Source organism: Geotrypetes seraphini, chromosome 4 (assembly GCF_902459505.1).
Source record: "Geotrypetes seraphini chromosome 4, aGeoSer1.1, whole genome shotgun sequence".
NCBI classification, from domain to species: domain Eukaryota; kingdom Metazoa; phylum Chordata; class Amphibia; order Gymnophiona; family Dermophiidae; genus Geotrypetes; species Geotrypetes seraphini.
In genome coordinates this window covers 2,299,328-3,274,502 of record NC_047087.1, presented here as the reverse complement: position 1 = coordinate 3,274,502, position 975,175 = coordinate 2,299,328, and the positions used below count along the sequence as shown (strand labels likewise).

General features: G+C 44.5%; 2 protein-coding genes across 6 annotated transcripts; one reads left to right on the top strand and one right to left on the bottom strand.

The window, feature by feature from the left end:
- Nucleotides 1-3,790: 3,790 nt before the first annotated feature.
- Nucleotides 3,791-565,770, top strand: PMFBP1 (polyamine modulated factor 1 binding protein 1). 2 transcript variants are annotated; one of them, XM_033943673.1, is made up of 30 exons: nucleotides 3,791-4,039; nucleotides 68,182-68,249; nucleotides 88,267-88,399; nucleotides 116,096-116,179; nucleotides 135,551-135,697; nucleotides 155,745-155,903; nucleotides 167,718-167,801; nucleotides 179,050-179,217; nucleotides 230,828-230,989; nucleotides 244,022-244,147; nucleotides 274,029-274,271; nucleotides 293,625-293,855; nucleotides 294,618-294,848; nucleotides 305,648-305,770; nucleotides 329,362-329,488; nucleotides 351,485-351,642; nucleotides 387,572-387,818; nucleotides 414,595-414,784; nucleotides 428,826-428,970; nucleotides 446,976-447,143; nucleotides 466,169-466,336; nucleotides 475,577-475,744; nucleotides 482,539-482,706; nucleotides 483,168-483,335; nucleotides 522,072-522,134; nucleotides 536,134-536,243; nucleotides 554,965-555,039; nucleotides 564,431-564,524; nucleotides 564,996-565,057; nucleotides 565,434-565,770. In XM_033943673.1, the coding sequence occupies exons 1-30, from the start codon at nucleotides 3,941-3,943 to the stop codon at nucleotides 565,534-565,536; spliced, it is 4,272 nt and encodes a 1,423-aa protein (XP_033799564.1). In that variant the 5' UTR covers nucleotides 3,791-3,940; the 3' UTR covers nucleotides 565,537-565,770. The 2 variants fall into 2 exon arrangements, with proteins under 2 accessions (XP_033799564.1, XP_033799565.1); XM_033943674.1 differs by lacking the exon at nucleotides 167,718-167,801.
- A 33,153-nt stretch (nucleotides 565,771-598,923) lies between these two features.
- DHX38 (DEAH-box helicase 38) lies at nucleotides 598,924-969,392 on the bottom strand. 4 transcript variants are annotated; one of them, XM_033942499.1, is made up of 26 exons: nucleotides 968,979-969,388; nucleotides 939,037-939,224; nucleotides 903,967-904,056; nucleotides 894,083-894,248; nucleotides 893,327-893,448; nucleotides 892,095-892,171; nucleotides 830,720-830,875; nucleotides 808,127-808,288; nucleotides 807,389-807,496; nucleotides 806,732-806,844; nucleotides 801,748-801,885; nucleotides 800,873-801,059; nucleotides 768,600-768,785; nucleotides 765,855-765,995; nucleotides 748,566-748,676; nucleotides 731,132-731,248; nucleotides 713,028-713,135; nucleotides 692,474-692,586; nucleotides 692,074-692,282; nucleotides 673,252-673,406; nucleotides 658,166-658,321; nucleotides 643,656-643,790; nucleotides 628,788-628,913; nucleotides 619,494-619,589; nucleotides 599,841-599,962; nucleotides 598,924-599,587 (listed from the first exon to the last, which is right to left on the bottom strand). In XM_033942499.1, the coding sequence occupies exons 1-26, from the start codon at nucleotides 969,281-969,283 to the stop codon at nucleotides 599,503-599,505; spliced, it is 3,672 nt and encodes a 1,223-aa protein (XP_033798390.1). In that variant the 5' UTR covers nucleotides 969,284-969,388; the 3' UTR covers nucleotides 598,924-599,502. The 4 variants fall into 4 exon arrangements, with proteins under 4 accessions (XP_033798390.1, XP_033798391.1, XP_033798393.1 ...); XM_033942500.1 differs by having other exon boundaries at nucleotides 893,327-893,445; nucleotides 968,979-969,283; XM_033942501.1 differs by lacking the exons at nucleotides 598,924-599,587; nucleotides 599,841-599,962 and adding an exon at nucleotides 609,286-609,529 and having other exon boundaries at nucleotides 968,979-969,392.
- Nucleotides 969,393-975,175: the final 5,783 nt, after the last annotated feature.

Below are 975,175 nucleotides of genomic sequence, written 5' to 3'. Positions count from 1 at the left end.
ACGCTATCAAATGCTTTGCTAAAGTCCAGATACACGATGTCCAGGGACTCCCCAATATCTAGCTTCCCCGTCACCCAGTCAAAGAAGCTGATCAAGTTGGATTGGCACGATCTCCCTTTTGTAAATCCATGTTGACGGGGATCCCGTAGATTCTCCTCATCCAGGATCTTATCCAATTGGTGTTTTATTAGAGTTTCCATTAGTTTGCTTACTATCGATGTTAGACTCACTGGTCTGTAGTTTGCTGTCTCCATCTTGGAGCCTTTCTTGTGGAGTGGAATGACGTTAGCTGTCCTCCAGTCCAACGGAACGCTGCCTTTGCTAAGGGAGAGGTTGAAGAGCTTGGACAGTGGCTCCGCCAGGACATCACACAGCTCCCTTAGCACCCTGGGGTGTAGGTTGTCAGGCCCCATTGCCTTGTTAACCTTGAGCCTTGATAGCTCACTGTAGACACTGCTGGGCGTAAACTCGAAGTTACTGAACGGATCAACTGAGTCAACCCTTGTCTCTAGATGAGGGCCAAGCCCCGGCGCTTCTCGGGTGAAGACTGAGCTGAAGTATTCATTTAATAGTTGGGCTTTTTCCGAATCCTTTTCCACATAGTCTCCGTCTGGTTTCCTAAGACGTACAATCCCGCCTGAGTTTTTACTTCTGTCACTGATATACCTAAAGAAGGATTTATCTCCCTTCTTGATGTTTTTTGCCAGAGACTCCTCCATGTGAAACTTAGCCTCCCTGACTGCCGTTTTGACGGCTTTTGATTTGGTCAAGTAGTCTGCTCTAGAGACCTGTTTCCCTGATTGTTTGTAAGAGATGAATGCTTTTTTCTTCTCCTTGATAAGGGCCGAGATCTCTGTAGTGAACCACTTCGGCTTATTGTTCCTTCTTTGTTTACTTACTAATTTAACATAGCGGTTTGTCGCTTCCTGTATGGTGGTTTTCAAAGTCGACCACATTTCTTCCACGCTATCGGTTTCTGCTTGTTTTTGTAGTGCCTGGTGAACGAAGTCTCCCATTTCTTTGAAGTTTGTGTCCTTGAATTTGAGGATCTTGGTCAGTGTGGTAGATTTAGTGAAACCTTTCCTAAGATTGAACCATACCATGTTGTGGTCACTGGAGGCCAATGTGTCGCCCACCGAGACCTCTGTGACACTTTCTCCATTGGTAAGTAATAGGTCCAGTATTGCCTGATCCCTTGTTGGGTCCAACACCAGTTGCTTGAGACCAGCTCCCTTCATAGCATTTAATAGCCTCCTGCTGCTGCCGGAAGCAGAGGTAAGTTTATCCCAATCCACATCAGGCATGTTGAAGTCACCTATCACTACTGTGTCCCCACGCAAGGTGATATTTTCTATATCACTGATTATTTCCATATCCAGGTCATCATGTTGTCTTGGGGGTCTGTAAATTACGCCAAGATACAAGCATTTGTCCTTCCCTCTGGCCAAATTAACCCAAAGGGATTCCCCAGTGTACTGGACATCTGAGATTCTTGTGACCATAATGTCATCTTTAGTATATAATGCTACACCTCCCCCTATTCTGCCTTCCCTGTCCCGGCGAAGCAAGTTGTAACCTGGTAAGACCATGTCCCACCCGTGGGAGTCTGTGAGCCAGGTCTCAGATATTGCCACCACATCCAGGTCGGCATTCCTTATTTCCGTTTCTAATTCCAGGATCTTGTTTCCCAAACTGTGTGCGTTGACGTACATAGCCCTCCATGTTGTATTTTTGGTACGTCTCAGTGGGGGTGTTCCTGCTTGAGCTACTTGAACATCTTTAGTATTGTTTGTATTCTCCCTAGACTCATAACTACAATGTGTACTCCCCTTGGACCCAGAATTCCAATGTGTGCTCCCTCTAGACCCAAAATTACAATGTGACCCATAATTGTCATATGAACATACCCCCGATTCGAAAGTTTTCGTACTCGCCCCTGACCCAGAATTATGGTGACTACTTTCCTCAGCCCCAAAAAAGTATTGGCAGTTTAGTTCGCCAGGTATGTTGTATGTGCCTGTACCCTCCCCCGACTTACCTAGTTTAAAGCCCTGTGAAGTAGGCGGGCTAGATGGTGTCCAAGGACATTCTTTCCTCTTCCGGTCAGGTGTAGCCCGTCGTGTCCCTGTAGTCCTACATACCTCTAAATCAGGGGTGTCAAACTCAATCACATAAGGTGCCAAAATCTAAGCACAGACTAAGTCACGGGCCAAATTTTTTATTAAGATACTTAATTTTAGTAGAAGTATAGATCCTTCCTCACCCTGAGACACCATTCCAGCGATCCACCTGGTTATTTTCACCTCATAGAGATTACCATACTTAATCCCAACTTTATTCAAATAGTCATTCTAGGTATAGACAGTGGAACGCCTTTTTGTTTGGGGGGGGGGGGGAAGGTGGCCTGAAAGCTCTCCCATGGCCTGGCTTATCGCTTCCCCCTCCTTCCATTCCATGGACTGGCATCTCTCCCTCCTTCCATCACCCTTCTCTGGAATCTACCGCAAGGTAAAGGCGGAATAGAAATCACTAATGTAATGTAATGTAATCTGACATCTCTTTGAGTCATCTCTCTTTCCTCCCACTGTAACATTTTTTCTTCCTCTCCACCACTATCATGCCCAACAATTCTCCTTCTTCCCCTCCCACTCCAGTCCACACACCTATGTTCAAGAATTTTCTTTTTCTCTTCCCTCACCCACCGGCAGTATGTCTCTTTCCCCAGCCCATGTAGCCTTTGTCCTTCCCAACCCGTGCGGCATCTGTTCTTCTTGTTTTCCCAATTCCCCTTCCCCGCAGCCTATGCAGCATGGCCTTCCCTCATTCCCAATCCCAGCCCTCCCCTCTCAGCTGGATCGTACAGTATGACCTGTCCCCAGTTCCTGACCCCCCACCTACCACCTCCCTGCCGCATGAAAATTTAAAATCTTCGGGCAACCAATGGCGCAACAAAGCCAGCCTCCTGCCATCGGCCTGCTCCAGAAATATTCTTTCTGTAGCACTTCCTCTTTCCACATAGGCAGGCTGACAATGGGAGAGTGCCTTTGATGTGCTTTTGGCTGGCCGAAGATTTTAAATTTCAGGGACGGGGAGGTGGTAGGTAGGGGAGTTGGAACTCAAGGAGTTTCCTGGAGATGGCTTCATGATAGTGTAGCACAGTCACTATGGGCCGCATAAAATGGCCAGGCAGGCCGGATTTGGCCCGTGGGCCTTGTGTTTGATACAAGTGCTCTAAACTGAAGATTGGTGCTATACCCACTTTTTCCTGCCTGCAGGCACACCTTCTCCTTCCCAGTGCATCCTGGGATACCTTAGGAGGGGGGGGGGGCCTAAGAATCTGATTGGTCCAGATGCCTGCATAGGTGGGGCCTTAGGTATCTGAACCAATCCAAGTGTTAGGTTCCTCCTATTGCATCCCAGAATGCACCAGGAAGTGGCTTAAAGTCTTGACTGGCCTTTCCTATGTAGCTGTCAGCTACCTAGACCCACTATAATCTCCCAATGAAGATTGTAAGCTCTTCTGAGCAGGGACTGTCGAATGTACGTTAAAAGGTAATAATAAATAGCAGTACTGTAGCATTTTGCTGATGCAGACGCCTAGCCCTAGTGTTCAGGACTACTGGCCACATTGCACTAGCGTGGGGGATTTGTGATTCAAACGGCCATGGCGATTGCAGCGTCACCTTTGGCGCCCAGGGCGGGCGCTGCCTGAGTCCGGAGCGGCTTCTGGCGACGGTTGCACGGCCGTCGCCATGACTACGAGCACGCCGCACGCGCCCCTTGCTGCCTTCTCATTGGCTGCGTTGCGGAGCGCGAGCCTTTGCGGGAGACTCGGTGCCCCGTGCGCTGCTGGCAGGCGCGAGAGCGCGTTCGGGGGGCAAATGGCTGCCAGGGGCGCAGGTGAGTCCCTCTTGCTTTGCCCCTCAACAGCTCCCTCGCCATGTCTGCTTCTTTAGACAGGGACTCCAGAGGTCCACATCAACCCTTGGAGATGGAGAAGCAGCAACATCTGGATAATAAACCTCGAGAGATGCTCAAGGTGACTTTTTTGTTTCTTTTCCTTTTAACAAACTTGATGGATCAGTTCCGGTCCTCGAGCCAGCTCAGGTTTTCAGGATCTCCACCATGAATATGGATGAGATGGATTTGCATGCACTGCCTCCTTGAGATGCAAATCTCTCTCATGCATATTTATGGTGGAGATCCTGAAAACCTGAGCTGGCTCTCGAGGACCGGAATTGCCAACCCCTGCCCTGCTGTCAATTCCCGCTCATCCATCCCGTGACAACCTCCTTGCGCACGCAGCAATTCAGTGGCTGATCCAGAAGCCAAAGTTGATTTCAGAGAGAAGGTTTCTGGGTCAGCCACGTGCAGCGTGTGGGTTGCTGCTGGGAGCTGAGGGCAGTTCACACAAGGGGGACATGATGTTTTGGAACCATTTGGAGTTTGATAAATGACTTTGTATTGCAGCTGAAGTGGTTTATATTACATATAAATACTTCCTCTGTGGTTAGTGGACTTTCAATCCAAGTTTTATATCAGGGGTTAAGTGTCTAGCCCAAAGTCACAAGGAGTCACAGTGGAAATCAAACCTGGTTCTGCTATGGTTTTAGCAGTGGCGTACCAAAGGGGGGGGGGGGGGGCAGTCCACCCTGGGTGCACGCTCCACGATGGTGCACAGCCAGCCGGGTCCGGAACCTCCCACGCTGCTCTAAATGGCACCTCAGCACAGCTGCTGTACTTATTCCAGAGCAGAGTTGGCAGCCGCACTGAAGTGCAGGAAGGTCCCGCAATGACTACGTCTTCCGCCTCTGCTCCAGAAGAGGTAAGTGACATCAGAGGGGGGTGGACTGGCAGCCACAGTCATCGCGGGACCTTGCCGCAACTCCCTGCATCTGCCGGCCCCCCCCCTCTGCCGTCACTTACCTCTTCTGGAGCAGAGAAAGCAGAAGTAGCCATTGCGGGACCTTGCTGATTTGGATGGCGAGAGAAAGGAGCATAGCAGATTGGTGGAAGGAGAAAAAGGGTGTCAGGGTGGTATCGAAGGGTGGTGAAGGGAGAGAAAGGGGGTCAGGGTGGTATGGAAGCGTAGTGGAGGGAGAGAAGGGACAGATGCTGATGGAATTGATGTGCAGGGAAAGGGGAAAGAGACATAAGGGGGAAGGATACTGCATGGAATTGGGTTGCTGGGAGAGAAAGGGGGCAGATGCTGATGGAAGTGGGAAGGGAGAGGAGAGAGTGAAATGCCAGACCATGGGGGTGTGGGAGAGGGAAGGAGAGGAGAGAGATGCCAGACCATTGGAGGAGGGAAGGGAAGAAGATGGATGCCAGACCAATGGAGGTGAAGGGATAAATGGAAGGGGAAGGCATTAAGTTTCTGGAAGGGGAATAGAAGGAGAGAAGATGCCATATAGAAGAGGCAGAGAGAGGGTAGACAGTGGATGAAAGGAAGAGAGTGACAAGAAGATGAGGAAACTGGAAACCAGATAAGACAAGGTAGAAAAAAATTATATTTATTTATTTTTTTTTCTGTTTTAGGGGAGATGCGTCGCTGTTTCTGTGGTGTTGCATTGTATGCAGGGTCCAGCTTCTTGGTGCTTCAGTTTAACCTTTGTATACATATTTTTAGTCTATCTCCCTATTTACAAAACTGTAGAGCGTTTTTTAGCGTTGGCATCTGAGCTGTTACCACCGTGGCTAAAAACCACAGTTTTGTAAAAGGGGGAGGGGTTAGTTTGTGATTACATACTAGGCAAAGGTGTTTTCTGTGTTCTGTGTGTTCGAAAAGACATGGTTTTCTGTTAGGATTGACTGTGTAGGATTGATCTGTACTAGTCTGGCTTGTTTAGTTTTACAATGGGTGTATTGATGATGTACTGCTCACTGCAGTATGTAAGATGCTGCCTTTTCTAGGTACACTCTTGTGTGATGTGTGGATTGCTCCTAAAAATCATGTTTTTCATACAGATGGGGGGGGTGTGTAAAAAAATGATGGGCCCCGGGTGTCACATATGCTAGGTACGCCACTGGGTTTTAGTGCCTTTTGATGGCCATGCTGTTGAAGCAGCAGAGATGCCAGATGAAGCAAAAGAAAAACTGTTTGAATTTTCTTCTGACAATACACTAAAACAATGCAAAATAAGGGCCTGAGAAATATTGCAGCATTTTTGCAGATGCAGAAAAGGGAATACCCACAGCTAAGAAAAATGGCTCTTACAGAACTTCTCCCTTTTGCTTCTACATACTTATGTGAAACCAGTTTCTCTCATTTAACAGCTCTCAAATCTAAAATAAGAAACCACTTGTGTCCAGAAAGTGGCCTGATTGTGGGAATCAGTACATTGAAACCAAGATTCAAAATGCTTATTTCATCCAAACAAGCCCAGGTCTCTCATTAAAACTGTAAGAACAGAAATCTGAGAATGATTAATTTTCCTAAGATATATCTTCTTTCCCCTGAGATCCTCTGGAGGAAATACATCAGAGAGATTCTAGGGTTAGATATGGAAACTACTTTAAATTTTCCTAAGTGTTATTATGTTCCCTTAAAGAAAAAACTCCCAGGAGAACAAGAGGTTGATCAGTTGATATCCACAGAAATAGAATTAACAGCATTTTTGGAAGACACACAAGATGTTATATCAACCAGATCAACCCTTTTGGTTTTTTGTCTTTCTGAACAAGATAAATCTTTAATAATGAAAATGTACTTAAAAAAAAAGATGAGAAGTTCTGTGGAGCTAAGGTGATGATGTTTCCAGACATGCCAGAGCGACTCAACTTGGGCGAAAGGCCTTCTTGGCCTTGAAGCCTGGAGTGATTGCCCTGAAAGCCATGTTCTTTTTAAAATTTCCGTTCAAATGTGTATTGAATTTTCAGAATAATGATTTTATATTCTGGGATGCACTACACTTGGAAAGATTTCTGAAAGACCATGAGAATGTACAGTCCTGAAGTGGAATAGAACTAGTTAGTAACGCTCATAAAATTTAGGATCGTTTGGTCCAGTTGTTTGATTATGTTTCCAATTTCAAGTCTAAGAAAGACTCCTCCCTTGAAGAGGACTAAATGGATTTTCCTTTTTAGCTTTCCTTTGACTGATATATAATGATTTCTGTTTTCTTTGTTTTTTTATGGATTGTATAATGATCTGAAAAGTTAATTTAAAAAAACCCAACTGTAAGAACAAACGTGGGTCTACAGTCATAGAGAATTTGGCCATAGTGACTGACCAAGTTATCTTTTTATTTCTCTGGGAAAATAAAAAAAGGAATCTGACTAGTCACTGTGATCAGTAAGAACACACCAGCTGACAAGAGGCCAGACAGTTTACTTTATAACTGTTTTTGATATGTAGTTTAATTTTGTGGTTACCATTCTGTATTGTTAAAAAGATTATACAATATTGTTTGTATATTAAAAATAAATGGAAGAAGTAAGTTTATAAGAAACTAGGACCTTGGCTGAGATTGGTTGTTTATAAAAATAAATAGAAGAAATGGCATTACAATTAGTAAACTAAACTAAACCTTAAGTTTGTATACCGCATCATCTCCACAATCGTAGAGCTCGGCACGGTTTACAGGAAATGGTGGTATAAAGAAGGAACTCCAAAGTAAGGGTAACAAGAACTTAGTATAAAGAAGGTTTAGAGGGACTTAGTATACAGATGAAATACCATAGAGGGAGGAAGTATTATATTTTTGAGAAAAGCCAAGTTTTCAGATGTTTTCGGAATAGTTGGAAGGAGCCCAGATTCCGAAGTGGGGTAGTAAGGTTATTCCAAAGCTCTGTGATTCTGAAAGAGAGGAATGTCCCTAGTTTTCCAGCATGGGATACTCCTTTTAACGAGGGGAAGGATAGTTTGAATTTTTGGGTGGATCTGGTGGTATCAGGATTCCAAGATAGTGGAATTAGGGGAGGAAGGATGCCGTGTAGGATCTTAAAAGTTAGGTAAGCACATTTAAAGTGAACCCTGGAGATTACTGGAAGCCAGTGAAGTTTGGACAGGAGCGGGGAGACATGGTCAAATTTACTTTTTTTTTTTTTTGGTGTTAAACTGTTTATTGGAAAAATTCAAAGAAGCATACAAAATAGAAAACACATCAAAATCACTGGTACAGAGCAAACAGTTGAAACAGCACTCTTCGTAACAAGGCCAATCAAAAGCAAAAAAACACAGCAGTACCAGAAGCTAAACCCCCTACCCTAAACCTCCCGAGTAACCCCCCCCCAACTCCCAAACAGCATACTAAATCAACAGTGGAAAGAAGCCCAAAGAAAGTTGATCATAACATTCGGTACAGAGGAACAAAAAAGGTAGTTATGAGAGCAGATTAGCCATCCCGTCTAGTCTTCCAATCAAAATAGGGTTTCCACCGATGCATGAACATACCCAATGTGTGCTGGCGCATTGCAGTCAACTGAGACATACGAAATACATAATCCATTTTGGTAACCACATGTAATTTAGATGGTATAACATCTTGACGCCAAACTGCAGCCAAAACCAACCGTGCAGCAGTAACCAATGGGGCAATGAGAGAGGAAAATCGGGAAGGGACTCCATGTGGCAACAAATTTAACAGTGCACACCCCCGATCTTTAACCATGAGCACCCCATAAATGTCCGATAGAACCGAAAATACCATATCCCAAAAGGGACCCACCTTTGGACATGCCCACCAAATATGTTCAAACGTTCCTGAGGCCCCACAGCTATGCCAACATTCATCCGGGAGAGCGGGATTAATCCTATGCAGTCTTTCAGGCGTGTAGTACCATTGATATAGCATTTTATAGCCATTTTCCACCATATTGCTAGCAATAGATGGTTTAAGGAGAGAGCGGAGAATACGTCAAATTTACTTTTTGCGAACATTAGCTAAGCCACAGTGTTCTTAATTCGCTGAAGTCTTTGAAGGTTTTTCTTGGTTAGATTTAAGTAGATGGAGTTACAATAGTCCAATTTGGAAAGGATGATGGATTGTACAAGGACAGCAAAATGTTGTTGGTGGAAGCAGGATCTCACTTTCCTCAGCATGTGAAGGCTAAAAAAGCATTTTTTTTACCAAGGAGTTGAGGTGGTCGTTGAAGGAAAGTGTAGAGTCAATGATGATGCCCAGAACTTTGCTTGAGAACTCAAACTGCAGTTTGGTGCCAGAGGACAGTGAGATAAGGGTGGGTAGCTGATCTAATTTTGGGCTGAGCCAAAGTAGTTTTGTTTTGGACTCATTCAGTTTCATTTGTACAATGAGGGCCCAGGATTGGAGGTTCGTTATGCATGCTGTTATGTTCTCAGAGAGGTTAGTAATGTTCGAGTCGGTCTCGAGGAGGACAAGGATGTTATCAGCATAAGTGTAAAGTGTTTCCAGGGGGGATAGGTGGAAGAATTTCAGGGAAGACATATAGATGTTGAAAAGAATAGGGGATAGAGGTGAACCCTGCGGGACTCCACATATCGGTTTCCAAGGTGAGGACGTTTTGCCATTCATGTTAACAGTGTAAGAGCGGGAACGTAAGAATTTCGAGAATCAGTCTAAGACTGTGGAGTTAATGCCTATCTCAGAAAGTTGGAAAATTAGAATATTGTGATGGACAACATCAAAAGCTGCAGAAAGGGCGAATTGTAGTAGAACAGCAAACTTATTACAAGAATGTAGTTGTTGAACCTTTGAGATTAATGAGGCCAATAGGGATTCATAGAAACATAGAAATAGACGGCAGATAAGGGCCACGGCCCATCTAGTCTGCCCACCCCAATGACCCAACACTACCTTTCTCTGTGAATAGATCCTACGTGTCTATTCCATTTGGCCTTAAAATCAGGCACGCTGCTGACCTCAATAACCTGAAGTGGAAGACTATTCCAGCGATCAACCACCCTTTCAGTGAAAAAGAAGTAACGCCATATCTTTCTTAAAGTACGGCGACCAAAATCTGGAGTACTGCGTCCAATATTGGTCGCCGTACCTTAAGAAAGATATGGCGTTACTCGAGAGGGTTCAGAGAAGAGCGACACGTCTAATAAAAGGGATAGAAAACCTTTCATACGCTGAGAGATTAGAAAAACTGGGACTCTTTTCCCTGGAGAAGAGGAGACTTAGAGGGGATATGATAGAGACTTACAAGATCATGAAGGGCATAGAGAGAGTGGAGAGGGACAGATTCTTCAAACTTTCGAATAATAACAGAACAAGAGGGCACTCGGAAAAGTTGAAAGGGGACAGATTCAGAACGAATGCTAGGAAGTTCTTCTTTACCCAACGTGTGGTGGACACCTGGAATGCGCTTCCAGAGGACGTAATAGGGCAGAGTACGGTACTGGGGTTCAAGAAAGGATTGGACAATTTCCTGTTGGAAAAGGGGATAGAGGGGTATAGATAGAGGATTACAGTCCAGGTCCTGGACCTGTTGGGCCACCGCGTGTGCGGACTGCTGGGCACGATGGACCTCTGGTCTGACCCAGCGGAGGCACTGCTTATGTTCTTATGTTAAGAATTTCCTGGTGTCCCCATGCAGTTTCCCGCCCCTGATTTTCCACGGATGCCCCCTTGTTGCCACGGGACCCTTGAAAAAGAAGATATCTTCTTCCACCTCGATGCGGCCCGTGAGATACTTGAATGTCTCGATCATGTCACCCCTCTCTCTGCATTCCTCGAGTGAGTACAGCTGCAACTTATTCAGCCGTTCCTCGTACGGGAGATCCTTGAGTCCCGAGACCATCCGGGTGGCCATTCTCTGGACCGACTCCAGTTTCAGCACATCCTTACTGTAATGCGGCCTCCAGAATTGCACACAGTATTCCAGATGGGAGCCTCACCATGGATCTATACAATGGCATAATGACTTCAGGCTTATGGCTGACGAAACTCCTGCGTATGCAACCTATGATTTGCCTTGCCTTGGATGAAGCTTGCTCCACTTGATTGACGGTCTTCATGTTCTCACTGACGATTACCCCTAAGTCTCGTTCTGCTTCAGTTCTTGTTAGGATCTCGCCATTAAGGGTGTAAGTCTTGCATGGATTTTGGCTGCCCAGGTGCATGACTTTGCATTTTTTGGCATTGAAGCTGAATTGCCAGGACCTAGACCAGCGCTCCAGTAGGTGTAGGTCGTGCATCATGTTGTTGGACATTGAATTTATGTCTGTTGTGCTTTTGCCCACTACATTGCTTAGTTTGGTGTCATCGGCGAATAATGTTATTTTACCTCGCAGCCCTTCTGCCAAGTCTCTTATAAAGATGTTGAATAGGATCGGGCCCAGGACCGAGCCTTGCGGCACTCCACTGATTACCTCTGTCATTTCGGAGGGGGTGCCGTTCACCACTACCCTCTGAAACTTACCTCCAAGCCAGTTCCCAATCCATTTCGTCAATGTGTCGCCCAATCCTATAGAAATCATCTTGCTCATCAACCTGCAGTGTGGTACACTATCGAATGCTTTACTGAAGTCTAGGTATACAATGTCCAGGGACTCCCCAACATCCAGCTTCCTCGTCACCCAGTCAAAGAAGCTGATCAGGTTGGATTGGCAGGATATCCCCTTAGTAAATCCATGTTGACGGGGATCCCGTAGATTCTCCTCGTTCAGGATCGTATCCAATTGGCGTTTGATTAGAGTTCCATTAGTTTGCACACTATTGATGTGAGACTCACCGGTCTGTAGTTTGCTGTCTCCATCTTGGAGCCTTTCTTGTGGAGTGGAATGACGTTAGCTGTCTTCCAGTCCAACGGGACGTTACCCGTACTAAGGGAGAGATTGAAGAGCGCAGATAGCAGTTCCGCCAAGACATCACAGAACTCCCTGAGCACCCTGGGGTGTAGGTTGTCGGACCCCATTGCCTTGTTAACCTTAAGCTTTGACAGCTCGCAGTAGACACCGCTGGGTGTAAACTCGAAATTACTAAACGGGTCATCTGCGTCAACCCTTGTCTGTAGCTGAGGGCCGAGTCCTGGCGCCTCGCGGGTGAAGACTGAGCAGAAGTATTCATTTAACAGTTGGGCTTTTTCCGAGTCCGCTTCTACATAGTCTCCATCTGGTTTCCTAAGATGTACTATCCCGCCTGAGTTATTATTTCTGTCACTGATATACCTGAAGAAGGATTTATCTCCTTTCTGGCTGCATCGAGACTGAGGAAGATATCTTCTTTTTCAGGGGTCCCGCGACAACAAGAGGGCATCCGTGGAAAATCAGAGGCGGAAAACTACGAGGTGACACCAGAAAATTCTTTTTCACTGAAAGGGTGGTTGATCGCTGGAATAGTCTTCCACTGCAGGTGATTGAGGCTAGTAGCGTGCCTGATTTTAAAGCCAAATGGGATCGACACATGGGATCTATTCACAGGGCAAAGGGAGGGGAGGGACAGTAGGGTGGGCAGACTTGATGGGCCGTATCCCTTATCTGCCGTCTATTTCTATGTTTCTTCACTAGAGACTCCTCCATGCGGAATTTGGCCTCCCTAACTGCTGTTTTGACGGCTTTTGACTTGGCCAGATAGACTTCCCTAGAGTCCTGTTTCCCTGATTGTAAGAGATGAATACTTTTTTCTTCTCCTTGATGAGGTCCGAAATCTCCGCAGAGAACCACTGTGGCTTATTGTTCCTTTGCCGTTTACTTACTGATTTAACATAGCGGTTTGTTGCTTCTTGTATGGTGGCTTTCAAAGTTGACCACATTTCTTCCACGTTATCGGTTTCTGCTTGGCTTTGTATTGCCTGGTGAACGAAGTCTCCCATTTCTTTGAAATTTGTGTCCTTGAATTTGAGGACCTTGGTCAGTGTGGTAGATTTAGTGAAACCTTTCCTGAGATTGAACCATACCATGTTGTGGTCACTGGAGGCCAATGTGTCGCCCACTGAGACCTCTGTGACACTTTCTCCATTAGTAAGTATCAGGTCCAGTATTGCCTGATCCCTTGTTGGTTCCAAGACCAGTTGCCTGAGTCTTGCTCCCTTCATAGAGTTTAATAGCCTCCTGCTGCTGCCGGAAGCAGAGGAAAGTGTGTCCCAATCCACATCAGGCATGTTGAAGTCACCTAACAATACTGTGTCCCCACGAAAGGTGATATTCTCTATATCTCCGTTTAATTCCATATCTAGGTCATCCTGTTGTCTTGGGGGTCTGTATATTACGCCAAGTTACAGGCATTTGTCCTTCCCTCTGGCCAAATTTACCCAAAGGGATTCCCCAGTGTAGTGGACATCTGTGATTCTGGTGACCTTAATGTCATCATTAGTATATAATGCTACACTTCCTCCCATTTTGCCCTCCCTGTCCTGACGAAGCAAGTTGTAACCCGGTATGACCATGTCCCACCCGTGGGAGTCCGTTAGCGAGGTCTCAGATATCGCCACCATATCCAGATCGGCATTCCTCATTTCTGTTTCTAATTCCAGGTTCTTGTTTCCCAGACTGTGGGCGTTTACGTACATAGCCCTCCATGTTGTATGTTTGTTACGTCTCAGTGGGGATGTTCCCGCTTGAGCTACTTGGACACCTTTAGCATTATTCGCATGTTTTGTACTTTCCCTAGACCCAGAGTTACAACGTGCACCTATCCCAGACTCCCCAGACCCAGAACTACAGTGTGTTCCTATCCCAGACTCGGAAATGTGTGTACCCTGTGGGGGTATTCCCGCTTGGGCTACTTGAACTCCTTTAGTACAATTTGCAATGTGTGTTCTCTCGCTGGACCCAGAATTACAATGTGTACTCCCTCTAGACCCAGAATTACAATGTGTACTCCCTCTAGACCCAGAATTACAATGTGTACTCCCCCTAGACCCAGAATTACAATGTGTACTCCCCCTAGACCCAGAATTACAATGTGTACTCCCCCTAGACCCAGAATTACAATGTGTACTCCCCCTAGACCCAGAATTATAATGTGTACTCCCCTTAGACCCAGAATTACAGTGTGACCCAGAATTATAATGTGAGCCAACCCCAGACTCGAAAGTGTGTATACTCTCCCCTGACCCAGATCGGAGTTTACTTACCTTAGTCTCAAAAAAGTATTGGCAGCTTAGCTCGCCAGGTAGGTTGTTTGTGCCCGTACCCTCCCCCAACTTACCTAGTTTAAAGCCCTGTGTAGTAGGCGTCCAAGGACGTTCTTCCCTCTTCTGGTCAGGTGTAACCCGTCTGGTCCCTGTAGTCCTTGCAATGCCTCTCCATGGTGCAAGAACCCAAATTCATCTCCTTGTACCATCCCTGCAGCCAGTCATTTGCCCTCTGGATGCGATCCTCCCTGGCACTGCCCTTGCCCTTACTGGGAGAATCGAGGAGAAGACCACCTGCGCATCCATCCTCCTCAGCTTCTCACCCAGGGCTCTGAAGTCTTCAGGTATGCTCTCCGGGGTGCTCCTGGCGGTGTTGTTGGTTCCGACGTGGATGAGAATCATGGGGAAGTGGTCACGGGGCTTGATGAGTCTGTCCAGGCAAGCGGTTACATCCCGGATCCTGGCCCCTGGCAAACAGCAGACCTCTCTTGATTGCAGGTCTGATCTACAAATTGGATCCTCGGTGCCCCTCAGCAGCGAATCCCCGATGACCACCACTCTGCGCTTCTTAGGGGTGGGCCGATCTGTTGACTCCGGAAATGGAACCGTCTACTGAACAACTTCCTGTTCCTTGTTGTTAGGACTTTCCTGTAGCAGCTGGTATCTGTTTCTCAGGGTGATTTGTGGTGTCGATGTAGAGCCGCCCTGTATGCGAGAGAAAGAGACAGAATAAGGTCTTCTGTGTTTTCCTGTGGAGGAAGTCACCAGCTGCCAGCAATCAGCGTCCCCAGCCACTTCCTGTATTCCGACGGTTGGTCTCAAGTTTGCAGGTTTGGATGCTTTGGGTTTCTCTAGGATGGTCTTGTCAGGTTCCTGTTCGGCGATCTGAGACAGCTCCTGGATGACTCCGTCGATGAAGGTCTCGTCGTCTCGGATACATCTTAAGCGCTGAACCTCCTCTCTCAGGCTCCTCAACTCTAGCAAAAGGCTTTCATCTTGCTGATCCATTCCTTCCGTCTGTGTGGAGACTGTAGACATCTTTGAGGGGATGGCCTCGGTCTGTTCAGAGACCTCTGCCCTCCGTCCTGGCTTCCCTTCCATCTGTACGAAGACCATAGCCATCCCCTGGGTATTTTCGGTGACTGGACTGCCTGTCTTGATAGAAGTCTTGCTGCTTCTAGTTCTACCTGCCATTTACAAAAGTTGGTGTTTTTTTTTTTTAATATTTGTTAGGATGGGGGCTGTTAGGTGTTGTCAGAAAGTGTTGAGGTTGGAGAGATAGAGGTAGCTAGTTAGTTCTTGGTCTGGGAGATAGAGTAGTTAGTTAATTGTCAGTTAAGGTTGCCTGCTTGTTAGTGTGCTAGTGAGGTCAGTCTGATTAAATGTTAGAAGATAGTGTGGTCTGCCTGTTAAAATGGTTTGGGGATAGAGTGATTGGTGTGGTCCACCTGTTAAGTGTGAAAGGTTTAGTTGCTTGTTGGTTAGGTTGAAAGTTGAAAGACTTGGAAGAAAGTTGAAGAAAGACTGAAGTCAATTGGTTAATTAGCTAGTTGTAGAAGTTAAGAGACCTGCTAAAGTTGATAGCCCTTCCTTGATGCCCTTCGCAAAGTTGGAAAGGTAGGAGAATGGAGAGGATGAGAGTTGGGTAGATATGATGGACTCTAGAATCTTGGTCAGGAGAGGAATATTTGCTATTGAATGATAGCTGAATGTGGTGGAAGGGTCTAGATCGGCTTTTTTTCAATAGTGGGGTACTATTAGTACTATTATTAATACTATTATTATGAGGATGGAGTCGGGGGTGGAGTTTGGGGGGGTCTGGAGCAAGAGCTTGGGCAGGGGTACTCAGTTTGTATTTGTTAGACATAGGGGGTACTTGTCTTGAAAAGGTTGAGAAACACTGGTGTAGAGGATCGGGGCTTTGTTCCATGATCAAATCTGCAGCTCACCAGCTTGGTTGCAGATGGTGTTTCTTTGTAGGTAGTGCTTATACAGTAATCCTTCAAGGGATGGAGTCCTAGGCCTTTTAGAGCAGTGCTCATATTTGGGGCATATAGTGCAGGGTTGTCTAATGGTTTGCAGATGAAGATTCAGCAATTCCAGTATTGGGGAGCTAAGGCGAATGTCAGACTTCTATCTTCTGCATATAACAAATGGCAAAAGACAGGTGAAGATTTGGCAGCTCAAGTATTGTATATCATTGTATATCCTGCAAATGAGGATGCTGTAAAACTAAAGGGGGTGGGGAGAACACATCTTAAATAACCAAAGTATTGCTAATGGTATTTATTTTTGCTATTACATGCCTTTTTTCAACTCGTATATGGTTAGCATGATGGCAAATTGAAAGATAAACACTGATTGGCAAAATATATCTTATTGATCTATATCATGCCACTTTTAGTTGAAAATTTATTTAAACTATACATGGGGAGTCTCATATTATCACTCTTCACCGGCTCACCCAAATGTGTTCTTATTAAATTTTTTTAATTTTTAAATCTCCTTTGTTCTTATATTTCTCACTGGTAGTCTAAGCTTCAATCAATAATTTAATTAAATAGAGTAAAATATCTTCCTGAACATTATTTCATTTTCATTCATTAATTTTTTGTATTATTCATTATTTTTCATTGTTATTCTCTACTTCATTAACAGTCCATAACCTTATCCAGATTAAGCAACATAGCTTAGCTTAGTTCATGTCACTATTATACTAATAATAACTTTAATAATAGTAATAACTTTATTTTTGTATACCGCTATACTACAAGCAGTTCAAAGCAGTTTACAGAGGAAGAGATTGTACACAGACAGCAAAGTTACAGAGAAAGAATTTCGGATTACATTAGTAAGTCGAGAGTGGTTGGGTGCTACCGTAAGAGCTACAGAGGTACAATGAGGTGGGAGGGGTCAGAGAAATTTATCGAAGAGGTATGTTTTTATTGGTTTTTTGAAGGATTGGTAGGAGGGGGAATTGGAGATGAGGGTGGTTAGACCTTTGTTCCATTTGCCTGCTTGGAATGACAATGTTCTATCAAGGAATCTCTTGTAGGTACACCACTTCAGGGAGGAGAAGGCAAACAGATGAACGTTACGTGTATCCCTACCTGCCCACATATCCCAAGTAATCTCCACCTCCTTCTACTACCTCCGCCAACTGAAAAGGATCAAACCCTACATCTCCACACCTGACCTCGCCCAACTCCTCTACGCATATGTCCTCTCCAGAATAGATTACTGTAACTCCCTATTTAATGGACTAACCAAAAATAATCTCAAACGCCTCCAACGTGTCCAAAATGCAGCTATCCGCCTCCTACACAACCTCAACTATCATGATCCCGTCTCCCCAGCACTCCGCGCTGAACACTGGCTCCCAATTAGCCAGCACTGTGCTTTCAAGGCCCTAGCAATAGCCCACAAGAGAATTTATGCCACCACCCCCTCCTACATAAAATCCAAGCTTCCTATCTACACCCCCACTTGCACCCTCCGCTCAAATTGGAAATACGCCTATGCATTCCCCCTGGAAGGTTCCTCCTCTCAGAAACTGCTCGCAAACGATCCTACAGCCACTTCATTCCACATCTCTGGAACCAACTCCCCCCTCAACTCAGGCAACAGAACTCATTATTGACATTCCGTAAAATGGTAAAGACCCTCCTCTTCAACTAAAGGTCTCCCTCAGTCTACTCCCCCCCTTAAATCCCACCTCTCTCTTCTCTCCCCTGTCTAACTTCTCCCTAAATTTCAGTATAGTCCTTCTTAGTCTGTACTCTGATAAATTGTATCTAAACTCAAATAACTGGTACTAAACTAATCTACTTATACTAAACTAAACGACTTATCTAAACTAAACTGCTTATACTTAAACTCTACTCTTAATTTGCTGTATACCCCCTGTATTTAACTACTGCACAGTCTTGTATGTCCAAACATTTAAACCTATTGTACATCTTATTTGTCTAATTACTTCCATTGTGTATGTTTACTTGTAGACCGTTCTGAGCTACTGGGAGGACGGGATAAAAATCTAAATAAATAAATAAAATGCAAAATGGTGCGACAGGTAGATTGGGGAAGAACCTAAGGTTTTAAAGCAGAGGCAAGCAAACTTGAAGATGACCCTTGCCTCCGTCGGCATCCAGTGTAGTTTTCTGTAATACGGGTTTATATGATTGGGTTTTTTAAGACCATAGATGAAGCAGACCGCAGTACTCTGAATGATTCTCAGACGTTTGATGGTTTTCTTAAAGGATCCCAAGTATATGATATTGCAGAGGTCCAAGGTGCTCAAGATTAGAGATTGAACCAGCAATCGAAAAGAGAGGAAGTCAAAGTAGTGTTTGATGGTACGAAGCTTCCAAAGGGTGCTAAAGCATTTTTTAACCTGTGCATTAATATGGTCTTCAAAAGTCAGGCATTGGTCCAGGGTGACTCCAAGGATTTTGATGGTAGAATTGATTGGGTAGGTTAGCCTGTTTAATTTAAAAGAAGTATTCGTTAGATTGTGGTTAGGGCTTGCCAGGAAGAACTTGTTTTTTTCTGGGTTCAATTTTAGTTTGAATTGTGAAGTCCATTGTTCTACCTTGGTGAGAACTGATGAGGTGAGTTGTTCTGTCTCTTGTGACAGTGAGGTTATGGGAATGATAATTGTAATGTCGTCGGCATATATGTACGATTTCAGTTTTGAATCAGATAAAATGTGTCCCAGTGATGCCATGTAGATGTTGAACAGAGAAGGAGAGTGGGGGGGAGCCCTGTGGAACTCCGCAGAGGTTACACCAAGATTGGGAAGAGGTTCCGTTGCTGTGGACCTGGTATGAACGGTTTACTAGGAAGCCAGTGAACCAGGTTAGTACTTGTCCGGAGATGCCAATGGAGTCGAGGCATCTGAGCAGGATGTCATGGTCAGCATGGTCAAAGGCACTGCTCAAGTCGAAGTGAAGTACCAGTGTGCTTTTTCCAAGGAAGAACAGATGGAAGAGGTGATTAGTCAGCGAAGCTAAGACTGTTTCTGTACTGTAAGTGCGGAATCCTGACTGAGAGTCGTGTAGAATGTTAAACTTCTCTAAATATTTCATGAGATCAAGGTTGACTAGGCCTTCAATTAGTTTAAGGGGATGAGTCTGTAGTTAGCAGACCTTGGAGTTTTTGATTATAGGAGTTACAAGAATGTGACCGAGTTCCGATGGGAAGTGGCTAGTGGACAAAGAGAGACCCAGTTGAAAAGTTCAGCTTTGAATGGTAAGGGGGCTGTTTTCATGATAGTTGGGGGACAGTTGTTTAGTAGGCAGTTGGATCTTGTATATTTAGAGTAAAGCTTGAGGAATTGGTTCCAATCTGGGTTTTCGAAGTGGTTCCAGATCATGTCAGCAGTTGAGCTTTCGTTACCTGGAGCAGATAGATTGATCGGTAGGTCTGTGCTTGTAGCTACAAGAGATGTTTTCAGTTTACGAATTTTTGTGGCGAAATAGTAGCTAGGTTTTCAGCAGAGGGTGGGAGATCTGTGTGAGAGCGTTTGTGTAGATCGATGTCGAATAAAGAGTTGACTATTCTGAAGAGGTCTTTGCTATTCAGCGAAGGAGAGTTGATTGTTTGGGAATAATGTTTACATCGCTTTTCTTTAATCATTTGTTTGTACTCTTTAACTTTTAGTCGCCAAGTGAATCTGTCTTCATCTTTTCCTGATTTGCACCAAATTCTTTCCAATTTTTGTACTTCTCTTTTTAATGCTAATAGATTAGCATCATACCAGTTGGCTGATACACGGTGTCTTTTCTTACAAACTTTCAATGGTGCAATATTGTTTAGAACCTGATTGCTAAAATTTTTCCATCCAAGGATGAAGTTTGGATCTAAGTTAGAGATGGAAGTTAGGCTGTAGTGCGACCAAAATTCAACTGGGTTGAGTTGTCCTCTTGTCCAGATCGTTTTTTCTTTGTAGTTGATTCTTAGCTTCCTTTTTGGTTGTTTTTTGATCCAGTATAATTCAAAATTACATAGGAGGTGGTCTGACTAAGGGGTGTTAGCCCAGGTTTCACCTTTAAAACTTACACTGGGGGTAGTAGGGGTATTGGTAAGAAATGTGATCAAATCTAGGTGGTGACCTTTCCTGTGTGTTTTAGTTGGAGGTGGTTTGGAAAAGCCTAGGGATGAGAGGAAGGAGAAAAGATCTGCTACGCTGGAATTCCCTTCCTGCTCGAGGTGTAAGTTGACATCACCGGTTAGGAGATTGTAGGCACTGGCTGCCGAGTTCGTAAGAAGGAATTCGTAGAGGTCTTTTGCTAGGTTCCGTTTGTTGGGGGTTATGTAGAATACCATAACGATCAAATTATCTTTACAGTCATCTTTGGATATTTTGCACGTGAGAATTTCCAGATTGTTGATTAATTTAGAGTCAAGGGGTTCAAAGAAGCTTTGGATAGGTTCTTGGAAGACAAAGGGATTGAGGGGTACAGATAAGAGTAAAGGTAGATTATAGGGATGGGATTAGAGGTAAGTTACAAAATTAATCAGGGACCACTGTTCAGGCACTAGGCCTGATGGGCCGCTGCGGGAGGTCCGCTGAGCAAGATGGACCTCTGGTCTGACTCAGCGGGGGCAACTTCTTATGTTCTTAAGTATCTGAAACTCAAAATGATCTTGGAGGATAATTGCTAGGCCACCTCCTCTTTTTGAGTTTCTTGATAGGGGAATAATTTTGTACTCTAAAGGTAGTATATCACCTATGATGACGCCCTGATCGGAAATTAGCCATGTTTCAGTTAAAAGTAGGATGTCTAGGTGGGTTTCCTCCAGCCAGCCTTTGATCAGTTGCGCTTTGTTCCTAACCGAACGAATGTTCAGGTATGCTCCAGAAATAATGCACTGTTGCCAGAGAATGTGGTGAAATCAGTTAGCTTAGCGAGGTTTTAAAAAGTTTGGATAATTTCATAAAAGAGAAGTCTATAGGCCATTATTGAGATGGCTTGGGGAAATCCAGTGCTTATTCCCAGGATAAGCAGCATAAAATTTGTTTTACTACTTGGGACCTAGCTAGGTACTTGGGACCTGGGTTGGCCACTGTTGGGAAACAGGATACTATACTTCTGGATTCTGGGGCATCACTGCAAATTGAGTTCTCCTCCAAGATTATGGGAATACTTTTCTACTCTTCCTTTACCTTTAAGGATCAAATAAACTCTGGTTAAGAAATGTTTTTCCGGTTTATGAATGCTGAGGAAGGTTAGATCTCTTTTCCATCAATGTCATTTTTCTGTCTTGGTCCAATCAATTATACTATCTTGGCTAGATTACTGTAATTCTATTTATTTTACCATCAAAAGATCTGCCTCCAAAGGCTACAATTGATTCAGAATACCACTGGGAAATTGATTTATGGAAAGATCAAATTCGACCATGTGACTCCTTTGCTTTTGAGTCTCCATTGGCTTCCGGTTCATCTCAGAATCCAGTTTAAATGTATATGCATAATTTTCAAAATTTTATATGGTATTTTTATTTCTCTTGTTTCTCTTCTATGGAACGTTTACAGATTTTCTTATGCAGAAGGCACTCAACAATTTGAACTTTCCCTCCCTTCTAGGAAAGGAATTAAAGGAGTCAAGAATTTGACCCAGTCCTTTCCAGTCGTTCCGTAAATCTTTAAAATCTTTTCTATTTGCTAAACGTTTTGAAAATTAATCTCTTTGCAATTTTAACATATCTTTCCTTAGCAACAGTAGCAGATGAATCCAGAGACCAATGGGATAGCACACATCTACCAGCAGGCGGAGATAGAGAAACTGATTAACAGGTGGTCCTATTGGCTGGCACTCCTCCTGTATCTCCAGTATGCTCTATCTCCCAGCAGGTGATGGTCGCTATTTGAATAGCGCCTGGATTCTGGCTGTGACTGGAACTTTATTTTCTCCTGTGAGGATTCTCTTCAGTGAGACTGCCATTCTGTTTCTCCTGTTGAGATTTCTCTTCAGTGAGCTGGCAATGCTATTTCTCCTGTTGAGATTTTCTCTTTAGTGAGACAGGGGTGTCCGGCTGAACGGTGCTGGCTTTAGGGGTTACACCTGGGCCCCCCCTAGGTCCCTGCCTCACCCTCCCTCCATTGCTAGAGGGGCTGACTGGGTCTCGATTTTTTTCTTCTTTCCCTTCTCTGTTAAAAAAAAAAAAAAGGAGACCACAGTTGCTACATTCTGCTCTGTTAGTGCTGCACATCCAGCTCTAACTGGCCTCAATCGGCCCTAACAACAAGCTTGTGAGTATGTATGTGTTTTTTACTGTTTGAACTTCAGGTTCTGTTTGGGAGTCTTAGTACTGTGGGTTCGGTTAACATACGTTTAAGGAATGGATGTTTTATTGAGGCTAAGTTTTATGACTAGAAATCCATTGAGGGAGCCGGGACTTTCCCGCCCTTTGCATGCATGCACTTGGTTTCCTTGTTGGTTACAGCGCGGCAGTAGCGGTGCGACTTCATGCTCGCACTTGTCTCCTCGTTGGGTTTCAGTGCAGCAGTAGTAGTCCTGTTTATTCTGAGGCTCTCTTTCGTAGGTGTTTGTCACGGCCATGTGCAGCTGATTGTGCAGGTGCCGGTTTATAGCAGCGCGCATGACATGCGCGCTGCTATAAACATGGGACATGTTTTTTCCGGCGCTATGGGAAGCACTGCACCGTTCTTCTGGTTATTCCCTGAGTCTGATTTTCTTTCTATGCAGGCTGCGGCAGGGTAAATTTTGTGGGGCTTGAATCCGACTATGTTTCTAGGAGCGTTGATGCAGTGGCCAAGTGTCAGCGTACCTGGACTTCAGTAAAGCTTTTGACAGTGTCCTACACCGCAGGCTGCTAAGCAAGATGGAATCAATGGGGTTAGGAGAGACACTAACTGCATGGGTCAATGATTGGCTGAGTGGCAGATTTCAGAGGGTGGTGGTTAATGGTACCCTCTCTAAAACATCGGAGGTGACCAGTGGATTGCCGCAGGGCTCGGTCCTGGGTCCACTCCTTTTCAACATATTCATAGGGGATCTGACTCAAGGGCTTCAAGGTAAAATAACACTATTCGCCGATGACGCCAAACTATGTAATATAGTAAGTGAATGCAGTTTACAGAATTATATGGCGCAGGACCTGCTTACATTGGAAAGTTGGTCCTCAACCTGGCAGCTAGGCTTCAGTGCTAAGAAATGTAAGGTCATGCACCTCGGAAGCGGAAATCCATGCAGGACGTACTTCTTGAACGGAGAAACTTTAACTAGGACTTCAGCAGAACGAGATTTAGGAGTAATCATCAGTGCAGACATGAAAACTGCCAATCAAGTGGAGAAGGCTTCATCTAAGGCAAGGCAGATATTGGGTTGTATCATTAGAAGTTTCGTCAGCCGAAAGCCTGAAGTCATAATGCTGTTGTACAGGGCCAAGGTGAGACCTCATCTGGAGTACTGTGTGCAATTCTGGAGGCAACATTACAGTAAAGATGTGCGCAGAATTGAATCGGTTCAGCGGACGGCCACCAGGATGATCTCGGGGCTCAAGGGTCTCTCGTACGAAGAGAGACTGAACAAATTGCAGCTCTACACTCGAGGAACGTAGGGAGAGGGGAGACATGATCGAAACATTTAAGTACCTCACGGGACGTGTCGAAGTGGAAGATGATATTTTCTTTCTCAAGGGACCCTCGGCCACAAGAGGGCACCCGCTCAAACTCAGGGGCGGAAAATTTCATGGCGACACCAGAAAGTATTTCTTCACAGAGAGAGTGGTTGATCATTGGAACAAGCTTCCAGTGCAGGTGATCGAGGCAGACAGCGTGCCAGACTTTAAGAATAAATGGGATACCCATGTGGGATCCCTACGAGGGTCAAGATAAGGAAATTGGGTCATTAGGGCATAGACAGGGAGTGGGTAAGCAGAGTGGGCAGACTTGATGGGCTGTAGCCCTTTTCTGCTGTCATCTTCTATGTTTCTATGTTTCTATGAATCAGGCGTGCGCTTGGGTCTCTGGCAATGGCGGGAGTGCTGCAGCGTTCCGGTAGTTTATTTACAACTGACTTTTGTCAGGGTATGCTACGGATTCTCTCCTTTCCGGTTCAGACAAGTTGTACGTGTTTCACCAGCTTTGGAACAAGCTTGGGCAGATTTATATGTCTATGTCTGTGTTCCTGCTGTATTCCCTTGAAAGAAGCTGCCAGTTTAATCAGACTCTGGGGTTAGCATTTAAGGGGATTACCAACAGACTCTGACCAGTGCTAGGTCACCCAGTCTCGGTTTGTCTCCGGACTGGGTCGACCTACGGCAACTCACTGCACAGTGAGATCAGCAGTAAGGTAGTGCCCTGTATTTCCATTGCAAATGTAAGCAGTGTCTCACTTCTGGCTCACCACACAATTGTTTCCCACATATTCACCTTTATAGGTCCCCCAGGGACCCCTGAAGAAGACTTTTTGTCGAAACATGGACCGTGTTATGTACTGTATCCCTAGTGGACTAGGTCCTTTAAGGCTCTTATGTGGATGATTTACTTTTATGTGGATGGAATTATTTTATGTGATGATTTTAGTGTACCTTTGGAACTTTGATACTTTCAAATAAAGTCCATTTAGGAACATCGTCACTCCACAGAGTCTTTTTTGGTTTTCTCTGGATTTTCTTCTTTGTGGATATTTTGGGGTCAATTCCTTTTGTTTTTTGCTTGTTTTTTTTGTTTTTTGTTTTTCACACGGGTATCTCATTGTCTCTCTTGGGGTCCCTGCAGATTGAGCCTTTGTTTGTTGGTAACTGTCCTTCTTATTTGGGCCTCTGTGCTGCGCTGCATGTGTCTAGTAATGGCATAGGATATATATACCTAAAGGTAGTACTAACAGTTTCCAAGTTCGGGCTGTCTCTATGGGCATAATGACACTTCGCATCTTCCTGCGGCCAGGACTCTCTTTCTCTATTTCTGAGAAGGCCTGGACTTCAGATTTCCATGCTTATCATGCTGGTTTCTCCTGTCGCCATCTTCTCATGGCACATGCTAGACGGACCCCCCGACCAGACAGGAAGGGCTGTGCAGCTCCTTCTAACCAGGAGCCAGTTACCTATTCTATCAAATCTGCAGAGGAGCACACGCTATGTGGCTGTTAGCCTCATCCCTGAAGCTCTCATTAGCGATGTGAGCTTTGTCTGATACCTGTTAGGATGCTGTTGTTTTCCACGGGGCGGTAGATGCAGCATCTTGATTGCGTCTAGTACGCATTCACTTTAAAGGACATACGTATTTTGCTCATGTTGCATGGAGTTAGTACTGTTTTCATGGTTCCAGTTTACTCCTATTTACATTGCGAAACTTGATTTTTCCTAGGAGAATTTCTTTCTTCTTACAGATCCTACAGTTCTCATCCTGCCGTTCCCTGACCTTCTGCACTTCATTCTGAGGGGATCTTGACTTCTTCCAATGACTCTTCAGGCTTTCTCATGAGGGAGGAGAAGACGCTATAATGTCAGGTCAAGGGACTGTGAACATTTTTCAGGATGCTTGCAACTTTGCATCCTCCTCAGGTTTCTGGTTCTTTCTTGGAGTCTCTATGTTTTATGTTTCCCTTTTAAGTGTTATTGGTCCTCAGGGCAGTTCTTGTAGTTCTTCAGGAACTAAGGGACGTTGTTCCACTTACTGCATGGTGCCCAAGACGGGGGCATTGGGCAGGCTGGATCCCATTCTGTTGAATTAGTTTCTCAGGGTTACACATTTTTGCAGAAAAACTGGGAGAATATTTACATTTTCACTATGGACTCCGAATCTGCACTAGGTTTACTTGCCTCTCTTGGAGCAGCGCTTTCGGTTTTGGCACATGCCATTTCGCCTACCCAAGGCTTCACGAACATTTTAGAAAATGTGGGCAGTGGTACCGTTTTGGTGCTACCAGGCGATTTACCTAATTTCTTCTTGACTGACTGCTTGATTCGGACGTCTTCCAGTCGGGCCATTTGACTGACACGAAAAGGGTGGTTTCTTTTCCTCAGTTCTTTGGATGTTAATCTTCGAATTTGCACAGCGCTCTTTTCTCCTGTACTATTTATAGGCATATCGGGGAGATGTTTTTATTCATATAGGAGAGAAATGTGTTTCTTCCCAGAGACTAGGGCGATGGGTCAGAGTCTCAGGTTTGCATTCTTCTTCGGTCACCATGACCAAGAGTATGGGATTCTGTACAGGTTCTAGGATCCATATTGCTGACTCCACTGGGAACTTCGGCTTGCTTTACCATTATAACGCTACAGCAGTCGCTTTTGCTCCGGTGGTTCCCGGTATCTCAGGGCTCCAATTATTTGGTAGGCTCCTCAAGCATCGCTGTGTATGATTTGATGGCTCGATGAGATTTCTCTTTTCAAAGGCATGCCTCGGTCTTTGCTGGACTAGTTCATGGCCACCAATAATCCCGGGCTGTCGGGTTGGGGGGCTCAGTGCCTTCCATTCTCAGCTCCAGGAGTCTGGTCTTAAGAGGCGACTCAGTACTTGATCATTCTTCTACTCTGGAGCATGGTCAGGCTACCGTTTCTGGAGCTTCAGACCATTCTTCCGGAATGACGCTGAAGGTCTTTTCAGTCAGTATTATGATGGGGGTATTTCTCTACAGCCTGGGCAGTAGGTGATATACTCAGTTGGCGGGTAAAGTTGTGGTTCTATTTCAATGGGTGGACTCTTATCTTCCTCTTCTGTTTGGATAGACTTTCTCTGCGAAATCTGGGCATGGCCCATTTATTGTATGTTACAGTGTACAGCGCTGTGTACGCTCTAGAAAGTGTAAAGGTTAGTACTAGTGAAATCTTCTTCATCCTGGATATTGAGAATTTTGACTCAGGCGCTCCAGCTCTTTTTATGGAAGTGAGATCTGGAACTAGACCTCATGGCCTCGTCTCAAAATTCTAAGCTTCCTAGCTTCTTCAGAGGGCACAGGGAGTGGGAGTCAGAGGGGGTAGCAGCGTGGCTTCTTTCTCGCCTCTGGTTTCTCTTTTTTCAATGTTTTCCCCTGGCTGATGATGGCTTGGATTTGCCATCTCAAGCTCGCTTTCAAGGCACAGTATTTGTAGAATCTCTGGATTGGCTTCGCCATCCTTGCTATGTGGATCTGATGAGTCTTTCGACAGCCGGACTGTTGAGTTTCCTGGTATCACTGGATTTGCTCACCTAGGGTCTGATCAACATGGGTATTCATACTACTTTGGAATTGCGACCTAGCTTTTGAAAAGTCATGGCTGATGTGTAAAGGTTATGCGAAGCAGGTTGTTTCTTCTCTTATCCAAGCGATACAGACGTCTTCACCTGTGGCTTCTGCTTCCTTTTGGAGGTTTTTCCTTTCTTGGATACTTCTCAACATTTGCACCCTTCCAGAGTTCTTTTTTGGCGCAAGTGTATTGCCAAGGGCTTAGCTTTCAATTCCCTTCAACTTCAAGTGCCATTCTTAGCTTGTTACAAGGGCTCAGTATATTGCTCTTCGATTACTTCTCAGCTTCATATAGTTCAGTTCCTAAATGTACACCTCTTAGAAAGCCCTGTCCGGATTACAGTCTTAAGGTACTTCTTTGCAGTTTACCGAAGGCCTCATTTCATCCTTGTCTTTTGAGACTCTAAAGGGCTGTGCCGTTGAACACGGGTTTCTTGTGGCCATGGCTTCAGCTTGGCGGTTTTCTGAGTTGCAGGCTTTGTTTGGCGGGGATTCCTATTTCTGATTTACAAAATCTGGGGTGTCAGTTCGGACGATACCACAATTTCTTTTTAAGGAGGTGTCATCCTTTCTTTTATGACACTCTCACTTTTCCTTCCTTCTAACTGGGAGGAGAAATGGAGAGATGTGCTTTTATTCACTGCATTTTTTGAAAGTGTGTAGTGCTCTCCGCGAGCTAGGTTTCTAACGACTTTTAGTTGTTTAGTTCACCTTTTTGTATTCTTCATGGGACGCCTCAAACGTATGGTGGCGTTCAAAGCCTCCATCATTTGATGGGTCCAGAAGGACATTCTTTACGCTTGCTTAATGGCAGGGAAGCGGTTGGCGAAAGCACTTCATGACCATTCCGCCAGAACGATGGCTACTTCTTGGACTCGGTCCAGAGGTTTTTTCCTTGGAGGAGTTTTGTCTCGTGGCTACTTGGTCTTCCGAGAGTGCTTTCTCTTAGCATTACTGGTTGGATGTGGGGGCGCATGCGGTAGATGTGTTTAGTGCTTCGGTTGTTGCAGAGGCAGTGTTTGCTTTCCACCCAGATTGAGGATTGCTTTGCTACATCCCATTGGTCTCTGGATTCATCTGCTGCTGTTGCTAAGGAAGGAAAAATTATGTTCTTACCTGTTAATTTTCTTTCCTTTAGATGCAGCAGATGAATCCAGAGCCCCACCTTTTCTGGATATTGTCTCGGTTTTTTCTTTTCCAACTTTGGAAGTTTGTTATTATTGATGGTTGTATTTTGTATTATTGCCTTTTGAGATTTGTTATGGGAAAGAAGTTTTTTACATGCTATGCCTATTGATGGTTACGGATGCTTGGGCAATGAGCAATACTGAAGATGCAGGAGGTGTGCCAGCCAATAGGACCACCTGTTAATCACTTTCTCTATCTCCGCCTGCTGGTAGATGTGTGCTTTCCCATTGGTCTCTGGATTCATCTGCTGCGTCTAAAGGAAAGAAAATTAACAGGTAAGAACATAATTTTTCCTTATTAATTATTGTTAACCGTGTCGAGCTTCCTCTGGTTAATGACCCGGTATATAAAGCTAAGGGCTCCTTTTACGAAGCCGCGCTAGTGGGTTTAACGCGCGTGACTTTTCATCACGCGCTAACCCCCACGATGGCCTAAAAGCTACCGCCTGCTCAAGAGGAGGTGGTAGCAGCTAGTGTGGCCGGCGGTTTAGCACGCGGTATTATGTGCGTTAAACTGCTACCACGTCTTTGTAAAAGGAACCCTAAGTTTTAGGGCTCCTTTTACTAAGGTGTGCTAGCGTTTTTAGCTCACGCAGGATTTTAGCGCACGCTAAACCTGTGCTACGCTTCTAGAACTAACGCCGGTTCAATGCTGGCATTAAGCTCTAGCGCTCACGGCAATTTTATTAAATTTTAACTTGATATACAGCAATGTCTTGCAATACAAGTACATCCAATATACACACAGCACAACTGAGCCAATGGTTCTCTCTCTGACGCTGCGAGAGTGTAGTGACTGCTCTAAATGAACAAGGTCTTGCAATACAAATACATACAGTATTTTGTATTAAAGTTTTGGGGTTGTGGAGCTAATCGTCTGAGTTTCCATTATTTCCTATGGGGAAATTCGCTTTGATATACAAGTGCTTTGGATTAAAAGCATGCTTCTGGAACAAATTATGCTCGCAAACCAAAGTTTTACTGTATGTGTTTGTGTTAATTATCTTTGTGTATCTATGTTTATAGACTCCTGATGCAGGCTCATGTGGCTGAAACATGTACATTTTGAGTCATTCATTGAAATAAAGGAAATTGCAAAACATAAAAGCTCACCTGTTTTTATTGGACATCTCCACTGTTTGGTTGCGTTTTATTTGTGGAGTTGATTCTCCTGTTCATCATCCTAATTTTCATCCCTTCAGATGTTCTCATCCGCACTTGTGCTCGTCCACGGAACAACGGTCCTCTTCATTTGACGGACCGCACTTCGGTGGATCTCGACGTCAGCAGTCCATGGGAAGTCGGCAGGCGGTGTCAGCAAAGAAACAGTTCTGACGCTAGGCTGGTGTCTCCTCCTCTACAGATCGGGGGGGGGGAGGGGGGTTGTTGGCCTTTCTGGCAGAATAGCAGGCAATTAACTCTGTCCGCTGGGTCCTGGAGGTTCTCAGGGGTGGCTACAAACTGGCGTTTCTCTGTCATCTGACAGAGTATTTTCTGGATTCACCTGTGGGCCGCCCCAAGAAGATGCTTCGTGTGCAGGCCACAGTCCATATACTTCTGGATATTGCGGCCATAGAATCTATTCCAGAGTGAGACTTGGGCTCTGGGAGATACTCGATATACTTCATCATTCCAAAAAAAGGATACGATGATTGGAGACCGATTCTGAACCTCAAGGCGGACAATGTGGCCTGAAAGTGCCTCGCTTCTGCATGGAGACAGCATGCTCAGTGATAGTATCATTGGCACCAGGGATGATTGGATGATCAAAGCCCCCTCATTGTCCGAGGAGCATCAAGCTGTTCAGCAGGTGGTGCAATTGCTGCAGCGCTTGGGTTGAGTGATAAACTTCAGGAAGAGTCACCTTGAGCCGACGCAGGATCTGGAATACCTAGGAGTTCGGTTTCACACAGGACAGAACCAAATGTTCCTACTTGTCTCCTGTCAGAAGAAGCTTTGACAGGTTGTCAGGGAACTTCTGGCCACTCCAATTTCAATGGCATGGCAGTAACTTGAGTTTCCGGGGACCATGGTGGCAACAATCGATGTTTTTTGGGCCAGAGCTCACCTGCGTCCATTGCAGGATGCTCTCCTTTCACACTGGAATCCCCAGTTACATGCCCCACTGCCCTGGATGACTGGCATGGAACAGCTTTGCTTGGTGGTTGCAGCCAAAACGCTCTCAACAACACAATCGACGTAGCCACGCATTCATCTCCAGAATGCGAGCTTCTCTGCCCTGGCCTTTACCCCTGACAGGGAGGATAGACGAGAATACCACCTGCGCACCTGACTACTTCACTTTCTCTACCAGAACCACAAAGTCAATTTTGATATGTTTGCAGGAATATCTGGCAGTATTGTTGGTGCCAATGTGGATGAGCAGCAATGGATAATAGTCATCAGGCTTGATGAGTCTTGGTAAGCTGTCCGTAATAGCTTGGATTTTGGCACCAGGCAGACAGCATACCTCCTGTGACATCATGTCTGGTCTGCAGATGGATGCTTCTGTAACCCCTCTGAAGGGAATCGCCAACTACCACACCTTATGCCTCCTAGTGGTCATGGATCCAGTAATTTTGTGGATTTCAAACTTTGATCCTTTCACTCCTTGGGATGCTCTCATCTTCTCCACTTCCAGGACAGCATATCAGTTCTTCTGTTCAAAGGCTGGGGGAGTCACAGTACCAATCTTGCAGTGTTCCATGAGCTCAGTCCAGCTGTCTTCCCTTAGCACAGCCTCTTCCTCACTGCTGGAAATCTTTGACACCTCATGAACTATTTCATCGATGTACCTCTCATTCTCACAGATGCTTTTCAGTCTTGCCACCTCCTCTCTCCATTCCTTTACTTCCTTCATGAGGGATTCTCTCTGCCTGGGTAACATTTTTTTGTCTGCACAGAGACAGAAGTTGTAACCTGAGCGGCAGCTTTGGTGATACGATGTTTCCCATTCTGTGGTGCAGAAGTACTTACTACAGAATACTGAAACCAGGGAAAACAACCCCACATTAAGCAAGAAAAGAAAACCAAGTGGGGAATGGGACTGTACAGATTGAGATCTTTAAGTCAGTCCCTGTACGCCTTATGATGAAGACCACTGACCATTTTAGTAGCCTTCCTGTGGACTGACTCCATGTTTTTTATATCTTTTTGAAGGTGCGGTCTCCAGAATTATCCACAATATTCTAAGTGAGGTCTCACCAGTCTTATACAGAGGCATCAATACCTCCTTATTCCTACTGGCCATACCTCTTCCTATGCACCCTAGCATCCTTCTAGGTTTCTCCATCACTTTTTCAACCTGTTTGGCCACCTTAAGATCATCACATACAATCACACCCAAGTCCTGCTCTTCTGTCGTGCACATAAGTTCTTTACTCCTTAATCTGTACTGTTCCTTCGGGTTTTTGCAGCCCAAATGCATAACCTTGCATTTTTTAGCATTAAATTTTAGCTGCCAAATTTCAGACCATTCTTCAAGCTTCACTAGGTCTTTTTTCCTGTTATTCACTCCATCAGGGTGTCTACTCTCTTGCAGATTTGGTATCATCCGCAAAGAGGCAAATCTTACCTGACAGCTCTTCAGTAATACCGCTTATAAAAATGTTGAAAAGAACGGGCCCAAGAACAGAACCTTGAGGCACACCACTGGGAACATCCCTTTCCTCAAGAGCGATCTTCAGAAGGTTTGGAGAATTTGATTGGTGCACTCATAGAAAGTCAGGGGAAGAGGTGAGATTTTATTGCGTTCCTGAAGTTCAATAGGCCTTTTAACAATCTTATGCGGATAGGTAGTTTGTTCCAGAGGCGCAGTAGGTGGTACTAGTAAGATCTTTTTAGGGCATTCTTAAAGTGGAGAGCTTGTCCTGGGGGCACACCGCTTGTCCTGAATCAACTGCTTATGAGTGAAGTAGTTGATTCAGGGTGTAGCATTGAAGTTTGGAGCCATATAGGCTGGTACCATGTCATGGAAGAGTTTGTAAGCCATTACTAGGCCTTTGAATATGAATCATTTGTCAATTGGCAGCCAGTGGGCAGTGCACAACTCCAGGGCAATCGGGTGTCATATGTGGAGATTCTTCCAGAGTCAGATGGTGGCGTTTTGCAGTTATTGAAGTTGATGGATGGTTTTTGTCATGAGTCCATTTAAGAGCGCATTGCGGGAGAGGACAAAGGCATAGAGTAGCTATGAGAAGTCCGGTTAAAGAAGTACCTTCCGATTTTGCATAGCTGCTGGAGGTAGTAGAACGAGGTGGAGATGTGATCAGAGAGCAAAAGGTTGCCATCAAGGATCACCCCTAGGCTGCGTACTTTGTCATTGGCTGTCATGGTGGCCGATTCCCAAGAGATCGATGGGAGTGCGAGTTCAGGGTCATCTCTTTGTATCCAGAGGAGTTTCATGTTTGGTTGCAAAAAATCCCTCAACAAATCAGATAATAGTACTTTTTTCCAAATACAACTGGCGTTTATTAGCCCAATCTTGAACAACTGTATATCCAGTTATACTCTGCAAGACACTTCCACCTGTTTTAAATAACTTATTCTATCTCTGCTTTCACAGGCTACTTCGCACCTCTCCTATTGGGCCATACCCCTGTCCAACAATTATTGGAATAAATCCCATCATCAAGTTACATATTGCTCCAACAACTACCTGTTCCATTTTCCCATTCCCTTCAAATACCTCCCAAAGTGCTCAAAGGAGTACCCTATGGAGCTCCTTTGTCGTTGTAACTTTGACAATGCTGTCTCAGCCTTATTTACCCTGCAACCTGAAGTGACATCACTTGGGGGGGAGGGGAATGGGCCAAGGGTAGTCCAGACAGGTCATTGTATAGCTTACAGATGAGTCCCTTGCAGTTATTCCAGGGACACGAGGCACAGCAGCAGATCACAGGTCAGCAACCAAGATGATAAAGGGGTTGAAACTCTTCATATGAGGAAAGTTTAAGAGGTTAAGGTCCTTCAGCTTGGAAAAGAGATGACTGAGGGGAGAGATGATTTGAAGTCTACAATGTCCTGAGTGGCTTAGAACAGGTACAAGTGGATCAATTTTATTATTTTTACTTAATCAAAAATTAGAAAGACTAAGAGACAAAACTGAGGGCTCCTTACTAAGCTGCGTTAGGGCCTTAACACGCGGGATAGTGCGTGCTGGACCTTAACGCCAGCATTGAGCTGGCGTTATTCTAGAAGTGTACCATGCGGTAATTTCGTGCATGCGCTAAAAACGCTAGTGCACCTTAGTAAAAGGAGCCCTAAGTGAAACCAGAAGAGTTTCTGTCCTGAAATTCGGGCGGAACCTATGCTGAAAAGGCAAAAGAATAGAAAATTTCTCCAGATAACTTGAGAGTTGAGTGGCAACAGTTGATTCCATAAGTTTAGTTAAGAGAGGTATATTAGCAATCGGTCTATAGTGGGAGGAGGTAACAGTTGGATCGAGATCTGATTTTTTCAGAAGGGGAGTAAGACTTCTTATACCCATATCATGCAAAAAAAATCCTGTTTCCAAAGTGTAATTTAATAATATAGTCACCCAATTGATCGCCTGAGTTGGAATATTGGCAAAAAGATAAGAGGGAAAAGGATCAAGAATACATTTACATCTCATCAATTTTGCACAAAGTTTTGAGACTTGAGACTCAGATACTGAGTCAAATAAATACCAGAAGCGACCAGCAGGCGTCAACATAGAATTATCCTTAGAATCTTCGAAAAAAGAAGCAAGAGAGTCTGCTGTGGGTAGTAAAGCCTGAGAAGATGTATGATCATAATTGGTCAGTTTGCACCAGAGTCTAAGTAAGATACTACTTTGATGATTAGAATTAGCAATTTTACCTTCATAATAGTTTTTTATTGCTTTCCTCGGCTCAGAATTATATTTTCTTACAGTAAGCCTCCAATTATGTTTATCTAAATCTGAAGTAGATTTCTTACATTTTCGTTCAAGTTTCCCACATGTTTGCTTAAGTTGAGATGGATTTAATAACAAGTGGAGCAAGAGTTAAATATGAAATTAAAAAGTACTTTTAAAAACCAATTGGAAAAACTATTTTTTCACTCAAGCTCTGGAACTCATTGCAAGAGGATGTGGGAACAGTGGTTAATGTAGATGGGTTTCAAAAAGATTTAAGACGGATATGGGGAAGATGCTGTTTGTCCTGGGATCTGTAGCATGAATGTTACTGCTACTGGGTTTCTGCCAGGTACTTATGGCCTGGATTGACCACTATGGAAACAGGATATTGGGCTAGATGGACCATTGATCTGACCCCGTATGGCTATTCTTTGGGAGTGCATCGAGGTTTCTCCATCAAGCCTCTGGAGCTTCACTCTACAGCCTCCAGTCCTATCCATTCTTTGGTGGCATTGGCTGCTTCTGTCTCCGAGGCAAAGTCTCCTCGATCTTCGAGATCTGCTTCCAAGTACCGTTCTCACAGACGATCGAGGCCTTCATCGAGGCATGCTTTCAGGCATAGTTCTTCTTCTAAAGACACATCCCTCTTCAACTAAGCCTCGTTCTACTCCTACTTCGACTAGACCGCTGACTCCTCGCTTGAGGTCTCTGTAAGGATTGTTAGTGGCCCCCACAATATATGGTTGGTGGGGTCACTTGAGAGGTGCCCTTACAAACGCCAGGTCCCAGGTTCAGTTCCCTCACAGAAATTTCACCAGGAGTAGAATCCAATAAGAAACACAGCCAGAGGTGATTGCATAAAGAATATATTATAGAAATAGGCTCACAGAAAAACAATATTTATAAGCATTACAATTAAGTAGAGAGCAAAGCAGTTTCCCTGCCTTACAGAGTTCAGAGGCAAAGAGACAGAGAGTCATAAGTTCTAAGGAGAGCCAGAGAGAGAGAGAGAGAAAAAGGGGGATGGGGTCATGGTCTAAGTTTCAGGCTCCATAGATAAAGAGAAGGATAGACAGAGAGATAGACAGAGAAAGAGAGAGCTCAAGAGAAACAAGAGAGGACCAGAGTGCCAAGAGCCAAGAGAGGGGGGTGATGCTGCGAGGGGGGCTTTTATAGTTTGGAAACTTATTCTAAAAACCAGAATCTATTGAGCTTCAATAGAAGTTAAATCTCCCCCCTCCTTCGTAGACAGGAGAAAAATAGGCTGTAGTCATATGTAATTTCCAGTCTGTCTCTGACAATAGTTTCTGATTAACTTTAGTTATCTGTGCACCTGGACCCATTTTCCTAAGCACCCTCTTAATCAGACATTAACACCTTTTAGCTAATCATGATTTAATCAGGGCTACTTAAAACAATCTCCCTACCCTCAGGGTCTATCTGCATTCACATGCCAGAGTCAGATTGATATAATTTCCCATAGGCCTTCGCTGACATTAGTTATGCCAACTGAAAATGCTGAATGCTAGCAATAGCTATGCTGACATCTCCCATACTTTTTTTTTTAAATTCTTTGAAATGAAGGCAAGCTTGTGGTACCCTTCTATAAACAGGCAGTCTGCATTTCGCCTCGCTTACCTCCAACAGCACATCCCCTGTCCTGCAGAATCTCCAAACTATGAAGATAAACAGTTCCCATTATGAGTTCAAACCTCTGTCTTAGGTTGTATAGTCCGTCATCTGGGCGGGGACCCCAGTATGCTTATATCTTACCCATCGTTGAGCGAATGAACGGTGCATAAGGGATGCAGGAAGCTTTTTCAGGAGGTTCAGGTATAAAGGTACCAAGATGTCATGAGAGAGTATGCAAGTATGGGATAATATTATGTCTGACCCTGGTAATGCAATAGGCCATGCCAAATTAAAACCAAATTAGAACTAAATTAGCAAGTGTCAGAGAAGGTACTGGAAATACATGTATAACTACTTTAAAAGTTAGAAGGAACTTTGTATGATATGCGTTGTAAAGAAATGTACATGTGTTTCACTTTACAGCAAAGGAAAATCATAATAATACATAGCAAAATTTGTACAATAATTAAGATAATGATATGGTGAATTAAAACATTAAATACTTGGTTTGCAGTGGGCGAATACCCAAAGAAAAGTTCCCAAACTGAGACATGAGCGTCTCGTATCAAATTTTTTACAGTTTGTGCAATCTGTCCATTTTCAAAAGTGATAGTATGATTCACTTCTTTTGAGGTTTTCTTAAGTTGTTCAATGTAAGCATGGATTTCAATAAAGTTCAGCAGCTTTTGAAATATCTCGTTCCCCATAACAAGAGGTAGTGGATGCACAGCTTATGAAATAAAGTCTGGAATTTCCATAGCAGTAAACAAGTTGAACTGTACAGCAAAGCGTTCTTAGGAAGGTGGCTATCATGAATCCGTAGATCCAACAAACAGGAAACAACGAACAGGAAACATTGTGTACAGCATGTGTGAGAAGGTAGAGAAGTCTTTGCAGTCAGGGTGCAGGAAGCTGAATTAGTCCAGCAGGAACCGGCAGTCTCTTTAAACTGGTGAGATGCACACTTGGGATGAAATGATGTTTGCACAGGATCTGTCAGTCACTGGAAACTAGTGGTGTTCACCCTTGAGATGAAATGATATCTATGCATACAGGGAAGGGATAAATCGGCTTGAAAAGAGTCCAGATATCATTCAGCAGCTGTACTCCAGTGTGATCCAAATAAGAGATAGAAAACGAGAGAGAAACCATGTTGCCTGTACTGAATGTATAGAGAGAGAGAGACCAGGTTGCCTGTACTGAATGTGGCAACATGTAACAATATTAATGCATTTACTTGGTATAGTTATGGCAAAAGAGAGACAATATTCAGGTATTTAAGGTTCTTAATCAGACATTCCAAAAAGATATGTTTTTGTGTGCTGCATATAACTATTATGGCAATTCAGAGAGACCATAATTCTGTACTGAATATATTAAAAAAAAATTTATGTCAAAAATGTGTACTGAATCTAGTGAGCACCATAGAATAAACACGGTATAGCGTAAAACCTTTTCTTAAAAATATAACCCGTAACTACCTTTAGGATATGAAACAATAGGTAAAAAGAACCTTGCCCAATTGGGCTAGTAAAAAAAAAAAAATGGGGAAAAGAGCTCTAGAAATGGCCAATGTTATGTATCCTGGGGTACCCCCTAAACTAAAAGAAATAGACAAAAGACAGACCACATGGCACAGACAAAACATATAACACAAATTTTTAGACGTGAAACTATTCTTCCATCTGTCAAGTGTTCAGGGCTGAATTTAACTCTGCAAATAAACACGTTGTTATAGAAAAACACAGCAAAGATGAACACCTGAGTAGTACAAATAATGCATATCATAACCATCTCATATTCAGAAATGGCATAAAGCTAATATCTTCTTTGGAACGTCTTTATCTCTGCAGTGATAAAGAGGAATCTTGGAAAACACTAGAAATATATTTGTGCCAAAACTGGTCTGGGATGGCTATGTATATATCTGAACTGCTAAGAAAAAGAAAAAAAAAAATTTTAAATTGGCAGCATCCTCAAGGTCACTTAAAACAGACTTTGTCCATGTTCCATTCAGGCCGACCTGGACCACATGTCTGCCACCTGGGTCCCACTGCACTCGGAGGAGTGGGCACTGCGCTGCAGAAGTCAGGTGCAGGCTAGATGTGTCTTCTTTTGTCTGCACTGTTGTGTCCTGGCATTCAGAGGCAAGGGGCAAATTCTGAAAATCATTAGTCATGTCTAGGACAGAGAAAAATGCACATTTAGGGTTAAATTTCACAGTAATGTCAGAGTAAGAGGCTGCCCCTTGTGCTACAGGCTTTGAAATCTTAGTTAGGGCCTGAGAGTGTATAGTGAGCCTAACAGAGCCCTCTGGTTTAGCATCTGACCAAGCTGGAGAGTGACATGCTAAAGAGATAGGTTCACTCCAACCCCTCTTCTCCATCTTAGGCACCAGTTCTTTTGCTGGAGGAAGTACTGGATGCTGTGTTTGTGGTTGAGGATCTTCGGCCTCAAACAAAATTTCAGTGTACCTTTTCCCACAATCTTGTGCCCAAACAGAAACATCTGCAGCCTCTGAGTGAGTTACACTATGATCATGCTGCTGCACTAGCATGCTACACTGTGTGGCTAACTGCACAGGAATAACCTTGTGAACCAAAGGTATAGAAGCATTTAGAATTCCTGTACCCAATGCAAGACCAGCCACCTCAACTATTTCTTTGCCTGTATTCTCACTCGTGCTGGCAGTCTTTCATTTGTTCCTTTTGTGGGATAGACACACATTTTGAAGCTGTGTCATTTAGACCCTGAATCTCACACATTTCCATATGTTTCTGATCTCCAGTAGGAGGCGCTCTATCTGTAAAACTGATTCCAGCCCCTGTATCAATCAAAGTTAATTTATCCTGACCCTCTATGGTAGTATTAATATTGGGGCGGCCGCAAGTGTCCAAAATCAAAGTGCCACATACCTCAAGCTGAATTCTGAGTCTGACTTCTTTCCCTTATCCTGCATCTCCAAAAATGAGTCCACAGGAAAGTGATAGGAGTCTGGCAGGGCTGTGAAGGTTTGAGTCACCTTGGTATTTGGACACAGAGAGTCAGGACATTCCTATGCACTAGCACTATTGTTCCTGGCATTCAGATCACTTTTGACTCTGTCCAATTCTATCTGCATTGTATTTCGATCCTGTTTGATTTTCTCTTTTTCTAATGCTTCTGTCTGTGCTCTGAGCTCATGGAAAGGAATGTAAGTGGAGGTATTTCTGTAACTACCTCTGCCATGCCCTCTATTTCCTGTGTGTGGTGTTTTATTGTATTGGGGTGCTCCCTCAACATGCCACCTTCTAGCTTCTGATACTGAAATAATTTGAGCTGGCTGGGTCTTCCACACAGACCCAATCCTGAAAAGTAAAGTGTCAAAAGGGGTAGTTTTAGGGTCCTCCGAAAACAACAGAAGGTGTTTAGTAATCTCGGGAGATAATAATTCTAATAGAAATTCTTTATGTTCTCTCTGACCATAATCAGAAAAAATGGGCCAGTGTTCATTCTCTTTAAGTACAGCGTGTATTACCCACACTCTATATGCAAACTGCTCTGGTGTATCACTTGGCAGGGGTGAAAGAGTTCTAAGTACTTGCAAAGAGGTGCAGCGAAATAGTTGTTCGATGCCCATCTTTACAAATTGGTATGGATGAACAAGAGATCCAAATTTATAATAATGTGGACCCAGGGCTAGGTGCATAAGCTTATCAAAATCTGCATTTTTCCTTTTGTATTTCCCTAGACTCCAGTGAATCAGTATGTCAGTAGCCCATTTGCACCATTCATTTATGTTAAAAGGCATAGGGCCTACTTTCTCCACTATTCTTTCAATGTCACTATCTTTCATATGTCCTTGCAGTACTACAGTTACTGGAGCTGTGTCACTTATAGGGGTACTATTGGTATTGCTCTGGCCTGGTAATGAATTTTCCTCACTTTCGTTTGTCGGGTCTTCTTCCTGTTCTACATCTGTAGCTAGTTTACCCTTTCTCTGACCTGCTACAAAAATGGTTTTCTGTTTCTCTATAAACTGACTACATGGATTATATGGTGATGGTGGCACAGGTGCAGACGGCAGAATCTGTGAGGAGACAGCATGAACCTGTCCCTGTGAGGCACATTTTGACTTTAAATACTTTAATTCTGCCTTGGCCTCTTCTAATTGTTCATTTACAGCTAAAAAGGTATTTGTAGCTTGAACAATTTGGTTCTTAGCATAGATATATTAATTTGTGCCTCATCTAAGTCTTTGGACAGCTGATGGCACTGAGTGTTCAAGTCAGTATTTTTTTGCCTTAGGCTAATAAGTCCTCTACATAGCCCCTGAATGAAAAGGCATTTTCGTTTATTTGTTTTCTTTCTAAACTCCTGAGAATGAGAAACCATTTGTTTCTGAATATCATGCCATGTGTTTTCTGGAAAATTACCGTATTTTCACACATATAATGCGCACGTTATACACGATTTTACAAACCGTGTGCATTATATGTGTGAGCGCGTTATCCCCTTTTTTTTTACATAGTTCCCCCCCCTGACGTCCGATTCACCCCGCAGGACCGCTCGCACCCTCACCCCGAAGGACAGCTTGCGCTCGAACACGCACCCGCACCCCCACCCCGAAGGACCGCTCGCACGACCACAGCCTCCCCACCCCACCCCCATCATGTAGAAGCTGCCTGTCGTCCTGCTGCTTCCTCTGCCATCAGAGAAAGGGCGGGACCGCCGGAAGAGGAAGCAGTGTAGACACAGGGCTAAGAGAAGGGGCAGGAGCGCCGGCAGAGGAAGCAGCAGGACGATGGTAGGCAGCTTCTACATGATGGGGGGGTGGGGAGGCTGTGGGGGTGCGAGCGGTCCTTCGGGGTGGGGGTGCGTGTGCGAGCGCGAGCGGTCCTTCAGGGTGGGGGTGCGAGCGGTCCTGCGGGGGGGTGAATCGGATGTCGGGGGGGGGACATCAGGCTTTCAGGGTGGGGACAGGACTTCAAGGGGGGACAGGACTTCAAGGGGGAGAGGAGAGTCGGGGCCGGGCTAAAGGAGAGTCGGGCTGGCCAGAGGAGAGTCGGGGCGGGCTAAAGGAGAGTCGGGCTGGCCAGAGGAGAGTTGGAGCGGGCAAAAGGAGAGTCGGGCAGCGACGGGAGAGTCGGGGCTGCATGCGCGGTATACGGGTGTGCGCGCTATATGAATTTTTTTTTTGCATAAATTTGTGTTCCCCGTGCGCTATACCTCTGTGCGCGTTTTACATGGGTGCGCGGTATATGAGTGAAAATACGGTACCCTCATATGGACCCCCTTGTCAAAATATTTGTGTACAATATCTGTGAGTTCTTGAAAATCAAAAGGGTTCATATTTGAGGCTGCAGAAGTCTGCCTTGGTTCGTGGGCAGAGAGAATGGGCTTCTAAATGTCCCTGTTTGTGTGTAGCCTTTGAGATTGAAATGCTCCCACTTATGAAGGAGGGAGACTTTAGTTAATAGGTAGAAAATCGAGGTAAAGCGTGTTAGGCAAGAGTCATTGGCATAAATAATACACTTATGCCCACACTTGCCCACACTGGTTACTACCTGAAATTTACAGGCAGAAGTTTAGCAGGAAAAATTATAAGAAGTTGGTTAGAAGAGGAGAGATGCCAGTTGCCAGTTCCAGTCCAGTATGCACTGGGCCTTTCACCAGGGCAGATACTGACAAGAAATAGAATTAAAAGCACAAGGTAAAAAAGTAAAAGTTATTAGTACAGATGTGGCGTGTCTTAATTGAGTGACTGTTTTCACTTTGAACCCTGCTTTTCTTCAGAGCAGCTCAAATATTCTTACATGCAACACCCTAGCAAGCTTATAATAGCAAATCATACAATGCAAACTGGCACAGGTAACACTACAAAGCCTTTTGATAGTAAAATCTCACCAAATATAAAACCCAAAATATTACTGGAACTTTTCACAAATGTGTCGTCCAGTCTAAAACAATTTAAGGGTTCCAGAAGGTCTTTTGATTTCTATCTCACTCTGTCTATCAATCAAAAATACAAAGTCTATTGATAAATAAAATCTCACTAAGTATAAAACCCCACAATATTACTGGAACTTTTCACCAGTGTTTCATCGTCGAAAGTACAATCAATCTAAGAGTGTTCCAAGGTCTTTTGATTTCTATCTCACTCTGTCTATACATAATCCTATTGCACAGTGCAAACAAGGAAAAAAAAATTGAATTCTACTTACCCAAATGAAATCATCAGGAAGGACCGAGAGAAGCCCCCAAAATGTAAGGATTGTTAGTGGCCCCCACAATATATGGTTGGTGGGGTCACTTGAGAGGCGCCCTTACAAACGCCAGGTCCCAGGTTCAGTTCCCTCACAGAAGATTCACCAGGAATAGAATCCAATAAGAAACACAGCCAGAGGTGATTGCATAAAGAATATATTATAGAAATAGGCTCACAGAAAAGCAATATTTATAAGCATTACAATTAAGTAGAGAGCAAAGCAATTTCCCTGCCTTACAGAGTTCAGAGGCAAAGAGACAGAGAGTCTTAAGTTCTAAGGAGAGCCAGAGAGAGAGAGAGAGAGAAAAAGGGGGATGGGGTCATGGTCTAAGTTTCAGGTTCCATAGATAAAGAGAAGGATAGAGAGAGAGATAGACAGAGAAAGAGAGAGCTCAAGAGAAACAAGAGAGTACCAGAGTGCCAAGAGCCAAGAGAGGGGGGTGATGCTGCGAGGGGGGCTTTTATAGTTTGGAAACTTATTCTAAAAAACAGAATCTATTGAGCTTCAATAGAAGTTAAATCTCCCCCCTCCTTCGTAGACAGGAGAAAAATAGGCTGTAGTCATATGTAATTTCCAGTCTGTCTCTGTGCACCTGGACCCATTGTCCTAAGCACCCTCTTAATCAGACAGAGTAACATAACCTAGTAGATGACGGCAGATAAAGACCCGAATGGTCCATCCAGTCTGCCCAATCTGATTCAATTTAAATTTTTTTTTTCTTCTTAGCTATTTCTGGGCAAGAATCCAAAGCTTTACCCGGTACTGTGCTTGGGTTCCAACTGCCAAAGACTTACTCCAGCCCATCTACACCCTCCCAGCCATTGAAGCCCTCCCCTGCCCATCCTCCACCAAACGGCCATACACAGACACAGACCGTGCAAGTCTGCCCAGTAACTGGCCTAGTTCAATCTTTAATATTATTTTCTGATTCTAAATCTTCTGTGTTCATCCCACGCTTCTTTGAACTCAGTCACAGTTTTACTCTCCACCACCTCTCTCGGGAGTGCATTCCAGGCATCCACTACCCTCTCCGTAATGTAGAATTTCCTAACATTGCCCCTGAATCTACCACCCCTCAACCTCAAATTATGTCCTCTGGTTTTACCATTTTCCTTTCTCTGGAAAAGATTTTGTTCTACGTTAATACCCTTCAAGTATTTGAACGTCTGAATCATATCTCCCCTGTCTCTCCTTTCCTCTAGGGTATACATATTCAGGGCTTCCAGTCTCTCCTCATACGTCTTCTGGCGCAAGCCTCCTATCATTTTCGTCGCCCTCCTCTGGACCGCCTCAAGTCTTCTTACGTCTTTCGCCATATACGGTCTCCAAAACTGAACACAATACTCCAAGTGGGGCCTCACCAATGACCTGTACAGGGGCATCAACACCTTCTTCCTTCTACTGACTATGCCTCTCTTTATACAGCCCAGCATCCTTCTGGCAGCTGCCACTGGTCACTTGAGAGGCGCCCTTACAAACGCCAGGTCCAAGGTTCAGTTCCCTCACAGAAGATTCACCAGGAGTAGAATCCAATAAGAAACACAGCCAGAGGTGATTGCATAAAGAATATATTATAGAAATAGGCTCACAGAAAAGCAATAATTATAAGCATTACACTTAAGTAGAGAGCAAAGCAGTTTCCCTGCCTTACAGAGCTCAGAGGCAAAGAGACAGAGTTTTAAGTTCTAAGGAGAGCCAGAGAGAGAGAGAGAAAGGGGGATGGGGTCATGGTCTAAGTTTCAGGTTCCATAGATAAAGAGAAGGATAGACAGAGAGATAGACAGAGAAAGAGAGAGCTCAAGAGAAACAAGAGAGGACCAGAGTGCCAAGAGCCAAGAGAGAGGGGTGATGCTGCGAGGGGGGCTTTTATAGTTTGGAAACTTATTCTAAAAACCAGAATCTATTGAGCTTCAATAGAAGTTAAATCTCCCCCGTCCTTCGTAGACAGGAGAAAAATAGGCTGTAGTCATATGTAATTTCCAGTCTGTCTCTGTGCACCTGGACCCATTGTCCTAAGCACCCTCTTAATCAGACATTAACACCTTTTAGCTAATCATGATTTAATCAGGGCTAGTTAAAACAGTCTCCCTGCCCTCAGGGTCTATCTGCATTCACATGGCAGAGTCAGATTGATATAATTTCCCGTAGGCCTTCGCTGACATTAGTTATGCCAACTGAAAATGCTGAATGCTAGCAATAGCTATGCTGACAGTCTCCACTTCCGAACCTCGAGGATGCAGCGGTTTCGATTGCTTCGTCCAAGTCTCCATATTCTTTTGATGCTTCTTTTCCTGCCGAAGCTTCATCTTCGACCCAGGCTGCCTCGACGTCCTCAAGTCCTTCTCAAGGCAAAGCATTGGCGGATCAGCTATCTTTCTCATCTTTTCTTTGTCAGATGGCTGTTGACTTGGATCTTCAATTAGATGCTGGTTCCAAATACTCTAAGGAGTACCTCGAAGTCATGCATTTCCCTCAACCTCCGGCAGAGTCATTTAAGCTTCCTCTTCACAAGCTTTTTTCTCATACTTTTGGTCAAGTTTCAAGTTTCAAGTTTAATAAAATTTGATGGTTCGCCTATTAAATCTAAGCGAATTACATAATAAAAGAATAATAGTATAAAACAGTAAAACAAGTTATTTTACATTAACAATTTTCAAAGTGCTATGACAGATTGACAATACAGACGAACTAAGAAACATTAGGAAAGGACATTAGGGAATAAAAGTTACAAATTGTTGTTTCCTCAAGGGAAGAAAGGGGTATGATATGGGTAGGACCAAACGATTAGGTTGGGGAAACTGTGTGAGGACGTATTAATTGTTTAGCTGTACGCGGAAAAGTTGTTCTAAAGGTTAAATGAAGATTTGAAGAGATATGTTTTTAGATTAGTTTTAAATAAGTTAAGATCTTTGATGTTTCTGATATATAGGGGGAGGGTATTCCAGATAAGAGGAGCCATAACTGAAAAGATGTCATGGCGTCTAGTTCCTATTATTTTCAATGAGGGGACCATTAATAGACCTTGAGTATTGGACCGGAGTGAACGTTTTGAAGTATGAGGAATTAGGAGCCGATCTATAAACTGTGGCTCATTAGTATCTAGTGTTTTAAATACCAGTAGTGCTGTTTTATATGTTGTACGCTGGTTGATGGGCAGCCAATGAGATTCTATGAGATAGGGAGTTACGTGATCGTATTTTTTCCCATGGTGGATTATTTTGATGGCGATATTTTGTATTATTTGTAATCGTCTTTGATCCTTCTGGGTGATGTTCATGAAAAGTGAATTACAATAATCGAGTCTGGATATTATAAGGGAGTGTATTAAGATATTTAGGGATTTTGGTTCCAGATATTTCGACATTGAGCGGAATAAACGTAAACGGTAAAAACAACTTTTGACTGTATTGTTGATGTGCTCTTGATAAGAGAATTTGTCGTCGATTATTACTCCTAATATCTTGAGGGATGTGACGAGTTCAATTGCTGTGTTATCAATTGAAAAAGGCATAGAGAGATTTAAGCCCTGTTTAAACGGAAAGAACAACGCCTTTGTTTTTGATATGTTTAACGCAAGCTTATTCTGGGTAAGCCAATTTTTGATTTTTTCTAATTTTTGATTGATTTGTATTATTTCGTTGGAGTTTTCCGGATTGACTGGATGAATCAATTGAATATCATCAGCATAGGCATACGTCTTTGACAAGGTGCCCCATGAACGTCTACTCCGGAAACTGAAGAACCATGGGGTGGAAGGAGACGTACATAGATGGATCAGAAACTGGTTGGAGGGTAGAAAACAAAGGGTAGGAGTGAAGGGTCACTACTCCGACTGGAGGAGGGTCACGAGTGGTGTCCCGCAGGGCTCGGTGCTCGGGCCGCTGCTATTTAATATCTTCATAAATGATCTAGAAACAGGAACGAAGTGCGAGATAATAAAATTTGCGGACGACACCAAACTATTTAATGGAGCTCGGACTACAGAGGACTGCGAAAAGTTGCAAAGGGACTTGAACAAATTAGAAGAATGGGCGGCGAAATGGCAGATGAAGTTCAACATTGAAAAATGTAAAGTATTACATGTGGGGAGCAGAAACTCGAGGTACAACTATACAATGGGAGGGATGTTATTGAATAAGAGTACCCAGGAAAGGGACTTGGGGGTAATGGTGGACATGACAATGAAGCCGTCGGTACAGTGTGCAGCGGCTGCTAAGAGAGCGAATAGAATGCTTGGTATAATCAAAAAGGGTATTACAGCCAGAACGAAAGAAGTTATCCTGCCGTTGTATCGGGCGATGGTGCGCCCGCATTTGGAGTACTGCGTCCAATATTGGTCGCCGTATCTTAAGAAGGATATGGCATTAGTCGAGAGGGTTCAAAGGAGAGCAACACGTCTGATAATAGGTATGGAAAACCTGTCATATTCTGAGAGATTGGAGAAGCTGGGTCTCTTTTCCCTGGAGAAGAGGAGACTTAGAGGGGATATGATAGAGACTTATAAGATCATGAAGGGCATAGAGAGAGTAGAGAGGGACAGATTCTTCGAACTTCCGAAAAATAAGAGAACAAGAGGGCATTCGGAAAAGTTGAAAGGGGACAGATTCAAAACAAATGCTAGGAAGTTCTTCTTTACCCAACGTGTGGTGGACACCTGGAATGCGCTTCCAGAGGACGTTATAAGGCAGAGTACGGTACTGGGGTTCAAGAAAGGATTGGACAAATTTCTACTGGAAATGGGGATAGAGGGGTATAGATAGAAGATTACTGCACAGGTCCTGGACCTGTTGGGCCGCCGCGTGAGCGGACTGCTGGGCACGATGGACCTCGGGTCTGACCCAGCAGAGGCATTTCTTATGTTCTTATGTTCTTATGTCGTGAAGCCTATAGATTGACTAAGGCTGAGTAATGGAGATAAGAAAATATTAAACAGCAATGGAGACAAGATTGAACCCTGAGGGATTCCATAATTATGTGAAAATGGTGTGGAGGATGAATTATTGAAGCGTACCATCGAGGTCCGGTCAGATAGGAAAGAAGAGACCCAGTGTAGAGCTGAGTCACTGACACCTATTGATTGCAGCCTATCTAAGAGGAGGGAGTGATCTATGGTGTCGAATGCCGCTGAGAGGTCAAGGGAGAAAAGGATAACTGAGTTATGGTGGTCTAGATTGTAGATGATATTTGTTGTTAGTCCGATTAAGGAGTATTAGGTACTATGGTGTTTCCTAAAACCCGTTTGGTTGGGGTGAAGTATGTTAGTGGATTGGACAAAATCTGCTAACTGGTTGAATATCACCTTCTCAGTGATTTTTGCTAAGAACGGTATGTTGGCGATAGGACGGTAATTGGTTGGGTCATCAGGGCTGATTTTATGATCCTTTAATATGGGAGAAATTATAGATGTTTTCCAGACCTTAGGTATAGTTCCGGTAGAGAGACTTGTTTTGATAAGAATTTGTATGAGTGGTCCAAAGCAGGAAAAATATTTCTTTAAGATAGCTGGAGGAATAATCTCTGAAGGGGAGCTCTTTAGATTTGTTTTTAGAATGATTGATTTGATTTCTGTTAAAGTTGGAATTTTAAAATTGGAACATTTGGAACAGGGAAGGATATAGTTATTGTTTGTTTCAGTAGGGGCGATAGTTGAAGTGGTTGCAAATTTGGTACGTATTTTAGTAATTTTATTGCAGAAAGTATCAGCAAGAAGTTGAGCTGAAAGGATTGAATTTTTATTTTCTTGTTTTGAGGTTGGGTTAAAGGATTTTATAATAGAAAATAAAATGGATGAGTTTTTAGCTGTCTTAATTTTATTGGAATAATAGTTGCATTTAGCTTCATTTATTTTGATTTTGTAATATTGAGAAAATTCTTTGGTCGATGCCTGGAGACCCCTTATACCTTACCAGCTGTTCCAGGCAAATTGGACTCTAGGTATAAAACTGTACATCCCAAAGGATTTGACAACTCACAGTTATCTCATCAGTCCCTGCTAGTCGAGTCCTCCTTGAAGAGGTCCCATCCTTCCAAGGTTTATGCCACCGTTCCTCCTGGAAGGGAAGGGAAAACTATGGACAAATTTGGACGTTGCATCTATCAAAATGCCATGATGTCCTCTAAAGTCCTCAATTATAATTTTCATTTTATTACTTATTTTGAGTTCCTCATTTCTCTATTACCAAAATTCTTGACTTATTTGGATACTCAAAAGTACTTTGAATTTCAAGAAGTCCTTGCTTCTTTATCACAACTCCGATTACATCTGTTCCAGTCTTCTTATGGTGCCTTCGAGTTGTCTGCCCGGGCAGCTGCTTGCTCTGTAGCCATGTGTCGCTTTGCCTGGCTTCGTACCATTGACATGGATCCTAATCTTCCGGATTGCTTAGCTAATATTCCTTGTGCAGGCAATGACCTCTTTGATGAATCTATTGAGGTGGCCACCAAGAAATTGTCTGAACATGAAAAATCCTTTGCTTCTATTGTCAGACCTAAGCCAAAGCCAGCTCCTGCCAAACCTACATGCCCTGCTCCTATCTTTCAACGGCGTTTTGCTCCGAGGACGGCTCCTTACAATTGCCCTCCTCTTAAAAAACAGCAGCCTCAGAAGCAACAAAAACCTCAACCTTCTGCACCTAAGGCTACTCAGTCTTTTTGACTGTGCCTGACTCTGCCTTCTTTTACCCCTATAGGAGGTCGTCTCCATCTTTTTTACCATCGATGGAGGTCAATTACATCCGACCTCTGGGTATTGACCATCATCAGGGAAGGATACTCTCTTCATTTCAGTCAGATTCCACCAGAGCATCCTCCAAGAGAGTATCCTTCCAATCCTTCCCAGACCGCCCTTCTTCTTCAGGAAGCTCAAGCTCTGCTTCATCTCCATGCCATTGAACCATTTCCTCTGGACCAGCAGAACAGGGGGTTTTACTCCCGTTACTTCCTTGTTTCGAAGAAGATGGGCGATCTGCGGCCCATTCTAGATCTCAGGGCTCTCAACAAATTTTTGATCAAAGAAAAATTTTGAATGTTGTCCCTGGCGTCTCTTTATCCCCTTCTAGAGCAGAACGACTGGTTATGCTCTCTGGCTCTCAAGGAGGCCTATACTCGCATTCCCATTCATCCGGCCTTCCGTCAATACCTCAGATTTGGGGTGGGGAATCTGCATTATCAATACAGAGTGCTGCCCTTCGGCCTGGCTTCCTCTCCCAGAGTATTCACCAAGTGCCTGGTTGTGGTAGCAGCAGCTCTAAGGAACCATGGTCTTCAGGTATTTCCGTACCTCGACGACTGGTTCATCAAAGATTCAACATCCCAGAGAGTTATTGTAGCTACCCAACGGACTACCTGATTCCTACAAATTTTGGGATTCAAAATCAACTTTCCCAAATCCTATCTTCAGCCCTCACAGAATCTACAATTCATCGGAGCTGTTCTGGATACTATCCAACTCAGAACATTCCTTCCACAACAACGTCTGGAAACTCTTCTTCAACTCTGTCATACAGTGTCTTCCCGCTCTTCCATCTCAGCGAGACACATGATGGTACTTCTGGGTCACAAGGCCTCCACAGTACACATGATTCCTTTTGCCAGACTTCACCTCAGAATTCCTCAGTGGACCCTGGCATCTCAATGAACGCAGGTTTGCGACCCTCTTTCTTGACACATAACAGTCACTCCTTCATTGAAGCAGTCTCTCCGTTGGTGGATGCTCTCTTCCAATCTCTCCAGAGGCTTGCTTTTTCAAATGCCTCCCCATCAGAAAGTCCTCACAACAGATTCTTTAACCTACGCTTGGGGCGCTCATCTCGATGGTCTCCGTACCCAAGGCCACTGGACCAGTATGGATCGTCGGTGTCATATCAATCCATTGGAACTCAGAGCGATCCTCAAGGCTCTCAATGCTTTCCAACATCTTCTTCACGACCAGGTAGTCCTCATTCGGACAGACAACCAAGTCGCCATGTATTATATCAACAAACAGGGAGGGACGGGATCTGCCTCCCTTTGTCAAGAAGCTCTGAAAGTTTGGGACTGGGCAATCCGCCACAACACCTTCCTCAAAGCTGTCTATATATCCAAGGGGCGAACAATTGCTTGGCGGACAATTTGAGTCATCTTCTGCAACCTCACGAATGGACACTCCATTCCTTGCCTCTTCATCACATTTTTTCCACAGTGGAGAACACCTCAGATAGACCTCTTTGCAGCTCCCCACAACTACAAACAGCCTCAATTTTGCTCCAGGATATACTCTCCTCATCGCCTCAAGGCAGATGCTTTTCTTCTGAAATGGACGAATCTCTACCTCTATGCATTCCCTCTCATTCTCAAGACTCTAGTCAAGTTAAAGAACGATCATGATTCTGATTGCTCTTCGGTGGCCGAGACAACCTTGGTACTCCCTTCTACTTCAACTCAGTAGCAGGGAGCCCTACCTTCTACCAGTTTTTCCATCTCTGCTTACACAGAGTCAGGGATCTGTGCTTCATCCCAACCTGAAGTCTCTACACCTGACAGCTTGGTACCTCTCAACATGACTCCTCTGCAGTTTTCTCAACCTGTCTGAGACATTTTAGAGGCTTCTAGGAAACCTACCATTAGACAATGCTATCACCAAAAATGGACTAGATTTTCTACGTGGTGTTTTTCTCATGATAAGGAGCCCCAACTTTCCTCCTTATATTCTGTTTTGGATTACCTTTTGCACTTATCGACTTCTGGCCTCAAGTCTACTTCGATCCGAGTCCATCTCAGTGCAATTGCTGCATTCCATCAGCCTATCGAAGGGAAACCTCTCTCTACTCATCCGGTGGTTTCCAGATTCATGAAAGGACCTTTCAATGTCAAACCTCCTCTCAAACAGCCTCCTGTGGTTTGGGACCTCAATGTTGTCCTTGCTCAATTGATGAAACCTCCATTTGAACCAATTGACAAGGCTCATCTGAAGTATCTCACTTGGAAAGTAGTGTTTCTCATTGCCCTCAGTTCTGCTCGATGAGTCAGTGAGCTGCAAGCTTTAGTTGCTGATCCACCTTTCACGGTGTTTCATCATGACAAGGTGGTCCTCCGTACTCATCCAAAATTCCTTCCTAAAGTGGAGAAGTAGCTCTTCATACTCTGGACTGTAAACATGCTTTGGCCTTCTATTTGGAACGCACCAAACCACACAGAACTGCTCCTCAACTTTTCGTCTCCTTTAATCCAAACAAGTTGGGGCGTCCTATCTCTAAGCGTACCATCTCCAATTGGATAGCTGCTTGTATCTCATTCTGCTATGCCCAGGCTGGATTGCCCCTCCACAGTAGAGTCACAACCCATAAAGTCAGAGCAATGGTAGCTTCTGTAGCTTTACTCAGATCTACTCCCATTGAGGAAATTTGCAAAGCTGCTACTTGGTCCTCGGTTCATACCTTCACTTCTCATTATTGTCTGAATACTTTTTCCAGACGGGATGGACAGTTTGGCCAAACATTATTACAAAATTTATTCTCCTAAATTGCCAACACTCCCACCATCCCATTCTGGTTAGCTTGGAGGTCACCCATATGTGAGAATAGCCTGCCTGTTTATCCTGGGATAAAGCACAGTTATTTACCGTAACAGGTGTTATCCAGGGACAGCAGGCAGCTATTCTCACAACCCACCCACCTCCCCTGGTTGGCTTCTGTGCTTGCTATCTGAACTGAGGAGACGCGCCCTACGCTGGGCGGGAAGGCACTCGCCCATGCTCGGTGCGGTCGATTCGAAACTTCTAGTTTCTACAAGCAAGTGTGCTTGCGAGGCTTCCGTATCTGGGCTCCGTCAATGACATCACCCATATGCGAGAACAGCTGCCTGCTGTCCCTGTATAACACCTGTTACGGTAAGTAACTGTGCTTTCCTGTACCTTGTAAATTCTACTCTGCAGTTCTTTCTTTGGTTTTTGATGTTCACCTTTTACTGTAGATCCGTTGGATTTTTCTTTGCTTTGCCTAGGACAAGCAGGCAGCATATTCTCACATTTGGGTGATGTCATCCACAGAGCCTGGTACGGACAGTGCAAAAGTGTAGTCACTTTAGAAAAACTGAAAAGTCTTGAGACTTCCCCTACCAAGCATGCACTGGTGTCTTCGTGCCTGACGGCTCACAGGACTATCAGTTCTCAGTTTTCCACGGAGCTGAGAAGCTGTGTCATTTTGATTAAGTACATCAAACTACATTTTGTAGTGCCTTCCCGGTCCTTTTTGCTTATTTTCTTCATTATTTTCATGCTATTGCTTTTTCTGTGTTCGATTATGTTTTTTAATTTTTACTGATTTTTTATTTTTGGGCTTTCGGGCTCTCTTCAGCCTGTTCCCAGGCCAGGAACATTGATTGTTTTTTGGTTTAACTTTTACTCGATCTCCTAGGGCAATTGAGTTCTTTTGATTTTGCATTGGTTATTTTTCCCTCAATGTCCAAGCCACCTAATGGCTTCAAGCGGAACACTTGATGCAACATGACTTTATTGGTAACAGACCCATACAACTAGTGTATCCAGTGCTTTGGTCCTCAATACTGAACAGATGCATATGGGAAGGGGCCTAAGGCTCCGATTGACCCAGACGCATAAGGTCCCACCCATAGGAGGAGCCTTAAATATCCTGGGCCAATCAGAGCCTCAGGCCCCTCCCCGGTGCATCCCAGGATGCACTGGGGAGAGGAAGACCCGCCATTTTGAAGAGGTGGGACAGCAGGCTGGAGGGAATAGGCATCCCTCTGACTAGCCATCTGAAAATAAGGTAAGGTGGATCGTTGGAGGCATGGGGAGAGGTGGGAGAGCGTGGGCAACTCTCCCGCTGCCAAGAGGAGTTGGGGGTTGTCAGTTGGGCGGGAGAGATTGGGCATCTCTTCTGCTGCAGGCGAGCAGGTGGGGTGTCGGGGAGGAGAGATTTGGCATCTCTTCTGCTGCCTAGAGGAGTTTGGTAGTGGGAGACATTGAGCATCTCTCTTGCTGTCTTCTTCAGGAGCCGAACCCCCTCCGATTGAAATCGTTCATGACATTGCACGCTCTCAACAATGAAGAAATCTTTGGTGATTTGGGCTGCAGAGGGAGTAAAATCTCTTTGAGAACTCACCTCTCATATCCTATTTTGTATAGATTTTTCATTGTTGAGAGCGTGCAATGTCATGAACGATTTAAATCGGAGGGGGTTCGGCTTCTGAAAGACAGTGAAACAGAGCTCTGTCGGGCAAACCATGGATTTTCTTTTCAACACAGATAAGTTTGAATTCTTCATGTGTTGAATTTTCATGCATGTAGACTTTTTACCTATTTTCACATTGTGCTGCGATATTTTCATTGGATGTTGTTACTGAATTTTGAGGACTTACCGGTAATTGTGAGAGAGGGAGATAAATGCATCTAATTCACGTATTTTTTTCACTGTTTTCATTTGGATTTGGATGTTTTATTTCACACTATCACTTAAAGAGAGACATTGTGATATATTGGGCAAACTCGCTTGGCCTTTAAATAGTCCTTACCTGAGTTGTCGGCCCGGGAGATACTGTTTAGGGTCCTATAAATATATTACAGTTCCGATACTGAAGTCTCTTTCACATTTATGGTAATTGAGTGGAATAGAGCCAGTATAAGTATTAGATTTTTCATTCATTCTCTCTCTCCCAAGTTTATGGTAAGAGGTGTCCTCCTCTTTCCATTTTATTTGCTGATTCGTTCAGTTTTTATTCAAGTCTTCAGCAATTTTAGGTTTTTTTGCTCTTGCCTTTGTGGTAAAATACATGAGACAGGTTGTGCATGTCTGACATTCAAACTTGGATGACGATTATTTGAGTTAGATGCCGTTTCTAAAAACTGTGCTCCACATAAGAAGTTCAGCCAGACGTATACCCCTTGTGGTTCAGCAGTTATTCATGGACTTATCCTGTGTTTACTACCAACCAAGCTCTTTGTGCAGCTTTAATACAAGCTTTGTTAAGTTCCTGACTCTTGCCTAATTCATGCTCCACTTTTGTTTCTGATCCTGCCCTGCACATAGCCTCTCCATCCACACTCTTGCTCAGGATAAGCCATTACAAAATCCAAATTTGGGTTGTTCCAGTTTTTGCTATGAGGTTCAGATGTGGCCCCATTGGCTGTTTTTCACTATGTAACCAAATTTTATTCCTGGATAATAAGTGTTCTTTCTTGATTGCCTTAACCAAAAAAGTATAGAAAATGGCTATCATTCCCCTCAAACTTTGCTTATCTGACCAGAAAGTTGATATTTTGAAATTTACTTTTTTTTTTGCAGAACATTCAGATTGATTCCAAGCCAAGTAAACTTAGGGGCCTTTTTGACACCTAGGCTTAAGCAGTGGAATTTGTTGGATGAAAGTGTGTGCAAGTCACCTATCAGAGAAAGCATCGCCAAGCTTTTTTTACCTTCTTTACCCATCAAGATAGGCTCTGCTTCTGCCATAGTGTGACCAGTCTCTTCATTGACAGCTCATCCAGGAGCATCAAAACTGTGCTGCTGCATAACAGGAACAAGTATCTGTCTCTTCCACTGGCTCACTCAGTGCACCTCAAAGAGGATTACAACAGCATCAAGACCTTACTAGGTGCCTTGAAGTATGACAAATACAGCTGAGAAGTCATCAGAGACTTCAAAATGGTGGCATTCCTAATTGCTTGAAACATATGACGGCAGATAAAGACCTGAACAGTCCATCCAGTCTGCCCATTAGTTATTCTCACTAAAAATACATAATTAAATTAACGGGACAGATAAGGAAAAATGCTTGAATACCTGAATGTAAACCACTTAGGTTATAAGTGGTATATAAATACTAAAAATAAATAAATAAACGTGTCTCTTCTTTGATATTTCTGGGCCATAGATTAAAGTCCACCTGGTATTGTCCTAGGTTCCAACTGCTGAAGTTGCGATCTAAGCTCACTCCATCCTATCCAACCATCCCATTGTTTGCAGGATATCTACTGTAAAGTCTGGCCAGTAACATCCACTGTTGGAAACTGGATTCTGGGCTTCATGGACATTTGGTCTGTCCCAGTATGGCAATTCTTATATTCTTAAGGTGATTTTACCAAGTTTCCTGTCTTTAGGACAGTAGGGACATAAAGGCACACTACCAAAGGCAGGATTGGCCACAGTAGGCCAAATTCTCTGTTTGGAGAAACAATGTCAAATGAGTACCACTGGTGGACCCTCAGAAGGTGCTGATGCCACCACTGCACATCAAATTGGGCCTAATGAAACAGAGCTCTAGATAAGGAGTCGGCAGCATTCAAAGTACCTTCAAGACATCTTCCCTAACCTGTCTGAGACAAAGGTCAAAGCTGGTGTCTGTCAGAGCACAGTTAAAGAAGATTCTGGAATGTCGTTAAGTGAGGATGAAATGGGAGTTGAATGATGCCAGCTCTCTGGTTGGTTAGGGAAAGTCTGAGTTCTGTTTCTGGGGTGCTGTGGGTGCAATGCGACGAAACTCATTTTGTTAAGGTTAGGGCTCTTCAGCTTGGAAAAGAGATGGCTGAGGGGAGATATGATTGAAGTCTACAAAATCCTGAGTGGAGTAGAACGGGTACAAGTAGATCGATTTTTCACCCCGTCAAAAATTAGAAAGACTAGGGGACACTCGATGAAGTTACAGGGAAATACTTTTAAAACCAATAGAAGGAATTTTTTTTCCACTCGGAGAATAGTTAAGTGCTGGAACGCGTTGCCAGAGGTTGTGGTAAGAGCGGATAGCATAGCTGATTTTAAGAAAGGTTTGGACAAGTTCCTGGAGGAAAAGTTCATATTCTGTTATTGAGAAAGACTTGGGGGAAGCCACTGCTTGCCCTAGATCGGTAGCATGAAATGTTTCTACTCTTTGGGTTTTGGCTAGGTACTAGTGACCTGGATTGACAACCGTGAGAATAGATGATGGATCATTGGGGGCATGATGGATCATTGGTCTGACCCAGTAAAGCTATTCTTATGTTAAATAAGTTAACGTCAGGTTTTTGGTGTGTTAACAGCTATTAGTAAATGTGGAGATGAGCAACAGGGAATAGATCTCTCGTTTACAATCTGCTGGAGAAGTACCAAGTAAATTTGGACTTGGCTGGCCACTTACATTACATTACATTACATTAATGACTTCTATTCCGCCTGTACCTTGCAGTTCTAAGCGGATTACAACAAAAAGATAACTGGACATTTCCAGGAAGAGGAATACAATTAAAGACGTTGGGCCTAATACATCAAAACGATAGCTGGACGTTTTCAGGAAGAGGAATACAGTTAAAGGCGTTAGGTCTAAATCACATTTTGAAGGGAGGATCCTAAGAGGGGAGAAGAGTGGGGTTAGGAAATTGGGATGAATTTTTTGAATAGTATGGTTTTGATTTCTTTTCGAAAAGCTTTGAGGTCAGTTGAAGCTGTCAGTAGGTTGGTGATGGAGGGGTCCAATTTAGCTGCATGTGGGTTAACATTTTTTGTACTCTGTCGAGGGGATTCTCAAAAGTTTATTCAATAGTGGTGCCTATTATCAAACATTTCTGTTCCTCCTCTTCCAGAATTGCCCCTAAACAAAACAAAAATGTTCCCATATAGGGAACTTATGCTTTTTCGTGTTATAATTTCTACATCATAATCATTGGTCCTTTAAATATTCTGGATTAATGAGACAAAACCAACATGGATTTAGTCAAGGGAGATCTTGCCTCACCAATCTACTACATTTCTTTGAAGGAGTGAATAAACATATGGATGAAGGTGAGCTGGTCAATATTGTATATTTGGATTTTCAAAAGGCATTTGACAAAGTACCTCATAAAAGACTTGTGATGAAATTAGAAAGTCATAGGATAGGAGGTAATGTCCTATTATACATTAAGAACTGGTTAAAAAATAGAAGAGAGTAGGATTAAATGGTCAGTATTCTCACTGGAGAAGGGTAAATAGTACATTTTCCCAGGAGTCTATGCTGGGACTGCTTCTTTTTAACATATTCATCAATGATCTAGAGATGGGAATAACTAGTGAGAAGATTAAATTTGCTGATGACACAAAGTTGTTAAATCTCAGGAGGAGTGTGAAAAATTGCAAGAGGACCTTGGGAGACTGGGCGTCAAAATGACAGATGACGTTTAATGTGAGCAAGTGCAAAGTGATTCATGGGGATAGAAGAATCTATATAGTTATGTGTTGCAGTGTTCCACATTAGGAGTCACCACCCTGGAAAAGGATCTAAGTGTCATTGTTGAGGATACGTTGAAACCCTAAGCTCAATGTTTGGCGGCTGCTAAGAAAGCAAATAGAATGTTAAGAATTAAAAGGAAAGGAGCAGAAAACAAAGATGAAAATGTGTTAATGCTTTTGTATCGCTCTATGGTGCAGCCACATCTCGAATACTGTTCTGATCGCTGCATCTCAAGAAAGATATAGCGGAATTAGAAAAGGTATAGAGGATGGTAAAGAAAATGGTAAAAGGGAAGGAATGACTTTCCTATGAGGAAAGGGTAAAGCTCTTCAACTTGGAGAAGATGTGGCTCAGGGGAGATATGATAGAGGTCTATAAAATACTAAGTAGAGTGGAGCAGGTAGATGCGAGTCATAAGAACATAAGCAGTGCCTCTGTCGGGTCAGACCACAGGTCCATCCTGCCCAGCAGTCCGCTCCCGTGGTGGCCCAAAAACAGGTCAAGACCTGTATGAATTCCCATTTAAGTCCTGCCTTCCTATCGAAGTCCTAGCCCTCCGGTCTACACATGCACGACCAGGTTGGTTTACTCATTTCCTGGTTAACTTCCTACACCCGTGTTACATCCCAGCTCCTCCCTCAGTATCCCACGATCCCTCTATCCCTCAGGAATCCATCCAATCCCTGCTTGAATCCCTGTACCGTACTCTGTCTGATCACTTCCTCCGGTAGCGCATTCCAAGTGTCCACGACCCTTTGGGTGAAAAAAAACTTCCTTGCATTTGTTTTGAACCTGTCTCCCTTCAGTTTCTCAGAATGCCCCCTCGTATTTGCTGTCCCCTTCAGTCTGAAGAATCTGTCCCTATCCACCCTCTCTATGCCCCTCATGATTTTGAAGGTCTCTATCATATCACCCCTGAGTCTCCTTTTCTCCAGAGAGAAGAGCCCCAGCCTATCCAGCCTCTCGGCATATGAGCAGTGTTCCAACCCTTTTACCATTTTCGTTGCTCTCCTTTGGACTCTCTCAAGTACCGCCATGTCCTTCTTGAGGTGCGGCGACCAATACTGAACGCAGTATTCCAGATGTGGACGTACCATCGCTCGATATAATGGCATGATGACTTCCCGTGTTCTGGTTGCTATGCCCTTCTTTATGATGCCCAGCATCCTGTTGGCTTTTTTCGAGGCTGCTGCGCACTGTGCAGATGGCTTCAGTGATGCATCCACCAGCACACCCAAGTCTCTCTCGAGTCTGCTGTCTCCCAACAATACCCCCCCTAATTTGTAGCTGAACAACGGGTTCTTTTTCCCTATATGCATGACCTTGCATTTGTCCACGTTGAAGCGCATTTGCCATTTGTTCGCCCAGTCTTCCAGCTTGTCCAGGTCCCTTTGTAGGTCCTCACACTCCTCCCTGGTCCTAACTCTGCCGCACAGTTTGGTATCGTCTGCGAATTTTATAACCTCACACTTTGCCCCCTTTTCCAGGTCATTGATGAATATGTTAAAGAGTAAAGGCCCCAGCACCGATCCCTGTGGCACACCGCTCGTGACTCCCCGCCAGTCAGAATATTGACCCTTTACTCCAACCCTCTGCAGTCTACCCGACAGTCAGTGCTTGATCCATCTGTGCACATCTCCTCCCACCCCGTGGTTCCACAGTTTCTTGAGTAGCCTTTCATGTGGCACCTTGTCGAAAGCCTTTTGAAAGTCGAGGTAAATGATGTCTATGGGCTCCCCATTGTCCATCCGACTGCTTATTCCTTCAAAGAAGTACAGAAGGTTTGTTAGGCACAACCTTCCCTTACAGAATCCATGCTGGCTTGTTCTCAGTAGGCCATTCCTCTCGATGTGCTCGCTAATGCCTTCCTTGATCATAGTTTCCACCATCTTCCCTATTATTGAAGTCAGGCTCACCGGCCTGTAGTTCCCAGGGTCACCTCTCGATCCCTTCTTGAAGATCGGTGTGACATTTGCCAATTTCCAGTCCTCTGGCACCTCACCAGTTTTCAAGGATAGGTTGCAAACATGTTGGATTGTGCCCGCTATTTCCTGTCTTAGTTCTTTCAGAACCCTTGGGTGGATCCCGTCCGGGCCCGGTGATTTGCCGCATTTTAACCTGTCTATCTGTTTGAGGACATCCTCCCTACTTACCTCTATGTGCTCTAATTTTTCAGTCTGTTCCCCACTCATGAGCTCCTCTGAGTCTGGTATATTAGATGTGTCTTCGTTCGTGAAAACCGACGAGAAGAACGTGTTCAACCTCTCAGCTACCTCTTTATCCTCCTTAATCACTCCCTTCTTGTCCCCATCATCCAACGTTTACTCTTTTTCCAAAAATAGGATTAAAGGGCATGTATTGAAGCTACTAGGTAGTAGATTGAAAACAAACTGGAGAAAATATTTGTTCACTCAACATGTAATTAAACTCTGGAATTCATTGCCGGAGAATGTGGTGAATGTAGTTATCAGGGTTTAAAACCGATTTGGATAACTTCCTAAAAGAGAAATCCATAAGATGGATGTGGGGAGATCCATTACTTATTCCTAGGATAAGCAATATAAACTATGGGGTCTTTTTATCAAGCCGGGCTAGCGGGGTTAGCGCGTCGGACATTTCATCATGCGCTAACCCCTGCGGCCGGGTAAAAAACGCCTGCTCAATGCTGGCATTAGTGGCTAGTGCGGCAGGCGGTATTACACGCGTTAAACCCCTACCACAGCTTGATAAAAGGACCCCCCTATGTTTTACTCTTTGGGATCTTGCCAAGTCCTTGTGACCTGGGTTGGCCATTGTTGGAAATGGGATACTGGGCTTGATGGATCTGTGGTTTGTCCTAGTATGGAAGTTCTTATGTTCCCAAGAATCTAACTAGGAGGGAGAATCAGCTTGGAAAAGGTTTGTCACAGTGGTTTGGAGCTTCCTGAGCAATTACAAGGCTGAAAATTACATGGAGTTGGTTGTGAATCTGGTGAAGAATCACAGTAAAATGGCTGTAGGATCTAATCTAAACTAATTTAATTTTTGTGTGTCACACAAACCTAAACAGGCTCTAGGTGACTTGTAAGAGAAGAAGGGTAGCTAGGTCAAGGGGGGAAGAGAAGGGGGTGGAGAGGAAGAAGAGCCTAGTCATACTAAGTAAGAGAATATGTGCGAGGGATGTCTCTCAAAGTTCATGTCCTTGATGCTCATCTTGAGACATTCAAGGAGAACATGGGAGCATACTCACAGGAGCAAGGAGAGTACTTCCACTAGGATATACTGGACTTCGAACGCTACTACCAAGGACAATATAATGAGAATATGATGGGAGACTATATCTGGGGGCTGATTCATGAAAGTGACTTACAATATAATTGCAAATCTCAAAAAACTACTTGCTTCTAAATCTTCTGGGGTCATCTTTGTATAACTTTGTATAATTGTAATTCATATGTTGCTTTTTATAAAGACTTGAAGCGGTCCAAAGAAAGGGAACAAAAATGGTAGGAGGTTTACACCAAAAGACGACGTATGAGGAGAGATTGGAAGCCCTGAATATGTATACCCTAAAGCAGGGGTATCAAAAGCCCTCCTTGAGGGCCACAATCCAGGCGGGTTTTCAGGATTTCCCTAATGAATATGCATGAGATCTATTAGCATACAATGAAAGCAGTGCATGCAAATAAATCTCATGCATATTCATTGTGGAAATCTTGAAAACCCGACTGGATTGCGGCCCTCGAGGAGGGACTTTGACACCCCTGCCCTAGAGGAAAGGAGGGATAGAGGAGATATGATTCAGACATTCAAATATTTGAAAGGTATTAACATAATCTTTTCCAGAGAAAGGAAAATGGTAAAACCAGAGGACATAATTTGAGGTTGAAGGGTGGTAGACTCAAGAGTAATGTTAGGAAATTCTTCTTAATGGAGAGGGTGGTTGATGCCTGGAATGTGCTCCTGATGTAGGTGGAGAGTAAAACAGTGACAGAACAAAAACGTATGGGATGAACACAATCTCTAATCTATATAATAAAACCGTAGGCGGCGCATGCGCAGTCTTATTGGCGTGCTTCCATGATCCGTATGTCCGTGGCTGCCAAGACTGCAGCATGCCCCGCGCTTACTACGGCCCCACGCGCAGCTCAGTTCGGCACGGCGGTTTCCCCAGATAGGGGAAGCCGAAAAACTCAATCCCGCCTCATGGTCCTGCCGCCGCTCACGAATTCCCCCCCCCCAATCCTCCTGCAACAGCCGCTACCGCTCCTGTTCAAAGCGGCCTGCTGAGGTTCGCGGCCGCTGTAACGAACCTCGCAGGCCGCTCTCCACATGGTAGCACGTTCCCTCTGACGCAATCGCGTCAGAGGGAACATGCTACCGAGTTGGAGAGCGGCCTGCGAGGTTCGTTACAGCGGCCGCGAACCTCAGCAGGCCGCTTTGAACAGGAGCGGTTGCGGGAGGGGGGGGGAGTTTTAACAGGAGGAGTCGCCGAAAAAAACCTTCAGCCGCAGCAGGCCAGCACACGGGAAGGGAAGGGGGAGGGGCCGAACGGAGCAGGGCAGCTCAAGGTAAGAAGGGAATGGGGGGTGGGGGAAAATGTTTCTACTACTCAGCAGGGACCTGGAGGGGAAGGGAAAACCGCTGCTGCTTCTGCAAAGGAAAGTGGGGGGGGGGGGGGGAGACACAGAAAGAAATACAGACAGACAAAGGAGGCTAGGGAGAGAGACAGACAGAAATAAAGACAGACAGGGGACCAGAGAGACACAGAAATAAAGACAGACAGGCAAAGGGTGCCAGGGAGAGAGAGAAAAAAATTGCAGGAGGGAGAAAGACAGAAAGAAAGGAAGAAAGAAACAGGAGCAGGGAGAGAGACATAAAGAAAGAAAGACAGACAGCCATATATTCTAGCACCCGTTAATGTAACGGGCTTAAACACTAGTCAGAAAATAATGGTATATATTGAAGAACTAAGGCCAGTACTGGGCAGACTTGCACGGTCTGTGTCCTGTATATGGCCATACAGTTGAGGATGGGCTGGGGAAGGCTTCGACTGCTGGAGCTTTGACTGAGACTTAAGTAGATGGAACCTAAGCACAGTATTGTATTGTATAAAGAGTGTACGGTTGGACAGATTGGATGGACCATTTGGGTCTTTATCTGCCGTCATTTACTACATTACTGTTTTTTTAAATGAGAATGAAAATTCTTTTTTTTCACGTTCTAAATAGGTAAATTACAAAATTTGACTATCCTGATCACAAAAGCAAAGTTTTATGGAAATAACAGACATTTTCTTTTAAGGCATGAGTAATTAGGAAATTAACTCACTGCCCAGGAACAAATATCATGTTTTAATGTGATCAGTCATCTCCATTACATCCTAAATTAAAGTGCTGGTGCTTAACTTAGTCCATGTATTCAGCACTGATATTAGAAGACCTAAATTAAATGTGTAACTTAGCAGCAATATTGAGTCAATATCCTGGTGTCTGGATAGTTTTTTATCGCCCATTTTTGTTCTGTTCTTAAACAGGAGCTGCCCCATTTTTAATTAGAGTTGGGCTACTTAACGATTTAAATGACTTGACATACAGTTAGGGAAATTGTTTGCTGGCTGCTGATAAATGCCTTTGAATGTATTACAATATGCTTTTTCTCTCTCTATAAGTAACCCTACAAATCTTGAGTAACTTAAACTGTTAGATCACTATTTTATTCTAATATATGCTTTGGCATTCTGCATTCTAGTCTGTGATTTTCTACCTTGGTTACTGATCCTCTTCATTCTTCAGGTTGTGCTTTGACTATGAACCTCTCTCTGCATTGTCCTCGCTAATACAGACTTCTTTCTTCCTGGTTTTGATACATTTGCTCTTATGTTTTATTCCTCTTGGAATTCTGCACAGTGCAGAATTTGGGCAGTATTTCCCGTGCATGCACAATTACCTCTGTTTTGTGCAGAATTTTGGCATCAGCACTCCCTCTCTCCATCTGCGGCCTGAAATGCTGCCGGCAACATCTTTGAGCAGTCGATGCAGGTTCCTCGGACTTCCCTCTACTCTAGTGTAATAGATGATAGAATGTTTGCAGGACGATTTCGGGACCAAGAAATGGATCCTGTTCGTTTCAGTCCCCAACCTTTTTGACACCAAGGACCGCTTTTATAGAAGCAGGGACCAGTAAAGGGGGGGGAGGGAGGATTCGGGGCAGATTTCTATTATAATAGAAACTATACAACTTACCATAATGCAGAATCAGTGGGAGCCCTGAGCTTGTTTTCCTGCAACCAGACGATCTCATCTAGGGACGATGGAAGACAGTGACATTTGGGGCCATGACATCCCCTTGCGCAACATCTTTCCATCCCGCACAGCAGAACACCGCCAACTCTCCCACCACGAGGCCAACATGCCTCTGTTCTGAACAGCAGCGGCAGCAGTACTGAACAGGCCGCTTCACTGCCTTCCCCGTCGGGGCCTTTCCTCTGCTGCTGTGTCATTGATGACATCATCAGGTATCTTTCCATCTCTTCCTCCCATACCCCCCGTACAGCAGGACTCCACCAACTCATCCCTCTGCGCATCACCTTTCTATCTCTCCCTCCCATCTCCCACGTGCAGCAGAACCCCCGATGACCCCGCCAACCCATCTCCCTGCGCAGCACCTTTCCATCTCTCTCTCCCATCCCCCACGTACAGTAGAACCCCCAACGACCCCGCCAACCCATCTCTCTGCGCAGCACCTTTCCATCTCTCCCTCCCGTACCCCATATGCAGCAGAACCCCCGATGACCTCGCCAACCCATCTCCCTGCGCAGCACCTTTCCATCTCTCCCTCCCATCCCCCACTTGCAGCAGAACCCCCTACGACCACGCCAACCCATCTTCCTGCGGAGCACCTTTCCATCTCTCCCATCCCCCATGTGCAGCAGAACCCTGATGACCCTCCGACCGCAAGGCCCCGACATACCTCCATTCTGAAAAGCAGGAGCGGTGGCAACACTGAACAGTCTGCTTCGCTGCCTTCCCCGCCAGGGCCTTCCCTCTGCCACCGCATCACTAATGATGTCATCAGTGATGTGGCGGCAGAGGGAAGGCCCTGGAGAAGGCAGCAAAACAGCCTGTTAAGTGCTGCTGCCGCTGCTGCTTTTCAGAATGGAGGTACATCAGGGCATCGCAGTTGGTGGGGTCTTCTGTAAGGGATGGGAATGAGGGATGGATAGATGTTGCACAAGGTGATCTCTCCTGGCCCGGCCGTGACCCGCTAGTGGGGACCCCTGCTCTACTGTGTTCCCACCTACAATGATGTCACTTCCTCTTTCTTCACAGGTGGGACTGCAGCAGAAGGAAGCCTGTAGAGCTGGTGGCAGGTTGCCTATTGGAATTGGCATTGTTGAGGTACACAGGGTGAGTCTTAGGAAGAGGGGCACATGCAAGGCCAGGGCTTCCATTTGTACTGTAGTAGATGCTATTTGGGGCAGAGGGGAGACAAGAATGTATGAGATCCTGGCTGGTTGGGGGTGATAGATAGTAAGAAAAATAAATATTGGCTGGAGAAGGGAAAGAAGAGAGAAAGATACTGGATTGGGGAGAATGGGGAGAGAGAGTTAAATGCTCAGGAAGGATAAGGTGAAGAGAGGGTAGGAGATGCTGGCTCAAGGGGACAGGGGTGAAAAAGATGCTGGGGAGGGATGGAGTGAAAAATTTTATTTATTCAGTTTTCTATACCATTCTCCCAAAGGAGCTCAGAATGGTTTACAGTAATTTATTCAAGTATGCAAGCATTTTTCCATCTGGCTTGGGAAGGATAGGGGGGAGAGAGAGTGAGAGCTGCTGGCTGGGGAGACGTGTGCGAGAGGGAGAAATGTTGGCATGAGGATGAGAGAGTTGTTGAGCTGGGAGCGAGAGATGCAGACTTGAGAGGGTAGGGGTGAGAGACTGGCTCAGGGGTAGAAGATCTTTCACACCAAGAGGCACAGAAATAGAGAAGAGATCTTAGACAGGGACACTGAAGCAATGCTGGGTACAGAGAGGGACAGACATGGAGAAGAATGCTTGATGGGGAAAGAGCACTGAGACAAGGGCAAAGAAGGATTCCTAGACACGGGTGATTCTGACCGAGGGATGATGGATGCAGGGGGGGAAGCCCAGGATAGAGACAGATGCTGGACAGGACAGATAGGGACAAAATGTAAAATGGACAAGCGAAAAACCCCCAAAGAAAAGTAGAAAAAAAATGATTCTGAATTTATTGAAATATGTCTTCTTTCAGAAATGTTTTTCAAGCAACAGAAAGGCAAAGTGAAGCACTATGAAAACAAATCAACCAAACTTCACTAGGTGGGCTTTTACAAAGGTGTGCTGCTAGAGAAAGTCACTAAGTGAGAAAAACTGGAAGGCTCTTTGTTTTCTGGAGTATAATTGAATGAAAATGCTGAATTGTACTGAAATTCTGGATAATAAGTAGCAAAAATGTTGTTTAAATGCTATGAAACTTGCAGAATTTGCAAACTGTGTTACTGTTCACTTCCATTCATAGGATTTGTTTTCTACGTTATAATTCTACCACTGTTCCCTCTTTACAAATTGTGTCTCTGGTAGGAATAGTCTGTCATCTTCCAATGTACCCCAGACCTCGCCCTTATCCAGGGCGAGTTACACTCTTACATACAAAATATAAGAACATAAGAATAGCCTTACTGGGTCAGACCAATGGGTCAGACCAATGGTCCATCAAGCCCAGTAGCCCGTTCTCACGGTGGCCAATCCAGATCACTAGTAGTACCTGGCCAAAACCCAAGGTGTAGTAATATTCCATGCTACCGATCCAGGGCACGCAGTGGCTTCCCCCATGTCTTTCTCAATAACAGACTATGGACTTTTCCTCCAGGAACTTGTCCAAACCTTTCTTAAAACCAGCTATGCTATCCGCTCTTACCAAATCCTCTGGCAACACGATCCAGAGCTTAACTATTCTCTGAGTGAAAAAAAATTTCCTCCTATTGGTTTTAAAAGTATTTCCCTGTAACTTTATCGTGTGTCCCCTATAATAGACAGGTCACATCAACGACAAACAGCTATAACCATAAAACAGTTCAGACCATAGAATACATCAGTGACCAGCACCCCATTCCTCCTCATCTGACAGAAGAGGTGCTTTTTGAGTAATTTCTTAAAATTCTGTATATTCTGCTGTTGACGAATATACTTGAAATGCATGTATTTACCCCTTTTTCCCTTGTCATTTGCAGGTTTCCTTTAACTGTTAACATCTCTGTTCCAAATGTTGACGTTTTTGTTTTGGATTTTCCGTTTGGAATTAATAAGCTAATCATCACATTTTAGCAATTATTTGAGGAGGAATGTGCAGCATGATTGCCTTTCTCTACTACATCAAAAACCCTTTCTGCAGGTCAATATTAAGCATATATTCCCCATGCTGCCATTTTTGTGGATATTCCTTCATACAGGCTCCCGCCCCTCCCCTCCCCATCAGTTTTTAATCCTTTGTATCTTGTGGAGTCCTTATGAGCAAATGAGGCCATTATGTTTGTGCATATTATTATAAATTTATCAAGAACAACAGCGACATCTGCATGTGACACAGAATAAGGAAAAGGAGAGAACACAGGAATGTGCTGCAAGTCTGTCTGATCCAATGGAGCCAGTTCCTGTCTCAGAACTGAAAAATCCATTTGACGGAAACATTTGAGGGATGTTGGAATAATGAACTGGCAGGTGGATTTGGTCAAATTTTGATTTCTCTTGGACCTTAAAAGTTTGGAATTGTAGATAAAGGGGGATTTTTCACTTTTCTTTCTTTCCATTTTTTTCTGGGGGAAATGGCCTTCAGCTCCCCTTTCCATGCAAACCAAGCAGAAAACGAAAACAAAACTGAGGGAGGATCTGACAAACTTGAGAGGATTTTGACTAAATCTCCTGTTTGAACCCCCTCTCTCAACCTCCTGGACCCATTGCTTTCTTTTGCAGCCCGTCATCAGACCTCAGCTGCTAAAGAAGAAAAATAAATGACTGTGTTAATTGATGCTTACATTTTTTTTCCATCTGCACAACTGAAAGAAAAGATCTAGGTAGATGCAAGCCATACTTTCCCCTTTCTGTATTCACGGGATTGACCAGAGAAGGTTAAGTCCAATATCTGTAAATGCTGCGTTCCCCAGTGAACCTCTAATTCCATAGAAGTGCATGTAGTGCTCTTTGCTGACATATGTGGACATTCTGGGGGGGGGGGGGTATATCCAACTTTAAATATTACGAAATGTTTATGCAATTTAGAACAAGTTCAAAACAAGTGATTAAGCCTCAGTTTTGAAGACAGGAATCTTTTTCCTCCTTTTGTTTCTCAACCTCCGTCTCCCAGGCAAATTCTGGCTACCAGTTTCTAAAGCACTTTAATGATATGCAAATGAAACGTAGAGAAGCCCTTTCTGCTGTAGATGATTAACCACTGGAGACATTAGTAGTTCATGTTCTGCTCTTCTAATAGATTTTTGCTGTGTCTGCATTCTGCTGCAGATAAGGAGACAGCAGTTGGCACAGAGGAGAGCGATGGTAGGAATAGGTTCTCATGCCCATTTCCCCACTTTTGCTGTAATCTTCTCGTTTGTAATCCATATCTGTACTTGTGCCAGGATGATAACCAAAAGCCTTCATTTTGTTGCAGTTTTCTAAATGGTATTTCCTCAGCCATAAAAATACCTTCAATGTTATTTGTGGCTGTAAATCCCACATGATGTGACCGTTTGGGATGAAGCAGGCACGCACCAGTTTTTTCTGCAAACCTAAATAGAGAAACTCTGTGTGTGTATTGAAAAGCCCTTAAGAACGGCAATTAGCATTCCATGATATGATTTTAATATGTCCCCTTTCTGTTTCCAGCGCCAGTCCCTGGCTCAGTGCCTGATGCCCACAGAATACCATTCAGAATATGCAGTGAAACAGGCAACGTAAGTAACCATCCATCTTCCAGATCCTCACACAGTATGTCATTAGGGATTCAAATCTCCAGGTCCCTTTGCTCACCTCCCCAGCAAGATTTTGTAGGTAGTACCTTCCGAATCTCTCTGTGTGGCATTCCTTCCTCCTCCTCTCCCTTAGTGGATCTCCCATTCATCTCCCTGGTGCTAGCAGTGAATGCAGAGAAATCTCTTACTGCCTCCTGTTGCGGTTCTGCTGCTCAGTTCCTGGACCAGAATTGGGCTGTCTAAATAAATATTTAAAAAATATGTGGAGTTGCACAATTCAGTACAAATTCATGTATATACATAGACAAATATTAGTGTGCCTACCCATCTGTATATAGCATGTGTGTAACTGCATATAGAAAAATTAAAACACAGACATATATGCATTTCTGCCCCCCCTGTCTGTATATAAATACATATAGATTGATTACTACATTCAAGTGGACATTATCTTTACTTAGTACATACTATAAATAAAGATTCTCTCATCCCCGTCCTGGCCGATTACAGCTTGAATTGTGGTTGTTCCAAGCTGCTGCAGAATTGGCATCCTGCCATCATGGCTAGTGGCAGCTGAGATGGCATCCGTTCATAAGCTGGGTGACTAGAGCCATTTCTTTCTCCACGTCTCTTGGGTGGTTCTTATTTTTTGTGTGTGTGAGAATTGAACACAGTTCTGAATGACAAACAAGCCAACGGCTTGAGAACAAAATTCTTGACTCACCATCTCATTCAAGACATGGCGTGTTGTCTCTGGCACAATCAGTTTTTGTTATTTCCTCCATCTTTGGCTCTCAGTTGTTTCATGGCTCCAGCACGGTGGACATGTTTTGGGAAGACACAGCAGCGAGTTAGCATGCACAACAATTCATCCTTCACTGCAGCAAGCAGAACGTTGAACAAGGAACACAGCTCTCCTTTCAAAATTTGATTAAAATCCAATTGATTACTCCTTGATAGTCATATTCTCCATTAAAGCCTCTGCGAGTGCAGACTTCGGTCCTGGCATCACTGCTGTCTGGTGTCGCTTGCTATTCGCTCCCTGGCTCTAACTGATCTCTGTCAGGGCCCTGATAACATACCCACTGCAGTGATTGTACAGAACTCCTGCGTTGTTACTGGATGAGTGGCAGTGTGCCAACTCTTCTGCCATCCGCTCTTGCAGCTTTGTTTCCTCCCCCCTCTTCTCATTGACTTGACGTTAATTAACACATGGGTTAATTGATTTCATAAATGAAGAGTTGCCGTTAACTTTTCCCAGCGGCTTGGCATGGGTCCAAATTTTATACTGGTGCATGGGGCCAGGGCAAACAAATCTAGTCACTGCTGGCTGCTCAATAGATAAAGGCAAAGGAAACTAGTTTCATGCTATCAGAATCTTAAAATATTGCTCTAATATTTTGTGACAGAGAATTTAAGCAGCATGGTCCCTTCCTCTCCCCCTGTGTGCTGAACCTCATTTTTGTATACAGCACCCCAAATAGCACCCATATTTCATTACAATAAAACATGCTGCATTTGATTACATAATTATCTGTGTGCTGTCAAATGAGCTCTGAAATCCTTTCAAGGCAGAGCTCTCTCGGCTTTTCATTCTATATTGCTCTTGGAGCCCTTTTCCAATTAAACCATCCTTTTCTTTCCAACTTGTTTCCATGTATTGTTGATACTGAAGGATCTTTGTCAGATAATAGCTACTTTATCCATAAGTAAAAGCCAGATTTAATGTGTGAATATGCAAATTGTGTGGAAGACCTTGCTGTGCTAACAACTTGCTTTCATATATTACAGCTTTTATTTTATTTCATGAAACAAGTGGAGCAATGAGAGGAATCCATTATGCAAATTTGCTTGTATCTACATAATGCCTCTTATCTAAAATATGCAAATGAGTTGTATAATTTATGAGTTGCTAGTGTAAGGCTAGAATTCTGTCCCATAATTTACAGCATATCTTTCTTCTCTCCTTGTCATCTACTTTCACTTTGTTTCTATTTTTCTTTTGAATTCACAGAATTTTATTGATATCTTACTGATTCCCAGAATTCATAATTTAATGTATAAAAGACAAATCTAAAAGCCAACAATAGTAGTTTGAGATTCTGCGGTGCTATTCCTCTCTTCTACTGCTCCCACCTTCCATCCTCACTCCCTTTCCACTTCTACGGTCCCACCGCTGCTTAAGAGGATGGCAACAGCAGCATGTGCTTTCATTTTTATTCACTTAACAGACATCTGATATATTGCCCATAGCACGGTGGTGCCTCCAGATGGTTTACAATTATATAAAAAAGGAAAGGATGGCTGGAACAAAAAGGAGTGAAGAAAATAAGATACCAGAGAAATAAAAGGCTGAGGAAGCAGTTGCATAGAAACATGATGGCCAATAAAGGCCAAATGGCCCATCTGCAGCATTCACCAGCTCCTTGAGTTTCTATAAGCTACAGAAAACTTTTGTATGGTGGAATGAACACTATAGCATGGATAGTAGGGAGAGTCGGAATGCTGGGGGTAAGAGCTATTTGTTGAGCTCTTTCATATAGCTGACGAGTGGATTTGATAATGAGGGTTGCAATTAGTTGATTATTATATTTGGGATGGGTCCTATGGATGGTATGGTTTAATTAGGATACTAATAGTTTTTGTACAATGAAATGTTATTAAGTTTGTAACTTATTATAATGAGCTGTTAGAATTGTAAACCGCTATAGCACTTCAGTTTTTAGTGGTGTATTAAAATCAAATCAAATTCTCCTCTTCTTTTTTAATATTTAAATTTTTATTGAGTTTAAAACAGATAAACAGCTCAAAACACAGCACAGAATAAAGAAAATATGGATACAACACTACCCATGCACAAAACTCTTAATGAGACGAAATGACAAAGATATCAATGAACCTCTTAACTAGCCAATAGAGTGACCCATCCATCCACGCCCCCGAATACCAGGGACCTTACTCAGATGACTCCTGCTATCCGCCATCAACAGCAATAACTCCCATCACCCCATAAACTATCATATCACCCCTCTCCCGCATTTCCTCCAAAGTGTGTATATATACATTAACGGGTGCTAGAGTAGATGTCTGGGTTTTTTTTTCTTTGTCTCTCTCTCTCTTCTTGTACGCTATCTGTCTGTCATTCTGTCTGTGTCTCTCTCTGGCCCCCTGTCTGTCTTTCTTTCTGTCTCTGTCTCACTGGCCCCCTACCTGCCTGTATTTCTCTGTTGCGCCATGCCTGCCTGTCTCTCTGTGGCCCCCTTCCTATGTCCATAGTGTCCCATCCTATGTCCTTAGTGCCCTCAGTGCCTCCTTCCTATGTCCTTAGTGCTCCCAGTTCCGCCTTCCTATGTCCTTAGTGTCCCATCCTATGTCCTTAGTACCTTCAGTGCCTCCTAAGTCCTTAGTGCCCTCAGTACCTCCTATGTCCTTAGTGCCCCTTCCTATGTCCTTAGTGCCCATTCCTATGTCCTTAATGCCTCCTTCCCATATCCTTAGTACCCCTTCCTATGTCCTTAGTGGCCCCAGTGCCTCCTTCCCATGTCCTTAGTGCCCCCAGTGCCTCCTATGTCCTTAGTGCCCCTTCCTATATCCTTAATGCCCCCAGTGCCTCCTTCCTATGTCTCCCTCACTGCCTTCCAGACTTTGTCTCACCCCCACCCTCTGAAGCCTGCCTGCCTGCCTCCCTCCCATCTCCCTTTGCAGTATAACCCTTGAGAAGCATGTTTCCATCTTCCCCCGCCACTACCGCCGCCATGCAGCTGATCCCACTGACCCTCCCATTATGAGTCGACCGACGGGCCTCCCTGCTTCGGCAGCGCTCTGGGCGTGCTGCTTCACGGCCTTCTGCTGCCCTGATTTCCTCTGCTGCGTCTCTGATGATGTAATCAGGGACGCGGCAGAGGAAATCGGGGCGGTGGAGGGCCACGAGGCAGCATGTTTGGAGTGCTGTGGACGCTGCTGGAGACGGGAGGTTTGTGGTCATCTCGCAGTGGGATGGTCAGGTTAGAGGGTCAACGGGGGTTCAGGTGCGGCGGGGGGATGGTGTGCGATGATGACGAACTGCGTTACAGGAAAACAGATCCCTAGGCGCACATGCGCACTCCTACCTGCCATGGACATATGGATCACGGAACATGCAGATAGGAGTGCGCATGCGCACTTAGCGTTTTATTATAGTAGATGTATATATACTTTGGAGGAAATGAGAGAGAGAGAGATTTAAGTCTGTCCCCATACACCTTATAATGTAGACACGAACCATTTTAGTTGCTTTCCTCTGGATCAACAAAAAGAAAGTGGGGTTCCCTGAATGGAACAATCTTAGTAATCAGTATAGTCTGCCGCTCTTATGTTTTCAGGTGGACTTTCTGGGACACCAGGCCGCTCAGTGGTATAAATTAATATCTGGATTTTTAAATAAGAAACCAAAGACTAGTTTTCGTGACATTTGGAGCATTGCGATTAAGCATCAAATTACTGCGTCTTAATGGCCACGAATTTGGGCTTGGAGGTTGAGATGTATTGTACAGTGTCTGCATCTATGAGACAAACTTGTTTTTTTTTTGTTACATAGAGCATTTTGGACCCCAGTTCGATAGCTCTAAGTCTAATAGATGGTGGCACTGTCATCTGGAAGCTGGGACATTAGATCATTTGCTATTTTATTGTCCATTGATTCATGCTTTTTGGAAATCAATTTGGGGTCAAATAAATAATTTGTTAGAAAATCCAGTGGCATTATCGTATGATACTGTGTTATTTGGTACATCAATGAGAGCTAAGAGCCAAATATCCTTTAACAATAACATAGTAACATAGTAGATGACGGCAGATAAAGACCCAAATGGTCCATCCAGTCTGTCCAACCTGATTCAATTTAAATTTTTTTAATTTTTTTCTTCTTAGCTATTTCTGGGCAAAAGTCCAAAACTCTACCCGGTACTGTGCTTGGGTTCCAACTGCCGAAATCTCTGTCAAAACCTACTCCAGCCCATCTACACTCTCCCAGCCATTGAATCCCTCTCCAGCCCATCCTCCCCCAAACAGCCATATAGAGATACAGACCGTGCAAGTCTGCCCAGTACTGGCCTTAGTTCAATATTTAATATTATTTTCTGATTCTAGACCCTCTGTGTTCATCCCGCGCTTCTTTGAACTCAGTCACCGTTTTCCTCTCCACCACCTCTCTTGGGAGCGCATTCCAGGCATCCACCACCCTCTCCGTAAAGTAGAATTTCCTAACATTGCCCCTGAATCTACCACCCCTCAACCTCAAATTATGTCCTCTGGTTTTACCATTTTCCTTTCTCTGGAAAAGATTTTGTTCTACGTTAATACTCTTTAAGTATTTGAACTTCTGAATCATATCTCCCCTGTCTCTCCTTTCCTCTAGGGTATACATATTCAAGGCTTCCAGTCTCTCCTCATATGTCTTCTGGCGCAAGCCTCCTATCATTTTCGTCGCCCTCCTCTGGACCGCCTCAAGTCTTCTTACATCTTTCGCCAGATACGGTCTCCAAAACTGAACACAATACTCCAAGTGGGGCCTCACCAATGACCTGTACAGGGGCATCAACACCTTCTTCCTTCTACTGACTACGCCTCTCTTTATACAGCCCAGAATCCTTCTGGCAGCAGCCACTGCCTTGTCACACTGTTTTTTCGCCTTTAGATCTTCGGACACTATAACCCCAAGGTCCCTCTCCCCGTCCGTGCATATCAGCTTCTCTCCTCCCAGCATATACGGTTCCTTCCTATTATTAATCCCCAAATGCATTTCTCTGCATTTCTTTGCATTGAATTTTAGTTGCCAGGCATTAGACCTTCCTCTAACTTTTGCAGATCCTTTTTCATATTTTCCACTCCCTCTTCGGTGTCTACTCTGTTACAAATCTTGGTATCATCTGCAAAAAGACACACTTTTCCTTCTAACCCTTCAGCAATGTCACTCACAAACATATGGAACAAGATTGGCCCCAGCACCGAACCCTGAGGGACTCCACTAGTCACCTTTCCTTCCTCCGAGCGACTTCCATTAACCACCACCCTCTGGCGTCTGTCCGACAGCCAGTTTACCACTTTGGGTCCTAACTTCAGCCCTTCAAGTTTGTTCAAGAGCCTCCTATGAGAAACCATATCAAGCTATTACTCATTATGACAGGGGTTGCCATACAGCATATCATGAGAAATTGGGATCGTCTGAATTATAGCTTTTGGTGGAACTCACTATGTCACATATTTAAAATGGAAAGGGTAATTGCCATGCCCCAAGGGAATTTTAAGAAATTTCAGGATATTTGGGAGCCATTAATAAAATACTGTAATGAATAAATGTAATTTTTTCCCCTTAAATATGCACGTCCAAGAGGGGGGGTATTTTGGTTTTCTTATGAGTGCAAATTGAATATGGGGAAGGGAGAGATATGGAATCTGAATTAGATCTTGATAGGATATTAAGTGATGTATTTAAGTATAAAATGATGTTATATGATGTTACACTTATTGTAAGTTTTAAAAATGAATAAAGAATTTAAAAAAAGAAAGAAAGTGCGGTCTCCAGAATTGTACACAATGTTCTAAATGAGGTCTCACTAGCCATTCCTCTCCCTACGCACCCAGGCATCCTTCTAGCTTTTGCTTTCACCTTTTCAACTTGGCCACCTTAAGATCATCGTGTACTATCGCACCCATTTCTCTTTCATGCACAAAAGATCTTCACCCCTAAACTGTACTGTTTCCTCGTGTTTCTATAGCCCAAATGCATAACCTTGCATTTCTTAGCATAAATCTTAAGCTGCCAAATGTTAGACCATTCCACAGACTTTACTATATCTTTCCTCATGTTTTCCATACCATTAGGCTTGTGTACTCTATTACAGATTTTAGTATCATCTGCAAAGAGACAAATCTTACTTGAAAGCCCTTCAGCAATATTGCTTACAAAAATGTGAAAAAGAACAGGCCCAAGAACTGAACCTTGAGGCACACCACTGTTACCATCCTTCTTTCAGAGTGATCTCCATTGACCACTACCCTCTGTTGCCTTCCACTTAACACTTCCTGTCCCAGTCCATCATTTTGGGGTCCATACCGAGAGCACGGTTTATTTATTATTATATTATTCCCATGCAAAGAAGGATTGCAACTACAATCATCCTTCAGTCTTAACTCCACACCTTGCGCATAGTGTCCTCTATAAAGCTCCTGGGAGTTATCCTGGACAGTAAACTAACATTTCACCAGCAAATCAGTACTGTTGTCCCAAAATGCTTTTATAGGCTTTGATTAATACGTTCTCTTTCCAAAGTCTTTGAGTCCTCTACATTGAACATATTAGTACATTCCCTGGTGATCTCATGTTTGGATTACTGCAGCTCACTATATAAAGGCATCACGCAGAAAGAAATCAGACGCTTGCAAGTTACACAAAACACGGCCGTAAAACTTATTGGGAATGCGAAAAAATCTGACCATGTCACACCACTGGCTCCCTATTCCACACAGAATAACCTATAAAATCATACTTTTAACATTCAAACACTCTGTAACAACCAGACACAATTCTTAAACAATTTTCTAATTCCCTACACCCCAGCTAGAACACTGAGATCACAATCTCAAAATTGTTTAATGGTTCCATCTCTTCATATTATTAGCACTACACGAACAACAAATTTCTCCTTCACAGCCCCATCTCTTTGGAACTCATTACCCCCGGAACTACGGGATGAACCCATTTCAAAGGTAAACTAAAATGTTTCTTTTTAAAGATGCGTTTGACCTCTAATGAAAAATTATCTTCATTTCTGCTCTGGTTTTCAGATGGGATCCCCCCTTCCTTTTGTATTTCCCCTTTATGGCTCTCTTTCTATTTTATAATGTACTACTTTACCTTAATCCTATCGTTCTAGTAGGTCCTGTATGTTTTAATGTATGTTACCCTGTTTTACTATTTTTATTATGTACAAAGCACTTAGAAGACTGTCAAAGGCTTTGCTAAAATCCAAATGTACCACATTTAGCCCTTTCCCTCTATCCAATTCTCTGGTCACCCAGTCAAAGAAATTGATCAGATTTATCTTTCGGGATTTATCTATGTTATCTTGGGCCCTGTAATCCACTGCATTCCAAAAATGCACTATTCTCTTTTTAAAAAAGTTTCCATTAATTTACTTACCACAGAAGTCAGACTTACAGGCCGTAGTTCCCTACTTCTTTATGTCCACTTTTGTGGAGAGGGACCACATCCGCCTTTCTCCAATCCTCTGGTGTACCACTCCTGACTCTAGAGAAGTATTGAAAAGGTCATCAGTGGAGCCTACAAAACTTTCTCGGTACCCTAGGGTGTAAACTATCCGGCTCCATTGCTTTATCCACCTTTAGTTTAACAAACTCTTCATGAACACAAGCCTCTGAAAATCGATCAGGGCCTGCCACCCCTTCAGGCCTCTTTGATCTTGTTTTCTGCGTTTGTGCTCCTTGCACTTCAGCTGTGAGCATAGAACAGAAATATTTGTTAAGCAATTCAGCCTTATCTTTCAGTTTCTACATATTCCTCTCCTTCACAATACCACTTTTGCATTTCCTCCTATCACTAATATATTTTTTAAAAAAAGTCTTGTCCTTCCTGTTTTACCATGTCTACTATTTTTCCATTTGCATCTTTCCTTTCCTGACTACTCATCTAGCCTCTCTTAATTTTTCTAGATATTTTTTCCTGTCGTCTTCTTTGTGCAGTCTTTTGTAGTTTATAAAAGCTAATTTCTTTTTACTTACCATCTCAGATACTACTTATCAGACACTTTCCTTAACTGCAACCTAAAATACTAACCTAGACTAAAACACTTTTTATATAAAACCCTAAAAGAGCCTCTAAAGGCTCCACTATTGTCTAAACTGAAAAAGCTGAGTACTGAAAGGGTGGTTGATCGCTGGAATAATCTTCCACAACAGGTAATTGAGGCAAGCAGTGTGTCAGATTTTAAGAAAAGATGGGATTGGCATGTGGGATGTCTTCATGGAGGTAGTTAGGGAGTGGGCCATTAGTGTGGGCAGACTAGATGGGCCATGGCCCTTTTCTGCCGTCATGTTCTATGTTTCTATGTAACTAAAAAAGTTAAAAAGAATGACAATGAAATAACCTACTGAAGACCAAGTTTACCTTTTCCCAAGTCTGAATGCCAGAAGGTAGAATATTCCAATGGAGTTTTTCTTCCTCTTAGCAGATCCTAATTCAGTAACTCTTCAGGCAGAACAATGAGCTTGACTGTTTGCAGATTGTTCTGCCTTTTTGCACAGCTGATATTTCCCTATACATAAGTCAGCTACAATATTTTTTTTTTTAAGTCAAGGTTTGTTTATTAAAAGTTTTCAGTTTTACAAAATATGGAAGATAACAGGTAAATGCACTCCAAAACAAGAGATATACATAAGTATCAGACAAAATAGCAAGCAAAAAATACAACAAAGATATGCGTTAACAATCACGGACCTGTAACCATAACAAAGTATTGAGAGGTGCCAGATGATGATGATGGTGGGGATAGTTGAATCATACCAAAATATGTATAAAGGTGGAATGCTTGCTTCCAAGTATCAGGGCAAAAAGAGGAAAATAATGAGAGAAAAGATTCATGCTCATAGCAAACTGGAACAACAAAACAAACAAGGATCCAATTATGGGATCTCATCTGACAAGAGGAACTCAGCAAGCTTTTTCCTTAGCCCACATTGTTAATAACAGTGAGGGTGAACACAGCCCCCAAGAGTGATGAAAAAAAAAAAAAAGAATACAGTATTAGCAGTTTGTGATTCAGGTCATAGCGCCCACTGACTCATCTAAAAATCTCTGAAGGTCTGCAGGGTTATCAAAGTTCTTGGTCGTATTGTGATATGTTACTCTCATTCTAGCAGGGTAATATAACCCATATTATGCTCCGATGTTCTTAAGTTGGGAACGCATGGACAGGGAAGGCCTTACGTCTCTGTGCCGTTGTTTTAGATACATCAGAAACAAATGGAATTTGTTTGCCATCCACTTAAACCTGAAGCAGATTTTGCGGCTTGTAGAATTTGAATGGTTTGTGGGTAACACAGCAGCTTCAAACTATAGGCCTTGGAGGTTTGGAAGGTGATGGAGGGCCCGAGGGGACCCTCTGCGCACGCTCTATCTCCAGTGGAGGTATAAATTGGAGTTTCAAGATGGTAGGAATAAAAGTGTGCAAAAACGCCAGCATATCCTTCCCTTCTGTAGATTCGGGAATCCCGATGATGCGAACATTGCTCTGGCGCATCCTATTGGAAATATCTTCCAGGTTTTGTTGTAAGGCAGAGACCTTGTGGAGATCGCACTGGATCTCGAGGTACTGTGAATCATGCGCTGCTAGCCGTTCTTCAGCTAAGTCAATGCAGGCATTATGTTGCTTCATTTGTGTCATAATGTTACTGATCTCGCTTTTAATTTCTGAGGTGGCAGCGAGGTTCTCCTGCATGAGCTCTCTTAATATTTGGAGGTCATGCGAGATAGAAGTGCCGCTTTCAGTGGTGCAAGATGTGGAGGCCTTAGCGGGCGACGGCGGTTCATGCTACGAACGCTTAGATGCTGGATGCGATGCAGCTGGGCCCGCGGGCGAAGCTTTGTCCAGTTTGTTAGCTTTGGTGGACATTCTGATGGTCGAGGGCGCTAATTACTGACCTGTGCCGGTTCTCTTCGGGGCTGAAAAAATGTTTAACGAGCGGGGCTGTGGCGGAGAAAAAGCGCTAAGCAGCCAACTTGAAGACAAGCATGTGATGCCCCCAATCAGCTACAGTATTGGCTAGATCTTGTGAATTCTAAGGCAGGCGTTTATCACCAAGACATAGTTCTGTGAGTCTGGCAACATTTTCAAGTGTTCTGCAAATGTTTTTTCTGTGTGTAATTTGAATCAGGCAATCTATTTTTATATTTTATTAAGTTTTTTTATTGGAAAATCATTTTTAATAGATTAAAGAAATACAATTCCAAACACAACAGTATAATTTTCTGCAACCCTCTTGTTCTTGGCAGGGGCAACAAGAACAAGAGGGCACTCAAAAAAATTGAAGGGAGACAGATTCAGAACAAACGCTAGGAAGTTCTTCTTCACTCAGAGGGTAGTGGATACCTGGAATGCGCTTCCAGAGGAGATGGTAGAGCCGAGTATGATTTTGGGTTTCAAAAAGGGATTGGATGAGTTCCTGAAGGAAAAGGGGATTGAAGGGTATAATTAGAGGGGTACTTGTCTTAGTAAAGGATCACTTACAGGTCATTGACCTTGGGGGGCCACTGTGGGAGCGGACTGCTGGGCACGATGTACCTATGGTCTGACTCGGCAGAGACAATGCTTATGCTCTTATGTTCTTATTACAGACATGAGTATCCGAATGGAACCGTCAATCATCAATACATATATTTCCCCCCATCCCACCCCCCCTGTCATACTCAAATTGAGCCCATACTGATAATGAGATGCTTTACTGAAAATTGAGAATCTTGCTGCGTTTTGCTACAGTTAACGTAAGCCAAAAGGGTTCCCAGATAACAAACAGTTCCTGCCCAGTCAATGAGTCAAGATCTTTAATAGCATATCTTTCCATTGTAAGAAGGTGTATCATTTGTATTCTCCGCAAAGACAGTGCTGGGGGCTTACTCGCAGTCCATTTAAGAAGTATCATTTTCATGCCCAGCAACACTGTTCTATGCAAAAAGCATTTAATACCCTTAGGAAGGGAATCAGCAATATTATACTGTCTGAATAATAATAATCATAAGGGATCCATAGCTACTTTCCACTTCCAAGTAGTAGATACAAATGTAAGGCGTTCCCTTCACTTTAGGACAAGGACAATGCCAGGTACTCTCATTTCAATTCCATTAAAGTCTCACAATGAACTTAAATCTTCATTGAGATGGTTAAATGGTTCAGTGAGATTGAAGTTAGCAAGTCTTAACATTTGTTCCCTTTGATCTAAAACTCACTTGGTTCATTCAGTCCTGGAAAAGGAATGCCAAGACATTCTTGCTCTTGTAGAAACTTGGTTATCCCCAGGTGATGAGGCTTTTTTACAACAATCATGCCCCTCTGATTACCGTATCTTTCACTCTATAAGATGCACCTGACCATAAGACGTACCTACATGTAGAGGAGAAAAAAACAAGAAAAAAAAAATTCTGAACCAAATGGTCCCACCGTCCTGCCCTGTCCCCTGTCCCCCCCTCTGGTGGTCTAGTTGTAGGCTGGGACAGGGTACAGGGCACAGGACAGAACTAGTGGCAGGCAGGCAGGCCTCCCCTCTCCCCCCTCCCCCCCCTCCCCCCCCCTGGAACCTTTTATAAAATTCTGGTGGATGCAAAGAAACTCGATGAAGTTATAGGGAAATACATTTTAAAACCAATAGGAGGAAATATTTTTTCACTCGGTTAAGCTCTGGAATGCATTGCCAGAGGTTATGGTAAGAGCGGATAGCGTAACTGGTTTTAAGAAAGGTTTGGACAAATTCCTAGAGGAAAAGTCCATAGTCTATTATTAAGAAACCTCTGTTTGCCCTGGATTAGTAGCATGGAATGTTGCTACTCTTTTTGGTTTTTTTGCCAGGTATTAGTGACCTGAATTGGCCACTGTGAGAATGGGCTACTGGGCTTGATGGACCATTGGTCTGACCCAGTAAGGCTATCCTTATGTTCATCTTTGTTTTCCATTCCTTTCCTGATAATTCCTAACATTCTATTTGCTTTCTTAGCCACCGCTGCTCACTAAGCTGAGGGTTTCAATGTATCCTCAACGATGACACCTAGATCCTTTTCCTGGGCAGTTAACTCATTAAGGTTACATAATAGATCTCTAGCCATTTCATTCTATAGCTTTCCTGGTGGTCTGCTCTCAGAGCCAATAAAACAACTTGTAATAGTAAGTACTGTCTGTGCTCCCTCCCCCCCCACACTAGAACTGGACAGTGACTAGTGGGGGATGGCTGTAAATGGTACAGTAGTAAAGGTTTTTCACTGTGTGGTACTAACTTATTGCGATCTCCTCTTTCTATTTTCTCTACTACTTACTTACAGAAATACCATGCCAATCCCTAGAGGCAAGTTTTGGCAATTGCAGATGTACTTACTTCTCTTTTTGGAGGGAGTAGGGTATAGTCCTGAGCTCGGACCTCCTAGGACCACATGAAGGGCTGAACAATGCGTCCTGCCAGAAGGAGAGGCCCACCTGGTTGTCGGCTCTTCAATGTGGAGGGAGCTGGGCCCAGATGTTGGTGGGCGGGTCTTTTGGCGATGTGCCCTTGGAGACGATTCCGGTGGGGTAAGGAGGGACTGGAGCACTTCCTACTTACCCTGCTGGAACTTGGGGAGCAAATGGCGGTGTTTGCTTTAGATTCTGATCCACTGTGGGTCTTTATCTACTCCCCTCCTCACTGCTCAGAATTCTTTCAAAAGAGCCTAGAAGAATATATAGATTGGGGGGGGGGTCTTCCCGAATCTTGCCTCAAGGGAGAGGTTTATCGTACAAGTGTTCTTTCTGATTCAACGTCTTTTATTACATTACATTAGTGATTTCTATTCTGCCATCACCTTGCAGTTCAAGGTGGATTACAAAAGGAGTTATCTGGCCATTTCCAGAGTAATTGAAGAGTAGAGCGAATTGCTTCAGAGAATTGGGATGAGTCTTGCAGTATTAGTTTGTCTTCAAGGATTTCTTGAATAGCATGGTTTTTATTTCTTTTCTGAACGATTTGTAGTCTGGGGTCGTTATCAGTAAATTGGAGAGTTGGTAGTCTAGTTTTGTTTTTTGTGTGGGTTGGAGGCCATCGTACAGTTTTTTTCGTTTGATGTCTCTGATTGAGGGATGCGTGAATGGTTTGTGGGTTCTCCTGTTTCTGGTTGAGGTAGTTTGGATTAGGCGGTTGTTTAAGAACATAAGAACATAAGAAATGCCTCTACTGGGTCAGACCTGAGGTCCATCGTGCCCAGCAGTCTGCTCATGCGGTGGCCCAACAGGTCTAGGACCTGTGCAGTAATCCTCTATCTATATCCCTCTATCCCATTTTCCAGCAGGAAATTATCCAATTCCCTCTTGAACCCCAGTACCGTACTCTGCCCTATTACGCCCTCAAGAAGCGCATTCCAGGTGTCCACCACACGCTGGGTAAAGAAGAACTTCCTAGCATTCATTTTGAATCTGTCCCCTTTCAACTTTTCCGAATGTCCTCTTGTTCTTTTATTATTTGAAACTTTGAAGAATCTGTCCATCTCTACTCTCTCTATGCCCTTCATGATCTTGTAAGTCTCTATCATATCCCCTCTAAGTCTTCTCTTCTCCAGGGAAAAGAGTCCCAGTTTTTCCAATCTCTCAGCGTATGAATGGTTTTCCATCCCTTTTATAAGACGCGTCGCTCTCCTCTGAACCCTCTCGAGTATCGCCATATCCTTCTTAAGGTACGGCGACCAATATTGGACGCAGTACTCCAGATGCGGACGCACCATCGCGTGATACAATGGCAAGATAACTTCTTTCATTTGGTTGTAATACCCTTTTTGATGATGCCTAGCATTCTATTTGCCTTCCCTAGCAGCCGCTGCACACTGTGCCGTCGGCTTCATTGTCAAGTCCACCATCACCCCAGGTCCCTTTCTTGGGTACTCTCATTTAAAAACATCCCTCCCATCGTATAGTTGTACCTTGGGTTTCTGTTTCCCACATGTGATACTTTACATTTCTCAACATTGAACTTCATCTGCCATCTCGTTGCCCATTCCCCTAGTTTGTTCAAGTCCCTTTGCAGTTCTTCACAGTCTTCTTTAGTCCGAGCTCTACTAAATAGTTTGGTGTCATCCGCAAATTTTATTATCTCACACTTCGTCCCTGTTTCCAGATCATTTATGAATACATTAAATAGCAGCGGCCCTAGTACTGAGCCCTGCGGGACCCCACTCGTGACCCTCCTCCAGTCTGAGTAGTGGCCCTTCATTCCTACCCTCTGTTTCCTACCCGCCAACCAGCTTCTGATCCATCTATGTACATCTCCTTCCACCCCATGGTTCTTCAGTTTCCGGAGTAGGCGTTCATGGGGCACCTTGTCAAAGGCTTTTTGGAAATCTAGATATATGATGTCTATGGGGGTCTCCTTTGTCCATCCGTTTGTTAATTCCTTCGAAGAAGTGCAATAAGTTCGTTAGGCAAGATCTTCCCTTGCAAAAACCGTGTTGGCTGGTTATCAGAAGTTCGTTTCTTTCAAAATGTTCATCGATTTTTTCTTTTATCAGTGTTTCTGCCATTTTCCCCGGTACCGAGGTCAGACTCACCGGTCTGTAATTTCCTATGTCACCTCTTGATCCCTTTTTAAAGATGGGCGTAACATTGACTATCTTCCAGTCCTCCGGGATCACGCCTGTTTTCAGGGATAGATTGCAAATTTGCTGCAGTAGTTCCGCTATCTCCTTTAGGTAGACTGGGCTGTCTCTGTTTATGGTTTTAAATAGTAGGCAGTAGAATTTGAATTGTACTCTTGCTTGTATTGGGAGCCAGTGTGAGGTATGCTGCCGTGATGTGATCTTGTTTCCTCAGTGAATAGATAAGTCTTAGCGCTGTGTTTTTAACTGTTTGTAGTTGTTTTATCATGGTTGCGGGACAGAGATGATAGAGTATGTTGCAGTAGTCTAGAAGACCTAGGACTAGGGACTGGACCAAGAGCTGGAATTGTGTTCTGTCGAATAATTTTCAAATTTGCCTTAAGTTTCTCATGACCGCAAATGATTTTTGTATTGTTTTGTTGATTTGTGGTTGCATGGTACAGCATCTGTCTATCGTCATTCCTAGAAGTTTTAGAGTGGGTTGTATGGGGTATTTGATTGAGTTTATTACTAGATTTGTCATGGTTGGGGTTTTATTATTTTTGAGGAGAAAGAATTTTGTCTTGTCTGGGTTCAGTTTCAGTTTGTGATTTTTCATCCATGTTGCTACTGTTTCAAGTGTCCTGTGTAGTGTGTCTGTCATGGAGGATGTTGGTTGGTCAAAAGGAAGGAGAATGGTGATGTTGTCTGCATAGCTATAGGAGATTAAGCCTAATTTGTCTAGGCAGGTGCCGAGGGATGCAATGTAGAGATTGAAGAGAGTTGGGGATAGCGGAGATCCTTGGGGTACGCCGCAGGGATTGGACTATGGTTCTGATTTTTCTTTGTTCAACTTTACTCTGTAAGTTCTGGATTGTAGGAATCCTTGAAACCATGTGTGTACCTTGTCTGTGATTCCTATTGTATCTTATCTAGTATCTGTAGTAGGATGTTGTGGTCTACCAGGTCAAATGCTGCGATGAGATCCAGTTGTCTAATCAGCATTTTTCTACCTGTGCTGAGGTGTTGTCTAGCTGTGTCCAGGAGGGAACCTAGTAGTGTCTCTTGTCACCAGTGAGCTCAAGGCAATGGGTCCCGAGCTGCTGGGACAAGAAAAATACTCTTGTGTGCCGCTGCGGGCGACACAAGGAAAAGAAAGGCAGGTTCAGTGGAAGAAAACACAAGTGAATTAGGTAGGTAAAAATCAAAACCCGGACTGGATTTATTCTTCAGAACAAAAATCAAACTGTTGTTTTACTCTTATGTTCTTAAACCAGCCCTCAAAACAAAACCCAAACATAAACTCTGTCAGGATTTGGCCACAATAGTTCAGTCCCCGAACATCAGGTTTGGGGGAAACTTAATAGTCCTATTGCGGTACAAACACTTCCAAACAAGAGTTTTAAACCCAAAACCAGAAACCTTATGCTTCAAGCAAAAATGGATTCTTTATGTAGGCAAGAGTTCCAATCAATAAGGTTTCACTACCAATCAAAAATAGTCCCAACATAAGTCCTCACTTTCCTCTGGAAGACTTGTGCATGAATCAGTGTTTTAAACACTTGCCTTGGACTAGCAGACTTCCATGGGCTGAACACCGGTATGTACCTCAGTGAGTGGCTCCGGCTCCAGTTCCATGGCTTGGGATTCTTCCAAAGGGTCTGAAGGTAACTCTGCTCCAGCCTCAACAAGTTCCATGCATTCAGGCACAGAACAGCCCTGAGCTTGGCAACTGCCTCTGTTCCCTCCAACTCTCCTTCTGTCTCTTCAGCAGGTCAGACCTCTGGTTTAGGAGCTGGCAACCACGCCCCAAACCCTCGGGTGTAGAGGATATCCGGTTCCTTCCTCTCTGATTACGTGGGGGAAGGGCAACCTGCAGTCTAGCCCCAGGACTCCCTCTACTGGATACAGGAGGAACACCAGGTGAACTACTAAACTGAGGTTTAACTTGGGCCAGTTGGGAACTGTCTGCATTAGAGATAGGTCTAACCCTAGAGCCAGACCTAGCAGGCACAGTCTGCATATCACACTCTGTGCTGTAGTTGGTTCTGAAACCAGATTGTGTAGGGTGGAGTATGTTGTGGTCTTCTAGGCAGTTAGTGAGGAGTTTGGCTACCAGGCCTTCTATTAGTTTGACATAAAGTGGTATTGAGGCTATGGGACTGTAGCTGGATGGTTGATCCGTTGCTCCTTTTGGGTCTTGCGGGAAAAGGCCATCTGCGAGCATGGTTTGTATCCATTGTAAGAGGAGAGTGCAGAATTTGGTCCTGGAGGATTTTAATAGGTGTGAAGGACAGTGGCTATATTTTTTGTAGAGTTTGTTAAGGTCAGACCATTGTATAGTGGGGAAGTGGGACCACAGCTGATTCTGGGGGGCATTGTGATCTCTTCTAGGTGGGTTGTGATTTTGGTTTTAATGTATTCTGCTTAAAGGGTGGCTGAAGGGGGACGGGTGGTGTTATTGGCCAGACAGGGTTTCATCTGAGATTTGTTTAGTGTCTGTGAAGAGAAGTTGCTTTTCAGCTACAACAGGAAGCAGAACTGTATTTGAAGTTCTTAGAGACCCTCAAAGCTGTTGTAGCTATTCCCCTCTGACTTTTTCTGCAAGAGCAATAGCTTCATATATACAGTAACCACATGATTTATATTTGTTTTTGCATTTAAAGTTTTATCCTGATCGTCACACATTGTCCTGCAGATGGCAGCACTTTACTTTCTCTAATTTTGACTCTGACATCAGTCCATTATACGTCTCATGCTCTTATCAATTAGAACACCTGCTTCTGCAGCCTAATGAGTTCCCTGTGGCTGGCCTTGTATTTTCTTTAAAAACAACCTGAGTTCTGCGAATTCTGTTTTCCTCGAAGCTAACAAAGACTTGACCCATACTGCATAACCGATAATTATTAGCTCAGCTCTGTTTAATTTTTACTTCTGTAACTTCCCAATGCTATTACAAGATCTTTATACTTCATTTAGCTTTATTATCTGATGTAACCCAATCTACCTCAATGCCCCAGCACAAGCGTAAGTGTGATTTGAAGATAGACCCCCAATTCCACTACCCCATGCACCTTCCCATTCTCATCTACACCAATTGAGAATATTTACTCATGTGTGTATCTTTCCGAGCTCTCACTCATAGTTACCATCTTCAGCTCAGTGGCTCAGCTTTGCTTTTGCATGTATTCGTGTTAGACCTAGAAATCCCAGAATTCCTCATCAATCTGCAGTCATCTACTATGTTAACTATGACATGAAAATAAACCAGTAATATATTCTATTACTACTATTTATCATTTCTATAGTGCTGAAAGACATATGCAGTATTGTACATTTAACATTCAATAGATGGTCCCTGCGTAGAAAAGTTTATAGTCTAATTTGGACAGACCAAAAGGAAATCTCGGGGTTGGGGTGCAATGGGCAAGTGAATTAAGAGTTGAAAGCAGCTTCAAAAAAGTGGACTTTTAGCTTGGATTTGAATAGCGCTAGAGACGGAACTTGACATAGTGACTCTGGCAGCATGTTCCAGGCATATGGTGTGGCAAGAAAGAAGGGACAGAGTCTGGAGTTGGCGGTGAAGGAGAAGGGTACAAATAAGGATGATTTACCCAATGAATGGAGTTCATGGGGGGAGATAAGTAAGGAGAGATATTGAGGGGCTATAGAGTGAAGCACATTGGCTCCCAGTCACTCATCGAATAACATATAAACTCTGTCTGCTCACTTTTAAGTCTTTACTCAATAAAACTCCAGCTTTTATATATAAATTATTAATCCCATACAATCCAAGTAGAACATTAAGGTCTAATGAGCAAAATCTACTAACCATTCCCTCACTTAAGATCATTAATACAAGATGGCAATTCATCTTTTCAGTAACTGCTCCACAGATCTGGAACGCCCTCCCAATCTTTCTACGAAATGAGCATGATCTGGGAAAATTTAAAAGTAATCTAAAAACATTTCTTTTTAAAGATGCCTTTGGCATTTGATCTATTAATTTTTAGACTGTTGTTTTAAATATTATATTCTACTGTTACATGCCTTCCCAATGTTTTTTTTCCTTTTTTGTTCTACTTTTCTATCATGAATTGTATTTCACATCCCCTTTTTTACCTTATGTTACGAATATGTTGAACCATTTTTAATATTATATCATTATTTAAAGTTTGATTTGTATTGTATGTTGAACCATTTTTAAAATTATGTCATTATTTAAAGTTTGTATTGTATTGTTTCCCACTGAATGTATTTTAAATTGTACATCGCTTTGAATTATGATTAAGCGATTAATCAAAAAATCATTAAACTTGAATACACTTGTAAGTCAGTAAGAGGAGTTTGAACTGTATTTGGAAGCCAATAAAGTGACTTGAAGTAACTTGATTCTTCAAACATTTTATTCATTGTCTACTCTGGTTTTCTGTGGTATTGTGGACAATTGCCTCTCCTTCTGGACCATATATTTTCTTTGTTTTGGTTAGGGTTCCTATAGCCCAGTGTAGCACCAGAAATGTGAACAAAATGAAGCATGAAAGTATGGGGCTTAATCTATATTTTGTCTTCTAGTCTTATGATTTACTCTCTTGTCTTCCTTCTTGGGATTTTTGTGAATGACTGACTGTTTTCCTCTTGTTACAGAGTGACAGTTCAAGAACAGTTGGAGGAAGTGGAAGAATTGCGTGCACAGGTCCTATCTAAAGAGCAATTGCTACAGCAGTTACATTACCAACTAAGAAATGCTATCCAGAGCCATGAAACAACCCAGCTGGAGGTATGGACAATTTGAAAGCATAGAGTTCTAAAACTGGGCATGCAAGTTTGGGGTTTATTTGCCAGTTTGCCATGCTGATTCATTTGCAGAAGACAAGTTGAAGCAGTGTACAATTTCAATCCTAAAAATTAGGGAAAGGGAAAAGAACTCTAAATAATTATAGGAAAAACTAAACAGAAAGATTCAATTACAGTCAACCAAAAGAAAAAAAGTAATATACTCTTAAAACCAAGAGCTATAGTTAAAAACAAAGCATAAAAATAACAACATGCTTTCCATATCCCACAGTTTAGAGCAGCTATCCAGACCCCAATATGTCAGCCAAAAAGCAGCACTAAAGTAATGAGTTTTGTTTTTTTTTAATTGAAATTTTATTAATAAAGAAAATGCACAAGAGAGCAAGGCAATACACATCACAAGCGAAAACAAAGGCAATCAATAATCAGGCTCTCAAGAACAAAATAAGAGAAACAATGTTGTACAATATAATACGCAAAAATACAGAATCAACAACGTCCCAAGCCCTCCCCCCCCCACCCCCGGTGACAAGCCCAGACTCCCACTCCAACAGTGGACAGGAAAGGTTCAAAGAGCAATAAGTAAAGAAAAAGGTACCCCGAAAGGAAAGCATAGACCAAACAGACCCACCCCCCACAGAAAATGTCCCACAGAAGTCAAGTAAGGGAGCGAAAATTCCTCCATATATGAGCAAAGCTATGGCGGAGCCCATGCTGAGCCGCTGTAAGGCGGTACAAGAGTTGCCACTGGTGCAACTTCAATTCCACCTCCTGCCATGATGGAGGTACCGGTTGCTTCCACCTAGAGGCCAAAAGCAAGCGGGCAGCAGTAAGAGCTAAAATGCAAAAGGTGGATTCTCCCCGTTCCAAGTCCAGCTCATGCCAAAACAGCAAGGCATGACGCCAGTCTGCTGGAATCCTCTGCTGCAGAATGACAGAAATATGATCAAAAATTTCGATCCAATAATCCCGCACAATCCTACAGGACCACTACATATGAAGATATGTGCCCACTTCTCCACAGCCCCTCCAACAGAGACCCCCACCCCCCCTCCCCATCTTGGCCAATAGCAGGGGGGTATAATACCACCGGAGCAGAACCTTAAACCCATTTTCCACAATCAAAGTAGCAATACCAGAAGAAGAGATCGCCCGCCAAATTTCCACCCACATCTCCCTTGGGATAGGGGCACCCCAATCACCCTCCCAGGACGTCACATAAGGCAATACACTCACCCCCCCAGAATTCAAACACTTGTAGATCGCCGACAGAGCTCCCTTCCGAACCACAGGGCCCAATAGAAGCTCAAATCCTGTTTTACCCTCCAGCATCTCAGTCAGGAAACCAGAGGATTGAACATAGTGAACCACCTGCAAATAAGGGAAAATATCCCGGGGCAACAACTGGTAGCGAGGCTGGAGCTCCCCAAAAGACCTCACCCTCTTCATTTCCAAATCGCAAAATTGTCCCAAGCAAACCAAACCCTGAGCCTCCCACCTCTTAAACACCCCAGCTCCCCTTCCCGGAATAAACTCAGGATTAAAGCGCAAAGGGGCATACCAAGAATATCGCCGCCCCTGTAAAAGCACACAGCGCACCGCTCTCCACACCTGCATCGCTGTCCGGATGGAGGACATCCGACATCTACCCCCCCCACTCCCCGGGACCCACGGCAGATGTATTAAGGGCACATCCCCCTCCAAGCCCTGTTCAAGGTCCACCCAAAGTTTCGGGGCTTGAGTCTGCCACTCCAAGAGTGTTCGCAGCTGCGCCGCCTGGTAATACTTCAGCACATTAGGTACCGCCAACCCACCCTCGCCCTTGCCCAAATACAAGACTCGGCGACTCACCCGCGGTCTTTTTCCCGCCCAAATAAAGTGGAGAAGGCTCCGCTGTACCCCTTCCAACAGCCTCCGCGGGATCCACAAGGGTAGAGCCTGAAAGAAAAAGAGGAGGCGAGGCAGAATCATCATTTTGACTACCTCTATTCTCCCCAGCCAAGAAAAATAATAACTATCCCAGCTGACCAAGTCCAAACGAATACGACGAAACAAAGGAAGATAATTAAGATCAAACAAATTCGAACCAGGAGGCCCAAAATACACCCCCAAATACCTCAAAGAGTGTTTAACCCACAGAAAAGGAAACCGTCGCTTTAGCGCCCCCACCCGATCCGCCGACAAATTCACATTCAACACTTCCGATTTCCCAACATTGACCCGAAAACCCGACACCGCCCCGAACTCCTTCAATTCCTCCAACACTGCAGGCAAAGAGTTGTCTGGGTCCTCCATCGTAAAAAGCATATCGTCCGCAAACAAATTCACTTTGTAGTCCCCAGAAGGGGTATGGACTCCCTGAATGCGGGCGCTGGCACGGATCCGCTGTGCAAGGGGCTCCACCACCAACGCGAACAAGATGGGAGATAGGGGGCAACCCTGCCGGGTACCCCAAAATAAGGGGAAAGTATCAGAGTACCCCCCATTCACTTTAACACAGGCCAGCGGATTAGTATATAAAATACGGATCCATTCCCTCAAGCGTGGCCCCAACCCTACAGCCTCCAAGACCTGAAACAAAAATGGCCAAGAAACCCTATCGAAAGCATTCTCGGCATCTATAGAAAGAAACACAGTATCGTCCCCCCAGGTCCGAGCCAACTCCAACAAATCATAAACTCTCTGAACACTATCCCCAACCTGCCGTCCCACCACAAAGCCCGTCTGGTCAGGATGAATCAAACGGGGAATCCAACTCATCAGGCGATCCGCTAAGACCCGTGTAAAAAATTTTTGTATCTACCCCCAACAGAGAGATTGGGCGATAAGACTCACAGCGCGCAGGGTCCTTCCCCTCCTTAGCCAACACAGTAACCCCCGCTAAGCGCATGAAAAAGGGTAATTGACCGCCCCCTTGCAAAGAATTAAGAAAAGTCACCAACGGGGGCAACAACAAATGTTGGAAGCGTTTATAATATCGCACCGTAAAACCGTTCAACCCAGGAGATTTACCCACATGCATAGAGCGCAAAGCCCCAGTCGCTTCCAGAACTGAAAGGGGTCTATCTAGGCGTTCCACATCAACCTCCGCTATCTGAGGCAAAGAGGCCGACTCGAGATAGCGCTCCCGATCAAGGGGGGTACCCTCCACCTCAGGGGTATACAACTTACCATAATACTCTACAAAACGCGCCCGAATTGCATCTTCCCTATGAAGAAGCTCCCCGGAAGCCGTCCGGAGAGCCAAGATATGGTTCTGAGAACGAAGCACCTTCAACCGGTGAGCGACCAAACGACTAGCCTTATTGGAGAACTCAAAGTACTTTTGCTGTAATAACTGAAGATTGAAACGCAAGCGGTCGAGTTCAAGAGCATGCAAGTCACTACGCGCCTTCTGTAACTGGCTGCTCACAGTTACATTCCAGGGCTGACGCTTATGGATCCCCTCAAGTCTCCCAATTGTGGCCAACAGGGCATCCACTTCCTCCCGCTGGCGTTTGCGCCGGAAGGATGCCAAAGAAATCAGTCGACCCCTGAGGGTAACTTTCAATCCTTCCCAGACAGATTCTGGGGAGGCCCCACACTCCAAATTATCCGTTAAATAATCCTGAATCCACCCTGCAATTTGATCCGCTACTGAAGGATCATCCAGCAAGCTGTCATTGAAACGCCAGTATTTCTGCCCAACCCCACCACCCGTACCAGCAAGCTGTAACCAAACAGGCGCATGATCGGACCAAGTGGTCCGCTCAATGCCCGCCCTCTCCACTCTGCGAAGGAGACCCCGTTCAACAAAAATATAGTCAATCCTAGAATAGGAAGCATGTACCTGCGAAAAATAGGAATAATCTCGCACCCGAGGGTGCAACCAGCGCCACCCATCCTCCACATTAAGTTCCCGGAGCGCAGCCCGCAATAGGTTCCGATCTCGTCTACCATAGCCCCCAGCAGACCCAGAGTTATCCAAGTGCGGTGTGACAGTAAGATTGAAATCCCCACCCAAAATTAAGGCCCCACCCTTAAACTGCAAAATCATGGTCGCCAGGTCCCGAACAAAAGAGCCCTGACCCTCATTGGGAGCGTAAACATTAACCAAGGAATACAGACAGCCCTCCAACAGCACCTCCACCATAATATAGCGACCCTGAGGGTCCCGCACCACCCGTTTAACCTCACACCTCAGGTGCTTACTAAACAGAATCCCCACCCCACCCGTCTTGGAGCGACCCGCCCGAGATGCCCAGAGTGCGGTAGGGAATCGGGGGTCACGGACCAGTTTCTCGTGAGACCGTAACAAATGTGTTTCCTGGACAAAGCATACGGAAGCCCTCAGACGGACCAGCTCCCGAAATAAAGCCTTCCGTTTATGGGGAGAGTTAAGCCCCCTAACATTATAAGAGATAAACTTAATACCAGCCATAGAGAGAAAAAGAAACCCAACAGGTACCCAAGGCCCAAAAATAAAGTATAGAAAGAAGAACCCCCAAGTCAAGAACTGTCACCCCCCACAGCCCAACCCCACCCCATCCCACCCCGTACCCACCCACCACACCCCTCCATCCCCCAACCCCCACAATGGGAGCAGCCAAACCTCCCATGTACAAACCCGGAAGTTAACAGTCCCCAACGCCCTTTACACAGCCCAAGACAACAGCAAACTGATCCCCATAGACAAACAGCCCACCCACCAACAACCATCCCCACCCCACAACTGCCCCCAACTCACTAAGCAAAGTCACTTTTCAAAGGAGCAACAAGCCAGGTACAACAACCAGCTATCCCCCTCCAGCCACCCGAGCCCGGATACCTCCTAGCCCTAAGGCACATCTTTTATCCCCCCCCCCCAAGGGGCATAGGCACAGGCCACTCACACAGGGAATTAGTACCCACATCTAGCACAGTTCAAGTGAGTCCTGAAGAGGTAGAAGCCACTGCAGGTGGGGAGGTTCCACCACCCGGACCTCCACGGCTCCCTCGAGCACCACGCTCCACACGCTGCCATCCAGAAGGGGCAGAGGGCCTACCAGGGCTGACCCTGTCCCGTTGCTCCGGGCCCGACACCTCCGGCACCTCAATGCCCGCTTTCAACAGCAGTTCTCGTGCTTCTCGTACAGTCACAACCCTGGTATGGACTCCATTGATGGTAATAACCACACCGAAGGGATAGGTCCAACGATAGCGGAGATTGCCCCGCTGGAGAGCTTTGGTGATCTCCCGGAAGGAGCGCCGCTTCTGCAGGGTGCTAGCAGCCAGATCCTGATAAAATTCCAGGCGATGACCCTCCCAGGTCACCGTACCCAACTCCCGGGCCCTCCGCAAGGCCCGTTCCTTGATCACGAAGCTCTGCAGGCAAACCACCACATCCTTAGGCTGGTCCGAGAGCCGCGGGCCCAAAGCTCGGTGTGCCCGTTCTATCCCCGGGTCAAGGGAGTCATCCTGGAGCAGCCAGCGCAGCAGACGCAGAACCACCTCACGAACATCCCTATATTCCGGAAGCTCTGGGAGTCCCCGCACTCGCAAATTATTCCGACGAGTGCGGTTTTCCAAATCCTCGACTTTATCTAGCATGAGTAGGTAATCAGCGCCAGAATCCTCTATCTTGCGCTGCACACCAGTGACAGAAGACTCACACGTGTCCAGCCGGGTCTCAACCACATCCACACGAGAGCCCACCTCAAGGAGATCCGAACGCAGTTCCTGCACAGTCTCCCGAACCTGCACTGCTACAGCCGCAATATCAGATTTCACCTCCTGTATCCAGCGCTGCATGTCAGCCTTAGTTAACGGGTCAGCCGAGCTCACAGCCGATTCCAGGGCTGCCGGATCCGACGCATCCCCCACCGCAAGCAGGGCCCCACTGCCACCTTCATCTGGGCCCGAGCCACCACGTGCGCCCTTGCCAAGGGTCTGCTCCAGTGTGCGTTGCCCGAGTTTGTCTCCAGGCAGCCGTTTCCGCGTCGCCATTGCCGGATCGCACTCCCTCACAACCGGGACCCGACGTACAAAAAAACAAAGCGCGATTGCACAGCCGAAACAGGGATTTTTGCGCGGGCTGGAACGGAGCTCACCTAGCAAGCGTCCATTCGTGCCGGTGACGTCACTTCCTCTCAAGTAATGAGTTTTTAAAGGAGTTTTGAAAAATGTGGCAGAGTCCAATCCAGGTTTTCTTGGATCTTGTGCCCACTCTCACAAACTGCCTGGACACTTACAGGTATAATAGATGTTTTTATTAAGTAGAGACCTCTCAGGCACTAGTAAGGCAAATCCTTTCTCAGATCAAGGATAAACAGTTTTTCTTAAGCAAGGTTCAAAGGCTGGTTCCATCCAGACCCACACATAGTCCACAATCCTCAGTATAACAAGGTTGGTTTTCCTTAGCCAGCCATGTACCAAATATCTTGCACTGTCAGCTCTTCTAACAGTCCTTACAAGATTGGTTGGCTTCTCAGGGCTTTTCCTCAGCCCATGGCGCTCTCTCTCTCTCAAAAGAATCCTTCATCCCAGGGTTGTTTTCAACCCCCAGATAGGGAAGTGTTCTCTAGTAGAAACCTCTTCCTCGGGATCTTCTCTCTCAGGGATCTCCCTGAATGATTCCAGTATGGGGCAGAAGTGTTCCTCCTTGCCTGAGTTCCGCTCCTCTGACTCAACAGGGCTGTATCCCTTTCCTAATGGATCTGAGCACTGAGCTGCAAAGCTCAGGGCATTCTGGAACAGGTAGTTTTCCCTGATTTGTCTGATGCTTCCTGCTGCCCAATGGCATAACTGCAGTCTTAGTGAGGGAAAACCCTTTAATCCCTCACAAAAATCTTATACTAATATTCTGAATGCAGAGGTAAGGGTAAGTTATTCCATAATCTGGAAGCTAGAAAATAAAATGTGTTGTTTCTGGTTGATTCCCCCTTTGGTTGCAAAAGACCAGGGAGAACCAGTCTATGATCATTCAAAGCCCAAACTCCAAAGCGGTGGATATGGGAATACATGAGAACAGATAATCCAAAGTCCCCGAGTTAAGTCTCTCTTAAAAAGTAAAAAAAATGCCCCAAGTTCATTAATAACTGTCAGGAATCTAAGTAATCAAATACCATTATTGAAATGAGACAAAAGGATAATATTTGGAAAGGTTTGTATAGCAATGCCCACAGTATGGGAAACAAATGTCCAGATCTGGAGGTTTTAATAGTAGAAGCTGATTTGGATTTAGTAGCGATCACAGAGATGTGGTTCATGGAGAACCATAACGGGGATATAGTTATACCTGGCTATAATCTATTCAGGAGGGACAGAGAGCTTGATGCGCAAAACACGGTCGCTAAGACCATGCGGTTCACTGTGGGATGATTTTTTGGGACTGATTTTAAACAGCAATCAATGTTCAAACAGCTGTCCATACAAATGAGTTTTGTGGAGGGCAGTCGTAATCCCAACCATTTGCACACCTAGAAACCGGCTCTCACACATGCACAGAGCCAGTTTGGGGAAGCCTGAACAGCTGAGCAGCAGGGGAAGCCCCAAAGCAACCTCCTGCCACTCAGCTCTGATGTCGGAGAGGTTTCCAGGTTAGCTAAGTGCAGCATGTAAACCTCCGCCTGCAACAAGTGCCGCTGAAGGCAGAAGGAGTGAGTGCGGCTCAAATGAGGTAACCCCCCCTCACTGACCTGGAAGGCTTTCCTCTGATGTCAGCTCTGACATTGGAGGGATGGGCAGAAAGAAGGAACCCCGGCTGCAGCTTTAGCTGGCGGGTGGAGGGCAGGAAGGAGGGATCCCTGGTGGTGGCTTTGGCGAGCTGGTGGAGGGCAGGAAGGAGGGATCCCTGGTGGTGGCTTCAGCAGGTGGGTGGAGGGCAGAAAGGAGCGATCCCGGCAACGGCTTTGGCGGGTGGGCAGGCAATATTCTCAATGGCAGCCAGTGCCGCATACCCCTAAGGGTATGCATATCGCATATTGAGAAACACTGTTTTAAGGTGAAGCTTGGTAGGCAAACTTAAACAGAATATTTAATTTAATTTCCACCAAGACTAAAATACTTAAAGAAATATATATATTTTTTTAAATCTTTATTCATTTTCAAATCAAACAAGTGCACAAAAATATATCATACAAGTAATTCCAATATAGCACTATAATATCTAACACATAAAATCTAATAGTGTAAAAAAAAAAAAACCCACCCACCCTTCATCACATTTTCAACTAAAATAGAGTATTCTATATTATATAACATATGATAACATATCTTATTAAATTACACCCCATATCTACCCTCCCCCTTGAGTGTGCTAAATAGAGCTAAGAAAGAAAAGAAAAGGAAAAGAAAATAATTGATGTCTAATCATCACAATATTTTGCCAATGGCCCCCATATCTTTACAAAGTTATTATATGTCCCTTTTTGTACCGCTATTGCTCTTTCCATCTTAAAAATATGACATAACGAATTCCACCAGAATGTGTAATTAAGATTCTTGTAATTTTTCCAATTGTTGGTAATATGTTGAATGGCAACCCCTGTCATGACTAATAAAAGTTTATTATTATATGACAATATTTGACTCTTCTTCCTCATAGCCATTCCAAATAAAACAGTATCATAGGAAAGCGCAACATGGTTTTCCAATAAAGAGTTTACTTGAGACCAGACTGAATTCCAAAATAACTTAATATAGGGACAATAATAAAGTAGATGATCTGATGTCCCTGGCTCCAGATTACAGTGCCAGCATTTATTGGACTTAGAGCTATCTAATTTTTGTAAATGAACAGGGGTTCAAAATGCTCTATGCAACAAAAAAAACCCAAGTTTGCCTCATAGATGCTGACACTGTAGATCTCATCCTCCAAGACCAAATTCGTGGCCATTGAGATGCAGAAATCTGATGCTTAATCTCAATGCTCCAAATGTCTCTAAGACCACATTTTGGTTTTTTATTCAAGTATCCAGATAGTAATTTATACCACAATGCGGCTTGATGTCCTAGGAAGTCTGCTTGGAAGCATAGGAACTCCAGACTATATTGATTGTTAAGAGTCTTCCATTCAGGGAACCCCACCTGAATAGCCTGCTTCAACTGCAACCACTTAAAACTTTGTGATTTATTAAGACCAAATCTATGTTGCAATTGTGAAAATTCAAGCAGTTTACCATCTGAAATAACATCATTCAGAGTTCGAATGCCTGCTATAATCCAGTTCTTCCAGAGGACTTGGTATCTGCCGATTTTAATCTTGGAGTTTATCCATAAGGATTGATTAGTTGATTTATTAATTGGAATAGGTGTTAAACTAGTATATCTCAACGTTTTCCAAGTATCCATTAAAATTTTGTTCTCCTTATATCTCCTAGGCATGTTAATACTTGGTACATGAACTAAATTCAAAGGAAACAAGAGGCGCCATTCCAAATATAACCAATCTGGTGCATTATCTATGAGTTCTGGGAGTATCCAGTACATACCCTGACGTAAAATATAGGCTTGATGGTACCTATAAAAATTTGGAAAATTTAACCTGCCCTCCTCAATTGGCGTTTGCAAGGACACTAAAGCAATTCTAGGCATTTTACCAAGCCAAATAAATTTTGTAAGAATACCATTAAGCTTTTTATAAAAGGACCCTTGAAAAAAAATTGGTATCATACTCATTTGATAACAAACCACAGGCAAAATCATCATTTTAATAGTTTGAACTCTTCCCCCACCAAGAAAGATGTAAAGGATTCCATTGCTCACATAACTCTGTAACTCTCTTCAATACAAATTTTTCATTTTCTTTCACTGTGTCGTCAGTTGTATTTTTTTTTTTTTTTTTTATAATTCTTTATTCATTTTTAAACTTTCAACAAGTGTACAATATAAGTAATACATAGATTTACTAACATCACTTGATAAATCTATCAAGATCATAACAAAGGTATATATATCTAAACCCTTCTTCCCCCCTCCCTTTCCATACAATTATTTAATTGAATCAATCTTTGTCATATTTCTTTTTTTTTTTACATTTTTATTTATTTATTTTTTTTCATTTATATAAACCCTCCCCTTTCCCTTCCAATCATAAATAATGTTAATAAAATGGTGTTTATTCATTACAAAACAATGTCAATGGCCCCCATATTTCATTAAACCTTTTATAATTTCCATTTTGTATTGCTATTGAACGTTCCATTCTATATATGTGACATAGTGAATTCCACCAGAAATTAAAATTAAGTCTTGTGTGATCTTTCCAATTTGTAGTAATATGTTGCATGGCAACTCCTGTCATAATCAATAAAAGTTTGTTATTACTTGCCGATATCTGACTCTTTTTCCTCATAGATATGCCAAATATCACAGTATCATAAGTTAATGCTACAGGATTATCTAATAAAGAATTTATTTGATCCCAGATCGAATTCCAAAAGGCTAATATATAGGGACAGAAAAATAAAAGATGATCCAAAGTCCCTACTTCAAGCTTACAATGCCAGCATCTATTAGACATTGAACTATTTAATTTTTGTAATCTAACAGGGGTCCAAAATGCTCTATGCAAAAGAAAAAACCAAGTTTGTCTCATAGATGCTGACAGTGTACATCTTATTCTCCAAGACCAAATTTGTGGCCATTGAGATGCCAAAATTTGATGATTAATCTCAATGCTCCAAATATCCCTAAGACCATTTTTAGGTTTTTTATTAACCAATTCACTAATAACTTTATACCACTGTGCGGCCTGGTGACCCAGAAAATCTGCCTGGAAGCATAAAAATTCCATGCTGTATTGAAAATTTAAAGTTTTCCATTCAGGGAACCCTGCCTGAATGGCCTGCTTCAATTGCAACCATTTATAAAATTGTGATTTATTCAGTCCAAATTTATTTTGCAATTGTGTAAACTCAAGCATTTTTCCATTTGAAATAACATCATTTAAAGTTCGTATTCCTGCATTTAACCAATGCCTCCAGACAATCTTAGTTCCGCCAATCTGAATCTTGGAGTTTAGCCATATAGATTGATTTGTCGATTTACTAATAGGAATTTCAGTTAAATTACTTACATATCAGTTGTATTTTTAATTTGAATACCTAAATATTTAAATCCATCCTCTTTCCATATGAATGGAAAAGAATCAAACATTCCTTTCAAACAATAGACATTTAAAGGTAAAATCTCTAATTTACTCCAATTAATTTTATAACCTGAAAATTTACCAAATGTATCAATCAATTCCAACAAAAATGGAATGGTAGTCTCTGGATTTCTCAAATATAGCAGAATATCATCTGCATATATGCTGAGATCTTATATTCCATATTGTCACACCCCGGGTTCTTGCCGATGTTGCAAGCCCCAGGAAAATGACCAAAACTCCAGTCCCACGTGTCCCTTGCTACTAAGGGATCCTCCAGGTCTTACTTTTAGGCATGCATGCAAGGAATATAGGTTTCAGTCAGAATGTGAAAAATCAAAAATAGCTTTATTTCAGTAATGGTAACATAATTCAAAACATTCAGGCATCAGCCTTGCAGTGCAGTATGCTTTCACAGCACATGACATCAAACTCATAAAGGTTTCAAAAACAAACTCAAATAACACTTTATTTACCAACAGTCCTTGCTTCTGGGCTTGCAAGCTTATGGGTCTCAGTTCTCTTCACCAGAGCAACAGTGTTTTTAAATCAATATTCTTTTATCCAAACAGTTCACTTATATGTTCCCAAAAATCATTGATATATCACAAGTTTTCAATAGCACATGTATGTTTCCCTTCTCTGCACTAGTGCACTTGGGATTAGCCACAGCTGAGAGAAAACAACGTGCTGGCTCAGCTTGGCAATCAGCCAGGAAATACAAACACTCATACCACGTTATATAATTCAGGGCTTTAAAGAAAACTTCTGCATTTAAGCTTTCAGGCAGAGTTTTAAAACTGAAGCTTCTAGACTTTCAGATTCCCTAGCAGCACAGAGGAATGAACAGCATGAGAAAACTTCCAGGTTTAAATTCACTATATTTCCATAGGCAATGGCTGGGTTTCAGTGCATGCCTGGCTTGCCTGGGTGTCCATTGCTTCCTCCTCTGGCTGCTCCCAAGGCTCCCTGATATGAACTGCATCGTCTGCTTCTAGCATAGGCCAGTCTGAAAGAGTCTGGCTCTCTCCAGCTTCATACCCTCCTGGGTATTCCTCTCCCGGGTGCCTCGTGAGTCTGGCTTCCCTTGGCTGCCTCTCCCTCTCTGTTCTCAACAGGCTCATTATATCTGGTGGAAAACCACTCCCCTTCTGAGACTGTGGGGGAAGGGTTTTCCACCCACTCACTTGCTTCCTGCTTTCACAAATGGGATACTTTCTAGCCCTGGTTTTAACTGGCTGTTCAAATTTCCTGAGGGATTTAACAGTGTCAGGATGAGGTTTGCCTAGAGTGAAACTTTCACACTTATCCTGCCCTGTTTCTGTTATTTCCATTTCCCAGTCAGCTAGAGTCAGCTTGATTAATTAATTGGTCAGACACCTGATCCGCTCTCCTGCACCTAGGTGGCTTGTGCACATTCCTGCTCACTAGGACAAAACCAGGAACGGATCCGAGTTTATTGTGGGTAAGACCCGAAATAGACCTGGGTTTGTCACAATATCAGAATAAGGAATACCCTGTATCACCTTTGCTTGTTGAATAGCTAACAATAAGGGTTTTAATACAATATCAAATAGCAACGGAGATAAAGGACAACCTTGTTTAACTCCCCTCTGCAACTGAAAACACTTAGATAACGTATTATTAATATTTAATCTTGCAACAGGGAAGCTATACAATGTTGTAATCATTTGTATAAATCCAGGACCTATACCAAACCAGTTTAGAGCTTGATACATAAAACTCCATTCAACTCTATCAAAATCTGTCTCTGAATCTAAAGAAACAGCAAAAGCCGGATCGTCCAAATTCTTTGATAAATTTAACATATGCAACGCTAATCTAGAGTTATTAGAGGAATGTCTTTTAGCTACAAAATAAGTTTGGTGCATACCGATAATATAAGGGAGAGTCTTTGATAATCGCAAAGCCAAAATTTTAGCCAAAAGTTTACCATCCACATTTATTAAAGAAATAGGCCTGTAGTTTGAAACCAAAGTGGGATCTCTATTTGGCCTAGGCAAAACAATTACTAATGATTCAGCCATAGTACCCTTAATATAACCATTAAAAAGTTGTGACTGATATAAATTTAATAAATGGGGTGAAAGGATATTTTGAAATGATTTATAAAATTCTACCGTAAAACCATCACCACCTGGAGCGGATCCAACTCTAAGAGATTTCAACGCTGTTTCTAACTCTTTTAGAGATATAGGCTCATCTAAACTCTGTTTTATATGCTCAGGAACTTTTGGTCCAACAATTAAATCTAAAAAGTCTAAACCATCCTTTTCCCTCTCTATATAAGGCTCAGAAGAATACAGGCCTTTATAAAAATTCAGGAACTGCTTTAATATTTGTCCAATTTGATTATTTATCATTCCTTTATCATCTTTTATTGCATTAATATTATTTCTTCTTTTCTTTGCTTTGAGATAATTTGCCAATAATCTTCCCGCCTTATTAGAATTTCCATAATACATTGTCTGTTTGGAAAACAAATCCTTTCTTATCATTTTTGAAGCTAATTCATTATATTTACCTTTTGCCTTTAAAAGAGCGTGCAGTGTATCTTGTTCCCATTTATTTATCAATTTAGATTCTAATAATTTAATTTCTTTTTCTAAGTCTAAAAATTGTATTTTAAGTTGTTTCCTAATATAAGCAGAACATGAGATAATAAAACCTCTCAAAGTAGCCTTAAAAGCATCCCATAAATTTTCCATGAATATATCCTCTGATAAATTAAATTGAAAAAATTCACTAATTTGTATTTTAAAATCCGTCAAGAATTTGTCATCCACAAGCAATGCATTATTAAATCTCCATAGAGGTCTACTATTCTCTGGTTGATCTAATTGTAATTCAATCCATATTCCTGCATGATCCGATATGATAATTGGATCAATAGAAGCTTTGATCACATGTTGAACTTTATGAGTTGGAACAAAAATATAATCAATTCTTGAAAAAGACATGAACCTGTGAACAAAATGAAAATTCCTGTTCATTAAAATGAAGAATACGCTAGATATCTTTTAAATCACATAACTGAACCAAATTATCTAATCCTAAAGATTTTATATTTTTACTTGGTTTTTTATCCATTAAAGGATCCATCACAGCATTGAAATCTCCAGCCACAACTAAATTAGAAGTAGCCAGTGGTAGTAACAACCTCTTGTTGATTCGAATTAGGGGCATATATATTAAACAACGTCAGGATATTATTTCCCAAGCTCGTATCTACGTGTAACCATCTACCATGTGGATCTGAGTTTACTAACTTAAAAGTGGCCGTACATTTTTTTATTTATGAGAATTGCTACCCCTGCTTTTTTATCTGTAGCCGGAGCGAAAAAACATTTCTTCACCCACCCACCTTCTAATTTCTGTGATTCAATCATATTTAGATGAGTCTCCTGTAAATAATAAATATCCGCATTCTGTTTATTAAAAAATGACAATACTTTTTTCCTTTTAATCATATGATTAAGGCCATTGACATTTATAGAAAAAAACCTTAAAAAACATCATGATGAATAAACATATAATGAGTAATTAAAATCAAGCAAATAATAAAAAATTTTGAATCATAAACATAGCCATCATCTTCTCTATTTCCAATTCTAAAATCTGAAAGAATTCCCATTTTAGCACACTCAGTAATCCCTATATTCCCCTTTCCCTTCTGTAAACCAAAAGATTTTATAACCATCCCTAAATAACATAGAAATTCCACTCTCTTCCCTCCCAAACCCCCTCCCCAATATAATGACTGCCTAAGAACACACATTGGAATAGTAACCTCAAAGCCCCCCCCCCCCCCGGGCAACCTATATTTACTTACATCTATCTTTTCATTAAAGATTAACCAAAATCAATGTTTCAAATACCTAAAACTTAATTTTACATTCCTATTAAAATTCTAATTAATTGGTATTTCTGTAAATAAATTAAATAGTTAATATCATATCAATATATACTTCAACCATTTCAAAAATAATATATATAAACCCAAAATTTATCATTCTTATCCACATCATAAAATTCATTCCCAATATTCCCAATAATTAACTCTACTCTATTACAAATATTCTCTATTATATAACATAGAAATGATATCTTCGCCTGACCTTAAATTAATATGAATATATATAATTAGATAAATATATAAATATTTACCTCAATAATATATTAAATCTACCACACCATTAAATTATCAGAAATAAAACTATTTTCACCCTTAAAATACAACATCCACACCTTAAATATAATATAATCAACCTCCATACACCATACATTCCAAACATTTCATCCAAAAATGCACCATTGGATGATAGTATATTAATCATTATATAAAATGTACGAATAATCTCTAAATGATAATAAATTTACCATATACTATTATAATTCATAATCAAAAATAAAATATTATAAGTTATAATAATTAAGATTTTTCATTTCTATATTATATTTATCAAATCTCTATCTGTAACCACAAAGTGAAAACTAGCACCCTTCCTAAAAAGGTTAAAAGTATCCCAACCTCTTAATCATACCCTATGCATTCATACTAACATAGACATAGTACTATACTTAAACAGTGTTCTGTGCTATACTTTCACAGACATATGAAATCTGGACGGTCCTGCTCTATTTCTCCAGCAATATATTTCAGATGTTTCTAACACAGTATTCTTTAAAAGTTCCTCTAGATCTTGAAACACCAGCAGAAACCCAATCCTCTTGAAGATTTTGTTAGTAAGCATCCAAAAAGTACAGTTCCTCTTTTACAATGTAGTTCTCTATGATTTGAGCTTCAAGTTTCTGTCAGACTGTCATACATTACTAATAACTTTCTATAACCTTCAGGTACATTCTCCATCTTTCTTTTCAATTTCTTCTGAATCTGTAAGTCATACTGTTGAAGCAGGAGCACTTCCTTTTCCTGAAATACATTTTTTTTGTCTTTTCTTACACAGGAAGGCTAGATAGGTAATCACACCAAAACATAGTTCCTACTGTATTTCTTATTTCATTCCTCTTTAGCTGAATACAGTCAAAAGTATCCGTACTACTCTGTAAATTACCAGCCTTCACTGTTCTTGCGCCAATGCAGTATTGCAATCAGAATTGTCCTGTTCACTTCTTCTTGCTATTCCACTACTTTCAATTTCCAGTTTATCAGTCAAATTCATCTGTTTCTGGAGAAACTTCTCTCCCTGTATCATCCAATAAAGGATATTTATTTTTATATCCTTAGGCCATAGACCTCTTTAACATTTCGCCATATCTGTATTATTTTCTTTGGCAAGTCTTTTGTACAACCAAGGGTCCTGTACATCTCTGCCAAATAATAATTGGAATCTCATTTTGCAATACATTCCCATCTATTCCATAGCTGCACTTATAATCCGTCACATTGGTACTTATATCCGTCGTCTCATGTCTATATCCTCATCTCCCAGATCATATAAATCCTTTTTATTGTTTCTGCCCATCCATAACATAAAGATATTCAATGTCAAATCTGGAAGAATCAAACCACCACTCCACCAATCCAATCTTTCTATTTTCAACACCATTAAAAACTTCTTATTTGTTTTAAGTTTTTAAAGTTAATTTAGTTTTGAGATCAAAATACATGTGAAAACAATTTCCACAGAAAATAAATTCTGGTAACATATATAATGAACTTATATTTCAACCTAAAACATAAATGATGCCCTTTTCTTCTTATTTTCCAATTCTTCTTCCAAGTATTGAACTATCAACATATAAGTTTTAAGAGTCATAACATATTCCTTCACTGTCAATAAATCCAAACCTTGAAAGATCATAAGGTTTATTGTAAATTATTCAATAATTAAATTTTGGAAATCTTAACAGTAAAATTAGTTGTGGTATATCCCAAATCAGTCACATCCCATCTTCATATTCAGTCTCATTAAGATGATAAAATCCAAGCCCAATATGGATCAAATCTTCATGATTTGTTTATATATAGTATCCTCTATCCAAGATCATAAAGTTTATCTATCAGTCAGATCTCTAAAAAAACATGGGCTCTGATTTTGAGAGAAAATTCTTTAACTTCTCTGGGTCATCAAAATATAAAGACTTATCCCCACTAGAGACTCTCATTTTTGCCAGATAGTATAAACCATATTTATACCCTTTTTCTTTTAATTGAGGTCTCATTGCAAGGAATTGTTTCCTTGTATTTGCTGTATTCTTAGCAAAATCAGGCAAAAACCATATTTTGGACCCTTTGTAGTTTAAGTTCTTGTCACTTTTTGCTGCATTTAAAATATCTATTGCCTGCTGATAACGTAATAACTTAAAAATTAAAGGTCTTGGTCTTCCTTGATTAGCCATACGTTTTACCGGAATCCGGTGTGCACATTCTATTTCAATAGGATGTTTGAAATTTAACTGCAACAGTTTAGGCAACAGATTTTCTAAGAACTGAATTGTATTCCCTCCTTCCAAATTTTCTGCTAACCCAAAAAGTTTAACATTTTTCTTTCTGCCGCGATTCTCATAGTCCTCCAGCTGATTTTTTAACTCTGTAATCGCTAAACTGTCATTCTTACATCTCCTCTCAGCACATTCTAAAACTTCCATTTTTGTTTCTAATTCAGTGGTTCTTTTATTTGCCAATTCCAATTGGCAATAAATGTTTGTTATTTCTTCCTTCATTTCAGCCATGTTACTAGCATTATCTTTTAACATCTGTTTGATCTGTTTTAATTCCCCCATAACTTCGGTTTTACTCAATTCTTCCGTTGCGTCTCCTGAAAGCGGAACTTTAGTCGGTGTAATCTGATCCTGCTTTTGGCGCTTAGCTGTCCCTCCAGTTTTGTTTTTAGTTTGCCGCGTACACGCCATGATCCGACACCTCTATCTAACACTTTCAAGCTGAAAAAACGATACGACTGATCTTTAACTTAGTAAACCATTGCCCAGGTAAGAGGAGTGTCACGATCACACTTCCATCTTGTGTGCATGCTAAGCCACGCCCTCCTTAAAGAAATATTTAATTTGCAGAAAGACTAATAGCGAACAGAGATTAAACCTAGCACAAGTGCTACCCAGGATTCATAATAAGACAGAATTTGCTTAGCTCAAAATAGAAGACTAGTAGTGAACAGAGATTTAAATTGTACAGGCAATGCATACAATTCAGAATGGCAAAATTATGACAGCTCAGAAGAGAAGCAGGTCCTATACCGAGGTGTATCAAAGAAGGAAAGGACGGTGTATCATCCATTCAAGGTGACTGGTCTCTCATTAACTTGCCAATTTGCTTTATTAAATCTTCCAGGTTTACCATGATTTCCTCCAACTCCTTTGAATCATCACTATCAAAGAATGTACTATATCTGGCATGGGTATATTTTCAACATGTATTTTCCTCAGTATTATACTTAATTTAAACCTTTTTTTTCTCAGAGGACAAGCAAGTCCTCACAATATGTCACTGATGGAACCTGGTTTGGGAAATGCTATTCCACGTTAGAGTTTCTGGAAGGTTTGAGTAGTCTCAAACTTGTCACTTTCATGCAGGTCAACATCAGGTTTTATCTTTCTGCAGAGCCAGTTGAATATGTCATTGGAGCTTACCTGATGATGAAGTTCCCTATTAAAATGTATTCATTTTGTAATTTTTCTCATATCCTGTCACATTCATACAGCACTTTTTCCTATTATAAGAACATAAAAACATAAGAAGTTGCCTCCGCTGAGGCAGACCAGAGGTTCATCTCACCCAGCAGTCCGCTCCCGCGGCGGCCCATCAGGCCTATTGCCTGAGCAGTGGTTCCTGACTATTTCTATAACTACCTCTTGCTCCTATCCCTATAACCTACCTCTACGCCTATCTGTACCCCTCAATCCCTTTGTCCTCTAGGAACCTATCCAAACCTTGTTTGAAGCCCTGTAACGTGCTCCTGCCTATCACAGCCTCCGGAAGTGTGTTCCATGTATCCACCACCCTCTGGGTAAAAAAGAACTTCCTAGCGTTTGTTCTAAACCTGTCCCCTTTCAGTTACTCCGAGTGCCCCCTTGTACTTGTGGTTCCCCATAATTTGAAAAATCTGTCCCTGTCTACTTTTTCTATGCCCTTCAGGATCTTGAAGGTTTCTATCATGTCTCCTCTAAGTCTCCGCTTCTCGAGGGAGAACAGCCCCAACCTTTTCAGTCTGTCAGTATATGAGAGGTTTTCCATACCCTTTACTAGCTTAGTTGCTCTTCTCTGTACTCCCTCAAGTACTGCCATGTCCTTCTTGAGGTGCGGCAACCAGTACTGGACACAGTACTCCAGATGCGGGCGCACCATTGCACGATACAGTGGCAGGATGACTTCCTTCGTCCTGGTTGTGATACCCTTCTTAATGATACCCAACATTTTGTTTGCTTTCCTTGAGGCCACGGCGGACTGCGCCGACGCCTTCAATGTTGTGTCCACCATCACTCCCAGGTCTCTTTCCAGTTTACTTACCCCTAGCGGTGATCCCCCCCATTTTGTAAGTTAACATCGGGTTCTTTTCCCTACATGCATGACCTTGCATTTCCCTATGTTGAAGCTCATTTGCCACTTTTTGGCCCACTCTTTCAGTGTCGTCAAATCCTTTTGGAGATCTTCGCAGTCTTCCGTGGTTTTAACCCTGCTGTATAGTTTGGTGTCATCCGCAAATTTAATGACCTCACATTTTGTTCCTGCCTCCAGGTCGTTAATAAATATATTGAACAGGAGTGGTCCCAGTACTGACCCCTGCGGAACTCCGCTCGTGACCCATTGCCAGTCTGAGTAATGGCCCTTTACTCCAACCCTCTGTTTCCTGTCTGCCAGCCAGTTTTTGATCCATCGGTGGACCTCCCCTTGCACCCCGTGGTTCCATAGCTTCTTAAGCAGTCTTTCGTGTGGTACCTTGTCGAAGGCTTTTTGAAAGTCAAGGTAAATGATGTCTATGGATTCCCCTTTATCTACCTGGCTGTTTACTCCCTCAAAGAAGTACAATAAGTTTGTGAGGCATGACCTACCCTTGCAGAAGCCATGCTGACTTGACTTAAGCTGCCCATTGTTTTCGATGTGCTCACAGATGCTGTCCTTAATCAGTGCTTCCATCATCTTTCCCGGGACCGAGGTCAAGCTCACCGGCCTGTAGTTTCCTGGGTCACCCCTTGAACCCTTCTTGAAGATGGGTGTGACATTTGCTATTTTCCAGTCTTCCGGAATCTCTCCTGTCCCCTGGAACCTATCCAGTTTTTAAGGATAGGTTGCATATTTGTCGAAGTGGCTGTGCTATTTCGTTCCTTAGTTCCTTGAGTACCCTTGGGTGAATGCCGTCCGGACCTGGCGATTTGTCGCTCTTTAGCCTGTCTATCTGCCTGAGGACATCCACTCGGCTCACTTCTAGTTGAACCAGTTTATCATCCTGATCTCCATTTACGATTTCTTCAGGTTCCGGAATGTTGGTTGTGTCCTCCCTCGTGAAGACTGACGTGAAGAACTCATTTAACTTGTCAGCTATCTCTTTTTCCTCTTTTACCCTTTTTCCCTCTTTTTCCCTTTCTGTCTCCATCATCCAAGGGTCCCACTTCCTCTCTTGCTGGTTGCTTCCCCTTAACGTACCTGAAGAATGATTTGAAGCTTGTTGCCTCCCCCGCCAGTCTCTCTTCATATTCTCTTTTTGCTTTCCTTACCACTCGGTGACACTCCCTCTGATGTTCTTTATGCTCCTTTTGGTTGTCCTTTGTTTGGTCCTTTTTCCATTTATTGAACGATGCTTTCTTGTCACTTATCGCCATTTTCACTGCATTTGTTATCCACACTGGGTTTTTTGCTTTATTTTTTTGCACCCTTTCCTGAACTTGGGGACACACAGGTTCTGTGCTTCATGCACCGTGCCCTTAAGTAGGGTCCAGGCTTTTTCTATGGACTCTATCTTCCTTGCGTTGCCGTTGAGTTTTTTTCCCACCATTTTCCTCATGGCATCATAATTCCCTTTTTTGAAGTTGAGTGCTGTCTTTGTGGTTCTTTTCACTTTTGGTGATCCAATTTCTAGCCTTCACTGGATCGTGTTGTGATCGCTGTTTCCTAGTGGGGCTAGTACCACCACCTCTTTTGCGGGTCCCCCTAGCCCATTGAAGATTAGATCAAGAGTGGCATCTCCCCGTGTTGGTTCCGTGACCAGCTGTTCCATGAAACAGTCCCTCGTGGACTTGTTGCCATATGTGGTAACAGTGGTTAGTGTAACTGAGTTTAAAAAAGTTTGGACAAGTCCCTTGAGGAAAAGTCCATAGTCTGCTACTGAGACAGACATGGGAAAACCGGTGCTTGCCCTGAGATTGGTAGATGGAATATTGCTACTACTTAGGTTTCTGCCAGGTATTTGTGATCTGAATTGACTGTTGTTGGAAACAGGAGACTGGGCTAGACGGACCATTGGTCTGACCTAATATTGCTATACTTACATTTTTAACTTAGATTCCTAGTTGGGGGATATTTACTATCAAACTGAGTCATTGGATGTTGCAGTGGCTATTTTGACAGAAAGAATGCCCCCATCAGCTTTAAGAATTGCATCTGGTGCAACAGGACTATCCATAATGGGTACCCATAAATGATATCTGTGGTGCCTGGGCCTGACCTTGATCCTCTTTATGTAAATCGTATGAACTTAAGAGAGCAGCATAAACATATTTTTGGTTTTGAATAGTTGACTTTGGCATCAGACACATTGACATTGAGCTTGCTTTGATAGAGACCATTGGGACAGCTCACCATGTGAGCCCTGCCTGAAGAATGATTTATTCTTGACTTTGAGGGCTCTTACCTCATTGTAGAAACATAGAAAATGACGGCAGAAAAGGGCCACGGACCATCTAGTCTGCCCACTCTAATGACCCACCCCCTAACTTCTTCCATGAAGAGATCCCACATGCCTATCCCATTTTTTCTTAAAATATGGCACGCTGCTGGCCTCAATTACCTGTAGTGGAAGATTATTCCAGCGATCAACCACCCTTTCGGTGAAGAAATATTCTCTGGTGTCACCATTAAATTTCCCACCTCTAATTTTCAACAGATGCCCTCTTGTTGCTGTGGGTCCTATAAGAACAAAGATGTCTTCTTCCACCTCGATACGGCCCATGACATATTTGAACGTCTCAATCATGTCTCCCCTCTCTCTGCGTTCCTCGAGTGAGTATAGCTGCAACTTACCCAGCCGTTCCTCATATGGAAGATCCTTGAGTCCCGAGACCATCCTGGTGGCGATTCGCTGAACCGACTCAACTCTCAGCACATCTTTTTGGTAATGCAATGTCATGAGCACAGAGTTCCCAAGTGGGACAGATCAACATATGAGTCCCACTTGAAGAAGAAGGATTTGTCTTTGACTATGACACTGAGGTCACAGATGTCCTTTGTGTCTTTGCTATGAGGCCCACGTATCCTTCTTTGTATTAGAAGGGGTACAACATAAACCAAAATCTAGCTTCTAATATTACTGAGATGACTCAAGAGTATGGTGTGTAGCTAATCTACTGCTTTCCCTATACCTAAGAGCATGAACAGATGGAGTGCTTCTTCGCTTGGTGCAATGCTGCAGCTTTGACCTAATTGATGTCAGAGGGATAACCAGAAGGCACACACTTCTTGCAGGGGAGTCATTGATGCCGAGTCCTTAAAGGACCTCGTAATCTATTTCTGCCACATTGCAGTCAGTCAGGAAACAAAACTTTATCAAGGTACTAGAAATCTTTGGTCTCTTGATGTCCACATCCATGCCTAAGGTCTGACTCTGATGTTTGTAGGTCAAGGCAGGCAAAGACAGACTTTTCCTCTGGAATATTTTTTTGTGCTCTGACTCTCTGAGCTTCTGAGACTCCAATTAGGAGCCAGATGTTTACTCTGAAGAGGGTCAACTGACCTATTGTCAGACCAGTTTTCATCACATGAGAGAAGAACGTATGGTAGTCCCCAAAAGAAGAACTCTTTTATTTATTTTTGTAACAAAAATGGCTGATGCTGTTCCAGTTAAGTTAGTGATAGAGTTAAAATTCAGGGCATAAATATTGGGCATCTTTTAATTCAATTCCCTGCCTGCTGCCAAGAAGCTGTGACAGTGCCCATTTGCAAAATCCTAAAAGACAAATTACATGAGTATGTGAGAGACCCCCCCCCTGTAATACTTGTTAATAAGATTAACTTTATGTATAGAGTCCAAAAGGCTCCTGGATTCCAGAAGCAGCAGAAGTGATCAAATAGTCTTAAGAGCCAAATTCCAAGACTTATTCCTTGGTCCCCCTTTAGAGAGAAGCTCAGACACTGAAGTCTTTCTGGAAGAGTTTTCAAAAAATACTATGCTACATCTCGCTTGTTTCTTACCAGCTCTTCATAGAATTGGAGGGAAGAGGATCTCCTTAAAGCTGTTTTCTCTATAGATTGTAAAACTCTCCAGTGTCTTCTCAAAATCTTTACCAAATGAAAACTCTTACATATATCTCATAACATAAGTCACACGGTCCCTATCCACTGCTATATTGTTCTTAGATTACAACAGAAAGTCCCTGTTGTTATATAGAGCTCTTTTATAGGCTCAGATTATTAAATTCCTCGGGTATCCCCAGCTACAAAATCTCTCTTAAATCATTTGCTTGCTATTTTTATACCACATATGAAGAACATATCCAACGGAAATGTAAAGATTGTGAACATGGAAGACTTCTTTTTAAAAGTTCAGGATGGAAACTACCGAAGTTGAAAAACCCTTCTCAGATAATCTAATTTAAACATTCAAGAAAGATATAACAGATCCATCTCATAAGGCATAGTAAATTGTATTTTATTATGACACATATTTACCAATGAGCAAACTCCAAAAGTCTTTGTTCCATTAGATATGTTCTTTGTAAAAGGGGCCCAAAATATTCTTTTCACATCTCTCTTTATTGTGCCTCTCCTACAAAGGAATTTTCTTGACGTTTCTTCTTTTCACTTTGTGAAATTGGAAGAATATAGATCCTCCAGTTTTTATGGTACAATCTCCACAATCTTTGACAGTTTATGAGATATATCAAGATCCTTGAGTTCTTTAAAAAACATTTATTTCAGCTAGCTTTTGATGATGTACTCCATTGATGATATTGATCAGATGATATATGTATAAAGTTTTGAAGAAAACAGTTTAATTTTTTGATGCTGTGCATTATTTAATTATTGTATTATGACTTGTATTTTTTTTTTCTTACACAATGTATGTAGTTTTGTATCGTGCCTGGAATTATAGATAGTATGGATTATATGTTTTTAAAATAAAGAGCATTAAGAGAGTTGGCATGTTGTACAGAGACTCTAAAGACATGAGAGGAAGCTGATGATTTTTTTAGGAAAAGTAAAGCTGCAAGTAAGTGGACTTAGGGCTAGATTCACAAAACTCATCTATCCGATCTGATCCGTGGACGATCATGGCTGAGTCTTCCCGGGCAACCGATTCATAAAGTGTCATCATGCAAATTGCAGCGATCGGAGGCACACCCCACAGCGACCCCAGAGCGATCCTGCAGAGCGCATGCACAGACCATCTTCTTTGTCTGTAGATGGTCTGTGCATGCGCTGGCTCTCTGCACAAGCGAGATCAAAACAAGGGGGTGGAGAGCTTTAATGGAACAGAACATACTTCTGAAAAAAGAGAAGAGATAGAAACCGGGACTCCTGGCATTCTATGCACAGCCCTGTAAAGACAAAAAGCATATGGAACAGAACACGCTTTTAACCCGCGGGTTTTTGCACAAGGGAGATATTTTATTTCAGTCGGAAACGACGTGAGCGACTGATCCTCAGCAGTCGCGTCTTTTTTAATTGTCTAACCCAGTCGGTGTTTCTGAATTTGTTTAGTGAATTGCTGCCTTCCTATTTTTTGCATACCATTTCCCCTCATTTGCATGATCGGATCGGATCGGATGTGGATCAGATCGGGAGGAAGGTTAGTGAATCAGATCAGGGTTGCAAAGTGGTCGGGAGACGATTGGTAAGCTTAGTGTGAATCTAGGCCATAGTCAAGGGGAAGGAGTAGGCATGGGGGTAATTCAAGATGGGTATATTTATGAAATGCAAAGGCAGTGTGGTCTCCAGAAATGTTTTCTCACCCAGGTGGCAAGAAGAAGTAACCTGGGGGAAGGGGAAGGGGAATACTGTGCAGTGCTATCAGTAAAATCAGCCAGTAGCATGTGGTCCAGGGGAGATCACTAAAAGGTTTAAATGACAGTCTTTTATATTGGGTCTTACACATATTTGTGAAAAACAGGAATAGTTTTGAGAGAACAGCAGAATACTACAATTGTCCATAGGCTGGAAGGGATGTAGGAGTGTTTAAAGAATTATTAAAATGAAGTGCTTGGAAGAAACGATGGGATGGTTAGAAGGTGAGTTATGTGGGGATGATGGTGGTATGGACTGGGGGCATATTGGGGTGACTGGACAATTTGTACAACTTTGTTCTTTGCTTAGAAGAGGAGTACATTCATTTTTCTAGTGTAATACTGTGGTTCTAAATGCTAGAGTTTTGCATCTGAACCTGCAAGTTGCTTGCAGAATACTTTCAATCATCTTTGAACTGCACCTCCTTCCCAGGGAGCTGCTCCCGCCCTGTCAGGTTTTTTTCTGCAAGCAAGTTGCTAGGAAGTGTTTCTGCTCTGTGGTTTTATTATTTTGGGGTATTTTTCGATGCCCAGAGGTTCCCACTTCTTGGGACCTTTGTCTGGGAGACTTGCTCTATGGAAGTCTGCTGCTAAAAGGATCAGCCCTCAGGTACACCTAGCTTGCCAGCTTGCTTTTAATATTTTTTGGAGCTCAGGGGTTGTCCCTGATTTATCAGGAACTTGAGCACAGGCTGTTTGGCTTCATCCTGGCTTAGCCAGGCTTAATAGTGAGCTGGCTGCATGGTTGTCTCTCCCTTCACAATGTGAGGTTTTACAGAGGTTGAGGCTCAGTCTGATATCAGTTTGACTGGCAGCCTGAGGACCAAGTTTGTCCCGCAACCTGTGAGGCAGAGTTCTTCTCCATTTGTCCTAGCTGCATTTCTAAGCTGAAGCAGGCAGGCACAGCGAGTAAGGCTATTATAACCTATGGGGTAAATTGGGGGTGGGGGAAAGGGTGCTTGTCTCCAAAAGTAAATGTTAAAAGTTTCTGATCTGCAGCCAGAGCCAAGGTCCCCCCCCTCTAAAACCTTGTTTTTGTACTTTGGGGGAGTCCCCATGGGCTGTTTTTGGCAGCATTTGTGGTCTTGGGTTACTGTCCCAGTGTCTTTTTTAATATAATCCGCTTTGAACTAATTGGTATTAGCGGAATATAAGAGATAAATGTAATGTTTGGTGGAAGTCTGACTGTTTTTGTTGTGTATGACCAGCATTTAGTGGCTGTTAGGACGTTCATTGATGTTGGCAAAATGCCTTTTTCTTAGTAGCAGTGTTGCTTTGTTTGTCATGGGATTTAGTGCTACATGAACCAGGGTTTCTTTTTTAAGGTTTTGTAATTTACAGTGCTCCTGATGGTGAAGAGAGTTTGTTACTGAGATGACAGAAGAATCAGAAAACTATTTGCTATGATAAGTTCTCGGCAGAGATATCCTAGCGAGGATGGGGGTTCTGCAGAAGCAGCTTGTGTTTAACACTATGACAGTCCTGAGTGCATATCATCAGGTATGTCCCCAAAAGTTGATGGGCTCTGTCCAGGAGCATGCAGATCAGCTCAGCTACTGTGATTAGACACACCAGGTAAGTCTTGAAAATGAAGTTAGTTTAGGTTTGAAAGTACATTTATTTTTCTAGTGTAATACTGTGGTTCTAAATGCTAGAAAAATCACAGTAACCTTAGTTATACTTTTTGGTGGAATACATTATGCCATATATTTAAAATGGAACGAGCAATAGCAATTCAAAGAGGGACATATACTAACTTTATAAAAATTTTGGGGCCATTGACAAAATATTGTACTGAATAGTCATCACTTCTTCTCTTCTCTTTTTCTTTTTCTCTTATGGCACACTAAAAAGGGGGGGGATTTGGAAATAATTTAACATAATATGTTATAATATGATATATAATTTGTGTGTATTTTATTGAAAATATGATGAAGGATGGGTGGTAGGGGGATATTGATGTACTAGATATTTATGTATAGATATCAAAGTGATATTGTGGAATATTTTAGTGTAATATACTCTCTTGTGCACTTGTTGTTCAATTTGAAAACAAATAAAGAATTGTTAAAAAAAGGTTTGAAAGTTATGCAATCCAAACTGCCCAGTTTTTCTGTAATAGTTCTTTCATATTGGAGGTATTTATAAATAGACTATTACTTTAGTGTATTTTGAATTGGATATTTTAGCTGAATGTGATAAATATACAACTATATGAAAACACAGTACAATGCATTGTACCAATGCAGTCAGTACCTGGGCCTTATACAGTTGTGTGTAAACCCACGAAACTGTGTTCAGCATTTCATTGGAAACCGGAGTCCTTTTCTAATTACAGAATGTCATTCTGTCCTGTAGGTAGAAGAATCAAACACTCAACTCCATGCTGCTAAGGCAGAGGCAGTCTCCCTCAAGAACAAGTACAGCAATGTCCTGAAAGAGGTATGGATAAAATCCACTGGAACTGGAATTGTTGCAGAAGGAAATGTTGCAGATTGTAAGTCTATTAGAGACAGAGAGAGTACTACTAATCATTTCTATAGTGCTACTAGACATATGCAGGGCTGGAAATTGGTACGATGAGTGAGGTGATTAAATTTGTGGATGAAATGAAGTTATTCAGAGTAGTAAAGATGCAGGAGGATTGCGAACATCTGCAACGTGACATAAACACGCTCGAGAAATGGGCCGCGACATGGCAGATGTGGATAAGTATAGGGTGATGCATATCGGTAACAAAAATCTTATACACGAATACAGGATGTCCGGGGCGGTACTTGGAGAGACCCCCCAGGAAAGAGACTTGGGAGTACTGGTCGATAAGTCAATGAAGCCATCTGTGCAATGTGCGGCGGCGGCAAAAAGGGCGAAAAGAATACTAGGAATGATTAAGAAGGGGATCACGAACAGATTGGAGAAGGTTATCATGCTGCTGTACTGGGCCATGGTATGCCCTCATCTGGAATATTGCGTTCAGCACTGGTCACCGTACATGAAGAAGGACCTCATCCTTTAGGTCCAAACCAAAATGCTTGGTGCAAGATTGGAAAAAACAAAATGATAAAAAAAACCTGAGATAAATTGCTAACAGCTCTACTTGTGTAAAAAAAAAAAAAGTCCACCGTTCGACTTCCCACTTACAGTGGCCATCCCTAGCAAAAGACAGGAGGTGACGGTAATAAAGATATCAATGCTAATAACAATATTAGCAATACACTTCCTAGCATGGCAACCAGAAGTGAGACTAAACAAAAAATAACATTGCCACAAATGCTCGCAGTGTAGGCAACAAAATCATGATCTTCAAGCCCTGATTTTATAGGCAGATTTGATATTGTAGTGATCAGAGACATAGTTCAGTGATTCCCATGGATGGGACTCAAACATATAATCTTTTTAGGAAGGACAAAGATAGTCAAAAAGGTGGAGGAGTCGTTGCCTCTTGCCTGCCTAATTCGCCATCACAAAGCAGCAGCCCGATTGGACCCAACCAATCAGCTATTCCTGCCTTTTGCCTGCCTAATTTGCCCGATTGGACCTGTCCAATCAGCTGTTCCTACCTCTTGCCTGCCTGGTTCCAAGGTTTCCTTATGTCCCGCACCTATCAAGTATGTTACAATTACAATCTATCCAATATCTGGAATAATCCATCTGGCATTCCTCAGGGCTCATCATTATCCCCATTACTTTTCAATGTTTACATGTCATCATTAGGTGCGCAATTGACCCAGCTAGGGATAAAATTATTTAGTTACGCAGATGACTTTACGATCATTATCCCATTCGCTATCTCTCTCTCTGAAGTTACTCCTAACATAAGAACAAAAGAATTGCTTCTGCCGGGTCAGACCACGGGTCCATCGTGCCCAGCAGTCCGCTCCTGCGGCAGCCCCCCAGGTCCATGACCTGTAAGTTCTCCAACATCTAAATTGTTTATACCCTAATCATTAAATAACCTATATAGTAACCCTCTATCTATCCCTTTCTCCTTCAGGAAGTCATCCAATCCCTTTTTGAAACCCAGTATTGTACTCTGTCCTATCACCTCTCCTGGAAGCGCATTACAGGTGTCCACCACCCTCTGAGTGAAGAAGAACTTCCTAGCATTCGTTTTGAATCTGTCTCCTTTCAGTTTTTCTGAATGCCCCCTTGTTTTTGATGTCCCCTCTAAGTCTCTGCTTTTCCAGGGTAAAGAGCCCCAGCTTCTCTAGCCTTTCAGCATATGAAAGGGTTTCCATGCCCTTTATCATCTTTGTTGCTCTTCTCTGGACCCTCTTGAGTATCGCCATATCCTTCTTAAGGTACGGCGACCAGTATTGGATGCAGTACTCCAGATGCGAGCGCACCATCGCTCGATACAGTACTAAACTTGATGGAACAATAGATGACAGAATTTAAGCTGAAGATTAACTCAGAGAAAACAAAATTCTTTATAGCCTTGCCACACCCACTTGACACTAAAGCATCACTATACATCAGCAAACTTAGTTACCCTATTCAATCTACTATGAAGTTCTTGAGGGTAATACTGTACCAGGGCCTAACCATGAAAGACCAGGTGGACTCTTTGGTTAGAAAGGGTTTTTTTTAACTTTCTGGAAACTTCGGTCCATTAGAGTATATTTTGATGCTTCAGAATTCTGGTACAATCCCTTATACTGAGCCAACTTGATTACTGTAATATCACCCATCTGGCAATTTTCCAGAAGAATATGCAGCGATTACAACTAGTGCAAAATGCGGCGGTCAGGCTGATTTTCGGGTTGAAGAAGTCTGATCATGTATCTCCTTCCTACCGACTCCTGCACTGGTTGTCGATGGAAGCACGTGCGAAGTTTAAGTTCGGATGTTTCTGCTTCAAGGTATTATCCGGTTTATCCCCTAAATATATAACTGACCTCTTCTCTTTCTCAACCAATAGACACAAGAGAAGCTCACACTTGGAGTTTGTTTCTCAACCGGTTAGAGGATATAAATTTAAAAGACATCATCAACAACTTTTCTCTTATCAAGCAGCATTATGGGGCAAAGATCTAGAACAATTGCTTATGCATGCTGATAACTATGGGGAATTTAGGAGACACCTCAAAACATATCTGTTCCTGATCTGCGCAACCTTTCCCACAACAACTGATCTCTAGAACTGTTAGTCACTAACTTCTAACTTTGTTCGTTCTACTCAATTTGTAGCATCTTTAATCATTGTTACTTTGTTAGTTCTACTCAATTTAGAAACATAGAAATATAGAAAGATGACGGCAGGAAAGGGCTATAGCCCATCAAGTCTGCCCACTCAACTGACCCACCCCAATAAGTCTGAATGCTAATGACCCAGTTCCTTAACTCGACCTTCGTAGGGATCCCACGTAGATGTCCCATTTATTCTTGAAGTCAAGCACCTGGTGGCCTCGACCACCTGCACCGGAAGCTTGTTCCAGTGATCCATCACTCTTTCCATGAAGAAATACTTCCTGGTGTCACTACTAAATTTCCCCCCTCTAAGTTTAAGCGGATGCCCTCTTGTGGCCGAGGGTCCTTTGAGAAAAAGGATGTCATCTTCCACCTCGATACGTCCTGTGATGTATTTAAATGTCTCAATCATGTCCCCCCTCTCCCTGCGTTCTTCTAGAGTGTAGAGCTGCAGTCTGTTCAGTCTCTCTTCGTACGAGAGACCCTTGAGCCCCGAGATCATCCTAGTGGCCATCCGCTGAACCGACTCGACTCTAAGCATGTCTTTACGGTAATGTGGCCTCCAGAATTGCACACAGTACTCCAGATGAGGTCTCACCATGGTCCTGTACAGTGGCATTATTACTTCTGGTTTCCGGCTAACGAAACTTCTATTGATACATCCCATCATTTGTCTTGCCTTGGATGAGGCCTTTTCTACTTGTTTGGCAGCCTTCATGTCTGCACTGATGATTACTCCCAAATCTCGTTCTGCTGAGGTCTTAGCCAATGTTTCTCCATTTAAGGTGTAAGTTCTGCATGAATTTCCGCTACCGAGGTGCATGACCTTATATTTCTTAGCATTGAAACCCAGCTGCCATGTTGAGGACCAGTTTTCCAACGCAAGAAGGTCCTATGTCATATTATCCTGCAAACAGCCTTCACTTACTATGTTGCATAGTTTGGCGTCATCGGTGAATAATGTTACCTTACCCTGCAGCCCTCGTGTCAAGTCCCTTATGAATATGTTAAAAAGGAGTGGACCCAGGACTGAGCCCTGCAACACTCCGCTGGTCACTTCCGATGTTTCAGAGAGGGTGCCGTTGACCACCACCCTCTGACGTCTATCACTAAGCCAATCATTGACCCATGCAGTTATTGTTTTGCCCAACCCCATCGATTTCATCTTGTTTAGAAGCCTGCGGTGTGGGTCGCTGTCAAAAGCCTTACTGAAATCCAAGTACACTATGTCCAGAGACTCTCCCGAGTCTAGCTTTCCTGTTACCCAATCAAAGAAGCTGATGAGATTGGATTGGCATGACCTACCCTTAGTGAATCCATGCTGATTAGGATCCCTTAGATTCCCTTCATCCAAGATCGTGTCTAATTTACGTTTAATTAGTGTTTCCATGATTTTACACACTATCGATGTGAGACTCACTGGTCTGTAGTTCGCAGCCTCTGCTCTGCAACCCTTTTTGTGCAGAGAAACGACGTTAGCTTTTTTCCAGTCCAGGGGGACTCTCCCCGTATTTAGGGAAAGATTAAAGAGCATGGCTAATGGTTCCGCCAGGACATTGCACAGCTGTCTGAGCACTCTCGGGTGCAATTCGTCTGGACCCATGGCTTTGCACACCTTGAGTTTTGACAGTTCGCTGTAGACATCAGCTGGGGTGAACTCAAAATTCTGAAATGGGTCTTCCGTGCTTGACATTGCTTCCAGATGTGGTCCGTGCCCTGGTGCCTCGTAGGTAAAGACTGAGCAGAAGTATTCGTTCAGTAGTTTGGCTTTATCGGAATCAGTTTCCACGTAGTTCCCGTCCAGTGTTCTAAGGCGTACTATCCCGTTTGTGTTTTTTTTCCTGTCACTAATATACCTGAAGAAGGATTTGTCCCCTTTCTTAATGTTCTTTGTTAGAGTTTCTTCCACTGCAAGTTTGACCTCTCTGACTGCTGTTTTGACTGCTGCAGACCTAGTCCTGTATTCAATGTTAGCTTCTCCTTTCCCCGTACGTTTGTATGAAAGAAATGCTCTTTTTTTTTCCTTGACGAGGTGCGAAACAATGGTGTGAACCATTGGGGTTTTTTGTTCCTTTGTTGTTTATTTACCGATTTTATGTAGCGGTTAGTTGCCTCGTGTAGGGTCAATTTCATGGTTGACCACATTGCTTCCACATTATCAGTTGCTTCTTGATCCTGCAGCGTCTGATGGACGAAATCTCCCATGCGTGCGAAGTCAGTGCCCTGGAAATTGAGTACCCTCGTTTTTGTTTGTGATTTAGGGAAGCCTTTCCTAAGGTTGAACCATACCATGTTATGGCCACTTGTGGCTAGCGTTTCTCCCACCGAGACCTCCGAGACGCTCTCCCCGTTTGTGAGTACGGGGTCTAGGATGGCCTTGGCCCTAGTGGGCTCTAGTACCATTTGTTTGAGCCGTACTCCCTTCATGGCCATTAATATCCTCCCGCTACCACAAGATGTTACTGAGAGTGTGTTCCAGTCTACATCAGGCATGTTGAAGTCCCCTAGCAGAACAGCGTCCCCCCGTAGAGTGATATTCTCAATGTCTTCAATTAATTCTGTGTCCTTGTCCTCTGTTTGTCTTGGAGGTCTGTATACCACACCAAGGTATAGGCATTTTTCTCTGCCTCTGGCCAGGTTTACCCAGATGGATTCCCCGGTGTACTTGACATCTGTGATCCTGGCTGTTTTGATGTTCTCTTTGATGTAAAGTGCTACCCCTCCTCCTAACTTACCCTTCCTGTCTTGACGAAGTAGGTTGTACCCTGGTATAGTTATATCCCACCCATGAGAGTCTGTGAACCATGTTTCAGATATTGCCACCACGTCTAGGTCGGCATTCACTATTTCTGTTTCCAGTTCTAGAATTTTGTTCCCTAAACTATGTGCGTTAACATACATAGCTCTCCACTCTTTGTGCTTATTAAACCCCTGTAGAGAGTCCCCCATCTGAGACAAAGTGTTTCCTAACGAACCTTCTGCAGTGAGGGTACTTACCTCGGACTTAGAAGCGGAGTTTTGGATCACCACATCAGGATTGTTACTTACTGCACTGGTATTGGGTACTCTCCCCCAACTTACCTAGTTTAAAGCCCTTCAAAGCAGGCGGGCTAATCGGTGTCCGAAGACGTTCTTACCTCTGCTGGTCAGGTGAAGTCTGTCTGGTCCCTGGAGTCCCTGTAGTGCCTCTCCATGATTCAGGAATCCGAAGTTCAATTCCAGGCACCATCGTTGCAGCCATTCGTTTGTCTTCAGGATACGTTCGTCTCTATCCCTTCCCTTGCCCCTAACAGGAAGAATAGAAGAGAATACTACCTGTGCTCCTGTCCGCATCAGCTTTTCCCCCAGAGCTCCGAAGTCTCTAGCTATGTCCTCCGGGGCGTTCTTGGCAGTGTCATTTGTTCCGACGTGGATGAGCAGCATGGGAAAGTGGTCCTGGGGCCTGAGAAGTCTATCAAGACAGGCGGTCACATCTCGTATTCTGGCTCCCGGCAGACAGCAGATCTCTCTCGACTCCATATCCAGTCTGCATATTGGTCCCTCGGTGCCTCTCAGCATGGAGTCCCCAATGACTATGACTCTGCGCTTCTTTTGGGGGGGTCGATCCGTTGTGCCCGGAGATGGAGACGTGTGTTGAACCTGGTTCTGCTTCACGTCGGTAGCCCCTTCTTGCTTCACTTCGGTAGTCTCTTCCTGCAAGACCTGGAATCTGTTCCTCAGGTTAAGTTGTGGAGTCGATGTGGAGCTGCCCTGGTAAGAGAAAGAAAAAGAAGGTGAAGAGGTTGTAAATGGGGGGGGGGGGCTCCTACGTTTACCTGTGGAGGAGGTCACTAACTGCCAGGAGTCAGTGTCTCCAGCCATCTCCTGGACTCCAACAGTTGGGTTCAGCGTCGACGGCCCTGGTGTCTCAATGAGGGACCTGTCTCGGGCCTGTTCGGTGATTTGGGACAGCTCCTGTACTAGTCCATCGATATAGGCCTCATCCTCTCTAATGCCTCTCAGGCGTTTCACCTCCTCCCTGAGGCTCCTTAGTTCCTGCATGATGTCGTCGTCCTACTGGATGACCTCCTCCGTCTGTGTAGAGGCCGTATTGTACTGCTGCGGCATGGCCTCGGTCTGCAAGGAGACCTCCTTCCCTGGTGTTGTGTTCTCCTCCGTCTGTGCATAGGCTGAGGTCATCTACCGGATCACCTCCGTTTAGGGAATGCCAATCTTGTTTGTAGACTTCACACTTCTTGTTCGCCCTGCCATACTCAGGTACTGTATGAGGTCTGCCTGTTACGAGTAAATGAGAGAGATTAAATGAGAGAGAGTAAATTAGAGAGAGTAAAAGAGTAAAAGAGAGGGAGATAGTGTGAGAGAATGTAAAGGTAGGGCGTCTGAAGGGTAGAGTTGAAAGTTAGGATGTCAGAGAGATCTAAGCAGTAGGGTGCTTAGAGTGAATGCTAGTTGCCCCACTGTGTCCTGTTGTTCTAGATTTAGCTCTTCTTTAAGGCTCTCGCTAAGGCGAGCGCCTTTGCTGCTCGCCTTCGCCGAACGGCTGCGCGCCGTTGGCTCGCCTCCTTTAATGGAGGATCCCGGTCGCTGACTGCTGACACGGAAGGGTGGGCAGAGCTTACTCTCGCCACGACCCCACAAGCCTCCTTCGATTTCTGGCGCTGCTAGCGCCTTGCTCTGCCACCCGCCGCTTTCACCACCTCCTCTCCTCGCCCTCGCTGATCCTCACAAGGTCCTGCTCGCCGCGATTCTTTTATGAGTCAGGATTTTCTCAACCATCTAAATGATCTTGACTCTTTCCCACTGATCTCCAATGCAACACATTCAAAGAGTCATACACTTGATATGATCTTTATTCCAATACATCATATAGCATCTTTAATCATTGTAACTCTGTTTAATCATTTAATCATTGTAAACTCAATTTGTAGCATTTTTAATCATTGTAAACCATATAGAATTTCATGGTCCTGCGGTATATAAACTGTTATTATTATTATTATTATTATTAATTTGCTCGATTGGACCCGCCCAATCAGCTGGTACATGACAATTCCCAGCACTTGCTCCTTAATGATCTCCTTTGTGCTCAACTTAGGGCACTATTTTTTATTCTTATTTCTCAATTAACTCTGACCTACTCTTTGCAACTTCCCTACAAAGCTCTTCAACTATGCTTGGACAATTTAATTCAACTTAATTGTAAAGCCCTCCAGTATTTTTTCTCTTGGCATCTCTCTGTTCATTCCCCAATTCTTTGTTGCTCTATCTTAATCACACCATTCTTCCTTAATTTAACAATGGACTCACTACCTTCACAAAGCCCAGTCCACTGGGGCCACAGGCCTTCCCGTCCTAATCTTGTTCCATCTCATTCCTTTCAATTGACTGAGGTACAGGTTAAAGACTTTCCTCCTCTCATTCACTCAAATATCACTCACACGCCTCAGAAAAAATTAAATATAGGCCTAATTAACTCAAGATCCATCCGTAATAAACATCATATCCTTAGAGACCTAATCATTCATAATTCCCTTAACATCCTTTGCATAGTAGAAACTTGGCTAAGTAATGGTGATGAAGCATACTTCTCCTTTGCAAGCCCTCCAGGTTACTCTTATTTTTTCAATCACCGTGTTGGAAAAAAGGGTGGTGGATTAGCCATCATCTTCAAATCCTCCCTCTCAGTGAGTATGGATACCGCATATACAACAACTATCATCGAATATATTCATTGCAAAATTAATGTAAATCCAACAATAGATTTACTATTACTTTACATCCCACCTCCTACTGATCAAAATAGCATCGTTCAAGCTCAATCTTTAATATTTGATTGCGCAACCCAAACCCAATCTATATATATAAAATCGGAAGTATGTATGTGTGTATGTATGTATGTGTGTGTGTATGTGCCGCGATCACGCAAAAACGGCTTGACCGATTTGAACGAAACTTGGTATGTAGATCCCTCACTACCTGGGATGATATGTTCTGGGGGGTCTCGCGGCCCACCTGCACACGTGGGCGGAGCTACAAACATAAAATCAGATTTCACCCATTCATGTCAATGGAAAAAATGTAAAAAGCTGCCATTCTCACATTAATTCAAAAACGGCTTGACCGATTTGAACAAAACTTGGTATGCAGATCCCTCACTACCTGGGGTGATATGTTCTGGGGGTCTCGCGGCCCACCTGCACATGTGGGCGGAGCTACAAACAGAAAATCAGATTTCACCCATTCATGTCAATGGAAAAAATGTTTTTACTAGCTCACTTTGTTATTCAAAAACAATATTATATCAATCAATCAAGTAACTGAAGTTATTTAGTGAACACTCAGACCCACAGCTGAGGTCTCAATGAAAAAATCACGGAGCAGCTGTTTTGAGAGACCATCATCGTTGTTCACAGTCTCACCCACCAAACAACAGCTAAATAACTACACAAAGATGGTAAAACAAAACCAACTTAGCTTTGAATGGAGTGGGTAATCGGTATAGCTGCTCTGGGTTCCTTTTTATTCAAATGACTGCATTCATTACAATTGCCGACCCCCCTACCTAGGTTTCGCCAATTGGCTTCTTCAGGAGGGGCACTACAAATGTAAAACAACCACATTAACACTAAAACACTTCAGTTACCACTGCTGTAATTTTTACACAATAATCACAATTAACTACCACACCATTCACACTCAGACCTACCGGCGTAACGCACTCCACACTACTCACAGACACCTTAGCTTCTGGCGACGAATTTCCATCAGCAGGCCCCACTATATATGCACCTCCCCTTCAACTACGTCATACTGACGTCAGACTCGTCCCTGCAATCTGACCATAAATCTATTCCTTCTATAAATGAAACCATTCGATTTCATTATTTAACCCTGTAGGGGTCAAAGTATGCCACTGAAAAATGAATTTTTGTTCTAAATATAATAAACTTTGAGTCACATCCCCTGTTGTTTTGTGTGTCCTAGCTATGACTGTATATTTGACATCTTCAATTAAATGCTGCTGTTCAAGCCAATGGCTTACAAGAGGAGCCGACATGCGATTGCATCTGATGTTACTCAAATGTTCGGCAATTCGAGTTTTAATAGCCCGCCAAGTGTGCCCGATGTAATAAAGCCCACAAGGGCATATTATACAATACACAACTGCCGTAGAAAGGCAATTAGTGTTAGTTCTTAAATAAAATCTCTTACCTCCTGAGTGAGGAATAAGTACTTGGTCAATATTGAGGACATGAGAGCAATATACACAATGGGCACAGCTTACATGAGGACCCCCATAATTCTGTTGACCGGGGGCCTGCTGTTTAAGAATTTGGCCCAAATTACGGCCTCGAGTGTAAGCAAACAATGAAATTTGGTTCATGCTTTCATGTACCTGCAACACTGACCAGTGCTTCAAAATAATTTGTCTAAGTTGTTGACTCCTACTAGAATAGGGTAATACACATACTAGGGCCCCACTTTTCTCTTTCTCCTTTGTATGAAATAACCACTCCCGCTGACAATTGCGGGCTCTTTTCCATGCTGTTTTGACCACCCTAGATGGGTAGCCACGTTCTATAAATTTTGCATATAATAGTGTGGCCTGCTGATGGAAATCCCCTTCGTCAGAGCAAATCCTTCTCAATCTCAAAAATTGCCCCACCGGTATACTATCCCGGAGGGGTTTAGGATGATAGCTGTGGTAATGGAGGAGTGTGTTACGGTCGGAGGGCTTCCGATACAATGTAGTGTCAAAATGTACCTGAGAATCAAACTGGGATTTAACTACCTGAATGTCCAAAAAGGATACCTTATTGGAACTCACTTCATGAGTGAGGGAGATATTAGGATCCACCTGATTTAATTCCTTAAGGAATTCCTCCAACTCGTAACGTTCCCCATTCCACGTAAAAAAGATGTCATCTATGTATCTTCTCCAGAAACCTACTCTGTTAAACCACCTAGATGTATATACATACTTTTCTTCATATTCAGACATATAGAGGCAGGCGACTGAAGGGGCCACTGTGGCCCCCATCGCCACCCCTTTAGTCTGAATGAAGAACCTGTCTATAAACTGAAAGTAATTTTGACAAATCACAAATTCTGCCAATGTAACCACTAGTTCCTTCTTCTGTACTGACACATTTACAATGTCTATAGATTTCTTTATAATTGCCAGGGCCGCCGATTGTGGCACATTGGTATACAGTGCTGCGACGTCTGGAAAAATGGAAAAAATGTAAAAAGCTGCCATTCTCACAGTAATTCAAAAACGGCTTGACCGATTTGAACGAAACTTGGTATGCAGATCCCTCACTACCTGGGGTGATATGTTCTGGGGGTCTCGCGGCCCACCTGCACACGTGGGCGGAGCTACAAACAGAAAATCAGATTTCACCCATTCATGTCAATGGAAAAAATGTAAAAAGCTGCCATTCTCACAGTAATTCAAAAATGGCTTGACCTATTTGAACGAAACTTGGTATGTAGATCCCTCACTACCTGGGGTGATATGTTCTGGGGGTCTCGCGGCCCACCTGCACATGTGGGCGGAGCTACAAACAGAAAATCAGATTTCACCCATTCATGTCAATGGAAAAAATGTAAAAAGCTGCCATTCTCACTGTAATTCAAAAACGGCTTGACCGATTTGAACGAAACTTGGTATGCAGATCCCTCACTACCTGGGGTGATATGTTCTGGGGGTCTCGCAGCCCACCTGCACACGTGGGCGGAGCTACAAACATAAAATCAGATTTCACCCATTCATGTCAATGGAAAAAATGTAAAAAGCTGCCATTCTCACAGTAATTCAAAAATGGCTTGACCTATTTGAACGAAACTTGGTATGCAGATCCCTCACTACCTGGGGTGATATGTTCTGGGGGTCTCGCGGCCCACCTGCACACGTGGGCGGAGCTACAAACAAAATCAGATTTCACCCATTCATGTCAATGGAAAAAATGTCAAAAGCTGCCATTCTCACTGTAATTCAAAAACGGCTTGACCGATTTGAATGAAACTTGTATGCAGATCCCTCACTACCTGGGGTGATATGTTCTAGGGGTCTCGCGGCCCACAACTCTATGTTGCTTGCTCAAGGGTGGGTTCACCCAATAATTTATATGTTCTTGCTCCAGGAGGTGAAACTAAAATTGTTGTTTATAATCACGTTTTGCGTTAGTTGTATTGTATTCATTTTGTCAAATATTTCACATTATAATTTGAATATTGTACTTTTTATTAAGCTGTAAAAAAATAATTTCATTCACCACTATAAAGTATCTTTATTTGAATCCATTTACAGTGTTATTGCTATAATTAAATACCCGTGCAACGCCGGGGCATCAGCTAGTTTCCTATAATATTGGGTGACTTCAATATTCATTTTGATGATCACAATTCTTTTACGAGTCAGGATTTTCTCAACCATCTAAATGATCTTGACTCTTTCCCACTGATCTCCGATGCAACACATTCAAAGGGTCATACACTTGATATGATCTTTATTCCAATACATCATAAACCTTGCCTATCAAACCCCCACCTACTTCAAGTACCTTGGTCTGACCATTATTTTATTTCTACTTCATGTCTTCTCTCAATTTCCTCCAGTTCGGTTCCTCTATTAATTGTCTCTTCCAGAGACTATGATAACTTAAAAGATAAGTTAACTCCACTCTTGCTCCAACTTGATAGTAATACCTTTGACTCCGAAGATTCAGATAAACAATTAAAGATTTGGGACAATGCCTGTCGCACCTTACTAGACAAATTAGCTCCTATTACAATCTGTACTATTTCTTTGAAAAAACAAAAAAATCCCTGGTTTAACTCCTCGCTACTTCTCCATAAACGCCAGTTACGCTTTCTGAAATGAAAATGGCGAACCAATCCTACGTTATCTAATCTAAACAAATATAGGGAACATTCAAAATACTATAAACAATCCATAAACATGGAAAAAAGAAAATATTATAAACATTGTATTTTAAAGCAAAAAATTCTGCAGTCTTATTTTCCATTCTTAAAAAGCTAACACAATTTAAACATAAACAAACTCTTACTAACGCTTCGACTCCCTCTGTTCAAAACTTAGCAAATTTTTTCAGGAAAAAATTCACACTACTAGGAAGGATATTAGAAACAAATCTCGAAACTCCTATTGTTTGGAGGACAGTACTCCAAACTATTTATGCTCAACATGTTCTCGTTTTTCCCTTCCTTCTCTGAATGACATTCTGCATATTATGCAATCACTAAACCCTAAAGAATCAAGCTGCGACACAATTCCCCCATTCATTTTGAAACATTACCGTATTTTCACTCATATACCGCGCACCCGTGTAAAACGCGCACACGGGTATAGTGCGCGGGAAACTGTAATTTATGTAAAGAAATTTTTATATACCACCCACACCCGTATACCGCGCATGCCGCCCCGACTCTCCCGTCGCCGCCCGACTCTCCTTTCGCCCGCCCCGACTCTCCTCTGGCCCGCCCCGACTCTCCTCTCCCCCTTGAAGTCCTGTCCCCACCCTGAAAGCCTGATGCCCCCCCTGACGTCCGATTCACCCCCCCCGCAGGACCGCTCGCACCCCCACAGCCTCCCCACCCCCCTCCCATCATGGAGAAGCTCCTACTGTTCTCCTGCTGCTTCCTCTGCCGGCGGTCCCGGCCCTTCTGTGAGCCCTGCGTCTGAAATGCTTCCTCTTCCGGCGGTCCCGGCCCTTCTGTGAGCCCTGCGTCTGCGCTGCTTCCTCTTCCGGCGGTCCCGCCCTTTCTCTGATGTCTGATGGGGTGGGGGTCCGAGCGGTCCTGCGGGGTGAATCGGACGTCGGAGGGGGGGAACTATGTAAAAAAAACGTTGTATAACGCGCAAGGTTATGCACGGTTTGTAAAAATCGTGTATAACGCGTGCGTTATATGCATGAAAATATGGTACTTTTCGATCTTTGGTCCTTTTTTCCTTAAATTAATACACAAAAGTCTTTTCACAGCTACCATGCCTATTGCTTGGAAACATTCTATAATATACCCAACGATAAAAAATAACAAAGAAAGTAATCAAGACTGCTCCAATTATAGACCAATCACAACCCTTCCGTTTCTTGCAAAAGTAATGGGAAAAAATCATATTTAACCAAATTTTAGACTATTTTGACAAAACTCAAGCTCAAGGATCTCTCGAACGAGGAAAGGCTGAACAAATTGCAGCTATACTCTCTCGAAGAACGCAGGGAGAGAGGAGACATGATTGAGACATTTAAGTATATCACTGGTCGTCTCGAGGTGGAAGATGATGTTTTCTTTCTTAAAGGGCCCTCGGCCACAAGAGGGCATCCGCTGAAAATCTGAGGCGGAAAATTTCATGGCGACACCAGGAAGTATTTCTTTACCGAAAGAGTGGTTAATCATTGGAATGATCTTCCATTGCAGGTGGTCGAGGCCAACAGCGTGCCAGATTTTAAAAATAAATGGGATGCCCATGTCGGATCTCTGGTAGAGTTAAGGGGATGGGTCATCAGAGTGCGATCTCTCAGAGGGTTAAGGGGGGAGGGTCAATAGAGTGGGCAGACTTGATGGGCTATGGCCCTTTTCTGCCGTCATTTTTCTATGTTTCTATGTTTCATCTCAATGAAACTGGCTTCCAGAAAAACCATTCTGCAGAACATGAACTCATAGGTTTAACTAAACTAAACTAAAACTTAGTTTTATAGACTGAGTCATCAACCAAGAGGAGCTCGACTCGGTTTACAACAGGGATCTCAAAGTCTGTCCTTGAGGGCCGCAATCCAGTCGGATTTTCAGGATTTCCCCAATGAATATGCATGAGATCTATGTGCATGCACTGCTTTCAATGCATATTTATTGGGGAAATCCTGAAAACCCGACTGGATTGCGGCCCTCAAAGAGGGACTTTCAGATCCCTGGTTTACAATAATGTAAAACAGTGTTCTTCAACCTTTTTACACCTGTGAACTGGCAGAAAAAAAAGAATTATTTTGTGGACCGGCAAACTACTAGGACTAAAATTAAAAAACCCCATTTCTGCCCCATCTCCGCGAGCTCGGTCCCCACAAATCATCTGATCCCATCCACACAAGCCTCAGTTATGATTTTATATTGAATGTATTTTATTAAAGTATAAAAAGAAACAATATTCTGTACAATTGTCATTTTATAAATACAAATAATTCAGAGCAGGATCAACAAAACCCCTGTCTCCCCTCCTCTTCACATATATCCCCTCTACTATCAAGAAAACTGAACAAGCCAAATTATTACAGAATGCTACACAGAAATATCATGCTAACAGAATACTGCAGTCACACATGACAGGAATAGTTTTAGGGGAGTGCAACTAGGGCAACTGCCCCCTGGTCAGAGAGCGCCCTAAGCCAGCTGGAAGCTAAAGAAGCACTGCCTGGGTTTTGCAGTCCCCAGTTATGTCTAACACCAGCTCTAGCAGGATATATATTTCAAATCTGATATATTCTAATCACAAAATAGAAATAAAATTATTTTTTTCTACCTTTTGTCATCTCTGGTTTCTGCTTTCAATCTTCTTTTCACTCTCTTCCTTCCAGCGTCTGCCCTCTCTGTCTCTTCAATCCAGCATCTGCCCCTTCCATCCACTGTCTGTCCTCTCCCCCTTCCATATGGTATCTGTCTTCTTTCTATGCCCCTCTCCCCTTTCCATCCAGCTTGTGCCCCCTCTCTCCTTTTTACATGATTCATTCCAGCTTCACTGCTCTTCATTTTTATCTCTCCTACACCAGATCTATCATCGTTGTCCCTCTCTGCTTATTTTTCTGCTGACCCCTTCCTATCATCAATCTCTCTACTTTCTCATGCCTGTGTCTCCCCTTCCCCTCCTCTAATCTCTCTGCCAGCTGTTTCCTTCCTTTTTTCATTCTCCCTTCCCTCCTCCTCCTGTCCAGCAGTAACTCTCTTCCCTTCCTCCCCTCCCAGCAGCATCTCTCCTCCCTCTCCAGTAGCAACTGTCCCTTTTTTTCCCTTACCCAGGAGCTTCCCAGATTCCTATCCCTCCTCCCCTCCCAGAAGCATCTCTCCTTCTCCTTCTCCCTCTCCAGTAGCAGCTGTCCCTTTTTTTCCTTGCCCAGCAGCTTCCCAGATTCCTTTCCCTCCTCCCCTCCCAGAAGCATCTCTCCTTCTCCCTCTCCAGTAGCAGCTGTCCCTTTTTTTTCCCTGTCCAGCAGCTTCCCAGATTCCTTTCCCTCCTCCCCTCCCAGAAGCATCTCTCCTTCTCCCTCTCCAGTAGCAGCTGTCCCTTTTTCCCCTCTGCCCAGCAGCTTCCCAGACTCTGATAGTGGTTTTCTCCCCTCCCAGCAGCTCTTCTTACTTCCCAGTGCAGCGATTCACGAAGGCAGCCTCGGGTCCTTTGTTGGGTCGCGCCGCCTCTGAGGAAAGAGGAAGTTGCATCATCAGAGGCAGCCGCGACTCAGCAAAAGCCCCGAGGCTGCCTTCGTGAATCGCTGCGCTGGGAAGTAAAGGAGAGCTGCAGAGAGGGGAGAAAGCCACTGTCTGAGGCTCCCCAAGATCTCTCCGTCCCAGCGCAGACTTCGGATGTTGATCTTGCCGGCCCTGCGCGTCCCAGCAGGAAGTTGAAGTCAGTCAGTCTTGCCGGCCCTGTGCGGACCGGCAAAAATTTCCTGCGGACCAACACCGGTCCGCGGACCGGCGGTTAAAGAACTGTGATGTAAAACATAATGCATAGAATTTGACAAGAAAAAGTAGACTGAAATAGTTAATTTTCAAAATGTTTAGCAAACAAAAAAGTTTTCAGAACTTTCCAGAATAAAGCAAAAGAACCTGAACTTCTTAATGTAGGCAGTAAAGCATTCCAGAATTTGGTTAATTTAAAAACAAAAGAATAACTAAATCTCTTAAAGGTTCTGTTTTTACCACTGGGAGAGGGAAATGTAAGTTTTAATTTTTGAGAACTTCTGACAAGATGAAATCTATGAACATTCCAGTCTATAGGAATCAAAGTGGCAAAAATGCCAAATAGGATCTTAAATGCAATACAAATGCATTTAAATTGAATTGTGAGATACACTGGAAGCCAATGTAATTCCTTGAAGAGAGGGGTTACGTGATCAAATTTATTCTTACTGAAGATAAGTTTAGCTGCAGTGTTCTGTATTAATTGAAGTCTCTGCAGACTGACCTTTGAAAGACCCAAATACACTGAATTGCAGTAATCCAGCCTTGACAAAATGATTGATTGAACCAATACAGAGAAGTGTTGTTGGTGAAAAAGTGCTCTCACTCGTCTCAGAGCATGGAGATAGAAAAAACACTTTTTAATAATCGAGTTTAGTTGGTCCTTAAATGTAAGTGAAGAATCGATAACAAACGAAGAAGAACCAACAAAGTCTGCAGTGGAAAATACGAAAGCAAAACAAGGAAAGCTGCAGACACACGTACAATGATGCAGGCTAGAATTATTATATCAAATAGTTAAATGCGGTTAACAGTACCACCTTAAAACAAACCAAGGGACCTGACACGGTCAGTGTTTTGGTTAACACGCCTTCATCAGGGGTCCCAGGTTGTTAAGGGATCAATTAGAACCGCAAATAAGAGCACGATAGCTTGTGAACCAACAGAAGCCGTGAAGTAGTCTATGTATTGACTCTTACATAGCATGTAAGTGAAGAATTGATAACAATACCTAGTATTAACGAGGAAAACTCAATTTTCAAAGATTCTCCTGAGTCTAAGATCACAGCAGAAGGGAGAAAATCTAACTTTGGGCCAAACCATAAAAGCTTAGTCTTTCCAGCATTTAATTTCATTTGGATCATTGTCGCCCAGGACTGAAGTTTGGTAATACAATGGTTAATATTGGGTATCAAATTATAGAGATGTAGATCAACCTCAAGTAATATGAAAATATCATCAGCATATGTTAGTAAAGTTTCTCGGGTATTCAAATTGTAATGTTTCAATGAACTCATGTAGATGTTAAATAAGATTGGAGACAATGGAGAGCCCAGGGGGACATGCGTACAATATTTCCTGGATTAGCATAAATCGGTTATCCTCATCTCTATAGAGCTTTCAGCTGTGTTCGATACAGTAGATCACCAACTCCTGCTTCGAAGGCTAGCTGTGGCAGGTATCTCTGAACAAGTTCTTCATTGGTTTACTTCTTATTTCACAAATTGCACTGCTGTTGTTTCCTTCAATAACTCCACTTTTTCTTCCATCCAAAACAGCTTCAGTATCCCTCAAGGATTTATATGGTCCCCTTTACTCTTTAATATCTACCTGTCTCCTTTATTAACACTTTGCCAATCTATTGGTCTTACCACTTATGCTTACACAGACGACATCCAGATCATCTATCCTATCGATGCTTCCAGTTCCAACAACATTAGTCTTTTCAATTCTAAATTAGATAAAATTAGTCAATGGCTCCACGAAAGTATGCTGTCACTCAGTATATCAAAAAACAAATGTCTTATTTCCATGGAAAGACAACATACAGCTTAGATCTCCCATCACAATAAATGACATCCCTATTATTTCTGTCTGCCACTAAAATCCTGGGTGTAATAATAGATAGCAAACTGACCTACCGCCCACAAATCAGGGCTTTAGTAAAGAATTGTTTCATTAGACTAAGACTGATTAGATCGCTTGCGAACATTCTGGACCCTCAATCTCTCAACATTTTAATACATTCTCTCACCATATCTAAGCTCGATTACCGTAATGCACCGTATAAGGGTATTTGCCAAAAAGATATCCATTGCCTACAATTGATACAAAATACTGCCATAAAAATTATCACAAACAGGAAAAAATTTGACCATGTCACTCCCCTGTTAAAAAATGCACACTGGCTACTAATTCCACACCGAATCATATATAAAATAGCTATCCTCTCCTTCAAGTCTCAAAACACTAAAGAACTGGCCTTTATTCACAAACTTCTTATTCCACATGAACCTACAAGAGTTCTAAGATCTTCCTCTCAGCATCTTCTTTATACATCATCCTTGAAAATGATTAGCACACGTTGGACTACCTCATTTGCAACTACAACCCCCACAGTATGGAATTCCTTACCACTTCATATCAGGGCGGAAAAAAATGTAGACAAATTCAAGGGAAATCCTAAAGTGTTACCTCTTCCAAGATGCATATGACTGCTAAATAGACTTGGATTCAGCCTGAGTTGTTTTATTCCCTAGCTTCCCTATTGTGGTTTACCTTTACTTTTAAATTGTAGTTCTCCCTACTTTTTTATTGTAGGTAGACGGCGGTGTTCTGAATCAGTTTTAGTCTCCTGGTGGTTTTCTTCATGGAGCCCAAATAAATGATGTTGCAGTAATCCAGGATGCTGAGAATGGAGGATTGTACTAACAGGCGAAATGAGTTGTCGTCGAAGTATTTTTTTTTATGGTGCGGAGTTTAGGTAACTAGGGGCACATAGGCTTGACTACCTCTTCAGGACAATAAATATAGAGGAATAAATGTTATTGTTCTATATAATTGGTGCATTAGATAAAGGACATTTATGTGATATTGACCCTTTTTGGCTAAATCCCCACCACCCTCATATGCTATGTTCTATTTCAGGCTGCTGAAAGAAGTGCACTGTACCAGAAACTTCAGGATGCTTATCGAGATCTATGTGCACAGTCATTATTGCAGGAAGCAGCCATAAGTGAGCTGGATAGCCAAAACCGGAAGCATGTGGAAAATATAAAGCATGCTGAAGAACAGGTACATGATTATAAATGGACTTCCATTTTTGTAAAATTTAGCATCAATATGATAAGAATTGCCCTATTTATTTAATTATTTAAGACCTTTATATCCTGCATATCCAAAAATCTATGCGGGTTACAAAAAACATATATAGGCAAAAAAAGAAACCCTGACATTCAAAACTAACATAATGCACATAAACATCCTAAAAACAGTCAGCTTACAAAACCCTAAAACCTTAATTAAAAGGAAGAAACACCTAATCTGTAATATTTACAAATTTGTACTTCACATATTAAATTTTTAAATGCATTTTGAAAAAGGTAAGCCTTCAAACACTTTCGAAAAAGTAAAAAAGAAAAGATCTGACGAACAGTGTCAGGGAGGGCATTCCATAATTGAGGACCCATCATACCAAAAACACGAGAATGAATAGTAGCCTTAGCTATAAGATGCACAGAAGGAACAACCATTAATTGCTTTGTTTGAGACCTCAAAGAATGTGAAGGTAAATATGTCATCAGTAAATTTGCCACTACGCTCGACAAAGTCTGATGCAAGGCCTTATAAACTAAAACTGATGGTGATAATTGTATTAAGCAGGATATAAAGGGGGGGGGGCATAACCCAATATGTATAGGACACCCCTTTCCTGGGAAACCTTTTTATATATAGAAATGCTCCAGAGTTACAGTGAAATAATATTGCCTAGTTAGCAAATGTTAAAGTTTTAAAACAGATGAGTTATCCTAGGATAAGCAAGCAGCATATTCTCATACTAGTGTTTAAGCCCGTTACATTAACGGGTGCTAGAGTAGATGTCTGTCTGTCTGGTTTTTTTTTCTTTGTCTCTCTCTCTCCTTGGACGCTGTCTGTCTGTCTCATTCTTTCTGTCTCCCTGGCCTCCTGCCTATATTTCTCTGTTGCATCATGCAATCCTGTCTCTCCATGGCCCCTTCCTATGTCCATAGTGTCCCATCCTATGTCCTTAGTGCCCTCAGTGCCTCCTTCCTATGTCCTTAGTGCCCCCAGTGTCGCCTTCCTATGTCCTTAGTCTCCCATCCTATGTCCTTAGTGCCCTCAGTGCCTCCTTCCTATGTCCTTAGTGCCCTTTCCTATGTTCTTAGTGCCCTCAGTGCCTTTTATGTCCTTAGTGTCCTTTCCTCTATTATCGACCCCCGGGACAAAATGAAGAAACAGACGTAGAAATGCTAGAAGAAATCACCAATGGATGTAGAGCAGGAAATGTAACGATCATGGGAGACTTCAACTTTCCCGGGATAAACTGGAACCTAGGCACCTCAAACTGCGGCAGGGAATCCAAGTTCCTGGAAATGATAGGGGACTGCTTCCTAGAACAAATGGTGGGAGAACCGACAAGAGGAACTGCCACCTTGGACTTGGTCCTAAATGGCATAACTGGAAGGACAACAGATGTAGAGGTCACTGTTCCGTTGGGGACAAGCGATCACAGCATGATCAATTTTAAAATTGGCATCGGGAAGGGGAAACGTACCAAGACTCAAACCACAACCTTTAACTTCAGAAAAGGGAAATACGACAGCATGAGAGTCATGGTTAAAAAACGGCTCAAAAAAAAGGCAGCCAAAATCAGAACGGTCGATCAAGCATGGTCCCTACTAAAAAATACCATCACCGAAGCGCAGAATCTCTACATTCCGCAGATATCCAAAGGAAGGAGAAATAAAAACAAAGGAGAACCAGCTTGGCTAACTAAAGAGGTGAAGGATGCAGTAAGGGATAAGAGGAACTCTTTTAAAAAATGGAAACGTGAACACACAACGGAGGCCTGGAACAGTCACAAGGTCGACCAGAAGAAGTGTCACAAGGCAGTAAGAGACGCCAAAAAAGCCTATGAGGAAAAGATAGCGCAAGAAGCCAAAAACTTCAAGCCCTTTTTTAGATACATAAAAGGGAAAAAACCAGCTAAGGAGACAGTGGGCCCTCTCGACGACCAAGGAAGAAAAGGGTGCATCAAGGAAGACAAACAGATTGCGGATAGGCTAAACTCATTCTTTGCGTCTGTCTTTACCAAGGAGGACACTGCATCAATGCCAGAAACAGGGAGAGTATTCAAGGGAGAAAATGAGAATAGCCTCACCACAGTAAATGTGGATTTGAACATGATATATTATCAGATCGACAGATTGAGAAGTGATAAATCCCCTGGACCAGATGGAATTCACCCGAGAGTGCTAAAGGAGCTTAAGATAGAAATCGGAGAACTATTACAATCCCTAGCTAACTTGTCAATTAAAACCGGGCAAATACCAGACGACTGGAGGATAGCGAATGTCATCCCAATCTTCAAAAAGGGATCGAGAGGAGAACCGGGCAACTATAGACCTGTGAGTCTTACATCGGTTCCTGGGAAGATGATTGAAGCACTAATAAAGGATAGCATAGAGCAACACCTGGAAAATCACGACCTGATGAGAGCTAGCCAACACGGCTTTAGGAAAGGGAAGTCTTTTTGACTAATTTACTTCAATTTTTTAATGAGGTAAACAAACAAATTGATAGCGGTGAACCGGTGGATATAATATACTTGGACTTCCAGAAAGCGTTTGATAAGGTTCCCCACGCAAGGCTTCTGAAGAAACTACAAAGCCATGGAATAGAAGGAGATATACTAAGATGGATAGGCAAATGGTTAGAAAACAGATTGCAGAGGGTGGGCATAAATGGGAAGTTCTCGGACTGGGAAGAGGTAACGAGCGGTGTACCTCAGGGATCGGTTCTTGGGCCAATTTTGTTCAATATCTTCATAAACGACCTAGAAGATGAAACAACAAGTAATTTAATCAAGTTTGCGGACGACACAAAACTATGTCGGGTAGTTGGGACACAAAAGGACAGAGAAGAACTTCAGAGAGATTTGAACCAGCTAGAGAAATGGGCAGAAAAGTGGCAGATGAAGTTTAACATAGAAAAATGCAAAGTGATGCACCTGGGTAAGAAAAACAAGGAACATGAATATAAAATGTTAGGTATGACACTGGGCAAGACCGAACAAGAAAGGGACCTGGGGGTACTGATAGACAGGACCCTGAAGCCGTCAGCTCAATGCGCAGCGGCGGCAAAGAAAGCAAATAGGATGTTGGGCATGATAAAGAAGGGAATCACAAGTAGATCGGCGGACATCATAATGCCGCTTTACAGAGCAATGGTCAGACCACACTTGGAGTACTGTGTTCAACAATGGTCTCCCTACCTAAAGAAGGATATAACCCTACTGGAGAGGGTGCAAAGGCGAGCTACGAAGCTAGTAAAAGGTATCGAGAATTTGAGCTACAAAGAACGCCTCAGAAAACTGGGATTGTTCACCCTCGAGAAGAGAAGACTGCGAGGAGACATGATAGAGACTTTTAAAATACTAAAAGGATTTGACAAAATAGAGCAAGAAGCATCGTTATTCACATTGTCAAATGTGACTCGTACAAGAGGTCATGGACTGAAACTGAGGGGCACCAGGCCCAGGACAAATATTAGGAAGTTCTGTTTCGCACAACGAGTGGTGGACGCTTGGAACGCTCTCCCTGAGGAGGTCGTGATGGAGACCAGCATTCTGGGTTTCAAGAGCAAGTTGGATGCACACCTTCTTGCAAATCACATTGGGGGATACGAGTAAACAAGGTTTCTCAGCAGGGAACACCTGGCTTGGCCTCCGCGGGTGCGGGTTGCCGGACTGGATGGACCTAGAGTCTGATCCGGCGAAGCCATTTCTTATGTTCTATGTCCTTAGTGCCCCCAGTGCCTCCTTCACATGTCCTTAGTGCCCCTTCCTATGTCCTTAGTGCCCCCAGTGCATCCGTCCCGTGTCCTTAGTGCCCCCAGTACCTCCTTCCCGTGTCCTTAGTGCCCTCAGTGCCTCCTATGTCCTTAGTGCCCCTTCCTATTAATAATAATAGCAGTTTATATACCGCAGTACCGTGAAGTTCTATGATTCATCACATTTCATCACATCCATTCATCACATCCATTGTTCCATCACATTTATAGCTTTTGATGCCTTGGGAATAGTTTTGGAGATAGAGTTAGCAAATGGGGTGATGATCGTAAAGTCATCTGCGTAACTGAATAATTTTATACCTAGCTGGGTTAATTGCAAGCCCAGTGAGGACATGTAGACATTGAAAAGCAATGGGGATAGCGGTGACCCTTGCGACACACCAGATGGATTGCTCCAGGTATCGGAGAGATCACGATTGAAGCGTACCTGATAGGTACGGGATATAAGGAAGCCACGAAACCAATTCAACACCTTATCCCTGATATCGATAGCATCTAGGCATTGTAGCATTTTCCCATGGTCTACCAGATCAAAGGCAGAGCTCATATCGAATTGCATGATCAGGGCATTGAGGCCCTTGCTAAACAACAGGATCAGATTGTCTAAGATAGCCGCAATTACTGTCTCCGTACTGAATAAAGGTCTAAAGCCGGATTGAGTTTCATGTAGGAGAGAGAACCGATTAAGATATTCCATCAATTGGAATACCTCCATGATTTTTACAATGAATGGAATGGATGGTCTGTAGTTGGTTACTAGAGCTGATGATTCTTTATTGTTTTTTAGGATTCGGGTTATTATTATGTGACCGTTATTAGTGAGGAACTTCCCATTTTTTAGGTTATGGGCTAGGTATTGCAGTAGCGATAGTTTAAATTCTAATGGCGCTTCTTTCATAACTTCTGGGGGCACGAGTCCAGAACGCAATAAGATTTAGAGTATTTGTTATATAGTTTGGTATATTTATTCCATTCTAAGTCTTGAAAGGAACTCTAGGTCATGTCTGCTGGTATTTCATTTCTTCGTTTGTTAACTATTTGATGATCACTAGGGTCGTTTGTTGAACAGTTGTTTCTTAGGTTTTTAATTTTCGAATCGAAATACAGTGCTAAATCATTCGCAAAGGTTAACTTAGTGTTGTGTATGGGTATAGTGTAGCGAGTGGTGTCGAATAAATTTGTGATCAGGTTGAACAGCTTTTTTGTATTGATTTCTTTTGAACTATTGCATGATGAGTTGATTTTAGTAGAGTAGAATGCTTTACGTTTGTCTTTTATCAATTGTTTGTAGATTTTTATGTTAGCTCTCCATTTGATACGGTCTGCCAGTTCTCCTGTTTTTTTCCAAATTCTTTCCAGTCTGGCTAGTTGTTTCGATTTTAGAAGTTCGGTGTCAAACCATTTGTTATATTTATTTGCATTGCTTTTGCTATTACGTTTAGGGGCAATTTTATCTAAAATGGTTGTGCTGGTTGTCATCCAGTGATCCCAGAAATCGACTCCTTCTATCTCCGCTTGCAGTATATATTGTGACCAGTATTCTTCCGGATTAATATAACCTCTGTGTGATGTTCTCTTTTTGATATCGGACGTGTTTTAGATTTTCGATGGGACCAGATTAATTTGAAATAATAAGTAAAATGGTCAGACCAGATATCATGACACCAGGTGCCTTCAGGTAGAGAGATGACAGGGTCTAGGATTTCCTTTGTGGACATGGCTACCACATCTAAGTGATGGCCTTTTTCTTGTGTTTGTGTGGGTACAGGGAGGTTGTAGTTAAGTAGGGATAGAAAGTTTTAAAATTCTTTCGTATCTGTATTGTCCTCTTCATCTAGGTGCAAGTTTATGTCTCCTGCGATGATATTGTAGGAAGGACCAATTGAATTGTGTAGGACAAATTCACAGAAGTCATCTTTGGCTTTTGGCCAGCTTTTTGGTGGGACATAGAATAATATGCAAGATAGGGATTCTTCTAGTTGACTGTTACTGATTTTACAGGCTAAAATTTCTAGTTGGTTGGTCACTTTGGAATCTAGTAGTTTGAACTCAAATCCTTCTTTAAGAATAATTGCTAATCCTCCTCCTTTTTTCCCCGCGTGGTTTAACGTGAGGATTTTAAAATTATCTGGTAGGAGATCTATTATTATTGGATCATCTTCAGACAATAACCAAGTTTCGGTTAGAAAGAGGCAGGCTATTTGCTTGCTGATGATCCAATCATTAATTTGGAAGGCCTTATTCCTGACAGATCTAGTATTGAGATAAGCACAGGGACTAGATGCGGAAGTGATAGGTTTGGTACAGGTGGTGGTTCTGATAGGTTTTACTTCCCTTGTTCTTTTTTTAAGGGTTCGTTGCTGTCTTCTTTTGTTTGAGATAACATTAATTTGATTTATTATGTCTTCTTGTGGGTTAATGATGTGCATGATTGATAGATCAGGGTTGTGTATTGATTGTAAATGTGGGTAGAGTGAGTTAACGTCTTTGATTTTACCGCTAATCAGATAGATCAATAAGATCAGTAAGAGATTCATGTTTGTAGGGTGATGTTTCTTCCTAGCGTAAGAATTGTATTAGTATCCCCAAAATTTCGATTTGTAGTTTGTATGGTTGTTAGGCGGATTGTAATAGTTCTTAAGATGTCCTAATACAAGCAACTAATAATTGCACATACATCTAACAATTAGACATGCAACTAACAGTTACACATACCTCTGACGGTTGCACATGCCTCTAACAGTTACACATGCCTCTAACACAGGGATCTCAAAGTCCCTCCTTGAGGGCCGCAATCCAGTCGGGTTTTCAGGATTTCCCCAATGAATATGCATTGAAAACAGTGCATGCACATAGATCTCATACATATTCATTGGGGAAATCCTGAAAACCCGACTGGATTGCGGCCCTCAAGGAGGGACTTTGAGACCCCTGCTCTAACAGTTACACATGCCTCTAACAGTTACACGTGCCTCTAACAGTTACATAAATTAGTATCTTGCGTTTCAAAATATTCAATTAGTAGGGGGTATATATCAGACCAATACTAGGAGATGGTCTCCCTTTGGCCACCTCTTGACCTCCTATTGGTTGTTAATCTTCAGGCAGTTGTTATGAAAGGTTGTTGAACATCTGGTGGCATTTCTGAGGGCCTGAAGATTAACAGCCAATAGGAGGTAATCAAGAGGTGGCCAAAGGGAGACCATCTCCTAGTATTGGTCTAACAGTTACATATGCATCTAGCAATTGCACATGCATCTAAAGATCTGGCAATTATAGCGTGGACATCTGAGTTAGGTAAAGATCTTAATGGGTAGACCTTAGTAAGGAAAAAACTTAGCTGAGTGTCGGTCTTGGTGGCAGTAGGCAGGAGGGCTGTGGCAGGTGGTCAGCTCTAGTTGATGCGGGGCTAGGGTTTCCAGGTTGCTTCTGGGGGCTGGAGCATACTCACACGCCCGGCCTAATAAGGAGGGAGGCAGCTTGGGAGCCCTGAAGTCGTTGGACATGGCGTGGAACACTGGAAATGGTGGGGGGAAGGTGAGAGGGTCGACTACCCTGCCAAGGAACTGGGAAAAAAGTGAAATCCGTGAGGTTCTTCATCCGCTTCGTCTTGTTGTGCGCCGGGTCCAATCCGTGAGGTTGCTTCACAGAGGACGCTTCACAAAGGCGCGCAGCAAGATTTAAGGACTCCCCGCAGGATCGGGGGGAGGGGCGGAGCTGGACTCAAACGCCTCGCAGGTTCTGGACTCATGCGATCTGGTGGCCCAGGCAATATCAGTGTGGGAAAGAGGCTTCCCGTTGCCGCAGCAAGATTTAAGGGCTCCCCACAGGATCGGGGGGCAGGGCAGAGCTGGACTCAAACGCCTCGCAGGTGCTGGACTCGTGCGATCTGATGGCCCAGGCAGTATCTCTGATGATGTCATCAGAGCAAGATATGTGGCAGAGGAAATCTGCAGTAGAAGGCTGCGAAGCAGCGTGTTTAAAGTGCTGGGGATGCTGCTGGTGCCAGGAGGTTTGTAGATCATCTCGCGGTGGGAGGAACGGATGGGAGGGTCAGTGGGGTTGGCTGCCCTGAGGGGGATGATGGAAACATGCGGAGGTTTGTGGTTGTTTCACGGTAGGAGGGGTGGATGGGAGTCTCAATGGGGGTTTGGGTGCGGTGGGAGGGAGTCGATGATGACGAACTGCCTTCCTTCCTTACAGTGAGTGAAAGGGGGGAGTCGAAGCACGCATGCACACTCTTGCCAGCCACGGACATATGGATCACGGAACACGCAGGTAAGAGTGTGCATGCGAGCTTAGGGTTTTAATATAGTAGATGTGGGTGATGTCATCCACGGAGCCTAGTATGGACAGTATGAAAAGTGTACTGTCACTTTAAGTTTTAATAAACTTTGCGACTGCCCGCACCGTGCTTGTGCGAGTCCCTTCCTACCTAACTTAGGTACGCAGCACCTCAGTTCTTGGTTTTCCACAGAGTGAAGAAGTACATTTTTGACTGAACTTCATTCAGTCTTCATTGCCTTCCTGCATTTGCATTATTTCTTCATTTTAATAATTTCTTTTTCCTTATAATATTTTTCATTTTGTTGTAAAAAAAAAAAAAAAAAAGTAAAAAGTATATTTTACTCTTTTCGTTCAATCCTGGTATGGCCTTGGGACTTTTTTTCCTTGGCAGGTCTCTCGTTCACTTCCAAAATTGAATTTAATCTCGCCGATGAAATTTTTCCTTCTTTGTCAAAACCTTTAACAGGTTTTAAGAAGTGCTGTAGGTGTCGGCTACCTATTTCCATCATCGACCCTCTTAGTTGGTGTCTGCAGTGTTTAGGCCTTGAACATCGAATCAAAACTTGTGCTTGATGTTTCACCTTACAAAAGCACTTATCAAAGCCCGTTGCATTCAACAGGAGAAGCTATTTGGTTCGGCCATGGACACTGGCAAATCTTCGGAGCCATCAACATAGAAAACTCCTGCATCGACATTGGAAGATCTTACAGCATTGGGGAAGCCAGCTAAGAAGCCATTTACTCCCCAGCAAGTGTCACAGAATAGAGTCCCTTGATGCAGACCAAACAGTGACACCATCGTTCTCCAGTTTTGCAGCTTGTCTCTCCTTCATGGTGTGCATCTTCTTCGAGGTCACCCACTCCAAGACAACCTGCTGCACCGATGGTACCAGCTGATCAGCCATCAGTACCAGTCCTAAAGGAGGTTCAAGGGGCTTGCGAACAAGAACTTAGTTTTTTCAGGATTTAGTTTCAGTTTGTGAGTCATCATCCAGTCTTCCATTGTTTGGATGTTCTTTTCAAATTGCTTGAATTCCTTTGAGGACAGAATGGGTATAGGGAGGAGGACCTTGATGTCATCAGTGTAACTGTAGCTCTTAACTCACGATAAAGCTAGGTGGTTCCCCAGCAAGCGTAAGTATATGTTGAACAGGATAGGGGAAAGTGGGAATGTCCAGACAGGTGACAGGTCCAGACTGGAGACAGACTTGATATGAGCGACTTGTTAGGAAGCCCTTGAACCAGTTTACTTATTTCCTTCTATCCCCCGCTCCTTAGCACTAACAGCGTGATTTCTTTCACCAAACAGGTAAGCCCCTGAACCAGTTTACTTATTTCCTTCTATCCCCCGCTCCTTAGCACTAACAGCATGATTTCTTTCACCAAACAGGTAAGCCCCTGAACCAGTTTACTTATTTCCTTCTATCCCCCGCTCCTTAGCACTAACAGCATGATTTCTTTCACCAAACAGGTAAGCCCCTGAACCAGTTTACTTATTTCCTTCTATCCCCCGCTCCTTAGCACTAACAGCATGATTTCTTTCACCAAACAGGTAAGCCTCTGAACCAGTTTACTTATTTCCTTCTATCCCCCGCTCCTTAGCACTAACAGCGTGATTTCTTTCACCAAACAGGTAAGTGCATTATGCCTCTTGCCTGCAGAATCATCTATTAAAATCCTTGCTGTTACCTTGGACTCCACCTTGTCGTTCACTCGCACATCTCCAAAGTAGTTTCATCTTCTTTTCTAAGGCTTTGTCAGCTTTGCTCGGTTAGGTCACTGTTAGATCGCAACTCCTTACGAATCCTTCTGTATTCACTAGTTATTTCTAGACTGGACTATTGCAGTTCATTGCTAATTGAACTTCCGCAGTACCAACTTTGCCGACTCCAGCTAGTACAAAATACTGCGCTCAGACTTCTTTATTGTCTTGATCATATTACTCTACTTTTCAAACTGAGCGCATGCTTCCGATCTCTATCAGGATACCTTTTAAATATAATCTTCTTACTTTTCAGATTCTGGATTCTTGTTTTCCTCTATTTTGCTTTTCTCATTTGATTCCATATTCACCCAGGAGGCAGTTGCATTCCTCCAATCAATCCTTACTGTCTATTCCATCCTTTAGGCAGCTGTTTCTGGATATTTACAGAGACTCTAATTGTTCTGTAATGGCTCCAACTCTCTGGAACTCTCTCCCGTTATATCTGCGTACAGAAAAATCTCTTAAGTCATTTAAGTCTCACTTAAAAGCTTATTATTTTAAAATAGCATTTGAACCTAGTTTCTAATAGTCTGATACTTTCCAACTTTTTCTCATTACTTGTTTCTAGGAAGTCATTCCCTTGGCAACTTTATCCCATTACTTGTAACTGGGAAGTCATTATCTACAAAATTTTTTTCTTTTTTTTTGACAATACTATATCCAAATATTGGTGAGAGTGGGTAATAAATAATAACTATTCAATATAAATGCTCCACTCTTTTAGTAAGAGAGCCCACTCTCAACGGAAGAAAAAGCCTCAGGTAATTTTTAGGTAGGGCGTAACCGCTCAAACCTCCTCCTCCAACATCATTGGCAAAAAAACCTCTGGAGAAAATGTGCACAATACCACATTCTACTCTACAAGCAGGACTGAATTAGCTGTTGCTTCTAACTGTAAGAGAAAAAGTGATTTTTAAAGATTAGCCAATGTTTCATGGTCAGAGACCGTTTCTTCAGGGCTTTTTTAACTTTCACTTTCCTGCACCGTTTTTTTGAGCTGCTTGCTTCATCTCCAGCGTTTCTTTTTTTGCCCATTGCTTGTGACTGGAAAGTCATTATCTTAAGCTTATTACTTCTTTCTTTATTTCCCTTTTTTCTGCATTCTTAACCTATCCTCTTGTTTTTATCCTGCTTGATTTTTTTCCCTCAAGACATTGTAAATCTTTCCTGCCCTTGAATATCCTCTTGTGTCTAGTTTAGTTTAGTTAATTGGTCTGTGTACATTTCCCCTATTTTGTTTTATTGGTTTTATATATTGCCCATTGTTTTTATTTATTGTAAACTGCTTTGATTTGACTTTTTGTTAAAAATGGCGGTATAACAAGTTTCAAGTTCAATTAAAATTTCTTATACTGCCTAATTAGCCTTCTAGGTGGTGTACAAAATCATAAAAGCATACAATAGCTAAAATTCAAATTTAAGAAAACAGGGGACGACGAAGACTTTTGGAGACATAAAACCATAACGAATGGGAACAAGAGGAAAATGAGCAAGAACTACAATTTTGAAGGTAAAAGATAATTTAGGGGAAAAACAGTAGGAGGGGAAGTTCAGATGGCAGATGAAGTTCAACGTTGAGAAGTGTAAAGTATTGCATGTAGGAAGTAGAAACCCGAGGTTCAATTACACGATGGGAGGGATGTTATTGAATGAGAGTACCCAAGAAAGGGACTTGGGGGTAATGGTGGACATGACAATGAAGGCGACGGCACAGTGCGCAGCGGCTGCTAAGAGGGTGAATAGAATGCTAGGTATAATCAAGAATGGTATTACAACCAGGACGAAAGAAGTCATCCTGCCGTTATATCGGGCGATGATGCGTCCGCATTTGGAGTACTGCGTCCAATATTGGTCGCCGTACCTTAAGAAGGACATGGCGTTACTCGAGAGAGTTCAGAGGAGAGCGACACTTCTGATTAAAGGGATGGAAAACCTTTCATACCCTGAGAGATTGGAGAAACTGGGTCTCTTTTCCCTGGAGAAGAGGAGACTTAGAGGGGATATGATAGAGACTTACAAGATCATCAAGGGCATAGAGAGAGTAGAGAGGGACAGATTCTTCAAACTTTCAAATAATAAAAGTATAAGAGGGCATTCAGAAAAATTGAAAGGTGACAGATTCAAAACAAATGCTAGGAAGTTCTTCTTTACCCAACGTGTAATGCGCTTCCAGAAGATGTAATAGGACAGAGTACGGTACCGGGGTTTAAGAAAGGATTAGACAATTTCCTGCTGAAAAAGGGGATAGAAGGGTATAGATAGAGGATTACTACACTGGTCCTGGACCTGTTGGGCCGCTGCGTGAGCAGGCTGCTGGGCACGATGGACCTCAGGTCTGACCCAGCGGAGGCATTGCTTATGTTCTTATGTTCTTATTTTAGGTCGCCCCTAAAAGGGCAGTTAAATCTCAAAGGCATCAATGAAAATAAATGTCTTTAGCTTTGTCTTGAATTGATTAAGAATTGATTCTTTGCTGGGATACTATTCCAAAGAGAAGGAGCAGTTACGGAAAAAATGGTAGATCGCATTGTGTTTATGTACTTTAGTGACGGAACAGAGAGAAGATTTTGGGCTGACGATCGAAGGGTCTTAGAAGGGATATATGAGATAAGAAGATTATTAATGAATTCTGGTTGGTTATTTTGTTGGATTTTGAAAGTTAGCAAAAGTGATTCTGTGTTCTACTGGTAACCAGTGAGCTTTATGTAAAAGGGGAGTAACATGGTCATATTTGTTTTGCATTATATATGATTTTTACTGCAGTATTCTGTGCTTTCTGGAGTCTTCTAATTTCTTATTTTGTTATAAGAACATAAGAATTGCTGCTGCTAGGTCAGACCAGTGGTCCATCATGCCCAGCAGTTCGCTTACGCGGCGGCCCTCTGGTCAAAGACCATTGCCCTAACTTACACTAGCCCTACCAGCGTACGTCCTTGTTCAGTAAGAACTTGTCTAACTTTGTCTTGAATCCCTGGAGGGTGTGTTCCCCTATAACAGACTCCGGAAGAGCGTTTCAGTTTTCTACCACTCTCTGGGTGAAGAAGAACTTCTTTATATTTGTATGGAATCTATCCCCTTTCAACTTTAGAGAGTGCCCTCTCGTTCTCCCTACCTTGGAGAGGGTGAACAACCTGTCATTATCTACTAAGTCTATCCCATTCAGTATCTTGAATATTTCGATCATGTTCCCTCTCAGTCTCCTCTGTTCGAGGGAGAAGAGGCCCAGTTTCTCTAATTTTTTGCTGTACGGCAACTTCTTCAGCCCCTTAACCATCTTAGTCGCTCTTCTCTGGACCCTTTTGAGTAGTACCGTGTCCTTCTTCATGTACGGCGACCAGTGCTGGACGCAGTACTCCAGGTGAAGGTGCACCATGGCCCGGTACAGCGGCATGATAACCTTCTCCGATCTGTTTGTGATCCCCTTCTTTATCATTCCTAGTATTCTGTTCACCCTTATCGCCGCCGTTGCACATTGCGCGGATGGCTTCATCGACTTGTCGATCAGAACTCCCAAGTCTCTTTCCTGGGAGGTCTCTCCAAGTACCGCCCCGGACATCCTGTATTTGTGGATGAGATTTTTGTTACCGACATGCATCACATTATACTTTTTCCAGTTTTTGGTTTATGAGTATTACTTCATTTGGGTTATTTATTGGATAAACTAGTTGGACATAATCCTTTAGGCGAACATCGTAAAGCCAATGGATTGCCCTAATGTTAGGCGAGGGACCAGGAAGATATTGAATAGTAGAGGAGATAATATTGATCCCTGTGGGATCCCGTATTCAGTTGTGAATGAATCTGAGGATATTCCATTAAAGATACCTTAGCGGACCATTCAGAGAAAAAAGACGAAAACCAGTCCAGGACTAAACTAAACTAAATCTTAGGTTTGTATACCGCGCCATCTCCACAAGCGCAGAGCTCGGCACGGTTTACAGAAGTTAAGAGGAAAGGAGCTACAATGAAGGGATAAAGGAGAGGGACTAAGAAGATAGAGAGGGACCGGATGCTAGAGAACGGGAGGTAATTAGATTTTTGAAAAGAGCCAAGTTTTCAAGTGTTTGCGGAAGGATTGGAAGGAGCTTGAATTTCTGAGCGGGGGTGAGAGGTTGTTCCAGAGTTCTGTGGTTCTAAAGGGAAGGGATGTTCCAAGTTTTCCTGCGCGGGATATACCTTTTATAGAGGGGAAAGACAGTTTCAGTTTTTGTGAGGGTCTAGTGGGGTGTGGGTTTGAGGAATTCCAAAAGAGTGGGATAACGGGAGGAAGGACGCCATGTAGGATCTTGAAGGCTAAGCAGGCACATTTATAGAGGACTCTGGAGTATACTGGGAGCCAGTGAAGCTTGGAGAGGAGTGGGGAGACGTGATCGAACTTGCCTTTTGCGAAAATAAGCTTGGCCGCGGCGTTCTGAATTAGCTGAAGTCTATGGAGGTTTTTCTTAGTTAGGCTTATGTAGATGGAGTTACAGTAGTCCAGTCTAGAAAGGATGATAGATTGAACGAGGACGGCGAAGTGAGAATGATGAAAGCAGGATCTCACTCTCCTCAGCATATGAAGGCTAAAGAAGCATTTATTTTACCAAGGAGTTGAGGTGATCATTGAAGGAGAGAGAGGAGTCTATGACGATGCCTAGGACTTTGCTTGAAAACTCAAGCTGAAGAGTGGGGCCGGATGGTAGTGGGATGGAGGTGGGTAAATGATCTAAAATTGGGCCGAGCCAAAGTAGTTTTGTTTTGGACTCATTCAGTTTCATTTGTACAGATTGGGCCCAGGATTGGAGATTCGTTATACATGTGGATATGTTATCAGCAAGGTTTGAGAGGTTCGAGTCGGTCTCGAGGAGGATGAGGATGTCATCAGCATAGGAGTAGAGAGTTTCTAGGGGGGATAGATGGAGGAGTTTCAGAGAGGACATGTAGATGTTGAAAAGGATAGGGGAGAGGGGTGAGCCTTGCGGGACTCCACATTTCGGCTTCCAGGGGGGGAAGAGGTACCGTTTGTGTTAACGGTGTAGGAGCGGAAGCGTAGGAATTTCGAGAACCAATCTAGGACTGTGGAGCTTATGCCTATTTCGGAGAGTTGGAAGATTAGGATGTCGTGGTGGGCGACATCGAAGGCTGCGGAGAGGTCGAATTGTAGGAGAACAGCAAATTTGTTGCGAGAATGGAGATGTTGCACCTTAGAGATTAGTGAGGCCAAGAGGGATTCGGTGCTAAAGTTGGGTCTGAAGCCGAATTGGTGGGGTAGGAGAGTAGAGAATCTTTCTAGGTAGGATGAGAGTTGGGTGGATATGATGGATTCTAATAACTTGGTTAGGAGAGGGATATTTGCTATAGGGCGGTAGTTTGATGGCATGGAGGGGTCAAGTTCGGCCTTTTTCAGTAGAGGAGTCAATGAAATATGTCCCATGTTGGGGGAGAAAAGGCCCGATGCTAGGGCAGAGTTTATGAGTTCGGTGAGGGAAGCGATGGCCTGTGTAGGGATATTCTCGAATAGATAGGAGGGGAAAGGATCCAGAGTGCACTTGCAGGTTTTTAGTTTGAGGCAGAGTTTGGAGACTTGCGATTCGGAAACAGGCTCGAAGACGGTCCAAGATCTGTCGGCGGGAATGGGGGTGGATATAGGTAAGGTAGGGTTGAGGTCAGGGAATTGTAGGAGACTGTGGGTGGGAAGGAGGATCTTAGGGTGGTAACCTTTTCATTAAAGAAATTTACGAGGGCATCGGCTGATAGAGACGGTGGGAGCAAGGATGGGTCTTTTTTTGTAGTTAGGGAGCGCCAGATGTTGAACAGTGCACTGATCTGATTGTTGGATCTAGAGATCTTGTCTCCGAAGAAGTTCTTCCTGGCTTTTTTTAGTGTAGAATTGTAAAGTTTAATATTGACCCTCCAGGTATGTCTATCAGAGGGGGATTTAGATTTTTTCCATTTGCGCTCTAGAGCGCGACATTTCTGTTTCAGTTCTCTGTGAAGAGGTAAGTACCAGGGGGCCTTTCGGGGGTAGGAGATGGTTTTAGTGGATATTGGAGCAAGGGAGTGGTAGGTGGACTCGGAGAGGGCGGTCCAGTTGCGCCAATGGGATTCGGGGTCTGTAGGTCTAGGGTTGGAGGAGAGTTGGTTGAGGAATTTGGACCAGAATAGATTGCTTGAGGTTTTTTTGCGAAAGGTTATGGAATGTGAGGGGTGGGGTGGGGAGTCAAGATGGGACATGAAGATGGGGAGGCAGGTAGTCCCTAAGAAGTGATTGGACCAAGGGACTTGTTCCCAGCGAGTGTCGTCGGTTGAAGTTTTGAAGGCGGTAAGATCAAGGAAAGTGGTGAGGTCTAGAGTGTGCCCTTTTTCATGGGTTGGAGATGGGGTGGGTGGGGGGAAGCCTAGAGAGGTAAGGAAGTTGTTGAATTCAGTCGTGTCCTTGCTGTTGGTGTCGTCAAGGTGGAGATTAATATCACCAACGATCAGAAGTCTTTGAAATTTAAGGAAGGCATTTGTTATGGTCTCAAAGACGAGATTGGAGGATTTGGTCCAAGAGGTGTGTGGGCGGTATAGTAACAGGATGCCCAATGGGTGGGTGCGGAGTTCGTCATTGACTGAGGCAAGCAAATATTCTAGGGAAGCGTGAGTGCCCGTCTCAAGGAGCTGGACGTCAAAAAAAGATTTGTAGAGGAGTGCTAGACCACCTCCTTTTCGATTGGGTCTGGGGGAGAAGAGGCCTTGGTAACCGTGGGGGAGGAGTTCGTTTTGTGTGAATAGATCGTCTTTGGCGATCCATGATTCAGTGATGCATAGGAATCCAGGGTCGAGCTCGTCTAGAAGGTCTTTCAAGATTTGGGTCTTATTGCACACAGATCTGGCATTGCAATAAAGTGTCGGGACTGGGGTGAGAGAGTCTGAGGCAGTGTTGGGAAGATTGGCAGGGGGCAGGGGTTTTAGATTATCTTGGTTGACTTTTCGAGGGTTTTTCTTGAGAGGGGGAATTCTGGTGCGAATCAGTGTGGAGATTTTGAGTTCAGGGCAGATGTTATTGGTGTGAGCGGGGTCGAGTAGGTTGGGAGAGGGAGGTTTCAGACAGAGGGAGGTATAGAGAGGTGAGCAGAGTAGGAGGAGAAGGATCCAGAAGGATGAGTTCATGGTGGGGAATTAGGACAGGGAGGTTGATGTGTGAGAGTCTGCAGCAGGGGGGGAAAAGAGGTAGAGGAGGGAGTAGCAGGGGAACTTAGATTAAACTTGCTAAGTGCAGGGCCAAGAGTAGGAATGAGAGATAATTTTTTTTTTTTAGGGGTAGATCAAAGGGGGAGCTATATCGGTGAGAGCAGTTAGCGGCTAAGCGCTTTCCGTATAGCAGAAATACAGTTTGGTGCTGAACTAGGCAAAGACAAGGTGGAATTTGGCATCTAAATAAAAAGCATAGACAATAATAAAATATGGTACAGAGACAGGAATATGAACAAAGGTAAACTTTGGCAACGGGCAGAGTCCGGGTTGGGCAAGGGGAGCTTGTGATCTATCATGTCGAATGCCGCGGAGAGGTCTAGGGAGATAAGAAGAACTGACTGATGGTGGTCGAGGTGATACGGTATTTTTATGGTTAACCCAATGAGAGAAAGTTCTGTGGAGTGATGTTGATGAAATCCAGTTTGATTGGGGTGAAGGATTTTGGTTTGTTCAGCGAAATTAGATATTTGGCGAAAAACAATTTTCTCCATAAGCTTTGCCAAGAATGGGATGTTCGCTATGGGTCGGTAATTTGATACCTTATGTAAACTGGTTTTGTAGTCCTTGATTATTGTGTAGATGATTGACTTTTTCCATGTGTTGGGTAATATTCCTGAGGTTAAACTAGTACAGACTAAGTTTAAGATGTCGGGACCAAAGAGTGAGAAAAAGCGTTTCAGAAAGAATGGAGGAATATTTTCTGATATGGAGCCTTTCGTGTTTAGTGAATTCAGACATAGAAACATAGAAATAGACGGCAGATAAGGGCCACGGCCCATCTAGTCTGCCCACCCTAATGACCCTCCCCTACCTTTGCCTAGTGACAATGCTGGATGTCCTGGAGATTGGGAAGAATAAACCTCGAACATTTGGAGAGAGGAAGTTTTAAGGGTGCAGACGTGTTAGCTGAATCCCCTAACTTGGGGGTAACAAGATTTTTGCTGACGATGTTTGCTTGTGAGATTGAGCCTCTAATAGTTTGAATTTTGTTAATAAGATGGGAGGCAATAGCTTGAGCTGAAGGTAATTGTGCAGTTGAATTTGGTTCTATCTTCTGTGTGGTTAGTGATTTTGCTATTGCATATAATGCAGAGGTATTTTTAGCTTTTTTATTTGTTTAGAATAGTACTCTTTTTTTATCTATTGATTCCAGACTTGTAGTAGATGGCTTGTTCCTTAAATTTATTTAGGTTGTGTAAATTTTTGTTGTGCTGCCATTTTCTCTCAAGAGAGCGCAATTGTGTTTTAATAAGGGCTAGACTAGATGTATACCAGGAATTTTTTATTTTATGGGGGGAGATGGTGATAGTATAAGTAGGTGCTAAAGAGTCTAAAAGTTTGGTTATACAGGCTGTCCAAGAAGCGACTTTCTCAATGGAGGATGCTGACATTCCACTAATTGAGATCCAAAGTTAGAAGAGATAGATGCCTAATCTAGCTTTGAGTAGTCTCAAGAAGTAACTGTTTTGGGGCTAGGATTAATTGCATAGGTCTTAGTATTCTGGGAAAAAGAAATGAGAAAGTAGTCAGACTAGGGAAGTTGTTTACAAGCCTTAACCTGAATACAGTCATTCTGGGATGCTGGCACGAGCACCATGTCAAGAGTGTGCCTGGCTTTGTGAGTTGGACTGGTTATCAAAGGAAGGAGATTCAAATCTTTTAGGAGGGTCAGTAGTTCTGAGGTAGCGGCATTGCTATCATTGAAGTGTCTAGGAAGCTTTCTACTGTAGCTGTAATCGCTTGACGTGAACACGATTCTCTTCCTGATGTGCAATGCATTCTCTGGAACCAGTCTCATGTCCACTTCTGTCCATCCTTGACTATCTTCTTTACCTCTCTAATTCTGATTTAAAACCCAATTGGGTTAGAATGCTATCAGTACATTTCATTTCCCCCTGGACAACAAACCTCTTTTTGTAAATCCCTTAATAGACCAATTCATGAAAGGCCTAGTTCACACAAAACCCCACCTGTCAATCCTCCTCCTGTTACTTGGGATCTTAACATGGTCTTTCTGATTTTATGAAATCTTCTTTTGAGCTGCTTACATCTCGCTCTCTCAAACTAGTCATTTTCCTCATAGCTCTTTTGTCTGCATGCTTTGTGAGTGAACTTCAAGCCCTTGTATTAGATCCTCCCTATAGAAGGTTCTATCACGACAGAGTAGTCCTTTGAACACATCCAAAATTCCTCCCTAAAATTATCTCAGAATTCCACCTCAACCAATCCTTCATTTTACCTGTTTTCTTTCCAAATCTACATGCCCATCCTGGAGAACCAACCCTTCACACCTTTTACTTTAAAAGTACTCTGACATACTAACTCAACTGGACTAAGTCACACAGAAGGTCTTCCTAGCTCTTTGTCACCTTTGATCCTAATAGGCTAGGAGTTGATGTTTCCAAAGGAACCATTTCTACTTGGCTAGCATACTGTATCTCCTTTGAATATACTCAGGCTGTGTTGACACTACAAGGCTGTGTGACAGCCCATGATGTATGGGCTATGGCTACCTCAGTAGCTCATTTTCACTCTACATCTATAGAAGAAATCTGCAATGAGGTTGGTCTCCAAGCCACCTCCCCTACTTGGTTTAGCTTTGTTACTGAACTGATGGTCCCATGAGCTGACATCGGGCAGGATGGCACTGGCACTTGTGTGGTATGGGCACTGATTAAAAATTTAAAGTGACAGTGCACTTATAAGTGTCTATACTAGGTTCCGTGGATGACGTCACCCACGTGTGAGAACTTATGCCTGCCGTCATCAGAGTATACCTGCTACAGATAAGTATTTTTGCTATGGTGGAGGGTGACGGTTACACAAACTTGTTTTCCTAGGGTCCAACAAATAGTTAATCCTTCCCTGATAGCAATGATGCTATTCGTATCAATGGTGAACTGTTCTCTGTAGAGAATATCTCTAACAGTTAAGTAACTTAGCTTTGTAGCCATATCCTTATGGGATATTCTGTAACTCCAGGTGAGTCATCAAGCACGAACATTGCGTGAGATGGAGGAGGAGCGAGCTCGTGTTCAAGAACATTGTCATTGCCTGGAGGAAGAGACTGTCTACTTACATGCCCAGTTGGAAGCTCAGAACTTAGCAGTTGAGAATGAACAGACCAACCTACTCAACAAAGTAAGCAACATTTTAATTAAAGGACTGTATTACCAAAAAATGGTATGAGAACTTGGATGGATTATATCTGAGGAACAGAGCATTAGATGTATTGATGATATCTGAATAAAAAGTAAAGAAAATGTAAAAGTACTACACAAATAGAATGAGAGGTCAAACTAGAGGAGTTCATCTAAAACCAGAAGTCCATATGCCCACTCAGGAGTTAGCTTAAATTGGTTCTGTTTGCTGTTATTAGATGGTTGTAAGGGTTCTTGCTTAGAGGAGATCTCCTGGTTAAAATGGGGAGAAAGATTAACAGTTAATATCTAATAAGAAATACAATAGTTTGCTAACTAGAAGCTTCCCTTTCTCATACTACCCAGAAGACCCTAGCTGAGCACAGAATAACTCTTAGTTGTCAGGAGCTGTGCATTAGAATGTTGTACTAAGCTTCAGCATAGTTTCTTAACACACACACTATACTGTATTTGCAATAAACTAATGGCATGCAAGCTGCTATCGTATAAAAAAAAATACTGTTTGGGGTATTCTTATTGCAGGAGATCCTGGATTTTCTACAGGGAGAGAGCTGTTCCAGCAGGTGGTATGGGGACATACTGGACTTACTAGGGAATTCTATAAATGGTCCCTACGTTAGGTGCAGATAGGCGCCCTAATTGCAGCTGTCTGGCCTAAGTTTGGGATCAGTGCCTAACTTTTATTTTTTAATTGGCTTAATTGTTGTGGTAATTTACCATGTCAGTATTCAGCCAATCAAAAAATAATTAATTAAGCAATTTAAGAGTTTGACACTGAACTCTTTGGACCTGTAGCAATGCCTAAGTGGAGGTGCCCTCTCATGTCTAACTATGCCTATGTTAAAAAGGCATGGTTATGGGTAGAGAATAGGTGTGGTTGAGTTAGGTTTCTCACATAGGCTCCGCCAAATTAGGCAAGTGAAAAGCTGTTCTAATGGAGCAGTGCCTATGTCTAGGATGCCTAGCAACACCTAAGTCCGCTCAGGTGCTGCTAGGTGTGATTCTATAAATGGCGTCAGTTTGAGTGACAACGGCACCGAGCTGCTTGGTGCTGTTTATAGAATCTGACCCTAAGTGCTTACATATAGGGAAAATGTTTCTGATGTCACTTGGTATGGCTTAATATTTTTTATGTTTAAATGTGTTTATTCAGTTTCAAAAATAACCAATCAACAACAAAAAAAATTTCAGCTTGAACTTCATAGCCAATGCACAGTTCTATATTTCCCTCCCACCCTCCCCAAACCAAAAATATATCTTTCACGCTACAATCCAAGAATCAAAGATGTCTACAGTTAACCATTCAACAATCTGCTGCGAGCATGAGGTGCCAGGGTTTGCCAAAAAGGTTCCCAAACAAACCGATAGTGCTTTTCCTGAGGAGAGTCTATATCCACAAAGTCACGGCGCTCCAAGGCAGCTTGTCCAATCATGAGGGATTGCCAAAGAGAATAAGAAGGTGTGTCTGCTGTAATCCATGCAGTTTTCATGCCCAAAAGAACTGCTCAAGCCAAAAAAGCTGTCATCCCCCTACATTTCGGAAGGGAAAGTGTATAAATTCCAAAAAGAGCTTGTGGAGTAGGTGTCCAATGCCAAATAGTCGAAATACAAGGTCCTAAGAGTTGCCAAAATGCTGAGACTAGGACAAGACCAAAATTGATGACCTAACAAAGCATAGGACTGTCCACATTTCATGCAGCAAGGAGAACGAATTGCCATACAATATGCTCTGGTAAGGGATATATATAATCGAAGCCAAAATTTATGTTGGAGTTCCCACAGGATAATACTAGGGGTCCACCGTAAAGCTCTCTTCAAAAAGCGTTGTAGATGAAGTTCAGAAATTGGGCTCTGTAAGTTATCAGTCCAAGTTCTGGATAGAATCTCCAAGTTAATGCCCGATTGACAGTCCAAAATGCCCATCATATGAAAGCAAAGCGGTATAAGAGTCTGTGCAGATAAACTAAACATTTCAGATACCTGCTCTCTACATGACTCCAACAATTGACAGATAGGTAAAGATTGTACATAATGCTTCAATTGAAAATAGGGAAAACATAAGAAGAACATAAGAAGTTGCCTCCGCTGAGTCAGACCAGAGGTCCATCCTGCCCAGCGATCCGCTCTCGCAGCGGCCCATCAGGCCTAATTGCCTGAATAGTGTCCCTGACTAATTTTGTAACTGCCTCTAATCCTCTAATCCTATCCCTATTACCTACCTCTACTCCTATCTGTACCCCTCAATCCCTTTGTCCTCCAGGTACCTGTCCAGACCCTCTTTGAAGCCCTGTAGCGTGCTCCTGCTTATCACATCCTCCGGTAGCGCGTTCCATGTATCCACCAATCTCTGAGTGAAAAAGAACTTCCTGGCGTTTGTTCTAAACCTTTCCCCTTTCAATTTCTCTGAGTGCCCCCTTGTACTTGTGGTTCCCCGTAATTTAAAAATCTGTCCCTGTCTACTCTTTCTATGCCCTTCATGATCTTGAAGGTTTCTATCATGTCTCCTCTAAGTCTCCGCTTTTCCTGGGAGAAAAGCCCCAGCTTCTTCAGTCTGTCAGTATATGAGAGGTCTTCCATACCCTTTATTAGCTTAGTTGCTCTTTTCTGGACTCTCTCAAGTACCGCCATGTCCTTCTTGAGGTACGGCGACCAGTACTGGACACAGTACTCCAGGTGCGGGCGCACCATTGCAAGATACAGTGGCAGGAAGACTTCCTTCGTCCTGGTCGTGATACCTTTCTTAATGATGCCCAACATTCTGTTTGCCTTCCTTGAGGCTGTGGCGCACTGCGCCGACGCCTTCAATGATGTGTCTACCATCACTCCCAGGTCTCTTTCAAGGTTACTCACCCCTAGCGGTGATCCCCCCATTTTGTAAGTGAACATCGGGTTCTTTTACCCTACATGCATGACCTTGCATTTCCCTATGTTGAAGCTCATTTGCCACTTTTTGGCCCACTCTTCCAGCGCTGTCAGATCTTTTTGGAGATTTTTGCAGTCCTCCTTGCTTTCAACCCTGCTGTATAATTTGGTGTCATCCGCAAATTTAATAACCTCACATTTTGTTCCTGCTTCCAGGTCGTTAATAAATATATTGAACAGGAGCGGTCCTAGCACCGACCCCTGCGGAACTCCACTCGTGACCCATTGCCAGTCTGAGTAATGGCCCTTTATTCCAACCCTCTGTTTCCTGTCTGCCAGCCAGTTTTTGATCCATCGGTGGATCTCCCCTTGCACCCCGTGGTTCCATAGCTTCCTTAGCAGTCTTTCATGTGGTACCTTGTCGAAGGCTTTTTGGAAGTCAAGGTAAATGATGTCTATAGATTCCCCTTTAGCCACCTGGCTGTTCACCCCCTCAAAGAAGTATAATAAGTTAGTGAGGCATGACCTGCCCTTGCAGAAGCCATGCTGGCTCGGCTTTAGCTGCCCAGTGTTTTCGATGTGTTCCCAGATGCTGTCTTTAATCAGCGCTACCATCATCTTTCCCGGGACTGAGGTCAAGCTCATCGGCCTGTAGTTTCCTGGGTCTCCCCTTGAGCCTTTCTTGAAGATGGGCATGACATTTGCTATTTTCCAGTCTTCCGGAATCTCTCCAGTTTATAAGGATAGGTTGCATATTTGTCTAAGTGGCTCAGCTATTTCGTTCCTTAGTTCCTTGAGTACCCTTGGGTGAATGCCGTCCGGACCTGGCGATTTGTCGCTCTTTAGCCTGTCTATCTGCCTAAGGACATCCACTTTGCTCACCTCTAGTTGGACCAGATTTTCATCCTGATCTCCTTTTACGATCTCCTCGGGTTCCGGAATGTTGGTTGTGTCCTCCAAACATCAGTTTGCAACAAGGAATATTTGTGTTGCAACTGTTCAAATGAATACATAGAACTCTCTTCATTGACCACTTGAAACAAGTATTGCAATCCCTTCTCCTTCCAGAGTCAAAAGGAGTTGGTATGGCTTAATATTAAACATACAGAAAACCGGATCTTTCTAATCAAAATCCAACCCACATATCGGTTCAATATAGCAATAAAGGGTTAAAGGATATTTGACAACTGTTCTACCTAACAGTGTTCGGCTTAATAAATGCCATCAAAATTTTTAATTCTAGCTCCCTTTACTCAATTATCTTTCTTTTTTTCTAAAAAAAAATATATTCATTGGCACCTGAGCAAGGGACATTGACGTCTTCTTGAAAGCTCAAGGTTTGAAAAATAATAAAACATGCAAAATGACACAAGCGCAAGGTTTTAAAAATTATAATTAAGATTTATTGAGTTATTGTTTCTATTTTTCCATTATGAGATCAAAAGAATAAAGCATAATTGCTTGCATTAACAGTTGCGCTAATGGGAGAACACATAAGATCAATGATAGCTCATCGTGTGGCTATTAGCCTGAAATATACATCTGGCTTGTAGCCGTGAGCGCTTGAGATCGTTCGTAGTTCTCTATTATATTTATTTGGATACATGAACTTGTGCTTTAGCCAAAACTTTATGCAAGTTTAGTGTGATTCACAAAAATTTATAGGATTATTAATATTACAAGATCGTTATAGTTGCCAAATGCTGGCCTTCTGATAACGAGCTCACGTCAGGATCTCATGACCCTCTTATTATATACTTTTGGCTCATTGTGACATCATCAATCTCTTAACCAATAACAATTAACAAAGGAGGTGTTTCAAATTAGACAAAGACAAAAGTTTCAGAAAAGTACATTTGTTTGCTTATAGTCGTTTCTGAATATAAATCATAATTTTCACAAAAATATATTAAGATAAATTATTTCTTAAAAAGATGCTGAAATGTTCTCAGCCTGCTTGTCAGCTAAGTTTCATCCACACACAGTGCTGAAAAGTTGTTAGCCTGAAGGAGGGGGGCTGGTTCCCCCTCTCTATGCTAGAGATTGTTAATTATGTCCAGATGTTGTGCCCTTTGAATTTGTTTAGGTTGCAAATATATATTATGTTCTTCTACCAATTCTTTTGTTCAGTACACAGCCATACACACACTCCAGTCATATTTGCTTGGCCAAGCTTCCATACATAATTTTCATTCATAATTATATTTAATTCCTGTTATATCTTAGTTTGAGACACGTTATCTTCCTAACCAGTCTAAGCACATGTGGTATTTATTAACACCAAGGAAACTAAACAAAGAAAAACAGAGAGGACAAAGAAGACAGAAACTAGTCACTGGCACAAAATGGTGTCCAAAGACAGAGAAGATATAGAAAAGACAGAGAACCCAAAATGGATTCCTCTGGTTTCTCTTATGATCTGGCCCAACAGCAAAGTACATAAAAAGAACACCATTCTTTCCCTTATATTAATGTGTAGTGTGTTTTTCTGGTTTTAGCTACATTTATTTTTATTCACCTTTTTTCGTCCGCTTCCATGGGTGTGGCCTTAACTAACACATATGCTTGTATCTAACTAGAAGTACCCAGAATCATACGAAAAACAGGCATTTTTGTAGAAAAACTCCACAAAAATACTGCACCATCATGTTCTGACATCCATTCCATTACCGTCCCATAAACATCACCCCCTACTGGCCACGAGCCACTACTCCTCACACCCAAGTATTTAATAAACTAGGAGAATGATATATCATATAATATGAACAGTTGTCGGTGCATAGGACCTCTCATAACATATGTTATCCCAAATCCATATTCTGTCCAATTTGCAGCAAATAATCATTTATACCAGTATTCGTCAACCTTTTTACATCTATGGACTGGCGGAAATAAAATAATTATTTTGTGTACTGGCACCAGTCTGCGGACCGGCGGTTGAAGAGCACTAGACTAAGTCGTGGGCCAGACCCCACCCATATTCACCCCAGACCCCACCCCCATGATAGTACTAATTGTAATGCTATTTTTTCCATTCATTTTTCAAATATACACACAATATAATCATAACAACACATAATGGTTAACCACAAAATTAAACTATACAAAGCACAATGTATGCTTCTCAACATTCATTCCTACCAGAACAGATTACCACTATGCAAATACGGGACCACAAACTAAAATACTAATACAGTGGTACCTTGGTTTACGAACATAATTTGTTCCAGAAGCATGCTCATAATCCAAAGTACTCGTATATCAAAGCACATGTCCCCATAGGCCACAATGTAAACTGAAACAATTTGTTCCACAACCAAGGTTTACTATGGTGGCCCAGGGGTGGGTGGATACCTGTCTGTGGGTGCTGCAGCCCTTGCAGCGTGGTGGTTTCCTTTCCCCAGGGTCCCCATGCAGCTCTCCTCCCTCTTCGGCGATGCCTTTGCCATTAACCAGCGCCTCCCGGCTTCCGATTCAAGCCGGCCATCCTCCAGACGCATGCACTGGACCTCTGCACTCCCCCGTCAAGCTGGCGCCGCTCCAACAACACGCGCACCATGTGCTGGTCCGTGGCCGGAATGTGCCTCGGGCCTGAGGAGATCAGTGGACAAAGCCACGTATGGCGGCTCCTTGCACATCATCCAGAAGCTTTTCCTCTGACATTCAAAAGTCAGAGAGAAGGCTTCATGTTCAGGCGCAGGACGTGTTTAGGAGCTGCCACCGCCCGCAGCTTGTGCATTGATCTCCTTAGGCCTGAGGCACGTTTTGGTAGCGGACCGGCAGGAAAATTTTCAAACTGGCACTGGTCCACGGACCGGTGGTTGATGAACACTGATTTATACCATTACCTCCATCCCATCCCTTATATATTACATCCGAAAAGAATTTGTGTTTGTGTATTGTTTAAATTAATATTTAATTAAATTAATCTAAATTCATGTTTCAAGGATAGTGTGATGAGATAAATTCTCTCACTCTTTTTTCATATTTCTTAATTTTCTAGAAACAGCAACAATTATTTCATATGGCAAACCGCCAATCCAACGTTGGTTCTGTTGTCATAAACTGCCCGACGCTCTGCTCTTTCTCGAGCGTTTCAGGCGCAAGACCTTCATCAGGGGATATTATTGTTGCTGAATTACTAAAACCAAACATGTGCTGAAACAGTGCCAGCCCCATTAGACCCACCCAGCCTTGTATCTACATAGGGAATCCAAACAAACTACAATCCGCTATTAACCCTGAATATATTAGTGCTTCTCTATATTTGTGCAGTCTAAAACAAACGAAAGATACAAAACGAGAAAAAGGAAAACTTCCCAAACCCTCAGCTTACTTACTTATAATCATTGCATAATGTGCGGTGCACTGTTGCTACAAAAGTTTAATACTTTTAAAACGATTCTCCATTTTATCTCTGCTCCTTAAAACGTCACTGCGTGACATTACAACGTAAATCCGTCAGAGACTTGCAATAACGCATTGACGTGTGTGATCCCGGAGGATTGGAAGATAGCCAACGTTACGCCCATCTTTAAAAAGGGATCAAGAGGTGACCCGGGAAACTATAGACCGGTGAGTCTGACCTCGGTTCCGGGGAAAATGGCGGAAACACTGATAAAAGAAAACATCGATGAACATTTTGAAAAAAATGAACTTCTGATATCCAGCCAACATGGTTTCTGCAGGGGAAGATCGTGCCTGACTAACTTATTGCACTTCTTCGAGGGAATTAACAAACAGATGGACAGAGGAGACCCCATAGACATCATATACCTAGATTTCCAGAAAGCCTTTGACAAGGTGCCTCATGAACGTCTACTCCGGAAACTGAAGAACCATGGGGTGGACGGAGATGTGCATAGATGGATCAGAAACTGGTTAGAGGGTAGGAAACAGAGAGTAGGAGTGAAGGGCCTCTACTCGGACTGGAGGAGGTTCACGAGTGGTGTTCCGCAGGGCTCGGTGCTCGGGCCGCTGCTTTTTAATATATTCATAAATGATCTAGAAACAGGAACGAAGTGTGAGATAATAAAATTTGCAGACGACACCAAACTATTTTATGGAGCTTGGACGAAGGAGGAATGGTAAGAACTGCAAAGGGACTTGGACAAACTAGGGGAATGGGCAGAGAGATGGCAGATGAAGTTCAATGTTGAGAAGTGTAAAGTATTGCATGTGGGAAGCAGAAACCCGAGGTACAATTATACGATGGGAGGGATGTTATTGACTGAGAGTACCCAAGAAAGGGACTTGGGGGTAATGGTGGACATGACAATGAAGCCGACGGCACAGTGCGCAGCGGCCGCTAAGAGAGCGAATAGAATGCTAGGTATAATCAAGAAGAGTATTACAACCAGAACGAAAGAAGTTATCCTGCCACTGTACTGGGCAATGGTGCGTCCGCATCTTGAATACTGCGTCCTGTATTGGTCACCGTACCTTAAGAAGGATATGACGTTACTCGAGAGAGTTCAGAGGAGAGTGGCAAGACTGATTAAGGGGTTGGAAAGCCTTTCATACGCTGAGAGATTGGAGAAACTGGGTCTCTTTTCCCTGGAGAAGAGGAGACTTAGAGGGGATATGATAGAGACTTACAAGATCATGAAGGGCATAGAGAGAGTAGAGAGGGAGAGATTCTTCAAACTTTCAGAAAATAAAAAAACAAGAGGGCATTCGGAAAAGTTGAAAGGGGACAGATTCAAAACTAATGCTAGGAAGTTCTTCTTTACCCAACGTGTGGTGGACACCTGGAATGCGCTTCCAGAGGACGTTATAGGGCAGAGTACGGTACTGGGGTTCAAGAAAGGATTGGACAATTTCCTGCTGGAAAAGGGGATAGAGGGGTATAGATAGAGGATTACTATATATACTATATATGTCCTGGACCTGTTGGGCCGCCACGTGAGCGGACTGCTTGGCACGATGGACCTCCTCAGGTCTGACCCAGCAGAGGTATCACTTATGTTCTTATATAGTGTTTGAGGTTTGTGCAGATGAAGATTGAGCTTGCAGGAATGAGACAGTGATAGGAAAATAACTTGTGGGGACAGGATGAGAAAATGAGTTCTGTGGGGATGGGGAAAAATTTGTCCCTGTGTCATTCTCTACTGTAAACCTAAGAGCTGTACACATTCAGATGAAAGCTTTCATTAAGTGATGGGTAATATAATTACCGTATTTTCACGTAGATAACGCGCACACGTGTAAAACGCGCACACGGGTATAGCGCGCGAAAAACACAAATCTATGTACAGAAATTTTTATATACCGCGCACACCCGTATACCGCACATGCTGCCTGACTCTCCCGTCGCCGCCCGACTCTCCTCTGGCCACCCCGACTCTCTTTCGCCCACCCCGACTCTCCTCTCCCCCTTGAAGTCCTGTCCCCACCCTGAAAGCCTGATGCCCCCCCGACGTCCGATTCCCCCCCCCGCAGGACTGCTCGCACCCCCACTGCGAAGGATCGCTCGCACGCACCCTCACCCCGAAGGACCGCTCGCACACACTCCCACCCGCACCCGCACCCTGAAGGACCGCTCGCACCCCCACAGGCTTCCGACCCCCCCCATCATGTAGAAGCTCCTACCGGTGTCCTGCTGCTTCCTCTTGGAGGTCCCGACTCCCCGACACGATCGGGGCAAGAGGGAGCTCAAGCCCTCTTGCCCCAGCCAACCGCGGCACCCCCGACACGATCGGGGCAAGAGGGAGCTCAAGCCCTCTTGCCCCCCCCCGACTCCCCGACACGATCGGGGTAAGAGGGAGCTCAAGCCGTCTTGCCCCCACCGACTCCCCGACACGATCGGGGCAAAAGGGAGCCCAAGCCCTCTTGCCACGCCGACTCCCCAACTCCCCGACAATATCGGGCCAGGAGGGAGCCCAAGTCCTCCTGTCCCTGGCGACCCCCCCCCGCTAGTTGTTCGGGCCGGGAGGGAGCCCAAACCCTCCTGCCCTCGACGCAAACCCCACTCCCAATGACCGCCCCCCCCAAGAACCTCCGACCGCCCCCCCAGCCGACCCGCGACCCCCCTGGCCGACCCCCACGACACCCCCACCCCCCTTCCCCGTACCTTTGTGTAGTTGGCCGGACAGACGGGAGCCAAACCCGCCTGTCCGGCAGGCAGCCAACGACGGAATGAGACCAGATTGGCCCATCCTTTCCAAAGCTCCGCCTACTGGTGGGGCCTAAGGCGCCTGGGCCAATCAGAATAGGCCCGGGAGCCTTAGGTCCTTCCTGGGGGCGGGTCCTTGGGCATATGGTCGGGTTGGGCCCATGTGCCTCAGGCCCCGCCCCCAGGTGGGACCTAAGGCTCCCGGGCCTATTCTGATTGGCCCAGGCGCCTTAGGCCCCACCAGTAGGCGGAGCTTTGGGACGGATGGGCCAATCCGGCCTCATTCCGTCGTTGGCTGCCTGCCGGACAGGCGAGTTTGACTCCCGTCTGTCCGGCCAACTACACAAAGGTACGGGGAAGGGGGGTGGGGGTGTCGTGGGGGTCCGCCAGGGGGGTCGTGGGTCGGCTGAGGGGGGTGGTCGGAGGTTCTTGGGGGGGCGGTCGTTGGGGGAGGGGGGTTTGCGTCGAGGGCAGGAGGGCCTGGGATCCCTCCTGCCCGTAATGTAGTGCGGGGTTGGGGTAGGGGGTCGCCGTGGCCAGGAGGGTTTGGGCTCCCTCCTGGCCCAAATAACTAGCGGGGTGGGGGGGTCGCCAGGTCCAGGAGGACTTGGGCTCCCTCCTGGCCCGATATTGTCAGTGAGTTGGCGAGTCGGCGGGGCAAGAGGGCTTGAGCTCCCTCTTGCCCCGATCGTGTCGGGTGTGCCGCGGTTGGCTGGGGCAAGAGGGCTTGAGCTCCCTCTTGCCCCGATCGTGTCTGGTGTCGGGACCGCCAAGAGGAAGCAGCAGGACACCGGTAGGAGCTTCTACATGATGGGGGGTGGGGGGGGTCGGGAGGCTGTGGGGGTGCGGGTGGGAGTGCGTGCTAGCGGTCCTTCGGGGTGGGGGTGCGTGCGAGCGGTCCTTCGGGGTGGGGGTGCGAGCGGTCCTGCGGGGGGTGAATCGGACATCGGGGGGGGGAACTATGTAAAAAAAATTTTGTACAACGCGCTCACGCGTATAACGTGCGAGGGTATGCGCGGTACGTAAAAACCACGTATAACGCGCGCGTTATATGCGAGAAAATACGGTAGTGTCTTTCTGTCAGAATATAGATCTGAGGCTGTATAAGCTGTATCCTCTGAGGAAAGAACCAGATGCATTAGTCATATTTAGCTGCAAGTGTTGTCCTTGTTGCTTTACAACTTTGTATTTTATGGTAATTATTTCCTGCATTACTTTGGCTGGGATTTGGAGCAGGCAGTTTATACAAATTTGATAAATGAATAGTTATGGTGAAAGTTGAGGAATTTAGGGATCAATGTTCATGGTTAAATTGCTTGTTCAGTTTAATTGGTTGCACTCGGTGCCATTGCAAATGTCCACTTAGCATCCAATATGAAATAGCTATTTTTTTTTGGGGGGGGGGGGCGGGGTGTTCTGGGGGCAGAGTCAGCACTGCTATTTGGCACTAAATAGGACCACATAAGTCATTCCTATCTTTATGCCAGGGTAAGTTTTCACGGGCTTTGTGTACCTAGAAATTTAATTCCGGAGCCTAAATATGGCCTTGCATTGAATGTAGGGATAACACTAGTGGCAGCCAGCAAAATGCCGGCTGAATATTGGTCCCTTAGTTTACTCAATTAAAAATGACATCTTTCAATGGATAGTTGGGGATAAAGGAATTGTAGGTGTCTGGGAAAGTAGATGGGGGTCTACGGTTGAACAAATTCTCCTCTGAAATATGTATCTGGATATGATCTTTGTTTACTAATACTGAAACTGATATGAAAAGATATTTATAAAATGTCATTAAGGTTTGCACTTCCTTCTTTGCAGCTCAGCCATAAGACAGGGGAGCTGGAGAGGCTCAAAAAGGAACTGCTGAAGGTGAAGGCTGAGGCACATGCTGTAGAACAAAAGGTACTTTTCTATCAAGAGAGAAAAAGCTTTGTTCGTCTGTCTCTGGCGCGAACATTTAAAAAGGAAATAGAACAGCTTTTGAACTAAGATGGGGGGGGGGGGGGATCTGACAGTTGCCCAGGAGCAGATGCTTTGGTGTGGAGAATCTTTGAAAGATACTATTGAAACAGGCAGGGCCGGCATTAGGGGAGGGTAAACAGGGCAGCTTCCCTGGGCCCCATAGCTCCAGCGGGTTCCGTGGTCTGGGCATGTCTTCCAAAATCAAATTTTTTCTCTCATAGGGGCCTTGATGCAGCAGCCATACTCACAAGTTGCATGTGGCTGCCCCAAAGATTCTTCTCTGATGCAACTTCCTGTTTCCGCCTAAGTGGATCACAGTAAGAGGAGAAGCTTTGGGGCAGGATATATGCAATATATCAGAAGCTGACAGGCTATACGCAGGAAATGAAGACAGGAAACTGACAGAGTTGACAGTCAGTCTAGAAGAGGTATGTAGACAGATTGATAGGCTTAAAACGATAAATTCCCAGGACTGGACGGTATTCATCCGAGTGTAATCAAGGAATTGAAAGGGGTTATAGCTGAACTGCTCCAACTAATAGCCAATCTGTCAATCAAATCAGGAAGGATTCCAAAAGACTGGAAAGTGACGAATGTTACGCCAATCTTCAAGAAAGTTTCGAGGGGAGTTCCGAGAAACTACAGACCGGTGAGTCTGACCTCGGTACCGGGAAAGATGGTAGAGGCACTGATAAAGGACCGTATCATTGATCACCTTGACGGACACAATCAGATGAGGACCAACCAGCACGGTTTCAGCAAAGGAAGATCTTGCTTGATGAACTTACTGCACTTTTTCGAGGGAGTAAACAGGCAGATAGACAAGGGTGACCCAGTCGACATTGTATATCTGGATTTTCAGAAGGTGTTTGACAAGGTCCCGCATGAACGACTACTTTGAAAAATTGCGAACCATGAAATCGAGCGTGAAATACTCACGTGGATTAAAAACTGGTTGACGGATAGGAAACAGAGAGTGGGGGTAAATGGACAATACTCGGACTGGAAAAGCGCTACGAGTGAAGTGGCGCAGTGTTCGGTGCTTAGGCCCATGCTTTTTAACAAATTTATAAATGACCTAGAAATTGGTATGACGAGCAAGGTGATTAAATTTGCAGACAATACAAAGTTATTCAGAGTAGTGAAGACACAGAAGGATTGCGAAGACCTCCAACGTGACATAAACACGCTCGAGAAATGGGCTGCGACATGGCAAATGAGGTTTAACGTGGATAAGTGTAAGGTGATGCATGTCAGTAACAAAAATCTTATACACAAATACAGAATGTACGGTGCAGTACTCGGAGAAACCCCCCAGGAAAAAGACTTGGGAGTACTGGTAGACAAGTCAATGAAGTCTTCCGCGCAATGAGTGGCGGTGGCGAAAAAGGCAAACAGAATGCTAGGAATGATTAAGAAGGGGATCAAAAACAGATTAGAGAAGGTTATCATGCCGCTGTACCGGGCCATGGTACGCCCCCACCTAGAATACTGCATCCAGCACTGGTCGTCTTACATGAAAAAGGACATAGTACTACTCAAAAGGGTCCAGAGAAGAGCGATTAAAATGGTTAAGGGGCTGGAGGAATTGCCGTACAGTGAGAGGCTAGAGAAACTGGGCCTCTTCCTTGAAAAGAGGAGACTGAGAGTGGACATGATCAAAACATTCAAGATAATGAAGGGAATAGACTTAGTAGATAAAGACAGCTTATTTATCCTCTCCAAGGTAGAGAGAATGAGGGCACTCTCTAAAGTAGAAAGGGGACAGATTCCGTACAAACGTAAATAAGTTTTCTTTACCCTGAGAGTGGTAGAAATCTGGAACGCTCTTCTGGAGGCTGTTGTAGGGGAAACACCCTCCAGGGATTCAAGACAAAGAACATAAGAAGTTGCCTCCGCTGAGGCAGACCAGAGGTCCATCTTGCCCAGCGGTCCGCACCCGCGGCGGCCCATCAGGCCTAATTGCCTGAACAGTGTTCCTGACTAATTTTGTAACTGCCTCTAATCCTCTAATCCTATCCCTATGACCTACCTGTACCCCTCAATCCCTTTGACCTCCAGGTACCTATCCAAACCTTCTTTGAAGCCCTGCAGCGTGCTCCTGCTTATCACATCCTCCGGTAGCGCGTTCCATGTATCCACCACCCTCTGGGTGAAAAAGAACTTCCTGGCGTTTGTTCTAAACCTTTCCCCTTTCAATTTCTCTGAGTGCTCCCTTGTACTTGTGGTTCCCCATAACTTAAAAAATCTGTCCCTGTCTACTCTTTCTATGCCCTTCATGATCTTGAAGGTTTCTATCATGTCCCCTCTAAGTCTCCGCTTTTCCAGGGAGAAAAGCCCCAGCTTCTTCAGTCTGTCAGTATATGAGAGGTCCTCCATACCCTTTATTAGCTTAGTTGCTCTTCTCTGGACTCTCTCAAGTACCGCCATGTTCTTCTTGAGGTACGGCGACCAGTACTGGACACAGTACTCCAGGTGCGGGCGCACCATTGCACGGTACAGTGGCAGGATGACTTCCTTCGTCCTGGACGTGATACCCTTCTTAATGATGCCCAACATTTTGTTTGCCTTCCTTGAGGCTGTGGCGCACTGCGCCGACGCCTTCAATGATGTGTCTACCATCACTCCCAGGTCTCTTTCAAGGTTACTCACCCCTAGCGGTGATCCCCCATTTTGTAAGTGAACATCGAGTTTTTATTCCCTACATGCATGACTTTGCATTTCCCTATGTTGAAGCTCATTTGCCACTTTTTGGCCCACTCTTCCAGCGCTGTCAGATCTTTTTGGAGATCTTTGCAGTCCTCCGTGTTTTCAACCCTGCTGTATAGTTTGGTGTCGTCCGCAAATTTGATAACCTCACATTTTGTTCCCGCCTCCAGGTCATTAATAAATATATTGAACAGGAGCGGTCCCAGCACCGACCACTGCGGAACTCCGCTCATGACCCATTGCCAGTCTGAGTAATGGCCCTTTACTCCAACCCTCTGTTTCCTGTCCGCCAGCCAGTTTTTGATCCATCGGTGGACCTCCCCTTGCACCCCGTGGTTCCATAGCTTCCTTAGCAGTCTTTCGTGTGGTACCTTGTTGAAGGCTTTTTGGAAGTCAAGGTAAATGATGTCTATAGATTCCCCTTTATCCACCTGGCTGTTTACCCCCTCAAGGAAGTATAATAAGTTTGTGAGGCATGACTTGCCCTTGCAGAAGCCATGCTGGCTCGGCTTTAGCTGCCCAGTGTTTTCGATGTGTTCCCAGATGCTGTCTTTAATCAGCGCTTCCATCATCTTTTCCGGGACCGAGGTCAAGCTCACCGGCCTGTAGTTTCCTGGGTCTCCCCTTGAGCCTTTCTTGAAGATGGGCGTGACATTTGCTATTTTCCAGTCTTCCGGAATCTCTCCAGTTTTTAAGGATAGGTTGCATATTTGTCAAAGTGGCTCAGCTATTTCGTTCCTTAGTTCCTTGAGTACCCTTGGATGAATGCCGTCCGGACCCGGTGATTTGTCACTCTTTAGCCTGTCTATCTGCCTGAGGACATCCTCCTTGCTCACCTCTAGTTGGACCAGATTTTCATCCTGATCTCCTTTTACGATCTCTTCCGGTTCCGGAATGTTGGTTGTGTCCTCCTTCGTGAAAACTGAAGTGAACCTGTCAGCTATCTCCTTTTCCTCTTTTACTACTCCCTTTCTGTCTCCATCATCCAAGGGTCCCACTTCCTCCCTTGCTGTTTGCTTCCCCTTGACGTAGCTGAAGAATGATTTGAAGTTTGTTGCTTCCCCCGCCAATCTCTTTTCATATTCTCTTTTTGCTTTCCTAACCACTCGGTGACACTCCTTTTGGTGTTTTTTGTGCTCCTTTTGCTTGTCCTCTGATTTGTCCTTTTTCCATTTTTTGAATGATGCCTTTTTGTCACTTATCGCTTTCTTCACTGCATTCGTTATCCACACTGGGTTTTTTGCTCTATTTTTTTTGCAACCTTTCCTGAACTTGGGGACGCATAGGTTTTGTGCTTCATGCACCGTGCCCTTTAGTAAGGTCCAGGCTTTTTCTACGGACTCCATATTCCTTGCGGTGTCATTGAGTTTCTTTCCCACCATTTTCCTCATAGTGTCATAATTCCCTTTTTTGAAGTTCAGTGCTGTCGTTGTAGTTCTTTTCACCTTTGATGGTCCAATTTCTAGCCTGTACTGGATCGCGTTGTGATCGCTGTTTCCTAGTGGGGCTAGTACCGCCACCTCTTTAGCGGATCCCCCTAGTCCGGTGAAGATTAGGTCAAGAGTGGCATCTCCCCAAAGTTAGACAAGTTCCTACTGAACCAGAACGTACGCAGGTAAGGCCAGACTCAATTAAGGCACTGGTCTTTGACCTAAGAGCCGCTGCGGGAGCGGACTGCTAGGCGCAATGGACCACTGATCTGACCTAGCAGCAGCAATTCTTATGTTCTTATGAGAGAGTCGGACAGTGGATGGATGGAAGAGAATGAAAGAAGATGAGGAAAGGAGAAACCAGACAACAAAAGTAGAAATTTTTTTTCTATTTCTTTTATTGCTTTAGGATAAAGTGGTATTGTAGCTGTGTTGATAAACGTTTATAAATAGAAAATGGAAATAAGGTAAACATTTAATTGGACTAATTTTAATACATTTTGATTAACTTTCAGAGACCAAATCCTTCTTCTTCAAGTCAGAACAGGATACTGTAACAGAAGTATACTGGTGGCAATTCTTATGTTCTCATGAAGAAAGAGGTTTTGACCTCTGAAAGCTAATTGAGAAATATGTTATTCCAATAAAATGGTGTCACTAAATTTTCTTCTGCCAAGCCTCCTACCCAATTGCAAAATATAAATACCTAATTTGGTGGGCTTTCCAAAGTCCTGCTGCCTAAAGATCTCTTCCTCTAGTTCGGCGGCCAGAACCCTTCAAGCTCTGCAGCTGGTGGCAGCTCAGAGATACTGCTGCTAGCTGCAGAGCTTGGAGATTACTGGTTGCCAGACTCTTGTTTAATATTTTCCTTGCGCCTTTAATGACCCTTTGCCAATCTATTGGATTTAATGCGTTTGCCTATGCAGACAACATTCAACTTTTATATCCAATAGACACCGAGAATCCCTCAGAAGTTTTTTCAATTACCAAGAAACTTGAGCAAATACATCAATGGCTTGCTACTAATAGACTTGCTCTTAATATTACCAAATCAAATGTTATGTTTTTTCCGTGGAAAGGAGGACTAAAATTTGACTATCCCTTTACTCTTTCAGGTGTTACTCTTCAGGCAGTTACTACTATTAAAATTTTAGGGGTCATATTCGATCAGAGACTGTCTTATCATGATCATATTAGCAGCATAGTTAAATCAACATTTTTTAGATTACAGCAAATTCGTTTAATTTCAAAATGGTTAGAACCCAAATCTTTAAACATACTAATCCATTCATTGATCATCTCTAAAATTTTTTACTGTAATTCCCTATTTAAGGGTATTGCTCAAAAAGAGATTAGGCGTTTACAGTGAATTCAAAATGCTTCTATTAAAATCATTATGAAAGCAAAAAATTTGATCATGTTTTACCACTTCTTAAAAAATCTCATTGGCTTCCAGGATCACATAGAACAATTTACAAAATATGTTTATTGTCGCTTAAGGCTGAGCTCTATAAGTCAAAAGCTTTCATCGATAGGATTCTAATTCCCTACGCCTCCACTAGAATACTCCGATCTAATGACCAACATCTGCTAACCATTCGTTTACTTAAAACTATTAATACACGAAGACAATATGGGGCTAATAATAAAAAAAAAGTCTAAAAAGTGGCCTAAATGGGTACTTGGACGATCAAAAAGCCTGATCGTCCAAGTACCCATAATCAAAGCTGGTTTTAGACGTACCTAAAACCAGCTTAGGCCTTTTCCCTGCCTCTAAACGCATAGAGCAGAAAGAGGCGTTTTTAAGAGGAGGGGAAGCGGTGGGCGGGAGGTGGGCCGACCTACACCTAGGTGTACAGCAGGTATAACCAAAACTTTAGGCAGGTTGCCTAGTTGGCACTTAAACCTGTTTTGACTTGGTCTAAGTCAAAACATATAAGTGCTGAAAAGGGGCCGTTGAGCTGATCGCTGCAGCTCAGCGGCCCCAGCAACCTGCCTATTGCTGCAGGAGAGATGACTCATCTCTCCTGCTGCGATGGTGATCGCCCACCCCTCTCCGAACCGCGGCACTTCGGGGTGAGCATCGCGGCAGGGTATCTCCCCTGCCGGCGATCCTCACCCCAAAGTACCGCGATTTGGAGGGGGATGGGCGATCACCATCGCTGGCAGGAGAGATGAGCCATCTCTCCTGCAGCGATCAGCCCTCCCCCGGCTATTAACATCGGGCAGGAGGGGGCCCAAGCCCTCCTGCCCGGCAACACCCTGACAGCATCGGGGCAAGAGGGAGCCCAAGCCCAAGGGTGAGACAAGAAAGAACTATCCAATCAGATGACAGTAGGTTGAAGTTATAGAATTCGCTCAGCTGTTAACCAATAAACTGTCAATTTTTAACCCATTCTTTTCCATGAGACCTTGTCTGGATAATCTTCATCTTTTATCGGCAATAAATTGTTTGATATTTAGAATAAAGATATCTAAATCCTGCAGAGCATGACTTCTGGCATTCTTTAATCAGTCAAATGGTAATCCATTTCCCTTATTCCTCCGTGTCTGGCTTCCTTTCTAACAATCAACACATTAAATCCATTTGAAGAATGTCAAGTTTAAAAGTCACTATTTCCATCTTTACTGTAGCATTAACTCCTTTCCACGAATCACTCATAAATTCATACCAGATATGAAATTTCCATCTATCATAATTCTGAATTCATATTAAAATTTACTTATTCCATTGGTGCTACTTGATGCGAAATATAGTCTTTTAATATTCAATTCCTGCCCTGAATCAAGAGTCTGGACTATTTCTGTCCTCAAAATGTTCACATTTTAATCTTCCTAATCTTAGAGAGCTTGAATCCCTTATGAAAACTATCAACACCAAAGGAATGCAAGTTGAAGTAATTCCTCCCTTTATTCTTAAGAGATATTTTGCAATATTTGGTCCTTTAATACTTACCTTGATTAAAGAAAGTCTGCAGCAAAGCATTATGCCTTTAGCATGGAAAAAAGCAATTATCCGTCCTATTGTGAAAGATCCAAAAATTAGCTCTGAAGAAAAATCTAATTATAGGCCCATTGCAAATATTCCCTACTTAGCAAAGTTAACAGAAAAGATTGTATTTAATCAAATTTCAGAATATGTAGAAAAAACAAACGTCCTACATCCAAACCAAAAGGGTTTTAGACAATATCACTCCACGGAACATTCTCTAATAGGCATGACAACTTCCATACTCTATCATCTAGACCATCATATGTCTGTTCTTCTGATTTCAATCGACCTTTCATCAACTTTTGACACTATCGACCACATTCTTTTATTAGATAGACTTCAATCTATCGGTATTTCAGATCAGGTTTTGCTTTGGTTTAAATCCTATTTTGATGATCGCTCTTCCACTGTCTTCTTTAATAATTCTAATTCTGAAAGTTTTTCAGCACCTTATGGAATTTCGCAGGGATCGATTCTCTCTCCTCTTCATAGAAACATAGAAAATGACGGCAGAAAAGGGCCACGGCCCATCTAGTCTGCCCATACTAATGGCCAACCCCCTAACTACCTCCATGAAGAGATTCCACATGCCAATCCCATCTTTTCTTAAAATCTGACATGCTGCTGGCCTCAATTACCTGTTGTGGAATAGAAACACCTCATGCACCCCTCATGACCCTGTGTCAATCTATTGGTTTTTTCGTATTTGCATATGCGGACGACATTCAGCTCTTACATCCTCTTGACCCCAACAGTTCCCAACAGTTCCCTTGAAATATCAGCTATAAATGGAAAACTTGAACAGATTCATCAATGGCTCGATTCAAATAGATTGGCACTTAATATTAATAAAACAAATATCATGCTTTTTCCTTGGAAAGACAGTCATACACTCTCCTCTCCAATTACTATTAAAGGCATTGCTTTGAAGTTGATTCACAAGATCAGGATTCTCAGAATTATCTTCGATGATAAATTAACCTATCACGATCATGTTAGTTATGTTGTAAAATCCACTTTCTATAGACTCCGCCAAATTCATTCAGTGTCTAAATTTTTATGCCCAAAATCTCTAAATATACTGGTTCACTCTTTGATCATTTCTAAAATCGACTGTTTGTAATGCCCTGTTTAAAAGACTAGCTCAAAAAGAAATTAGACGCTTACAAATTACTTCAATCAAACTTATTGAGAAAGCTAAAAAATTTGATCACGTGACTCCCCTACTTAAGAAGGCACATTGGCTTCCAGTTGCTCATCGCATAATGTATAAATTATGTCTGCTTACTTTTAAGTCCTTGACATTTAAAACCCCAGCGTTTATTTATAAAGTTTTAATTCCATATATTTCATCTAGAGTACTAAGGTCAAATGACCAACATTTATTGGTCGTTCCTTCTTTAAAAGTTATTAATACACGGCGGCAATCTATCTTCTCAGTTTCGGCCCCTCAAGCTTGGAATACCCTTCCGATTTATTTAAGAGAAGAAAGGGTTTTGGAAAAATTTAAGAGCAAACTTAAGGGTTTTCTTTTTAAAGATGCATTCAAGGATTAAATGAATTGCCTATGCCTTTAATTCATCCATAATATTTTAATGACTTGTCTCTTCCCTTTCCCAATGTGTTTTTTACCTTAATTGTCTCTTTTATAACTAAATTGTATTTCTTCTCTAACTCTCCTTATGTTTGATCTTGTATGTATTTATTGAATTTTAATATGTTTAGTAGTATGAGTTTTTGTTAGTTATGTCTGTTTTCCTCAACTCTGTAACTTTTAATTGTACATCGCTTAGAATTTTGAATAGGCAATAAATCAAATTTTATAATAAACTTGGAAACTTGGAAATTTGGATATGTAACCCGCATAACAGCAGGATAGAAAAGTCCATACTGAGCCCCCAGCTGCTTTAATTGGGGCCGTAATTGTAAAAATTGTTTTCTTATGTTAGCGGTTTTATTAGCGAAGTCAGGCACCAGTAAAATTTTTGCATCTTTATAATTTAAATTTTTATTTTACTTAGCAAATTGAAGAATTTCTAATGCTTGCTGGAACCTCAAAACGCAAAATATTAATGGCCTGGGGCCAGTAAAACCGTTGGTCCGTTTTACTGGAATTCTATGGGCTCTTTCCATTTCAAACGGAAATTAGAAGATATTGTTTAATTAATTGTTTAATTAGTTTCTTGATAAAGATAAAGGTATCAACTTAGGAATTAGCATTTCTATAAAAGCCACCACTACATCTTTTCCTTCTGAATTTTCAGTGAACCCCAAGAGTCTCACATTTCTTCTTCGTGCCCTGTTCTCCAAATTTTCCAGTTGCACTGAGAAGTCTTGCGTTATCTTATGATTTTTCTGACAGTGAGCTGCAGCTGATTCTGCCCTCTCCACTTGGTTTTCCAATTTATCTAATCTGGCATTAATTCCTTCAATCTTATTAGATAAATTTGCCACTTCTTCTATTACTGTTGCTAGTTTCTCTGCATTACCCTGCAATAATTGTCAAATACATCACAGTTCCTCCCTCATATCCAGCTTATCAGGAGAATCATCAGACAGAGGAATCCTGGATGGTGTCGGCGGGTCTTGTTTGCTCCTCTTTGATTTACCTCCAGAAAATGCTGTTTCCAAGTTAATTTGTTTAGATGTCACCATTGTAGTGAAGTATGTTCAAATTGAACAAAAAGTTTTAACTTTAGCCTTTAAAAAACAATGAAATATTGCTTGGAGGGATGGAGCTGTTCAATTACCCGTCCATCCACCAGCGCTTTCAAGCCACGCCCCCCTCTTCAGTACTTTTCCAATGGAAACTCGCTGGACTAAGTGCCCTCGATGGAGAATGCCCCAACTTTGTTGGATGAGTCGAGAACTTTTCAGCACAACCCAAATATTTTCAGAGATGTACTGTATATTTCCCAAAACAAACAGAACACATCCAAGACCCCCCCAAAAAAAATGTACATAAGAACATAAGAATAGCCTTACTGGGTCAGACCAATGATCCATCTTGCCCAGTATCCTATCTTCACAATGGCCAATCCAGGTCACAAGTACCTAGCAAAAACTCAATTAGTAGTAACATTCCATGCCACTAATCCAGGGCAAGCAGTGGCTTCTCCCATGTCTGTCTCATTAGCAGACTACAGACTTTTCTTCCAGAAACTTGTCCAAACCTTTTTTAAATCCAGCTACTTTTACCACTCTTACCACATCCTCTAGCAATACATTACAAAGCTTAACTATTCTCTGAATGAAAAAATATGTAAAAGTATTTCCCTGTAACTTCATCAAGTGTCCCCTAGTTTTTGATGTAGTAAAAAATCAACCCACTTGTACCTGTTCTACACCACTCAGGATTTTGTAGACTTCAATCATATCTCCCCTCAGCTGTCTCTTTTCCAAGCTGAAGAGCCCTGACCTTTTTAGTCTTTTCTCATACGAGAGGAGCTCCATTCCCTTTATATCTTGATTGCTCTTCTTTAAAGGGGAGGGAAGTGTGTGGTGCAGTGGTTAAAGCTACAGCCAAAACATCCTGAGGTTGTGGGTTCAAACGTGTGCTGCTCCTTGTGACCCTGGGCACTTAATCCCCCCATTTTCCCAGCTACATTAGATATATTGTGAGTTCATTGGGAAAGACAGGGAAAATGCTTGAGTACATGAATAAATTCATGTAAACCGTTCTGAGCTTCGATGGGAGAACAGTACAGAAAATTGAATGAATAAATAAATTAATTTTCTAGTTCAGCTATATCTTTTTTGAGATAAGGCTACCAGAATTGAACATAATATTCAAAGTGAGGTCGCATCATGGAGAGATACAGAGGCATTATAACATTCTTAGTTTTGTTTACCATCCCTTTTCTTTCATACCTCTTAGTAGAAAAAAATAATCTTGTTAAGGTATTTTGAAATACTTGCAATCTGATTAATAATTTGTTGGCTGCTCTGCTATAAAGAGAATTACAATCCCATTGTGACAGAAGGAGAGAAGTTGGGGATACGAAGTAAAGACAGGTTTGCAATTGCAATGTCTTTAATCAATTTATTCTTGATGCAGATGAAGCAATACCAAGAGTTTATAAAACAATTAAAGTCAGAGATGGCTGCCTGCCAGCTGAGCCGGGATTATGCTGAGTCCAACCTAAAGGTCAAAGAAGAATCAATCAAGATGCTGCAGATAGAAGGAGACTTGCTTCGGCACAAAGTTGAGGAGCTTCAAAGAGAGGTATCGATTTTGGCTAGCCTCGGACATAGGAAATATGGGACAACATGAATGTTTTCTAGCACAGCTAACAAACATTTGGTTCTCACAAGACTAGACTATTGCAATGTTGTTTTTGCAGGTTTATGTACCTCAGTATCAGATTAGACATTTACAGCTTCTTCAAAACACTGCAGATAGATTTCTTTTAAATGTAAAAAGATATGATTCTATTTCACCTCTTTTGATAAAACTTCATTAGCTTCCTGTTCCCTATGGCTCTCAACATAAGATACAGTGGTACCTCGGTTTACGAGTGCACCGGTTTGTGAGTGTTTTGCAAGACGAGCAAAACATTCGCAAAATCGGCACCTCGGAAACCGAGCGCGCTTTGATTTGCAAGCGCCCACCCCTGCGAACTGGCACCCTCCCCCCCGCAATCCGGCAACCCCCCCCCCCCGCTGCCATCGGGCTCCCCACCGCTGCGACCTGAGGTCCCCCCAACCCACCCGAACCCTCTTCTTACTTTGCTATAGCCTCCGCAGTGGCACCGGCACCAGCATGTCCTGTGCGTGGTGCCGGTGCCTGAAGATCTGCTTCCTGTGCTGGGCCTTGAGCATGTGCGCATGCTCAAGGCCTGAGAGTTCACGTCGAACATGAACTCTCACGTCGAACGTGAATTCTCAAGGCCCAGCACAGGAAGCAGATCTTCAGGCACCGGCACCATGCACAGGACATGTTGGTGCCGCTGCCGCTGCGGAGGCTACAGCAAAGTAAGAAGAGGGTTCGGGTGGGTTGGGGGGACCTCAGGTCGCGGCGGGGGGGTGCCCGATAGCGGCGGGGGGGGGTGCCCGATGGCGGCGGGGGGTGCGGATCGCAGGGGGGGGGGCCTTCGGGGGAGCAATGCCGGTTGTGGGGGGGGGAACCTATCAAAGCGAGTTTCCATTATTTCCTATGGGGAAACTTGCTTTGATAAACGAGCATTTTGGATTACGAGCATGCTCCTGGAACGGATTATGCTCGTAATCCAAGGTATCACTGTACTTACTTTAATACATCATGGCCTTTATGAAAGGTCACCTAGTTACCTTGCTAACATAAATTATTCTGCTACTTTGAGCTATCCATTACCATCAAAGTATGAAGACTTATTTATTCTTTCTCCTTCACAGGCCTATTTAGCATCTACATGGCATTCTGCATGCTTTTTTATTTCTCCATGAACAAGAGACACATTGAGGAGGAAGTCAGGGAACTCGAGAAATTCATTGAGGAAGCCTACAGGAGGAGGGTGGAAGAGAACGAACTTCAGATGGAAGATGAAGTTACACCAACATGGAAGGGAGAAGAAGAAGCAGATGACCTCAAAGAAGACGCCCACAGAGGAGCATCACACGAGGGGGAGAAAATGGCTGGTCGATGCCTAGAAGAAGAAACAGCGAAGCACATCGAAGACATAGAAGAAGAAGCAGCGAAGTACTCCAAGGACATTGACCTGAGACCGAAGCGAAAATTAAAGAAGGGAAAGTCAGCGATCCTAGTGGGAGACTCGATCCTGAGGCATGTGGACAGCCACGTTGCAGGAGGGAGAGAGGATCGACTGGTGACCTGCCTCCCAGGAGCAAGAACCAAGGACATCGTAGACAACATTGGAAAGATCCTGGACGGAGCGGAGACAGAAGAGACCACAGTATTGATCCACATCGGGACGAATGATGTCAGCAGGAGAGACTACAGAAGAAGCACGCTGATTGAACAGTTCAAGATTCTGGGAAGGAAGCTGAAGATGAGGATTCAGAAGATAGCGTTCTCAGAGATCCTACCGGTACCAAGGGCAGATGTGAAAAGACAGGAGGAACTACAATCAATGAATGCGTGGATGAGGAAATGATGTGAGGAAGAAGGATTCCACTTCGTGAGGAACTGGACAACGTTCTGGGGCAAGAGCAAGCTCTACAGGAGAGATGGACTGCACCTGAGCGCGGTGGGAACTAGACTTCTAGCAAACAACGTCAGGAAAGGAATAGAACAGGCTTTAAACTAAGAAGAAGGGGAAAGCCGACAGTCGACCAAGCATCGACGATTCGGAAGAAGGTATCCCATGAAGATACTAAAGGGAAAAAAGGCTGGGAAGAAACAATGGTCAAATTACAGGAGTTAACTAACACAGAAGAGGAGGTTAGAAGTATTGTAGCACAAGAGAATAAACTAAAGACCGAAGCACAGGGAAAGGAAATGAAGACAAGAAAATAGCAGGATCTAAATTGCATATATTCAAGGTTTCAAGGTTTATTAAATATTTGATGAATCGCTATATCTTTATTTCAACCTGCCGGATGCGGACTGGAATGTTCCGACTGCGGAATCGGAAAGAAGTAGGGAGATTGTGGATGCCTTTCAAGAGGCTCTGCTCAGACAAATGGTGACGGAACCCACAAGGGAAAAAGCGATATTGGATCTGGTCCTCACAAATGGAGAGAGTATCTCTAATGTTCGAGTGGGTGCTCACCTGGGTAGTAGCGATCATCAAACGGTTTGGTTTGATATAACGGCTAAAGTGGAGAGCGGCCGCACGATACTTAAAGTCCTAGATTTCAAACGTACGGACTTTAATGCAATGGGAAAGTACCTGAAGAAAGAGCTGTTAGGATGGGAGGACATAAGAGAAGTGGAAAGACAGTGGTCTAAGCTGAAAGGAGCGATAAAAATGGCTACGGACCTTTATGTGAAGAAAATCAATAAAAACAAGAGAAAAAGGAAGCCGATATGGTTCTCCAACCTAGTGGCTGAGAAAATAAAGGCGAAAGAGTTGGCGTTCATGAAATATAAAAAAACCCAAGAAGAGGAGAGCAGAAAGGACTACAGGGTGAAACTGAAAGAAGCCAAGAGAGAGATACGTTTAGCGAAGGCACAGGCGGAAGAACAAATGGCTAAAAATGTAAAAAAGGGAGATAAAAATTTTTTCAGATATATTAGTGAAAGGAGGAAGATAAAAAATGGAATTGCTAGGCTAAAAGATGCTGGGAACAAATATGTGGAGAGTGATGAGGAGAAAGCAAATGTGCTAAACAAATACTTCTGTTCTGTGTTCACAGAAGAAAATCCTGGAGAAGGACCGAGATTGTCCGGCAAAGTTACACGAGAAAATGGAGTAGATTCTGCGCCGTTCACGGAGGAGGGTGTTTATGAGCAACTTGAAAAACTGAAGGTGGACAAAGCGATGGGACCAGACGGGATCCATCCCAGGATACTAAGGGAGCTCAGAGAGGTTCTGGCGTGTTCTAATAAAGACTTGTTCAACAAATCTCTGGAGACGGGAGTGATTCCTGGGGATTGGAGGAGAGCGGATGTGGTCCCTATTCATAAAAGTGGTCACAGGGATGAAGCAGGAAACTACAGGCCGGTGAGCCTCACTTCAGTTGTTGGAAAAATAATGGAAGTGTTGCTGAAAGAAAGGATAGTGTATTTCCTTGAATCTAATGGGTTACAGGATCCGAGGCAACATGGCTTTACAAAAGGTAAATCGTGCCAAACGAACCTGATTGAATTTTTTGATTGGGTGACCAGAGAGCTGGATCAAGGACATATGCTAGATGTAATTTACTTGGATTTCAGCAAAGCCTTTGATACAGTTCCTCATAGGAGGCTGTTGAACAAACTTGAAGGGCTGAAGTTAGGACCCAAAGTGGTGAACTGGGTCAGAAACTGGCTATCGGACAGACGCCAGAGGGTGGTGGTTAATGGAAGTCGCTCGAAGGAAGGAAAGGTGACTAGTGGAGTCCCTCAGGGTTCGGTGCTGGGGCCAATCCTGTTCAATATGTATGTAAGTGACATTGCTGAAGGGCTAGAAGGAAAAGTGTGCCTTTTTGCAGATGATACCAAGATTTGTAACAGAGTAGACACCGAAGAGGGAGTGGAAAATATGAAAAAGGATCTGCAAAAGTTAGAGGAATGGTCTAATGCCTGGCAACTAAAATTCAATGCAAAGAAATGCAGAGTAATGCATTTGGGGATTAATAATAGGAAGGAACCGTATATGCTGGGAGGAGAGAAGCTGATATGCACGGACGGAGAGAGGGACCTTGGGGTGATAGTGTCCGAAGATCTAAAGGCGAAAAAACAGTGTGATAAGGCAGTGGCTGCTGCCAGAAGGATTCTGGGCTGTATAAAGAGAGGCGTAGTCAGTAGAAGGAAGAAGGTGTTGATGCCCCTGTACAGGTCATTGGTGAGGCCCCACTTGGAGTATTGTGTTCAGTTTTGGAGACCGTATCTGGCGAAAGACATAAGAAGACTTGAGGCGGTCCAGAGGAGGGCGACGAAAATGATAGGAGGCTTGCGCCAGAAGACGTATGAGGAGAGACTGGAAGACCTGAATATGTATACCCTAGAGGAAAGGAGAGACAGGGGAGATATGATTCAGACGTTCAAATACTTAAAGGGTATTAACGTAGAACAAAATCTTTTCCAGAGAAAGGAAAATGGTAAAACCAGAGGACATAATTTGAGGTTGAGGGGTGGTAGATTCAGGGGCAATGTTAGGAAATTCTACTTTACGGAGAGGGTGGTGGATGCCTGGAATGCGCTCCCGAGAGAGGTGGTGGAGAGTAAAACTGTGACTGAGTTCAAAGAAGCGTGGGATGAACACAGAAGATTTAGAATCAGAAAATAATATTAAAGATTGAACTAGGCCAGTTACTGGGCAGACTTGCACGGTCTGTGTCTGTATATGGCCGTTTGGTGGAGGATGGGCTGGGGAGGGCTTCAATGGCTGGGAGGGTGTAGATGGGCTGGAGTAAGTCTTAACAGAGATTTTGGCAGTTGGAACTCAAGCACAGTACCGGGTAAAGCTTTGGATTCTCGCCCAGAAATAGCTAAGAAGAAAAAAAAAAAAAAAAAAAAAATTTAAATTGAATCAGGTTGGGCAGATTGGATGGACCATTCGGGTCTTTATCTGCCGTCATCTACTATGTTACTATGTTACTATACAAAGCGATGTACATAATAATAAAATAAGTTAAGTTAAAATACATACAGTATATATATAAACATTAGAAGTAAGACAAGACCAACAACAATACTAAAGCAAGAAGCCTAAGAAACAAAATGGGGGAGTTGGAATCCATGGCCAATGCAGAAGACATAGACATTATTGGAGTCTCTGAAACGTGGTGGAATGAAGAAAACAAATGGGATACAGCACTGCCAGGGTACAAGCTCTATCGCCAGGACAGGTCAGGACAAAAAGGAGGTGGAATAGCCCTATACATAAAAGAAAGCATACAATCGACAAAAATGGACAAAGCAGAGATGACCAACAAGCTGGAATCGCTATGGGTTAAAATACTGGGAATGAAAGGGCCTGAAATAAAGATGGGTCTATACTATCGACCACCCGGGCAAACCAGAGATATCGATGAAGAAATGGAAGACGAGATGAAGCGTGAATGCAAAAGCGGTAACACGGTTATTATGGGAGACTTCAACTATCCTGGGATAGACTGGAGTCTTGGAATCTCAAAATGCGCTAGGGAGACAGAATTCCTGGAGGCTATACAAGATTGCTTCATGGAGCAGCTTGTAAGAGAACCGACGAGAGGAAATGCCACTCTGGATCTAATCCTAAATGGGTTAAAGGGACCAGCAAAGGAAGTGGAAATAGTAGGACCGTTGGGAAACAGCGATCATAATATGATCAAGTTCAAGGTCGAAGTAGGAATACCGAAAGGAAATAGAACCATAGTGACAACGTTCAACTTCAGGAAAGGAAACTACGAAGCAATGAGGAAAATGGTAAGGAAGAAACTTAGGAACACTTCCAGAAAATGGCAAATGGTAGAACATGCCTGGTCTTTTTTCAAGGACACTGTGAGCGAGGCGCAAAATCTGTATATCCCCAAATTCAGAAAGGGGTGCAAAAAGAGTCAAACAAAAGACCCGGCGTGGATAACTAAAATAGTGAAGGAAGCGATAGGAAATAAGAAATATTCATTCAGGAAATGGAAAAAGGACAAAACTGAGGACAACTGGAAAGAGCACAGGAAGTATCAAAAAGAATGTCACCGTGTGGTTCGAAAAGCCAAAAGAGAGTATGAAGAGAGGCTAGCCAGCGAAGCTCGAAATTTCAAACCGTTCTTTAGATATGTTAGAGGGAAGCAGCCAGCCAGGGAGGAGGTGGGATCGCTGGATGATGGAGACAGGAAGGGAGTGGTGAAGGAAGAGAAAGAAGTAGTAGAAAGACTTAACATGTTCTTTTCGTCTGTATTTACAAATGAAGACACATCCAACATACCGGAACCTGAGCAAATCTTCAAGGGAGATCAAGCAGAAAAATTAACATCCATGGAAGTGAGCCTGGAAGACGTACGCAGGCAGCTAGAAAAACTAAAAACTGACAAATCCCCGGGTCCGGACGGAATCCATCCAAGGGTTCTGAAGGAACTAAAGGAGGAGATAACGGAACTACAGCAGCAAATCTGCAATCTATCCCTGAAAACAGGCATGATCCCAGAGGACTGGAAGATAGCCAATGTTACGCCCATCTTTAAAAAGGGATCAAGAGGTGACCCAGGAAACTACAGACCGGTGAGTCTGACCTCGGTTCTAGGGAAAATGGTGGAAGCACTTATAAAAGACAACATCGACGAACATTGTGAAAGAAACAAACTTCTGACAGCCAGCCAACATGGTTTCAGCAAGGGGAGATCGTGCCTAACAAACTTATTGCACTTCTTTGAAGGAATTAACAAACGAATGGACAGAGGTGACCCCATAGACATCATATATCTAGACTTCCAAAAAGCCTTTGACAAAGTACCCCACGAACGCCTACTTCGGAAACTGAAGAACCATGGGGTGGACGGAGATGTGCATAGATGGATCAGAAACTGGTTAGAGGGTAGGAAACAGAGAGTAGGAGTGAAGGGCCTCTACTCGGACTGGAGGAGGGTCACGAGTGGTGTCCCATAGGGCTTGGTGCTTGGGCCGTTGCTATTTAATATATTCATAAATGATCTAGAAACAGGGACGAAGTGTGAGATAATAAAATTTGCGGACGACACCAAACTATTTAGAGGAGCTCGGACTAAAGAGGACTGCGAAGAATTGCAAAGAGACTTGAACAAACTAGAGGAATGGGCGACGAGATGGCAAATGAAGTTCAACGTTGAGAAATGTAAAGTACTACATGTGGGAAGCAGAAACCCGAGGTGCAGCTATACGATGGGAGGGATATTATTGAAGGAGAGCACCCAAGAAAGGGACTTGGGGGTAATGGTGGACATGACAATGAAGCCGACAGCACAGTGCGCAGCGGCTGCTAAGAAGGCAAATAGAATGCTAGGCATAATCAAGAAGGATATTACAACCAGAACGAAAGAAGTTATCCTGCCGTTGTATCGGGCGATGGTGCGTCCGCATCTGGAGTACTGCGTCCAATATTGGTCGCCGTACCTTAAGAAAGATATGGCGTTACTAGAGAGGGTTCAGAGAAGAGCGACACGTCTGATAAAAGGGATAGAAAACCTTTCATACGCTGAGAGATTAGAAAAACTGGGACTCTTTTCCCTGGAGAAGAGGAGATTTAGAGGGGATATGATAGAGACTTACAAGATCATGAAAGGCATAGAGAGAGTAGAGAGGGACAGATTCTTCAAACTTTCGAATTATAAAAGAACAAGAGGGCACTCGGAAAAGTTGAAAGGGGACAGATTCAAAACAAATGCTAGGAAGTTCTTCTTTACCCAACGTGTGGTGGACACCTGGAATGCGCTTCCAGAGGACGTAATAGGGCAGAGTACAGTACTGGGGTTCAAGAAAGGATTGGACAATTTCCTGTTGGAAAAGGGGATAGAGGGATATAGATAGAGGATTACTGCACAGGTCCTGGACCTGTTGGGCCACCGCGTGTGCGGACTGCTGGGCACGATGGACCTCTGGTCTGACCCAGCGGAGGCACTGCTTATGTTCTTATGTTCCTTTATTATGCAATGCCTTACCAGTATCCCTTTGTAAGGAACTCTCTTTCAAGAATTTCAGATCTCTTGTTAAAATCTTTTTTTTTTCTCTGGCTTTTGCCACTTTCCCTAGACAGGAGGTTTCTCTGGAGCCATGAGGCCATTTTTGATTTTTAGAGTGTGTGGTCCTGCTGAATGTTGAGTATCCTGTTTTGAACTGGGGTTCATTTCCAAAACTGTTATGGCTGCTTTTGCTTTTTATGTACACCACTTTGGCCTGTTTTTTAGAAAAGGTGGTTTAAAACAATTATTGAGAATAGCCTGAAGTTTTTCTCTAATCCTTCATCTTTCCTTGTCTTTTCCCCTCTCTTTCCACCCTGCATGCTCATTTGTCTTTCCTTCCTAATTATCTTGCTCAGAATCTAGTTTTTATTTAAACCTTCACCAGTTAATATTAAGCCTGCAGCAGTAAGTAGTTTTTAAGCTGTTGACAGTTGTGGACAGAATTAAGCCTGGATGTTCAATGTTTGTTTATTTATTTTTGTTTAAAAAATGTCTTACATGCTACATCTACAATTCTGAGCGAGTTACAAGTAAACACTCATAATTTAAATAAACATTAGACAAAAAACATAAAACAAAAAGTCACATACATTAAACTATAAAAAAAAATCTAAAACCAGGCTGCCCTGTGAACTTCAATAAGATAAGTTGCTCAACATAGTATCCCAGGATACTAAGGGAGCTCAGAGAGGTTCTGGCGAGTCCTATTAAAGACTTGTTCAACAAATCTCTGGAGACGGGAGTGATTCCTGGGGATTGGAGGAGAGCGGATGTGGTCCCTATTCATAAAAGTGGTCACAGGGATGAAGCAGGAAACTACAGGCCGGTGAGCCTCACTTCAGTTGTTGGAAAAATAATGGAAATTTTGCTGAAAGAAAGGATAGTGTACTTCCTTGAATCTAATGGGTTACAGGATCCGAGGCAACATGGCTTTACAAAAGGTAAATCGTGCCAAACGAACCTGATTGAATTTTTTGATTGGGTGACCAGAGAGCTGGATCGAGGACATATGCTAGATCAGTGTTTTTCAACCTTTTTTGGGCAAAGGCACACTTGTTTCATGAAAAAAATCACGAGGCACACCACCATTAGAAAATGTTAAAAAATTTAACTCTGTGCCTATATTGACTATATATAAAGTAATTCTCTTGAATAGGAATCAAATAAACACAAAGAAAGTATTTTATAATTACTTTATTATGAAATATTAAGTAAACAGAATAGTGAAAAATTATAAAATACTTTATTCAGTGCGAAACCTGGGCCTGTTTGGCTGAACACAAAGCTGATATTCTGGCTGGAATCGAAGAAAGACACACACGTAGCTCTTCGTCAACAGCTCTCAGTCTCTCTCTGTATTTGGTTTTTATAGCATACAAAAATAGACAAATATACCCTCCATCCTTTTTATTAAACCACAATAGCAGTTTTTAGCGCAGGGAGCTGCGCTGAATGCCCAGCGCTGCTCTTGATGCTCATAGGCTCCCTGCGCTAAAAACCACTATTGCGGTTTAGTAAAAGGTCATCATATTGTAAAATATAGACAGCAGATATAAATTCAGAACTATGCATAGTAAGTGAAGGGAAGTTTTCATCTCTGGGAATTTACCCAGTTAACTATTAAGTTATTTGGGCAAATTCCTTTGAAAACTGTGGTAATACTGCCTCTACTTTGCTAAATTTAAAATAAAATCATTTTTCCTACCTTGTCTGGTGATTTCTGGTTGCACTTTCTTCTTCTGACTGTGCATCCAATCTTTCTTCCCTTCTATCAGCCTGTATGCTTTCTCTCCTCCACACCTCATTCCCTCCCCCAACTTTTTCTTCCTCTCTCCCTGACCTTTCTTTCTTTTTTTCTGTTTCTCTTCTTTCCTTCTGTTTCCCTGCCTGCCCCCTTTCTTTCTTTCTCCCTGCCGTTCCCCAAGCCACTGCCACTGCCGCTGCCATCGGGGAACAGGACCCACCAATGGATAACAGGCCCCTAAGCCGACGCCGACGCATTCTCTCCCTGACGTCAATTCTGCAATCGGAGAGAAAGTTCCGCCCAGCCAGGCAGCGATTGGCTGGCCCGAACTTCCTCTCCGACTGCAGAATTGACGTCGGGGAGAAGAAGACTTATCAGCTCGATAGATTAGATCGCCAAGACAAAGTGAGTCCTGGGTGATCGACTCACTTTGCCATGGCGAGCTACTGGCGCCCCTGCCTCGGGCCCCCTGTCAGCTCCGGGCCCCTGAATGCAGGACTGGTAGTACTGCCCTGATGGCGGCCCTGCGGCACACCAGGCAACATCTCGCGGCACAAAAAACACTGTGCTAGATGTAATTTACTTGGATTTCAGCAAAGCCTTTGATACAGTTCCTCATTGGAGGCTGTTGAACAAACTTGAAGGGCTGAAGTTAGGACCCAAAGTGGTGAACTGGGTCAGAAACTAGCTGTCGGACAGACGCCAGAGGGTGGTGGTTAATGGAAGTCGCTCGAAGGAAGGAAAGTTGAGTAGTGGAGTCCCTCAGGGATCAGTGCTGGGGCTAATCCTGTTCAATATGTTTGTGAGTGACATTGCTGAAGAGTTAGAAGGAAAAGTGTGCCTTTTTGCAGATGATACCAAGATTTGTAACAGAGTAGACACCGAAGAGGGAGTGGAAAATATGAAAAAGGATCTGCAAAAGTTAGAGGAATGGTCTAATGCCTGGCAACTAAAATTCAATGCAAAGAAATGCAGAGTAATGCATTTGGGGATTAATAATAGGAAGGAACCGTATATGCTGGGAGGAGAGAAGCTGATTTGCACGGACAGGGAGAGGGACCTTGGGGTGATAGTGTCCAAAGATCTAAAGGTGAAAAAACAGTGTGACAAGGCAGTGGCTGCTGCCAGAAGGATGCTGGGCTGTATAAAGAGAAGCGTAGTCAGTAGAAGGAAGAAGGTGTTGATGCCCCTGTACAGGTCATTGGTAAGGCCCCACTTGGAGTATTGTGTTCAGTTTTGGAGACCGTATCTGGCGAAGGACATAAGAAGACTTGAGGCGGTCCAGAGGAGGGCGACGAAAATGATAGGAGGCTTGCGCCAGAAGACGTATGAGGAGAGATTGGAAGCCCTGAATATGTATACCCTAGAGGAAAGAAGAGACAGGGGAGATATGATTCAGACGTTCAAATACTTGAAGGGTATTAACATAGAACAAAATCTTTTCTAGAGAAAGGAAAATGGTAAAACCAGAGGACATAATTTGAGGTTGAGGGGTGGTAGATTCAAAGGCAATGTTAGGAAATTCTACTTTACGGAGAGGGTGGTGGATGCCTGGAATGCGCTCCCGAGAGAGGTGGTGGAGAGTAAAACTGTGATTGAGTTCAAAGAAGCGTGGGATGAACACAAAGGATCTAGAATCATAAAATAAGATTAAATATTGAACTAAGGCCAGTACTGGGCAGACTTGCACGGTCTGTGTCTGTATATGGCCGTTTGGTGGAGGATGGCCTGGGGAGGGCTTCAATGACTGGGAGGGTGTAGATGGGCTGGAGTAAGTCTTAACAGAGATTTCGGCAGTTGGAACCCAAGCACAGTACTGGGTAAAGCTAAGAAGAAAAAATAAAAAAATTTAAATTGAATCAGGTTGGGCAGACTGGATGGACCATTCGGGTCTTTATCTGCCGTCATCTACTATGTTACTGTGATACAACAAGCCTAGTAGCTTCCTCTCAACCATCTCACTTGCATAAGAAATGTCTCTGAAACAGCACTGTTTTAACTTGCTTCCTAAAATTTAGTAAAGATGATGCACTCCTTGCCTCCTGATGCAATGAGTTCCACTCCTTGTACTGTCAACATAGAACGATGAAATCGAGACAGTTTTCATTGAGAGAACTGCCAAACAGAACTTTTCCTCAGAGTGTAATGATACAATTTCAGAAGATCACTTAGCATTACCGGCTTCTTTGTATGCCACAACTTGTAAATCAGACCGAGTACTTTAAACTCAATATGTGCAGCAATGGGTAACTAATGGAGACTTACTAGAAAAGGTGTAATATGGACAGATTTTGAAGTCAATCAGTCACGCTGCGATGTTTTAAACCAATTGAAGAGCTTGACCGGCATACTTTAGTAAACCAAGATAGAGGACATTACAGTAATCAAGTATAGGAATCAATATAAGAACAAAAGCAATGCCTCCGCTGGGTCAGACCTGAGGTCCATCGTGCCCAGCAGTCCGCTCACGTGGTGGCCCAACAGGTTCAGGACCTGTGCAGTAATCCTCTATCTATACCCCTCTATCCCCTTTTCCAGCAAGAAATTGTCCAATCCTTTCTTGAACCCCAGTACCGTACTCTGCCCTATTACGCCCTCTGGAAGCACATTCCAGGTGTCCACCACACGTTGGGTAAAGAAGAACTTCCTAGTATTTGTTTTGAATCTGTCTCCTATCAACTTTTCTGAGTGCCCTCTTGTTCTCTTATTTTTCAAAGGTTTGAAGAATCTGTCCCTCTCTACTCTTTCTATGCCCTTCATGATCTTGTAAGTCTCTATCATATCCCCTCTAAGTCTCCTCTTATCCAGGGAAAAAAGACCCAGTTTCTCCAATCTCTCAGCATATGAAAGGTTTTCCATACCTTTTATCAGACGTGTCGCTCTCCTCTGAACCCTCTCGAGTAACGCCATATCCTTGCACTGTTAACTGTTTGAAAATTCTCTGTTGGCAGAAAATCTCGTTGGGCTATATTCAGCCACCAGTGTTGAGTATCTATGGTTAGGCAGTAACCTGGAAGTTATGTAGATGCCAATCAGTAATTAATACTGGCCCTACATAGGACTGCCTTCTGTGAGGTCCCGGCTGCCTGCTTAGCCATATGGGTGCCAGCACTCTGGTCTGAGGGTGTATGGGATGAAAAAGGACCTAAAGACGCATTGCAGGGATCGAGGGCACAAATGGACCAGGTAAGCGGCACCAACACAGAACAACAGGAAACAGAGGGGCAAAGTCATTGTGAAAAAGAGCCCAGGACGGAGTGGGAACTAGGAGAGCAGGAAGCGCAGGGGAAACAGGCAGAGGACGTCACACACACACAACAGGAGGAGGACGAAGCTCAGGAGCTGGCAAACCATGAGGGAAACTACAGGAATACCAAAGCACAAGGAAAACAAAAAGAGAGGACTAAAAACTGGGTCTTAAACTGCCTATACACAAATGCTAGGAGCCTGAGGGCCAAAATGGGAGAACTGGAAATCACAGCCAGCAATAAGGACCTAGACATAATTGGAGTCACAGAAACGTGGTGGACCGAGGACAATCAATGGGATGTGGCCATACCAGGGTACAAACTATACAGGAAAGACAGGACACATAAAAAGGGTGGAGGAATAGCGCTGTACATAAAAGACTCCATACCATCAGCCAGGACGGAAACAACAGTACGGGCGGATGGCCTGGAATCACTATGGGTTAAGCTACAGGGAGGAGCAGGAGCAGACATTAAACTGGGTCTGTACTACCGCCCACCTGGACAACCGGAAGAAATCGACCAGGAGATGGAGGCTGAACTGAAGCAGGTATGCAGAAGCGGAAATGTGGTGGTGATGGGGGACTTCAACCATCCTGGGATAGACTGGAGTATTGGGCACTCAAACTGCGCAAAAGAGACAAAATTCATAGAAGTCACGAGGGACTGTTTCATGGAGCAGCTGGTCACGGAACCAACAAGGGGCGATGCCACTCTTGACCTAATCTTCAACGGACTAGGGGGGACAGCAAAGGAGGTGGCGGTATTACCCCCACTAGGTAACAGCGATCACAACATGATCCAGTGCAGGCTTGAAATTGGATCATCAAAGGGGAAAAGAACCACAACGACGGCACTCAACTTCAAAAAAGGAAATTATGATGCCATGAGAAAAATGGTGGGAAAGAAGCTCAAAGGCAAAATAGGGAAGAAGGAATCCGTAGAAAAAGCCTGGACCTTATTCAAGGAGACTGTGCACGAAGCACAAAGCATATGCATCCCCAAGTTTAGAAAAGGGTGCAAAAAAAATAGAACAAAAAACCCAATGTGGATAACAAGTGCAGTGAAGAAGGCGATAAGCGACAAGAAAGCATCGTTCAGAAAATGGAAAAAAAGACCAAACAGAGGAGAACCAAAAAGGGCACAAAGAACACCAGAAAGAGTGTCACCGAGTGATTAGAAAAGCAAAAAGAGAATACGAAGAGAGACTGGCAAAGGAAGCAACAAACTTCAAGTCGTTCTTCAGATACGTCAAGGGGAAGCAACCGGCGAGAGAAGAAGTGGGACCATTGAACGATGGAGACAGAAAGGGAGTTGTAAAAGAAGAGAAAGAGATAGCTGACAGGTTAAATGCGTTCTTCACGTCAGTCTTCACGATGGAGAATATAACCACCATTCCGGAACCCGAGGAGATCGTAATAGGAGACCAAGACGATAAGCTGGTCTGTTTAGAGGTAAGCCAAGAGGATGTACTCAAGCAGATTGACAGACTAAAGAGCGACAAATTGCCGGGTCCGGATGGCATTCACCCAAGGGTACTCAAGGAACTAAAAGACGTAATAGCGGAGCCACTTCGACAGATATGCAACCTATCCTTAAAAACCGGAGATATCCCGGAGGATTGGAAAATAGCAAATGTCACGCCCATCTTCAAGAAGGGCGCAAGGGGGGACCCGGGAAACTACAGGCCGGTGAGCCTGACCTCAGTCCCGGGAAAGATGATGGAGGCACTGATTAAAGACAGCATCTGTGAACACATTGAAAAAAATGGGCAGCTAAAACCGAGTCAACATGGCTTCTGTAAGGGTAGGTCATGCCTCACAAACTTATTGTACTTCTTTGAGGGAGTGAACAGCCAGGTGGATAAAGGGGAATCTATAGACATCATTTACCTTGACTTCCAAAAAGCCTTCGACAAGGTGCCACACGAGAGACTGCTTAAAAAGATATGGAACCACGGGGTACAAGGGGAGGTCCACCGATGGATCAAAAACTGGCTGGCAAACAGGAAGCAGAGGGTTGGCGTAAAGGGACACTACTCAGACTGGAAAGGGGTCACGAGCGGAGTTCCGCAAGGGTCGGTGCTGGGACCGCTCTTGTTCAATATCTACATAAATGATCTAGAGGCGGGAACTAAGTGTGAAGTCATTAAATTTGCAGATGACACCAAACTATACAGCAGGGCTCAAACCAAGGAAGACTGCGAGGATCTCCAAAAGGATCTAACGCAGCTGGAAAAGTGGGCCGAAAAGTGGCAGATGAGCTTCAACGTGGGGAAATGCAAGGTCATGCACGTGGGGAAAAAGAACCCGATGTTCACATACAAAATGGGGGGAATACCACTAGGGGTTAGTAACCTGGAGAGAGACCTGGGAGTGATGGTAGACGCAACACTGAAGGCATCGGCGCAATGCGCCACAGCCTCTAGGAAAGCAAACAGAATGCTCGGTATTATTAAGAAGGGTATTACGACCAGGACGAAGGAAGTCATCATGCCGCTGTATCGTGCAATGGTACGGCCGCATCTGGAGTACTGTGTCCAGTACTGGTCGCCGTACCTCAAGAAAGACATGGCGGTACTTGAGGGAGTACAAAGAAGAGCAACCAAACTGATAAAGGGAATGGAAAATCTCCCATATACCGACAGATTGAAGCAGTTGGGACTTTTCTCCCTGGAGAAGCGAAGACTTAGAGGAGACATGATAGAAACCTTCAAGATCCTGAAGGGCATAGAAAAAATAGACAGGGGCAGATTTTTCAAATTAAGGGGCGCCACAAGTACAAGGGGGCACTCGGAGAAATTGAAAGGGGACAGGTTTAGAACAAACGCTAGGAAGTTCTTTTTCACTCAGAGGGTGGTGGATACATGGAACGCGCTTCCAGAGGCTGTTGTAGACAAGAAAACATTAAATGGTTTCAAAGAAGGTTTGGATAGATTCCTAGAAGAAAAAGGGATTGGGGGGTATAGATAGGTATAGACCATTGCTCAGGCAATGGGCCTGATGGGCCGCTGCGGGTGCGGACCGCTGAGCAGGATGGACCTATGGTCTGCCTCAGCGGAGGCAACTTCTTATGTTCTTATGTTCACTTAAACCATACTGAATTTTCCCTTTATTCCTCTGATTCTCCAGAGACTGGCAGGGGATATGCAGTCCCACTTGATGGTGAAGTTTCTGATTGAGCCAATCAGGTCAGACTCTCCCCTAGCTATAGTAAGCTTTTGAGCTTACTGAGCATGTGCAAGATTGCCCTACTCTACGAGCCCCCTCCCCTCCTCCTGTCAGCTTTTTCTGACCTGTTCTAGTTCAGAAGTGGCTCTCCCCTTCTCAGAGAAAAACAAAAAAGACTAAACATATCAACGTAGTTTTAGTGAGGAAAGCCTTTGCTTTCTTGCCCTAGGAAGTTCTTCACCCAACAGGTGGTGGACACCTGGAACGCGCTTCCAAAGGGAGTGATAGGACAGGGTACGGTATTGGAGTTCAAGAAGGGATTTGACAATTTTTTGAAGGAAAAGGGGATAGAAGGGTATAGATAGAGGGCTACTATACAGGTCCTGGACCTGATGGGCCGCCGCGTAAGCGGACTGCTGGGCATGATGGACCTCAGGTCTGACCCAGCAGAAGCACGGCTTATGTTCTTATGTTCTAAGGCAGCTGGTTGCCTTACCAGTACATCAGATCCTTCAAGATCTCCAACTTGCAAACTGGCAAAAACCATGGTCAGTATCCACGGCATCCAAGCGTCTGGAGATCAAATACAAGGTGCAGAAAGCATCTGGACATGATGCTTTTCAACTTTCTCACCACTCTATGGTGTCAGAATCAGCCATTAAGAAGGATAATATATCTAAAACATCTAATGTTCCTCCTGGAAAGGACTGTCCACTTTTAGACTCTACTGGACCTATGGTCTAACAGGGCGCTATGCTCACCTCAAGAGTTAAGGCTTATCAACTCCAGATTTTGCATTTCCAGCATTCCATCTTGCAGCAGTTGGAATCAGCTTCGCCTGAGTCCATCCCCAATTTACAGGTGGCTCTTCAGGAATCTACTTACCACTTAAACAAGACGAATTATGACGCCTATGATATGATTACCAGAACAGCAGCAGTGGCCTTAGCTGCCAGACATACGGCATGGCTGAAGGCATTAAGTCTTCGAAAAGATCTTCATGACAGGCTAGCAGATGCTCCTTGCTTGGGTGACAGTCTCTTTGGAGCAAAGGTGAAGGACACCGTTGCACAACTAATTTGGCAGCAGATCACAACGGATCAATGGGTACTCAGCATTGTGCTTCAGGGATATTGACAAAATTTCCAATCCCATTCCCTACCTTCCAAAATCCCCTCCACAGTTCCTCCACAACATGTGCTCCAATTGGTAACGGAAATCTCACTTCTTCTAAAAAACAATGCCATAGAAGTCCCGCCTCTTCAGCTCAATCAGGGGTTCTACTCAAAGTTTTTTCTTATCCCCAAGAAGACACAAGGCCTTCGTCCAATTCTCGATCTCAGACCTCTCAATGTCTGCTTAAAAAGGGAAAAGTTCAGAATGCTTTACCTTCTTGTGATTCTGCCTCTACTACAGCAACATGATTGGTTAGCCACCCTAGATTTCAAGGATGTCTACACTCATGTTCCCATTTATCCTTCCCACTGGCAATTCCTCAGATTCAAATTTCTCAGTCATCATTTCCAATACAAAGTCTTACCATTTGGCCTCTCGTCGGCCCCAAGAGTCTTCACGAAATGCCTGGCAGTGGTGGCAGCACATTTAAGAACACAGCATCATATAGTGTTCCCGTACCTGGACGATTGACTGTTGCTGGCTCACTCAAGGGACTGTTTCCTTCTCACCATTCAGGCCACTGTAAACACCTTACAAAGTCTGGGCTTCATCATCAACTTCGAAAAGTCCAAACTCACTCCAGTGCGTGCCCTAACTTTCATCGGAGCACTCTTGGACACCAACTCTTCAAGGGCCTATCTGCTTCAGGAAAGACATCAAGCTATCATACATTTGGCTCATCAAGCACGGCGGTCAACTCACTTGCCAGTTCAAGAGATATTAAGACTGCTAGACCACATGGCAGCCTCACTTTCATTGATACTGCATGCCAGACTCCACATGCGTCCTCTACAATGGCACCTAAAGCTACACTGGAACCAGCCTCTCCACCCACTGTATCAGCTGATTCCTCTGCCTTCCAACATCAAGGATTCTCTTCTATGGTGGATTCACTCCACCTCCCTTCTGGTAGGATGCCCATTCCAACTCCTACCGCCTTTTCTAACCATCACCACCGATGCTTCCAATCAGGGTTTGGGGGCACACCTCAACAATCTTCACACTCAAGGTCTCTGGACTCCCTCAAAAAAGTCCCTTCACATCAATCATCTGGAGCTCAGCACAGTTTTTTATGCTCTTCAAGCTTTCCGTTCCTGGATAGCTCACAAGAACATTCTTATTCAAACTGACAATCAAGTGACCATGTTCTATATCACAGGTGTCAAAGTCGGTCCTCGAGGGCCAGAATCCAGTTGGGTTTTCAGGATTTCCCCAATGAATCTGCATGAGATCTATTTGCATGCACTGCTTTCAATGCATATTCATTGGGGAAATCCAGAAAACCCGACTGGATTCCGGCCCTCGAGGAGGGACTTTGACACCCCTGTTCTATATAAACAAACAGGGTGGTTCAGAATCCCTCAAAATGTGCAGAGAAGCATATCGCCTCTGGTCCTATGGCTTGTTGCTCAATATAGATCTTCGTGCAGTCTACATTCCAGGGGATCAAAATGTCCTGGCAGACTCTCTCAGAAGGAAGCTCGACCCACACGAATGGGCCCTCAATCCTGCAGTCCTAACATCCATTTTCCATCAATGGGGGTCTCCTCAAATGGATCTCTTTGCCTCCCCAGTCAATGCACAGTGCACCCTCTTTTGCTCTTTGCGTCCAGCTCCTCAAGCTTTAGCAAGGGATGCTTTTTCAATCCATTGGAACCACATTCTACTCTATGCATTTCCACCATTCCCTCTCATCTCCAGGGTGCTTCAAAAAGTTTTAATAGACAAAGCACATCTCATTCTCTTTGCGCCCTGATGCCCAGGCAGATATGGTTTCCATTTCTTCTGGATCTTCTAGATACGCCCCTGATATCCTTGGCAACCATCCATCCCTGCTGTTTCAACACAATGGCCAGTTACTCCATCCCAATCTCCGCAGTCTGAGTCTCATGGCATGGAAATTGAGAGCTCACTCCTAACTGATCTTCCGCTCTCACAATCTGTCAAAAGTATTTTCCTAGCAGCACGGTGTCCTGCTACACAGAAATCCTATCAAGAAAAGTAGAAACGTTTTTCAGTATGGGCTCAAGTTCATGGTTTCCAACCCCTCCAGTGCCCACTGGACCATATCTTCACATATCTCCTGCATTTGTCTGATACAGGGCTTAAGATGAATTCTGTCAGATATCATCTATCAACAATTTCTGCATACCACTTGTTGGTCAACAATAAACTAATTTCACAGCATCCTCTTATGGCACGTTTCCTGAGAGGTCTCAACAATCTTAGACCTCCATTGAAAACCCCTACCCCGGGCGGTCAAGTGATGCATTCAACCTAAGAAGACATGTCTCAGCACCTCTCCTGACCCCTGCGCTCATTAATCAGCTTTTTCTTTCTATATTCTAGTTCTGCGGGTCCCTAGCCTCTTGTTTCTTACGGGGCTTTCTGTAGGCTGCCTGCCTATTCTATTTTCGGATGTGTTCCTATGGTATGCTGATCCGAGCCTCGAAGCCTGCCAGGTTTCCAAGAGGCCCTTCCACCCCCGCTAAGATGGTGGCATCGACACCTCCTGCGTGGGCCCTGCACAGCCCAACGATCTCTCTTCCAGCGGATGCAATTGAGAAGTTAAAATCCTACGTCACCACTTTGTTAACCAATAAGCTGACTCGCCTGCAGACCACCGTGGATGGGATCAAAGACACCTTGGAGTGGCAGGGTGTGCTATTGCAGCAGGTGGAGGATAGGGTGTCCACACAGGAGTATCATACGGGGGTGTTGGAGGTGGGAGCCCAAGCTCTGGAGGAGAAAGTCCGCTGGCTGGAAGACTGGCTGAAGATCTGGAAAACCGAAGCCGCCGTAACAACATTAGGCTTATCGGTCTGCCGGAGTCACTCACGGAGACGGATCTGCGGAGCTTGGTGCCACGTGGCTGCCCAAGGAAATCGGCATGGCGTTGGGAGACACCCCTTTGCTAATTGAGTGGATCCATCGACTGGGAGCGCATCGTGAAGGGGATCGTCGACTGCAAACGGTCATAGCTCATGTTCTTAACTTTGCCGACAAGCATCAGCTTATGACCTGCTATAAGGCGAAGGGGGGCCTTTCCTATGAGGGCTAGCGGATTTTGATATTCCAAGATTACTCTCCCCGGGTCTCTGAACAGCGGAGAGCGATGGCGCCTTACTGCACTCAACTTCACCAACGGCAGCTGTGTTTCGCCTTGCAATACCCAGTGAAACTCTGTGTACACCACCACAAGGCTCTCTACTTTTCTACACCGGAGGAGGTCTGCGTCTTCCTGGAGGGCCTGCCGGGCTGACCTTCTGGCCGCCAAACCCTCTGATTCCTGACTGGTGCGCTGCTTTGTGAGACCGGGACTGGCTATGTGCTGCATGAACACCCAGGGTTTACTCTGCTCCGCAAGATTTTTCTTTTCTCTCCCTTAGTTGATTTTCTGCATCGGTCCCCCTCTTTACTTCTTCTTTCCTCAGATTGGGGGCTTTCTTGGCTTTTGCTTCTGCTTACTATCTTTCTTCTTTTCCTCCCCCCCCCTTTTTTCTTTCTCATAGAAACATAGAAAGATGACGGCAGAAAAGGGCTACAGCCCATCAAGTCTGCCCACTCTACTGTCCCACCCCATTAAGTCAGAGTGCTGCTCGACCCACGTAGAGATCCCACTGAATGTCCCATTTATTCTTAAAGTCGAGCAGAGTGCTTGCTTCTAATGGGCACGGCTAGTGGTTGCACCTGCTTGTGGATGTGGTGGAGGTCTGCATGTCAGGTCGCACACTTTCTCTACTCCCTCTATTCTCTCAGCCCTTTGATCTCTCTTTCTCAGGATGGGTAGGGTTCTTTATTATTCCTTGGGTGGCCTGGGATTGTTGAGTGCTCCATCACTCTACTGGCATTGTGGACTTATGAGACTTTCTGTGACCTGCTGGTAGCCTGGCTGTAATGTTGGAGCTGCATGGCCTATGTTTTCTATCTGTATTTGCCGGTTTGGCTGATCTGGCGCATAAGCCTTCCTTTATGCAGCCGCCGGTTATTTTATTTTCTCTCAGGTTGCCATTGCTCAGAGGGGGGGAGGGGCCCTTGGGTTCTGTGGGTGGGAGGGGATTTCGTCATTGGGTCTCTGATGAGGGGGCTGGATGGGGCAGGGAAGTGTGGAATCTGATCTGGGGGAGCCAAGAGGTTCATATTGGCTGTATGGCAATGGTAGCTGCTGGTATGGGGGGGCGGGCTTGCCATTCCCCTTTCTTGTTGGGGGGCGGGATACTTCCCTTCCACAAGTTATTTTTGGGCTGGTCTGCGGGCCCCCGTGTGGCCTTGGGGGTTTCAGTGGAGGGTCGGGGAGTGCCCTCGTCCTTCTCTGTTTCTCCATCTTTTGGGTTTGGGAGAAGTGCTGGATGAGTGGGTACGGGTGGTTTCTTTTTGGAACAAGGGATATGGATGTCCTGGGGTGGACTTTCGGGATGGTAGGGGAAGGGAGGGGGGGAGGGCATGGATACGTATGTGTAGTGTGTTTGTAGTTCTTGACCGGATAGTGGGTAGGGGGTCTGCAGGGTGGGGGGGATCTAGCAGAAGGGAGCTGCAGGAGAGCTATCTTTTTTTCCATTGCCATCCTCTGGAGCAGGAACTAGCTGGGGGGTCCACTCCTTGGACTGTTTGATTTTCCTCACCCTTTGGGTGCAGTGGTGGCTCTTTTTGCTTAGTAGCTATGGTTAACTTGATTACTGCTACACTTAATGTTGATGGTATGCACTCCCCTGTAAAGTGTAAGAAAATACTCACTTGGCTTCGGCAGCGCCATGTAGATGTGGCGTTCCTCCAAGAAAAGATAAGAAAAAGAAATCCCTAAAGGGTATATACCACAGAAAAATACTATAATATCAGAGCAATGTACTCAAATTACAAAGTTAGAAATATTGTACATATTTATTAATTTAAAATTTGCAAAAATATCACAAAATTTTCATAGAATAGCATACACAGAACACCATACAAACACTACAAACAAACCAGACAAAATATAACAACATATAACATATAACAGGCACTATCAAACCAGGCTGGAAAAAGCTACACAAAAAATCTCAGCGTTGCTCTTTGCATTTGGTTTTGGCTCCCTGCCTGTTGTTTTCTTCCTCTTGACAAAGATTTCATCGAAACACGGCCTGTGTTGTTTGACTTTTTTGATTATTTAACTTATTATACTGTTTACTGCAGCACGTTTGCACTTGCACCTGCACTTTGTGGTATGGAGGTTGGATTTGAACTCTAATCTGTTTGGGATGTCGTTTTTTTTATTTTTTTCTTTCTGGATGGCCCACAATCATCTTGCTTGCTTTATTCCTCGTGGACATTGTTCCAGGAAGACTTCGAACTTTCAAGCCAAGTGATTTATGAACTTTTGAACACAGCTATATTTATCGTCAAATATATTTTATTGAGCACCAAGAAAAATAATACTCAGGAGCAAGAACATAGAACAACAACGGAACTCTAATTTGCACACAAAATCCAGGAAACCCACCCCACCCCACCAACCCAACCCAACCCAACCCATCCCATCCCATCCCCCCCACCCTCCCCCACTCTCACTGATGCCAACTAAAGTGAGGCAAAGAAAAGGATAATACCAAGACCCTAGCAGTTCAGCAGGCGGCTACGAGCCACTGGAGTTAGTGTCGACCAAAAGGGCTCCCAAACTCGTTGGAATGCCCGTCCAGGCAAGGAAGAAATGTCTTGAACTCCTTTCCGTTCCCAAGAAAGCAACGTAATCATGTGACTACGCCAAAGGGAATAGTCAGGAGCCCCCGGTTCCATCCACTTAAGCAAAATGCATTTGATAGCAATCACTGCCGTCCAACGAAGAAACGCAGAGGCCCCAGACCGAATGTGTAACGAGGCTCCAAATAACACCAAGGCTGATCTCCGAACTGTAATGTTCCAGATGTCATCTACAAAAAGAAAAACAGCATCCCAAAAAGTCTGTATGGATGGACATGACCAAAACATATGGCTGAGACCAGCATCCGGAGTGCCACATCGTCGGCAGTCCGCAGTCGGGCAGAGCCCCGCCAGGAAAGCTCTCCGAGGAGAAATGTACAGGCGGAGAGTCAATTTAAAGTGTTGTTCCCAAAAGATAGCATATTTACTATACAAAGGCAGCTTTTTAATAGCAGTCAAAATGACATCATCCGAAAATTCCATATTCAAATCTCCCACCCAAGCATCCCGCAATTTAAGACAAGCAAGCATAGGGGACTCGTCCTTCAGATGTCTATGGTGAAACTTCAGGGGGACAGGCTGTTGGGAACCAAAGGTAAAGGCCTCCATCAACAATTCCCGACAGGAGGCCGAAAGGTGAGTACTCGACAAAGAGGAAATGTAGTGGAGAATCTGAAAGTAGGCATAGACATCTGTACGAGGTAGAGAAAATTCCTCGCAAAGCAGGTCAAAGGGTTTGATCAGACCCTCGTCATCAACCAAATGCAACAAAAAACAAATCCCCTTTGCTTCCCAACGCACAAAGCTAGCATTGTCCACCCCAGAAGGAATACGGGCATTATAACGTAGAGGTAAAAGGGGAGAGACAGTGGGACTGAGGGAATGAAACCTACAGACCCAGTGCCAGGCCCGACGAAGGGGGCAATGCAACAACGCACTGGGTGCAGATTCCCATTTGGAGAGCAAAGGAGAGTGAAGAAACGCACTAAAGTGGGTAGAGATAAAGCAAGAAAGTTCCAAGGAGGTGTTAGTAAAAGTTGAGGTGCCACTAAAAAGGTCATTAATGTGACGCATGCCACAAACAATCGTCAAGAAACGTAGATTCAACAACCCCAAGCCACCTTTGTACCAAGGGGAGGCTGCCCTCCTATAGGGTAGGCGAGCCCGCTTGCCCAACCAGAGGAACCGCTGCACCATGCGCTCTAAACGCTTTTCATTGTGAGGAGAGAGATAGAGGGGAACAACCTGAAAAACATAGAGCCACTGTGGTACAACAAGCATATTATAAAGACTCACTCGGCCCAACAAAGAAAGGGGAAGACCCCGCCACAACTAGAATTGCGGCCCGGAGGCGGAAAACAAAGAGCTAACATTGAGAGAGTAGAGGCGGGTGAGATCCATAGGAATGTAGACCCCTAAGTAGCGCAGCTCAGAGTCCTCCCACCTTAAAGAGAAGAAACCCCGCCAAGAAGTACGAACCCGCGGACAAGACGGCAAGGCCAAAGATTTGTCAAGATTCAGAGAGAGGCCAGAGTGAAAACCAAATTCAGAAATAAGGTCCAACGCAAGGGGCAGAGACGTGTCAGGACTGGTCAGGATTAGAGAGTTGCGCATTGACAGAAATCCCACCCGTCCCCGCCAAAGTCTCACCCGTCCCCACCCGTCCCCGTGAGGAATCCCACCCATCCCCACCCGTCCCCATGAGGAATCCCTCCGTCCCCACCCGTCCCCTTCAGAAATAGTTATTTCATTTAATTATGCTACTGAATTAAAGGCTCTGGTAGAAACCCATTTACAAATAAGCAAAAAGACTTTATTAATTTGGAAATATTAATTGGGAAGAATACATACTTTGTAAACGGGTTTCTACCAGAGCCTCTTTTGTTTATAAATTTTTATCAACACAACTAATATACTACTTTATCCTGAAGCAAAAAAAAAGAAATAGAATTCTTTTCCTACCTTTGTTGCCTGGTTTCTGCTTTCCTCATGTTCTCATTCAGTTCCTTCCATCCACTGTCTCTCTTCCTTCTGCGTCTTCCATTTGCTCTGTTACTGTGTCTCTCCCTTTCTCCCCCCTTCCAAATTGGTCTGGCACCCATCTTCTTCCCTCCGCTCCCCCCATAGTCTGGCATCTCTGTCTTCTTCCCTGCCAGTGTCTTCTCCCCACTCTCTCTTCCCCATTTCCTTTCAGTGTCCTTCTCCCCGTCTGTCTTCTCCATGTCCTTTCAGCGTCCTTCTCCCTCTCTGTCTTCCCCATGGCCTTTCAGCGTTCTTCTCCACACACACCCCCGTCTTCCCCATGGCCTTTCAGCGTCCTTCTCCACCCCCCGTCATCCCCATGTCATTTCAGCGTCCTTCTCCATCCCTTTGTCTTCCCCATGTGCTTTCAGCGTCCTTCTCCCCCCCCCCCCGTCTTCCCGATGTCCTGTCAGCGTCCTTCTCCCCCTTCTGTCTTCCACAAATGCTTTCAGTGTCCTTCCCCTCCCCCCCATCTTCCCCATGGCCTTTCAGCGTCCTTCTCCACCCCTTTGTCTTCCCCAGTGCTTTCAGCGTCCTTCTCCCCCCTCCTTCTCTCCCGCCCCGGGTTCAGCACAGCCGGCCAGGTCCCCTTACTTTTGTGGCGCTTCCCCGACCGACCGACCGACAACAGCCCCGGTCTGACAAACCTCCCTGCCCTTAACTGCGAATCTAAATTTTCTTCTTACAGCTGCTGTAAGAAGGTAATTTAGATTCGTGGTTAAGGACAGGGAGGTTTGTCGGACCAGGGCTGTTGTCGGCCGGTCGGGGAAGCGCCACAAAAGTAAGGGGACCTGGCCGGCTGTGCTACACCCGGGGCGGGGCGGACCGCCCCCCTCCCTTGGTAGCCACTCGAGCCGCGAGGCTACTCCTCCTTACCTACTCTGCCTGCAGCACAGAGCCGAACGGAAGTCTTCGTCGGGAAGACTTCCGTTCGGCTCTGTGCTTCAAGCAGAGCAGGTAGGGAGAAAAGCCGCGCGACTTAGTACATCCAGCCCCGCAGGAACCCCACTACCCTCGGAGGCGTCCCCACGGGATCCTCGCGACCCGAAGGGGGAACCCGCGGGATGCCCGCGGGTCCCGCGGGATTCCCGTCGTCCCCGTTCCCGTGCAGCTCTCTAGTCAGGATTAAAAACATATCATCCGCAAAGGCCAGCGTCTTCAGAGACTCACCCGCAAACCGCAGGCCCCGCACCTCATCAAAACGTCGCAGTGTACAAAGCAAGGGTTCTAAAAATAGCAGAAAAAGTAGAGGAGAAAGGGGGCAGCCCTGTCGAGTACCGCGAAAGATAGGAAAGGAATCCGTGCGAGTACCATTAACCAAAAGAGACAACCGCGGATTAGAATATAAAGAACGGATTGCACTAAGGTAAAACCCCCCCAACCCTACATGTTCCAGGATGGGAAACAAGAAGGACCAGTTGACACTATCGAATGCCTTAGAGGCATCCAGGCTGACAAACAGTGAGTCAATGTTCAATTCCTGGCAATGAGCCAGCGCAGAAAGGACCTTGCACACATTGCAAACGGAGTGCCGACCCCGAACAAATCCAACCTGGTCCTCATGAATAACAGAAGGGAGAAATGGTACAAGACGGTTGGCCAAAACGTGAGAAAACAATTTAAAATCAACATTAAGTAAAGAGATCGGACGATAAGACCCCGGGTCATCCGCCGCCTTACCCGGCTTCAATAACAAAGTAACCAAGGCCTCGTTAGCATAGCGAGGAAAAGAGCCTCTACTAATAGCCGCATTATAATAGTCAAGTAAGGGTCCACAAACGCGGTGAGAGAGAATACGATAAAATTCACAGGAAAACCCGTCTGGACCAGGGACCCGACCCGATCGAAGAGATTTGATGGCAACCTGTAATTCCAATGCTTGAAGAGGTTCAATAAGGCGAGTCGCCACATCCGCAGCCAAACGCGGCATGCCTGAGGAAAGCAAATAGTCAGAAATGAGGTCCCCCGAAATCTCAACTGGTGTAGCATATAGCTGAGAAAAGAAATCACAAAGCGTCTCCGCCACCTGCGACGTTTGGGAAACCCCCCCCCCCCAGGAGTCTTAAGCGTCAAGATCGGCCGACTGCCCAGCCGAACATCAACGAGACGGGCCAACAGCCGCCCTGGTCAGTTACCAAATCTGTGGAATCTATGTTTATGGAAGGCCGCCCATTTCATGGACCTGGAGTGGAGTAACGAATTAAGCGTAGCCTGAGCAGACAGATAGTGTTCTCAACTAGCGGGAGAGGGAGCAGACAATACCTCAAATACCACAAACCCCAAATACGAAACCTAAGCATCAGTGAGAGCAACCCCCCCCCCCCCACAAATCCACCCCACTCCCACCCAAACACCCACCCCCAATCATCCTTCCCAAACCCTCCAAAAAAACCCCAACCACAAGCAAAATCTCCATCCCACTAGTGGAACAGAGAGAGAGTCACGCTAAGACATATACAGGGCCCCAGGTCCCTCCACCAAACCCACTCCATACTCAACACACCATCCCAAAGTCAATCACAACAAACCATCCGCACACCACACGCTACAACCCAACAACCACAACCATATGGATACTAGTAAAAAAAAAAAAAAAAAAAAGCAAACTCGGAGTCCACAAAAAAGGAACAGCACACTCCCCTTCCCCGCACAGTCTAACACTCACACCAAAAGAACCAAATGAAGCCACCCCAAATGAACACCCTTACAGAAACTCAACAAGTGCCCTATACTATGGGAAACATGCCCCAGCACTCCAATAATCCTCCATAAAAAGGGACACAAGAAACATGTTTAAACGCAGTATAAAGGAGTGCCAACACAACAATATAGAGAAGGGCAGAATCACTGAACCGTGGAAGCTGCAATACTGTGCATGGCAGCTCAAGAGCAGGCAAAAAAACAGTACTCCACAGGGAACCAATTCCCGTCAGGGTATAAAGAAGTGCAAAGATCAGCTAGGTCCCAGAAGTGCATGCTCAGCAATAAAAGGAAACGCGCCTCCACCACAGAGCAAGCACAGCAGTGTCAGAGGACTCAAGGGGCCGTTGAGGGCCCAGACTCTCCCGGCAGCGCGTCCAAATAGTTCTGTGCAGCCTCCGCAGTGGCAAAGACCTGCCATCCTGTAGGAGTCCAAACTTTCAGCTGCACCGGGTAGAGAAGTTGAAATCTGTGCTTCCGATCGAACAGAGCAGTGCACACTCGGGAGAACGCTGCCTGTGCTCCTGCAGCGCCGGAGAGTAATCTTGAAACAGGCGAACCGGAACTCCATCGTACAAAAGCGTGTTCCTCTTTTGCCTGTACTGCTTCATCAGCTCAGCCTTCACGGCCGAGTTGTGAATTTTAAAGATGGTGACCCGAGCGCGATCACAGTCGTCAGAACGCCGGCCCAGGCGGTGTGTCCGATCGAGCTGCAGAGGGCCCACACCAGCAGGGAGAGGCAACTCCGTCCGGAGCCAGGTCTCCAAAGTTGAGAGGAGGCGAGAATCTGAAACCGCTTCTGGGAGACCAATCAGGCGCAAGTTGTCCCGTCTTGAGCGGTTCTCGAGATCCTCCAGCTTATCAGCTTGCCTCTGGAGTTGTGCCTTCATCGCCGCCAGGTCTGCAGAGGAAGCAGTGTTGGCATCCTCCACCTGCGATACATGGTGGTCTAGCTCGCCCGTGCGCCTCGTGGTCTCCCCCAAAAGAGACTCCAGCAAAGTAAGTTGGACGGACAGTTGTTCAAATCGGGAATCCAAGGCCCGCACGACCGAGGCCAATAGTGCGGCTATATGGGCTACCGACAAGGGGAGCGCGGAACCCGATTCACCCGCCGCCATCTTGGATTCCGGCCGCGCCGATCTGGTCTCCCTTTCTCTGGTGGAGCGACACGATTTGCCACTCATGACCGGGCTGGGTACGTGATGAAACTTGTCCATGCACTGCCCCGATGGTTAAGGAGAGTGCAGGACCGGTAGAAATGATGGATCAGGCTCAGAGGGCCCCAGGGCCCCGGAGCACGAGCAAGGCACGTCTTACTCGGCTCAGCACATCACGTGACTCCCACAGCTATATTTATATATCATTGTATGATTTTTTGTGTGGTCTTTTCCAACCTGGTTTGATAGTGCCTGTTATATGTTATATGTTGTTATATTTTGTCTGGTTTGTTTGGTTTGTATGTAGTGTTTGTATGGTGTTCTGTGTATGATATTCTATGAAAATTTTGTGATATTTTTGCAAATTTTAAATTAATAAATATGTACAATATTTCTAACTTTGTAATTTGAGTACATTGCTCTGATATTATAGTATTTATCCCAGGACAAGCAGTCAGGTATTCTCACAAGTGGGTGACGTGATCCAACAGAGCCCCAATGCGGACGCCTCACAAGCAGACTTGCTTGAAGAAACTTGAAGTTTCAAGTCGCCCACACTGCGCATACGCGAGTGCCTTCCCGCCCAGCGCAGGGCGTATCTCCTCAGTTCTTACTTTTCCACGGAGCCGAGAAGTCCGTCTTCGACTCTCTGCGTGAAGTGTTTTCATTTGTGCCTTCTTTTGTCCGCGGTTTTGTGTTAATTTTACTCAGAATTGCTGTTTTATTCGTTGTTTTCTTGTTTAAAAAAAAAAAAAAATTTCTTCCGTTTGTTCGACTGGGCAGGCCATGTGGCCGCAGCCCCGCGGCTTCGATCTTGCGGCGGAGCTTTTTTGGCCTATGTCCCGGCCTGCAACCAACTTTAAAAAGTGTTCCAAGTGCCAGCGCGCGATTTCCCTGACGGACCCTCATTGACGCTGTCTTCGGTGTCTCGGGCCTCAACATCTCCCGAAATCGTGCCGGCCTTGCTCAACACTTAAGTCTTGTGCTTTCAAGCGTTGTTGCATCCTGTGGGAGCAGCTTTTCAGCATGGAGTCTTCGATGGAGCTTTCATCCTCGAAGAGTGCTTCGCCCTCGACATCATCCGATGCTCTCCAGGCTTCCACAGCTTCTGCTCCGAGCCTCATCAAACCTGCCTCGTTTGTACCGGCTATGTCTTCGACTCCTGCTGCAGTGCCTTCCTCTGTCTCTTCAGGTCAGATAGCACAGCAGCCCATTCCCCCGGTGGTGCTTAAAGTGCCCAAGGCTTCTAAGTCCAAGCACTCTCACACTGCCTCGAGGGAGCACGAAGCCCGTGCAGGTGGTCCCTTTGGAGACGCGGATCCATCCTTGCTGGCTTCGTTCCAGACCTTATTGGAGAAGCAATTCATTCAGCTCTTTAGTACCATGGGGCCGAAGCTTCTCTCACAAATCCAGCCTGGGCATGCGGAGGTCTCCCACGAGGTCGAGCCGACTCACACTCTCTACAAGGAGCAGAGTCTCTGCGAGTGTCTGGTCTGGAATCTCGGCATGCATCGCAAGGAGCAGAGTCTTTGCCCATGCCTCCGTTGGAACCCGTACATGCGATGCAAGGAGCAGAGTCTTTGTGAGTGCCTCGAGGTTCTTCCACTCAACTACCTCTGCTTCGTTCCACAGCCTCCAGCCCTATCCATTCTCTGGGGGCTTCAGCGGGGACACGCTCTCCTCGATTGTCGAGGCCTACTTCGAGGCACAGCTCGCATCATAGATTGAGGCATTCTTCAAAGCATTCATCCAGGCATGCCTCGCCTCATCGGAAGCAGCCTTTTCTTCAATATTCCCCACCGACTGCTTCCGCTTCCGGATCTCAAAGACCCGGTGGGTTCTTTTTCTCCATCCAGATCTCCTTCTTCATTGGAGCAAGCTGCCTCGACATCCTCGAGTCCCTCTCGAGGCTAGGCTTTGGCAGATCAGCTGTCTTTTTCATCTTTTCTGCGTCAGATGGCAGCTAATTTGGATATTCAACTTGACACTGGATCTAAGTTTTCCAAGGAGTATCTCGAGACCATGTATCTTCCTCAACCTCCTGCTGAATCCCTCAAGCTTCCTCTTCACAAGCTTTTGGATCAAACTGCTTTCTGGAAACTCCTTATTCTATTCCAGCTGTTCCAGGCAAATTGGATTCCAGATACAGGACTGTACATCACAAGGGGTTTGACAATGCTCATTTGTCTCACCAATCCCTTCTGGTTGAATCTTCTTTGAAACGTTCTCATCCTTCTCAGGTGTATGCCACTGTTCCTCCGGGCAGGGAAGGCAAAACGATGGACAGATTTGGTCGTCGCATCTACCAAAACTCCATGATGACCTCCAGAGTCCTCAACTATAATTTTCATTTCATCACCTACTTTGAGTTCTTTCTCTCCGTTCTTCAAAAGTTCATGCCTTATCTGGATTCTCTTGAATATCAAGAAGTCCTTGCATCCTTGTCCCAACTTCGGCTGCAGCTTCTTCAGTCCTCCTATGATGCTTTTGAGCTGTCTGCTCGAGCCACTGCTTGCTCGGTGGCCATGCGGCGTCTGGCATGGCTCCGTACCATCGCCATGGATCCTAACCTGCAGGACCAGCTGGCTAATGTTCCTTATGCTGGCAATGACCTCTTTGACGAGTCTGTTCAGGCAGCTTTCGGACCACGAGAAGTCTTTTGCATCCATTCTCCGCCCGAAGCCGAAGCCAGCTCCTCCTCGCCCTACACGCCCTCCTCTGATTTATCAACGGTGTTTTCCACCTAAACAGGCTCCTTCCATTCGTCAGCCTGTCAAGAAGCAACATCCTCAGAAGCAGCAGAAGCCTCAGCCACCTGCTGTACTCAAGGCTCCTCAGCCTTTTTGACTGTCTGATAGAAAGCATAACCTCAGTCGTTCTGCCATTTCCCATTTTTCCCCCTATCGGAGGTCGTCTCCATCATTTTTACCACCGATGGACGACTGTTACCTCCGACCTCTGGATCCTTTCCATCGTCAGGGAGTTATACTCTCTTCAGTTCCATCAAGTTCCTCCGGAACATCCTCCAAGAGAGTATCTTCCAACTCTGCCCAGACCGCCCTTCTTCTTCAGGAAGCTCAAGCTTTGCTTCAGCTCCGAGCTATCGAACCAGTTCCTTTGGCTCAGTAGAACAAGGGATTTTACTCCCGGTACTTACTTGTTCCGAAGAAGACGGGCGATCTGCGTCCTATTTTGGATCTCAGGGTGCTCAACAAATTTCTGGTCAGAGAAAAATTTCAAATGTTGACCCTAGCATCTCTGTATCCCCTTCTCGAGCAGAACGACTGGTTATGCTCTCTAGATCTCAAGGAGGCCTACACACATATTCCCATCCATCTGGCCTCCCGTCAATACCTCAGATTTCGGATGGGAAATCTTCATTATCAATACAGAGTGCTCCCTTTCGGCCTGGCCTCGTCACCCAGAGTCTTCACTAGTACCTGGTAGTGGTGGCCGCTGCGCTCAGGAACCATGGTCTGCAGGTGTTTCCCTACCTGGACGACTGGCTCATCAAGGATTCCACGTCTCAAGGAGTCGTCCTCGCGACCCAGCGGACTATCTGGTTCCTGCAGAATCTGGGATTCAAAATCAACTTTTCAAAATCCCATCTCCAGCCTTCTCAGACTCTTCCATTCATCGGAGCTGTTCTGGATATTGTCCAACTCAGAGCGTTCCTTGCTCAACAACGTCTGGAAGCTCTTCTCCATCTTTGTCATTCAGTCTCCTCTCACCTGTCCATCTCGGCGAGACACATGATAGTTCTTCTGGGTCACATGGCTTCTACAGTACACGTGACTAAATTTGCCAGACTTCACCTCAGAATTCCTCAGTGGACCCTGGCATGTCAATGGACTCAGGTTTCCGACCCTCTGACTCGACACATCCAGGTCACTCGTGCTCTGACACAGTCTCTTCGCTGGTGGATGCTCTCTTTCAATCTATCCAGAGGCTTACTTTTTCACCCCCCCCCCCCATCAGAAGGTTCTCATGACCGATTCTTCAACTTACGCTTGGGGGGCTCATCTAGATGGTCTCCGCACAGTGACACTAGGAAGTTCTTCTTCACTGAAAGGGTGGTTGATCGCTGGAATAGTCTTCCACTTCGGGTTATTGAAGCCACCAGTGTGGCGGATTTTAAGGCCAGATGGGATAGACATGTGGGATCTATCCGCAAAGATAGATAGTGAGGATCACTGGGGTGGGCAGACTTGATGGGCCTTGGCCCTTATCTGCCGTATGTTTCTATGTTTCTATGTAAGGCTATTGGACCAGTGCGGATCGTCAGTGTCACATCAATCTCCTGGAACTCAGGGCGATTTTCAATGCTCTCAATGCTTTTCAGCATTTTCTTCACGACAGTGTAGTCCTCATTCGCACAGACAATCAAGTCGCAATGTATTATGTCAACAAGCAAGGAGGGACGGGATCTGCCTCCCTCTGTCAGGAAGCTCTGAAAGTTTGGGATTGGGCAATTCGCCACAACACCTTCCTCAAAGCTGTCTACATTCAGGAGGCGGACAATGCCTTAGCAGACAACTTGAGTCGTCTTCTACAGCCTCACGAATGGACTCTCCATTCCACACCCCTTCATCACATCTTCTCTCACGCCTCAAATAGATCTCTTTGCAGGCCCCCTCAACTTCAAGTTGCCTCAATTCTGTTCCAGGATCTGCACTCCTCATCGCCTCGAGGCAGATGCTTTTCTTCTGGACTGGACGAATCTCTTTCTATATGCGTTTCCTCTCATTCAAAATACGCTGGTCAAACTGAAGTCCGACCATGCCACCATGATTCTGGTTGCTCCTCGGTGGCCCAGACAACCCTGGTACTCCCTTCAACTCAGCAGCAGGGAGCCCTACCTTCTACCAGTTTTTCCCTCTCTGCTTACGCAGCATCAGGGATCTCTGCTTCATCCCAACCTGCAGTCTCTACACCTGATAGCTTGGTTCCTCTCAACATAGCTCATCTACAGTTTTCTCAATCTGTGAGGGATGATTTGGAAGCTTCACGGAAGCCTACTACTAGACAGTGCTATCACCAAAAATGGACTAGATTTTCTACTTGGTGTTTTTCTCATCATAAGGAGCCTCAACATTCCTCCTTATCTTCGGTTTTGGACTATCTGTTGCACCTTTCTCATTCTGGTCTCAAGTCTACATCGATCTGAGTCCATCTTAGTGCAATTGCTGCTTTCCATCAGCCTATTGAAAGGAAACCTCTCTCTGCTCATCCTGTGGTTTCCAGATTCATGAAAGGACTTTTCAACGTCAAACCTCCTCTCAAACCGCCTTCGGTGGTTTGGGATCTCAAGATTGTTCTTACTCAGCTGATGAAGCCTCCATTTGAACCAATTGACAAGGCTCATCTGAAGTATCTCACTTGGAAAGTGGTGTTTCTCATTGGACTCACTTCTGCTCAACGAGTCAGTGAGCTCCAAGCGTTGGTTGCAGATCCACCTTTTACAGTGTTCCATCATGACAAGGTGGTTCTTTGCACTCATCCGAAATTCCTTCTTAAAGTAGTTTCGGAATTTCATCTCAACCAATCCAATGTTCTTCCAGTATTTTTTCCAAAGCCTCATTCTCATCCTGGAGAATCAGCTTTTCATACTCTGGACTGTAAACGTGCTTTGGCTTTCTATTTGGAACCACCAAACCACACAGAACTGCTCCTCAACTTTTTGTCTCCTTTGATCCGAACAAGTTGGGACGTCCTATCTCTAAGCGTACCATCTCTAATTGGATGGCGGCATGTATCTCATTCTGCTGTGCCCAGGCTGGATTACCTCTTCACAGTAAAGTCACAGCCCATAAGGTCAGAGCAATGGCAGCTTCTGTGGCTTTCCTCAGATCTACACCTATTGAGGAAATTTGTAGAGCTGCTACTTGGTCCTCGGTTCATACTTTCACTTCTCATTATTGTCTGGATACTTTCTCCAGACGGGATGGACAGTTTGGCCAAACAGTATTGCAAAATTTATTCTCCTAAGTTACCAACTCTTCCACCATCCCACTTGGTTAGCTTGGAGGTCACCCACTTGTAAGAATACCTGCCTGCTTGTCCTGGGATAAAGCACAGTTACTTACCGTAACAGTTGTTATCCAGGGACAGCAGGCAGCTATTCTCACATCCCACCCACCTCCCCGGGTTGGCTTCTCTGCTAGCTATCTGAACTGAGGAGACGCGCCCTGCGCTGGGCGGGAAGGCACTCGCGCATGCGCGGTGCGGGCGACTCGAAACTTCGAGTTTTTTCAAGCAAGTCTGCTTGTGATGCGTCTGCATCGGGGCTCCGTTGTATCACGTCACCCACTTATGAGAATAGCTGCCTGCTGTCCCTGGATAACAACTGTTAACGGTAAGTAACTGTGCTTTTTCTGTGGTATATACCCTTTAGGGATTTCATTTTCTTATCTTTGAGATTTACTTTTGAATCCCGTTGTTCATTGGTTGTAGCTCTCTGTTTTATTTTTTGTTCCTCCAAGAAACCCACTTGTCTGCTGCCGAGCATGAGAAGCTGTGTAGAGACTGGGTGGGAGATGTGCGATACTCTGCCTATAATAGCAGACAGAGGGTGGCGATTCTCGTTCATAAACAATTACCTCTCCACATCCATAAGTCCATTCAGGATAAGTAGGGTCGTTATGTCCTTGCCCTGGGGGAGCTCTGGGGCTTTCAGGTTCTATTTTGTAACCTTTATGCTCCGAATGTCTATAGCCATAAATTTTATTCTGGACTCTTAGGTATTCTAGCTCAATATCCCACATATCAATTAATTGTTGGGGGGGGGGGGGACTTTAATGTTACAGCTGATCCTACTCTGGACTGCTCTCCTGCCAAGCTGCGCACTCGGGATTACCATCAATGGGGGGTGAATTTTCTCTGTGAACATCTTGTGGTGGTGGATATGTGGAGAACTCTTCATCCCTTTGATAGGGAGTACACATTTTATTCTAACCTCATACTGTGTATTCGTGTTTGGACTACGTTCTGGTATCGCATACTCTCTTTTCACGAGTGGATCAGCTCACTATTGATGACACCTCTCTTTCAGACCATTCGGCGGTGGTTCTCACCTTGCGGATCACTGAGCAGACGGGGAGAGGACCTGGAGGTTTCCCACAGCTCTATATTCTGATAAGGATTTTCATATGTTCCTATGGGCCCATTCCCTGGATTATAATTCGCACAACAACACCCCGGATGTGGATCCAGCGGTGTTCTGGGATGCTTCCAAGGCAGTATTGCAGGGTCATATTATTCAATATGTATCCGCTAAACGGAAAAAGCAGGGGGAACGGCTTCTCGCTCTTTTGGCAGAACTGGAAACATTTCGGCGGTGTCATCGGGTGAGTCTAGCTGGGCAGGAGGGTCAGAAAATCAAATCTATTCGCTTCCAGATTAATGAAATTTTGGACCAACGTGCGTGCCAGGACATTTACTATCAGAAATTTTGTCTTTATCAATGGGGTGGCAAGGCGGGCAAACTTCTTGCGACTTTGGTTCGGCCCTATCGGAAAAAAAAGATTATTAGAATGGTAAAGAATCCCAGGGGAGATTGCTTTACTCAGGATGCTCAAATTCGGGAACAATTTGTAGAGTTCTATAGCGCTCTTTATGCGAAGAGGGACTTTACTGAGGAGGAACGGGATAAATTTTTCCAGAATCTCCCTCTTCCGCGGCTTTCCGAGGAACAGACAGAGCGGTTGAATGCTCTCATATCTGGGGAGGAAATCCAATTGAGGATTAAGAAGTTGAACTTGCCAAGTCGCCAGGCCCCGATGGGTTTGGCCCAGAATACTATAAACTTTTGCCTGATCTTCTTGCTCCACCTTTGGGGAACTATTTCAATTTCTTCACTTCCACGGCTTTGAGTCCCCGATGTAATTTAGCTCATATTACATTGCTACCCAAACCGGGGAAGGATCTCGCCCAGGTTGGATCCTATCGCCCGATCTCGCTGTTGAATCTGGCGGCCCAGCTGAATTTATTCTTACCCAGGCTCATAGGGGATGAGCAGGTAGGGATCGTCCCTCATCGCTATGCCTCCATGAATCTCCTTAAAGCGTTGACAGCGCTGCATGAACGTCAGGGAGGGGGTGGCACTTCTGCGATATGGAAAAGTCCTTTGATAGTATCTCTTGGCAATATCTTTTTTGGGTCTTACCGAAGTATGATTTCGCTGGGCCTTTACTGGATTCAGGGTCTTTATTCTGAGCCACAGGCATGTCTTATCATCAATGGCGGCCTATCGTCTCCTTTCCAGCTTTGTCGGGGTACACGCCAGGGATGCCCCCTTTCGCCTCTGCTGTTCGTCTTGGCTATTGATGATATCTTGCTTTTTCTCGACCAGGCCCCCTGTCATCTGCCGGTTGCGTTGTGCTTGGTGACTGAGTTTGGCTACATTTCCGGTCTTAAAGTGAATTGCATGAAATCTGAACTGCTACCCTTGTCGGGGCTGGGGTGGGAGCCCTGGCATGATACCTTGCAGATCCCTCCAGTGCGTAAACCGATGCGTTATCTTGGAATCTATCTGCATATGGATCCTTGGGTTATGTACCGAAGTAACGTGGTGGCGGCTATAGATAAAATTGGAGCTCTATGTGCTGCATGGAGAGATCTCCCGTTGTCCCTGCTGGGGAGGGCAGCATTGGTTAAGATGTGCTGCCCAAATTATTGTATCCTCTACAAGCGGTGCCTTTTTGAGGGTTGCAGCGGGACATTTGCAAGTTACGTTCTCTTTTTACTACTTTTCTTTGGCAACATCGTTCGGCATGCATTACGTACGTGAAGTTGACCCTTTCCAAGATGGAGGGGGGCTTGGGCCTTCCTGATGTTCGCGCCTATAATGTGGTGGCCCTTATGCGTTTTATTCACGAAGGGGTGACAGGGATCGCTAGGTTTTCCCCTTCAGGGTGGCTGTCCGGTTGGTGTGCGCCTTTCACATTTCTGAATCTATTGCACTCTCCTCGTACACAAGTTACACAGAGGGGTGTCTTGCCCTCTAAATTGCGGTTTCTGCGCCCTTTTTGCATGACCTGGCGTTGGTGGTGTGTAGTGCAAGCCCGGTCTCCCATTGCTTCTCCTTTTTTTACAACTGCAGGGCAACCTGTTTCTTACCGGGCCTTGGTCATTCTCTGTTCGTGGGTTGGGCTTCCTGGGAGGCTTCCCTTCTTTTTCACCTGATTGACCGGGAAACGGGTTTTTTTTCCACCTTTACCCAACTCTAAGACCAGTGGACCATCCCTCGCCAACAATTTTTTGCTTACTTGCAAGCTCGTCATTATTTTCAGAGTATCCAGTTACAGTATGGCACGGCAGGGCTGTATGGCCCCCTTGATGAGATTCTCCTTAGTGTGCCGGCTTCCCAAAGTTCCCTTTCTGTGTGGTATCGGGTGATCTGTTCCTCTGTCTCTTCGGAGCCTTTAAATTCTCTTCGGGACTTGTGGAACCGGGAGTTTGCCGCGTCTTATACCCCTGCTACCTTCATGGAGCTCTTCCATATTTTATATGCTTTTGTGGAATCCGCGGCTTGGCAGGAGACCCAATTCAAGATCCAAGTTTCCAAGTTTATTAAGTATTTGATTAATCACTTATTACTAAGGAAAGGGGTGCTCACATGGGTCTATGGGATACCGCTCTGTGCTCTAAATGCAAACAGGCCCCTGGGACGTTCCTGCATTACTTTTGGGAGTGTCCGGAACTCACCCTGTGGAATTCTTCCTTTACGCAGCGTCAATTGGTCTTGCAGCGTGACATGGAGTGGGATTATAAAACATTGCTTCTTGGCGATCAAACCCTACTGGAAGCACAAGGCCTCACTGTACCTCAGCGCCGTTTTATCTATCTGACTCTCCTCACAGTTAAATGGACGATTCTACAATACTGGACTCAGGAAGGGACTTTCCCTTGGACTGCTGGCTTCATCAGATGTCTGAGTTAGCAAGGTTTGAGCTCTGCTATCATAACCGTTCTACCAGTTCAGAGGTTCGTACATACATGGCTTTATGGAGGGTGTTCTTGCAGTTGCCTCTAGTCTCTCACCATGGGGAGGGCAGGTAGGGGGGGTGCTTGTTTGGGGAGGATGTGTAGTGTGCGCATGACTCTATAATTGGTTTGTGGTGGCTGGTGTGGGTGTTGTATCTTGAGTAGAGGATTCTTCGGGATAGGTACTATGCCTTTATAATAACAAAATTTTGGGGGTCAAATGGGAGACCTGGGCTGTTTTTGTGGTTGGTGTTTTTTGAGAGCGTGGATGGGAGATATCTGCCACTCCTTTTCTCCTGAACTGGGGAGCTTGTTATGCTCTGTAGCCCCACATGTTTTGTGACTATTATACTAGTTTTTATATGCTCTGGGGGGGGGGGGGCGCTGGCTCCTCATTCTTTTGGTTTTGGTCTTTTTAGGCATTTTTTATTGTTCTTCAAAAGCACACAATGTAACCTTCCTGCCATTACTGTGCTCTTTGATGATGCGTCTGCTTGTATTGTATTGTTTTGCACTGTTTCCAGCCACTTTGTGTTTGTTGGCAACTGTATTTCTTGTATGCCCTTTGTTGCTCTTGCTGACCTTAATAAACATGATTTAAAAAAAAAAAAGAAAACCCCTACCCCAGCTTGGGACCTCAATGTGGTCCTGGATCAATTGATGAACGAGCCCTTCGAACCACTAGGTTCTGCCTCTTTCACTTTCCTTTCCTGGAAGACTGTTTTTCTTGTAGTGCTCACATCAGCTAGAAGAGTCAGTTAGCTCCAAGCCTTGGTCACGTATTATCCTTATTTACAATTTTTTTCCAAATAGAGTACACCTATGAACTCATCTGAAGTTCCTGCCTAAGGTGGTCTCAGATTTCCAAGATGCTCAAAATGTTCGCTTTGGACAGTCAGTTTTACGTAACCTTTTTGCATTATAGATTGTTTTCCACCTTCCATACGCTTCTTCAGCTTGGGACTCATCATCAAGTGGGATTGCATATTAGAGAGTTGCGTGGGGACAGAAATCCCACCCGTCCCCGCCAAAGTCCCACCCGTCCCCACCCATCCCCGTGAGGAATCCCACCCATCCCCGCGAGAAATCCCCTCCGTCCCCACCCGTCCCCGCGAGGAATCCCCTCCGTCCCCACCTGTCCCTATAAACTACAGAAATAGTTATTTCATTTAATTATGCTACTGAATTAAAGGCTCTGGTAGAAACCCATTTACAAATAAGGAAAAAGACTTTATTAATTTGGAAATATTAATTGGGAAGAATACATACTTTGTAAATGGGTTTCTACCAGAGCCTCTAATGTTTATAAATTTTTATCAACACAACTAATATACTACTTTATCCTAAAGCAAAAAAAAAAAAAGAAATAGAATTTTTTTCCTACCTTTGTTGCCTAGTTTCTGCTTTCCTCATGTTCTCATTCAATTCCTTCCTTCCACTATCTCTCTTCTCTCTGTGTCTTCCATTTGCTCTGTTACTGTGCCTCTCCCTTTCTTCCCCTTCCAAATTGGTCTGGCACCCATCTTCTTCCCTCCGCTCCCCCCATAGTCTGGCATCTCTGTCTTCTTCCCTGCCAGCGTCTTCTCCCCTGCCAGCGTCTTCTCCCCACTCTCTCTTCCCCATTTCCTTTCAGCGTCCTTCTCCCCACCATCTTCCCCATGTCCTGTCAGCGTCCTTCTCCCCGCTCTGTCTTCCCCATGTGCTTTCAGTGTCCTTCTCCCCCCTCTGTCTTCCCCATGTCCTTTCAGCATCCTTCTCCCCCCCATCTTCCCCATGTTCTTTCAGCGTCCTTCTCCACCCCTTTGTCTTCCCCAGTGCTTTCAGCGTTCTTCTCCCCCCTCAGTTTTACCTTAAGTGTCTTTTCCTCTCCACTCCACCTTTCCTCCCTTTTCCCTCCCTGCCCCTTATCTTTGTGTCGCTTCCCCGCCCGACTGACAACAGAACAGGCCTGGTCCAACAAACCTCCCTGCCCTGTAGCCGCGAATTTAAATTACCTTCTTACAGCAGTTGGAGTATTGAAGCTACTGTAAGAAAGTAATTTAGATTTGCGGCTACAGGGCAGGGAGGTTTGTCGGACCGGGCCTGTTGTTGGTCGGTCGGAGGAAGCGCAACAAAGGTATGGGCACCTGGCCGGCTGTGCACCCTCCCTATGGTTGCACCTGGGGCGGACCGCCCTCCCCGCCCCCCCTTGGTACGCCACTGCCGATCGCAGCACACAGCTGATCGGAACGGAAGTTTTCCCGATGTCAGCGCTGACATCGGAGGGAGGGAGGGCTTTGCTTAAGCCCTCCCTCCGACGTCAGCGCTGACATCGTGGAAGACTTCCGTTCCGATCGGCTGTGTGCTGCGGCAGGGTAGGTAGGGGAGAAGACGAGCCTCGCATCCAACCCCGCGACCCTCGGAGGCGTCCCCACGGGATCCACGCGACCCTAGGGGACGTCCCCATGGGATCCCCGCGACCCAAAGGGGGAACCTGCGGGATTCCCGCGGGTCCCGCGGGATTCCCATCATCCCCTTTTCCATGCAGCTCTCTACTGCATATCCCCTGCCTGTCTCCAGAGAAATCAAAGTTGCTTACCTGTAACAGGTGTTCTCTGTAGACATCAAGGGAATGCAGTCACACTTTCCCGCCCACCATCCCCTCGTCTCCTCTTGTATAGCTAGGAACGAAACTGACAGGAGGAGAGGAGGGGGCTCATAGAGTAGGGCAATCTTGCACATGCTCAGTAAGCTCAATAATTTACTATGTGAAAATGAAAAAAGTCACTACTTGAAAAGATCACTTCATGAAACTTTGTACATACTCTTGTATAATGAACTCTGCTCAAAGATATGAAGGCATAATATTCCGCCTCACCCACCAATCATTGCAGTGTTCAAATGTCCCCTAGTCTTTGTAATTTTTGATGGAGTGAAAAATCGATTCACTTGTACCCATTCTACTCCACTCAGGATTTTGTATATTTCAATCATATCTCCCCTTAGCCGTCTGTTTTCCAAGCTGAAGAGCCCTAACCTTTTTAGTCTTTCCTCATCTGAGAGGAGTTCTTTTCCCTTTATCATCTTGGTCGCTCTTCTAGTGCCGCTATATCTTTCTTTATAATTTTTATTCATTTTACAACTTACATCAAGTGTATCAAGAAATAATATTTGAATTGAAAAAACATCACTTGTATTACTATTATTATCATCAACTGATATTCATGAAAATTAATCTCCCCTCCCATCCCTATCACATCAAAAATATTCATTTATATTATACAAAATACATTCTATTAATATATCAAAAAATAATCCCTCCCACCCATCCCTATCCCCTCATTTCAATTATCTTATGAAGGGAAAATGTTTACTACTCATTACAATAGTCTGTTAATGGCCCCCAAATATCTCAAAATTTACCAAAATATCCTCTCTGTGTGGCTAACGTTCTTCCATTTTATAAATATGACATACAGAACTCCAACAAAAAATGTAATTTAATCTACTCTGCTTTTTCCAATTGAATGTAATCTGTTGAATGGCAACTCCAGTCATAATAAGTAGAAGCTTATTGTTTTTTGAAGAAATCTGACTTTTTGCCCTCATTGATATGCCAAATAAAATAGTATCATATGTCAAGGATACCGGATTTTCTAACAACCTATTTATTTGGCCCCAAATTGATTTCCAAAAAGCCAAAATACATGGACAATAGAATGATAAATGATCTAAAGTCCCAGCCTCGAGATGGTAATGCCAACATCTATTAGACTTAGAGCTATCAAATTTTTGTAAACGAACAGGGGTCCAAAAAGCTCTATGTAACAGAAAAAAACAAGTCTGTCTAATAGATGTGGATACTGTACATCTCATTCTCCAAGACCAAATTCGTAACCATTGAGACGCAGTAATTTGATGCTTAATGCTCCAAATGTCCTGAAGACCAGTTTTTGATTTTTTAATCATATATCCAGATATTAATTTATACCTCTGTGCAGCATGGTGCCCCAGAAAGTCCACCTGGTTGCAATTGAAGCAGGCCATTCAGGCAGGGTTCCCTGAATGGAAAAATCTTAATACCCAATATAATTTGGAATTTTTATGTTTTCAGATGAACTTTCTGGGTCACCAGGCCGCACAGTGGTATAAATTTATAAACGGATTTGTAAATAAAAAGCCTAAAAAATCGTCTTAGGGATATTTGGAGCGTTGAAATTAAGCATCAAATTTCAGCATCTCAATGGCCACGAATTTGATTTTGGAGGATGAGATGTACAGTGTCCGCATCTATGAGACAAACTTGGATTTTTCTCTTACATAGAGTTTTTTGGACCCCAGTTAAATTATAAAAGTTGAATAGCTCTAAGTCTAATAGATGCTGGCATTGTAATCTTGAAGTAGGGACTTTAGATCATTTATTATTCTATTGTCCCTTTATTTTTAGCCTTTTGGAAATCAATTTGGGGCCAAATAAATTGGCTTTTTGGAGAATCCTGTGGCTCTATCTTATGATACAATTCTATTTGGTATGTCAATGAGGACACAGAATCAAATTTCATCAAAAAATAACAAGCTTTTATTGATTATGACAGGGGTCGCCATACAACATATTACATCTAGTTGGAAGAATTGGAGTAGACTCAATTACTGTTTTTGGTGGAACGCGTTGTGTCACATTTATAAAATGGAAAGAACAATTGCGATACAAAAAGGAAATTATAATAAATTTAAAGAGATCTGGGGGCCATTGACAAAAGTATTACAATGAATGAATGCATAACATTTTCCCAATATAAGTACAAGTGCAAAAAAAAAAGATTGGGGGGGGGTTAGTTCATTAGATAAGAATACTTATGATATATTTGATTGCATATAGTATGGGAGGGAAGGGATTAATTCTTATGTATTTTTGTTAAAATGATAAGAAATTCAAGTGATGTATACAATTCAATATGTCAATTATTTATACACTTGATGTAAGAGATAAAATGAATAAAGAATTAAAAAAAAAAAAAGAATTCCAAGCTATATTGATTAGTGAGATTTTTCCATTCAGGGAACCCTACCTGAATGGCCTGCTTCAGTTGCATCACAAAATTTGGGAGTTATTGCTTATATTGCTGAATGTTGTAATCAAATTAAAGTCTAAAATCTCAGCTTTATTGATATATTTTCATTAAAATACTTTTTTTCTTTTATAATTTAATAAAGTGCTCAGTGAAATAGTTCATGCATAGATAACTTGCTACAGCGGTTAAACTTAGGCCGTCTTGATCTTCATTGCCTTTTACCAACCTATAATTAAGTAACACACTTATTTATAGTCTCTCTTTCGGTTGGATTTCATCTATAACCGCTGGATAATTTATAAAAGTGAACTTGTGCAAGGTGCTGTAGTGCTGTAAACTTGACTCCTTTAAGTTTCAATTACCCCCCAACTCTAAACCATTGAAAATATACCAGATTGGTTCTGGTTAGAATGGAGACTCATGTTTCCTTTTCGTCTGAGTCATGTTATCAGTATTCAAATGCCAAGGTTATATAAGGAGCACAAAATATTTGTTGATACCTGGAAAACTATAAGGTATATAAGTAACCTAACTCCTATTCCAATAACTAAATCAACGACTCAAACAATATGGCTAAACCCAAAGATCAAGGTTGGCGGTTTTAAAATTATCTGGAAACATTGGATGATTGCTGGAATTCGGATTTTAGAGGATGTAATGAATAAAGGTAAACTGCTTGAGTTTTCACAATTGCAAAATAAATTTGGTTTAAATAAATCACAATATTTCAGATGGATGCAATTGAAGCAGGCCATTCAGGAAAAACCTTAATAACTATCATAGTATGGAATTCTTATGTTTTCAGATAGATTCCACGGGTCACCAGGCCGCAATGTGGTATAAATTGATATCTGGATTTGTGAATAAAAAGAAAAATAAAAAAAATGGTCTTAGAGATATTTGGAGCATTGAGATTAAGCATCAGATTAATGCATCTCAATGGCCACGACTTTGGTCTTGGAGGTTAAGATGTACATTGTCAGCTTCTATGAGACAAACATGGTTTTTTCTTTTACATAGAGCTTTTTGGACCCCTACTCGTTTACATAGAATTGTTAGCTCTAAGTCTAATAGATGCTGGCATTGTCATCTAGAAGCAGGGACATTAGAACACCTTTTATTTTATTGTCCATTCATATTACTATTTTGGAAATCAATTTGGCCTCAAATAAATAGGATGTTAGAAAATCCGGTAGCCTTGACACATGATACGATTTTGTTTGGTACTGCAATGAGAGCTCGGAGTCAAATCTCGTCAAATAATAACAAACTTTTATTTATATTGACTGGAGTAGCAGTTCAACAAATTACACACAACTGGAAGAATTGTGACAGATTAAATTATAACTTTTGGTGGAATTCAGTTTGCCATATATATAAGATGGAGCGTACATTTGCAACACAAAAAGGATGTATCGATAAGTTCAAGAAAATTTGGGGACCATTAACAGATTTTTGTAATGATTGATATAATTTTTTCTCATAATAAGATAATGGTTAAAGGAGGGGGGGGGGGTAGGTTTTATTCTCTTTATCATAAAATATAAATAAATTATCATAATAGTTGTTATATTATGTGCAACTAACAAAATAAGGGGAGGGAAAGGGATTCATAATTAAATAATAGTTGATAAAATCATTAAATTTTATATGATGTTTAAAATTATAATAAGGATAATATAAGATATGTTGTATATAAAGTATGTTATGGAGATATCAAGTGTATTTTTAAGATAATTGTATGAAAGTTTATGACACACTTGTTGTTATATGAAAAAAATCAATAAAAATGTTAAACTAAAAAAAAAAAAAAAAAAATTATAGGTTGGTAAAAGGCAATGAAGATCAAGACGGCCTAAGTTTAACCGCTGTAGCAAGTTATCTATGCATGAACTATTTCACTGAGCACTTTATTAAATTATAAAAGAAAATAAGTATTTTAATGAAAATATATCAATAAAGCTGAGATTTTAGACTTTAATCTGCTTCAGTTGCAACCATCTAAAACTTTGTGATGTACTATATCTTTCTTGAGATAAGGAGACCAGAATTCAACTCAAAACTCCAGGTGAGGTCGCACCACGGAGTGATACAGAGTCATTATAACATTCTTAGTCTTGTTAACCATCCCTTTTTTAATAATTCCTAGCACCCTGTCTTATGGGTCGGCACAGCAAGCCCACTCTAGTCTTTTGGGGGACTTTTCCATTAGATAGGTGAGACTTTCTAAATTCCTGTCCTGTTCCTTCCTGCACCTGCATTCTAGATTCCCGCTCTATTCCTTCTTGCACCTGATTACAGTTTTCAGTCTGTTGATACTTCTCCAAACTGTTTCTTGGATGGCTGTCAGCCCTTGAGGGCTGGAAAGAATTTGTAAGTATGTTTCCATTTATTGGGGAGTGGTTTCTGTACTCCTTTGAAGCCTATGTTGACATTTATCTTTTGGGGGAAGCTGAATTCTTGAGCAGAACAATTGGTTTGAGCCTGTTGCTAAACGTGCCTCTACTTCATGTATATTGGGTGACTCTTCATGCTTGGGTACTAACTGTAGGGGGAGCTAAACAGCCCAGTAAAGTACTATAGAGGCAGAATGGAAAATCTAGAGTGGATTCCTTCTGCACCATGCGGAAAAAGGGAACGAACCCTACTGTCTAGAACAGGGGTGCCCAACGCGTCGATCGCGATCGACCAGTAGCTCAGGAAGGCAATGTGAGTCGATCGCGGAGCCTATCCCGGGCTCTGTGATAGACTCGAGTTGCCGTCCTGATCTACGGGCCGATCAGCCTTCCTCTCCAGTGTTCTTTCTCCCTAGGGCCTTTTAGCTGGGCGATCCGCCCAGCTGTCATCTGCCGCTGCTGAACAAAAAACCGGCTTGGAGATTTCAGCCCGTAGCGAACTTATGCTCCGGGCTCTAACGTGTGCGTGCCGGCTTCTCTTCTCTTCCCTCCGAAACCGGAAGTTATGTCCGGGGGGGGGGGAGGGGAGAAGGGAAGCCGGCGCGCACATGTTGAGAGCCCTGAAGCAAGCGTTTGCTACGGGCTAATGCGGGAGACAGGTTAGTGAAGCATTTGTTCTTGTTCCTGTCGGGTCCTGCCTACTTTCTGTTTCCGCGAAGGCAGGACCCGGCAGCATTTCCCCCAATAGGTTGATCACGATCTTGGGCTGATCAGCCTTCCTCTTCCCGACGGCAGAATTGACGTCGGGGAGAGGAATGCTGGTTGGCCGAAGCAGGGAGAGCTTAGGGCCTGTTATTGGTGGCGTTTGAGTCCTGGTCCCCGATGGCAATGGCAGTGGCAGTGGCTTGGGGGAGGGCAGGGAGAAAGAAAGAAAAAGGGCAGGCAGGGAGACAGAAGGAAAGAAGAGAAACAGAAAAAAATGAAAGGGGAGACAGAGAGAAAGAAAGGGCAGGGAAGAGGAAGGAAAAGTTGGGGGAAGGAATGAGGTCTGGAGAAGAGGAAGCATACAGGCTAAAATAAGGGAAGAAAGATTGTATGCACAGTCAGAAGAAGAAAGTGCAACCAGAGACTCATGAAATCACCAGACAAGGTAGGGAAAATGATTTTATTTTAAATTTAGTGATCAAAATGTGTCTGAATTTATATCTGCTGTCTATATTTTACACTAAGGTCCCCTTTTACTAAACCGCAATAGAGGTTTTTAGCACAGGGAGCCTAGGAGTGTCGAGAGCAGCGCTGGGCATTCAGCGCAGCTCCCTGCACTAAAAACTGCTAACGTGGTTTAGTAAAAAGGGAGGGGGGTATATTTGTCTATTTTTGTATGGTTGTTACTGAGGTGATAGTGCATAGAGTCATCTGCTTTGACCTCTTTGAAAACCCTGGAATAGGAATGATGATTAACATTTTCTATGCGTACAGTGTGCGTTGTGTTTTTTTAAAATTTTATTGTTGGTAGATCATTTTGACTTGGTCATTTAAAAAGTAGCTCGCAAGCCCAAAAAGTGTGGGCACCCCTGGTCTAGAATGTCTCACCTATCTACTGGAAAAGATCTTACCATAATCTCCTTTCAGAAGAGGTAATTGTGGAATCCACCGTTCTAGGATTTAAAGGTAAGCTAGATGTACATCTCCTTATGAGTGGCATAGAGTGATACGGGTAAGGGTAAACTAGATGCACATCTCCTTATGAGAAGCACAGAGTGATATGGGGACTAAAACTATGCCAGAGTACACCTGGCGAGACCTCTGCATGTGCGGATTGCCGGACTTGGTCTGATCCGGAGATGGCAATTCTTATGTTCTTACTGAAGTATGTGTCTTTCTGTTTTTCAAAGAAATGTGTTTGCTTCATAGAATCTAAAGTCTGCATTTGCATTTGCTCTGAGGCACATGTTTAAGTGTGGGCTTCTCTAACATCAACAGCTACCTAAAAATGCAAACCATATCACTTTATAGTCTCATTCCTTAATTGGTTCACTTGCAGTATTTAGCCATCAGAGTTGCAAAATCCCCACTTATACGCTCCAAACCCTGAGTGAAATCAGATTTGGGGACCATTGATAACGTTTTGTAATGATTAGACGCCGTTTTACACTGAAAGTACATTTATAATTAGGGGAAGGGGGTGGTATATAGTTATATTAAGAATTTAATCATTAAGTATGCATGTAATGTTTATATGTTATTATTTAATTACAATATCTGTGGGGTGGGTGGTGGAGGGAGTACCATATTTTCACGCATATAACGCGCGCACTATACATGATTTTATAAGCCGAGCATAACCATTCGCGTTAAATGCGTGAGCGCGTTATACGATTTGTTTTTTACATTGCTGGTTCCCCCCCCCGACACCCGATTCATTCCCCAGCCCCCCCGCACCGTTTGAGGTGGAGAAGCAGCCTACCATGGGTTTGCGATGCCAGTGAGCCCTGCGCTGCTTCCTCTGCCGCGGTCCCGCCCCTTCTCTAACATCAGAGAAGGGGCGGGACCGCGGAAGAGGAAGCAGCGCAGGGCTCACTGGTATCGCGAACCCACGGCAGGCTGCTTCTCCACCGCAAACGGTGCGGGGAGGGGGGCTGAGGGATGAATCGGATGTCGGGGGGGGTGCGAGCGGTCCTTCAGGTTGGGGGGGCCAGTGGTCCTTCGGGGTGGGGCATCAGGCTTTCAGGGTGGGGCGGGCCTTCAAGGGGGGGGAAGGACTTCAGGGGGGGACAGGACTTCGGGGGGACAGGACTTCAGGGGGGGACAGGACTTCAAGGGGGGGACAGGACTTCAGGGGGGGACAGGACTTCAAGGGGGGGATAGGACTTCAAGGGGGGAACAGGACTTCAGGGGGGGACAGGACTTCAGGGGGACAGGACTTCAAGGGGGGGACAGGACTTCAAGGGGGAGACAGGACTTCAGGGGGGGATAGGACTTCAAGGGGGGAACAGGACTTCAGGGAGGACAGGACTTCAGGGGGGGACAGGACTTCAAGGGGGGGACAGGACTTCAGGAGGGGGACAGGACTTCAGGGGGGGACAGGACTTCAAGGGGGGGGATAGGCTTTCAAGGGGAGGCAGGCAGGCAGGCCTTCAAGGGGGGGAACAGGCAGGCAGGCCTTCAAAGGGGGGAACAGGACTTCAAGGGGGGACAAGCAGACCTTTAAGGGGGGACAGGCCTTCAGGGGTGGGGGGGCCACTGTGGTTAGGAGAAGACAAAGGGAGTGAAAAAGGTTTAAAATAAACCCACCAGCATGTCAATGTGTTGAGAGGAAGAGGTGGTCTGGGAAATTCTGCTGAGCAAACTTTGGGCCCATTTCCACCCCCCAGTTAGTCCACTCCACTCAAATAGTTCACACACTGAGTGGGTCTTTGAGTGTTGTGCCTGGGTAGTTGTTTTGGGATCTCTTCTAGTGGTTTGTCAGTATCTCCTTGTGGTCCAAGGAAGGAAACTTTGTTAACCTTAGCATTGACCTTCAGAATATGTTTGTAACATCGCTGCTTGTGTGGCATTAGGCTATGTAGTGATGACAAGTTCAGATATTTATTTGGCGACAAAGTCACGGAAATCGATCAATTTTTGCTGCCAGTCATACGGAAGTCGCTGGCCAACAGTTGTTCTCATTCGAACCGATAGTCCGTTCCTTTTCATAAATTTCGAGATCCATGTGAAGCCAGCTTTGAAGTTGGGTATTCCTCTTCCATTGGCAAGTAGTTTTGCCTTCATCTGAATTGCAACGGTAGAGACTGATTGATTTTGCTCCCTTCTCCCCAGAATCCACTGCTTCAAGTCATCCTCCAGCTGAGGCCATTTTGGTTTGGCCCCACAACGTGCCCGTTTTCGCGGATTCCATTTCTCCAGTTCCTTCTTATCTTTTCTCCATTCACGCACCGATGTTTCTCCAACATCGAACTCTCTCGCTGCAGCCCAGTTGCCTATTTCCTCAGCTTTCGCAACGACTTTAAGCTTAAAGTCCGCTGTATATGACTTTCGTCTCATTCCTGGCATTATGGCGTTTTAGAAAAATCTTTACCGGTAAATTAAAATTTAATCGATAAACTCTACTAGATAAATGCAGAATACCAATATGAAGAGATCGAAATTAAAATGTGGGCTCTACATGCAGCACTAATGATCTTTTATAGGCTTACCCAATGGCTGGGATGCTGTTGTATACGGAAAATACTATTCAATGGGTCACTGGGCCAATTACAAGGCCAGATAGATAACAGAACGAGATGAGGGGGGACACGGCCACGGAGATCAAAAGCGCGCCGTGACAAAGGCCCGCCTCAGTGACAGGTTAAAAGCGCGCCGTGACAAAGGTGCGCTGACAACCCGGCGCAGACAACTGAGCGCAAGCATGCTCAGACCATCTTCTTTGTCTGTAGATGGTCTGCGCATGCTTACAGAGCTGCGAGCTGCTTTTTATTTTTTTACTTTATTACTTCACGAGTCCGTGGTTTTAACTCGCTTTAAACTCATGGGTTAAAACCATGGGCTCACAATTCGGGGCAGAGGGCAGGGCGGTGAGAGGAGAGTTGGGCAGCAAGACAGGAGCAGGGCGGCGATTCAGGGCAGGGCAGTGAGAGGAGAGTCGGGGCAACAAGACAGGAGCAGGGCAGCGATTCAGGGCAGAGGGCAGGGCGGCGAGAGGAGAGTCGGGGCAGCAAGACAGGAGCAGGGCGGCGATTAGGGGCAAAGGACAGGGCGGCGAGAGAAGAGTCGGGGCGGCAAGGCAGGAGGAGGTTTTACTTCAATGAGAAGAATGCGCGGTATACGCGTGTGCGCACTATATGGCAATTTATTTATATACATGCTGTGTTCCCGCGTGCTATACCGCGTATGCGCGTTATACACGTATGTGCTTATATGCGTGAAAATACGGTAAATTTATGTTTTTAAGATGATAATAGGAAAAGTTCAAGTGATGCTGTATAAATTAAATTGTTTACTTGATATTGTTTACTTGATAGTATGATGAAAAAATGAATAAAGAATTTGGAAAAAAGAAATCATGTTCTTTTGTAAAATGGCTGCTAGGCACTAGGCATAATTCAGCCTTAAAAGTATTATACAAAAAGGCTCCGTTTTCAAAGCCTTTGTAAAGTACTGTGAACATCCCTTTTATATCTAGATGACTTGTGCAAAACCAGGCTTCAGGAAGGCGAAACCCTTCATGGTTTTTCTTAGTGTTTAGTTATTAAACCTTATTGCTACAGAGATAATTAAAGAATCTCTTGTCTTTTGCAGGTGTCCCAGCAGCAAGACCGTCTAAGCACCTCTCTGCTACAGTTTAAGGAACAGGCAGAGAACCACCAGAAGGAAAACAAAGAACAGCTACAGAAAACACAATATGCACATCAGTGTCTCACCAAAGCCAAGGAAGAATGCCAAAGGGAGGCTGATACGAAGGTGTGAATGCAAAATGAAATTCGGAAGACTTCAAAAGATTTTAGACTTCTGAAAGCATAGCCTTGAACCCTTAGAAATGATCTGCCATATAGAATCATAACGTAGATAAAGACCATATTGCCTATTCAGTCTGCTCATTCATACCATCCACTATCCCTTCCCCTCCATTACTGATCCTATTTGCTTGCCCATGCTTTCTTGAATTCAGATAAAGTCTTTGGGCTAGATTCACTAAGCCTTCCAATCCTGTACCGACTATCGCAAAACCAGTTTTACTGGTATTGCGATCGTTCCCCGACCCGATTCATTAAACTGCTGCCCAATCAATCTCTTCTCCTCTCCGATCCACCCATGCAAATTAGTAAAACCCCATGCAAAATAGCCAAGCGATTGATTCACTAACAGTTGCTTTGTTATTTTGCATCAGGATTTTTTTTTTTTTTAATTCTTTATTCATTTTTCATCTTACAACAAGTGTATCATAAAATAACATTTAAACTTAAACAATATCACTTGATTCTCTATCAATTTAACTTAAATCATAATATTTAAACCCTCCCTCCCAATCCTACCAATTCATATGTAGTAAACTTTAAATCTAGACAAAGGTCAGATGTGAAATAGAAATCAAAGTGAGGATTCAGCCGTATCATACAAGCGATCCTCATCAGTCTCAGCATTTCACATCATAGTAACATAGTAGATGACGGCAGATAAAGACCCGAATGGTCCATCCAGTCTGCCCAACCTGATTCAATTTAAATTTTTTTTTTTTTTTTAATCTTTTAGCTATTTCTGGGCAAGAATCCAAAGCTTTACCCGGTACTGTGCTTGGGTTCCAACTGCCGAAATCTCTGTTAAGACTTACTCCAGCCCATCTACACCCTCCCAGCCATTGAAGCCCTCCCCTGCCCATCCTCCTCCAAACGGCCATATACAGACACAGACCGTGCAAGTCTGCCCAGTAACTGGCACTACCTTTTCCATATTGTCAAATCATTCACCATCTTCCATATTTGTTCAACTTTTTAAACTTCTGCTGACCCTTTGCCATATAAACATTAACCAAAAATATGTTATTTTTCCATATCTCTGACATTTCATCACAACACTGCAGCAAGCCTGACTTAGTCAGAATGCTGAGTTCTTTTCAAAAGTTAACTGCATCGAATCCTTGCTGGAAAACATATTCTTCTTATCCCTTTCCTCCATTTATAAACTTTTAAAAGTTCTCAGTTTAATAATAAAATGATCAAAAACAAAAACCAAATAAACAAGAAATCAGCATCTAACTAATTTTCAAGAGTCCATAGATAAATCAAACTGATCCAAAAATTATTTCAATTTAGCTGCCTCCTCAAAATTATATGTTTTGTTTTCATAGGTCACTCTCATAATTGCTGGATATACCAATCCATACCTTGCACCCAAAGCTCTTAATCTAGGTCTCAAATCCAGAAGCTGCTTTATAAGTGGTGGCTTTTGCAAAGTCCGGAACTATGAAAACTTTTGAATCCTGGCATTTAAGATTTTTATTATCTTTAGCTAGCTTCATAATTTCTGCCACCTGCTGATATCGTAATAACTTGAAAATAATTGGACGGGGACCCTTTTGACTGCTTGATTTCCTCATTGGGATCCGGTGTGCCCTTTCTATTTCTAATGGGAAAGGACTCTTCAACGGCAAGATTTTTGAAATAAAGGACATCACAAATTTTATAGGATCTTCTTGCTCAACCCCTTCAGGCACCCCGATTTAGACATAAATTATTTCGCCTTTCTCGGTTTGACAGATCCTCCAGATCCCTTTTTAAAGCCTCTATTTCTTTGTGATCCTTTTTGCATTCCCTCAAATCTGCTTCAGATTTTTCAGCACGCTTTTCCAACTGTTCAATTTTAAAATCAGCCGCCTGCATTCTTTTATTCAAACTTTCCACTTCCTCTTTAACCTCTTTTATGTTCTTAGCGCTTTCCAATACAATTTCTTTAATTTTCTGTAATTCATTCATCAGATCTTTGTTTTCTATTTCCTCTGATGGCAACGGGATCGTTGACGGGGAGATTGAATCTAATTTTGATCTTTTTACACTCTCCCCATTTAAATTTGCCGTATTATTTTTACCATGCTTACCCGAAGCCATTTTCACTCTAGATTTCCACTTTCCACCCGACTTACACAAGTTTTGACTGCTTTATTTTAACAAAATTGGCCTTTCACTGCGGAGCCACTCACTCACCCGACCATCCCCATACGCCACGAAGCCACGCCCCCTTTTAATATACCTAAAAAAGGTTTTGCTATGTGTTTTTGCTTGCAATCTTCAAGGTCTCTCTTTACTCTCCTTATCAGCACCTTGCATTTGACTTGCCATTCCTTGTTCTGTTTCCTCCTATATTCAGTTGGATCCTTCTTCCATTCTTTGAAGGATTTTGTTTTAGCTGTAATAGCTCCGATGTCAGAGGGAAGGCTTCTGGGTCAGCCATAAGAGCTGCTGCATGCAGTTTTTGTCAAGAGAAACGACTGCAGCTCTAAGGAGGAGGGAGCTGGCCAGAAGAAGGTAAACAGTGATCTAAGCTGAAAGGAGCTATAAAAATGGCTATGGAACTTTTTGTGAAAAAAATAAATAAAAACAAGAGAAAAAGGAAACCGACATGGTACTCCAAACAAGTGGTGGATTAAAAAAAGGCAAAAGATTTGGCGTTCCTGAAATATAGAAACCCCCCAAGAAGAAGTACAGAAAGGACTACTGGGTGAAACTGAAGGACGCCAAGAAAGAGATATGTCTGGCAAAAGTACAGACAGAAGAGCAAATGGCTAAAAATATAAAAAGGGAGACAAAATTTTTTTCAGATATATCAATGAAAGGAGGAAGATGAAAAATGGAACTGCTAAACTAAAAGATGCTGGGAACCGATATGTGGAAAGTGATGAGGAAAAAGCAAATGTGCTAAACAAATACTTCTGCTCTGTGTTCACAGAATAAAATCCTGGAGAAGGACCGAGATTGTCTGGCAAAGTTACACAGGAAAATGGAGTAGATTCTGCGCTGTTCGTGGAGGAAAATGTTTATGAACAACTCGAAAAACTGAAGGTGGACAAAGCGATGGGACCGGACAGAATCCATGCCAGGATACTACGGGAGCTCAGAGAGGTTCTGGCGGGTCCTATTAAAGACTTGTTCAACAAATCTCTGGAGACAGGAGTGGTTCCTGGGGATTGGAGGAGAGCGGATGTGGTCCCTATTCACAAAAGTTGTCACAGGGATGAAGCGGGAAACTACAGGCCAGTAAGCCTCACTTCAGTTGTTGGAAAAATAATGGAAGTGTTGCTGAAAGAAAGGATAGTGAATTTCCTAGAATCTAATGGGTTACAGGATCCGAGGCAACATGGCTTTATGTAAATCTTGGCAAACGAACCTGATTGAATTTTTTGATTGGGTGATCAGAGAGCTGGATCGAGGACATATGCTAGATGTAATTTACTTAGATTTCAGCAAAGCCTTTGACATGGTTCCGCATAGGAGGCTCTTGAACAAACTTGAAGGGCTAAAGTTAGGACCCAAAGTGGAGAACTGGATTAGAAACTGGTTGACGGACATACACCAGAGGGTGGTAGTTAATGGAAGTCGCTCGGAGGAAGGAAAGGTGAGTAGTAGAATCCCTCAGGGTTCGGTGCTGGGGCCGATCCTGTTCAATAGGTTTGTGAGTGACATTGTTGAAGGGTTAGAAGGAAAGGTTTGCCTTTTTGCTGGTGATACCAAGATTTGTAACAGAGTAGATACCGAGGAGGGAGTGGAAAACATGAAAAAGGATCTATAAAAGTTAGAGGAATGGTCTAATATCTGGCAACTAAAATTCAATGCAAAGAATTGCAGAGTAATGCATTTAAGAACATAAGAACATAAGAAGTTGCCTCCACCGGGATCAGACCAGAGGTCCATCGCACCCAGCGGTCCGCACCCGCGGCGGCCCATCAGGTCCATGACCTGTCAAGTGTTCCCTGCCCTAAAAAACCTATCCTTACTTCTATCTGTATCCCTCAATCCCCTTTTCCTTCAGGAATTTATCCAAACCTTCTTTGAATCCCTGTAGTGTCTTCTGCCCCACCACAACCTCCGGGAGTGCGTTCCATGTGTCCACCACTCTCTGGGTGAAGAAGAACTTCCTGTCATTGGTTCTAAACCTATCCCCTTTCAGTTTCTCCGAGTGCCCCCTTGTACTTGTTGTTCCCCACAGTCTGAAGAATCTGTCCCTGTCTACCTTATCTATGCCTTTCAGGATCTTGAAAGTTTGTATCATGTCTCCTCTAAGTCTCCTCTTTTCCAGGGAGAACAGCCCCAGCTGTTCTAGCCTGTCGGCATACGAAAGGTTTTCCATACCTCTTACCATTTTCGTCGCTCTTCTCTGGACCCCCTCAAGCAATGCTATGTCCTTCTTGAGGTACGGCGACCAATACTGGACACAGTACTCCAGATGCGGGCGCACCATTGCACGGTACAGTGGCATGATGACTTCCTTTGTCCTGGTCGTGATACCCTTCTTGATGATACCCAGCATTCTGTTTGCTTTCTTTGAGGCTGTCGCGCATTGTGCTGATGCTTTCATTGTTGTATCCACCAGCACACCCAGGTCTCTTTCAAGGGTACTTACATCTAGCAATGTTCCCCCCATTGTATAGCTGAACATCGGGTTCTTTTTCCCAACATGCATGACCTTGCATTTCTCTATATTAAAACGCATCTGCCACTTTTTGGCCCACTCTTCCAGCTTCGTTAGGTCCCTTTGCAGGTTTTCACAGTCTTCCATGGTTCTAACCCTGCTGCAGAGTTTGGTGTCATCTGCAAATTTGATAACTTCACATTACGTCCCTGTCTCCAGATCGTCTATAAATATATTGAACAGGAGCGGTCCCAACACCGACCCCTGCGGAACTCCGCTCGTGACCCGTTGCCAGTCTGAGTATTTGCCCTTCACTCCAACCCTCTGTTTTCTGCCCGCCAACCAGTGTTTAATCCATCGGTATACATCCCCCTCCACTCCGTGGTTCCACAGCTTCTTAAGCAGCCGTTCGTGGGGTACCTTGTCGAAAGCTTTTTGGATGTCGAGGTAAATTATGTCTATGGGTTCCCCTTTGTCTATCTGGCTGTTTATTCCCTCAAAGAAATGTAGTAAGTTTGTGAGGCAAGACCTTCCCTTGCAGAAGCCATGTTGGCTCTCCCTCAGCTGCCCATTTTTTTCCATGTGCTCGCAGATGCTGTCCTTAATAAGTGCTTCCATCATCTTACCCAGAACCGAAGTCAAGCTCACCGGCCTGTAGTTTCCCGGGTCTCCTCTTGATCCTTTCTTAAAGATAGGCGTGACATTTGCTATTTTCCAGTCCTCCGGGATCTCCCCAGTTTTCAATGATAGATTACATATTTGTTGGAGTGTTTCCGCTATTTCCTTTCTCAGTTCTTTTAGTACCCTTGGGTGGATTCCATCCGGGCCCGGTGATTTGTCGCTTTTTAATCTATCTATCTGTCGTAGGACGTCCTCATGGCTTACTTCTATTCGCTCCAGCTTTTCATCTAGATCCCCACTTATAATCTCCTCAGGTTCTGGTACATTGGATGTGTCCTCGCTCGTGAAGACCGACGAGAAAAACTTGTTTAACCTGTCTGCTACCTCTTTTTCCTCTCTTACCACTCCCTTTCTGGTTCCATCATCCAACGGTCCCACTTCCTCCCTTGCCGGTTGCCTCCCCTTCACGTACCTAAAGAACGGTTTGAAGTTTCTCGCCTTCCCAGCCAGCTTCTCTTCGTATTCTCTTTTTGCTTCCCTAACCACTCGGTGGCACTCTTTCTGGTGTTTTTTGTGTTCCTTCCGGTTTTCCTCAGTTTGGTCCTTTTTCCATTTTCTGAATGATGATTTCTTGTCGCTTATCGCCTTCTTCACTTCCTTTGTTATCCACACCTTGTTTTTTGTTTGATTCTGTTTGCGCCCTTTCCTAAACCTGGGGATGTACATGTTTTGTGCTTTTTGCACCGTGTCTATCCCAGGGTGGTTGAAGTCTCCCATAACCGTCACCCTTCCGCTTTTGCATTCCTGCCTCAATTCTGCTTCTAGGTCATTGTCACTTGTTTCTGGCTGTCCAGGTGGGCGATAATAAAGTCCCAATTTTGTGTCGGCTCCCTTTCTTCCTGGTAACTTAACCCATAGCGATTCCAAACCTTCTGCCCTTGTTGCCGTATCCATCCTGGTCGAGTGAATGGCGTCCTTTATGTATAGCGCTATTCCTCCTCCCTACTTACATGTCCTGTCTTTCCTATAGAGTTTATAACCTGGTAGTACTACGTCCCATTTGTTGTCCTCAGACCACCATGTTTCTGTGATTCCAATTATGTCTAGGTCCTCTTTGTTGGCCATGACTTCCAGCTCTCCCATTTTGGTCCGTAGACTCCTTGCATTGGCGTACAAGCAATTTAAGTTTTGGTTTTTTACTTTCCCTGTTGTTCTTCCTTGTGGGTTGATTCTCTTGTCGTCCCCTTCTTGGGGTGCCAGCCCCTGAGTCCCATTTTGTTCTTCCCCTTCCCATGGTGTGATTTCTTTCTCCTCAGCTGTCTTCCTCATTTCTGCATGTCCTTTTAGTTCCTGCTGTTTTTCCTTCTTTTCGCTCTCTAATTTCACTTGTTCCTTGAACTCCTGTAGTTCGTCTTTGAGTCCTTTTTCGCAATTTTCCCGCTTGCCTTGGAGGCCTACTTTGCATTTTTCCCTTTCAATATCTTCCTTTGATATTCCTTCCCGAAGCGTCGACACCAGATCGACTGTCAGCTTTCCCCCTCTCCTCAGTTTAAAGCCTTGTCTATTGTGCTCTTGACGTTATTTGCCAGCATTCTTGTTCCTGTCGTGCTCAGGTGCAGTCCGTCCCTCCTGTAGAGCTTGTTCTTACCCCAAAAAGTTGACCAGTTCCTTACAAAGTGGAAGCCTTCCTCTTCGCACCATCTCCTCAGCCATGCGTTTATGGCTTGCAGCTTGGTCTGCCTCCTTACATCTGCCCTCGGTACTGGCAGGATCTCTGAGAAAGCTATCTTCCGTGTCCTCAGCTTCAACTTCCTTCCCAGGGTCTGGAACTGCTCGGTTAGTGTAGTCCTGCTGTAATTTCTTCTGCTGACGTCGTTTGTTCCAACGTGGATTATCACCACTGTCTCCTCTGTCTCCGCTCCTTCCAGGATCCTCTCGATTCTGTCGGTGATGTCCTTCGTTCTTGCCCCTGGGAGACATGTCACTAGCCGGTCCTCTCTCCCTCCTGCTACGTGACTGTCAACTTCTCTCAGGATTGAGTCACCCACTATGACTGCAGATTTCCCCTTCTTCAGTTTCCTTTTTGGTCTTAAGTCTGTATCTTTGGTGTGGTCCTCTACTTCTCCCTCAGAGTTCTGGTGGGTCTTGGCCTCCTCTCTCTGCTCGGGTATTCCACAAAGTCCTTCTCCCCCGGCGTCTGGTGGATTCCGTCCTCCATCTGGTGGATTCTGTCTTTCATCAGTTGGGTCCTGTCCGACTTGCTGGTGATCCTGTACCCCCACCATCCTGCAGGCCTCCTCGATGAATTTCTCGAGCTCCCTAACTTGCTCCTCATTGTGGCTGTCTCTGGTGGGGTCCTCAGTTGGGGATTAATAATTGGAAGGAGCCGTATATGCTAGGAGGTGAGAGGCTGATATGCACGGATGGGGAGAGGGACCTTGGGGTGATAGTGTTCAAAGATCTAAAGGCGAAAAAACAGTGCGACAAGGCGGTGGCTTCTGCCAGAAGGATCCTGGGCTGTATAAAGAGAGGCGTAACCAGTAGAAGAACGAACGTGTTGATGCCCCTGTACAGGTCGTTGGTGAGACCCCACTTGGAGTATTGTGTTCAGTTTTGGAGCCCTTATTTGGTGAAGGACACAAAAAGGCTTGAAGCGGTCCAGAGGGACAAAATCTTTTCAAGAGAAAGGAAAATGATAAAACCAGAGGACATAATTTGAGTTTGAGGGGTGGTAGACTCAATAGGAAATTCTTCTTTACGGAAAGGGTGGTGGATGCCTGGAATGCGCTCCCAAGAGAGGTGATGGAGATGAAAACGGTGACAGAGTTCAAAAAAGCATGGGATAAACACAGAGGATCTAGAATCAGAAAATAATAGTAAATATTGAAGAACTAAGGCCAGTACTGGGCAGACTAAGACCAGTACTGCTCGGTCTCTGTGTGTATATGGCCGTTTGGTGGAAGTTGGGCTGGGGAGGGCTTCAATTGCTGGGAGGGTGTAGATCAGTGGTCTCAAACTCAAACCCTTTGCAGGGCCACATTTTGGATTTGTCGGTACTTGGAGGGCCTCAGAAAAAAATAGTTAATGTCTTATTAAAGAAATGACAATTTTGCATGAGGTAAAACTCTTTATAGTTTATAAATCTTTCCTTTTGGCTAAGTCTTAATAATAATATTGTCATTTATAGCTAAAGAGACATATGATCAAGAAACTGTTTTATTGTACTTTTGTGATTATGATAAACATACTGAGGGCCTCAAAATAGTACCTGGCGGACCGCATGTGGCCCCCGGGCCGCTTGTTTGAGACCACTGGTGTAGATGGACTGGAGTGAGCTTTGACGGAGACTTCAGTAGTTGGAATCTAAGAACAGTACCGGGCAGAGCTTTGGATTCTTGCCCAGAAATAGTTAAGAAAAAGAAAAAAAAAACAACAAATTTTTAGATTGAATCAGGTTGGGCAGACTAGATGGACCATTCGGGTCTTTATCTGCCTTCATCTACAAAATAACAGTGACTTGCAGAGAGACAAAAAAAGAGGAGTAGGACTAGCAATAATATTCAAAGACTCCCTAACCCTAAATATACAAGAAAAAACATCCACCACACAAATGGACTTCCTTGCCTGTCATCTCACAAGCTCCACACTAAAAAAACTCACTAAACTACATGCTCTGTTACATAGCACCGGGTAACTGGACCACAGCGAGACCTGAATTTGAAAACTTCATTTACCAAAACTCCTTAACAGCAGAATATAACCTTATCCTAGGAGATCTAAACCTCCACCTAGAAGACCCAAAATCCACACCAGCAAAAAACTGTCTAGCATTTCTCAATGCCTTATCCTTCCAAATCCTAAACCCACAAACCACTCATGAAAAAGGACATCAACTTGACATTGCAGCCTTCATGACCCACCAACCAACCACCCCAGTAATTCAAACACTCAATGAAACCTGGTCCCCATCCCTCTGGTCAGACCACTACACTTACAATTTCAGCATTAACTGGACCAAGAACAAAACCACACCTAAATCCAAAAAAATAACATACACCTCACGCAAACATATCGAGCCAACCGTATTCTGGACAAAAATAGATGAAACACTTCAGGACTGCGACCCAAAAGACTTCATCTCTCACTGGAATAATCTAGCCACCAACATCCAAGACGAACTAGCCCCACTACAAACCAAAACTAGAACCAGTAGAAGATCAGACCAATGGTTTGACAACGATCTACTCCAACTTAAAAGACAATGCAGAAGATTAGAAAGAAAATGGGGAAAAACAAACCTAGATCAAACGAAAACCGCCTGGAAAAAAATTAACAAACAATATAAATTCCTACTAAAAGACAAGAGGAAAACTCACTACACAAACCTTATAGGCACAGAAACCCAAGATACCAAAAAACTATTCCAAATATTAAAAGACCTAACTGACACCAAACCCTACACGACCACTAACAACACTCCACCCCCCTCAGCTACCTTCTTAGCAGATTATTTCAAGAACAAAATCACTAACGCCAGAGCCACCCTCAACTTTACCCCATCCCACCTAAACGAAATCACAACTCACCCCTCAGAAAAAGAATCTACTGCAACGGACAGAACATGGTCTCAATTCCCCAACATACAATGGTCCGAACTCAATAAACTCTACAAAAAATACAGCCACGCCTCCTGTGACCTCAAGCACTGCCCAGCATATCTCCTTACCACCTCCAGTGTAAAATTCCGTACTCTACTTCTGCAATGGATACAAACTACACTCACAGATGGCTTTTTCCCGACTGACCTCAGCGAAATCATCATTACCCCAATTCAAAAAGACCCAAAAGGACCAATGGACCAACCATCCAACTTCAGACCCATTGCCTCAATACCGCTATATGTCAAAATTACAGAAGGCCTAGTAGCCAAACTCCTCACAAACTATCTAGATGACCATAACTTACTCCACCCCATGCAATCTGGATTCAGAACCAACTTCAGCACAGAGACACTCCTAGGCTCCCTTATGGACACAGCCAGACAACCTCTTAGTACAGGAAAAAAAATGCTTCTCATACAACTGGACCTGACTGCAGCATTTGACCTAGTTGATCATAACATCCTTCTTCAAATCTTGGATGCAATAGGTATCTCAGATAAAGTATATTCTTGGTTTGAAGGCTTCCTAAAATCCAGAACCTACAGAGTAAAATCAAACAAAGAAAAATCAGATCCTTGGTCAAACCCTTGCGACATACCACAGGGATCCCCAATATCCCCTACTCTCTTCAACCTATACACTGCCTCTCTAGGAGCATACCTGAAAATAAAAAATTTTGATGGGGTTGCCCTGAGGACCAATTTGTTGCTGCATTGAATTAAATGCAATGGTTTTTCTGGAGGTGCTTTGCACTATTGCTTAGCCTATTGTATTTCTGTTGACTTGTGTTTTACTTTATTTTCTTTCTGTACTCTTGGTCTCTCTTGTTGATTCTTCAATAAACATATTTTTTTTAAAAAAAAGGAGCATACCTGGATAACCTAGGCATAACCACCTATAGTTATGCGGATGATATCACCATCCTCGTACCATATGATCAGCCAAAGACCACCATGACAAACATAATACATCGAACCCTAGAAACAGTTACGACCTGGATGAAAGAACACAAACTGAAACTTAACCCAGATAAAACTAAATTCATCCTCCTCGAAAATGACAAAGTCCCAACTATAACAAATTTAGAACTTAACTCAATCAACTATCCAATTCAAACCACCATAAAACTACTTGGAGTGACAATAGACAGATGGCTGTACTATGCAACTGCAAATAAATAAAACCATACAGAAATCCTTCGCAATAATGAGAAACCTGAGACAAGTCCGGAAATTCTTTGAAAGAACACAATTCCAGCTTATAGTGCAATCCCTAATCCTAGGATTGCTAGACTACTGCAACATCCTCTATCTCCCCTGCCCTGCCACGATGACCAAGCAACTACAAACAATCCAAAATACTGCTCTGAGACTCATCTACTCACTGAGGAAACATGATCATATCACAGAGGCCTACATCAACTCACACTGGCTACCAATCCAAGAAAGAATACTATTTAAATTCTACTGCATGATATTCAAAACCCTAAATGGAAACAGCCCAGCCTACCTAAACAATTGCCTCATCCAAGCAACCTCAACCAGACATAGAAAAACGCTCTCCCCATTCACACCTCCCCCGATCAAGGAAGTAAAACGGACAAAACAATACGATGGCCTCCTAGCCACTCGAGCCGCAAAACTGGATAACCAAATCTCCAACCTACTGTTAACCACCCCAGACTACAAGATTTTCAGAAAAGAAATAAAAACTATACTCTTCAAGAAATTCCTGAAACAGTCCTAACCACACCTACTCTTAACTCTTACTCTTAACAACACTAGAAATGACAATTGATCGACTCTACAACTCTCTACAAATGATCTACTCTTTACAACGCTAGAAATGACAATTATTCTTCCATTGTAACCCCCATTCTTTATATCTTTTGTAATCCGCCTTGAACCGCAAGGTAATGGTGGAATAGAAATCTCTAATGTAATGTAATATTACTATGTTACCCATGGGAGTAGGGCACGAACCTGGGATGCAGAATGAATGGAGGGAGGGAGAGAGAGAGGTGCGTTAGGACATGAGAGGGGGAGGAGGGGAGCATTGGGACTCAGGAAGGAGGGAGGGTTGTGCATTGGGACACTGAAGGTTTAATGAGGACCCCCATTCGTAAGTGCGAGTCCGACATAAGTCATAGAACGGGGACTGCCTGTATATAAAATCTGATCATGTTATGATCATTGTTATCAAGCGGCCCCAACACCATTACCTTCTGCATCAATTCAATTTCTATAATTATTTTGCCTCTTATCTGTTCCTGAACCAGCTGCTTCATAAAGTGGTCCTTGATTTTATCAAAGAATTTTATCTCTCTAGCATGCCCTGAAGTTACATTTACCCAGTCAATATTTGGGTACTTGAAATCACCCATTATTATTGTTTTACCCAGTTTGTTAGCCTCCCTAATTTCTGATCAAATTTCACCATCATCCTGTCACTATCCTTTTCCCCTTTACACATGGCATTTCTACCCATAAGAATTTTAAGGCGCGTTTTGATTCCTGCAGAATTTTCAGTCTATTCAGTTCAAGAATAGCCTTACTGGGTCAGACTGCTCAGAGTTTCAGACTCAACTGAGACAGTATTTAGGAAATTTGGCATCTAAGGTTAGGTAGGAAGCACAGTAAGGGGTTTAGATTCTTAATTCACTAGGGGAGAGGGGGCAATATAGAAGAAACATGGGTTTTAAACTAACATTGGAATGCATGGTAAGTGGAATGAATGAATACTGAGTTCACCTGAAGAGAGTATATAAAGTACAAAGTCTGTATTCTAAGCTCAAATTGAGGACAGTTTTGATCTAAGCACAGTTGAGACCTGGGTTTTAAGTTGAAGATGACATTATGCAAGCGATCTGAATTCATTAAGCGTAAAGCCTAAGTTCCAAACTTAGTCCTTACTCTTACTGACTATATCTGGATTCTAAACGTAGAAGGGACAGAATTTAAAAGGCTTAAACTTAGATGAGAATGGTACAAGGAGGGGCAAACTTAGGTTCCCTGTAAATATGGTAGGGCAGCTGTAATAGTAATTCAGGGGACTTCATTTTTAAATATTTGTGCTTCTGCCTTATCCCTAGTTGAGAGAGAGAGAAGATGAGATCAGAAACTTACAAGAGCTATGCAGTAAACAAGAAAGGATGGTGACTGAGACGAATCAGGATATTCAGAATCTGCAACATGAGAGAGAGACCTTTCTTGCTGAGGTGAGTGTAAACATTGTAGTGGAGCTACCAGAACGGGAGTCATCCATATTCAGAGCCTAATTTGTAGACAAAAAAAGAAGTGGAACTGTGGAGTCAGGGGAGGAAGATTCTCAAAACTAAAATGTGCCTTTAACATGTTTGCTAAACCGGTTCCAGCTGCTTTAACATACGTGTATTTTAGCAGTGGATTATCAAAACAGCTTACTGTGGTCTTTTCTGAGTTTCCTAGCAGTGTCCAATACTGCCATGCAAATGTAGTACAACGAGGTCATTCATATTAAAATGAGCGATTCTCTGTAATCGTGGAGTGATTCCCTAACCTCGTGCCACATTTGCAGCCAAAATTTGCCGACAGTTCTGAACTGTCATAGCCTTACTTTCTGATACTGTGCGCTGATTGGCTCGGGCACTGACAGGAAAATAAGGTCGGACAACTCAGACCCCCCAATACAAATTAAAAAAAAAAAAAAAATCGAAGCTGGACAGGAGAGATGCCCATTCTCTCCTGCCGCGTCACACAATCCTCCAACACTACTACCCATCCCCCCTCCTGCCACACAATCCCCTGACACTACTAGCCATTCCCCCCACCCTGCAGCGCAAAAGATGCCCACTCCCTCCCACCATACAACCCCTCAACACTAATACCCACCCCACAGTGTGAGAGATGCCCACTTCGTCCCGCCATCACCCAACTCCCCGACAATTACTCGCTGCCCCTATTGATCCCCCCTCCCCTCCCTTCCTTATTCATGAAGTCTGGCTGGTAGGCCCACCTCTTACAAAATGACAAGCCTTCCCCTTCCCAGTGCATCCTGGGAGAGAGTAAGAAGGATCAGATTTCTTTCTTGATTTGATTTATTCAATTTGATATACCGCTTCTACCAAAAGCACCAAAATAGTTTTCAATAAAAACAAATTACACAAACACATACAACAAAGATCAAAGTGGTCCCCCACCCGAACAACTAATATAGAAAGTTACTTTTCAGTTAATCCTCACACTAGAGAATGACACAGGGACAAATCTGTCCCCGTCCCATCCCGGCAAGTTTATGTTTTATTAAAACTTATTATAACGCCTGTTCCTACAACAGGTCCAAGTGGTTTACAATTCAAAATACATAAAAGAAAGGAACGCCATATTAAATAGGACAGATCTAAATAGAAAACACAACATGCACTCCCTGATCCATACCTACAAATTACAACAATTAAGTAAAAAATCTTGTATCAATTCTGTATCACAGTGACCCTATTATAAGACCCTTATCCACTAAGTCTGGCAATGTTGAAATTTCTCCAAATGCTTCACGAAAATAAAAAGTTTTCAACATTGTTTTAAATGCTTTAACATTTGCTTCCAGGGTGGTTTGACCTCTACGGGATGCATGGCGGACGGTGATTTCCTGCCTTGGTGGCAATCCTCGAGTCACTGATCTTTTGCCAATTCATGGGAAAGTGGAGTTTCCCCCAGGACTCGGCAGTAGTGCTTTTTCTTCATGGGAGGCCTTGTAGATTACTTTTCTGGAGCACATCGTTCACCCTGGTGGTGCTTTCCCTTCTTATCAAGAGTTTTCCCAGAGAGGCCTGGCAGGATGGGGGCATTGCTTCGCTTTCCATCAACTTAAGCATTATTATGATTCCCTTGCCACTGATCCAATGACCTTTTTGGTGGGTTGTAAGCTTCGAAAGTTTTTGATGATGTGGACCTGGATCGTCCTTCCATTGCCGGGATCCATAAAGCCTTGCTTTTTCTAGGTCCACCCCTGAATTTTTCGTCTTTGCGAGCTACTTGGAAACAGGATTTTGGGCTCTCTCTCCAAGCTTGGGATATTGGAGCCAGTTTGCGTGGTATTCCTCGTCTTGTTTATAGCGCCTCTCTCTGCGAATGTCATTACCACTTCCTTAATTGGGCTTATGTCACTCCTGTGCAGCCTCATCGTATGTTTTTTTTTGGCTAGCGATGTTTGTGCTAAGTGTTCTTTGGAAAGCGCTAATTTTTTTCATGCGTTGGAGGCGGGTGATACCTTGTGATCCCATTCTTTTTTTGTTGAGCTTTTCTGAGTCCTTTCCTCTCCCAGGGCGGGGAACCCTCGCTTGGATTCAAAGTGTGTCTCTTGGGCTGCAAAGTGATTCTGCAGGTTTGGACCACTTCCTCTGCCCCTTCTATTGGGCTTGGCGAGCTCATATAAGAACATAAGAAACGCCTTCACCGGATCAGACAGAGGTCCATCTAGTCCGGTGCTCCGCACACGCGGCGGCCCATTTAGGTACTCCTTTTTGGAGACCCGACTTTACCGTATCCTTCAATATGATATGCAAGAAGGTGTGCGTCCAACTTGCGTTTGAATCCCAGTACAATAGTCTCTGCCACAACCTCCTCTGGGAGTGCATTCCATCACCCGCTGTGTGAAACAGAATTTCCTGACATTTGTCCTGAACCTGCTGCCACTCAGTTTCAGGCTATGACCTCTTGTCCGTGTCACATCCGAAAATGTTAGCAATGCTGCTTCTTGGTCTATTTTATCAAATCCTTTTAATATTTTAAAAGTCTCTATCAAATCCCCTCTCAGTCTTCTCTTCTTGAGGGTAAACAGCTCAAATGCTCCATTCCTTTGACAAGTTTCGTGGCTCGCCTCTGCACTTTCTCCAACAGAGTTATATCTCTCTTGAGGTATGGAGACCAGTGTTGGACACAATATTCTAAGTGCGGTCTAACCATTGTTCTATAAAGTGGCATTATGACTTTTTCCGATCGACTCGTGATCCCCTTCTTAATTATGCCTAGCATCCTGTTTGCTTTTTTCGCCGCTGCCGCACATTGTGCCGATGGCATTAGGGTACTATCAATCAGTACCCCTAAATCCCTTTCTTGTTCGCATTTTGCTAATGTCACTCCCAACATCTTATACTCATGTTTTGTTTCCTAAATGCATCACCTTGCATTTGTTTATGTTAAAGTTCATCTGCCACTTTGTCGCCCACGTTTCCAGCTGGATCAGATCTTTCTGGAGGTCCTCGCAGTCCCTTTGAGAGGCAACCGCCCGACATAGTTTTGTGTCATCTGCAAACTTTATTATATTGCATGTTGTTTCCTCTTCTAGGTCGTTTATAAAAATATTGAACAAGATAGGCCCAAGAACCGAGCCCTGGGGCACGCCGCTAGTCACTTCCTCCCAGTCCGAGAATTTCCCATTTATGCTAACCCTCTGCCTTCTGTTTTCTAGCCATTTGCCGATCCATCTATGCACTTCTCCTCCTATTCCATGGCTTAGTAGTTTCTTCATAAGCCTTGCATGTGGGATCTTGTCAAACGCTTTCTGGAAGTCCAAGTAAATTATATCCACTGGATCTCCACTGTCCATTTGCTTGTTTACTTTCTCAAAGAATTGTAGTAAATTTGTCAAACATGTCTTCCCTTTTCTGAAGCCGTGTTGGCTAGCCCTTATTAAATTGTGTTCCTCCAAGTGTTGAACAATGTTATCTTTTATCAGTGTTTCAATTATCTTCCCTGGAACCAATGTGAGGCTCACAAGTCGGTAGTTTCCTGGATCGCCTCTTGATCCTTTTTTGAAAATTGGGATGACATTTGCTATCCTCCAGTCTTCTGGTATTTGCCCAGTTCTAATAGACATGTTAGCTACGGATTGTAATAATTTGCCAATTTCCACCTTAAGTTCCTGTAATACTCTTGGGTGAATTCCATCCGGCCCAGGGAATTTATCGCTTTTTAGTTTGTCATCTGAAAGTATATCATGTCCAACGTCACATTTACTGTTGTGAGGCTTTCCTCTATGCCCCCGGTGAATATCTTCCCTGTGGTTGGCACTGATGAAATGTCCTCATTTGTGAAGACTGAGGCAAAGAATGAATTTAACCTATCGGCAACCTGTTTGTCCTCTTTAATTGACCCTTTCCTTCCCTGGTCGTCGAGAGGGCCCACTGCCTCTCTTGCTGGTTTCTTTCCTTTTATATATCTAAAAAAAGGCTTGAAGTTTTTGGCTTCTTGTGCTATTTTTTCCTCATAGACTTTTTTGGCGTCTCTTACCACTTTATGACACTTTTTTTGGTCGATTTTGTGACAGTTCCAGGCTTCCGTCGTTTTTTCTCGTTTCCATTTTTTAAACGAGTTCCTCTTCTCCCTCACTGCATCTTTCACCTCTTTGGATAACCAAGCTGGTTCTCCTTTGTTCTTTTTTCGCCTTCCTTTGGATATCTTTGGTATGTGAAGATTCTGTGCTTCTGTGATGGTGTTTTTCAGTAGAGACCATGCTTGATCAACTGTTTGGATGTCCGCTTTGCCCTTCTTAAGCCGTTTTCTAACCATCGTTCTCATGCTGTCGTAATTTCCTCTTTTGAAGTTAAAGGTCGTGATTCCAGTCTTAATTGGCTTCCCCTTTCCGATGCCAATGGTAAAATTGATCACATTGTGATCACTTGTCCCTAGCGGGGCTGTAACTTCTACATCTGCTGCCCTTCCAGCCATGCCATTTATGACCAAGTCCAGGATTGCATTTCCTCTTGTCGGTTCTCCTACCATTTGTTCAAAGAAGCAATCTCCTATCATTTCAAGGAATTTTAACTCCCTGCCGCAGTTTGACGTTGCCAATTTCCAGTTGATCCCAGGAAAGTTGAAGTCTCCCATGATTGTCGTATTTCCCGATTTACATCTACGATTAATTTCCTCTATCATTTCTTGGTCTGTTTCCTCAGTCTGTCCCGGGGGTCGATAATAAAGTCCAATTTGTATGTCTGCTTCCTTTTGTCCAGGAATCTTTATCCAGAGTGACTCTAGTTTACCATTTGCTTCTGTCTCTCCTTCTCTAACAGACTCTATTTCTTCTTGGACATACAGGGCAATACCTCCCCCTTGTTGCCCAATCCTATCTCTTCTGTAGAGTTTATATCCCTTCAACACCGTGTCCCATTCATTCTCTTCATTCCACCATGTTTCTGTTATTCCTATGATACCCAGTTGTTTTCTTTTTGCTATTTCTTCCAGCTCGCCCATTTTGTTTCCTAAGCTTCTGGCATTCGTGTACATACATTTAATTTCCGTTTGTGCTAATTTTCTGGATTTAGTGGTTCTTCCATCCTTTTTTGTATCCTTTTGATCTTTTTCGTTGGTTCTTGTAGTATCCTCATGTTCTAGCCCTAAATCAGTGTGGTTGTTTGAGGTTGCTTCCTCAGGATATCCTGGTGTCCGGGCCATCGACCGATTGTCGACTGTCGGCTCTCCCCTGATCTTTAGTTTAAAGCCTTCTCTGTGGACTTCTTTATGTTCTCAGCCAGGACTCTCGCTCCCTGTTTGGCGAGGTGTAGTCCGTCCTTTCTGTAGAACCTGCTTCTTCCCCAAAATGTTGTCCAGTTTCGCACAAAGTCGAAACCCTCTTCTTCACACCAACTCCTCATCCAGGCGTTCACAGCTCTCAGTTCGTCCTGTCTCATTGCGTCCGCTCTCGATACCGGAAGAATTTCCGAGAAAGCCACCTTCACCTCCCTGACCTTCAACCCATCCAAGTGAGCGAAGCTGGTCCTTCATTACTTCCCTGTCATACTTCCGTCCGCATACATCGTTGGTTCCCACGTGGATAAGCACTGCAGTATCCTTTCCTCCTGCTCCATCTATAATTCTGGTAATCCTGCTGGCCACATCTTTCACTCTTGCTCCAGGCAGGCAGGTGACCAGTCTATCCTCCCTTCCTCCTTCAATGTGCTGTCCACATTTCTTATTATAGAATCTCTGACTATAATCCCAACCTTCTTTAATTGGTGGTTCCTCAGGGGTCTTAAGTCCGTATCTTTGGCGTAAGTCACATCATCTTTCTTCTTTGTCCCATCCTCAGATGGTCTTTCGTCTGTGCTGATTTGAGATATTGCTAGAATAATTGCTTGGGAAGTGCAAGATGCGTGCAATACCTTTAAAAGGCGGAAGCTTTTCTTATTTATCTGGAATCCATATTTGCAATCCCTGCCCCAGAGAGCACGTAGTCATCTTTTGTAATATCATATTTATTAGGCAGTCAAAACCATGTACAGTATGCAAAGTATGCAAAAAATCAATGAACAAAAAACATTGTTAGTGGGCTGAAATAGTTTGCATATACAACAATTGCATTGAGGGTACAAAGACATGGTTCACACGTGCCCATTTTCTACTTAATAAGGAAATATCGAGAAAAATGGGAATCCCCAAACGATTCACCAACACAATCGTACAAACCAACAGACAAACCCACAGACAGTCCGCCACTCATACACATCCATTCAGGTTCAAAGCAAACATTGCTCACGAGGATCGAGGCTAACCACAGCTGTCAACAAAGAGGCATATTATGATAAGGAAAAACAGAACACAAGAGATCTAATGTTCAATCTACAATCTGCAATCAAGGACCCAAACCCTCCATGTCAGGAAAACAAAATCATGGAGGTGCGGGGGCAGGAGGGGAAACAGCCAATAAACGTTCCCACAGAGCACAGTAAGCAATCCACACAGGTTGAGATCTGGAGGAATAAGAGTCAAGTTCAAATCTGGCTTGCATCTTCATTCTAGCAAGCCATAAACTGAAGGCGGGGGCTTCTGCAGTGGACCACTGCTGCAGTACAAGTGTTTTGCCCAGAAGAACAGCATGCAGAATAAATTTCTGAGCCGGGAAGTCCATACCTTGTTGAGTTAAGTCCTGGACGTCCCCTAGCAGAAGCGCTACACAATTCCAAACAAAAGTGCATTGAAGTACCTGTTCAAGGCAGTGATGTACCCGGCCCCATATCGTAAGAGCTTGACAGTCAAAAAAGGTATGAAGAAATGTACCAGGATTTGTGTTACAACGGATGCAAAGAGCATCAGCCCACAAGTGCATGCGTACCCCACAGGTTCTGGTTATGTATGCTCTATGGAGAATCTTAAACTGTGTCTCCTGAAGAGATACTGCTTTTACCAATATGTAAATGTTCTGAAAAAACATATGCAGGTCCTGTACGGTAACAGTTCTACCCAGCTCAGAGGACCAATCCCTGGCAAGTGGCACCAATACCAACTCGGGCTGATGATCTCGGCAGGCAGAGTACCAGCGAGAAATAGTGTTCATGGAAGATGGAGTCTCCAGAAAAATGTTGTCAAGGGATCCACTCTCCCAACGGCCAGCATAACGAGCAATCTGAGGGGTAATATAGTGCTTAAGCTGTAAATATGTATGTATGTGATGGGATGGGAGACCCCAGTGTGTCTGGACCTGAGAAAATGTAGGAAAGATCCCCCCCCCCAATGTCCAAAACTGCCCCCACAGTGGTATCTCTCTCTCCTCTGTCGGACAGACCCCATAAGCATGTCATACCAGGAGGAAAATCAGGATTACGAAGAAGAGAAAGAAAAGGGGAGAAACCGGGCAGCTGTGTTTGTTTCTTACGCCACCATGCCCAAGCCTTCCGAAACGAAAAGAGAAAAGGGAGGAAAGACGAAGAAAGGGAGGAAGAGGGGGTGCCAGAACTCCCTCCAGAACAACCATGGAGAAATGAGGAAAAAGAGATGGGGGTACAACAGGTTTCCAAGAGACTGGTAGGTGGAGAAAGAGAGCGGGAATCAGGTGCCAAATGTGAGTGTATCCATCGAAATAAGGCTGCCACATTGTACGCACGTAGGTCAGGGATGTTTAGGCCGCCATGCTGCTTGGCTCGGAGAAATTTGGAAAAACTAATTCTGCCAAATAAAAGATCTAATAGTAGCGAGATATGAACGCTCATCAGAGGAGGACACCCAAACAGGAATGGTCTGAAGAGGGTATAATAACTTAGGGAAGAGCACCATCTTGACCAACGCAACCCTACCCATAAGGGACAATGGCAAGGCACGCCATCGGTGGCACAGATTTTTAATCTTACCAAGCGCAGTAGTGATGTTGGCTGTATATAAGCGTTTGGGATCACAATACAACATGATTCCCAGGTATTTAAGTTTCCCAGGGGCCACTCCTACACCCAAGGTCTCCGTCCAACGTGGTGTACCCAATGTCCCAAGCAGAAGAGCCTCCGTCTTTTCAAAATTTATCTTAAGACCCGAAAAATGCCCATATAGTTGTATAATCGTCATAAGACGTGGCATATTGGTGTCAGCATGTTTAATGTAAAGAAGCATGTCGTCCGCAAATAGACTAATGCGGAATTCGTGGGACCCCACACGAAGACCTTCAAGGCTCGAATCTTGACATATACGTTGTGCCAAGGGCTCCAAGGATAGCAAGAAGAGGAGAGGGGATAACGGGCAGCCTTGACGGGTACCGCGACCCAAGGGAAAGGAAGCAGACAACTCCCCATTCACCAAAAGCTGCGAAGATGGTCGGTTATAAAGAGCCGCTACCCACCGTACAAAGTCACCAGCGATGCCAAACCGCCCCATGACCCAAAAAAAGATGCTCCCATGAGACCATATCGAATGCCTTCTCAACGTCAAGGCAGGCGATAAGGGCCCTGTCCCCCGGTACATGGGAGGCCTGCAAAACCGATAAAACTTTCAAAAGATTCAGAGAGGCGTGGCGGCCGGGGACAAAACCGACCTGATCTTCGTGAATCAGCTCCGGCAGAAAAGTATTAAGACGCGCCGCCAGTATACTACCTAGAATCTTAACATCTTGGTTGAGTAGAGATATTGGTCGATATGAGCCCAATTGGTCCTGTGGGCGGCCTGGCTTGGGGAGAAGGATAACATGTGCTCGATTATGTGTATCCCCAGGTGGGAGATCGGTCAGTAGACCGGTGTAGTAGGATTGCAAAGCCGGCAAAACAGTGGGGGGCAACAATTTGTAAAATTCCGGTCCCATGCCATCAGGGCCCGGTGTCTTTGCAAGGGTGAGTTTACCAATAGCTACTTGGAGTTCCAGTCCCGATATAGGGGAGTTCAATGTGCACCTCTGCTCCTCCGATAGTGACGGCAGAGGAAGGTTCTTGAAAAAGTCCTCTCGGGCCTGGGAGTCAGCCGGGGATGCCGTATAGAGTTTTCTATAAAAACGGACAAAGTGAGCCGAAATATCTTTGGGATTAGTGTGAAGTCGGCCCGTTTTGTCTTTAATACCGGTGATGACATGTTTGGCCTTGGGTGGTCTAACCAGGTTTGCTAACATACGTCCTGTTTTGTTACCCCAGGCATGTAGTCTATATTTGTAAAAATATATGCTGCGCTGGGCTCGTGCATCAAGAAGGTGATTGATCTTATCTTTCAATTGTTTCAAAGAGGCCCTGATTGAAGGAGTAAGTTGGGAAATGTGTACCCGACGAAGCTCCTGTAGTTCCCGCGTGAGAGCGAGGAGTTCGCCTTCTCAGCGCCTCTTCAGAGCGGAAGAGTATGCCAAAATGTGACCTCGCATGACAAACTTTGCAGCCTCCCAGTAAACGACTGGTCCCACATCTAAAACAGAGTTTGTGAGGAGAAAATCCTCCCACTTTTTGGAAAAAAATTCGTGAAAATTTTTATCGGTGTATAATTGTGGAGACATACGCCATATACGTTCACCGGAGGACTGCAAAAACTGAGAGTGATATTAATTAATGAGTGGTCAGATAAAGTCGGAGCAAGCATGGCGGCCGAAGCAAATTTAGGAAACCAAAGTTTGGAGATAAGAAAATTATCGAGACGAGAATAGGACAGGTGAGGGTGGGAGTAAAAAGAAAAATCACGCTCTTCGGGGTGGAGAGTCCTCCAAACATCCAGCAAGCCCAATTCCCTCATGAGGTAGTTCACACCCCTATTGAAATGTTCCTTGGGGGCAGCTCTCACTGGTTGACAATCTAGAGCTGGATTAGCAGTCACATTGAAATCACCCCCCAACACAAGTAAGCTAGAAGTATGAGGGGCCAGGATGGTGACCAAGTGAGAAAAAAAAACATGCGAATAAGTGTTAGGGGCATAGACATTACAGAAAACAATGGACTGACCCCATAATTCTCCCACTAGCAAAATGTATCTCCCCTCGGGGTCTGAGACCTGTTGCAGGATAGTGAACGGTATTCGTTTATGTATGAGGATAGCCACCCCACGCTGTCGAGAGCTGTAAGAGGCAAAGCCAAACTGTCCCACCCAATCCCGCTTCAGTTTACGATGTTCCTCGTCTGTGAAGTGTGTTTCCTGAAGAAACGCTACGTCCGTGCGCTCCCTTCGGAGGTAGGCAAGAAGTTTGGCACGTTTAATGGGAGAGTGGATCCCGTCCACATTGAGGGATGTTACAGTCAAAGATGACATAGCATTACATTTGTATTAGCAATTGCAGAGTGTGCAAATACATACAGAGACACGGAGAGAGGACGTCCCAGCCATATCCCCCCTCCACATATGTGTGACAGCAGTACATAAATACACAATAGAATCGAATACGTGAGCCCAGCATCCAAAATCACAAATCGCAAGCAGCCCCCAAACATACATACTCATGCAAACCCCCCATACATTCCCCTCCCCACATACAAGCCAACCCCCCCTCCCCCCATAACCATACAATCTTCCCAGAACCCCAACAGGAAGTAGGAAAGAGATAAAGAAAACCAAAATCAAAGATCAGATAACAGGTAATAAATAACAACAACAGCTCCAGGCCATGCCCCGCATATAATGTAAAAGCAAAGCCAGCAAACCCAAGAGTAAAAAGTAAAAAGAACCAAAAATAGCTTCATGTCAGCAGTTAAATAAGGAGAAACATAGGAGGAGATATTGGCATCATATCCTCAGCCAGAAAAAAAAAAAAAGAAAAGTTGCAGGGATAAAAGAACACAGAAAGAGCAAACTCCTAAAGCCCTGCCAGCAAACGGGGCAGCCACCACATAGGGCAGCTATCTGGACAAACTCTGTCTCAGGCTGAAGAGCTGAAATCAAGACCAACTGTAGCCAGCCATCACGCACTCAACTAAGGCGGCTCAAAGAGAAGCACATGCGGCCATGCCGCCAAGTAGAAATCCAAGCCCCCATCACCGGAGTTCAGGTAGGTACAGATTCAAGGTGTACAGGTGCTGGCAAGTGTAGAACGAACTGCTCCAGCTCTCTTGGTGTCTCCAAATAGTGAACTTTATTGTTATAGAATACCCGAGCCCGGGCTTGATAGAGGAGGGATACTCGGATGTTACGGCGATACAAGGTGTTGCAGTGTGGTGCCATCGCTTTGCGCCGGGAGGAAACTAGGGGGGAAAAATCTTGTTAGATCAAAATTTTGCGGCCATCATAGATAAAATCCACCCCTTTGCGGTAATGAGCTAGGATCCGTTCCTTAACTGCAAAGTTGAGGAACCGGGCGAGCACAGGACGCGGTCGAGTTTCATCATCCTTCCTTTGGCCCATGCGGTGCGCCCGCTCGATTTGGATAGGCAGGCCCGGGTCCGGATGATCCAAAGTCTGTAGCAACCAGCTCTCTAGGCACTTGCGAAGATCTACATCTCGAATAGATGCGGGAAACCCTATAAATCGCAAGTTCTTTCTCCTCCCTCGATTTTCGTGGTCATCCACACGTTCCTGCAGGGTTTTGTTAGAGGACTCCAGGGCACGCAGCCGTTCTTCAAAATTAGCAGCCTGATCTTCCTGGCGTGCTACACGATCCTCTACACGCTGCAAGCGACCCGCATGAGAGTCCAAACTTTCTTTAATATCCTCCATAAATGTGTGTATTTTAGCGAGCTTGTCCTCCATCACCAAAGTCAAGGAGCGGGTGAGTTCTTGCACTGCGGCCTCCTGTAATGTAAACATGGGAACCTCGTGGCTTTCCGCCATATTTGGTTCCTGCTGCTTCACTTTGTCCCGAGTGCCGCGCTGCGGTTTAGCAGTCATCGCACGTACCAGACACTCTGGGGAAGCGTTCCACTCAGTCAGCAAAGCAAAAGGCTTATGAAAATATTGTTGAGAGCGGTGAAGCAGTAAAATTACTGAGGGTATTGTGCAGATTTACATCGGCATGGCCCGGAGCCGTGGAGAGACACGTCCGTTCAAGTGCCCGGCATCACGTGACCCCCTCATGTAGTCATCTTTTGAACACATTAGGGGACGCGTCCCTTTAGAGCTGCCCAGGTCCCTCTTTCTTTCTATCTGGATCTCTTGATTTTGGTGGCACTTGTCTTTACCTTTGGCATCCCCTGCACTAGAGTTTTTGTATCAGGGGAGACCCCCACCAGGACTTTCAGTTATTCTGTTGGTCTTGTATTCCTGGACTTGGGATTGGCTGTGATGGGGGTGGGGAGAGGATTTTTTTTGGCTACTTGGTTTTTACTGTTTTGACTCCTGTCTGTATATAAATTCTTGGGATTGTGATTTTTTTTGTAATATGTTGCAGTATTTGGGCTCGGTGGGGTGGGAGCGGGAGGTGGGATTATACCTCTTTGTTTGGTTTGCCATTTTTTATTTTATCTTTTGTACTTTTAAGGGTTTTCTTGTTGGCTAATAAAAAAGATTTCATTCTAACATTTACTTCCAATCTCAATTCTCACAGAAGATGATTCCACAATTGCATAGCTATAAAATGAAATGCTTTACTTCTGGTTGACTCTCATCTTGCTCTATTTGGCGAAGGAAGAATGAATCTATTATCCTTTATTGATCTTAAAGTTCTTTCAGTGCAAATGGGATTGTCAAGTTATGCAAATAGGTTGCTAGTTAAAAAAAAAAGCCTTATGTGTCAGTGTCAAAACCTTAAATTGTACCCTATAAGAAACTGGCAAGCAGTTTTTTTCCTGTCCCTGCCCCATTCCTATAAGCTCTGTCCTCATCTGCACAAGCCTCAAACACTTTAAAATCATAAGTGTGCGGTTAAGGCAGAGCTTCCAGGAATGGGACAGGGACAGAACTCACGGTGATGGGATGGGGGAAAATTTGTCCCTGTGTCATTTTCTACCTCGCACCCTCCAGTCCAATGAAAAGCCACATCCCTAGCAGATACAATGATGTGACTTACGCTGGCTTTTACTAAACCGCGCTAGATCTTCTTACCATGGGCTCTGACGCTCATAGGAATTGAACGCGTTAGTAAAAGGATACAGAATGCGAGCAGGACTCAGCTGCAACTCTCAAACACCAAGTCCCATTTATTGATATCACTTTCTATACCACAGTAGCCACAGTTCTTTTTTTTTTCCAATTCTTTATTATTTTCAAAACTTACAATAAGTGTAACAATAAATACAACATTTTATACTTCAATATCACACTTAATATTCTATTAATATCTATTTCAGAATTAAGCCCCCCTCCCTCCTAAACAATCACAATGTCCAATATATAAAATTTCTTCTTTTTTTTAAAAATCTTTATTCATTTTCAGAAATTACAAGTGTACAATAATCACTCAGAAATATATTAAGTAATCACTTGACAATCTTATTTGTAATCCTCCAAATATATAAATATAAAAGAATCCCATCCCTCCCACCCATATATTAATAATTAACAATTATCAATTATTGTCATTCATATTCCCACCCCCCCTTTATCTTAACCAATACTGAGGTGTTTAAGGTGTCTGATCATTAGAATAAATAATCAATGGCCCCCAAATCTTTTTAAACTTATTATAATAGCAAGCACCCTTTCCATTTTATAAATATGGCATACTGAATTCCACCGGAAAGTATAATTTAGTTTAGTACTGTATAATCTTTCCAATTTCCTGTAATCTGCTGAATGGCAACCCCTGTTAATATTAATAGAAGTTTATTATTATTCGCTGAAATTTCTATATATCTAAATTTATTATCCCCAACCTCCCCCCTCCCGGATGTGCATGTTTATAGGGGAAAACAATGATTACCAGTAGATGTTACAATATTTTGCTAATGGCTCCCAAGTCTCCCGAAATTTTTTAAAATTCCCTTTCTGAATGGCTAATGTTATTTCCATTTTATACATATGACACAATGAATTCCACCAAAAACTATAGTTAAGCCTCTTCCAATTGTTCCTAATTTGCTGTATGGCGACTCCTGTCATTATTTTTTATTTTTATTTTTTTATAAATTCTTTATTCAGTTTTAAAATACATACAGAATAAATAAATACAGAATACAGAATAAATAAATCATTTTACAATATAGAGATCACTTAAATTTTTCAAGAATCATACATATTAATACCCTTCCCTTCCTTTCCCCTCCCCAACCCAATCTTTTCCAACAATCTTTGTAAACCTTGTTTACCTCCCACCCATCCCCACTCCCTGGATGTGCATATAATCTAATAATAACCCATAACTATAGGGATTCCACAAAGGACGTCAATGGGCCCCAAATTAATTTAAATTTTTACCATTCCCTAATATAACAGCGTTCATTTTCTCATATTTATATATTAGACATAAACTTGCCCACCAGAATGTAAAATTTAAGACGATCCCAGTTTTTCCATTTTCGTGTAATCAGTTGTATAGCTGTACTTGTCATAATTAAAAAGAGACGTCTTTTATGTTTATCCAGGGGATCTTTGATAAGCAAAATGGTACTAAAATTACTATTTCATAAGTTAAAGGAATCTCAGAATTTAAAATATTATTATTATGTCCCCAAATTGATTTCCAAAAAATCAAAATTCTAGGGCAATAAAACAGTAGATGGTCTAATGTTCCTATGTCTAGGTGACAGTGCCAGCATCTATTAGATTTAGAATTTTCTAACTTATTCAACCAGTCTACACCCCCCCTTAAACCCCACCTCTCTCTTCTCTCCCCTATTTAACTTCTCCTAAATTTCAGTATAGTCCTCTCTTAGTCTGTACTCTGATAAATTGTCTGTACTCTGAAAAATTGTCTGTAGCCTGATAAATACTGCACAATCTTGTATGTCCAAGCATCTAAACCTATTGCACATTTATTTGCCTAACTACTTCTACTGTGTATGTTTACTTGTAGACCGTTCTGAGCTACTGGGAGAACGGGATATAAATCTAAATAAATAAATAAATAAATAAATAAATAACTGGGGTCCAAGTAATAAAAAGAACCAAGTTTGTTTCATAGATGCTGACGCTGTACACCTTATCCTCCAAGACCAAATACGTGGCCATCGAGATGCAGAAATATATTTCTTAATCTCAATGCTCCAGATATCCCTAAGAGCGTTTTTGGGTTTCTTATTCATAAGTTCAGATACTATTTTATACCACTTGGCGGCTTGATGCCCTAGCATATCTGCCTGGAAACAGAGGAATTGCAGGCTATAAAAACTTTTAAAATTGCACCATTCAGGGAACCCTTTCTGAATAGCTTGCTTCAGTTGCAACCATTTATAAAATTGAAATTTTGAGATACCAAAAGATTGTTGCAACCGTGAAAAATCAAGCCGTTTTCCATTTGAAATAACATCCTCTAATGCATTGTTCTTCAACCGCCGGTCCGCAGGAAATTTCTGCCGGTCCGCGCAGGGCCAGCAAAATTAAAGTGACTATAGGTCCGTTTTCAGACCAACTGTTCTGTTGTCCCCAAACACAGCTTCGGGACAGCGTCCCAAAGCTATGCTCGGGGACAACGGGACTGGCAATCATTTTCTGTCCCTCCCTCCTTCCTTTCCCCGGGTCCCCTTCTCTTACCACCCTGCCGCTGCTACTAAAGCCGACAGGAAGTCTTCTTTCGGACGTCAATTCTGATGTCGGAGAGGACGTTCTGGGCCAGCCAATTACTGCCTGCCAGGCCCAGAACGTCCTCTCCGACGTTAGAATTGACGTCGGAAAGACTTCCTGTCGGCTTTAGCAGCAGCAGCAGGGCGGTAAGAGCAGGGGAAAGGAAGGAGGGAGGCTTTGGTTTTTTTGTGGGGCAGGGAAGGAAGGTGGTAGGCAGGCAAGCAGGCTGGCTTTGGCCAGGGAGGGAGGGAGAGAGGTAGACAGGTTGGCTTCGGGGGTGGGGGTGGGACACAGTGTGGAAGGCAATGAGAGGGACATAGGAAGGAGGCACTGAGGGCACTAAAGAGATATGAAGGAGGCACTGGGGGCACTAAGGTACATGGGAAGGAGGCACTGGGGGCACTAAGGTACATGGGAAGGAGGCACTGGGGACACTAAAGACAGGAAGGAGCATTAAGGACATGGGAAGGAGGCACTGGGGGCACTAAAGACATGGGAAGGAGGCACTGGGGACACTAAAGACAGGAAGGGACACTAAGGACATGGGAAGGAGGCACTGGGGCACTAAAGACATGGGAAGGAGGCACTGGGGGCACTAAAGAAAGGAAGGGGCACTAAGGACATGGGAAGGAGGCACTGGGGGCACTAAAGACATGGGAAGGAGGCACTGGGGGCACTAAAGACAGGAAGGGGCACTAAGGACATGGGAAGGAGGCACCAGGGGCACTAAAGACATGGGAAAGAGGTACTGGGGGCACTAAGGACATGGGAAGGAGGCACTGGGGGCACTAAAGCCAGGAAGGAGCATTAAGGACATGGGAAGGAGGCACTGGGGGCACTAAAGCCAGGAAGGGGCACTAAGGACATGGGAAGGAGGCACTGGGGGCACTAAAGACATGGGAAGGAGGCACTGGGGACACTAAAGACAGGAAGGGGCACTAAGGACATGGGAAGGAGGCACTGGGAGCACTAAAGACAGGAAGGGGCACAAGGACATGGGAAGGAGGCACTGGGGGCACTAAAGACATGGGAAGGAGGCACTGGGGACACTAAGAACATGGGAAGGAAGCACTGGGGGCACTAAGGACATGGGAAGGAGCCACTGGGGGCACTAAAGACATGGGAAGGAGGCACTGGGGGCACTAAGGACATAGGAAGGAAAGAGGGAGGGAATAGAAAGGGACAATTGTTGGGCCTGAGTGCAGAAAGAAAGAAATGAAAGGATACACAGACAGAAGGAAATGCAACCAGAAATTCATGAAATCACCAGACAGCAAAGGTAGGAAAAATGATTTTATTTTCAATTTAGTGATCAAAACGTGTCAGTTTTGAGAATTTATATCTGCTGTCTATATTTTGCACTATATTTGTCTATTTTTCTATAGTTACTGAGGTGACCGAGCTCGTGGAGATGGGGCGGAAACGGGGTTTTAAAATTTTAGTCCTAGTAGTTTGCCAGACCACAAAATAATTATTTTATTTCTGCCGATCCACGGGTGTAAAAAGGTTGAAAAACACTGCTCTAATGTTCTTATGCCTACTTGCATCCAATCTTTCCATGCAATTTTTGATCCGCCTATTTGTATCTTGGAGTTCAGCCATATTGATTGATATAAAGACTGTTCTATAGGAATTTCAGTTAATTTATTTATACATCTCAGGGTCTTCCAAGTATGTTATTATCTTTAGCATAGCTGGGTAGTTTAATGTCTAATACATGAGACAAGCACATTGGGGACATAATTTTCCATTCCAAAATTAACCACTCTGTAATGTTCCATGAGGTCAGGCAGGATCCAGTACATACCCTGACGTAGAATATAGGCCTGATGATACCTATAGAAATTTGGAAAATTTACCCCTCCCTCCTCAATTGATTTTTGTAAAGATAGTAAAGCTATTCTAGCAGTTTTGCCCATCCAAATAAATTTGATAAGAATACTATTCAACTTTTTGTAAAAAGAACTGTGAAAATAAATTGGTAACATTCCCATTTGATAACACACCACAGGCAAAATCATCATTTTCACTGTTTGAATTCTCCCCCACCAAGATAAATGTAACAGATTCCATTGCTCACACATTTCTGTAACCTTTAATAATAAATATTTTCAGGTTACAAAATAAATTGGAGTAAGTCTGAAATTCTTCCTTTAAATGTGTATTGTTCTAAAGGATTATTTGATTCTTTTCCATTTGTATGGAAAGATGGCTTAAAGTACTTAGGTATTATGATTAAAAATAATTTAGACCAGGGGTGCCCAACGTGTCGATCGCGATCGACCGGTAGCTCAGGAAGGCAACGTGAGTCGATCGCAGAGCCCATCCCGGTCTCTGTGATAGACTCGTGTTGCCGTCCCGATCTACGGGGCCTATCAGCCTTCCTCTCCCCGACGTCAAAGACGCCGACGCTGGGCATTAGGCTGTTTTTGTCATTTCGGGGCGGGGCGTGGTGGCGTGGCAGCGGCAGCAGCAACAGCCTGAAAAATAAATCATCCTGGCCCGGGTCGGTGTCATGCTCCGGAACTTCTACCTCTTCCAGCAGCCCTCTCCCTTCTACCTGCTTCCGGCCACACCCCCTGCTCCGCGGCTCTCTTCGGCAACTCAGCAGCAGCGATCGACACAAGCTTCTGACGTCGGGGCCTACCCACTGCGAGTCCCGCTTGTTTCAACTTCCTTTTTCCACAAAGGCGGGACTCGTAGAGAGAAGGCCTCGATGTCGGCAGCTTGTCTTGATCACCGCTGCTGACGAGTTGCTTAAGAGAGCCGCGGAGCAGGGGGGTTTTGCCAGGTGCAGGTAGAAGGGAGAGGGCCAGATGCAGGACTCGTGGGTTAGGGAGCAGAAGAGAGAGAGAAAGAGAGAGGGGAGGGAAACAAAAGGAAATATTTCATACTGGGCTGGGCCGGAGTGGAGGGAGGGTGGAAAGATTCTGGCTATAGGGTGAATTAACAAAGGAAAAGGGGGGATAGCTGAAAATGGAGATAGTGACACAAAGAAGAGAAAGAGTAAGCAGGACCTACTGAATAAGGATAGAGATACAGAGGGGACATGAAGAGGAGGTGAAATAGAGACATAGAAGTAATGCTGAAAAAGTGTGTTGGGGGGGAGATAAAGACATTGAAAGGGCAAATGGTGAACATGGGGTAAAGACAAGGACAGAGACAAATGAAGATTCTGAAAAAGTGATGAGATAGGGATATAGGTGAGATGGACACAAAGAAGGGTGATGCTGGAAAATAGGTGGAATGGTAATTCTGACAGACACAGAAGGGAAATGCTGGATCAAGGAGAGATGGGGCTCAGGCTGGATGGAATGAGGAGAAATGCCTTGTTGGCTCGGAACTTTCTCTCCTACGTCAGAATTGACGTCAGTGAGCGGAATGCTGGTCATCGCGATGCTTCTGCAGGGAAAGCTTGAGATGGCAGTGGCTTGGGGGCTGTTCCCCAATGGCGGTGGCAGCAAACCGAGTGGCTTGGAGGAGGGCACGGAGACAGAAAGAAGGGGGAACAGGGAGACAGAAAGAAAAAGTTGGGGGAGAGAATGAGGTCTGGAGGAGAGGAAACATACAGGAGGCTGAAAGAAAGGAAGAAAGATTGGATGCACAGTCAGAAGAAGAAAGTGCAACCAGAGACTCATGAAATCACCAAACAGCAAAGGTAGGAAAAATGATTTTATTTTCAATTTAGTGATCAAAATGTGTCGGTTTTGAGAATTTATATCTGCTGTCCATATTTTGCACTATGGCTCCCTTTTACTAAACCGTAATAGCGTTTTTTAGCGCAGGGAGCTATGAGCATTGAGAGCAGCACGAGGCATTCAGCGTAACTCCCTGTGCTAAAACCTACTAGTAAAAAGGGAGGGGGTGTTTTTGTCTATTTTTGTATTTTGTTACTGAGGTGACATTGCATAGAATCATCTGCCGTGACCTCTTTGAAAAAACCCGGAATATGAATAATTAACATTTTCTCTGCCTTTCAGTGTGCTTTGTGTTTTTTTAAAATTTTATTGTTGGTAGATCATTTTGACTTAGTCATTATAAAAGTAGCTCGCAAGCCCATAAAGTGTGGGCACCCCTGATTTAGACGATACAGTTAAAGAGAATGAAAAACTTTTATTAAAAAGAGTTAGAGTTGTATGAGCAATGGAATCCATTATATATTTCTTGGTGGGGGAGAGTTCAAACTATTAAAATGATGATATTACCTGTGGTTTGTCATCAGATGAGTATGATACCAATCTTTTTTCATGGGTCTTTTATAAAAAACTTAACGGTATCCTTATGAAATTTCTTTGGCAAGGTAAAATGTATAGAATTGCTTTAGTATCTCTTCAAAGGCCAATTGAAGAGGGTGGGGTAAATTTTCCTAATTTTTATAGGTATCATCAAGCCTATATTTTACGTCAAGGTATGTATTGGATCCTCCCAGAACTCTTTGAGAATGCACCGGATTGGCTCTATTTAGAATGACGTCTCTTGTTTCCCTTAAATTTGGTTCATGTGCCCAGTATTAGAATACCTAGAAGATATAAGGAGAACAGAATTTTATCAGATACATGGAAAACATTGAGATATATTAGCAATTTAACACCTATTCCAATAAGTAAATCTACAAATCAATCTTTATGGATTAATTCCAAGATTCAAATTGGCTGATCTAAAATCTTATGGAAAACCTGGATCATTGCAGGCATTCGAACTCTAAATGACGTTATTTCAGATGGTAAACTGCTTGAATTTTCACAGCTGCAACATCGATTCGGTCTTAATAAATCACAAAATTTTAAATGGTTGCAGCTGAAGCAGGCTATTCGGGTAGGGTTCCCTGAATGGAAAAATCTGAATAATCAATATAGTCTGGAGTTCCTTTGTTTTCAAGCGGATTTCCTGGGACATCAAGCCGCTTTGTGGTATAAATTATTATCTGGATATATGAATAAAAAACCAAAAAATGGTCTTAGAGACATTTGGAGTATTGAGATAAGGCAGCAAATTTCTGCATCTCAATGGCCACGAATTTAGTCTTGGAGAATGAGATGTACAATGTCAGCATCTATGAGGCATAGAGCTTTTTGGACCCCAGTTCGTTTGCAAAAGTTAGATAGATCTAAGTCTAATAAATGCTGGCATTGTAATCTGGAAGTAGGGACATTGGATCATTTACTTTTTTACTGTCCCTGTATTAAATTATTTTGGAATTCAATTTGGACGCAGGTTAACCGTTTACTTGAAAATCATGTTGCTTTGTCTTATGATACTATTCTGTTTGGCATGGCTATGAGGAAAAAAAGTCAAATTTCATCTTATAATAACAAACTTCTATTAATAATGACAGGGATGGCAATTCAGCACATTACGGCTAATTGGAAAAATTATACAAATCTTAATTATTCTTTTTGGTGGAATTCACTTTGTCACATTTTTAAAATGGAAAGAGCAATTGCTATACAGAAAGATAATTATAACAACTTTATAAAGATCTGGGGGCCATTCGAGAATTATTGTAATGAATGAACATCGTTTTCCTTTCTGATGGATATATGTATTTTATTGGGGGGAGGGGGGAAATTGGATGATTAATATTTTTATTTAATGATTGGATTTATGTTGAAGAATTGTTGGGTGGGGGAAAGGGTTATAATTTCTACTTTAATGGATTATATGTATAAGAATGTCAAGTGCTGTATATTTTATTAGTAATATAATGTTTTAATATTAATCACTTGTTTGTCAGTTTTAAAATGAATAAAGAACTTAAATAAAAAAAAATAATAAATATTTTTCATTTATTTTTATTGTTTCTTCCAATGACTTGTCCATATTTCTAAATATTTTATACCCTCTTCTTTCCAGAGAAAAGGGAACTGATCAAACAATCCTTTTTGAGAATGTATATTAAGTGGAAGGATTTCTGATTTATTCCAATTTATTTTATATCCTGAAAACTTTCCAAATCTTTCAATCAGGTCCAATAAATGTGGAATAGTAGATTCAGGATTTCTCAAATGAAGCAAAATATCATCTGCATATGCAGATACTTTGTATTCACGACCAGCATAAGGAATACCCCGAATCTCCTCTGCTTGTTGAATAGCCAATAATAAAGGTTCCAATACAATATCAAATAACAGAGGAGATAAAGGACTCCCCTGCCTGACTCCCCTTTCCAGACGAAAGCCATCTGAAAAAGAATTATTTATATACAATCTGGCCAAAGGGGAGTTATACAAAGCTTTGATCATTTGTATAAATCCAGAACCCACTCCAAACCAATTCATTACTTGGTACATAAAAGTCCACTCCACTCGATCAAATGCCTTCTCCGCATCCAAAGATACAGAAAATGCAGGATACTTCATGGATTTTGTTAATGTCAACATATGGAGATCCAATCTAGTGTTATGCGAGGAATGTCTATGAGCAACAAATCCGGTTTGGTGCATACCTATAATATAAGGGAGAGCCTTAGCTAAGCGTATGGCCAATAACTTAGCCAACAGTTTTCCATCAACATTTATCAAAGATATTGGCCTGTAGTTTGAAACCAATAAAGGATCTTTATTTGGTTTCGGCAAAACTATAGTCAAAGATTCTGCCATAGTACCTGAAATACAGCCTTTATTCAGTTGAGCTTGATATAATTTTAATAAATAAGGCATTAATGTATTTTGAAATGATTTATAAAACTCCACAGTGTATCCATTTCCTCCTGGAGCAGATCCAACTCTAAGGGACTTCAATGCTGCTTGCATCTCCTTCAACGTGATAGGTGCATCGGAAATTTTGGGACCCTGAATTAAATTTAAAAACTCTAAACCATCAAGTTCTTTATTTGAATAAAGCTCAAAGGAATACAAATATAATATTTCAAAAACTGTTATAATATATCATCAATTTGAGAATGAGTAACCCCATTTTCATCTGTAATAGCCACAATCTTTACTTTACTTTTTTTTGCTTTTAAATAATTAGCTAGTAATCTTCCCGCTTTATTCACGTTTCCATAATACAAAGCCTTTTGAGTAAATAATTCCTTCCTAGCCCATTTAGAAGAGATCTCATTAGATTTATATTTAGCTTTTAATAGGAACTGGAATGTATCATGTTCCCATTTTACCGTTAATTTTGCTTCTAATTCTTTAATCTTTTCCTCTAGATCAAAGAAATCTTTTTTGATTGAGCATTAACGTGAGCCGAATATGAAATTATATTCCCTCTCATGGTAGCTTTAAAAGCATCCCATAAAGTTTCCAATGAGATCTCTTCTGAGGAGTTTAATTGGAAATATTCCTCCATCTTTATATTAAATTCTTCAATAAATTTTGTATCATCTAGCAGTGTATTATTGAATCTCCAAATAGGTCTCTTTCCATCTTATTCTTCCAATTCAAATTCTATCCATACTCCACTATAATCTGATAGAATAATTGGATCTATGGTAGCTGTTCTGTCTTGTTGTACCAAATTATCTGAAACAAAAATATAATCAATTCTAGAAAATGATTTATGAACATGTGAACAAAAAGAAAATTCCCGAGCATTAAAGTGTAACATTCTCCAGATGTCTTTTAGCCCACAGACTTGAATCAAATTATCCAATCCTAACGATTTTATCATTCTACTACTCCTGTCATTATTAATAAAAGTCTGTTGTTCTTAGATGATATTTGACATTTAGCTCTCATTGATATGCCAAATAGCACAGTATCATAGGATAATGCCACAGGATTTTCCAACAAACAATTTATTTGGTTCCATATTGATTTCCAAAAAGCCAAAATAAGTGGACAATAGAACAATAAATGATCTAAAGCAGTGTTCTTCAACCTTTTGACACCTATGGACCGGCGGAAATAAAATAATTATTTTGTGGACCAGCATCGGTTCGCGGACTGGCAGTTGAAGAACACTGGGTAAGTCGTGGGCCAGACCACGCCCATCTCCATCCAATCTCCACCCCAGATCCCGCCCCATAATAGTACTAATTGTAGCACCATTTTTTCCATTCATTTTTCATATATATATATATATATATACATATACATACACACACACACACACACACACAATATAATCGTATTAACAACACATAATGGTTAACCAGAAAATTAAACTACACAAAGCGACGTCAGGGAGAAGGCTTCCGGTTCAGGCACAGGACTTGTGTAGGAGCCTCTGCCCATGGCTTTGTGCACTGCAGCACTGTGGAAGAGGTAGCCGGCCCGAAGACAACGCTGCATTGAAAGCACCATGGACCGGCGGCTGAAAAGCACGGTCTGGGGCCTGACGCACAAGCCGGCCCTGTGGACCGGCAGGAAATTTCTGTGGACTGAGACCGGTCCACGGATTGGTTGTTGAAGAACACTGATCTAAAGTCCCTGCTTCAAGATGACAATGCCAACATTTATTTGACTTAGAGCTATCTAACTTTTGTAACTGAACAGGGGTCCATAATGCTTTATGTAATAGAAAAAACCCAGTTTGTCTCATAGATGCTGGCTTTGTACATCTCAGCCTCCAAGTCCAGATTCGTGGCCATTGAGATGCAGGAATTTAGTGTTTAATCTCAATACTCCAAATGTCCCTAAGACCAGTTTTTGGTTTCTTATTTATAAATCCAGCTAACAGTTTATACCACTGTGCGGCCTGGTGTCCCAGGAAGTCTACCTGAAAGCATAAGAATTCCAAACTATATTGATTATTTAAATTTTTCCATTCAGGGAACCCCACCTGAATGGCCTACTTGATTTATTTAGTCCAAATTTATGTTGCAACTGTGAAAAGTCAAGCAGCTTACCATTAGATATAACATCCTCTAAAGCAGTGGTTCCCAACCCTGTCCTGGAGGAACACCAGGCCAATTGGGTTTTCAGCCTAGCCCTAATGAATATGCATGAAGCAAATTTGCATGCCTATCACTTCCATCATATGCAAATCTCTCTCATGCATATTCATTAGGGCTAGCCTGAAAACCCGATTGGCCTGGTGTTCCTCCAGGACAGGGTTGGGAATCACTGCTCTAAAGTACGTATTCCTGCTATCATCCAATGCTTCCAGATAACCTTAAATCCGCCAATTTGAATCTTGGAGTTTAGCCATATAGTTTGATTTATGAATTGGAATAGGTGTAAAATTATTGACATATCGTAAGGTTTTCCATGTATCTACTAGTATTCTGTTTTCTTTATATAATCTAGGCATTTTGATACTGAGAACATGGCATAATCACAGAGGAAAAATGAGTCGCCATTCCAGCCATAACCAATCTGGGATATTTTCAATGGGCTCTGGGAGGACCCAATATATACCTTGGCGCAAAATATAGGCTTGATGATACCTATAAAAATTGGGAAAATTTACCCCATAGAAACATAGAACATGTCCACACTAATGGCCCACCTCCTAACTACCTCCATGAAGAGATCCCACATGCCAATCCCATCTTTTCTTAAAATCTGACACACTGCTTGCCTCAATTACCTGTTGTGGAAGATTATTCCAGCGATCAACCACCCTTTTGGTGAAGAAATATTTTCTGGTATCGCCATGAAATTTCCCACCCCTGATTTTCAACGGATGCCCTCTTGTTGCCGTGGGTCCTTTAAGGAAAAAGAGATCCTCTTCCACCTCGATACGGCCTGTGACATATTTGAACGTCTCGATCATGTCTTCTCTCTCTCTGCGTTCCTCCCTCTGTAATTGTTTTTTGTAAAGATAGGAGTTTTACCCAGCCAAATAAATGTTGTAACAATACTATTTAACTTTTTATAGAAGGACTCCTGAAAAAAAACTGGTAACATTCCCATTTGATAACAGGCAATATCATCAATTTAATAGTTTGGACTCTCCCCCACCAAGAAAGATGTAAAGGATTCCATTGCTCACACATTTCTGTTACCTTTTGTAATAAAAAATTTTCATTCACTTTCATTGTTTCATCCAATGTGTTTTTTATCCAAATGCCTAAATATTTTATTCCATCCTCTTTCCATAGAAAAGAGAATTTTTCAAATAATCCTTTTGTGCAATGAACTTAGGAAGAACTTCTGATTTACTCCCATTTATTTTGTATCCTGAAAATTTTCCAAATTTCTCTATTACATCAAGTAAGCATGGAATAGTTGTTTCAGGATTCCTCAAATAAAATAGTATATCATCTGCATAAGCAGATACCTTATATTCCCGATCTGAATAAGGAATACCCTGTATCTCCTTCGCCTGCTGAATAGCTAATAACAAGGGTTCTAATACAATATCAAAAAGCAAAGGAGACAAGGGACATCATTCCACCCTATCTGCATCTAAGGATACAGAGAAGGCTGGATCTTCATGGCTTTTGTTAAATTTAACATATGAAAAGCCAGTCTGGTGTTGTTGGAGGAATGTCTCTGAGCAACAAATCCTGTTTGGTGCATACCAATAATAAAAAGGAGTGCCTAAGCCAAGCGCAAGGCCCATGTCTTAGCTAGAAGTTTACCATCTACATTGATTAAAGAATTAGACCTGTAATTTGAAACTAATGTGGGATCTTTATTTGGCTTCGGCAAGACTATAGTAACAATTTACACCCACGAGTGCTCAAAGAGCTATGCGATGTTCTAGCGAAACCGTTAGCCATGCTCTTCAATCTCTCCCTAAGTACGGGGAGAGTCCCCCTGGACTGGAAAACAGCTAACGTTGTTCCTCTGCACAAAAAGGGATGCAGAGCAGAGACTGCGAACTACCGACCAGTGAGTCTCACATCAATTGTGTGTAAACTCATGGAAACTCTACTTAAAGGAAAATTAGACACGATTTTGGATGAGGGAGACCTAAGGGATCCCCGTCAACATGGATTCACTAGGGGTAGGTCTTGCCAATCCAATCTTATCAGCTTCTTCGATTGGGTGACAGGAAAGCTGGACCTGGGAGTGTCTCTGGACATAGTGTACTTGGATTTCAGCAAAGCGTTTGACAGTGTCCCGCACCGCAGACTATTAAACAAGATGAAGTCGATGGGTCTTGGCGAGAAGCTAACTGCATGGGTCAATGATTGGCTGAGTGGAAGACTTCAGAGAGTGGTGGTCAACGGCACCCTCTCTGAGACATCGGAGGTAACTAGCGGAGTGCCGCAGGGCTCGGTCCTGGGACCATCTCTTTTCAACATATTCATAAGAGACTTGACCCAAGGGCTTCGGGGTAAAGTAACACTGTTCGCCGACGACGTCAAACTGTGTAATATAGTAAGTGAAAACAATCTTAAGGATAGTATGACGCAGGATCTGATCACGTTGGAAAACTGGTCCTCGACATGGCAGCTGGGCTTCAACGCTAAGAAATGTAAGGTCATGCATCTCGGCAGCGGAAATCCATGCAAAACTTACACCTTGAATGGAGAAACACTAGCTAAGACTTCAGAAGAACGGGACTTGGGTGTGATCATCAGTTCAGACATGAAGGCTGCCAAACAAGTGGAGCAGGCCTCATCCAAGGCAAGGCAAATGTTGGGATGTATCAATAGAGGCTTTATCAGCCGTCAACCTGAAGTCATAATGCCGCTCTACAGAACCATGGTGAGACCTCACCTGGAATACTGTGTGCAATTTTGGAGACCACACTACCAAAAAGACGTGCTTCGAGCTGAGTCGGTCCAGCGAATGGCCACTAGAATGGTCTCCGGACTCAGGAGTCTCCCATACGAGGAAAGACTGAACAAACTGCAGCTCTACACTCTTGAGGAGCGTAGAGAAAGGGGAGACATGATTGAGACGTTTAAGTACATCACAGGTCGTGTCGAGGCGGAAAGCGATATTTTCTGCCCCAAGGGATCCTCGATCACAAGGGGACACCCGTTCAAACTCAGAGGAGGGAAATTTAATGGTGACATCAGGAAGTATTTCTTTACAGAAAGGGTAGTAGATCACTGGAACAAACTTCCGGTGCAAGTGGTCGAAGCCACCAGTGTACTCGACTTTAAAAATAAATGGGACATCCACGTAGGATCCCTACGGGGGTCGAGCTAAGGAACTGGGTCATTAGTACTCGGACTCGATGGGGTGGGACAGAAGAGTGGGCAGACTTGGTGGGCTGTAGCCCTTTTCTGCCGTCATCTTTCTATGTTTCTATGTTTCTATGAATTGGAAAGATCATAGTAGATAGACTAAGTTATAAGTTTTGGTGGAATTCACTGTGTCACATATATAAAATGGAAAGATCATTAGCTATACAACATGGCAATTATAAGAATTTTATTAAAATTTGGGAACCATTAACGAATTATTGTAATGATTAAATGCCATTTTTTTTTTTTTTTTTTTAAATCTATTGAAAGATACACCATCTAATGCTGGGAGGGGGAGGGTCACATTTTATTGTTTATCTCAGAAAAGAATAATGGGTAGGGGGATGGGATGAGGGTTAATTATAATTATACATGTTATTAGATATTGTAATAAGAATAGCAAGTGCTGTACTTTAATGTTGTTTATTTAATGCCTGTACACTTGATGAAAGTTTGAAAATGAATAAAGACTAAAAAAAAAAAGAAAGTTCTTCTTCACCCAAAGGGTGGTGGACACCTGGAATGTGCTTCCAGAGGGTGTGATAAGACAGAGTACGGTATTGGGGTTCAAGAGGGGTTTGGATGATTTCCTGAAGGAAAAGGGGATAGAAGGGTATAGATAGAGGATTACCATACAGGTCCTGGACCTGATGGGCCACCACGTGAGCGTTCTGCTGGGCAAGATGGACCCCTGGTCTGACCCAGCAGAGGCACTGCTTATGTTCTTATGTTATGTTCTTATTCTGCCATAGAACCTGTAATGCAACCATTAGTTAGTTGAATCTGATATAAATTTAATAAATGAACTAAAAGGGTATTTTGAAATGTTTTATAAAACTCTACCGTGAAACCATCTCCACCTGGAGCGGATCCAGCTCTAAGGGACTTCAACGCTGATTGCAATTCTTTTAATGATATAGGCGCCTCTAAGCTTCTTTTTATATGATCCGGAATTTTTGGACCATTAATTAATTTTAAAAACTCTAAACCATCTTTTTCTTTATCTGAATAAGGCTCGGAAGAATTACAAAGCTTTATAAAAATTTAAGAATTGCTTTAAAATAGGTCCAATTTGAGAATGGGTATCACCTTTTACATCTTTTATTGCAATAATTTTTGTCCTTCTTTTCTTTGCTTTAAGATAATTTGCCAATAATCTTTCCACCTTATTTGAGCTTCCATAATAACATGATCTGTTGAGAAAACAAATCTTTCCTTACAAATTGTGAAGAAATCTCATTATATTTACATTTTACTTTTAAAAGAGCCTGTAGAGTAGTTTTTCCCATTTTCAACCAATTTTGACTCTAAAACCTTAATTTTCTGTTCCAAATTATAAAATTGTTTTTTAAGCTGCTTCCTAACATATGCTGAATATGAAAGAATTTGACTTCTCATAGTGGCCTTAAAAGCATCCCATAAAGTCACCACTGAGATTTCTTTTGATTCATTAATTTGGAAAAATTCATTCATTTTTAACTGGAATTCTTCAAGAAAATTTGAATCCTCTAACAATGCATTATCAAATCTCCATAATGATCTGCCATTTTCCTGTTCCACATTTCTAAGCTTTGATTTAAAGCGGATAAGAAATTTTTAAAATAAATAAATAAGTAGTTTATAAAAATCAGCATAAAATAATTACTGACATAAAATTGTGACAAAATAAAAATTCTCAGTGTCTTTGTTACCCCGGTGATTTCTAGCATTTCAAATTGACCTTTTTGGCATCTTTTGTAGCAGCCCCAACTCTAACTGAAGAATTAGGGAAATAAATGATTTTGAAAGGTAGGTTGTGCCTTCTGCTCTGTGCAGTTTCAATATCTATGCATCCTTCTGGGCTGCTAGATATGCCTAGTTGGGGTGGGTCAGTATTTAGCTGACCATGTACAGACTAATTGGGAATGAATATCTGGTCAAAAGTGAATTAGAGTTGTCCAGTTAACTTTAGGGTCACTATTTGTTTGGACAGAGTTAGTCAGGAACACTCTTAGGCCCTCATTTTTGTCCAGATACATTTTTGTGAACTGTGATTTGCAGAGGCAAAACTTTCCCAAACAGCAGTAGAGAGAGAGTGGAAATTAACATGTCAGTGTTTTTCTTGCTAACTCCCCAAGTGTTTCTGAAAATAAATTGAATCTTTCCTGGTACAAGACTTATGAGAGCTGTCCAGCTGTGGTTCCTGCCACCAGTAGACATGAGAGAGAATATGATACTTGTCCAGTTTGGGGCCTATGCTAACATCAGTTCTTCATTTCCCTCTTTTACAGAATCAGAGACTTGAAGAGTGTCTGCAGCAATTACAGGACAATCTAGACTCATGCCAACAGTCACACCAGGCAGAACTGGACAGTCTGAGGAATGAAACTTTGCACCTGAAGCAGGAACTACACTTCTGTATGGAAAAGCAAGAGGACACCTTGAGTGAGCTGCAACATTGTAGAGGCAATGTGGGAAGACTGAAGTCAGAGCTAGCTCATTCTCAGCAGCGCCAGCAAGATCTGGATGAAGAGGTACTAAGAGCCATGATGGGACTGGGAGAAGACAGGAAGTTAATGAAATTTGCCTCCAGCAAGGAATCCCCTGAATCAGAGTAGAGGAGGAGCAGACTGGGTGGCCTAATGGGACTGAAAGAGAACAAAGTGCTGATAGCTCTGGAAATGCTGAAAAATCATTTACTTCTTTAGCATCCCTTCAGACTGGCACAGACGGAAGGGTTTAAGCTCTGATGCCAGCAGGTTAAGACTGAACACATTGAATTCTACCAGTACAAGTGGGCTCTGCAGTCCCCCTCAGGATCAGTCTGTTCTCACTCTCCAGAAGGAGGAGGTGGTAAGCCTTTGCAGTCCTGTCCAGGGTCCCTGTTGTCCTTGAGCGTGTTACACTCACGCAGCCGAGTCTCTTCCCCCCATTCCCCCACCTCTTCTCAGCCTTGTTATAGGTGCCTCAGCTGTACACCGTGCCTGAGGGCACTGACTATAGCTTTGAGAGCCAGTGGGGTCTGCTCCTTTAAGACTTAGTTAAAAAAAAAAATTAATAGAAATAAAGGCAGAGCCATTGGGAGGTGGTGCCGGTCTGAAGGGAAGCCTTTTCAATTGATTATTCTTTTTCCTTTCTAGCTGACCAGTGTGTGAATTGGGCCTTCTACGTGGTTCACAATGAGAAAAACAAAGGAAAAAAATTAATACGTAGTATCACCGAGAAAAAAACAATTCTTCGCATCATTGAGAAAAAACACTGGGTGGGTTCTGTGCCGGTCTGTAGGGACTAAAAAAAGAAAATTAGCAGGTAAGATCTAATTTCTCCTTATTTAGCATTCCTCCTGACCGACATAGACAGATGAGATGTACCAAAGCAGTACCCATCATGGGTGGGACTCCCGTAGGGCCGCAACAAGAACCTGCTCGTCAAATACAGCATCCTGATACGTCTGGACATCAACCTGGTAGTGATGCACAAAGGAATTCAGAGAAGACCAGACTCTCACCAGGGCCACAAGAGAACTCTTCACCTAGGATGCTGCCTGACTTCTAGTAAAATGAACCTTAAGAAAATCAGAAACTGGCTTCTTTTGAAGAAGATATGTTTTGATTTATAATTTTTATTCATTTTTACAACTTACATCAAGCGTATCCAGATATCTTAACCCAACCCTTCCCCCTCCTCCTAGATAAATTCTCCTCCAAAACCTCCACTTAAATAATCTCTTCCTCCCAAAAACACCAACCAAGTATTCAGATCCCTGAAATGTAATGTAATCTTATTTGTACTTTAACTGTAATCTATTTATTATATCACACAGTAACGTACAGTCAATTTAATATCCAATTTGCAAGTTCTTCCGGAATTAATCCAGCTACCTCTCCTCCCTTGTAACAAAAAAAACCCCAAAACTGTAGTTAGCTCTTTTGTAATCCGCCTTGAACTGCAAGGTATAGGCGGAATAGAAGTCCCTAATGTAATGTATCAAGAAATAACATTTGAATTGAAAAATATCACTTGTTTTGCTATTATTATCATCATCTGAAATTCATTAAAGTTAACCTCCCCTCCCCTCCCTATCACATCAAAAATATTCATTTATATTATTTATATTATATTATATTATATACATTTTAGTAAAATATCAAAATATTAAAAAAAAAACATCCACCCATCCCCTCATTTCAATTATCTTATTAAGGGAAAATGTTTACTACTTATTACAAAAGTCTGTCAATGATCCCCAAACATCTCGAAATTTACCAAAATATCCTCTCTGTGTGGCTAATGTTCTTTCCATTTTATAAAGATGACTTATAGAACTCCACCAAAAACTGTAATTTAATCTACTCTGATTTTTCCAATTGAATGTAATCTGTTGAATGGTAACTCCAGTCATAATAAGTAGAAGCTTATTGTTTTTTGAAGAAATATGACTTTTTGCCCTCATTGATATGCCAAATAAAATAGTATCATATGTCAAGGATACCGGATTTTCTAACAACTTATTTATTTGGCCCCAAATTGATTTCCAAAAAGCCAGAATACATGGACAATAGAATAATAAATGATCTAAAGTCCCAGCCTCAAGATGACAGTGCCAACATCTATTAGACTTAGAGCTATCAAATTTTTGTAAACGAACAGGGGTCCAAAAAGCTCTGTGTAACAGAAAAAAACAAGTTTGTCTTATAGATGCAGACACTGTACATCTCATCCTCCAAAACCAAATTCGTGACCATTGAGAAGATATGTTGAAGTAATAGTTTCCTTGATCCAGCGCACAATGGAAGCCTTAAAAGCACATTTTCCCTTACGACTGCCTGCTAGGACAAAAAGATGATCTGACTTCCAAAACTCTTGAGTTCTTTTCAGACAGGCGCAGAGAACTCTGCAGACATCCAACTTGTGCAATTACCTTTGCACTACAGAACCCTCCTGACTACCCAAGACTGGAAGGGAAACTGTCTGATTCACATGAAAAGGGAAAATGACTTAAGGAAAAAAGAACCGGCTGCAGAACCACACATCTTGCTGAAGTAATGGATATGAGAAACACCATTTTCAAGGTAAGGTCTTTCAATGTATAACGGAAGATGAATCAACACCGATAGGACCAAATTGAGTTCCCAGGCAAGAACCGAAGGACATACCAGTGTGGCCACACCAATTTCTCAGTTCTCAAGAAATGGATCACATCAAGAAGAGAAGACAACCGCCGTCTGTACAAGGGACCCCTAAAGGTCATAAAGGCTGCTACCTGAACCTGTAACGAGTGCCAGGCAAGGCCTCTTTCAAGTTCATCCTGCAAAAAAATTCAAGATGTGAGGCAGACACATAAAGATGAATAACCTTCCAAGCAGAGCACCACTCGAAGAGGCACAAAAGCCTGAGAAGTCGAGAACATCCGAGATCCCAGGAGAGTGGAAACCACCTTATCTGAATATCCTTTCTTGTTTAGGCACTCCCTTTCAAGAGCCGAGCCATAAGACAAAAGGGATCTGGATTGAACATGGGAATGAGACCCTGAGTCAGAAGGTCATCTGAGGGGGGGCAGAGGAAGGAGGATCTGTAACCAGAAGACGAACCAGATCCACGGGCACCTGGGCCAATCCAGAGCCACCAGAATCACATGGCCTTCTTGACACCACAGAGGAAAGACAAACAAGCTGTCCATTGGCCAAACCTGCACCAGAGCATCCAGCCCTTTGGCCCAACAATATCTGTGCTGACTGAAGAACCTCTACACCTTGGAGTTGAAATGTGTGGTCATGAGATTTATCATTGGCTGACCCCACGACTGAACTATCAGATTTAATATAGTAACATAGTAGATGACGGCAGATAAAGACCCGAATGGTCCATCCAGTCTGCCCAACCTGATTCAATTTAAATTTTTTCTTCTTAGCTATTTCTGGGCAAGAATTCAAAGCTCTACCAGGTACTGTGCTTGGGTTCCAACTGCCGAAATCTCCGTCAAAACCTACTCCATCCCATTTAAACCCTTCCAGCCATTGAAGCCCTCTCCAGCCCATCCTCCCCCAAATGGCCATATACAGACACAGACTATGCAAGTCTGCCCAGTACTGGCCTTAGTTCAATATTTAAGATTATTTTCTGATTCTAGATCCTCTGTGTTCATCCCGTGCTTCTTTGAACTCAGTCGTTTTCCTCTCCACCACCTCTCTTGGGAGCGCAATCCAGGCATCCACCACCCTCTCCGTAAAGTAGAATTTCCTAACATTGTTCTTGAATCTACCACCCCTCAACCTCAAATTATGGCCTCTGGTTTTACCATTTTCCTTTCTCTGGAAAAGATTTTGTTCTACGTTAATACCCTTCAAGTATTTGAACGTCTGAATCATATCTCCCCTGTCCCTCCTTTCCTCTAGGGTATACATATTCAGGGCTTCCAGTCTCTCCTCATACTTCTTCTGGCGCAAGCCTCCTATCATTTTCGTCGCCCTCCTCTGGACCGCTTCAAGTCTTCTTACATCCTTCACCAGATACGGTCTCCAAAACTGAACTGGGACCTTACTAATGACCTTTACAAGGGCATCAACACCTTCTTCCTTCTACTGGCTACGCCTCTCTTTATACAGCTCAGCATCCTTCTGATAGCAGCCACCGCCTTGTCACACTGTTTTTTTTTGCCTTTAGATCTTCGGACACTATCACCCCAAGGTCCCTCTCCCGGGCCGTGCATATCAGCTTCTCACCTCCCAGCATATACGGTTCCTTCCGATTATTAATCCCCAAATGCATTACTCTGCATTTCTTTGCATTGAATTTTAGTTGCCAGGCATTAAACCATTCCTCTAACTTGCAGATCCTTTTTCATATTTTCCACTCCCTCTTTGGTGTCTACTCTGTTACAAATCTTGGTATCTGCAAAAAGGAAAACCTTTCCTTCTAACCCTTCAGCCATGTCACTCTCAAACCTATTGAACAGGCCTCCAACTTGAGACACCACTCGCCGGCATCCAGCACATGACTGAGAAAACCCACCTGGACATTGTCCACTTCCACTATATGGGAAGCTGAGATGTCCAGCAGGTGGGTCTCTACCCACTCCATGAGAAATGCTGCCTCTTACGTTACTAGATGACTCTTGGCTCATCCCTTTCAGTTGATGCAGGCCACTGCCATGGCATTGTCTGACGGAACCTGAACTGCTTTGCTTGCCAAGAGAGACAGAAAGGCTGCTAGTGCTAACTGAATGGCTCTGGTCTCCAGAACATTAATTGACCACGAGGCATCTGTAAGGATGGTAGCACCCCCACAATGTAAGGTTGTAGGGGATATGTGAGGCGCCCTTACAAACAACAGGTCCCAAGTTCAATACCTTACAGAAGATTCACCAGGAAGTAGAATCACTCACAAAGACCACTAACAGTGTTTGCATAAAGAATAGATATATTGTGCAGAGAAAGCAAGATTCATAAAAGTTACAATTAAGCATTACAATTAAGGAGAGAGCAAAGCAGTTTCCCTGCCTTGCAGAGTCCAGAGAGAAGCGTTGAAGTTCCAGAGATAAAGCAAGAGAGAGAGAGAGAGAAAGGGGGATGGGGGGTGATGATCTAAGCTTCGGGTTCCAGAGATAGAGCAAGAGAGAGGGTGTTGCAAAAAGGAGGCTTTTATAGCTTGGAATCTTATTCTGAATATAGAAACTATTGTATTTCCCGGTATCTTTTTGAAACAATGGTTAGTTTAATTGATAATAATAATAATAATAACTTTATTTTTCTATACCGCCATAGTCAGGCGACTTCTAGGCGGTTTACATTGTAAGAAGGCTGGACATTCAGCGAATAACAAAAGGTCTTAATACAATACAATAAGTCAACTTACAATACCGTACCATGAGTCTAAATACAATACAATACATTACAATAAGTCTAAATACAATACAATAAAATGAGTCTAAGTACAATACCATACAATGGGTCTAAATACAAACAATAATCTAAGAGGGAAACTTACGTATTAATTGGAGTTCTATGGTTAGTGAGTACCTGAATACTTTAGTACTTACATGTTGATTGGGGTTCTATGGGTAGAGAATACCTGAATACATGAGAGGAGCTTCTTGAGAGGAAGAAAAAGGCGTTTACAGGGGGGAAGTCCTAGTGAGTGAGGGGACAGTTTTAGTCAATGAATTTGGCGAACAGGGCGGTTTTAATCGATTTTCGGAATGCACTATATGTCAGATTGGGTTCGTTTATGTAGTTTTTCAGCCAAACTTGCTGTCTTTTCGCTTGGAACTTAAAGGTTCTGTCCAGGAATGATTTGTACCTGATAAGGAAGGTGTGATACTTGCAGATGGTAGATGGGATTAGTCTCTGGCTTCTTTGTCCTATTCAAGCAGCCTATCTTCTTGATAAACAATCCAGTCTGGCTGAATGCTTAATGTATGTGAATTCTGTGCATGAGCACTTAGGCCCTGATTCTCTAAAAGTGCGTCCCGATTATAGGCAGCTGTAGGCATCCTACAGCTGTCTAATCAGCCAATCGGGATGCACGTTTTTTAAAATATGGGCCGCCTATATTGAAGACGAGGCCCGCAAGACACCTAGGCCCTGATTCTGTATAGGACGCCCGGGAGAGGCGTCCTATTCAGAATCGGCCTAAACTAAACCCCGATTCTGTAACCGGCATCCATGTTACAGATGCGGGTTAGAGAATCGGGTTAGATTAGACACGGCCCGCTACACTTATCGCGGCAAGGGATCTCTCTGCCGCTATAAGTATAGCGGGCCGTGGCCCCCTGACCGATCACTGGCAGGAGGGTGCCCAAACCCTCCTGCCCAAAGACGCACCCCCCCTCCCCGACACTACCGACCGCCCCCCCGACACTACCGATCGCCCCCCCCCCCCCCGACAATATCGGTCGCTGGCAAGAGGGTGCCCAATCCCTCCTGCCCGAAGACGCACCCCCCCCCCGGCGCTAACAACCCCCACTCCACCAAACCTGTTCTTACAGATGGGTCTTGCACGTCGAGCAAGCAGGCACGCCTCGTCGAAATGAGGCGGGCCCGCCCCTTCCCGGCTCATCCCGCAGAAGCCTAAGGCCTGATTGGCCCAGGCTCTAGAAGCCTGGACCAATCAGGCCTTAGGAATAGCGGGTCCGCCCATCCCTACTAAGTCTAAGGTCTGATTGGCCACCCGGATGGTCTCGGGACTCAAGGATCTACCATACGAAAAACGGCTTGACAAATTACAGCTATACTCGCTCGAGGAGCGCAGAGAGAGGGGGGACATGATCGAGACGTTCAAGTATCTTACGGGCCGCATCGAGGTGGAGGAAGATATCTTCTTTTTCAAGGGTCCCACGACAACAAGAGGGCATCCGTTGAAAATCAGGGGCGGGAAACTACGAGGTGACACCAGGAAATTCTTTTTCACTGAAAGAGTGGTTGATTGCTGGAATAGTCTTCCACTACAGGTGATTGAGGCCAGCAGCGTGCCTGATTTTAAGGCCAAATGGGATCGGCACATGGGATCTATTCACAGGGCAAAGGTAGGGGAGGGACATTAAGGTGGGCAGACTAGATGGGCCGTGGGCCCTTATCTGCCGTCTATTTCTATGTTTCTAACTTCCCTGCACTGAATTACCAAGACACTGGGCTCCCCAGCCGAGGAGACTGGCATCTGTGAGTAGAACTGTCCACTCGGGCTGATCCAGATTCATTCCCTGGACCACATTGTGGGACTGAAGCCACCAACAAAGACTTTACCAAACTAGTCCACGTAGAGCAGTGGTCTCAAACTCGTGGCCACATGCGGCCCGCCAGGTACTATTTTGAGGCCTTCGGTATGTTTATCATAATCACAAAAGTAAAATAAAACAGTTTCTTGATCATATGTCTCTTTAGCTATAAATGACAATATTATTATTAAGACTTGGCCAAAAGGAAAGATTTATAAACTATAAAGAGTTCTACTACATGCAAAATTGTCATTTCTTTAATAAGATATTAACTATTTTTTTTTTCTGCGGCCCTCCAAGTACCTACAAATCCAAAATGTGGCCCTGCAAAGGGTTTGAGTTTGAGACCACTGACACAGAGGAACCGGCATGGCCAAATTATGAGACTGCAGAGACTATATCTGAAGGAGCGCATACTGAAGGGAACATATATGAGCATGTGCCCATTGGACTACCTCTAACGAGGCCACCATTGAACCCAAGACCTGAAGAAATTCTTGCGCCTGGGGGCAACGGGAGCTCATAAGAGAGCGAATCTTTGACTGTAACTTCTACACCCGGGTCTCAGGAAGGAACACCTTCCCAGACCGGTGTCAAAGGGAACTCTGAGATACTATTAGCTCACTGGCTGCCCTTAGCCAAACATTGTGTCTTCAAATCCTTGCACGACATGGTGCCAGGTTATGAAAGAGGTTAATCAAAAGAACAAAAAGTCATCAAAATAAATGACCTGCACAACTAAATCAACATGAAGGAAAAAGATCTCAGAGTTGCCATTCCTGCGGATTATAGTGTTATAGCCCACATATGGAATTGTGGTGTGGTTGTCTTTCATTGATCTAAAAAACCTTCATGATGAGTATATGACTTAATTCGTCAAAAAATTTAAATATATCACTTCACTACTCTTTATAATTTAAAGTGTCTATCCTATATTTTAATAGTTTAATTTAAATAATTTTTTTAAATTTTTCTTTTCTTTTTAATATATAGAAACTGTGCAAATTTGCAAAAATATAAAATGACAACTGCCTAACAGTAACTTGGAATGTGCAAACAAGCAATGATTTTACTGTGCAGATGAGCAACAATTAAACTGCAAATATACAAGGCACAGAAAATAGCAGCAAAACTGGTGCAAATAAGCAAATTATAGCAAAGACATCAAAAAAGCCAAAAAGGCACTTATCTTGTGATGTCGTATTACAAGATAGAAAGCTTAGTTCCCATAACTAATATCCAACAGGAACCCGTTTCGCCGCAACATGCGGCTTCATCAGGGTTTTAATTGATATACGGGCTGAGAAAAAAGCACACAACAGAGTTATTATTGTAAAGAATATGTCTACCACCAAAATATTTGAAAAGTAAAGTACTTACTTAAAGCGTTTGTCTTTTAGGTTGTTATCACACAAACCTGCACTGAAAAATGGCGCTTTTAAGCACAGAACGCCAGTGCATGCGCAATAGGCCAAAGACTATTCAGACATTTTGATTGGATGTCAAAAATCAACATGTGAAAACAGCAGAAATACGATGAAAGAAACTTATATAAATATTGACCAATCTGCTACAGTGTTTAACCCAAAGGGATAGATGCTGTTAAGCATATAAATCCATCTAAGTTCTCGTTGTCTTAATCTTTTGACTCTATCCCCTCCTCGTAACGTTCTGGGTTCCTGGTCAATCGCCAGACAGCGTAAGTCACTGAAAGTGTGTTTAAATGCAGCACAATGTTCAACTCTGACCTCTGCACTTCCGTTACGTTTGAGGTTGGATTTATGTTCACAAATTCTGGTCTTTAAATCCCTTGTGGTCATGCCTATATATATCAGATTGCATGGGCAGATGATGGCATAAATGACAAACTGACTCCTACAGTTTGTAAAATGCTTCAACATATATTGTTAATTTTCTTGTGGATTAGTGAAAATTTTAGTTTGCAATGTGATTTCACATATAGTACAAGATTGACATTTAAAGTGACCAATCACATTCCGTGGTGTTATTCCGATCGAACGAATGTTTTCACATGTTGATTTTTGACATCCAATCAAAATGTCTGAATAGTCTTTGGCCTATTGCGCATGCACTGGCGTTCTGTGCTTAAAAGCGCCATTTTTCAGTGCAGGTTTGTGTGATAACAACCTAAAAGACAAACGCTTTAAGTAAGTACTTTACTTTTCAAATATTTTGGTGGTAGACATATTCTTTACAATAATAACTCTGTTGTGTGCTTTTTTCTCAGCCCGTATATCAATTAAAACCCTGATGAAGCCGCATGTTGCGGCGAAACGGGTTCCTGTTGGATATTAGTTATGGGAACTAAGCTTTCTATCTTGTAATACGACATCACAAGATAAGTGCCTTTTTGGCTTTTTTGATGTCTTTGCTATAATTTGCTTATTTGCACCAGTTTTGCTGCTATTTTCTGTGCCTTGTATATTTGCAGTTTAATTGTTGCTCATCTGCACAGTAAAATCATTGCTTGTTTGCACATTCCAAGTTACTGTTAGGCAGTTGTCATTTTATATTTTTGCAAATTTGCACAGTTTCTATATATTAAAAAGAAAAGAAAAATTTAAAAAAATTATTTAAATTAAACTATTAAAATATAGGATAGACACTTTAAATTATAAAGAGTAGTGAAGTGATATATTTAAATTTTTTGACGAATTAAGTCATATACTCATCATGAAGGTTTTTTAGATCAATGAAAGACAACCACGCCACAATTCCATATGTGGGCTATAACACTATAATCCGCAGGAGTGGCAACTCTGAGATCTTTTTCCTTCATGTTGATTTAGTTATGCAGGTCATTTATTTTGATGACTTTTTGCTCTTTTGATTAACCTCTTTTGTGGATCTACTTGTTTTTGGTTAATCTTTTTCTCTACTTCTCATTTGCCAGGTTATGAAAACCAAGCTTCCTTCGTACTTGCCGAACAGGTCCCTCTGCTCCCAGGATGAAATACACCTAAAAATGCCCCCTGGTCGTGTCCTTCAACTGCAAACTGCCAAACGATGTTCCTACTCCCACTAATTACAAAGCCACTGGAATCAACTGCCCCTCAGATTAGATTCCTTGAAGGACTCCTCAACTTTAGGAGAACAATAAAAACATCCCTCTTCACCTAACTCCCCTGCCCGCGACCGATTGATTACAAAGCCATTCAGCTATTGGCTCTGCACAGGGTAGAAGTGAAGGAAGATCGCTTCTGCCCTGGTTCACCACTGGACCACCAGGGAATTGAAAAACATACAGGGGAGGTGGGAGGGAGGGATCCCTCGTGTCCTGGCCCACCAGGTCTTACGGCAGGCCTGCTGGAGGTCTGCAAGGCATTGGGAGGGAGAGGGGATGGGGGCAGGGCAGGGAGGAAGGGGAGAAAGGGTGCAGAGCCGGGCACTTGAATGTTAAATCCCGCCCCCCTATCCCCGGTTTATATTCGAGTCAACCTTTTTTTCTCCTCTCTGTGGGGGAAAAGGTTACTTTGGTTTATAATTGGGTCGACTTATATATAAGTCTATACAGTACCTAATCTTTCTCCTATCACCCCCCAGAAGTGTAGGTCATTCCAGGGAGTCACAGCACTTTTGATATCAGAGCACTTTGGGTATAAATGGGGATTTCTAGCTAGATTAATTTTTACCTACAAGAGCGCTTCACATCAAGTGATAGACATTTGGGAGGCCTGGCATACTCTTCAACATCTGCAAGTACGTAATTTACCAAATGGTATCAATGTGTCTTAAGAGCGCACTTAACCCAGCAAGTGGTAGCATGTAGACCGGCCAGCGGAATTCAGGAAGATATCCAGGAATGTGATGTTGAGTCCCAGCGGATGACCCCGGTTCCAGAAGCAATGGATCAGCACCCCCCAAAGAAGCGCAGAGTGGTTGCCATCGGGGACTCCCTGCTGCGGGGCACCAAGGGACCACTATGTAGACCATATCTACAATCAAGAGAGGTTTGCTGTCTGCCAGGAGCCAGGATCCGGGACATGACCACCTGCTTAGGAAGACTGATCAAGTCCCAAGACCACTACCCAATGCTCTTCATCCACGTTGGGACGAACTACACCACCAGGAAAACCCCTGAGAAGATAACGGAAGATTTTAGTGCCCTAGGTAAGAAGCTGAAACAGATGGAGGCACAGGTGGTCTTCTCCATCCTTCCAGTAAGAGGCAAGGGGAGAGCTAGGGAAGAACGTATCCAGTGGACAAACGAGTGGCTATACGGATGGTGCAGAGAGATGAACTTCGGCTTCCTGGACCACGGAGAGGCACTTCAAGGACTGTGGGAAGAACATCTTTGGACGATGTCTGGCTCGGCTGCTCCGTAGGGCTTTAAACTAGGTGAGCTGGGGAGGGGACCCACTTTCATCCTGGTAGGGTAAATAACCACTCCATTTTTTAGTCTGAGGTAAGTATTTGTGTCAAAGACAGTACTGAAGGGGACAAACTAACTCGAATGGGAAAATCTCCAGGCAGACCGGACAAACATAGCGAATGGACAGCTATGTATGTTAATGCACGTAGTTTAGGCAATAAAATTCTGGAATTGGAAACAGAAATGAGAAATGCCGACCTAGATGTGGTGGCGATAACGGAAACCTGGTTCTTTGAGTCCCATGGATGGGATATGGCTATACCAGGATATAATTTGCTCCGTCTAGATCAGGGATCTCAAAGTCCCTCCTTGAGGGCCGCAATCCAGTCGGGTTTTCAGGATTTCCCCAATGAATATGCATGAGATCTATGTGCATGCACTGCTTTCAATGCATATTCATTGGGGAAATCCTGAAAACCTGACTGGATTCCAGCCCTCAAGGAGGGACTTTGAGATCCCTGGTCTAGATAGAGAAGACAAAACCGGAGGAGGGGTAGCACTATATATCAGAGAGGACATCAAAGTTACCAGGATCATAGATGTCAAGTATACGGGGGAATCCCTCTAGGTGAACCTTGCCAGAGGCAATGACAAATGCCTGTATTTTGGTGTTGTGTACAGACCTCCAAGACAACATAGACAAGGAACTAATCAAAGACATCGAGACCATCATTTTGCGTGGAGACACTGTGCTGTTGGGGGACTTCAATTTGCCTGATGTAGACTGAAACAAACTTTCCGCTACAACCAGTGGCAGCAGGAAACTACTAGCCTCTATACGAGGAGCACGCCTCAAACAGATGGTACTGGAGCCCACCAGGGATCGGGCGATTCTGTACCTGTTGCTCACCAATGGAGACAGTGTCACAAAGGTTTCGGTAGGTGAGGCGTTGGCCTCCAGTAACCACAACATGGTGTGGTTTCATCTTAAGGGAGTCACTAGGTCAAATACATCGACAAAGGTTCTTAACTTTAAGGGAGCTAACTTCCAGAACATGGGAGAATTTGTCTATGAGGCACTGCAAAACCAGGACACAACGGACAGTGTGGAGGTACTGTGGTCAGCTCTGAAATCTACCCTGCAGGAAGCAACCAACATCTACATAAAGACCGTGAGTAAATAACGGAGAAACAACAGACCCCAATGGTTCTCCGCGGAGATCTCAGAACTAGTAAAGCAGAAGAAAAGAGCATTTGTAACCTACAGACAATCACAACAACCAGAAGCTAAAGAAGCCTATCTGGAGAAATCTAGAACTGTTAAAACAGCAGTCAGGAATGCCAAACTCCAGATGGAAGAAAATTTAGCTAGGCATGTAAACAAAGGGGATAAATCCTTCTTCAAGTATGTTAGCGACAGAAAAAAGAACACAGACGGGATTGTGCGCCTAAAGAAATCTGATGGTAACTATGTAGACTCAGACAAAGCCGAACTACTCAATGGATACTTCTGCTCGGTCTTTACCTGTGAGGCACCGGTATCCGGACCGCAGCTACAACCAAGGGAGTGCTCGGAGGACCTGTTCTGGGATTTTGAATTTACCACGAGCAATGTATACAATGAGCTATCGAGACTAAAGGTGAACAAAGCCATGGGACTGGATAATCTACACCCCAGAGTACTTCGGGAACTGAGAGGTGTCCTGGCAGAGCCGTTAACTGCGCTTTTCAATCTTTCCCTAAACAAGGGAAAGGTCCCCTTGGACTGGAAAACTGCTAACGTCATTCCACTCCATAAAAAGGGATGCAGGTCAGAGGCTGGAAATTACAGGCTGATGAGTCTCATATCAACAGTGTGCAAACTTATGGAAACATTGTTTAAAAACAGATTGGATACGATTCTAGATGACGAGAGGCTGAGGGATCCCCACCAGCATGGATTCAATCCAATCTGATAAGCTTCTTTGACTGGGTAACGAAACAACTGGACAGGGGAGAGTCCCTGGATATCGTGTATTTGGACTTCAGTAAGGCTTTAAATAGTGTCCCACACCATAGGTTATTAAACAAGATGAAAACGATGGGACTAGGAGAAACATTGACTGCATGGATTAAAGATTGGCTCAGTGGTAGACTTCAGAAAGTGGTAGTAAATGGTACCCCCTCAGAAATGTCGGAAGTGACCAGTGGAGTGCCGCAGGGCTCGGTCTTGGGTCTGATACTGTTTAATATCTTTGTACGAGACCTGCCTCAGGGACTTTGAGGTAAAATTACACTATTCGCCGATGATGCTAAGCTATGCAACGTGATTGACAGCGCAACCGTGCCCGACACTATGAGGTAGGACCTACTTTTACTGGAGCAATGGTCTAATACTTGGCAACTGAGTTTTAACGCCAAAAAGTGTAAGGTTATGCACCTTGGTAGCGGTAACCCCAGCAGAACATACACCCTGAATGGTGAAACCTTAACAAGAACTGTCGCAGAACGAGACCTGGGTGTAATCATTAGCGAAGATATGAAGGCTGCCACTCAAGTGGAGAAAGTCTCAACCAAGGCTAGACAAATGCTGGGTTGCATCCGAAGAAGTTTTGTCAGCCATAAGCCTGAAGTCATAATGCCATTGTACAGGACCATGGTGAGACCTCATCTGGAGTACTGTGTTCAGTTTTGGAGGCCACATTATCAAAGGGATGTGAAGAGAATGGAATCGGTTCAGTGAATGGCCACTAAGATGGTCTCAGGACTCAAGGATCTCCCATATGAAGAACGTCTAAGCAGGCTACAGTTATATTCTCTCGAAGAACACAGAGAGAGGGGAGACATGATAGAGACGTTCAAATATCTTACAGGCCGTACCGAGGTGGAGGAAGATATCCTCTTTCTTACGGGTCCCACAGCAACAAGAGGGCATTCGCTCAAACTCAAGGGTGGGAGATTTCATGGTGACATCAGGAAATACTTCTTAATCGAAAGGGTGGTTGATCGTTGGAATGGCCTTCCACGTCAGGTAGTTGAAGCCAGCAACGTGCTCGACTTCAAGAAACGATGGGATAAGCATGTGGGTTCACTTTTGGGAATTGCTTAGGGGGGGTGTTCTTTTAAGGGGAGGGTTCTTTTGAGTGGGCAGACGTGTTGGGCCGACGGCCCTTTTCTGCTGTCATACTCTATGTTTCTATGTAGACAAGGGTTCTCACAACTCTCAGCGTGCAGACACACAAAGAAAGAAACCTTGGGGTGGCTAAGACTTGATAAGCACAAGTTTTTGTTATTTTGAATTGTCTTTTTTTTGACTGCTCATTTTGGGGGAGAGAAGCATTTTCTCCAGAAGTTATTATACTGAATACTGTCTGTGCCTGAGGGGGAGATATGAGTACTATATATAAGTAGTGTTGTAAGTATTTTCTGTTTTTAATTGATAGTAATTAGTCTGAGAGAGTTAGAAAGTAACAAGTCTGGTCATGCTGGGTGCTCACCTCTCACATTTTCACACTGCTATGATGGGTGGTGTTTGGGGAAATTATGAGGGGGGATGAAGGAAGAGTGGAGGGGGCAGGAGGGATGGGAAATATGGATTGAAAGAGGTAAGTCGTTTAGGAAATCGTTATATGTTCAGTTGAAAAGTTATTTTCTGTATCCTTATTGGTAGTTTGACAATTAAAGTATGGACATTTAATGTTCAGAGATTAAACTCTTTGCACAAAAGAAGCTTGTTATATATAGAAATTTATAGACCACAGCTAGTCATTCTTCTTGTTCAGGAGACACATTTTGCTTAAAAAAAAAAAAAAAAAAGTGGAAATTTTCTTCATACCAAAAATTACTCTCAAACATTTCACTGGTAAGGAGATGCACAGCACTCTCCATCTGACTCAGAATATTTTGGCAGAAGGTGTATGGTTTATTACAATCTAAATCTCATGGTCAAGTTATACTGAGGAAATATTTTAATTTTGCTATATGTTCTAAGTGTGGTAGATTGCCACATTGGCCACAGTTTCCTATATCAGAAGCCCCAAAGTCATATGTCAAATTTTTGAGAGACTTTGGGCTACTGGATTTATGGCGTGCCAAGTGGCTCAAAAAATATTTTCATACTACTAAACTGTACATGACAATTATGCTAGATTGGATGTTTTGTTGGGTGATAGTAATTGGGCAAATTGTATGGACAAGATGGGTATTGAGATTTCAACTTAGTTTGATCATGTGCCATAAGAACATAAGAATTGCCATACTGGGACAGTCCAAAGGTCCATCAAGCCAGTATCTTGTTTCCAACAGTGGCCAGCCAAGATACCAAGTACCTAATTAGGTCCCAAGTAGTAAAACAGATTTTATGCTACTTATGCTAGGAATAAACAGTGGATTTCCTGAAGCCATCTCAATAATGGCCTATGGACTTCTCTTAAGGAAATTATCCAAACCTTTTTTTAAATCCTGCTAAATGACCTGATTTCTCCACATTCTCCAGCAATGAATTCCAGAGCACTCAGCCCTAAATTGTAAGGGTTACTTGGAGGTTGATGTTATGACTCTCTGTACAGCAAAGAAACCTGTGACGTTTGCAGCTTATGCAAAGATCTGGAAGGCTTTCCAGTTATGGTGTGCAAAGGAGCGGGTGGAGCCTAAAAAGGCTCCTATCCTGGTGATTCTAACATTCCTATAGGTTGGTCTTGAAAAGGTCCTAGCAGTTAGCCGGTCTTTCATGTTTTAGGGCATGGGGAGGCATGCAGTTGTTAGCATCTCATCCAGACATCATTTGGTTTTTGAAGGAGGCACTCAGATTGCAACCCCTGTTGCGCAAGCTGTTCCTGTCTTGGGACCTCAGTGTGGTTCTGAAGGACTTATCTTGGGCTCCACATCCCTCCTAGATCTTACGGTTAAGACCATGGTTTTAGTTGTCATTGTCTCAGCAAGGTGGATCTCAGAGTTACAGGTCCTTTCCTGTAGGGAACCCTTCCTCTGGTTTCTGGAGTTGGGTTTTTCTCTGCAGACAATGCCTGCCTTTCTACCAAAGGTGGTTTTTGCCTTCCATATCAATCAAAAGATGGATATGACAGAACAGGACAGAATTTTGTGAAGGCTGAATGTATGTAGAGCCATATTCTCTTTCTGGAGAAAACTAATGATTCCTGTCACTCGAGGTGAGGCAAGCTAGCTTCTAAGGCTTTGATTGCCAGATGGATTCGCATCACAATTTGATTTTCCTGCATTGAGATAGGGGGCTGTTTACCACAGCAATTTTGACTAGATATGTGTCTGCTTTCTGGGCAGAGTCCCAGGCTGTTTCGCACAATGAAATTTGTAAAGCAGCTCCTTGGTCTTCTCTATACATTTTTATAAGGTTCTACAGAGTGGATGTGGTGGCTTTAGAGGATGCTGTTTTTGGATCCTCATTACTGCAGATAGGCTCGTCTGTCCCTCCCTAGACGTCTGGCACTGCTTTGGTATGTCAGCTACTGTACAGAATCCTATGTCTTTGCTACTGAATGAAAGATTAGGTTCTTACCTTGCTAATCTTTCAGATAGAAGGCATAGGATTCTTTATATTCTATCCTATCAAAGCTTTTGATTTGCCTGATTCCTTCCTCGGACATTGCCAATGTATGTCTCAGGACCTCTTCTCCTATATCTAAGATTTAGTAGGGACATAAGGGCTCCTATTCCCTTTCTAGGGTTTTTATGGCTCCTACTATTTACACTTTGCAGGTTGGTTCCTAGCTACTCATGTGCATAATTTGTTGTTCAATGTTAAATTGTTCAATGTTTATTAATCATGTATTATCATAAGTTACAGAGCAAAACAAAATATGGTTTGTTGCTGGGGAAGTTCCCCATGCCCATCCTTCTCTTTCTTCTGTTTCAATGGAGTTTGATTGCTTTGGTTCCAACTGAAGAGGGAGCTATTCTCCACTGCAGAAGGGGAAAAGTTCAGTTTTAGAATGACACCCTTCTGTAGATTCATGACTAATGGAAAGTAACAGTTACTGTACAGAATCCTATGTCTTCTGTCTAAAAAAAGATTTTTAAGGCAAGAACCTAATCTTTCATTCTATCATTATGATATCATTTGTATCCTGATAGTACTGTGAATATTGATTGTCCTCCTTCAACCAGATCTTTTGAGGTGCCTATTATATCTATCTATTTATTTAATGCTATATATTCTTACTCTTCCCATCTTATTTTTTAGGCTTCTTGCATTAGTATACAGACAGTTCCAATTGTGGTTTTTTTCCCTTGTATCTACAAGCTGCTTAGAAATTGATGGGGATAATTTGCATTCTTTATTCTGCTTACCTTTTAAATATTCCTGAATTTCTTTCACTATTATTGAAACCTCTCTATTGGGATTCCCCCTTCAATGATGCTCCATACCAGTTTTGGAGGCCACATTACCAAAAGGATGTGAAGAGAATTGAGTCAGTTCAGAGAATGGCCACACGGATGGTCTCAGGACTTAAAGATCTTTCATATGAAGATCGTCTGAGCAGTCTGCGCTTATACTCGCTCGAGGAGCGCAGAGAAAGGGGGGACATGATAGAAACTTTCAAGTACATAACGGGCCGCATCGAGGAGGAGGAGGAAATCTTCACTCTTACGGATCCCACGGTGACAAGAGGACACCCGCTAAAACTTAGGGAGGAAGATTCCATAGGTACACCAGGAAATACTTCTTTACTGAGAGAGTGATTGATAGATGGAATGGTCTTCCACGTCAGGTAGTCGAGGCTAGTAGCACGCTCGACTTCAAGAAACGATGGGACAAACATATGGGGTCGCTATTGAGGTATGATAGAGGATAGTTTCTCGAGGGTAGAAGGGATCATGATTGGGCAGACTAGTTGGGCCGTTGGCCCTTTTGTGCCATCATTTTCTATGTTTCATACCAAACCATTTGCTCCTGGGCAACTTCTCTCCAATTTTAGTTTAAAAGCTACTCTATCTCCTTTTTAAAAAGTAGCACCAACAGCCTGGTTCCATCCCAGTTAAGGTGGAACCTTTCCTTTCAGAATAGTCTCCCCCTTTCCCAGAATGCTGTGCAGTCCCTAACAAATTAGAATCCCTCAGCCCTGTACCACTGTCTCAACCACGTATTGAGACTTCAGAGCTCCAGCTGCCTCTTGGGTACTGTGTGTAAAGCAGTTATTTCATTATTGCATTGTGGGGCTGGTTGTTTTGTCATATTGTACCTTAATTAGCGCACACATGAAAATGCAGGCTTAGCACTCCAATATTATTATACTTAAGTCCACACTTGTGAATCAAAGTATGCATACATTGAAGCCAACATGAGCAAGTTTAAGTGAGATGCATATGTAGGCACATCTATAGGTGCTGTTATGAAAACTTTGAGATTATGTAGAAGTCTCAGTTGAGTAATATGTTGATGTTCCCTTGTGCGATTTAAGGCATTTCATGTGTGGTATATAATTTGTTCACTGCATCAATGAGCAAATCTTCAGCATTACTTTTGGGTTAACATAAGAACATAAGATTTGCCGCTGCTGGGGCAGACCAGTGGTCCATTGTGCCCAGCAGTCTGCTCACGCGGCGGCCCTTAGGTCAAAGACCGGTGCCCTATTTGAGTCTAGCCTTACCTGCGTATGTTCTGTTTCAGCAGGAACTTATCCAACCTTTTCTTGAATCCCTGAAGGGTGCTTCCCCTATAACAGCCTCTGGAAGCTATGTGCTAAGGTATCAGCGCATGGCTGTAATACAGACTTAGTGCATTGTCCCCTAGAGCATGAGCCAGCAGTAGAGTTTGTTGCTTAGTTACTGCCAGTATAGCTGCTATGATAGATAACAGACCAGCATATATGTTTATGGTCCCCTTAGGTATGTCGGTATGAAAAGGAAATGCAACAGAAATTGTCAGAATTCTCTCAAGTGCAGACAAACCTAAGAGATGCAGAAGAACATTTGGCCACCGCAGAAAGCAAGAGCAACACCGCAGAAAGCAGCTTGGACCTGTACAAAAAGAAGTACCAAACCTGTGTGAGTCGGATAGGAGAGCTGGAGAGCACCCTGCAAAAGCTGGAGGAAGACCTGAAAGTTGCTCGCAACCATGTAAGGGGACGACCACTAACCTATACATTACATCCATCCTATTCCCTCAGTTTAACTATGAGAAATCAAATGGGGCAGTTTGAAATATTAGCTCTGGGCTTTGCACTCCCACAGGGTCATTGAATCTGTAGAAGTGCAACCTCACTTTCAAAGACAAACCATACATGAGGCATCCTTTTTTTTTTTTTTTTAATAAATCTTTATTGAGTTTCAAAACTAACAAAAATGCAATACAGTATCTATAAAAATAATATTAATCATATATGCATTTATAATTAATCAAAATCCATACAACAATAAAAGAAACCCACCCAACCAACATTTCATAAGGGAATAGAACCATACAAAGAAATACTCCCCTCCCCCTGGGTGCGTGTGGGTGAGGACTCCATTTTCAGCTGCTCTATATCTACTGCCAAGAGCCTTTCAAAGTGAAAAATGTTGCATCCTGTGCCTCCCTTAAAATAAGGTAAAGTTGTTCATCTGTAACAGGCGCTGTGCAAGGACAATAAGATACCAAAGCTCATCTGCCTCCTCTAGGAGTCAGTGTCCACTGAGACTAGATTTGTGCCAAACTGAGGAGCATCTTACAATGATGTGAGAGCTCCCACACATGCATAATTGAGCATTCTTGGAAGCCCTTAAGCTTTCTTCTAATTGAAAGATGATACTTATACGTAAGCCCTGGTATTCTGCTGTCCTCAAAAAATGCCTAGTATAGATAGGCAGCTTCATCTTTTTTTGGAATTGTTCTTTTTACAGGTGGCTGATCATGAAGGCTTCGTCACTGCTTTGCGGGGTGAGCTGTTAGTTTTACAACAGGAACTTGAAAGTAGGTGTGCCCAAATAGACAGGTGTGAAGAAAACATTGACCATTTGACTCAAGAACTGCAGGCCACACAGGAAGACCTGGCTGAAAGCCGTGTGCACACTCACCAGTGCGAGGGAATGATTCAAAGACTGAAAGAGCAGGCAGCTGACAAGCAGGATGAGGTAAGCAGAGAAGGTGATTATTCAAAAGGGCTAGAATAGATTCAGAACAGTACCTTGGACTATATTCTGCTGATGTGATGGGTAGGCATCTGGCTGTGGGCCCTTTAAGGGCACATCTGGCTAGAAGTAATTGGGTGGGACTTCCTCCCTGCAGAAGTAGCCCAGCGGTGCCCCTAGCAACACTCTCGATGGGGTAAAGAGGGACACGTGAAAAAGATCTTCCTCCTTACCCTGCCGATGTGTCATGGGCCTAGATCAGGTCTGGACATCTCCTGCTCTTCCCGGCCCAGCACCGCTGTGTCTGCCCTCGAGTGAGGAAGGGAAGGGGCAGAGTCCCCTTGCATGTCCCAGGCCTAGATTGGATCTGGGCAGCTCAAAGATGGTAAAGAGTTATTCCAAAGGCTTCCCGATCTGCTCTACTCTTCCCAACTCAGCACTGCTGTGTCTGCCGCCTAGCACACTTCTTTGTGCAACCACAATAAGCTCTCCAAACAAGACCCTCAGATATTGCAAAAACTGCTGAAATACCCACTCAACAAGAACCAAACACCCAGCCAAAGGTTTTTTTAAAGCTATATTACACTCCGTATGCTAAGACATATAGCGAGAGTGTGGATAAGATGTGGGTGAGACTATATTTTATGTCAAGGTATGTATTGGGTTCTCCTGGAGCTCATTGAGTACACTCCTGATTGGTTATATTTGGAATGGCGACTCATGTTTCCTTTACATCTTTGTCATGTTCTTAGAAATGCCCAGATTATATAAGGAAAATAGAATTTTGATGGACACTTGGAAAACCTTATGATTTGTTAATAATTTAACTGCTATGCCTATCAGCAAGTCAACAAATCAAACCATTTGGCTAAACCCCAAGATTTAAATTGGCGGTTTTAAGATTATCTGGAGGCACTGGATAATTGCAGGCATTCGGACTTTAAATGATGTTATTTTAAATGGTAAACTGCTTGATTTTACACATTTGCAACATAAATTTGGGCTCAATAAATCACAATGTTTTCGATGGTTGCAATTGAAGCAGGCCATTCAGGCAGGGTTCCCTGAATGGAAAAGTTTTAATACTCAATATAGATTGGAATTCTCATGCTTTCAGGTAGACTTTCTGGGTCACCAGGCTGTGCAGTGGTATAAAACTATTAATGATTTGGTTAAAAAAAACCTAAAAACGGTCTTAGGGATATTTGGAGCATTGAGATTAAGCATCAGATTTCAGCTTCTCAATGGCCACAAATTTGGTCTTGGAGGATGAGATGTACAATGTCTGCATCTATGAGACAAACATGGTTTTTTCTTTTGCATAGAGCATTTTGGACCCCAGTTAGATTACAGAAGTTGAATAGTTCCTTGTCTAATAGATGCTAGCATTGTAATCTTGATTTAGGGACTTTAGATCATCTTTTGTTTTATTGTCCCTATATCTTAGCCTTTTGGAATTCAATCTGGGATCAAGTAAATTGTTTACTGGAGAATCATGTAGCACTACTTATGATACAATATTATTTGGAACCTACATGAGAAAAAAGAGTCAGATATCTTCATCTAATAATAAACTTTTATTAATCATGACTGGAGTCGCCATTCAACAAATCACTAACAATTGGAAGGATTGCAGTAGACTTAATTTCAATTTTTGGTGGAACTCATTGTGTCACATGTTTAAAATGGAAAGATCACTAGCTGTACAAAATGGAAATTATAAGACTTTTATTAAAATCTGGGAACCATTGACATCTTTTTGTGATGATTAAATACCATTTTTCTTACATTTTATTGAAACATACACCTTAAAATACTAGAGAGAGGGGAAGGGTTCTTATTATATTGTTCATTATAATAATTTTGGGGAAGTAGGAAGGGTTATGGGTTTACATATACAATTTATGTTTTTTCTAGATTTACAAGTGATGATTTCAATATTATCTATAGGTATATTTGTACACTTATTAAAAGTTTTACATGGAGTAAAGATTGATAGTATGGGGATGGGGAGGTATGTTATGTGTTTTTAATGGATGTATTCTTGATGATTGGGATGGATGGGGAGGGAATACTCTTATATTCTTTTAGACAATAATTGTTAGTATGTCTAGTGCTTTGTACGAATTGTATGATTGAATTTTGTACACTTGATGCAAGATTTGAAAATGAATAAAGATTAAAAAAAAAAAAAAGATGTGGGTGAGACTAGCTCAACCAACAGAAAGCACACTAGTGAAAAGCCCAAGAGAATCCAGTTAGAGCAGAGCGTCAACCTCTTCTTGCCTTTGACGTGAATCTCGCCTTTGTAGGCACTTTACAGCACCTAACACCATTTCCACTGTTAGCCCAGCCTTTAGTGGCATTTGGTGCCTCCAGAAGCACAGTTCTGATGTCGTTTGTTTAGGCACCAGTAGCTAATCTGAATTTTTGCTCAAGTTCTGTTTTAAACAGCATTTCTTTTTTAACTTAGGCGCCGTTTATAGAATTTGCCCCTATTTCAAAACAACAACTATATGCAATTGTCATCATGTGTCCGGGCCGAGTAGTATACTCGTCACATATCCACACCCCCAGGTACCTGCTAAAACCAAACACAAACATACAGGTTGAAATACAATGGCGGAGTTCTTCTATAATAAGATTCACCTTGAGCTCCACTCAGCTGGTATGTCCCTCCTATCTGTGTCCTTCTCTTCAACAACAACTCCAGACACCGTCCCTTCTGCCTTGCTGCGTTGTATGCTTGGAACAAGCTGCCTGAATCCCTACAGCAGGCTCCGTCTCTGGCAGTGTTCAAGACCCAGTTAAAGCCCACCTCTTTGAGAGTGTTTTCGACTCCTCTCACCTTGGATTCTGCATCCCCAACTCTATATGTCATGTCTGTCTGTTCAGGTTAGATTGTAAGCTTTTCCGAGCAGGAACCGTCTATAAATGTCAACATGTACAGCTCTGCTTATGCCTTTCAGCGCTATATAAGTGATAAGTAGTAGTAGTAGAAAATACACATCATTCCACATTCATTCCCTCAAAACCCAAGTCCTCCCTGGACTTCATCTCTCCAGGTTTCTCCTGAGTCCCTCCTGACCTTCCATTAACATAAAAAGGGTGGAAGAATAGCGCTGTACATAAAAGACTCCATACCATCAGCCAGGATGGAAACAACAGTACGGGCGGATGGCTTGGAATCACTATGGGTTAAGCTACAGGGAGGAGCAGGGGCAGACATTAAATTGGTTCTGTACTACCGCCCACCTGGACAACCGGAAGAAATCGACCAGGAGCTGGAGGCTGAACTGAGGCAGGTATGCAGAAGCGGAAATGTGGTGGTGATGGGGGACTTCAACTATCCTGGGATAGACTGGTGTATTGGGCACTCAAACTGCGCAAGAGAGACCAAATTCCTAGAGGTCACGAGGGACTGTTTCATGGAGCAACTGGTCACGGAACCAACACGGGGCGATGCCACTCTTGACCTAATCTTCAACGGACTAGGGGGGCCAGCAAAGGAGGTGGCGGTATTAGCCCCGCTAGGTAACAGCGATCACAACACGATCCAGTGCAGGCTTGAAATTGGATCATCAAAGGGGAAAAGAACCACAACGACGGCACTCAACTTCAAAAAAGGAAATTATGACGCCATGAGGGAACTGGTGGGAAAGAAACTCAAAGGCAACATAGGGAAGACGGAATCCGTAGAAAAAGCCTGGACCTTACTCAAGGAGACTGTGCACGAAGCGCAAAACCTATGCATCCCCAAGTTCAGAAAAGGGTGCAAAAAAAATAGAACAAAAAACCCAGTGTAGATAACAAATGCAGTGAAGAAGGCGATAAGCGACAAGAAAGCATCGTTCAGAAAATGGAAAAAAGACCAAACAGAGGAGAACCAAAAAGTGCACAAAGAACACCAGAAGGAGTGTCACCGAGTGGTTAGAAAAGCAAAAAGAGAATACGAAGAGAGACTGGCAGAGGAAGCAACAAACTTCAAGTCGTTCTTCAGATATGTCAAGGGGAAGCAACCGGCGAGAGAAGAAGTGGTACCATTGGACGATGGAGACAGAAAGGGAGTAGTAAAAGAAGAGAAAGAGATAGCTGACAGGTTAAATGAGTTCTTCACGTCAGTCTTCACGATGGAGAATATAACCAACATTCCGGAACCCGAGGAGAACGTAATTGGAGACCAAGATGATAAGCTGGTCAATTTAGAGGTAAGCCAAGAGGATGTACTCAAGCAGATCGATAGACTAAAGAGCGACAAATCGCCAGGTCCGGACGGCATTCACCCAAGGGTACTCAAGGAACTAAAAGACGAAATAGCGGAGCCACTTCGACAGATATGCAACCTATTCTTAAAAACCGGAGAGATCCCGGAGGATTGGAAAATAGCAAATGTCACGCCCATCTTCAAGAAGAGCGCAAGGGGAGACCCAGGAAACTACAGGCCGGTGAGCCTGACCTCAGTCCCGGGAAAGATGATGGAGGCACTGATTAAAGACAGCATCTGTGAGCACATCGAAAAAAATGGGCAGCTAAAACTGAGTCAACATGGCTTCTGCAAGGGTAGATCATGCCTCACAAACTTATTGTACTTCTTTGAGGGGGTGAACAGCCAGGTGGATAAAGGGGAATCTATAGACATCATTTACCTTGACTTCCAAAAAGCCTTCGACAAGGTACCACACGAGAGACTGCTTAAAAAGATATGGAACCATGGGGTAGAAGGGGAGGTCCACCGATGGATCAAAAACTGGCTGGCAAACAGGAAGCAGAGGGTTGGCGTAAAGGGCCACTACTCAGACTGGAAAGGGGTCACGAGCGGAGTTCCGCAGGGGTCGGTGCTGGGACCGCTCCTGTTCAATATCTACATAAACGACCTAGATGCGGGAACCAAGTGTGAAGTCATTAAATTTGCAGCTGACACCAAACTATACAGCAGGGCTCAAACCAGGGAAGACTGCGAAGATCTCCAAAAGGATCTAACGCAGCTGGAAAAGTGGGCCAAAAAATGGCAAATGAGCTTCAACATAGGGAAATGCAAGGTCATGCACGTGGGGAAAAAGAACCCGATGTTCACATACAAAATGGGGGGAACACCACTAGGGGTCAGTAACCTGGAGAGAGACCTGGGAGTGATGGTAGACGCAACACTGAAGGCATCGGCGCAATGCACCACGGCCTCAAGGAAAGCAAACAGAATGTTGGGTATCATTAAGAAGAGTATTACGACCAGGACGAAGGAAGTCATCATGCCGCTGTATCGTGAAATGGTGCGGCCGCATCTGGAGTACTGTGTCCAGTACTGGTCACCGTACCTCAAGAAAGATATGGCGGTACTTGAGGGAGTACAAAGAAGAGCAACTAAACTGATAAAGGGAATGGAAAATCTCCCATATACCGACAGATTGAAGCAGTTGGGACTTTTCTCCCTGGAAAAGCGGAGACTTAGAGGAGACATGATAGAAGGGCATAGAAAAAGTAGACAGGGACAGATTTTTCAAATTAAGGGGCACCACAAGTACAAGGGGGCACTCGGAGAAATTGAAAGGGGACAGGTTTAGAACAAACGCTAGGAAGTTCTTTTTCACTCAGAGGGTGGTGGATACATGGAACGCGCTTCCAGAGGCTGTTGTAGACAAGAAAACGTTAAATGGTTTCAAAGAAGGTTTGGATAGATTCCTAGAAGAAAAAGGGATTGAGGGGTATAGATAGGTATAGACCATTACTCAGGCAATGGGCCTGATGGGCCGCCGCGGGAGCGGACTGCTGGGCAGGATGGACCTATGGTCTGCCTCAGCGGAGGCAACTTCTTATGTTCTTATGTTCTTAACCCTCCAGGTCTTCGACAGCGTCCGGTGCCATTACTGGTCCCTCTGCCGGTTGCCAGCATCCCAAACGGTCCCTCAGTCCGTTGGCCAATGCTCCCAGGGTCCTTGGACTCTCCCAGAATCTCTGTCGCTCAGTTGTCTTCTCCGGCACACACGCACTGAGGGCTCTCCCAGCCCCTGAGTCGTCTTCTTGCCAACGCACACACTGAGGACTTGCCTGGACTCTTCTTCACCAGTCCCACCTCTGGTTGTCAACCCCTCTACTCCAGGCTCTACTGGGTCCCCGGCTACTTCAGCTCTTTTCCTGATGGTGTATATGTCCATGTAGACCCTCCTACCACCGTGCTTTCTGTGTTGCACCAGTCCTCCCTGTCAGGACTGGTCAGCCACATAGGGCTAGATCTTTCTCTCCCTGCCGGTGTATAGATTCTCACAGACCCTCCCACTACCAAACTTCCATTCTCTACTGCACCTGTCCCCCCTGTCAGGACTGGTCAGCCTGGCCATTCTACTTTGCTGCACCAGATTCCCTATCAGTGCTGGTCAGCCATGGCCTTCAGGCCTTACTGGGAGTTAAATCAAAGCCAGTATTCTTTCTCCCAAAGGAGCTTCCTTTCTGAGCTCGCTGTGCTGAGAGCTGTTCTTTTCAGCACCACCATCCACTCAGGGTGAGTGAACAGCTCCCAGCAACACTTGCAGCTGTATGTAGATTAGATTAGATTAGTAGAACAGCTCCACTGCTCGGACTCCCTCACTGGCCAGTGACAGGTACTCCACTCTGTCACAGCAATATAACTGTAGTTTGAATTGAGGAGCAAGTTAAAATGCTCAGCAAAGTTGTTGCTCCTAACCCATCTCCCACACCCTCCTCAATCCATCCTAATATGGAAAAGTCTCAACCCTTGATCCTGATCCATGTCCTTCAAGCACATTACAAATATCACCCCTCCTCCCCCTCTTTCTCCTATTGGGGTCTTCCTGGGTTAGTGGGGAAACAGGAATGACTGCAGTCATTCCTGATAAATAGTGGCTGGAATCTCTTAGCGGTCGTATTATAGTTATTTGGCAATCTGACCTCCAGCAACAGGACTGTGATATTTCTGGCTGCTATAACACAAGATTTATAGTGGTACCACATGTTAGTGAATCTCATAGTAAATAGTTACATAGATGTACTAGTTTATCATAAATTAGTAAACAGGTGACTCTTAAATTATCATTGATATTTCCCTTTAAATTATCGTGGATAACATGCGTACTTACCTTAGACCCAGAAGTGTGGGTGTTGCTCGCCTCCTCCGGGTGGTTTCTTACTGCTCTGGGATATAAATATGTGCCCTCCCCCAACTTACCTAGTTTAAAGCCCTGCGGAGTAGGCGGGCCAGGCGATGTCCGAATACGTTCTAACCAGGAGAGGTAAGAACGTATTCGGACATCGCCTGGCCCGCCTACTCCGCAGGGCTTTAAACTAGGTAAGTTGGGGGAGGGCACATATTTATATCCCAGAGCAGTAAGAAACCACCCGGAGGAGGTGAGCAACACCCACACTTCTGGGTCTAAGGTAAGTACGCATGTTATCCACGATAATTTAAAGGGAAATATCAATGATAATTTAAGAGTCACTCTAACCCAAAAGGGGATCTCTTCACAGGTATGGAAGGCTATGTATGTTAATGCACACAGCTTGGGCAATAAAATTTTAGAGTTAGAGACTGAAATAATAAATGCTGACCTAGACGTGGTAGCAATATCAGAAACCTGGTTCACGGACTCGCATGGGTGGGATATGGCTATACCAGGCTACAATCTACTACGTCGTGACAGAGAGGGCAAGTTAGGTGGAGGGGTAGCACTATACACTAAGGATAACATCAAAACTACCAGGATTACAGATGTTAGATACACTGGGGAATCCCTCTGGGTGAATCTGGCCAGAGGAAATGAAAAATGCCTATACCTGGGTGTAATATACAGACCTCCAAAACAACAGGAAGACAAAGACTTAGAACTGATTGAGGACATAGAGAACATCACTCTACGGGGAGACACAGTACTGTTGGGGGACTTCAACATGCCCGATGTAGATTGGAACACACTCTCCGCAACTACGTGTGGCAGTAAAATAATTTTGAACTCCATAAAGGGTGCACGACTCAAGCAAATGGTGTTGGAGCCCACCAGGGACCAGACAATACTGGACCTGGTACTCACCAACGGAGATAGCGTCTCGGATGTCTCAGTTGGAGATACACTGGCCTCCAGCGACCATAATATGGTATGGCTTAACCTCAAGAAAGGTTTCTCAAGGTCAAACACAGCAACTAGGGTTCTCAACTTTAGAGGCGCAGACTTTGACCGTATGGGAGATTTTGTCCGTCAGGAATTACATAAACAAGCACTACCTAACAATGTGGAGGATATGTGGTCGACTCTGAAGTCCACCCTACACGAAGCAACAAACCGCTACACAAGAACAATAAGTAAACACAGGAAGAACAAAAGACCCCAATGGTTCAGTGCAAAAATTTTTGACCTCGTTAAAAAGAAAAAAGAAGCATTTATCGCCTACAAGCATCTAGGAAAACGAGAGGCGAAAGAAGACTATCTAGACAGATCTAGAGCTGTCAAAATAGCAGTCAGAGAGGCCAAACTCCAAATGGAAGAAGATCTAGCACGGAACATTAAAAAAGGAGATAAATCCTTCTTCAGCTATATTAGTCACAGGAAAAGAAATAAAGACGGGATAGAATGCCTGAAGAAATCAGACGGTAGCCTTGTAGAATCAGATTCTGCGAAGGCAGAATTACTAAACGAATACTTCTGCTCAGTCTTCACCTGTGAAGCACCGGGAGCTGGTCCACAGCTTCAGACGGGAGACAGCCAGAAGGACCCGTTTCAAGATTTCGAGTTTACACCCAGTAGCGTCTACCACGAACTATCAAGACTCAAAGTAGATAAAGCCATGGGACCAGACAACCTACATCCCAGAGTGCTAAGAGAATTGAGTGAAGTCCTGGCAGAACCATTATCTGTTCTTTTCAATCTCTCCCTACGCACAGGAAGAGTCCCCTTGGACTGGAAAACCGCCAACGTTATCCCACTCCACAAAAAGGGATGCAGGACAGAGGCAGCAAACTACAGACCAGTGAGTCTCACGTCTATAGTGTGCAAGCTCATGGAAACACTGATCAAACGACATCTCGACATAATCCTAGACGAGGAAAACCTACGTGATCCCCACCAGTACGGATTCACCCAGGGCAGATCCTGCCAATCTAACCTGATTAGTTTTTTTGACTGGGTTACTAGACAGCTAGATGCCGGAGAGTCACTGAATGTGGTATATTTGGACTTTAGTAAAGCTTTTGATAGCGTCCCACACCGAAGGTTATTGAACAAACTGAAATCAATAGGGTTAGGGAACACTCTAACTACATGGGTTGAGGATTGGCTGAGTGGTAGACTTTAGAAGGTGGTGGTAAACGGTACCCCATCCAAAACGTCAGGCGTGATCAGTGGATTGCCGCAAGGCTCAGTCTTGGGCCCGATTCTATTCAACTTATTCATAAGAGATATGACCCAAGGACTTAGAGGAAAGGTATCAATGTTCGCCGACGACGCCAAACTTTGCAACATAGTAGGTAAAAGCATTGCCTGATGATATGACGCAAGATCTACTACTGCTTGAACAGTGGTCGGCAACATGGCAACTAGGCTTCAATGCTAAAAAGTGTAAGGTAATGCACCTGGGTAAGAGAAACCCGCACAGAACTTACATACTAAATGGTGAGACCTTGGCCAGGACCACGACGGAACGTGATCTAGGGGTGATCATTAGTGAGGACATGAAGGTTGCAAATCAAGTGGAGAAAGCTACCTCCAAGGCAAGGCAAATGATGGGTTGTATCCGTAGAGGTTTTGTCAGCAGGAGACCTGAAGTTATGATGCCGCTGTACAGGTCCATGGTGAGGCCTCACTTGGAGTATTGCATTCAATTCTGGAGGCCACACTACCGGAAGGACGTGCTGAGAATCGAGTCGGTTCAGCGAATGGCCACTAAGATGGTCTTGGGGCTCAAGGATCTCACGTATAAAGAAAGACTGAATAAACTGAGGCTGTACTCACTTGAGGAACGAAGAGAGAGGGGTGATATGATTGAAACGTTTAAGTACATCACGGGCCGTATCGAGTCGGAAGAAGATATCTTCTACCTCATGGGACCCTCGACCACCAGGGGGCATCCGCTGAAAATCAGGGGAGGGAAGTTCCATAGCGACTCCAGAAAATACTTCTTCACTGAAAGTGTGGTGGATCATTGGAACAAACTCCCACTGCAGGTGATTGAGGCCAACAGCGTGTCGGACTTTAAGAGAAAATGGGATATTCACATGGGATCCCTAGGGGAGTGAAACCAGAGGGCGGGTATTTGGAATGGGCAGACTTGGTGGGCTATAGCCCTTTTCTGCCATCTTTTTCTATGTTTCTATGTTTGTAACTAAGGCAATGGAGGATGGCATGACATGCTCAAGATCATTTGAACCCTAGCTTCACTGATTCTCAGCCTGCTCCTCTTACCACTAGGTCAGGGGTGTCAAAGTCCCTCCTCAAGGGCTGCAATCCAGTCGGGTTTTCAAGATTTCCCCAATGAATATGCATGAGATCTATTTGCATGTGCTACTTTCATTGTATGCTAATAGATCCCATGCATATTCATTGGGGAAATCCTGAAAACCTGACTGGATTGCAGCCCTCAAGGAGGGACTTTGACACCCTCTGCACTAGGCTATTCTTCAACTTCATCTCTTGGTAATGATGGCAGTGGTTAGATTTACTGGCATATGATAGAAGCATTTTAATTTATCTTTTCCTTGCATGCATTGTTTGTAAATAGGCCTCACTAAGAATAATGCATTTTGCTTCACATTTCTTGGTTGTGGAAGAAACCAGTATAGTATTGTAACTCTGGATTCCTTGCAGCTGATAGAACTGGATGAGACCCTTGTGCAACTGCAGATAGAGTTTGCCACCTACAAGGCTTTGCACAGGCACTCCGACACCAGTTACAGTGAGCAGCTTGCCCAAGTGGAAGATCTCACACAGGTACAAACTATATGTTGCTTCCCTTTATCAGTCATTCTCTGTTCTGTATCATATTTCTCCTTCTGATATCTGTGCAATGTTCATTTCTCTTTTTTAAATCCTAAAACATCAAGAAGTAGATACTGGATTGCATTGCATTAATTATTATTGATTAACATTAAAAAAAATTGACATTTACAAATGCATCTTCATATTACACCAAATAACCAAATTATAGAATAAGTCATCAAGTCAAGAACCCTGTCAATAGTACCATCATATTGCTGGAACTAGACTGTCTTGAATGAGTTCCTAGAAACTGAATAGGACTTGTCATCACCAAAACCTATCAAATATGAAAAAGCTCAACTTCTAGTCAACAAAAACGGTTTCTTTTGAAAGGAGCTTAAAGACAACTTATTTGACAGATAGACTGGAAACTTTATACGTAACTTGAAACCAGTGTAATTTATACAGCACTGGAGTCATGTGATCTCTTCTCTTTGTAGCTCTCATTAACTACAGAGGATGCACACTGGCTTTATTTAGGCTTTACATAGTCCGGGGGTTGTGGGTTCAAATCCTACACTGCTCCTTGTGACCCTTGGCAAGTCACTTAATCCCCCATTGCCCCAGGAACATTAGACAGAGTGTGAGCCTGCCAGGACAGATAGGGAAAAATGCTTGAGTACCTGAATGTATACCACTTAGGTTATAAGTGGTATATAAATACTAAAAAAAAAAAGAAAAATCCAGCCTACATGTTATGAAATCATGTATTAATTTAGTTAAATTTTCAACTTCCAAGATAGGTTTCAATTGATGCAACATGCACAATTGATAAAAACTTGATTTTACAACATGGCTGATTTGAGGATTAAAACAAATCAGAATCACAATGAACACCCAAAACGGTCACATGGGAACATAACTGTAACCTTCTGCCCTGAATTTCTAGAAAGTCTCTAAGCACATTATGATTACAAGAGACCCACATTACTTTCAGTGTTAAGTACTAAATTATGTTCTGACAGACAATTACTTACTGTATTTTTCACTCCATAAGACACACCATAGATTTAGAGGAGGAAAACAAGAAGAAAAACATTCTGAACTAAATTCTCCCTGCCAGGCTCTGCACCCAACTCCACACTCCTGGCCAGCCTCTACACCTTGTCCCCCCTCCCTGCCAGGCTCTGTACCCTGTCCCCCCCTCTGGTGGTCTACTGGTAGGCCGGGACAGGGCGGGCAGGGACAGGGCACAGAGCAGGCAGACCTTATGGCAGGCAGGCAGGCAAACCTCATACCCCCCACATAACCCCCCAGTACCTTAAATCATCCCCTCACATACCCCCAGTACCTTTTTTAAATATCCCCCCTACCTTTAATCATACCCCCCTTGTATCTTTTTTTATTATAGCCCCATTTTTTATCATAGCCCCCTTTTTAATTATATCCCCCTTTGTACCTTTTTTATCATACCCCCCTTGTACCTTTTTAATCATATCCCCCTTTGTACCTTTTTAAAAAAAAAACCCAAAAAAAACGGTACCTTTTAAAAATTATTCCCTCCCTCAACGGCTTCGTACTGCAGCAGGTGTGCGAGTGAGGAGCCCGGAGGTCAGGCGCGAGCTTTCCGCGTTCCCACCTGGCCCCGCGCCATTTTCTGAATAGCTGCCAGCAGTTCTTGTGAATCCCACTAGAACTGCCGCCAGCCATTCAGAAAGCAGCGCGGGCCCAAGCGGTACATGTAAAGCTTGGACCTGACCATCGTGCTCTTGACTCGTGCGCCTGCTGTTGGGAAATAATACAGAGCCATGGAGTGAGACGCTGGACCACCAGGCTTGAAAAAGGTACGGCGGTGAAGACAGCGGCGGCGGCGGGGGGGAGGGGTTGTTTTAAAAAGCTGTGTGGCTGAAAGGTGGTGCAGTTGCAGCGAGGGGGCGTTGCAATTGTACAGGGGGTTGGTGAGGCTGTATTTAAAAAGGTGGTGCGGCTGAAAGGTGATACGGCTGCAGGAAGGTTGCAATTGTACGGGGGGGGGGGGGGAGCGGCGGGTGGTGTTTAAAAAGCTGGTGCGCGGGGGTGGCGTGGGTTTGCAGCCGTGTGGGGGATTCAAATTTTTCACCTTCGCTTCATAAGACGCACCGAGATTTCCACCCTCTTTTAGGTGGAAAAAAAGTGTGTCTTATGGAGCGAAAAATACGGTAATTGACTCAATTTGCTGTTAATGAAAATTCATAATATATATACCCTAGAGCAGGGATGTCCGCAGTCCCGTGAGGTATTTCGTTCGGCCTTGCTCGAGGGTGATGTGACGTTTTCCTCTGCCCCAGGTGTTTACCTTCTTGCCGACTCCCTCCTCCATTTTTCTGCAGTGTTCGCTCAAAGCCACGGGCAGCGGCTCCTACGTGCCTCCTGCGACTGACCCGGAAGCGTTTCGTCTGACGTCACGATGTCAGAGAGAAGGCTTCCAGATCAGCTGCGGGAGGCGTGTAGGAGCCGCTACACGCGGTTTTGAGTGAACACTGCAGCATGACGGAGAAGGTAGCCACCAAGAAGGTAAACACCCGCGGCACAGAAGGGAGGGAGAAGGTCGTGTTGGGACTTGAGAGGGAGGGAGCACAAATTTAGGACAAATGATGGAATGAAAGGACACAGAATGAAGGGAAAAAGGGAGGGGAGCATGAGCCATAAGATGGAAGAATGGAGGGAGTGAGGGAAAGAGATGCTGAGGTGAGGGAGAGAATAGTAAGGGAGAATTGGGTGTCTGACAGAGGGAAAGAGATGGTGCACATGGGGAGATGAAGAAAGAAGAGAACTGTTAGGCAGAGAGAGGAGGGAGAGAGAGAGAATTATTGGACATGGTGGTGGGAGAGAAGTGAGGTAGAGATGCATGGGCACGGAGAGAAGGGGGAGAACATACTAGACCGAGGAAGCCTCCTGGACTGTTTTTGTCTTTTTTTTAAGTACAGAGGAGGAGGGTATTAAAAGAAGTGCCAGACTAAGCATGGAGGGAGAGCTTATGGGGCCAGAAACAGAGGACAGAGAGAGAGATGGTGGGCAATGGTCTGAAGGGAGAGAAATTGGACCTGGGGTGTTGTGGAGGAAGAGGGAAAGAGATACTTGAGAGAACTGTTGGGAAGAGAAAGGGCGAAATGGTGGACCTGAGGAAGGGAGGCAGGCAGACAGGGGGAGAGATGGGATGGGGGCAGTTGGGAAGAGAAAGGGAGAGAAGTTGGATCTGGGGATGGAAGGGATGGACAGAGAAATGTTAGGCCTGTGGATGGAAGGCAGAGAGATGCAGCATTTCTCTTTTTTTTTTCCTCCATTTTATTGTTCAGCATCAAGGGGGGAGGGAAGAAGAAAAACAAAAAAGAGAGGGAGCAAAATGTTGGACCATGGGAATAGAAGAAGAGAGATGGACCCATGGGAGGGCAAGAAGGAAGAGAGCTGGGATAGGAAGATGCTAGGGGATGGAAAGAAAGGGACAGGGAGTTATAGCCTGACCAGTGGAGAGAGAGAAGGGGATTCTGAAAGTGGTGAGCCATGTGGATGAGGTCAAAAGGGAGATGACGAGTGAGAGAGCAGTGAGTACAGTGGTAGAAATGTGGTAATGGGGAGTAGATAGAAGGGAATAGGAGGCTGGGAAAGGAGTGAAATGAGAAATTGGAGAGCTAGAGACAGAGAAGATGGAAAATTGAGAGGTAGCTGACCATTTAAAAAGAAGAAGGGTGAGAAAAGAAGGCAAAATTTGAGTGGACAGAGGCAAAAAAGAAAAGAAAAAGTTAAGAAAGCTGAAAGGGAAAAATAAATACGTTGGAGATGGGCATAAGAAGGAAATGGAATGAGAAAAGAGGAGAAAAAAATAGACAGCAGATACTGGAAAGAGAATTAGTTGAAGTAGACAAAAAGCAGAAAGAGAAACTGGGACCAAAATGATGGAAAAACAAAACATCCAGACAAGATAGAAAAAATTGTTTTATTTTGAATTTATTAACTGGAACATGTTAGCTATGGGATATGTGCATCACAATTATTTTTGTATTCAGTGGCGTAGTCATATACAGCTGATTTGGGGGAGGGACTGGAGACCAAAATTAGTGGATGGGCACCAAAGTTTCTTCCCGCCTGAGTGCAATTTATAAATACTTGAGCTAGTGGGGATTCCCAAGCCCTGCCAACTGAAGACATCTTCCTCCAGTCTGGCAACTCAAAATCTCCAAGCTTTGCTGCCAATGGCAATATCCTCAAGCTGCCCCTGCTTTCATGCATGCATGAAAGTCAGGGGGGGGGGGGCAGGGAGGAGGGAAGGCAGTAGCTCTGCAATATTGCTGCCAGCTGCAGACCTTGGGAAGTTGGAGGGGGATGAGGTGGCCATCAGTTAGTGAGGCTTGGGGATCCCTACTAGCTACAGCAGGGGAGATGTTCATTTTGAGGGAGCCTAAGCTTAAAGTGGGAGGCCCAAAAAAACAGTAATATTTACCATCACTGAACGATCCTTCATGTGCGCTGCTGACAGCTGATTAAGCATCCCCCGCTCTGATGAGGCTTAGCTCTGAAGAGGCTCACCATAGCTGTAATAGAAGTGAATGGGAGAACCAGGAGCGCGCATCCCTGCTCATTAGAGTGGGGATACGGAAGCCTGTGGCTGCTTCCACTATCAGCGGTGCATATGGAGGATCACTCAATCAGGGTATTACTGCTTTTTTGGGTTCCTCTACACCAGTGGTCTCAAACTCAAACCCTTAGTGGGGCCACATGTTGGATTTGTAGGTACTTGGAGGGCCGCAGAAAAAATAGTTAATGTCTTATTAAAGAAATGACAACTTTGCATGACGTAAAACTCTTTATAGTTTATAAATCTTTCCTTTAATAGTTAAAGGAAAGATTTATAAACTATAAAGAGTTTTACCTTATGCAAAATTGTCATTAACTATTTTTTCTGCGGCCCTCACATTTAAAGTTTAATATCTTTCCTTTCTCAAAACTAACACATTTCAATCACTATATTGAAAATAAAATCATTTTCCCTACCTTTGTTGTTTGGTGACTTTATTTTTCTGTGCTTTTAACTATGTTTCCAGGGCCTTCTTGTCCTTTTACTGGTTTTCTCTCCGTCTTCACTTTCTGCCTTGTATCCATCTTTTATAATCAAAACAACTGACCCTAAGAGTATTCTATCTGAAGAGGGTGATCAAAAAAACTTCTATAAAAGCTCAGAGATATGGAACTCTGGAGGGAAGGCTGAAAAACCTCCCTGTGTAAAGAGTTCACCTTCCAGTCATTGCTACTATATACGTTTTTTGATCACGCTCATAGACTAGGATTTTTTCATAAAATTTGAAGAACTTTACACAATTTCAAAATATGATGGTAGTTTCCCTTCCTTCTTATGTCAATCATGCAAAAAGTCACTGCATAAATAGATTAGAAATGCGTTCACTTAGCTTGCAAAAACAAGGTTAATGGGGTCCCAACGTGGCCCCGTTTCATTGCCTGCCTCAGGAGACCTGACTAGTGCATGTTTCAAAAACAGTCCTGAGAGCTTGTTCAAAACGATCCTGGTAAGCTTCGTGTCAAGCAATCACATCGCTGCTGGGTGGTTGAAAAAGTAACTTCTGAAGGTCCAATAAACTGGCGGTTGGAAGTTTATTGGACCTTCAGAAGTCCCTCCCCTGGTCCTTCCCTCCCCCAACTTTTCATTTCTTTCACCCTGCCCCCTTCTTTCTTTCTCTCTCTCTCCATGCCCCCTTTCTTTCTATATGCCTGTCTTTCTCTCTCTCTCCGTGCCCTCTTTCTTTCTTTTTTTCTTTCTCCATGCCCGCCCTTTCTTTCTGTCTTTCTCTCTCCATGCCCCTTTCTGTCTGTGTCCCGTCTCCCTTCTTTCTCTCTGTCTCCCTGTCCCCCCCCCTTTCTTTCTTTATTTCTCCCTGTCCTCCCCCAAGCCACCACCATTGGGGAACAGGCCGCCACCGCCGCAATCGGGGATCAGGCCAGTGCCGAGGTCTTAGCTCTCCCTGCTTATCTTCCCCAGCACGGGGCCAACCAATTCTTACCACCCGACATCAATTCTAACATCGGAGAGGAAGTTCTAGGTCAGCCAGGCAGCGATTGGCTGGCCCGGAACTTCCTCCCCGAAGTTAGAATTGACGTCGGGTGGCGAGAATTGGTCGGCTCCGAGCTGGGGAAGATAAGCAGGGAGAGCTAAGACCTCGGCGCTGGCCTGTTCCCCGATTGCGGTGGCTTGGGGGAGGGCAGTGAGACAGGAAGGGAAGCAGATTGGGGACCCCTGCTTTAGGCGAGCCGTGAGCTATTTGCCGACATTCCCTCCAGAGAGACTTCTTCAAGCCCAGTTACAGCAGTCGCGGTCTGTACTCGATTGTCCTCTCCACAATCGGAAAACTTGTGAAGTGGAGAGGACAGATTGCGGGCCGCAAAATAGTCCCTGGGGGGCCGCATGCTGCCCACAGACCACGTGTTTGAGACCACTGCTCTACACAGTGTCCCTTTAATGAAGGTTTATTATTACATACGTGCATCTTATATATTAGTGATTGCAAATTTGGGACCTGCTCAATCTTATTTTTGCTCATCAGCTAGTGTTAGTGTGGCCCCAGAAAATTTGTTTTCGGCCAGTGTGGCCCAGGGAAGCCAAAAAGTTGGACACCCCTGCCCTGGAGGAAAGAAGGGACAGGGGAGATATGATTCAGACGTTCAAGTACTTCAAAGGTATTAAGAACATAAGAACATAAGAAGTTGCCTCCGCTGAGGCAGACCATAGGTCCATCCTGCTCAGCGGTCCGCTCCCGCGGCGGCCCATCAGGCCCATTGCCTGAGCAATGGTCTATACCTATCTATACCCCCCAATCCCTTTTTCTTCTAGGAATCTATCCAAACCTTCTTTGAAACCATTTAGTGTTTTCTTGTCTACAACAGCCTCTGGAAGCGCATTCCATGTATCTACCACCCTCTGAGTGAAAAAGTACTTCCTAGCGTTTGTTCTAAACCTGTCCCCTTTCAATTTCCCCCAATGCCCCCTTGTGCTTGTGGTGCCCCTTAATTTGAAAAATCTGTCCCTGTCTACTTTTTCTATGCCCTTCAGGATCTTGAAGGTTTCTATCATGTCTCCTCTAAGTCTTCGCTTCTCCAGGGAGAAAAGTCCCAACTGCTTCAATCTGTCGGTATATGGGAGATTTTCCATTCCCTTTATCAGTTTGGTTGCTCTTCTTTGTACTCCCTCAAGTACCGCCATGTCTTTCTTGAGGTACGGCGACCAGTACTGGACACAGTCCTCCAGATGCGGCCGTACCATTGCACGATACAGCGGCATGATAACTTCCTTCGTCCTGGTCGTAATACCCTTCTTAATGATACCCAGCATTCTGTTTGCTTTCCTAGAGGCTGTGGCGCATTGCGCCGATGCCTTCAGTGTTGCGTCTACCATCACTCCCAGGTCTCTCTCCAAGTTACTAACCCCTAGTGGTGTTCCCCCCATTTTGTATGTGAACATCGGGTTCTTTTTCCCCACGTGCATGACCTTGCATTTCCCCACGTTGAAGCTCATCTGCCATTTTTCGGCCCACTTTTCCAGCTGCATTAGATCCTTTTGGAGATCCTCACAGTCTTCCTTGGTTTGAGCCCTGCTGTATAGTTTGGTGTCATCTGCAAATTTAATGACTTCACACTTAGTTCCCGCCTCTAGGTCATTTATGTAGATATTGAACAAGAGCGGTCCCAGCACCGACCCCTGCGGAACTCCGCTCGTGACCCCTTTCCAGTCTGAGTAGTGGCCCTTTACGCCAACCCTCTGCTTCCTGTTTGCCAGCCAGTTTTTGATCCATCGGTGGACCTCCCCTTGTACCCCGTGGTTCCATATCTTCCTAAGCAGTCTCTCGTGTGGCACCTTGTCGAAGGCTTTTTGGAAGTCAAGGTAAATGATGTCTATAGATTCCCCTCTATCCACCTGGCTGTTCACTCCCTCAAAGAAGTACAATAAGTTTGTGAGGCATGACCTACCCTTACAGAAGCCATGTTGACTTGGTTTTAGCTGCCCATTTTTTTCGATGTGCTCACAGATGCCGTCTTTAATCAGTGCCTCCATCATCTTTCCCGGGACTGAGGTCAGGCTCACCGGCCTGTAGTTTCCCGGGTCCCCCCTTGCGCCCTTCTTGAAGATGGGCGTGACATTTGCTATTTTCCAATCCTCCGGGATCTCTCCGGTTTTTAAGGATAGGTTGCATATCTGTCGAAGTGGCTCTGCTATTACGTCTTTTAGTTCCTTGAGTACCCTTGGGTGAATGCCATCCGGACCCGGCGATTTGTCGCTCTTTAGTCTGTCAATCTGCTTGAGTACATCCTCTTGTCTTACCTCTAAATCGACCAGCTTATCGTCTTGGTCTCCTATTACGATCTCCTCGGGTTCCGGAATGTTGGTTATATTCTCCATCGTGAAGACTGACGTGAAGAACTCATTTAACCTGTCAGCTATCTCTTTCTCTTCTTTTACAACTCCCTTTCGGTCTCCATCGTCCAATGGTCCCACTTCTTCTCTCGCCGGTTGCTTCCCCTTGACGTATCTGAAGAACGACTTGAAGTTTGTTGCTTCCTTTGCCAGTCTCTCTTCGTATTCTCTTTTTGCTTTTCTAACCACTCGGTGACACTCTTTCTGGTGTTCTTTGTGCCCTTTTTGGTTCTCCTCTGTTTGGTCTTTTTTCCATTTTCTGAACGATGCTTTCTTGTCGCTTATCGCCTTCTTCACTGCACTTGTTATCCACACTGGGTTTTTTGTTCTATTTTTTTTGCACCCTTTTCTGAACTTGGGGATGCATATGCTTTGTGCTTCGTGCACAGTCTCCTTGAGTAAGGTCCAGGCTTTTTCTATGGATTCCGTCTTCCCTATGTTGCCTTTGAGCTTCTTTCCCACCATTTTTCTCATGGCATCATAATTTCCTTTTTTGAAGTTGAGTGCCGTCGTTGTGGTTCTTTTCCCCTTTGATGATCCAATTTCAAGCTTGCACTGGATCATGTTGTGATCGCTGTTACCTAGTGGGGGTAATACCGCCACCTCCTTTGCTGGCCCCCCTAGTCCGTTGAAGATTAGGTCAAGAGTGGCATCGCCCCGTGTTGGTTCCGTGACCAGCTGCTCCATGAAACAGTCCCTCGTGACTTCTATAAATTTTGTCTCTCTTGCGCAGTTTAAGTGCCCAATACTCCAGTCTATCCCAGGATGGTTGAAGTCCCCCATCACCACCACATTTCCGCTTCTGCATACCTGTTTCAGTTCAGCCTCCATCTCCTGGTCGATTTCTTCCGGTTGTCCAGGTGGGCGGTAGTACAGACCCAGTTTAATGTCTGCTCCTGCTCCTCCCTGTAGCTTAACCCATAGTGATTCCAGGCCATCCGCCCGTACTGTTGTTTCTGTCCTGGCTGATGGTATGGAGTCTTTTATGTACAGCGCTATTCCTCCACCCTTTTTATGTGTCCTGTCTCTCCTGTATAGTTTGTACCCTGGTATGGCCACATCCCATTGATTGTCCTCGGTCCACCACGTTTCTGTGACTCCAATTATGTCTAGGTCCTTATTGCTGGCTGTGATTTCCAGTTCTCCCATTTTGGCCCTCAGGCTCCTAGCATTTGTGTATAGGCAGTTTAAGACCCAGTTTTTTGTCCTCTCTCTTTGTTTCCCTTGTGCTTTGGTATTCCTGCAGTTTCCCTCATGGTTTGCCAGCCCCTGAGCTTCGTCCTCCTCCTGTTGTGTGTGTGTGACGTCCTCTGCCTGTTTCCCCTGCGCCTCCTGCTCTCCTAATTCCCACTCAGTCCTGGGCTCTTTTTCACAATGACTTTGCCCCTCTGTTTCCTGTTGTTCTGTGTTGGTGCCGCTTACCTGGTCCATTTGTGCCCTCGATCCCTGCAATGCGTCTTTAGGTCCTTTTTCAACCCATACACCCTCAGACCCGAGTCCTCTTTAAAGTATAACAAAATCTATTCCAGAGAAAGGAAAATGGTAAAACAGAGGGCATAATTTGAGATTGAGAGGTGATAGACTCGAGGAATATTAGGAAATTCTTCTTTATGGAGAGGGTGGTTGATGTGTGGAATTCGCTCCCGAGGGAGGTGGTGGAGAAGAAAACAGTGACAGAGTTCAAACAAGGATCGGATGAACAGAGGATCTCTAATTAGAAAATAATGGGTATACACTGAAGGAACTAAGGCCAGTCCTGGGCAGGCTTGCACGGTCTGTTCCCTGTATATGGATATTCAGTTGAGGATGGGTTGCGGATGGTTTTGATGGCTGGGATGGTTAAGATGGGCTGGAGTGAGCTTTGATGGAGACTCCAGTAGATGGAATCTAAGCACACTACTGGGCAGGGCTCTGGGTTTCTGGCCCAGAAATATCTAAGAAAAAGGACCATTTAAACTAAATTAATTTATGGAGCATGTATGGTTGGGCAGACTGGATGGACCACTCTGCTCTTTTCTGTCATCATTTACTATGTTACCCTAAAGGCTCTCCTGATTGTCATCCCCCCCAAATAACTGGATTTCATCAGCAAAAAAGTGGAAATTAATGCCCCAAGTGTTAGTAGCTTAGCTAGAAACACAAGGTACAAATTAAAAAGAATTAGGGATAACAAAGATCCCTGAGGAACTCCAGATTTCAGTGTGCCCTTTGGGGATAGTTGATTTGTCCAATACACAGTACAAGATCAAGTAGAGAAATAAGACTTGACCCATCTTAAAACTGTAGATACAAAACCCACTTCGTTAAGTCTAGATAACAGCTTGGAATGGGAAACAGTATCTAAAGCGGCTGTTAAATCAAGTTGGATTCACAGGACATCTAAACACAGCTCCACTTTTACCAAAATTTCATGTCAAGCAACAGAGATTCAATATTATGATTACTTCTACAGTATAACCCAGGGGTCTCAAAGTCCCTCCTTGAGGGCCGCAATCCAGTCAGGTTTTCAGGATTTCCCCAATGACTATGCATGAGATGTATGTACATGCATTGCTTTCAATGCATATTCATTGGGGAAATCCTGAAAACCCGACTGGATTCCGGCCCTCGAGGAGGGACTTTGAGATCCCTGGTATAACTGATTGTTATGAATGTAAAATTCCATTCTCCTCAAGAAAATCATTTAACTGAACCAAAGCAGATTCCTCCAATAAAGCCATATTTGAAATAGGTCTAAAACTGAGATAGTTAACTTGATCTTGCTTACCTTTTTTCAAAATCAGAGCAATAGTGATTGCCTTACACATCTCTGGAACTATACCTGTGCTCAACAATAAATTCAAAATATGATGTGTGAAGGGAGCCATTAAAGTACCACACATAGATAAAATATGTGAGAGAGAACATTCAACTGAGGAATTAATTGATTTAATTATCTTCTCAACCTGTGCAATAGAGAGAGAGATCTGAATTGATCACATTCTGTATCGCTTGATAGACTGGTATAGTCCTTACGAATTTTTATATGCCTCACTGCTACCAGCAAGTGGAGACTGAGCACAAACTTGTATATCAGGCTAGAATCTCCCTAGCAACTCAGTCTTCCTCAGTCTCCATTAATAGGTGGTAAGGCTAATTATCCCAGGACAAGCAGGCAGCATATTCTCTACATGTGGATGACGTCACCGACGGAGCCCCCTAGCAGATGTTTTTGCAAGTAAACTTGCTTGAAGACCTTCAAGCTTGCGATTGGCCCACGCATGCGCGCATGCCCCTCCCGCCCGACCTAGGGCATGCGTCTCCTCAGCGTGGCCTCAGTTCTATGTTTTCCACGGAGCCAGAAGCAATGCTCCCTTTCTACGCGCGATCTCGTCGTCCCTCTTACACCGCGGCTTTCTTTATTATTTTCGTTTAAGTCGCTGTGCTCGTGTCTTTGTTAATTCTTCTTTTCTTTCGTGTCTTTTTGACTGGGTCTCTGGTCTTGCTCTGGCCACCTGGCCTTGCGGGGCTGCGGCCATCTTTTTTCTTATGCCCTGGCCTCGCACCAGGTCAAGAACTGCACTAAGTGCAACCGGGTTATCTCCATCACCGATCCTCATCGTTGGTGTGTGGAGTGCCTGGGTGCGGAGCACCGCGCTGAGTCGTGTCCGCATTGTGCGACTCTGCAACCACGGGCTCTTTGTCGGAGGGTGGCCAAGATTCTTCAACTTTTTGGCCCGATGGATCCTGAGGGACAGGCCTCGAGCTCGGCCTCGGCACTGGTGTTGGGTGCCTCGGCCTCGAAGTCCTCGCCCTTGAAGTCCCCCTTGTTCTCCAAGGCTCCAGCCTCGGCTCCTCCTGCTACTCCGGCCTTGGGTAAGTCTCCTCTTTTCTCCTCAGGTGTGCCGGCAAAAAAGCCTACCTCTGAGTCTCATTCGAGTGCCGCCTCGTCGGCATCTTCGAGACCTCATTCTAAGCGGGCCTCCTCACATAGGGAATACTGTTTCTCGAGGTCGCCCCAGAAGGAGCGCACTGCTGCACCTATGACCCAACATCCTTTGGTCTCGGTGCCTATGTTCGAGGACATGCTTAAGCTATCCTTACATCACAGCTTTCCTCGGTGGTGAGACAACTGGTCCTGACTTTGATGTCTCTGACTTCGGTCTCGACCCAGCCCCGGTCTGACCAGCCTGAGCGTCCTTCTCTCGTGTGTCGGGGCCGTGCCCACAAGACTTGCAGGGTTTCCTCGAGCGATTCTTCATGTCCGGAATCGAGGCCTGTGACTTTCCGGGGACTCATGACAGTGGGCTTTTCGACCACTACTTTGCCGAGGTTTGCCCCTTCTAAGAAGCTGCGGTCTTCTCTGCCCGTTCAGGGCAGGTCTCCAACTGCGAAACCTTCCAGGCATACCCTTGTCCTCGAGTTGGACTCTACTGTGCATTCTTCAAAACCGGTGGAGGAATTTTCCTTTGCCCCGTCTTCTCCGAGGCTCCACAAGATGGTCCCTCGGACTCCGGGGTCCTCCCCAACCCACCCTATGCAGGGTCATTCCTTGACGCCCCTGATGCAATTTAGTCGAGCCTCCTTGATCTCCCATTCGCGGGACTCCAAGGCTCCGGCATACTATTCGAGGGAAATTTCTCCCTCTTTCTCTGCTGCCTCCAGATCTCGCTCGGGGACTCCTCAGGAGTATGAGTGTTCTTCTCGAAACTCTTCCTTCACTCGTTTCATTTCTGACATGGGCAGGGCCTTGAACCTGGACCTCCAGTCTGAGTCCCGTTATACCCAGGAATTCTTCACAGAAATGGGTGTTGCTCATCCGCTCCGTGAGGCACTGTGCTTACCATTGCACCATTGCAGGTTCTCTGGCAAACATTTCTCCGGAACCTGGAGACCCCTTATGCTGTCCCGGCTATTACCGCCAAATTGGAGTCCCGTTACCGGACGATCCCGGTCAAGGGGTTCGAAGGTTCTCAGCTTTCCCACCAATCCTTGGTGGTTGAATCTTCCTTAAAGAAATCCAACCCCTCGAAGGTATACGAAGCCGTCCCTCCGGGCCGGGAGGGCATACGATGGACAAGTTTGGTCACCGCCTATATCAAAACTCAATGATGGCGTCCTCAACTATAACTTTATCTTCATGTCCTATCTCTGGTTCTGTGTGGAAGCTCTCCACTCGTTCCTGGCGGACGTGCCGGTTTCTCATCGTCAGGAGTTTTATCTCCTAGAGGAGATTCTCTCCCAGCTTCGCCTCTGTATGTTTCAGGCGGCCTATGACGCCTTCGAGTTGTCCTCGAGGGTTACGGCCTTTATGATCACCATGCGTCGCCTCGCTTGACTCAGGATTGTGGACATGGATCCGAATCTCCAGGATCATCTTGCCCTTGCGTGGGTAATGAGCTATTTGATGATTCCATAGAGGCAGCCACTAAGCGCCTCTCGGAACACGAACGGTCCTTCACCTCTCTGGTGAGACTTAAGCCGAAGACCCCTCTGGCTTGGCAATACAAAATTCCCCTCCGGAGGTATCTGCATAAATCTACACCTGCGTTCTCTCGGCCTCCTTCGAAGCGGCCGCAACAACAGCAGCAGCGGCAAGCTAAAGCCCAGCCACCAGCTCCGGCGAAGCCTGGACTGTCTTGTTGACAATTCTGATCTGAGCCTTTGGGCTCCCTTCCTTCTGGGCCCTCCCCCCTCCCCATCAGGGGTCATCTCCATCATTTCTATACCCAGTGGGAAAGTCTTACCACCGACAGTTGGGTGTTTTCCATCATCCGGGAAGGGTACTTCCTTCACTTCAGTCACATACCCCCGGACCTTCCTCCAAGAGAGTTTCCTTCTGCCCAGTCTGAGCTGCCTCTTCTTCTGTGGGAAGCTTGGGCCCTTATTTGCCTTCGGGCGATCGAGGAGGTTCCTCTGGACCAGTGGAATATGGGATTTTATTCCCGGTACTTTCTGGTACCCAAGAAGACGGGGGATCTACGTCCAATCCTGGACCTCCGTACTCTGAACAAGTTTCTGGTCAGGGAACGGTTCAGAATGCTCACCCTTCCTACCTTGTACCTCCTCTTGGATGAGGGGACTGGCTATGCTCACTGGACTTCAAGGAGGTGTACACGCACATTCCGATACACCCGGCCCCTCGCCGGTATCAGATTCTGGGTGGGGGATCTCCACCTCCAATATCGTGTTCTTCCCTTCGGCCTGGCGGCCTCTCCGAGGGTTTTCAAGAAATGTCTAGTTGTGGTATCTGCGGCCCTGCAGGTGTTTCCCTATCTCGACGACTGGATGATCAAAGCGTCCTCGCGCCACAAAGTTCTGCGAGAGACGAATCAGACCATCTTGCTCCTTCAGTCTCGGCTTCGAGGTGAACTTCCCCAAGTCCCACCTCTGTCCATCCCAGTCTCTGGAATTCATCGGAGCGGTCCTGGACACGGTTTGTCTCCGCTCCTTCATGCCTCGACCTTGTCAAGAGGCCCTTGTTCGTTTATGCCAGAGGGTGGCCCAGCTGTCCTCGGCTCCGGCTCGGCTCCTTATGGTCCTCCTAGGTCACATGGCCTCTACGGTTCATGTGACTCCTTTTGCCAGACTTCACCTCCGTATTCCACAATGGACTCTTGCATCCCAGTGGAACCAGGATCGAGATCCTGTCTCTCGACTCCGAGTGGTGTTGATCCGCACGGACAACCAGGTCGCCATGTATTATATCAACAAACAAGGGGGCACGGGGGTCTCTGTCCCTGTGCCAAGAGGCGATGTGGCTCTGGGATTGGGCCATCCGCTGCAACATATTCCTTCGAGCGGTCTACATTCAGGGCCAGCACAATTGTCTGGCGGACAGGCTGAGTCGTCTTCTGCAGCCTCACGAGTGGTCCATCCATTCCTTGACCCTGCGTCAAGTGTTTGCTCATTGGGGGACTCCGGATGTCAATCTGTTTGCGTCCCCCCTCCATCACAAGTTGCCCCTCAGTCTTTTAGCCTCTTTAGCCTTTTCTGTCCCTCACATGGCAGTTATTCCATCCCTTTTATAATTTTGGTCACCCTTCTCTGGACCTTATCACTATACTTTTTTTTTAGATTTGGCAGCCAGATTTGCACATAGTACTTACTTGACGTGCATTTGTACTGTGGAGAGAGAGGTATAATTTTTCTGTTTGCATTGGTACCCTAACAAAAAAAAAAAAAAGCCCCAGAAAACTGTGCTGTTTTCTACTAAGGAAGTTCTTCTTCACCCAGAGAGTGGTAGAAAACTGGAACGCTCTTCCGGAGTCTGTCAAAGAAGAAAACACCCTCCAGGGATTCAAGACAAAGTTAGACAAGTTCCTGTTGAATTAGAACGTACCCAGGTAGAAACATAGAAACATAGAATATGATGGCAGAAAAGGGTCATAGCCCATCAAGTCTGCCCACTTTAATGACCCACCCCCCTGACTTTACTCCCTTAGAAATCTCACGTGAATATCCCATTTTCTCTTAAAATCTGACACGCTGCTGGCCTCAATCACCTGCAGAGGTAGACTGTTCCAATGATCAACCACCCTTTCTGTGAAGAAATATTTTCTGGAATCACCACGAAACTTCCCTCCCCTGATTTTCAGCGGATGCCCTCTGGTGGTCGAGGGACCTATAGGACAGAAGATATCATTTTCCACCTCGATACGGCCCGTAACATACTTGAACGTCTCAATCATGTCCCCCCTCTCTCTTCGTTCCTCAAGTGAGTACAGCTGCAATTTATTTAGCCTTTCTTCGTACGTGAGATCCCTGAGCCCCGAGACCATCCTGGTGGCCATTCGCTGAATCGACTCAATTCGCAGCACATCTTTCCGATAGTGTGGTCTCCAGAACTGAACACAATACTCCAAATGAGATCTCACCATGGATCTGTACAGCGGCATTATCACTTCAGGTCTCCTGCTTACAAAACCCCTACGGATACAACCCATTATTTGCCTTGCCTTGGAGGAAGCCTTCTCCAATTGATTGGCAGCGTTCATGTCATCACTAGTGATCACCCCTAAATCACGTTCCGCCGTGGTCCTAGCCAAGGTCTCACCATTTAGTGTGTAAGTTCTGCATGGATTTCTCATACCCAGGTTCATTACTTTACACTTTTTAGCATTGAAGCTGAGCTGCCAAGTCAATGACCACTGTTCCAGTAGTAGTAGGTCCTGCGTCATACTGTCAGGCAAAAAGCTTTTGCCTACTGTGTTGCATAGTTTGGTGTCGTCGGCAAACAAAGATACTTTTCCTCTAAGCCCTTGGGTCATATCACCTATGAATAAGTTGAATAGAATCGGGCCCAAGACCGAGCCCTGTGGCACTCCACTGGCCAAGTCTGACGTTTTGGAGGGGGTACCGTTTACCACTACCTTTTGAAGTCTACCGTTTAGCCAATCCCTAACCCATGCAGTTAGTGTGTCCCCTAATCCCAGCGATTTCAGCTTGTTCAATAACCTGCGGTGTGGGACGCTATCAAAAGCTTTGCTGAAGTCCAAATATATTACGTCCAGAGACTCCCCGGCATCCAGTTGTCTAGTTACCCAATCAAAGAAGCCAATCAGATTAGATTGGTAGGACCTGCCCTTGGTAAATCCGTGTTGGTGGGGATTACGTAGGTTTTCTTCGTCCAGGATTGTGTCAAGTTTTTGCTTGATTAGTGTTTCCATAAGCTTGCTCACTATGGATGTGAGACTCACCGGTCTGTAATTTGCCGTCTCTGTCCTGCAGCCTTTTTTGTGAAGTGGAATAACGTTAGCTGTTTTCCAGTCCAAGGGGACTCTTCCGGTACGTAGGGAAAGATTGAAGAGTACGGCTAATGGCTCCGCCAGGACTTCGCTCAACTCTCTGAGGACCCTGGGGTGTAGGTTGTCTGGTCCCATGGCTTTGTTTACTTGGAGTCTTGAAAGTTCGCAGTAGACGCTGCTGGGCGTAAACTCGAAATCTAGAAACGGGTCTTTCTGGTTGTCTCTTGTCCGTAACTGTGGACCAGCTCCCGGCGCTTCACAGGTGAAGACTGAGCAGAAGTATTTGTTTAGTAGTTCTGCCTTGGTAGAATCCGATTCTGCATAGTTTCCGTTTGATTTCCTAAGGCGTTCTATCCCATCTTTGTTTCTTTTCCTGTCACTAATATACCTGAAGAAGGATTTGTCCCCTTTCTTAATGTTCCGTGCTAGATCTTCTTCTGTTTGGAGTTTGGTTTCTCTGACTGCCTTTTTGACTGCTCTAGATCTGACCAGATAGTCTTCTTTTGCCCGCTTTCCGAAATGTTTGTAGGCAATAAATGCTTCTTTTTTTCTCTTTAATGAGGTTCGAAATTTCGGTGCTGAACCACTGGGGTTTTTTGTTTCTCCGGCGCTTGCTAACTCTTTTTATGTAGCGGTTTGTAGCTTCATGCAGGGTGGATTTCAGAGTTGACCACATAGTCTCCACATTGTCAGTTTCTGCTTGGTTTACAGCTCCCGATGGACAAAATCTCCCATGTGGTCGAAGTCTGTGCCTCTAAAGTTGAACCGATTCGAATCGTGAATTGAGCTGCACTAGTGGGCACCCCTGGTTTAGTCCTTGTAGTCAAAACTGCAGATTTCCATCTGCAGATGTATTCAATTTGATTTTGCTGCATGCCATTTGGAGAGGTTCATGTGTACCGGCAACATTTGAGGTGTTGGAAATGTGTATTCATGATAGACGGTTGGTTTTGCAAAACTGTACTAAGTTATCATCAGCTTCATTTCTTTCTCCTATGCCGTGCGTCTTCAGGTGTATTTCCTACTTTTGCATTGAAGTCCCCCATAATGATCAGTAGATCTTGTTTCGGCATTTGATCTATTTCATTTTGAATTTAATAGAACAATTCTACACCCTCATCTTCCGTGTCTGTCACTGGAGCATATACTTGGATCAAGATGACATTTGGTTGGCTTTCCTTGACTATCACTGATAACATTGTACTTTAGTACTGTCTTTGGAAGCTTATTGTTGAAAATGACCCTGTCCTGTCTATTTGAGTTCACTGATCCCTGTCAAATCGATTTGGGGGGGTCTTTTCCATTTGAAAACTAGTTAATAGTTTGCTTTTTTCTGATAATGCTGTAGGTTCTGACAGTTAAGTTTTTATCTCTAGCAGAAAGTTCAAGTTTAAAACTATGGGGAAAAGGCTTTTATAATATGGAAACTAGCTAATAACAAACTTTGCACTTTTAAAAATTTAAACTTTGTAAAGGAGCCTACAATTTATCTTTTTTCCAAAATTATTCAAGTACAAAACAAAATAATGTTCACTTACCCTAGAGAAATGTTTTGTGGTTCAGAGGTTGTGAGATCAAATCCCAGTGCTACTCCTTGCAACCCTGGGAAAATCATTTAATCCTCCAGCGCTCACCGCTTTGAACATCAGTTTTGAAATGCCAAAGCCACAAAAAAGGTGGTGTACAAGTCTTCATTCCCTTTCCCTTCCAACAAGCCCAGTATCCTACTTCCAACAGTGACCAACCCAGACCCCAAGTACCTGGCAGAAACCCAAAGAGTAGCAACATTCCAGAGATTGTGATGTCATAATGCCTCATTCCACCAATGCCTAAGAGCCAACCTCATCAGTGATGTCATAATGGCTTCATTATCCTATACTCAGCTCCCATAAGAATTGCCATATTGGGACAGACTGAAGGTGTGGCTCACTGGTAGAGCTTCTGCCTCTGCACTCTGAGGTTGTAAGATCCAATCCTATTGCTGCTCCTTGTGACCCTGGGCAAGTCACTTAATCCTCCAGTGTCCACCGCTTTGAATGTCAGATTTGAAATGCCAAAGCCACAAAAAAGCAGTAAATAAGTTCCTACTCCCTTCCTTCCATCTCCTAAATTAGGGCTGTATGCTAATCACAATTAAAAATTTTAATACAAGAATCTAACTATTTTACATTTTGGAAATTACTGGAGACTACATTATTTAGGAAATTTATGTTGAAAACAATTTAATATAACATCTTTGTATTATGGAATTCCTGGAAACTATCCAGTTATCTTTCTTTATTAGCAGCATTAAGCTTTAACTGGCAAATGTGGGTGTTTAATCCTTTTTAATGTAATTAATTAATTAATCACATGCAGCCCACCTTCAGCCTCTCTTCTGCCCCTCCCCCTGCTATGCATAGTCAGGCATCTCTCCCTTCCCTCACGGACTTGACTGAGGCGCACTCTCCCCCCTCCCCCCAAATCTTCAACATCCCACATTCTGCACTCATGCATACCTTTGTAGCCAGTCTTTGGCCCTGGAGCACCTCTGGGCATTTCCCTCTGACCTGGCCTGCCCTTTCTGTTTTCAGAAGGGCGGACCAGTTAGAACTAAAGGCCAAGTGCAGGCCACAGGCAGCCTACCTTTCGGTGCGGCTGTCCCTGGTGCTCTAGGGCCAAAGACTGGCTTCAAAGGTTTGTGAGGTACACGAGGAGGGGAGGAAGGAATTAAGAGAGAACCACGAGTAGGGCCAAAGGGGAGGAAGGAAGGGGGAAAGAAGAAGAGATGCCCCTGGGGAAGAGAAGGATGGAGAGAGGGAAGTGGCGGGAGAAGAGAGAGAGAAAGATATTGGGCTCAAGAGGAGGGAAAGGGAGACACAGATAATGGACCTAGGGTAGAAAGGGTGAAGGGAAGGATGAAAAAGAGAGGTGCTGGAGTTGTGGGGAGAGGGGGAAGAGAGAGAAATAATGGATCTGGGGGTAGAGTGTATGGGGGAGAGAGGGAGAGAGAGATAGAGAGCTGGACCTGGGGGCAGGCAAAAGGAAGACACTGGAGGGGCCCTTAGAGATCCAGGCCCCCTCCAAAGCTGCAAGCCACTTAATGGCTGGAGAAGTAGCTGAAGCCCCATCAGCCTAAAAAATCTCCTGCCTGAGTCACCCCTTCATCCTTATACTGCCTCAAGAGTGAAGAAGTCAGCGGCATGCCTCCAGCCACCGATGCTTGCGTTCCTCAAGTATGCACAGTTTGTGCATGAACTGAGCATGCTTGGATTGGTGGCTGGAGGCACCCACTGACTTCCTTGCTCTTGAGGCAGCACAAGCAAGAATGAAACAGTGGTTTTCTGGCAGGACTTTGGCATCCCCACCAGCTAATGTGGGAAATGTAGATTGTAAATGCATGCCCCCCCCCCCCCAGTCTACCCCTGTCCCCTCCTGTGCCTTCCTCTAATTAACTGCTGGCCTTTAATTGCATGACTACTTGCAATAAAAATCTTGAATCAAAATGCAGCCCTAGTTTAAATATTTCTGTGGCATAAATGCAGAGGAGAAGTCTCTTTCAGCTGAAAAGAAGCTCTGGAATAAGGGGGCATAGGATGAAGGTTTTAGGCGAGAAAAATACATTTTTTTAATAAATAAATTCAGAAGTAACCTCAGAAATGGTGGTGAGTGTGTGGAATAGCCAGAAATGCCATTCAGTCAACATACCTATGCCACCTAATCTCACCAGATGCTACTTAGTGCATATGTTTTATTGTCATGTCTATATTGTAAATTATTTTCATGTCTATACTGTAATTTATGTAAATTATGTAATATCTGTCCTGTCTCGATTATTATGGATGTACTTTGTAACCCGTTCTAGACTCCTTTGGAAGGATGGGCTAAAAAATTGAATGAATAAATAGATAAATAAATAGACAAATTTTTCCCTGTCCCCGCAGGAACTCAATTTCACTGTCCCGTCCCCGTGAATTTTGTCACTGTCCCTGTCCTGCCCCATTCGTGTAAGCTGTACCTTAACTACACATGCCTCAAGCACTTATGATTTTAAAGGATTTGAGGCTTGTGCAGATGAGGACGGAGCTTAGGCATTGGTGGAATGAGGCATTATGACATCACAATCTGAGCTCTAGAATGTTGCTACTTAGGATTTTAAAGGGTTTGAGGCTTGTGCAGATGAGGACGGAGCTTAGGAATTGGTGGAATGAGGCATTATGACATCACAATCTGAGCTCTAGAATGTTGCTACTTAGGATTTTAAAGGGTTTGAGGCTTGTGCAGATGAGGACGGAGCTTGCAGGAATGGGGCTGGAACAGGAAAATGAGTTCCTGCAGGGACGGGGAAAATTTGTCCCCATTTCATTCTCTAATGGAGACAAAAGTGTATCTGAATTCAACTACATAGGAGGATCTGTAGGGGAATGAAAGTGAGTAGATGGCAGGGATGGGTCATGTGATCTTTATCTACCTTCATTTCCTATATTGAATTCTCAAATGACAGCGTCATTACAGATCAAAATCATTCTCTGAATGGTATTTGCTAAATGGCACTTTAGAAAATCTCTCACAAGAATGTTTTTGCCTGGTTGTATTATCATAGCATGATTACTATAATACAGCTTTATTTCCATCAATAGTGTGACTTGGGGCACATAAATTTGTTGACTAACTTGTATGGCTCCCTGTAGAAGGATGGTGTTAACTTTAAAAATTTGTAGTGGTTTTAAGAAAGGTTTGTACAAGTTCCTGAAGGAAAAGTCCATAGTCTGTTATTGAGAAAGACATGGGGGAAGCCACTGCTTGCCCTGGATCGGTAGCATGGAATGTTGCTACTCTTTGGGATTCTAGAATCTTGTTACTCTCTGGGATCCCGGAATCTTGCTATTCTTTGAGATTATGTATGCAATGTGCTACTCTTTGGGATTCTACATAAGAACATAAGAATTGCCGCTGTGGTCCATCGTGCCCAGCAGTCTGCTCCCGCTGTGGCTGTTAGGTCAAAGACCAGTGCCCTAACTGAGACCAGCCCTACCTGCGTACGTTCCAGTACCGCAGGTACTTGTCTAACTTTCTTGAATCCCTGGAGGGTGTTTTCCCCTACGACAGCCTCCGGAAGAGCATTCCAGTTTTCCACTACTCTCTGGGTGAAGAAGAACTTCCTTTCGTTTGTACGGAATCTTTCCCCTTTTAACTTTAGAGAGGGCCCTCTCGTTCTCCCTACCTTGTAGAGGGTGAACAACCTGTCTTTATCTACTAAGTCTATTCCCTTCATTATATTGAATGTTTCAATCATGTCACCTCTCAGTATCCTCTTTTCAAGGCCCAGTTTCTCTAATCTTTCGCTGTACGGCAGCTCCTCCAGGTGCTTAACCATCTTAGTTGCTCTTCTCTGGACCCTTTCGAGTAGTACCGTGTCCTTCTTCATGTACGGTGACCAGTGCTGGATGCAGTATACCAGGTGAGGGCTTACCATGTCCCGGTACAGCGGCATGATAACCTTCTCCGATCTGTTTGTGATCCCCTTCTTAATCATTTCTAGCATCCTATTTGCCCTTTTCGCCACCGCCGTGCATTGCGCGGATGGCTTCATCGACCTGTTGACCTGCACTCACAAGTCTATTTCCTGGGGGGTCTCTCCAAGTAATGCCCTGGACATCCTGTATTTGTGTATAAGACTTTTGTTACTGACATGCATCACCTTACACTTATCCAAGTTGAACCTCATTTGCCATGTCACGGCCCATTTCTCAAGCGTGTTTATGTCACGTTGCAGATCTCCGCAATCCTCCTGCATCTTCACTACTCTGAATAACTTAACAGGTCTGAGGAGTCCCCCAAAGAGGGCTTTTTATGACCAGTGATTACAAGGATAACCCATTCTAGAATCTTGTTACTCTCTGGGATTCCGGAATCATGCTATTCTTTGAGATTCTGTATGGAATGTTGCTACTCTTTGGGTTTTGGACAGGTACTAGGGACCTGGATTGGCCACCGTGAGAAAGGGCTACTGGGCTTGATGGACCATTGGTCTGATCCAATAAGGCTATTCTTATGTTCTATTATATCAAATATATGCTACTTAAAGTTGGAAAATTATTGAAATAATTTTTATTCCATTTGTTTTTAAATTGTATTAGTTGAGCTTTTGTATGGTAAGTTGACAGAAATGGCTAGCATTCTTCTTGTTATCCATGCAGAAACTTTTTGTTTGCATCAGAATACAAGTTTCTATGTATATGAGTACAGGAGCATTCTGGTCTAGTAAGGTTCCTGCAAGTATTCTTTTGTCTGCTTTGCTTCTCAGTTCAACAAACCCCTCTGCTTCTTTTGCATTTTCTTTCTCTATTTCATCCTGACATCACTTTCCCTCAGCTTTGCCATTGTTGAAGACCACCATTATAGTGAAACTAGAATCTTAACTGAGCCATTTGTATATCTAGAAGCTGAGATTGGCAGAAGAGGAAAACTTGACCTGTGTCCAGCAGGCCGAGAAGTACCGTTCTTTAGTGCAAGATCTGACCATGGAACTTGAAAAAAACAATGAGCAGAACACCACCACCAAGAAAGGTAGAATATTACATTTTTATAGAAGGGGGAGGGATAAGTTCTGTCTTAATTGTTATGGATCGTTTGCCTTACATAAGAACATAAGAGTTGCCATACTGGGACAGAATGAAGGGCCATCAAGCCCAGTATCCTGTTTCCAACAGTGACCAGCCTAGGACCCAAGCACCTAGCTAGATCCCAAGTAGCAAAACAGATTCTATGCTGCTTATCCTAGGAATAAGCAGTGGATTTCCCCAAGCCATCTCAAGAATGGCCTATGGACGTCTCTTTTGGGAAATTATCCAAACTTAAACCCCACTAAGCTAAGTGATTTCACCACATTCTCCAGCAATGAATTCCTGAGTTTAATTTTCTCCAGTTTGTTTTAAATCTACTACTGTGTAGTTTCATCGCATGTCCCCTAGTCCTAGTATTTTTGGAAAGAGTGAACAAACGATTCACAACTACCCTTGCCACTCCTCTGAGTATTTTATAGACCTCTATCATATCACCCCTGAGTCATCTCTTCTCCAAGCTGAAGAGCCCTAGCCACTTAAGATTTGTTTTTCTTCTTTTTTTTATTTATTTATCTAATATAATAAAGCTCTAGCCGCGCATGCACACTCCCACCTGCGTGCGCCGGTTTTCCGTGAGCTGTAGGTCTCTTGCAGGTAGGAGTGCGCATGCGCGCTTAGCTGTGCCAGTGGCCTGCCTGCTCTCCACCTCGCGCAGTCCGGAGTTTATTTTAAAAGAACATGCCATGATGGCTCCTCCCACGAGTTGCTCCTGCGTCAGAGAAGGCTTCCGACATAGATGCGATCGTGAGAGAAGACACCCGGCACCCTCAAACCCAAAAATGTGTCAACGGGACCATGGGAAGGGAAGGGGCGGGGCAGCAAGGGACGAAGGGAGCCACGGCACCATTCTTTCGTCTCCCACACACAACCTACTCCACCTGCGGCCTGGACAACGAACTCCACAAATACAGTGTGGCCAAACCAGCTCCCCGCGGCCCAGCAGAGGCCCCGCGCCAGAGTGCTTCGGCAAACGATGCAGAAGCCAACTTCCCCAGAGCCCAAATCCCAATAGCACCAGACGGAAATAGATAAGGTAAAGGGGAAATGGGATCTTGAATATGGTTAGTTAAAAGCAGGACTGGACAGAGGGGGAGGTAAAAGCAAGGGAGAAGGGCTACTGCTAGACAGGGGGAGCATGGAAAGGGTACTACTTGACAGGAGGGGAGGTAGAAGCAAGGGAGAAGGGCTACTGCTGGACAGGGGGAGCAGGGAAAGGGTACTACTGGACAGGGCAAACGATGCAGAAGCCAGCTTCCCCAGAGCCCAAATCCCAATAGCACCAGACAGAAATAGATAAGGTAAAGGGGAAATGGGATCTTGAATATGGTTAGTTAAAAGCAGGACTGGACAGAGGGGGAGGTAAAAGCAAGGGAGAAGGGCTACTGCTAGACAAGGGGCGCATGGAAAGGGTACTACTTGACAGGGGGGGAGGTAGAAGCAAGGAAGAAGGGCTACTGCTGGACAGGGGGAGCAGGAAAAGGGTACTACTGGACGGGGGGGAGGTAAAAGCAAGGGAGAAACATAGAAACATAGAAAGATGACGGCAGGAAAGGGCTACAGCCCATCAAGTCTGCCCACTCTACTGACCCACCCCACTAAGTCTGAGTGCATATGACTTAGTTCCTTAGCTCGACCTTCGTAGGGATCCCACGTGGATGTCCCATTTATTCTTAAAGTCGAGCACGCTGGTGGCCTTGATCACCTGCACCGGAAGTTTGTTCCAATGATCCACCACCCTTTCTGTGAAGAAGTACTTCCTGGTGTCACTGCTAAATTTCCCTCCTCTAAGTTTAAGCGGGTGCCCCCTTGTGACCGAGGGTCCCTTGGAAACGAATATGTTGTCTTCCAGCTCTACACGACCTGTGACGTATTTAAATGTCTCAATCATGTCACCCCTTTTCCTGCGTTCCTCTAGAGTATACAGCTGCAATTTGCCCAGTCTTTCTTCGTATGAGAGACCCTTGATTCCGGAGACCATTCTAGTGGCCATCCGCTGGACCGACTCAGCTCTAAGTACATCTTTACGGTAATGTGGCCTCCAGAATTGCACACAGTATTCCAGAAGGGCCAGAAGTATTCCAGAAGGGCTACTGCTGGACAGGGGGAGCAGGGAAAGGGTACTACTGGACAGGGGAGGAGGTAAAAGCAAGGGAGAAGGGCTACTGCTGGACAGGGGGAGCAGGGAAAGGGTACTACTGGACAGGGGGGAGGTAAAAGCGAGGGAGAAGGGCTACTGCTGGACAGGGGGAGCAGGGAAACGGTACTACTGGACAGGGGGGAGGTAAAAGCAAGGGAGAAGAGCTACTGCTGGACAGGGGGAGCAGGGAAAGGGTACTACTGGATGGGGGGAGGTAAAAGCAAGAGAGAAGGGCTACTGCTGGACAGGGGGAGCAGAGAAAGGGTACTACTGGACAGGGGAGGAGGTAAAAGCAAGGGAGAAGGGCTACTACTGGACAGGGGGAGCAGGGAAAGGGTACTACTGGACGGGGGGGAGGTAAAAGCAAGGGAGAAGGGCTACTGCTGGACAGGGGGAGCAGGGAAAGGGTACTACTGGGTAGGGGGGGAGGTAAAAGCAAAGGAGAAGGGCTACTGCTGGACAGGGGGAGCAGGGAAACGGTACTACTGGACAGGGGGGAGGTAAAAGCAAGGGAGAAGAGCTACTGCTGGACAGGGGGAGCAGGGAAAGGGTACTACTGGATGGGGGGAGGTAAAAGCAAGAGAGAAGGGCTACTGCTGGACAGGGGGAGCAGAGAAAGGGTACTACTGGACGGGGGGGAGGTAAAAGCAAGGGAGAAGGGCTACTGCTGGACAGGGGGAGCAGGGAAAGGGTACTACTGGGTAGGGGGGGGAGGTAAAAGCAAAGGAGAAGGGCTACTGCTGGACAGGGGGAGCAGGGAAGGGGTGCCGCTGGACAGGGGGGAGAGAAAGAAAGAAAAGAAAAGCCTAAGTCTGCACATATATTTTAGCACCTGTTAATCTAACAGGCTTAAACACTAGTTTATTTATAAATTTTTATTGAAAATTTTGTAGAAGAATACAAAACAATGAAAATGAATATCAGCTTGAACAGAAATGCAATATACCACACAACACCCATAAAATATCGGCCAACTAGAAAATACAAAATGCATCTCCCCACAAAAGAACTCAGGCAACTGGTGTTGGAACCAACAAGGGATCAGGCAATACTGGACCTGATACTTACCAATGGAGAAAGTGTCACAGAGGTCTCGGTGGGCGACACATTGGCCTCTAGTGACCACAACATGGTATGGTTCAATCTCAGGAAAGGTTTCACTAAATCTACCACACTGACCAAGGTCCTCAAATTCAAGGACACAAACTTCAAAGAAATGGGAGACTTCGTTCACCAGGCGCTACAAAGCCAAGCAGAAACCGATAATGTGGAAGATCCCAGAGGACTGGAAAATAGCAAATGTCACGCCCATCTTTAAGAAGGGATCAAGGGGTGACCCGGGAAACTACAGGCCTGTGAGCTTGACCTCGGTTCCGGGAAAGATGATGGAAGCACTGGTTAAGGACACAATCTGCGAACACATAGAAAACAATGGACAACTGAAGGCGAGCCAGCATGGCTTCTGCAAGAGAAGGTCGTGCCTCACGAACTTGCTGTATTTCTTTGAGGGAATAAACAGCCAGATGGATAAGGGGGAATCCATAGACATCATCTACCTTGACTTCCAAAAAGCCTTCGACAAGGTACCTCACGAACGGCTACTTAAAAAGCTGTGGAACCACGGGGTGCAAGGGGATATCTACCGATGGATCAAACACTGGTTGGCAGGCAGGAAACAGAGGGTTGGATTCACCAAGGGTAGGTCCTGCCAATCAAACCTCATCAGCTTCTTTGACTGGGTAACAAAAAGACTGGACGAAGGAGAATCACTGGACATAGTGTACCTGGACTTCAGTAAAGCTTTTGACAGCGTCCCACACCGCAGACTGTTAAACAAGATGAAATCGATGGGGTTAGGAGAGACTCTGACGGCATGGGTCAATGATTGGCTGAGTGGCAGACTTCAGAGGGTGATGGTTAACGGTACTTTCTCTGAGACATCGGAAGTGACCAGCGGGGTGCCGCAGGGCTCGGTCTTGGGTCCACTCCTCTTCAACATATTCATAGGAGATCTGACTCAAGGGCTTCATGGTAAAGTAACATTATTCGCCGACGACGCCAAACTATGTAATATGGTAAGCGAGGGCAAGCTACAAGATAGTATGGCGCAGGACCTACGTACATTCGAAAGCTGGTCCTCAACCTGGCAGCTGGGCTTCAATGCTGGAAAGTGTAAGGTCATGCACCTGGGTAGCAGAAACCCGTGCAGAACTTATACCTTGAACGGGGAGACCTTGACCAGGACTTCAGCAGAACGAGATTTAGGAGTAATCATCAGCGCAGACATGAAATCTGCCAATCAGGTGGAGAAGGCTTCATCAAGGGCAAGACAGATGCTGGGTTGCATCCGTAGAAGTTTCGTCAGCAGAAAGCCTGCAGTCATAATGCCATTATACAGGACCATGGTGAGACCTCATCTGGAATACTGCGTGCAATTCTGGAATCCACATTATCGCAAGGACATGCAGAGGATCGAGTCAGTCCAAAGGATGGCCACCAGAATGGTCTCAGGGCTTAAAGGTCTCTCGTACGAAGCAAGACTAAACAGTTTGCAGCTCTACACTCTCGAGGAACGCAGGGAGAGGGGAGACATGATTGAGACGTTTAAATACATCACCGGACGTATAGAAGTGGAAGATAACATTTTCCTTCTCAGAGGCCCCTCAACCACAAGGGGGCACCCGCTCAAACTCAAGGGCGGAAAATTTCACGGCGACACCAGGAAGTATTTCTTCACGGAGCGAGTGATTGATCAATGGAACAAGCTTCCAGTACAGGTAATCGAGGCCAGCAGCGTGCCAGATTTTAAGAATAAATGGGACGCCCATGTGGGATCCCTAAGTGGATCAGGGTAGAACATTGGCTAATATTAAGGGGAGGGTCTATAGAGTGGGCAGACTTGATGGGCCTTGGCCCTTTTCTGCCGTCATGTTTCTATGTTTCTAAAGGGCCAATACTCAGACTGGCAATGGGTCACGAGCGGAGTTCCACAGGGGTCGGTGCTGGGACCTCTCCTGTTCAATATATTTATTGATGACCTGGAGACGGGAACGAAATGTGAGGTTATCAAATTTGCTGATGACACCAAACTCTGCAGCAGGGTTAGAAGCACAGAAGACTGTGAAGACCTGCAAAGGGACCTAACGAGACTGGAAGAATGGGCAAAAAAGTGGCAAATGAGTTTTAACGTAGAGAAATGCAAGGTCATGCATGTAGGGAAAAAAAACCCGATGTTCAGCTACAAAATGGGGAGAATATTGCTAGGGGTGAGCAATCTTGAAAGAGACCTGGGGGTGATGGTGGACACAACATTGAAACCATCGGCGCAGTGTGCGACAGCCTCAAAGAAAGCAAACAGAATGCTGGGCATCATCAAAAAGGGTATCACAACCAGGACGAAGGAAGTCATCATGCCGCTGTATCGCGCAATGGTGCGCCCGCACCTGGAGTACTGTGTCCAGTACTGGTCGCCGTACCTCAAGAAGGACATGGCGGTACTCGAGGGAGTCCAGAGAAGAGCGACTAAACTAATAAGAGGTATGGAAAATTTTGCATACGCTGACAGGTTAAAAATGCTGGGGCTGTTCTCCCTGGAAAAGAGGAGACTTAGAGGGGACATGATAGAAACCTTCAAAATCCTAAAGGGCATAGAGAGAGTAGATAAGGACAGATTCTTCAAACTGTGGGGACCCACAACCACTAGGGGTCACTCGGAGAAATTGAAAGGGGACAGGTTTAGAACAAATGCTAGAAAGTTCTTTTTTACCCAAAGGGTGGTGGACACATGGAACATGCTTCCGGAGGAGGTGATAGGCCAGAGCACTTTACAGGGGTTCAAGGAAGGTTTAGATAGGTTCCTAGAGGATAGGGGGATTGAAGGGTACAGATAGATCTAGAGGTAGGTTATAAAAGTGGGCAAAAACCACTTCACAGGTCACGGACCTGGTGGGCCACCGCGGGAGCGGACCGCTGGGCGAGATGGACCTCTGGTCTGACTCAGTGGAGGCAACTTCTTATGTTCTTATGTTCTTAAATGTGGTTGACTATGAAAGCCATCATATAAGAAGCAACAGTCAAAGGTATGGAGAATTTGAGCTACAGAGAACGCCTCAAGAAACTGGGACTGTTCACCCTTGAGAAGAGAAGACTGCGAGGAGATATGATAGAGACTTTTAAAATATTAAAAGGATTTGACAAAATAGATCAGGAACCCTCATTACTAACATTTTCAGATGTGACACGGACAAGAGGTCATAGCCTGAAACTGAGCGGCAGCAGGTTCAGGACTAACATCGGAAAGTTCTGTTTCGTACAACGAGTGGTGGGCACTTGGAATGCTCTCCCGGAAGAGGTTGTGATGGAGACTACTGTTCTGGGTTTCAAACGCAAGTTGGATGCATACCTTTTTGCTAATCATATTGAGGGTTACGGGAAAACCGGGTCTCCATAAAGGAGTACCTAAATGGGCCTCCGCGTGTGCGGATCGCCGGACTAGATGGACCTAGGTCTGATCCGGAGAAGGCATTTCTTATGTTTAACAAACCGCTATGTTAAATCAGTAAGTAAACGGCGAAGGAACAATAAGCCACAGTGGTTCTCTACGGAGATTTCGGAACTCATCAAGGAGAAGAAAAAAACATTCATCTCTTACAAACAATCAGGGAAACAGGACTCTAGGGAAGTCTATCTGGCCAAATCAAAAGCCATCAAAACAGCAGTTAGGGAGGCCAAATTCCGCATGGAGGAATCTCTAGCGAAGAACATCCAGAAAGGAGATAAATCTTTCTTCAGGTATATCAGTGACAGAAATAAGAACTCAGGCGGGATAGTACGTCTTAGGAAACAGACGGAGACTATGTAGAAGCGGACTTGGAAAAAGCCCAACTGTTAAATGAATACTTCTGCTCAGTCTTCACCCGCGAGGCGCCAGGATTCGGCCCTCAGCTACAGACAAGGGTTGACGCAGATGACCCGTTTAGTAATTTCGAGTTTACACCCAGCGGTGTCTACTGCGAGCTGTCAAAGCTTAAGGTTAACAAGGCAATGGGGCCTGACAACCAACATCCCAGGGTGCTCAGGGAGTTGTGTGATGTCTTGGCGGAACTGCTATCCGCGCTCTTCAATCTCTCCCTTAGTACGGGTAACGTCCCGTTGGACTGGAAGACGGCTAACGTCATTCCACTCCACAAGAATGGCTCTAATGGAAACTCTAATCATAGAAACATAGAAACAGACGGCAGATAAGGGCCACGGCCCATCTAGTCTGCCCACCCTAATGACCCTACCCAACCTTTGCCTTGTGAATAGATCCCATGTGCCGATCCCATTTGGCCTTAAAATCAGGCACGCTGCTGGCCTCAATCACCTGCAGTGGAAGACTATTCCAGCGATCAACCACCCTTTCAGTGAAAAAAAATTTCCTGGTGTCACCTCGTAGTTGAAGGCAGCACAAAGCACAGAAGACCCGTTTCAGAATTTTGAGTTCACACCAGGTGAAGTTTACAGTGAACTGGCAAGACTCAAGGTGAACAAAGCCATGGGACCAGACAATTTGCACCCAAGAGTGCTCAGAGAATTGAGCGAAACCGTTGGCTGAGCTATTCAATCTCTCCCTAAGTAAGGGGAAAGTTCCCCTGGACTGGAAATTAGCTAATGTCGTTCCTCTGCATAAAAAGGGTTGCAGGGCAGAGGCTGTGAATTATAGACCGGTGAGTCTCACATCAATAGTGTGCAAACTCATGGAAACACTAATTAAAAGCAAATTGGACACGATCTTGAATGAAGGGAATCTTCGGGATCCCAGTCAGCATGGATTCACCAAGGGTAGGTCCTGCCAATCCAATCTCATCAGCTTCTTTGACTGGGTAACAAGAAAGTTGGACTTGGGAGAGTCTTTGGACGTCATGTACCTGGACTTCAGAAAAGCTTTTGACAGTGTCCCACACCGCAGGCTGCTAAGCAAGATGGAATCGATGGGGTTAGGAGAGACACTAACTGCATGGGTCAATGATTGGCTGAGTGGCAGACTTCAGAGAGTGGTGGTTAATGGTACCCTCTCTAAAACATCGGAGGTGACCAGTGGAGTGCCGCAGGGCTCGGTCCTGGGTCCACTCCTTTTCAACATATTCATAGGGGATCTGACTCAAGGGCTTCAAGGTAAAATAACACTATTCGCCGATGACGCCAAACTATGTAATATAGTAAGTGAATGCAGTTTACAGAATTATATGGCGCAGGACCTGCTTACATTGGAAAGTTGGTCCTCAACCTGGCAGCTAGGCTTCAATGCTAAGAAATGTAAGGTCATGCACCTCGGAAGCGGAAATCCATGCAGGAAGTACTTTTTGAACGGAGAAACTTTAACTAGGACTTCAGCAGAACGAGATTTAGGAGTAATCATCAGTGCAGACATGAAACTGCCAATCAAGTGGAGAAGGCTTCATCTAAGGCAAGGCAGATATTGGGTTGTATCAATAGAAGTTTCGTCAGCTGAAAGCCTGAAGTCATAATGCCATTGTACAGGGCCATGGTGAGACCTCATCTGGAGTACTGTGTGCAATTCTGGAGGCCACATTACAGTAAAGATGTGCGCAGAATTGAATCAGTTCAGCGGACGGCCACCAGGATGATCTCGGGGCTCAAGGGTCTCTCGTACGAAGAGAGACTGAACAAATTGCAGCTCTACATTCTCGAGGAACGTAGGGAGAGGGGAGACATGTTCGAAACATTTAAGTACCTCACGGGACGTGTCGAAGTGAAAGATGATATTTTCTTTCTCAAGGGACCCTCGGTCACAAGAGGGCACCCGCTCCAACTCAGGGGCGGAAAATTTCATGGCAACACCAGAAAGTATTTCTTCACAGAGAGAGTGGTTGATCATTGGAACAAGCTTCCAGTGCAGGTGATCGAGGCAGACAGCATGCCAGACTTTAAGAATAAATGGGAAACCCATGTGGGATCCCTACGAGGGTCAAGATAAGGAAATTGGGTCATTAGGGCATAGACATGGGGTGGGTAAGCAGAGTGGGCAGACTTGATGGGCTGTAGCCCTTTTCTGCCGTCATCTTCTATGTTTCTAAGATTAGAATGGGGAAAGGATAGAGGTGGGGTTTAAGGGGTTGGGTGTAGACTGAGGGTGACCTTTAGTTGAAGAGGAGGGTCTTTACCATTTTCCGGAATGTCATTAGTGAGTTCTGTAGTCTGAGTTGAGGGGAGAGTTGGTTCCAGAGTTGGGGAATGAAGTGGCTGTAGGAGCGTTTGCGGGCGGTTTCTGAGAGAAGAGACCTTCCGGGGGGAATGCATAGGCGTATCTCCGTTTCTGAGCGGAGGGTGCGGGTGGGGATGTAGATGGATAGCTTGGATTTTATGTAGGAGGGGGTGGTGGCATAAATTCTTTTGTGTGCTATTGCCAGGGCCTTGAATGCACAGCGTTGGCTAATTGGGAGCCAGTGTTCAGCACAGAGTGCTGGGGAGATGGGATCATTGTAGTTGAGGCTGTGTAGGAGGCGGATAGCTGCATTTTGGACCCGTTGGAGGCGCTTGAGATATTTTTTAGTTATTCCATTAAATAGGGAGTTGCAGTAATCCATTCTGGAGAGGACATATGCGTAGAGGAGTTGGGCTAGGTCAGGTGTGGAGATGTAGAGTTTGATCCTTCTTAGTTGGCGGAGGTAGTAGAAGGAGGTAGAGACTGCTTGGGATATGTGGGTGGATAGGGATAGGTGTCCGTCTAAGGTTACTCCTAGGCTGCGTACTTGATCTGTTGCCGTTAGTAGAGTGGAGTCCCATGATAGTGTTGGGCGTGTGTATTTGGTGTTTTTGCTCCTGATCCATAAGAGTTCAGTCTTAGAGGCGTTCAGTTGTAGTGTGTTGTTTGTCATCCAGGTTTTCATGTCAGAGAGGCAGTGTTGGAGGTTAGCAATTTGGGACGATCGGTTTTTGCCTAGTGGGAGGAGCAGCTGGATGTCATCGGCATAGGAGTGGATTTTAATGTTGTACTTTTGCGCTATATCAATGGTCTGATGTAGAGGTTGAATAGGAGGGGGGATAGAAGGGCGCCTTGGGTAACGCCATATTTGATAGGCTTGGGGTTAGATTTGTGCGTCCCTAGTAGGACAGTTTGGGTCCTTTGGTGGAGGAACGAGGTGAACCATTGGAGGGCAGAGTCCTTGATTCCAAGGTCATAGAGTCTGGATATAAGGAGGTGGTGGTTGACCGTGTCAAAGGCAGCACTGAGGTCAAGTAGAACAAGTAGGGCATCGCTGCCTTTGTTGAGTATTGACCAGCTGTCATCGATGATATCTAGGAGTACTGACTCTGTGCTGTGGCCTGTTCGGAAGCCGGATTGAGCAGGGGATAGAGCAGCTTGTTCTTCTATGAAAGGGTGTAGTCGGCAGAGCACAATTCGTTCTAGGAGTTTGGAGACAAATGGGAGGTTGGAGACCGGGCGATAGTTGCTGGGTTCATTAGGGTCAAGGGTGGGTTTTTTGAAAGTGGGTTTGATAATAGCTGATTTCCAGCTGAGGGGAACTGTCCCTGTGGAGAGGGAGGTGTTAATGATGGGGAGGATGGATTCTGCCATGGCGTCTTCTGTGGACAGCAGGAGGCTGGATGGGCAGGGATCGAGGATGGTGTTGGAGGGTTTGAGTTCTCTCAAGGTTTCAAGAACCTCGGCATGGGTGACCATATCAAATTTGGGGAGAGTGGTAGAGGATGGGGTATTTGAATTAGGCTGGGGGTGTGCAGGAGTGGGGTTGGTGTTGGTGTCAAGATTATTGCGGATGGTTTGTACTTTGGACTGGAAGAAGTTCAAGAGAGTCTCAATATCAAGTTCTGTTTGGTTGGTGTGGCTTTTTCCTTGGGCTTTGTTGAAGAGTTGGTTTGTGAGGGAGAATAGTTGTTTGGATCTAGCAGGGGCTAATTGTAGGAGGCGAGAGTAGTAGGCTTTCTTCGCTTCTAGGATGGCAGCTTTGTAGGTGATGGATGCATCACCTACAAAGCACCTGTTTTTCCAGTGGGCTTTGGTTTCTGAATTTGGGTGTTTGATCCAATTCCTTTCTGCTTTCCTCAGAGATCGTTTTATGGATCGGAGGTAACTGGTGTATGTTGGATGGCTTGCTGTTTGTACTTCCTGTGGGGATGTTCATATTAAAGATAAGGGAGGTAGTGGTCTGACCAGGGAATTGGGACCTATTTGGTGTTGGAGGAGAGGCAGGAGGGTGTGGATGCGAGTAGGTTGAGGGTGTGACCTTTTTCATGTGTTTGAACTGGCTACTGGGCTGATGGACCATTGGTCTGACCCAGTAAGGCTATTCTTATGTTCTTATGTCTTCTAGCAGTTTTTTAAGGTTATGGATAGTATTGTTACTGGTATATTCAAGAGGTATGTTGATGTCTCCGTGTATGAGCAGACTGGTGTATTGGCAGGCAAGGCTTGATATAACTTATAGCAGCTTCATAGTAGTGCTTGGTTGGGAGTTCGGGGGGGGGGGGGGTCAGTATACTAGTAGAATGCAATGCTGTTTGTGGGGGAATTGGGTTTGTCTTCAAGCTTGCGTGTTATGTATACAAGATCAGGGTGGGTGGTGGAGTCGGTCAGGGTAATATTGAAGGTGTTCTTGTGGACAATGACTATGCCACCTTCTCACCTGTCGCTCCTGGGAAATTGGATGATGATGTACCCTGGTGGGCAGAGGTGGGGCAGTTCTGGACTGTTTGTTTTTTTTAAGCCAGGTTTCAGTGAAGAAGGCCAGGCCCAGGTCGTTGGTTGAGATCGGTTCATTTAGTAGAAATAATTTGTTTACTATAGATCTATCATTGATGTATATACATGGGACCAGTGTGAAGGCATTATCTTTATTTGACCAACATATATATTTATTTATTTCGTTTTCTAGCCTGTCCGCCCCCAAAGAGCCCAGGACGGGTCACAGGTCAACATACACAATATACAGTTAACAGGTTACAATTTGCCGTAGGATAAAAACTTGTACTGTATCTAACTCAACAGATACTATGGATCTAATACCAGTATCCATAATATTCAGTTTACAAGTCGAATTAGTCATAGTTACAGTGCAAGATATTTCAATACAAGTTTTTATCCTAACATGACACCTATCCGTGGGTCTTGTATCAATATATATTTCTTTGTCATCTTAGGGTAGTGTGATTTCTGAAGGGGGAGTTGTTTGTAGTATTTTTGAGCCTGAGGATGGGGATGAGGCTCTGGTGAGGTGCATAGCTGTCTGCCAGAGTGATGGATGGGTTTTGGGATCTGGGCCTTTGTTGAGTGATGTGCCATGGAGAAATGGTTCTGCTAGTAGGAAATGTGGACTGACCTTCTATGAGTCTAATGAGGCACAAGGTAAGATTTGAGTGAGTGAGGGTTTCATTGTGACAGTTTGGTTTAGGAGGTTATTGAGATTTTGACAGAGGTGGTTGGTTTTTGTGAGGCGATTAGGCTTGTGTTCCTAGGGTTAGGCTAGCACGTGGTAGCACTTTCTTGGGAAGAGAATAGCCCGGTTAGTTTTACAGTGCAAGGAGAGGTAAGAAAAGGTTTTGTGGCCGCAGTGTTTCAATGAGATCTGCTTTACCTGATGTTGTTGCATCCCAGGGTCTGCAAGGATTAATGCAGCAACCCTCCACTAGGTGGCACTATGTAAAACTAGGCACTCTTTTGGGGAAAGCCCTACAGGGAGGTGCTGGCTCTGAATAGTTAACAAGAAACAGGAAACACTTTAGATCGAAACTGAGACAGCGGCCCATACTTTCGACCATAGAATCCAATGTCTAAAGATTTCACCCAGAAGATTTTGAAACCTTATGTTTTATGATTCATCATCCTGAGGCAGGCCCTTCTGGGCTGAAACACAATCATGTCGAGTCATATCAAACAATAAAGGAAATTGAACACTGATTAGTCACCTTCATTGTTTGTTCTCGGCTCTGAATAGTAGCCACACCACTTTTATAGATCATCCCACAACACGGCACAGAGGCAGATGGCTTTCTTTAAAAAAAAAAAATTTTAAAAAAAGGCTTTTATTATATAAGCCATTAGGGATCAAAACAGTTCCACAAAGCAAAGCATGGTCAAAAACAAAAGACAATAAAGTGTAAGAAAACACAGCATTCAAAAATACACTTCAATGTGGCTTAGGTTGAAAGCAGCAGCAGTTTGGGTTGAGGTGGTTTCTGTAGCTTTTTCCCCTGCACAGTTGTCATGCCCTGCTCCTAGGTGCAGTCACCGTCTCAAAAAAAACAAAAGAAAACCACACTGCAATAAGCAAGGTTCAATGAAAATAATATTGCACAGTTCTGTTAGCCAGCAGTTCTCAGCAATGTACAAGCAGAAGGTAAAACACTGGTTCCAAGAAAAAGAAAACAAAACTTAAGTTTAAGCAGTCCTTTTCTCACATTCAGCCTTCCCCACCTGTGCAAGCAGTTGAATACCAGCTCTGTTCCAATTATCCAAAACAAAACTCAAAAATCTCCCCCTCCCAAAAGAATAATTTTTCCTGCATTCAGGTGGGAGCAATCGTGGACATTCCCTTTTGTCCTTATCACAGACTTTTTCATATAAAAATCTCTTTATGTTAAGGCAAACTCTTGGTGAAAGAAAACACAAAAGCAGCACTGCTCCAATTAGGGATTTTTTTTGAGGATTGGGACTTGTAATACCGCCTTTTTGTACTTTTACAACCACACTCAAAGTGTGTTCCTATACAGGTACTTCAAGCATTTTCCCTGTCTGTCCCGGTGGGCTCACTATCTAATGTACCTGGGGCTGTGGAGGATTAAGTGACTTGCCCAGTGTCACAAGGAGCAGTGCAGGGTTTGAACCCACAAACTGAGGGTACTGAGGCTGTAGCTCTAACGAGAAGTACGCAAACTGGAAAGAACCTGGTGCAAATCAGGCACAAACACTGACAGACACTCCTGGCGAATTAAAGTTACAGAATACAAAAAAATGATTAAAGAAAAGCGCCACAAACACTGCTCCCAATCTATCAACACCCCATCCCTGAACACCAATAAACTCTTCAGACTAGTTAACTCCTTATTTGACACCGTCCCACATAAAAGCTCCCCCATAGATCTACCACCCTCCCCGACAAATCTAGCCGACCACTTCGCCAACAAAATTCTTAACTTGAAAACAACGCTCGCAACAACTAGCACCTACCCATATATCCACCAACTTCTCCAGAAAACGATGGCTCACCTGCTGACATGACCTGGTCTCACTTCAAAAACCCAGAATGGAACCTATTTCTCAAGCTATACTCAAAATATTCCAAATCCAACTGCCTACTAGATAACTGCCCTCCATCCATCATGAAAACTGCCCCCCTCCCCTTCAAAGCTGAACTCTTCAACTGGGTCACCCTCTGCTTGTCAATCGGCCACTTCTCACTGGAACTTGGCCTCATCCTCGTATCTCCAATAATCAAAAACCCCAAAGAATCTCCCTCTGTAGCCTCCAACTACATACCCATCACCAATATTCCTCTTTTCCTTAAAATCATGGAAGGACTTGTCAATTACAATCTCATGTCATACCTAGAGAAATTTAACATCCTTCACGACTCCCAGTCTGGATTCCGCACTAACTACAGTACGGAAACCGTTCTAGCCTCACTAACCAATCACCTTCTTCAACTATTCTCACTGGGAAACAGCGCACTGTTACTCCAGTTTGACCTCAGCAGTGCCTTCGACCTAGTAGACCATGACATTCTGATTAGTTGCCTCGACTCCATTGGCATTTCCGGACAAGTACTAACGTGGCTCACAGGCTTCCTAAAAAAACGAACCTACCAAGTCCATAACGACGGAATCTTCTCCCATACCTGGAGCAACCCCTGCGGAGTTCCCCAAGGCTCCCCCCTATCCCCGTCACTATTCAATATCTACATGGCATCACTGGGACACATGTTATCAAACTGTAACCTGAAATCCTATATTTACGCAGATGACATTACAATCATCATACCTATCACCTTACTGTCACATGAGATAGAACAATACATTTCAACTGTCTCACCATGGTAGAAAACTGGACCGCACGCTTCAAACTGAAACTAAACCCAGATAAAACCAAGTTCTTCCTTGCAAGTCCCAACCACAAACCAATGACCACCACCCTGCAACTCAATGGTTTAACGTATCCAATCAATTCCATTATAAAAATTCTCGGAGTCATCTTGGACCGATGCCTCACTTTGGAAGATCACACCAATGCCCAGGTCAAAAAATGCTTTTCCACCCTTTGGAAATTCCGTTCTATCAAACATTACTTTGATTTCCCCACCTTCAGTTTGCTGGTCCAATCCCTAATCCTAAACACCCTGGATTACTGTAACATCATATACCTGGGCTCCTACAAGAAAACCATTAAACGACTAAGATTCATCCAGAACACCGCCGTCCGCCTCATCTATGGGCTCAAAAAGTCAGACCACATCAGCCCTTTCTACAGAAAACTTCATTGGCTACCGTTTGAAGCAAGGGTCATCTTCAAATTCGCCTACCTCTGCTTCAAAACCCTAACCAGCTCAGCCCCGATATACCTGTCACGCCACTTCGTCTTCCCAGGCTCTAACCGTACACGCAATGCCCACCTGTTTGCCTATCCCTCCCCAAAAGGATGCATCTACAAAAGATTCTTCGACAAAACCTCTCTTTCCAAGCTGGCAAATGGAATGACTGCTTGACCACCCTCATCTCTCTTGCCCCAACTTATCTATCCTTCAGGAAATCTCTCAAATCATACCTCTTTGATAAATTCCTCTAACTCCCGCCCTCCCAACCAAACTACTTATCTCAACCTCGCCCCCCTCCCTACCCTTCCCCCCTCCTCCCCGGTTATTTTTACGTTCCCCTTTCTGCACCCCCTTGCAACAATTATTGGATCATTTTGTAATTGCCACTGGTTTATACCATACACTTGATAACTAATTCTCTGTACCTTCATTGCATATGTACAGTTCTCATCTCCTGTAAACTACTCTGAACTGTTTTACTGATATTCTATAACTTCGCTGTATATGTACAGTCTCTTCCCCTGTAAACCGCTTTGAACTGTTTTGTGGTATTGCGGTATACAAAAATAAAGTTATTATTATTATTATTATTATTAGAGATCCCACATGCATATCCCATTTCTTTTTAAAATCTAGCACGCTGCTGGCGTTAATCACCTGCAGTAGAAGTTCATTCCAATGATCAACCACCCTTTCGGTGAAGAAATACTTCCTGATGTTGCCATGAAATTGCCCGCCTTTGATTTTCAGCGGATGACCTCTTGTGGTTGAAGGTCGTTTAAGAAAGAAGATATCGTCTTCAACCTCGATGCGGCCGGTGATATATTTAAACGTCTCAATCATGTCCCCCCTCTCTCTACGTTCCTCGAGCAAGTATAGCTGCAATTTATTCAGTCTTTCCTCATATGGGAGGTTCTTGAGTCCCGAGACCAAGTGGCCATTCGTTGAACCGACTCAATTCTCCGCACATCTTTTTGATAATGTGGTCTCCAGAATTGAACACAATATTCCAGATGAGGTCTCACCATGGATCTGTACAAGGGCATTATGACTTCGGGCCTCCGGCTGACAAAACCTCTACAGATGCATCCCACCATTTGTCTAGCCTTGGATGCAGCTTTCTCCACCTGATTGGCAGTTTTCATGTCTTCACTAATGATCACTCCCAAATCTGCCCTAGTCCTAGCTAAGGTCTCACCATTTAGAGTGTAAGTTCTGCATGGGTTTCTGCTGCCAAGGTGCATGACCTTACATTTTTTAGTGTTGAAGCCTAGCTGCCAAGTCGAGGACCAATGTTCCAATAAGAGCAGGTCCTGCTCCATACTGTCGGCCAAAGTGCTGTTACCTACTATGTTGCATAGTTTGGCGTCGTCTGCGAATAATGTTATTTTACCTTGAAGCCCTTGAGTCAGGTCTCTTATGTATATGTTGAAAAGGATTGGTCCCAAGACTGAGCCCTGTGGCACTCCACTGGTCACCTCTGATGTATTGGAGGAGGTACCGTTAACCACTACCCTCTGGAGTCTACCGCTTAACCAGTCATTGACCCATGTCGTCAACGTTGCTCCCAATCCCATCGACGTCATCTTGCTCAACAATCTGCGGTGTGGGACGATATCAAAAGCTTTGCTGAAGTCCAAGTACACGACGTCCAGAGACTCCCCCATATCTAGTTTCCTTGTAACCCAGTCAAAGAAGCTGATTAGATTGGATTGGCAGGACCTTCCCTTTGTGAATCCATGCTTGTGGGGATCCTGTAGATTCTCCTCGATCAGGATCGTTATCTAATTTGTGTTTAATAAGTCTTTCCATGAGTTTACTCACTATTGAGGTGAGACTCACTGGTCTGTAATTCACAGCCTCCGTCCTGTAACCCTTTTTGTGCAGTGGAATGACGTTAAAATATAACCCAGGTGATAACGTTTTCCACCCTTACTTCCTTGTGCAAAAAAGAGCTTTTCAACAGATTTTTTTCAACAGATTTTTTTCAACAGATTTTTTTGCCCTCAGAGATGCCACCAGAAGATCACCATATCATATCTTCTGGCTTTATGCACCTAATCGTCATAGGGTCAAAATATATAGTGTGTGTCTAATTTATTTATTTATTTATTAATTATTTTAGCCTTAAAACCATAAATATTTTAAAGAAGTTTTTCAATATTGGAATACTTAGCTGGCTGGTGGTTGGTGACTAATAAGGGATTAATGAGCCAACATGTTTCACCCTTAGAGGGGGTTTCCTCAGGGCTACTATCCCTTTTTCTGCCAATTGTTCACGACGTGACCACCCAGTAAAGTTCTTTGGGTGGTCACGTCGTGAACAATTGGCAGAAAAAGGGATAGTAGCCCTGAGGAAACCCCCTCTAAGGGTGAAACATGTTGGCTCATTAATCCCTTATTAGTCACCAACCACCAGCCAGCTAAGTATTCCAATATTGAAAAACTTCTTTAAAATATTTATGGTTTTAAGGCTAAAATAATTAAAAAATAAATAAATAAATTAGACACACACTATATATTTTGACCCTATGACGATTAGGTGCATAAAGCCAGAAGATATGATATGGTGATCTTCTGGTGGCATCTCTGAGGGCAAAAAAATCTGTTGAAAAAAATCTGTTGAAAAGCTCTTTTTTGCACAAGGAAGTAAGGGTGGAAAACGTTATCACCTGGGTTATATTTTAGATACCTGATCCTTGTGAATAAACTTTATTGTACTATATACGGCCAGATATATCAATTTATTAAGTGGAATGATGTTAGCCATTTTCCAGTCCAAGGGGACTTTTCCGGTACTCAGGGAAAGATTGAAGAGCACGGATAGCGGTTCCACCAGGACATCACACAATTCCCTAAGAATCCTGGGGTGTAGATTGTCCGGTCCCATGGCTTTGTTCACCTTGAGTCTTGATAGTTCGCAGTAGACGCTGCTGGGTGTAAACTTGAAATTTTGAAATGGGTCTTCCGAAGTTTGCCTTGCCTGCAGCTGTGGACCGGTCCCCGGCGCCTCACAGGTAAAGACTGAGCAAAAGTATTCATTTAGTAGTTTGGCTTTATCAGAATCCGATTCTGCATAATTCCCATCTGTTTTCCTGAGGTGTACTATCCCATCTGTGTTTCGTTTCCTGTTGCTAATGTATCTGAAGAAGGATTTATCCCCTTTATTAATGTTTTTCGCTAGATGTTCTTCTGTTTGAATCTTGGCCTCTCTGACTGCCGCTTTGACTGCTTTAGACCTGGTCAGGTAGTCTTCTTTTGCCATCCTGTTTCCTGTTTGTTTGTAGAAAATAAAAGCTTTTTTCTTTTCCTTAACAAGATCTGAGATCTCTGCAGTGAACCACTGTGGCTTGTTCTTCCTCCGTCGTTTGCTTACTGTTTTTGTATAGCGGTTTGTTGCCTCATGCAAGGTGCATTTCAGGGTTGACCACATAGCCTCTACATTATCGGTTTCAGCTTGGTTTTGTAGCGCCTAATGGACGAAATCTCCCATGCGTTTAAAGTCAGTGCCCCGAAAGTCGAGGACCTTTGTTGCTGTGTTTGATCTAGTGAAGCCTTTCTTGATGTTGAACCATACCATGTTGTGGTTGCTGGAGGCTAGCGTATCGCCTACTGAAACTTCTGAAACGCTTTCTCCGTTGGTGAGTATCAGGTCCAGTGTCGCCTGATCTCTAGTGGGCTCCAGTACCATTTGTTTGAGTCGCGCTCCCTTTATGGAGGATAAAAGCCTTCTGCTGCCGCTGTAGTAGCATACCCTAGCAGTACCTTGTCCCCTCGTAAAATGATGTTCTCAATGTCTTTGATTAATTCCATATCCCTGTCTACCTGTTGTTTTGGAGGTCTGTATACCACACCAAGATACAGGCATTTTTTGTTTCCTCTGGCCAGGTTCACCCAGAGTGATTCCCCGGTGTAGTTGACATCTGTGATTCTGGTAACTTTGATGTTATCTCTAGTGTATAGTGCTACCCTACCCCCTATCCTGCCCTCTCTATCCCGACGAAGTAAGTTGTAACCTGGTAAAGCCATGTCCTACCCATGTGAGTCCGTGAACCAAGTCTCAGATATCGCTATTACATCGAGGTTGGCGTTCGTTATTTCTGTCTCCAATTCTAGAATTTTATTGCCTAAGCTGTGTGCATTAATATACATAGCCCTCCATACTTTATGTTTGCTAAGACCCTGTGTAGAATTTTCTGCCTGAGTTTCAGTGGCTCTTATAGTATTGTTTTTACTGTGTGAACTTACCTCGGTCTCAGAAATGAAGTGTCGACTCACCTCTCCTGGAAAATTACTGCGCTGATACATGAGTAGGTACCCTCCATCAACTTACCTAATTTAAAACCCTTCGAAGTAGGCAGGCTAGTCGACGTCCAAAGACGTTCTTGCCTCTTCTGGTCAGGTGGAGTCCATCTGGTCCCTGCAATCCCTGTAGTGCCTCTCCATGGTCCAGGAAGCCGAAGTTCATCTCCCTGCACCATTCATGCAGCCACTTGTTCGTCCTCTGGATACGCTCTTCCCTGGCTCTACCCTTGTCTCTTACAGGGAGGATCGAGGAGAAGACCACCTGCGCTCCCATCTGCCTCAGCTTCTCACCCAGGGCTCTAAAGTCCTTAGGTATATTCCTAGAAGAAAAAGGGATTGGGGGGTATAGATAAGTATAGACCATTGCTCAGACAATGGGCCTGATGGGCCGCCGCGGGAGCGGACCGCTGAGCAGGATGGACCTATGGTCTGCCTCAGCGGAGGCAACTTCTTATGTTCTTATGTTCTTATATTCTCTGGGGTGTTCCTGGCAGTGTCGTTCGTTCCAATGTGAATAAGGAGCACGGGGAAGTAGTCCTCGGGCACTAAGCATGTCATGGGGGCATAGAAGTCGAGCTGGAGACCGGGGGTGGGGGTGAGGGTTGATTATAGGATGGTGGGTAAGGGAAAATGAGATGCTGGGACTGGGGTAGAACTATCAAGGTTAACAAAACCTGAGTTTTTCTCCTGGGGCTGGGGTAGAGCATGGGGGATTGGGGTGGAGCTTGCCCCCCACCTCCGAAAGAAGTATATTTCTTCATGGAACTGAGGAATGACATATACAGAGGATGCGCTTTTGATACATAACTGCCCTCATAAGGGCAAATCTTTAATTTTGCTTTTAGTTAACCCTCCTACCTATTGTTTTTTTTCCTTATTTGTTCTTTCTTTTATAAATTGTAGTTCTTCCCTTTTTTTCCTCTTGATTTTACTTTTGTACGTCCGATGTACGTGTTTTTAGTTTTTACTAATTAATCCCCAATAATTTTACATATTTGTTCTTAATCTTTTGTTTTGTATGATTGTATGCTGACTATGTTATTTTATTGTACACTGCTTTGAATTTTGGATTAAGCGGTATAAGAAATTTTTAATACAGAAATTAGTTTTACATGGGAGGAAGGCACATGTGTGTGGAACTGGCCTCTGATAGAATATTGCCTTATCCCCCAAGATTTGAGGATGCAAACTTTGCATGGGCTCAGACTTGGATGTAGCCATGGGCAGCTATAGCAGCTATAGGGTTGATGGATGCACATTCTGGCAATTTGTACAAGTAAGCATCCTGTTGTATCACTTGCTTTATGGGCCTGTTTTATGCAACTTCAGGGAATTTCTTTAAATGGGGCACAAAATTCCAGACTATTCTGAGACGTGTCCTCAACTAAAGTGCTTAACTAGGGTACTAACAATTATTAGCATTAATTGACAACATTTTTTATTTGACTGTGCATCTTGCTGAGCTCTATTCTCTAAACATTTGCAACTCAAATAGGGGTGTGGCCATGAGAAAATCATGGATGGGTTGGGAGCACTGTTGCTGAATATCAGGCACTGATATCAAGTTCCAGTTGGACACAGACTGTTCTATAAAGGGCAGCCATCTCAGAATATCATTCATTGCTGCTTTTGAGTCCCAGGAAAGAGGACGCATGGCCCTGCTCCATGCCAACCTTTCAGCCCCTGCCCCACACAAACCCCATCTCTTCGGGGCCACGTCTGGAGGGCGCATGCATGAATGCGACATAATGATATTAAGCACATGTGCTTGCCATCATCTCATCACATCTGTGCATGTGCGGATGTCTTCCAGACGCAGCCCCGAGCTCAATAGTTTTCAAAACCCGTCCGGATGCCTGGACAGTCCTCTGGGTAAAACTGGATGTCTGGTAATCCTACCCAGGGCTCATGCACATTTACTAAGTTGTTGCTCTCTATCTCCTTTATGCAGATATTCTAAGGCTGGAGCAAGAAGTACAGAACCTGCAGAAGGACCTTGTCACAGAGGTGCAGAGCCGGCAAGAGCAAAAGTGCAAGCAAGAGCAGCAAATCCTTCAGCTGGAGGCCGAGTTGAGTGAAGCCCACAAAATGTGCACACAGAAAGAGGAGGTGAGATTCAGAACACAAAAGAAGGGAATATGATGCAGATCCTACAGTTCTATGCAGATTACAAATTATTCAGGTACTCTGTCCTGGTGGGCTCACACTCTATCTAACGCACCTGGAGTACTGGGGGATTAAGTGACTTGGCCAGGATTTGAACCCACAACCATGAAAGACCAAGAAGAAAAGAGGCAATATGAATTAATGAAAGATGATGGTAGGTGATGGTAGATGTAGAGGTAGGTTATACGGATAGGATTAGAGGATTAGAGGTAAGTTACAAAATTAGTCTGGGACCACTGTTTCAGGCGATAGGCCTGATGGGCCGCCGCGTGAGCGGACCGCTTGGCAAGATGGACCTCTGGTCTGTCCCAGCGGAGGCACCTTCTTATGCTCATATGTTCAGAGACAGAAACTGCTTCTGCTGCCAGGGAATCCAGACTTGTGAGTGTACATTTTGTGTTTGAAAACATGAAGAGAAGAGAGAGTGTGATTAAATTGATTGTGTTCAGATAGCTCAAAGGAAGCTCAGGTTAAAAAAGCTTCAATTAAAAATCTTGGAGGCCAGGTATTCAGTGCAATAGGCAGTATGTAATTTAGTGGTATTATCCAGTTAGCTAGAAACACTGAATATACAGCTATAAATACCATATATACTCAAATATAAACTGAGGTAACCTTTTTGCCCTCCAAAATGGAGAAAAAAAAGGTTGACTTGAATATAAACCGGGGAGGGGGGGGGGGGGGGGGTTAATATTCGAGTGCAGTATCTTGCCCTGCCCTTCCAGGCTCCGCACCCTGTTCACTCTTTCTTGCTGCTCTGCCAGGCTCTGCATTCATCCCCCTCCCTCCCCTGCCCTGCTAGTCTTGACACCCATTCACACTCCCTCCCTGCCATGTTCTGTACTTTGTCCTCCCTCCCTCCCAATAACTTGCAGGCCTCCACCAGGCCTGCCATGAGACCTGGTAGTCCAGTGGTGGCCAGGATAGGAGGGATCCTTCCCGCTTCCTGTCTCAGCCGATTCTAAGAATTTTTACCTCCCTCTCTCCTCCCCCACGCACCTTTAGTATCCCTGGTGATCCAGCGGTGAATCGCGGCGGGAGCAACCTTCATTTGTTCCTGCCCATGCAGAGCCGCTAGCTGATTGGCTGCCTTAGCTGGGACTATTTTGTGGTCTGTACAATGGGATATGAAAGCCATTAGTCAAACTCTCTTATAACAGTTTGGCAATCTGTTGGTGAGGATATGAGGAAAGCAATAGGAGCATGGCAACCAAGGATATCACGGTACTAGTCATGTGATACGTAGCCTCGGTGCTTTAGCTTCCACTACTTTGAGCCTTGAGGCTTTTAAGAGAGTTGGCCCTAGGACCCTCTTCCACCTTGTTTAGGCTGTCCTTGCTTAGCAGGAGGTTTTTTTGGACATTGAATGTGCAGGTGTTGTGTTGCGGAGCCTGTACAGGCGTGTTTGTATCTGCAGACCTGAAAGGTACAGGTATCCCTGTTAAAGCACCAACATGTTTCCTTGGATGTTGTGTGACTTCTCTCCAGTCATGATACATGGGCTTGTCTTGCATCTGAGAAGCTGAAAGCTATATTATTGGCAGTTTCCCTACCAACAGGGCTCCCCAAGGCAGACAGGTTTCAGAGGAGATGTCAGACTAACAGAGTGCCACCAATCTCTTTAACTCCACAGAGAACTTTGACTGTTGTTTCAACAATACTGAAAGGAAGTCAGGAGTGTTTAAGGGGAGAGCAGAGCAAAGGATGCAAATTATCTCCATCAGCTTCTAAATAGCCAGAAGATGTAGGGAAAAAACACAATTTAAAGTGTATGTATACGAATGCTAGAAGCTTAAAAAATAAAATGGGAAAGTTAGAATATATAACACTAAATGAAGGAGAACAAGTAAACTTTTGTGAGCTGAAAGATATGGGACGGCTCTGGGATGATCCTTGATAAAAGCTTCAATAGCAAAATATGTTGGGTCCAGCCTCCCCAGACCAGAACAGAACAGCCTTTCTTTTTTCCAAATTCTTTATTCATTTTTCCATCTTACATCAAGAACACAATATTATATCATTTAAACCTTGTAAACATCGCTTGTATTTCTTTTAACATCATCTTAAAAACATACATTTATACCCTCCCCTCCCACCCTTTCCACAAATATTTTAATCAAAAATATCATATAAATATTATCAATTGATCAAACCTTAATATAACTTTATACCCTCCCCTCTCCCCCCTATATATAAATGTACTTTCAATGGATAATGGTGTCTAATCATTGCAATAACTTGTCAATGGCCCCCAAATCTTTTTAAATTATTATAATTCCCTCTTTGTATGGCAATTACTCTTTCCATTTTGTAAATGTGGCATAACGAATTCCACCAGAAGGTATAGTTTATTCTACTGTAATTTTTCCAATTACTGGTAATATGTTGTATGGCGACTCTTGTCATGATCAATAAAAGTTTATTATTGCTTGATGAAATTTGACTTTTTTTTCTCATTGACATACCGAACATTATTGTATCATATGATAATGCTACATGGTTTTCCAATAAACAATTAATTTGAGACCAGATTGATTTCCAAAATGCCTTGTTACAGGGACAATAGAATATTAAATGATCTAAAGTCCCTGCTTCCAGATTACAATGCCAGCATCTATTAGACTTAGAGCTATCCAACTTTTGTAATCTAACTGGGGTCCAAAATGCTCTATGTAAAAGAAAAAAACAAGTTTGTCTTATAGATGCAGACACTGTAGATCTCATTCTCCAAGACCAAATTCGTAGCCATTGAGACACAGTAATTTGATGCTTTATCTCAATGCTCCAGATGTCCCTAAGTCCATTTTTAGGTTTTTTATTTATAAATTCATTTATCAATTTATACTACTGTTCAGCCTGGTGACCCAAGAAGTCCACCTGAAAGCATAAGAACTCCAGACTATAGTGATTATTGAGATTTTTCAATTCAGGGAACCCCTTCTGAATAGCCTGCTTCAGTTGCAACCACCTAAAGCTTTGATTTATTAAGACCATATTTATGTTGCAACTGTGAAAAGTCAAGCAGCTTACCATTTGAAATAACATTGCCCAAAATTGGTATACATGCAATCATCCAATGCTTCCAGATGACCTTAAATCCGCCAATTTGAATCTTGGAGTTTAACCATATAGTTTGATTAATTGATTTATAGATTGGAATAGGCGTTAAATTACTAACATATCGGAGAGTTTTCCATGTATCCATAAATATTTTGTTTTCTTTATATAACCTAGGCATTTTAATACTAAGAACATGACATAGTCTCAAAGGGAACATGAGTCGCCATTCCAACCACAAACAATCTGGAGTATTATCAATGAGCTCTGGGAGGACCCAATACATACCCTGTTGCAAAATATAGGCTTGATGATACCTATAGAAATTGGGAAAATTTACCCCACCCTCCGCAATTGATTTTTGTAAGAACATAAGAACATAAGCCGTGCCTCTGCTGGGTCAGACCCGAGGTCCATCATGCCCAGCAGTCTGCTCACGCAGCGGCCCATCAGGTCCAGGACCTGTATATTAGCCCTCTATCTATACTCTTCTATCCCCTTTTCCTTCAGAAAATTGTCCAATCCCTTCTTGAAATCCAATACCGTCTGCTCACGCGATGGCCCATCAGGTCCAGAACATAGAAACAGACGGCAGATAAGGGCCACGGCCCATCTAGTCTGCCCACCCTAATGACCCTCCCCTAAGTTGCCTTGTGAATAGATCCCATGTGCCGATCCCATTTGGCCTTAAAATCAGGCACGCTGCTGGCCTCAATCACCTGCAGTGGAAGACTATTCCAGCAATCAACCACCCTTTCAGTGAAAAAGAATTTCCTGGTGTCACCTCGTAGTTTCCTGCCCCTGATTTTCCACAGATGCCCTCTTGTTGCTGTGGGTCCCTTGAAAAAGAAGATATCTTCCTCCGCTTCGATGTGGCCTGTGAGATACTTGAATGTCACAGAAGAAAATCCTGGAGAAGGACCGAGATTGTCTGGCAAAGTTACACGAGAAAATGGAGTAGATTCTGCGCCGTTCACGGAGGAGGGTGTTTATGAGCAACTTGAAAAACTGAAGGTGGACAAAGCGACGGGACCAGACGGGATCCATCCCAGGATACTAAGGGAGCTCAGAGAGGTTCTGGCGAGTCCTATTAAAGACTTGTTCAACAAATCTCTGGAGACGGGAGTGATTCCTGGGGATTGGAGGAGAGCGGATGTGGTCCCTATTCATAAAAGTGGTCACAGGGATGAAGCAGGAAACTACAGGCCGGTGAGCCTCACTTCAGTTGTTGGAAAAATAATGGAAGTGTTGCTGAAAGAAAGGATAGTGTATTTCCTTGAATCTAATGGGTTACAGGATCCGAGGCAACTTGGCTTTACAAAAGGTAAATCGTGCCAAACGAACCTGATTGAATTTTTTGATTGGGTGACCAGAGAGCTGGATCGAGGACATATGCTAGATGTAATTTACTTGGATTTCAGCAAAGCCTTTGATACAGTTCCTCATAGGAGGCTGTTGAACAAACTTGAAGGACCCAAAGTGGTGAACTGGGTCAGAAACTGGCTGTCGGACAGACGCCAGAGGGTGGTGGTTAATGGAAGTTGCTCGAAGGAAGGAAAGGTGACTAGTGGAGTCCCTCAGGGTTCGGTGCTGGGGCCAATCCTGTTCAATATGTATGTAAGTGACATTGCTGAAGGGTTAGAAGGAAAAGTGTGCCTTTTTGCAGATGATACCAAGATTTGTAACAGAGTAGACACCGAAGAGGGAGTGGAAAATATGAAAAAGGATCTGCAAAAGTTAGAGGAATGGTCTAATGCCTGGCAACTAAAATTCAATGCAAAGAAATGCAGAGTAATGCATTTGGGGATTAATAATAGGAAGGAACCGTATATGCTGGGAGGAGAGAAGCTGATATGCACGGACGGGGAGAGGGACCTTGGGGTGATAGTGTCTGAAGATCTAAAGGCGAAAAAACAGTGTGACAAGGCAGTGGCTGCTGCCAGAAGGATTCTGGGCTGTATAAAGAGAGGCGTAGTCAGTAGAAGGAAGAAGGTGGTGATGCCCCTGTACAGGTCATTGGTGAGGCCCCACTTGGAGTATTATGTTCAGTTTTGGAGACCGTATCTGGCGAAAGACGTAAGAAGACTTGAGGCGGTCCAGAGGAGGGCGACGAAAATGATAGGAGGCTTGCGCCAGAAGACGTATGAGGAGAGACTGGAAGCCCTGAATATGTATACCCTAGAGGAAAGGAGAGACAGGGGAGATATGATTCAGACGTTCAAATACTTAAAGGGTATTAACGTAGAACAAAATCTTTTCCAGAGAAAGGAAAATGGTAAAACCAGAGAACATAATTTGAGGTTGAGGGGTGGTAGATTCAGGGGCAATGTTAGGAAATTCTACTTTACGGAGAGGGTGGTGGATGCTTGGAATGCGCTCCTGAGAGAGGTGGTGGAGAGTAAAACTGTGACTGAGTTCAAAGAAGCGTGGGATGAACACAGAAGATTTAGAATCAGAAAATAATATTAAAGATTGAACTAGGCCAGTTACTGGACAGACTTGTACGGTCTGCGTCTATGTATGGCCGTTTGGAGGAGGATGGGCAGGGGAGGGCTTCAATGGCTGGGAGGGTGTAGATGGGCTGGAGTAAGTCTTAACAGAGATTTCAGCAGTTGGAACCCAAGCACAGTACCAGGTAAAGCTTTGGATTCTCGCCCAGAAATAGCTAAGAAGAAAAAAAAAAAAAAAAAATTAAATTGAATCAGGTTGGGCAGACTGGATGGACCATTCGGGTCTTTATCTGCCGTCATCTACTATGTTACTATGTCTCGATCATGTCCCCCCTCTCTCTGCGCTCCTCGAGCGAGTATAGCTGCAGTTTGTCTAATCATTCTTCGTACGTGAGATCCTTAAGTCCCGAGACCATCCGGGTGGCCATTCTCTGAACCATACTAGCCCTCTATCTATACCCTTCTTCCTTCAGAAAATTGTCCAATCCCTTCTTGAATTCCAATACCGTACCCTGTCCTATCACTCCCTCTGGAAGCACGTTCCAGGTGTCCACCACCCGTTGGGTGAAGAAGAACTTCCTAGTATTGGTTCTGAATCTGTCTCCTTTTAATTTTTCAGAATGCCCTCTCATTCTTGTAGTTGTCAAAAGTTTGAAGAATCTGTCCCTCTCCACTTTCTCTATACTCTTTGTGATCTTATAAGTCTCTATCATATCCCCTCTAAGTCTCCGCTTCTCCAGTGAAAAAAGCCCCAGTCTCTCTAATCTTTCAGCATATGAAAGGTTTTCCATACCTTTAATCAAATGCGTCACTCTCTTCTGAACCCTCTCGAGTATCGCCATATCCTTCTTTAGGTACGGCGACCAATATTGGATGCAGTACTCCAGATGCGGGCGCACCATCGCCCGATACAACAGCAGGATAACTTATTTCGTTCTGCTTGTAATACCCTTCTTGATTATTCCTAGCATTCTATTCGCTTTCTTAGCAGCTGCTGCGCATTGTGCCGATGGCTTCATTGTCATGTCCACTATTACCCCCAAGTCCCTTTCTTGGGAACTCTCACTCAATAACAGCCCTCCCATTGTGTAGCTGTACCTCGGGTTTCTGTTTCCTACATGTAAAACTTTGCATTTCTCTACATTAAACTTCATCTTCCATCTCATCGCCCACTCCCCTAGTTTGTTTAGGTCCCTTTGTAAATCTTTGCAGTCCTCTTTAGTCCTAGCCTCATTGAATAGCTTGGTGTCATCTGCAAATTTTATTACTTCGCTCTTCATCCCCGTTTCTAGATCATTTATAAATACATTGAATAGCAGCGGTCCAAGCACTGACCCCTGTGGAACACCACTCGTGACCTTCCTCCAGTCCGAGTAGTGGCCCTTCACTCTTACCCTCTGCTTTCTGCCCGCCAACCAATTCCTGATCTATCTGTATACGTCTCCTTCCACTCCATGATTCTTTAGTTTCCGAAGTAGGCGTTCGTGGGATACCTTGTCAAAGGCTTTTTGGAAGTCTAAGTATACAATGTCTATGGGATACCCTTTGTCCATCCGTTTGTTAATTCCTTTGAAGAAGTGCAACAAGTTCGTCAGGCATGATCTTCCCTTGCAGAAGCCATGTTGGCTTGTTTTAATAAGTTTATGCCTCTCTAGATGCTCCTCAATGCTATCTTTTATCAGCACTTCCGCCATTTTCCCCGGAACTGAGGTCAGACTTACCGGTCTGTAGTTCCCTGGGTCACCTCTCAATCCCTTTTTAAAGATGGGTGTAACATTGACTATCTTCCAATCCTCCTGGATCATGCCTGTTTTCAGGGATAGATTACAAACCTGCTGTAGTAGTTCTGCTATTTCCTCCTTTAGTTCTTTCAATACTCTAGGGTGGATTCCCTGCGGGCCTGGCGATTTGTCAGATTTTAATTTTTTTATCTGTCTGTGTACATCCTCAAGTTTTACCTCCATGGATGTTAATTTCTCTGCTTGGTCTTTGAAGATTTGTTCAGGTTCTGGTATGTTGGCTGTGTCTTCTTTTGTAAATACTGACGAAAAGAACATGTTTAGTCTTTCCGTCACTTCTTTCTCCTCCTTCACCACTCCCTTCCTATATCCGTCATCCAGCGGTTCCACCTCCTCCCTAGCCAGCTGCTTCCCTTTAACATATCTGAAGGTCGGTTTGAAATTTTGTGCTTCCCTGGCTAGCCTCTCTTCATAATCTCTTTTTTCTTTTCTAACCACGAGGTGACATTCTTTTTGATACTTCCTGTGTTCATTCCAGTTCTCCTCGGTTTTGCCCTTTTTCCATTTCTTGAATGAATTCTTCTTATCCCCTATCGCTTTCTTCACTTCTTTAGTTATCCACGCCGGGTCTTTTGTTAGGCTCTTTTTGCACCCTTTTCTGAATCTGGGGACATATTGATTTTGCGCCTTGCTTACCGTGTCCTTGAATAAAGACCAGGCTTGCTCTACAGTCTGCCATTTCTTTGTGTTGGTCCTGAGTTTCTTCCTTACCATTACCCTCATTGCTTCATAGTTTCCTTTCTTGAAGTTAAAAGTTGTCGCTGTGGTTCTCTTTCCCTTTGGTATTCCTACTTCAACTTTGAACTTGATCATGTTATGATCACTGTTTCCCAACGTTCCCACTACTTCCACGTCCTTTGCAGGTCCTCTTAGCCCATTAAGGATTAGATCCAGAGTGGCATTTCCTCTCGTCGGTTCTCTGATGAGCTGATCCATGAAGCAGTCCTGTATAGCTTCCAGGAATCCGATCTCCCTAGCGCATTTTGAGTTTCCAAGACTCCAGTCTATTCCGGGATAGTTGAAGTCTCCCATAATAATTGTGTTACCGTTTATGCATTCCCGTTTCATCTCAGCTTCCATTTCTTCATTGGTAGTTTCATTTTGCCCAGGTGGACAATAGTACAGGCCCATCTTTATCTCGGGCCCTTTGCTTCCCGGTATTTTAACCCATAGCGATTCCAATTTGTTGGTCGTCACTGCTGTGTCCACTCTGGTCGAGTGTATGCTTTCTTTTATGTATAGAGCTATTCCTCCTTTCTGCCCTGACCTGTCCTCGCGATAGAGTTTGTACCCCGGCAGTGCTATGTCCCATTTGTGCCAAAGAGAGAAGAGGAGCAGCGTACCTTAGGGTTCCCTGTTCCGGGAGGAGAAGGGCAACGCCGGTGAAGAAAGGCACTGAAGAAGGAAGGCAGGAGAAAGCAAGGCTTGGGGAAGCAGCGATAGTTCGCTCCGCCCCCCCCAAAGCATCAGAGGCAGTGCCAGACTCCCCCTTAAGAGGGAGGAGCCAGTGCGACACACGCGGTGCCGAAGAGAGAAGAGGAGCAGCGTACCTTAGGGTTCCCTGTTCCGGGAGGAAAAGGGCAGCGCCGGTGAAGGAAGGCACTGAAGAAGGAAGGCAGGAGGAAGCAAGGCTTGGGGAAGCGGCGAGAGTTTGCTCCGCACCCCCCCACCACATCAGAGGCAGCGCCGGACTCCCCCTTAAGAGGGGAGGAGCCAACAGCGCCCAGCCGTTCAGCGCACAGCAAAGGTGCTCGCCTTACCGAAAGCGCCTTTGCTAAGGGCCTCAAGAAGGGACAAGTCACTACACCCAGGAGCACCAGGGACAGACTGTAAGGTAAGGAGGAAGCAGGTGCAGAAGGAACGAACACACACAAGCAATAGTAAGGTAATGTAGAGCGAAGGCAGCGCACACAAGAATAAGGCAACAAGCCAAGAAGCAGGTGCAGAAGGAAGCAGGCACATAAGGAACAAACACACCAGCAAAGGTAAGGTAAGGTAGAGCGAAGGCAGCAAGGCAAGAAACAGGCGCAGAAGGAAGTAAGCACCCAAGGAACACGTAATCTTAACTGTTATCTTGAAGTAGGAATGACAATGGAAGCAGAGGGAAACCAGAAGATGAGCTTTCCAGTGTTCTGTACAGGCTGTCATATGTATGACTACCTCCCTTTGGGGAGACAGTCATATGTATGCGGTCGGTATCAGGAGCTGGAAAGCTTGAAGAAGGAAGTCAAGCGACTAGAGGACAAGATACAGGAACTAGAAGGACTTTACACCACGGAGGACCCAATCAGGACAGCTGAAGACTTCATGAGTGAGAGACACATCGAGGAGGAAGTCAGGGAACTCGAGAAATTCATTGAGGAAGCGTACAGGAGGAGGGTGGAAGAAAACGAACTTCAGATGAAAGATGAAGTTATACCAACACTAGCATGGAAGGGCAAACATGTAACAGATGACCTCAAAGAAGACACCCACAGAGGAATACCACACGAGGGGGAGGAATTGGCTAGTCGATGCCCAGAAGAAGAAGGAGCGAAGAACACGGAGGACATTGACCTGAGACCAAAGTGAAATTTGAAGAAGGGAAAGTCAGTGATCCTAGTGGGAGACTCGATCCTGAGGCATGTGGAGAGCCACATAGCAGGAGGGAGAGAGGATCGACTGGTGACCTGCCTGCCAGGAGCGAGAACCAAGGACATTGTGGACAAAATTGGAAAGATCCTGGAAGGAACGGAGACGGAAGAGACTGCAGTAATGATCCACATCGGGACGAACGATGTCAGCAGGAGAGACTGCATGCTGATAGAACAGTTCAAGATTCTGGGAAGGAAGCTGAAGATGAGTCCCAGAAGATAGCGTTTTCAGAGATCCTACCAGTACCGAGGGCAGATGTGAAAAGGCAGGAGGAACTACAATCAATAAATGCATGGATGAGGAGATGGTGTGAGCAAGAAGGGTTCTACTTCGTGAGGAACTGGACAACGTTCTGGGGCAAGAGTAAGCTCTACAGGAGAGATGGACTGCATCTGAGCACAGCAGGATCAAGACTTCTAGCAAACAACATCAGGAGAGGAATAGAACAGGCTTTAAACTAAGAAGAAGGGGAAAGCTGACAGTCGACTAAGTGTTGACAATTCGGAAGAAGGTATCCCATGAAGATACTGAGGTGAATAAAGGCTGGGAAGAAACAATGGACAAATTACAGGAGTCGACTAACCCAGAAGAGGAGGTTAGAAGGAATATAATTAAAGAAGAAACTAAAGACCGAAGCACAGGGAAAGGAAATGAAGGCAACAAAATACCAGGAGCTAAATTGCACATATACTAATGCAAGGAGCCTAAGAAACAAAATGGGGGAATTAGAAGCCATGGCCAATGCGGAGGACATAGACATCATTGGAATCTCTGAAACATGGTGGAATGAGGAAAGCATATGGGATTCAGCACTGCCAGGGTACAAGCTCTATCGCCAGGACAGGTCAGGACAGAAAAGCGGTGGAATAGCACTATACATAAAAGAAAGCATACAATCGACAAGAATGGACACAACAGAGATGACCAACAAGCTAGAATCGCTATGGGTTAAAATACCGGGAAGGAAAGGGCCTGAAATAAAGATAGGCCTATACTATCGTCCACCTGGACAAACCAGAGATATCGATGAGGAAAAGGAAGCCGAGATGAAGCGAGAATGCAAAAGCGGTAACACGGTTATTATGGGAGACTTCAACTACCCTGGGATAGACTGGAGTCTTGGAAGCTCAAGATGTGCTAGGGAGACAGAATTCCTGGAGGCTATACAAGATTGCTTCATGGAGCAGCTTGTTAGAGAACCGACGAGAGGAAATGCCACTCTGGATCTAATCCTAAATGGACTAAGGGGACCTGCAAAGGAAGTGGAAGTAGTGGGACCATTGGGAAACAGCGATCATAATATGATCAAGTTCAAGGTTGAGGTAGGAATGCCGAAAGGAAAGAGAACCATAGCGACAACTTTTAACTTCAGGTAAGGAAACTACGAAGCAATGAGGGGAATGGTAAAGAAGAAACTTAAGTTAGGAACACTTCCAAAAAATGGCAAACGGTAGAACATGCCTGGTCTTTTTTCAAGGACACGGTGAGCGAGGCACAAAATCTGTATATCCCCAGATTCAGAAAAGGGTGCAAAAAGAGTCGAACAAAAGACCCGGCGTGGATAACTAAAATAGTGAAGGAAGCGATAGGCAATAAGAGAAATTCATTCAGAAAATGGAAAAAGGATAAAACTGAGGGAAACTCGAAAGAGCACAGGAGGTATCATAAAGAATGTCACCGTGTGGTTCGAAAAGCCAAAAGAGAATATGAAGAGAGACTAGCCAGGGAAGCACGAAATTTCAAACCGTTCTTTAGATATGTTAAAGGGAAGCAGCTGGCTAGGGAGGAGGTGGGACCGCTGGACGACAGAGACAGGAAGGGAGTGGTGAAGGAGGAAAAAGAGGTCGCAGAAAGACTTAACATGTTCTTTTCGTCTGTATTTACAAGCGAGGACACAACCAACATACCGGAAGCTGAGCAAATCTTCAATGGAAATCAAGCACAAAAGTTAACATCCATGGAAGTGAGCTTTGAAGATGTGCGCAGGCAGATAGAAAAACTAAAAACTGACAAATCCCCGCGTCCGGACGGAATCCATCCAAGGGTTCTGAAGGAACTAAAGGAGGAAATAGCGGAACTACTGCAGCAAATTTTCAATCTATCCCTGAAAACAGGCGTGATCCCTGAGGATTGAAAGATGGCCAACGTTATGCCCATCTTTAAAAAGGGATCAAGAGGTGACCCGGGAAACTACAGACCGGTAAGTCTGACCTCGGTTCCGGGCAAAATGGTGGAACCACTGATAAAAGAAAACATCGATGAACATTTTGAAAAAAACAAAGTTCTGATAACCAGCCAACATGGTTTCTGCAGGGGGAGATCGTGCCTGACTAACTTATTGCACTTCTTTGCGGGAATTGGGATGGACAGAGGAGACCCCATAGACATCATATACCTAGATTTCCAGAAAGCCTTTGACAAGATGCCTCATGAATATCTACTCCGGAAATTGAAGAATCATGGGGTGGATGGAGACGTGCATAGATGGATCAGAAACTGGTTAGAAGGTAGGAAACAGGGTAGGGCTGAAGGGCCACTACTCGGACTGGAGGAAGGTCATGAGTGGTGTTCCGCAGGGCTCGGTGCTCGGGCCGCTGCTGTTTAATATATTCATAAATTATCTAGAAACAGGGACGAAGTGTGAGTTAATAAAATTTGTGGATGACAACAAACTATTTAGTGGAGCTCGGACAAAGGAGGACTGCGAAGAATTGCAAAGGGACTTGGACAAACTAGGGGAATGGGCGACGAGATGGCAGATGAAGTTCAACGTTGAGAAGTGTAAAGTATTGCATGTGGGAAGCAGAAACCCGAGGTACAATTACACGATGGGAGGGATGTTATTGAATGAGAGTACCCAAGAAAGGGACTTGGGGGTAATGGTGGACATGACAATGAAGCTGACGGCACAGTGCGCAGCGGCCGCTAAGAGAGCGAATAGAATGCTAGGTATTATCAAGAAGAGTATTACAACCAGAACGAAAGAAGTTATCCTGCCGCTGTATCCGGCGATTGTGCGTCCGCATCTTGAGTACTGTGTCCAATACTGGTCGTCATATCTTAAGAAGGATATGGCGTTACTCAAGAGAGTTCAGAGGAGAGTGACACGTCAGATTAAAGGGATGGAAAACCTTTCATACGCTGAGAGATTGGAGAAACTGGGTCTCTTTTCCCTGGAGAAGAGGAGACTTAGAGGGGATATGATAGAGACTTACAAGATCATGAAGGGCATAGAGAGAGTAGAGAGGGACAGATTCTTCAAACTTTCAAATAATAAAAGAACAAGAGGGCACTCAGAAAAATTGAAAGGGGAAAGATTCAAAACGAATGCTAGGAAGTTCTTCTTTACCCAGCGTGTGGTGGACACCTGGAATGCGCTTCCAGAGGATGTAATAGGGCAGAGTACAGTACCAGGGTTTAAGAAAGGATTGGACAATTTCTTGCTGAAAAAGGGGATAGAAGGGTATAGATAGAGGATTACTACACAGGTCCTGGACCTGTTGGGCCGCCGCGTGAGCGGGCTGCTGGGCACAATGGATCCCAGGTCTGACCCAGCGGATGCATTGCTTATGTTCTTCATTCCACCATGTTTCGGAGACCCCAATGATGTCTAGGTTCTCAGTTTTGGCCATGACTTCTAGTTCTCCCATTTTGTTCCTTAGGCTCCTTGCAGTAGTATATATGCAATTTAAGTCCTGGTAATTTTTTGTCTTCCTTTACCTGTGCTTCAATCTTTATTTTCTTCTCCTGTGCTACAATCATCTTATCCTCCTCCTCTGGTTCAATCCGCTCCTGTATTTTGCCCGTTGTTTCTTCCCAGCATTTTTTCCCTCGTAGTATCTTCACAGGATACCTTTTCCCGAATCGTCGACACTTGGTCGACTATCGGCTTTCCCCTTCTTCTTAGTTTAAAGCCTGTTCTATTCCTCTCTTGACCTTGTTTGGCAGAAATCTAGTTCCCGCCGCGCTCAGGTGTAGTCCATCTCTCCTGAAGAGCTTGCTCTTGCCCCAAAACGTCCAGTTCCTCACAAAGTGGAACCCCTCTTCCTCACATCATCTCCTCATCCATGCATTTATTGTTTGTAGTTCTGTCTGCCTCTTCACATTTGCTCTCGGTACTGGTAGGATGTCTGAAAACACTATCCTCCGAGTCCTCATTTTCAACTTCCTTCCCAGAATCTTGAACTGTTCTATCAGTGCACTTCTGCTATAGTCCCTCCTGCTGACATCATTTGTTCTGATGTGGATCATTACTGCAGTTTCTTCTGTCTCTGCTCCTTCTAGGATCTTTCCAATTTTGTCCACAGTGTCCTTTGTTCTCGCTCCTGGAAGGCAGGTCACCAGTCGATCCTCTCTCCCACCTGCTATGTGGCTGTCCACTTGCCTGAGGATTGAGTCTCCCACCAGGATTGCGGACTTCCCCTTCTTCAGTTTTCACTCCGGTCGCAGATCTATGTCCTCAGTGTGCTTCGCTGCTGCTTCTTCTATGTCCTCGGTGTGCTTAGCTGCTTCTTTTTCTGGGCATCGACTAGACCATTTCTTCCCTTCCTGCGGGATTCCTCTGTGGGTATCTTCCTTGGCGTCATCTTCCACTTGTTCTCCCTTCCATGTTGGCGTGTCTTCATCTTTCCTCTGATGTTGGTGTTCTTCCACCCTCCTCCTGTAGGCCTCCTCAATGAATTCCTCTAGTTCTCTGACTTCTTCCTCAATGTGTCCTTCGCTGTCCTGAGTGAGTCTTCTGTGATGTAGAGTCCTTCCAGTTCATGAATTCGGTCCTTCAGTTGCCTGACTTCCCTTTTCAAGCTTTTCAGCTCCTGACACTGACCGCATACATATGACTGCCTCCCCGAGGGGAGGTAGTCATACATATGACAGTCTGTACAGAACACTGGAAAGCTCATCTTCTGGATTCCCTCTGCTTCCATTGCTGTCCGCCTTTCTGGAGTACTCTCTTTTCTTTTACTGTTCCTTTTCGCTTGTGTGAGTGTGTGTTCTCTTCTGTGCCTGCTGCTTGCTACTTCCTTATTTCCTTGTTATATGTTTTCCCTGTATCCACTCCTAATGTGCCGCATTTGTCTAGTGTCAACTAGTGTTGTGGTGTCCTGTGTTGGATGGTGTTCCTAAACTTAGGATAGCAGTTTGAGTATGTCCTTCTGTTGTTACGTATATATGTGCACTTGTTTGGTTATTTGTTGGCTTCCTTACCTTGATTGCCCCACCTTGGTGTCCTTGGATGTGGTGACTCTGCCCTTCTTGAGGCCCTTCGCAAAGGTGCTCTCGCTAAGGTGAGCGCCTTTGCCGCTCTCCAAATGGCTGCACACCGTTGGCTCCTCCCCTTTTAAGAGGGAGCTCGGATGATGACTCCTCTGATGTGGTGGGGGTGGGCGGAGCTTACTCTCGCCGCTGCTCCCTGGATCTCTCTCTGCTTCTCCTCTCGGTCTAAAGCAATTCTAGGAGTTTTGCCCAACCAAACAAATTTTGTAAGAATACTGTTTAACTTTTTATAAAAGGACCCCTTAAAAAAACTGGTAACGTTCCCATCTGATAACATACCACTGGCAATATCATCATTTTAATAGTTTGAACTCTCCCCCACCAAGACAGATGTAATGGATTCCATTGCTCGCACATTTCTGTTACCTTCTGCAATAAAAAATTTTCATTTTCTTTCATTGTGTCTTCCAGCGTGTTTTTTATCCAACTACCCAAATATTTTAATCCACCTTCCTTCCATACAAAAGAAAATGAATCAAACAAACCTTTTGTACAATACACGTTTAGTGGAAGTACTTCAGATTTACTCCAATTTATCTTATACCATGAAAATTTTCCAAATTTCTCAATCAAATCAAGTAAGCATGGAATGGCTGTTTCTGGATTTCTCAAATGAAGCAAAATATCATCTGCATATGCAGAGACTTTGTATTCCCGGTCTGAATAAGGAATACCCTGTATCTCCTTTACTTGCTGAATAGCTAATAACAAGGGTTCCAAAACAATATCAAAAAGCAAAGGAGATAGGGGACAACCTTGTCTAACTCCCCTCCGCAAATTAAAGCATTCTGAAAAATTATTATTAGTATATAATTTTGCAACAGGGGAGCTCTACAATGTTTGAATCATTTGTATAAATCTTGAACCTATTCCAAACCATTCCATAGTGTGACAGGGAAGCCCCTGTCCCAGTGAAAAGGACTGTTAAACCTCCCCAGCATGCAGCACGGAGCTCTGTAAAACCTGGCCTGGAGCAAGGACAGCAGGCTCAGCCAGGAGGGAAAGTGCATAAACAGGTTGTAGCACAGCCCAAAAGCCAGATGGGGAGAGCCCTGAAAACTAATTATCTCCCCTATCAATCCTTTCCTCAAGCCCAGAAGCATAAACCCAACCTAGGAGGGGGTGGAGTCAGCCTCCGTAGGGAGCAGGTTGAAAAGCCTCAGGGAGGAAATCAGCTGGAGGAGGAGAAAGACACAGCTGGCTCTGATTGTGGGAGCCAAACAACCCACAGTGTGCCTAGCTTCTACAGGCAGCCCAATCCTCAGCAGGGACGTCTTGCCAAAGGCCAGTTCACAAGGAGGGGCAGTGTAAACCTCAGAAGGTATGGGGACTGGCCCAGCAATACTCAGGGAGAATGGCTGGGAGTTTATCCTGAGGTAAATGTTCCAGGAGAGCCAGCCAGCCTGCAGAGAGGGGGATGGGAGGAAAAGCTTGGAGTGGATGTGGGAATGGAAAGCCAGGGTTCCCAAGAGTGTGAGTGGGAAATGTGTAGTGACCCTGGGATAGTGTGTGTGATGAAGACATGGACCTGGAAGGGTACAGTGTATGAGGGTCCCACCCAGTCTTATTAAGAAAGTTTTTTTGTTTTCTTTAAACTTGAGCCAGAGCATGGCTGCAAGCAGGGCTGAGAATGCTGCTGTAAATGTCCAGACTCCCTAGGAGCAGAAGATAAAGCAGATAAGGGCATATCGGGTGGGCTTGAAGACCTTTAAACTTATGGGAGGCTTGACCCGCACAGCCCTTTAGAGGGGCTGTGAAGGCTCCGTGGAGGGACCACAGTGCTAAAGCAAGGACTGTGAAGGTGAAAACAGGAGAAAGGTGAGAAAGCCGGCACAGGCTGTGCTGTGCCTTAGGGAAGGAACTGAAGGCAGGAAAATCTGCTAAACCCACAAGGGGATGTGGGGACAGTGAATGCCCTGATCCAGGGTGAGGTTTTTTTTGGTTTTGGATTAGGATTGATTTGCTAATGAGGACTGAACCAGTGCTATACTGAGCCTAATGTAATGCCCCCTGGACTGAGCTATATGGAAGAGCGAGCCGGGGCTGAGAGAAAGTCCAAGACACCCAGTTTGTTTGTTTTCCTCATTTTCTTTCTTTGGGACACTAATAAACCTGATGCTGTTTTCAAAAGTCCGGTATCCGGGTTTTTCCTGCACTTAACCACATAAAAGGTGTTACAAAATTCTTGCTTGCGGTCCGAGCCAGGTTTTCCTATTCACTTGGGGACTGGCCCGGCCACAATAGCTTGATACATGAAGGTCCATTCCACCTGATCAAAGGCTTTCTCTGCATCCAAGGATATAGAAAAAGCCAGATCTCTAATGGCTTTTGTTAAATTTAACATATGAAAAGCCAATCTTGTGTTATTAGATGATTGTCTTCCAGCAACGAATCCAGTTTGGTGCATATCAATAATAAAAGGGAAAGCCTTGGCTAAACATAAAGCCAAAGTCTTAGCCAAAAGTTTTCCATCTACATTAATTAATGATATAGGCCTGTAATTTGAAACCAATGTGGGATCTTTGTTTGGCTTTGGCAAAACTATAGTAAATGATTCCGCCATAGTACCTGTAATGCAGTTGAGCCTGATATAATTTCAATAAATGAGGTAATAGGGTAATTTGAAATGATTTATAAAATTCTACTGTGAAACCATCACCACCTTGAGCGGATCCAACTCTAAGAGACTTCAACGCTGTTTCTAATTCTTTTAATGATATAGGCTCTTCTAAACTTTTTTTTATATGTTCAGGAATTTTCGGCCCCTCAATTAGATTCAAAAAAATCTAAACCATCTTTTTCTCTATTTTTATAAGGCTCAAAAGAAAATAGATTTTTATAAAAATTTAGAAATTGACTTAAAATGCTTCCAATTTTAGTATGTATCTCTCCTTTCTCATCCTTTATTGCAATAATTTTTGTTCTTCTTTTCTTTGCTTTAAGATAATTTGCCAATAATCTTCCCGCCTTATTTGAACTTCCATAATACAAAGTTTGTTGGGAAAACAAATCATTCCTTACAAATTTTGATGATATCTCATTATATTTACCCTTTGCTTTTAATAAAGCCTGCAGGGTACTTTGCTCCCATTTATCAACTAATTTAGCTTCCAAATGTTTAATTTCTTTTTCCAAATCAGAAAATTGTTTTTTAAGTTGTTTTCTAATATACGCCGAATATGAAATAATATTTCCTCTCATGGTAGCGTTAAATGCATCCCATAATATTTATATGGTAATTTCTCTGAAGTATTAATTGGAAAAAATTAAATCATTTTTAATTTAAATTCAAGGAATTTTGAATTATCGAATCTCCATACAGACCTGCTATTTCTTGCTCATCAAACTTAAATTCAATCCATATGCCTCCATGATCAGACAAAATGATAGGATCAATGGAGGCTTTTGTCACTTGTACTAAGTGATTTGAGACAAAAATATAGTCTATTCTTGAAAAGGATTTATGAACTTGTGAGCAAAAAGAAAATTCCTGAACCAAATTATCTAATTCTAATGATTTCATTATTTTACTTGGTTTTTTATCCATTAATGAATCCATGGACAGCATTGAAATCTCCAGCCACCACTAAATTAGAAGCGGCCAGTGGGCGTATCAATTGTTTTAACTTTTTAAAAAATTCATTCTGATTCGTATTTGGAGCATACACATTAAGCAAATCCAGGGTATTATTTCCCATGCTCATTTTCACATGAACTCACCTACCTAAGGGATCAAAATTAATCAATTGAAAATTAGCTGTGCATTTTTTATTTATTAATATGGCAACCCCAGCTTTTTTCCCAATTGCAGGAGCAAAAAAACTCTGTTTTACCCATCCCCCTTCCAATTTTTTTGACTCTGTTAATGATAGGTGTGTCTCTTGTATATAACAAATGTCTGCATTCTGTTGTTTTAAGAAGACCAGCATTTTTTACTTTTTCATTTGATAATTAAGGCCATTAACATTTAATGAAAAGATTTTAATTTCCATTATAAATTTTTTCCCAGATTCATAATTCAACAATATATTTTAAATTTATTTAACTTAATATAGACACCAATGTACCATTGTTAAAACTTTTAAAGTGAAATTTCTCCTTTCCAAATCCTCTCAATCCCTTTTTTGAAAAACCTCCCTCCCTTATCCCTCCCCCACCCCCTACATAAATTGACTGCCTTGGAACACACATAGGATTAGTAATCACAAAACCCCCCTCCCCCAGGCAACTTCCATCATCCCTTTCCCTTGACTATACTTAAAAGTAATAAACAAATACTTTAATATATTACAAATCAAGTGTTCTCTCAATAATTACCCCTATATATAATGAAATCCTACTTATTTATATCAAAAAAGTATTTCATAAAGCCCATTTTATTCCTTTTCCAATTAAATCAATTTTATAAAATTATATCTGACCAATCCCATAAATCCTTTTACTGCTTTTTACAATAAAATAAATAAAACATTATAACTATTGTTATCAAGATAATATTCTTAATCAGCACTTGAATTTCCATTTAAAAACTATTTCATGTTTTACATAACTTTCAATTAATAACATTAATATTTAATCAATTCACTTTTCTTTTTTTTCATGTATTAAAATCCTTCTCAATATAGTTCAAGTTAGACTTATATATAACCTTTGAAATTATAGAGAAGAATCACCTTCTCTATTAAAGAATTCATATCTCCAAAAAATAGAAGATGAACTATTTTTCCCCTCCTCTAATATCCTATAGATAAAAATATTATTAATCTTCTCCATAAAATTAATTCAACTTGACTCGACTTCTTAATTAAGTCATGTTAACTTGTCCATCCTGTATATCCTTTTATGCTTTACCATGACCAGCCCAAAATGCAGAAACCTGTCCAAAATGCAGAAACCTTATCTCCTTATTCCCATTTGATTATTATATTGAGAACTTCAAGATAAGTTCAATATCCTAATGTATCCTTGAATAATGAGCACATTCTGTACATGGGATATAAACTCCAACACTTCTTTCCCATCGTCATCTTGAAATCCAATATAATCTGCATCTCTTCTACACCTCTTCTTTTGTTTCTTTATCATTAAGCCTTACGTCTGATGCATTTAAGATATTCATTCCCTCATAACAGTGATATTTTTAAAAAAATGAATACCGTATTTTCACATAGATAACGCGCACACGGGTATAGCGCGCGAAAAACACAAATTTATGTACAGAAATTTTAATATACCGCGCACACCCGTATACCGCGCATGCTGCCCGACTCTCCCATCGCCGCCTGACTCTCCTTTCGCCCGCCCCGACTCTCCTCTGGCCACCCCGACTCTCCTTTCGCCCACCCCGACTCTCCTCTCCCCCTTGAAGTCCTGTCCCCACCCTGAAAGCCTGATGCCCCCCCGACGTCCGATTCACCCCCCCGCAGGACCGCTCGCACCCCCACCCCGAAGGATTGCTCGCACGCACCCCCACCCCGAAGGACCGCTCGCACGCACTCCCACCCTGAAGGACCGCTCGCACCCCCACAGCCTCCCGACCCCCCCCCCCCGCCATCATGTAGAAGCTCCTACCAGTGTCCTGCTGCTTTCTCTTGGCGGTCCCGACTCCCCAACACGATCGGGGCAAGAGGGAGCTCAAGCCCTCTTGCCCCAGCCAACTGCGGCACCCCCGACACGATCGGGGCAAGAGGGAGCTCAAGCCCTCTTGCCCCCCCGACTCCCCGACACGATCGGGGCAAAAGGGAGCCCAAACCCTCTTGCCCCGCCGACTCCCCAACTCCCTGACAATATCGGGCCAGGAGGGAGCCCAAGTCCTCCTGGCCCTGGCGACCACCCCCCGCTAGTTGTTCGGGCCAGGAGGGAGCCCAAACCCTCCTGGCCACAGTGACCCCCTACCCCCACCCCGCACAACATTACGGGCAGGAGGGATCCCAGGGCCCCTGCCATCGACGTAAACCCCCCTCCCCCCAACGACCGCCCCCCCAAGAACCTCCGACCGCCCCCCCAGCTGACCCACGACCCCCCTGGCTGACCTCCACAACACCCCCACCCCTCTTCTCCGTACCTTTGCGTAGTTGGCCGGACAGACGGGAGCCAAACCCGCCTGTCCGGCAGGCAGCCAACGACGGAATGAGGCCGGATTGGCCCATCCGTCCCAAAGCTCCGCCTACTGGTGGGGCCTAAGGCGCCTGGGCCAATCAGAATAGGCTCAGGAGCCTTAGGTTCCTCCTGGGGGCGGGGCCTTGGGCACATGGTCGGGTTGGGCCCATGTGCCTCAGGCCCTGCCCCCAGGTGGGACCTAAGGCTCCCGGGCCTATTCTCATTGGCCCAGGCGCCTTAGGCCCCACCAGTAGGCGGAGCTTTGGGACGGATGGGCCAATCCGGCTTCATTCCGTCGTTGGCTGCCTGCCGGACAGGCGAGTTTGACTCCCGTCTGTCCGGCCAACTACACAAAGGTACGGGTAAGGGGGATGGGGGTGTCGTGGGGGTTGGCCAGGGGGGTCGCGGGTCGGCTGGGGGGGCAGTCGGAGGTTCTTGGGGGGGCAGTCTTTGGGGGGAGGGGGGTTTGCATCGAGGGCAGGAGGGCCTGGGATCCCTCCTGCCTGTAATGTAGTGCGGGGTGGGGGTGCGGGTGCGTGCGAGCGGTCCTTCGGGGTGGGGGTGCGAACGGTCCTGCGGGGGGTGAATCGGACGTCGGGGGGGGAAACTATGTAAAAAAATATTTTGTACAATGCACTCACACGTATAACGCGCAAGGGTGTGCGCGGTACGTAAAAACCACGTATAACGCGTGCGTTATATGCGAGAAAATACGGTATCTCTTCAATAAAGAACAGTCAAAGGAGTCTGCTATTTAAGTCTCATTGGGTTTGATTTTCCCCTTCTTGTCAATTCATATTATTAAATATAATCTTATTCATATAGTTTCTCTTCCAACCAAACATGGGATATTATTCTTTTTCCTTCTTTTTTTTAAAATCATCTTCTGTAAATTACTTTGTTCAACAAACTTCATATATAACACAACACCATGTTGTTAAAATTAACTCCTTTTAAATAGACATTGGCTCAGAATTTAGCAAAAAGTCATTTAACTTTTCCTGATCTTCAAAATATAAGATAACTTGTTACTCTCGTTTTTGCAGGGTAATATAAGCCATATTTTAACCCCCTTTCCTTCATTTGAGGTCTTAACATGAGGAACTGTTTTCTTGTATTTGCCATGTTTTTAGCATGAAATCAGGCACAAACAACAACTTGGATCCCTTATCATTTAAATTTTTATCAGCTTTAGCCAAGTTTAAAATATCTAATGCCTGCTGGAATCTTAGTAACTTGAAGATCAAAGGACTTGGTCTCACTTGACTTGTTGACCGTTTTAATGGAATCCTGTGTGCTCGTTCTATTTCTAGAAACATAGAAAGATGACGGCAGAAAAGGGCTACAGCCCATCAAGTCTGCCCACTCTACTGACCCACCCCATTAAGTCTGAGTGCTGATGACTCAGTTCCTTAGCTCAACCCTCGTAGGGATCCCACGTGGATGTCCCATTTATTCTTAAAGTCGAGTACGCTGGTGGCCTTGATCACCTGCACCGGAAGTTTATTCCAGTGATCAACCACCCTTTCTGTGAAGAAGTACTTCCTGGTATCACCACTAAATTTCCCTCCTCTGAGTTTGAGCGGGTGCCCCCTTGTGACCGAGGGTCCCTTTAGAACGAATATATCGTTTTCCACATCGACACGACCTGTGACGTATTTAAATGTCTCAATCATGTCACCCCTTTCCCTGCGCTCCTCTAGAGCATAGAGCTGCAATCTGCCCAGTCTTTCTTCGTATGAGAGAACCTTGAGTCCGGAGACCATTCTAGTGGCCATCCGCTGGACTTGCTCGGCTCGAAGCACATCTTTACGGTAATGTGGCCTCCAGAATTGCACACAGTATTCCAGTATTTCTAGTGGATGTTTTGAATTTAACTGCAATAATTTAGGCAGAAGATTTTCTAGAAATTGGATAGCATTTCCCCCCTTCTAAACCTTCAGCTAATCCAATAATTTTTGCATTTTTTCTTCTACCTCTATTTTCATAATCTTCAAGTTGTTTCTTTAATTCCTTAACAGTTAGACTGTCATTTTTACATCTCCTCTCAGAGTTCCATCCGCTCCATCTTGTTTTCTAAGGTCATCATACGCTTGTTAGCTATTTCCATCTGCCGATTCAGATTCAGCACTTCTTCTTTCACTTCGGTGATGTTGATTGCATTGTTCTGAAGCATCTGTTTTATGCACCGCAATTCAGCCATTATTTCATTTTTATCCAGTACTTCCGTTACATCTCCCGGAAGAGGAACCTTCGACGGCATCGTCTGATCCTGTTTTTGATGCTTTGACGTCCTTCCTGTCATAAAAGCCGCTCCACTTTTAGATTGCCGTGTGCTCGCCATGCTACTGCACTTGTATCTGACACTTTGGGGAAGAAAAAAAGCCAAGGTAATCTTTCAAAGTATCGATCCATTGCCCGGTTTAGAGGAGCATCCCGATCACACCTCCATCTTGTGCGCGTGCCAAGCTACACCCCCAGAACAGCTTTTGAGATAAGTATAAAGCTGGTTCTTGAATAAATTTGAAAATTTGAAAGTTAAAAGAAGTGTTAATGTAAAATTTTAATTTAAAAAAGTACACAAGCAATATTAAGATAAAGATTGATGACCATAAGAACATAAGAACTGCCTTCTCCGGATCAGACCCATGGTCCATCGAGTCCGGCGATCCGCACACGCGGAGGCCCAGTCAGGTATACACCTGATGTAGTTTTAGTCACCCATATCCCTCTATGCCTCTCGTAAGGAGATGTGCATCTAATTTGCCTTTGAATCCTAGCACAGTGGATTCCTTAATAACCTCCTTTGGGAGAGCATTCCAGGCGTCTACCACTCGCTGCGTGAAGCAGAACTTCCGGACATTTGTCCTAGACTTGTCCCCCCTTCAAACCATGTCCTCTTGTCCTTGTCACGTTGGACAATGTAAATAATTTATTTTTTTGCTCTATTTTATCGATGCTTTTCAGTATTTTGAACATCTCGATCATGTCCCCTCGCAGCCTCCTCTTCTCAAGGGAGAACAGTCCCAGTTTCTTGAGTCGTTCCTCATATTCCAAGTTCTCCATACCTCTTATTAGCTTCGTTGCTTGTCTCTGCACCCTCTCCAGCAGTTTTATGTCCTTTTTTAGGTTTGGAGACCAATGTTGGACACAGTATTCCAAGTGTGGTCTGACCATTGCTCTATAAAGCAGCATTATGACTTTCCTCGATCTACTCGTGATTCCTTTCTTTATCATGCCTAACATTCTGTTTGCTTTCTTTGCCGCTGCCGCGCATTGTGCTGATGTCTTCAGGGTCCTATCTATCAGTACACCCAGGTCCTTTTCTTGTTCGCTCTTACCCAGAGTTGCGCCTGACATTCTATACTCGTGTTCCTTATTCTTACTACCTAAATGCATTACTTTGCATTTCTCCACGTTGAACTTCATCTGCCATTGCTCTGCCCATTTCTCTAACTGATACAAGTCGCTCTGGAGTTCCTCGCTATCCTCCTGCGATCTGATTGCCAGGCATAGCTTTGTGTCGTCTGCAAACTTAATGATCTCACTGGATATTCCGTCTTCCAGGTCATTGATATAAATATTAAATAGGATCGGCCCAAGTACCGAGCCCTGGGGCACACCACTAGTCACTTTCTTCCAGTCTGAGAACTTCCCATTTATGCCCACCCTCTGCTTTCTGTTTTCCAGCCATTTGCCTATCCACCTTTGTATATCTCCCTCTATTCCATGGCTTTGTAGTTTCCTGAGAAGTCTTTCATGTGGAACCTTGTCGAATGCTTTCTGGAAGTCCAAATATATTATGTCCACCGTCATTCCACTATCAATTTGCTTGTTCACGGTCTCAAAAAATTGAAGTAAATTCGTTAAACAATGAAGATCTGACACGCAAAGCTTACTGCTATGAAAGTTTTTGAGCGGTGAATGGTGCCGCTGAGGTTATTGTGAATGAATGTTGAAATCAGCATAAGAACACTCTGCTGTGACTTGGGTTAAATGAAAAATTGTATATCTTCTGAATGTACGCCTAAATATTCCCACACTGTATCCAGTAAGGTATAATGTGAGCAATAGGCCTGTGTTAAGAATTAGGCTAAGAATTAATTGCATTAGCCTGAAAGTATAACAAGAAATTGTAAAAATGTACTTTTTTGTTAAAACGGTTTGTGATATGTAATTTTAAACATGATTTTCGTGATCAGCAGCCAAAAATCTGTAAGATATACCTGAAAGTGTTGAAAAAGCAAAAACTTTGTCCCGTATTCAATGAGCCCTCACAGTTGCAATACTGTATTTTCACGCATATAACGCGCATATGTTTATAGTACGCGGGAAAACAACATTTATGTAAATAAATTGCCCTATAGCGCGCACGCGTATACCGCGCATGCTGCTCATTGAGGTAAAACCTCCTTCTGCCTTGCCGCCCCGACTCTCCTCTCGCCGCCCTGCCCTCTGCCCCGAATCGCCGCCCTGCTCCCAGCTCTGTAAGCATGCGCAGACCATCTACAGACAAATAAGATGGTCTGAGCATGCTTTACCCATTACCTCTCCACTCCCCAGGGCTTCCAATCTTCTTTCTCATACACTCTGATTTTCTGGAGTCGCTTCAGTCTAAAAATATACACGACATCCCTGATCTCTTGGTTCCTCTTCACAAAAGTGGTCACAGAGATAAAGTGGGAAACTATAGGCCAGTAAGCCTCACTTCATAAGAACATAAGCCGTGCCTCTGCTGGGTCAGACCTGAGGTCCATCATGCCCAGCAGTCCGCTCACGTGGCGGCCCATCAGGTCCAGGACCTGTGTAGTAGCCCTCTATCTATACCCTTCTATCCCCTTTTCCTTCAGTTATTGGAAAAATAATGGAAGTGTTGCTGAAAGAAAGGATAGTGATATTCCTAGAATCTAATGGGTTACAGGTTCCGAGGCAACATGGTTTTACTAAAGGTAAATCATTCCAAATGAATTTTATTGAATTTTTTGATTGGGTAACCAGAGAATTGAATCAAGGATATATGCTAGACGTAATTTACTTAAATTTCAGCAAAGCCTTTGACATGGTTCCTAATAGGAGGCTCTTGAACAAACTTGATGGGCTGAAGTTAGGGCCCAAAACAGTGAACTGGATTAGAAACTGGTTGACGGACAGGCGCCATATGGTGCTGGTTAATGGAATTCCCTCGGAGTAAGGAAAGGTGAGTAGTGGAGTCCCTCAAGGATCGGTGTTGGGGCCAATCCTGTTCAATATATCTGTGTGACATTTCCAAAAGGTTAGAAGGAAAGGTTTACCTTTTTTGGATGATACCAAGATTAGAGGATGTTTCTGATAGGACGTCTAAGTCTGAAGTTGGACGTTTTGGGCAAGACGTCCACAAACCCAGTAGAAAAAAAATGTCCATTTTCAAAGCTGCCAGATGTCTAACTTTTATTTTTGAAAATGACCTATGTAGACATTTTGGTCCTTACGACGTCTACCTTTTTTGGCCATTTACAAAAACAAAAACGTTCACGTGAAAAAAGCATAAAACAAGTTTTGTAGATGTACCCAACTACCTTGTCTGATTGCGGCAGGGGAATCCCCATCAGCTGAGCCGGCTCAGGGATTCTTCCAGGTTCAGCTGATGGAGATTCCCCCTCCAGGATCAGCTAACGCACGCTGCCCTACACCCACCCTGACATCTCCAGACATCCCCCCCTAACATTCCTGAACTCCCCCACATCACTCGACACCACCCAACATGAGGCAACAACCCCCAACATCCCCGTACCTTTCAATTCAAAATCAGCAGGAGGGAAGCACACTCCCTCCTGCCTACAGGGCCGTGTGTTGAGAATGACAGGCCTTCCCCCTCCCAATGCATGTTGAGATGCAGTGGGAGGGGCCATAGGGAATGCCTGTCATTCTCAGCATGTGGCCCTTGTGCATCATGTGATGGAGCCTAAGGCCCTGATTGACGGAGGCGCCTTGGGCTCCTCCTTTGGGAAGGGCCTGAGGCGCCTGAACCAATCAGGGACTGGCTTAGTGAGTAGCCTAAGGAAGTCCCTGATTGGTCATTGCTTTGGCAAAGCAACACAGTTACCGACAGGTCTTCAGCAGTCAGGTTTGACAATAGTTAAACCTGATACAAAATGAGGAAGAAAAGTCAAATTTCTGCAAAGAATAATAAGCTATTACTTATTATGACAGGAATTGCCATTCAGCAGATTACATTTAATTGGAATAGATTAAATTATAGTTTTTGGTGGAATTCATTTTGTCATATATACAAGATGGAAAGAATGTTAGCCTTGCAGAAAGGTAATTTTAATAACTTTCATGAGGTTTGGAGGCCATTAATAGAATATTGTAATGAGTAGTTATTGGACTATCATTTTCCCCTAATAGGTATAATTGCAAAGTATGGAGGGTAGGATTTCTGATTTGATATTAAATGATTAGATTAATAGGACAGAATATATAATATATTATATGATATATGTACTACATATGAATTGGTAGGATTGGGAGGGAGGGTTTAAATATTATGTTTTAAGTTAAATTGATAGAGAATCAAGTGATATTGTTTAAGTTTAAATGTTATTTTATGATACACTTGTTGTAAGATGAAAAATGAATAAAGAATTAAAAAAAAAAAAATCCTGATGCAAAATAACAAAGCAACTGTTAGTGAATCAATCGCTTGGCTATTTTGCATGGGGTTTTACTAATTTGCATGGGTGGATCGGAGAGGAGAAGAGATTGATTGGGCAGCAGTTTAATGAATCGGGTCGGGGAACGATCGCAATACCAGTAAAACTGGTTTTGCGATAGTCGGTACAGGATTGGAAGGTTTAGTGAATCTAGCCCAAAGACTTTATCTGAATTCAAGAAAGCATGGGCAAGCAAATAGGATCAGTAATGGAGGGGAGGGGATAGTGGATGGTATAAATGAGCAGACTGAATAGGCAATATGGTCTTTATCTACGTTATGATTCTATATGGCAGATCATTTCTAAGGGTTCAAGGCTATGCTTTCAGAAGTCTAAAATCTTTTGAAGTCTTCCGAATTTCATTTTGCATTCACACCTTCGTATCAGCCTCCCTTTGGCATTCTTCCTTGGCTTTGGTGAGACACTGATGTGCATATTGTGTTTTCTGTAGCTGTTCTTTGTTTTCCTTCTGGTGGTTCTCTGCCTGTTCCTTAAACTGTAGCAGAGAGGTGCTTAGACGGTCTTGCTGCTGGGACACCTGCAAAAGACAAGAGATTCTTTAATTATCTCTGTAGCAATAAGGTTTAATAACTAAACACTAAGAAAAACCATGAAGGGTTTCGCCTTCCTGAAGCCTGGTTTTGCACAAGTCATCTAGATATAAAAGGGATGCGCACATCTGGATGTTCACAGTACTTTACAAAGGCTTTGAAAACGGAGCCCAGCGGCGTGCAGCCTTTTTCTTCGGCCCCAGCACAGAGACCTGTTGGGCAGCCGAAACTACAGCGTCCCTCAAGCGGAGAGGAGCGTGGGAGCACTGCTCCGCCCCCCTCCCGAACCTGCAGGAGACCAACCACCTTTAAAACAAGCTGCCCCAGCGGCGTGCCTTTGCGGAGCGCCTGCGCGAGGCCGCAGCGTTGGAGTGCTCAGGCCCTGAATCAGGAACCATACGACCATATCCCAGACACCACAAACGCAGTGGCAGAGACCAACCTCAGCGGCCGGACCAGACCTCACAGACCTGACTTGACACAACCTGATCACTTTATACCACAGAACCAGACCACGAAGCCAGACCCAGCGGACCAGTCGGATAAGTCCTCCTGCCGCAGGAAGGAACTTCGGGCCGCGTGGGAGTCCAGCTCCGCCTCCCGAAGTCCCCTGCAGAGCAGCTCACACAGCTCTTCTCTTCAGGGCAGCCCCACTGAAACCGGGAGCTGCCCCAACGAAAAAACTGTCCTCCTGCCAGAGGAGAGGCGCGTGGGAGCCCTGCTCCGCCCCTCTCCCCGACCGGCGGCGGACCCAGCACAGGATCACAGCACCAGCGGCGCTCACTCACTCTCGAGCCCAAATTCAATAAAGTGGTGAGCAAAATAATTCGGAACCCCCTTACCAAGAATCAGAAAGCTCATCTCCCACATCCACTCTTACGATCAACACTAATAGCTTACTAAACCACAGGTCTCACAAAACAAAACAAAACAAAAAAAAACAAATGGCATTGCATACGCCGAAACTCATCCTTGTCATCATACTAACTGCCACATTTATAGCAAAATGGAAAACAGCAGGCTACCAAATCCGCACCATCCCTATCCTAACAACAACGCACAGAGCTGTTCAACATACCAGAATATTCCATACCCCTAGAACACTAACTCCATGTCCACTATCCAGCCAAGCTAGCATTCCCACTATCTGGGGAAAAAGACCTCCACCAAAGCCCAGCACAATCACACAAAAATACCAAACTTCACCAAGAATAATCATCAACACAACCCCCACCCCCACCACAAAATTCACTACGATAGCGTGCGCATATATGAACATTAGATCCATTAGCCCAAAAGCAGAATTAATCAAGGACTGGCTGATCAAAGATAATCTAGGCTGCCTCTTCCTAACTGAAACATGGCTCAACTCGGCTTCAGATCCAAGCATTACAGAATCCTGCCCCAAAGGATATAAACTAGAACTAGTATGTAGAGAAAACAAAAGAGGAGGAGGTTTAGCAATCATAATAAAAAACAATCTCAACATTAATGTCCTAACCAAGTACTCCACCCCTTACCTAGACCTGCTAGCCTGCCAAATATCTGACAAATCACTAACTGGAAATCTGAACTGCCTTCTTTGCTACATTACTCCAGGCAAATGGAACACCGCAAAACAAGAACTTGAAGAATTCATCTTCCAGAACTCTCTCTCCTCCACACACAACTTGATCCTTGGAGACTTAAATCTCCACTTAGAAGATCAAACATCCAAACAAGCAACAGATATACTCTCATACCTCAATTCCCTATCCTACCAAATTCTCAACCCAGAACCTACACACGAAAAAGGTCATCAACTTGATATAGCAGCTTACTCACCTCCAAACCAAAACACACAAAAAATACACATCTCAAATGGGTCCTGGCACCCTACCCTCTGGTCAGACCATTACAAATATTCATTCACTATCAATTGGGCTCAAAATAACAGCAAACCCATCCCAAAGAAATTGCACATCAAGATCAGACCGAAAATCGAACCTACCACATTCTGGAACACAGTTGACCCTGAAATAGACCCCAACAACCCCAAAGACTTCATAAACAGTTGGCGGACCCTCAGTGAAACCACATTAAACGAACTAGCTCCAATAAAAAACAAATACAAAATAGACAGACCATCCAACAAATGGTTCGACGACGAACTCTTACAATTAAAAAGGAAATGCAGACAACTGGAAAGGTCATGGAAAAAACAGAAATATAATCATACCAAAGATGAATGGAAAATCCAAATCAAACTATACAACACCAAACTGAAGGAAAAACGAAAAAACTTCTACTCTAAACTCATTGGCACTGAAAAACCAGACACTAAAAAACTTTTTGAAATCGTAAGAAACCTCACCGACACCAAACCATTCCTCGCCACCCAAGGAAACCAAACTCCCACAGCCACCCAATTAGCGAACTATTTCAAACACAAAATCATCACAACCAGATCCACATTCAACAATTCACAAATCAACTTAGAAGAAATACTAATCAATCCCACAATAGACGAAGCAATCCCAGCAGACAGGAGCTGGACAACCTTCCCAAAGATACAATGGTCAGACGTGGACAGGCTTTACAAAAAATACAGCAAATCCTCATGTGACCTGAACAACTGTCCCCCATACTTACTAACTACAGCCTCCACCAAATTTAAAGCCAACCTCACACTATGGCTTCAAACTACACTAAGGGAAGGTCATTTCCCACCGGAACTAGGAGAAATCATAATTACTCCTATCCTAAAAGATCCCAAAGGTCCTATAGACAATCCTACAAACTACAGACCAATCGCCTCAATCCCACTATATATCAAACTAACAGAAGGCCTAGTTGCACAATATCTCTCCAACTTCCTTGAAGACCATCACATACTGCATCCATCCCAATCTGGTTTCAGATCTAACCATAGCACAGAAACGCTACTGATATCACTATTAGACACAGCCCGACAACACCTTAGCAAAGGAAACAAACTACTTCTCATTCAACTCGATCTCTCTGCTGCATTTGACCTAGTTGACCACCCCACACTACTCCAGACATTAGATGCAATAGGAATCTCTGGCAATGTTCACAACTGGTTCCAAGGCTTCCTTAGAACTCGAACATACAGAGTCAAGTCAAAAGAGCATCTATCCGACCCATGGTCAAATCCATGTGGAGTACCACAAGGATCGCCATTATCTCCTATATTATTCAACCTCTTCATAGCATCCCTCGGCATTACCCTAGACGCCCTAAACACAATATCATTTAGCTATGCGGATGATATAACAATCCTCACCCCCTTCAACATACAAGACCCCTTATCAACAAACCACCTGAAAATAATAATGGAATCGGTAGAAAAATGGATGTCAAGTCATAAACTGAAACTGAACTCGGAAAAAACTAAATTCCTACTACTAGAGAAGGAAAAAAAACCAACATGCACAGAACTGGAATTAAACACAATCAAGTACCCAATGCAAAGCACACTCAAGATCCTAGGAATTCAACTAGACAGAAATTGCACAATGCAGACCCAAATCCACAAAATCATCCAAAGAGCATTCTTCACAATGCGTAACCTAAGAAAAATAAGAAAATTCTTCATCAAGGATCAATACAAGATAGTAGTACAATCCCTAGTTCTAAGCATAGTAGATTACTGCAACAGCCTATACCTATCATGCCCAAACTACATGATAAAACAATTACAGACCGTTCAGAACACGGCCCTCAGACTCATCTATTCCCTCAGCAAATTTGACCACATCACCAATGCTTACCTTGACTCACACTGGCTACCAATAAAAGCAAGATCCCAGTTCAAATTCTACTGTCTACTATACAAAGTAACACACGGAACAGCACCCAGATACCTAAACAAAAGACTACACCGTAATCTCTCACACAGATTAAAGAGAACTCAAAACCTATTCGCCTACCCTCCTCTCAAAGGTACACGACGCATGAAACTATACGACAGTCTTTTAGCTACACAGGCAGCAAAAATTGACACTACCATTTCCAATCTACTGATCAAATCAATAGACATAAAAGAATTCCGAAAAGAAATCAAAACTCATCTCTTCAAAAAATACTTTCCATCATCTTAACCTCAACATAGCACTAGAAAATACACACACGATCACCCATCCATAACTATACCTAAACATTGTACAACTCTCTTCATCAACCTACTATTCATCTACTATGAGCTCTAAATATCTCCTGGAAACTTCCAGACTAACAATTGTAACTTGATACATTCCTGATTCTATGTACTGTAATATTCCTGAAATTGTCCAGTCTCTTAATTTGTAATCCGCTTAGAACCGCAAGGCACAAGCGGAATAGAAATCTGTAATGTAATGTAATGTAATAATACTTTTAAGGCTGAATTATGCCTAGTGCCTAGCAGCCATTTTACAAAAGAACATGATTTCTTTTTTCCAAATTCTTTATTCATTTTTTCATCATACTATCAAGTAAACAATATCAAGTAAACAATTTAATTTATACAGCATCACTTGAACTTTTCCTATTATCATCTTAAAAACATAAATTTACCGTATTTTCACGCATATAAGCGCATACGTGTATAACGCGCATACGCGTATAGCACGCGGGAACACAGCATGTATATAAATAAATTGGCATATAGTGCGCACACGCGTATACCGCGCATTCTTCTCATTGAAGTAAAACCTCCTCCTGCCTTGCCGCCCCGACTCTTCTCTCGCCGCCCTGTCCTTTGCCCCTAATCGCCGCCCTGCTCCTGTCTTGCTGCCCCGACTCTCCTCTCGCCGCCCTGCCCTCTGCCCTGAATCGCTGCCCTGCTCCTGTCTTGTTGCCCCGACTCTCCTCTCACTGCCCTGCCCTGAATCGCCGCCCTGCTCCTGTCTTGCTGCCCGACTCTCCTCTCACCGCCCTGCCCTCTGCCCCGAAGTGTGAGCCCATGGTTTTAACCCATGAGTTTAAAGCGAGTTAAAACCACGGGCTCGTGAAGTAATAAAGTAAAAAAATAAAAAGCAGCTCGCAGCTCTGTAAGCATGCGCAGACCATCTACAGACAAAGAAGATGGTCTGAGCATGCTTGCGCTCAGTTGTCTGCGCCGGGTTGTCAGCGCACCTTTGTCACGGCGCGCTTTTGACCTGTCACAGAGGCGGGCCTTTGTCACGGCGCGCTTTTGATCACCGTGGCCGTGTCCCCCCCTCATCTCGTTCTGTTGTCTATCTGGCCTTGTAATTGGCCCAGTGACCCATTGAATAGTATTTTCCGTATACAACAGCATCCCAGCCATTGGGTAAGCCTATAAAAGATCATTAGTGCTGCATGTAGAGCCCACATTTTAATTTCGATCTCTTCATATTGGTATTCTGCATTTATCTAGTAGAGTTTATCGATTAAATTTTAATTTACCGGTAAAGATTTTTCTAAAACGCCATAATGCCAGGAATGAGACGAAAGTCATATACAGCGGACTTTAAGCTTAAAGTCGTTGCGAAAGCTGAGGAAATAGGCAACTGGGCTGCAGCGAGAGAGTTCGATGTTGGAGAAACATCGGTGCGTGAATGGAGAAAAGATGATAAGGAACTGGAGAAATGCAATCCGCGAAAACGGGCACGTTGTGGGGCCAAACCAAAATGGCCTCAGCTGGAGGATGACTTGAAGCAGTGGATTCTGGGGAGAAGGGAGCAAAATCAATCAGTCTCTACCGTTGCAATTCAGATGAAGGCAAAACTACTTGCCAATGGAAGAGGAATACCCAACTTCAAAGCTGGCTTCACATGGATCTCGAAATTTATGAAAAGGAACGGACTATCGGTTCGAATGAGAACAACTGTTGGCCAGCGACTTCTGTATGACTGGCAGCAAAAATTGATCGATTTCCGTGACTTTGTCGCCAAAGAAATATCTGAACTTGTCATCACTGCAAAGGACGTCATCAACATGGATGAAATTCCAATGGCATTCGACATTCCAGCAACAAGAACCGTAGCCCCCACAGGTACTAAATCTGTTGCCATCACCACAACTGGGCATGAAAGAACATGTTTTACAGTAGTTCTTGGTTGCTCAGCTAGCGGGGTTAAGTTAAAGCCCATGGTCATTTTCAAAAGGGTCACTATGCCCCGTGAAAAACTACCTACCAGTGTGGTTGTGCACTGCAAGAAGAAGGGATGGATGGACTGCGACGTAATGAGATTGTGGGTAGATAAATGCTTTAGGGCAAGACAGGGTAGATTTTTTTTCCAAAAAATCCTTGTTAATTTTTGATGCCATGGCTGCCCACAAAGAAAAATGTTCAGGCCTACATTAATTCTACTGGTGCCCACATCGCTGTGATACCTGGAGGCCTGACATGTAAGCTGCAGCCACTTGACATCGCAGTGAATCATCCATTCAAGACTTTTGTTAGAAGGGAGTGGGAGGAGTGGATGCAGAGCGGCACGCACGAGTACACACCCACGGGGTGGCTGAAGCGGGCAACTTTCACAGAAGTCTGCAAGTGGGTGGCTTCAGCATGGGATAAAATAACACCAGATACTATTCGAAACGGATTTAGAAAAGCGGGCATTGTTTATGAAACCAATGACACTACTACCAGTAGAGAAGGGCGGGACCGTGGCAGAGGAAGCAGCGCAGGGCTCACTGGCATCGCGAACCCACGGTAGGCTGCTTCTCCACCGCAAACGGTGCGGGGGGGCTGGGGATGAATCAGACGCCGGGGGGGGAACCAGCAATGTAAAAAACAAATGGAATAATGCGCTCATGCAAACGCGCGCTCAGTTTGTAAAATCGTGTATAGCGCGCGCGTTATATGCGTGAAAATACGGTAATTCCTTGAGGGGTTTCAATGTCTGTATTTTAGTTGATTAGTGAACCTCCACTTGATCAAGTCTTTTACTGGTAGTGAGTTTGATCATTGCCACTATCTTTATTTCTGATTTGTTCATATTTATCAACTTCCTCTTATTTTTTCCTTAATTAGGGAGTCTAATTAGGGGGTAAATAATTAATTTTCTGGTCTCCGTTGTTTCCCACTATGTATTATTTGATTTACACCCCATTTCTTTTCAAAGAATTACGTCTTTGATGTAAAATATGACAGAGGTGTCGATATTTTTTATGGGCTTGACTACCCTGCCCACTTTCATAAGACACAGACACTAACTTTTCACACTCTCCAAAATTTCAGAGCAAACGTTCAATTTTAACACCCATCTTAGGATCAAGAAACAGCAAACAAATAAACACGTATTTCTCTTTAGTGGGTGCCTGTAGTCAGTTCATAATTTTGAGACCTATATCCTTCATGACTCTAGGCAATCCAGAAGAGAGAGAATCTCCTGAAGAAATCGGAATTGGATTTGCTGCAGGCACGGAGCTCCCTGAAAGGGAAGTATTTTGAAATACAAAAGCAAATCTCAATGGCTAAGGGCCTTGGACAGGATGTACAATGTCTACAGAAGGAAAAGGAGCAAAAAGAGAAAGAGAATGACTCCCTGAGAGAGGAGATCCATCGGCTGAAGATGGATCTGCAAGAGAGTCACAACCAGTATCAGCAAGCAGGTAAGAGCCAGAAACTGCACCAGCACACAAATGTTAACACTTGCACTCAGGGGCCACTGCATTAAAGCATGTAGCTCAAGCATTTGCACACAATATAAAAAGGGGTCTTCCACAGGAGCTCAGGTAGACAGTGCACACAACACATGTATTTTCATTTCTTGCTTATGAAGCTATCTGCTGAGGAGATGTGAAACGGCTCATCCTTTTGCTTGTTTCTTCCCGTTACTGCTACAAACATAAGGAACCACATTTTTTGTCTTCCATGCTAAAAAATAACCCCCCAAAACACACAGAGCTAAGGGAGGTACGCGGAAAACACAGTAAAGTGCTGGACAGTTAATAAATGAGTATCAGCAGCCATTGGATATGAGAGAATTCTATATACTGGACTTGTTCATTTCTTGATATTCGGCTGTTTCTGTGCAACAGATCACAGCAGTTAACACATGCTACTCTGCACACTATACCAGGGCCGCAGAAAAGTTCTTAGTCCAACCAACAAAGTTGGGGCAGTCTCCATTGAGGGTTATACACTTAGTCCAGTGATTTTCCACTTTTTAATTCTGTCAGAAAAATATGGAACTAAAAAAGAGGAGGAAAATCGCTGGACTAAGTGTATAACCCTCGAAGGAAACTGCCCCAACTTTGTTGGTTGGACTGAGAACTTTTCAGCAGCCCCTGGTACTGTGGTAAATCACGTGAATAATTGGAAAGTATTACACACAGTTTGGAAGTAAAACTTTCACCCAAAACTTGTTTGATACAAGTCAGATTTTCAGAAGGTGAGAAAAATGATATAATTTCACACTGAATTTTCACCATATTTCTAAGAAATCCAACTCATAATAACATAGTAAATGTTGGCAGATAAAAACCTGCATCGTCCATCCAGTCTGCTCAGTAAAGTGGCCAGAGTTGAATCTTGGACTCTACATAGGTGCCACATCTTCATGATTAAGCACTGGTCTACTTAATCTCGATCTCTTCCGGGCAATTTTGGAGCACAAAGCACCGAAGTCTATCCGGCTCTGGTCCTTCTCAACAGCTGAGTTGCCATCGAAGTCCAATCCAGCTTTGATCCTGAACTTGCCAGCTATGAAGTCACTTAAGTTTTGCTTTAATTGGATACTATTATTTTTCTAAGTAATGTAAAGAAATAAAATCATCAAATATGCGCCATGAAGACGTGTAAATATTTCTTCATAATTCTTACCACCTCTGGGAGTATGTCTATTAAAGTTCAGTACACAAGACAAAATGCCAATATCTTCTTTCTGTTGTTTTTCTTGTAACAAATACTTTGAAAGATTCCACAATTCTTTTTTCTTATAAGTGAAACACTAACTGAAAAGACGCTTCAGTGTGGGCAAAAGAGGGACTGGTCAGGGAAAGCACAGTAGCTGTGGCCATTGTTCAGTTTGTTCTCTTACGCTGGAAACTTCTGAGTTCTATGATGTGAACACACAAAAGAGTATTCCGTTAAAATCCAATACCTCATGTAACTCGGTAATGTGATTGATGCATTGATCTGTCCATGGTATATATAGGATAGACTTCAAGACAACTAAAGATGAGATTGATCGAGCATCAGCATTGTGTTACATCTAGAAAAATGATGGAGCTCCTAGTAGAGCATTGTGAGGAGAAAGGATGTGTTTTCTCCTCATTCAAATGTGTCGTGAATGAGCGCTGAGGTGACATCAGGAATCAATTAAGAAGACGGGAGCAACGGTAAATTTTTAATTTGCAGACTATTCTACCAAAGAGATTAAACTTATCTACTGAGTGGACAGCCTTTCTGTTAATCAAGTTTGTAATTTGTTTTTGTAATTGGTACCTTTTTTCCCTACTGTCTCTGATTGGCTACAGACCACGGCTGTGAGTGACATCAGGATGCTATGAGATAAATAGGACAAAATTGCCAAAATGGAACAGCCGTGGTGGTATTCTTTGGATTCTCTCTACAATTCCCCTGATGACACATAGAGCGAAACATGGTATGTGGGAGAGTTGATCATTTAAAGCGGCTGATGCGGGACAATGGAGAGTCTGGAGCAGTGGCACACTGCCAGTTTGTGAGAAAGTAACAGCTAAGTACAATTTTGGGGGGTGCTATTTGGTGGAGTATTGCTTCAGCTATTTGGTGGAGTATTGCTTTGGATCCTCTGCATCTAGGAGAATATTTGAAGGATTTCTCTCCTGCACCGTATATAGATAAAGAGAGACTGATACAAATTCCCAAAGTTCTGTGAATTTACTATAACACTATTATATGTTTTTCTTTGACTGATGATTGAAGTGTGCCTGCTGGATTTTGTAGCTTGCACTATATTTTAGTAGTGCACTGAGGTCTTTTTCTCTACTTTTTTGAATGATAGAGCGTTAGATCCACATCTGTGGTAGGAAGTAGAGTGTTATTTTTGTTAATATTTTCCTACTTCTACCACATATACTGAATATTTTTCTGTGATTTCAATTACCCACAGAAAAAAAAATAACAAACTGTCCTCTCCTCTAAAGAGGTGGCAAAAAGACCTCAGTAAGAAAAGTGCTCTGCTAAAGTTAAGCTCATGTTGCATGATCCAGCAGGCAAACCTTAATCATAGGTAAGGAAAAAACTCCGCTCCTCCTAAATCTATGCAAACAGGACCTCTATGAACTTTAGAAAAAACACTTTTTTCACTTTGCTATGGCAAAACAGCTGTTGTTTGAACTGGTTCTCTGAGTGTCCCCTGACGACGCATGGAGCGAAACAGGATATGCCTGTTGGAACGAGTTGTTTGTAGGTTGCGGCAGAACAGCAGAATTGAAGAGAATGGCTAATGTGAGATTGTGGACAGTTTCCTGTTAATGCTAGAACTGAAGCTGTGGTGAATGAGGAAAAGGCACCGGATGGAAGATTATCGGTAGCTAAGTATTAGTATAAGCTAGACTACTCCAACTCTCTGCTCAGTGTATGTCTGCCTTAAGTAATTTCAGGGATATATATTATGAGACACCAAGGTCAGAAAAAGGTTACTATATAAGCAAAAGAACTGACCCTTCAAAATAAACTGTCTATAGAGGGTGATCAGTGAACTCTATAAAACGCTCAGAGATATGAAACTCTGAAGGGAAGGCTGAAAAACTTCCCTGTGTGAAGAGTTCACCTTCCAGTCATTGTAATTTCATAAATATTTCTTGATCACGCTCAAAGACTAGGTAATTCAAAGTAAAATTAGGAAGTTTTTCACTAATTCAAAATATGATGATAAATTTTCTCTTTTTCTTGTATCAAACATACAAAATGTCACTGCATAAGTGGATTGAAAATGTATGCACTTAGCTTTTAGAAAAACAGGGTTTGTGGGGTCCCAACGTGGCTCCTTTTTGATCCCTGCCTCAGGAGACCCGACTAGTACATGTTTCAAAAGCAATCCGGGGTACTTGTTCAAAACGATCCTAGTAAGCTTTGTGACAAGTAATCACATCGCTGCTGGGTGGTTGAAAAAGCAGCTTCTAAAGGTCCAGTAAATCTTCCAACCGCTACTTTTTCAACCACCCAGCAGCGATGTGATTGCTTGTCACGAAGCTTACCAGGATCATTTTGAACAAGTACCCCGGATGTTAGGGTCAACAACTAAATCGACACCGCATCATATGACGTCGATGCAGCAATCTTCGGTGTCGAATGTTCCAGTGGGTAATCCGGCTAAGAAGCCTTTCCTCACCCCTTCGGGTCCTCTGGTCAAACCGGCAGTGAGACAAGTCCTGTCAACCACGAGGAGACCCAAGAAATGCTTGGCTCTGATTTCGGTGAGTGCCTTGACATCGGCCTTCTCAGCACCGGAGCGCAGAGCCACACCGAAGGTACTGTTTGGCCTAGGATTAGAGATTGTACCAAGAGTTGGAACTGTTTTCTGTCGAAGAATTTTCGAACTTGTCTTAGGTTTCTCATAGTTGCGAATGATGTTTTTATTATTTTGTTGATTTGTGGTTGCATGGTACAGCCTCTGTCAATCAGCACTCCAAGGAGTTTTAGCATGGGTTGTATGGGGTATGAGATCGAGTTTATTACTAGTTTTGTTAAGGTTGGAGTTTTGCTGTTTTCTAGGAGGTTGAAGTTTGTTTTGTCAGGGTTAAGTTTTAGTTTGTGTTCTGTCATCCATATTGCTACTGTTTCAAGTGTTCTGTGTATTTTGAGGAGTGTGTGGCGCAGTGGTTGGATCTACAGCCTCAGCACCCTGGGGTTGTGGGTTCAAAACCCGCGCTGCTCCCTGTGACCCTGGGCAAGTCACTCAGTCCTCCACAGCCCCAGGTATGTTAGATAAATTGTGAGCCCACCGGGACAGATAGGGAAAATGCTTGAGTACCTGATTGTAAAAACCGCTTAGATAACCTTGATAGGCGGTATATAAAATCCTAAGAAATTTGAAATTTGAATTTATTGTGCCTGTCATGGAGGGCGCTGGTTGGTCGAAGGGGAGGAGAATGGTGATGTCATCTGCATAGATGTAGGAGGTTAGGCCTTGTTTGTCTAGGCAGGAGCTGAGGGAAGCAATGTATAGGTTGAAGAGTGTAGGAGACAGAGGTGATCCTTGGGGTACTCCGCAGGGGTTGACCATGGTTCTGATTTTTCTTTGTTTTAACTCTGTAAGTTCTGGATTGTAGGAATCCTTTAAACCAGGGGTGTCCAATCTTTTGGCTTCCCTGGGCCGTACTGGCCGAAAAAAATGTTTCTGGGGCCACACAAACGCGCAAATGCTGCAGCAAGACAGAGGAGGGAGCTGACAAGATGGTAAACACCTAGGGGCAGCAGAGGAAAACACTGCATTGCCCTTGACCGGGGCCACACAAAATACTTCAAGGGGCCGCAGGTTGGACACCCCTGCTTTAAACCATGATAGTACCTTGCCTGTGATTCCTATTGAGTCTAGTGTTTGTAAAAGGATGTCATGGTCTACCAGGTCAAAGGCTGCGGAGAGGTCTAGTTGTATGATTAGCATTTTCTTGCCTGTGCTGAGGTGTTGTCTAGCGGTGTCCATGAGTGTTTCTAGTATGGTCTCAGTGCTGTAGTTGGTTCTGAAACCAGACTGCGTGGGGTGGAGTAAGTTGTAGTTTTCTAGGTATAAGGTTAGGGCTTTAGCTACGAGGCTTTCCATTAGCTTGACATAAAGTGTCTCCCACTAGAGGCTAACTCCAAGAAATCTAAGGAGTTTTTAGATGCCTTTGATTATGACCAGCCGCCCAAGGATTTTGTAAAGCTGCCTCTCCACGACATGTTAAGGAAGACTTTTGACAAAAATTTAGAAACTCCTCTTACCATCCCTGTGGCTCCTCGTAAGCTCAATTCGCTTTATAGGGTGGTTCCCATACCAGGGTTTGATAAATCTCAGCTTCCTTATGAATCCCTCCTGGTGGAATCAACTCCGAAGAAATCTGCGGGAGCTAACATGTATGCCTCAGTACCTCCTGGCAGAGAGGGTAAAACAATGGACTGTTTTGGCAAAAGTCTGTTTCAAAATGCTGTGCTGGCCAACCGGTCTGGCAATTATGCTTTTCATTTTTCTTTTTATTTAAAGCATTTAGTCACTTTTCAAAAATATTTACCTGACTGAAAAGTGACTCTCTTTCAACGTTCCATCTCTGACTTATTTGAACTTCGTAAGTACATGGTCCACTCTATGATACCTTTGAGCTCACCTCCCGTGCTGCGGCTATGTCTGTGACTATGCGGCGCCTTACCTGGCTTCAGGTGTCAGAACTTGATGTCAACCATCAAGATCGGTTGGCTAATGCTCCTTTTTTTTGGGGGGATGAAGTTTTTGGGGCTTCTTTAGACATGACCACTCAAAAGTTAGCGGCCCATGAAACCAGGTAGGACACTCTGATAAAGCCTAAGAAGAAGCCTCTACCTTCTCGTCCTTTCAGGCAACCTTCTTATCAGAGACGATTTGCTGCAAAACCTATGATCCCAGCTCCTTCTCAAACTAAACTAAACCTTAAATTTGTATACCGCATCATCTCCACAATCGGCATGGTTTACAGGAACTGGTATAAAGAAGGAACACCAAAGTAAGGGTTACAGGAACTTCTCAACCCAGGAGACAGAGACAACAGCAGCAACAACCACGTCAGCAATAGCAGAAACAGCAGGCTGTACCTCAAAAATCTACACAGCCTTTTTGACCTGTTTCTTTGGAATATAGTCAATGTCACCGTTTTACAGCCTTTGCCTCATCCCATCGGAGGACGTCTTACATTACATTACATTGGTGATTTCTATTCCGCCAATACCTTGCGGTTCAAGGCGGATTACATAAGAGTTTTCAGGAGGTTACAAGAATTGTGACATAGCATAAGAGTTACAAGAAATGTGACATAGCCTAAGAAATGTCATAAGAATTACAAGAATTGTGATATAGCATAAAAGATGTCGTAAGCGTTACATAAGAATTACCAAAGAGTTGTCGAGATCTTAAGGTGATAAATGGGTAATTAGAAGCATATTAGAGTTTGTTGGGTAATTAGAAGCATAATTAGAGTATGTTAAGGGTATAGAGTGTGTTGGTGGGGTTTGGATAGGAACGGTTTTATGTATTTTTTTGAAGAATAGGGTTTTAGTTTCTTTCTTGAACGCTTTATAGTCTGGTCGAGGACAGCAGAATTTGTCTGTCCAGTTTAGCTGCTTTGGTGGCCATTAGGTTGTCATATATAATTTTTTTAATTTGACATTTTTGGATGGTGGGTGTGTGAATAGTAAGTGGGTTCTTCTGTGTCTGGTTGAGGAGGATTGAGTTAGTCGGTTGTTCCAGTAGGTTGGGCTTTCTCCATTAATAGCCTTGAATAGTAGGCAGTAGAATTTGAAGTGTACTCTTGCTTGTATTGGGAGCCAGTGTGAGTCATGGGATGCTGTATTGGGAGCCAATGTGAGGCATGGTATGGTGTGGTCATATTTTTTCAATGAGTAGATGAGTCTTAGGGCTGTATTTTGTATTGTTTGTAATTGTTTATCATAGTCACTGGGCATGGGAGGTATAATATGTTGCAGTAGTCTATTAGTCCAAGTATAAGAGATTGTTCCAAAAGTAGGAATTGTTTCCTGTCGAAGAATTTTCAGATTTGTCTTAGATTTCTCATGGTCATGAATGATGCTTTTATTACTTCAGTTTTTCATAGGTCGTTGGGAGTTCATAACGTCAGACCTCTGGGTCCTCAACATCATTTTTCAGGGTTACTCTCTCAGTTTTCAAACCCTACCACAAGACCATCCGCCAAGAGAGTCTGCTGTGAACCCTGTACAGTCCTCCCTTCTTCTGCTGAATGCCATCGAGGAAGTTCCCCTCAATCAGCAGAATTAGTTCCCAAGAAGATGGGGGAACTGAAACCCATCCTGGATCTCAGAGCTCTCAACAAATTTCTAGTCAAGGAGAAATTCAAGATGCTATCCCTCACCCTGCTTTATCCTTTCCTTAATCAGAATGACTGGCTATGCTCCCTAGATCTCAAGGAAGCCTACACACATATCCCAATTCATCCAGCTTCCAGAACATATCTTCGTTTCCAAATCAGTCACTGTCATTACAAAGTACTTCCATACGGCCTGGCATCTTCTCCCAGGGTCTTCACGAAGTGCCTCATTGTAGTAGCCGCATCTCTCTGTTCACATGGCCTTCAAGTCTTCCCTTACCTGGACGACTGGTTGATCAAAGCTATTTCATCTCAGGAAGTGGTCCAAGCAACATCTCAGACCATTTCTTTTCTTCAGATACTAAGATTTGACGTCAGCTTCCCCAAATCACATCTCATTCTGACTCAACATCTGCAGTTCATTGGGGTAATCCTAGACACCACTCTCATGAGAGCATTTCTCCCTCCAGATCGCCTTCAGACTCTTTTGCGTCTTTGTCAGCAACTGCTTCCTCTTCAATCCGTCTCTGCCAGACACATGATGGTTCTTCTAGGCCACATGGCCTCCACTGTCCATGTCACACCACTGGCAAGGCTGCATCTTCGCACTCCTCAGAGGACCCTTGCTTCCCAGTGGTCTCAAGCGACGGATTGTCTCTCACAACATATATCTGTGACCTCATCTCTGCTGCAGTCGCTTCAATGGTGGATGATCTCTTCCAGTCTCTCCAGAGGTCTCCTTTTTCACTTGCCCCTTCATCACAAGGTCATCATGACGAATGCATCCTCTTATGCCTGAGGGGCTCATGTGGACGATCTTCAGACTCAGGATCTCTGGACCGCCAGGGAACGGAAATTTCACATCAATTTCCTGGAGCTCGGAGCAATGTTTTATGCCCTCAAGCCTTCCATCATCTTCTCTCCCCCCAAGTCCTCCTCCTTCGCATGGACAATCAAGTAGCAATATACTACAAAAACAAGGACTTCCGGCGGAAACATGGCGCTGTAGACAGCTTGCTGCTGCAGCTCCATAGCACCCAATCGCGGTTCGGCACTTTCCCTGCACTTTAAACCCCGGGTTCGGTCCTCCCCCGATATCGGAGTGCTTCCTGGTGGTGTGGCGCGATTTTTGAGCTTCGAATCACACCGCGATGGCCTCAAAGACGGTTCGCAAAGAACAAGAGAAGAGCAAGCCGCCAGAGTCTAAGATGGCGGACCACGTGGCTCCCTGTCGCCGGAGGCTCCTCACTCTCCCTGGGTGGCGGCAGTTACGGCGGAGGTTCAGGCAGCGCTTGAGAGTTCCCTTGGGGACAAATTACAGTGCATCCTGGACAAACTGGACACACTGGATCAGCGTTTTGCCTCCCTTACATCGGAGGTCAAGGAGACTCAGCAGAGAGTGAGTGCTGCTGAGGATCATGTCCAGCGGCTTGCCCAGGAGCAGTCAGCCCAAACTGCATCATTAGCTGCGTTGCGAGCCAAGGTGGATGACCTGGAGAACAGGTCCCGCCATAATAACCTTCGCTTTGTTGGACTGCCCGAATCGGTGCGGTCTTTATCTTTACCGTCCTCCTCGGGCCCTTTGCGAGTGGAGCAGGCGCATCGCTTGGGGCAACGGAGAGAGAATGCTGACCGGCCCCGAGTGGTCATTTGCCGTATCCTGAATTATCATCATAAGATGGAGGTCCTGCGTGCGTTGCGGCAAGGCAAGAAGCTCTTGTATGACAACCGGCCAATTCTTTGCTTTCAGGACTACTCCGCAGAGGTCTCTCAGACGCGGCGCCGGTTTTCACCCTTGTGCACCCGTCTCATCCAGCGCCACATTGCTTTTTCTTTGCAATACCCGGCTCGCTTGCGGTTGACCCATCTGGGTAGAGCTCATCACTTTGACACTTTGGAGACAGCGCAACGCTTTGTGATGGAGATGATGCCTGAGGATCCAGCACAGGGAGCTGTCGTGGACTGAGGAGACCCATTTCATGATGACTGGACTGTAGTTCGATTTTGGACCTTTGGTTTTTACTCAATATATCCGAGTTGGGGCACTGGGTCACCCTGAGGGTGTGCCTGGCTTGTGTGTGTGTGGATGGGGTGGGTGATTTTTATGCTTGTCCTGTGGGTGTATGGAGCGGGGGTCTCTTGGTTTGTATTCTTTTCTTGGGGCTTTTGCTGCGTTTGTTTTGGCCTATTCCTGGCCCATCCTGTTCTCTTTTCCTTGGGGACTTAGCTGGGTGAGTGTGGTTGAGTGTTGGTGGTATGGCTGTGAGGATTGGTGAGGGGATGGGTGGTTTGAGTGCTATGGGGCGGTTTGGCTGCTAGGTTTTGTTCTTTTTAGGGGCGACTGTTCCTGGGCTTTCTACTGTGGTATTTTTGTGAGCTTTGGGGGACTGAGGGCCAGGGGATATTGTTCACTGTTCCCGTGGGGGGTGTACATGGTTTCCTGGAAGTGATGCCCTTTACGGGGTTTCTTGGGTATTGGTTGGGAGAGGGTTGGCTGTGGAGGGGGGGTAGAGGGGTGGGGAGGAGGGTGGTTGGGGGTAGGGGGGGGGTCTTGCAGGGTTACAGGGATCCTGCGGTTGGGTTCCTTATGGAATTTTGTGGGGGTAGGGTTGGGGGGCTGTGTGGCCTGTGTTTGAATTGGTGGCAGGGGTATGGCTCGCTTCTTGGGGCAGGAGGATTCTTGATACTGGAGGGGTGGTGACTGGGACGCTCCTCTTGTACTGTTACGGTTCCTTATTTTTGTTCTACGTTTCTACTGTTTGGACTACTCTGGAATACACTTTAACTTCTTGGAATGTTGGGGGGATCCATTCCCCTATCAAGCGCTCCAAAATTTTGCAGCGTTTGAATCGTTCTAAAACTTCCATAGCCTTTTTAAAGGAGACTCGTTTATCCTCAGCGGAACATGCTAAGCTCTGTACCTGGTGGGTGGGTTCACATTTGGAGGCGCCCACCGTTGGGGGAAAGGGAGGTGTTATTATTTTGATCCGTAAGGGTCTCCGCATACAAACCCGGAGAGTGCTCCTCGACCCTAATGGGCGTTACATAGTTGCATTAGTGTTGCTCGATAATCGGCCCCTTTTGCTCTGCAATTCTATGCTCCTAACAATCCTTCGGCCAGGTTTTTTCGGGGGCTCCGCAATCAACTCTTGCAATTTGATGACTTTCTGATGCTTTTGGGCGGGGACTTCAATGAGGTACCAGATCCTAAGATGGACCGCTCTGCTTCTACTGACAAAGAGGCCGCCAAACTTTATACGGGTGCCCAGCTCCTGGAATCTACTTTGGGGTTGCTTGATGTTTGGCGGGTGATACACCCCTTAGAGAGGGATTATTCCCATTTATCTAGGGCGCATGGGACGCTTTCCCGAATCAATTTTATCCTCATTTTCCGCGAACTACTTCCCCGGGTGTTGGGGGTGGATATGGGCCCCATTGAAATTTCTGACCACACTTGGTTGGGATTTCGGTGGACCTGGGGCGATTCCCCGCTTTCTTGAGGGACCTGGCGGTTTCCGTGTTATCTATATAGGGATACTCGCTTTCAGGAGTTTTTGGTGCAGCGGTGGCATGATTTTCAACACAATAATCAGCAGCATCGCGATGATCCCATTCTCTATTGGGAGACAGCAAAGGCTGTTTTACGGGGGGAAGTCATTGCTTATGTGGCCCGGGAGTCGAAGCTTAAGTATCGGACAGTTCTGGCCATGCTCTTCAATCTTTCCCTAAATACGGGGAGAGTCCCTCTGGACTGGAAAAAAGCTAACGTCGTTCCTCTGCACAAAAAGGGTTGCAGAGCAGAGGCTGCGAACTACAGACCAGTGAGTCTCACATCGATAGTGTGTAAAATCATGGAAACACTAATTAAACGTAAATTAGACACGATCTTGGATGAAGGGAATCTAAGGGATCCTAATCAGCATGGATTCACTGAGGGTAGGTCATGCCAATCCAATCTCATCAGCTTCTTTGATTGGGTAACAGGGAAGCTAGACTCGGGAGAGTCTCTGGACATAGTGTACTTGGATTTCAGCAAGGCTTTTGACAGCGTCCCACACCACAGGCTTCTAAACAAGATGAAATCGATGGGGTTGGGTGAAACAATAACTGCATGGGTCAATGATTGGCTTAGTGATAGACATTAGAGGGTGGTGGTCAACGGCACCCTCTCTGAAACATCGGAAGTGACCAGCGGAGTGCCGCAGGGCTCAGTCCTGGGTCCACTCCTTTTTAACATATTCATAAGGGACTTGACACTAGGGCTGCAGGGTAAGGTAACATTATTCGCCGATGACGCCAAACTATGCAACATAGTAAGTGAAGGCTGTTTGCAGGATAATATGACACAGGACCTTCTTGCGTTGGAAAACTGGTTATCAACATGGCAGCTGGGATTCAATGCTAAGAAATGTAAGGCCATGCACCTCGGTAGCGGAAATCCATGCAGAACTTACACCTTAAATGGAGAAACATTGGCTAAGACCTCAGCAGAACGAGATTTGGGAGTAATCATCAGTGCAGACATGAAGGCTGCCAAACAAGTAGAAAAGGCCTCATCCAAGGCAAGACAAATGATGGGATGTATCAATAGAAGTTTTGTCAGCCGGAAACCAGAAGTCATAATGCCACTGTACAGGACCATGGTGAGACCTCATCTGGAGTACTGTGTGCAATTCTGGAGGCCACATTACCGTAAAGACGTGATTAGAGTCGAGTCGGTTCAGCGGATGGCCACTAGGATGATCTCGGGGCTCAAGGGTCTCTCGTATGAAGAGAGACTGAACAGATTGCAGCTCTACACTCTAGAAGAACGCAGGGAGAGGGGGGACATGATTGAGACATTTAAATACATCACAGAACGTGTCGAGGTGGAAGATGACATCCTTTTTCTCAAAGGACCCTCGGCCACAAGAGGACATCCGCTTAAACTTAGAGGGGGGAAATTTAGTAGTGACACCAGGAAGTATTTCTTCATGGAAAGAGTGGTGGATCACTGGAACAAGCTTCCGGTGCAGGTGGTCGAGGCCACCAGCTTGCTTGACTTCAAGAATAAATGGGACATCTACGTGGGATCCCTACGAAGTCGAGTTAAGGAACTGGGTCATTAGCATTCAGACTTATTGGGGTGGGTCAGTAGAGTGGGCAGACTTGATGGGCTATAGCCCTTTTCTGCCGTCATCTTTCTATGTTTCTATCTATGTTTCTATGACTGTGTTGAGGCGTCAATATAGCAGGGCATCCTCATTCCTGCTTCGCACGCAACTTTTGGAGGTCCAGCAAGAACTGAACGAATTATTACATCTACGGGCTATGCGGACGCGGGCATACTTTAAGTTTCATTTATTTCGGTTTGCGAATAAGAGCAGCCGGTTGCTGGCCCGAATGGTGCATCCGCAGGGCGGACCTGAGAGCGTTTCCGCTCTTCGGGACTCTTCTGGGGTGCTGCATCATCGGCCGGAGGATATCTATGAGCTCTTGCGGGCGTTTTTTGCCGAGGTATATGCGGATCCAGGTGATGAGATTTTGGATGGGCAGCTCTATCTTGACAATGTTGACTTGCCCTGTTTATCTCAGAGGGATGCTGCCACTTTGGATCTTCCCTTTACTGCAGAGGAGGTAGAGTGGGCGATAGGGGTCAGTCCTTTGGGAAAGGCACCGGGCCCAGATGGGTATCGGAGTGAGTTCTGTAAATTGTTGATGACGGAGATAGCGTCAGTGTTGGCTGAAGTTTATAATCTGAGTGTTGCTAAGGGCTTTCTTCCTCGTTATGTGAATTTAGCGACTATTATTGTTCTCCCGAAGCCCGGTAAGGACCCTCTTTTACCCAAATCGTACCGACCTATTCCCTTGTTGAACTATGAGGCGAAGCTTCTGGCAAAAAGTTTGGCTGCCTGCCTGGCGCAAGTTCTGCCCTCGGTGATCTCAGACTCTCAGGTAGGGTTTGTGCGGGATCGACCTGTAGCTAAGAACATCCGGTGTATCTTATTGGCTCTGGAACGGGTGGGAGAGGAAGGTAACCCCTCCATGCTTATTAGTTTTGACGCCGAGAAGGCTTTCGATAGAGTGCGGTGGGGTTACCTCTTTGCGGTGCTTAAGATGTACGGACTGGGCCCTTTCTTTTTTGGTGCAATCCAGGCGTTGTATAATGACCCTGATGCGCGGATTCTGGTTCATGGGACTTTTTCGGGTTTTTTTAATATTCGCCGAGGGACTCGCCAGGGCTGCCCCCTATCGCCGCTCTTATTCGTGCTTTGTTTAGACCCTCTACTTCGTAAGGTTCAAGCTAATGCGGATATTCGTGGCTTGGCACTGGGAGATTCTCACTTTAAACTTGCGGCGTTTGCAGATGATCTCTTGGTATTTTTGACGGACCCTCAGCGTTCCTTGCCCATGTTGCTGGAGAGCCTCCGGGAATATGGGGATTTCTCCGGCTTTGCTTTGAATTTTGCGAAATCTGAGGCTTTGGCTTCTTCGGCACAACTTCAGCAGCATTGGGGGGATCGTTTTCCATTGCGTTGGGCTGACTCCTCTTTTCGGTACCTGGGGATCCGGCTGACTATGGATGTAGCCCAATTGTATCGCCTTAATATTGATAAACTCCTTGCCGACACTAAACTGTTACTAGTCAAATGGCAAGCGCTGCCGCTGTCCCTGTTGGGTAGAATTCATTTATTTCGTATGGTTGTCTTCCCGAGGTGACTTTACGTTCTCCAGACTCTCCCCCTTTCTTTGTTGCAGAGGGACATTCGGTCCCTCACCTCTTTGTTATCACGGTTCTGTTGGGGAGGGCGGAGACCTAAATTGAAATGGTCTCTGTTAGTGGGGCCTACCTCCGGGGGAGGTTTGGGGGTGCGCGAATCAGAGTTTATAATCAGGCTTGTTTACTGCGTCATGTTAGTGATTGGGTGTTGGGCACCTCTTTCTATACTGATCTTTCTATGGAGCGGGATCATTTCTATCCTCTTCATCTTTTGTACCTCCTTCATGCCCCTCTATCTAAATTGCCGAGATCCTGTAAGTGTAGCCTTCTGTTTCGGTCCTTGTGGACAGTGTGGCAGCAGACTCTTCGGTTGTGGAATCAGGACTCCCATACTAGTGCCCTTTTGCCCTTGGTGGGGAACTTAGCTTTCCCTCCGGGGGTTGGACCCTCCGTTTTTGGTCACTGGCGGGCTCGGGGTGTGGAGCAGTTAAGGCATGTTCTGCAGGATGATGGGTCTCTACTTTCTTGTGCCGCTTTGGAGAGGAGGGGTTTCCTGAGCTTGGCCTTCCTTTCGCATATTGTCAACTCAGACATTATGTGGCTTCTCTCCCGGGGAGTTCCCTGAGGGGGGATTTTGGGACCCGGCTCTGTACTTTTTTGACAGCAGATCCAGATACTAGGGTCTCCATTTCTTATTTCCATTGCCAGATTATGGCTCTTCGCCCACCTAGGGTTTTTCCCGGGATTTTGGAGGCTTGGCAGCGTGACATGAGCAGGGACATGGGGGACAATTTTTTGTTGAAGATCCTGAAACATACTGCGGGCCTGGTATATAGTGCTGAATTACGCGAATGTCACTATCGCACTGTCTTGCGGGCCTATGCTTCCCAAAGCCAGGCTTACCATATGGGTTGTATTGGCACTCAGTTATGTGTTTGATGTTCGGTGGAGGTTAATTCTTATTTCCATGGTATCTGGAGTTGTGAGGGGATTCAGGCCTTTTGGAAGGCGCTGGCATCCTTCTTACAGGGCCTGGTGCAGGCACCTGTGCCTGTCTCAGTGCTTTCTATATTGTTTGCCCAGTTTTCCTTCCTGTCCATGTATACTTCTTCTGAAAAACTATTTCTTAGTAAATGTTTTATTTTGGGGAAGAAATGTATCTTATGTTGCTGGCTCTCTCCTAAACCCCCCTCCTTTTGGCATTGGAGGAATCAACTCCATGAACTTATGGGCTGGGAGGCCCGTTTGGCCTGTTCTTCTCGTCGCCGGAGCAGAGACTTTGTTAACACTTGGATTCCATACTTGAACATTTTGTCCCCTGAGAGTCGTAGCCGTATCCTGAACAGACTCCACCTTTGATTCAGTGCATCTGTTGCCATTGATTTTCCATGTTTGAGAGTTGTATGTTTCTCTGGGTGGGTGGGTGGGTGGGGGAGGGCGGGGTGGGGGGTGGGAGTTTCTCTCTGTGGGGTAGGGGTGTTGCTTTGATCGTGGAGGACATCAGAGCCCAGTCCTCCGCGGTTGTTGGTTGAAATTGTATACTATGTTTTCTACTACGGTTGTACTTGCTGTTGTCCTTGCTTAATAAAATAGATTTGAACATACTACAAAAACAAAACAAAAACCCCTCCTCTTCTAATTCTCCTTGATTGTCTCATTTGCCTCCAATTATTGTATTTCTATCCTACTTACCCAATTAGTTCCGTCTGTTTTGAAAGTCATGTATTTGTTATATGAACTTTTTGTTCCCCTGTGTATTGTTATAAACTATTTTTAGAATTGTACACAGCCCTGAATATATGATAGGGCGATCAATCAAATTTTAAATAAACTTGAAACTTGTGTTAGGAGGCCCAGAAAATCTGGACTTGGGCAACAGCTCGCAATCTGTTTTTGAAGGCTGTCTACATTCAAGGGGAGAAGAATTCCCTAGCAGACAACCTCAGCAGAATTCTTCAGCCTCATAAATGGACTCAACTCTGCAACTCTCCAGTCCATCTTTGCTCAATGGGACACTCCTCAAGTGGACTTGTTTGCGGCTTCTCACAATTACCAGTTGCCCCAGTTTTGTTCCAGGCTTTACTCTCCTTTCTGTCTGGAAGCAGATGCCTTTCTCCTGGACTGGATGGGCCTGTTTCTATATGCATTCCCTCCAATCCCTCTCATGTTGAGAACTCTGTTCAAGCTCAAGAGAGAGGTAGCCACCATGATTCTCATTGCTCCACAGTGGCCCAGACAACATTGGTTTCCCTTCTACTTCAACTCAGTTCCAGGGAACCCATACCTCTTCCAGTATTTCCTACTCTGCTCACTCAGAATCAGGAATCACTTCTACATCCCAACCTGCAATCACTACACCTGACAGCTTGGTTTCTCTCGGGCTGAATCCATCTCACTTACATCTTTCTCAGCCTGTTCGTCACATTATCCCAGGACAAGCAGGCAGGTATTCTCACTAATGGGTGATGTGATCCAACGGAGCCCCGATGTGGACGCCTCACAAGCAGTCTTGCTTGAAGAAACTCGAAGTTTCGAGTCGCCAGCATCGCGCAAGCGCGAGTGCCTTCCCGCCCAGACTAGGGCGCGTCTCCTCAGTTCTTACTTTTCTGCGGAGCCGAGAAGTTCGTCTTTGATTCTCTGTGTGAAGTTAGTTCACTTGCGCCTTCTTAAAGTCTGCGATTTTGGGTTAATTCTCTCAAAATCGTTGCTTTTCGTCGTGCTTTCTTATTTTTTAAATTTTTTTTTTCATTTCTTCCATCCGTTCGACCGGACAGGCCATGTGGCCGCAGCCCCGCGGTTTTTGTTCTTGCAGTGGAGCTTTTCCAGCCTATGTCCTGGCCTATCACCGGTTTTAAAAAGTGTGCCAAGTGCCAGCATGCGATTTCGCTAACAGACACTCATCGACGCTGTGTTTGGTGTCTCGGGCCTGAACATCTTCCGAAATCGTGCCGGCCTTGCTCCACACTCACCGCACGTGCTTTCAAGCGTCGTTGCGTCTTGTGGGAATTGCTGTTCATGGAGTCCTCGACGGAGCAATCTTCATCGAAGGGACCGTCACCTTCGACATCATCCGCAGCTCTCCAGCCTCCCACCTCTGCGGCTCTGAGTCTCATCAAGCCCGCCTCGTTTGTACCAGCTCAGACCCCGGCGCCCGCTGCAATGCCTTCCTCTGCCTCCTCAGGTCAGGTAGCACAGCAGCCCATTCCACCGGTAGTGCTGAAAGTGCCCAAGGCTTCTAAGCACAAGCACTCACACACTGCCCCTAAGGAGCGCGAGGCCCGTGCAGGTGGTCCCATTCCTGATGCGGATCCATTCTTGCCGGTCTCGTTCCAGACCTTGCTGGAGAAGCAATTCATTGAGCTCTTCACCACCATGGGGCCTAAGCTTCTCTCACAAATCCAGCCTGGGCACACGGAGGCCTCCCGCGAGGTCGAGCCGCCTCCAATGCCTCAACGGTACGCGCACTCTCTACAGGGAGCAGAGTCTCTGCGAGTGTCTGGTCTGGCATCGATGCATGCATCGCAAGGAGCAGAGTCTTTGCCCATGCCTCCGTTGGAACTGATTCACTCGATGCAAGGAGTAGTCTTTGCGAGTGCCTCCTTTGGAACCCATCCACTCGATGCAACGAGCAGAGTCTTTGCGAGTGCCTCCATTGGAGCCGATCCACCTGATGCAGGGGTTCGAGTCTCTACGAGTTCCCAGGGGTGATTCCAACCAACCACCTCTGCTTCGATCAACCGCTTCCAGCCCCATCCACTACCTGGGGGCCTCAGCGAAGATCCAATCACCTCGTCCCTCGAGGCCGATATCCAAACACATCGAGGCATTCATCGAGGCACTCGTCCAGGCATGCCTCGCCTCATCGGAAGCAGCCTTTTCTTGAGTATTCTCCACCGGCTACTTCACCTCCTCCGATGCAGGAGCTCGAGGACATGCTGGGGTCTTTATCACCACCACGATCCCCGTCCTCCTTGGATCCAGAGGCCTCGACGTCCTCGAGCCCTTCTCGAGGCCCTGCTTCGGCTGACCAGCTGTCTTTCTCCTCATTCCTTTGACAGATGGCAGATGACCTAGACATTCACCTGGACACAGGGTCCAAATTCTCAAAAGAATATCTGGAGACTATGCACCTTCCTTAACCACCTGCTGAATCCCTCAAGCTTCCTTTACATAAGTTGCTGGATCAGACCTTTGTGCGTTACCTTGAAACACCTTATTCCATCCCCGCTGTGCCGGGCAAATTGGATGCCTGGTACTGCACGGTGCACCATAAGGGATTCGATGGTTCCCAACTCTCCCATCAATCCCTTTTGGTGGAGTCCTCACTGAAGCGGTCTCATCCCTCCAAGGTCTACGCTGCCGTTCCGCCTGGTAGAGAGGGCAAGACCATGGACCGATTTGGCAGGAGGATTTATCAGAACTCCATGATGACATCCAGGGTTCTGAACTACAACTTCCATTTCATTACATATTTTGAGTTCTTTCTGTCGGTACTCCAGAAGTTCTTGCCCTATGTGGACCCTAGAGCACAATCTGAGTACCAGGAGGTTCTGGCCTCGCTGTCCCAGCTCCGGTTACAGCTGATGCAGTCATCCTACGATGCCTTTGAGCTCTCGGCTCGGGCTACAGCATGTGCGGTGGCCATGCGCTGGCTGGCGTGGCTCAGGACCATCGATATGGACCCTAATCTCCAGGACAGGCTTGCCAATGTTCCATGCGCTGGTACCGACCTATTTGATGAATCCATCGAGGCGGCGACCAAGAAGCTCTCGGACCACGAGAAATCCTTCCAATCCATCCTGCGTCTGAAGCCTAAGCCTGCTCCTCCTCGTCCATCACGCCCACCGTTGATATACCAGCGGTGTTACCCACCTAAACAGGCTCCCCCCATCCGACAGCCTGTGAAGCGGCAGCATTCCCTAAAGCAGCAACAGAAGCCTCAGCCATCTACTGTCCCTAAGGCTCCTCAGCCCTTTTGACTGGCTCATAGAGGGCATAACTTCTGTCGTTTTGCCATTTTCAGTTGCTCCACCAATTGGAGGTCGTCTCCATCACTTTTACCGTCGATGGACGACCATTACCACCGACCTCTGGGTCCTTTCCATCGTCAGAGAAGGATACTCTCTCCAGTTCGATCGAGTCCCCCCGGAACATCCTCCAAGAGAGTATCATTCCAACTTGACCCAGACTGCCCTTCTTATTCAGTAAGCTCATGCTTTATTACAGCTCGGAGCTGTCGACCCAGTTCCTGTGTCTCAACAGAACAAGGGTTTTTACTCCCGGTAATTCCTTGTTCTGAAGAAGACGGGCGATCTGCGACCCATTTTGGATCTCAGGGTGCTCAACAAGTTTCTGGTCAAAAGAGAAGTTTCGCATGTTGACCCTGACATCCCTGTATCCCCTCCTCGAGCAGAACGACTGGTTATGCTCTCTGGATCTCAAGGACGCCTACACTCACATTCCCATTCATCCAGCCTCACGCCGATACCTCAGATTCAGGGTGGGACATCTTCATCTTCAATACCGAGTTCTTCCTTTCGGCCTGGCCTCGTCACCCAGAGTCTTCACCAAGTGCCTGGTAGTGGTGGCCGCAGCGCTCATGAACCATGGTCTCCAGGTGTTCCCCTACCTGGACGACTGGCTCATCAAGGATTCCATGTCTCAAGGAGTCGTCCTCGCTACCCAGAAGACGATTTGGCTACTGCAGCATCTGGAGTTCGAGATAAACTTCCCAAAATCCCATCTACAGCCTTCCCAGACTCTTCCCTTCATCGGAGCTGTTCTGGATACTACCCAACTCAGAGCGTTCCTTCCTCCTCCATGCCTGGAAGCTCTCCTCCATCTCTGTCGCTCAGTGTCCTCTCGCCTGTCCATCTCGGCGAGACACATGATGGTTCTCCTGGGCCACATGGCCTCTACAGTTCACGTGACTCCTTTTGCCAGACTTCACCTCAGGAATCCTCGGTGGACCCTGGCATCTCAGTGGACGCAGGTATCTGACTCTCTGTCTCGACACATCCAGGTCACTTCGGCTCTGCAACAGTCTCTTCGCTGGTGGATGCTCTCCTCCAATCTATCCAGAGGTTTGCTGTTTCACACGCCCCCCCATCAGAAGGTTCTCACGACCGACTCTTCGACTTATGCTTTGGGGGGCTCATCTGGATGGTCTCTGCACTCAAGGTTATTGGACCAGCATGGACCGCCAGTGCCACATCAATCTCCTGGAACTCAGGGCGATTTTCAATGCTCTCAATGCTTTCCAACATCTGCTTCACGACAAGGTTGTACTCATTCGCAAAGACAACCAAGTTGCCATGTACTATGTCAACAAACGGAGGAACGGGATCGGCCTCCCTCTGCCAGGAAGCTCTGAAAGTTTGGGATTGGGCAATTCGCAACAATATCTTCCTCAAAGCTGTCTACATCCAAGGGGCGGACAATGCCTTAGCGGACAACTTGAGTTGTCTTCTGCAACCTCACGAGTGGACTCTCCACTCCACGCCACTTCATCACATCTTCTCTCTGTGGGGAACGCCTCAGATAGACCTCTTTGCAGCCCCCTACAACTTCAAACTGCCTCAGTTCTGCTCCAGGATCTACATTCCTCACCGCTCCGAGGCAGATGCATTCCTTCTGGACTGGACGAATCTCTTTCTATATGCGTTTCCTCCATTTCCTCTCATTCAAAAGACCCTAGTAAAGCTGAAGTCAGACCACGCCTCCATGATTCTAATTGCTCCATGGTGGCCCAGACAACCTTAGATAGAAACATAGAATAAGACGACAAGAGGGCCGGCGGCCAACAAGTCTGCCCACTCGAGAACCCTCCCTCCCTGGTGTACCCATCCTTTATGCCTAACTCTGTAGCACCCCTACCTGTTTGTCCCATCGACTTTTGAAATCGAGCACGCTACTAGCCTCGACCACATGGCATGGAAGTTTATTCCATCGACCAATCACCCGTTCAGTGAAGAAGTATTTCCTGGTGTCACCATGAAATCTTCTCCCCTTAAGTTTTAGCGGATGCCCTCTTGTTGCCGTGGGGCCCATAAGAAAAAATAATTATTCCTCCACTTCAATGCGACCCGTAATGTATTTGAATGTTTCTATCATGTCCCCTCTTTCTCTGCGCTCCTCGAGAGAATATAGGTGCAGTCTGGTTAGATGTTCTTCATATGTGATGTCTTTAAGTCCTGAGATCATCCAAGTGGCCATTCTCTGGATTGACTCCATTCTCTTCACATCTTTTTGATAATGTGGCCTCCAAAACTGGACACAGTACTCCAGGTGAGGTCTCACCATGGATCTGTATAACGATAGTATGACTTCAGACTTTCGGCTGATAAAGCTCCTTCTGATGCAAACCAGCATTTGTCTAGCCTTTGCTGAAGCTTTCTCCACCTGATTGACAGCTTTCATATCTTCACGGATGAGAACTCCCAAGTCCCTTTCTGCAGTGGTTCTCGCTAAGTTTTCACCGTTCAAGGTGTGTATGTTGTGCACGGGTTTCCGCTCCCAAGGTGCATTACTTTACATTTTTTGGCATTAAAGTTAAGTTGCCAAGTACTGGACCATTGTTCCAACAAAAGCAGGTCCCTCTCCATAGTGCTGGACCCGGTTGCTCTGCCCACAATGTTGCATAGTTTAGCATCATCAGCAAACAATGTAATTTTGCCTCGAAGTCCCTGAGTTAGATCCCTAATAAAGATATTAAATAGCATCGGGCCCAAGACCGAGCCCTGTGGCACTCCGCTGGTCACCCTAGATGTTTTTGAGGGGATACCGTTCACCATTACTCTTTGAAGTCTGCCACTAAGCCAATCTTGCACCCATGCTGTTAGTGTTTTTCCTAGTCCCAACGAGTATAACTTGTTCAATAACCTATGGTGTGGAACACTATCAAAAGCCTTGCTAAAGTCTAAATACACGATATCCAGTGACTCACACCATCTAGTTATTTCGTTACCCAGTCAAAGAAGCCTATCAGGTTGGATCGACAAGACCGTCCCCTTGTAAAGCCATGCTGGTGGGGATCCCTTAATCTTTCATCATCTAGGAATGTGTCCAATCTGTTCTTGATCAATTTCTCCCTTCTACTTCAACTCAGCACCAGGGAGCCGTACCTTCTAACAGCTTTTCTCTCGCTACTTACACAGCATCAGGGATCTCTGCTTCATCCCAACCTGCAGTCTCTACACCTGACAGTCTCTACAACTCTCAACATAACCCCTCTACAGTTTTCTCAACCGGTGAGGGATGTCCTGGAAGCTTCACGGAAGCCTGCTACTAAGCAATGCTATCACCAAAAATGGACTAGATTTTCTGTTTGGTGTTTTTCTCATCATCAGGAGCCTCAACACTCCTCCTTGTCTTCTGTTTTGGACTTTCTTTTGCACCTGTCTCAGTCTGGCCTCAAGTCTTCCATAAGAGTCCATCTCAGTTCAATTGCTGCTTTCCATCAGCCTCTTCAAGGGAAACCTGTACTGCTCATCCTGTGGTTTCCAGATTCATGAAAGGATTTTTTCATGTCAATCCCCCTCTCAAATCGCCTCCGGTGGTTTGGGACCTCAATGTTGTTCTTTCACAGCTCATGAGACCTCCATTTGAACCTCTTCACAAGGCTCATCTGAAGTATCTCACTTGGAAAGTGGTGTTTCTCATTAGCCTCACTTCTGCTCTCCGAGTCAGTGAGCTCCAAGCCTTGGTTGCGGATCCGCCTTTTACAGTATTCCATCATGACAAGGTGGTCCTCCGCACTCATCCGAAATTCCTCCCTAAAGTCGTCTCAGAATTTCATCTCAACCAATCCGTTGTTCTTCCAGTGTTCCTCCCGAAGCCTCATTCTCATCCTGGAGAATCAGCTCTTCATACTCTGGACTGTAAGCGTGCTTTGGTTTTCTACCTTGAACGCACCAAACCTCACAGAACTGCTCCTCAACTTTTCATCTCCTTTGATCCGAACAAATTGGGGTGTCCTATATTACATTACATTACATTACATTAGTGATTTTTATTCCGCTTGTACCTTGCGGTTCAAAGCGGATTACATAAGAAGAGAACTGGACATTTCCAGGATGGTACATGACAATAGAGAATACAGTTTGAGGATAGAGACTATAACAGAATGATAGTAAAGACTTAATAACATCGGAAGATGTTTTGGACGGCAGTGTTTTGGTTTCTTGGGGGATGGGGCGCATCATCTCCAACTGGATGGCGGCTTGTATCTCATTCTGCTATGCCCAGGCTGGATTACCCCTTCACAGTAAAGTCACAGCCTATAAGGTCAGAGCTATGGCAGCTTCTGTAACTTTCCTCAGATCACCGATTGAGGAGATTTGTAAAGCTGCCACTTGGTCCTCGGTTCATACCTTCACTTCTCATTATTGTCTGGATACTTTTTTCAGACGGGATGGACAGTTTGGCCAAACAGTATTGCAAAATTTATTCTCCTAAGTTGCCAACACTTCCACCATCCCATTATGGTTAGCTTGGAGGTCACCCATTAATGAGAATACCTGCCTGCTTGTCCTTGGATAAAGCAATGTTACTTACCGTAACAGTTGTTATCCAGGGACAGCAGGCAGCTATTCTCACGTCCCACCCACCTCCCCTGGGTTGGCTTCTCTGCTAGCTATCTGAACTGAGGAGACTCGCCCTAGTCTGGGCGGGAAGGCACTCACGCATGCGCGGTGTGGGTGGCTCGAAACTTAGAGTTTCTTCAAGCAAGACTGCTTGTGATGCGTCCGCATCGGTGCTCCGTTGGATCACGTCACCCATTAGTGAGAATAGCTGCCTGCTGTCCCTGGATAACAACTGTTACGGTAAGTAACATTGCTTTCTTGATGCATCCAGGAAACCAGCCACTCAGCAATATTATAAACAAAAGTGGACCAGGTTCGAAAGTGATCCAACTTCATTATCAGTGGATTTGGTGTTGGATTATCTGCTTCATCTGTCTGATTCTGGCCTCAAATCTACATGTGTCAGAGTCCATCTTAGTGCTATTACAGCTTTTCACATGCCGGTCGAGGGTAAACCTCTTACTGCTCATCCTTTTGGTCTCCAGATTCATGAAAGGACTTTTCAATGTGAAACCACCTCTCAAGCCTCCACCTGTCGTCTGTGACCTTAATGTAGTTCTTTCCAGTTTGATGAAGCCACCATTTGAATCAATGGCCACAGCTCATCTTAAATTTCTTACCTGGAAAGTGGTCTTCCTTATTGCTCTCACCTCTGCCAGAGGGTCAGTGAGTTACAAGCCTTGGTAGCAGATCCACCCTTCACAGTTTTTCATCATGACAAGGTGGTTCTGCGTACACATCCAAAGTTTCTTTCAAAAGTGGTCACTGAATTTCATCTCAATTGGTCGATTGTTCTACCAGTGTTTTTTCCTAAGCCTGATTCTCATGCTGGAGAAACCGCCTTGCATACTTTGGACTGTAAACGTGCTTTGGCTTATTACATTGACCAGACAAAGCCACATCGAACAATTCCCCAACTGTTCATCTCTTTTGATCCAAACAAATTGGGACGTCCTGTTACCAAGAGGATGCTCTCCAACTGGCTGGCTGCCTGCATCTCGTTCTGCTATGCTCAGACTGGACTGGCACTGGAGAATCATGTCACAGCCCATAAAATTAGAGCTATGGCAGTTTCTGTTGCTTTCCTCAGATCTACTCCCATTGAGGAAATCTGTAAAGCTGCCACCTGGTCCTCAGTTCACTTCTCACTACTGTCTGGAGTCTTTCTCCAGACGGAATGGGCACTTCGGCCAATCTGTATTGCAAAATTTATTCTAAATGCCAACACTCCCACCATCCCATTTCTGTTAGCTTGGAGGTCACCCATACGTGAGAATATGCTGCCTGCTTGTCCTGGGATAAAGCAGTTACTTACCGTAACAGGTGTTATCCAGGGACAACAGGCAGATATTCTCACAATCCACCCACCTCCCCGGGTTGGCTTCTTAGCTGGCTTATCTTAACTGATGGACCGTGCGCCATACATCAGGTGGGAAGGCACTCGCGCATGCGCAGTTCGGGCTATTGCGAACTTTCTAAAGACTTAAAGTGGCGATGCACTTTTAAAGTGGTCCGTACCGGGGCTCCGTCAGTGACATCGCCCAAACGTGAGAATATCTGCCTGCTGTCCCTGGATAACATTTGTTATGGTAAGTAACTGTGTTTTCTGTACGTCTAGTGAGGTGTTCCAACCTCGGTGTGTCCAGAGCATGAGATGGGCGTGGTGGAGTCACATTTTGGGTGGTTAGACATGGACATCTTGCAGCGATAATCAAACATTTTGCAACACATCCTGGAAACAACTTATACGTTTGGAACTAGACCTGTTTTAGAAGGGTCTAAGTGCCAGAAAGGTGCCCAAACTGACCAGATGACTACTGCATGCATCAAGGTAAGACACCCCCTCACTGATTCCCTTCCACCACACAAAAATGGTATGGGGAAGCATAGTAGAGCTGCACACAGGTGTCTTAAGCAGTCTGGTGGGTAGGCTAGTGAACCATAGAGATAAGTGAGTAGGAGGAGGAGGATCCAGGCCCATAAGCCACTCTTAACCACAACATTTATGGTAGAACATGTGAGCCCACCCAAAGCCTACTATACTGCCATATAGGTGCTACCAACAAATCAGAGAAAATATTTCTTCATACAACGTGTAATTAAATTCTGGAATTTGTTGCTGGAGAATGTTTTGAAAGCATTTAATTTTAATTTTCCCTGCCCCTCAAGTATGTTTTAAATGTTTTTATTTTATGTCATGTAATTAATTATTATGTTAAGTTTCTTATCTCGTTTTATTATTATATGTACATCGCTTAGTAATTGTTATAGGCGATCCATCAAAAGATTGAATAAACTTGAAACTTGAAACTTGAAACTTGAATTTAGCTTAGCAGGGTTTAAAAAAGGGTTCATTTCCTAAAAGAGAAGGCCATAAGTCAGTATTAATATGGACTTTGGGAAATCCACTGCTTATTCCTAGGATAAGCAGCATAAAATCTGTTTTTGTCCTTGGGATCTTGCCAGGTACCTGTGACCTGGATTAGCCACTGTTGGAAACTGAATACTGAGCTTTATGGACCTTCAGTCTGTCCCAGTAGGGTATCTCTTATGTTCTTATCACTTCAACAAGTTAAAAACTTATATAAGTGGAATTGGATTTCTTAGATGAATGGACATTTGAAAATGGATCATTGAGGAATTATGATGAAAATATTGTGTGAAATTAGGTTACTTTATTCACCTTATGATGTGACATATCAAACAAGTTTTACATAACATAGAATAACATTCCAGCTTATAAGCAAATATATGCACTTGCAATCCAACAAGTGCTGTTAGAGCTTTTTGTGCACAGCACTTCTTAGACCATGTGTATATTTGTCTGGTGTGCTATCCCACATTAGCATGCATTTTTCTGCTTGGCCTGTCTGCATGCTATTTGCTTAGAGCACTAGGAAGCAAATTGTTTGTGATAAGAAACTACACTGAGCTTTATGCACAGCTGTAAGGCAACATAAGTGCACTGGCTCCTCAGAAAGACAAGGCATTTAAGACTCTCAGAGAAATAGTGAAGCAGATCACTCAGCTGTGATATGCAGAAAATTCATTCTTAGACTGTAACCACATAAAGGCGATGTATGAAATCTCTTTCCCGTTGCAGCTCAGGACTTGGCATACCATGAAGAGAAGGCATTGCTTGCTGACATCAGTCTGCAGACCACACAGGAGCAGCTGAGTGAGCATGTTGCTGAAGTTGTATGCTATGAGCAGGCTGTACGGAAATTAGAGATGGAGTTACGAACCATACGGGATCAAGCCTTTGACAGCGGCCAAGAGGCTGAGCAGTACAGGTAGAATTAAGATGAGGACTGACTGGCTAATTTGTCCGGATTTTGGAAAGCCTTGAGCTCAGGGCCACTCTGAGAATGCACAGATGTGATGCAATGTCATTGCATCCACGCAGGTTCTGCCCTGAGCTTGGATAAAAAGAGACAAGGTTTGTCTGCAGGTGTGGCTGGGGGCAGAACAGGGGGCCATATCTGCTCGTTTTTAAAGGTGGAAATCTGGTAACCCTAACCTAAACCATGTCTGAACAGAACATAAGAACAGCCTTCATGCCCAGTAGCCCCTTCTCACAGTGGCCAATCCAGGTCCCTAGTACCTGGCCAAAACCCAAGGAGTAGCAACATTCCATGCTACTGATCCAGAGCAAGCAGTGGCTTCCCCCTGTCTATCTCAATAACAGACAATGGACTTTTCCTCCAGGAAATTGTCCAAACCTTTCTTAAAACCAGCTACGCTATCTGCTCTTACCATAACCTCTGGCAATGCGTTCCAGAGCTTAACTATTTTTTGAGTGAAAAAATATTTCCTCCTATTGGTTTTAAAAGTATTTCTCTCTAACTTCATTGAGTGTCCCCTAGTCTTTGTAATTTTTGATGGAGCGAAAAATCGATCCACTTGTACCTGTTCTACTCCACTCAGGATTTTGTAGATTTCAATCATATCTCCCCTCAGCCGTCTCTTTTCCAAGATGAAGAGCCCTAACCTTTTTAGTCTTTCCTCATACGAGAGGAGTTCCATCCCTTTTATCAACTTTGTCACTCTTCTTTGAACCTTTTCTAGTGCCGCTATATCTTTCTTGAGATAAGGAGACAAGAATTGAGCGCAATACTCCAGGTGAAGTCGCATCATGGAGCGATACAGAGGCATTATAACATTCTTAGTCTTATTAACCATCCCTTTTTAAATAATTTCCAGCATCTGATTTGCTTGTTTGGCTGCCACCGCACATTAGGCGGAAGATTTCATCCTATTGTCTACGATGATACCCAGATCCTTTTCTTGGGCATTAACCCCCAAGGTGAACCCTAGCATCCGTGTTATTCTTCCCAATGCGCATCACTTTGCATTTGTCCACATTAAATTTAATCTGCCACTTGGATGCTCAGTCTTCCAATTTCCTTCCATCTGCCTGCAATTTTTCACAATCTGCATGCGTTTTAAGAACTTTGAACAGTTTAGTGTCATCTGCAAATTTAATCACCTCACTCGTCGTTCCAATTTCCTAATCATTTATAAATAAGCTAAATAGCACTGGTCCCAGTACAGACCCCTATGGCACTCCACTGTTTACTCTCCTCCATTGAGAAAAATGACCATTTAACCCTACCACACACAGACCTACAAATTTGTGTGTTCATTAGCACTGCATGCATCAGACTCTCTCTGACTGGCTTCAGGGTCCTTTCCTCTGTCACAGTTTCCAATTGCTATGTGGGCAGGAGGTGGGAAAGGGAATGAAGTCTAGAAGTGACCAGAGAGCCTGATGTAAGCAGTGCTGGTGAGGGAGAGGAAACAGGGTGGGGGGATGTCTGCACTTGGGTGGGAGGAAAGGGAGAGGAGGGAGAGCAGAGGTATCTTCAGGCTGTTACCCAGAAGTTCTGTGAATACCAACCAATATTTCATGCCAGCACCTGAATAGCTAAAGGTACATAGCTGAATAGCTATGTACCTTTTAGCTTTCATATTCTTTATTATGTAAGATTGTATTGCTGACTTTGATTGTAACCTCTTCGCTGATTGTCCAGCGCCTCTTGGTGTAAACCGCCTCGAACTTATATGGCTTTGGCGTTATATAAGAATAAAATTATTATTATTATTAAATTACCAAAGTTGTGTGGTTCTACCTAGTCTCTTGGCTAAGCACATACTGAATATCATCGGCACCCACATAACTCCAAGCTTCTCCCTGGCTCTCCCCAACATCACCCTCCACTGTCTAACGCTGACATTTTTGGTGAGAGTCAATATTTCCAGGAAACATAGGCGCCTTTATGAAACAGGCTCCCACAGAAATCCCAAGTAGTGCAAAAATACTGTACACTCAAATTGATACCAGCTCCAGGTTTGCTGTAAATGTATGTGTTTATGCATTTACAGGGAAAGAAAATACATGGATTTATCACAACATTGCCCAAATTATGCCTCCAGGAGTGTCAGATCACATTAAAGTGTGCTATCTTCTGGGCATGTGTTCATATAGGCCAGTGTCCCACAAACTTTTCAGCTGGAAGGCACACTAAACCCAGTGCCCCAGCTGGAAAGCACCCAGAAGTGTGCAGACCAAGTTTTCAAGTTGATTTACAGTTTGATAGACTGGCCATTGACAAGTATCTGGTTGGTTTACAATGCTAAAATAAGAGTTTAAAATAATTAAAATAAAATAGGGCAATAAGTGGACAGGACAAGGACAACAATAAAGACAAGATTTGATACAGAAGGTGCTGGGGAGGGGGAAGATTCAAAAATACTTTGAAGTTAAAATAAAAATTAAAGGGTGGTAAGAAGGGGAAGGGAAGGAACAGATAGGGAGGGGCAGTCATGTCTTAAAACTGGTTCTCATTAATTGTTGAAAATGGTTGGAGAAGGGATCTAAATTGTATTTTGGTAAGCGTCTTGAAATAGGAAGGTTTTAAGTTTGATTTTGAATTTGTCAAGGGAGTTTTCAAGGCGGAGGTGTGATGGCATGGCATTCCAGAGGGAAGGGACTGTGGCAGAGAAGATGGTGTTTCGAGTGTAGAAAAGTTCTTTGCGGGAACAGTCAACAGATTCTGATCAGCAGATCAGGGCCCGAGGAGATGCATATGGGATGAGATGTTTATCTAAGAATGATGGGGAGTGAGTCAGTTTGATTTTGAATAAGAGTAGGAGTATTTTATATGTGATACGATGAGAAACTGGTAGCCAGTGAGCTTCACTGAGTAGCAGAGTGACGTGGTCGTATTTTCTTGCATTATGAATAAGTTTGATGGCGGTATTTTGGATTAGCTGTAACCAGCGGATTTCGTTTTGAATTATGCCATGGTATAAAGAGTTGCAATAAGCGATGTGTGAAATGATCAGGGAATGAATTAGGGTTTGAATGGAGGTGGGTTCAAGAATGGAGGTTATGGAATGAATTAGTCGAGGTTTGTAAAAGCATTTTTGGGTGACTGAACTGATTTGGTCATGCTAGGTGAGGTCTTTATCTAGGATGATTCCTAGTAATTTAACTTTGGTTATAATTTGGATTTGCTGGGATTTGATATAGATTGGTCCTATTAATGTTTTGTTATTTTTAACCGGAAAAAGAATACCTCAAGATTTGTCAGTGTTGAGAGACAATCTATTTGTTTGGAGTCATAAGCTAGTTTTGTCAAGTTTGGTGTTCATTTCTTGTATGTCATTTAGGTTTAAAGGGTTGATGGGGTGCAGAAGTTGAATATCATCGGTGTAGGCAAAAGTGCTAAATCTTATTGATTGAGCTAAGGTCAGTAGTGGAGTTAAGAAAATATTAAAGAGTAAAGGAGAGAGGATAGAGCCTTGGGAAAAGCCATAGGTCTGGATGATTGGGGAAGATGATGTACCTCTAGAGTGGACTTCCAGACTCTGATTTGCGGAAATAGGAGGAGAACCAGAGGAGAACGGGTCCTGAAATTCCACTATTTTTAAGATGATGGAGAAAGAGGTCATGGTCTATCGTGTCGAACGCTGCCAATAGTTCGAGGGATATAAGAAGGATGAATTTGCGTTGATCGTGATTGTAGTAGATGCTGGTGATGAGACCAAGGAGAGAGAGTTCTGTGGAATGATTTATATGGAAGCCCATTTGATTAGGGTGAAGTGCATTTGTTTTCTCGAAGAAGTCAGAAAGTTGATCACGATTTTTTCTGTGAGTCTGGCAATGGGAAGGTAGTTTGAGGTTCTTGAGGTTCAGGCGAAAGCGCGTGCTAGGATTATAGCTTGGTGCCGCGCGCATAATCTGCCACCGTCAGTTTGGATGCAGAGCGCGAGACCCTTACGGCACACGGGCGCGCGTGGACAGAAGCTCGTTCGCTGCCTACTAGTGCCGCCGCACTCCGGTTGTTGTGGGGGATTTTTGTGTTGTATTCAGAGCTTGAACAACCGGGGGGAGGGCGGATACCCCAACATCCGTCACGCCTTAAAAGATGTGGATACCTACAGATGTGGATACCTAACCAAGGTAAAAGTGACACTCATAAAATGACTATAGAATTGAAAACAATTAAAAATTTTCAAGAGATACAAGTTAAAGATAGCAACAACATACGGAGAAAATTAGAAACTCTTAAATTATAATTGCTCTAACAACTTGCGGATATTAAATTTTCCTAAAAACCCTATGATCACACTAGAATGATCACACTAGAATCTGTGGGACACAAATTCCTTATCAACCTTTGCTCCTCTCACATTTGCTACCAGCCCTCCAAACTTCTCTCTTCCCCTCCCTCCCTCCTGGCAAACTCTCTGACCTGCCCCTTCTCACTGATCTACCTGACTCCAACCATGAAGCCTTCACTCTGGCCTCTTATCCTCCTTCTCTGCTCCCTCCCAAACACATCCCATTCCCAAAAACCTCTTCCCCCAAACTCTTCCGATGCTACATCCACCAACAACATCTGTCCTGGCCTCAGAATCCCCACACTAGTACCTACCAGACCCCATCTTTTCAAAAAGCACTGAGGTGCTAACCTCACCTCCCTAAAACCTGTTCCCCCAGCAAACTGGCCCAACCTTACCTCAGACTCTCTCACTCCAGTCCCTACTCTCTATTGTAACGCCAGATCCGTTAGAAATAAGACCCAAATAGTAAAAGACTTATTCCAGGTTTTTGATCCAGGTTTTTTGTGCATCACTGAATCATGGATCGAAAAAGATGACTTACTCACCCAAAATGAACTCTGTCCTCCAGGCTACCATGGTCTTTTCTCTCCTAGAATAAACCAGAAAGGAGGAGGTCTAGCCCTTCTCTACAAATCATTCTTTAAGGTTGAGCGCCTCGAAAAGGGTAGTCATCCTTCCTTGGAATTCATGCTAGCCTCAATAAACGACGAACTTCGCCCCCACCCTTTAGGCATCCTACTACTTTACCGCCCACCCACCCCTTGGAACAAATCCTCTGACTTACTTCTTGAGACCATAACAAAGGCCTATCTAAAATTCCAAAGACTATTGATCATTGGTGACATAAACCTACACCTAGAAGACAACACCAACAAGGACACAACTGAGTTCAAAGACTTCCTCACTTCCTTAGGCTTCACTGCCCCCCCGCCCACCCCTACCCACGAAAAAGGGCACTCCATTGACATCATTAGTTTTCTTGACCTGACTGAGCACAAAACTTCCGCAGACACGACCCGTTGGGAACATGTCCCCTGGTCTGATCACCTCCTTAGCTCTTTTTGCCTCCCTATCTTCATGTCAGCCCTTGATACCCCAACCCGTGCCACAAACTTCATCTCCTACCGCAAAAAAATCTCAAGTGAATTATTCTGGTCCCAGTTTCTCAACAAACTCCCTCTTCCCAATCACACGGACCCAGAATCAATCTGGCACAACTGGGTGACTCTTTCTGAAACCACATACCGTGCCCTTGCCCCTCTAGCCACTAAACCCATCTCCTACTCTCATAAGGCTCCCTGGTATCTCCCATACCACAGAGAATTAAAACAGAAATGTCGGGCCCTAGAACGGAAATGGAAAAAATCAAAATCCCCCCTAGACAAGCAATCCTGGAGAGAAAACATCAAATGCTACAACTCCATGCTAAAAAAAGCTAGGAAGATTTACTATGGAGATAAAATCTCCAGGTCAAAAACCAAAACAGTACACTGTTCCACATCTTGCGTAACCTAACTTCTAAAAACAACTCCGCCCCCTCCCCCCCCCCTCCCATCTCCGAATGACCTAGCCAAATTCTTCAACGAGAAGATCACTACCATAAAGAGTTCGTTCCCTTCAGCTATCTCCTACAACTCTCTTCCCCCAAAAGACTCTGACCCTATCCCTGCCGACAGATCTTGGACTACATTCGAACTTGTATCCGAGACCCAGATCTCTAAGCTCTGCCTCAAACTTAAATCCTGCAAGTGTATCCTAGATCCTTTCCCATCCTACCTTTACGAAAACATCCCTGCGCAGGCCATCTCTTCCCTTACAAACCTTATAAATAAAGTTTTACTATCTGGCCTGTTCTCCTCCGAAATGGGACACATTGCCTTATCCCCTCTTCTGAAAAAAGCCGATCTCGACCCTTCCTCACCATCGAACTACCGCCCCATAGCAAACATCCCTCTTTTAACTAAACTTCTAGAGACCATAGTCGCTACTCAGCTCTCCTCCTACCTAGAGAGATTCTCCATTCTCCAACATTACCAACACGGATTTAGGCCCAACTTCAGCACCGAGTCCCTCCTAGTTTCCTTAATCTCAAAGGTGCAACAACTACACCCCCGAAAAAAATTTGCTGTTCTCCTACAGTTTGATCTCTCTGCGGCTTTCGATGTCGTACACCATGACATACTAATCTACCAACTTTCAGAGATAGGAATAGACTCCTCTGTTCTAAACTGGTTCTCAAACTTCCTCCGCGCTCATTCCTATATTGTCAACACAAACGGCTCCAAATCCGCTTCTTGGACACCATCCTATGGTCTCCCTCAGGGCTCCCCCCTATCCCCTATTCTCTTCAACATGTATATAACCTCCCTGAAGCTCCTCAAACTATCCCCCCTTGAAACAATCTACACATATGCAGACGATATCCTTATCCTCCTCGAAACAGATTCAAACCGTACAAACCTCCAAGAGAACATCACTTCATGCATAACGAGACTTCACGCCTGGTCCCTCTCTGTACAGATGAAATTAAATGAATCAAAAACAAAATTACTCTGGCTCGGCCCAAAACTAGCACACCTGCCCACCCTCTTCACTCTACCCACAGGCCCTGCTCTGCACCTTGAGTTCTCAAGCAAGGTCTTCGGCATCACCATCGACTCCTCCCTTTCCCTCAACGATCACCTGAATTCCTTGGCAAAATCTTGTTACTTCAGCCTCCACATGCTGAGGAAAGTTAGATCCTACTTTCACCAAAAACATTTCACCGTCCTTGTACAATCCATCATCCTATCCAAACTCGATTATTGTAATGCCATCTATTTGTGCCTAACAAAAAAAAGTCTCCGCAGACTCCAGCTTATCCAGAATACTGCGGCCAAGCTGATTTTTGCTAAACGCAATTCTGATCACGTCTCCCCACTACTTACCAGTCTCCACTGGCTCCCAGTGCTTTCCAGAATTCATTTCAAATGTTCCTGCCTAGCCTTCAAGATCATTCACGGCATCCTCCCGCCCCTAATCCCTCTATCCTTCCTCGCCCAGACGCCTGCCACCACCAGATCAGCCCACAGACATAAACTATCCTTCCCCTCTTTACACGGCATCCTCCATGCAGCGTCCCTTTTGACAGCGTCCCACACCGCAGACTGTTAAACAAGATGAAATCAATGGGGTTGGGAGAGACTCTGACGGCATGGGTCAGAGACTGGCTGAGTGGCAGACGTCAGAGGGTGATGGTTAACGGTACTTTCTCTGGGACATCGGAGGTGACCAGCGGGGTGCCTCAGGGCTCGGTCTTGGGTCCGCTCCTCTTTAACATATTCATAGGAGATCTGACTCAAGGGCTTCAAGGTAAAGTAACATTATTCGCCGACGACGCCAAACTATGTAATATGGTAAGCGAGGGCAATTTACAAGATAGTATGGCGCAGGACCTGCGCACATTGGAATGCTGGTCCTCAACCTGGCAGCTGGGCTTCAATGCTGGAAAATGTAAGGTCATGCACCTAGGTAACAGAAACCCGTGCAGAACTTATACCTTGAACGGGGAGACCTTGACCAGGACTTCAGCGGAACGAGATTTGGGAGTAATCATTAGTGCAGACATGAAATCTGCCAATCAGGTGGAGAAGGCTTCCTCAAAGGCAAGGCAGATGCTGGGTTGCATCCGTAGAAGTTTTGTCAGCAGAAAGCCTGCTGTCATTATGCCATTGTACAGGGCCATGGTGAGACCTCATCTGGAATACTGCGTGCAATTCTGGAAGCCACACTACCGCAAAGACGTGCAGAGGGTCGAGTCGGTCCAAAGAATGGCCACCAGAATGGTCTCAGGGCTTAAAGGTCTCCCGTACGAAGCAAGACTAGACAATTTGCAGCTCTACACTCTAGAGGAGCGCAGGGAGAGGGGAGACATGATTGAGACGTTTAAATACGTCACCGGACGTATAGAAGTGGAAGATGACATCTTCCTTCTTAGAGGCCCCTCAACCACGAGAGGGCACCCGCTCAAACTCTGGGGCGGAAAATTTCACGGCGACACCAGGAAGTATTTCTTCACGGAGCGAGTGATTGATCGGTGGAACGGGCTTCCAGTGCAGGTGATCGAGGCCAGCAGCGTGCCAGATTTTAAGAATAAATGGGACGCCCATGTGGGATCCCTAAGAGGGTCAGGGCAAAACACTAGCTAATCTCAAGGGGAGGGTCTATAGTGGGCAGACTTGATGGGCCTTGGCCCTTTTCTGCCGTCATCTTTCTATGTTTCTATGTATACTGGGAAAATCCCTCCTCTCCAAAATCATGGGCCTTTGGAACGATCTCACTGTCCCGCTGCGGAACCTGGGTTCTCTCCAACTATTCCGAAAACAACTGAAAACCTGGCTTTTCCCTAGCATATAACCTTCACTCCGTCTACATCCCCTCTTTTTATATGTTTTTGTAAACCCTTCTTCTTATTTTTAAGCATTGTAAACCGTGTCGAGCTCCACTTCCGTGGAGATGATGCGGTATATAAACTTAAGGCTTAGTTTAGTTTAGTTATCGCATTTGGTTTCATCTAAATCCTGTTTTTTTTTAATTTAGGGAAAATTATGCCTCCAGGATTGTCAGATCACATTGTTCGTATAGGCCAGTATTCGTATAAGCATATGTTCGTATAGACCAGTGTCCCACAAACGTTTCAGCTGGAAGGCACACTAAACCCGGTTCCCCAGCTGGAAGGCACCCAGAACTGTGCAGATATTGACACGTTGATGTCATGCACATGTGTTATGTCACATCAACATCTGCACATGCACATAGGCCCATCTGGCCACGACCCTGAACCAATCACTTCGGTGTGGAGTCCCGCAGGGATCACCCCTATCCTCTATTCTCTTCAACATCTACATGTCTTCCCTGAAAATCTTCCATCAATCTTCCCTTGAAACAATCTACACTTATGCTGACGACATCCTTGTCCTTCTCGAGACAGACTCGAACCTTACCAACCTCTCTGAGAACATAACAGCCTGTGTAACTCCAATCCTGGTCCCTCTCTGCTTAAATGAAACTGAACGAGTCCAAAACGAAACTTCTCTGGCTCGGTCCAAAATCGCACTGCCCTCTGGAGCCACGCTGCAGCTTGAATTCTCAAGCAAAGTTCTAGGCATCATCAATGACTCTTCTCTTTCCTTCAATGACCACCTCAACTCCCTGGTAAAATTATGCTTTTTCAGCCTCCACATGCTGAGGAAAGTGAGATCCTGCTTCCACCAACAACACTTTGCCGTCCTTGTTCAATCCATCATTCTTTCCAAACTAGATTACTGCAATTCCATTTATCTTAGTCTAACAAAAAAGAGTCTTCATAGACTTCAACTAATTCAGAACACCACGGCCAAATTGATCTTCGCAAAACGTAAATTTGACCATGTCTCTCCACTTTTGTCCAAACTCCACTGGCTCCCAATAATCACCAGGGTTCATTTTAAATGCTCCTGCCTAGCTTTTAAAATCCTACACGGCATCCTTCCTCCTCTAATCCCTCTATCTTGGAACTCCCCGAGTCCCGATAATTTAAACTTTCCACCCCAAAATTTAAACTTTCCTTCCCCTCACTAAAAGGTATCTTCTATGCGGGAAAATCTCTCTTTTTCAGAATTACAGGGCTTTGGAATAACCTTACTACCCCACTGCGGACTCAGGTCTCCTTCCAACTATTCCGTAAGCATCTGAAAACCAGTCTTTTCACAGAAACGTAACGCTCTCCTCCCCCCCTATTCTCAATCCACCAAACTCAATATGCTATTCTCTTCCTTTATTAAACTTTTGTAAACATGCCAAGCTCTATATTCATGGAGAGGATGCGGTATATAAACTTAAGGTTTAGTTTAGTTTAGGTGTGGAGGTGCAGGGAGAGGAGGAGGGATGCCAGCGAGGAGAAGAGTCGTCGGCGCTGACTGACTGCCTAGAGAACATGCCTTTCGCCATGAGAGACACGTCCTATAAGTAGTCAGCCCGCACCGGCACCTCTCCTTACTGGTGTCTCGTCAGGGCACACCTGGACTCATTTGGAGCACTGGCCTTGACCTAGGGACTGCCACGTGAGCGGACTGCTGGGCAGGATGGACCACTGGTCTGACCCAGCAGCGGCAATTCTTATGTTCTGAAGCACACTAGTGTGCCGCGATACACTAGTATAGGCAGTTATTTGGCTACACAATAATATGAGCTCTCTGCTGCATGTAATTTACATGCATAAAAAGCTTTATAAAAGTATCCCCCTAGTTTCTCTGTGACTGTCCCATACTTTCATTTCCTAGACCTGTCTTTTGTCTATCTGTGACTATCCCCACTAACCCACACTCCTGTTCAATCTTGTCAACTTAAAATTCAATAAGATCAGCCAATGGCTTTATGATAACATACTCTGGCTAAATATCTCTAAAACTAATTGTCGTCTTTTTCCTTGGAAAGAAAATCTTCACTTAACATCTCCAATAACTATCAATAGCACACCAGTAAACTTCGTTAGCTCTATCAAAATCCTTGGAGTAATAATTGACAATAAACCGTCCTATCATTTTCAGATTAGTGCTGTTGTCAAGAATTGTTTTTGGAAACTCAGAATGATTAAATCCTTAGCTAACATCCTTGATCCTCAGTCTCTTAATATTTTAACTCATTCCCTCATAATTTCCAAACTCGATTACTTCAATTCCTTACTTAAAGGAATCTGCCAAAAAGACATCCGACACTTACAATTAATACAAAACACTGCAATAAAAATTATAATGAAAAATAAAAAATTTAATCATGTCACTCCTCTATTAAAAAATGCACATTGGTTACCAGTTCACCACCAAATAATCTATAAAATTGCCTTAATCTCCTTTAAAACTATGAATACCAAGGAACCTGCTTTTATTCATAAGTATCTTATTCCTCACGAACCTTGAGAACTTTAAGACTGCATCATAGCACCTTCTTCATGTCCCATCCCTAAAAATCATTAGTACCCATAGGGCCTCTTCATTTGCAACTTTAGCCCCTACAATATGGAATTCGTTACCATCATATTTAAGGGCGGAGCAAAATCTAGATAAATTTAAGGGCAACCTTAAAAGCTTCTTATTTAAAGATGCTTATGATTGCTAATCAATCTCTGGCTCCTTCCTTGCCACATTCTGTTTTTACTCATATTCAAAAGACCCGGTGTGGATAAACAATGCGGTGAAGGATGCGATACAGGGCAAGAAACAATCATTCCAGAAGTGGAAAAGGGATAAAACCGAGGAAAACTGGAAAGAGCACAGGGAACATCAGAAAGAATGTCACCAAGTGGTCAGGAAAGCGAAAAGAGAATACGAATAGAGACTGGCCAAAGAAGCAGGAAATTTAAAATCCTTCTTCAGATATATTAAAGGGAAGCAACCGGCGAGGGAGGAAGTGGGACCGTTGGACGATGGAGACATCAAAGGAGCGATAAGGGGGGAAGAGGAGGTGGCTGACAGATTAAACATGTTCTTCTCGTCAGTCTTCACAAGCAAGGACACATCCAATATACCGAAACAGAAGAATTCTTTAAAGGAGACCCAGAGGAAAAGCTATCGACATTAGAGGTAAGCCTCCAAGATGTCCTCTAACAGATAGACAGGTTGAAAATCGACAAATCCCCAGGCCCGGACGGGATCCACCCAAGGGTACTAAAGGTACTGAAAACCGAAATAGCAGAGACACTCCAAAAAGTTTGCAACCTGTCCTTGAAAACAGGGGTGATCCCGGAGGATTGGAAAATAGCAAATGTCACACCTATCTTCAAAAAGGGCTCGAAAGGTGATCTAGGAAACTACAGACCAGTGAGTTTGACTTCAGTGCCGGGCAAGATGGTAGAAGCACTGATAAAAGACAGTATCTGTGAGCTTTAGAAAGAAATAGTCTAATGAAAACGAGCCAGCATGGCTTCTGCAAAAGAAGATCATGCCAAACAAACTTACTATTCTTCTTTGAAGGGATAAACAGCCAGATGGTCAAAGGGGACCCCATAGACATCATATATCTCGACTTTCAAAAAGCCTTTGACAAGGTACCTCATGAGCGGCTACTTAGGAAACTGTTGAACCACGGGGTGGAAGGGGACGTACATAGATGGGTTAAAAACTGGTTGGCAGACAGAAAGCAGAGGGTTGCAGTGAAGAGCCAATACTCGGACTGGAGAAGGGTAACGAGCGGTGTCCCACAGGGGTCTGTGCTCGGGCCGCTGCTGTTCAATGTATTTATAAATGACCTGGAAGCGGGAACAAAGTGTGAAGTTATAAAATTTGCAGATGATACTAAACTCTTTAGCAGGGTTAAAACTATAGGGGAATGTGATGAACTACAAAGAGACCTGACAACATTGGAGGAGTGGGTGAACAAATGGCAGATGAGCTTCAATATAGAGAAATGCAAGGTCATGCAAAAGAACCCGATGTTCAGCTACAAAATGGGGGGGCTGGTACTGGGGGAAAGTAACCTTGAAAAGGACTTAGGAGTGTTGGTGGATACAACAATGAAACCAACGGCCCAATGCGCGGCAGCCTCGAAGAAAGCAAACAGAATGTTGGGTATTATCAAGAAGGGTATTGCAACAAGAACGAAGGAAGTCATCCTACCGCTGTATCGGGCGATGGTGCACCCGCACCTGGAGTACGGTGTCCAATATTGGTCGTCATACCTTAAGAAGGATATGGCGATACTTGAGAGAGTCCAGAGGAGAGCGACATGAATGATTAAGGGTATAAGAACATAAGAAGTTGCCTCCGCTGAGGCAGACCCTAGGTCCATCCTGCTCAGCGGTCCGCTCCCGCGGCGGCCCATCAGGCCCATTTCCTGAGCAATGGTCTATACCTATCTATACCCTGAGAGGTTAGAGAGGCTGGGGCTCTTCACCCTGGAGAAGCGGAGACTCAGAGGTGACATGATAGCGACTTACAAGATTATGAAAGGTATAGAGAGGGTGGAGAGGGACAGGTTCTTCAGCGTACTAGGAACTACAAAAACAAGAGGACACTCAGAGAAATTCAAAGGGGACAGATTTAGAACCAATGCCAGAAAATTCTTCTTCACTCAGAGGGTGGTGGATACCTGGAATGCGCTCCCGGAAGATGTAATAGGACAGACTACATTAAGGGGTTTCAAAGAGGGACTAGATAAATTCCTGAAAGATAAGGGGATTGAGGGCTACAGATAAAGGAGGACACAGGAGCAAAAAGGGCAAAGATAAGAGGGAAGAAGAGGTTTTCAGGATATAAGGAAGTAGGAATCCAAGGGTTAGACAAAAGATCACTTACAGGTCATGGATCTGATGGGCCGCCGCGGGAGCAGACCGCTGGGCTCGATGGACCCTTGGTCTGACCCAGTGGAGGCAAATTCTTATGTTCAACATCAATATGATTTCTCCTACTTCCCTTTTGTTTTTAACCTTAATTGTACTCTCTCCTTTTAAAATTGTATTTCTCCCCATTTTCCTGTTGTTTTCATGTAAGTAAAGTTGCGTCTTAAATCTGTTGATTGTTCCCCATTTTAATTTTTATTGTCAAACGCTTAATATTTATGATTAGCATTTTATCAAATTTTAATAAACTTGAATTCTCTATCAGTGCTTGTCAAACACTTCTACCTATTTGACTATCCCTTTCTTGTCTGTTGCATGCTCTCTCTCTCTAATTGTGAGTTTATTTGCAGGAAGCTTGTGGAGCATCTAAAATCAGAGCTGAAGCAGGCTAAAGAAAACTTTGACAGTGCAGTTCAGGATGGGCTGAAGCAGCAACAAGCTATGGAACAGCAACTGGTGGGCAGCAGGGAGCAACTAAAACTGATACAACAACAGGTATATGGAAGTTGTGGAAGTAAGTGTCCAGCCTTTACTGTGTCCATTCTTTCTGCGTGTGAGTCTCTTGTGAATCTAACTGTAAGGGAAGCAGTTCCCATCCTAAGTCTAAGCATTAAGTCTAGAGGATAAACACATCTAATCACTAGGCCCAAAGGTCAAAAATCCTCTTTAACAAATTGTTTCTTACTAAGAAAAACATGCCTTAAGAAATATACACCAGGGACAGTTCCATTTGTAATCTCTTACATCCACCTGTGTTGAACATTCTAGTCCACTCCCTAGTTATAAGTCACTTAGACTACTGTATATAAGAACATAAGATTTGCCGCTGCTGGGGCAGACCAGTGGTCCTTTGTGCGCAGCAGTTCGCTTATGCGGCGGCCTTTAAGTCAAAGACCAGTGCCTTATTTGAGTCTAGGCTTACTTGCGTATGTTATGTTCCAGTAGAACTTATCCAACCTTGTCTTGAATCCCTGAAGGGTGCTTTCCCCTATAACAGCCTCCGGAAGAGCATTCCAGATTTCTACCACTCTCTGGGTGAAGAAAAACTTTCTTACGTTTGTACGGAATCTTTTCCCTTCTAACTTTAGCGAGTGCCCTCTCGTTCTCTTCACTTTGGAGAGGGTGAACAATCTCTTTCTTTAGCACTCTCCAGACCAGTAGAGGTTAATCTTACAAGTGGGTATATATCTCATCATGACCAGCAGGTGGAGACTGAAACAAAACTGTGGAATACTACATAAGAGGTACCTTCCCCTATTCCTATCAGTCTTCTTTCAGTCTCCAGCAGGTGTGAGTGAACTGTACCCATCTCCCTTGTTAGGGCTGTTGGAATTTGTTTAGGGTTGCTAGTCCCTGTTTTTGGCCGGATTGAGCTTGGGTGGGCCCTGTTTGGAGGTCCATCCGACATCGGGGGTGTCAAACCCGGCAGGTCTCGTGCTGGGTCCCTCCCCCTATTTCCTCCACCTCCCCACATTTTTTAGAGGAACCTCAGCATTAAGTCTTCATCCCTAAATCAAGCTTTTAGAGCCTGTGGAGTCTGTTCTGTTAAAAAAATATATATATTCTGAGGTAGTGCTGGTCTGAAGGGTTGCTTTCCCTTTAACTATGCTGTAAATTACTGTATTTTTGACTAATCGACACTTTTATTCTAGCTAGGTCACTAGCTAGCTAGGTCAAGTATGGAGCAATTGAGCACTTCTCAGGGGGAGAGGTGCACAATTTGGTCCAGACGCGAGGCACTCATGGCCGGCCTGAAAACAACTGTTGGGCCGGTGTGGTTGTGGAGCTCCGTCGGCACCGGATGCAGGCGTCCAGGGCTCCCCGGCCTTAGTGCTTCGCGAGTCGGCAGGGAGCAGTGGGGAAGCTATGCGGCATACCGTGCCTGTTGAGGGCAGTTCTGCCTTAAGGGACTCTGAGGAGCGTAAGTTGGAGACCATTCTTAAGCAGAATTTTGATGTCTCTACCTTGAGAGTCCAGGCGGCTATTTGTAGGGGACTGGTGGCTCCCTCTGTGTATTGGTGGGCCGAGCGTGTCCTGGATCATGAGTCTGATGACTGGTCCTTAGTGGATCAGAAAGTGGCAATGATTGAGATGGCTGCCTCGTTCATCTCGGATGCTCTCTATGTCTTGGTGTGGACGTCAGCTAAGTCAGTGGCTTTTGGAGTGGCCGCACAACATACTTTGTGGCTTTGCGCTTGGTCGGCAGTTGCCGCGTCCAAAACTAAGCTTACCAAATTTCCCTTTCGGGGGTCTTTTTTGTTTGGAGAGGATTTAGATAAGATGGTTCAGACGCTGACGAACTCTAAGGTGCCCTGCCTGGCTGAGGACTGTGCCTGCCCAATGTCTTGGGGTGGCACTGCCCACAGGCATCTGCGGGAGTTCTGCAAGTATCACCCTGGGCATGGGGCTGCTACTTTCCAGGCTTCGGGGTTTTCCCAGGGTTGGTTTTATCAGCGCATGCAGTCCTGTTGGGGGGCTGGGAATCCCTCCGCTGGTTCCCCCGCTGCCCGTCCTGCACAATAACTCATTACCGGCGCCCCCTTTGGTTCCAGTGGGTGCCCGGCTGCGCAATTTTTTTCCCAAGTGGGCCGAGATCACATCCGATCAGTGGGTCCTGGAGGTGGTGCGGGACAGTTATACTCTGGAGTTTGCCCACCCTCGGCCAGATTATTTTTTAGCCTCTCCATGTCAGGCGGCATGGAAGATGCAGGCCTTTCGCCAGACTCTTCAGTGCTTGCTAGATCTCAAAGCAGTTGTTCCAGTGCCTCCTCAGGAGTGTGGCACCGGCAGGTACTCCATTTATGCAATTCAATTTCAATTTTCTATACCGTTCTCCCAGGAGAGCTCAGAACGGTTTTACATAAATTTATTCAGGTACTCAAGCATTTTTCCCTGTCTGTCCTGGTGGGCTCACAATCTATCTAGTGTACCTGAGGCAATGGGGGCATTAAGTGACTTGCCCAGGGTCACAAGGTGCAGTGTGGGTTTGAACCTACAACCCCAGGGTGCTGAGGCTGTAGCTTTAACCACTGTGCCACACTCTCCCCCACTTTGGGGTGCTCAAGAAGGAGGGGACCTTTCGGCCCATCCTAGATTTAAAAGACGTCAACAGGGCTCTCAGAATTCCCTCTTTTCGCATGGAAATACTGTGGTCTGTCATTCTAGTGGTTTAGCCGATGTAGTTCCTGACTTTTCTCGATCTGACGGGGGCCTACTTGCATGTTCCCATTTGGGCCTCCCATCAGCACTCCCTTCGCTTTGCGATCTTGGGTCAGCACTATCAGTTCTGTGCATTTCCCTTTGGTCTGGCCACAACTCCCTGGTCGTTCACCAAGGTTATGGTGGTCGTCGTGGCAGCCTTGCGGTCAGAGGGCATTCTGGTGCATCCCTACCTGAATGACTGGTTGATTTGGGCAAAGTCATTGCAAGAGAGCACCCGGGTTACGGCTCGGGTGATGGAGTTTCTCCATTCACTGCGCTGGGTGGTCAACCTTTCCAAGAGTCGATTGGTCCCATCTCAGCATCTGGAGTATCTTGGGGTTCTGTTCGACACCTCCTTGGGGAAGGTCTTCTAGAGGCGTAGGTAAGCAAATTGCAATCTCAGATTCGCCTCCTTATGGCGTCCTGGTGTTCTCTGGCGCAGGATTTCCTCCAAGTCTTGGAGTTGATGGCAGCTTTCCTAGACGTAGTGAGGTGTGCGCAGGCCCACATGCGTCCTCTTCAGTTTGCTCTACTCCGGAGGTGGTCGCCCCAGAGGCACAGTTTGGATCTCCCTGTTCCTCTGCATGGCTTGGCGCACTGCAGTCTTTGTTGGTGGCTCCACACTTCTCCTCTTGTTCAGGGGATGAGTCTGGATCAACCACAGTGGGCGGTGCTTCTCACGGATGCCCGTCTCCTTGGTTGGGAGGCTCAGTGTCTAGGTCACTTCTTCAGTCGTCATAGGGATTAGCTGGCCCAGGGCCTGAATGCTCTGGATCAATCATGGCCAAGGGAGGGGCTGTTGTATGTGTTCCCTCTGTGGCCATTAGTGGGCAGAGTTCTTCTCCGCATCTTTCGTCATCCGGGTCTCATTGTTCTGGTAGATCTGGATTGGCCTCGGTGTCTGTGGTACACGGATCTGGTGGAAGATCTCTTCCTCTGCCTCTCTTGGATGACCTTTTTTTTTTTTTTTTTGCAATTCATAGAAACATAGAAAGATGACGGCAGAAAAGGGCTATAGCCCATCAAGTCTGCCCACTCTACTGTCCCACCCCATTAAGTCAGAGTGCTGCTCGACCCACGTAGAGATCCCACTGGATGTCCCATTTATTCTTAAAGTCGAGCACTCTAGTGGCCTTGATCACCTGCACCGGTAGTTTGTTCCAGTGATCCACCACCCTTTCTGTAAAGAAATACTTCCTGGTGTCACCACCAAATCTCCCTCCTCTGAGTTTGAGCGGGTGCCCCCTTGTGACTGAAGGTCCCTTAGGAAAGAATATGTCGTTTTCCACCTCGACACGACCCGTGACGTACTTAAATGTCTCAATCATGTCACCCCCTCTCCCTGCGCTCCTCTAGAGAGTAGAGCTGCAACTTGCCCAGTCTTTCCTCGTATGAGAGACCCTTGAGTCCGGAGACCATCCTAGTGGCCATTCGCTGGACTGACTCAACTCGAAGTACATCTTTACGGTAATGTGGCCTCCAGAATTGCACACAGTACTCCAGATGAGGTCTCACCATGGCTCTGTACAGTGGCATTATGACTTCAGGTTTACGGCTGACGAAGCTTCTATTGATACATCCCATCATCCGCCTTGCTTTGGATGAGGCCTTCTCTACCTGTTTGGCAGTCTTCATGTCTGCACTGATGATTACTCCCAAGTCTCGTTCTTCTGAGGTCGTAGCTAGTGTTTCTCCATTCAAGGTGTAAGTTCTGCATGGATTTCTGCTGCCGAGATGCTTCACCTTACACTTCTTTGCGTTGAAGCCCAGCTGCCGTGTTGAGGACCAGTTTTCCAACTTGATCAGATCCTGCGCCATACCATCCGTGAGATCGCTTTCACCTACTATATTACACAGTTTGGTGTCGTTGGCAAACAGCGCTATTTTTCCCTGAAGCCCTCGGGTCAAGTCCCCTACGAATATGTTAAAAAGGGATGGTCATTTATATTAAATCATTTATATTAAAGTCAATCAGAGGAAGAAACAGGATACAGGATAAACAAAAGCATAACAAATGCATAACAGAAGCAGCTCTGAGTAAGATAAAACAAGCACCAGCAGCATAGGAATTATGAACAACATATCATCCATGGGCAATAAAGAAAGAGAAAGAGAAGAGGAGATGTCCAAGATCTCCCACCCAGAATAAACCATAAAATCAGTGACACAGGTTGAAGAAAGGATGAGAAATCACGTAGCAGAGCTCCCTCTTCTGGCTAAGAGGAGGAAATCAGCGATGGATAGAAAGCTCCAAACCGCTGTCTCAGGATAATCCAGCAACGAAGCATCCCGGCTCCCCCAATGACCCCATAAATTTTTCTGTATGTAAGTCACTTCCCTACGAATTCCCAATATGTGGGGCAACATCCACACCATCCAACTCAACTATACAAACAAACAATCAGCCAATCAAGCATTTCACACACACTCTCCTTTCAGACCCCCCACTCTCCTTTCAGACCCCCCACTCCCCCCCCCCATGTCGGGAGACTAGAGGTAGCCGCAGGAACGCTCTCCATAAAGCCAGGTATGCCCGAACCTCCGGATTGGTAGAGCGTTTATGATAACAAAACTCAAACCTGGCCAACTCAGACATCCGAGTGAGCCAACAGTCCAGGGGAATAGCCCCATCCTGGGTCCAATACTGTAAAATGGTTTGTTTAACCATTAACAGGGTTAAATAAATAAAGCGCCGCTGAGGTACAGTGAGGCCCTGTGCTTCTAGCAAGGTTTGATCGCCCAAGAGGAGCGTCTTGTAATCCCACTCCAAATCATGCTACAAGACCAAGTGAAGCTGTGTAAAGGAAAAGTTCCATAAGGAGAGTTCGGGACACTCCAAGAAGGAATGCAGAAATGTCCCAGGTGCTGTCACCACCTGTACTCTGGCCGAGTGGTTTTTGGTAGCCAGGTAGTGACTCACAACTGACACTCTGGCATGAGCCCCTTTGAAGTAGGGCCACCTTTCAAGCAGGATACCCTTAGGTCACTTCCTAGAACAGCTGGTGTGTGTTTTCTCAGTCAAGTTAGTAGTCAGAATGGCTTCAATGAAAGTTATAGACTTTATTAGGTCACTGGCCTCAGCAACACCAAAATAATCCCGGTTTCACCGGTGGCATGAATTTTGCACAAAGGAAAAAGATTCTTCAAAATCAAAACATAATTCACACTGCTCTGGGCTTTCAAAGGTAACACAGTTCTAGTATTTCCCTTTACCAGAGTCTGTTCACCAAGTAGGCTTACTGCCCTTAAAAGTCCAAAGTTCCTTCAGTTGTAAAGTCCTGCTGAAAATAGTTATATGGAAATCTGTTTCCTTAAGTTTGCACTGCAGGTAACAAGCAGGCTAAAATGGAGCAGTCTTTCTAGTAAGCTTCCTCCAGGTTCTAAGGCACACAGGGTTAATTGTGTTTTCACAGTTGGCTATGATAATTAGCTAACAGCTGGGAGCATGCAGGAGGTTTGAAAATACGATACCAGAGTACTGCTGCCTGCTTTCCAGCACAGCTTCTTTGAAACAGCTTAACTACAGTTGGTACAAAAACATCTCAGCTCTTGTGCTTTACACAAACATGCACTCAGAACAAAACGTTAACAAATCTCCATCTACTCATGCTGGGTTTCACACAGAGTATAACTCTCCTCTACTATCATAGGCTCAGGCATACAGGATTCTAAAGGAAGACTTCTAACCTATTCCTCTTGCATGTCCCAATCAGACTTTGCCAATGGCACTGGCTGCTTCGAAGCTAGCTCAGCTTCATGCTGGGATTCTGGCTCCTGCTCTGCTCCTGACCTGGGGAATCTGCTGGTTCCTTTCTGCCACGTTCCTCCTGCCTCCCTAAGCTCATTACAGAGACTCTGTTTAAGCTGGGGGAAGAAACCACTCCCCTTTAGCTGCAGGGGGTAAGTTTCCTTCCCTCTGCTTGAATTGCTCTCGAGGCACCCTGCTGTGCTGCTTTCTGCTTCCCAGCACCTGGCAAACAGCGAGGTAAAACTTTTCTGCCTGGTTTCTGGACAGTCTCAGGGAAGTCACAGCTTTCCTGTTCTACTTCCATTCTGTCTCAGAGTCCACCGGATAGTCAGCTGATCTACACCCCCGAGCTCTGACTTGGTTTGCCCTTCTGCATCGGGCTTGTAACTCTTACCAAATCTCTCTGTGACAAGCCTCGGGGTTGCAGGATTGTCACAGTGCCTGGTTGCACTTAGTACACAAAGATGAGTCCCATAGACCCATGAGAGCACCCCTCTCCCTAGTGATGTTAGCCCTATGAAGAATCTTGAATTGAGTCTGCTGCCAAGCCGTGGATTTCACATAAGCATGTAAGGTGGAAAAAAGCTCTAGAAAGGTATCGGGGGTATAGGAGGCCGCCAGTTCCCGGTTCCACAGATCCTGAAGATGAGTGAGGTGTCCCGGAGGGGTAGAAGAACGGACCACCCTGTACCACACCAAGAGGGAACTTTGAGAGGCCGGTACAGAGAAGAGATACTCATTGAGGGGACCGCCCATCCACCCCGTGCCATATTGTAGGTGGAGACTTTGAAAATAATGCCGGGCTTGCAGAGAGGCAAAAAATTGCTGACGAGGGACGCCCCATCGAGCCTGGATTTGAGCAAAGGAGGAAAAAACGCCAGTATCCCAATCAATCAGGTGGAAGAGGAGAGAGGCTCCCCGAGATGCCCACGCCACGAAAGGAGAGTTGCCAAGGCCCAGGGAGAAACCAGGGTTACCCTGCAGTTGCAGGAAGGGAGAGACAAGGGGAGACCGATCCTGCGCCCTGCGCCACCACCACCAAGCCATGATGAAAGGGCACAGAAATCGCAATTTGGATGACAGGTCACCCCCCTGACCGCGAGGAGAGTGCAGGAGGTTGAGGAAGGTAAAGGGCGCGCACCAGCCTGCCAGCCATCCTGGCGGAGAGAACTGGGCGGTGCCCATCACACCCTCGTGGATGAAATGCATAAGGGCCGCTACATTATATGCACGAATATCGGGAAGACCCAGACCCCCCTCCCTCTTGGGAAGAGTCAACTTTGTGTAAGCAATACGCGCCGAGTGGTGGCACCAAAGAAAGGTAGTGAAAAGAGATTGCACTTTGCTGACGTCCCGTTGCAACACCCAAAAAGGTACCATCTGTAGAGGGTATAAAAGTTTGGGTAGTAGCATCATTTTAATCAAGGCTGCTCTCCCCAGCAAGGATAATGGAAGATCTCGCCAAGCGGTACAGAGGGTTCCAATTTTATCTATAGCAGCCACAACGTTATTTTGATACATAATCCGAGGATTCGTGTGTAGGTGCCCAGGTTACGCATTGGCTTACGCACAGGAGGAATCTGCAGCGTATCGTGCCAAGGCTCCCATCCCATCCCCGTCAGAGGTACCAGTTCAGATTTTACACAGTTCACGTTAAGACCTGAAATGGCACCAAACTTAGCCACCAGATGCAACGCCACTGGCAGGTGGCGGGGGCCTGGTCCAGAAAGAGCAAGATATCATCCGCAAATAAGGTAATACAGCACTCCTTGTTCCCGATGTAGATACCTCATAGCTCAGAGCTAGTACAAATTTTAATAGCTAACGGCTCAATGGCTAGGACAAACAATAAGGGCGAGAGAGGGCAGCCCTGGCGAGTCCCCCTACAAAGCGAGAAAGTAGGTGATAAACCGCCATTATCTGTCTCTGTCGCAGTTTTGCCAATTGTGCCAACAAGCAAGGAGCTGCTCCCCCTGTATTTTCCATTTAGTAGCAACATATTGGATGATATGACCCTGTAATACTGCCGTAGAAGCATCCCAAAATACCGCCGGATCCACATCTGAGGTATTATTATGCAGGTCATAATCCAGCCATCGGGCCCTGAGGAATGCATGAAAATCCGTATCAGAATACAAGGCCGTGGGAAACCTCCAAGTCCTGTCCCCCTCTCTGATCCGTGACCTCCAAGGTGAAGACGACCCCGAATGATCTGAAAGTGGGATGTCAACAATGGTGGCCTTGTCCACCCAGGAGAAGAGAGTATGTGACACCAGAACGTAGTCCAGGCGAGAATACATATTGTGAGAGTTAGAGTAAAACGTATACTCACGATCAAAGGGATGAAGAGTTCTCCACGCATCTACCACTGCAAGATGTTCACAGAGGAAGTTCACCCCCTGTTGATGTGAATCCCTTGGGGCGGCTTGGCAGGAGAACAATCCAAAGTAGGGTTAGCGATAACGTTGAAATCCCCTCCAACAATCAATTGATACGTAGGATACTGTGCTATGACACCCAAGAGCCCAGAATAAAATTTGTGGCTGTAGACATTCGGGGCGTAGAGATTACAAAATAGAAGCTGAAAGCCCTAGAGCTCCCCCAATAACAGGACATAATAGCCCTCCTTATCCTGAATGGTCTTATGAATGTGTAAGGGTAAGTGTTTATGTGCTAGAATCGCCACCCTCCTCTGTCTACTGTTATAGGCAGAGTATCTCGTATCTCCCACTCAGTCTCTATGCAGTTTCTCATGCTCGGCAGCTGACAAATGAGTTTCTTGGAGAAACGCTACATCTACATGGTGCTGGCGAAGCCAAGTAAGAATGTTGTTACGCTTTATAGGGGAGTGTATACCATCAACATTAAAAGTAGCAATAGTCAGGTCATAGCTGCTGAGCAAAAAGAGCCACCACTGCACTCAGAGGGTGACGGAAACCAAACAAACCAAGAAGTGGACCCCCCAGCTAGGTCCACTCTCCAGAAAAAAATAGGAAAAGAAACCGGAGTGCTCCTGCAGCCCCCCAGTCTCCATCCTGCCATCAGACCCACCCAAACCCATCCCAGCCCCCCACGCACCAAGCAACCACAACCATGCCACATACACACGCACATCCCCCCCAAACCCTCCCGGAAGTCCCCCCCCTCGACTTCCACAACCCCATATCCAGACGGACTATAGAAATCCGTTCACACTCACCCACCCAGCACCTCTCCCGCTACCCTATACCACTCCCCACATCTATAATGTGGGGAAAAGATGTACCCCTCCAGAAAACCCTTTCCTCCGCCAATACTATATGACTGCCAGCCCCAATGCTACCATAGCAAGGAAAGACCCCCCCTCCCTCAAAGAGAGGGAAATAGTAAGATCCCCCCTGAAACCTCCAGTCAACACCCCCCAGCAAAACCGCCGAGGAGTGGACACCAAGCCGCCCCCAGGAGCACACCCCAGAACCCCCGAACCCTGCCCAGCTCCCCCAATATCAATCCCCCCAGGGTCAAAGAACCAGAAAAGAACAACAGTAGCCACATCGAGGCAGTGAGGACATACAGGATATCTAACAAGCAGAGGTAAGAAAGAAAACAACGGTGTTAATCATGGTAGGAAAGCAAGCACTGGCAGAAAGCAGAGACCTCACAATGTAAGAACAATAATTGGGCCGCCATCACGAGCATAGGAGCACAGACAGTAATAGGTACAAAAGAATCACAGAGCAGCCTGCAGACCCCGGGGTCTCCGTAGCCCGTCCAACCAGCGAGAAAACAGAAAGAACGAAAAAGAACCAGAAAGCAAAAATAAAGGGAAAGAAGGAGAAAGGAGACCGAGCCTGCTGGCCCGGTAGCCATAGAGGCCCCTGTTTGCCACCACACGCAGAGCCAGCCGCCACCAAAGCCAGGCTCTACAGTGCGAGGTAACCAAGATAGACTAGGAAGGGGAAATAAGAGCACCAAAAGGGCATCAAGCAGCAATGAACCCGACATCAGAAAGGTAAAAAAGGGGAAAGTGGAAAACGAACAGATCCAGATAAGAACAGCAAGAAAGGGAAAAAGGAGGAGAAAAAAAATAAAAGGGGGAGGGAGAGAGATACCAATCGTGCCACGCTAAAAAATGACTGGCCGCAGGTGGCAGAATGCAAGCCGGGTACTGCAGGGCGAATCGCATCTGCCGTTGATTTAGTTGAGTGCAATAGGGAGCCATTGCCTTTCTGAGATCCAATACTCGCTGAGAATAATCTTGGAACAACAGGATCCACTGGACCTCATAGGAGATCCCGCCTTTCGCTCTGTAGCAAGCCAGAAGGTGGTGCTTGTCGGCAAAGTTGAAGATACGGGCGATCACTGGCCGCGGTCTCCGATCTCCGTCCCGGTGCGGTCCCATTCTATGCACCCGCTCGATCAGCAAAGGCGTGTCTCCCATGTCCATGCCCAATTCCTTTGACAACCAGGTGGACACCAGATTCCTCAGATCCAGCTCCGTGAGTGACTCAGGCACGCTGATAAGTCGGATATTATTGAGGCGGCTCCGGTTTTCCAAATCTTCTGCCCGGTCCTCCAGCCGGCGGATCTTATCCTCCAAGGTTTGGGCCCCTGCCTCCAACACCATGGTGTGGTCCTCCTGCGCGGACACCCTCTCCTCTACTTGTCACGCTGCTTGCCATTCTAGAGTGTCTTTAATGCCATCAACAGATGTCTGCAATCGGGTAAGTTTGTCATCCAGAAAGGAGGTTAAATAAAGTTTCAAGTCCTCGATCGCGTCAGCAGGCAATGTTACAGAAGGGCTGTGCAGGGCCCGCGCAGGAGGTGTCGGTGTTGCCGTCTTGGCAGGGGTAGAAGGGCCTCTCGGAAACCTAGCAGGCTTCGAGGCTCGGGTCGGCATACCTCAAAAAGCGTGCTGAAAACAGCGTAGGCTGACAGCCCACGAAATGCCCCAAAAGAATAGGTAAACTGGGGACCTGTAAAGCACAGATTCAGGCCAGAAAAGCCGATTAAGCAGCTCCGGGAGCGGGAGAGACACTGAGGCATGTCTGCTTAGGTTGAGTGCATCACGTGACCCCCTTGGATGACCTTCTGACGCAGGATCCCATTCCAATGTTAGATCCGGGTGCCTTCTGTCTTACGGCTTGGCTCTTGAAAGGGGTCACCTAGGTAAAGTGATCTCAACTCTCTTGGGGTCCCAGAGGCTTTCCACCTCTCGGGCTTATGTGAGGGTTTGGCGTCTATTTGAGGAGTGGTGTGATGTTTGTGGAGTGGTCTCTTTTCACGCTTCCCTGCCTAACATCTTAGAGTTCTTGCAGGATGGCCTGGATAGGGGACTGGCTTGGTCTTCACTCCAGGTTCAACTTGCGGCATTATCAGCCTTTCATGGGTTTGACTGCCATTCCTGATGTGATTTGCTTCTTACGGGCGGCTGAATTGCTCAAGCCTCCCGTATGACCCTCTGTTCCATCTTGGGATCTGAATCTGGTTCTGTCAATGCTAGTGTGCCCTTCTTTTGAACTATTGGACGCCTGCTCTTTGTAGGACCTTACTCTTAAAGCGGACTTCTTGGTGGTAAGACAGGTTTCTGAGCTGCAGGCTTTCTCTTGTAGGGCTCTCTTCTTGGAGTTTTCTAGGGAGCGGGTTATCTTGAGGCCTGTTCCTTCCTTTCTGCCAAATGTAGTTTTCTCTTTTTCATGTCAATCAGGCTGTGGTCCTCCCAGTGTTGGGTAGTCGGGAGGGATCTTCTGAGCAGAAGCAGTTGCGCAAGTTGGATGTCGGTTGGGTTCTTTGCTCTTATGTGCAGAGGACCCAGGAGATCCGGAAATCAGATCATCTTTTTGTCCTTATAGTGGGTCCTCATCAGGGGGATGGCACTTCTAAGGCTACTATTGCGTGCTGGATCAAGGAGACTATTGCTTCCGCTTATCTTCTGAAGAAGATGCCTGTTCCAGAATTTTTCAGAGCTCATTCCACTAGGGGTCAGGCAGCTTCTTGGGCTGAGTCTCCACTTGTGCCTTCAGTGGACATTTATAAGACTGCAGTTTGGTCTTCCTTGCATTCATTTGTCAGACACTACCGGGTAGACGTTCAGGTGCATCGGGACGCGGTGTTCGGTGAGCGTGTTCTAGTGTCAGCCCTTCGGGGGTCCCACCCATGATGGGGACTGCTTTGGTACGTTCCACTTGTAGAATTAACCTCTACCGGTCTGGAGAGTGCTAAAGAAAGAGAAATTAGGTTCTTACCTACTAATTTACTTTCTTTTAGCGTCTCCAGACCGGTAGAGGTCCCCACCCTGTCTATTGTTGTGTTGTTGTGGCTGGTGCACAGGCAGGTTTTTTTTTTTTGCTGCGGGTTCTAGTATTTTTCTAGGGCTGGGGAGAATTAAAAAACAGCAGCTGTGGCTCAGCTGGCAAACTGTGGGGGCATTTTCTTTCTGGTATCTCTCCTCTGCATTTTCCAATAGCATTTAGGTATGTTAGTTATTACTCCTGTTCGGAGTATTGTTTATTTCTGTTTCCAGTTCTTAGTTCTACTTGGCTATTCGGCAGACTGATAGGAATAGGGGAAGGTACCTCTTATGTACTATTCCACAGTTTTGTTTCAGTCTTCACCTGCTGGTCATGATGAGATATATACCCACTTGTAAGATTAACCTCTACCGGTCTGGAGAAGCTAAAAGAAAGTAAATTAGCAGGTAACAACCTAATTTCTCCTTCTCTACTAAGTTAATTCCCTTCAATATCTTGAATGTTTCGATCATGTCCCCTCTCAGTCTTCTCTTTTCAAGGGAGAAGAGGCCCAGTTTCTCCAGCCTCTCGTTGTATGGCAACTCCCCCAGTCCCTTAACCATTTTTGTCACTCTTCTCTGGACCCTTTCGAGTAGTACTATGTCTTTTTCATGTACGGCGACCAGTGTTGGATGCAGTATTCCAGATGGGGGCGTACCATGGTCTGGTATAACGGCATGATAACCTTTTCAGATATGCTTGTTTCCCCCTTCTTAATCATTCCTAGCATTCTGTTTGCCCTTTTTGCTGCCTCCACACATTGCGCGGACGGTTTCATTGACTTTTCTACAAGTACTCCCAAGTCTCTTTCCTGGGGGCTCTCTCCGAGTATAGCACCAGACATCCTGTATATAAAGTTATCTGGGTAAAGGATCATAAACGACTCCAGCTCAAACAGAATACTGCTATTAAGCTTATCACCGGTCATCACAAATTTGTTCATACCACCCTACTACTCAGATTTGTTCCTACTGCTCATTTTCAAGTTCCACTTGACAGAAACACCTTTCTATCTTAACTCCCTACTGACCATTTAGAACCCTCAGATCTTCAGACCAGAGCCATCTGATAGTCCCTACTTTTCACAAAATTGTTTCAGACACCACTCGTAGAATGATATTTTCGGTTCAGGTCCCCAAACTTTGGAACCTACTTCTCATCTCAGATTACAATCATTTTTAAACATATTCAAAGTTGACCTCAAAACATTTATTTTCTATGATGCATATACCGTATTTTCACGCAAATAACACGCACCCGTATAAAACGCGCACACGGATATAGCGCGCAGAAATCACGATGATTTGCACAAAAACTTTGATATACCGCGCTCACGGGTATACCGCGCATGCTGCCCGACGCTCCTTTCGCCCGCCCTGACTTTCCGTGCGCTGTCCCGACTCTCCGTTCACCCCCCCTGACTTCCGTGCACTGTCCCCCCTTGAAGGTCTGTCCCCATCCTGAAAGCCTGATGCCCCCCCCGACGTCCGATACATCCCTCCCCCCCCCCCCGAAGGACCGCCGACTCCCCAACAATATCGGGCCAGGAGGGAGCCCAAATCCTCCTGGCCACGGCGACCCCCTAACCCCACCCCGCACTACATTACGGGCAGGAGGGATCCCAGGCCCTCCTGCCCTCGACGCTAACCCCCCTCCCCCCCAAGAACCTCCGACCGCCCCCCAGCCGACCCGCGATCCCCCTGGCGACCCCCACGACCCCCCCACCCCCCTTCCCCGTACCTTTGGTAGTTGGGCCAGAAGGGAGCCCAAACCCTCCTGGCCACGGCGACCCCCTAACCCCACCCCGCACTACATTACGGGCAGGAGGGATCCCAGGCCCTCCTGCCCTCGACGCAAACCCCCCTCCCCCCCAAGAACCTCCGACCGCCCCCCAGCCGACCCGCGATCCCCCTGGCGACCCCCACGACCCCCCCACCCCCCTTCCCCGTACCTTTAGTAGTTGGCCGGACAGACGGGAGCCAAACCCGCCTGTCCGGCAGGCAGCCAACGAAGGAATGAGGCCGGATTGGCCCATCCATCCTAAAGCTCCGCCTACTGGTGGGGCCTAAGGCGCGTGGGCCAATCAGAATAGGCCCTGGAGCCTTAGGTCCCACCTGGGGGCGCGGCCTGAGGCACATGGTCGGGTTGGGCCCATGTGCCTCAGGCCGCGCCCCCAGGTGGGACCTAAGGCTCCAGGGCCTATTCTGATTGGCCCACGCGCCTTAGGCCCCACCAGTAGGCGGAGCTTTAGGATGGATGGGCCAATCCGGCCTCATTCCTTCGTTGGCTGCCTGCCGGACAGGCGGGTTTGGCTCCCGTCTGTCCGGCCAACTACTAAAGGTACGGGGAAGGGGGGTGGGGGGGTCGTGGGGGTCGCCAGGGGGATCGCGGGTCGGCTGGGGGGCGGTCGGAGGTTCTTGGGGGGGAGGGGGGTTTGCGTCGAGGGCAGGAGGGCCTGGGATCCCTCCTGCCCGTAATGTAGTGCGGGGTGGGGTTAGGGGGTCGCCGTGGCCAGGAGGGTTTGGGCTCCCTTCTGGCCCAACTACCAAAGGTACGGGGAAGGGGGGTGGGGGGGGCGTGGGGGTCGCCAGGGGGATCGCGGGTCGGCTGGGGGGCGGTCGGAGGTTCTTGGGGGGGAGGGGGGTTTGCGTCGAGGGCAGGAGGGCCTGGGATCCCTCCTGCCCGTAATGTAGTGCGGTGTGGGGTTAGGGGGTCGCCGTGGCCAGGAGGGTTTGGGCTCCCTTCTGGCCCGATATTGTCAGGAAGTCGGCGGTCGTTCGGGGTGGGGGTGCGAGTGGTCCTGCCGGGGGGGGGGGATGTATCGGACGTCGGGGAGTCGGCCGGGCAAGAGGGCTTGGGCTCCCTCTTGCTCCGATCGTGGATGCGGGTGCGGATGGGAGCGCGTGCGAGCGGTCGTTCGGGGTGGGGGTGCGAGCGGTCCTGCTGGGGGGGTGAATCGGGCGTCGGGCGGGGTGGGAACTATGTTTTAAAACTTTGGTATACCGCGCTCACGCATATAACGCGCGAGGGGTATGCGCGGTAGGTAAAAACGCGTATAACGCGCGCGTTATATGCGTGAAAATACGGTACTTTACTCTTTTCCCTTCTAGTCACAGATAGGGCAGAGGTGAGACAGGCTGACTAGATGTAGAGATCTTACTTTTCATTTTACCCCACCCAACTACCCTATTAAACATTGTAATTCTTCCCCCTTTTCTCATTGGCCTTTCTTGACTGATACATCCCCCTCCCCACCTAGATTAAATTGTAAGCCACTTAGATGTATTACATGATAGGTAGGATATCAAGTCCTAAATAAACTTGGAAACTTGAATTTAGCAAAGCAATGCAGATGAATAGTAAATAATGGTAAAAACTTCTAGAACAATTTGTAATATAGATATTTAAACCTAATATAAGCAAGCACGTTGCCCTTGATCCAATACACATTGCAGCGTCTGGTAAAAAAAACAACTATCTAACCCAGAACTTAAAATATACAACATGCAGATATCAGTAAAGTCTTCTCTCTTGATAGTGATAGGATGAACAACAGGCCTGATTGGAGGAGGTATTGCCTTGAGGTGATGCTTTGAGGTGATCCTTCAATATACATATTTATATTGTTTGTTATCATGCATGTTCTTCAAGTCATGATAGCACTGTAGATGGAGGTTGGCTGGGACTATGTTGGGCCCAGTCATAGAGTTGGTCACTAAGTTATGTCCAGATAGAGTGCAAGGCTCCAAGTAATCTGGGACTGTCTGAAAAGGGGTCCTCCAAAGTCTCCTTCATTTTTCTAGTTCCATCAGGAGCACTGTGATTACCCTAATCTAATGCAAGGCAGTCTAACAGTCTTTACAGTAAAAATCCATGTAACGACCCAGGCCTGCACTGCAAGCTTGATCAGTTCTGGGATTCACATAATAAATTGACAGGGGCTATATAACCTTGCCTAGGATGGACTGCTCCCTCTTGGTATGCATAAGAAAGTTCTAAGTTCACTTCTTTAGCATTCCTCCAGACCGGTTTACGCTCTTCTGCCAGCAGGTGGAGACAGAGACATTGACTTTTGGCTGGAGTACAAGTGAGCTATGCAGTCCCATAGGTAGAGGTGGGAAGCTTGTGCAGTCTTTCCTTAGATTTTCTTAGTGGCCTTCTTGTCTCTGTGGGTGCCAGATTGAGCTTGGGGGACCCTTTTGAGGGTCTGACTGATCTCTGGAGTGCCACATTCAACTGGTCAAGTCCCTCCCCCTGTTTCCCTGACCTTCCCAAAATTTTTTGGCTTAGAGGTGCCTCAGCTGTATGCCTTGCCACTGTTCAGGCAAGGCATATAGCTTTGAGAGCCAGTGGGGTCTGCTCACTTGTTAGCTAAAGTTGTATTGGAAAAAAAAAACCCCAAAACATCCTGAGGCAGTGCCAGTCTGAAAGGAAGCTTTAAATTAGCTATAACTGATGTTAATTGTTAACTGGCAGTTTTACTTTCCCTTTATAGTGGTTTGCAATGAACACTTTTAAGAAGCAGAAAAAGTGCTCATTGTGTGCCCGACAACCGATTAATGCGGCCGCCGCGAAGGGGAATCCTTGTTGATTTTGGGTGCCGGTGAGCAGGGCTCCCTGTTAGGCATGCACTGCTCGTCAGCTGTAGGCAGTGGGGAAGCCCAGGCTTTCCCTACCACCCACACAGGGATTTCCCCAGCCAACGACAGTCAGGGAAATAAGGTTTCCCTTACTGCCAATAGTGCTGGGGATTCCCTAACCACTACAGCAGCTGCTGCCTGCAGTTCTGCTTTAACGGCTGGGTCTGTTCAGACCTCTTTGCCGCTGCAGGCTTCGAGGGAGATTTTTTTGGCGGGTTTTTCCTCAGTGTGGGCTGGAAGCTTTGCCATTTTGCCTGTGGCCTCAGGTTACCTCTCTTCTGACTTAGAGAGACAGAAACAGGTTTTAAATATTTCTCCTGCTTCTGCAGTGAATTCTTCTTTGCCGGGGATGGGGGGAATTTTGTTTTTGCCATGTACTTACAGGCGGCTGGGGGGGTCCTGCTTCTTCCCCTGGAGTCTCTGGTTTTTTGGGGGGGCCTTTGGCTTCCAAACACTATTCTTTTTATGAGGTTCTCAATATTCAGTTGGCTGGAATGAGGTCATTAGAGTCCATTGTTTATTCTTGTGTGGGGGATTTGGGAAGTTCATTCCATGCAGAGATGTATCAGAAACTCAGTATAGGATGGATGTGGGTTTCAGAGTTGCTCCTATCAGCCCTTTCTCAAATTTCATTTTTCACAGCTCCAGGACCAGGAGATTATTAGGAGAAACCTCCAAGAAGAAGTAAACCAGCAGTATGCACATCAAGAAGAGCACCGCAAAGAATTTCTGAGGTCAAAAGACAAGGAGAATGTGCTGGAGAGAGAAGCACAAGATCTAAGAGGAAAAGTCCAAAACAGCAAGAGACTGGTGAGAGAAAGGCAACAGATCTGGGAAATGAGTATGCAAGACACTAAGGGGGAAATTCAAGGCACCTAACTTAATTAGTGAATTGGCTTCAGTTAGGAGCTGAGTTGAGAGATAGGTGCCCTTCTCCTATCGGTGGAGAAAGACTTAGGTGATTCTCTAAAGGCCTATATTGCAGGTGCCTTTTAAGTTAGGCGCTGCTAAGCGCAATTCTGTAATGTGATTGATTTTTTAGACTCCTGTCCTAAGTTATTAATCAGAGCATGGATTTCACGGAATGGACATTTGGTGATGTTACCCTGTTTTCTTTCACTGAAGGATCATTCCCTCATTCCAATACAAGCAGACTCTCCTTCCCTCCCTGGCATGAACCCAAAAGACAAGACGACGGAGCGATTGGCCCCCTTAACGGTGATCGGTGCAGGGCTCTGAGTTGCCAGCCAGATTAAAGGAATCTCCCCATATTGCCTAGCACATGGAGAAGCGAGTGAATTGTCCACAGCAGAGCATATTCAAGTTTCAAGTTTATTAAAATTTTGATTTGAACCCAATATCAAATAATTCAATGCGTTTAACAATAGTCATTTGGGGGGGACAAATAACAATTTAAACAATAAAAACATACAATCTTATCTATAATTATCTAAAGATACATAAGGATAAATTACATTTGTTTAAAATAAAATAACCAAAAGAAAAAACATTTAGGCAGAAACAACTTCAGGAGGGATATTGAAAGGTTTTACAGAAACTTGATCTAAAAGTAACTGATTTGTTATTCTTTTTTTTTTTTTTAATGAAAGACTTGATCTGAAATGATAATGGAAAATCGACGAGATTATCTAATCTAGGTTTCATATGCATCTTTATAAAGATAGCTTTTTAGTGTGCTTTTAAATTTTTCTAAGGAGGTTTAAGCACGCAGAAAAATTGGAAGTTTATTCCAAAGCTGGGGTCCCAAGATAGACAAAATTGTGGTTCTTCTAGTGCCAATTATTTTCAATGATGGAATGGTCAACAAGTACTGATCTGCTAATCTAAGGGATCTAGCTGGGGAATATGGTATTAAATATTGATATAAGAATATAGGAGTATTAGTTTTCTGAATTTTAAATGTCAATAGCGCAATTTTATATGTGATTCTGTGTGAAATCGGTAACCAGTATGCTTCTTGCAAGAGAGGAGTGACATGATCATATTTTTTAGATTTAGTAATAATTTTTATTGCTGTGTTTTGTATTATTTGTAATCTTCGTATTTCTCTCTGTGTTATACCTTGGTACAGTGTAGTACAGGGTATTGTCTTCTGATCCGCTAGAGTTAATAACCATGCAAAAATAACGAAGCCAACATTGTTTCACTGATGTAACATGCCTCTTTGCACTGAATGATGTCTACCTCATTAGAAGATGAACATGTGAAGGATCCCTTTATGCTGAATGTTTTCCCCATATTTATTTATTTATTTAAAAATTCATTACTCGCTATATCCAGAATTCTATGTGAGTTACAAAGCGCATTCACAATTAAATACATAAAAGCAAAAAAACAACATGCTATAAACTAATACAGAAACATGTATAAACAACATAGCAATTCTTGTCATCATTACATCATTACATGTTTTGATAATTTTCCTAAAACTAATCAAAGTAGTAATCTTTCTAATGTCGAGCAATAGAGTGTTCTAAACCTAAACCCCCTGAACTGCTATCATCGTGCGACGATGACATATTTTGCTACACTGTTTTCAAAGATGGTTCTTCAAGATGGAACTGTTCTTCTGAATGTAGTGGCCTACTCGGCTGGTAAGAGGTAAACAAATTACTCAACTCAACCAGCTGCTTTGTCTGCGTCGGCTTGAAAATCAGACACAGCATTTTAAATTCAATTTGTGCAGACACAAGTAGCCAGGGATCCTTTGAGATGTGCTCACACAGTTTGCAGTTTGTCACACCACAAGGATGTGTGTCATTCGCTTCTTCATGGGTTTGTGTGGGGAGCTTGATTTTTGCCAATTTTTGTTTCAAATTAGGTGGCTGACAGAAGGCCAGCACAGGGGGAGCTGGGAATATTTATTTTAGTAATTCATCTTCCTGGAGTAGTGGGTGTAGATCTCTTATAATTTTCCTTAGTTTTTCCAGCTCTGGATTGTATGTCACTACCAAGGGGGACCGGTCTGTGGTTTTCTTGTCTTGGTACTGCAAAAGGTTTTCTCTGGGTGTTTTAAGGGATGAGGCGATATTCTTGGAGACTATTTTAGGGTTGTATCCTTTTTTGTTTGAAGGATTCAGTCAGGGTCTTTAGATGTTTATCTCTGTCTCCTGGGTCAGAGCAGATGCAGTGTTATCGTGTGGCTTGAACTCAATTGGAATCATGGGAAATGTTCAGAAATGGCTTAAGGGCTTGCTACAAAATAGATCTTACCAGGTTTAGAGTGCAGGTAAATATTCCTCTTTATGGACTAAGCCTGTGGAGTTCCTCAAGGTTCTCCACTATCACCAACATTGTTTAATATTTATCTTGTCCCTTTGGCTAATTTCGAATCTTATTTTCTGTATTTATGCCGACGATATCACCATATTGATATCGATGAAATCCTTTTCAACCGAACTGAAAAATTTAGGGCTCCTTTTACTAAGGTGCGCTATCGTTTTTAGCGCACGCTGAAGATTAGTACGCATTAACCCCCGCGCTACACAAAAAATACTACGCAAGCTCTATGGAGGTGTTAGCGTGTAGCGCGTGCTAAAACCGCTAGCGCACCTTCGTAAAAGGAGCCCTTAATCTGGCAAAAATAGAACAATGGATGATGGAGTTCAACCTTAAACTCAATCTGGAAAAAACAAGGATTTTTTTAGCTAGTCCTAACGACAACTCAATGGTCAAAACTTTGAAATAGCTAATAAAATTAAAATTATATTATTTGATGTTATTGAAATGTTACATTACATTAGTGATTTCTATTCCGCCATTACCTTGCGGTTCAAGGCGGATTACATAAGAATTGTCATGAAGTTGCAAGATATATAGGCAGATTACTTGTCGAGAAATTAAGGTAATACATGTTGGGTAATTTGAACATTTTAGATTTGATAGGAGTAGACAGTGTGGTAGGTGGAGCTTGGGAAAGAACTGGTTGTGTTAAATAGGTTTTATGTATTTTTTGAAGAGTAGAGATTTAGTTTCTTTTTTGAAGGTTTTGTAGTCTGTGGTCGAAGACAGCAGATTGGTGATTTGTAGAGAATGACACAGTGACAAAATTCATCACCGTCCCCGTCCCCGCGGATAACCACGGTAAACCATCTTCATGTCATTCTTTAAGGAGAGAGGGAAGAATCAGAGTGTCTACGATGAGCTGTCAAAGCTCAAGGTTAACAAGGCAATGGGGCCTGACAACTTACACCCCAGGGTGCTTAGGGAGTTGAGCGACGTCTTGGCAGAGCCACTGTCAGCGCTCTTCAACCTCTCCCTTAGTACAGGCAACGTCCCGTTAGACTGGTGGACGGCCAACGTCATTCCACTCCACAAAAAAGGCTCTAAGACGGAGACAGCAAACTACAGACCAGTGAGTCTAACATCGATAGTGAGTAAACTAATGGAAACTCTAATTAAACACCAGCTGGATAAGATCCTGGATGAGGAGAATCTACGGGATCCCCGTCAACATGGATTTACTAAGGGAAGATCATGCCAATCCAACCTTATCAGCTTCTTTGACTGGGTGACGGGGAAGCTGGATATTGGGGAGTCCCTGGACATAGTGTACCTAGACTTTAGCAAAGCATTCGATAGCGTACCTCACCACAGGTTGCTGGGCAAAATGAGTTCTATAGGATTAGGAGACACACTGACGAAATGGGTTGGGAACTGGCTTGGAGGTAGGCTTCAAAGGGTAGTGGTGAATGGCACCCCCTCCGAAATGACGGAGGTAATCAGTGGAGTGCCACAGGGCTCGGTCTTGGGCCCGATCCTATTCAACATCTTTATAAGGGACTTGACAGAAGGGCTTCGAGGGAAAATAACTTTATTCGCCGATGACGCCAAACTAAGTAATGTTGTGGGCAAATGCACTACGAACGAAGATTCGACACCTGACAACATGATACACGACCTACTCCTACTGGAGCGCTGGTCTAGGACCTGGCAACTCAGCTTCAATGCCAAAAAATGCAAAGTTATACACCTGGGCAGCCAAAATCCATGCAGGATCTATACCCTTAAAGGAGAGATCCTAGCAAGAAGGGTAGCAGAACGAGACTAGGGGGTGATCGTCGGTGAGGACATGAAGGCTGCCAATCAAGTGGAGCAGGCTTCATCCAAGGCTAGACAAATCATGGGTTGCATACGCAGGGGTTTCGTCAGCCGTAAACCGGAAGTCATCATGCCATTGTACAGGTCCATGGTGAGACCCCAGCTGGAGTACTGTGTGCAGTTCTGGAGGCCGCATTATCGCAAGGATGTACTGAGGCTGGAGTCGGTTCAGAGAATGGCCACCCGGATGGTCTCAGGACTTAAGGATCTCCCGTACGAGGAATGGCTGGACAAATTGCGTCTGTACTCGCTCGAGGAGCGCAGGGAGAGAGGGGACATGATCGAGACGTTCAAGTATCTCACGGGCCGCATCGAGACTGAGGAAGATATCTTCTTTTTCAGGGGTCCCGCAACAAGAGGGCATCCGTGGAAAATCAGAGGCGGAAAACTACGAGGTGACACCAGAAAATTATTTTTCACTGAAAGGGTGGTTGATCGCTGGAATAGTCTTCCACTGCAGGTGATTGAGGCTAGTAGCGTGCCTGATTTTAAAGCCAAATGGGATCGACACATGGGATCTATTTACAGGGCAAAGGGAGGGGAGGGACAGTAGGGTGGGCAGACTTGATGTGCCGTGGCCCTTATCTGCCGTCTATTTCTATGTTTCTATGAATGGCCACAACCACTGACCCTCAAGCTTTGCTTTGAAGAATGCTGGTGTAGAAGGACTGAGGCTGAAATAGACACTAAAAAATGACATGGGATTATTTCCCGCGGTTATCTGCGGGGACGGGAACGGTGATGAATTTTGTCACCGTGTCATTCTCTAATTTGTCTGTCTAGTTTTGCTGCTCTGGTGGCCATTAGGTTGTCATATAGTTTTCTTCGTTTGACATTTTTGGTTGGCGGGTGTGTGAATAGTGACTGGGTTCTTCTGTGTCTGGTTGAGGTGGCTTGAATTAGTCGGTTGTTCCAGTAGGTTGGGCTGTCTCCATTAATAGCTTTAAATAGTAGGCAGTGGAATTTGAAGTGTACTCTGGCTTGTATTGGGAGCCAGTATGAGTCGTGGTATGCCTCTGTAATGTGGTCATATTTTTTCAATGAATAGATGAGTCTTAGGGCTGTATTTTGTATTGTTTGTAGTTGCTTTATCATGGCTGCTGGGCGGGGGGAGGGGGGTATAATATGTTGCAGTAGTCTATTAGTCCAAGGATAAGAGATTGTACCAAAAGTTGGAATTGTTTCCTGTCGAATAATTTTTTTTTAAAATTATTATTCTTTATTCATTTTTAAAACATATACAATAAGTGAAATACAGAGTAAATTAATCATTTTAAAATATAGACATCACTTAAAATTTTTCAAATATTTATGCTTATTAATACCCTCCCCCCACCAAAACTTTTCCAACAATTTTTCCAACGTTATTTACTTCCCATCCCTCCCCCCTCCTTGGATGTGCATATTATCTAATAACAAACCATAACTATAGAGATTCTACAAAGGACGTCAATGGGCCCCAAATTAATTTAAAATTTTTATTATTCCCTAATATAGCAGCATTCATTTTCTCATATTTATATATTAGACATAAACTTGCCCAACAAAATGTAAAGTTGAGACGATCCCAGTTTTTCCATTTTCGTGTAATCAGTTGTATAGCTGTATTTGTCATAATTAAAAAGAGACCTCTTTTATGTTTATCTAGGGGATCTTTAATATGCAAAATAGTATCACAAATTATTATTTCATAAGTTAAAGGAATCTCAGAATTTAAAATATTATTAATTTTTCCCCAAATTGATTTACAAAAAATCTGAATTCTAGGGCAGTAAAACAATAAATAGTCTAATGTTCCTATGTCTAGGTGACAGTGCCAGCATCTCTTAGATCTAGAATTATCTAATTTATTCAACCTAACTGGGGTCCAAAAAGAACGATGTAACAAAAAGAACCAAGTTTGTTTCACAGATGCTGACACTGTACACCTCATCCTCCAAGACCAAATACATGGCCATCGAGATGCAGAAATATATTTCTTAATCTCACTGCTCCAGATATCCCTAAGAGCGTTTTGGGGTTTCTTATTCATAAGTTCAGATGCCCTAGCATATCTGCCTGGAAACAGAGGAATTGCAGGCTATAAAAACTTTTAAAATTGCGCCATTCAGGGAACCCTTTCTGAATAGCCTGTTTTAGTTGCAACCATTTATAAAATTGAAATTTTGAGATACCAAAAGATTGTTGCAACCGTGAAAAATCAAGCAGTTTTCCATTTGAAATAACATCCTCTAATGTTCTTATGCCTGCTTGCATCCAATCTTTCCATGCAATTTTTGAACCGCCATGTCGAAGAATTTTTGAATTTGTCTTAGGTTTCTCATAGTTGCGAATGATGCTTTTATTATTTTGTTGATTTGTGGTTGCATGGTACAGCCTCTGTCAATCAGTACTCCAAGAAGTTTTAGCATGGGTTGAATGGGGTATGAGATCGAGTTTATTACTAGGTTTGTTAAGGTTGGAGTTTTGCTGTTTTCTAGGAGAATGAAGTTTGTTTTGTCAGAGTTAAGTTTTAGTTTGTGTTCTTTCATCCATGTTGCTACTGTTTCTAGTGTTCTGTGTATTGTGCCTGTTATGGTGGGCTCTGGATGGTTGAAGGGGAGGAGAATGGTGACATCATCTGCATAGCTGTATGAGGGTATGCCGTGTTGTCTGGGCAGGAGCTGAGGGAAGCTACGTATTGGTTGAATAGTGTGGGGAGACAGAGGTGATCCATGGGGAACTCCGCAGGGGTTGGACCATGTTTCTGATTTTTCTTTCTTTGTTTTAACCCTGTAGGTTCTGGATTGTAGGAAGCCTTTAAACCATGAGAGTACATTGCCTGAGATTCCTATGGAGTCTAGTGTTTGTAGGAGGATGTCATGGTCTACCAGGTCGAAGGCTGCGGAGAGGTCTAGTTGTATGATCAGGATTTTCTTGCCTGTACTGAGATGTTGTCTAGCTGTGTCCATGAGTGTTCTAGTAGGGTCTCAGTGCTGTAGTTGGTTCTGAAACCAGACTTTGTGGAGTGGAATAAGTTGTGGTTTTCTAGGTATGAGGTTAGGGTTTTAGCTACGAGGCCTTCCATCAGCTTGACGTACAGTGGGATTGAGGCTATGAGTCTGTATTCTCTGACTGTATTTTCACTGAAATGTAACAGTTCTCTTGATGTGAACCACCAAGAACTATTGGTTGGATGGTATATAAAAAAATGAAATTATTATTATTAGATCATTATCTATCTCTAGAGAATTACACTGATCAAATGATTAAAAAATGTTTCACGGTTTTGTGGAAACTCAGAACTATCAAAAAGTTTTTTGATTTAGCTTCTTTCAGGATATTAGTACAATCCACCATTTCATCCACCCTAGATTATTGTAACGTCATTTACTTGGGGTCATGTAAGAAAACACTCACCAGACTGCGTCTAACACAGAATGCAGCAGTACGGTTGAATTTTGGCTTGAAAAAGTATGACCATATGAGTCCTTTTTACTTACAACTTCACTGGCTACCTTTTGAGGCCAGAGTTATTTTTAAGTTCGGTTGCATTTGCTTTAAAGCATTGTTTGACCTAACTCCAGCATACCTATCCTCCCAACTTAAATTATACATGTTGAGTAAAAATACAAGAAATTCTTGCATGTTTATGTGCCCCACACCAAAAGCTTGCCGTTTCAAGAGTTCATTGGAAGAAACACTTGCTTTTCAAGCAGGAAAAATGAATTCATGGATGAGTTCTTTGATTATTCAAACACAGTCTTATTATCTATTTAGAAAGTTGATGAAAACCTATTTGAAAGATTTGTACGCTGATTTTATTGTTCTATTTTACTGTTTTTGTATTTTTTTTCACTGAATTGTCACAGTCCTCTTGATGTTAACCACCCAAAACTACTGGTTGGGCAGCATACAAAAAAAATTATTATTATAATGGATCTTTTTATATATGAGGGGTAGGAAGCTGGAGTTATGGAGGAAGCTGCATCTGACTGGATGTAATCAATTGTTGATAGAGACTGTGGTGTCTAGAAAATTGACTTTTTCTGGAGAATAGTCAATTTTGAATTTGATTGTAGGATGATATGTATTGAAAGAATTGTTTGAGTTTCTTCTTTCTCAGTCCAAATCATAAAAATGTCATCAACATACCGATGGTATTTCAGGCGTTTTGTCCGAAATGCATTTAGAAATGTCTCTTCTAGTTCTGTCATGAAGAGGTTTGTATATTGTAGTGCCATCCTTGTGCCCATAGCTGTGCCTATGATTTGCAGATAGATATCATTATTAAAGTGGAAATAGTTGTGAGCTAGAATGAATTTGATTAATATACTGTAATAGTTTCTGGTGAGTGTTGGTGGTCCAGGGTTGATGATTTTAGGAATTTTTCACATGCAGTAATGCCATCTGCATGGGGGATGTTGCTATATGGTGATTCTATATCCAATGCACTGGGTGGTAGCTGCTTGATATAAAAGATTTATGTCCCTACACGGGTGCTTTGTTTGAGCCAGGCTAACCTTCTCGTAGTCCCTGAGGTAAAAGATGCCAAAATGGTGAACCGCTCTACCAAATTTTTAAAAGTGTTTAAAAGGCTTATAGGACAGAACTGGGGTGAAATATTTATAATTTATTGAGCATATGGTATTTGAATGCATGACGTTTTTGCTTTTATTCTATGAGGGAGATGTTTACTCTTGATTTAATTTTATTAATAATGCTTCTTTGTCTGAAAAGTTTTTAAGAAAATTTTAAAAACTGGATTATGTTTGGAGGAACTTGGGGTGGCTTTGGGATGGGTTTCTATCAATTTTTTCATAGAGTTCCTTGCTAAGGTTTTTAAATGTTGTTGTATGTTGTAAACTGCTTAAAGTTGGCAGTATATTAAGTGAATAAAATCTGTAACCTGTCTTCTTCACTGGGTAGGGCCCCCAGAGGCTAACTTATGGACATTGGTGATCTCACATACTCCACCTCTTGACTATGGAAGCCATGAGCTTGTCTGACTGGGACGAGTGTTGCTTATTTGGCAGCCCTTTTTGGATATCTTGACTCCACAGGCACGCAGCTGTGTCTTAAATGGTTTGGGGGGGTTTGGGACATAGGAAGTGGGGAGGTTGGGTGCCGAGGTGGGTAGTTCTTAAACTTGTTAGATTTTGGTGACAATGTATTCTCCTCTTATTTTTCTGTATCTGATGACCAGTGTTCCCGCTAAGCTGCGTTGGCCTGCGCTCGCGCACAAAATATTACATCGCAGCGCAAAGTTTCTCTTCACAGCGCACACACGCGTCGGTAAGGTAAGGGGACGCATTGGGGGGATTGCATTTCCCCACAATTGCCATGCTTCGGTTCCTCTTCTTCCTTCCTTCCTTCCTCCCCCCCCCCGCGGGACCCTGCGGCACCATCAACTCTTACTCCCTCTAATGTCGGCCCTGCAGCTCCAGACTTCCTCGCACCTTCTCCCCTCCCCCTTTGGATCGCTATTATTTTAAATGTTATAGCCGCGGAGCTGTATCCATCAGTGGAGATGTCTAACCTCGGCCTGCCCCGGAACTCTTACTGCAACAGTGACTTCCTGTTCCTGCCTAGACGGGCGTCTGCTGCAGTAAGAGTTCCGGGGCAGGCCGAGGTTAGACATCTCCACTGATGGATACAGCTCCGCGGCTATAACATTTAAAATAATAGCGATCCAAAGGGGGAGGGGAGAAGGTGCGAGGAAGTCTGGAGCTGCAGGGCCGACATTAGAGGGAGTAAGAGTTGATGGTGCCGCAGGGTCCCGCGGGGGGGGGGGGGGGGAAGGAAGGAAGAAGAGGAACCGAAGCATGGCAATTGTGGGGAAGTGCAGAGCTGCAGGGAAGAGTGTTGCGGTACCCAGCTGGAGGGAGAAGGAAGATGAGGGAGGGAATTAAAGGAGATGCCAGGGCTTGGAGCGTAGGAGGAAGGTATGCCAGTCTAAGGGAAAAGGAAGGGGGAGATGTGAGAGCATGGAGGGGGAGCGAAAGATGGAAGAAAAGGAAAGGAGAGAGATGCCAGAGAATCAGGGAAGGGGAGATACCAGACTATGAGGAGAGGTGTGGGAGAGGGAAGGCGAGGAGAGAGATGCCAGACCAATGGGGTGAAAGGAGAGATGGAAGGGGGAGGCATACAGTTTCTGGAAGGGGCATAGAAGGAGAGAAGATGCCATATAGGGGAAGAGAGACGGCAGACAGTGGATGGAAGGAAGAGAGTTACAAGAAGATGAGGAAAGGAGAAACCACAGAAGACAAAGGTAGAAAAAAATTTCTATTTATTTATTGCTTTAGGAGACATGTGTCACTGTTTCTGTGAAGCATTGTATGCAGAGTCCAGCTTCTTGCTGGTTCAATTTAACCTTTGTCTATGTATTTTTATTTTATCCCCCCTTTTACAAAACTGTGAAGCGTTTTTAGCACCAGCCTTGGTGGTAGCAGCTCTGATGCTCAGAATTTTATGAGCATCAGAGCTGTTACCTCCGTAGCTAAAATCCACACTACAGTTTTGTAAAAGAGGGAGGGGTTAGTTTGTGATTACATATTCCTTACTAGGCGAAGGTGTTTTCTGTGTTCTGTGTGTTCGAAAGACATGGTTTTCTGTTAGGATTGACGGTGTAGGATTGATCTGTGCTGGTCTGGCTTGTTTAGTTTTACAATGGGTGTATTGATGTACTGCTCACTGCAATATGTAAGATGCTGCCTTTTCCTAGGTACTCATGTGTGACGTGTGGTTTGTTACTAAAAATCATGTTTTTCTTACAGATGGGGGGGGGGGGGGTGCCAAAAAATGATGGGCCCCGGATGTTACATATGCTAGGTACGCCACTGTATGTAAAGATACCAGAAAGCTGGCGTAGCAAAAACTTCTAAGTTTTGAGTATTTAACCCTCCCACAATCTCACGGGCACTCGTTTCAAGTTTATTGAGATTTTGATTTAAACGCAATATCAAATATTTTCAATGCGTATAACAAAAATAAATTTGGGGAAATAAATAAAACCATTTGAACCAGTGTTCCCGCTAAGCTGCGCTGGCGTGCGCTGGCGCACAAAATATTACATCGCAGCGCACACGTTTCTCGTCACAGCGCACGATCGGAAGAGGCGTACGGCAGATGGCAGGGCGGCGAGAGGAGAATCGGGCGAGTTGGCTCATAACTTGCTGGCGCCCGATATTTTTGGCTCACGGTGAAAAAAGTTTGCTCACAACACCCGCCCGCTTAGAGGGAACACTGCTGATGACTTATCTTCTCTGTTGCATTGTTGTATTTGATTAAATTTTCTCAAAAATTGAATAAACATGATTGGAAAAAAAAAATCTGTAACCTGTAAATTGTGGGATTTGTTACCAGTGACTGTAGTAAAAGCAGTTATTTATTTATTTGTTCAATTTACTATATCGTTCTCCCAGGTGAGCTTAGAACGGTTTACATGAATTTATTCAGGTAAACAAGCATTTTTCCCCTTCTGTCCTGGTGGGCTCACAATCTATTTAATATTGTCATGATCCTAGCCCTAAAGCTGAACTCGTGCCCAGCCTTGCTAGGGCTAAGGCCACCCCAAAGATACAAAATGCTAATAAAAGAGATAGGGTGGTGAGCTGTAAGAAAGAATTCACTGACTGCCCCTTTAAGCATGAATCAAATCATTGTCAGGGACTGGAGGTTGATAAGGGGAACAGCCTGGAACAGCCTCTGAGACATGCCTCTCCCTCTGCTAGTCCCCAGCTGAAGGTGATAAGCAAGAATTCAGGCAAACCTAAGCAGGCAGGGCAATTAACTCCTCCCCCTCTGAGAACAGGGTGTGGGAAGTTGTGCAATTTAGAGGCTGCCCTCAGAAGGAGAAAGGGAGTCTTTCCTGGGCCAGCTACAGGAGAGGACTCACCTGATGGAGCGCTTGAGCCCCAGGATATAGAGATGGCTGAAGCAGACACTGACCTTAGAACCAGCCAGCAGACAGTACCAGAACCCATGGACTGGACACAGACGGAAGGACTGCCTGAAGATTCCTGCATGGACTTGAGTTAAGTGGCAGATCTGTGTAGTCTATAATATAGCAGTGATAAGCTAATGGGGTGTTGCTCAAGGCAAGCTGCCTTGGGAATAGAATGAGGCTGGTACTGCTATGTTCATTTGGAACAGAGAAAAAAAAACGTTTGTTTTGTTCCAAGTTTTGAATGATTGAATACCTGAAGTTTATGAGCTATGTTTTGACTGGGTTAAGATACCTGAGGGAAGTAAGTAGCTTTGGGGAGAATCCACTTACCATTTGGGTGGGTTAGTGGAGCCATTCGTGGCATTCTGTTTTGCAGAAAAGTTTAAAAGGTGGATTCACTTACTCCCCTCCCCCACATCAGCTTAGCTAAGCTGATTGGGAACAAGCCAGCAGAACTACAAGGCTTGGATGTAGCACTATCAAGAGTGCTAGCTTTATTGCTGAAGGCCTAGTGGAGTTTTAAGGCAGCAGCATTTTTGGACATTTATTTAGACCAGCTAACAACAATGTTTTTGGACTATGTGATATTTTACTTACCTGAGTTAAGGTGGTAACTGAGCTCTTTTGGTTTGAGCTTTGCTTTACTTTGTTTATTTGCTGGACTATCATTATTACTTGTGGGGTCAGGACTAGCTGTGCATAGACTCCCACATGCCACAATAAAGTGCTTTATTTTGAACCAAGATTTGATTTTTCTTTGGTGACAATTATGGTTCCAGTATTGTCAAAGCTGTTCCAGCAGGACTTCCTACTTGAAGGAAGCACGTGAAGGTTGCGATGAAGTGAGCAGAGTCCGGGGAATACTGAGGATACAGGTACCGGCTCCGCTACAATATACCTGGAGCAATGGCGAGATTAAGTGATTTGCCCAGGGTCACAAGGAGCAGCATGGTGCTGAGGTTGTAACTTTTGACCACTGCACCACACTCTTCCCCTTAGCGCAGGGTAAGTGGAAACAGGTAGCAAAATCTGCAGGGCTGAGTGGCGGAGAAGGCTGACACTGTACAGATGAAAGCAGTAAGACAACTGACAGACACTGTGGGCTTAGGTGAAAAGAGATGGCTAGCAAGCACGGTAAGGATGAGTGCAAGCAGATGACTGACAACTACTGGGGAATGGGTGCTGGATGGCTAAGAAATGCGTTTATAGAGGAAGTGACATCACCGGGAATGATGGTAGCTTGATTTCGTTGCTCCTCCAAATCGTGCTATACTTAAAGCTTTTTTTTTTTTTGCGGTGAGAGAGCAGTACTTTTCTTTGATCTGGTTTTATTGCGTGGAAAACCTACGGGGTATAGATGGCGACTAAGAAGGGGCGAGCCGAATTAAAAAATTATGCCTATCAGCCGCCAGACAATTCTGAGGCCTGTGAGGTAGGCGAGCCGCAGCGTGATCTGGGTGCTACTTTGTTGAGCGCGGAGTCTTCTGCTATAGCGTGTGATGCTCGCCCAGCTACATGTGGGGAAATGCGCTCCTGGATGGCTGATTTGAAATCTACTACGCTCTCGATACAGAGCTCCCTACAATCGGAGGTGACTAAGATCAGGCAGTCGGTGCAGGATATGGGGGCTCGTTTACATGAATTCGAGGAACGTGTGATTGATCATGATTCGGATCTTTTGGCCCTTCAAACGCGTTGTGCCCACCTTGAATGCAGACAGGAGGATTTCCAGCTTCATTTGGAGGATGGAGAGAATCGCAGTCGACGGAATAATGTGCGGGCATGAGGAGTCCCTGAATCATTGGCTACTACGGAGCTCCAGGCTCATTTTTCAGATATTTGTACACGCTTTTTTCAGGCAGCTTGAAAATTGGGGCACATTACCTGGGACAATTCCAAAGTGGAGCTCTTTGCGGACTTGTCGCCGATTACTCTTCGGAAACGCCGGGATTTTCGGGAGGTCACTCGCTGTTTACAATCACATGCCATTAGCTATAGGTGGCTTTTTCCTTTTGGACTCTCCTTCCAAGTAGCTTCTCAACAGCATAAAGTTACATTAGTGGAGGAAGCCGTTGCAATATTGCGAGAAGCTCAACTTTTTTCCAACTCCGGAAAACATCATCTGGAACCGGCTACATCATCTGGAACCGGTGCTCAATCGCAACGCTGGAAGTGGATTCCTACCAATAGCAAGCGGCTACAGCGGCGGTCTGGCTTGGAGAAGGGTTCGGCTCCTGGACTTACCTGAAACTTTGTGATGGTTTGTTAATCCGCTGAAAGACTTGGAGTTCTTTGTCTAGTTTGGCTTGCTCCTCTTGTTTGCTTTTTGAGTGTTTGGCAACTTCTCTTTTCTCCTATTGTAGGGCTAGCGTGATTTGGGGTTTGATGGGTTGTCACTTTCTCTTCTAGCCCAAATTATTGAGGGCCTCTGGTTTGTTAGGGGTTGGGGGGAACGGGGGGTTGGGGGTGGAGTGGGGAAAGGGTCTTTCTTTGCTGTGGATTTGTGCGGGGTTTGCTGTGCTGGGTTGTGATGGGTTGTTTGCTGGGAGTATGGTTGTGTGTGTGCATGAAAATTTTGAATGGCACCTAACAGTATTTGTTTCTTTACTTTAAATGTAAGAGGTTTGAATGTACCTCGAAAGAGGCAATTGCTTTTTAAAGAGGCTGACCGGTTGAAGGCTGGGGTGGGTTTCTTTCAGGAGACCCATCTTAAGTCACAATATGAGTCTCTTTTGAAACACCCTCGTTATCCCCATATTTACTTTGCTTCGAATGTAGAGGGGTCTAAAAAACATGGTGTAGGGATTTTATTTGCCAAGCATCTTGACCCGCAGGTTAAACACGTGGTACGTGATCCGGAGGGTCGATATCTCATTTTGAAAGTGGAGCTTCAGCAGGTGATCTATACTTTTTGTAATCTTTATGCTCCCAATTCTGAGTAAAAAGCTTTTCTGGAGTCTCTGGATCTCGTGCTGCGTGGGGTAGTAGAGGGCCCTTTGATCATAGGGGGGGGATTTTAATTTGACCTATGATACTGGGTTGGATAATTCGACCCAGTTGGTTCATTATGGAAAATCTGATAGAAAGCAATTGCACTCTTTCTTCACGTCCTGGGCTTTGATTGATCCTTGGATCTTCATCTCACCACCAAATACTATACTTATTTTTCTGAAGTGCATAATTCGTATTCTCGTATTGATTTTTGGGGGGTTGATAAGGCTTTACTTTCCCAGATATCTGATGTTTCTATAGCTCCGCGGGTGTGGTCGGATCATGCCTCGGTGCATTTTGTTTTGCACCCTCATATGGCTCCTTTTGGAAGGCGGTTTTGGTGGCTTTGTGATGGTTTATTGGCGGATCCAATAATAGTGTCGCGGATAGAACAGTGCCTTAGGGACTATATTCAGTTTAATACCAGTGATGAGATATCTCCTTTGATTTTTTGGGAAGGCATGAAGGCTGTGTTACGTGGCCATATTATATCTATTGGGGTACATAGACGGCGGGAACGTGGGCGAAAACAGGAATCCTTACAACAACAATTGCATTATCTAGAACAAGTGCATAAGCGGACTCCCTCTTCTGCTACTCTATTGACCTGTTTAGATAAAGTGCGTAAAGACCTCCAGGTGATGCAGTTAGATGAGCTGTCGGAACAATTACAATCAGTTCAGCAGAAACATTTTGAGCAAGGTAATCGGGCGAGCCGTCTGCTGGCTTACAAGTTGAAGGTCAAAAAATCGAGAAATGTGATTACTATGGTGCGTGCCGCGGATGGTTCTGCCTGCTATTCTCCGGAATCTATTGCTGGTGCTTTCCTTTCTTTTTATCAACATCTCTATACCCCAGAGCATATAGTATCTCAAGCTCAAATTGATACCTATTTGGCTCAGGCGCAGCTCCCAGAACTGACGCCTGAAGAAGCTGAGAATTTGTCCGCTCCTATATTAGAAGAAGAAACTCTGTGGGCGATCTCTACTTTAGCTTATGGGAAGGCACCTGGGTTGGATGGCTTTACAAATCGCTTCTATAAATGTTTTTGGCATTTATTAGTGGGTCCTCTTACCCGGGCTTTTAATAGCCTGGATCAGGGTATGGAGCTGCCTTTTTCTTGGAGATTGGCGGGTGTAACGCTTATTCTGAAACATGGTAAGGATTCTGCGCAATGTGGATCATATCATCCGATCTCATTATTAGATACAGACTATAAGATTTTTACAAAAATATTGGCTCGTAGGCTGCAACGTTATATGCCCCAATTAGTACATGATGATCAGGCGGGTTTCATTGAAGGGAGACAAACTTTTGATAATATCCGTAGATTGCTTCATTTGATTTGGTTTGTACAGCGAGAGAACTTGCCAGCTTTGCTGTTGAGTGTCGATGCGGAAAAGGCTTTTGATCGGGTGTCTTGGCCATTTTTGTTGAGCACTTTATCAGCTATGGGTGTTGGAGGGCAATTTTTTACTTGGCTTCAAATTTTATATAGAAAGCCTTTAGCAGCTCTTCATATTAATGGGAGTTATTCGGATACTTTTATGTTAGCACAAGGAACCAAACAGGGCTGTGTGCTTTCGCCGTTACTTTTTGCATTGGCTATGGAGCCTTTGGCTTCTCATGTTCGAGCCAAGCAATCTATTCATGGTGTGGTATGTGGTGGGCTTTCCACTAAGTTACTGATGTTTGCTGATGATGTTATTTTTACATTAACCTACCCACGTATTTCTCTCTCGGGGATTATAGATGAACTGACTCGTTATTGTGCAGTTTCAGGTTTTTGTACTAATATGGATAAGTCGGAGATTCTAAATTTATCGGTGCACCCCAGAGATTGTGCTTTGTTGAAGGCTAACTATCCTTTCAAATGGGCATCTAAATTTCTCCGTTATTTGGGAATTAATGTACCAGCGCAGCTTCGTTCTTTATTTGATGTTAATTTTCCGCCACTTTTGCAATCCCTTTGGGCTGATTTGGATAGATGGGAGAATACTTCCTTATCTTGGTATGGCCTCATTCAGAGTGTGAAAATGTTAGTTTTACTGAAATTACTTTATCTTTTTCAAGCTTTGCCCATTCCTTTGTCTGCTACTTTCGTGGGGTGGCTAGAAGAATTTTTCAATATATTTGAAAAAGTCGACCCCCGCGGGTACCGAAGAGTGTGTTGCATCAGTTTCGAACCCAGGGGGGTATGGCGGTACCTTGTTTGAGGCGCTATTATGTGGCAGCTCAATTAAAGTCTTTTTTAGCTTGGTGTAAAGACAGATCAAAGAGTTGGGTTCGCTTGGAAAGAATTTTGGGTTCTGAGGAGCTCTGTCGGGTGCTCCCTTGGTTATCGGTGGGGGAGGCTCGACAGCTACTTAAAGGGGCTAATCCATTTCTGCATCATACGTTTGTGGTGTGGGTCCGGACGTGCACTCGTTTTTTCCATTCTAGACTTTATTTTCGTAGTACTTCGTTGTGGGTGGCGTCGGGTTTTGTACCTGGAAAAGTTGATCTTCGCTTTCGTGTTTGGGCCCAACAGGGTCTTATGGATTTGGGGGATTTTGTGGAAGACGGTCGATTGATATCGTTTACTGATTTGAGGGAAGCTTATGATTTGCCGATGAATGATCATTTTAGATATCGTCAGGTGGTGGATTTTATTGGTCGCAGGGCTCTCAGTGATCTTTGCTTGGAGGAGACCCCCCCTGGAGTGGGTGATTATGGGAAGTAGTGGTAGGGGGTGCATTTCTAGATTTTATAAGGCCCTTATTCAACAACAGGCTCCCCCAATTAGATATCTATCTATTTGGGAGGGACTCTAGTGCTCAGTTCCACCAACTGTTAATTGGGAGCGGGTGTTTAGTCGCTTGCTTCGTGTTTCTATAGCTAGCTCTTTGGTGGAAAACGGATATAAGATGCTTTACCAGTGGTACCTTACACCCCAGCGTCTCCATATAATGTACCCTCAAGTATCAAATTTATGTTGGAGACATTGTGGTCAGCCAGGTACCTTTCTTCACATTTGGTGGGACTGCCCGAGGGTTGTACCATATTGGGATATGGTTTTTGAATTATTGTCTGATATCTTACACACCACTCTTACTTGATCTATGGGTAGTGCTCTTTTACATCTCCCCTTGGCTCCATTGACTGCTAAAGCACATAAATTAGCTTGTTTTATCTTTACTGCTGCTAGACTTTTATTGGCAGCTCATTGGAAACAGTCTTTTTCCCCAGGTCGGACTCACCTATTGCGAAAAGTAGACTTTATTTTCGTATGTCTAAATTGACTGCTTTGACTCAGACTTGTCTTACTCCCTTTTTTAAGGTGTGGGATCCCTATATTAGATGGTGTGAAAGTTCCTCATGAACAATGGTTAGCCATATATTTGTTATTTGTAAACCTTTTGTACTGCTATTAGATATACTTTTGACCCTGGGGTGGGGTGGGATAGGGGGGTTGGTTTTGATGCATTGTACTGAAGAGTTACGCTACACCTTTTTATTTTATGTTCTTTGGAGTTTGGGAGGATATGTTTCATGTGGATTTTTGGCTTTGTATTTATTATTCCTCTGAGATTTTGTATTGTTTTCTGAAAAATTTTCAATAAACAAATAAAAGAAAAAGAAATGCGTTTGTTTAGGATCCTAGATTAGCTGACCTAGTTTGACATTTCTTATGTCTACTATAGCAAGTAAATAGAAAAGGCAGGGGAGCTGGAATAGGACTGCAGTTACAGTAGTTTGGAGAGAAGGAGTAAATGGGTCTATGTAGCCGGCTGTGACTTCTGAAAATATTTTCTAGTTAAAGGAGGCGGAAAGGAAGTTGACAAGCCTTCAGAGTAATGTGTTGAAACTGGAAGAGAAACACCAGCGTTCACAAGAGGCACTAAGAGAAAACGTAGCACAGCTCCAGCTTGTCAAACACAACCTTCTGATAGCCAAGAAGAAGAACCAGCAGCATGTCCAGGAAGTAAGTGCAATTTCATTGTGTTTAATCTTTCTGCCTATGACATGTGTCCCATACCTACCATTCCTTGATAGTACCAACTGAGCTACCTTTTTTCCTTTTAGTGAGATACCCTTCACTTTTTGCCTCCTTGAAGACCTCCAGACAACAATTCACCCTGAAGCAATGTCAGTATTTGCTCTATCCTCTGACTATTTTGTACTGACTGTGACTCACAGCTCTATCAATAGAATTTGCTTCTATACTGGCCAATATGCAGCTGGGAGCATTCAGTATTTTTTTTTTTAATGTTAACCATTATGGACAAATTTAGGCTTCTGTATTCAGTGCTGGGCCATGTCTTAAGCATCAGCATTGAATATCCAGGCCCATGCCAGCATGTGCTGGCCACTGGATCTTCAAGTTTATATAAAATTTCTTATACCGCCCAATCAAGCCTTCTAGGTGGTGTACAAATGCGCCAATTAAAATACAATTTAAGCAAAAAACATACCAGGGGAAATGACATTTTTTAAAGACATCGACGAACAGGAACAAAAGGGAAGAAGGGTTAGAACTACAATTGATAGAAAGAAAGAAAACATTCAAGGGAAAGAATAACAAAGGGAGGGGGACCTGAAGGTTGAAACCTTTCTTGAATCTAAGTCGTCCTTAGAAGGATATAATTTGTGGAACGATTTTACATGTGAAGCCCACTCTGAATAAATATAAGAGTCGTCTATTTATGATCCTAACAGGAATAGCCATTCAATTGATTACCAGTAATTGAAAAACCCATGATAGAATAAATTATACTTTTTGGTGGGTGAATGTGTGCACAACATACAGATATGAACGAATTAACGCAGAATGTAAGGGTTATAGTGAAGTTTTTAATAAAGTCTGGAGCCCATTGAATAAATTTGTAAAAATATATTAATGTATATTTATCATCTTTCCTTAGGTGCATTTATTTTTATACATCCAAGGTAGGTGGGGGGTTAGAAGGCAGGGAATAAATATTGATAGCGACAGTTGGGTAACTTTATTCTTCATTTGTATTAAATATTAAGATATATTCTGATATTATTATATATAAGAAATTGAAATTATTGAATGATATTTATGTTACCTATAAGGATATTGTTGTAATGTATGTAATACCTTCTGTTCTTTCATTTGTATGACACTGTTTTTGATTAAAAATCAATAAAGAACTAAAAAAGAAAAAAAAAAAAAAAGGATAGTTTAAATTACAAAAGCATCAAGAAAGAGAAATGCCTTTAACTTCACTTTAAAATTGGCAAGAGTTGTTTTTTCGCATAAGTAATTCGGGATACTGTTCCAAAGAGAGGGGGTACTAACAGAAAAAATTGTAGTCCTCATTGTACTGATATGTTTCAATGAGGGAATGGTAAGAAAGTTATGAACTATAGATCTTAAGGTCCTAGTTTGATTATATGGGATAAGTAAGTTATTTATAAATTCTGGCTGGTTATTTGCGCTGGTTTTAAAAGTTAGTAGAAGAATTTTATAGGTGATCCTATGTTCTATTGGAAACCAATGAGCTTTCTGTAAAAGAGGAGTAACATGGCAATTTTTTTTGCGTTAAATATGATTTTTACTGCAGTGTTTTGTACTATTTGAAGTCATAGAAACATAGAAGATGACGGTAGAAAAGGGCTACAGCCCATCAAGTCTGCCCACTGTGCTTACCCACCCCCTGTCCATGCCCTAATGACCCAATTTCCTTATCTTGACTCTCATAGGGATCCCACATGGGTATCCCATTTATTCTTAAAGTCTGGCACGCTGTCTGCCTCGATCACCTGCACTGGAAGCTTGTTCCAATGAACAACCACTCTCTCTGTGAAGAAATACTTTCTGGTGTCGCCATGAAATTTTCCGCCCCCTGAGTTTGAGTGGGTGCCCTCTTGTGGCCGAGGGTCCCTTGAGAAAGAAAATATCATCTTCCACTTTGACATGTCCTGTGAGGTACTTAAATGTTTAGATCATGTCTCCCCTCTCCCTACGTTCCTCGAGAGTGTAGAGCTGCAATTTGTTCAGTCTCTCTTCGTATGAGAGACCCTTGAGCCCCGAGATCATCCTGGTGGCCGTCCACTGAACCGATTCAATTCTGCGCACATCTTTACTGTAATATGGCCTCCAGAATTGCACACAGTATTCCAGATGAGGTCTCACCATGGCCCTGTACAACGGCATTATGACTTCAGGCTTTCGGCTGACGAAACTTCTATTGATACAACCCAATATCTGCCTTGCCTTAGATGAAGCCTTCTCCACTTGATTGGCAGTTTTCATGTCTGCACTGATGATTACTCCTAAATCTCGTTCTGCTGAAGTCCTAGTTAAAGTTTCTCCGTTCAAGAAGTACGTCCTGCATGGATTTCCGCTTCCGAGGTGCATGACCTTACATTTCTTAGCATTGAAGCCTAGCTGCCAGGTTGAGGACCAACTTTCCAATGTAAGCAGGTCCTGTGCCATATAATTCTGTAAACTGCATTCACTTACTATATTACATAGTTTGGCGTCATCGGCGAATAGTGTTATTTTACCTTGAAGCCCTTGAGTCAGATCCCCTATGAATATGTTGAAAAGGAGTGGACCCAGGTCCGAGCCCTGCGGCACTCCACTGGTCACCTCCGATGTTTTAGAGAGGGTACCATTAACCACCACCCTCTGAAGTCTGCCACTCAGCCAGTCATTGACCCATGCAGTTAGTGTCTCTCCTAACCCCATCGATTCCATCTTGCTTAGCAGCCTGCGGTGTGGGACACTGTCAAAAGCTTTACTGAAGTCCAGGTACACGACGTCCAAAGACTCTCCCAAGTCCAACTTTCTTGTTACCCAGTCAAAGAAGCTGATGAGATTGGATTGGCAGGACCTACCCTTGGTGAATCCATGCTGACTGGGATCCCGAAGATTCCCTTCATTCAAGATCGTGTCCAATTTGCTTTTAATTAGTGTTTCCATGAGTTTGCACACTATTGATGTGAGACTCACCGGTCTATAATTTGCAGCCTCTGCCCTGCAACCCTTTTTATGCAGTGGTACGACATTAGCTAATTTCCAGTCCAGGGGAACTTTCCCCTTACTTAGGGAGAGATTGAATAGCTCAGCCAACGGTTTCGCCAGGACATCGCTCAATTCTCTGAGCACTCTTGGGTGCAAATTGTCTGGTCCCATGGCTTTGTTCACCTTGAGTCTTGCCAGTTCACTGTAAACTTCACCTGGTGTGAACTCAAAATTCTGAAACGGGTCTTCTGTGCTTTGTGTTGCCTTCAACTGCGGACCGTGTCCCGGTGCCTCACAGGTGAAGACTGAGCAGAAGTATTCATTCAGTAGTTCGGCTTTATCGGAATCTGCTTCCACGTAACTTCCGTCCGGTCTTCTAAGGCATACTATCCCGCCTGTGTTCCTTTTTCTGTCACTAATATACCTGAAGAAGGATTTGTCCCCCTTTTTAATGTTTTTTGCCAGAATTTCTTCCACTCGAAGTTTTGCCTCCCTAACTGCCATTTTGACCGCTGTAGACCTGGTCCTATATTCTTCCTTTGCCTCTCTTTTCTCCGTGCGCTTGTAGGAGAGAAACGCTTTTTTCTTCTCCTTAATGAGGTGCGAGATCTCCGCAGTGAACCATTGGGGTTTATTGTTTCTTTGTCGTTTATTTACTGATTTTATGAAGCGGCTAGTTGCTTCATGTATGGTTGATTTCAGTGTTAACCACTTAGCTTCTACATCATCGGTCTCCGCTTGGTCCTGCAGCGTCCGATGGACGAAATCTCCCATGCGTGCGAAGTCTGTGCCCCGGAAATTGAGTACCTTTGTTTTTGTGTTTGATCTAGGGAAGCCTTTCCTAAGGTTGAACCATACTATGTTGTGGTCGCTGGAGGCTAGCGTATCTCCTACTGAGACCTCTGAGACGCTTTCCCCATTGGTGAGTACCAGGTCGAGGATCGCCTGGGCCCTAGTGGGCTCCGTTACCATTTGTTTGAGACGTGCTCCCTTTATGGAGGTTAAGAGCCTCCTGCTACCGCTGCCTTTTTTGTTATGCCTTTGAGGAGTAATCTCTGCATGAAATAATGAGGGAGTGGATTAAAATGTTCAGGGACACGGGCTCTAACAATTTTGCTAAGGCTTTAATCATGCGTAATCGATGGAAACAGCGTTGAACCACTGTACTAATTAATATGTAAGTGATAAGTAAATTTACAATCGAATGTGACTCTCAATAATTTTAAAGAAGGTACCACTTTGATAGGTAAATTTTTAAGTTTAAGAGGGGTTTGAAGAGAAAAGCCATCTTTGGATGGAAAAATCATTAATTTCGACTTATTTACAATCAAGGAGAGCATGTGTGCGTCAAGCCAAGAGTTAATCTTTTCTAATTTTTGATTGATGAGAGTAATTTCATTCAAGTTGTTTAATAATAATAATAATAATAATTTTATTCTTATATAACACCAAAGCTGTGGTATTTCGAGGCAGTTGATTGGATGAACTAGTTGGACATCATCCGCGTAAGCGAATGTTATAAAACCAATAGATTGGCCTAGAATTAGGAGAGGGGCTAAGAAAACATAGAATTGAGCCTTGTGGAATACTGTGTTCAGTTGTAATGGAATCTGAAGATGTTGAATTAAAAACAACCTTGGAGATTCGATCAGTAAAGAAAGAAGAAAACCAGTCAAGAACTTGATCTGTGATACCAATGTCATATAATCTTATGCAAATCCTGGGTGATATTCAGCTGGGACCTGCATAAGACACTAAAGTGCCCCAGCAAAATATTAAACATGATCCAAAGAGATACAGTCTACAAATCTTACAAAATACTACCATTAAACTTATCTACCATGCAAAAACATTTGTCCACGTCACTCCACTTCTATGTGATGCCCACTGGCTTCCAATCCCTCACCACATCACATTCAGAATTCTACTTTTCTCCTATAAAATCAAACACTACCATATTCCTGCCTTTATAGACAAATATTTGATCCCCTAGGCTTCAACCTGTATATTGTTCTCAAATTATCAAGATTTGCTTGTTGTCCTCTCCATCCGAAAAATCTTTTATGACACCACCAGAAAATTCATCTTCTCGGTCATTGCTCTCTCACTCTGGAACACTCTTCCTCTGCATATAAAACAAGAGTCTTCCCTCAGGACAAAACTCAAAACTTTTTTATTCAAGGATGCTTACAATACCTAATCCAGGAGCCCTTTTTTCCCTGGAATAATTTTTATTTCAGGTTTTCAACTCCAAACGCCTCTTTAGAGACGAAATAGCTCCTAATGTTCTATCCATCCCCTTCCTTCCTTTATTTATTTTTTTTAACATTTCCTGCACCTTTCTCCCCTGTCATATCAGTCTCAGGTAATATATGTAACCTTCCCCCCTCCTCCACATTTAATTATCATGTGGTGGTGTGGCTTAGGCGTGGATGAGGTCGGACATCTGATCACTGTGCTCCTCTCCTCCCTGCGGTTGTCAGCATAAAATTCAAGGGTATTTCTGAACAATAAATTTTTCAAATGGCATCAACTCGGCAAACAAAGATTGATGCTGCTTTCGGAGGGACCAGTGGGGGTAAACGGTTGAAACCAGATCCCCCCACACCATCAAAGGTCCCCTTACCATCAGAATCCTCATCAGAAGTCTTAGACGCTGTGATGGCCGAGCTAAATAGCATGAAGACATTGATATTGGATACTAATGCTAAGGTAATGAGTGTGAAGGATGAGATTGCTAATATTTCACAGAAACTTGCTGTGTGCATGACTCGGATGGATTATGTGGAGAAAAGGATGACAGGTCTGGAAGAAAAATTAAACAACTGCAGTAAAGATCATAAAAGGGTTCTGCAATTAAACAAAGACTTGGAAGATTTAAGTAACCATTTTAGAAGGAATAATATTTGGGTATTAAGATTACAGGAGGGGACTGAGGGGTCGGACCCGGTTAAATTTGTTGAAAATTTTATTCCCAAGCTGTTGGCTCTGAATTTCTCGGCTCCATTTGAGGTAGAGCGGGCGCATTGGATCCCAGGGAAAATAACTAATAAGTCTTAACAGTCCATGTCCTCTAATTTTCAGAGTATTAAGGTTCAGTCACGCATTTGAAATATTACGTGCTGCTAAGGAAAAGAAAGTTTTACAATGGCAGGAGAGGAAACTTTTACTAGTCCCGGATTTCGCAAAGCACCCAGCAGACCAAAGAAAACAGAGGTTGGCCTTAAGGCCACAGTTAAAACAGCTTGGAGCCAGATACGGGCTTCTTTACCCCTCAGTAATGCGGGTTACTTTAAATAATAAAACATTTTATTTTAAATCTTGTGATGCTTTAAAATAATATATTGAGCAACAGCAGCAAGAAATGGAATAACCGTTATTTGCTCAGGATTCTATAACGTCCTAATTGCAACTGTGAGTCTATGAACATTCAAAATGTACCATCAAATATTATTTCAACAACAATGACTTGATGGTATAAAACAGCTTAAGTTAATGGGAGAATATAAATTTTAATGATTTCTACTAACCATATGGGTTGATGCATGGAGAAGATTCAACGATGCAGTGCAAGGAGAGTTTCTCTGTCTTTTTAGAGTAACAACGAGTAAGTATTCAAGAGGAGGCATTATATATTTTTCTTCACTTCATAAATATTTAGTGCCCTCTGGATTACATATATCTTAATTGAAAGCATGACAAGGACCAAATTCAGAGAGATCACGAGAACAGTAGCGGGAGCAGTGAGAGGAGAGAGAACAGGAGAGAGCCCTAGGGCAGTAGCCTCACCGCTGGCCTCAGTTACCGCCAACATCTTGGGAATAGCAAACTTCCACCGGCGCGAAACAACCACCCCTGAAGGGAAACCAATAAGCAGCACCGTAAAAAGCAGCATGAGCAATAAGACCGAGATGCAGTAGTAGCCACAGCCTTTTGCCATTAACAGCAAGCTCGGTTTGGCTGCCACAGGGAGGGAAAAGAAGATCACTACAATCAAGGTTTTGGGAACAGTGAAATTATTTATTGTACGGAACGGGTATGATTTCCTCAATAAGAATGAAACCGAGGAAGATGTATTTGTTCACCAATCTGCCAAAAAAGTTGAACAACCCAAGGAAGTACCTTAGCAGTGTGGGAGATGGTGAGATTGTGGAGTTGGATGTGGTGAAAGGAGAAAAGGGTGCAGAAGCAGCCAATGTTACAAGACAGCAAGTATGTGGCAGATTGGAACCATTATAGGCGCTATCCATGTCAGAAAGAAAATCAAGACAGATTGGGGTTTCCTTTTCAATGCCTTGATTAATTACACCTTGTACCTTCCAGGAAGTGTTAAGTATTGATGATTGTGGTTTTGTTTATTTTTTCTAGACATGTCCTTGGAAATCTTCATGAGGGCTGATAATAGGGAATTATAATACCTTAAGTTGCAGCAGAATCTTTGGTTATGTTCACAGGGAAACTTTGGGTTAATTTTTACAGTTTGATAAGTTCAGGCTTCTAATACCATATGGTTAATTTATTTGTAGTGTTAAATTGAAAGGTTGTATGACAGTTTTACTTTGATTGGGAGGCAGCGTATCCAAGGATGTGGTCTGGGACTGAGTGACAGATGAAAATTTCTAACTGTGGTGTGAATGGTAGTTTATTGAACAAGGTGAGAAGATATGGGCATGTTATATGGATGATATGGGCATGTTATATGGATGATAAATATTTAGTTTTATTAATTATTGAATATTGAGTATTGTGCTGCTTTATTGATCCTTTTAGCATGTCATGTTTTTTATGATAACGGGGCCTGCTATGTGGGGTTGCGCTGGGAACAGGCCCTAAGTGAGGGGGGTGTTGAATATTTAACTTTCCTAATTAATTGTTTCATTCAATCTTTTTATTAATTTCATTAATTCATTTTATAGGGTGATTAAGCAGATAAATATTTACTATTGCAATTGATATAGTTTTAACTGGGACATGATTACTATTTAACCGATCTGATATATATATATAATATATATATAATAAGGATAATTGTCATTCCTATTAGTTGTTGGATTGCAGGGGGGAGGGGAGAGTGGGTGATCTCCGAGAATGTTGGCGAGAGGGAGAATTAGAAGGCCTTGAGCTTGTGCAGATGCATGCTCAAGGCCCGGCAGAGACAGGAAGTTCTTCAAGCGGCACCGGTGCACCCTGTGGGCTGCATGCCGGTTGCCAGATGGGGGGGGGGTGTAAGTTTCAAGTTGTTCAGGCGGGGGGGTGCCGATTCGAGTGGGGGGGGAGCAATGCTAGCCGAAAATCTACTGCCTGTTCAAAAGGAGGCGGTATTGGCTAGCGCGGGGGGCAATTTAGCACGCACTAAGGCCCTAACGCCTTCGTAAAAGGAGAGATGCCCACATACTCCTACTGCCCTAAAATCCTCATCACGACCTGTCCGCCCCCTCCCCCCCAGCAGGAGAGATGCCCACTCTTCCCTGCTTTCAAGTGACCTCTCCCCCATCTCTGCCGCCTCCTCCCCCTTATCTCAAAATAGATGATCCAGAGGGAAGTGGACTCCCTCCTTCCAGCTGCCTGCATAGTCTAAAATGAGGCTCTGATTGGCCCAGATGCCTAAGGCCCCTCCCATGGAACTTCTAGAGGGGAGGGAGAAGTTTAGGTGCAAGAAGTAGCTACAGTCAATGTGAAACGATAAGCCTCACAATCCACATACACTCAGAATCACGTTCAATCTGTTGGCTGCTTTTGCATTTAGGTATGTAGCTTAGTTTTCCTTTGTTCATTTTCTCTCTTCTCTTATTGTCTTGTTTTCTTTTCACCACGCATACATACATCTTGGGTTTCTTACGTGATCTGCTAACCCTAATCCAATCTTCTGCTGCCTTGGATGAAACCTTTTTCATTGCTTGTGTCCTCTGATTTCCAATCTTGTCTCATGAATTTCTTTGTATCTGCAGATGTTTATAGGCCTGAGCTTTAAAGATCTCCATCTATGTGAATCCATTGCGATATGTTAGATGAGAGAAAGTGAAATAGCTTACATTGTGAGTTTTCTTTAAACTTTTGTGAAAAAGCAAATGGAGTGGGGGTTGAGTAACTCATTGGTTGCAGAGCAGCTGGCTACAAAGTAGAACTCCATATGGTCAGCTTGGAAAGATAATCTGTGCAAATGATTTAAAAATTGTTGTTAGGGAACACCAGTTACATGCAAGTAACTCCACTTTCTTTTTTCTGAAGGAAGAGCACCTTGAAGTGTCCCTGGCCAGGTTAAAGACAGAACTGGAGACTGCCCAAGAAGCTATAAGGTTGAAGAGCTCTGAACTAGCATCAGCTGAAGAATTACTGGAAAAGATGAAAATGAGACAGGCATCCTTGCAAGGAGCTCAGAAGGAGCTGACGGAGCAGGTCTCTCTCCCTCTCTTTCTGGCCTGGAGAATATATTATCTGTAGCTGTCTCCTCAATCTAAATATGAATGCATATTTTGTGAAGAGGAGGGATTACAGACATGAGGCATTTAAAGCAGGATTTACAGTATATGCAAATAACATTCTCTGTCCTCGTTGAGCAAGCAGGAATGCAAAGTGAAAGGTAGTGAGAAACTCTGAAGCTGCATTAGGATTCCACAAGCAACCCCTCCCCCCCTTTTATTTAATTTGGGTCCTTTTCTCTGCACAAGTCTTAAAATCTTACCTTTCTTAAGCATCTCTCCAGACCGGCTTCACTGATGGGTAATAGCTCACCAGGACCAGCAGGTGGAGACTGGGACATAAACTTTTAACTATAGTACAAGTGGGCTATGCATTCCCATATACACTCAGTCTCCAGCAGGTGGGGATGGTAAGCCTGCGCAGTCTTCCCTGGTTTAGTGTAAGCCTGTTGGATTTTGTTTAGGCTTTCTTGTCCTCAACTGTGGTGCCAGATTGAGCTTGGGGGACCCTTTTGGAGGTCCATCCAACCTCGGGGGGGGGGGGGGGGATCACACTCGATGTGTCGAGCCTTCCCCAAATATTTTCACTATAGGTGCCTCAGCTGTAAGCCTAGCCACAGATACCAGCAACGCATATGACATAGAGAGCCAGTGGGGTTTGTTCAATTGCCCTTTATAATGGGGAAAAAAAATCCTGAGGCAGTGCCGGTCTGAAGGGAAGCCTTCAATTGAGGTAAATTGCAGTTAATTGCTAGCCTCACTCTTTATTTTTCAGCTAGTAGCGGTTTTCGCAATGAGTTTCAAGTTTAAGTTTCAAGTTTATTAGGATTTTATATACCGCTTATCAAAGTTATCTAAGCGGTTTTTACAATCAGGTACTCAAGCATTTTCCCTCTCTGTCCCGGTGGGCTCACAATCTATCTAATGTACCTGGAGCTATGGAGGATTAAGTGACTTGCCCAGGGTCACAAGGAGCAGCGCGGGGTTTGAACCCACAACCCCAGGGTGCTGAGGCTGTAGATCCAACCACTGCGCCACACACTCCTCCTCCTTGTGTTACTGCGGTGAAGTCAATGCGGCCGGCTTGTGTCCACGGTCTGCCAGCCACCACAAAGTAGAGAAATCCCACCCATCCCCTCAAGGAATTACCTCCATCCCCGCCAGTCCCCCATAAAAAGCAGCAATTACTTCTGACAGGATCATCAATTCCACAGTTTCTTTTGTGTTTGCTTTGCTGTTTTCCTTGTGGAATCTCTTTGGTGGAACCCTTTTTTGGTTTCTATTCAGGTAATTAACTTATAAACCCCCTCTTTTACTAAGGCTGACGTGTCCATTATATTATATGGACAAACCCTTCTTCCAAAGCCTTCCATCCCCGTGGGAGTTCCGTTGGCTAGAGGGGGAGTCCTGTGGGCCAGAGTGGGGTCCCCATGGGAGTCCCGTGGGTTAGGTGGGATTCCTGCGATCCACATTCCCGTGTAGACCTCTACCACAAAGGGGAATCCTTGTTGGGTTTGGATGCCAGCGAGTAGGGTTATGCTTCGCGAGTCGGCAGCAGGCAAGGGGGAAGCCCAGGCTTCCCCTACTGTCCACGCAGGGATTTCCCCAGCTGCTGAGGGTCAGGAAAAAAAAAAAAAAAAGGGTTTCCCATAGCACAGATAGTGCTGGGGTCTCCCTTACCACTGCTGCCGGCTTACATGCTTTAACGACTGGAGCAGTTCAGGCCTCTTTGCCGCTGTAGGCTTCGGAAAAGTTTATTTAGCGGGTCTTGTGCTGGTTTTGGCGGGAAGCTCCTTCATTTTTTCTACAGCCCAGGTGACCTTCCCCCTGTATTGGAGAGACAGAAGCAGGCTTCTACTGGGTCTCCTGCTTTGGCAATGAGTTCTTATGTGCCGCCAGGGGTTTTTCCCTCAGATTTTGTACTAGCCTTCTGCAAGGTTATTTTTTAGGCGGCCGGGAGTCTTTCACCCCCCGCATCTACCCCATTCGGCCCCCCCTCAGCATCAGCTGCGACCCAGTCCCCCCAACTCCATGCTAGCGGCAGAGGGTCGCGTGGGACAATGAGTTTTGGTTTGATGAGGCGTTTTCACTTGATGAGGACTTGGACCCCTTAAGGGACCTCCAAGATCCTCTCGGGGGATGGATGCTGCTGGCGGGTATTTCACGGAATCGCAAGTTGTTGAGGTAGCATCGGTGGTGCACATTTTTCAGCGGGAAGAGCTCCAGGAGCTTATTGTTTAGGTTGTGTTGGTTCTGCATTTCTAGGAGGATGGAAAGCAGCCCCCGTGTGTGGTAGATCCCTACTTCGGGAGATCTGCTCAGCATCCTGCTCTTTTCCTATGCATCAGGATATTCGGGATATTGTGCTCATGCAATGGAAGGTGCCGGAATTGCCTTTTTGTTTTGCGTGGTCCTGGCTCGTCATTATCTCATCCCAGAGGGGGGAAAGAGAAACCTTGAAGTCACCTGTGGGGGACGTGGTAGTCTTGTCCATTGAACACCTGCTCAGCTTTGCAGGACTCTTGAGGATCGTCGGTTAAATTCTCTTCATAAGCAGAGTTTTGATGTGGCTGCACTGGTGGGCCAGGCAGCCATGTGTGGTGGTCTGGTGGCTCGGGCTTATTTTTGGTAGTCCGAGTGTATTCTTGACCGGGAGTCTGACTGGTCCTTGGTGGATCAGGAGGTAGCTAAGACTGAGCTGGATGCTTCTTATCTCTCGGATGCCATGTATGATCTGCTCTGGGCTTCGGCCAAACCCATGGCTCTTGGTGTGGCCACTCACCATACCCTATGGCTTGGGGGTTGGTCAGCGGACGTGGCTTCTAAGGCTAAGCTTACTAAATTTTCCTTTTGGAGGGTCATTTTTGTTTGGTGAGGATCTGGACAAGTTGGTTCAGACCTTGACTGACTCTACAGTGTCCCATCTTCCTGAAGACTGTGCTCGCCCGCCTGCTTATGGAGGGGGGCGTTGCTAGGGGGCATTTCTGTGATTTTCACCATTACCGCCCTGATAGAGGGCAGCTCCTTTTCCGGCTTCCAGATCTTCTCAGGGCTGTTTATTTCAGCGTATGCAGTCCTTTCGTGGAGCCCACCGGGGGCTGTGACTCCTCTAGTGGTCCCTCCACCACCCACCCAGCCCAATGATTCATTGCAGGCCCTTCATCTGGGACCAGGGGGTGCCCGTTTGTGGCTTAGAAAAAGCGAGCTTTTCAGCAGACCTTGCAGAGGCTGCTCAACCTCAGAGCGGTTGTACCAGTGCCTCCTCGGAAGTTTTGCTCCGGCAGGTATTCCATTTACTTTGTGGTGCCCAAGAAAGAGGGGTCTTTTTAGTTCTTATGGGATCTGAAGGGAGTCAACAGGGTGCTATGGGTTCCATCTTTTTGCATGGAGACCCTGAGATCTTTCATTCTTGCGGTTCCGACGGGGGAATTCCTGACGTCTCTCGATCTGACGGAGGCCTACCTGCATGTTTTAATTTGTGCCTTCCATCAGGTGCTTTGTGATCTTGAGACAGCACTATCAGTTTTGTGCACTTCCTCTTGGTCTGGCCACAGCGCCGTGGACGTTCACCAAGATTATTGTGGTTGTTGCGGCAGCCTTGCACAAGAAGAGAATTCTGGTTCTTCCTTCTGTGAACAACCGATAGATCAGAGCAAAGTCTTTTCAGGAGAGTTTCTGGGTTACGGCTCGGATTGTGGAATTCCTGCAGTCACTGGGATGGGTGATCAACTTTCCAAGAGCCGGTTGATTCCGTCTCAGCGCCTTGAGTACCTTGGGGTTCTTTTAGATACCTGCTTGCAGAAGGTCTTCCTTCTAGAGGTCCGAGTGGATGTTGCAGTTGCAAATTCGCTTCCTCATAATTTCCTGGTGTCATCGAGTGCAAGATTTTCTACAGGTCCTTGGGTCGATGGCAGCCTCCTTAGATGTGGTTCGATGGGCTTGGGCTCATTTGCAGCCACCTCAGTATGTTCTACTTCAGTGGTGGTTACCTCAGTTACATGATCTGAACTCTCCCGTTCCTCTTCGGGGGTTGGTTCGTTGCAGCCTCCAGTGGTGGCTACAGTCTTCCAATTTGTTGTAGGGATTGAGTCTGGATCAGCCCAGTGGACAGTCTCCTCGGATGGGGAGCTCAGTGTCGCGGTCGCTCGGCTCAGGGCAACTGGTCTCTGGAGCAGGCGTCTTGGTCGATCAATGTTCTTGAGACTAGCGCCATCTGGTTGGCGTTGCTAGTGTTCCAGACATCATTGACGAGTAAGTTGATTCGGGTTCTCTCAGACAATACCACAGTGGTAGGTTACGTCAGTCGTCATGGGGTATCCAGGAGTCATCATGGGGTACCAAGGAGGCATTTGGGGGGATCCAGGCATCATCTGGGGGATCCAGGAGTCTTCTGGGGGGATTCAGGAGTCATCTGGTGATGCTGGTGGCGTCTCTGCTCATGGCCTTGGCAGAGGCTCATCTTCTAGACATCTTGGCTTCCTTCATAGTGGGAGTGGAGAATGTCCTTGATCATCACGTGTTTGATCCCGGAGAGTGGTGTCTTGGTCCCGCAGCCTTCAAGTTGGTTGTGCAGGCTTGGAGTCAGCCGGTCATGGACCTGATGGCCATGAGTGGCAATGCCAAAGCGCCCTGGTTCTTAATCAGTGCAGGGATCTTGAGGCCAAGAAGCTGGATATACATTACATTAGTGAATAAAATTACATTACATTAGTGATTTCTATTCTGCTTGTGCCTTGCGGTTCTAAGCGGATTACAAATTAGAAGATATCTGGACATTACCGAGAGAATTATATAACAAAGATTCAAGTACATTACATGATACAGTTAAGAGTTACAAATTAGAGGATATCTGAAGTTATCCGATGGAATTATATAACAAAGATTCAAGTACATTACAGGTACCGAGAGAATTATATAACAAAGATTCAAGTTCTAGTGCAACCTTGGCCGTCGGAGGGCCTTTTGTACATATTTCCCCTGTGGCCAATGGTGGGCAGAGACCTTCTTCGTATTGCTCGGTACACCAGCCGCGTTTTCCTGGTTGCTCTGGACTGGCCCTGGCATCCATAGTATGCGGATCTCATTCGTCTTCTTGTGGCAGATCATCTTACACTTCCCCTCTTGCCCGACCTTCTGACCCAAGGCCCCATTCCAATGTTCGATCTGGGTCCCTTTTGTCTTACTTCTTGGCTCTTGAAAGGAACACCTAGGTAAAAAAGGTTATTCAGATAAAGTGATCTCCACTATTGGGGTCCTGGAGATTTTCCACCTCTCGAGCTTATGTGCAAATTTGCTGTATCTTTGAGGAGTGGTGTGCTGTGCTTGGCGTGGTTCTTGTTCGCACCTCTTTGCCTCACATCTTGGAGTTCTTACAGGATGGCCTGGACAGGGACCTTACCTGGTCTTCCCTCATGGTTCAGCTTGCGGATTTGTCTGCGTTACGCAGTTTGCTGAATGGTCGGCGTTTGACTTCTTCTCCGGATGTGATTTGCTTTTTGAAGGCGGCCAAATTTCTCCAGCCTCTGGTGCGGACTTCGGTTCCAGCCTGGGATTTCAATCTGGTCCTGTCCATGTTAGTGCGCCCTCCTTTTGACCTCCCAGAGGGGGTTCCTGCACGTTGAAGGTCCTTACTTTCTGGTGGCTATTACTTCTGCCAGACGTGTTTCCGAGCTGCAGGCTTTCTCATGTAGCTCTCCCTTTCTGGTGTTTTCTAGGGAGTGTGTAGTGCTGCGACCTGTTCCTTCTTTTCTGCCAAAGGTGGTTTTGCCTTTTCATGTCAACCAGTCTGTGGCCCTCTCGGTCTTGGGTTGTCAGGAGAGCTTTTTGGAGCAGAGACAGTTGCGCAAGTTGGACGTCTGCTGGGTCCTTCACTCTTATGTTCAGTGGACCCAGAAGTTCCGGGTTCTCGTAAGGAGTATGGTGCTTCCAGGGCTACCATTGCGCACTGAATCAAGGAGAGCATTGCTTCAGCGTATATTCTTCAAAAGAAGTCTGTTCCAGAATTTCTCAAGGCTCCTTCTGCTCGGGGTCTGGACGCTTCTTGGGTTGAGACTTCCCTGTAAAGCGATGGTCTGGTCTTTTCTCCATTCCTTTGTGCGGCACTGCCATGTGGATGTTCAGGCGCATCAGGACGTGGTGTTCAGGGAGCGCGTGCTTGAGGCGGCCCTTCGGGGATCCCACCCATGATGGGTATCGCTTTGGGACATCCTATCAGTGAAGCTGTGTCGGTCTGGAGAGATGCTTAAGAAGGAGAAATTAGGCTCTTACCTGCAAATTTTCTTTTAGTCTCTCCAGACCAGTACAACTCCCACCCTCTATCTGTGTATTTCTTTTGGGTTTTGGGTAAAGCATGTGGGTTTTTCTGCAGGATCTTGTGTTTTTTAGTAGGGTAGTGGAGATAAAAGAATAGCAGTTTTTGGCTCGGCTGGCATAGCTGGCGAACTGTGGGGACGTTTGCTGAAGGTATTTTTCCTATTCAATTTCCAACAGTATTGCTCTAAGTTAGTTGTTACTCCTGTTGGGAGTGTTGTTTCTATTATAATGCACACTTATTAGTTTCTTAGTTCTGCTTAGCTATTCGGCAGACTGAGTGTATATGGGAATGCACAGCCCACTTATACTACAGCCAAAGGTTTATGTCTCGGTCTCCACCTGCTGGTCATGGTGAGCTATTACCCATCAATGAAGTGTACCGGTCTGGAGAGACTAAAAGAAAGAAAATTAGCAGGAAAGAACTTAATTTCTCCTTTCTTTCTCCACTTTTAATGGCAGCTAGATAAAAAGAGCCAGGAGCTTTTGACTGTGCGGAACGAACTCATGCATAGTCAACAACAGAGATCACACCTAGAGAAAGAGACACCAGTATATGAACAGCAATTCAAAAAGATGGGTGAGGAGCTAAAGAAGCTACAGGACTCCCAGAGGCAGAGTCAGGAACAGGTGAGCCCCTAGTACTTTCTCTATCATGTTAATCTTTTCACTCTTATATTAGATTTTTAAGAGTAATAATGTGGACCAGATTTACATAAGAGGATGCTAAAGCCTATAAATCAGTATGGAAATGGTACAGCTTTTAACTTCCAGCCATTTTGAAAGGGAAAATTATACATGTGTAAAGCAGCATTGAGATTTTTTTTGCCAGTTTCCTAAATTGAGAGGGAGCAAAAGGTGTCAGATTTCTAAGTGCTTAAAGATATCTGAGAAAACTACCAGTTCATCTCACAGCTCTGTTCCTCTTCCCCATTCAAGCTATTGCTTACTCTGCATTATAGCCAATAACGTAGTGAAGATTTTATGAATGATCCAAAGCCCTCAATACAGCAGACTGTAGGTGGAAAGAGAGCAGGCCATATCTGTAGCTGGGATTGTGAAGGAATCCTAACTCCAATTCTGTGTGACAGGTGGTTACGTATAAGGAGCAGCTAGCTGAACTCGGCATCCAGGGGCAGCAGTGGCAAAGGTGGCATGAGGAGAGTTCAGATCTTCTGCTTGACAAGGACAAAGAACTCACCATACTCCGAGTAGAGCTGCGATCTCTGAAAGAAAAGTTGTGCTGTGAAGGGACAGAGGTAATAAAGTTCATCTATATATCAAGATTCATCTATATATATAAAATCGGAGGTATGTATGTGTGTGTGTATGTGCCGCGATCACGCAAAAACGACTTGACCGATTTGAACGAAACTTGGTATGCAGATCCCTCACTACCTGGGGTGATATGTTCTGGGGGGTCACCCAGCCCCCTTGCACACGTGGGCGGAGCTACAAACAGAAAATCAGATTTCACCCATTCATGTCAATGGAAAAAATGTAAAAAGCTGCCATTCTCACAGTAATTCCAACTACCTGGGGTGATATGTTCTGGGGGTCTCGTGGCCCACCTGCGCATGTGGGCGGAGCTACAAACAGAAAATCGGATTTCACCCATTCATGTCAATGGAAAAAATGTAAAAAGCTGCCATTCTCACAGTAATTCAAAAACGGCTTGACCGATTTGAACGAAACTTGGTATGCAGATCCCTCACTACCTGGGGTGATATGTTCTGGGGGTCTCACGGCCCACCTGCACACATGGGCGGAGCTACAAACAGAAAATCAGATTTCACCCATTCATGTCAATGGAAAAAATGTAAAAAGCTGCCATTCTCACAGTAATTCCAACTACCTGGGGTGATATGTTCTGGGGGTCTCACGGCCCACCTGCACACATGGGCGGAGCTACAAACAGAAAATCAGATTTCACCCATTCATGTCAATGGAAAAAATGTAAAAAGCTGCCATTCTCACAGTAATTCCAACTACCTGGGGTGATATGTTCTGGGGGTCTCGTGGCCCACCTGCGCATGTGGGCGGAGCTACAAACAGAAAATCGGATTTCACCCATTCATGTCAATGGAAAAAATGTAAAAAGCTGCCATTCTCACAGTAATTCAAAAACGGCTTGACCGATTTGAACGAAACTTGGTATGCAGATCCCTCACTACCTGGGGTGATATGTTCTGGGGGTCTCACGGCCCACCTGCACACATGGGCGGAGCTACAAACAGAAAATCAGATTTCACCCATTCATGTCAATGGAAAAAATGTAAAAAGCTGCCATTCTCACAGTAATTCCAACTACCTGGGGTGATATGTTCTGGGGGTCTCGTGGCCCACCTGCGCATGTGGGCGGAGCTACAAACAGAAAATCGGATTTCACCCATTCATGTCAATGGAAAAAATGTAAAAAGCTGCCATTCTCACAGTAATTCAAAAACGGCTTGACCGATTTGAACGAAACTTGGTATGCAGATCCCTCACTACCTGGGGTGATATGTTCTGGGGGTCTCACGGCCCACCTGCACACATGGGCGGAGCTACAAACAGAAAATCAGATTTCACCCATTCATATCAATGGAAAAAATGTAAAAAGCTGCCATTCTCACAGTAATTCAAAAACGGCTTGACCGATTTGAACGAAACTTGGTATGCAGATCCCTCACTACCTGGGGTGATATGTTCTGGGGGTCTCACGGCCCACCTGCACACATGGGCGGAGCTACAAACAGAAAATCAGATTTCACCCATTCATGTCAATGGAAAAAATGTAAAAAGCTGCCATTCTCACAGTAATTCAAAAACGGCTTGACCGATTTGAACGAAACTTGGTATGCAGATCCCTCACTACCTGGGGTGATATGTTCTGGGGGTCTCACGGCCCACCTGCACACGTGGGCGGAGCTACAAACAGAAAATCAGATTTCACCCATTCATATCAATGGAAAAAATGTAAAAAGCTGCCATTCTCACAGTAATTCAAAAACGGCTTGACCGATTTGAACGAAACTTGGTATGCAGATCCCTCACTACCTGGGGTGATATGTTCTGGGGGTCTCACGGCCCACCTGCACACATGGGCGGAGCTACAAACAGAAAATCAGATTTCACCCATTCATGTCAATGGAAAAAATGTAAAAAGCTGCCATTCTCACAGTAATTCCAACTACCTGGGGTGATATGTTCTGGGGGTCTCGTGGCCCACCTGCGCATGTGGGCGGAGCTACAAACAGAAAATCGGATTTCACCCATTCATGTCAATGGAAAAAATGTAAAAAGCTGCCATTCTCACAGTAATTCAAAAACGGCTTGACCGATTTGAACGAAACTTGGTATGCAGATCCCTCACTACCTGGGGTGATATGTTCTGGGGGTCTCACGGCCCACCTGCACACATGGGCGGAGCTACAAACAGAAAATCAGATTTCACCCATTCATGTCGATGGAAAAAATGTAAAAAGCTGCCATTCTCACAGTAATTCCAACTACCTGGGGTGATATGTTCTGGGGGTCTCGTGGCCCACCTGCGCATGTGGGCGGAGCTACAAACAGAAAATCGGATTTCACCCATTCATGTCAATGGAAAAAATGTAAAAAGCTGCCATTCTCACAGTAATTCAAAAACGGCTTGACCGATTTGAACGAAACTTGGTATGCAGATCCCTCACTACCTGGGGTGATATGTTCTGGGGGTCTCACGGCCCACCTGCACACATGGGCGGAGCTACAAACAGAAAATCAGATTTCACCCATTCATATCAATGGAAAAAATGTAAAAAGCTGCCATTCTCACAGTAATTCAAAAACGGCTTGACCGATTTGAACGAAACTTGGTATGCAGATCCCTCACTACCTGGGGTGATATGTTCTGGGGGTCTCACGGCCCACCTGCACACGTGGGCGGAGCTACAAACAGAAAATCAGATTTCACCCATTCATGTCAATGGAAAAAATGTAAAAAGCTGCCATTCTCACAGTAATTCCAACTACCTGGGGTGATATGTTCTGGGGGTCTCGTGGCCCACCTGCGCATGTGGGCGGAGCTACAAACAGAAAATCGGATTTCACCCATTCATGTCAATGGAAAAAATGTAAAAAGCTGCCATTCTCACAGTAATTCAAAAACGGCTTGACCGATTTGAACGAAACTTGGTATGCAGATCCCTCACTACCTGGGGTGATATGTTCTGGGGGTCTCACGGCCCACCTGCACACATGGGCGGAGCTACAAACAGAAAATCAGATTTCACCCATTCATGTCAATGGAAAAAATGTAAAAAGCTGCCATTCTCACAGTAATTCCAACTACCTGGGGTGATATGTTCTGGGGGTGTCGTGGCCCACCTGCGCATGTGGGCGGAGCTACAAACAGAAAATCGGATTTCACCCATTCATGTCAATGGAAAAAATGTAAAAAGCTGCCATTCTCACAGTAATTCAAAAACGGCTTGACCGATTTGAACGAAACTTGGTATGCAGATCCCTCACTACCTGGGGTGATATGTTCTGGGGGTCTCACGGCCCACCTGCACACATGGGCGGAGCTACAAACAGAAAATCAGATTTCACCCATTCATATCAATGGAAAAAATGTAAAAAGCTGCCATTCTCACAGTAATTCAAAAACGGCTTGACCGATTTGAACGAAACTTGGTATGCAGATCCCTCACTACCTGGGGTGATATGTTCTGGGGGTCTCACGGCCCACCTGCACACATGGGCGGAGCTACAAACAGAAAATCAGATTTCACCCATTCATGTCAATGGAAAAAATGTAAAAAGCTGCCATTCTCACAGTAATTCAAAAACGGCTTGACCGATTTGAACGAAACTTGGTATGCAGATCCCTCACTACCTGGGGTGATATGTTCTGGGGGTCTCACGGCCCACCTGCACACATGGGCGGAGCTACAAACAGAAAATCAGATTTCACCCATTCATGTCAATGGAAAAAATGTAAAAAGCTGCCATTCTCACAGTAATTCCAACTACCTGGGGTGATATGTTCTGGGGGTCTCGTGGCCCACCTGCGCATGTGGGCGGAGCTACAAACAGAAAATCGGATTTCACCCATTCATATCAATGGAAAAAATGTAAAAAGCTGCCATTCTCACAGTAATTCAAAAACGGCTTGACCGATTTGAACGAAACTTGGTATGCAGATCCCTCACTACCTGGGGTGATATGTTCTGGGGGTCTCACGGCCCACCTGCACACATGGGCGGAGCTACAAACAGAAAATCAGATTTCACCCATTCATGTCGATGGAAAAAATGTAAAAAGCTGCCATTCTCACAGTAATTCCAACTACCTGGGGTGATATGTTCTGGGGGTCTCGTGGCCCACCTGCGCATGTGGGCGGAGCTACAAACAGAAAATCGGATTTCACCCATTCATGTCAATGGAAAAAATGTAAAAAGCTGCCATTCTCACAGTAATTCAAAAACGGCTTGACCGATTTGAACGAAACTTGGTATGCAGATCCCTCACTACCTGGGGTGATATGTTCTGGGGGTCTCACGGCCCACCTGCACACATGGGCGGAGCTACAAACAGAAAATCAGATTTCACCCATTCATATCAATGGAAAAAATGTAAAAAGCTGCCATTCTCACAGTAATTCAAAAACGGCTTGACCGATTTGAACGAAACTTGGTATGCAGATCCCTCACTACCTGGGGTGATATGTTCTGGGGGTCTCACGGCCCACCTGCACACATGGGCGGAGCTACAAACAGAAAATCAGATTTCACCCATTCATGTCAATGGAAAAAATGTAAAAAGCTGCCATTCTCACAGTAATTCAAAAACGGCTTGACCGATTTGAACGAAACTTGGTATGCAGATCCCTCACTACCTGGGGTGATATGTTCTGGGGGTCTCACGGCCCACCTGCACATGTGGGCGGAGCTACAAACAGAAAATCAGATTTCACCCATTCATATCAATGGAAAAAATGTAAAAAGCTGCCATTCTCACAGTAATTCAAAAACGGCTTGACCGATTTGAACGAAACTTGGTATGCAGATCCCTCACTACCTGGGGTGATATGTTCTGGGGGTCTCACGGCCCACCTGCACACATGGGCGGAGCTACAAACAGAAAATCAGATTTCACCCATTCATGTCAATGGAAAAAATGTAAAAAGCTGCCATTCTCACAGTAATTCAAAAACGGCTTGACCGATTTGAACGAAACTTGGTATGCAGATCCCTCACTACCTGGGGTGATATGTTCTGGGGGTCTCGTGGCCCACCTGCGCATGTGGGCGGAGCTACAAACAGAAAATCGGATTTCACCCATTCATGTCAATGGAAAAAATGTAAAAAGCTGCCATTCTCACAGTAATTCAAAAACGGCTTGACCGATTTGAACGAAACTTGGTATGCAGATCCCTCACTACCTGGGGTGATATGTTCTGGGGGTCTCGCGGCCCTCAACTCTATGTTGCTTGCTCAAGGGTGGGTTCACCCAAGAATTTATATGTTCTTGCTCCAGGAGGTGAAACTAAAATTGTTGTTTATAATCATGTTTTGCGTTAGTTGTATTGTATTCATTTTGTCAAATATTTCACTTTATAATTTGAATATTGTACTTTTTATTAAGCTGTAAAAAAATACTTTCATTCACCACTATAAAGTATCTTTATTTGAATCCATTTACAGTGTTATTGCTATAATTAAATACCCGTGCAACGCCGGGGCATCAGCTAGTATATTCATATAACAGAAATTGTTTTATAAACTTTTCTAGCTTTTAGTGGTTTGTTAATTGTGTAATCTCACATTCTTGGTTATGCTTGTGTATACACAGCTGCATGTGATCCCATATGCTGCAGCTGCGTTGTAAAGGAGGGCTTCCGAGGCAACATCATCCACTAATCTCCTCTCCCTATAGGCCAAGGCTCTTAACACTTGCATTGTGAGGTCATAGGGCTTTATGGCTATAGAAACATGACTGCAGATAAAGGCCAAATGGCCCTTCCGCAGTATCCACTGTCTCCTCCTCTCCCTAAGAGATTCCACAGGTCTGTCCCACACTTTCTTCAATTCAGTCACTATCTTTGTCTCTACCACCTCTACCAGGAGCCCTCACCTCTATGGTTAACTACACTGCACAGTAGGCTACTTCAGAGACATCTGAAGCTGACATGCAGGCTGGTATATACTGTTTCATTCACATCTTGTGGAATGGAAGTTGGTTGTGACCACTGGGAGGAGTGTGGGGGTATCATGTTTACATTTATTATTTATTAATTCAATTTTCTTTAGCATTCTCCAGACTGGTAGAGGTTAATCTTACAAGTGGGGGCGTGGCTTGGACATGTAACCAGATGGTTGGGTAAACCATTAGCTTCGTGTTAACAAGCTCGAATTACTAAAATTAAGCTACCAAATCTTGAATTGGCGAGATATTACACCTAATACCATTGGAAAATGGAATCAGGAAAGCAGAGCAAGAGTGATGTGAGTGCTGGAGGATCGGGCATGGGTAGTAACAAACGGTCAAAGCCAGAACCAGCAACTCCATCTAAAGTTCCGTTGCCGGCAGAGGAAAATCCGGATATAATGGCTGAGCTGCGGCAGATCAAAGAGATTGTTTTGGAAATCTCTAACAAATTACAAAAAGTGATTGATGATGTAGTAATTCTCACTAAGCGAGTAGATCGGGCTGATAACAAAATAAATCTTTTTGGAAGAAAAAACAGAACAAGTTCATATTGAAATGAAGCAGAGTAAATTGGTCTGGAAGGAAATGGAAGTAGTCAAACGAGACCTTGAAGATTGCTTGAACCGTGAGAGGAGAAATAATTTGCGGATCATTGGGATGCCGGAAATGTGGAAAAGAATAACCCTATCTCTTTCCTGGAACAATTCCTGCCTAAAGTCTTGCCAATCAAGTCAAAGCTCCCTCTTGAGATTGAAAGAGCACACAGAATACCGGTACAAAGAGTGCTATCTCAAAAAGGTCCAAGAACTTTAATTTTTAAACTTTTACGTTACCAACATGTGGTGGAAATTTGTCAACTTGCCAAAGAAAATCGGAATCTCAAATGTCAGGATGCGAGAATACACATTGTGCCTGACTTCGCTAAAGAAACAGCTTTTAAAGGAAGCAATTGTTAGCTTTGCGTCCACAGTTGAGAGCACTGGGGGCAAAATATGGGCTGCTATACCCAGAAGTAATGAAGGTTACTTTGGCTAACAAAACCCAAAATTTCACTGATCCTAAAAAGCTGCAGGAATACTTAGAGGAATGTGAACAGCCAATGTCTTCCTAATCGAAATCTCTACACTGTACTATATCTTTGTGCATATGATATATAATTTATATACAGTTACTAATTCAAAATTTACAAATTGGAATATAAGAAACAGGAACTGTTTGTGTCTTTTGGAATCTTTAATTTTTTTTTTTTAACTGTAATGGAATACAAATGGCACGAGAACAGAACTCTGGGCTGAACAAATTCTAGTATTGTAAGAGATGAAAGATATTTCTTGGAAATATGAATTGCACGCTTCTTTATTTATATTTGCGAGTTGTGATTGGTTGGATCTACTGGAAGGGCTAACAGACTTAGATTTAAACTCTTGTGTGTTAGTATAGTCGGAGTTTTCATAGTTACTTGAATGAGTTTGATACTTATTGATTGGGAATATGAGATCTTAAGGCTCAACCAATGAACAAACACGGAAATGAATTCTGATTGGTTAACTCTGACGTACAGTGCATAGAAAGTGAGCATCAGTGAACAGTGACGTGTCTTCTAGAACGAAAAGATTCGGAACTTCCAACTTCAACGTATTGACTTCTGGACTTAAGTTTTTATTTTTCTTTTCTTTCCTTTTTATTAAAGTGTGAAGATTAAAGATATAAAACAATATTTATCCCAGGACAAGCAGGCAGGTATTCTCACTAGTGGGTGACGTCATCCAACGGGGCCTCGATGCGGACATCTCACAAGCATACTTGCTTGTAAAAACTTTTAGAAGTTTCGCGTTGCCCACACCGCGCATGCGCGAGTGCCTTCCCGCCCGATGCACTGGGCGTGTCTCTTCAGTTCTTTCTCTTCCGCGGAGCTGAGAAGTTTGCCTTTGAAACTATGGGTGAAGTTCCTTTATTGTGCCTTCTGTGCCCGCGGTTTTGACCGTGGCCCCGCGGCTTCGACCTTGTGGCGGAGCTTTTCGGCCTCTGTCCCGGCCTGTTACCGGTTTTAAAAAGTGTGTCAAGTGCCAGTGCGCGATTCCGTTGACGGACCCTCATCGACGCTGTCTTCAGTGTCTCGGGCCTCAACACCTTCCGAAATCATGCCGGCCTTGCTCCACACTTATAGCACGTGCTTTTAAGCGTAGCTGTATTTTGTGGGCGTCGCTGTTTAGCATGGAGGCGTCCCTGGTGCTGCCCTCTTCACAGAGCGCCACGCCTTCGACTTCTGATTCTACATCTTCGGCCTCGAGTCTGCTCAAGCCTGCCTCGTCCGTGCCGGCTTTGACTCCGACGCATGCTGCGGTGCCTTCCGATGTCTCCTCAGGTCAGGTAGCGCAGCCTCCTATCCCTCCAGTGGTGCTTAAGGTGCCCAAGGCCTCTAAATCCAAGCCCCCTGGCGGCCGAGTCCGTGCGGGAGGTCCCATTGCTGATGCGGATCCCTCTTTGCTGGCATCGTTCCACGCCTTGATGGAGAAGCGATTTGTCGAGCTCTTTACCAAAATTGGGCCGACGCTTCTCTCCCAGATCCAGCCTGGGCACGCGGAGGCCTCCTTAGCTCCTTAGCTCGACCTTCGTAGGGGATCCCACGTGGATGTCCCATTTATTCTTAAAGTCGAGCACGCTGGTGGCCTTGATCACTTGCACCGGAAGTTTGTTCCAATGATCCACCACCCTTTCTGTGAAGAAATACTTCCTGGTGTCACTACTAAATTTCCCTCCTCTAAGTTTAAGCGGGTGCCCCCTTGTGACCGAGGGTCCCTTGGGAACGAATATGTCGTCTTCCAGCTCTACCCGACCTGTGACGTATTTAAATGTCTCAATCATGTCACCCCTTTCCCTGCGTTCCTCTAGAGTATAGAGCTGCAATTTGCCCAGTCTTTCTTCGTATGAGAGACCCTTGAGTCCGGAGACCATTCTAGTGGCCATCCGCTGGACCGACTCGGCTCGAAGCACATCTTTACGGTAATGTGGCCTCCAGAATTGCACACAGTACTCCAGATGAGGTCTCACCATGGCTCTGTACAGTGGCATTATGACTTCAGGTTTGCGGCTGACGAAGCTTCTCTTGATACATCCCATCATTTGCTTTGCCTTGGACGAGGCCTTCTCTACTTGTTTGGCAGCCTTCATGTCTGCACTGATGATTATTCCCAAGTCCCGTTCTTCTGAAGTCCTAGCTAGTGCTTCTCCATTCAAGGTGTATGTTCTGCATGGATTTCTGCTGCCGAGATGCATGACCTTACACTTCTTAGCGTTGAAGCCCAGCTGCCATGTCGAGGACCAGTTTTCCAACGTGATCAGATCCTGCGTCATATTGTCCTTGAGATTGCTTTCACTTACTATGTTACACAGTTTGGCGTCGTCGGCGAACAGTGCTACTTTTCCCTGAAGCCCCCGGGTCAAGTCCCTTATGAATATGTTGAAAAGGGACGGTCCCAGTACTGATCCCTGCGGCACTCCGCTAGTCACCTCCGATGTCTCAGAGAGGGTGCCGTTGACCACCACCCTCTGAAGTCTTCCACTCAGCCAATCATTGACCCATGCAGTTAGTTTCTCACCCAACCCCATTGATTTCATCTTGTTTAATAGTCTACGGTGCGGGACACTGTCAAAAGCTTTACTGAAATCCAAGTACACTATGTCCAGAGACTCTCCCGAGTCTAGTTTTCCTGTCACCCAGTCAAAGAAGCTGATGAGATTGGATTGGCATGACCTGCCCCTAGTGAATCCATGTTGACAGGGATCCCTCAGATTTCCCTCATCCAATATCGTGTCTAATTTGCCTTTAAGTAGAGTTTCCATGAGTTTACACACTATTGATGTGAGACTTACTGGTCTGTAATTCGCAGCCTCCGCTCTGCAACCCTTTTTGTGCAGAGGAACAACATTGGCAGTTTTCCAGTCCAGGGGGACTCTCCCCGTACTTAGGGAGAGATTGAAGAGCATGGCTAACGGTTCCGCCAAAACATCGCATAGCTCTCTGAGCACTCTTGGATGCAAATTGTCCGGTCCCATGGCTTTGTTCACCTTGAGTCTCGACAGTTCTCTGTAAACATCATCTGGTGTGAAATCAAAATTCTGAAATGGGTCTTCCATGCTTTGCTTTGCTTCCAGCCGTGGCCCGTGTCCTGGTGCCTCGCATGTGAAGACTGAACAGAAGTAATCATTCAGCAGTTTGGCCTTATCGGAATCTGTTTCCACATAGTTCCCTTCTGGCGTTCTAAGGCGTACTACCCCGTTTGCGTTCTTTTTCCTGTCGCTAATGTACCTGAAGAAGGATTTGTTCCCTTTCTTAATGTTTTTCGCTAGAGTTTCTTCCATTCGAAGTTTGGCCTCCCTGACTGCTGTTTTGACCGCTGCAGACTTTGCCCTGTATACAATGTTTGCTTCTTTTTCCCCCGTGCATTTGTATACGAGAAATGCTCTTTTCTTCTCTTTGACGAGGTACGAGACCTCATCAGTGAACCATTGGGGTTTCTTTTTTCTTTGCTGTTTGGTTACCGATTTTATGTAGCGTTTAGTTGCCTCATGAAGGGTCGATTTCAAGGTTGACCACATAGTTTCCACATTATCAGTTACTTCATGAACCTGCAGCGTCTGATGGACGAAATCTCCCATGCGTGCGAAGTCAGTGCCTCGGAAATTGAGTACTCTTGTTTTTGTTTGTGATCTAGGGAAGCCTTTCTTAAGGTTAAACCATACCATGTTATGGTCACTGGTGGCTAGCTTTTCTCCCACCGAGACCTCCGAGACGCTTTCCCCATTTGTAAGTACCAGGTCCAGGATGGCCTGGGCCCTAGTGGGCTCTAGTACCATTTGTTTGAGCCTTACTCCCTTCATGGACGTTAATATCCTCCTGCTATCACAAGTTGTCGCTGAGAGTGTGTTCCAGTCCACATCAGGCATGTTGAAGTCTCCTAGCAGAACGACGTCTCCCCGTAAGGTGATATTCTCAATGTCTTCAATTAATTCTGCGTCCTTGTCCTCCGATTGCCTTGGAGGTCTGTATACCACACCAAGATACAGGCATTTTTCTCTGCCTCTGGCCAGGTTTACCCAGATGGATTCCCCAGTGTACTTGACATCTGTGATCCTGGTTGTCTTGATGTTCTCTTTGATGTAAAGTGCTACCCCTCCTCCCAACTTACCCTCTCTGTCTTGTCGAAGCAGGTTGTATCCTGGTATAGTTACATCCCACCCATGAGGGTCTGTGAACCATGTTTCGGATATTGCTACTACGTCCAGGTCTGCATTAACCATTTCTGTTTCTAGTTCTAGAAATTTATTCCCTAGGCTGTGTGCGTTAACATACATAGCTCTCCACTCTTTCTGTTTACTAAGCTCTTGTAGTGAGCCATCCATTTGAATTAAAGTGTCACCTAGTGATTCTTTTGCAATAAGGGTACTTACCTTAGACTTAGTAGCGGAGTTTTGGTTCGCCCCATCAGGATTGTTACTTACTGCACTGGTGTAAAAGTGGGTACCCACCCCCGACTTACCTAGTTTAAAGCCCTTCGAAGTAGGCGGGCTAGCCTGTGTCCGAAGACATTCTTACCTCTGTTGGTCAGGTGGAGTCCGTCTGGTCCCTGTAGTCCCTGTAGTGCCTCTCCGTGATTCAGGAATCCGAAGTTCATCTCCCGGCACCATCGTTGTAGCCACTCGTTCGTCTTCAGGATACGTTCGTCCCTGTCCCTTCCTTTGCCCCTAACAGGAAGAATAGAAGAGAATACTACCTGTGCTCCTGTCTGCTTTAGTTTCTTTCCCAGAGATCCGAAGTCTCTAGCTATGTCCTCCAGGGTGTTCCTAGCAGTGTCGTTCGTCCCGACGTGGATGAGCAGCATTGGGAAGTGGTCCTGGGGTCTGAGAAGTCTATCAAGACAGGTGGTCACATCTCGTATTCTGGCTCCGGGCAGACAGCAGACCTCCCTCGACTGCATATCCGGTCTGCATATTGGTCCCTCGGTGCCCCTCAACATGGAATCCCCAATGGCTATCACTCTACGCCTCTTTTGGGGGTGTCGATTCATTGTCCCTGGAGATGTGTGTTGATCCTGTTCCATGTCCACAACGGTAGTCTCTTCCTGCAAGACCTCCTGCGAGGTCGAGCCGCCTCCGGTGCCTCCTCGGCGCACATTCTCGCTGCTGGGAGCAGAGTCTCGGCGATTGTCTGGTCTGGCTTCGGGGCATGTCTCACAAGGAGCAGAGTCTTTGCCCATGCCACCTTTGGAACTGATACCCTCGATGCATGGCTTGCCTTGCCCGGAACCTTCCTCCGCGATGCCAGGCCTCGAACCTTGGGGAGCGCCTCGGGGGGCCTCGTCTCAGCCTCTGCTGCTTCGATCCACAGCCTCCAGTCCCATCTACTCTGTGGCTGCCTCGTCTGGGTGTCGCTCGCCTCGTTGCTCGAGGCCTGCTTCTCGACACAGCTCCAGTCGTTGATCGAGGCATTCATCGAGGCACTCATCAAGGCATTCATCGAGAGACGCCTCGCCTCGTCGGAAGCAACCTTTCTGGGAGTTTTCCCCGACGTACTTGCCCCCCTCCTCCTATGCCGGAACTCGAGGACTGCGGGGGTTCGTTCTCTCCGTGCTGGGCCTCGGCATCGGCGGACCAGGCCGCTTCATCTTCTTTGAGCCCGCCTCGAGGCCCAGCCCTGGCGGACCAGTTGTCATTCTCGTCCTTCCCGAGGCAGATGGCGGTGGATCTGGATATCACCCTGGATTCGAGTTCCAAGTTCTCGAAGGAGTATCTGGAGATGATGCATCTTCCTCAACCTCCTGCCGAGTCTCTACGCCTTCCTCTACATAAGCTTCTTGACCAGACTTTCATGAGATGCTTCGAGACCCCATACTCCATCCTGGCGGTCCCGGGGAAGCTCGATACCGTATGGTGCACCATAAGGGCTTCGACGGGGCTCAGCTCTCACACCAGTCCCTCTTGGTTGAATCCTCTCTGAAGCGGTCTCACCCCTCCTAGGTCTATGCTTCCACTCCTCCTGGCCGGGAGGGCAAAACCAAAGTGGGATCCTTATTTGGCTTAGGTAAAACTATAGTTAAAGATTCTGCCATTTAGTTGAGTCTGATATAAATTTAATAAATAAGGCAATAAGGTATTTTGAAAAGATTTATAAAACTCTACCGTGTAACCATCTCCACCTGGAGCGGACCCAACTCTAAGGGACTTCAAAGCTGTTCCTAATTCTTTTAATGATGTTGGCTCTTCCAAACTTCACTTTATATGTTCAGGAATTTTTGGACCCTCTAATAACTTCAGAAATTCTAAAACATCTTTTTCTTTATCTAAATAAAGAAGAATAGAGATTTATAAAATTTTAAAAATTGTTTCAAAATAGGTTCAATTTGAGTAAAAGTTTCACCATTCTCATCTTTAATGGCAACTAATTTTGTTTTACTTTTTTTCGCCTTAAGATAATTTGCCAATCATCTTTCCGCCTTATTCGAATTTCCATAATACAAAGCCTGCTGAGAGAATAAATCTTTCCTTATCAATTTAGAAGAAATCTCATTATATTTACCTTTGACTTTTAAAAGATCCTGTTGTGTAGAATAATCCCACTTTTCTATTAACTTTAATTCCAAAGATTTAATTTCTTTCTCTAAATCAAAAAATTGTTTTTTAACCTGTTTTCCACTGGCTGCTTCTAAATTAGTGGTGGCTGGGGATTTCAATGCTGTCATAGATCCAACATATAAGAATCCTAGGAGAATTATAAAATCATTAGGACTAGATAATTTTGTGCAATCTTGTGACTTGAAAGATATTTGGCATCTACTTCATTTTGATGGTCGGGAATTTTCTTTTTGTTCACATGTTCATAATTCTTTTTGTAGAATAGATTACATTTTTGTTTCAAATCAATTAGTACATCAAGTGATGCAGGCTGCCATAGATCCAATCATTTTATCAGATCATGGTGGGGTATGGATTGAAATTGAAGTGGCAGGTCAAGATATGACTAGACCTGTATGGAGGTTTCAACCGTCTAGAATGTCTCACCTATCTACTGGAAAAGAGCTTACCATAATCTCCTGGTTCTGGTTAGAATGGAAACTCATGTTTCCTTTGCGTCTTGGTCATGTTTTTAGTATCAAATTGCCAAGGTTATATAAAGAACATAAAATATTTGTTGATAACTGAAAAACTTTAAGGTATATAAGTAGTCTGACTTCTATTCCAATAAATAAATCAGCAACTCAAACGATTTGGCTAAACCCCAAGATCAAAATTGGCGGTTTTAAAATCATTTGGAAGCATTGGATGATGGCAAGGATATGTACTTTAGAGGATGTAATAATTAATGGCAAACTGCTTGAGTTTTCACAATTGCAACATAAATTTGGTCTAAATAAATCGCAATATTTTAGATGGTTGCAGTTGAAGCAGGCCATTCAGGCGGGGTTCCCTGAATGGAAAAATCTTAATAATTATCATAGCCTGGAATTCTTATGCTTTCAGATGGATTCTATTGGTCACCAGGCCGCAATTTGGTATAAATTAATATCTGGATTTGTAAATAAAAAAACAAAACATGGTCTTAGAGACATTTGGAGCATTGAGATTAAGCATCAAATTAATGCGTCTCAATGGCCATGACTTTAGTCTTGGAGATTAAGATGTACAGTTTCAGCATCTATGAGACAAACATGATTTTTTCTTTTACATAGAGTTTTTTGGACTCCTGTTCGTTTACAAAAATTAGATAGCTCTAAGTCTAATAGATGTTAGCACTGTCATCTTGAAACTGGGACATTAGATCATCTTTTATTCTATTGTACATTCATATTATTATTTTGGAAATCAATTTGGCCTCAAATAAATAGGATGATGGACAATCCAGTAGCCTTGACTTATGATACTATTTTATTTGGTACAGCAATGAGATCAAAGAGTCAAATTTCGTCACATAATAACAAACTTTAATTCATATTGACTGGAGTAGCAATTCAACAAATAACATACAATTGGAAAAATTATGACAGATTTAAGTTATAACTTTTGGTGGAATTCTGTATGCCATATATATAAAATGGAGCGTACAATAGCAACACAGAAAGGTTATTTTGGTAAATTTCAGAACATCTGGGGACCATTAACAGATTTTTGTAATGACTGATAACATTTTCCCATAATAAGATATTTGTTAAGAGGGAATGTGGGTGGGTATTAATTTATTCATCTCATAATATGTATGAATTAATTAATATTTTTGATGTATTAGGTTTGATTTTCTGAAATGGGTAGGGAGGGATTGGGAGGGTTTTCTATTTTAATTATGATTGTTTTACATATTAGATGTATTACATAATATTCAAGATATTATAAAATATGAATATAAGAATGATATTTTGTACTTAAAGTGTTACATGAAGGAAAATCAAGTGTGTATTTATAAGATCATATGACTTTTTCTGATACACTTGTTGTAATATGCAAAACTGAATAAAGAAATTAAAAAAAAAGAAAATCTTACAAGTGGGTATATATCTCATCATGACCAGCAGGTGGAGACAAACAAAATTGTGTAATAGTACATAAGAGATAACGTCCCCTATTCCTATCACTCTTCTTTCAGTCTCCAGCAGGTTTGAGTAAGCTGTACCAATCTCCCTTGGTAGGACTGTTGGAATTTGTTTAGAGTTTCTAGTCCCCGTTTTTGGCCAAATTGAGCTTGGGTGGGCCCTGTTTGGGGGGTTCGTCCGACCTCAGGGGTGTCAAACTCAGCGGATCTCGTGCTGGGTCCCTCTCCCCATTTCCTCCACCTCCCCACATTTTTTTAGAGGAGCCTCAGCAATAAGCTTTGCCCCCTAATTCAAGCAAGGCATATTGCTTTGAGAGTCTTTGGAGTCTGTTCTGTTTTAAAAAAAAAATCCCGAGGTGCTATAAATTACTGTATTTTTTGACTAACTGGCACTTTTCTTCTAGCTAGGTTGCGTATAGAGCAATTGAGCACTTCTCAGGGGAAGTAGTGAACAATTTGGTCCAGAAGCGAGGCACTCGCGGCCGGCCTGAAAACAGCTGGTGCGGTTGTGGAGCTCCGTTGGCAACAGCTGCAGGCGTCCAGGGCTCATAAGAACATAAGAACTGCCATCTCCGGATCAGACCCATGGTCCATCGAGTCCGGCGATCTGCACACGCGGAGGCCCAGTCAGGTATATACCTGATGTAGTTTTAGTCACCCATATCCCTCTATGCCTCTCTTAAGGAGATGTGCATCTAATTTGCCTTTGAATCCTAGCACAGTGGATTCCTTAATAACCTCCTTTGGGAGAGCATTCCAGGCGTCTACCACTCGCTGTGTAAAGCAGAACTTCCTGGCATTTGTCCTGGACTTGTCCCCCCTTAGCTTCAAACCATGTCCTCTTGTCCGTGTCGCGTTGGACAATGTAAATAATTTATTTTCCTGCTCTATTTTATCGATGCCTTTCAGCATTTTGAACGTCTCGATCATGTCCCCTCGCAGTCTCCTCTTCTCAAGGGAGAATAGTCCCAGTTTCTTGAGTCGTTCCTCATATTCCAAGTTCTCCATACCTCTTATTAGTTTCGTTGCTCGTCTCTGCACCCTCTCCAGCAGTTTTATATCCTTCTTTAGGTTGGGAGACCAATGTTGGACACAGTATTCCAAGTGTGGTCTGACCATTGCTCTATAAAGCGGCATTATGACTTTCTCTGATCTACTCGTGATTCCTTTCTTTATCATGCCTAACATTCTGTTTGCTTTCTTTGCCGCTGCCGTGCATTGTGCCGACGGCTTCAGGGTCCTATCTATCAGTACACCCAGGTCCTTTTCTTGTTCGCTCTTACCCAGAGTTGCGCCTGACATTCTATACTCGTGTTCCTTATTCTTACTACCTAAATGCATTACTTTGCATTTCTCCACGTTGAACTTCATCTGCCATTGCTCTGCCCATTTCTCTAACTGATACAAGTCGCTCTGGAGTTCCTCGCTATCCTCCTGCGATCTGATTGCCCGGCATAGCTTTGTGTCGTCTGCAAACTTAATGATCTCACTGGATACTCCTTCTTCCAGGTCATTGATGTAAATATTAAATAGGATCGGCCCAAGAACCGAGCCCTGGGGCACACCACTAGTCACTTTCTCCCAGTCTGAGAACTTCCCATTTATGCCCACTCTCTGCTTTCTTTTTTCCAGCCATTTGCCTATCCACCTGTGTATATCTCCCTCTATTCCATGGCTTTGTAGTTTCCTGAGAAGTCTTTCATGTGGAACTTTGTCAAATGCTTTCTGGAAGTCCAAATATATTATGTCCACCGGCATTCCACTATCAATTTGCTTGTTCACGGTCTCAAAAAATTGAAGTAAATTCGTTAAACATGATTTCCCTTTCCTGAATCCATGTTGACTGGGTTTCATCAAGTCGTGTGTATCTAGGTGCCGGACTATGCTATCCTTGATCAGTGCTTCAACCATCTTTCCAGGGACAGACGTAAGGCTCACAGGTCTGTAGTTGCCCGGTTCCCCTCTCGATCCTTTTTTGAAAATTTGCTTGACGTTCGCTATCTTCCAGTCTTCTGGTATCTGTCCAGTTCTGATTGTCAGATTGGCAAGTTTTTGCAATAGCTCTCCGATTTCAACCTTCAATTCCTTTAAAACTCTCGGGTGAATTCCATCCGGTCCAGGGGATTTGTCACTTTTAAGTTTGTCGATCTGGTAGTATATCTGGTCCAACTCCACTTCAACTGTGGTGAGGCTGTCTTCTATTACTCCACTAAACACTTTCACTGCTTCTGGTATTTTTGCGGTATCCTCCTCCGTAAAGACGGATGCAAAGAAGGAATTTAGTTTGTCTGCAATTTGTTTATCTTCTTTGATGTACCCTTTTCTTCCCTGGTCGTCCAGGGGTCCCACTGCCTCTTTTGTGGGTTTTTTCCCTTTCACGTATCACGTATGCTCCTTGTGACCCTGGGCAAGTCACTTAATCTTCCATAGCCCCAGGTATGTTAGATAGATTGTGAGCCCACCGGGACAGATAGGGAAAATGCTTGAGTACCTGATTATAAAAACCGCTTAGATAACCTTGATAGGCGGTATATAAAATCCTAATAAACTTGAAACTTGAAACTAAAGAAGGGTTTGAAGTTTTTGGCCTCTTGCGCTATTTTTTCCTCATAGTCCTTTTTGGCATCTCTCACCGCCTTGTGACATTTCTTCTGATCATCTTTATGTTTTTTCCATGCTTCGGTTGTTTTCATGTGTTTCCATTTTTTGAAAGAGTCCTTCTTTTCTTTTATGGCTTCCCTCACCTGTCTGGTAAGCCATGCCGGTTCTCCCTTACCTTTTGTTCTCCCCTCTTTGGAGATCGTCGGAATGTGGAGATTTTGTGCTTCTGTGATCGTATTTTTCAGTAGGGACCATGCCTGGTCTACCGTTTCAAGTTTGTCCACCTTTTTCTTGAGTCGTTTTTTCACCATGGCTCTCATGTGATCGTATTTGCCCTTTTTAAAGTTTAAGGTTTTGGTTAAGGTTTCTATTCCCGATGTCAAGCTTAAAGCTGATCACATTGTGATCGCTCGTCCCCAGAGGTACCGTAACTTCTACTTCTTTTGTCGGACCCGTGAGGCCATTTAGTACCAAGTCAAGGGTGGCGTTGCCTCGTGTTGGCTCTTTTACCATTTGTTCCAGGAAGCAATCCCCTAACGCCTCCAGGAACTTGGCCTCCTTGCCGCAGTTGGAGGTTCCTAGTTTCCAGTCTATCTTCGGGAAATTGAAGTCTCCCAATATTATTACATTGCCCGTCTTGCATTCTTGTTTGATTTCCTCTATCATTTCTGAGTCAGTTTCCTCCGTCTGTCCTGGGGGACGATAGTAAAGGCCAATTTTTGTGTCTGTGCTGTTTTGGCATGAATCTTGATCCAGAGGGACTCTAGCTTCTCTTTCATTTCCGTCGTAGCCACTTCAACAGATTCTACTCCTTCCTGAACATATAGGGCAATACCTCCACCTTTCTGCCCTACTCGATCTCTTCTATATAGTTTGTATCCCTGTAGCACTGTGTCCCATTTGTTTTCTTCATTCCACCATGTTTCTGTTATGCAAATGATTTCCAACTTATCATGTCTTGCTATTGTCTCTAGTTCCCCCATTTTGTTTCCTAGACTTCTAGCATTCGTATACATACATTTGAGTTCTCTTCTTGTTACCTTTTTGGACTTCCTACTCTTTACTGTCTCTACTGTTTCTTTCACGGTTTCCTTAACCGCTCCAGTGTTGTCTCCCTTGTTTGCTGTACGGTCATCCCCTCCTGTGTCTGAGTTGTCCCTTCCTGCCTTGTCTTCCTTATTTGCTGTGAGGTCGTCCCCTCCTGTGTATGAGTAGTAGCCCATGGTTTCTTCATCGGGGCATCCTGTCGTCCGTGCCATCGACTGGTGGTCGACTGTTGGCTTTCCCCTATTTGTTAGTTTAAAGCCTTCTCGATGGCCTTCTTCATGTTGCCTGCCAATACTCTTGCTCCTTCCTTGTTGAGGTGTAGTCCATCCTTTCTGTAGTACTTGCTTTTTCCCCAGAATGCCGTCCAGTTGCGCACGAAGTCAAAGCCTTCTTCTTCGCACCATCGTCTCATCCAGGCGTTAATAGCTTGCAATTCCCCTTGCCTCTTTCCATCCGCTCTTGGTACTGGGAGGATCTCGGAGAAGGCCACCTTCACCTCCCTGATCTTCAGCTGTCTTCCAAGTGAGCGGAGCTGGCCCTTCATCTCTTCCCTGTCATACTTCCGTCCGCTCACATCATTTGTTCCCACGTGGATGAGCACAGCAGTATCCTCTCCCCCTGCGCTGTCTATGATCCTGGAGATCCTGTTGGCCACATCCTTCACTCTTGCTCCAGGCAGACAGGTGACGATTCTGTCCTCTCTTCCTCCTGCGGTGTGGCTGTCCACGTGACGTATAATGGTGTCACCTACGATGATCCCCATCTTCTTTATTCGGGGGTTTCTCGGGGGTCGTAAGTCCACATCTATGGTATAAGGCCAGTCTTCTTCCTCCAGTGCTTCTCTTGAAATAGTTTTCGGCTCTTCAGATGGGAGGATGTCTTCCTGTGTTCTCTCCCTTTCTCCTGGTGTGTGGATGTCTCCTACCTCATCTTCGGTTTTTTCTATGTTTGCATGGATGTCTTCTCTCCTCTCTTCCAGGCCTTCTGTCTGGGTATCCTGGGTACAGCTTTCCAGCTCTGGGATCTCTACGTGTTGTTGGTGGGCTTCCTCGATAAATCTTTCTAGTTCCACGATCCCTTCGCTGGTATCGGGCTCCCTTAGCAACTTCTCCTGCATGCAGTTTTCCTCCTTCCTGGCAAGGAGTTCTTCGAGTTCCATCACAGTTCCCTCCAGCAGCCGAACTTGCAGTTTCAGGCTGTCCAGCTCCTCGCATCGGCTGCAAATGTATGCCCTAGTCCCCGAGGGGAGGTAGTCATACATGTTGCAGCCGGTGCAGAAGACTGGAAAGCTCATCTTCTGGCTTCCATGGGCGCTCATGTCTTGTTCTCCTTCTCAATTGTGTGTGTCCTGCCCTCTTGATAGCAGTCCTCCTGTTGATTGTTGGTCTTGGTTGTGTTGGTACTGTTGAGCTGTTTGAGAGTGTTTGTCTCGGTGTGTGCTGTGTGGCTAGGTAATAATAAACAAAAGAACAATAACCGGAATGTAACTTACGTATCTGGGCTCCCTGTTAGTGGGCTCCCCGGCCTTAGTGCCTCACGAGTCAGCAGGGAGCAGTGGGGAAGGCCAGTCTTCCCCCACCACCCCCGGAGGGATTCCCTCTCAGCTGATTTTTGTTAACAGCTGATACCGGCTTGCCTGCTTTAGCGGTTGGTCAGTTCAGGCTTCCCAGCCACTATATGCCCTGGAGGGGTTATTTTTGGCGGAAACTTTGCCCCTCCATGTTGTCTGCAACCTCGGGTGACCTTCCCCCTGTATTGGAAAAACAGGAGCAAGTTTCAGCTAGGTCCCCTGCTGTCACAGTCAAAAGATAATAAAGGGCCAAATTACTCCACCTAATATAAACAGGTGAGTGACTAAAGAAGGACTGAACATAAGAATTTGCCTCCGCTGGGTCAGACCAAAGGTCCATCGCGCCCAGCAGTCCGCACCCGCGGCGGCCCATCAGGTCCATGACCTGTCAGGTTAACATGATTTAGCCCTATAGCCCCCTTGTTTTTATCTATACTCTTTCCATGCTGATATCTACCCCTATCTGTATCCTTCAATCCTCCTATCCTTCAGGAATCCATCCAATCCTTCTTTGAATCCCCGTAGCGTACTCTGCCCGACCACTTCCTCCGAGAGCGCGTTCCATGTGTCCACAACCCTCTGTGTGAAGAAGAACCTCCTGGCATTGGTTCTAAACTTGTCCCCTTCCAGTTTCTCCGAGTGCCCTCTTGTGTTTGTGGTTCCCCGTAGTTTGAAGAATCTATCCTTGTCTATCTTCTCCATGCCCTTCATGATCTTGAAAGTTTCTATCATGTCACTCCTAAGCCTCCTCTTTTCCAGGGAGAAGAGCCCTAGCTTGTCCAGCCTGTTAGTGTATGAACATTCCTCCATACCAATTATCATTTTCGTAGCTCTTCTCTGGATCTTCTCAAGTATTGCCATGTCTTTCAAACAAAAAAGTCACTCCAGATAGTCTTAATCAAAAAATAATAATAACTTTATTTTTGTATACCACCATACCCAGGGAGTTCTAGGCAGTTCACATTTGTTAGTCAAAGTTGCAAGCAACGAAGTAGTTGAGGATTGGATAGAGAGGGAACAAGTAGGTCAAGGAGGAGGAGTATGGGGAATGTAGGTTGGGGGTAGTACAGAAGAGGGGGAAGGGTGGGTTTCGGTTCATTGAGGGGGCGATTAAGGGTTGTGTCCATTGAATAGATGAGTTTTAAGTAATTTTCTAAATCCTAGGTAGGTGGGGGCCTCGAGGACCATTTGGGCTAGCCATGTGTTCAGTTTGGCGGCCTGGAAGGCGAAGGTTTTGTCAAGGAATCTTTTGGAGTGACAGTTTTAGGGAGGGGAAGGCGAACAGATAAATTCTGCGGGAGTGCTTGTTGTTATGGTTCAGATAGAAGTGAGGGTTGATGTAGTTAGGGGATAAGCCAAATACTGTTTTGTAACAGAAGCAGGTGAATTTGAATAGGACTCTGGATTCTAATGGTAACCAATGAAGTTTGTGGTAAAAAGGGGTGACATGTTCCCATTTATTCAGGCCGAATATGAGGCGGACAGCGGTGTTCTGGATCATTTTAAGTCTCCTTATGGTTTTCTTTGTGGAACTCAGGTAAATGATATTGCAGTAGTCCAGAATACTAAGGATGGAGGATTGTACTAGCAGGCAGAAAGAGGTCTCGTCAAAGTATTTTTTAATGGTGCGGAGTTTCCAGAGCACCGAGATGCTTTTCCTGACTGTGATATCTGTGTGTTTCTCCAGGGATAGATGTTTGTCTAGTGTGACTCCCAGTATTTTTAAGGTTTGTTCGAGGGGGAAAGCAGATCCTTTCACTTGAATTGTGGTGTCTTTGATTTTGTCATTGTGGGTAACTAGAAAAAATTTTGTTTTGTCAGGGTTTAGCTTTAGTCTGTAGGATAACATCCAGCGCTCTATTTGATTAAGTATACTTGAAAGGGAGGTGAGGAACTCAGGTGTGAAACAGGTTAGTGGGATGACTATTGTAATGTCATCTGCGTAGATGAAGATTTTGAGTTTGAGGCTTTGCAGAAGGTTTCCCAGGGAGGCAAGGTAAACATTGAATAGGGTGGGGGACAGGGGGGAGCCCTGTGGAACTCCACAGGAGTTATCCCAGCTGTATGAGAGGGAGTCATTCTTAAATACCCTGTATGATCTGTTTCGTAGGAACCCGTGGAACCAGTTAAGGATTTGGCTGGAGATGCTGATGTATGCAAGGCAGTCAAGGAGAATGGTGTGGTCGACTAGGTCAAATGCACTGCTCAGGTCGAGTTGGATGATCAAGGCGCTAGAGCCTTGGCTGAAAATTGTGTTTAGGTGGTCAAGTAGAGAGGCTATTATGGTTTCAGTGCTGTGATTAGAGCGAAAGCCTGATTGATTATCATTTAAGATATTGAATTTTTCCAGATGTGTGGTAAGTTTGGCATTTACCACCCCTTCTGCTATTTTAGTGAATAGCGGGATACTTGCGATCGGTCTGTAATTAGACGGGTCATTGGGTGGTTCTTTCGTGTTTTTTTATGATTGGAGTGATCGAAATGTGGCCCTGTTCTGCTGGGAAGCTACCTGTGGATAGTAGGAGGTTTACCCATGCCAACATATTGGCTTTGAAGTAGGTTGGTGCAGTTTTCATAATGTTTGGGGGGCAGGTGTCAAGTCTGCAGAAGGAGTTGGTATATTTGTTGTAATATTTGTTGAAGGTTTGCCAGTCTATGGCTGTGAATTGGTGCCAACTTAGGTCTGTTCTGGACCCAGGGGCCGGTTTAGACATGTCGGTGTCAGGAAGAATTGGAAAGTCCCCGTGGGGATTGGTCGGGGCAGGTATAGATGATCTTAGTTTCTGTATCTTGGAGGTAAAGAAGTCTGCAAGGGTGTTAGCAGCTAATGTGGAGTCTTCGAGGTCCAAACTCCATACTTTCGGATATATATCTAACTATTGATATATATCCGAACACCAACCTCTCCCCCCCCCCCCCCACGAACGCACCACCATGACCCGTCCAAACTTTCACCAATGCGCATCACTGCTCATACTCTACCTAATTACCACCAAGATCTGCACAGCCGACCCAATACACTCTGCTCCTATCCTAGTCCACTACTCCCTACACCGCACGGTAAAGTCCAAACTCCATACTTTCACACCCCATGTGAACACTGATGGCTGGTTTTTAGAACGTATGCTCAGAAACATGAAGGCTGTAGTGCCGCCTCACCACCCAATCATTGCATAGTTCAATACAGTGTCACAGTGTTGATATATATCTATAGTTAGATTCCACAATACCATACAGGTTATAACTTTATCAGGTCATATATGAAACTCATGATAAAGTAAAACTTAGCTTGAAAAATCACTGGTTCTGACGTGCACATTTCGGTACTGCGTCAGGGAACTGAAATACCACTGCTGAACCCCTTCAACAGATAGGGTAATGAAGACTCTAAAATATATATTAAAAAATTTTGTTTAAACAAAACGTTTCTTTATTTCTACACAATTAAAAACCACATATTACTAAACTAGAATTCTTCTTGACTTCAAAGGAAATGGAACTCACCATATTGATGAAATAACAGTGCTAACTTTATATCTCCTCTGCTTCCAACGGCTAAAAGAACACCAAAGGAGAAAGCTGTTTTAAACCCCAGCAAACACACATAACAAGATGACGTCAGTACATGTCGAACAACTCCCTGTACTCACAATCAGCTGCTAAGAACACTACCGGTGCCCATAAGAAACAAAAGACTGAAATCCTCAGACACGCAACTCCCCATTCTTACGATGACACTCACACTTACACGACTTGGAGATATGCCAAATACTTTATCATGCGTTTCATATATGACCTGATAAAGTTATAACCTGTATGGTATTGTGGAATCTAACTATAGATATATATCAACACTGTGACACTGTATTGAATTATTCAATGATTGGGTGATGAGGCGGCACTACAGCCTTCATGTTTCTGAGCATACGTTCTAAAAACCAGCCATCAGAGGTCCCCTGCTATGGCAGGGAGTCCTATAGGACCCCTGGGGGGTTTTTCCCCTGATTTAATTTTTTTCTTTGTGCAGAGCCTATTTTCAGGCGGTTGGGGGTCCCACATTCGCCCGGGAAGGGGGGGGTGTTCCCTCCGCACCCCCTGTGGCTTTGCCTCCCTCTTCTCCTTTGGTGTCCCCTCTTCCTCCTCCCTCGTCCAGGCGCCAACGGGTGGCTTGGGTTGCGGATTGGTAGTCAGAGGACCTTGTTGGCCTGAAAGAGGACCTGGACCCTTTTTAGGAATTGTAGGATCCTCCTGAGGGGTCGGCCGCTCGCGGTGGGGCGGTGGGTTTCCTGTCTTCCGGCGACGAGGCATCCGTGGTGTGCCTTTTTCAGAGGGATGAGCTACCAGACCTGATTCAGCAGGTCTCATCGGTGCTGCTTTTTGAAGGAGCGCCACCGGAGACCCCACGTATGGGGGACCCTCTTAGGGGGATCCGTACTGTTTCCTGCTCTTTTCCTATGCATCAGGATATTCGGGATTTTGTACTGGCGCAGTGAAATATGCTGGAGGCGCCGTTTCGGTTGGTGCATGCCAGGCTCGTTTGTATCCCATCCCGGAGGGAGGGATAGGGCTACTTTAAAGTCGTCAGTGGTGGACGCGGTGGTCTCAGCGATTGCTATGCAGCATATCGTGCATGTTGAGAGCAGTTCTGCCTTACGGGACTCTGAGGAGCATAAGTTGGAGACCATTCTTAAGCAGAATTTTGATATCTCTGCCTTGGGCTATTTGTGGGGGGCTGGTGGCTTGTGCTGTGTTTCGGTGGGACAAGCGCATCCTGGATCGTGAGTCTGATGACTGGTCCTTAGTGGATCAGGAGGTGGCAAAGATTGAGATGGCTGCCTCGTTCCTCTCGGCTGCTCTCTATGACTTGGTGTGGACATCAGCTAAGTCTATTGGAGTGGCCGTGCGACGTACGTTGTGGCTTCGCGCTTGGTCGGTGGATGCTGCGTTCAAAACTAAGCTTACCAAATTTCCTTTTCGGAGGTCTTTTTTGTTTGGAGAGGACTTAGATAAGTTGGTTCAGACTATGACAGACTCTAAGATGCCCCACCTGCCTGAGGACTGTGCCCGCCCAGCTTCTAGGGGGGCACTGCCCAAGGGTGTCTGCTGGAGTTCCGCAAGTATCGCCCGGGGTGTGGCTGCTACTTTCCAGGCTTCGGGTTTTCCCGGGGTCGGTTTTATCAGCGCATGCAGTCCTTTCGGGGGGCGCGTCAGGGGACTGGAACTTCCTCCGCCGGTTCCCTAGCTGCCCGTCCTGCACATTGACTCTTTGCCGACACCCCCTTTGGTTCCGGTAGGTACCCAGCTGCACAAATTTTTTCCCAAGTGGGCCAAGATCCAGGAGTCACCAAAGGAGACTGTCGCGTGCCAAGTCTCGCAGAGGAACAGGGAGATCCATAAGATCTGGATTGAAGACAACTTAGTCAATCTCAAAGGTTGTAAAAGATTTCACATGAAATACATTATTACCTTTTACAAGAATCTAATTTATAGATGATTTTTGACACCTGTCATCTTAATGGCATGATTATATTCTGACAGGAATTACTAGATTAGTTATACATGATTGGGTTTTATTAGTTGGGTTTGTTATTGGCAATATTTGAATTTCATTATCAAAATATTTAAGTTGATGTTGGGAAGAGAGATATGGTCTCTTCATTCATTACATGAAAATAAATTTAAATATGTATTTAATTCTTGGTTATTGATATGAATTGTTGTCAGACTGGATATAGACATATAGGTATTAAAAGTAGTTATGGGTATAAATTAATTGCGACTATATGATAATAACAAAAAGGTGGGATATTAATTTCATATAAAGATATATACGATGACCTTTATTAAATATTTAATATAATTGTTTTTGATCTAGGGAGGGAAAAAGAGAGAGATATGAACTTATAGGAAGTAATATATAAAATGTTAAATATTAGTGATTAACTTAGACTTTCTAAGGGGAATTTTAATTGATTTGATTTGTTGTGAAGTTTCTTAATTTTGAATATTAAAAGGATTTAGGATGTTAATTGGGAATGAAGAGATACATTGTAATAATAACAATTAATGGGGGAATGAATGCTCTATGAATTTATTTATTTGATTTTTATTGATATATGATAATGATTTAATAGAAAGAGGGCTTTATGAAATATTTCTTAAAAATGAATGAGTAGGGATTTTATTTTTGTATGGGTAGGTAATGAAAGAGTATTTGAATGTAATAAATTAGAGTATAAACTTATTAATTTTAGTATCGATAAGGGAAGGATGTGATAAATTTGCCTGGGGGAGGGGGTATTGCAATTACTAATCTTATGTGTGTTCCAAGACAGTCAATATATGTGGGAGGCGGGGGAGGGAAAAGAGAGGGGGGTTGTTTAAATGGGGGTTTGGGGGCAGTTTGTAAGGAAATATTTATCTTTAAAAATTTTTAAAGCTGGATAATGGTGTCTATTCATGGTAATTTAAATAAATCTAAATATTCATGTTGGATTATATTTTTAGGAATAAAAATTTATAATGGAGATTAAAATTTTTTCATTAAATATTAATGGTCTTAACCATCAAATAAAAATTTTAAAAAATGCTGGCCATAGGAAATGAAAGTTTTTTCCTCTGCACCAGGAAGGATTTACAAACTGAATCTTTCACTCAGCGTTACAGGTTCTCTGAAGAAGCCTTTTAAGCCTATTTCGGCGAAACGCGTCAGAACCTGTTAAGATCATCGCTGCATGGACATTTAAGATAAGTCAAATCAAGCTCACTAGTTTTGAAGATTTTACATATTGGATGCTTTTTCACTTTATGGATATATAACAATTATTACACCGTTTTTTAGAGACATTTTACTCACCTTTCTACCAAAATCGGTGGTGCAATGATAGATTCTGTGAAAATGCCTTAGGGGTTTTGTCCCCACGTTAAGCTTTTTCCTATCCATCTGTGGATTCTGAGCACCATTCGGGTTTAAAAAGGTGTTGAAAATTTCTTTGTATTGTTCCCTTTACGTTCTTTGTGGGGCCTTTTTGAAACAACAGAATGCTGATATATATTTTATACAGGAGATGCATCTATCAATGATTGAATCAAAAATGTTAGAGGGGGTTTGGGTGAAGCAATGTTTTTATTCCTCTGCAATTGGGAAAAAAGCTGGAGTTGCCATATTAATAAACAAAAAATGTACAGCTAATTTTTAATTGATTGATGCTGATCTAAGGGGTAGATGGATACTTCTGAAAATGAGCATGGGAAATAATACCCTAACATAGTAACATAGTAGATGACGGCAGATAAAGACCCCGAATGGTCCTTCCAGTCTGCCCAACCTGATTCAATTCAACCTGGAATTGTTTAATGTGTATGCCCCAAATTTGAGTCAAGGTGAATTTTTTAAAGAGTTGCAACAAATAATACTCCCACTGGCTGCTTCTAATTTAGTAGTGGCTGGAGATTTTAATGCTGTAATGGATCCATTATTAGATAAAAAACCAAGTAAAATTATGAAATCATTAGGATTAGATAATTTAGTGCAATCTTGTGATTTGGAAGATATATGGCGGATACATCATTTTGATGATCGGGAATTTTCATTTTGCTCACAAGTTCATAAATCTTTTTCAAGAATAGATTATATTTTTGTCTCAAATCAAATAGTACAACAAGTGACAAAAGCTTCCATAGATCCAATCATTTTATCAGATCATGGTGGTGTATGAATTTAATTTAATTTTGATAAGTAGGAATATAACAGGTCTGTATGGAGATTCGATAATACATTGATTGCGGATTCAAATTTCCTTGAAGAATTTAAATTAAAAATGATTGAATTTTTTCAAATTAACATTTCAGAAGAAATTACCATAGAAACATTATGGGATGCATTTAAAGCTGCATTGAGAGGTAATATTATTTCATATTTGGCATTTCTTAGAAAACAACTTAAAAAACAATTTTCTAATTTGGAAAAAGAAATTAAACAGTTGGAATCTAAATTAATTGACAAATGGAAGCAAAAATTATACAGGCTCTTTTAAAAACAAAGGGTAAATATAATGAGATATTTTCAAAGTTGATAAGGAAAGACTTGTTTTCCCAACAAACTGTATTATGGCAGCTCAAATAAGGCGGGAAGATTATTGGCAAATTATCTTAAAGAAAAGAAGAACAAAAATTGTGGCAATAAAGGATGAGAAAGGTGATACACATACTCAAATTGGAAGTATTTTAAGTCAGTTTCTAAATTTTTATAAAGTCCTATATTCTTCTGAGCCTTATGAAAGTAGAGAAAAAGATGGATTATAATTTTTGAATCTTATGGAAGGGCCGAAAATTCCTGAACATATAAAAAAAGTTTAGAAGAGCCTATATTATTAAAAGAATTAGAAACAGCGTTGAAATCTCTTAGAGTTGGATCCGCTCCAGGTGGTGATGGTTTCACAATTGAGTTTTATAAATCATTCCAAATTACCCTATTACCTCATTTATTAAATTTATATCAGCCTCAACTAACTTAAGCATTACAGGTACTATGGCAGAATCATTAACTATAGTTTTGCCAAAGCCAAATAAAGATCCCACTTTGGTTTCAAACTACAGGCCTATCTCTTTAATCAATGTAGATTGAAAACTTTTGGCTAAAACATTGGCTTTCCATTTAGCCAAAGCTCTCCCTTTTATTATTGATATGCACCAAACTGGATTTGTTGTTAAGAGACATTCATCTAATAATACCAGATTGGCTTTTCATATGTTAAATTTAACAAAATCCATGAATGATCCAGCTTTCTCTGTATCTTTGGATGCAGAGAAAGCCTTTGATCATGTGGAATGGACCTTCATGTATCAGGCATTGGATTGGTTTGGTATAGGTTCAGGATTTATACAAATGATTCTAACATTGTATAGCTCCCCTGCTGTAAGATTATATATTAATAATAATTTATCAGAGTGTTTTAACTTGCAGAGAGGGGTTAGACAAGGCTGTCCATTATCTCCTTTGCTTTTTGATATTGTATTAGAACCCTTGTTATTAGCCATTCAACAAGCTAAGGGGATACATGGTATTCCTTATTCAGATCGGGAATATAAAGTCTCTGCATATACACATGATATATTGCTTCATTTGAGAAATCCAGAAATTACCATTCCATGCTTGCTTGAGTTGATTGAGAAATTTGGAAAATTTTCAGGATATAAGATAAATTGGAGTAAATTAGAAATTATTCCACTTAATGTACATTGTACAAAGGGCTTGTTTGAATCATTCTCTTTTATATGGAAGGAAGATGGATTAAAATATTTAGGAATTTGTTTTAAAAATAAATTGGAGGACACAATGAAAGAGAATGAAAAATTTTTGTTAAAGAAAGTTACAGAAATGTGTGAGCAATGGAATCCTTTATATCTTTCTTGGTGGGAGAGAGTTCAAACAATCAAAATGATGATATTGCCTGTGGTCTGTTATCAAATGAGTATGATACCAGTTTTTTTCCAAGGGTCCTTTTATAAAAAATTAAATCGTATTCTTACAAAATTTATTTGGCTAGGTAAAATGCCTAGAATTGCTTTAGTATCTTTACAAAAACCAATTACGGAGGGTGGGTTAAATTTTCAAAATTTTTATAGATATCATCAAGCCTATATTTTACGCCAGGGTATGTATTGGGTCCTCCCAGAGCTCATGGAAGATACTCCAGATTGGCTATGGTTGGAATGGCGACTCAAGTTCCCTTTACGTTTATGTCATGTTCTCAGCATTAAGATGCCTAGAGTATATAAAGAGAATAGAATATTAATAGATACATGGAAAACATTACGCTTTGTTAGTAATTTAATACCTATACCAATTCATAAATCAATAAATCAAACAATCTGGCTAAACTCCAAGATTCGAATTGGCGGATTTAAAGTCGTTTGGAAGCATTGGATTATTGCAGGTATACGGATTTTAGGTGATGTCATTTCAGATGGTAAACTGCTTGATTTTTCACAGTTGCAACATAAATATGGCCTTAATAAATCACAAAGTTTTAGATGGTTGCAGCTGAAGCAGGCTATTCAGGAGGGGTTCCCTGAATGGAAAAATCTTAATAATCAGTATAGTTTGGAATTCTTGTGCTTTCAGGCAGACTTCCTGGGACACCAGGCCGCACAGTGGTATAAATTGATATCTGGATATATGAATAAAAAACCAAAGACAGGTCTTAGAGACATTTGGAGCATTGAGATTAAGCATCAAATCAATGCGTCTCAATAGCCACAAATTTGGTCTTGGAGGATGAGATGTACAGTGTCCGCATCTATGAAACAAACTTGGTTCTTTTTGTTGCATAGAGCATTTTGGATCCCAGTTCGATTACAAAAGTTAGATTCCTCTAAGTCTAATAGATGCTGACACTGTAATCTTGAAGCAGGGACTCTAGATCATTTATTATTTTATTGTCCCTTTATGATGGCCTTTTGGAAATCAGTTTGGCCCCAAATTAATTGTTTTTTGGAAAATCATGTGGCATTATCCTATGATACAATTTTATTCTGTAAAAAAAGCCAAATTTCATCAAAGAATAATAAACTTTTAATGATTATAGAAACATAGAAGATGACGGCAGAAAAGGGCCACAGCCCATCAAGTCTGCCCACTCCAACAACCCTACCCCCTTGAATTTACCCCCCTAGAGATCCCACATGTGTATCCCATTTCCTTTTAAAATCCTTCACGCTGCTGGCCTGAATCACCTGAGGTGGAAGTTCATTCCAACGATCGACCACCCTTTCGGTGAAGAAGAACTTCCTGGTGTCGCCATGAAATTTCCCACCTCTGATTTTCAGCGGATGGCCTCTTGTGGCAGAGGGGCCTTTAAAAAAGAAGATATCATCTTCCACCTCAATACGGCCGGTGATATATTTAAACGTCTCTATCATGTCTCCTCTCTCTCTACGTTCTTCAAGTGAATATAGCTGCAATTTATTCAGCCTTTCTTCATACGGGAGGTCTTTGAGTCCCGAGACCATTTTGGTGGCCATTCTTTGAACTGACTCAACTCTCAGCACATCCTTTTGGTAATGTGGCCTCCAGAATTGTACACAATACTCCAGATGAGGCCTCACCATGGATCTGTACAATGGCATTATAACTTCGGGCTTCCGGCTGATAAAACTTCTTCGGATGCAACCCATCATTTGTCTTGCCTTTGATGAAGCCTTCTCCACTTGATTGGCAGTCTTCATGTCTTCGCTAATGATCACCCCCAAATCACGTTCCGCCTTGGTCCTAACTAAGGTTTCACCATTTAGTGTGTAAGTTTTGCATGGATTCCTGCTGCCGAGGTGCATGACCTTACATTTTCTAGCATTGAAGTTTAGCTGCCAAGTCGAGGACCAATGTTCCAATAGAAGTAGGTCCTGCGTCATACTGTCTGGTAAAGTGTTCTCACTTACTATGTTGCATAGTTTGGCGTCATCGGCGAATAATGTGATTTTACCCTGAAGCCCCTGAGTCAGATCTCCCACAAATATGTTGAAGAGGATCGGGCCCAAGACCGAGCCCTGAGGCACTCCACTGATCACCTCCGACGTTTTTGAAGGGGCACCATTTACCACCACTCTCTGAAGTCTACTGTTTAGCCAGTCACCGACCCATGTAGTTAACGTCTCTCCCAGTCCCATTGAGTTCATCTTGTTCAATAGTCTGCGGTGCGGAACGCTATCAAAAGCTTTACTAAAGTCCAAGTAAACGACATCCAGGGACTCACCCACATCCAGTTTCCTTGTTATCCAGTCAAAGAAACTAATCAGATTGGATTGGCAGGACCTGCCTCTGGTAAATCCATGTTGGCGGGGATCCCGTAGATTCTTCTCGTCTAGGATTGTATCTAATTTATGCTTAATTAGTGTTTCCATGAGTTTACTCACTATGGATGTGAGACTCACCGGTCTGTAATTCTCAGCCTCTGTCCTGCAGCCCTTTTTGTGGAGTGGGATTACATTGGCTGTTTTCCAGTCCAAGGGGACTTTTCCCGCCTTCAAGGAAAGATTGAAGAGCACAGACAATGGCTCTGCTAGGACATCACACAGCTCTCTAAGCACCCTGGGGTGTAGATTGTCCGGTCCCATGGCTTTGTTCACTTTGAGTCTTGATAGCTCGCAGTAGACGCTACTGGGTGTAAACTCGAAATTCCAGAACGGGTCATCTGAGCTATGCCTTGCTTGCAACTGTGGACCAGACCCTGGCGCCTCGCAGGTAAAGACTGAGCAGAAGTATTCGTTTAGTAGTTCGGCTTTATCGGAATCTGATTCTGCATAAGTCCCGTCTGCTTTCCTAAGGCGTACTATCCCATTTGTGTTTCTTTTCCTATCACTGATGTACCTGAAGAAGGATTTATCCCTTTTCTTAATGTCCTTTGCTAGATTCTCTTCTATCTGAAGCTTGGCCTCTCTGACTGCCGTTTTGACAGCTTTGGACTTGGCCAGATAGTCTTCTTTTGCTGCTCCTCTTCCTGAATGTTTGTAGGAAACAAATGCTTTTTTCTTTTTCTTAACGAGGTCCGAGATTTCTGTAGTGAACCACTGGGGTCTGTTATTCCTCCGTCGTTTGCTTGTTGTTTTTATATAGCGATTTATTGCTTCATGTAGGGTAGATTTCAGGTTTGCCCACATAGCCTCTACATTATTGGTTTCGGCATGGTCTTGCAGTGCCCGATGGACGAAGTCTCCCATGCGTTTGAAGTCAGTGCCACGAAAATTTAGGACCTTTGTTGTTGTCGATCTGGAGAACCCCTTCCGAAGGTTGAACCAAACCATGTTATGGTCGCTGGAGGCCAGCGTATCACCTACCGAAACTTCCGATACGCTGTCTCCGTTGGTGAGTACCAGGTCTAGTAACGCCTGGTCCCTAGTGGGCTCCAATACCAATTGTTTGAGCTGTGCACCTTTTATGGAGGTTAACAACCTTCTACTGCCGCTAGTTTGTGCGGTAAGTGCATTCCAATCTGTATCGGGCATATTAAAATCCCCTAACAGTACTGTGTCCCCACGCAAGGTGATGTTTTCAATGTCTTCGATTAATTCCATATCCTTGTCTACCTGTTGTCTCGGAGGTCTGTAAATCACACCAAGATACAGGCATTTTTCATTTCCTCTAGCCAGGTTCACCCAGAGGGATTCCCCGGTATACTTGACATCTGTGATTATGGTAGTTTTGATGTCTTCTCTAGTGTATAGAGCTACCCCTCCTCCTAACTTGCCCTCCCTGTCTTATGACAGGAGTCACCATACAACAGATCACAAGTAATTGGAAAAATTGGAATAGACTCAATTATAACTTCTGGTGGAATTCGATATGTCATATTTACAAAATGGAAAGAACAATAGCTGTGCAAAAAGGGAATTTTAATAAATTTAAAGAGATATGGGAGCCATTAACAAAATATTGCAATGAGTAGATACCATTTTACATTATAGATACAATATAAGGTAGAAGGGATGGGAAGGGGGAATTTGAATTTATTAATGATTAGTTTTCTAGGAAAGATTATTTATGTGATATATTTGATTGAATATAAGATTGGAAGGGTGGGAGGAATGGGATAAAAAAAATTTATCTATTAGTATCATAAATGATAGAATTTCAAATTATGTGTTCATTGACAAATATTTTATATATATGTATTTGTTTTAAGATGAAAAATGAATAAAGATTTACAAAAAAAAAAGGAGACTATTGCTTCCACTTACCTTCTGAAGAAGAGGCCTGTTCCAGAATTTGTCAAGGCTCATTCCACTAGGGGTCAGGCAGTTTCTTGTGCTGAGTCTTTGTTAGTTCCTCCAGTGGACATTTGTAAGGCTGCGGTTTGGTCTTCCTTGCATTCATTTGTCAGACACTACCGGGTAGACGTTCAGGCGCATTGGGATGTGGTGTTCGGTGAGAGTGTTCTAGTGTCGGCCCTTCGGGTGTCACACCCATGATAGGGACTGCTTTGGTACGTCCCACTTGTAAGATTAACCTCTACTGGTTTGGAGAGTGCTAAAGAAGGAGCAATTAGGTTCTTACCTGCTAATTTACTTTCTTTTAGCTTCTCCAGACCGGTAGAGGTCTCCACCCTGTCTATTGTCGTGTTGTTGTGGCTGTTGTGCGGGCAGTTTTTGTTTTTTGCTGCGGGTTCTAGTATTTTTCTAGGGCTGGGGAGAATTGAAGAACAGCGGCTGTAGCTCGGCTGGCTTAGCTGGCGCGCTGTGGGGACATTTTTTTTCTGGTATCTCTCCTTTGCATTTTCCAACAGCATTTGGGTTTGTTAGTTATTACTCCTGTTCGGAGTATTGTTTATTTCTGTTTCCAGTTCTTAGTTCTGCTTGGCTACTCGGCAGACTGCTAGGAATAGGGGAAGGTATCTCTTATGTACTATTCCACAGTTTAGTTTCAGTTTCCACCTGCTGGTCATGATGAGATATATACCCACTTGTAAGATTAACCTTTACCGGTCTGGAGAAGCTAAAATAAAGTAAATTAGCAGGTAAGAACCTAATTTATCCTATACCAGTGATAGGCAAACTCATTAGTCAAAAGAGCCAAAGATCAGCAGTACAATGATTAAGATTTCTTTTGAGAGCCATACCCCGTGCCCACTTGTGCTACAACGGCTTCGTCAACCCGACTGACACCCTACTTGCCCACATGTAGTCGAAATTGATTCATGGCAGAGCCTAGAGAATGACACGGGGAAAAAAATTTGTCTCTGTCCCGTCCCCGCAAACCATCTGATCCTATCCACACAAGCCTCAAATAGTTTTATATTTGAACTTATTATATTAAAATATAAAAAGAAACAATATTCTGTACAATTGTCAATTTATAAATCAGCATCTTCTCCCCACTCTCTCTTCCCCATTTCCCTTCAGTGTTCTCAGCCCACTCTCTCTCCACTTCCCTTCAGCGCACGCACATAAAAACAAGTAAGCCATTTTATATCATTTTCATTCTATTCATTCATAGAAATTAAAGTCTAAATAATGCCAGTCACATAACAAAACATGATTTTACAAAAATAATTCCCTGCACAGTCAAGCCTGCAAGGATTTCTAGAAGTCCAGGTACATTTCTCCATACCTTTTTTGACTGTCAGGCTCTCCCGATTTGGGGCCGGGTTCATCACTGCCTTGAATTGGTGCTTCAATACACTTTTGATTGGAACTGTGTAGCGCTTCTGCTAGGGGATGTTCAGGATTTGATTCAACAGGGTGTGGACCTCCCAGCTCAGAAATTCATCTTGCATGCTGTTCTCCTGGGCAAAAAACTTGTTTTGCAACAGTGGTCTACTGCAGAGGCCCCTGCCTTCAGTCTATGGCTTACCAGAATGAGGATGCAGGCCAGATTTGAACTTGACTCTTATTCCTCCAGAACTCAAGCTGTGTGGATTGCCTACTGCGCATTATGGGACTGTTTTTTGGCTTTGCCCCCACCTGTCCCTGCACCTCCATGACTTTTGAATTCTCCTGAAATAGAATGCTTGGGTCCTCGCTTTCACATTTGTTCTTCTGCGTTTTGTTTTTTCATTTTCTGTTATGCTTATTTATTGACAGCTACGGTGAGCCTCGATTATTGTGTGTATTGCTTGCTTTGAGTTTGAATGGGTGTGTATGAGTGGTGGAATGTCTGTGTGTTTGTCTGTTGGTCTGTGAGATTGCATTGGTGAATCGTTTGGGGATTCACAGGCTTCTCCATATTTCTTTGTTAAGTAGAAAACGGGCACGTGTGAACCATGTTTTTTGTACCATCATTACTGCTATTGTTTCTGCGAACTATATCTGTCCATTTACAATGTTTTGTTTTACGCTGTTAAGCATACTGTACATGGTTTTGACTGCCTAATAAATATGATATTACAAAAAAAAAAAACAACTCTTGTATTCTAAGACTTCAAGACTGGGCCTATTCTGTGCGTATAAAGTTGAATGCTTCTAAAAAAGTTGTTATGGTTCGGTAGGTATGGTTGGTATAAGATTAAGTTTGAGTGATTCTTTAAAGATTGAATACTCATCTAGAATCTTGGGATTTGTTCTGGATTCCACCCTTTCTATGACAAACCAAATCAATAACATATCTAAAAAATGTTATTTTAGCCTACAGATGTTAAGGAGAGTTTGTTGTTTCTTTCATCACCACCACTTTACTGTACTGGTTCAGGCTATAATACTAGCTTATCTGGACTATGCCAACTCTCTTTATGTTGGTTTGAGTAAAGGTAATCTGAAGAGATTACAATTTATTCAGAATATGGCGGCTAAAATAATTTTTGGTAAAAATAAATATGATCACGTCACTCCATTTTTGAGGGCTTTACATTGGCCTCCGATATATTGGCGAGTTCAGTTTAAGTTTGTAAATGTTATTTTTAAGAGTTTATATGGGATTTTTTCACCACTATTTCCTTTTTCTTTTAATTCATCTCATATTCAGTCTATGAAATATATACATAAGTATAAATTACTATTTCCATCTATTAAAGGGATTCAAACATTAGGTAAACTTTCACATTTTTTGGTATTTACTATGTTGAAAATCTGGAATGACCTTCCTTCAGATATTAGAACCCTCTCTTCATTGACTCATTTTAGAAAAACCTTAAAAACTTATCTGTTTATGAAACATCTTACAGATAACTGATAAAATCCTGTAGCTGATAAATGTATATCGATATCTACTGATCTTTCTCAACCCAGCCCATGTGCCTAAGGCCCTGCCCACAGAAGGGGCCTAAGGCTACTGGGTCGATTCTGTTTGGACCAGGTGCCTCAAGCCCCAATCAGGCCCTAAGGCCTGCCATTCAACGGATGGCGGGCCTGCCAGACAGATGGGCTTGGGACCTGTCCGTCCGTCCAACTTTTTTTCAGGTACGGGGGGGAGGGGAGGGGTCGAGGGATCGGCAGGAGGTCTTGGGGTTGGCGGGTGGGGGGCTGATCAGGGGTTCGAGGGGGCGATCGGGGGGGGGTGCGCCGATGGCAGGAGGGCCTGGGTTCCCTCCTGTCCATATCTTAGTGGGGGTAGGGGGGTTACCTGGGCAGGAGAGCTTGGGCTCTCTCCTGCCCCGATCAGATCAGCGGGGTGGGGTGGTTGCCTGGACAGGAGGGCTTGGGCTCCCTCTTGCCCCGATCGGATCGGCGGGGTGGGGTGGTTGCCTGGACAGGAGGGCTTGGGCTCCCTCCTGCCCAGATTGGATTGGTGGGGTGGGGTGGGCTGGTTGCCGGGGCAGGAGGGCTTGGGCTCCCTCCTGCCCGGATCGGTGGGGTGGGGGTGTTGGCCTTCGACGGGCCAGGAGGGCTTGGGCTCCCTCCTGGCCTGATCATTGCTGGGGTGGGGGGATTCTGTAACCGGTGTTCTTTTTGAAAGATACTGGTTACAGAATCCAGCTTTTACCTGAAGGACTGGCCCCTCCTTCGCCTAAAAGCTCTTGTTTTGGGCATTTGGGACTTAGGCTTTTTTTAGGTTGATTATATAGTGTAAGTTTAGACATAGTGGTGGTCTGGGCGTTTAAACAGCTGAATGTAGAGGCAGGCCATTATTTAAAAAAACCTCCTTTTGAACGTTTTTTTTTTTGAGAATGGACATTTTCCCTGCTTCTGCTTTCAACGTTTAGGGCCTTAGGCCAAAAGGGGACTTAGATGTTTTTTTATTATGCCCCTCCATGTGTAAATCTGCCATGAGACTTTTCTCTTTCAACAGGCTTTTGAGTGATCTGTGACGCAATCATTTATAGCATTTTGAAACTTTTCTCAAGGCAGGCTACAGATGTAAACATTCCCTCAACTGCTATTGGGATAACTGAGGTAGTCCATTATTGCGTTGCCAAGTTTGTTAGCTACTCTTCTCATCTCATCCCAAGCCAACTTCTCTCCTGCACTCTGCTCTCCCTGACCCCTCTCACCCTTTCTGGCCTCCCCAACCATTTCTCCTCTTTTCCTTGCCCTTTTTCTTCTCTGCACTTCATTTCTCTGTGTACTTGATGCCTCTTGTGTTTTTCTCAACAGAAGGATGCCTTACAAAAGGAACTTGCCATGCTGAAGCATAGATGCATAGTGCTTAGCCAGGAGGTGAGTGGTCCTGTGGGTATATGTATGCTGATGAAGTCCCAAATCAATTAGTTTTTCATTCAACACATAATTAAGCTCTGGAATTCATAGCTGAGGATTAGAAAGAGTTTGATAAGTTCCTGGAGGAAATGCTCATAAAACCATTTAAAGACAGATTTAGAGAAAGCCACTGCTCTTTCTTGGGGGCTAAGCAACATGGAATATATCTTCTTTTGGGGGATTCTGTTCCTATTTGTGTCCTGGATTGGCTACTGGGTTAGATTACCTTTGGTCTGATACAGTAACCCAAGATGTTTCTTATGTTCTTAATATGTGTAAGTGTGTTTATACATACACAAACCGAAATCTACCTATATTAATAACCAGTTTGGTTGTCTGCATTATATGGATAAGGGGGGGGGGGTTCCAATTTGGAACCCATTCTCTGTAGTGGTTGAAGGTACAGTACACATTCCTGAAAGCTTACAATCTAAGGGGTCCTTTTACTAAGATGACCTAACGATTAGCATGAACGAAATGCCATGTTCCCATTAGCTTAGAACATAAGAACATAAGTAATGCCTCTGCTGGGTCAGACCAGAGGTCCATCATGCCCAGCAGTCTGCTCACGCGGTGGCCCATCAGGTCCAGGACCTGTATAGTAATACTCTATCTATACCCTTCTATCCCCTTTTCCTTCAGGAAATCATCCAATCCCTTCTTGAACCCCAAAACCGTACTCTGTCCTATCATGCCCTCTGGAAGCGCATTCCAGGTGTCCACCACCCTCTGGATGAAGAAGAACTTCCTAGCATTGGTTCTGAATCTGTCCCCTTTTAATTTTTCCAAATGCTCTCTCGTTCTTGTAGTTTTCGAAAGTTTGATGAATCTGTCCCTCTACACTTTCTCTATGCCCTTTATGATCTTGTAAGTCTCTATCAGATCCCCTCTAAGTCTCCACTTCTCCAGGGAAAAGAGCCCCAGTTTCTCCAATCTTTCAGTGTATGAAAGGTTTTCCATACCTTTTATCAAGAATGTTGCTCTCTTCTGAACCCTCTCGAGTATCGCCATATCCTTCTTTAGGTACAGCGACCAATATTGGACGCAGTACTCCAGATGCGGGCGCACCATCGCCCGATACAACAGCAGGATAACTTCTTTCATTCTGGTTGTAATACCCTTCTTGATTATACCTAGCATTCTATTCGATTTCTTAGCGGCCACTGCGCACTGTGCCAACGGTTTCATTGTCTTGTCCACTATTACCCCCAAGTCCCTTTCTTGGGGACTCTCACTCAATGACAGCCCTCCCATTGTGTAGCTGTACCTTAGGTTTCTGTTTCCTACGTGCAAGACTTTACATTTCTCTACATTAAACTTCATCTGCCATCTCGTCGCCCACTCCGCTAGTTTGTTCAGGTCCCTTTGTAAATCTTCGCAGTCTTCTATAGTCCTAGCCCCATTAAATAGTTTGGTGTCAACTGCAAATTTTATTACAACACAACTTCGTCCCTGTTTCTAGATCATTTATAAATACATTGAATAGTAGCGGTCCAAGCACCGACCCCTGCGGAATACCACTCATGATCCTCCTCCAGTCCGAGTAGTGGCCCTTCACTCCTACCCTCTGCTTCCTACCTGCCAACCAATTCTTGATCCATCTGTGTACGTCTCCTTCCACTCCATGGTTCTTCAGTTTCTGAAGTAGGCGTTCATGGGGTACCTTGTCAAAGGCTTTTTGGAAGTCCAAGTATACGATGTCTATGGGGTCCCCTTTGCCCATCCGTTTGTTAATTCCTTCCAAGAAGTGCAATAAGTTCATCAGGCACGATCTTCCCTTGGAGAAGCCATGCTGGCTTGTTATTATAAATTTATTCCTTTCTAGATGCACCTCGATGCTATCTTTTATCGGTGCTTCCGCCATTTTCCCTGGAACCGAGGTCAGACTTACCGGTTTGTAGTTCCCCGGGTCACCTCTCGATCCCTTTTTAAAGATGGGCGTAACATTGGCTATCTTCCAATCCTCCGGGATCACGCCTGGTTTCAGGGATAGATTGCAGACTTGCTGTAGTAGTTCCGCTATTTCCTCCTTTAGTTCTTTCAGTACCCTAGGGTGGATTCTGTCCGGGCCCGGTAATTTGTCAGTTTTTCATTTTTCTATCTGCCTGTGTACGTCTTCGAGGCTTACTTCCAATTTTTCTGCTTGGTCGCTTTTGAAGATTTGTTCAGGTTCCAGTATATTAGATGTGTTCTCTTTTGTAAATTGTTTCTGACGAAAAGAACATGTTTAATCTTTCCGCCACTTCTTTCTCCTCCTTCACCACTCCCTTCCTGTCTCCGTCATTCAGCGGTCCCACCTCCTCCTTAGCCGGCTGCTTCCCTTTAACATATCTGAAGAACGGTTTGAAATTTTGTGCTTCCCTGGTTAGCCTCTCTTCATATTTTCTTTTTGCTTTTCTAACCACGAGGTGACATTCTTTTTGATACTTCCTGTGTTCTTTCCAGTTCTCCTTGGTTTTGCAGTTTTTCCATTTCTTGAAAGAATTCTTCTTATCACCTATCGCTTTCTTCACTTCTTTAGTTATCCACACCGGGTCTTTTGTTCGGCTCTTTTTGCACCCTTTTCTGACTCTGGGGATATACAGATTTTACGCCTCGCTCACCGTGTCCTTGAATAAAGACCAGGCTTGCTCTACAGTCTGCCATTTCTTTGAGCTGTTCCTAAGTTTCTTCCTTACCATTACCCTCATCACTTCGTAGTTTCCTTTCTTGAAGTTAAAAGTTGTTGCTGTGGTTCTCTTTCTCTTCAGTATTCCTACTTCAACTTTATCATATTGTGATCGCTGTTTCCCAACAGTCCCACTACTTCCACTTCCTTTGCAAGTCATCTTAGCCCATTTAGGATTAGATCCAGAGTGGCATTCCCTCTCGTCGGTTCTCTGACAAGCTGATCAATGAAGCAGTCCTGTATAGCCTCCAAGAATCTGGTCTCCCTAGCGCATTTTGAGTTTCCAAGACTCCAGTCTATTCCGGGATAGTTGAAGTCTCCCATAATAATCGTGTTACCGCTTTTGCATTCTCATTTCATCTCGGCTTCCATTTCTTCATCGGTAGCTTTGGTTTGCCCAGGTGGATGATAGTACAGGCCCAATTTAATCTCGGGCCCTTTCCTTCCCGGTATTTTAACCCATAGTGATTCCAATTTGTTGGTCGTTGCTGCTGTGTCCACTCTGGTTGAGTGTATGCTTTCTTTTTTGTATAGGGCTATTCCTCCTCCTTTTTGACCTGACCTGTCCTCGCGATAGAGTTTGTACCCCGGCAGTGCCATGTTTCTGAGACCCCAATGATGCCTAGGTTCTCAGTTTTGGCTATGACTTCTAATTCCCCCTTTTATTCCTTGCATTAGTATATATCAATTTAAGTCCTGGTATATTTTTGTCTTCGTTTCCTTTCCCTGTGCTACAATCCTCTTATCCTCCTCTTCTGGGTCAGTCAACTCCTGTGTTTTGCCCGTTGTGAGCTTCATGGCATTTAGCATGCACTTATCATTAGCTACCTTGGTAAAAAGACCCTTTTGTTTGCAGGGAGATTTGAACCCTGGCCTCCCTGGTTCCCAGCACACTGCTTTAATCACTGAGCTGTTCAAAAGCCCCGCAGCGAAATGTCTTCCTTTTTTACTTTGATCCACAGCACAGCATGTTCAAGGCTCAGCCTTCAGATCACGTATTGTAGTAGCCCAGAGAGAGGAGCAAGTGGGAAACTATCTTAGCCCAACAGAGAGGGTTCAGTGAGACTGTGGTTTTTACTTATACTGTATGAGCTGAAAGTCAGAACTACTACTACTACCGGAAGACTGGAAAATAGCAAATGTCACGCCCATCTTCAAGAAAGGCTCAAGGGGAGACCCAGGAAACTACAGGCCGGTGAGCTTAACCTCGGTCCCGGGAAAGATGATGGAAGCGCTGATTAAAGACAGCATCTGGGAACACATCGAAAACACTGGGCAGCTAAAGCCGAGCCAGCATGGCTTCTGCAAGGGCAGGTCATGCCTCACAAACTTACTATACTTCTTTGATGGGGTAAACAGCCAGGTGGATAAAGGGGAATCTATAGACATCATTTACCTTGACTTCCAAAAAGCCTTCGACAAGGTACCACACGAAAGACTCCTAAGGAAGCTATGGAACCACGGGGTGAAAGGGGAGGTCCATCGATGGATCAAAAACTGGCTGGAGGACAGGAAACAAAGGTTTGGAATAAAGGGCCATTACTCATAATGGCAATGGGTCACGAGCGGAGTTCCGCAGGGGTTGGTGCTGGGACCGCTCCTGTTCAATATATTTATTAACGACCTGGAGGCAGGAACAAAATGTGAGGTTATTAAATTTGCGGATAACACCAAACTATACAGCAGGGTTGATAACACGGAGGACTGCGTAGCAAATGAGCTTCAACATAGGGAAATGCAAGGTCATGCATGTAGGGAAAAAGAACCCGATGTTCACTTACAAAATGGGGGGTTCACCGCTAGGAGTGAGTAACCTTGAAAGAGACCTGGGAGTGATGGTAGACACATCATTGAAGGCGTCAGCGCAGTGCGCCACAGCCTCAAGGAAGGCGAACAGAATGTTGGGAATCATTAAGAAGGGTATCACGACCAGGACGAAGGAAGTCATCCTGCCACTGTATCGTGCAATGGTGCGCCCGCATCTGGAATACTGTGTCCGGTACTAGTCGCCGTACCTCAAGAAGGACATGGCGGTACTTGAGAGAGTCCAGAGAAGAGCAACTAAGCTAATAAAGGGTATGGAGGACCTCTCATATACTGACAGACTGAAAAAGCTGGGGCTTTTCTCCCTGGAGAAGCGGAGACTTAGAGGAGACATGATAGAAACCTTCAAGATCATGAAGGGCATAGAAAGAGTAGACATGGACAGATTTTTCAAATTATGGGGAACCACAAGCACAAGGGGGCACTCAGAGAAATTGAAAGGGGGTAGGTTTAGAACAAATGCAAGGAAGTTCTTTTTCACCCAGAGGGTGGTGGATACATGGAACGCGCTACCGGAGGATATGATAAGCAGGAGCACGCTACAAGGCTTCAAAGAAGGTTTGGATAGGTACCTGGAGGACAAAGGGATTGAGGGGTACAGATAGGAGTAGAGGTAGGTTATAGGGATAGGATTAGAGGTAGGTTATAGGGATAGGTTTAGAGGCATTTACAAAATTAGACAGGGACACTGTTCAGGCAATTAGGCCTGATGGGCCGCCGCGGGAGCGGACCACTGGGCAAGATGGACCTGTGGTCTGCCTCAGCGGAGGCAACTTCTTATGTTCTTATTTCTATAGCGCTACTAGACATACGCAGCACTGTACATCAAAACATAGACACAATCCCTGCTCAAAAGAGCTTACAATCTAGTCAAGACAAATTGGACAAGAAGGTGCTCAGGTGGGGGAATTACAGAGGAAATGATATTGGTGCTTAGAGGTGGGATGGAGTTTGGATTTGAAGACTGCCAGAGACGGAGCTCTCTGAGGACAGAGGACACTACGGAGGAGGGGCCTGAACACTATGCTGATCGGACATTGGTCAGCCTTGAGCCCTCAGGGATTCAGCCTCTGTGGAGAATCCCTTGATGGTCCGACACTGGCAAAGCTCATAACTATGTCAGACTTGGCATAAAGATGAGGAGGAAGAGCCTGCAGTCTACAGTCAGGGCCTTCACTAAATCCCCTGAAGGCCCTGAATCTCAGCCTGCTCCTTGTGACTCTGAGCAGGTCATTTATCTCAAAATTGTCTCAGGTACCACAGTTAGATTGCAAGCCTGCCAGGACAGAGAGGGAAAATACCTGATTTCTATTCAATGTATTGTAAATTGCTTTGGGAGAATTTTGTTATGAAAAAGCACTTACCATATATATTCAAATATAAACCGAGATTTTTGAGTCAAAAAAATGGGGGTCTCAGTTTATATTCAGGCCAGTCCCACTCGCCCACTTCCCGTACCTGTTGCAGGCCTCCACCAGACATGCCATAAGACTTGGTGGTACAGCGATGGGCTGGGACAGGAGGGATCTCTCCTGACAACTCTCACTCGCTCCTGCCTCTCTGATTAGTAAAAAGCAACAATTTAACAAGTTTCAAGTTTATTTAAAATTTCTTATACTGCCCAATCAAGCCTTGTAGGCGGTGTACAAAAACACCAAAACAATGCACCAAATAAAATACAATTTAAACAGAAACAGACCAGGGGCAATGACAATTTTTAAAGACATTGGCGAACGGGAACAAAAGGAAAGAAGGGTTAGAACTACAATTGATAGAGAGAAAGAGAACAAACAAGGGAAAAATGGGAAAGGGAGGGGGAACAGAAGGTAAAACCTTTATCCCAGGCCAAGCAGGCAGCATATTCTCTACATGTGGGTGACGTCATCCACGGAGCCCCGAAGCGGACAGCTTTTCAAGCAAACTTTATTGAAGATTTCAAGTTTGCTGGTGCTGCACCACGCATGTGTGTGCCTTCCTGCTCCACTAGAGGGCGCATCCCCTCCTCATGGTCTTCAGTTCTTAGTTTTCCGCAGAGCCAGAAAGCCCTGTCTCTCTTCTCTGCGTTCTTCTAAGTGCCTTTCTAGCACCGCGGCTTCTTTATTTTGTTCGGGAGTCGCTGTGCGTTTGTTGATTGATCGTGTATTTTCTTTGTTTCAAAAAAAAAAAAAACATGGACTTTTTGTTGTGTTTCTGCTGGTTTTCCACCAGCAGGCCCTTCTTGGGCCTCAGCCATGCTGCTAGGCCTCGTTTGGCTGCAGCTGTGTTTTCTTCTTCCCTGGCCTCTCTCTGGGTTCACCTCGTGTGAGCAGAATGGCCGGGACCCTTTTCCCTTCATTGGAATCGGGCTGACTTAGCATTAGAGAATGACACGGGGAAAAAAATCTGTTCCCGTCACTGCACCGTCCCCGGCCCACCATCCTCTGCACCGCCGATCCCTTCACCGCCCCGTCACCGTTACCGCCATCCTTTTCACCACCCCGTCACCGCCACTGCCATCTCATTCATCGCCCCGTCACTGTCTAGCACCCATCTTCTTCCCTCCGCTCCCCCATAGTCTGGCATCTGTCTTCTTCCCTTCCAGCGTCTTCTCCCCACTCTGCCTTCCACATTTCCTTTCAGGGTCTGTTCCTCTCTACCCTCTTTCAATGTCTGTTCTATTCCTTTCCACCACCACCCTTCCCTCCCTCCTTTACCATCTGTTCCTTTCTACCACCCTTCTTTCATATCTTCTATCAGTCCCCCCACCATCACTAGCAGTCTCTCTTCTCCCTTACCATGAGCGAATAGAACTTCTGAAAATTGTATTACTGAGGCATTATTTCTAGTACGCCTTTTTTTCCAGATGGATAATGACATCAATTTTATAATTCTTACTGTCTGCTCTGATTTCATTCATAATTTGGTTTGTGTTTTGTACCTGAGGATTCCATGAGGCATTTAACCTTTTCCTGTCTCTTCTGTGATTTCAAGTTGATTCCTTCAATAATGGAGTCTCAAGGCAGTAGCAGTTTTCTATTTTGGGCTCTTTTGACATTGTTTAAAGGATTTCTTGTACATTTGGTGCTGGTCTTCTTTGATGAGGTCACTTCAGAATCTATTTCCAAGGAAGAGAAACTTTTTCCCTTTCACCCCCTCCTTCCTTGTGTGAGCCGGAACACGCGGTCCCCGCAAGCAAGTAATTTTATATCATTTTCATTCTATTCATTCATAGAAATTAAAGTCTAGATAATACCAGTCACATAACAAAACATGATTTTACAAAAATAATTCCCTGCACAGTCAAGCCTGCAAGGATTACTAGATGTCTTTCAGCAGCTCCCCTCCCTCCCTTCCCCTTACCTTTGTGGCCAAGTCAAAATGATCTACCAACAATAAAATTTTAAAAACACAAAGCACGCTGTATGCAGAGAAAATGTTAATTATCATTTATATTCCGCGGATTTTCAAAGAGGTCAAGGCAGATGACTTTATGCAATGTCACCTCAATAACAACTATACAAAAATAGACAAATATTCCCCCTCCCTTTTTACTAAACTGCGATAGCGGTTTTTAGCGCAGGGAGCTGCGCTGAATGCCCCACGCTGCTCTCGACGCTCATAGGCTCCCTGCGCTAAAAACCGCTATTGCGTTTTAGTAAAAGGGGGCCATAGTGCAAAATATAGACAGCAGATATAAATTCTCAAAACGGACACATTTTGATCACTAAGTTGAAAATAAAATCATTTTTCCTACCTTTTTGTCTGGTGATTTCATGAGTCTCTGATCCTTCTTCTTTCTTCTCCTGCCCCCCCCCCTCTTTCTTTCTCTCTCCCCCTGGCTCCCCTCTTTATTTCTGCCTTTCTTTCTCTCTCCCCCTGGCCCCCCTCTTTATTTCTGCCTTTCTTTCTCTCTCCCCCTGGCCTCCCTCTTTATTTCTCTCTCCCCCCTGGCCCTCCTCTTTCTTTCTGCCTTTCTTTCTCTCCCCCTTGACCCCCTCTTTATTTCTGCCTTTCTTTCTCTCTTCCCTTGGCCTCCCTCTTTATTTCTCTCTCCCCCCTGGCCCTCCTCTTTCTTTCTGCCTTTCTTTCTCCCCCTGACCCCTCTTTATTTCTGCCTTTCTTTCTCTCTCCCCCTGGCCCCCCCTCTTTATTTTTTTCCTTTCTTTCTCTCTCCCCCTAGCCCCCACAAAGCCATCGTGCCAATTTCTCCACTTCCACGATTCTTTCCCTACCCTCACCCCCAAGCCAGCAGCCGATTTCTCCCTGCTCCTTCCCCGATGTCCTGATGTCCTGAACTTCATCGGGCAGCAGCAGCATTCACAATTCACTGCTGTTGCCCACTTCAGGCCTTCCTCTCTGTCGGGTCCTGTCTTCATGAAAACAGGAAGTAGGCAGGACCCGGCAGAGAACAAGGCCTGAAGCCGGCAACAGCAGCGAATTGTAAACGCTGCTGCTGCCCGAAGAAGGTAATGGAGCACCGAGGCAGACCGCTTCTCCCCCCTCCCAGCCGAACCCCCGCTGACCCTCCTATCTCCCCCCCGTGAACCTTTCCAACCTTCCCAGCGAGAGCAGAAAACCTCCTTCGCGGCTTTCTCCTCCCTCTGCCGCGTCACTGATGACATCATCAGTGATGCGGCAGAGGGAGGAGAAAGCCGACGCAACTGGAGGGAGGTTTGCTGCTTTCGCTGGGAGGGTCGGAAAGGTTCACTTGGGGGGGGAGAGATAGGAGGGTCAGCGGGGGTTCGGCTGGGAGGGGGAAGAAGCGGTCTGCCTCGGTGCTCCAAGGCCTGGCGCCATTACCTTTTTCGCCCCTCCCACCCCCCCTTGGTACGCTACTGCTCTCCAGCTCTCCTTAGTTTGCCGGTTTTCTTTTTCGGCGACCGGCATGCTTTCAAAGAGCCGCGCATGCGCGGCTGCTCAAAGTTCAATCTTCTACTCTGCTGCAACTTCCTGTTTCCGGTTGGGTCAGAGCAGAAGATTGAATACTGAGCAGCCGCGCGTGTGCGGCTCTTTTGAAAGCGTTCCGGTCGCCGAAAAAGAAAGCCGGCAAACTAAGGTGAGGTGGAGAGAAGAAGCTGGTTAAACGATCGAGCCAACATGCGGGTGGGCGGGTGGGGGCTGCGGGGACCGCACCATCCTTTATGCCTCACTGCGGTGACAAGACCATTCACCGCTCTACGGGGAGGTGATGGCCTTGTCCCCGTCCCCGCAGAGGCTGCTAATTTTCATTCCCCGTTTTTGGCGGGTTACCCACGGCTAAACTCAGTAGCCGCGGGTAAACCGTCACCGTGTCATTCTCTACTTAGCATCGATCCACGGTAAGTCTTTCTTTCTTTCTAGGTGCGTTACCTCAGTAACGCCACCGGCTGAGTTTCAGGCATTCCAGGCATCGAGTGCAGTCGTGCCAGCCTCTACGAGACCTTTGTGCCCCTTGGTTGACTGTGGCCTTGTGCCTCGATGTTGACTGAGGCTTGGTACCACAACGTCGCTGGGGCTTTATACCTCAACGTCGGCTGAGGCCTCGGCGTCGACTGTGGTTTTGTGCCCTGGTATCGACGGGGGCTTAGTGCCTCGACGTTGCTTGGGGCTCTGTGGCTCAACGTCTCCGGCTCCTGTTCGAGAGGGTTCCCCGCTTTCTCTTAGGTTCATTCCGGGCAGACGTGCCGGAATCTTGTAGTACGGAATTTGGTCTCCTGGAGGAGACTCTCTCCCTGCTCTGGCTCTATTGCTCCCGCCATGCGTCGTCTCGCTTGGCGCAGAGTGTGGCTGGGGATCCTAACCTTCAGGATCATCTCGCCACTTTTACTTGCGTGAGTACTGCGCTTCTTGAGGCCTCTCTTGCGGCGGCCATTAACCGCCTCTCAGAACGCGACCGGTCCTTCACCTATCTGGACGCCTTCAGCTGAATCCCTTCTGCCTTGGCGGTTTGGACTCCCTCTCTGGAGGGGCCCTCCGGATACCTTTCCTGTGTTCTCTCGGCCTCCTTTGCAGCGGCCGCAATAGCTGCAGCAGCGCCGGGTTACGGTCCAGCCGCCGGCTTTGGCGACTCCTGGCCTTCTTTTTGACTATTCTCGCATAGCCTCCGGGCTGCTCTCCTTCTGGGGATTCCTCCCCTCCCTTCGGGAGGGGTGTCTCCTTCGTGTCTACGCACATGGGATATAGCCTCGCCTCTGTCGGTTGGGCGTTCCCATCATCCTGGTCCTGGTCCTTCGTGACTCTCACTAGTTTCTAGTCCGGGAGCGGTTCAGCGCCTCTGTCCGTCCCAGTCTCGGGAGTCCGTCGGGGAAGACCTGAACCCAGTTTGTCTGCGCTCCTTCTTGTCTCAGCCTCAGGGGGAGGCCCTTGTTCGTTTATGCCGGAAGGTGGCCCCTCTGTCCTCAGTCCGCCTCCGGCCTTTTCTGCCTCTGCCTCGGCAGGCCACCCGTCTGCGCCTGAGTCAGCTGGTGTCTCAGCGGTCTTCGGTCTCAGCCGAGCGGATGATGATCCTTTTGGGACCATGGGTCTCCACGGTTCATGTCCCACCATTCGCCTGGTTTTATCTTCATGTTCCCCACTGGACCCGAGCGTCTCAGTGGTGGCAGGATCGGGATCCCGCTTCCCAGCACATTGCAGTGCCTCCCTCCTTGAAACGCTTGCTTCGTTGGTGGGCCACCTCTTCGTACCCCCGCATCAGAAGGTTCTGACGATGGACTCTTCTGCATAGGCTTAGGGGCGCACCTCGACGGCCTTTGGACTCAGGGTGTTTGGTCGATTGCGGACCGTCACTGCCGCATCAACCTGCTGGAGCTCCGGGCCATTTACAATGCCATGGTGGATTTTCGTTCTTGGTTGCAGGATTGCGGGGTCCTGGTGCATAGAGACATCCAGGTGGCGATATATTCTGTGACCAAGCAAGGGGGTACAGGTTCCCTGTCACTTTGCAGGGAAGCCCTTCGTCATTGGCAGAGGGCGTTACACCACAACCTCTTTCTTCGGGCGGTGTATTTCCAGGGCGAGCAGCATTGTCTGGTGGACACATTGAGTCGCCTTTTTCGGCCGCATGAATGGTCGCTCCATTCTCAGACTCTGTGGCAGCTGGTTGTTCGGTGGGAGACTCCACAGGTAGTTCTGTTCACTTCGCCCCTCACTCACTGGTTGCCTCGATACTGCTCGAGGATGTTCTCCCAGGTTTGCCTCGAGGCGGATGCTTTCCTTCTCGATTGGATGGGCAGGTTCCTCTATGCGTTCCCTCCCTTTCCTCTGATTCTCAGGTCTTTGGTACACCTCCTGTCGGTCTGCGCCACCATGATCTTGATGGCTCCTCTGTGGCCCCAGCAGCCGTGGTTCTCCCTGCTCTTCCAGCTCAGTGTCAGGAAGCCTCTGCTTCTACCTGTGTTTCCTTCTCTGCTGTCTCAGTGTTGAGGTTTTCTGTTGCATCCCAATCTGCAGTCTCTACACTTATCAGCTTGGTTCCTCGCCATGTGCCTCCCTCCTTCTGTTTCTCTCAGTCGGTGGGGATGTTCTCGAGGCCTCACGGATTTACTGCGTGGCATGCTGAGCACCGCATGGATCCGCTCTCTGCCTCCTTGCCTTCAGTGCTGGATTATATGTTCCACTTGTCTCGGTCTGGTCTCAAATCGACATCTATTCGAGTCCACCTCTGTGCGATTGCTGCCTTTCATCGGCCGCTTGATGGGAAGTTGCTCTCCGTCCATCCGACGGTTTCCCGCTTTATGAAGGGTCTCTTCAATGTTCATCCTCCGCTCCAGCCCCCTCCAGTGGTTTGGGATCTTAGTGTGGTCCTGGCTCAATTGGTGAAATCCTCCGTTTGAACCCATTGATAAAGCTCTTTTGATATACTTCACCTGGCAGGTGGTATTCCTGGTTGGTCTCACGTCTGCTTGCAGAGTCAGTGAGCTGCAAGCTCTGGTTGCGGACCCATCTTTTACTGTATTTCATCATGACACGGTGGTCTTGCGTACTCATCCCAAGTTCTTGCCCAAGGTGGTTTCGGACTTTCATCTCAATCATTCCATTGTTCTTCCGGTCTTTTTTCCGAAGCCCCACTCGCCTCCTGGCGAGGGCCGCTTCACACTCTTGATTGTATGAGGGCGTTAGCCTTTTACCTGCGTCCTACTGAGCCTCATTGAACTGCTCCTCAACTGTTCATCTCTTTTGATCCTCGTCGGTTGGGTCACCCTGTTTCCAAGCGCACCTTATCCAACTGGTTGGCTGCTTGTATTTCCTTCTGCTACGCTCAGGCTGGTCTCTCACTGCAAGATCGGGTCATGGGGCATTATGTTCAAGTGATGGCGGCGTCTGTCGTTTTCCTCAGAGCCATGCCTATTGAGGAGCTCTGCAAGGCTGCCACTTGGTCTTCAGTTCATACCTTCACCTCTCACTACTGTTTGGATGTTTTTCCAGGCGCGACGGCCAGTTTGGCCAGTCGGGGTTGCGTAATCTGTTTTCATAATTGCCAACTTTCCCTCCATCCCTTTTTGGTTAGCTTGGAGGTCACTCACATGTAGAGAATATGCTGCCTGCTTGTCCTGGGATAAAGCACAGTTACTTACCGTAACAGGTGTTATCCAGGGATAGCAGGCAGATATTCTTGCAACCCTCCCACCTCCCCGAGGTTGGCTTCTTTGCTATCTATCTGAACTGAAGACCATGAGGAGGGGATGTGCCCTCTAGTGGAGCAGGAAGGCACACACATGCGTGGTGCAGCACCAGCAAACTTGAAATCTTCAATCAAGTTTGCTTGAAAAGCTGTCCGCGTCGAGGCTCCGTGGATGACGTCACCCACATGTAGAGAATATCTGCCTGCTGTCCCTGGATAACTGTGCTTTCTTGAATCTAAGTCGTCCTTAGAGGATAAATAAATATTCAAAAGCAGAGGGGAAAGGGGACCATCTCTTAACTGTTTAGTGTACAGCATAGAGAATGACATGGTAACAGAATTTGTCCCCGTGTATAACTATAGGAAACCATCTCCATGTCATTCTTTAAGGAGAGAGAGAAGAAAGAGTATGAATGGGCAGAACCACTGACCCTCAAACCTTGCATGAAAGAATGTTGGTGTAAAAGAACTGAGGTTGAGATTGTCACTAAAGAAGGTAATAATTGTAGATGTTGAGCAGGGGCTGTCTCAGATGTGTTTAGTGCCACATATATCTCGTAGGAGTGACATAAATGACCCTTGACCAACTAATACGACAACGACTACTTATCATTTCTGCTAGCAATATCTTTCTGCTGAATAAGGCACAAGAGCCAGATTGTGTTGGATAAAATAGTCCTGTAATTCTTATGTTCATTATAGCTACCGCTGATGGATGATAATTACTAGAAGAAGCAGCATCTAGTTATATTCGCAAGCCACAATATCTTAAAGCATCAATGAAATTTAGATTAATAGAATTGTAACATTGGTCAGTATTGACATACAGCTTTGTGGACATCCCTCTCCCTTCAAACTCCCAACAGTGTTGACCATGTTACTTCTTACAGGTGGAGACTTTGCAGAATTCCCTGGTGGCTGCAAGATCAGATAGCCATAGACTTCACCAGGAAAGTGAGCTGGTTGTTTCCAATGTTAATCAGTGGGTGCAAGAGCAAAAGTGAGTAGACAGTAGAACTCTGGTGCCCATCCACACACATTAGCTCCCAACTGTCCAGCTTCTCCTCCCTTAGTCCCCTACGTGCCTGCATTGGCCACCTTCCTGGTAGTCTCTCCCCTCCCCCTCCCCAAGACAACTGCTGATCACCCACCTGAATCAATAGTATAATAATGGGTGATTCAACTACCACTAATAACAAATCTACCCTCTTCCACTGGAGGGAAGGATATAGCCCCAAGAACCTGAAAACAAACAAAAGACTTCAGAATAAGCAAGGACTCTACTGCTGCAGAGCTTATAATTAGCTTGCAGTAGGTCAATTACTGGTCAGAAAAAAGCCTCCATTTTCTAAAAAACAACAAAATCAAAAACTTGAGACGTTCTTCCCTCATAGTAGGTGAAAAAAAAAATCAATGCAATGCAATGTCTGATATAAGAAAAATAAGGACAGCATAAGAGACAACTTTCTAAAACTGTACTGCCCCCCAAAAAGTCTCTTATCTGATGGTTGCTCAGTTGCTGTAGTTCTAATCCAAAGAAGAGTGATGTCTCTTGTACTGTTCTTATTTTAAACTATAATTACAATAACAATATAAAAATCACCAAATTCCCCCTCACACCAAAGCGAGAAGGTTCAGGCTAAAGTCAAAACATATTTGATATAGTTAAAGACAAAACACAAATTATTACAAAGCCCTACAAAAAGAACAAAGAAATAATAACTATCCCCAAGCCCCCCTTCCCTTCATCACAGAGTTTTATGAAATGCTGTAACCTTACCATATTTATATGCATCAAACAGATATGATCCAATTTCACCAGAACCAAGTCTAGAAAGAGATTCATAACCTGTCTCTAATGGCGTGCCAGAACTAAGCTGCCACAAAAAAGGATGTTGCAAATTTATGTGTTCGTTTAGGGACCCCCGGAGGTCTAAGATGTAAGAGACAAATGTCAATTTGCTGAGGGTAAGAAATACCCAGTATTTCTCCCAATGTTTGTAACAGCTGGGTCCAGAATGGGTTTATCAAGGGGCACATCCACCAGGTATGTACAAATGTATCTCAGTGACCACAATTCTCCAGCATGAGTCAGAATAACCAGGGAATATCTTAGATAGGCATACCTCCCCAATGGCTTAGGAGGCACCTACATGTGGTTGACACATCTTTGTCCTAGGAGAAAGTGGATTTACTTACCTGTAAAGGGGGTTCTCCATGGACAGCAGGATAAATCAACCACACAACTCGCCCACCTCCCCTAGTCAGAATCTTTGTCAAAGCTTGAGATTGCCTGGGCTTCCCCAGCAGGGAGACTTATTACACATACTCAGTGGGATCTTAAAAAAACCAAGAGATCTCTATTGGAGAGAAAACCCATCAGATGACGTCACCTACATGTGGCTGACTTATCCTGCTGTCCACAGAGAACCACTATTACAAGTGAGTAACTCTACTTTCTAAGCGCAGCTACTATGCAGTGTCCTGTGCTGAAGCTTCCTTGGGTTTTGTGTGCAGCTGTTGTGTAGTACCTTTCCTGAATCTGCCTTATATGCTAAACACAGCCTTCCTCTGGGCTAAATCCATCCTGTTTATATTGTTTTGAAAGTGTGGTCTCAAGAGTTGTACACAATATTCTTAATGAGGTCTCACCAGAGTCTTATACAGGGGCATCAATATCTCCTTTTTCCTACTGGCCATACCTCTTCCTAGCTTCCTGCATTGCATTTTCAACCTGGCCACCTTAAGATCAAAATATATTATCACACCCAAGTCCCGCTCTTCACTCATGTACATAAGTTCTTAATGCTCTAAACTGAATCTTTCCTTTGGGTTTTTGCAGCCCAAATGCATGGTCTTGCATTTGTAAGCATTAAATTTTAGCTGCCAAATTTCAGACCATTCTTCAAGCTTCGCCAGATTATTTTTCATGTTATTCACCCCATCTAGGTTATCTACTATATTGCAGATTTTGGTATCATCCACAAAGAGGCGAATCTTACCTGACAGTCCTTCGGTAATATCGCTTACAAAAATATTATAAAAAGAGCAGGCCCAAGAACCGAACCTTGAGGCATACCACTGGTAATCTGCAACAAAATATTGTCTCCCATCCTATGATTTTTCAATTTTCTCAGGAGAAATTTGTTGAAAGGTTTCTGAAAATCTAGATTCAGTGTATCAACTGGCTCATCTTTATCCACATCTTCAAAGAAATCAAGCAAATAGTGAGGCAAGACCTCCCTTGACTGAACCCATGCTGACCTGTCCCATTAAACCAGATTTGTCTATGTGATCTCTTTAAAAAAAATCTTTATTGAGTTTTTAACGCTAACAAAAATGCAATACAATATCTATACAAATAATAGTAATCATATATGCACTTATAATCAATCAGAATCCATACAACATTAAAAAAAAAAACCCACCCAACCAACAATTTCATAAGGGAATAGAACCATACAAAAGAAATAACCCCCTCTTGCTCTCCCTCCCCCTGGGTGTGTGTGTATTATACCAACAGAAATAAAGGAAAAGACAACTATAATGAATCCATAAAAGATATCAATGAGCCCCAAATTAACTTGAATCTCTTAGTATGCCCCAGCATATCCGCATTCATCTTCTCATACCTATAACTTAAGCATAAATTGCCCACCAAAAAGTAAAGCTAAGGCGATTCCAGTTCTTCCAATTGCGAGTAATCATTTGCATGGCTATCCCGATCATAATAAGGAAAAGCCGACCTTTATATCTGTGCAATGAGGGCTTCAGATGTAATATCATCCCCATATGACTTCCTCATATGTCAATGGAATTGATGACTCAAGTATAGCATTTTTTTAAAAATAATCTTTATTCATTTTCAATCTTTTAACAAGTGTACAAATATGACCATAAATAATATTGAAAACATCACTTATAAATCTATCAAGAAAAACATAAATTGTATATTTAAACCCATATCCTACCCCACTTCCCCATTATTATTAAAATGAGCAATATAAAAAAGAACCCTTACCCCTCTCTATTATTTATGGTGTATAATTCAATAGAAAAACTGGTGTTTAAACATCACAAAAAGATGTCAATGGCACACATATTTTAATAAAAGTCTTATAATTTCCATTTTGTACAGCTAATGATCTTTCCATTTTAAACATGTGACATAATGAGTTCCACCAAAAGTTGAAATTAAGTCTACTACAATCCTTCCAGTTGTTGGTGATATGTTGAATAGCGACTCCAGTCATGATTAATAAAAGTTTATTATTAGATGAAGATATCTGACTCTTTTTTCTCATGTAGGTTCCAAATAATATCGTATCATAAGTAGTGCTACATGATTCTCCAGTAAACAATTTACTTGATCCCAGATTGAATTCCAAAAGGCTAAGATACAGGGACAATAAAACAAAAGATGATCTAAAGTCCCTACATCAAGATTACAATGCCAGCATCTATTAGACTTTGAATTATTCAACCTCTGTAATCTAACTGGAGTCCAAAATGCTCTGTGTAAAAGAAAAAACCATGTTTGTCTCATAGATGCAGACATTGTACATCTCATCCTCCAAGACCAAATTTGTGGCCATTGAGAAGCTGAAATATGATGCTTAATCTCAATGCTCCAAATATCCCTGAGACCGTTTTTAGGTTTTTTTTAACCAAATCATTAATAGTTTTATACCACTGCACAGCCTGGTGACCCAGAAAGTCTGATACCTGAAAGCATGATAATTCCAATCTATATTGAGTAGTAAGACTTTTCCATTCAGGGAACCCTGCCTGAATGGCCTGCTTCAATTGCAACCATCGAAAATATTGTGATTTATTGAGCCCAAATTTATGTTGCAATTGTGTAAAATCAAGCAGTTTACCATTTAAAATAACATCATTTAAAGTCCGTATTCCTGCAATTATCCAATGCTTCCAGATGATCTTAAAACCGCCAATTTGAATCTTGGGGTTAAGCCAAATGGATTGATTTGTTGACTTGCTGATAGGAATAGCAGTTAAATTATTAACAAATCGTAAGGTTTTCCAAGTGTCCATCAAAATTCTATTTTCCTTATATAATCTGGGCATTTTGATACTAAGAACATGACAAAGATGTAAAGGAAACATGAGTCGCCATTCCAAATATAACCAATCAGGAGTGTACTCTATGAGCTCCGGGAGGACCCAATACATACCTTGCCGTAAAATATAGGCCTGATGATACCTATAGAAATTTGGAAAATTTACCCCACCCTCCTTGTTTTAAATTCTTTATTCATTTTTTGTGTTACAACAAGTGTTACAAATAAACTCAATAGGAACTTAAATACACACTTGACTAACTCATATATTAATATCAAGTTTATCATTAATATAATAATCCCCTATCCCACCCTCCTTCCCAACCAATAATACATAAATCAATTTTATTGTATATTCTTTAAATATTAATTTAGTATATAATAATCAAAATTGAAAAACCCACCCCATTTCCCTCTTTACAATTTTCTTATCATGGGAAAAGTTCATTAGAGAAATCATGTTAACGGTCTTTAGATGTTTCCAGTGTTATTTATGGGAAAAATTATCCTTCATTACAAAAATTGGTTAATGGTCCCCATATTTTTTTAAATTTATTCATGTATCCTTTGTGTGTTGCAATAGCAAGTTCCATTTTATATATGTGGCATACCGAATTCCACCAGAACATATAGTTCAATCTATCATGTTGTTTCCAATTGAATGTAATTTGTTGTATTGCAATTCCAGTTAAAATAAATAAAAGTTTGTTATTACTGGATGAAATTTGGCTTTTTGCTCTCATAGTTGTTCCAAATAATATAGTATCATATGTCAAGGCTACTGGATTTTCTAACATTCTGTTAATTTGGGGCCAAATTGATTTCCAGAATGATAGGATAAATGGACAAAAGAATAAAAGATGATCTAGTGTCCCAATTTCAATATGACAGTGCCAGCATCTATTAGATCTTGAACTATCTATTTTTTGTAAACGAGTAGGGGTCCAAAAAGCTCTATGAAGAAGAAAAAACCAAGTTTGTCTCATAGATGCTGACACCGTACATTTTAGCCTCCAAGACCAAAGTCGTGGCCATTGAGATGCACTAATTTGGTGTTTTATCTCAATGCTCCAAATGTCTCTAAGACCATTTTTTGGTTTTTTATTTATATATCCGGATATTAATTTATACCACTGTGCGGCTTTGTGACCTATTGAGTCCATCTGGAAACATAAGAATTCCAAACTGTGATATTTAGCGAGATCTTTCCATTCAGGGAACCCTTTCTGAATAGATTGCTTCAATTGCAACCATTTAAAATATTGTGTTTTATTGAGACCAAATTTTTGTTGCAATTGTGAAAACTCCAGCAATTTATCATTTTTAATTACATCATCCAAAGTGCGAATGCCTGCTATCATCCAATGTTTCCAGATGACTTTAAAACCGCCAATTTTGATCTTGGGGTTTAGCCATATAGTTTGGTTGGTTGATTTGCTAATTGGAATTTGAGTAAGATTACTTATGTATTTTAGAGTTTTCCAGGTATCCATAAATATTTTATGATCTTTGTATAACCTTGGCATTTTGATACTAATTACATGATTAAGACGTAATGGAAACATAAGCCTCCATTCTAGCCAAAACCAGTCTGGAATATTATCTGTGGGTTCTGGGAGGATCCAATACATACCATGACGTAAGATATAGGCTTGATGATACCTATAAAAGTTGGGAAAATTTACCCCTCCCTCCTTAATTGGTCTTTGTAATGACGCTAAAGCAATTCTTGGTTTTTTATTAAGCCATATAAATTTTGTCAAAGTCCTATTTATTTTTGTATAAAACGAATCTTGAAAGAAAACTGGTATCATCCCCATTTGGTAACATACTACCGGTAAAATCATCATTTTTACAGTTTGTACTCTTCCCCACCAAGATAAGTGCAAAGGATTCCATTGCTCACACATTTCTATTACTTTTTGTAATAAGCATTTTTCATTAATTTTCATTGTTTCATCTACTGTTTTTGTTATCAAAATTCCAAGGTATTTAATATATTCTTCCTTCCAAACAAAAGGGAATGTATCAAATAAACCTTTTGTACAATGTATATTTAGTGGAAGAATTTCTGATTTATTCCAATTAATTTTATATCCTGAAAATTTTCCAAATTTCTCAATCAATTCAAGTAGATGTGGAATGGTGGATTCTGGATTTTTCAGATATAGTAATAAATCATCTGCGTAAGCAGATATCTTATATTCTTTATCTGAATGAGGTATACCCTGTATCTCCTTAGCTTGTTGGATAGCTAATATTAAGGGTTCTAAAACAATATCAAACAGCAAAGGGGATAAGGGACATCCTTGTCTAACTCCTCTCTGTAGATTAAATTTTTCTGAAAACGTATTATTAATATATAGTCTAGCAGAAGGGGAGCTATACATTGTTTGTATCATTTGTATAAATCCAGGACCTATACCAAACCATTCCATTGCTTGATACATAAAAGGCCATTCTACTCTATCAAAGGCCTTTTCTGCATCTAATGAAATTGCAAAAGTAGGTTCATTCATTTTCTTTGTTAAATATAACATATGGAATGTTAATCTGGTATTGTGAGATGAATGTCTTTGAGCAACGAATCCTGTTTGATGCATACCTATTATATGGGGGAGAGCTTTAGCTAATCTTAGCGCAAGTATTTTTGCTAATAATTTTCCATCTACATTTATTAAAGATATTGGTCTATAGTTTGATACCAAAGTGGGATCTTTATTGGACTTTGGCAAAACAATAGTCAAAGATTCTGCTATAGTGCCTTTAATACAACCTTTATTGAGTTGATATTGATAGAGATTTAATAAATAGGGTAATAAAAAGTTTTGAAATGTTTTATAAAATTCCACTGTATATCCATCACCACCTGGAGCGGATCCAACTCTAAGGGACTTCAAAGCTGTTCCTAATTCTTTTAGTGATATTGGTTCTTCCAAACTTCGTTTTATATGTTCAGGAATTTTTGGACCCTCTAACATTTTTAAAAATTCAAAACCATCTTTTTCTTTATTTGGATAATTTTCAGAAGAATAAAGAGATTTATAGAATTTTAAGAATTGTTTTAATATAGGTTCAATTTGTGTATATGTATTTCCATTTTCATCTTTTATTGCTATTAATTTTGTTTTTCTTTTTTTCGCTTTAAGATAGTTTGCCAATATTCTTCCTGATTTGTTTGAATTACCATAGTACAATGTTTGTTGAGAAAATAAATCTTTCCTAATCATCTTAGATGAGATCTCATTATATTTACCTTTTAATTTTAATAATTCTTGTTGAATAGAATATTCCCATTTTTCTATAAGTTTTGATTCTAAATTTTTTATCTCTTTTTCTAAGATTAAAAATTGTTTTTTAATTTGTTTTTTTAGAAAAGCCGAATAAGAAATTATTTGTCCTCTAATGGTTGCCTTAAAGGCATCCCATAAAGTTTCTCTGTTAATATCATCATTATCATTTATTTGAAAAAATTCTTTCATTTTTGTTAGAAGATTTTCACAAAAATTTTTGTCAACCAACATTGTATTATCTATTTTCCAAATTGGTCTGTTATTATTTTGATCTGTAGTTTTAATTTTGATCCACACTCCACCATGATCAGATAGAATAATTGGATCAATGGCTGCTTGTGTCACTTGATGTGCAAGATGTTTTGAAGTAAAGATATAATCTATTCTTGAAAAAGAATTGTGAACATGAGAACAGAAAGAAAATTCCCGACCATCAAAATGAAGTATTCTCCATATATCTATTAAATCGCAAGATTGAATCAAATTATCTAGTCCCATAGATTTCATAACTCTACCTGGGTTTTTATCTAATAAAGGATCTATTACAGCGTTGAAGTCCCCTGCTACTATAAGATTTGAAGTAGCCAGTGGTATGATCAGTTGTTGAAGAGTTTTAAAGAATTCGTTTTGGTTCGAATTAGGGGCGTATATATTGATTAACGTCATGGTAGTATTTCCCATATTCATTTCCACCATTATCCATCTTCCATGAATATCTGAAGCTTTTAGTTTAAATGAAGCAGAGCATTTTTTGTTAATTAAAATAGCAACACCTGCCTTTTTCCCTATAGCTGGTGAGAAAAAACACTGTTTGACCCAGCCTCCTTCTAGCTTTTTAGATTCTATATGTGAGAGGTGGGTCTCTTGTATAAGGCATATATCAGCATCTTGCCTTTTTAAAAATGATAGTGCTTTTTTCCTTTTTATCATATGATTTAGACCGTTAACATTTAAAGACATAATTTTAATATCCATTTATTTTTAAATTTTCAGGTATTAAATTATGTATATTTTCCCAATGTTTTAAGTATTTCATTTCTCTTTTTTCCTTTATTCCCATGATTTCCTTATATATTTCCCTTTTATTCCCTCCCATCCCTCTTATCCCTCCCTTCCCCCCCTTATTAATTACGAAAACTTGGATACGCAGGTTGAGGTTAGATTTAGATAACTCCCACAAGCTATTAATAATTATCTAAAGTACTACCATTTTTTCCCCTATTTTTGTATATTTTCTTTTATTTTATTATTAATTATAAGAATAAGTAAAAAGTTTTTCATTCTTATGTATTGAAAGATTATTTTCTGTATTTGTATATCTTTAAATCCATAAGAATGATTATATTAAATCAATTATATCTAATAACATTTCAATTACTATTCATTTCTTTTCAGGTGGTATATTATTTTTATTTTAAAAAGCTTTCCAATTTAGCCTCTTTCCTCAGAACTGTAACAAGAGTTTACAGCACAGGAATCCACTCATCTCTTATATTCATTATTTTCTTATGATTCACGAGAGAATTGTCAATTAAGAGGAGCTAACATTCCCATCAGTGTTCTTGTAAGTTTTGTCTCATTAGCATACTCTCTAGACATCTATGATTTTAAAGTATCTGAGGCCTGTGCAGACAAGAGTGAAGTCCTGTGCCAAAAACTCTCCTTTTATCTCCCATAGAAGATTCCCAGGTTGAACTATTGTGGATACTAAATTAAACTTAATAAATAAAAGAACATAAAATTTGCGTTTCAGATTTATTCTTTTCATATATTTCGTATTGAAATGCATTTTAATGTATCTGAAACGCAAATTTAAACCTGAAGTACCACCTTCAACCGGAAATACAACAAACCAATCACTTCATCTTTTTTTTTTTTTTTTTTTTTTTTTTTATTTTTTTTTATAATATTCTTTGTGATTGAAGGATGATTTTCTTTCTCACTATTACTCCGCTTTCAAAATTTCGGATTCAATCAGTACATTTTTAAGTTTGTTGAAGAAACTTTCTTCGTCATCATTTGAGTTCGGAGATGTGTTTCAAATCATTTACGTTCCTGCCATTCAGTTTATTCTATTTATTCTGAATAGAATTTTTATATTTTTCAGTTTTCTTGTTTTCTATGTAGAATGTTGCAAGTTGTTTAAGTCTTTAATTTGATCCTTGTGTGTTCTTTTTCCATTGCTTTCCGTTTTGATCTATCTTTAACCGTCAATAGACTTTAGTATGAACCCATTAATTGTTTTTTAGATTGTCATAGGTTGCTCCAGTTGATTTATAAATTCCTGTAGTTTTTCTGGATCTGTGAAGTTTTGCGTTTTGTTAGCAACGGTAACCTTCATAATTGCCGGGTACAGGAGCCCAAATCTAGCTCCTAGAGATCTTAGTTGTGGTCTCATGTCTAAGAATAGTTTTCTTCTTTTTGCTGTTTCTTTTGCAAAGTCCGGAACAATGTATATTTTTGAATCTTGGCATTTAAGATTTTTGATTTCCTTGGCTAATTGGCATATTTCAATTGCTTGTTGGTGTCTTAAAAGTTTGAAAATTAAAGTTCTTGGACCTGTTTGAGTGTTATTTCTTTGTGTTGGAATCCTATGGGCTCTTTCAATTTCCAGTTCCGTTTTAAATTTCAATGGTAGTATTTTAGGTAGAAATTTTTCAAGAAATGCAATCGGATCATTCTTTTCCACTCCTTCAGGTAATCCGATTATTCTTAAATTATTCCGTCTTTCACGATTCCGGCTGTCTTCAAGATTTTTTTTTATCTCTGTTATTTCTTTCCATATGATTTTGCTGTGATTCATGTCTGTATTTAATTGTTCTGTAATATCTTCTAATGTTGAAATTCTATTCTCTGTAATGTCCACTCTTTTAGTTAGGATTGCAGCATCTTCCATTGCTTTTTGTAGTTTTTTGTTACTATCTAAGACAATTTCTTTTATTTGTCTTAGTTCTTCCATAACATCCAGATTTTTTTCTGTTGGTAATGGGATTTTAGAGGGTGTACCTGGCTCAGGTTTCGACCTCTTATTGCTTCCTGATGTTCCAGCTCCTAAGTCAGCTTTATTTTGTTTAGTTGAAGTCATATTTCAATATATATTTTAGTTTTTTTTAAAATATTTAGTAGTAATTCTTTTTAATATATTTTTAATATATTTGCTTATAAGGAGCTATTCGTTTATCCAACCATTCGACAAAGCCACGCCCCCTTTTTTTTTTTTTTCCAGTATTCTTAAAGCAACTGTAAGTTATTTGTCTTAGGCTCTATTGCAGACTCTTGTTGGCATCTAGCCTGAAAAAATTTTGCAGCCTTCTTGTTCTAGCTCTCCTCTTACAAGCCCAATCGCAGCTTTTGCCGAGGAGAGCAATATTCCATCCAATATGTTTACTTTAATCTTTCAATGTGCATGTATATGTATTTCAGTGTCTCTCAACTGTCTCAACTGTCTCAACTGTCTCAATGTCACTTTTCTTCAGGTCAAAGAAATTACCAATCCTTTTATTTGACCTTCCTCAGAGCCCAAAAACCTATAGTCTCTTATATCTGAATCTCTTGAATTATAGTAGGAGAGATTAACAATTATAGTGATCTTTCATAGTTTATTTTTGAAGTTGGCAGCAAGGAAATAGTTAAAAAAAAAAAAAAAAAAAAAAACGTTGCCAAGTAGCTTTTACTGCAGATCTCTCCTCATTTCCAGCAGAGGACAGCTATTTCAAAGCCCATTCCCTGATTTAAACAGGCATCAGGCATTTCAAAAAACTAATCCTTGTCATTAGGCAGACCCAGACTTTGTAAAAATTTCTTTTTTTTTTTCCGATCCAAGATGGCCGCGGTCGTGGTGCACCGAGCAACTGCCTGTTAACCCCCACCTTCGGAAAATCTTTCCTCTTGCTCTCTGCCAGAGATCGTGCTAAAGAGGAGGGGAAGGAAAGCCTCCTTGGCCTCACGGCGTCCCGGACCAGCCCACCCTGGTAACGTTTAATAGTAAAACTTGTTGCCTCTGCCAGGGGGACCCAATCTTGCCGGTTCTGCCTGGGGGACCCGATTTTGCTGTTTTTGCCAGCGGAGACCCGATCTTACCGGCTCTGTCAGCAGGGATCTGATCTTGCCTTTGTCAGCGGGACCCGATCTTGCCGGCTCTGCCTGGGGGACCCGATTTTGTTATTTTTGCCAGCGGAGACCCGATCTTACCGGCTCTGTCAGCAGGGACCCGATTTTGCTATTTTTGCCGTTGAGACGGATTCAGCCCTTCACACCTCTTTTCTCATATATCAAATGAAAACGGCACCTCTTTCTCCCGATTTCCCCTTCAATTTTTCTCTCCCATCTAATCAAAGAGGTAAACTCAATTTGTTATACCATTAATAACGTTTTTTTTTGTAGTTTTCTGAAATTTAAGCTTGTTTATACAGGAGCTCTTTCTTCATCCAACCGTCATCGTTCGCGTCCAAGCCACGCCCCTCTACCCCACCCTCCTTAATTGGCTTTTGTAAAGATACTAGAGCAATTCTGGGAGTTTTACCTAGCCAAACAAATTTAGTAAGTAATGAATTCAATTTTTTATAAAAAGATCCCTGAAAAAACACTGGTATCATTCCCATTTGATAACAAACCACAGGCAACATCATCATTTTAACCGTTTGAACTCTCCCCTACCAAGACAAATGTAACGGATTCCACTGTTCACATAATTCTGCTACTCAAGTATAGCATTAATCTGTCCCCATATTGACTTCCAAAAATTGAGTATCAAAGGACAGTAGAGCAGCAGATGATCCAGTGTCCCTATATCAAGATGACAGTGCCAGCATCTATTAGATTTAGAACTGTCTAACTTTTGTAAGCAAACAAGGGTCCAAAAAGTTCTATGTAACAAGAAACACCATGTTTGTCTTATAGATGCTGACGCTGTACATCTCATCCTCCAAGTCCAAATTCATGGCCATTGAGTAGCAGAAATTTGCTGCTTTATCTCAATACTCCAAATGTCTCTAAAACTATTTTTTGGCTATGTGATCTTTATTATAGAAAATAAAATTAGTTTCCACTATCTTGCCTGGCACTGAAGTCAGGCTTACCGGTCTATAATTTTCTAGGCCACCCCTTCTTCAAGCCAAGTACCCCATAAGCCTAACAAATACCAACTGAGTACCCCCGCCCAAGCTCCGCTCCTGACTCCACCCCCCATAATAGTACTAATTGTAATGCAATGTCTTCCATCCATTTTTCATATGCACACTATATAATCTTATTAATACATAAGGGTAGCCACAAAATTTAAAAAACATAAAGCACACTACATAGAAAAAATGTTACCATATATATTTGAATATAAGTCGAGACCCCCCATTTCCCCCCCAAAGGAGGGGGAAAAAAATAAATTAAAAAAAAAAAAAAATGGTTGACTCGAATATAAGTCGGGGGCTTAATATTCAAGTGCCATGCCCTGCCAGGATCTGCACCCAGTGTCCCCTCCCTCAAGCCTTCCCCTGCCAGGTTCTGCACCCAGCCCCCTTCCCCTCTGCACTCAGTCCCATTTCCTACCAGGATCTGAACCAAGCCCCCTTCCCTGCCAGGCTCTATACCATGTCCCCCCCTCCCAGGCTCTGCACCCTGTCCCAACTTCCTTCCCTGTACCCTCTTCCCACTAAAAAGAGCCAACCACATCAATGATGTCACAATCGTTTGATTGTCTCATTCTTCCCTCTGCCCTCCAACCCAGCCAGCAGATTAACCCTTACCCTTAACTGAAACCATCTGGTGGTAGGCTGGGACAGGAGGGATCCCTCCCGTCTCCTGCCCTGGCTGACACTAATAATTACCACCCTCCTTCCTTCACGTACCTGTTTCCTGGTGGTCCAGCGGTGTATCCCTCCTGCTGATTGCGAAGCTAGTAGCCAGCGGCGCACCTGGGCAGGCACGCAGGAGCTTTTCGTGCTCCCAGGCAGCCCTGCACTGTGATAAGGTCGATCCTGCATGCCGACCTGAGTGCACCGCTGGCTACTAGCTTCACAATCGGCATGAGGGATACACCGCTGGACCACCAGGGAACAGGTACGCGAGGGAGGGTGGTAATTATTAGTGTCGGCCGGGGCAGGAGACAGGAGGGATCCCTCCTGTCCCAGCCTAAGGCAGGCCTGCAGGAAGTCCGGGAGGGTTTCGAGTGGTCAATGGGGGATGACCCAAATACAGGACGAGACCTCCATTTTGGGGCCTTTTTATGGCCCCAAAATCTCATCCTATATTCAAGTATATATGGTAATTATCATTATATTTGGGGGGGTTCCCTTGAGGTCAAATTAGATGACTTAAAAATAAGCAATTTCACCTCAGTAGACAAATATAGTGCCAAAAATAGACATCAGATATAAATTCTCAAAACTGACACATTTCGATCACTAAATTGAAAATAAAATCATATATATATATGTAATCACATGTGTAAGAATAGGGTTGGGAAGGAGGGATTTATTTTTAATTTTGAAATTACTAAGAATAGATACTCAAATGATATTGTATAAGTTAACTGTTATTTTCTGTTGCACTTGTTAGATGAAAAAATGAATAAAGAATATTTAAAAAAAAAAAAAAGAAAGAAAGAAAAGAAAATCATTTTTCCTACCTTTGTTGTGTGGTGATTTCATTAATCTCTGGTTGCACTTATTTCTTCTGACTGTGCATCCAATATTTTTATTTCTTTCTCCTGCACATTTCCTCTCCTCCGGACCTTTCCCTTCCCCAACCAACATCTCTCTCTGTCCCTCCATGAGTCCATCTTTTCTTCCTCTCTCCTCCACCCCCCCATTGGCAACATGTCTCTCTCTCTCCTTCTCTCATTCCCTCCCTTACTGCAAAGGTAGTGGGGAGAGAGATCCAGGATGCATCTCTCCCACATCCTCTACTGCCACATTCAACATTTCTCCCTCCTTTCCACCAGTCCAACATCTTTCTCTCTGCCTCCTGCAGGCTTCCCCCCTCCAGTCCTCATTCCCTCCCCATCTCTCTCTCTCCCTGCATGAGTTCAACTTTTTACTCTCTGCCCTCTCCCACTTCCCCTGACATTTCTCCTTCCCTTCTTTCTGCCCTCCCCATCCATCTCTCACTCTTTCTCTCTCTCTCTGAGTCCAACACTTTCTGCCTTCTGCACGTTTCCTCTCCTCCGGACTTTATTCTCTTCCCCAACCAACATCTCTCTCTGTCCCTCCAATGAGTCCATCTATCTTGAGAGATCCAGGCATTTCTCCCACCCCCTCTACTGCCACATCCAACATTTCTCTCTCTCATCCCCCAGATCATGTGCAGCATTTTTCACCACTGCCCACCAGCTCCATGCCTATTTCTCTTTCTATCACCCCTCTACAGCACCATGCCACATTTTTCCCTCCACCATTATGCCCAACATATCTCCCCATCATCCCCTTCAATCTGTCCCTCTGTTCCCTCTCCACCATCATATCCAACATTTCTCCATCATCCTTCTCTCCCCATCTCTACCTCTCTCCTTTTTCTTTCTATGCCCAATTTTCCTTCCATTCCCTCTCACCCACTCTGATGCCCAACAGTTCTCTTTCTATTCCCTCCCTCCTGTCCCAAGTTAGTGCCCCCTTCCTCCCTTCCTTCTGTGTTCCATGTTCATGCCCCCTCCCCCTCTTCCAGCCGTTGTCCAAGAATCGTACCCCCTCCAATGTCCCAAATTGCTCCTTCTCCCTCCCCCCTCTTTTATCCTTTTGTCCTATTACTTGTTCGAACTGCACTGCTCCTTGTTCGGGGACGCACAGCAGGCAGCGATTTACATGCTTCACGTGGCTGACCCACAAGCCTTACCTCCGACGTCAGTCCTGATGTTGGAGAGGTTTCTGGATCAGCTATGTGCAGCGTATGAACCGCTACCTGCTGCGTGCCCCCCCAAGCTGCTGAAGGCAGAATGAGCAAGGAGGTAACAAGGGACACCCTCCCACCCTCCCCACTGACCTGGAAGGCTTTCCTTTAATGTCAGAGGGAAACCCTGTTGGTCGGCTTCAGGAGGGAGAAGCAGGGAACTCTGGCAACGGGTGGGGCAGGAAACAAGGAGGGATTGGTTTTGATGGATGGGCAGGGAGGGATCTCTGGCAGTAGCTTCAGCAGATGGGACAGCTGCAAGGCGGGATCCCCGGTGGTGGTTGCGGCTTTGACAAGGCTGCATACCCCCAACAAGTGGTCCACATACCCCTGAGGGTACACGTACTGCATGTTGAGAAACACTGGTCTAGAATGCCCTAAGATTCTGTTTATAAATCTTTATTCATTTTCTTATGTTACAACAAGTGTTTCAAATAAATTCATTAGAAACTTGAATATACACACTTGATTAACTCACAGATTAATATCAATTTTAACATTTCTTTAGAAAATCAATATTAAATATAGTTATAATAATATGCAAGAAATTTAAATTTATATAATTATTATTGAATATAATAATCCCCACCCCTCCCTCCCTCCCTTCCAATCAATAATACATAGATTCAGCTTTATTGAGAAAAAATTCATTCAAATATTGATATAGTATGTAATACTTAGAAATAAAATCCCACCCCATTTCCTTCTAATCAAATATCTTATCTTGGGAAAAGTTAATTATTCATTACAAAAATTTGTTAACGGTCCCCAGATTTTTTGAAATTTGCTTATATAGCCTTTTTGTGTTGCAATGGTGAGCTCCATTTTGTAAATATGGCATACAGTATTCCACCAGAAAATGTAGTTTAATCTGTCATGTCTTTTCCAATTGAATGTGATTTGTTGTATTGCTATTCCAGTTAAAATAAATAAAAGTTTGTTATTACTTGATGATATTTGACTTCTTGCTCTCATAGTTGTTCCAAATACAGTGGTGCCTCGCATAACGGACGCCTCGCACAGCGAACGCTGCGCACAACGAACTTCAGGTCTTGCTTCCCACAACGAACTTCGCTTCACACAACGAAGTCGCCCGAGCTGCATCCTTAACTGCCCTCACTCCGCCTGGCTCCCTGTGCAGTGGCGCTACATATTTTAAACCCCCCTGCCGCCGCTGCTGCATATTTTTAAGCCTCTGCCGCCACCGCATATTTTTAAACCTCCCCCCGCCGCCACATATTTTTTTAAAAAAGCCACCACTGCTGCAACTTTAATCTCACCCGCTCACTCATAACTGGTGGTCTAGCAAATTTCCCAGCCAGAAGCGCAGAGATCAAGAGCAAGCCTTCTGTGCTACTGCCTGGGCCTGCGCTGATCTCTGAATGGCTGCAGTCAGCTCTCGCGGGACTCACAAGAACTAACTGCAGCCATTCGGAGATCGGCATGGGCCCACACAGGCGTGCAGAGGAATTGCTCCTGATCTCTGCGCTTCTGGCCTGTACGCCACTGGCTGGGAAAGATGGGAGAAATTAAAAAAGGTACCGAGGGGGGATGATTAAAAAGGTACTGGGGAGTATGTGGGGGGTGATTATAATACACAGCAAGGATCAACAAAACCCCTGTCTCCCCTCCCCTTCACATATATCCCCTCTACTATCAAGAAAATTGAATAAGCCAAATTATTATAGAATGCTACACAGAAATATCATGCTAACAGAATACCACAGTCACACATAGCAGGAATAGGGTTAGGGTAGTGCAACTAGGGCAACTGTTCCCCCTGGTCAAAGAGAGCCGTAAGCCTCTGCCTGGACTTTGCAGTCCCCAGTTGTGTCTAACACCAGCTCTAACAAGATAAATTTATCTTTTTTTATGTCATCTTAGCATATTTTATGCTACAGAACAAATTATTTTTTTTAACATGTATTGTTATGGGAAAACGCGTTTCACATAACGAACTTTTCGCATAACAAACTTGCTCCTGGAACCAATTAAGTTCGTTGTGTGAGGCACCACTGTAATATAGTATCATATGTCAAGGCTACCGGATTTTCTAACATCCTATTAATTTGGGGCCAAATTGATTTCCAGAATGATATGATAAATGGACAGAAGAATAAAAGATGGTCTAATGTCCCAATTTCGACGTGACAATGCCAGCATCTATTAGATCTAGAGCTATCCAATTTTTGTAAACGAACAGGGGTCCAAAAAGCTCTATGTAAAAGAAAAAACCAAGTTTGTCTCATAGATGCTGACATCGTACACTTTAACCTCCAAGACCAAAGTCGTGGCCATTGAGATGCATTAATTTGATGTTTTATCTCAATGCTCCAAATGTCTCTTAGACCATTTTTTGGTTTTTTATTTATATATTTGGATATTAATTTATACCACTGTGCAGCTTCATGACCTGTTGAATTAATCTGGAAACACATGAATTCTAAACTATGATAATTAGAAAGATTTTTCCATTCAGGGAACCCTACCTGAATGGATTGCTTCAATTGCAACCATTTAAAATATTGTGTTTTATTAAGATCAAATTTATGTTGCAATTGTGAAAATTCCAGCATCTTACCATTTTTTATTATATCATCTAAAATTCGAATACCTGCTATAATCCAGTCTTTCCAGATTATTTTGAAACCGCCAATCTTGATCTTGGGGTTTAACCAAATCGTTTGAGTTGTTGATTTATTAATTGGAATAGGAGTTAGATTGCTGATATATCTTAAAGTTTTCCAGGTATCCATAAATATTTTATGTTCTTTGTATAGCCTTGGCATTTTGACACTAACTACATGACTAAGACGTAAAGGAAACATGAGTCTCCATTCTAGCCAGAACCAATCTGGAATATTATCAGTGGGCTCTGGGAGGATCCAATACATACCTTGACGTAAAATATAGACTTGATGATACCTATAAAAGTTGGGAAAATTTACCCCCCCCTCCGTAATTGGTTTTTGCAATGACACTAAAGCAATTCTGGGATTTTTCCCAAGCCAAATAAATTTTGTCAATATCTTATTTAATTTTGTATAAAAAGATTCTTGAAAGAAAACTGGTATCATTCCCATTTGGTAGCAAACTACAGGTAAGATCATCATTTTAACAGTTTGTACTCTTCCCCACCAAGATAAATGTAAAGGATTCCATTGTTCACACATCTCTGTCACTTTTTGTAATAAATATTTTTCATTAATTTTCATTGTATCATCCAAAGTTTTTGTAATCCAAATTCCAAGATATTTAATAGCATCCTCCTTCCAAACAAAAGAGAATGTATCAAATGCCCTAAGATTCTAATAAGGTAGCCCTCAGCTATAGGATTCTCCACATATGTGATTGATTCTTCCTTCTTTTTAACAGAGAAATAATTTTGTTTTATTTTGTGTGTGGTGTTGGTCAGGAGTGAATCCTGAGTACTGAAAATTGTTTGATGGCTTCTTGATTTTACCTACAGACAGGCTAATGAAAAACTTGGAACTAAGATTCGGCAGCAAAGTAGGCAAGTCGCACAACTTGTAGCTGAAAAAGAGTAAGTGTGCGAGTACTTTATTTTATGGTCTGATTTTCTTGAACAGGAGCTTGAATATTACTTTCTGTATAAAATGATATGATGGCTTACTGGATGGCATTTGTATCGTTTAAGGTTGAGCAAATATAACACTGAATCACATGGAGCACACCTTTTCTAAAATTCTGTCAATTTTGTAGTATCTGCCCTTTGTTTGCTATGGGACATTCCAGTGCAAAAAGCACATGAGTCCTGAAGCTGTGGTTAGAGGGAAGCAGAAGGTATCATCATTTTCAACTCCTCCCTGTATCACCAGACACTGCCCTTTCTCCTCAGTTTTTTCCTTCTACAAGCGAGGAGAAAGTGTTTTTTTTCTTCTGCTATGCTTTATATTTATTATTTGAAGCTTTGAGACCTGGGTCAGCTCTGCCTGGGAGAAGCTGTAGACTCGGGACTCTGGGCAGGCCACCCTTGCTGCAGGGCATCTGTTTGGCCACCCTGCCCTAACACTTAGATTGACTCAAGGTTCAGCCCCTGGGAATCGGCTCACCTGGTCTCGTTCGAAGCGCATGAGCACAGCCTGTTTTTCGACTCCATGCTAAGAATCATGTGGAGCCTAGAGGGGTAGAGGGTTTCAGGCTAGTTCAGCCTGATTAAAAGACAACCCAAAGATCCTTTTGCTTGTCTGAGGCAGAAAAAGCTTCCCACTCTCTAGTTACAGTGAAAATTGATGCAGGCACAGCACATGGTAGCACAGTGAGTATAGCCCGTAATTACTGTCTTTGAGAGACATCGGGGTGAAGTTGAATTGTGATTTTGAAAAATGTCTGGGGCTTCCTTGACAGTTCCCCCTTCCCTAAAATCCTGTTCTTTGTCAACTTCTCCAGACCAGTACAGGCTTCACTGATGGGTAATAGCTCATTACCCTGCAGAGGCGAGCCACGAAACTTGTCAGAGGTATGGAGAATTTGAGCTACAAAGAATGCCTCAGAAAACTGGGACTGTTCACCCTCGAAAAGAGAAGACTGTGAGGAGATTTGTTAGAGACTTTTAAAATATTAAAAGGATTTGATAAAATTGACCAGCATTACTGACATTTTCAGATGTGACACGGACAAGAGGTCATAGCCTGAAACTGAGCGGCAGCAGGTTCAGGACAAATGTCGGGAAGTTCTGTTTCACACAACGAGTGGTGGGTGCTTTAATGCTCTCCCAGAGGAGGTTGTGGTAGAGACTACTGTTCTGGGTTTCAAGCGCAAGTTGGATTCACACCTTCTTGCAAATCACATCGGGGGATACGGGAAATCCGGGTCTCCTAACTGGGCCTCCGCATGTGCGGATCGTCGGACTAGATGGACCTAGGTCTGATCCGGCGAAGGCGTTTCTTATGTTCTTATTATGACCAGCAGGTGGAGACTGAGACCATTCTGGTGCTGGACTATGCTTGAAGGGTCCTGGCGGGTCTCGTGCTGGGTCCCTCCCTCCCTAGGTCCCCCCTCCCCAAAATTTTTTGAGGTGCCTCAGCTGTAAGTCTTGCCACCAATACAGGCAAGGTATCTAGCTTTGAGAGTGTCTTGTTCTGTTAAAAAATCCTGAGGCAGTGTCGGTCAGAAGAGGTTCTTCAGTGCTGTATAATTGATTTTTATTTAACCGGCACTTTTTATTTCAGCTAGGTTGCGAAATTGCGCAATGAGCACTTTCACCAGGAGAAAGTGCTCCAGATGCAAGGCCTCTGCAAGCACTGTGCAGGCTGCCGCAAATGGGAAACCTCCGTCTGCATCAGGTGCCAGCGTCCAGGCTTCCCCTTTGTGAGTGCTTCACGAACCGGCAGCTGACAGCGAGGAAGCCCGGGCTTTCCTCGCCACCCACGCAGGGATTTCTCCAGCCGCCGATGGTCAGGGTAAAAAGGATTCACTTACCACCGAAGATGCTGGGGATTCCCTTTTTGCTGCTGCCGGCTTGCCTGCTTTAGCAGCTGTGACAGTTCAGGCTTCCCAGCCGCTATAGGCCTCAGAGGGGTCATTTTCGGCGGTAACCTCTTCGTTTTGGGCAGGACGCACCTCCATTTTGTCTGCAGCCTCAGGTGATCTTCCTCCTGTGTTGGAAAGACAGGGGCAGGTTTCTGGTGGGTCCTCTGCTGTGTGGTTTTTTTCCCCTGATTTGATTTTTGCTTTATGCAAGGCTTATTTTGAGGCGGCCGGGGATCTTACTTCTGCCCCGGGAGTCTCGAGTGGGGGGTTTTTCCCTACGTGTCCACTCCACTTCGGCCCCCTTCAGCGCCAGTCGCGTCCCCCCATCTCCCTCATCCAAGCGGACGCAGGTGACTTGGGACAAGGATTTTGGTTCTGAGGAGCGGTTTTCGGTGGATGAGGACCTGGACCTTCCGGGAGACTTCCAGGATCCTCTCGAGGGGACGAATGCTGGTAGCGGGACCTATGCAGCTCCATCGACTGGCAAGGATGCATCCGTGGTGCGCATTTTTCAGCGGGATGAGCTCCTGTAACTGATTCTGCAGGTCTACTCGGTGTTATGCTTCGAGGAGACCCCGCGTGTGGTGGACCCTTTGCTTCAGGAGATCCGCTCTGCATCCTGCTCTTTATCCATGCATCAGGATATTCGGGATAGTGTCCTGATTCAGTGGAAGACACCGGAGGCATCTTTTTATTTTGTGCACTCCATGGCTCGTCTGTATCCCATCCTGGAGGGGGATAAAGGATACCTTGAAGTCGCCAGTGGTGCACAAGTGATCTCAGCTATTGCCAAGCGGCATATGGTACCTGTAGAGGGCTGCTCAGCCATACAGGACTCAGAGCATAAGTTGGAGGCCCTTTTTAAGCAGAATTTTGATGCCTCTGCCTTAGGAGTTCAGGCAGCCATATGTGGTGGTCTTGTGACTCAGGCCGCGTTTCGGTGGGCCGAGCGTGTCCTTGACTGTGAATCTGATGACTGGTTCTTGGTGAATCAGGAGGTGGTGAAAATTGAGATGGCTGCCTCTTATCTCTCGGATGCCTTGTATGACTTGTTGTGGACATTAGCCAAGTTCATGTCTCATGGGGTGGTTGCGCGTTGTACCTTGTGGCTTTGTGCATGGGCGGCTGATGCAGCTTCTAAGACTAAATTGACAAAATTTCCCTTTAGTGGGTCTTTTTTGTTTGGAGAGGATTTGGACAAGTTAGTTCAGACCTTGACAGACTCTAAAGTGCCCCGCCTACCTGAAGACCATGCCCATCAGACAGTTTGGGGTGGCACTGCTCCGGGGGCATTTGCGTGAGTTCCGCAAATATCGCCCTGGTTGAGGAGCTGCTTCATTCCCAGGCTCTGAGTCATCCCAGGATCGCTTCTTTCAGTGCATGCAGTACTTTCGGGGGGGGGGGACGGACGACATAATTCCTCTGCCAGCCCCTCTGCCGCCCGCCCTGCCCAATGACTCCTTGCCTGCACCTCCCTTGATTCCGGTGGGAGCTTGACTGCAAGACTTTTACCAGGGGTTGACTGAGATCACGTCAGATCAGTAGGTTCTGGAGGTGATTCGGGACAGTTATGTGCTGGAGTTTTCCTGCTCGTTGCCAGATCGCTTTCTTGCTTCTCCTTGTCAAGCAGCATGGAAGAAGCGAGCTTTTCGCCAGATGCTTCACAGATTGCTAGATTTCAAATCAGTAGTGCCTGTGCTTCCATGGACATGGTTCGGTGAGCCCAGGCTCACATGTGCCCGCTTCAGCATATACTCTGTTTCGGCGGTGGTCGCCCCAGGTGTACTGAGAAGGAAGATGATGCTGGATGGAGTTCTATGGTCTGTGTCCAGTAAACGGCAAGATGGATCCCCTGGGGGTGGGGGGCTGTAGTTAGTTGTTATGGCAACTCCAGCCACTGGACAGTGTGGGGTAGTGTAACCGAGGCTGGACAGACTTTTACGGTCTCCATCCCATATGTGGCAAAAAGGATCAATAGCAATTATAAGTTTTTTATACCATGTTCAAATCATCTGAGTATAGGTCTTACCTATCTCTGGAGGACGGGACGGGACATCTTATACTGAAACTTAGCAAGTAAAATGAGTAATCATGGGTCTGTTGCCTTGAGAATGAATGTGATTGTTAAGCAGATTGTATGGACCATGCAGGTCTTTATCTGCTGACATTTACTATGTTACTGAGAAAAGTTAAAGCTGAAAGTCATAACATGGGTTTAGAACTGAGTTTAAATTAAAAAAAGATTATGAACATGGAAATTGATGAAGAGTTTGAGCTTGAAGGCAATAGAATAGAAGCTGTGAAGAGTTTTAATCTTTTGGGTTCTGGTAAAAAAGGAAGAAACTAGCAAGGCAGAAATACTCTACAGAATAGCAATCAGTTGCTCTATAATGAAGGCTCTTGATAAGGTATTTAAGGCAAAGAAATAAGTTAAAGATCAGACTGGTCCATGCACTAATTTTCTCAGTGGTCAATTACAGATGCAGAAGCTGGACATTACAGAAACAACACAGAAAAAAACATAAGAATTGCTGCTGCTGGGTCAGACCAGTGGTCCATCGTGCCCAGCAGTCTGCTCCCACAGCAGCCCTTAGGTCAAAGACCAGTGCCCTAACTGAGACTAGCCTTACCGGCATATGTTCTGGTTCAGCAGGAACTTGTCTAACTTTGTCTTGAATCTCTGGAGTGTGTTTTCCCCTATAATAGAACATAAGAATTGTCGCTGCTGGGTCAGACCAGTGGTCCATCATGCCCAGCAGTCTGCTCACACAGCGGTCCTCTGGTCAAAGACCAGCGCCCTAACTGAGACTAGCTCTACCAGCGAACGTTCTTGTTCAGCAGGAACTTGTCTAACTTTGTCTTGAATCCCTGGATGGTGTTTTCCCCTATGACAGATTCCGGAAGAGCATTCAAGTTTTCCACCACTCTCTGGGTGAAGAAGAATTTCCTTACGTTTGTACGGAATCTATCCCCTTTCAACTTTAGAGAGTGCCCTCTCGTTCTCCCTACCTTGGAGAGGGTGAACAATCTCTCTTTCTCTACTAAGTCAATTCCCTTCAATATCTTGAATGTTTCGATCATGTCCCCTCTCAGTCTCCTCCATTCGAGAGAGAAGAGGCCCAGTTTATCTAACATTTCGCTGTATGGCAGCTCCTCCAACCCCTAACAGCCTCCAGAAGAGCATTCCAGTTTTCTACCACTCTCTAGGTGAAGAAGAACTTCCTTATGTTTGTACGGAATCTTATCCCCTTTTAACTTTAGAGAGTGCCCTCTCGTTCTCTCTATCTTGGAGAGGGTGAACTACCTGTCTTTATCTACTACTCAGTGACATCCTACCTATTCTTACCCTGTAATTCGCTGATTGTACAGCTCTCTTCACTGTAAACCGCCTAGAAGTCGCAAGATTATGGCATTATAGAAAAAATTAAGTTATTATTATTATTAAGTCTATTCCCTTCATTATCTTGAACGTATCTATCATGTCCCCTCTCAGTCTCCTCTTTTCAAGGGAGAAAAGGCCCAGTTTCTCTAATCTCTCGCTGTACAGCAACTCCTCCAGCCCCTTAACCATTTTAGTCGCTCTTCTCTGGACCCTTTCGAGTAGTACTGTGTCCTTCTTCATGTACGGCGATCAGTGCTGGATGCAATATTCCAGGTGGGGGCATGTACAGTAGCATGATAACTTTTTCCTATCTGTTCATGATCCCCTTCTTAATCATTCCTAGCATTCTGTTCGCAGCCACCGCACGTGGACGGCTTCATCAACTTGTCGACCAGTACTCCGAAGTCTCTTTCCTGGTGGGTCTCTCCGAGTACTGCACCAGACATCCTTTATTCGTGTATAAGATTTTTGTTACTGACATGCATCACCTTACACTTATCCACGTTAAACCTCATTTGCCATGTCGCGGTCCATTTCTCGAACGTGTTTATGTCACGTTGCAGGTCTTCGCAATCCTTCTGTGTCTTCACTGCTCTGAATAACTTCGTATCGTCTGCAAATTTAATCACCTCGCTCGTACCAATTTTCAGGTCATTTATAAATATGTTGAAGAGCACAGGTCCAAGCACTGAACCCTGTGGCACTCCACTCGTGACGCTTTTCCAGTCCAAGTATAGTCCATTTACCTCCACTCTCTGTTTCCTATCCACCAACCGGTTTTTAATTTCACTCTCGATTCCATGGCTCGCAATTTTTTGAAGTAGTCGTTCATGCGGGACCTTGTCAAACGCCTTGTGAAAATCCAGATATACAATGTCGACCGGATCACCCTTATCTATCCACCTGTTTAATCCCTTGAAGAAGTACAGCAAGTTCGTCAAGCAAGATCTTCCCTTGCTGAAGCCATGCTGGCTGGTCCTCATCAGATTGTGTCCGTTAAGGTGATCAATGATGCGGTCCTTTATCAGCGCCTCTACCATTTTTCCCGGTACCAAGGTCGGACTCACCGGTCTATAGTTTCCCGGATCTCCCCTCAAATCTTTCTTGAAGATTGGCGTAACATTCGCCACTTTCCAGTCTTCCAGAATCCTTCCTGATTTGATCGACAGATTGGATATTAGTTGAAGCAGTTCAGCTATAGTCCCTTTCAGTTCCTTTCTTACCCTCGGATGGATGCCATCCGGTCCCAGGGATTTATCGTTTTTAAGCCTATCAATCTGCCTGCATACCTCTTCTAGATTGACCGTCAACCCTGTCAGTTTCCCATCTTCGTTTCCTGCATATAGCCTGTTGGCTTCTGGTATGTTGTGTATATCCTCTTGGGTAAATACAGACGCAAAAAATGTGTTCAGTTTGTCGGTGATGGCTTTGAACTCTAGTGCTGGAGAAGGATTCTATGTGTACCATGGACCGCCAGGAGAACTATGAAATGAATGTTGGATGAGATCAGACCAGATATGTCACTCGAAGCCCACATGATGAAGTTAGAACAATCTTATTCTAGTCATACTGTTAGAAGTGAGAGATCACTGGAGAAAGACATCATTTTGGGAAGATAGATGGAACTAGGTGAAGAGGGCAATCTGCAACTTGGTGGCTGGCCTTGTTGACAACTATGGGGCTGATGCTGGAGGACCTCATTGGACTTGCACTTGACTGACTTCTTTTTGGATCTTTAACTCATCGAGTCGCTGGGACTGAAACTTGAGTCGATGGCACCTAGCAACAACAACAAAAAATAAACTGTGGAGTCGAGGTACCTGATGTCACTGTTTATTGTAATGATCCTTCACAAATAATTTAGATGGTGCAAATGAAACAGTATCAATCCATGTAACACACATCAATGAATTGTGGTGCGGACCCAAAATGGTCCATGTTTTGGCTTTGAATGCCTTCTTCAAGGGTCTGAATGCTGATTACCACAAGACTTACTTATGCTCTAGGGCAATGTGTCTCAACTCAGTCCTGGAATATTTCCTTGCCAGTCAGGTTTTCAGGATATCCACAATGAATATGCATAAACGTGATTTGCATACACTGCCTCTATTATATACAAATTTATTTCATGCATATTCATTGTGGATATCATGAAAACCTGACTGGCAAGGGGATACTCCAGTACTGAGTTGAGACACAGTGCTCCAAGGCATACAATGGTGTGTGAATAGTCCAACAAACTCTATCGGTAAACAAGTCAACCCTTCCATTCAGCTTCCTCAGCTTTTGCCTTTCCCTTGGTATTCTGTGGAACTTAGGTTGTTGATTTTTGTTGTGGACCTAACTAACTCACTCCTCGTCTTATCATAGTTGCCCTTTTGAAAATTAAATACTGTAATAGTAGATTTGATGTTTAGTATCTTCACTCTTGTTATTATCTCAAATTTGATCATGTTGTAATAATAATAATAATTTTATTCTTATATACCGCCATAGCGAAAAAGTTCTAGGCGGTTCACAACAAGATGAGCTAATACATGGGATACAGATAAAATACAAATTAGAATAATGGACTTAAAAACAGATAAAGACAGAAAGCATTTACAATATAATGCAGAAAATACTGGCAGGCAGGGAAAGGAGTAACGCAAGCAAAAGAAAAATCCAACAGGAACTGCAGCAAAGCAAAAAACCCCAAAACAACTGCAGACTATGTACAAGATGCAGTTATGGTCACTCCGTTTTTTATCTCTTTTGTAATCCGCCTTGAACTGCAAGGTAATGGCGGAATAGAAATCTCTAATGTAATGTAATGTATTACAAGGTGGCCCCCAAACTGTTAACTTTATGTACCAAGGTATACTATACCATACGGATTCTTGTATCCCGCAAATGTCGACTAGGAATCATTGTGGCTTACATAATATTAGAAATGATACAGAGGTATAGACCACATACGTTATAACAGTGAAGTGAATAGATGTGTTTTCAGTGCCTTCCTGAATTGGAAGTATGTGGAAAGTAGTAAGGACTAGATCTAAAATAGATCCCCCTCTTGTCAGTTTCTGAATCAGCTGCTCCATGAAAGTCATTCCTTTCACCTGGGAACTTTACCTGCCTAGCATTTCCTGATGTGACATTTATCCAGTAAGCACTGAAGTCATTGATTTCACCCATTATTATAGTGTTGCCATATTTATTGGCTTCCGTTATTTCTGCTAAGATTTCATCTTCTGTCTGTGCATTCAAGCTTGGCGGATGGTACTAGAGCCCCACCAGTATTGTTTTCCCTTCACACAATTAGAATTCTGGGCAAAAAAATGGAATGCTTCCATATGATTAGGAATTTGCCCAAGATACGATTTTTACAACTTTAGTTCATGACTGCCAAAGCGCTATCCTCAAATGCAAGAGGGATCTTCAAAATGCTTCTGCACTTTTATTTTTTTTTTTTAACATCTCAAAAGCAAATGACGTCACTTTTCCACATAATCACCCTGTTGTTGCCTGACTGATTAGTCACATGACATTCTACAACACACCCTCCTACTGCTTCTTAAGCTGGGTTGTTTCTGCTAGAAGGTTATGTGTGGTACCGCTCCATTTTACATGACTAATAGATTTTTTTTTAGCATCGTATAAATAGAGTAGAAGATCTCATGCTCTGTTTACTTTTCCGTTAGTACAAAGCTGTAAAAGCAAGAAATTTCTTGACCATACTCTAGCATTCCAAGCAGCTTCCCATGAGAGAGAATATTGCTCGGAGCTTGTTCCTATAAACATTTTAGAACCCAATTGAAAACTCATCTTTTTTCAAAATACTTGGTCAAATAACTTTCCTGCCATCATCAAATTGTTTTTAGTTTATAATCTTTTGTAAACTGCGTAGAACTTATGGTTACGGGGTCAAGAAGTACAATGTTATGTTCTCCCACCCCAACTGTGTCCTTGTAAAACTGATTTTGGGTGTGGTTTTTGATGAAATTTGTCTGCTCATATTTGATGAAAATATCCTTTCCTATACTGCAGCACTTACAAGCTATCTATCTTTCCTCTCAAGTCACATGCAAGAAGTAACAGAGAGGCTTCAGCAGGAGAACCGGCGACTCAAGAATGAGGCAGGCAAGCACTGGATTGAGAGAGAACGGTGCAAGGTGAGACTGCAGACCTTCACTTTCTATTACATGGTTTGTTCTTGCTGTATTCACACCCTGTGCAATCAACCCATAAGTGTTACCATAGGTGGGCAGTTCTCAGTGTCAACAGATGAAAGCATGCTGCCAACTGAGAAGGTAATGAAAAAGAGGTTAGCTTTCTCTGTTTCAAAAACTACAAAAGAGAAAAACAAGCAGAAATATCTGGAAAAATCAAAAGAGACTGGTCGAGTAGTCAGGAAAGCAGATAGAAATAGAAGAAAAAAATAGCTGACAGTAAAATGTGGGGACAAGACATAAGATCTCCTGAGTGTTTACACTCTAGGATTAGTTTTACAGTACATCTGATAAGAAAACAGGCATTGCAGATGTTTAATTTTCAATCTAATTTCCATTTATTTTGGAAGATGTATTTGGTTTTCTGCTGCTGAATAGCAACAACAGATGTAACTTCCTGTTTTCTCACTACAGACTCTCCACTCCATTGAGCAGACAAATCTTACTCCATTGCCAGCTGAACTCCAGGATCAGAAGTGAGTCTTCTTCCTCGCTTCCCTTTCCAGGATGGTTTTTATTTATTTATATATTTTATTAGGTATTTATATACTGCCTATCAAGGTTATCTAAATGGTTTACAATCTGGTACTCAAGCATTTTCCCTCTCTGTCCCAGTGGGCTCACAATCTATCTAACTTACCTGGGGCAATGGAGGCTTGAGTGACATACCCAGGGTTTGAACCCACAACTTCAGGGTGCTGAGGCTGCAGCTCTAATCACTAGACCACAATTTTAACGAGAGTTTACAGATTTCTTTTCTAACCTCCATCCAACCATAGCCACTTCTAACTCCCCTATTATAGCCTAAGTACTGAAGCATTTTTCTTGGTTTCTTTACTTTTTTCATTTCAGTTTGAAGCTGACTCTGTTATCTGAAACACACAGGAGAGCCTTTGGGAGTGCCAATAGCCTGAGGAAAAGCAAGCCTCTTGCTACCAGTTGGAAGACGAGTTAGTACTTCATCCGCCAGCCCATGATCCTCCCTTGGCACGACACCTCACACTCACCATGTGCATTCGTTCTTCCTTGCCAGGAGGCCCAATCTCTCTAGGACAAAGCTGCAGCAGAGGGTGGATAATCTCCCCCCATATTTCCCTGGAGAAATGTCTCTCAAATGGAAGTGGTGAAGAAATTTTCAGAGGAATGCAGAAGGCTCTTTTTGTAAACATGGAATTTACCTTCAGCTTACAGTGCAGAATAATAATAATAATAACTTTATTCTTCTATACCGCCACAATCTTGCGACTTCTAGGCGGTTTATAGTCAAGAAAGCTGGACATTCAGCGAGTTACAATATGCAGATAGTCAGAGGAAATACAGAGTACAGAAACTTTAAGAAAGCGAAAAATAAAATATACAGTTTGTTAAGAAATTTCTGAGAGGACCTGTTTGAGAGAGGTCGTGAATTACAAAAAATACAGCGAATATTACACTATACAGTTTGTTAAGAATTTTTAGAGGGGACTTTTTAGCTGAAAGGTCCAGAAATTACAAAATATAGTTTGATTAGGATTTCAGAGGGGGCATATTGGGAAGACGAGAAAAGAAAAAAGAGTTCGGTGCAGATTCTGTTTAGGTGATAAATCTATCGAATAAGGCAGTTTTTATGAGTTTTCTAAAAGCGTTGTAGGTCAGTCTAGCTTTATTAATGTAGTTGTCTATCCAGAAAGGTTTTGGATTTACAATTGGTAATGCTTGGGTATGCAAAAAGATAGCAGTTTCTGGTTTGTCTTATAGGGCTGTAGAATACGAAGTGAGATTGCAAGTATGTAGGAGTTAGTCCCCAAACTAGTTTGAAACATATGCAGGAGAACTTGAAAATTATTTGTGCCTCGACTGACAGCCAGTGCAGTAGTTTGTAGTAGGGAGTGACATGGTCGCTCTTTTTTAATCCAAATATCAAGCGGACCGCTGTGTTCTGAATAATTCTAAGTTTCCTCACTGTTTTTTGGGGTATACCCATATAGACGATGTTGCAATAGTCCAGAGTAGAAAGCACTAGTGATTGCACTAGTAATCTGAACGATAATGGGTCAAAGTATTTTTTGATGGTCTTTAATTTCCATAATATCAGGAAACATTTTTTTACTACTATATTCGTATGTTCAACCATTGTCAGGTGTGTCCAATGTGACTCCCAGTATTTTTATTGTATTAATAATCGGGTAATCATGGTCTTTTATGTATAGTGCTGTGTTGGTAATTTTATCTGTTGGGCTTGCAAGGAAGATTTTTGTTTTTTCTGTGTTAAGTTTCAGTTTTTAGTTGATTGTCCAATGTTCTATTTTGGTCATAATATGAGAAATGTATTTTGAGGTTTCATTTGTAATGCTGTTCACTGGGATTAAAATGGAAATGTCATCTGCATATATGTAGTAGATCAAGTTTAGTTTTTGCAGTAAGTGCCCTAGGGATGATATGTAAATGTTGAACAGTGTGGATGAGAGTGGTGAACCCTGTGGCACTCCCGAGGGGTTTCTCCAGGAGTATGAATATGTCCCATCACTAACCACTCGATATGATCTCTTTGTTAGGAAGCCCTGTATCCAGTTCCTTGTTTTCCCATGATTCCTATTGCATCTAGGCAGTGTATCATTATTTCGTGGTCAACTAGATCAAAAGCACTGCTGAAGTCTAGTTGTAGAATTAGAGCACTTGTTCCTTTGTTGAAAAGGCCGTATAGGTGATTTAGGATCGAGGCTAGGACTGTCTCGGTGCTAAAGCCTTTCCTGAATCCTGATTGGTGTTCGTTTAGTATGCTGAATTTGTCTAGATAGTTTCCTAGTTCCACGTTGACCAATCCTTCAAGAATCTTGGTAAATACGGGGATGCTTGCTATGGGTCTGTAGTTGGTTTTCAAAGCTAGAGATTTTTTGATCTTTTGGGATGGGTGTGATTAGTATATGTCCCATTTCCTCGTGAAATGTTCCTTCCGTGAGAGTGGTTGTTATCCAATTGAATAGGTCCTTCTTGAAATCTGGTGTGGCTGTTTTCAGGGTACTGGAGGGACATACATCTAGGAGGCAGTTTGATTTAGTATATTTATTGAACAGGGTGAGAAATTGGTGCCAATCAGGAGGTTCGAAATGGCTCCAGATCATGTCTACTCTGGGTTCTTTTTCGAGGGGTCTGATTTGGAATGTGAAGTTAGGTGTGGGTGAGGGTATGGTTGCTCTTACTTCTAAGATTTTGTTGTTGAAAAAAGTGGCCAGGGTTTCTGCTGAGGGTATACATTCATTTTCCTGTAGTAAGATTTGAGAACCTAAGTGTCCTGCCTTCAAGGTGCAGCTATTTTAATTTTCATTATTAGTCACAATGGCTGGATCAAGTAATAAGCCAACTAAAGGAATCATTGAAGCTTCCTGCCACTTACATGATGTTTTATGTTGGCAGGTTGAAGATATTAGTTACATGTATTTATTTGTATTGTTTTATACTGTATTGTGTAAACATTCTGCATGTTTTATTGTAATTTGCTTAGATCATGTAGATAATGTGGACTAGAAGTTTGATAAATGACCAGTAGATATAGGACTCCTTTTACTACTCCGCAGGAACGATTCCCCCCTGGCAAATACATTGAAGCCCATTTAAAGCCCATTTAATTCCTATGCTGGGGGGGAATTGATACTGCAACTTTGTGAAAGGGGACCAGAAACATCAAAAGACTTGTACTATTGATGATCTTAAAACTGTTTGGGACCCAGATTCATAAGCATTAGATTCTTTATTTCTGGAGCAGTTGATTTATGGACGACTTTGCTTAAAGCTCTTGAATTTCACCTGCAAGCCTCGTAGCTTAATGATGAATTAAGACATTTAAAAAGAAAACTTAGACACAGTGAAAGAGAATGCAGGAGAGCTATCGGGCCGGAGAGTCAGTGAGGGGAGGCAGACTTCTGGCTGCGAGAGCCGCGTGCACGAGGCACGCCGAAGGAGAGCGGGGAGGCAGTTGGAGGTAGCTGGGGTCGCGGCGAGAGGGAGCTCCTCCCACCCCCACCGCGTCACAGGCACAGTCAGCGCCGGGCTCCTCCTTAAAAGGAAGTGAGTCGGGCGCAGCTGAGGGAGAGCAGGAGAGCTATCGGGCCGGAGAGTCAGAGAGGGGAGGCAGACTTCTGGCTGCGAGAGCCACGTGCACGAGGCACGCTGGAGGATAGCGGGGAGGCAGTTGGAGGTAGCTGGGGTCGCGACGAGAGGGAGCTCCGCCCACCCCCACCGCGTCACAGGCACAGTCAGCGCCGGGCTCCTCCTTAAAAGGAAGTGAGTCGGGCGCAGCTGAGGGAGAGCAGGAGAGCTATCGGGTCGGAGAGTCAGTGAGGGGAGGCAGACTTCTGGCTGCGAGAGCCGCGTGCACGAGGCACGCCGGAGGAGAGCGGGGAGGCAGTTGGAGGTAGCTGGGGCCGCGGCAAGAGGGAGCTCCGCCCACCCCCACCGCATCACAGGCACAGTCAGCGCCGGGCTCCTCCTTAAAAGGAAGTGAGTCGGGCGCAGCTGAGGGAGAGCAGGAGAGCTATCGGGCCGGAGAGTCAGTGAGGGGAGGCAGACTTCTGGCTGCGAGAGCCGCGTGCACGAGGCACGCCGGAGGAGAGCGGGGAGGCAGTTGTAGGTAGCTGGGGTCGCGGCGAGAGGGAGCTCCGCCCACCCCCACCGCGTCACAGGCACAGTCAGCGCCGGGCTCCTCCTTAAAAGGAAGTAAGCTAACGGCGCGCAGCCGTTCGGCGCGCGGCGAGCGGCAAAGGCTTAGCGAGAGCGCCTTTGCGAAGGAGCCTTGAGAAGGAGCCCAGCCAGCCCAGCAGCAACATCTAACATCTAAGTAGCTAAGGTACTTTCTCTGTACTCATCTCTCTTTTCTTCTCTTTTTCTTCAGCTCGGAGCTGAGTGTGTATGTTTTGAAAAAGGACCTAAGGACGCATTGCAGGGACCAAGGGCACAAATGGAACTGGTAAGAGGCACCAACAAAGAACAACAGGAGCCAGAGGGGCAAAGACATTGTGAAAAAGAGCCCAGGATTGAGTGGGAATTATGGGAGCAGGAGGTGCAGGAGAAACAGGCTGAGGACGTCACAGACACACAACAGGAGGAGGATGACCGAGATGAAGCTAGGGGGCTGGCGAACCACGAGGAGGACTGCAGGAGACCCAAAACACGAGGAAAACCAAAAGAGAGGGCAACAAACTGGGTCTTAAACTGCCTATACACAAATGCTAGGAGCCTAAGGGCCAAAATGGGTGAACTAGAAATCATTGCCAGCAAAAAGGACCTGGACATAATTGGAGTCACAGAAACGTGGTGGACTGAGGACAATCAATGGGATGTGGCCATACCAGGGTACAAACTATACAGGAGAGACAGGACACATAAAAAGGGTGGAGGAATAGCGCTGTACATAAAAGACTCCATACCCTCAGCCAGGATGGAAACAACAGTACGGGCGGATGGCGTGGAATCACTATGGGTTAAGCTACAGGGAGGAACTGGGGCAGACATTAAATTGGGACTGTACTACCGCCCACCTGGACAACCGGAAGAAATCGACCAGGACATGGAGGCTGAACTGAGGCAGGTATGCAGAAGCGGAAATGTGGTGGTAATGGGGGACTTCAACTATCCTGGGATAGACTGGAGTATTGGACACTCAAACTGCGCAAGGGAGACCAAATTCCTAGAGGTCACGAGGGACTGTTTCATGGAGCAACTGGTCACGGAACCAACACGGGGCGATGCCACTCTTGACCTAATCTTCAACGGACTAGGGGGGCCAGCAAAGGAGGTGGCGGTATTAGCCCTGCTAGGTAACAGCGATCACAACACGATCCAGTGCAGGCTAGAAATTGGATCATCAAAGGGGAATAGAACCACAACGACGGCACTCAACTTCAAAAAAGGAAATTATGATGCCATGAGGGAAATGGTGGGAAAGAAACTCAAAGGCAACATAGGGAAGATGGAATCCGTAGAAAAAGCCTGGACCTTACTCAAGGGGACTGTGCACGAAGCGCAAAACCTGTACATCCCCAAGTTAAGGAAACGGTGCAAAAAAAAATAGAACAAAAAACCCAGTGTGGATAACAAATGCAGTGAAGAAGGCGATAAGCGACAAAAAAGCATCATTCAGGAAATGGAAAAAAGACCAAACAGAGGAGAACCAAAAAGTGCACAAAGAACACCAGAAGGAGTGTCACCGAGTGGTTAGAAAAGCAAAAAGGGAATACGAAGAGAGACTGGCAGAGGAAGCAACAAACTTCAAGTCTTTCTTCAGATACGTCAAGGGGAAGCAACCGGCAAGAGAAGAAGTGGGACCATTGGATGATGGAGATAGAAAGGGAGTAGTAAAAGAAGAGAAAGAGATAGCTGACAAGTTAAATGAGTTCTTCACGTCAGTCTTCACGAGGGAGAATACAACCAACATTCCGGAACCCGAGGAAATCGTAATAGGAGACCAAAATGATAAGCTGGTCAATTTAGAGGTAAGCCAAGAGGATGTACTCAAGCAATTAGACAGACTAAAAAGCGACAAATCGCCAGGTCCGGACGGCATTCACCCAAGGGTACTCAAGGAACTAAAAAACGAAATAGCGGAGCCACTTCGACAAATATGCAACCTATCCCTAAAAACCGGAGAGATCCCGGAGGACTGGAAAATAGCAAATGTCACACCCATCTTCAAGAAGGGCTCAAGGGGCGACCCAGGAAACTACAGGCCGGTGAGCCTGACCTCAGTCCCGGGAAAGATGATGGAGGCACTGATTAAGGACAGCATCTGTGAACACATCGAAAACAATGGGCAGCTAAAACCGAGTCAGCATGGCTTCTGCAAGGGTAGGTCATGCCTCACAAACTTATTGCACTTCTTTGAGGGGGTGAACAGCCAGGTGGATAAAGGGGAATCTATAGATATCATTTACCTCGACTTCCAAAAAGCCTTCGACAAGGTACCACACGAGAGACTGCTCAAAAAGATATGGAACCACGGGGTGCAAGGGGAGGTCCACCGATGGATCAAGAACTGGCTGGCAAACAGGAAACAGAGGATTGGCTTAAAGGGCCATTACTCGGACTGGAAAGGGGTCACGAGCGGAGTTCCACAGGGGTCGGTGCTGGGACCGCTCCTGTTCAATATCTACATAAACGACCTAGAAGCGGGAACCAAGTGTGAGGTCATAAAATTTGCAGATGACACCAAACTATACAGTAGGGCTCAAACGAGGGAAGACTGCGAAGATCTCCAAAAAGATCTAACGCAGCTGGAAAAGTGGGCCGAAAAATGGCAAATGAGCTTCAACGTAGGGAAATGCAAGGTCATGCACGTGGGGAAAAAGAACCCGATGTTCACTTACAAAATGGGGGGAACACCACTAGGGGTCAGTAACCTGGAAAGAGACCTGGGAGTGATGGTAGACGCAACACTGAAAGCATCGGCGCAGTGCGCCACGGCCTCAAGGAAAGCAAACAGAATGTTGGGTATCATTAAGAAGGGTATCACGACCAGGACGAGGGAAGTCATCATGCCGCTGTATCGTGCAATGGTGCGGCCGTATCTGGAGTACTGTGTCCAGTACTGGTCGCCGTACCTCAAGAAGGACATGGCGGTACTTGAGGGAGTACAGAGAAGAGCGACTAAACTGATAAAGGGAATGGAAAATCTCCCATATACCGACAGATTAAAGCAGCTAGGACTTTTCTCCCTGGAAAAGTGGAGACTTAGAGGAGAAACTTCAAGATCCTGAAGGGCATAGAAAAAGTAGACAGGGACAGATTTTTCAAATTATGGGGCAACACAAGTACAAGGGGGCACTCGGAGAAATTGAAAGGGGACAGGTTTAGAACAAACGCTAGGAAGTTCTTCTTCACTCAGAGGGTGGTGGATACATGGAACGCGCTTCCAGAGGCTGTGGTAGACAGGAACACATTAAATGGTTTCAAAGAAGGTTTGGATAGATTCCTAGAAGAAAAAGGGATTGAGGGGTATAGATAGATATAGTCCACTGCTCAGGCAATGGGCTTGATGGGCCGCCGCGGGAGCGGACCGCTGGGCAGGATGGACCTATGGTCTGACTCAGCGGAGGCAACTTCTTATGTTCTTAATGGTGAAAATATCCATCAAGGGTTCTTGATATATATAATTTCAGAGCTTAAACATATCAAACTTCTATACAATTAACTGGAAGAAAAGAACACAAGAATAGCCCTTCTAAAGCAGTATCCTGTTTCCACAGTGGCCAATCCAGGTCCCTAGTACCTGGCCAAAACCCAAGGAGTAGCAACATTCCATTCTACCAAGCAGTGGCTTCCCCCATGTCTTTCTCAATAACAGACTATGAACTTTTCCTACAGGAACTTGTCCAAACCTTTCTTAAACCTAGTTACACTAACCACTGTAACTACCTTCTCTGGAAATGAGTTCCAGAACGTAACTCTTCATTGACTGAATAATATTTCCTCCTCTTTGTTTTAAAAGTATTTCCATATAATTCCATTGAGTGTCCCCTGGTTTTTGTACATTTGGAAAGGGTGAAAAATCGATTCACATTTACCCATTGTACACCACTCAGTATTTTGTAGCCCTTAATCATATCCCCCCTTAACTGTCTCTCTTTCAAGCTAAAGCACCCCAGCCTCTTTAGTCTTTCCTCATACAAGAGGAGTTCTGGTACATCCCTTCCAGATTCTGTATGCAAGGTGTCCGATTCATTCCCCCAATCTGGGACTTGCTGAAATTCATACACTTTTTTCACCACGTGCTCATCCTACCTCTGACAGAGAAACAGAGGCCCTTGTAGTTTCAATTTCTGCAAGTGGTCCGTGCAGAAGTCTTTCTGATCTACTCTGCATATTTTTCTTGTTTTACAATTTTTTTAATTAAAATTCATTTATCCCAGGACAAGCAGGCAGTATATTCTCTACATGTGAGTAATGTCACCGACGGAGCCCCCTAGTGGACGTTTTCGCAAGCAGACTTGCTTGAAGACCTTCAAGCTTGCGAATGTACTGCGCATGCGTGAGTGCCCCTCCCTCCTGACTCAGGGCATGCGTCTCCTCAGCATGTCCTCAGTTCTAAGTTTTCCGCGAAGCCAGAAGCCCTGCTCCCTTGCTCTGTGCGAATTTGTTGTGCCTCTTTGCACCGCGGCTTGCTTTTTTGTTTTCAGGTGAGTCGCTGTGCTGCGCATCTTTGTTTTGTACAAGTTCCTTCCTATTTCTTTTTTCTGACCGGGTGGTCGGTTTTTGTCAGGCTGCCTGGCCTTGGCCGTATTTTGTCCTATGTCCCGGCCTCTAACCGGGTTTAAGAACTGCACTAAGTGCAACCGGGTGATCTCCATCACCGACCCCCATCGTTGATGTGTGGAGTGCCTGGGTGCTGAACATCGAGCCAAGTCTTGCCTGTGTTGTGCTACCCTCCAACCACGGGCTCTTCCTTGGCGTGTGGCCAAGATTCTTCTACTTTTTGGCCCCATGGAACCCGAGGGGTCGACCTCAAAGACGTCGACCCCGGCTCCGCCTGCCACCTCGGCTTCGGGTAAGTCTCCTCTTCCCTCCTCAGGTGTGCCGGCGAAGAAGCCAACCTCAGAGTCTCTTGCGAGTGCCGCAACTTCGGCCTCGTCGAGACATCATTCGAAGCATGCTGGAATACTCTTCCTCAAGGTTGCCCCCGAAGGAGCACACTGCTGCACCTCAACTCCAGGATCCTATCAATCACTAAGTCTGTACTTTGTTTATTCATTCTCTGTAACATTTCTAATCATTGTAAACCACATAGAACTTCACGGTCCTGCGGTATATAAAAACTGTTATTATTATTATTATGGTTTCGGGGTCAGTCCCTCAAGTCTCGCAGGTTGCCCTCAAGCGATTCTTCTTTGCCTGATTCAAGGCCTGAGACTTTACGGGTGTCCCGGGCGGGACCCCACACTGGGCCTTCTTCAAAGCCTGTCCCTTCGAAGTGGCAGAGGACTTCTCCACCTTATCGAGGCAGGTCCCAGTGTGCTTGTTCCTCGGGGCCCCTTGAGGTCTCGTCCAGGGGCACCGACCTTTATCTGCATGTTGCTCCGCCGGTCTCTTTGGGGGCAGAGAGTTTCTGCTTCGGCGCACGTCGAGAACTCCTACATGCCTATATCTCCGAAGCTTCGGATGGTGGTTCCTCGGATGTCGGGGTCCTTCCCGATTTGTCTGCAGCGGAGCCGTTCTTCAACGCCCCCGAGGGAGTGTGGCAGAGCCTCCTCGGTGTCCCGAGATCTAGGTCTTCCTCGCCTCCGGAGGATGAGTCTTCTTCTCGTACCTCCTCCTTTACTCGGTTTGTTTTGGACATGGGACGGGCTCTTAAGCTTGAGCTCCAATCCGAGTCCCAGTATACTCAGGAGTATTTGGAGGACTTGGGGCTTCCTCATCCGCCTCCGGAAGCTTTGCGCTTGCCCTTGCATCAGGTGCTCCGGCAAACTTTCCTTCGGAATCTGGAGCCTCCTTAAGTTGTCATTGCCATTCCCTCCAAAATGGAATCCCGTTACCGGACGGTGCCGTTAAAGGGCTTCGAAAGTGCACAGCTTTCCCATCAGTCTCTGGTGGTCGAGTCCTCCTTGAAGAAATCTAACCCGTCCAAGGTCTATGTGGCTGTCCCTCCGGGCAGGGAAGGGCAATGGACAAATTTAGTCGCCGCCTCTATCAGAACTCGATGATGGCGAACCAGGTTCTCAATTATAATTTCACCTTCACATCCTATATCGGGTACTGTGTGGACGCTCTCCTCTCTTTCCAGTCTGACGTGTCTGCTCCTCGTAGGCAGGAGTTCCATCTGCTTCATGAGACTCTTTCTCAGCTCTGTGTCTATATGTTTCAGGCGGCTTACGACACCTTTGAGCTGTCCTCGAGGGTCATGGCTTTTGCGGTCGTCATGTGTCGCCTGGCCAGTCTCTGGATTGTGGACATGGATCCCAACCTCCAGGATCATCTGGCTAACCTCCCTTGTGTGGGAAACGAGCTGTTTGATGACTCCATCGAGGCTGCCACTAAGTGCCTGTCGGAGCATGAGCGGTTTTTTGCCTCCTTGGTGAGGCTCAAGTCGAAAACTCCGCTGGCTCGTCAGTACAAGATTCCTCTTCGGTGATAGCCACAGAAGTCCACTCCTGCGTTCTCTTGCCCGCCCAAGAGACACCTGCAGCAACAGCAGCGTCCTCCTAAGACTCAGCCGCCCACTCTGTCGAAGCCTGTGCCGTCTTTTTAACAATTCCTGTCTGAGCCTGCCAGCTCCCTTCCTCTTGGAGCCCTCCCCCCTTCCCATCGGGGGACGCTTCCATCATTTCTATCCTCAGTGGGAGAAACTAACCACAGACCTGTGGATCCTTTCCATCGTCCGGGAGGGGTACTCCCTTCGCTTCAGTCGGGTACCCCAGGATCTTCCGCCTGGAGAGTTTCCTTCTCCCCGGTTGCACCTTCCCCTTCTGCGGGAAGTGCAGGCCCTCCTTCGCCTCAGGGCAGTTGAGGAGATTCCTCCGGATCAGCTCAATATGGGGTTTTACTCCCGGTTCTTTCTGGTCCCCAAGAAGACGGGAGACCTGCGTCCGATCCTGGACCTCAGGGCTCTGAACAAATTTCTGGTCAAGGAAAAGTTCCAGATGCTCACTCTTCCTATGTTGTATCTCCTGATAGACGACGGGGACTGGCTGTGCTCTTTGGATCTTAAGGAGGCCTATAAGCACATGCCGATTCATCCAGCTTCTCGCCGGTATCTGAGATTCCGGGTGGGGGATCTCCACCTTCAATACCGTGTTCTTCCCTTCGGTCTAGCTGCCTCCCCAAGGATGTTCACGAAGTGCCTGGTAGTGGTGGCCGTGGCCCTTCGCCTGCAGGGGCTTCAGGTGTTTCCCTACCTCGACGATTGGCTCATCAAGGCCTCATCCCGCCAGGCGGTTCTGAGGACGACGAATCAAACTATCTTGCTCCTTCAGAGTCTCAGCTTCGAGGTGAACTTTCCACAGTCCCAGCTGTGTCCGTTTCAGTCCCTCAGTGTTCTTCAACCTTTTGACAGCTATGGACCAGTGGAAATAAAATAATTATTTTGTGGACCGGCAGTTAAAGAACACTGGGCTAAGTCATGCCCATCTCCACCCAATCTCTGCCCCAGACCCCGCCCCCATAATAGTACTTATTGTAACACCATTTTTTCCATTCATTTTTCATATATACACACAATATAATCGTATTAACAACACATAATGGTTAACCACAAAATTAAACTACACAAAGCACACTGTATGCTTTTTAACATTCATTCCTACCAGAAAACAGATAACCCCATGCAAATGCAGGACCAAAAACTAAAAGTACTAATATTTACAAACAAACCCTAAGATGCAAGACTCTGCAAGCAGTACAACCACAGAGGCAAAGAAACAAATGCATTTCTTCCTGAACAGACAAATAAAAAAAATAAAAGCATTTCCCCTAACATTGTAGTCTCTCTCCATCCATGTGCCTTGCCTTCTGGCCTGCCCCCAGGTGTTATCGTTGGGCAGGTCCACTGTGCGATCAATGCAGCGTCTTCGGGCCGGCTGCCTGAGTGCTGCATTGCACAAAGCTGTGGGCAGGGCTCCTCACGTGTGACCTGTGCCTCATCTGGAAGCCTTCCTGACGTTGCAACGTCAGAGGGAAAGCTTCTGGTTCAGGTGCTGGCTGCGCGTAGGAGCCTTTTCCCACGGCTTTGTGCACTGCAGCGCTCAGGGAGCCGGCCTGAAGATGCTGCATTGATTGCACCATGGACCGGCGGCTGAAGAACACTTTCCTGGGTCCGATGGCCGTCCGGCCCTGCAGACCGGCAGTTGAAGAACACTGGCTTAGATAATCTTGATAGGCAGTATATAAAATCCTAATAAACTTGAAACTTCAGCAGCATTTCCAGTTTGCAGCTCTGCCCTTTGGGCTAGTGACCTTTCCTACACCTTCCCAAAAGTCACGGTACTTGTGGCGGTCTTCCTTTGCAGGATGGCTGTTCAGGTCTATTCTTATCTGGATGACTGATTAATCTAGGCTCAGGCTCCATCTCAACAGGAGTGTGAGCAAGTGGTGTCTCTCATTCAGTGCTTGGGCTGCATTGTCAAATTCAAGAAGAGTCCACTGATGCCCTTGAAGTATTTGGATGTTTAGTTTGGTACACTACAGGGATGCATTTTTCTTCCCAAGCCACAGAAGCTTCAATAAGATTGTGGATCTCTTGGCGCTCCAAGTTCTCACAACATGGCATTATTTGCAGCCTCCCTAGAGACATTACCCTGGCCCAGAGTGCACATGTCCTCTGCAGGAGTCGCTTCTCTCTCGATAGTCCCTGCAACGTCATCCTCTTCAGATGCCACCCCCCTCCCTCCCCGGACAGAGCCAGCTCGCAGCAGTCTGCACTAGTGGATTCAGGGAGAGGCTCTCAGGCAAGGCAAGCTTCTTCAGTTATGGAGTGGATCACTCTCATGATGGATACCAGCCTAATGGGCTGTGATTCTCATTGTGGGGATCGCTCTATTAAGGGGCGGTGGATTCCATCTCAGAAGCGTTAGTCAGTCACTCATCTGGCACTTCAGGCCATCAGGCCTCTAAAGAGCAACTGGAAGGGATGGTGGTGCGAGTATTGAAGTTACAGGGAAATACTTTTAAAACCAATAGGAGGAAATTTTTTTCACTCAGACTAGTTAAGTTGCTCTGGATCGGTAGTATATAATATTGCTTCTCCTTGGGTTTTGGCCAGGTATTGGTGACCTGGACTGGCCACCGTGAGAACAGGCTACTGGGCTTGATGGACCATTGGTCTGACCCAGTAAGGCTATTCTTATGTTATGTGTTTTCAGACATCGCCACGGTGGTGGCATATGTGAATCAACAAGGGGGTACAAGCTGCTCTTCCTTAGCCCAGGATGTTCGAATGCTGTTCTGATGGGAGGAAGTGCATCTTCTGGCTCGCTCTACGGCACATATAGCTGGAATTGACAATGTGCAAACGGACTTCCTCAGTCAACAGGTCCTAGATCTAGGAGCATGGTCTCTTTCCCAAAGAGCGTTCTGTCTTATACTGCAGCACTAGGAATAGCTATAGATGGACTTGATGGCTTCAGCCAAGAACTTAAACATCAGGCACTTCTTCAGTCGAAGAACAGCAGCAAGAATCTTGGGCCTAGGCACATTGATTCAGCCCTGGCCAGCTCATGAGCTCTTTTATGTGTTCTCTCCCAGAATTGCATCATATCCAGGATTGATGATCCTAGTAGCTCTGGACTGGCCTTGCCACCTGTGGTATGTGGATCTGGTCTGTCTTCAATGAGACAGGAAGCTCAGGCTTCCTCTTCATCATGACCACACTCAGTCAGAGTCCGGTTTCCATGGAGCACCCACAGCACTTTGGTTTTTTGGCATGGCTCTTGAGTGCTCAGCCTTGATGAAGCAGAGATATTTTCATGTGGTCATCTCAATGTTTTTAAAGTCCAAGGAACCCTCTATACCAGTCGTCTCAAACTCACGGCCCAGGGGCCACATGCCAGGTACTATTTTGAAGCCCTCGGTATGTTTATCATAATCACAAAAGTAAATAAAACAGTTTCTTGATCATATAATAATAATAACTTTGTCGCATTAGCTATAAATGACAATATTATTATTATTATTATTATTAAGACTTAGCTAAAAGGAAAGATTTATAAACTATAAAGAGTTTTACCTCATGCAAAATTGTCATTTCTTTAATAAAAACAAAAACTGTGGATACAGATGTTCTGGAGATAATTTATTAAACACTGACATAAAACCATGAAAATTCAACTAAAAAAGTACAATGATAAAAAATACTGTGATAAAAATCCAACCGGACATTAACTATTTTTTTTCTGAGGCCCTCCAAGTACCTACGAATCCAAAATATGGCCTTGCAAAGGATTTGAGTTTGAGACCAGGGAAGGCTTTCCAGCAGTGGTGTGTTAAAGACCAGGTAGAGCCAGTGAGGGAAGGCCTACAAACCCTTGTCCTCCCAAAATCATGTTCCCAAATGTGTTTCAAAGCCACACATTGATTAACCCCCTTAAACTTAAACTTTCAGTACACTCTTGAGGCTTTTTTTATTCTGCCCACTTAACTTCTCACCGAAATCTCGCAAACCAGTATCTCCCTTCTGAACAAACCCTAACAACCTACAATCTTTCAACCAAACTGCTGCCTCAACCTCCATTCAGAAGCTGCGTAACATACCAGATACCTTTGTCTTGCCAGTCAGCTCAACTAACCACAGCCCCCTGTATTCTTATTACTGAATATGGCTAAAACATAGGTTTTAGTTTTGTCTGATTTTCCATCATCAAGCTATACGTTGGCAGTTTTCTACTGATAGAGTTGAGAGATTACATTGATAGATGAACTTAGATTATTAGCAGTTTTTCTCAACTCATCTTCATCCATGAAACCTCATCTTTGGAAGATGGTGCAGATGACTTTTTAAAATAAGTTATGAATAGTCAGATACTTGCTAGACTTTTTGTCACTTACTAGTTTTAGAACAGTTGTACAGAGTTGGGCTTAATGTATCCTATATAATAAAACCCTAGCCGCGCATGCGCACTCTTACCTGCGTGTTCCGTGATCTGTGATCAGTAGGTCCGTGGTGGCAGAAGTGCATATGCGCGCTTACCATTGCCAGCGGCCGGAAGAGAAATTGCAAAGCGCCGGCCTCCTTGCTCTACAGGTCCTCCAAAGCGGCCCGAACAAAATGGCCTGGTAGGACCGGAGCCAGCGCAGGATTTGGATTTCATTTTGTCAGCCCACGTTGGCGCCTTCCCGCCTCCGACTGCAGTTCCTGTTTCCGGTTTGGAGGAAGCAGGTGCACGGCCGGAAGAATGGCCGGCGGGCACGTGCCCTGAATGAAGAATTGTTGCCCTGGAGACTAGGTAGCTCACAAAAAAAAGAAAAAGCGCTGGTAATTCTGTACTTTTACAGAATCTATCCCCCCCTAATATACTCCAGCAGACCCCGCAAGCATTCAAGGCTGCCTGTCTATACAGCGGGAACTGGAGAGAGAGAGATGGCCTTGGGGAAGGACGGAGGGGACAGGAAAGGGAAAGATGGCAAATGGAGTGCAACAGGATCAGAGAGAGTATGAAAGGGGGAAAGGGAGAGATGGAAATGGTAGCACCGCTGCTACTTTGGGGCACTGAGGGAGGAGGGGTTGGTACGTCAGGACCGCCTCGAGTAACTAATGGGGGTCCAGGAGGCCAGATGGAGGGCCATGGGTGGGGTCAGGGTCAGGATATAGGTGAGGCTATTCTACACCCGATACTGTAACAAATGTAAAGGGCTAAAACACTAGTATTGAAATACTGCAATATTAAAGCTCTTCTATAGCTAGTCTGGGTGGGTATGTGTACTATCAGCTTTTTCATCTAACATAGCTCAGAGCTGCCAAATATAGTGACACAGTGGAAACCATCCTGTGCTATTCTTTAGTGTCTATCTCAACCTTAGTCCTTCTACACCAGCATTCTTCAATACAAGGCTTTAGGGTCAGTGGCTGGGCTCATTTATACTCCAATTCTTCCCTCTCTCCTTAAAGAATGGCATGGGGATGGTTTCCCGTGGCTATCCATGGGGACGGAGACAGTGAAAAATTCTGTCACTGTCATTCTCTGCTGCTAGATAGGGTGGGGGGTATGGGAATATTTTACCATGTATGGTTAGGAATGAACCCCCATACAGAAATTTTGGAAAGACCTTGTAAAAATGTTTTCTACCATGCTGCACGTGAGCATATCTGGAGACCCTAACCCAGGGCTACTCAGTTCTGGTCTTTGAAGTCCACAGGCAGGCATGCATGGAGCTTTGCATTAGAGAATGACACGGGGAAAAAAAATATGTCCCTGTCACTGCCCTGTCACCGGACCACCATCCCCTTCACCGCCCCGTCCCTGAACCCACTGTCCTCTTCACCGCCCCATCCCCGTCACTGCCCCGTCCCCGCAGCATCCACCCTTCCCTCTCGCCACCTCACCGACCTTCAGCGGCCCGAGAATCTCCCTCCCTTCCCCTTAACCTTCGCGGCGTAAAGAAACTTAAAGGAGGGAAGGCGCGGGGTCCCTTCTCTTCCTCCTGCAAATTCTATCTCCCTCCCTCCCCCTTACCTTTGCGGCGCTTTAGAAAAGAAACTGATGCCGACAAAGCCTGCCTGTGCCGCCCTGCAGTCGCATGTGTGTGGGAAGCTTCTCCTCTGACAATTGTCATTTTATAAACATAAATAAAACAAGAGCAAGGTTCAACAAAACCCATCTCCCCTCCCTTTCACAAATATCCCCTTTACTATTGTGAAAACTGAACAAACTAAATTACTACAGAATGCTACAAAGAAAAATCAAGCTAACAGAATACTTTAATCACACATGGCAAGAATAATGTTGGGGGAGTGCAACTAGGGCAACTGCCCCCTGGTCAGAGAGAGAGACATAAGCCAGCTGGAAGCTAAAGAAGCACAGCCTGGACTTTGCGGCTCCCAGTTATGTCTAATACCAGCTCTAGCAGGATACATATTTCAAATCTGAAATATTCTAATCACAAAATATAAAATAAATTTTTTTTTTTTTTCTTTTTGTTGTCTGGTAATTTTATTCTTCAAATCACATTGGTTTCAGGCTTTGGTTTTAGGTTCCTTCTGTCTTCATGGCTGGCTCCTGAAGGTAAAATAGGCGCAAGAGGAGCTGGGGAGAAGATGCCGAGTCTGACACAAGCACAATTTTTTATATCACAAGAGTAAGACTTTTCACCGTGCCCACAGGGCGGTAAAAGGTCTTGTCCCCATTCCCGTGGGGCGGTGATAGGTCTTGTCCCCATTCCTGCTGTAAACCAGTTGCAAATGTCTTCATTCCTGCAGATTTACTGCGGTGACCCGTGGTTTACAGTCCCCGTGTCATTCTCTAATTTGCATGTGCTGCCTCCTTGGTAGGCCCTGCCCTAAACTCTGGTTATTACATTGGCAACCTCCAGGCCTGTCTGACTTGCATGTTACAATCCTGATTCCTCATTTCATTTTTCTAAACTTGCGGACAACTCCTACTGTACCATGGCTGGATGGATAGTACAGAACACAGCTGTCTGTCTGATATTTGGGCTGAAGAAAAGTGATCATGTTAGTCCCTACTATAGACTGTTGCACTGGTTGCCAGTGGAGGCACGAGTAATGTTTAAATTTTTTTGCATTTGCTTTAAGCTGATTTGGGGATTGGCCCCTGCCTATCTTTTATCTCATTTCATGCTATACAGCCCTACGAGGATAACCAGAAATCGTAATTTATTTGCCTATCCAAAAATTACTGGTTGTAGATACAGGTCTTTTCTGGATAGGACTTTTTCATTTCAAGCATGTAAGCAGAAGTCCTGGTTAGGTAATTACATCAGTGGAGCCAGGCTGTCTTACGGTGCATTTCGGAAAGAAATTAAGACTGTACTGTTTGATAAATTTATTTCCTAAATAGAAGTTATATTAATAACAATAATTCTACTCTTGACTATTCTTAAGAAATATGTTTTACTCTTGCTATTTGCATTTTGTACTTCGCGGATTGTCCAGCTCTCTTCGGTGTAAACCGCCTAGAAATCGTCTGCTTGTGGCAGGACAGAAGAATAAAGTTATGTTATATGTTATGTAATATGTCTGTAAATTAAAAACCCTCAAAAGAGGATGCTGAGAAAAATTTGCCAAGGTATGGGAATCTTTAGTGGAATGTTTCCTATTTGAATATTTTCAATGCAATTGAGGGGTGAGTTTGAAGTTCTTTTTTGTACTAAATTGTGACCCTTTACACATACTGTTATGGGCACTGGATTTGCTCTTTAAAATAACAATACAAATGAAATTTAAAAAAATTGCTATATTTGTGCGTTGCAAAGAATTTGTTCAGAAAAAGTTACAAAGTGCAGCTATTATATGCTAGAGCCACTCTTATTTTTAAACTTACACTGGCTCCTACTTATACCCCAGATTCTATATGTAAGGTACACATATTTGGGTGCACAAGTAAATTGAGTAACAAACCAATTAACGCTGAGAATCGGGCACTAATGGTGCGAATCAGCCATGTGCACCCGCAGCTTCATGCTATTCTATGATGATGCATGAGCAAATTCTTGGGCCTGCTTGGGTCACAGTGTGATCCAATGTCTCCTCCTCCTGTCTCAAGTTCCCCAACTGGCCCAGATGAGGCATTGGCCAAGGGTGCTGGTGATAACTGTTTCCACAATCCTAGTCCAATATCTCTCTCCTAGGAAGGAGTATGAAAGTACATTTTGCACCCTGGGCCAGTGCCTCACCCAGTCTATACACGGAACTGGCCCTGATTATCCTAAGCCTAAAAAGACACTTTTTCTCCCGTCACTTTGCAAAATGATGGCATTTGCTATCAATTACTTTAAGACAGATAATTATAAACTATTTTGCAAAATGTTCCAAACATTTATATTATACTAAGCAATCAGATATGGTCTTTCCATAACAATTAAAAGTTTCTATGTACTTTTGTTAACTACAGTGAATTCTAGTCTAATGTAATGTTTTGTAAAGATTTGTAAGTTGCACAAATACTTGTGCTCATGTAATTAAAGGTTGTTATAAATATGTTCAAATTGCTCCAATTTTGTGCATAGGTTACCTATAGAATGGGGGCTAAAATATAAAACTTGGCCTTTAATTTTTAATGTGTAGAATAATAACGCTACTTTAACTGTTGTAGGCAGCTTGCAGGTTTATCAACCCTCTACGATTTTGACATCTGCTTCTAAAACTTTTCTCATGTTGTTAGATTATTTTTAAGATTACAGAACCAAAGCTTTTGGAATGCTCTACCTCCTCAGTTGCCAAATCAACATAAGAGTTACTATACTAGGACAGACTGAAGATCCTATTTCCAACAGTGGCCAACCCAGGTCCTAAGTACCTAGCTAGATCCCAAGTAGCAAAACAGATTCTATGCTGCTTATCCTAGCAATAAGCAGTGGATTTCCCCACGCCATCTCAAGAATGGCCTATAGACTTCGCTTAGGAAATTATCCAAACCACTGAGCACCAAGCCTCCAACTAACACTTAGAAAAAAAAAATACCCCAAAACAATAAAACCACAGAGCAGAAACACTTCTGAGCAACTTACTTGCAGAAAAAAAACTGAGGGAGCAGCTCCCTGGGAAGGAGGCAGAGTTCAAAAGATGATTGACAGCATTCTACAAGCAACTTGCGAGTTCAGATGCAAAACCCTAGCATTCTGGACCACTAGAAAGGAGGTTAATAAGACAAAGAATATTACAATGGCTCTGTATTGCTTCGTGTGCAATCTCTGTCATTTTGTATATTACATTCAGTTCTTGTAGCCATAGCTAAAGATACTGTGGGATTGGAATAGGTTCAAAAAAGAGAGATCAAAATGATAATGAGGATGGTACTCCTCTTATATGAGGAAAGGCTAAAGAGGTTAGGGCTCTTCATTATGAAAAGAGATGGCTGAGGGGGGTATGATTGAGGGCAACAAAATCCTGAGCGTTGTAGAATGAATAAAAGTAAACCTGATTTTGAGCTCTCTCAAAAACTATAGCTAAAGGGGGGCACGCAATAAAGTCACATGGCAATACTTTTAAAACAAATAGGAGGAAATATTTCACTCAATGAATAGTTAAAAACATTCCAGCCTTGGTGGATCTCTGAATGAAAGCTCCAAGAGAAGAAGGAATCACAAGTGCCAGAGGATGTGGTAAGAGCAGATAGCATAACTGGTTTTAAGAAAGGATTGGACAAGTTCCTGGAGGAAAAGTCCATAGTCTGTTATTGAGAGAGACACAGGGGAAGCCACTGCTTGCCCTGGATCGGTAGCATGGAATATTGCTACGCCTAGGGTTTTGGCCAGGTACTAGTGACCTGGATTGGCCACTGTGAGAACGGGCTACTGGGCTTGATGGACCATTGGTCTGACCCAGTATGGCTATTATGTTCTTATGTGTCTTCACCAATATGGCACCATCACAATCATGGTTCCTCAATCCTGCTTGAATTTCAACATGTACCATGAGAGCAATGTGGGCAGTGAATATACTTTTGAGTACTGGTTGTACTGCCTTGATACCCTTGAAACCATGCTGTGAAAAGAAGCATTCCATGTGAGCTTTGAACTTACTCATGAGTTGCTTGGGATGCATCTGTAGCTAAGTCTTAGCACCTCTTCTGATGCTTCTAGAGTACCGTGCCTCTGCTTTCAACACCACACTCTGAAGGGGTTAGATATTGGGTGGAGGCTGGGGATCACAGACATCACTCATTTTTTTATCCCTTGGCGTCAAAGTAGACGATAAGCTGGAATTCTTCCTCTTCCTCGGGAAGGGACTGGAGGATGACTGATCCTGATGACGTCTATCAATGTTAACTGTCAAGGGGTGAGCAATGCACTCTCAACAACACATCTCCAGGAGCCATGGAGAATGCTGCTTCCATGCTTTTATCAATGGACTGGACTTATCTGTGCCAAAAAAATACTTTAGTGTTGCTTCTCTCATCCATGGACTTCCCTCTGACATCTGTGAACTCATGATCAGGTCCCAGGCACCAAGAGTGAATATTCATTATGGATATAGTCCTGTTATACTTGGAACTCTACTTCAAGCCACCAGGAGCTTTTTTTTTTTGGAGACATGTTTGGAAAAATAACCTCAGCAAAATCAAATGACTTGTCAAAAGTTTGCCTAGACACACACCTAACTTGTTTTATTTAATTGGCTTTAATCAGCACGGTAATTGACCATGTCGCTTAAAACCAATTAAAAGCTTATTTTTTAAAAAAAGGTGCTGGGAGGCATCTACAGCGTAAGCACTAAAACTGCTTCTACAGCAGGATCCCTAATGGGGCCTTAGGCCTAAATGGGCGTAATTAGGGGCAGAGCAGGATTTAGGCATCGAACGGCGCCCTTAGCTGCGATTCTTTCAACAGCGCCTAAGCATAACTGACAGCCATTTTTATAGGTAGCTGACGCTTTAAGTGCAGTTTAAAGAATCTGGCCTCCAGGGCCTAACAAGACCAGATAAGGACCAACAGAAGATAAAGGCAACTTTAAATCCCCCAGAACATACTTTATCCAGGGTGAGTAGTCTGAAACAAAAGATGGTCCCTTGCATGATTGTGACATGACTTATACAAGAAAAAGGGAAAAGTTAGTCAAATTTTCACCAAACTTAATTTTAACATGAGCTAAGGGGGCGAGAGGAAGTACTAGATCAGTGCACAGAAAAATTAGGACTGGCTAGGTCCTACATGCCAGCGGAAGGTAGGAAGCTGGAAGTGGTTCCCATGCACAAACTCTGCCAGATAACATCTCCCAAGTGGGAGCATACAGCAGCCAGCTTGTCCTCAAAAAATACATTTTGTTGAGGGATATATGGCATGAATTCCATTCATCCACAATAAACAATCTAGGAATAACAAACCCCTCCCACAACTGTATACTGGTACTCGTACAATGCCTTAATTAAAAGCTCTCATATCCAAGCTATAATTCATTCAACAACAGTTGAAAATCTGGTTTTTCACAAGGGTTTTGGATTAAGGAGAGGGCAAAGTGAAAATATATGTATAATGAAAGATTAGGCTCTTACCTTGCTAATCTTCTTTTCAGAAAGCTTTTGATAAAGCTCCTGAGAAAATGAAAGAGTCATGGGATAGGTGGCAAAGTTCAGTTCTGCATTAGGAATTGGTTATCGTATAGAAAACAGAGGGTTAAATTGTCATTTCTCTCAAAGGAGGAGAGTAAACAGTGAAGTGCTGCAGGGGTCTGTACTGGGACTGGTACTATTTATTATAAATGATCTGGAAATTGGGACGACGAGTGAGGTGATTAAATTTGCAGATGACACTAAACTGTTCAAAGTTGTTAAAACGCATGCGGATTGTGAAAAATTGCAGGCAGACTTTAGGAAATTGGAAGACTGGGCGTCCAAGTGGCAGATGAAATTTAATGTGGACAAATGCAAAGTGATGCACGTTGGGAAGAATAACCTGAATCACAGTTACCAGATGCTAGGGTCTACCTTGGGGGATAAGCGCCCAAGAAAAGGATCTGGGTGTCATCGTAGACAATACAATGAAATCTTCCGCCCAATGTGTGGCGGCGGCCAAAAAAGCAAATAAGATGCTATGAATTATTTAAAAAAGGGATGGTTAATGTCAGTCTACTGTTGCTAGCAATGGTTGCCCTAACCGAGTTAACAAGACTAAAAATGTTATAATGCCCCTGTATCGCTCTATGGTGCGACCTCATCACGAACAGATCGGAGAAGGTTATCATGCCGTTGTACTGGGCCATGGTATGCCCCATCTGGAATACTGAGTCCAGCACTGGTCGCTGTACATGAAGAAGGACACAGTACTACTTGAAAGGGTCCAGAGAAGAGCGACTAAAATGGTGAAGGGGTTGGAGGAGTTGCTGTACAGTGAGAGATTAGAGAAACTGGGCCTCTTCTCCCTTGAAAAGAGGAGACATGATCGAAACATTCAAGATAATGAAGGGAATAGACAATAATAATAACTTTATTGAAGTGGAGAGGCGGTCAGGAACGCCGCCGATCGGAACGAGGCTACAATCTGAAAAATTAAAATCAAATCAAAATTAAGAGCAAGCTAAGTAAAATCTAAAAGAATTATCAGTGCTAGTGCCAAGTAAATCAAAAGTGCACTAGTGCTGTGCAGACAAATCTCATGCAATATAAAGTCTCTGTATATGCAGATGATATTTTGATTCATTTGAGGAATCCTGATTCGACCATTCCACATTTACTGGAATTGATAGATTTTGAAAATTTTCTGGTTACAAAATAAATTGGAGTAAATCAGAGGTTCTTCCATTAAATGTACATTGTGCAAAAGGATTATTTGATGCGTTTCCTTTTATTTGGAAGGAAGATGACATCAAATATTTAGGTTCAGTGGTACCTTGGATTACGAGCATAATCCGTTCCAGGAGCATGCTCGTAATCCAAAATGCTCGTTTATCAAAGCGAGTTTCCCCATAGGAAATAATGGAAACTCGCTTTGATACATTCCCACCACCCCCACCGAGGCCAGCAGCGCTGTTCCCCCCCCCCCACAAGAACCAGCATTGCTCCCCCCCCCCCGAAGGCCCTGCGATCTGACACCCTCCCCCCCCCCCCGCCGCCAACGGGCACCCCCCCCCGCCGTGATCGGGCACCCCCCCACCGTGACCTGAAGTCCCCCAGTCCTCTTCTTACTTTAATGTAGCACCGGCATGTCGGCCTCCTCTTCTGTGCTGGCCTTGAGCATGTGCTGGCCGAGAGAACGTGAACTCGCAGGCCTTGAGCATGCGCACATGCTCAAGGCCAGCACAGAAGAGGAGGCGGACATGCCGGTGCTACATTAAAGTAAGAAGAGGGCTCTGGGGGACTTCAGGACGCGGCGGGGGGGGTGCCCGATCACGGTGGGGGGGGGTGCCCGAAAGCAGCCGGGGGGTGCCCGATGGTGGTGGGGGGGTGCCAGATCGCGGGAGGGTGCCGATTCGCGGGGGGGGGGCGCGCTTGCAAATTGAGGCGCGCTCGATTTTGCGAATGTTTTGCTCGTCTTGCAAAACACTCGCAAACCGGTGCACTCGTAAACCGAGGTACCACTGTATTTGGATAAAAAGTACATTGGAAGAAACGATGATAGTAAATGAAAAATACTTATTGTTAAAGGTTACGGAAATGTTTGAGCAATGGAACCCTCTACATTTGTCTTGGTGGGGGAGAGTTCAAACGGTCAAGATAATGATTTTGCCTGTGGTTTGTTACTAAATGGGTATGTTGCCAGCTTACTGCACTTCTTTGAGGGAGTAAACAGGTGGATAGACAAGGGCGACCCGGTCGAGATTGTATATCTGGATTTTCAGAAGGCGTTCAACAAGGTTCCACATGAACGACTACTTTGGAAAATTGCGAGCCATGGAATCGAGGGTCAAATACTCACTTGGATTAAAAACTGACTGGAGCATAGGAAACAGAGAGTGGGGGTAAATGGACAATACTCAGACTGGAAGAGTGTCACCAGCAGGGTGCCGCAGGGCTCGGTGCTTGGACCCTTGCTCTTCAACATCTTTATAAACGATCTAGACATTAGTACGACAAGTGAGGTGATTAAGTTTGCAGACGATACAAAGTTATTCAGAGTAATGAAGACACGGAGGATTGCGAAGATTTACAAAGTGACATAATTAAGCTCGAGAAATGGACAGCGACATGGCAAATGAGGTTCAACGTAGATAAGTGCAAAGTGATGCATGTCGGTAACAAAAATCTCATGCACGAATACAGGATGTCCGGGGAGGTACTTGGAGAGACCTCCCAGGAAAGAGACTTGGGAGTTCTGATCGACAAGTCGATGAAGCCATCTGCACAATGCGCTATGGTGGTAAAAAGGGTGAATAGAATGCTAGGAATGATAAAGAAGGGGATCACAAACAGATCGGAGAAGGTTATCATGCCGCTGAACCGGGCCATGGTGCACCCTCACCTTGAGTACTGCATCCAGCACTGGTCGCCGTACATGAAAAAGGACACAGTACTACTCGAAAGGGTCCAGAGAAGAGCGACTAAAATGGTTAAGGGGCTGGAGGAGTTGCCGTACAGTGAGAGATTGAAGAAACTGGGCCTCTTCTCCCTTGAAAAGAGGAGACTGAGAAGAGACACGATTGAAACATTCAAAATACTGAAGGGAATAGACTTAGATAAAGACAGACTGTTCACCCTCTCCAAGGTAGGGAGAATGAGAGGTCACTCTCTAAAGTTGAAAGGGGATAGATTCCTTAGAAACGTAAGGAAGTTCTTCTTCACCCAGAGAGTGGTGGAGAGCTGGAACGCTCTTCCGGAGTCTATTGTAGGGGAAAACACCCTCCAGGGTTTCAAGGCTAAGCTGGACAAGTTCTTGCTAAACTGGGACGTACACAGGTAAAGCTGGACTCATTTTAGAGCACTGGTCTTTGGCCTGGGGGCCGCCGCGTGAGTGGACAATGGACCACTGGTCTGACCCAGCAGCGCCAATTCTTATGTTCTTAGTATACAGTATACATTAATTTTGCTCTGAGCTTTGATAGGTTTGGGGAGAAAAGCTCAATTGTAAGTTCCCTTCTATAGACAGTTTAGATCTTAAAAGAGCAAACTTTACTTAGCTAGCCTTTTATAGTTCTACAGTTTTGTAAGCTTGAACCTTCTAGAAATAGTTTCTGGCAGGCAGAACAGGGTCTGGCTTAGTCTCAATTCCCTCCCGCTCTCCACTCTCATGCCCACCCCTAGCTTATTTCTTTATATATAGTCTTAATTTATTGTCAATTATTCTAATTAGGACAACAGGAGAACTCTTTATATTTCATTACCTGCAAAGAATCAAACACTAAATAAGCATCCAATATAACCCTATCTAAGAAACAAACACTAAATAAAGCATATAATATAATCCTAAGGCTCTCTATACTAGTCTAATATATTCCTAGTAGCTTAATAAGGTTTAATTAATTAATCAGCTCAATAATAACATGCAGACAGTAGTCCAGCAGTAAGAGGGTTGCTATCCAGTCTTTTGCACTGACTGTCAACATGCATGATTTTCTCCTGGTTGGCGAGAAGTTATATACGTGTCCTCACTGCAAAGAGCTCCTGGCTCTCAAACAAGTACATTCCCTTGAAGCTAGAGTAGCAGACTTGGAGGAGCTGAGGGAGACAGAAAAGTACATAGAAGAGACTACAGGGATGTTGTAGAGAAGTTCCACCACCAGGAGAGCATCACCCTGGTGAAGTAGGATTACCTGCCACCAGGGGATGCAATATCCTCTGGCACCGAGGATGTCTCTCCAGGGGCTTCTGCCTAGGAGGGCTACTGCCTAGGAGGGAAAAGTTAGAACAGCGGTTTTAGTTGGTGATTTGATCATTAGGTATTTAGGTAGCTGGTGGGTGTGAGGATCGCCTGGTCACTTGCCTGCCTGGTGCAAAGGTGGCAGACCTCATGCATCACATAAATAGGATTTTAGATAGTGCTGGGGAGGAGCCAGCTGTCTTGGTATATGTAGGTACCAATGACATAGAAATATATGGGAGGGAGGTTCTGGAAGACAAATTTAGGCTCTTAGGTAGAAAGCTGAAATCCAGATCCTCCAGGGTAGCATTTTCAGAAATGCCCCCAGTTCCATGCGCAGGACCCAAGAGGCAGGTATAGCTCTGAAGTCTCAATGTGTGGTTGAGATGATGGTGCAGGATGAGGGATTTAGATTTGTTAGGAAATGGGCAACCTTCTGGGAAAGGGGGAGCTTGTTCTGAAAAGATGGACTCCACCTTAACCGGGATGGAACCAGGCTGCAGGTGCTAAAGTTGAAAAAGGAGATAGAGCAGCTTTTAAACTGAGATGGGGAAAGCCAACAGTCGCCCAGGAGTGAATGGTTCGGTGTTAGGTATCATTGGAGGATACTATTGAAACAGGATATTTAGGGAGTCCCAGTAAAGAGGTTCCAATAATGGTGAAAGAAAGCCAGGAGGGTTTAAGAGGAAGGCAGAGTAAAAGACTCAAATTTTCCCTGTCTTCTCAGCAGCCTGTAGTTGCAAAGAAAAAACACAATTTGAAGTGTCTGTATGCAAATGCTAGAAGCCTAAAAAATAAAATAGGAGACTTAGCATTGAATGATATAGTAGGCATCTCTGAGACCTGGTGGAAGGAGGACATTCAATGGGACCTGGGTACAAATTATATTGCAAGGATAGAGTAGATCAAATTGGAGGGGGGGTTGCACTATATGTTAAACAGCAAATTGAATCAAATCAAATAAACATTCTGCATGACATAGATAGCAGTCTGGAATCCTTATAGATAGAAATTCCATGTGTGAAGGGAAGGAATATAAAGGTTGGGTTATACTATCATCCCCCGGGACAAAATGAGCAGACAGATGAAGAAATGTTTTCAGAGATTAGGAAAGCTGGAGAATTGGGCAACTGTATAATAATGAGTGATTTCATCAATCACACAAAGGCAAAAGTAGGAGCAACTCAATATTAAAGAAACACACACTACTTTCTTCAGGAGATGTGGGAATGATCCTGCCTCAATAATGTGGAGAAAAAGACCTCAGTGTTCACAGCACACCTCCTAAAAAAGACAAGCCAATATAGTCAAGAGGGTGCATACTAATCATAGATAACAGTCAATCGCCACAAACTCCTGGACTTGGTAAAAGAATGTAATATTTCTGGTGCAAAATCCAAATCTCTATAGTATCCAAAATGCATGGGAACTATAAAGTCACTGATACATCCCCCACAATTGGTGTTAACGCACAGAACATCAATAGCTAAACAGTTTCATAAAACAGTGTCCTGTCCCAAGCAGCAGCCCCAGCCCAGATTCAACTGGCAGTTCTATGCAATTCAATTTGATCTGTAGGCTTTCATTTAAGAAAAAAATCAAAATACCTCAAACATTAATTTTAAAAAAACAGTCCAAAATACAAAAGCCATAGCACAAGATTGAAAGAACCACTTGTGCTGTGACCACTGAGGTCTTTTTCCTCCACATTATTGAGGTTGTGTTGGCAGGATCATTCCCACGTCTCCTGAAGAAAGTACTGTGTGTTTCTTTGATATTGATTTTAATTACCCCAACATTGACTGATTAAATGTTACATAGGGGAATGCTAGGTAGTTCTTGGAGCAACTGGTCCGGGAACCGACAAGAGGGAGAACTATTTTAGATTTGGTTCTTAGTGGAATGCAAGGTATAGTACAAGAGTTAACTTTGTTGGGTCTGCTGAGAAACAGTGATCATAATGTGATCAAATTTGAGCTGATACCGAAAGTGATGTCGCAAAATAAATCTACTGTAGAGACATTTAATTTTCGAAAGGGCGACTATGATAAAATGAGGAAAATGGTTAAAAAGATGCTAAAAGGATCAGTTGCAAAGGTTAGGACTGTAAACCAGGCATGGATGTTATTTAAAAATACCATTGTGGAAGCCCAGATCAGATGTATTCCACATATCAGCAAAGGTGGAAAGAAGAGGAAACGAGAGCCGGCGTGGTTAAAAGTGGAAGTGAAAGAGGCTATTAGAGGGGGAAAAAAACCCATCCTTTAAAAGATGGAAAAAGGATCCACATGAAGAAAATAAGAAGAGACACAAGCACTGGCAAGTTAGATGCAAAGCATTGATAAAGACAGCTAAGAAAGAATAAGAAGAGAAACTTGCAAAAGGGGCGCTCAGAGAAGATAAGGCCATAGTGGAGGGACTGAATAAATTCTTTGCTTCGGTCTTTACAAAAGAAGATGTAAGAGATCTAACCAAACTGGAAATGGTTTTCAAGGGTGATGATGCGGAGGAACTGAAAGAAATCTCGGTGAATCTGGAACATGTACTAAGCCAAATTGACAAGTTAAAAAGTGATAAATCACCTGGACCGGATGGTATACATCCCAGGGCACTAAAAGAACTCAAACATGAAATTGCTGACCTGCTGTTGGTGATATATAACCTGTCACTAAAACTGTCTGTTGTACCTGATGATTAGAGAGCTGCATGGGAACGGGGGCAACGGGAATCCCGCGGGGATCCCACAGGTTCCCCCTTCGGATCACGGGGATCCCATGGGGACGCCCCCTAGGTATGGGGATCCCGTGGGGATGCCCCCTAGGGTCGCGGGGATCCTGTGGGGACGCCCCTTGTGCTCTCGGGGATCCCGTGGGGTTCAATACGAGGCTCATCTAATTTTCCTACCTGCCCTGCTGCAAGGCTCCTCTTCCATTTCCTGCCTGCCCTGCTGCAGCACACATAGCCAATCGGAAGTCTTTCCCGATGTCAGCGCTGACGTCGGAGGGAGCGCTTAAGCAAAGCCCTCCCTTCCTCCGACATCAGCACTGAAATCGGGAAAACTTCCGGTCGGCTGTGTGCGGCAGGGCAGGTAGGGAAAAGGCAGTGGTGTACCGAAGTGGGGGGAGTGTGCACAGCCGGTCAAGTCCCCTTACCTTTGTGGCGCTTCCCCCAACCGACCGACAACAGGCCCGGCCGACAAACCTCCCTGCCCTGTAGCCACAAATCTAAATTACCTTCTTACAGCAGCTTCAATACTCCAGCTGCTGTAAGAAGGTAATTTAGATTTGCGGCTACAGGGCAGGGAGGTTTGTCGGACCGGGCCTGTTCTGTTGTCGGTCGGATGGGGAAGCGCCACAAAGGTAAGGGGCAGAGAGGGAGAAAGGGAGGAAAGGTGGAGTGGAGAAGAAAAGACGCTTAAGGGTAATGGGTAAAACTGAGGGGGGAGAAGGACGCTGAAAGCACTGGGAAGACAAAGGGGTGGAGAAGGACACTAAAAGCACATGGGGAAGACAGAGGGGGAGAAGGATGCTGAAAGCACATGGGGAAGACGGGAGGGGGAGAAGGATGCTGAAAGCACATGGGGAAGACAAAGGGGTGGAGAAGGACGCTGAAAGGACATGGGGAAGATGGGGGGGATAAGGACGCTGAAAGGACATGGGGAAGACAGGGGGGGAGAAGGACGCTGAAAGGACATGGGGGAGAAGGACGCTGAAAGGACATGGGGAAGACAGAGGGGGGGGAGAAGGATGCTGACAGGACATGGGGAAGATGGAGGGGGGAAGAAGGATGCTGAAAGGAAATGGGGAAGAGAGAGTGGGGAGAAGACGCTGGCAGGGAAGAAGACAGAGATGCCAGACTATGGGGGGAGCGGAGGGAAGAAGATGGGTGCCAGACCAATTTTGAAGGGAGGAGAAAGGGAGAGGCACAGTAACAGAGCAAATGGAAGACGCAGAGGGAAGAGAGACAGTAGACGGAAGGAATTGAATGAGAACATGAGGAAAGCAGAAACCAGGCAACAAAGGTAGGAAAAAAATTATTATTATTTTTTTTTTTGCTTCAGGATAAAGTAGTATATTAGATGTGTTGATAAAATTTATAAACATTAGAGGCTCTGGTAGAAACCCATTTACAAAGTATGTATTCTTCCCAATTAATATTTCCAAATTAATAAAGTCTTTTTCCTTATTTTTAAATGGGTTTCTACCAGAGCCTTTAATTCAGTAGCATAATTAACTGAAATAACTATTTCTGAAGTTTATAGGGGCGGGCGGGGACGTAGGGGATTCCTCACGGGGACGGGCGGGGATTCCTCGCGGGGAAGGGTGGGAGTCCTCACGGGGACGGGTGGGAATGGGTGGGACTCTGGCGGGGACGGGTGGGATTTCTGTCCCCGCGCAACTCTCTACTGATGATTGGAGGGTTCCAGGGGAGATCCAGGAAATTGCAGACCAATAAGCCTGACTTCAGGACCAGCAAAATGGTGGAAACAATTATAAAAAATAAAATTGTGGAACATGTAGACAAATATGATTTAATGAGACAGAGTCAGCATGGGTTCAGCCGAGGGAGATCTTGCCTCACCAATTTTCTTGACTTCTTTAAAGGTGTGAATAAACGTGGATAAAGGTAAGCTGGCTGATGTAGTGTATCTAGATTTTCAGAAAGCTTTTGATAAAGTTCCTTATGAGAGGCTCCTGAGAAAATTAAAGAGTCATGACAAATTTCAGTTGTGCATTAGGAATTGGTTATTGGATAGAAAACAAAGGGTAGGTTTAAATGGTCATTTTTCTCAATGGAGGAGGGTAAACAGTGGAGTGCCGAAAGGATCTTTACAGGGACCGGTGCTATTTAACTTATTTATAAATGAACTACTTTATTTTTGTCCCTGTATTATGGCCTTTTGGAAATCAATTTGGTCCCAAATTAATGGCTTATTAGAAAATCATGTAGCTCTATCATACGATACAATTCTATTTGGAACGTCCATGAGGAAAAAAAGTCAAATTTCATCTAATAATAATAAACTTTTATTAATAATGACAGGAGTTGCCATTCAGCATATTACTAGAAATTGGAAAGATTATACCAGACTTAATTACACCTTCTGGTGGAACTCATTATGCCATATATACAAAATGGAAAGGACAATTGCCATGCAAAAAGGAAATTATAGCCATTTCAAAAAAATTTGGGGACCATTGATAACATATTGTAATGAGTAGGCACCTTTATACACTAAAGTATAATTAGAATAATGGGGATGGGGGATATATTGATTCATTATTGGTTTATTATTATTTTGAACACATTACATGTATGATACGTTTGATTTGCATTATTTGTAGAGAGGGTGGGTGTGGGAGGGATTTAAAATATGTATTGAAATAATAATAAGAAATAATTTTCAAGTGATGTATAGGAATTAACTGATGTAATATTGTTCACTTGATGTAAGATGAAAAAATGAATAAAGAATTGGAAAAAAAAATGATCTGGAAATTGGAATGACGAGTGAGGTGATTAAATTTGCAGATAAACTGTTCTAAGTTGTTAAAACGCATGTGGATTGTGAAAAATTGCAGGCAGACCTTAGGAAATTGGAAGACTGGCGTCCAAGTGGCAGATGAAATGTAATGTGGACAAATGCAAAGTGATGTCCATTGGGAAGAATAACCTGAATCACAGTTACCTGATGCTAGGGTCCACCTTGGGGGTTAGGGCCCAATAAAAGGATCTGGGTGTCATTGTAGACAATACGATGAAAACTTCCACCTCCATGTGCAGTGTCCTTTCCCTGGTGGAGTAAGTCCTAGAAGGGGACCTCTGAGCACCGAAGCTATGCAGAGAAAAATCTGAAGACCGACAACAAAAACACCTGAAAATAACAAGAAGAAGCAGAGCAGTTCAGAAGAGATGGCTGAGGGGAGATATGACTGAAGTCTACAAAACCCTGAGTGGAGTAGAACGGGTACATAGACAGGGAAATACTTTTAAAACCAATAGGAGGAAATATTTTTCACTCTGGAAAAACTGAGGAGGAGCTGTTCTCCACTGGAGAAGGGGAGGAGTTCAGAGATTTAAAGTGATTCGCAATTAGTTGGAATCAACAGCTAACGTATGGAATCCCGTGTCTTTGCTAAAGACACAGTAGGTAGTTTTTGGGGGGTAGGGGTTGTAACTTACCTCAAGCTTTAAGGGTGAAGCATATCTTCAAATAGTGTAATGCAATACTGTAATCTTAATACCCTCATTGATTGCTGCAGTAACCAAAAAGAAGAGACTGCACAAATTCTTACAGAAAGCTTACCATGGTGCAACTTGAAGTGTCTCTCAAACTTTCTCAAGCCAGGGCACACTAAATTATTAAAAACAAACCTGTTTAACCCATTTGTATCCTAAGACCTCTTATGCCCGACCTCGTTTCCCAAGATCTCTTATGCTTTCCTCTGTATTCTGCTCACCTATATATATTGTACCTATATATTGTATCCTGTATCCTGCTTACCTATATAAATTGTATCTATATTCGCTGATTGTCCAGCCCTTCTTTGTTGTAAACCGCCTCGAACTACTACGGCTTTGGCGGTATATAAGAATAAAATTATTATTAAAGGTAGTGGCAACGGCTTGAGGCACCCAGAAGTGCGCGGACATTGCCATGATGACATCATGCATATGCATGACATCATCACATTGACGTCTGCGCCTATGCAGAGGCCCTCCAGATGGGCCCTGAGACATCAGCAGGGAAGAAGGGGGAGAGGCACTGGCGCCAGCTGATTGCCTACAGCAGTGTTCTTCAACTACTTCAAGCTAAGTACCCGCTAAGTCTAACAAATATCAACTGAGTACCCCAACCACAGACCTCCCTAGGTCCACCCAAGCTCTGCCCCAGATCCCATCCCCTTTACTAATTTAATGCAATTTTTCCATTCATTTTTTTGTACACACAATATGCCCAGCAGATATAAATTCTCAAAACACATTTCAATCACTATATTGAAAATAAAATCATTTTACCTACCGGCGATCCTTTGCAGGCTGCTGTAATTAGCTTTAAAGGTAAGACCGGGAGGCCAGGGGGGAAGCCGGAGGACGCTAGAGAGAAGGGGGACACATGCAGGCCTTCGGTGAATTGGGCAGCACTGGCGATGTACCACTTAGGGAAGTCAGTTGGCAGGTGCCTCTCTTCCTCCTCGGTATGCCACGGCACGCTTGGAATCTCAGGAGACACACTAGTGTGCCTCGGCACACAGTTTGAGATACACTGGTGTAAACTAAACTGCTACAGTCATCCAACTTATCTACAAAAATTGCAGAAGGACTTTAACTGTACTTCCTTTGAAAAGAAGTGCAAAATCGTTCCTAATAGAGTCTGAATGCTGCCTACAGAGGACCAATGTGCGACACGAGCATACGAGACTGACTGTCAGCAGCTCCTTAACCCAAAGAAACAGGATAATTAATGAGAAATGACAAGGGACACAGAATTTACCTTTTTAAAAAATATTTAACATTCATGGTACACAACAAGACAAACATTTCTTTCCAATTTACATTTTAAAAATAAAACTGTTCCATTTTCATACGTTATATGGTAAAGAAATGCTTAACATCTCTGGTCATGTACCACTTTTACATTTTTGGGGCGGTTGCCTGCAGTTGGTATGGGAAAGAGTTCAGACAGCAGCATCTCAAACACAGATGGCGGCAACCAGTGCATGAAAGGTCAGAGCTGGCAACACTTCTGTCCCTTTCCCAGATGGGGCTGTGCTCTATCAATCTACAGGCTCACCATCTTTTCTGAGGTCAAGCCTAACTAGCGTACTTGATAACAATCCTCACAGATTCCAGCATTATAAACCACTCACTGCCTTGACATCATCAGATATTCCAAAGCAGCTGGTATCTCCTGGTACCAAGTATACAATCAAGCAGTCTGTAGGGTCTTTCACTGGTCTCATCTGAGGATCCTTTGCATCTCGTGAACCCAGTGAAAAGTTGCATTAGTCAGTTAAAGGACACAACAGAAGCTGAAGACCAGAGGAGACTTCCAGCAATGCTATAAACCAAAGCGGGCAGGAGTGCGACGAGGTGTCATCGGTAGCCCTTGCTCTTTTCGCCCTGGGGTATAAATCTTCACAGACCTAGAGAAGAGTGAATGGAAGAAAACTTTTGTAAATTCTGAAGGGTGAAGTCAGATCAAGCAGAGATGCAACAGGAAGAACTAACAGCATCTCAGTAGAGACGAGTCTCACATTTCAACTATTAGGACCTCAACGTTTTACACAGAAGTTTTACAATAGAAGCTATAATCCAACCAGCAGACTCATTGTCTCTTAATTCTGCTGGAAATCTTTTTAAATCATTGGTTGGCCTTCCCTGCCTCAGACCTCTCACCTTGTGCTACTCAGCGTATTTCTCCTTTCCTGCTCTTCCCGGCGTGCTCTCAATTGTTCTTCAGCTAAGACCATCTCTTCTTCCATAGCGGATGCCTCCTCTTTGGCTCGACGTCGAGTTTCCTGCATTGCATAGCATTAGTAGTTAGTGGTAGACAATGAATGTGGGTAGAGTATTTTTGTACACAAAAGAAGAATGACATCTGGGTGGAGGGGGCGGTAATCATCACTGATATTCTTAAGGTGGCCAAACAGGTAGAAAAGGTAATGGTAAAGGCTAGAACAGTGTCCCGCAAACTTTGTCGAGCCACAGCACATTAAACACCCGGAAGTGCATTGACATCACCGTATTGATGTCATGCACATGCGTGGAGGCCCTCCAGATGAGCCCTAAGCCGCCAGTGGGGGTGCCCGCAGGGAAGAGGGCCGTAGAGCAGGAGGGGCACTGGCTGATTGCCTACAGGACGTGCCTCTCGCCGCAAGAGGCACATCCTGTAGGCAGTCAGCCAGCACCTCTCCTCTTCCCCAGTGTGTCATGGCACACAGTTTGCGATTCACTGGACTAGAAAGATACTTGGGTGCAGGAAAACCAGAAGCAATAATACCTCTGTATAAGTCTCTGGTGAGACCTCATTTAAAGTACTGTGTATGTTCCTTTTTATTCCACCAGACCAGTCCAGGTGCTTGGTTTTAAACAGACCCTTTTTTTGGAGCTGTACTGGCCTGACAGCTGCCACAGTAAAGACTAAGTCAATTTGAGTGAACAGAGGGTAAGCTAGAATAATAACATAAGGGTTTCCATACTGTGACAGATCCAAGGTCCATGAAGCCCAGTATCCTGGCCAATTCAGGTCACAAGTACCTGACAAGATCCCAAAGAATAAAACAGATTTTCCTAAGTCCATATTTTATGAAATTATTCAAAAAAAAATTTTTAAACCCTGCTAAGCTAAATGATTTCACCACATTCTCCAGCAACAAATTTCAGAGTTTAATTACACACTGTGTGAAGAAATATTTTCTCCAGTTTGTTTAAAATCTACTACTTAGTAGCTGCATCGCATGTCCCCTAATCCTAGTATTTTTGGAAAGAGTGAACAAGCGATTCACATCTACCCTTTCCACTCCACTCATTATTTTATAGTCCTCTATCATATCACCCCTGAGCCGTCTCTTCTCCAAGCTGAACAACCCTAGTCACTTTAGCCTTTTTATTCCACTATATACTTACTCTGTGTGGAAACAAAGATAACATTTTATGTAGGTTTAATCAGAAAATAATTAAAATTTCTACTTAATCTGAGTAATTTGAGCTAAATAAAACCTATACATTAATTGCCAAGCAAAGTTGTTTTAACTATGGTCATTTCTCATTCATATTTAACATAAACTTAGGAGGTTGTGCAGGTGAATAGTAACAGTGGCAAACCACGAAACCGCTTTGCAAGGTCTTCAAGTTGCACAAGTAGTGTAGATGTTTGTTTGTTTTTTTAATCTTTATTCATTTTCAAGTCTTACAACAAGTGTATAATATTCAATCAGAAAATTTTTTAAACAAATTACTTGACAATCTTACTTATAATCCTTAAAATATATAAATATAAAAGAATCCATTTATTAATACTAAAACAATTAACAATTATTCTCTTTCTCAATCCCACCCCCCTATACCTTATCTAATACCAAGGTGTTTAAGATGTCTGATCATTAGAATAAGTAATCAATGGCCCCCAAATCTTTTTAAACTTATGATAATTTCCTTGTTGCATGGCAAGCACCCTCTCCATTTTGTAAATATGACATACTGAATTCCACCAAAAGTAGTGTAGATGTAATTGGCTGGGCTGGACAGAAAATCCCCAGCACTTGTAGCCAAGGTTCAGAATATTCAAGCAAATTCTCCGCAGAAACAGGGCATCAGGTCTGGATCTTATGGCATGGCAACATCCCAGAATGCAGAAAGAAAAGCATTTCTTGTGTGTCAAAGGATCCAAACTCAACGCTAAGCAGGGTCATGGATGCTTTGATATGGAGATCTAATGAACCTCTGATATTTTCCAGCCGAGTCCGTTTTATCTTCTTACAGTTTGGCATAGCTGAGGAAAAGAGGTTATTCAGGGAAGGTGATTTCTACTCTTTTACATTTGATTAGAGAGTGGAGAGAGTTTTGAAGGATGATGTGAGGAAAAGGCTGGTGATGTTATAGGCTCTTTGATTTTACATATTCCGGATTTTCTAACTGTATACTAGAGGGCTAAATTCAAATTTGCTTATATTATTTTCAAATAGAAAAAATCACTCTATGGACCTATTCAAAGAGTAAAGTTGATTGAATGATGTAACACAGTTCACCAAAACTTGCTTTTTTTTTTTTTTTGGTGAACTGTGTTACATCATTCAATCAACTTTACTCTTTGAATAGGTCCATAGAGTGATTTTTTCTATCTGATATATGCACCTTTTCACTCTTGTTACATTGTGTGTAACTTGTCCCCAATTTCTATATTTGACTAGAGTCTATATTATTTTCAAGGCACTGGCTGGCCAAAGTTCATCATCATTAAGTAAAAGCTATCATCTACTTCACAACACAGGAGTAATCTGTCAAATATAAAAGACGTCATGAACACACTTTTCAATACCTGGGAGCTAAAATCTAGAATGATCTTCCAACCAAAATTAGAACTATATCCACTTACTGTTTATTTTGCAAATTGATGAAAACCTACTTCTTTGAGAAATGGGCTACTCTTCATCCATGATGCTTAGCATTAATATCAAAGCTTAAAGTCTTTTGTTCTTACTCATCCTTTGTAACTTTTTGTAATCCGCTTTGAATCCAGTAGGAGATATAGCGGTTTATCACGCTTTAGAGGTCTAGTCAAAGGTAGGGAGGCTAATTTATTTATTTGGATTTATTTACCACCTTTTTGAAGTATTTCACTCAAAGTGGTGTACAGTAAGTATAAGTCATGCATAAGCAATAGACAATTACAGCAGTAAAAATAGTCAAATAATGCAAGGTACGGCAACACAATATTTAGTACAGAGGGTTCGTGAAGAGCTAGCTAAAATAAAGATAGAAAAAGCGATGGGGCTGGATGGTGTACATCCGAGGGTGCTGAAGGAACTTAGGGAAGTTCTGGTAGCTCCGCTGACTGACCTTTTCAACAAGTCTCTAGAGTCAGGAGTGGTACCAGATGACTGGCAAAGGGCAGATGTGGTCCCTCTCCACAAAAGTGGAAGTAAAGAAGAAATAGGGAATTACAGGCTGATAAGTCTGACTTCTGTGGTAAGCAAATTAATGAAAACAGAGAATGGTCATGTTTCTGGAATCCTGTGGACCAGAGGCACCGTGGATTCACTAGAGGTAGGTCTTGTCAGACAAATCTGATCAATTTCTTTGACTGGGTGACCAGAGAATTGGATAGAGGATGTGCGCTAGATTTTAGCAAAGCCTTTAACAGTGTTCAACACAGATGTCTAATAAATAAACGGAGTGCCCTTGGGATGGGTTCCAAAGTGACAGGCTGGGTCAGGAACTGGTTGAGTGGAAGGCGACAGAGGGTAGTGATCAATGGAGATTGCTCTGAGGAAAGGGATGTTACAAGTGGTGTGCCTCAAGGTTCTGTTCTTGGGCCTGTTCTTTTTAACATTTTTATAAATGATATTGCTGAAGGATTGTCAGGTAAGATTTGCCTCTTTGCGGATGATACCAAAATCTGCAATAGAGTAGACATGCCAGATGGTGTGAATAACATGAAGAAACTTGAAGAATGATCTGAAATTTGGTAGCTAAAATTTAATGCTAAGAAATGCAAGGTCATGCATTTGGGCTGCAAAAGCCAGAGGAAACAGTACAGTTTAGGGGGTGAAGAACTTATGTGCACGACAGAAGAGTGGGACTTGGGTGTGATTGTATCTGATGATCTTTTGTATGTAATATTCTTTATTCATTTTATATTTACATCAAGTGTACAGAAAGTAATAACTTAATACATCACTTGAAATACCACAAATTTTTCCCAAAATAAAATTTATCCCCTTCCCACCCACCATTCTAATATCATTTAATACATACAATATAATACAATCATTCATTCCCTTCATAACCAATAATAAAAAGTCAAAACCCCACCCCCCTCCCCAATCTTTCATTTATGTAGAATCAGGGAAAAATGATAACTATCTAATATAATAAAACCCTAAGCCGCGCATGCGTATTCCCACTGCATGCGCCTGTTTTCCGTGAGCGCATGCGCGCTTAGGGTTCTGTTTTTCGATCTGGTCTGCTCCCTGCTCGCCTTGCCGTATTGTATTTTTAAGTTGAAAGACGCGGCAGTGGCTCTTCTCACGATCCCCGCCTGTGTCGGACTTCCGACGCAGGTGGGGATCATGAGAGGAGCCGCCGCCGCGTCTTTCAACTAAAAAATACAATACGGCAAGGCGAGCAGAGAGCAGGCCAGACCGAAGCTCCGACTTGAACTGCCAGTTGGCCGGCTCCCTTGCCGGAGTTATTTTTCAGTTTAAAGGTGCCGCCAGGGCTCCTGTCACGAGCCGCACCTGCTTCAGAGAAGACTTCCGATGCAGGCGGGGATTGTTAGAGGAGCCGCCGCAGCACCTTTAAACTGAAAAATAACTCCGGCAAGGGAGTCGGCCAGATCACCATGGCAGCTACTCCTCCCCTCCCGCCCTCGCTCTGTCTGCCGAAAAAAACCCCAACAATCGCTGGCATGTAGGGGGAAAGGGGAGCTTGCAACAACAAAAACTCCTGATGCCCGCGACTGTGACCCCCCCCCAAAGTAAACTTCCCTGGAGCAAGGGGGGAGAGGGAGATCATTCGGTGTCAGGTCAAAAGCGCGCCGGGACAAAGGCGCGCGCAGACAATTGAGCGTAGTGTGGAGGCACGCGCCGAAGAAAATTACTGTTTTGAGGGGCTCCAACGGGGGAGCGTGGGGGGGAAACCCACCCACTTTACTTAATACAGATCGCGCCGCGTTGTGGGGGCATTGGGGGGTTGTAACCCCCCACATTTTACTGAAAACTTCACTTTTTCCCTGTTTTTAGGGAAAAAGTTAAGTTTCCAGTAAAATGTGGGGGGTTACAACCCCCCAAATCCCCCACAACGCCGCTGCGATCTGTATTAAGTAAAGTGGGGGGGCTCCCCAACAAAACCTCCTGTCGGAGCCCCTAAAAACAGTAATTTTCTTTGGCGCACGCCTCCGTCTTGCGCTCAGTTGTCGGCGCGCGCCTTTGTCTTCTGCGATTATGTCTATGAACCAGATCATTCCCATCTGTCCAAAGAAGGAACCGGCAGGTTAGACGGTCAGCTGGGGGCAGGAGCAAGGGAATCAATCATGAGATGAGGGTGGAGGACAAGGAGGAGAATGATAGTTGGGTGGGGGCAGAAAGATGCCTGATTGGGAGTTGGGGCCTGGGTTGGTGAGGAGAAGAGAGACATGGGATAGCCACTAGAGAGAGAGGCTTTGGGCGGGTGAGAGAAACAGGCATTTGGAGTGCAGGTAGGAGAGAGAGAGTGCATGGATGGGGTGGGCCACCACCACCTCAGCGAACGAGAGCTAAAGGAACCCTCCCCTCCCCCGCCAGGAGTGTGCGGGCAACTGACCACAGCTGGATTGAGGAAAGGGCAAGGTATCCCTTAGCTGGCACCACTGGAAGGCGGCTTCAGTGAGGGTCTGGGCAGGGAGAGCGGCAGAAAGAAAAAAAGATAGAAAGAAAGAAATAAAGATAAGACAGAGGGAGGGAGAAAGAAAGACAGAAAGAAATAAAGAAAGATAGAAGGGGCAGGGAGAGAGACAGAAAGAAAGGAAGAAAGAGACAGGGGAGCAGGAGAAAGACAGACAGACATCTATTCTAGCACCCGTTAATGTAACGGGCTTAAACACTAGTTCTTTACAATAATTTATCAATGGCCCACACACATCCTTAAACTTATTAAAATATCCTTTTTTAACAGCTAATGCTCTTTCCATTTTATACATGTGACACACTGAACTCCACCAAAAACTATAATTCAGTCTTTTCCAATCTTTCCAATTATACATTGTTTGTTGAATGGCAACTCCTGTAAGAATCAGTAAAAGTTTATTATTTTTGGAAGATATTTGGCTCTTAGCTCTCACAGACATGCCAAATAAAACTGTATCATACGATAATGCCACATGATTCTCTAACAAGCAATTTATTTGGCCCCAAATCGATTTCCAAGTCCCTGCTTTGAGAAGACAATGCCAACATCTTAGACTTAGAGCAATCTAATTTTTGTAAACGAACAGGGGTCCAGAATGCTCTATGCAACAGGAAGAACCAAGTTTGTCTCATAGATGCAGACATTGTACATCTCATCCTCCAAGACCAAATTCGTGGCCATTGAGACGCAGTAATTTGATGCTTAATCTCAATGCTCCAAATGTCCCTGAGTCCACTTTTTGGTTTTTTATTCATATATCCAGATATTAATTTATACCACTGTGCGGCCTGGTGTTCCAGGAAGTCCGCCTGAAAGCATAAGAACTCTAAACTAAATTGAGCATTAAGATTTTTCCATTCAGAGAACCCCGCCTGATGATCTTAAGGTGGCCAACAGGTTTTAAAGGTGACGGCGATAGCTAGAAGGATGCTAGGTTGCACAGGGATGGCCAGTAGGAAAAAGGAGGTATTGATGCCTAAGACTGATGAGACTTCAATTAGAATATTGTGTACAATTCTGGAGGCCGAACCTTCAAAAAGATATAAAAAGGATGGAATTGGTCCAGAGGAAGGCTACTAAAATGGTGTATGGTCTTCATGATAAGGTGTGTGGAGACAGACTTAAAGATCTCAATATGTATACTTTGAGAGGGAAGATATAATACAGACATTTAAATACCTACGTAATATAAATGTGCATGAGTCTAGTCTCTTTCATTGAAAGGAAACTCTGCAATGAGAAGGCATAGGATGAAGTTAAGAGGTATAGGCTCTGGAGTAATCTGAGGAAATATTTTTTTACGGAAAGGGTGGTAGATGTGGTGGGAGACAAAGACTGTCTGAATTCAAGAGGGCCTGGGATAAGCACGTGGAATCTCTCAAGAGGGAGAAAGAGATAATGGTTAATGTGGATGGGCAGACTTGATGGGCCATTTGGCCTTTATCTGCCATCATGTTTCTATTTTAACAGACAGCATAGGGTATATGCAAAGATGGAACATATAGAAAGGTGACTGAATATTATCTTAGCTAGGGTAGGAGTGGATAAATGTGTGTGTAACTTCTTCCTTTAAAGACCTGGCAAAAGAGCCAAGCTTTCATCTGCCTGCTTCCTGAAGTGGAGCTAGTCTTATGTTAAGTAAAGCCTTTCAGGGAGTGCATGTCAGAGTGTGAGACGTCCTTTGGAGAGGGTGTGGTTATGGATAGTCCTTGGGAAGAGGGAGATCTTGTTCTTCAAGTACTCTGGACACTTTCCTTTATGGGCCGTAAAGATCAGACAAAGTTTTAAACTTAGCCTTGTATTCAGTGGCATAGTAAGGGAGGGGTGACACTCTGGGCGCCATCTTGGCGAGAGCGCAGGCACCCGTGCTAGGAAGAGCCGATGCTGGCATGACAGCAGCTTGGGGGTTGCTGCTTGTGCCAGGAATGTTACAGAGGTATGGGGGAAAGGAAGGAGTGTGTGGAGATGGAGGAGAGGGCGAGGGAGTGGTGCCATTGCTTGTATTGTAATGGTAGCCAGTGAAGATTTTGCAAAAATGGTGTGATGTGGTTAATTCCCTTTGCTGTCTAGTTTTCCCTCCTTGGCATTTGAATTTGGCTCCTTTATATCCCCTTTGGGGGGGGGGAGGAAGGATCTTATTCTTAACACAGTTTTTCTTCTTGCCACTTGTTCTGCTCACAGATCTGAGTTCCAAACTTTATCCCCTTCTTGGGTTTTAGTAAGGAAAAGGTAGTTACTTGACAGCCACCATCTTTTCTTTGGTGGAAAACTAGCATTGAAAGCGACAGTAGCTTGCTGTCTGCTCACATTCTTCAGGGGCATCTAGTGCTTACCGTTTTGAAAGCTCACTCTGTCTGCTTCTTAGGCAGAACACTAATTCTACCACATAAAATATGGGCTTCCATGCATTCCTTTGCCACTCCAGATTGGATCTGCAAGCATGAAGTGATAAGTCCCTGGGTATTACCTTACGTGTCTGGACTGGTCTGGTGGGGCAGACTCAAACTCAAATTCTTCATCTACGCAGATGACATCACAATAGTCATCCCACTCTCCACTTTCTCCTCAGAACTTCTAGCCTACATCACAAGCATACTCAATCAGATAGAACTCTGGATGCTATCCTACAGATTAAAACTAAACCTGGACAAAACAAAATTCTTCCTAGCCTCCCCCAATAACAAAATCAAAGACTCCACAATCCAGGTGAAAGGTCTGGTCTTCCCCCTCGAACAAACATTAAAAATACTGGGAGTCACTCTAGACAAACATCTATCGCTAGAAAATCACACCGATCTCACTGTCAAGAAATGCTTCTCAGTGCTCTGGAAACTGCGCACCATAAAAAAATACTTTGAAGACTCCTCTTTCCGCCTATTGGTACAGTCCTCCGTGCTCAGTGTACTAGACTATTGCAATGTCATTTACTTGTGCTCCACAAAGAAAACCATGAGGAGACTAAAAATGATCCAGAACACTGCCGTCCGCCTCATATTCGGCCTGAACAAATGGGATCACATCACGCCTTTCTACCACCAACTGCATTGGCTCCCTTTCGAATCCAGAGTCCTATTCAAATTCGCCTGCTTCTGCTACAAAACAGTTTTTGGCCTATTACCGAGTTACCTCAATCACCATTTCACTCTGAATCTCACCAACAAGAAATCCCGCAGAACCCAGCTGTTCCCCTTCCCATCCCTAAAATTATGCCACTTCAATAGATTTCTCAACAAAACCTTTGCTTACCAGGCGGCTAAGCTGAACCCTTGGCTTGCCCAAATGATACTCGAGGCCCCCTCTTACCTTAGTTTTAGAAAACTCCTCAAAACGCACCTCTTCCGTGAACAGGGCTCTTAATCCCATTTGCCACCGGCTTCTCCCCTTTCCCACTCTCCCCCCCCTCCACACTTGATCTCACGCTCGCTATCGCGTACCAACCCTACCTTCTGTCTTACCACTACTCCTGCTAAATCTCAGTTATAGTTTTCCCCTCGCCCCCCCCTCTTCATTGCCTGTAATTTTTTTGTTACAATTCTGTAATTTTGTAATTTTGTCAGTTCTGTAATTTTGTTACAATTCTGTAAATTTGTAATTTTGTCAAAATTTTGTAAATCCGTGTATCACCGCGGACCGTAATTAATGAATGTGAACCGCCTAGAACTTTTTGGGTATGGCGGTATACAAGAATAAAATTATTATTATTATTAAATTAGTTCCTACCTGCTTTTTTTCCTTGAGTCCCTCCAGACCAGTCTTTTGATATTTCTAGCTGTACATTTTCTTTTGTATGCATTCAGTTTTCTGTTGAAAAGTTCTTAATTCTTTGGGGAGTTTCTATTACATGTCCTTTGACCAAAGCTCTGTTACAAAAATATTGGCAAAGCTGCTGCACAGGATTCTTAAGCAATGCTACCACAGTTCAGTAGTTCTCAGTCTTCACCAGCTAGTAGGATGACACAAACGCAAGTGTCTGGACTGGTCTGGAAGGACATAAGGAAAGAGAATTAGCAGGTATGAATTGATTTACTCATTCTGGAGACCTTACCTACAAAAAAACTTAAACAGGAGGGAGTTGGTCCCGAAGGCAGCTACTAAAATGGTCAGTGGTCCTCATCATAAAGTACATGAGGAAAACTTAAAGATCACAATATGTACATTTTGGAAGAAAAGGTAGGAGAAGGGAGATATGACAGAGACCTTTAAATACCTGTGTAGCATAAATGCAGAGGAGGTGGGCCTCTAGAACCAAGAAGCATAGATCAAGGTGATAGGGGATAGGAGTAATCGAAGGAAATATTTCTTTACAGAAAGATTTTATTTTAACATACCACAAACTACAAATAATCCTTGCAAAACCTCCCCCACCCCTTCCCATCCAACCCCATGATAACAATAACAATCTTAATCCAGACATACCCTCAAACAGAGACAGCATAGTCAATACCCTACAAAAGAAAACTCAATAATTAAGGATCTAACTTCTTGTTTTGTGTGAAATTGCAGACCAAATAGGTTCCTAAACTTTCCAAAAACACCACCAATGATCCAGTGCCTTTGTCCAACTCTCCTTGAATCCATACTCATGAGTTCATATAACAAGTAGCACCATTATGTAATTGTAGGAGGCTATAGCTGCCTCCACTGTGGGAGGATACACTTGTAGGCTAAAATCATCAGGTAACAAAGCAGCTCCCAATCATTCTTATTGGTTGCTTGATCTAACAAATCAAAATGTGCAAAGAAATAAATAAAACACAGGAGACAATGACACTTGCAGTTGAATCAGAAAAGCTGTATTTTACTGGAAGACCAAAACAAATGATCCAAATGGGCTCTATCTATCTAGAGCAAGGTCCAGCAAGAGAAAAGGAAAGAAGACTGCACTCATAACCCAGTAACTAAACTAAACTAAACTTTAAGTTTATATACCGCATCATCTCCACGGTTGTGGAGCTCGGCACGGTTTACAAGAACTTAAAATATAGGAAGAGAAGGAAAAAAAAAAAAAAGGTTTACATGAACTTATATAGAAGAGAAGAGTAAGGGGGATAGAATTACATTTTAGTGAAAAGCCAGGTTTTCAGTTGCTTGCGGAATAATTGGAGCGAGCCCAGGTTCTGCAGCGGGGTAGTAAGGTCGTTCCAAAGACCTGTGATTCTGAAGAGAAGGGATTTTCCCAGTTTGCCTGCATAGCGAATACAGTGTAGAAAGGGGAAGGATAGTTTATACCTTTGGGCAGGTCTGGTAGAGTCAGGATTCGAGGAGTTATAAGATAGTGGGATTAAGGGAGGAAGGATGCCGTGAACGATCTTAAAAGCCAGGCAGGAGCATTTGAAATGGATTCTGGAAATCACTGAGAGCCAGTGAAGTTTGGCTAGGAGAGGGGAGACATGGTCAGACTTGCGTTTTGCAAAGATCAACTTGGCTGCAGTATTCTGGATTAGCTGGAGTCTTTGAAGACTTTTTTTTTATAGGCTTAAGTAGATGGCATTGCAATAGTCTAGTTTAGAGAGGATGATGGATTGGACAAGGACGACGAAATGTTGTTGGCGAAAATAGGATCTTACTTTCCTCAACATGTGGAGGCTGAAAAAGCATGATTTAGCCAAGGAGTTGAGGTGGTCATTGAGGGAGAGAGAAGAATCGATAATGATGCCAAGTACCTTGCTTGAGAACTCAAGCTGCAGTGCAGCGCCTGAGGGTAGTGCGAAGAGGATGGGCAGGTATTCTAATTTTGGGCCGAGCCAAAGTAATTTTGTTTTTGATTCATTCAATTTCATCTGTACCGAGAAGGACCAGGAATGGAGTCTCATTATGCAAGCTGTAATGTTCTCGTGGAGGTTGGTGAGGTTCTGGTCTGTCTCAAGGAGGACAAGGATGTCATCAGCGCATGTGTAGATTGTTTTAAGGGGGGATAATTGGAGGAGTTTCAGGGAGGACATATAGATGTTAACGAGAATAGGGGATGGGGTGATCCCTGAGGACACCGCAAGATGGTGTCCAAGGAACGGACATGGTTCCATTTGTGTTGACAGTGTAGGAGCGAGAGCGTAGGAAGTTTGAGAACCACTTTAGGACCTTTTTGTTGATGATGAAGAGGCCCATTGGGAACATGTCCCCTGGTCTGATCACCTTCTAGGCTCTTTCTGCCTTCCCATTTTCATGTCTCATCTTGGCACTCCACCCAGATCCACAACAACATAAAAAAAAAAGGGTCAGGTAATTTCTTTCAAAATCAGTGCTATTGGGCTAGATATTGTAAGTCTGTTGAAAGAGATATGTTTTAAGTAAAGACCTCAACTTGAGATAGGATTGCTCCAATCTCATGTGGTGGGGTAATTAATTCCATAAGGTGGGTGCTCTTTTGCTTATTGAATTGTATTGAGCAAGATGAGGAGGCAGTAACCAAAGTTGTTGCTCTTTCAGTGAAAGAAGTGCATGAGGGAAGAGAGATAAGGACAGGTTGAATGAAGGGATTTATGAGTAAGGGTGAGAAACCTAATCTGGATATGTGGTGTCATAGGAAGCCAAGAGGAGTGGGAAAGGATACGGATTGCAAATAATCTGCAAACATTGAAGACCTAGAAAAATGCTGTTACAATAATCCAGGTTGGATATCAGTAGAGCATACAATACAACCTTTTAAAAATTCAAGTCAAGGAGGGTGCAAAGAATTCGACTCCGCTTAAGTGCATGCCCTTTGGACTGGGTCGCCACGTGCACTTAAACGGAGTGTGCGCTTAATAGGAGTACCACTTGTTAGTCATGAAAAATCAACAGTACGCTGTAGTCAAATGCAATAAACCTATTTTTAAACCAACATTCTACTGAAATAATCTGTCATTCTTTCCTGCATGCAGATTGCACGATTCAGGCTGGGTATCTGACTAGTGATGCTGTAAAACTGTCCATAGTCGTGACATCCATTTTTCTCCAGATAACAACGCAGTGTGTGTAGGGACTTCAGCACGTTTGAAAAGGAAACTATCTCTGCAGGTGTTTCATTAGTCGTGATAACCGCAGCAGTATCTCCATCCTCATCAGACTCTTGGTTGTCTGCAGTGTCCTTTATGACTGTACAGATATTGGAATTAGTGCTGTCAGATGATGTGGGCAGATGGTTATCAACGGCGACATACAGCTCAAACTCTTGTGACGAGAGTCCAACTGGGAGTTCAAGGGACGAAGTGTCTGCTTCAGTTGTCTCATTAGATGTGTGAACGAAGCTCACGCGTCGATAGCAATTTGAAATCGTTGATGATGAGACTCGACTCCATGCCTCTCGTACCATATGAAGAGAGTCAAGCACAGTCATTTTTCTCACAAGCTCGGGAGCTGGATTCCGTGCTTGCATCAATTATTGCCATCACATATCATAGGACGAGTGACCTCTAATGACGTTTGAAGTTTGCGATTATCCCTTGGTCCATCAGCTGGATCAAAGAGGTTGTGGTAGAAACATGAGTTTGATGTTGGTTAGCCTTACGCCATTGCTGTGTGCTGCACAGTTATCACACAGCATTACAATGTGCCTCCTACGCCTTCTCATCAGATTATCAAGCTTCTGTAACCATTCAATCTACAATGTCACTGTCATCCATGCGTTTTTGTTGCTTTCATATTCAACAGGCAGGCATTTAATGTTTTTGAAGCATCGAGGGTTTCAATTCTTCTCAATCACCAGTGGCTCGAGCTTTTCACTATCATCCATATTGCAACTGAGCATTACATTACATTACATTACAGATTTCTATTCCGCTTGTGCCTTGCGGTTCTAAGCGGATTACAAATTAAGAGACTGGACAAATTCAGGAATATTACAGTACATGGAATCAGGAATGTATCAAGTTACAATTGTTAGACTGGAAGATTCCAGGAGAAATTTAGAGCTCATGGTAGATGAATAGTAGGTTGATGAAGAGAGTTGTACAATGTTTAGGTATAGTTATGGTGGGGTGTTCGTGTGTGTATTTTCTAGTGCTATGTTGAGGTTAAGATGATGGAAAGTATTTTTTGAAGAGATGAGTTTTGATTTCTTTTCGGAATTCTTTTATGTCTATTGATTTGATCAGTAGATTGGAAATGGTAGTGTCAATTTTTGCTGCCTGTGTAGCTAAAAGGCTGTCGTATAGTTTCATGCGTCGTGTACCTTTGAGAGGAGGGTAAGCGAATAGGTTTTGAGTTCTCCTTAATCTGTGTAAGAGATTACGGTGTAGTCTTTTGTTTAGGTAGCTGGGTGCTGTTCCGTGTGTAACTTTGTATAGTAGACAGTAGAATTTGAACTGGGATCTTGCTTTTATTGGTAGCCAGTGTGAGTCAAGGTAAGCATTGGTGATGTGGTCAAATTTGCTGAGGGAATAGATGAGTTTGAGGGCCGTGTTCTGAATGGTCTGTAATTGTTTTATCATGTAGTTTGGGCATGATAGGTATAGGCTGTTGCAGTAATCTACTATGCTTAGAACTAGGGATTGTACTACTATCTTGTATTGATCCTTGATGAAGAATTTTCTTATTTTTCTTAGGTTACGCATTGTGAAGAATGCTCTTTGGATGATTTTATGGATTTGGGTCTGCATTGTGCAATTTCTGTCTAGTTGAATTCCTAGGATCTTGAGTGTGCTTTGCATTGGGTACTTGATTGTGTTTACTTCCAGTTCTGTGCATGATGGTTTTTTTTCCTTCTCTAATAGTAGGGATTTAGTTTTTTCCGAGTTCAGTTTCAGTTTATGACTTGACATCCATTTTTCTACTGTTTCCATTATTATTTTCAGGTGGTTTGTTGATAAGGGGTCTTGTATGTTGAAGGGGATAAGGATTGTTATATCATCCGCATAGCTGAATGATATTGTGTTTAGGGCGTCTAGGGTAATGCCGAGGGATGCTATGAAGAGGTTGAATAATATAGGAGATAATGGCGATCCTTGTGGTACTCCACATGGGTTTGACCATGGGTCGGATAGATGCTCTTTTGACTTGACTCTGTATGTTCGAGTTTTGAGGAAGCCTTGGAACCAGTTGTGAACATTACCAGAGATTCCTATTGCATCTAATGTCTGGAGTAGTGTGGGGTGGTCAACCAGGTCAAATGCAGCAGAGAGATCGAGTTGAATGAGAAGTAGTTTGTTTCCTTTGCTAAGGTGTTGTCGGGCTGTGTCTAATAGTGATATCAGTTAAGTTTCTGTGCTATGGTTAGATCTGAATCCAGATTGGGATGGATGCAGTATGTGATGGTCTTCAAGGAAGTTGGAGAGATATTGTGCGACTAGGCCTTCTGTTAGTTTGATATATAGTGGGATTGAGGCGATTGGTCTGTAGTTTGTAGGATTGTCTATAGGACCTTTGGGATCTTTTAGGATAGGAGTAATTATGATTTCTCCTAGTTCCGGTGGGAAATGACCTTCCCTTAGTGTAGTTTGAAGCCATAGTGTGAGGTTGGCTTTAAATTTGATGGAGGCAGTAGTTAGTAAGTATGGGGGACAGTTGTTCAGGTCACATGAGGATTTGCTGTATTTTTTGTAAAGCCTGTCCACGTCTGACCATTGAATCTTTGGGAAGGTTGTCTGCTGGGATTGCTTCATCTATTGTGGGATTGATTTGTATTTCTTCTAAGTTGATTCGTGAGTTGTTGAATGTGGATCTGGTTGTGATGATTTTGTGTTTGAAATAGTCCGCTAATTGGGTGGCTGTGGGAGTTTGGTTTCCTTGGGTGGCGAGAAATGGTTTGGTGTCAGTGAGGTTTCTTATGATTTCAAAAAGTTTTTTAGTGTCTGGTTTTTCAGTGCCAATGAGTTTAGAGTAGAAGTTTTTTCGTTTTTCCTTCAGTTTGGTATTGTATAGTTTGATTTGGATTTTCCATTCATCTTTGGTATGATTATGTTTCTGTTTTTTCCATGACCTTTCCAGTTGTCTGCATTTCCTTTTTAATTGTAAGAGTTCGTCGTCGAACCATTTGTTGGATGGTCTGTCTATTTTGTATTTGTTTTTTATTGGAGCTAGTTCATTTAATGTGGTTTCACTGAGGGTCCGCCAACTGTTTATGAAGTCTTTGGGGTTGTTGGGGTCTATTTCGGGGTCAACTGTGTTCCAGAATGTGGTAGGTTCGATTTTCGGTCTGATCTTGATGTGCAATTTCTTTGGGATGGGTTTGCTGTTATTTTGAGCCCAATTGATAGTGAATGAATATTTGTAATGGTCTGACCAGAGGGTAGGGTGCCAGGACCCATTTGAGATGTGTATTTTTTGTGTGTTTTGGTTTGGAGGTGAGTAAGCTGCTATATCAAGTTGATGACCTTTTTCGTGTGTAGGTTCTGGGTTGAGAATTTGGTAGGATAGGGAATTGAGGTATGAGAGTATATCTGTTGCTTGTTTGGATGTTTGATCTTCTAAGTGGAGATTTAAGTCTCCAAAGATCAAGTTGTGTGTGGAGGAGAGAGAGTTCTGGAAGATGAATTCTTCAAGTTCTTGTTTTGCGGTGTTCCATTTGCCTGGAGTAATGTAGCAAAGAAGGCAGTTCAGATTTCCAGTTAGTGATTTGTCAGATATTTGGCAGGCTAGCAGGTCTAGGTAAGGGGTGGAGTACTTGGTTAGGACATCGATGTTGGGATTGTTTTTTATTATGATTGCTAAACCTCCTCCTCTTTTGTTTTCTCTACATACTAATTCTAGTTTATATCCTTTGGGGCAGGATTCTGTAATGCTTGGATCTGAAGCCGAGTTGAGCCATGTTTCAGTTAGGAAGAGGCAGCCTAGATTATCTTTGATCAGCCAGTCCTTGATTAATTCTGCTTTTGGGCTAATGGATCTGATGTTCATATATGTGCACGCTATCGTAGTGAATTTTGTGGTGGGGGTGGGGGTTGTGTTGATGATTATTCTTGGTGAAGTTTGGTATTTTTGTGTGATTGTGCTGGGCTTTGGTGGAGGTCTTTTTCCCCAGATAGTGGGAATGCTTGCTTGGCTGGATAGTGGACATGGAGTTAGTGTTTTAGGGGTATGGAATATTCTGGTATGTTGAACAGGTCTGTGCGTTGTTGTTAGGATAGGGATGGTGCGGATTTGGTAGCCTGCTGTTTTCCATTTTGCTATAAATGTGGCAGTTAGTATGATGACAAGGATGAGTTTCGGCGTATGCAATGCCATTTTTTTTTTTTTTTTTGTTTTGTCAATCATTCCTTTGGCACCTTGAAGCCAACAGCTTTGCTGCGTTTGAAAGCCAATGTTCTCTCTGGGATGGCATGCCAGTGGAGGCCCATCTCATCAGCGTTGAAAACGTCACATGGTTCATATCCACCAATGACTGATGGCAACACTTCCATGACCCATCTTTCTGCACCAAACTCATCCGCGTCTTGTTTTTTGCCATGACGCTTCTTAAATTTTATGCCATTACGAACTTTCCACCTTTCTAACCATCCGTTTGTCGTTTGAAGTCTTCTACTCCCAGTTCTTCAGATAACTGTGCTGTTTTCTCCATCAGCAGAGGCCCACTGATTGGCAGTTGTCGACTTTTAGCTTCAGCAAACATCTCCAGCCTTCCCAATTCTTTTCCATTTTCTGGTAGGATTGCTGTTGTTTTGCCAGTCTTTCAATATCGTTTGCTTTTTTTTTGAGAAATCTGGCTAGGATGAATGCTGTAATGTTTTGCAAAAGAGACCTGACTCTCCCTTTGGTCAAGTCTCTCTAACACATTAACACGTTCAGCCAAAGACAATGATTTTTATCTATGCGAGTTCCGAAAGTTCAAACACCTGGCCAGGCCTAGGCTGCAGTTCTGAAACACATGGCTCATCCACGTCAGACCGTGATTTCATTTAACCAGAATGAACGTAACGTGAGAGAATGGAGGTTGGACCTGTAACATCTGTGCGCATAAGCAGATTGTGTGTTTATCAGAAGTGCAATTATCCAGAGTTTGTGTCCATTGATTTTAATGTTACAAAAAACAGGACCCTGCTGGTGAGGTGAGGATAACCGAAGCGTGCGCTTAATCGACATGCACTTAGGTGGAGTCGACTGTACTCATCCTGGTAAACTCTTTTCCAATAGATAAGGGAGACATTCTAAACAAGTGGGTAGAATTAAGGCAGACAGTCAGGAATGACAGGATTGGATTCAAAAAGAAGAAGGTCCTCAGCATAATTGATACAGGACGCTGGACTTCATGCTTTCTATGTAGCAAGATGACTCAGAAAATATTGAAGAGTACTGCTGCAAAAGGTTTGGACAAATTCCTGGAGGAAAAGTCCATAGTCTGCTGTTGAGACAGACATGGAACAGTAGCATGGAATGCTGCTACTATTTGGGATTTTGCCAGGCACTTGTGACTTGGATTGGCCTCTGCGAAGACGGGATACCAGGCTACATGGACCATTGGTCTGACCAATTAAGGCTATTTTTATGTTCTTATGATAGACTCCTGGAGAACACCACAATGACAAGTAAGAGTTTCAGAAAGCGATGTAGTAAAAGTGCACCTTGCAGTTGCGATTAGAAAAGAATAAGGTAAACCAGTCGAGAACACTGCTGGAACTTCCTATAACCTGAAGTCAAGGAAGTAAAATATTATGGTCCATCAAATCAAACACGCCTGTTAAGTCTAGGAATACCAGCAAAATGATGTTACCCTTGTCTAAAGAACATAAGAATTGCCGCTGTTGGGTTAGACCAGTGGTCCATCGTGCCCATCGTGACCAGCGCCCTAACTGAGACTAGCCCTACCTGCATACATTCTGGCTCAGCAGGAACTTGTCTAACTTTGTCTTGAATCCCTGGAGGGTGTTTCCCCTACGAAGAGAGTTCCAGTTTTCTAACACTCTCTGAGTGAAGAAGAACTTCCTTACATTTGTGCGGAATCTATCCCCTTTCAATTTTAGAGAGTGCCCTCTCGTTCTCCCTACCTTGGAGAGGGTGAACAACCTGTCCTTGTCTACTAAGTCTATTCCCTTCAGTACCTTGAATAGAGACCACTCGAGGGAAGTCAGAATGGTCTCAAAGCTATGACCGGAACAGAATCCCAACTGGCAGGGCTGGAAAATATTGCATTTTTAATGAAATGAGAACATTTTTGAAATGCATGTTCAAGGAATCGTAGATATGAATGGCAAGGTGGAAACTGGATGGTCATTTGTACATAAATACGGGTCCAAGGTGGGTTTTTTAAAGAAGTAGGTGGACTAAAGTGTGTTTCCAAGAAGAGGAAACTATTCCTTGTGAGATACTGGCTGCAATCATATGGAGAACATATGGAAGGAAACAGTGCCAGGGAACTAAACTAAACTAAAATTAAACTAAACCGTAAGCTTATATACCGCATCTTCTCTATAAATATAGAGCTCAACATGGTTTACAAAAAATTAAAAGTGAAGTACAGTGAGAATTGGTGGTAGGGAGAAGCGGGAATTTACATTTTTGAGAATAGCCAGGTTTTCAGGTGCCAACTCCTTCCTGCCGGCACCCCCATCCCATTAACATCCCCGGCAGGAAGGATGCCGGATACCTCCTGTCACCACCCCGCAACACACCTGGCAGAAGGGATGACCAATCCCTCCTGCCGGCAGCCCCCCTCAACATACCTTGGATCCTCCCCATACTGAGAGCCAAGAGGCAGTACAGCATATCTGAGATACCAGTTTGCATAAAACTGTAAAAGGCAGACCAGCGACTGGAAAAGGAAAGCTCAGAGGAGAAAGGCTAGTGGATGTGTGGATGGCCTCCCATTGGAGGTGTTGGAGACAAATACTGTATCTGAATGCAAGAAAACATGTGACGGGCACAGAAGATCTCTCTATGGAAGAGGAAAGGATAGCTAGTAGTTGGTATGGATGGGCAGAGTAGATAGGCCTGCCACAAATGATAATCCAATAAACAAGGGAAGACATTTAGGAGTCATTAAACTATACACCCCTCACATACATAAACCTGCAAAAGTATGTTTGACAGACTTACCTGACGAGACTTCCCTGCATGCTTTATGCTGTAAAACATGGGTCCAAGCTCTGCCAACCACTCACCATCCACTGCAGTGACACATTGCATGTATTCCTAGAGGAAAAAACCCCAGTTACAAATGGCAAGAAACAAACTCTACACTGCTTGCAATAGTTCCAGTTTAGAAGACAAGATGATGTCTACCCATTAAGGGCCGAGATCAGTTCAAAATCATTTTCACAAGAGTCGTTATAACCATTGATGTTCCTCTTCCCTCTTAGGGCTAGATTCACTAACCTGTCCAATTCACTCCGTTCCGTGTCCGATCCAACGCAGGCCGACTGATTCACAACAGGCCTATATTCAAATGGAGGCGATCGGAGGAATGCCCCCCCCCCCCCGCACAACTACATGGATCGCTCTCCAGCGATCCCAAAGCATGCGCAGACCATCTACTTTGCCTGTAGATGGTCTGCACATGCGTTTGATGTCTGTGTTTTTATTTTTATTGATGCAAACAACAGCGGAAGCAAAACAAGGGCACACAAAGGGTGCACAGCACAAACATTGATGCATCATATACAACACTATATCAAGCAGGAACAGGAAAAGAGTAACAGCAACAACCCCCCCCTCCTCAATCTACTCATGGCAAGCGAGGCCAGAGGTGACGGAGTAGCACTCCTCCGTGTTTAAAAAAATTTTATTTACTTTTTTTTACTCGTGAGGTCTTGCTTTTAACCTGCAGGTTTAAACCACGGGGTTAAAACCATGGGCTCGTGCTGCAGGGAAGGGCAGAGAAGATTTGGGGCGGCCAGCAAGAGTTGGGGCAGAGAGCGTGGGGTGGCAAGCAGAATCGCGGTGGAGGGTAGGGAGTAAATTGTTCACTTTCACTTTCCCTGCTGCAGCTTGCGCGAGCCGACAAGCCTCAAACCAATCAGAGCAGGGCTGAAAGTTGGCAGAGATTTCATGGAGTCAGCAGGGACGTGTGCGACTGGTCCTCAGCAGCCGCTTGTTTTGGGATTGGCCAGCCCTGTCGGTGTTCCTCTTTTTTTTTTTTTTTTAGTGAATCACTGCCTGCCTATATTTGCATGCCATTTCCCCTCATTTGCATGCGTGGATTGGAATCAAATTGGGTCTGGGTCAGAAAGGGGTCTCTAAGTGGTCAGGACCTGATCGATGGGCTTAGTCATGAATACTGAAAAATAATGACAATATCACTGCAAAGAAAATAAAAGTAAACTCCTGTATTAACTAAAGCAGTGTTTCTCAACTCGGTCCTGAAGTCCCCCCTTGCCAGTCAGGTTTTCAGGCTATCCACAATGAATATGTATAAACTTGATTTGCATACACTGCCTCCATTATATGCTAATTTCTTTCATGCATATTCATTGTGGATGTCCTGAAAACCTGACTGGCAAAGGGATACTCCAGGACCGAGTTGAGAAACACTGAACTAAAGGAGGGTCTTTCCCAGACTATCAGAGCAATATAATAGGAACTGAGCAAAGTATACCAAATTCCCAGCCAAAGCAAAGGTGAATTTGAAAGCCAATGTTCTGTCCGGGATGGCATGCCGTTGAAAACGTCACATGGTTCATATCCACCAATGACTGATGGCAACACTTCCATGACCCATCTTTCTGCACCAAACTCATCCGTGTCTTGTTTTTTGCCATGCCACTTCTTAAATTTTATGCCATTATGAACTTTCCACTTTTCTAACTATCCGTTTGTCATTTGAAGTCTTCTACTCCCAGTTCTTCAGATAACTGTGCTGTTTTCTCCATCAGCAGAGGCCCACTGATTGGCAGTTGTCGACTTTTAGCTTCAGCAAACCATAGCAGCAACGCCTGTTCAACATCTCCAGCCTTCCCAATTCTTTTCCATTTTCTGGTAGGATTGCTGTTGTTTTGCCAGTCTTTCAATATCGTTTGCTTTTTTTTGTAAATCTGAGAAATCTGGCTAGGATGAATGCTGTAATGTTTTGCAAAAGAGACCTGACTCTCCCTTTGGTCAAGTCTCTCTAACACATTAACACGTTCAGCCAAAGACAATAATTTTTATCTACGCGAGTTCCGAAAGTTCAAACACCTGGCCAGGCCTCGATGAAGGCCTCGAACGATGGTGAGAGCTGTGTCTAGAACCAGATCTTGAGAATCGCGCAGATTTTGCCTCGGAGACATAAGCAGCCGATGCCAACGTGTGAATAGGGCTAGAGGCTGTAGATCGAAGCTCCAGAGGCTTGGAGGAGGAACCTCGATGCACTCGCAAAGACTCTGCTCCTTGCTGAGAGTGTGAGGATTCTCATCGATGCACTTGCAAAGAATCTACTCCTTGCTTTTCGTGCTTGGATGGCAGACCAGACACTCGAAAGACTCTGCTCCCTGCAAAGAGTGTGAAAGCTCCGACTGGGACAAAGGAAGCGACTCGACCTCGCGAGAGTCTGCTGAATGCCCAGGCAGAATAGGAAGCAGTTTAGGACCCATAATAGTAAGGTACTGAAGAAACTGCTTCTCTAATATGGTCTGGAAAGAAGCCGGCAACGGTGGATCCGCATCTGAAACTGGTCCACCTGCCTTGGCTGGAGGTTCCTTTGAGGCAGTGTGAGTGTGTTTCGACTTAGTAGTCTTGGACACTTTAATCACCACCGGTGGAACCGACTGCTGAGCTATCTGACCTGAGGAAACAGGGGAAGATACAGCAGGTGACGTCGAAGCAAGAGCCGCTGCAAACGATGAAGGTTTGATGAGCCTCGAGGTGGAAGCAGGAGGCGCAGAAGGAGCCTCGATGGAAGTTGAGGTCGAAGACGCCTTTGAAGTCGAGGGATTAGTTGGAGAATCCATGTCGAAGAGCTTACGACGCTTGAATGCAACGACGCTTGAAAGCACGAGGCTGAAGTGTTTGGCAAGGCAGGCACGACGTTAGATGATGGCTCGGCCCAAGGCACTTGAGGCAGCGTCTGTGAGGGTCCGTGAGGGAGATCGCACTCCGACACTTGCTACACTTCTTAAAGCCTGTGGTAGGCCGGGACATAGGCTGAAAATTAGCCGCCGCAAAGTCGAAGCTCGCGGGCTGTGGCCGAGCGGCCGTTCCCGGAGAACTGACGGAAGAAGACAAAAACTTTTTTTTTTTAACTAAAAGAAAGAAAACAAAATAAAACAGCGATTCATGAAGGAAATACACCAACTGCGGTCGAGAGAAGGCAAAAAGTGAACGAAGTTGAACGCAGAGAATCAAAGATGGACTTCTTGGCTCCGCGGAAAACTAAGAACTGAGGAGACATGCCCTGTGCTGGGCGGGAAGGCACTCGTGCATGCGCGGTGCGGGCAACTCGAAACTTCTAGTTTCTTCAAGCAAGTCTGCTTGTGAGGCGTCCACATCGGGGCTCCGTTGGATGACATCACCCACATGTATGCCTGGTATGCATCTAATCAGTGTAGGGAAATCCAAAGATGTCTCCAAAATACCCACCTCCCTACTCCATTTACTGCATAGAAAATCCCTTTCCCCTGAAACAACTAAAACCTGAAGGAATTTATGCAATCCCAACACCCAAAAACCATTATCCAAAAAGGGTTCCACCAACTCCCGTAATTTTAGTTCAATTGAAAACAATAACCCCCATACGATCCAATGATCAGACATAAGGCTGTAATTGTTTGTAAGCAAGTAATAGGCCTGGCGCAGAGATTCCAAAGATTACAGAGTCCCATCTTCCCCAAGAACAAATTAGCAGCACCAGAGAAAATTTCCTAAAGGAGGCATTCTCTGATCCAGGTAGAAATTGTAGATTCCCTTGAATAGGTAGTATACTAGTGGACCTGCTATTAACCTGCCATAACCTTAACAATTCTGTCCAGGCCATCCGAAGAGACCGAAGTAGCAGGCTACTTTTTTGCAAAAGAAGGGAGGACCTTAAACGGCTAACAAACTCCAAGGGATAACAAACTCCAAGGTGCCCAAAGTGCTACCTCTGCTGCCTTTGGGGTAAAATCGTGACGATTGGAAAACCATTCATCAAGAGAGCGCAATATACAAGCTAAGTTCCCCAAGAAATATTGAAACGCCGGCTTAGATTTTTTCTTATTCCAACAGAACCTAGACAGGAGCGAGTACAACCTACGAACATCCCTCTTCAACAACCAAAGTGGTAGTAGTTGCAAGGTATAAAGCCATTTAGGAAACAATACCATGGCAAATAGATGAATTCGACCATGTAGTGAGAGACTGCGATGAACCAACACCAGAAGAGAAACAGTAGAGTCCAGAGCGCGCAACTGAGATGACCACCGCTGAAGTACAGCATACTGAAGCAGCCACATGTGAGCCCGAGCTCATCGAACCAAGTCCAGGGAGACCACTAATGACCCCAAGACCTAGAGAAAATCCTGTTCTGAGGACACTGGGAAGCCATCAGAAGGCGAATCTGCAACTGAAACTCGTTCATTTGGGCCTCTGGAATATAGATTCTCCCAAGGCTGGTGTCAAAAAGAACCCCGAGGTACTCAAGGCGCTGAGACGGAGACAACTTGGACAAGTTGGCTCTTGGACAAGTTGACCACCCATCCCAGCGACTGCATGAACTCCACAACCCAAGACGTAACCCAGGAGCTCTCCTGAAAAGGCTTTGCTCAGATCACTCAGTCATCCAGATAGGGATGAACCAGAATGCCCTCCTTGCGCAATGCCGCCGCCACAACCACCATAATCTTGGTGAACGACCATAGAGCCATGGCCAGACCAAAAGGAAGCAAACAAAACCGATAGTGCCGTCCCAAGATCGTAAAGCGAAGGAACCGCTGCTGGGAGGCGTGAATTGGAACATGCAGGTAGGCCTCCGTCAGATTGGGAGAAGTCAGGAATTCCCCGGGCTCACTTGCCAGAATGACAGATTTCAGGGTCTCCATACGAAAAGAAGGAACACAGAGCGCCACTACCTTTGTGGAAAAAACTAATGTTCTACATCCGAACCAAACAGGGTACAGACATCATCATAGTACCGAACATTCATTGATTGGTATGTCTACTTCAATACATTATTTTCTAGATCATCACCAATCGGTCTTATTAATTCCATTGATCTTTCTGCAGCCTTTGACACTATTGATCACCAACTTCTATTAGACAGACTTCATTCCATTGGTATCACTGACCAAGTTTTCTCTTGGTTTGTATCTTATTTTTCAGATCGTACTTCTACTGTTTTTTTTAATGATTCAAACTCCAAAAGTTCATTAATTTCACATGGTATTCCTCAAGGGTCTATTCTTTCCCCGCTACTTTTCAATATCTTTCTTGCCCCTTTGATGTCTGTGTGCCAATCCATAGGTTTTCATGTTTTCGCCTACGCTGATGACATTCAGCTTCTACATCCTTTGGATCCCAGCAATACTTTGGATATCATAGCGATTAACAATAAACTTGAACAAATTCATCAATGGTTAGATACTAATAGGTTAGCTCTTAATATTGAAAAAAACAAAGACGATGCTTTTCCCATGGAAAGAAACTCCTAAACTTATTGCTCCTATTTCTTTAAAAAATATTCCCTTACAATCGGTTAACACTATTAAAATTCTAGGAGTGATTTTTGATAATAAATTAACCTCTCATGACCATATTGGTAGTATTATCAAATCATCTTTTTATAGACTTCGTCAAATTCGTTCCCTTTCGCAATACCTCTGCCCTAAATCACTCAACATTCTTATCCACTCCTTGGTGATTTCTAAAATCGATTATTGTAACGCCCTTTTTAAGGGAATTGCACAAAGTGAAATTAGACGATTACAAATTATACAAAATACTTCCATTAAGCTTATAACAAAAACAAAGAAATTCGATCATGTAACACCACTTCTTAAGAATGCACATTGGCTTCCGGTATCTCATAGAATAACTTATAAATTATGCTTACTTACTTTCAAATCCTTACTCTATAAAGCTCCTGCATTTATTTTCAAATTATTAATTCCTTACTCCTCGAATAGAACATTACGGTCAAACGAACATCTATTGACGATTCCTTCTCTCAAGATCATCAATACAAGACGACAATTTATTTTTTCCGTTACGGCCCCTCAAGTCTGGAACTCTCTTCCTATCCATTTGAGAGAAGAACACAACCTCGATAAATTTAAGACTAATTTAAAGACTTTTCTGTTTAAAGATGCTTTTGATTAATAGTTTTCCTTCTTGAATTTATTTATTGAGATGATTATGATTATGGAATTTTACATCCCCTACCTTGTGTTTTTTTCCCTGACTATTCTATTTTTTATATTTTGTAGTTCAATTCCCTTTTTCCCCTTTTTTCTTGTCTGTAAAGTTTGTTAATAGTCCTGTTTGATTTTAAGTTTATGTTAAGTATTGTATTACTCCTTAATACTGTAATTTTATTGTTTATTTATGTTCATCGCTTTGAATTGTGATTAAGCGATTAATCAAAAACACTCATAAACTTGAAACTTCCGATCCAAGATGAGCCAAAAAGACCCCTCTTTCTAGGGGACCACGAAGCAAATAGAATACCTGCCAGTGCAAAACTCCCAAGGAGGAACTGGAACCACTGCTTTGAGGTCGAGCAACCTTTGCAGTGTCTGACGAGGCACCCACTTCTTCCAAGCCACCTAACAAGGAGAAGAGAGGAAACGATCTGGCAAGGGTCAGGAAAACTCCAGACCCAGTCATCCAGACCCTCACTAAATAAGAAAGACCCCCAAAAGGGAAATTTCAAAAGCTTAGCCTTAGATGCCATATCCACTGGGGCCACACCGAGAGCCACGGACTTGGTCAATTCCCACATCAGATCATACATGGCATTTGAAAGAGAAAAAACGCCCATCTCAATCTTAGCTACCTCCTGATCCACCAAGGACCAATTATTAGGCTGCCGATCAAGAACATGCTTGTACCACCAAAAACAAGCCCGAACCACCAGATCGCCACACATTGCCACCTGGACCGCTAGGGCAGCCGCATCAAAACTCTGTTTAAGAAGAAACTCTATCCTACGTTCCTCAGAGTCCTGCAACGCCGAACCACCCTTGACCAGCACCAAATGCCGACACGTGATGGCCGAGATCACCATATCCACCACAGGCAACTTCAAGGTATCCCCTATACCTCTCCGGGATGGAATAAAGGCAAGCCATAGACCGCACAAAACGAAAAGGCATCTCCAGCACCTTCCATTAAGTGAGCACAAAATCCCAAATATCTTGAATCATAGGAAAAGAGCAGGAGGCCAAGCGGATCCCCTGCGGCAGGGGGTCTACCACACACTGAGGCTCCTTTGCGTCCTTCATGAAACGCAAAACAGACGAAACCTGAATAATAAGCTCCTGGAGCTCTTCCCGCTGAAAAATGTGCATCACCGATGCATCCTCGCATGCTGGCGGCTCCGTAAAACAAGCGCCAGAGGCATCAGTCCCCTGAGAGGATCCTGGGGGTCCCCCAAGGGTCCAAATACTCATCCAGTGAAAATGCTTCACCAAACAAAAAAAACTATCGTCCTACGAGACCCTCGGCTGCTTGGACGAAGCTGGGGGGACTTGGTTGGTACTGGCACTGAGGGGGGCCGAACAGGAGTGGATGCACAAAGCAAACACCCCACCTCCTAAAACCCCGAGACCATCGGGGAGGAAACAGAACCCCCAGCCACCTGAAGATAAGCCTTGCATAAGGCTAAAAGAAAATCAGGGGAAAAAAGCCCTGGTGGACTCACTGCCAAAGCAGGAGACCCAGCAGAAACCTGCCACTATCTCTCCAATACAGGGTGAAGGTCACCTGAGGCTGCAGACAAAATGGAGGAGCACAAAACCAGCTGAAAAAAACTCCCCCGAGGTCTGCAGCGGCAAAGAGGCCTGAACCGTCCCAGTTGCGAAAGCAGGCAAGGCAGCATAGATAAGGGAATCCCAAGCACTACCTTTGGGATGCTACCATCTTACCTCGCCTCTCAATTCATCCTCAACAGCTCTAATAAGAGCTCTCGCAGAATAAATCTCTTTAACTACCCATCCCTGAAATCATGCCATTACAAGAAGTTCCTTGATAGAATGTTATCATTCCAGGCAGCCAAACTGAACACATGGCTCGTAAAACCCATACTCGAGGCCACTTCATACGCCGATTTCAGAAAATCTATGAAGACCCATCTGTTTAACAAATTCTAATCCCAATTCATGCCCAATCCCCAAATCTCTAGACCTTAGACTAACTCATGTTTTTCCCATTTTGTAATGATATTCTAACCCAAATTGTTTTCCCCTTGCATCTTAATCTTTGACTATATACATCCTTTAGATTCAAACCAACTTGGTTCTCTTCCATTTGTAATTGTATCCCAGTTCGACTTGTTTTTTCCTTATATCTCATTCTCTGACTGTATGTATCTTGTTGTAAACCGCTTTGAACTTATGGTATAGCGGTATATAAGAAATAAAATTATTATTATTATTATCTTATTTCCCTGTCAGCGGCTGGGGGGAATCCCTGTGTGGGCGGTAAGGGAAGCCCAAGCTTCCCCACTGTCTGCTGCCGACGCACGAGGCACTCGTGAAGGGGAACCCTGCTCACCGGCACCCATAGCTGATTAGGATTCCCCTTCATGGCGGCCGGTGCACTGCTTACACAGGCTAGCCACATCGACCTCTCATCTGGAGCACAATCACTTTTTCCCTTTAAAAGTGCTCATTGCGCAATATGCAACGAAGCTAAAGAAAAAGTGCTGGTTAGCAATAAAAATCAATTACAGACAATTGAAGGCTTCCCTTCAGACTGGCACTGACTAGGATTTTTTTTTTTTTTAACTATATTGAACAAACCCCACGGCTCTCTAAGCCATATGCCTTGCCGGTATCGGTGGCAAGGTTTACAGCTGAGGCACCTCTACAGAATAAATTTTGGAGAGTGACTCAACCTGTCAAGTGTGACACCCCCGAGGTCGGACGGACTCCCTAAAAGGGTCCCCCCAAGCTCAATCTGGCACCAGAGACGAGGACCAGAAAGCCACTAACTAAATTCCAACAGCCCTAAACCAGGGAATGCACAAGCTTACCACCTCCACCTGCTGGAGACTGAGAGCAGACTGATTGTACGGAAATGCACAGCCTACTTGTACTACAGCCAAAGTTTGTGCCTCAGTCTCCACCTGCTGGTCATAGTGAGCTATTACCCATCAGTGAGCTGTGCCAGTCTGAAGAGACAATTAAGAAAGGGAGGAATTTGCAAATACTAATAGAAAAGGAAGTATTTTGCGGCAGCTAGAAAAAAGCAAGGGAGGATCCCTAGAGCCAGGAGAAAGCTTACCTTTGTAGTCATAACCAGCTCATGGTACAGAATGTAATCAGGTGTATACCCCATTCCAAAAAGGGAACTAGTCGGGTGCAGGTGGCAAGGCATTCCTGTCCGGATGTTCACATATTCACCAATACCCTGGAAAGAAAATGTAGCACTGAAATAAATATGCTCAACTGCAAACTGTGGTCAAAATCCACATATTACAACCCTTTCGGTTACGAATTACAATTACACTTACAACCCAGAGAAGTCAAAGTTATGTTGCCAAACGTCTTTTCTAGTCTTTTTTATTCACTATATAGGAACTGTTTCTAGTCTAGCTCTGCCCTTATTTCAAGAGCTCAGAAATCAATAAAAGCAGCTGATTCTGAGTCATTATCAGAGACCTCCATAAAAAGGGGCTGCAGTGCTTTTCTGACTGATATATTTCGGGGATTTTAAATATATTTGAGGTCTGCGTATTTGCTGTAAGCCCTCTTCCTTCTTGACATTTCATATACATATTTCTAGGGGAGAGGTTCTGTGTTTTTAGATATAATGTCTTTGGATTGCTAAGATATAATGCAACCCATGGTGGTTATAGAAATGATAAGTAGGTGTAGTATTGTAACTATTATGCGCAATGAACACTCAGGGGCTGATTCTGGATAAGATGACACTAAGCGGCTGAGAATCACGTCTGTTTTAAAGAATAAACGTTTTACCCCCCACCTCCGATTCTCTAACCGGCACTCATATCACCAGTGCCAGTTACAGAATCGTACCTGCCTGATCACAAAGAAAGGTGGCTCAGCCATCTCTTGCCTTCCATAGGAGGGGCCTTAGGCCTTCTTCCAGAGGTATACTAGGATACCCTGGGAGTGGCCTAAGACTCCAATTGGCCCAAATACCAAAGGTCACTCCCAGGGCATCCCACAATGCACACAGAAACATGATGGCAGCTAAAGCCAAATGGCCCATCCAGTCTGCCCATCCACAGTAACCATTATCTCTTCCTTTCTCTAAGAGATCCTATGTGCTTATCCCAGGCTTTCTTGAATTCAGACAGTCTCTGTCTCTACCACCTCTTCTGGGAGACTGTTCCATGCATCTACCTCCCTTTCTGTAAAAAAGTATTTCCTTAGATTACTCCAGAGCCTATCACCTCTTAACTTCATCCTATGCCCTCTCATTGCAGAGCTTCCTTTCAATTGAAAGAGACTCAACACATGCATATTTTACAAAAAAAAAAAAATAATTGCTGATCATACAATTAGACCTCTCTGCAGCCTTCGATCTAGTAGACCACTGTTCTTCAACCACCGGTCCGCAGACCGGTGTCGGTCCGCAGGAAATTTCTGCTGGTCCGCGCAGGGCCAGCGAGATTGATGAAGTTCAATTTCCTGCCGGTCTGTGCAGGGCCAGCAAGATCGACGAGATATTTTTAGCTTGTCCGCTGGGCAGGAGAGATCATGGGGAGCCTCCGACAGTGGCTTTCTCCCCTCTGCAGCTCTCCTTTACTTCCCAGCGCAGCGATTCACGAAGGCAGCCTCGGGGCTTTTGCTGAGTCATGGCTGCCTCTGATGATGCAACTTCCTCTTTCCTCAGAGGCGGCGCGACCCAACAAAGGACCCGAGGCTGCCTTCCTGAATCGCTGCGCTGGGAAGTAAGAAGAGCTGCTGGGAGGGGAGAGAGCCACTATCAGAGTCTGGGAAGCTGCTGGGCAAGGGGAAAAAAAGGGACAGCTGCTACTGGAGAGGGAGAAGGAGAGATGCTGCTGGGAGGGGAAGAGGGAAATGAATCTGGAAAGCTGCTGGGCAAGGAAAAAAAGGGACAGCTGCTACTGGAGAGGGAGAAGGAGAGATGCTGCTGGGAGGGGAGGAGGGAAAGGAATCTGGGAAGCTGCTGGACAAGAGAAAAGAGGGACAGCTGCTACTGGAGAGGGAGAAGAAGAGATGCTGCTGGGAGGGGAGGAGGGAAATGAATCTGGAAAGCTGCTGGGCAAGGGAAAAAAGGGACATCTGCTACTGGAGAGGGAGAAGGAGAGATGCTGCTGGGAGGGGAGGAGGGAATCTGGGAAGCTGCTGGGCAAGGAAAAAAAGGGACATCTGCTACTGGAGAGGGAGAAGGAGAGATGCTGCTGGGAGGGGAGGAAGGGAAGAGTTACTGCTAGACAGGAGGAGGAGGGAAGGGAGAAGGGAAAAAGGAAGGAAACAGCAGGCAGGGAGATTAGAGTAGGGGAAGGGGAGAGACAGGCATGAGAAAGTAGAGAGATTGATGATGGGAAGGGGTCAGTAGAGAAATAAGCAGAGAGGGACAACGATGCTAGATCTGGTGTAGGAGAGATAAAAATGAAGAGAGCAGTGAAGCTGGAATGAATTATGTAAAAAGGAGAGAGGGGGCACAGGCTGGATGGAAAGGGGAGAGCGGCATAGAAAGAAGACAGATACCATATGGAAGGGGGAGAGGGCAGACAGTGGATGGAAGGGGCAGATGCTGGATTGAAGAGACAGAGAGGGCAGATGCTGGAGGGAAGAGAGTGAAAAGAAGATGAAAGCAGAAACCAGAGACGACAAAAGGTAGAAAAAAATAATTTTATTTCTATTTTGTGATTAGAATATATTAGATTTGAAATATATCTATCCTGCTGAGCTGGTGTTAGATATAACTGGGGACTGCAAAGTCCAGGCAGTGCTTCTTTAGCTTCCAGCTGGTTTAGGTTGCTCTTTGACCAGGGAGGGGGCAGTTGACCCTAGTTGCATTCCCCTAACACTATTCCTGTCATGTGTGACTGCAGTATTCTGTTAGCATGATATTTCTGTGTAGCATTCTGTAATAATTTAGCTTGTTCAGTTTTCTTGATAGCAGAGGGGATATATGTGAAGGGGAGGGGAGTCAGGGGTTTTGTTGATCCTTGCTCTGTATTATTTGTATTTATAAAATGACAATTGTACAGAATATTGTTTCTTTTTATACTTTAATAAAATACATTCAATATAAAATCATAACTGAGGCTTGTACGGATGGGATCAGATGATTTGTGGGGACCGAGCTCGCGGAAACGGGGTTTTAAAATTTTAGTCCTAATTGTTTGCTGGTCCACAAAAGAATTATTTTATTTCTGCCGGTCCATGGGTGTAAAAAGGTTGAAAAACACTGTAGTAGACCATGACATCCTTTTACAAACTCTTGACTCATTAGGAATTACTGGAAAGGTACTGACATGGTTCAAAGGATGCCTGCAAACCAGAACTTATAGAGTCAAAACAAACAAAGAAAAATCAGAACCATGGTCCAACCCATGTGAAGTCCCCAAGGATCACCCCTATCCCCCAAACTCTTCAACATATACATTGCCTCCCTAAGCTCTTACCTAGACAAACTAGGCATTACCTCCTACAGCTATGCAGAGGACATCACCATACTCTTTCAAGCAACATGAACCCATCATGGTAGGAACAATAAACGAAACCCTTGAAACAGTAGCAACATGGATGAAAGCACACAAAATGAAACTTAACCCTGACAAAACAAACTTCATCCTCCTAGAAAACAGCAGAGCCCCAACCTTGACCAACCTAACGATAAACACAATCTCATACCCCATCCAACCCACACTAAAACTCCTCGGAGTGATAATAGACAGGAACTGTACCATGCAACCTCAAATGAACAAAATAATAAAAACATCATTCGCAACTATGGGAAACCTAAGACAAATATGAAAATACTTCAACAAAAAACAATTCCAACTAGTGGTTCAATCACTGCTGCCGTCTCAGCTGATCACAGCAGGGGTATTTTCCCCATCATCAGCAGTGCCAGCAGGATTCCGCGATGCTGTGGCTTTCCCGTGCCACAATCAGCTCAGCTGGCCGTGTCTACTTTTTAGATGAAACTTAGATCAGCATTTTGCAGGCCTAAATTTCAGGCATCTAAGCTCTAAGGTTACACGTAGGGACACTTTAACTTGCCCAAAGCCACAGCCAACTTTGGGTGAGTTTAAGTGTCCCTACATGTCTCCCTCGACCCACGACAGTGTAGGTGTTCTGCCTCGGGGTTTTATTATTTTTTTAAACATGTGTCTCGATTGGCAGTAGGATGCCTCCCGCCACCTAGAACTGGGATGCCTGTTTGCAGAAACAGGCCCTCAATGATATTCATCTCTATCAAAAAAAAAATAAAATTAAAATATATATATATATACACAAAATGAAAACTTTCTGCCTGCCTATCCCTACTATGTACAGTGATGTGAAAAAGATCCCCTCCGCCTAATTTCACCTATTATTGCATATTAGACAAAGGGAACCTGTGTAAAAACAACACAATTTTTAAATTACTTCATTTATTTAAAGAACAAATTTTTCCCACCCCCTTAACACCTATGTGAAAAGTAACTGCCCCTTCATGAGAGACTCCTGAGAAAATTAAAAAGCCATGGAACAGGATGCAATGTTCTGTTGTGGATTAGGAATCGATTATAGGATAGAAAACAGAGGGTAATATTAAATGGCCATTTTTCTCAATGGAAAGGGGAAAATAGTGAAGTGCCAAAGGGATCTGTACTAGGACTAGTGCTATTTAACATATCTAATATAATAAAACCCTAGCCGCGCATACGCACTCTTACCGGCGTGTTCCCTGATCTGTATGTCCGTGGCCAGCAAGAGTGCGTATGCGAGCTTACAATGGCCCCGCATTCACGGTCTTGCTGGCTCACTTAATAAAGTTTTTCGTGGTGGCGGCTCACTGACAAAAAAGACTCCAGCCGCTTTGTGGCTTCCCACTCACTCCGTAAGTAATTTCTTTGCGGTCTGACCCTTCCATCCCTTCCCGACGTCTGACCGGCTCACTTAGTCCTTTGCTGCCCCCCCTTCCTGTGGTCCTGACTCCAAACCTGCCAACTCCAGCAGCGTCTGCAGCACTCTACACACGCTGCTTTTGGGCCTTCTACTGGCCTGATTTGCTCTGCCGCGTCTCTGATGATGTCATCAGGGACATGCCAGAGTAAATCAGGGCAATAGAAGGCCCCGAAGCAGCATGTGTAGAGTGCTGCAGAAGCTGCTGGTGTCAGCAGGTTTGGAGTCGGTTCCGTGGGAAGGGAGGGGGGGTGGTAAGGGACTAAGTGAGCCGGCCAGACTGTGGGAAGGGAAAGGGGGGGTAGGGGAAACGCTGCTGCTGGACAGGGAAGTGGTGTGGGGGGAGGGAAATGGAGGGGGAGGGAATGCTGCTGTGGCTGCTGCACAGGGAAGTGGGGGAAGAGAAATGCTGCTGCATAGGAGGCAGGGAGAGAGACAGATAGATAGAAAGACAGACAGCGGGAGGAAGGGAGACAGAAAGAAAAGAAGAAAGACACAGGGGCAGGGAGAGACACAGAAAAACAGACAGACAAAGGGGGCCAGGGAGAGAGACAGAAAGAAAGACAGCGGGAGGGAGAGAGAGACAGAAATAAAAGACAGACAGACATATATTCTAGCACCCGTTAATGTAACGGGCTAAAATACTAGTTTATAAATAATCTGCAAAGTGGGACGATGTGTGAGGTGATTAAATTTGCAGATGTATGTATGTTATGTGTTGTAACCTGCCTAGGTTTTAGACGAGAAATAAATAAACAAACTTTTCAAAGTTGTTAAAACGCATGCAGAATGTGAAAAATTGCAGGTAGACTTTAGGAAACTGGGAGACTGGGCATCTAAATGGCAGATGAAATTTAATGGGCACAAATACAAAGTGATGGACAATGGAAGAATAACCCAAATCATAGTTACCAGAAGCTAGGGTCCACCTTAGGGGTCAGTGCCTAAGAAAAAAAATCTAAGTATCATAGTAGACAATATGATGAAACCTTCCACCCAATGAGTGGTGGCGACCAAAAAATCAAACAAGATGCTAGGAATTATTAGAAAAAGGATGGTAAATAAGACTAAGAATGTTATAATGCCTCTAAATCACTCCATGTTGCGACGAATGTGAAGAAGAGTCAGAGGAATGTTGGCAGTGCTCTCAATAAAGGAGTCAAAAGAATGACTGTTGTATGGACTGAGACTAAGGTTATGATTTCTGCGGTCTCTGTTGCCTTGCATGGGTCGTTAGCAGCAGTTCTAGAAAAGGAGAAAGAAGGCTGACAATGTTGTAATTGAAGACATTTAGTGCTGTAATAATATGGATGTCTGGATGAGATAGAATATCTTCTGGATGATGAAGAAGATTGAAAGATCCGTGGATTAGATAAAGTTTTCATAGTATCTATGTGTGGTTGTTTTTGGGTTTTTGTTTTTCTTAATCTTATCTGCAGCTTCCTCAATTTTTTCCTCCAAACAGGTCATCGCCCTTACCATGTCCATTGGAAAGGCGCTCTTGAACTGAAGTTTCCAGATCCGAGACTTGAAGCCAGGCTAACTTGTGCATCGCAATTGTTACTGCAGATGTTTGGGAAGAAACATCAAAGGCATCTAAAGCTGCTCTAGCCATGAACTTTCTAGTAGTGAACAAGATTTAGATAATTGTTGAAACGGTTTTAAATTGGGAAAAGGATTATCTCAAAGTCAGACAATTGTTTTAGCAAAGATTTAAAATAAATGGATATGCAAAACTGTACATAATTCTGTTGAGGTGCACAGATGAATAGAATATGCACTTGCCAAAGAGTAAAATGTTCAGGCTTCTCTGTCTAGAGGAGAAGTGTAAGATTGCGAGTGTGTGAACGCTTGAAGACAGATTCCACAACTAGTCATAAGAACATAAGCGTTGCCTCTGCCGGGTCAGACCAGGGGTCCATCGTGCCCGGCAGTCCGCTCCCGCGGCGGCCCCCCAGGTCCATGACCTGAAAGTGTTCCCTACCTAACCTAAAATATCCATACCCTATTCTCTCAATGTCCTGTAAGGTAAACCTCTATCTGTACCCTGTTATTCCCTTTGCTTCCAGGAAATCATCCAGTCCCTTTTTGAACCCCAGAATTGTACTCTGTCCTATCACCTCTCCGGGAAGAGCGTTCCAGGTGTCCACCACCCTCTGAGTGAAGAAGAACCTCCTTGCATTCGTTATGAATCTGTCTCCTCTCAGTTTTTCTGAATGACCTCTTGTTTTAGTTGTCCCTGCTAGTCTAAAGAATCTGTCCCTCTCCACCTTCTCTATGCCTTTCATGATTTTATAAGTTTCTATCATGTCCCCTCTCAGTCTCCGCTTCTCCAGGGTAAAGAGCCCCAGCCTGTCCAACCGTTCGGCATATGAAAGGTTCTCCATACCCTTTATCATCCTCGTCAATGGTGTTGAAATCCTGGACGTTTGAATTCTGTACATTGTGTCTATTTTTCTACTTGGACTGATAGAGGACTTTCCCAGTTCTTAAACAAAGTATGTATCTTTCATGATTTTGTGTAAAGGGGACCTTAATACACTCATACAAACTTGAAGGGCTGAAGTTAGGACCCAAAGTGGTGAACTGGGTCAGAAACTGGCTGTCAGACAGACGCCAGAGGGTGGTGGTTAATGGAAGTCGCTCGAAGGAAGGTAAGGTGACTAGTGGAGTCCCTCAGGGTTCGGTGCTGGGGCCAATCCTGTTCAATATGTTTGTGAGTGACATTGCTGAAGGGTTAGAAGGAAAAGTGTGCCTTTTTGCAGATGATACCAAGATTTGTAACAGAGTAGACACCGAAGAGGGAGTGGAAAATATGAAAAAGGATCTGCAAAAGTTAGAGGAATGGTCTAATGCCTGGCAACTAAAATTCAATGCAAAGAAATGCAGAGTAATGCATTTGGGGATTAATAATAGGAAGGAACCGTATATGCTGGGAGGAGAGAAGCTGATATGCACGGACGGGGAGAGGGACCTTGGGGTGATAGTGTCCGAAGATCTAAAGGCGAAAAAACAGTGTGACAAGGCAGTGGCTGCTGCCAGAAGGATGCTGGGCTGTATAAAGAGAGGCGTAGTCAGTAGAAGGAAGAAGGTGTTGATGCCCCTGTACAGGTCATTGGTGAGGCCCCACTTGGAGTATTGTGTTCAGTTTTGGAGACCGTATCTGGTGAAAGATGTAAGAAGACTTGAGGCGGTCCAGAGGAAGGCGACGAAAATGATAGGAGGCTTGCGCCAGAAGACTTATGAGGAGAGACTGGAAGCCCTGAATATGTATACCCTAGAGGAAAGGAGAGACAGGGGAGATATGGTTCAGACGTTCAAATACTTGAAGGGTATTAATGTAGAACAAAATCTTTTCCAGAGAAAGGAAAATGGTAAAACCAGAGGAAATAATTTGAGGTTGAGGGGTGGTAGATTCAGGGGCAATGTTAAGAAATTCTACTTTACGGAGAGGGTAGTGGATGCCTGGAATGCGCTCCCGAGAGAGGTGGTGGAGTGTAAAACTGTGACTGAGTTCAAAGAAGCGTGGGATGAACACAGAAGATTTAGAATCAGAAAATAATATTAAATATTGAACTAGGCCAGTTACTGGGCAGACTTGCACGGTCTGTGTCTGTGTATGGCCGTTTGGTGGAGGATGGGCAGGGGAGGGCTTCAATGGCTAGGAGGGTGTAGATGGGCTGGAGTAAGTCTTAACAGAGATTTCGGCAGTTGGAACCCAAGCACAGTACCGGGTAAAGCTTTGGATTCTTGCCCAGAAATAGCTAAGAAGAAAAATTAAAAAAATAAGAATAAAAAAAATAAAAAAATTTAAATTGAATCAGGTTGGGCAGACTGGATGGACCATTCGGGTCTTTATCTGCCGTCATATACTATGTTACTATGTTTTTCATCATTATATAGTTTCCTTACCCCCTTGCCATCTCATGGCGGATCGCCGAGAACTGTTGTCCATGGCCTTCACTATTGGCTCCCAGCTTCCTGTTCCCCTCAAATTTCACCATAGGCACTTGAAGGATAAATCCCCGTTGCTTGATCATCTCCGATTACGGGCAGCGTGGGCTCGTGATCTTTCCATACAGTTGCCTGATGATGTTATTCTTAGTGCTGTCAAAAAGTTATCTGTTTTCCGTAAATATACTACTTATTGGGAACAACATTACAAATTGGTATTGAGACTGTATATCTCCCCTAAAAGGGCTTATCTCTCTGGGTTTAGAGCAAATGCTGCCTGTCTCCGATGTGCTGCTCCTGAAGCAGGCTTGGATCATATGTTTTGGTCCTGTCCTGCCGTTCAGGCTTTTTGGGAAACCATTTTTCTTTTTGTGGAACGGATCCTATTTGGGGTTCCTCTTCACTTTTCTCCTCGACGACCGGGAACTGCAGCTTTCCTCCAGTGGACAGTCACGGTAGCCTTACAGTGCATCCTGCTTAAATGGCTGGAGGTAGAGAGTCCTGATTATTCTCTTTGGCGATATCGCCTGATCACATTGTTGCAGTGGGAACGCAGAGACGTCACTGACTTTTCTTCCCTACTTGGACGTATATTCCAGCGGACCTGGGAGCCTTTTTGGAACACCCTGACCTCAAGGGCTTGTAGTCGCTTATTGAACTGTTAATCTATTGCTTTAATGTCTGGGGCTGCTGTTACTACTTTTTGCTTTCTTTGGGATTTTTTGTATTTTCAACCTGTTTGGTATCTTGGGGTGGACTTGAAGGAGGACCGAGGGAGGAGGGGGTTGCGCCCTGGGGTGGGAGTTGGTTATGACGGTGTTGCCATGAATATACACGATCGTTTAAGTAATCCCTTTCATCTCTCTTCCATTTTCTAATTTTAGTTTGTTTTACTTCCTCCCTAAACTGTTGTATAGAGGACTTCAATTCTCGTAATTTATTATCAAACTCCTCCATGTTCTGACCCTCCTGTAATTCATTTTCCATTGCATTAACCTTGACACAGAGTTCTTTTTCTATATCCTCCGTTGTCTCCACAAGTAGAATCATGAGGTCCCTGGAACATCTATTGAGGATCGCTGTCCACTTTTCACCAAAAGTTTTGTCCGATGAGATCATTTTAGGTTCCTTTAATATCCTGAGGCCTCTCGGGATCATAGCTTTCTTTAAATATTGCACTAGAGTGCTGTTATGCAATTATGGCCTCACTGCCCTCTTCATCAAATTCTCCAATTCGAACCAAGATGTTTCAGTGGGGGTGGTAGTTTCATCATCCAGAAGAGCTGGCCTCAGTAACACTTTACGAAGGTGCTCTTCATTATATCCATCAAACTGTGTTGTGAGTTCTGCCATGATAATATTATTTCACTACTAGCTTATATAACAATGGCCAATGTGTAATGTTAATACCAACCCTCTCAAATCAACTGGATATAATCAACATACTGGGTTGGAGTACCAAAAAGTGTATATTTCTTCAATAGGACACCTCAGCCCCACCACTCCACCGCTATGTCAACTCAAGAAAGCGGGAGATTTATGTGGTGCCTCATCATAGGTCATCCCTTGTTTACCCTTGGTAACTCACTGCTATAGATATAATCATGACGTTGATCAGATCAGATGGCGTGTTATCAAAAGGATAACGGGGAGGGATGGTGGGAAAGATCTACGGAGATTAAATGAGGAAGAGCAGAGGTTGATTTTTTTACTTGATACGGTGGAGCCTCGGGGACTGAATGGGGAGGTTGAATGGGTTACTCTGACTGGTGGTTGAATGGACCAATGAGGTTTTTGGGGGGAGTGGTTATGACATCACAAGATTTTGAATTTAAAAGCAAGCTGAGGCCGCCATCTTTCACAGAGACCTTACTTGTGAGTCGAATGACAACGGTGGCCTCGGTAAGATGGAGTTGAGACGGGGGGAGTTGATGCGAGTATGATGGGGGGAGGTAGTGTATATAGAAGGGTTCACTACAACTTCCCTATACTTTTGTTTTCTACACAGGGAGAGCCTTGAGACAGCACTATATGTGCAAAACATGTCGGGTCAGACTCCCAGGTTCGGCTGTGTTTAAGCTAAATATACAAGCTCTTTAACTTTTTCATTATAAATTATTGAACTATTTAAACTAAAAAAGATTTTATAAAATATAATAAATATTACACAGCATTTAAAATGGATGACCTATGATGAGGCACCACATAAATCTCCCGCTTTCTTGAGTTGACATAGCGGTGGAGTGGTGGGGCTGAGGTGTCCTATTGAAGAAATATACACTTTTTGATACTCCAACCCAGTATGTTGATTATATCCAGTTTAATTTAAATGAAGCAGAGCATTTTTTATTCACTAAAATAGCAACACCCGCCTTATTATTATTATTATTTTTCCCTATAGCTGATGAGAAAAAACAATGTTTGACCCAACCACCTTCCAGTTTTTTAGACTCAATATTTGACAGGTGAGTTTCTTGTATGTAACAAATATCCGCATTTTGCCTTTTTAAAAATAGCAATGCTTTTTTCTTTTTATCGGATGATTCAGACCATTAACATTCAGACACAATATCTTAAGATCCATTAATATCGTCATAGCATATTGTAACAAAAATCAAACATTGAATATATTGTAATAAATCCTTTTCCCAATAAGTGAGATACTCCATAGAACTCCATCCCTTACCCAACCCCTCATTATATATCCCCTTCCCTTCCCATCCCCAAATAAATATGAAAACTTGGAAACGCAGATTGAGGTCAGGTATAAAATAACTCCCGACAAGCTAATACCTTAATTTTACATCAGCTACTTCCACAAATTTATAAACTTGAATCAATTAGACACTCAATTATTAAACATTCAAACCCCCCTCATCTAATTGTTACTAATTATAATATCATTGTATATAATTAATAAGAATGTACCACTGCCTAAATTTTCATAACTTAAATCAATTAGACACCCAATTATTAAACATTCAAACCCCCCCTCATCTATAATTATTACTGATTAAAATATCATTGTATGCAATTAATTAGAATATACCATTGCCTCAATTTACATAACTTATTTAATCTGTAAATTCCATTTATAATCTTATAGTAAGAAATTATAATAAGATTATATCTAAAGTATTCATATTAAAAAAATTTTAAAACCCATTTAAAATCCATTTGTAAATTTTTAAATTAATTCTACCATTCATTAGATTATCATCTAAATCATTACTAAACTTTATCACAGAAAAAACATAAAATATAAATCATTACATTCATATCAAAAAGGAAACCTTTAATCCCTTATATCAAATAATTAATTAAATATAAGGAATTTTATAACAATTAGCCATTAATATATAATTATTAAATATATTATAAACCTAGTATCCAAAATTCAGATATAACTAAACAGACCCAGTTACTATGAGTACACTGACAATTGTTATGAATTCATAAAATATCCTAAAATAAAATATAAGCTAACATTATAATTAAATCAATGTTAGACAATAAACCATTGAAATGATGTTAACATCAAAAATTATACTAATCTCCATTTCAAATATAGATTCTGTGAAATCCTATTCATACATATCTTCCTATGACTCATATGTGCTCATTACAAGTTGGTGGACTAAACATTGTACATTATATAACAGTGTCAGATATTTTAATTAAGAGATGGCACACCACTAAGAGCATTCATGATTTTATCTGGGTATTCCTCACGGATTTTGCTGATTAAGAAAGTATCCATGCCAGAGCCTGTACTTCCACCTAGAGAATCTGTGAACTTTCAACAGTATAATGGAGATGACGGTCACGCAGAGCGGCTCCAGTAAAGCTCCGAGCGTGCATCAGGCCATGACAGAATCCAATCAGCCGCAGCAGGAACAGCGAGGCCCATCCCTAAAAGCCGGAGATGGAGCCCCACACATTCCTGCCATCGTCACACATTCAAAGAGGAAGACCCAACAGAAGTGCTAAGGGTGTGCTGACGGAACAAACCGCAAAAGGGGTCTCTTTAGCCCAATATCCAATTAAATCCGTATATTCAGACCAGTCATGTTAGTATAAGAAAACCAAAATTATTTTCATAAGTCTATATGTTATAATTGAAAATTCCGAGTTCTTCCTCTTCAACAGACACGCCTCCAAACCTTCTGACTAAACGTTAGAGTTAGCCAATCAACTTTCCTTCCTGTATACGGTCATTGGCTGAATCCTGAGATATGTCAAAACATTTCAAAATGAATCAATCTCAATCATTTAGCCAAGACAGTGCCATTCTCACCAATCCACAAGGTTTCAAGTACAAGTACAAGTCAGCCCTCCCGCATCCAAACCACATCCTTTGCAGAGAAAAAAAACCATAAGAAGCATACATTCCATATTCCCTTGAAGAAAAAAAACCCCATCATCTCTGACACTGCCAAGTGCCTTTCATGCCAAAGTTCCATTCTTGTGTCTTTGTAAATCCGTTACACTTCAAAGAATGTAAGGCAGGGGTGTCCAATGTCGGTCCTCGAGGGCCGCAATCCAGTTGGGTTTTCAGGATTTCCCCAATGAATATGCATGAGATCTATTTGCATGCACTGCTTTCAATGCATATTCATTGGGGAAATCCTGAAAACCCAACTGGATTGCGGCCCTCGAGGACCGACATTGGACACCCCTGATGTAAGGATTCTAAACACCAACAGTTTTCTTTCTTACATCCCATTTATACTTCGCAAAATAAAATGAAGATTTCAAAGGTTGTATATAAATAATAAATCATATTTCCAAAATAAAATGTAAAAGCTTCATTAATTTCAATTAGGAAGTCATTGGCTGCTCATATTGCTCTAAATATTGCTGTAACTTTTTAGGATCAGTAAAATTTTGAGTTTTATTTGACAGAGTAACCTTCATTACTGCAGGATAAAGGAGCCTATATCTGGCCCCCAGTGCTCTCAATTGGGGCCTCAGATCTAATAGTTGCTTCCTTTTCAATGCAGTTTCTTTAGCAAAGTCAGGCACGACATATATTCTCGCGTCCTGACACTTAAGGTTTCTATTTTCTTTGGCTAGTTGACATATTTCCACCGCATGTTGATAACGCAGGAGCTTAAAAATCAGAGTCCTTGGACCTTTTTGAGAGTGTATTCTTTGTGTAGGTATTCTGTGCGCTCTTTCAATCTCAAGTGGAACCTTAGATTTTAACGGTAACACTTTAGTCCCCTAACATGCTCGATGTTGTTTTTGATGAGGTACCAAAAAGATTTCCAAATTGAAGCTTTTGGGCTTTCAGTGACCTCTTTTGCATGCAGAGACAGAGGATACAGTTAATGTCCCGATGATCAGAACCCAGACACTGGATGCACCAATTATGCGGATCAGAGCCTGAAATGGTCCAATTACATCAAGAGCATTTCCTAAAGCCTCTCAGTACAGGGAAAACGGCTGATGTGAAATCAAAGGGCTCAATGGCCTAGTGAGCTCAAATAAAAGTTATCCTGAAAATGATTGATGTTTCTTAGAAGAAAAAAACAGCCCAATAATAATATCTTTATTTTTATATACCACAAGCAATTCAAAAATGAGAAAGTTGAAAAAATTAAACCAAAATCGGTATAAATACAAGAACAAGGTAAAAACAAAGAATTATGACAAGTACTAAAAAGAAAGACAGGAAGGCACAACAAAAAATTGAAAAGTTTTGACGCAATGAAGACACAGCTTCTCAGCACCATGAAAAACAAAGAACTGATGGTCCCATGAACCAATGTCAGCACACAAACGCTATTGGGCATTGCCTTAAAACTTTAAAGTAGCAGTGCACTTGGTAGTGTCCATACCAGGTTCCGTGGACGATGTCACCCACTTGTGAGAATTTTATGCCTGCTTAACCTTGGAGAAAACATTTTTTTCTTCCAACAAGGTGAGGACTATAAAGCATTGATGTGTGAAAAAAAAAATCACTTAAATACAAACTGTGAAAAACATTGAAGGGAGCAGAGACTTCCCTTAGCCATAGTCTGCACTCCAGCATGCTTGCACACATACATTCTGTATTGCCCACAGCACTCTCACTCACCTTCAGCTTGGCAGCCTGGTGGAAGTAGGCTGCACAGATGCACTTTCTAACGATGTCCCAATCTGTGCCACAAGAAGAAAGGCTCATTCTCTGCTGAACCATAATATCTTTCAGCTGGGCCCGAACCTCTCTCACCTAGAAGAGGAACCCAGAGATGGGGATTAGAATACAAAAATAAGTGACAATTTCATTTATCTTCCTCAATTCCTGTTTCATTAATTCTCCCAGTCTGTAGTAGAGTAGGTTCTGTATGTTGCAGGCTCAAGTCCACTGAGGACAAGGTCTTACACCATGAAGCACATGACTAAGACTGCCTCTATCGATCTCCCAGGCAGAAAAAAAACACCTTCATAGCTTTAAACTAAAAAACAAAATGCAGATGGTTACTGCGGATGGGCAGACTAGATGGGCCCTTTGGCCTTTATCTGTCGTCATATTTCTATGTTCTGTTTCTAGATGAAATACCAATAGATTGGGGTACTAAGAAGTCTGAATGTTTAAGCCTTTGCTCTGATATTTCTATGATAGTCCAGCAATCTTAAAACTGTATTGTTGCAAATGCCTAAGCGATCAGCCTATACAGGTTTACAGGCTTATTCACTTTATGTACCACCTAGTTACATATAGCAAATAGCATATAGCAGTATACAACATCAAAATATTAAAATAAGAATGAAGAGTTCCATTATTGATACAGTAGTATAGAGTCCTCCTCAAACCTCCCCTCAGAAATAAGACAGATATCCCAACACACATCCACAATCACATCAGAGGATGTGGTAAGAGCAGTTAATGTCGCTAATTTTAAAAAAGGTTTCAACAAGTTCCTGGAGGAAAAGCCCATAAACTGCTGTTGAGACAGACATGAGAGAAGCCACTGCTTGCCCTGGATCAGTGGGGCATGGAATGCTGCTATTATTTCGGTTTTTTGCCAGGTACTCGTGACCTAGATTGGCCTCTGTGAAGATGGGAAACTGTTAGATCAGCGGTCTCAAACTTGCGGCCCTTGGGCCACATGCAGCCCCCAGAGTACTGTTTTGCGTCCCGTAGTCTGGACGCAATGATGGCATTTTAGTTTCTGGCCGGCTCCCTTGTTGCACTCATTTTTCCTTCAAAGCCATGGGCGGCGGCAGCTTCTCATGTGATCCGCGCCTGCGTCAAAAGCCTCTCTGGAGGGAGAGAGGGAGACATGGGAGAGGAGAGGAACAAGAGATATCAAATCTATGAGAGGGAGGGAAAGGAAAGAAGGAAAGGAGATATCAAACCATGGTGGGGGAGGGAGAGATGCCAGGGCATGGGGAGGGAGGGAAGGAGACAGATGCCAGACCAGGGAAAAGGAAGGAGAGAGATGTCAGACCATGGAAATAGGAAGGGAAGGAGAGAGAGACATGGAAAAGTAGATTTTGAGAAGAAAGCAGAAAAATGGAAAAATTGAATATTAAGTTAATGCCAAAGATGAATGCAAGGCAGAAAGTGAAGATGGAGAGAAAAACAGTCAAAGGACAAGAAGGCCCTGGAAACAGGTAAAAGCATAGAAAAATAAAGTCACCAGACAACAAAGGTACGGAAAATGATCTTATTTTCAATATAGTGATTGAAATGTGTCAGTTTTGAGAAAGGAAAGATGTTAAACTTTAACTGTGAGGGCCGCAGAAAAATAGTTAATGTCTTATTAAAGAAATGTCAATTTTGCATGAGGTAAAACTCTTTATAGTTTATAAATTTTTCCTTTAAAAGTTAGGGTTCTTTAGCTTGGAAAAGAGACGGCCGAGGGGAGATATGATTGAAGTCTACAAAATCCTGAGTGGAGTAGAACGGGTACAAGTGGGATCGATTTTTTACTTCGTCAAAAATTACAAAGACTAGGGGGGACACAATGAAGTTATAGGGAAATATTTTTAAAACCAATAGGAGGAAATTTTTTTTCACACAGAGAATAGTTAAGCTCTGGAGCGCATTACCAGAGGTTGTGGTAAGAGCAGATAGCGTAGCTGGTTTTAAGAAAGGTTTGGACAAATTCCTGGAGGAAAAGCCAATAGTCTTGAGGAAGGGCCCTCTGTCATACATGAAATGGAACTCTTATTAACTATCTGATGTGAGGACTCTATATGCAGGCCAGCCCTGCATTTCATTTTGAACCTGCTTAAGTTTCTAAAGAAGCAGGCTGGACAACAAGGCTTTGCTGGAAGAATACAGGCCTGTCATGTATTTGAATGTGAATCATGTGAGCAAGAAGATATATGGTCCCTGCGACAGAGAAGCACAAGCAAAACAATCCTGTATGTAAAGATATAGGTGTCAGGCCTTAGGAATGTACTGAACTTTTTACCTAGGCTGGACCTGACACCAGCTAACACAAAAAAACAACTTGAGTTTTCCAAATAAGGAAAAGACAGAACTACAGAAATAACTGTGAAATTGTATATGGATTGGTCATTTATGGAAAAGCGCAGCTATGGTTACCGGGAAATGATTGCATATGGTAGATAGTAGCATTTTTGCAAAACACCAAGACAAGTTTTGATTGGCATAAGAGTAAAGGGTGTACCCAAGAAGGAAGGTTATAAAAATCTATGCCTATCTTTGTTTAACTAGAGATGTATTTATAGGTAGATTTTTTTGCCTTGGCATCTATCTGTATGATTTTTCTAATGATCTCTCCAATGTATTAAAATTGAGACAATATATTTTGTTATCCTGCTTTTGCTGTTGCATTTTTATACTTTGTTTAAATAAAATATTGTCTGCTTTTGGATAATACATTGCACGTCTGCATGGTTTTTGGAGTCAGCTTGTGAAGGGTTTTGGCAGCGAGCTCTTCAGTCTGTTAAAGAGAGGCGTAGTCAGTAGAAGGAAGAAGGTGTTGATGCCCCTGTACAGGTCATTGGTAAGGCCCCACTTGGAGTATTGTGTTCAGTTTTGGAGACCGTATCTGGCGAAAGACGTAAGAAGACTTGAGGCGGTCCATAGGAGGGCGACGAAAATGATAGGACGCTTGCGCCAGAAGATGTATGAGGAGAGACTGGAAGCCCTGAATATGTATACCCTAGAGGAAAGGAGAGACAAGGGAGATATGATTCAGATGTTCAAATACTTGAAGGGTATTAACGTAGTACAAAATCTTTTCCAAAGAAAGGAAAATGGTAAAACCAGAGGACATAATTTGAGGTTGAGGGGTGGTAGATTCAGGGGCAATGTTAGGAAATTCTACTTTACGGAGAGGGTAGTGGATGCCTGGAATGCGCTCCCGAGAGAGGTGGTGGAGAGTAAAACTGTGACTGAGTTCAAAGAAGCGTGGGATGAACACAGAAGATTTAGAATCAGAAAATAATATTAAATATTGAACTAGGCCAGAACTGGGCAGACTTGCACGGTCTGTGTCTGTGTATGGCCGTTTGGTGGAGGATGGGCTGGGGAGAGCTTCAATGGCTGGGAGGGTGTAGATGGGCTGGAGTAAGTCTTAACAGAGATTTCGGCAGTTGGAACCCAAGCACAGTACAGGGTAAAGCTTTGGATTCTTGCCCAGAAATAGTTAAGAAGAAAAAAAATTAAAAAAAATAAAAATAAAAAAATTTAAATTGAATCAGGTTGGGCAGACTGGATGGACCATTCGGGTCTTTATCTGCCGTCATCTACTATGTTACTATGTTATTGAGAAAGACATGGGGGAAGCAACTGCTTGCCCTGGATCGGTAACATGGAATATTGTTACTCCTTGGGTTCTGGCAAGGTACTAGTGACCGGGATTGGCCACAATGAGAATGGGCTACTGGGCTTGAAGGGCCATTGATCTAACCCAGTAAGGCTATTCTTATGTTCTCAGAACTGTTAGACTTCTATGCTACCTAAGACAAAGTCAGCACCGACGTCTATGATAGACTCACCCCCAAATCCCTGTGGAAAAGAAGGGTCCACAAGTCTGACAAATGGTTTGATGAGGAGCTCTGTGACCTAAAACACAAAGTCCGCTGCCTGGAGAGAACATGGAGCAAAGATCAAACTCGAGTCCAAGGGACACTTGCACAAACATGTACAAAAATATAAACAAACGCTCAAAGAAAAGCACAAAGCCTACTACTCTCAACTAGTGGGCAACAACTCCATCAATACCAAGGAACTCTTCAGGATAGTGTCAAAACTGACCATCACCACAAAACTAGTCTTAGCCCCCCCCTCCCCTGGAAAAACCCCTACACATCAACAAACTCGCTGATTACTTTTGTTCAAAGATCTGGAAGCTTTGTAATAAGCTTAGCCCCTCCAATGCACCAGAGGACTACCCTTGTGAAATCGCTCCTCAAAACCACACAGCAGACCTAATCTGGAAAACGGTAAAAAATGGACGAAAACTGGAAAAAACACAAACAATATCAAAGCAGATGCCACAAGGCGGTAAAAAGGGCCAAAAGAGACTATGAGGAAAAAATAGCCGAGGCAAAAAACTTCAAGCCTTTCTTTCGATATATTAAGGAGAAACGACCCACGAAGGAAGCGGTGGGGCCGTTGGATGATAAAGGGAGTGCTAAAGGAAGACAAAGCCATCGCCAACAAACTGAACACATTTTTTTGCGTCTGTATTTACCGAATAGGATATGCACAACGTACCGGAAGCCAATAGGCTATATGCAGGAAACGAGGACGGGAAACTGACAGGGTTGACGGTCAGTCTAGAAGAGGTATGCAGACAGATTGATAGGCTCAAAACCGATAAATCCCCGAGATCGGATGGCATCCATCCGAGGGTAATCAAGGAACTACTTCAACTAATAGCCAATCTGTCGATCAAATTGGGAAGGATTCCGGAAGACTGGAAAGTGGCGAATGTCACGCCAATCTTCAAGAAAGGTTCGAGGGGAGATCCGGGAAACTACAGACCCGTGAGTCTGACCTCGGTACCGGGAAAGATGGTAGAGGCACTGATAAAGGACCGCATCATTGATCACCTTGATGGACACAATCTGATGAGGACCAGCCAGCACTTCTTCGAGGGAGTAAACAGGCAGATAGACAAGGGCGAGCCTGTCGACATTGTATATCTGGATTTTCAGAAGGTGTTTGACAAGGTCCCGCATGAACGACTACTTCGAAAAATTGCGAGCCATGGAACCGAAGGTGAAATACTCATGTAGACTAAAAACTGGTTGGCAGATAGGAAACAGAGTGGGGGTAAATGGACAATACTCGGACTGGAAAAGCGTCACGAGTGGAGTGTCTCAGGGTTCAATGCTTGGACCCGAGCCCTTCAACATATTTATAAACGACCTGGAAATTGGTACGACGAGTAAGGTGATTAAATTTGCAGACGATACGAAGTTAGTAGATGCTCGAGAAATGGGCTGGGACATGGCAAATAAGGTTTAACGTGCATAAGTGTAAGATGATGCATGTTGGTAATAAAAATCTTATATACAAATTCAGGATGTCCGGTGCGATACTTGGAGAGACCCCCCAGGAGAGACTTGGGAGTACTGGTCGACAAGTCAATAAAGTCATCCGCGGCAGCGGCGAAAAGGGCAAACAGAATGCTGGGAATGATTAAGAAGAGGATCACGAACAAATCGGAGGTTATCATGCCGCTGTACCGGGCCATGGTACTTCCTCACCTGGAATACTGCGTCCAGCACTGGTCGCCGTACATGAAGGAGGACACGGTACTAGTCGAAAGGGTCACGAGAAGAGCGACTAAAATGATTAAGGGGCTGGAGGAGTTACCATACAGTGAGAGATTAGAGAAACTTGGCCTCTTCTCCCTTGAAAAAAGGAGACTGAGAGGGGACATGATCGAAACATTCAAGATAATGAAGGGAATAGACTTAGTAGATAGAGACAGGTTGTTCACTCTCTCCAAGAGAGGGAGAACGAGAGGGCACATTCTAAAGTTAAAAGGGGATCAATTCCGTACAAACGAAAGGAAGTTCTTCTTCACCCAGAGAGTGGTGGAAAACTGGAACGCTCTTCAGGAGGCTGTTATAAGGGAAAGCACCCTCCAGGGATTCACGATAAAGTTAGACAAGTTCCTGCTGAACCAGAACGAACGCAAGTAAAGCTAGTCTCAGCTAGGACACATGTCTTTGTGCAAAGGGCCGCCATCAGGGCAGGGTTGAACCCATGGCTGGCCCAGATGATACTCGAGGCCCCTAATTACCTTGCCTTCAGAAAACTACTAAAAACTTACCTATTCAACAAACACGACCCCTATTTAATCCCTTCACCTCACATAACCCCGGCCCCACCCCCAACCCCTTCCTCCCACACCCGATTCCCCCTTGACCCTCTCTCCACTTCCCTTGTCTAGTCCGATCTAACCCACAATTTTCAGCTAAACTGTTATACATCTTCCTTTCATTGCAGACTACTGTAAATTGTGGTAACTTCATTGCTGACTGTTGTAAATTGTAAATTGTTGTAATTTACTGTAAATCTACAGGTATTTTGTTTGTAAATCTGCTTGTAACATGTTGTAAATAAGCTTGTCAATGCAGATCATTTGTTAATTGTTGTAAACCGCCTAGAACTCGATGGGTATGGCGGTATATAAGAATAAAGAATAATAATAATAATAATAATAATACTACCAGTCCTGCATTCAGAGCTGACAGGGGCCCCCGACTTTTGTGCTCCAACTCCATTTTTGCCTACCCCTCCCTGCAAGGAAGGCCTAAAAAAGCTTATGTCACAAACCTACTATCCTACCATGCAGCTCACCTAAGTCAGGAACTACTCCCCATCATAGGGTCCTCTTCATCATACATGCATTTCAGGCGAGGATTAAAAACACACTTACTAGCAGAGCATTAAACCCTGTGCTCTCTCCACGTCTCACACGCTCTTCCTCCCAGACGGAAAATGCTCTATGCACAGATACATACAATTCTTACTACTTACCTCCCCCTCCCCTTTCTTGTTACCTGCTTTTGAGACTCCCTATCTATATCTGTACCAGTTTTCAAAAACTGCTCAGATAAACGGGACGATCATGTTGAAATCAAAAGTGACAAGGAAAGAGTACAAAAAGATACAAAAAGGGCTGGGAAGACTAAAAAGTCCAAGAAGGCAGCAACAAGGGAGCTCAACTGCATGTACACGAATGCCAGAAGCTTGAGAAACAAAATGGGGGAACTGGAAGCACTAGCAAGACGAGAAGAACTAGATATCATTGGAATAACTGAAACTTGGTGGAATGAAGAAAATGTATGGGACACAGCACTGCAGGGATACAAACTATACAGAAGAGATAGAATAGGGCCAAAAGGGGGAGGTATTGCCCTGTATGTTCAAGAGGGAGTAGAGTCTAGCAGAGAAGGAATGACGGATGGAAAGGATAAACTGGAGTCCCTCTGGATAAGGATCCCAAACCAGAGCGGAGCAGACACAAAAATTGGCCTTTATTATCGACCCCCAACACAGACGGAAGAAACAGACGCAGCAATGAAAGAGGAAATCAACCACGAATGTAGAACAGGTAACGTAACAATCATGGGAGACTTCAACTTTCCAGGGATAAACTGGAACCTAGGAACCTCAAACTGCGGCAGGGAAACAAAGTTCCTGGAACTAATGGGAGACTGCTTCCTGGAGTAAATGGTGGGAGAACCGACAAGAGGAACTGCAACCTTGGACTTGGTCCTAAATGGCATAACTGGAAGGACATCAGATGTGGAAGTCACGGTCCCACTAGGCACGAGTGATCACAACAAGATCAATTTTAAAATCGGCATCGGAAAGGGGAAACGAACCAGGACTCAAACCACAACCTTTAACTTCAGAAAAGGGAATTACGACAGAATGAGAGCCATGGTTAAAAAAAGGCTCAAGAAAAGAACAGCCGAAATCAAAACTGTCGATCAAGCATGATCCTTACTAAAAACTACTATCACCGAAGCGCAGAATCTCTACATTCCGCGGATAGCCAAAGGAAGGAAAAATATGAATAAAGGAGAACCAGCTTGGCTGACTAAAGAGGTGAAGGATGCAGTAAGGGAAAAGAGGAACTCGTATAAAAAATGGAAACGCGAACATACAATGGAGGCCTGGAACTGTCACAAGGCCGACCAGAAGAAGTGTCACAAGGCAGTAAGAGACGCCAAAAAGGTCTATGAGGAAAAGATAGCACAAGAAGCCAAAAACTTCAAGCCCTTTTTCAGATATATAAAAGGGAAAAAACCAGCAAAGGAGGCAGTAGGCCCTCTGGATGATCAGGGAAGAAAAGGGTACATCAAGGAAGACAAAAAGATTGCCGATAGGCTAAATTCATTCTTCGCGTCTGTCTTTACCAGGGAAGACACTGCATCAATGCCCGAACCAGGGAAAGTATTCAAGGGAGAAATCAAGGATAACCTCACCACAGTGAGTGTGAACCTGGACATGATATACTATCAGATCGATAGGCTAAAAAGTGACAAGTCCCCTGGACCAGACGGAATTCACCCGAGAGTGCTAAAGGAACTTAAGGTAGAAATCGGAGAGCTCTTACAATCCTTAGCTAATTTGTCAATCAGAACCGGGCGAATACCAGAGGATTGGAAGATAGCGAATGTCATTCCAATCTACAAAAAAGGATCGAGAGGAGAACCAGGCAACTATAGACCTGTGAGTCTTACATCGGTTCCAGGGAAGATGGTTGAGGCGCTAATCAAAGACAGCATAGTGCAGCACCTGGAAAATCATGACCTGATGAGAGACAGTCAACACGGCTTCAGGAAGGGGAAGTCATGTCTGACGAATTTACTTCAATTTTTTGAGAAGGTGAACAAACATATTGATAACGGACACCCGGTGGATATAATATACTTGGACTTCCAGAAGGCATTCGACAAGGTTCCACATGCTAGGCTTCTGAAGAAACTACAAAGCCATGGAATTGAGGGGGATATACTAAGATGGATAGCGAATTGGCTGGAAAGCAGATTGCAGAGGGTAAGCATAAATGGGAAGTTCTCGGACTGGGAAAAGGTGACAAGCGATGTGCCCCAGGGCTCGGTCCTTGGGCCAATCTTATTCACTATATTCATAAATGACCTGGAAGAGGAAACAACGAGTAACATAATCAAGTTCGCAGATGACACGAAACTATGTCGGTCAGTTGGATCACAAATGGATAGTGAAGAACTCCAGAGAGATTTGAACCAGCTAGAGAAATGGGCGGAAAAGTGGCAGATGAAATTCAATATAGAAAAATGCAAAGTGATGCACCTAGGCACGAAGAACAAGGAACATGAATATAAAATGTTAGGTGTGACATTGAGCAAGAGCGAACAGGAAAGGGACCTGGGGGTACTGATAGACCGGACACTGAAACCATCGGCACAATGCGCGGCGGCTGCAAAGAAAGCGAACAGGATGTTGGGCATGATCAAGAGGGGAATCACAAGTAGATCGGCTAACGTCATAATGCCGCTTTACAGAGCAATGGTCAGGCCACACCTGGAGTATTGTATCCAACACTGGTCTCCCTACCTAAAAAAGGATATAACCCTGCTGGAAAAGGTACAGAGGCGAGCTACAAAGCTAGTAAAAGGTATGGGAAATTTGAGCTACAAAGAACACCTCAGAAAACTGAGCTTGTTCACTCTAGAGAATGCGTGGAGATATGATAGAGACTTTTAAAATACTAAAAGGACTAGATAAAATCAAGCAAGATACATCGTTATTCATGTTGTCAAATGTGACTCGGATGAGAGGTCATGTACTGAAATTGAGAGGCGACAGGCCCAGGACAAATGTCAGGAAGTTCTGTTTCACACAGTGAGTGGTGGATGCTTGGAACGCTCTCCCAGAGGAGGTTGTGACGGAGACCTCCATTATAGGATTCAAGGGCAAGTTGGATGCATACCTCCTTGCAAATCACATTGAGGGATACAGGTAAACAAGGTCTCATTATGAAGCACCTAGTTGGGCCTCCGCGTGTGCAGGTCACTGGACTGGATGGACCAAGGGTCTGATTCGGTGAAGGCATTTCTTATGTTCTTACACTACCTTAGCATGAGTGTATTTGATAGTGCTCCTAAATTATTTTGTACTTGTACCCTCACCACTCATGTACGGTCTTCTACTTAAATTCTGTTAACTACATCGAACTTCATGGTGTATCACGATATACAAATAAAATTTTATATTATGTTATGTTTTTATTTATATTTACATTAGAGGCTCTGGCAGAGACTCATTTACAAAGTATATATTCTTCCCTTTTCTAAATATTCTTTATAGTATGTTTTCTTCCCAATTAATATTATTAAATTAATAAAGTGTCATTGCTTATTTCTAAATGGGTCTATCAAATTCAGTAGCATAATCCAAGTTTCCAAGTATATTAAAATTTTGATAAAACGCTAATCATAAATTCTAAGTATTTTACAATAAAAAAGGAGGGGGGGAGAAACATTTAACAGACTAAACATAGACTTGGCAAACATGACAGACGAAAAAACAAAAGGAAAGTGGGGAGAACTACAATTTGAAACAAAAGAAGACATGGAAGGTAAATAACAGAAGGGAGGCAACCACAGAACCGGATCAGCATTCATATGTATCTTTAAAAAGGAAGGATTTAAGATTTCCTTTGAATTTATCTATGTTTTGTTCAGCCCTAATATGGGGTAGTAAAGAGTTCCAAACTGTGGAAGCCGTAATTGCGAATGAAGAGGCCCGACGTGTACTAATGTGAAGGAGATTCTGAGAGAAGGATTTAAGGGCTCTAGAGCAGGGGTGTCAAAGTCCCTCCTCGAGGGCCACAATTCAGTTGGGTTTTCAGGATTTCCCCAATGAATATGCATGAGATCTATTAGCATACAATGAAAGCAGTGCATGCAAATAGATCTCATGCATATTCATCGGGGAAATCCATAAAAACCTGACTGGATTATGGCCCTCGAGGAGGGACTTTGACACTCCTGCTCTAGGGGGATCATGTGGAATGAGGAGCTTATGCATGAAAGCAGGTTCTTTGGTATTTTGGGTTTTGAATGAAAGAATAGCTATTATATATAAGATTCGATGTGGAATTGGCAGCCAATGTGCACTTTTTTGTAGGCGGGTTTCGTGATCAAATTTCTTCATGTTTATCTATCTAATCTTCATACCTATTCGGGCTCCAGGCGACTTATAGAGAGAGTTGACTGGGCGGAGGGGGGTGGAGGGGGGGCTTGTTTGAGGGGAAGGAAAAGAAGGGAGCAGGAAAGGCTCAGTTGACTGGTTGGGGTTATCAGATGCGTCAGAGTAGGATGAGGTTAAGTTCATTTTAAATAATAATAATAACTTTATTCTTCTATACCGCCATAATCGTGCGACTTCTAGGAGGTTCACATTGAAGAGAGCTGGAAAATCAGCGAGTTACAATATGCAGATAGTCAGTGAAATTACAGTATGCAGAATCTTAAAATGCAGCGAATTACAATATAACATACAGTTTGTTAAGAATTTCAGAGGGGACATATTATAAAAAAGGGACATGATTGGTTTCAGCAGTCGAATAAGAAGGTTTTCAGCTTCTTCTGGAATGATGTGTGATTAGTGTCTTTTCTAATCATTTCTGGTAGGTTATTCCAAGCTTTTACACCCATTAAGGTAAACATGGAGTGGAACATGCACTTGTAGTGGAGATTTTTTGTAGACGGCAGACTTAATTGCAGTCTGTCTATGATTCTCCTAGAAGTAGACCAGGCCATTGAGAATAGTTGGTTGAGGGGGATTGGCTGATTTTACGTGGATTTTGTGATGTAAGATGCAGGATATTTTGAAGAGGATTCACAATGAGATGGGCAGTGCAGTTATTAGAAGAAGGCTGAGGTCGAGTCATATGTCTTTGGGTTGAAGATTAGTCTAAGCGTTGAAGTTTATGGGGACAGGTAAGGATGGATTTGATTCCAGTGGGGACGGGTTTGATTTCTGTTCCGGTGCAACTCTCTAGTCTAAATAAGAATTTTTTTGTCCGATCTATTATCAGGACCTCAAAAGTTAATTTTGAGTCCAGAATTATTCCCAAAACTTTTGACTTGTTTTCCATTTTTAAAGTCTCAGCAGAGGATAAAGTTAACTCGGATATAGATTCATAATTCCTGAGCCATATTTTTGGTTCCTTTTTTATTTAATTTTAAAAAATTGTTTTTTGTCCAAATATCTATCAAGAAAATTTTGTGTTTTAAAAGACTGTACTGTTTCTTCAAAATTGCCTAACAAGGACACAAGAGAAAAATATCATTAATATAAAAACTTCCAACTTAGGGCTCCTTTTACAAAGCTGCAGTAGTGATTGCACCGACACCCACTGGGATTGAATGGGCTTCAGTGGATTTACCATGGCAACATTGCTACCACAGGTTTGTAAAAAGGGCCCACCCAGAGATCTAAGATATTAAATAGGGGTAAGAGTGCTAAGGTTTGAAGGAACCCATGGTTGCCATTGTTAAGGAAATACAACTATTTTTCCATACATTGTATGTTCTCTTCTTTAAAAACTCAGTTCGCTAAGACTTGTACACTAATTAAAAGTAATTGAGTGCACCGAAAGCCAATGAAATATCAAATGGGAGAAGCATGATTTGTTTATCTTTCCTCAAAGCATTTCTAATTTCAGATATTCGCTATTGTTAACAGTTGAACCACGGAGTTCTCAACGACTGTGATACTGATCTACCAGACCATGTTCTCAAGCCAAGTAAACTTTTGTTTTTTTCCCTGTGCACAGTGATGGGTATAGTACCCAATTGATAAATTACATTTTGGCGGTGGTGAAGTTTTTTGCCAATGAACAGAATTTATGCAGTTTTGAATCATTGATTGCTATTTGAGGCTTTTTCTCCACCTTTTTGTAGCCCATCTCTGGTGAGTCATATATATTTTTGAACATAAGTGTATTTAAATGTCTCTATCATATCTCCCCTCCCCTGCATTGCATATTCAGATTTTTAAGTCTGTCCCCACTGACCATCTTTTTGAAGGAGTGGCCTCCAAAATTGCACACCTTGGGAACAATTTTATCTTCCATTCCTTTCCTAATGATTCCTATTTGCTTTCATAGCTGCTGCTACACGCTGAGCAGAGTTTCAACAATAACATTTAAATCCTCCTAATGTGGAACCTTGTGTTAGGTGGCTAATAGTATGTAAACCGCTTTGAGTGTGGGTGTAAAAGTACAAAAAGCAGTATCCAAGTCCTAATCCCTTTCCCTTTGAGCAAAAAATATGAACTGAGCAAGAACCACTTGGTGGCATTCTCCTCTCCAATATGTCTGATAAACTCTAGTTTCTTCTGAGTTTTTGGAAATAAAGAAATTTGGATGAAATTAGATTTATTGGCATGGTAATGAACTGATTCAGTCTTCATTCTTTATGTTCCCATTTCTGTCTGGTAATTGGACATCCTGTTTTAGAATTTTACTTTGTACTATTTTGTTTATTTATTGATTGTTTGAATTTTTTTGTTCATCCTCTCAAAGGAGCTCAGAACGGGTTACAAACCAGGTACTCAAACATTTTGCCTATCTGTCCTGGCAGGCTCACAGTCTATCTAACTTACCTGGGGCACTGGAGGATTAAGTGACTTGCCCAAGGTCACAAGGAGAAGCGCAGGTTTGAACCCATAACTTCAGGGTGCTGAGGCTGTAGCCCTAACTACTAAGCCACACTCTCCTGCCTTGTAGGGACAGAAGAGTTTTGAAAACCTGGACACTAGTTCAGAACTTTTAAGAACAGGAACTATTTTTCTTAACGATTGTCTGTTTTCCCCTTTTATTTCAAATGCCCTCCACATCAACCCCTTCATTCACCCTACTTTAGCAATTATATTACATTAAAAGAAATGTATAAGTCGCATTTACCAATTAAAGTTCAGTGTGACTTAATGGTAAAAGGTAAATAGTTTTCAGGAATTCCATACAAAATAAAAAGGTCTTCAACAATTTCCAAAATGTAAAATAATTACTCTTGTCTTAAAAATAAAGGAAGAGAATTCCTGATAAACTAAGCTAGTGCTATGTATCTTATGGACTCATACAAAATTTTGCCTCCCAATTTCCTCCAAATGCCCTTGTTATAGCTGTCAGAATGGGTCAAAAAATGGTTTATCAATCCAAGCATGTTGCCCCAAACACCAGCCAATCAAGTCATTTGTAAATACTCAAATATCCTTTCCCAGATCCCTGTGCTTGCCTAGCTATAAAGTGTTAGTTCATCTGTCCTCCAGATACCTCTTCAAATTTGTAAAATTCAGCTATTCTTGGAAAATAAATTCCAGTTTGCGTAAAAAAAATAAGTATCTGTATATACAGCAGTATATAAACTGCTTTAATTGCTCCCACAAAAAGGCAGTATATCAAACCCCCATCCCCTTTCCCTCTAAAATGTATTTGTTAGTACTAGGAGCAGGAGGCATGCCATGAAGTGACAAATACCCTCTTTGGGAATCCCATCTTGCATTCTCTCTCTTGTGTCTTCTCTAAGCAGGTCAACCACCCCACCCCATAAGCCCTCATGCATCTCGCTATGCCCTTTTCCCAGGGCCTTCATGCATACCTTCCTCATAGCCTTCGTATGAATGAAATGGTCATTACACCAGATACTTGAGTAGTTGTTGTTCTTCCATTGCAAATAAACATTCAGGTATGTCAGATGATCACTCTCAGGTACAGCAAACTTCTCTCGGATCTGATCACTTTCCTCTTCTCGACCCTGTGATGAGAAAGGAATGGGCAAATCCCAATGTTAAAGCAAGAAAGATAGCAGGTATAAGGAGACCATGTACACACCCAAGGAATCCACCAAGTATCAATACCTTTCACCCTCCACCCTATGCCATAAAACACCTTAGCGCTATCCCTAATGCCCACCCGTGGATACAAGAGGGTGCCATTAAGCATAGTAACATAAAGACCTGAATGGTCCATCCAGTCTGCCCATTAAAAATACATGATTAACTTGTCTCTTCTTTGATATTTCTGGGTCCTAGATTGTAAAGTCCACCTAGTATTGTCCAAGGTTCCAAATGCTGAAGTTGACGTCAAAGCGCACTCCAGCCTATCCAACCATCCTGTTTGCAGGATATCTACTAAAACATCTGGCCAGTAACATCCTCATGTTCTAAGTTAGTGGAGTTCCCATCGATTCCCTCCCCAGTCCAATCTTACACCAAATCATCACATATGGGACACAGACCGTGCAAGTCTGTCAGTCTGTCCAGTACTGGCCTAAGCTCTTTCATTTACATTCTTCATTTTCTAATTAGAGATCCTCTAAGTTTATTTCACGCTTTTTTGAATTCCATCACCATTTTCCTCTCCACCACTTCCCTCGGGAGGGCATTTCAGGCATCTACCACCCTCCCCGGAAAAAGAATTTTCTAACATTGCTCCTGAGTCTTCCTCTAGTTTTACCATTTTCTCTTCTCTGGAAAAGATTTGGTTCTATAAGAATACCTTTCAAGCAACTTCTGAGAAGTTCCAAAAGAGGAGAAGAGAACATTTCTCTGGGTAAGTGAACATTATTTTGCTTTGCACTTTGATAATAGAAAGATTGGGATTTAAAAAATGTGTTCATTAACAAAGACAATTTGAATTTAAAACCAGCAATGTATATCATATATTTATTTATATTGCCAATTTTTTAAAACATTTTATTGTACACCACCTAGACTTTTTTTAGATAAGCAGTGTATCAAAATCTAATAAAGTTGAAACTTAAACTGTCTATTCAATGTTAAATGTACAGCGCTGCGTACCCCTTTCAGCACTATAGAAATGATAAATAGTAGTAGTAGTAAATGGTTCTTGCTCAGTAGAGCTTACAATCTAAATTAACAGAAAACAGAACAAGTAGGGGTACGAGAGTTATTCAGGGTGCTAAGGGTGAGGGGGTCATGAGTTAAATGCATTCTCAAAGAGGTGGGCTTTTACTTTGGATTTCAAAGCCTGGGATAGGCACACGGGATCTCTTAGAGCAGGAGTGCCCAAAAGGTCGATCGCGATCGACCAGTGGATCATGAAGGTAACATGAGTCGCTCGCGGAGCCCATCCCGAGCTTCGTGATAGACTCGCGTTGCCTTTGTATTCTACCTGCTTCCCGACACAGTAAACAGGACACAGAAGTGCCGGCCCTCCCAATGTCAATTCTGATGTTGGAGAGGAAGTTCCGGGCCAGCCAATCGCTGCCTGGCTAGCCCGAAACTTCCTCTCTGACATCAGAATTGATGTCAGGGTGGAAGGCTGTTCGGTCTGGCGCTTCTGCGTTCTGTTTACCGCGTCGGGAAGCAGGGAGAGTTCAGAACTTGGCAGCAGTAGCTTGGGGGAGGGCAGAGAGAAAGAAAGACAAAGAAAGAAAGGGGGCAGGCAGGGAGACAGAAAGAAAGGAGGGGCAGGGAGACAGAAAGAAAAAAAGAAGGGAAACAGAAAGAAAGGGGGAGCAGGGAGACAGAAAAAAAGACAAACAGAAAGAAGGGAAACAGAAAGAAAGAAAGGGGGGGACAAGGAGATAGAAAGAAGGAAAGGAGGCATGGAGAGAGAGAGACAGAAAGAAAGGGGGGCAGGGAGACAGAGAGAAAGAAGGGGGCAGGGAGAGAGGAAGAAAAAGTTGGGGGAGGAAATGAGGTCTGGAGGACAGGAAGCATACAGGAGGCTGAAAGAGTCAGAAGAAGGAAGTGCAACCAGAGACTCATGAAATCACCAGACAACAAAGGTAGGAGAAAATATTTTATTTTCAATTTAGTGATCAAAATGTGTCTGTTTTGAGAATTTATATCTGCTGTCTATATTTTGCACTATGGCCCCCTTTTACTAAACCGCAATAATGGTTTTTAGTTCAGGGAGCCTATGAGAGTTGGGAGCTGCGAAGGGCATTCAGCGCAGCTCTCTGCGCTAAAAACCGCTATCATGGTTTAGTAAAAGGGAGAGGGTATATTTGTCTATTTTTGTATTATTGTTACTGAGGTGACATTGCATATTTTAAAGTCATCTGCCTTGACCTCTTTGAAAAAAACCCAGAATGATAAATAACATTTCCTCTGCGTACAGTGTGCTTTGTGGGATTTTTTTCATTTTATTGTTGGTAGATCATTTTGACTTGGTCATTTTAAAAGTAGCTCGCAAGCCCAAAAAGTGTGGGCACCCCTGTCTTAGAGAATTACTGTGGATGGGCAGACTGGATGGGCCATTCGGCCTTCATCTGCTGTCATGTTTCTATGAATAGTTCCTGAACAGAGGGGGAGTGTAGTAATACCAAATCACTATAAAATGACCATGGTCACTTATCTTTGTCAAACAGTTTCTTCAATACTTTCAAACTACGAAATCCAGCTTACAGAGCCCAATGTTTAATTCCTGAAAAGAAAATCCCCGTTTCACTAGAAGCTGCATCAGTGGATCCTTCCACATCTCATTCAAAGTTTGTTTTGAAGGCTCCAAAATGGCCACAAGCTTAGGGACACCAAAAATGTAAACCTTCCGATATCAAATCCCACCCCCAAACAGTAAAGGGGAGCCAATCAAAAAACACTGTCCATTCAACCATACAATTCAAATCAAAAGGCATAACATAGCATTGTGCTTCTTAAACGCGTAACCATAAGTTCTATGCGGTTTACAAAATTATAAACTAGAGACAATTTAAGAATGACAGAAAGATATTATTTAACCAAATATTTTGAAAAGAGATAAGTTTTCAGTTGAGTTCTGAAATATTTATAACAAGCTCCAAGCAATAACAATCGAAATTCTCTGTAGTGTGAAGCTGCTCGGTCCAGAAATTTCTTACTTTTACAGCCCTGTACTGACGGAAAGGTGAAACGATGCTAGAGAGAATCTACTGACCATATAAAACGGAGCGGTACCATACATAACCTTATAGCAAAAGCAACCCAACTTAAACAAAACACGAGCCTCCATTGGCAGCCAATGCAACTCACAATAAAATGGAGTCACATGATCATATTTTTTAAGACCATAGATCATTCTAACCACTGTATTCTGAATCAGTATGAGTCAAACCATGTCTTTCTTGGGAATTGTTAAATACACAATATTACAATAATCCAAAGATTGTACCAGAAGTTTAAAAGCAGAAAAATCAAAAAAGGGTTTAATATTTCCATAGCATGTAATAACCCTTACGTACCACAGCATCTATTTGTTTTTTCATGGTCAGATGCTGATCCAAAATAACTGCCAGTATTTTAATTGTTGGTTGAATTATATACAAGGTAGAATTTATACTAATCGATGGCTCGTTAATGTGGCGACACAACAAAGAACTTTGTCTTATCATTGTTAAGCTTGAGTTTGAAATCCTGCATCCAAGAGTTGATCAATTTCAGAGTCAATTTTATGAGAAATATGAGATAAAACTGTAGCACAAGGTATGACAATTCTGATATCATCAGCATAGCTGAACAGTTCTAAACCTAGGTTACTCAAACTGTAACCCAGGGAGGAAAGATATATATGAAATAATGTGGGTGAAAGTGGAGAACCCTGGGGTACACCACTTGGATTTTTCCAGTTAGAGGAAAACTGATTATTAAACTTAACCTGATATTGTCTGGATTCCAGAAACCCTTTAAACCACAGGAGAATATTACCTTGTAGGCCAAAAGCATCCAAACAAGCCAATCTACCAAATCAAAGGCACAACTTAGGTCGAATTGAAGCACCAGCGCACTGTTACCCCTGCTCAGTAGTATTTAAATGGTCTAATAATGTAGCCAACACTGTCTCAGTACTAAAATAGGTTCTGAAACCTGATTGAGAATCGTGCAGTAGGGAATGTTGCTCAAGATATTAAAATAAAACAATCCTTAAGAGTACTTAAGTACTTAAATCAAGAACACTTGATTCCTATTCCATGTATTGTAAATCACTTTGGGTGTTCAGTCAGTTAAATTTGTTCCAATAAAATGAAATGATTTTTTTTTCAGAGTTAGAGTTTCTATGGGTTAAAATTCCGGGAACAAATGGAACAGAAACGAAGATCGGCATCTACTACCGACCCCCAGGGCAGTCTGAAGAAATTGATGGAGACATGACGGACGAGATTAAATGCAACTGCAAGGGAGGCAACGCACTTATCATGGATGACTTCAATTAACCGGGGATAGACTGGAACCTAGGCACCTCCGGTTGCGGTAGGGAGACCAAGTTCCTGGATGCTGTAGGCGATTGCTTCCTGGAACAACTTGTCAAGGAAAATACGAGAGGAAACGCAATTCTGGACTTAATTCTAAATGGACTACGAGGACCTGTGCAAGGTGTAGAAGTAGAAGGGACACTGGGAAACAGTGATCACAATATGATCTGCTTCGATATGGACACAGGGGCAAAACATCGATCCAGAACGACGGCCACGGCACTGAACTTCCAAAAAGAGAATTATGAAGGGATGAGACTCATGGTGGGGAAGAAGATTAAGAAGAGGATAAGCACTGTAAAAACGCTAGAGCAAGCATGGTCCCTTTTAAGGACACAGTCATCGAGGTCAAAAATGGATGAAAACTGGAAAAAGCACAAACAACATCAAAGCAGGTGCCATAAGATGGTAAGAGGGGCCAAAAGAGACTATGAGGAAAAAATAGCCAAGGAGGCAAAAACTTCAAGCCGTTCTTTCGATATATTAAGGAGAAAAAACCCACAAAGGAAGCGGTGGGGCTGTTGGATGACCATGGAATAAAGGGAGTGCTAAAGGAGGACAAAGCCATCGCTGACAAACTGAACACATTTTTGCTTTTGTGTTTACCGAAGAGGATATACACAACATACCGGCAGGCTATACGCGTGAAACGAAGACAGGAAACTGACAGGGTTGACGGTCAGTCTAGAAGAGGTATGCAGGCAGATTGATAAGACTTAAAAATTATAAATCCCCGAGACTGGATGGCATCCATCCGAGGGTAATCAAGGAACTGAAAGGGACTGTAGCTGAACTACTTAAACTAATAGCCAATCTGTCAATCAAATCAGAAAGGACTCCGGAAGACTGGAAGGTAGTGAACGTTACGTCGATCTTCAAGAAAGGTTTGAGGGGTGATCCGGGAAACTACAGACCGGTGAGTAGGACCTCGGTACCGGGAAAGATGGTAGAGGCGCTGATAAAGGACCGCATCATTGAGCAACTTAACGGACATGATCTAAGAACATAACATAAGAAGTGCCTGTGCTGGGTCAGACGGGAGGTCCTTCGTGCCCAGCAGTCCGCTTGCGCGGCAGCCCGACAGGTCAAGGACCTCTGTAGTAGTCCTCTATCTATACCCTTCTATCCCTTTTTCCTTCAGAAATTTGTCCAATCCCTTCTTGAACCCTAATACCGTATTCTGTCCTATCACGCCCTCTGGAAGCGCATTCCAGGTGTCCACCACCCGTTGGGTGAAGAAAAACTTCCTAGCACTGGTTTTGAATCTGTCCCCTTTCAACTTTTCTGAATACCCTCTCGTTTTTGTAGTTTTGAAAGTTTGAAGAATCTGTCCCTCTCCACTTTCTCTATGCCCTTCATGATCTTTTAGGTCTCAATCATATCCCCTCTAAGTCTTCTCTTCTCCAGGGAAAAGAGCCCCAGTTTCCCCAGTCTCTCAGTGTATGAAAGGTTTTCCATTCCTTTTAACAAACATGTCGCTCTCCTCTGAACCCTCTCGAGTATCGCCATATCCTTTTTAAGGTACGGCGACCAATATTGGGCGCAGCACTCCAGATGCGGATGCCCCATCGCCCGATACAACGGCAGGATAACTTCTTTCGTTCTGGTTGTAATACCCTTCTTGTTTATACCTAGTATTCTGTTCGCTCTCTTGGTGGCCGCTGCGCACTGTGCCAACGGCTTCATTGTCTTGTCCACTATTATCCCCAAGTCCCTTTCTTGGGTACTCTTACTCAATAACATCCCTCTCATCGTATAGCTGTACCTCAGGTTTTTGGTTCCTACATGCAATACTTTCCATTTCTCTACATTGAACTTCATCTGCCATCTCATCGCTCACTCCCCTAGCTTGATTTTCAGAAGGCATTCGACAAGGTTCCGCATGAACGACAACTTCAAAAAATTGCAGAGACTAACTTATTCTTTGTGTTCTCTCCAGTAGACTCAATTCCCTCTTTGATGTATAGGGCAATACCCCCACCTTTTTGACCCACTCTGTCTCTGCGGAATAGCTTGTATCGCAGTAGCACAGTGTCCCCGATGTTTTCCTCATTCCACCATGTTTCCGTGATGCTGATGATATCAAGGTTATCTTTTTTTGCCATAGCTTCTAATTCACCCATCTTACTCTTTAGGCTTCTTGCATTCATGTACATACACTTGAGTTTGCGGCCTGTTACTTTCTTGCATTTCCTTCCCTCTTGTGTCCCTTTCGATCCGTCAGGATTTCTGTCCTGCCTATGATCTGGTGAGTCTTCCCTGCTATCTTTCTGCACGATATCCCCTGGGTATACCGGTTCCCGAACCATCGACTCTCGGTCGACTGTCGGCTTTCCCCTTCTTCCTAGTTTAAAAACTTCTCAAATTCTCTCTTGATGTTGCTTGCAAGTAGCCTCGTTCCGTCTCCACTGAGATGGAGTCCATCCTTCCTGAATAGCTTGCTCTTCCCCCAGAACGTTGTCCAGTTGTACACGAAGTGGAATCCTTCTTCCTCACACCAGCGTGTTGACTGCTTGTAGCTCCGTCTGCCTCTTCTCGTCGGGTCTGGGTACCAGCAGGATCTCCGAGAACGCTACCCTGTTGTAGTTCCTGTTGCTCACGTTGTTTGTCCCCACATGGATCACCACCGCCGTATCTTCCTTTTCCACGCTGTCGATGATCCTGTCGATGCGGCTCACTATGTCTTCTACCTTGGCTCCCGGTAGGCAGGTCACCAGCTGGTTCTGTCTTCCTCCCGCTATGTGGCTGTCAACTTGTCTGATGATGGAGTCCCCGACGACGATTGCTGTCCTCTCAATCTTCTCTTGCCTCTCCGTGTCCCTGGTGTATGTCCATCTCTCCAGCCGTAGGTCCGTGTCCTCAACCTGGCATTGGCTTGCACCGGACTCGTCTTCCTGTGAATTCATAGAAACATAGAAATAGACGGCAGATAAGGGCCACGGCCCATCTAGTCTGCCCACCCCAATGACCCTCCCCTACCTTTCTCTGTGAATAGATCCCATGTGTCTATCCCATTTGGCCTTAAAATCAGGCACATTGCTGGCCTCAATAACCTGAAGTGGAAGACTATTCCAGCGATCAACTACCCTTTCAGTGAAAAAGAATTTCCTGGTGTCCCTGTGCAGTTTCCCGCCCCTGATTTTCCACGGATGCCCCCTTGTTGCCGTGGGACCCTTGAAAAAGAAGATATCTTCTTCCACCTCGATGCGGCCCGTGAGATACTTGAATGTCTCGATCATGTCACCCTTCTCTCTGCGTTCTTCGAGTGAGTACAGCTTCAACTTATCCAGCCATTCCTCATACAGGAGATCCTTGAGTCCCGAGACCATCTGGGTGGCCATTCTCTGGACCGACTTCAGTCTCAGCACATCCTTACGGTAATGCGGCCTCCAGAATTGCACACAGTATTCCATGTGGGGCCTCACCATGGATCTATACAATGGCATAATGACTTCAGGCTTACGGCTAACGAAACTCCTGCGTATGCAATCTATGATTTGCCTTGGATAAAGCTTGCTCCACTTGATTGGCAGTTTTCATGTTCTCATTGACGATCACCCCTAAGTCTCGTTCTGCTTCAGTTCTTATTAGGATCTCGCCATTAAGGGTGTAAGTCTTGCATGGATTTTGGCTGCCCAGGTGCATGACTTTGCATTTTTTGGCATTGAAGCTGAGTTGCCAGGACCTAGACCAGCGCTCCAGTAGGAGTAGGTCGTGCATCATGTTGTCAGACATTGAATTTATGTCTGTTGTGCTTTTGCCCACTACATTGCTTAGTTTGGCGTCATCGGCGAATAATGTTATTTTACCTCGCAGCCCTTCTGCCCTCCACTGTTTCCAGATCTCGCAACGGTGTCACCCATTTCTTCCTTGTGGTTGTCCTCCAGATGGTCCTCACTCTCTGTAGGTGTATCTCGGCAGTTCCACTATTGCTGGTGATTTTCCACAGCCTCCCTGTATGCCTCCTTGATGAATTTCTCTAACTCCCAGTCTTCTTCCTCAATGGTTTCCTCTGTCTTGACATTCTCTGCATCCCTACTGCTTGAAGTGCTTCCAGTTCCAGTATTCTGCCCTCCAGGAGTCTGACTTGTTTCTTCAGGGTCTCCAGTTCCCCGCATCGAGTGCATACATAAGACCGCCTCCCAGAGGGAAGGTAGTCATACATATGGCAGAAGGGGCAGAAAACTGGGTAGCTCAACTTCCTGCTTCTGTCTGCTGTTTCCATTGCTGGTCTGCTGTGGCTGTCTTTTGCGTCTGCTGTGGCTGTCCTCTGTGGCTACTGTGGCTGTCCTCTGTGGGTGCTGCGGTTGCCCTATGCTCTCCTTGTCTGTTTGTGTGTCCTTTGTGGCTGCTGCGGTGGCCCTCTGCTCTCCTTGCCTGTTTGCGTACCCTCTGTGTCTGCTGCGGTGGCCCCTCTGCTCTCCTTTGCAGTGACGCGTCCCTTCGCAAAGGCGTTCTCACTAAGGCGAGCGCCTTTAACGCTTGCCTTCGATGCGTGCAGAACGGCTGAGTGCCGTTGGCCCCTCCCCTTTTAAGGGGGGAGCTCAGATCAGATCTCTGATGACGTCGCCTCTGCCCCTCAGTCTCCTGCCTTCTCTCTCTTATTCCCCTCTGCTTCTCACTGCCTGCTTCTGTTCAGCTGCCTCCCAACTCTTTCTGCCCCGCTCTTCTAGGCAGTGATTGCCTCGCCGTTGGCCCCTCCCCTTTTAAGGGGGAGTTCGGATCAGATGCCCCTCACTGTCTCCAGCCTTCTCTCTCTTATTCCCCTCTGCTTTTCACTGCCTGCTTCTGTTCAGCTGCCTCCCGACTCTCCTTCAGCTGCCTCCCGACTCTCCTTTCTGTCCTGCTCCTCTAGGCAGTGATCGCCTCGCCGTTGGCCCCTCCCCTTTTAAGGGGGAGCTTGGATCAGATCTCTGGATGTTGATTGATTCGGTAATATTGCACTCTCCTTGTCAGTCCCATAATGGAAGAGGGTGGAAGGTTGGGGGGTATGGGGGGGAGTGGATTGAGTGGTCTTTTTGCATTTCTGGTTTATATATGATGCTTTGTATATTGGACTCTTTTTCTTCTTTTCTATCAATGTTATTTATTGGAAAATTGAATAAATATATTTTTAAAAAGGCAAAAGGGGAGGGCCGAGAAGCAAGAGGTGATGCTGGGTGAAAAATGGAATACTGGTCCATGGAGGAGAGAGAAGAAAATAATGCTGATCTGAGGAGAGGGAAAAAGAGAAATGCTGGACCAGTGGGTGGGGAGGGAGAAGGAGAAGGAGAAATGCTGGACTAGTGGGGTAGAGGAAGAGGAGGAGACAAGCTGGGCAAGGAGGAGAGGGAAAATGGGAGAAAAGTGAAGGGAAGAGACAGTGTAATTCTAAATATGAAGAATCCTATCTAGAAAGAGTACAGAGTTGCTGAATATGGTGGGAAAGAGAAGAATGGGAGGGGGAGATTTTGACTGGTAAGCGAAGTAGAAAGGGATAGAGAGAAGGATGCTGATTATGGGGGGTGAAAGGGGATAAGCTGCACTGCTGGGAAAGAAGGGAAATGTTAGGCTATGAATGTGGGGGAAGAGAGGGAAAGTGTTTGACCAGAAGAGTGTGGCACACAAAAAGAGTGAAGTTGCATATAAGGGTAGGGGGTTGAAAAAGGGAGGCGAGATGCTGGGCAATGGAGGGAAGGAGAAAGAGAAGAGATGCTGACTTACAAAAGTGGAGGAAGGGGAGATGTCAACCGTGAAACCATAAGAAGCTGTCAAAGAAATTAGAATGAGAGAGTTAAGGATAAGTAGGTGAAAAGTAAAAAGGAGGAGGGGGAGAACTTGAGTAGACAAAGTCAAAAAAGAAAAAGAGGAAAGAGTTGGCAGGGAAGATCAATGTTAGAGACTGATGAGAGGGAATAGAAAAATACAGGAAAGCAAAAGAAAGAGAGAAAGTCACTAGGACCAACATGATTAAAAAAAAAAAAAAATCTCAGATAAAAGTAGAAAAAACTGGTTTTAACCAAAATACTGAACTGGAGAATGTTGGTTTTGGGAAATATCTAATCTAATCTAATCCTTAGGTTTGTATACCACATCAACTCCACGTTCGTAGAGCTCGACGCGGTTTACAGTAGGAGAAATAGGAAGGAATTACAACAGAGGGTTAGAGGTAGAAGTGTGAAGAAAATTTAGAGGACTTGGGATGCCAAGATATGAGTTTCCTTGATTCTTAAGTTGGAGGGAGACTTACATTTTTTGAGAAAAGCCAGGTTTTCAGATGTTTGCGGAAAACTTGGAGAGAGCTCAAGTTCTGAAGAGGGGAGGTAAGGTTGTTCCAGAGCTCAGTGATTTTGAAGTGGAGGGAGGTCCCTAGCTTTCCTGTGTGGGAAATGCCTTTTAGCGAGGGGAAGGATAGTTTTAATTTGTGGGAGGATCTGGTGGCATTAGGGTTTGAGGAATTCCAAGAAAGAGGGATAAAGGGAGGGAGGATACCATATAGGATTTTGAAAGTTAAACAGGCGCATTTATAATGGACCCTGGCGATTATCGGAAGCCAGTGGAGCTTGGCCAGGAGCGGGGAGACATGGTCAAATTTACTTTTAGCGAAGATGAGCTTGGCCGCGGCATTCTGAATCCGAAATCTGCACTGTAGATGTTTTTGTATTAGGCTGCCAAAACGTTCTGATTAGCCCTAGATTTTGTTCATAATGCTGCAAATTTAAGAATTGCCAACCTGGGACAGACCGAAGGTCCATCAAGCCCAGAATCCTGTTTCCAACAGTGGCCAACCCAGGTCCCAAGTAGTAAAACAGATTTTATGCTGTTTATCCTAGGAAGAAGCAGTGGATTTCCCTAAGCCATGGACTTCTTTTTTAGGAAATGATCCAAACCCTTTTTAAACCCCGCTAAGCTAACTGATTTCACCACACTCTCTGGCAACGAATTCCACAGTTTAATTACATATTCTGTGAAGAAATATTTTCTCCACTTTTTTTTTAAATCTACTACTTAGTAGCTTCATTGCATGTCCCCTAGTCCTAGTATTTTTGGAAAGAATAAACAAGCAATTTACTTCTACCCTTTCCATTCTTCTGAGTATTTTATAGACCTTTGTTATATCACCCCTGAGCCGTCTCTTCTCCAAGCTGAAGAGCCCTAGCCGCTTTATCCTTTCCTCATATAGAAGTTGTCCCAATCTTTTTATTATTTTTGTCACCCTTCTCTGTACCTTTTCTAATTCCACTATATCTTTGTTGAGATATGGTGACCAAAACTCCACACAGTATTCAAGGTGTGGCCATACCATAGAGCAATATGGTGACCAAAACTTCACACAGTATTCGAGGTGTGGCCATACCATAGAGCAATACGGTGACCAAAACTTCACACAGTATTCGAGGTGTGGCCATACCATAGAGCAATACAAGGGCATTAAAACATTTTCATCTTTGTTTTCCATTCCTTCCCTGATAATTCCTAACATTCTATTTGCTTTCTTAGCAGCCGCTGCACATTGAGCTGCGGGTTTCAACTTATCCGCAACAATGACACCTAGATCTTTTTCCTGGGCAGAGACTCCTAACACAGAATCCAGCATCACGTAGCTATTGTTCGGGTTCCTCTATCCAACATGCATCACTTTGCACTTGCTCACATTAAACATCATCTTACAATGGTGACATTTCCTGTTAAAATAGGGTCCTCTACCAGTCACAACATTTCCACTGCAACAGACAAGGGATCAGGCAATACTGGACCTGATACTTACCAATGGAGAAAGTGTCACAGAGGTCTCGGTGGGCGACACATTGGCCTCCAGTGACCACAACATGGTATGGTTCAATATCAGGAAAGGTTTCACTAAATCTACTACACTAACCAAAGTCCTCAAATTCAAGGACACAAATTTCAAAGAAATGGGAGACTTCGTTCACCAGGCGCTACAAAGCCAAGAAGAAACCGATAACGTGGAAGACATGTGGTCGACTTTGAAAGCAACCATACAAGAAGCAACAAACCGCTATGTAAAATCAGTAAGTAAACGGCGAAGGAACAATAAGCCATAGTGGTTTACTGCGGAGATCTCACACCTGATCAAGGAGAAGAAAAAAGCATTCATCTCTTACAAACAATCAGGGAAGCAGGACTCTAGAGCAGACTACCTGGCCAAATCAAAAGCCGTCAAAACAGCAGTCAGGGAGGCTAAATTCCTCATGGAGGAGTCTCTAGCAAAGAACATCCAGAAGGGAGATAAATCCTTCTTCAGGTATATCAGTGATAGAAGAAAAAACTCAGGCGGGATTGTACATCTTAGGAAACCAGACGGAGACTATGTGGAAAAGGATTCGGAAAAAGCCCAACTATTAAATGAATACTTCTGCTCAGTCTTCACCCGAGAAGCGCCAGGGCTCGACCCTCAGCTACAGACAAGGGTTGGCTCAGTTGACCCGTTTAGTAACTTTGAGTTTACGCCCAGCAGTGTCTACGGTGAGCTGTCAAAGCTCAAGGTTAACAAAGCAATGGGGCCGCACAACCTGCACCCCAGGGTGCTTAGGGAGCTGAGTGATGTCTTGGCGGAGCCACTGTCCGCGCTCTTCAACTTCTCCCTTAGTACAGGCAGCGTCCCGTTGGACTGGAGGATGGCTAACGTCATTCCACTCCACAAGAAAGGCTCAAAGATGGAGACAGCAAACTACAGACCAGTGAGTCTAACATCGATAGTGAGCAAACTAATGGAAACTCTAATCAAACACCAATTAGATAAGATCCTGGATGAGGAGAATCTACGGGATCCCCGACAACATGGATTTACTAAGGGGAGATCCTGCCAATCCAACCTGATCAGCTTCTTTGACTGGGTAACGGGGAAGCTGGATATTGGGGAGTCCCTGGACATCGTGTACCTGGACTTTAGCAAAGCATTCGATAGCGTACCACACCACAGGTTACTGAGCAAGATGAGTTCTATAGGATTAGGTAACACATTGACGAAATGGGTTGGGAGCTGGCTTGGAGGTAGGCTCCAAAGGGTGGTGGTGAACGGCACCCCCTCCGAAATGACGGAGGTGATTAGTGGAGTACCACAGGGCTCAGTCTTGGGCCCAATCCTATTCAACATCTTTATAAGAGACTTGGCAGAAGGGCTTCGAGGTAAAATAACATTATTCGCCGATGACGCCAAACTGAGTAATGTAGTGGGCAAATGCACAACAGACGAAGATTCAGTGCCCGACAACATGATGCACGACCTACTCCTACTGGAGCGATGGTCTAGGACATGGCAACTCAACTTCAATTCCAAAAAATGCAAAGTTATGCACCTGGGCAGCCAGAATCCATGCAAGTCTTATACCCTTAATGGCGAGATCCTAGCAAAAACGGTAGCAGAACGAGACTTGGGGGTAATCGTCAGTGAGGACATGAAGTCTGCCAATCAAGTGGAGCAGGCTTCGTCCAAGGCAAGACAAATCATGGGCTGCATACGAAGGGGTTTCGTCAGTCGTAAGGCGGAAGTCATTATGCCACTGTATAGATCCATGGTGAGGCCCCACCTGGAATACTGTGTGCAATTCTGGAGGCCGCATTATCACAAGGATGTGCTGAGACTGGAGTCGGTGCAAAGAATGGCCACCCGGATGGTCTCGGGACTCAAGGATCTACCATACGAAAAACGGCTTGACAAATTACAGCTATACTCGCTCGAGGAGCGCAGAGAGAGGGGGGACATGATCGAGACGTTCAAGTATCTTACGGGCCACATCGAGGCGGAGGAAGATATCTTCTTTTTCAAGGGTCCCACGACAACAAGAGGGCATCCGTTGAAAATCAGGGGCGGGAAACTACGAGGTGACACCAGGAAATTCTTTTTCACTGAAAGAGTGGTTGATCGCTGGAATAGTCTTCCACTACAGGTGATTGAGGCCAGCAGCGTGCCTGATTTTAAGGCCAAATGGGATCGGCACATGGGATCTATTCACAGGGCAAAGGTAGGGGAGGGACATTAAGGTGGGCAGACTAGATGGGCCGTGGGCCCTTATCTGCCGTCTATTTCTATGTTTCTATGAATGCACCCAGCATTAAATGAATCTACCTTTCTAATGAAAGTCCAATAGGAAAACAGTGTCAGAGCTCTTCTTCAAAACCTTGCAGCAAAGAGCACTCACAGATTTAGTTAAGCTCCTGCACAGAATTCTTAGTGAGGATGTCAGTAGTTAGTTCTCAGTCTCCACCTGCTGGTAGGAGAGAACAAACCAGACATCTGGACTGGTTTGGAGAGACACCAAGGAATTAATATTTTTCACTGGTGTCACTAACCTGAGGTTCCTGCAGTGAAATGCATGATTTTGTTGCAGTTTAGTAAATACCTCTCCAACTGTATAACTTGAAGACACTGTGGGATTATTTCATCATTTTGATTTTATAGGGTTTTATTTGGGGGGTTTAATTGCCTTGTACTGGGCAATTGACAAGTAGAATATAAAGGCCAATGTAAATGTATTTATTCACCTCACCTTTGGCCTGTAAAAGATAGCAGGCACAGAAAGCATCGATACAATGAGCAGGATCTCACAGCTGCAGCCCATGTCACAGGAAACAATCAGCATCTTGGACAGTGCCGGGTCCAGGGGAAATTCCACCATCAGTCGCCCCGTAGAAGTCAAGCTACCTACAAGGCATAGATGTACCCAAAGTGGTTACAGAACGGAGCCAGGGCCTAACGAATTTAGAGCACTTACTGATACAGAACAGGATAGCAATGTACCACTAATAATCTAATCTTATAAAGGGATGAAAAAAAGGTTGCGAACCCCATGCATAATGAAAAGTACAAGTTCTTACCATGATACCCTTGTTTAACTGAAGCCATTAATTTCTAATGCAGTAAAAAAGGAATAAATTTAACAAAGTCATGTTTGAGATACAATAATATACCCAAACAGGAAAAATACAACTAATTTAGAATTGCTGCATGATTCGGATTCTGCCGTTGTTGGTGGCCATCAATCATGTGTCAATCAAGCGACAACACTGGGTACAAAATCCAGTGGCGTACCAAGGGAGGGGCGGCCCACCCCCAGTGCACGGCCCGCCCCTGGTGCACGGCCCAAGGGGGTGCACAGCTGGCCACTCACCAGAGAATAGGCTGCCGCCGGGGAAAGGCTGCCATTGCCATCATCAGAAACAAGCCGGAGCCGAGTTCTCCCTCCCTGCTTCTCTTCCCGCGAGCCGACGAACTCTAGCCATCCAACGTCAATTCTGACGTCGGAGAGGACATTCTGGGTCTGCCAATCGCTGCCTGGCTGGCCCGGAACGTCCTCTCTGACGTTAGAATTGACGTCGGGCAGTGAGAGTTGGTCGGCTCGCAGGAAAAGAAGCAGAGTGAACTCGGCGCCGGCCTGTTTCCGATGGCCAGTGGCATCCTTTCCCCAACGGTGGTGGCAGCAGTATGTTTCCAAATGGCGGTGGCATGGGGGAGGGCAGGGAGAAAGAAAGGGGGGGAGACAGGGAGCCAGAAAAAAAGAAAGGGGGGGGGACAGGAATCCAGAAAGAAAGAAAGAAAGGGGGCAGGAGAAAGACAGACATAGAGAAAGAAAGGGGGCATGGAGAAAGAAAGAAGGGGGCAGGGTTAAAGAAAGAAAGAAATGGGGCACAGAGAGAGAGAGAAAGACAAACATATAGAAAGAAAGGGGGCATGGAGAGAGAAAGAAAGAAGGGGGCAGGGTTAAAGAAAGAAAGAAATGGGGCACAGAGAGAGAGAGAAAGACAGACATACAGAAAGAAAGGGGGCATGGAGAGAGAAAGAAGGGGGCAGGGTGAAAGAAAGAAATGGGGCACGGAGAGAGAGTGAGAGAGAAAGACAGACATACAGAAAGAAAGGGGGCATGGAGAGAGAAAGAAAGAAGGGGACAGGATGAAACAAAGAAAAAGTTGGGAGAGGGAATGAGGTCTGGAAGAGAGGAAGCATACAGGAGGCTGAAAGAAGGGAAGAAATATTGGATGCACAGTCAGAAGAATAAAGTGCAACCAGAGACTGATGAAATTACCAAACAAAGGTAGGAAAAATGATTTTATTTTCAATTTAGTGATCAAAATGTGTCCGTTTTGAGAATTTATATATGCTGTCTATATTTTGCACTATGGGCCCCTTTTACTAAACCGCAATAGCAGTTTTTAGTGTAGGGAGCCTATGAGTGTCGAGAGCAGCGTGGGGCATTCAGCGCAGCTCCCTGCGCTAAAAAACGCTATCGCGGTTTAGTAAAAAGGGAGGGAGTATATTTGTCTATTTTTGTATAGTTATTACTGAGGTGACATTGCATAAAGTCATCTGCCTTGACCTCTTTGAAAACCCGCGGAATATAAATGATAATTAACATTTTCTCTGCGTACAGTGTGCTTTGTGTTTTTAAAATTTTATTGTTGGTAGATCATTTGGACTTGACCACAAAGGTAAGGGTGAGGAAGGGGAGCTGCTGAAAGACATCTAGAAATCCTTGCAGGCTTGACTGTGCAGGGAATTATTTTTGTAAAATCATATTTTGTTATGTGATTGGCATTATGTAGACTTTAATTTCTATGAATGAATAGAATGAAAATTATATAAAATTACTTGCTTGTTTTTATGTGCGTGCGCTGAAGGAAAGTGGAGAGAGTGGGGAGAAGACACTGATTTATAAATTGACAATTGTACAGAAGATTGTTTCTTTTTATATTTTTAAATAATAAGTTCAATATAAAACAATTCAAGGCTTGTGTGGATGGAAACAGGTGGTTTGTGGGGATGAGGACCGAGCTTACAGGGATTAGTCCAATAAAATTGTATTTTCTTATTTCTCATTATTTGTTTTATTTTTATTTGTTAATTTGTAAAGTGGTGATTGTTATGTATCAGTTTTTTCAAATTTACATCTACTGTCTTTATATTTTGCACAGTATTACAGGACATGTATTACTGTTTTTGTGGTGTTGCATTGTATGCAGAGTCTGGTTTCTTGGCAGTTCAGTTTAACTTTTGTCTACATATTTCTATTTTTTGTTTGTGATTATTCCATATTGGGCGAGGGTGTATCTGTCTGTGTGTATGAAAGGGACATGGCTTTCTGATAGCATTGACGGTACAGGATCAATTGACTGTGCGGGATCTGGCTTGTTTAGTTTTACAATGTATGTGTTGGTGTTCTAGTGCTCACTACAATGTTTAAGATGCAGCCTTTTCCTAGGTACACTCTTGTTGTGCGATATGTAGATTGTTACTAAAAATTATATTTTTCATATAGATGGGGGGGGGTCAAAAAATGATGGGCCCTGGGTGTCACATATGCTAGGTATGCCACTGACAGAATCGTGCAACCAGCAAAGGTAAGCGCCAGAAATTTAGGCTTACATTTCCGGCATCTACATTTGATGTGAATTGCGCCTCTGTAGGTGCAATTCTGGCACTGATGTTTAGGCACTTTGAAACTCAGTTAAAAATGTCATTTGAATGGCGTTTTTTTAACTGTGCTTGGGCACCTACCGGCACCATTTAATAATAATAATAACAGTTTATATACCGCAGGACCATGAAGTTCTATGCAGTTTACAATGATTAGAAATGAGTAACATAGAAACATAGAAACTGACGGCAGAAAAGGGCCACGGCCCATCTAGTTTGCCCACACTAATGACCCACCCCTACCTTCCTCTATGAAGAGAACCCACATGCCAATCCCATTTTGTCTTAAAATCTGGCACGCTGCTGGCCTCAATTACCTGTAGCGGAAGATTGTTCAAGCGATCAACCACCCTTTCGGTGAAGAAATATTTTCTGGTATCTCCATGGAATTTCCCACCCCTGAGTTTCAATGGATGCCCTCTTGTTGCCGTGGGACCCTTGAGAAAGAAGATATCTTCCTCCACTTCGATACTGCTCGTGACATATTTGAATGTCTCTATCATGTCTCCCCTCTCTCTGCATTCCTCTAGCGAGTATAGCTGCAGTTTATCCAGCCGTTCCTCATACGGGATATCCCTGAGTCCCGAGACCATCCGGGTGGCCATACGCTGAACTGACTCACCTCTCAGCACATCTTTGTGGTAATGTGGCCTCCAGAATTGTACACAGTATTCCAGATGTGGTCTCACCATGGATCTGTACAATGGCATTATGACCTAGGGCTTAAGGCTGACAAAACTTCTACGGATACAGCCGATGATTTGTCTAGCCTTGGACGAAGCTTTCTCCACTTGGTTGGCCGTTTTCATGTCTTCACTAATGATTACCCCCAAGTCCCGTTCTGCTGCAGTCCTTGCTAGGGTCTCACCATCAAGGGTGTAAGACCTGCATGGATTTCTGCTGCCAAGGTGCATGACCTTGCATTTCTTGGCATTGAAACTTCTTGGCATTGAAACTTAGGTCCTGGACCAATGCTCCAGCAGGAGTAGGTCATGTGTCATATTGTCGAACAATGAGCTTTTATTAGGCACTGTGCTTTTGTCTGTTGTGCTCACGTCTACTCTATTGCATAATTTGGCATCATCGGCGACTAACGTAATTTTATCTCAAAGCCCTTTAGCCAAGTCCCTAATGAAGATGTTGAATAGGATTGGTCCCAGGACCGAGCCCTGCGGCACACCGCTGATCACCTCCGCCGTTTGAAGCCTACCACTAAGCCAATCCTTAACCCATTGAGTCAATGTGTCCCCTAATCCTATCGAACTCATCTTGCTCAACAACCTGCGGTGTGGGATGCTATCAAATGCTTTGCTGAAGTCCAGATACACGACGTCTAGAGACTCCCTGATATCCAGTTTCCTTGTTACCCAGTCGAAGAAGCCAATCAGATTGGATTGGCAGGACCTACCACAGCACAGAAACTGTCCTAGCTGCTCTGACCAACTACCTCCTCCACCTGTTCTTACTGGGCAAAAGCGCCCTAGTACTCCAATTCGACTTAAGCAGCGCCTTCGATCTAGTCGACCACAATATCCTGCTCAACTGCCTTGACTCGATCGGCATTACCTGCCAAGTACTAAACTGGTTCTCAAGCTTCCTAACTAACCGTACTTACCAGGTCCACAGCAATAGAACCTTCTCCCATCACTGGCGCAACCCCTGCGGAGTCCCACAAGGCTCCCCTCTATCCCCCTCCCTTTTTAACATTTACTTGGCCCCCCTGGCACGGACACTTGCTGACTTAAACCTAAAATCATTCATATACGCAGATGACATCACCATTATCATTCCCCTTACTTCATTCACACAACAGACGGAACAACTCACCTCCTCCATCCTCACCAAACTAGAACTATGGACCTCACAATTCAAATTAAAACTGAACACCGAAAAAACCAAAATTTTCCTGGCAAGTCCTAACCATAAACTTACAAACACCTCCCTGAAATTGAACGGCCTAGACTATCCTATCAACCCCACCATAAAAATCCTTGGAGTCCTCCTAGACAGATGCTTGACATTCGAAGATCATACCAGTGCCCAGGTCAAAAAATGTTTCTACTCCCTCTGGAAACTTCGCACCAATAAACGCTACTTCGACCCCTCTCCTTCCATTTTCTGGTCCAGTCACTAATCTTAAGTATACTGGACTATTGTAACATCATATACCTGGGATCCTATAAAAACACCATCAAACGTTTAAGAATAGTTCAAAATGCTGCTGTCCGCCTCATCTTCGGCCTCAAAAAATATGACAACGTTAGCCCCTATTACGCTAAACTCCACTGGCTGCCGGTGGAGGCAAGGATCATCTTCAAATTCGCCTGCCTCTGCTTCAAAACCCTAGCAGGCTCTTCTCCAATCTACCTATCCGAGCACTTTGAAATTGCTGGCCCCTCTTGTACACGAAACACCTACCTGTTCTCCTTTCTTTCCCTGAAAGGCTGCCTCTACAAGAAATTTCTCGACAGATCCCTTGCATTCCAAGCGGGCAAATGGAACAAATGCCTCACAGCACTCATCTCCAATTCCCCCCCCTACCAAATGTTCAAGAAGGCAATCAAAACCTACCTTTTTGATAAATTCCTCTAACTTCTCACCCCCTCTTCCTTGCCTCCCCCTTGGACCTTGACTTACCTCAGACTCTCGACTCCTCCAATCCTGTCAGCCAAAAAATGGCTTAACAAAATGGATCACCCTATCCAACTAATCACCCCTTCTTCGTTACCTCCCTTACTTAATGCCTCTGCTCGGCTTTATCGAACTCCGCAGTATATATCACCGCTGTATTTAACACTACTGTATGAACTCTGCTATATATATGCAACTTACAACAAATGTAACTTCTCTGCAATAGTAACTGACCTGAAAAATAACTTCACCGCAAATGTAGCGTCGCTGAAAATGTAAATGTAGCTATGCCAAAAAAAAAAAAAAAAAAAAGTGTAACTTCGCTGTAATGTACAGTCTCTTCATCTGTTAACCACATAGAACTTCCATGGTAATGCGGTATACAAAAATAAAGTTATTATTATTATTATTAGTAAACCCATGTTGATGGGGATCTCTTAGGTACTCTCCTCATTCAGGATCGTGTCCAATTGGCATTTGATTAGAGTTTCCATAAGCTTGCTCACTATCGATGTGAGACTCTGTAGTTCTGTAGTCTGTAGTTCGCAGCCTCCGTCCTGCATTCTTTCTTGTGGAGTGGAATGACGTTTGCCGTTTTCCAGTCCAACGGGACCCTTCCTGTACTCAGGGAAAGATTGAAGAGCGCGGACAATGGTTCCGCCAAGACGTCCCTTACCTCCCTGAGCACCCTGGGGTGAAGCTTGTCTGGTCCCATAGCTTTGTTCTCCTTGAGTTTTGATAGCTCGCTGTAGACACAGCTGGGCGTAAACTCGAAATCTCGAAACGGGTCTACCGAGCTTTCCCTTGCCTGCAGTTGAGGGCCAGATCCCGGCTCCTCGCAAGTAAAGGCGGAGCAAAAGTATTCATTTAAAAGTCTGGCTTTATCGGAGTCTGATTCTACATAGTTCCCATCGGGTTCCCTAAGGCGTACTATCCCATCTGTGTTTCATTTTCTGTCACTAATATACCTGAAGAAGGATTTATTGCCCTTCTTGATGTTCTTCGCTAGGTTCTCCTTCATTTGGAATTTAGCCTCTCTGAATGCTGTTTTGATGGCTTTCGACTTGGCCAGATAGTCTTCCCTAGATTCCTGCCTCCCTGATTGTTTGTAGGAGTTGAACGCTCTTTTCTTCTTTTTTATGAGGTCTGAGATCTCCGCAGAGAACCACTGTGGTTTGTTGTTTCTTCGCCGTTTACTTACTGATTTAATATAGCGGTTGGTTGCTTCTTGTATGGTAGCTTTCAGAGTTGACCACATTTCCTCTACATTATCTGTTTCCGCTTGGTTTTGCAGCGCCTGTTGGATGAAATCTCCCATGTCTTCGAAGTTTGTGTCCTTGAAGTTGAGGACCTTGGTTAAAGTAGACTTCACATAGTTAAAATCTATTGATTAACAGCTCTAGAGATCAGTTATTGTGGGAGAGATTGTGCAAATCAGTTTCCTATGTACTTTAAGAACAGATATGTTTTTAGGTGTCTCCTAAATTCCCAATAGGTATTGGCAAGCGTAAGTAATTGTTTCAGATCTTTGACCCATAATGCTGCTTGATAAGAGAGAAGATGTTAGTGATGTCTTTTAAATTTACATCCTCTAACCAGGGGAGAAACAAAATTAAAGTTTGAGCTTCTCTTATATCTATTGGTTGAAAAGGAGAAAAGATCGGTTATGTATTTGGGGGCTAGGTCAAATAGTACCTTAAAGCAGCCAAATTTAAACTTCACATGTGCCTCCATCGGCAGCCAATGCAGAAGTCAGTAGGAGGGAGTTATATGATCGAACTTCTTCAACCCAAAGATCAACCTGACTGCTGCATTCTGCCCTAATTGTTATCGCTGCATATTCTTCTGGGAAATTGCCAGACAGGCGATATTGCAGTAATCCAGTTGGCTCAGTATGAGGGATTGTACCAAGATTGTAAATGATGTATTAAAATATGCTCTAATGCACAGTTCTTCAACCGCCGGTCCGCAAAAAAATTTGCCGGTCCGCAAAGGATTCGGGTCCCCACCGCAGCAAAAGGTGCCGGCATCAGCTGACGTGCAACTTCCTGTTGCCGTCGCTGTACCGGCACTCCTACCTTCCACCACCAACTCCTGCCGCGTATGTCTCCGCACCCCTAGACAAGCAGCGGCAGCTCTGTGTGCTTTTAACTTCGGCACACAGCTGCCCCAAAGCAGTATTTTAGCGCGGTTTCATGAGGCAGCCTCGGGGCCTTTGTTAGGCCGGCCCACATCACATCATCGAAGCAGGCAGGCCTACCAAAGGCCCCAAGGCTGCCTCATGAAACCGCGGCTAAAATACTGCTTAGGGGCAGTTGTGTGCCGAAGTAAAAAGCACACAGAGCTGCCGCTAGCCTACATAGAGAAAACATTTGCTGGAGAGGGAAGGAGGGAAGGGAGAAGGGGTACTCCTGGACAAGGGAGGGGAAGGGGCTACTGCTGACAGGGGAGAAGGGAAAGGGAAGGGACGAGAATTACTGTTGGATAAGGGGAGGAGGAAAGGGAGAAGGGAGGGGAAGGGGATACTACTGATAGGGGAGAAGGGGAAGGGACAAGAATTACTGTTGGATAAGAGGAGGAGGAAAGGGAGAAGGGGTACTCCTGGACAAGGGAGGGGAAGGGGCTACTGCTGACAGGGGAGAAGGGAAAGGGAAAGGACGAGAATTACTGTTGGATAAGGGGAGGAGGAAAGGGAGAAGGGGTACTCCTGGACAAGGGAGGGGAAGGGGATACTGCTGACAGGGGATAAGGGGAAGGGACAAGAATTACTGTTGGATAAGAGGAGGAGGAAAGGGAGAAGGGGTACTCCTGGACAAGGGAGGGGAAGGGGCTACTGCTGACAGGGGAGAAAGGAAAGGGAAGGGACGAGAATTACTGTTGGATAAGGGGAGGAGGAAAGGGAGAAGGGGTACTCCTGGACAAGGGAGGGGAAGGGGAAACTGCTGACAGGGGAGAAGGGGAAGGGACAAGAAATACTGTTGGATAAGAGGAGGAGGAAAGGGAGAAGGGGTACTCCTGGATAATGGAGGGGAAGGGGCTACTGCTGACAGGGGAGAAGTGGAAGGGACAAGAATTACTGTTGGATAAGAGGAGGAGGAAAGGGAGAAGGGGTACTCCTTGGCAAGGGAGGGGAAGAGGATACTACTGACAGGGGAGAAGGGGAAGGGAAGGGACGAGAATTACTGTTGGATAAGGGGAGGAGGAAAGGGAGAAGGGGTACTCCTGGACAAGGGAGGGGAAGGGGATATTGCTGACAGGGGAGAAGGGGAAGGGACAAGAATTACTGTTGGATAAGAGGAGGAGGAAAGGGAGAAGGGGTACTCCTGGACAAGGGAGGGGAAGTGGATACTGCTGACAGGGGAGAAGGGGAAGGGACAAGAATTACTGTTGGATAAGAGGAGGAGGAAAGGGAGAAGGGGTTCCCCTGGACAAGGGAGGGGAAGGGGCTACTGCTGACAGGGGAGAAGGGGAAGGGACAAGAATTACTGTTGGATAAGAGGAGGAGGAAAGGGAGAAGGGGTACTCCTGGACAAGGGAGGAGAAGAAGATACTGCTGACAGGGGAGAAGGGGAAGGGACAAGAATTACTGTTGGATAAGAGGAGGAGGAAAGGGAGAAGGGGTACTCCTTGGCAAGGGAGGGGAAGGGGATACTACTGACAGGGGAGAAGGGGAAGGGAAGGGATGAGAATTACTGTTGGATAAGGGGAGGAGGAAAGGGAGAAGGGATACTCCTGGACAAGGGAGGGGAAGGGGATATTGTTGACAGGGGAGAAGGGGAAGGGACAAGAATTACTGTTGGATAAGAGGAGGAGGAAAGGGAGAAGGGGGTACTCCTGGACAAGGGAGGAGAAGAGGATACTGCTGACAGGGGAGAAGGGGAAGGGACAAGAATTACTGTTGGATAAGAGGAGGAGGAAAGGGAGAAGGGGTACTCCTGGACAAGGGAGGGGAAGGGGATACTGCTGAAAGGGGAGAAGGGGAAGGAACAAGAATTACTGTTGGATAAGAGGAGGAGGAAAGGGAGAAGGGGTACTCCTGGACAAGGGAGGGGAAGGGGCTACTGCTGACAGGGGAGAAAGGAAAGGGAAGGGATGAGAATTACTGTTGGATAAGGGGAGGAGGAAAGGGAGAAGGGGTACTCCTGGACAAGGGAGGGGAAGGGGATACTGCTGACAGGGGAGAAGGGGAAGGGACAAGAATTACTGTTGGATAAGAGGAGGAGGAAAGGGAGAAGGGGTACTCCTGGACAAGGGAGGGGAAGGGGCTACTGCTGACAGGGGAGAAAGGAAAGGGAAGGGACGAGAATTACTGTTGGATAAGGGGAGGAGGAAAGGGAGAAGGGGTACTCCTGGACAAGGGAGGGGAAGGGGATACTGCTGATAGGGGGGAAGGGGAAGGGTCAAGAATTACTGTAAGGGGAGGAAAAAAGGGAGAAGGTACTGCTGACAGGGGAGGAGGAACATTGGAAGGAACAGCTGGCAGGAAGATTAGAGGAGGGGAAGGAGTCAGGATGGAATGGAGAGATCAGATGAGGGAAAGGGGAGAGACAGAGGAATGACAAAGAAGAGAGAGATTGATGCTGGGAAGTGGAGTCAGATGAAAAATAAGGAAAGAGGGACAAAGATGCTAGATCTGGTGTAGGAGAGAGGGGCATAGAAAGAACAGCGATACCATATGGGAGGGGGAGGGGTAGAGGGCAGACAGTGGATGGAAGAGGCAGATGCTGAATTGAATTGACAGAGGGCAGACGCTGGATGGAAGAGAGTGAAAAGACGATGAAAGCAGAAACCAGAGACAACAAAAGGTAGAAAAAAATAATTTTATTTCTATCTTGTGATTAGAATATATCAGATTTAAAATATGTATCCTGCTAGAGCTGATGTTAGACATAACTGGGGAGTGCAAAGCCCAGGCAGTGCGTCTTTAGCTTCCAGCTGGCTTAGGGCTCTCTCTAACCATGAGGCAGTTGCCCTAGTTGCACTCTCCCTAACACCATTCTTGCCATGTGTGACTGCGGTATTCTGTTAGCATGATATTTGTGTAGCATTCTGTAATAATTTGGCTTATTCAGTTTTCTTGATAGTAGAGGGGATATATGTGAAGGGGAGGGGATACGGGGGTTTTGTTGATCCTTGCCCTGTATTATTTATATTTATAAAATGACAATTGTACAGAATATTGTTTCTTTTTATATTTTAATAAAATATGTTCAATATAAAATCATAACTATTTGAGGCTTGTGCGGAAGGGATCAGATGGTTAACGGGACCGAGTTCGCGGGGACGGGGCGGCAATGGGGTTTTTAAAAATTTCAGTCTTATTAGTTTGCCGGTCCACGAAATAATTATTTTATTTCCACCGGTCCATAGGTGTAAAAAGGTTGAAGAACACTGCTCTAATGGACCGAAGCTTCCAAAAAGTAAAAAAAAACCTTTTTAACCAAAGAGTCCAACTGGTCTTTCATGGTTAGGCCCTGATCCAGCGTTATGCCTAAGTTTGTTGATGCACAGTGGTGTTTTAGTATCTAGTGGGTGTGACGAAGCTACGAAGAATTTTGTTTTTTCTGAATTAAGCTTCAGTCTAAATTCAGTCATCCATCGTTCCATCGACTTTAGTACTTCTGTTGCATGGAGTAACTTCTGAGAGAGAGGTAGCGAATGGGATGATGATCGCAAAGTCGTCTACGTAACTGAATCATTTTATCCCTAGTTGGGACAGTTGTGTACCTAATGATGACATGTAAACATTGAAAAGCAATGGGGATAGTGGTGACCCCTGTGGGACACCAAATGGGTTACTCCAGGTGTCCGAGAGATTGTAATTAATAATAATAATAACTTTATTTTTGTATACCGCCATACCCAAGGAGTTCTAGGCAGTTTACATTTGATTAACAAAAAAAATTACAAGTGGTTTAAAAACAATTGAACACTATTAGAAGCAAGCAATAAATTACAAGTGGTTCGAAAACAATTGAACAATATTAGGAGCAAGGAAGTAGTTGAAGTTAGAAGAGAGAGGGGGGAGTGTAGGTCAAGGGGGGGGTTGGAGGTGGGTAGGTTGGGAAAAGAGAGGTGGAAGGGGGCAGGAGGAGATTGTTGTTCATTGGAGAGGGGTGTTAGGTGTCTTGTCCATGGATTAGGTGAGTTTTGAGAGATTTTCTAAACCCGAGGTAGGTGGGGGCCTCAAGGACAATTTGGGCTAGCCATGGGTTCAGTTTGGCAGCCTGGAAGGCGAAAGTTTTATCAAGGAGTCACTCCAAAAGATTCCTTGATAAAACTTTCTGTACTAAGGGAGAGGTTGAAGAGCGCGGACAGTGGCTCCGCCAAGACATCACTCAGCTCCCTAAGCACCTAAGGACATGGGAAGGAGGCACTGGGAGCACTAAAGACAGAAAGGGGCACTAAGGACACGGGAAGGAGGCACTGGGGACACTAAAGACAGGAAGGGGCACTAAGGACATGGGAAGGAGGCACTGGGGACACTAAAGACAGGAAGGGGCACTAAGGACATGGGAAGGAGGCACTGGGGACACTAAAGACAGGAAGGGGCACTAAGGACATGGGAAGGAGGCACTGGGGGCACTAAAGACTGGAAGGAGGCACTAAGGACATGGGAAGGAGGCACTGGGGCACTAAAGACATGGGAAGGAGGCACTGGGGGCACTAAAGACAGGAAGGGGCACTAAGGACATGGGAAGGATGCACTGGGGGCACTAAAGACATGGGAAGGAGGCACCGGGGGCACTAAGGACATAGGAAGGAAAAAGGAAGGGAATAGAAAGGGACAATACTTGGGCCTGAGTGCAGAAAGAAAGAAATGAAAGAAAGGATACACAGACAGAAGGAAACGCAACCAGAGACTCATTAAATCAATCACCAGACAGCGAAGGTAGGAAAAATGATTTTATTTTCAATTTAGTGATCAAAATGTGTCAGTTTTGAGAAGTTATATCTGCTGTCTATATTTTACACTATATTTGTCTATTTTTCTATAGTTACTGAGGTGACCGAGCTTGCGGAGATGGGGCGGAAACAGGGTTTTAAAATTTTAGTCCTAGTAGTTTGCCGGTCCACAAAATAATTCTTTTATTTCTGCCGGTTCACGGGTGTAAAAAGGTTGAAAAACACTGATGTAGAGTATGCCGGCTTTCTTTTTCGCCCAGCCGCACGCGTTCAAAAAGCCACGCTTGCGCGGCTGCTCGAGTTGATCAATCTTCTCCTCTCTTACAACTTCCTGTTTCCGGTTGCGTCAGAGGAGAATATTGAACAAATGAGCACCCGCACATGCGGCTGGGCGAAAAAGAAAGCCGGCATACTCTACATCTAAGGTGAGATGGAGGGAGGGAGATGGCGGAACACTGCAATCGGTTGGGTGTCTGCTGTTTTTGTATCACTGCCTGCCTGCGCTCACGTTCCAGATCCTCCTGCATTTTTAGTGTGCACAATTGATCTGATTCGAGCTATAGGTGAACATAGGGGACACGTCATTGCAAGGGAGGACAAGTCAATTGATTTATTTTATGTTCTGTTTTTACTACAGGGCAGAGGCACTGAAACAGATTCTCAGTGCAGTAGTAGTAGTGGCAGGACTCTCTTCTGTCTTCATGGTGTTTCGCAGTACTGAGGCTTCTATGGATGCTGCAGGGACGGTGACGGGGCGGTGAATGGGATGGCGGTGACGGGGCGGTGAAGGGAACGGCGGTGACGGGGCGGTGCAGAGGATGGTGGGCCGGGGACAGTACAGTGACGGGGACAGATTATTTTCCCCGTGTCATTCTCTACATTAAAGCATGCTGCAAAGTAAATCTGCATGACCAAGTTCTGGCATTCAGATTTCACCATTAAAAGTTAGTTTGACTCCATCATGTCAAAATCAAACTACATTTCAGCTGATGCTCATCTATTTGGATGGGGTTCCAAGACTATTTCTAAATATTTGGAGCGCTATCCATTCACTGTCAGAGAGTTTTCAAATAGAAACATCAAAGCCTACAATGACTACTCAGCAGGAGTCATATTGCTAAGATCAAAAGCAAACTGGAATATTATCCATGGAGTCAGAAAACAAACATCTAAAGATCTGCAGGCACTTCTCACTGTAGCTGATGTGAGGTTTCAAGCACCAGCCATCAGGAAAAGAGAAAAGGGGACAGCTAGGAAAAACACACTGTTGTCTAAAGAGCACTGCTGCCATCCTTGCTTTATGGTTTATTTAGAATTTGCTATGGTGCCTGGTCCTGGTATTTTCTTATCTTCATTTTTTTTTCCTGTGCTACGGTCTTCTTATCATCCTGTCAACTCTTGTTTTGTTTTGTTTTTTGGAATTTTTTATTTATATTATTCAACAAAATTTTACAAGAATACATCTTGTTACATTAAATACAGGAAAGAAAGAACAATACAGAAGTATTACAGATTCATACTTATGAAAATAATTTTTCCTTTCTTAGACCACCATAATAGGGGGATGGTCAATCGAAAATTTTTGAGAGAAATTTAACGAGGAACTTAATTAAACAATTAGGCTTTATGTTCTAAACACCAGCTATTAATTTCAATTTCCCCTCAGTCCTTGATGATTTTCTTTACATCCAAGAATTCCTTCAGGTGATTAGGAGAAAAAAATGTATATTTAACTCCCAAATACCTAACTAAGCATTTACAGGGGTATGCTAATAAGAAAGTTGCTCCCAATTTTATAGTATCTTGACGCATAGAAAGAAATTCTTTCCTTCGTTCTTGTGTAGTCTTTGCGACATCAGGATATATCCAAACTTTTTGCTCCCCAAATAATTTCTGTGAGTTTTTAAAGAATAGTTTCATAATCATGTTCACGTCTTGCTCAAAAACGAATGATACTAAGAGCGTAGCTCTAACATTATCAGTAGTAATTGTTTGTTCAAGAAGAGCAGTCACATTAGCAAATTCTATTTCATTATTTTCCCTCCTTATCTCTTTCTCAATCTCGTCTTCTCCTTCTTGTCTTCCGGGTATCTTCTTATTTGGTAAATAGTAGATTTTATTTATAGGGGGTATACAATTTGACGAAATCTTTAAATTTTCAATCAGGTATCTTTTTAATAAGTCCAAAGGCAATATACCCGGAATTTGAGGAAAATTTAAAATACGGAGGTTCAAACACCTGTTAAAATTTTCAAATTGCTCCAATTTCTTATTTATAAGGAAACTATCTTTAATTGAAGCCACCATGAATTGTTGTAAATGCAGTATATCCTCCTGCATCTGCTTAGTTTGAGCACTAGAATCCCTTTTCATTACTTCCACAGTTTCAGTCAGCAAATCCAATTTTTCCACTATTTTTGTTACCTTTTCAGATGATTTTTCCATTTTTGACTCCATCCGCTGAAGCAAAGACCAGATGCCTTGAAGAGAAACCTCTGTCGGAGAGGACAAATCCCCCTCTCTCTTGTTAGCTTCCATCAGCAAACTGTCTCCAGACGCTGTGCCCTCGTCGGGAGACCCCGCGCCTCCACTTCCGGGATCGGGTGTCTCTCGCCACATCGTTCCGGCAGCCGCTGGACACGGAGGAGTATGGGAAACCGGAGGAGACAGCGATGTCTCTATGCCCGAAAGGGCAAGCGACTCCCTCTCTTCGCCGCCCAACGCCGGGCTCTCTACTCCGGATATTGCTGGTGCCGGAGGAGCCGAAAAGAAGCTATCCATCGTTAGCTGCCGGGGGGTAGACGCCAAGGCCGGCGAGGAAGGTCCCCTGACCACCCCTTTTCTCTTCGGAGGCATAAGGAGAACGAGGTAAATAAATCAGGCAAAAACTGAAGCTAAACGAGGAGAGATCTTAACGCGTCTCTCACAGCTCCTCACATCGCCGCCATCTTGACCCATAGATAATCGTCAACTCTTGTTTTTTGCCCGTTTTGTCTTCCCCCTGTGCTACGTTCTTTTTATTATCCTCTTGTTTCTTCAACTCTTGTTGTTTGTCCGTTGTGTCTTCCCAGCATTTTTCCCACTCAGTATCTTCTCAGGATACCTTCTTCCGAATCATCGACACCTATTAGACTGTCGGCTTTCCCCTTCTTAGTTTAAAGCCTGCTCTATTCCTCTCCTGACGTTGTTTGCTAGAAGTCTAGTTCCCGCCGTGCTCAGGTGTAGTCCATCTCTCCTGAAGAGCTTGTTCTTGCCCCAAAACATTGTCCAGTTACTCATGAAGTAGAACCCCTCTTCCTCATACCATCTCCTCATCCACGCATTTATTGATTGTAGTTCCGTCTGCCTCTTTACATCTGCCCTCGGTACTGGTAGGATCTCTGAAAATGCTATCTTCTGAGTCCTCATCTTCAACTTTCTTCTCAGAATCTTGAACTGTTTGATCAGTGCGTTCCTGTTATAGTCTCTCCTGCTGACATCATTTGTCCCAATGTGGATCATCACTGCAGTCTCTTCCATCTCTGCTCCTTCTAGGATCCTTTCAATTTTGTCGATGTCTTTGGTTCTTGCTCCTGGGAGGCATGTCACTAGCTGATCCTCTCTCCCTCCTACTATGTTGCTATCTACTTGCCTTAGGAATGAGTCTCCCACTAGGATTGCAGACTTTCCCTTTTTTAGTTTTTGCTCCAGTCGCAGGTCTGTGTCCTCAGTGTACTTTAACTGCTACCTCATCCAGGCATCGGTAAGACCTTGCCTACTCTTCCTGCTGGATTCCTCTATGGGCTTCTTCTTCCTTGTAGTCAGATTGCTCGTGTCCTCCATTCCATGTGGGTATATCTTCGTCCTTCTTACGATGTTCGTGTTCTTGTTCTTCCACTCTCATGTAGGCTTCCTCGATGAGCTCCCTGACTTGTTCTTCGATGTGCCTCTCTCTCATAGGGTCTTCAGCTGTCTTGAATAGGTCTTCTGTGATGTAAAGTCCCTCCAGTTCCCGAATCCTGTACTTCAGTCGACTTCCTTCTTCAAGCTTTTCAGCTCCTGACACCGACCACATACATATGGCAGTCCGTGCAATACACTGGGAAACTCATCCTCTGGATTCCCTTTGTTTCCATTGCTGTCCATCTTTTTGGTGTACTCTCTATTATTGCACTGTTACCTTTTTGCTTGTGTGTGTGTCTGCCTCTTCTTTACCTTCTGTGCCTGCCGCTTCCTTTCTTTGCTGTGTGTGTTCTCTTGTGTCTGCCTCTTCCTTGCCTTCTGTGCCTGCCTCTTCCTTTCTTGGCTGTCTTTTTTTTGCCTGTGTGTGCTGTCCTTACCTTAGCTTGTATGTGTGTGCTCTCCTCTGTACCTGCCGCGTCCTTACCTTGGTGTCCTTAGGTGTGGTGACTCGGCCCTTCTTGAGACCTTTCACAAAGGCGCTCTCGCTAAGGCGAGCGCCTTTGCCGTGCGCCGAACGGCTGCGCGCCGTTGGCTTCTCCTCTTTTAAGGGGGAGGTCGGATAATGATTCTGGCGACGCAGTGGGGTGGGCGGAGCTTACTCTCGCCCCTAACTTCCTGCTCTTGCTATCGGCTTTTATTTTCTGGTCTTCGCTTCCCTCCTTCCTTCTCCTCTTCCTGCCTGCTCCTACTAGCTCTTCTCCTCTTGCTGCCTGTTCACTCTCTCACCCGAAGCTAGGCACCTCGCGCACCATTAGCTCCTCCCCTTTTAAGGTGGAGGTCGGATGATGATTCTGGCGACGCAGTGGGGGTGGGCGGAGCTTACTCTCACCGCTGCCCCTAACTTCCTGCTCTTGCTATTGGCTTTTGTTTTCTGGTCTTCGCTTCCCTTCTTCCTTCTCCTCTTGCTGCCTGCTCGCTCTCTTACCCGAAGCTAAGCACCTCGTGAGCCGTTGGCTCCTCCCCTTTTAAGGGGAAGGTCGGATGATGATTCTGGCGATGCGGTGGGGGTGGGCGGAGCTTACTCTCGCCACTGCACCTAACTTCCTGCTCTTGCTATCAGCTTTTGTTTTCTGGTCTTCGTTTCCCTCCTTCCTTCTCCTCATGTCCCATCTCTAAAAATCATTAGTACCTTTCATTTGAAACTTTAGCCCCTACAATATGGAATTCGTCACCATCATATTTAAGGGTGGAGCAAAATCTAGATAAATTTAAAGGCAACCTTAAAAGCTTCTTATTTAAAGACGCTTATGATTGCTAATCGATCTCTTGCTCCTTCCTTGCCACATTCTGTTTTTACTCATATTCAACATCAATATGATTTCTCCTACTTCCCTTTTGGTTTTAACCTTAATTGTCCTCTCTCCTTTTAAAATTGTATTTCTCCCCACTTTCCTGTTGTTTTCATGTAAGTAAAGCTGTGTCTTAATAAGTCTGTTGATTGTTCCTCATTTTAATTTTTATTGTCAAATGCTTACTATTTATGATTAGTGTTTTATCAAATTTTAATAAAACTTGAAAAACTTGATGTCTATCTCAATAACAGACTATGGACTTTTCCTCCAGGAACTTGTCCAAACCTTTCTTAAAACCAGCTACGCTATCCGCTCTTACAACATCCTCTGGCAACACGTTTCAGAGCTTAACTATTCTCAGTGAAAACAAATTTCCTCCTATTTGTTTTAAAAGTATTTCCCTGTAACTTCATCGAGTGTCCCCTAGTCTTTGTAATTTTTGACAGAGTGAAAATAAATCCAAACAAAGAAAAATAGACCAAGGAAATTAAGAAATAAAACGGTATGAAAAGATATCCCTGTATCATGCTTTTGCTACTTCAGCTGAATAGTTGACAAAGGTGAGGTAGTAGCATCAGACCTGGGAGAAGGGGGTGGGACACTAGTTTTAGAGGAAGGAGGGAGAAGAGTCCAACTTCTTCCTCCCCTCCAAACAAGAAAACTATGCTTATAGCTGCTAGTGACTGCAGAGGAAAGTATAAGGAACAAATGTCTTTAAAGGAGGAAAAAAAGCTCAAAGCAAACATCAATTTATACATGATACCCTGTTTCACACAGAAACCAATCCACAAAATAATGTCACTCCTCAGGACACATCCTTTCCCTCATCATGTGCGATGCCTATATTACTGCCTCACCTTGAGAGCATCCATATTATTCTGCTTGGTATTACTAGTTTCAGTCTGTAGCTCGTGGTTTTACCCGCTAATCTGCCTCTTGCTACTTATGTCCTGCATCAATTTAAGCATTAGGCATCAATTTATCACTCAGCATGGACATTAGCCATGTTGCACTTGCTCCAGTACCTGGTAGGGGTGATGATTACACTAGGCTTAGCTCCTCCTCTCCAGGGTTTACCCATCTTCATCCTCTCTCACCCCCTTACTCCTTTCCCTACTACCCTCCCTCACCTGTGTTATCCAAAGCTCCCAGGATCCAAAGCTGGTACATTGAGTTCAGCATATTGTCCTCTGGAGGTGGATCCATGAAGTGGAACTGCAGCAGGTCCTGGACACCAAGAGACTTGAGCAGCAGCACCACATTGGCCAGGTTTGTACGCTGGATCTCAGGGACAGTAGTGCAGAGCAATTCATTCTTGTAGGCACTTTGTGTGTATAGCCTGGGGAGAGCAGAGAACGACTCTTAATGTACACACGCTACATTGAGGAAAGCTACCCCACACTCAGCCTGGCCTCCAATATACTGGAATTTGGGGGAAGCCAAATTTGGTTTTCTCACAAACGGTTCTCCTCTATGAGCCTGGCTGCATGGAAAACAGACATCTCATAAGAAAGAAAGGGTAATTCATACCTGAAGCACTGTCCTGGGCCTGTCCTGCCAGCTCGACCAGACCGCTGATTGGCATTGGCTTGGCTGATGGGGTAAATCTGCAATGCATCCATTCCTATTCTAGGATTGAAGACCTAAGAGCAGGTAAGTAGAATTAATGGGAGAAAGGATTCAAAAAAAAGAAAGTGAAAGGAAAAAAAAAAAAGAAGCCAGAGTAATAGCACAGAAATCTCTTTCTAGCAGTTCAAGAGCAAGTAGTCCAAGCCATCCCCTCAAATTATACCTATGTTAAGTAAGAAACTACCTAAACTAAAGGTAGACAATTTTGATGTGGCCAAATGGGAAACATCCAAAGGTACTGAAGAAATTTAGGGAAGTTCACCTAGCTCCACCTTTTTAATGTCTCTATAGAGTTGGGATGGTCCTGAAGACTTTAAAAGGGTAAATGCAGTGCCACGCCTAGGGTTACCAAACGCCTGGATTTCCCCAGACATGTCCTCCTTTAGAGAACATGTACAGGGGTCCGGACAGCTTTTCAAAACCTGGCACTTTGTCCGGGTTTTGAAAAGCTTCCCAACAAAATTGCATCGGGAAGGGGCATCCATGTATGCGTGGACACAGCACAAGTGATGGTATTATGTCACAATCGCCCATGCGCGGAAGCCGCATGGGAGTGGGGCTGGGAGGTGGAACAGGGCATGACAAAGGCAGAACTGGGCTGTCCTGGGGGTGTGGCCATGGGTCTGGATTTTCCTGAAGGAAAATCTGGTAACCCTAACCACGCCTCAAAAACAGAAAGGAGGAGGAGTTTGGATCTACAAGCCAGTTAGTGTGACCTTTGTTGTGAGTAAATTAATGGAAAGGGGGAGGCCACAGAGAGCCAAGTGTTTAAGTTTTATTTATACTTGATATATCACTCAATCAGCAGCAGCATCTAAGCAGTTTAGAATCACAATGTGCTAAAAAGATTATATGCTATCTCCTTTTCTTGTCAGGCCGCTTCTGTGTGGTCTATCTTGCCAATTCAAATACGAACTATAGTAATGCTTATGATCTTTGAAAAAACGCTCAAAACTGTCTTGTTTCAGAAATTCAATCTTAGTCATTTTTCTCAATGGAGGAGAGTAAACAGTGGAGTGCCACAGGGGTCTGTACTGGAACTTGTGCTATTTAACTTATTTATAAATGATCTGGAAATTGTAACGACAAATGAGGTGATTAAATTTGCAGATGACACTAAACTGTTCAAAGTTGTTAAAACGCATGCGGATTGTGAAAAATTGCAGGCGGACCTTAGGAAATTGGAAGACTGGGCGTCCAAGTGGCAGATTAATTTTTTTTCTTTTTTTTAAATTCTTTATTCATATTTAAAAACTTACAATAAGTGTATCAGTGTATAAAAACATTTTAAACTCAGATACAACACTTAATAATCCAGTTCAGAATTTATCCCTTCCTCTAATCAATAACAATCTTTAAACAAAGAAAACATATATTAATCCCCATCCCCACATTCCTTACATTTATACAAAGACCAAAATCTACCCCATCCTCCCCCCTCCTTTGACATGAATAGCTAAGGGGAAAAATAATATTCATTCATTACAATAATTTGTTAAGGGCTCCCAAATATCCTGAAATTTTCTAAAATTCCCCTGCTGTGTGGCTATTACCTTACCAATTTGTATATATGCGACATAAAGAGTTCCACCAAAAACTATAATTCAGTCTACCCCAATTTTTCCAATTACAGTAATCGTAATCTGTTGTATGGCAACCCCTGTCATAATAAGTAAAAGTTTATTATTGTTAGAGGATATTTGACTTAGCCCTCATTGACATGCCAAACAGTACAGTATCATATGATAATGCCACCGGATTTTCCAATAAACAATTTATTTGACCCCATAATGATTTCCAAAAAGCCAAAATCAATGGACAGTAGAATAGCAAATGATCTAAAGTCCCAGCTTTGAGATGAGAGTGCCAGCATCTATTAGACTTAGAGCTATCCAACTTCTATAAAGGAACCGGGATCCAAAATGCTCTATGTAACAGAAAAAAAACAAGTTTGTCTCATAGATGCAGACACTGTACATCTCATCCTCCAAGTCTAAATTCGTGGCCATTGAGATGGAGTAATTTGATACTTAATCTCAATGCTCCAAATGTCCCGAAGACCAGATGAAATTTAATGTGGACAATTGCAAAGTGATGCACATTGGGAAGAATAACCTGAATCACAATTATCGGATGCTAGGATCCACCTTGGGGGTTAGCACTCAAGGAAAGGATCTGGGTATCATCGTAGACAATACGATGAAACCTTCCGCAGCTAAAAAAGCAAACAGGATGCTGTGAATTATTAAAAAAGGGATGTTAACAAGACTAAGAATGTTATAATGCCCCTGTATCACTCCATGATGTGACCTCATTTGGAGTACTGTGTTCAATTCTGGTTTCCTTATCTCAAGAAAGATATAGTGGCACTAGAAGAGGTTCAAAGAAGAGCAACCAAGTTAATAAAGGGGATGGAACTCCTCTCGTATGAGAAAAGACTAAAACGGTTAGGGCTCTTCAGCTTGGAAAAGAAACAGCTGAGAGGAGATATGATTGAAGTCTACAAAATCCTGAGTGGAGTAGAATGGGTGCAAGTGGATCGATTTTTCACTCTGTCAAAAATTATAAAGACTAGGGGACACTCGATGAAGTTACAGGGAAATACTTTTAAAACCAATAGGAGGAAATTTTTTTTCACTGAGAATAGTTAAGCTCTGGAACGCGTTGCCAGAGGATGTGGTAAGAGCAGATAGCGTAGCTGGTTTTAAGAAAGATTTGGACAAGTTCCTGGAGGAAAAGTCCATAGTCTGTTATTGAGAAGGACCTGGGGGAAGCCACTGCTTGCCCTGTATTGGTAGCATAGAATATTGCTACTCCTTGGGTTTTGGCCAGGTACTAGTGATCTGGATTGGCCACCGTGAGAACGGGCTACTGGGCTTGATGGACCATTGGTCTGACCCAGTAAGACTATTCTTATGTTCACACACAGTTTTTTGTTAAATGTTTTCAGGCCTAAATTGCACCTAGAAATAAGAAAGTTTACTAGGAAGATTTTCTGGAAGATTTTTCCATAAAGGAGAATCTACAACCAACAATATGGAAGAACATATACTGGTACATTAATAACATAAGAATAGCCATACTGGAACAGACCAAAAGCTCCAACAAGCTCAGTATCCTGTTTCCAACGGTGGCCAACTCAGCTCCCAAATACCTAACAAGATCCCAAGTGGTAAAACAGATTTTATGCTTCTTATCTTAGAGTAAGCAGAGGATTTCCCCAAGCCATCTCAATAATGACCTATGGACTTATCTTTTAGGAAATTATCCAAACCTTTTTAAAATCCCGCTAAGCTAACTGATTTCACCATATTCTCTGACAATGAATTCCAGAATTTAATTACACAATGTGTGAAGAAATATTTTCTCCAGTTTATTTTAAATCTACTACTTAGTAGCTTCATCACATGTCCCCTAGCCCTAGTATTTTTAGAAAGAGTTCTTCAAGCTGAAGAGCCCTAGCCACTTTAGCCTTTCCTCATAAGGATGTTGTCCCATCGATTTTGCATTGAGATGTGTCAAGGTGGAGGTCATTGGTCTGACTCAGGAGACAACTCTTCTGCCGATGATAATGCCGACCCTAATAATTGAGATCAAGCAGGGGAGCGCAACCTTGTATTCAATTGTTCTCTCGGGGTTTCCGCAGCTGGCATTGTACTTGTTGCAGGTTTCTGGGTCTTGCTGCGTTTTTGTCAGTAGAAACCAATGTTTCGGCCATCATGCTGTATCTTTCTTCAGAGTATGCTCTGAATTCTGCAGTGTGACTTTGGAAATAGTGGGTTCACTGGCCTGATTGGGAACAGGGTAGTCCACCAATTTGAATTTTGGCGGGAAAGTAAGTAGGCCAGAAATTTGAATTTTTTTTTTTTTATTTATACAAATTTAACAATTTTAATATCAAATGATATCAAAGAAAAAGGATTCTTACACAAAGTTTTACAATCATTATACATATAACACAAAATTCCTTTTCAAGCCCACAAGACTGGGGAGCCATACTACAATATCAACCAACTTAAGATACAAAGAAAACTAAGAATTGGTTCTTGATTCATATGAATCTTGACCATTCCCTATTTATTGGGACTCTGACATCCTCCAACTTTCTCAGTAGTGAAACATTAAACCAACAAACTTCATTTCTGTTCTCGAGCCATTAGAAATTGTTGTAATTGAATGGGGTCCCAAAATACATATTCAATGTCCTGTAATTTAACAAGACATTTACATGGCAATTTTAGATAAAATGATGCCTCAAGAGCTAAAACTCTTGTTCTTAATTTCAAGAATTCTTTCATTCTTAACTGCGTAGCTCTTGAAACATCAGGAAAAATCCTAACCAAATCTCCACAGAATTTTGTCAACCTATTTTTAAAGTAAAGTTTCATTATTAACATTTTATCTCTCTCACTCATGCATGTTATTACCATAGTGGACCTATTCTGAATCACATCTTGACTATCTTCCAAAAATTCTGTCAAATTTATTTCATTTGTGACCAGATGGTCATCCTCCTGGTCGGGTTGTATTTTCTTTTGCGGAATATAATAATAGTTATTAATTGGGAAAGTTTCCGCATTGGGTAATCCCAGTATTTCTTTAAAAAATTTCCTTAACAAAATTTCAGGAGATAATAAATGAGTCAATGGGAAATTAACCAAGCGGAGATTACTCACTCTATTCATATTTTCCAACATTTCCATTTTAGAGTGTAGCACCGTAGAATCCTTAACAGCAGATACTGAGACAGCTTGCAATGTATTACTTTGAGTTTCTACCACACTTAATCTTTTATTCAAACAACTTAAATTGGAATCCACATTCACAAACTTTTGAGACACAGACTGTGAATAATGCAATGTTTGTTTCGAGAAACCCTTCAACTCTAGAAATAACTAACCACAAATCTTTAAGGGTAATATCTTGTTTTTCTACTGCTAGTGGTTGATCCTCTACAACACCTGAAAATTCAGGTGGTTTAGGTATATCAGTAAAGACTAATTTACTTATTTGCGTAGAAGGAATCACATATTCAGTAGAAATAGCAGGAGTAATCTTCCTGCTATCACCAGATACTGGGTGAAGGGGGGGTCCTTCCAATGGGATTCATCGATGCGCCCGACATGGGAGAGTTCATATCAAGTAAAGGTTGTGATGGATTATCTGTAGAAAAAGTCAAATGCCTGTCCATTGGACCAGAAACAGCAGGTGTTGAGCTCATAGGCTTAATTTTCCTTTTCCCCATGATATGAAAGATTAAAGTTATACAACCTGAGTTCACGCTCCCTGGCTCCTCGTTGCTCCAAGGGGCTCCCAAGGGGCGAGACCTTCCCCTTCGGCCACGCCCTGCGGCTGCAACCGCGGCAGTGGTCTTAGTTTTAAAGGTGAACAAATCAAGAGAGACGGACCCGATGATGTCAGGGGTCCGTCTCTTGCAGTGCCTGCCCGATTCCACCACCGAGCACCTGCCGCTGCTGCGGGAGACACAGGGCAGCAAAAGATCTCCTCCGGCGTCCAGCAGGTAAAGAACAGCTCCCCTAGAAATTTGAATTTTGTAGTGAAAGTCCATAGAATGGAAAAGTCTCTGGTAGGTTTAAAACTGTTCTCCCCATGGAGCTGGGTTAGATGTTCTCTCAGGGTTTCCGCAGCTGGCATTGTGCTAAAACTGTTCTCCCCATGGAGCTGGGTTAGATGTTCTCTCAGGGTTTCCGCAGCTGGCATTGTGCTTGCTGTCCTCAATTGATGCTTCAATGTATTCTCTGCCTGAGGCAGGCATGGAACCCTTTAGCACCTGTGAAGACTGTGTCTGCAGTAGACCTGAAACTCTTGTCCAAGCATATCCCAGATCTCCTCCTGGAGAGACAATGCCGGTACTGCAAGAGACATTAGTATGGAGCAGTCTGTTGTACTGGATGTCGGGGCATGGAACACCTCAATGTCAAGGCACAGTTATGAGGAGACACCAGCTGGATGGAAGGGGAGTGCTCTTTGGTGCGTCGACACTTGGAAGGATGCAGTACCATGCCTAGAAGGGGAAGAATATTTGTGCTGTTCAAGACACAGAGGAAGATGAGGTAGAGTTCTGCCTCTGTAAGAAGCCTCATGCCTAATGCTCTGGATGTGGTGTCAGTACACTTAGTGCTGATGTCGATGCCCAAGTCATAGAAAGCTGGGTGACGGGTTCTGAGTCCTCTGCCATGCTCAACGTCGATGCCAACGCAATACTGAAAAGTATTTTAAACTGAAGTTTTTGGGCTTTCACTATCCTCTTTTGGATACAGAGACTGAAATCATAGCAAATGTCCTGATGTTCAGGACCCTGATACTGGACTCACCAATTTTGACTGTCAGAGCTTGACATGGTCAGATTACATTGAGAACATTTCTTAAGCCACATGGTACCCCTCTTTGATATGCAAGGGAAAATGGCCAACACAAAGTTAAAAGGCTTGATAACCTAGGAAGCTTGAATAATTAGGATGCTCCCAGGAGGAAAAAAGGTCTCTGAGTGGTCTGAAAGCCAAAAAAAAAAAAAAGTTGATGAAAATGAAATGAAGTCAGGTAAAATACTGGAAAATAATAAAAACAAGAAATTATGAGGAAAACAATGAAAAACAGTACAGGAAGCACAAGAAAGGATAAAAGTTTCACGTGCTGAAAACTGAAGACATAACTTCTCAGCTCTGCACAAAATGAAGAACTGATGGTCCTGCAAGCTGACACCAGGCAGGAATGCACCAACATCCACACCCACAGTATGGGTACTACTTAAAGATTTAAACTGACGGCACACTTGGGTTGATGACATCACCCACATGTGAGAATATTATGCCTGCTTGTCCTCAGAAAATGCCCTATTTACCTCATACAGGATTTGCAGGTAGTGTGTGGCACAGGGGTTAGAGCATGGGTCAGACCAGTGGTCCATCGTGCCCGGCAGTCTGCTTCTGCGGCAGCCCTTAGGTCAAAGACCAGTGCCCTAACTGAGTCTAGCCTTACCTGCGTACATTCTGGCTCAGCAGGAACTTGTCTAATTTTGTCTTGAATCCCTGGAGGGTGTTTTCCCCTATAACAGCCTCCGGAAGAGCGTTCCAGTTTTCTACTACTCTCTGGGTGAAGAACATCCTTATGTTTGTACAAAATCTATCCCTTTTTAACTTTAGAGAGTGTCCTCTCATTCTCTCTATCTTGGAGAGGGTGAGCAACCTTTCTTTATCTACTAAGTCTATTCCTTTCATTATCTTGAATGTGTTAATCATGTCCCCTCTCAGTCTCCTATTTTCAAGGGAGAAGAGGCTTAGTTTCTCTAATCTCTCACTGTATGGCAACTCCTCCAGCCCCTTAATCATTTTAGTCACTCTTCTCTGGACCCTTTTGTGTCCTTCTTCATGTACTGCAACCAGTGCTGGATGCAGTATTCTAAGTGGGGATGTACCATGGCCCAGTACAGCAGCATGATAACCTTCTCCGATCTGTTCGTGATCCCCTTCATAATCATTCCTAGCATTATGTTCGCCCTTTTTGCCGCCACTGCACATTGCATGGATGGCTTCATTGAGTTGTCAACCAGTACTCCCAAATCTCTTTCCTGGGGGGTCTCTCTGAGTACCGCACCGCACATCCTGTACTCATGTATAAGATTTTTATCAACATGTATCACCTTACACTTATCTATGATAAACCTCATTTTCTATGTCGCGGTCCATTTCTCGAGCGTGTTTATGTCACGTTGCAGGTCTTTGCAATCCTTCTGTGTCTTCACTTCTCTGAATAACTTCATATCGTCTGCAAATTTAATCACCTCGCTCGTCGTACCAATTTCCAGGTTGTTTATAATAAATATGTTGAAGAGCACGGGTCCAAGCACCAAACTCTGCAGCTCTCCACTTGTGCCGCTTTTCCAGTCCGAGTATTGTCCATTTACTCCCACTCTCCTATCCGCCAACCAGTTTTTAATCCACGTGAGTATTTCACCCTCGATTTCATGGCTTGCAATTTTTCAAAGTAGTCGTTCATGCGGGACCTTGTCGAACGCCTTCTGATTATCCAGTTATACAATGTCTACTGGGTCACCATTGTCTACCTGGCTATTTACTCCCTCGAAGTGCAGCAAATTCATCATCTTCCTTTGCTAAAGCCGTGCTGGCTGGTCCTCATCAGATTGTGTCCGTCAAGGTGATCAATGATGCGGTCCTTTATCAGCACCTCTACCATCTTTCCCCACAGTCCAAAGACCACGAAGTATATGTTGTACCATTGAAATTTACCATGTATGATCGCAATAACAGAAATTCTTTGAACCGATTGAGGACAGCAATCAGACAACAATAAAAATTAAACTTTGAATTTTAGAGATAAAGGATAACAGTAAAGTTTCTGTACTGTATGTAGTTACAGCAAAAGCCATGTTGAAATGGAGATAGTATGGAAAACTTGTCTATATAACTTGATAATTGTTTAGAGATTTTGGACTCAATTAATTTGGTTAATAAAGGTATATTAGCGATTGTGCGATAGTTTATCAGAACAGATTGATCTAAGAACGGACCTATTAATAAAGGGGTAAGAACTATATGAACTATCGATGTCGAAAAATAGCCAGAATCTAGAAAACAATTTATCAATGAAGTTAACCAAGAAATAGCCTGGCCTGGAATATCTCAAACAATGTAAGATGGACATGGATCGAGGGAGCAATTACTCAGACTTACTCTTTCTTCTATGAAACTGTGCGGGGAGCTGCACTGAATGGCCCACGCTGCTCCAGATGCTTATAGGAACTCAATGAGCATCGGGAGCAGCACGGACCATTCAGCATGGCTCTCTGTGCCAAAAACCGCTAACGTGGTTTCGTAGAAGAGGGGTTAGTCTATTGCATAAGGTTGAAACCTGGTCTTCCGTTGTATATGCAAATTAAGAGGTATGTAAAAAAGTGTACAGTGTATTTAGCTGCAATAGTAAACCAGCCGAAGGGAGACTGTAGGAGCTGTGCCTAGTCCAGAGCACATGGTAGAACAGTCCTGAGCACATGGCAGAACAGTGAGCGAAGCAGGGAGCAGAGAGTGTGCTAGCAGGAAAGAGCGGAGAGAGGAGCAGAGAAGGAGGTGCTAGCAGGGAAAGAGGTGAGAGCTAACTCCGCCCACCCCCAACGTCACCAGCCAAACTCTCCCCATAAAATGGGACGAGCCAACGGCAGAGTCCACAGTGCAAGGCCAGCCGAAGGGAGACTGTAGGAGCTGTGCCAAGTCCTGAGCACATGGTAGAACAGTGAGCGGAGCAGGGAGCAGAGAGTGTGCTAGCAGGAAGGAGCGGCTAGAGGAGTAGAGAAGGCGGTGCTAGCAGGGGAAGATCCGAGAGCTAACTCCGCCCACCCCCGACGTCACCAGCCAAACTCCCCCCATAAAAGGGAACGAGCCAACGGTGCGCAGCCGTTCGGCGCACGGCAAAGGCGCTTGCCTTAGCGACAGCGCCTTTGCGAAGAGCCTTAAGAAGAGCCTAATCTTTACCCTATTCTTTAAACTTTATTCTAAACTTTCACCCTAACCCACAGGCAGACACCCTCACAAATACCCTAATCATTCAAACTCTATTCTTTAAATCTTATCCTAAAATTTCACCCTGACTCACAAGCAGACACTCTCTCAAATACCCTAATCTTTCAAACTCTCACTCTGATCTTTCAATCTCTCACTCTGACTCACAGACAGATATTTCTTCTAAATCTCTAACTTACTCACTATCAGGCAGACCTCAGCTACAACTTGGTTATGGCAGGGAGAACAAGAAGCGCCATGTCTGCAATCAAGACCAACTGTCCGGTAACTGGGGGGACCCAGGGGGCGACCACGGTATGTGTGCAGAAGGAGGAGGACCCAGGACTGTGGACAGAGGTCTCCGTGCAGACCGAGATCATCCCCCTCCCCCCCCCCTGTTTGTCACAGTCTCTACATAGACAGAGGAGGTCAACCAGCTAGACAGACACATCATGCAGGAACTTAGGAGTCTCAGGGAGGAGGTGAAACGCCTGAGAAGCATCCGAGAGGATGAGGCCTACATTGACGGAGTAGTCCAGGAGCTGTCCCAAATCACCGAGCTGGCCCAAGACATGTCCTCCCTTGAGACACCCAAATCACCAGCTTTGAAACCACCAATTGGTGTACAGGAGATGGCTGGAGATGCTGACTCCTGGCAGCTGGTGACCTCCTCAACGGGCAAACACCGGAAATCCCCCCTCCCCCTCTTTCAATCTCTTCACCCTCTTCTTCTTTTTCTCACCAACAGGGCAGCTTTACATCCACCCCACAACTCACCCTGAGGAACAGATTCCAGATCCTACAGGTAGAAGATGTCGACAAGGAGCAGGAGGATGCCGACAAGGACAGGAGGTAGTCCAGCGCACGGCTCCAACTCTGGGGACAACTGATCGGCTCCCCCCAAAGAAGCGCAGAGTAATAGTCATTGGGGACTCCGTGCTGAGGGACACCGAGGGACCAATCTGCAGACCGGATATGCAGTCAAGGGAGGTTTGCTGTCAGCCTGGAGCCAGGGTCCGAGATGTCACCGCCTGTCTTGATAGGCTTCTCAAGCCCCAAGATCACTTCCCCATGCTCCTCATCCACATTGGCACAAACAACACTGCTACGAACACCCCGGAGAACATAACTAGAGACTTTGGAGCACTGGGTGAGAGGCTGAAGCAGACAGGAGCGCAGGTGGTCTTCTCCTCGATCCTCCCAGTTAGAGGCAAAGGAAGTGCCAGGGATGAGCATATACTGAGGACTAACAAGTGGCTTCAAGGATGGTGCCGGGAAATGAACTTCGGATTCCTGAACCATGGAGAGGCGTTGCAAGGACTTCAGGGATCAGACGGACTCCATATGACCAGCAGGGGTAAGCACGTCTTTGGAAACTGACTAGCCCGCCTGCTTCATAGGGCTTTAAACTAGGTAAGTCAGGGGAGGGTACCCACTCAGATACAAGTGCAGTAAGGAACGATCCTGACGAGGTGAGTCGAAACTCCGATTCTAAGTCCAAAGTAAGTGCCCCCATTGCAAACAATTCTCTAGGAGTCACAGGGACTTAGCATCACGGGGTATGGAGGGCTATGTAGGCAATAAGTTTAGGCAATAAGATTCTAGAGTTAGAGACCAAAATAATGAATGCCAACCTTGACGTGGTGGCAATATCCGAAACTTGGTTCACAGACTCTCATGGGTGGGATATGGCTATACTGGGATACAACTTATTTCGTCAGGACAGAGAGGGAAAGTCAGGGGGAGGGGTGGCACTATACATTAAAGAAGACATCAAAACTACCAGAATCACAGATGTCAAGTACACCGGGGAATCTCTCTGGGTAAACCTGGCCAGAGGCAGGGAAAAATGCCTGTATCTTGGTGTAGTATATAGACCTCCAAGACAACTGGAAGACAAAGACTCAGAATTAATTGAAGACATAGAGAATATCACTCTACGGGGAGACGCTGTTCTGCTAGGGGACTTCAACATGCCTGCCGCAGATTGGAACTCATACTCATCAACAACCAGCGGCAGCAGGAGACTGTTAACATCCATAAAGGGAGAACGACTCAAACAAATGGTATTGGAACCCACTAGGACCCAGGCGATCCTGGACCTGGTACTCACCAATGGGGATAGTGTCTCGAAGGTCTCGGTAGGAGATATGCTAGCCTCCAGCGACCACAACATGGTATGGTTCTACCTCAGGAAAGGTTTCCCTAGATCAAACACGAAAACAAAAGTACTCAACTACTGAGGCACTGACTTTGAACGCATGGGAGATTTCGTCCACCGGACACTGCAGAATCAAGCTACGACCGATGATGTGGAAGCTATGTGGTCATCCCTGAAATCTACCATACATGAAGCGACAAGCCTCTACATTAAATCAGTACACAAACGGCAGAGAAACAACAAACCCCAATGGTACTCTGCAGAAATCTAGCACCTCGTCAAGGAGAAGAAAAAAGCATTTATTTCCTACAAAGAACAGAGACTAGGGAAGCTAAACTAGAACATAGGGCGAGGTCTGCAGCGAACAAAACAGCAGTCAGGGAGGCCAAACTTTGAGTGGAAGAGACTCTGGCAAAGAACATGAAGAAAGAGGACAAATCCTTCTTCAGGTATATTAGTGATAGGAAAAAGAACACAGACGGGATAGTACGCCTTAGAAAACCAGATGGGAACTGCGCAGAATCAGATTCCGATAAAGCAGAACTACTGAATGAATACTTCTGCTCGGTCTTCACCTGCGAGGCACCGGGGCACGGTCTGCAGTTGCAGGCAAGGTCCAGCGTGGAAGACCCGTTTCAGGAATTTCGAGTTCACACCTGGCGACGTCTACTACGAACTGGCAAGACTCAAGGTGACCAAAGCCATGGGACCAGACAATCTATACCCCAGGGTGCTCAGTGAGTTGCATGATGTCCTGGCAGAACCGCTATCAGGACTCTTCAATCTCTCCCTAAGTTCGGGGAGAGTCCCCATAGACTGGAAAACAGCTAATGTCGTTCCACTGCACAAAAAGGGTTGCAGGGCAGAGGCTGCAAACTACAGACCGATGAGTCTCACATCAATAGTATGCAAACTCATGGAAACAATAATCAAACGTAAATTGGACGCAATCTTGGATGAGGAGAATCTACGGGATCCCAGTCAACACGGATTCACCAAGGGTAGGTCCTGCCAATCCAATCTCATCAGCTTCTTTGACTGGGTAACAAAACAGCTGGACTTGGGAGAATCCGTGGACGTCGTATACCTAGACTTCAGCAAAGCTTTCGATAGTGTCCCGCATCGCAGGTAGAGAGCTGCACGGGAACGGGGATGACGGGGATCCCGCGGGTTCCCCCTTTGGGTCACGGGGATCCCGTGGGGACGCCCCCTAGGGTCGCAGGGATCCCGTGGGGACGCCCCCTAGGGTCGCGGGGATCCCGTGGGGACGCCTCCGAGGGACGCGGGGTTCCTGCGGGGTTGGATCGCAGTGCACTCGAGCCGCGAGGGTAGTCTCCTTCTCCTTACCTGCCCTGTCGCAGCACACAGCCGAACGGAAATCTTCCCGATGTCAGCGCTGATGTCGGAGGGAGGGCTTAAGCAAAGCCCTCCCTTCCTCCAACGTCAGCGCTGACATCAGGAAGACTTCCGGTCGGATGTTTGCGGCAGAGCAGGTAGGGAGAAGGCAATGGCGTACGAAAGAGGGGGGAGGGGGCGGTCCGCCCCGGAGAATGTGCACAGCCGGTCAGGTCCCCCGATCGACCGACAACAGGCCCGGCCGACAAATCTCCCTGCCCTGTAGCCGCGAATCTAAATTACCTCTTACAGCAGTTTCACTACTCCAGCTGCTGTAAGAAGGTAATTTAGATTCGCGGCTACAGGACAGGGAGATTTGTCCGACCGGGCCTGTTCTGTTGTCGGTCGGGTGCAAAAGCGCCACAAAGGTGGAGGCAGGGAGGGAGGAAAGGTGGAGTGGAGAAGAAAAGACGCTTAAGGGGGGAGAAGGCCGCTGAAAGCACTGGGGAAGACAAAGGGGTGGAAAAGAACGCTGAAAGGACATGGGGTAAACGGGAGGGGGGGAAGGACCCTGAAAGCACTGGGGAAGACAAAGGGGTGGAGAATGCCACTGAAAGGACATGGGGAAAACAGGGGTGGAGAAGGCCGCTGAAAGGACATGGGGAAGACAGAGGGGGGAGAAGGACGCTGAAAGGACATGGGGAAGGCAGAGGGGGGAGAAGAATGCTGCCTGACAGGACATGGGGAAGATGGTGGGGGAGAAGGACACTGAAAGGAAATGGGGAAGAGGGAATGGGAAGAAGACGCTGGCAGGGAAGAAGGCAGAGGTGCCAGACTATGGGGGGAGCGGAGGGAAAAAGATGGGTGCCAGACCAATTTGGGAGGGGGGAGAAAGGGAGAGGCACAGTAACAGAGCAAATGGAAGACACAGAGAGAAGAGAGGCAGTGGATGGAAGGAATTGAATGAGAACATGAAGAAAGCAGAAACCAGGATAAAGTAGTATATTAGTTGTGTTGATAAAAATTTATAAACATTAGAGGCTCTGGTAGAAACCCGTTTACAAAGTATGTATTCTTCCCAATTAATATTTCCAAATTAATAAAGTCTTTTTGCTTATTTTTAAATGGGTTTCTACCAGAGCCTTTAATTCAGTAGCATAATTAAATGAAATAACTATTTCTGTAGTTTATAGGGATGGGCGGGGACGTAGGGGATTCCTCGCGGGGACGTAGGGGATTCCTCGTGGGGACGGGCGGGGACGGAGGGGATTCCTCGCGGGGACGGGTGGGGACGGAGGGATTCCTCACGGGGACGGGTGGGAATCTTCACGGGGACGGGTGGGGCTTTGACGGGGACGGGTGGGATTTCTGTCCCCGCGCAACTCTCTAATCGCAGGCTGTTGTGCAAGATGAAATCAATGGAGCTGGGAGAAACACTAACTACATGGGTCAATGACTGGCTGAGTGGCAGACTTCAGAGGGTGGTGGTTAACGGTACATTACATTACATTACATTAGTGATTTCTATTCTGCCTGTGCCTTGCGGTTCTAGGCGGATTACAAATTATAAGAGATCTGGACATTACCGAGAGAATTGCGTAACAACGATTATCTAGAGAAATTACATAACAGTGATTCATGTACTTTACATGGTGTGGTAGAGGATTCAATTGTAAGAATTACATAGCAGAGAATCAAGTGATAACAGGATACAGTAGAGAATATCAGTATATATGGGTTACAGACTAGAAGTTACCTAATAATGACGTAAGAAGTTTGTTGGATAGTGAGGTAAATGCTTATATAGGAGTCAGAATATGTTTGGAAGGACAGGTTCTAGGAGAAGACTAATGTGTTATTCAATAGAGGGAGAGCTTGTGCGAAAGGGGAGGATATTAGTTGGTACCCTCTCTAAAACATCGGAGGTGACCAGTGGAGTGCCGCAGGGCTCGGTCTTGGGCTCGCTCCTTTTCAACATATTCATAGGGGACCTACTCAGGGGCTTCAAGGTAAGATAACGTTATTCGCTGACGACGCCAAACTATGCAATATAGTGAGACACGGCAATTCACCTGATAGTATGACACAGAACCTACATTTGTTGGAGCTTTGGTCCTCGACCTGGCAGCTGGGCTTCAACGCTAAGAAATGCAAGATCATGCACCTCGACAGCAGAAATCCATGCAGAACTTACACCTTGAATGGTGAGACCTTAGCTAGAACTTCAACAGAACGAGACTTGGGAATGATCATCAGCGCAGACATGAAAACTGCTGATCATGTGAAGAAGGCTTCATCTAAGGCAAGACAGTTGTTAGGTTGCATCCGCAGGAGTTTCGTCAGCCGGAAGCCTGAAGTCATAATGCCCATTATACAGAACCATGGTGAGACCTCATTTGGAATACTGTGTGCAATTCTGGGGGCCACACTACTGAAAAGATGTGCTGAGAGTAGAGTCGGTGCAACGGATGGCCACCAGGATGGTCTCGGGGTTCAAGGATCTATCGTACGAGGAAAGGCTGGAAAATTTGCGGCTGTACTCACTCGAGGATGGTAGGGAGAGAGGAGAAATGATCGAGACGTTTAAGTATATTACCGGCTGTATCGAGATGGAAGAAGAGATTCTCTTTCTCAAAGGACCCTCAGCCACAAGAGGGCATCCGCTCAAACTCAGGGGCGGGAAATTTCATGGCGACACCAGGAAATATTTCTTCACCGAGAGTGGTTGATCCTTGGAACGAGCTCCCGGTGCAGGTGATCGAGGCAAACAGCGTGCAAGAATTTAAGAGCAAATGGGATGCCCATGTGGGATCCCTTAGAGAGTTAAGCCAAGGGAACCTGTCACCAGGAGTGGGATCCCTAGGAGAGTAGACTTGGGGGTGGGTCAGTAGAGTGGGCAGACCTGATGGGCTATGGCCCTTATCTGCCGTCATCTTCTATGTTTCTAGTATTACATGTGTGCATACATAGGACAACTGATCAGATATAAACATGTGCATATAAGTAGGATGATGGATTATGGCACAATCATGCCGGTATTAATAACTCTGCAACACCACCACAGAGCCCATGTATTGTAACACCTCACAACTCCTTATGGTAACATCTCTCTACAGAAGCTAATGTATCATAACATGTTTACAGAAGCTATGTAGTTTAGCACCTTTGCAAAGGCTCATGTAGACCGCTCTGAAATGACTCCCCAGTCATTAGTAGCAGTATAGAAGCTCTCAATAATCATAACACGTAATATTACTTTATCAGACCAAGCCCCATGCACAGTGGGTTTACTGGATCATACAGCAGAGCCAGTAGTCTGGTTTTAGACTCTAAAGGATGTAGTATGGGAGTGTAAGAAATTTTTGAAGGATTATTTAGAGCTTAACATGAGCTCAGACCTCCCTGTTTCAGTTGTCTGGGACCTAGAAACGGCAGTGACTAGGGACTTATTTTTAAAACATGCAGCATTGAAAAAGAAAGCGAGAGAGTCATTACGGACTCATTTTGTTTCTTTGATATCTTACCTGGAAGCACAACATAAAAGTACGGGAGCCCCTAAGACCTTGAAAGGCCTCCAGGGAGTTAGACTCTCCTAGGAGAGTTTACATCAAGAGGACCTTCAATTTGCATTACACAGGGTTCCACAAGATATTATGAACACTCAGATACAGCTAGCGCTACCTTGGCATATAAACTATGTAAAGCTAAGGCCAAGCACTTGATGGAGAAGGTTAAGGATTGTGCTGGCCAGCTTATTTACAAATCATCATTAACAAGAGCCTGCTTCAAAAAGTTCTTAGAGGAGTTATATACTAGGGATGACTCCCTTAAAGGTAGTTCTATTGATACCTACTTAAGGTCCACACAGCTACCTACTCTTACAAATGAACAGAGAGTTTGATTGGATGGCATAATAAGACCATATGAGCTTACTAAAGCGATCTGATCAATGCCTGTAGGGAAATCACCAGGATTGGACGGCCTCCCTTTAGAGTGTTATAAAAACTTTTGCAGAAAATTTATCTCCCTTGCTGACAGATTTTATGCACAATATTAGTGAATGAGGTAAACTCCCTCCATTTATGCTGGAAGCTTGGATTTCAGTCATACCGAAGCAGGGAAAAGATAAGGTGGAATGTCCCTCATATAGACCCACTCAAGAACCCTCCCCCTTAAGCATTTCCTCGAAGTGAACCCACATGTTGGACAAAGTATTGGCTGATTGGCTTGGTAAGGTTCTGCCTGATCTTTGTCCCCAGGAGACAAGCTGCAGATGACATCCATAAAATTGTTAATTTTAATTTTTTAGCCTGTAGAGGTGGTCAGCAGTCTTTTCCCCTAAGGATCAACACTGAAAAAGCTTTCGACAAGGTCCATTGGCCCTTTATGGACAAGGTACTGCAATCAATGGGGTTAGGGACAGTATTCAGGTCCTGGATTTTAGAATTATACTCATCCCCTCGGGCATGTGTGCGGGTGAACAGAGGTAACTCTTAGATGTCTGCTTTTATTTGTGTTGTGGAACCCCCTGGCTTCGGTCATCCGGTACAACTGTGGCATTCAAGGCACAGCCATTGACAATACCAAGTATAAAATTAGCTTATCTGCAGACGATATTCTGTTGTCTCTGACATCTCCTCTCACTGTCTTGCCCAACCTGTTAGCAGAACTCTGGCTTTAAGACAGAGATTCTTAATCTCACTATAACTGAGAGAACATTGCAGACTATTCGGACATCCTTCCCTTTTTGATGGGAAAAGGGGGAAATGAAATATCTTGGAGTTTGGCTATGCCCTAATTATAAGGACCTCTTTGAAGCTAATTATATAAAAACATTTTCCGCAATTCGGGTGGACTTGCACAATTGGAGGACCCGGACTTTGACTTCAGAATGAATGTTATGCCTAGATTGCTTTACTATTTCAGGTCCTCCCGGTGCCAGTCTCTCGTCAGACACTATGCTCCCTTCAAAGTGGCTTGCATAGCTTTATTTGGGGTGGATCCGGAACATGGGGGTTTGAGAGTACCAGGTCTTTGGAACTATTACAGAGCAGCTCAAGCCCACTCAGTCATAGAATGGTTTAAGCAATGGGTTCAAATTGAGCAAACACAAACTGGCCCTGCTCCTTTACAACCTTCAGTTGTTCATACCTTTTGGATCTGGGACTCTCCGAGTCCTATTTCTGACTTTCAATTCTCACGCTCTACTCCTATCTTCTATAATCCTGAGTTCCCTCCAGGACAAGCCCCTTCAATCTACTGGACTTGGGAACCTGAGGCCAACTTTATGATGATGGGAGCGATATGATTTCTTTTAAGCAACTGGTCAGGGATTATGATCTTCCTTCCTCGCATCATTACGCTTACAAGCAACTTACCTATCCTCTGTCCATCTAAGTGGTTTAAACCTTGCTTAACTAGTTTATTAGGATTTTATTAGGATTTTATATACCGCCTATCAAGGTTATCTAAGCGGTTTTACAATCAGGTACTCAAGCATTTTCCCTATCTGTCCCGGTGGGCTCACAATCTATCTAACGTACCTGGGGCTATGGAGGATTAAGTGACTTGCCCAGGGTCACAAGGAGCAGCGCGGGGTTTGAACCCACAACCCCAGGGTGCTGAGGCTGTAGATCCAACCACTGCGCCACACACTCCTAGTTCTTACACTTTCTTGGAAAATGTGTGTGAAGATTTCTGTACAAGATTTTGGGTGAGTGAATGGGAACAAAAATTAGGATGTACCTATTCATCAGAAGACTGGGGAAAATGGAGGGCTCTCTCTAAAAATTGCAATCACATCTAATGTTAAGATTTTGTATCACTGGTACTTATCACCCGATCGTCTTCACCAATGGTTCCCCAAGGTCTCACCTTTGTGTTGGCAACAGGAACAATGGGGCATATCTGGTGGACTTGTCCGAAAGCAGAAGTTTTTTGGAGAACCATGTGCTTCCAGATCAAGTGAATCACAGGACTGACAATACATGGGACCCTGGGATCTTTCTCGAAAATAGGGAGATTCCTGGCTTGTGAAAACATCAAACTTTTTGGGTTTGACATTTGCTACATGTTGCTAAGCTTACACTGGCTTCTGCTTGGAAGACCCCAGATGTCCCAATGCTGACTAAATGAAGAGTGAGACTATTTACATTATATAAGCTGGAAAAACTGACAGTACTTAGACACAATACTATGTCTAAATGGGGGGTCAGTCAAAAACTTGAACTTTGTAAATGAATAGGACAATATTTGCATTTTTCTAAGTGACCTTTGGCATTGGGCTCACCTTCCCCCCTCTTCCCTTCTTTTGTTTTTGTCTTAATTAACCTCTATGAAAACTAAAATAACATTTTTTAGCAAAAGGACCCACTGCTGCTGTTAAAGAACTGTGTAATAGTGCTAGTAGGTGTGTGATTTGAACATTGCACCTACTGTTCTTGTTTCAATTTGGGCCAGTGAACTACAGCCTTGGAATTCAGCCTATCGACTTCCTGGCTGCTCTGGACAGACACGGGGATTTGTCTTTGGCTGATCCACATGCAGTTGCAGGAGGAAAAGGAGAATGAAGATCTGTATGTGCCGAGAGCACGATTGCATGATCACTACAAGCAGGTGAACTTATGTTTCCAGGATGTAAAGGCAGCTCTGACTTTGGAACCAAAGCACAGTGGGGCTCAAGCCTTGAGAGAAAAACTAATGACAAAAGCTGGAGAAGCCAAAGTGCTAGCTATCAGCAGAGCACTAGAAGGAAAGCTTGAGGAGGCCCTTCAGAAGATCAATTTGACCATAGAGAGTCAACCCTCTGAAGCCCAGTACTATATTATCAGGTACTCAGATACTATTCCTTGTTAGTGTACATTATATAAATTAATGACGATTAAAAAAATAATCAACTGTTTTAAAAAAGACTCTTGTTTCATAAATTAAAAAAAAGCTCTGGAACAAGAGGGCACAGGATAAACTCAGGAGCAATTTAAGGAAATATTTCTTTATAGAAAAAGAATGATAGATGTGTGGAACAGACTGCTAATGGAGGTGGTAGAGACTAGGATTGTTATGTGAATTCAAGAAAGCATGGGACAAGCACATGGATGGGAAGACAGGATAGCTCATTTGACCATTATCTGCTTCCTTTTCCGTTTCTACCCCCCAAATGCTTGGAACATCTAGCACACAACAAACTTGCACACACCCTTTCCCCAGCAAGTAGTTGTAAGCCAGGGATCTCAAAGTCTCTCCTTGAGGGCCGCAATCCAGTCAGGTTTTCAGGATTTCCCCAATTAATATGCATTGAAAGCAGTGCATGCACATAGATCTCATGCATATTCATTGGGGAAAAACTGACTGGATTGCAGCCCTCAAGGAAGGACTTTGAGAGCCCTGTTGTAAGCCTTCTCTCCTCAGGGTACACAAGGCACTTTACCTTCAGTTTACAGTAACCAGAGTCAATGACAAACATGATGCCATCCACAGTAAGTGACGTCTCAGCAATATTAGTAGCTACAACACACTTCCTGATGCCATCTGGTGCCTGAAAGACAAGAGGGTTAATTGTTCAACATGGAAAATATTTACACTGAGAAACTTATGCCACCATTTCTTCTCCCTCTTGCAAAAACACTTCCACCCTGGTACGGAGAGAAGCAGCACAGCTCCACCACTCAACCTGACAACCTAAGTCTCCTTATGTCTCTTCAATTCTTTCATATCAAGACTTTAGTATCGGTTTCATAGGCAAGACACATGCTGAATGTAGTTCTTAATTCTGATGATTTAATGTCTTAAAAACAAAGAAAACACTGCAGAGTGGAATGTATAAGGTGCAGGAATCTTTATTAAAGGTCTAATCCGTAAAAATGGCTCTCATATACATGGATTGTGGACCCAACACGGTCCGTGTTACGGAGAAACACTCCTTCCTCAGGGATCCGGGATGTCCGATGTATCACATTTAGAGAGTCATGTGGAGAACACCATTGTATAAAATAACACCAATTTGTTAATCAAAGATGAGAAGTTCTCCTTCCAGGCTAACACACCATGAGAGCAAGGAGAACCCCATAAATATGGGACTTTAAAAGACATGTGAGAGATTCAATGTAATTTTGAAGAGCATCAGCCTCTGAGGAAACTTGCTAGTGAAACGGCTGGGTAGCCATCGGGCCACAAGCTAAGTGCTCTTCTTAATATCAATTATATCACCACATTAGTGTATTTGGGTTTTGCCTGCACTAAAAAATAATTGTTATAAAAGACTGATGAACACTTCACCCCAGTAAGGACACGAAACATGTTCTAGTAGTGTCTTGAGTGCTTTATTTTAAATCCATCTGCCTTCTCTCTCTCAAAGTGCACAAATATTACCATTTCACATTTGATCACCCACTCTTACCTTAAAAAACTCCAATTTGTCTTCACAGAACGAACATAAGAATTGCCTCTGCTGGGTCAGACCAGTGGTCCATCGTGCCCAGCAGTCTGCTCCTGTGGTGGCCCTTAGGTCAAAGACCAGTGCCCTAACTGAGACCAGTCCTACCTGTGTACGTTCCGGTTCAGCAGGAACTTGTCCAACTGTCTTGAATCCCTGGAGAGTGTTTTCCGCTATAACATCCTCTGGAAGAGTGTTCCAGTTTTCCACTACTCTCTGGGTGAAGAAGAACTTCCTTACATTTGTACGGAATCTATCCCCTTTTAACTTTAGAGAGTGCCCTCTCGTTCTACCTACCTTGGAGAGGGTGAACAACCTGTCTTTATCACTAAGTCTAGTCCCATTATTATCTTGAATGTTTCAATCATGTCCCCTCTCAGTCTCCTCTTTTCAAGGGAGAAGAGGCCCAGTAACGTCAGGTGTTATCCAGGGACAGCAGGCAGATATTCTCACATATGGGTGACGTCATCTACGGAGCCCGGGTATGGACAGCTTTAAAAGTGCATCGCCACTTCAGTGTTCTCTCCAGAAATTTTTTCCAGCCGGGTGGCATGAAAAAGTAGCCGGATGGAGCGGGATGGGGAAATTTGGTGGTGGGGAAAATTAACCCCCTCTTTTACTAAGGTGCGCCAGCGTTTTTAGCACGCACAGAATATTAGGACATGCAAACCCCCGCGCTACGCGGGAAAACTAACGCCAGCTCAATGCTGGTGTTAGCGTCTAGCACACGCAATTCTGCGCGCACTAAGCGCACACTAAAACCGCTATTGCAGCTTAGTAAAAGGAGCCCTAAATGTGTACTATTTTTATTAGTTAATTATTATTATTTTCCAATGCTCAATATGACTTCCTTTTTTAAGGTTTGACACTTGTGCCAGAATATTTTTACTAAATTTAAGAAATATCCAATTCTAGAAGGGAATAATTACATATTTGCCCTCTTTCAAATGGTATAGAGGTTTAAAAAAGGGAAATGCGTTAATGAAGTCATTAGGTTCAATCTAGCCATTTATTTCTGCATGAATTTAAACAACTAACAAAAAAAAAAAAAAGATAAATATAGCTCATCCAGTCATACAAGAAATGACTCTACAGCACCTCTAATAATGTTTTGATCACTAGGTTCTTCCTGAGGTCTCACTGAGGATATGAAATAGATGCAATTCCCACGTCCAGACCTCTTCCACATAATTTATGGAGAGGTGTTACTGAGCCTTTGTGTGATTGCACTACAGCAAAATAAAAAAGTAGCAGATAAAGATCAAAGTGAGAGCTAGGGCAAAACAGTTTAGGTAAAGATGCTGGTAATAATTAGCAATGTATTTAAAATATTTTATTTTTATTTGCTTAAAATGTAATTTTGAAAGCTGCTTGATGTTAATACAACTTTATTTTAATTCTTTATAGTGGGTGTGGGGTATGGTGGTGAGTGGGGGGACAACACCTACGTCAACAGTAAAGTTAGAATAGGGTCATTAAATCCAGTGGTGTACCTAGTATATATGACAGCCAGTGCTGATCATTTTTTAACAACCCCCTCCTTTATATAAAAAAGTTATTTTTAGTAATAATCCATGAGTCACACAACAAGGGTGCACCTAGGAAAAGGCAGCATCTTAAACACTGCAGTGAGCACTAGAACACCAACACATGCATTGTAAAACTAAACAAGCCAGATCTTGCACAGTCGATGCTAACAGAAAACCATGTCCTTTTCATACACATAGAACACAGATATACCCTTGCCCAATATGGAATAATCACAAACTAAAAATAGAAATATGTAGACAAAAGTTAACACCACAGAAACAGTGACACGTCCCCTAATACTGCGCAAAATATAAAGACAGTAGATGTAAATTTGAAAAAATTGCTACATAACAATCACCACTTTACAAATTAACAAATAAAAATAAAACAAATAATGAGAAATAAGAAAATACCACTTTATTGGACTAATCCATTTTTCAATTAGTAGTAATTAGCTTTCAGAGGCTAAAGCTTTCTTCAAGACAGTACAGTATACTGCTGTTATGGTATCCTGTCCTGACCTGAGGAAAGGGATTTAGTCCAAAAAAAAAACACCTGCCTAATTTCCATTTCCTATTGATAAACTTTAATCAATACAGTTACAATACTACTTGATTCTACGTAAAGCAACAAAAAAAATTTTTCTACCTTTTGTCGTTTCTGCTTTAATCATCTTTTCGCTCTCTTTTTTCTATTCAGCGTTTGTCCTCTCTCTTTGCCCCTTCCACCCAGCCTCTGCCCTCTCTCTCTCTACCCCTTCCATCTACTGTCCTTATTGCACTTCTTTGAAGGAATTAACAAACGGATGGACAGAGGAGACCCCCATAGACATCATATACAGTGGTACCTTGGATTACGAGCATAATCTGTTCCAGGAGCATGCTCGTAATACAAAATGCTCATTTATCAAAGTGAATTTCCCCATAGGAAATAATGGAAACTCGCTTTGATATGTTCCCCCCCCCCCCCGAGGCCAGCAGCGCTGCTCCCCCCCCACGAGAACCAGCATTGCTCCCCCCAAAGGCCCCGCAATCCGCCACCCTCCCCCCCACGATGCGGCACCCCCCGCCGCCGCCATCGGGCACCCCCCCCCCCACCGCCGCGACCTGAAGTCCCCTAGAGCCCTCTTCTTATTTTAATGTAGCACCGGTATGTCTCGGAGAGAACGTGAACACGCAGGCCTTGAGCATGCGCATATGCTCAAGGCCAGCACAGAAGAGGAGGCCGACATGCCAGTGCTACATTAAAGTAAGAAGAGGGCTCTAGGGGACTTCAGGTCGCGGCGGGGGGGTGCCCGATCACGGCGGAAGGGTGCCTGATGGTGGCAGGGGGGTGCCGGTTTGCGGGGGGGGGCGCTCGGTTTCCGAGGTGCCAATTTTGCGAATGTTTTGCTCGTCTTGCAAAACACTCGCAAACCGGTGCACTCGTAAACCGAGGTACCACTGTATCTAGATTTCCAAAAAGCCTTTGATAAGGTACCCCAAGAACATCTACTTCAGAAACTGAAGAACCATGGGGTGGAAGAAGACGTACATAGATGGATCAGAAATTGGTTGGCAGGTAGGAAACAGAGGGTAGGTGTTAAGGGCCACTACTCGGACTAGAGGAGGGTCACGAGTGGTGTTCCGCAGGGCTCGGTGCTCGGACCGCTGCTATTTAATATATTTATAAATGATCTAGAAGCAGGGACGAAGTGCGATATAATAAAATTTGCGGACGACACCAAACTATTTAGTGGAGCTCAGATTAAAGAGGACTGCGAAGAATTACAAAGGAACCTGAACAAACTAGCGAAATGGGCGACAAGATGGCAGATGAAGTTAAACGTTGAGAAATGTAAAGTACTATTATTATTATTATTATTAGGTTCTTATATCCCGCCATACCCAAAGAGTTCTAGGCGGTTTACATTCGTTACATTAGGATCCGGTCTGAACTCGGATTTACAAAAATTTTTTTTTTTTTTTTTTATCGGAATTGCAGGTAGCGCAGAAGGAGGCACAGGTTTATCATAGTTGGGTTGGACGATAAGATGGAGGGGAGTGGGAAACTAGAGGAGGGGGGGGAGAGGGAGGAGGGGGTGGGGGGGGTTGGAGTGTATGCGGGGAGTAAGGACTAAGGGTCTTGTTCGCGGAAGAGGTGTGTTTTGAGAAGCTTTCTGAAGTCTAGGTAGGTCGGGGCCTCTAGGATCATTTGGGCTAGCCAAGGGTTCAGCTTGGCCGCTTGGAAGGCGAAGGTTTTGTCGATGAATCTTTTGAGCTGGCATGATTTTATGGAGGGGAAGGTAAACAACTGGATTCTGCGGGGTTTCTTGTTGGTGGAATACATATTGAAATGTGGGGAGAGGTATTTTGGTGAGAGACCAAATACTGTCTTGTAACAGATGCAGGCGAACTTGAAGAGGACTCGGGATTCGAAGGGTAGCCAGTGTAGTTGGTGGTAGAAGGGGGTGATGTGTTCCCATTTGTTCAGGCCGAAAATGAGTCGGACAGCTGTGTTTTGGATCAGTTTTAGTCTTCTGGTGATTTTCTTTGTGGAGCTTAGGTAAATGATATTGCAATAATCCAGTATGCTGAGGATAGAGGATTGAACTAATAATCGAAATGCAGTGTCATCGAAGTATTTCTTTATGGTACGGAGTTTCCAGAGTGCTGAAAGGCCTTTCTTGACAATGAGGTCGGTGTGATTTTCTAGGGATAGATGTTTGTCAAGCGTGACTCCTAGTATTTTTAATGTTTGTTCGAGTGGGAAAACCAATCCTTTCACCTGGATTGTGGTGTCTTTGATTTTGTCTTTGGGGGTGGCTAGAAAGAATTTTGTTTTGTCTGGGTTGAGCTTTAGTTTGAAGGAGAGCATCCAGAGTTCTATCTGGCTGAGTATGCTAGTTATGAAGTTGAGAAGATCCTGGGATAGACTGGTTAGAGGGATGACAATTGTGATGTCATCTGCATAGATGAAGAATTTGAGCTTAAGTTTGTGAAGGAGGTTACTGAGGGAGGCGAGGTAGATATTGAACAGGGTGGGGGATAAGGGGGAGCCTTGTGGTACACCGCAGGAGTTCACCCAGCTGTAGGAGAAGTTGTCATTTTTGTGTACCCTGTAGGATCTGTTTCGTAGGAACCCTTGGAACCAGCTGAGTACCCGGTCTGAGATTCCAATGTGGGCCAGGCATTCCAGGAGAATAGTGTGGTCAACTAGGTCAAACGCACTGCTTAGATCAAATTGTAAGATCAGGGCGCTGGAGCCACGACTGAAGAGTATGTGCAGGTGGTCTAGTAAGGAGGCGATGATGGTCTCTGTGCTGTGGTCCGTGCGGAAGCCCGATTGATTGTCGCTTAGAATATTGAATTTTTCCAGGTATGCGGAGAGTTCTGCGTTTACTGCCCCTTCCGCGATTTTGGTGAATAGTGGTATGTTAGCTATTGGTCTGTAGTTGGAAGGTGCGTTGGAAGAGTCCTTTATGCTTTTTATGATTGGGGTTATTAAGATATGTCCTTGTTCTGGAGGGAAGTTTCCTGCGGATAGTAGGGAGTTGACCCATAGTAGCATGTTTGCTTTGAAGTAGATCGGAGCCGTTTTCATCACATTTGGCGGGCAAGGATCTAGTTTGCAGAAGGATTTGGTGTATTTGTTATAATATTTGTTGAAGGTTTTCCAGTCGATTGTGGTAAATTGGTTCCAGTTTAGGTCGGATCTAGACCCTTGGTCTGGTTTAGCTATGTCGATGTCAGGGAGGATGGGGAAGAGCTCCAGTGGATTGGTCTTGGTGGGTAGTGCTGGTCTTAGTTTTAGGATCTTGGAGTTGAAGAAATCCGCTAGGGTGTTGGCGGTTAGTGTTGAGTCTTCCTGGTTGTTAGTGAGTGTTTCAATGTTGTAAAGGTTATTGACGAGTTTGAAGAGGTTGCTGCTGTTGGATGTGATGTTTCCAATTAAGTGTGAGTAGAATTTTTTCCGTTTTTCCTTGGTAAGGTTTTTGTAGGTTTTTAGTTTGAGTCTCCAGGCAGTTCTGAGTTCCTGGGTTCCTGACTTTATCCATAGTCTTTCTGACTTTCTGAGGTCCCTCTTTAGCAGTAACAGCTCTGTGTCGAACCATCCCTCCTGATTTGTGGTTCTGATGTGGCGGGTTTTTGAAGGGGCTATTTCATTTAAAATGTTAGTGCTGTCAATGATCCAGGCGGACATGAGTTGGTCTATTTCTTCGTCTTGTTTTATGTGGGTGTCATAGCGGGACCAGAATTCCTCTGGGTCTATCTTTCCTCTAGTGGTGTGGGTTGTGATGTTTCTTGTTTTGTTGTTTCTTGAATGTTTTTGTTGACAGCCCAAGGAAAAGTCGCATAGTCTGTGGTCAGACCATAGGGAGTCTGTCCAGTTGGCTTGTTTCCAGTATATTTTTGGGTCGGTCGGCTCGTTGGAGGAGAATGTGACCAGATCTAGCTGATGGCCCTTTTGGTGAGTTTTGGTTGGGGGGGGTTTGAAGAAGCCTAGTTGGGAGGTGAGTGACCAGAAGTCGGCAACTTCTGGTTGGTCCGCTTGCTCAAGGTGGATGTTGATGTCTCCGCATAGAAGGTTGTAAGGACTTGTTAGATAATTAGTTAATAAGGAGTCAGCGAGGTCCTCTTTGGCTAGGGACCATTTTTGGGGTGGGATGTAGAATAGAGTGATAGTTAGCGAGGAGGCAAGGGATTTAGAGGTGAGTGAGATGGCTAATATTTCTGCGTTGGGAGAGGATTTGGTGTTGAGTGCCGTACAATTAAGCTGATCTCTGAAGATTATTGCTAGGCCTCCTCCTCTTCCCCGAGTTCTGGCCAGGGAGAGGATCTTGTATCCTGCGGGTAGGCAATCTTTGATTATGATATCCTTGTCTGATAGTAGCCAGGTTTCGGTGAGTAGGATGAAGTCGGGGTTGGTCTCCGTTAGCCAGTCTCTGATTAGAATGGCTTTGTTCCTCATGGATCGGATGTTTAGGTAAAAGCCTAGTAGGTTCTGGTGGTTTGGGTGGTTGGCTGGGGCATAGTGGGAGTAGGCCAGTTTTTTTAGTGTTCTAGGTTTTTTTGCGCCGGGTTTGGTGGGTTTGAGGGGGGGTGGAGGATTTGGGAGTCGTATTAGGTGAGAATGTGGGGTGTGGGGTGTTAGCGAGGGTATTTTGGGTTTTGGAGGGCGATATAGGGAGAAGTGGACAGGGATGGTGGTTGTGTGTGATGGGTCAGCAGAGCAGATCCTGAGGGTGATGAGATATAGTAGGAGTAGTGCTACGCATTGAGGGGTGTTTGGTCTTGCCATGGTGCCACGCTCGTGGGGGGGGGAAGAGCGTGGGGTATGGTAGTAGTCGGAGGGGGGCAGAGGGGAGGGGTGTGATGTAAAGTTTGGCAGGTTTCAGCGGCGCAGTGGACGATATAAAGCTGGGCCGGTTACAGCGGTGCAAAAGGCAGTACAGAGTTGTGCAGGTTACAGCGGTGCGTTAGGCAGTACAAAGTTAAGTAGGTTGCAGCAGTGCAATAGATCGATGTAAAGTTAAACAGGTTGAACAATTTAAGCGTGTGCGCGCGGTGCGGTAGGCAGTACAGTACAATGTAAACAATGTAAACAGTAGGTAATACAGTAAACAATAAGGCAATGCAGTACAGTGTTAACTTTTCTGAGTTCTAACGGATGAGGCGGTGCTATGTAAATAACACTATGTATTGCTGTGTTCCAGTTGGGGGGGTCGGACTGACTGGCGTCGCTCGCAGTCGCTTGCAAAGGCGCGTGCTAAGGCGCACGCGCCTTAGACGTGCGCCTTCGACGGCACGCCGAACGGCTGCACGCCGTTGGTGCGGCGGCTTTAGTCCTCGGGTTCGGGAGAGGGGCGGAGCTGGGCTCGCACGCTCCTCTCCTGCAGGCTCACGCTGCTTCGGCTCCCCGCTGGCAACAGTGCGGGGGCCAAGAGAAGAAGGCCGCTCTCCGGGGGTGCGGCGGCTTTAGTCCTCGGGTTCGGGAGAGGGGCGGAGCTGGGCTCGCACGCTCCTCTCCTGCAGGCTCACGCTGCTTCGGCTCCCCGCTGGCAACAGTGCGGGGGCCAAGAGAAGAAGGCCGCTCTCCGGGGGTGCGGCGGCTTTAGTCCTCGGGTTCGGGAGAGGGGCGGAGCTGGGCTCGCACGCTCCTCTCCTGCAGGCTCACGCTGCTTCGGCTCCCCGCTGGCAACAGTGCGGGGGCCAAGAGAAGAAGGCCGCTCTCCGGGGGTGCGGCGGCTTTAGTCCTCGGGTTCGGGAGAGGGGCGGAGCTGGGCTCGCACGCTCCTCTCCTGCAGGCTCACGCTGCTTCGGCTCCCCGCTGGCAACAGTGCGGGGGCCAAGAGAAGAAGGCCGCTCTCCGGGGGTGCGGCGGCTTTAGTCCTCGGGTTCGGGAGAGGGGCGGAGCTGGGCTCGCACGCTCCTCTCCTGCAGGCTCACGCTGCTTCGGCTCCCCGCTGGCAACAGTGCGGGGGCCAAGAGAAGAAGGCCGCTCTCCGGGGGTGCGGCGGCTTTAGTCCTCGGGTTCGGGAGAGGGGCGGAGCTGGGCTCGCACGCTCCTCTCCTGCAGGCTCACGCTGCTTCGGCTCCCCGCTGGCAACAGTGCGGGGGCCAAGAGAAGAAGGCCGCTCTCCGGGGGTGCGGCGGCTTTAGTCCTCGGGTTCGGGAGAGGGGCGGAGCTGGGCTCGCACGCTCCTCTCCTGCAGGCTCACGCTGCTTCGGCTCCCCGCTGGCAACAGTGCGGGGGCCAAGAGAAGAAGGCCGCTCTCCGGGGGTGCGGCGGCTTTAGTCCTCGGGTTCGGGAGAGGGGCGGAGCTGGGCTCGCACGCTCCTCTCCTGCAGGCTCACGCTGCTTCGGCTCCCCGCTGGCAACAGTGCGGGGGCCAAGAGAAGAAGCACTACATGTGGGAAGCAGAAACCTGAGGTACAGCTATACAATGGGAGGGATGTTATTGAATAAGAGTACCCAAGAAAGGGACTTGGGGGTAATAGTGGATACGACAATGAAGCCGACGGCACAGTGCGCTGTGGCCACTAAGAGAGCGAATAGAATGCTAGGTATAATCAAGAAGGGTATTACAACCAGAACAAAATAAGTTATCCTGCCATTTTATCGGGCGATGGTGCGTCCGCATCTGGAGTACTGTGTCCAATATTGGTCGCCGTACCTAAAGAAGGATATTGCAATACTCGAGAGGGTTCAGAGGAGAGCGACACGTCTGATAAAAGGTTTGGAAAACCTTACATACACTGAGAGATTGGAGAAACTGGGACTCTTTTCCCTGGAGAAGAGGAGACTTAGAGGAGATATGATAGAGACTTACAAGGTCATGAAGGGCATAGAGAGAGTGGAGAGGGACAGATTCTTCAAACTTTTGAAAAATAAAAGAACAAGAGGGCATTCGGAAAAGTTGAAAGATTCAAAACCAATGCTAAGAAGTTTTTCTTTACCCAACGTGTGGTGGACATCTGGAATGCACTTCCAGAGGGCGTAATAGGGCAGAGTACGGTACTGGGGTTCAAGAAAGGATTGTACAATTTCCTGTTGGTAAAGGGGATAGAGGGATACAGATAGAGGATTACTGCACAGGTCCTGGACCTGTTGGGCTGCCGCATGAGCGGACTTCTGGGCATGATGGACCTCAGGTCTGACCCAGCGGAGGCATTGCTTATGTTCTTATGTTCTATCTGCCCCTTGCATCCACTGTCCACCCTCTCTGCCCTTTCCATCCAGTGTCCGCCCTCTCTCTCTCTCTTCCATATGGCATCTTCCCTCTATGTTCCTTCAATAAACTGTATATCCTGTGCCCTTTCTCTCCTTTGTTCATTATTCATTTCAGCTTCACTCCCTCTCCATATTTTTGTCTCCGTCCCCCTCCCCTATGCTCAGGCATCTCTCTCTTCTCCTTTCCTTCCCTCCCACCATGCCCTGGCATCTCTCTCCTTCTTCCTCTTTGCTCTGGCACCTCCTCTCTTTCCTTTCCCTCTGGTATGGCATTTTATGTCTCCTTAGTTTCCCTTCCCTCCCCCATGTCCTGGCATCTCTCTCCTCTCCTTCCATCTCCCCCTCCCACTCCATTATCTGGCATCTCTTCTCCTTCCTTTCACCTGGTCTGGCATCTGTCTCCTTCCCCCCAGGGCAGCATTAATTCTTTGAGGGCCCCTAGGCACACAAGTATACTGGGGCCCCTCTGCCCTGCCCATACCCCGCCCCCATTTATGTTTTCTTATTCACTTCTATTTCTTTTTTTTAATTCAAAACAAACAAAGATTAGCATACCAGTGCACAGTTTTTCTTCTATGCAACCCCCAAACATCTCTGAACAAATCCCCCTTCCTTCCCTTCTCTTCTCACCTACTTATCCAGGACTTTAACTCTGAACTCTTTCCATATGTATATAAGTGTTCAAATATATTGTAAAGCAGTAATACTATCCGAAATATAAGTCTATATTAATAACCAAGTTTACAAAGCCTCTCAACTGCCTCACTCTACGGGGAGACGCTGTTCTGTTAGGGGACTTCAACATGCCTGACGCAGATTGGAACTCATACTCAGCAATAACCAGCGGTAGCAGGAGACTGTTAACATCCATAAAAGGAGCACGACTCAAACAAATGGTATTGGAATCCACTAGGGCCCAGGCGATCTGGTACTCACCAATGGGGATAGCGTCTCGAAGGTCTCGGTAGGAGATACGCTAGCCTCCAGCGACCACAATATGGTGTGGTTCTACCTCAGGAAAGGTTTCCCTAGATCAAACACGAAAACAAATGTACTCAATTTCCGAGGCACTAACTTCGAACGCATGGGAGATTTCGTCCACCGGACACTGCAGAACCAAGCTACGACCAATGATGTAGAAGCTATGTGGTCATCCCTGAAATCTACCATACATGAAGCGACAAGCCTCTACATTAAATCAGTACACAAACGGCAGAGAAACAACAAACCCCAATGGTACTCCGCAGAAATCTCGCACCTCATCAAGGAGAAGAAAAAAGCATTTATTTCCTACAAACGTACGGAGATTAGGGAAGCTAAACTAGAACATAGGGCGAGGTCTGCAGCGGTCAAAACGGCAGTCAGGGAGGCCAAACTTTGAGTGGAAGAGACTCTGGCAAAGAACATGAAGAAAGGGGACAAATCCTTCTTCAGGTATATTAGTGATAGGAAAAAGAACACAGACGGGATAGTACGCCTTAGAAAACCAGATGGGAACTGCGCAGAATCAGATTCCGATAAAGCAGAACTACTGAATGAATACTTCTGCTCGGTCTTCACCTGCGAGGCACCGGGGCACGGTCCGCAGTTGCAGGCAAGGCCCAGCGTGGAAGACCCATTTCAGAATTTCGAGTTCACACCTGGCGACGTCTACTACGAACTGGCAAGACTCAAAGTGAACAAAGCCATGGGACCGGACAATCTACACCCCAGGATGCTCAGTGAGCTGCGTGATGTCCTGGCAGAACCACTATCAGGACTCTTCAATCTCTCCCTAAGTTCGGGGAGAGTCCCCATAGATTGGAAAACAGCTAACGTCTTTCCACTGCACAAAAAGGGTTGCAGGGCAGAGGCTGCAAACTACAGACCGGTGAGTCTCACATCAATAGTATGCAAACTCATGGAAACACTAATCAAACGTAAATTAGACACAATCTTGGATGAGGAGAATCTATGGGATCCCAGTCAACACGGATTCACCAAGGGTAATTCCTGCCAATCCAATCTCATCAGCTTCTTTGATTGGGTAACAAAACAGTTAGACTTGGGAGAATCCGTGGATGTCATATACCTAGACTTCAGCAAAGCTTTCGATAGTGTCCCGCATCGAGGGCTGTTGAGCAAGATGAAATCAATGGGGCTGGGAGAAACACTAACTACATGGGTCAATGACTGACTGAGTGGCAGACTTCAGAGGGTGGTAGTTAACGGTACCCTCTCTAAAACATCGGAGGTGACCAGTGGAGTACCGCAGGGCTCAGTCTTAGGCCCGCTCCTTTTCAACATATTCATAGGTGACCTAACTCAGGGGCTTCAAGGTAAGGTAACGTTATTCGCTGACGACGCCAAACTATGCAATATAGTGAGAGATGGCAATTCACCAGATAGTATGACACAGGACCTACATTTGTTGGAGCTTTGGTCCTCAACCTGGCAGCTGGGCTTCAACGCTAAGAAATGCAAGATCATGCACCTCGGCAGCAGAAATCCGTGCAGAACTTACCCCTTGAATGGTGAGACCTTAGCTAGAACTTCAACAGAACGAGACTTGGGAGTGATCATCAGCACAGACATAAAAACTGCTGATCATGTGGAGAAGGCTTCATCTAAGGCAAGACAGTTGTTAGGTTGCATCCGCAGTAGTTTCGTCAGCCGGAAGCCTGAAGTCATAATGACATTATACAGAACTATGGTGAGGCCTCATTTGGAATACTGTGTGCAATTCTGGAGGCCACACTACCGAAAAGATGTGCGGAGAGTAGAGTCGGTGCAACAGATGGCCACCAGGATGGTCTCGAGGCTCAAGGATCTATCGTACGAGGAAAGGCTGAAAAATTTGCAGCTGTACTCACTCGAGGAACATAGGGAGAGAGGAGAAATGATCGAGACGTTTAAGTATATTACCAGCCGTATCAAGATGGAAGAAGAGATTCTCTTTCTCAAAGGACCCTTAGCCACAAGAGGGCATCCGCTCAAACTCAGGGGCGGGAAATTTCATGGCGACACCAGGAAATATTTCTTCACCGAGAGAGTGGTTGATTCTTGGAACAAGCTCCCGGTGCAGGTGATCGAGGCAAACAGCGTGCAAGAATTTAAGAGCAAATGGGATGTCCATGTGGGATCCCTTAGAGGGTTAAGCCAAGGGAACCTGTCACCAGGAGTGGGATCCCTAGGATAGTAGACTTGGGGGTGGGTCAGTAGAGTGGGCAGACCTGATGGGCTATGGCCCTTATCTGCTGTCATCTTCTATGTTTCTATGTTTCATTCTACGTCAACCAACTGTAACCCCTATGTATGTATAAACAACCAAATCTGTAACTCCTCTAGTACGTTCCACTCCATATATGTTAACTTGTAACAAAACAACAAGGAAAGCAGTCCACCAAAGAATCCAACATGAAACAAAAGAAGATCGGCAGAAAATAAAGAGATTCAAATCAGATTTATTAAAGGTGCTCCCAAGAACCATGCCCAATGCATTTTGCCAAATGAGCCTAGTCAAAGCTAACAGAAAACCATGTCTTTCATACACAAAGTGAGAAAAAAACAACGATTCTTCCCTGACCCTGAAAAGAAGGGGTGAGGGGAAGAGACAGCTCAAACCAGACAACTAAAGAAAATTTGTTGTGATAAATGGGAAGCCTTCAGTCGCACAGCTCGCAATGGGGACCAAACCCCTAATGCACCAGCTGTCACATGCATACACCCATAAGGGTGTTATCTGTGAGACATCTCCGGGCTAACCCGTATGTGATTAAACGTGTACCTAGTGCACAAACCAATGTGCTAATAGTGTGAAATATAATAATCAACCAAGATAACATATAAACAATGGTTAAAGCTGTCTCTGCCTTCATACACACAGAACATTGATACACCTTCACCCAGTATGGAATAAGTACCGTATTTTCACGTAGATAATGCGCACCCGTGTAAAACGTGCACACGGGTATAGCACGCGAAAAACACAAATTTATGTACAGAAATTTTTATATACCGTGCACACCTGTATACCGCACATGCTGCCCGACTCTCCTTTCGCCCGCCCGACTCTCCTCTGGCCACCCCGACTCTCCTCTCCCCCTTGAAGTCCTGTCCCCAGCCTGAAAGCCTGATGCCCCCCCCCCCCGACGTCCGATTCACACCCCCCCCCCCCCCGCAGGACCGCTCGCACGCATCCGCACCCCACCCCGAAGGACCACTCGCACACACTCCCAACCGCACCCGCACCCCCACCCTGAAGGACAGCTCGCACCCCCACAGCCTCCCGACCCCCCCCCCCATCATGTAGAAGCTCCTACCGATGTCCTGCTGCTTCCTCTTGGCCGTCCCGACTCCCCGACACGATCGGGGCAAGAGGGAGCTCAAGCCCTCTTGCCCCAGCCAACCGCGGCACCTCCCACACGATTGGGGCAAGAGGGAGCTCAAGCCCTCTTGCCCCAGCCAACCGCGGCACCCCCGACACGATCGGTGCAAGAGGGAGCTCAAGCCCTCTTGCCCCAGCCAACCGCGGCACCCCCGACACGATCGGGGCAAGAGGGAGCTCAAACCCTCTTGCCCCAGCCAACCGCGGCACCCCCGGCACGATCGGGGCAAAAGGGAGCCCAAGCCCTCTTGCCCCGCCGACTCCCCAACTCCCCGACAATATCGGGCCAGGAGGAAGCCCAAGTCCTCCTGGCCCTGGCAACCCCTCCCCCCCCCCCGCTAGTTGTTCGGGCCAGGAGGGAGCCCAAACCCTCCTGGCCACGGCGACCCCCTACCCCCACCCCGCACTACATTACGAGCAGGAGGGATCCCAGGCCCTCCTGCCCTTGACGCAAACCCCCCTCCCCCCAACGACCGCCCCCCCCAAGAACCTCCGACCGCCCCCCCCAGCCGACTCGCGACCCCCCTGGCCGACCCCCACGACACCCCCACCCCCCTTCCCCATACCTTTGTGTAGTTGGCCGGACAGACGGGAGCCAAACCCGCCTGTCCGGCAGGCAGCCAACGACGGAATGAGGCCGGATTAGCCCATCCGTCCCAAAGCTCCGCCTACTGGTGGGGCCTAAGGCGCCTGGGCCAATCAGAATAGGCCCGGGAGCCTTAGGTCCCTCCTGGGGGCAGGGCCTTAGGCACATGGTCGGGTTGGGCCCATGTGCTTCAGGCCCCGCCCCCAGGTGGGACCTAAGGCTCCCGGGCCTATTCTGATTGGCCCAGGCGCCTTAGGCCCCACCAGTAGGCGGAGCTTTGGGACGGATGGGCCAATCCGGCCTCATTCCGTCGTTGGCTACCTGCCGGACAGGCGAGTTTGACTCCCGTCTGTCCGGCCAACTACACAAAGGTACGGGGAAGGGGGGTGGGGGTCGGCCAGGGGGGTCGCGGGTCGGCTGGATGAATGCTTCGAAGAATGCCTCAATCTATGATGCAAGCTGTGCCTCAAAGCAGGTCTCGATAATCGAGGAGAGCATGTCCCAGTCAAAGCCCCCAGAGAATGGATAGGGCTGGAGGCTGTGGAATGAAGCAATGGAGGCTGAGTGGAAGAACCTCGATGCACTCCCAAAGACTCTGCTCCTTGCTTCGAGTGTGAGGGTTCCAACGGAGGCATTGGCAAAGAATCTGCTCCTTGCTGTCCATGCCTAGATGCCAGACCAGACACTCGCAGAGACTCTGCTCCCTGCAAAGAGTGTGCATACGACTGAGGAACAGGAGGCAGCTCGACCTCGCGGGAGACCTCGTTATGCCCAGGCTGGATTTGTGAGAGAAGCTTCGGCCCCATGGTAGTAATGAGCTGAATGAATTGCTTCTCTAACAAGGTCTGGAACGAAGCCGACAAGGATGGATCCACGTCTCCAACGGGACCACCTGCACAGGCTTTGATCTCCCTCGAGGCAGTGTGAGAGTGCTTGGACTTAGAAGCCTTAGGCACTTTAAGCACCACCAGGGGAATGGGCTGCTGCCCTATCCGTCCTGAAGAGACAGAGGAAGGCATCGCAGCAGGCGTCGAAGACAGAGCCGGGACAAACGAGGCAGGTTTGATGAGGCTCGGAGTAGAAGCTGTGGAAGCCGGAAGAGCTTCAGATGAGGTCGAGGGCAAAGCATCCTTCGAGGTCAAAAGCTCCATCGAAGACTCCATGCTGAAGAGCTGCTCCCACAGGATTCAACAATGCTTGAAAGCACGAGACTTAAGTGTTGAGCAAGGCCGGCACGATTTCGGGAGATGTTGAGGCCCAAGACACCGAAGACAGCATCAATGAGGGTCCGTGAGGGAAATCGCGCGCTGGCACTTGGAACACTTTTTAAAACCGATTGCAGGCCGGGACATAGGCTGATAAAGCGCCGCCACAAGATCGAAGCTGCGGGGCTGCGGCCACGAGGCCTGCCTGGTCGAACGAACGGAAGAAATTTTTAATTTTTTTAAAGAAAAGAATAAAACGGCGATTCTGTAGAAAAAGAACACAAAACCACGGACTGAAGAAGGTACAAGTGAAAACACTTCACACAGAGAGACGAAGACGGACTTCTCAGCTCCGTGGAAAAGTAAGAACTGAGGAGACGCGTCCTGCGCTGGGCGGGAAGGCACTCGCGCATGCGTGGTGCGGGCGACTCGAAACTTTGAGTTTCTTTCAAGCAAGTCTGCTTGTAAGGCGTCCGCATCGAGGCTCCGTCGGATGACATCAGCCACTTGTGAGAATACCTGCCTGCTTGTCCTGGGATAAATAACATAACATAACTTTATTCTTCTATACCGCCATAATCAGACGACTTATAGGCAGTTCACACTGAAGAGAGCTGGACAATCAGAAATTACAATGTACAAATTATAACATTATAAAAATACAACATATTACACAAGAAAGATATAATAAAATTGTTAGATTTAGTGTCGTTTCTGTTTAGGGGATAAATCTATCAAACAATGCAGTTTTAATTTCTTTCCTAAAGGCGCCGTAGTCAGCCTAGCTCCATTTATGTAGTTATGTGCTTGATACATGAGAGTTCTATCCAGAAAGGATTTCTATTTCCTGCCAGTAATGCTTGGATATGATATGCAAAAAGATTACAATTCCTGGTTATCCTTGTGGGACTATGTAGCACAAAATGAGATAAAAGATAGGTGGGAGCTAGTCCCCAAACCAACTTGAAACAAACACAACCAGTGCAGCAGTTTGTAGTAGGGACTAATATGGTCACTTTTTTCAATCCAAATATCAAACGGACAGCCATGTTCTGTACTATTCTTAATTTCCTCACTGTTTTTTTAGATATACTCAAATAAACGATATTGCAGTAGTCCAAGATAGATAAAACCAAAGACTGTACCAATAATCTATATGATAAAGGGTCAAAGTATTTTTTAATGGTCTTTATTTTCTATAGTGCAAAAAAATAGGGGTTTTGGAGGTGGGAGACCTGAACCCTACCCCCAGAAACTGCTGAAAACACCCGCTCCCCCAGATTTTCCATAGGAAATAATGGGTTTCTTTGTCCCTGGGATCATTAACATGGAATCTTGCTACTCACTGGGATTCTGTAGAACCTGGTTTGACCACTGTTGGAAGCAGAATACTGGGCTAAACGGACCTCCAGTCTGCCTTAGAAATATTAACTCCTTTCAATTTAAATATCTAACCTTTGTCCAAACTCTAGGTCCTCAACTACATGCCCAATATCTCGATCTGGATATCTGAAATATGAACTTGTCCAGTACTAAATGTCATTTTTTTTCTGATTCATTTTATCTCATTTCCTCACTATGAAAACCTTGTACTTTGTCCAGTCTTCCTTGCCTCCTTTCATATCACAACCTTTCTGCTTCTACCTACATTATACCAGAACAACTTATTTGTTTTAAGAATGAGATCATATTCTCTCACCTTCTGAAAAATTTTAGCCTGGAGGTCAGAGGGCAATTGAGAGTAGATAGGTAGAACTGCCAAAGCTGGGGCATTCTCCAGTTCTTCCAGTCTTTCCACAATTTGATCGGAGCTCACCTGAAGATACAAATGGTAAAAAATGGGATACAGAGAACGAGAAGAAAACCAGGATTCATTCATTCCGGCAGGACAAATGCAAATTTATAAATTTTATGGACTGATCACCGTGTTCAACAGACCACAAAAACACATCAATGTTAAAAACATCGAAATATAAAACATGAATCATGAAACCAAAAATGCTAAAAACGCTGACCTCTAGCACTGCCATTTTGAGATCCAGAGCCAATGGGGTGGGGGGCCAGGGCAGGGGCAGGAACAGAAAGGGAAAGCACTCACTAGACACAAATGATCTCCTACCTGAACAACCGACTAAACCGAAACTTCACACCCAGACTAAAGAGAACACAGATCCCATTCTCCTACCCACCACTCAAGGGCATTCAACGCAAGAAGATGTACGACGGCCTCCTAGCAACGCAGGCTGCGAAGCTAGACCCCCTCCATCTCTAACCTGTTGACAACTACAAGCGACTTTAAAACTTTTCAAAAAGAAATCAAAACTCTGTTATTTAAAGAAACTATCCTGTCCTCTTATCCCCCATCCCCCGCAACATCCCCCTCCTTGCATACTCTTTCATGTAACCAACCCTAAATTCCATCTTCCCTACAAGTTATCCTCAAATTTCACCCCTTCCTTAAACTTCCCCTCTTAGCCTCCACTATGCATCTAACCCTAAATTGTAACTTAAACTGTAACTACTATGTATCTAACCCTAATTCGAAACCTAGCCTCTCTATGTTTCTAACCCTAAAATTGTAACTTCCTGGAAATGTCCAGCCATCTTCAATTGTAATCCGCTTAGAACTGCAAGGTACAGGTGGAATAGAAGTCTCTAATGTAATGTAATGTAAGGGGGGATCCTGGGGAGGTCTAGAGAGAAAGGGAATGGATTTAGTACATGTGGGCAGGAGTTACATTTTGAGGGAGGAACTTGGGGATATGGATCTGGGGAAGGAAGGGTACAGGGATTGGAGGGGAGGTATGCTACCGGGATTGAGAAAGACTGGACGGGGGTAAGAGATCAGGAAAATGTTAAAGATCATATTAAAGCCACACAATTGCAGGATCTGCAGGGCAAGAAGAGGCACTGTGGATCAATTTGGAAAGAGGGAAGGCTTTAACATAGGACTTCAGCATTCTTGGGAAAGAGGAAGTACTACTGCAAAGTATTATTAGTTGGTCTATCTACAAAAAATTTACTAAGTGTGCAAAATGCAGTTCACCTACAGAATAATCTGCATATTCACACTGGCTGCCTATTTGAAAATGCTAGATCTTCAAAACCCTTACACTCGACTTCAAATTCTTTGATAAAATGGTCCCAGCTTATGTCAGGAAAATTAACCACCTATATCCCAAACCAACCTCTAAGATCACAAGGTGGAAGACTATCTATACCTTCAGTACTAACCCTTAAACTAGCAAGTGCTTGCAGACATGTTTATTCTCACTTCTTGCCTAGATTATGGAATCAAGTCTCAACAACTATCAGATCACTGGTAAAAACACTAAATTTCATGAAAGCTGTGAAAACCATCTTTTTACTTAATAGTGTCTACCATGGGATTCCTTATTCCCTAACCATTACTGACCAGGTTCTTCATATATGCTAACCCGGGAACCATCTCCGCTGGATTATAAGTATTTGTTAAAATTTTCTTTTCACTTACGTCTGTACTTATATGGCAGTGTCATTCTGCTAAGATAAATGTACTACTGCTGTAAGAAGTCTGTACCCATACATTAAATTTGTCCTGCTACTATTAGAAGTCTTTGCTCAAATTATCTTATTATATATTATATAAATACTAGTCTTTAAGCCCGTTACATTAACGGGTGCTAGAATAGATGTGTGTGTGTGTTTTTCTTTCTCTCTCCTTGGCCGCTGTCTTTCTTTCTTTCTGTCTCTCTCTTTCCTCGGCTATCCACCACCACTTCTTGCCTCCTTCACAGACCGAAGTGGACAGAGATTTAATAGTAGACATTCAGAATATAAGCTCTAGTTAAGATCCCTCCCTCTCATCCCTTTGTGCACCAGAACCTCTGAAGTCTCAAAACCGGTGGCAGCGCTCTGAACGTGCTGCTTTGCGAGTTTGGGGCCTTCGCTCTGCCGCTTCATCAGTGACATGGCAGAGGTAAGGCCCCGGCTTAGAAGGCTGTGAACTCGCAAAGCAGCCTGTTCAGAGCACTGCCACCACTGCGGTTTTGGAGGCTTCTGAGGTATGTCAGGAGTGCAATACCGGTAAACTTGAAACCAACCTGAGGAGTGAGGAGGAAGCAGGAAAGGAGACTGGGCCCATAGGAGGGAAGGTGGGTGGGAAAGAAGGGAGACAAACTGCACAGGAAGGGAAGGGAGAGGGAGAGAAAGAGACATATTGAACATAAAAGGAGAGGCTAAGGGAGAAATGCAGCTGCAAAGAAGGAAAGGGAGAGGGTGAGACATGCTACATACAAGTGAAGATGCCTTCTTATTACAGCTTGAATTTTTTTAAACACCTATTTCTAATGAAAATTCTCCTTAATTTTTCCCTTACAAATGTTCAACTATCCTATAACAAATGTAGTTCCTCCCCTTCTTCCCTGCATGTTCCAGTATGTCTAGTTGGCTTGGCATTATGTCTATGTCTTTTAACATTGTAAAACTTTTTGTATTTTGCCTAGAAATATTTTAATAGGCGACTATATTAAATTTTAATAAAACTTGAAACTTGAAAAACTTGAGAGGGAGAGACATAGCACAGGAATGGAGAGGCCTTGGAAGAGACATGCTGCACACAAAAGGAAAGAAAAGGGAGAGATATACTGTGTTTCCCCGAAAATAAGACAATCCCCATGCGTTTTCTGGAGCACAAATTAATATAAGACCCTGTCTTATTTTCAGGGAAACACGGTAGGTGATTTTAATATGCCGGACGTTGATTGGGGTATCCCTATTGTGGGGTCTTCCAGAAGTAGGGAGATCCTGGATTTTCTACAAGGAGAACTGTACCAGCAGTTGGTAATGGAACCCAAGCGGGATGGGATCATACTGGACTTAGTGCTTACAAACAGGAAAATGTTTCCGATGTTATTGTGGGTTATCATCTGGCATCCAGCGATCAATGCATAGTACAATTTAATATTAAGATGGGTAAAGAGAGGGCTCATTCAAAAGTAAAGGATCTAGACTGACTCCACATCCCGAGCAATAATCCAGGAGCTCTCCTGAAAAGACTTTGCTCAGATCAGCCAATCGTCCAGATAGGGAAGAACCAGAATGTCCTCCTTGCACAAAGCTGCCACTACAACCACCATAATCTTGGTGAACGTCTATGGAGCTGTGGCCAGACCAAAAGGAAGTGCACAAAACTGATAGTGTTTTCCCAAGATCACAAAGCGAAGGAACCACTGATGAGAGGCCCAAATTGGAACATGAAGATAGGCTTTCGTCAGATTGAGAGATATCAGAAATTCTCCCGGCTGAATGGCCAGAATGACTGACCTCAGAGTCTCCATATGAAAAGACAGGACCCGGAATGCCCTGTTGACTCCCTTCAGATCTAAAATGGGTCAAAAAGACCCCCCTTTCTTGGGCACCACAAAGTAAATGAAATACCTGCTGGTGCAACACTCCTGTGGAGGCACTGGAACTACCATGTTGAGGTCGAGCAACCGCTGTAGGGTCTGACAAAAAGCCTGCTTCTTTCAAGCCGCCTGACAAGGAGAAGTGAGGAAATGATCTGGCAAAGGACAAGAAAACTCCTGAGCTTAGCCATTCCGAATCACTTCCAGGACCCACTGATCCGTTGTGATCTGGGCCCACCCCTGGTAAAACTCCCACAACTAGGCACCCACCGGCACCAGGGGAAGGGCCCATAAGGAGTCATTGGGCTGGACGGGTGGTGGAGGGGCCGTAGGAGGAATCAGGCCCCCCACCAAGTGGGCCTCACGAAAGACTGCATGCACTGAAAGAAACAGACCCTGGAAGGCCCAGCAGAAGGAAAAGAGGTAGTAATGTCAAAAATTGCATAAATGCCCATGAGGAACGGCATCTCACAAAGGAGGGCGAGCACGGTCTTCAGGAAGACGGGACATCTTAGAGTCCAGATCCTCACTAAATAAGAAAGACTCCCGAAAGGGAAATTTAGTAAGCTTAGCCTTTGATGCTGCATCTGCCGACCAATCCCGAAGCCACAGGGTACAGCAAGCAGCCACCCCAAGAGCACACAAGAGATCACACATGGCATCCGAGAGGCAAGTAACCTACTTCTTGATCCACCAAGGACCAGTCATCAGACTCCCGGTCCAGAACATGCTCGGACTACTAAAACAAGCCCTAGCCACCAGCCCACCACACATTGCCATCTGGACCACCAGGGCAGCTACATTGAAACTCTGCTTAAGAAGAGACTCTATCTGCCTATCCTCAGAGTCCTGTAAAACCGAGCAGTCCTCTACCAGCACCGTATGCCGTTGCGCAATGGTTAAGACCACCGTATCCCTCACAGGCGACTTCAAGGTATCCCTATCCTTTTTAGGAATGGGATACCGGTGAGCCATGGACTTTGCAAAACGAAAAGGCATTTCCAGCGCCTTCCACTGCGCAAGCACAAAATCCCAAATATCCTGATGCATAGAAAAAGAGCAGGATTTTGAGCGGATTCCCCAAAGCAGGTGGTCCACCACATGTGGAAGCTCCTTTACGTCTTGCTTGAAACGCAACACCGAGGCCACCTGAAGGATCAGCTCCTGGAGTCTGTCCTGCTGAAAAATGCGCATCATCGACACGTCCTCACCAGCTGACGGATCTGGGAAACACCTGCCAGCGGTGTCCGTCCTCCCTAGAGAATGTTGGAAGTTCCTTAAGGAGTCCAAGTCCTCATCAGGTGACACCGACTCCCAAAAGAAAAGATCATTGTCCCACGAGACCCTCGGTCATTTGGACAAAACTGGGGGGAATGGATCATAACCAGTGCTGAAAGGGGCCGAATGGGGGTGGACGTGGAGGGCACAAACCTCCCTCCCCACCCCCCCGCCGAAAAACTCGAGACCCCCAGAGAAGAAACCGGACCCTGGGCCGCATGAAGATAAGCCTTACATAAGGCTAGCACAAAATCTGGGGGAAAACCCATTGGCGACACATCAGGACTCCTTACCAAAGTAGGGAATCTGGCAGAAGCCTGCTCCTGTTTCTCCAATACAGGGGGAAGGTCACCTGAGGAAGTAGACAAAATGGAAGAGCTTCCCACCAAAACCATAGTAACATAGTAGACGATGGCAGATAAAGACCCGAATGGTCCATCCAGTCTGCCCAACCTGATTCAATTTAAAATTTTTTCTTCTTAGCTATTTCTTGGCAAGAATCCAAAGCTCTACCCAGTACTGTGCTTGGGCTACAACTGCTGAAGTCTCCGTCAAATCTCACTCCACACCCTCCCACCCTCCCAGCCATTGAAGCCCTCCCCAGCCCATCCTAAACCAAAAGGCCATATACAGACACAGACCGTGCAAGTCTACCCAGTACTGGCCTTAGTTCTTCAATATTTACTATTATTTTCTGCAGCAGTAAAGAGGCCTGAACCGCCCCAGCTGCTAAAGCAACCAGGCCAGCAGCTGCGAAAAGGGAATCCCCAGCACCATTGGCGGTAAGGGAAACCTTAGCTCCCTGCCCATCGGCGGTTGGGGAAATCCCTGTGCGAGCAGTGGGGGAAGCCTGGGCTCCCCCACTGCCTGCTGCCGGCACGCAAGGTACTTGCAAAGGGGAATCCTGCTCGCCGGCACTTAGAGCAGACAAACATTTCCTTTGCGGTGGCCTGCACACCACGAGCACAGGCCGGCTGAAGCTACCTCACATCTGGAGCACAACTGGCACTTTTTCCCTTTAAAAGTGCTCATTGCACAATACCGCTACTAAGCTAAAAAGTAAAGTACCGGTTAGCAAATAAAGTCAATTAAGGGCAATTGAAAGCTTCCCTTCAGACCGGCACTGCCTCAGGATTTTTTTTCTCAGCCGAAGACCCTATGCGAGAGAGGAACATCGAAGAACAAGTCAGGGAGCTTGAGAAGTTCGAGGATGCCTACAGGAGAGTGGAAGAACAAGAACACGAGCAGCGCAGGAATGAAGAAGACGCACAGAACAGAGGACAAGAACCATCTGACACCACGGTAGAAGATACCCATAGAGGAATCTTGCAGAAAGAAGAGGCAAGATTCTACCAGGGCCTAGAGGGAGAAGAAACGAAGCGCACCAAGGACATGGACCTGCGACCGCAACGGAGGCTGAAAAAAGGGGGAATCTGCAATCCTGGTGGGAGACTCAATCCTAAGGCAAGTAGACAGTCACATAGCAGGAGGGAGAGAGGATCGGTTAGTGACCTGTCTCCCAGCAGCAAGAACAAAGGACGTCAACAACAGAATTGAAAGAATCCCGGAGGGAGCAGAGACGGAAAAGACAGCAGCGAAAGTCCACATCGGGACGAATGATGTCACCAGGACAGACTACAGCAAGAATGCACTTACGGAACAGTTCAAGGTCTTAGGGAGGAAGCTGAAAATGAGGACCCAGAGGATAGCATTCTCAGAGATCCTGCCAGTACTGAGGGCAGAAGCAAAGAGGCAGACGGAACTACAATCAATAAATGCATGGATGAGGAGATGGTGTGATCTACTCCCTGAGAAAATATAATCATATTACAACTGCCTTCCTAGACTCTCACTGGCTACCTATGCAAGCACGAATTCAATTCAAATTCTACTGTTTATTATTCAAAGCATTAAACGGCTCCGCCCCCCCCTATCTAAACAACCGCCTAAACCAGATCCTCACTTCAAGACAAAGAAGAACTCCGAACCCTTTTGCCTTCCCTCCACTCAAGGGTACTCAGCGCAAAAAGATGTTTGATAACCTTCTGGCGATGCAAGCAGAAAAACTTAACCACTCCATCTCCAACCTGTTGACGGCAACTTTTCGAAAAGAAATCAAAACCCTACTTTTCAAAAAATTTATCCAGATATCTTAACCCAACCCTTCCCCCTCCTCCTAGATAAATTCTCCCCCAAAACCTCCACTTAAATAATCTCTTCCTCCCCAAAACACCAACCAAGTATTCAGATCCCTGAAATGTAATGTAATCTTATTTGTACTCCAACTGTAATCTATTTGTTATATCACACAGTAACGTACAGTCAATTTAATATCCAATTTGCAAGTTCTTCCGGAATTAATCCAGCTACCTCTCCTCCCTTGTAACCAAAAAAAAAACAACAACCAATACTGTTGTAACTTCACTGGAAATGTCCAGTTAGCTCTTTTGTAATCCGCCTTGAACTGCAAGGTATAGGCGGAATAGAAGTCCCTAATGTAATGTAATGTAATTTCTCTTCGTGAGGAACTGGACAACATTCAGGGGCAAGAACAAGCTCTTCAAGAGAGATGCACAGCAGGAACTAGACAACTAGCAAGTAACAACAGAAAAGCAATAGAGCAAGCTTTAAACTAAGTAGAAGGGGAAAGCCGAAGGTCGACCTGACGTCGACAGTTCGGAAGACAGTATCCCGAGAAGATACTGAGTGGGAAAAATGCTGGGAAGACACAAATGGCATACAACAGGAGCTGAAAAAAAAACCCAAGGGAGCCAGATGAAGCAAGAGGAGGATAGGAGGAGCATACTACAAGGGGAAGTCAAAATGGAACAGGACAAAGGGAAGGAACAAGAGGAGGACAATAGGAACATAGGGGAAGACAAAAGAGACAAAAATCAGGAGTCGGCAGGTCAGGAAGGGGACAGAAAGAAAAATGAAACGTAAGGGAAAATAACAAGGAAGAGAAAATACCAGGACTTGAACTGCATGTACACTAATGCAAGGAGCCTAAAAAACAAAATGGGGGAATTAGAAGTCATGGCCAAAAATGAGAGCCTAGACATCATAGGGATCACGGAAACATGGGGGAATGAGGAAAACAAATGGGACATAGTACTGCCAGGGTACAAGCTCTACCGAAAAGACAGGACATATCAGAAAGGAGGAGGAATAGCACTATACATTAAGGACACCATTCACTCGACCAGTGTGGACACAGCAGCGACCAATGATCAACTGGAATCACTATGGGTTAAAACCAGGAAGAAACGGATCCGAGATAAAGTTGGGACTGTACTACCATCCACCTGGGCAAACTGAAGCAAATGATACAGTAATGGAAGCCGAGCTGAGGCGGGAATGCAAGAACACTAACACCATAGTTATGGGAGATTTCAACTATCCTGGGATAGACTGGAGTCTTGGAAACGGAGTTCCTGGAGGCTGTACGGGACTGCTTCATGTAACAACTTGTTAAGGAACCAATGAGAGGGTCAGCAATTCTGGATCTAATTCTCAACGGGCTGAAAGGACTTGCTAAGGAAGTGGAAGTAGTGGGACAGTTAGGAAACAGTGACCACAACATGATCCAGTTCAAAGTGGAAGTAGGATTACCAAAGGATAAGAGAACAAATGCAACAGCATTTAACTTCAAGAAAGGGAACTATGATGCCATGAGACGAATGGTGAGAAAAAAAATCAAAAACAGCTCCCAGAAAGTGCAGACTGTGGAGCAAGCCAGGTCCTTATTCAAAGACACGGTAAACGAGGCGCAAAACCTGTATATACCCAGATTTATAAAAGGATGCAAAAAGAATCAAACGAAAGACCTGGCATGGATGACCAATGAAGTAAAGAAAGTGATAGCAGACAAGAAAAGATCTTTTCAAAAGTGGAAAAAGGACAAAACCGAAGAAAATTGGAAAGAGCACAGGAAGCAACAAAAAGAATGTCACCGAGTGGTCAGAAAAGCAAAGAAAGAATGCAAAGAGAGACTAGCCAAGGAAGCACGAAATTTTAAACCATTCTTCCGATATGTGAAAGGAAAGCAGCCGGCAAGGGAGGAGGTGGGACCTCTGGATGAGAGAGACAGGAAGGGAGTGGTGAAGGAGGAAAAAGAGGTGGCTTACAGACTAAACATGTTCTTCTCGTTGGTCTTTACAAGAGAAAACACATCCAACGTGCCGGAACCGGAAAATATCTTCAAGGGGGATCAAGAGGGAAAATTATCATGCATGGAGGTAAGCCTTGAAGACGTACTCAAGCAGATAGATAGATTAAAAACTGACAAATCTCCGGGCCCAAACGGAATCCACCCGAGAATATTGAAAGAGCTCAGGGACAAAACAGCAGAGTTACTACGGCAGATTTGTAACCTATCCTTGAGAACAGGGGTAATCCCGGAGGACTGGAGGATAGCAAATGTTACACCTATCTTCAAAAAAGGATCGAGAGGCGACCCAGGGAACTACAGACCGGTGAGCTTAACCTTAATTCCGGGGAAGATGGCTGAATCATTGATCAAGGAAAGAATCAATGAGCATTTAGAAAAAAATAATCTGATGAGAACAAGTCAGCATGGTTTCTGTAAAGGAAGATCATGCCAAACAAACCTACTGCATTTCTTTGAGGGGATAAGCGAACAATTGGACAAGGGTGACCCCATAGACATTTTATATCTGGATTTCCAAAAGGCCTTCGACAAGGTACCTCATGAGCGCTTACTAAGAAAACTATGGAGTCACGGGGTGGTAGGGGACGTGCACAGATGGATCAGGAACTGGCTGGTGGACAGGAAACAGAAGGTTGGAGTTAAGGGACACTACTCTGACTGGAAAGGGGTCACGAGTGGTGTCCCACAGGGGTCAGTGTTGAGACTGCTGTTCAATATATTCATAAATGACCTGGAAACAGGGACGAAGTGTGAAGTTATAAAATTTGTGGACGAAACAAAACTCTCCAGTAGGGTCAGAACTGTTGAGGAATGCAAAGATCTACAAAGAGACCTGAACAAACTGAGCGAGTGGGCAGAAAAATGGCAGATGAGCTTCAATGTAGAGAAATGTAAAGTCTTGCATATAGGGAAAGGGAACCCGATGTACAGCTATACAATGGGAGGGAGGGTACTGGGGGAAGGCAACCTAGAAAAAGACTTGGGGGTATTGGTGGATAAAACAATGAAGCCTGTGGCGCAATGTGCAGCGGCCTCAAAGAAAGCGAACAGAATGTTGGGCATTATCAAAAAGGGTGTCACTACCAGAACGAAGGAAGTTATCCTATCACTGTATCGAGCGATGGTACACCCACATCTGGAGTACTGCGTCCAATACTGGTCGCCATACCTTAAGAAGGATATGGCGATACTCGAGAGAGTCCAAAGAAGAGCGACTAGGATGATAAAGGGCAAGGAAAACCTTTTGTATGCTGAAAAGCTGGAGAAGCTGGGGCTCTTTACCCTGGAAAGGCAGAGACTTAGAGGGGACATGATAGATCATGAAAGGCATAGAGATAGTGGAAAGGGACAGATTCTTCAGACTAGCGGGGACAACAAAAACTAGAGGGCATTCAGAAAAATTGAAAGGAGACAGTTTCAAAACGAATGCTAGGAAGTCCTTCTTCACTCAGAGGGTGGTGGACACCTGGAATGCGCTCCCAGAAGAGGTGATAGGACAGAGTACAATATTGGGTTTCAAAAAGGGATTGGATGACTTCCTGAAGGTGAAGGGGATTGAAGGATACAGACAGAGGGTAACTATACAGGACACTAAATGAACAGGGAATACACGATTTAGGTAAAGGATCACTTACAGGTCATGGACCTGGGGGGCCGCTGCAGGAGCGGACTGCTGGGCACGATGGACCCCAGGTCTGACCTGGCACAGGCAATGCTTATGTTCTTATGACCCCACATGGCTCTCAAAGCTATATGCTTTACCGGTATCAGTGGTAAGGCTTACAGCTGAGGCACCTCTTAACCAAAACAAATTTCTGGGAGGTAGGGGAAATGGGGGGAGGGACTTGACCTGTCGAATGTGACACCCCTGAGGCAGGATGGATCCCCCAAAAGTGCCCAAGGTCAATCCGGTACCAGATGGGACAAGATGGCCTAAACAAAATCATAGAAACATAGACATAGAAGATGACGGCAGAAAAGGGCTACAGCCCATCAAGTCTGCCCACTCTGCTTACCCACCCCCTGTCTATGCCCTAATGACCCAATTTCCTTATCTTGACCCTTGTAGGGATCCCACATGGGTATCCCATTTATTCTTAAAGTCTGGCACGCTGTCTGCCTCGATCACCTGCACTGGAAGCTTGTTCCAATGATCAACCACTCTCTCTGTGAAGAAATACTTTCTGGTGTCGCCATGAAATTTTCCGCCCCTGAGTTTGAGCGGGTGCCCTCTTGTGGCCGAGGGTCCCTTGAGAAAGAAAATATCATCTTCCACTTCGACACGTCCCGTGAGGTACTTAAATGTTTCGATCATGTCTCCCCTCTTCCTACGTTCCTCAAGAGTGTAGAGCTGCAATTTGTTCAGTCTCTCTTCGTACGAGAGACCCTTGAGCCCCGAGATCATCCTGGTGGCCGTCCGTTGAACCGATTCAATTCTGCGCACATCTTTACTGTAATGTGGCCTCCAGAATTGCACACAGTACTCCAGATGAGGTCTCACCATGGCCCTGTACAACGGCATTATGACTTCAGGCTTTCGGCTGACGAAACTTCTATTGATACAACCCAATATCTGCCTTGCCTTAGATCACAGGTGTCGAAGTCGGTCCTCGAGGGCCGCAATCCAGTCGGGTTTTCAGAATTTCCCCAATGAATATGCATTGAAAGCAGTGCATGCACATAGATCTCATGCATATTCATTGGGGAAATCTTGAAAACCCGACTGGATTGCGGCCCTCGAGGACCGACTTCGACACCCCTGCCTTAGATGAAGCCTTCTCCACTTGATTGGCAGTTTTCATGTCTGCACTGATGATTACTCCTAAATCTCATTCTGCTGAAGTCCTAGTTAAAGTTTCTCCGTTCAAGAAGTACGTCCTGCATGGATTTCCGCTTCCGAGGTGCATGACCTTGCATTTCTTAGCATTGAAGCCTAGCTGCCAGGTTGAGGACCAACTTTCCAATGTAAGCAGGTCCTGCGCCATATAATTCTGTAAACTGCATTCACTTACTATATTACATAGTTTGGCGTCATCGGCGAATAGTGTTATTTTACCTTGAAGCCCTTGAGTCAGATCCCCTATGAATATGTTGAAAAGGAGTGGACCCAGGACCGAGCCCTGCGGCACTCCACTGGTCACCTCCGATGTTTTAGAGAGGGTACCATTAACCACCACCCTCTGAAGTCTGCCACTCAGCCAATCATTGACCCATGCAGTTAGTGTCTCTCCTAACCCCATCGATTCCATCTTGCTTAGCAGCCTGCGGTGTGGGACACTGTCAAAAGCTTTACTGAAGTCCAGGTACACGACGTCCAAAGACTCTCCCAAGTCCAACTTTTTTGTTACCCAGTCAAAGAAGCTGATGAGATTGGATTGGCAGGACCTACCCTTGGTGAATCCATGCTTACTGGGATCCCGAAGATTCCCTTCATTCAAGATCGTGTCCAATTTGCTTTTAATTAGTGTTTCCATGAGTTTGCACACTATTGATGTGAGACTCACCAGTCTATAATTCGCAGCCTCTGCCCTGCAACCCTTTTTATGCAGAGGAACGACATTAGCTAATTTCCAGTCCAGGGGAACTTTCCCCTTACTTAGGGAGAGATTGAATAGCTCAGCCAACGGTTTCGCCAGGACATCGCTCAATTCTCTGAGCATTCTTGGGTGCAAATTGTCTGGTCCCATGGCTTTGTTCACCTTGAGTCTTGCCAGTTCACTGTAAACTTCACCTGGTGTGAACTCAAAATTCTGAAACGGGTCTTCTGTGCTTTGTGTTGCCTTCAACTGGGGACCGTGTCCCGGTGCCTCACAGGTGAAGACTGAGCAGAAGTATTCATTCAGTAGTTCGGCTTTATCGGAATCTGCTTCCACGTAACTTCCGTCCGGTCTTCTAAGGTGTACTATCCCGCCTGTGTTCCTTTTTCTGTCACTAATATACCTGAAGAAGGATTTGTCCCCCTTTTTAATGTTTTTTGCCAGAATTTCTTCCACTCGAAGTTTTGCCTCCCTAACTGCCATTTTGACCACTGTAGACCTGGTCATATATTCTACTTTTGCCTCTCTTTTCTCTGTGCGCTTGTAGGAGAGAAACGCTTTTTTCTTCTCCTTAATGAGGTGCGAGATCTCCGCGGTGAACCATTGGGGTTTATTGTTTCTTTGTCGTTTATTTACTGATTTTATGAAGCGGCTAGTTGCTTCATGTATGGTTGATTTCAGTGTTAACCACTTAGCTTCTACATCATTGGTCTCCGCTTGGTCCTGCAGTGTCTGATGGCCGAAATCTCCCATGCGTGCGAAGTCTGTGCCTCGGAAATTGAGTACCTTTGTTTTCGTGTTTGATCTAGGGAAGCCTTTCCTAAGGTTGAACCATACTATATTGTGGTCGCTGGAGGCTAGCGTATCTCCTACTGAGACCTCTGAAACGCTTTCCCCGTTGGTGAGTACCAGGTCGAGGATCGCCTGGGCCCTAGTGGGCTCCGTTACCATTTGTTTGAGACGTGATCCCTTTATGGAGGTTAAGAGCCTCCTGCTACCGCTGGTTGTCGCTGAAAATGAGTTCCAGTCTGCATCAGGCATATTGAAGTCCCCTAGCAGTACAGCTTCTCCTCGTAGAGTGATATTCTCTATGTCTTCAATTAATTCTGCGTCCATGTCTTCCAGTTGTCTTGGGGGTCGGTAAACCACACCTAGATACAGGCATTTTTCTCTGCCTCTTGCCAGGTTTACCCAGAGGGACTCCCCGGTGTACTTGACATCTGTGATCCTGGTGGTTTTGATGTCCTCTTTAATGTATAGAGCTACCCCCCCTCCTAACCTGCCCTCTCTGTCCTGACGAAGTAGATTGTAGCCCGGTATAGCCATATCCCACCCATGTGAGTCCGTGAACCAAGTTTCAGATATTGCCACCACATCTAGGTCGGCATTCGTTATTTCAGCCTCCAATTCTAGAATTTTGTTACCTAAACTGTGTGCATTGACATACATGGCCCTCCATATCTTGTGTTTGCTAAGTCCCTGTGAGGCGTATCCTACCCGAGTCGGTGTGACTCCCAAAGAACTGTTTGCAATGTGGGTACTTACCTTGGACATGGAAGCGGAGTTTCGACTCACCTCATCAGGATAATTCCTTTCTGCACTAATATGTGAATGGGTACCCTCCCCCGACTTACCTAGTTTAAAGCCCTGTGAAGCAGGCGGGCTAGTCGGTGTCCGAAGACGTTCTTACCCCTACTGGTCAGATGGAGTCCGTCTGGTCCCTGAAGTCCTTGTAGCGCTTCCCCATGGTTTAGGAATCCGAAGTTCATATCCCGGCACCATCCCTGTAGCCACTTGTTCGTCCTCAGGATACGTTCATCTCTGGCTCTTCCCTTGCCTCTAACTGGGAGGATCGATGAGAAAACCACCTGCGCTCCTGTCTGCTTCAGCCTCTCACCCAGTGCTCCAAAGTCTCTGGTGATGGTCTCCGGTGTGTTCCTGGCAGTGTCGTTGGTTCCTATGTGGACAAGAAGCATAGGAAAGTGGTCTCGGGGCGTGAGTAGTCTATCCAGACTGGCGGTGACATCTCGTATCCTGGCTCCAGGCAGACAGCAGACCTCCCTAGATTGCATATCCGGTCTGCAAATTGGTCCCTCGGTGCCCCTCAGCATGGAATCCCCGATGACTATTACATTGCGCTTCTTTGGGGGGAGCCGGTCAGTTGTCCCTGGAGATGGAGATGGGTGTTGGGCCTGCTCCTGTTCCTGCTCCTGTTCCTCATCGGCAGTTCCTTCCTGAAGAAATCCAACACGAATTAGATACGATCCTGACCGAGGAGAATCTACAGGATCCCCAGCAGCATGGATTCACAAAGGGAAGGTCCTGTCAATCCAATCTGATCAGCTTCTTTGACTGGGTTACAAGGAAACTGGATATGGGGGAAGTCTCTAGACGTCGTGTACTTGGACTTCAGCAAAGCTTTTGATAGCGTCCCGCACCGCAAATTGTTGAGCAAGATGACTTCGATGGGATTGGGAGCGACATTGATGACATGGGTCAATGACTGGTTAAACGGTAGACTCCAGAGGGTAGTGGTTAACGGTACCCCCTCCAATACATCGGAGGTGACCAGTGGAGTGCCATAGGGCTCGGTCTTGGGACCGATCCTTTTCAACATATACATAAGAGACCTGACTCAAGGGCTTCAAGGTAAAATAACACTATTCGCCGACGACGCCAAACTATGCAACATAGTAGATAACAGCACCTTGCCCGACAGTATGGAACAGGATCTGCTCTTTTTGGAACATTGGTCCTCGACTTGGCAGCTAGGCTTCAATGCTAAAAAATGTAAGGTCATGCACCTTGGCAGCAGAAACCCGTGCAGAACTTACACTCTAAATGGTGAGACCTTAGCTAGGACTAGGGCAGAACGTGATTTGGGAGTAATCATTAGTGAAGACATGAAAACTGCCAAGCAGGTGGAGAAAGCTGCATCCAAGGCTAGACAAATGGTGGGATGCATCCGTAGAGGTTTCGTGAGCCGGAGGCCCGAAGTCATAATGCCCCTGTACAGATCCATGGTGAGACCTCATCTTGAATATTGTGTTCAATTCTGGAGACCACATTATCAAAAAGATGTGCGGAGAATCGAGTCGGTTCAGCGAATGACTACCAGGATGGTCTCGGGACTCAAGAACCCCCCATATGAGGAAAGACTGAATAAACTGCAGCTATGCTCGCTCGAGGAACGTAGAGAGAGGGGGGACATGACTGAGACTTTTAAATATATCACGGGCCGCATCGAGGTGGAAGACGATATCTTCTTTCTTAAAGGATCTTTGACCACAAGAGGTCATCCGCTGAAAAACAAAGGCGGGCAATTTCATGGCGACGCCAGGAAGTATTTCTTCACCGAAAGGGTGGTCGATCATTGGAATGAACTTCCATTGCAGGTGATTAACGCCAGCAGCGTACTCAATTTTAAAAAGAAATGGGATATGTATGTGGGATCTCTAGCGGGGTGAAGTCTGGGGGTGGGTCATTAGCGTGGGCAGACTTGATGGGCTACAGCCCTTTTCTGCCGTCATATTCTATGTTTCTATGTAACAGGCCTACACTAAACCAGGGAAGACTGCACAAGCTTACCAACCCTACCTGCTGGAGACTGAGAACAGAATGAGTGTACTGGGGAATGCACAACCCACTTGTACTACAGCCAAAAGTTTGTCTCAGTCTCCACCTGCTGCTGGTCATGGTGAGCTATTACCCATCAGTGAACTGTGCCGGTCTGGAGAGACGCTGAAAGAGGTGTGTCATTCTTATGTTTTCAGGTGGATTTCCTGGGACACCAGGCCGCCCAGTGGTATAAATTAATATCTGGATTTTTAAATAAGAAACTGAAAACAGGTCTAAGAGACATTTGGAGTATTGAGATTAAGCACCAAATTACTGCGTCTCAATGGCCACGAATTTGGGCTTGGAGGATGAGGTGTACAGTGTCTGCATCTATGAGACAAACTTGGCTTTTTCTTTTACATAGAGCATTTTGGACCCCGGTTCGTTTATAGAAGTTAAATAGCTCTAAGTCAAGTAGATGCTGGCACTGTCATCTCGAAGCTGGGACATTAGATCATTTGTTATTCTATTGTTGATTGATTCTTGCTTTTTGGAAATCAATATGGGGTCAAATAAATTGTTTGTTGGAAAATCCGGTGGCATTATCATATGATACTGTATTGTTTGGCATGTCCATGAGGGCTAAGAGCCAAATATCATCTAATAATAACAGGCTTCTACTTATTATGACAGGGGTTGCAATACAACAGATTATGAATAACTGGAAAAATTGGGAGAGACTGAATTAGTTTCTAGTGGAACTCTTTATGTCACATTTATAAAATGGAAAGGACAATAGCCACGCAGCAGGGGAATTTTAGAAAATTTCAGGATATTTGGGAGCCATTAACAAAATATTGTAATGATTGAATATTATTTTTCCCCTTAAATATGCATGTCCAAGGTGGGGGGGAGGGGGGATGGGTATTTTGGTTTGATTATTAAAGTAAGGTATATAGGAATGGAGATTATTGTATGTTTTCTTGAATTTAAAGACTTATTGATTAGGGGGGAAGGGGATAAATTCTGATATGGATTTTAACAGAATATTAAGTGTTGTATCTGAGTTTAAAATGTTATATATGTTGTTACACTTATTGTAAGTTTTTAAAAATGAATAAAGAATTAAAATAAAAGAAAGAAGAGTTGTTTTCACAGGAGTGAAATATTTAAAAAAGGCAAAATTTTCCTAAATCTTCTCACCTCAATGTCTTCCTGGCCTGGCATGAAGATGAGAATATCACCTGGAACACCTGACAGGTGGATCTGAAGGGCTTGCTTCACAGCTGCTTCCACGTAATCTTCCTGGGGTGTCTGAAACAAAGAGAATGATCACCTCAGCAGAGACTGCAGTTTTGGCCACTTCCAACAGAGGGTGCTATTTGCATATAGAGCTTCGAATGTCTGTCCTATCAACAAGCCACAGACTTTCCACCATTATTCTACATAGCCATGATAATCTGTTTGCAGACTAAAAAACAAGCAATTACACTGCTGTGATTCCTGATAAATACCTTAATCAAATGAAAAAGAGCTTTAGGGTTCTCTTGCTCTTCTATTAGCCTCAAAGATAAAAAGCCAAGCTGGAATTATTCCTGTCCCCACTCCCTGGGGTAAGCTCCTCATTCCCTGCATCCTCCCCTTCTCCTTTCATTCCCAGAGCAATACACAAGGATAGCTGCAGCCTGAAACTTACAAACTTAACCCTTCCATTAGACCAGTCAGTGTGGCAGTCCTTAACCAGAAGCTAGAAACTAGTACATCTAATGCCCAGTACATGTGGAGCCCAAATCTGGAAAAAAAAGGTACTGGCAGGGTTTAGAGAACCGTAGTTTATAGTTTATTATTTATATTCCACCTTTAAACAAGGTGGATTACAACCAAACACACACAATTAAAAATAGCAAAACAAAGAAAGCATGCCAAAAAACATCAGAATGGCCAATTCATATAAAAGACATCAACCATCATACTTCATCTTACAAACATAATGTTTTAACAATTTTTTAAAATTTCCACAAATTTTTTTGTTGCTTGATGTATTCTGGCAGCCTGTTCCACTCAGCAGGTCCCACACATCGGAAAGTACTAGATCTCATAGTCTGTAAACGTAATTTCTTATGAGTTGGAATAACCAAATTATGTGTAGCAGAGTGCAATGGTCGAGAGGGCACATAGGGTATCACACAGTGATAAATGATGTACATTTAATTAAACCAGCAATAAAGCACAGTTACTTACCGTAACAGGTATTATCCAGGGACATCAGACAAATATTCTCATACATGGGTGACATCACTAACAGAGCCCCGGTATGGACACTTGAAAAGTGAATCGCAACTTTAAATTTAGAAAGTTTGTGATCAGCCCGCACCGCACATGTGCGAGTGCCTTCCCACCCGACATAGGCATGCGGTCCCTTCAGTTAAGTTAGCCAACCAGGAGAGGTGGGTGGGTTGTGAGAATATCTGCCTGCTGTCCCTGGATAATACCTGTTACAGTAAGTAACTGTGCTTTATTCCAGGACAAGCAAGCAGCTTATTTTCACACATAAGTGACCTCCAAGCTAACTAGAATGGGAAGGAGGGTGAGTTGGCCTTTAAGAAAACAAATTTTGTAATACTGACTGGCCGAAGTTTCCAGACAATAGTGAGAAGTGAATGTATGAACTGAGGACCAGGTGGAAGCTTTTCAGATTTCCTCAATGAGAGTGGATCTGAGGAAAGCAACAGAAGCTGCCATAGCTCAGACTTTGTGAGCAGTGACACAACTCTCCAGGGCCAATCCGGTCTGAGTGTAGCAGAATGATATACAGGCAGCCAACCAGTTTGAAATTGTACTTTTGGTAACAGGATGATCCAACTTTTTGATCCAACAGGATCAAAAGAAATGAAAACTTGAGATGTTCTATGCGGCTTTGTCCAGTCAATGTAATAGGCCAAAGTCCAGAGTGTGTAGAACTGTTTCTCCAACATGAGAGTGAGGCTTAGGGAAAAAAAACTGGGAGAACAATCGATTGATTGAGATGAAACTCCTTAACCACTTTCGGAAGAAACTTAGGATGTGTGCGTAGAACCACTTTATCATGGGGAAAAACTGTGAAGGGTGGATCTGCAATCAATGCCTGCAACTCAATGCCTGCAACTCCTGGCAGAAGTGAGCGAGATGAGAAAAAAACTTTCCAGGTGAGAAACATGAGATGAGTTGTTGCCATTGGCTCAAATGGTGGCTTTATCAACCTGGAAAGAACCACATTAAGGTCCCAGATGACAGGTGGAGGCTTGAGAGGTGGTTTCACATTGAAAAGCCCATTCATGAATCTGGAGACCAATGGATGAGCAATTAGAGGTTTTCCCTCGACTGGTATGTGAAAAGCTGTAATAGCACTGAGATGGACTTTCTGCCTTCTTTCTGCAGCTCCGCATCATATCATTAACTGGCTCACCAACCTGTTAAATAGCTCCTTGAACCAAGGGCACCTACCCAAAGAAATGGGTAAAATAGCCTTAACCCCTATACCGAAAAAAAGCCCAAGCAGACCTCTCCATAGCATCTAACTATAGACCGATTGCTGGCATTCCGATCCTCACTAAAATCCTCGAGTCCCATGTCAGCAAGCAGATAGCCTCATACATAGAGCAACACTCCTGCCTTCATACATCCCAATATGGCTTCTGAAAACAGCACAGCACCGGGCTCCTCATCATCACTCTAATCACTAAAATCAAACAGTTGCTTAGCTCGGGTCATCAGGCTATATTACTCCAATTTGATATCTCTGCAGCCTTCGACTCAGTGGATCACAAAATTACTCCTAACCAAACTCTCGGAAATCAGAATAACAGGAACTATACTGAAATGGTTCTCCGACTTCCTATAAAATTGCGAATACATGGTCATAATGGAAAGAATCATACTCCAACCCTTGGTAGGCATTCTGTGGCGTCCCACAAGGCTCCCCATTATCCCCCATCCTATTCAATTTATTCATGAGCTCGCTGGGACATATCAAAATGGAATATGAAACTGTACTATCATATACCGACGATATCCTACTTCTCATTCCCATAACCAATAACCATCCTAATACTGCAGAAAAAATCTCAAACAATATAGATAAAATTCAAACCTGGGCAACGAACAACAAGTTGAAACTGAACGCCGCAAAGACCAAAGCCATTTGTTTCTGCACTGCATAACAGAATGCCAAACCTAACCTAACTCTTTCATCAGGCATCACTCTCATAAAGGAAAGATCCACCAAGATATTAGGCTGTATCTTAGACGATACTCTCACAATGGAACCACAAATATCTAACCTTCGGAAAAAGACCATCTATTGTATGCGTCAACTGCGACTCACTAGACAATACGTCCACCTACACCACTTTGCTCTGATCGTTCAGATGATGGTTCTAATTCAACTGGACTATTGTAACTCCGCCTACCTTGCCATCAACACCACTCTTATTCACAAACTACAACTCATCCAGAACACAGCCGTTAGATTAATCTACAATTTAAAAAAATTTGACTCAATCACAACTTTCATCAGGCAACTTCATTGACTCCCAATATCATACTGAATACTTTTCAAATCGTCATGTATCCTACACCAGATTCTATATGGAAGCTGAGCAGGCCCCTTATCCAATTATTCTCTAATGTTTGGTCGACATCAAAAAGAATCCTTAACAGAATTCAACTAAACCTGCCATCCATACAATACCTACACTACAAGCAAATTTTCCACTCTATGCTAATGACCTACCAGAAGTTATCAGGAAAGAGACAAATTACACTACATTCAGAAAAAAATCTGAAGACTCACCTCTTTGACAACTAAATGTCTCAATTTCTGTATAGCACCCCCTTCTTCTAAGTCCCTTCTCTTGTTTCTCCATGCCCCCTTCCTTTTTGATTGCCTTGAGCCTGTATAGGTATGTGCGACTCACAAATGGAAGATTAGATTAGATTTGAAACCAGAATCAGACAGATGGAGGAGATAATCCAACACCAATTCCAATGACAAGGAAGTTGGATCATGATGAAGACGGAGACACCGGGAAGAAAACCAAGTCCACTTTTGTTGATAACACTGTTGAGTGGCCGGCTTTCTGGAAGTCTGGAAGCATCTATAATACTGTGTGCAAGCTGAGAAAAATGTGAGGAGGTCAGCCCAAGAAATACCAAGCTGTCAGGTGTAACGAGCACCTTGATTCTGTGTAAGCAGAAAAGGAAATATTGGAAGAGGTATGGGTTTCCTGGTGCTGAGTTGAAGTAGAAGGGAGAACCAATACTGTCTGGGCCACTGAGGAGCTATGAGCATCATGGTGGCTGCTTCCTGTCTGAGTTTGAAAAGAGTTTTCAAGATGAGAGGAGTGGAAGAAAACCCATAGAGAAACATTTGAATCCAATCTAGGAGAAACGCATCTGCTTCCAGATGGTGAGGTGAGTAAAGTCTGGAACAGAACTGGGGCAACTTGTGATTGTGGGGGAACTGCAAACAAGTCCACTTGAGGAGTGTCCCATTGAGTGAAGATGGACTCAAGAGTTATCGAGCCGAGTGTCCATTCGTGAGGCTGAAGAATTCTGCTGAGGTTGTCTGTCAAGAAATTCTGCTTGCCTTGTATATAGACTGCCCTCAGGAAAAGGTTGCGGGCCATCGCCCAAAGTCAGATCTTTTGAGCCTCCTGATAAAGAGACAGAGAGCCCGTACCTCCTTGCTTGTTTATGTAGTACATTGCTACTTGATTGTTCGTGCAAAGAAGGATTGATCGCTCAGAAGATGTTGGAAAGCTTTCAGTGCATAATACATCGCTCTGAGTTCTAGCAAATTGATGTGAAATTTGTGCTCTGCGGAAGTCCAGTGAACTTGTGTCTGAAGACCGTTCATGTGCATCCCCAGGCGTATGGGGAAGCATCTGTCGTGAGCACCTGTTGATGAGGCGGGATATAGAAAAAGAGACTTCTGGATAGATTGGAGGTCATCCACCAGTGAAGCGACTGCAGAAGAGATGAGGTTACAGAGATATGCTGTGAGAACGGATCTGTCACCTGAGACCACTGAGAAGCAAGGGCCCACTGAGGAGTGCGAAGATGCTGTCTGGCAAGTGGGGTGACATGAACTATGGAGGCCATATGGCCTAGGAGAACCATCATGCGCCTCGCAGAGATTGTTTGGAGCTGAAACATCTGTTGGTAGAGATGAAGTAGAGCAGTTAGGCGATCTGGAGGAAGAAACGCCCTCAAGAGAGTAGAGTCAACTGCAGGTTGAACTTGGGGAAATTGATTTCGAAGCCCAAGATTTGAAGGAAAGAAATGGTGTGAGTCGACGCCGAGCCACCTCCTGAGACAATGAAGCCTTGATCAACCAGTCCTCCAGATACGGAAACACCTGAAGACCTTGGGATTGGAGGGCTGCTGCCACTACAAGTAAGCACTTCGGTGTTGTTAGGGGACTTCAATATGCCTGATGCAGATTGGAACAAATTTTCCGCTACAACCAGCGGCAGCAAAAGGCTACTAACCTCCATAAAGAGAGCACAACTCAGACAGATGGTATTGGAGCCCACTAGGGATCAGGCGATACTGGACCTGGTACTCACAGATGTTTCGGTAGGCGATAAGTTGGCCTCCAGCGACCACAACATGGTGTGGTTTCACCTCAAGAAAGGATTCACTAGATCTAACACATCCACAAAGGTCCTCAACTTTAGGGGCACTAACTTCAAAAACATGGGTGATTTCGTTTATCGGGCACTGCAAAATCAGGCCGCAACTGATAATGTAGAGGCAATGTGGTCAACTCTGAAATCTACCCTACACGAAGCAACCAACCTCTACATAAAAACAGTAAGTAAGCGGCAGAACAATAAACCTCAGTGGTTCTCTGCGGAGATCTCGGACCTCATAAAAAAGAAGAAAAAAGCATTTATCTCCTGCAAACAATCAGGAAAACGAGAGACCAAAGAAGACTATCTGGCCAAGTCTAGAGCCGTCAAAACAGCAGTCAGAGAGGCCAAACTCCGGATGGAAGAGAATCTAGCAGAGAACATTAAAAAAGGGGATAAATCCTTCTTCAGGTATATCAGTGACAGAAAAAGGAATACGGATGGGATTGTGCACCTTAAGAAACCAGACAGGAACTATGTAGAATCGGACTCCGATAAAGCCGAACTACTAAATGAATACTTCTGCTCAGTCTTTACCTGCGAGGCGCCAGGATCCGGTCCACAGCTGCAGACAAGGGAAAGCTCGGAAGACCCGTTTCGAGATTTTGAGTATACGTCCAGCAGCGTCTACTACGAACTTTCAAGGCTCAAAGTGAACAAAGCCATGGGACCTGACAAACTACATCCCAGGGTGCTTAGAGAGTTGAGTGATGTCCTAGCGGAACCGTTATCCGCACTCTTCAATCTTTCCCTGAGTACAGGAAGAGTCCCATTGGACTGGAAAACAGCTAACGTCATTCCACTCCACAAAAAGGGATGCAGGATGGAGGCTGAAAACTACAGACCGGTGAGTCTCACATCAATAGTGTGTAAAATTATGGAAACACTAATCAAACACAAATTAGATACGATCCTGAATGACGAGAATCTACGAGACCCCCATCAACATGGATTTACAAAGGGAAAGTCTTGCCAATCCAATCTGATTAGCTTCTTTGACTGGGTAACGAAAAAGCTGGATATGGGGGAGTCCCTGGACGTCATGTACTTGGACTTCAGTAAGGCTTTTGATAGTGTCCCACACCACAGGTTATTGAGCAAGATGAGTTCGATGGGATTAGGAGAAACGTTAACTACATGGGTAAAAGACTGGCTCAGTGGTAGACTTCAGAGGGTGGTGAATAGTACTCTCTCCGAAACATCAGAAGTGATCAGTGGAGTGCCACAGGGTTCGGTCTTGGGTCCAATCCTATTTAATATCTTCGTAAGGGACCTGGCTCAAGGGCATCCGAGGGAAAATTGCACTATTCGCCGATGACACCAAACTATGCAACATAGTAGGCAAAAGCACAGTGCTCGACTGCATGACACAGGACCTACTCTTACTGGAACATTGGTCCTCAACTTGGCAACTAAGTTTTAATGCCAAAAAGTGTAAGGTCATGCACCTTGGCAACAGAAATCCATGCAGAACTTACACCCTAAAGCACAGTTACTTACCGTAACAGGTGTTATCCAGGGACAGCAGGCAGATATTCTTGACTGATGGGTGACGGCACCGACAATTTTAGAGTGATTGCACTCTAAGAACTTTGAAAGTTCTAGTAGGCCGCACCACGCACGCACGAGTGCCTTCCCGCCCGACAGAGGCGCGCGGTCTCCAGTTAGGATAAGCCAGCTAAGAAGCCAACCCGGGGAGGTGGGAGGGACGCAAGAATATCTGCCTGCTGTCCCTGGATAACACCTGTTACGGTAAGTAACTGTGCTTTATCCCAGGACAAGCAGGCAGCATATTCTTGACTGATGGGTGACCTCCAAGCTAACAAAAAGAGATATTGAAGGAAGGTTGGCCATTAGGAAAATAAATTTTGTAAAACAGATTGGCCGAAGTGTTCATCCCGTCTGGAGAATGCATCCAGACAATAATGTGATGTAAAAGTGTGAACTGAGGACCAAGTAGCAGCCTTGCAGATTTCCTCAATGGAAGTAGATCGGAGGAAACCTACAGACGCTGCCAGAGCTCTAACTTTGTGGCCCGTGACAGAACCTTCCAGTGTCAGGCCCGACTGAGCATAACAGAAAGAAACGCAAGCAGCAAGCCAATTGGAGAGAGTGCGTTTAGATACAGGATGACCCAACTTATTAGGATCAAAGGACAAAAATAGTTGAGGAGATGATCTGTGGGGCTTAGTACGTTCAAGATAGTAAGCCAGAGCACGTTTACAGTCCAAGGTATGCAAAGCCTGTTCACCTGGATGAGAATGAGGCTTTGGAAAAAATACAGGTAGGACTATGGACTGGTTAAGATGAAAGTCAGACACAACCTTAGGAAGAAATTTGGGGTGTGTACGGCGAACCACCTTATCATGGTGAAAAACAGTGAAAGGTGGATCGGCCACTAGTGCATGCAGTTCACTGACCCTCCTGGCAGAAGTGAGAGCTATAAGGAAGACCACTTTCCAGGTAAGAAATTTGAAATGCGCTGTGGCCAAAGGTTCAAAAGGAGGCTTCATTAAAGCGGAAAGAACCACATTGAGATCCCAGACCACAGGAGGAGGCTTGAGAGGTGGTTTCACATTGAAAAGGCCCCTCATGAACCGAGAAACCAAAGGATGAGCCGAGAGGGGTTTTCCATGAATTAGCTCATGAAAGGCAGCAATTGCACTAAGGTGAACTCTGATAGAAGTAGATTTAAGACCAGAGTTAGACAAGGAAAGAAGATAGTCCAACACCAGTCCCACTGCTAGAGACATGGGATCATGGTGATGTAAGAGGCACCAGGAAGAAAACCGAGACCACTTCTGTTGATAACACTGGAGCGTGGCCGGTTTCCTGGAAGCATCAATGATAGAGCAGACAGGCTGAGAAAGGAGTGAGTGAGCCGAAGTCAGCCCGAGAGATACCAAGCTGCCAGGTGCAGAGACTGTAGGTTGGGATGCAGTAGGGTCTGCTGATGCTGAGAAAACAGAGAAGGAAACAGTGGAAGAGTGTGTGTATGGGTTCTCTGGAACTGAGTTGAAGTAGAAGGGAGAACCAATGTTGCCTGGGCCACCGTGGAGCGATGAGAATCATGGTGGCTTGTTCCCTCTTGAGCTTGAACAGTGTTCGCAGCATGAGCGGTAGAGGGGGAAAAGCATATAGGAAGAGACTGGTCCAATCCAGGAGAAATGCATCGGGCGCCAGACGGTGAGGAGAGTAGAGTCTGGAGCAAAACAGGGGCAGCTGATGGTTGTGGGGAGCTGCAAAAAGGTCCACTTGAGGAGTGCCCCATTGAGCGAAAATGGTCTGAAGAGTCGAGGGATCGAGAGTCCATTCGTGAGGTTGGAGAATTCTGCTGAGATTGTCCGCTAAGGAATTCTATTCCCCTTGAATGTAGATAGCCTTCAGGAATAAGTGACAAGCTGTCGCCCAAGACCAAATCCGTTGGGCTTCCTGACACAAAAGGCGAGAGCCCGTTCCTCCCTGTTTGTTGATGTATTACATTGCAACTTGATTGTCTGTGCAAATGAGTAGTACTTGAGGAAAGAGAAGATGTTGAAACGCCTTGATGGCATAGAACATCGCTCGGAGTTCCAGGAAATTGATGTGGTGTTTCTTTTCCTGGGCAGTCCAAAATCCCTGAGTTTGGAATTCGTTCAAGTGAGCTCCCCAGGCGTAGGGGGAGGAATCTGTGGTGATGACTAGTTGATGAGGAGGTAGATGGAACAGCAGACCTCTGGATAGATTTGAAGATGTCAACCACCAAAGAAGCGACTGTCGAAGAGACGAGGTCACAGATATGTGTTGTGAACAAGGATCCGTCGCTTGGGACCATTGGTTCGCTAAGGTCCATTGAGGAGTACGCAGGTGAAGACGTGCGAAGGGTGTGACATGTACTGTCGAAGCCATGTGCCCCAATAGCACCATCATGTGATTCGCAGAAATGGTAATCTGTTGAAACACCTGCTGACAGAGATGGAGGATGGCGTGAAGGCGGTTGGATGGAAGAAACGCCCTCATCAGAACAGTGTCCAGAACGGCTCCAATAAATTGAAGTCACTGGGTCGGAATTAGGTGAGACTTGGGTAGATTGATTTCGAACCCTAATAGTCGAAGGAAGTGAATGGTCTGATTGGTGGCAAGCAGAACCGCCTGAGGGGAATGAGCTTTGATCAACCAGTCGTCCAGATAAGGGAAGACTTGAAAGTTGTGAGAGCGGAGATAGGCCGCTACCACAATCAGACATTTGGTGAATACCCTGGGAGAGGAGGCCAGGCCGAAGGGTAGCACTTTGTACTGATAATGATGTTGATTGATGAGAAAGCGCAGATATTGCCTGGACGTCAGATGGATAGGAATGTGTGTGTAAGCCTCTTTGAGATCGAGGGAGCATAGCCAGTCGCCCTGAGCGAGAAAAGGGTAGAGGGTGGCAAGAGAGAGCATTTTGAACTTCTCCTTGACCAAACATTTGTTGAGATCTCTGAGATCTAAGATGGGTCTGAGGTCTCCGGTCTTTTTGGGAACTAGAAAGTACCGGGAGTAAAAAACCTTGACCTCGCTGATCTTGAGGAACTTCTTCGATGGCATTGAGAAGAAGGAGATTAAACCTCTTGAGCGAGAAGGAGGGACTGAGACTTGTTGGAAGCAGACTCTTTTGGCAGGCCTAATGGCGGAGGAGTCTGAAAATTGAGGGAGTAGCCATGGGCTATGATCGAGAGCACCCACTGGTCGGTGGTGATTACCTCCCATCGAGAGTGAAAAATGGTTAATCGACCTCCTATGGGCTGTGGAAGAGGACAGGAGGGAGGGAGACTGCCAATGCCCAGGAGAAGGGAGTCAAAAGGGCTGAGTCGGCTTAGTCTGAGTGACAGGCTTTATGGTAGGCGGCTGTTGCTGACGTGCTTGTTGGTGCTGTTGCCGCTGCCTCCGAGGTTGTGGAGGTTGAGGCTGAACTGGCCGAGCAGAAAACCGCCTCCGATATGATGGCTGCTGTCTAAATGGACGAGGAGGAGGAGGCTTCTTTTTATTTTTCAGCAAAGTATCCCACCTCGTCTCATGGGCAGAGAGCTTTTGAGTGGTGGTATCCATAGAGTCTCCAAAGAGCTCATCACCCATGCAGGGAGCATTGGCAAGGCGGTCCTGGTGGTTCACATCAAGGTCGGAGACTCGGAGCCATGCCAATCGTCTCATCGCTACAGACATAGCCGTGGCTCGGGATGCGAGTTCAAAAGTATCATAGATGGACCGGACCATGAACTTCCAGAGTTGTAGGAGACTGGAAGTACATTGTTGGAATGCAGGAAGCTTACGGTCAGGAAGATACTTTTGAAAAGAAGAGACTTGCTGAATCAAATGTTTCAGGTAAAAAGAGAAGTGAAACGCATAGTTACCTGAACGGTTGGCCAGCATTGCATTTTGGTAAAGTCTTTTACCAAATTTATCCATGGCCTTGCCCTCTCTGTGGAAAGGGTGTCCGACATCTCCTTAAGAAACTTGGTGAAGGACGAGTGCTCTGGCTTACCAGCAGGATCCTGCACCGATGTAACATCCTCCTCCGAGGAATAATCTGCCTCGGTACCGAGGGGGTCATCAGAATCATCCCACAAATCAGGGTCCCGTACCGTTGACAGACGGCCCTGAGAAAGTGGGGTAGAAGGTTCAGTATGCTTGGTTTTGCGTACCGATTTACCAGACCTCATGGACACCGTACCGGGTGACTGTACAACAATACGGGTGTCAGAGAACGGCACCGGCTCCGAAGTCGAGTAAGCAGTGCGTCGAAGAGACTTCGGTTCCGCCGAGAGAACAGGCATAGAAACAGATTTTTGCGGTGCCGACAACGTCGATGCCGACAAAACAGGCTGTTCGACGATCGGCACCAAATGCTCAGTAGGTACCGACACTGGAAGGCTCGGAGTCAGCAGAGCCGGGAGCAAGTGTTGTAACTGCTCCTTAAGCTGGACCTGAAGGATGGATGCTATTCTCTCATCCAGAGACAGTCCCGATGGCACTGGTACCGCTTTTTTCTTGCTCGGTACCTGCGGTGTAGCTCGACGCTCAGGCGAAGTCGATGCCGATGAAGAGGCAGTGACTTCAATAGGAGCGGAGCGTTTGCGAGGCCGGCGCGCAGTCTGCAGGACTTGGCTCACTCCTTGTTCGACTGGCGGGCTAAGGGCAGTAGGGGATGGCCCGGCTTACCTACAGGGTGCGACACCGAGGATGGATCTTGCGGTGTCGAAGTCACCGGTGCCGATTTGGAGGAAGATGACGGTGTCGATGCCGGGGGAACTTCCATGGCGGCACCGAAAAGAATTTGCTGTTGAATTTGGCGATTCTTTAGAGTTCTCTTTTGGAGAGAACTGCAACGGGTGCACGTTTCTGCCCTATGGTCCGGACCCAGACACTGAAGGCACCACTTGTGCGGGTCGGAAAGAGAAATAGGACGTGCACACCGCTGACACTTCTTAAAACCCGGTGAAGGAGGCATGAAGGGAAAAACGGCCGTAGCAAAATCGAAGCCCGAGGCTTCGATGGTGCCAACAGGCCCCGCCGGGGCTGACCGGAAAAAAGTCGAAAAAAAAAATGGACTTTTTTTTTTTTTAAAAATAAAAGAAAGAAACGATAAGGTGAATAAATCACGACAAGAAAATAATGCGCGAGCGGGAAGGCGAGAAAAATTTGAAAAAATTTTCCAACAGCAGTTGGAACACGCGTCTTCTTAGCTCCGCGGAAACTAAGAAACTGGAGACCGCGCGCGGGCGGGAAGGCAAGGCACTCGCGCATGCGCGGTGCGGCCTACTAGAACTTTCAAAGTTCTTAGAGTGCAATCACTCTAAAATTGTCCGTACCGGGGCTCCGTCGGTGCCGTCACCCATCAGTCAAGAATATGCTGCCTGCTTGTCCTGGGATAAATGGTGAGACCTTAGCAAGAACTACAGCAGAACAGGACTTGGGAGTAGTAATCATTAGCGAAGACATGAAGTCTACCAATCAAGTGGAGAAAGCTTCATCCAAGGCTAGACAAATGATGGGTTGTATCCGAAGAAGCTTCGTCAGCCAGAAGACTGAAGTTATAATGCCGTTGTACAGATCCATGGTGAGACCTCATCTGGAATATTGTGTACAATTCTGGAGACCACATTATCAAAATGATGTGCAGAGAATGGAGTCGGTTCAGCGAATGGCCACCAGGATGGTCTCAGGACTCAAGGATCTCCCGTATGAGGAAAGGCTGGGTAAGTTGCAGCTATACTCACTCGAGGAGCGTAGAGAGAGGAGACATGATTGAGACGTTCAAATATGTCACGGGCCGTATTGAGGTAGAAGAGTATATCTTTTTTCTTAAAGAACCTACGGTGAAAAGAGGACATCCGTTGAAACTCAGGGGTGGGAGATTTTATAGTGACACCAGGAAGTACTTCTTCACCGAAAGGGTGGTTGATCATTGGAATAGTCTTCCACTGCAGGTAATTCAGGCCAGCAGCACACTGGACTTTAAGAGAAAATGGGATAAGCATGTGGGATCACTTCAGGGAAGAATTTAGGGAGTGGGTCATTAGAGTGGGCAGACTTGTTGGGCCATGGCCCTTTTCTGCCATCATCTTCTATGTTTCGTGAAGACTCTGAGGGAAGATGCCAGGCTGAACGGAAGAACTTTATACTGGTAGTGATGATGACTGATTTGAAATCGAAGATACTTCCTGGAAGCCAGATGGATTGGTACTTGCGTATAGGCTTCTTTGAGTACCAAAGAGCATAGCCATTCGTTCTGAGCCAATAGGGGATAGAGAAGGGCAAGAGAAAGCATTCGAAACTTCTCCCTGACAAAATATTTGTTGAGAGCTCGGAAATCCAGAATGGGTCGTAGTCCTCCCGTCTTCTTTGGAACCAAGAAGTATCGGGAGTAAAAGCCTTGATCTTGTTGAAGAGGGAGGAACTTCCTTGATGGCACTGAGAAGAAGGAGGGATTGAACCTCTTGGAGTAGTAAAGAGGTCTATGTCGTGTTTAAAGCAGACTCTCTTGGAGGATGATCTGGAGGAAGGGTGTGAAAATGAAGGACATAACCCTGACAAATGATGTAGAGGACCCAAAGATCTGATGTAATGAACTCCCAGTGATTGATGTAAATCTGAAGACCCCCCCCCCTATTGGCTGAGGCAGAGTGAGTAGCAGAGGGATTGAGGCTATGCTCTGAAGGAACATGTTAAAAAGGCTGGGCAGGCTTTTGAAGAGCAGCCAGTTGTTTAGGTTGTTGACATGGCTGTTGCCTCTGCCTACGAGGTGCAGGAGGAGCAGGAGCAGTAGGCTTTGCAGCATATTTGCGCTGGTAAGAAGAAGCAGGTTTAAAAGGACGAGCAGGTGGAGGCTTCTTTTTGGGCTTCACCAGCACATCCCATCTGGTTTTGTGGGCAGACAGCTTTTGAATGGCAGTTGAAGCTCCAAACAGCTCATCACCAAGACATGGAGCATTGGCCAGACAGTCTTGGTGGTTAACGTCGAGGTCTGAAATACATAACTACGCAAGACATCTCATCGCCACCAACATAGCTGCCGCTCAAGAAATGAGTTCAAAAGTGTTAAATGGATCTCACCATGTACTTACGAAGTTGGAGGGTAGTAGAGACAAGAGACTGGAAATTATTGGCTTTACGTGAAGGAAAGTATTTCTGAAACGATGAAAACTGTTTGACGAGATGTTTCATGTAGTAGGAAAAGAAAAAAGTGTAATATGATGCCCTGTTTGTCAACATTGAGTTTTGGTAGAGGCGTCTGCCAAACTTGTCCATTGTCCTGCCCTCTCTACCAGGAGGAACAGATGCATACCAGGAGGAACAGACACATACACACTCGCCCCAGATTTCTTCAAGGTGGACTTGACCACTAGGGACTCATGGGGCAATTGAGGCTTATCAAAGCCAGGCAATGGGACAACTTTGTAAAGAGATTTCAACCTTTTGGGAGCCACTGGCATGGAATGAGGTTTTTATAGAAAGTCTCTCTAAGGATGTCATGCACCTGTTTCAGGCAAGCCTGGGGACTAGCACCTTCACACCTGCAAACGCACTTCATCCTGCACAACCCCACACAAGCAACCAGAAACAAAAACATCTTTGCATACCCAAAGATTACAGGCTGCAGATACAAGTCATTCCTGGATAGAACCTTTAAGTTCCAAGCAAGCAGACAGCAAGTTTGGCTGAAAAACTACATAAACGAACCCATCTGTCTTACAGTACATTCCGTAAATCGATCAAAACCGCCCTATTCGCAAAATTCGTTGACTAAAACGATCCCCCTCCTCACTAAGACCCTCCCTCACTAGGACTCCCCTCCCCGTAAACGCCTTTCTTCCTCTCAAGAAGCTCCTCATCTATTCAGATATCCTCTACTCATAGAACTCCTACTCATATGTAAGCTCTAAAGTATTCAGGTATTCATTACCCCTAGAACTCCATTTAGCACGTTAGTTTCCCATTAGACTATTATATTGTATTAGACACATTGTATGGTATTGTATCTAGTCTTATTGCATTGTATTGTATTTAGACTCACTGTATTGTTCTGTACTGTATTGTATTGTATGTAGACTTATCGTTTTGTACTAAGACCTCTTGTTATTCGCTGAATGTCCAGCCTTCTTACAATGTAAACCGCCTAGAAGTTGCCTGACTATGGCGGTATAGAAAAATAAAGTTATTATTATTATTATTATTATGGAGTGAAAGCTTCAGCATTTCCTTAGGAGGAATATCATAGTCAAGAGTCTCCAAATATTCTTTGCTGTATTTGGAATCCGCCTCCAAAGAAATGTTCAGGTCTTGAGCCATCTGGCGTTGAAATCTGGAGAAGGAAAGTTTATCCAAAGGAAAAGAGGCTCTGGTAGGCGAATGGCGAAGGGAACCAAAAACCGAAGAATCCTCCTCTGTAGTAGATGGCATCTCTGGCTCAGAATCCCCCAATAAATCAGAATCTCTTAACAGAGAATTGTGGGATTGGTGTTGATGGCTCCATGTTGAGGCCTCGAGATGTTTAGTCTTACGGGAGTCTTTCCCTGACCATGCCAGAGTAGCCTCCCGAGATGTAGCTGAGGAGGACCAGTGCCAAAGTAGTGGAATGTTCGACTCCTGTGTCAAGGATGTCCACACGGGTGGAGTAGCAATCAGAGGAGTGGTCGGTGCCCTGAGCAACCAGACCGGACTGGTTCCTGGAGAGTTGGTGCCGGACTTGACAAAAGCTGGGCCGGCACCAAGAGGTGAAAGTGTTCCCCTAATTCCTCCCGAAGCAGGTTGTCAATTTTCTGCTTAAGGGAGAGTGCCGGTACCATTTGCTTCTTGTTGGTTGGTACGGGTGGCTGCTCAACACGGTCCGGGGATGATGAGGCCGAAGAAGAGGTACTCACTGATATCAGAGCCATGCGCTTACGGGACATACACAAGGTTGGCAGGACATGGCTCACTGCAGCTTTGACCTGCGTCCCAGAGGGGGTAGTGGAAGGCTTCTTATCCGGCTTATCCAGAGACAATAGTGAACTGCGACACCGGAGTTAAAGTTGGTGGATCCAGTGTGATTGAAGATCTTGGTGTCGTCTTAGTCAGTGCGGTCGTGGTCAGCGCGGACGGTGTTGGAGATGAAGTCGGCTCCGCTTCCATTGTGGCGCCGAAAAGTTGTTTTTGCTGAAGCAACCAGTTCTTCAAGGTGCGCTTCTGGAGAGAAGAGCAGCGAGAACAAGTTTCAGGATGATGCTCGGATCCCAGACATTGGAGACACCAGCGGTGAGGGCTGGTGACGGAGATAGCCCGAGCACAGCGACCGCACTTTTTGAATCCCATCGGCAGGTGGGACATGGACGGAAAGACCGCCATTGAAAAATCAAATTTGATGGTGAAAGGAATTCAAAAGGCCCCATCGGGCTGAAGACCCGCGACGGCAAAAGGAAAGAAAAAAATATTTTTCTCAATTTTTTTTTTTTTTTTTTAAAGGGAGAAGAAGAAACAAAAAGTCACAATCCGCGAGAGCAGGAAGGCAGCTAAATAGAAAAAATTTTCAATGAACGTTGAACACGACTTCTTAGCTACACAGAAACTAAGAAACTGAAGGGACTGCGTGCCTACATTGGGCAGGAAGGCACTCGCACATGCGCGGTGTGGGTTGATCGCAAACTCTCTAAATTTAAAGTTGCAATTTACTTTTCAAGTGTCTGTACCGGGGCTCCGTCGATGACGTCACCCACGTGTGAGAATATGCTGCCTGCTTGCCCTGGGATAACAACTTATACTTCACGTCGGAAGATGTCATTCCTAAATGCACAATGTTAAGCAGTCCAAACTGCTAACACAACAGATTGAATCACTGCCTAATAAATAAATATCCGCAATTTAAAACAAGTCTTAAAGGTTAACGAACCTCCGGGCTCTGAACTGTTCTATCCCTAGCTCCTTCCTCACAGCTATTTAGGGGGCTCATTTGGAAGCCCTGTGGGGTGCTTGGACTCCATGGACCTGCAAATCTCTCTGTTGTCATGCCACAGGTACATTCTACTTATTCCACCCTTGGAGATTATATCACCAGCAGGGATTTCAAAATTAAATGCCCACATGTGATCTGCAAGTTCCACCTTCACCAGGACTCCCCTCTCTCTGTTGCAGGTGAGAATACTTATATAATTAAAGAGCACAGCTTTTCATGAAGGTATACAGCTACTTACTATTTGAAGGTTTGAAAACTGCCCTCCATACAAATTAATGATAAGGGTTTGTACATTTTGTCACATGCATCGCTCTCTCCCAAGCAGCCAGTTACATCCACTTGCACCCGGCAGAAAAGCGCCTACATTTTTACCTTGCTAAACAGAATATCCACAGGGAATGTGCGCCCAGGAATATGGAAGATTGGAATATTTCCAAAAAATGCAGCAAATTTTTCAGCATCCATAGTGGCTGACGTGACAATCAACTTCAAATCAGCCCGTCGGGCTACCACCTGCAAACACAAATACATAAGTTATTAGAAAAATAAAAAAATGAACAAGGAATGCCACCAATCGGTTACTTGAGAAACTGTTCCTTTAGGCACAGAAATATATTTTGAATAATTGGAGACAGGAGTACCTAGAGGAAAAGTCCATAGTCTGTTATTGAGAAGGCATTGGGGAAACCACTGCTTACCCTGTATTGATAGCATGGAATATTGCTACACCTTGGGTTTTGGCCAGGTACTAGTGACCTGGATTGGCCACCGTGAGAACAGGCTACTGGGCTTGATGGACCATTGGTATGACCCAGTAAGGCTCCTTCAATGACAGAATGGAAAAATGAGATATATGCTTTGCTGCGTATGGAGAGGCTTGACATGAAATGGGCCTCGCCCAGAGCTTGGAGGCAATTTCTACAGATTTAGATGCTTATTTGGGACACAATGCCTCAGAGAGCCCATAGCTATTTGTTGAGCATGTAAACTGGGGTGGGTTGAGAGGTGGTTGAGCAGGGATGGGGGTGGGGGTGGGGGGTGGGAGGGAAGGGATGGGAATGGGAATGGGAGATGTAAGTTGTTTTCATAGACCACGAGTGGTCCCAACTGTGTTTGTTGTATGGCTTGACTGTGTGCAGTATATGTTTTGTTTTGGAAAAACAATAAAAATTTTCTTGTATAAAAAAAAATGCCTACAACACTTTGTGGGGCATGACTTAATCCCAGCATAAAGAAACAACAAGAGGGTGGTGAAGGCATGGAACAGCTTCCTGGTAGAGATGAAGCTTGGGACATGTACATTGGATCTCTAATGGAGAGGAAGGGATAGTAGATGGTATGGATAGGCAGGCTAGATAGGCCATATGGTCTTCATCTGCCTTCATTTTTCTCTGTTTCCATCTTAAGGGCAAGCAAATTCATAAAGTCCAATGAGCATTTCTTCTATATAGACCAGTGTTTCTCAACACATGGTATGCATACCCTTAGGGGTACACGAGCTGTTTCTTTACAGGGCGTATGAAGCACTGGTTGCCACTGAGGATATTGCCTACCTGCCCACCGAAGCCCTTACTGGGGATCCCTTCTTCCTGCCCTCCACTCTCCTCTCGAAGCCACCAGCGGGGATGTCTCCTTCCTGCCCTCTACCCTCCTGTCAAGCTGCTGCCAGGGATCCCTCCTTCCCAACTGCCCCCTTCCACCGAAGCCAACCTAGAGGGCTTCCCTCCGATGTCAGAGCTGATGTCAGAGCAAAGCCTTCTGAGCCAGCAGGGATGGCTGAGGAATTCCCAGTTACCTCCTTCTGCCTTCAGTGACTCTCGTTGCAGGGACGTGCAGGCAGCAGTTCACATGCTGCACACAGCTGACCCGAAAACCTTCTCTCAGACATCAGGAGTTGTAGGTCAGCCATGTGCAGCATGTGAATCGCTGCCTGCGCATCCCTGCAATGAGTGCCACTGAAGGCAGAAGGAGTGAGTGCAGCTCGAGCAAGTAAAGGAGAGAGGGGACATGATCTGGGACAAAGGGAGAAAGGAGGGTGGGGGAAGGAGCGTGGTGGGACATGGGAGGAGCATGATTTTGGGACAAAGGCTAGAAGGCAGGAGGGGCACGAACTCAGGACACAGAAGGAATGGAGGGGGCATGAATATGGGATACATAAGGGAGGGAGGAAGGGGGCACTAAAGTGACATAGGAGGGAGGGAATAGAAAGGGAGAATTGTTGGGCATGTGTGTGTGAGTGAGAGAGAAAGGAAGAAAGAGGACAATTGGGCATAGAGAGAGCGAGGAGTTAGGCAGAGATGCACAGAGAACAGAAGGATGAAATGTTAGATATGATGGTGAAGAGGGAACAGAGGGACAGATTGAAGGGGATGCAAGGGGGAGGAATGTTGGACATAGTGATGGAGGGAGAGATGTGGCATTGTGGTGGAGAAGGGTGATAGAAAGAGAAATGGGCATGGGGCTGGTGGGCAGTGATGAAAAATGCTGCACATGATCCAGGGGATGAGAGAGGGAGAAATGTTGGATGTGGCAGTAGAGGGGGTGGGAGAGATGCCTCGATCTCTCAAGACAGATGGACAGTATGAGAAAGAGGGAGACATGTTGACAATAGGGAAGGATGAGAGAAGAAGAAAAGTTAGATTCATGGAAGGACAGAGAGAAAGAGATGTTGGTTGGGAAGAGAATGGGTTCTCCTGAAGCTCAGTGCTTGAGTTTGTGTCCCAGTCCGTTTCATCGGTTAGCTTTGTCTCACTCTCGTCCCTAACAGATTATTCAATATTACCCAACTAATGTTGCAGCTAGAATACAACAAGCTACTGCTTTGCAAAAAGAGGGCAAAAAAGAGTAGACAGTGAAAAGACCCTCGTTTCTAAACTCTTGGAAAGTTACCAGGCCATATTCTCTAACACCCCAGTAAGAATGTTAAGATTGGATTGATTAGATGTATTCACTTGATGTACCAACCTACACATGAAAATATTAGCAGCAAATCATAACAGGGAACAAATCATTGAAAAGCATTTTGTTGAAAAAATGACTTTTGCTGAAGACTGTCAGGGCTCTTAGTTTCTTATTTCTGCCTTTAGATTTACACACACAACCATTCATTCCGCTCACCTCTCGCAGAAGTCCAAAGAGCACATCTGTGTTCAGGGATCTCTCATGGGCTTCATCCATGATGATGGCACTGTAATGGTCAAGATCAGCCTCTCGCAGTGACTCCCGGAGTAAAATTCCATCTGTCATATACTTGATCATGGTCTTCTCTGAGGTACAATCTTCAAAGCGAATGGCATAACCAACCTAAAGGGGCAAATAAGAGTTCGGTGACTGAAGAGAAATATGATGGCAGATAAAGGCCAAATGGCCCCTCCACAGCATCCACTCTATCAGGCTTATCATCCAAATAATAACTACTGGGTCTATCTATGCAGTTCTACAGACCCCCTTCGGATCTTTGGCTTTTCTCTGCTTATTCCAGGCTGACTTTGATATATTTAAGTCTCCACCCTCTCCACTAGGGGAAACTTTCATGCATTCACCACCCTTTTCATGATGAAATATTTCTTAATGATTTTCCCAAGTCTTTCTCATAAGCATTTCACACCATGGATTCGTGTTCTAAAACCTTCTTAACTCTGAAAAAGGCTTGCGCTTTGTCCATTTCCAATACCTTTGATATTTTTTTAAATGTCCCACCATATGCAATTCTTGACTCCTCTAAGATACACAAGTTTAGGTCAAGGCTTTTGAGGAGCAACATTATTCACATTAACAAGGGTTCCCTGTTGATAGCAAGAGGCCTTAGGTGCCCGTACCAATCAGAGCTTTAGGCCCCTCCCTGGTGTATGCAAGGATGCACCAGGAAGGGGAAAGCCTGCCATTTTGAAGGTGAGCCTGCCAGCTGGAGGGAGTAGGCATTCTTCCTACAGTCCTTCAATTTAAAAGGTGCAAGGGGGTTGTTGGGGGGGTGGGTTCCCTGGCGGCAGGAAGGAGTGGGCATTCCTCCTGCCATCCTTCGATTTGGGTGTCTTCTTTTTTTAAAAATAAATGTGCAGGGGGAGGCGGGGGTCCTGAACTGTCAAACCTTACTTTCCTGTTAGTGGCTGCCGGAAAATTTTGCCCACAAATGTGGCAGAACGAGGTTAGGGAATCAACCGACAATGACAGAGAATCGCCCTGAGTGCTCCTTTAAATATTAATGAGCCCATTTTACTTCCATTTTAATATTAACGACCCCATTGTACTACATTTGCATGGCAGTGTTGGAGACTGCTAGGAAGCTCAGAAAAGATCACGGTGAGCCGTTCCGATAATCGGCCGGTAAAATACTGGCATGCTAAACCAGCTGGAACCAGTTTAGCGAGCATCATTAAGGGCACGGTAAGTTTTGAGAATCTGGCCCTGAGTCAGATGTGAGGTACCCAAGTGAAAAAAATGAAAAGCAGAAGCTATTATCTATAAGAAGAAAACACTTAAGGAAATCCAGAGAGGGAGGGTTTCTGGTCTAGTCTGGCATGAGTAAAGCAAAGAAAATAATCATCATGACTGGAACAGAACAAATGGGGCATAGCAAAATAATGTCCCAATTAGTGTGGGACAAACACCCCCCCCCCAAACATCAGAGAAGGAGCAAATAGGAATTCCAAAAGGTAAATATCTAAGAGTAAGCCTACCCTATGAAAGCGCTAAAGGTACTGTTGAAGCCAACATCTAGAACAATGAAGATGACTAATGACTAGAGCAGGAATTAATATCATCAAATATGTTATATATCCAGAAGGCACAAACCAATGTAAGAAGAGATGAGACACAGGGGAAAGCAGAAACAGGATGATAGGTCCAGAATAACCAGTAAGGATCTAGCTAATGGACAACTTAGACATGAAAAGGTGAAAGCTCACGACTCAATGAGAAGCCATGCTAAATTGCCAAACATCGGACACCTCCAAAAAGGGAGGTCTGGCCAAAATGGAAGACTGGAAAGACAGCAAACAAGTGACCAAAGGAGGCGCACTCATTAAGAAAGCTACAGCAGGGTAAGAGATGCTGGAAATTCCTCCCGTTACAACATGGTTCATTCCCATGTGTTTTGTTTGGCAGATCCATAACTGTGGAATACTCTTTCAGATTCAGTTCAAAGTGTAACCTCTTTTATCTTTTCGTAAATATTTGAAGGCGCATTTTTTATTTTTATTTTTTTTGAAACCTTTTCAAATATGATCATTTGTTGAATTTTGGACACAGATGAATGTAGAATATATTTTATGTGTTATTTACATAGATTGTAAATGTTTTTGTGTAACTCGCTCAGATTTTGGGATGTGCAAGATATAAATGTTTTAAATTAAAATTAATTTCTTTGGTCTCCAATGAGGAAAGGATGGGGGGGGGGTGATACTAGCAACAGAAAAAATATTTACTAGTGATAAAAACTGAAACAAATTTCTGTAAAGTTGGAAGATGTAATGGGGCAAAAAGAGTAGCAAATCACCCAGACCAGATTGCATATATCCCAGAGCACCAATAGTACTAAAAAAAAAAAAGAACTTGTAAAGCAATTAGTAATTTGAAGTTTCTTTCTATTTTCTATAGTTTATATTGTAAACCATCTGAATGGCTTGACCTATAAAGTGATATATCAAATAAATGTAACCTTGAATCTTGATGGAAAGATTAGGTTCTTACCTCAGTAATCTTCTTTCTAGTAGACAAGACACATTATTCCTGAACCTATGGGTAGTCAATCAATTCCCATGAGAATTCTTGTAGAGAATCTCATTAGCATTCTTTTGATCTGCCTCCCATCTCTCTGGACTGTCCTCCAATTCCTCAGTTCATATCAAAGCAGATGATCAGCCCTAGAGAGGAAACAGAATAAGGAAGGGTGCAGGGGCTCTCCCCGAGAAACATGTCTGTTCTGTTCATATCATTAACATATAACAGAAAAAACAAAACTTAACCATTTGCAATCATAACAAGGTGAAAATAAAAGTCACCAACTGGAGGGCAAGCAAGGGCGACAAAAGACGCTGCTGCTTTTAAACCTGATGCCGCGGCTTCAAATAGCTTCTTAACAACAAAATCTAGCTTGTGATCCTCGGCATCCTTTAATACCACACCACCTTCAATGGGAAAGAATGTACACATGGTAACTTGTACCACCAGGGAATTCACTTTGGTGGAACAAGAGCTGGTTAAATTCAGCATCCATCTTCATGGGGGGCTTTCTCCATTGGTCTCCATTTCTTCTAGTTCCCTACAATTGTTACACTCAAGAATTTCTCAAAAATATAAACTTGTTTTCCCCTCTTTTAAAGGAATTAAAACATTAAGCTTTATCTCTCGCACCTTTGCATTTACCTTTGTAAAAGTATGGAACGATCTTCCTTCTGAAATTAGAATCTTACACTCTCTTCAAAGTTTTCATAAATCCTTAAAAACGTTACTGTTTCAGAATCATTTTTTTTTTTCAAATTCTTTATTCATTTTTCCATCTTACAACAAGAACACAATATTACATCATTTCAGAAATCATTGATAGATTCTCCCAATTTACAAGAGAGATGGACTACACCTGAGCACGGCGGGTACTAGAAAACTAGCAAATAACATCAGAAAAGCAATAGAGCAAGCTTTAAACTAAGTAGAAGGGGAAAGCCGACAGTCGACTTGGTGTCGACGGTTCGGAAGACAGTATCCCGAGAAGATATTGAGTGGGAAAAATGCTGGGAAGACACAAATGGCAAACAACAGGACCTGAAAAAGCAAGGGAGCCAGACGAAACGAAAGGTGGATAGGAGGAGCGTCCTACAGGGGGAAGTCAAGATGGAACAGAACGAAGGGAAGGAACAAGAGGAGAACAATAAGAACATATCACAAGGGGAAGGCAAAAGAGACAAAAACCAGGAGTCGACTGGTCAGGTAGGGGACAGAAAGAAAAATGAAACCCAAGGGAAAATAACAAGGAAGAGAAAACACCAGGACTTGAACTGCATGTACACTAATGCAAGGAGCCTAAAAAACAAAATGGGGGAATTAGAAGTCATAACCTAAAATGAGATCCTAGACATCATAGGGATCACGGAAACATGGTGGAACTAGGAAAACAAATGGGACATAGTACTGCCAGGGTACAAGCTCTACCGAAAAGACAGGACATATCAGAAAGGAGGAGGAATAGCACTATACATTAAGGACACCATTCACTCGACCAGTGTGGACGCAGCAGCGACCAATGATCAACTGGAATCACTATGGGTTAAAACCAGGAAGAAACGGATCCGAGATAAAGTTGGGACTGTACTACCATCCACCTGGGCAAACTGAAGCAAATGATACAGTAATGGAAGCCGAGCTGAGGCGGGAATGCAAGAACACTAACACCATAGTTATGGGAGATTTCAAATATCCTGGGATAGACTGGAGTCTTGGAAACGGAGTTCATGGAGGCTGTACGGGACTGCTTCATGGAACAACTTGTTAAGGAACCAACAAGAGGGTCAGCAATTCTGGATCTAATTCTCAACGGGCTGAAAGGACTTGCTAAGGGAGTGGAAGTAGTGGGACCGTTAGGAAACAGTGACCACAACATGATCCAGTTCAAAGTGGAAGTAGGATTACCAAAGGATAAGAGAACAAATGCAACAGCGTTTAACTTCAAGAAAGGGAACTATGATGCCATGAGACGAATGGTGAGAAAAAAAACTCAAAAACAGCTCCCGGAAAGTGCAGACTGTGGAGCAAGCCTGGTCCTTATTCAAAGACACGGTAAACAAGGCGCAAAACTTGTATATACCCAGATTTAGAAAAGGATGCAAAAAGAATCAAATGAAAGACCCGGCATGGATGACCAATGAAGTAAAGAAAGTGATAGCAGACAAGAAAAGATCTTTTCAAAAGTGGAAAAAGGACAAAACCGAAGAAAATTGGAAAGAGCACAGGAAGCAACAAAAAGAATGTCACCGAGTGGTCAGAAAAGCAAAGAAAGAATACGAAGAGAGACTAGCCAAGGAAGCATGAAATTTTAAGCCATTCTTAAAGGAAAGCAGCCGGCAAGGGAGGAGGTGGGACCTCTGGATGAGAGAGACAGGAAGGGAGTGGTGAAGGAGGAAAAAGAGGTGGCTGACAGACTAAACATGTTCTTCTCGTCTGTCTTTACAAGAGAAAACACATCCAACGTGCCGGAACCGGAAAATATCTTCAAGGGAGATCAAGAGGGAAAATTATCATGCATGGAGGTAAGCCTCAAAGACGTAATCAAAGAGATAGATAGATTAAAAACTGACAAATCTCCGGGCCAGGACGGAGTCCACTGAGTATACTGAAAGAGCTCAGAGACAAAACAGCGGAGTTACTGCGGCAGATTTGTAACCTATCCTTGCAAACAGGGGTAATCCCGGAGGACTGGAGGATAGTGAATGTTACACCTATCTTCAAAAAGGGACCTAGAAGCGACTCAGGGAACTACAGGCCGGTGAGCTTAACTTCAGTGCCGAGGAAGATGGCCGAATCATTGATCAAGGAAAGTATCAATCAGCATTTAGGAAAAAATAATCTGATGAGAATAAGGTAGAATGGTTTCTGTAAAGGAAGATCATGCCAAACAAACCTACTGCATTTCTTTGAGGGGATAAGCGAACAATTGGACAAGGGTGACCCCATAGACATTTTATATCTGGATTTCCAAAAGGCCTTCGACAAGGTACCTCATGAGCGCTTACTAAGAAAACTATGGAGTCACGGGGTGGTAGGGGACGTGCACAGATGGATCAGGAACTGGCTGGTGGACAGGAAACAGAAGGTTGGAGTTAAGGGACACTACTCTGACTGGAAAGGGGTCACGAGTGGTGTCCCACAGGGGTCAGTGTTGAGACTGCTGTTCAATATATTCATAAATGACCTGGAAACAGGGACGAAGTGTGAAGTTATAAAATTTGTGGACGAAACAAAACTCTCCAGTAGGGTCAGAACCGTTGAGGAATGCAAAGAACTACAAAGAGACCTGAACAAACTGAGGGAGTGGGCAGAAAGATGGCAGATGAGCTTCAATGTAGAGAAATGTAAAGTCTTGCATATAGGGAAAGGGAACCCGATGTACAGCTATACGATGGGAGGGAGGGTACTGGGGGAATGCAACCTAGAAAGAGACTTGGGGTATTGGTGGATAAAACAATGAAGCCGGCGGCGCAATGTGCAGCGGCCTCAAAGAAAGCGAACAGAATGTTGGGCATTATCAAAAAGGGTATCACTACCAGAACGAAGGAGGTTATTCTACCACTGTATCGGGCGATGGTGCGCCCGAATCTGGAGTACTGCATCCAATACTGGTCGCCGTACCTTAAGAAGGATATGGCGATACTCGAGAGGGTCCAGAGAAGAGCGACAAGGATGATAAAGTGCATGGAAAACCTTTCGTATGCTGAAAGACTGGAGAAGCTGGGGCTCTTCACCCTGGAAAAGCGGAGACTTAAAGGCGACAGGATAGAGACTTATAAAATCATGAAAGGCATAGAGAAGGTGGAGAAGGACAGATTCTTCAGACTAGCGGGGACAACAAAAACAAGAGGGCATTCAGAAAAATTGAAAGGAGACAGATTCAAAACGAATGCTAGGAAGTTCTTCTTTACTCAGAGGGTGGTGGACATCTGGAATGCACTCCCAGAGGAGGTGATAGGACAGAGTACAATACTGGGTTTCAAGAAGGGATTGGATGACTTCCTGAAGGATAAGGGGATTGAAGGGTACAATTAGAGGGTAACCCTTTACAAAAGGGAGATCGTGCCAATCCAACCTGATCAGCTTCTTTGACTGGGTGACGGGGAAGCTAGATATTGGGGAGTCCCTGGACATCGTGTACCTGGACTTTAGCAAAGCATTCGATAGCGTACCACACCGCAGGTTGCTGAGCAAGATGAGTTCTATAGGATTAGGTGACACATTGACGAAATGGGTTGGGAACTGGCTTGGAGGTAGGCTTCAAAGGGTGGTGGTGAAAGGCACACCCTCTGAAATGACGGAGGTGATCAGTGGAGTGCCACAGGGCTCGGTCTTGGGCCCAATCCTATTCAACATCTTTATAAGGGACTTGGCAGAAGGGCTTCGGGGTAAAATAACATTATTCGCCGATGACGCCAAACTAAGTAATGTAGTGGGCAAATGCACAATAGATGATGTTTCAATGCCCGACAATATGATGCACGACCTACTCCTACTGGAGCGCTGGTATAGGTCCTGGCAACTCAGCTTCAATGCCAAAAAATGCAAAGTTATGCACCTGGGCAGCCAAAATCCATGTAAGACTTACACCCTAAATGGCGAGATCCTAACAAGAACTGAAGCAGAACGTGACCTAGGGGTGATCGTCAGTGAGGACATGAAGGCTGCCAATCAAGTGGAGCATGCTTCATCCAAAGCAAGACAAGTCATAGGTTGCATACGCAGGGGTTTCGTCAGCCGAAAGCCGGAAGTCATTATGCCATTGTATAGATCCATGGTGAGGCCCCATCTGGAATACTGTGTGCAATTCTGGAGGCCGCATTATCGCAAGGATGTGCTGAGACTGGAGTTGGTTCAGAGAATGGCCACCCGGATGGTCTCAGGACTCAAGGATCTCCCATACGAGGAACGGCTAAACAAATTGCAGCTATACTCACTCGAGGAGCGCAGAGAGAGGGGGGACATGATCGAGACGTTCAAGTATCTCTCGGGCCGCATAGAGACGGAGGAAGATATCTTACTTTTCAAGGGTCCCACGACAACAAGAGGGCATCCGTGGAAAATTAGGGGAGGGAAACTACGAGCTGACACCAGGAAATTCTTTTTCACAGAAAGGGTGGTTGATCGCTGGAATAGTCTTCCACTGCATATGATCGAGGCCAGCAGCGTGCCTGATTTTAAGGCCAAATGAGATCGTCACATGGGATCTATTCACAGGGCGAAGGTAGGGGAGGGATCTATTCACAGGGCGAAAGTAGGGGAGGGACATTAGGGTGGGCAGACTGGATGGGCCTTGGCCCTTATCTGCCGTCTATTTCTATGTTTCTATGTATACAGGATAGTAAATGAATAGGGAATTAACGATTTGGGTGAACGATCACTTGCAGGTCATGGACCTGAGGGGTTGCTGCGGGAGCGGACTGCTGGGCACGATGGACTCCTGGTCTGACCCGGCAGAGGCAATACTTATGTTCTTACGTTCTTATTTTAATAATAATGTTCTCATTTCGGTATATTCCAACTTAATGATCTTGTGAAGAATTAATTACTGTAAACCAGGGGTAGGGAACTCCGGTCCTCGAGAGCCGTATTCCAGTCGGGTTTTCAGGATTTCCTCAATGAATATGCATGAGATCTATTTGCATGCACTGTTTTCAATGCATTTTCATTGGGGAAATCCTGAAAACCCGACTGGAATACGGCTTTCGAGGACCGGAGTTCCCTACCCCTGCTGTAAACCAAGTCAAGCCCTATCACAGGGATGACCCAGTATAAAAACCTAAAGGTTGGATTGGACAAAGCTTTGCCATGGCTTTAGCCACCCAAAGGGACCCCCCAAGTTCTCCCAAAGGTCCACTAGCATTTTTGTAATGTCTTGATGAGAGGGGAAACATGTGGCCTGCACTTTTGTGCTGCTCATATGCGTGCACTATGTTTTTGAGGACTGCAGACTCTCTATCATTAATTCCCAGAGGAATTCCATGACTACCTCCAAAAGTGCTGAGAGCTTAAGCAGCCTGCATACAGTCGGGTCCTCTCCAAGATCAAGGGCCTCCACCAGATCTGGATCCTGCCCCCTAGACATTAAGCAGCATCTTCTGCTACTGAGGATCTAGACTGGGTAAGTAAAAGCATTGATACAGAGCCCTCATCATCCCAGTCCTCCTCAGACTTGACCTCCCTGTCTTGCACATAGCACTGTTTTTGGAGAATTGCACTCTTAGGGATGGAACCCCCCACATCAGCATGGCTGCAATCCTTGAGGGTTCTATGCAGTCCTTGTTAATCATGTAAGCTTCAAACATCATATTGATGAATTCAGTCGGGAATCCCTGTCCAGAACATCCAGATGGCCCCTGCAGATGCTCCCGAGCTCCTTTTGGGGATTTTCCAGCAGCAGCACGGCTGCACTTCACTGGAGACACATTTGTGCTGCTCCCCAGCTCAAACCTGGACTTTTTGCCTGGCTCTCGTACTAACTGGGCACTAACACCCTTTGACACGGACGATCCTCAGATGGCCATCCAGCACAAATCTGGCACAAATCCAAAGTATCTTGGCCTGAGGAGTCCATCATACTTGTTTTGATCAAAATTGAGGTGTTTAGAGGCAGATAGAAGCTTTTGTTTTCAAATCAGGAAATCCAAGATGGCCACCACAGCAGCGATTTTAGCTCTAAAAACAGCCTGTGGGAATTACACTGGGGTCCAAAAACTAGCAATTTGAGGATTTTTGAGGTGGGGGGACACTGGCTGTAATCCCAGTACATAAAGATATCCTCTTTAAAGACCCTCCCAATTTTGATTTAAAGGCTGTCAGCCTGTTGCTCATTGTGCTGTGTGCTGGAAGCTGCTTGTGATGAAGTTACAGACAGATTACAGGGAGAACATCTGCCTCTAACAAACCTGGAATCCAGGCTGCTTGTTTCTTCAGACTGCCTCTCAGGCCCAACGACTGGCTGGAGACCTGACCCCCACCGGAACCTTGCGTGTGCAGTCAGGGGAGAAAAGCAGTCAGCCCCAATCCGGAAAAAAAACTGTCATGGAGCCACTAAGCCTGCGCTCAAGCCCATTGCGGACAGAACCTGTGGCGATCCTTGATTTCAAGGGACTGTTAGTACAGGCTGTCCAAGTGGGTGCACTGCAAGGCAGTCTGCCTCTTGGATGCAGACCTCCATCCTCTCCTGCAGCCAGAGATGTTCTGCAGCATTGAAAAGCCTTACAAAGAATAAGCAAAAACTGAATTTAATGGAAAAATAAACACAAGCAGTAAAGACGGGCTCCTACCATCTCACTTGTAGAGAGACAACTAAGGAATTAGAGGACAGCCCAGAAAGATGGGAGGCAGAGCAAAAGAATGTTAATGAGGGTCTCTACAAGAATTCTCACAGGAATTGATTGACTACCCTTAGGTTAAGGAATAAAGTATTTGTTGTACTAGAATTGTATATGTACACTTGGAAAGTGGCCAACGTTATGCCAGTTTTTAAAAATTGTTCCAGAGGTGACCCAGGAAATTATAAACCAGTGAGCCTGGCAAAATGGTAGCGATCAAAAATACAAAACATACACACTGACATGGATTAATGGCACAAAGCCAACATGGATTTAACCAAGGGAAATCTTAACTCACAAATCTAACAACAGTTCTTTGAAGGGATGAACAGACATGTGGATAAAGGTGAGATGGCTGATGTTGTGGGATCAACTCCAGCTTTCCACAATGCAGTCGATGAAGTTACAGGGAAGTGCTCTTAAAACTAATAGGAGGAAATTTTTTTTCACTCAGAGAATAGTTAAGCTCTGGAATGCATTGCCAGAGGATGTAGTAAGAGCAGATAGCGTAGCTGATTTTAAGAAAGGTTTGGACAAGTTCCTGGAGGAAAAGTCCATAGTCTGTTATTGAGAAGAACCTGGGGGAAGCCACTGCTTGCCCTGTACTGGTAGCATAGAATATTGCTACTCCTTGGGTTTTGGCCAGGTACTAGTGACCTAGATTGGCCACCATGAGAACGAGCTACTGGGCTTGATGGACCACTGGTCTGACCCAGTAAAGCTATTCTTATGTTCTTAAGAACCAGATATTTTAAAAGAAGAAGTCATATCAGATTAAAGTTTTATCAAAAAACAAGTCACCTGGTATCAACGGCATTACAATTGAATTAATAAAAGGCTCAGAAGGTGCTATCATGGTTGTCACTCAACTGTGTCAACAGTTTGGGGCAAAAAAAAAAACATGGCCAAACAATTGAAGATCACTGTTCTGTTCATACCTATAACGAAGAAAGGTGACGCCAAGGACTGTAACAAGTACAGAACAATTGCATTAATTCCACCTGTCCGCAAAATATTGCTGAAAATAATACAACGAAGGCTCCAATCATACTTTGAACAAGAACTACCTGAAGTTCAGGCTGGTTTCAGAAAAGGTCTAGGAACGAGAGACATTATTGCCAATGTTATATGGATACTGGAGAAGAGCAAAGAATATAAAAATCCCTTATACCTTTGCTTCATCGACTACAGCAAATATTTTGACTGTGTGGATCACAATAAAGTATGGAGAACTCTAGTGCAAATGGGAATACCCAAACACATAACTCAGTTGATAGAGAGCCTATATGAAAATCAAGAAGCTGCAGTTAGAACTGAATACTGCAACCTTAATTGGTTTCCAATAACACATGGCGTCAGGCAAGAATGCATCTTGTCACCTTACCTGTTCAACCTGTACAGTGAAACCTTCTTCAAGTCAGGTATATCCTATTAATAAATTCAGGGGAAAATCCATCATCCAGGACAGGAGCCGCCTCATGTGGATCCTTCTTAGAACTCTTGGAGGACTTATGAGCTTTCGCTAATGAATTGTGGCTGCGTTTCACTGGAATAGCAATTGTACCGTCCTCAGGGCCTGCTTTTGACTTTTTAGGGTGCCCCTGGTCAGAAACAGAGGCAGGACCCCTTCTGAGGTCTAAGGTACTTGGGATAAAATTTCTCCCCCCCACCCCGTGCCACAGTCCATGTGGAACATGGCCGCTCACCAGATAGCCATCCATGATAGAGGTTTACAAGATCATGAAGGGCATAGAGAAAGTGGAGAGGGACAGATTCTTCAAACTTTCGAAAACTACAAGAACGAGAGGGCATTCTGAAAAATTAAAAGGGGACAGATTCAGAACCAATGCTAGGAAGTTCTTCTTCACCCAGAGGGTGGTGGACACCTGGAATGCGCTTCCAGAGGGTGTGATAGGACAGAGTATGATATTGGGGTTCAAGAAGGGATTGGATGATTTCCTGAAGGAAAAGGGGATAGAATGGTATAGACAGAGGATTACCATACAGGTCCTGGATCTGATGGGCCACCGCGTGAGCAGAGTGCTGGGCATGATGGACCTCTGGCCTGACCCAGCAGAGGCACTGCTTATGTTCTTATCACAAATTGGACATGAATCCACAGAATCCTGCCCTGGAGAGTCCATTTGAGTGATTTTCTTACAAAAGCAAAGCTTGTAGAGGCTAAAAATAACTTTAAATTCAAATCGGAAAAATCCAAGATGGCCACCAAGGGTGCTGTTTTTAGAACAAAAGAGACCAGGAAAAACACAGCAATTTTGGGATTTTAGGAGGGGAGGGGGGACTAAGGCACACTCCCAAACCTCTGAAAAGTCACTTCTAAAGACCCCCCCCCCCCAAATCGATGATTCAGACTGTCAGTCCCATACTCATTGTGCCATGTGGTGCTGTGTACTGCTGCAATGGAAGCTGACTTACATGGAGATCCTCTTCCTCTACAAGCATGCAAACTGGACTGATGGTCTTCTAACTGCTCCCCCTCCCCCCAGTGCAACACCAATGACTGGAGACATCTGCCACCCTCAGACACACTGTGCAGAGAAATGCAGTTCCTGATCCTAGGAACATCTCTAGGGAGCCAAGTAACCTGCTCTCCAACCCACTAGCGCACAAATCTGGGGTAAGCAAGCTCCCAAGGGAACGGTCCCTGAGCATTGAACTGAAGTGCAGGCAATCCAGAGGGTGCATTGACAGGTAGCCAACCCCCTGGAAACAGACTTTACGCAAAGCCTGCAATCTCCCGCAGCCAGAGCTGTTCCATGTGGTGAACCTCTACAGGACAAGGGCGGAATTCGCAAAAAGAGATAGCAAGTTTAAAGAAAAATAAACATAAGCAGAAAAGACAAGCTTCTAGATTGGCTTGTAGGAAAGAAACTGGATTCCTGGGGGGAAGTCCTGAGGTAAGAGGGGAGGGGCTCAAAGCATTGTATAATTGAGGCTTGCAACAAGCTATCTGATAACCATAGGAAAATAACCCACTTGTCCAGGTATAGAGGAGGATTGTACAAGAATGATAAATAAACAGTATCTTAACATTCTCTGTGCAAAAGAAAATTTCCTGCCAGAAAGACTGAATTTTCTCACATTCCCATATCCCAAGAGCAAAGGAGTTTCTAGTAACCATACAATTCAGACATGACCTGATGAGAGCCAGTCAACATGGCTTCAGGAAAGGGAAATCATGTTTGACGAATTTACTTCAATTTTTTGAGACCGAACAAACAAATTGATAGTGGAGAAACGGGGGACATAATATACTTGGACTTCCAGAAAGCGTTCGACAAGGTTCCACATATAAGACTTCTCAGGAAACTACAAAGCCATGGAATAGAGGGAGATATACTAAGATGGGTAGACAAATGGCTGGAGAACAGAAAGCAGAGAGTGGGCATAAATGGGAAGTTCTCAGACTGGGAGAAAGTGACTAGAGGTGTGCTCCAGGGCTCGGTACTTGGGCCCATCTTATATAATATTTTCATCAATGACCTAGAAGAAGGAACATCCAGTGAGATCATCAAGTTTGCAAACGACACAAAGCTATGCCGAGCAATCAGATCGCAGAAGGATAGCAAGGAACTCCAGAGTGACTTGTGTCAGTTAGAGAAATGGGCAGAGAAATGGCAGATGAAGTTTAATGTGGAAAAGTGCAAAGTAATGCATTTATGCAGAAAGAACAAGGAGCACGAGTATAAAATGTCAGGTGCAACTCTGGGTAAGAGCGAACAAGAAAAGGACCTGGGTGTACTGATAGACAGGACCCTGAAACCGTCAGCACAATGCACGGCAGCGGCAAAGAAGCAAATAGAATGTTAGGCATGATAAAGAAGGGAATCATGAGTAGACACTGAAATGCTCTCCCAGAGGAGGTTATTGCGGAATCCACTGTTCTAGGATTTAAAAGCAAACTAGATGCACATCTCCTGCCGAGAGGGATATGGGTGACTAAAATTACGCCAGGTGTACACCTGGCTGGGCCTCCACGTGTGCGGATCGTCGGACTTGATGGACCGAAGGTCTGATCCGGAGATGGCAGTTCTTATGTTCTAGATTGGAGAGGGTTTTAATGCCGCTTTATAGAGCAATGGTCAGACCACACTTGGAATACTGTGTCCAACATTGGTCTCCCAACCTAAAGAAGGATATAAAACTGCTGGAGAGGGTGCAGAGACGAGCAATGAAGCTGGTAAAAGGTATGGAGAACTTGGAATATGAGGAACGACTTAGGAGACTGGGATTGTTCTCCCTTGGGACAAGGAGACTGCAAGGGGATATGATTGAGACTTTAAAAATACTGAAAGGAATCGACAAAATAGAGCAGGAAAATAAGTTATTTACAATGTCCAATGTGACACGGAGAAGAGGACATGGACTGAAGCTGGGGAGGGACAAGTCCAGGACAAATATCAGGAAGTTCTGCTTCACGCAGCGAGTGGTGGACACCTGGAATGCTCTCCCAAAGGAGGTTATTGCGGAATCCACCGTCCTAGGATTTAAAAGCAAACTAGATGCACATCTCCTTATGAGAGGCATAGAGGGATATGGGTGACTAAAATTACGCCAGGTGTACACCTGGCTGGGCCTCCGCGTGTGCGGATCGCCGGACTTGATGGGCCGAAGGTCTGATCCGGAGATGGTGGTTCTTATGTAACTTGTGTAGCTGTGAACTGACACAACCTGTATAACATGTCTGAATGAGAGAAGTATGCTTGAAGTACTATCCTAAAAGGACACTCCTGTAACTCAGTGCTATGTACCCCATTGGGTATAGAGGCTATGATGTTCTGCAAAGAGTCTACCCTTACAGATCTTCCTAAATTTCTTTCCCAGGATTCTAATGTGTTTTGGTAACTTCTTCAGGGTTGTAAACTGTCCAACAGTTTATGAAAATGTGAGACCGATACAAGGGTACATCAAAAAAATAAAGGCAACGCACATTTAACGGCTTTAACTGTGAGCAACGCACATTTAACGGCTTTAACTGTGAGCAATTGAATATAACACTTTTCCACTGAGTCCCCATGCAAGACGATGCATTTGTTGTATCATTCAACTAGCTTCTGCATTCTTGCAGAGAAGTAGTTTTTTGGCTGTTTCCAAAGCCAGGTGAGCACCACTTCCTTTATTTCATCATGCTTTGTCTTTTGCTCTCCGGGTCACAGTGATGCACCCATGTTTCATCACTGGTGACAATTCTCTCCAGAATACTCAGATCTTCTTCATACCGTCTCAGGAACTGGATCGCAACCTCTACACGCTGTTGCTTGTGCAGATCAGTAAGCTGTTTGGGAACCCATCGTGCGCAGACTTTCCTGTATCCCAAGTCATCATGCATTATGGCAAACGCAGATATAGCAGATATCCAAATTTGCAGCCTATTGAGACATTGTCGGTCTTCTCTAATCAAGGTATCCATCCTGTCAAAGGGCTCTTGTATGCACAATGATGATGGGCGACCAGAACAACCTTTGTCGGTTAAGAACGTAAGAATTGGCATAATGGGACATACCGAAGGTCCATCAAGCCCAGTACCCTGTTTCCAACAGTAGCCAAACCAGATGCCAGGTACTCAGCTAGATTCAAGTTTCAAGTTTATTTATTCTTGATGAATCGCCTATTTAAATTACTAGGCGATGTACAATAATAATAACATAAATTAATAAATTAAACAAATAAAATGTTAATGTTGACATAAAAACAAATTTGTTGTTAGTTAAAATTTAACAAACTTAACAAACTGAGTGTAGACATAACTTTAAAATAATTTTGTGGGTAAGACTTACAAGACATGTGTGGTTAAGAGGGGGAGTAGTTACAATTTTTGATAGAAGAGAAGAAAAAACATAAAAGGGAAGAACAAGAAGAGGGATAATAATAGCTGTTTAAAAAAAAAACAAAAAAAAAACTCCAGGTTGCAGTTAAAAAATAATCGATTTTTTAGTGTCCTAAGATCCATACGCATCTTTAAAAAGAAAGGTTTTTAACGTTTTTTTAAACAGTGTTAGATCTTTTAGTTCTCTAATGTACTGTGGTAAAAGATTCCATGAATGTGGGGCCATAACTGAGAACATGTCGTTCCAAGAGCAAAACATATTTTCTGCTGCTTATCCTAGGAATTCAGTTTAGTAGCATTTAAATAGTCTACATATCTGCACTATCTGTTGGAGTCAGAGGAATAGAAGGGTAAATCAAAAAGTAAAGGCAAAATACATTTAACAGAAATGTAAATGTCAACATTACCACTTTTCTACACAGTCCCCATGCAAGAGGATACTTTTGTTGTATCATTTAACTAGCTTCTGCATTCCTGTAGAGAAGTTTTTCGGCTGCTCCCAAAGACAGTTGAGCACCTTTTCCTTTATTTCATCATGCTTTGTCTTTTGCTCTTCAGGTCACAGTGATGTACCCATGTCTCATTGCTGGTGACAATTCACTCCAGAATACTCAGATCTTCTTCATACTGTCTCAAGAACTGGGTCGCAACCTCCACATGCTGTTGCTTGTGCAGATCAATAAGCTGTTTGGGAATTCATCGTGTGCAAACTTTCCTGTATCCCAAGTCATCATGCATTATGGCAAACGCAGATCCATAGCCGATATCCAAATTTGCAGCCAATTGAGACACCATTATTCATCGGTCTTCTCTAATCAAGGCATCCACCCTGTCAATAGCTCTTGTGTGTGCGTTATTGATGGGTGACCAGAACATCCTTCGTTGGTTACACCTGTTCATCCTGATTTAAACTGTTTTATGCACTTATAAACCTTTCAATGATACACGGTGCTATGTCCATACTGAATCGATATCAGACAGTGAATTTTCACTTCCTCTGCCCAAAGAAAGCACACTACTGCAGGTTCTTCGATGGTGCAATCTTGCAATGGAGAGTCCATGTTTCTGACCTTGTGGCTGCCACACGACTAAAGGTCAAGCGCTCACAGTCCATGTACGAACAAACAGGCAATGTACGAGTACATACATTGCATTTTGCTAGCTTTGTTCAGGTGATTGTGTAATTTAACAATTGCCTTTAAGTATTTTCATCTCCAACTCTACTGTAAGAAATTTTTAAATTAGAATTGGAGTCCTTTTTGCAGAACTTGCTGCCCACGGAATAACAGAAAGATTAAGGGCAATGTGGTCGCGGTGACTTAGTTCAACAGAACATAAAGTTTAAGACAGATTTCTCTTATTTGATCTTTGTCAGTTTCAAAAGCTCTGTAGTCTGTGGGCACTGTGTATATTGCAAGCATGTTTTAAATTCTGAGTTTGTGCTGGTGTCTCACCAACCGGACAAAAAATATTTTTTATATGTGTACATGGACTGCAACTCAGGCCAAGTCGTGTATTGTGTTATTTGCCCTTGTGAAAAATTTTATATTGGATAAACTAAAAGACCGATCAAGTTGAGGGTTGCTCAGCATCTCAGCAACATACAGCTTGGCAGGGAGCAGGTACCATTGGTTTCAAACTGGTTGCAGATGGACCACAGCGAAGCAGAGTTCCGTTACACGATTTTGAGGCAGATGGTGGGGGGTGGGGGGACATTTCCCCCTGCCTTTTGCAATTGGAACAGTGGTTTATTTTTATGTGGTGTTCTTTGATCCCTGGGAGTCTGAATGTAGCAATGGAATGGTTCCAATTGTACTGGTAGCTGGTTGGGGATGGGATGTGCTCATTTCCCTCCTACTGTGGGAGTAAATCACCATTCATACTGTGGGGTTTAAATGTGAGGAATTGGTTTCAGTAGATAATGTGCTTTTGTTGTGACCAGTGGAGTCCTGGGTCCACTCCTTTTCAACATATTCATAGGGGATCTGACTCAAGGGCTTCAAGGTAAAATAACACTATTCGCCGATGACGCCAAACTATGTAATATAGTAAGTGAATGCAGTTTACAGAATTATATGGCGCAGGACCTGCTTACATTGGAAAGTTGGTCCTCAACCTGGCAGCTAGGCTTCAATGCTAAGAAATGTAAGGTCATGCACCTCGGAAGCGGAAATCCATGCAGGACGTACTTCTTGAATGGAGAAACTTTAACTAGGACTTCAGCAGAACGAGATTTAGGAGTAATCATCAGAGCAGACATGAAAACTGCCAATCAAGTGGAGAAGGCTTCATCTAAGGCAAGGCAGATATTGGGTTATATCAATAGAAGTTTCGTCAGCCGAAAGCCTGAAGTCATAATGCCGTTGTACAGGGCCATGGTGAGACCTCATCTGGAGTACTGTGTGCAATTCTGGAGGCCACATTACAGTAAAGATGTGCGCAGAATTGAATCGGTTCAGGATGATCTCGGGGCTCAAGGGTCTCTCGTACGAAGAGAGACTGAACAATTTGCAGCTCTACACTCTCGAGGAACGTAGGGAGAGGGGAGACATGATCGAAACATTTAAGTACCTCACGGGACGTGTCGAAGTGGAAGATGATATTTTCTTTCTCAAGGGACCCTCGGCCACAAGAGGGCACCCGCTCAAACTCAGGGGCGGAAAATTTCATGGCGACACCAGAAAGTATTTCTTCACAGAGAGAGTGGTTGATCATTGGAACAAGCTTCCAGTGTAGGTGATCGAGGCAGACAGCGTGCCAGACTTTAAGAATAAATGGGATACCCATGTGGGATCCCTACGAGGGTCAAGATAAGGAAATTGGGTCATTAGGGCATAGACAGGGGGTGGGTAAGCAGAGTGGGCAGACTTGATGGGCTGTAGCCCTTTTCTGCCATCATCTTCTATGTTTCTATTGAGTGTTTATATTTGATATGGATTATGTGTTTTAAGGGGTGGTATATAATAATAATAATTTTATTTCTTATATACCGCCAAAGCCATGGTAGTTCGAGGCGGTTTACAATAAGAAGAGCTGGACAGTCAGCGACATAGTTACAATGTAGAAGCAATGAATTCAGTATACAGAATAAGAGAGAGAATGAACAAGAAATTCTTAGGTGACAAATCGGTTGAACAGTTTCGTTTTTACTAATTTTCTAAAACTAAAATAGGATGACGAGTGCATGATAATATTACCCAGCCAATCATTCAGTTTGCCTGTCTGGAAAGCTAGAGTTCTGTCTAGGAATCTTTTGTAACGGCAGGCCTTTATTGTTGGGTGTGTAAATATGTGGATTCTACGTATGGGCCTAATAGTACAACCCAAATTGAAGTAGGAAACCAAACCAAAGATTGATTTGAAACAGAGACAAGAAAATTTAAATAAAATTCTTGCCTCGAGGGGCAGCCAATGAAATTTTTGATAGTAGGGACTTATGTGTTCCCATTTTTTAAACCGAAGATCAGACGTACTGCCGAATTTTGAATAATTCGGAGTCTTTGAAAGGTTTTCTTGAAAGATCCCAAGTAAATAATGTTGCAATAGTCCAGCATGCTTAGAATAGAATATTGCACCAGTAGACGGAATGATGCTGCATCAAAGTATTTTTTGATGGATCTTAGTTTCCATAATGTCGAGAAGCATTTTCTAGTCAATAAATCCATGTGAGCGTCTAAAGTAAGGTAACGGTCGAGAGTTACTCCCAGAATTTTTATGGAATCGACAATAGGGAAGTCCTGACCATTCAAGGAAATTTTTGAATCTTTGATTTTATCATTTGGGCTCGCCAGAAAAAATTTGGTTGTGTCAGAGTTAAGTTTCAGTTTGAATTCTGTCATCCATAATTCGATTTGTTTTAGGACAAATGCTAAGTGATTCTTTGTCTCGGAGGTTAGGTTTGTGAGGGGAAGAACTATAGTGATGTCATCTGCGTAGATATAGAATTTGACTTTTAAGCTTTGCAATAGATTCCCCAATGAGGCAAGGTAGATGTTAAACAGGGTAGGGGATAGAGGGGAATCCTTCGGGACTCTGCAAGTGTTTGTCCATCTGCAGGATTGCTTATTATCACTGTGGACTTTGTAAGATCGTTTACTCAAGAAACCCTGGAACCAATTTAACACATTGCCAGAATGACCAATTGACTCCAAACAACGACCAATTGACTCCAAACAGTCAATTAGGATGTCGTGATTGAGTAAGTCAAAGGCACTACTTAGATCTAGTTGTAGGACTAGTGCACTAGAACCTTGGCTGAATAAATTATGAAGGAGATCTAGTAGTGAGGCTATAACTGTTTCAGTGTTAAAACCTGAGCGGAAACCTGACTGATTCTCTTGGAGTATGCTGAAGTTGTCCAAATACATTACTAATTTCTGGTTTAATAGGCCTTCCATCAGCTTTATAAATAAGGGGATGCTTGCAATGGGTCTGTAGTCTGATGTCAGCTTGTTGGATTCTTTCGGATTTTTTATGATCGGAGTGATCAGGATCTGTCCTTAATCCCCGGGAAATGTACCGATCAGTAATAGGGAGGAAAGGCAGATATATAACTTGGCTTTGAAGGTGACAGGTAAATGGAGCATTGTTATGAGTTGCGATGTATGAGTGGGGAGTGTTTGGGGTATGTTAACTGTTTTATTTTTTCTATGTTGAAGTAGGCATCCCCCCTGAAGAAGTAGGAACCAGCAAAACTCAAGTAGGGGGGAGCCTTTGTTGAGTTTGATGTTGTTCACAAGGTGTTCATGCACAGACAACAAGGAGCTCTGTAAGTGGCTGGAATCGCAGGAGATATTGTTCAGATAAGTCAATTTGATTTATCATAAACATTGTTTAATGATTCGAATACAATGTGGTGGTCAAGGACCGTGATGCAACAGTGATGGACCCGATGTAAGCCTTGCCAGTGTGCAGCATTTTGTTTTATGGGTCTGAATGCATCATAATATTATAAAAATGTGGGTTTTTTTACATTTTAATATTTTTTTGTTTGGATTCAAGTTTGTGTCTGTTGCAGAAGTGTTTATGGTTTTCACAAGCTTTATACATTTACATTGAGTAAACTCCTGGTGCGGATGGTATGCATATTCACCGAGGACGTCCTGAAAACCTAATTGGCTAGGTTAAAGACTGAGTTGAGAACCTCTGCTGTACAGACTTTGCTATCTTTTCTGTTAACTACATTTCTTGCTGGTAGGTTGCCCGTTATCTTGCAATAGCTAGCTACCATAGGATGGCAAACAACCTGCTAACAGTGCAATTCTAGATTTTTCAAGATATGTTAATAAATTTATTTATTTACAGTTCTTGATATACCTCAACATATCCACAACATAGCATCTATGCAGTTTATAACCAAGCAAAATAAAAAGAACCAAGGGACCGCTAGGAAAACAGAGAAAGAGAGCGACAGAAGAGGAAAGGAAGTGCATTTAAGGAAGGGAGGAAGGGAGGGGGGAGGTGTTGTTTTCATAAAGTGATGAAATAAAATTACTAATAGGGATGAAGGGAGGGTAGGGTAAGGATTCCTTTTATGTTTATACTAGTCTTTAAGCCCGTTACATTAACGGGTGCTAGAATAGATGTGTCTGTCTATCTGTGTCTCTTTATCTCTCTCTCCTTGGCCGCTGTCTGTGTCCTTCTGTCTCTCCCCCCCCCCGAGCAAAGCTATCTGCCTCCAGCACACACCTCCCCCCAAAGCAGCCCCCTTTCCCTCTCCCTAACTGTCTCTCCATGGCCCTCTTCTGTCTTCACCCCCCCAGAGCAAAGCTGTTTGCCCTAAACACAACCCCTCCCCCCAAAGCAGCTCCCTTTCCCTCCCCCTGTCTCTCCATGGCCCAGAGCAAAACTGTCTGTCCCCAGCACACCTCCCCTCCAAAGCAGCCCCTTTTCCCTCTCCCTATCTCCCCATGGCCCCTTCTAACTCCCCCCAGCACACCCCTCCCCCAAAGCAGCCCCCTTTCCCTCTCCCTGTCTCTCCATGGCCCCTTGTCTTCCCCCCAGAGCAAAACTGTCTGTCCCCAGCACACCTCCCCCCCAAAGCAGCCCCCTTTCCCTCTCCCTATCTCTCCATGGCCCCTTCTGTCTCCCCTAAGCACACCCCTCCCCCCAAAGCAGCCCGCTTTCCCTCTCCCTCTGGCCCCATGAATTAATCCCCCTGCTTATCCTCCCTCCATCCCGGCGTCTTCTGGCCTGCTCCTCTTCAAAGCAGGCCGCGATCGTGGTGGCCGGCCCCAGCGAACTTCGCAGGCCGCTCCCCAAACCGGAAGCACGCTCCCCCCCAACGCGATCCCGTGCGTCAGAGGGAACGTGCCACCGAGGCCAGAAAGCGGCCTGCGAGGCCCACCAAAGCCGGCGAAGAGGATCAGCGGCAGCGGTGAGCGAGGGCGGGAGGTATGTTCCAGTTTGCTTCGGGTTGGTGAGGTGAGGGCGGGAGGTGTGTTGAGCTTGCTTCGGTTTGGTGAGGGCGGGAGGAGGAGACTGGCCAAAGTGATCCCTGGCTGGGTTCTAAAATGGAACACGGCCATGGATCACACACCACAGCGGCAGGAATCACGCTTTTTTAAAAGCACATGCGCCGCTAACGTTTTATTATATACCGTATTTTCACGTAGATAACGCGCACCCGTGTAAAACGCGCACACGGGTATAGCGCGCGGAAAACACAAATTTATGTACAGAAATTTTTGTATACCGCGCACACCCGTATACCGCGCATGCTGCCCGACTCTCCAGTCGCCTGCCCCGACTCTTCTTTCGCCCGCCCCGACTCTCCTCTCCCCCTTGAAGTCCTGTCCCCACCCTGAAAGCCTGATGCCCCCCCGACGTCCGATTCATCCCCCCCCCCCGCAGGACCGCTCGCACCCCTACCCCGAAGGACCGCTCACATGCACCCCCACCCTGAAGGACCGCTCGCATGCACCCCCACCCTGAAGGACCGCTCGCACCCCCACAGCCTCCCGACCCCCCCCCATCATGTAGAAGCTCCTACCGGTGTCCTGCAGCTTCCCCTCTTGCCTCGCCGACTCCCCGACACGATCAGGGCAAGAGGGAGCTCAAGCCCTCTTGCCCCAGCCAACCTTGGCACCCCCGACACGATCGGGGCAAGAGGGAGCTCAAGCCCTCTTGCCCCCCCCCAACTCCCCGACACGATCAGGGCAAAAGGGAGCCCAAGCCCTCTTGCCCCGCCAACTCCCCAACTCCCCGACAATATCGGGCCAGGAGGGAGCCCAAGTCCTCCTGGCCACGGCGACCCCCCCCTAGTTGTTCGGGCCAGGAGGGAGCCCAAATCCTCCTGGCCACGGCGACCCCCTAACCCCACCCCGCACTACATTACGGGCAGGAGGGATCCCAGGCCCTCCTGCCCTCGACGCAAACCCCCCTCGCCCCAACGACCGCCCCCCTCCCAAGAACCTCCGACCGCCCCCCCAGCTGACCAGACCCCCCTGGCCGATCCCCACGACACCCCCACCCCCCTTCCCTGTACCTTTCTGTAGTTGGCCGGACAGACGGGAGCCAAACCCGCCTGTCCGGCAGGCAGCCAACGACGGAATGAGGCCGGATTGGCCCATCCGTCCCAAAGCTCCGCCTACTGGTGGGGCCTAAGGCGCCTGGGCCAATTAAAATAGGCCCGAGAGCCTTAGGTCCCTCCTGGGGGCAGGGCCTGAGGCACATGGTCGGGTTGGGCCCATGTGCCTCAGGCCCCGCCCCTAGGAGGGACCTAAGGCTCACGGGCCTATTCTGATTGGCCCAGGCGCCTTAGGCCCCACCAGTAGGCGGAGCTTTGGGACGGATGGGCCAATCCGGCCTCATTCCGTCGTTGGCTGCCTGCCGGACAGGCGGGTTTGGCTCCTGTCTGTCCGGCCAACTACAGAAAGGTACGGGGAAGGGGGTTGGGGGTGTCATGGGGGTCGGCCAGGTGGGTCGCGGGTCGGCTGGGGAGGGCGGTCGGAGGTTCTTGGGGGGGCAGTCGTTGGGGGGAGGGGGGTTTGCGTCGAGGGCAGGAGGGCCTGGGATCCCTCCTGCCCGTAATGTAGTACAGGGTGGGGTTAGGGGGTCGCCGTGGCCAGGAGGGTTTGGGCTCCCTCCTGGCCCGAACAACTAGGGGGGGGGTCACCAGGGCCAGGAGGACTTGGGCTCCCTCCTGGCCCGATATTGTCGGGGAGTTGGGGAATCGGCGGGGCAAGAGGGCTTGGGCTCCTTTTTGCCCCGATCGTGTCGGGGAGTCGGGGGGGCAAGAGGGCTTGAGCTCCCTCTTGCCCTGATCGTGTCGGGGGTGCCAAGGTTGGCTGGGGCAAGAGGGCTTGAGCTCCCTCTTGCCCCGATCGTGTCGGGGAGTCGGCGGTCCTTCGGGGTGGGGGTGCGGGTGTGTGCGAGCGGTCCTGCGGGGGGTGAATCGGACGTTGGGGGGGGAACTATGTAAAAAAAAATTTGTACAACGCGCTCACGCGTATACCGCGCAAGGGTATGCACGGTTTGTAAAAACACGTATAACGCGCGCGTTATATGCGTGAAAATACGGTAGGTTAGTATAATGATAAGATTTTCAAGTGTTTAAATAAGTGTTGTTTTTATGATTCTTGAACACTTGAGGAGAGGTTAAAAATGAATAAAGAAAAATAATGTAGGGAGGGAGGGTTAGGGGTTTATATATATACAATTGTTATTTGACTTGAAGGATTTTTCAAGTATTGTTTATGAGACTATGTATGGTTCTTTTTTCTTGTACACTTGTTGAACGATTAAAAAGGAATAAAGAATAAAAATAAAAAAAAAGAAGAGGAAAGAAAGGAGGAGAGGCGGAGCTTGACCAAGATGGTGGTCTGAAGTCTTCGGTAAGACGCCATCGTGGTGGATCTTGGAAATTTCTCATCACTTATCTGATGGTTAAAAGGAAGTCAAACGTCCGGGTGTACCCGGATGAAACTGTGCCGCAGACCGGCCCGATGGATGTCTTTATCGAGCGTAGCTCGCAAACACCACAACCGGGAACTAACTCGGCTGGAGAACAAGCGCAGGCTGAGGCGCAGGAGATTTCTTTCAATGGTGCTACTCTGTCCCCGGATGAGCATAGTCCAACGACTCGCCCCGTGGCAGCGGAAGAGGCGTCAGCCCAGGACGTGCTCCTGCCGGCTATGCAGAGCGGGGGATCCGGCCCTGGTTTGAGGCAGGAGGAGTTGCTTGGTTTGTCATCGCAGTGATCAATGGGGGGAGCACGGTCAGTTCATGAGATTCCAATGGCAGCTTCTGTGGACCCAGGTACAGTGGAACCTTGGTTTACGAGCATAATTCGTTCCAGAAGTATGCTCATATACCAAATTGCTCATATATCAAAGCGAGTTTCCCCATAGGAAGGGAAACTCACTTTGATTTATTCTACTTCCTCCTGAATCTGAGAATCTCAGAGACAGCGAGACCAGAAGGCTTTGAACATTCGCAAATGCTCAAAGCCTAGTCCAGCCCAGCACAGGGAAGAGGGAGGATCTCCGTCGCACCGCCCAGCCAAGGCCAGGCCAGAAGAGGGAGGATCTTCGGGCACCAGCACCTCCTGTGCATTGATGCTGGTGCCGGTGCCCAATCGGGGTAAGCAATGTCGTTGTGGTGCTCTGGGGGGGGATGCAGGATCGCTGGGTGGTATGCCAGATCACGGGAGGGTGGCGCTCATAAACCGAGTCAAACTCTGTTTCCGAGGCGCCGATTTTGCGAATGTTTTGCTCGTCTTGCAAAACACTCGCAAACCGGTGCACTCGTAAACCAAGGTTTGACTGTACTTTGTCACCAACAGGGGTTCCTAGAATTGAGTTTTTTCCCCTACAGAGAGACCCGAGGTAATAAATTTGGAATGTTACTGCTAATTTCCAGGTCTCACTGGGGAACTAAATACAGCAACTTTCCACTCAGTGTACTAAGGTACTTTCAGAAAATCTGGAACTTAAAAATCAAGTAACAACTTTGGAAAATAAATCTGATGACCTGGAAATCCGGACAAAAACTTTGGAAGCGCAAGCTTTACCTTGGGTTAAAGACACTAAGAATTTACATTTCAAAAAGAAATGTTGGAAAATTCCATAAGGAGATGTAATTTGCGCATTATTAACTTTCCAAAGTTTTTCCAGTAACTGCTTTAGTTATGTTTAAAAGTATATTAATGAGATTCTGAAGGTGTCAGAAACCTCTTATCCACCTCTCTCTAAGATTTATTACCTTCCAAAGAGAGTTAAGTCTCAAAATCCAAACCAGCAGAATTTATCTGCAGATAGTTTGGATTTAACTAATTTCCCTGAGAAGTCGGAAACTGAGGTTCAGGTTTCTACTACATTGATGGTACAGTTTACTATTGATTCTGATAGAGAATGGATGTTAAAGTTGTTTTTCAAACATAAAGATGTTCCATTTTTGACTAATACTATCAGAATGTTACCTGATGTATCTCGTTCTACCCAGAAAAGACGAAAACAGTTTCTTATTTTGAGACCTCAGGTTACTCAGTTGGGGGCAACTTTTGTTCTGCAAATCCCCTGCAAATGAGTATTGGTTTATAAGGAGACAGGTATATCTTCTACAAGCCACAACAGTTATCTAAATGTATTTCCTCTAAGAGTAATTCTTGATTAATTATGAGTAAGGCAGGCTCTCAGATAGCTCAGAAAGAATTGTTTAAGAGCAATTAGACCTCATCTTGATTTTTCCCCTTTTTTATTTGCTTATTTGTTAAAAATTTCAGCCTATCATTACTTCCTCTTCCATTTAAATGGTGGACTAATTATACTCTGTAATATTTTGTTTAAATCCCCAGCCAGATCGGGACCAGCGTGGGAGCCCTGCTCCACCCCCCCCCCCCCCCCCCGATCCAGCCGGAGGACTCACTTTAAAAAGGCCCAGCGCCAGCACCCAGACACAGAAGCCAGCCAGATCGGAACCAGCGTGGGAGCCCTGCTCCGCCCCCCCCCCCGATCCAGCCAGAGGACTCACTTTAAAAAGGCCCAGCGCCAGCACCCAGAAGCCAGCTAGATCGGGACCAGCGTGGGAGCCCTGCTCCACCCCCCCCCCCCCCCCACGATCCAGCCGGAGGACTCACTTTAAAAAGGCCCAGCGCCAGCACTCAGACACAGAAGCCAGCCAGATCGGAACCAGCGAGGGAGCCCTGCTCCGCCCCCCCCCCGATCCAGCCGGAGGACTCACTTTAAAAAGGCCCAGCGCCAGCACCCAGACACAGAAGCCAGCCAGATCGTGACCAGCGTGGGAGCCCTGCTCCGCCCCCCCCCCCCCCCCCCGATCCAGCCGGAGGACTCACTTTAAAAAGGCCCAGCGCCAGCACCCAGACACAGAAGCCAGCCAGATCGGAACCAGCGAGGGAGCCCTGCTCCGCCCCCCCCCCCCCCCCGATCCAGCCGGAGGACTCACTTTAAAAAGGCCCAGCGCCAGCACCCAGACACAGAAGCCAGCCAGATCGGAACCAGCGTGGAAGCCCTGCTCCGCCCCCCCCCCCCGATCCAGCCGGAGGACTCACTTTAAAAAGGCCCAGCGCCAGCACCCAGACACAGAAGCCAGCCAGATCAGGACCAGCGTGGGAGCCCTGCTCCGCCCCCCCTCGATCCAGCCGGAGGACTCACTTTAAAAAGGCCCAGCGCCAACGGCGCGCTGCCGTTCGGTGACGTGGAGCGTCTGCGTGTATCGCCTGCGTCCCAAAGACCAGATCACCTGAACTCCTGATCTCCTGTCGACCTCCAAGTCAGGTAACAGCTTCATATCACAGCTTCTCACACCGTTAATCTGTTACTGCATCTTGTATTTAATTGCCCAGTCTTAACTTATTAAGTCTGTACCTCGCTGTTTACCTGTCTCGACAGCAAATAAATTTCTGACTCAGTACCTTCACTTTCTGTACTACCACTCATACGCTATTTTGTTAAATCAGTGCATTAACATGTTATCCCCTCATCACAGCATGTGGTTACTTCTTATTATCTTATACTTACTTAGTTCAAGAAGCAAAGCAACCTCCCCACCCTTCCTTCTCCCTCCCCCCACCCCCACCCCCTTCTCTATTCGTACATTCAAGCCCAACCCCCCCCTACCCTTACCAAGGCTTCCCTCGATATCCAGGAGATCCCAATCCTAACCACTTTCCACAGACCTTCCAGACCCTACACCAAAAAAACCAGAGTACTAAAAAACATAGCTCCCTCCCATCCCACCCCCTCCACCCCCCTAATCTATGCCAGCCTCAGAGGTTCCTACCTAAACATAAGATCTATGAGGAACAAATCCCAATTAATCCACGACTGGCTCATCGACACCAACCCTGACTTCGTCTTACTAACAGAGACTTGGCTACTCTCAGATGAAGACATTACCATCCAAGAATGCCTCCCCCCCCCAACTTCAAAATTCTCTCCTTAGCAAGAGAAAGAGGCAAGAGAGGGGGTCTGGCCGTTATCCTCAAAGACAACTTAAACGGCTCCATGCTCAGCTCTAAATCCTCCCCCACCTTGGAAATCCTCTCTCTAAAGCTACAATCAGAACGGCTAGTCGACTCCCTTACTATCATCCTGACATATATTCCACCCAAAAAATGGTCAGCAGCCAAAGAAGAATTTCAGGAATTCCTGTTAACCAATTCACTTTCCGGCCCTTACAACCTCTTATGCGGCGACCTCAACCTACATTTAGAGAATCCAGATCTACCTGAACCCACCGAATGCTGGTCCTTTCTAACCTCCCTTAGCTTTCCTCACTCCCCCCCCAATATCAACCCACACAAAAGGCCACCAATTGGACATTGTATCACTGACCAATTCACATTCAACAAATCCTACGATCCGACTGATATCAGAAACCTGGTCAGACTCACTTTGGTCTGACCACAAAATATGCAACTTCGAGTTGGAATGGCAACAGACATCAAACACGAAGAAAGCTAAACACAAACCCACTTTATTTAAAACAAGCAGAGGCAAACTCAACCCTGTAGAATTCTGGTCTCACTATGACATTATCCACAACCACGATGAGGATCCCAACCTCTTCATGAACTCCTGAATTTCCACCAGCACCCAAATCCTGAACGAAATGGCCCCACTGAAGAAAAGAAGGCTCAGACCTAGAAACCTATCGGGCTGGTTTGACTCAGAGCTCCTTGGGATAAAGAGAGAATTAAGAAGATTAGAAAGGAAGTGGACAAAGTTAGGTACACCAGAATCCAGAGACGCCTGGCGCCAAAAACTAGCTACCTACAAAAACACCATCTCTAACAAGAAAAAAACCTTCTACGCCAACATTATAGGCAACACCTCCTTAAACAGTAGCAAACTAGTCAACGACCTATTCGACACCCACCCCTACACAAACCCAGTAGAAGATTCCACAATCACAGCACACGACCTGGCCGATTTCTTCAACTCAAAAATATCTAAATCAAGGCTTGCCCTCCCAAACACACAAGACGCCCACTGGAACTACACCATCCTCCAGGACCCTGACTCCTCTTCTAAAGCCGACATGAGCTGGATCAACTTCAAGGAAACTGACTGGCTAACGTTCAACAAATATTACAATAAATATACAAAATCTTACTGCAAATTAGACCCCTGCCCCCCTAACATGATGAAATCTGCCCCCATTAGCTTCAAAACCAACCTTCTAACCTGGATCAACCTACAATTATCCGTTGGGAAATTCCCAGAAGACCTAGGCCAAATTATTATTACCCCTATAAAAAAGAACAAAAAAGAAGCAACCAACAACATATCAAACTACAGACCCGTCGCAAATATCCCTCTGGCTGCCAAATTAATGAAAGGCCTGGTAAATGCTGACCTAAACAACCACTTAGACAAATTCAACTTACTACATACCAACCAATCTGGTTTCAGACCCGGCTTCAGCACCGAAACTATAATGGGCTCCCTGCTAAACTTCCTACACTCCCTTCTCAGTCAAGGCTCCAACGTTTTGATCCTCCAACTGGATCTAAGCAGCGCCTTTGACCTAGTTGACCACTCCATCATGCTGAACTGTTTGGAGGCAATAGGCATCTAAGGAAACACTCTTACCTGGTTCCGGGGATTTCTCGAACTCAGGTCCTATCAAGTACTCAAAGACGATAATCTCTCCTTCAGCTGGAACAACAACTGCGGACTCCCCCAAGGCTCCCCGCTCTCACCGACCCTCTTCAATATCTACCTCATCTCATTGGGACACCTATTACAGAGCTTAAACCTCACCTTCCACGTTTACGCTGACGATATCACCGTCTTACTTCCATTATCCAATATTTCGCCAAATTTCATCATTCACCTATCCAATATCCTAAACCAAATAGAACTTTGGATGAAGGCCTACAAACTCAAACTGAACACAGAAAAAACCAAATTTTTCCTAGCCTCTCTCAACGAGCAGATAAAAGACAACAAGATTCACGTAAATGGCAAAGACTACGAAATTGATCAATCTATTAAAATACTAGGGGTTACCCTTGACAGACACCTAACACTAGATAAACACACTGAGCTAATGTTCAAAAAATGTATCTCTACCCTTTGGAAACTTCGCACCATCAAAAAATTTTTCGACGAATCATCCTTCCGTCTATTAGTACAAGCCTCCATCCTGAGTACTCTGGACTACTGCAACATCATATTTTTGGGAGCATACAAAAAGTCCCTCCACAAACTAAGATTAATCCAAAACACTGCCATCCGTCTCATCTTCGGACTCAAGAAATGGGAACACATCTCTCCATATCTCCAAACACTCCACTGGTTACCAGTTGAATCCAGAATACTTTTCAAGTTTGCCTGCATCAGCTTCAAAGCGATCTTCGGGATGCTACCAACTTACCTAGCTTCCCAATTTCTCACCTACTGCCCAAAAAAGACCTCCCGCAGAACAAACCTCTTTACTTACCCATCCCTGAAATCATGTCACTACAAGAAGTACCTAAACAGAATGCTTTCTTTCCAGGCAGCCCAACTGAACACATGGCTAGCAAAACCAATACTCGAAGCCACATCATATGCTGACTTCAGAAAATCTCTGAAGACCCGTCTCTTCAACTCCACCCAATCTCTCCCCCCCCCCACCAGTTATAATCCCCCCCCGAAAGTCCTCCCCCTCCCCTTTCCCCTTCCCCCAATGCTTATGCTGTACCTCTCTCACGCACATTGTAGATATCTAACTGTAAACAGCATTGATCTCTTGTAACTGTTCATATTGTATCATATTGTATTGTATCGGGTCCTGCACCTTATTGGAAACATCCGATAACTGTTTCCTTGTTTCTATCTTGTACCTTATTGTAACACCCCTGTACCGGCTCTCTTTGTAGTATCCTGTATCATATCTAATCTAATCTAATCTAATCTAAACCTTAAGTTTATATACCGCATCATCTCCATGAGAATGGAGCTCGACACGGTTTACAAGAACTTAAAATAGTGGGTAGAGAAGAAGAAAAAGGATTACATGAACTTATGTGTAGAAGGGGGGAGAGAAAGGGGGGAAGGATAGAGCTACAATTTGCTGAAAAGCTAGGTTTTCAGTTGTTTGCGGAATAACTGAAGGGAGCTCAGGTTCCGCAGCGGGGTGGTGAGGTCGTTCCAAAGACCTGTGATTTTGAAGAGAAGGGATTTTCCCAGTTTGCCTGAATAGTGGATGCCGCGTGGAGAGGGGAAGGCTAGTTTAAGCCTTTGGGCAGTTCTGGAGGAGTCGGGACTGGAGGAGTTGAAAGACAGTGGGATAAGAGGAGGCAGGATTCCGTGAATGATCTTGAAAGCCAGGCAGGAACATTTGAAATGGATTCTGGAGATTATTGGAAGCCAGTGAAGTTTGGCAAGGAGTGGGGAGGCATGGTCAGACTTACGTTTTGAGAAGATCCTGTAACTGTTCTTTTGCTAACATCTTGTACCATTGTAAACACCCCAGTACCTATTCATTTTGTATTATCCTGTATCCTACTGTTAACACTGTACTCTCTCCAGACACGACTTTCACTGTAAACCGCTTCGAACTTAGGGTATAGCGGTATATAAGAAATAAAATTATTATTATTATTAAATCTTGATTCTATGTTTGATTGTGCTTACATTGTATTTTTTCTTATGATTTGAATTTGAAAATTGTCAATTGTTAAAATCAATAAATAAAGAATTGAAAAAGAAAAGAAAGGAAGGAGAGAGGAGAAGAGGAAAAGGGAGTTGAGCTAAAGGAATTGTCCTTTGACTGAAATTTTGAACTTGGAGTGAGGGTTCAGACCTACTATGAGGGGGAAGGAAATTTCAAAGATAGGGACCAATGATTAGATGAAGTGTAAGCAAGTATTGTTAGCAAATCAAGCGCAATGCAAGTAACAAGAGCAGAGTACCTGCGCAATCTTTGAAATGGATTCTCAATGGATTTAGATGCTTAATAACTAAGTGTACACAAACTTTCTGAATTGCTCACAGCCATCACCACCACACCAGGGTTTTTTGTTTTTTTACATTACTCACCTCCTCTCCAAGGCTAACCTGCATCTCCTCGCTCACTCGCTTGGCTACAGACATGGCAGCAACACGGCGAGGCTGTGTGCAGCCAATCATGCCATAGTCTGTGTAGCCATCTTCATGGAGATACTGGGTCAGCTGAGTTGTTTTTCCGCTCCCTGTCTCACCCACCACAATCACTATGCTGTTGTCTCTGGAAAAGAAAGTATTAAAAAAGTATTTTAGACTCAGAATGGATTGTGCCAGTAATGCTGAATGCCAAGACACGTGATGAGTGTGGAGAAGAGGGCAGGGGCAGACATCATTAGGGGATGACATTTGATATACCACCTTTCTGTGGTCACTATCAAAGCAGTTTACATATTAGATATAGGTATTTATTTTGAATCTGGGGCAATGGAGGATTAAGTGACAGCACAGAGACTCAAACCCAGCTCCTCTGGTTCTTGGGCCACTGTACTAACCATTAGGCTATTCCTCCACTCCCTGTCTGGAAGGTGGGGGGATGGGATCTGGCATAAGTTCCTGCATAAAAACGACTGAATATATGCCAGATGAGACAATAAAATGTGCAGCAGAGAGAAAGAGAACCTTCCCAGAGCACCCTGTACCAAAAGGAAACAGAAACCATGCAGAGTAGGATTTGAAGAAAGGAGGGGGGGAGAGAAGAGCAGTATCTGTTATGTGACTGTCTCCTGTTTTCTGGTATTCCTACTCAAAATGGGAGTAATAGCAAAGATAGAAAAGGAGGGGTGGGGAGAATGCAGAACATGATCAAGGAAGACCCAAAATAACCCAACGACCACAGAGAAGAGGATGCAGCAAGTAGGACTCAGCTTGGAGAGACAGAGAGTAAGTGTGATGAGGGCTGAGGCACTCACCGGATAATTGTAAGTAGAGCTTGCTGAACAGCAAAAATAGGCAGGTACTGTCGTTGTTCGACAAGCGATTTCTTTTTAGAAAACTCACTGCTGGCTTCACTTTTCTCTCGCATATGATCTGCAAACTTCTGCTCGGTCCTAAAAACAGCAGAGAAGCAGCTGCAGACCTCGAAAGAACAATTGAGTATACAGTCACAGAGAGACTGTGCACACATGCAGTACAGCACAGTTACTTACCGGAGACAGCAGGCAGATAGTCTCACATGTGGGTGACGTCATCCACGGAGCCCAGTACGGACAGTGAAAAGCACTTTTTTTTTTTTTTTAATTCTTTATTCATTTTCACTTCAATTAACAAGTATACAATATGATATCTTATACTATACAAAATCACTTGTACATTCTTAACCATAAATCTTAAATACTTTAAATTACCCCCCCATGAAAAGCACTTTAACAATTCATAAGCTTTTAGATTGCCCACACCGCGCATGCGCGAGTGCTGTCTCGGGGAGGTGGGTGGGATGTGAGAATATCTGCCTGCTGTCTCTGGATAACACCTGTTATGGTGCTTTATCCTAGGAGAAGCAGGCAGCATATTCTCACATATGGGACCCTAGCTTATTGGAATGGGATGGAGGGAGAGTTGGTCAATGAAGGAAAGATTGTATGAGGAAATAGATCTCCAGGGATAGGGAGAACTAACCTGTGAGAAACGGTTCTGTAGAGGGTAGTTGTTTGGAAGAGAAAACCCAGGTTCTTTTACAGTCCAAGGTATGAAGAGCCATTTCTCCAGGGTGAGAATGAGGCTTAAGAGAGAAAAACAGAAGCACAATGATGAGATGTATATGACATCTCCTGACCTCTGTTGTCCACACAAAGAGGAGAGTACAGAGAAGCCATTGTATCACGGTGCCAACAAGGCTCAAAAGAAAGGAGCAACAATGTAGAGAGAACACATTGAGGATCCCAAGCCACTAGAGACCGGTGGAGTTCGACAAGACCTGTGCAAAGTTGGAAATCAGAAGATGAACAGTTTATTGATCTGAACATGGAAAATACTCATAAACCGAAGACAAACTCTGACTGAAGTGAAGCCAAGAGCTGAGTAGGAGAGGGGTAGGAAATATTCCCGGAAGGCAGATATGAAGTAAGTTAAAGGCTTGATAATATAAATAGCCTAGAACAGAAAAACCATCTCCCCCACTCCTCATACGGCTGCTGCAAGAAGGTTGTCTTGACACAGCTAAAAAAAGTCTGCAAGGATGAGAAAACCCGCCATGTCTGCTGAGGTCACATTAAAAGGCACTAAAAGGAGAAAACAGACTTCTGACTTCATGGCTGTCTGGCCAGCAGGGCTACAAGAAGCCTGGAGGCCAATTCTTGCCGAAGCTGAAATTGAGCAAGAGAGGAATTGGAGAAAACGCACAGAGGGATTGATCCGTTCCATCCAGGAGAAAGGCCACCATTACTAGACAATGAGGAGATTGTCTAGAACAAAATGGTAATTTGTGAGTGAAATATGTATGTCTAATACTTTCCTAGGGCCAAATATTCTCAGTCCATTGATAGAGAGCCCGAGAACTAAAATCTCCGGCTGAGGTATATAGTACAGTGCAACTTGAGCGACTCAGCAAGAAGAAGAAGTTAAGATGAAGTGCGCCCGAAGAAATGTAAGAGAGCTATATGGAAAACCCAGAAGGAACAGGTTGTAATGTGCATACTGACTGCAGAATGCATAAGTGTGTAATTGTAGAATATATAGAACAGACCGTCAGTCCAGAATCTATGACAGAGATAAACTGAAGCAAAAAGAAAAAAACATCTTTAAAAGGATGTAGTGGCCTCCTCCTCCTCTACAGCCACTCCCAAACCTCTGGGCCTTTTAGGATCAAAAGAAGATGGAGTAAAAAGCTCTGTGGAGAATGTTCCTTAGAGAACAGGTGTAGGGAAAATAGTTGAAGTAAATGGATGCCTGTATAAATATTGATGGTACAGTGGAAGGCCTTCGGAGCCTACAAGCAGTAGCATGCGTGTGTGGGTGGAAGCTTCTCCTCTGATGCAACTTCCGGTTGCATCAGAAGAGAAGCTTCCGCCCACACATGCACACTACCGTTTGCAGGCTCCGACGGCTTTGTGAAAGTTACTCAAAACGCGCCGCGAAGATAAAGGGGAGGGAGGGAGATAAATAGATAGATTCGGGTAGGTAGGAAGGAGGGAGGGGACCGTGCGAGGGATGCCGAAGGGCGGTGAGGTGGCGAGAGGGAAGGGTGGTAGAGTAAAGGAACAGACGCTGAAGGGGGTGGAGAGGAACAGACGCTGAAAGGACATGGGGAAGACAGAGTGGGGAGAAGACGCTGAAAGGAAATGGGGAAGAAAGAGTGTGGAGAAGACGCTGAAAGGACATGGGGAAGACAGAGTGGGGAGATGACACTGAAAGGACATGGGGAAGACAGAGTGGGGAGAAGACACTGAAAGGACATGGGGAGGAAATGGGGAAGACAGAGTGGGGAGAAGACGCTGGAAGGGAAGAAGACAGATATGCCAGACTATGGGGGAGCAGAGGGAAGAAGATGGGTGCCAGACCAATTGGGGGGGGTGAAGGGAGAGGCGCAGTAACAGAGCAAATGGAAGATGCAGAGAGAAGACAGACAGTGGATGGAAGGATTTGAATGAGAAGATGAGGAAAGCAGAAACCAGACAACAAAGGTTGAAAAAAATTTCTATTTCTTTTCTTTAGGATAAAGTAGTATATTAGTTGTGTTGATAAAAATTTATAAACAGAGCCCTGCCAGCTGAAAATCTCTTTCTCTAGTTCAGCAGCTAGATCTTTGATTTATAAGGAAGGAATAAGCTAAATATTGCAGTACTGAGGCTTGTATGGATACTGCGGCAATGGATCGGTGGTATCAGAACCATGATGCCTCGCAGTGGTATGATCAGGTATGGGCCGGTACCAAGAGAGTTGCATGCAATGTGACCTAAAAACAGTGGCAATCTCCCTGTGAAAGAATGCATCGAACTTCTCTCAAAAAGAGTGCACCAGTAGCGCTTGCTCAATAGCCGGTACCATCGGTGCAGCTGGTACCATCGGTGTTTCGGTATGGGTGACCTGGCAGAAGACGCACCCTGTATGGGAGAACAACCTGCAGCTCAGCAGAACGATGATGACGTCTTTAAGCCTGCATCAAGAGACTCGGTGATGTCGAGGCCTTTGACACCTGCTGAGCAGCATGCACCAGTACTGAAGGCTCACCAGCTGGTACTATTGGAGTAGCAGGTTGTCTCAGAGAGGGTGACCTCAACGGGGATGCACACCTAGGAAGAGACAACCTGCAGATCCTTACATCGATGGTGTCGATGTGTGGTTTGAATCAAGAGACTCGATGCTGTAGAGACCTGCAATGCTTGCAGGGAACAGGTGTCTCAGAAACTGGCTTCCCCAATGCTAGGAGATTTCCCGATGTTGATGCTGATGTCAATGTGGGAGTTTACAAAGGCGATAGCTCCGAAGATTTTTCGATGTCTATAAAAGAGCAGAGCCGAACAGCTTCTCCTGTTAAATACGACAGGTGGAACACTTAATACACGATTCAATTTGGTTATCAGGGCCCAGACATTGAAGATACCAATTATGTGGGTTGGTTATGGAAATAGGCCTCTGGCACCTGCAGCACTTTTTAAACCCCATTGTAGGTTTCGACATGGGAAAAATCTTTGTCAGCGAGATTGAACTCAATGGTGAACAAAGTCCTTTTTTTTTTTTTTTTTAAATTTTTTATTCGTTTTTATAGCATACATCAAGTGTAACAGGAAATAACATTTAAATTGTAAAACATCACTTGATTTGCTATAATATCATCTGGAAATCATGAAATTTAACCACCCTTTCCATCCCTAATACATCAAAAATATTCATATATTATTTTATACATTATATGATTTAATAAAATATCAAAAAATACCACCCCACCCACCAATTCCCATCCCTTTATTTCAATTATCTTATTATGGGAAAATGTTTATTGCTCATTACAAAAGTCTGTTAATGGTCCCCAAACCTCCTGAAATTTATCAAAATATCCTCTCTGTATTGCTAATGTTCTTTCCATTTTATATATATGACATACAGAATTCCACCAGAAACTGTAATTTAATCTGCTCTGATTTTTCCAATTGAATGTAATCTGTTGAATGGCAACTCCAGTCAAAATAAATAAAAGCTTGTTGTTTTTTGAAGAAATCTGACTTTTCGCTCTCATTGACATGCCAAATAAAATAGTATCATATGTCAAGGCCACCGGATTTTCTAACAACCTATTTATTTGGGTCCATATTGATTTCCAAAATAACAATATAAATGACAAAGTCCTGCCGGAGAAAGAACCTTAAGGCCAAAGCCTGAGGTTGGACAAAAGAAAATAAATATTTTTATTTTTTTAGAAACTATACAAACTATAACCTAGAAAAAAGAAACGCAAAGTGGGAAGGCAACACTGACTGAACAGAGTTCAGTGAAAAATAGGCTTGAGCGAGAAGGCACTCACGCATGCGTGGTGCAGGCAGGTGCAAAGTTTCTTAAAACTTAAAGTGCCAGTACACTTTGCATACTGTCCATACCGGGCTCCATGGATGGCGTCGCCCATACGGGAGAATATGCTGCCTGCTTGTCCTAGGATAAAACAGAAATACTGCACTCCTGCCCAACCCCCGCTTCCCCCCCCCAAAAAAACATACCCTCCAGGAATTCACAGACCCCTACCTCCAGAGCAGCAGCACCCATCCCTTCTATATACGCCTCAACTTTACTCCTTCCTCTCCTGTACCTGGGCTAAGAAAGGTTTGAATTAAATCCAAAAAGCAAACCACCACCACCTCTCACCCATGCCACCAACCTAAGCCCCTTGTCCCCAGCTCACATGCACACACTATGCTCTAACCCACTTTTACAAGGTCAAGCATGTCCTTCTTGTAAAGAACCTACTTGTAGTCCACCTTCCCATCCTCTGACTGTGGTGTATCCTCATCCTCTTTTTTCTTGATGCCCATTATGTCTCCCAGTTTTGTGCCAGCCAGTTCCCAATGCTTTTGCTGAGCCTGAAAAACATCAACTGAGGGTTCAGCACATACAACAGTACCATCAAAAAGCGAGCACAAGCCCAGCACAGCTGTCTTCTGGAACATGACCTTCAAAAGCCACAATGCTGTCTAGAAATTGATTTGCAGAATCTAATTCAGCTGAGTACAGCATCACCCAGTACTAGTGACAAATAAGTGTGAGAACCAAACATTCATGGACCCATGTCAACAAGGCCCGATGCACAAAGGTGACAACCTTACACAACCAGTCTCCAAAAATTTCCTGTGGCAGTTTGGGGCAGGATTCTAAGGCAAAGTTTCAGAAATCTGAATTATTTTGCGCATTAAAAATAAAGTGGCTTTCCAACCTTGCTTGTGTTTGAATCAGTTCTTTCTTAGTATGGGGTTTAGAGTGAAAAATTTTAGATACTGAAGTGGAAGATGAGATTCTAGGGATGGGATGGAGGAGGCAGCAAGAGAAAAGGACTGGGCCAAAAAAGTTATAGGAAGTTTGAGGGAAGAGGAACACCTACATAGAAGAAAGATGCAACTCTAAACTCACCTTTTTGCGTTCTTTCTGCTCCCTGTGTTTGCGCACCAACTGACTGCCTTTACGAGCAATAATTGCCAGGTCAGAAGTGGAATCCTTCACTGGAATGACAGGTTCAGGCTGGTAGAGGAGTGGGACATTTAAAAATCAATCAGCACAGCTTTTACTGAAAACACCAGGCCAATTTCTATGTTTCTATGTTTCTAACTAACAGAGAAGCTGCTACAGATTGTTCCCCATGTGGGTATAATATATACCTCCTGAGAACAATTAACCTTTTCCTATCGTGTGTCCCAGATGACGGGACATTCCAAAAATGACATAGAAAGTGGATAAACAGTCTGTATGGACTAATAAAGAGCCAGGAACACAAAATATTTGAATTTACAGACTTATGACTTATTTACATTATGTTTACAATAGCCGTAAATGATACAAAACTTTGCTAAACTAATTACGATTGGAACCAGCGTAACGTAAAATTTATTACGATAGGAAAAGGTTAAGTATATATTTATATTTAATAATAATATTAATAACTTTATTTTTCTATACCGCCAACAATCTTGAGACTTTAAGGAAATACATCAAGGTTTCAGACATGAAAAGGGAGGAACTGCACCTTCCTGAGTGTCACTTTATGCAATCAGTATGCCCAATGTCCATACAGCAGATAGTAGGGTTCTAGGTTACAACTTGTCTAAGAACTCTCCCTCCCCCAGTCACATCTCCAACAGCACCTTCTCTTACTTGTTTAGTAAAAACAATGCGCCCATCCAAGAATGGTGGCACCAGATTATGAACCAGCAGGTGAACTCGAGCAGTACTGTCCTCCTCAAAGTCTTCATCTACCTCCAGACGATGAACCACACCACTAGTCAACATACGATTAGTCTCCCAGCGTTCATTGTCCTGTAAAGACAGAGATCACAGGAAAACTAGACATTTGCAAATAAGGCTGGTCTTCATTCTTGGATTATAGCATTGACTTTCAGTAGGATGAAATAAGGTCTTACTTGCTAATTTTCTTTTCTCGAGTCCTTCCAGCTGACTAAAACCAGTTTTATAGCTTTTTACCTTTCCCTATTGTTTTTCCCTTAATTGTGCTCTTTTTTTGTTAAGTTGTAGTTCTCACCCTTCTTCCCTAATTGTTTGAAGTTAGTATATATGTTTGTATGTGTTTACTAACCTAATCTGGTTCTATTTAGTAATTTAATTTTAATTTGATTTTAAGATACTTTTTATTTCTGTACACTGCTTAGAAATTTGATTAAGCCAGACTGGTTATGGGTTGAGAGGTCGCTTATATTTCCACTTAGACTTGATCTTCTGCTCAGTATAAAGATGCCTAGAATACGTAAAGACAATAGAGTATTAATGGATACCTGGAAAACATTAAGATGTGTGGACAAATTAACTCCTGAGTCTATTGGAAAGTCTACTCATCAATCTATTTGGGTAAACTCCAAGATACAAATAGGCGGGTTTAAGATTGTCTGGAAAGATTGGATTAAAGCAGATATAAGATCCTTAAATGAAGTTATTCAAAATGGTAAACTGCTTGATTTTTCACAATTGCAATATAAATATGGTCTAAATAAAAAACAAAGTTATAAATGGTTGCAGTTGAAGCAGGCTATTCAGGTAGGGTTCCCTGAATGGAAATCTTTACATGATCATTATAGCTTAGAATTCCTATGTTTTCAGGCAGATTTTCTGGGACACCTGGCCGCCAAGTGGTATAAAATTTTATCTAATTATTTGAATAAGAAACCTAAAAATGGACTAAGAGATATTTGGAGCATTGAGATTAAGCACCAGATTAATGCATCTCAATGGCCACGTATTTGGTCTTGGAGAATTAAAGGTATGATGTCGGCATCTATTAGACAAACATGGTTCTTTTTGTTGCATAGAGCATTCTGGACCCCTACTAGATTACAAAAATTAGATTGCTCTAAGTCTAATAGGTGCTGGCATTGTAAAATTGAAGTCGGAACTCTGGATCATCTTTTATTTTATTGTCCATATATTCAGGCATTTTGGTTATCAATCTGGGATCAAGTTAACCTAATGATGGAAAATCATGTGGCATTGTCCTATGATACGGTTTTATTTGGAATGTGTATGAGAAATAAAAGCCAAATATCTGCAATAAATAATAAGCTTTTGATGATCCTTACAGGAGTGGGGATACAACAAATAACATTGAATTGGAAAAATTGTTCTAGACTAAATTACAGCTTCTGGTGGAACTCAGTGTGTCATCTGTACAAAATGGAACGTTTACTTGCAATACAAAATTGTCATTTTAATAGATTTAAAGATGTGTGGAGACCAATAATAAATTATCATAATGATTAATGTTAATTTATTATTCTTTTTCCTTATATGATAATTGATAGAATGGGGGGATGGGGGATGGGTGGGTTATGATAATTTAATATATATGTGCATAATTTAATTGATTAATATACATAGGAATTATATTATTCATGTATAGATATGAGATGGGGTGGGATATAAATCTTTTAGTTATATATTGTTATGGAATTATCAAGTGATAATGTAATATGTTGTGTTCATATTTTAATGTACACTTGATGTATATGTTAAAATGAATAAAGATTTGGAAAAAAAATTTTTTTTTAATAAACTTGAAACGTGAAAAACAACTGGTTTAATGACATCACCCCATGAAAGGTTATTAGGCAGCCCTTGGCCATTATTCCTGTATCAGAGCAACAAATCTATCCCCTGCACAACCAGAGGTCTCTGGACAACTGGCTAAGCAAGCCAACAACTGGATGCCCTAGAAGTAGAAAAAAACAAAACACAACACAACATAACTTACCTAATACTCTGCTGGGATAACTTCAGTTCTGAAGGTAATAACCAAAATACTAAGAAGGGGCTGAAGGTTAACATGGATAACTTCAGGACTGATTTGGAAAGACTCAAAGAAAAGAAATTAAAAGATGAGATAATGTTTCCTTCTTTATTGTCTCTCCAGACCAGTCCTAACCCATGGAAAGAACCTAAGCCATATCCTACTGAGAAAATAGGATCCCACCAAATCTGTTATATAAAAACACCGTAAAATGAAGGCAGATAAAGACCATTTGGCCTTTAGAAATCTAATGTACTCGTCCCAAGTTTCTTGGATTCCAATGCAGTTTTTGTCTGCACCACGTCCACAGGAAGGCCAATCCACACACTCAGTCTATCCCCTTTCATTCATTCCAGAATTTCCATTCAAATGAAAGAGATTTGACTCAAGCACATTTATGCCACAAATGTACCTCCCTTTATCAGGCTTTACAATCTGTGGTCGAAAAGAGCAGCGTGGAGCCTGATAAAGGGAGGTACAGCCTTGAGAAAACCATTTGGTGAAACATGTCGGCTAAGCTATCCCTGAACTGATGACCACATAAAAGATAAGTCTCTAGTCACTTTAAGATAACCCTAAACTGAACTATATATTTATTTATTTATTTATTTAGACTATAAAACACTTATGGAGAGGGCTAAGCTTCGATAATATGCCCTGATGAGGAGACAGCACATAAAGCCTAAGACAATGAATATTATGAGTCTCAGGTGGTGTTTCTGAGGGACATTAGAAGCATGCTGATAAAGCATAAAACATTCAAATGAGAACAGCAAGTGGAACAAGTAAATGGTGATCCACTATTAAGAAATAAAGGATAGATTGCTTTCATTATAAACAAGAATAGATATTGATAAACTAATGTATTTAAGAACATAACAATTGCTGCTGCTGGGTCAGACCAGTGGTTCATTGTGCCCAGCAGTCCGTTCCCGCAGCAGCCTCTAGGTCGAAGACCAGTGTCCTAACGAAGACCAGCCCTATCTGCATACGTTCCAGTTCAGCAGGAACTTGTCTAACTTTATCTTGAATCCATGGAGGGTGTTTTCACCTATAACAGCCTCCAGAAGAGCGTTCCAGTTTTCTACTACTCGCTGAGTGAAGAGTTTGTACGGAATCTATCCCCTTTCAACTTTAGAGAGTGCCCTCTAATTCTCTTCACCTTGGAGAGGGTGAACAATCTCTCTTTCTCTACTAAGTCAATTCCCTTCAGTATCTTGAATGTTTCAATCATGTCCCCTCTGAGTCTCCTCTTTTCAAGGGAGAAGAGGCCCAGTTTCTCTAATCTCTCACTGTACGGCAACTCCTACAGCCCCTTAACCATTTTAGTCACTCTTCTCTGGACTTTTTCGAGTAGTACTGTGTCCTTCTTCATGTACGGCGACCAGTGCTAGATGCAGTATTTCAGGTGAGGACGTACCATTGCCCGGTACAGCGGCATGATAACCTTCTCCGATCTGTTCGTGATCCCCTTCTTAATCATTCCTAGAATTCTGTTCGCCTTTTTCGCCGCCACCGCCACACATTGCACGGATGGCTTCATCGACTTGTCGAACAGTACTCCCAAGTACCGCCCCAGACATCCTGTATTCATGCCAAACTATTTAACATTGTAACATTGTAAGTAACAACAATTTGCGAGACAGTATGACGCAGGACCTGCTTTTACTGGAACATTGGTCCTCGACCTGCCAGCTGAGCTTCAACGCTAAAAAATGCAAGGTCATGCACCTTGGCAACAATAATCCGTGCAGAACGTACACATTGAATGGAGAGACCTTGGCAAGGACTACAGCAGAACAGGATCTGGGGGTAATCATTAGTGAAGACATGAAAACTGCCAATCAAGTGGAGAAGGCTTCATCCAAGGCAAGGCAAATGCTGAGTTGTATCCAGAGAAGCTTTGTTAGTCGGAAACCCGACGTCATAATGCCATTGTACAGAACCATGGTGAGGCCTCATCTGGAGTACTGCGTACAATTCTGGAGGCCACATTACCGTAAGGATGTGCTGAGAGTTGAGTTGGTTCAGCGAATGGCCACCAGGATGGTCTCGGGGCTCAAGGACCTCTCGTACGAAGAAAGGCTGAACAAATTGCGGCTATACTCTCTCGAAGAACATAGAGAGAGAGGGGAGACATGATTCACACATTTAAGTATATCACTGGTCGCATCGAGATAGAAGATGATATTTTCTTTCTTAGAGGACCCTCGGCCACAAGGGGGCATCCGCTGAAAATAAAGGGCAGGAAGTTTCATGGCGACACCAGGAAGTACTTCTTCACCGAAAGAGTGGTTGACAATTGGAATGAGCTTCCGGTACAGGTGATCGAGGCCAGCAGCGTGCCAGATTTTAAGAACAGATGGGATGCTCATGTCGGATCTCTAAGAGGGGATGGGTCATCAGAGTGCGATCTCTCAAAGGGTAGCTAGGGGGGTGGGTCAATAGAGTGGGCTAAAAACCAGTCGCTTCTATCCTGGCCGACTCTCCTACCCTTTTTTGCCCTTTAAAACCACAGGCTGGCAATTTTTACAGAATACATAAAAAAGGAATTATTCCTTTTTTATATATTCTATATAATTGCCAGCCCATGGTTTTAACCCGCCCCCGCCCCCCCCCCCCCCCCCAACACACACACCAATGCTCCGCCGAACACAAGGCAGGAGGGATGCCATCTCCCTCCTGCCATTGCAAATGCCACCTGGCTGGGCCCAGCCTAGCCCACCCACCTCCCTGTAGTAAGCCGTCCGGATGGCCGGGCCCGGCCCACCTCCCTCCCTGTAACTTTAGATACGGTGGAAGCAGGAGGGGTGCCCAGACTGTTCATCCTCTACCTTGGAGAGGGTGAACAGTCTGTCTTTATCTACTAAGTCTATTCCCTTCAGTATTTTGAACGTTTCGATCAAGTCCCCTCTGTGTCCTCTTTTCAAGGGAGAAGAGGCCCAGTTTCTCCAATCTCTCACTGTATGGCAACTCCTCCAGCCCCTTAACCATTTTAGTCGCTCTTCTCTGGACCCTTTTGAGTAGCATCGTGTCCTTCTTCATGTACGGCGACCAGTGCTGGACACAGTATTCCAGGTGAGGGCGTACCATGGCCCGGTACAGCACATGATAACCATCTCCGATCTGTTCGCGATTCCCTTCTTAATCATTCCTAGCATTCTGTTTGCCCTTTTTGCCCCCACCGCACATTGTGCAGACAGCTTCATCAACTTGTTGATCAGAACTCCCAAGTCTCTTTCCTGGAAGGTCTCTCCAAGTACCGTCCCGGACATCCTGTATTCGTGCATGAGATTTTAGTTATTGACATGCATCACTTTACACTTATCCAAGTTGAACCTCATTTGCCATGTCGATGCCCATTTCTCAAGCTTGATTATGTCAAGTTGTAGATCTTCGCAATCCCCCTGTGTCTTCACTACTCTGAATAACTTCGTATCGTCCGCAAATTTAATCACCTCACTTGTCGTATCAACGTCCAGTTCATTTATAAAGATGTTGAAGAGCACGGGTCCAAACTAGAGAGTTGCGCGGGGACAGAAATCCCACCCATCCCTGCCCGCCCCCGCCAGGATCCTCTCCGTCCCCACCCGTCCCCGTCAGGATCCTCTCCGTCCCCATCCATCCTCGCAAGCAATTACCTCCATCCCCGCCCGTCCCCATAAAAAGCAGCAATTACTTCTGACAGGATCATCAATTCCACAGTTTCTTTTGTGTTTGCGCTGCTGTTTTCCTTGTGGAATCTCTTTGGTGGAACCCTTTATTTGTTTTCTGTTCAGGTAATTAACTTATAAACCCCCTCTTTTACTAAGGCTGACGTGTCCATTATATTATATGGACGAAACCTGCTTCCAAAGCCTTCCATCCCCGCGGGAATCCCGTTGGCTAGAGGGGGGACCCGTGGGAGTCCCATGGGCCAGAGAGGTATCCCCGTGGGACTCCTGTGGGTTAGGGGGGAATTCCCGCGGGACACCCGCGGGACCCACGGGATTCCAGCGATCCCCGTTCCCGTGCAGACCTCTAGTCCAAACACCGAGCCCTGCGGCACCCCACTGGTGACGCTCTTCTAGTCCGAGTATTGTCCATTTACCCCCACTCTCTGTTTCCTATGATCCAGACAGTTTTTGATTCACATATTTCACCCTCGATTCCATGACTCGCAATTTTCCAAAGTAGTAGTTCATGCGGAACCTTATCGAACGCCCTCTGAAAATTCAGATATACAATGTCCACCGGGTCGCCCTTGTATATCCGCCTGTTTACTCACTCGAAAAAGTGCAGCAAGTTCGTCAGACAAGATCTGCCTTTGCTGAAACCATGCTGGCTGGTCCTCATCAGACCATGTCCGTCAAGGTGATCAATGATGCGGTCCTTTATCAGCGCCTCTACCATCTTTCCAGGTACCGAGGTTAGACTCACCGGTCTGTAGTTTCCCAGATTCCCATCAAACTCTTTTTGAAGATCGGCGTAACATTCGCTACCTTCCAGTCTTCCGGAATCTTTCCTGATTTGATCGACAGGTAGGCTATTAGTTGAAGCAGTTCAGCTATAGTCCCTTTCAGTTCCTTGATGACCCTCGGATGGATGCCATCCAGTCCTGGGGATTTATCGCTCTTTAGCCTATCAATCTGCCTATATACCTCTTCTAGAATGACAGTCAGCCCTGTCAATTTCCCGTCTTCATTTCCAGCATAGAGCCTGATGGGTTCCGGTATGTTTCGTATATCCTCTTCGGTAAATACAGACGCAAAAAAATGTGTTCAGTTTGTCAGCGATTTCTTTATCTTCCTTTAGCACTCCCCCTTTATTCCATGGGCATCCAACGAACCCAACGCTTCCTTTGCGGGTCGTTTCTCCTTAATGTATTGAAAGAACGTCTTGAAGTTTTTCGCCTCTATGGCTATTTTTTCCTCGTAGTCTCTTTTGGCACCTTTTACCGCCTTATGACACCTGCATTGATGTTGTTTGTGCTTATTCCAGTTTTCGTCTGTTTTTGACTTTTTCCATTCCTTAAATGAAGTTTTCTTGTCTCTGATCGCTTCCTTCACCTCTACAGTGAGCCACGCCGGTTCTTTGTTCTTTTTCTTCTTGGATCCTTTGTTGATACGTGGTATATGTAGATTTTGTGCCTCAGTGACTGTATCCTTAAAAAGGGACCAAGCTTGCTCTAGTGTTTTTACAGGGTTTATCCTCTTCTTCCCTACCATGAGTCTCACCCCTTTATAATTTCCCTTTCGGAAGTTCAGCACCGTGGTCGTCGTTCTGGACCGGTGTTTCTCCCCTGCGTCCAGGTTGAAGTGGATAATATTGTGATCACTGCTTCCCATCGTCCCCTCTACTTCTACACCTTGTGCCGGTCCTTGCAGTGCATTCAGAATTAAGTCCAGAATTGCATTTCCTCTTGTATTTTCCTTGACAAGTTGTTCCAGGAAGCAATCGCCTACAGCATCCAGGAACTTGGTCTCCCTAGCGCAGCCGGAGGTGCCTAGGTTCCAGTCTATCCCCGGACAGTTGAAGTCACCCATCATAACTGCATTGCCTCCCTTGCAGTTGCATTTAATCTCGTCCGTCATTTCTCCATCAATTTCTTCAGACTGCCCTGGGGGTCAGTAGTAGATGCCGATCTTCATTTCCACTCCATTGGTTCCCGGAATTTTGACCCATAGAGACTCTAACTTATCCGTCTTTTGTGGTGTGTTCTCTCCAGTAGATTCGATTCTCTGTTTGACGTATATGGCAATGCCTCCACCTTTTTAATAATAATAACTTTATTTTTCTATACCGCCATAATCTTGCGACTTCTAGGCGGTTCACAATGAAAAATAGCTGTACAAACAGCGAATTACAGAGTATAGGTAGATAAGAGAACATTGAACGGTCAGTGAAATTACAAGGTGAGTTACAAGGACAGTGAATTACAAGGTTCACAATAAGTAAAGCTGTACAATCAGCGAATTACAGAGTGAAAAGATAAGAGATCATTGAGTGGTCAGTGAATTATAAGGTGCAAAATGGTTTGAAGAAAAATATACATAGGTTGTTGAGACGAATTAACTTATTTTCGTATTACCGTATTTTCACGCATATAATGCGCGCGTTATACACGATTTTTACAAACCGTGCATAACCGTGTGCGTTATAGGTGTGAGCGCGTTTTACAACTTTTTTTTTTTCATTCCGGTCCGGCATCCCCCCTGCGAACCGGCATCCTCCCCCCCGCTCGCGTCACCCCCCTCCCCCGCGATCCTACAACACCCTCAGCACCGCAAAACATCTCTTACCCGATTGGGCACCGGCACCAGCACCAATGCACAGGACGTGCCAGTGCCCGAAGATCCTTCCTCGTTGGGCTGGGTTGGGCTGGGCTGTGCGGTGCAGGGAGATCCTCCTTCTTCCCTGTGCCGGGCTGGACTGGGCTTTGAGCATTTGCGCATGCTCAAAGCCTTCTGATCTTGCTCTCTCCGAGATTCTCAAGGCTTTGAGCATGCGCAAATGCTCAAAGCCCAGTCCAGCCCGGCACAGGGAAGAAGGAGGATCTCCCTACACTGCACAGCCCAGCCCAGCACAACGAGGGAGGATCTTCGGGCACTGGCACTGGCACATCCTGTGCATTGGTGCTGGTGCCGGTGCCCAATCGGGTAAGAGATGTTTTGCGGTGCTGGGGGGGTTGTAGGATCGTGGGGGAGGGGGGTGACGCGAGCGGGGGGGAGGAGGCCGGTTCGCAGGACAGAAGAGTAAGAAGGAGTGGGAGGAGGTTATAGCAGCATGCGCAGTATACGCGTATGCATGCTATATAAAAAAATTTTTACAGACATGCTTTGGACCCACGCGCTATACGCGCATGCGTGTTATACACGCATGCGCGTTATATGCGTGAAAATACGGTACATTAAATGATCGGACACCAGCGGGAAGCTGGGTACGATTGTGTGGAGGACATAATGGCAGACAGAGAATAAAGGGTTCCTATTATGAGGAATGAAGGAATTCGGGTGAGGTGTAGTAGCTTTGGTTGAGGGGGGAAAAAAGTCTGGCTAGGGTATGAATTTCTTAAACAGGGTGGTTTTTAATTCTTTCCGAAAGACACTGTAGGTCTGTCTAGTGACATTGATGAAGTAGCCTAGCCAAGTTTGCTGTCTGCCAGCTTGGAACTTGAATGTTCTGTCTAGGAAGGTTCGATATCTGCAGCCTGCGATTTTCGGGTATGTGAAGATGTTGCGGTTTCTGGTAGACCTAGTGGAGGAGTAGAATTCGAAGTGAGGTAGCAGGTAGTTGGGGGCCATTCCCCAGATTAGTTTGTAGCAAAAGCAGGAGAATTTGAATAGAATTCGTGCCTCAATTGGTAACCAGTGTAACAGTTTATAGAAGGGACTGACATGATCGCTTTTCTTTAGTCCGAATATTAAGTGGACGGCCGTGTTTTGAACTATTTTCAATTTTCTCACGTTTTTTTTAGGAATCCCCAAGTAAATAATGTTGCAGTTGTCCAGGGTGGATAGAATCAATGACTGTACCAGTATTCTGAAGGATAGAGGGTCGAAGTATTTTTTTATGGTTTTCAGTTTCCAAAGAGTGAAGAAGCATTTTTTTGTCACCGAATTTATGTGATCGGTCAAGGTCAAGTGGGTATCCAAGGTGATATTTTTATAGTTTTTAGTATTGGGTGGTCGTGACCATTTACATGTATTGTAGTTGTAGTGATTTTTTCATTTGGATTTGCCAGGAAAATTTTTGTCTATACTGAGTTTAGTTTCAATTTAAAATTTATAGTCCATTGTTCTATTTCGGTCATGATGGAAGAGATATGTTTTGAGTTGGCAGTGGTCACGTTTGTTGTTGGAATTATTATGGAGATGTCATCTGCGTATATATAGTATGTTAGGTTTAACTTTTGTAGTAGGTGACCTAGGGAGGAGGTGTATATATTGAACAAGGTGGGAGATAGGGGGGAGCTTTGAGGGACACCCGAAGGGCTTTTCCAAGATTTAGAGTAATTCCCGTCATGGACCACTTGATAGTATCGCTTGGTTAGGAATCCTTGGAACCAGGTCCACACTCTTCCTGATAGTCCCATTTCGTCTAGGCACATAAGCATTATTTCATGGTCCACTAGGTCGAAAGTGCTTCTATTCTGTCTCCGCGGTATAGTTTGTATCCCGGTAGCAGTGTCCCAGACGTTTTCCTCAGTCCACCATGTTTCTGTGATTCCGATGATATTAATATTAATATTAACAGGGGTTGCCATTCAGCAGATTACAGGAAATTGGAAAGATTATACTAAACTAAATTATACTTTCCGGTGGAATTCAGTATGCCATATTTATAAAATGGAAAGGGTGCTTGCTATGCAACAAGGTAATTATAATAAGTTTAAAAAGATTTGGGGGCCATTGATTATTTATTCTAATGATCAGACATCTTAAACACCTCAGTATTGGTTAAGATAAAGGGGGGGGGAATATGAATGACAATAATTGATAATTATTAATTATTAATATATGGGTGGGAGGGATGGGATTCTTTTATATTTATATATTTGGAGGATTACAAATAAGATTGTCAATTAATATATTTCTGAGTGATTATTGTACACTTGTTGTAATTTCTGAAAATGAATAAAGATTTAAAAAAAAAAAATTTAGAAATAATAAACATCAAGCACAAAAATTCAATATACTATCTAAAGCTAAAGATTAATTATTAATTATTTATTCCATAATCCATAATTTAGATCCAAGAAAAAGAAAAAAATTACAATTTAGAAAACATATGGAATAATCTTATTAGACGAGATCAGAGACATAGATAACTCCCAGACAGCCGGTTCGTTACACTGTGGGTGTTATAATAGAACCAATTTATTTATTTAGATTTTTATCCCGTCCTCTCAGTAGCTCAGAACTGTTTACAAGTAAACATTCACAATGGAGTGAATTGGACATACAAGATTATACAGTAGATTTAAATACTTGGACATACGAGACTGTGCAGCAGTTTAAATATAGGGACTATACAGCAAATTAAGAACAGTAGTTTAAATATAAGTAGTTTAGTTTAGATACAAGTTATTTGAGTATAGGCTGAGAGTGGACTATACAGAAATTTAGGCAGAAGATTAGAATGGAGAAAGAAGGGTAGAGGTAGTGTTTAAGGGGGTTGGGTCAGGTGTAGACTGAGGGTGACCTTTAGTTGAAGAGGAGGGTCTTTACCATTTTCCGGAATGTCATTAGTGAGTTCTGTAGTCTGAGTTGAGGGGGGAGTTGGTTCCAGAGTTGGGGAATGAAGTGGCTGTAGGAGCATTTGCGGGTGGTTTCTGAGAGGAGGGACCTTTCGGGGGGAATGCATAGGCATATCTCCGTTTCTGAGCGGAGGGTGCGGGTGGGGATGTAGATGGGTAGCTTGGATTTTATGTAGGAGGGGGTGGTGGCATAAATTATTTTGTGTGCTATTGCCAGGGCCTTGAATGCACAGCGTTGGCTAATTGGGAGCCAGTGTTCAGCGTGGAGTGCTGGGGAGATGGGATCATGGTAGTTGAGGCTGTGTAGGAGGCAGATAGCTGCATTTTGGACCCGTTGGAGGCGCTTGAGATCTTTTTTGGCTATTCCATTAAATAGGGAGTTGCAGTAATCCATTCTGGAGAGGACATATGCGTAGAGGAGTTGGGCTAGGTCAGGTGTGGAGATGTAGGGTTTGATCCTACTCAGTTGGCGGAGGTAGTAGAAGGAGGTAGAGACTACTTGGGATATGTGGGTGGATAGGGATAGGTGTCCGTCTAAGGTTACTCCTAGGCTGCGTACTTGATCTGCAGCTGGATGTCAACGGCATAGGAGTGGATTTTAATGTTGTACTTCTGCGCTATATCAATGACAGGTCTGATGTAGAAGTTGAATAAGAGGGGGGATAGAAGGGCGCCTTGGGGAACGCCATATTTGATAGGCTTGGGGTTAGATTTGTGCATCCCTAGTAGGAAAGTTTGGGTCCTTTGGTGGAGGAAGGAGGTGAACCGTTGGAGGGCAGAATCCTTGATTCCAAAGTCAAAGAGTCTGGATATGAGGAGGTGGTGGTCGACCATGTCAAAGGCAGCACTGAGGTCAAGTAGGACTAGTAGGGCATCGCTGCCTTTGTCGAGTATTGACCAGCTGTCATCGATGATATCTAGAAGTACTGACTCTGTGCTGTGGTCTGTTTGGAAGCCAGATTGAGCAGGGGACAGAGCAGCTTGTTCTTCTATGAAAGGGTATAGTCGGCAGAGCACAATTCGTTCTAGGAGTTTGGAGACAAATAGGAGGTTGGAGACCGGGCGATAGTTGCCGGGTTCGTTAGGATCAAGGGTGGGTTTTTTTGAGAGTGGGTTTGATAATAGCTGATTTCCAGCTGAGGGGAACTGTCCCTGTGGAGAGGGAGGTGTTAATGATGGGGAGGATGGATTCTGTCGTGGCGTCTTCTGTGGACAGCAGGAGGCTGGATGGGCAGGGATCGAGGATGGTGTTGGAGGGTTTGAGTTCTCTCAGGGTTTCGAGAACCTCGGCATGGGTGGCCATATCAAATTGGGGGAGAGTGGTAGAGGATGAGGTATTTGGGTTAGGCTGGGGGGGTGCAAGAGTGGGATTGGTGTTGGTGTCAAGATTATTGTGGATGGTTTGTACTTTGGACTGGAAGAAGTTCGTGAGAGTCTCACTATCAAGTTCTGTTTGGTTGGTGTGGTTTTTTCCTTGGGTGCTGGTGAAGAGTTGGTTTGTGAGGGTGAATAGTTGTTTGGATCTAGCAGGGGCTAATTGTAGGAGGAGAGTAGTAGGCTTTCTTCACTTCTAGGATGGCAGCTTTGTAGGTGATGGATGTGCTTTTCCAGTGGGCTTTGGTTTCTGAATTTGGTCCAATTCCTTTCTGCTTTCCTCAGAGATCGTTTTATGGATCGGAGGTCACTGGTGTACCAGGGAGCAGGTGTTTTATTGGTGGTTATTCGAGTTGTTTTTGTCTGGGCAAGGCAGTTATAGAGGGATTGGATGTTGGAGTGCCACGTGGAGGCTGCTAGGTCGAAGGAGTGGGGATGTTGGGTGCAGGTTTCATTCAGAGTGCGAATGCCTGCGGCCATGGCTGGAGGGCTGACTGAGTTAGGGAGTTGGCATAGGGTGGAGGGTTAAGGTCTTTACGCGGGGCTAGGGTAGTTTCGAGTGGGAGTTGGAATTCAATGAGGTGGTGGTCTGACCATGGGACAGGTGTGGTGGTGTAGATTGTTTGTTGGTGCTCTGCAGTTGGGCCTCTGAGGGTGAAGATTAAGTCTAAGATGTTGCCTGCTAAGTGAGTAGGGGTGGTTATAGCTTGAAGAAATCCCAGGTCGGTGAGGGAGGAGAGGAAGTTGTCTCTTTGTCCTGAGGTGTTGGGGTAGTCTGGGAAATTGAAATCTCCCAGGATGGTCACATGTTTGTGGGAGATGGACTGTTCGGTGATTAATTCGAGGAGGGTCTCTAGGGTATCTGTTGGGGAGTTGGGGGCTCTGTAGAGCAGTATGAGGGTGATTTTGTGTTTGTGGCCTATGGTGAAGGCAAGAGCTTCTAGGGAGGGAATGTTGATAGAGTTCATCAGTTTTGGTGTGGTGGAGGTCTTGATGATGGTAGTCACTCCACCTCCTTTCCCAGAGGTACGTGAGCAGGTTAGGGCCTGATAGCCTGGAGGACATAGTTCGCCTAGTGCTATCCCATCATTGTCTTGGAGCCAGGTTTCAGTGATCATGAGGGCGTCCCAAGTCTTGTCACGGATGAGGTCGTGTAGGAGGAAGGTCTTGTTGTTAACTGATCTTGCATTGATGAGTGCCAGTTTGAGAGTATTGCTGGTGGGGGTTGGTGGGAAGGGTAGAATGGGGATGAGGTTGGCAGGGTTCCTGGTGTGATTTTTCTTGTGCTAGGAGGTAAGATCACCGTATCTGCCTTGGCCTGTAATGATGGGGATGGTGAAGTACAGTGTCGTAAGGAGTGTTGGGGATGTGGTAGGAATGGAGGCGGGGAAGAGGATGGTTTGAAAAGTGGTGGGAAGGGGTGTGTGGAAGGGGGTGGCCTGGAGAGTTGGGGGCATGATAGGATTGGGGGATTGAGGAGCTGGGCTGGAATAGTTTCGAGATGGTCTCACTATCAGGTCCTGGCCAGTCCTACCGTTGCAGCTGGACCTAATGGAGGGTCAAGTATGACAGAGCTAAGATGGGAGCTTGGTGCCAAATTGTTACTAGTGAGACAACTGGAGGAGAGAGAAGAAAAAAAAAACAGAAAACAAGCAAGCTGGGTTGGATGAAGACTGAGCACCAATTGCTACTAGTGAGATAAGAGCAAAGAGGGGTTAGACAATTACTTGCAGTTTAACAGCTTAATAGGTGTTAGTTTCATGTGAAACTTGGTTAGAGGTAGACAATAGTTTCTAGTGAGGGATCGTATAGCATCAGAGTTCAGTCTTTTTTTTTTTTTTTTTGTTCCAAGCGCTGCTGGGATGTCGGGAGGCGGAGTTCGTCTCCCACACCGTCCCGTTTGAGATCCTTGCAGTGAGGAGGTGTGCGGAGGCGTCGGGCAGCTCCCGTTGGTAGTGGAGCTGTTCTGAAGCAGGAGATTCAAGTGCTTCACTTGACTCCCCCCTCCCCTCTCTAGCTTTAAGAAATTCAGATAACTGTCTCAGCTCGAAAAATAAGAAATTTTTCCCTCTAAAGAAACACAGCATTTCGCAGGAAATTTTAAGACAAAAGCAGCGCCCATGGCCAAAACCCTAAGCCTATAACTTAGGAAATCTCTTCTTCTTCTCTGTGTTTCTTTAGACAAATCAGGAAAAATACAAATACTTGAGCCAAGAAATTTATCATTCATATGTCTAAAGTATGTCCATAGAATCAAATTCCTATCAAACTCTAGGGCAAAAGACACTATGAGAGTAGTTCTCTCGGTTATGACTTCAAGTGAGTCTTTCAAAAAATTGGTAAGGTTTAAATCATTCTGATGTACTTTTATTCCTCCTGGAGTGGAGGCTTCTTCCCCATATTCATAGATATATATTGTGCTCTTGTTATTAGCGGAAGACTTTCTTCTAGGATTAGCAAAACCTCTTTCAAATACTTTCGTTCTATTGTTAATGGAGCAATTATAGGTGATTTTGGAAAGTTAAGGAATCTTAGATTATTCCTCCTCTGCTTATTCTCTATGAATTCCATTTTTCTCTGTATAGAGGATCTTTCTTCAAGTATCTGTCTCCAGACTTTTAATTTGATTAATCTGTTTTTCATGATTTTTTAAAGACTCACTTTGCTGGGGGCGTGGCTTGGAGCGCGCGATATATGGACGTGTGATCGAGTCGCTCCGTTAGCCAGGCAGCGATTTCTGATTATAAAATACCTTTTTGCCAAACAATATTCAATTTGTGTGGTTCGGGTGCTGAGCGAAGATGGTCAGTACACGCCAGGGGAAAACTGATGCGGCTTTTGCAACGGCAAAACGCCTCAAACAAGATCTGGCTGCAGCGTCTAAAGCCCCACTTCCGGATGAAGAGGAAATCGGAAAGAAAGATATAATGGCAGAGCTTAAAAAAAATCTCTGCACAAATACAGAAGAATGCAGAAAGCATTCATGAAGTAAAAGAGGTGTTAAATACAAATAGGCAGTTGGAGGCTGTTAATCAGAGGATGACCGTTATAGAATCTAGAGTGGAACAGTTGGAAATAACTGCAGTCCAAGCTAAAGAGGATAATAAAACCATCAAGGATTTACAGAAAAGGCTGATTGACTATGAGAACCGTGGTAGGAGGAAAACATTAAAATTATTGGACTGGCAGAAAATTTGGAGGGGGGAAATCCGAATCAGTTCTTGGAGAATTTACTTCCAAAGTTACTACAGCTGAACACCAAGTACCCCCTTGAGATTGAACGTGCACACAGGATTCCTTTCCAACGGTCTGCAAATAACTCCAAGCCTAGACCTCTGATTTTTAAGCTTCTGAGGTTTAATCAATCATTTGAAATATTAAGCTTGGCAAAGGCAGATAAAAACTTAAACTATAAAGGCTCTAAGCTTTTATTCTTGCCGGATTTTGAAAAAAGCACTGTGGCTGTGAGGCAGCAGTTTCTTCAACTCAGATCTCAGTTAAAGGAAAAGGGTTACAAATATGGATTATATTATCCTGCAAGAATGAGGATTTCTTCTGGGAATAAGTCGCTTTATTTTGAAGATCCGGAAAAGCTGAGAAGTTTCCTAGCCACTTCAGAACCAATGTCAATTTAAAGTTTTTTCAAGAATAGAAGAAAGAAAAAAAGAAGAGGATTGACTGAATAAATGAGGCATCTTTATTGTGTATTTGTTGTGTCTACAGAATCTTTTATTGTTTTTCAAAGATGTTCTAGGAATGATCTTGTTTATTTATGATTTTTTCCTGGTTTTTTCTTCTGAGTAAGTGTCATGGTGTGCTGATGTAATGGGATGTCATGAAAGTTATATGTTATTTGGTTTTTGATTAGTTTTTATTAATGATTAGGTATTTTTAACTGGGGATATTGGATATAATGAATTCAGATCAATATGATTATGAAATTAAGTATTTTTAATATGATGTCCTGAATTTAGAAGATTTATTTGTATGAATGTGATTTTGGATGTGTGTATAAGAGATTTGTTTGATTATTTCTTTTATAGAATATGAGTATTTGGAATATTTCATTAATTATGGTTAATTGGCAATATAATTTGTATTGTGATAAAAGTTAATATATGGGGTATTTAATAGATTTATGAGTTTAGACTTGATTAATTATATAGATATGTGAATTTAATTTATATTATGGTTATTTTATTCTTGAAATACATGAATTGAGCTTATGGATATTTATGGTATGAATGAAAGGATTATATTTTTATGGTTATGATTAGATGAAGTTATTTAAACGTTGCCTGGAGGGAGTGTATGGATTGCATATCCTATGTGCGTTACAAGTTTTTCCATTTGGAGGGAGAGTTTGGGAGGGATAGGGTTGGGGGGGTTGTTTATAATTTGCTTAATGATGATTTTTGGGAATAAAGAGATTGGGTATTTAATGCATTTATTATTGGATTTCATGAAGGTGCTGGTGTCTAGTCATTGTAAAATTATTAAAAATGTATATTATTATTGGAATATATATTTATTTGAATGATGATTAAGTTTTTTCATTAAATGTAAATGGCCTCAATCATATGATCAAGAAGAAGAAAATGTTAGATTTCCTTAAAAAGCAAAATTCTGATGACACACCTGTCATTTAATGAATCTAGGAAGCTTGAAGGAGGATGGATTTCAAAATGTTTTTTTGCTCCAGCAAATGGGGAAAAAAGCGGGGGTTGCTATTTTAATAAGTAAGAAATGTTCAGCTGATTTTCAGATGGTTGCTGCAGACCCCCTGGGAAGGTGGGTACATGTCAAAATGAGCATGGGAAATAATACCCTTGATTTGTTTAATTTGTACGCTCCAAATTCGAATCAAACAGAGTTTTTTAAAAGCATACACTGGCTGCTTCTAATCTAGTAGTGGCTGGAGATTTCAATGCTGAGATGGACCCGATTGTTGATAAGAGTCCAAATAAAATTATAAAATCATTAGGTTTAGACAATTTGGTTCAATCTTGTGATTTAATAGATATATGGTGTATTCTTCATTTTAATGATCGGGAATTCTCCTTTTGTTCACAGGTGCATAATTCTTTTTCAAGGATTGATTATATCTTTGTTTCAAATAAAATAGCTCAAAAAGTGACTAAAGCTATCATAGATCCTATCATTTTATGTGATCATGGTGGTGTATGGATTGAATTACAATTGGATGAGCAAGTTGATGCAAAGCCAATTTGGAGATTTGATTATGCTTTGATTGCAGATACAAAATTTCTTGAAGAGTTTAAAGTAAAAATGACTGAGTTTTTTCAAATTAATGAATCTGATGATATTAATATCTGATGATATTAATATTGAGGTGTTATGGGATGCATTTAAAGCAACTATGAGAGGCCAAATTATTTCATATTCAGCATTTGTTAGAAAACAAACTAAAAAACAATTTTTTGATTTGGAAAAAGAAATTAAAATTTTAGAAAATAAGTTAATTAATAGATGGGAACAAAATACATTACAAACTTTATTAAAAACTAAAGCCAAATATAATGAATTATCTTCAAAGCTTGTTAGGAATGATTTGTTTTATCAGCAAGTTCAGTATTATGGAAATTCAAACAAGGCTGGGAAATTATTAGCAAATTATCTTAAGGCAAAAAAAAGGAAAACAAAAATTATTGTAATAAAAGATAATAATGGAGAATCATATACTAAAAATGAGCATATTTTACAACAATTTCTTGCTTTCTATAAGGACCTATATTCCTCAGAGACTTATAGAAACAAAGAACAAGATGGTTTAAATTTTTTTAATTCAATGATTGGTCCAAAAATTCCTGAGCATATAAAAGGAAGTTTAGAAGAACCTATATCTCTAAAAGAATTAGAAACAGCATTGAAGTCTCTTAGAGTTGGATCCGCTCCAGGTGGTGATGGATATACTGTAGAATTCTATAAGTCATTCCAAATTAACCTTTTACCATATTTGTTAAATTTGTATCAGTATCAACTGACTAAAGGTTGTATTTCAGGTACTATGGCAGAATCGTTGGTTATTGTTTTGCCAAAGCCAAACAGAGATCCCACTTTGATTTCAAACTACAGGCCTATTTCTTTAATAAATGTGGATGGGAAAATTATTGCTAAATTAATGGCTTTAAGATTGGCAAAAGCTCTCCCTTTTATTATTGATACTCACCAAACAGGATTTGTTGCAAGGAGACATTCTTCTAATAACACTAGATTGGCTTTTCATACTTTAAATTTAACAAAAAAAGTGAATGATCTGACTTTCTTGGTCTCTCTAGATGCAGAAAAGGCCTTTGATAGGGTTGAATGGAATTTTATGTATCAAGCGTTGGAGTGGTTTGGGGTGGGGTCTGGTTTCATTCAAATGATTCAGACGCTGTATAGCTCTCCTGGTGCAAGATTATACATTAATAATAATTTATCAGATAGATTTGACTTGCGAAGGGGGGTTAGACAGGGTTGTCCCTTATCTTCATTGCTTTTTGATGTTGTTTAGAGCCCCTGTTAATTGCTATTAATTAAGCAAGGGAGATACAGGGTATTCCTTATTCGAATTGGGAATATAAACTCTCTGCTTATGCAGATGATATACTGCTTTATTTGAGGAATCCAGAGACCACCATTCCATGCTTACTTGAATTGATAGAGAGATATGGAAAGTTTTCAGGATATAAGATTAATTGGAGCAAGTCGGAAGTTCTCCCGCTTAATGTTCATTGTGTCAAAAGACTATTTGATTCATTTACCTTTGTCTGGAAAGCTGAAGGTCTAAAATATTTAGGTATCCTCATTAAAAACAATATTGAGGATACAGTAAAAGAGAATGAAAGACTTTTATTAAAAAAAGTAACAGAAATGTGTGAGAAGTGGAATCCGTTGCATTTATCATGGTGGGGGAGAGTTCAAACTATTAAAATGATAATATTGCCTGTGGTTTGCTATCAAATGAGTATGATACCAGTTATTTTTCAAGGATCCTTTTATAAAAAGTTAAATGGTATTCTTACGAAATTTGTTTGGTTGGGTAAAAGACCAAGAATTGCATTAGTATCTTTACAAAAATCAATTATGGAGGGAGGGGTAAATTTTCCAAATTTTTATAGGTATCATCAAGCCTATATTCTACGTCAGGGCATGCATTGGGTCCTCCCAGAGCTCATGGAGAATGTCCCAGATTGGTTATATTTAGAATGGCGACTCCTGTTTCCTTTACATCTGGTTCATTTGCTTAGTATAAAGATACCTAGGAAATATAAAGAGAATAGGATTTTGATTGATACCTGGAAAACTTTACGTTATGTTAGTAATTTGTCACCTATTCCAATTTCTAAATCGTTACATCAATCCATTTGGGTAAATTCCAAGATTAAAATTGGAGAATTTCAAATCGTCTGGAAGCAATGGATAATTGGAGGTATTCGAACTTTGAATGATTTTATATCAAATGGTTCACTGCTTAGTTTTTCACAGTTGCAACATAAATATGGTTTAAATAAGACACAAAATTTTAAATGGTTGCAGCTGAAGCAGGCTATTCAGGAGGGGTTCCCTGAATGGAAGAATCTTAATAATCAGTATAGTTTAGAATTCCTATGCTTTCAGGCAGATTTCTTGAGTCACCAAGCCGCACAGTGTTATAAATTACTATATGAATATTTGAATAAAAAACAGAAAACTGGTTTGAGGGATATTTGGAGCATTGAGATCAAGCATCAACTTTCGGCATCTCAGTGGCCACGAATTTGGTCTTGGAGAATAAAATCTACAATGTCGGCATCAATGAGACAAACATGTTTTTTTTTTGTTACATAGAGCTTTTTGGACCCCAGTTCGTTTACAAAAATTAGATAGTTCCAAATCTAATAGATGTTGGCATTGTAAAAAGGATGCAGGGACTTTAGATCATTTAATTTTTTTTCTGTCCTTGTATTAATGCCTTTTGGAAATCAATTTGGCCCCAAATTAATTTGTTATTAGAAAACTTTGTGGCCTTGTCATACGATACAATTTTGTTTGGTACTTCAATGAGGTTTAAAAGTCAAACTTCAATGTCTAATAATAAATTATTATTAATATTGACAGGAGTTGCCATTCAGCACATCACTAGGAATTGGAAAGATTATACAAAACTCAATTATACCTTTTGGTGGAATTCAGTATGTTATATATACAAGATGGAAAGAGTTCTTGCTTTACAGAAGGGGAATTATGTTAATTTTAAAAAGATATGGGGGCCATTGATTATATATTCAAATGATTAGACATCTTTATGTGCTTGAAATTTATAATAAGAAGGGGTATAATATATAACGTGAGAGAATTTTTGTTGAAGGAGGGAGGTTTGGGTTGGGGGAAGGGAATTTTTGCAATATTTAAGAGTTATGGTTAAGAATGTACAAGTGAATTTTGTATATTATACTTTATAACATTATATACTTGTTGAGTGAATTGAAAATGAATAAAGATTTAAAAAAAAAAAAAAAAGACTCACTTTGCTCTTCTAGCCTAATCCCATGTGCTGTGACCTGAGAGCTGATAGCAACAGTCATAGCTTCCTGAGGTTGGAGTAGATAGTGACTATTGCCCTCCACAGGTCGTCTAAGTTGACTTTAGCAGGTTTAATTAACTTCCCAAACTGGATATTTGAAGAAGGAGTGTTCTCACCAGTTCCAGCAGTGGATGACCTAATCAGGGATGTCAAAAGTCCCTCCTCGAGGGCCACAATCCAGTCAGATTTTCATGATTTCCCCAATGAATATGCACGAGATCTATTTGCATACATATTCATTGGGGAAATCCTGAAAACCTGACTGGATTGCGACCCTCGAGGACCGACTGACACCTGTGACCTAGATGGTAAGGTATCTTCAGTGGAAGTCTGTCTCACAGGAGATTTTACTTCCCCCTCTCCTCCTGAGGTGCCCAACGGTCCATCTTCCAGGGAAAGCTGGGCTACTGCTTCCGTAGCCCGAGTTCCCCCCTCAGGTTGGGGAGGAGGCTGCCTCTGTATCGAGCTTAATGAAGCGTGAACCTGAGGAAAGCGACCGACGACGCCATCGGTCGGACTCTAAGCCCCGTGACTCGACCTTGCAGCGAGAGACCAGCCTGAGCGTAGCAAAAGGAAATACAAGCAGCTAACCAGTTGGATAAGGTGCGACTTAAGAGACTGGGATTGTTCTCCCTTGAGAAGAGGAGACTGCGAGGGGATATGATCGAGACTTTCAAAATACTGAAAGGAATCAACCAAATAGAGCACGATAAAAAATGATTTACAATGTCTAATGTGACACAGACAAGAGGACATGGACTGAAGCTAAGGGGGGACAGGTTCAGGACAGATCTCAGGAAGTTCTGCTTCACGCAACGAGTGGTGGACACCTGGAATGCTCTCCCGGAGAAGATAATTGCGGAATCCACCGTTTCAGGGTTTAAAGGTAAGTTAGATGTACATCTCCTTATGAGTGGCTTAAGGTAACATAGAACATAGGTAAGGTTAAGCTAGATGCGCATCTCTTATGAGAAGCTTAGAATATGGAGACTAATACAATGCCAGGGTTCACCTGGCGGGGCCTCCGCGTGTGCGGATCGCCGGACTTGATGGACCTAGGGTCTGTTCCGGAGATGGCACTTCTTATGTTCTTATATAGAAAATTGTGGGATACAAGATGTTGTACTGTTGTTATTGCTACTATTTCATACTAAACCCTCTGGCACAAGAACAAAACTCCAGATGTGCTGGTAGGAATGTTTTTCAAGTGAATATGAGATTCTACTGGCTCCCCCCACCCTTTGCCATACAGTCTGAAGCACCCTGGCTTACCTCATTGATCTGCCTACGCTGTGCTGAGATACGTTTTTGTGTCTGTTTCTGAAGATGCAGCTCCCGTTTCTTCACATACTCCTCGGAGGAATAAGCAAGTGGGTTGTGGAATTCATCATACCCTTCATCCATCATGTACCAGTCCCGGTCTGCTTGCTGGAATAGAGGTCAAGAAGAGAGAGAAATCATACTAAGCATAAGCAACAACAGATCAATGTAACATAAAAACTGACCAACATCAGGCAAGACAGCATCATCTACCTCACCAACCTCCAATATAAGTAAGAAAATGCAAAAGTACAAGGGAGATTTTCACACAGGTTAAACAAACTGCCCTCTGCAAATGTGGATAAAAAGTATACTGGGTAGCCAAAGTGTTGCAGTAAAAAGAGGCTTTCTAGAGGGTAGGGAAGGAAAACAATAGACGAATAGGCCTATTCTACCTCATTTAAGGAAGGATTAGGTTCTTACCTCTTGTAGAGTAGCATAAGATTCCTTACAGATGGGTTGTGTACCCCAGGATATCAATTATTTTTCTCAGCTCCACTTCCTTGTCTCCCTGGGCAGTGCCTTCTCTCTTCAGTCCATACCAAAGCAAGCGATAAACCCTTAAACAGGAAACTGCAGGGAAATACTTTAAAACCAATAGGAGGAAATATTTTTTCACTCAGAGAATAGTTAAGCTCTGGAACTCATTGCCAGAGGTTGTGGTAAAAGCGGATAGCGTAGCTGGTTTTAAGAAAGGTTTGGTCAAATTCCTGGAGGAAAAGTCCATAGTCTGTTATTAAGAGATGGGGGAAGCTTCTGCTTGCCCTGGATCCGTAGCATGGAATGTTGCTACTCTTTGAGTTTTGGCTAAGTACTAGTGACCTGGATTGGCCACCATGAGAACGGGCTACTGGGCTTGATGGACCATTGGTCTGGCCCAGTAAGGCTGTTCTTATGATAACAAGGAGGGGTTCAGGGGACTCCCCCCAATAACGTTAACTTTGCTCTGCTCTGCAATAAGAGCAAAAAATGATACACAACATTGCAAAACTGAAGGTGGAACCAACTCTCCACCTACCTGTGTGAAACCAGCACTAACATAACTTTATTCTTCTATACCGCCACAATCAAATGAATTCTAGGCGGTTTACACAAAAGAGAAACTGGACAATCAGCAAAATACAAAACATTAATGGAGTAAATACAACATGTTAGCTTAAAAAAAAGACAGTAAAATTTAAAGTTATGAATAAAACTTTGAATTAGGAGATCAATTTATTAAATAGTATAGTCTTGATTTCTTTTCGAAATATGCCGTAAGACAGCATGGCTCCTCCAATGTAATTACCCAACCAGGATTGTTGTTTACTTGCTTGAAATGCAAGAGTCCTATCTAGAAAAGAACTATATTTGCAGCCTACAATCTTCAGATATGCAAATAAGTTACAATTCCTGGTTATCCTCGTAGGGTTATATAGCGTGAAATGAGTTAAAAATAGGTAGGGGCCAATCCCCAAACCAACTTAAAACAAATACATGAAAATTTAAATATTACCGGTACTCGTGCTTCCACTGGTAGTCAATGCAATAGTTGATAATAAGGGCTGACACACTAACACTTGTAGAGCTCTATGAAAGCAGCATGCAGCGAGCAGTGAAACTTTAACCTGCCGCCTTATGATAATTTTCTTTTTTTCTCCCTTGGCTGTCAGAAGCCAAACCACTGGAAATTCAACCCAGACTATTATTCCACGTAGGCTATATACATCTGTGACAGGGAAGGGCATAAGGAATCATATGCTGTTCTACAGGAAAGAGGATTATCAAGGTGAGAACCTAATTCTGCCTTCCTGTGCAAACAGCACACAATTCCTTAAGGATAGGACATAGCAGAGCAGTCCCTTGAGTCTAGGGTAGGACAGATGAGCCTGCAACAAACACTGAGGAACCAAACGCCACATCCACTTGTGCTGACACATCCACTCTGTAAACCTTAATAAAGGTATGAAGAGTGGACTGTGTGGCTGCCCTGCAAATTTCATCAGGCAGCACTGCCTTGGACTCTGCCTAAGAAGCCACACTCCTGGAAGAGTGAGAGCTTTCAAGGTGACTGGCGGTTGTTCACCACAGCCAATGTACACTGAGGAGATCACCATGAGAATCCATCGAGAGATACAAGCCTTAGAAGCTGGTCTTCCTCGGCAATTAGAGTTGGATAAGACAAGCAGATAGTCTGAGAGCCTAAAATCATTAGTTACCTCAAGATAGCAGAAAAACAACTTCTGCACATCTAGCAACCTCAAAACCTTGTCCTGTTTCTTTTTGCCCATGGGCTGAAACGTAGGCAATCTCACTTCCTGATTAATATAGAACCCCAAAACCACCTTCAGCAGAAAAAAAAGCACAGTGCACAAAGACACTATTGCTTTCGTGAATTTGAGAAAAGGCTCTCTGCCAAATAATGCCAACAGCTTAGACACCCTCCTTGCTGAAGTGATTACAACCAAAACACTAGCTTCACAATCAGATCCATAATAGACACTTCCGATAAAGGTTCATATGGAGCCTTAATGAGTGCCTGTAAATATGATATTACGATTCCACGTTCGAAACGGCTGCCTCACCGGATGGCGGAGTCTCAGTGCTCCTGGAAACATCTGGATGAGAGTCTGGCCTGGAAGCATGAAAGACTAGCTATTTGAACTTTAAGAGATCCAACAGCCGGAAGCCCTTCTCCAATCCTTCCTGCAGCCTATCATTGGCCATGGTGGGAACACATACAGCAGTTCTCTTGCTGGCCAAGTTTGTATGAAAGCATCCATACTGATACGTATCTTTGACTAAGAACTGAGGGGCTTTCTTGCTGTCCACCAACACCATGATATTGAACATCGGGCATCCCCCAATGTCTCACAATGCAGTTGAACATTCTTTGGGACAATGCCCATTCCCTTTGATCCAGCATTCACCAGCATTGTCCACTCTAGCTACATGCACTGCTGTTATCACCTGCAGGTGGATTTTCACCGACCAAAAAACCAATTGGGCTTCCAGTTTCAAAGAACTACTCTTAGTTCCTCTTTACCTATTGACATATACTACCACTATAGCATTGTCCAAGAATACTCCAACTGCTTTGCCTTTCAGCCGTGTCTGGAAAAAGTGGAGAGTGGCTCTCAACTCCAGTCTGTTCATGGACCATGTTTTCTGCGATGGTAGCTATCGGCCTTGCACTGGGTGACCCTCGCAATGACCACCCCAGTGGTAGAGGTTAGCATCCGTCATTAGTATTACCCATAATTTTATGTGGAGAGGAAAGCCTCTGGAAAACAACTACAGTGGGAGCCACAATTTTATGCTCTGTCACACCTCTATCATTCAGACTAATTTCTTCTGGAGTGGGTTCGACTGAGGAGAACCATATCCCAGCAGTAAGCTCTGTAGGAGGTGTAGGTGCACTCGTGCCCATGGCATCACCTCTATGGATGCCACCATGGACCCCAGAACCTACAGGTAATGCCAAGCCATAGGAGCCAGCTTCACCAAAATGTTTAGGATCTGACGTCGGAGCTTCAGTTTGCGTGGCTCTGGAAGAAAACATTCGGCACTCTGCCATGTTTAACAAGATTCCCAGATACTCCAGACACCGAGTTAGATCCAGGTGGCTCTTTCTGAAATTGATAATCCACCTGAGATCCTGTAAGAACTGGAATACCTAAGCAACCACCTGGTGGCAGTTCAGCAAGAACGGTGCCGATCAGACAAACCCCCAAGTAAGAATGAACCTGGATTCCTGCCTTGGGAAGGGTTGCTGCCACCACCATTACTTTGGTGAAGGTGTGTGGTGCAGTGGCCAGGCCGAAAGGCAGCGCCAAGAACTGAAAGTGCTTCACTAGCACATGAAAACTGAGAAATTTTCTGTGATCTGGGAAAATGAGAATATGTCAAATCCAGCAAGGCCAAAAATTTGCACAGAGCCACCGAAGCAATGACTGATCTCACAGTTTCCACACGGAATCTTGGAACTTTCAATGCAGCATTGACCACCTTGAGATCTAGGATTGGGTCCAATCGTCTGAGTCTTTCTCACTGAGCCTGAGTCTGCGTCTGCATCTTCGTCTTGAACCGACTCTATCCATTCAATTTATAACAGCCTTTGCATCATCACTTTGACAGCCTTCTCTGATCTTCCCACCGAAAAGTCCAAAAAGAGGTCCCAGAGTAGGCAATACAATTTGAGCTTATAGCCCTCTTGAATTATGTCCAGCATTAACTAGTCTTAAGAAATCTGAGCCCAAGTCTCCCAGAACTCCAAAACTCTCCCTTCCTATGCGGGGAAGCTCGGAGGTTGACCTGGCATCATTGGGACTTCTTAGAATTGGCTGCTGAGTTGAGCCGGATATCTGAGCTCTTCTGAAGGTATCAAAACTTTGTCTAAATCCTTGACAGGATCTTTCTGATGAGTATACCGTAAACCCTTAACGCAGTCTTCTGTAGCTATGAAAGGAACCACGATTGGAACTGCCTGATCCTCATGATTTACTGTCTGGCAAGGATTTAGGATTAGAAACATAGAAACATAGAAACATAGAAAGATGACGGCAGAAAAGGGCCAAGGCCCATCAAGTCTGCCCACTCTATAGACCCTCCCCTTAATACTATACAATGTTTTACCCTGACCCACTTAGGGATCCCACATGGGTGTCCCATTTATTCTTAAAATCTGGCACGCTGCTGGCCTTGATCACCTGTACTGGAAGCTTGTTCCATTGATCAATTACTCGCTCCGTGAAGAAATACTTTCTGGTGTCGCCGTGAAATTTTCCGCCCTTGAGTTTGAGCGGGTGCCCCCTTGTGGTTGAGGGGCCTCTGAGAAGGAAAATGTTATCTTCCACTTCTATACGTCCGGTGACGTATTTAAACGTCTCAATCATGTCTCCCCTCTCCCTGCGTTCCTCGAGAGTGTAGAGCTGCAAATTGTTTAGTCTTGCCTCGTACGAGAGACCTTTAAGCCCTGAGACCATTCTGGTGGCCATCCTCTGGACCGACTCGACCCTCTGCACTCGTCGTCAGGTCATCCAGTCCTTTGCCAAAAAGCATTTGCCCCTTAAAGGGGAGAATGACACGGGGCTGTTTCCCGCAGCTAGCCGTGGCTAACCTGCAGGAACAGGGGAAAAAATTGGCCCTTTGCCTTGGATATGGGAACAAGGCTTTTCATTGCCCCTACAGAGTGGTATTTGGCCTTGTTCCTGGAAGTTACATCGGAAGATGAGATTCAGCCAGAAGAAGGTCCCAGAGCAGCTCTGTGTGTGACATTGCCTCTTCTTCCATGAAGCTTCTAAGAGGCTGGTAGGCCTGCCCTGTGAGGTGCAAAGGGGCCGACCAAAGGAGTCACAGGTTTTTTGAGAGCTTTTTTGCTGGTTTTGACCCATGATTGGGAGCAAAAGAGGTTGTTGGACCCTCAATTGGGAGCAAGGGGGGGCTGTTGGATCCACGAGAGGGAGGGGGGCTACTGGAATTGCAAGGGTGGCTTCTGCTGCACCCGCAAAGGGGGGAAGGAGTTGCTTGGACTGCTGGACCAGCTGGAGCTGAAGGGAAAGGAGTCAGTTGCTGGATCTGGTCTGGGGATTGGGGAGAAGAGAGAGGTGCTGGGCCCATGTGGTGGGTGGAGTGGAGCTGGACGGAAGGGAGAGATGCCAGACCCACACCCGGGCACTGAAGGGTTGGGAAAGAGGTGGACCCATGAGAAGGGAGCTAGAGGGAAGGAAAAGAGGTGGACCTGCAGGGAAGAACATAAGAACATAAGCAGTGCCTCTGCCGGGTCAGACCAGAGGTCCATCCCACCCAGCAGTCCGCCCCCACGGCGGCCCAACAGGTCATGACCTGCCTTAATCATCAGAAGGGGCCCCCTTGCCCCCTAGGTTTCTCATCGAAGTCCTATCTTCCCATCAATGTCCTAACCCTCCAGCCTTGCACCTGCATGACCTGGTGAGCTGTCTATACTTATGCAACACCCCAGCACCTCCCTCAGTACCCCACGATCCCCTTTTCCCTCAGGAATCTGTCCAATCCCTATTTGAATCCCTGTACTGTACTCTGCCGGATCACTTCCTCCGGGAGCGCATTCCATTTGTCCACGACCCTTTGGGTGAAGAAAAACTTCCTTGCATTTGATTTGAACCTATCTCCCTTCAGTTTCTCTGAGTGCCCCCTCGTACCTGTCGTCCCTTTTAGTCTGAAGAACCTGTCTCTGTCCAACCTCTCTATGCCCCTAAGTATTTTGAAGGTCTCTATCATATCCCCCCTGAGCCTCCTCTTTTCCAGAGAGAAGAGCCCCAGTTTATCCAGCCTCTCGGCATATGGGCAGTTTTCCAGCCCTCTTACCAGTTTCGTTGCCCTCCTTTGGACTCTCTCAAGTACTGCCATGTCCTTCTTGAGGTGCGGCGACCAATATTGAACGCAGTATTCCAGATGTGGGCACACCATCGCTCGATACAGCGGCATGATGACTTCCCGCGTCCTGGTTGATATGCCCCTCTTGATGATGCCCAGCATCCTGTTGGCTTTCTTCGAGGCTGCTGCACACTGTGCGGATGGTTTCATGGATGGATCCACTAGCACACCCAAGTCTCTCTCAAGTCCGGTGTCTTCCAGCAATCTCCCCCCCATTTTATACTCGAACAACGGGTTCTTTTTCCCTATGTGCATGACCTTGCATTTATCTACGTTAAAGCGCATTTGCCATTTGTTTGCCCAGTCCTCCAGCTTATCGAGGTCCCTTTGCAGTTCCTCACACTCCTCCCTGGTCCTAACTCTGGCGCAGAGTTTGGTATCGTCTGCAAATTTTATAACCTCACACTTTGCCTCCGTTTCCAGGTCATTGATAAATATGTTGAAGAGTAGCGGCCCCAGCAACGATCCCTACGGCACACCGCTCATGACTCCCCGCCAGTCAGAATATTGGCCCTTTACTCCGACCCTCTGTAGTCTACCTGACAGCCAGTGTTTGATCCATCTGTGTACATCCCCGCCCACCCCGTGGTTCCACAGCTTCCTAAGCAGCCTTTCATGTAGCACCTTGTCAAAGGCCTTTTGAAAATCGAGGTAAATGATGTCTATGGGTTCCCCTTTATCCACCTGACAACTTATTCCCTCAAAGAAGTACAGAAGGTTTGTCAGGCACGACCTTCCCTTACAGAATCCGTGCTGGCTTGTCCGCAGTAGGCCATTTTTCTCGATGTGCTCGCAAATGCTGTCCTTGATCATTGCTTCCACCATCTTCCCTATAACTGAAGTCAGGCTCACCGGCCTGTAGTTCCCGGGGTCACCTCTCGAACCCTTCTTAAAGATAGGTGTGACATTCGCCAGTTTCCAGTCCTCTGGTACCTCTCCAGTTTTCAAGGATAGGTTGTAAACATGCTGGATTGCGCCCGCTATTTCCTGACTTAGTTCCTTTAGAACCCTTGGGTGGATCCCGTCCGGTCCCGGTGATTTGCCGCTTTTCAGTCTGTCAATCTGCTTGAGGACATCCTCCCAACTTACCTCTATATGCCCCAATCTTTTGGCCTGCTCCCCACTCATGAGCTCCTCTGGATGTGTCCTCGCTCGTGAAGACCGACGAGAAGAACGTGTTCAACCTCTCAGCTACCTCTTTATCCTCCTTAATCACTCCCTTCCTATCCCCATCGTCCAATGGCCCCACCTCCTCTCTCACTGGTTGCTTCCCCTTTACGTAACTGAAGAATGCCTTGAAGTTTTTCGCCTCCCTGGCCAGCCCCTCCTCGTATTTCCCTTTTGCTTTTCTAACCTCTCGGTGTCATTCCTTTTGGCATTTCCTGTGCTCCTTGTGATTTTCCTCCATTGGATCCCTCTTCCATTTCCGGAAGGACACTTTCTTGTCACTGATTGCCCTCTTTACTTCAGGTGTCATCCAAACCGGGTCTTTTGACCGCTTGTTCTTGCGGCCTTTCCTGAAACTGGGGATGTACAGTTTTTGCGCTTCCTGCAGTGTGTCCCTGAGAAGGGTCCAGGCGCTCCCTACAGTCTCCATCCTAAAGCCGTTCCTGAGCTTCCTCCCCACCATTTTCCTCATAGAAGAGAGAAGCTGAACCAAGGGGATGAAGAAAGAGTGAGTGAAATATTGAACATAGCAGAGGGAGGGAGGAGAGAGTGTGAGAAACACATTGGTGTAAGAGAGGGGAGAAGCTGGACACAGGGAGATATATAAAAAGAGGGGTTTTGGAAGCAGATAGCAGTGTCTCGCAAGCTTTTTCGAGCCAGGGCACACTAGTGTCCCCAGCTCAAGACACCCAGAAGTGCACGTGCCGTCAGTGCATGTGCAAAGGCCCTTCAAACGGGCCTTGCGCAGAAAGACCCACGCTGGAGAGGCTTGCAGAAAGACCCGTGCTGGAGAGAAGGCCGGCAGAAAGACCCATGCTGGAGAAAAGGACCAGCAGAGAGAAGAGGTGCCGGCGTTGGGAAATTGCTTACAGGATGTGCCTCTCTTCATGAGAGGCACATCCTGTAGACAGTCATCTGGCACTGGCACCTCTCCTCTTCCCCAGTGTACCGTGGCACACCAGAAATCTCAGGAGGCACATTGGTGTGCCGTGGCATACAGTTTGTGATACACTGAGATATAGGCTTTAAAACTAAAACTGGGAAATCCGAGATGACCGCTGCTGCAGCATTTTGGCGCCAAAAAGCCTGTGGGAGCAAAACTAAAAGTTCAAAACACTGAAAATTGGATTTTAGAGGTAGGGGACCATTGGCAGAACCCCAGAAACTATTAATTTTGCCAATTTCTGACCCACCCCAATTTTTGCCATATTAATGAGCTAAGCTCACAGATCTGCCATGTGCTATGCCTTCATCAGCTTCTCAATGCAGCTGGAAATGGAGAAGGGATATCTGCCTCAAACAATGTTGGCTCCAGTGGCTTGTCTCTTCAAGGCTGCCTTTTATACAGGTCTAAAAAAAATCTGAAACCCTCGACTCCTCATGCTCCCACGTGATTCTTCAGGGGGGATGCAGCTGACCTCCACCAAGCCTCCCAGCCAGTCAAGGGGTCAAATCAGCCTGTGCTCAAGAACATGACTCTGCAGAGGGCAAGCAACATTCCCAGGAAACCTATTCCCAAACTCTAAGTGTTGCATGATGGCCAGGCAGGTGCTCTTTTAAAAGTATGGTCCCTCTTGGTTTCAGACCCCAGGCAGAGCTGTCCCAGGACTACTGGGAACCTCTTAGCATAGGGAAGCCTTGAAAAAGATTTGATTAATACCAAAAAGAATAACAAATCTAGTGCAGAGCAGAGGAAAAGACACTTTCTCAATTTATTTGTAGAAGGTAAGACTGGAGAGAGAACATTGCCCAGGAAGACAAGGAGCTAAGAAAAATGATCAATACCTTCTATAAACCAACTACGAGTTAGGGTACACAACCCATCCATAAGGAATCGTATGCTGTTTGCACAGGAATGGTACCTTTCCTTTGAGGTTTGGGGAGCCAAGCGGATTCTTTCCCCTCTGTCTTGTGGAAGTTTCTTTCATGTTATCAGAAGTTAGTGGAAGACCTCTTGTATTTTAGGGAAAAACTCAAATATATTTTTTTCTGACAGACATTTGTCCCCTGAGTTAAGATCATTGATCTTATTTTTATCTTGTATTGCTTTTCTAGGCTATTATTTTATGATTTATGTTAGAGAATGAGACAGTGGCTGTTACTTGCCAAAACGGTCATCATCGCCGCAGGTACGGTAACAAGGCCATTCACCGCCCCGTGGAGCAGTGAATGGCCTTGTCTCCGCAATTAAGGTCGGGAACGCTAAAGGGAAGTGGAGAGAGAGGGGGGAAGTAACAGACGCTGAAGGGAAATGGGGAAGAGAGAGTGGGCTGAAGACGCTGAAGGGAAAGGGGAAAGAGATGTGGAGAGTGGGGAGAAGACACTGAAGGGAAATAGGCAAGAGAGAGAGAGGGGGAAGACGCTGAAGGGAAATGGGGAAGAGAAGTGGAGAGTGGGGAGAAGACGCTGAAGGGAAATGGGCAAGAGAGAGATGCCAGACTATGGGGGGAGCGGAGGGAAGAAGATGGGTGCCAGACCTATGGGGTGGGGGTGGGGGTGGAGGGAGAGATGGAAGGGAGAGAAAAGGCAGACAATGGTATGAATTGAATGAGGAGAAGAAGAGGAAAGCAGAAACCAGACAACAAAGGCAGAAAAAAAATTCTATTTTCTTTTTGCTTTAGGATAAAGTAGTATATTAGTTGTGCTGATAAACATTTATAAACAAAGCCCTGCCAGCTCAACATCTCTTTCTCTAGTTCAGCAGCCAGAACTTTGATTTATAAAATGGCAATTGTTTCTTTTTATACTTAAATAAAATAAGTTCAGTATAAAACTATTTGAGGCTTATGTGGATGGGACAGTGACAGGGACCGAGCTTGCGGAGAAGGGATGGTGATGGGGACTGAGTTCATGGGGACCGAGATTGCAGGGACAGGACGGTGATGGGGACTGAGCTCGCAGGGACAGGGACCGAGATCGCTGAGACGGGACGGTGACAGGGACAAACTTTTTCTCCATGTCATTCTCTAATTTGTGTTTTACGTTCTAGTCTTTTTTAAATATGCTTAGAACATTCCATAAAGCAAAATAAACACGTTATTAAAATATGATTTCCTGAACATATGTTCTTTTTCCTCACAAATAGATGCAAAATACACCAATACTTTTAATGCATTACTTTATATCACATCATTTTTAAAGGCAAAGAAAGCAGGTTGTTTCCACGCTCTTGAAAACTCCCCCTAAACACCAACTCAGCTTTACACATTCTTATAAGATTTAATAGTATTGTCTTGGTGCTGTAGTTCCTTTTTTTCTTCTTCTTCTAGTTTAACTGTAACCAATGCTTGGATTCTGGTACTGAGAGCCTTTATTCACATATAGTCAGGAATAATTTATCTGCCCCAGCTTTGTGCCAGGCTTCCTCCTGGAACTCACAATCCAGTCTACCAGGTATTGCCATTAATGACCCCAATTTGTTGCCCTCCTCCTCTGCATGAACTAAGATCTTCCATTCAACAGCAAGTGCTTCAAATTCATAACACACCAGCATTGAGGAAGCAGGCAGAATGAAGTGTGATCTAAAAAGCTTCAAGAGCTTGAATTTAAAGTAAAAAATAAACTCATGCACAATAAGCTGTATAGGAGGTTTAGCTAATGGGAGGAGGTGGAGATGGTACCTCTTTACAGATCGTTGGTCAGGCAAGATTTCAATTAAAATACACTAACTATACATTCTAAAGCCGTCCCACCCAGTCTCCAATCAGATAACAAGGAGCTTTGGTTCTCAAAAGTGGTAGCTGAGAAGGTAAAGAAAAAGAGATTAGCTTTCATAAATTACAAAAGATTGCAGAAAGAGGAAGACAAACAATAATATCTGGAAAAGTTAAGAGAGGCTGGCCGAGTACTCTGGAAAGCAAAGATGCAAATGGAAGAAAAAAATAGCTGACATGGTAACATTTTTTTAGATATATTACTAATAGGAAGCGGTGCAAAAGTGATATTATGAGAATCAAAGGTGAAGGGAAGAAATATATAGAAGCTGATAAAGATAAGGCTGAATTGCTTAATATTTCTCTTCTGTGTTCACAGCTGAGGTGCCAGGAATGGGATCAGAAAAGATAAATGCAAATAGCGAAAGAGGTGTGGTAGCCCTGATCGATTTTCTGAGGAGCTAGCTAAAAAACTAAACACAAACAATGCAATGGGGCCAGAGGGTGCTGAAGGAACTTAGGGAAGTTTTGGCAGCTCCACTACTTCTCTAAAATCGGAAGTGGTATAGGAGGACTGGAGAAGGGGGGTGTTTATTGTCCCTCTCCACAAAAGTGGAAGTAAGGAAGAAGTAGAGACTTGCAAGCCGGTAAGTCTGACTTCTGTAGTAAGAAAATTAATGGAAACACAGGCAAAAAAATATTTCTCATACAACTAGATCTATCCGCGGCGTTTGACCTGGTTGACCATAACATTCTTCTACAAATTCTGGATGCAATTGGTATCACAGATAAAGTGCACACATGGTTCCAAGGATTCTTAAAGACCAGATCCTACAGAGTAAAATCAAGCAACTAAAAGTCAGAACCCTGGTCCAACCCTTGTGGTGTACCTCAGGGATCCCCTTTATCCCCCACACTCTTCAACCTCTACATCGCATCCCTCGGCACCTGTCTAGATAAATTAAACATAATCTCCTACAGCTACGCAGACGACATCACCATTCTTCTCCCTTTTGATCAACTAAAACCCTCCATGACAGACACTATACATAAAACATTAGAAACAATAACATCTTGGATGAAAGACCACAAACTGAAACTAAACTCAGAAAAAACAAAATTCATTCTCCTAGAAAATGATAGGACACTATCCATTACAAACCTAGTAATCAACTCAACCACATTCCCCATGCAAACCACTCTAAAACTACTGGGAGTGACGACTGACAGGTGTCGTACAATGCAACCACAAATCAACAAAATAATACAGAAATCCTTTACAATCATGAGAAACTTAAGACAAGTGCGAAAATTCTTCGACAAAACTCAATTCCAGATCTTAGTTCAAGCCCTAATACTGGGTCTACTAGACTATTGTAACATTCTCTATCTACCCTGCCCCACGACCATGATTAAACAACTGCAAACAATCCAGAACACAGCCCTGAGACTCATCTACTCTCTGAGAAAACATGACCACATCACCGAGGCGTACCTCCACTCACACTGGCTACCAATCCAAGCAAGAATACAATTCAAGTTCTACTGTCTTCTATTTAAAACCATGAACGGAAACAGCCCAATATAACTAAACAACCGTCTAATCCGAACCACCTCAACCAGACAAAGGAGAGCCCACGCTCCATTCACATACCCCCCAATCAGAGAAGTCAAACGGAAAAAATGGTATAATGACTTCCTGGCCACACAAGCAGCGAGATTAGACCGCCAACTCTCTACTTTGCTGATAACGACCCCTGACTACAGAACATTTAGAAAAGAAATAAAAACCATACTATTTAAAAATCCCTGATACCCAACAATCGAAACCAACCTAACGCCTCCCCACTCTCTAAAACAACCTAATGCCTCAAGAACCACCTCATCTCTATGAACCAAGTTGACTACTCTCTAACTATTCTATAATTCCTCTGGAAAAGGCCAGATAGATCCTTTTTGTAATCCGCCTTGAACCGCAAGGTAACGGTGGAATAGAAATCACTAATGTAATGTAACGTAATGTAAAATAGAGAATGGTCAAGTTTCTGGAATCCTGTGGATTACAGGACTAGAAGCAACATGGATTCACTTGGCAGACAAATCTGATTAATTAGTTTGACTGGGTGACCAGAGAATTGGATAGAGGATGTGCGCTAGATGAGGTGTATTTAGATTTTAGCAAAGCGTTTGACAATGTTCCACACAGACGTCTAATAAATAATCTGAGTGCCCTTGGGATGGGTCCCAAAGTGACGGGCTGGGTCAGGAACTGGTTGAGTGCAAGGCGACAGAGAGTAGTGATCAATGAAGATTGCTCTGAGGAAAGGGATGTTACCAGTGGTGTGCCTCAAGGTTCTGTTCTTGAGCCTGTTCTTATTAACATTTTTATAAATGATATTGCTGAAGGGGTGTCAGGTAAGATTTGTCTGCTGCAATAGAGTAGACACCCAGGATGGTGTGAATAACATGCAGAAAGACATGGCGAATCTTGAAAAATAGTCTGAAATTTGGCAGCTAAAATGTAATGTTAAGAAATGCAAGATCATGCATTTGGGTTGCAAAAACCCAAAGTTTAGGGGGTGAAGAACGGGACTTGGGTGTGACTGTATGTGATGATCTTATGGTGGCCAAACAGGTTGAAAAGGTGACAGCGAAAGCTAGAAGGATGCTGGGGGGAGAGGTATGGCCAGTAGGAAAAAGGAGGTATTGGTGCCCCTGTATGAGATTCTGGTGAGACCTCATTTCAAATATTGTGTACAATTCTGGAAGCTGCACCTTCAAAAAGATATAAAAAGGATGGAGTCTAGTAGCGCAATAGAAATAACTAATAGTGGAGGAAGCTTCTCCTGGAGGGCACAGAGAGTTTGGAGAGCAGGGATTTCTCTGAAATGATTAATACTGCCTGCTGTTTTTTCTCCAGAGTGCTTCCCCGACATTAAAGTGCCTATTGCCAACAGGCACTGGAGAAGGACACTAATAACCATCGGGTCCTGCATCCCGGGGGATAAGAACGCGCTTCCAAGTTTCCAAGTTTATTAGTTTTTAATATCCCGACCATCAAACAAATGTCTGGCCGGTTAACAATAAAATTTAAAAGGAAGATTAAAAATAGTAAAAAGTGAGTAGATATATCTAAGTTGAACATAAATGACAAAGACTAGACGAACTAGAAAGTGAGGATAATAGGGGAGGAGGGGGAAATAGTTACATTATTTAGATGAAAAGGAGAAAGTGGGGTAGGGATAGAACGTAGGGGTAAGGGCACATTGTACTAGCAAATATTTGCTTGAAAAAAGAAGGAAGAAAGGAAGAGGGTGAAAAAAAAAAAAAGAGAAAAAGAGAAAAAGGAAGAAAGATGAGGATCTAGGTTAGGTTGAATGCATCCTGAAATAAGAAAGTCTTTAGGTTAGTCTTGAATTTGGCTAATTGTTGTTCGTCGCAGAGGTATTGTGGCAGAGAATTCCATAGTGTAGGGGCGGTTACTGCAAAGTTTGTTTTATGGGTATAGTAGAAGTCTTTTAGGGAAGGGATGAAGAGAAGTTTTTGATCAGATGATCTTAAAGTTCGAGGGGAACATTGAGGTATAAGGAGTTTGTCAAGGAACGATGGTTGGTGAGAAAGTTTTATTTTAAAAGAAAGTAAGATGATTTTATAAGTGATGCGATGGGTGATAGGAAGCCAGTGAGCTTCTTTTAGAAGCGGAGTAACATGGTCAAATCTACCTTTTTTGTAGATAAGTTTTATTGCAGTGTTTTGTATTAATTGGAGACGTTGTAGTTCTTTTTGGGGAAGGCCGTTGAGAAGAGAGTTACAATAGTCTAGATGGGAAATTACTAAAGAATGAATTAGAATGTTAATTGAGTCAGTATCCAGGATAGAAATTAGTGATCGAATGATGCGGAGTTTGAAGAAGCAGACTTTTACGACTGAACTAATATGATCATGGAAAGCAAGATCTCGATCAAAGATGACACCTAGTAGTTTAATTTTAGTTTCCATGTGTAGTGGAATAGACTTAATAGAGATAGTTCCCAATAAAGATTCAGATGTTTTGATTGAAAGTAGGAGCCCACAGGATTTATCGATATTGAGTGAGAGTTTGTTTAAATAGAGCCAGTCATTTATGTTATCCAATTTATTGTTTATGTCTTTTATGTCTGAGATGTTGGAAGTATTGATTGGGTGGAGGAGTTGTATATCGTCTGCATAGGCGAAGATTGTAAATCCTATAGATTGTGCCAACGTAAGAAGAGGAGAGAGGAATATGTTAAATAGTAGTGGAGAAAGAATTGAACCTTGTGGTACTCCGAAGGTTTGTGATATGGTTGAAGAAGTTTCATTTTTTACATGAACTTTAGAGCAACGTTCATGAAAGTATGATATAAACCAAGAAAGTGCAGAACCTGTAATACCGCAGTATTTTAGTCTGGTAAGAAGAAGAGAATGGTCAATAGTGTCAAAGGCTGCGGACAGGTCGAGAGAGATTAAAATAATGGATTTTTGGTGGTCATGGTAGTATTGTATAGTTGTGATAAGGCCCAGTAATGATAGTTCTGTGGAATGTGAAGAACGAAAGCCTGTTTGATAAGGATGTAAAGCATGGGTTTTTTCAAGAAATTCTGTCAGTTGGGAATGAACAATTTTTTCAGTATTCCAGCGATCAACCACCCTTTCAGTGAAAAAGAATTTCTTGGTGTCCCCGTGCAGTTTCCCGCCCCTGATTTCCCACGGATGCCCCCTGGTTGCCGCGGGACCCTTGAAAAAGAAGATATCTTCTTCCACCTCGATGCGGCCCATGAGATACTTGAATGTCTCGATCATGTCACCCCTCTCTCTGCGTTCCTCGAGTGAGTACAGCTGCAACTTATCCAGCCGTTCCTCGTACGGGAGATCCTTGAGTCCCGAGACCATCCGGGTGGCCATTCTTTGGACCGACTCCAGTCTTAGCACATCCTTACGGTAATGTGGCCTCCAGAATTGCACACAGTATTCCAGGTGGGGCCTCACCATGGATCTATACAATGGCATAATGACTTCAGGCTTACGGCTGACGAAACTCCTGCGTATGCAACCTATGATTTGCCTTGCCTTGGCTGAAGCTTGCTCCACTTGATTGGCAGTCTTCATGTTCTCACTGATGATCACCCCTAAGTCTCGTTCTGCTTCAGTTCTTGTTAGGATCTCGCCATTAAGGGTGTAAGTCTTGCATGGATTTTGGCTGCCCAGGTGCATGACATTTTTTGGCATTGAAGCTGAGTTGCCAGGACCTAGATCAGCGCTCCAGTAGGAGTAGGTCGTGCATCATGTTGTCGGACATTGAATTTATGTCTGTTGTGCTTTTGCCCACTACATTGCTTAGTTTGGCGTCATCGGCGAATAATGTTATTTTACCTCGCAGCCCTTCTGCCAAGTCTCTTATAAAGATGTTGAATAGGATCGGGCCCAAGACCGAGCCCTGCGGCACTCCACTGATTACCTCCATCATTTTGGAGGGGGTGCCGTTCACCACTACCCTCTGAAGCCTACCTCCAAGCCAGTTCCCAACCCATTTCGTCAATGTGTCGCCCAATCCTATAGAACTCATCTTGCTTAGCAACCTGCGGTGTGGTACACTATCGAATGCTTTACTGAAGTCCAGGTATACGATGTCCAGGGACTCCCCAACATCCAGCTTCCTCGTCACCCAGTTAAAGAAGCTGATCAGGTTGGATTGGCAGGATCTCCCCTTAGTAAATCCATGTTGACGGGGATCCCGTAGATTCTCCTCGTTCAGGATCGTATCCAATTGGTGTTTGATTAGAGTTTCCATTAGTTTGCATACTATTGATGTGAGACTCACCAGTCTGTAGTTTGCTGTCTCCATCTTGGAGCCTTTCTTGTGGAGTGGAATGACGTTAGCCGTCTTCCAGTCCAACGGGACGTTACCCATACTAAGGGAGAGATTGAAGAGTGCGGATAGCGGTTCTGCCAAGACATCACACAACTCCCTGAGCACCCTGGGGTGTAGGTTGTCAGGCCCCATTGCCTTGTTAACCTTAAGCTTTGACAGCTCGCAGTAGACACCGCTGGGTTTAAACTCGAAATTACTAAACGGGTCATCTGCGTCAACCCTTGTCTGTAGCTGAGGGCCGAGTCCTGGCGCCTCATGGGTGAAGGCTGAGCAGAAGTATTCATTTAACAGTTGGGCTTTTTCCGAGTCCGCTTCTACATAGTCTCCGTCTGGTTTCCTAAGACGTACTATCCCGCCTGAGTTCTTATTTCTGTCACTGATATACCTGAAGAAGGATTTATCTCCTTTCTGGATGTTCTTCGCTAGAGACTCCTCCATGCGGAATTTGGCCTCCCTAACTGCTGTTTTGACGGCTTTTGACTTGGCCAGATAGACTTCCCTAGAGTCCTGTTTCACTGATTGTTTGTAAGAGATGAATTCTTTTTTCTTCTCCTTGATGAGGTCCGAAATCTCCGCAGAGAACTACTGTGGCTTATTGTTCCTTCACCGTTTACTTACTGATTTAACATTGCGGTTTGTTGCTTCTTGTATGGTGGCTTTCAAAGTCGACCACATTTCTTCCACGTTATCGGTTTCTGCTTGGCTTTGTAGTGCCTGGTGAACGAAGTCTCCCATTTCTTTGAAGTTTGTGTCCTTGAATTTGAGGACCTTGGTCAGTGTGGTAGATTTAGTGAAACCTTTCCTGAGATTGAACCATACCATGTTGTGGTCACTGGAGACCAATGTGTCGCCCACCGAGACCTCTGTGACACTTTCTCCATTGGTAAGTATCAGGTCCAGTATTGCTTGATCCCTTGTTGGTTCCAACACCAGTTGCCCGAGTCTTGCTCCCTTCATAGAGTTTAATAGCCTCCTGCTGCTGCTGGAAGCAGAGGAAAGCGTGTCCCAAATCAAATCAGGCATGTTGAAGTCACCTAACAATACTGTGTCCCCACGCAAGATGATATTCTCTATATCTCCGATTAATTCCATATCTAGGTCATCCTGTTGTCTTGGGGGTCTGTATATTATGCCAAGATACAGGCATTTGTCCTTCCCTCTGGCCAAATTTACCCAAAGGGATTCCCCAGTGTAGTGGACATCTGTGATTCTGGTGACCTTAATGTCATCTTTAGTATATAATGCTACACCTCCTCCCATTTTGCCCTTCCTGTCCCGGCGAAGCAAGTTGTAACCCGGTATGACCATGTCCCACCCGTGGGAATCCGTGAGCCAGGTCTCACATATATTGCCACCACATCCAGGTCGGCATTCCTCATTTCTTTTTCTAATTCCAGGATCTTGTTTCCCAGACTGTGGGCGTTTACATACATAGCCCTCCATGTTGTATGTTTGTTACGTCTCAGTGGGGATGTTCCCGCTTGAGCAACTTGGACACCTTTAGCATTATTCGCATGTTTTGTACTTTCCCTAGACCCAGAGTTACAACATGCACCTATCCCGGACTCCCCAGACCCAGAACTACACTGTGTTCCTATCCCAGACTCAGAAATGTGTGTACCCTGTGGGAGTATTCCCGCTTGGGCTACTTGAACTCCTTTAGTACAATTTGCAATGTGTGTTCTCTCGCTGGACCCAGAATTACAATGTGTACTCCCCCTAGACCCAGAATTACAATGTGTACTCCCCTTAGACTCAGAATTACAATGTGTACTCCCCTTAGACCCAGAATTACAATGTGACCCAGAATTATAATGTGAGCCAACCCCAGACTCGAAAGTGTGTATACTCTCCCCTGACCCAGATCGGTGTTTACTTACCTTAGTCTCAAAAAAGTATTGGCAGCTTAGCTCGCCAGGTAGGTTGTTTGTGCCCGTACCCTCCCCCAACTTACCTAGTTTAAAGCCCTGTGTAGTAGGCGGGCTAGACAGTGTCCAAGGCAACTCCTGTTAATATCATCAAAAGCTTATTAGCAGATATTTGACATTTAGCTCTCATAGACATGCCAAATAAAATTGTGTCATATGACAATGCTACATGATTCTCTAACTGGCAATTTACCGTATTTTCACGTAGATAACGCGCACCCGTGTAAAACGCGCACATGTATAGCGCACGGGAAACTGACATATATGTTTAAAAAAATTTATATACCGCGCACACCCGTATACCGCGCATGCTGCCCCGACTCTCCTGTCGCCGTCCGACTCTCCTTTCGCCCGCCCCGACTCTCCTCTGGCCACCCCGACTCTCCTTTCGCCCGCCCCGACTCTCCTTTCCCCCTTGAAGTCCTGTCCCCACCCTGAAAGCCTGATACCCCCCCCCCCCGATGTCCGATTCCCCCCCCCCCCCCGCAGGACCGTTCGCACGCACCCGCACCCCCAGCCCGAAGGACCGCTCGCTGGCACTCCCACCCGCACCCGTAAAAAAAAACAAAAAAAACCCCACCAAGCAAATGTGTTGAGGAATACATAGGAGATCCACATCTGGAAAAAGGCAATTCCAGAGTCGCAGACCCCCCCCACCGCTCAAATCACATCAGACTTGTAAGGTATTGAGAATCAGACTACAGATTCTAGGAGACAAAGAATAGATATAAGGACCCCATATTCGCAAAAAGAACTTAGATTGTCGAAAAGAAGCATGCACCCAACCTCTCTCAAGCAACATCAAAGCATGTAATCGATTGCGCCATGCCCAATAAGAGGGGGAGCTATCCGACACCCACTCTATCAGGATAATTTTCTTAGCCACCATGCCAGCCTTCTGCAGAAAGAGGCTGCCTACACCAGGCGGAAATCAAAAGGCCTCATATTTATCGAAAAGAAACCCCAACGGAGTGAAAGGTATCAAGCAGCCCAATAAACCTTCCAAATATCTGACCACCCGACAACTCCAAAAAGCATGAAAGAATGACTTGGGGGCAATTTTACATTTCTCACAATGATCCGAGTCTGCCAAGCCAGAGTGATACAATTGAACACGTGTGAAATACGCACGTTGCAACACCTAAAATTGACATTCTCTGAGTTAAGCAGAAACAGAAACAGTCGGGATGCGCTTAATGAGACATCCCATATCTAAATCTGTTGGCAGAAGACCTAACTCCGGAGCCCAACGAGTACATAAAGACTCCCAAGATCTAGGCAGAACCAGCAAGCACAAAGCTTTATGCAGTGCCGAAACAGAAAGCCCCCCCCCCATCTTCAAATTGATCAAAGAAGGTTTGAAGCTTATCCCCCAAACCCATCTGTAGACCTTCCACAGGTAGCGAATGCACATAATGGCCCAGTTGTAGATAAGCAAAAAAATAAGTAGCCAAAACCCCCTCCCAAAGTTGAAAAACCCACCAAGAGGGAAGAGTCCCGTCAGGGGTGAGTATATGTGCCAAAATAGTCAAACCCAATTCTGCCCAACATCGAAAAGGAGCTGAAGATCAACCTGACAAGAACTGGAGATTCCCTTGAAGAGGCAATTAGTCAGACACCCCTGACTGCCCCCCCCCCCCCCAAGCCCAAAACCAAGAGCTCCCAATAAAAGACTAGAACAAAAGGAAGAAGGAAGAGAAGACCGAGGAACATGCAACAAAGAAGATAAATGCCAAGGATGATAGTACGCCAGTTCATAATCAAAACAAGTATACGTCTTGTTCCAAGATTCAATCATCAAGATAATGAAGTAAGCAGGCCTGATTATAATTCTGCATATCGGGGACACACATGCCACCCCAAGACCAAGACCTTAACAAATAACGAAACGCCATCTGAGGTTTTTTTCCCACTCCACAGAAATTGAGAGATAAGTTGATATAACACATGAAGATTTTTTTGCAATAGACAAATAGGCAACAGTTGCAGGACAAAGCCATTTTGGAAAAATAATCATATTAAAAAGGTGTATACGTCCATGTACCGAGGGGGGAAAACATTTCCAGCTATCCAGATGTTGACGAGTATAATCAAAAAGCAGTTGTAAATTAGTAGTAGCTGCGACATTTTAAGAAGCCTTGGAACCATCGGAGGACATTTCCCGATAGTCCAAAGGAGTCTAGGCAAGCAGCAGTAAGTTGTGGTCCACTAGGTCAAATGCACTACTGAGGTCTAGTTGTATCACTAATGCATTTAGACCTTTACTCAGTATGTCACATATGACATTCAAGAGGGAGGCAATTACAGTTTCTGTACTGAATGATGGTCTAAAGCCTGACTGGGAATCACGGAGTAGGTGAAACTTTTCTGTGATTCATTAGTTGGGATTGAACTAGTCCTTCCGTTAGTTTTATGAAGAGGGGAGTTAGGGGAATGGGTCTGTAGCTCTCAATCTGAGTGATTGGTTTCTTCATGTCTTTCAGGATAGGTCCGATGATGATGTGGCTTCTTTCTTTGAGAAACCCCCCTTTATTTAGCGTGTCTACTAGCCATGTATAGAGATCAGCTAGACCTCGCAAGCTGGAAGGCACTCATGCATGTGCAGTGCAGGCAGTCTTAAAACTTCTAAAACAAAGTGACAGTACACTTTTGCACTGTCCATATCGGGCTCCATGAATGATGTAACTCACATGTGAGAATATGCTGCCTGCTTGTTCTGGGATAAAGAATATACCAGATTCCTGGATTAGTGTCCTCAAGGGACTGAGGAACACATTAAAGAGCAGTGGTGAAAGAAGGGAGCCTTATGGAACACTGCAAAAGAGAGGGTAAACTGTTGAAGTGGATGATCGGTCAAGAAAGAATTTAAACTGTTCCCACAACACACAGGGTATATACCGTACTTTAGAACCCTATTCAGTATGGAGACAGTAATCGCTGCCATCCTAGACTATCTGCGCCTATTATTTAGTAAGGGCCTCAATGCCCTGATCATGCAATTCGACATAAGCTCTGCATTCGACTTGGTAGACCATGAGAAAATGATGCAATGCTTAGACGCCATTGGTATCAGAGCTGAGGTACTAAACTGGTTTTGTGGCTTCCTCACATCCCGTTCTAACCAGGTACGCTTTAACAACGAACACTCCGACACCTGGAGCAGCTCATCCGGAGTGCCACAAGGGTCACCGCTTTCCCCACTGCTTTTCAATATCTACATGTCCTCATTAGGTGTGAAACTAACCCAACTAGGAATAAAACTATTCAGCTACGCAGATGACTTTACGATCATCATCCCATTCGCCAACTCCATCTCGGAAACCATTCCCAAGACATCCGATGCCATAAATGAGATGGAACAATGGATGACAGATTTCAAGCTCAAGCTCAACCCAGAAAAAATAAAATTTTCATTGCCTCCCCTCACCCGCTTGACAATAAAACCCCACTATGCATCAATAAACTCAACTACCCTATTCAGCCCACCATGAAAATACTAGGTGTTATTCTAGACCAGGGGTGCCCAACGCGTCGATCGCGATCGACCGGTAGCTCAGGAAGGCAACGTGAGTCGATCGCAGAGCCCATCCCGGGCTCTGTGATAGACTCGTGTTGCCGTCCCGATCTACGTTAACTACATGGGTCGGTGATTGGCTAAACAGTAGATTTCAGAGAGTGGTGGTAAATGGTGCCCCTTCAAAAACGTCGGAGGTGATCAGTGGAGTGCCTCAGGGCTCGGTCTTGGGCCCGATCCTCTTCAACATATTTGTGGGAGATCTGACTCAGGGGCTTCAGGGTAAAATCACATTATTCGCCGATGACGCCAAACTATGCAACATAGTAAGTGAGAACACTTTACCAGACAGTATGACGCAGGACCTACTTCTATTGGAACATTGGTCCTCGACTTGGCAGCTAAACTTCAATGCTAGAAAATGTAAGGTCATGCACCTCGGCAGCAGGAATCCATGCAAAACTTACACACTAAATGGTGAAACCTTAGTTAGGACCAAGGCGGAACGTGATTTGGGGGTGATCATTAGCGAAGACATGAAGACTGCCAATCAAGTGGAGAAGGCTTCATCAAAGGCAAGACAAATGATGGGTTGCATCCGAAGAAGTTTTATCAGCCGGAAGCCCGAAGTTATAATGCCATTGTACAGATCCATGGTGAGGCCTCATCTGGAGTATTGTGTACAATTCTGGAGGCCACATTACCAAAAGGATGTGCTGAGAGTTGAGTCAGTTCAAAGAATGGCCACCAAAATGGTCTCGGGACTCAAAGACCTCCCGTATGAAGAAAGGCTGAATAAATTGCAGCTATATTCACTTGAAGAACGTAGAGAGAGAGGAGACATGATAGAGACGTTTAAATATATCACCGGCCGTATTGAGGTGGAAGATGATATCTTCTTTTTTAAAGGCCCCTCTGCCACAAGAGGCCATCCGCTGAAAATCAGGGGTGGGAAATTTCATGGCGACACCAGGAAGTTCTTCTTCACCGAAAGGGTGGTCGATCGTTGGAATGAACTTCCACCTCAGGTGATTCAGGCCAGCAGCGTGAAGGATTTTAAAAGGAAATGGGATACACATGTGGGATCTCTAGGGGGGTAAATTCAAGGGGGTAGGGTTGTTGGGGTGGGAAGACTTGATGGGCTGTGGCCCTTTTCTGCCGTCATCTTCTATGTTTCTATGTTACCTGGCCTATCAGCCTTTCTCTCCCCGACATCAAAGACGCCGACGCAGGGCATTAGGCTGTTTTTGTCATTTCGGGGGGGGAAGGGGGCGTGGTGGCGGCGGCAGCAGCAACAGCCTGAAAAAGAAATCATCCAGGCCTGGGTCGGTGTCATACTCCGGAATTTCTACCTCTTCCAGCAGCCCTCTCCCTTCTACCTGCTTCCGGCCACACACCCTGCTCCACGGCTCTCTTCGGCAACTCAGCAGCAGCGATCGACACAAGCTTCTGACGTCGGGGCCTACCCTCTGCGAGTCCCGCTTGTTTCAATTTCCTTTTTCCACAAAGGCGGGACTCGTAGAGGGAAGGCCTCGATGTCGGCAGCTTGTCTTGATCACCGCTGCTGACGAGTTGCTTAAGAGAGCCGCGGAGCAAGGGGGGTTTTGCCAGGTGCAGGTAGAAGGGAGAGGGCCAGATGCAGGACTCGTGGGGGAGGGAGCAGAAGAGAGAGAGAAAGAGAGAGGGAAGGGAAACAAAAGGAAATATTTCATACTGGGCTGGGCCGGAGTGGAGGGAGGGTGGAAAGATTCTGGCTACAGGGTGCATTAACAAAGGAAAAGGGGGGAAAGCTGAAAATGGAGATAGTGACACAAAGAAGAGAAAGAGTAAGCAGGACCTACTGAATAAGGATAGAGATACAGAGGGGACATGAAGAGGAGGTGAAATAGAGACATAGAAGTAATGCTGAAAAAGTGTGTGTGGGGGGGGAGATAAAGACATTGAAAGGGCAAATGGTGAACATGGGGTAAAGACAAGGACAGAGACAAATGAAGATTCTGAAAAAGTGGTGAGATAGGGATATAGGTGAGATGGACACAAAGAAGGGTGATGCTGGAAAATAGGTGGAATGGTAATTCTGACAGACACAGAAGGGAAATGCTGGATCAAGGAGAGATGGGGCTCAGGCTGGATGGAATGAGGAGAAATGCCTTGTTGGCCCGGAACTTTCTCTCCTACGTCAGAATTGACGTCAGGGAACGGAATGCTGGTCAGCGCGATGCTTCTGCAGGGAAAGCTTGGGACGGCGGTGGCTTGGGGGCTGTTCCCCGATGGCAGTGGCAGCAAACCGAGTGACTTGGGGGAGGGCACGGAGAAAGAAAGAAAGGGGGCAGACAGGGAGACAGAAAGAAGGGGGAACAGGGAGACAGAAAGAAAAAGTTGGGGGAGAGAATGAGGTCTGGAGGAGAGGAAACATACAGGAGGCTGAAAGAAAGGAAGAAAGATTGGATGCACAGTCAGAAGAAGAAAGTGCAACCAGAGACTCATGAAATCACCAAACAGCAAAGGTAGGAAAAATGATTTTATTTTCAATTTAGTGATCAAAATGTGTCGGTTTTGAGAATTTATATCTGCTGTCTATATTTTGCACTATGGCTCCCTTTTACTAAACCGCAATAGCGATTTTTAGCGCAGGGAGCCTATGAGCATTGAGAGCAGCACGAGGCATTCAGCGTAACTCCCTGTGCTAAAACCTACTATTGTGGTTTAGTAAAAAGGGAGGGGGTGTATTTGTCTATTTTTGTATTTTGTTACTGAGGTGACATTGCATAGAGTCATCTGCCGTGACCTCTTTGAAAAAACCCGGAATATGAATAATTAACATTTTCTCTGCCTTTCAGTGTGCTTTGTGTTTTTTTTTAATTTTATTGTTGGTAGATCATTTTGACTTAGTCATTATAAAAGTAGCTCGCAAGCCCATAAAGTGTGGGCACCCCTGTTCTAGACCAATGCCTAACAATGAAGGAACAAGTGGATTCCTTATTCAGAAAAGGTTTCCTTACTCTCTGGAAACTCAGAACCATTAAATCATACTTCGATACGTCAACATTCAGAATCCTAGTGCAATCCCTCATACTGAGTCAGCTTGACTACTGCAACATCGCCTATCTAGCAATCTCACAAAAGAATATGAGACGTCTCCAAATAATGCAAAATGCTGCAGTCAGACTTATCTTCGGGCTGAAGAAATTCGACCACGTGACACCCTACTATCGGCAGCTGCACTGGCTACCAACAGAAGCCCGAGTAAGGTTTAAATTTGCCTGCCTCTGCTTCAAAGTACTATACGGCCTGACCCCCAAGTACATAACGGACCTTTTCGCATTTTCTAATAACAAACTCAAGAGAAACACACACCCAAAACTCATTTCCCCTCCAGTTAGAGGCTGCAAAATGAAAAAACACCACGAACACCTTCTCTCTCACCAAGCAGTCCTATGGGGCAAAGACCTAGACCAACTGCTTTTGCCCACTACATACGGGGAATTTAGGAAACGCCTAAAAACATACCTGTTCCAGAAATACCTAAACAATTGATCCGCTCTCCCTCTCCCTCCCCCTTCCCTATTCCACCTGAACTTACAGCACTGTTATAAATATAATCTGTTATCTTCATCTTATCGTAACTTTACGTTGCTATTTATCCCCAACAGGTCCTGTCGGACATTACCTACTAAAATGTACATATTACATTTTCGCTCAGCAAATTGTATTTCTATATTATTGCCTCCTGAGGTCTCTGATCTCTATATTTCCTCTGAATATCTACTTATTGTATTTCGCTGAATGTCCAGCACTCTTGATTGTAAACTGCCTAGAAGTCGCAAGATTGTGGCGGTATAGAAGAATAAAGTTATTATTATTATTATTATATTATACATTAATAAAACATTTTTTTCTCTAATGTAGTTATGTTTTATCTTGCCCATTGATTATGTGAACTGCGTCGAGCTCCTTTTAGCGAGATGATACGGTATATAAATCCAAGACATTGTTGCTGCTTCCTGATTAGAAAATGAAAATAAGCCTCTGAAAAAACCAAAGATCAAGGTTTCCATTCAAAATTGGAGCACCCAAAGCAAAGAGTTTCAAAATAGAGCTAAAAAGGCTCCACCCTTTTTGGGCACCACAAAATAAATGAAACCACCACCTGACCCTGCTCCACCTGTGGAAAATGTGCCATTGCTCTCTCATTGTCACCAGCAGGGGCAATCTTTCCAATTGTCTTGATCAACACCCTTTTTGGCAGCTAAGCTGCAGGGAGACACCATAAAGATGTCAAAATTGGGCAAGTTTTCTCCAGTGCATACTGTTCCAAATGTCATTAAGTACTCACTGGTCTGATGTTATGTGGGTCCATGCCAAGTAAAAGAAGCGAAGGCACCTGTCTTCCTCATAGGAGGACGGACCCTCTAGCTAAACAAGAAACAAAGCCTACTACTACAACTTATTTCTATAGCACCACTAGACGTAGGCAGTGCTGTATGCACTCATATGCAGGAACCTTCTCTCTCCCTAATGGGCTCACAACCTAAGGTGGGGCAATGGAGGGTTAAGTGAATTGCCCAAGGTCACAAGGAGCTGCAGTGGCAACTGAATCCAATTCCCTAGGATCTCAGCTCAGGTGGCTACTCCACTCTTGTGCATACCATAAAAGGAGTAGGACTCTGTAACCTACCAGTAGAAAAGAAGGCCAGGGGGACCACTTTAATAAGGACCAAGCTCTACTCTCCACAGGCTATGCCTAGGGGTACTAAAAGGGAGGTGAATGTTAAATATTTTGAGAGCACTATTGAATGCTAGGTCAGTAGTGCTGCCCGATTCATGATTTAAATCGATTCACCGATTCGAATCGATTCAATCGGCCTCCCGATTCGATGGCTGACCCTTCCCCCATCCCTTCCTAAAGCAGGAGTGGTAGCGCTGCCTCTTGCTGGCCATCCGCTGCCACTCCTGCTTGAGGGTGGAAGGTCAATCAGAAAGGCCTGAATGTTTCCACAGCTTCCTCACTCTTACCGGCTTAAGCTAATGCAGCAGTCTGCAGGATTGCTGGTGCCATAGTGATCCTTGCAGCTGTCCGTTGTCCTCAGCAGCACGTTCTTTCTGTTAAGGTCCCGCCACTTGTCTGACGTCAGGGTCAGGATCGCAACAGAGGAAACGTGCCGCCGAGGATGATGGCAGCTGCAGGGATCGCTATAGCACCAGCAATCCTGCAGGCTGCTGTATTAGCTTAAGGTAAATGCGGGGAAGCTGGAGGGAGCAAGCCTTCAAAGGGGAAGCAGGTCTTCGTGGCAGGAGGCAGGTCTGTGCAGAGGGAGGAGGAGGAAGAGTGCCTTTGCGGCAGGAGTCAGGCCTGTGCAGAGAGAGGAGGAGAAAGAGTGCCTTCACTGCAGGAGGCAGGCCTGTGCAGAGGGAGGAGGAGGAAGAGTGCCTTCGCGGCAGGAGGCAGACCTGTGCAGAGGGAGGAGGAGTAAGGAGTAAGAGAGGGGAGGAGAGATGCCAGATCTGGGGTGAAGGGAAGAGAGACCAACCAAAAAGAGGGAAAGGAAAGCAGAGGCGAGGTGCTGGACTAATGGAGAGAGGGAGAGAGAAATGCAAGACCACAAGGGGAAGGGTACAAGAGGGATAGATACTGCTCCAAAGTAGGTGGGCAGGGTGCAGGACGCAGGAAAGATAGTAGGAGAAAGCCTGTAACTGGGGAAGGGGATACAGGAGATAAGGAAGAGAGAAAGAAGAAGCTGGATATGGGGCAAGATAAGATGCAGGGCATAGAGCAAGGGTGTCCAACCTTTTGACTTCCCTGGGCCGCACTGGCCGAAAAAAAATTTTCTGGGGCCGCACAAACGCTGCAGCAAGACAGAAGAGGGAGCTGTCAAGACAGTAAGCACCTGGGGGCAGCAGAGGAAAACACTGCATTGCCCTCGACCGGGGCTGCACAAAATACTTCACGGGGCCACAGGTTCGACACCCCTGGCATAGAGGGAGCTTAGGAACAGAGAAACAAGGGGGACAGTACTGGAGAGAATAGGGACAGGGACACAGAAGAGAGATGCTGGATGAAAGGGTAGTTGAGAAAAGGAGAGATGGTGGATCTGTGGATGGTGGAGTCCATTGCTGCAGTTGTAGGGATGGAGATGAACAAAAGGAAAGATGCCAGACCTCTGGGGGAGGAAACGGAAACAGAAGGGGAAGACAGAGATGGAAGATGGATGGTTAGCACGGAGAAAGAAGAAAGGAGAGCCTGATCAGAAGACAACCAGACCAACATGATTTGAAAAATGACCAGATAACAAAAGGTAGGAAAAATAATTTTATTTTCTGTTTTGTGATTACAATATGTCAGATTTGAAATATGTATCCTTCCCGAGCTGGTTTGAGACAGCAAATGTGAGCTAGGATTTAACAGAGAGAGGAAAAGTCTTTTTTGTTTGTTTATTTTGTTTACACTACAGGACCAGTGTGGGCAGGAGAGGGCAAAGGGGGTGAAGAGGCTATAAAATAAGCCCACCAGGATGTTTGGAAAAAACCACCCAATTGGACAGGAAAATCGAATCAAAAAATCGATTCAATAGGCTGAATCGAATCGAATTTTTTTTCCCTGAATCGGGCAGCACTATAGGTCAGTAAGAAATAAATCACTCATGATGTGGTTTGTGTTACAGAATCTTGGTTAGCTCGGTCAGTTGTTGCTGTTGTGAATCGGTATTGTCCAGCAGGATTATGTGTGTGAATAGATATGTCGCAAGTGGCAAAGGGGTAGGGGAATCTTTTTTTTTTTTTTTTTTTAGATCTTGTCTTTAGTTAAAGGGTATGGATGTGGTGGGCTTGGGAGGAAAGACTAAATGTCTTGTGGTACAGAATCTAACATTAAGGAGAAATTAGGTTCTTACCTGCTAATTTTCTTTCTGTTAGCTTCTAGACCAGTACAGTTCCTACACTGACGGGTAATATCTCACTGTGACCAGTAGGTGAGACTGAGACCAAAACTTGGTTGTAGTATATTAGCTGAGGCTCCCCCTCCTAAACCAGTCTGCCAAATAGCCAAGCAGAACTAAGAAAAAACTAACTTGTAAACAGTAATAACACTTCATACAGGAGAATAAACAACAAACAGATTGTAACACTGCTGGCAAAATTTGAAGAACTGTATGTATACGGATCGGACTATTTTGCAAGGGTCCCTTTTTGGGTCCGTTTTCTTGATATTTTTTTCATGTGGCTATGGTCACAAGAACATCTGGAATTGTTTACTGAATATTTGAATTCTGTGTGAATATTTGAATTCTGTTGACAAGCAAATTCATTTTACTATGACATGTCACCAATCCCACATTGATTTTTTATATATCAGCGTGAAGGGGGTTTGTCAACTGCTCTGTACAGAAAGCCTGTATCACGTTATGCCTTGCTCCATTTTGGGCTATAATCATATAAAGAAACCGGTATGGAGTATTTTCAAATCGTTTCAATGAATTATGAGTATGCCTCAGCCCCACCACTCCACCGCTGAGGCATACTCATAATTCATTGAAACGATTTGAAAATACTCCATACCGGTTTCTTTATATGATTATAGTACATTTAGAGATTTGATCCCGGTAAACTAATATAAGAAGATAGCCATTTTCTCAGTTGCTCCATTTTGGGAGCATCCACCCCTACAAATTATAATTTAATTTGCCCATTAGCCAATTTTTAAGGGTACACTGGGTATTGTTCATCTTTGGATGACTTTAAACATCAGGCTCGGGCATTAGAGCAGAAATTTAAGGTGAGGGATACCCCCCTCAAAAAAAATCTATTAAGCAGGCCTATTTGAGAGGTAGGTTTGCGCAAAGAGATCTGTTGCTTATAGAGGGGACCAGGGATGTGAATGTAGGGGGGCTTACATGTGTCCTACCATACTCTCAGGCAGCCATTAAATTGGTAGAGATTATGAATAATTTATGGCAAATAGTAAGAATCCATCCCCCCCATCAATTTCCAATGGTAGCATATAGTAAGGGTGCCACTATTGGGCAAAAATTCAATTTTCAAAAGTTTGGGGGGCGGAAGTCATTCTAAATGCGATAAGTGCCAGTGGTGCTCTAAAATTATAGAGGGGTCTCAGTGGACCATCCTGAAGAAAAAAATCACACTAAGGTCTAGAGGGATCACTGACTGCAATAGCAGTTATGTGGTGTATGCAATCTTGTGCCCGTGTGACCTGGAATCCACTCGAGAATACTGAAGGAGCTCAGAGATGAAATAGCAGAGTTACTACTAAAGATCTGCAACCTATCTTTGAAAACAGGGGTAATCCCGGAGGACTGGAGGATAGCGAATGTTACACCTATCTTCAAAAAGGGATCCAGAGGCGACCCGGGGAACTACAGACCAGTGAGTTTAACCTCAGTTCCAGGGAAGATGGCTGAATCTTTAATCAAAGACAGCATCGATGAGCATGTGGAGAGAAATAATCTGATGAGAACCAGCCAGCATGGTTTCTGTAAAGGAAGATCTTGCCAAACGAACCTACTGTGCTTCTTCGAGAGGATAAACAAACAATTGGACCATGGTGACCCCATAGACATCATATATCTGGACTTCCAAAAAGCCTTCGACAAGGTACCCCATGAGCGCCTGCTAAGAAAACTGTGGAATCATGGAGTGGAAGGAGACGTGCACAGATGGATCTGTAATTGGCTGAAGGACAGGAGGCAGAGGGTGGGAGTAAAGGGACACTACTCGGAATGGGAAGCAGTTACGAGCGGTGTCCCACAGGGGTCAGTGCTAGGACCACTGCTGTTCAATATATTCATTAATGACCTAGAAGCAGGGACGAAGTGCAAGGTTATAAAATTTGCGGACGACACAAAACTCTCCAGCAGGGTTAGAACTGTTGAGGAATGTAAAGAGCTACAAAGGGACCTGAACAAACTGAGTGAATGAGCGAAAAAATGGCAAATGTGCTTCAATGTAGAGAAATGCAAAGTCTTGCACATAGGGAAAGGAAACCCAATGTACAACTATAGCATGAGGGGGATGGTATTGGGCAAAAGCAACCTAGAAAAGGACTTGGGGTTCTGGTAGACCAAACAATGAAGCCGGGGGCACAATGCGCAGCGGCCTCAAAGAAGGCGAACAGAATGCTGGGCATTATCAAGAAAGGAATCAATACCAGAACCAAAGAAGTTATAGCCTTACTTTCCTGTCAGTGCTTTTGCCAATCAGCACTCAGGCACTGGCAGGAAAGTAAGGCTATAACAGCTCAGACCCTGCTGGAAAATTTTGCCAGCATTACAGGAAGTGCTCATTATAATACTACTGAGCTCCTTGTAATACATTTGCATAGGATTCTTGGTGGCTCGGTAGCAGCTACGGAGAACTCTTTTGAGCATCAGGAGAGTTTCCTTACAAGTAAGATTGGTTAAAAATTTTTCCTCTAACTCTACTTTTCATTTCTCTATTACCCTCCAGGTACTTTAGTTAGATTGTGAGCCTTCGGGACAGTAAGGGAATTTTTCAAGAACCTTTCTTATTTCTAATCTTAATGTATATTTTCTGTAAACCGCTTAGAACCTAACGGATGTAGCGGTATATAAGAAATAAATTACATTACATTACATTATCTTGCCGTTATATCGGGCGATGGTGCTCCCTTATCTGGAGTACTGTGTTCAATACTGGTCGCCGTACCTTAAGAAAGATATGGCGACACTTGAGAGAGTCCAAAGAAGAGCAACGAAAATGATAAAGGGCATGGAAAACCTTCCATATGCCGAGAGGCTGGAGAAACTGGGGCTCTTTTCCCTGGAAAAACGGAGACTTAGAGGGGACATGATAGAAACTTACAAGATCATAAAAGGTATAGAGAGGGACAGATTCTTCAGACTGGCAGGGGAAACAAGAACAAGAGGGCACTCAAGAAAATTGAAGGGAGACAGGTTCAGAACAAACGCTAGGAAGTTCTTCTTCACTCAGAGGGTGGTGGATGCCTGGAATGCACTTCCAGAGGAGGTGGTGGAGCAGAGTACGATTTCGGGTTTCAAGAAGGGGTTGGACAGGTTCCTGAAGGAAAAGGGGATTGAGGGATATAGATAGAGGGGGTACTATACAGGTCAAAATGTCTTCAAAGAGGATCATTTGCAGGTCACTGACCTGGGGGGGCCGCCGTGAGAGCGGACTGCTGGGCACGATGGACCTGTGGTCTGACTCGGCAGAGGCGATGCTTATGTTCTTATATATAGGTCGCACAAGTAGACCAGTAAAATTGAGGCTTAATGAGCACAAATCACGCTTAACAAATGAAAACCTTCAAGCCTCCATGGTATAGCAGGGTGGCTAAATGACATATGGTAGAGGACTTGAGGTGGCATGTCATTGATTGTTTTGAACAATGGGCGAGAGGGTGGGAATCTAGAGAAGGCTTTAAATGAAAAAGAACAGCTTGATACTGTAGAGCCGAGGGGGCTGAACAGTGAGGTGGAATGGGTATCTCTGATTGGCTAACTCCTGCCCAATGAAGCATGGGGGAAATCAGCTGTGATGATAGGAGGGGAGGAGAAAGAGGCCGCTGCCATCTTGTCCTTTGAAATCAGTAGGAGTCAAATGACAAAATCGGCCACGGTAAGTGTAGGTTATGAGTTGGTTTAAGGCAGGGGTGTCAAAGTCGGTCCTCGAGGGCCGCAATCCAGTCGGGTTTTCAAGATTTCCCCAATGAATATGCATGAGATCTATGTGCATGCACTGCTTTCAATGTATATTCATTGGGGAAATTCTGAAAACCCGACTGGATTGCGGCCCTCGAGGACCGACTTCGACACCTGTGGTTTATGGGAAGAGTGTTTTGAATGAAAAATGTTATTCTTAATGCTCTTATTTTGTATTGTAGGGAGACCCTTGAAACAGCATTCTGATGCGAAACATGCTGGGTCTGTCTCTCCCAGGTCTGAATATAAAAGGCAACTAAAAAGATAAGTTATGAAATAATAAAGTACTTTGCACTTTATATTTATGAAAGAAAGTTAAAAGTATTACAAATAGTGAAAATATTTAAATGAATAATATGGGCCAGTGAGGATCTCTCACGTAATTCTTCCCTCTAAAGAAATTTTGACAGCGGTGTAGTGGTGGTACTGAGGACCGATAAAAAGCTCTGACAAAGGTGTGTTTGAAGAACAGGTTATACTTGGGAAGTGGTGAGGATGTGTTAGAATTAAAACCCTGCAGTAAAAATGGCCCTACAGCTCACCAGTTATGCCAATTGAGCCATAGTCGCTGTTCTTGTATCCCACCGGCCCTAGAAAAATACTAGAACCTGCAGAAAAGCTAAATCTTCACGCGAACAAAAATCGCAATCAGCGCAGAAAGAGATAGGGTAGGGAACTGTATCAGTCTAGAAGCTAACAGAAAGAAAATTAGAAGGTAAGAACCTAATTTCTACTTCTGTGTCACCTTCTAGACCGGTACAGTTCTTTACTGATGGGACGTACCAAAGCAATACCCATCAAGGGTGGGACCCCTGAAGGGCCAACACCAGAACACGCCCACCGAACACCACTTCCCAACGCGTCTGAACGTCCACATGGTCGTATCTGACAAAGGAATGAAGAGAAGACCAAACTGCAGCCTTACAAATATCCACTGGAGGCACAAGAGAAGACTCAGCTCAAGAAGCTGCCTGACCCCGAGTGGAATGAGCTTGAAAAATTCCAGAACAGGCTTTTATCTGAAGAAGATATGCGGAAGCAAAAGTCTCCTTAATCCACCGGGCAATGATAGCCTTGGAAGCGCCATTCCCCTTACGAGGACCAACTAAAAGGACAAAGAGATGATCCGATTTCCTGAACTCCTGGGTCCGCTGAACATGAGAGCGAAGGACCCGGCAGACATCCAATTTGCGCAACTGTTTCTGCTCCGAAGAGCCCTCCAGACTTCCCAACACCGGGAGGACTACAGACTGATTAACATGAAAAGGCGAGGGGGGTCACGTGATGCATCGGGTCTGAACGGACGTGTGCCCTTGAGCTCTCCGGTCCCCAGTTTCCTAAACCCAGATGAACTCTCGCTAAATCACTGCCCGATCGGCAAAATTCTCTCCGGAGACCTTCTTTAAGTGCTGTGCGCGAGTGCAGCCCCGGGAGCGGTGCTTTGTGTCCGGCATGCCGGTGCGTTCTGCGAGGCCGCCGAAAACCAAGTCTGATCTCTCTGATCATAAAATGGTGGCGTCGCCGACTCCGACTTCAGCCCCAGCGCAGTGGGGAGAGTGGGTGCAGGAAATTTCCTGCCTGGTGTCGGCGGCCTTAGAAGATCGGCTCCATAAGCTTCAGTCTGCAGTGGAGTGCATCAATGAGCGTTTTGAGACGCAGGCAGGCCACATTGCGGCGATGGAGCAGCGTGTCTCTGACGGGGAAGACGCGGCGCAGCGGGATCACTCGAGCTTGGTCGCAATGCAGGCCCAGGTGACAGCGCTGACTGACCGCCTTGATGAACAGGAGAATCGCCAATGCCGTAACAACCTCCGCGTGGTGGGTCTCCCGGAGCTCCGGGCTGATCAGGATCTGTACCACTTTTTTCAACTCTGGCTACCGACTAAGTTGGGCTTGGAGGTACCGCCGACCGGCTTTATCTGTGAGCGAGCGCATCGCCTGGGCTCTCACTCGGGGGATAACAACCGTCCTAGGGCTGCGAATGCTCGCTATCTTAACTGGAAAGAAAAAGAACTTATTCTACAAGCTTACCGGAAAGTGGGTCAGCTGGATTATGATGGCAAGAAACTGTTGCTGTTTAACGACTACTCCCTTCATGTGGCCTCCATGCGTAAAGAAATGGCTCCCCTGTGCACAGCGCTACATAGAAGAGGGGTGAGGTTTGCGCTGGTGTACCCAGCATCGCTGCGCATTTGGAGAGAGGGGAAGCCTCACACCTTTGTTGATCGAGCAGCGGCGCAGAAATATCTGGATTCCATGCCGGCGGTAGCTGACGGGGGAGCCCCGGAGGCTGATCCGGCCCTATGATGTGGCAGTTTGTCATCAGCTTTCTTCTATCTGTGGCCATCCTCTCTCTGAGTGGCATTGAACGCCTAAGCTATGGAGGGGAGTGATGATTAGATTGGCTGGCTGGTGTGGCAGTGAGCTGCCTGGCGACCTTTTGCTCTGGATTGGTCTCCTGCTTAGGACTGTTTTGGGGCCGCCAGCAATACATTTTGTTTGGAATCTCTGCTGTTCCACCCTTGCTGGGGCTTGTTTGGATTGGGCTGCTCGAGGATGGCCGATTTGTTTCACCGAGGGCTGGATTTTCTTTTCCTATGGGTAGTTACTGTCTTTTTGGGAGACTGTGGGTCCCTGAGAGCTCAATTCAGGACTTTTAGGTTGCTTCATTTTTTGGGAGTGGAACTTTTTGTTTTCAGTTTTTTCTTTTGTATTGGGGGTTTTTGGGGACGGCTCTGGGGAAGTCTTTCTCAGGGGGGAGGGTTGAGGTTGGGGGGGAGGGGAGGGGAGGGGAGATGTTTGGGTGGGGTTGTGGGAGAATGGCTGGTGTGTTTGACTGTGGACCTGTGTGGTGGTTGTATGTATGGGTAGGGGTGAGAGATGTGTGCGTGGTGGTGCAGCGCTCTTGGGGGCGGTTGGCCTTGCCTTCGTGCCCCATGCTCTTTTTTAGAGTGTTCCAGCTCCAGTATTTCTGGATGGGGGTCTAGCTGGGGGGCTGCCTGTCTATTGTACTATATTGTATCCTGTTATTCACCTTGGGAAACTAGTTCCTAATGACTAAGTTGACTATAGCTACCTTAAATGTGGACGGGATTCATTCTCCTATCAAGAGGAAGAAAGTTTTGACCTGGTTCCACAGGAGGGGGACTGATATCGCCTTTGTGCAAGAAACCCATCTTTCCATTACGGAACACCTCAAGCTTCAGAGAGACTGGGTGGGCAAGGTCTGCTCGTCTTCCTTTGGCACCCGGAAGCGAAGGGTTGCCATCCTCATTCACAAACAATTGCCCTTCCACACTCATAAAGTTCTCCCAGACCAGGATGGCCGATATGTTATAGTGTTGGGAGAATTGTGGGGGCACAAATGGTTGTGTAACCTGTATGCTCCTAATGTGTATACTCATAAATTTTTTTCAGCTCTGCTTGCCAAGATAGCAATGTTACTTACCGTAACAGTTGTTATCCAGGGACAGCAGGCAGCTATTCTCACTAGTGGGTGATGTCATCAGACAGAGCCCCGGTACGGACGTCTCACAAGCACGTGTTGCTTGTAGAAACTTAAAAGTTTCTAGATGCCCGCACCGCGCATGCGCCGGTGCCTTCCCGCCCGGAGGTCCGGGCGTGTCTCCTCAGTTCAGGTAGCTAGCCTGAGAAGCCAACCCAGGGGAGGTGGGTGGGACGTGAGAATAGCTGCCTGCTGTCCCTGGATAACAACTGTTACGGTAAGTAACATTGCTTTATCCCAGGACAAGCAGGCAGGTATTCTCACTAGTGGGTGACCTCCAAGCTAACCTCAGTGGGATGGAGGGGGAGTTGGCGACTTAAGAGAATAAATTTTTCAATACTGTTTGGCCAAACTGTCCATCCCGTCTGGAGAGAGTATCCAGACAATAATGTGAGGTGAATGTGTGAACCGAGGACCAGGTGGCAGCCTTACAAATTTCCTCGATTGGTGTTGATCTGAGGAATGCTACTGAGGCTGCCATTGCTCTGACCTTATGGGCTGTGACCTTACAAGGAAGTGATAATCCAGCCTGGGCATAGCAGAAAGAGATACAAGCCGCCATCCAATTAGAGATGGTGCGCTTTGATACGGGTCTTCCCAACTTATTAGGGTCGAAGGAGACAAAAAGTTGAGGAGTGGTTCTGTGTGGCTTGGTGCGATCCAGGTAGAAAGCCAGCGCACGTTTACAGTCTAGAGTGTGAAGGGCCGATTCTCCGTGGTGAGAATGGGGCTTAGGGAAGAATACTGGAAGTACAATGGATTGGTTGAGATGAAATTCGGAGACCACCTTAGGCAGGAATTTCGGGTGAGTGCGGAGGACCACCTTGTCATGATGGAATACTGTGAATGGTGGATCCGCCATCAATGCCTGGAGTTCGCTGACTCTGCGAGCGGACGTAAGGGCTACAAGGAAAAGCACTTTCCAGGTGAGATACTTAAGAGGGGCCCTGTTGAGAGGTTCAAACGGGGGCTTCATGAGACGGGAAAGGACTACATTGAGGTCCCAAACTACTGGGGGTGGTTTGAGAGGAGGGTTAACATGGAAGAGTCCTTTCATAAATCTGGCGACCACCGGATGGGCCGAGAGGGGTTTCCCTTGTAGGGGCTGGTGGAACGCCGCAATAGCGCTCAGGTGGACTCGTATGGATGTAGACTTGAGCCCGGATTGAGATAGGTGTAGGAGATAGTCCAGCACGGAGGATAAGGAAGCTCGCTGAGGTTCCTTTGATTTAGAAACACACCATGAGGAGAATCTAGTCCATTTCTGGGAGTAGCATTGTCGAGTGGCGGGCTTCCTGGAAGCTTCCAAGACCTCCCTCACTTCTTGAGAGAAGTGGTGAGGGGTTACGTTGAGAGGAACCAAGCTGTCAGGTGGAGAGACTGCAGGTTGGGATGAAGCAGTGATCCTTGATGTTGAGTAAGTAGTGAAGGAAACACTGGAAGTGGTACTGGTTCCCTGCTGCTGAGTTGAAGTAGGAGGGAGAACCAAGGTTGTCTGGGCCACCGAGGAGCTATTAGGATCATGGTGGCCTGTTCGAGTTTCAGCTTGACCAGAGTCTTCTGGATCAGCGGGAATGGTGGGAACGCATATAGAAATCGTTTCCCCCAGTTCAGTAGAAAAGCATCTGCCTCGAGGCGATGAGGGGTGTAGATCCTGGAGCAAAACTGAGGCAGTTTGGAGTTGTGGGGAGCCGCAAAGAGGTCTATCTGAGGCGTCCCCCATTGTGAGAAGATTTGATGAAGGGGGCTGGAATGGAGAGTCCATTCGTGCGGTTGTAGTAGACGACTCAGTTTGTCTGCTAAGACGTTGTTCTCCCCCTGAATGTAGACTGCTCTGAGGAAGGCGTTGTGGCGCACCGCCCAGTCCCAGACTCGTAGAGCTTCCTGGCAAAGGAGGGCCGAGCCCGTGCCTCCTTGCTTGTTGATATAATACATGGCGGCCTGATTGTCTGTGCGAATGAGGATTACCATGTCGTGAAGTAGGTGTTGGAAAGCTTGGAGCGCATTGAAGATGGCTCTGAGTTCCAGTAGATTGATTTGGTGTAGTCTTTCCGCACTGGTCCAGAATCCTTGGGTGCGGAGACCATCCAGGTGGGCCCCCCATGCATAATTCGACGAATCGGTTGTGAGAACTTTCTGATGGGGGGGAGAGTGCATCAGCAAACCTCTGGATAGATTCGAAGAGGTCATCCACCAAAGTAGAGACTGCCGAAGAGCAGGTGTGACTAAGATGTGTTTGGATAGTGGATCGGACGTCTGATTCCACTGTGATGCCAGGGTCCACTGGGGGATCCTGAGATGGAGTCTGGCAAAGGGTGTCACATGTACTGTGGAGGCCATATGGCCCAGGAGCACCATCAGTTGTCTCGCCGGTAGGGTTTGGCGAGTAGACACCGACTGGCAGAGATGAAGAAGAGACTCCATGCGTTGCAGAGGTAGGAATGCTCGGAGTCGGGTGGTGTCCAGGACCGCTCCGATGAAGGGGAGGGACTGGGTGGGTTGTAGATGAGACTTGGAAAAGTTGATCTCGAAGCCCAAATTCTGGAGGAAGTAGGTTGTAGCCAAGGCCGCCGAAGTGACCTCTGGGGCTGACGGGGCCTTGATGAGCCAGTCGTCGAGGTATGGGAACACCTGTAGACCCCTGTCCCGGAGTGCCGCGGCCACTACCACCAGGCACTTTGTGAAGACCCTGGGGGACGAAGATAGGCCGAATGGTAGCACTCGATATTGTAGGTGCAGATTTCCCACCCGAAATCTGAGGAACTTTCGGGAGGCCGGGTGAATGGGGATGTGAGTGTAGGCCTCCTTGAGATCCAGGGAGCATAACCAGTCGTTCTGCTCGAGGAGGGGGTATAGAGAAGCCAAAGTCAACATGCGAAACTTCTCTTTGACCAGAAACTTGTTGAGGGCCCGAAGGTCTAAAATGGGTCGCAGGTCGCCCGTTTTCTTCGGGACGAGGAAGTACCGGGAGTAAAACCCTCGGTTCAATTGGTCTGACGGGACCGGCTCGACAGCCCGAAGCTGAAGTAAGGTTTGGACTTCCTGAAGAAGAAGGGCGGTCTGCGTCGAGCTTGAAGGATACTCTCTTGGAGGGTGGTCCGGGGGGACCCGATGGAATTGAAGGGAGTATCCTTCTCTTATGATGGTAAGGACCCATAGGTCCGTGGTTATGGCCTCCCATCGATGGTAAAAAAGATGGAGGTGGCCCCCTATGGGAGAGGCTGAGTGCAGAACGGTGTCGGTTATGCTCCCGGGAGGGGAGTCAAAAGGGCTGGGGAGCCTTAGGTGCAGCCGGTGGCTGAGGTTTTTGTTGAGACTTCTGGGGAGGTTGTCTCTTCGCAGGTTGTCTCCCAGCAGGCGTTTGTCTGGGTATGTAACGCCGCTGGTAAATCAGGGGTGGCCTGGAAGGTCGAGACTGTTGAGATTTGGGTTTGGGCCGCAGGATGGATTGAAAAGATTTTTCATGATCCGACAGCTTCTTGGTAACAGTTTCGATAGACTCATCGAACAGGTCAGCTCCAGCACATGGTACGTTGGCGAGTCTGTCCTGGAGGTTGGGATCCATATCGATTGTACGGAGCCATGCCAGGCGACGCATGGCTACCGCGCTTGCGGCAGCACGTGCCGAGAGTTCGAATGCATCGAAGGAGGATTGCATCAGCTGGAGGCGTAATTGGGAGAGGGAGGCTACCACTTCCTCGAACTCGAATCGAGCTTGGTTGTCTATGAACGGAGTGAACTTGCGGAGCACCGGCAAGAAGAACTCCAGATAGGAAGAGAAAAAGAAATTGTAGTTCAGCACCCGTGACGCCATCATGGAGTTTTGATAGAATTTTCTACCAAATTTGTCCATCGTTCTCCCCTCTCGGCCCGGCGGTACCGAGGCGTAGACCTGAGAGGGATGAGAGCGTTTAAGAGAGGACTCGACCAGTAGGGATTGGTGGGAGAGTTGAGGGCCCTCAAACCCTTTATGGTGCACGATGCGGTATCGAGCATCGAGTTTGCTGGGAATCGCCGGTATGGAGTACGGTGTTTCGAAACACTGCATGAAGGTCTGATCCAGCAATTTATGCAGGGGGAGCCGAAGCGAATCCGTTGGAGGGTTAGGTAAATGCATGGTGTCCAGATACTCTTTGGAGTATCGGGAGCCCGTGTCAAGGGTCACATCCAGATCATCCGCCATTTGTCGGAGGAATGATGAGAAAGACAATTGATCCGCCAGCGTCGGTCTGTGGGACGGGCTGGAGGAGGAAGAGGCCTCCGGGTCCATGGACATCGGGGAGTGGCAAGGAGAATCGGGCACCGGTGTCTCCTCGTACTCCGGGCCCCCCGGAGGGGACACCTCTGATGAGGAGTATCCCCTACGTTGCAGTTTTTTCTGCGGTGACACCTCCGAATGGCGTGAAGAGTGCCAGGATGAGTGTCTCGATCGGTGTCCGTCTCGGTGGCGGGACGGGGATCGGGATCGTCTGTGCATCGCATGGTCTCCCGAGGCCCCCAAGTGGTGGATAGGGCTGGAAGCGGTGGATCGCAACTGGGGTTGCGATGCAGATTCTTGCGATGCTACCCAAGTCTGGTAAGGAGTACGGAAGAACTCTTCCTGACTATGCCCAGGGCTTTGAGTATCGATCGGAGGTCTGGTCCCATGTTGGCGCGGAGGCGTAATGGGCTCTAATGGCGGCATATCGGTGAGCGAGGCTTGCCGCATGGGCATCGCCGCCCTCCCCCGTTCGTTCTCGTCGGTTTTCGAGGTCGAACGGCGTGGAGGAGGGGGAGGGGGCGGACCGCCCCTTTGGACCGGTACCGGGAGGTCACCCTGTATGGCAGCGATGAGCCCGGGTCCGATGGTCTGCATGAGCTCAACGAATTGAGCTTCCAGCATGGACCGTAGCGAAGCCGATAAGGAGGGATCCGCACCGAAAGGGGGTCCTCCTGCACGGTCATCGCGCTCCTTCGAGGTCGAGTGCTTCTGCTTAGTAGCTTTCGGCACTTTGATGACCACTGGTGGCACTGTGGAAGGAAGAGGTACCTGAACCGAGGAGACCGGGGCAGGCACCGACGTCGAGCTCGTGGATGGTGTCGGGATGAACGATGCCGGTTTCACCACACTCGATGCAGGAGGGGTCGATACCGGTTTCGCCCGAACCGGGGAGGTATCAGATGAAGTGGAGACTGAGGGATCCTTAGCTGCGTCCATCTTGAACATCGATTCCCACAATAGGCAACGCCGTTTGAAAGAGCGTGCCGTAAGGGTAGAGCAAGGCCTGCACGATTTCGGAATGTGGTCAGGGCCCAAACACTGCAAACAGCGCCGGTGAGGGTCCGTGAGTGAAATCGCGCGTTGGCACTTGCTGCACTTTTTAAACCCGGTGATTGGCCGGGACATAGGCCGGAAAATCTCCGCCGCGAGGTCGAAGCCAGTGGGCCTGAGCCACGTGGCCGGCCCGTTCGACCCGCCGGAGGAAATAATCTTCTTTTTTTTTTTTTTTTTTTTTTTAACTGAAAAAGAAAAGTACTGTTAACTGTGATTAAAAGAAAGCGAAAACGCGGACAAGGAAGGCAAATTTAACTGAATTCAGCTAGCGCATGATGAAGTTGAACTTCTCAGCTCCGCGGAAAGAAAAGAACTGAGGAGACACGCCCGGACCTCCGGGCGGGAAGGCACCGGCGCATGCGCGGTGCGGGCATCTAGAAACTTTTAAGTTTCTACAAGCAACACGTGCTTGTGAGACGTCCGTACCGGGGCTCTGTCTGATGACATCACCCACTAGTGAGAATACCTGCCTGCTTGTCCTGGGATAAAGCCATGTATCCAGATTACCAGCCATTGGTGGAAGGGGACTTCAACTTTACCGCAGATCCTGCCCTGGATTGCAGTCCGGCAAAGACAAGGGCCAGGGACCATGGAGCTAAGGGGGTAAATTTTTTGCTTAGCCAGTTGCAGTTATTGGACACCTGGAGGATTTTGCACCCAACGGAACGCAATTACACCTTTTACTTGCATCCCCACAATGTATATGCTAGATTGGATTACCTGTTGGTATCGCCCTCTCTGCTCCCCAGAGTGTCTGGGATAGATATTGAGGAGGTTCCCCTGTCGGACCATTCGCCTGTTGTCATGGAGCTTCAGTTTACGCCAGAACCTGAGGAGCGCCATTGGAAATTTCCATGTTACCTCTATATAGATCTCGAATTTCATAAATATCTTCGGGAAGAGTGGTTGGAGTATAGTTCTCACAATAATACCGATGATGTTCATCCAGTGACCTATTGGGAGGCTTCCAAGGCAGTTCTGCGGGGGTTCATTATTGCTTATCTCTCTCGCAAGCGGAAGTCCCTGGATGCGGAGTTTCTGACTATCAGGGGAGCTTCGGCAGTTGAGGGCACACCACTGTACTTCTCTTTCGGTGGCTGATAAACTTCGTTTGCTGACTGTCAAGCGGCAGATAGATACAATCTTGACACAGCGGGCTTCTCGCGATATCTATTTTCAACGGTATAAATTGTACGCCTGGGGGGGTAAGACAGGGAGATTGTTGGCCAATTTGGTCCGGCCTCCACGCACCTGTCAGGTTATCCTGTCCATCCGGGACCTGAAGGGTACTTGTTACACGCAGGAACGGCAGATTCAACAGCAATTCGTTCACTTTTATGAAACTCTGTATGCTAACCGACCGTTCTCGGACGTTGATTGGGATGCTTTTTTTCAGGGGCTCAAGCTCCCTCGGTTGACAGAAGCCCACTTGGAGCAACTGAATGCCCCTATTAGTACCGATGACGTACGGATTGGTATTAAGAAGCTTAAGTTAACTAAGGCACCGGGCCCAGATGGGTTTGGACCTGAGTATTACAAGATTCTGTCGGATCAGATCTCTCCTGCTTTGGCAGGGGCGTTTAATGCGCTCTCTGAGAATCGGGGTTTGGGGACTCCTAATATGGCCCATGTTGTGCTGTTGCCTAAGCCTGGCAAGGACCCGGCCCAGGTGGGTTCTTATCGGCCTATTTCCCTCCTTAATCAAGATGCTAAACTTTTTGCCGCGATCTTGGCGCATAGATTGAATGCCTTTTTGCCGCTGTTGATCCATGAGGACCAGGCAGGATTTGTGCCGGGCCGCTATGCGTCGATGAATCTGGTCAGGGCTTTGATGGCCCTTCACTCCAGGCGTGGTCTGGAGGGCGAATCGGCTATTGTAGGCCTGGACATGGAGAAGGCATTTGATAGTATCTCTTGGCAATATCTCTTCTAGGTTCTGCGTCAGTTTGGTATAGAGGGTTCTATTCATCATTGGATCAGTAGCTTATATATACAGCCGCAGGCCAGACTTTTAGTCAATGGTAGTTTACTGCTCCGTTTGCTTTGGGAAGGGGGACGCGACAGGGCTGCCCATTGTCCCCGTTACTTTTCGTGTTAGCTACACTGCACAACAATTTTTTGGTTAAGTCTTGATTCCTGAAAAGTTTTTGGTGATTATGACAGGTACCAACTTGGTATGCTCAAATATGGTTTTGGTTTTACTGCATCACGTAAGAACTATGAGAAATAGACATTTTTATGTTTACTGACAATAAAATATATAGTCAAGTTTACGTTTCGCACAAGCGACTAAATGAAACAGAATTAAAAGTGTTTTGCTCCCGAGTTTCTTTTATATTCAGTGTCTGGTGCATCACGTTGTAGCATCCAACAATAGTCGGCAAGCATTGACGGATTCCAATTGCCCTGGTATCGTTTCTCCATCGTAGCTATGTCTTGATGAAACCTTTCACCGTGCTCGTCACTCACAGCACCGAGATTTGCGGGGAAGAAGTCCAAGTGTGAATGGAGGAAATGAATCTTGAGTGACATATTGCACTTCATTCTCTTGTATGCTTTGAGAAGTTTGTCTACCAGCTGAATGTAGTTTGGGGCTCTGTAATTGCCCAGAAAATTGTCAACAACGTCTTTCAAGGCTTTCCAGCCAATTTTTTCCGGCCCAACTAACAGATCTTCAAATCGCTTGTCACTCATAACATGTCTGATCTGGGGGCCAACAAAAATACCCTCTTTGATCTTGGCATCAGTTATTCTTGGGAACATCTGTCTTAAATAACGAAAACCTTCCCCTTCCTTGTTCATTGCTTTCACAAAATTCTTCATGAGTCCCAGTTTAATGTGAAGAGGAGGCAAAAATATCTTTGTCGGGTCAACAAGCGATTCATGTGCTACATTTTTCTGTCCTGGAACTAACTTTTTACGGAGTGGCCAGTTCTTTCTAGAATAGTGCGACTCTCTGTCTCGGCTGTCCCATTCGCAGATGAAACAGCAGTACTTTGTATAGCCAAGCTGCAGTCCTAGTAACAGAGCAACGACTTTGAGGTCTCCACAGATATTCCAGTTATACCTGGTATACTGGACATACTTTAGTAACATTTCCATATTCTCATATGTTTCTTTCATATGTGCTGCATAGCCAACAGGTACTGAAGGATAAACGTTGCCATTGTGCAACAGAACAGCTTTCAGGCTTAACATTGACGAATCAATGAAAAGACGCCACTCTTCCGGGTTGTGATCACAACCAAAGACCGAGAACAATCCTTCAATGTCACAACAGAAACAGAGACTGTCGACTTGTGCAAAAAATTTGGTTATATCATGATGCCGGTCTCGAAACACAGAAATTTTCGTACCTGGTGATAGCAAACACCATTCCTGCAGTCTCGAACCTAGCAGCTCAGCTTTTGCTTTTGACAGACCCAAATCTCTGACCAAATCGTTCAATTCGGACTGTGTTATCAGATGTGGATCGCCTGATGAGGATGGTTCAAAATCCGGGTCAATGTCACTGTTAGAACCCTGCACTGCAGTTTCTTCATCTGGTTCGTCTAAGGTCCAATCCTCTGGTGGTTTCGGAACTGGAAGACTGTCATCATGTGGCATGGGTCTCATTGCTGAAGGCAGATTAGGATATTCAATTGACTTCTTGTTTTTGGCAGAGAAACCAGACACATTAGTCAAACAGAAATAACAGTCCGTCACATGGTCTTTCTGTTCTCGCCATATCATCGGAACAGCAAATGGCATCGTCTTTCGAGTACCTCTGAGCCAGGCTCTCAGACTAACAGCACATGTCGCACAGCAAATGTGAGGCGCCCATTGCTTGTCTTGATCACCTATTTTGCAGCCAAAATACAGATGATAGGCTTTCTTTACAAGGGCAGTCATCGAACGTCTCTGAGGCGTAAGTGTATATTCCCCACAGATATAGCAGAATGTGTCGCGGCTGTTACGACACCGACGAGACATATTGCCCGACACCAAAACGTCTATAGCATCAAGCTTACTTACTGTTATATTGCTACAGCTACTATACTACTATACTTTACTATACTGATACTATATACACACACGGATCTATATTAACCAAATGAGCAGGATCGGTGTATGGAAGCCACCATTATAGCATGGTGAGACAGCGCAAGCTCGTTCAGACCTGCCCAGACATGCCCAGGATGTCATCTTCCATAAAACAGCTTCCAACCTGGCTAGATTTTATGCATGGACATACCCAGGCGGCACAAACCGTTGTTGATAAGACACTTATGGGAGAAAAAATTGTTTGCATCCAAATATAAGAAAAAATCACGACAAAATTGAAGATTTCTCTGAAATGGTACGTGATGGGTAATTTTTGATGTAATATTCATGATCAGCACCCAAAATTCTATAAGAAACACCCAGCAGTGTTCAGGAAGCAAAAACTTTGTTGTGCAGTGCTATCGAATCACTGGCTGCTAGGATTCGAGGTGATCCGAATATTCAGGGCATTCGCATTGGGAGCAAGGAGAGTCGCATTAATCTTTTTGCCGATGATATTCTCCTTTATCTGGACCAACCCAGACGGGATTTAGGGCGGGTACTTGCTTTGGTCCATTCCTTTGGAGATCTTTCTGGTCTGCGAGTTAATGTAATGTAATGTAATTTATTTCTTATATACCGCTACATCCGTTAGGTTCTAAGCGGTTTGAAGAAAGTTAACTGTGATAAATCTGAACTTCTTCCCTTACGGTCCACTAAGGCGGAGACCTGGCATGCGAGTCTAGAGATACCACCGGTGAAGAGGCCGATGCGTTACCTTGGTGTATATTTAAGCCCGGACCTCAAGCTTTTGTACCACTCTAATGTGACACGCCATTTGGAGGCGATTCAGCGTTTGTGTGATAAATGGAGAGATCTTCCGTTGGGTGTTTGGGGTCGTGTGGCTTTGACTAAGATGGTACTTCTCCCCAATATTTTGTATCCGTTGCAGGCTGTGCCGCTTTGGGTTACTGATAAAGAGGTGCGTCTGTTGCGTTTGATTATCTCCTCTTTCATTTGGCATCATAAGCGGGCCAGGATTAGCTATGCCACCTTGGCTTTGGATAAATATAGGGGTGGTTTGAACCTTCCTGATCTGCGCTATTATAATGTCGCCGCTCTGTTTCGCTTTATATATGAAGGATGGTCGGGTTGTTATAAATTTTCTTCCCAGGGTTGGGTTGAATCTTTGTGTGCCCCTCAATCGGTCCTGTCTCTTCTTCATGCTCCGCTGTCTGCCCTACCGGGAGGAGGGGCTAAGTTTGCGTATCTTCTACCCCTACGATGTGCGTGGCAGTGGTGGCAGCGTCGGCAGGGGAAAACTCCGTCAGCTTCCCTTTTGTTACAGTTGTATGGAAATCCTGACTTTCCACCAGGAGTGGGCCACTCCTGGTTTCGACAGTGGGAGCAGAGAGGGGGTAGAACTCTTAAAGATTTCCTCACAGGGGGGGTCTATTTCCTACTTTTGCCCAACTGCAAGTTCACTGGCAATTGCCTCAGACTCATTTCTGGGCTTATCTTCAGGTCCGGCATTACTATTTGTCCCTTGGTCGTAAATGGGGGGATGCTTGGCTCTGTGGTCCCTTGGATGTTCAGTTTTTTCAGGTATCTCCTGTTTTAACAAATTAGCTACATGGTATCGGATTCTGAAGAATGCATCGGACATGGGGTCTATTGATCGATTGGCTTCCCAGTGGCAATCAGAGCTTGGCACTCTCCTGGATTGTAAGGCATTCCTTGATCTTTTTGCCACTGTGCACGCCTTGGGGGGTTCCACGGATTTTAAGGAAATGCAATTTAAAATTCTGCATCGGGCCTATATTTCTCGGGCTCGGGGGGCTCATATGGGCCTCTAGGAGGGAGCAGTTTGTACTAAATGCAATCGTTTCTTAGGTACCCTTACGCACCATTTTTTGGAATGTCCTTCTTCCGACTTATGGCTGCAAGTCTTTCCATTTTTGGAGCGCATTCTTCAACAAGATGTGCCATGGTCTTATGGTTTCTTGCTCTTGGGAGATCAACATGATTTGATTGAGGGAGGGCTTACGCTTCCCCAGCGCAGGGTTCTTTTGAAACCCCCGAGGTTGGAAGGACCCACAAACATAAGAACATAAGCAATGCCTCTGCTGGGTCAGACCTGAGGTCCATCTTGCCCAGCAGTCCGCTCACGCGGCGGCCCAACAGGTCCAGGACCTGAGCAGTAATCCTCTATTTATACCCTTCTATTCCCTTTTCCAGCAGGAAAATGTCCAATCCTCTCTTAAATCCCAGTACTGTATTCTGCCCTATAACGTCCTCTGGAAGCGCATTCCAAGTGTCCACCACACGTTGGGTAAAGAAGAACTTCCTGGCATTTGTATTGAATCTGTCCCCTTTCAACTTTTCCGAATGGCCTCTTGTTCTTTTATTTTTTGAAAGTTTTAAGAATCTGTCCCTCTCTACTCTCTCTATGCCCCTCATGATCTTATAAGTCTCTATCATATCCCCTCTAAGTCTCCTCTTCTCCAGGGAAAAGAGACCCAGTTTCTCCAATCTCTCAGCGTATGAAAGGTTTTCCATCCCTTTTATCAGACGTGTCGCTCTTCTCTGAACTCTCTCGAGTAATGCCATATCCTTCTTAAGGTATGGCGACCAAAACTGGACACAGTATTCCAGGTGTGGGCGCACCATCGCCCGATACAGTGGCAGGATAACTTCTTTCGTCCTGGTTGTAATACCCTTCTTGATTATACCTAGCATTCTATTCACTCTCTTAGCGGCCACTGCGCACTGTGCCGTCGGCTTCATTGACCTGTCCACCATTACCCCCAAGTCCCTCTCTTGGGTACTCTCATTCAATAACATCCCTCCCATCGTATAGTTGTACCTCGGGTTTCTGCTTCCCACATGCAATACTTTACATTTCTCAACGTTGAACTTCATTTGCCATTTTGTTGCCCTTTCCCCTAGTTTGTTCAAGTCCCTTTGCAATTCCTCACAGTCCTCTTTAGTCCGAGCTCCCCTAAATAGTTTGGTGTCATCTGCAAATTTTATTATCTCACACTTCGTCCCTGTTTCTAGATCATTTATGAATATATTAAATAACAGCGGCCCGAGCACCAAGCCCTGCGGAACACCACTCGTGACCCTCCTCCAGTCAGAGTAGTGGCCCTTCAACCCTACCCTTTGTTTCCTACCTGCCAACCAGTTTCTGATCCATCTATGTACGTCTCCATCCACCCCATGGTTCTTCAGTTTCCGGAGTAATCGTTCATGAGGCACCTTGTCAAAGACTTTTTGGAAATCAAGGTATATGATGTCTATGGGGTCACCTCTGTCCATCTGTTTGTTAATTCCTTCAAAGAAGTGTAGTAAGTTGGTTAGGCACGATCTCCCCCTGCTGAAACCATGTTGGCTGGTTATCAGAAGTTTGTTTCTTTCCAAGTGATCATCGATGTTTTCTTTTATCAGTGCTTCCGCCATTTTTCCGGGAACCGAGGTCAGACTCACCGGTCTGTAGTTTCCCGGGTCACCTCTTGATCCCTTTTTAAAGATGGGCGTGATGTTGGCCGTCTTCCAATTCTCCGGGATCACGCCTGTTTTCAGGGATAGATTGCATATTTGCTGCAGTAGTTCTGCTATCTCCTCCTTTAGTTCCTTCAGAACCCTTGGATGGATTCCGTCCGGACCTGGAGATTTGTCAATTTTTAGTTTATCTATCTGCCTGCGCACATCTTCAAGGCTCACTTCCATGAATGTTAATTTTTCTGCTTGATTTCCATTGAAGAATTGCTCAGGTTCCGGTATGTTGGTTGTGTCTTCGTTCGTAAATACAGACGAAAAGAACATGTTCAGTCTTTCCGCGACTTCTTTCTCCTCCTTCACTACTCCCTTCCTGACTCCATCATTCAGCGGTCCCACCTCCTCCCTAGCTGGCTGTTTCCCTTTAACATATCTGAAGAACGGTTTGAAATTTCGAGTCTCCCTGGCTAACTTCTCTTCATACTCTCTTTTGGCTTTTCGAACCACACAGTGACATTCTTTTTGATACTTCCTGTGCTCTATCCAGTTTCCTTCAGTTTTGTCCTTTTTCCATCTCCTGAATGAATTTTTCTTATTACTTATCGCTTCCTTCACTATTTTAGACCCATCCAAGCTCTGTCTGACACTAGAAAGGGAACCAGGAGTCCTAACAAAGTCCAAAAGTTCTAACAAGGGAGCCTTAATTTTTTTCCTATCTCACCTGCTTGGAGACTGAGAAAAGACTGGTTTAGGAGGGGAAGCCTCAGCTAATTTACTACAACCAAGTTTTGGTCTCAGTCCCCACCTGCTGGTAACAGTAAGATATTACTCATCAGCAAAGAACTGTACTGGTTTAGAAGGCGACACAGAAGTGTGTGTTATTGTCCTCCTGGAACTTTGGAAACAGATGATTCAGTGTTGCTGGATTTTTTGTTAACTCTGTTTGGGATCCCTCATATTTTGTGTGTTTTGGGTGATTTCAATATACCGTTTGAGCATGAGTCTTAGCTTTCAGGAAAAGGATAATTGGATATTTGATTTTTATTATTTTTTTATTTTTTTGTCACCTTGTCCATGAGGCAGATTGTGAAATAATCCACTCATGTAGCTGGACATGTTTTAGATATGATTTTCTTGATGAATAAGTGCAGGAATTATTTAAAAATAGGGATAGTAAACAAGACTAAGAATATTATAATGCCTCTGTATTGCTCAATGGTGTGACCTCACCTGGAGTATTTCATTCAGTTCTGGTCTCTTTATATCAAGAAAAATATAGTGGCACTAGAAAAGGTTCAAAGAAGAGTGACCAAGGTGATGGAATGCCTCTCATATGAGGAAAGACTAAAAAGGTTAGGGCTCTTCAGCTTGGAAAAGAGAAGGCTGAGGGGCGATATGATTGAAGTCTACAAAATCCTGAGTGGAGTAGAACGGGTACAAGTGGATTGATTTTTCACTCCGTCAAAAATTACAAAAACTAGGGGACACTCAACGAAACTGCAGGAAAGTACTTTTAAAACCAATAGGAGGAAAAATTTTTTTACTCAGAGAATAGTTAAGATCTGGAACGCGTTGCCAGGGGTTGGGGTAAAAGCAGATAGTGCAGCTGGTTTTAAGAAAGGTTTGGACAATTCCTGGAGAATTCCTGGAGAAAAGTCCATAGTCTGTTATTAAGACATGGGGGTCATTCCATGTCAAGTGATCAGATTCTTGGAAAGTGCCCTGCATGACCATCACGGATTTTGATGAAACTTCATATGCAGAGTCCACCATGTCTCAAACGAACTTTGGTAAAGTTTTAGTTTCGCCTGTGGAATATTTGTGGAGATATAGCCATTTGTTTGACCCCATACCACAATGAAATACAGTACGACAATGACATTCTGACAACTTTGAGACACAATATCTCCCGAGCTGTGTTTCCAAAAAAACTGAAACTTAGCTACCCTGCACAACTTTTTGAGCTCTGTTCATTGCTACCAATAACAATTTTTGCCGAGCACTGATTGAATACCTGAATTACAGTAAACTTGGCCGAAAAAATTAGTGCTCCAAAAAAAGTCAAAGTTTGACATTACTTAGCTCCCACAATAATTGAGTAATAAATGCGAAATTTGGCGCATAATGTCTCAGTACAACGTTGTTTTCAAAAGTACAATTTCAACCTCCAAGCTCTTTCCATTAGTTTACAAATTAAGTGTAAAGTTGCTAATTTGTGTAAAAAGGCCAAAAATAGGGTATTTTCAGCCTGCTTTTACAGAAAAATACCTTTTAGAAACTCTTTCAAATCAGTCTCATTAGAAAGAGCATATTTCAAACCCCCTAGAAAAGTGGACTTCATTTTTCAACGCAGGTTAACAATGGCTGAAAAAGGGGGACAAAGTTGGGAGACGTTGCCACGGCAACAACCTCTATTTCAACATAGTTCTGTCATTTTTAAAGTTACAGTTTTGTATTGACGTAGTATTACTACTACTCTATTGCGTAGGTCCATGGTGACATTGTCACTACCAATTCAAGAGTTTGAACTGGCAACCCCATCACCATAGGGGTCACGCCCGATAGCTGTGCAATACCAGCCACGGGTGGGCCACTTCGTCCAGGTTCCCAAGCCTCGCATTTGGTTTCTTTGTCAAGGTTCCAAAGCCTTTTGTTGGTATCTTTCTGGTTCCAAAGCCAATGATTAGGGTGTCTTATCCTAGGTTCCCAAGCCTAAATTGGGTATCTTATATGGTTCCCAAGCCGAAGTGGTCCACTTTGATTTTAACTGCCAGCAGTCTTTATAACATTCAGTTAAATTTTTGAGCCACTTTCTTCAATGCAGTTTCTGGAAATTGATATTGGCGGCCGGATGATGTAACTGAAGGGGCACAAAGCATGCAAATGAGGTGTTGAACCCAACAAACGTCTTGCCTTTCTGGCCAATAAAACGAATGAGCTGGACCGTGAGGATGCATAAATTTTATCAATGCATCATTTTGTTCAATTGAGACTTCAACAACGTTGCCTATCCACCATTGATTATCTTAAGTACAGGCAACGTAGCAACCAGGAAAGATTTCGGGTACTTTCAAATTTGGAATGGCAGTATCAGAAATTTTGGCAACAAAATTTATTGTGTCATTTGAAACTTTGCTGACACGAACCGAGTTTGAGTCGACTGGTACAAATTGGTGGTGCTCTCTGGTACCGGCTACTGTGCTGCTTTCATGCCATCTTTCTTCTTGAAACTTTTTCCTTTCTTCAATTTCTTCTTTTGGAACATAAATGTATTTAACTCCGTGTATATTTTGGTCACAAAAGTTAAATAGATCCTTTGGCGTCAATATTTGATCCGTTGAGGGTCTTTGGAGGCTAGCCCGGGCAGCCAGTCGTTTAGTTGTTCCACCAACTCCATCGCAGGGTGATTTTCCGTGGCTAGTTCCAAAAAAATTCCATTCAGCCTCAATGTTGAAATCATTTCTGTGATTGCACAAATTCACAAAGTTCTTGTAGTTTTTATATTGTGCAACTGAGCCATCACTGAAGTAGTATATTTTGGTAATGTTTGTTTGAGTTACCAAAAATTCGATCAACTTTTGAATAAACACGTGTACAGATATCGTATCATGTTGCATATGATCAGAAATAATGCAACAGTTTACAACTTGCAATGTGCCCACTTCATTGAGGTAATATGCAACAAAAGGATGTACCGTAGCTTGTGAATTTTCCCAGTGAAAGCCTTGGGCGGCATCCTGTACAACAAATGAGTAATTTTCAGCGCAATCCATCAAAACGATCATTTCCGTTTCTTTTAAGCCTGTCTTCAACATCTTCAAATATTCACTTTGATGTTTTGAAATGAAATGGTGGCTTGTCAACTTCCAAATCTTGCTTGCAAGTCTTTCAATAAAGTTGTCCATGGTTAGTACGCTTGTTTCTAATGTTTCACGGTCAGCGTGAACCCATTGCTTACATTCTATTGATTCTTCTGGATCTAAATCCTTGAATATTTCTTCCAGGTATGCTGTTAGTGCTTCTTCACCAGGGCAGTTTTGACATCGTTGTAGCATACAGTCCTTGACATTTAGGTCGCACACAGTTTTTTCCATAAGAACTTTGTAGTTCTCTTTGACATTGGCGCCTTGTAGCATGAGCTTTACATTTTGATGTATCGTGCAGACACACACGGAGAGTGCACCTGATGCACCAACGGTTACACACCACTTTGGCCTGAGCTCACATAAATTGGAAAAACCAATTTCAGTTCCGTATTTGTTACAGTACGCCACGTACAGCTCTTTCAAAATTACACAACAGCAGCCGCTTTTGCTTTTGTACTTTTAAACCACTGAGGCAGACTGAAATGCAATCTTTTTTGCCAGGACATATTCTGCTGAATTCATCGTCTTCGTAAAAATCTTGAACTCTATTTGCAATTTCTTTTGGAAGGGACTTGCCAATTTTTGCATCATGTATAAGAACAAATGCCATTCTCTTTCTTTACTTTTTGGGCTGTTCTGACCATGCGCTCTGAAACGCCAAACTTCATTGCTGTTTCCTTTATTGACCAACTTTTTGGGGCCATTGTCAATAATTGAACTTTCATTGACCTGTTGGATATTGCAATTTTCGTTTTCATTTCTTCAATGAGGTCAGTGTAATCTTCACATAACTTGCATTCTACAGACTGACGAGATGGCCCAACTTCTTCAGCTGAAACTCCAGCAGCAGATGTAATCTTCTTGGCTATCACATTCTGCACACGTTCAATTTTTCGTATCACATAGCCGGCTTTATCTCTACTAGCTAACCTTCGAATTTTCAATGGAGAGGTTCCTAAAGCAGTCAAGCTTTGATCAACTGCATCGGAGATGCTGATATCAAAATCGTCTGAAGATGAAGATGCTGCAGTAGCTTCACTCATTGAAACGTATTGGGCTTTGCACCTACTGCAAAGTTTCTGACCTGGCTTGATATTTATTTTTGCCACTTTTCTAAAATCATTAGACATGGCAAGATCGACTTTTAACAATCCACTTTGAACAATGTGATTTTTCTTTTCAAATGGATTACAACACGATGTTTGCTTTAATTCGTATTTGTCGAGATATTTTGCTTTGTGGTGGAGGCAGATTTGATCTTTATTCATCAGTTCAACTTCAGAGCGCCGAGTGATAAGCAATTTTTCATCGGTTGACAAATTATGTAAAAAAATGAGCCCACATTTTTTAGAATAAAATGTGCCGTCATGACACTTTGACAACAATTTTTGCCCAATGGCACAGTCTGGCAGAAAAGGATTATTATTAGTCGATTCGTTGGCATCCATTTTAAACTGAATTAATAATAATGTGGATCTGAAAAAGAAAACAAGTTGTAATTTGTGATCTGCATGCAACAAAATTATCACCTCAATTTCTAGTTAGGAATAATCATTAATTAAGAACACTATAATTGTACCCAAAGCTTGAGTTAAAATAAACATGGAAAAACAGTGTGAAAAGTGACATAATTGTAAGTTGAAACGTATGCCGTTGCCATGGTGACATCTCCCAACTTTGTCCCCCTTTTTCGGGCATTGTTAACCTGTGTTGAAAAATGAAGCCCACTTTTCTAGGGGGTTTGAAATATGCTCTTTCTAATGAGTCTGATTTGAAAGAGTTTCTGAAAGGTATTTTTCTGTAAAAGCAGGCTGAAAATACCCTATTTTTGGCCTTTTTACACAAATTAGCAACTTTACACTTAATTTGTAAACTAATAGAAAGAGCTTGGAGGTTGAAATTGTACTTTTGAAAACAACGTTGTACTGAGACATTATGCGCCAAATTTCGCATTTATTACTCAATTATTGTGAGAGCTAAGTAATGTCAAACTTTGACTTTTTTTGGAGCACTAATTTTTTCGGCCAAGTTTACTGTAATTCAGGCATTCAATCAGTGCTCGGCAAAAATTGTTATTGGTAGCACTGAATAGAGCTCCAAAAGTTGTGCAGGGTAGCTAAGTTTCAGTTTTTTTGGAAACATAGCTCGTGAGATATTGTGTCTCAAAGTTGTCAGAATGTCACTGTCGTACTGTATGTCATTGCGGTATGGGGTCAAACAAATGGCTATATCTCCACGAATATTCCACAGACGAAACTAAAACTTTACCAAAGTTCGTTTGATACATGTGGGACTTTGTGCATAAAGTTTTATCAAAATCCGTGATGGTCATGCAGGGAGCCCTTGATCACTTGACATGGAATAACCCATGGGGGAAGCCTCCGCTTACCCTGGATGAGTAGCATGGAATATTGCTACTCCTTGGGTTTTGGCCAAGTACTAGTGACCTGGATTGGCCACCTTGAGAATGGCTACTGGGCTTGATGGACCATTGGTCTGACCCAGTAAGGCTATTTTTATGTTCTTATGGTGTTAGATATAACTGAGGACTGCAAAGCCAAGGCTGTGCTTCTTTAGCTTCCAGCTGGCTTAGGGCTCTCTATGACCAGGGGGTAGTTGTCCTAGTTGCACTTCCTAACACTATTCCTGCCATGTGTGACTGAAGTATTCTGATAGCATGATTTTTCTGTGTAGCATTCTGTAATAATTTGGCTTATTCAGTTTTCTCGATAGTGGAGGGGATATTTGTGAAGGAGAGGGAAGACAGGGGTTTTGTTGATCCTTGCTCTGTATTATTTGTGATTTATAAAATGACAATTGTACAGAATATTGTTTCTTTTTTCGAGGCTTGTGTGGATGGGATTAAACGGTTTGCGGGGATGGGGCAGGGACCTAACTCGTGGAGACAGGGACAATTTTTCCCCCGCATCATTCTCTAATAAGATCACATACAACATAATATGATTTTATTCTATGATTGGTGTTACCGATTTCTTTATGCATTTATGTTTTCTAGGTTTTTATTATGTATGTTTTATTGTAAACCACTTTAGTTAAGGTGGTATATAAATATGGTAAATACAGTAGACCAGGGATCCCCAAAGTCCCTCCTTGAGGACCGAATCCAGTCGGGTTTTCAGGATTTCCCCAATGAATATGCATTGAAAGCAGTGCTTGCACATAGATCTCATGCATAGTCATTGGGGAAATCCTGAAAATCCAACTGGATTCGGAGGGACTTTGGGGACCCCTGCAGTAGACAGTTTTCCGGCACCCATGGGGATTGGTAGATGCTGGATAAATGTATTGAGTCTAGTATTGTTTCTGGTTGCTTGAGTTACTATTAAAAACAGGCCTAACTAATACTATACCCCATACCATACCTTTCTGGTCTGAGTCACTCTTTCTTCCTCTCTCCATCACAGACATGGGCAACTCCGGTCTTTGAGGGCCGGAATCCAATCAGGTTTTAGGATTTCCCCATTGAATATGAATTGAAAGCAATGCATGCAAATATCTCTCATGCATATTCATTGGGGAAATCCTGAAAACCTGATTGGATTCCGGCTCTCAAGGATCGGAGTTGCCCATATCTGCTCTATCATCTCCCCACTCCCACTTGTAGGTCCAGCATCTGTTTCTCCCTTCCCACCCTCCTTTCTGGTCTGGGTGATAGGCCAGAGCACAGTACATGGGTTCAAGGAAGGTTTAGATAGGTTCCTAAAGGATAAGGGGATTGAGGGGTACAGATAGAAGCAGAGGTAGGTTATAGAAATGGTCAGGAACCACTTCACAGGTCATAGACCTGATGGGCCGCCGCGGGAGCGGACCGCTGGGCGCGATGGACCTCTGGTGTGACCCAGTGGAGGCAACTTCTTATGTTCTTATGGGTCACTTTCTCTCTCCCACCCCCTACTTATGGTCCAGCATTCATCCATCTCCCCTTCCCTTTAACCTTCCAGCATCGATGTTCCTTCCCCCTGCCAGGTCTGGCTTCTGATGGGCCCCCTCACTCTGTAGAGCTCGTATCTCTTACCTGCAGTTCTCCCAAAGAAGTAGTAGCAGCCGGTCTGCAGAGGCAGCACTGTAAACAGGCTGCTTGTGGCCAGCCCCAGCAGGGCCTTTCCTCTGCAGTATCAGAACTGACTGGGGGGCTGGATGGAGGGGGGTTGTTGAGTCAGGACCAGCTCCTGCTGCTGCTTCAGGGACTAGAGGGAGAGGGGAGGGGTTGTTGGGTCAGGACCGCTGCAGCTGCTGGCTTGGGGAGTTGGGGGAGTGTTGTCAGGTTAGGACTGGCTGCCACTGCTGCTTCAGGGGCTGGAGGAAGAGAGGGGGGTTGTCAAGTCAGAACCGGTTGCCGCTGCTGCTTCGGGGGCTGGAAGGAGGGAGGGAGAATGGGAGAGGGAGTTGTAAGGTCAGGAGCACAGGAGACAATTTTCTTTTTGCCAAGGCATAGGAAGAAAGTACCTGTTTCAATAACTTTCCTGTCCTTCTAAGCACTCTCCCACTGGGAGAGTCTTATGAGAGAGCACTATGACCAAGATATCAACCCTAGAAAGCCAAAGAAACAAGTCTAACTCCAACCGAGAGAAAGGGATAGAATCCCTATAACCCTGGACTCTGGAACTGCTCTGGAGCCTCTGACTCCAGGGATTCAAGACAAAGTTAGACAAGTTCTTGCTAAACTGGAACGTACACAGGACTCATTTAGAGCACTGGTCTTTGACCTAAGGGCTGCCGCGTGAGCGGACTGCTGGGCAAGATGGACCACTGGTCTGACCCAGCAGTGGCAATTCTTATGTTCTTATGACTCTGCAAGAACCATCTTATAAACGAGCCTTATGGAGAGAAAATGCACTGCAGGACTTCCAAATTCCTCCAGGATAAGATCCCTGTCTGAAGTCTTCTCACTAGAGGTTTCCACAATATGCAGGGTCAACGTAACTTGTGGAATAAGAGATGCCAACTCTTCCCACCAAAACAGATATATAACAGTAGACTCTTTCTACCCAGAATAGGGAGAACTTTCCCCAGGGGAGAAGGAGATGAGGAAGCAAATAAGCTGCTTCATCTGCCTCACGCCCAACACCCCAGTCCTCGTCCAACAATATTGTTTTCATTATTATTTATAGGTATATCTGCTCATGTCACAAGAATTTAATGTACTCTTGACAGAAACTGTTGGGTGATTTTTGCTTTTGTCAATTTCATTGTAATGTGGGGGGAGAAAGTTATACTCAAAATCTCTGGTCACGCTACTTTTTGGCAGATGGTTTATTGCATTGAGAGATGAATTGCAACCTGCCATTGACTAAAATGGATTAATTGGTTCCTGCTCCTGAAGAAGATAGCGAAACAGAGCTCTGTCAGGCAGTGACTACTTTTCTTTGGACTCAGGTAAGTTTGAATTTTCACACATACTGTTTTTGGCACTTATTATTTTTTGATAATGTTTTGTTATGAGCAGCGAAAGAAAATTGAGGACAGCAGTTTTCAAAGAAATTTGTAATCTGCTAAATGAGGAGAGCACATTGAATAGTTTTGTAAAGAAAGGTTTTCATATTACAATATTCTATGCTAGAGGAGACATCATAATGTACGGGGTCAACTCATTTCAGTTACAGCTGGAAGATCGGTTGATAAGAGTGGTCTGCCCAGGGTTATACTGCTGGTTGACTGATTGCAGTTCCTCAGTACTGAGCTATCTTTCTCACTTAAATTTTCAGGAGCTCTCCCCATTTAGGTGAGTATAGTGTGGGGCTACAGCCCTCTCTATAGTTTATGGTGACGAGTCAAAACCACAAGAGACAATCGTGCGCAGGACATCAGCAAGCTGGATTAAAACATTATTTTAAAGTGCTTTGCTTAGAACTGTTGGTGCTCCTGTTGGGGGGGTAGAGGAAAGGGGGCACCAACAATTCTAAGTAAAGTGGGGGTATCCCCCCCACACCCTCCCTCAGAGAGCTTTAAAATAGTGTTTTAATCTAGTGCGCTGACAACTTGCATGTGATTGTCTGCCCGGCATTGTCCGCGCGCAGTTTAGTCTATGTACCAAATTTTGTTGGACTGTTTTTGGCAATTTTAGGTTTCATTTTGGGCCATCTGATGATAGGACAGTACTGGAAGACTGAGATTGCACTGTCCAACTACTGGCAAGGGCTGCATCAATCTTCACACTAGTGATCATGGAACTAGAAGAGCTGGTCTTTCTTTCCAGGACCTTTTGAACAGGGCTGCCACCCTCCAGCTAACTTTCTTTTATTAATCATTATTAATTTCTATAATTTTACAATATTTTATAAGAAAATGAAGACTACAGTAGAAATGGAAAGCCATTCCACAAGGAACATACAGTCAAAAAGGGACAAATACCTGGCACAAGAAAAAATGCAGGAAAATACTGACAATAAAAGGAACCAGATTATGTACTAATTACATTCAGTTTTTTTATCTCAACTGGAACTAAGAAGAGAATCATTCCCAGATTAGAAATTCTTAGAATTTTGAATTTTCCAATGACTTCTTATTTGACACCCTATGAACCTCCTGAAAATGTAGATGAAAGAAATTTCAGAATGTTCTCAGGCTGATTTATTAACATTTGAGAATATAGTTTCTATTTTGAGAAGCTCTATGATGCCTAAAAGATAAAGGAGAGCTAGATCAGATGGCATCTGCAGATAGTCTCCATGTGTGTCAATTTCAAGACAATTGCCTTACTAGTAACATTTCATTCTGAGGTGGTATGACCCAGTAAGGCTATTATTATGTTCTTATGTTTTCCCTTTTACAAAGCCACGCTAGCGGCTGCCACATGGCAACAGCACCGAAGCCCATTAGTTCCCAACGGGCTTTGGTGCAATTGCTGCAGGCCACTGCGTTAGTCAACTTAGTAAAAAGGGTAGCTGGATGCAGCTTCATGGAAAGCAATCTCTACAGCTGAAACCTGGGGTTTGGCATCTGGAGTTATGGGTATGATATCACTGGAATCTTTTCTTCTACATAAACCTGTTCCTCTTTTGAAGTTGAGACCATCAGGCTACATTACCAGAAAAGTTTATAATACTATGCAGTACCCACCCCTTCGTTAGCAAAACACTAGATAAGGAAGCACATACACACTCCCACACCCATGCTTTCTTGTAGTTGACTGAACAGGTGGGGAACAAGCAGAAGAGATTGCAAGTGGAGCTGGAGATAAAAACCCTGAAGTACAGAGGATCACTAATCGCAAAGAGAAGATGAATCAGTTGAGGTCTAACAAACATTTTAGCCAAGGTCATATTCTATGACAATAGTACTAACAAGATTAGAAGATTGAAATACCGCAAACAACCCACCCTTTCCTCCCTCAAAAGCACAGACAGAAAGCGTTAAGTAAAAAAAAAAAAAAAAAAGGCATAGAAAGGAAGCCTAGGGGGCCAGCTTGATTTCTGCAGGCTGCGACTACAGGGGATCTCTCAGGCTAGATTCAGTAGCTGTTCGGCTTGTTTGCTGGTAAGACATGATGGTGATGATGTGACAGACAATAGCATGGTGGGCAGGAAGTTGCATTGTGGGTGGTGTTTCATCCTGATAAACGAAAATTGTTTAAGGAGAAATCTAAAAGCAACCAAGATGCCTCCTTGCAGAATAGACAGAACCAGTCAGAGTGGATGGACCAATGGGGATTTTTTTTTACCACTGTACACATCACTGTAGCGGTACAAAAGAAAGCTTGCACTGTAACATACTAACGTCACATCAGCACACGCTCGTGCATCACCACATCAGAGCACTCCACCTAGCTTCTCCCCCCACCTCACCTTTATCTACAATTCTCTAGAAATAAGCTTATGTTCACTGGCTAAAATGTCCCAAGCTATTGCATGAGAAAACTAACCCTTTGATCATCCTCCCATTGCTGTCGCTCTTCTTCAGTCTCAAACTCAATTCCGCCCCCCTCATTTTCTCTCCTACCTGTAAACGAAGAATAAAGATATTCACTTTATATCCCATAGCATCTTAATAATCCCCTCCTCCTCCCCCTCCCCATATACACATACCCGCCAGAGCCCTTCAAAGAGCTAAAAATACAAAATGTGTTATGCTGATCCAATGACATAACCCCCCCCCCTCACATTCACACTGCAAAGCCCTTCAAAGTGATGAGAATACAAAATGCAACATGCTGATCCCATAGCATCAGAGATACTTTAGTTCTAGTATTTTTCATGCACAAAACATGTCATTTTTATTTTATTCTAGTTCTGTCTGTTTTTATTCAGTCTTCCCTCCCAAATTTTGTTCTTATTCAGTTCACAAACTTATGACAAATCATTTCAGTTCTTGCTTTTCTTGGCTTGTTTTTTACTGTGAGCAAACATGTTAATGCACATAAAACAGTGCTTTTCTCAATGGTGAAACCAAAGCAATAGCTGGGGATATGTTTCTCAAGCTCTTCAGCCTGACCAATTGCAGTCATGTCCCCTATGGGTGGGTTGTACAGAATACACTCAACTGCTGAGCTGACCAAACACTGCTTTTCATGGTCTACAGTCTGCTGCATCTCCCTGGCTGCCACACATGTTCAGTTTTCAAAGCAGGCACAAAATCACTGATCCTAACTTCTGCCAACATCTGTACCTGCTTGGGTTTTGCGCAGGCTCTGAAAACTGAACATGTGTGGCTACTGGTGGTCTCAAGGAGATGCAGGAGACTGCAGACCATGAAACAAAGCGTCATTATCAAATGGCACACTCTTAGGGGATGGACGGATGGAAAGCAATGGCTACAACATTTAGCATTTTCATTAATAGAAATGATTAAAATTCAAGTTGATAAATTTTCTGTTCATAATCAATTTTTTGTTATGAAAAAGACAATATTTTTAGCTCGGGCCTCATTTTCCTTCTGATTATTCTTCTCATTAATGAAAATATTCCTGCACAGCACAAAACCCATTCCCCCCCCCCCCCCACAAAGCCTTTCAAAGTGATAATACAAAATGTGTCATGCTGATCCCATAGCACAACCCCCTCCACACACACGCTCTCCAGAGCCCTTCAAGGTAATAAGAATACAAGATGTGTCATGCAGAAGGCATTAAGTCCACCGTCCTGCCTACGTATTTACCTTTTCCTTTAGATAGCCGGGGTGTCGAGCCAAAATGCCTGCGGTCATCAGCCCACTCGTTATATTTGTAAGATGGCGTTGGTAGAGGGGTGTCATCTGTGTATCTGCTCTTTCCTGGCCTACTAAACAGATCAGTTCGCATTGGTTAGCTCAGCTAAAAACGCAAACAGAACGTTAGGAGTAATCAGGAAAGGAATGGGAAACAAAGATGAGAATGTTATAATGTCCTTGTTTGATAAAAAGGGATGCGATGGCTTCCCTATGAGGAAAGGCTAAAGTGGTTAGGGCTCTTCAGTCTGCAAAAGAGATAGAATAGAGCTCTATAAAATACTGAAGAGAATCGCTTCTTTACTCTTCCCAAAAATACTAGGACTACATGAAGCCACTAAGTAGTAGATTTCAAAGAAGCCAGAGAAAATATTTCTTCACTCAACAAGTAATTAAACTCTGGAATTCACTGTCAGAGAATGTGGTGAAATCAGTTGGCATAGCAGGATTTTAAAAAGGTTTGGCAATTTCCTAAAAGAAGTCCATAATCCATTATTAAGATGGATTTGGGGAAATCCACTGCTTATTTCCTAGGTTTTACTCTTTGGGGGTCTAGCCAGGTACTTGTGACCTGGGTTGGCCACTGTTGGAAAGAGGATTCTGAGCTTGATGGCAACTCTTATATTCTTAGCAGGAATGATGTGTGTGTGTGCACTAGACAGTCTTAAACCACTAACTAATAGCGCAATTAGAGATACCCACACTCACCTATCTCTATCCTGCCTCTCACTGTCTCTGACTATGCTGCTTCTGTTACTGCGTTCTGAGTCTCGTTGAGATGCTGTGGGTGAAGGTGACTCCCACTGGGATCGCCGTGAACTACTGTATCCACTGTCATCATCCTCCCAACTGGAACGAGATGGAGTTGTTGCATCTGGAGTAAACAAGGAAAAAGATTTAGATCCTTCAGGGCAGACTAGATGGGTCATATGGCCTTTATCTGCCATCATGTTTCTATGTAAAATGGTCCCCTTAGAGTCAGGACTAGAGAGCTGCACGGGAACGGGGACGATGGAAATCCCACGGGACCCACGGGTTCCCCCTTCGGGTCACAGGGATCCCGTGGGGACGCCCTCTAGGATCGTGGGGATCCCGTGGGGACGCCCCTCATAGTCTCGGGGATCCTGTGGGGTTGAGAGGCAGCTTGAGCCAAATGGCTCGTCTTCTTTTCCTGCCCTTTTGCGTCTTCTTTTCCTGCCCTTCTGCTCCCAGCACACCACACGTAGCCAACCCGGAAGTCTTCCCCCGACATCAGAGCTGACGTCGGAGGTAAGGCTTCGGGTCAGCCACATGGAGCGAGCAGGGCCCACTGCCCTGTGAAGAAGTGCAGCACTCGGGAGCGGTAAAGTCTTGCGGGAGCCTCGGAGATGGACAGAAAAGGCAGGGCCCGTTGCCTTGCGAAGACGTGCAGCACTCGGGTGACAGGAGGGGGCAGAAAAGGCAGGGCCCGCTGCCCTGCGAAGAAGTACAGCTCAGTCAGTCGGGAGAAACAGGGCTGTTTTGCATTGTGTATTCAGAACCCATATCTGGTAATTGATCATTTAAATGCATTTGGGGGGGGGACTTTCCTTTAGGCTTTGTCCTTTCAAAGTTTATTGCACTTTCTCTGGATTTTTGCTTTTCAACATTGGGGGGGGGGAGGTTAGCTTTCTTTAGACGACCCGTTCCGTATTTTCTGTTTGTGTTTTATTGACTTCTGACCATATGCATATCATATTGTACTGTTATCTAGTTTTTTAAGGGGAATCAGCATTTAAGAATTCTTTTTGTTAGTGTGTGAATGAAAATGAGTCAACTGATGGGTCTGAAGTAATAGACAGATGGTAAACAAAATACAATGTAAAAGGGAGAATTGGGCATGAGTGTGTCAATGAGAGGGAAAAAGAGATGGTGTACACGGGGAATGAAAGAAAGAGGAGAATTTTTGGTCATATGGAAGGAGGAAGGTACAGACGATAGGGAAGAAAAAGATGAGGGAGAAATGTTGTGGTGGAAAGGGGACAGTATGATAGATTGAAAGGGATGCAAGCGGTTGGAATGTTGGACATAGTGGTGAAGGGAATGGAGGGAGAGATGTGGCATGGTGCTGGAGAAATGTTGGGCATTGGGTTGGTGGGCAGGGGCAAAAGATGCTGCACATGGTCTGGGGGATGACAGAGGGATAAATGCTGGACCATGGTAGGAGGAACCAATGGATAGCAACAGAAGAATTTACAGAAGATGAGAAAGTGGAAAAAAGAAACCGGGATCAACTTAATGGAAAAATAAGTTTCCAGACAACAAAGGTAAAAAACGGAATTTATTGACTAAAATATGTTAGCTTTGGGAAATATATATAGCAGATGTCTTTGTATTGTGTTCAAAAGAAAAGGAAATGCATTTCTGGTTGAAGTACTTGCTGACCCTTGCTGTGGCTAGTGGGGATCCCCAAGCACCGCCAGCAGAGGACTTCCTCTAGACACGGCCAGAACTCCCCCTCCACCAAGTGCAGCAGTCGCTGGCAGCATCCATGAGCCACTGAAGTGCCAGCATCTGTGACTCAGGGACGCTACTGCTGCCTGTCAAGCTTGGCAAAAGGGACCCCCGGCCAACTGCAAAGGAAGTCCTCAGCTGAGTACAGTGGTACCTTGGATTACGAGCATAATCCGTTCCAGGAGCATGCTCGTAATCCAAATGCTCGTTTATCAAAGCGAGTTTCCCCATAGAAAATAATGGAAACTCGCTTTAATACATTACCCCCCCCCCCCCCCCGAAAACTGGCATCGCTCCACCCCGCTCGTAAAGGCCCCCTCGCTCCAACCAGCACCCCCCCAAACCATCTGGCACCGGCACCGGCACGCAGGCACAGATCATGCCGGTGCCTAGTAGATCTTCCAGCTTCTGCCTGCCTTGAGCATGCATCCCTCTCGAGGGAGAATTAGAAGTCCTTGAGCATGCGCAGATGCATGCTCAAGGCAGGCAGAAGGCGGAAGATCTTCTAGGCACCGGCACGATCTGTGCCTGCGTGCCGGTGCCAGACGGGGGGAGGGGGTAAGTTTAAGTTGTTCAGGTAGGGGGGCCGGTTGGAGCGAGGGGGCCTTTGTGAGCGGGGGGAGCGATGCCGGTTATCGGGGGGGTGCTCGCAAATCGAGTCAACACTCAGTTTGCGAGTCAAAAGTTTGCTGAGTGTTTTGCTCATCTTGCAAAACACTCGCAAACCGAGGTTTGACTGTATTTCTATTTTATATTTACATTAGAGGCTCTGATAGAAACCCATTTACAAAGTATGTATTCTTCCCAATTAATATTTCCAAATTAATAAAATCTCTTTGCTTATTTGTAAATGGGTCTCCACCAGAGCCTTTAATTAACTATTTCTGAAGTTTATAGGGACGGGCGGGGACAGAGGGGATTCCTCGTGGGGATGGGTGGGATTTTGGCGGGGACGGGTGGGTTTCTGTCCCCACGCAACTCTCTAATCAGGACATTATCTTGGTTAATTTATGTCAACAAGCAAAGACAGAATTTAGCCCTAACTAGCTCATATCGCTTCAAAAGCCATAAACAGCAGGAATTAGGAACACAAAGGCAGAAACAGAAAGCCACACTAAGAGGAGCTAGCAACTGAACATTTATAGATTGCCTCACAATAATTCATAAAGCATACGAGCCCTAATATATCCTGATCTCAATGTCTCCCTCTCAAGAGAGCTACAGCCAGAAAGCACAGTTACTTACCGTAACAGGTGTTATCCAGGGACAGCAGGCATATATTCTCACATGTGGGTGACGTCATCTACGGAGCCCCGATGCGGAAGCATTTTCAAGCAAACTTGATTGAAGATTTAAGTTTGCTCTGCTGCTCCACGCATGCGTGCCTTCCTGCTCCACTAGGGGGTGCATCCCCTCGTGGTCTCCAGTTCACTTAACTAGCCAAGAAGCCAACCTCGGGGAGGTGGGCGGGTTGTGAGAATATATGCCTGCTGTCCCTGGATAACACCTGTTACGGTAAGTAACTGTGCTTTATCCCAGGACAAGCAGGCATGATATTCTCACATGTGGGTGACCTCCAAGCTTACTGCAGAGGGATGGAGGGAAGTTGGCAATTTAAGCAAATAGATTTCGCAACACCGATTGGCCGAACCGGCCATCGCTTCTGGACAGGGAGTCCAGACAGTAGTGGGAGGTGAAGGTATGAACCGAAGACCATGTGGCAGCCTTGCAGATTTCCTCAATAGGTGTTGACCTGAGGAAGGCTACGGAGGCTGCCATCGCTCGGACTTTGTGTCCCGTTACTCGACCATGCAGCGCGAGACCAGCCTGAGCGTAACAAAAGGAGATGCAATCGGCCAACCAGTTGGACAAGGTGCGTTTGGAAACTGGGTGACCTAACCGGTTTGGGTCGAAGGACAAAAACAGTTGTGGGACTTTCCGGTGTGGCTGAGTGCGTTGGAGGTAAAAGGCCAACGCTCTTTTGCAGTCAAGAGTGTGGAGCGCCACTTCTCCGGGGTGAGAGTGGGGCTTGGGAAAAAACACAGGTAAGACAATGGACTGATTGAGATGGAAATCAGACACTACTTTAGGTAGGAACTTTGGATGGGTGCGGAGTACCACCTTGTCGTGATGGAATACCGTGAAGGGTGGGTCCGCTACCAGGGCTTGTAGCTCACTAACCCGCCGTGCGGACGTGAGCGCGAGTAGGAAAATCACCTTCCAAGTGAGGAATTTTGGATGGCATTTGTCTAGGGGCTCAAATGGAGGTTTCATTAGTTGAGCCAGAACCACGTTAAGGTCCCAAACCACCGGGGGAGGTTTGAGAGGGGGGTGGACGTTCAGCAGGCCCTTCATGAAGCGAGTGACTAAGGGATGGAGCGAGAGGGCTTTCCCTTCCAGGGGCTGATGAAAGGCCGCAATCGCACTGAGGTGTACTCGAATGGAGTTGGTCTTTAGGCCGGAATGAGATAGTTGAAGTAGATAGTCAAGGACCAGGGGGACGGGGACCGACACCGGGTCCTGGCTGTGGGAGGAGCACCAGGTTGAGAATCTGGTCCACTTTTGGGAGTAGCAGGTTCTCGTCGAGATTTTTCTAGAGGCCTCCAATATCTCCTTGACTGATTGAGACACGGGGAGAGCAGTCAGGGGGAGAGAAACCAAGCATTCAGATGAAGAGATTGAAGATTGGGATGTAACAGTGAACCCTGACCCTGTGACAGTAGAGAGGGAAACAGAGGCAGAGGCAGTGGATCTCTGACACTGAGTTGAAGTAGAAGGGAAAACCACGGCTGGCGTGGCCAGCGAGGGGCAATCAGGATCAGGGTGGCTTGTACTGTTTTCAGGTGGACAAGCGTCCGCAGTATCAGAGGGAACGGCGGGAACGCGTACAGGAACCTTCCCTCCCAATCGAGGAGGAAGGCGTCGGCCTCGAGCCGGTCCGGGGAGTATATCCGGGAGCAGAAGAGAGGCAGCTTGTGATTGTGAGGGGACGCGAACAGGTCTATTTGAGGCGTCCCCCACCGTTCGAACACTCCTCGTAGGGCCTGAGAGTGTAGTGACCACTCGTGTGGCTGGAGGAGGCGGCTGAGTCTGTCCGCCAGGCAGTTTTGTTCTCCTTGTATGTACACCGCCCGAAGGAAGGTGTTGTTGGAGATTGCCCATTTCCAGAGGCGCAGGGCTTCCCGGCAAAGGGGCCAAGATCCTGTGCCCCCTTGTTTGTTTACGTAGTACATCGCTACTTGATTGTCGGTTCGGATGAGAACCACTCGGTCGCGGAGCAGATGTTGGAAGGCTACTGCTGCGAGGTAGATGGCCCGAAGTTCTAGCACGTTGATGTGGCAGCGGCGGTCTTGTGCTGACCACATTCCTTGGGTGCGCAGGCCGTCCAGATGGGCTCCCCAAGCGTACTCCGACGAGTCCGTGGTGAGTACCTTGCTGTGGGGTGGGGTGAGGAAGAGCAAACCTTTGGAAAGATTTGAAGAGTCGGCCCACCAGCGGAGCGATCGTTGCAATGAAGGAGTCACTGTCACGGAGCGGTCGATCGGGTCCCGGTCTTGACGCCATTGAGACGCCAGGGTCCATTGAGGGATTCTCAGATGGAGGCAGGCGAAGGGTGTGACATGGACGGTGGAGGCCATGTGGCCCAGGAGGATCATCATCTGTCGGGCTGATACTGAGGTCAGCCGAGAGATCCTTCGGCTCAGACTTACTAACGCCTCCAGGCGCGGAGGGGGGAGGAAGGAACGGAGGCGAACCGTGTCCAGCGTGGCCCCGATGAACTGTAGGGATTGTGAGGGGCGTAGTTGAGATTTTGGGAAGTTTATTTCGAACCCCAGACTTTGTAGATAGGTAATAGTCTGTTGGGTCGCTGAGATAGCCCCTTCTTTGGACGGGGCTTTGATTAGCCAGTCGTCCAGGTAGGGGAATACCTGGAGGCCCTGGGAGCGTAAGGTTGCTGCTACCACCACGAGGCACTTGGTGAAGACCCGAGGTGATGATGCTAGTCCGAAGGGGAGGACTCGGTATTGTAGGTGCCAGTCCCCTACTTGGAAACGCAAAAACTTGCGGTGAGCGGGGTGCACTGGGACATGTGTGTACGCCTCCTTGAGATCGAGGGAGCAGAGCCAGTCGCCCTCGTCGATCAGGGGGTAGAGTGTTGGTAGTGAGAGCATCCGAAACTTTTCCCGTACCAGGAATTTGTTGAGGCGTCTCAAGTCTAGTATTGGGCGTAGGTCTCCCGTTTTTTTCGGTACCAGAAAGTAACGGGAGTAGAAGCCCTTCCCCCGTTGGTCGGGGGGGACCTTCTCCACTGCTCTCAGGCGAAGCAGGTGTCGAGCTTCGGAGAGGAGTAGAGGTAGCTGAGTCCTGTTGGGAGGGCAATTCCTTGGGGGGTTGTCCGGGGGAATGGCCCGAAAGTTGAGAGAGTACCCTGATGAGATCACGCCAAGGACCCATGCGTCCGTCGTGAGCTGTTCCCAGCGAGGGTAAAAGGCTTTGAGTCGACCTCCGATGGGAAGGCGGTCTGGGACTATGGCGGAGGGGGCCCGCCCCCTTCCGCGTGTCCCGTCAAAAGGACGGGGATGGTTTGGTGGTCGCGGGCGGTTGGGACTTGGGCATGGCCCTTTGATGGGCTTGCGGGCGTCTGGGTGGGGGCCGCGAGAAAGCAGGGGTGGACTTTTGTGGGTAGCGGCGCGGAGGGGCCCTGTATGGCCTGGGCGCTGGCGGTTTGGGCTTTTGCCGGACAAGGGAGGCAAATGAGCGTTCATGTTCGGAGAGGCGTTTTGTCGCCGCCTCGATAGTGTCATCGAACAATTCCTTTCCCACGCAGGGGAGGTTTGCTAACCGGTCCTGTAAGTTGGGGTCCATGTCGACCAGGCGCAGCCAAGCTAGTCGGCGCATGGCGATAGCGAAGGCTGCTTCTCTGGAGGAGAGTTCGAAGCCATCGTAGGCCGCGTGGAATAGATGAAGGCGCAGGTTGGAGAGGGACTCTAAAAGCAGGCCGAACGTTTCCTGCCGGGAGGCCGGTAGGTCAGTCTCAAAGGCTCTCAATAGTCCAATGAGGTGTTTGAGGTATGATGTGAAGGTGAAAGTGTAGCTTTGCACCCTAGAGGCCATCATTGCGTTTTGGTATAGTCTCCTGCCGAACTTGTCCAGGGTTCGGCCTTCCCGGCCTGGGGGTACCGCTGCTGAGACTCGGGACGGGTGAGCCTTTTTCAAGGAGGATTCCACCAGCAGCGATTGGTGGGAGAGCTGTGGTTGCTCGAATCCCGGATAAGGTACTGTGCGGTACTTGGCCTCCATTTTGGAGGGTACGGCCGTGACCATGTAGGGGGTCTCCAGGTTCCTGAAGAAGGCCTGTTGGAGTACCGGGTTAGGTGGTAAGCGGAGGGACTCTCTGGGCAGTGATGGCATATCCAGCTCCGCCAGGTACTCCTTAGAGTATCTGGAGTCGGACTGGAGATCTAAGTCCAATGCGTGGCCCATGTCTTGGACAAAGCGAGTGAAGGATGGGCGAGATGTCCCCGGAGCCCCGTGCGGGGTCAGGGAACGAGACCTTCGCCGGGTGGAGAAGGATAAGGAGGCTTCCCTCGAGTATCGAGGTTCATGCTCTGATCCATGCTCCGAGGTTGGGGAAGCACTGTGAGAGTGTTCCGGGGTTGTCGATCTTCGGCGTCTCGAGGAGCCCCTCGGAGACGATGCCGGGGTTAGGGGTACCGATCGATGTCGGATTGGTGACCTCGATCCGGATTCCCTCGGAGAATGCGTCCGAGGGGGAGTTCGGAGGATACGCGGGTTGGAGAGTGATAACTCAGCCACCCTTAGTGGTCCTGTACGAGGTGTGGGAGAACGGCCTCGTAGGGTTGGTGAACCTCGGGCCTTCTTGGAGGTACGGCGGTTCGAGGTTTCTGTCGTTCTAGCCCGACGTTTTGCCCCTCGGCGGTCCGCAGAGGGGGAATGTCTCGGGCGTCTCGGCGAGGAGTCCGAGGAGGATGGGATGCGGCGAGGATTGCGCACCTTTCCTCGAGGTTGTTGGGTGTGAGGCTCAGGTTGGTCTGGCACATTCGAGGTCGAGGCCGATTGAAACTGGGCTATTGCAGCGGACAGCTCCGACGTGATCATCGCTCGGAGTAGGTCCTGGAAGACGGGCACGGACAGCATCGAGGGCATGTCCCCTGCCTCTGTGCGCTCCACCGGGGGCGACCTCGTATCAGAGTATTCCCTTGTGGTGGAGGCAGGGCCCGAAGGCTTGGAGGGCTTAGACGGGGCTGTAAGCATGGGGCTTCCGCCATGCGTCGCCGTTGTCCCCGAGGCTGGCTTCTTCGCTGTTACAGAACCTGAAGAGGGAAGAGGGGACTTACCCGGAGCCGAGGCTTTCTGTTGTCCCGAGGACTTCGGGGTCGAGTCTCGAGGCGATGCCGAGGTTTCCGGGGCCGAGGTCAAGGCCGGGGCCGAGGCCAGGGCCGACCTCGAGGCCGAAGTGGGGGGTTGGTCCGGGGTGAAGAGATCCGCCATGCGGGCTTTTCTTCGGCGGAGGGCCCGGTTTTGGAAAATAGCGCACTGGGGGCAGGAGTCGGTTGGATGAGTCGCCCCCAGACAAAGGATGCACCGGCGATGCGGGTCTGTGAGAGAAAGAAGCCGCTCGCACCGGGTGCACTTTTTAAAGCCGGTCAAAGGCCGGGACATTAAATCGAAAGTAGCCGCGGCTCGATTAGCCACGCGGCCACGGGGACCCGGAAGCCTCCGGGTCGTTGAAAACAAAGCAGGAATCAAGTAAAAAGGTAAGGAATTCGCGCACAGCGACTTAATCGTGAAAAAACAAGAAAAAATCGCGGTGCTAGAAGGCAGTTGGGGCAGAGCCTGAAAAACACGTCTTCTAGGCTCGCGGAAAATTTTGAACTGGAGACCACGAGGGGATGCACCCCCTAGTGGAGCAGGAAGGCACGCATGCGTGGAGCAGCAGAGCAAACTTAAATCTTCAATCAAGTTTGCTTGAAAATGCTTCCGCATCGGGGCTCCGTAGATGACGTCACCCACATGTGAGAATATCATGCCTGCTTGTCCTGGGATAAAGATGGTATATCAAACCCATGAACCCTTACCCCCTTGAAGTATCATATCCTCTCTGCCCCTCTCTTCTCTACGATATATTTCAGACCTAGTGTCTTCTTCTGTATCCTAAGCGACACCAAGCATAATCATATGAGGGGGGGCAGGGGCAGATTGCACTAAGGTCTGACGCTGGACTGCTGCCCTTTAAGCATGGATAACTAGCAGAGGGTTTGGCCCATACCAGGCAAGTTTGCCGTAAGTGCTGCCAATTCTGTACAAGTAGCTTCTAAAATGGTTGCTCCTGCAGCATGTACTTTTTTTTTAAATTCTTTATTCATTTTATAACTTACATCAAGTGTACAGTAAATATCAAACAATTATAGTACATCACTTGAAAATCTACAAGAAGATTTAACCCCCACCCACCTCCCAAATTCATATACAACTAAAATATACCACATGAAAATAATATCTTATGTCATTCATAAATATATTATTAGTGGAAAACCAAGAATCCCCCTCCCCACCCCAAATCCACATGAGTAATAAAATTGGGAAAAGTGTAAATTAATCATTATAATACTTTAATAATGGTCTCCACACATCCTTAAATTTATTATAGTAATTTATTTATTTGGATTTATTAACTGCCTTTATGAAGAAATTCACTCTCAGACTTCCTTATAATTTACAAAAAGGTCCACACTAAGCGGTCTTTCGCAAAGCACTTCAAGAATTAAACACATTGTGTGGCCTGGACATTTGAATTCCAATGTCTACAATGGGCCATTAAATCAACCTAATTGTACCTTACCAGACTGATTTCTAGATCACAACTATATCTTCCTAGAAGTCAACTGTTAACTGTCTCCAGCTGCATAATCCTCTTAAATCAAAAAGGTTAAAAAAAAGGTTCAGAAATGAGACAGATTGCATCTCCCCATAGCGCTACTTCTGCAACATGGCATTTCTTTTCTGTGTCCGATTTCAGCCACTGTCTGGAAGATGCAAGTTTTCTTTGCCTCTTCAGTTGAAGCAATGCCCATCTTTTCCCCCTTTACTTCCCTCACCTTTGGGTCTGTGTCTAGGACTCTCGGGCTCACTTCTTCTGCTGCTTCTCTCAGAACTGCTACCGCTGTGTCTGCTTCTATCACGCTCTTCTGCAACAAAAACCCCAAAAACATTGTTGGGTGAGAAACTGAAGCCTCTTAATCACACACTAGGTGTACACTGTATACCAATGTCTGCACTCCTAAAGACTCAACACACCAGGAGTCATTTACCTTAGAAATAAATAAATAAACTTCAGAAATAAAGAGACTGCCAGTAGTCTAGCAGTGCCCCAAAAGTGTTGCCAGAGGTTGTGGTAAGAGCGGATAGCGTAGTTGGTTTTAAGAAAGGTTTGGAGGGGTCTTATGGACTTGGGGGATTTTGTAGAAGACGGTAAATTGGTATCGTTTTCTGATTTGAGGGAGGCTTATGATTTGACGATGAACGATCACTTTCGATATCATCAGGTGGCGGACTTTATTGGTCGCAGGGCTCTCAGTGATCTTCGCTTAGAGGACACCCCCCTGGAGTGGGCGCTTATGGAAAGTAGGGGTCTGGGGTGCATTTCTAGATTTTATAAAGCCCTTATTCAACAACAGGCCCCCCCAATTAAATTTATCTCTATCTGGGAGGGACTCTTGTGACTAGTTCCACTAACTATCAACTGGGAGCGGGTGTTTCTCTGCTTGCTTCGTGTTTCTATAGCTAGCTCTTTGGTGGAAAATGGATACAAGATGCTCTACAAGTGGTACCTTACACAAGAGTCTCCATAAAATGTACCCCCAAGTGTCAAATTTATACTGGAGAAATTGTGGTCAGCCAGGTACCTTTCTTCACATTTGGTGGGACTGCCCGCGGGTTATCCTCTATTGGGCTATGGTTTTTGAATTATTGTCTGATATCTTACATACCACTCTTACTCGACATATGGCAGCGATCTCAAACACGCGGCCCGCGAACAGCATGTGGCTCTCCAGATTTTATTTGCGGCCCGCGGTCTGGATGGATCATTATCTTCCTTTTGGAGCAGCAGCATGTCTGGCCGGCTCATTCCATTCAAAGCTGCGGATTGGCGGCTCCTTGCGCTATCCACGGAAGAGCCGGCCAGACTCGCTGCTGCTCCAGTGGCGTACCAAGGGGGGAGGGCGGTCCACTGTTCTCCCTAGAGTGCGGCTCGTCTAGAGCAGTGGTGCCCAACCTGCTTCCCTTCCCTTCTCAGGCCGGCACCGTGTTATTTGATCTCCCTGCTTCTCTTCGGGGCCGACCAACTCTCGCCGCCCGATGTCAATCGCTGCCTGGCTGCCCAGAACGTCCTTTCCGACGTTAGAATTGACGTCGGGCGGCGAGAGTTGGTCTGCCCCATGGAGAAGAGAAAGAGGGAGATCTCGATCTGTTTCCGATGGCGGTAGCAACAGCAGCCTATTCCCCGGCGGCGGTGGCGTGGGGGAGGGCAGGAAGGAAGAAAGAAAGAAAGAAAGAAGGGGGGGGACAGGGAGCCAGAAACAAAGCAAAAAATGGGACACGGAATCAAAGAAAGACAGACATAGAGAAAGAAAGAAAAAGTTGGGAGCGGGAATGAGGTCTGGAGGAGAGGAAGCATACAGGAGGCTGAAAGAAGAGAAGAAATATTGGATGCATAGTCAGAGACTGATGAAATTACCAAACAAAGGTAGGAAAAGCACAGTTACTTACCGTAACAGGTGTTATCCAGGGACAGCAGGCAGATATTCTCACATGTGGGTGACGTCATCTACGGAGCCCTCGCGCGGACAGCTTTTCAAGCAAACTTGATTGAAGTTTCAAGTTTGCTACACTGCACCACGCATGTGCATGCCTTCTCGCCCACTAGAGGGCGCATCCCACCTCGTGGTCCTCAGTTCCATAACTAGCAAAGAAGCCATCCCCGGGGAGGCGGGCGGGTTGTGAGAATATCTGCCTGCTGTCCCTGGATAACACCTGTTACGGTAAGTAACTGTGCTTTATCCCAGGACAAGCAGGCAGCATATTCTCACATGTGGGTGACCTCCAAGCCAACCAAAAAAGGGCAGGTGGGAGGATGGCAATTTAGGAAAACAGGTTACGTAACACCGACTGGCCAAACCGGCCGTCGCTTCTGGACAAAGCATCCAGACAGTAGTGGGAGGTGAAAGTATGAACCGAAGACCAAGTGGCAGCTTTACATATGTCCTCCACAGGAGTAGACCGGAGGAAAGCAACAGAAGCTGCCATCGCCCGGACCTTATGCCCCATGACTCGACCCGGGGCCGTAAGACCAGCCTGAGCGTAGCAAAAAGAAATACAAGCAGCCAACCAGTTGGACAAGGTGCGCTTGGAAACAGGATGTCCCAACCGATTAGGATCAAAGGACAAAAACAATTGAGGAACCTTCCTATGAGACCTGGTACGTTGGAGATAAAAAGCCAACGCCCTCTTACAGTCAAGCGTGTGGAGCGCCGTCTCGCCAGGATGGGAGTGGGGCTTAGAAAAAAACACAGGAAGGACAATGGACTGATTGAGGTGGAAATCAGACACAACCTTAGGCAAAAATTTAGGATGGGTGAGGAGAACTACCTTGTCATGATGAAACACAGTAAAGGGCGGGTCCGCCACCAAAGCTTGCAACTCACTAATCCGTCGAGCAGATGTGAGGGCAATTAGAAAAACCACCTTCCAAGTAAGAAATTTGAGAAGAGACTTGTCGATAGGCTCAAAGGGAGGTTTCATCAGTTGAGCTAATACAACATTCAAATCCCAAACGACGGGAGGAGGCTTCAGAGGGGGGCAAACATTGAGTAGACCCTTCATGAAACGCGTCACCAGAGGATGAAGCGAAAGAGAACGTCCGTCCAAATGCCGATGAAAGGCAGAAATGGCACTGAGATGTACTCGAACAGATGTCGTCTTCAGGCCGGAATTAGACAGATGTAACAAATAGTCCAGCACCGACGACACCGGGACCGAGTCCGGATACAGATGACGCGAGGAACACCAGGAGGAAAATCTGGTCCATTTCTGGGAATAACAAAGCCTGGTCGAGACCTTGCGCGAGGCTTCCAAAACTTCCCTCACTGACCGAGAAACCGGGACCGAAGTCAAGGGGCAAGGAACCAAGCGGTCAGGTGTAACGACTGAAGATTGGGATGCAACAGCGAACCTCGACTCTGAGATAGCAGAGAGGGAAACACAGGCAGAAGCAGAGGCTCCCTGACACTGAGTTGAAGAAGCAGGGAGAACCAGTGTTGACGAGGCCACCGAGGCGCTATGAGAATCATAGTGGCTCTGGATGATTTGAGACGAACCAACGTTCTCAAGATCAGGGGAAACGGAGGAAACGCATAAAGGAACCTCCCTCCCCAGTCGAGAAGGAAGGCGTCCGCTTCTAGACGGTCCGGGGAATACATCCGAGAACAATAAAGGGGTAGTTTGCGAGTGTCCGGAGAAGCAAACAGATCCACCTGTGGAGTCCCCCAGCGATGGAAGACCTCGCGCAGGACTCTGGAGTTGAGTGACCACTCGTGCGGCTGAAGAAGCCGACTGAGTTTGTCTGCCAAGCAGTTCCGTTCTCCCTGGATATAGACAGCCTGCAGGAAGATGTTCTGGGAGATCGCCCATTCCCAAAGGCGCAGAGCTTCCTAGCAGAGGGACCACGAGCCCGTCCCACCTTGCTTGTTCACATAATACATGGCCACCTGGTTGTCCGTTCGCACCAGGACTACCTGATCTCGGAGTAGGTGGCAGAACGCTCGAGCCGCCAGAAAAATGGCACGAAGCTCCAACACATTGATGTGACAGCGGCGATCCTCCGCCGACCACAATCCCTGGGTCCGCAGACCGTCGAGGTGGGCCCCCCACGCGTACTCCGAGGAGTCCGTGGTCAGAACTTTGCGATGAGGAGGGACGAGAAAGAGCAAACCCCCGGAAAGATTCGAAGAGTCGGTCCACCAACAAAGCGAACGTCTCAAAGAAGGAGTCACTGTTATGCGACGAGAGACAGGATCGCACTCCTGGCGCCACTGAGAGGCCAGAGTCCACTGAGGAATTCTCAGGTGCAGTCTGGCGAATGGAGTGACGTGGACTGTAGACGCCATGTGGCCCAGAAGCATCATCATGCGCTGAGCCGACACCACAGGCAAAGGAAGGATCAGACGGGCCAACCGTACCAAAGCCTCCAAACGAGGAGGAGGGAGGAATGAACGGAGGCGAACAGTGTCCAGCACTGCGCCTATGAACTGAAGTGACTGGGCCGGGCACAACTGTGACTTGGGAAAATTTACTTCGAACCCCAGTCGCTGAAGGAAGATGATAGACTGTCGGGTCGCTGAGATAACCCCCTCCCTGGTTGGGGCTTTGATCAGCCAATCGTCCAGGTATGGGAAGACCTGAATCCCCCGAGACCTCAGGGCTGCAGCGACCACCACCATACACTTCGTGAAGACTCGAGGGGACGAAGCCAGGCCGAAGGGGAGGACCCAGTACTGTAGGTGTAGCTCGCCCACCTGGAACCGTAAGAATTTGCGGAAGGAGGGATGCACCGGAACATGGGTATACGCTTCCTTCAGGTCCAGGGAGCACATCCAGTCCCCTTCCTCCAAGAGAGGATACAAAACCAGAAGTGACAACATCCGGAACTTCTCCTGGACCAGGAACTTGTTGAGCTTCCTGAGGTCTAGAATGGGGCGCAAGTCCCCGGTCTTTTTTGGGACCAAAAAGTAACGGGAGTAAAACCCCCGCCCCCGCTGGTCGAGGGGTACAGGTTCCACCGCCCGAAGCCTCAACAAGGCCCTGGCCTCATCCAGGAGGACGGGGAGCTGGGCCCGATCGTATGGGCGAGCCCCGGGTGGCTGTTCCGGTGGCATAGCGCAGAAGTTGAGAGAGTAGCCCTCGGAGACGGTCCGGAGCACCCAGGCGTCGGATGTTATCTCGGTCCAAGCCACATAAAAGGCCCGGAGTCGACCCCAATGGGTAGGGGTTCCGGCATGAACGCGGAGGGGAACCCGCCCCATCCGCACAGACTGTCAAAAGGACGGCGCAGGCTTGGACGCGCTCTGCGCCTGAGGCTTAGATTGTCCGCCCCTCCCCTGATGAGGTGGACGCCGAGGTGGAGGCCTAGAAAAGGCCGGCGGCGTCTTTTGAGGGTAACGCCTCGGGGGTGGCCAGAAAGGTTTTTGTGGCGTGGCCCGAGGTTTCGGTCGGACCAAGGAGGCCAAAGAGCGTTCCTGCTCAGACAACCGCTTGGTCGCCGCCTCTAGGGATTCATCGAACAGTTCGGACCCCACGCAAGGGAGATCCGCCAGACGCTCTTGCAGGTTAGGGTCCATGTCGAGGGTGCGCAGCCACGCCAGCCGGCGCATTGCTACCGCAAAGGCCGACACCCTCGAGACAAGTTCAAATGCGTCGTACACCGCATGGAAGAGGTACAGGCGCAATTGAGAAAGATTGAACATGAACTTGTCAAACCCCTCCCTACGGAAGTCCGGCAGGTCCTCCCTGTACTGAGGGAGGTCCTTCACCATGCCCCTCAAATATGATGAGAACGTAAAGGCATAGTTTAGAACCCTGGTTGCCATGAGGGAATTCGCATAGAGGCGACGACCAAACTTGTCGAGGGTCCGACCTTCCCTACCGGGCGGAACCGCCACAGAAACCCTGGAGGGTTGTGTCTTCTTCAGGGCTGACTCGACCAGCAAAGACTGGTGAGATAGTTGGGCCTTATCGAACCCCTTAGGTGGGATCGTTCGATACTTGTTCTCCATCTTGGACGGCACCGCTGTGACTGTAAGAGGTGAAGTCAGGTTTTTAAGGAAGGTCTGAAGAAGGACCTTATTCAAAGGAAGCCTCGGTGTTTCCCTCGGGGGAGCGGGGAGGTCCTGCTCCTCGAGGAACTCCTTAGAATATTGGGATCCCGCCATGAGGTCCAGACCCAAAGCACGTGCCATGTCCTGAACGAAACTGGTGAAGGAGGACGGTCTGGAGGGTGGCGAGGGGGTTCTCGACCTCTCTGCCGAACAGAAGGGGGAAGCCTCATGGGAGTAGTGCGGCCCCCTACCGGACCCCGAGCCCCAAGAGGCCCTATCCAACGGCCTCGAGGGGGTCGGGGACCGTCCGCGTCTCGAAGACCCTCTGGGAGAAGTCCCAGGAGTCCGAGGGACCGAGGCACGCCCCCTCCTCCTCGGCGAGGAGTCACGCGAACCCCCTCGGACGGGAGAACGAAGCAACTCCGGGTTGTCGAGGCGAAGCTCCGAGACCCGTAAGGCCTCACCCCCGAGAGGCGAAGAGCGAGCACAGCGCCGAGGAGAACCTCGCGACCGCTTGGGCTTCCTCGGACGGCGCCTCGCCCGAGGCCTGCCCGAGGGTGAAGAGCCCCGGGAGGACCTCGAGGAAGAGGAGGAGGAAATCCGACGCACCCTGCGCACCTTGTCACGGGGCCGTATGCTTCGCTCAGGCGGGGCCCCCGAGGTCAAAGTCGAGGGCAAGGTCGGGGTCGAGGCCGGTGCCGCCCCAGTGCCCGAGGGAGTCGAGGCCGAGGCCGCCGAGGGCGGAGCCATCGAGGTCGGAGCAGCCGAGGTCGCGGTTTGCTGCAATTGCTCGAGGGCCCCGGAGAGCTCCGAGGCAATCAGGGCTCGTAACAGATCCTGGAACGCCGGGATCCCTACCATGGTCGGTAGGTCCGAGGCCGGGGGATGCTCCCTGGAGGGCGACCTCAGTCTCGAGTATTCCCTCGGGACATTAGTGGCCGTAGTCTTTGGCGGGGCCGAGGACGACCCACCCACCGTCGAGGAGCCCGAGGATGGCTTCTTAGTCGACCCTGGAGTCGAGGAAGGAAGAGAGGACTTACCCGAGGCAGGCTTAAGCGAGGGTGTAGGCTTCGAAGAAGGCAAGGGTCGAGGCGAGGCCGAGGGAACCGAGGCCGACGTCGAGGCCTGGGCCGAGGCCGACGTCGAAGCCTTCCCCGGCGCGGAGTCGACCGAGAAAAGCTCCGCCATCCTGGCACGGCGTTGGCGGAGCGCTCTGGCCTGAAAGGTGGAGCACCGATCACAAGAATCAGTCGGATGCTCGGGCCCCAAGCAGAGCAAGCACCACCGGTGCGGGTCTGTAATCGAAAGTAACCGCTCACACCGGGTGCACTTTTTGAAACCCGTCACAGGACGGGACATGAAACCCGAACAGGCCGGAAGCAAGGCCTGCCGCGACCGCGGCTCACGGGAGCCCCCGGAGCCGACTGAAGAAAGGAAACTCGGGTTTCGTTTAATTTATTATTTTTTTTTTTTTAAACAATCAAGAAAGAAAGAAAAGACAAAATAAATCACAGCGACCGACGAAAAAACAACCGGACGCGTCGACAGAAGGCAAATTTCACAGAGCTCAATTTCCACAGGGCTTCTGGCTCCGCGGAAAAAACTGAACTGAGGACCACGAGGTGGGATGCGCCCTCTAGTGGGCGAGAAGGCATGCACATGCGTGGTGCAGTGTAGCAAACTTAAAACTTCAATCAAGTTTGCTTGAAAAGCTGTCCGCGCGAGGGCTCCGTAGATGACGTCACCCACATGTGAGAATATGCTGCCTGCTTGTCCTGGGATAAATGATTTTATTTTCAATTTAGTGATTGAAATGTGCCAGTTTTGAGAAAGAAAAGATATTAAACTTTAAATGTGAGGGCTGCAGAAAAAATAGAGCACTTGGAGGGCCGCAGAAAAAATAGTTAATGTCTTATTAAAGAAATGACAATTTTGCATGAGGTAAAACTCTTTATAGTTTATATATCTTTCCTTTTAACTGTTAAAGTAAAGTTTTATAAACTATAAAGAGTTTAACCTCATGCAAAATTGTCATTTCTTTAATAAGACATTAACTATTTTTTCTGCGGCCCTCCAAGTACCTACAAATTCAAAATGTGGCCCCGCAAAGGGTTTGAGTTTGAGACCACTGACATATGGGTAGTGCTCTTTTACATCTCCCCTTGGCTCCATTGACTGCTAAAGCACATAAATTAGCTTGTTTTATCTTTACTGCTGCTAGACTTTTATTGGCAGCTCATTGGAAACAGTCTTTTCCCCCAGGTCGGACTCACCTACTGCGAAAAGTGGACTTTATTTTCCGTATGTCCAAATTGACTGCTTTGCTTCAGACTCGTCTTACTCCCTTTTTTAAGGTGTGGGATCCCTATATTAGATGGTGTGAAAGTTCCTCATGACCTATGGTTAGCTATATATTTGTTACTTGCAAACCTTTTATATTGCTATTAGGTATATTTTTGACCCTAAGGTAGGGGTGGGAAGGGGGGTTTGGTTTTAATGGCTGTGTTCTTGTGCATTGTACTGAAGAGTTACGGTACAACATTTTATGTTATTAAGAGTTTGGGGGGGTTAGGAGGATCTGTTTCATGTGGATTTTTGGTTCTGCATTTGTTGTACCTCTGAGGCTTTGTATTTTTTCTGCAAAATTTCCAATAAAAAAAAAAAAGAAAGGTTTGGAGGAAAAATCCATAGTCTGTTATTGAGAAAGACATGGGGGAAACCACTGCTTGCCCTGTATTAGTAGCATGGAATATTGCTACACCTTGGGTTTTGGCCAGGTACTAGTGATCTGGATTGGCCACTGTGAGAACAGACTACTGGGCTTGATGGACCATTGGTTTGACCCACACCGGCCCGGAGTAGCAGGGAGCGAGGCGAAGTCGGGAGGCAGCAGGAGAGAAAAGCCAACCAGCGGGAGGCAGCAGAAGAGAAGCAAAAACAACAAACCAACGAGTGCAGGTGGAGAAGGCAGGCGAGAGAGGCAGCAGCGAGAGGTTGCTCCGCCCACCCCTCTGACATCGGCGATCAGATCCAGAGCTCCGCCTTAAAGGAGGAGGGGCCAACGGCGCACAGCCGTTTGGCGTGCATCGAAGGCAAGCGTCAAAGGCGCTCGCCTTAGCGAGAACGCCTTTGCGAAGGGCCTTAAGAAGGGCAGCCACACCACCAGCCAGAGCAGAGGGAGACGCTAGCAGCCAGAGCAGAGGGAGACACCAGCACCCAGAGCAGAGAGAGACGCCAGCAGCCAGAGCAGAGGGAGACGCCAGCAGCCAGAGCAAAGGGAGACGCCAGCAGTCGCACCAGCTAGCAGGGAGAAGCCAGCAATGGAAGCAGCAGATGGAAGCAGGATGTTGAGCTACCCAGTTTTCTGCATCGTTTGCCATATGTATGACTACCTCCCCTCTGGGAGGCGGTCTTATATATGCAATCGATGCGGGGAACTGGAGCGCCTGAAGAAACAAGTTAGACTCCTGGAAGGCAGAATACTTGAACTAGAGGCACTTCATTCAGACGAGGACAAAGAGGCAGACAACTTCATGACAAGGGAAACCACTGAAGAAGTCCGGGAGTTAGAGAAGTTCATCGAGGAGGCGTACAGAGAGGCCGTGGAAAATCACCAGCAACAGTGGAACTACCAAGACACACCCACAGTGAGTGAGGACCATCTAGAGGACACCCACAAGGAAGAAATGGGTGACACAGCAGCGACACTTGGAAACAGTGAAGGGAACCCACAGGAAGACGAGACCAGAGCAAGCCAGCACCAGGATGAGGGAAGATGGAAGTACACGGAGGACACGGACCTACGGCTGGAGAGATGGACATTCACCAGGGACACGGACGTGAGGCTGGAGAGGCAAGAGAAGACAGAGAGGACAGCGATCATTGTGGGGGACTCCATCATCAGGCAAGTCGACAGCCACATAGCAGGAGGAAGACAAGATCGCTTGGTGACCTGCCTACCAGGTGCCAAGATAGAAGACATAGTGAGCCGCATCGACAGGATCATCGACAGTGTGAAAGAGGAAGAAATGGCAGTGGTGATCCATGTGGGGACTAACAACGTGAGCAACAGGAATTACAGCAGAGAAGTACTGAAGGATCAATTCTGGATGCTAGGAAGGAAGCTGAAGACCAGAACACCGAGGGTAGCGTTCTCGGAGAACCTGCCTGTACCCAGAGCTGATGAGAAAAGGCAGATGGAGCTGCAAGCAGTCAACGCGGGATGAGGCGCTGGTGTGAGGAAGAAGGATTCCACTTTGCACGCAACTGGACGACGTTCTGGGGGAAGACCAAGCTATACAGGAAGGACGGACTCCACCTCAGCAGAGACGGAACGAGGCTACTTGCAAGCAACATCAAGAGAGAAATTGAGAAGTTTTTAAACTAGGAAAAAGGGGAACGCCGACAGTCGACCAAGAGAGAGAGTCGATGATTCGGGAACCGGTATACCCAGAGGATACCGTGCAGGAAGATAGTGGGGAAGATTCACCAGATCTCAGGCAAGACAGATCTAAAGAGACGCAAGGGGAAAGGAAATGCAATAAAGGAACAGGCCACAAACTCAAGTGTATGTACACGAACACAAGGAGCCTAAGAAACAAGATGGGTGAATTAGAAGCTGTGGCACAAAATGGTAACATTGACATCATCGGCATCACGGAAACATGGTGGACCGAAGAAAACGTCTGGGACACTGTGCTACCGGGATACAAACTATACCGCAGAGACAGAGTGGGATAAAAAGGTGGGGGTGTTGCCCTATATGTCAAAGAAGGAATCAAATCTACTGGAGAGAACACGCCTGAAATGACGATTAAGTTAGAGTCTCTATGGGTCAAAATTCCGGGAGCCAATGGATTGGAAATGAAGATCGGCATCTACTATCGACCCCCAGGGCAGTCCGAAGAAATTGATGGAGAAATGATAGATGAGATCAAACGCAACTGCAGGGGAGGCAATGCAGTTATCATGGGGGATTTCAACTATCCGGGAATAGACTGGAACCTAGGTACCTCCAGCTGTGGTAGGGAGACCAAGTTCCTGGATGCTGTAGGCAATTGTTTCCTGGAACAACTTGTCAAATACAAGAGGAAATGCAATTCTGGACTTGATTCTAAATGGACTACGAGGACAGGCGCAAGATGTAGAAGTAGAGGAGATGCTGGGAACCAGTGATCACAATATGATCCGCTTCAACATAGATGCAGGGACAAGACATCGATCCAGAACAACAGCCACGGCACTTAACTTCCGAAAAGGGAACTACGAAGGGATGAGACTCATGGTGGGGAAGAAGATCAAGAAGAGGATAAGCGCTGTTAAAACGCTAGAGCAGGCATGGTCCCTTTTTAAAGGCACAATCACCGAGGCACAAAATCAATATATACCGCGTATCAATAAGGGATCCAAGAGGAAAAGGAACAAAGAACCGGCGTGGCTCACTGTTGTGGTGAAGGAAGCGATCAGAGAAAAGACTTCATTTAATGAATGGAAAAGGTAAAAAACGGACGAAAACTGGAAAAAGCACAAACAGCATCAACGCAAGTGCCATAAAGCGGTAAAAGGGACCAAAAAAGACTACGAGGAAAAAATAGCCAAGGAGGCAAAAAACTTCAAGCCATTCTTTCGATATATTAAGGGGAAACGACCCGTAAAGGAAGCGGTGGGACCGTTGGATGATGATGGAATAAACGGAGTGCTAAAGGAGGACAAAGCCATCGCTGATAAACTGAACACATTTTTTGCGTCTGTGTTTACCAAAGAGGATATACACAACATACCGGAACCCAACAGAGCTGGAGCTGAAGACGGGAAACTGACAAGGATGACGGTCAGTCTAGAAGAAGTATGCAGGCAGATTGATAGGCTTAAGAGCGACAAATCCCTGGGACCGATGGCATCCATCCTAGGGTCATTAAGGAACTGAAAGGGACAATAGCTGAACTACTTCAACTAATAGCCAACCTGGCGATCAAATCAGGAAAGATTCCGGAAGACTGGAAGGTGGCGAATGTTACGCCAATCTTCAAAAAAGGTTCAAGGGGAGATCCGGGAAACTACAGACCGGTGAGTCTGACCTCGGTACCGGGAAAGATGGTAGAGGCGCTGATAAAAGACCGCATCATTGATCACCTAGACGGACACAATCTGATGAGGACCAGTCAGCACGGCTTCAGCAAGGGACAATCTTGCTTGACGAACCTGCTGCACTTCTTCGAGGGAGTCAACAGGCAGATAGACAAGGGTGACCCAGTCGACATTATATATCTGGATTTTCAGAAGGCATTCGACAAGGTTCCGCATGAATGACTTCTTCGGAAAATTGAGAGCCATGGAATAGAGGGTGAACTACTCACGTGGATTAGAAACTGGCTAACGGATAGGAAACAGAGAGTGGGGGTAAATGGACAATACTCGGACTGGAAGAACGTCACCGGTGGGGTCGCAGGGCGAGTGCTTGGACCCGTGCTCTTCAACATATTCATAAATGATCTGGAAATAGGTACGATGAGTGAGGTGATTAAATTTGCGGACGATACGAAGTTATTCAGAGTAGTGAAGACGCAGGGGGACTGTGAAGATCTGCAACATGACATAACCATGCTCAAGAAATGGGCAACAACAAGGCAAATGAGGTTCAACGTGGATAAGTGTAAAGTAATGCATGTTGGTATCAAAAATCCCATGCACGAATACAGGATGTCCGGGCGGTACTTGGGGAGACCCCCCAGGAAAGGGACTTGGGAGTACTGGTTGACAAGTCGATGAAGCCGTCTGCACAATGTGCTGCGGTGGCGAAAAGGACGAACAGAATGCTAGGAATGATTAAGAAGGGAATCACGAATAAATCAGAGAAGGTTATCATGCCACTGTACCGAGCCATGGTACGCCCTCACCTGGAATACTGCATCCAGCACTGGTCGCCGTACATGAAGAAGGACATGGCACTACTCGAAAGAGTCCAGAGAAGAGCAACTAAAATGGTTAAGGGGTTGGAGGAGCTACCGTACAATGAGAGATTAGAGAAGCTGGGCCTATTCTCCCTTGAAAAGAGGAGATTAAGAGGGACATGATTGAAACATTCAAGTTAATGAAGGGATTCGATTCAGTAGATAAAGACAGATTGTTCACCCTCTCCAAGGTAGAGAGGACGAGAGGGCACTCTCTAAAGTTAAAAGGGGATAGATTCCGTACAAATGTAAGGAAGTTCTTCTTCACCCAGAGAGTGATGGAGAGCTGGAATGCTCTTCCAGAGGCTGTTATAGGGGAAAACACCCTCCAGGGATTCAAGACAAGGTTGGACAAGTTCTTGCTGAACCAGAACGAACGCAGGTAGGGCTGGTCTCGGTTAGGGCACAGGTCTTTGACCTGGGGGCCGCCGCGTGAGCGAACTGCTGGGCGCGATGGACTGCTGGTCTGACCCAGCAGCGGCAATTCTTATATTCTTATGTTCTTATACGTGACTATCTTTGGGAAAAGTTGACTAGAGTAGCAGATCCAAAATGATGCAAATGGTCAATATTTCTATTATTCTGTAAAAGTTACATGTTTGTACTTCTGTAACTTTTATCTTTTCACATGATGATGTTTGAACTGTTGCATTAAAATTGTTTGCTCTAATAGAAGCCATTAAAACCTCATTGTTTTGGGGTTTGTTTGTTTTTTTATTTCTGGAGACTTTAGAGTCACCTTTTCCCACAGATGATCAAATTATACTTAAACTGTGCAGCAGATTTTGAACCAGATAAACTAAAGCATTTTTCCCATCTCTTTATCTACAGAAAGTGTCAACAAGTTAGAACCAGAGGTAATAAAGGCAGGATCGGCAATAAAGACAGAAGTGATAAAGAGATGGTAGCGGCAGTGTTCCCTCTAAGCGGGCGGGTGTTGTGAGCAAACTTTTTTCACCGTGAGCCAAAAATATCGGGCGCCAGCAAGTTATGAGCCAACTCGCCCGATTCTCCTCTCGCCGCCCTGCCATCTGCCGTACGCCTCTTCCGATCGTGCGCTGTGACGAGAAACGTGTGCGCTGCGATGTAATATTTTGTGCGCCAGCGCACGCCAGCGCAGCTTAGCGGGAACACTGGTTCAAATGGTTTTATTTATTTCCCCAAATTTATTTTTGTTATACGCATTGAAAATATTTGATATTGCGTTTAAATCAAAATCTCAATAAACTTGAAACGAGTGCCCGTGAGATTGTGGGAGGGTTAAATACTCAAAACTTAGAAGTTTTTGCTACGCCAGCTTTCTGGTATCTTTACATACAGTGGCGTACCTAGCATATGTAACATCCGGGGCCCATCATTTTTTGGCACCCCCCCCCCCATCTGTAAGAAAAACATGATTTTTAGTAACAAACCACACGTCACACATGAGTACCTAGGAAAAGGCAGCATCTTACATATTGCAGTGAGCAGTACATCAATACACCCATTGTAAAACTAAACAAGCCAGACCAGCACAGATCAATCCTACACCGTCAATCCTAACAGAAAACCATGTCTTTCGAACACACAGAACACAGAAAACACCTTCGCCTAGTAAGGAATATGTAATCACAAACTAACCCCTCCCTCTTTTACAAAACTGTAGTGTGGATTTTAGCTACGGAGGTAACAGCTCTGATGCTCATAAAATTCTGAGCATCAGAGCTGCTACCACCAAGGCTGGTGCTAAAAACGCTTCACAGTTTTGTAAAAGGGGGGATAAAATAAAAATACATAGACAAAGGTTAAATTGAACCAGCAAGAAGCTGGACTCTGCATACAATGCTTCACAGAAACAGTGACACATGTCTCCTAAAGCAATAAATAAATAGAAATTTTTTTCTACCTTTGTCTTCTGTGGTTTCTCCTTTCCTCATCTTCTTGTAACTCTCTTCCTTCCATCCACTGTCTGCCGTCTCTCTTCCCCTATATGGCATCTTCTCTCCTTCTATGCCCCTTCCAGAAACTGTATGCCTCCCCCTTCCATCTCTCCTTTCACCCCATTGGTCTGGCATCTCTCTCCTCGCCTTCCCTCTCCCACACCTCTCCTCATAGTCTGGTATCTCCCCTTCCCTGATTCTCTGGCATCTCTCTCCTTTCCTTTTCTTCCATCTTTCGCTCCCCCTCCATGCTCTCACATCTCCCCCTTCCTTTTCCCTTAGACTGGCATACCTTCCTCCTACGCTCCAAGCCCTGGCATCTCCTTTAATTCCCTCCCTCATCTTCCTTCTCCCTCCAGCTGGGTACCGCAACACTCTTCCCTGCAGCTCTGCACTTCCCCACAATTGCCATGCTTCGGTTCCTCTTCTTCCTTCCTTCCTCCCCCCCCCCCCGCGGGACCCTGCGGCACCATCAACTCTTACTCCCTCTAATGTCGGCCCTGCAGCTCCAGACTTCCTCGCACCTTCTCCCCTCCCCCTTTGGATCGCTATTATTTTAAATGTTATAGCCGCGGAGCTGTATCCATCAGTGGAGATGTCTAACCTCGGCCTGCCCCGGAACTCTTACTGCAGCAGACGCCCGTCTAGGCAGGAACAGGAAGTCACTGTTGCAGTAAGAGTTCCGGGGCAGGCCGAGGTTAGACATCTCCACTGATGGATACAGCTCCGCGGCTATAACATTTAAAATAATAGCGATCCAAAGGGGGAGGGGAGAAGGTGCGAGGAAGTCTGGAGCTGCAGGGCCGACATTAGAGGGAGTAAGAGTTGATGGTGCCGCAGGGTCCCGCGGGGGGGGGGGGGAGGAAGGAAGGAAGAAGAGGAACCGAAGCATGGCAATTGTGGGGAAGTGCAATCCCCCCAATGCGTCCCCTTACCTTACCGACGCGTGTGTGCGCTGTGAAGAGAAACTTTGCGCTGCGATGTAATATTTTGTGCGCGAGCGCAGGCCAGCACAGCTTAGCGGGAACACTGGGTAGCGGGCTAAAAAGAGACTGAGAGGAAGATTCTCAAAACTCGCCAGTAAAATCCAGTGAGTCAATGTAGTGTCCCTAGTGAGAGCGACACTTATTTTACGGACCATTCGCAGCATATTACGCATGCTATTTGAGCGAAGAATCGCCAGTAAAAAGCAGGAGCAACCGTGCCTATTGATTGTTCAGAAGAGCACCACTAAGCACAGCTTCTCCCTGCCCCAATCAACTGAGCTGCAGGTCTCTCCGAGTCCTGCCGGCTCACCTGATTAACCAGCAGGGAGAGCAGCAGAAAGAAAAGTCCCTCTTCAGGGTTCAGACTAGAGAGTTGCGCGGGGACAGAAATCCCACCCGTCCCCACCCGTCCCCGCCAAAGTCCCACCCGTCCCCACCCGTCCCCGTGAGGACTCCCACCCGTCCCCACCCGTCCCCGCGAGGAATCCCTCCGTCCTCACCCGTCCCCGCGAGGAATCCCTCCGTCCCCGCCTGTCCCCGCGAGGAATCCCCTACGTCCCCGCGAGGAATCCCCTACGTCCCCATAAACTACAGAAATAGTTATTTCATTTAATTATGCTACTGAATTAAAGGCTCTGGTAGAAACCCATTTAAAAATAAGCAAAAAGACTTTATTAATTTGGAAATATTAATTGGGAAGAATACATACTTTGTAAACGGGTTTCTACCAGAGCCTCTAATGTTTATAAATTTTTATCAACACAACTAATATACTACTTTATCCTTAAGCAAAAAAAAAAAAAAAAGAATTTTTTTCCTACCTTTGTTGCCTGGTTTCTGCTTTCTTCATATTCTCATTCAATTCCTTCCATCCACTGCCTCTCTTCTCTCTGTGTCTTCCATTTGCTCTGTTACTGTGCCTCTCCCTTTCTCCCCCATCCCAAATTGGTCTGGCACCCATCTTTTTCCTTCCACTCCCCCCATAGTCTGGCACCTCTGTCTTCTTCCCTGCCAGGGTCTTCTCCCCATTCCCTCTTCCCCATTTCCTTCCAGTGTCCTTCTCCCCCACCATCTTCCCCATGTCCTGTCAGGCAGCATCCTTCTCCCCCCTCTGCCTTCCCCATGTCCTTTCAGCGGCCTTCTCCCCCCTCTGTCTTCCCCATGTCCTTTCAGCGGCCTTCTCCCCCCTCTGTCTTCCCCATATCCTTTCAGCAGCCTTCTCCCCCCCTGTTTTCCCCATTTCCTTTCAGTGGCCTTCTCCACCCCTGTTTTCCCCATGTCCTTTCAGTGGCATTCTCCACCCCTTTGTCTTCCCCAGTGCTTTCAGGGTCCTTCACCCCCCTCTGTCTTCCACATGTGCTTTCAGCATCCTTCCCCCCCTCCTCCCGTTTACCCCATGTCCTTTCAGCGTCCTTCTCCACCCCTTTGTCTTCCCCAGTGCTTTCAGCGGCCTTCTCCCCCCTTAAGCGTCTTTTCTTCTCCATTCCACCTTTCCTCCCTCCCTGCCTCCACCTTTGTGGCGCTTTTGCACCCGACTGACAACAGAATAGGCCCGGTCGGGACAAATCTCCCTGTCCTGTAGCCGCGAATCTAAATTACCTTCTTACAGCAGCTGGAGTATTGAAGCTGCTGTAAGAGGTAATTTAGATTCGCGGCTACAGGGCAGGGAGGTTTGTCGGCCGGGCCTGTTGTCGGTCGATCGGGGGACCTGACCAGCTGTGCACATTCTTCGGGGCGGACCGCCCCCTCCCCCCTCTTTCGTTCGCCATTGCCTTCTTCCTACCTGCCCTCCGCACACAGCCGACCGGAAGTCTTCCTGATGTCAGCGCTGACGTCGGAGGAAGGGAGGGCTTTGCTTAAGCCCTCCCTCCGACGTCAGCGCTGACATCGGGAAGACTTCCGTTCGGCTGTGTGCTGCGACAGTGCAGGTAAGGAGGAGAAGACTACTCTCGCGGCTCGAATGCAGTGCACTGCGATCCAACCCCGCAGGAACCCCGCGACCCTCGGAGGCGTCCCCACGGGATCCCCGCGACCCTAGGGGGCGTCCCCATGGGATCCCCGCGACCCTAGGGGGCGTCCCCACGGGATCCCTGTGACCCAAAGGGGGAACCCGCGGGATCCCCGCGGGTCCCGCGGGATTCCCGTCATCCCCGTTCCCGTGCAGCTCTCTAGTTCAGACAGTGCTTTCAACTCCTAACTCCTCTCACCTTGGGTTCTGCATCCACAATCCTATATGTTACATCTGTCTGTCCAAGTTAGGTTGTAAGCTCTTCCGTGCAGGAACCGTCTATAAATGTCAAAATGTACAGGCGAAAGGGGGAGGCATAGTGGACACTCTGAAGGACACACTGTCTGCCTCAAGGAGATATGTTGGTGAGTGGGGGGGATTGCATATAGAATGTCCTTATTGTACTGGGGGATGTATAGTATTATGTTATGCTGTCTAGAGAGGAGATTTTATGTATTAGATAACAGATTATGCCGTAATGTACTTATGCCTTTATTTGGTATTGCAAACTGCCTCTGTATTTGTTGTTATATGCCTAAATCGTTAATAAAAATTTATTGAGAAAAAGAAGTCTAAATTTATAGTGCTGTGTACACCTTTCAGCACTATATAAGTGATAAGTAGTAGCAGCAGATTCAATCATTAGGCATGTAGATAGCTGGGTGGCTGGTGGATGTGAGGGTCACTTGTCAGCCTTGTGCCAAGTTGGCGGACCTCACGAGTCACCTAGATAACATTTTAGACAGTGCTGGGGAGGAACCTGCTGTTTTGGGACATGTGGGTAATGCAGTAGGGAGGTTCTGAAAGGCAAATTTAAGCTCTTAGGTAGGAAGTTAAAATCCAGAATATCCAGAATAGCATTTTCAGAAGTTCTCCCTGTTCCATGAACAGGTCCCAAAAGAGAGGCAGAGCTCCGGTGTCTCAGCGCATGGATAAGGAAGGTTTTAGATTTGTTAGGGAAGGGACAGCCTATTCCGCAAAAATGGGCTCCACCTTAACCAGGCATCAATTTAAAAAGAGCAGCTTTTAAACTAGAAACTGCAGGAAGGCCAACATGGTTCGGGACAAGGTACCTTTAAAAGATATCATCATAAAAGGGAAGATAGAGCAATACAGGCTGCAGTAGACCAGTACACTTGTGGATTAGGATTTAGTTATCAGATAGAAACAGAGGGTAGGGTTAAATGGTCATTTTCCTCAATGGAGTAAACAGTAGAGTGCCGCAGAGGTCTGTACTGGGACCGGTGCTATTTAACTTATTTATAATTGATATGGAAATTGGAACAATGAGTGAGGTGATTAAATCTGCAGATGACACTAAACTGTTCAAAGTTGTTAAAAAACGCAAGCATATTGTGAAAAATTGCAGGCAGACCTTAGGAAATTGGAAGACTGGGCGTCCAAGTGGCAAATGAAATTTAATGTGGACAAATGCAGTGAAGCACATTGGGAAGAATAACCCAAATCACAGATACCGGGAGTTAGCACCCAAGAAAAGGATCTGGGTGTCATCGTAGACAATACGATGAGACCTTTTGCCTAATGTGCGGTGGTGACCAAAAAAGCAAACAGGATGCTAGGAATTATTAAAAAAGGGATGGTTAAGTAGACTAAGAATGTTATAATGCCCCTGTATCGCTCCATGGTGCGACCTCACCTGGAGTATACTGCGTTCAATGCTGGTCTCCTTATATCAAGAAAGATATAGCAGTGCTAGAAAAGGTTCAAAGAAGAGCAACCAAGATGGTAAAGGGGATGGAACTCCTCTCATATGAGGAAAGACTAAAACAGTTAGGGCTCTTCAGCTTGGAAAAGAGACAGTGAGGGGAGATATGATTGAAGTATACAAAATCCTGAGTAGAGTAGAATGAGTACAAGTGGATTGATTTTTCACTCCGTCAAAATTTACAAAGACTAGGGGACACTCGAAGTTACAGGGAAATACTTTTAAAACCAATAGGAGGAAATTTATTTTTCACTCAGAGAATAGTTAAGCTCTGGAACGCATTGTCAGAGATTGTGGTAAGAGCGGAAAGTGTAGCTGGTTTTAAGAAAGGTTTAGACAAATTCCTGGAGGAAAAGTCCATAGTCTGTTATTGAGAAAGACATGGGGGAAGCCACTGCTTGCTCTGGATCAGTAGCATGGAATGTTGCTACTCTATGGGATTTTGATTGGCCACCATGAGGGTTTAGACGGATCGTTCCGTATTTTCTATGTGACCCAGTAAGGCTATTCTTATGTTCTTATGTATCCTTAAATACAGAGCAGGCTGATTTTAAAGATTGCAAATTATCTATGCCCACTGCTGAGCAAATTGTAAATAGATATGACAAACGCGGTTTGAAATGCCTATATGGAAATGTCAGAGGCCTAAGAAACAAGATGGGAGAGTTAGAATATATTGCACTAAATGAAAATATAGATATTAGAGAATGACACGGTGGCTGTTATGGTGACAAAAAAAATGTCACCGCGAGTATGGGGACAAGGCCACTCACCCCATGGAACGGTGAATGGCCTTGTCTCCACAGTTAAGGGATGGAGCATGCGTGGTCCAGCAGCCCCTTCCCGCTGTCTGGGCATCTCCCTCCCTCATTTCCCCTTACCTTTGTGATGATTTCTACAAGGCTATTCTTTCTATTGCAGCCGGAGCCTTGAAGTCGCATCATGTGTGGCTGCCGGAAAGGTCTCCTCTGATGCAACTTCTTGTTTCCGGTTGCGTCAGACGAGACCTTTCCAGCAGCCATACATGATGCGACTTCAAGGCTCCAGCTGCAATAGCAAGAATAGCCTTCTAGAAATCGCCACAAAAGTAAGGGGAAGGGAGGGAGGGAGATGCCCGGACAGCAGGAGGGAGGGGGCTGTTGGACTGCGTGAAGGGTGCTGAAAGAACTGGGGAAGAGAGAGAGAGGGGAGAAGATGCTGAAGGGAAATGGGGAAGAGAGAGAGGGGAGAAGACGCTAAAGAGAAATGGGGAAGAGAGAGAGAGGGGAAAAGACGCTGAAGAGAAATGGGGAAGAGAGAGAGGGGGGAAAAGACGCTGAAGAGAAATGGGGAAGAGAGAGAGGGGAAAAGACGCTGAAGAGAAATGGGGAAGAGAGAGAGGGGAGAAGACACTGAAGGGAAATGGGGAAGAGAGAGAGACGGGAGAAGACACTGAAGGGAAATGGGGAAGAGAGAGACAATTGTACAGAATATTGTTTCTTTTTATACTTTAATAAAATAAGTTCAGTATAAAACTATTTGACGCTTGTGTGGATGGGATCAGATGGTTTGCAGGGATGGGGCAGTGATGGAGACCGAACTCGCGGAGATGGGGACAAATTTTTTCCCTGCATCATTCTCTAATAGATATAATAGGCATCTCTGAAACCTGGTAGAAGGAAGATAACCAATGGGACACCATCATACCAGGGTACAAGCTATATCGTAATGATAGGGTACATCGAATTGGTGGAGGCATAGCATTATATGGCCTTGAATCAAATGGACTGAAAATTCTACAGGAGCAGAAACGCACCTTGGAATCCTTATGGGTAGAAAATGCATGAGTAAGGGAGAAAAGGATAGTGCTAGGAGTGTTGAGATTTGCTTGACAAAGGGGTCCTAAGTTACCTTCCTTAGCACCAGAAGAGAGTAGATTTTGTCATGTATTGTATGATTTCAACTACCCCAATATAGATTGGGTAAATGTATCATCAGAGCATGCTAGGGAGATAAAATTCCTTGATGAAATAAAGGACTGCTTTATGGAGCAGTTGGTTCAGGAATCAATGTTAAGCAAGCTATTTGAGCTAAAAAAGAATCCTTCAGAAAGTGGAAAAAGGATCCGACTGAAAATAATTGTAAACAGCCAAGGAATATCAAGTCAAATGCAAGACACTAATAAGGAAGGCGAAGAGAGACTTTGAAGGAAAAATTATGTTCTTTCCTGTTAATTTTCTTTCCTTTAGTCACAGCAGATGAATCCAGAGACTAGTGGGATTACGTCCATCAACCAGCAGGTGGAGATAGAGAGAACTGAGTTGTCCTAAGCCTTATTGGATGCACAGCCTCCTGACCAACCAGTATAGGTCATCTCAGAGCATCTAAAAAGAAACTCAAACTGAAGAAACTCCTTTCCCAGACATATGAAACACGAAAAACCAACACCCAAACAACCGAAACAGAAACAAATCCAGCATAAATAACATATCCAAACAACGAGCAAAGCTACGAAGACCGAAACAGGGTGGGGCTCTGGATTCATATCTGCTGTGACTAAAGGGAAGAAAATTAACAGGTAAGAACATAATTTTTCCTTCCTTGTCATCAACAGCAGATGAATCCAGAGACTAGTGGGATGTAGCAAAGCAGTCCTAACGGAGGGAGGAAAACAAACACCACTGCATAAATGCCAACGTACTGACAGCCATGGCAAAAGAAGCTCCACACCCAGACCACCATAGTGTATAGACAGAGAACCATGCAATGGTGAAAATCGCCCTTTCCAAGCAATGCAATGCAGCATATGGTCAAGTAAATGCGAAAGGACAGAGTGAATGAACTCTAGAAGCAGACAAGGGCCAACAGGAACTAAGCAGGTGCAAACAGGAACTAAGAGCACAAAGCTGTGGAAACCACAGCTGCCATGCCCCACTACGAATAGCAGGAGTGCAGATCACCAAACAGGCGTGACATGCAATGACACTTAAAAAACTACCGAGGAATGAATCCACTATATCCTGCAAGCCCCTAGCCCATAGGAAGCCATGACATGGACGACAAAACAAACCATAACAGACTTCTTGCAAGGGCTTGGGGCATGGAGATTGGAAACACAAAAAAGGAAAGCTCACAACCTAAAGAAGAGCCAGTAAAAAGGCAAACCAAGAGTACTCCGAAAAGATAAAAATGGCAGGACAAATATAAGCAGAAATTCTCACCGAAGAGAGGAAAAGACTCACAAACCCACACAACGCTACAGAAAAGGCATGGTGGAAGCCCGGCTCCTCCCTCTAGCAGCTGAGGCCCCCCCGAAGGGCGCCAAGCCAAACCCCAGAAATCATGAAGAAAGCAGGAGGAACATAGAGGAACCAAATCAACAGAAATGTGAACAGGTAATACCACTGCAGAGAAACAAATGCATTTCCAAGTAGAGTCGCATGGACGAACTGGACCATAAGCCTAGTGAGAGGGAAGAAGAAAGTTCCCCAATATCAGCTATGCTGCAAAAACTGCCCAGCAAGGAAGGGACAATAGGCAGACAGAGAAATCTCACTCAGCAGGGGTGGCCATCACCTAAGACAAACTAGAGGAAACGAGAAAGTCTGGAAGTACCGTCCTCACCACAGAATGGGCTACATAAAACACATTGAAATAGTAACAGACATGCGGGAACCAAGGGCAACCGATTCAAACCGCAGAGAAAATGGAAACCTAGCCAGACTCACGGACCAGAAGTCCATAAAAGGAAGAGAGAAAGATGAGAGAAAGACAAGACCACCCGGCAGGCGCGGAAAGAATAAACGGAGGCTAACCGCTGCAGAAGAAATAACAATATCTTCCTTGTCCCCTCCAGTGGCTGGCAGCTCCCGTTTAAGCTAGTCCCATAGAGCTGCAACAGCCCCACGTATGATGGCCAAAGCGACAGCGGTGGTAGCGACTTCCTCTGGAGCAAGAAAGAGAACGTAGTGTCACCCAAGCAAGACGCTAGCCCACTTAAGTGGTCTTAACCCAAAGAGTCATCACGGAACTCAGAGTAGACTACGCTGCCCACCCCTAGGGTAGGCCAACAAGGGCAAGTTTCAATAAATAATGAAGAAAAATTCGAGCAAAACACATGAACCTATATTTAATGTAATGGATAAAGTTGAAAACAGAGTATGAGGGGAAAAATAGATGGCAAACCAGACTAGTAGGGTATGACAGGAAGAATATCTCCAAGATAGAACGAAAACAAAGAGCCACAGCCACCGACATGTGCAATAACCAGAGCGGCTGCCTCCCCTTCCAACTATGTCAAGGGAGCGCTAGCTAGCAACCCGACAGGACATGCAAAATCATACATGCAGTCCACGTACTATATAGCCCTGCACCTGCCTGCACTGCAGGTATTCTGTGAAAATGCACACGGGACGAAAAGCGAATCCCCCTCATACCTGAAAAGAAAGAAACAAGGCACCTCACCTAGATTGGCCCATGAGACACATCCTCAAGAGAAACCCCTTTGTATCCGAAAAAGGAGAAATGAGGCACCATATCTAGTGTGGCACAGGAGACTCAACCTATAGGAAAAAGGAGGCACAGGAAAGTGGATCTCAGGCAGTGGCCTAAAAAGGTCACCGCCCGCCACTAAATCCCATATGGACCACATGTGCATAAAGGCAGATGCACACCTATGGTGGAGGAAGAACAGGCTAGTAGACAAACCAATCAGAAACAGCTACCGCTCGAGCCCCAGGCACACAAACAGAGAAATAAGTCTGCCAGAAAGAAACAACTGCAAGCGTAGGAAACAAGGAAGTCTAATTACAACTAAACTACAAAACCCAAGGGGTAGAACAGAAAGGTGATATCGAGACAAGGACAGAACCTAAAGCCAAACCCCAATAGGCGAAAACTACCTGACCAAGCAACTAGGCAGAATCAAAGAAAGACAGAGACCTGGGACAATGCGAGAGCAGAGAAACAATCTCAGAGTCCTCTATATGGGAACCACGACCTCTATAAAACTGTCAAAAGACAGGAGGGAAAAATAGAATGTTTGTTTTGGTTTTTATTTATTTATTTATTTTTTGCAATGAATGAGTATGGAGTCAGAACGCCCCAAAGCCTAGCGGCGCCTGGCAAAAGAAGTTGAAATATACGGGGTAACAGGTAATCGAGTCAGAAACGGGTATGATGGCACACCACAACAGGGACTTGCAATGCCTCTGTCCATACTATGACATTGGCATGTCACTGAGGCACACCGCTGGAGCTAGGCGGTCAGTTAGGTGTCTCCGGTGTACAACCATGTCCACGGCTGGAGGCTGTGATATTCCTGTGCCATGCTGATAAGGCAGCCCGATTAGGCTCTAGAACCCAGCAGTCTATAAAGGAGCAGTATCATATAGCCAGAGAAAATGGATACGCTGAAAATAGAGAACAGGAAACCACCACACAGGGACAGCCCAAGCTCCCCCAGAAGACACAAAGGAAAATAGCCCTGGAAACCATAAAGAAGAAGCCCACATGTAAATGAGAAACACCATCAACCAAGCGGATTGGCCAGATTCCTTCCTGTGTGAACCGACTAGAAGCCATTTGAGTGTGGGCAGTATAGAAGAATAAAGTTATTATTAAATTAATATAATTAAAGGTGAGAACATATGGCAAAGCGCCAATAGCTAGAGAAAGTAAATGCTCGCTCACCTAGCTAAAATAGACGCTAAGGGGGCGCAACTGCTGAAGCCGGTTACTCTGCGTGCTCAGAGCAATTGTGGGTAAAGGTATCCACCAAAGTCCCCAAGGACCAAGTGTCCAAAAGAAAAGAGGAAACAATAGGATCCCCCAAACAGCACCACCAACAACTAAGACCAAAGGGAAGGCTTAACCCATCGGATATACAGACCTGCCAGCAGCGCGCCAGCATGTGGAAGCCACATACCCCACAGTGCACAAGGCAGCCCTGCCAACAACCGCAAAGACAGAAAAACAGCCCTGTCTCCAGAAACAGCCAGAGATTTGCTAGGTAGAAAGCCCAGAAAAATAGCAACTGCTGAGGGAAACCGGCCCATCTCTGTGTTAACAGAAAGAAGCAAATCAGCAAACGCATCTACTGGAGAGATACAACACCGCGGCCCCTGGCACCATAACATAAACCAAAGGGCGCCCCGGGTAAAGGTCCTCACTCCAGGACCACCGGCCACTTGTCGCCATCATTCCAAGCTGCAAACATCGCAGCGGAAAGGAAGCGGCCCAATTAAGGCCAACCAGGCAACAGGTTTCACAACAGACCAGACTTATAGCCGGTCCCTGCCCGAACTATGAATACATAGTACCATAAAAAGACCGTCACGGGCTCACACAGCCCCACAACCGAAAGGAAGTGGATGGTCTCAGGAAAAGTGCAGAATATGCAGGAGGCCAGGCAGACAGCAAAAAATATCCCCAGCCACCTGTGAAAACACACACCGAGACTCTGAAATAGCACCCGACCTCCACAGGAGATCCCTGGTGGTCAAGACAGTAAAGAATAATAAAATCAAATAAACAATCGCCAACATGGTATAAAATACAAGGAAGGCCGAAACACAGCAAACAGCTCCCCAATGAGGAAGAAAACTATGCGGCCATGTCAGGGCACAAATTCACATCCGGTGCCGAAGCGTGCCAAAAACGGACTCCTGGCCGAGAATACTCGGCTCCCTAGAGCTCCCAAGTTAGCATCCCGACTACTGTACATCGAGGATGCCTAGAAAGTGAACTGCCACAGCATCCCGGCAGGAACACTCCATTGGAAAGCAGCCTGAACACCACAGTGAGCAGCCGACAATATGCGCTCCACGTGGCAGCTGCAGAGAAACTGAAATGCCCACATAGCTCCTCCGCCAGCGCCCTCAATAGAGGATCAAAGACGGCCTAGTTTCCCACCCAAATTACAACGGAGCTAGGCCAAAAAGCTCAACCGCGCCCTTGTCAACTCCTGCAAGAGTCCAAACCGAACCACAAGAAAACGGACACTGTGCAAGGGAGAACCGAAACACTACCCGCAATCCACAATGAAGGGCAACCGAAGGAGCATGAATACATGCGGGTAGAATAAAGGAAGCTCCAGCTCTTGAGGAAGAAAACCAATGTGGAAAACCGGTTCTCCTCAAAGCCAACTGTGTCTCTTCTTTTTTTTTTTTTTAAACTGGGAAAGGAGAAGCAAATAAGTAAAGAAGGCACAACAGCAGATAGGGAAAGGGACCTGCCGTGAACAGGCGTATCCCAGAAGAGAGTGAGGCAGGGACCTGGGGGGCCCAGGTGTAACCCCTAAAGCTGGCACCGCTCAGCCAGACACCCCTCATTTTGAAATATCCCGGCCTGGACCGAAATCCACAAGCAGAAGCCAGGAGCTGTGATGTGAAGAACACATCCATCAGCCTGCGGGAGATAGAGAATACTGGTTGGCCAGGAGGCTGTGCATCCTGAGGACAACTCAGTTCTCTCTATCTCCACCTGCTGGTTGATGGACGTAATCCCACTAGTCTCTGGACTCATCTGCTGTTGATGACAAGGAAAAGAAGATTGCACTGGAAGCAAAATCACAGTAAAAACTTTTTTAGATATTTTAAAAGCAAGAAGCCAGGAAGAGAATCGGTTGGATCACTAGATGACTGAGGAATAAAAGGCAATCTCAGGAAATACAAGGCCATAGCAGAGAGATTAAATTAATTCTTTTCTTCAGTCGTCACAGAGGAAGACATGGGAAGTTACTGGTGCCAGAAATTTAATTCAATTCTGATGAATCAGAGAAATTCATATAAATCTCTGTAACGCTGGATGACATAATTGGTCAATTTGACAAATTGAACAGTAGCAAATTGCCTGGATTGGAAGGTATACATCTGGAAATTATAGACTAGTAAGTCTGACATCGGTACCAGGCAAAAATGGTAGAGACTATTATAAAGAACATACATATATATGCTTAATGAGAGAAAGCCAACATGGTTTTAGTGAAGGGAAATCTTGCCTCACCAATCTACTGCATTAATTTGAAGGGGTGAATGAACGTGTAGATAAAGGTGAGCCAGTTGTGTATTTGCATTTTCAAAAGGCATTTGACAAAGTACCTCATCAAAGACTTCTAAGGAAATTACCTCCTATCCCATGATTTTCTAATGTCCTTTTATGGGTTAAGACCTGGTTGAAAACAGAGATTGGGTTTAAATGGTCAATATTCTCAATGGAGAAGGGGTTCCCTAGGGGTTTGTGCTGGGATCACTGCTTTTTAACATATTTATCAATGATCTAGACATAAGTACATAAGTACATAAGTAGTCGCCTCCGCCGGGGCAGACCAGAGGTCCATCCAGCCCAGCGGTCCGCTCACGCGGCGGCCCACCAGGCATATTGCCTGGTCAGCGGTCCCTGACTAATTTTATTGCCTACCTCTACAGTTATCTCTAAACCTTCCACTGCTCTTATCTGTACCCCTCAATCCCTTTGTCTTCCAGGAACCTATCCAGGTCATCTTTGAAACCCTGTACTGTGCTATTTCTTATCACGGCCTCCGGAAGGGTGTTCCATGTGTCCACCACCCTCTGTGTGAAAAAGTACTTCCTTGCGTTTGTTTTAAACCTGTCCCCCTTCAATTTCATCGAGTGACCCCTTGTTCTTGTGGTTTCTTTCAAATTGAAAAATCTGTCTTTGTCAACCTTTTCGATGCCCCTCAGGATCTTGAAGGTCTCTATCATATCTCCTCTGAGTCTCCGCTTTTCCAGGGAGAACAGCCCCAGCTTCTTCAGTCTGTCAGTGTATGTAAGGTTTTCCATACCCTTAATCAGTTTAGTTGCTCTTCTCTGGACTCCCTCAAGCATTGCCATGTCCTTTTTGAGGTACGGTGACCAGTACTGTACACAGTATTCCAGATGCGGGCGCACCATAGCCCGGTACAGTGGCAGGATGACTTCCTTCGTTCTGGTCGAGATACCCTTCTTAATGATACCTAACATTTGGTTTGCTTTCCTCGAGGCTGTGGCGCATTGTGCCGACGCCTTCAATGTCGTGTCTACCATCACTCCCAAGTCTCTTTCCAGATTACTGACCCCTAGCATTGATCCCCCCATTTTGTAAGTGAACATCGGGTTCCTTCTCCCTATATGCATGACCTTGCATTTCCCTACATTGAAGCTCATTTGCCACTTTTTCGCCCATTCTTCCAATGTCGTAAGATCCCTTTGGAGATTCTCGCAGTCAACCGTGGTTTCAACCTTGCTGAATAGTTTGGTTGATGGGAATAACTAGTGAGATAATTAGATTTGCAGATGACGCAAAGTTGTTAAATTGCAAGAGGATTCTGAAATATTACAAGAGGACCTAGTGAGACTGGAAAACTGGGTGTCAAAATGGCACATGACATTTAATGTGAAAAAGTGCAAAGTGATGCTTGTGGGAGAAAGGAACCCGAACTGTGATGCTAGGTTCTGTGCTAAGAGTCACTGCCCAGGAAAAGGATCTAGGTGTCATTGTTGAGAATATGTTGAAACCCTCAGCTCAATGTGCGGCAGCTGCTAAGAAAGCAAATAGAATGTTAAGAATTGTCAGGAAAGGAATGTTATAATGCCCTTGTATCACTCTATGGTACGGCTCCAACTTGAATACTGTGTGCAGTTCTGGTCACCGTATCTCAAAAAAGGGTGACCTGTCAAAAACAGGCTGGACAAAGGTGCACCGACAATCCTGCAGCAACATTTGCGTGCAGGACATATGCACGCCACCTTTCAGGGCTTCCCCTTTGTGCTTTGAAGGGGTGGGGGGGGGAGAAACCCCCCACACTATACTTACAAGTACTCGCACTCCCGTTGGGGGGAAACCCTCCCCCCACACACTATAATGAAAACTAGCGAAGAGCGAAAAAACGGGAGTTTTCACTGTACTCAAAACTCCCCCATAGGGAGCATGAGCACTTGTAAGTTTACTGGGGGGGGTTCCATACCCACATCCCCACTCACAGCGCAAATGGAAAGCCCTCAAAGCCCAGGAAATGGCAGCGTGCATTTGTCCTGCATGCAAATGTTGGCGCGGGATTGTCGGCGCGCCTTTGGCTGGTGCGCTTTAGTTATGGTACCCAAAAAAGATATAGCGGAATTAGAAAAGGTACATAGAAGGGCGACGAAAATGATAAAAGAGATGGGATGCCTTCCCTATGAGGAAAGGCTAAAGCGGCTAGAGCTCTTCAGCTTGGAAAACAGACGGCTCAGGGGTGATATGATAGAGGTCTATAAAATAATGAGTGGACTAGAAGGGTAGATATGAATCGCTTGTTCACTCTTTCCAAAAATGTTAGGACTAGGGAGCATGCAATGAAGCTACTAAGTAGTAGATTTAAAACAAACTGGAGAAATTATTTCTTCACACAACATGTAATTAAACTCTGGAATTCATTGCTGGAGAATGTAGAAAAATCTGTTAGCTTAGCAGGGTTTAAAAAAGGCTTGGATAATTTCCTGAAAGAGAAGTCCATAGGCCATTCTTGAGATGGCTTGAGGAAATCCACTGCTTATTCCTAGGATAATCAGCATAGAATCTGTTTTGCTACTTGGGATCTAGCTGGGTACTTGGGATCTGGGCTGGCCACTGTTGGAAACAGGATACTAGACTTGATGGACTTTTGGTCTGTCTCAGTATGGCAATTCTTATGTTCTTAAGTGGTGAGGGCTAAGGATTGGAAGTCAGGATACAGAAGGGATCCCCTGTCCCAAGTGATGAGAATTGGAAAGCTCTCCAGTCTCCACAGATCCTCACAAGCAAACTCCAGAAGTGGGAACAAGATCTGCTTTGGCCAATAAGGAATGATCAGAAATATGGTTCCCCGATCCTGCTTGACTTTCATAAGTGTTTTCTAGGGGGGTGGGTAAATCGATGTCAATGTGCTTCTGATTCTATCATCGACAGATTGGACTTTTCTGTGCCATAATCCTTTTATGCTGTTTTTACATTACATTGCTTGTACCTTGCGGTTCAAAGCGGATTACATAAGAAGAAGCTGGACATTTCCAGGAGGGTACATGACATTTAGGGTAAGACATAGTAACAGAATGAGTATAGTCTTAGTAACATTGGATGAAAGCAGTTATATTACATTACATATCAGATCTTTTCCAGGCGTTGGTAGGTAATATGATTCGGTAGGATTAATTGGTTTAGATTTTTAATTTAATTTTTTTTTTTTTTTTTTTTTTTGGTCGGTTGAGGGTATGGTGCCAGGGAGTGGGTAAACCTGGTCGGTGTACGTGGAAGAGGAGAGTGAGATTAGGTGTTTTGAATATGCTTTTTGAAAAGTAGCGTTTTGATTTCTTTACGGAATGCTTTGAAGTCAGATGTTGAGGTTAACAATCTGGTTATGGAGGGTTCGAGTTTTGCTGCATGTGTTGCTATGAGGTTATCATAAAGCTTTTTGCGATGAGTGCCGTTGAGTGGTGGGTATGAGAATGGTGTCAGTGATCTTCTTATTCTGGGTGGAAGGTTACGGTTTAGACGATCGATTAGATAGGCAGGTGCTGTACCGTTGAGTACTTTGAAGATTAGACAGTATAGTTTGAATTGGATTCTGGCTCTAATCGGTAGCCAATGTGAGTCTAGGTAGGCGTTAGTTATGTGGTCATATTTTCCGAGGGAATAGATTAGTCTGAGAGCTGTGTTCTGAATGGTCTGTAGTTTTTTGATCATTTTTGTAGGACATGGTAGATATAGGATATTGCAGTAGTCCACAAGTCCTAGTACCAGGGATTGTTTTTCACACCCTCTGATAACCCTTCTTGACGTGTGCAAAGAGTTTGTAATTCCTCTTCATGTAATCAGGTCCCAGGTACTGCAGATAGCAAATATGAGTATCCATGATGAATTGAATACACTTGGAATACTTCTTAAAGCCACTGGGAGCTTTTACTGGGGCATATCCAGGAAAACAGCCACAGTGAAATCAAAGAATTATGAAAAATTCACCCAGCCAAATGCCTGAGGCCTAAGAGGAGCAAAAACTTTAAAATGGTGCTGTAAAACGTAAGGCAAACAACAGCTACAGGACTTGCACAGAAAAGGAAGCAAATTCTGCCCAAGAACATTAGACACAGTTCTCAAAATGTGAGCTGAGGAGAGCTAAGAAGTATGGCTGAACTGCTGCATGGGAATAAAGGACTGGTTACTTAGAATCATAGAAGATGACGGCAGATAAGGGCCATAGCCCATCAGGTCTGCCCACTCTACTGACCCACCCCCAAGTCTACTATCCTAGGGATCCCACTCCTGGTGACAGGTTCCCTTGGCTTAACCCTCTAAGGGATCCCACATGGGCATCCCATTTGCTCTTAAATTCTTGCACGCTGTTTGCCTCGATCACCTGCACCGGGAGCTCGTTCCAAAGATCAACCACTCTCTCGGTGAAGAAATATTTTCTGGTGTCGCCATGAAATTTCCCGCCCCTGAGTTTGAGCGGATGCCCTCTTGTGGCTGAGGGTCCTTTGAGAAAGAGAATCTTTTCTTCCATCTCGATACGGCCGGTAATATACTTAAACGTCTCGATCATGTCTCCTCTCTCCCTACGTTCCTCGAGTGAGTACAGCTGAAAATTTTTCAGCCTTTTCTCGTACGATAGATCCTTGAGCCCCTTGAATCTTGGCTTCTCTGACTGCCGCTTTGACTGCTTTAGACCTGGTCAGATAATCTTCTTTTGTCACCCTGTTTCCTGTATGCTTTTATTTCCTACAAGCATACAGGAAACAGGGTGACAAAAGAAGATTATCTGACCAGGTCTAAAGCAGTCAAAGCGGCAGTCAGAGAGGCCAAGATTCAAACAGAAGAACAACTAGCGAAAAACATTAAAAAAGGGGATAAATCCTTCTTCAGATACATTAGCGACAGGAAACAAAACACAGATGGGATAGTACGTCTCAGGAAAACAGACGGGACCTATGCAGAAACGGATTCTGATAAAGCCAAACTACTAAATGAATACTTTTGCTCAGTCTTTACTTGTGAGGCGCCGGGGACCGGTCCACAACTGCAGGCAAGGCAAACCTCGGAAGACCCGTTTCAAAACTTCAAGTTTACACCCAGCAGCGTCCATGGTGAACTATCAAAACTCAAGATGAACAAAGCCATAGGACCGGACAATCTACACCCCAGGATTCTTAGGGAGTTGTGTGATGTCCTGGCGGAACCGCTATCCGTGCTGTTCAATCTTTCCCTAAGTACCGGAAAAGTCCCCATGGACTGGAAAACAGCTAACGTCATTCCATTGCACAAAAAAGGTTGCAGAACGGAGGCTGCGAATTACAGACCGGTCAGTCTCACCTCAATAGTGAGCAAACTCATGGAAAGACTTATTAAACAAGAATTAGATACGATCCTGACCGAGGAGAATCTACAGGATCCCCAACAGCATGGATTCACAAAGGGAAGGTCCTGTCAATCCAATCTGATCAGCTTCTTTGACTGGGTTACAAGGAAACTGGATATGGGGAAGTCTCTAGACGTCGTGTACTTGGACTTCAGCAAAGCTTTTGATAGCGTCCCGCACCGCAAATTGTTGAGCAAGATGACTTCGATGGGATTGGGAGTGATATTGACAACATGGGTCAATGACTGGTTAAGCGGTAGAATCCAGAGGGTGGTGGTTAATGGTATCCCCTCCAATACATCGGAGGTGACCAGTGGAGTGCCACAGGGATCGGTCTTGGGACCAATCCTTTTCAAAATATACATAAGAGACCTGACTCAAGGGCTTCAAGGTAAAATAACACTATTCGCCGACGACGCCAAACTATGCAACATAGTAGATAACAGCACCTTACCCGACAGTATGGAGCAGGACCTGCTCTTATTGGGACATTGGTCCTCGACTTGGCAGCTGGGCTTTAATGCCAAAAAATGTAAGGTCATGCACCTTGGCAGCAAAAACCCATGCAGAACTTACACTCTGAATGGTGAGACCTTAGCTAGGACTAGGGAAGAACGTGATTTGGGAGTAATCATTAGTGCAGATATGAAAACTGCCAAGCAGGTGGAGAAAGCTGCATCCAAGGCTAGACAAATGGTGGGATGCATCAGTAGAGGTTTCGTCAGCCGGAAGCCCGAAGTCATAATGCCCCTGTACAGATCCATGGTGAGACCTCATCTTGAATATTGTGTTCAATTCTGGAAACCACATTATCAAAAAGATGTGCGGAGAATCGAGTCGGTTCAGCGAATTACCACCAGGATGGTCTCGGGACTCAAGAACCTCCCATATGAGGAAACACTGAATAAACTGCAACTATACTCGCTCGAGGAACGTAGAGAGAGGGGGGACATGATTGAGACTTTTAAATATATCACGGGCCGCATCGAGGTGGAAGACGATATCTTCTTTCTTAAAGGACCTTCAACCACAAGAGGTCATCTGCTGAAAATCAAAGGTGGGCAATTTCATGGCGACACCAGGAAGTATTTCTTCACTGAAAGGGTAGTCGATCATTGGAATGAACTTCCATTGCAGGTGATTAATGCCAGCAGCGTGCTCGATTTCAAAAAGAAATGGGATATGTATGTGGGATCTCTAGCCGGGTGAAGTCTGGGGGTGGGTCATTAGCGTGGGCAGACTTGATGGGCTACAGCCCTTTTCTGCCGTCATATTCTATGTTTCTATGTTTCTATGAGACCATCCTGGTGGCCATCCGTTGCACCGACTCTACTCTCAGCACATCTTTTCGGTAGTGTTGAGAGTAGAGTCGGTGCAACGGATGGCCACCAGGATGGTTTTGGGGCTCAAGGATCTATCGTACGAGGAAAGGCTGAAAAATTTGCGGCTGTACTCACTCGAGGAACGTAGGGAGAGAGGAGACATGATCGAGACGTTTAAGTATATTACCGGCCGTATCGAGATGGAAGAAGAGATTCTCTTTCTCAAACGACCCTCAGCCACAAGAGGGCATCCACTCAAACTCAGGGGCGGGAAATTTCATGGCGACACCAGGAAATATTTCTTCACCAAGAGAGTGGTTGATCCTTGGAACGAGCTCCCGGTACAGGTGATCGAGGCAAACAGCGTGCAAGAATTTAAGAGCAAATGGGATGCCCATGTGGGATCCCTTAGAGGGATCCACCTTTAGAGCAGCAGGAGAGAAGGCGCACATGTGGGGTGTAATGTAGAGAATGAAATAAGAACTCAATTTCCCCGTCCTGTCCCCACGAGTTTTATTGCTGTCCCTGTCTCTGCCCCATTCCTCTAAGCTCTGCTTTATCCGCACAAGCTTCAAACACTTATGATTTTAAAGTGTTTGAGGCTTATGCAGATGAGGACGGAGCTTGTAGGAATGGGGCAGGGACAGGAAAACATCTGTATCCACAGTTTTTGCTTTCATTGGTGGATTGTTTTCACTGTGGATCATTGGGTCTCCCCATTTTTCTTTGAGGTTCTGTCAGATGACATCAGCCAGTTTTAAGATCCTGCTTGTCCTTGGAGAAAAGAAACCCCAAAAGGTTCCTGTTTAAATAAAAATGAAAAGCCAAAGCTGAAAGGCTTGCACTAGGGCAGTCCCTAGATATTTCACCCACAAATGCTGGCTCTTGGAAAATAACATACATTGCAAAGAAAGATAGATTCCACCTTGTTGATTATCTTTACTTGCTTGGTCCCCCTTAAATTTAATACAAAGAACAGATTAAAATTAAACTAATCCATCTCTAGCAAAGAGGAATTTTAGAAGCTGTTGTTACCTACCTCTGTCTTTTCTTCTCTCCGAGTCTCTATCACGGTGCCTATCCCTCTTCCGCTCTTTATCTTCTTTTGAGGACGCATGCACACCGTGTTCTCGCCTCTCCCGTTCCCTTTGTCGGCAGCGATCCAAGAATTCATCACTAACTCCTCCAGTGTAGGAGGGTGACTCCGTCTGCACTGAGCGATACTGCCTACGGAAACAACATAGGGGAGGTAGTAGGTTTCAAGTTTCAAGTTTATTCAAAATTTGTTGAATCGCTTATTTAAATTTACTAAGCGATTTACAAAAACAAGAAAAATAATACAAATACAAGGTTAGTTAAACTTTAATACAATGTTAAAAAGAGAAAAAAAAAATAAAATAAAATAAAATAAAATTGAGTTAAAATTATACAGACTAACAGACACATAAGGAAAGAAGGTTGTTACATTAGCCACCTAACTATATTTAAGCAAGTGCCTGGCAGCAGGACTATTCCTTGGAGTGTATCATAGCAGCTCTTGTTCATGCTTTGGATGTTTGCAATGAAATGATACTGAACGTCATTTGCACAAGCCTCGAACACTTATGATTTTAAAGTGTTCAATTTCTCCTTCGACTCCATCGGTCCCCAGTTTATCTTTATCGAGCTAAAATTAGTCCCATGGATACTTGTCTCAAATGTACACAACCATCGGCTTCTTTGGGACATCAATTTTGGTCTTGCCCTCTGATTCAGGGCTTTTGGACTCAGCTGCAACAACATATTACCTCTATGTGGCCCTGAGATGCTATTTACCTTGGAACACCTTCCTTGAGTGTCCCCGAAGGGCTTTCGGGGATTCTTGGAGAGGGCCTTCTTGCTGGGGAAAAAAACTATTCTTCACTGTTGGATTGTATTAGACTCGCCAACCTTGTCGCATTGGCATACCCTCATGCTTCATCAGGCTTCTATGGAGTGTCTTTCTTTGCCAGCTTTGGATTCACCTAGGGGACGTATTTATTGCTCCATTTGGGAGCCCTTCTGGCTTACTTTAACTCACAAAGCTCGAAGTAATTTGTTGAACCCATGACTTTTCCTTTTTCTGGAAGATGGATTTCATTCCATTCTTACTGTGGAATTTGGGCGGGGGGTGGAGGGGTGGGAGGAGTGCATTTGTTCTGTTATGCTGTACATTTCCTGTTCTTGAGATGCCTGTTTATTTTGAAAATTTAATAAACATATTTAAACATAAAGTGTTTGAGGCTTGTGATGATGACGACAGAGCTTAAAGGGATGGGGCAGGGACAGAAATTGCAGGGATGGGGACAATTTGTCCCCATGTCATCCTCTATACCACACTTCAGATGTTTAGGGGACTGAAGAAAGTCTGAAGGGAAAAACAATATTCTAGAAGACCTGACTTTGTATTCCAAACCTGAAATTTCAATATGCTTATAAAATTGGATTATATAAATAAGCAAGTTTTAAATACAATAAGGTAAGATTTTGCTCTTCGGGATGCCCCGCTCATCTAAATGAACCTATCCACATGCATGAAATCCACACTGTTCTAGATATAATTTATTTTCAATTTGATATACCACTATTAGGCAGCCCATCAAACATAGTGGTTTACAGAATATGCAAGTCTAGAGAGACATAGGAATGGAGCAAGGAAGTTATAATTTATCTATAGCAGAGATAATAGAGAGACTATTTATTTCTCAGTACTTCTATAGTGCCTTTAACTGCCACATTGTGGATCAAAGTGGTTTAAACTAAACTAAACTAAACCTTAGGTTTGTATACCGCATCCTCTCCACAATCGTAGAGCTGGCACGGTTTACAGGAGCTGGGATAGAAAAGGAACCCCAATGAAGGGTTATAGACCTTAGTATAAAGAATGTTTACAATCTCTCTTCAATCCATCAATGCTTTCTCATTGGGATCTATGAAGAAAACTATCTGAAATAAGTAGGTCTTTAACTTAGCCTTAAAAAGTGAACAACAGCATCCATAAAAGATATCAAAGGGCCCCAGATTAACTTAAATCTTTGATCCTGTTGATAAATTGCACACACATCTAGGGGGAGAGAGGGTGGGAGAGGGATATTTATGTCATGGTGGGGTAGGGGGTGAGGGTTGTATCTTGCTGTGGGGATTTTGATTGATTATAAATGCATATATGAATAATGCTGTTTGTGCTACTGTACTGCATTTTTGTTAACTTTGGAAAATTAATAAAAGATTTAAACAAAAAAAAGTGAACAACAGGATTCTAATTGTGCTCATGTAAGTAGTTCCAGAGACACTAAAAATGGAATGACGGATGGAGATAAACCAGTAAATTCTGATATGGAAAACATAGAAGTCTTCATGATGTTATGGTACTAAAGATATCTAAAAAGGGAAGCAAGAGTTCCAGATTAACTTTTGTGCACCAGAATTAATCATTCCCATTTGATTCTATATTGATCAGGAAGCCAATTTTCTTCTATAAGCAGAAGACTAATGTGATCCCACTTTCTTGCACCTTTTTGAGTTTTATTGCGGTATTTTGTAATAATTGCAAACACTGGGAGTTCCATATGTTGGATCCCCGAGAATTGAACTTAAAAATGTTATATGTAGGGGCGTGGCTTGGCGCACGCATAAGATGGAGGAGTGATCGTGACGCTTCTCTAACCCGGGCAACAGTTTGAAAGTATTGAAAGGTTTTGTTGATTTTTTTCTTACCCGCTGTGTCAGATTTAGTGCGGAAGCATGGCTAGTACACGGCAAACTAAAAATGAATCGGCTTATGCGGCAGGAGGAGCGGCGAAACGCCAAAAACAAGAACAGATGACGCCATCAAAGGTTCCTCTTCCGGGAGACGAAACGGAAGTTTTAAATAAAAAGGAAATAATGACCGAAATCCGGTGTATAAAGCAGATGCTGCAGGATAATGTGAACAGCATAACTGAAGTGAAAGAAGTGTTAAACTTAAACCGGCAAATGGAAGTAGCTAATAAGCAAATGACGACTTTAGAAGACAAGATGGAGAGATTGGAACTCTGAGATACGATGCAAAAATGACAGTTTAACTGTGCAGGAATTAAAGAAACAACTTGAAGAATATGAAAATAGAGGTAGAAGAAAGAATATAAAAATTATTGGATTAGCTGAAAATTTGGAAGGGGTTAATGCTGTCCAATTTCTAGAAAACCTTCTGCCTAAACTATTACAGTTAAACTTAAAACATCCCCTAGAAATAGAATGAGCACACAGGATTCCATTAAAACAGTCAGCAAGTCAAGTGAGACCAAGACCTTTGATCTTTAAATTACTGAGATTTCAGCAGGCTTTAGATATTTTAAACTTAGCCAAAGCTGACAGAAATTTAAATTATAAGGGGTCCAAACTGTTGTTTGTGCCTGATTTCGCTAAGAACATGGCGAATACGAGAAAGCAATTCCTCATTCTGAGACCTCAATTGAAAGAAAAAGGATTTAATTATGGATTGTATTACCCTGCAAAAATGAGAGTAACAAGTGGAGATAAATCCTTATTTTTTGAAGATCCGGAGAAGTTAAAAGACTTCTTGTTAAATTCTGAGCCAATGTCTATTTAAAACAAATTAACTTGAACAACCTGGACTTTGTAATTGTCATGTAGGTTTTGGGAAAATCAATCAACAAAAGATTAGGATAAAAATAAAATGGAAAGTGTGTTCTGCAGTTTTCTGAGAGGCTTTTCTTTCTGTTGTGGAAAGTGAAGATCATCTGGAAAAACACTCAGTCATGCTTATGAAGGAATACATAAAAGAAAGATAATGAAGAACAGAAGAAATTTATGAAAGAAGTTTCAAGATTTGGCAATGAGTATGGACTGATAAGTACAAGATCTCTCTTAATTTATGAAAAGCAAGTACAGAATTGTATCTGGGAAAAGTATTGGAGGAGATAGAAAATGAAAATGTTCATATAAATACTTTGAATCTACAGAAAAATGCTTGGCCAGGAACAGTTATAATTCCAAAAATTTTAAAGACTTCAAAGAATAGATAATCAAAAATAAAATGTTACAAAAGATTGGAAACAGTAAAAGATGTTCTTATTTAAGAATGGATCCAGAGTGTTTAGGTTTAAGTAAAAGTTGGGACTTTATAAAGAAAATGATAAAGAAGTCTCTTCATACTGAAATTGACATTTTACAGATGAAAATATTTCAGAACCTGAACAAGTGACTTACCAAGAATTAGAAGCACATTTGTAATGTACCATTTGACTAATTTGGGCTTTTATTTTTAAGAAAGTAATTCTAATATACTTAATTTTTATTTGTCAGGTTGTGTAATTGCATATACTCATTTTTGAAACGATATTATATGGTTTTTTGAATATGACTTTATTTAAGAAGTTGACTTTAGTTAAATAAATTTAAGGAGAAGACTAATCTGTAATGAATTTAAAAGTTTTTACAAAAATTATACTTTTTTTATTTTTATTTTTTAAATTCATTTTATATAATAAGATGTTATGTAAATGTCATGAATTGTCTGAAACATTAATTATTATTAGGTGTAGACTAGTGGTCTCAAACTCATACCCTTTGCAGAGCCACATTTATATTGGTGGGTACTTGGAGGGCCGCAGAAAAAAATAGTTAATGTCTTATTAAAGAAATGACAATTTTGCATGAGGTAAAACTCTATAGTTTATAAATCTTTCCTTTTGGCTAAGTCTTAATAATAATATTGTAATTTATAGCTAAAGAGACATATGATCAAGAAACTGTTTTATTTTACTTTTGTGATTATGATAAACATACTGAGGGCTTCAAAATAGTATCTGGCGGGCCGCATGTGGCCCCCGGGCCGCGAGTTTGAGACCATTGGTGTAAACTGAAAGTAATGAGTTAAATATTCAGTTTGATTCAGATTATACTTTAAATAACAAAAGAAGCATGGGGTTTAATTTCAGATATATGAATTTCTTTTCGAATTATTTGTTACTAATTTAGGAGGAAGAGGTTAAAACAATAATTTCAAGGAAGGAAGATATAATTGTTGTTTAATGGTGTTTTATTTGATGTTCTAGGGAAAATTTACATGATTGATTTAGAGACTAAAGTTATTATTTATAGTAATGGTTTAGATGGATGGTAACTTCATTTTAATGAAATATATATTATTTGAAGGAAAAGATGTTTTAATGTGTATTGAAAAAGTCAGTGGAATAGTCAAAAAGGAGTTAATATTTCTGCATTTTGGGATGGTCATGGTAAAACTCAAAAGGATATACAAGAAAGATTTGAATTATTTAATAGAAGTTAAATTCCATTATATGAAGTTGTTCTATAGAGATGATTAACTAATTTTACTTACAGGATTTTAGAAAAGGGAAAAAGGAAAAAAGAAAAAAAGGAAAAAAAAAATCATATGCTATCTTTTTAAATTATGAATTGTTTAGTAAGAAAGATGATTCTTATCTTTGACTTTAAAGATTCTATAAATTTAGACTTAATTTCTACTGAGTAAAATTTTACTAAATGGTAAAAGTAAATTGATTTAATTTAATGTCAATGTTAATTTGATAGGCATGTAAAAATAAAATAGTTTTTATGATGAAAGTTTAAGGGTTGTTTTATGACTTGTCTATATAATAAGGATCATATATATATAATTTATTTTGCAAAAGATTGTAAAATATTTATGGTAATGATAAGATATGATTTGGAAAACTTGATTTAATTGGAAAATTTTTAAAATGGGTTTTATGAAAAACTTCTATACTATAAACAATTAAGAATACATTATGGCAAGGGTTTATAGTGGGATTACTTGTTTCATAATGCATTATGAATAAATCTAATATTTTCAAATATTGTAAGAGAAAGAAATGATGGAATGTTGCCTGGGGGTATTGTGATTACTAATCCTATGTGTGTTCCAAGGCAATCAATTTATGTGGGGGGTGGGGGAGGAAAAGGGAGGGGGGCTTTTTCAAAATCAGGGATGGGAGGATAGGGAATGATGGGACTGAAGAAGATAAATTTAATTTTTCATTGGTTATTATCTGTGTAATGGTGTCTAATCATATTAAATTTAATAAATTTAAATATCATTGGTGGATTATACATTTGGAAGTAGATGGAGATTAAGATATTTTCATTGAATGTCAATGGCCTTAACCATCAAATAAAAAGGAAAAAAAATGTTAGCTACCCAAGAAGGTAGTCCAGTTCCTAACAAAGTGGAAGCCCTCCTCCTCGCACCATCTCCTCAGCCAAAAGTTAATTGATTGTAGTTCGCTCTGTCTCTTTGTGTCCGCTCTCGGTACTCAGAGATCCTGCCAGTACCGAGAGCGGACACAAAGAGACAGAGCGAACTACAATCAATTAACTTTTGGCTGAGGAGATGGTGCGAGGAAGAGGGCTTCCACTTTGTTAGGAACTGGACTACCTTCTTGGGGAAGAACAAGCTCTACAGAAAAGATGGACTGCACCTTAGCACAGCTGGGACGAGGATGCTGGCACGCAACGTCCAGAACGTCATAGACTTGGCTTTAAACTGAGAAGAAGGGGAAAGCCGATAGTCGACCTGACCTCGACACATCGGACATCAGTACCTGACAAAGGTACTGAACTGGGACAGTGTAAAAGAGGACTCGGGTCTGAGGGTGTATGGGTTGAAAAAGGACCTAAAGACGCATTGCAGGGATCGAGGGCACAAATGGACCAGGTAAGCGGCACCAACACAGAACAACAGGAAACAGAGGGGCAAAGTCATTGTGAAAAAGAGCCCAGGACGGAGTGGGAACTAGGAGAGCAGGAGGCGCAGGGGAAACAGGCAGAGGACGTCACACACACACAACAGGAGGAGGACGAAGCTCAGGAGCTGGCAAACCATGAGGGAAACTACAGGAATACCAAAGCACAAGGGAAACAAAAAGAGAGGACTAAAAACTGGACTCTTAAACTGCCTATACACAAATGCTAGGAGCCTGAGGGCCAAAATGGGAGAACTGGAAATCACAGCCAGCAATAAGGACCTAGACATAATTGGAGTCACAGAAACGTGGACAATCAATGGGATGTGGCCATACCAGGGTACAAACTATACAGGAAAGACAGGACACATAAAAAGGGTGGAGGAATAGCGCTGTACATAAAAGACTCCATACCATCAGCCAGGACAGAAACAACAGTACGGGCGGATGGCCTGGAATCACTATGGGTTAAGCTACAGGGAGGAGCAGGAGCAGACATTAAACTGGGTCTGTACTACCGCCCACCTGGACAACCGGAAGAAATCGACCAGGAGATGGAGGCTGAACTGAAGCAGGTATGCAGAAGCGGAAATGTGGTGGTGATGGGGGACTTCAACCATCCTGGGATAGACTGGAGTATTGGGCACTCAAACTGCGCAAAAGAGACAAAATTCATAGAAGTCACGAGGGACTGTTTCATGGAGCAGCTGGTCACGGAACCAACAAGGGGCGATGCCACTCTTGACCTAATCTTCAACGGACTAGGGGGGACAGCAAAGGAGGTGGCGGTATTACCCCCACTAGGTAACAGCGATCACAACATGATCCAGTGCAGGCTTGAAATTGGATCATCAAAGAGGAAAAGAACCACAACGACGGCACTCAACTTCAAAAAAGGAAATTATGATGCCATGAGAAAAATGGTGGGAAAGAAGCTCAAAGGCAACATAGGGAAGAAGGAATCCATAGAAAAAGCCTGGACCTTATTCAAGGAGACTGTGCACGAAGCACAAAGCATATGCATCCCCAAGTTTAGAAAAGGGTGCAAAAAAAATAGAACAAAAAACCCAGTGTGGATAACAAGTGCAGTGAAGAAGGCGATAAGCGACAAGAAAGCATCGTTCAGAAAATGGAAAAAAGACCAAACAGAGGAGAACCAAAAAGGGCACAAAGAACACCAGAAAGAGTGTCACCGAGTGATTAGAAAAGCAAAAAGAGAATACGAAGAGAGACTGGCAAAGGAAGCAACAAACTTCAAGTCGTTCTTCAGATACGTCAAGGGGAAGCAACCGGCGAGAGAAGAAGTGGGACCATTGGACGATGGAGACAGAAAGGGAGTTGTAAAAGAAGAGAAAGAGATAGCTGACAGGTTAAATGAGTTCTTCACGTCAGTCTTCACGATGGAGAATATAACCACCATTCCAGAACCCGAGGAGATCGTAATAGGAGACCAAGACGATAAGCTGGTCTATTTAGAGGTAAGCCAAGAGGATGTACTCAAGCAGATTGACAGACTAAAGAGCGACAAATCGCCGGGTCCGGATGGCATTCACCCAAGGGTACTCAAGGAACTAAAAGACGTAATAGCGGAGCCACTTCGACAGATATGCAACCTATCCTTAAAAACTGGAGAGATCCCGGAGGATTGGAAAATAGCAAATGTCACGCCCATCTTCAAGAAGGGCGCAAGGGGGGACCCGGGAAACTACAGGCCGGTGAGCCTGACCTCAGTCCCGGGAAAGATGATGGAGGCACTGATTAAAGACAGCATCTGTGAACACATCGAAAAAAATGGGCAGCTGAAACCGAGTCAACATGGCTTCTGTAAGGGTAGGTCATGCCTCACAAACTTATTGTACTTCATTGAGGGAGTGAACAGCCAGGTGGATAAAGGGGAATCTATAGACATCATTTACCTTGACTTCCAAAAAGCCTTCGACAAGGTGCCACACGAGAGACTGCTCAAAAAGATATGGAACCACGGGGTACAAGGGGAGGTCCACCGATGGATCAAAAACTGGCTGGCAAACAGGAAGCAGAGGGTTGGCGTAAAGGGACACTACTCAGACTGGAAAGGGGTCACGAGCGGAGTTCCGCAAGGGTCGGTGCTGGGACCGCTCTTGTTCAATATCTACATAAATGATCTAGAGGCGGGAACTAAGTGTGAAGTCATTAAATTTGCAGATGACACCAAACTATACAGCAGGGCTCAAACCAAGGAAGACTGCGAGGATCTCCAAAAGGATCTAACGCAGCTGGAAAAGTGGGCCGAAAAGTGGCAGACGAGCTTCAACGTGGGGAAATGCAAGGTCATGCACGTGGGGAAAAAGAACCCGATGTTCACATACAAAATGGGGGGAACACCACTAGGGGTTAGTAACCTGGAGAGAGACCTGGGAGTGATGGTAGACACAACACTGAAGGCATCGGAGCAATGCGCCACAGCCTCTAGGAAAGCAAACAGAATGCTGGGTATCATTAAGAAGGGTATTACGACCAGGACGAAGGAAGTCATCATGCCACTGTATCGTGCAATGGTACGGCCGCATCTGGAGTACTGTGTCCAGTACTGGTCGCCGTACCTCAAGAAAGACATGGCGGTACTTGAGGGAGTACAAAGAAGAGCAACCAAACTGATAAAGGGAATGGAAAATCTCCCATATACCGACAGATTGAAGCAGTTGGGACTTTTCTCCCTGGAGAAGCGAAGACTTAGAGGAGACATGATAGAAACCTTCAAGATCCTGAAGGGCATAGAAAAAATAGACAGGGGCAGATTTTTCAAATTAAGGGGCGCCACAAGTACAAGGGGGCACTCGGAGAAATTGAAAGGGGACAGGTTTAGAACAAACGCTAGAAAGTTCTTTTTCACTCAGAGGGTGGTGGATACATGGAACGCGCTTCCAGAGGCTGTTGTAGACAAGAAAACATTAAATGGTTTCAAAGAAGGTTTGGATAGATTCCTAGAAGAAAAAGGGATTGGGGGGTATAGATAGGTATAGACCATTGCTCAGGCAATGGGCCTGATGGGCCGCCGCGGGTGCGGACCGCTGAGCAGGATGGACCTATGGTCTGCCTCAGCGGAGGCAACTTCTTATGTTCTTATGTTCTTTCCTAAAACAGCAAAATGCTGATTTGTATTTTATTCAGGAGATGCACTTATCAATGATGGAATCAAGAAAATTGGAAGGGGGTTGGGTTCAACAAAATTTTTTTGCCCCTGCAGTTGGCAAGAAAGCTGGGGTTGCAATATTAATAAATAAAAAATGTACAGCCAATTTTCAGCTGATTGATTCGGATCCTTTAGGTAGGTGGGTACATGTTAAAATGAGCATGGGAAATACTACCCTGGAACTGTTCAATGTGTATGCTCCAAATACGAATCAAATGGAATTTTTTAAGAATCTACAACAATTACTACTCCCACTGGCTACTTCTAATCTAATAGTGGCTGGAGATTTCAATGCTGTAATGGATCCATTAATGGATAAAAAAACCAAGTAAAATTATGAAGTCACTAGGGTTAGACAATTTGGCACAATCTTGTAATTTAATAGATATATGGCGTATACTTCATTTTAATGATCGGGAATCTTCCTTTTGTTCACAGGTCCATAATTCTTTTTCAAGAATAGATTATATTTTTGTCTCGAATCAAATAGTTCAGAAAGTGACAAAAGACACCATAGATCCTATCATTTTTTCTGATCATGGTGGTATATGGATTGAGTTACAGTCTGATGAGCAAGATTATTGTAAGTCTGTTTGGAGATTTGATAATACAGTCAAACCTTGGTTTGCGAGCATAATTCATTCCAGAAGCATGCTTGTAATCCAAAGCACTCGTATATCAAAGCGAGTTTCCCCATAAGAAATAATGGAAACTCAGACAATCCGTTCCACAACCCAAAAACTTTAATACAAAATACTGTACGTACTTGTATTGCAGGACCTCGCTCGTTTAGAAGTCACTACACTCTTGCAGTGTCAGAGAGAGAAGAACCATCAGCTTAGTTGTGATGATGTGACGCATGTATGATGTACTCGTATTGCAAGACTTTGCTTGTTTAGAGCAGTCACTACTCTCTTGCAGCGTCAGAAAGAGAAGAACCATCAGCTCAGTTGTGATGTGTGTAGACTGTATGTACTCGTATTGCAAGACTTTAAACTAAACTAAACCTTAAGTTTATATACCGCGTCATCTCCACAGAAGTGGAGCTCGACACGGTTTACAGGAATTAAAAACAAAGGAGCTCCAATGGAAGTAAGGAGGGCTTGGTAAACAGGAAGGAGAGGGGGGGAGGGAGGGGGAAGTTACATTTTGGAGAAAAGCCAGGTTTTAAGATGTTTTCTGAAGTATTGTAGGGAGGTCGAACTCCGAAGATGGGCAGTGAAGCTGTTCCACAGTTCGGTGATCCTGAAGAGGAGGGACATTCCAAGTTTTCCTGTGTGGGAAATGCCATTTAGCGAAGGGAAGGATAGTTTGAATTTCTGAGTGGATCTGGTGGAATGAGTACTCGAGAGCCAAGATAGAGGAAAGAGGGGAGGAAGGATGCCGTGAAGAGATTTGAAGGTAAGACAGGCGCATTTGTAGCGAACCCTGAGGAAGACTGGGAGCCAGTGAAGCTTAGACAGAAGAGGGGAGACATGGTCGAATTTGCCTTTTGCGAAGATTAGTTTAGCTGCGGTGTTCTGAATCCGTTGAAGTCTGGTAAGACTTTTCTTTGTTAGGCTTAGGTAGATGGAGTTGCAGTAATCCAGTCTGGAAAGAATGATGGATTGGACAAGGACAGCGAAATATTGCTGGTGGAAGCAGGATCTGACTTTCCTTAGCATATGACTTTGCTTGTTTAGAGCAGTCACTACACTCTTGCAGCATCAGAAAGAGAAGAACCATTGGCTCAGTTGTGATGTGACGCGTGTATACTGTATGTACTCGTATTGCAAGACTTTGCTTGTTTAGAACAGTCACTACACTCTTGCAGTGTCAGAAAGAGAAGAACCATTGGCTCAGTTGTGATGTGTGTAGACTGTATGTACTTGTATTGCAAGACATTGCTTTTATATCAAATTAAAATTTAATCAAATATTTTGCTTGTCTTGCAAAACACTTGCAAACCAAGTTACTTGCAATCCAAGGTTTTACTGTACTTTGATTGTGGATTCAAATTTCCTTGAAGAATTTAAACTAAAAATGATTGAATTTTTCCAATACCTCAGAAGATATTAACATAGAAATTATGTTAATACCTCAGAAGATATTAACATAGAAACATTATGAGATGCATTTAAGGCTACCATGAGAGGTAATATTATTTCATATTCGGCATATATTATAAAACAACTTAAAAAACAATTTTATAATTTGGAAAAAGAAATTAAACATTTGGAAAATAAATTAGTTGATAAATGGGAGCAAAATACCCTACAGGCTTTATTAAAAGCAAAAGGCAAATATAATGAGATATCTTCTAAATTTGAAAGGAAAGATTTGTTTTCTCAACAAACTCAGTAATATGGAACTCAAATAAGGCGGGAAGATTATTGGCAAATTATCTTAAAGCAAAGAAAAGAAGAACAAAAATTATTGCAATAAAGGATGAAAATGGAGAAACACATACTAAAATTGAAAATATTTTAAGACAATTTCTAAATTTTTATAAAAACCTATATTCTTCTGAGCCTTATGGAGATAGATGGTTTAAAATTTTTGAATCTAATTATTGGACCGAAGGTTCCTGAACATATAAAAAGAAGTTTAGAGGAGCCTATATCACTAAAAGAATTAGAAGCAGCATTGAAGTCTCTTAGAGTTGGATCCGCTCCAGGTGGTGATGGTTTTACAGTAGAGTTTTATAAATCATTTCAAAGTACCCTTTTACCCTATTTATTAAATTTATATCAGTTTCAACTGACTAAAGGTTGCATTACAGGTACTATGGCAGAATCATTAACAATTGTTTAGCCAAAGCCAAACAAAGATCCCACTTTGGTTTCAAACTACAGGCCTATCTCGTTAATCAATGTTAATGGAAAACTTTTAGCTAAGATATTGGCTTTACAATTGGGTAAGGCTCTCCCTTTTATTATTGATATGCACCAAACAGGATTTGCTGCTAAGAGACATTCTTCTAACAATACTAGATTGGCTTTTCATACTCTAAATTTAACAAAAAGCATGAATGATCCAGCTTTCTCTGTCTCTTTGGATGCGGAGAAAGCCTTTGATCGAGTTGAATGGACTTTCATGTATCAGGCATTAGAATGGTTTGGTATAAGTTCAGGATTTATACAAATGATTCAGACGTTATATAACTCCCCTGGTGCAAGATTATACATTAATAACAATTTATCAGAGCGTTTTAATTTGCGGAGTGGAGTTAGACAAGGTTGTCCCTTATCTCCTTTGCTTTTTGATATTGTTTTAGAGCCCTTGTTATTAGCCATTCAACAGGCAAAGGGGTTACAGGGTATTCCTCATGCAGATTGGGAATATAAAATCTCTGCTTATGCAGATGATATACTGCTTTATTTGAGGAATCCAGAAACTACCATTCCATGCTTACTTGAATTGATAGAGAAATTGGGAAAGTTTTCAGGAAATAAGATAAATTGGAGCAAGTCAGAAATTCTTCCACTTAATGTGCATTGTACTAAAGGATTATTTGATTCATTCTCATTTGTATGGAAAGAAGATGGACTAACATATTTAGGTATTAGAATAAAAAACACACTAGAAGACACAATGAAGGAGAATGAAAAATTTTTATTAAAAAAAGTAACAGAAATGTGCGAGCAATGGAATCCTCTACATCTTTCTTGGTGGAGGAGAGTCCAAACTATTAAAATGATGATATTGCCTGTGTTTTGTTATCAAATGAGTATGATGCCAGTTTTTTTTCAGGGGTCCTTTTATAAAAAGTTAAATGGTATTCTTACAAAATTTGTTTGGCTGGGTAAAATGCCTAGAATTGCCTTAGTATCTTTACAAAAATCAATTGTGGAGGGTGGGGTAAATTTTCCAAACTTTTATAGGTATCATCAAGCCTATATTTTATGCCAAGGTATGTATTGGGTCCTCCAGAGCTCATGGAAAACATCCCAGATTGGCTGTATTTGGAATGGCGACTCATGTTTCCTTTACATCTATCTCATGTTCTCAGTGTAAAAATGCCCAGAATATATAAAGAGAATAGAATATTGATGGATACATGGAAAACATTACATTATGTCAGCAATTTAACACCTGACCCAATACACAAATCAATAAATCAATCTATTTGGCTAAACTCCAAGATTCAAATTGGCGGTTTTAAAATCGCATGGAAGCATTGGATTATTGCAGGTATACAAACTTTAAATGATGTTATTTCAAATAGTAAACTGCTTGATTTTTCACAGTTGCAACATAAATATGGTCTAAACCAGGGGTGCCCAACACGTCGATCGCGATCGACCAGTAGCTCAGGAAGGCAACGCGAGTCGATCGCGTGATAGACTCGTGTTGCCGTCCTGATCTACCGGGCCGATCAGCCTTCCTCTCCAGTGTTCTCTCTAGGGCCTTTTAGCTGGGCGGTCCGCCCAGCTGTCATCTGCTGCTGCCGCCGCTGCTGAACATTAAAAAAAAACCAGCTTGGAGATTTCAGCCCATAGCGAACTTATGCTCCGTGGTTCTAACGTGTGCGTGCCGGCTTCCCTTCTCTTCCCTCCGAAACCGGAAGTTATGTCCGGGGGGGGGGGGAGAGAGAAGGGAAGCCGGCACGCACATGTTGAGAGCCCTGAAGCAAGCATTCGCTATGGGCTAAGGCGGGAGACAGGTTAGTGAAGCATTTGCTCTTCTTGCTGCTGGGTCCTGCCTACTTTCTGTTTCCGCGAAGGCAGGACCCGGCAGCATTTCCCCCAATAGGTCGATCGCGATCTTGGGCCAATCAGCCTTCCTCTCCCCGACGGTAGAATTGACGTCGGGGAGAGGAATGCTGGTCGGCCAAAGCAGGGAGAGCTTGGGGCGGCGGCAGCTTTCGGGCCTGTTATTGGTGGCAGTTTGGGTCCTGGTCCCCGATGGCAGTGGCTTGGGGGAGGGCAGGGAGAAAGAAAGAAAAAGGACAGGCAGGGAGACAGAAGGAAAGAAGAGAAACAGAAAAAAAAGAAAGGGAGGCAGAGAAAAAGAAAGGGCAGGGAGAGAGGAAGGAAAAGTTGGGGGAGGGAACGAAGTCTGGAGGAGAGGAAGCATACAGGTTAAAAGAAGGGAAGAAAGATTGGATGCACAGTCAGAAGAAGAAAGTGCAACCAGAGACTCATGAAATCACCAGATAAGGTAGGAAAAATGATTTTATTTTAAATTTAGTGATCAAAATGTGTCTGAATTTATATCTGCTGTCTATATTTTACACTAAGGTCCCCTTTAACTAAACCGCAATAGAGTTTTTTAGCGCAGGGAGCCTATGAGCAGCGCTGGGCATTCAGCGCAGCTCCCTGCGCTCTAAAAACTGCTATCGTGGTTTAGTAAAAAGAGAGGGGGGTATATTTGTCTATTTTTGTATGGTTGTTACTGAGGTGATAGTGCATAGAGTCACCTGCTTTGACCTCTTTGAAAAACCCTGGAATAGGAATGATAATTAACATTTTCTATGCGTACAGTGTGCGTTGTGTTTTTTTAAAATTTTATTGTTGGTAGATCATTTTGACTTGGTCATTTTAAAAGTAGCTCGCAAGCCCAAAAAGTGTGGGCACCCCTGGTCTAAACAAATCACAAAGTTTTAAATGGTTGCAGCTGAAGCAGGCTATTCAGGAGGGGTTCCCTGAATGGAAAAATCTTAGCAATCAGTATAGTCTGGAATTCTTATGCTTTCAGGCGGATTTCAAGTTTCAAGTTTTATTACCATTTGATGAATCGCTTATACAAATTTTCTAAGCGATGTACAATTTAAAAAGCCACTAGTTAGTGGTCTCACATACAATTGGATTTCTTGGGACACCAGGCCGCACAGTGGTATAAATTGATATCTGGATTTATGAATAAAAAACCAAAGACTGGTCTTAGAGACATTTGGAGCATTGAGATTAAGCATCAAATTTCTGCATCTCAATGGCCACAAATTTGGTCTTGGAGAATGAGATGTACAGTGTCTGCATCTATGAGACAAACTTGGTTCTTTTTGTTACATAGAGCATTTTGGACCCCAGTTAGATTACAAAAGTTGGATAGCTCTAAGTCTAATAGATGCTGGCATTGTAATCTGGAAGCAGGGACTTTAGATCAATTGTTATATTTTTGTCCCTGTATCATGGCCTTTTGGAAATCAATTTGGTCTCAAATTAACTGTTTATTAGAAAACCATGTAGCTCTATCATACGATATAATTCTATTTGGGACGTCTATGAGAACAAAAAGTCAAATTTCATCAAGCAATAATAAACTTTTATTAATAATGACAGGAGTTGCCATTCAACATATCACCAGAAATTGGAAAAATTACACCAGACTTAACTACACCTTCTGGTGGAATTCGTTGTGCCATATATACAAAATGGAAACAATAATTACCATACAAAAAGGGAATTATAATAATTTTAAAAAGATTTGGGGGCCAATGATAACATATTGTAATGATTAGACACCTTTTTACACTAAAAGTATAATTATAATAATGGGAAAGGAGGTGATATATAGTTATATTATTGGTTTAATCAATATTTTTGAATATAACACATGTATGATATGCTTGATTTACAATATTTGTGGAAAGGGAGGGTGGGGAGGGGCTTAATTTATGTATTTAAGATGATAATAGAAAAGAATTTCAAGTGATGTGCATGATTCAATTGATGTAATATTGTACACTTGATGTAAGATGAAAAAATGAATAAAGAATTGGAAAAAAAATGTTGTTATATACTGCATATCTATAAATCTAAGCAGTTTACAACATGCATACATAAAATATGTTAATACTAATATATAACGTTTCTCAAAACATTTACAAATGCAGATTTATTATTTCACATCTATCACATCTAAAACAATTTAATCTCATCAAAATGCCTGAGAAAACAAATATGTTTTTAAAGATTTTCTAAAAATACTCAGAGACTCAATCAATCATAGGTTGTTAAAAGAATAAATCATTATCTAAAATTACCCCTAATATTTTCGGGCATGTAACCCAGCTTATCAGAGCTTTTGCCATCTGTACCTTGGGCAATGGGACATTTGGGTCCTTTCTATGTACATACTGTACTTTTGGCTTTTTCTGGCTCTCCCATGGTCCCAATCAGTCTCTTGTCTCCGGTTTAGATGAGAATGCACCACTGGGACCATTAATCCATGGCCCAAGTATAGGGTTAAGGTACCCTAATCCAATGCCTCCAGTTAATTCTGTAATATATCTCTAAATACCTTCAATGCACTCTGAATATACCCCTCCAACATACTGCCTCTAACGCCTACCACAAATTTTTTCCCCCTCCCCGCAGGAACTCATTTCTTGTCCTATCCCTGCGAGTTCTTTTCCTGTCCCTGCCCCATTCCTGCAAGCTCTGTCCTCATCTGCACAAGCCTCAAACACTTTAAAATCATAAGTGTTCGAGGCTTGTGTGATTAAGGCAGAGCTTACAGGAATGGAGTAGGGACAGGGACAAAACTCGTGGGAATGGAATGGGGAAAAATTTGTCCTCATGTCATTCTCTAGTCTCCAGTCAAATTATAAACACACCTCTGTAATCCTTAATCAAATTCTCCAGTGTGTTGTGAATACAGTACTCCCCTGAAATTCCAGGAACTCCCGCGAATTCCAAAAAACCGTGAATACGGTTTTTAGGCAGGGGAGACAGGAGAGGGCAGCTGGAGCGCCGGCGAGTGAAGGATATCACTTGCTGTATGCTCCGATCTCCTCTTCCTGTACTAAAGTCGGGTTTCACCAATCAGGACCTGCTTTGACATGCAGCTCCTGATTGGTAAGGCCCGACTTTAGTACAGGAAGAGGCAGTCAGAGCATACAGCGAGTGATTTCCTTCACTCGCCGGCACTTCGACTGCCCTCTCCTGCCCGGTCATTCGCGGTTGGAAAATAACACGAATGACCGGGACCGTGAACCACCAACCGCGAATTTGAAGGGGAGCACTGTTACCCAAAGTCTATGGGCTCCTTTTACGAAGGCGCGTTAGGGCCTTAACGCACGGAATAGCACGCGTTAAAATGCCACGCGTGCTAGCTGCTACCGCCTCCTCTTGAGCAGGTGGTAGTTTTTCAGCTAGCGCGCGCTATAGTGTATGCTAATCTGGTGCGTGCGCTAAAAACGCTAGTGCACCTTCATAAAAGGAGCCCTATGTCTCTAGAATATTGTGAACGTTATCACTGTAAAGCACAGTTACTTACCGTAACAGGTGTTATCCAGGGACAGCAGGCAGATATTCTCGACATGTGGGTGACGTCATCCACGGAGCCCTGTCGCGGACAGCTTTTCAAGCAAACTTGATTGAAGATTTCAAGTTTGTTGGTGCTGCACCATGCATGTGTGTGCCTTCCCACTCCACTAGAGGGCACATCCCCTCCTCGTGGTCTTCAGTTCAGATAGCTAGCAAAGAAGCCAACCCCAGGGAGGTAGGAGGGTTGCAAGAATATCTGCCTGCTGTCCCTGGATAACACCTGTTACGGTAAGTAACTGTGCTTTATCCCAGGACAAGCAGGCAGCATATTCTCAACATGTGGGTGACCTCCAAGCTAACCAAAAAGGGACGGAGGGAAAGTTGGCAATTTAGGAAAACAGATTACGCAAAACCGACTGGCCAAACCGGCCGTCGCTCCTGGACAAAGTATCCAGACAGTAGTGAGAGGTGAAGGTATGAACCGAAGACCAAGTGGCAGCCTTGCAGATCTCCTCAATTGGCGTCGACCTGAGGAAAGCGACAGAAGCTGCCATCGCTCGGACTTTATGTCCCATGACCCGACCATGCAGCGAGAGACCAGCCTGAGCATAGCAGAAGGAAATACAAGCAGCCAACCAGTTGGACAAGGTGCACTTGGAAACAGGACGTCCCAACGGGGCTTTGATCAGCCAGTCGTCGAGGTACGGGAAGACCTGGAGTCCCTGCAATCGCAGGGTCGCAGCCACTACCATGAGACACTTCGTGAAAACTCGTGGGGACGAAGCCAGCACAAACGGGAGGACCCTGTATTGAAGATGCAGGTCCCCCACCCGAAAGCGAAGGAACTGGCAACAAGCTGGATGCACCGGAACGTGAGTGTAAGCTTCCTTCAGATCGAGGGAACATAACCAGTCCCCCTCGTCCAGCAAGGAATACAGAATGGGAAGCAAGAGCATCCGGAACTTCTCCCGAACCAGAAATTTGTTCAGCTTCCTGAGGTCCAGGATAGGCCAGAGGTCCCCGGTCTTTTTGGGGACCAGGAAGTACCGGGAGTTAAACCCCTGCCCCCACTGGCAAGGGGGAACCACCTCCACCGCTCGAAGGCAAAGGAGAGCCTGAGCCTCCAGAAGGAGCAAGGGAAGCTGCGCACGATTTGAAAGAGACCCGCCGGGAGGACTGTCTGGCGGTAACTCTCAGAAGTTCAGTGAATACCCCTCTCTGATAACAGTGAGGACCCAAGCGTCCGAGGTTATGCAGGTCCAACTAGGGTAGAAGGCCCCGAGACGGCTCCCGATAGGAAGAGGGGCGTCCAGCGTCTCACAAAGTTGGCGATTCTTGGCACATTGGACCTTTTGGTTTATGATTTTTTATTCCATATTTTTTGTGGCATATTTTTCAAACCTTTTTGCATATTGGACCCCTGACGAAGGTTTGTCCGAAACACGGACCATGTCGGGTCCCTTGTTTGGGAAAAAGGTTTTTATAAATTTATATTTGTCACAATAAATTCTGCCTGCATCTTGTACACATCTGCAGAAGTTATAGTTCAAGACCCGATTGGCCATCATAGAATTTTGGTAGAGACGCCTGCCAAATTTGTCCATTGTCCTCCCCTCCCGGCCAGGTGGGACCGCCGCAGAGACCCTGGAGGGGTAAGACTTCTTCAGAGAAGACTCCACCAGCAAGGACTGGTGGGAAAGTTGCGCCTTCTCAAATCCCGGGCAAGGGACGGTCCTGTACTTCGACTCCATTTTGGATGGAATGGCCGGGACCGCATAGGGGGGTCTCCAAATTCCGGATGAAAGCCTGGCGCAGCACCGGATTCAAAGTGAGCTGCAGGGACTCCCGAGGAGGACAAGGCTGGTCCAACTCTTCCAAGAACTCCTTTATGTATCTGGAGTCAGACTGGAGGTCGAGGTGGAGTGCCTTCCCCATGTCCTGCATGAACTTCGTGAAAGAGGAGGGACGACTATCCAACCGACCCTCACAGGGGGGTGGTCGAACAAGACCGAGGCGCCGCCAAGAAAGACAGAGAAGCCTCCCTAGAGTAATGAGGAGGCAGATCAGTGTCCCCCTGCCCCAAGCCCCAAGACACTCCACTAAAGGAATGCAGCGGGGTCGAGGACCGCTGGCGCCTCAAGGACACCCGAGGCGAGGACCCTGGGGTCCGAGGCACCGAGGCCCCCTGGCACCGAGGAGAGATGCCTCGGGAAAAAGAAGGGGACCTACCCAAAACCGGGGCCTCCCGAAGCGGCGACTTGAACAACTGAGGGTTGGACAAGGACAAATCCGAGGCCCATAGAACCTCGGTAGAGCGAGCGCCTGGGGACCGGCCCTGCCTCGGAAGAGAGTCCCGGGGTCGCTTCACCAAGCGGCAAGACGGGGGTCGAGGCACGCTTCAACCGGCGCTTCGACTTCAGGAACGCCTCGCGGTCCGAGGCAAAGAATCTGAAAAGGAAAGACACCTCGACCGGCACACCATGCCCCGAGGGGCCTCGACGCAACACACAGGCTAGTCCATCGCTCGCGAGGTCGAGGCCGGAGTCAAGTTAGCCAACGCTGAGGAAAGCTCCGAGGATATCAAGGCCCGAAGCATATCCTGGAACCCCGGCACCAAAACTACTGCGGGCAAGTCAGGCACAGCAGTGCATTCCACCGAGAGCGACCTCGAGGATGAGTATTCCCTTGAGGAGGAAGCATGCTTGGAGGGCTTAGACTGTTTCGACGAGGCCGGAGAAAGAGCACTTCCACCATGGATGGCCAGAGACTCCGAGGTTGGCTTCCTCACCGGCACAGACCCTGAAGAAAGAAGAGAGGACATACCCGACGCCGGTGTCCTCGAGGTCGAGGCGGAGCTCTTCGAGGTCGAGGCCTGCTTAGTCGGGGCCGAGGTCTTCGAGGCCTACATCGAGGCTTGAGCTGAAGCCAGGGCCGACGTCGAGGCCGAAACCAGGGCCTGCTCCACAGCAAACAACTCAGCCATGCGGGCCCGTCGACGACGCAGGGCGCGTTTCTGGAAAGTGGCATACTGGGGGCAAGAATCGGTAGGATGATCCACCCCTAGGCACAAAATGCACCAACGATGCGGGTCGGTAATAGACAGAAGCCAACTGCACTGGGTGCACTTTTTAAACCCGGTAAGGGGCCGGGACATAGAGAAACACGGCTGCGGCCGATCGAGGCCAAGCGGCCACGGCAAACCAGGAGCCCCCGGATGCCGAACAACAATCGATAATAGCACAAAAACAAAGAAGAAAAACCGCACAGTGACTCCCAAGAAAAAACCCAAAGAAGCGGCGGTGCTAGGAAGGCACTAAACACGGAGAGAAAAAACGACAGGGCTTTCTGGCTCCGCGGAAAACTATTAACTGAAGACCACGAGGAGGGGATGCGCCCTCTAGTGGGGCGGGAAGGCACACACATGCGTGGTGCAGCACCGGCAAACTTGAAATTTTCAATCAAGTTTGCTTGAAAAGCTGTCCGCGTCGGGGCTCCGTGGATGACGTCACCCACATGTAGAGAATATGCTGCCTGCTTGTCCTGGGATAAAAGGCCAATGTCCTTTTACAATCAAGAGTGTGAAGCGCCACCTCCCCAGGAGCTTCGGAAAAAACATCGGAAGAACAATGGACTGGTTGAGGTGGAAATCCAAAACCACCTTAGGCAAGAACTTAGGATGAGTACGAAGGACCACCTTGTCATGATGAAATGCAGTAAAAGGCGGGTCCGCAACCAGAGCTTGCAGCTCACTGACTCTGCGAGCAGACGTGAGAGCAACCAGGAACACCACTTTCCAAGTGAGGTACTTCAGATGAGCCTTATCAATGGGTTCAAACGGAGGTTTCATCAATTGAGCCAGAACCACATTAAGATCCCAGACCACCGGGGGGGGGGGGGGGCTTGAGTGGAGGATGAACATTGAAGAGACCCTTCATAAAGCGGGAGACCACTGGATGGACAGAGAGTGGTTTCCCCTCAAGCAGCTGATGAAAGGCAGCAATCGCACTGAGGTGGACTCGAACAGAAGTCGATTTGAGGCCAGACCTAGACAAGTGGTACAGATAATCCAGCACGGAAGACAAAGAGGCAGAGCGCGGCTCCATACGGCGTGCAGCACACCACGCAGCAAATCTGGTCCATTTCTGGGAATAGAATTGCCGAGTGGAGCTGTTCCGAGAGGCCTCGAGAACATCCCTCACCGACTGAGAAAAACCTAAGGAGGGAAGCACGTGGATAGGAACTAAGCTGTTAAATGTAGAGACTGCAGATTGGGATGCAACAGCGAACCTCGACTCTGAGACAGCAGAGAAGGAAACACAGGTAGAAGCAGAAGCTCCCTGATACTGAGCTGGAGGAGCAGGGAGAACCATGGCTGCAGGGGCCATCGAGGCGCTATCAAGATCATGGTGGCGCGGACCTCGTTGAGGTGCACTAGCGTCCTGAGAATCAGAGGAAAGGGAGGGAACACATAGAGGAACCTGCCCATCCAATCGAGAAGGAAAGCATCCACCTCGAGACGATCTGGGGAGTACATCCTGGAGCAGAATCGAGGCAACTTGTGATTGAGGGGCGAAGTGAACAGATCTATCTGCGGAGTGCCCCACCGAACAAACACCCGCCATAGAGTGTGAGAATGGAGTGACCATTCGTGTGGCTGAAGAAGGCGACTCAACTTGTCCGCCAGACAATTCCGCTCGCCCTGGATATACACTGCCCGAAGAAAGATGTTGTGGCGCAACGCCCACTGCCAAAGACGAAGGGCTTCCCTACAAAGAGATAGGGAACCAGTACCCCCCTGCTTGTTCACATAATACATCGCCACCTGGTTGTCCGTGCGCACCAGGACCACGTGATCCTGCAGCAAATGACGAAAAGCCACCACGGCATTGTAAATGGCCCGGAGCTCCAAGAGGTTGATGTGGAGTGACAGTCTGCACTCGACCAAAGACCGTGAGTCCGAAGGCCGTCGAGGTGCGCCCCCCAAGCGTACGCCGAGGAGTCCATCGTCAGAACCTTCTGATGTGGGGACACGAGAAAGAGCAAACCTCTGGACAGATTGGAAGAGCTGGCCCACCAATGGAGCGAGCATTTCAAGGAGGGAGTCACCGCAATGTGCTGCGACATGGGATCCCGATCCTGCCGCCACTGAGACGCCAGAGTCCACTGAGGGACACAAAGATGTAACCTGGCAAACGGTGTGACATGAACGGTGGAGGCCATATGTCCCAGGAGGTTCATCATCTGTTTGGCTGAGACCGAAGACCTCTGGGACATCAGCCGACTCAGCCGCAGGAGCACCGTCTGCCGAGGTAGAGGCAGAAACGACCGGAGATGATCTGTGTCCAGCACGGCCCCGATAAACTGCAGGGACTGAGAGGGGCACAGTTGAGATTTGGGGAAGTTTACCTCGAACCCCAAATGCTGAAGGAAGATAATAGTCCGACGGGTCGCTGAAATAACCCCCTTCCTCGATGGAGTTTTGATAAGTCAATCGTCGAGGTACGGGAAAACCTGAAGACCCTGCGACCACAAGGCTGCCACCGCCACCACCATGAGGCACTTTGTGAATACCCGTGGGGACGATGCGAGCCCGAACGGGAGGACCCGATACTGCAAATGAAGTTTCCCCACCTGAAAGCGAAGAAACCTTCGAGAAGCTGGGTGGATCAGAATGTGAGTGTAGGCTTCCTTCAGGTCGAGGGAACACAACCAGTCCCCCTCGTCCATCAAGGGATACAAAATGGGAAGCGAGAGCATGCGGAACTTCTCCCGAACTAGGAACTTGTTCAACTTCCACAGATCCAGGATAGAGCGAAGGTCCCCAGTCTTTTTGGAAACCAGAAAGTACCACGAGTAAACCCCGGAGCCCCATTGACAAGGGGGGAACTTCTTCTACCGCCCGCAGGCGAAGGAGGGCATGCGCTTCCTGAAGTAGTAGGGGAAGCTGGACCCTGTCGGAAAGAGACTCTCCTGGAGGCATGTCCGGCGTTAAAGCCCAGAAGTTGAGGGAGTACCCGTCCCGAATGACGGAGAGGACCCAAGAGTCCGCAGTTATCACCGCCCAATGCTGATAAAAGGCACGGAGACGTCTCCCGATGGGTAGAGGGGGAACACTCAAGGCGGAAGAGGACAGCCCCTTCCTGCCATGCCAATCAAAAGGACGGTGGGTGCTTCGGCGCAGCAAGGGTCTGGGGCTTAGGAGGAGCCCTCTGACGCCAAAGAGAAGGGCAAAAAAAACGCCGGTGTGGACTTCTGCGGATATCGCCGGGGAGGCAACCTGAAATAAACCACTCAAATACCTTCCCCTGAACTCCCAAACACTTCAACTTTGAAAGCAACACTGTAAGAGTAAGGGTATCAAAGGCCCCTGAAACATCAAGTGAAATCAAACAGTATGAATGATGTCCGTCCAAGCCCTCCTTCAAAATGTCTAACACAGATATCAATAATAACTCGACACTATGTGCCTTACAGCCATACAGTCAAGGTTCTGCACATACTCTTCTAATTGCAGTAGCACCGATTTTTCAAGCATTTTACCAAAAAAGGGAACCACCGGGAGGTGATGAGGGCATGGATAAGCAGTGTTCTCCCTAGAAATTTTTTCCAGCCGGGTGGCATGAAAAAGTAGCCAGGAGGGGCGGGAAGAGGAAATTTGGTGGTGGGGAAAATTAAATGTGTACTATTTTTATTAGTTAATTATTATTAATTATTTTCCAATGCTCAATATGACCTACTTTTTTAAGGTTTGACACTTGTGCCAGAATATTTTTATTAAATTTAAGAAGTATCCAATTCTCTCTCTCTGCCCCTTCCATCCACCGTCCACCCTCTCTTCAATACAGCATCTTCCCTCTTTCCTATATATCCTGTGCCCTTTCTCTCCTTTGAACATGATTCATTTCAGCTTCACCCCCTCTCCATTTTTCTGTCTCTACCCCCTCCCCTATGCTCTGGCATCTCTCTCCTCCTTTCTTTCCTTCCTTCCCACTGCACCCCATGGTCTGGCATCTCTTTCCTATCTCTCCCTCCTTGCTCTGGCACCTCCTCTTCTTCCTTTCCCTCTGGTCTTGCATTTGTCTCCTTAGTTTCTCTTCCCTTCCTCCATGCCCTGACATCTCTCTCCTTCCATCTCCCCCTCCATTATCTGGCATCTCCTCTCCTTCCTTTCTCTCCCTCCCTCCTTCCTTCCTTCCTTTCCACTGGTCTGGCATCCCCCCTCCATGGTCTGTTATCTCCTTTCCATCCCTCCCTCTCATGGTCTTGGCATCTATCTTTCCTCTCCCTTCCCTGGTCTTCTTCCCCCCAATTGGGTGCAGCAGCAGCATTTTTCTTTCCCCCCCCCCTTCCTTGTCTCACACACCCATCAGCAGCCCAGCATTCACAACTTTCTGCTCTTGCTTGCTTCGGGCCTTCCTCACTGCCGGGTCCCATCTACTTTCTATTTCTACGAAGGCAGGACCTGACAGCAAGGGAGACCCCGAAGCAAGCAAGGGCAGCAAGTTGCAAACTTCTCTCCCTCCTTTCGACTCCCTCTCTGCCCTATTTCCCGCCTTAGCCTATAGCGAAATGAACTCATGCTCCGGGGCTGTAATGCTAACATTGTGCGTGCTGGCTTCCCTTCTCCTCCCTCCCCCCATGACATAACTTCCAGTTTCAGAGCATGAGTTCAATTCACATGCTGGCACTTAAAAAAAAGTCTGGCTGAAACGGAAGTCATAAGAATAGCCTTACTGGGTCAGACCATTGATCCATCAAGCCCAGTAGCCTGTTCTCACAGATGCCAATCCAGGTCACTAGTACCTGGCCAAAACCCAAGAAGTAGCAATATTCCATGCTACCGATCCAGGGCAAGCAGTGGCTTCCCCCATGTCTTTCTCAATAACAGACTACAAACTTTTTCTCCAGGAACTTGTCCAAACCCTTCTTAAAACCAGCTACATTAATTGCTCTTACTACATCCTCTGGCAATGTGTCCCAGAGCTTAACTATTCTCTGAATGATAAAAATTTCCTCCTATTGGTTTTAAAAGTATTTCTTTGTAACTTCATCGAGAAGATGGAAATTTGATAGGTAGCTGAAAAGTAAAAAAGAGAAGGGTAAGAAAGAGGCAGTTAGTGAGCTTGAGCTAGGACCTATCAGAGAGAGGAAAAGTCTTTTTTTGTCTTGTTTACACCACAGCACATGTGTGGAGTTGGAGAGGGCAAAGGTGGTCGGGGGAAGAAGCTACAAAAATAAAACCACCAGGCCGTTAAAAAAAAAAAGGAAAACACCTGATTTAGCAGGAAAAGTGAATTGAATAAAAAAATCAATTCAATAGGCCAAATCGAAAATTTTTTTCCCCTGAATTGGGCAGCACTACCAGCAAATTAAAATGTAGAGAAAATGAATTACTGTAATCAGTTAATTGAGCAGAGATTAAATATAAAGCCCAAAAGAAACATGATAAAACGATGAACACTTCATTGTGATTAACTCCAAATTCAAAAGGTTCACTTCAAAATGAAAGGACAACTCAAAACTTTTATACAAGCTTTATGACCCAATACAATGCAAACACTGGCTAGGTGCTGAATTCCACATTTAAATAGATCTGTAAGAGGTCATGCTCCCTCTCAAGGGTATGTCCATTTTATGCTGATAGTGACACCACAAGTAAGTTGAAAACCCCCAGAAACCAGATTGCCCATGCACCTAAAACGTGGTGCAGAACATTGCAACAGACAAGGAAGAGAGAAAGCTGAAGGAGGTGAGTCAGAACTAGAAAGAGTACAAAATCTTTTTTTTTTCTAGTATCCAAGTTCACTGATCATGATCAACTCATGGGGGGCCTCCTTGGCATTTTCATTTTGTGGACATTTCTGCTTTCTAATTTACTAATCCTAAAAACCATGTGTTTTTCCTGTACCTATTTTCTAAATCAAAAAAGAAAGTTCTAGTATTCAAGAAAACAGAAGACCTATTTGATAGGTCAGATATCAGATATAACAGAAAAAAATGTTATAGGCAACTAACCTTAATGAGGAAAAAAAAAACCTAAACTTCCAGATCACGATTCTTAACAGAAGCAGGATAAAGATTTTAATTAACACAAACTAGGTGAGCAAAAAAGGGTTTGAGCTCTAGAAAGATTAAACAATTATAAAACTGAGTATTAATGCAGGTCAAATCGGCAACCAGAGTCAACAAATATTTAAATTCACCGTACCTTGATAGGAGTTGTAGAAAACTGAACCTTGCGCTGGACCTTCTTCCTCAGAAATCCCGATGACCGACAATCGCACTGAGACCCAACATTCTCACGGCAACCAAAAAATAAAGGCGGCAACAATCGCGCGCCGGACATTTGCGCGCCAGCGCACAATGAGACCCAACAATTTTTTTTATTTTTGAGGGTTCCGAAGGGAAATGTTATGAAGGGAAACCCCCCTCAAAAATTGGGTTACGGTCAGATCTCAGTGTGCGCTGGCGCGCGATTTTCGGCGTGCCTTTGAAATGCTCCTGTAGTTTATTTTTTGGTTGCCTTGAGAATGTCCTTTTTCAGCTCTGTTGCAATAAAATCAATACTATCCGCAGACATGTCATTTCCTTCTTGACCCACGACCCTTTTAGTGGAAGCGGATTCTCCATTTTGAGGCAATTGGCCTGGGCATGACACAGATCTCAATCCCTATAGCATTAGTCACCCATCTTCTCTCTCCTCCCCTCCCAAGCAGACCAGGAGAGTGAGATGTTCTTGCTCCTAACCCACGCCCCTCCCACCTCCGTGATAGACTGTTACAGGCCCCGCCCCATGAAGTGAGGATTGGCTCTTCAATCTGCCTGTATATTGGATTCAGCTGAGCAAGTGACTGAAAGACCTAACCGGGAGTTGGAGATGTTTTGGTTTCTGATCCCGATGTTCAGAAGTGCGAGATCACGGGGTGAGGCAGTCTCTGGTTGTAACCTCTTGGATATGGGCGCCACATCGAGGATTGATTTGTATACTTCCAGCGGCTCTTCAGGCTGTGCTAAATCAGCCCAGGGAGTCCCCAAGCCGGTGAGAGTTTAAAAAAAAACAAAAAAAACCTGTTGAGCAGCGGCAGCAGGATTTGTGACCTTCCGAGTTGACAGCCGGGTGCTCACCAAAATTAGCTGGGCGGAGCGCCCGGCTAAAAGGCGCTAGGGAGAACACTAGATAAGTGTTTTGGTAGTGTGCTCAGAGAGGGTAGGTCAGAGTTTGGTAATATAATACACTTCCCCCTCACCATTCGCGGTTTTGACACTCGCAGTTTCACATATTCGCAATTTTTTTGGGGGGGAGAACACCATAGTTTTGGACGTTCCTGCCTCCCTCCCGGTATCCCGGCCTTACCTGGTGGTCTAGCGGGCTTTCAGGGCAGAAGCGATCTTCCTACGCTCCTGCCCCATGTAAATCACCAATAGGAAATGGCTGCCATGAGCTCCCGTCATAGTCTCGAGAGACTACGGGAACTCACGGCAGTCATTTCCTATTGGTGATCTGCATGGGGCAGGAGAGTAGGAAGAGCGCTCCTGCCCTGAAAGCCTGCTAGACCACCAGGTAAGGCCAGGATGCCAGGGGGAAGGCGGGAGGGAGGCAGGGGTGGGTCAGAGCCGGACCAGAAGTTATTTGCGTTTTTTCTCCATTTGCGGTCCGGCTCTGCCCCTATCCCCCGTAAATACCGAGGGAGAAGTGTAGAGGAAGAAGCAGCAGGTTTTAGCGATATGTTGTATCTGGGTGGTGAAGGAGAGAGAGGAGTCACAGATGACCCGAGATTACGAGCAGACAAAACAAGAAGGATGAGAGTGTTATCCACAAAGACGGAGAATGAGGGAAGGGAAAGGTGGGTTTAAGCAGAAAGATGAGCAGCTCTGTTTTAGCAACAGGGATATGTTCACCATGGACCTATTACAATTCCTATCCCTCTACCCAAAGCCCACCATTCTTACCAACCCTCTGAATCCTCCTAATCTACACTGCTAGTAGCATAATCTCTCTCCAAACCAGAATTTCCCCCCCATCACACCATGCCTCTACTGAATGCAAATCTAACTCATAGCAATTCACCTTTTTTAACTTAATATAGAATTTAGGCAAATCCACTTACAGTCATAGACCTGGAGCAACAGTGCACATGTACATTCAGGTCTACCAATAACACAATACACTAGTTATACTAGAAGAACACCAACATACATAATTGTTTTTAAAGAACAGGCTAACAGTCTATGGAAATTTGGCACTTAAATTGTGTTGACCTGTTATAGAATTGCTTCCTAAAGACAACCACTCCTGCAGAACGCAGCCTCCCAGTATAAATTGTTCTTCCTGATCTCTGACTGCTTTCCATATCCATCTAGGTGTAGAACAGAAGGGCAGCTAATAAACTGGTTAATATCTTGGTTGCCTTCTTATCTTTCCCATCACATTTTTAGTGAATGTAGTAGTGGATCTCTTCTTTTTTTCCTTCTATACTCATTCCCTTGGTGCTCTGATCGTCTCACATGGTTTTTAGTATTACCTCTATGCTGACGATTTCCAGATCTACATCTCTACCTCAGAAATTTCTACAGGAATCCAAGCCTGCCTGTCTGACATTGCTGTCTGGATGTTTCACCACCCTTTATAACTGAACATGGCCAAGACTGATCTTCTTATCTTTCCACCTAAACCCACCTCTCCTCTTCCTCTCTGTCTGGTCATCATTGACTCCTCTCTCTTTTTCCTGTCATCTGACCTTTCCTTTCTACCAAAATCGCACTTCTTGCCTAGACTAGTGCAACTTGCTTCTCCCACTTGATTGGCTCCTCCCTAGCTGCATGCTAGGCCTTTTGCTCCCCGTCTTGTCCCGAGCCCTTGTCTTTTTACCTGTCTTTCCAAGCACTTCTGCTGACGTGCTCACTGTCCTGGTCCTCTTTGGCTTCCTCCCAGTCTCTGCAGGAGGAGCCCTTCGCCTTCTTTTTCTCCTCCCGGTCAGCATCCTTCTCCTCGCGCTCCTTTCTCTTCTGAGCAGCCAGCAGATCGAGGCCCAGCAAGGACGTCCTCGGGGCTGGCGCTTTGAAGACGTGCTGGTCGGCAGAAGGCGCCTTCTTCTTGATGAGCAGCCCCGCAACCTGCTCCTCGGGGCTGCTGCCCGCCAGGCGGTGGATGGAGGACTCGTCCTCCTGCTCCATGCCACTGGAAGCAAGGGCGGATTATCCTCTGAAGTTCGGTCACTTGGCCTTAGAGGCCCATAGCGGAACACCCTCCCCTCCCCTCCCCCGTCCCGTCGCTCTCTGCCCCCACCTTCAAACTCCTTTCAGTTCTGGCAATCCACACAGGTTGCCTGGCAGCGACCCCGGAACCTTTCCTCCTTCGTGGACGCAACTTCCGCTCCTGAGCTGCCACTTCCTGTTTCCGGAAAAGCTGAGGTTCCGGGGCGCTCTGGAGATGATGATGCCTCGCGCAGCGGCCCAAAGATCAAGTAACGAGAAGCGGGCTCGCGACCGCTGAGGGAGAGGGGGAAGGCGCAGGCGCGCGTGGGCCACGTGACGCTCCCTCGCGCTGCCTTACTCTTACTGGTCTTCAGAGTGACGGAGGAGACGGTCCCGATTCCATTCGATTTCCCGCCTAACAAAATTAAAAAAGCCTGTTAGGTCCCAGCTCACACTCACTAACACCAGATCTAGCAGGATACACGTTTCAAATCTGACATATTGTAATCATAAAATAGAAAATAAGATGACTTTTTCTACCTTTTGTTGTCTGCTCACTTTATCATTCAAATCATGTTGGTTCCAGGCTCTGGTTTCTGTTTCTCTTCTGTTAACTCGCTCACCAGGGTCTCCTGCCCAGTTGACATTTTCTTCTTGGTCAGAGCAATGGTCCATCAAGCCCAGTAGCCCGTTCTCACAGTGGCCAAACCAGGTCCCTAGTAGTACCATCTTCCATCTCTGTACCTTCCCTTCCACTGCCATAGCCAACATTTCCCATTAATCTAATCTAATCTTCCATTTGTAACTCGCACACACCTTTGCACGCTCTAGGCGACAGATCAAGAGGAGGAATGGAAGGGGACTGGGAAGAGAAGAGGTGGTGCCTAGGTGGTGGGAGAGGAGATGGGGAGCAGCTAAAACAGAAGCCCAGTCTACCATTTCTCTCCCTCCCTCTTTCTCCATGGGTCTTTGTCTCTCCCTCTGTGGTGTCTCTACACCCCCTCCCCCCCCCCCCCCAGTCAGGTATCCTTCCTTTCTAACTCACTCCCACCTGCAGTCCAGTCTTTTCTCTCATATCTTCCCTCCCTCAACTGTTGGTCTCTCTCTCCTCATTCCCTCCCAGGCGGCCCCCCCCCCCTTCTGCACTCATCTTCCCAGCCAGCAGAGTTTTGCCTTACAGGCTAGTACTATTGGTTGGCATTCTTCCATAGACAGGAGACTCAAACTGACCAGCCAGCAGTGCTAGTGTGTAAGACAAGGCCCTGCTGGCTGGGAAGGTAGGAATGCAGAAGGGGCGCCGCCCTATGGCAGACTCGTTGCAAGCATCCTTCTCTTCCCATACTCATTTCATCTTCATGAGTCCTTCACCTTCATCTTATGTCCTCTCAATTGGAAGACTCGGCTCCTCTGCATATAGGCTGTCTCTCTCCCACCTTTCTTTCTAAGTATGCATACTGAGTTCCTTAATTTTGTCCCCATAAGAAAAGAACAGAAAAACATCCTAAAGTAAAAATATACATCAAATCCTACTAGTCCACAGCACAGAAACATCCTCATACAAGTTTATTAAAAATTCAATTGAACGCCTATCTTGATTTCTAGGCGTTTTACATTAATTTAAAAATGGGTTACAAAATTTACAGTTTATAGACGCGGGCAAACAAGATACATGGACTTGACATACAATTAAAAAGGATGAGGGGAGAACTACAATATAGAAAAGAAAACATTCACGGGATAAATAATAGGAGTAGGGTAGGGGGACCTTCCTTGTCGCTGGATACCTTAGAGAAGGAAAAAAAAAACAACAACATTGTTTGAAAGCAATTTATAAAGGAAGCACTTTAATGCTCCTTTAAATTTATCTAAATTTTGTTCCTCTCTGATATGAATAGGCAGAGAGTTCCAGATCGTAGGGACAGTTACGGAGAAGGTGGTTGCATAGCGGGTATCAATGATCTTTAGTGAGGGCACCATGAAAAGGTGCTGAGTAGCAGATCTTAACGCTCTTAGAGGGTCATGTGGTAGGAGGAGTTTATCTATGAAGGACAGTTCTTTATGGGATTTGAATACTAAGATGGCAATTTTATATGATATTCTATATGGGATCAGTAACCAATGGGCATTTTTTAAAAGCGAGGTAACATGGTCATATTTTTTTGAATTGGTAATGCAGTGTTTTGAATTAACTGTAGATGTCTGAGTTCTTTCTGAGGTATTCCTTTGTATAAGGAGTTGCAATAGTCAATTTTTGATATTTATTTATTTATTTATTTTTTATTTATTTATTTATTTAGATTTATATCCCGTTCTCCCAGTAGCTCAGAACGGTCTACAAGTAAACATACACAGTAGAAGTAATTAGGCAAATAAGATGTACAATAGGTTTAGGTGTTTGGACATACAAAATTGTGCAGTATTTATCAGGGTACAAACAATTTTTCAGAGTACAGACAATTTATCAGAGTACAGACTAAGAGAGGACTATACTGAAATTTAGGAGAAGTTAAATAGGGGAGAGAAGAGTGAGGTGGGGTTTAAGGGGGGTGTAGACTGAGGGAGATCTTTAGTTGAAGAGGAGGGTCTTTACCATTTTACGGAATGTCAATAAAGAGTTCTGTTGCCTGAGTTGGGGGGGGAGTTTATTCCAGAGATGTGGGATGAAGTGGCTGTAGGATCGTTTGCGGGCAGTTTCTGAGAGGAGGGACCTTCCAGGGGGAATGCATAGGCGTATTTCCGATTTTGAGCGGAGGGAGCGAGTGGGGGTGTAGATGGGAAGCTTAGATTTTATGTAGGAGGGGGTGGTGGCATAAATTCTCTTGTGGGCTACTGCTAGGGCCTTGAAAGCACAGCGCTGGCTAATTGGGAGCCAGTGTTCAGCGCGGAGTGCTGGGGAGACGGGATCATGGTAGTTGAGGTTGTATAGGAGGCGGATAGCTGCATTTTGGACACGTTGGAGGCGTTTGAGATTATTTTTGGTTAGTCCATTAAATAGGGAGTTACAGTAATCCATTCTGGAGAGGACATATGCGTAGAGGAGTTGGGCGAGGTCAGGTGTGGAGATGTAGGGTTTGATCCTTTTCAGTTGGCGGAGGTAGTAGAAGGAGGTGGAGATTACTTGGGATATGTGGGCAGATAGGGATAAGTGTCCATCTAAAGTTACTCCTAGGCTGCGTACCTGATCTGTTGCCGTTAGTAGAGTGGAGTCCCATGCTAGGGTAGGACGTGTGAATTTGATGCTTTTTTTCCTGATCCATAAGAGTTCTGTTTTAGTGGCGTTTAGTTGAAGTTTGTTGTTTGACATCCAAGTTTTCATATCAGAGAGGCAATGTTGGAGGTTAGTAATTTGGGACGATCGGTTCTCGCCTAGTGGGAGGAGCAGCTGGATGTCATCTGCATAAGAGTGGATTTTAATGCTATATTTCTGCGCTATATCAATGACAGGTCTGATGTAGAGGTTGAATAGGAGGGGGGATAGAAGGGCGCCTTGAGGAACACCATATTTGATAGGCTTGGGGCGAGATTTGTGTGTTCCTAGTAGGACAGTCTGGGTCCTTTGATGGAGGAAGGAGGTGATCCATTGGAGGGCTGTGTCCTTGATTCCGAGGTCATAGAGTCTGGATGTGAGGAGGTGGTGGTCGACTGTGTCAAAGGCAGCGCTGAGGTCAAGTAGGACTAGTAGGGCATCACTGCCTTTGTCGAGTATTGCCCAGCTATCATCAATGATGTCAAGGAGTACTGACTCTGTGCTGTGGCCTTTTCGGAAGCCGGACTGGACAGGGGATAGAGCAGCTTGTTCTTCAATGAAGGGGTGAAGTCGGTGGAGCACAATTCGTTCAAGGAGTTTGGAGACAAATGGGAGGTTGGAGACTGGGCGATAGTTGCCGGGTTTGTTAGAATCAAGGGTGGGTTTTTTGAGAGTGGGCTTGATAATAGCTGACTTCCAGCTGAGGGGCACAGTCCCAGTGGTTAGAGAGGTGTTAATGATGGGGAGGATGGATTCTGCCATGGCGTCTTCTGTGGACAGTAGGAGGCTGGATGGGCAGGGATCGAGGATGGTGTTGGAGGGTTTGAGTTCTCTCAGGGTTTCGAGAACCTCGGCATGAGTGGCCATATGAAATTGGGAGAGAGCGGCGGAGGGTGGGGTCTTTGGAATCGGTTGGGGCTGAATAGGAGTGGGTTTGGTGTTGGTGTCCAGATTATCTCGGATGGTTTGTACTTTGGACTGGAAGAAGTCCGAGAGAGTCTCGCTATCAAGTTCTGTTTGGTTGTTGTGACTTTTTCTTTGGGCGCTGGTGAAGAGTTGGTTTGTGAGGGTGAACAATTGTTTGGATCTAGAAGGGGCAAGTTGTAGGAGGTGAGAGTAGTAGGTCTTTTTTGCTTCTAGGATGGCAGCTTTGTAGGTGATGGATATGTTATTCCAGTGGGCTTTGGTTTCCGAGTTCGGGTGTTTGACCCAGATCCTTTCTGCTTTCCTCAGCGATCGTTTTATGGATCGGAGGTCACTGGTGTACCAGGGAGCAGGTGCTTTGTTGGTGATTATTTGGGTTGTTTTTATCTTGGCGAGGCTATTATAGAGGGATTGGATGTTGGAGTGCCATGCGGAGGCTGCCTGGTCAATGGAGTGGGGATGTTGGGTGCAGGTATCATTTAGGGTGCGAATGCCTGCGGCCATGGCTGGAGGGCTGACTGAGTTAGGGAGTTGACGTAGGGTGGGAGGGGTAGGGTCTTTACGCGGGGCTAGGGTAGTTTCGAGTGGGAGTTCGAATTCAATGAGGTGGTGGTCTGACCATGGGACTGGTGTGGTGGTATAAGTTGTTTGTTGGGGCTCTGCAGTTGGGTCACTGAGGGTGAAGAGCAGGTCTAGGATGTTGCCTGCTGAGTGCGTGGGGGTGGTTATAGCCTGATGAAATCCCAGGTCGGTGAGGGAGGAGAGGAAGTTGTCAATTTGTCCTGAGGTGTTGGGGTAGTCTGGGAAATTGAAATCTCCCAGGATGGTCACGTGTTTGTGTGAGATGGATAGTTCAGTGATGAATTCGAGGAGGGTCTCTAGGGTATCTGCTGGGGAGCTAGGGGTTCTGTAGAGGAGTATGAAGGCAATTTTGTGTTTGTGGCCTTTGGTGAACGCAAGTGCTTCTAGGGAGGGAATATTGATGGAGTTTATCAGTTTAGGTGTGGCAGAGGTCTTGACAATGGTAGTCACTCCACCTCCTTTCCCAGAGGTGCGTGAACAGGCTAGGGCCTGGTAGCCTGGAGGACATAGTTCGCCTAGTGTTATCCCATCATTGTCTTGGAGCCAGGTTTCAGTGATCATGAGGGCGTCCCAAGTCTTGTCACAGATGAGGTCGTGTAGGAGGAAGGATTTGTTGTTAACTGATCTTGCATTGATGAGTGCCAGTTTGAGTGTATTGCTGGAGGGGGCTTGTTGGGAGGGAAGAATGGGGATGAGGTTGGCAGGGTTTCTGGTACGGCATTTTTTAGGTCGTGAAGAGAGATCACCGTATCTGCCTTGGCCTGTAATTATTGGAATGGTGAAGTATAGTGTTGTAAGGAGTGTAGGGGAAGTGGTGGAAGTGGGGGTGGCTGGGAGGGTGGTTTGAAAAGTGGTGGGAGGGGGGGCGGGGAAGGTGGTGGCTTGAAGAGTTGGGGGCATGGCAGGAAGGGGAATTGGGTGTTGGGTCGGATGGAATTCAGGAGAGTCTCCCTATCAAGTGCTGGCTAAGTCCTACTGTTGTAGCTAAGCCAGGAGAGGCTTGGGCAATAGATGACTAACAGGAAAGATTGCGCAGCCAAGGTTTGTGTGTAGCCCAAGGATGTGCTGGAGGGGGGAAGTAGGGGCAACAAAAGTGAATACTGGTAAACCTTTGGCAA

Bases quoted from the DNA above. Each gene is read 5' to 3' on its own strand.
- PMFBP1 (XM_033943673.1), top strand. From the start codon at position 3,941: ATGTCTGCTTCTTTAGACAGGGACTCCAGAGGTCCACATCAACCCTTG. The intron at 116,180-135,550 runs GTATGGATAAAA...GTTCTATTTCAG, and splicing joins ACAGCAATGTCCTGAAAGAG to GCTGCTGAAAGAAGTGCACT. The intron at 135,698-155,744 runs GTACATGATTAT...CTGTAACTCCAG, and splicing joins TAAAGCATGCTGAAGAACAG to GTGAGTCATCAAGCACGAAC.
- DHX38 (XM_033942499.1), bottom strand. From the start codon at position 969,283: ATGGAGCAGGAGGACGAGTCCTCCATCCACCGCCTGGCGGGCAGCAGC. The intron at 892,172-893,326 runs GTAAATACGTAG...CTTCGTTTACAG, and splicing joins CCGGCTATCTAAAGGAAAAG to GTAGGAGAGAAAATGAGGGG. The intron at 830,876-892,094 runs GTTAGTTTTCTC...CCTCTATTCCAG, and splicing joins AATGGGAGGATGATCAAAGG to CAAGCAGACCGGGACTGGTA.